The sequence below is a fragment of the Pogoniulus pusillus genome, chromosome 4 (assembly GCF_015220805.1).
Source record: "Pogoniulus pusillus isolate bPogPus1 chromosome 4, bPogPus1.pri, whole genome shotgun sequence".
NCBI lineage: Eukaryota > Metazoa > Chordata > Aves > Piciformes > Lybiidae > Pogoniulus > Pogoniulus pusillus.
The window spans coordinates 12277013-13430445 of record NC_087267.1 but is presented as its reverse complement, the minus strand read 5'-3'; the positions used below and the strand labels follow the sequence as shown (position 1 = coordinate 13430445).

The 1153433-nt window shown below is 41.7% G+C and overlaps 11 protein-coding genes and 3 long non-coding RNA genes across 28 annotated transcripts; 9 read left to right on the top strand and 5 right to left on the bottom strand.

Annotated features, from left to right (window-relative positions):
• Positions 1-81374: 81374 nt before the first annotated feature.
• On the bottom strand, positions 81375-162965 carry ANO6 (anoctamin 6). Of its 3 annotated transcripts, none has more exons than XM_064142222.1 (20): positions 162808-162965; positions 131140-131216; positions 116460-116588; positions 111605-111670; positions 109840-110118; positions 109052-109165; positions 106315-106430; positions 105755-105889; positions 104098-104203; positions 102989-103049; positions 99599-99744; positions 98101-98178; positions 96515-96740; positions 94357-94526; positions 93745-93842; positions 91292-91422; positions 90328-90533; positions 84633-84832; positions 84040-84145; positions 81375-82588 (listed from the first exon to the last, which is right to left on the bottom strand). In XM_064142222.1, exons 1-20 carry the CDS (start codon positions 162893-162895, stop codon positions 82382-82384), a joined length of 2739 nt encoding a protein of 912 aa, XP_063998292.1. In that variant the 5' UTR covers positions 162896-162965; the 3' UTR covers positions 81375-82381. The 3 variants fall into 3 exon arrangements, with proteins under 3 accessions (XP_063998292.1, XP_063998293.1, XP_063998295.1); XM_064142223.1 differs by lacking the exon at positions 162808-162965 and adding an exon at positions 132238-132318; XM_064142225.1 differs by lacking the exons at positions 81375-82588; positions 84040-84145 and adding an exon at positions 86368-86426 and having other exon boundaries at positions 84765-84832.
• Positions 162829-165110, top strand: LOC135174721 (uncharacterized). 2 transcript variants are annotated; one of them, XR_010302063.1, is made up of 3 exons: positions 162829-163307; positions 163501-163598; positions 164721-165110. It is a non-coding gene; the product is annotated as an uncharacterized LOC135174721 (long non-coding RNA). The 2 variants fall into 2 exon arrangements; XR_010302062.1 differs by having other exon boundaries at positions 163498-163598.
• Positions 165111-214057: 48947 nt separating this feature from the next.
• Positions 214058-234599, top strand: DBX2 (developing brain homeobox 2). The gene is made up of 4 exons (XM_064142221.1): positions 214058-214646; positions 227455-227550; positions 232459-232646; positions 233808-234599. Exons 1-4 carry the CDS (start codon positions 214310-214312, stop codon positions 234126-234128), a joined length of 942 nt encoding a protein of 313 aa, XP_063998291.1. The 5' UTR covers positions 214058-214309; the 3' UTR covers positions 234129-234599.
• A 9215-nt stretch (positions 234600-243814) lies between these two features.
• On the bottom strand, positions 243815-248649 carry LOC135175092 (prolactin-like). The gene is made up of 4 exons (XM_064142901.1): positions 248305-248649; positions 248081-248188; positions 246520-246699; positions 243815-244656 (listed from the first exon to the last, which is right to left on the bottom strand). The coding sequence occupies exons 1-4, from the start codon at positions 248581-248583 to the stop codon at positions 244462-244464; spliced, it is 762 nt and encodes a 253-aa protein (XP_063998971.1). The 5' UTR covers positions 248584-248649; the 3' UTR covers positions 243815-244461.
• Positions 248650-304396: 55747 nt separating this feature from the next.
• NELL2 (neural EGFL like 2) lies at positions 304397-493634 on the top strand. The gene is made up of 20 exons (XM_064142220.1): positions 304397-304490; positions 304664-304792; positions 331543-331693; positions 347348-347521; positions 347634-347730; positions 351712-351784; positions 353734-353816; positions 354997-355125; positions 356366-356468; positions 383476-383567; positions 386638-386740; positions 391517-391645; positions 407874-407999; positions 438902-439024; positions 442050-442145; positions 468817-468957; positions 486174-486367; positions 487811-487987; positions 490189-490413; positions 492815-493634. Exons 1-20 carry the CDS (start codon positions 304436-304438, stop codon positions 492863-492865), a joined length of 2451 nt encoding a protein of 816 aa, XP_063998290.1. The 5' UTR covers positions 304397-304435; the 3' UTR covers positions 492866-493634.
• TMEM117 (transmembrane protein 117) lies at positions 455371-791955 on the bottom strand. Of its 5 annotated transcripts, XR_010302061.1 has the most exons (9): positions 791678-791761; positions 789364-789668; positions 753171-753303; positions 677881-677980; positions 631595-631692; positions 583549-583708; positions 546083-546212; positions 457801-457989; positions 455371-456010 (listed from the first exon to the last, which is right to left on the bottom strand). XR_010302061.1 is itself a non-coding variant. In XM_064142218.1 (8 exons), exons 2-8 carry the CDS (start codon positions 789638-789640, stop codon positions 457967-457969), a joined length of 921 nt encoding a protein of 306 aa, XP_063998288.1. In that variant the 5' UTR covers positions 789641-789668; positions 791678-791761; the 3' UTR covers positions 455371-457966. The 5 variants fall into 5 exon arrangements, 4 of the variants coding, with proteins under 4 accessions (XP_063998288.1, XP_063998286.1, XP_063998287.1 ...); XM_064142218.1 differs by having other exon boundaries at positions 455371-457989; XM_064142216.1 differs by lacking the exons at positions 455371-456010; positions 457801-457989 and adding an exon at positions 533977-535872 and having other exon boundaries at positions 791678-791955.
• Positions 517814-522060, top strand: ARRDC5 (arrestin domain containing 5). The gene is made up of 3 exons (XM_064142861.1): positions 517814-518066; positions 520572-520780; positions 521533-522060. The coding sequence occupies exons 1-3, from the start codon at positions 517814-517816 to the stop codon at positions 522058-522060; spliced, it is 990 nt and encodes a 329-aa protein (XP_063998931.1).
• Positions 726768-727923, bottom strand: LOC135175091 (uncharacterized). The gene is made up of 2 exons (XR_010302229.1): positions 727888-727923; positions 726768-727712 (listed from the first exon to the last, which is right to left on the bottom strand). It is a non-coding gene; the product is annotated as an uncharacterized LOC135175091 (long non-coding RNA).
• Positions 756776-763272, top strand: LOC135175090 (P2Y purinoceptor 1-like). Its single transcript, XM_064142899.1, has 2 exons — positions 756776-756845; positions 762248-763272. The coding sequence occupies exons 1-2, from the start codon at positions 756776-756778 to the stop codon at positions 763270-763272; spliced, it is 1095 nt and encodes a 364-aa protein (XP_063998969.1).
• A 27575-nt stretch (positions 791956-819530) lies between the features above and the next one.
• TWF1 (twinfilin actin binding protein 1) lies at positions 819531-838657 on the top strand. The gene is made up of 9 exons (XM_064142214.1): positions 819531-819633; positions 824380-824457; positions 826725-826903; positions 828160-828255; positions 829379-829483; positions 832908-833033; positions 833376-833526; positions 833938-834059; positions 837077-838657. The coding sequence occupies exons 1-9, from the start codon at positions 819609-819611 to the stop codon at positions 837245-837247; spliced, it is 1053 nt and encodes a 350-aa protein (XP_063998284.1). The 5' UTR covers positions 819531-819608; the 3' UTR covers positions 837248-838657.
• Positions 838658-840308: 1651 nt separating this feature from the next.
• IRAK4 (interleukin 1 receptor associated kinase 4) lies at positions 840309-857927 on the bottom strand. The gene is made up of 12 exons (XM_064142213.1): positions 857768-857927; positions 857362-857531; positions 855669-855814; positions 855188-855382; positions 853801-853961; positions 853428-853492; positions 853010-853124; positions 850635-850744; positions 848002-848185; positions 846522-846584; positions 844257-844415; positions 840309-844168 (listed from the first exon to the last, which is right to left on the bottom strand). Exons 2-12 carry the CDS (start codon positions 857520-857522, stop codon positions 844136-844138), a joined length of 1392 nt encoding a protein of 463 aa, XP_063998283.1. The 5' UTR covers positions 857523-857531; positions 857768-857927; the 3' UTR covers positions 840309-844135.
• Positions 857875-869712, top strand: PUS7L (pseudouridine synthase 7 like). Its single transcript, XM_064142212.1, has 9 exons — positions 857875-858052; positions 858325-859259; positions 859920-860079; positions 861454-861649; positions 864054-864152; positions 865522-865603; positions 867137-867411; positions 868625-868678; positions 869281-869712. The coding sequence occupies exons 1-9, from the start codon at positions 857997-857999 to the stop codon at positions 869602-869604; spliced, it is 2181 nt and encodes a 726-aa protein (XP_063998282.1). The 5' UTR covers positions 857875-857996; the 3' UTR covers positions 869605-869712.
• Positions 869713-933085: 63373 nt separating this feature from the next.
• ADAMTS20 (ADAM metallopeptidase with thrombospondin type 1 motif 20) lies at positions 933086-1028243 on the top strand. Of its 8 annotated transcripts, none has more exons than XM_064142204.1 (39): positions 933086-933515; positions 933849-934195; positions 947777-947936; positions 951741-951997; positions 965756-965839; positions 966531-966655; positions 967528-967568; positions 967885-967990; positions 969028-969174; positions 970548-970689; positions 971942-972046; positions 974960-975105; positions 976902-977083; positions 977182-977318; positions 978440-978533; positions 983123-983218; positions 984479-984645; positions 984747-984876; positions 985909-986035; positions 986706-986916; positions 987447-987611; positions 988265-988429; positions 991718-991840; positions 994081-994188; positions 994570-994734; positions 994958-995224; positions 995540-995701; positions 997133-997309; positions 1013057-1013224; positions 1014708-1014881; positions 1015540-1015710; positions 1017814-1018014; positions 1019123-1019252; positions 1019407-1019501; positions 1019601-1019695; positions 1020112-1020245; positions 1021233-1021324; positions 1024912-1025016; positions 1026562-1028243. In XM_064142204.1, exons 1-39 carry the CDS (start codon positions 933425-933427, stop codon positions 1026649-1026651), a joined length of 5682 nt encoding a protein of 1893 aa, XP_063998274.1. In that variant the 5' UTR covers positions 933086-933424; the 3' UTR covers positions 1026652-1028243. The 8 variants fall into 8 exon arrangements, with proteins under 8 accessions (XP_063998274.1, XP_063998273.1, XP_063998278.1 ...); XM_064142203.1 differs by having other exon boundaries at positions 978440-978557; XM_064142210.1 differs by lacking the exon at positions 933086-933515 and adding an exon at positions 938197-938291 and having other exon boundaries at positions 934124-934195; positions 978440-978557.
• Positions 1028244-1145814: 117571 nt separating this feature from the next.
• LOC135175089 (uncharacterized) lies at positions 1145815-1150589 on the top strand. Its single transcript, XR_010302228.1, has 3 exons — positions 1145815-1146404; positions 1149175-1149267; positions 1149765-1150589. It is a non-coding gene; the product is annotated as an uncharacterized LOC135175089 (long non-coding RNA).
• Positions 1150590-1153433: the final 2844 nt, after the last annotated feature.

Here is a 1153433-nt window from a genome sequence, read left to right as displayed (position 1 = left end):
GTAGTGGTGGAATCAAGCAGCATGTGGACCTGGCACTTAGGGACATGATTTAGTGTTGACTCCTCAGTACTGGGTTGAGGGTTGGGCTGGATGAATTTTGAGGTGTCAGATATATTCTGTGATTCTCTGATTCTGCGTATAAAAGAAAAAGCTGACTTACATCAGTATCTTTCTGTTAGAAAGTATACACATTCTAAGCATAGTGCTTGGGAAAAAAAGGTCATCACTCTCCTTATGACTGTGATCAAATTCTATACATTTTATAAAAAACCAATATGAACCTACTTTATGTTTCACTGAAAATTTAATAGACATGATACATATTTTAATGGAATATATGACTTTTCCTTCTAGTGTAATAACTCACAATTGTGCAAAATTAATAGGGATCTCTGATTTGACAGCAGCTTCCATGGGGTAGGTAACAGGACACATAGAAGAGAGTAGATAATCACAGCTCTGCCTATTTTTAACCTTTGATAAATAGAAAGCATTACTTGTATCTTGTCTAAAGTCTAACATGTCATCAGTGGTTTGATAATGCCTCTTTGTGTGTGACAAAATAGTTAGAATATAAACCCTCTTCTTCTTTTCTGCCTGATGTTTTAACAAATCCACACACTGGCTTATATTTTAGTAGAAATACAGAGACGGGGAGAAGATGAGATTTGCCAAATGGTGAAAGGAAACAAATATTTATCAACTTTGAACACTTGGATTCAATTATATCACACTCTGTAAGAAAAATTAAGTGGCTATTCAGTTTTTGGTTTAGTAGAGCTTCTGTGATCCAAACCCCATAACAGATTCAGTGCATGCAGTAAGTTGCACTCACATGCTGGTCACAAGAATGTGCTTCTACAAATGAAGTTATAACTAATGAGTCTCTTTCCCCTTAGTTAAGAAAATAATTTCTATTTAAATAGCTTTGAAATTTCAAGATTGCATCTTTTTACAAGTGATAGCTTAAAACCTGTAATATAATTGGGAAACTGTCAACATACAACCTTCTCCATGTGCCAGGAGTTTGACTACAGAAAAACATTTTATTGGTTCTTTATGAATATTCATTAATTGTATATATTTGGCATGTATATGCAGAATAGAAAGCATAACTGTAAAACAAATAGCTCTATATTTAAGGAAGATTTTAAAACTCAAAACCATTCCTTTCTAAACACCACACCCCACTGCCCTTTTTTTTTTCATTGATGTTATCTCAGTATAATTTCTGCTATAGTGATGTCTCTGTAGGATCATCGATGGTTCCTCTACAATGAGAACTAGAAGACAGTCTATATTAGCTACTGGTTTACTTGATCATGTCCTGGAATATCCCTAGCCTTCAGTCAAAATCATTGAATTTTTCTCCTGTTTTAGAGTGGGTAGAGGCAGCTGATAGGCCTGGAGTCATGGTCAATGGAGATCTAGTCAAAAGAATCAATGTTGTCCAGAAAGCAAGTCAACTTATTTTCAAATGGACATCTACTTTTAGTCAGATGAATTGCTCTCTAGGCTAGTATGTCAGTGTGAGTGAGAGAGAGCCCACCTTTACATTCCCATGTTTCAAACCACTAACTTTAAAACAGATTGAAGCACTTCAGAAAGAAGTTTGTAGTGCAGTTTGCATTGCAGTTGTAGTTGTGACTACTACTGTCTCTGCCTTACTGTGTTAAAGTTACCAGCTTAGCATTGCCAGCTGCATATGTGGACTGTGTGAACTCTCCATGGTCCATACATGAGTTCTCTGATACATTCAGTGTTCAAGTGCTAGAGGTTCTTTGGTATTCTTACTAAACCCTTCCTTTAATAAGAGCCATATTTACACTTTAGAAAGCTTGCTTTTTAAGTAGCTCTGTAACTTCAAAATTAAGTTGGATGGCAGATTCTGAAAAATCTTCCAAGTGTTGTAAGAACTGTACCAAACTTTGACTGAAAGTCATTATATAATTGTCTAATACATGCTAAATTCTGCCTGTAAATTTGTTTACATGCACAGAATGGAGAAACAGCCTCATCTTGGTGTTCTCAACCCCCAACTACTATGCCTTGACTTCTATTGGGAATAGTGTGACCAGCAGGACTAGGGATGTAATTCTGCCCCTGTACTCAGCACTGGTGAGGCCTCATCTTGAGCACTGTGTGCAGTTCTGGGCCACTCACTTCAAGAAAGATATTGAGGTGCTGGTGCAGGTCCAGAGGAGAGTGATGACACTGATGAGGGGGTTGGAGGGAAAGTCTTATTGGTAGAGGCTGAGGGAGCTGGAGGTGTTCAGCCTGGAGAAGAGGAGACTTAGAGGGGACCTTCACAACGACCTAAAAGGAAGTTATAGTCAGGTGGGGATTGGACTTCTCTCCCAGGCAACTAGTGATAGGACAGCAGGGCATGGTCCGAAGCTGTGCCAGGGGAGGTTTAGGTTGGATATTAGGAAGCACTTCCTCATTGAAAGGGTAGTTAAGCAGTGGAGTGGACTGCTCAGGAAGATGGTGGAGTTACCATTCATGGAGGTGTTTAAGAAAAGACTGGATGTGGTACTTGGGGACATGGTCTGGTCAGTGTGGTGGTGTTTGGTCACCAGCTGGACTTGATGATCTCAGAGATCTATTCCAGCATCAATAATTCTGTGATTTTGTGATCCTCTTTCTCAGGAAGAGAGAGAAGCATGGAAAGATTGAGTCGGAGCTGCAAATATGCTTTAGATAAAAAAAGAGGGAAGGGAAAGATAAGTTTGGTGGATCAACATGCACAGGAAAGGAGGAAATGACCCTGAACTTCTAAGCCCTTTGGCTTATTCTGTGTTGTTTTCTTCAAACACTGTTCCCTTTTTTTATCCTTGTCCCCCATCTTGACTGGGTTGTTTGTATAATGCACAATTACAAGTCTTCCTTAGCAGGTTGCTGACAGCTGGGGGGGGGGGGGATATGAAAGCATAGATAGCCCATAGTGATGGATGGCAGTTTGCCCATCTTTGTAGCAACCACCAGCACCATCTTTCATCACAGATGAGGTAGCCTGTAAAGGCTTTGCCTTGCAGATTGGAAATGTGCCATGAGCATGCAGAGGTGGTAGGTACAGATGTCCTCTGCTGACTCTTGTTTGCTTTGCATGAATGAAGAACAGAGGAAGAAATTAGCAGCAGCATGACATTTATGGAATTGTTTTTGTTGCGAATTATCTCTGAAGAAGTATGACATCTGGATGGGAACTACTCTCTCTCTCTGAGGTGTGTCAAAGGCAGGTCATGATAGTGATGCTTCCACCCTCACTTACTCCAAGGCTGAAATCCTTGAAACGGCTTATTTGTTTCTCTGTTCTTCATTGCTCTGAGTAATTCTGGATGCCCTTTGCCTGGAGGAAATCACAGCCCAGCTCAAGGTGCAGAGGCTTCCTTAGTAGCGTGGGAGGAGAAGTGGGAGTGGATTTCACGGAAACCTCTGATCAGGAAGCTGCCTGAGCAGGCTGATGGGGAATGGCTGCATTCCAGAGGAGTTTACTACTTGCTGTGCCACTGGAGCATGCTGGGGAGCATATCTGTAAGAGTGCCAAACAGTCGTGTCTTCAGCTGCCTTTGCCCAAGTGCTTGACCGAGGGGTTGTGCTTGAAGTTTATTTCCTGATTCAGTCCTGAAGATGAGTGGGGAGAGAGCTTCCTGTTGTGGGAATTTCATTCAGTATTAAAGGGTGAAGCTAGCAAATTTCAAGCTTTGTCAAAAAAAATAATAAGGCTAGGATTCCTTGCCTTATGGAAAAAACAGGTTTGTAGAGATCTAAGTATTCCAGTACCAAGAGTTGCCTTACTGGAGACAGAGATGCTCTGTAGTGCCTTTGAACCTTCCAAGAACTGGTGACAAATAACAAAAATGCCTATTATTTTAGAGTTGTGGCCAAAATAACAGGCTGAAGGAGGTTTTACACTTGCAGGGATGTTTATTCACTGTGTGAATTCAGTAATCTGATTTTCCACCTGTAAGAAACTGATGTGCTACTTACTTCTTCCCTGGCCTTTAACTAATTGCAATTTGAAAAATATTGGTGTACAATGTCTTTAATATAGGAGTTGTAGTAAGTAAACATTACATCTGTATACACAGAGACATCCAGTAAAATACAACTATGGATGACTTATCCCACTTTTTTTTTAGTTCTATTATATGCACTCAGTGTATTTAAAGATTATTTAATCAAAGCAATTTGTTTACATGATTTAAACAAAACTTCATGGGTTCTTTGTTCACCATCTTGTCTGCTTTAGAAATGTGTCCCATACTCAGAAATGGATTTAAAAGCTAGAAAGAATGGCAGGTAATATGAGTTTACATCTTCTTTTCTGACCATTCATCTGTATATTTGTGGAATTAATTTTATTAAGACAGCAGCTTGCTTACAAAAAGTAAATAATTTTATGGGTAGAACTATTGTATACATACGAAAAAAGGCATGCTAAGTGCCAGTGTTTGAAAAGTAAAGTCAAATTTGGCTAGGAGAGGTGTCATAAATTTTAAGTACTGTAACTACCAATATTATGTCCATCTTCAAATCAAGATGTCAGTGTATCGAATTATCTTCTTAGTATCATAGTATCATAGTATCATCAGGGTTGGAAGAGACCTCACAGATCATCAAGTCCAACCCTTTACCACAGAGCTCAAGGCTAGACCATGGCACCAAGTGCCACGTCCAACCTTGCCTTGAAGTGCCCCAGGGAGGTATTACTGAAAGGGAGTCTGTGGTGTTTCTTACATGTGAGACCAAAGCAGATAACCTAGTAGCTTCTTTCTCTAGGAGCTTTGACTACATGTCTAACCAACACCTATAAAAGGAGAAAATGCTAAGCAAACAAGCTCCGCCTTGGTGTGCTGTATGTGGGGATACTGCACTTTGTGCTAGCTGGACCTGATGGAGTAGCTGATAAGCTGTGCGTTTATCAGCTGGTAAGCTGATCAGCAGACTACTGTTCTCAGATGGCCAGCTTCAGCTTTTGTAGAATCATAGGACCTTTGTTTAGTAAACCTTGCCCTAGGAGCTCAAGGCTCCAGTCTTCTTGTCAATCTCTTCAAGTTTCTCTGGTAACATCCCTTATCTCTGGTCTTGCCTAGGCAAACCAAGATCGTTTTCTCTTTGCTCCCTATCCTATCTCTTACTGCCTACTGCATCCTCCAGCTTGTCATATCAGGCTTCTCTGATCTTGCCTCAACTTATTTGTCAGGTCAATCACTGCCTACTCTGTAGAAAATCTCTTCATGAGATGCCTCTGCCATTTTTTCTCCTTCCCCCTACCTTTCACTGATCACATTATATGATGTACTCTGTCCAACTCTGCTAAAGAAAGAAAGTGAAGCTGTACTAAGTGCCTGGTGTTAGATAGTTGCCGATAGGAATAGCCTCCAAATTTCCTCTATAAATACTAGGGTGGGAGGGAAAGTAGATTCCTTTGAAGAAGTGGTTTATAATAACAAACCAGCTGTTTGAAGTAGACTGTGTGAATACCCCTTAGAATCAAAGTTATCAGAGTTACTGTAAGCAAATATGACACTTCCTCAATAGTTTAAGTCTTAAGGATTTTATACTGTTGATGTTTTACAGCATTGTTCCTGAAATCTCCAGTATCCAACTTAATCTGAAATAACAAACAGTGACTGTGGTGATAAAATGTTGTCTACTAGAGAAGTTATTCAAAGTAATGCAAATGTAAATAACTTTGCCCTCTTACTTATCTATGGCCAAAATCCTACAGACACAATCATAACTCTTGTGGTAGAATCGGTATCATCACTGGTGACATAAGTAGTAGTCCTCCAGGAATGAATAAATAGACTGACCTTGTGTCTCACATAATGAATAACCTACATAATCGTTGAGTGACTTCACCTAAATACAGTGGAATTTAGTTCTAGTATCGCTGCAAGAGCCAGAAATTACAACATGTTGAATGTTGGGATCCTGCTCCCAAAAGCACAGATCTTTTTCCCTTGGGAAAAGAATACTGCAGTTAAATGAGGGAGGCCAGAAAGAGAGGAAGTAGGCATATTCTCACCTGCACATCTCATTTAAAACTTCGATATGTTTTAATTAAGCATGAAAGCTAAAATCAATATAACATTGTAAAAGCATTGTTTATATAGCTCACAACAGCAGTAAGGAAGCTATTTGGCCTGACCTCTTAAAGAAGGAAGATTTATGGAATCAAGCTGTTCACCTGTCTACCCCAACACACCCCCTGAAAATATCATTTGGCCAGTTTCAACTATGCACCACAGGTCTTGCATCTGCTAAGACTGGAGGTTGTTCGAATGCCTGTCGAGGCGAGCTTCTGGCAAGGGCTGTTTTTGTTAGCGTGAACAGAACTAGCTGTAAAATTGCAGTGTAATCCTCAATTGCAAACTGCACCAGCTGCCCTTGGCCTAGACACTGTCTCTTCTGCCTTCTTCTTACTCTGTCTACTCCAGCTGTCATTCTGAGGCTCATACCTGGGTAGCTTCCCTGCCCTTGCTCTCATGAGTTTGGAAATACGCTCTTACAGGTAGATAAACACCACTGAGGGAAAGGCTTCATATGAGTTTCTCTCTTACTGTGTACCAAGAAATTCATGTAAGTAGCATGATGCAATAAAACTTAAATGAGAGTTTGGGCATTCTTAGATGTTCAGTCAATCAAGCTTAAGTCACAAATCCAGAAGCAAACAAGTTTCTTCAGATTGATTTTCACTGAACTGTGTTTCAAGTAATCCAACTTTCAACTTTGGTTGCCAGCAGGAGAATTACTGTGCACTAACATGACAGTTTTGGTGTTCCTCTGCTGGGAGATTATCAGTTTCATTATTTAAATAATCAGATGAAATCTGGGACTAGGGAACCTTCATTTCATACTGAATTACAATACCATGTCCAGTTTTAGGCATCAGACTTGAAGAAAGAAGAGAATCAGCTGAAGACAGTCCAGAGAAGAGTGACAAGAAGTGTAGAAATTGTAACCTAAAAGAAAATACTGAATATATTGTGTTAGTTTAGTCTGACATAGAAAAGACAGTACAAAGATATTATAATACAAGAGGTTGCTCCAGGGAGGAAGAGGACAATCTGTTTCCCTTGCCCATGTTTGATAGAACAAGAAGCAATAGGCTTAAATTACAACAAAGAAGATTTATTTTTGAAATGACAGAAAACCTTAATGGTGAGGATTGGGCATAGATTGCTTAGCAAACTTTGTGAGTTTCTGTCTGCATGAGAGATCTGTAAGATCAGAGTATAACTGCTTTTTGCAGGCAGGAGGATGGATTAGGCGTCTTCTAGAGATCTCTTCTAAGTCTACTGTATATTTTACTCTAGTAGTAAAGCCACAGCTTAAAAGACAGGCTTCAAGTACTCTTCTTAATACTATCTCATCCTTGTCTTTAAGCAGCGATAGAATTCATCTATAGAGAAGAGAGTATACAGTGCTATTATTCTGGTGATCTGGTAATGAAAAGTGAAAATACATCTTGAAATGAAGTACTTTTTGATATACCTTCCTCTAGATAATTGTGAAGAAGTACTTGGAAAGATGCTGTAAAGGGGGAAAACATATAATGTGATAAAATTAATTTGTTTAAAATTACTTTTTCAACACCTGTCACCATTGTACTGAATGATATCACTGAGGATCAATCATGTGGGAAATTCAGAAATCGATTGAATAAAATTTGCCCTAATTGCATTCACAATGCTAAACATAGTTTTAGGTTTTTACATTGTCATCCCCTCTATTTTAAAGATTTTGTTTAACTGGAAATATTAGAAGTGGCACTTTAGTTCTCAAAAATCTTAAGCATAATGAGAAATTCATTTTAAAAAAAGGATAAAGCTCAGACATTTCAGAGACAAATTAAAAAACCTATTGCTGTCCTTGTGGTTGAATCCTCTAGAATAAAACAGTTGGGTTGAGGAAGCTGGCTGGCAGCTCACGATTCTCAAATACATGCTCCTGATACAGTGCTCTGATCTATTTATTTGTTTAACTCTGGAAAACTCTCCACTGTTTGTGTCACAGCTTGAATGCAGTTTGTTTGCATTGCCTGTGATGTGACCAGGACATAGCACTTCTGCTGTAGAATGTCAAAAAAATTGACTGTTCTATTTCCTGAATATTTGATTTATAAGTAGTTTAGCCTGATTGGTTTTTTAGGGTGGTCTCTTTTGGGCAAAATCAGAAGCAGAGAAAGTGGTTTAAATTAAGGGCAACAGTGCCCACCACGAGGCACCTTCTCATCTCCTTGGAGGGATCTGGGGATGCTGATTGATACCCACCTGAACATGAGCCAGCAGTGTGCCTAGGTGGCCAAGAGAGCCAGTGGCATCCTGGCCTGCATCAGGAATGGTGTGGTCAGCAGGAGCAGGGAGGTCATTCTGCCCCTGTACTCTGCACTGGTTAGACCTCACCTTGAGTACTGTGTTCAGTTCTGGGCCCCCCAGTTTAGGAGGGACATTGAGATGCTTGAGCGTGTCCAGAGAAGGGCGACGAGGCTGGTGAGAGGCCTTGAGCACAGCCCTATGAGGAGAGGCTGAGGGAGCTGGGATTGTTTAGCCTGGAGAAGAGGAGGCTCAGGGGTGACCTTATTGCTGTCTACAACTACCTGAGGGGTGGCTGTGGCCAGGAGGAGGTTGCTCTCTTCTCTCAGGTGGCCAGCACCAGAACAAGAGGACACAGCCTCAGGCTGTGCCAGGGGAGATTTAGACTTGAGGTGAGGAGAAAGTTCTTCACTGAGAGAGTCATTGGACACTGGAATGGGCTGCCCGGGGAGGTGGTGGAGTCGCCGTCCCTGGGGCTGTTCAAGGCAAGGTTGGATGTGGCACTTGGTGCCATGGTCTAGCCTTGAGCTCTGTGGTAAAGGGTTGGACTTGATGATCTGTGAGGTCTCTTCCAACCCTGATAATACTGTGATACTGTGATACTGTGATCCTCTTTCACTTCTACTTGCTTAGACTCTGGGGGAGCTAGGTCCTGAAGAAGGGCATCATCAGCCATCAGAGCCGAGCACCAAGCTGCCCCTGGTGCCACTGTGCTGTGCTGAGCTGGGCCTCAGGTCCTGGCTCATGGGAAGCACACTCTGTTCTTCCTCAGATTTCTCAGAGGTAGACCTTGGGAGACCACTTTAAGTTCCAGGTATATGGCACATGAATGTAACGTGGCTGCCGGGACACTTCAGCTTACCCCAGGTTTGCTTCAAGCATCCTTCCTCCCTTTCACTTTCTTATTAGAGACAGAGGTACATATATATGCAATGAGGTCAGATATGCACTCTGGATACATGTATATGGTGTGCAATCCTGTTCTACTGCTGAAATAGCCATGCCTTGGCCCAGTGATCAGGATTTAGGTGACTTTGTAAGCTGCACCAATAGAAACGAATGCACTGAAAGGATGTAGCCAGTTAGTCAATGAACAGCAAACAGCCAAAAATTTGGAGGCTTTACTGGGATGTAAATGCCAGACTTGGATACTTATGCTCCTGCAGACGTATATGCCCTGTAGATTTCAGGAGAGGGTAAAGTTATCTGACGTTAACTTTAAATAAAATTGGTCAGCAACTGCAAGCAGTTTGTCCTCGCTAGTAGGCAGTGCTGTCCATGGGATTTATTGGCAAGGTGCTCTACCTTCTCAAAACCATGTAGCTTCTACTGTTTGAAGTCAATTGCTTAAAGCAAGCTCAATAGGACTTTGCCACTAGTATTTTTCAGACCATAACCCACAAAAAAAATTCTGGCATGTGTTAAAACACTGAGTGTTAACAAGACAGAAGTTGATGGTTGTCCATAAGGAAAAGGGATTAACAGTGTCCCAGCCCACTGGCAATATCTGCACCATTCAGCAACTCGTTGACATGCTTAAGTTCCCCAAGACTCTAAGAGTTACTCTCAACTCTTTCATATGAGAAGTACATTACAATGAAACCAAGTTGAATAAAGAGCTTTTTTTTTCCTCTTTAACTGAGAAACTCAAAAGGAATTAGATAGTTGCAAGAAGCAAGAATCTACACAGATTTTTTTTTTGGTTGTATTTTTCAAACCAGCACTTCTGTTCTGCACATTCATGTTCTCTAATGGAGATCAGACACGTGTTCAAAGTGATTTTACAGGTACATTTCCTTACATTCAATAGACACAATGGATTTTAAACAGTTTCATAGCAACGGATGGTTCATGATGGCCATTAACCTAGATAAGTACGTATCAGTTTGGTGCATCCTTAATGGTCCATAATGGTCTGTGGGTAAAAAATTATTTCTGTTCATCTGTTCCTAATAGGTGTTTTGTTGGTTTTTTTTTCTCCTGGACTTTGTTTTACAAAGCAGATTATGTGAATTTTTGCATTCAGGGGAAAAAAAAAAAAGTCATACCCCAAGAGCTTTATGGTTAAAACATTTACCACAAAAAAGATTTAAGTTTCTCTGAAATGTCTTAGCCATAGTGTAACCTAGCAGGCAAGCAGTGTTTTAAAAAGCTGAATATATACCTTGACAACAGCTAAACAGACATTCCTAAACAGCAGATACAGCAGACTGTTGCTGTATCTGTTGGAATTCAGAAAGGGAGTCTCATGTTCTATTTTTAATTTCAAATGCCTTTATGCTGCTGGGACATGTCATATCTCTTTGGCCAGACTAAGTACTGCTAATGCCATGTGCCATGGAAATCACTGCGATACCTGATGTATGGAGCTGGCACAAAGCCCTAGGAAGAGCAGAAACCTGGTGCTCTAGGGAGCACAGAGCTGGAGTGCAAGAATTAGAACTGGGGTGCTGTGTCCTCCAGAGCTACAAGTGTCGTGGCAGAGTCCTGTTGGAGGCACAATGCTTGGTGTGGGAGGATATGGTAGATTTTAGAGAAATTACACCACCACTCTGAGTGTCATAAGTTTGTCTTAAGTACCTTGTGCCCCTCACTCACATAGACAGTTGTGTCAGCATGGTATAGAATCATAGAATCATAGAATCAACCAGGTTGGAAGAGACCTCCAAGATCATCCAGTCCAACCTGGCACCCAGCCCTATCCAATCAACTAGACCATGGCACTAAGTGCCTCATCCAGTCTTTTCTTGAAGACCCCCAGGGACGGTGCCTCCACCACCTCCCTGGACAGCCCATTCCAATGCCAATCACTCTCTCTGTGAAGAACTTCTTCCTAATATCCAGCCTATACCTACCCTGGCACAACTTGAGACTGTGTCCCCTTGTTCTATTGCTGGTTGCCTGGGAGAAGAGGCCACCCCCCACCTGGCTACAATGCCCCTTCAGGTAGTTGTAGACAGTAATAAGATCACCCCTGAGCCTCCTCTTCTCCAGGCTAAACAGGCCCAGCTCCCTCAACCTCTCCTCATAGGATTTGTGTTCCAGGCCCCTCACCAGCTTTGTTGCCCTTCTCTGGACATGTTCCAGCACCTCAACATCCTTCTTGAATTGAGGGGCCCAGAACTGGACACAGCACTCAAGGTGTGGCCTGACCAGTGCTGAGTACAGGGGAAGAATAACCTCCCTTGTCCTACTGGCCACACTGTTCCTGATGCAGGCCAGGATGCCATTGGCTCTCTTGGCCACCTGGCCACACTGCTGGCTCATCTTCAGCTTACTATCTATCAGTACCCCCAGGTCCCTTTCCTCCTGGCTGCTCTCCAGCCACTCAGTCCCCAGCCTGTAGCGCTGCTTGGGGTTGTTGTGGCCAAAGTGCAGAACCCTGCACTTGGCCTTGTTCAATCTCATCCCATTGGCCTCTGCCCACCCATCCAGCCTGTCCAGGTCCCTCTGCAGGGCTCTCCTACCTTCCAACAGATCAATACCTGCTCCTAGCTTGGTGTCATCTGCAAACTTACTGATGCTGGACTCAATGCCCTCGTCCAGATCATCAATAAAGATATTGAACAGGACTGGGCCCAGCACTGATCCTTGGGGAACACCACTAGTGACAGCTGCCAACTGGATGTGGCACCATTCACCACCACTCTCTGAGCTCTGCCATCCAGCCAGTTCTTGATCCAGCACAGAGTGAATCTGTCCAAACCATGAGCTGCCAGCTTGGCTAGGAGCTTCTTGTGGCAGACAGTGTCAAAGGCTTTGCTGAAGTCCAAGTAGACTACATCTACAGCCTTCCCCACATTCACCAGGTGGGTAACCTGATCATAAAAGGAGATCAGGTTGGTGAGGCAGGACCTGCCCTTCCTAAACCCATGCTGGCTGGGCCTGATCCCTATGTGCGGTGGAGCTTGTGATTGTAGAACTGTACAATCGACCAGGCTGGAAGAGACCTCGAAGATGATCCAGTCCAACCATCCTACCCTGCACATGTGCCTTCAGTGATGCAGCTATGTAGGAAAACACCAGCAGCACGTCCATGTGTTTAATTCTGCCCCTGAGAGTCTAGTAGGGTTTATTACACAGTAGCATAAACCTCTTTTTAAAATACTGCTTTAATATACTGTGGTGTGCTACATGATATCTTGGACTGATTATATGTGATGCATATTTGCATGAACCTTAATGAGGCCTTAAAAAGTAAGAGGCAAATTTTAGAGAAAATTGGATTAAATGGCTTAATTCTCCATAGTTAAAGATTTTAAATTTTAATCAAATCTTGAGTCTGAGACTAATAACTCTTAGACTGAATGTTTTAAATGACTGAACTTTAAAATCAAATATGTGTAATCTAATGTGCATTATCACCAATATATTTGTGTAACAGTAATTCCTAGAGGTATAAACATTAAAATGGCAGATTTCAAAAGCTAGCATAGGCTTTTGCCCAACTTCCAGGTGGAATTTTGCTGTGGTTTTGCCCAACTGTACTGAAGACTGCACTGCTGCAAGCACAATTACCCTGATGTGAACTTCTGACTCTATTTTAGTTCACAGTAAGATACCCTTGGTGAACTGCATTGGTGTGGTTCTTCTTCCTGATGATGAAGCAATGCAGTCCCAATACTGATCTTGATTAATCTATGAGACAGGGAGAAGGATGCTTAGTTCTTTACTTTCTACCTTTTTTTTTTTTTTTGTCTTTACAGAAAAAAAAACCCCAAAAAGTTGGTTTTAAACTCTGTTCTGTTACTCTTCATGCCTGTGCTCACAATGCCTTCCCACCTTAGGAGCATTCAGGGCTTCATAAATATTACAGATTTTGTGAATTTCAAAGTTTCTTTCTGCTTAAGGTTTCTTTTCTACCTGTGCCCCACGCTTCTGCATGACTTTGTATTAGACTAAACATATTATTTATGGGCAGTGGAAGTGTGAAGTCACAGACACTCTCAGGTAGTTCCCACTTCACATTTAAGCTCCTTCTCACACAGGGTTCATAGCAGATACTTCATATTGAGCATCTTCTCACACATAGGTTTATCTGCTTGCCTAGGAGTAAATGTGTGTTGTGGCTGTGTGTGTCTGGGGTGAATTATTTTTTTGTCTCTTCTACTTACTAGTAACCATCTATCCCCATTCAGGTTGTGATAGCAGCTATTATGTACATGAAAATGAGCCGAGCTTTTAAGAAGCCTGTTTGTACTAGACATTTTGCTGGGTTTTGTGGAATGACAGGAGATTGCCTTGGCCTAGCAAAAGGTGTTTGTATAGCATTCATTAATTGCAAAGAAGGCAATAAAACCTTACAAAAGCAAGAATTTATGTATCAACAGAGAATCATGAGGATGCTTTGATGATAGACAGTAAGGCTTTTGGTAAGAGATTTTTGAAGTTAGGCAGTTTTGACTACAATTATAGTGACCTTAGTGAAGCCATAATACTTCTAAAATAATTTAATAAGTTTATTGTGACCTTAAGACACTAAAAATATAGAATTATGTAAAAATAAATTAGTTTACATTTGACTAAGTAAATAAAATATTCTGGAAGCGCTGTGGAATATACAAGTATGTAAGTGAAACAGTTTGAGCTTTGGTGTGGAATCATAGAATTACTGGGTTGGAAGTGACCCTCAAAGGTCATCTTGTCCAAACCCCTGCAGGCAGCAGGGACATCCTCCATGAAATCAGGTTGCTCAGGGCCCCATCAAGTTTGACCTTGAATGTGTCTAGGCATGGGGCCTCAACCACTTCCCTGGGCAACCTGTTCCAGTGTCTCAACACCCTCGTAAAAAACCTCCTCCTGACGCCCAAACTAAATCTCCTCTGTTTCAGTTGCAAACCAATGCCCCTTCTCTGGTATTCCAAGCCTTGCTAACCAGCTCCTACCCAGCCTTCCTGTAAGGTCGCCTTCAAGTACTGGAAGGCTACTCTAAGGTGTTTCTGGAGCCTTCTCTTCTCCAGGCTGAAGAACTCCAACTCTTAGCCTCAGCATCACTCCTGTGATGCCAGAGGGTTCTTTTCACATAACTTCATGCACACGGTGTAACCCTGAGACACTGCATCCAAATCATATTCCTGGGCAGAGGAAGCTTCAGGTGCCAATAAACTGGAAACGATCCATGAGGAGTGCTTGGTATGCCATGCAGGGTGATCACAGTGAAATTTAAGGTGGAAGGATCCTTTTGGTGCATATTTTGATGCTGTAGCTCATTTCCTGATCATTATAGAAGATCATTTCGGCCACTCAAGCAATTTTTCAGACCTTTACCCAAGACGGCACCTCTGCTTTCTGTGGATCAGCTTGTCAGGATAAAGATGCTGTGTCTATAGTGGGGATAAGAAAACTCTAGCAATGCCTTACTTTCAGCCTACTTTTGGAGTTAGTTTTAATATGACTAGGCAGATGTGAGTCTAGGAAAGCTAGTTAGTGTCTGTTAAACTTCATCCCATCTCAGCTGAATCTAGTGGTCAAAAGTCTTTAGTATCTGTAGACTTCCACTGTTTCTGCTAGATTTGGTTGAAGTTATCAAAGATATTGAAAAATTACCAGGGAAAGCAGGGTAATAGTTGAGGGAAAGGATAATGAGGCTGGACAAACCTTATTTCCATGGGATATTATACCAAAAAAAGTGAACAATCTGCTGGACTGAGGCATCTTCCATATTTAGCAGTTTTGTTTCAGTTGTGAATTTTACTGCCAGTTTGTGGAAAACAAAATCTGTTTGTTCGAAAGGAAAAATATTTATCAGTCCTCATTGTGCTTGGCTTTTTCTTTGGAAAACCTGTAAGAGTTAAGCTGAATATATTCGACTTCGAGTTAGCCATAGTTTGCATTTCTGATCAGAACATCCAGTTCTTTCTTCTCCCTTTCCTTTTAAAATTATGTTTTTATTTCAACCACTTTCTACCAGCAGGCAAAGCTGCTGTTACATTCTACCCAGCTGTGAAATCAATATGATTTTCATTACAAAGATAACAGAAACTCTCTTAGAAAGACTGTGAATTGCCAAAGGTCAAATAACAGTTAGTGGCAGAGCTTAGAATTTAGATGTCCTAATTAAAAAAAAAAATCTTGTGTTATAAATACATTAATGAAATGCACCCTGAGAAATGTCTGCATTGAACTGGCAACAATTTGAAACCATTACATTGCTTCTTTAATTACTGTAGTTCATGTAAGTCACATGAAAAGATGACAGCTATTTTCTCTGGTTTGTGATTGTGTCCCACAAAATAGGTATTAGCTCGTGATGCTTTTTTAACATCCACCATTATTTGAGTCTGATTAGATTAGAAAGTGTAACAGTCACAGAAGGGAGAGCATATCTAGTAAGATTTCTGTCATATTGGACTCTAAAAACTGCACATAAAGTGGATGAATGGGTGCATCAGTTATCTCGGTGATGTATGACTTCATTAAGAAGAGGAAGTGCACAGTCAAACTGAAAGTGGCACTTGAGCCTTTCAGCCTCAGCAGCCACTTCTATTTAAATGAAAACCAGCATTTACAAAGAAATATTATTATTCTTCCTAAGGACTTTTTTGTTCTCTTCTTATCAAACCTTAATTTTTCCAGCAGAACGAGTTACATTTGCCTTATCGTGGGTGAAAGTAACAAAGTATCAATTATTTTGTTTCTCGTGTTTCATACTTTTCTCTCCCATCTGCCTATTTTTGTTTAAATCCTCTGTATGCTGAAAGAGTGAACTCAGATGCTGTGGGTTGTGGTACAGAAAGTTCGTCCCTGACAGCGGAAGGGTTTTACGTTGTTGTGCTCCCTCTGCTGGATAGTGCCTACTCCTGTTTTGTTCCCTGAGCTGTGCTAATGCCCGTTTTGTATAAACAACAATCCCACTGCCTTCCCGAGAGAGCTACAAAAAGTGGGAAGGTCTCATTTTGGTCTCAGATGACATGGAAGGTGACACTGTTAGGCTAGGAAAAATCCTGTTGTCTGGCAGCTCAGAGCAATCATAGAATCATAGAATCAACCAGGTTGCAAGAGACCTCCAGGATCATCCAGTCCAACCTGTTGCCCAGCCCTATCCAGTCAACTAGACCATGGCACTTCTCCAGTCTTTTCCTGAAGAAATCGAAATCCTTTGGTGGACATTTGAGGAGCGACTACTTGCTGTCTCTTGAACAAAACCAGATGGGCACTAAATAACCTTCTTTCATTTGTATAACTTAGAGAGGACGATGTTGGATTTTGTGTTCTAGTAAGTACAAGAGTATCCTCAGATGTCCCAGTCATGTTATTAGTGTCTCAGTCTTAGTTCTTCCTCAATCTTGCTTCCTCCTTTGTTGAATGGTACAGAGTGGCTGCTGGGCCAGTGTTTGCTGGGTGGAGAAAGCAAACATGCTCTCACGCTCAGTGCCACGGCAAGATGGCAGTGGTTCAGCCCTTTCCCATTTCCACTGCAGCACAGTGGAAAGATGGGATAGCAGCACTCCAGTTTTGTTTCTGCAAGTGGTTTTGGTGTTTATGGCCTTTGACTTTGCTGGGTGTTTTGGGCTCGCTCTGCTGCTCACCTTTCTCCCACTGCTGTCACAAAATGAACCTGGCTTCGCCATGCTTTCCCTCCTTCCTTTCCCTGGGGATGTGGCTGGGGTGGGCATCCCAAACGTGGGTGACCCTGTCCCACAACTCTTTCTGGTGGTCCTGAAGCCTCCTGACCCAGTGAGGCCACCTAGACCTTCCCCACTGGGTGTTGCCTGACAAGCCAGCCCCTGGAATCCCCAACCTCCCAGCTCTTCGCTCTGTGCTGGCTGACCCGATCAGTCCTATGCAATGGAATGGAAACTCAGCATCCACTTCAATTGCAGCTGATTTGCATGTCTGAGCTGCTTCTTCACGGATCTTGTGCCATGATTTTACCAGGGAAGCTGGATATCTTAGCAGTTGCCTTCAAATTTAATGTGATGTTATAAATGCTGTAGCAGTGAAGTGGGAATTAGTTTTCAGCTTGGCTTGGCTGCACTTACAGAGTAACTCTCACATATTTCAGTATAGATCAGATTGGTAGTATATTCCTGCAGAGAAATACAGATTTACCAATTGTTGGAGGCAATAACTTGTTTTATGAAAGTGATGATTATTTGACTTCTGGTTTAAGTAGGAGACTCATTTTGGGAAAAGGTGTTGTGGATAAATTCTAGTTAAGAGTTTTTTTTCCTGAAGTCAGTTGTAAATTTTAATTTCTGGATAGATAAAATATATTCAAAGCCCTTGATTCTCCTGGACAGTCCTACAGTGGACTATTCCAGTGTAAACAAAAAACTTCTTCCATGAGAGAACTCACTTGAAAGAAAAGTATTTCTAAAAGAACAAACTGGTTAGAAGAATACATTTCCAGCTCCTAAAGCTTTCACTTCTCCCTGTTCAGATGAAAAAACAGATGTTCAATACATTTGAAATCACTTCTGCTGAAAGTAGTAAAAGCTTGTGTAGGTGAACAAATATTATTCCTTAATTTAGTGAGGCCTAAACAAAATCAGTGTTGCTGTTTTAACGACAGTTTGTCCTAGTGTGAATCCCTTCTGTTGAGCAAAGGCAGGATTATGAGAGTGAGGCTGATTATGAGGCTGGGAGAGGCCAGGAAGAACTTCTGCAGAAGACACTCTGTGGAGCAGCTTCCAGAATGGGTCTGAAAATAATTTGCCTCAGATGCCTGTTGAGTTGTAGCAACTAAAATGCTGGACAGTTTTTTTTCAGCAAGAGCACACACCATATGCTTTGGGAACATTCCCATGCAGAATATTATTCTCCTAGCACCTAGGTGAGCTCATTAATAATTCCCTTATCCCACTCAGTGGGACTAATGCAGCAGACGGTGAAGTTGGTGAAAGTTGGTGAGGTGATTCAAGTTGTCTTTAAGATGCTTTGAATACAACCTTAGGTGAAACTTACATTATTTGTCACACTAGTGGAATTGTTTTCTGAAGTTGTAAATGCAAAATTGTTTGTCAGTCTCCTTATTACAAGCTACCTGTTTTCCTCCATCTTATCAAGAGCAGTGATGTGAAGGGGAAAAGAGAATACATTTTTATAGTATCACTGCTGTTTTCCCAAAGCTTTCCAGAGAAGAGCTGGAATAAGCTTGCATTGGTGTTCCTTACAATACTACTTCAAATGCAAATGTATTTGTTGATCAGGTCTTTTCTCCAAACACATGATCAGTTCGTGGGAGGAGCTGTGAAAATTTTAAGACTGATGTGGATAAAGTGCCAGTTTAAGCCATTGTAGTTTTCAGTCAGTTCCAGACATTCTCTATTGCTTTCTGGCCAGACAACAAAACTAATAGAAAAATGCTGTTTTGAAAATAACTTATTTTATACAAGAGAAGAAGAATTAGGCTTTGCCAAAAAGAAATCCCTCTTAGATACTAATATTTTCCCAGATTGTTATTTCTTTACATGCTGGAAATTTTTCTTTACACTCCCATTCATTTTAACAGCAGATTTTAATTTTCCCTTTAAAAAAAAAAGGAAAAAATAAGATATGTGGGGAGTGAGGATGAATAAAGCTAAAAACTAAACAGACAAAAGATACTATTTCAAATAAATATATTTACAGTAGTGGGAGGGAAACTTGGCTCAAACAAGAAGAAAAGACTGGAGAGGATCTACTCCGAGTTCCACTGATGTGGTAACAGCTGTTATTACAGAATCTCATTTAAAAAAAATTAAATATTGACAGAAATAAATGGATAAAAGACTGAGTAAAGTGAAATGCATGTTCTCCCTTCCTAAAGCTTTTTTTTTTCCCCCAGCATGTGGAGTACCAGAATCAACACCCTTTTATACAATTAATAGTATTTAATAACAGCATCAGCTGACAGGAAATAAGAAAGTTCCTATGGCAACTCAAAATAAGCACAGGAGGAAAAACACATCAAATGCTGTCAGCAGACAGCATAAAAGGTAGCTGTGTGTAGATAATAGATCAAGAGCACACAGAAAAACCTTACTTGTAAATGCATGCATTTTGATGGCTTTTACTGGTGGATTTGGAGTGGAGGGGTGGCTTGCGAGGGCTTTTTCCTCCCAAAACAAGAATGCTAGAGCATCTACTTATCAATATCATGTTCTCTGATTCTGTGTAATATCTTAATTTGTTTAGCTAAGATAGGCTCCTGGTTTATGGCCTCTGAAACACAGCCTTGCATCTTCCGAAGAGCAAGTGCGTTCCCTGGAATTCACACGGTTGAGAAAGCCTTTGGGTGCTTCAAATCTTGTGCATGTCTGTTGCTTTCTTAAGGTTACTCTTTGATCCCTGCATAGAAAACGTTTGAGGAAAGGTTTTGATAGAAGCAGAAGTGCAAAGTATCTGGTAGAAATGTGACTTGTGGAAGAACTCATATAATGAAGGCGCTAATTAACATGTGCAGCTCTGTTCATTTAAAGTTATACTAAGCTTGAGAAGGTGTAGATGATAAAGTCTCTGGTGGAGGGGAAACCTAAGTGTGTAGCTACACTGCTGAGGCTGCAGCTGGGTCATGTGTGAGCTGCTCTTTTCCTCTCAGTGGGAGAACTAGTTTAGGAGGCAATTTAACTCTTGAAATTCCTGGGTTATCTGCTTTTTGTACCTATCTAATCCTCCTACCTTCAGCTCTCATAAAGAAGTAAAACAAACTCACGCTTCCTCCACCGCCAGACCTGTGCAGGACAGAGAGAGCTGCAAGGTTTCCCCTTTACTCTCCCGACTCTGAAGTTGTTGCCCTTTCAGAGCCATTCAGGCTGCCCCTTCTGATATACAGATGTTGTTTTAATTGTAAAATTCTTCTGCTGAGCACTGCTGCATCTCTCACACGGGACCCTACCAGAGTGGCTCAACAGTTCTTAGTGGGAAGAAATATCCACTGTCAGTTTCTTGTCCAGCTCAGGAAACTTGGTTTTTGGGCAGAGAATTCGCCTCTGCAGATGGCAATGGGATTGTATTTCTCCTCTGTTAATTCTATCCTGCTAAGTTATAAAACTGAGTTTATTAATGTCAAGTCTGACATTATGAGGTGGTGTGGGTGAATGCCAAAGCAGGACCAAGAGCAGCAGCTGTGGGATTGCCCTGATGCCAGCAGAGCCTTTTTGTCTTTGCTCAGGACTTCTGTAATTTCTGAATTGCTTTTTCAATGTGTCTGTGCTGATTGCTGACCCAAATTTTGAATTTACCACTTCAATTGTAAAAGGCAACTCCATTGTTCCGAGCACAACTTTATTTTCAGTCTTAATTGCACAACTGAAAGGACCTCCTGGGGCAAGAAGCCCGTTCCTCAGCTGTAGCAAGCAACTGCATCATACAGTTGCATCTGTAAAACGAATTTGGATGTGTTCTTACATATGTATTTATGTATCCTTCCTGCTCCTCTTGTGCCATGCTTATATGATAGTGTATCTCAGATGTAACCCCTCATTATGTGACTCAGGCTGCAAGTCAACACATGTAACCACAGGCATGTGGAGCATGAATAGATACCAGCCACTGATACTGTTACAGCTTACTCTGCAGCTTGGGTATGTACAGGCTGTTGTGAACGATGCTCTGCCCCTCCGTGGACTATACTTGCACTGCCTGCAAGTAGCCACATGCACAGCTGTAGAGAAATATTAGGAACTGATTATTAAGGTAGTCCACAGCAAAACATCAGAAAGAGAAACACTTTTCCAAACTGGCTGTCAAGAACAAGCACAAACATGTTGTGTTTTGCTATGACATAATTAGCACAGCAAAAAAAAACAAAACAAAACCAAACTGTCTTCTGATTGAGTAAAGGTTATACTACACATAAGTACTACAGCAAACAAAATGCTTCAGAAATTATCTGAACCAGGATGTCACTGTAAAGAGAAATTGCACATTATATTGTAACAGAAATGCAGAGGATGGCAGCTGAGTGCTACAGTGCAATTACCTCTGGATCCATAACAAACTCATTCTCATTCTTGTCTTGGCTACTGGAACAGAGCAGCCTGCCTCCATGGGCACTGTGGGCCTTATATTAGAGAACATTTGGTCTCTGAGCTGCAAGTTCCTCAAGTTCCTGGTAGTGCTGTTGGACAGGTACAGCCTGGAGCAGGAGGCGAGGCAGATGGCACAACTTATTCAGTCCTTCCCTCCTTGTCTGTGCTCTTTAACAGCTCAAAGAACTTATTGACCACTTCTTTGGTGCTGGTACAGAGCTGGATAATTACAGTGATTACAAGTATGATATTACAATGCATTTTTTTCTACCCTGCTTGTAAAATCCTGCAGTTCATCCCACCTTCTATTCGGGGCAGATGGTAGATTTGTAGACTGTATGAATGGGTGTTGCAGGAGTAATCCTATTTTTTTTCCAGCCTTCCACAGCTAGGATATATTCTTCACCTTGTGTGAACCAGCAGAGCAGTAAAATAGACAGCATATCTACTTTGAGTGAGTCAGATTTGACATTTAATTTAACTCTCTCTGGTATTCAATAACTAACTCTGATAACCGAGTTGAATGTAAGAGCAACCAATGATGAACAAACAGAACATCAGTGACCTGTTCCACGGGTGAACAGATATTCCTGATTTGCTGAAGAATCTCATGACAAATACAAAGAAAGAAATAGAAGAAGTTAAATAGTCTGAGTGTTTGCACTAAACAAGACACTGGGACTAAAAGGTTAGGTTTTTATTGCAGCTGTTGTTGTTGTTATTGAGCAGTTTTGCCTTTGCAATTATGTTTTTAAAGTAGAAATGTCTGTGTATCTCTTAAAAATTAGTTTAGTGGTAACGCAGAATGAACTAATGAAGGCATTGTATCTAACACCTATAAGACTTGTACTAAAGCCTACTTTTCCTGGCTCAGGACATGACTGTTGAAATGCTGACTCTTCAAAATACCAAAATGTATGGAGGTTTAAATCTTTAAATATTTGCAAAGCACAAAAGCCAATTCTTATTTGAAAAAAAAAATGCTTCAAGCAATGCAAATGCTCAAAGAATTCCAGAAGTCTTGTTTGTGGAAAGGGTAAATGAAAGGTCATTCTCCTGTGACATTTGTTATCTCCTACTCTAGTGAAATCCAGCTCCAGTGAACTTTTTGACTAAAGTGTTTGGCTTACCTACATTGATGCAAAAATTTCTCATCTAGAATAACTTCTTCAGCAAACATGGCTCAGGCAGATTAGTTGATCCAACACTGACCACTGGCTAGAATCATAGAATCATAGAATCAACCAGGTTGGAAGAGACCTCCAAGATCATCCAGTCCAACCTGTCACCCTGCCCTATCCAATCAACTAGACCATGGCACTAAATGCCTCATCCAGTCTTTTCTTGAAGACCCCAGGGACGGTAGCTGAGAGAGAGCTCATATTGGTCACCACTATTTCAACAAAGTTGGTTGTTGAAACTGTCTGATGCAGAGTAGAGGAGGCAGAGGCACTTAAACAGGGTCTGAAGCTTAGGCAACTCCTGCTGATTAAGTGAGCAAACTTCTAAAAGAAAAACACACTTTTCAGATGGAGTGAAGAGGTGAAAATGGGAAAAATAGGAATACATTTGCAGTTTTAATGTGTAGTGTAATGACACTAAATTTGCCTTTATAGTGACCACTGTTCTACTAGACTTCTTTGATAACAGATCTCTTGTTTAGTGGATCACTTGCAGATTATCACCATCAATTATCTTTGCGTCACTGCTCAATATTTCAGTGAATGTGTTTGCAGTAAAGTTACATTGATTGTTTGTGGATAGTATACTACTAATAAAGTGCACTACAATGAGTTTGTAAGTACTTAGAACAAAAACGTCAGGAACAAAATTGGACATTGTGCATATGTTATGGAACGGAGTTTAGGGGAATTTATGGGGAATAACATGCGAGGCCGACTTATAAAAGTTAAAAGGTTTATTACTAAAACACTAGAAATCCACTTCCCCAAACTTGTTTATAGCTATCCCACGTAAGTTCGTGGTTCGTGGATGCAGATTAAAATAGGGAATGGCAAAAATGAAGAGAGTCTGTGATTTTAAGAGAGTTCTTTGAGTCTTGAGAGATTATTTAGTCTCTAAATAAAGAGTATGTCAGTTACTCACTGTCCAAATGCAGTTCAGAAGAGTTTCAAGGTATTATGAATTTCAGGTGCGTTGTCCGAGCCTCCTGCAGGTCCAGGCCAAGCTGTGCCCTGGCCTCTGAGGCTGACAATTGTTGGGCGCTGCCGAGTTCGTGCCGAGCTGGCCGTAATTCTTAATGCTGCCGAGCGATGCGTGTGCAGGCAGGCTGTCACTCAGAAGGAGAGCAGGGTTGAGAGCGAGAGGTCGAAGGGGCTCTCGATTAAGGCAAATGCAGCATTTTTATAGTGTTCAAGAGAGGTGTGTTTAGCCAGTTCAGGCAATTTTACCTTAATTTTACAGATTGGTACAAAGTTATAATCAATTCAGACAATTGGACAATTCTTACCATAAACAACCTGTAGGACCACCCAGGGGTCAGCCCCCAACAGGTGTCCACCGAGTGATGGGAACCAAGGTCTTTGTCTCAAAACATAGCCAATATTTACCTTTTACCCCTCTGGAGGAGAAATCTTCTCAGAGACTCTGTAGCCGCTGGGACAGCAGATAGAAATATTGTTTTGATTTTGCGATGGCTTGGCCTTCATGTGAGCCACGACTTTGTGCACAAATGGGGTCTGCTAAAGGGCTCTGCTACCTTCCATGACAGCATACAAGTCAGAGTATCTCTGTATGGAACATCTCAGAAATTGAAGGCAATTCTAATGTCAGTAGGTTGAAAGTTCTCTTGGTATGGTTGTCCTGTTCTGTTGGGAATAACTTTTCTCATTAATAACAAATGTAAAACTCGCATAAAGCTGTTTCATAGCTAACTTATAGCAGGCTTTTTCATGTGCTAATTCCTAAGGGATGTAAAAACATTTTTGGCTACTATCAAAAGGTGAAATTGTTTAATACCTTGCGGGACTGGGCAACCAGTCACCAAGGCCTATTGCACATTCTTTGGATCTCAGACTCTCTACTCAGTGATCTGCTGCACTTAATAATTGTATCTGTCTTGTTGGAAACTTACTGTGTATGTTTAACCTGAAAATATTCAGAAATATTTTGTCATATTAGTAAATAAAAAATATTAATTAATTTCACCTTCAGAATTGAGAGCTTGCTTTTCTTTTTCAGTACATTTCTGTTTCTTCAGCAAGTGCAATTTGGAAGAGGAAGATAAATGTAGGACTGATACATTAAAATCAATCATGAAAGCAAATTGAATATAGAATCATAGAATCATAGAATCAGTCAGGGTTGGAAGGGACCACAAGGGTCATCTAGTTCCAACCCCCCTGCCATGGGCAGGAACACCCTACCCTAGATCAGGCTGGCCAGAGCCACATCCAGCCTGGCCTTAAACACGTCCAAGAACGGGGCCTCAACCCCCTCCCTGGGCAACCCATTCCAGGGTCTTACCACTCTCATGCTCAACAACTTCCTCATGTCCAGCCTGAACCTACCCATCTCCAACTTTGCTCCATTCTCCCTAGTCCTGTCATGCTCTGATATCCTGAAAAGTCCTTCCCCAGCTTTCTTGTAGGCCCCCTTCAGATAGTGAAAGGCCACAATAAGGTCACCACGGAGCCTCCTCTTCTCCAGCCCCAACTCTTTCAGTCTGAGTTCTTTGGATATTCTGGGGAAAAAAGAATCTAAGTGATGACAAAATACAGTTACAATATGGTTAGTACTTGTTTGCTGCACTGAGGACAGCAATACACTGTAGCTTAATTTTCCTGACGATTATAAATGGCTCTTAACTTTATTGCCACGTCCAAACTATACTATGGCTTTTGAGATAACCAGGTTATCTCACACATGCAGCTTAAAATGCACGTGGCAGAAGGGTGTATGACATGCATAAGTCACTGTCCAGAGCCCAGTGCAGTGAATAAATAACTTTCACATACCACAGAACATATTTGTAATTTTATGCTGATGTATGATAAGGAAAATGTTCAAAACAAGTCTAGCAGGAGGGTTTGGAATCTTACTGTAAGTCAAAGGATTAATTTTCCAAGTATGGGCTCCAAACCCCTGTTCCATGTTCAGGCCCTTCAAGGCTAGGCTCACAGGGACTCCTAGGGCCCAGGAATCTCCTGATCACAAAGGAAACATGGCAAAGGAGGGGAAGCTGCTAGAAACGTCCCTTCTGTTGAAGGCTGTGGCAATAAGAAGGATTAAAACCGTCAGGGCTGGCAGCCATAATCAGTTGCTGATGGTCCAAGCTGAGAAACAGGAGCTCCAAGGGTGCCGATTTGCTGAGTAAGAGACATGACTTGGAGCAGAGGAGCTCAGAAGCCCTCTGCAGAGCATTCTGTTCTCTTAAGACAGATTGTTTGGACTACCCATGCACAGCTAAATGAAGGGAGACCTGAGAATGAACCTTGTCCCTTTGGCTTCCACATCTGCCCTGCATAGCCCTTAGCTCTGCATCTCTGGGCAGCCTGATCTAGTTGAGGATGCCACTGCTTGTTGCAGAGAGGGTTGAGGTAAATGACCTTTGGAGTTCCCTTCCAGCCCAGACCATTCTGTGATTCTCTGATTCTATGATATCTTGCTGATGTCCTGTGGCATCCTCGTAGCCCTAGCTGAGAGCTGTTTTCGATTTGCTTTTGTGATGTGGAAGCATCTGAAGTGATGCCATTGTAATGGTGTGAAGCTGAAGGTCCACCTTGGGTTCTGTGGGCCAGAGCAGACAGGAATGCCCAGGGGTGCACAGTTTGCTGGGACAGCAGTGGTGGTGCTATTGGGTGGAAGCAAGTCTGGGGGACATTGGAAAAATTAATTATTATAAATGATCTTCAGCCTAGTACCTTGTCCCTCTTATTTACCAGGCAAGAGAATGTAAACCAAAGTGACTGTCTGAAGTAAAGGTTTAGTTTGACCTTTTTTCAGCTGTCACCCTGTATTCATGGAAAGCTTGCTGTTAAAGAGGACTGCTTTGTGAAATTTCATCAAAGAATGATTTTTTACTGTATGTCACTGGATTGTATTTTGGTACTAAATCACATCAGCCCCAGAAAGTTGTCATAAAAAAAAATTGGGAAACATGTTGCTGCTGTCAGGATGAGTTTTGTTTACATTTCTTTACATGAAAGCTCTGGTTTCTGTAGAATTTTTGAGATTGATCTTGTTCTCTAAGGTTTCAGGAATATATTGTTAGGTACTAAACCAGGTCTTGGTTTTACTTGTGTTATGTTTACATGTTGTAAAAGCATATGGTCTAAAGCATAGTCCTAAGAAAGCATATCACCACTTAAAGCAGTAAGATCATTATTTTCAGTATAGCTACCCTGCATTTGGTTGTTATCTGTATGTACTAACATTTTATATTAAACCAAATGTTAAAAGGACACAAAGCTTGGAGAGTCAAGCAATGAAACATAATTCTGTTGGTTTGTTGGGGGCTTTTTTTCTGAGTTTATTCTGCACAATTTTAACTACCTTCCTTCGGGCTCGAGCATTGGGTTCAGTCTTCAATTAAGAGAACACATACTTATTTTTTGTCCTTACTGATGGACCCCTTCGAGAGTCAGACACCTGGCATGGAAACATGCTTCATTTTGATGGCCAGTTAATAAACCCAGTCTTTTATTTCATCTTTGTGTTCAGTGAGCACCCAGTACCTTATCCATTTCACATTGTGCAAACCTGCTGTAATGCAGAATTGTTTGTTTCCTTATGACCATTTTTTTCATGCTCATCATTAGTGTACCCAGCTGTTTCACAAGCAGTAATGAACTTAGTACCATACTCCTTTGCTGCACAACAGACTATTATTAGTCCCCCCTTTTTCAGGTAATAAGCTGAAATGGAGGAATATAAATAGTAACTTTCACTATAAATTTTAGGCATTGCGTAAGAAAACAATTGGCAACTATTCCTCAGACTCAGTTAGGGCTCAGTACAGCCCTCTTTGATGTCAGTTGTGGGTGTGAGAGCTCCACAGTCCTGCAGGACAAATGAGCACAGCCTCTCTCTTGAGCTGAGCACTCAGCTAAGGACTGTCAGTAGCTACAGAGGATGGCTTTGGTGGGTCAGGTTTTGTGAGGTTAGCTCGGTAAAAGGGCTTGAAATGAGACGGATGGCTCTCCCTTCCTGACCACAGGGAGTGGTCTGATTGACGCAGCTACCTTGTGCAACCTCCACTTTCATTTTGCATCTGCATCCAAGGCCAGAGTATCTGTGCAGAGCAATTGTAGGAAAGGTGTTGTCTCTGCTTCCTTTATCCTCAGTTTGAATAGAGAGTAGGCTTAGTATGGACAGAATCCTTGGAAATGGTATTTATCAACTTCTACTTAGCATATGCAATCAGATATAGTCTCAATTATTTATAACTTGGCTACATTGGAGCATCATATCCCTCCTCACACATAGATGCACAACAAAAGGCTTATCCATCACACAGACCATTCAATGCCAAATTTCTCTTCCTTGCCTCAAGTCATACTGTTGTAGTAATGACTGCTAAATAGTATGATTGGCAAATAATATATTTTTCTACTGACTTTATTACTGGAAACAACTGGACAATTTATGCTGACACTCTTTTGGAAAACAGACATGGAAAATTTCATCCCCAACACTTAGAATCTGGAATAGTTTTGAATTACTAAAATGAAGGGTTTCTAATAGAAAGAGTTTGGCAGCCTAGCTACAAAGAGCCTTAGCCATCTAGTCTGCAATTGGTTTTCTCAAATTGTGAGTTGCAAATAGCCTCTACCCCTAATTCTCCTCAAAATCACAATCCCTGGTGAGATATCCAGGAATTTTTTGACTTTTTGTGTGGGACATGGCAGCAGAGAGGTTGAGTAGCTCTAGTCTATAGTGTTAGCATGAGGATGGGACTGCTAAAATCATATATGGAAGTATACACATATAAAATAAAAAGTAGAAATGGATTCCATAGAAAATGTACACAATGCATGTAATTAATTTTCTCAGTTTATTAATCTCTCTAGAATCAATAGGAATGCTTCCAGTTGTCAATTCAGTGTAGGGTATTTACAGTAGCAATTTTGGCTTGGTTTGGTTTTAATTGTGAGGATCTGTTGTGAGAAAGATTCTGACTGTAATATCATGTTAACATGAGGCCTGCCCACAAGTGAAAATATCAGTATGTACATGTTAGGGCAGCTAAGTTGTTGACAGAGTACAGGGGGAGTATTATATGGGTATGGTATAAATGCTGTTTCTTTGCCTTTGCTCAAAGGAATCCCAAGTGCAGCAATGCCCTGACTTACTTTATAAGCTTATAATGCTGGCAGCATTTAAAACAAAACAAAACAAAACAAAAGACAGACCCCAAACACCCCCAACCCCTCCAAACTAAAGGGCCTTGTCTTTGAAGTGTTTCTTCAACTTCAGGTAAAGATGATACTTTGTCAGATCCATAGAGGAACTCTTTTAACAGCATGGGGTTAAAATGCTCTTATTTTTATGTCTTTGGGAATTGTCAGTCATTTTCTACCTGTTTATTTCACTGTCAGATTCCAATTACAACCTGCTGCTAGGAAACGTGGTCATAAAATTTGGAAGATACAGAATGGAGTGCTTTATTATATACTGAGGTAACATCAGAATAGTTGGTGTGTGTATGTGGGAGGGGATGAGGGAGACCGGCAGCAATCAGGGTTTTTTCATTTTACTTACTGGGCATGACCCAGTGAACTTCTTGTGACTGCCAGCACATTGCAGAAAACAAGTCTTCACTATGAGCACATTCATCCCCTGGCTGAATGTGTCAGTGGAAAATACACCCCCCCCCCCCCCCCCCCCCCCCCAGATTGTTTTGATTGATAATACAGAATTCACTGGACATGACAAAACTGTAAGACTGAGCACCCTAAGGCATGTTTAACCATGTGGTGGTAGAGTTATTAATATTTAAGGCTTGAGAGCTCTGGCTAAGAAATTTATCCTAACTGAAAGAACAATCTTTTTGACTGGAACTAGCAGACTATATTTGTTTCCCCCTCCCCACTGCTGACTGAAGGCAATATGAGATGTGCTTCATAATACATGCTCCACGAAGAGCCATTCCTACATCTCTTCACCTTATGTACTGTGTGAGTCCTGCTTAGAGCTGCAGTAGCTAGCACGCTACTGGTTTTCCTCACCTCTTTTTTTGCCTGACACATTCTATAGGCGGTGTTTCTGCAGTCACTTGGCAGAGCATAGCGTAGCAGCAGGGGCAGTGCTGTCCAAATGTTCTCTCACTGTGGTCATGGTTAATAAAGCTCCTGTCTGACCTGTCTTAAATTTTAGCTGTGTTATTACACACTTGGATTCCCCAGATCTCCAACACCACCCTGCAACTCCCAAATCAGAGAGCAACAAAGTTCTTATGATAGGATAACAAGAAAGTCACCTGCCTATTAAAAGAAAACAAACCAATACCTTTTAACCCTTATTTTCTCCAATTTTAAGACTTTTAGAGGTGTATTTCAGTAATCTTAATCTTCAAGAATTCAAGAGGTTTTTTTAGTCCAAAGGAACAACTCTTTAAGATACCTATTTTTCTTAGCAAGACCATGTCCACTCTGAAGAGAAACATATTACCTGGAATTGCAATATTCTTTCTCTGAGCCGTCATAATGAATTCACATTAGTTTATTATCACTTACATTCAGCCCCAGCACATTACCTAAATGATGCTGGGTAGCTTGCATATCTGAACACTGAAGTCTTACAAATGGTAGCTGCTACTCTGATTCAGAATTTGGATCTTGGATGGCCAAAATGGTCTTTATATTGAATATTTGCTTATTAGAAGTGATAAAATCTTGGACAAGGCATCAAAGCAATATTGGAACAATAGAAACATAAACTGAAATTTTATAAGAAACAAATATATTTCACTTTGTGTTGGAGCACTCATGGCTGTACGGAATGACATCTCCCTGGATGTGAATTTCCTTGCTAATGCTGCATCCACGCTGGCAAGAGTAGACCCAAGTGCCTCAGGAGCTGCTTCTGAAGGCCTGACAAATGCTCAATATTTTTTTTGTCCCACCATCTTTCCAAAACTCAAGCACCTGGAGAAGACACAGCTACACTGTCTGCAGGTTCTGTCTGAGGTGCCAGATAGTCACTGGCTGGTTGTGACTTTTTTTGGGCTGACCTCAACAGGAGACATGCATTCCCTCAAAATTACTCATTTTAGTCACCAAGAGGTTGTCTTTTTATAGCTGCCCAAACACTCTACTTCTGTTGTCGTGCCCTGTGTTGTTTAATGTAATAATTGCTACTGCTGGATTAGTGTTGTTGTCACTGTATGTGTATAACTACATAACATCATCTACTCAGACAACGTGGAATTTGGTATATTTCATATTTGTAGAGATGGTCATTTGCAGTGATGCTGGATGCTTATTTGACCTGCAGACAGTGTAAAAGACAGTCCCCTCAGCCAGAGAGTTCTTAAGGGAGCAACATAGTATGTGGCACACAAGCGACCCAGGGTGTGATCTTCGAGGAGGCAGTGAGGCCAAGAGCAGCATCATTGGAAAACCTCATCAGGACAAAGCTGAGACCTGGAAGTTAATCTCATAGCATGAGTCACCATGGTGGGGCAATTACTGCAGCAGGACTGATGATGCTAGCTGTAAAATGCCTTGTCTGTAGCTGTGCTGTCTCAACCCCATTTCTGCCCCTTGTGAATGTTATGTATCACTATTGGAGAGAAAGCTTCCTTCAAGAGAAACAGAAGAGACGTGCAAATACTTACAGGGATGGAAAGCAGCATCAGCCTGCTGGTGGTTAATGCAAGGTGATCACCCAGCGTATCTCTGTCTCTTCGTCACCTCCTCTCTCCTGCCAGTGTCCTGGTGCTGCTCCCAGTGTATTCCCAATGCTTCTTGATGCTAGCTGGAATCACTGGAAATGCTCCTGTCAACATTGAGAGTCTTTTCATTTTCCAAGTATGTTTTGAAGTGATGTAGCCTCTGAGCATCCATTTTCATCTGTTATCTTGCACCTTTCTGATAGTGATGGGCTGGAAGAGACCCAGTATCCTGCCTGAAAACCCAAAGGGCTGTGAAGAGTTACTTTCTTCACCAGGTCGTACCTTGATTTCACTCAATCTTAAATTCAGCCTTTTTCACACTTCTTCTCCATCAGCTCTGCTACATTTTGGGAAAAAAGAAAGGATGATTTGCTCCCCTGACATAACAGAGGCTGTTAATCCCCAGTATGTTTAAGACAAAGGTGTTTCCATTCATGTAACATGATTTATGCACACACAGGCTGTATAATACACACACATGTTGAATGTGAGGCCAATTTTCACTTTGTAGCTCCAAAAGGGATTTTCTTGTGAGTAAATCACATAGGATTTTTTTTCCCATTGCTTTATTCTTAGTGACATTTGAGGGGCTGCAGAAAGGTGAAAATCAAGAGGCATTTACTATTTATACTATTTATACAAATACTTCATGCTTATTGCTCACAAGGAGCAATTTAAAATGACAAATTGCTATTCTATAAACCAGATACAGACAGACAATTTACTGGACTCCTTCCAAGATACACTGAGACATGCACCAAAATATCAGAGTGTAATTACTCTCATTATGTATTCCAATTAATATGAAAACAACTGGGGCTGTAAAGATCGCATCCTGCTATTTTTTTACTGACATAAACCCCAATATTATTTATAGAATTGGTTGTCCTCTGCTTACTTGATTAAAACATGGACTAATCAGGCACTGCTTTTCTAGAAATAGTTCTTGAGCATGGTAATTTGCCATCTTCTGAAATTTTCTTTATTTAGCCAAAACACAAGTGCATATTTTAATTCATGGCAGTATTTTAAACCAGTGACTTAACAAAAAAAAAAAAATCCTGAAATAAATAGCCACGTAAAAAAATGTGCCTGAAAGGTACAGTATTTTGTGTGAAGCCTTGCTCCGCTTCTGATACGCCCGAGATGATTCGTTGTCTGACCGCAGCCCTTTTCCAATGAGCATAAGCAATTATTTTGAGTTGAAAAATATTATGATAATGAACTCAACTTCACCTTTGACATTGCTTCAGTGTGGGAAAGGATATAGAGAGCTGTGGGCGTCTAACCATTTTTTCACTTTGTATTGTCAACTGCTTTAGACATTCTTTTTTGTCTGCAAATGCAGCGATTTATCTGTCTTTGTTACTTGTTTCCATGCCTGATTCCTTCTTCCTTTAACAAGGAGCTTCATTTCTGCATTTCTGGAGTTTTTCAGAGAAGGAAAAAAAAAATCTTAAAATATTGTAACATGATTCAAAATATTAGCTAATGAGGACCTACTGTATAGCACACTTTAATAAATAAACCTTTATCTCTCATAAAGAATTGGGACATTAAAGGGAAAAGCTCAGTCACAGGGTGGCCCATGTTGTGAATGGATTGTGGAAAAAGCTGTTGTAAAACCCAAGGCCTGAGATTTGAAGCACCCAGAGTGTCTTCCTAGCTATCAGTGTAACCTTGCCCAACTTCAGGAGGACCTAGAGCCAGGAGGCAGCCTTTTGCTACTTCCCTTTTGTTGTGGAGGCAGGGAATTAATGTGACCGAGTCAAGGATTTGTATAAAAATAGAGTTATTTTATTTTCCCAAAAACCCGCCCCCAAAACTACTACTACAACAACCCCAAGCAGCGCTATAGGCTGGGGACTGAGTGGCTGGAGAGCAGTCAGGAGGAAAGGGACCTGGGGGTACTGATAGACAGTAAGCTGAAGATGAGCCAGCAGTGTGCCCAGGTGGCCAAGAGAGCCAATGGCATCCTGGCCTGCATCAGGAACAGTGTGGCCAGTAGGACAAGGGAGGTTATTCTTCCCCTGTACTCAGCACTGGTCAGGCCACACCTTGAGTACTGTATCCAGTTCTGGGCCCCTCAATTCAAGAAGGATGTTGAGGTGCTGGAACATGTCCAGAGAAGGGCAACGAAGATGGTGAGGGGCCTGGAACACAAATCCTATGAGGAGAGGTTGAGGGAGCTGGGCCTGTTTAGCCTGGAGAAGAGGAGGCTCAGGGGTGATCTTATTACTGTCTACAACTACCTGAAGGGGCATTGTAGCCAGGTGGGGGGTGGCCTCTTCTCCCAGATAATCAGCAATAGAACAAGGGGACACAGTCTCAAGTTGTGCCAGGGTAGGTATAGGCTGGATATTAGGAAGAAGTTCTTCACAGAGAGAGTGATTGGCATTGGAATGGGCTGCCCAGGGAGGTGGTGGAGGCACCGTCCTGGGGGTCTTCAAGAAAAGCCTGGATGAGGCACTCAGTGCCATGGTCTAGTTGATTGGATAGGGCTGGGTGCTAGGTTGGACTGGATGATCTTGGAGGTCTCTTCCAACCTGGTTGATTTTATGTAAATCTATGTAAATCTATGTAATTAGCAGATTCATCTCATTTGAGAAAATCTACAAGGATGTCATAGATAATTTGGCTATTTTGGAACTCAGAAGTTGGGAAAGGCTTTAGCTATTAAATTATAGCGTTTTTACTTAATAATAAAGCTGAGCCAAAATAACTCACAGTCAGGCTGGCTGAAAAGGGTGGTCCAGCTGCTTGTCCTCTAGGGTTCTCTTTCAGGAGCCGTAGGAGAGTCATTATGGCCTGTTGAGTCTGCTTAAAGGGTGCTAATGATGAGAAGCCATCCTTCCCAGCAGAACGCCGGGGGGGGGGGGGGGGGGGGTGTGTGCTCCTTCTGCAGAGTCTATCCAGGCTGGGGGGCAGGACTCTCAGGCGGGGGTGAACTCCAAGGCAGGAACCCCAAGGTGGGAAGTGCCCCAATATTTATACCCTCCCTAGACAAAGAGCAGAGTTACCACTTCCTAGGTGCAAAGACCACAGTCAATTACAGCTTGATTCCAGCGCAGGCACTGCATGGAGCACCCCTCATGCTGGAAGGGCCCCTTGCTCATCCCCTTCACGCCTGCAGGGTGGGGAAGGAAGCAGGTCTTTTTGCGCCTTTTCCTCTCCCATTCAAGCCACTGAGGGAGAGGAATTTAGGGGTATACAGGACTCCAGGACACCTTTTTCCAACCTTGGGCAGTAAGATGCATCCACAGATTGATTAGAGAGAGATCAAGTTGTTCATGCAGTGGATGACTATACCATGAGTCCATAGTCCAAGACTTCCTCCCAACACTTGTTGCTTTACTGGTCTGATAGTTCCCCATCCTGCACTGCGAGGGTATCCCTGCTTTGCCCTCAGGTTTCTGTCTCTGCTGTCTGGGCCAGCCAGGTCACCTCTTCCTTTTCATGAGGTGCTCCTCTGGCAGGCCATCATCCCATCCCTCTCCCACTGTTACCATAAGCATACCAGTCTGTGTACACCAGCCAAAGTTTCAAAGTAGCCCAGATAAAATCTTCTTGCGCATCTCTGCTTTACAGATCAGTGAGCAGGAATTACATTTTCCACATGGTGATATTTCAGATGATTCTTTGGTTGCTTTTATTGTTGGGGTGCAATAGGGTTTTTTGTTTGTTTGTGGGGGGTTTGTGTTTATTTTTTCTAGTAATCACAGTGGAGGCAGCAAGTTAAACAATGGCATTCCTGTTCTGATATCTCCTGGGCTGAATGTGCTACTCAATTCAGATCAGACTGAGAACCCTTCTCCACCTTTGGGGAAGCTCAGTGGGTGCAGATTTGCAAGAAAATTCAATGCACTGTGTGTGCTTTGATGACCTCCCTCTGGGACATTGGTTCTTCCTGAACCAGTACTACCTGCACACAGAAGACCACTGAAGACAAGGACAACTTGCCTCGGTGGGATGCGTGCAGCAGGCCCAGATCTCTTCTACAGAGCGAAGAATATTGCTTTTTGCCTACTCCTAATCCCACAGCTTCCGAAACACTGAATTAATTACATTTGTAATCCTCTCCTCCTCTTTCAAATTAAGGCTTCTCTTCTGACCTTGTTCCTCCCTCTTGGCCTCTTCTTCATTGGCACCATGGTCCATTCAGGGCTTAATTACTCCCCTCCACTTTGTGTTCCCTAGTTTGAAGCCACTACTTTTTGTTTTGTTGTATTCTGGTGAAGTGAATAATCCCCTTGCTTTGAAGGTATTTATATTCTATGATCTTGCCTCCCCTGAGCCTTCTCTTTGGCAGACTGCAAGAAGTGAGTTTCTTCTGTCTAACCTAATTCACTAGATACCTTTTAATGTTGTTTTCTGCCTGTGTTTTCTGCAGTTTCACAGCACTTCCAAGCTGTGGGGAGCAGAGTGGACCCAGAATGAGGTCCCAGTGTGCCTACTCTTATAAAGTTTTCTGTTCTACACTAGTTTGTAGTATATTACAAAATAACAGTGTAGAGTTACTCCTCCCTTCTGTACTTTCTCTCCAGCTCTTCCTATGAAAGAAAGTATCAAGGAAAATGGATAGTCACTAACTTATCAACAATTTGTAGATTTAAAATCTATGCCTAGTCTAAAAGATGTAAAACTCATCATGCAAGGCAGTACCAAGATTGGATTATAGTTAAGAGGCCCTTTTGGCTGAACCTTATCTAAACTGCACTGCCTGAATACATTGATTCTAATGAAGTTATTTGTGGCTTTGACTGATTAAAAGCTTTTGTCTTTCATGCATATATCTATTCTTCAATGGGTAAGGTAGATGGAAAGTCTTGTGATTAGCTGCTGTGAGGATACATTAGAGAAGATAACCAGAAGTGCTGAGGCTCCCTTATGTCCTGGATCCATCTCAGCAAGGGACTGTAATAGTTTAGTGAATTACTTAATTGAGGAAGTTATGGAAGCAAGCAGAAAATTTACAATGGTTTCTGATGTACAGAGGTACTGTCAGCAAGCACTAACATCTCAGCTGGTTTTCCTGCATCATCATGTCTATGCTATTTATTTTTAGACCCTGATAGTTTAATCAGTGCCGTGCAGGCTAAAAGCTCACATACCTGGAGCTCATGAAGGGCTACAAATGCAGGTTGCAACAGCCTTATGGCAATGACTGCCAGTAGAATCCAGTTTTACCAGAAGTTATTAGTTAAAGGCAGATATTTAGAATCATCCAACCTTTCAAATCCCTCTTGGTCTGAGACATCTCACATCTGCTAGTCATGCCTCCAAAAACAAAAAAACCAAAACCTGTGCAGAAAAATACCTCACGTTGCTCAGTGAGTATCACTGGAAAAACAACCATAAACTTAGAGCAATGCATTTTTCTAGAGTCCTTGTTTATCTCAAGGTACCTTTAGGGCAACATCTCCTTTTTCTTTTTGCTTTAATACAGTAAGTGCTAATTGCACCCCTTGGGTATCTCTTGTCTGATGTCTAAAACACAATTAAAGATATTTTCATATTACCATGAAAAAGCGAAATGAGAGGCTACGTGTTCTCTGATGCAAGCCATTGATAAGCCTCCTCTATCATTTAAGGAAGGTAAACAGTGCTAAGATTTGTCAACTACTAAATATAATTACATCAGCATGCAAAATACCATAGCTCCATTCTGCTGCATGGAAAACAAAGGAGACAATATCAAGCCAGTGAGTTTTCTGCATTGAGAAATCTCATAAAGCCCAGGTGATATCTCTGGTCTTGACTTGGCTGTGCACCGCAAGTCTACCCTGTGCCACAGAATCTCCCAAAAACTCACAGGTATTAATAATTGTGCTAGTTTGAAGCTAGCTAGAATGTTTTGGTGATAAGAACAAGATTACAGGTTGTGAAAGGGAAACAGTGATGATGTCTACTTCACTCTTAGGCTTGCTGAAAGGTATAAGAACAAGAGTCCAAATATAGATAAGGCACTTGTTCTCAGGGCATTGCCTGAGCTGCATTTCTCTCTCTAGCCTCTCAGCTGTCTCTCTAATTAATCCACTTTGCTTCCTAACCCCCTGGCCGAACCTCCATTCTTCCTTGGGATTGAAGTAAGGTTGAGAGGGGTAGGGAGAAGGTGAAGGGGTGGTTGAGAGCCCCTCCTGGGGACTGAGGTTTCTGGGAGGGGAGTTGTGTTTTCGTATTACCTTTTACCTTATATATTTCTGTCTATAACTGTATACACTGTAAATATCTGCTTGTATACTGTGCTAGCTGTAAATATAAGCTTCATTCAAATTTCCAGAGCCAGCTGAGTCTACTGTGGGTGATTTCCAAAGTGTGGGGGGGCAGGGAACACCCAAACCACTGCAATAATGCTGAATGACTTCAGTGGGACTAAGAAGGTTACTTTCTGTTGCCATTTATAGCAAAGGAGGGCTAAACCAAACAACGTGATTAAAATTATGTGGTGCTTTCTAGTGTGAATTATGCCTTATTTTGCGGGTTTCTCTATAAGAGATAAGCAGTGTGGATCTGGCCTGGTAATTGCAGTAGAGTCCGCCTGGAAATCCCACAAGGTGCAGTGGGCATTGTGTGTGAAGTCATGGCAAATCATCTGATGAGCAGGAAGCTGAAACAGACAAATAAACTTGAAATTACCGCTTGACTGTAACACAGGTCCTCAGGGAACAGGTGTGGTGAATAGTCCTAAAGGGCATAAAATGGGCTTAAGCGTGTCCTGTCTTATTTACCCACCTGTTTGCACTGCAGCCAGAGGCGGGAAAACAGGACAAAGAAAACCAGGCAGCCTAGTCTGGTTGAATCCGGTTGCCTGAGGGGGGTTTCATAAGGCCCACGCCACTGTCACATGCAAGGCGTATGTATGCGCCCCCATTTTTGGAGGAGAACAGCCTGTGGGTTCTTCCTTTTTTGGGTCTATGTGGGTGATTGCCAGAGGTGATTGGGTGATTGTGTGGCCAAGGAGACCATTAGCCTCGGCCATTGTCCTATAAAAGGGGGTGAACAGGTGAATAAGCTGCTTGCGTGCTCGTTCCTTCCTCCCTCACCTGCCGCCCCTCCCCTGCCCGCCACCTCAGCCACCTCAGCCACCTCAGCCACCTCAGCCACCTCAGCTGCCTCAGTCACCTCAGCCACCTCAGCCACCTCAGCCACCTCAGTCGCCTCAGCCACCTCAGCCACCTCAGCTGCCTCAGTCACCTCAGCCACCTCAGCCACCTCAGCCACCTCAGCCGCCTCAGCCACCTCAGCCACCTCAGTCACCTCAGCCACCTCAGTCACCTCAGCCACCTCAGCCACCTCAGCCACCTCAGCTGCCTCAGTCACCTCAGCCACCTCAACCACCTCAGCTGCCTCAGTCACCTCAGCCACCTCAGCCACCTCAGCCACCTCAGCCGCCTCAGCCACCTCAGCCACCTCAGTCACCTCAGCCACCTCAGCCACCTCAGCCGCCTCAGCCACCTCAGCCACCTCAGCCACCTCAGTAACCTCAGCCGCCTCAGTCACCTCAGCCACCTCAGTAACCTCAGTCACCTCAGCCACCTCAGCCACCTCAGCCACCTCAGTCACCTCAGCCACCTCAGCAACCTCAGCCGCCTCAGTCACCTCAGCCACCTCAGTAACCTCAGCCGCCTCAGTCACCTCAGCCACCTCAGCCACCTCAGCCACCTCAGCCGCCTCAGTCACCTCAGCCACCTCAGCCGCCTCAGCCACCTCAGCCGCCTCAGTCACTTCAGTCACCTCAGCCGCCTCAGCCACCTCAGTCACCTCAGCCGCCTCAGTCACCTCAGCCACCTCAGTCACCTCAGCCACCTCAGTCGCCTCAGCTGCCTCAGTCACCTCAGCCACCTCAGCTGCCTCAGTCACCTCAGTCACCTCAGCCACCTCAGCTGCCTCAGTCACCTCAGCCACCTCAGCCGCCTCAGCCACCTCAGCCGCCTCAGCCTCCTCAGCCGCCTCAAGCCATCTCAGCCAGCAGCCAATTCCACTTTGCAGCCCACGTGGAATTCGCCACAGGATTTCTGTTGAATATTTTCCTGCCTGTGTTTTGGGCCACAGACATTAGGACTAGTGAGTATTCTCCATTCTTTGTTCAAGTTGCTAAAGGATCTTAATCAACCTCACAAGCGGTGAATGAAGCCGCCAGACTCTCTATCAAAGGCATTTTCTGAAACCTTTGAAGATTCCATTGTATAGAGACATTCTGTAAAATAGTTCTGCTAAACTCATCCAAGAACTTGTGTGGAGAGTTGTAAATATGTTTGGGGGAATTATTTTGTGTATATTAATAAAATATTTAATAACTTTTAAATTGGCCTCATTACTTTTACCCCAAACTCAGATTTCAACTAGTCCCCTTCATAACAACAGGTAGGGAAAAGATGAAGGGAGTGCAGCAGGTAAATTCATGTTTGCTAAACAATCCACTTACAGGCCTGTATCTTATGTCATAAAGCGATTCAGGCTGCCCATGAGTGTCCCATAGGCTTTGCACAGGCTTCTATGCAGGGATGTGCTCAGTGTGAACAAGGTACTCTGAAAGAGATAACAATAATAGTTCTCAGTGACTCTCTTCTAAAATTACAGACATTTCTAACTGAGCAGAGCTGAAATGGTCTTTGTATGTTAGTCTAAATAAATTAAGATTTACTATGGATAATGTGCAGTAGCTTTTCCTTATGTACAAGGCTCCCATGGATTCCAAGGCAGTGGGATTAAATTTGACAGCAATGATCTTCTAATTAAAAAACTATATTAATTTATAAGAACATCTTGCAATAATCTTCCTTCCCATCCTCCTTCTGGTCCAAAAAGAATCCCATGAAACCAAAGTTCTCAGTTGCATGCACTTGTTGACATGACATTTGTTAATGTTTTTTCCACCATCCTTCATTTTAGATAGATTTTTCTTAATATTTCTGTACTGCCTACTCAATTCCTAACCCAGCACGAGAGACACATTGGACAAAAGCAGATATTTCTGTCAAACACTACCTGGCACACTGGAGGGTGGCAGAAACATGGAGCTGCAGGTCTGGGATGAAGGGGGGCGTGGGGTTGCAGCTCTGCACATCTCTGGGATATCCAATGTCGAAATGTATCTTTGTGCTCTTCATAAAAGAATGGATTTTTCTGAGCTTCTGCCTTGTCTAGGTGAGAGGTTCATGCAGAAGGTGGCTGGGGAGAGTTACTACCTGGAACCTGTGAGCTGTTGGCTGCATTTCCCCATAATGCTGAGTCTGGGGCTCACATACTGGCAGGAATTTGCACTCTGGCTTGACATCACCCCATGGTCCCACTTCAGGGTGTTCAAAGGACAAAAAACATCCCAGCTTTTTACAACTAGTTTGTAACCTGTCCTTCTTTTACCTTCTGTTTGCTACTTTTCTGCATTGGAGCTTTGCCATGAATAAAGCCATTTCCTGCTATACCCACCTGTTGTCCTGAATGTCAAGGCGAGCTCTCCTTAAAAGTTTGACAGCTCTTCTGAATATCTTTCAGAGCTGCCCCCTGGGAACAAATCTACTAATTCACTGGACAACCAGCAGGCATCTCACCTGGAGTCAAGGGCCTGTGCTGTGCTGTGCTCCATTTTCACTCCTCAAGAGATATTGTACCCCGCTGTCAAGTGGTCACTACAACCATGGATACCACTGGCTGTCATGTCCCCAGATAACCTTTCCTTATCAGTGAATAACAGACGCTGGGGAGCATCACTTTGTTTGGTCCACCCAGTACCTTTGTGAAGAAACTCTCCCTTGTTCCAAAGCAAAACATTAAAAATAGGGATTGAAACAATAAAAAATATGAAGAAGCTTTTGAAATTAGCATTCAATAAACCAGCATCTGTATTTCAAGCCATCTCTGAATTTGATCACAAGTCTATTTTATGTATTAGGGGAATAAATTCAAAAATCCCAATTTTTGTGTTAAAGGAACAGAGTGGAAGGAATAGAGTAGAAGAATTGACCATTTTAAACAGTGCCTTACTGCCAGAGTTACTGGAAGTCTTGCTGCATAACACTTTCAGCTACAGAAAGGTACATGAGTTGTCTTCTGGAATGTGAGAGCAACCTATAAGGTCAAATGACATCACTGTCACATAATGGTGAATCTAATAGTGATCGACAATGGATGCCTATGGTTTGAGTAGTAGAATACAAATGAAGGATGCTGTTGTGTAGAACACACTTTGGTACCCCAGGACATATTCAGAAGTTGTTTTGTTTGGGCCACAAATGGCACCTAAACCATGCTGAACAGTCCTGGTAATCCCATCCTTTACAAACTCGTCTAATTTCCTTTAAAGCTCATTTATAACTTTGGTGACAATAGCAGGAAATGAGGGGAAACAATCAACTATTCCCTGTTCACCTTCTTCCCATTGTATACAGTTCTCATAGATCCCCATCAAAGAAGCTCTTGAGCATTTTCTTTCCTGATGAAATTCCCCTTGGATACATTTCATATGTCCATCTGTCTCTTATCCCCTTCCTGCATGTCTCTCCCACAAACAACAGTTTGAGAACTGTTTATAAAACAGTCCACGAATCTCCCGGCAGACTCCTAAGCAAAGGTCTGTGCTTTGGAAACTGTGTTTCTTGAAGAAGTATAGTTTTGCTTTTATTTGGTTATCTCCATTTGCTCAATGTGGTTAGCTTGCACTTTACAACAGCTATATTTCATCATCTGGAAAGAAAGGAGGGATTCTGATGCTACATTTGGAAATGGGAATGGGAGAAAGATGTCAGGAATGGCCTTGACCAAGGTCTTTTACATCATATGTATGTAGAAGGCACCCCACATCCTATGTCAAGGCATCATGGAGGTCATCCCTGCCACTCTGAAATTCAGGTGGGAGGCTTTGAAGGAGGAATTGGAGATTGTTAGGTAGAAACAGGGCAGGGCTCTGGGTTTAGTCCCAGTGTGCAGCATGTTGTCCCCTGGGCTGCGGACATCCTACTAGAGCAGAGCCATTCTCGCTGCCCTGGTTACTTTATGCTCTCAGGAGCTGGATTTGTGCTTCCCATGTGACTGCCCTTTACCTCAGCATGCAACATAGGGCAGGAAGAAGCTCCTTTGCATGTCAGCATCAGAGCTTACTTTGGGAGTAACTCTTCTGGTCACTTGGTTCAGAGCTGCAAGTGTTATCCTTATAAAACAAACTCCTTCCCCTGCCTCTCATCATCTCTCCCATAAACACAAAACTCACCAAACAAAGACATTACTCTAAATATAGCTGGAGCAGGGCAGCATCTTGTCTTTTCATTACAGTGGCAAATAATGGTGACTGAGTTTAAAAGAGAAAAGAGAAACTAGACAATGCTATTGATTCTTTCCTTGGTGACATTTGGTTTTAGTCTAGGCTTTGGAAAAACCTTTCCTCAAGTCTATTGTACTTTGTGTCTATCTAACTTATGTCTCAGCTTTGATTCTGAACAGAAGTCTTGGCTGTCAGAGACATGTTTGCAGTTTGTGGCTATAGAGAACTGGTGGGATGCTTCTTAAGATACAGCCTCTGAATTTCCAGTTTAAAGAGTCATACACTGTTTAATCCATTTCTTTTTTCCCCCCTATGTAGTGCTGTAAAATAAATCAACACTTACTTTTTGTTTTCCACAAATAAAGCCTTTTGTTTCCTGGCAGCTTGATTACTTTAGCACACCGCCTAGCTGGATAGTTCTTTTTCTAGCTGTTCTCACATCACAGTAAAAGGAGTGACCTGAAGGTAATTAACAAAGTTGATGTGCATTTCCTTTGGTTTCACCTTTCCTTTGGTTTAGCCATTTAGTGCATTGTTTCAGTTTTCTTTAGTTCTTTAGACTTTTCTCTCCTTTCTACCCAGATTTCTCTGCTAGTAGCTGCAAGCCTTAACTGTGTAAAATTAAAAAGAGAAAAGCATAAAGCATTGGCTTTGTGAAGTGCAGGTATTTACCTATGGCTTTCTCCTTCACAATCTCTTCCAGAGTATGCTGAAAATGTGCAGGCAAGCAACCTGCGTAAGATTTCTGTAAGTGCTCTGCATAGTATTTCTCACTAGATCCTCAGCTGATTTAAGCTGGCATCAGTGTGTAGACTACACTTTAAAATGGTTTCAGTTATGTGCACCAAACTCATTTTTATCTAAGGTTTAGACAAAGTGTAAAGATGGTTGAAGATCATGAGCTTTTCTAACCAAGGTTGTTTCTGCATGAGTGATAGACAATTTAAAGCTGGTTGAAATTGCTATGTGGTCAGATGCTTTTCCCTGGGGAAACTAAAAGTCCTGTTCAGAAAGGCTTCCAGCATATATTGACGCTGGTGCTCTGTAGGAAGAATTAATATCATACAGAAAAGTTAGAAGATTGCAGGGAAAAAAAAAACGCAAATCTATATTTAATTTGGAAAAGTCACATGGGAAAAAAAAAAGTCTAGAATTAGATTTAAAATAAATGTTCATGTGGACTCTTTAAGTTACAAAACTCACCAGTGAAAGAAACTGACAAATATTTGTGCTAGTTTGAGATATTTTGGGATGTTTTTGTGAGATGAATTAGATTATAGGCTGTCAAAAGGGAAAAATGGTGCTGTCTACTTCACTCATAGGCTTGCTGAGATGTATAAAAACAAGAACACAAACATAGATAACACAGTTGCTCTTTGGCTGCTTCCCTTCTCTCTCTCTAACCTGCCATTTGTGTGACTAATCTGTCTGCTTCCTAAAGTGCCTGGCCGATTCTCCAAACTCACCTTGAACATAAGGCAAAGACTGAGATAAGGTAAAGGGGTGGAAAGGAGGTGGAAGGGTGGTTGGGAGCCCCTCCTGGGGACTCAGGTTTCTGTGAGGAGTGTTGTGTTTCTGTATTACATTTTAACTTGTATATGTCTGCATATAGCTGTATATATTGTAAATATCTGCTTGTTATTGTGCTAAGCTGTAAACATAAAGCTTCATTCCTTAATTTCCAGCCAGCCGAGTCTAGTCTGGGTGATTTTCTTAAGTGTAGGGGGGCAGGTAACACCCAAACCATCACAATATTTAAAATGTTCTTTCTGGAGGCAGTATTTGAGGTGATGATACTTTATTTCAGAGTTTATCAGCTCAGAATTACAATTCCTATGTATAATCAACAAAGTGTATTGTTGCTCTTTAATATGATTCTGGTTTAACTACATTATGATCAATAATAATAGGAATACCATGGTGTGCTAGTGCTCTCTAGAGATGTCTCTCTATATATCTGTATCTCATATTTGTCTTACAATGCCAAATCGAATAGAGTTCAATTCTGTTTCAGAACTCTTATTTTAATTTCGGAACTCTTTGTTTTCATTTCATTTTCAGATACACTTATTATCATTTGCGATTTTAAAATATTGATGACTTCTGTTTTCATTTTTGTTTTAAGCAATAAATCAAATTTGCATTCACTTAGTTCATGGTACATCTTCATCTCTAATATTAAGTTGGTAAATTGTTAACTAGAATAATAACGTTAACTAGAATAATAATGTTAATTAGAATAAATAAGGTATTCATTTCTGTTATATATTATCTGACTGCATTTACTTTATGCTATCCAAATTACACATGCTACACTTTTTCCTCTTCAAGATATACACACCACTTAGTTTCCACTTTGTTTTGTTTTAGGTAGTAACTATTCCAGATTTTATTCTTTCACTCCTTTGTTTTTTGGTGAGTACATTTTTCTCTCCAAAACACATTTTTTTTCTCATGTGTAGCTGGACTTCTACCACTGGAGAAGTCAGAAAAATTGTGGTGTTCTCTTTCATCAGTGACCTTGGTGGTCATACTTTATTTTTATAGGACTTTTAGGAAATATGGATATAATTTAACAGGAAACATTCAGTTTAGGATTCAAACTTTCAGTTAGACCTTGAAAAGAGTTTCAAGAAACTACAGTACTTCATCAAAGTGCTGGAAGATCCTATTTTCTGAGGCATAATGGGGGGTGGGGGAGAATCAATACATTATTAAATCAGCAGTTAACCACAAAATTTTAGATCATCCAGCACGAGTTTTTGAACAATGAAGGGGCCAGAATATAGAAGATGAGGAGAGGCTGAGGGAGCTGGAGTTGTTTAGCTGAGGAGGTTCAGGGGCGACCTTGTTGCTATCTAAAGCTACATGAAGGGAGGCTGTAGCCAGGTGGGGGTTGATCTCTTCTCCCAGGCAACCAGCAATAGAACAAGGGGGGGACAGTCTCAAGTTGTGCTGGGGGAAGTATAGGCTGGATGTTAGGAGGAAGTTCTTGCCAGAGAGAGTGATTTGCCATTGGAATGGGCTGCCCAGGGAGGTGGTGGAGTCACCATCCCTGGAGGTGTTCAAGAAAAGACTGGATGAGGCACTTAGCGCCATGGTCTAGTTGACTGGCTGGGGCTGGGTGCTAGGTTGGACTGGATGATCTTGGAGGTCTCTTCCAACCTGGTTGATTCTATGATTCTATGATTCTATGATTCTAAGATGGAGAAACTTGGTGCTCTACCTCATCATGGAGGGGCTGAGCAAATTCCTACCTATGTGCTGAGTGTTTTGATGTCAGCAGCAGCATGCTGGTATCCAGGTGGAGCCACCAAAGGCAGTGCCATCACCACTGCTGTCCCATCTCTGCTGTTTCCCTTCCCAGCCTCTGCTGTGGCTTCTGCTTTGGGGACAAGTACTAGAGGGTCCATAAAGAACACTAAGCTTGTGTCTCTTTCCATGAAGAAGGATTACCTCTGCATTTCTCTGCAAAGGATTGTGGTTTAAACATTCTGCTTAACCTCACATTAATGTGGGGCTTTTGAATGTTGAGTCAGCTCTTTCATTTTTTCCCAGGCAGGACAAAATATCAACAGATGCATTTCTAAGTGGTTGGAACACATCTGCTTGCTTTCTTGTGTAGGGCTGTTGTGTACCTATTGTGAAGGACACAGAAGAAGATTTATGCTTCTTTTTAATTTTCCTTCTACCATTTTTCATAGTGTTCTCTGTGTTTTGAGGGTCTCTCACACAGAAAATGCTTATTCACAATCTCTTTATTACAAGTTACTGGATTTCCAGGCTTGGTATTTATTAAGAATCAATCTTTAATCAGCAGTTTAGACATTTTCCAAAATCTTATATCCAGATTGTGGAAAATACTATATATTTATCTAATATGTGCAGTTTATCCAATATGTCCAGTGTTGCAGGGTTTTTTCTGAGGTTACTAGTTATGGAAGGATCTGACCAATCTGTTGGATCACAGGATGTAAGGAGTTGGAAGGGACATTTGGAGATCATCTAGCCCAACCCCCCTGCCAGAGCAGGACCATAATCTAGTGCAGGTCACACAGGAATGCACCCAGACAGGTCTTGATAGTTTCCGGAGAAGGAAACTCCACAACCTCTTTGAGAAGCCTGTTCCAGTGCTCTGTCACCCTTACAGTAAAGAAGTTCTGCCTCATGTTGAGGGGGAACTTCCTGTGCTCTAGTTTATATCCACTGCTCCTTGTTCTATGACAGGGTGCAACTGAGAAGAGCCTGTCCTCTCCTTCTTGACACCCAGTCCTCATATATTTATAAACATTGATTAGATTCCCTCTAAGTCTTCTCTTCACCAGATCAAAAAGCCCCAGGTCCCTCAACCTCTCCTCATAGGGCAGTGCTCCAGCCCCTTAATCATCTTTGCACCCCTTTGTTGGACTCTTTCAAGTAGATCCCTGTCCCTCCTGAACTGGGGAGCCCAAGATGGAATACAGTCGGATTGACAGGTGTTTCAATGTTTCCTACTCTGTCTCAAGCTTCTGTTTAACAGTGCTTTATTACAACTCTTTTAGACTTTGCTAAATGATGCCCCAGGCAATTACTCACTGGTCTTGTGCTAAAGGCAGCTCTGGATAATCTACCTATGGCAAGGGAACATGCTTCCTTGGGATTCACTGTCAACAGCCCAGCAAGGGTGCTGTCTTTCTACTTAGACACTGTGCTGTCAGAGGATTAAGAAAGGTTTAAGAAACCACATGATTATTGGACTTATATTCTGTTATACACAGGGTTTCTCCAAGTTTCTTTGCTTCTCTCAGCTCTCTAACTCCTTCATTCTGCACAGTCTCTCTCAGCAGTATCCTGCTTCTCCAGCTGCATGTTGCATGGTGTGTGATGACCTTTCTTTTAACTTTTTGTTTGTTCTGTCATCTACAGTTTCCCCCAAAGATTGCCCTTGAACTTCTTCCTTCTGCTATTTCCACCCACACACCACCTCCCGAGAGCTGGCTGCAGTACAGTACAGTCTTTCTGGCTCTCACTACGTTAGGTTCATACTGACACTGTTCCCAACGTACCTGTGATAATAAGAAAGTCCTGAGGCTTAAATTTTCTTGTTTCCATTTATGTTGGTAGAATTAAAATAATGAATGAATAACTAAGCATCTTCTCCACACTGCTTCTGATTTTATGTATCTTAAATGTCTCTTTTTCCACATCACAGAATCATAGAATCAACCAGGTTGGAAGAGACCTCCAAGATCATCCAGTCCAACCTAGCCCTAGCCAGTCAACTAGACCATGGCACAAAGTGCCCCATCCAGGCTTTTCTTGAAGACCTCCAGGGATGGTGACTCCACCACCTCCCTGGGCAGCCCATTCCAATGGCAAATCACTCTCTCTGGCAAGAACTTCCTCCTAACATCCAGCCTACACTTCCCCCAGCACAACTTGAGACTGTCCCCCCCTTGTTCTATTGCTGGTTGTCTGGGAGAAGAGACCAACCTGGACCTGGCTACAACCTCCCTTCAGGTAGTTGTAGACAGCAACAAGGTCGCCCCTGAGCCTCCTCTTCTCCAGGCTAAACACCCCCAGCTCCCTCAGCCTCTCTTCATAGGGTTTGTGTTCCAGGCCTTTCACCAGCTTCGTTGCCCTTCTCTGGACACGTCTGTTGCTTGAACTTTTCACCATTCAGAAGGTATTTCAACCTTTGTGCCATCCCCTTTGCCCTAAACTTGTACCATTTTTGCAATGATTTTTCAAATGATGGGGCCTGCACTGCTGCCAGTAAGACAAGGTAAATTCACACCATCAGTAGAAGCCATAATGGAACTTCTGGTTTGGTTTTTATTCCTTTGCTATATACTGACACCGTACGTATGCTGGGTCTCTGCAGTCCCTTGGCAGAGCGCAGAGGAGCAGGAAGGGCTCTCACTGTGATCATGGTTAACAAAACACTCGTCCGACCTGTTCTATATTGTCCTTGTGGTATTATGCACTAGGAGTCCCCAGATGTCTTGCACTTAACAAAGCTGTGTGTCTTACTGACTACTATTAACCATGAACTGAGAGCTTCCTACAGGCCTACCAGCAGTGACTTCTAATTCTCTTTTTCTGAAACAAGAATAGCTGATTGAGAACCCATCAAGTTATATATGTCTATAGTCCATATTCATTGTTTTACATTTATTGACATTGAATTTTGTCTAGTTTACTGCTTGCATACTCAGAGTATGTTTGTCAGACTAAACGTAGATGAATGTCATCTGAGCCAGTTGCCATGTGTTCCCGTTACAGGCAGCAGCAAGAAAGAGGCATCTCTAGGATTGTGATGCCTCCGATTCTAGTACATATGTATTCCAAACAGTCCTGAGGAATTGAGTCTTAAAAATGTCTGTTTCTCTCCACTGAGTAGGAAAGCAGCCTCAGGTGACTCTTGGTTTCTCTAACAGCTATGTTGTAGATGTCTGTGGTTAGGTTAGATGAATCCCAAGTTGTTGTACTGTGAGCTGTCTCTGTCAGGTAGCAGTCAGCTTTGGTTTATATTGCCCTGAACTGTTTTGTGTCATCAACAAACTCTGCCAAGCTGCAGATGATTTATGGGTAAACAGGGCACACAGCTTCATACAGGATGGTGTGACTCCTCTGGAAATCTCCCTGCTTTTTTTTTTAAACAACAACAACAAAATCTTTTGTCCCTACCCTGACTTTATTATTACAAGACCTTTATTTATGTAAAAAACCTTTTGGAAGGGACCTTGTTAAAAGCTTTTGGAAACAGAAGTATGCTGCATAAACAGCACCACCACAGCATGTGCTCTCATTGCCTTTCTAAGCAGCTCAGTGGATTACAAAGTGAGATTTTCTCCTTGCAGAAATCAGAGTGTTTTTTTTTTTCCCAGTTGTATTGCACTTGTCCAGTTGGTCTCTTAGTTCTACACTATCCTAATTTTCCTAGGTCAGTGTTCCCAAACTAGAATTGCAGGTCTGTGGACCTCCAAACATCAAAACTGTGACCACATCTGCTTTTTTTATTCCCTTAACACTTCATATGTGGAGGGCTGTACACTGCAGCGAGCAATTCTTTTACAGTCCCAAGGAAATGTGATATGCTCCTGCTGATTTGCTGATCTGTCCTAAATATTCTCCTACTGCACTGGAGCTGCTCCTATTTGTTCTCACCAGGAAAGCCCATGCAATGGGAATCTCCTTAACATTCTTTTTCGTGGTTATGGAGGCCACTTATCTTTTGTCTTTCTGGAAGCCCTGTGGACCTTATTGATTCCCTGCCAGGCTGCCAGCTTACAGCATGTTTGAAAAAGGTTTAGCTACTTTTGACTCCTTTAGCCCAGCATCTCTCAAAACATCTGTTTTTCTGACCCACCTCCTTAAGATTTTACCTTTTATTTACCAGAACATATTCTTGACCAGTCTGCTAGGGATTTCTCCTCTGTATTGATCAAATAATTTTCTTTCTTTTTGCATTGTAAAAGAAGAACAATACTCTCTTCTTAGCAGATTGGCCTGAGTGAGGCAATGACCTACAGTGGGCACATATTTTCTGATTGCTATGAAAGGCATATAGTTTGTCTATTTTTGCTCACAATCTATATGCTAGGTAATGAGATAGAGAATAATTTCTGTTAGTCTGAGGTGGCTGTATGTAAACAGCAAAGGTATTTGTGCTCTAGTACCCTTCCTTTCCACGCTGGTTTTAGAATGCTCTCTGCTCTATCAAAATGAGAAGAAACACTTTCCTTTTTTAAATTGGTTGGGTTAATAGTGTTCACACAAGAGAGGAACTTCCTGAGAGGAAGTTTAATAACATGATTATGAAAAAAAAATCAGAAAAGGTGTGCTGAAAAACCGGCTTGTTGGCCAGATGCTTCCCTCAGTACAGCTGTTAGACTATGGGTGAGGTGGGTATATCCCTGATACCAAAATCCAAAATCCACCCTTGGAGAGCACAGCAATGCAAGGTGAAAGGCAGGGCCTGTCCTTTGTCTAGGCTTCTGAGAAAACCAGAACCTGGCAAAAAAACGTTCACAGGGCTGAATAGCTGACACTCGAAACTCAACACATACCATGATTCAATTTTATAGTCACTTAATCTTTTGCAACTTTGCATCACAAGTGTGCATGAACCCCATAATTTATGGGTTTTGTGCTAGAAGTTAGTTTTTCATCACATATTCATTTATAATATTCTATATTTTCAATTTTTCCTCTGATGTTTTTGTTTAATGCAGATGTGAGACTGACTGAAGCCTGAAACAACATCTGTCCTACTAATCCAGTCTTTATTCTCAAGATGTTGATCTTAATCAGCCCTCTAATCTCTGGGAGGTTTCTGTAGAGGGAAACACATCTACTTTGGAATAGTGACTGAATCTGAGACGTTGGACCTTTCTTTGTGACAGTTCATAAAGAGAAAAATCAAGTTATTCAGTAATGAATTGTTGTCCTTGCTCTCTTAATTATCATAGGAACAGAAGAATTGCCATATTTTACCAGACAACTGGGCTGACGAGTCCATTACCATTTCTTGCACAGAGGGCAATACCATATGTTTCAAAGAAAGGTTCAACAACTATTATTGAAGAAATTGTGTTGTAATCCACCTACCTGAATTGCTCTTAACATCTGGCAGCTAGTGCTTGATTTATGACCCCAAGTGCAGCAACAAGAATCCCAAAAGGTTTCTCACATCTTTCCCAGAACGATGCCTTTGAGTACCTGAGAGACCACAGCCCAACACCTGACTTCCACCTGCACATTGTGGGTTTTGCTTTTATTTTTTAAAGTACAGTTAATGGTGTTTCAGGTATTTACTTGGTAGCTTCAGAAAAAGGACACTTGTATTTATCTCTGTAACAGGTACTAGAAAAGGGAACTCTTCTATGAGGATAATTTAACCACAGCAGTAAGAGAGGGAACAAAGTTTCTTACCTCTTCATTTTGGCTTCTCAAACTCCAGCCCTTGTTCCAAAAGAGCACATGAGATTTTAATAATGCAGCTACTTTCTCATTGCTTCTAACTGCATTAAGGCCTACAACTGATTTTATAAAGAGGAATGTAATTTTCCAGTTGCTAAGCACTTCTATCTTTTAGTCACAACTACACGGAAGCATTTTAATCAACATCTTAAAATATCTGGAGATTATTTTGTTGCTTGTGACCCTCTTTCCTCATATGACTCAATTCTCACCCGGGTATATAATACCATTGAGACTGTAAACTCTATAACAATTTGGCCATACAGAGTGCATCTTTAGGTATATGGATACTCTAAACATTATTTTCTTGATGTTAATTGGCTGACACATGATTCAAGATTTTATTCAGTGGCCTGCAATTGTTTCTATAAATACAAGTTCAAGCACGAATTGATTGGCAACACTGCTTTGGCATGGATGACCAATGGACCATTACAAGTCATTGACTGTGGAGAAGGTTAATCAGACAAACCTTCTTGTTGACCTGAAAGTCATTCTCCTCTTCATTATGGAAAGCCATGTAATTTTCATTTTCACTGTGAAGTTAAGGAATGACTAACCTTATTATAAAATAGGCTTATATGCATTTTAAGTGTGTGTGTAGTTTCTATGTCAGCTTAATAAAATAAGGAGTATATTGCACAAAAGTGTTTTGTAGTGTTCTGCAATCAGAAAAAAAAACCAAACAAACCCAAAACAATGTTAGTAGATCTAAATGAAAAGAAGATTGTTCTTTTCCAGGTCACAAATACATGAAGATTGTTCTTTTCCAGGTCACAAACACGTGAAAATGCTTTGCTTTTGTCAGCTGATGACCTTGATGGCTCTTATTCTTTCTACATTTTTTCTGTGTTCTTAGGTTTGGGGTGTGTGTGTTTATCCATCCCATTTTCCCCCCTATTGTTTTATGCTGATATTTCATTTTCCTTTAGCTGCTCCCTTGCTTAAAGTATATGATTTCCCATTCTTCACCAGTGGCGGTCCCCATATTATTTTGTCTAGCCTCTTCCCAGTGCTACACACAAGCTTAGTTAGTAACCTCATAGGTGGCACGATCTTGTCTCCTAGTAGTGTATTTTTGTTTTAAGAACAGCTCTTCCCATTGTGAGCTTTGTTCTTCTAGGCCACAAGATAAAGCCCTGTTTACTTATCCTATTTGGCAAACACATTATGCCAATATTCCACAGAGAGTGGAATGTAGACAGCAGGACAGTTCATTTCTTGTGTTATTAAAAAAGTGCCATTGCTATTTGTATAATTTCCTCTATCTCTCGTTCAGAGGCAGTGGATGTCTCCACATACTTTAACAGGGAGCCTAGGTATGTTATGCAGGACTGAATACCTCTGTGAGGACCAAGATCTCTTCATCCCACATAACAGCCAGCCTAAATTGTTGCCTGGTGTTCTGCATTGACTTCAGAGGAGCTCAGCAAGACTTTTTTTTTTCCTTGCTAAAGTTACCAAAGTTAATGGGTTGAAGCTGGCCAAAAGCACCAAAAGTTCAGAATTGCAACACTTGATATTGCAACATCTAAAGCCTTTTGTGGACTGATCTGCTGGGGAAATTCTGGTTAGGTAAATGCATTTGTGTTTTACAATTGACTTTAATGGCCCTGGAAGTCATTTAAAGAATTCTGTACAAAAGCTAATGCTGCTACTCTAGAAGTAGGTATTAACTGCCTTTGCTCCAATAATATTGAGAGATCAAAGCCATTGCTCTTAGGTCTTGCTATAATGAAAGATGGGCTTTAACTGTTCTTTAAAAGCAGTGAATCTTTTCAATTCTTTTTCTCCTAAAAGCTCTATCAGGTGTATTTTGATAGAGTTAGAATCATGTCCCTGTTTTCTAACTAAATGTTCCTATTTATATGTTAAAAAACGTGGCAGGTTTGCAAGTATTGAAAAAAAAATCTCAAGGGGACAGCATTTTTTAAATGGAATGGGATTTAAAGTGAGATTTCATGAATATCTCTTTGTCTGGGTTTGACTGCAAGTCTTAGAGAGATCTGTGACACACATTCAGCTGAATCCAGCTGGGAACCAGCAGGTTGTGTCTATGCAGCTCTTTGCCTTGGTAAAGAAGGAGGTCAGCTCTTGAGCTTTGCTCAGCCCAGTCCCAAGGTGGTGAAGGATGTGGGTGCTCTGATGCAGGTAGGAGGAGAGACTGATGCTTGCATGGTGGCTGTGAGGTGTTCTGCAGGGGTTAATAAAACCTATTGTGAAACTGGGCTACTGTCAGCCTTTTGGTTTAGTTCTTGATGAAGGCTTTCAAGATTGTGGAGATCTCTCTGAGCTTGACACTAACATACACATCAGCAGACATGTGCTTTGGTATTTGCTGGTTGTTTCTCTATTAATACTGACTCTTCAGTTGTCTTCAGAATACAAATCACCATACTGCGCTGTGCAACCTTAATACAGAAAGCAATTATAGTCACTGCCAAGTTGAAAACTTTTGCCTGAGGGAAAATCTTGCAGGCCTAGGGCATGAAGGTATTACTGTGAGATAGACCAGTGATGAGTTCTTCCAGCACTGGCCTGTTATGTGGCTCATCTCAGTTAATTCCATCTGATTATGCCTCCTTCTTACTTTTCTTTTCCTATAGTGGCCTTGAACAGAGGGAGGAAAAGCACCCCAGGAGCTGAGGAGGGTTCGAAGAACCTGAAAGGATGTTGTAGAGAGGTGGGTGTCCTACCTAGTAAGAAGTGATAGGATGAGTAGAAATGGCCTCAAGTTCCATCAAGGGAGGTTTAGATTACATATTAAAAGAAGCTTCTTTGCTGAAAGGGTTATCAAACGCTGGAATATGCTCTCCAGGGAGGTGGTAGTGTTACCATCCCTAGAAGTGTTTAGAAGAGGCATAGATGTCATAGTAGGAAACATGATTTAGCACCAGCCTTGGTGGGACACAATGATCTGAAAGGTTTTTTCCCAACCAAAACAATCTGTCAAGTAATGTGGGATTAGATCAATCATTGCAAGGGCTATAGGTTTGTAGGATGGATGTCACCACTCAAGTTGCTGGTCCAAATTTGCATGCAGCCACTGAAGCCAACGAACATATGCAGAGGAAACTCATTATAGTCACCGCGAGGTTGGTTTTATTGCATCACCTTTCCTTTATGTTACAGAGTATTTGGACAAAGTAGAATCTTGCCACACTGACAGGCATCATGTAAAAGCCTGGAAATACTTCTGTATAGATAGAGATGGAGAGACCACAGCTGCTTGATTCAGAAATCAGATTTAAAAAAAAAAAGGTATGAATAGAGTCAATACAGAGTGGAAGATGCACAAAATAATAAATGCTATAGAAAATCAAGGTCTCCTATTTATTCTTGAGCATGATGTCAAAACAAGGCAATTTGAAATGGAAGTGGATGGCAGCATACTCTGAGGAGTGCATTATTAATTTATGGTATTGATTGATTCAGCTAAATGAAGGATTTAGTAAAAACAAGAACAAAGAAAGATCACTGTAGGGAGAATAACCCTAGATGACACAAGCCATGGAAACAAAAGACAAATGCCTAATGAATTGGTAGTGGGGTTTTTTGTCCCTTTTGGCAGTGATGTCAGAAGAAGTCTGAGGTGACCAGATATTTTCACTGGTCAGATGTAGCAACTCTGTAGACAAGTTTCAGCACAGTCTTATTAAAATGCTTTATCCAGCCCATGTGTATCCACATTTCCAGGTTAAAACATGATTGATGTGATTTCAGTTGCATGCACTGCAGACAGCTTGTTGTCAGCAACAGTTGCTTTTCACAGCCTACACACTAAGGACCCTGAGTTTGGCAAGAAACTGAAGAGGAGTGTGCTCATTCCTGAGGTAACTGCACTGACCTTGCCAGAGCTCCTCCAGAGTTCAGTCTAGCCTTGACCTGTTCCTCTGCAGTTCACCAGTCATGTGGGTAGAGAACTGCTTCTGCTGTTCCTTCCCTCTTTGTTCAAAGTAATAACAAGACAATTAAAAAGAGTTCAGGGAAGGATGACAAACAGGATTGGAGTAGAGGAAAACTCTCCTATCAAGGGAGATTGATAATGTTGGTGTCGTTTCCCTTAGAGGTGAGACAAATAAAAAGGAGGCATAAAAATTGAGACAAAATAATAAATAGTCTAGAAGGAGTCATTCACATACCCTTGTGATCTTCTAAAGGACCTTTAGTGGTCCATGAGAGCAAAGTCAAGTTAAGCTGCTTCTACCTGCCTCTCCTCACCTTCTGGCTGCACAGTTGGGCTCTATCCTGTGCTTCTTTTTCCTTTTGGGGTATAGCAGCTGAAAACCATTACTATAGGAGTAGCTCTTGTCCCTGTTCTTACTCATGAAATAAGAGCTAGACACAGAAAGTCAGGGAATATTCCAAAGCAGAGGAAATGGAGATACTTTTACACATAATACACAGACATCCAGGGAGACAAAAAACAATGTTTGGAGAGATCATGCTTTGCAGCTAGACTTTCCCTAGGTTTGAGATCTGCTGGTGAAGCTGTGTGCAGCTATATATGCTGGGAGAGGCTGCATGCTGGTTCCTGAATCCTGTGAACCTGGCAGGGTAGGGGTAAGTAGAGGGCTGTTGCCCTCCCAGCCCCTTGCTGTAAATCTGGCCCAGGTTACTGCTAACAGGTGTGCTAGCGTGTTTTCGACAGCTTACATCAACTGGAGCTTAGGAGGAACCCTAAAGTAGCACATTCATTATGCTATCTCTGCTTAATGCATGGGATCTTGTAATGTCTAGTGCTGACCTTCTGCCTGCTGTCAGGGTGGGAGGGACAGGGTGAGATGAGCCATGGCTGTCACTTTTGTAGTTTCCAGGTCTGCATTTGCCAGCACCAGTACACTGAATCTATAATGATAATTTTCTCCCCCGACAGGGAAATAACTCCTTCTTCGACTTTAAAACCAGCTCTGTGTTGTCCAGAAGAGAAGTTTTAGTAAATAATTTCATTTTAGGGCATTTCTTTTAAAAGAGATCCTCCTGTGGCATTTCAAATTCCACCCTTTCTTAGTTACATCTCATTCCTATGGTTGAGAAGGCTACCTAGTGCCTTTCCAGACCAGTTAGAGACTAACGTAGCATCAAGGGCATTAAAGTTTGAAAAGCAAAAATGGAAATAGGCTAAAATTCCATGTCACATCTTGAACTTTTCTAGCAGCTTGTTGCTGCTGAAGGAGTACTCTGAACCCTGCCATTTCTACCTCTGCCTCCTGCCTAGTGCTGGTGTTTGCCTTAGGCTGTGTTGAGATGAGTTACCACGCAGGCAAAGCCATAACAGGACAAAAAGACAGAAGTCATCTGCTGGGATGGCAGAGGGACCTCACTATAGCTCAAGTGAGTAATGAATAAGTGCTGCTTTTAGTAGCAAGACATTTGGTTTATGGTTTAGAGTTGAGATACTTCCTGCCTGAAAATACATCTACAACTACTCTGATAAGCAGATAGGCGATGAGCATTGTGAGATGCAGCCTTCCTGTCTGCAACTAGTCTAATCTCTCTGAACTATACATCAGTCACAAGAGACCCCAGAGCAGGGTGCCTGCTTGTTGGAGTGCTCAGCAGGGCTGGCAGAGGTACTGCTCCTGTGCCAGTGCTTCTGTATTATACATTAAGTGGCTTTCCTTTGGATTAGCAATTTGACAGCTTATGGACTGGTTAGGAATATTTTGCTCTGTTGGCTCTTGCTTGCTTTCCAAGAATGAAATATGGACTTGCTCACTCTTTTACAGCAGGAGTACCCTGTTTCATGGTACAGGGTTACAACATGTAGCTGAGAAACAGGAGACCTGACCTCAACTGCTTTTGCTGAGGAAAGGTATGTTCATCAGTCTCCTCTCGTTTACTGAGAGCCTGTGCCAGCACATGGGAAGACTCCTTGCTGCTCCTATGGGATGAAGAGAGTGTGCTTCCCAGGGAAAGGCAAGGCTGAGATGTCTGAGGCTTCAGCCACACTGGGGAGTTGGCTGTCTGAGTCAAGCCATTATCCTGCACTGAGAAGAGCAGTATCTCTCAGAGGGTTGGAAGTGGGTCTGTGCAAACACGTTTTCTCGTGCATTTGCAGTAATCTGGCAGCAGAAACAGGATCACCACACTTCAGTTGGTGCTTGGTAGCTCTAGATGTGGTGGTGAGATATCACAAGACTAAGTCCTGAAAACATGCTACCTAGTGCCTTTGTACTTTGTAGGAGACAATCATTGTAACAGCCTGTGAGGACTCACTCCAACAGGTTCCCTAAGCAGTCAGTGATAGTGCTGGCCTTTCTCACTAAATTCAGCTTTGTGTCACTGTGCTTCATTCTATGAATTCTATATTTTTTGCTGCATGCTGCACAGCTTCAGCAACAGCAAGGGTAGAGTGCACCACGTCTTTGCCTTTTGCTTCTGGTTCACTTGTGGCACACCTGAGTTTCTAATATGGCGAATCCCAGACATGGTAAAAATGCAACTCTTGTGCCTGGGATGGGTACTGTGTACCCTGGCTGGTCCCTTACTGCCTGGCACACACCCACAGGAGTGGCTGCAGAGAGAAAACTGGTTAACTATGGGAGAGTAATGTGCCTTTGTGGCCAAGAAGGCCATTGGGTTCCTGGGGTGTATTAAGAAGAGTGTGTCCAGCAGATCAAAGGAGGTTCTCCTCCCTCTCTACACTGCCCTGATGAGTCCTCATCTTGAATACTGCATTCAGTTTTGGGCTGCCCAGTCGAAGAGGGACAGGGATCTGCTGGAGAGGATCCAGTAGAGAGCTACAAAGATGATTAGGGGACAGGAGGTCATGGCTTATGAGGAGAGGCTGAGGGACCTGGGGCTTTTTAGTCTGGAGAAGAGAAGACTTAGAGAAGATTTGATAAATGTTTCTAAGTATCTGAAGGCTGCCCAGGAAGGAGGGGACAGGCCCTGCTCACTTGCTCCCTGGGATAGGACAAGGAGCAATGGGTGTAGGTTGCAGCAAAAGAGGTTCCACCTCAACACAAGGGGGAACTTCTTTACTGTAAGGGTCACAGAGCACTGGCACAGGCTCCCCAGGAAGGTCATGGAGTCTCCTTCTCTGGAGACTCTCAAGGCCTGTCTGGACGTGTTCCTCTGTGATCTGTGTTAGATAATATTGTCCTGCTCTGGCAGGGGGGTTGGACTCGATGATCTCCTTGGGTCCCTTCCAACCCCTGATATCCTGTGAGCCTGTGATTTGGGAAATGAGAATGATCAAGGAAGTTGCCCAGGCATCAGAACACTTGCAGGGACTGAGCTCTGGAGATGGCAGTGGATGCCTGCTCTCAGCCTCCCTGCTGGGAGATCTGAGCCTCTGGGGCTTTCCTTTGTAGCTTCTCTTTATTCCTGAGAGAGTGTTTGAATTCCAGGGGTTTATTCTTGTCTTGGTAGGAAGGGATGTACACTGATCATTCTTGTTAACAGCTGCTAATGGGAATTTTATTCCTAAATCTCCTGTATTTTAAACTACCATGTAGTTTTCAAAGCAAGCTCAAATTTGCAGGCATTCATGGGAACAAAAACCCCTACCAGACTAGCCTCTGCACTGCCTACCTGATGTTACACAGCCTTCTTTGATTATTATGTTTCTTAATAGTTTTAGCTTACATATGTAGCGTAGAGCCCTTGACACAGCTTCACTATTGCTTATCACTTCAAACGTGGCATTAACAACTCCCCCCCCCCCCAAAAAAAAATAATAGATTGTAGGTGTGTAAGGGACTCCCTTTTTTTCCTCCTGCAAAGAGTCTTTGATATCAAAAGGCTTGGCTGCAGCAATTCCCCCAGTTGCTTCTGCCGGGCTCCAGTGATGGCTGAGGCTGTGGGTGAGCTCCTTGCAAAAACTGGGGCACCCTTCAAGTTCAAAGCTGGATGCAACGCACTCTGCAGGCACAGCTCCTTTCATTAGTTTTAAAATCCCCTTTACTACATGATTTTTTTCCCTATATTTCTGTTCTGTTTTTTTATTCTCATTTTTCTGACCTAATTACTGTCATTTCACTTGAAATGGTTTGTATATTCATTAAAAGTGATCTGGGGAAGAGATAGCAGCTGTAAATCAGATGCTGGGATGCTTTATCTGACAGCCTTCTTTGGCTGTCCCTTTTTGTGTTCTCAAGGCCTTTGCACATGCTATAGTGTAGGGACTGATCCCTGGGGGACACCCCCTGTGTCTAGGGGTGTCCCCCAGGGATCAGTGCTGGGGCCAGTCCTGTTCAACATCTTCATCAATGATATTGATGAGGGCACAGAGTGTCTGCTCAGCAAGTTTGCTGTCGACACCAAGCTGGGAGGCTTGGCTGACACAGCTGAAGGCTGTGCAGCCATCCAGAGAGACCTGGACAGACTGAGAGCTGGGTAGAGAGGAACCAGATGAAATTCAACAAGGACAAGTGCAGAGTCCTGCATCTGGGGAGGAATAACAGACTGCACCAGTACAGGCTGGAAGGTGATCTGCTGGAGAGCAGTCCTGTGGAGAGGGATCTGGGTGTCCTGGTGGATAACAAGTTAACTGTGGCACAGCAATGTGCCCTTGTGGCCAAGAAGGCCAATGGGATCCTGGGGTGAATCAGGTGGAGTGTGTCCAGCAGATCAAGAGAGGTTCTCCTCCCCCTCTACTCTGCCCTGATGAGATCTCATCTTGAATACTGCATTCAGTTTTGGGCTGCCCAGTTGAAGAGGTTCAGGGATCTGCTGGAGAGGATCCAGCGGAGGGCTACAAGGATGATTAGGGGTCAGGAGGTCATGGCTTATGAGAAGAGGCTGAGGGACCTGGGGCTTTTTAGTCTGGAGAAGAGAAAACTTAGAGGGGATTTGATAAATGTTTCTAAGTATCTGAGGGCTGCCCAGGAGGGAGGGGACAAGCTCTGCTCACTTGCTCCCTGTGATAGGACAAGGAGCAATGGGTGTAAATTGCAGCAAAAGAGGTTCCACCTCAACACAAGGGGGAACTTCTTTACTGTAAGGGTCACAGAGCACTGGCACAGGCTCCCCAGGAAGGTCATGGAGTCTCCTTCTCTGGAGACTCTCAAGGCCTGTCTGGATGTGTTCCTCTGTGATCTGTGTTAGATAGTATTGTCCTGCTCTGGCAGGGGGGTTGGACTCGATGATCTCCTTGGGTTCCTTCCAACCCCTAACATCCTGTGATCCTGTGACTTGGGTGAGTTCATCTAAGGAATTTAGGCAGTCATGACTGGCTGAATTTGGGATGCTTTTGTGACAACTGAGTATATATGTGGACAAAAATAATAGCGGAGCAGAAGACTATGCAAAGGAATTGCATTCCTAATACCCAGAAAGGAAAAGAGAACAAAACAGCAGGTTTGTGTAACCTAAAGCACATAGGATGAGCTTGCTGGTAACTGACTGTGAGAACACTTAACAAGGCCCCCAGTATGAGGCTACCAGGTTTTAATGTATGTGGGGAAGTGAAAGATCATTTGAAAAGTCAAATGCAAAAGTCATGATGTCACATAACAATCATAGTATTTTTTCAGGTGAACTTCTGAAATTTAGTGTTTATGTATCTTATTTTTTGTTAAAAGCTTATTTTCTAGAGTAAAACTCACTTGCTTCCATCTTTTCTTAAGAGGCTTTCAGCAGGAAAAGGATAGAATCCATGGTATAATTGTCTTCACATCCTGTGAGATTGCTCCCACCATCAAAGATTCCAAAGCCGTTCTTCAGAAGATGGATGTAAAGGTTAATTTGTAAAGCTATCTGCCAAATTATTTTTACAATGGCATTGGAAAGCTGCCCTGCATTGCTGCAAGTGAGAAGGATGGCCACTGGCTGCTCCTGCCATACCAGCCAACCTCTAGAAATGTGTCTGGCCAAAAAAAACAGGTGAAAAAGAAGGAAATCAAGTGCAACTATTTGTATTTGTATGTTATTAACATTCAAAGTGAGTTGTCTTTTCGTGTTAATAGGCTTTTAATGATTTTCCACGGGAGAGTGTCCTGTTTAAAGAAAGAAGGAACAGCTGATAACTTCAAATATAGGAACAATCATTTAACCTAACTCACGTAGCATGGCAGCATATTGAAAGTTATAATGTCGCTCGCGCTGCCTCAGTTGCCAAACGTCCTCATCATTATTCCACTCTGTACAGTTTAGTAGTCAGCTGAAAGACTGCTTAATACCTTCACTAGCAGCATTGTTTTGCTGCCCATTTTCAACACAGGCTGCAGCTTAGAAATAGACCTGCTATTAGATCACATCAGAACAGCCTCTGTCCCAGAGGGCAGAAATCAGCTGCTTACATAACTTCATTATTGCCTTTTGTGGGTGCTTAAATGGGCAACTTTGAGACTTGTCACTTGTTGGACAAGGGGGCTGGATTGCTGAAATGTAGGCAGGCAGATGTGTCTGCTTGCTATTAACCAGTGCAGTTGGGTCTCCAGCAGCAGGGATTCCTTGAGTACCCCTGGGGAACAGCTGCCAGCAGGACTTGCCCTGCTGTCACTAGAGCTCTGTAACACACTGACAGCTAACAGCAGATTTGCCTCTGATGTGTAGGCAGTTCTGAACTTTATTAAAGCTGCTTTTCACCTGAGCTAAAAGGAGGAAGGACTGGGAGCTGAGAGAGGGAAAATTCACTAAAAATGAAGGACCTAGAATCAGAGTTATGGTAGATAAATGAGTACAGAAAAATGATTCAGTTGCTGCCTTGCTCGTGTTCACCCTGTCTTTTGAAAGCACAGTGAAACTTCAATACCACACAATATCACAGTATCACACTATCATCAAGGTTGGGAGAGACCTCATAGATCATCCAGTCCAACCCTTTACCAAGAGCTCAAGGCTAGACCATGGCACCAAGGCTATGGAAACAGCTCAAGGGTGTTGCAGATACCGTGGGCAAACTGTAGGGAGAGAAGCCTAAGGGTGGGATGTCAGAGGTGGTGCCAGACAGGGCTCCCACCACCTACCAGGGAAAACAGGGAGGTCATGGCAGTTTCTTTCTCAGGGAAGCAAGACAGAGAAGTTACTGAAGAAAGCCTTCCAGTGCTGAGACTTGTAGCTCTCTGAACTCACATATGAAACCATGACAGCCATAAGCTGGCAATGATGAGTTTGGAAGCATGTTTTCAGATGGCAATATCTGATAGAGAAGAAAATCCACTCCCCATCTGCTTTTCTATAATGTACAATGCAAGTAGCTACTGTTATGGCTGGCTGAAGCACTGGTCTCAAGTGTTATCCTCAGCATGCCTTTGTGAAGAGTAGGAGATGGCAACCCTCTCCCTCTGCAAGCACCCTGAGATAAACCATCACTAACAAATGTAAACTATGTAACATAAAATATTGCATACTTTTCTGACTGATGTAAATACATATTTCTTAATGGTAAGATTCTTTGTGCATTGTGCTTCCCCCACTCTGCCTTGTTTACAATCCTGAAAATTAATTCAGTCACATTTGGTACACACCAGATCCAAAAGCATTCAGATGTCTTAACTGATGTCAAGGGTTAGAGCTGAGCCAGCCACTAGACATATGACAGATGCTGTTAATCCATCTCCCTTCCCAATGGGGAAGAGAAAGGGAATAAGGGAAAGAGACTTATGGTTTGGAAAAAAAAAAAAAACAACAAAAAAACCCAACAAAATAAAAAACAAAGTCTTTAAAGGAATAGCAATAAAATTAAATGTATGCAAATACAAATAAAAATAATATTGAACCTGATCCCCTGATGGCAATCACGTCACCGTCCCTGCTGATACTGGACAAGTTCTACATTTGATGTAGCACTGCATGGGAATCAGATTCAGCAGCTGGATTTTGGAAGAGGATTTAGGAACGCATGGACTGGAATTGGAGGCAGGACAAAGTCCTCTCCAAATGCTGGGCACAGAGAAGAGGGATTGACCCTTGTGATCCCTCAGCTTTATGCTGAACGTGATGTATGTGGAGTGGAATACCTTGTTGGTCAGTTTAGGGTCATCTCTTCTGTCTGCTCGTCCTCATAGGTGTGACATCCTGCTTTGTTTCACACAAGACTTAGCAGTGACCTTGGTCTCCACAGGAGCAAGAATAAACAAGAGCCTTTCTGTATCCTAGTCCTTAGTAGCAACTCTAAACATCAAGTGTTCTCATGTCTGGAAGCAGGCGCTTCCTGCAGAAAGATCCTGATAACTGTAGGAAGTGCAGTTACTTAGAAGAGATGTAGCTGAAAAGTAAAATCACTGAACAGATTTGATTTTGTTCTAACTTAAAATGGGACAACTAAAAATTAATCTAGCACTTCGATTTACAAATATGACTACAAACCCCTGTTTAGCATTTCTGTGGCTTTTTTTTACTGATTGATGATATAGAAGTGATTGATGGAACCTTGTCCACGCTTCTGCAAATTATAGTATGCATATCAAGCACTGATTACGTTTGCATCAAGCCTCCTAGCAAAGATAAAAACCCAAACACACTTCTTAGCAGCTACACAGCACTGAAAATCAGACAATGAGTGAAAGGAAAACGATCTTAAAATAGTTTCTGACAAGTAACATTTTGAGATCTAGCTGGTATCAGTATCTGTTCAATGAGTAGTCTCAAAGCTTGTAGAAATGTTACTATTGGGAAAAGGTCATACAAAAGATGGGGTTTTTAAACTTTACAGAATCACAGAAACATTCAGCTTGGGAAAGACCCTCAGGATCACCAAGTTCAATCAATAACCCTACTCTATAAGGTTCAGCCTAAACCATATCCCCTCGCACCACATCCAAACAACTGTTAAACGCATCCAGGGTTGGTGACTCCACCACCTCCCTGGGCAGCCCATTCCAATGCCTGACCACTCTTTCCCTGAAAAAAAATTTCCTGATATCTAGTCTAAACCTACCCAGTCAAATTACACAACAAAGGTAGGAAAAGTTAGGCCTCTGGTGTTTGTTAGGCTCTTTGTTATGGACTCAGATATATTTTAGAAGCAATACTCTGGTCTTAGGACTATGTAGAATTGTGTTACTTGCCCCATTGTGAGATCTGTAGATCAATATGAACTCTATTTGTTGCTTATTCACATATCTTTTATGTGGCAGGACTCTTTTGTGCTATTTTTAATTTTTGCCTTTTTTTTTTTTTTTCATCATAGAATCAACCAGGTTGGAAGAGACCTCCAAGATCATCCAGTCCAACCTAGCACCCAGCCCTTTCGAGTCATCCAGACCATGGCACCAAGTGCCTCATCCAGTCTTTTCTTGAACACCTCCAGGGACGGTGCCTTCACCACCTCCCTGGGCAGCCCATTCCAATGGCAAATCGCTCTCTGTGCCAAGAACTCCCTCCTAAGCTCCTCCTCATTAAGCTAACACACACACACATAAATCCTTTCAGAAAGTTTCTTGGCTAGAGTACATTGTTTCTGAGCTGGGAGGAAAAAGGAGAAGGAGTAAGAAAGGAGCAAGGATGCACATTTCTTTTCCTTCTCCTGCTGCGGGTAAATGTACAGAGCCTATCCTGGGGTGCTGAAGGCTTTGATTCAAATCTGACTTCCCTGTCTTCAAATTTGGTAGGAATGCACCCAGATACTGGATGGTAACTGACACAAGAGTTAGTTGGGAAGGACTGTCCGGGTTTCCTCTAATTAAATGATTTTATACTGTCATTTCAGATCATTACATGTTGGCATAGGAAAGACAGTTTGCTGTCCCAAAATCCCAGGTGAAAATGCCATGTTTCAGCTTTTAGAAGGCTTTTTAATCTATCTGTGGAAATCTTCCCAAGGTCCTTGGTTTGCCTTGAATTGTGGAATGTAAAGCAGTTTGGGCTCTTAGAAACTGTCTAGCAAGAGAAAATATTTCTCATTCAGCTCTGGTAAAAAAAACCCACAACACCCACAGTTTTGTTCCTTTTTTAGTTAATTTTAAAAGTAGCTGAGATAATTCATTCCTTAAATGTACCATTTCCTGGAGTAATTGATGTACAAATGTTAGCAGATTGCACAAGCTGGTCTTGCTGAATGGGAACCTGATTCAGACAACGAACCTGTAAATAGACTGAAAAGAAAAAAAAAAAGAAGCTGGAAAATGCTTGCTGTGAAATTAATTAGATGTTTCAATAGGAGGAGTTGATTTCTGTAACACCAAGAGTGCTTTTAAATCTTCCAGAGTGGCTCAGAGATTCAGTCCTCAAGTAGAAGAGGTCCTATAGGGCAGCTCTAATGCGTTGGTAGGCAAAGGATACAGACCAGTGAATAAGAAGGTAATACCTGGTTTTGTAAATACACAGAGATGGTTTCTTTTCTGCAGTGTACTCACCATCACAGCATCACAGTATCACCAAGGTTGGAAGAGACCTCATAGATCATCAAGTCCAACCCTTTACCACAGAGCTCAAGGCTAGACCATGGCACCAAGTGCCACGTCCAACCCTGCCTTGAACAGCCCCAGGGACAGCGACTCCACCACCTCCCCGGGCAGCCCATTCCAGTGTCCAATGACTCTCTCAGTGAAGAACTTTCTCCTCACCTCAAGCCTAAATTTCCCCTGGCGTAGCTTGAGGCTGTGTCCTCTTGTTCTGGTGCTGGCCACCTGAGAGAAGAGAGCAACCTCCTCCTGGCTACAGCCTCCCCTCAGGTAGTTGTAGACAGCAATGAGGTCACCCCTGAGCCTCCTCTTCTCCAGGCTAACCAATCCCAGCTCCCTCAGCCTCTCCTCGTAGGGCTTGTGCTCAAGGCCTCTCACCAGCCTCGTTGCCCTTCTCTGGACACGCTCAAGCATCTCAATGTCCCTCCTAAACTGGGGGGCCCAGAACTGAACCCAGTACTCAAGGTGTGGTCTAACCAGTGCAGAGTACAGGGGAAGAATGACCTCCCTGCTCCTGCTGACCACACCATTCCTGATGCAGGCCAGGATGCCACTGGCTCTCTTGGCCACCTGGGCACACTGCTGGCTCATGTTCAGTCAGGTATCAATCAGCACCCCCAGATCCCTTTCTGTTTGGCTGCTTTCCAGCAGTGAAAGCACTTTGGTCCCATGTCTCAAGGAATGTGCAAGTTTTACTGTTATTGCAGTGCACTGCATGTTCTGCCTCATGTTGCTGCACATTCGACACATCTAATGGGCTTCTCATTGGGATATATTGGGGGGTATTTCTTTACACTTAAATTATCATGGGCCATATTCTCAAGGAGTGTCAATATATCCAGCTGTAATGGAATCAGTGGGATCAAACTCCTTCATACCAGCTAAGAATCTGGTTCTATGTGCTTTTAAAAAGCCTAACATGAAAAGAACCCATCTGTTTAGAGACAGGTTTTGTGACTGACTTCTGCAGCTCTTCTCCTCATTCAGGAGAATTGTACAAGGCATCTGGGATGAAAGATTACCTTGTGTTTTGTTCTAGTTGCTTAAGTTGAGCAGTGCATGTATTGGACAGGATCACACAGGTGATTATGGCACATCAGAGAACTTGTGCTCACCATGTGCATAGTCAAAATCAAAATGTTCACATTTTCAAATTGCTTAATTATACATCTGTGGAAACACTGTTAGCCACAGGCTGCAAGGGCTTTGTGCTTTGGTCTGCTTTGGGGACCTAGAGCTGGTACAAAGAGGTGTATGAGAATGTGATCATATTTAATCACACGTTTAGACATTTTGGTGGATCCTATGAAGTGTCTACTGCAGAATTAGGTCCTGCTTGACCCAGACCTAATCCAATCATCTAGACCATGGCACTAAGTGCCTCATCCAGGCTTTGCTTGAAACCTCCAGGGACGGTGCCTCCAGCACCTCCCTGGGCAGCCCATTCCAATGCCAATCACTCTCTCTGTGAAGAACTTCCTAACATCCAGCCTATACTTCCCCCAGCACAACTTGAGACTGTGTCCCCTTGTTCTATTGCTGGTTGCCTGGGAGAAGAGATCAACCCCCTCTTGGAGGTCTCTTCCAACCTGGTTGATTCTATGATTCTGTGATTGTCTGATGGTGGATGTGGTCCAGCTGTTTGCTCTATGGGAAGGTACTGCACTTTGTGCTGTGCCTTTCTGTGTTCTCTGTGATGTTTGTGCTCGTCTGAAATTGTGTTAAAAAAAAGAAAAGCAAAGAAGAAAACTGAGAGCTGGAGTTTCAGTAAATTAAGCTGTGCTTGTATGATAGAGAACAGGAAGGTAAATACAACCGTACCTGGTCACTTGCAGATAATGGAACCAATTCCCATTTACTTCTGGATGATTCACCACATCCCAGTGTCAATCAAAATGGATCAGAAGCATCACACCTGAAAAGTGACAGTTTTCCTCTGTTAATTATAAAGGGATCCCAGGGTGGCTTAGTCAGGTATAGATGTCTATACTCCAGAGCCCTAAAACTTGGGAGGGTGAGACTTAGCCTTTAAATCCCTATTTTCCCCACCATCTATGACATTCCGTTGAAGTGACACTACATAGGTAAGGTTTTATATGCCACTCTTTAGCACAGGAGAGTGAAAGGCCACAGACTTCACCCTGTTACCAAACAATATTCAGTGTTAAAATGCTGTAGTTAGAAAGTACATGATGTGATATAAAAAAACCTTGTCTTTCACGATGAGGTGCAAATAGAAGGTGGAAAAGCTGGTTGGATTCTTCGGGATAAACCCTGAAGTACCTAGGTCTGAAATTGAAGCCTCCTCCTCTTCAGAGGAGAAAATGGGGCCTCAGGAAAGAGTTTGGTGCCTTTGTGCCTGTTTCTGAGTGAAACAAATCTTTCAGGGTGAACAATGCTAATAGAGTCATCTCTTTGGCACATGACCCCTGCTGGAAAGAAAGTCTGTTAATCCCCTCTATAGTCTCTCTATTTATACCCTTAGGCTGCACATAAACTGGCCAAGTGCAAGAACAAAAGCTGACTAGAAGTCTCTCCTGTGACTGTTGTTCTCATGAGCTATTATCCCCTTTATTAAGAACCAGGCTAAGAACAACCTCTGTTAAGGACAATGTTCTGCAAAGAAATGTGATTGTCATGCTGATTTAGGTGAAACTCGGTCCTGTGGCTTGCCTTTCCCTCTGCCCTCACTGCTCATTTTGCTGATTGTGCTATTAAGTGGTGGTGCCATCAGCCAGGCTGGAGGAATGCCGTGACCCCAGCAATGTGGGGCACCTGGGCTTATGCATGTACCAAGATAAGTATCAGCCTGGAAGTACAGTTTCTCTTCTTAACCATTCCATTAAGACATTTGATAATATGACTTTTATAATAAAAAGGAGAAGTCTTGGACCGTGTATTTGTGTGTCACCTTATTTATGCAGCCTTCTAGAGAAAGGCAAGACATGGGACTGTTCACCAGATATTGGTGCCCTTTATTGGATTTACTTTGTTTTAGAAATTAATGTGGTTTATATTTATATCTTTTCCTTCAATAAATCTGAAGCTCACCAATAGTTGTGGTTTATCTTCTCTGCAGTTTTTAGTTGATGAAAATAAAAATCCATGCCAACACCTGGATTAGCCATGACCAAATGGATGTTCTCCTTATTGACTTGGAAGGCAGTACATTCCTTGCCCCTTTCGGTCTGTCATATCCAAAAAGGAAAATAAACCAAAGATAACTTTTCTGATCTTTCTGCAAAGTGCATTTCCAGAGACTTTCTGAGAACTTTGTGCTTGATGGAAAAGTACTATGGATAGGGAAGAGGCTTTGGAAATATAGACTCCAAACAACTCCAGTGGTTTTGATGGAGAAAAAGGAGATGTGGAAAGGGAAGGATCCATCATACTTGGCTGTACTGAACATGAGAGTTCTTCTTTGGAAAGCTGTCTGCATTGAGAGTAGCATTGAAGTACCTTAAGTTCTTGCAGTTAGAACTGTAAAATAGATTTGATTAGACTTCTGCAATCAGATGTAAGGTTTCATTTGCACATTAGAACTGAGGATGAATCATTAGACTTGAGGAGTCTATGCACTGAATGATGAAGTAAAGCAGTAAATTAGTTTTGCAGGCTATGTGGTTACAATTGTCTAACTCTTCCAGTGCTGAACAATCAAAAAAATGATCAACAGGATCTTTCAAGTCATAATCCCATTTAAGACCTGACAACAGGAATAAATGAGATCAGTGCAAAGAGTGACACATTAATTTGTGGGATTTTTATACCTGTTAATCTAAGATATTTATTTGTGAAATGAAAGTAAGCTGCTCTAATAACAGCTTAATTATAGGTAGGCCAGATGAGGCTTTTGGTGTTTAAAGACTGAAGATGTTTATGTTTTAAGAGACGAAATTCTTGTCACAGTAGAAAGATAAAGCAAAAGAGGATGATGAGGTAACGAATGGTAGGTGTTCAGGCTTATGCCTGAGGATGACAGTGGGGCCAGATATTGGACTTAGATGTGCTGGTGCAGGGTTCTTAGGAGCAATCTGCTGATCTGGAATGTCAGCCTGAGAGTGCCCAACTGTGTGAGCAGAGGTGAAGAACTGGCCAGATGCCATTTGAATCAGAAACAGTCCTATTTTTTCTTTTTTTTTGCAAGACCAAGTAAAAGCCAGAAGCAACAGCAAAAAGCAAAGAGTTGGGAATTTTTACCCACATCTGACTCATCCTGGGATATGGAAGTGAGTGAACTGGTATCTGGGTTTCATAATAGCAAGGCAAATCAAAATGTGTTTCTTAGATGTGCCCAAACCAGGCAGTCCTGAATCCGGGTGAGACAAAACCAGTCCACCTCAGAGTCAAGGTTGAGACACACTTATATCTTATTTCTGATTGAGGAAGGGGGGGAATTAGAGAACCTGTCATACATCACACTGAAGACTGTCTCTTTGGACTTGACTGAATCTACAGCTTTTCTCCTACTTATTCAGAGTTGATCTCCGAGGCAGGCGTTGTGCTGAGCCATTAACACTCATGTAGCAATTATGAGAGGAAAACTACTAGGAGTGTTGTGACTGGTTAGTGTAAGAACCCCTTTCTCTGTTCAAAAGGTCTATTTAAATATTTCATAAGATGTTTCTTTTTCTAAGAATTTAGTTTTAACTGAAGAGGGATATCTGGAGAATGGAAGTGGTCTCCCTAAGGCAGCTGTTTGCCAGTGTTGTTAGCATCAATTTGTGGAGTGACTTCTGAAAGCAAACCTTCCCAGGTCCTCCAGCATCCTTTTGGCCAAGCCTTGGTGGTCATTCAGCTTCCTCAAGATGTTTGAATTCAACTCCCTTTCATTTCCTTTCTGGTCTCAGCTCTGCCTTTTGAAGATGTCTACTCACAAGTTAAGACACCACTTGTAGCTCATTCCTGTGCTAGCACAGACATGGTTTAATATTAATCCTTGTTTGCTTAACAATAACAATTGTATCTAGTCTAAGGTCTTTTAATTCAATAACTGATAAATCAAGTGCTTTATTAATCTATGTTCACAATCTCTCACAGTCTATTATATATGTGCTGTACAAATATGATGCATTGGCTTGATAAACATGCAAATAAAGACAAGGAGGAAAAAAAGCATTTACAAGCCAAGTTACTTTCCTGTGATGTAATGGAGTCGTGAGAACTGCAGGTCATCCAGTGCTGAGGTCATCAACTGAGGGTGGCTTGGTTGATGTAATACATTCTTGCCTTGAAAGAGCAAGTGTGATCTCTCAGCTTCTGGCTGTGTGCTCCCTTGCTGCTTGCATGGATTCTGCCTGGATCTGTAGCGAGCCAGTTTGGCTTGCTGATTCAGGATGCAACTGAATAGTTAAAATGGTGCTAACTTTCTATTGAAAATGCTGCTAACTTTCTACTGGGCTGGTCAGTTGAGTCACCTCCACAGAGGGCCTGCGAATGCTGTGTGGAAGTACATAATGAAGGATTGTGGACAGGGGGAGTTGGGAATATTTTAGTACTAGAGATTTGTTACACCCACTAAACTACCTTTTCTACCTCCCCCTTTTCACTTTCCCAGCCAAGACATGGGTCCACGAGAGGTTAAAGCAATCCCAGTGGATCCTGCTGTCCTAGTCTGCCATGCCAACACACAATCAGAGAATCAGAGAACGTTAGAGGTTCAAAAGGACCTCCAGAGATCAAGTCCAAACCCCTTGCCAAAACAGGATCACCTAGGGAAATGCCTCGTTCTTTCTATGCATTAGCAATTGTGTCCATCTGATCCTGCAACAAGCTGGCTGAGAGTGCTAAACTGACAGAAAAACATTCACCACTTGTATCATTTTAGCTGGATCTCTCCTAGTTATGCCTCTTGAACTGTTTCTCCAGGATGGTGAATGAACACAAGTGATAGCAGAGAATGTGCAGGAAAGGTTGCTTGGGTACACAGGAGATGGTTGAACTATGAGAGAATCCCTTAGATTAGTTGAAACTGTGGGCTGCACTTCTACACCATATCAGTTTTCTGCATTTCTGTTTCCCCTTTGCCTGGATGAATTTGAGTGGTGGAGTTACTTTTTCTGTCTGACTATTTTTTCATCTGTATAGAGCTATATGCATACCATGGACCTGGCTCTGAGACCTTCTTACCAACAGGATGCTGAGAGGAGCCTAAAAGGAGAAACTATCTAAAGAACAAAGGTACATTAATAATTTTAATGAGATCATATGCAGACATGAAAAAAAACAAAACCCAAATCACCAACTCACACCTGCTGGTCAAAAATGTCTGCAGCTGGCCCAGTTAGTATGATGGGGTATTGAAATTAGCAAATAACTCAGTTTAGACTCTGAGAAGGGTAAGCTGGGTTGTAAGAAATGCATAAAACTCTATTTCCAAGCCCATCAATGTGGAAGAAGTTCCATCATTGTTCCCTCAGGTAGCATAGCTGCTTTAACTGCTTGATACTTAGGGCATCCTTCCCGTAGTGAGATCTCTGCACTTGATTGAGTTTATAGTGTGGATGAATCACAGAATCATAGAATCAACCAGGTTGGAAGAGACCTCCAAGATCATCCAGTCCAACCTAGCACCCAGCCCTAGCCAGTCAACTAGACCATGGCACTAAGTGCCTCATCCAGTCTTTGCTTGAACACCTCCAAGGACAGTGACTCCACCACCTCCCTGGGCAGCCCATTCCAATGCCAATCACTCTCTCTGGCAAGAACTTTCTCCTAGCATTCAGTCTATACTTCCCCCAGCACAACTTGAGACTGTCCCCCCTTGTTCTATTGCTGGTTGCCTCACTAAGTTATGCACAGCTTCCCTGTGCCTGTGCCTACTAAAGGCCACTGGAGAACTAGAGCAGCCATTGTCTCTGATTTTGTAGCAAAACCTGTTTTCATTACTTGGTCTCAAGTCCTGAGGACAGCCCAAATCCTCCAGCAGTGGAGCTTTCAATAAGACGTTGTTTGCTCTGCTGCACTGTCAATAAGATGTCATTATTTCAGCTGCGTGATAGAAAGGATTTGGTAATGGCCCTTCTTGGGGGAGTGGGGGGGGGGGATGGTGTCGGTTTTTTTTCCCCTTATAGATCACCAGGTAAAAAAATATGGGAGCAGGCTGACAAGTGAAGAAAATCAGTTCAGCTTAATATTTATGCCTCCCACTGCAAGCATTAAGTTATGGAGGGCACAAAGGCAGCCTTTTTCTTTTCTTCTTAGCCATGTGTGAAAACAGCGACCTAATATGCAAAGTGCTTATCATACATACCTATTCTAAGTGAAAAAAGACAAAAGAAAGGGGGAAAAAAAGGAACAAAGAGAAAAAAACCCTAAACTTTAGCATCTTTATAAAAGAGAACTGCTGTGAGCTCTAACAGGTCCATAACCTATTGTTAACCTGGAAGTCCAGTAGCACACCAGAGGCAGAGCAGATTTTGCCTTTCCCAGATCTAAGCCAGTTACTAATTAACAGCAGATACGGCAAGAATTTTTCATCTCTTGCTTTGGCATAGCTGTCAGTGCTGTAGCCTGAGGGCTGCCCTGCTGGGCATGAGGCTGCTGTCACCCTTGTCCCCGTGACCTCTGTCTCTGATGGAAACCTCCTGCAAATACCCCTGTCTGGTGTCACCTCTGTCCCCAGTTTCACGGCAGGCTTCTTCAGGCTGCTATCACAACACTTCCTGGTCGTCCTGGGATTTCCAGAGACCTGGTGAGATTTTGGCCGTTTCAGAAACAACAATGCTGTGTTCTTTCCCAAACTGTATTTAAGACAACGATTAAGCGACTGTGTCAGTTTCTAGCTGTCTGTAGAATCTTCTGTGTATTTAAAGTTAGGAGAGCCCAGAGGGCATGTCTGAACCCGAACAATTCAGTTGGCTCCAGGTGGAGCCTGAGCTCAAGGTACAATAGCTACTTATGAATAGGAGATTCAGAGTAGCCAGACCAGGTGCCAAGAGCAGCCCTGCCTGTTTCAATTGTGCAGGTGACTCTTAAAGGCACAGCTCTGAATGCTCAGCTTCATAACCAGCTCAGGCAGACAAATCCATTTTTTAGCTCATTAAAATAAACATGGCACAAGGGGAACATTGGTTGTATTTCTGTGGATTTTTTGGGCCAGAGGCTGCGTCTCTGATGAGTTGCTTCTTCCACTGCCTTGACCCATGCTGCATGACTGTCTGCTGGCCTGTCTACCACCACAGCCACCTGTGCCAGTATGATTGCCTGTGCCAGCACAGTCACCCATGTGTCCACGACCACTCATGCCTGCACAGCTGCCCATGCCAGCACAGCCATGCATGCTGCCATGCGCTTCTGCTCAGCACGCAGCTGCACAGACGGGTCAGCCAGAGGCAGCTGAGAGTGGCTGAAGGGAGGCAGAGTCCCTGCCCGGTTTTGTTGGCATGGCCACCAAAATGTTTTCATGGGACAAATACCCTTGACTTCTGGCTCAGCTCTTAGTAGCCAGGCTGCTACCAAACATGTAAAACCCAAGAATGTGATAAACACCAAGCAGTGTCACCTCACGGAGGAGGAGACGGATATTGAAGGCTCAGTGCCAGGCTGTGGGTGTTGGTCACTGTTTTCAGTGTCTTGCCAAGCTCTGGAAAGCAAAGGCCCTTCAGCGCCCTTGCCATAGAGGCATACATGTAACTCTGCTCTGCACAGCCAGACCAGTTTAGAAAATGGCTGTATGAATGAGGACAATACGGCTATACCAGGAGACCAAAAGATCCCAGGGAGAAAGTAAGGTGATATAGCTGCAGGGGGTTGTGGCTCCGAGCACAATTTAGCTACTCATTGTAGATGTCCTCCCAGAAGCAGAGAAATGAGGAGGGGCTCACATGGATATGACATGGATGTGTTAAAAAGGAATCTCTGATATTATGTTAATGTTGTCAGAGTTGGCTGTAATTTCCCTCCTTTTGCACACTTTAAGCATCCGAGTTTTGGGTTCTCCCCACCTCTATAAACTCTCTCTTCGTATGCTAGAGGTGGCTTTTTTGTTGTCCTAGATTGTGTTCACTGCACCATGGGAACACAGTGGGATTTTATCCTTGCTCTGCTTTTTCTTCCTTCTTTTTTTCTCCCTTCATCATTTAGGAAATGACTATAACCTACATGTGCATAGAGAATAATATATCTTGACACAATTGGATGAAAGACTTGTTTTATTTATTCAAAAGGAGTATTTTACAGTGTGAGACAGGCCAGGAGTTGCATTCTTTATAGTCAGCAGAACACCCATCAGCATGTGAATGTGCATCTGAGCTTGAAAATAGACAGCAGATATATGTTCACATGTGCACTTTCACACTCTGTGCTAGGACTTCCTGGAATACCCAGAGAACTGATGAACCCATTCTGAAAGCAAGAGAAGTGATCTAATTTCTTTGCATTATTGCTGACTGATAAACTGTAACTTTAATCCCAGTGATTTCCTCTGTTTATTTTAAGGATGGCTCTATCAGAGAATGCAGAAAAAATTATGGAAAGCAACTCAAAAAGGCTCTTCTTTTGATGCACTTGCCAGTCATAAATAAAACCAACTTTCTTCAATATTCCTGGAAAGAATTTGTTACTATGATCAGGCTAAGTCACGGATGGGGTATTCTGTGACCCATGCTGGGTTTGGCGGAGGGGAGAAATTAATTAATGCAAGAGGATATTTATAAAAATATAGATATTTATTAACTTCAGTATTTTCAACTCTCTCCACCCCCAACCACTGAACTTTAATATTAAATTGTTCTTTACACGGTTATGAAGACATTATGGGAATATATATCTATGGAAACTTATTACTAACTAGCAAACATTGAATCTATTAACAGAGAGAGAGTTTTCTCTGCAGCTTAACGCTGCTTGGGGTCTTATACAATAATCTGCTTTCTGCTTTATGGCAGAGGCAATAGAAATTACAGAGGCATTTAAGTATTTACTCATAATTTGGATTAATAAGAAATCACCCTCTGGAGCTATGTCACAGCCTATTGCAAGTGTCCAATTCTTCAGGGTCTCTGCCTGTGGACTTTGAGGCTGGAATCCTCTGGTTTCAGGGAAAATAAGAGTCTGACCTTGCTGCTGATTTCTGCTGGCTGCTCTCTCCAGGGGTACCCAGGCAGGCTCTCCAGGTGCAGAGGCAGGACTCCGTGCAGTCTGAGCACAGGTCTAATGCTGGCTCCTCAGGCCGATCGAATGCAGACAAGTGGCTCTGCTCCTGGCAACTTGTGGCAATGGCACACACCAGGCAATCATACAAAGGCAGGCATAAAGCTGCAAGGCAGTATGCAGGCAGGCAACAAGCAATGTGGCAGAGCCACAAGCAATGTGGGGAAGGCTGCACATGAGCCTGTGCACCCCTATTTATTGAATGTGGGCACAGAATTAATGGTCTCATTGGCCACTGGAATGAGCAATCAGGTTGGCAGTCAGCCAAACCTTACCATGCTAGGCAAAACCCACAGGCCTGGACTCCAGGTATGGGAATCACATGGGCCCAGCACCAGGCAGGCACAAGCTGGGCGTGTGGGGGCTTACACAATCAGGTGTCCTGGGCAACTGACTTTATGGCCCCGGTCTGTTGTGCCCCTTTGTGCTCATTACCCCTGGTGCAGGCAGAGACATGTCCAGGCAGAGCAGGCATAAATAAGCCTGCCTTCAGACCTACAGGCCCTCCACAACAGGCTGTTAAGATAGGTTATTTTCTTATGAGGAAAGGATTGCCCTGCACTCTGTGGAATATTTTTTATGACTAACTAAATCCATATCTTTTCAGTCTTTTGTGTACCTGTTACTGTTCTATGGCTGAGGCCCATGTAAATGCAAATAAAAATGAAGCTTGCCACCACTGGTGCTGCTCCCTTGTGTGGGAAATACAGACTTAGTAAGCTGGAGAAGAGACGTAGTCACACCAGATAAGAATCTAGACTTGTGTGAATTGCTGATACTTTTGCTGATATCTCTGGTGATGTGCAAGTGGAGCAAAGTGATGAGGTGGAGCAGAGCACAGCTTGCTTTTCGTCTGGCACATATTTGCTATCCAAAATAAGTGCAATTCATCCACTCTGTGACAGAAAGAACTAAAACTTAGCAGGCACCACCAGGAGTAACGTGCTAATTTGGATATTTATGTAATAAGAAGAGAAATACTGAATCATAGAACTGGCAGAACTGGAAGGGACCTCAAGGATCATCCAGTTCAATCCTGTTGCTGTAGGCAAGGACATTTCACACTAGATCAGGTTGCTCAAAGCCACAGCCAGCCTGGCCTTAAAGCCTCCAGGTTTGGGGCTTCCAGCATCTCCTGAGCAACCTGTTCCAGTGACTCACCACCCTCATGGTGAAGAACTTCTTCCTAACATCCAATCTGTACCTACCCACTTCTAGTTTTGCTCCATATGTACAGATATGGCTGATACATATGAATGTATCAGTCATTTTAAAAACACATTGTCCTCATATAGATTTGGCCTTTAAGATACTATATCATATTGCTTGCAGGACAATTGCTTGTCCCTTCCAACGCCTAACATTTTGTGAATAACCTTTACTATGCTTCATCACAGAGTTTGTGCTGTTCTCACTGCCAAATTGATGCAAGAGCAGTAGAACAGCTTGGGCATTGGCATCTGTATGACACGCATCAGCAGAAAACAGGTTGGAAGTGGGGGTGAATTGCTTCCACAACTATCATAAGGTTACTGAAAACAGATCTTAGGAAATAAAACCGACATGCCTCAATTAAAAGGATGTCTCTAAAATTGCTCTCTAATCTTCCTTAGTCTTAGAAAAGAATTTCCTCAGTGTAGAAGAGTCAGAGCAGAAGCAGAAGAGAACTGATGGCTAGCTGGGTGAGTGTATGGTAGGGAGAGAGAGAGAGTGGACTGCCTGGAGGTGGGAGCATCGCAGATAAAATCCACATGAGGAAATAAATGATGAGTCTGAAACATAACACAGGGTTTATAATGACAGAAGCAAAAGGGTATAAAAACCTAAAGTGTTTATTTGTATGAGAACATAATGGCCCTTGTCATTGACTTGGTGTTGAAAGCAATGACTTCCATCCAGGGGATGCAGACAAATACAGGAGATAAATTTCTGTACTAGTAACAGTTTAATGGGAAAAGATTGAAAAAGAGGAGGAATATGAAAGTTAGACAGGGATGACATTGTAAGAATTTAAATGTGGCATTTGGCAGCAGTGGTGTTCTTGATGGAAAACCAAAGAATGCTAACCAACATTAGACACATTGATTTTTAAAACAGAATTTATTTAATGGCAATAAATACAGAGAATTCTTAATATTCAGAAACTAATAGCAAACATTCTTAGGAAAAAAAATTACATTCTGAATCTTATCAATACACACAGACTAAAACAGTGGTGATGGTCTGTAATTTATGGTTCTTGTTAAGGCAGTTCAACAGTCATTGGCTCAAATTCGCCCTGACTTCAACAGATCTGTACAAAGGAAGAGTCTGGCCTACAGATCAAGTGTAAAAAACATGGTCAAATGGATTAATATTTTAACCCTAATGTTATTTTTCACTTTGAGCAGATGTTTAAATATGATTAAAGTGACCTAGCCTAAAAAAGTAGAAAGGTACAAATACTGGTATATTTGCAACTGCCCCCACAGCACATTGTTCTGATGCCTCCACAGAGCTCCCTGTGTACAAGCAGAGCACATTTCACAAGCTGGAGGTAGAGGCTACAGAAATTACACAGCTTGAATCAAACTCCTAAAATGTAATTATTAGGCACTCTGTTGTTTTCTTCTCGTCTTTCATGCAGAACTGTGCTGTGAATAATACTATGCATATGGCAAACTGAACTGAATTCCTCATATAATGTCTTCTGAAATGAAATGTTGCAGCTACATTAGCAAGGAGTGTGGCACTTCAGAAACAAATCACTTGAGCAAAAAGTGATTTTGAGTAGGTGATGCTCACACAGCACTCGCTGCTCACTTCAGTCTGGCTCTGGTTTTGGTTCTCTGTATTAAGTGCCTGCCAGAGACCATTAAGCGCATATCTAAACTCTGCCTTCTGGTTCAGTTTAAACCAAGAGAAATCCAGTCCATTTGTCCAGAGCCTTATCTATGGTGGGAAACACTATCCAGAAAGTGGGGATAAGAGGGTGACTAGTTTCAAAAGCTTAATCTTCATCTGAACAAAGAGGGTAAGGTAGAAAGATACTGAAAGCTGACTGTTGCGGGTACACAGAATCACAGAATGTTAGGGGCTGGAAGGGACCTCAAAAGATCATCCAGTACAACTACCCTGCTCGAGCAGGATCACCTATAGCAGATCACACAGGAACACATCCAGCTGGGTCTTGAATATTTCCAGAGAGGGAGACTCCACAACACCCCTGGGCAGCCTGTTCCAGTGGTCAGGCACCCTCACAGTGAAAATAGTTTTCCTCATGCTTCCATGGAACTTCCTGTGTCTCTGCTTCCACCCATTGCTCCTTGTGGGCATTGCCAAGCAGAGTCGGACTCCATCCTCTTGGCACTCATCCTTTACATATTTATAAACATTGAAGAGGTTACCCTTCAGTCTCCTCCTCTCCAAACTGAAGAACCCCAGCTCCCTCAGTCTCTCATCATAAGGAAGATGTTCCACTCCCTTCATTATTGTTGTGGCACTGTGCTGCACTCTTTCAAGCAGTTGCCTGTCCTTCCTGAAATGAGGAGCCCAGAACTGGACACCATATTCACGCTCTGCTGATGTGGCATGGATTTTAAACTATTTTAAAGACAGGAATACAAATTCAATAATTCTGCTTTAGGAAATGCTACCAACTGATGTATACAGGTGCAACACAGAGGCCACAGGAACCAAACAAGGAGCAGAAGAACAGGCACTTCTGAAAATCAGCCTTAAGCTCCACCACTACTCACAGTGTGACCTTAGCCAAGGCGTTCAACTCCTTTGTTTCCTAGTCCTTTTACCTCTCAAGAAGAGCAACAAAAGCTTCCATAAGACCAAATAATTACATAAACTGGTCAATTTAATGAATTTAATTTTCTACCTTTCCCCCCACCCCCGGAGGATACCTCCTTGCTGCCCCAGCCCTTCAACACCACACCTGAAAAGGTATCTAAGGCACACTGGGCTGTGATCACTTATGGGGGTATGAAACTGGTATCTCTCAGCTGAACACAGCTTCAGATGGGGGAAGGACTAGTTCAAAGCTAAAATCCAAAGCTCCAAATTTGAAAGGAGTTGACTGACTTTTCTAAACAAAAATATTTTGCACGGGGAAGTCCTGAATACTTCACTAAAACTGTTCCACAAAACATTTCTTTTGGACAAAAGTGTGGCTAAACACACGTTTGGCAGGACCAGAGGCAAAGCCCACAAACTGAAATGCAGGAACATCAAGGGACAATTTTTCTCCACGAGGATGACTGAGCACTGGCACAGGTTGCCCAGGGAGGTTGTGAAGTCTCCGTTCTTGCAGATATTACAAAGCTATCTGGACATGGCTCTGGGTAGACTTCTGTAAGTGGACCAGATGACTTAAAGTAATCCTTTCCAACCCTAACTGCCCTGAGATCTGGGGAAAAGGTCAAACCAGTATCTCAGGGATATATCTTGATAGGAAATTCTGTCTTGTTTAGAAACTTCTAAGTGTTTGTTTTTCTGCCTAATTTATATTTGCCTCCTGGTAAATTAAAGAGGTACAATTTTGGGTCTTCAAGAAAAGACTGGATGAGGCACTTAGTGCCATGGTCTAGTTGATTGGATAGGGCAGGGTGATAGGTTGGACTGGATGATCTTGGAGGTCTCTTCCAACCTGGTTGATTCTATGATATGATTCTATGATATGGTTCTATGATATGAAGAAATGAAAAACAAAAGGGAAAGGGTAGAATTCCCTGTGCAAAGAAGCACTGCTTCCATCACTACTCTAGTTGACTGTCATTTATCATTACACTCTATCTGTTTTTCTGTCCTGCATCTTTTGTCTTCAGGTGGTGTTTCTCTGGGTGTTATAGTAAGTAAAATTCAGTCCTTCAGTATCAGAAATGGAAGTGGTTCTCTGAAGCCTCTGAGTTTGTTCCTTTCATCTTTCCTGAACTTTTTAACCAAGATTTTCTCTGGCATTCTTCCATGCACTCCTGCAAAGCCTTGTTGAGGGAAAGCTTATGTATTGTGGGTGCCAAAAGGCCTTCTCTCATGTGCGTCCCCTTCTGGTTTAAATATGGCTGTTTCAAAGATTAGGCTTGAGGTACACAGTAGTCAGGATTTGGAAGTTTTGCTACAAAAATTCAGACATTTGATTATTTCTGATTATTAATGGGATAAAAAACATCTTATAAATGCTACTTAGTTTCAGTACAAAGCTATATGAACAAGCTGCCTAAAAATTCAGCTTATCTGTTACAGTTAAGAATAGTATAAAATTACAATGCAACAGTCATCACCTGGTTTGCAGAGTACAGGCACACTTTTGCTTTTTAACACAGTTTTGGTTTTCAGAATTTGTAGAAATCAGTTCTCTAAAACTGTTAAAAAGAGAAAGCAAGATAATCTGGAGTAGCACTGCTGCAGACATAAAGCAGAGCTCTACATAGGTGCTTCATCTGTAATTCTCTAACTCCCAGTCTGCAACTGCAGCCAAAATAGCCAAGCATATCTGCAGCCTAACTTGAATATGACTGATGGCTCTAGCACATGCATCCATACCTTTAGCAACTTTCCAGTTATTTAAAGCTTCATACCGTGGTTAAGGCATGTTAAGTGGTTTACTCCAATATCCAGTTTTGACAGATTCATGATCTTGTCAGCATTCCCTTTATCAGGCAATATTGTGTTACATCCAGTCCAGCACATTCTTCTTCCATGGAAATCTCTTAGGGAAGAGCACAGTGTCTCTGGTGAGGGAGAAATGCAAAAGACATCCCTCCACAAATATTGCTTTAGTGCGTGAGAAGACTTTTATCACTCGTTACTGTTACAGGTAGAAGACCTTCAAGGCTGTGGTCATTCAGAGCAGAATGGGCAAGTGAACTAATGAAACTGCATTGGCTAGGGAAAGATAAAATGCCCATATTTTCTACTCACTCAGAGTGCTGTGAAGTCAGTTTGTATGCATTGATTTCAAAAGCAATGCTCCTGTTTACACAGATGAATGGGATGGGCTCACAGTGCTGCTGCTTCTTGTGATCCAAGTCCATGATTAATTGAAATACCTTGTTATCCATTTAAGTCTCAGTATGCATAGTTAATTCACTGTAGCACACAACAGCACTTGCTATGTCATTTCCAATGGCTTAACAACACGATTTTGAGTTGTATTTTCCTTCTCTTTCCTTCATGGTTCATTTTTTCCCTCTTCATTTTATAGTTTGCATTAGCACCTTCTTCAGAAGCCATGATGGTATTCTTACAACAAATAATTCTTGTTCTAAGGTTTTATTCAAGTCAAACAAGAGATCTAATGGCTGATGCCTGAAGTGGAAAGCACTCTGTGTTTGAGAATTCATCTGCATTGTCTTAAGAAGATAAATACTTTTTATCTTCACGTTTAAAAACAAAAAGAAGTCCTGCTAAAGCTGTTTAAAAATTGATAACACTTATCTGAGTCACAGTGGTTTCATTTGTCCAAGGGAAACAGGTAAATGAGCAGGTAACCATTGCAAGAAACAATGTTTGGTAAAGGGAATTAATCAGCTATTGGCAATATCTGGACAGGTATTAGTTGTCTAGACATTATTATTCTGTATATAAAAAAGTATTTATTCAGCTTTATGTTGGAAAGTGCTGTCTATTCCTTTGATAATGTTCTCAGCTATTTTCCCCATAGTTTTCTTCACGACTTTGAGATCATTCTCATGCAAGAGTTTCTGCGTTAGGTACTTCTCTCGTTTGACCTTGCTCTTGGTCTTTTGCGATACATCCGGAATTAGGTATGAAATAATAAACTTCACCGAGTATATGATATGCTGGGTAAGGTGAAAATGAAAAAATGTCAGTCAAGAGGAACATTATTATTATAAATGAAATGCCACATTATCTCTTAAGACTCTGAGCTGGTTCTGTACCAGTATCTATCACAGCAGAATGGTATTTTAAAGAGCAGACATGACTAATGATAGAATAATTGTCTGATAAACAAGAAATTCTGATTTTCTAATCCTGCTTGTAGCAATGACTTTTCTGCCCGCTCTGGGAGAACCCTGGTACCCAGTGATTCCCTGCTCTATGGAAATATTGGTTACAGTTTAAGATAGTTACAGAGTTGTCCAAATTACTTTGAGGCCATGGACTTGGCTGCAAGCACTCTGATCTGATGGGTTTCATGTTTCTGGTTATTTCAATAGTCTCCAGACCAGGCCTGAAGTACATTTAATAGTTACATAATACCAAATATTCCTGTCCTTTGTCTTGGACCAACTCTCATCTTTCATAAGCCCAGAATGTAGCTGCAGAGGAAGGAAACCACGCTTTTTGCTGCTCATCTAGACACTCACCTCCTGCAGTGACAATCTGTGCTAGTTTGAGGCTAACTGGAATATTTTAGTGAGAAAAATTACATTATAGGCTGTGAAAAAGAAACAATGGTGATGTCTACTTCACTCACAGGCTTGCTGAGATGTATAAGAACACAAACACAAACATTGATAAGACAGAGTGTGTGTCTCTGTCTGTTGGAGTGTGTGTTTCTGCTTGGATCTGTGTAACTAATCCTTCTGCTTCTAACTCCCTTGGCCGATCCTCCAAACTAACCTTGCATGTAAGGCATACTCTGGGATAAGGTAGAGGGGTGGAAAGAAGGTGGAAGGGTGGTTGGGAGCCCCTCCTGGGGACTTTGATTTCTAGGAGGGGTATTGTGTTTCTGCATTACCTTTAACTTGTATATTTGTGGAAATAGTTGTATATATATTGTAAATATCTGCTTGTATATTGTGCTAAGCTGTAAATACAAAGCTTCATTCCTTAATTTCCAGCCGGTTGAGTCTAGTCTGGGTGATTTAATCAGAATGGGGGGGGGGAGGGGCAGGTAGCTCCCAAATCATCACACCATCTCATCTTCAGAGACTTGACTCTGCTAGTGTACAGGTATTATTTATATATATTAGGCTGCATGTAAGCTTCATCTAAGTATATGTGCAAATAGTTTTAGTATAACTATCTCCTCTATTTCTGATAGTAAAAATTATTTTACAGTTCTTCAGAAAAGAAACTGTAAACATAGGGCAATCCTCAGCTGATGGCATGACTTCAGAGACTTCTTTCTCTAATGGTGCTTCATTTAATATACACCTCCCAGGCTCTTGCCCATGCTTGCACATATCACCAGTTCTAATAGCTGTGTCTGGGCAGAATGTCTGCAAAGGATTTTCTACATGAAGAGAAGTTTAAATAAGTAATGCTTGAAACACGATACACTTACCTCCATGACGATTATGAAAGCCAGCTTGGCTGCAGTGACATGCCAGTAGTATATGTTATGCTCATACTGGTGCGGGTGACCAGGGGGATAGCGGAAATCTCGGTATCTGAAAGCAGTGCATGAAGTCAGGCCCTAGGCTTAAGCATCTGCAGTACTGCACTGTGGCCAGAGGGTGGAGCAAGACATGTCCCTGCTCTGTCTGTCCAGAACAGTTAGCTGCGTGTAAGGACAGCAGTGGGCAAAATCCTATCCGCAAAATAAGCTATACTTGGCTGAATAATAATAATAATAATAATAATAATAATAATAATAATAATAATAATAATAATAATAATAATAATAATAATAAAAAAAAATTTATTATCATTATTGTTCTATCAATTCTGTCCTCATTAGCAGACTAAAGTAAAAACCTTCTGAGCAATATAAACTTAAGGGTGAATACTTCCACTCTGTTCTGCCATTCAAAATATGCTGGATTTTACTGCATTTTAACATTTCCTACACGATATTCTTAAACCAAATGAGGTGATTCAGATATTAAAAAGGTATTTTAATTTTTAGCTGGGAAAGGATGGTTATTTGATGCTCACCTGCATGTCGTTTGGTTCCCAAATGAAGAGGACAATGGCTTGCTTGCATTCCTGAAGTCTGAGATGTTGAAGACAGAAAGTGTACTGTTTATATACCCTTTCATAGTGTGACTGCTGTGACTCCCATAAGGAGGGACTGAAAAGGACCAGTAGTAAACCAGACGAGGAATCATGTCAGATGTAAAAGCTATGATCATAGCCTGTATTTCAGAAAAAGAAGACAAAAAGAGCAGAGTACTTAAGAAATAAGCCTTAATATGCATGATTTTGCCATATATAGTATCTCAAAAGTTACAGTATGAGCTAAAAATAGAAAATATGTGCTTTCTCAGCCAGTGATTCTCTCTGTAAATGAGCATGTAGTCACTCATGGGCATAAACCAACGTCCTTCTGGAATGTGCACTCTGTAAGGTTTTTAAATTATGTTCTCTCTGCTGGATGCCTTTAAAAAGTTAGACTATAGCACACTTTTTGCCTCATAGGCGTGCAGTGGAGGTCAGTAGCCAAACTCACTTTAAGGTAAATGTCAACAAACATGCTTGCTGTCAGATGTCCTTATGAGATGCTGCCTGAGGAAACTCATGGAAACAATAGAAGAGTCCTTCAGTAATAGAAAACTAAATGTTACTAGACACCCAGAAGTGTAAGCAAAGAAATTAAATTATATATTTACCTCTGGTCCTAGAAACCTCCTACTCTTTCTGAGGTGCTAGACAGCCCAAATTCAACTTGGCAGTTGTTGCTTCCTAGGTTCTAATGTCAGTACATTTGGAAATTGCCCTTGATGCCAAGATAATTTTTTTAGTAACAGCTACATAATGCTGTTTTACATATGACGTGACCATTTGTTTTTATCTCACTCCCAAGAGAGTCCCTGTCCTACTCAGTCACAAACTGGGTAGGAAATTGGATCCGTGGGTTTGTTGTGGGAAGTCTTTTCTAAATTCATGACCTTCCCAAAACATCCTATTCTGGAGAACAGGTTAACTATGTTTAATCCAATCTCCTCCTCTGCTACTGCAAAGTCAAAAGGTTTCCCTATGAGGAAGACTTTCCACTGGCAAGATCTGTAGTTTAGTGCCTAGCAAAAACCTGCCTGGACAAAGCATTATGACAGGTGCCTATAGTACCCAGCACACAGGAGTCACAAGTTGCACTTCAAGGCTGAAGTAGAAGTCTTTTGTCCCAGGGTAGGAAAAAAAACAACAAATGACATCATGGATGGAAAGAACCAAGTCAGAGACATGAAGGAGAAACATGAAGCAGAGATATACTGGGTTCTGGGGCAGGAAGCTTAGGCAGGGGCAAAGGGGCAGAGAAAAGGTGTGGGACAGAGGAAGGAGAAAGTTAAGCAGTAATGGGCAATAGAAGAACATAAGAGCTGGTAAATATCTGTATTGAATTCCTCTTCACACCTATATGTGATTTGTGCAGCCTGTATTTCCTTATTTTCATATGAGGCAAAAAACGTCCATCTTTATTCAGCATTTCTAGGAAGACAACCCAGCCTGAGGAGGTATTTGTAACAGTTTTAGGAAAAAAAGAGAGAAAGCAGAAAAGGTGGAAAGAAATGCAGACACCTTTTCTACAGTTCCCCAGACAGTGCTGTGGTGGCAGTGTCGGAGCCTAGAACAGCCACTGTGTCTCCTGCTTCTGTCCCTAGCAGTTCAGTCATGCCCTGTGATGCCTCAGGCACTCCTGCAGCTGTGCAACACATTGGATCATGGCACTGACCTGGCTGGGAATCTCTGCTGGATCCATTCCCTGATCTGGTTCATCGTGCGTTTCCCAAACTGCTGGTGCCAGCACAACACAATCAACAGCAACAAGGAGAAAAGTCAGAAAAAGGAAAGGGGAAGGAGATTGAAAAGGGTACAAGACACATCCCACCTCAAGCAGCACCATCACCAAATGATGAACACCCTCCTAATGTTTTACCTCCTGAGTCAGCTTACTTTGAAATACCTGAGAAGCTAAGCTCTAGTCAAGACAAGAGTCTCAGAAACAATGCATTTGAGGTTGTGGTCCCTGATCTGCATTTAAATATCGTTAAAATTGAGTTCAGGTGAGATAAGTTAATTGGCCTGATGAGAAAGAAAAGGGAGGCATCTAAGACGAACTTAAACATTTCAAGGATAAGATTCTCTTTTTTTGGTACTGTACTCTGGTTTCAATCAAATGTAGCTGGCATGCACTTTCAAATACTGTTTTTAAGCATCATATGGTAGTGTGAAATGAAGTGAAAATTATGTGCTGTTTATATTTACGTGCAGAGTAGGTGGTTTTGGCTGACAGGAAATATATATTACCACGTCTTGCAGTTGCATGGAGATAACCTCACACCTAAATTACTTTGTTTTTAACTACAAGCACAAAAAGTTTTAGTTGAAACTTATTTCTGTTCATTACCTCATCCAGTCAGGCCATAAATTAACTAATAGCAACAGACCACTGAAGTAAAAACATCCCTTCTCCCTGTGGACTAAATGATTTTAACACTGCTTCTTTGTATCATTTAGAAAGATGCTGGAATATGGTATTTATTCAACTTAGTATTTACCCTAACTAATCTCTTTAGCAAGGCTCCAGGTTTCTCATCATCCTAAATCTGAACCCTGTCTCTTTCTTCTCCCTCTCTCAAAATGATATCCAGATGTGGTCCAGAGAGTTGCAAGAACAGAAATATGGAAGCTAATCCTGCAGCATCTTCTCAAAGGGAAAATATTGTTTCATCCTGGATTATGGGCTGCATTTCAGAGTATTGCACTGGAGAACTGCAAACAAATAGCACACTCTCTGCTTCCCAAGCTTTAAGGCACACTGTTCTCCATTTATACCATAACTAATTGAAATGAGTCTTCAAATCAGCAAGGGACAATTTGGTATCATGCAGTAGCAAATCCAGTGCCTGAATGGTAAGTCTCAAAATTGATAGCTCTCTGCAAAAGTATCTTGGAAGTTACTAGCAAGTGTTAAAAAAGTAATGCATGGAGGAGAGGATAAGACACTACCGAAGTCTGATCAGCTGAAACATGTCACATAGAAAAGAAGTAACAGCTTTGGTGTGCTAAGGAAAATTCAAGGCAGGAACAGAAAAGCAAAGATTGATGATCTATGCTAGATCCTGGATGTCGAACAAGAGAAAAAAAACACTCTTAAAGAAGAAAACTGCTTCTAGCATTTGCTTCATGGTCCACACTTCATTAGCAAGAAATATGGATCTCTCTGAGATCCTTACAACACCCACAGCTGGGCTTTCTGAACGTGACAATCTGTGGTGCAGTGCCTCTTGCACGCTAATAGCCCCACTGGTGTCAACAGCAAAGGCACTGCATTCACATTGACATTGTGTCTAACCCGTGAGATCTCCAAAAGGGGTGACTCTAAAAGAAACATGCCTGCAGCTAGGAGTCATATCAACATTTGGATTGCATGCCTGTCAAGGAAAGAGAGTAAAATCCAAGCTGTAACTATACTTTTGCACATCAAGGACTCCATGGTTTTAGTGATGCCTTGAAGGGTGTAGCATGTATGGAGAATTAGCTTCAGGTAGGCTGTGACCAAGTAGTCACAGACATCCATTGCAGGGTCATTTTTCTTCAGAAAGCAGGGCATCAGTACATTGCTAACAGAAGCATCAACATCTGAGTCATTGTTAGGTCACCAAAGTCATTTTAATTCCTGACTTAAATATCATAGTGACTATGACTAAGGTACCTGTAACAGTATTTTAAAGTAATTGGAAGATGTATACCCAACTTTTTACTTCATAGTGGTACTATAAGATCCAGCTGGATAGACTAGAAAAGATGGTTAGCTTATCCAATAACATAACACATTTGGGTTTTTTCCAGGGCACCAGAAACTTTTTGGACTTTTATAAGATTTTTAGCAGCATAGCTCTAAAGAGGATATGTCACCTCTACTTCTAGACAGGCTAGTTGAAGCTATGGTTTGTCTGTGAATCTGCATTCTCTGCTGGGATTTGCATCATTTTTTAGGAGAGTTATCAGTTACAACTTTTCAATCAAGCACTAAACCAAAATATCTCTGGTGCCACCTGACATTTCTAACAATCTCATCATGTGTTTCCAAAGTTGAATTCTTGTGTTGTTTTAATTTTAACACCAGATTTACTAGTAGGACTTGGATGTTCACATGTCTATGCAACAGCTGGATTTATGCTTGTCTTGCCTTTAGCACAGCAGTGCAAAACAGACAGAGCATATGCTTGAGCTTGATGTCTGCCTCACAGACTCTCTTATGAACTTTTCCATCCTCAGGTTCCCTTTTGCCACCAACATTTCTCCATGCTTATCTCTTTGTCTTTATATCCTCCTGATCCTCCTCAATACATCCCAGCTATGTTTATCAGAAAATCGCAGAACCACAGAATTATTGAGGCTGGAATAGACCTCTGAAATAATCAAGTCCAGCTATGACCTAACACCACCACATCGACTAGACCATGTCATTAATTGCCACATCCAGTCTTTCCTTAAACACCTCCAGGGACAGCAACTCTGCCACCTTCCTGGGCAGTCCATTCCAGTGTCTAATTTCACCTTTCATGAGGAAGTATTTCCTAACATCCAACCTAAACCTCCCCTGGCACAGATTCAGGCCATGCCCTCTCACCTTGTCACAAGTTGCCTGGGAGTTACTGTTGAATTGTTTTATCGTGAAACCGAGTTCCAAACAAGAATGGTAACAGCCATTTAGAATACCTAAAAACCTATCTGGTAGCGGAGGTTGACATAGAGAACTTTTCTAATCACTGAAATCCACCCTGAACTCCTGTTTCTATGTGTTATCATCCCTGGACCCAAAAGAACAACACCAAGCTACTGAAAAAATGATAAACCAGTAGGAAGTTTGGTGATGGAAACTTGTCTATTAATTCTTCAGGAACTGCCTCATCTTCCAGGGGCAAAAAAAGAACTTAAAGTGGAGGGAAAAAAAGAGAGAGGAATATGCAGGGACACATATACCTGAGATACAGGAATATAGGTTCACCTGCTTATACAGACCATGACTGAGACACAGAAATAAAAGTTCCTGTCCTTATTTAAATCTGAATTGTTCTTTAAATTGAAATAAGTTCCCTAACTATGAAATTAATATCTGTAGTAGAGAGCTGTCTCTCTCCTTTAAGCCAAAGCTCACCATTCTTTACACAGGCAGAGCCTTCTGTGAGAGCTTGGGCTAAGATGAACTCTTGTCTTCAGACCCAACTGCTTTCTCCAGCAAATACCACTGAGCACAATAAGGTGCTATTATTGAAAGGATGACATCCTGGAGAAGACTGAGAGGGGATCTGATTAGTGCCTATAAATATCTGTGGGGTGGGTGTCAAGTGGAAGGTCCAATCTCTTTTCAGTGGTGTGCAGTAATAAGACAAGGAACAACGGACACAAAATGGAACATAGAAGGTTTCACCTCAACATGAGGAGAAACTTCTTTACAGTGAGGGTGACAGAGCACTGAACAGGCTGCCCAAGGGAACTGTGGAATCTCTGGAAACTTTCAAAATCTGCCAGGAAATATTCCCATGCAGACTACCCTAAGTGATCCTGCTTTTGGCAGGGGAGTTGGTCCCTTCCTGGCTCTGTGTGATTCTGTGATTCCCACATTTGCATATAACACCAGCAGTGAAGGCATTTTGCATCTTTCAGTTGTTGGCACCATACTTACATTGGTGACCACTGCCAGAATGGCTATGCCTTGCATAATGGGCTGCCAGGCACCGATGTCTTGTGCCTTCTGCGGAACCATGCGCCTGAACTGGGTCGTCAGCTTCCATGCATCCAGACGGATTTCCAGCATGTTGTTAATGAGAGCCAGGAGAGGGCCCAGGGGGAAAGACGCCACAAACAGAGTGACAAAGCCAAACTGTATAACTGTCAAAGGGAGAGGTTACATACATTGATGCGGCTTTCACTTATATGTGCGTGTCACAGCATGTATATATAATGCTCTGGCTATGGAAGAGAGAGACAAGAAAGAGTAGCTGAGTTCCTACTGAATCTTCTGTATTAAAAGGTAGAAACACAACTACTGAAAAAAAAATTGTAGGCAAAGGGGACAGGAAAATGTTACAAGCCACAACACATCAAGAGGAACTATGATGTATATTTAAACATCCATTTCTTTCTTATGTCTTCATCGTGACAATCTGGAAATCTAATGACTGACTGAGTGCTGCGCTGGAGAGCCTGAACTAATAATCATCTTAGCCATGCTATCACAGACTGGATGGTGGCAACAAACTGGTGATTTGCCAGCTCCCAGGAAACCACCAATTAGTCCCATGATGGCAGAATCCCAGTAGAGTAGTCTGACACAGGGCTCTGCTGAACAAAATGAGAACATGGCCATGATCTGCCTTCTGGATGTGTTTCTCAGACGACAAGACAGGAAGCAGAAGTACTCCTCCTTGTGCAATCACATGCTGTTTCATAGTTGTAAATTGGATTAAGGCTTAGCTGCTTAATAAAAGCTTGTAAAACTATCTGTAATGGCTCATTAAAGCTTGTCTTGGAAAGCATTAATGTCTCCTCTGTCTATACACTTATTAAGCATTGCTTGTATGAAGATTTTCATTAGACCATGCTTCTATCCAGCAGTGGTAGTGAATCTGAACTAAACTACTACTTACCCATTTCAAGGTACTCATAAAACAGTCCAAGTTTTCCAATGGACTGCAGGTGGTAGTCGTGTTCCCAGCGTGGAACAACTTTTTCTGATCCAGCAGCTTTACAGTGCCTTCCGATTAGATTCTTCATGCAGCTGTCAGCCAAGGAGAAGAACAACAGTGACATTGGTAAAATAACCTAAAAAAGTCAGTAAATTGAAAAAAAAACCCACAACTTTGCTGTTTGTGCTTTTATCACTTTGAACAGTTATCATAGTAGGCCGAATAGGCCAAAACAGTCTTGCCCAGGCATGTTTTTCTGCTCTCCCTCCTTTGGCTATGGGGAGAAGCAACCATGGGAAAGAGGACAAAGAACCTGAAGCCACTGAGTCTAAGGACTCTGGCTTGCCCAGACACGTTCCCCTGCTCCTTTTGTGCTGGAGGAAGCAACCACGGGAAATGAAAACAAAAGCCCTGGTTTCACCTAATATGGTCAAGCTTGGTAAAATGCCATTCTGATTGGCTATCTAGGTCCAAAACCCCATTAGTCTTGGGCTTTACCGACAAAAAGAGATGAGCAGCTAACACAGCACACTCGGCTGTTGTGTTCACGCTTGCTTGCTGCTTGCTACTGCCTGCTGCCATTGCTCACTGCCTCAGTGCATCCTGAAAACTCCACTGCCTTGAGTTTACAGGCTCTAAATGCCTCCATGCAGCCAGCCTACATAGGTAGCATGATTTTGTGCTGTGACTGAACATCACATGACATCCTGCCTACATCTGTCAAGACAAGGAGTCCTGGAGACACACAGGTTGTCCAGAGAAGGCAGGATAAGGCCAGAGATCATCTGTCTCCTTTCCCCAGCATGTTATGAAGCCTGGGAAGAATCAGAAGCCTCAGCAGCTGACAAGACTGAAAGCATTTTGGGTATCGTCTGAAGCCCCATGAGTCGGGAAATAATACTTTGTGAGTAAATACTTAAAGCCTCTTGTAATTCATGACTTGCCTTCTGCCATAAGCAGAAAGGAGCTTCCTGAGGCCATCTAGTGGATAAGCAGTGTAATTAACTGCAAGCAGTGTACTGACCACAAGAACCTTCTCTTCCAATGTGTTTGCATTTGCCAGTTACTTCTTCAAGTGTTCCAGTTTTGCCTGTTCTCTATGTGTATAAATATCCAAACTGTGTGTTTCTAACCTTGTAAAAAAGTTTTCTGGTGAGATTTAATGTTAATAAACAGTTTTCATAGTTATTAACAATCTTAGCTTGGATATAAAAAATAATATAGATTATTGATTTTCCATAATTCATAACAACAGTGGATTAAATTATTCTTGAATTACTGAAAACTTACTTCAAATACGAGTGTAAGCTCCTGTTTGCTTATCCTGAAAGCAGTTATTGACCACCATAAAAGTATCAAAGGGCAATATATCAGAATCATAATAATTCATACTTCTATGCTACTTTATGTGAATGACAACATAAAATTGAAGAGAACAAAGAATTGAGTTAAATGTAGGCCTGTGGTTAGGCAGCTTAAATCCTGATGCCAAAATTCACACTGTCACAGGATGGTTGAGGTTAGAAGGAACCTCTGGAGGTCATATATCTAACATTTCTTTGCACTGGTATGGCCAGTGACTGAAGGTGACATCTGGAGCCACGGCTGGTCTAGAGACCCTTTCTCAGACAAAAGAAGGTGATAGGAAGGGTGGATCTGCAGTCTACCCTGCAACCAGCAGTCTACACAGAGATTTGAGGTCTGGAAGAACCAGTATTTATGACATGCTTTGATGTAGGGTCACTGTGCAGCAAAGAAGCACAATCCACATGTTGTAAGAGCAACAGCCAGAGAGAATACAATACAGAGACTGGTGATAATGGCATTCAGGAGAGTGTGTGCAAATTGGGAGTTCCCTTTTTCAAGTAACATAATAGCCACTGATTAGTGCTCAACAAAGAACAAGTTGTGAGATAAGAAACAGAGTTCTGGGTAGTTTCTTGATCTAAATTATATGGAAGGCACTCATAGTTAGCACTTTGCTTTGAAACATGTCCTTCCAGGGATCTGCCCCACTGAAAGGGCATTATAATGTAGGCATTATAAATGCAAAATATGACTAAAACTAAATGAGTTAAATCAGTAACTTATGTGTGACTTCTGGAAGTCCAATGTATAGTAACAACTCATTCCACTCAATATTAAGCAATAGTCCTTACTTTAATGTTTTTAGAGCTTCTGTTACGTCAGGTTTAAAAATCCAAAGTGAAACACATCAAATCTAATTTGCAGAGGAAGGAAGCATTTCTGATTAGAACTAAATATCTGTCTAAAAAGGCTTCAAAAGACTGGTCTTATTCTTTCAGAACACAATGTGCAGCAATGAAATTTAGTGACTAAAAGCCTGCACACATCCAGCAAAAGCACTACCTTTCAAATATGAATGAGCAGATTACTGAACAGCTTAAACTTACGGAAGAAGCACTTCTTGAATGTTGTTCCAGAGTGCTTTCCCTCCTACTATGATGGCAAGCTGAGTCGTGAGTTCAAGGAGACATCCACCTGGATCACACTGAAGGGTGGGAGAGACATGAAAAAAAATGAATTTGGGTAACTTTTCAGGCACCGAGAAAGCATTTAAAAATAATGCATTCCTGGTTGATATGATATAGTTTCTTAAAGCAATGGCATGCAAAAGCCAGTCCCAGGCCATATATAGTTACATATGATAGCTTGACATGACACTAGTGAAAGAGTAAAATAACAGGCAAAATCATGAAGCTCTGCACTGTGCTGTCACCAGGCCAGGGTTGCTCAGCAGAACAGGAATACTTCTGCTGGTGTTCCTCCCTTCCCATGTGCCAGTTCACAGACTGCTGGACCATAGGAAAATAAACTTCTGAGGGTATGTGCAACACATTTCTAAGCCAAGCCGGTCTCATGGCTGGGGTTACTAAGGAGACGATTGCCTTGAGGGGCAGCCACCTTTTGAACTTTCATATTAAATATGTAGTTATGTCATACACTCCTAATTGCAGCAGAATACCTCTTGTTGTCTAAAAACAAATGCTGTCACACATTCTTACCTCTTCGTTGCGATACTTTCCTAGCCAATAAACTGGATTTCCAGGATGACCTACAAATCTACCCTTAAAGAAGGCTATATAGAAGCATGAAGAATAGTAGTTGACAAACTGGAACAAGAACATCTTCGTGGTCAGACTGTTTTCATATTCTGTTTGTGTCCTTGGAAGCTCTGCAATTAAAACAAAACAAAACAAATTGATTAAAAAATTAAGAAGCCAGCTTACAAGTAACCTGTAAGTTGCTTTAGAGCCTCAGCTAGAAAAGTGTGTGTATGCCTCATATCCTTAATGTGACTGAAAATATTGTATATTACATTGTACATAATCCCCATGCATACTGTAACCGTTAACTGGTCAGGCCACACCTTGAGTACTGTGTCCGGTTCTGGGCTCCTCAATTCAAGAGTTGTTGAGGTGCTGAAATGTGTCCAGAGAAGGGCAACAAAGCTGGTGAGGGGCCTGGAACACAAATCCTATGAGGACAGGCTGAGGGAGCTGGGGTTGTTTAGCCTGGAGAAGAGGGGGCTCAGGGGGGACCTCATTGCTGTCTAAAGCTACCTGAAGGGAATTGTAGCCAGGTGGGGGTTGGTCTCTTCTCCCAGGCAACCAGCAACAGAACAAGGGGATACAGTCTCAAGTTGTGCCGGGGTAGGTATAGGCTGGATGTTAGAAGGAGGTTCTTCCCAAAGAGAGTGATTGGCATAGGAATGGGCTGCCCAGGGAGGTGGTGGAGTCACCATCCCTGGAGGTGTTCAAGAAAAGCCTGGATGAGGCACTTAGTGCCATGGTCTAGTTGACTGGCTAGGGCTGGGTGCTAGGTTGGACTGGATGATCTTGGAGGTCTCTTCCAACCTGGTTGATTTTATGATTCTATGATTATGCTGATTCTAGAACTACAGAGGTTGGAAAAAGGAAAGAACTTGTTCCCTGACAACAAAGAAAAAGAGCAAGCAGAAATTCTCATAACTCAGGGTTAAAGAAAACAAACAAACAAAAACAAAACAAGAAAAACATACCCAAATCCAGCACAGTCGGGAAAGATGCAAATGTAACAGTGAATTGATGAAACAGTATTAAATGAAACTATATCAACAGACTGCACTGCTTCACACATCTGAAATAAAATAGCTACTTTAATGTCGATGGCCTGGATATAAAGAATAATAATATTTGTGACTGTTTATCTAGTTAATAACATGGGAATGGCATCTAGCTTTGGAACAGTGACCTTATTTCATTCATTTACAAGAAAATAGCTATTTCCCCCATAAACAAAAGCTAATGTAATTGAATGTGTTATGCATTACTGATCTGTTTTAATAAAGCTTGGTTATTACAGCAATTTTCTTTGCTTTGTCTGTTTCACAAGCACAAAACTGTAAACAATTGAACTTTCACGCTGGCAACATAAGGTGTTTTTTAACAGAGGGATGAATGTTATATTCCTTTGATATGGAGAAAATCTGTGTTTGAAAATTTCCAGGTGGCATTGCATGGTTTGGTGGGGAAATACTGAAATGTGTGGTACAAGTTTTCACTTATTTGACTTCTTATTGTGCATATGTATACTACTTTTTTCTTACTATTTGTGCTAGTTTGAAGCAGGCTAGAATGTTTTGGTGAGAAGAACTAGATTACAGGCTGTGGAAAGAAAACAATGGTGATGTCTACTTCACTCATAGGCTTCTGAGATGTATAAAAACATAAGTCAAAACACAGATAACACACTCAGCACCACTCTAGCTTGGGCTGTTGGGCTGGGCTGCATCTTACTCTCTAACTTCACCCTCTATTTTTGGGACTAATCCACTTTGCTTCCTAACCTCCTGGCCAAACCTCTATTCTTCCTTGGGACTGGGGTAAGGTTGAGAGGGGTAGGGGGAAGGTGAAGGGGCAGTTGGGAGCCCCTCCTGGGGACTCAGGTTTCTGGGAGGGGAGTTCTGTATTACCTTTTACCTTGTATATTTCTGTCTATAACTGCATATACTGTAAATATCTGCCTGTATATTGTGCTAGATGCAAATATAAGCTTAATTCATATTTCCAGAGCTGTCTGAGTCTAGTCTGGATGATTTCTAAAGTGTGGGGGAGCAGAGAACACCCAAACCATCACACTATTTTAACCCAAATTTCTGTCTGAGGGACAGCAGCAGCGTACCAAAGTCAGTAATGAGGATTGCCACTTTCTCATAGACGATGTTGAGAACCATAATGACTATAAAGCTGATGAGCGAGGCGGTGACTGAAGTGGCCGTCTGCGGGGTCAGGTACTTTCGGATCACCTCCGTTTCACTAACGTGCCGCGACAGCGTTGCAGAAAACACCAGGAAAACTGAGAGCCTGTAGACAATGACTCCAATAACTGAAGCAATAATCAAAAGAATCTGCCAAGAGAATGCAAGAAAGGTGTTAATGCTGAATCACTGACCTCAGGAAAAAGTGAGTTTGAAACAATTTTTACAATAGGCAAAAGGAATCCAATTGTGTGCCTGTCATTCCATCACAGGATGATGATCAAATAAGATAGAAGGCAATGAATATAGATTCAAAAAAATTAGCTTTTGTTTTGTTTGGGTTTTTTTTTTGGTTTCATGCAACATAATAAATCTGCAGGAAAGAAAAGCGATGGCCTGTTTTATGACTAGTAACATGGTTTGTACAGATGCAAGCAAAGATAATGAGATGTGTAATCAAATCTTATGCCTCCAGGCACATGATGGAAGAAATCTCCCTCTTTTGACCCTGGGCAATGTAATACCAAGCCTGCATTGGTTATGAAGGGGGCTGTACTTGCTTTCGCATAGTGATATTACAGATTACAGACCCCTCAAAGGAAGACAGAAATTTTAAGCCAAGTCATACAATCTGCAGGAGTTGTAATAATGATTCTTGTGTCTCATCTTTCTTGCCATCTTTTTTTCTTCACTATCTCTGCTAACTGCCATGAATCTATCTACCTCCCCCTACCCTGCACATAATAGAAATGCAGTAGCACAAATGAGAAACCCTGATCAAACCTCTTCCTTTCAACACAAAGTCTAACAGCAAGTCAGTATTCTTTCCTTTGTGTCACAGATGTGTTAATACTGAGGCTCTTCAGGGCTAACAGTCACAACTATCTCCTATCTGTCCCCTATCAGCAAGAATGAGAAATCTACTAGCTACTGATTATGTGATTCTGTGATACCATTTGTGGTACAGGTACAGAGGACATGCAGCTTGCTGAAACACTGAGCCTGTCAAGGTGACCTCTCTGGGTGTGCTCACCGTGTTATATATTGTTTCATGGGTGACTGGACTGCTCTCAAGTTTTAGTTGTCATTAAAGCAGCAGCTCTGGAAGATTAGAGAGCACCCAGCTTTGCTCCATGAAGTGAAACAAAAAACCTGCAAGACACCCAGGACTGTGAGACACAATACTGAAGCAAACATCTGGAACAAGCAGGATAGAAACCTGGATGCAATAATGAAGGAGAATAAATCAATGGATCACGTTCTCAAGCATAACTCACAAACTAGGATGTTTTGATACATATTTTCTATTGAATGTCTGCTATTGAAGATCCAGTCCTATAGTTACCATCTTCACGTGGATCCATAATTTGTGGGTTTGGTTTATGCATCAGATGGACATCCAACTTAACCTGTTCCATTGTTACCTTTTGTTCAGTTTGGGAAGATCTTTTTTTACACACATACTAGAGAAATGAATTAATGAGGCAAAAGAATAAGAGAAGAACTTTACCCAGAAGAAGACTGCACTGGAACAAAAAGCCACCCGTATGCACTTTCCACAGGCAGTGTATGGCACATGTTCTTCTTGCTGTAAAAGGTTTAGAAACAGATCAAGGCTGCATCCAATCTTTTGGTGTGTAAATTAAGCTCTTTATGATATTGAGGGCAGAAAAAAAAGGGGGGAAAGTCCCTGGTTTCATTTCCTTCCCTGCTTTGTTGTCCTGGAGACTCATGTTTATTCAATTTCCAAAGTCTTGTCTGATTACAGGTGTCCTTTGCTTTGATGTCCATTCTAAGATAAAAATAACTTCAACAAAAGCTGAATGTCCTCAGATCTTACTGACTTCTGCTATGACAAGGTGCATAGCCCTGTTGAACAGAGCCATCCTTCTTGGATGATTGTGCCATCCAAGGTCATTATCTTTCAAACCTCATTGGCTAAAATTAACAGGCACTAAAATTTTGATCCCTGACCTCTGTATTTCTCAAATTGTTCTATAGGGCAAACAGGATGATTTTCCCAAGGAAAATGCCTACCTTGATATGGTGGTGTGAAAATTCATTGAGTCTTTATAGAACCTCTGAGGACCAAAATCATTATGCTTTAGCATAATAATCACTTTGAACTGTATGAAAGGAAATGTCTAAATTTCTGGCTATGACTTTGTATGTTAAAGGTGGCATAGGCTTATAAACTTTTCAGGACAACTTTTTTTTGGGGGGTGTGTATAAGATGTATATGGCACATAACTCTGAAACTTTTCCAGTGCCCTCCAATAAGCATTAGTGCAAAGTGAATGGAATGTGAAAGCAATGCAGATCATCTGACAAACGTCAGAGTAATAAATTGACAGTGAATAATAAACAGTGAAGCTGAGCTGGAGTGAGCTACAGAAGCTAAAGCTACTCAAAATGTATAATAAATCAAGATCTAAACTAAGATCTTAATAAATATGAATCCTTTTTCATTGAAATGAGGATTATCCTTGTCCCTGTGAGTTTGTTGTTATTAAACATAATTGCATCCATATGCACTTAGCAACAATACCTATATATACACTGCAAACAGAAACATCTCTGGTTAAAAACACAGTCTTGGCATGATACATCATGTAACATCTTTCCCTTTATTTAACTCTTTTTCTGGACACACTCTTAGGCAAAGACATCAAATGTTCTGTGCTCTTGGCCTCTGGCAACAACACTGAATCACTTCTTGGGGGATTTAATAAAATAGATTTAGTCTCCTAAGCTGGGGATAATGTCTGCTTCTGTTCATTTATGACACAGGAATCTCAGCAGTTCAAGCTCCTTGAATAGGCAACTACTTTAAGGTGTCTACAGCTAGGTATAAATTCTCTCCCTCACATCTGTTCTTGATAAGCTCACTATATCCAGGCCAGCTTACCAACTCTCCTTGAAGCATTGCTGATTTGTACAGCTCTAGTCAGACTCAGTGTTTTCATAGTGCCACAGTAGCCACCATTAGCTACCAAAATGTTCCTTACCTGTGTGATTTCATTCACTACTACGTGAGTGCACCGAGCCTCGTACTCTGGGCGAACTTGTTCTTCTTGCTCTAAGTACTCAACTGTGTCCCATTCGTACTCCAGTTCAGCCTGCCGCCGCTTCCAAAACTCCAAAAACAAAGTAACTATGAGGAAGATAGACAAAATGAGCAATGCTATGTCAGTGTGGAACACTGGGCTACAACGTGTAGCTCAGTTTTCCATCGAGCTTTTCACACAGCTTCCCACAGACTTAAACACTTACTGGTTAATGCAGTGATGAAAATAACATAACTGCCATTATTGCTTTGGATATACAGGTGCTTTAATGAAAGAAACCTGAGATAAGTGGCAGTACAAGCACATACTAAAGAATGCATACGTATCTATCTACTCTCTGCCTAAAACTAGAATATGAGCACTTTGGATTTCATATGATAGACTGCCTTCAAATTTATCATGGGATGATGGCATAAAAAAGCAAACTGGTTAGACAGATGAGGACAAAATGCTGGACAAAGTGCAGGACTTCTAGAAAACAAAAACTCTGTATGCCAAAAATTGCCACAAGGAGAAGTTTGTGTTCACTCAGTCTGCAGTGTTCAGGTGGTCAAATTTCCAGTTTGCAGACTACAAGAACCAACAATGATTCAGGTAAAGCTACTTAAACACAGTGTCTTCCCTTTTCTACTAGCACACATCTGAAGAGGTTGAAGGTATTTTTGCATAGCATGGAGCTTAGAATGTCTCAGGGCTAGGTCAGCAGTTTCCCTGGACTGTGTTTCTACAACTGGAAGCACGGGGGGATCAGCTACACGGTTGCCTAAGTGGTACTGGCCAGGCATGAATCCAGCCCAACTCATTATCTTGTTCCAGGACATTATGCAGGTAGATTTGGTAGCAGAAGCAAGCACAGGCCCAGTTGAGATGGTTGGGAGGAGCTCAGTATGACGGGTGTCATTACCATGATCCCAAATACACCCAGATCCTTTATGACTGCACTTTACGACTTTATGTGCAGCACTGCTTCCAGGAGGAGTTAGTATCTCTTCACTGCACTCCACATTACTTCCATAGTCTGGGAATAATTAACCCTAACAATGAGGCTTTTTATTAGTCTGGCCCCTTGTCTTGAATGATGAAACATCAATGGCATGCAGCTACAAGTCCGAACGTTATAGGTTATTTCCAAAATCAGGTGTGGTCAATAAATTCCAAGCCAAAGCACTTAGAAAACAGAGAACTCCATGGGCTGGACTGTGAGATGACCTTGGCATTTGCACACATGCAAAAACCCAGGAAAACCCTCTCTGTGATAAATCAGGCTCCTCCTTCACAAGTACTTCTCTGCTTCGTGCTTAAAAACACAAAGGCCGTTCCAAGCAGTGCAGCAGAGGATCACATGTGCCTTCTCCAGCAGAGCAAGGAGATTAGCTTACCATAAACCTCTAACTGCTGTCCAGCCCAAGCCACAGGCTATACTGATTTGCTCCAGCTGCAAATCCAGCTGCTGCTGGTGAATCCAGAAGTGATAGCCTCCTTCTGTGATAGCCTCTGTGTTAGCAGTGAAAGGACACATAACAATGGGGACTATTCTCAGTCCCAGAGAAAGAAAAACTTCTAGCAGCTCAATAAACCAGCAGTCCAGTTTTGTCTTTCCTAACAGGGAAGGAGCTGCTGCTGGATTTGACATTTTCCCTTTATTTTGAACCATCATATTTTTAACAGTGGAAGCAAAAGATGTTTCAGAATCAGGAGATCTCAGTGTCAATTCCATTTCACAATGGTAAATTTTGCTGTCCTCTTTGCTGTTTCCCTCACCACTATCATTCAGTATGGCCCAGGCACTCTGCCTCTGAACCTGTGTCACCAAGGACTGATAAGAAATGCCTCTATTAAAGAACATTTTTTGTTTTGTTTCACTGATCTTACTCAGGGAGGAGCAGCAAGTGAAGTGGAATCTCCATAACTTTTACCAGTCCTGTCACACTGTCATGGGAGAAGTGGCAGAAGTGTTGCTCTAGAGCCCTAATGTATAGAGGTCTAATTCCTGAGGCCAAATTCCTTGGTGCTTATAAAGCTTTAAGATCTTTGAAGGGAACACAATAAAAACAACCCCAACCAATTATTAAAAGCTTATTGAGGTTGCAACATTAGATCTGAAAAAAGATAATATTATTTCAATTGCTTTGCACCAGGAGGTCTGCAAAAATATTTGAGCAAGAGGAAAATTACAGCTGGAATTCTAATAGGACCATGGGTCATGTGGATACAGTACGATTTTGACTGGATAAAATTCACCTCTTTATACTGGGGACTTATGACAAGAATGCTAATAGACCTTGCAGCCACCATTGTAATTATGCAGATTAACTTTGTAATTATTACTCTTGGAGCCATTTTTCAAAAGAGGAAGCACAGTTTTACTTAAAAAGCAAATGTTAAATAAAGTAACTATTCAGATGACAGGAGATTACATTAGTTTTTTTCTTTTTCATTTATAGAACTTATTTCTAATACTCTGATTTTTAAATAAATCTGTCTGAAACGATGTGTTTCGGTTTACATTTATTTAAAGCAGTAGCTTTTTTAGGTCATGATAGGAAAAGAAAAATACAATGTGTTTTACAATGAAAGCAAATTGTGTGTTCTTGTCAGCCTCCATATTAATTGAAAGTGTTACATGAGCTATTTTCTCTACAGTATCCTGTATACAGCCCTAACATTGAAATTCTTCTGGTGACATCTGGATAAGGCAGTGCTCTGAAAGCTGGGTAACAAATGCTAACATGAACAAATGAAACCATTTCTGGGAAAACAAACCTTGCCTAATCTCTGAACACAGCACCAAGTGGTTTCACCCATGGGAAACATCATCCTGGTTTCAGATTTTTCTCTGTTAAAAGATAAATGAAGTTCTTGTACCTACTGCACTTTTACAATCAGTTTCTTAAATAAAGGCAGGAGTAAACTCTTTCTGGGAAGCATAATACATTACACTTTTCAAATTTCCTTTTGCAGTCACACAGCTGTTAATAGGCACAGGCAGCTCCAAAACACTTTGGAAAAACCCCCTAGCTCCTCTGCCAGATATGCTTAAGCATGTGGCTGGCTCCTGCTGGATGAACACGAGGCAGCTTTAATGATTTCTTTTGGACGTTTTTCCAGTCAAACAAAACAAAACAGACACTGAAGATCAAGTCTGAGTTATACAACTTTTTTGCTTTCTTGTAATGCTCAAAAAGAGTTCTTCTTCTACAGAACCACCCACTAATGAATTCCTGAGTGCTAGAAAATGAAGCCGTTGCAAATTTATCCATGTTTTCTTGGATAATGCCAGAGGCTTGGCCAAAATTAGATGGGAAACCACAGTTGCTGAAATCAACTTACCCCATATTCCCATAAATACTGCAAACACCAGTGTCCCAAAGCTATCAAATATACAGAGTTTCTGGAAAATGGAAGAGAAAAAAGGTTTGAAATATAACTGTCTCTATTTTTTTTTCTTCTACACTGATCCAAAACAGAAGCTGCTTCCTGAGCATGTTGATTTTTGGCTTTCACGTAGTTTAATCAACAATCTTTATTGATAACCTTTGCTCAGTTTCTGTCACTGTATACTCTTCTGCAGTAAAGAAATTAAGTGTGAAGCCAGGATTGAAAATATAAGCCAAATATGCAGCAAGAGTACCACAAAATGTACTATCAAACTTCCTTCCATCTGTTGCATAGGAAGAAACAAACAGTGTTTCTGGTCTGGGAACTCAGTGTAGAATTATCTATTATTAATACATCCACAAAAAAAAACAATGGACACATCTGGTTCTCATGAGCAGCATGAGACAACATTCTGATGAGATACCTCTGTGGTCACAATTTGCCTTTACTCCCATCATAGCCTTTCTCCTGTATTCTTGCTTCTTTTACCATTTAAGTGCCTTGGAGCAACACATTAAAGCTGAGCAAAATGTTTTTGATTGATAGCTGGAAAATTGCAGTTTAGGGGATGACTGAATGTATGGGAAAGAGTGGCAAAAGGCTATAATTAGCCTAGTGAGACAAGCTAATGGAGAAAGTGGGGTTCCTCTAGATAGGAACTTATGACCGTCATGGTTAACAGGCCATGACTGTGTCACAGCTTCTGCATGGCCAACATCAGCTGCTCCATGTTCCCATCTACTCCTTGACAACACAGGTCACATTCAAAGCATGGATCCAGATAACTGCTTTGAAAATGGAAGGCACATAATTTAGGAATGCTTTAAACATTTCACTAGGAAAATTGATTAAGAACTACTAAAGCCAGATCAGATTGGAGCAATAATGGTTTTTTTTTTCCTTCTCCAAAGTTCAGTCCCTGTATTGAAAGGAACAGCTATTTGCACAGTTCTAGCAATTCTGCAGGATGTTAGTGAAGGAACAGCACTGCTTTGTATATAATACTAGAAAAAGTGCAACTTAAGCTCAATAATGTGCCTATGAGCTGTAAAAGTAGTTACCTTGGATGATTCACAAGTTATGGTGAGGTTCCAGTAGGTACATGCCTTATCACACTGAGGGCACATTATGATGTTGCCTCCTATGTCAGGATCACATACTTCTTGGCTAAAAGGAAAACTAGTCAGTCACTCACCAACATTAACTTCTTTATTCATTTTTTGTTTGGGTTTTGCACAAGAAGACAGTGCAATCATCTCAGGGAAGTGAGAAGTAATTTACCAGTGACTTGCTCTCAGAATTTCACCCCATGGCCTGGAAACACATTGCTATTTTTGTTCTTAGGTCTCATCCCAAAAATAGATGACATAGGAGGAAAATTATTTTTGCTCCTTGTACAGGGTGCTAATTCACAAACCTACTCACATGAAAAATAAATACCTCTTTAAAGACCTCACACAATAATTCAAGGAATGGCAGATTTGTGTCTTAAGAGATGGCAGAAGAGTTTGGCTTATCTGACTTAGCACAGTGGAGGCTGAAAGGTGATAGAATTGATTTCTATAAATACATCAGTGGAGTAAACAGCATATTAACTATTTAACTAAATGATAATACTGACATGAAGTTAATTTGGTATACATTTGCCACTGGATTGGAGCTCTGGGACAGGCCTTCACTACGTTTTGCAAAGATAAACATCTTTCCAGATGGGGGTGTACAGTGTGATGGCCTGCAGATGATTTGGTACAGCAACCCAGCTGATTCCTCCTGGGTTGTTGAGCCACAGTTGAATTTTGTCATGTTATGCCTCTTCTCCTCAACAGCTGAAGCTTTCTGTGCTGTTGGTTCTCTCAAAATAGAGGGAAAAAAACGGGGAGTTTATCAAGTCTTTGGATATCTCTTAAAGGATTACAACAGTGGAAATTATGTGTTATGTAATTTGTATTGACTCTTAGATGTCTACCACTGTAACGGTCCATGGATATCCACTACTTTTCTTATCTCATACTTCAGGCCTTTACCTTCAAATTCACAACTATTGTGCTCAAACCCTTTAATTTTACGTATCAAAGCTGATCAAAACTGGATATGATGTTAAAATAGCCTGGTACCTAGTAAGAGAAGAGATGGTATGTGTTTGACCAGAAGTTACAACAGGCGAATAATCATTAGGTTACTAAAGATATGATCCAGGGGAGTGGAGCTTGCAAGTATGCACATGAGCAGTAGGGAGAGATGGTATGGAACAGCTTCCAAAATAAAGGAGGAGCTCTCTTCTCCTTCATTTGGCCTTCTGGGACATCCTGGCTATATGTCACAGAACTCTGAACCTGTAGATACCGAGACCCCAGGGAGCTGGGTTGGAGCGGCAGCAGTCTTACCACCATGATGGTGTGGTTCCTGATGGGGATGCCTATCTTAAGAAGATAAGTGCCTGCCAGCCCTGCGATCTATGCATCTCAGGAGCTGTGCTGGTCAGTTGGATAGGGTGAGAATAACCTGCTCTTTGATCAGTCGAGTTACTCTGCATTCCTTGTCACATACCTTTCTCTCTATGATTTTAGTATTTGAGCTATAAGCATTGTAGTTTCCAGTATACCTTTGTCTTTATAGTTTTAGTATTTGAGCTATAGTAAAGTGTTGAAACTGTACCCAGAGCGGGGTACCATTGTGTGAGAGCATTCCCTGGTCCCCACAGAACTCACTGGAACATACCTCCATGTGCACATGTTCCTTGTCAGGAATCCGTACAGAAAACAGCCAACTCCTACAACCGCGGCCACAATCAGCATGTTAGTGTAAAAGCCCAACCAAGCAAAGTAGATTCCAATTTTTTCTCCATAGTATTTCCTGTGGAGAGGAAAGGGTTTTTTTTTTTTCCTAGAGCACAAGTAAATTCACCTTTCTGTTTCAAATGGCTTCTTATTTCAGACATTTTGTGCCAACTAGTACGCTCATATTCCCCCAGTTTGAATGTATCAAGATGGCAGAAGCATTGCTGCTAGGTATTTCTATCACATCTTTATACTTTTATAAGAGGATAAGGAGGAGTCAAAAAGAAAGGAAAAAGAATGAAAGATCATACTTTGCAAAGGTATAACTCTCCAAGAATTAGGTCATCATGAACTGTTCTGAAAGTATTTTCTGCATGAGCTGATATGGCTGTAGGTACCTGCCCTCATTACTGAGCTGTGCCTCTTGGACATCCTCAAAATCAGACCTCCTATCTGAATTTCTAGTTTCTTCTGCATTAGTCCAGTCCTAGTCACACTAACCTGATGAAATCCAGAGGTTGCAGTTTGAAAACGTTTTTGGGATGAGCCCATTCCTTGTAGAGAAGATGTCGTTCACTTGGGCACTTGGGATCAGCTGATGGGTGCTTAAAACTAGACTGCAAACCAGAAAGAGCATGAGAAGAAGATAGGATTAATTCAAGCAGCACTGATCTGATCTCTGCAGATCCCATGCCATAAAGCCAAACCTGGAGGAGCCTTTTAGCCTGGGGAGGCAGCTCTGGGAGTACACTAGGATTCGAGAGAGATGGTTGTCAGAAAGACACTGAATGATAAAGCAAGCACTTTACATATGTGAGCTGAAAATAATAGAGACTCACAATGAACTTAAATTGAAGCACGTAACAGCATCTTGGCACTTAGGCACAGAAAATAGAAAAAGATCCATTTTAATTAGAGCACAGGACTAAATTAAAATTGATTTTAAGTAGCTCTTACAAGCTAACATGCTTTGCTTCAAAATACTATTGTACTGGAACGAAGACTGGAAAGTCTGAGGGATAAATCCAGGGCTCTTAGTCTGTTTTAAATTTAAAAGAGAGCTCACATGGAGATAGCCCTTGTGTTTGTCACTAGGTCATTTGAAAACTTATTTCAATAAAGCCTATTTTTGGAATTTTCCATTCGGTGTCTGTGATACAACAAGGCACATGACTTTTCTAGAGATCTATAGGCTACTGGGGGCAGATGTGACTGGGTTGGAGGGCAGAAGGGCTCTGCAGCGGGACCTTGACCGCCTGGACAGATGGGCAGAGTCCAATGGGATGGCATTCAATAGCTCCAAGTGCAGGGTGCTGCACTTTGGCCACAACAACCCCATGCAGAGATACAGGCTGGGGTCGGAGTGGCTGGAGAGCAGCCAGACAGAGAGGGATCTGGGGGTGCTGATTGATACCCACCTGAACATGAGCCAGCAGTGTGCCCAGGTGGCCAAGAGAGCCAGTGGCATCCTGGCTTGCATCAGGAATGGTGTGGTGAGCAGGGAGGTCATTCTGCCCCTGTACTCTGCACTGGTTAGACTACACCTTGAGTACTGTGTTCAGTTCTGGGCCCCCCAGTTTAGGAGGGACATTGAGATGCTTGAGTGTGTCCAGAGAAGAGCGACGAGGCTGGGGAGAGGCCTTGAGCACAGCCCTATGAGGAGAGGCTGAGGGAGCTGGGATTGTTTAGCCTGGAGAAGAGGAGGCTCAGGGGTGACCTTATTGCTGTCTACAACTACCTGAGGGGAGGTTGTGGCCAAGAGGAGGTTGCTCTCTTCTCTCGGGTGGCCAGCACCAGAACAAGAGGACCAGCACCAGCCTCAAGCTACGCCAGGGGAGATTTAGGCTGGAGGTGAGGAGAAAGTTCTTCACTGAGAGAGTCATTGGACACTGGAATGGGCTGCCCGGGGAGGTGGTGGAGTCGCCGTCCCTGGAGCTGTTCAAGGCAGGATTGGACGTGGCACTTGGTGCCATGGTCTAGCCTTGAGCTCTGTGGTAAAGGGTTGGACTTGATGATCTGTGAGGTCTCTTCCAATCCTGATAATATTGTGATACTGTGATACTTTTGATTTTTGGAGAAGCTGTGATACATAGTTTTAATTGTATAAAAAGACAGTCATTAATTACTAGGCATACAGAGTCCAAATTCCCCATGCTGTGATAGAAATAGCCTGCAGGGCGAGTTTTAAATATTTAAAAGGAAATCTTAAAAATTAGTAGTCAGGATAATATTAATTCCATTCTGTAAAGCTTTGGGTTACTTACACGAAACATTATTTGTCTTGATTCTGCCTTAAAGATTTCCTTGAAGTCCTTGGAGGCTTCATGAATATTTTAAGCCAAGTCAAAACAATTGAAGCAACTAGCATTCCTAACTCAGATGCACTATGGTGGATCTGATGGGGAAATGGTGCAAGGATGCAGGTATATAATAGACATAATGTTGGTTTTGCTTGCTGTATTACATTTTCGACCTTGCATGAAGTTTCCCCTTAGTCAAATACTCTGAAATTTGTTTTTCTCCTTCACTTTTCTCTGCTCTTGCTAGCCATTGTATGCAAACCAATTTTCAGCATAGCTTTCTCCTTTAAATTGAATAATTCAAAAAGCTTCAGAACTGTACCTGCAAAAGCTGAATTTCTTGTTATTGTAAGGTGAAATTCCAGCCAGTTAAGCTTCTGTCTGCATAACTCTGACATCACCTGTGAGGTGTAGGATTGGATGGACAGAGCCTTACTGCAGAAACTCAGGTTTCCCTGCATGTTAATCACAATGTCTGGGAACTGTGAGAATGTTTCTCACTGTGTGAGATTGTCACACATCCTATGATGAGATTTTTAGTCTATATCTTTAACAACAATTTTGACATTTGATACTAATTTTAATATTGAAAAAATCAAATAGCAAAAAAAAAAAAGGGGGGGGGGGGGAGGCAATTAAAAATTTGATTTAGAAACTTGTTGTGGGAACTGTCACTCAGATCAGGCACTTTTCTAAATTACATCTACCAGAGAATATGACACTTCCCAAATGAAACATACTCATTTTCAGTTATGGAGCTACATTGTCACCCAACAGTGTTTAGGAAGAAAATATCTTTAGCCAAATGATACTCTACTCTATCCTGTGGATCTAATACCCAGTCAAGGACTAAGGCTTGTTTCTTTTGGTATAATCCACACAGATATAGTTTAAAACTCTATTTCAACATATATTTTATTTACAAGCACTGGACTTACATCATGAAGGGGAAATGCAGCTTTGTAGATTCCAGTGTCTAGTAATTTATTAATGCCAAACTTCTTCACATTGTTTTTTGTTGCATATTCCACACGGGACAGGATAAAATGAACCTGAAATTTAGAAAATATTTTAATGTATTTTTATGCAATCTGAAAGTAATCATACACAGCTATGTCTGTCTCAGCACGTAATCAAGTTAGGAAAGGGTAAACAGTGCAGACAAAATTAGTTACACAGGGTATACAAACCATTCAAATCCCTCCTTTAAATTCAGATGGAACAGAAATGGGAAAAATGCAAAGAATATTTTCCAGGCTTTTTAGTAAATGACACAGGACACAGAATCACAGAGTCATCAGGGTTGGAAGTGACCTCAAGGATCATCCAGTTCCAACTCCCCTGCCATGGGCAGGGATACCTCACACTAGATCAGGTTGCTCAGAGCCCCATGCAGCCTGGCCTTGAAAAACTCCAGAGATGGGGCTTCCACCACTTCCCTGGGCAACCTGTTACAGTATCTCACCACCCTCACGGTGAAGAACTTTTTCCTAATATAGAATTTGAATCTGCACCCTCCTAGTTTTGTTCCACTGCCCTTAGACCTATCACTACAAGACATCCCAAAAAGTTCCTCACCAGCTTTCTCATAGGCTCCCTTCAGACACAGGAAAGACTATCACATTCTAAATATTTCTATTTTTTGGGATGCTTGCATGAAGTAATTGCACTGATTTGGTTAAAGGGGTCTTTAAGATGAGATCCTAGAAATATTCCATGGACTTACAATTCGACTTCTAGTTGCAGGATTGAAAAACGTGTCTTTGTCTTGAACATAAAAGTTGGACAAATGTTCCTTTTGAAAAGGGGCAGTGAAAAACTCTTGCTCAGGTTTGATGATACTTTCATCCACTCTGAAGAGTCTGCTAAACCAGCTGAAAGCTGAGTCTCGGGTTTTCAGGTCATCGGGCTGCAGAGGCAATTTGATGTGCATGATCTCAGCGTATGTGCATAGCACTTCCCAAGGTGCATGCACTTTCACAAAAATAAGTTTTTCATCTGAAACCTGAAATGAAAGAGTATTAAAATATGTGTGTGTAAGAAAATGAAAGCAAAGGACTCTTCATTGCACATTTTAAATGCCACAGAGCATAGATTAGCTACTCAAAGTCACATTTGTCCCCCATCCTAGTAAATATATCACAAGCTTCTGTAAAAGCACTGATGTGAGGTGTAAACACTTGGCCATATAAAGGTATATAAAAAAGGACAGCTAAATGTTCCATTAATGCTTAATGTTCACACCTCTGCAAAGTATTTTACAAAAGAATTTAAAATTAACAATGTTTTCCCCATAATAAGTCCATTATGAGTGCTTGTACTGGTAGTTTGGTAGGACAATTGTGGCTTTGAAGCTATCAGTGACTCCCCAGCAGCTCAAGCTCATGGTAATGCGACTTGAAGGAAGCAGTCTAGACACCCATGGCAAAAAAAAAAATAATCTCAGTTTAATGGGGAAGATGGGGGCAGGGAAAGGGAAAGCAGATGAGACTGCTGAGAAAGACAGCACAAAGTGTATTTGTCCCCAGTTGCACACTCAAACCTGCACCAGTATGCAGTGGGATATCTATACACCCATGCTTGTCTGCTGTTTACACATCACCTGCAGACACTCTATTGAGGTCCTGGATAAGTGAGCCTCATCCACACAAAATTGCTGTAGGTAGCTCATTGGCTCAGCAGTATTGGTCGTATGTCTGACCTAGTCTGGGGAAGCTTCTTGTAAATTCTGCTAGCTGTAAATAAATTGCTTCATCTATATTCCCAGAGGCCGTCTGAGTTAGCTGGGGCAAATTCAAAAGTGTGGGGGGGCGAGTAAGAGCCCAAACCATCACAAAAAGTTTTTCAGTCATGATCCTAGCAGAACCATTGAAAACTGCAGCCTGCTAAGTGTAGCAAGAGGACCACATTGGACTTCCAGCAAGTGGTTTACTTTCTTGCAGACTTGAAAAGCCACACTGCATCTGGCATGTGCAGCACAAGCCCTCATTGCAGAACTCAACTAAATATCACAATATCCATGGATTCTGAGTCCCACCTGGGAGGAAGGGACAAAGTGATATTTTCTGGATCTCACTACAGACCAACAAACAACAACAAATTTGCACTGGAAGTGATTATCCTGGACGGGAAGATTTGTACAAGTGTTGCAATCCTGCAGGACAGGAAAAAAGGAGCTCTGAGGGCCTCTAACCCTCCTTTCTGTTTCAGATACCCAACAACTTCTCACATGTCCTGCACAGCCAGGGTAGGAGTACAATTTCTGAGTATAGCTAGTGATTTTTATCTTCCCAGAGCTGACCAAACATCACCTATGTAATCTCCCAGCTTCTCATCTTCAGACACAAAGCTGAAAAGATTTTACACCAGATCACAGAGACACTACCAATGAGTCTTTTACTTCTGAGAGGAGAGAAACATTACAGTAAATTCAGATATTCAGTTTCCTTATTCCCAGAGGAGCAGCTATTCACACAGAGAAGAACACTCACCGATCTTGTTGCTTCAAGCTGCAAGCCGTTGTTTATCAGGTTTGATTCATATACTTGTCTCTTCCTCTGTTAAAAGGTATTGAACACTGTAAAACATCTGTTCCAAAGGTACACACAGAAGAATGGAATTGCCTCCCAAAATGAAGAGTGGTTGGGTTATCACCATAGCCTACTTGACAGCTACTCTGATAGGAACAGTCTTGCCTTGACCAATTTTTTTTTGTGGTCCAGTGTTCAAATGCTCTCAAATGCAATTATGGAGAATTTGCCCCCCACTGAGTTGTGTCAAAGCTATTAATAAAAGATCTTCAGTAGCTCAAGCAGTGGAGTTGCCACTGGAACAGGCTGCCCAGGGAGGTGGTGGAGTCACAATCCCTGGAGGTGTTCAAGAAAAGCCTGGCTGAGGCAGTTAGTGCCATGGTCTAGTTGACTGGCTAGGGCTGGGGGATAGATTGGACTGGATGATCTTGGAGGTCTCTTCCAACCTGGTTGATTCTATGATTCTATGATTTCCTTTGGATATTTTTTTATAACTCAATCTTGTTACCAGATCATTAAATATGTAGTACACAGCACAGGAGTGGTTTGTTATTCCACTCTTCTGCCATTTCATTTGACGTCTTTACTTCTTCCATATTCATATAGTTCTTTGTTAGGTGAATGCTGTGGTTTGGGAGTGTGTCATTTCCCCCCACTAGATTAACCTGACTAACTTAGCTGTCTGGAAGTTAAGGAATGAAGCTATATTTGCAGCATGCACAAATATACTGGCACATATATGCAGATATTTACAATTATATACACCTTAAAAGTAATATAGAAATTCAAAATCCCTCCCAAAGAGCAGACTGCCCATAAGGGTGACTGGTCAACTCCCCTCTTTTCCTCCCTCACTCCTTATCTCAGAAATAACCAGATAAATGTCTGTATAGCTCACGTGATAAATCTGTAGGGATCTGAGGTGAGATGTCAAAAGCCAATAAGGAGGTTACAGGGAAAAAAAATATTAGATTGGGTTATATAGTTTTCATATAAAGGAGTTAAGGCAAGATGCATCCAGACACACAGCCCAAAGGAGAAGTGAGAAATGAGTGCCTTATCTTACATTTTGAATATTTATGTCCCTAGGCAGAACAAATGGCCAAAGGAGTTAAGGCTAGATGCATCCAGGCACACAGACCAAAGGAGAAGTGAGAAGTGAGTGCCTTATCTTATATTTTGAATATTTATGTCCCTAGGCAGGACAAATGAGTGATATAGACATCACCAATATTTTCTTCTCACAGCTGATGATCTAATTTCTCTGGTTAAAATATTCCATTTGGCCTCAATCATGAAAGTATTTCAATCAGATTTCTGCTTTGTTTCAGCAAATAAAGAAGGCAGAGGGCTAAACACCTGTTTCATTGCTTCCTAAATAACACAAAGGCAGACGTAAGGCAATTCTCATTTGCAGAAGTCTAATTTTTGTTGCTGTCATTGTTGTTTTAATCTTACCATTCGGATTGCCTTAATAATTTATTATGGCAAGGAGTTCCCCAAATTAATTTTGCCCTCAAAATCTTAGAGGAATGCTGACAATATTAAGGTTTCTAATGATGTGTTAATGCAAGTAGAGAGAAATAAAGCCCCTGGGAGGCTTTGCTAATTAGGGGCTTTGCTGTTTTATATAAATGATTGAATTATGCATATGATGATCTGCGGAGAAGCTAAACCTTTACCCAGAGGAGTCTACAGTAGTTTTGCATTGGCTGGGGAATACAGCTTAAAGATATGATGGCTTATTAAGCTGGAAGGTAGAAATTGTCCAAAGTTTATTTTAGTCTCTGGCATTTTGCTCAGCTATCTGCAAAGCCAATTTGTAACAATAATTTAATCATGGCAATGCTGCTGATCTAAACCTGACATTGATTTTGGTGACCGAATGGCTAGCCAATAGACTGAGACACTATGGGATGCATAATTATATACAATCTTAAGGATGTGAAAGCATAGTTTCAGTAAATGCCAAGTACTACAGGCATGTATAAGGGTTAGAGCTGCTTTTTCATCACAATGCTTTCAGTGTCTGGTGATTATCTTGCCAGGCTGAGGAGACTAACAAGATTGTGGGTCTGTAAATTGGTAGCAGACCACAAGCAGTTTTTCTCTGTGTTTTGTAAATGGCAGGGAGCACTTGCTTTGATTACAGAGACAGAAGAAGGCCACCTCATATCTTTGTTTAATTTCTCTTGTGCAAAGAGAAACTTAAAGTCCTTCATAATATGCATGTGGCTTCAGAGGAAAATCCTAACAAGGTAAGAGTTGTTGAATAGTCACCTCTGCTTTACCTGACAGGCAGCAGATAAATCACAGTCAAGAAGAGCATGGGGCCCAAATCCTCCCCCATGGAAATCAGCTAAAGGGAGTGGAGAGTGTCATTGTGTCAATATTAGCAGCCAACTCTCACAGTTTCTTTGACAGTATTTGGAAGCTTTTCTGAAAGTCTCTGCTGTAAACATCAGGGAAGCAACTGATCGAGAAGCTCTGCTTCTGTAAGCTTCTTTCCCTTATGTTTGAAGACAGTCATAAAAATGAGAAGCAGAACATGCCATAAAGGATGACACAAAAAAAGCAAACAGAAAGAACTCCAAACACATGTTTTCTGAGATACACTCTCATTTAAGCTAGCCTTGTGACTTTCCAAAACCTGATGCATGACCGCACAGAACTAGCAGTGCTGTGGTCTAGCTCTGCTCTCAACAATGTCTTCTGGTTACCCTATTTGGGAAGACCTACTACTGGTCTTATGAATGTATGTACTAAAACGTCAGAGTAACTCCCTCCTTCCATTTGTCTTTCTATCCTTCCTTCATTCCACTAGGCAAAGGAGTAAAATTTGGGTTTGGGATTGCCTCAGGAACAGAGATTTTATTTCAGCAAGTTCCACCTTCGACACTAACCCGTCTGACAGAGACTAAGGTAGGTGTGGTTGCCCTCCTCCCACTGTCAAAGGTCCCTTTCATGCTTGTTATCAGACTTCCCGGGTTAGTTACCTGAGCCTATGATGGCAATTAGAGCCTGATATCCTCTCCTGCCTCAAATCATTGCATAAAATGTTGGCTTACGAAGACAAACTACACCAGCCCTGGTGAAGTTCTGTGTAAGACAGTACTTGAAGGAAAAAACAAGAAGTGTGCAACATTCTCTGTGGGTTATAGCTCTCAATTAGTTTAGGGAGAAAAAAGTGCCTATTTCTGTGAAGCTCTGATTACTTCATGGCTGGAAATGAAAATTTTGCTTACATTCCTTCTTAAATTACTGACAGTCTTTCTGTTCATTTCTGTTGGAGGAAAGGAGATAAACTACTAGAACGACATTCCGCATTGATTTGTTTTGAATTCAACTTTCTGCCATTGACCCTTGCAACAATGAGCTCCTTGAAGGCCCCATCAGATAAAAATGGCATTTTGGAACAATCTTGGGAAGACTGGTGGCATTTAATTTCTATTCCGGTCATAACATGTCCTGACAAACAAGAGACATAAACTGTAGAGTTTGAAAACATGCTTTGAACATGAATTTCAACTGCTTGCAAGGTACAGTTTCTGGAATCTGCTTCTGACAGTTTGATTTTTACTGGTGCTTACAAAATCAAAGCTAGAAGTGGGTAGACTCAGATTGGATGTTCAGAAAAAGTTCTTCACCATGAGAGTGGTGAGACGCTGGAACAGGTTGCCCAGGGAGGTGGTGGAAACCCCATCCCTGAAGATTTTTTAAGGCCAGGCTGGATGGGGCTCTGATCTAGTGTGAGGCATCCCTGCTCATGGCATGGGGGCTGGAGCTAGATGATCCTTGAGGTGCCTTGCAGCCCTGACAATTCTGTGATTCTGTATGTAACAATTTCTCACCTGGCAGTAACACAGCTGACTCAAAACAATGGCTCGTTTCAACATCAATGATGAAGCAGAAGAGATCAATGTTTGATGATAGCTTTACTAAAAATTTTAACCCCATCAGCCTTTTCTGAGGGACAGCCACAAAAAACATCAACCCATTTGATCATTCTGTGATTCTAAATTAACTATGTACCAACTTAAAAAGGTTTGGAGTTCAGAGGGAGTTGCATATATAGGATCACAGAATGGTTCTAGTTGGAAGAGACCTTTGAGATGAAGTACAACTTAGCCTAGCACTAACAGGCCACCACTACATCATGTCTTTAAGCACCATATCTACATGTCTTTTAAATACCTGCAGGGATGGTGACTTCACCACTTCCCTGGGCAGCCTTTTCCAATGTTTTACAAACCTTTCTGTGAAGAATTTTTCCCTAAAATGCAAGCTAAACCTCTCCTGGTACTTTTGTACTCTAGGAACCTAACACTAGTTTTTTGTGCTCACATGTCCTGAAGGGTTCTCCCCCAGAAGGATGCTCTGAGGCCACCTAGCACACACTAATAGCAATATTTTGCCCATTTACACATTAGTCTACTAGCCTGAGTGCATTCCTACTCAGTTTGATGGGCTTCAGTGTCCCAGTTTTCAAGGATACTCCTAGGATAGAGTAAGACTGGATGAGGCACTTAGTGCCATGGTCTAGTTGATTAGACAGGGCCGGGTGATAGGTTGGACTGGATGATCTTGGAGGTCTCTTCCAACCTGGTTGATTCTGTGATACTAGCAGAGAGGGAACAGTTTATGGGATCAGAGGCAGGAGATGACTGCAAAGGAAGGTGTCAAGACAATGAGTGAGTGAAGCGGACACAAATATCACTGCTAATGCAATTGCTGCTCAGGGTGAGGTCACTGTCCTTCATGCCCACTGCTCTTAACACCCAAAAAATGATTCTGATTTATACTGAAAACAAATTACCTTTTGCTTTTTACGATCACTCCTCTTATGAGTAATTTTTTTGTTTTCATCTTCATACACCAAAACAAAGTCAATCCTTCGTTGCCCATCGCTGAAGAACAAGGAATCAGGTTTACCATCAAAATCAGCCTGGAAGGCAGGTAGGATAGGTTACTATGAAGAATTTGCTGGTTCCTTACTTGCCTCCTGTTACACAGTATTTAGGTGAAAAGAGAAATTCAATATGTCAAACTCATCTAACACAAAGACCAAACTGACAACAAAAGTATCATGGAGCAGAATAGAGAAAAAAAGTTTGAGAGGTCTTTGCATGACAAGAACACCTGACCTAGTTTTGTTATTTAAAAATAACCTTAGCTTTTAGCAATGGGAGAAGCATTGGGATGCAGCACCATTCCCAAATAACACATTTGTCAAGTAATTTGCCTGCCATCATGGATAAAATATTAGATGATCTGTCTACAAGATACGTTGTTGCTTGGTGGGAGTATCAGAATTAGTGCATTCCCATCCGTCCTCTTTCCTCTGCAATAAGAAAGAGCCCAAAACCCCAACAAAAGCCCCACTTGTTTCATACACTAATATCCAAATCCAAGGTTGGATAAAGAACATAACCATGATGCAGACAAACCCTCAAAACGGACACATCCTAGGTGGATTTATTACTCTTTTTCTTCATAACAATTCAGTAAGCAGAGAATATTGTTGTAAGCCACAGATCCATCATGTCATAACACATGCCAAAATCAAAAAGAGTAATATATCCATAAGCCATTATCTAGTCCTTGGAGGAAAGTAGGATAGATTGGCATATCTGCTAATAACATCTTAATGTGTTATTTCATGCGTGGAACTATACATCGATAATAGAGGAACTAGGATCCTTGAGGAATGATTCTGTAATTTCTTTGAGCACTCTGGGGGCACTGTCACATTCAACAATCCCTCCTATTGGTTATATATATATATATATATAGTTGTAATGTTGTCAGAATAGTCATATAACAAACAACAAACTCGGGTACTTGGCCAAATCCATCCACGGGGCTAATGAGGGCAATGCCACTGAAGTTGGTAAGTATCAAGTGTCTTAAATGTGATTTAGTATTGCATTAGAGATGGTAAAAGTTCCAAAGCTGGAAAGACTCTCATAAACAACTACAAGGATTTTTGGCTTCCAGATGGCTGGGCATTGCAGCATGGCCCAGGGCAGGATTAACGCAGGCAAAATGATCCAGAATAATGGTTTGTTCATACTGAGTCTTTAGGGACACAGGGAAGATTCTCATATGTCCTATCTCTGAAACTTCCCTGTCAGTGCAGACCAGACTTCATGAGGGATGCCAGATCCAGGTTTGGGAGATATGGGATGTCTGGTCCACAGAAAGGCACATGGAAATATGATTATGGTGTCAGAGACCTCTTAAGTACAGACTGAAATGTTTGTTTTTCAGCTATGATAAAACTGAGAAGAATGCCAGTCTTCAGTCAGGAGCACCCCAGGTCCAGGGGTCACAGAGTTTTTTAAGAACCACAAGGGTCATTGTTTCCAAAAGAAAATTTCCTTGGAACTTTATTCTAACTCCCTCCCTGCAAACTATTTTCTTAGTGTTTATTGGCTGAGTCAGAATAGTTGATCAAGATGTGCCTCCCTGTAATTCTGACTTAGAAGGGACATTGAGATGCTTGAGCGTGTCCAGAGAAGGGCGATGAGGCTGGGGAGAGGCCTTGAGCACAGCCCTATGAGGAGAGGCTGAGGGAGCTGGGATTGGTTAGCCTGGAGAAGAGGAGGCTCAGGGGTGACCTTATTGCTGTCTACAGCTACCTGAGGGGTGGTTGTGGCCAGGAGGAGGTTGCTCTCTTCTCTCAGGTGGCCAGCACCAGAACAAGAGGACACAGCCTCAGGCTGTGCCAGGGGAAATTTAGGCTGGAGGTGAGGAGAAAGTTCTTCACTGAGAGAGTCATTGGACACTGGAATGGGCTGCCCGGGGAGGTGGTGGAGTCGCCGTCCCTGGAGCACTTCAAGGCAGGGTTGGACGTGGCACTTGGTGCCATGGTGTAGCCTTGAGCTCTGTGGTAAAGGGTTGGACTTGATGATCTGTGAGGTCTCTTCCAACCTTGGCGATACTGTGAAAACTGAAGGCAAAGTTTGTGCGTTAGGGTAGAGCGGAGCCTCCCTGCACACCCAGGCCTGTACATTGCTTGATTCCTGCAACTCTATTAAAGCCTTATTTTACATGAGCATAAGTTTATGACTGTTATTTATGACACATATTTGCATATAAATATACACAGGTATGTGTAACACAGGCACACACACACACATACATACACACTGACACCTGCCAAATATACACATGTATTTTAAACTAGTTCCATAACCTTGCCTAGGACTACCTGAGCAGTCACCAAATCAACATATAACTGCATACAGTGAATAAAGCTTTGGGAAGAAGAATGTTTTAAACTTCATACCAGATGAAGCTAGACAATGATCCCGAGTTATCTTTATCACCCAAGGCGAGACAAAAAAAAGTGCATTTCTAAACGTTTGAGAGATGGAGTTGGCATAGTCCATTCAAGCCATCAGACTTGCCCCTGTGTAGTGGAGGGCCACATAGGTCCAAATAGGCTTACATACGCCTATGCTTGCCTGGATATGTTCTCACAGTATTATCAGGGTTGGAAGAGACCTCACAGATCATCAATTCCAACCCTTTAACACAGAGCTCAAGGCTAGACCATGGCACCAAGTGCCACGTACAATCCTGTCTTGAACAGCTCCAGGGACGGCGACTCCACCACCTCCCCGGGCAGCCCATTCCAGTGTCCAATGACTCTCTCAGTGAAGAACTTTCTCCTCACCTCAAGCCTAAATCTCCCCTGGCGCAGCTTGAGGCTGTCCTCTCATTCTGGTGCTGGCCACCTGAGAGAAGAGAGCAACCTCCTCCTGGCCACAACCACCCCTCAGGTAGTTGTAGACAGCAATAAGGTCACCCCTGAGCCTCCTCTTCTCCAGGCTAAACAATCCCAGCTCCCTCAGCCTCTCCTCGTAGGGCTGTGCTCAAGGCCTCTCACCAGCCTTGTCGCCCTTCTCTGGACACGCTCAAGCATCTCAATGTCCCTCCTAAACTGGGGGGTCCAGAACTGAACACAGTACTCAAGGTGTGATCTAACCAGTGCAGAGTACAGGGGCAGAATGACCTCCCTGCTCCTGCTGACCACACCATTTCTGATGCAGGCCAGGATGCCATTGGCTCTCCTGGCCACCTGGGCACACTGCTGCTTCTCCCAGCCAAACGTGTCTTTCTGCCCAAACTAGAGGTAAAGACATTAAACGGACCAAAGGGGCACAATAGGCCTGGTGCCACAAAGTCTGGCCTGCCCAAGTTATGTAAGGTGGATGTAAACAGGTTGCATAAGCTCACGCGCTTAGCGTGTGGCCCACCTATGCTCTCCCCATATATGGGGGTACCAGACTTGTGGACCCTTCCTTATTTGGTGTGTTTCGGCCTGCTGCCAGATGCTGATTGGACAACATTGTGGCCAAAGGACCATCAATCTCGGCCCACCTCTGATAAATAGGGCGATTCAGGTAAACAAGGTGCTCTTGCCACCTCCTCTGCTCACCCCTCCCTGCCTGCTACCTGGGACCACTACCTCTATCCGCTGTACATGACCCTCTGTTCCACGGCACTTTGCACCGATCCAGTGGGTGATTGAACGAGGCGTTCCCAGCTGGCCGCCGCTCCAGCTCACCCCATCAGCCCGATCGTGCCCGTGGAATCTTCTCAGGCAGCATGCCCCAATTCAAATTGAACTATCAGCTCCACGGGAATCAACTGTGTGGCTTTCACTGTATATATTTTGGGACCACAGAAACTGAGACTTCCAATTAGTGAGTATTTGAGCTCTCTTGATTCAAGTTGCTAAGGAATTCCATTGACTTTACCACTGGCACTTTATGCCACAAGACTCTCTGACCAGAGCATTTCCGAAACCTCTACCAAATTGCTTACTTCTGCTGTAAATAGACATTCTGCAAAACAGTTTCACCAACTGCATACAAAGAATTTGTGTGGGTTAGCTGTACATAAGTTTGGGAAAATCCTCTTTGTATATAGTAATAAATTATTTTCAAAACTTTCAAATCAGCCTCATATCTCATCCCAAACGCAGACTCAAACCCCTCTAAAACACCCTGGTAGATTCGTCTCCTGCTAAGGACTGGCCATGGGTGTAAAATGTAGCCCTGCTGCAACCATTTTCAATCTCATTTAAATCATAATCATGACTATTTCATTATCATGAGGAAGCCATCAAAAATAGCCAGCAGCCTCTGTTGGAAGACACCTTAAGGATGCTGAGGCAGCAGTAGAAGAGACAGCAAAGGGAGCTGATTCCAGCCAGGCAAAGCCCAACCCTGCAGCCTTTGCTCTCCCCAGGGACCCCAGCAGGCTCTGGCTGTGGTTAAAATTGCTGCGTGTTGCAGTGCTGGAGACACAGAGCCCAAACCCTGTGATGATGAATAAGGAGAGGAAGTGTTACCACTGCAAAAGCTAGGGCTTTTAATTGGGCTTCTTCATATTTTGAATCCTACAAACAACATTGTAACAACTTACGTTTAAAGTGACAGTTTGGTTGTGAAATTCAAGCACATGAAAAGCACAAAAGTAGTAATAGCTTTGATTTTTTTTTTTCACTTGCAGCTTTTGAGTCTTTTTCCTATATGACTATCCACAGGACAGAGAAGAAGGAAATGGCATATGGCAAACAGCAGATCAAATGTTGATCATCATTTGTGATTGCCTAACTTCCATCACTTAAATCATTTTAATTTAAACATATTCTCCTTTAAGCTTATGAAACTAGTGTGTAAAATCAGTAACTGGGTTAACTGGATTATTGATAACCAGACACAAAGACTGCCTCTTAGTATTCTGAGTCATTAGTTTAATCAGCCACATGATTTTGTTCACATGAGTGTACACATTACCACATAGAAACATAGAATCAGTCAGGGTTGTAAGGGACCACAAGGATCATCTAGCTCCAATCCCACTGCCATGGGCAGGGACACCCTACCCTAGATCGGGGTACACTCTACCCTAGGATCAGAGTGCACTCATATATATATATGTATATATATACATATATATATATAAACCCTAGGCATATATATAATGCAATATAGCTGAAATATTATGAAATACTGGGCTGCATGAATCCATATAAACAGAACTTTATATTTACGAGGCTAACTTCTTAAATGTGATGTCTTTGCTTTTAATCACAAAGGCTTTGCTCATTTTGCCCATCCATAGACACTTTGTATATCAATAAAATAATAATTGACTCATTAAGCTTGAAAAGATATCAAGATTGAGACCCACACAAATAAATTGTAATGTAACACTAGACGTTGCTCAATTAAAAGTAAGAAATAAAATGCAAATGGAAATGCAATAGTTAAGGTTTCGACATCCACATTAACTGAGATGTGTGCTGTATCTTGCAATCCCTACTGGACAGTTTGCAATGAAAAAAACCATACATTATTCAACATAATTACCATGGGAAAAACAGGACTGAAAACCAAAAAGATGTGTGTACTCCAAAGTTAATAATTCCTTTGAGACAAGGTTTGTTTTTCTAATATGTAATGTTATTTGACAGTATTACAAATACCTATTATCATACAAATGCACACAACCTCATGTGCATAGACATGTAACTTAATGGGGCTGAAATTCCAATACATAATTTTTCTTCAGTATCAGTAGCAAATTATAACCCAAAAATAATGAACAGGCCCACAGATGCCACTTTGTTTTGGAAGAAACAAACACAGGGTCTGTTTACTGAGCTCTCTAATTTTCTTAGTCTCAGCATAATCACATTTTAAGTACTGATGGAGGCAGTTGGTTGTGCACTCTAATGTCGTAATAATACCCTAGTGGACAGCAGGTTAATATTGATTAACATCATTAATAAATAATAAAACCCATAACACATTTAGCTGTAAAATACTAATTATATTTAGTACGTACTCTACAGTGCTTCTGAACTCTCCAAGTGCTGTACAGTCAACTCCTTGTGTACCACTGAGAGATGGGTAACTATTAACTGCTTTATTAACAGAAGGAATCTGAAGGAGAAGAGGACCTGGTCATGAACAAAGCTTTTTTTTTTGGAACACTTAGGTTGCACCTACATGGGCTAGCCTAGAGGCAGCATGGCCACATTTATGTGAGTGTATTTCTGTGTTTCAATTCAGAGTAGAGACAGGGAGAGGTGAGCATCAGTGACTCTTTGCAATTCTATTCCATATGGATGAGAGTGGGGGCAGCCTGCAGAAACAAAAAACCCAACATGTGTATCATGCACACACCACCTCCTCAGCACCTCATGCCTTTTCTGCACACTCTGTCCTGGGTTAGCACAGCCTGCTCTCACAAGCCCTTTTCCCCTGACGTGGAAGTGAGGGAAAGTAACATAAAAAAATCAAATTCTGCATTGAGACAAAAAGCTTTACTGGAAATGAGGTCAGACAATGCACAATTACCTTAGCCTATTTGCAGAAAAGTGCAGCAAAATGCAGAAGCAGCAGCAGAAGCCAGCAACTTATCCCCACCACTCCTCATCCCACAGCTGGCCTGGTGAAAAAGACCAACATCCCAAACCCAGAAACTGAAAACAGCAACCACAGCAGCAAGCCACTCATATTACCATCTGAACTTCAAGCCCCACAATACGTTGCTCCCACGAGCATTACCATGTTGAAGATGGCATGACAGCAGCATGGTATTGAATATTAGCAGCAGATTCAACCCATGACAGGTCCTCACTACAGACATCTGGTGGGATCCTGCTGGAGCTGGGAATCACTGCACTGATGCAGTCACGCTGAAGGTCTCCAGCCAGCCCTGAGCAGCCTTTGCAATGCACATCTGCTGTGACCACCTCAGCAAAGGATTTAAGGATCTTCCTGTACCCTTTGGCAGTCCAGCACAAGAAATCAAGGACGGACAGCATCTGCTCTCCCAGCTCCTGGGACTGAGTGGCACTTGAAGAAAGGATAAGTGAAACATGAAGACAAGCCTAACCTTCCAGATAGGGCTGTAAAGGCTGTGGTGACTGACCTGGCTTCAGGGGACCATATCATGGAACCAACCCTCAGCCTCTTCACTCAGCTCTTCAGAAGGGAGACTGTGATGTGCTCCTCCAAACATACAGCCAAGATTTCTGATATCTAAGGGGAGTTGCCATATCTTACTCTTGAGATGCTTCCTGTAGTCATGGCTACATGTGATGCCTGTAGCAGAAGATGAAAGGAGACCACACTAGTGAAAGCTCCCTTCAGCAACAGCTATGCTCTGTGCCAGAGGAGGAAAAACAATGACATTACAAAGAAACCTGTCTTCATTTTTCCAGGCTTCTCTGGGGATATTGTTAAACATTCACTTGGGATAATGGTGGGAAGGGCAGCACAGAGGCAAGCACAAAGAAAAATATGTTCACAGGAATTGCAGTTATTTATTGTTTACTGCACCCTGAACAAGCACAGCATTGTAAGACGGTTTGGTTTTTTTTTTAATGACAAGAGAGTCTGCAGGAGTGACTTATCTAACTGGAAGGATAAAAGCCTTTGGTGTGACTGTCAATAGCACCAAGTGTAATCATTACTGGAGGGATAAAATACTTGTCTGTGACCTCGCATAATTTTCAGATGTGCTCCAAAATGCTTTCCTGCAGCAAGCTAGGGAACAAATCAGTACTGGGAAACAAGAGAGCAGAGCTGAGCCTCTGTGTCATTGCCTCTGCTGACAGGCACCTGCAAAACACTCTTCCAGAGAATTGCAACAGTCCTGTGGGGGACCACAGGTACACATAAGTTGTGGGTTTTACATACTCGAAAATTTCAAAGTGCTTACTTAGGGGCATGGTTATTTCTATCTAAGGCCCTGAGGAAACTTCAAGCCAAGTAAATAAAAAGGCTATTAATTATAATTAGCAGGGTATCACGCAACATAATTGTTTGCAAAGTGCTTTGAGGTCATCTGAAGAAAATGTTATAGAAATACAAAGTTCTTCTTACTATCACAGATATAAGGCAAGACCCTTATTACCTTATGTTCTGAGTGGCCAATAAGTGACAGCTTTCTGATGTTAAGACCAACACAAGCATTTGCTTGCAGAAGAATAAGATATGGGCTTTACAAAAAAAAACACTTCTGGAAGATATAAATTTATTTGCATCTCACGTTCTAATGTTTGTTTGTCTGCCTCCACAGGGTCACAAAACTGTTGTACCTTTAACACGTTTCCTTGTGGCTCATATTTGCTAATAACAACAGGGGACCGTTTTAGCTCTGGTTTTGGCAACAGTGAGATTATTAGCAAGCACTTCATCAGAAGAAGATTGGAGTTGATTTTTTCATTGCCCCCATGCACAAAGAAATTCCTGCTGTACAGCAAACCGGAGCAAGCTGAGACTAAAACTAGACAAATAGGAGGCGTCAGTATAGTCATACATTTTTGTCAGCAGAAAGCGGCTGGTAACCGGCCAGACATTGGGATGCCTTGTCCCCTGAGCTAAGTTTGGACCAGACACCCACTTGACTTCCTGTCTCAGCATCAGGTCGCTTTTGGCTGCAGAAGGAATTCCAGTCAGTCCTGATTAGAGAGAGGGACCAAACGGTCCTGCTTTTAAAGAAAGGTGAAGACAGCAGTTTGCTGAAAACCAGGCTCTGCTGAAAACACAGCACCTCCCATCCTGATCGGGATGCAGGAGCTGAGAAATTCACTCTTCCAAACTTCCCTGAAGCCTTCTCACTGAACAAATTGTATTTGAGAAGCAGCAGTAGTAGCAGAGAACTTGAAGAAGTTACCTTTCCCTCTGCAGGTATTAACTCTCAAAAAACTCCTTAGTGTTACATCCAAATTCAAACCATCTACCTATAAGGCAGATAAAACTGCAAAATGAAACCTCTGAAGGCTGGATGAGGCTTGAATTAATGTCATCTATGCAGTTCTGTCTTCCTTGTACATACTATTTACAATACATGACTTAACTGCAAAAGCACAGAGCATACTTCTACCCTTAGAATCATAGAATCAACCAGGTTGGAAGAGACCTCCAAGCTCATCCAGTCCAACCTAGCACCCAGCCCTATCCAATCAACCAGACCATGGCACTAAGTGCCTCATCCAGGCTTTTCTTGAAGACCCCCAGGGACGGTGCCTCCACCACCTCCCTGGGCAGCCCATTCCAATGGGAAATCACTCTGGGAAGAACTTCCCCCTAACATCTAGCCTGTACCTCCCCTGGCACAACTTGAGACTGTGTCCCCTTGTTCTATTGCTGGTTACCTGGGAGAAGAGGCCACCCCCCACCTGGCTACAATGCCCCTTCAGGTAGTTGTAGACAGTAATAAGATCACCCCTGAGCCTCCTCTTCTCCAGGCTAAACAGGCCCAGCTCCCTCAACCCTTCTTGTATTTGTTATGGAACACTCATTATTTTTATTCAATGCCTTAGCTAAATAGCATAAATGCATAAAATAGGGATTTCCTTCTGACTGTGCCTGTGACTGTTCTGTGAATGTTGAGGAAATCATTTTACAAGATTCCCCAGGAGTGGAATTAACAGTATAACCCTCATTTTAACAGTGTCTAGAGATCAACATCAAAACCTGTTGACTGTCTCTTAAATTTGAAGTTCCAGATCGAGACGCCAGAACAATGACTTCTTTTCACAGAGTTCAGCAATCTTCTCTCTCTTCAAAGAGCAATACACTCACTTTTAGGCCTGTATGTGACTACTTTGAACTTATGCAAACAGAGGACAGATGTTCCCCTTGGACACTCAGGAAATAAACAAAAGCTGGATGTGACTTTAGAAGTCTTGCCCAAAAACCACGTAGCAGGACAGGGACAAAATCCAATTATCGAGGATCTAACTCAGTTTCTCTAGTCATAAGAGAGTTTCACTTCTTCTCTCTAATTTCCTGCCACATTTACACTTTGCTGAAGTACTGCAAACAATATCCTCACAGAATGAGGGCTTTTAGAAGATTAATTTCCTACTCATGTGCCAAATGAGTCAGGGATCTTGCAGTAAACTTAGCATGTGGTCCTCTAATTAGAGGCGGCACAATGAGAAGAACAAGACGGCATTTACTAGAATCATAGAATGATTTAGGATGGAAGAGACCTTAAAGACCATCTAGTTCTAACCCCCCTGCCATGGACAGGGACTCAAGGCCTCATCCAACATGGCCTTGAACACCTCCGGGGAGGGGGCATCCATGACCTCCCAGGGCAACCTGCTCCAGTGTCTCACTACTCTTACTGTAAAGAATTCCTTTCTAATATCTAGTCTAAATCTGCCCTCCTCAAGCTTCAACCCGTATCCTCTCATCCTATCACTACAAGCCCTTGTAAAAAGTCCCTTTCTGGCTTTCTTGTAGGCCCCCTTCAGGTACTGGAAGGCTGATAAAAGGTCTCCCCAGAGCCACCTTTTCTCCAGGCTGAACAGCCCCAACTGTCCCAGCCTGTCCCCACACAAAGGAGATGCTCCAACACTCCAATCACCCTCAAGGCCCATCTCTGAACCTGCTCAATCAGTTCAATGTCCTTCTTATGCTGGAGGCACTGGAACTAGACACAATACTCCAGCTAAAGTCTCACAAGAGCAGAGCAGAGGGGAAGAATCACCTCCCCCACCCTGCTGGTCGCACTTCTTTTGATGCAGCCCAGGAAACAATTGTCTTTCTGGGCTGCAAGTGCACATTGCAGCTCATGTTGAGTATTAGGCAATAACTTAGTTTTGGCTACTCCAGGATGACTTGCAAAATCAAGTAAAATTTCCAGAACAGTTCCATCTGCAAGGCTTGACCTAAGTTTAGACAACAGGCAAAAGACTTGAGTTCTATTCAATCTACAGTTGTAGTTCCAGCTAAAATTAGCATTCATCCATTCCACAGGCAGGCTTAGTAGATCTAGACTTTACTTTTCTGGCCCCTCCAACCCACTGAAAGTGCCCAGTGGCTGACAAGGAGGACTTGACAGAGAAGGAACAGCGCAGAAAAGATGCTACTAAAACTGAGCAGAAATGGCAACTGCTGATGAAAATCAGTAACAAGGAAAAAAAATTGACAGTGGATTTTCAGTAGAAATAAAAATAAATTCTACCAAGATTGCTCAGAGGAGCAGCCTCAGAGGAGACTCTTCTAACCACAAGTTATATGATACTGCAGCTGTTCAAGTGCTATTTCACTTCATATAAATACTTTAAAAAATAATTTGAGTCACAAGAAGAGTCTAAGAAAGATTCTTATGACATCCTAGTCTGGGCACTGAGATGGGAAATTGAAAGTTTTGGGTCCACCTCATGCTCCAAAATATGTTTTTCCGGAGACCAAAGTTTCTTCAAATGAAGAACACCTTGCCACAAAATGCCAGGGCAGGGGAGGCAAAGGTATCCAGCTCCCAAAAGGAAACCAATTTCCTGGTAGTTTGGGTCTGTATTTCCTCTATCAGAGGCACGAACAAACCCTCCCTGTCCCAGAACTGTGACAAATACTTTGCCACGTATGCTGCTAGAGCAGCTCCCCAAGGCTCTAATGCACCTTGGTTTAATGAAGACTGAATCTAATTTTCATTTACACTCTTTTTAAAATGCACTACCACTGTGGGAAACCTTCATCTCTTTCATTTATGATTCTGATTCCCATTTCAGCTTGACATGAATCAAAATAGTCTCAGTGGCTGTGTCAAGATATAAATTAGCTAAATACCTTCAGTCACAATATATACATATATATAAAAGGGAAGGCTTAATTCAGTCTCCTGAATTTGAGTACTTGATTTGGATAGTTTAACTTTTTGGCTCATTTTTTTAATTTCATAGTATGTTCCTCTGGTTATATAAAGAAAACAACCATATTTCCTTACTGGCAGAGAAATCAGCAGAACCTGGACCTCCACAGTCAGAACAGAACTCCTTGTGATGGTTTGGGTGTCCCCCACCCCCCCTACACTTTAGAAATCACCCAGACTAGTCTCAGCCGGCTCTGGGAATATAAATGAAGCTATTTATTTACAGCTAGCACAATATACAAGCAGATATTTACAGTATATACAGTTACAGACAGAAATACACAAGGTAAAAGGAAATACAGAAACACAACTCCTCTCCTAGAAACCTGAGTCCCCAAGAGGGGCTCTCAACCACCCCTGCACCTTCCTCCTGCCCCTCTCAACCTTACCCCAGTCCTAAAGAAGAATAGAGGTTCAGCCAAAAGGTTATGAAGCAAAGTGGGTTAGGCCAAATGGAAGGAGAGGTTAGGGAGTAAGATGTTGCTCAGTCAGCAGCCCAAGCGAGAGTGAGAGAAAATGGTGAGAGTGTTATCTAATGCTTTTGTTTCTTCTTCAGCAAGACTCTGAGGGAAGCAGACATCACCACTGTTTTCCTTTCACAGCCTATGATCTAGTTCTTAACAAAACATTCTAGCTAGCTTCAAACTAGCACACTCCTCCGTAGAAGCTAAAGGGATAACTGGAAGCCGTAGTAGGAGGTTGTTGTTTCTGGAGTAGAAATGCAAAAGGGGGATCTGTTCAGTGGATAAGAAATTTGCTGGATGGTCACATCCAGAGGGTGGTGCTCAGTGGCTCGAAGTCCAGATGGAGAGCAGTGATGAGTGATGTGCCTCAGTGGTCCATACTGGTACCTGTGCTGTTTAATATTTTTGTCAACTGTATAGACAATGAGGTCGAGTGCATCAGCAAGTGTGCAGATGACATCAAGCTGAATGGTGGTGTCAACACACCAGAGGGATGGGATGTCACCCAGAGAGACCTGGACAAGCTGGAAAGGTGGGCCCAGGTGGATCTCATGAGGTACAACAAGAGCAAGTGTAGGATTCTGCACCTGAGGTGGAATAATTCTCACTGGAGGATGAGGTGGTAGAAAGCAGCCCTGCAGAAAAGGACTTGGGGGTGCTGATGGATGAGAAGCTGGGCATGAACAGACAGTGTGAGTTTTCAGCCCAGAAGGTAAATCACATCCTGGGCTGCATCAAAAGACACGTTGCCAACAGATCCAGAGAGGTGGTTCTGCCACTTTGCTCTGGTAAGACCTCACCTGGAGTACTGCATCCAGCTCTGGAGTCCTCAATATAGGAAGGAAATGGACCTGATGGAGTGGGTCCAGAGGAGGGTCACAAAAATAATCAGAGGGTTGGAGCACCTCTGCTACGAGGACAGGCTGAGGGAGTTGGGGTTGTTCAGCCTGGAGAAGAGGAGGCTCCAGAGAGACCTAATAGCAGCTTTCTAATACCTGAAGGGGGCCTAAAGGAAGGATGGAGAAAGACTCTCTACAAAGGCCTGCAGTGACAGAAGGAGAGGCAATGGCTTCAAACTAGAGAAGAGCAGACTTAGATTGGATGTTAGGAACGGATTCTTTGCTATGAGGGTGGTGGAACACTGGAACAGATTGCCCAGGGAGGTAGGTGAGGCTCTGGGCAACCTGATTTAGTTGAGGATGTCCCTGCTGACTACAGGGAGGGTTGGACTATGTGACCTTTGGCAGTCCCTTGCAGCCTGGATCATTCTATAATCTTATGATTCTATGAAATGTCAGCGCCTCAGACAAGGCTGACTCATTACTTGATGGCATCATTGAAATAATTCCTTGAAGGATTTCTCTATGTGAAAACCTTCCTGAAGCTCTTAGTTGCTCAAAATCAATTGGTCCAACAAGCAATGCTGAAACTGTTCAATCTGTTTCTTTATGCCTTATTCTGTAACACCTATCCACTTGCAGAGGTATTTTGATTAGAAAAGACAACCTATCCACACTCCAAGTCTGTGTCACAGAAGAGGCTTAGGGGTTTTTTTGTTTGGTTTTTTGTATGGAGGTTAAGGTAAGTATAGGACTGTACAGCTTTCTTAAAATCCAGGTTCATGGCTATCTCCTCGTGCAACTGCAGACCAGCTGGACATCAGGTTGGCAAAGCACACAGCACAGAAGAGCTCATTGCAGTAAACTGGCCAGACCTTAGACATAAATGTGATCTGAGGGAGGGGATCTTGAGCTAGCACTGGAAGTCTCTTAGCTGCAGAGAACAGTAGGCAAGCAGGGGAACTTGAACTTTGACCCAAGAGAATGAATACCTACAGGTTGCTTTTCTTCTTGTCATTTCAGCCTCTGATAGGAGTAAGGAATTTCTTGGTATCTCCAAGCTTTCTATAGGAATAAGCCCTCAACTCACGTCTCACCAGCTGATAGCTGGGTGTGTATGAATTCAAGAGATGTACCTTTGCATGCAGGGTGCGTTCATAACTATTCACCCTTGTGTACACACTGAGCAATTCTACACATGCCTGTAAAACATTACATATAGAGAGGAAGGGTGTGTGTGTGTATCAGTTTATAGTCAATAAATATTGGTTACTTTTAATGGAATCCAGTGCCTATGTCAACTTGCACTTTCATATCTGAGTCAATGACTGCAGGTACATTCAGGGAAACAGAGACAGAGCAACTCAGATTCAGTCACACAGACGAACATCACCTGCTGCAAGTGCAAAGCAATGCTCATCTTCTGCAATGGCTACTGACTGGTGCATATCTATATGAGGAAATACTTACAGGTAATCATACTTAAAGTACTCACCCATTCAGGAGTATGAAGGTTTTGCTGATCTGACATGGTTCCATAAGTGGGAATAACCACCTGGCTCAGTTCCAAGACTAAAAACAAACATTAAAAAAAGGGCAACATTTTAGCATTCCATGTGGTAGGTGGGTTTCTTTTAAAAATGGTATTAATGGTTTGTGAGCAAATTACTTTATTGCTCTTACTTAGTGTTTCAGGAACAAAATGTTTATGTCTCACATTTCAGTTATAATCAGCAGGTGGCAAGAGAGCAAAACCTAAATTTCACCAGGATGACAAGTTAATGCTAGGACAGCATCCTGGCCAAGCTACAGTGATATAAAACATCCCTTTGCTAGTGCACCTTATTTAGTGTTTCAGAAACTCTATCCACACTCTAGCAGTAGTTATGTTCATCTTTCAATGAATTATGAGTACCACATGAGCAATAATTCATGCTGACTTTACCTGTCAGGCAGTAACGAAAAACAGTACCAGGGAATTCTGAAATGGCTGTGATACAGGTAATGGTTCTGCAACATTAAATCTATAATGAGAATGGTTTCACACAACCTAATAACACATCTACAAGTTTAATGATGTCTCAGCTATTCCACAGTACTTGTTAAAACCAACAACCTGCAATCTGGATTGGTTTCCTGAAATATAGCATAAAAAACCCAAAACAAACAAAAGATTTTGTGAAGTATCCTGCTGTATGATACCATTATCAATCATAGAATCAACCAGGTTGGAAGAGACCTCCAAAATCATCCAGTCCAACCTAGCACTCAGCCCTAGCCAATCAACTAGACCATGGCACTAAGTGCCTCATCCAGGCTTTTCTTGAACACCTCCAGGGATGGTGACTCCACCACCTCCCTGGGCAGCCCATTCCAATGGCAAATCACTCTCTCTGTGAAGAACTTCCTCCTAATATCCAGCCTGTACTTCCCCTGGCACAACTTGAGACTGTGTCCCCTTGTTCTGCTGCTGGTTGTCTGGGAGAAGAGGCCACCCCCACCTGGCTACAACCATACTGGGGAAAATGGTCACCAGATCACGCACTGGCTAACACACAAAATCATCCTAATAAAGCAGATGAAAATAACTTACAGGAGTTCTACCATCTATGCAAGATGCTGGATTCAGTTTCTTCATACAAATGTTTTAGTCTTAAGAAGAAGTCAGATAACATCCTGAGGCTGAAGACAATATCAAGCAGCTGAAGGGAGATGGCTGCTTTCTGCCTATTCATGGCAAGCAGGTGGGCCCTATTTGCTATTTGTAGATCTTTAAAACAGAGAAGTGACTTAGCCAAGTCTGTCCTGAACTGAGAGAATCACAGATATCAATGGAACCTAAATGCCAGTGTTATCTGGATAGACTCAACTTATCAGAAATAGTATAATATTAAAAGAAAGTCCCCAAACTATAAAATAGTACTTAAAGATAGATAAACACTCATTTGCTACAATGTCAGTACAAATACAACTCACATGCCTGCTTTGAGGTTTCTTTTCTTTTTTTTTTTGCTTAAAAACTTCACTGATAGGTGGCTAAATTCTCAAGAATTATTAATAAGCTTTTCTTTTTTTCCACTGATGAGGCTCATTTCTGCCAACTGAAGCCACATCAAAACACTTTGAGCACAACTAGACTGCTCCTTACAAAGCAACAGAATTCTCTCATGGCCTATAAGTATATGAATTCTCAGGTTTAGAAAGTCTTTCTCAGAGTTTGGTATGTACTTTTTTCCAGATGTTGAGCTGTGAGTTTCCAGATCCCTACTGTGGTGATAGTGTATCCTCTAGGAAGCAGATGAAAGGAAGCCCCTGGATTTTTCTACTGATGTCACACCAGAAACATTTGAGTTGTAACCCAAAGTTGGGCTGAGCTGAATATTCAAAGTTCATTGGCTCTCCAAAATGTTATCATCTTTAGAAATGTTTCCCAGCACTTAAAAAAAGAGCAAGAAAATGTGGACTAGTGCAGTAGACAAACATCACATAATATGAGGACTCAGAAAACAGGAGCATATCTCAGCAGCTACTGCAGGATTGCTGCATATGCACATTATTATACTTCAATAGGTTCATCTCAGGCTAGTGTGAGAAGGGCAAAAGCATTTACTTGATGCCAGTGTAATGGGAATCACCTTATGTTCCTTAAGGCATTCTTCATTCTCTATCTGGATGCAAAGATATGCAGATACAAACTGTTTCTGAAAACCCACAGAAGCAATGCTCCTGTTCACATAATGAGCAGACTGAAGGAGAAATATAAACATCTTCCTTTCAGATGTAAACATCAGCTTTGCAATTCTACGTGCCATTACACGAAACAAGTAGATGTGGACACAGACATGAAGACTGCTGTCAGCCACTGAACTGCAGTAACAAGAATCATAAGTTAAAAAGGCCTTTTTGCTAAGTCCTCCCGAGGTGCAGCTACAACACCCCCTCACCAGTGCTGTCTAGAAATCCTTTCAGCTGAAACTGAAGAGAAGGGTGGAAAGTGGCATTCACAGCAGGAGGGATAAATCCAGTTGTTCTACCAACTCCTGATAGATCTTGGGCCGACCAGGAGTATCCTCTGAAGGAATTTATGTATAATTTGCTTCAGCCTCAGTATCTGATATTCTCCCCATGATACAGAGACTGTCATGCACACTTTATAATTTTATCAATATTTAGGATTTCAACACTACTTAGTGTACTGCTTAGTGCAGTCCCTGGGCCACCGCTCCAGTGAAGGGACTCATGCACAAAGGGATCTGCCACTCTTCTTATGGGATTGGCTCTGCAAGGAAGGGCATTGTCAAACATGCCTCAAGTTACCTGTGCTGGTTTGATGCAGGCTAGAATGTTTTGGTGAGAAGAACTAGATTACAGGCTGTGGAAATAAAACAGTGATGATGTCTGCTTCACTCACAGGCTTGTTGAGATGTATAGGAACAAGAAATAAAAACATTAGATAATCACTCTCACTTGGGCTGCTGGCTGAGCTGCATCTCTCTAACCTCACCCTCTGTTTCTCTGACTGATCCACTTTGCTTCCTAACCCCGTGGCTGAACCTCCATTCTTCCTTGGGACTGGGGTAAGGTTAAGAGGAGCAGGGGGAAGGTGCAGGGGTGGTTGAGAGCCCCCCCTGGGGACTCAGGTTTCTGGGAGGGCTGTTGTGTCTCTGTATTACTTTTACCTTGTATATTTCTGTATATAACTGTATATAATGTAAATATCTGCTTGTATATTGTGCTAGCTGTAAATATAAGCTTCATTCAAATTTCCAGAGCTGGCTGAGTCTAGACTGGGTGATTCCTGAAGTGTGGGGGGTGGGGAACACCCAAACCATCACATTACCAAACTATCTGTGTCAGAAAAAATTCCTGGCTATCATTGTTTTCCTCTAATGGAAATAAAAAAGAAAGAGAAAAAAAAAAAGAAGGTGTCAGCAGCAGTGGCCTTTAACTTTTAAATCATCTACATAAGCCATATCATTACACACAAAATTATTCTGAGAAGTCAAAAAAATGTTTTACAACACCAGACTCATAGTACCTGGTACTTCCCTTAGCAAACCTGAGAGGCTTTGCAAAGGACAAGACCTCAGTCCTGCCACTCAACATGGTATTTTGTGACCAATCGTGAATGTAAAGCCAGGAGGCAATGTCTGGAATCCCCAGGCATTGCTGCTTTGGTATAAGTATCATATCACTTCTCACTTCATTCAGAGTGTTTTGTAGGTGTACTGACTGTCACAAAAGTTCTGTCAAGTGTAGGTGTCAAAACTTGTGGGAGCATTGTGCTCTCCTGAGTACAGAATGGTTGTGCTCAAGAATATCTGCTCAGCCTCTTGGTAGGATTTGCCTGATGGATAGAGTGCCTCCTCCAGAAGCAGGGAAGTTTACAGCATGGGTACAGAAACCAAGTTGTTGCAAAGCTAGACCACAGTGCTGGGGCACATTACTGTCTACAACTACCTGAAAGGGCATTGTAGCCAGGTGGGGGGTGGCCTCTTCTCCCAGGCAACCAGCTATAGAACAAGGGGACACAGTCTCAAGTTGTGCCAGGGTAGGTCTAGGCTGGATATCAGGAAGAAGTTCTTCCCAGAGAGAGTGATTTGCCATTGGAATGGGCTGCCCAGGGAGGTGGTGGAGGCACCGTCCCTGGGGGTCTTCAAGAAAAGCCTGGATGAGGCACTTAGTGCCATGGTCTAGTTGATTGATTAGGGCTGGGTGCTAGGTTGGACTGGATGATCTTGGAGGTCTCTTCCAACCTGGTTGATTCTGTGATTCTATCACAGTATCACAGTATCTATGATTCTATCTGCATTACCTGGCTCTGTGCTGTGGCTGGTTCGCAAAATTACCCCCCCAGATAAAATTTACCAGAGCAGCTCAGATGGCTTGGAAGTAAAATAAAGCTATGTTTTGCAGCAACCTAAATGTACAAGTATATATACAAAATAAATGTATATGTATTTACTATGATATACAACTTAGAAATAATACAGCAATCCAAATCTCCCCCCACCCCGGACAAAGGAGGCCCAGAAGGGGCCAATGCCACCTTCTTCTCTTCCACCAGATGGAAGACCAGCAAGACCTCACAGGTTATCTGGTCAGTCAAGGTTAGTATTCAGCCATGCACGGGGGAGCAGTGTAGGAGGTGGACTGCAGAAGGCAAAGGGAACAAAGAGTGAGAAATTGTTTATACATTGCTCTTTCATCCCTCTTAGTAAATCAACAAATGATATAGACTTGACCATCTTTTTCTTTTCACAATCAATGCCCTGCTCATTCACTCTGTATTCAAAAGAATATCCAGAAAGTTCTTCTCTCTTGTTTATAATTTAGAACCAAACTGCTATACATGGACAGTGCTGTCCCACAGCAAATGAAGGTGGAAAGCATGGGAGGAAAGGGTAGCATTTACCAAAGCACAGTGAATAGAAGCCATGCTTCAAAGCCATGCTGTAGCTCAGCTCACAGCCCTGCCCTCATGTAGCTGTGCCTTAGACAACAAGCATTCAATGTATATAGAAATGTAGAACACACAAGTACATGAATAGACACACTTAGGTCTTTGAAACCTCAAAAAGATAGTGAAGAAAATTAATAACAAAAAAAAAACCCTCTCACTGACTGAAAAAATACCAGGAAATATTTATACACAATTCTTATCTGAATTGACACATTCCCTGAAACGTCTGTTTGACAGCTCTGCTGCTCCATTAGAACAGAAAAAATAGTTGTTAGCAAATTCTATCTGTTCTAATGAAAACTCAAATGAAAAGATTATATCAGGTTTGCCACTGTGAGACAAATCATCAGAGGACTGGATGGAGTCAGACTGTTCCCATCTGCAGGGATAAGCAGATACTGCTTTCAAAGTAGAGCTGATCCTTTGTCATGCACCTCCTCGGAAAACACACCAACATTGTGGCAGTAGCTCTCCATCTTGGCAGGCTGTCTGCAGCCATGCTAACAGATTGGTTTTGTGATACCATCACACACAGCACCCAAGAGACAACCAAGCAAAAAGCCCATCTCACAGGTACCTACATAGAAGCCACAAGGAGGCATGTGATAAAATACTAGGTATGAATTGAGTCCTAGAGTGAATGAAAACTATTCTGAAGCCCATCATCTAATCAAGACAAATTATTTTCACCTTATTTAATATAAAAGAACAAAATTACTGCTGTCTGGATTAAATCTGATGTTTCAGTGAGATTCATATCCTCAAAAAAGATGAATCATAGAATCATAGAATCAAGCAGGTTGGAAGAGACCTCCAAGATCATCCAGTCCAGCCTAGCACCCAGCCCTAGCCAGTCAACCAGATTACGGCACTAAATGCCTTATCCAGGCTTTGCTTGAACACCTCCAGGGACGGTGCCTCCACCACCTCCCTGGGCAGCCCATTCCAATGCCAATCACTCTCTCTGGCAAGAACTTCCTCCTAACATCCAGCCTATACTTCCCCCGGCACAACTTGAGATTGTGTCCCCTTGTTCTGTATGTATTGACATATTCAGAACCAGGCTGCCATGTCAAAAAAATGGCAATCACTGTATCAAAACTGGAAATAGTTGAGAGGGGAGAGCATCATTAGCACATGAATCAGTCTAAGGATCCAGTCACACCTGAATACCAGCTGGGGACTGCAGCATAGCTACTGTACTCAAATGACTTTGAGTAGATGCCAGCTTGCTTAAAAATATTCAGGCCTCTGTTAAAAATTATGGTACTGAAGTATATGATCCTATCCTGGCTTTTGGGAAGAGAAGGGGTCAATTTATGCCTTTGCTACTGAGCAAAGATTTTGCTTTTCCAGATCTTAATGCTTGCCCATAAAGTGAAGATACTCTTATGAACATATTATGACTACAAGCTCCAGGACTTTGAACAAAGAAAACTCTGAGTACATGCTATTTAGACTAGACAAAACCTTACTTTTCTTCCTGTTAATTTATGTAAGCTTTTATATATGGATATATTAATTATAAATATCAAACATGCATATATTTATACATAAGATTAAAAGATAATCTAATAATTATTAATTTTAAGAGCCTGTCAGAGAGATCACAAACATTTTTGCAGTTAAACGTAAACTATTCATTGCTTGCTGAAATCTGAAGTGAAACCATGGCAGAAATCAAAATGCTCAGGCAGCAGACACTGTTGGACTGGTTTTTGGTAGCAAAGGGCTCTTTTGCTGGTGCAGGATGTTCAGTTCACTGTATAGGGGTACTCTCAGAGGAATGAAAAAGTGAAAATATGTATTTTTATTTTAAAACATATGAATCAAAGGAAGAAGGAGACAACAAAGTCCATAGTTCCAAAACAATAATAGTAACTAAAAAAATAATCAAGGCCATGAAGATCTTTGAGCTAACTTCTTTGTTAAAAAGTCAGTTCTAAATGTAAGAGATCCTTAATGGTCTTGAGTATATCAACCTTGGCCTTGGGTATATCAACCCACATATAACATAAAACTTTCTTTTAGTCATCTAAACAGTTTAACATTAAACACCCCCATCAAATCCTCCTTAGCTAGGATGAGATGTTAACCTAATTTATTTCACTTCACAGAGTGAACGAATAAATACAAAGACAGAAGAGAATGTCTTAGCTTATCCTTCCAAAATGTAGGTCTGATTGCTCCTTGCTGGGTGAGTTTGTTGCTGGGACCTTTTTGTTGGGTAAAGGCCTGGCTGGGTTGAAGTATCTTTTCCAGACTGGCTATTCTCTGGGACTGAGAGGGGATCTGATCGGTGCTTATAAATATCTAAAGGGCAGATGTCAAGAGGGTGGGGACAGTCCCTGCTTAGTAGTGCCCAGTGACTGGACAAAGGGCAGCAAGCACAAGCTAGAACACAGAAAGTTTCACCTAAATGTGAGGAAGTGAAACTGAATTATTTTTACACCAAGCTATATTTTATATCCTATTATTTATAGTTAATATGAGATTTATACAGCTGCCTTCTGTGTGAAAGTTTTGTTCCCTTCTTATATTTGCCTGCAGTCTTACAGCATGTGAGAAAACTGATGCCAAAATAGCTTTCCAAGCTGTCAATAAATTATGTTCTTTGAAATTTAGGCTCGAGGTGAGGAGAAAGTTCTTCACTGAGAGAGTCATTGGACACTGGAATGGGCTGCCTGGGGAGGTGGTGGAGTCACCGTCCCTGGGGCTGTTCAAGGCAAGGTTGGACGTGGCACTTGGTGCCATGGTCTAGCCTTGAGCTCTGTGGTAAAGGGTTGGACTTGATGATCTGTGAGGTCTCTTCCAACCCTGTTGATACTGTGATACTTTCACTCAGAGCAGATCCACAGGTGTCATCAACCCAAAGCTTAATCTATGCCACATAAAAAGAAAAGCATTGATCTTAATTTCAGACACTCTAGCATATAAAATATGGGGCTATAAATGCTTTTGGATCACAGAGGAATTGAAAAGGTTGTCTTGGAAGATGACTCTATCTTGTTTTAAAGATTATCCTTTCCAGTAAGTTACCTACTCTTACTGCTGTGCAAACAAAGGATTGGGAACATGTATCACAGTATCACAGCTCCCTCAGCCTCTCCTCATAGGGCTGTGCTCAAGGCCTCTCACCAGCCTCATCGCCCTTCTCTGGACACACTCAAGCATCTAAATGTCCCTCCTAAACTGGGGGGCCCAGAACTGAACACAGTACTCAAGGTGTGGTCTAACCAGTGCAGAGTACAGGGGCAGAATGACCTCCCTGCTCCTGCTGACCACACCATTCCTGATGCAGGCCAGGATGCCACTGGCTCTCTTGGCCACCTGGGCACACTGCTGGCTCATGTTCAGGTGGGTATCAATCAGCACCCCCAGATCCCTCTCTGTCTGGCTGCTCTCCAGCCACTCCGACCCCAGCCTGTATCTCTGCATGGGGTTGTTGTGGCCAAAGTGCAGCACCCTGCACTTGGAGCTATTGAACCCCATCCCATGTGGTGTGACTTTGACAAACAAATACTCTTCCCTGACTAACCCTAAACAGGAAAACATGCAGTTGGAAATCTCATACAGAGTATTGCTAGCCTAACTCCCCTTGTCCTGAGACAGCCAGCTCAGTGTCAGGGTACTTCACTGAAAACAATGAAGCAATTAGCAAAGAACAAGAAATTAGACTTTCTGGAAATTATTCTGCTGATAGCAGTGCCTAAATATTAAGAGGCACTGAGCTGGAAGGTTTAAGGGAATCAGTAACCAAATCATCAAACAGCTTTTATGTGTTCAGAGACCAAAGTCGGACACTTGCCCAAAACCTGTGGCAAAAATCCTAGATGATTTCAGTGAGGCCTGGACTAGCCCCAGCTTCAGTTTTGCAAACAAACACTGGGTGAATGACGTTTTAGTTACAATTCTGTGAATCCAGAGTAACCTGCTGAAATGCACATGCTGGCTCCTGGTTTCCACTGCTGCAATGCATGCCAAAATCAACCTGTCTGCATCCAGTCTGCACAGCACACACCAGTTGTCTGTAAATCACTGCAGAAATTAGCTGCTAATTAGACTTTTTTTCTGAAGATGAAGAATTTACACAACTTCAGCTGAAATGGCTGTCATAAAGAATGACTTTGGCCCATATCTGTCACTATATATATAAATAAAACATCATAGAATCACAGAATCAACCAGGATGGGAGAGACCTCCAAGATCATCCAGTCCAACCTAGCACCCAGCCCTATCCAATCAACTAGAACATGGCACTAAGTGCCTCATCCAGGCTTTTCTTGAACACCTCCAGGGACGGCGACTCCACCACCTCCCTGGGCAGCCCATTCCAATGCCAATCACTCTCTCTGGCAAGAATATACAGATATAGAAACAATTTTTGGTTTTAGAATCTATTGACACATGTATCTGCTATATTGTTGAACAATGGGCTGCCTGGGGAGGTGGTGGAGTCGCCGTCCCTGGGGCTGTTCAAGGCAAGGTTGGACATGGCACTTGGTGCCATGGTCTAGCCTTGAGCTCTGTGGTAAAGGGTTGGACTTGATGATCTGTGAGGTCTCTTCCAACCCTGATGATACTGTGATACTGTGATAATATTTGATATGTTTTTTGTTTGTACACTGAATGCATACACGTCAAAGAGATTTGCTTTATCAGGGTATAAAATAGGGGAATAAACTATTTAAGTCAGAAGACTTCAGACTATCTTTTCAAGCACTAATCTCAGGTTGGAATATGGGCTTGAATCATTTTCTGTTCCTCACATGCACCTTGTTATAACCTATTAAATAATTTCATTATGTTCAACTCATGCAACAAATTAGCCTTCTTAAAATTTTGAATAAAGGGTGCTTTGTTTTCACTGTATCTGGAATCAGGTGGAAAGCTGCTGTAATATTGACTGCCAAGAAAGCCTGATTGATGACTAAGTCAGTGTATGTCACGTTGTTATAGTCTGAGGTACACATATGCTCTGTTTCTTTGGTTTTGAACACCAGAGTAAATGTTGTCACTCCTGCTGTCAAAAACACAAGTCCTTCATTTCTATGGTTAAGGAACTGGCTCAGCTGCATTAAGAACATAAGGCACAAAGAATAAGCCAGGACACTGAATTCAGCATCATTTTAGAGACAACTTTCACTTTCAGTTTTGTTATTAGGTTCTGAGAAAAACTGTTCTTTACTTGAAGTAATTGGTTTGTCTGAAAAAGGAATAAAGAGCATCCTGTTCTGTCTTGCAATAAATATCACAGTATCATCAGGGTTGGAAGAGACCTCACAGATCATCAAGTCCAACCCTTTACCACAGAGCTCAAGGCTACACCATGGCACCAAGTGCCACATCCAACCTTGCCTTGAAGTGCCCCAGGGACGGCGACTCCACCACATCCCTGGGCAGCCCATTCCAGTGTCCAATGACCCTCTCAGTGAAGACAGTGACAGAGGATGAGATCCACTAATTTAAAAAACCCCAAAGGGCATTAGGACAGAAGTTAGGAATATAAGAGATAAGAAAGAAGAAGTATTACAAAAACAAGTTGAACATCAGGCTAAGTGTGCATTGAGCTATATACTTGCTGAAATAAATGTGTGTCTATGGAATTGAATAAGGGTTGCAGGCACCTACTGCAGTATTTGGCAGTAATAAATGCATTCAGACCCAGAAGCACAAATCAAAATGCTAGCTATACTGTCACTGGCTAACAGTGAGCCTCTGCCTCACTAACATACACTGTGGGCATTTCTCCTGGGTATCACCAGGGTCAGGCTGAGCGTAGTCCCTTTGGTGTCCTCAGCAATGTGATGATTCAGTAGAACATAAAGGGTTTTCAGTCTTAGGTGCTCTACCAATCAACAAGAAAATCCTCTTTCTCTTAGAAAGCCTTTAAAATAAAACCTCAAACATGATTGAAAGCTCTATACAAGTTACTACTTACTACAACCTGCAAATTAAATCCCTAACTTTGCACAAAAGTGCTATTTTCTCGTGGCCTTGCAACAGACCACACAAGGTAGGATGCAGGTTGCTGTTCAGTAGCCTATTGTTGGAGTTTAAACCGGTGGAGCGCTATGGGAAAATGACTCTTTGTTTACCAATATGGTTAGATGGTCAAATCCACTTTATTTCCATGATACAGTGACTTAGATGCACTCTAGCAAGAGGCGTGCTCAGCTTAAGATTGGTTACAGTCAGAGAGTCCAGGGTTACTTGTAAGGCACCAATAGGTCAGCATGCCATAACAATCTGAGGGTCAGCTTCTGGGGCTGGCTAAACTCTGCCCACCTGCAGCTGCACTCCACCCCCTGCAGCTGCGTGTGGGGGGAAGCCATCCTGTGCCTGCTATCTAAGCTCCCAGGTTGAGGGAGCTGGGCCTGTATAGCCTGGAGAAGAGGAGGCTCAGGGGTGATCTTATTACTGTCTACAACTACCTGAAGGGGCATTGTAGCCAGGTGGGGGGTGGCCTCTTCTCCCAGGCAACCAGCAATAGAACAAGGGGACACAGTCTCAAGTTGTGCCAGGGTAGGGATAGGCTGGATATTAGGAAGAAGTTCTTCCCAGAGAGAGTGATTTGCCATTGGAATGGGCTGCCCAGGGAGGTGGTGGAGGCACCATCCCTGGGGGTCTTCAAGAAAAGACTGGATGAGGCACTTAGTGCCATGGTCTAGTTGATTGGTTAGGGCTGGGTGCTAGGTTGGAGTGGATGATCTTGGAGGTCTCTTCCAACCTGGTTGATTCTATGATTCTATGATGGATTCGAGGTCTTCCCAGCATGGGTTGCTCATGTTTATAATTTCTGTGTCCTCAGCTAACAATAATTTCACCAACAGCTTGTCTTCGCACAACCTATTCAGAGGTGTTTTACATTCCCCACAACCTATTCAGAGGTGTTTTACATTCCCCACATCTTACTTAATCAATAGCCCGCATTCCTAATCCTGGAACTCCATCTATCCCTTAAAAGGGATTTAGGCAACCTGACACTCGCATCCCTATTGGATATAGTGCTCGGACGTGGTAAAAGCACCATAGAAACACAGAGAAAGAATAACCATGCATGCTGTGCAAGGTTTGGATAATTTGAGGTAAACAAGGATTGGAGCTCTGCTCTTAATGAGGAAGATAAAAAGAAATCTGCAATTGCTACCAGTTCACTGAATGAGGTAGTGGACTTAAGAGGGAAAAAAGAACAGTGATTGTGCAATTAAAATCTGTAACATGCACGCAAACAAAGGGCAGGAAAACTGAAGTTGCCTGGGCAACATTAACACTGACATTGCCCAACTTCTAAGTGTTTGACTTTGCAATCTTAATGTTTTTCAGGCATAACATGTAATTAGTTGCAGTCATTCAGGGATGTTATGGCTCCTGTTGGTAACTGGTAATATTTACATTTAAATATGGAGAAATATTACTGCTGGCTGTACTGTATTATTTAATTATACAGTTGGTTTAGAAATGAAATGGTATCTGATGCATCTGAGAGATTCCCAGGAGCAGAAGTGATGGAACAATTATTACTACGACTCAGTGTGAGGACACTTTGCTGAAAGTGTAGAATTTCACCTAATCAGACAATTTGATTAGTGGTCCATGTGTAGGAGAACTCTGTGCTGCCACTGAGTAATTTCAAAATGAAGTGTAAGAAAAGGAATCGTAATGACTGTAGACTTTTCTCTTTAGCAACTTGCATATCAGTTAATTAAGTTTTTAAAGTCAGTTCAGAGTAAAGTAATTAGTGTACATTCAGTACCATGGTGGTAAAAATGCCACAGTGTGTTTTAGCTTATTACAATCACTATGAATAAAAAGTTCTGGCTTCTACTGACAATTCAATTCATGATACCCAGCAACTGATGCTGGTCAAGGTCTGACATTTTTATGACAAACAGCTGTGGCTTTGAAGACACAGAGATTTCTAAATTACTTGCTGAGAAAAGAGACATGGACAAGAGGGATGCATGTGTGCACATAGCTTTCTAGTAATGGCAATGTGGGCAGGGTGATGGAAAATCTGCCTGGCATTGAAAAGTCTTCTTTACAACTAAAGGGGGAAAAATAGATGCATGTGAAAATACCAGTTCAAGAAACTTGTACACCAACACATTTGGAAAATATGAAGGCAATGGAAACAATCCTTCTCCTTCTCTGGAGACTTTCAAGGCCTGTCTGGATGTGTTCCTCTGTGATCTGTGTTAGATAGTATTGTCCTGCTCTGGCAGGGGGGTTGGATTCAATGATCTCCTTGGGTCCCTTCCAACCCCAAACATCCTGTGATCCTGTAATCACCTTGCAGCTTTTTAATTCATACAATTATCTCCACAGCTTTTGAATCTGTAACTGCTTCTTACACTTCTTGGCACTAGGAAAAGTGAGGAGCAGTATGTTTTTATTAACCTCCACTCCATGAAGCAACATAGAATCATAGAATCAACCAGGTTGGAAGAGACCTCCAAGATCATCCAGTCCAACCTAGCACCCAGCCCTATCCAATCAACTAGACCATGGCACTAAGTGCCTCATCCAGGCTTTTCTTGAAGACCCCCAGGGACAGTGCCTCCACCACCTCCCTGGGCAGCCCATTCCAATGGCAAATCACTCTCTCTGTGAAGAACTTCTTCCTAATATCCAGCCTATCCCTACCCTGGCACAACTTGAGACTGTGTCCCCTTGTTCTATTGCTGGTTGCCTGAGAGAAGAGGCCACCCCCCACCTGGCTACAATGCCCCTTCAGGTAGTTGTAGACAGTAACATAACAGAATCTTCTCAGAAAAACTGCATATTACTACACACTCTGAAACAGATGTCACAGTTACATGAGCAAAAGTATCATCAGTTCTGCCTAGAGGATAGCCAGAGCACTTTTTGAGTGCTTGGTGTGTAACAACATTAATAAGGAATTGAGTATCTAGATGTTATATCACCTTAAGATTTGTACTTATAGCAGACACATATAGAAAGAGCATTCCTTGGGTAATGTCACACTTCAAATTTCAGTATGGTCATCCACCACAGTTGTGAACAGGTCTTTCAGAGCAGGAATAGTTGAAACAGCTTTAGAGTCACCCAAGTAAGTATGTGCCACAAAGTGCCATTTCTAAATCAACAATTGTTGCACCTTCCTAGAAGATTAGCTACTGCATAATAAGTTCAGTTTAAGAACTTACCAGGAAGGAATGCAGGTGAATTTTAAAATGTAAGTCTCACTTTGATTGTCAGCTAGCACAAAATGTGGAAAACAGGTATTTAGATAGCTTATATCAGGACAAAGTCAAAGGAAGTCAGGACTATGCACTAGTGAGAAGTTTCTGGCTTTGAGTCTTAGATACTGTTTGGCTATAGAAAAATCAAGCAGCAAGAATAATGAGGAAAAAGTCAAAGAGATTTTTCCTTGTTTCCTCCTATCTCACCTGCATCACAGTCTAATTCCATGAAATTGTGGGGAAACTGTCCCCAAAAGAGGAGAATACAAGCTTTGCTCTGGAAAGCATGGAAAGACATTTTACTTTAGTGTCTGTAAAGAGCCCTGCTAAACTGTTTTATGGTGTTATGAACATACCAGATGGCAGTAACACAGGAACAATCACAAGGCTTGCTCATTTCATAGAGCAGCACAGATCTTCATGAGAGTACAACCAGTACCAATGTGCCCAGCCACACTCCTCTTCTCAAACTAATTTCCACTGAGATTCTAATCTGTTTCTTCAAAACCGTGGAAGTGAGAGGATGTAAAAAAAAAAAAGGCATTTTCTGATTAAAAAGACCAATCAGCATCTACAAAGTTGTTTGGTTTTTTTTTTTGGTTTTTTTTTTTTCATTTAATTGTAGGCAAGATTGTTTATACATCTCATTGTAAGAGCAGGGAAAAAGCAAGTGTGATGGGCTGTTAGGAGGCTACTTGTAATCTGTTGACATTGGTGATGCTGAATTTTGGTGTATTTGTTAAGAGGAGACCACAGTGGCATTGCTATAGATTCTATTTCTTGTGTTGAGGTGCAGTATGTGAATGCAGTTTGTAGACTGTAAGGCAATAAGGTACTAATAAGATCATCCAATCTGATCCCTGTAATACAAACCAGAGGATTTCACCTCTTGTTTCTTGTGTCAGCTCGAACTGCTGGCTCAAAGTGAATAAATTTCTGAGTTCCAAAGATTTCAGTGACTTGCAGACTGACAGAACAATATTGAGAAGAGATCTCTTAAAATGGACAACAGAATAGGATCCAGAATACATACCAATAAATTTTCTTCTTTGCAGTTAATCCCAAATATGGACTTCCCAAATCAAGAGCTCAACACATGGACATGCTCACCTATAGCTTACTGAGAAATGACACACACTGTGAAACAAATGCTGTGAGCAAACACATAGAGACAGAAGAATCCAAAGACAAACTGTCCCAGGGTCAGATCAATCTTCTGGTGAGTATTCCACACCATGCTGACATAGTGCCAGTTTTAAAAGGGATGTCTGGAGCAAAACGTTGTGGGGCTCATAGTTCAGCTTGCAAAATTAGGGGCTTCCTCTTTCCATTTGCTGCTTCCAGTTTCCAGTTTTGGGGTGTTGATCTCTTCCATTAGACTGGGTGGAGGGGGTGGGCTGTCTGGTTTATTTTTGCCTGGCTTCTGCTGTGCTTTTCTGTGAAATAGGCTAAGGTAACTGTACATCCCATAAACTCTTTATCTCAACACAGGGCTTTTTGTCTTAATTTCCCTACTGATTTTTTTGTGGGTGCGCTTGTTTGTGAAACCAGGCTGTCTTAAACCAGGACATAAACCAATATACTCTTTATCAATGCTGCTTCTTTTCAGATCTAACTGCATTTATAAAGTAAATTTCACAGTGACATTATATTTAGAACTCTAAGTTGAAATGCAGACTCCATTTTGGAGGGATTTAGCACTCAGTCCTTTTAACTGGCTATTAGGGTTTTTTTTCAGTCCTTAGAGTAACAGGTTGATGGAGATGTTACAGTAGATTAATCTATCCCAGTATTTTCTGCTAGAAGAGCAAAAACATTACATGCTGCTTACACTTCACATGATCAAGCTGCAACAGAGAAGAGGACTTCAAGAGTAGCAAACACCAAAAAGTGATGGCAAGGAGGTAACAGTGTTAGTTCTGCCAGCCACTCTGTAATGCACACTGAGAATAGGACCGAAAGGGACACTCCCAGATAGAGCACCTCTGGTGGCCTTATTTCTGAGCTGTTTGCAAGAGGCATGACCTCATATTTAATGAAAAACAAAAATGTCACACACTTGGGGAATATTTGAGGTGGGACAACTAAACTCCAAGCCAGGTTTTCATGCCTAGGATGAGCAGTACAAACCATTATTGATTTAAATACCAATGCACAATCTAAAAAGCAGGGATATACACTTGATATTGAAACTTCTAGCTAAGATTTCCTTGTGTGACTTCTAACTGTCCCATATCAAGGATACATAGCAGACAAGGGTCCACAGATAAGGAAAATTCCACATGTAGAAAAGTACTGTCACTTTCATTTCCCTTGTGTTATGAAGCTAAGCTAAAACAGTCAGTTTAAATAAAAAAGAAAAACAAGTGGTATATTCTATGGATACACTTTCAGAGACAAAAAGGGCAGTGCTGATCCAGAGAAGCACAGAAAATTCAACATTTCCACCTCCCTGAAAGTTTTGCCTTAGACTGCAAAGGTTTCTTTTAGTATCAAATATGTATTTTCTCATTTCTGTAGACTTCCCTACATTAGCATAGCTAGAAAGATGCCTGATCATGGAAAGAAAGGCACTGCCACTGGAATGGGTTGCCCAGGGAGGTGGTGAAGGCACCGTCCCTGGAGGTGTTCAAGAAAAGCCTGGATGAGACATTTAGTTGACTGGCTAGGGCTGGGTGCTAGGTTGGACTGGATGATCTTGGAGATCTCTTCCAACCTGGTTGATTCTATGATTCAATCTTACTTATTTGAGTCTCCCTCTCTGGAGATATTCAAGACCCACCTGAATATGTTCCTGTGTGATCTAGTATAGGTGATCCAGCTCTAGTAGAGGGGGTTGGATGATCTTTTGAGGTCCCTTCCAGCCCCTAACATTCTGTGATTCTATGACCTGAATTCTACAAAACCAAAATTGTAAAGGTTTTAAATACTCGCTGTGTTAGTCCCCTGATGGGATATGTTCAGCTAGGATTGCAATGGTCACCTTTCCTGTAGCCAGACTTTAGCTTAGTATCTGCAAAGTCAAACAAAATCATAACATGTAATCACTGAATGACTCCTTCTTTGCTGAAGGTGCAGCCTGGACTCTACAAGCACTTTATGTCACTTCTGAGGGACATTTCTCTTCCATGTGAATCAGATCTACTCATATAGAGTCAAACTTGGCATTCTGAAAGCCAAGAGAATCACTGACACTCAATGTTACACAATTAAAAGGTGAAAAAAATAGTGAAGGATATGAAAAAATCAGAAAGACCTATCCTGAAAGCAAATACAGTTTCTCTGGAGTTTATTTTTGCTTGGAAGGTTTTCCTAAGGAGCATCTGTTGAGAAGAATAGTCAGTGGGTTTTCCAGTGAACAGCATACAGCGAGAGATGCAGGAAGCCCTGACAGATGTGTTTGGTCTTATCTTAAAGTGCAGGATAAACACCTCTCCCTACAACAGTTAATTAAATGCTCTTCCATTAGGAGGAAAGAAACAGAAAGACAAGGATACCCCCACTCCGAACAGCAATATACAGTCTCTGGGGGCTGACACTGCAACATTTACACACTTCAATAACTTTATGGATGCTGATGATTCCAATTAACTCAAAAAGATTGTTCTCATGCTTGTGTCATGTTTGGCATGTAACAGATTCCTACACAGACTGGTGTGCAGAGATGAGCAGCAGCCTGCTACTTCATAATTTTATATCATTGTATGTGGACTTAACGGAACAAGTTGCAGGCAATCCTGTGAAAATCAAGATTCCTGCTATGAGAGAAGTGCATGAAACTGTAGCAGCATAACAGCTATCAGAAGCACTACACTACTTGCATCCAAACATCATAAAATATCATGGGTTTTGTGTGGTTTCTTTCTTTGAGAAATTTAATAGCTGTTGTTGGTGAGGTCTGACTTACACCAGCAGTTAAGCCACAATAATCCTGATATTTTAAGAGGTGCAAGGACTAAAAGCAAAAAGTAGTGCAAGCTGTTTATCCTTTTTGTGTAAACAAACCTTTCCTGCCTAGATCACATCCACGTCTGGAACCAGACCTAATAAACATGAATATCTCTAAAGGCTGATTTGCTGCAGGACTGTGGCCTAACACTTCTATGGGAACTGTGGAATTAACTCTCAGGTCAAGAGTGTAATAAACTGTTCTTTCACCTGCTCCAGCACTGAAGCATGTCATTGCACAAACTGCACACTCCTGGCTGTTTCTGAGTGCTCTGAATCTGAAGGAGATTTTTTTTCATTGCTTAAAATAATGTGAGGGCTTCAGCTTCTTTCTTATGCTGGAGCAACTAAAATCAACTGTCCTTAGGCAGGAAACAAAGAAGACAAGCCACTTTCACCACGAGACAGACTTGCCAAGATCGACCCCCAAAATTACTGCCCAGTTACACAGAGAATGAATGAACTCTGCCTTCAGTGTGTTTTACAGGAGGGCAGCACACACACAGCAGCTGCCCCAAGTTATAAACACAGCTCTTTTAGCAGTCAAGCTGATCCCAGAGTGTTGTTCCTCACCAACGCCAAGCCTCTAGGCAGGTGTGGAGCCTTTTCATTTGGAACCGAAGTGATTAACTGAATTGTAATTGCAGATCACTATTTGGTTAGAGTTCAATGCCTATGGATCAATGAGATATCTAATTAGATATCTGGAGTTTGAAATATGTTTATAAAGTTATACCCATTGCTATTACATTTACATGTCTCAAAGGAGGCATATTTGAATTTCTGTAATGAGTTTCTCAGCATGTTTGGTTTAAAGTATTTCCTAAGTTCAGCTGTTACACATTCTGCTTACAGGAGGGTCCCGTAAAGATACTTTTAATTGCTTTGACTGTGAAAATATTAAGTTTAAAGTCAAAACCTGCAGGCATTTTGGAGCTACTTTGTGTAGGCATAAAGAATTATGTCTGTAAGCATTCCTGGTGCTGGGAGCAGAGTTTAGGAAAAAACCTCTATACTTTCCTTTCCTAATCAGGAAATACTCTGTAGTTTTACTAAATGAAGGACTCTTGTGCTAGTTGGAAGCAGGCTAGAATGTTTTGGTGAGAAGAACTAGATCATAGGCTGTGAAAGGAAAAAAAACAATGGTGATGTCTCCATCCCTCAGAGTCTTGCTGAACAACAAGAAATGTAAACATTAGATAACACTCTGGCCATTTTTGCTGCACTCTCGGGCTGGGCTTTGACTGAGCTGCATCTCCCTAACCTCACCTGCCACTCACCTCTGCTTCTTAACCTCTTGGCTGAGCCTCTGTTCTTCCTTAGGACTGGGGTAAGGTTGAGAGGGGCAGGGGGAAGGTGCAGGGGTGGTTGAGAGCCCCTCCTGGGGACTCAGGTTTCTGGGAGGGGAGTTGTGTTTCTGTATTACTTTGACCTTGTATATTTCTGTCTATAACTGTATATGCTGTAAACATCTGCTTGTATATTGTGCTAGCTGTAAATAAATAGCTTCAATCATATTCCCAGAGCTGGCTGAGACTAGTTGGGTACTTCTAAAGTGTGGGGGGGCGGGGAACACCCAAACCATCTCAACTCTTCACTTTTTCTTCTAACAGTTGTGGCTTAATAACCAATGTCTGCCTAAACCCACCTTCTGAGCACAGGAGGTCTAAAATAGACCTTTGCTCTTCCTGCAAACACCAATAAACTCACAAAAGTACCTAGAGCTCTGTTTGACCAGACTGACCAGACTGCATTGCCCTTGAAGATTTTCTAATCATCTCTTTTACCAGTAAGGAACAAGTTAAAAAAACCACAATTGTACAGCAGTGACTCATTTATTCTTGAGGTAATTTTTTTTTATGGTAACAATACATTGCACGTTTAAGCCTTACCAAATAGTGTAAGGGTTTTTTTTTGCTGGGCTGTTTGTCTTAAGCACAACTGTCATTTCACAGATTAAACTCTGCTTTTATGCAAATTCCTCCTTGGATTTTATAGGGAGCAGAATAATTAAATGAATTTAATTATTTTTTTTCCTAGAATAAATCAGCATATACAGAGATGATGAAAGATCTAATAAAAATATTTCCTCCATTAGGGACTAGTTCTGCATTCTCTACACTTGCTAAAATAATGCTATTCCCACTCTAGTCAATGGGACTGCTCACAAGGGTAAAGAGTGCATTGTTTGACCTCATCCTTGTTCATTAATGTCTATAAAAACTCCATTAGACCACTTAAGGAAAAAAAAAAACCACACAGAGAAAGAGAACACTAATAATTTTACTAATGTTGCACAGAAACTAATAAAACCCTCTGGCAATGCTAGAGCCCTCTGGATCATAATCTTGGTCGTGTTTTGTTAAATGTTATTATCTCTAACTGCAGTGCCAAACCCAGAGCAGTGGAAATAAATTTTTTTGTGAGTAATTAATGGTATAAAGATAGTATTTTTCTCCTGCTGGACAAATTACCTATGAACATGCTATGGTTTTTTCTACATAGTAAAAATAGGGAGGAAAATACCACAGATTAATTATTTCAATTCACCACGCCCACAGTTGTATTACTTAGTCCCTTGCTGTAGTTTATTTTTCTGATAAATCAACTCAGAAGAATCTTTATGCCACTGTTTATGAGCTCCTGACCAGATAAATAGGTGAAAAGCTACACTACTGGCTTTACCCTTATGAATACTGTCAAGAATTCTTCCTCTTCTCTTTTTATTAATTTTATTTCTTAGCCTGTACCCTGGTCTCAAGGGATGTTCTGTCTTTACTTTCACCTCCTTACTCTTTCCATCTCTTTGATACTCCCTATTTTACCAGACTGTTCAGTCAATGTTACAGGATTAAGAGCCATAGAGTTGAAAAATCCTAGTCTGCACTACAGGACTCTCTCCACTTATCTAAGTTCTCATTTTTGGTGCTTCTATCAAGAAAGCTCCATTGACAGCACAGATTCTCAGCTTCTTCACAGGCAGGACACGGCTCTTAGAATCATAGAATCAGCCAGGGTTGGAAGGGACCACAAGGGTCATCGAGTTCCAACCCCCCTGCCATGGGCAGAGACACTCTACTCTAGATCAGGCTGACCACAGCCTTATTCAGACTGGCCCTAAACACCTCCAGGGATGGGGCCTCAACCACCTCCCTGGGCAACCCATTCCAGGCTCTCACCACTCTCATGCTGAACAACTTCCTCCTCAGGTCCGGTCTTAATCTACCCACCTCCAGCTTTGCTCCGTTCCCTCTGGTCCTGCCACTACCTGATATCCTAAAAAGTCTTTCCCCAGCTTTTTTGTAAGCCCCCTTCAGATACTGGAAGGCCATAATAAGGTGACCTCAGAGCATCCTCTTGCCCAGACTGAACAGCCCCAACTCTTTCAGTCTGTCCTCATAGGAGAGGTGCTCCAGCCCTCTGATCATCCCAGTGGCCCTTCTCTGGACATGCTCCAGCATCTCCACAACCCTCTTGTAATAGAGGCTCCAGAACTGGATGCTGTACTCCAGGTGGGATCTCACCAGAGAGGAGGAGAGGAACAGCAGAGGGGGAGAATCACCTCCCTCGACCTGCTGGCCACACTTGTCCTGATGCAGCCCAGGATCTGGTTGGCTTTCTGGGCTGCAAGTGCACACTCCTGGCTCATGTTGAGCTTCTCATCAGCCAGCAGACTCAAGTTGCTCTCCTCAGGGTTGCTCTCCAGCTGGTCACTGCCCAGCCTGTATTTGTGCTTGAGATTGCCTCTTCGACTTCTCCATGATGCCAGACCATAGCAGTATGATCTTGGACAATTCCCAGCATCTTTAGCAGAGTTGCTATACCAACAATATTTTACATTTGGCTCTCACAATTTCTGCCCCCACCTGAAATCCAGATGACAATTTCTAGTTAAATATTCCTGACACAAAGAATGGAAAGACCACAATCTTTCACCCACTATAAAGTCACTGATCCTATTCTCTTGTAAGGCATGTAGTGATAGGGCCAGGGGTAATGCCTTCAAACTGGTAGAAGCTGGATTTAGATTACACACTAAGAAGAAATTATTCACCATGAGGGTGGTGAGGCACTGGAACGGGTTGCCCAGAGAAGTTTTGGAGGCTCCATCCTTTCAAGTGTTCAAAGCTAGACTAAATGGGGTCTTGAGCAACCTGGTCTAGTAGGAGGCATCTCTGCCCATGGCAGAAGAACTGGAAATAGATGATCTTTAAGATCCCTTACAACCCAAACCATTCTGTATTTCTATGTTTCTCCTAACCAAAGTCCATTAGCACCACTACAGGATAAGAGACTCAGTGCATCTCAAGACAAGTGCTTCTTGCTCACACACATGTGATGGGTTTGGGTGTAACCCACCCACACACACTTTAGAAGGTACCCAGACTAGACTCAGCTGGCTCTGAGAATATAAATGAAGCTGTTTATTTACAGCTAGCACAATATACAAGCAGATATTTACAGTATATACAGTTCTAGACAGAAATAGACAAGGTCAAAGGTAATACAGAAACACAACTCCCCTCCCAGAAACCTGAGTCCCCAGGAGGGGCTCTCAACCACCCCTGCACCTTCCCCCTGCCCCTCTCAACCTTACCCCAGTCCTAAAGAAGAACAGAGGTTCAGCCAAGAGGTTAAGAAGCAAAGGTGAGTGGAAGGTGAGGTTAGGCGAGGGTGTTATCTAATGTTTACATTCTTCTTCAGCAAGACTCTGAGGGGAGCAGACATCACCATTGTTTTCCTTTCACAGCCTATTATCTAGTTTTTCTCACCAAAACATTCTACCCTCCTTCAAACTAGCACAAGACATCATTCCAAATTTTCCTCTGTGCATCTGATTGTAATCTCCCAAAGCAGTAGTGGTTGCAGGGCAGGTCACGAATTTAGGTTTCAGCAATGGAGCAAGAATCCAGATCTTCTTGTAGACACAGTGAAAGCCAGATACCTTAGCAAAGGAACCACCCAAGCTAGAAGCCCACTGCACAGAAACACACTATGGACACTCAAGTTACCAGACATCAAGCCTGCTGCAGCAGCTGCTCTCAAACAGCTCTTGAATGAAGCAGGGGTAGTGGCTGTTTCATACTGAAGCACACTGGTGTGGCAGCTCATTCTGATGACTGTACTTGTAAGCAGCCTCCTGTACAAATATTTAATGTTGCATGATAAATCACATCTAAAAAATGCTGGCGAACCTGACTAACCAGATTAATGGGGCCAGGGAAATCCACCAACAAACAAAAAAGTGAAAGGAAGAGAAACTATAAAAGTAAAGGAAAATCTGCTGTTGGTGGCAGTTCCTACAAAATCCTGACTTTCAGTTATGTATAAAGGATATTGATGATTAGTGGCTTATGTGGAAATTATTTAATGCAAACACTAAATTGAAAGGTTCAACATTGCCCATCCTTTAGAAAATGTCTTGAGAGTAAGCTGCATTTTCTACCACATGAGGCATCAAATCAACTAAAGAATGTTCATGCTCCAGCAGACTTGTAATTACTTTGCCTAAAGTTCAGTCACCTTGTGTTTTAATATATTTTTGTTAACTTTCCAATCAGAATCTGGTATTTATTGAAGATGTCTAAATGTGATCTCTTTCCAAAACCACTTCATTTTCCTTCTCTGCTAATAGGGTCTGTGCTGGTTTGACTCTTATCCTGTTATGAATATAACACACACATTTTATTAATAATGGCTTTTTCTCTTAGCAAAATTATCTAGACTCTGCCTGTTTTGCACTCAGTAATATTATGTCCTTCAACAGGCCAGCTGCTGCATAGCAGATGGACCCTCTCCAGCGATAAGGTTTGGAACCCAAAGACTTGTGAAGCAGAAGTTGTTCTAACAGGGATGCAGGATAGAAATGGGGAGAAGTCATTATAGTCCCATTTGATGGTATGTGCTGGGATGCCTGATATTAACTGAATGGTAAGTCTTCTCCTTTCCCTACCCTTTGCCACTCAGCAGTCCATCCCTGATAAACTAACAACTGCATTAGGTGAGTTTGCTTCTCACAGGCAGATCATAAAATGATGCCTATACAAACATGGGGCCTGAGCATACCTTGGGGAGCACACCACTTGTCTTTCTTCCCCATGCATGTAATGACGATGGGGAATGATACAAATCCTACAGAGGAGTGGGGACTACTTGAAGATTAAACCAGGCTATTTGGAGGTTGAGGATTTTTTTTTCCTAGCAATGCTTTGCAGGGAATTCTGCCTACATGGCTAGTGTTGTTATCAAATGCTTGAGTTTGGGATAGCTGAGAACAGTTAGAGATTATTCCATTGAATCAAGCAAAGAAGTATTTTGTCTGTGCAGTCCACATAATTCCACAGGAGGTTATCAAGACATTTCTGTCACAAAGTCTTCAGAGAGATGTAGTATGCCTGAATAAAGTATGAGGGGTGAAGAAGACAAAGGATTCTGTGGTTAGATGTTTCTATTCTTTAAATAATGATAAATCAGAATCTATGGTTTGATAACAGTTTGCATAACTTCAAATTGTCATTTTCCTCAGACACTGGCAGTGAGAAAAGGTACAGCACCCTTTACAGCTTTGCATTCCCACCACACTGCCATGGACAAACCCCAATGGAAAACAAGGCCACAATGCCATGAACACATAAGCCGCAGCTCTAAGGTAGTCATGAGGGAAAGATTCCTGTTGGTAGCCAGGCCAATTGGTTCCTGCTTGGCATTTGTGTCATTACAGCCTGCAGCTTCGAAGTCATCTTCCAGATGCATCAGGCTTGAACTCTAACACAAAAAGCTAACAACGTCCCAGCGTGCTCTCATCATGGCCAGTGCGGCAGATGAAGAAATGCTCTTCAGAGAAAACTGTTCCACCTACGTTGGCACTGAGCCAGGGTTTGAATTAATAAAAAACAATCAAAAAAAGAAGTTCTTGCCAGAGAGAGTGATTTCCCATTGGAATGGGCTGCCCAGGGAGGTGGTGGAGGCACCATCCCTGGAGGTGTTCAAGAAAAGACTGGATAAGGCACTCGGTGCCATGGTCTGGTTGACTGGCTAGGGCTGGGTGCTAGGTTGGACTGGATGATCTTGGAGATCTCTTCCAACCTGGCTGATTCTATGATTCTATGAGAAGTTATATTAGGCCTTGGTGGATCTTTTACACTTTAAATTTTAAAAATACCAATTAAAAACCAGTCTTATAACACACATATATATTCTGTACAGAAACACTTGCAACTCTTAGAAGGGGCGAGCCAGAGCGGCATTGTAGCACTGGTGACAGCCCAGCAAAAGCAAGCTGATGTTTTTTATTCATTAGAATACACAGTGCAGAGCTTGCATAATAGTTCTACCTTTGTTTCCTGCATATAAGAACAACACACAATTCAACCCTTGGCACCATTCTTCAGTGCCCTACTCCTCTTGACGTTCACAAATGCTGGAAGGGACCTCAGAGATCATTCAGCTCCAACCCCTCTGCCATAGGCAGGGATAGCTCACACTAGATCAGGTTGCCCAGGACCACTTTCATCCTGGCCTTAAGAAGTGCCAGGGATGGGGCTTCCACCATCTCCCTGGGCAACCTGTTCCAGTGTCTCACCACCCTCATGGTGAAGAACTTCGTCCTAGCATCCATTCTGAATCTATGCTCTTCTAGTTTTGCTCCACTCCCTCTAGTCCTATCACTACCTGACTTCTTGTTAAACTCACAGCTGTGGCAGCTCTGTATACTCAAGGCTTTTTTAAAAGATCTTTTCATGTCAAGCAAAAGATATTTAGTTTTATTTTCTGTGCATTATGTATAAAGCAGAAAAATTAGTAACTCTTTTCCCTGACCTACACCAGTTAATCCCAGACTTAAGCTAACTCTTCTTTGGGTTTTTTAGATGAATATAAAAATGTACTATCACAAACTAATTTTAAAAACTATTAATTAAAAATCCATCACTCTTTATAATGGATATCCTGGAAGGCATTACAAAGACTATTTAATTTATGACAGGCAGTTGCTCTCATAGCAAGGCACCCTTGTGTATGTGAGTTTGTTGGGAGGGGTTTTTTTTGGGGGTGTGTGTGTTTTGGTTTGGTTTGCCTTTCTTAGCACATCCATTTTGTTATCACGTTTTGTTATCACTTCCCCCTTGGGGTTTGCCATGTGTCTAGTGACAAACTAGACCTTAGTTCCACAGCATGCAACCCATCATTCCCGTGGAAATGGCAGATACCTGGAGTTCTGCACCCCTGAGACAAAACCTTGGTTGTTTCTTACATACCAATTTTTCCTTGTTTTACAAGTAATAATGCTTGAAAAGTAACTAAATAAAACCTCAAATGTGAAGCATAAATGTGTGGTGGTTATTTTTCCTTTTAAAAGAACCTGTGGGTTGTGTAAATAGAGGAAGAACTTTAAAGAATCACTGTCATAGATACCTGATATAAAGCTAATGATGTCATAACAGGGAAAGAAATGAAACTGTTACTTCAGGGTTATGCAAAGGTACAAGTTGGTTCAGTGACAGATGAGTCTTCCTATAGTTGTTGCCTTATACATAAATGGCACTTATACATGTGCAGCCAAATCCAAACTGCAGGAGCAAAGAATACTTTCAAAGTATAAGTGAAACTTCTATTATACTAGAAAAAAAAAAAAAATAGGAAAATCTCATAAATTTGTGAAGTGTTTTTTTTTCCATTACCTAAATTGCTGCCTGCTTCTTGCAGCACTCTGATCTCCTCCAGAGTTTGTGAATTACAAATAGCTGCAAACTAGTAATTACATTGCAGTGAAACTCTTTGTTTTTCAGTAGCCTTGTAGAGAAGTCATTAAATCAGAATTAAAAATTAAGTCATACCATCAATGTACTGTTCAAATGCAGCCATGCGACAAAGTTTTCACTCCTGCATGGTTTTGACTTGGTTGTGGATGGATTTCTTGCTAACAGAGGACATGAATTGATAAACATGAGCAACCCATGCTGCAGAGTGTTCTTGAGTCCATCCTGGAGGCAGGAACTAAGACAGTGAAGCATACTTCAGCATGCAGCTGCAGGAGGCAGGGTCTGCTGGCCACAGGAGGCTGACCCTACAAGTTGTTTACATAAGTTTAACCTATCTGTACCTTCCACATGTACCAATCTTAACTAAGCTAGCTGTGCATGCCTCTTCCAAGTTAGCATATAAGTCACTGTATCACTGCAATAAAGGTCAGACAATAATGATCTAACCATATTGGTGTAACGACTTGTTACTCTGGGATGCACCTGGTGAAAGTGAAGTGGGCATAAAATCAGAAAATACAGTTACTGAAGTATGAAGAGAGGATGAAATGTAGATATACCATCAAGGCAGCAGAGACAAGAGGAAAGCCTTGACGGCATGAAGGGTAGTTTAAATTTTGACCAGCATTACAGGCTAGTGTTTTCTGGAACTGCCCCTTTTCATCATGAAGAGTCTCTCACTGCCTCAAGATCAAATCAGAATAAATGAGACATATATCCCCATCCCTGCTTACTCCTTTCTCTTCCTTGTCGCATAGATGCAGATGCACAAGAACAGTGTTGCAAACTAGGCACAGAATCAGGGAGCAGAAATTCTTGGTTCTCAGCTCATCAGATCTATCCATCTTCTTCAGGACAGTGAGTGACCAAAATGTGTCCAAAAATGCTTTGGGTTGATTACAATACAGGTAAGAAGATAGGAAGAAAATCAAGCGTCATAAGGAGTGGACTGGGGCAGTCTTACTCATTAGTGTAGATAGACTGAAAAGCAAGATAGTGTCCTGTCAGAAGCAAAATTAGATCTTTTAAAGATCTGCCAAGTAGACTGGTTTTAAATTCCCTACCATACCAGGACTACAGTTAATAATTTGCAGGGCAGAGCCACATTTTCCAGAGAAACAACTTAACCGTTAACACTTCCCGTTGCCTTTAGAAGACTTCCGTAGAGAATTTACCATTTCACAACATCATGAAGGCAAGCACTGGAGTAACTGTTAATGAAGTTACTTGGAGTAACAAGTTAACATAACTATTGAATAGGAAAAAACAAAAGCTCTATGCAGGCAATATGATAAAATTCAGTATATACCATAAGGAGACAAGCAAAGAACAAAACAGTGAGTAAAAGTAAAGAGGTGGAGAATAGCTATGTCTGGTCTTCACCATTTGGATGACAACATTGCTCCTTATGATAGCATTCCTGTTGTACGGTGTCCTGCACAAAACTGGTTATTTTAGGTTGCAGCTCCACAAATAACATTGCTTGAATGAGCCACTAAGTAGAGTTGTACAGTTTTATTGTAGCTGACAAAAATGCATGCTGAACAGCAGCATGAAATCCTTTTCAGAGAGAAGAAATAGAATCCCTATCAGCACAGTATCTACACTGTGTGACAAGAAAAATGTTAATCTATGAGCATCCAGTTCTTGGTTATCTATAAAGCATGGCTTGATGATTACTGCAGCTGTGTCAAGAGATGAGAAGATCTTGTACACTCCAGGCTCAAAGAACAACTAGGAGAAATATTTGAGTAAAACCAAGATGATAAAGAGTGAGCAAGATGCTAATGTATCCTGGTGAAGAGAAAACAAGGATTATCAGGGGACTTCAGCATCTTTCCTGCAAAGAAAGACTGAGAAACCTGGGGCTATTTAGTCTGGAGAAGAGAAGACTGAGAGATCTTATCAATATGTACAAATATCAGAGGAGTGGATGGGGCCAATCTCTTTTCAGTGGTCTGCATCAATAAGACTGAAACACAGAAGGTTTCACCTCAAGCTCTAGAGGTCCCTCCCAGACTCTACAGTTCTGTGCCTCTACAGATTTGTGATTTTATGTTTAATGTGGAATGTTTAGCCAGAGAGGATGTCTCTGGATATTGTCTGCAGCAGTTAATTGTTCTGGAAAGCACACTTGTTACTCTGGGATGCACCTGGTGAAAGTGAAGTGGGCATAAAATCAGAAAATACAGTTACTGAAGTATGAAGAGAGGATGAAATGTAGATATACCATCAAGGCAGCAGAGACAAGTTTAGATATGGTATGAGGTTTGGCACCAGGGAAAGAAAATCTTTACAATTTATGGAAGTGTCTGGCAGTTTCTAGGCAGAAAATAATGGGTTTAGAGAATCTTAAATGCTGTGGCAACTGTAGCTCAGGGTCCTAATCACCATTTCCACCAGGTAACGAGATAGCCCAGAAGCAAATCGGTGCCACTAATGTAACAATACTCTTGAAAAGAGTCCAGTTACAACAGAAAAAGTTGCTCATCTTGTTTAAGCCCTGGAACTCAAAGGGTTCAACTTGCCAAAAAAGGCTAACCTTAGGACAAGACTTTTTTCCTTAAGCACAGGTCTGACCGAAATAATCCGTTTCAAAGCTGTCTATGACCAAAGCAAGGTTGCAGTTCCTTCCTGTGGATTAGGACTCACAAATCCAGCTCTTTCTTTGGATTCCTGCCTAAGTCTGCTTCTGATGTGAGTGGTTGGCTAGACACCAGCATGGAAAACCAAAACCAACTGCATGCCAAGATGAGCCAGAGCACTCCTTTTGCACGCCATGACTACAAACTTTGATATATCACAATAGAGCTTTCTTGATGAACTATAAACACTTGGGATTGATTTAAACAGAACTGGAAAGAAATCTTGTTACTTGCTAAAGCAGGGATGGTTTTCTTGGGAAAAATGTAGGTTATGAGGGCACAATAAAACTGGAGTTAAATGGATAATTTACAAGTTTCTCAGAATGGTAAAATAGCCCTCCTGTAATGATATCTAGTATCAAACTCCAAGACTGTTACACATGAATTTTGCAAGGCAGAGCAGCAAATATGAGAGAGCTAAACACTGTGTAACAGGCTTTGCATAACAGCTCACAAAATCACCACTGCTCAATTTCTAGTCAATTTTGCCACATAGCATGTGTTTTTCTCCCCAAAGTGCTGTATTCTGCAAGCAGAACACACAGCCCATGATTTGCTGCCTTTGGAAGCTGAACTCCCCTCCAACTTGATACAGCCACAAGTAGGAAACTATTTAGTTGTTCTCTGGGGTGAAGAATGGAAAGAAAAGGCATGTGTTGCAGTACTGATCCACCCTTTCATTCGGGGAGTGGAGTCAAACAATTCCTCTGCCTCACTTCATATGGAAAACTAGATTTGTCTTTGGACTACTATTGTAAAGCAAGGGATACTCCCACAGCATCTGAAACAAAGGCCAGCAATGTTGGAGGAAAGACATTCCCTGATTTCCACAGACACTGGGTGAGGCTCAAACTTTATACACTTTTGGAGTGAGCTAACTGAATAAATGCAGTAAATCGTATTAGCCATTACTAAGGACTGGTATTTAGAGGCAAGACGACTATCAGAGATTTTTAATGCCCCTACAACTCGGTAGTAACGTAGAAATTCTATCCCAAGATTAAAAGTTATCAGAACTGTGCTTCTCAGTGAAGACATTCAAAACCTTTTGAACAGTAATGAACAGGGAAGCCCTTTTATTTGTTAGAAAATGTATATAGAAAGCTACGTTCTACTTGCTTGCCTAATTGGCATACAACTGCATTCCTTGTTTGCTAGATGCATTTTAACAAGTGGAAATAAAAGACTTCAGAGTATCTGGGCTATTGGGGCTGAGATCAGCTTCTTAACTGAAGTAAATATGTGTCACTTCAGCGAAATGAATAGACCCTGTTAGCCTGTGCCAGCTGAGAACCAGTCCTTCTCGGGCTGTTTTCTGGAAATATTTTAATACAAGAGTCATTGTCCTGGGATGCCGCTGTTGGGACAGGACTGGCATACGCTGCCTTTGAATTTAAAACTCTTCGATCATTTTACTCTCTGCATTTCTGGCAGACGCAATCTGCATTTTCTCCCCAGCAAAAACACTATGCTCCTATGCTTTGCCAACTTCCTCTCTTACAGTTTTTTGGGGCTTGTGTCGTTTCCCCCTCCTTTCCTTGGCTGTCAGATTAAGGCACGCAAGGCCGGCAGCAGGAGGAGGTCTTAGCTGCCGTCGGTGGAAGCCGATGCTGGCTCCACGGGCCAGCCCGTGGGATGCCGCATGCCCGGCGGCGGGCAGAGGCGGTGGCATTCCTCGCGTTTTCCGAGGCACCCTGGCTGGGACTGTGTCCATACCGGGAGATCCTTGCAACACCAAAGGTGTCCAGCATCGCACTCGCTCCCAAGCGCTGAGCTCTGTGCCACCCACGCAGCTCCCGCCCGTGAGAGGGTAAGGAACAGGTGAAGTTTTTAAAAGGTGCTTCGCTGAAAACCAGCCTGTGCCGATGCTGTGAAGGAAGGCAGGAGCACAGCCACATCGCTACACGAGGAAGCCCCACCTGGCTTCCGCACACCTTCAGCACAAAGAGTTCACGCATTTTTCCACGGTAAAACCATCCGAAGTTGTGGCAGAAGGAGGTGAGCTGTGCTGTGAGCTCCTTGCGTGACAGCCGGGCGCCGCCAGCAGCTGTCCTCCCGCGATACCGGATCCGCGGGGAACGTCCGAGGTTGCACCCCCCGCAGTCCCGAAGGGAGCCTACCCATGCCAGCCCCCTACTCACCTGTCTCTCCATCATCATCTTCTTCCTCCTCCTCTCCCTCCTCCTCCCCCTCCAGATCCAGCAAGACATCTTCGTTCTCCATATTCATCCTCCCGAAGCTGCAGTCCCCTGCGCCCGTTCTCCCGCCGCCGGCGGGGAGGCGAGCCTGCCCCGAGCTCTCCCTGCCCTGGAGGCGGAGCGGCAGCGGGCGGCGGGGAGGAGGCGGCGGGGTGCGGGCGGGGCGGCAGCAGCCAGCACCTTCCCGGCAGCTGGGCCGCCCGTGCCCCGGCACCTTGCCTGCTCGGCTGTAGCCCACCACCGTCCTGCTGTTCTCAGCCTCAAACAGCTCCCGCCTGAGATCTCAGAAAGGTGAGCCCTAGGTGGGATTCAAGACAGGCAGCAATGCATCTCCACAGTCCTTACAGCGCTATTACCTCTAACGTGCAGCTGGCTCCAGCCGTCGGACGAGGAAGAAGGTACTGATCTCTGGGCACAGAGAGGCAGTGGTGGTCAGCAAGCAGGTACATTTACATACTTCATAAATAGCATCCTGAATGCTTGAAATGAGGAAGTTGGAAAAACATTACATTGATCACTGTGCATTTTGTTCCCCTGTTTTGCAGTTGTCCATATCACGGCATTCATGTAAGTCATCATATAATAAGAAGATCAAATGCTATCATAAAACTAATAAGGAACAATTTTTCTTAGCAGGATCCAAAGTGGAGCATTTACAAAGATTTCTCTGGTTTCATCCACATGTTCATCTTTTGAAAACTGGGTCAGGAGTGAAAGCCTTGGATCTTTCTAAAGTAAGTTAAATTATGCACCGAAGCATTGAAGAACTCACCACTGCTAAATACTTCTGAAAATGTGAAGCCTACATCTGCAAAAAAACCCCAACTCATTAAGTCTTGGCAGAGTTCTTTGGAGAAGGTAGCAGACACCAAGCTAGGAGCAGGTGTTGATCTGTTGGAAGGTAGGAGAGCCCTGCAGAGGGACCTGGACAGGCTGGATGGGTGGGCAGAGGCCAATGGGATGAGATTTAACAAGGCCAAGTGCAGGGTTCTGCACTTCGGCCACAATAACCCCAAGCAGCGCTATAGGCTGGGGACTGAGTGGCTGGAGAGCAGCCAGGAGGAAAGGGACCTGGGGGTACTGATAGATAGTAAGCTGAAGATGAGCCAGCAGTGTGCCCAGGTGGCCAAGAGAGCCAATGGCATCCTGGCCTGCATCAGGAACAGTGTGGCCAGTAGGACAAGGGAGGTTATTCTGCCCCTGTACTCAGCACTGGTCAGGCCACACCTTGAGTACTGTGTCCAGTTCTGGGCCCCTCAATTCAAGAAAGATGTTGAGGTACTGGAACATGTCCAGAGAAGGGCAACGAAGCTGGTGAGGGGCCTAGAACACAAATCCTATGAGGAGAGGTTGAGGGAGCTGGGCCTGTTTAGCCTGGAGAAGAGGAGGCTCAGGGGTGATCTTATTACTGTCTACAACTACCTGAAGGGACATTGTAGCCAGGTGGGGGGTGGCCTCTTCTCCCAGGCAACCAGCAATAGAACAAGAGGACACAGTCTCAAGTTGTGTCAGGGTAGGTCTAGGCTGGATATTAGGAAGAAGTTCTTCCCAGAGAGAGTGATTTCCCCTTGGAATGGGCTGCCCAGGGAGGTGGTGGAGGCACCGTCCCTGGGGGTCTTCAAGAAAAGCCTGGATGAGGCACTTAGTGCCATGGTCTAGTTGATTGGTTAGGGCTGGGTGCTCGGTTGCACTGGATGATCTTGGAGGTCTCTTCCAACCTGGTTGATTCTATGATTCTATGATTCTATGATTCTATGATTCTATGAGAAGCTGGACGGGAAAGGCTCAAGGACTGAATTAAACAGCCCATCTCTAGATCACTAGTAATGTATTTAACTCATTTGACTCTTTCACAGGTAAGAGCTTGTCCTCATCAGCTTCTTCATCTTCAGATACAAACTAGGAGAATTCTACAACAGGGGCAATAAAGAATTGTGACCGTGCAGAAATGCTGAAGGTACAGAAGTACTCATAAAAAGAGATTTGAGCACTCATCGTGTACTGTTTCTGGCGGAAAGCAGAGGCTTCCTAAAACTGAAAGGAAGAGTGGTTAGAGAGGAGCTGGACTGAGCTTGAATAATGGGGAAAAAATGTAAATAAGACTGGAAATAATGAATCTTAAAAATGGAGCAGCTGTGCTTAGAGAAAGGAGAAGATAGGGAGGGGAGAAGATAAGAGTAAGAGAACCTTTAAAATTATTATTATTATTATTATTATTATTGTTATTATTATTCACAAAGCAATAAATAAACGATAAACAATGTGTTTTCAATCTCTAGTCTATTGCTGGTACCCAAATGGCCCACAGGACTCAGAATGTCTAAAGCATACAAACAAGAATTTGAACCAAAAGCCATTTGTCAGATAAGATTATCACTTGCTAATACGGCTATCTGCTGTCAAGCAGCTGTGTGTTAGGCTCACAGCAGGGCCCATCAGCACAGTGAGTCTTCACTGCAAGTCTTCTCTGAAAAAAATGAATTGAGAAGTTTCTTTGAAAAGCTTTAGAACAACTCTGCTTAGCAGAGACCTCTCTCGCACTGAATGTTCAAAAAGAGAAGTGGTCTGTAAGAACATGAGTGTTAATCAGAGCAGGAAATACCTCTTTCAACCATAGTGATGCCAGCAGCAGTATTAGCACACGAGCATTACCTGCACCACCTACCATGGGGCATTTTTCTTACTCTGTTAGATAAAGGAGGGCTCACACAGCTGAGCCGGTACAACTGGGGGATACCAAATAAAGGGTAGTGATGCATAGTAAGAGATGTGCGGTTTTGTGTCCCAATTTTGGAATCTAGTGTGCTGCTCTGTGAAACAGTCTGCCTCTGACCATCTCAGTGTGCCTTACTGTCACAACCACTTGTCTGGTTTCACACTTGGTGAGCTTACAGGGAGAGAATTAATTACCCAGCTCCTTGCCAGCAGTGTTTACCCCAAGCTGACTCAGCCATAGACAATGCATGGTTTCAATGTGTCCAGCAAATAGCTGCAGTGACATTTTAACATATCTATACTGTGTAATATCCAGCTGCCCTCATGCCTTGTGAGCCCTCCCCAAAATGTGGTCGCATTGGTGAGAACTCACTTTGTAAGTGATGGGAGGAGAGCAGTGATTGTCAGAGACAAGGTAGAGCTTGGCTCAGGACTGTGGCGTGAGATTCATACAGTCTTGGACACATACCAGAGACATCACTGTTACCTTGGTTACATACTTCCCACTTCCACATTTCATGAATGAAAATGTAATCAAAAAGCTGCAAACTGAAGAGAAACGTGTACAAAAGAGGAGCAGGCTACACACAAAATGTGAAGGTTTTAACTTGATCCTACTGAAAATACAGGTAGAGGGTCTACCTCTTCAGTCCTGCTTTCACTGCAAGATTTCTCCCAGTGATCACAGAACATGAAGATTTTGTTGGCTTCTTTCAGCCTTCGATACCCAAATGTTCAATTTCACAGATTACTTCAGAGCTATGAAAAGGCAGTGGGAATAGTGTGTCTAAATTTCCCATTAAAATAATTGAAAATCACAGCTATTTGTTTTCTAATTTTATACTTGATGCAAATATCTCTATGCATACTTTTGGTAAAGCAGCAAAACTTCAGAAGCTCTTTTTGTTGCTGTTGTTTTTTGTTTGGTGGTTTGTTTTTTTTTTTTTTTTGGTTAATCTTGAAAATCAGAGATAAAAAAAAAATCAAATGAAGAGAAAAATGCAACAGCACCACCGTGCTGCCATCTCTTTGTCAGACAGAATAAAAGATCCACTCAAAAACTGCAGTTGTGTAACCTGCAGCTGGCAAATAGAGGTTTTCAGCTGAAATGAAAAAGTTAGGCTAAACCAAACTTTTTTTTTTCTGTCCCCAAGTTTAAACGTGTCTGTTTTCAATTTTATTGAAGAAGTAAAAATGTTTTAACATTCCTGGTAGGGAGAAACAAGAGCAGAAGTCCACGGAGGCAGTGGAAAAATTACTTCCATGAGTAATGGTTTCATAGCAACCACAACAACATAGTTCAAGAAGAGACTGAAAGAGATTGTTTAGTCCAGTAGAGTCAAAATTTGGCACAGGCACCAAGTCTCTATCAGGCATGGATCTGGGCTGGCATCAGGATTTCTAAGCCACAGGGCTTTTGGCAGGAAATCCGGTGCTTAGTATCGGAAAGATGCCATTGACAGCTCTCCAATCCAGCCCCTAGTAGTAAGACAGTTTGAATGTATCCAGACATCGGTGACAAGTATTTGCCAGACATGTGCTTCACAGTCTCCAGCTGAGTCTATGAGGTCCCCAGGTAAGCTCTCAACAGAGCTTCACTTCTGTCTATGCACAGCAAAAATAATTTTGCAGCAATTGAAGATGTTTTCTTCTTGTCTTTCTGCTGGCATCTATGACTACAGCTGGTGGTTGTCCTCTTAATAATAACATATTACACACAGAAAACTGTCACCTCTGAAACTTTGCTCATCCAGACTGCACAAATCCAGGTGTTTCAGCCTCCCAGCACATATCACTGTCTGTGGCTTCCTGTCTGCTGAGACATTCGTGTACAAAACTTAGTGTGAGACTCTGTGGAAGAAAGTGATGTTAATGTGGTCAATGAAAAGCCGGGCATGAGCCAACAACTTCCACCTGCCGCCCAGAAGGCCAGCTATATTCTTGGCTGCATCAGAAGAAATGAAGCCCACAGGTCAAGGAAGGTGCTCCTGTCCCTCTACTCAGTTCTGATGAGGCCTCACCTGGAGTATTGTGTCCAGCTCTGGAGTCATTAGCACAGAAAAGGCATGGACCTCCTGAAGCAAGTACAGAAGAGGGCCACAAAACTGTTCAGAGCTGGAACACCTATCCTGCCAGGACAGGCTGAGAGAGTTGATGGTTTTCACCCCGGGGAAGAGAACGGAGACCTCAATCTCATTCATTACACTTACACATACACATAGTTACAAGAACCAAGTGGTTGGGCAAGGGTCATTGGCATACAACACAGAGGACAAAGAAGCTGTGGAGTCATCATTCTGGAAGATATTCAAAAGCTGCTTGGACACAGTCTTGGGCAGATCCAGGTGGCTTTGATTGAGCAGAGGGTTTGGACTAGATGACCTCCAAAGCTGCCTTCTAAGCTCAATCATTCTGCGATTCTCTGAAGGGACACCAGGTATCAGGTCCTCATCACATTTGCTTAGCAATGATAAAATATTTTTTGACAGGTCTTTTATGCTCAAGAGCCAAAAATCACTCTGGCATGATTCTTCTGCACCTGAATTTTGCTTACTTCCACCTCCATAAATTTTAGGCAAGTCTGTGCCAAGTTCCCTAGGGCTACAGTCTGTATTCATACTGGGCTGAAAGGAAAAGGAATAGCCTACATGACATGCTGTTACCTTCTTCCCATCCTCCTCTTGTTAGAGGGTAGGCCTTCTGCTGACAGGTAGACCATGGTTGGATTACAGAAGGTGTCCTGGCCTTGACACAGGCAACACTCTTTGATTTTACTGCTGTGGTCTATGCCCTTTTTTATGAATATGATATTTTTTTACATAGTTCTGTTTCTTCTCTTGTTTATGTCCGCTCTCATTTGGGCATAAATGGGGGCTACAAAAAAGCTGTGGAGGGACTTTCTAGAATATCAGGTAGTGGCAGGACTAAAGGGAATGGAGCAAAGCTGGAGGTGGGGAGATTCAGCCTGGACCTGAGGAGGAAGTTGTTCAGCATGAGAGTGGTGAGAGCCTGGAATGGGTTGCCCAGGGAGGTGGTTGAGATCCTGTCCCTGGAGGTATCACACAGTATCATCAGGGTTGGAAGAGACCTCACAGATCATCAAGTCCAACCCTTTACCACAGCCAGGCTGGATAAGGCTCTGGCCAGCCTGATCTAGAGTAGAGTGTCCCTGTCCATGGCAGGGGGGTTGGAACTAGCTGATCCTTGTGGTCCCTTCCAACCCTGACTGATTCTATGACTCTATTTCATTTCCACCATCTGGACAGTGCCATAACAACCCAGTAGGTCTGTACACCTTCTTTCATTGCCTAAGCCTTTATTTTAGTTACAGCACCCAATAATAAGTACTCTATTCCAGGTAACAACTTGTCTACAATTAATACAATTGTTGTAGCAGTTTGAATGTGATGCTACTTCTAGCATATCCCAGAGTAACAACTCATTTCTTTTGCAGCAGTATCATGTTGTCAACTCACACTTCTGTTGCACTCTGCAATAAGTCTTAAATTCATTTCTGCAGTTCAGGTCATTGTCAGGCTATTCTCCTTTTCTGGTTTTGTAGCTGATTTGTTGCTTCTAAGTGACATTTTTTCCTCTTAAAAAAAAAAATCTATTTCCTCTTTTGATCAACTCTTTCTCATTTGCAAATATAATGTTTAATTCGAATGTCTTTCACAGTGCTTGAAAACTGCTAGGAGACGTGCTAATTTGAAGCAGGGTAGAATGCTTTGGTGAGAAGAACTAGATCATAGGCTGTGAAAGGAAAACAATGGTGATGTCTGCTCCCCTCACAGTCTTGCTGAAGAAGAAAGGAAAACATTAGATAACACTCTCCGCATTTTGTCTCACTCTGCCTTGGGCTGCTGACTGAGCTACATCTCTCTAACACACCTTCCACTCCCCTTTGCTTCTTAACATCTTGGCTGAACCTCTATTCTTCCCTGGGACTGGGGTAAGGTTGAGAGGGGTAGGGGGAAGGTGCAGGGGTGGTTGAGAGCCCCTCCTGGGGACTCAGGTTTCTGGGAGGGGAGTTGTGTTTCTGTATTACCTTTTGCCTTGTATATTTCTGTCTATAACTGTATATACTGTAAATATCTGCTTGTATATTGTGCTAGCTGTAAATAAATAACTTCATTCATATTCTCAGAGCTGGCTGAGACTAGTCTGGGTGATTTCTAAAGTGTGGGGGGGCGGGGAACACCCAAACCATCACAAGACAAAATGTATACTGTGCTTCAACCGTAGCCATTTCAGAATAAACATCATGAGTTTCAAGGAAGCAGTCAGCAAATGTGGTCAAGTGTACTGAAAGAAAAAACAGCTTGGAGGGAAAGAGTTTTGTGGGAAAGCTACCAACTATTGAAAGATACTGTGTTAAGGCTACTACAGAAAATTATGTCAGTGAAGACAAAATCTGGGAAGAATAGCAAGACTTAAGTATCACTGTCTGAGGAATTTTTTAAGGATATGGAGGTGAAAGTGGTCCATCACTGGGACTCATGGCAGAGCTGAGGACACCGCTGTCTTTCTGTTCTGCATTCTCAGACGGAATGAAGCTATTACCCCAGAGACCAAAAAAAAAGTCTGTAATTTCACATTTCTTAAAACATTAAACTTTTAAATAACTGCTGGGATATTGTACCTTTGTGTCTGGAAGGAGATGAAATTTAAAGCATTACAGAAAGTAGGCGAAACTCAGTAACAGAAAAGAGACCATGTGAAATGCTCTACTAGACAGCCTGCAAAGCCTCTGTTCTGGGGGAGAAATAAAATCAGAGTGGAAGTAAAACCAAGTAAAATGGTCTTTCCTCACAAGAAATTTCCTTAAGTGCACTGAATTATTCAGAAATCTGCTGCATTAAAAGTCAGCAAGAGGAAACATAGGAGAATGCACTTCTCACTCACCCAACCATATATTTTCCTTGGTACTGTTAAATTAGTGCTTACAATCTGTTCCAGACTAAAACAAAATGACTGTGGACAGTTTGGAGCTCATTTTGTTTTACCAAGCTCTTGTGTTTATTTCGGTATGATTCACAGACAAGGAAGGCAGTGAAGCATTAATGGAAACTAAAACTACCCAAACCCTGTACAGCTCTAGTATTTTTCTTTTACCTTGGTCATGTTTTCAATTGTATATAAACCTCCTAGATTTCTTAATTCTCACTCTTGCATGCAACCTCTAGTCTGGGATGACAACTTCAGTCTCTTGCCCTCTATTGAAGTGAATTGGTAATAATTGTCAATAAAATGTGAGCTACAATACACAAAAGAGGACATAAATAATTGCTCTCAGGCCAGTGACGTGTGTAATTGCTTTATGTAGTGGTCTTGTAAGTGCTGCCAAGTCTTCTTCTGGCTCCTGCCTATCTGTTCATTTCACCTTCCTTTACTAGCTCTCCTTTGTATGGAATGTAGGCATGGCCATTATATGGCAAGCTTCTTCTCTGATAACCTGTTTAATACAAAGCTTCTAATTCTTAGGAAAGGTCTATACATGGACAAAGGATATCTTAGAATAATAGGCTCAGAGTTCAAATAGTTTTATTTTTCTACCATGTCTCACCTCATATAGTTCAACATATTTAAATTTCAAGGAGTTAATGGGGTTATTTCACCAGGTGAATTACAAAAAAAAAACAACCAACAAAACCACAGACAATCATTTGATTTGCAGTGTGCAATACTGGTTTTACAATATTTTAGTTCTATTTACCAAAAACAATTTAGTCTCATATCTGCCTGGACATCCCTAAGTCACAGGAAATGAGAGTAGGAAATCTTACTCATTCTTCATGAGGGGGAATATTCTCAGTCATCCTGCCTTGCTCCACAAGCACTTAGAATGATAGAATCATAGAATGGCCCAAGCTGGAAGGGACCCACAAAAGTCATCTAGTACAACCCCCCCCTGCAGTCAGCAGGGACATCCTCAACTAGACCAGGATGCCCTCACCTTGAATGGGCTGCCCAGGGAGGTGGTGGAGGCACCGTCCCTGGGAGTCTTCAAGAAAAGACTGGATGAGGCACTTAGTGCCATGGTCTGGTTGATTGGATAGGGCTGGGTGCTAGGTTGGACTGGATGATCTTGGAGGTCTCTTCCAACCTGGTTGATTCTATGATTCTATGATCTCCAGGGAAGGGGCCTCAACCACCTCCCTTGGCAACTTGTTCCAGTGTTCTATCACCATCATAGTAAAGAACTGTTTCCTAATATCCAATCTAAATCTGCTCTTCTCTAGTTTGAAGTCATTGCCCCTCATTCTGTTACCACATGTCATTGGAAACAGTCTCTGCTTACTTGGTAAATTGCAAGCATGCATTTATGTAAGTGGTATGGAAGGCAAAATAACTTGCATGGGCTACTTAGTTCAGGTATGGTACATTGCTAACATGAACAGTCTTTTCAAAATCCGCATCATGTTGCCCATTGTATGGGGATATACCATGCTGCTCCAAATTAGCTGCAGTACCTGAGCATCATTGAACTGCTGGAGAAGGTATGTCCCACACTTGTGAGACTGCAAACAGATTTTTGTCTTTTTCTTCTCTGAGAAGATTCAAAGAGAATCGTAGAATCGTAGAATCAGCAAAGTTGGAAGAGACCTCCAAGATCATCCAGTCCAACCTAGCACCCAGCCCTAGAGAATCATCTAGATCATGGCACTAAGTGCCCCAGCCAGGCTTTACTTGAACACCTGCAGGGATGGCGACTCCACCACCTCCCCGGGCAGCCCATTCCAACGGCAAATCACTCTCTCTGAGAAAAGCTTCCTCCTAACATCCAGCCTATACCTCTCCCTGCACATTTAGCAGGAGTAAAAAAAAAAAAGATAACTTGGCTTGTGATAAACATAGGAGAGTTTATTGGTGACAAAGTGCTGTCTGGCAGTTAAACTAACTCATGAGGGTTACATCCCCTCCCTTCATTGTCACCATCACCCCTTCCTGTGGTGGTCACTGCATCTCATGTTCAGCTACTGTTCATTCCTACTGCACTTACAGTGGGATAAGCAAGTGCCCCCTCTGCATGCTTTCAGAAAAGCTCTGTGTTTGTGGTAAGCAAAGTGATTTTAGTGATAACTGTTGTACATCTCCCCTACCACAGATTTTTCCATTAAAATCTGAAAAAAAGAGGAATTCTGAAATCAACCTCACAGTTAGATAAGTGAAGACTTAATGCCAAAATACCTAACAGCACTTTTAAGGATCATTTGGTTCCATCCCAAGACTATGAAACAATCTTAAAATAGCTTGTCAACTGTATCCTGGAGGGATAGAATAGAACCTTCTGGCCTTAATGAAAAATGTGACAATCAAGCTTCATGAGGCTTTGCTTATAGCTGAAAATAGGAATATAAACACACCAGAAAACACTTAGCAACACTTTGGCTCACATTTGCAGTTTTGATGCTCAGCACTTCCTCCTGACAGGTAGAGGGAAGCCTCGAACTCCTTTGGCCCCTTCTCTTCCAGGAGAAAGGAAATAGTTTTCCACTATTTCCAGATCAGATTTCTTATATTAGGATGGGTAGCTCTCCTGCTGAGACTGGCCTTGATCTTAAGTAACATCAGTGTTTCTGGGTTGTTTCACTGTTAGGTGCTATGTCTGTACTTGCTTGTCATGTAACTGTACATCAGCAGACTCCGTAACTCTTGATGCAAGAGTGGTCTGTGACAGGCTTTAAAGCTTTCACAGAAGTTGGAGGAGCACACACTTGTCTGTATGTGTGTGTCAATTCCCCTTCCTCTCTGCCTCAAAAGCAAACAGTCTGGTCCCCAGTCCTTCCTCCTTCTCCACTCTATTATGCCATGTTGCTGTATTTCAGCTTTAGTCCAGGAAGGAATTAGGCTGATAGGCAGATAGGGAGAGTCCTGATCCTTCTGAGAGATGTAAAACAAGGGTTTATGCTGTATGCTGGTTTGGAGCACCAGTAGGAATACCAATGTGCCTTGCAAAGTCTCCTCATTGTACTTAAAAGAGATATTGATCCTTTTCTATGTATGTTTCATGCCTTGCAAGATGTAAGACAGAAAAGCACACTCATTTATAACTAGGAAGCATTAAAAAACCAATAAATCTACTTTGTGAAATTTTCCTAACCTCAAGGTATGAATTGGGTTTAAGCAGCATCTCTTTCTATGATTTTCTATTATTTTTTCCTCTACTATTTTCTATGTAAAGTGAATTTATATGATCCCTGATATAGTTGAATAAGGTCAGTATCAGTCACCAGATAGACACAGGAAAGGCAACAGACAGATGCATGAGGAAGCTGCGATCACAGACTGAGTAACCTGTCCTTTGCCCTGTGTTTGACACCTGAACTGATTTTAAAGTGGAGAGTTTGTTCTGCTCATCTCCTCAGCCTCCTCAGCTCAGGCTGCCACATTGCCAGGAATGTGGATGCTTTCTGCTGCTCGGGATCCTGTTTTGTTTCCACTTCCTCCTTCAGCCACTTGCCAGGAAATCACCTTGGAAACCCAGGCACCAGTTTCCATGGTCACTTGAACGAATATGTGCTTCCTTCCATTGCCTTAGGTATTAGCAGGAAACCCACCATCTCTTTTATTTTTTGCCAAAGTTAGATGGGTGGTGTTGAACTCCAAGGGTTGCAGCCCAACTTTATATCCTCCATCAAAACCTCAGCAAAACCACTGAAGCTGCAGAGTGTAAGCAAGGGCAGAATGTGGCTTTATTGGAACATGCTCACAACTCAGTTGTTGAAATGATGTCTTACAAACTACTTACCTCTGACCAACCTGGAGAAACACAAGAGTGAAATAACAGGAATAAAATGGATGTTTTTTCTCCTTCAGAGCATATAAAATCCCATGAGCAAGGAATAAAAGCCTTTCAAAGCACTTACCTGATGGTTGGGGTGAAAACCAGCAGTAGTTAGTTAACGTGTCTGATGAGGAGAGGCTGAGGGACCTGGGTCTTTTTAGTCTGAAGAAAAGAAGACTGAGAAGGGATTTAATAAATGTTTATAAATATCTGAGAGATGGGTGTCAGGAGAGGGGGACAGGATCTGGAACAGGCTCCCCAGAGAGGTTGTGGAGTTCTCCTTCTCTCGAGACTTTCAAGGCCTGTCTGGATGTGTTCCTCTGTGACCTAAACTAGATTATGGTCCTGCTCTGCCAGGGGGCTTGGACTTGATGATCACTTTGGGTTCCTTCCAACCCTTGACATCCTGTGATCCCGTGAACCTAAAGGTTTGGCCGTGCCAGTATCCTGTGCTCAGAAATGGCCTGGAGCTGGTCATGGAAAAGAACTGCAAGTAAAAAAAGCATTTTTCCTGACTCTGAGGTTCCTGAAATCAAGTAGTTGCGTTCAAGAACAGTAAGATCAAAGCCTGACCATGCTGATGAGAACTTGTTGGCTTCCTCTAAAGAAAACAGAAACATTCCTCATGCTGGTGTATGAAGACCTTGTATTGGAAATTAATACTTAGTATGAATTATGGATATTAATTTCTGTATGAATAGTAATTTTTATTATTCATATTCAAAATTCGGGAAAATTGCCTGAGATCCTTTGGATTTTCAGTCAAGAGGATTTAATTGCACAGAATTAAACAGTTTAAACAATCAGAACTTGGAAAACAGGAACTCAAAACCAGGAAAAATTCTAACTGCTTATGGAGTCTTAACATTCACTCCAGCATATGTACTCACGATGCTTTCGGTCCCTGAGTAAGTCTCCTGCATCACAGACACTTTCAAAGTCATGATAATAGTCCCAGGGTAAAATACTGTGATGGCTTGGGTGTTACCCCCCCTCACCCCCCTCACTTTAGAAATCACCCAGACTAGACTAAGACAGCTCTGGAAATTGAATGAAGCTATTTATTTACAGCTAGCACAATATACAAGCAGATATTTACAGTGTATACAGTTATAGACAGAAATAGACAAGGTAAAAAGGTAATACAGAAACACAACTCCCCTCCCAGAAACCTGAGTCCCCAGGAGGGGCTCTCAACCACCCCTGCACCTTCCCCCTGCCCCTCTTAACCTTACCCCAGTCCCAAGGAAGAAAGGAGGTTCGGCCAGGGGGTTAGGAAGCAAAGTGGATTAATTAATGAAAGGGAGGGTGAGGTTAGAAGAGAGATGCATCTCCAAGCTCACCAGCAGCAGAAGTGTTTATCTATGTTTTTATTTCTTGTTCCTATACATCTCAGCAAGCCTAAGAGGGAAGCAGACATCACCATCATTTTCCTTCCACAGCCTGTAATCTAGTTCTTCTCACCAAAACATTCTAGCCTGCTTCAAACTAGCACAAAGACAAAATATTCCAGGCAGAGGGAAGGAAAGCTGAGTTGCTGCTAAACTGGTGGGTGTGACCTGCATACATGTGGCTGTCTTTAACCAGCCGCAAACGAAGAGAGGTGGGAAGGTTCCATGCAGAAGGGCTGAATGCAGAGGAAGGCTGAATGCAGAACGGCAGGATGCAGAACAGCACCGATTTCTAAATCATCCCCCTTTAAATACATCAGTTTGAAACTCAAACTGGCCAATAGACACTGACACCACTGTGCTGGCCAATGAATTCAGAGTTTCTTGCCTCGTTTGACCATGCAGGCACGCTGTGGGCAGCACAAGACACCTGATACGTGATGCTAAGTCCTCTAGCCCTCGAGGCTTTGCTGGGGCCAAACCCTTATTGTTTGCTCATCTGACTCCACTCCCTGATCCCACAAAACATGAGGAGGAGAGCAAAGGTTAAATCGGCCTAGCTGCAGCACACACTTCCTCACATTGGCTATCCTCACATAGGCTTAGCTGCATTAGCAAAGATGCTCTCCAGAGGTCCCTTCCAGCCCCTACCATTCTGTGATTCTATGATTGTATCCAGTATAGGGGAAATATAGAAAATACATCATGCCCTTCTGTGACTTGAACTTTTCCAGGGGAAGCTTTGTCACTATTTCCCTACCACCTCGAAGCTATCTTCTTTCTGAAAAATGCTATTCCCATCTAGTTCCTTGCTGAAATAAGGTCTCTATGAATCTTGGATGGTCCACAGGCTAAATTGTGACATCACAAAGTGATAAAGGCCATACTGAAAACCCACAGAGTACCAGAAGATCTATTTAACACTTGACAGCAGTTTTCCAGACATGCAACTTGAAGGCATAGTGGTGACTTTGTGAACAGCAATTCCGCTTATTGCAACTGCAGATTAGTGTTTCAAAGCAAGAAATGTTCCTCTGTTTACAGAAGTGATCATTCTCAAACATGGGTCTGAGACACCAAGTTATAGAATCATAAAATTATAGAATCAACCAGGTTGTAAGAGACCTCCAAGATCATCCACTCTAACCTAGCACCCAGCCCTATCCAGTCAACTAGACCATGGCACTAAGTGCCTCATCCAGGCTTTTCTTGAACACCTCCAGGAATGGTGACTCCACCACCTCCCTGGGCAGCCCATTCCAATGTCAAATCACTCTCTGGGAAGAACTTCCTCCTAACATCCAGCCTATACCTCCCCTGGCACAACTTGAGACTGTGTCCCCTTGTTCTATTGCTGGTTGCCTGGGAGAAGAGACCAACTCCCACCTGGCTACAGCCTCCCTTCAGGGAGTTGTAGACAGCAATGAGGTCCCCCCTGAGCCTCCTCTTCTCCAGGCTGAACAACCCCAGCTCCCTCAGTCTCTCCTCATAGAGTTTGTGTTCCAGGCCCCTCACCAGCTTTGTTGCCCTTCTCTGGACACGTTCCAGTATCTCAACATCTCTCTTCAATTGATGGGCCCAGAACTGGACACAGTACTCAAGGTGTGGCCTGACTAATGCTGAGTACAGGGGCAGAATAACCTCCCTTGTCCTACTGGCCACACTGTTCCTGATCCAGGCCAGGATGCCATTGGCTCTCCTGACCACCTGGGCACACTGCTGGCTCATCTTCAGCCTACCATCTACCAGTACCCTGCTCCTGCTTCTTCATTCTTACCTTTTATTACTTTCCATTCTGAAGGAAAATTATTAGGAAAATAGTAGATCTAAAGTGAAATACTACAAGAATATTTTCTGTTAAATTCTATTTTTCAATATGGGGATTTGAGCGAAGACCTATTGCTGCCAATGCACAGAAGGGTGTGAACAGATTTGAGCTTATTTTGCCTGAGTTAGGAGCTGACTAGATGCCAGCCAGTCAGCCCAGAAGCTACATAAGCATGGTAGCCCTAATATTATTTTCCACATTATACTGAAGTATGCAGAAACTAAATTATATGATTGCTGTGGCTCTTTCAAAACTAGTTTAAAGAGAACCAGTTGAGAAAATTCAGGTCGTTTGGGGCACATTTTGTCCACACTGGATAGCCAATTAAATCACTCCAACTCTCACAGCAGCACATTTGTGGAAGCTACTGCTGAATGATGGGTTGTTTCCCCATTGTGTAATCAATGGGAGGGTTTTGCTGCATTTGTATTGCCATTGGCAACTTTGATTTCTCTGAAAGCAGCTGATGGCTTTCAGTAACCACAGCTCAAATGAAGAGTTCACCTCTGCACTGGTCAATTTTGTGTGTATGTGCTAATTTGAAGCAGGCTAAAATGTTTTGGTGAGAAGAACTAGATTACAGGCTGTGAAAAGAAAACAATGGTGATGTCTACTTCACTCATAGGCTTGCTGAGATGCATAAGAACAAGGCAAACATGGATAACAGAGTTGCTCTCTGTCTCTCTGGAGCTGAACCTCTCCCTCAACCTAACCTGCTGTCTGTGTGACTAATCCATCTGCTTCCTAACCCCCACGGCCGACACTCCAAGCTACCTTGAGCATAAGGCAAAGTCTTGGGTAAGGTAGAGGGGTGGGAGGAAGGTGGAAGAGTGGCTGGGAGCTCCTCCTGGGGACTCAGGTTTCTGGGAGGGCTGTTGTGTTTCTGTATTACCTTTTACCTTGTATATTTCTGTCTATAACTGTATATACTGCAAATATCTGCTTGCATATTGTGCTAAGCTGTAAATATAAGCTTCATTCAATTTCCAGAGTTGCTGAGTCTAGTCTGGGTAATTTTCAAAAGTGTGGGGGGTGAGTAACACCCAAAACATCACAGTGCACCTGCAAAGTCAGGTATATAAGTGCAGCCTTTTACTGATAACAAGAGAGAAGAAAATCAACTCTGCTTATATTAACTTGCAAGCTCACTTAATAAACATCTATTTGCATGTTCACTACCTACCCATTTGGAATTTCACCACCATATTTTTTCTATTGTATCAAATTGAGTTCAGTTTCTAAATAGATACAGAAAATTATGTAGAAATACTGCAGCACACAGCTGGAATACTGTGGCCAGTTTTGAGCTCTCCAGTTCAGGAAAGACAAGAATCCACTGGAAAGAGTCCAATGGAGACCTATGAAGGTGATCTTGGGACTTAAATATATGTCCTATGAAGACAGGCTGGGGGTTATTTAGTCTTGAGAAGAGAAGGTTAAGAAGGGATGTTATCAGCATCTATAAATATCTGAGGGGTGGGTGTCAAGACGAAGGTGCCAGTCTCCTTTTGTTGCTCAGTGATAGGACAAGGAACAACAGGTACAAGCAAGAACAAAGGAGGTTCCACCCCAACACCAGGAGGTAATAAGGGAGCTGGAGTATTGGAACAGGCTGCCCAGAGAAGTTGTGGAATCTCCTCGTCTGAAGACTTTCAAAACCCACATGGATGCATTCCTGTGCAGCCTGCCCTACGTGATCCTGCTTTGGCAGAGCATTTGGACTCAACAATCTCTGGAGGTCACTTTTAGCACCTAGCATTCTGTGATTCATCATGGATAGGGTGTAATGAGAACTGGACCCTTCCTTACACCTCTAGACCCCTCAAGAGCTGTGTGTTCAATTTAAGTTACTTATTTTGTTGGCCATACACTTCTATTGCCCTGTACATCATCTATTCCAGCAAAGTCTAATATTAGATATGCTCACTGACTTTTATTTACCTCTTTGCTAGGAGATCACCTTCTTTCTAATTATTCATGCCTGAACTGCAAGCATCAGTTTCTCTTCCCCTCCCTCCCTTAACTGGACAAAACTAATATTAATTCTGTAAAAATTAATTTCTACTAAAATAGTTTTTAATAATTCATTCTTTTCTGGTGCAGTTAATTAAGCAGGATCATCTTGGGCTTGCTGTACAAGTGTGGCCTGTCAAACTATTATTTGTCATTCTTTCTAAAATGACATTAAAAATAATTAAAGAACGTGAAATGGCTGTGATAATAACAGAGAAGAATTTAGCAAATGGCAAAATGCTGGCTGGCTGCACATCCTTACTATGTACAGAGTCACTGAATCACAGAATCACAGAATGGCAGGGGGTGGAAGGGACCTCCAGAGATCCTTGAGTCCAACCATCCTGCCAAGGCATTATCACCTAGAAAATGTCTCACAGCAACACATCCATGTGGGTTTGAACCTCCAGAGATGGAGACTCCACACCTCTCTGGGCATCCTGCTCTAGGGCTCCATCATCCTTCAATCACAAAAGCTCCTCCTCGTGTTCAGATGGCACTTCTGATGGTGCAATTTGTGCCCACTGCCCGTTGGCCTGGCACTGGGCACCACTGAACAGAGCCTGGTTCCATCCTCCTGCCACCCACCCTAAGAAGCCCCACATCTCTCAGCCTTTTAGAATCATAGAATGGTCTAGGTTGGAAGGGACCTCAAGGATCATCCAGCTCCAACCCCCCACCATAGGCAGGGACACCTCCCACTCAAGGCCCCATCTAACCTGCCCTTAAACACCTCCAGGGAGGAAGCAGCCACAGCCTCCCTGGGCAACCTGTGCCAGTGTCTCACCACCCTCACTGTAAAGAACTTCCTCCTAACATTTAGTCTAAATCTCCCCTCTTCCAGTTTAAACCCATTAGCCCTTGTCCTGTCATTACAAGACCTTGTCAATAGTCCCTCCTCAGCCTTCCTGTAGGCCCCTTTCAGATACTGGAAGGCCACTATAAGGTCTCCTTGAATCCTTCTCTTCTCCAGACTGAACAGCCCCAACTCTCATAGCCTGTTCTCATAGCAGAGCTGCTCCAGTCCTCTGATCATCTTTGTGGCCCTGCTCTGGACTCACTCCAACAGTTCCATGTCCTTCTTGTGTTGGGGGCTCCAGAACTGTACACAGTACTCCAGGTGGGGTCTGCTGAGAGCAGAGTAAAAGGGGAGAATATATCAGCACTGGTCTTTAAAATTACAGCCAAACATGGTTGTGAGTTGAGACTGGTGTGCAGATGATTTGGTTGATGGTGGAAGGAGCTCAGTGTAAGACAAGAGTCTCCTGTGGTCATGAAGGGAACAAACTGAGGTGCTGAGGTACCTCCAGCTATATACTTGGAATTCCCAGGCCATTTGCAATATCTGCCTTGCATGCTGGTCTGGTTTTATATTTTTCATTGAAGAAGAGCATTTCTGACTCCACAGTCCGAACTTTCAAGTTTGATACACCCAACCACTGCAAGGAGTTTTCTCTAGGAGCCTTAGATCTTTGTAAAGGTCAAATCTTAAAGTCAGAATTTCATTCTGAAGGATGGCTTCAGCAGGGGGTTAGTGTGCATTAGGCTAGGGCTTGGACAAAATCTCCTCATAGCTGTTGGTTGTAACAGCTGGTTTTTGTTCAGAATAAAATGTAAGAAACAGTAAAGCTCCTTTGTGGAATTTGATAGCTGAAGCAAAAAGATCTACTGACAAGAATATAGCAACATACCTCATTGGATCCCAGATAAAAGAGAAGATTTCCCTTGGGCTGAATACAAATGCAGAGGTGTGGGCACTGTTTGGCAGGCAGCAAACCTGTCACAGGCTGACACAGAAATATCAGAAAAGCAAGGAAAGAACCACAGCAAGCACTGGGCATGTGGCCTTCTAAAAAGTCTATAGCTACAGATGTCTTTCCAGGAGAGCTCCGCTGAGAGGACTCTGACATTAAAAATAAAGTGCTTGCCCCTTTTTCATAACTTTGGGTTTAGCCTTTGCATGCAAAAAAACCAGAAAAAGGTCTGATTTTAACATTTAACTTTTTTTTTCTTTCCAAGAAGGAAAAGCATCTCATCCCAGAATCTTGCCACCATGCTGGCTGGCTGGGAGGCTGGCTGGGGCTGCCGTGGTCCTGCCAGGAAGGGAGAACTAAAGTAAAAACATTTTTAAAATGTAAAAGCTGTAACATAAATTAGAAAAATAAATAAATGAAAACCAAGCCCACAAAACTCTCCTTCAGTATACCATCTCATGAATAATTAACAGCACAGTTACAAGAATAACAGATAAAGTCTACGCTTGTTTTGAATCTCGCCTAGAATGACTCTATCTCTCCTCCCCTACTTTCACACCAAGTTAGGAGAGACCAAATGGTCTGCCTGGAGGAACTTCCCTCTGCCCCTTACTGGGAAAAGAAATGCTGTTTCAGACTAATTTGAAGAAGTTCTTCACAGAGAGAGTGATTTCCCATTGGAATGGGCTGCCCAGGGAGGTGGTGGAGGCACCGTCCCTGGGGGTCTTCAAGAAAAGACTGGATGAGGCACTTAGTGCCATGGTCTGGTTGACTGGCTAGGGCTGGGTGCTAGGTTGGACTGGATGATCTTGGAGGTCTCTTCCAACCTGGTTGATTCTATGATTCTATGATTCCAGTAGTACTTGGAGCCTGGAATGTCAGGAATAGTTTCTTTCTGGTCCTACAAGGAGCAACAGTGGGTTATGGTATGCCAATCACTGAGTTTTAGCATTATATTCTCCTTCTTTAGTGGGTTCCTTGCCTGTAAAGTAGCTTGGATTTCCTTGAGGAAATCTGCAAAGCTTCCTCATAGCATCCTCAGATGAGAAAAATCTTCCTTTCCTGTGAAGTCAAAGGCCTGGCACCTGCGCAGCATCTTTTTGATTCAACTGGCCAAAGTTTAAAGGGACTCCATGTACCACAATGCATAAAAAAGGAAAGGGTGGTTGTAGCAAAAGGCCTTCTGGGCTTTGTGCAAACAAAATGAGTCACCAAGGGAAACTGTATTAAAGTGAAGTAGGTAGGAAGCTCAAGCCTGGAAGCACAGACTAGCAGCAACTCCTGTGAAGTTTGTGCATTCGTTAGCATGAGCCTTGTGGGTCTAGTTAGTTCTTCAGTGAATTTTCAATTCCTGGAGCTCTTTGAAACTTTCTGTAGTTGCACTCATCCCTGAAAATCCAGGCTAGGATTAGTATTTAAAATCTGTTTATCATTTCTGAAGTGCAGAACATGGGAAGAGGGCGATGATACCAACAGGGTACAGACAGAAAACATAATTATGACTTTCTAAACACATGCTTTCATTAAGAATGAATCACCAGATGGTTATGGCTGCTTTAGTTACAGCCAGTGGTACAATGCACTCAAATTCAAAGGAGAGCTTCTATCTCTTGTGAATAGAAGAGCTTAGCAGAGGAAATAGCCTCAGAATAAATACCATTCATTAGCTTCTAATAAAACCAGAAAAATATGTGATTATTTTAAAGAAAATAATGACCCTTGAAATGTGGCTTCTCCTATCTACATTTTGAAAGAGCTGTGGCCAAGTACTATGGCCTCTGAATACCTACCTGGCCACTGAGTAGTTGCCTTTTCATAATTCAGGAAAGGCGCCCATCAAGTAAGCCAAACTGCTGGGATCAGTCTGGCTTTTGGGGAGGGTGTGGGAAAGTAGAACTATGGGAACAGGCAAACCATGTCTTCTGGTTGCTCCTGGGAACTTGGAACCCTTTCATTATGTCTGCCAGCACACAGGAACATCGTAACAGCAGTCCCCACGTCCCACTGCCACATCTTCCGATGGTCTCAGTGGCCAGTGAAGGATCCAACTCTCTACTTGGTGTTACGGATATTTGGGAGTTCTAAGGGGTCTAGATGAATCACAAACAGAAATATAACCAGTTACTTCCCTCAGTCATACCTGGGATGACTTTTCATGGAAACATAGGTAATTTATTAACTAGTATTTATTAGGATGTATAGGATGGTGTGCATAACAAAGGTACTGAGATGGTGTGTGTGAAAATGGCATTTGTAAGTTGCTTGATGCCTATAATTTCACTCACCACCACCAGAAGCAAGCTGTTACTAGAAAGCCTCAGCAGATGTTATTGCACTCTCTGAGGGAAGGGATGCCATTAGGCATTTTGGCTGGAGGGAAAGCCAAAACTTCTTTACAATCCCACAGAGGTTAATAATTCCCAATGATTATTTAGCTGATCTTGATCAAAAGATCATAAGACATAGCAATGCTAAGAAACTATCACAAGATCACAGGACAAATCACTGACAAACCAAGGAATGACAACAGACACAATCCAGACTCACAGATCCATGAAGATGGGTATACTTTATTTACAGAATAAGCAGTGTCTGCTTATAAAAACAGATCTTTATGGAAAAGGTTAGCTGAATAGCTCAGGACTGAGAAAGAAAGAAAGAAAGAAAGAAAGAAAGAAAGAAAGAAAGAAAGAAAGAAAGAAAGAAAGAAAAGAAAAAGAAAGAAAGAAAGAGAGAGAGAGAGAAAGGGAGAGAGAAAGGGAGAAAGGGAGAAAGGGAGAAAGGGAGAAAGGGAGAAAGGGAGAAAGGGAGAAAGAAAGAAAGAAAGAAAGAAGAAAGAAAGAAAGAAAGAAAGAAAGAAAGAAAGAAAGAAAGAAAGAGAAAGAGAGAGAGAGAAAGAGAGAAAGAAAGAGAAAGAAAGAAAGAAAGAAAGAAAGAAAGAAAGAAAGAAAGAAAGAAAGAAAGAAAGAAAGAAAGAAAGAAAGAAAGAAAGAAAGAAAGAAAGAAAGAAAGAAAGAAAACTCCTCATCAGCTTTGGACTGGATGATCTTGGAGGTCTCTTCCAACCTGGTTGATTCTATGATTCTATGATTTTCTTTCATGTATAAATTTTTCCACTGTATTACAGTGTTAACCACCTGGTTCCCTCCAACACAGAAGTGAGGGAAAGTAACATAAAAAAACCCCAAAGCTCTGAGTTGAGATAAATATTATAAAGAGCTGTAATGAGAAAAATGAGATCAAAATGCACAATCACCTTAGCCTATTTGCAGCAAAAAGTGCAGCAGAACGCAGAAAGCAGCAGCAATCAGAAGCCAGTAAGCTAACTCCCCTCCCCTCCCATCCTGTGCCAATCCCAGCAGAAGAAACCAACATCCCAAACCCAGAACCCAAAAGCAGCAACCAGAACAGCAAGCCTCTCATGTTACAATCTGAACTTCAATCCCCATAATACTTCGGTGCAGGCAGTACTTTCATCTTGAAGCTGGAATGACTGCAGCATGGTATGAACAGCAGAAACTCATGACATCCATGAATAACACTAAATTGTTAGAGACTGTCAGGGTGGCAGGTAAATGCAGTGGCAGCATTTTTTAACAGAGAAATTCTTATGGAAAGCTCTTCAGCTGTGTGCTAGTTTGAAGCAGGGTAGAATGTTTTGGTGAGAAGAACTAGATCATAGGCTGTGAAAGGAAAACAATGGTGATGTCTACTTCCCTCAGAGTCTTGCTGAACAAGAAGAAAGTAAACATTAGATAACACTCTCGCCATTTTAGCTCACTCTCTGGCTGGGCTTTGACTGAGCTGCATCTCCCTAACCTCACCTGCCACTCACCTTTGCTTCTTAACCTCTTGGCTGAACCTCTATTCTTCATTAGGACTGGGGTAAGGTTGAGAGGGGCAGGGGGAAGGTGCAGGGGTGGTTGAGAGCCCCTCCTGGGGACTCAGGTTTCTGGGAGGGGAGTTGTGTTTCTGTATCACCTTTTACCTTGTCTATTTCTGTCTATAACTGTATCTACTGTAAATATCTGCTTGCATATTGTGCTAGCTGTAAATAAATAGCTTCATTTATATTCCCAGAGCCGGCTGAGTCTAGTTGGGTATTTCTAAAGTGTGGGGGGACGGGGTAAACCCAAAGTTAATTAACAGTCACTCAAAAGAATTTGCCCCATGTTGGGGAAAGTCAAATGAATTTCACAGTATCACAGTATCATCAGGGTTGGAAGAGACCTCACAGATCATCAAGTCCAACCCTTTACCACAGAGCTCAAGGCTAGACCATGGCACCAAGTGCCACATCCAACCTTGCCTTGAACAGCTCCAGGGACGGCGACTCCACCACCTCCCCGGGCAGCCCATTCCAGTGTCCAATGACTCTCTCAGTGAAGAACTTTCTCCTCACCTCGAGCCTAAATTTCCCCTGGCCACAACCACCCTTCAGGTAGTTGTAGACAGCAAAGAGGTCACCCTTGAGCCTCCTCTTCTCCAGGCTAACCAATCCCAGCTCCCTCAGCCTCTCCTCGTAAAATTTGCCATATATATATATATATATATATATATATATATATATATAAAAAAAACTGAAGTAGCTCCAGTGACTCCACTTGCATTAGGAGACTCACACCTGCCCCAGCATGTATGCTTATGTCTGCAGTCTAGAAATATATCTAAATTCCTACCAAAAGCAAGTGGAAAAGAATCTTAATACAGTGTTATGCTGGTAAGTTTCATAATATGCAATTGTCATGACCTTAGATGTCAGAACATGCAGTTATTTAACTCGGGCACATCTAGTGTCTTGATTCCGTTTGAAAGAGTCACCACTGGCATGGGGTGATTTGCACTGCTGCATTCAGCAGTACGTTACAGCCGTGTCAGTGCCATTAAACACACATTCGTTCATTCACTCATGCATGCCCAGTGCAGGCACTAATAGTCACTTAACTAAAGCCGCTTTTAGCCATAATATATATGCAGCCCTACGGTAGCTCATTAGCTCTTTCTCATTGCTATTTATATACCCAGAGGTCTTATCAAAGAGCTGCGGATTGTTTAGAGCTACCTTTGAAGAGGAAGGCAAACCCCGAGCAAGGCAGGCAGCCTCCGGGTGGCAGCAGGCTCTCGTCTACCCGCCTCAGCCCACTGCTCTGAGAGGTCACTCGCTCTCACTGCGACTAGCAGAGAAGGGGCAGAGCTTTTCGAGAGAGGGGGATAAAAAACCCAAACCCAGGAAAGCAGAAAAAGTGGAAAAAACAAAAAAAAAGAGTGAGAGAAATGGGGGGAGAGAAACAGAAGAAAACAAAAATGGAAAGAAAAAAAGAGAGAAAATAGGAAAATAAAAAGGGGAGGGCGGGGAAGTCTTGCCGGGAGGCTTATGATACAGAGTCACAGAATGGTCTGGGTTGGAAAGTTTAAAGTACTTGCTGCATCAGTCTTGTGATGGAATGCGTTACTGTTGAACTTGCATAGCTAAGATTGCTCTGGTTACCTTTCCTATAGCCAGACTTCAGTATATGCAAAATCAAGCAAAATCATAACACGTCATCACCAAATGACTCCTTCGTACCTCTTTGCTGAATTGTAGCATCATAGAATGGTCTGGGTTGGAAGGCACCTCCAAAGGTCATCTAGTCCAACCCCCCTGCTGCAGTCAGCAGGGGCATCCTCAACTAGATAAGGTTGCCCAAAGCCCTGTGGAGTACCACCTTGAGTATCTCCAGGGATGGGGTCCACTTCCCCAGTCAACCTGTTCCAGTGTTCCACTACTCCCACAGCAAAGAACTTGTTCCTAACATCCAATCTAAAACTGCTCTTCTCTAGTGTGAATCCATTGCCCCTCATCCTATCACTACAGGCCTTTGTAAACAGTCATACTTTCATACTAACAGGTTGGGGTTTGGAACAAAGCAGGTTAGGTGACATTTCCCTAGAAAAATAAAAATGCATTTAATTATTTTAAAACACTCAAAGCCTTTAAACAGTTAAAGTAATATTAGACAATTGTTGGAATTTTGATGTAAAAAAAGAGGAAAACATTTTGTATCATTCATGCACTTTGTATCCAAGTAGATAAATTTATTTACCCTGAATGTAAGTTCATTTAGTAAAAAAGACTTACTTGTAACTGACACTGAGTAAGCATGCCTTGGTATGTTTTGCCAAGCAAAGAATTAATACACAAGAAAATGCACAAGTGCTGGCCAGATTTTGCCTCTCTGTTACTTCAGTGCCTAGCAGATGAATTTTCAAAGGTAAGCCCCTTGCACAAATGAACTTGCAGTACTGAGGTTTGTTAACTCAGCAGACAGGGTGCAACATAGAACAGCAGCCCTGTTCACTGCACAAGATTCTGAGAAACAGTCTTCTGAAAAAAAATTATCCCCCAAACAGGCAGTGCTGGTCCTAGGGGGACCTAGTGTTACGGGAAGCAAATTTACAACAAGGAGAATCATAGAATCAACCAGGATGGAAGAGACCTCCAAGATCATCCAGTCCAACCTATCTGTGGTGGAATGTACTCATGGAGTTTCTGTCCATTTTTCCTGCCAGTCATCATACCAAGAATTAAAAACAGGCAAAATTTGACAGTGAGAGAGAATAAAAAGTGAAATTCTGAACATTCAGTTAACTGAGCCCCCTTTCTATAGATATACCTTCTTCCCTTTCCAAACCTTAGCCCACCAAATCCAGCCCACCAAAGAGCAAGAGACATTACTCTATAAGCTTTTTCCAATTATGTTCTTTGTTTTTTTTGAGCTGGAGCACTCCTAAGTGCCATTCAGTACAGCAGAGCAGCAGGATGGTGATGGAGAAGCTGCGAAGGAGCTTATAGTAATTTCTTAAGTTTCATTCACTTAAAGCTGTTAGAAACTTGCATTTAGAGACAGGCATTGCCTGTCTTGCCCTGTTAAATAGAGGTCTGTCTCGGCCTCCCAACGGTGCAAAAATAAAGTTCAGTTTGTTATCTCCAAGTACTCTCAAGTCCCCAAACATGTCTATTTCCCCGTTTTCAGCAAGGAAACTCCATGTGTAGACAGAAAAGCAGCAGCTTCACCTGTTGGACCTCAACATATGTCAATTTTACAGAGAGGGAAGGAACCTCCAGCACGAAGTTGAAGTAATGGCAGCTGAACCCTGATAGGAACTTTCCTTTAGCATCAGATAAGAGAGTAAGACCACACAACAGTACTACAGGCTTTCAAATGCAAAAAAAAAAAGAGTTCTAAGGATGAGGCCCATGTGCTAGATAACATACTTTTCTTTTGAGAGTAGCCCTTAGACACTGTGTGCTCACTACATGTTTTCAGTTTAACATATTTCCCTCTGTGTCTGTCTACAAGGGGCACTACTGTTTTTTCCCCCAGAAAATAATAATCCAGAACAGAGGCTATCCTTATCCAGCATTTCCATCTTTGCCAAACACTTAAATAGAAGCAGTTGCCTTAACAGAAGAAATGAGGTCCCTAATACGACTCTGTGCTAGTTTGAAGCTAGCTAGAAGGTTTTGGTGAGAGGAACTAGATTGTAGGCTGTGAAAGAGAAACAAATGGTGATGTCTGCTTCACTCATAGGCTTGCTGATAGGTATAAGAGCAAGAATCCAAACATAGATAAGGGACTTGCTCTTTGTCCAGGCTCTGGGCATTTTCTCTCTACCCTCACCTTCCATCTCTCTGATTAATCCACTTGCTTCCTAACCCCCCTGGCTGACCCTCCATTCATCCTTGGAGCACAAGGCAACGTCTGGGGTGGTAAGGCAGGGGAGTGGGAGAAGGTGGAAGGGCAGCTGGGAGCCCCTCCTGAGGACTCAGGTTTCTGGGAGGGCTGTTGTGCTTCTGTATTAGCTTTTACCTTGTATATTTCTGTATATAACTGTATCTACTGTACATATCTGCTTGTATATTGTGCTAAGCTGTAAATATAAGCCTCATTCAAATCTCCAGAGCCAGCTGAGTCTAGTCTGGGTGATTTCCAAAGTGTGGGTGGGGTGGGTAACACCCAAACCATCACAGACTCTAAGGGGTTGGTCCACTATAGGGCCCCATTTTGTTGTGAAAGTAATATTCTCAAGTTCTGTGTACTGAAGTCACTGGATTCAAAGTGCTTCTATATTTTACAGTCTTCTCCCTCTACTCCCTGCCACATGAAGAAGTATGTTGCCTGTTTGCACTGTGACAGACTGGTACTTAATGTGACTCACTGCACTGCAAATCCATCTGTAAATGAAAAGAAATTCAGACAGGATGCAACCCTTGTTTAGGAGCTATTCACATGTTTGATTTTGCCTACAAGGGAAGTGATGTCTCATGGGCTATAAAAATAGAGGAAAGCTACTGATGCTCACATGTCTTATACTGTGCCTCACAGTCCTTGCAAATCATCCCTCTGGCACAATACAAAACAGAGCTGACAAGATTCTGCTGTGACTGTGGCACTAAGAGACCCTTCTGTATTTGATGGGGAAATATTTTTTGTTGCCTATTTTGCACCTTCACACTCGAAAGAGAAGCTCCATTATTCTGATCATTTGAGTGCAAAGTTTTGAAGATTTGCCTAAGTTTCAGAAGGATGTTTTCATTTTTCACCTCATCACTGGTTTTGTTTCAATTCTGTCTAAGCTAATAATTACTGTCTATTTATATTTATTGCAATCAAAACCCAGGACACAGACTGTTGAACAGGCAGGCTCTCTCCCCAGGTTAACTGTAGTCTCAGAAACGTTTGCAGGCAGAACTCTTTGCTACCATTGTCATACTGAAAAGATTTTTTTTTCATGATAAAAAATACAGATTTCTAGGAAAGAATGGCATTCCTGATACCATTGTTTACACTACAGCTTTCAGCAGGTGGAAGTCACAAGGACTTATGACTGCTATGAATTTGAAGTAAGTTGAGTCAGCCTTACTATACCCATTCTTTTCCACCTGACAAATGCAGTCCAGGATTTCAGTGGCAGCTGGATGAGAAATCCAGCCACAGTCCTGAAGGGTTGCTTGCCAGCTGACTTCTTGTTGGTGTCAGTGCACAGCCTTGTGCAAAGGCTCTTACTGGAAATGCATTTACTAAGCTCTGTTGCAAAGATATGTAACAGGTTAGCAGGTTATGGCTGTACTTACCTTCTGCCATCTTTGTCAGGGAGAGACTAGACTATGTTTGCTGTCAGACTACTGCAAAATGGCACACGTTATTAATTTAAATATATTAATGCAGTGTTGTACATTACACACTGCATGATTCCTGAGAAAGGCTTCCTGCAGAGCTAGAATTCTGTGCCAGTGGCTTTTGCATCCCACTTCTGCTCTCTCCATCACCAGAAGTGAGATATACCATCTCTGATAAGATCTGTTCTGGACTCTGTGAGTACTTATGTAAGTGTATGAGCACTTACAGTACATTTTTGACTGCTGAGAGTGAGAAAGAAAAATCCATTAAAAGCTAAGTGATTCATGAAATAATACATCATTGGAATGGATACTTACAATCTAAACCCAAGATGCTTCAAGATCCAGGATATGCAGCACAGCATTTTATTAAATTTGGTCCAGTTCCTCAGTTTGCTAGATCTCTCTCATTGGTTTGAATAGTTACTGCAAACCCAACTAAACATTAGCTTTTTTGGATTTACAATAAAGCAAGATGAAGCAACACCTGCCTAAGCATCTATTTTAATAATGGTAGTATAAATGGTAAATGTAATTTAGAAGTTATACAGCTCTTGAAAGATAAAAAAAATCATTATATAAGCACATTCCTTGCTTACAAATAGGACATTCTGCTTCCATCCTTCAAGAGACCCTGACTGTGTTTATAGTCCTGGTCTTCAGAGCCCTGCATAATGTAACAGAAATGCCCAGTTTCTTTTCAAATTTTGCATAGACACATAGGTCAAGCCCTTGGATCTAGACAGAGAGATTAAAAACTGCAATAAAACTTGCTATGTAGAAGCTTCAGATTCCTGTGTTTTGCAAGGTTCATTTTTTTCCCAAGTATGTTGTAATTTTTTTTAGATACACATACATATATACACTCATTGTTCTTATTCCTTAGGAGAGATTTTTATTCCTCATAGAGAAGCTGTGAGACAGACAAGACAATTTCTGGAATCACTTCTTTTGAAGTTTGTGATTTTTATATTTTGAATGCAAGTCTGCTGTATGCTAGATTGATGCCCAGTCAAGTATGAGCCTCTGAATATGGATTGTACTTTCTTAGAGTCAGAAAACACATGGTCTTTTCTGGAAAATACCAGTGTCTTCAGGCCAAATGAGAATAGCAAGAAACCACATAGCATGGTAGCCTGAAGGGTCTCATGATTAATATAAACTGCATGGCAAGAAATATCCAACAGAAATTAAATTGGCTAGCTACAGCTCTAACTTCTATGTTCCAAAGATGGTGCAATCTGATGTTATCTTTTCCCTTACCTATGCATCATGTACACCAGACTTTGTAAGACACACGGTCTGAGCCAGATCATCAAATATCAGAGCACAGGTCCCCATTTGTTCAGTGTATCTCAAACCCACACCTGAAATCACACCTCAAATGTGATTTGGATGACCTGAATGATGAGCAGGAAAGCTGTCTAAGCTCAACCAGCACAGAAGACAAGACAAAAAACCCTAACCCCTCTACATGCCTCTTTAGCTAAGGCATTGTCTTGAAATCACCTAGCTGGCTGTGGGATAGGAAGCCAAGTTGATTTACCATCTTTCAAGACCAAAGTCATTCCCAATCAGCAGGTGGCCTGGCAAAGAGCTGAACAAGGGGGGTCTTATGCAGACTCCCTGTTTTGGCTAAAACTGATGAAGCAGGACTCAAATAACATAAACATCCAACTTCAAAGCAGCTTTTGAGGACCAGGATGTCTAAAGAAAGACCTTTTCCTAATTAACTATAATTTTAATATTAAAGTTGACATCCCTCAATATGATAATGAGGGAATTCAACTACATGCTAAACATATATGACTATGGTACTCAATGTTCTTCCCAAATCATGCCAAATGTCACCTAGAAGGCAGAGACAACCTGGGCTGGGTTATAAAACCCATGAGAGTGACATCTTGGAGCATGTGTACCACTGACTCTGGTACCAGGGTCAGTGATATGGTGTGTGTGGACCAGCACAAGCACCACCACCAATTGCAGCAGCTGAGACTGGGGGAGAAGACAGAGATGAGGAAGGCTGACAGGCTGTACTCCTTTTCCATCACCAAAGACAGGGATGTCTTTCATGGTGAGAATTGCATCTTCAATATACAGCTGACCTTTCACTGCACTACTGTTAGAACTATTGCAAAGGTTTGCATCTCTGACTGTGTTGGACATTACCCAGGATTTATCAACCCTGAGACCATCTTTGCTAAACATTTCTATTGCGTTTTGTTGTATCTGTTACTTTGAACAAGTAAACCATTTGGTCGTTTTAATTTTCTGAGCTGTGTCAGAGCAAGTCCTAATGAGGCACTGAAAAGTTCAGGCAAATGTTAGTTTTGTCAAATATTTTCATAAAGAGTTTTGGGCTTGGAGACAGGCAAACATTGGAGTCTTTTAACATGACAGGCATATTTCATATACCCATATATACTCATATTTCAATACTTCACATAACACATGTTCAAGAACTGTGAGAGCAGGTTCCAAGTCTTCCTCTGAGTTTAGTTACATAAATTAATAATTTAATGCACAAGATATTTCCTTAACGGTTTCACCCACTGCTCAAAATAACTTGTGACTTCATAACATTTGATTTATACATTAAGTCTCACTAAGCTTGATTTATAACTAGATTGCTGTAGGTTACTTTCCTGAAGTTGGAACAGTCTGGTTTGGATTTCAACTAACTGAATTGCTGGTTCTGAAATTTTTCAACCAAAGGCTTAAAAACCTGCAAAGTTGCTGTTTTCCTTGAAAGCTGCAACATATGTTCACCAACCATGGATGAGATGAAGAAATCTCAGGTGACAAACTTACAAGTTGCTTTGTTCTCATGCTGGTCACCGTTCACATTGCAGTGGGGAAAAAGGCACCTACTGTCCCGCATCTCTGAGTATGTCCTCACCGACAGATGGAGGAAGTCAGCTTTTCAAAGGTCCTTGTGAAAATGGAACAGAGCTCTAAAGCAGGAAGAATGTTTAGAAGACATTGTTTCAATTTCACTTACACCTGATAAAATTTAAGCTTAGAATTCATGCAGACACGCATACTCCTGTGCTAGTGCTGCATTTCTATCTAACAGAGGCTCATCTTCTTCACTATGATTCTGGTAGTCTTGTTCTTGAGGTAACTTGTCAGCAGTGCTGCTGCTGGAAAGTGCCAGGTTCAGCCAGGTGGGCTTCTCCATGTGAAGCTTAGAGCTAAATCAGTCAGGGACAGTACATACTCCTCAGAGAGCAGCTGATGATTGAAGTATATTGCTGAACAGTATTTTGCTTTCAGCCAAGCATGAAAAGAGAAAGTAAACTCCACTTGTTTTTTTTTTTTAATGCTCTTTTGCCACTTTCAAAAAGCTCACTAAATCATTATTTGTATTTAAATTCTTCTAACAATACAAAGAGGAGACAGTAATAAAGGCTCCTTATCTAGGAAAAAAAAAAGTTTATTATAGGGCTGTTTTAAATATTGTGCTAAGCAATCTTGAGCTTAGAAACATTTTCCTGTGAAATTAAATAATTTCTACATAAGCTGTTGAACTGTTGATCCCTACTGTTCCCAAATAATTGTATTTACTCCTTTGCTCTGATTAGGGCTTTCATTAGCACAATGCTTTATTGTTTCATATTAAAATGAATGTTAGAGTCAAGAAGGCTCAGGCACCACATCAGTTCATTATTTTGCATAAGTTATAAATTAACTTCATTAATCAGATGAAACATTTTTTTTTGTTCAGATAAGCATTTCAGGGCTAAACTAAAAGTGAGAACTCTCATTCACTTTCCAATAAAACAACTGATCTGCCAGTACTGGAATCTCAGCTGCTGGAGGAATAAACTGCTTCTCATATGCAAATACTCTCTTTCTGTGATCTGATTAATTTTCTTGCACATAAAGCTTTTTAAACTCCATGATTAATGAGAATTTCTGATTAATATTATTGGGTAGATATGACATTCAACAAACATTAATGTAATTAATCACTTCAGGCATGTAGGTAAATTGTAGTGTTTGTAACACAAGGATGCATTGCAAAGTTATTTCATATGTGGGGGGATTTTCAAAGTCCCACACGATGACATTGATATAGTGCTACTACTCTGTTATAATCTTTGTATATTATTTAAGTGTAACAAATACTTCATTCATTGCCTGCCCTAAACTTTGCATTTGGTGACATTCTTGCTGCTGTGTTAATATCAGGTCTATTAAGCTGGACCTCATGGTCCATTACCCTTTCTTTAGGCCTGACCCCATGAAGTTTAAGGGTCTTGAGCACAGTGTGAAAAAGCAAAGGGTTTCACTCTCACCCAAGGAGCTCATTAGGACTTTATAGAAACACAAAAAATACTCACACAGTACCAACATTGGCACTGAGGGATACTCACCAGACAAACAGCCTGGTGTCAGGAGGTGTTCATTGTTCTCTTTTTCCAGGCCTGCACACCAATTTAGCAGGCTAACTAAAGGAATCACTCATTTGTAATCCCCCATTTCAGCCTTTGTAGCAGACATTCATTCGCCAGCATCTTTTAACTTACTTCCTTGAAATTCCTGTTTCACTTAGGACAGTGTATTTGAAATGAACTGAAATCGGCTGGCTAGGATTACACTTGCCAATTGCTGTAGCGGTATCTGGAAACTGTCTTTGTTCACTGCCTCAGGGCAAGTAAACAGTCGTTCTTTTAAAAGACCTTTCTGCAAATCACTTATTGAGCTAGGGCCAGGTTCTGCTCTGTTTACCTGCCTTGAATAATGCTCCTTTACTCCTGGATTTCGGTTGAGTTACTGAAGAAGCAAGGCACTACAAAAGCTTGCAGAAGGTTGTCAGAGTCTGACCTTAACCAAGATAAGAATAAAGAACTGCTCTTATGCCATTAACAAAACAAGCTTGCTCTTCTCAGCCCGTAGTCCATCTGTCTACCTGTGTCTACAAAGTGTCAGCATCTTTGGCAAATACCCTGTGTGCCTGTAGTGGACAATAGCACAGTTCACTCTGGCATTGGGTTCCGTATGAAACATCTCCCTATATAAAGAGACTGGATCATTAGGGAATTTAGCCTCTGAGCACAACAATGCAGGTAGTGTCATGGCCATATTTTAAACTGGGACTTTTATTTATTTATTTATAATCATTTAATACTGTCACAAAGCCCCAAAATGATGATTTTGAAATAGTTTTGATTTCTTTGAAAGCTGGTGCTCCTTGCCTTGGGCAGCGGCAGGCAGCTCACTGTGCATCAGCCTTCAGTATAATTTTCAGGATTTCCACATGTTCTGTAAATACAGTAATAACAGATTCACAGACTAAAGGGACCTCCTCTACATCAAGCCCTAAAGGCTTTTTATGTTTTTCAAGGAAATGGAAAAATTGTGTAAATGATCTTGCCTGGCAAAGATTCCTTTCAGTACTTCACAATAAGGTATCTTTCCATCAGGACAATCTATTTAGTTTCATGGCCATTTCCCACATTCACTGTGCAAGGTACTGCTCTAAGAAAAGGCAAATGACTTTAAAATAGGCAGAGCTTTGGGTTAAGCCAGGTGTGGAAAGCTGAAGCAAAAAAAATGTTGTCTGCACATAAATGGCTTCTAGGTGAAGTATTCCTCTTATTCCCTCTTGCCGATACATATTATGCTCTGAAATTGGCAGAGAAACATATGGCAAGTATTTGTTATTCTGTTTTAATGTAACAGCAATACAAAAATAGCACCGCCTGACATCTGTGTATCTTCACTGTGGGCAGAACTAGTTTTGTTTGTCAACATTTAAAGAAAGAGGCGCCCGTGTAAGTCAGTTTGGTGCTGTCAGTGAATACAATGTAAAATAAACACAAACAAAATAGTCTGCTAAGGAAACGTCATATCTCTTCAGAGTCACCAGAATGGATTTGGGTCACTGGCACAGTGCAGGAATGCTGTGCATTTACTGACAAATAAGTTCATAGTCAATTCTTGGTCAGTGAACCCTGCCTGACAAGTCAGGTGTGATTTATTCACGATCACTGCCTAATATAGAAAAGTCTGTTCTCTGCTTGTCTGAGAGCCATTACAAAGCAAATTCCTGGAATTTCCAAAGCCACAGCATGGCTATTTTTCCATTACTATGGCACCTCTGCATAACTGCCTTGACTCTTAAGATTGTACCACCAGGAGTTCCTTAGCTCCAGCCCCAACTTTTTTAATCTCATCTTATATTTGACTAAGCCAAAACAGGCAATATAGTTTTGAAAGGAATTACAGGGAGAGGAATTCTGTGCCTCAATCTAAGGAAAGAGTGAGGGGAAATGATGAGAAGGGTGCAATTAGGTGAGGTGACAGAAAAGGGGAGGAACCACTGGTTTTCTGGAGCACATGCCCCAGAGGGAAATTTTGGGGACAGCAGTCATCTGCAGCTTCATAGTACCTTCAACAAGGGGGAGAGGGCTAAAGGACAAAACATGAAACCAACTAACACCAAGTTCAGCATAGTCTCAAAGAGCAGTGTACCCAAAACGGATCATGTGAAGACTCATAGTGTCCTCATTGCAAAGTCACTGAGTTTATCCTACAAAGCTTTTCACAGCCAAATAAATGAAATCAATATTGCTGATATTTGGATTCAGGAAGATGCAGAGCCACTTACACTATCTATTTTGGCATCTCTGCTTTAGGGGTGCAGAGAAAAGGGGCATACTGGGCAGCACTGTCATTTCCACAGTGAATGCTTGACTGTGGCCTAGGATTTCAGCCTTTGCCTTCCAAATACATATAATCTGAGATATGATCAAGACACTGTAAACAGGAAGGCATCTCAAGTTATCACATCAATGATCTGGGATTTTCACTTAGTTCTCTCAGGAGGAGCACAAACAAACAAATGCAGAAACTGTTCTCCCAGCTGCTACTGTTTTTAATTACAATGCAGACAGAGGAAAAGTTAAGTCATCAGTTAATTGAACTGACTCCACTAAAAGTCACTGCTCTTTAACAGCAAAATTACATGGCTTGAAGGCCTGTTAGACAAATTGGAACATAAAAATCACGAGTAGGTCACTGATGATTTTGATGTTTCCTGTATGGATTAATTGTCTTTCTTAAGCAGGCAGAGTCTGTGTGTAAAATTATTGTTTCAGAATTTTTCAGGATAACAATTTTACATTAGATTAAATCATTACTTGGCACACCTTCATCTTTACTCTGGGTTCTGTAGTGTTCACCAGAATGTCACTCCCCTAGGTGCTCAGGGAAAAGCCCTTGGTGAGAGAGGAGAGGCTAAGAAGGAGTCTCTGCTGACAGCACCACAGATGCATGAAACAAAACCAAGTTTTTTAAAAAAACTAACATGGGACCCTACTGATGTGTTTCAAGGGTCCATACTCTATTTGATTGCACTACTTAACCTCAGTTTCTTCAGACTTACTTGTAACAGAAATCGAGGTTTCTAAGTGCTACCACTGACCCACAGCTCTTTGCACAAATGACCACGAATAGCTCATATCGACTTTCCAATTAAATTACCTGTAATAATGTAAAAATAATGTAATATAGTAAATATAACACAGTAACAGTAGTTAGGACAGCTGATAGGACAACTGTAATAGGTGTAAAATGAACTGACTTCTATGAAAACCAAGCCAGATGTACAACACCTATAAAGGATCAGACATGAAACTGAACATACTTCTGCACTCCTGCACAATGCTATGATGCTGTATGTGCTAGTTTGAGCCTAGCTAGAATGTTTTGGTGAGAAGAATTGGATTATAGGTTGTGAAAAGGAAACAATGGTGATGTCTACTTCGCTCATAGGCTTACTGAGATGTGTAAGAACAAGAATACAAACGTAGATAAGGGAGTCAGTGTCTGGACTTTGGGCTGAACTAACCTCTCTAACCTATCTTGCTGTCTGTGTGAGCTGCCGTCTGCTTCCTAATCCCCCTGGTCAACCCTTCATACTACCTTAAACATAAGGCAAGATCTTGGGTAAGGTTGAGGGGTGGGAAGAAGGTGGAAGGGTGGTTGGGAGCCCCTCCTGGAGTTTCAGGTTTCTGGGAGGGGAGTTGTGTTTCTGTATTAACTTTTACCTTGTTTATTTCTGGATATAACTGTATATACTGTAAATAGCTGCTTGTATATTGTGCTAAGCTGTAAATATAAGCTTCATTCAATTTCCAGAGGCTCTGAGTCTAGTATGGGTGATTTTAAAAAGCAGGGGGGGGGAGGGTAACACCCAAACCATCACACTGTACAATGACATAAGAGTAATAGGCCTTCTGAAATGGTATCAAATGGCAAAAAAATTATAAAGGTGGGTTTAACTAAGACCTTAGAAAAGGGTGATGGCATGAGATCTGAAAAGAAAGAGAGATTTATTGTATGAGGTGCAAGGGGTTGGGTAGCGGTCTAATAAGGGCAGATGATGTGAGGATGTTCTAAATGCTTCAAGATGAGTTATGAAAGCATTCTAAAGTTTTGATATCTAGGGGAAAAAAAAACCAAGAAGTGGTTGGACCTTGAATTAAATGGAGCAACATTTTTCTAAGTTAGACATGATAGTAACAACCCCCCACACACATAGTCAGCAGCTGATGAAGTAGTAATTGTCAAAGAGAAGATCTTGCAGTGGTAACTGGCAATATTCTATTGCAAATAGCTTGAGAGAACATAAAATGTCCCTCCTGTTGAGGCTGGCATAGGGAGAGTCAGCAAACCACATAGCTATATGTGGTTCTATTTCATGATCACTTTTCAGCTTTTGAAATTGCATCCCCAACTGGAATAATAACTTGGGACATTACAATTTCCTACAAAGAGAAATTTCAGGTAAGTGTTGCCCTTGAAACATGCAGATGATTTTTACTGTTTCATATTGATATGTGTTCTTGTTTTGAGCCACAAGCTGCCCAGGTCAAAAGGACAGAAAGGTATTTTACCCCCAAGGGAGTAAAATAAATACACTTACACAGAATTGGAGGTTAAGTATTTACAAACTGCTATTTACAAATACAAATACAGACTTTCTAGTCTCTCTGGAGAACTTGTCTCTACAGTTACAGTAATTAATTCTTAATTTTCCTTAACCTAGAACAAAGTGAGTAACAAGTTGGCATTTTAGCATCAAAACTGAGTGCTGGCAGTAATAAAAAGTAGTTTTTCAGTTCTGTTATTATGGTATTTTCAAATGAGTGTGTTCCAACCAAAGATATGTTGTCGGCAGGCCTCTGACTAGCTATAATGACTTCAATAATGAAAAGTCAATAGTTTTAACATAGAATCATAGAACTTAACATGATACCACTGAGATGTTTTCATCCTTCTGCAGAGTAAAAAAAGCCAAAACAAAACATTTAAGTTAGCTGAGTGTGTGGGCAAGAGAAGTAATTGTATAGATGGGAGAAGGTGCTAGACAAACACTTTTCTAGATTGCTGAGTAACTGAGTACATCCCTCTGACTTCTGTCTCAGTGACCTGAGAAGAGGGGTTAAACAGAGGTTACTAGGTACAGTAATGTGCTTGCAGGTAGCTGTGTGTCCTGGACTGGGCACACCAGAAGGGGACAGAGGAGTCCAGGTGCAGCTGCCAAAGGTCCAAATCAGAGACAGGGGCAGTGTTTTTACTGTTTTTAATTGGTTTGTTAGGGTTTTCTATGTTTGTGGTTGCCTAATCTTGAAAAGAACTAGCAAAACAGCTAAAGGGGGTCAGTGTTGAGGGCCAGCAGGTCTTCTGGAAACATCTGTCATCTTCTGCTTCTCCAAAGGAATGTCTGCGTCTGATGTCTCTTCTTGATCTATTCCTGCTCCTCGTGCATTGCTGTGGAGCGCCTGCATTCATCTCCAACCTGCTGTTGAGAAGCCTTCTTGTCCTCAGGCTGAAGAACCTCTACCTCGAGGCTCTGGGGACCTTGGTGGCCCTCTTACGGACTTCTCTTGGTGTAGCATCCTGACAGAAGATGTTTCTATCCATTTTCTCCAGGCAGGTTGCAAAGAAAATGGCACCCCTTCAGAAGGGATCAGGGTAGAGGATGGGAAGGACAACACAAGAATTGTTGATGCCAGGAAGGTCGAATAGGGGAGCATGTGGGCCAGGCACAGAGGGCCTAGCCGAGGTCAGCTGCAGCAACTGTACCAATGGTGGGACAGCGATGAGGTATTACTATGGCATTGCTTCGATGATGTTCTGAAAGGGAGCCCTGGCACAATGCGGTGGTGTCAGAGGAACAATCCTGCAGGTGGATCTACATTTATTGCTTCCATCTTATCTCCAGGTGGATCCACTTGTATGGGCTCCTCCTCTGGAGGTAAATCTACCTGCATAGGCTCCCCACCATCAGCTACATGAACAGGGATGGTCATTGTTAGCATGGAGCTGATGGTGCCTCTCTGCAGAAGCTGATTCTTCCTCCACAACTCCTGCACTCTCTTTGATTGCTCACACAGGGGTGGGCAACTGCTTACTTCGCTGCTTCGGGTCCTCTTCCTGCCAGCCATCATAGCATGTGAGTGCCCAGACACTGAGTGCTGACCAGAACACAACAAGGTAGCTTGTGACATCAGGAGGCCACTGCGATGTCGATGCAAATGACCATATATGGCTATTGTGGAGGCTGGGAAGCCTGTGGCCTTGAAGATGCCCTACTTAAGGAGTAAGAGAAGGGTTGGGAGGAGCTGAAAGCCCCTTTCCTGGGGACCACTCCCTGTGTCCATTCCTCATGGAGCGACATTTCAGGGACTGAGTCTGAAACATGGGCAAAGTTTCCTGAGGAGGACCAGAACTGGTTGGACTCTCCCTAGCCATCCTTTAGGGCATTTTAATAGCCATGATATTGTTTAAAATCTCCTTTAGCCAGATAGAGGCTTTCCACTAATTTCAGTGACATTTGCATCCAATTTTGGACCCAGTGTGAGTGGGGCCTTTGAGAATGTGGGGAAAACAGGGAGAAACTGTGCAAGGCATACATACATAGGACAGGCTAACAAACAGTGATAGGTTAAACACCACATGGTAAACATGGCAGAGGGTCATTCCTTAGCAATTACATCTCTTCATAACAGTAAACATCTTCTAATTAATTTCTCCCTATTGTCACAGTATCTCAGTTTATTAATTGATCTCTCAAATATCTGCTGCCTAAGTATGGTTTGTTATATTAAAAAACTCACAACAAACCATAAAAATTGTTTGGAAGGATAACTGAGAAACATGTGAACAGATATGTGCTAGGCAGTATGGATACATAAAAGGATAAATATGTTTAACTAACGTGATTAACTTCCTCATGGGAGAGACAATGAAAACTGACAGGTGTGAAGTAGGAGACATTGACATTGACTACAAAGAGGCTTTTTGATTTAGCATCACATAAAAGATTGATATGTACCATCATTAAATGTGGTATTGATGGTGACATTTTACACTGGGGAAAAATGGTTCCTTAAATGAAATAAGAGAGCTGTACTAATGGATGTAATTTTGGGGACATCACAAGAATTGTAATTAGGTATAGCATTTTTTTCAGTAATATATAAACAAACTATAACAGAAGCACTTTTGTGCAAGCAGAAAAAGTTTGCAAGATTGAGTTTTAGTGAAGAGAAAGAAAATGAATGGTTGAAAGTATTGTAGAAGAGATGTTTTCACAAGCCCTAGATAACATTTATCATCAAAATTTATTCTTGCATTTCTGAAAATAAACAGAAAAAGGTCCTATGCATACAATACATTGCACCTGTGATACTCTGAATTCCATCACTTTTAAAACATGTGACATACAATATTAAGTGAAAGCCATCAGCATACCAAGCAATGAACTCTATTCCAATTTGAAAAGATGTATTCTTAAAATAGATGATATTTTTACTAATTTTGACTTACAAATTTTCTTAGTCAAATGCTCAAATTGGGTAAGACTCAGAAAAAGTGAGGCAGAACTCACATTTTTATATTTGACTTTGTAAAAGTTGTGTAACTGTATGGTTAGGGCAAAAAATGCCAATGCTGGTTCATACTGCTTGTAAAACAGTTAATTTACAAAGATGTGAGTACCCTCCTACTGATTATAATCATTCCAATTACAAGTAGTTCCAACAGTAACCCTTGGAAAATTTAACCATATGGTTTCAGATTTTTATCAGACATTTCTTTCAAAGTATGATTACAGGCCCTGTGTCTATAGCATTTGTGCTTCTCATGAGCTTTTGACATCTATAAAACCCGTATTTTCAACTGTTAAATGCCCGATGGCTCAGATCTTTACCCAGAAAACGCCTAAATAAAGAACAACTTGAGGTTTTGTGGATCTCAGTCCTATCTCAGGGTAAGACCCCTAAGGAAGGACCACAAAGATTCTCAAGAAAGATCTAAACTCTTTCTTTATCACCTTTTCTCAGCTCAGGCAGCTCTTTGTCAAGGTCAAACATTTATTTTGACTACTACATGGAAAACTCCCAATTACAACATTACTAAAAAATTGGTTTGAAGTTACAGATATGCCACCAGAAACTTCATTCCTGAATACTAGAATAGGTTCACAGGATAATTCAGGTTGCAAACAACCTCAAGAAGTCTCTAGTTCAACCTCCTGCAGGGTCACTTCTGAGCTTAGACTAGCTTCCTCATGGCTTTATCCAGTTGAGGATTGAAAACCTCAAGGGATGGAGACTGTAATTTTAAGTCCCTGACTGTCCTCACAGGAAACAAGTTTTTTCTTATACCAGTGCTGAACCACTCTTGTTTCAGTTTATACCTGTTGCCTCTTGTTCTCTCTCCATGCACCACTGTGAACAGCTTGACTCCATCTTCCTGTTAATAGGAACTGGGCACATAGGCACTGGGGGCTTGTTGGCTTCCACTGAAGCTGTGTCTGTTTCAGGCTGAACAAGCCCAGTTACTTCAGTCTCTCCTCACTGGGCAAGTGCTCCAGTTCCCATTTAGCTTAGATGCTCCTGCTGAACTAGCTCCAGTTTGTAAATCTCTTCCTTGCATTGGTGGGCTCAAAATTTCCTGCAGTATTTAGGTACGGTCTAACAAATTCATAAAAATGGGAAATGCTCTCTTCTCCCAGTCCAAAGGCTGCATCGCTGTTTCTGTACAGCAGGGGAGGCTGTACAATGCTTATCTGCCCACTGGACCCTCAGGGCTGTTCTTTAACAACCCAGGCTACTTCAGGGGTGCTTCCCTCCTGAGGACAGCACTTGTCCTTGTTAAATCTCACAAAGTCCTCTCATTTCTTGTTTCCCATCTTATCCTGTTTTGGGATGGGTGAACATTTGCCTTTCTCCACTTTTTAGGACCTCTAAGTCTCTCAGACCTTTCAAAGATGACAAATAAGAGTAAACCACTTTTTATCATTCCTATTTGTTACAGGAACAAGTGTTTTGGCAACGTTAGGGAGATGTAATTTTGTTCAGACACCTCAAAATGCACTGGGTGAAATCCTGGCTCACTGGAAGCCTCTGGCAAAGCTCCCATTGTGTCCAGATGGAAAAGTAATGGCATTAATATTAAGTTCAGTTAGGACTTGGGTTTCTTTGCTGTATTTGACAAAGTAATAAAACCCAATTTTTTTTAATATACTTGTGCTTAAATCTAAGGATGACTCAACGCCCTCTAACAAAGGAAAGACTCTTTTTTTTTTACTGTGCATTAGACCAGATACTTAATATGAACATTTCTGTAATTAATTAACCTTGTTAATCAAGGGAAAAGTAAAAAATCCACAGGGAGCTTCTAGCTGCCCTACAAAGTTAGGAGGGTTAGTATTGCTTTACTCTGTTATTTTGCATTGTTTTAAATTGCAAGAACAGAAGAAACTTTCAGAAGTGATTAAACTGATGCAATGGGTCATTTTTTCTAATTAATCTTAGGAAACCATGCAGATTTTATTTCTGTGAGAGCACTTGGGCTAAGAGTCTTCATTTCACTTGTCTAAATCTAAAAGTTACTTTATCTGAAATTGTCTTTCTGCCTGACAATCAAAGAAATTGTGGGTTCCTGTAGGGATTAAGTCAGGAAGCAGTTTTTAACAACAACAAATTGAAACATTTACACAAGGAAGTGTTGCTTTTATAAGTGATGGGAAACTTCAAATTTGATTACAAGCAACCTTTGGCTTCCTATCTGTTCAACAATAGGCCATGTTGTTAAGGGCAATTTCCATGCACAGCATGTGGGTCCCATTTTTTCATCCTTAGACATGGTTGTTTACTGTTCAGAACTGTTTATGCATTTTAATCAGGCTCATTCAGCAGCCCTTAATAAATCACCACTAAGTGAATGTACCAAAACAAGAACTATTATACAAGATTTGTTCCCCTTATGCAGCATTTGCTGCCCTCAGGTTCCAGTGGATATAAAAATAAAGAGTAAATGGGTAATTGAGTCAAAAGAATAATTATGAGACATATGATTTTAATGTCTTTTGCTGAGCTGTTGCCTCCAGCAACTTCCATTAGCTAAAGGAGCCTGCCTTTAAATTCAGCCCGGGCCAGAATGACTTAAAAATTGGAACCTGCCTTCATCTCATGGCACTGGAAGGCTCTTTGATGGGATGAAGCTGACAGCCTAGTTCCTGCCTGGCAGACATTCACATGAGACAAGGCTGAAGTCACATAGATAAGCATTTAAACATTTAGGTATCTTGGGCTCTGGAAACAACAGAGGAGAGTACTGTTGTTAAGAAATTGAAACACAGAAGTAAACATATATTTTTAGTTATTCAAATCAGGAGCAATCACCAAAACACTTTTTATTTTTTTTGGTAGACTGGTGAATAAAATCTTTTCTAGAGGAATTTTAGTAGAAATTAATGGTTTTCTGTGATGGCTTTAGCTCATAAGTATAAAGAATTTACAGAAATTACGCTACTCAATTTTCACTAAAAGGATATTTAATCTTGAAAGAGCTTCTCCACTCTATGATTTTACTGAATTGCTATCTTGAAGCACAGAGGAATTTTACAGACCTAGACCATACGCAGGAAAGATGTGACACACATAGTATGATGTCCTCCACATATCAAAGAGTTATGTCTGGGAAAAACAAAATAAAACACAACAAAAAAAGCTTATCTCATATAGGGCAGTTTCCCAAAAACTATTACTAGAATGCAAAATACCATTTTGGAGCTAATTTAGCAGGATACTTGCCTCAGTCTGTCAGTTTGCCCCACTGAAGCCACTAGGAGAAATTTGATTGGGTAGGTTTGAGCTGTATTCTCTTGGCTTGCAAAAATTCCGTGTTCCTTGGGGTCAGCATGATCAGCCAGGCTGCCCAGTCCCTATGTTGCTTGGGGCAATATTTGTCTGTCAGTCAGTAGCTATGCAAGATTCACCATCACTCTCCTGCTGGACCATAATCACTACTGCAGATTCACAGACCTTTTCTTGTCTCAAACACTCCCCTCGCCCCGGCCCCCCCCCCCCCCCCCCCCCCCCAATTGTTTATGAAACACTAATGCTTGTTTCCTAAGAAGCAGGTATGTTGGAGGTGGGTGGGTTTGCTTCAGTCTGTTATTGTTTACCATAAAAATGAAAGGGTCCTTTCTCAGTAGAAAAATTGACAAAGCATGGTAAACCTGATAGCTAAATAGCAAGGTTTCCTCTGGGAAATGATAAGGCTTCATTCTCCAAAAGATGAACTAATATGAATGGTCATCTTGACTTTAGTGGTGCTCAGCTAACATAATCAGCACAGCATGTAACCTTTCAGCCAGCTGGATCAGGTAGGCTCAAACCTTTCATGAATACAACACTGAAATACTACTGAAATTTTCTTCAGTGACACTTTGTCTGGATCTACACAAAAGATGGTTCCTGAATTGTGCAGGCAAAATGTTCAGTTACTACTACAGAATTGGCAATTGCACCTTTCTTTCTTTGAAAATACATTACAGTGACTCCACCTACAGAAAGAAAAAAGACATTGTCATTGAATAAATGAATGACTATATTCAACAACTATGCTGTTTTATTTAATTGTTAAGCAAAAGATGGCCAGACCTGTTTCTTGTGTAGCATTTGCAAAGCATGTCCAGCTCAGACCATGATGTCCTCTTTGCTCTGAATTTAGATCTCTTTTTTGTTATTCTAGGAATAACTTTGCTTTTATCAGTGGAAAAACAAAACCAAAACCCTCCAGGATGTTACAATGATGTGCAATGAAGAGAAAACTGCCACAAGAAACCAGTCCCATACTTTGTATGCAGTGTTATCTAAGTGGGACTTCTGCTCGGTTAATGGAATACATAATTGTATTAGAGATGTTGGATTTAGACCTAGCTGTCAAGATTTTACTTCTTTCACAACTGCAGAAGCTATTTGTGTTTTTCTTTGCCTTGAAATTTCATTATAGTACCTAATACTTAGTATCTAATGCAAAGTGCCAGAGTCGTCCAAGTCAGCCATTGGGGACCTAAGCAAATTATGAACCTTTACCTCTTAAGACCAAAATGCTTCTGAATGTACATGCCCCCCATGTTATGCAACAGTTTAAGGAAGTCAACAAATGGGAAAATATATTTTTTCATAAAGGTGCCTTCACTTTGGTTCTCTGCTAAGATTTTAGGAAAAAAAAATCTAATATTCAAGAAATAATCTTAAAAAAAAAAATCTTAATTTGTTCTTTTCAAGGGAAGCCTAACGAGGGTGACTGATTTCTCTTTTATATAACATCAACTGCAAGTGTCTCATTCTAGGGCCCTTCTAGGTACAGTAAAGAAACTAGTACAGTAATTGAAACATATGTAGGGAAAAGAAAATGACAATCCATCTGTCCCAGTTATTTTAAGATACTCACTTATGCTGGAGCAGTACAGCAGCTCTCTGACCTAAGATGTTAAAGTTTTTGAAACTGTGGCAGCAACTGTAAAATAAGAAATAGGGGAAAGATGGATCCTGGTAGAGAATGAACAGAGGAAGCCTACTGGAAAGGTTGGGGAAATAAAGAAAACTGCAAGCCTTTAATCTTCTTTAAACTACTTAAATCTATACATTGTTAGAAGGACATCTAATAATGCAGTCTTTTGCTAAAAATACAGTCTGAAACTATGATCTGTAAGAGGATCACAGTGCTTTGGCTGTAGAAGTAGCTGGTACTTTTGAGCACTACATGGATTTCAGCTGGTTAATCCAATATTGAAAACCATTCTTTAAAACAATTACACAGCACATTAACTTTGTCCAAGAGGACAAAGGTACACAATAGAAGTTATGTGAAATACCCAAGATATTCAGAAAACACCTTGCTTTGCTTTTTATATAATCAGATGCCTAAAGGATTAACACTGCCGTAAATCATACCAAGATGCAGAAAACGATGCTGGGCAGACTACTGGATAAGATGTGTAGTTCATTTCAGCACAGTTGTAAATATGATTTACTCTTAGGGATCTTAGTCATCTTCTGAGAATCACTGTATGTTTTATATACTGCCTCCTGAATCCTTTGTATCAGAGTGGGAGCAGTAGATCTTGCTACTGTCTAGTTCAATGTGAATTACAAGTTCCATTATATAAGCTCTCTTCCACACACAACACTTTATTCCAAATATGTCACAGAGGTTAAAAAAAATCCAGATGATGAAAATTAAATTTCCAAGTAAAATCCTGTAGGACTGAAGTTTTCCATGTGTGGTTTCTGCAGGGGAGAAGGATAGTTTTAAACATTTGAGTCACATCCATATAGCTAGCTTTCGACATGGGTTAAAACGATGCATAAAAGTCAGGTGCATGCAGCAGTAAGATTTTGTGCACATCTGCAACATAACTTGACAGGGAATCAATTTCTTTTCACACTTCAGCATTTCAATTCTGTGTATTTTTTTTTGCAACTTGCTGAGATCTAGTGCCAAGACAGATTTGACAGAAATTACTTCAGTCAGTTGAAACTGAGCTCTTGAAGCTTTTTATGGAACCGGATTGAAAGAGTGCTAATTCCATCTGCGTTTGTTTGGAAAAATGGTGATTCCTAAGCACAGCAGTTTTCCTGGTGAATGGTTACGTTCAGACAGGAGTGCTGTAAAAAGCTTTACCTAAATCTAGACTTCCTAAAAGCCTGACTAGCCTGGCAAAGTTTACATTGCTTTCAGGATGTCAGGACTGTACAAAAACCTACACCAGCAGGAGGTAGGAAGAGAAGTTAAGTGTCAAGGTGAGCTGCCACCTCAGAAATTAAAATGGCAGCAACAGGGTGTCTTCTAACGTTGTGGGCCAGATGCCAGCTTTGCCCCTCCCTTGTAAGGCAGCTGTAGCATGCAAGGTTTAGGAGGTTTGTGAGTGGATTGTGTGGGCAGCTACAGCAGAAGTCCATATCCAACACAAGCCCACCCAGGCTCTCATTGAGGCTGCCCCTTGCTGCTTCCACAGGGAGAACGATACAGTAGTGTAGTTTCCTACTCTGTTTTCTGAACACTGCCTATGTCTACCAATGCATGGAAAATATTTCCAAGCTAAATGGAGAAAATATTGAGTTGTGCCAGAACCCCAGCCTGGCTGGAGTGCACAAATCTGATTTTCCTCTCCTTCCACAGCCTGCCCTTTCCTGGAAAGATACCAACGACTTCCTCAGGATGCCTATCATTTAGACCCAGGTTAATGTAACCTGACAGCGAGGTCTCAAGCAAGGACATGCAGCTTCCCCAGACATGATCATCACCAAAATGCCAAGGGAGCAATATTTCAGTGGAGAGAGAAAATTCAGAGCAAAATATGCCCAAGTCTACAGCAGCTTGTGATGACATGGCTATTTTGAAGAATGTACTTGTGTGGACTGCTGTTTACTACGTTCAGGTTAGATGAAACTGTGCAGGACATATGTAGAAAGACTGTAGAAAATGCATCTAACGTGGAATAAGACAGATAAATACAGTTTGAGATGTGCATTTTGATGCTGAGCTACATGGCACTTTTTGCCAGAGAACGTAAGGATCAACTTCAAGAAGTGCATGTACAGTCTGGTAGGATGTGTGTATTATTCTTTTGGCTAGGATAAGTCACTCCAAAGCTTACAAGCAGAAAAGCAGAGACAGTATGGAATTATTTTCTGCTGAAAAAGCAAAGGTGAATATAATTAGTGTGTTCAAATAGATGTCTCAAAGTGTCACACACATAATCTTGTAAAATTATGACCATGTAGAGGTGCCTTTAACATGCCTGAGCAAAAGAAAAGACCTGTATTCAATTACCTCATCTCTGTCTTCTGCAAGCATGGATCCTTATTCTTGGCTATATGGAATAAAACGGCTCTGTAGTACAGTTGGAGCATCTCAGGCTGCCAAAGAGGAACACTGAAAGCATGGAGGCAGGTGGGACACGCCATGTGAGGTCTTCCTCACAGGGCATGTGTACTGAAGTTTTTGCATATCTGATTTTAATAGAATGTAAAGAGCATTTAAATGACTGACTTTTCTTTCTAAATCAATTTTAGGCATTTTATCTGTCTTCACTGGAGATACCTTTGGGAAAATTCATATTCAGGAACCACACAGTGTGAATTTACCCTGGGATAGTTAAGACTTTCCCCTTATTTACATATTTCTTTGGAAATACACAGCTTTTCAGATACTGCTGTCACATGGTCCTGAAAAAAACATCTGAGACACTCATGCTACCAGTTTCCAACACTGTCTGTGAAGTAAAAGAGTCCTCCCATTGTCCTTTGGATATTTTGAGTAATCCATTGGAGTGCAGACCAGTGCTTAAACCTTAAATAGCTGTCTTAGCCAGGGAGGTTCTTCTTGTCTAAAAGGGCCCACAGAAAAGCAACACGTATGAAAATATGGCAAATAATGTAGATACACATTGCATCTGGTAGTGTAAAATGAGGAAATTAATAAAGACTTCTTTCTGTAATTTGGATTTTGTGGGTGGCTGCTGCAGCTTATGACTAGCCATAGATCTGGCAGCTTTAGAAGAAAATAAGTAGAACATCAATAAGTTAGTAAAAAGTTACTGGGAAGACAATTAAAAGGAACACCTGACAGCCAATACACATGCTTCCTGCTAAGCAATTGCAAGGTTCATAAGAAACGTTAGAACCAATGGCAGGATTCAGCTCAGTGCAAATTGCTACAGGGAAGGAGCAACAAGGGAGGGATCCACCAACTGAAGGCTGGAAATGCCAAGTGAGAAAGGGCAGAGCTGGTGTAAAAGTGGAATCAGTTTGATTTAGTTCCACAGATTTTGTACCTAGTATGCTAAATAAATTGTCTGCCTTGACAGTAAGACCATATTCAAGGCTCCCAGTGGGAAGGCGTAACAGAAAGTAGTATGTTTCAAGTACTCAATTTTTAAAAGCTCTGCAACCTAGTAAGTGAATCTTCATGTTTTCCAATTACTCAGTGCAAACCAAGATACTTAAAGTAAACTTTCTTCTCCTTTAGTCTGGTGAAGATAAATTAATCAATTGACAAAATCCAAATACAGAGTAAGTATCTTCAAGGCCTGCAGAAACAAATAAAATTAAACATATTCACCACACGAATACCATTTCTACTTATTGTATGTATTCAGCTAACACAGAAACATGTTAAATATGTATTTCTGCATCCTTACTATAATGATGATGCATACTGCCAGAATCTAAGTTGGATTCTGTCCTTTTCCACAGCAAGAGGCAACTCCAATCTGAGACACTGTTGACAGGTAAAATACTTGCATTAACAGCTTGAGTTTACAAAGATAGAGGCCTTCAGATTTGTAAATACAAGCGCTTAAGCTGTGCAAATTCTTCAAGATGAGAACGGTTAGAGTATTGGATTATATCAGAGCAAAACTGTCAGATATGCTCATATTGGTCTTATCTGTGCTCATACTTCGAGCCATTCTGAAAAACAGGTCAGACTACATGGGCCCCTGGTGTAAAGCATCCTTATCAACTCAGACTCCCACTCTCTACAGGTAACAACATCTTGGTGCCAACGGAGTAAGCACCCAAACTCTGGCAGGGCCAATCTACTAAAGGAAAGCTTCAGACATCTATACGCTTAATTCACATCTCCCAAGGTATCACTTAGCACCACAGCAGTTAAACAATCCTTCCTGTTTGCTGTCTGAGGATATATATGATTCCACTTCTCCAGCTGGTTTTAACTATGAACCCTTACATCCAAGGGTTTATGCCATACTGCTATACGAAAATAAAGCACACAGCTGCTCCAGAGGATTTTGTAGGGAGAGATTAGATGTGTGAACAGCTGCTTTGAATGACAGAATCACAGAACTGTTTTGGTTGGCAAAGACCTTTAAGACCATCAACTCCAACCATTACCTAGCTCTATCAAATCTGGTGCTAAAACCTTATCACCACATCTATGTGTCTTCTAAACACCCCCAGGGATGGTGTCTCCAGGGAGTCTATTCCAGTGTTTGATAATACTTTAAGTGAAGAAGTTTCTTCTAATATCCAATATAAACCTCCCCTGGCACAATTTGAGGCCATTTCCTCTTGTCCTATCACTTGCTACTTGGAAGAACAGACCAACACCCACCTCACTACAACCTTCATTCAGGTAGTTGTAGAGAATGGTGAGGTCTCCTTTCAGTCCCCTTTTCTCTAGAATATATGACCCCAGTTCTCTTAGCTGCTCCTTGTAAGACCTGCTCTCCAGACCCTTCACCAACTTTGTTGCTCTTCTCTGGATCTGCACCAGGTCCAAAATGTCTTTCCTGTAGTGAGGGCCCCAAAACTGAACACAGTACTCAAGACTTCACCAGTGCTGAGAAAAGGGAGACAACCACTTCCCCAGTCATGCTTGTCACCTTCTTGGCCTCCAGAGCACACTGCTGGCTCATATTCATCCATCTGTCAATCAACACCCCCAAGTCTTTCTCTACTGGGCAGCTTTCCAGACACTCTTCCCCAAGCCTGGAACACTGCACAGGGTTGTTGTGACCCAAGTGCAGGACCCAGCACTTGGCATTGTTGAATCTCATGCAGTTGGCCTCAGGCCATCAATCCATCCTGTCCAGAGCTTTCCTACTCTCCCAGCTTAAGTGTCATCTACAGACTTATTGAGGATGTACTCAGTCCCCTTGTCCAGATCACTTACAGAACTGGCCCAAATACTAAGCCCCGAGGAACATTACTTGTGACTGGCTGCCAACCGGATTTAACTCCATTCACCACTGCTCTTTGGGCCTGGCTATCTAGTAATTTTTGTATCCATTAAAGCAGCCACCTATCCAAGCCATGAACAGTCAGTTTCTCCAGAATGATGTGGGAAATAAAAGGATTTATCTAAAAAACAGTGAGATGCTTTGAAGCCCTTGAGAATAGCATCCAATTTTAACTTTCTGTATGTTTGAACTGGAAAATCAGACATCTTTACCACACTGCATCATTTGTGAGAAAATAAATAACAACACATGCAAGGAAGCAGGAAAGACCCTGGGGGTCTGGGTTGATGAAAAGCTCAACATGAGCTGGCAGTGTGCACATGCAGCCCAGACAGCCAGATGTGTCCTGGGCTGCATCAAAAGCAGCGTGGCCAGCAGGGCAAAGGAGGGGATTCTCCCCCTTTACTCTGCTCTCATCAGACCCCACCTGGAGCACTGTGTGCAGTTCTGGAGTCCCCAACAAAAGAAGGGCATGGAGCGAGTCCAGAGGAGAGCCACGAAGATGATCAGAGGGCTGAAGCACCTCTGCTGTGAGGACAGGCTACAAGAGCTGGGGCTCCTCAGCCTGGAGAAGGCTTTGAGGTGACCTTATGGCAGCCTTCCAGTATCTAAAAGGGGCCAACAGGAAGGCTGGGGAGGGACTATTTACAAGGTCTTGTAATAACAGGACAAGAGGTAATGAGTATAAACTGGAAGAGACAAGATTCAAACTGGGTATTAGGAACGATTCTTCACACTGAGGGTGGTGGGACACTGGCTGCCCAGTGAAGTTGTGGATGCTCCCTCCCTGGAGGGTTCAAAGCCAGGCTGGATAAGACCTTGAGCGATCCGTTCTAGTGAGACGTGTCCCTGCCTACGGTGGGGGGTTGAAACTGGATGGTCTTTGAGGTCCCTTCCAACCTAAACTATTCTGTGATTCTATGACTCAGCCACCTCTGCCAAAGGATGTTTATGCTCACAGAAGGCAGACCCGTATCTTGAGGAAAACATGATTAACAGTGCCATATTGATCTGAACTGGATTTATTAAGACAAATGCTGAAACTTCAGCGTGCTCGTGGAAGGGCATAACCAAAAGGAAAGGAAAAAAAAAGAAGTCCTCAGGGAGTGAGCTAATGACTATCCTACCATTACCTCATGGGATCATTAGGCCGGCATGATCTTGCTGCGGCCAGCACCGGTGCCACCCCCCTGTCGGGCCGGAGGCCGGAGACCTTTCCCTTCCCTCCACACAGGTGCTGCTCCGCAGCGGGAGGTGCGGGCTCGCCGCCACCTCGGGAAACCGAGGGTGTCCCCCTAAGGGGGCCACTCTGGCCTCTTCACATGGCGGCGGGCCCGGTGGGGCGGGCGCGTAAGGCGGGACAGCCACCCCCGCGCCAGGACGCAGCCGGGGCCATTCAACTCCCCGCCCTACCCCCTTTCCTTTAGGGAGGCTGCCGCGCAAGGCGGCATTGTTGGCCGTGTCCATCATTCCTCGTCCCCGGCTGACATAATGAATACGCTTGGACACACCTTCCAGCCCGGCGAAGGGCAGCGCCGCATCTCCACGCAGAGTCCCGCCGAGTTCTCCGCTCCGTCCCCCTCAGCCCTAAGAGAGGCGCCCCGTAAGCCCGCCCGGCCCCATAGCCCGGCTCCCCGTCCCAGCCCAGTGAGGGGCCGCGGCGGCCGGGCTGGGCTGGGCAGGGCAGGGCGAGCAGGGTAGAAGTCCTCGGTATGCTGCCCAGCGCCCTGTACTGGGACCTGGTGGGCTCCTCGGCTCTCCTGAACCTGCCGACAGCGCCAGGCTTCGGTAATCTGGGCAAAAGTTTCCTCATCGAGAACTTGCTGCGAGCAGGGGCGCCGCCGAGCCCTGCCCAGCTCCGTCCCCTCCCCGCCAGTCCCGTCCCCCTCAAGCTGTGCCCCACGGCGGAACAAATCAGCCCCTCAGGGGGTCTCTACCCGACAAGATGGGCTTTTCAAGTGCTTAACCCCACCGCGGCGGACAGCGGCCGCCTGCAAGCACGGGCTCCGGCAGCGGAGAGAGGCAGCGTCTTCCCGCCGGCAGCCACAGGTGAGCGTCGGGCCCTTCGCACGTCCTGCCGACGGGGAGAGGGGGCAGAAGGGTTCGGACCCGCTCTTTAGCACGGCGATAAGGGTGGCAGGGAGAGACGCGGCCGCTGCCTTTCTCCAAGCCGCTCCGACGATCCCGGAGGCGGTGGCACGCCGTGCCCCACTGGGTGCCGTACCACCGGGGCCAAAATCTTGCCCTGCCGCTGGCCACGGGACTTGGAGAAGCGGCCTCTGGACCGGTTAGGAGGGGGCAGCCGGACGGTGGGTTTAAACTGCGCTGGCCGGCGCACCTATACTGTAGTGAGTGTGGCAAAGCCTTGTGCTGGTCATGACAAGTGCTTTTAACTGTCTTTGGTCGCAGTTCTTACAGAGCTACTAAGTCTTAAAAGCCCGACGGGATGCTAAAACGTTGGTGATAACCAACAGGCGCTCCGGGAAGGCCTGAAATGGTTAGTTTTGGGAGAATGGTGAGCTGTCACGTTCCTCTTGATAGCGATAGCTCGACAGGCAGGAGGCAGCAGCCCCCTCCCGACGTGCCCCGTCCCAGAGGGACAGCAAGGGGTGGAGGACTGGGCTCTTGCAATCAAAAGGAAAATGAAGCAAATCATAGAATCATAGAATCAACCAGGTTGGAAGAGACCTCCAAGATCATCCAGTCATTTTCAGAAGTTTTGGCAGGACCAAAAAAACCCCAGAAAAAGAAAGGGAGGGAAGCTTTAAAGCGGTGTAAAAAGTCTGTGATTAACAATTCGCTGTACGGGGTGGTGAGCGATGTGTCACTTGTCCTGGTTTGACCAGTTTGCCTAGCGACCTGTCCGGCCCGCGGTGTTCCTGCCGATGGGGGTGGTGGTGTCTGGCAGCGGCTTTGCGTCGAACAGGCCGGCAGTAAGCCGCCTCACTGAACTGCAAACAAGTAGTTCTGCAGAACCCTTTTTGTTGAGTGAATGTGCCAGTTTTCATACAAGTATGTTTTGTCTGGCATGATCAACGTTTTAACGCGTTGTTAGGAATGTGAACTTATGTCAGTCGTGGAACTGACTGTAGTTGAATTAAAGGAGATTCATAAGATTCGCTATTAGACTTGCAATCTAGGCTGTGTTTTTCCTTTCCATTATATCAGTTCGTTTCAGTCTTATGTGGTATTTTATGATTTTTTTTTTCCATTTATGATCATGTAGTTTTAAATGTGTTGAAAATTTGACAAACTGAATCGTATTTTTTGAAGTAAAGCTTTAAGCTGTGAAACCAAATGCCTTGTTTCAGAAACAGAATTAATAACAATTGTTTTTCAGGAATAATTTTACTACAGTTAAATCCTACAGATTATTCTGCAAAACTGAAAAGAGGTTCTGGCACTTTAAAGGTAGGCAGGAGGGCGGCAGAAAAGTGTACATTAACACTCAGGGCAGCTGAGATCTGGAATATTCAGAAATGTTGTCTTAAGCATATCACTTATGAAAATATGTTTATTTTAACCAATCGTAGACCAGACCAGGAAATAGGAAAAGTATTTTCTTTCTGGAATTAGATGCGTATTTCCTCCCCCCCCCCCCAAAAAAAAACCAACCCAAAAGCTTTAGAGAAAATGCTACATTTTGCTAATTTAGTGTATTTTGACATAGAGCATTTGTAAAAGGGGAGATAACAAATGCTGCAGAATTCATTACTATAGGTAAACTTTTACAGAAATTCCTAAATGCTGAGTTTTTTCAAATGTGTGCTGCTAGGATTAGTTCTTTGATTGGCCTGAGGTGGTACTGATGAATTTAGTGAAGTTTAGCAGGTTTGCCTAGTCATTTTGAGTCCAATACTAAGATTTTTCTGATCCTGCAGCTCCCGGGGATTTCAGAGGGAGCTTTGGACAAACCCATCAAGCTCTACATTAGGGCAGTGAGAAATAGTAAGTTCACTCATGCATTATGCACTCAAAAAAAAACTCTGGAAAAGGTATGTGTACAATAAAGATTCATGTATTCTAACAAGGACCTATTGACTCTGACCTGACTTGCTTGTGCTAAAGTGATGAGGAGCTCTTAGGTGTATGAACTTTAATAAATGTAAATTAGATTGGAAATGCCCTGCTGAGCCTAGTTTTGTGTGTTCTAAGGAAGCTGTTCTCTCTAGTGTAGGTATATGCAGGAAGAGCCATTTAGACTGGGCAGTTGCATTTGTGAGTAAGGCTTTGGGTGGTCAGACTGTGTAATATGTTTATTGTTTATGCAGTGATAGAATTTAGTCAGAATAAGAATTTTAGCCTACTTCAGGAAAATACCTAGTGAAGGTGTTTTAACTAACTAATTTGTAGCAAGTAGTTTTTTTTTTTTTTTTTAATTCACTGAATTTTATGAGTTTTTTGAGGAATAAACTTTCCTATTTTGGGACCCCAAATCACATGACATGCTGGAAAATCTTAGTCTACATTTTTAAAACACTACTGAACATGCTAAAGCAAAATGGGTTTATTAATCTTTCTGAACAGGCAAGTGCTTTATAGATAATGTAGGGCCTAAAAGTGCTCAAACAGACTACCTTGGCATAATTGAGGGGTTTTTAAATTTAAACAAACAAACAAAGCTATTAGAAAATACCAGAATTTTTAGAATCAGTAATCTATATTGGTCATGTAGTTGCAGATTCTGGTGAGGTCACCAAAAGTTCTCAGAAAGGAAGGAATATAAAATCACACCAGGGACTGAACTGAATAAGCTGAACCTTTTTACAGTTCCAAAAGCAACATGTAACAACCACAGCATCTACCAAGGAAAGGCATGAAGAAAGCACTCCATTTTAGGGTACCTTTTAACACTCCATAAAAGTGCTAAAATTGAAAATCCTGTATTCTTTCTGTAGACTGGAAAACTGTAATCCATAGCAGCAAAGGAGACCGAGTGAGATGACACTCTTGATCTAGTACATCTGGTCATGGGAGCCCTTCCCTTTGTTAACTACTCTGCAGCACACTTCTAGTAGCGAGTTTCCGTTCCCATAATTTACAGGTTTCAAATGATTTATTTTGACTATTTCAAGTGATTTTCCAGACACATATTTTGATTTCTCCAACATTAGCCTAAATGAGAAACTGAACAAGTACTCAGAAAGTGTCACATGCTACATGCATCATCTACTAGGTGGGCTTGAAAAAATATGTTGTCTGTGAAATATTATAATCTCATTATTTTATAAAAATAGAATTGCGATCAAATCATAGGTTCTTGAAATTATTTTGACTTAAGACTACAGCTACATGAATGAGCAGCATGTTACTTCAAAAGGAAAAGCAGGAGCATTTTTGCTGTATGATAAACTCACTTGCATTCTGCAATGGTATGCCAATTTATACCAGCCTGAGAGTCCTGCAGGCTTTCTCGCATTTTGCTCTTGAAGCCGTGGTGCTGCTGCTGAAACACTGAACTGAGTCCATCATCCTTCAGCAGGTGTGAGAAATGCTGTTTTTCTCTCTATCTGAACTGAATTTCTCCTAACCTGTGTGCTGTGGGCCTGATTCTTCTCTTTTAAGACCTTTCACCGTGATAAAATAAATGCATAATGCTGCTTTCTGCCTTGTGATAACTTAAAATAGTCAGGGCTATGAAGACACACTAGGTAAAGCAGTGCAGAAAGTCTGGCTTAGCTTTTAAACACTGGGTGCCCAGACTCTCTTCTTCCTGACTAAAAAGTTTATAAAAAATGTAAAGCGGCATTTTCCAGTGAAACATCTTGCAGCTATGCAGCTTATACTTACACTACCTCTTAAAGAATGAGGGAAGCTCCACATACCAGCAAACTAAGGAACATTTGAGCACAGCAAAAGTCCTCAGTTTCTGCTTGCTGATCTTAGATTTGGTCTCTCTCCTTGTACTCCAGTTCTGTCATTGTCTTCTGGATAAATTAAAAGACTTGACTGTTCTCGGTATTTTCTGATAGAGGAAAATAACACTGAGGATGCTGAGACACAGTCTGTTGTAGCACAGGTGCTTTAAATAAGTTCATATTGTATCTTTCCTCATGACTTGGTTTACAGAAGTATTGGCTAACAGCAGACCAGAGTGACCTCCTTGAGAAATGCCAAGTTACTCTGCTACCTGAAATTATCCTCTGAACACCTCGGATCTTCTCAAGTAATTTTGCAGCCTGAATATGATCATTAGTGCTATTAAAATGAATATGGGCATATATGGCAAGAATCTTGCTTTCTACTTTAATTGTGGCATTTTGATAAATGAACAGAGTCGGGAAACTGAAAAGCATAATGAAACAAATATAACAGCAAGATACTTTCATTGTAAAATTTGCTGGAATACTGATCTTGTGGGATTTTTTGCCTAAAGCATCAGAGAACAATGGAGCAGGACAAAGTACATTGCATATAACACAGATGAAAGCAATTAGAACAAGTATATCATAAACATAAATTGGAATTGCAATAGTAAACATCCATTTTGTGATAGGGTTGTAGCTTTTTGTTCTGTAACATTTGAGTACTTTACATTTTAATCCATTTATCATCACAGTATGCCAGTAGGAGATCTCTACTGATTTCTACTGTCTAGACAAGAAGCTAGAGCAAAAAATAAATGAGGTGATTTGCCTAAGGTAATAGAGAAAAACAGTAGCGTTGCAGGGAAATAATCCCAAATCTTCCTCTGCAGGCTAGCTCTTTGGACTAGTACCATTTTTTTTCCCTTTAGATGATGACAGAAATTATTTCTGCAACACTTCTATTTTAATCTTTATATCATATTACCCATTTCTTGTAAAATCTCTTGTGCTTCTTTATGACAAGCAGGAGATACTTGAATTACTGAAATAAATTACTTCCCCCCCCCAATTCATATTCCCTCTTAGTGAATAAATGTTTATTAATTATTGATTTCAAACCATCTGGCAGCCAGTGTGTCCTCAAGTGACATGTAGCACTAACTTTCAGTAACATAAAAGGCAAAAAAGAGTTGAGTGTTTTCTCTCAGCTCTCTAGGCTTTCACTAGCTTCTGGAAAGTGCTGTCCTCACTCAGGGCAAGAAGTTGACTAACAAATCTCAAGTTTTTTCCAGTTTTATTGATGTTTTCTGGGCATAGAAAGTTTCTTTATGGTGGGGAGATAGATTTTACATCTTTTCTCATGCCCTGATGGCCAGGAGCACTGAGACACCTTCATTGTTTTATGAGTATGTCTTTGGAGGCAGAGAAGTTTCTTAATAATCACGGATTCTGTGAAACTCTTTCACTGTTTCCAGTTTGTGAGCTATTTAATAGAATTGCTCTGGAGTGCCCAGCATACTTGAAGAGTGGCTGTAAAATGACTTCTAAAGGACAAATGGTAAGGTTTCCAGAGCTAGATTAGTGCCAACTACTCTCCAACCCAGCCACCAGTCTGGCAGCCTGGGCTCAGCAGGGAATAAGAATACTGACTGAGCAGTGCCTTTGCCTTTGGTGACTCTTACTGTGCTGTCTCTGTGAAAGAAAGAGGATCCTGAGTTTGGTCATACTAAGATTTAAGCAGTGCCAGAAGATCACAGAGCTGCACTGGGAAGACAAGTAGTGGGGTTTGTAGGAAACCAGTTCACTGAGGGGAAACCACGGATGTGACTGTGCCTACATTTACCTTCTCTGAAATGTTATTTTGTAATGCAGAACGAGTTGGTCTTCTGAAATCACGTAGTGTATTCTTCAGAGCATTAGAAAATACATGAAAGCGATAAAGATCAAGCTCATCAATCAAGTTCTCATCTTGAATGCAGATTTCAGTCAATAGAGATGCCTGCAGAGCATGACACAACACACCGTCTTAGACATCTGTGTTAAGCAACTTTACAGAATGATTCATCACTTCATATGTTCTCATTGGCTGTACAGGAGGCTCAGACAAGGATCTTAGAGAATACACTTAGAGAAGTGAGAGTAATGCCCCTTTCAACAAAAACTGGTAAGCAGAAAGTGCTGGGGCATACTAGTGCATGGGCATCTTGAAGAAGGTCAAAGCTGAAGAGAAAGCTGTTAAATCCACAGCTTTGCTCCAGATTTGTGTCTTTGTTTTCAGTAGCAAGACTGACAAGATGGAGTCTGGCAAACGGTATGGGGTTTGGGTGCTGCTTTGAGTTGTCACACAGATGAAATCTGACCATGCATTGTCACCAGCCAGAGGCACCTGTCTTTCCTCAGGCACAGAAAAATATGTATAGCAAGTGATGCTCTAATAATAAGGCATGTGAATGATGCCTCTGAAAAGTGAGAGTGATTTATATGATCTCAGCTCATATGCAGTGTCACTCTATCAGCTGCTGCATTGCTACAGATGTGACAAAATTATTACTGATCTGTTAGCACATTTCAAGCCCTTTTTGGTGTGACCATTTTTGAAAGCCTCACCAAGATGCAACATAAGAATAAAAGCCCACTTCTCACATCTGCCTTTTGTGTAGGATTTATATTTAGAACTTCAAAGTGCTTTTAGTGAACATTTGCTAGTATTTTAAACCTGCTCTGTGTATGCCACCCTTTTGGCTTCACTTTCTTCATTTTTTACAAGAATGAATGGAGAGTGAATAGACAGTGACTTTGGCAGTGTAAGGATCTAAGGGATGCTGTAAACAGGCTCTTGGAGTAAATTTTGCCAGGTTCATGTGGTGGTGCCTGCCTGTGGTGGGATTTAGCAGTGGCTGTGCTTCCTTCTGTTAGCCAGAGGCTCCTTTCAGCTGGCTGAAACATTTTGGGATGCACAACTGCTGCTGGAACATTGCACTCTAAACACAGTAGCTGCTGAGGTCAGAGCCGTGGTTCATTGTGAGGCCCAGGGTTTGTGGTTTGGGACAGTCTGCTGTCTGAAAGCAGAAATGGTGACATGTGGCTAAGCTGGACCACTGAGATAGCAGAGCCTCTGCTGGAGTATTTGCTGGAGTATTCCTGCAGCTTGGCAAAAGCCTCCTGTAATGACTGCCAAGAATGGATATAGGTAGGAAATTGTGGTTTCCTTGTGCCCTCTTTTGGGATACCAACCATCTAAGGTTCTCAGATGAAATGGGAATGTTCTACTGATAATGTTTTTAATTTGCCTGGCAGAGCTAAAGCCTGAGCATCACTGTAGAATGCAGTTCATTGGCTCTTAGTTCTGAAATATTCTTTGGAGGCATTTCATCTCTCTTTGCAGGTTTATACCACATTTTTATCACTTAGCTTAAAAACCACAAACAATCTAGTAGCACGTGCAGTGAAGGAGGCCAGTATTGGTAATACCACAATTGCCATCAGCTCACTTTTCCTCCATAGCCAGTTTTCCTTCTCTCCTTCCCTCTTTCCTCATGGCTAATGGCCTACGTTATTTCCTGGATCATTTCACAGCACTAGGATTAGGAGAAGCAGATAGTGACTTTAACAGTAAGCCATTTTAAAATGACATAATCATCTTAGCTGAATTCTACTCAGGATCCTTACATTCAAAAATGGTAGATAGGAAAACTGGTTTCACTGTCAGCATGACTTTTTAGTATGGGAGGGCTTTTGAATGATGTATCTTCAGAGCTGGCATTATATTTTTAAATATCAGTACCTGGACTAATCTTGGAGTTTTAGCACTAGATGAGCTTGAGGTCCATTTGAATGTTCAGTATAGTTTTATTTAAAGTGATTTATGTTTGCAAAGCTGAAAAATGAACATTATTTCTAAAATTTTGCATGTAGCAACAGTGTCAGAAGAATTTATCTTCTGTGAAAAAAAAAACCCAACAAATTATTTATTTGGTTTTAGATATTTCATCTTTTTGTAAGTATGACCTGATTTTTTTTAAAAGCATGTAGTACAATTTTTGGAGTGCCAAAAGGCACTTGCACTGGACTGGTATTTCATGTTCATGCATCTGTGAAGTTAAGTCTGTAAAGTCCTCTGAAATTTCTTAGTTCCCCATAATTTCCTTTTTTAGTAAAATGAAAATGCAAAGCAGAGAAAGAATTGAGTATCTTGAATATGAATTACTAGGATTTGATCCACATAGCTGGAAGCAACAGCTGTCTTTTGGTTATTGTGTATTTCATTCTGACCAATAAATACAGAGGTAATATCCTGATGTTTCAGCAATTGTCAGCCTTATGTGAACAGCGAACAGTCTTTGCTTCAGATCTCTTGACCAACAGATTACTGGTGAGGAGTGGCTGTGTTACCTGTGAACTGAAAATGAAAGCATAGGCAATATTTTCTGTAGGTTATCCTCAGCACTGTTAGTTACTGTGTCATTCCCACAGGTATAATCATAAGTCTGAAATACGTAAATATATACTTTTTCTTTGAGCAGTTTTCATTTTGTTAATGCTGTTTCAGACAGACAATGGAGGACATTTAATGCAATGAATATTCTTCATTGTTTCAATAATAAAATAATACAGTCACTTGTGTTAGGTTGAGGCATTAATATTTTTCTCTATGCAGAGCTCCCAAGGTGGAGCTGAGTGTCCCTGTATTATGGTAGATTTTGGTACTGATTGTTGTGGAGGCAGGGAATTAACATGGCTGAGTCAGGAATATATATAAAAATAGAATTATTTTATTTTCCTGAAACTTGCCCCCAAAACTATATACAGAAATTAATTTAGTTTTAATTAGCAGGTTCAGGGGAAGCATAGGCTGGATGTTAGGAGGAAGTTCTTGCCAGAGAGAGTGATTTGCTATTGGAATGGGCTGCCCAGGGAGGTGGTGAAGTCACCGTCCCTGGAGGTGTTCAAGGAAAGAGTGGATGAGGCACTTAGTGCCATGGTCTAGTTGACTGGATAGGGCTGGGTGCTAGGTTGGACTGGCTGATCTTGGAGGTCTCTTCCAACCTGGTTGATTCTATGATTCTATAATTGAGAAGATCTTACAAGGACGCCATAGATAAATTTGACTATTTTAGAAGTCAGGAGATGGAAAATGCTAAGCTACTAAACACAGAATTCCCCACTATTAATCAGGCTGAGCCAAAAGTTTACTCACAGGTGAGTTAGGCTGAGAGAAAGGGCAGTCCAGATGCTTGTCAGCTCACTGTCTTTTAAAAGACATCTGAGGCTCATTAGGCCTGTCAAGCCTCTATAAAGGGGGTGCTTATGGTGGGAAGCCATCCAAAGCAGGGACGGTCCCGTCCCTCAGGAGCTTGTCCTTCAGAGGGCCAGGGGACTCTTTCTGCAGGAACTATCCAGGTGGGGGAGAACTCTAAGGTGGGAACTCCAAGGTGGGAAGTACCCCAATATTTATACCCCCCCTAGACAAAGAGCAGAGTTACCCCTGCCTAGGTGTGAAGACCACAGCCAATCCCAGCCCGATTGCGGCACGGGCACTGCACGGGCACCCCTCGTGCCAGAAGGGCCCTTTGCTCCCCCTCTCCACGCCTGCAGGGCAGGGGAGGAAACAGTTTTTTCATGCCTTTCCTCTCCCATTCAAGGAGAGGAATTTTGGGGTATACAGGACTCCAGGACACCGATGTAAATATATGTGACTGCTGCACATTGATTGAGTGAAACGACTTGGATAGGGGTGAACTGGGGATGCAGTTTAACATACTTCATGTAGAATTCACTTGTGGATCAGTGTAGCTGAAGCACATTAAAGAAGCTGATCATGTAGATGTATTTGTTTGCTATAGGCTTAGAGAGACACAACGCTCTTGTTTATTCCACAGGATCTAGAATAAATCAGTCTTAAGAAATAGTCTCAGGACTTATTAGAGTTGTATGAGAATAACATCTGCAACTTAAGCAGATGTTCTGCCTTAAAAGAATATGTGCCATGCAGTTAGAAAAGACAGCAGCTGGTTGAATGAATTAAGTAAAATGCCCAAGAAAGCCAGAAGTGTGATTTCCATCAACTTGAGCAGAATTACTAAATCATAGAATGTGTCTGGTTGTAAGAGACCTCCAAGATCATTGACACAGCACTCAGAGGTCAATACTAAATGCCTCTAGTGGGTCCACATGCCGCTTGAACACCCCCAGGGACGGTGACTCCACCACTGTCCTGGGCAGACCATTTTGATGTTTGATAACCCTTTCAGTGAAGAAATATTTTCCATCATACAGCTCTCCTGGTGTGGCTTGTAACCATTTCCTCTAGTCCTGTCCCTTGTCATCAAGGAGAAGATGCTGCCTCCTGCCCACTCTGACCTCCCTCCAGGTAGCTGTAGAGAGTGATGAGGTCTCCCCACAGCTTCCTCTTCTCTAGACTTAATAACCCCAGCTCTCTCAGATACTCCTTATAGGCCATGTGCTCTAGGGCCTTCATGAGCCTTGTTGTCCTTCTCTGGACATGATCCAGCATCTATCCTTCCTATAGCAAGGGGTCAAGATCTCTACTCTTTGCAACATGGTGCTGTGTTAGTGCATTAAATCATTGCCAGCAACATCCATGGAAATAAGTGGCTTATTTGGAGTTACCTTAGGCAAAAAGTCTCAAGTTTTGATGCTGATCCATCTCCTGACCTTTTATGCTTGCAGCTTCCTTGTTGAGGTGTTTAGTGAATGGAGAAAACCTATCCTTTCCTATTACTCTTATCTTTGAGGTCTCTTCCAACCTTGGTGATACTGTGATACTGTGATACTGTGATCTTTATTTGCAGGAGCATGCTATCTATCCAAAACAATAGCTTACTTAATTTTGGTTTATCCAGACATCTCCTGGCTGTGTCATATCATTACGAGCCTCACATTATCAAAAAAAGAGCAAGATACTAGAGAGAGTTAAGAAACTTTAATGGGATATCAGAGACAGACAATGTGTCTGACAAAAATTGTAGGGCATGAATAAGGTGCTGGAGCAATGATTAAAGGGAATAGGGCATTATGGTAGCCAAGGAATGTTTGAGATATGTGAAAAAGCAGCAAAAGAATTGAGTGGGACACCTTCTGTGTACTAAATTGTATTTATAGCAGCAGAAGGTTTTACCTGGCTGTGAGGGAAATTTGATAGTGGCATGAGGAATGTAGTTCTCAGGAAAGGAAGGGAAAGCTCTCCACCTGGGAGTTTGGGAAATGCAGCAGATAAAACACTAGCAATATATAAAAGATACTGTCAAGAACAAGTCTTCATGTTCAGGAGGATGGCTGAGATTATTTGGCATTTACATTCCCCATCTCTTGTTCTTCGTCAGTTAGCAAAATTCATCCCAGTTTACACACACCACCAGTTAGGTTCAAGTCCTATGGATGTATGAAATGGTAATATTTGGCTGCATATTCTCAACTGTTTCAAGTTCCTTAGGACACAGTTTTTCCATGTCTGGTGGCCTCCTATGGAAGAGAAGCTTTAGAACACTAATGCATGATGTAAATAATTCCTTTCTGTAAATGTTTTATAAATATAAACCTCAAATAAAGGCAGTTAGTTCCTCTTGGAGCATGTTTGCATTTCATTAGAAACAGTAAAGTGTCACTGAAAAGCTGTAGCAGTAAAATGCTTATCAACTTGTTACTAAAGTTGAAGAAATCTTCACCTAATGATCAATGAATTCAGATAAAAAAATAGAGGTAAATATTATTTAATATTAATTAAGTTAAGCTTCTACAGAAATACTTTATTGCTTTGGAAGATGAGCAGATTTAATGGTCAGAAAACTTATTATGATGCCCTAATAGGTACTCAGGAATCTAATCTTGAGTGATCCTTGTTTTTTATTCCAGATGAAAAACCTTTAAAAATTAACAATACATTTATCTATTTGTCTGTCTTTCTTGACTATTGATTTCTTATTTTGTTGATTTAAAAAAAATGTTATTTTTAGAGATTTGGACCCACAGGCTCTGTGCTGTTTGTTTTCTCCCTAATCCAAAAGAGGAAAATGATACATTTTTTTTTTAACACTGATTGCATTTTAGAAGTGTAAATACTAGCAGCATGATGAATCTGTTTTCAAAAGTGAAAAATATTCCAGATTTTCATAGCTGATTAGGATGGGCAGAAATTAACAGTACTTAAGATTAATCTAAATGCCCATGAGCTTTGTAGACAAAAGTTAAGGGATTACTAGGTAATGAATTTCTCTCCATGTTTTGAAAGCACCATTTAGGCATACACAGACTTCTGATTAATTGGTTGAAAAAATTCTGTAGACATTTTACCAAATATTGCCTAATTCTCTGGGTTGATTTTGCAGGTTTTGTTTGTTTGTTTGTTTTTTGTTACTTTGTTTGTTTGTTTTAAATTGTATTAAGCAGAGCCTTTTTCAGCAAATGGTTTATTTAAATTCAGAGCACTTTCTCAGCAAGGATGACTTTAATGGCAGGCTAGCAGAATCAGGCCTTGTAGTTTGTGTTTGTAGAGCTCAGCTAGATCATCTCATTGCATTTTACAGGATTTATGCACAAAGGTTTCTTGTTTATTGATTTGAGTACTAACAACAGTATTGGAGTACAAGCAGAAGAGATAGAATTCCCTCATAGATTTTACTTTCCTAAGATATCATGCCTGCTAGAGTTATTTAAAGTAACTTTTTCAAATGCATTACACTCATTGTTTCAACAATATTATATTGAAATAAAGCATTCAGTCTCAATATTTAAGAAAAACCTCCCATTGTTACAGCAATTACAGAAGCAAATTTCCAATCTGCAGACTTTTACCATAAGTACATCGAGAGTTTTGCATCTCACAGTTAAGCTACACATGTAAAATAACCTTGCTAAATTAAAGAGTGGTTGCTTGGTTTATCATTGTTTGCCTTAAAAATATCACCATTTTGGAAAATAGGGAAAAAGAACTTGTGGGGCAGGACTTTACACACTGACTCCTTGGAGGACTGTTGTTATGAATATCACCTAAGCTCAATGGATAATCAATTAGATCTTTGCTTTCTTTGCAGCTCTTTCCAAACATTTTTTTCTCCGAGCCCCAGCATTCTACTCGGCGTACTGCGGTGGGTCCTGTCAGCACCCTGCATCCCCCACTGCTTTTCCAAGTAAGTTTTTATGCTTCATCAGTAATGCTTGAGTTATTCTGTAAACCAAAGCAGCAGGATTTAATGTGTTCTGGAAAACTAATTGGTGATGCAATGGCAGCAGCTAATTCCTTAGTAAAATCACAGCAATCCTATTCAAAGGGTTTCCAAAGATTTATCAAACTTAAGTACACTGAGCAATTGTGAGAGGTTTCTAATGGCATTGAGACACCCAGACAGGGCTAACCTAGAAAGTTTGTTGTTTTCAGTTTGATAGAAAAGATTCTTTAAAGCCAGTAATTATTTTAAAAATCTGTGTCTGTAAACATTTGCAACTGAAAAAAAAAAGAGAGCTGAATGGCCTTAAAATGGATGCTGCGTTTTAATGTCTGTTAAGGATAAATTACCATTCAGGAAGCCCTGGCATTATTTAAATGCAACATTCATTCTTTTTGTAGCAATCGAATGCCTGCACATGTTTAATTTGGTTTTCTTTTAAAATTAAACTGGAAAACTTGAAGAAGTAAGTTGAAGGGAATTTTGGTTAATATACACTCTGTGTTCAGGATTAAGACCAGAGACATGTTTCTGTTTCATCCAAATCTAAATTTAACCTTGATTTGGAAGCTTGTGTGCCGTAGTGTAAGAGTGGATATTCATGATTTTTCATGGCTGTGGCTCAAGAATGCAAACAGATGCAGTATTCCCTCATCCTTAGAAACAAAGGAAAAGCACAAATCACATTATTAAATCCAAATGAAAATTGGAGCTTCTTCATACTCTAGCATATACTGTTTAATCACAGTTACATTCAAACCTTTCCTGACTATGTGCTTGTGTTTTATGAACGTTTCAGAAGGGCAGTTGCTAAGTTGGATGATTCTTGACAAGTGAGGCAGCAAATGCTGGCAGTTTAATGAGCTGCAAGTTTCTGAGCACCTCTTTAGGGGGCTGACACTTTCCCACAGAGCGTTTTACATGGCCCCGGTGCTTCCACAATGGCTGACAGCACCATGACCAATCACCACTTTCACTTTACTCATCCACACGCGACCTCACCACAATTTTTCACTGTGCAGATGAACTTTAGGAACGATTTCACATTGAAAAGGCCTGAGCAAGGGTCAGTTGCCCTTTTGTATGGCCATAAAGCAATACTCTATGTGCCAGTCTTTTCTCCTGTCTCACATTCCAAGAGATTTTCTGGACACCATTTAAAGCACTTGACTGAAAAATAAAGCAGTGAATGAAACTGACTTTTATAGACTCATTCTAGCTCATCTTCCCATATAACCCTGTCTACCTGAAAAGGGATTTAGTGGATGAGCTGAGTGTATACAGGGACTTCCTGAATACATAGGCCCATTATCAACTGTGGGGATTGTTTATTAACTAGGACTGATACACTACTATTTTGGAAGTGACCTATTAATTGTCCATTTAACTAGAATGTATTGAATTCAAATGAAAAAAATGGAAACCATGACTAAAGCTTTTACTTGCTCCTTCAAGGTGGTCTCTGCCATGAAGGCAAATGAAGATTGTTCCACAGATTAAGAGGACATTTATCACTATATATTAGGATACAAAGGAAAACCTTTTAAAAAATGAAGGAAAACAAAAATCAAACCAGCAACATGGGAGAAAATAGTTGGTAACAGATTCAGATTCATGTCAGCAGAACACTAAACATTTTGATGCACGTTTGGAGTGACAGGCTGCAAACTGACTGACTTCATATTGATGGAGTTGTTGAAATGCATGAATGGCTGCCTGTCCTGCTGCATTGAAAAGTCATTTAATCCACAAACTGAAATGTAGTTTTCACATGCATTTTGGAATATGGAGTATTCTTTTAAAAACAAAAAAGCTATAGGCTGCTTAGCTGGGAGTGCGTATTCATTATCCCAAACACGAGTTTAAAAACTTTTGACCCAGTGGCTGTTAACTAATGCTTCTGAGCATTCTGACTCATCATTCAATTTTGTTTAGTAAATCTTGTAAAATAAGTCATGTACCATGCCTTAAAGAGTGTATTCTTCACTACTTAGTCTAATACAGGTGTTAAGCTGTACCCTACATGCTGCCTGTATGGGAATTAATTTGTGCCCTGGGGCTCCAGCAGGAGGTTGTTTCTTCACTGATTGACTGTTAACAACCAGCCAGGCAAGACAAATTTTAAAAGGTCACATAATTTGGCATCCTCTGTCCTTGGCTGACAACTCCATTGTGGAATGGAGGCTAGGAGGCAAGGACCAGTTCTGTTATGCCTCTTCTCTTGCTGGTGTCTCTGTTCCACGGTGGGGATGGGAGAAAGTACCAGCTCTTTTGTTGTCAGACTGTACTTTCCAGTGAGCATGAGAATGATTCATCAGAGATGACTTGGAGGCTACTTGGAAAAAGGTACATAAATGCACCAAATTCAAGCAAGGATAGAAAACATACTTCAAAATGAAGAGTCAGTGTTTTCCCACTGTGTTGTGGGCAGGATGAGAGCTTGGGGTTGAGGTTGTGGAAGGGCCTTGCACTGCTCGGAGAAATATGAACCTGGCTTGCTCTTTGCAGAAACCTCCATTGCAGCGTTTTTTGGCTTTTGTTCTGCAGACAGTTAGTTTATTTTGGTTTGGACAAAGTCTGACTTTGTCTTACTGCATAATAAATATCAAGACAGTAACCAGTAGGTTGTGATTTTTCTAGCTGGTCTCAGAACAATCTGGTCTGAGATAAAGTTTTGAAAATTTAAATCATAGAATGGTTTAGGTTGGAAGGGACCTCAAAGATCATCCCGTTCCAACTCCCCGCCATAGGCAGAGACACCTCCCACTAGAATGGATCACTCAAGGCCTCATCCAACCTGGCCTTGAACACCTCCAGGGAGGAGTATCCTGCCATGGAGGTCCCTGAAGAGGTTGAAGACTGCTCTTCTGAAGTCCAGAGTAGTGAGTTTGTTATGCACCCTCCATGATGCCTTGAGGATCTTAAACTCTACCACTTCATGATCACTGCAGCCAAGGCTACCCTTCATCTTCTGTGTAAATTCAGACTTATTTATACTGTAACATTTTAAATAACAACAACAACTTTTTTTTGCCACAGGCTGTTGTGAGGTACAAAGATAAAGACAGGGCCTGAAAATGTAGAAAAATGAAAGAATGGAACATACAGCAGAATGCATTGCTCCCTAAAGCAGTAGTTTCAGAGTGGCAATATAGCTTAGGAAAGGATCATTGCACAGTTGCTCAGCTTATGATATTCCCCTACTGGTCACATCAGGAGGCAAGGTAACCAAGGTAATGCACATAATACCAAACCAGTCACACATGCACCAGAAAAGTATTTAGTCAACTTTGCAAGACATACATATCTACATGCTTTAGTTTCTCATCATTATACATACACGCTTCTGCAATACCCTTAGATTATGCTTGTTTGTTTCCCTGTTAAGTGTTTAAAAAGATAGAAATACCCAGGTGTATGCAAGTATAATATGCAGAAGTTGAAATGTGGTGTAGCCCCAAGGAACAGTTTGTGGAAGCTGCATCTGGATTTAATTAGTATTTTCAAGAGCAGTGTACATGTTGAACAACTGTATTTAACCCTCCCCCGAGTTGCAGCTGACTAGAACAAATCAACTCTTTCACAATAAATCTGCAATCTTTTAGAGAATCTGCTTTATGTGAGGAATTTGCCATTGGCTTTGATATAAAAATACTCAAATTCTTGACAGAAATTCAACAGCAGCACATCTTTGCAGCTGCTGTAACTATAAGGTGGCAGAGGAGTCTTGTACGTGGGAAGGTGAACAACAGGAGAACAAGCTGCATCTTTAGAATCTGCATTGCATGCAATACAATCTAAAGACACCTTCATGGTTGCTTTCCTGCAGAAAGATCATAGATGGCAGCAGCTATATAGCAATGGCACAGGTTTCTGCATCAAAATGAATCTCTTTCCTGGTCTGCTAGCAACTCCCTCGTGCAATTATCACATCTAATGCTTGGTAACAGACCCTGTTCAACTGGCTTCTGGTACTATTCCCTGGGCAAGCATTCGGGGAAGCTAGGAATGCTAAAGGCTAGGGACTGCTCCTTGTATGCTATCCCTCCAGGGGGAAAGCACTATGGCTTTAGGCGTTACTGGGTGTGAGGAAGGTGAGAAATTTATCTGGATTTGTTATTTTGTGCTCTGCTTGAGGCCAGTGAAGGGACAATGCCAATACCTCTGCTTCTCCAATACAGCTCTGTCCTCCAACTTTAAGGCTATTTTGCAGGCTAGGATTCCATCTAGGCATGGATCAAGAGGATGTGATTGAATTTGCCCTCCCAAGACTTGCTGTGAGATGCCAAAGAATTAGACACCAGGCTGACAGGACTAAGTCCAAGTATTTTCTGAATCCTCTAATAAAAAAATAATTTGGTGTTGTTTCCAGAGTAAGTGAATGGCCAGGGGTTTCCTGAAAATTAGTTCACTCTTTAAGGTTAATAAACAAAAACAAAGAAAGCCTATTTAGTTTATCTGAATTCATATTACAGACTACTTTTACATGGTTCTATGTTTCACACGAGGAGCAAATAAACTCCTAGGAAAGCATAGTGCGGTTTACTCCATGATGATGACAGCCAAAGGAAAGTGAAGAAGTTTTTCCCTGACCTTATTTGAATTTTGCAATAGCATGGGCTTGATCTTACTGTTCCTCTATGAAATCATCTGATTTACTTTGTACTGTGTCAAGGGAGGACTCTTGACCACTGACAACACCTCTAGAGGTGAGGATTTAGTCCTTAATGAACATGACTGAAGCATTACAACACTCATAACACCAACAAATCAAGTGTGGCACAGTAGTCTGCTGGTGTTACAATGAACAGCACTTAATATTTTTCCAGTATGTGTTAGCTATTACGCAAAACTCTTCTCCATTTCCACTAGGAGAGGAAAGTGTGCTGCCTCTTCTGACCCAGGAGTCTAACTCCAAAGCCCGGAGAGGCATATTAAGAAGAGCTGTATTTTCTGAAGACCAGAGGAAAGCTTTGGAGAAAATGTTTCAGAAGCAGAAGTATATTAGTAAAACAGACAGGAAGAAACTGGCTGTTAACCTGGGTCTAAAGGAGTCTCAGGTAAGGAATGCGAGAGCATCTCTGACTTTATTTCTGAGGAAAAAAATCTTTGAAGCAAGAAAATGGAACAGCACAGGAGCAACCCTCAGCTCTTACACTGAGTAGAGATCTCAATAAATAGACAGCAGCGTTAATGAAGGAACATTCGAACAGCTTCATAGTTTATTTCCTGAAGGTTTATATTCTTAAGCTGATTACTCCATTTTCACACCAAGTGGAAGAAATATAAACCTTTGCATTACATTTTCAACTCACATTTTGATGACAGAGCCCTCTCAAAACTGTTAGGGTTGTCCTTCTGCCTGATAGGCAGTGATCCAGGCATGTAATAGCAGAGCACGTCCTCCTGCGCTTCTCTGAGCACCCTTTGCACTTGCAGATGAGCAGCTAATTTAGAGCAAACAGCGTTTGCTCTAAAATAATTTGGCCCCAACAGACAGGCAACTATCCCTACAGGAAAAAAACCTTATCTGCACAGAGAAAGAGAGAATCACAGAATCTTAGAGATTGGAAGAGACCTCCAGAGATTATTGAATCCAGCACCCCTGCCAAAAGCAAGATCTCCTAGGGTAGTCTGCACAGGAACACACCCAGGCAGGTTTTAAAAGTGTCCAGAGAAGGAGACTCCACAACCCTCATGGGCAGCCTTTTTCAGTGCTCCATCACCCTTACTGTAAAGAAGTTTCTCCCCATGTTGAGGTGAAATCTATGTTCAAGTTTGTACCTGTTCCTGCTTGTCTTATTGCTGTGGACCACTGAAAAGAGATTAGTCCCATCCATGTGACACCTAGCCCTCAGATCTTTATAGACATTGGTCAGATGTCCTCTGTCTTCTCTTCTCTAGGCTAAACAGCCCCAGGGCTCTCAGTCTCTCTTCATAGGGGAGATGCTACCAGAGATTGTTCTATCCCTAGCCACTGGGATGTCCTTTCTCCAGTTTCTGCCAATATTTGAGGTTGTGAAAGTCAAGGAGAGTATTTAGTCTAGCTGTTGTAAATAGCGATGGGAAAATCCTCAGATGTCAGTCAGCTTCACTGTATTCACAATAACAATGAATAAGGAAGGAATGTGAAAACCAAGGGGATGGAAAGAAACAAACCTTGTTAGAGGAAAGTTACCTAAAGTAAAAATTACAGTAAACTGTCATTGATTCGCAAACAGGTGAAGATTTGGTTTCAGAATCGAAGAATGAAATGGCGAAACTCCAAAGAAAAAGAAGTGCTTTCAAACAGGTGCCTCCAAGAAGAAGGTCTTCAGGAGAACTACCTCTCACAGTCCACCATGAATTTTGCATCCCCATGCCCATCTGTGTGGGAAGTGTCTCAGAAGCAGGCAAGTCCGAGGTGGAGGGATAATTCTCCAGGAAATTCTGAAAGACTGACTACTGCACAACCACCTCCAAGAGCAAATTCATCGCAGAGCCCACTGTATTTGTATCCTAACCAAGACACTGCAAATAAAGCAGTTACATCATCAACCTGAGGAAATAGGGGCAGATTGTAAATTGAATGGAGAGCTCAGGCTTCAAGCGAGCAGTCTTCTAAGACTAACAATATTTGGAAATTGTAAAGCTACCTAGTTTATTCCTCGTATATTTGCTAAAGTCTAACACCATTAAAATGACAAACAGCTAATGATTTAAGAAGTATTCTTCAGTATTCAGTCTTTTCTTGTGTCTTTTCCAATCTTATACTGACTTTAAAAGTAGGGGTTGATGGTAAGTAAAATGGTGAGCTAAGAGCTTGAACCTGAACTTTTGCTGTGATTTATACATCTGTGCTGTATACAATATTCATTAAAAACACAGTGGTAATAATTTTTATCTCTCATTGCAGTTAGATAAATTAATTTCTTCTGTGCACAAGATAAGAATAACTTTTGTTTCCCATAAGATAGCAAGAGGTTTGGGTTCTTCTTGAAATTGATTAAACACACAATGTAAGACAAACGTAAGCATCTTTAGTGTGTTTTCTCCATCTGTCCTCGCCTGTTTCAGTATTCAATTTTAAATAGCATGGTCACAGGTCAGCTGATAATCCTGCTAATACTAAAAGATGACCAACCAGCCCTATAAGATATTCCACATTTAAATCACTTTAATGTGAATGCATACTGAGAAGTGCAGTTCACTAGATCCTGTCTTTTCTCCGGTGGATGAACTGTACAATATTCTTAACTCTGAATTTCCATGGCTTTTGTCATGCTGTTAGTGCAGCTTTTTGTAATCTCATCTTTATTTCAGAACTCAAATGGCAGTAGGCAGAACTGCAGTCCAGCTGTGCCAAGCAACAAAACTGGAAATTGGAAAAAATGCCACTATGGCCATCTTGGGGAAGTAGTTCAGGAGATGGCATATCTTAGTAGCCTCACTCCTGTTTAAACTAGTGCCAATAAATACACATCAGCAAACTCGACAAACTTGAACATAGAAAGTTTCACCTCAACATCAGAAGAAACTTGTTTACAGTGAGGGTGACAAAGCACTGAACAGGCTGCCCAGAGAGACTCTGAAGTCTCCTTCTGTGGAGACTTTCAAAAGCTGCCTGGGTGCATTCCTCTGTGAACTACCTTAGGTGATCCTGCTTTTGGTAGGAGGGTTGGACTCAGTGATCTCTGGGGGTCCTTTCCAACCTCTAACGTTCTGTGATTGTGTGATATTTATATATAACAGCCTGGACAGTATTCTCTGTAATACAAGTAGCCTTATGTCCTTTTACTAGAATTGTGTTACTTAAAATTACTTGCTTACTTCACTTCAAGGAAAATACCCTATGAATTTTGACTATGCTTTTTTGTTTATTTGCAAGACTTTATAGCTCAAAACAGAAGCTGAACTTTTCTTTATCATACATTTATGAATGCATTTGTTGAGAAGAAAGACTAAGAGTTACAGGTGAAACCTTTTGGAAAACATGAGTTTAAAAAGGCTATTTAATTTCTGGCAGATTAATGTATTTTATAGTCAAAAGAGGTGATTGTGATAATCTAGTCTGTCTTTCCTCATGGTACATGCCATAAATGTTTCTAATTATTCTTTCTTTTAGTTCCAAAGGTTTTTGAACTGTATTTTACATTTTTCAAAAGTCATACAATTGTTATTTAACATTTTACCTTTGAGTGGGTGATACACTACTCTCTTTGTTATGTTGTATTGCCTAGGAGGCGAAGTTTAGATATATTTACAGCCAAAAAACCCATGAGATTGCAGTGATGAAGCATGTATCATAAACTTCATGCATGATCAGGAGAGTTTTGTGTATGTCCTGCCTTTGGAGTGGTCGACCGCACATCTCTAGTCTTGCACTATACATTATTGTTTGCATGTGATCTCCTATGCTTCTTTGAAAGAAAGAAGAAATTACATACAAATTACCAAGTCATCTCTTCCTGTGGCTACAAACCATCGTTAGTGTAAGCTGCTTCAAAACCTACTCTCAAGGCACTCAAACAGATTTAGTATGCCATGTGTTACATGCTCTTCAGTAACATGTTTGTTCCTACCTTGCAGTGAAGTTCCAGAGCTAACTCATATTCTGCCTAAAACCTTTAGGGATGGGTGAGCAGATTGCGTACACAAAGGGATGAATTTACTGTTCAGTTGTGCTGTTGAGGTCATAGTCCTGCCCTGTTTGAGCTCCTACTTGAAGGACCAGTAAGTGTTGGTGGCCCAGATTCCTGTGAAATAGGATTTACTAGTTGTTGCCTGCAATGTAAGGCATGCAGGTATTTCCAAATTACCATCAAATGATCAAGTGGAGGCGTATTTGTGTGGATATTCATCAGTGCTTCCTATTTTTTGGAGGAAATTAGCATATTATGGGTGTGACTGAGGTTTTGCTATTTCAGCTTTCAGGGGAAAGAAAGTCTTCACAGCTGCTCATATTCTTTTACTGCAAGTCAGTTGAACGTCAGTGTCAGGAACACTTCTGGAGAGAGGAGATGGAACTCAGAATGCTCCCTGAGAAATTTTTCAGTTGATAGTGTTGCAAGCACCAACTGTCACATTTGGTGACACAGACAGCACAGTCTGAGCTGATGTGTTAAACAGAATACATCTGAAGGTGTCATACTGAGGCAAAGATCAAGCAAGGATCCTGCAGAATTAGTTTCACAGTTACAATGTTACATGTGTTTCAAATTGAGCAAGTTCTGGTTCAGTGTAGCCTATTAAAATTTATACCATCTCATGGACCTCCAAATCTATTAACACCTCCTCATGAGTGTTTTTCTTCTGTAGGTAGAATAATGCTTCAGTATGCCAGATAAAACACTACTTACTTGAAAATGCTGATCAAGCTTTCCTAAAAACCTAAAAGTATACATGTGAATTTTAGATTATACCAAAAATAGTCTGATTCAGGTAGTCAGAATGAATTTAGGTTGTGACACATACAACCTATGGACTAACAGAACTGACATCTGCTGGGAAAGTAGCACAGCAAGCTGCAGGCAATTGAGGAGACTCCTGCAGTGCCTCAATTATAACTTCCTGAGCTAGGATAGCTCTACCTGAGGGAATGCAATACTGGACCTGATGGTCACAAATGCAAGCAAAGTCATCTGTGATGACAAGACTGGGGGCAGCCTGAGCTGTACTGATCATACAAAGGTGGATTTTGCAATCCTAAGGGATTTGCATGTCCATGGGACATGCAAAGATTATAGTTGGGAGTCCAAATTTTAGAAAAGCAGAATTCCATCTCACTAAGGAGTTAGTCAGTAGGTCCTCAGGGGAAAGAATTGTCAAGGACATAGGAGGAGAGCTAAGCAGGCAGATCTTTAAAGACATCATCCTTACAGTGCAAGAACTCTTGATTCCCATGTGTAGGCAAAGCTGAAGAAAGACCTGGTGGTCAAAATAAAGACCAAGAGGGAACTGTACATAAAGTTGAAGCAGAGACAGGTGACCTGGGAAGATTACAGGAACATTGACTGGTCATGTGGAGATAAGGTCAGGAAGACCAAGGCATGGCTAGAGCTGAACCTGGCAAGGGATGCAAAGAATAACAATAAGGGCTTCTAGAGGCACATCAATCAGCAAAGAAAGGTTAAAGGGAGCACTCTTCCTCTGAGGAGTGAGAATGGAGAGCTGGTGTCAACAGACGAGAAGACTGAGATACTCAGTAACTTTTTTGTGTGTCTCCACTGGCAGTCTTGCTCCATCCTCCTCCTGAGTTGATGGACACTAGGTGCAAACCGACGGGGTAAAGTCCCTCTCACTGTAAGGGAAGATCACATTCAGGACTGCCTGATGAACCTGGACAAACTTAAGTCTGTAGGACCTGATGACATGCATCCCAGAGTTCTGAAGGAATATGCTGATGTAGTTGCACAGCCACTCTCCATAATATCGGAAAATTCATGGCAGTCAGGTGAAGTCCTCAGAGACTGGAAGAAGGGAAACCTTACACCCACTTTTAAAAAGGATAAAGGAGGGGACCTGGGACATAATCAATCTGTCAGTCTCATCTCTGTGCCTGGGAAGACCATGGAACAGATCATCCTAGAAGCTATACTAAAGCATGTGGAGGACAGGGAGTTATGTGAGACAGACAGCATGTCTTCAGCAGGGGCAAGTCCTGCCTGACCAACCCAGTGGCTTTCTATGATGGTGCAACTACATCAGTGGAGAAGGGGAGACAAACAGATGTCATCTGTCTGGACTTTTGTAAAGCCTTTGACACAACTCCCTCACAACATTCCTCTCTCTAAACTGGATGAGGATTTGGTTGGATGTTTCCATCAACTGTTGGTCAGTGACTCAATGTCTAGATGGAGATGGGCAACAAGTGGTGTCCCTTAAGGGTCTGTATTGGGACCAGTGCTGCTCAGTATATTCATCAGTCATACAGACAGCAAGACTGAGGGCACCCTCAGGAAGTTTGCAGATGATACCAGGCTGAGTGGTATGATTGATAAGACTGAAGGACAGGATGCCATCCAGAGGGACTTGAACAGGTTGGAGAGGTGGGCTGAGGAGGCTCTCATGAGGTTCCATAACGTGAAGTGCAAGATTGTGCAGCTAGGTCAAGGCAATCCTCAGTATCTGTACAGGCTGGGGGATGATAAAAATTGAGAGCAGCCCTGCAGAAAGTGACTTGGAGGTACTGGTGGATGAAAAGACAAACATGAACCAGCACTGCACACTTGCAGCCCAGAAGGCAAATCACATCCTGGGCTACATCAAAAGAAGTGTGGCCAGTGGATCAAGAGAGGTGATTCTGCCACTCTGCTCTGGTGAGACCTCACTTGGGCTACTATGTCCAGCTGTGGGACCCCAACACAAGAGGGACATAGACCTGCTGGAATGGGTCCAGAGGATGGCTGCAAGATGACCTCTTCTACAATGATATGCTGATAGAATTGGGGCTGTTCAGCCTGGAGAAGAGAAAGCTCTAAGGAGACCTGACAGCTATATTTCAGTATCTGAAAGAGACCTACAGGAAGGCTGGGGAAGGATTGTTTAGAAGGGCTTGTAGCAGTATAACAAGTGGCAGTGGTTTTAAGCTGGAGCAGGTAGATTTAGGCTAGGCATAAGAACAAAGTTCTTTACAATGGGAGTGGTGAAATACTGGAACAGGCTGCCCAGGGATGTGGTTAGCCTTGTTCCTGGAGACAATGTCTGGAGCAAAACATCATGGGGCTTGTAGTTCAGATTGTAACATGAGAGGCTTCTTTCTGGTTGCCGCTTCTGGTTTCTGGTTTTGGGGTATGGGTCTTTTTGTTCTGGGCTGGCTGTGGGCTTGAGGGGCAGGTGAGTCTTTATATTTCTGGCTTCTGCAGCTGATTCTGCTTTCACTCTGCTTTTCTGTGAAATCTCCTGAGGTAGTTGTACATTGTATCACTCCATTAAACCCTCCTTACCTCAGTCTAGGCCTTTCTGTGTTACTTCCCTCCTGATCTGTGCAGGGCAGAAGCCTGCTTCTGAGAGTGGACTGTCTTAAACCAGGACAGAGACAGTTCGCCTTTTCTAGATCTGGGTCTTGGTCATCTGAAGTGTATCACAAATGACCCAGATGATGCCAGTCTACAGCAGACACAGCCACTGTCACATTTTTGCAGGTAAGGCAACTGTGAACGTGACAGGCTGGCTAGCTTTGCATGAGCCTCACAACGCTGCTAATAGCTGAATTTGCTGACCAAACCTGTGTCAGCATTTACACTTTGCTTGTACAGATTTTTAGTATGAAATAATTTTCTAAATGTTCTTTTGGTTTTATTGATTCTTTGCCAAACAGGAATTGTTGCAATCTGCTGAGAACAGGACTACGTTACTGACTTCAGTGTCAGAACGTTGTACAGCAGTCGAATGTCATTCCTGAGCTGCAGTAATACCTCAGGTTTGGTTTATCTGGTGTGACTTACCAGTACTGCATTTAAAATGCAGTTGCTAGCACTGCAGTTACACAGCTCCTCTGACAAATGTGTTTCAAAGTCAGAAGATGGACATTAAGTACATTCTCATGCTTCAGTATGCTCTACCAGTAACACTGTTACTGCTTTTCACAAACCAGAAGGAAATTCAAACCAATTTTAAGCATTTTACCTGTAAATTCAGTGCCTTAAGAAAGGACTAGAGAGGAGTTAGGGTCCAGTTAACTTGGGACTTAGTTTTGTAACATGGGCAGACCAGAACAGCCCCAGTAGAGAAAGGTTTGCAGTGGATTCATTGCTATTGACTGTAGAAATACAAATGACTGTGTTTCCAAGTTACGTCTCTGACAATTGTTGATATCATCAGACAAACCAAAGCATATAAACCTGAGTCTGAGGAGCTCCCCACTGAGGCTGGTACCTAAATTGATGGCCAGAAAATTGCAACTCCCACTCCTTGGCTTCCTGTAGACTCTCATGGTAATTCTAAGCAATGAAACAGGGCATGGTGGATGGGGATGTCACAAGGCAACATCTCAGTAGTGATCCTTCAGTACTTGCCTAAACATGCAAAAATCTTGCCTTTCATAAACATCCAGTCCTTGAGGTATTCTTAACTTTTTCCAAATCATTTTACTTCACATGTCAGCATTTGAATGTCATATGAGATAGCTGAATGTTAATGTAGATCAGTCAAATATAAGTGTTTCCATTTGTTTCTGTTTTGTTACTTTACAGGTTTAGATAGTTAAGGCACAAGTGATATCTGTAACTTAATCCATCACACCACTGTCAGCACATACCAGATTTACTCTAAATTCAAGATACACTATCAAAGCCATTTAGCACATTATGAGAAGTACAAAATGAACTGTCAGTCATTGACAGTCTGTCTGTCATATCCATCACTGTGAAAAAATGAAAAGGTTACAAGGAAATATCTAACTTACAAAAGCAGCTTTTAATACCTGAAAAAAGTGAATTAGACTACACAAAAATGTCAGTATTGTGGGGTTATCCTTCAGTGTTTTGTGGACTAAGGTCTGAAGAACAATGGAGATACATATTAATTCTTAAATGTGTTTGACAAGGAAAGTTAATGGAACTGAGTTGTTCCAGACTTGGAAATTACGCCATGCATTACCTATAATATACACTGTTATAGGTGGCTGCATAAGCCCAGCATTTAACTCCAAGTCAATATCGGTTTTCTGATTGCTCTTTCATTTGCAGAGTTGTTTTTCCTAAGTTAATGTTCCCAGATGCAAATGATAGGCTCTCGAACTCCAAAGCATTTGACTGTAGCACAGAATTTTACATTTTCAGGTATTGCAACTAGTTTCACTGCTGTCTTGAAGAGAACTCGTAGAGGAGATGAAGTAAGCATCCTTCCCCTGTGTAGGAAGCAGCCTTCACTGGTATTTGATTGAGGCATCGGTGGCCTTGGAGAAAAACGTGTCCTTTTGAGCCCAGCGCTCAGGGCTTTTCTCAATTAAAAGAGGTAGCAAGTGGATGCCAGCAGTACAGGAAGGCTTTTGTTTTACCAACACACGTGGCTTCGGACAAAGGCAAGCCTTAAAATACAAGACTAATGAATGTAAATTACCATGGATAGTATTTAGGCGCATTGTTGTTCTTCCTGTGGCACTCGCTTCCTCCTTTTCTCCGTTTTCGCATCTCTAGAGAGTGCGAACATTTTCGGTAACACACCTGCTTCCTCATTTGCTCTGTTTACGCATTTCTCTACAGCAAACCGCATCCTGGGGTTTGCTCTTCGAAGGAGAATTATTCTTATTGATCAGCTTCATTTGCAATGTGTTTTCCACCTGACCCCTGGGATGTCTTCCCATCTGCGGAAGTTCCTCGTAGCCATTACGGCTGATCTCCGAATCATCCTGCAACTCGCTCTGACAGCCACCAAGGGGGTCCGCGGAGTTACGGCCGCCTTCCACCCACGGGGGCACGGCCGCCTTCACCTCCCGCCAGCAGCCCCCCCCAGCGCGGCCCTGGGCGGCGTAGGGTGCAGCGCTTCAACCCGGCCACGGGTCCGCGGGCAGCCAGTCGAGGTTTGGGGTGGGGACAGCGCTGGTGCCGGAGGGAGCCTCGTTTGGCGCGGTAACGCCTCCCGTGTCTGTCACCTTTCGCTTCGGAAGCCGGGCCGCGGTTGCGGATCCCGCCGGGACGGGGCGGGGTTACACCCTAGCTCCGTTTTACTCCTTAGTGAACATTTGCTCAGCTTCGACATGCCACAATAACCCCATGTTAGCAATGAGACACACGGCGCCAGCATGCTGCTGTGTTCTGGGGCTGCGGCTACGCTAGGCGGCGGGATAAATGCTCTAAGGATGAACTGCTACCGCATCTTCTGTGAGCGCGGACAAATGCAGGCAGTGTGGGCATCCTCTGCTTCTGTCTGTTCGACCAAGGGAGTCTTCCTCCACTGTCCTTGAAGCTGTGTCGTTTCCAGACTTGCCTCAGAATTTGCACATAAATGCTGCTATTTTGGTATGTGTTTGTAGTGTCTCATTGCTTAAGGAACTGCAGCTAGCAACTTCTTCAGAGATATCCCCTTGCATTTCTGCCATACCTGACACAACAGGGACCATATTTGAGTTGTGAACACTCTCAGCGTCTGGCTGAGAAAGTACAACACATCTACTGTAATTGCTGATATATGGGCCCCCCAGTTTAGAAGGGATGTTGAGATGCTTGAGCGTGTCCAGAGAAGGGCGACGAGGCTGGTGAGAGGCCTTGAGCACAGCCCTATGAGGAGAGGCTGAGGGAGCTGGGATTGTTTAGCCTGGAGATGAGGAGGCTCAGGGGTGACCTTATTGCTGTCTACAACTACCTCAGGGGTGGTTGTGGCCAGGAGGAGGTTGCTCTCTTCTCTCAGGTGGCCAGTGCCAGAACAAGAGGACACAGCCTCAGGCTGCGCCAGGGGAGATTTAGGCTTGAGGTGAGGAGAAAGTTCTTCACTGAGAGAGTCATTGGACACTGGAATGGGCTGCCCGGGGAGGTGGTGGAGTCGCCGTTCCTGGGGCTGTTCAAGGTTGGACGTGGCACTTGGTGCCATGGTCTAGCCTTGAGCTCTGTGGTAAAGGGTTGGACTTGATGATCTGTGAGGTCTCTTCCAACCCTGATGATACTGTGTGATACTGTGAATATCAGCAGTTACGGAGTTGTAACTGAAAAAGGTTATTCCTTTGTTCTGCATAAACATTTCTTTGAAACATTCTCCCGATGAGTTTCTCAAGCCCAAATCCAGTATTCTTATTAAATAATCATCAGTATTTTACTTTCCATTCTTGGGAGGCTGAGCTCCAGCTACCATCAAGATCAGGAGAAGCCAGAAAAGAGCATTCAGAGATTAAATAGTTGAGAATATTTTCCTAGTTTCAGTTAGGATAATACAAATTCTGATCCATGATTTTATTTTTTAGCTGTCTTTTCTCAGTAACTGCACTTTCTGAAATCAACAGTGTCTACTTCTAGTAGTGATAACTCTTAATACTTCTAGTTGTACAAACAGAACAATGTCACTTCTAAATCTTATTACTGCTTTGGGGTGTGGAGTAAAAGGCTGCACCTGCAGCGAGGAGCATACAGGACAGATAACCCTAAACTGACCAATGAGCTATTCTGTTCTGTGTATGTCATATTCAGAATGAAGCAGAGGGATCACAAGGGTCAAGTTGTTTTTTTTCAGTAGCTGGCATCCAAGTAGGATTCTGTCCATTCTGCCTTTGATCCCAGTCCATAAGTTGCTGAATCCAGTTCCAGAATCCAGCTCCTGAATCAGGTTCCTGCCTATTGGTCCAGTCTGAGATTTCTGCCACAGCATCAGTGGTGATGGTGACTAACTGCCATCAGGGGTGTTGGGATCACTATTAGGTTTGTACATATTTATTGTTATTATTTCCATTAAAGTAGTTTTAGTTTTCTTTTCCAATTAATCTCTTTCCCTTATTTCCCTTATTTTTTTCTCTTTGGGAAGGGAGAGAGTGATTCATAGAGAGAATCTGTCACTCGTTTAGTGGCCAGCCCAGCCCACTGGGGAAAATGATGGGAAACTTTTTTTTTTTAATATAAAAATGTACTTTATTGGTAATATGTAGATGTATCTGTACCAAAGTTTAACAATCTGAATTTCACTTTCAACTATGGATATATCTAAATTGTGTAAATTACCCATAATACTGTCTATCACAGTGTCACATGGAAGGATATTTATTCGTCTACTGTTGGGATATCTGGTGAGTTAACCCACACACACAATGCTTTAACATTTCATCTGCACAGGTCAACTGTTGTCACATAGCTGCCAAATCATTTCAAAACCACTTTCCTATTACAAGTACTGCAAATGTGATAATTTATAAATTCTGTTCTTTCATTTTTTTATATACAGTATGCTTAAGACTACTTGTCAAGAGATTACAACTCAACAACTATTTTCTGGCATAATCCTACACTTAAGAATTTTTAAGTAGCTTTGTACTTTATTGGAGTCTCTCCTGAAACAGTGAATAAAGTCTGAGTCACTCATCATGTTTGCCTCATTACTCATTGATAGTTCAGCAACTTCAGCTGATGTAATTCCATTTAATGAATTGCTGATGATCCCCATTGACTGCATCTGTATTGAAAACAGAAAAAGAAGTCACAACTATGTACACTCTTTAAAATACCAGTGCAGCAGTCAGCTAAGGCATCACTATGTTAGACTGTTCAACTTCAGACCTTTCTGATACATACTGAAGATGTACACAAAGCTGCTTATACAGGATAACATTGTCTTTTTATTTTGACACTATCTATACAACCTTTAGACTAGTAATGCTAGAAGAACTCATTTGGTAATTGCTCTTTCTTCTTGAAGTAATATAGCAAATGAGTCTTGAGATTTTATAGACATTTGTTTTAGTGAGTTTTGTGAAGGGAAGCTTCTAACATGAGCATTTAACAGTTTAACCTGGCAAACTCTGCAGGTCTATCACTTCTCAGAGCAGAAGTGTCACAGGTGAACCACACTTCAAAACAGTGTCTTACTGAAAAATACAGCTGCAAAATGTTCAAAAGCATTTGCATCATTCGCTTCATTTTCTAAATGAAGTTTCTACTTTGTGATAGGTCCATAGTATGGAGAGGTAAAATCTTTAAATCTGGGTTTTTCACTGATTTAATCAAAAGTGTTTTGGAAAAAATGAACTCATGTAAATGTACCAGAAGTGTGCAGCTAGTTTGGAATTTGACAGCTTGCATCAGTTACAGAATGAAGGGTCAAGTTGTTTTCTTCAGTGGCTGGCATCCAAGGATAATTCTGTCTTTGATCCCAGTCCATAAGTTGCTGAAGTCAATTCCAGCATCCAGCTCCTGAATCACTTTCCTGCCTGCCTATTAGTCCAGTCTGAGACTTCTGCCACAGCATCAGTGGTGATGGTGACTAACTGCCATCAGGGGTGTTTGGTTCAATACTGGGTTTGTATATATTTATTGACATTATTTCCACCGGCTTGCTTCAGTTACAGAACAAAGCAAAAGTCAACATTTGAAGTTGAATACCACTGAATTTCAAGGCCATTTTAACCCAGAATGGTGGCTGCCCTTGGAAGATGGACTTTCCATTTGTAACTTGGAGTGTCCCTAATCAGGGCTGCATTTTAGAGCAGGGTAAAGATCCCTCCTATTCTACTGATAAGCAGCTTATAATTTTAAAAGTTTACCTGCATTCATAAAGTTGATCTAGTACTGTAAGATACTAGTTTGTGACTTTTTAGTGTAACAGACACCTTGGCAATGTAGCCATTTCAGATAATGGCGACATGGGCTTCATTTGTTTAGACAACTGCCCAAGAAGTACAAAGATAAGGAATTCTGGCTAGTAATGGAAATAACAAAAAAGCTAGAAATTTAAATAACAAAAATTTACATCCAGTAATTTATGTATGATCTGCCAGAATTTGGAATGGAGTTTTGAGACTGTTCTGTGACTGGCTTCTGACTTAAGCTATGCCCTTATCGTCTTGAAGAACTTATTGTAGCAGAAAATTGTTGCCTTAGGAAGGAGCTCTCTGCAGCAGACAGCACTGATACTTGAATTATTTAGAATGCAAATCCAAATAAAACTGAAAACAATCATTAAGTATTTGTCATGGTGTATCCACATCTCTGCTGCCCTAGAAAAGTCATTACTGACTTGTATATGAAGCTGTAAATGGTTAGTCTTTGTATTTTTGTCTTTCATATGTTTGATGTAAATAAAATATTGCTTACACCTATGGACATACACAATCTACATATCTGCCAATCTATAAATGAAGTCTTTTCTTTTGATTGAAAAAAATCCTGTCTCTCTAAAGAAGTTCACCATTGCTGGACCAGACTCTGCTAGCATTAAGGCTACAGCCCAAATGACAGCAGACACTACCTGCAACCCCGTGCTTTTAAGTCATTTATAGTGCATGACTGGTATAAGTAAAAACTACATGAAAAATCTTGCCTTTTCTGTTACTTTCTCAACTCCAGTCTTCAGCTCATGTACCATATTGCTGATTTGCTTAGCTTTGCTAAGGCTGTCATCGGGTAGCTCTTGATGGTGCTCAATGTGCTGGTTAAAGTGGGAAAGTGGTTCTTTCCAGGCTTGCAAAAGCTTCAGTATCAAATGAGTTAGCTCTTCTCTCTTATAAATTAAAATAGTAAAGATTTTCTGTTAGCCTGCAGCAGGTCAATGAACACTGTAAGACCGTCTCACTGTGAAAACTCAGCAGGATTAAAATCGACATTTGCAATTTAGTAGTTTTCAAATATCAAAACTTAAGGGCCACTCTGGTTATTTTGAGCAACATTCAGACACGTTTTTTGTCTTGTTTTCAGCTTTCTTAGAATCCTAAGATTTGGAATAATTAAAATTGATTACAGTATTAGCAAAAAGGTGGCATTCCTGTCAAACTTAGTACTGAAAAAAAAAATTCAGGAACTCCTAGATGGCTCAGGAGCCCAAGAAACCTCATCTAGATACCTCTGCTGGTGTAGAAGTTCACACGTTTCCTCACACCTGCTGTGGTTATGGCTGTATCAGTAAGAAGCTGTCTATGGACACACCTCCCAGAAAGTGGATAGTGGTCAGAATGGTTGCTTCTCCACCAGAAACTCATTGGCCTAAAGACCTCTCCTGCAATATAATGTCAAAAGTAAGACTGACTGGTTAAAGCTTTCTAAAGCAGGCAGGGCTTCATTTCCCACTGCCCTTGCAGAAGAGTTTCTGCACCTCTTGGGGGAAGCTCCTCACTCCACCATAAAGAACAAAATGTTAATATTTGTCTTCATCTGTCTCCTCCAGAAGTTTCTTCCACTGCTGTATACTTGATTTTACAGTCTGCTTTCTCTGTTTATAGAAACTCCTCTATACTAGTGATGATTTTTTCCTCTTTGCCATTACATCTGCCTAAAACAATTTTCTATTCATTTCCCCTTTCCCCCTTACCCAACTACTGATTCAGAGATAATGACAGTTATTTCTTTCTCTTGATTGCTTTTTGTACTTTCCAGTGATGTTGATTAATTTACCTTATCTGTCACAAGCAGAGTTTTCTGAATTTCTGTTCCTCAGAGACTGCCACACCAGAATCAAAGGAATGTCTGTCTGCCAGTCATTTGGATGATTCTATGATAAAATTACTGCAATACCTCTGTTATAGCTAATAAATATGCCTTAGACATATAGAACCATATATATTTTTGTTAACACAACAAACTTACAATTCGTATGCAATACCTCTGCGATATGCACCTGTTTGGGGATCAAAACTTACCAGCTTCTTCAAACTGACGATGAAGCAATGCAGACATAAAACCTCTCTGCCCATCTCCACCCTGACTGGGATGGGGAACCACCACAGTGTGATGGGTGAGACATTCTGGAGGCTCTGACAGGACTAGGGGTAGTTTTCCTGTTCCTCAGTAGGGAAAGGGGAGGCAGTGGTACCTGAGAAGCTTCCTCCCAGTCCCCCAAACCCGCGGAGTTCGTTCTGTCTCCCCGCGCTGCGCCGACCTGCCCTTACCGGGATTTTCTGGGCATATTCTTTGCCATTGGGGGTCAGCATCCCCGACGTGTGGCACTTCCGAGTGGGTTTTCCCAGCTCGTTGTCACGGGCAGGGAAGTGTTTTTCCTACGAAGGAAGAAGAACTAAAGACAAACCGAGAGCTGCCCCCCCAGTCCCGCTGGCAGCCGTTCCCAGGGCGGTGGCACCCAGGTCCGTGGCGGCGAGGCCGGCCCGGTACTCACCAGCTCGGCATAGAGCGCCGTGGAGAGGCTGTGGATCCTGCCCGAGTGCTGGATCACCCGGTCGAAGAGATCGGCCACCGTGAGCAGGCGGCAGCCAGCGTGCCCCGGTGCGCAGAGCAGCAGCCACAGCAGCGCCAGCGCCGCAGCGGCACCTGCGGGGCGCCCGTGAGGCTCGTGGGGCGCGGGGCGTCGAGCGGGGTCCCCTCCGCTCCACCTCACTCCGCTCCCCCGCCGCCCGCCGCCCTCACCGGCTCGCCCTGCCGCTTGAGCGAAGGTCATGGTGCCGCAGAGTCCGCTGTGCGGTGCGGGGCGGCTGGAGTCGGCCGGCGCCGGGGTTGCCCTCGCGTCCTCTATATAAGGCGTGTTGTGTTGTGCATGGGGTGGGGTGGCTTGCCCGTCATGATGGAGCCTTCCCTGGCGTGCGCGCCCTGCGGCCACCGGCAGCAAGCCCATCGCAGGGCGCTGAGCGGGAGAGCCCCTTGCTCCGACGGCACCAGGGGCAGCCTCGGCACGCAGGGCCAGACACAAATGGGTCTCCCTGGCTGTGTGGACGACACTGAGCTCTGCCGCACCCGGCAGGTGCGGGGCCATGGCTGCCCCGGGGTCGGTGTCGCCCGTGGGCACAGCGTGCTGGGGCCTCTGTGTGGTGCAGCCGGGCCCACACCAGCACGTCCAGTGAGAGGTGTAAACAAGGATAGCAATGGACACCATGAGAAACTTTGATGGCACTTATTCATCTCTTTTACCACCTCTTTAACCATCTCTTTTAATCACATGGTTAAGATGGAATCTGCTTTCTCTGCTCACTTGCAGGCAGTCAGAGGTAAAGCCACTGAAAATGTAGCAGCACCCATGGTGGTGCAAGCATGGCTCAAGATGTTTGGGGCTGTCCTTGCATGGAAAATAGGTCAAGGAAGTAACACAGCAAAGCAGTCAAATCAGGATCCTCAAAGAACTGAAGGCTTGACTGATCCTGATCAACTCTACAAGACATGAAAGTTAAGATGTTTATTATGAGGATCATGACCACCGATAGGTCAGAATAGGAGCTGCTTCAAACTGAGCAGTGATGAAATCTGAGCACATGGTCTTACTACTATGTTTTCTGGGGTTTCAAACTCCAATGGGAGCAGATAAGCATCAGGTAGAGCTGGAAGTAGACACCTTCTCTGCCAGTGGTTATTCGGGTGGAGGTTGGCTAGGGAAACTGGTGACTCTTGTGACATGGAATGAGTCAGCTGTGCCCTTCTTGTTGATTTTTTTTCATTTCTAAGGCAGCAGTCTGCTTAGAAATGAGGATGCATCTGATTTGAAATTGTCATCTTTTCTCTATGACCACCCCACACACTATGATAGAGTCATGTATCTGTTTTCTAGCCTGTGAATCCAAATTTCCTGAACATTTGCTAAAAATAGAAGGCACAGACTTCACCAGAATGATGAACATCCCTCTTCACCACCCTTCAAGGACCGATGGTTAACTGGTACCCTTTCTGGAGGTGGAGTCTAACTAGCTGGAGGTGGAGTTTGACTAGCTCTTAGATGAGGAAATTACCTTGGCTGTGTATGCTCTGTGTGGATGTTAAGGAGGGGTTTGAATCTGTGTTAGAAGTGAATCTCTCTGAGGAGACCTAATAGTGGCCTTCCAGTATCTGAAGGGGACATACTAGAAGGTTGGAAACGGACTGTTTACAAATATCTGTTGTAACACGACAAGGGACAATGTTGTTACATTAGGTTGAATGCTAGGAGGAAGTTCTTTACCATGAGGATGGTGGAACAGTTGCCCAAGGAGGTAGCTGAGGCCCCATCCTTGGAGACATTCAAGATCACATTCCATGGGGCTATGGGCAGCCTGATCTGATGGAGCATGTCCCTGCTCACTGCAGGGGTGTTGGACTAGATGACCTTTGGAGGTCCTTTCCAACCCAAACCATTCTATGATTGTAGGAAATAACAACTAAACCTGAACCTGTAGTGTCTTACTGTTGCTTTGTGTTGTTTATTTATTAATTTGGTTTGTGGTTTGAGATATGTCCTTTGAAACAGTGTCTGTAAGACATGCAAAACAGTTCTATGGCATACCTTGCATTTGTAAAGCCTCTCCTAGAATACTGTGTTCAGTGTTGGACGTCTTATTACAAGAGGGATCTGAGTCAGATGGAAGGTACCCAGGGGAGAAAAGCAAGAATTATCACAGGTTAAAAAACCCCATGGCCTACAAGGGAAGACTGAAGCAAGTGAGTTTGCTTACTCTCCAGATGGGAAAGATGAGGCAAGGATGCAGTTATCAGATGTGTGGAAGGTAGCAGTGAAGAAGAGGAGAATCAATTATTCAACACATTCTTTATGGATATGAGATGTAACAGGATTAAACTGCAACAGGCAAGATTTAAATTAGACTTTAGAAAGAATTTATTAATGATTAGGAGAGTTAAGGACTGGAATAGATTGCTCAGGGACACCATGAAATCTCCATCATTATCTAACCTTTCTTTCGAACTGTTTTCAGACAGTCAGCAGTGATGTTCATCCTGCTGTGTGCATGAGAGTAAGTGGGTAACTTCAGACCTCCTCTTTTTCCAGCCTGCTAAAATCCTATTGTGCAAGACTGATTTGAGTTCATTATGTATTCAAAATCATTCCTAAATTTACTTCACAAAGGAGTAAAAGTTGAAAGAAAAAGGCTCATTTCAACCAAATACTAATACTTTTGACTACTGATTTGCCCTTTTCCTATGATGTATCAACAGGCACATTTTACAAGAAATGTGCCTCCAGAAGGGGCAAGTCACACACTTTTGGTCTGAAAGTTGGTAGTATGAGCTCTAGAATAAAACAGTATGGAAGTTATGTAATCCAGATCTTAAAAGTGAAATTAAAAAAAGAGCTAATTTCCCACTTAAAGGAGTCTGCTATTTTCTGAAGCCTGGATCAGATCCATGCTTTCCCTTATTTTTGTAAACAAAAAAAGCATACTTGATGCTGTCTTTTCTTACTTCTGACTTATCTGCTCTTCTCGTTCTCCTCTCATGAAAAGAACTCTGTCCAGTCTAGTGTCTCCCACCCCTCGTTCATATAACAATCGCTAAAATGACTGATTTTGTCTTCAGTTGCTCTTGGTTGTTAGTCTTGAAAATCCAAAGATAGAGACAATGCAAGGTAAGTAAGAAAACATAGTGATTTTCAAAGGAAAGAAGCTTTTGGGCAAGCATTTTTTTTTTCTTTTTCACAGTAAACCTGAAACATTGCCTTTTTGCCCAACTATTAATTAAAAAAAAAAAAAAAGAATTGGTAGCAAACCTCATCTTGCTCTTGTTTATATATTTCTTCCCTTTATATCTTTCTTCTTCCCCCTCCTCACACTCCTCATAGTACAGACATTCTTTCATCCCCTCATCTTAAAACAACAGTCCATGACTTAATTTCTCTCTATAGGCAAAATCCTTTTCTACCTTCCATCGCTTTTAATAATATCTTCACTCACTGAAAAGCTATTTATATTAATCAGATATATTTCTCTTCCTTTTGGACTCTTTTCAGTCACATTTCTCTCTTTTGAACTTCACCAAATCTGCTTTTATAATCAAAGATCTCCATTGTCCTCTCCTATAAAGCCTCCTGTTTTCCTTGCCCTCTCTTGGGTTCCACACCTGTACTCTATATTGTTTCTCCTGGTTCTTCTCTAATTTCTTACACAGGACTAATCCCATCTCTTCTTCTGCTGGTTTGAAGCTAATTGGAATATTTTAGTGAGAGGTTGTAAAAAGAAAATAATGATGAAGTCTGTATCATTCATTGGTTTGCTGAGAGGGATAAAAAGCCAAAGTGTAAACAATTTGTCTGAAATGCTGGATCTATTTGCTTCCTCCTCACTCCACTCTAGTATTTTTTCTACTGATCTTGGCTAACAGAGAACAATATAAGCTTTGCTGGTTATTTTGTGTGGTAGGCCTGATAGGCCAGAAATAGGCTTATACATGACCTGGTACAAATTGAATAAAGGAATAAAGTCCATTAAAAAAAAAAATCTGATCCACTTTTAAGCCCTCTGGAAAAAAAATAAATAGGGTTTTTTCCTTGAGGAGGACCAGGTCTTCATAAAATGCTAAAGAGAACTAGGTGTTCAGAGCATGCAGTGCTGTTATATTCCTGTCACTCAAGATGGGATTTCTTTCCAATTCTTAGGCATTTAAAGTTTAGAAATAAGTGAATAGGTCCCTGTCATTAATCTCTGGTGGTTTTGCCTGTTGATTGTCAGGGGAAATTAGGGTGATTAATATAGAGTAAGGACAGAGGAATCTCATTTTCCGTTTGCAGATGTAGTCCACAAGCTGGTCAAGCACATGCTTGATATCAGTGGACCAAGAGTGCTCATTTAGACAGTGAAAACTTGGGGAGAAAATAAGCTCTGCACTCGGGGATGTACAATTCTATCAAAGAATGTGCTTACCTATACATATAAAATATTTCTAAAGTACAGAAATATAAGACTATAACAGTGAAATAAAGAATAGGCATAACTGAGTCCTACAGTTTGAATGTTTAGAAATGATTGTATTGCCTAGAAAAGATAGAGAGGAATGAGGTGTCATATTTTGCCAGCTACAGATTCTGTGAAATGTTTCAACACAACTTCATTTCCCTCTGAGCTGCTATAAGAGAATCTGGTCTTCTCAAAAGAAATTGCACCCTAACTATAAAGGTGCATCATGTTCTTTGCTACTCCTTACAGTGTCCATATAGGGTAGTCTGTATAGCGCCTCTGATGTGCTATAACAATGCTACAGATTTCCAGGTTAGATGTAATTCTCCTGATATGAAAAGTGTCACTGCTGCGTCAGCAGGATCAGTAGTAGCATAATAAAGAGATGTCTTAAGTTTTAAAGGATATGGGCTTGTACTTGAGGCAGCTTTTTTAGAACATGAAGGCTAGCTTATGCACTCAATGTTTGTATGCTCATCAAGCAAAAATGTATTCCTTAGTTCATGATCAGAAATAATTTGAAGATAGATTTCAGGCAAAGTCATTACTCCAGTTCTAAGAATTTTAAGGAAATAAGAGTGTCTCCATCACGCACTGGAGACAATCTGAAGGCAATGCCCTAGTGCCCACTTGAATCTCTCATCAGCTTCAGCTGACTTCAGTAACCATTGTGCTAGACCGTCATGCTGGTATAACTCCACGAACTTCAATGAATTTGCTTTTGGTTCCCACTGGTGTCACAGAAACAAGGTTCAAATACTGAGTCTGTATTATTGCTAAGTATGTACAGTTGAAAATGATCCATTAGTTCTGCAATATCTACCTGGAAAAATACATGGTATGTCCTCTGTTTAGGAAATGGAATGGTTTAGAGCATGTAGTGAAATGAGGAAGAAGATACTAGCATGAGCTTGTGCACATTTTGTTTTTTTCCCAGGACTGTCCACAGCTTTGAAGTGATGCTTCACTTAAATTGTGACTTCCCATCTGCCACCATATTGAAATCATCATTGTAGAAGAGAAAGATGTCAGAGGTACCAAAGGTCCAAGGTTTTTACGAGTGTAGTATGGACACAAGTTAACTGCAGTTCATTTAACATCTGGCTAGTGACAGGTGTTTCCAAGCTGTGTTTTCCCCGTTGGCATAATAATATTTTACAGCATAGAGCAGTTGGCAAGATCTCAAGCTTTGCTTTCTCATAGCAGGACTCATGGGCAAAATGACATAAATATATGAGTCTTCCATTCTGACAAATACTTTGCAAATTCTGCTACATTCTTTTCATATTCTCAAGTAATATGAAGAAATCCTTATTAGAGTTGCAAATTGTAAGTATACTATGGAATTTTCCTTTGCACTCCTCATGCATACATGAGTGTTATAGCCTTTAATGACAAAAAAAATGGCATTTTTTTACATGGTTCCTGCTTGATTTAGTGTCCTGCATTCAGCTGAATAAGCAGCTCTTGAGTTTTGTTTTCTCTTGTTGCTGACTGTATGCTCCCACACCTTATTTATTACGCACTGTTCAAATCCATTCTGAATACATAATAATTTCCTACCTGGACTCTCTCTATTGCTCCTGAATATTTGTCTGTTCACAAGCATTAATTAATTTATTGTGCCAGCATATTCCTGAGGTGAGGGGATGCTATCATACCCATTTTACAGACAAGTGAAGAGGCACAGTGAATTTAAATACTCATTTGGATAGTCAATTTGCAGTGCAAAGGAATATCACTTCAATAGCCTCACAACAGATTATGAGACCTTCCTATAGAAATACTCTTTACTGAATTCAAATATAAAAAATCTTTTGTTTAGATTCCAGCTCTGATGTTCCCAAGATACGTTCCCCTCACATCCAAACAACATCCAGGGTTGGTGACTTGATCACCTCCCTGGGCAGCCCACTCCAATGCCTGACCACTCTTTCCATGGAGTTTTTTTTTCCCCTGATGTCCAGTCTAAGCCTACCCAACTTGTAGCTTGAGGCCATTCCCTCTTGTTCTGTCACTAATTACTTGTGAAAAGGTACCAGCATCAGCCTTTTCACAATAGCTGTAGACAACAGAGAGGTCTCCCTTCAGCCTCTTCTTTTTCAGACTAAACAGCCCCAGTTCCCTGAGTTGCTCTTAGTCAGATTTATTCTCCAGGCCCTTTACCAGCTTTGTTGCCCTCCTCTGCGCTCACAGATGCAGGCCTGGCACACATGTTTTTGACGTTTATGTTTTGTGATGTGTAGGAAGTTCCAAATTATACTCTTGTGGCTTTTTAATAAATATTATATAAAGTGACAAATTATTCAGATTCAGAAAAGAAAAAAATACTCCCTTTCATTCTCTCAATGTTGTTTTCTTTGACTTTATATTTTTATTGTGTTTCTATTTCACTGACTTGGACTCCCATTAATATTCACAGGCTTGTGGGCTTTATTCTTCTGTAATTCCCTGACTGCAGCCATGTGAGAGCACAACGATAGTGAGGAAGCCTGCAGGTTTTCTTACCAAACTGCTGCAAACCATTTAGTAGATTGGAATAAGTGGCTAACCTTCCACTTTCTTATGTAAGATGATGAACATAGATTATTTATAGAGATTGCTGTCTCTAAATTTGTTTACTGTCACATGGAATGTGTGTCTGTCTTTCACGTGTCTCTGTCAAAACTCCTTGGAAAAAAAATCAACTTGTCACCGAGTGTTAAGAATGCACTGGTTCTGTGGTGTGTTGTGTTTGACAAGAATGAAAAATGACATAATCGAACAAATTGGAATGAGTAATTGTGTATGCATACATAATTATTGTGCTCATATGTTTACTTCTAACTAATGCCAAAGGAGATAATTTAATACCAATTTACTGTAAAGTAACTTAAGGCTTAATTTCAAATCTTTTGCATTCCCAGGACAGAGGTTATTTAAAATGAATGGGCAGAGTATCCTTCCAAAAGGCAGAAGCGGTCATGCAAGCTAAAATTTGCTTTCCCCTGTGTCTATGCTATAACCTACCTTTGTGTGAGAGAACTAAAACCACCTATTCTGAACCAAGCACAGCCATTCTACTCCTGAACCAAGCATAGCCATTCTACTCTCCTCAGCTTCTTGTACTACTGTGAAAACTATCACGTTTTCACTACACTTCAATACTGGAACAATAGGACCTGTGCAACTGCAGGATTCTTATGGACTACATTGCAGGGCAAGTGTGTCACTTGCCAAGATCTCCTTCTTGCTTCAGTCATATCCAGTGTACAATGGGAACAAGAGACGAAGTACTGCTTTTTCTCAGGCACTGGTCCTCATCTAGTACTGTTCATGCTTTATTGGCACTACAGACTGATCAATACCAATGTGTCTGGGACTGTCAGGAGCCAGTGCTAGTTGAATGCTAGAGTTCAAATCACAAGTAATGGCAAGACTTATTACTCAGAAAATGTTTCTGAAAATGCATGCTGATGTCCCTAATTTATATACCAGAAACCATTATTGTCTCTCAGTTCTTATCTGCTGCCAAGGATTAGTTGTTCCAGCTGAAAGTAGACAGGGTAGAGACTGTCAGAAGGTCAGAAGGAAAGGGAATTGGAACATAGCTGGGTGTAACACTTGCATGGAGAAGACTTGTCTTTCTGACTACTCTCCCTGACCTTAAGATGGAATAGAAAGAATGGCATGGACAGAGACAAAGTGACCAAGGAAAGCCCAACTATGGGCCATAACAATTTCTGTTTCCAGTTAACTCCATCATAAGACTCCAAGCCTAACTGGTCTTGAGATGCTGTGTGGCATGTTGTCTGACTGCCTTGTTCAGCTGTAACCCTTTCTAAGGGGTTATATCCCTAAGGTGTAAGTGACTGGCTGTTCAGTAGTCTTCAGGCATCCAACTCCTTTTTCATTGGCTGTCTAACATAGTAAGGTATATGGTGTTGAAAGAAGGCAAAAAGTGGGAAAAAATGATATGGAAAAAAAAAAGTTGACTTGCACGAAGAGAAGATTTGAGAAGGAAAAAGTAAACCAGTGTTACAAAAAATGTAAGCTCACCTGAAAGGAACTAATGGACCTTACTACAAAAGTGGCTCTAATTGCTTCTCTCTGTGATGACAATGAAAAATATGAAGCCTGGAAAGAAAGGGAGAAATCAGAAAGGAAGCAGTTCTGAGGCCTATCTACCCTGGTGAAAGGCAGAGGATCCCAGGGCAGGGGAAGAATATTCGTCATTTCAAGTTCGCTGTGCAGACTGGTCTGTCACTCAGCACATGAGAATACTGAGCCAAGTTTCCCACAGCTCTGAGACAGGACAAAGAAAGGTTCATGTTCTCATCCTTTCAGATTTATGCTTGCTATAGTAGTAGACTGTTAGTAGTGTTGATTTCCCCCTTCTCCTCCAGCCGCCTCCCTCCCCCCAATGTCAGGTGGAAATAATTCTCTAGGAAGATTAAAAAGAAAAAAAGGAGGAAAACCCAAGGCTGCTTCTGCTTTTCTCAGCATTATGTCATGGATGTGTTTTTGGAGTTTTCAGTTGTTCTTAGGTATGCAGGTATTATGGTTGATGCTAGTACAAAAATTAGTGGTCCATCACATAATCACGTGGAAAACTGTATGTGGCATTAAGGATTAAGTTACAATTGTTTGTGTCTCTGCCTACCAGTGGTCCTTAAGAGCTGACAAGTTCTTGTCCTAGGCTTTGCAATGGAACATGTGAACCCTGAAGGAAACTTTACAGGCAGACTTATTAGCAAATGCTCATTTCTTTAACCTACAGACACATTATGTTAACAGTGAAACTTAACTGCAATGAATGTATTACTGAGCCAAATACTGGAAGACTTTGAAGGGGAAGTACCTTGCCACACTATGTTCTTATTTAAATGGGGCCATTAATCATCATACTACAAATCCAAAGCTTAGCAAGAACAGCTCTGTTTTTAAAGAAAATGTGTATAGATACTGAAGTATAGTGGTTTAATTTTTCTTCTCTAACGTAGCAGTAATACCTTCCTCTATATCCCACTGTTAGATCTATCATTAAGTGCATGTAGAGGTACAAGGCACTAAATGTGAGATTAAGCAGCCATACTTAGTTACAGTAATCATTTGCTTGAGCAACAGTATAGATAAGCCTGAAATAACATAATAAAAATGGTGTGGCTGTCTGTTCCTTTTTATCAGTGGCAGAGTGTGCCTTTATAAGGGAAAAAGTGTCTAAGTAAATGTTCATAAAGACATAAGTTCTGCAGAACACGAAAACCTACATGTGACTATGGGTGTAAGTCTTGCAGCTGTAGGAATACTCAAAGTCACACTTGAATACCATTTTTGAAACGAAGCCTGAAATCGGAAGGGGTAGATTCGGATAAGACCTCTGCAGCTGTGGAGAATCCAGGCCCAATATACTGGAGTGAAGGATTGACAGCACTAAGAAAGCTCTGCAGAACCACTGTAGTTGAGGAAATGGCAGCTGAAATTAAATATTCACAGCTGCAATTTTCCTTTCATTTTGGATTTTCATTCACATCCAGAGCTAATATAAAGCTAACTGCAGGTGGGATTTTAAAGCAGTTCTTGATTTGAAGTAATAACTATTTATAATACCAGAGATGTGACAAATAATACTAACTAGCTTGAGTATTATTAAAGTCTACAGTGCCAGTTAATAGGTTGATTTGCTCTTTTCTCTGCAGTTTGCAGATCTCTCTCTCTAACAGGAGAGATCTGTGTTTTGGAGTCACGTTGCTGCCTAAGCACTCTGACATTTTTTGAGTGAATTTTCAAAGGAGCAGAAAAACAGAACAGCAAAGAGATGAGAAAGTCAGTGGGAGCTGGAGTTGGGATCTTTGAAAATGTTCTCTTTGATTGTTTTTTCAGGTAATGTGTAACTAATGTCCGAGAAGATGTGTAAATAATGTCTGAGAAGTTCAGTCTGTTGTTTGACAAGTTAATAATTTGTCTTTACCCATTAGCAAACATTTGACTAATATAAGTCAAGTCATTAAAAGTGTGCTTCAAGCATGAACACGTGTGGAGCTAATTTTTGACTGGTGTCCTTATGTGGTAGATTGTCAACTATTAGGAGACATTGAATGAGTCACTTAATAATGCAAGGCTAAATAAGGATAACCTTTAGTAGGGTTTATTCTGTCTTGAGGGGAAGGTCATGAGTTTTTTTTCCACTGCTCTGTAAATTCACCTTAACTTTGACCTGTGGCAGTAGCCTCTAGTTAGACATGAGGGAAATTTAGTTTTACCCTTAATTAATTTTTACTCATCCTTTGACATTGGATGCTGGCCTTACTGTTTCTGTTATGATTTGTGGTATTTGTCAGTTTTGTGACAAAGTGAAGTCGAAACCAAAGGCCACCAAACTCAAGTCAATTAGAAGTAATAAATCCAAAGATACTACAGTATTAGTGGTTTATTTTGCTGTAAATAGATGTTTTAATCCAAAAGCAAACATGCTTCCTAGCTATTGCACATGCTAGGTGTTACCTTTACTGTTCGCTCATAGAATCAACCAGGTTGGAAGAGACCTCCAAGATCATCCACTCCAACCTATCACCCTGCCCTATCCAATCAACTAGACCATGGCACTAAGTGCCTCATCCAGTCTTTTCTTGAAGACCCCCAGGGACGGTGCCTCCACCACCTCCCTGGGCAGCCCATTCCAATGGGAAATCACTCTCTGTGAAGAACTTCTTCCTAATATCCAGCCTATACCTACCCTGGCACAACTTGAGACTGTGTCCCCTTGTTCTATTGCTGGTTGCCTGGGAGAAGAGGCCACCCCCCACCTGGCTACAATGCCCCTTCAGGTAGTTGTAGACATTTTTTTATCATAGTAATTTGACATAGCATCGTTGACTTCTGTAGGCCTGTGATTGCTTCTTGCAGCAGATCTTTCAACTCTAATGATAAAGTGTGATACTTTTGCCGTGTGAGTTAGTTTCTGTCTAGCAAAAAGTGACCTGGGGGGTTCTAATTGGCAAGCAGCACTGAACATGAGCAAGCAGTGTGCCCACGTGGCCAAAAAAGCCAATGACATCCTGGCTTGTGTTAGAAATGTTGTGTCCAGCAGGAGTAGGGAAGTGATTGTCCCCATGTGTTCTGCTCTGGTGAGGCCACACCTTGAGTATTGTGTTCAGTTTTGTGCACCTCAATACAAGAGAGATACTGAGGTGCTGGAACGAGTGCAGAGGAGGGCAACAAAGCTGGTGAAGGGCCTGGAGAATAATTCTGATGAAGAGCGACTGAGTGAGCTGGGGCTGTTTAGTTTGAAAAAGAGGAGGCTGAGGGGAGACCTCATTGTTGTTTATAGCTACCTGAAAGGACATTGTGGAAAGGCTGGTGCTGGTCTCTTCTCAAAAGTAATTAGTGATAGAACAAGAGAGAATGGCCTCAAGCTGCCACTGGGTAGGTTTGGACTGGACATCAGGAAAAAAACTTCATGGAAAGAGTTGTCAGGCATTGGATTGGGCTGCCTAGGGAGATGGTTGAGTCACCAACTGTGGATGTATTTAAAGGTTGTTTGCATGTGGTGCTTAAGGATATGGTTTAGGGTGAACCTTGTAGAATAGGGTTATTGGTTGGACTTTGTGACCCTGAGGGTCATTTTTAACTTGAATGTTTCTGTGATTCTGTGATTCTTTCCTTCATCTGTGAATAAGTACTCCACAACACTTCTGAAATGAGAAAATCAAAGAGCAAATCAGTGAACTGAGCAGAGGTGGGTATTAAACAGCAGAAGCAGTACTTCCAGAGCTGTATCTAGGTAGCAGCTAAATACCAGCCTCATATTATCCACACTCCAGTCAATGCTTGCCTCTAGGGGAAAAAAGTGGTGATGGAGCATTTTACACTCAATTTGAAGAGCTAAAGGAGAATCAAGGAAGAGGATGACAAGGCTGAAGGTGATGACAAAGTGTCTCTTATGAACCTGGCATTAATACTGAGCAACTTAATGGATACAGTGACACTGAAGCTGAAGAAAGGCCCCATCAGAAAGAACAATAAGAAAAAGATGCAAAAACCTGTGGTGGAAAGGGGAAAGAAAGATGACAGTATAACGAGTTCTGAGGAAGAGTGTGACTGTCTGCCCTGTGGCACTGTTTGGCAATCAGGATGCCCTGGTAGAGAGCAGAAGTACAGGCAGATCTCCTTAGCATGGTCTCCGTAGGGAACATAACTGAGTGGAAACCTAAGGCATAAAGATGAGGCTGTTCAGTAAATTTGCGAGGATATTTGTGGAATAGTTTCTGTTTAGCAGAATGTGACCTTGTGGAGAGAAGAGCACTGTTGACAGAGAGCAAGTGGAGAAGGAGCAGCTGATTATGAGCCAGCAGTGTGCCCAGGTGGCCAAGAAAGCCAATGGCATCCTGGCTTATACTAGAAATACTGTATCCAGCAGGAGTAGGGAAGTGATTGTCGCCCTGTCTTAAGCACTGGTGAGGCTGCACCTCGAGTTTTGGGCACCTGAGTGCAAGAGAGATGTTGAGGTGGTGGAGTGAGTGCAGAGGAGGGCAACGAAGCTGGTGAAGGGCCTGGAGAGTAAATCTTGTGAAGAGCAATTGAAGGAACTAGGGCTGGTTAATTTGAAGGAGGCTAAGGGGAGATCTCATCACTCTCTACAACTACAATGATTCTATGATTCTACCTGAAAGGACATTATACTCTTCTCACAGATAATTAGTGATAGAAGAGGAAATGGTTTCAAACTGACTGCAACAGGGTCAGTTTAGACTGAAAATAAGGGAAAAAATTGTTCACAGAAAGAGTGGTCAGGCATTGGAACAGATTGCCCAGAGAGGTGCTTGAGTCACCGTTCCTGGACGTGTATAAAGGTTGTTAAGATGTGGTGCCTGGAGGTACGGTTTAGGGATGAACTTTGCAGAGTAGAGTCAGTTGTTTGGACTTGATGATCCCAACCTGAATGATTGTATGATTTTATGAAAAGTGCAGGGCTGGCTCACTTATGAGCAGAGTGGGTCACTGAGGGTGGCAGGATTACAAGAGATGGACAGATAATGTTTGTTTTGATTTGCTGAGGTCAGTAGGCCATCGATTTTGATGAGAGTTGCATGGCATTTTAATGCAAGGGTAAAGCTGAAATTCTGTGGAATCCAACAGCTGAAACCATAATGATTTTTCATTTCTTCTGGGAAGAATAAATCAAACCCAAATAAATGTGCCAGTTTCCTGATGGAGAGGAGAAGACTGAGAGGAGATCTAGTAAGTGCATACAACTGTATAAGGACTGGGTGACAAGAAGGAAGGGACAGCCTCTGCTCACTTGTGCCCTGTGATAGGACAGGGGCAATGGATGTAAACTACAGCACAGAAAGTTCCATCTCAACATGAGGAAGAACTTCTTTACTGTAAAGGTCACAGAGCACTGCAACAGGCTCTCTGGAAAGGTTGTGAGTCTTCTTCTCTGCAGGCTTTCAGGCCCCATCTGGATGCATTCCTGTGCAACCTGCACTAAATTCTGTGGTCCTGCTCTAGCAGGGGGCTTGGACTCGATGATCTTCAGAGGTCCCTTTCAACCCCTAACATCCTGAGATGCTGTGATGCTGTGAACAGGCCAGTATGATTTCTGAATATCCAAAGATGTGTGTGGTCAGAGTGAAAAGGCATTCAAACAATGGGCCCTCAATTGAGTATAAACTTGCCATGATGTTTGGAGAAATGTTTTAGTTTAATGTGCAAATAGATATCTGTGTTCTCTTTTTTCCCATAAAAATGTAAAAGGTATGTAGGTGAAGAATTACTTCAAAATGAACACTTTTACTGCTAAAAGAGGTTAGCATTTGTTCAGTTAGGAAAAATGTTTTAAATGCTATTTACAGTCATAAGGCAGTTACTTGAGAAAATATTTTGCTGCTTCCTAGAAACTTCACAAAACTCACAGTATCACAGTATCATCAGGGTTGGAAGAGACCTCACAGATCATCAAGTCCAACCCTTTACCACAGTGCCCAAGGCTAGACCATGGCACCAAGTGCCACGTCCAACCTTGCCTCGAACAGCTCCAGGGACGGCGACTCCACCACCTCCCCGGGCAGCCCATTCCAGTGTCCAATGACTCTCTCAGTGAAGAACTTTCTCCTCACCTCCAGCCTAAATCTCCCCTGGCACAGCCTGAGGCTGTGTCCTCTCGTTCTGGCGCTGGCCACCTGAGAGAAGAGAGCAACCTCCCCCTGGCCACAACCACCCTTCAGGTAGTTGTAGACAGCAATGAGGTCACCCCTGAGCCTCCACACTTTCTTCCCTAATCAATTCTGTAATCTGTAATTTACTGGAAAATGTCAGGTTTTGGAGACAGCTTTTCTAGTATCATGACTAATAGGGAAAATAACCTGATATATGTTAAAATGTGTAGACATTGTCATTACAAGCTGGAAATTGTATGAAGTGTTTCTAGCAGAAAATAATTCTGAAACCATTCAATGTTCTCATTTCTTTTCAGCTGAATGGTGAAAGAAAAAGCATTTTGGTATCTAACTCTGCATTGTGATCACAGGGATACTTATGTTTGCAATCAAGGAGCTAAATGTCAGTAGTCTGCTTTTTATTCAGCTATGAATGCAGAGGTCCTGGTGAGGGCCCTTTGGAGATGTGACCTACATGTCTAGCATGATACTGATAATACATTTTTAAAGACAGAAAGGCAAAGGAGGAATTGATATTCAAAGCTACCTGTAGCAGTTAAAGGAAAATGGCTTCTCGGAAAAGGGTCATGGCTTTAGGAGTTGCTTCACTGCAAATTTTGCCTCCCGCAAAAAGACACACATAGACAGTTAATGGAGGATTGGAAAAGGTATAATATATCCCATAGAAAAGAAGAACTCCAACCTCCTCCTGAACTAGCAAATCCTTTTCTTTTTTTTTTTCATCTTGAGACTTTCTTTGCCGAGGTGGACACTGAAGAGTATTGCATTTCATTTCTTTTTTGTTTCCTTCTTCCTACTTGAAAAGGAAAAGGGGGGGGGGAGAAAAAAAAAGAGTCTGTTTTTTAATTTGGAAAAAAAAACCAAGAAAATTCAGAGCAGAACTTTTTTCCCTGCAAAATCTCTATTTCCATGAAGACATTTAGTTTTATTTCCTTTGACATTTGTATCCTTGAGTTATGCAAAGTGTTTGGGATATACATAAATATTAGAAAGACTGGAATTTTACTCATTGTCTTTAATTTTTGTTGGACCAACTGAAAGAGTCTAACTAGGCATAGGAGTCTTCAGACTGCTGTTGATCATAAGGAAATTTACTGTGTGCTAGTTTGAAGCAAGCTGGAATGTTTTGGTAAAAGAACTAGATAACAGGCAGTGAAATGAAAACAACTGATGTCAACTTCTCTCACAGTCACGCTGAGAACTCTGGGAAGAAGAAGAAAACATTCTCCATTTTGTTTCTCACTCTTGCTTTTGCCTTAGACCTGGTCACATCTCATTAACCCTGCTCCTACTAACCTTGCTCCCTAACCTCTTGGCTGCACCTCTCTTCTTCCTGAGAACTGGGGTAAGGTTGAGAGGGCCGGGGGGAGGTGTTGGGGTGGTTTGAGAGCCCCTCCTGGGGACTCAGGTTTCTGGGAGGGGAGTTGTGCTTTCACATCGTTTATCCTTTGTATATTTCTGTATATAATTGTATATAACTGTATATATTGTAAATAGCTGCTTGTAAATTCTGCTAGCTGTAAATAAATTGCTTCATCTATATTCCCAGAGGCCGTCTGAGTTAGCTGGGGCAAATACAAAGTGTGGGAGGGGCGGGGTAACCCCCAAACCATCACATTTTTAATTGGCTTTCCCAACGTGGGGCTAGATATTTCAGTGACTGGAAATTAGCTCTGGGAATTAAGATGAAGCTAATCAAGCAGCTATTGTATTTGGTTGGTGCATTGCTCTGGTCTGGTTTTGTTTTCTTGACATTTAATTGGATAAAAGCTCAAATTGTTGCTTATTTTATTGATCTGGCTTATAATAAGGCTAAAGCTAAGGTTTCAGATATGTTCTGGAGCTGGGGTGATTTTATTCTTGGTTATGCTGGTTTTAGTGTCACTGAGAATATTACTAGTGATATTACAAGAGTTTTTGTCAATAATGTGACGATCAGTCAAAATGCTGCTTTATCTACTGCTCTCATGAGGGTCATCCAGCCCCAAACTGAAATGCCAAGTCCATGCAAGGATTTTTACAGAAAAGAGATTGTGACGGGTTTGGTCTGCAGTAATCTGGCTCTTATGATTTTAATATTCATATTAATTTTGGCATTATTGGTGAAAAATTCAAAACCAGCTTCTGTAAGAGCTAGGAAAACTTCTGTGTCTCAGAAGCAGTCTCTTTCACAGCAAAACAAGGGAACACAGTTATCGGCTTCCCCCTTGCCAGCCTCTGCCCCTCCTTCTCCAAGTGCTGGGAACACAGCCAATGTTCCCGCCACTAACGTAAACAATGATAAGGATAACCAAAACAAGCCGCAGAGTTTAGCAGGAGCCTCAGGAGCACAGGCAGGTACCCCAAATCAGAATGTTCCTAGCAACAATCAAAACACGTCAGGGTTGGCAGGCATCCCAGGAGGACAGGCAAATAATAATACTACTAGTGCTGGTAATGCTAGCCCAGTCAGTCCAAATCCTAATGACACCAGCTCAGCCAATTTGAACCCCCAGCCAGCAGACCAGAACCAAAATCCTCCTGTTAAAAGCAAGGCAGATTTGAACTCACAAGCTCCAGGTCAGACCCCTAAGGATACAAATGCTCCAAGTCAGACCTCCAATAATTCAAATGCTCCAGGTCAGACCCCTAAGGATTCAAACCCTTCAGGTCTGACTCCTAAAGATTCAAATCCTCCAGCAGACACATCCAAGTCTGTTGCTGCTCAGGCCCTTCTGGCACCTGCTAAGGCAAAAGCTAAGACAAAGAGTGGTTCACAGGAGGATGTAAGACAGGGGACCTCTGGTGATCAGCAGCAAGAGGAGGAAGAGGAGGCAGTTAGTCTGCGAGACCTTGTAGATGTGCTGAGACAACAATACTCAAGTGAGAGGAGCGCTGTGAGGTTAGCTGCCAGGAGAGAGGATGGTTCCAATGAGTTTAGGAATGCTATGAGGAAGATTGTGTTAGGCCCGGCACCACCAGAACAACAGGAAGAGGAGGAGGAAGATGACATCCAGGGTTCCAAGGATCCACTCAGAGAGGTCAGGGAAGTTAGGAAGGAATACACAAGGGAATCAGGTGAGCCAATCCTAAGCTGGCTAGTGAGATGCCGTGGCATTGGTGCTAATGCTCTGCAGGTAGGAGACAAGTCTGCCAAGCAGCTGGGACCACTCACTAAGGAGAGTGGAGTGGACAAACACCTAGCAAGTCCTCTTGGTAGGGTTAGCTTGTGGACACGCCTTCTGTTGGCTGTGGCTATGAGATATCCTTCCCGAGATGATTTGCCATGGGCTGCCAAGAAGTGGAACACCGTTGAGCAGGGAATTAAGCTTCTGAAGGAGTTTGCTGTGAAGGAAGTGCTTTATGGAGATCATGGCACTCATGAGCCTGACGATATTCCTTTGGGAACAGGTCTCATGAAGAAGCTTATTAAGCTTGCTCCTTCATCCTATGCTAACATCTTGGCCAGTAAGTTTCTAGCAAGGAGTGATAATGGAAGATCTTTCACTGTTGGTGAATTCACTGACCAGCTCAGGCAGATAGAGGATAGCTTGTCACATTCTGGTATAATCTGTGCCATAAAGACTATGACTACAGAGCTTAAAGATGGTATTAGAGATGGCATTAAGGAGAGCATGAAAGAACTGAAGGAGGATCTTACAACCTCAATTTCCAATCTGGTAAAAGATACCATTCCTGCATCATCTGAATGGGTGCATGTTTCTGCAGTCAGGAACAGACGCCCACCTCCTGCAAGGCAATTCCAGCCCAGGAGGAGACAAATTCCACCCAGACAGCAGCAATCACGTGCGTCACTGTGGATACTTCTGCGTGACACATATGGTGAGAACATGAACAAATGGGATGGTAAACCTACTTCAGCTCTTTCAAAGAGGGTCAGGGATCTGCAGAGTGGCAGAAACAGAGGCAATAATGCCAGGAAAGTAGCTGTCACTTCTTCAGCTCCCGAGAGCAACTGCAATTGTTCCAACAGTTGCAGTTCCTCTCGCAACAACACCAATCACTGTGTACACCCCACATGCCATGTTCAGCATTAGGGGTGCCCTGCCTCCAGCCAGGAGGAGGAAAGGGATAGTGGAGAGAACCGAATCTATTGGAATGTATTCATTAGGTGGCCTGGCAGTTCAAGAGTTCGGAAATACAGGGCTTTAGTTGACACAGGTGCTCAGTGTACTTTATTGCCATCTAATTGTAAGGGGACAGAGTCCATTTCTATCTTTGGAATCACTGGTGGATCTCAAGAGTTAACTAAGATACAGGCTGAGATAAGTTTAACTGGTAAAGAGTGGAAGACACATACTATTGTAACTGGTCCTGATGCGCCTTGCATTTTGGGAATTGACTTTTTGAGACAAGGTTGTTTCAAAGATCCTAAGGGTCACAAATGGGCTTTTGGAATAGCATCTGTAGAGATTGAGGATGATAAATTGAAATTGTCCATTAGACCTGAACTTTCTGATGAATCTGCAGTTGTGGGACATCATGACATAGAGGACCTGGAAGTGCCAATTGCAACTCAAACTGTTCATCATAGGCAGTACAGAACTAACCGTGACTCTTTGTTGCCCATTCATCAGCTGATTCGTCAATTGGAGAGTCAGGCTGTCATCGAGAAAGCTCATTCACCTTTCAACAGTCCCATCTGGCCTGTGCGCAAACCTACGGGCGACTGGAGACTGACAATTGACTTTCGTGCCCTCAACGAGGTGACGCCACCCATGAGTGCAGCTGTGCCGGACATGCTGGAACTCCAGTATGAGCTGGAATCGAAGGAGGCTAAATGGTATGCAACCATAGACATTGCTAATGCTTTCTTCTCTATTCCCATAGCAAAGGAGTGCAGGCCTCAGTTTGCATTCACCTGGAGAGGAATCCAGTATCAGTTTAATCGTTTGCCTCAGGGGTGGAAACACAGCTCAACCATCTGTCACTCAGTCATCCACAATGCACTGGAGAAAGGTAAAGCTCCAGAGCACATCCAGTACATCGACGACATCATTGTGTGGGGCCAAACTGCTGAGGAAGTCTTCGAGAAAGGTAACAAAATCATTGACATTCTGTTGCAAGCAGGTTTTGCCATTAAGAGAGACAAGGTCAAAGGACCTGCCAAAGAAATTCAGTTTCTGGGAGTGCGGTGGCAGGATGGTCGCCGTTACATTCCTCAGGATGTGATCAACAAAGTCTCTACCATGGCAGTTCCCACCAGTAAGAAGGACACACTTTCTTTTCTTGGTGTGGTGGGATTTTGGAGACTACACATTCCTGGTTTCAGTCAGATTGTCAAACCTCTGCATGATGTGACTCGTAAGAGAAACAATTTCGAGTGGGGACCTGAACAACAAGCAGCCTTTGATCAAATTAAGCGAGAAATAGTCCATGCAGTGGGCTTGGGTCCTGTGCGATCTGGTCCGGACATTAAAAACATTCTGTACACGGCTGCCAGTGACAATGGTCCAACTTGGAGTCTTTGGCAGAGAGCTCCAAATGAGACACGTGGTCGTCCTCTTGGTTTCTGGGGACGTTGTTACAGAGGTTCAGAGACAAATTACACTGCAACTGAGAAAGAGATTCTAGCAGCCTATGAGGGAGTGAAAGCAGCTTCTGAAGTGATTGGAACTGAGTCACAATTGCTTTTAGCTCCTAGACTGCCAGTTCTTAACTGGATGTTCAAGGGCAAAGGTTCATCACCACATCATGCCACAGATGCAACCTGGTCTAAATGGATGGCTTTGATAACCCAACGAGCACGAATGGGTAATCTTGACCGACCTGGTCTGGTGGAGGTGATCACCAACTGGCCGGAAGGCACAGACTGTTCCAAACCTCCAGAGGAGAAAATAACTCGTGCTGAGGAAGCTCCTCCCTATGGTGATCTCTCTGATCAGGAAAAGAACTATGCTTTGTTCACAGATGGTTCCTGTCGTCTTGTTGGGAACAAGCGAATATGGAAGTCAGCAGTTTGGAGTCCAACCAGGAGAGTTACCGAAACGAAAGATGGCGAAGGAGAATCCAGTCAGTTCGCTGAGGTAAAAGCTGTTCAACTTGCTCTTGATGTGGCTGAACGTGAGAATTGGCCTATCCTTTACCTCTACACCGACTCGTGGATGGTAGCCAATGCTCTATGGGGTTGGCTAAAGGACTGGAAGAAGAATGGTTGGCAGAGGAAAGGAAAGCCTATTTGGTGTGCTGATCTATGGCAGGACATTGATGCACGGCTGGAGAAAACTCCAGTGAAGGTGCGGCACGTAGATGCACACATGCCTAAGAGCAGAGCCACTGAGGAACATCAACATAACCAGAAGGCAGATCAAGCTGCTAAGATTGCTCAAGTTGATACCAACTCTGATCTTGACATTGACCTTGACTGGAAACACCGAGGTGAGCTGTTCTTAGCTCGGTGGGCCCATGATTCATCTGGACATCAAGGCAGAGATGGAACATACCGATGGGCTCGTGATAGGTCAATTGACTTGTCCATGGACGCTATCACCCAAGTCATCTATGACTGTGACATTTGTGCTGCTATTAAGCAGGCTAAGCGAATCAAACCCTTATGGTATGGTGATAGATGGTCAAAGTACAAGTATGGAGAAGCCTGGCAGATTGACTACATCACTTTACCTCGATCTCGTTCTGGCAAGCAGTATGTGCTGACGATGGTAGAAGCCAGCACCGGATGGTTGGAAACCTATCCAGTTCCACATGCTACTGCACGTAACACCATTGTTGGTTTGGAGAGACAAATCTTGTGGAGACATGGAACTCCAGAAAGAATCGAGTCAGACAATGGTACTCATTTCAAGAACAATCTTGTGAAAAACTGGGCCAAAGAGCATGGTATTGAATGGATCTATCATATACCCTACTATGCACCAGCTTCAGGGAAGATTGAACGCTACAACGGTTTGCTGAAAACCACCCTCAAGGCCATGGGGGGTGGAACTCTAAAAAACTGGGACAAACATTTAGCACAAGCTACTTGGTTGGTAAATAGTAGAGGTTCAGTAAACAGAGCAGGACCTGCACAATCAGATTTGGTCCAAACAGTAGACGGTGATAAAGTTCCTGTTGTACGTGAGAAGAATCTGTTAGGGAAAACTGTTTGGGTATTTTCTCCTTCGGGCGAAGGGAAACTTGTCCGAGGGGTGGTTTCTGCTGAAGGTCCTGGTCATACATACTGGGTAATGCAGGAGAATGGTGAAATCCAGTGTATTCCACAGAGAAATTTAACCCTAGCTGAGAGAGTTTAAATTCAGAGTGTCTAATATAAGCTGTTAGGAGTTTTCTGTTCTAGGTAACATCGGCGCCCAACACTGAGAGAATCTACGATAGAATCTACAGTACGTGAGCACGAACCCAACATCACCTGGGAGTCCCTGTTCTGAGCTTTTGAATCACCTACATCTGATTGAAGTGTGAACTGAACTTGTATATATTGTTTTAGTGTAAATATTGGTTTAGATTAGATTGGATAATTCTCAGCGATACTCTGAGCGAAGTAGACAGGGGTGGATTGTGCTAGTTTGAAGCAAGCTGGAATGTTTTGGTAAAAGAACTAGATAACAGGCAGTGAAATGAAAACAATTGATGTCAACTTCTCTCACAGTCACGCTGAGAACTCTGGGAAGAAGAAGAAAACATTCTCCATTTTGTTTCTCACTCTTGCTTTTGCCTTAGACCTGGTCACATCTCATTAACCCTGCTCCTACTAACCTTGCTCCCTAACCTCTTGGCTGCACCTCTCTTCTTCCTGAGAACTGGGGTAAGGTTGAGAGGGCCGGGGGGAGGTGTTGGGGTGGTTTGAGAGCCCCTCCTGGGGACTCAGGTTTCTGGGAGGGGAGTTGTGCTTTCACATCGTTTATCCTTTGTATATTTCTGTATATAATTGTATATAACTGTATATATTGTAAATAGCTGCTTGTAAATTCTGCTAGCTGTAAATAAATTGCTTCATCTATATTCCCAGAGGCCGTCTGAGTTAGCTGGGGCAAATACAAAGTGTGGGAGGGGCGGGGTAACCCCCAAACCATCACATACTGAAACAAAGTTTTAATTTTCTTATTACCTTGATAGAATCATAGAAACAACCATGTGGGAAGAGACCTCTGAGATCATCCAGTCCAACCTATCACCCAGCCCTACTCAGTCAACTAAGACCATGGCACTAAGTGCCTCATCCAGTCTTCTCTTGAACAGTTTCAGGGATGGTGGCTACGCCACCTCCCTGGGCAGCCCCTTCCAATGGCAACTCCACTGCTTGAGCTATCGAAGATCTTTTATTAATAGCTTTGACATCACAACTCAGTGGAAGTTCTTTCCAAGCAGACACCACTTCTAGGCACTTGGGAAACCTGCAGGGGAAATATGATGAAGAGTGGAGAGAATGACTACCTTTTATCCTTTCTTAAAGCCTGTCAAGCACAGGATAGTTATTCCTTAGGTCAGCTTCTCTGTTGAATCTTAAATGGCTTCTTCTGCCACACGATGGCACTGCAATCCTTTAGATAAAGCCAGGGGCGGTGGCAAAGGTTATTGTCACGTTCTAGGCACAAACTTTAACGACATTCCCACAAACCCCAACACTTTCAAGAGACTGTTTCCAATAGCTTTTAGAGTTTAAGAAAAAAGAACATGATAGTTGTTTTAGCTGTGATTGTTCACAATTACAGCCGAAACAATTCACCCTATGCCTGAACATGCACAACTGCCTTTTAATTACTAGGGATATATGCCTACCAGATTGATGTGGCCACCCAGCTTGTCATCTGCAGACTTACTGAGAGTGTGCCAATCCCCTAATTCAGATCATTAATAAAGATATTAAAGAGGACAGGCCTCTCTGCTGAGCTCTGGGGGACACCATTAGTGACTGGGTCCCAGCCGAATTGAACTCCATTCACCATCATTCTTTGGTCCCAGCCAGCCAGTTTTTAATCCAGTGCAGAGTGGACTTGTCCAAGCCTTGTGCCATGAGTTTCTGAAGGAGAATGCTGCAGGAGACAGTATCAAAGGCTTTACTGAGGTCCAGAAATGGCCCTTCCCTCATCCACTAGGCAGGTCACCTTATTGTAGAAGATCAGATTAGTCAGACGGGACCTGCCTTTCCTAAAGCTATGTTGACCTCATGGCCTGGTTGTCTTGTGAGTGCTGTGTGATGGAACCCAGGATGACCTGCTCCATGACCTTTCCTGTCAAACTGACAGGCCTGTAGTTCCCTGGATCATCCTTCTGGCCCTTCTTGTAGCTAGATGTCACATTTGCTAGCCTCCAGTCAACTGAGACCTCCCCAGTTAGCCAGGACTGTTGACAAACAATGATGAGTGGCTTAGTGAGCACCTCAGCCAGCGCCATCTGGGTTGGTCCTTGCACCTGGGGGGATGGAAGAGAACACTACCTGTGCTCCCACTCCTTTGGCCAATTGGCCCAAGGCCCTGAAGTCCCTCTTGGCAGCCCTCAGATTTCCTTTTTTTCTGGTTCATCATTGCCTCACTGGAAGGTCTATAGTGGATAATAATCTGTGGGCCACACCAGGGTGGGGAAATTTCTTGCCACATCCTTAACCTGGGCCCTGGGAAGGCAGCACACTTCCCTTAGAAGTGCCTTCAGTTCTCTTCAGAATGGAATTGCCTACGATGCCTCCTCTTTTATTTTTTCCTTTGTAGAAGCCTGGTTGATACTATGCTTAAGCTTCTTTAATCTTGGGAATGCTTCCTTAATCTTGGGAATACTTCTAAGCCAGTTAATTCACCGTTCCTATTGACTGGCTGCACTTGTAGTGCTTCATACCTGTTTTGCAAGGGCACCTGGGGGAACACACCTGCCATGCTGGCCAAGAGCTTGTAGCCATTGTCCCCTGTCATGGGATGAGGGGAGGTGGGCAAAGGAGTTCATTCACTGTCTTAACCATAAAATTGCCTCCACTCACTCTTTTCATCCAGGCTTCTGCCTTTAGCCTCATAAGATGGGATGCAGAGGCCACCTGGTCCTGAATCTCAGAGTGTGCTCAAGTGTTTTGTGGAAACAAGATCCCAGACTACTTTCTAGCATGACATCTGGTACTTTCTTACCTTCTCCAACATCCCTGCTGCAGTGTAAAATTAACTGAAGAACACTGGCATTCCCCCTCCCCCCTTATTTGTTTTGTCAATGGCCCAGAAGTTTCCATGTAGGTACCAACGGGGATAAATTGCATGAAGGAATGAAGAATGCTAGCTCAGAGAATGAACCAAAGGTGGAAAGGCAAGAAAACAAGAAGAGTAGAAGAGTTAAGGACCACAACTAACTCCTCCAAATGCTTATTCAGCTGTGGTAAGCTGTATGAGTTATAAAGTTTCTTGAATGAGCTTCTAATTACTTTTACATACAGCCAAAGATAGTTTAAAAAGGTTGACTTAAAAACCTGCTTTGTTTTTATGGATTTAAAACACAAAGTCTGCCATCAGTATGTAATCAGCATATAGACAAGGCAATTAAGGAGACACAAATTTGTCTAATTAAATATAATAAGATATGCCAGGATGTCTCACTTTTGTTGCAATGACTTGCAAAAGCTGCTTTAGATAGGGCATGGTTAAAGTCTGGGCTTGGCACTCAAAAGCAGCTGGGAGCAATTCTGCTGGCTGCCATGTTTGTGCATGACCTTGGAGTCAAGGAGATGTAGGGAAGAACAGGGAGAGTAGTTTATCTCTCAGTGTCTCAGTCCTCATGTCTGAAAGCAGAATTACAATTCATCCCTACTTTCTCATCTGAATATGCCACCTATTTTGAACATAAGAGCTTTAAATGCTTCTCTGTCTGTACCTTTGCAAAATTTACTTGAGTAAATGGTATCTTTCAGCTACTATTGCATTACTGCTAATACTGTAATTAAATGCACTATCATTGCAGGAATTAACCTTGGATATGACTTGGCAATTTTGTGTAAGATAAGACATTTCCTCATGGACTTAATTCAGTGTTAAACACTATCCTTATGTGCTTGCTAATATGGGATGGTTTTGTTGTTTGTTTTTTTTTCCCTCTTAGAATCATATAATCATAGAATGGTTTGGAGTGGAAGGGATCCTGAAGATCATCTAGTTGCAGCCCCACTGCCATGTGTAGGGACACTTTCCACTAGATCAGGTTGCTCAAGGCCCTGTCCAATCTGGCCTTGAACACTTCCACAGAGGGAGTGTCCACAACTTCCCTAGGTAGCCTCTTCCAGTGTCTCACCCCCTCACAGTAAAGAATATTTTCCAGTCTAAATCTACTTTTTTTTTTTTTTTTCTAGCTTAAGGCCATTCCTTCTATCACCACATTGCTGTCACTGCAAAGGAGAAGAAATGTGGGTACTGGACATGCTGTGTTGGTTGGTTGATTGCAGCTGACCACCTCCACTCTAAGGAAATTGCCGAACTGGGAATAGCTTGTAAATAGAAACAAAAAATTCAGAGGCTTACGAGTAGTAATTGATGGCCCCTTTTTGTTAACAGTCAGCTTGCCCCCCTGTTTTGCACTGTATGAGGAAGAGTACAAATGCTTGGGACCTAGCTGGAAGGAGCTGAGTTGGTGTCAAGAACATCTACACTTGTTAATGAAGCATGAAATAAAACTGTGCAATGTAGCAAAGGAAAATTATATTAGCCATGAAAGTTTCTGTTTTATAAATTGGAATAAGTGTATCCAATGCAGTATATCACTTTTAATAGATTACTCAGTGGTCTAAAGAACTGACTATTCAGTTTATCTGGGGCCTGAAGCACCACTAAATCTGCCTGATTACAAAATACCATTTCAAGCAAATTTTATGATCAATCTAAAGTCTGTTTTGTTTTAAATTCTCCATGCTGAGACTATAGTGTTTGCAAAATTATTTAAGCAGTTTCAGCTAAAGCAGCCCTGCCCTTCACAGAGGAAGAGATTGCCCAGCAGCCTAGCAGAGAGGAAACAGGGACATGGTAAAAAGTTTGGGTGACTATAAAGTGAAGACTGAGACTGGGTATTACTTGGCAGGAGAAGACAGACTGGAGAGAAATTGAAGAGAGGAAAGGACTCCTCTGCATGGAGAATTTTCACTGAGATAAGAAACTTGACATGTGGAAATACAGATTTTCTGTAAAAGAAAACACGATTGGAGAGGAAAGAGACTGATAAAGAATATTGAGAGCAAATTAGAAAGAGCTACAGAAATAGCAAAAGCATTTGCACTTGTTAGTGAAGAGCTGGCGAAGAAATAGTCTGAGGATAAGGATTGGAAAGCAACCACTGAGAAGCAAGTTTGGAGAACATAATCAGTGAAGATTTCATATCCCTTTGTGCTGGAAAGGAAGCCCTGTGAGTAATGACAAGCATCTTTGGACTATGTCTACATACCACCTAATTAGCAATTTTGTAATGTACAGGCACTTCTTGCATATTATTAATTTCCTTATTTTTTAATACGAGAACATAAATACCATACTTAAAAGAAGAGGGTTCTCAGATTAGAGAAGGAATTATTAATCAGGCAGGGAGAAACACATACATGCAGATGAGTTTTCATGGCCTGATTTCCTGAACATTCTGAACCTTTATTGGAAAAAAATATTAATTTCCATCTTGGTTTTTATTATCACATGAGAATGTGCCACATATGGAGAGGAATCTTCACAAAAGTCTCCTGAAATATCTGTATGTGGGGGGTAATAAGAATCCTTGTTGTGATAGTTTGGGTGTTACCCTCCCCCCCACTCTTATGAAATCATCCAGACTAGACTCAGCCAAGCGGGAAATAAGAATGAAGCTTTATATTTACACCTTAGCACAATGTACAAGCAGGTATTTACAATACATACAACTATATACAGAAATACACAAGTTAAAAAAGTAATACAGAAACACAACACTCCTCCCAGAAACCAGAGTCCCCAGGAGGGGCTCCCAAACCACCTTTCCACCTCCCTTCCACCCCTCTAACTTATCCCAGACTTTGCCTGATGTTCAAGGTGAGTTTGGAGAATTGGCCATGGGGGTAGGAAGCAAACAGATTAGTTACACAGACAGCAGGTTAGGGAGAGAAGGGAGGCAGCTAGAGCCAGAGAGAGCAACTGTGTTATCTGTATTTATGTTCTTGTTTTTATATATCTCAGCAGGCCTATGAGTGAAGTAGACATCACCTTTGTTTCCTTTTCACAGCCTATAATCTAATTCTTCTCCCCAAAACATTCTAGCTATCTTCAAACTAGCACACTCATATGAAGCTTTTAAATCTGAAAGCTTAAAGACAAAAGTACTCACTAGTTCTGAGAAGTTTAGGAGCTGGTTTTCAGAGCACAAGGTCTTTTCATAGCACTTCATACATCAGTTTCTACTCCAGAATCATCTTCTTATTTTGGCTTGTTCATGAAAGGATTCCTCAACGACTCCATTTTTATTCATCTCACTTCACAATATGCACAGTACTGCCCATTCCAGAATTAGAACACCTACTCTTTGGTAAGTGCACACATGATCATGCCTGACAGGAAAGAAAAGGCCTTGCTCCGAGCTTCAGAAGTCTGCCCCAAATGCATGAGGTTGTTCATGTTGTTTTGTTGGGAGTTTATGTCTTCTCGCAAGTAACAAGCAATAGCACAAGAGGAAATGGTTTGAAGTTGTGCTAGAGAAGGTTTAGATCAGATATTAGGAAACATTTCTTCACTGAAAGGGTTGTTAAACATTGCAGCAGGGCTACTTGAGGAAGTGGTTGAGCCACCATCTCTGGAGGTATTTAAAAGACATGTAGATGTAGTGCTTGGTGACATGGTTTAGAGGTGGACTGGACAGAGCTAGGTTAACAGTTGGACTTAGATCGTTCACAACCTAAATGATTCTATGAATTTATGATCCCTTCGTCTTCATATCTCTATCTGCATTTTCCTTGCTTTCTGCACATACTCTGACTTTTCTGTTCCTGAAGTATGAGTTGCTACAATCACTGCAAGCCAGTGTTACCTGTGGTTCCTAACACTTGTTATCCCTTTTTGATGTTCCCTTCTGCAGGATTTGTTGGCTCTACGGAGCAGTGCACACTGCGTATGAACTGCCTATGGATGCTTGGCAGCACCTCAGACCTCCTCAACTAGCCCACAGTGCCTTGTCAGGCATTTGAATGAAGATCCAGGCATCTCAGACACACCTCCCCTCAGCCTGCTCCACGCTTTCCTCAAAAAGCCGCTGTGTGTACACATTATGTGCAGAGGAAAGAGGCTAAGCAGGTGTAAAGAGCTGCCATATTCAGAAACTTACTGAGCTTTGAAAAGATCTGTTTACTGTCTGTGGAAACACCCACACAGAAGAGCACTGGATTTAAATAATGTGCATTTCTGCACCAATGACTTTTCCACCCTTGTGCTTCTCCTTGGTACCAAGCAATAAAGGTAAGTTCACCAGGGCCGAGATCACCTCCATGCGTGTGATATGATGATCCTTAATAGTTAGTGGGTGTTTGCCAGCTCCTGCCTTACTGGCCAGTCCAGACAGTAAGCTAGGATGCCAGCCATCAAATGGTGCCTCTTTTCAACAAGGCTCTGTGCTGCTCAAGCCACACAGATTGAGATGTGCCTGAAAGCTTGTTTCATTTTGTTTCTTGTCAGTTTCTTCCTAAAAACAACATAGTTCCCATAGCCCTGCATTAAACAAGGTTATAATGACTGGAGGCTGAAAATTCACACTCAGTGACATCAGTTAGCTCATTATTCCTTTGTTCAATTCTGAATACCTTCTGTGCCACCAGAGAACTTTTTACTAGGAGCTTGTGATATTAGCATATAAACATGCAGAGACAATGAGTTAATGTTTCTAAAATTATAAGGGTGTTTTGTTCTATGTCCAGTCTTAGCACAGCTCTAGTAATTAGTGTGTGTGCTTGCTCTGTTTGGGCAGATTTTGCAGGAAATTGATAATTCTTGCTTTAATTTTTCTTTGCATTGTTTCTGATTAGGTCCTGGAAGGTCATTAATTCAGCTTTGCCAATTAAAATCTGGGGAATTGCATCTTTCCTCCTTAAACCAGAGTAATTATACTGCTGCAGCACCGGCTGTGGTCAGCCTTGCTAATAGAAGCAATACAATACATAGATCCAGCAATTTATACATACAACTTTTTTTTTTTTTAATAAGAGGGAGCTGTAAAGGAAAGCATTCACCAGCATCTTGGAGAAACACATACTGACTTCTGCTTCACTTTCACTGAAGTTAGTCTGAAAAAAGAGCAACCCCCAAATCTACAAGCCCTCCCCTTGCATTAGGGCAGCAGAATAGAACTAGGCTCATGGTTAAGCATCAGAATGATTTAAGATGAAAGTCAAAAGCTGGAGAAAACGCATCTGACCACTTCACTTTACCTTTTCTGCCTCGTTTCACTGTTTCTTTTCTCCAGCTACACTCTTTCTTCATCTCCATTTGGGGTATATTGGCAAAAACATAAACCCCAAAATGACTGAAATGAGAACAAGTACAGAAAGAAAAGGCAGCTGCAACAAGACAAATCAGTCAAAGTAAATACACCAGAAGGAAAAGAATTCAAAGAGCATATTAGAAATGATGACATAAATTCAGCTGACATGATTTATCATTTGGGACATTTCACCATTGCAGCTGAGAGTCCTTCACTGAATGAATGCTAAGTGTTTGGGTACACTATCTGTTACCATTTCTATGGGAAAGGAGATCTGAAAATGAGCCTAGTTAGCTCACAGCTGATATTTTCAGAGGAATAAAAATAGCTGGTGTGGGGGAAGGGGTGGTGAAGAGTAGCAAAAAGCAGGTACTCGTGGGTGTAAGCCTGAAGGCCTGATGGAGAAGCTGCTCTCTCTGCTGCAGCAACCCCTTTCCTAGGTGAACATATGCTATGCAGCCCTTAAAAAGCTAACGGATTGTGGGAAGTGGCTTTTAAGTCAGATTAAAATAAGCTGTAGCAGACCTTCCCCATTGGCAATGTGGTGCATAACCTCCCTGTCAGCCTGTGGCCCAAAAGGCTCAATGCGTCACCATCCATGGCTAAGAGGAGCAGCAGACTCTGGCTGCTTGGATTAGAGGAAAGTGAGGTCTGCATATGACCACTCTTTAAAGTACAGCATGAATGTGCTTGAGTTTAGTCAGGATACGACTTTCACACCTTCTTTGCTGATCCTTGGTGCTCTGTGTAGCCAGATTAGCGTTGCCTTTGGGTCAAGTGAATGTCCTGCCATTTCATCTCTGACACATGATGGATGTACCCTTTGCCAGCTGTGATTGCTCATTTGTTTCTAAGAGGACATCCTTGTGAAAATTTAGCTTTTGGAGATTCATCGATGAGGTGATTTTGGTGATTTAACTCTAAGAGAAATCTAGTTTATTTTATCCTCTCTAGGGCTTCAGTTTACCTGGAAAATTTTGGTGATTTCCTGGTAGAAAAGCAAGAATGGTTTCACACAGGTAACTGAACTGCAGAAATGAGTGTCCAGATTAAGGGGGCAAAACTGAACAGAATAAGCTCTCGGGACCTTTTGAACTATCACTTGCTAGCCAAACACCAAAGAGAGGGAAAAGAAGTTGATACTTGGAAACTTAGTGCTCTGTTGCTTATTGACTGTACTTTAGGGAAATACTGTTTGTTCAGACAATGCAGTGTGCTTGATAAAAGCGCCACTTAAACCCTTTAAAATGAATAAGTCTCTCAGAACAGAGCTGTACATCTCTGGCAAGTACAGATGTCTCATTGCATAAAGCAAACTTGGTGGTAGAACTTTGACAAATTTTTTTAACTTTCTTTAGACTTGCTGTGTCTGATGATGAATCAATGCACATCTAGGTTTGAACTGGTCACCTAGACTTCCTTTATAGAAAGAAATGGGGTCTTACATGCTATTATTGCCTCACCCTGAAGCCAACATCTAAAATGGGTCATATGAATCAACACCTAGAAGTAACTCCTTTAGATGAAGAGGATTTAGTGTGATAAGCTGAGAAGAGAGTACACATACTACAGATGTCTCAAGTGAGGTAAAATGAATCTGTCTATCCACCTTTTTCTCCTGAGCTGTCCTGTAGAAAATAGAGATGCACTCTCAGGAAGAAATCAATCCCTACCTTACTTCCAATTTATTTAGGCTATGTTTCCTGGACTTTCTGAGATCATTGGTTGTCAAAGCAATGAGATCTTAATTCTTTAGAGTGGTCAAATCTCAGATTTCTTTAATTATTTTCTGCAAGAGAATTTTGGACAATACTTTGTTGAATTCTTAATGAAGGTCTGTATAAAGAAAAAAATATTCACTTTGCCAGCTCTTTTGGGACAAGAGAAGTAGTGAAGAAAAACTGGATTCTCCCTGCCATTGGAAGATAAAGCCATGATCCAATCAAGTGCAGGCAGAATGGTTGTGCTGTGCTACAAAACCCCATGTCCTCGGATGAGTGGCTTGTCTGCTGTAGCAGGTTGAGCTGATGTAGGATGGTTACAGCCCCTCCAAATTTTCCCTTCCCTCCATTCAATAAATCTATGCCTGCTTTACTTTCATCAATTGGAAGTTAATCTGACTAACAGCTGATCTCAAAATACTGGGTGCTATTCATTAGTTGCCATGAGGGAAATAATCCGTCTTTTGGGGAAGGAATAACATCTGTCACTCACTTGTCTTTATACATAACCTATTCACCCCATACTCACACAAATGAAGTGCCAGTCTGCTTATTTCAGCTTCCAAGATGTGTCACACTGGCACTCTGGTACCTATCACCCCACTGCATGTGGTGATTACAACCTGATATGAAACATTGTAATTGTCTACAAAAATGCTTACACTCCCTCCAGGTATTTAATCAGTTCTGCATCATTTTCCAAGACACACACTTACTCTTGTTTCTCACAAGCATCATCTATATGACACAGAAGTCTAAGCAGGTAGAAAGCTGGCACAAACGAGGGATAATTGTAAAGACACTTGGCTGTCAGACAGAAGATGTAAGATGTAAAACTGGACAATCAGTTGATACCGTTTTGTAGTTTTCTTAGTATTTTTAGAAGCAAGGCTACAGTGTGTAGAACATGTCCTGGGAGATGAAACAAAGCTCTGCCTTCCTGAAGAAAATAGAAGTCATGTGAAATGTTAACTAAACCAGTTCTTTTTTCCCCTCTTCTGCTAAGGAAGAAAGAGCTGTTTTCCCTACTCTCCTAAAAATAAAAGATTGATGAAAATGGTGCATGACATGCACATCAGGAAAATGCACCCTGACATTTTTGCACAGAATATGCATTGCATGTTGACAGATTTTTGCTATAAAACTGACAGTTTTGGTGCAAGCTGTTCCTGCCGTGACTGTAGGGAATAGATAGCAAAAGAGAAAAGTATAGTTTACACTATGCACACTTGAAATGAACCTGACAGGCTACAAGGTGGCTCAGTTGTTCCATGTAAAGGTACCATAAGGTATTTAAAATGGGTTCCCATGCTCGTTATAGAACTGCAGTCCTAAATATTAAGCTTGTGATGTGGTGAACTGATTACAGGGAAATCACAGGTCTCTTCACAGATTTTCACATGCATTATAAAGTATTGGTGTGGACCAGTCTTTGCAAGATTCCATCTCTCTCCCCCCCAAGCATTCCTAGTACAAGACCAAATTTCCTTTAAAAATTTACATGAAATGAGGCTGTTTATTTATGGAGAGATTAACAACCATGACCTGTCTGCATAGTTCTAAAGACTGTATACAAAAAAATCAAAATGGTAGGTGGTATATGTAGCAAATTAGAATGTATATCCATTTTACAGTATCACAGTATCGACAACGTTGGAAAAGACCTCACAGATCATCAAGTCCAACCCTTTACCACAATTCTCAAGGCTAGACCATGGCACCAAGTGCCACGTCCAATCTTGCCTTGAACAGCCCCAGGGACGGCGACTCCACCACCTCCCCAGGCAGCCCATTCCAGTGTCCAATGACTCTCTCAGTGAAGAACTTTCTCCTCACCTCCAGCCTAAATCTCCCCTGACGTAGCTTGAGGCTGTGTCCTCTCGTTCTGGTGCTGACCACCTGAGAGAAGAGAGCAACCTCCCCCTGGCCACAACCACCCCTCAGGTAGTTGTAGACAGCAATAAGGTCACCCCTGAGCCTCCTCTTCTCCAGGCTAAACAATCCCAGCTCCCTCAGCCTCTCCTCGTAGGGCTGTGCTCAAGGCCTCTCACCAGCCTCGTCGCCCTTCTCTGGACACACTCAAGCATCTCAATGTCCCTCCTAAACTGGGGGGCCCAGAAGTGAAGACAGTACTCAAGGTGAGGTCTAACCAGTGCAGAGTACAGGGGCAGAATGACCTCCCTGCTCCTGCTGACCACACCATTCCTGATGCAGGCCAGGATGCCACTGGCTCTCTTGGCCACCTGGGCACACTGCTGGCTCATGTTCAGGTGGGTATCAATCAGCACCCCCAGATCCCTCTCTGTCTGGCTGCTCTCCAGCCACTCCGACCCCAGCCTGTATCTCTGCATGGGGTTGTTGTGGCCAAAGTGCAGCACCCTGCACTTGGAGCTATTGAACCCCATCCCATTGGCCTCTGCCCATCTGTCCAGGCGGTCAAGGTCCTGCTGCAGAGCCCTTCTGCCATGAGAGTGCATTTAAAAAAAATCTTTCTTGCTCTATAAAGGTTACAATCAAAGCTATAACATATTCAAATTCAATACAAAATGTCATTGTACTAATAAATTCCTTATGCTTTCAAATTTCAAAGTAGTAGGAAGATCTTTAAAAAGCAGTAATTAAATATGCAAACGCAACAGAAATCTATCTGCAGAGAAATCTTACTTTTTTCCCCTCATCTTATTTTTTGTCTCCACCTCTTCTATTTTTAATGATGGATTGCTGTACAGTAGGCTGAACACCACATAGATTCAGTCTTCCCTATTTAGATTAATCTAGGAAGAACATTAGATTTCTAATCTTGGGCAGTCTCACTTCCATTCTCTCATTGCTGGAGGGCTTACCTGCTGTCACCCCAAGCTAAATCCTTCTCATTTATTCTCATGAACCATCAGTTTCCATGAGACTCCCAAAATAAGTAAGACCAGCAAGATATGGCCTTATATATACCTCAGTAACAGCTTTCTTCAGTGTAACTGTTGTGCAGAATCACAGTAAGGCTCTGCTCTTCACACTCACTAGTTTCTAGGATATCAACTTGATTTTTGTTTTCTTACAGTGTGAGCTATTTAATGAAGTTGTAAAAAGTGGGTGAGTTAGGCACATCCTCCAAACCCAATTCAGTTTTCAGGAACCTTTGTTTTTCTTGGCATTATAGTCCACTGCTCTTCTGCCCAGTACCTCTTGAGGCTCTCCCTTTTAGGCTTTCATATGCTTGGTCTAGGTATGGCTACTTTGAGGCCCTCCTTTTTAGACTTTTGTATGCTTGGTCTAGGTATGGCTCCTTTCTAGAGCTCTGTCAAAGGGCACTACTGGGAAAGACACATGATAGCTAGAGCTAGTCTGGTGAAGTACTGGGGAATCAAGGCTGAAATTTCAAAGGTCACTCAGAAGAAGAATGATTATGATCTTTCGTAAGAAGAAGGTGAAGAAGTGAAAAGAAAAAGAAAAGGAGAATAATAAAAAGAAAAAAGAAATAAGAAATAAAAATAAGAATAGAAATCACAAAGAATTTGAAAGAAAGAAAAAAAGAAAAAAAAAAAGAAAAAGAAAAAAAAAAGGAAAAAGAAAAAGAGAAAAAAAAAAAAACCCCAATAGCTGGAGCTCAGATGCACTCTTTGGGAAACAAGCCTGGGTTTACACAGAAGAGAGCTTGTGTTAGAGCCATAAAACAATTTAGATGCCCCTGTAACATTGTGGGATCCTCAAGACCTCACTTTTTGAGGTCTTCTTATTGGAAATTAACACTTCTCTGGACCTAGAAGGCCCTAGCAGGCTGTTGTGGTCAAGACACACAATTGCAACTAGCAATTTTGACTCCTGACATCCCATCCAGTTGTTTTGTTTAATTCTAGAGCAGAGCAGTGGTTCTCTGGTTTCTTTAAACAGCGTATATGGGGTCTGTCACCTTCTCTGTGCTAGAAGGGACATGGGGAGTCACCAGTCTCCCCACGCTCACTCTCCCTCCCTTTACGCTTTACTGAAGCTTCTGTGCTAAGTCTCCCAGTATTGATGCTGTCTTTCTGTACCTCCTTTGAAATCAGGAGCAGAGCAACTGGACCCAGGCAGCAAGGCAATGACACAGCAGAGGAGGGAGGAGGTAGGGGAGACAGTGTAGCTGGGCCAGAATGTGCATAGACAGTCTTACACTGAGCACAATGCATTCCTGATTTCTGCCTTTTCCTTAGGTGTCTGGTCAATACACAGTGCTGCATCTTGTTAAAAAGATAGAAGAAGGATTATCAAAGCTGCTGCTGCCTATCTCCATTTCTACACTCAGTGTCAGGGTGCCTCACTGCTAGGGGAGACCCTCTGCCAAGGAAGCTGTTGCTGGCTTCGAACAAGCAACAGCAGTGGGAATGCTAATTCTCTCATAGTCTATCCCTCTCCCACAGGAGATGATACAATTTGGGGGCAGATGAAACTTTAGATCTGCCATCTGGTTCCACAGAACTGTAAGAAAGAGACTACTGCTGGTCAAAACCACAGATGACAGATCAGTACAAGAGAGAAATGTGCTGAGCAATCCAAAAGGAGACAAGTTTCTCTCTTAAAACCAGAATGTAACAAGGATTTTGGAGAAAGCAAGGTGATGTAGCAAGCTGTTACAAAAAATATATTCTGAATTATATTGAACTATGGGACAGTTATAAGTTGGAGAGCTAACAGATCATTCTTCACTATTTTCAGCTTAATCATTAGTTTCATCTTAGCTACATTTTCCAAGAGAACTAGAGATCCTCCACGATCTCCTACCACCCCCACAACATGTCATCCAGAGAACAGAATTAATATGTCTCTTAGGCTAGTATCTGAAACCATCTTTAATGTGTTAGTGATTTGTTGCAGAGCAATCTATGATGAATGCAAGTCAGGAGGAGGCAGGAAGCTGTAGAAATGAAAGGGAAGAGAGAGGAGTACTCCTTATTGTCATGGAAACATTTCTCCACTGTATTGTTGGCCAGCACTTACAGGTGTGGCTTACCAAACAGTGGGGCAGACCTACCTAATCCATCAGCATCTGTGCATGTGACCTGGTGTGTGTTGAACAGGGTATTTTTAGTTTTGCTACCACTGTATAGCTATAAACTACTTGAGCCCAGTACTTCAAGACACTTGCAGCAACCTGGATTTTCTGCTACTGATGAAGACAAATGTAGGATATTTGCTGACAGCAAGATCTGCTTTGGGGCTGTTCTGCATTCTAATGGTTGATTCTCAGTAATGTATATTCTGACCTTGAGCTCTGCATTTATTTTTGAAGAAGCTTGAGAATTGCTTTCAAATTATTGGAGGGATAGTTGTAATCTCCATTTTCTTTCAAGTGCATTGCTTTCAATTCCTGTCTGTCTTTTCAGACACCTCTTCTGTTAAATGGTCACAGAAGATGAATAACAGTGGTGTGAATTCTTTGAAATCACATTACGTGTTGTCCTGCTCTTTATTAATGTTCTGTGTTGTTTTATTTACGATAGCCTTGTGAACACTAGGATGAGATGGCATCCACATGGTCATTACAGCCAGCTGAAAAATGACACAAGTGTATTATTGCTATCTGAGGATGGTAAAAAACAATAAAATGCAGGGAAAAATAAAAGCAGAGAAAGTACATTTTCAAATTCAGGTCAGAAATTAAACTACTGAGTGTTTGGATGAGTTCTTTCTTAGTTGCCAAGGTTTTAAAGATCTATTTGTGTAAATAATTTCATTGTCAGAAGTTTGCATGCTTCTCTTTTAACATTCACTCTATGCCATTGTGGTGGTTTCTGATGGGTTTTATTCAGACTCACTTAATACACACAATAATGACCACTGCAAATTTTGTATTGCCTTTACTGTCTCCAAGTACAGTGTACCACACAAAGCTTTAAGACCAAGGGAAGATAGGTCTTGCTTTTACAATATATTTACTTCATAGATTGTACTGTTCTAATATTTTATTATCCTGTTTTCAGTATTAGGATGACATGGTCCATGTTGCTTATTAAAAGTATCCTAACAGTATGGTAAACATTCCCTAGATAAGGAGCATATAGTAGTTGATTAAACCATTTTCTAGGTAATTTCTTCTGTAATAAGATATTTTTAAGTCTGTTATAGGTGAAACTATGTTCTGTACCACTTTCCTGGCTGCTTGAGAAGACTATCAGGTTATGAAATCTTCTTCACCTCACAGCTCAGTGGCAGTGATAAAAGGACATTTGCAATTTTAATACAAGAACTGTGATTCTGCAAGTGCATTCTGTGCACAGGCTCATCTTTCCTTTTCCATAGGCATCACACTGGCCCCATCTGTCTCTCCCATCATTTAGCATAGTATTGCCACCAAGCTCAATGCCCAGAGCCGTGGCTCAAATTCCAAAACTCTTGACAAGGGATCAAGGGGGAAAAAAAAAAATCCAGATATCTCCTCATTTCCTTCTTTGCTTCAGAGAAATTTAGGACAGATGTTGAGATGCTTGAATGTGTCCAGAGAAGGGCAACAAGGCTGGCGAGGAGACTGGAACACAAGTCACATGAGCAGAGGCTTAGGGAACTGGGGTTGTTTAGCCTGAAGAAGAGGAGGCTCAGGGTGCCTGGAAGAAGGTTTTAGCCAGGTGGGGGTTGCTCTTTTCTCCCAGGCAACTGGTGACAGAATGAAGGGACACAGTCTCAAGCTGTGCCAGGGAAGGTTTAGGCTGGGTGTTAGGAGGAAGTTCTTCACAGAGAGAGTGATCTGCCATTGGAGTGGCCTGCCCAGGGAGGTGGTGGAGTCACTGTCCATGGAAGTGTTTAAAAAGGGGCTGGATGTGATGCTTGGTGCCATGGTTCAGTTGACGGTGTTGGATGATAGGTTAGATTTGATGATCTCAAATGTCTTTTCCAACTTGATTAATTCTGTCGTTCTGTGTTTAGGTGCATTTAAGTAATTGCCAATCTTTTAATCTACAAATATCAGTGATGAATTTATATTTTTTACTTCTTAAAAAAAAAAAAAAAAGGAAAACTGACAGTTCCATGCAATTGCTACTAGCTGTGGACTTCGAAGAAAGCACAAACATCCCAAATGCCCAAGTGAACGATGAGTTCTGCTGAGATAGTCATCAAAACTTACCTTCTTTTTAGACTCCTTAAGAGGAAACCACATAATCATGAAGGGCAAGAAAAGGTGTTACTAAGTCATGCAGGGCTTTATGGTGGGAGTAAGAGGTACAGGAACAGAAGCTTTCTGATGAACAGAAGGCACAGAGTAGAAAATATGTTTCTGTCAAAGCCATCTGTTGTGGATCTTCCCAGGCTCAGCTGTGGATATGGGTGGAGATCTCTGTAAGATGACTGAAGAATTATCTGTTGGAAGGAGTTCATAACTTGTATATTTATAGACTGGAAAATTATGCTACCAGCAATTGCAAAGTCCTGGTGTTCCTGCTTGAGAAAACCTACATGTTCTGCTATACAATCACTGTATCAACCAGAGATGGTCTTGCTTTAAACTCAGACCTTTAAAGAGTTCCAAAGGAACTGGTTGTCAAAAATCATCTTTGGTCAGGTGATTATTAATGAGTTAAAGCAGGTCTGTAACTAATGTTTTGGATTTAGAATGACAAACTTTTGTGTGTGTGTGAAATAAGGCTCAGTGGAGTAAGAAGCTCAAGAATTTTAATGTGAAGGAGGCATGCAGTTACTTTAACTCAGAAGTGTGCATTATTTAAGAGTTTTCTTCTGTGCTGCAAGCACAAGGGGAAAATGGTAGGAAAGGAAAGTTGACTTGTCTGGCAAAAAGAACAGAAAGGAACTGACAGGAGAGCTGGGTCTCAAAGGTCAGAAAATGCAGAGATAAACTGAAAACATTGAAAAGCCTTGCTGAGCTGCACCTCATGAAGAAAATTAAAATAAATAACAGGAGATGTTATATGCTCTGAAATAAAAAGAGAATGAGAAGGCAAGAAGTGCAGGAACTGCTGACTGACAGAAATGAAAGGTTAATCCAGGTATGACCAAGCAGTGAATGAATCCCATTCTCAGGGACTGGGATGGCAGTACTGCTGGAATGTGAATGAGCAAGGCAGGGTGATGGAAGTCATCCTTTTCCAAGGCAAAAGCAAAGCAGAGGGCATATTTGCACAGCATGTTGCAGTCAGGTGCAAAGCAGCTCTGCTGCTGCTGTAGCCTGGCCAGGTGGGAGCCAGCTTTGCAGCAGGCAGTGCCAAGTTGCATCAGCGCAGTGCTGGCAGCCAGCTAACACGCTCTGCTGCCAAGGCGTACGGTGGTGGAAAAGCAAATGTAGCAGGCACACAGCCCTGCCACCCAGCACAGATTGGCAGTTCAAAGCCTTCCTTCAGTTTTGAGCTGTCTTTAATAATAACCTGAAGTAAGGCTGGCTTCATTGCCCACTTGGAAACATACAAAATTCAATTCCAGTCTGAGCAGACAGTGAATGACACTTCTCCACTCCCAAACTGCAAGTTAGGCAGATGGCCTTAGGCAAACAGAAGTTTTATTGTAGGATTTAAACATATTGAGAGGGGAAACCTGAGCAATCTGCCATGATCACGGCAAACACTCCAAATAATTTACTAGGAGTAATCCTGACCAAATCTTCTTCTCCTGTTGGGGGCGATGACAATTGATCGCTGGGTGTCAGGCTGATCCATAAAATGGGGTAGGAGCCTGCTCTATAGATACTAAGGCAGCTGCATAGATACTAAAACCTCTGCAATTACTCATCTGTCAACACTCTGTATGTGTTTCTGAACAGCAATCCAGTCAACTTCCTCGTCCAGCTGAGAAGCTGATGGATGTGGGAGTTGGTCCCTTTGAGCTGCTCCTGCTCATGTTTTGGTAGATGAACATATCTGCTGCCATTGCTCAGCAGTCCTCTCCGATTTTTAAGTCTATCCTCAGGTTGCAGTTTTAGCCTGCTTCTGGCACAGACTGGCCTTCAGCCCTGCCTTTCCCAAGAATCCTCCCCTCTGTGCCCCAGAATTCATTGTTTTGGAAAAGCTGCAAGGAAAGCCAGGATCTGTATGGAGTTCTTGCCAATAAAGAGAGATTTTTCTGAATCTTCTTTCCATTCATTAAGAGTCTTCCAGGATTCTGGAAAGAAAGGTTCCCAATACTTTTGAACCTGGCATGTTTGTTAAACCTATTAAAGATTCAAAAACCTAAAACAAACAAAAAGAAAGTATGACTGGGTTATATCCCAAAAATTTCCCCTCTCTATCTTGATACTTCATCTGCTCTCCAGGAGATGCTGGCAGTGGTTGTCTTCTGCTGGCTGGCACCTCTCCTCTTGACAGCTCCAGGGAGAAACATGCTACTTCACAGCATGAGATAAATTAAAAAGGAGAGGGAAAAAAGAGATATTGATAAACATTGATAGTAACATCTCAGTTGGATTGTGTCCTGTGTGAACCTCAGAAAAAAAATTAGGGAATAGATAGGGATGGAAAAGCAAATAAAACCTGGATTGAATCTGTTTAGAGTTAAGGGAAGTGTTGAGACAGGATGTTCCTCACAGGAACTACTATTTGGTTAAGAGATTAATTCTGATATTGTAGAACAGAAGAGGCTGCTGGATTACAGAAGTAGAGAGTAGTAGCTACATTCCTTGTGGGGGCAGTCTTGGCCCCGTCTTGTTTGATGTTTTCCTTTGTGACCTTGACGGGAGAACTAGATGTGTGCTTACAAAGTGTGCAGATTACACAAAGCTGGTACGTACAGCTAATACAGACCAGAGGAAGACCTTATTATTATGCAGGGAAAATTAGATGACCTTGTGGAACAGCAGAATAGAAACAGCATGAAATTTAATAATCCAAAGTGCAAAATCATGCCCTTGAAGACTAATCACCAGAACTTTTACTGTGGAAAAGAAGTTCATGAACCAAACAAAGGAGAGATGAACAAACTGATTGACCATAGGATGGCCATGAGCCCCTCTGTGCTATATGAGTGTGAAAACAGCTAATGATGCTCCAAAGTGTACCTGGTGAGAGTTTGCAGCAGAATTGGAACGGAATTAGTAGCAGGGTGAAAGGAGTATGACTCAGAAAAATGTGTTTCTGCTCATCTGTGTTCAAAGATACTGGAAATTGTAACAAATGCCGAGAAAGGCAAGTATGTATAGATAGGAAAGGTCAGATGGGATAGCAATGATTGCCATTTCTGTGCTTTGTGCCCTTTATTCGCTTCACTCCCCCCAGGCTTTCATATAAGAGTTGCTGCTTTGTGTTTGTGTTGTCCTTATTGAGCTATTCCCATCCCCTAAGGGATACTTAAGTCACCTAAACAGGTGAAAAAGTGAATTCCCCTTACTGCTAATGCATAGCTTTGTAAGAGGAAGGGGAAGCACTGCTTTTATCCATCAGAAGTGGGCTAGAGTAGGATATTAAAGCAAGTATGTAGAGTCTTGTAGTCCTGGGAAATCAGCCTGTGCTTGTCAGCTACCTCCTTTTCACCTGCTCAGGGCTGAACTGACTCACAGGGCTGAGCAGGAGTGATGGAGGTGCCAGCAGTGTCCACACTGTGGGGCTGGGTACATGCAGTGACAGCTTGGTACCCAAGCACTGGTCCATTCACAAGCTGCTCTCTCTCACAGCCTTGCTGTTGAGGTGTCCCTTTGTTGGACTTTGCTAGGCTGGCTCACCTTTATATCGGTGCAAACTGAAAAAGAAACTTGAGAGCAGCATAATGTTTGCAGTGTTCCCCTGGTATTATCCCCATCTTCCTTCTGCATTTCAGTAGAAGGGAAAATTCCTCACTGCATTGGCCAACAGCATCTTTCAGCAGAACTCCTCCCATCAGCACTGTAATCTGTGAACATATCTTGCAATAAGGACAGGCTGTTCATTTTTCTCTGAGCACAGTTTGGCTTGTCCTGTGTAAGCTGAGGCTATCTTTAGCATGTCATCAGTCTTTTTTATGAAGAGATATAAAAGCTCCCACAGCAGGAGTCCTCTGGCTTTGAGACTGGGTGAAGGAATGAGGCTATGACAGACTGCTTAGCTGGCCCCACCATTCAGAACCATCTGCTTGCCAAGATTTCTCATCTATGAAGAGAGAGGCAGACACTGCCCTTCTCAGCAGCGGTATGTCACTGTGTGTATTGAGCACTACTGAGAGATTAGGGAGAGTTCAGATAAAATGAAACCCAAACAATTTAAATAGGTGAACAAAGGATACTTTGTACTATCTGCTATTTAAAAATAATTACTCTAGCTGTAAATAAGCAGCAAAATGTAGTACTTCTCCTCTCCCAAATGCAAATCAGCAAAACTCTCACATAATTCGTTCAGACACCATTAATGAGTATAAGCAGTTTAAGCAGTTTGGTTTATGGCCATATCTCTGCAGTTGCTTACACTGAACATCATTTCCTTTCCTGTTGCTAGCTTTGCAACAAGTCCCAAGAGTTATTTACAAGCACCTTAGTTTTATCTAATTTAACAGCTTTGTGTTGTCAGCAGTTTTGCCATCTCATTGTATTCCCTTTCTTCCTGGTCATTAATAGATGGAACCAGAGGAGGAGTGGAATTAATTCTAGCAGTGATCCTCTGGTACAGTTCCTGTAGCATGACACTCTTAACACCTTTTAATCCCAGACATCTGTCATTCATTCCCATCCTTTCTCTCCCTTTAACCTGTAATAAAGACCTTATCTCCTTATCTCCTTAAGTTTCCTTAAAAGCCTCATGTGAGTGAATGTGATGGTTTGGGAGTTACCTGCCCCCTCATTCTTATGAAATCAACCAGATTAGACTCAGCCAGCTGGAAGTTAAGGATTGAAGCTTTATATTCACAGTTTAGCACAATGTACAAGCAGCTATATACAGAAATATACAAGTTAAAAGTAATACAGAAACACAACACCCCTCCCAGAAGTGAGATTCCGCAGGAGGGGCTCCCACCCACCCTTCCACCTTCTTTCCACCCTTTACCCCAGAATATACCTTACTGTCAAGGTGAGCTGCAAGGATTGGCAAGGGGAGTTAGAAACAGAAATAGTTGGGTTACACATCAAAGGCCCAGGGAGAAAGCACAGGCACTGACAGAGACACATACACACTCTGTCTTATCTATATTTGTGTTCTTGTTTTCATACATCTCAGCAAGCCTATGAGTGAAGTAGACATCACTACTGTTTCCTTTTCACAGCCTATAATCTAATTTTGCTCATTAAAATATTCCAGTTTGCCTCACACTAGCACAATATCCACCCCTGTCTATTTCACTCGTAGTTTTGCTGAGAACTATTTGTCTAATCTAAAGCAATACTTACAATAATGAATAGTGCAAGTTCAGTTTACACTTCGTTCCAGCTACCTCAGATGTAGGTGATTCAAAAGCTCAGAAAAAAAGGAAATAGTTTGTCTCCTCACAAATGAGATGAGAACAGGGACTCCCAAGTGATGTTGGGTTCATGCTCATGTACTGTAGATTCTTTTGTAGATTCTGTCTTATTTGATGCCAGGTAATAGAACAGAACACTCCTAACAGCTTGTATTATACACTCTGAATTTAGACTCTCTCAGCTAAGGTTAAATTTCTCTGTGGAATACACTGGATTTCACCATTCTCCTGCATTACCCAGTATGTATGACCAGGACCTTCAGCAGAAACCACCCCTCGGACAGGTTTCCCTTCGCCCAAAGGAGAAAATACCCAAACAGTTTTCCCTAACAGATTCTTCTCACGTACAACAGGAACTTTATCACCGTCTACTGTTTGTACCAAATGTGATTGTTCAGGTCCTGCTCTGTTTACTGAACCCCTACTATTTACCAACCAGGTAGCTTGTGCTAAATGTTTGTCCCAGTTTTTCAGAGTTCCACCCCCCATGGCTTTTAGGGTGGTTTTCAGCAAACCATTGTAGTGCTCACTCTTCCCTGAAGCTGGTGCATAGTAGGGTATGTGATAGATCCATTCAATACCATGCTCTTTGGCCCAGTTTTTCACAAGATTGTTCTTGAAATGAGTACCATTGTCTGACTCAATTCTCTCTGGAGTTCCATGTCTCCACAAGATCTGTCTCTCCAAACCAACAATGGTGTTACGTGCAGTAGCATGTGGAACTGGATAGGTTTCCAACCATCCAGTGCTGGCTTCTACCATCGTTAGCACATACTGCTTGCCAGAATGAGATCGAGGTAAAGTGATGTAGTCAATCTGCCAGGCTTCACCATACTTGTACTTTGACCATCTCTCACCATACCATAAGGGCTTGATTTGCTTAGCCTGCTTAATAGCAGCACAGATGTCACAGTCATGGATGACTTGGGTGATAGCATCCATGGACAAGTCAATTGACCTATCGCGAGCCCATCGGTATGTTCCATCTCTGCCTTGGTGTCCAGATGAATCATGGGCCCACCGAGCTAAGAACAGCTCACCTTGGTGTTTCCAAGCAAGGTCAAGATCACAGTTTGTAACAACTTGATCAATCTTAGCAGCTTGGTCTGCCTTCTGGTTATGTTGGTGTTCCTCAGTGGCTCTGCTCTTAGGCATGTGTGTCTCTATGTGCCACACCTTCACTGGAGTTCTCTATAGTTGTGAATTGATGTCCTGCCATAGATCAGCACATCAAATAGGCTTTCCTTTCCTCTGCCAACCATGCTTCTTCCAGTCCTTTAGCCAACCCCCTAGAGCATTGGCTACCATCCATGAGTTGGTGTAGAGGTAAAGAATAGGCCAATTTCACATTCAGCCACATCAAGAGCAAGCTGGAAAGCTTTTACTTCAGCGAACTGACTGGATTCTCCTTCTCCATCTCTCGCTTCAGTAACTGTCCTGGTAGGACTCCAAACTGCTGACTTCCATATTCGCTTGTTCCCAACAAGACGACAGGAACCATCTGTGAACAAAGCATAGTTCTTTTCCTGATCAGAGAGATCACCATAGGGAGGAGCTTCCTCAGGACGAGTTATTTTCTCCTCTGGAGGTTTGGTACAGTCTGTGCCTTCCGGCCAGTTGGTGATCACCTCCACCAGAGCAGGCCAATCGAGACTACCCATTTGTGCTCACTGGGTTATCAAAGCCGTCCACTTAGACCAAGTTGCATCTGTGGCATGATGCCCCACAACTACAGATTCATCTGAAAGTTCAGGTCTAATGGACAATTTCAATTTACCATCCTCAATCTCTACAGATGCTGTTCCAAAAGCCCATTTGTCACCTTTAGGATCTTTGAAACAACCTTGTCTCAAAAAGTCAATTCCCAGAATGCAAGGCGCATCAGGACCAGTTACAATAGTATGTTCCACTCTTTACCAGTTAAACTGATCTCAGCCTGCAACTTGGTTAACTCTTGAGATCCACCAATGATTCCAGAAATAGGTATAGACTCTGTCCCTTTGCTATTGGATGGCAACAAAGTACACTGAGCACCTGTGTCAACTAAAGCCCTCTACTGCCCAACTTTTGAGCTGCCAGGCCACCTAATGAATACATTCCAATAGATTCGATTTTCTCCACTGTCCCTTTCCTTCTCCTGGCTGGAGGCAGGGCACCCCTGATGCTGAACATGGCTTGTGGGGTGTGCACAATGACTGGTGGTGTTAGGGTGAGAGAAATTGCTCTGAGGAGCTGAAGAATTGACAGCTACTTTTATGGCATTGTTGCCTCTGTTTCTGCCACTCTACAGTTCCCAGACTCTTTTCAAAAGAAATTATGTAGGTTGATCATCCCACTTGTTCATGTGCTCACCAAATTAGTCACACAGGATTATCCAAGGTGACCCATGTGATTGCTGATGTCTAGGTGGAATTTGTCTCCTAGGCTGGAATTGCCTTGCAGGAGGTGGGCATCAGTTCCTGATGGCAGAAACATGCATTCATGCAGAAGATGAAGGGATGGTGTCCTTTGCCAGATTGGATATGGAGGTTTTAGTTTCTTCCTTCAGTTCTTTCATGCTGTCTTTAATGCCATCCTTTATCTCTGTAGTCATAGTTTTTATGGCAAAGACTAGAGCAGAACGCGACAAGCTGTCCTGTATCTGCCTCAGTTGGTCAGTGAATTCAACAACAGTGAGAGGTCTTCCATTATCACTCCTTGACAGTAACCTGCTAGCTAAGATGTTAGCATAGGATGAAGGAGCAAGTTTAATAAGCTTCTTTGTGAGACCTGTTCAAAGAGGAATGTCATCAGGCTCACTTGTGCCATGATCTCCATAAAGCACTTCCTTCACAGCAAACTCCTTCAGAAGCTTAATTCCCTGCTCAGTTGTGTTCCACTTCTTAACTGCCCATGGCAAATCATCTCGGGAAGGATATCTCATAGCCACAGCCAACAGGAGGCATGTCCACAAGGTAACCTTACCAAGAGGGCTTGCCAAGTATTTGTCTATTTCACTTTCCTTTATGAGTGGCCCTAGCTGCTTTGCAGACTTGTCTCCTACCTGTAGGACATTTGCATCAATAGTACAGCATCTCACCAGCCAGCTTAGGATTGGCTCTCCTGATTCCCTTGCATATTCCTTTCTAACTTCCCTGATCTCTTTGAGGGGGTCATTGGAATCCTGGATATCATCCTTCTCTTCTTCTGGTTGTCCTGGTTGTCCTTGTCCTAGAAACAGAACTTTCCCGAGAGCACTCTTAAACTCCCCAGAGCCATCCTCCTTCTTGGCAGCAAATCTCACATAGCTCCTTTCATCACTGTATTGCAATCTGAATATATTGGCTAAGTCTCTAAGGCTGTATTTCTCCTCTTCCTCTTGTGTACCAGAGGTCCACTCTCCTAAATCCTCTCTTGAATCACTCTCTGTCAAATGTTTCATCTTAGCTTTAGCTTTTGTGGGAGCAAGAAAGGCAGTAGAAGTTCTGTTAGTAGAGTTAGTAACAGTTTCAGTAATACTAAAGCCTACCCAGCTGAAAAGATACTCTGAAATCCAGACACATTCCTTTAATCTTTCTCCACGGTAAATCAAACAGGAGGGCACCAGTTTTGGCTGACAGCCAATGATAAAAAAGACAGAGAAATAAAGGTCAAATAATAGAGAAAATAAGGCAAAACAACTTCACCTTAACTTCTGGACTTAATTAGCAATCAATCAAGTTGAATTCGCCCCATGTCAGACAGCAGCTTATTGGATATTGAGCTAGTTTGAGGCAAAGTTGAATATTTTAATGAGAGATTAATTATCAAAATACCTCTCTCAATGCATATCCTGTGATTCTCTTTTTGTCAATATTTTGCTAACTCTTTATAACATATGAACAGGTTAGGAAAGTACAATTTATCCTCACTGGTAAGTATATCAGTTAATCTCTGCTGAGCTATGCTGACTTGCAATTTATTCATCCTGATCTTTTCTTTCTCTCCCACATATCACCTGTAGATGTTTCCTGTGTATTTAAAATTATTTTCCCAACTGTCTTCCTTGTTAGGGAATTAAGATTCTCTGGATTTACATATTGGGGGGTCAGTTTTAAGAGCTATTTTAAAGATTGCTACAGTGTTGGCAATTTTCCACTTTTCCAGTAGATTTGCTATTTTAATGATGAATTACAAATCTTTAATGATAAATTGTGGTAGGCTGAAATTGTTCTTCAGTCTTAGGATTTCCTCAGAATCTCCAATGAATTCCATGTGGTACCATGAATTATTGAAGCATCTATTTCTGGAGTTGTTACACCACTGATGTTTCTAGTATCTTTTATCCAACAAGGCTTTCATTTCATTACACGTAACTTCAGAGCAGCAATTTACCCCCAGCCCTTCTTTTCTGGCACTCTTCATTTTTACCTTCACTGCATGCTTTTTTTTCACCCTGTGCTTTCTTCCTTTGCACTTAGCATCCCAGTAAGTCAATGGATAATAGTCTGCTTTTCATATATGGTTTACTTCCATCCTTTATTTTTCACCATGAAGTTGCTGTGTGAGTTGTATCTCATCTGCCAAACCTTCTATTTATTTGCAGACTTTAACTGGATTTACATTTCTGAAAGATGCTTTGGAGATCAAAATAAATCCTTCAGTTTGACCATTTGACGATTCCCTTGTTTGTTTCTTTGTGTGGTTTGTTTGTTTGTTTGTTTTGGGGATTGTGTGTGTGTTCTGAACTGTGAGATCTGCTGAAGTGCAGGTTTTCTACAGCATTCACTCAAAAGTTCTGGATCATATTTAAAGGAAATCATTATTTCTCTGGAAGAAAAACTCCTCTTTTAAATACTGATATTTTATTTCTAGAATACTGATATTTTGCTCAAATGATTTAGTCTGACTATGATCCCATTCACCTGTACTTTTAATTCTATCACCTTCGAAGGAAATTCTCATGTAAATAGGATTATTATAATTATTCTCATAATAGTTAATGCATTTGAGACCATATTTTCTGAAACAAACCCTGTGGTTATTAAGATAATGAACTCCATTACACATACTATCTATTCATGCTTAATCATTTTGATCCATGGGTATGTGGTGTGTTTACAGCACTGGATTTCTTTTTCTAGGATCTAGAATTTGTATGCTAACAGCCAGTTTCTCCTGCAAACTCTGAGTTCCCTTCAGCGGTTTAGGTGGCATACTTAAGTCCTGTCTTTGTCTTCCTCTGAAAAAAAATGGTCATCATCAAATATCTTTTGCTATTCCCTTCTAATAAAAGTTACTTACAATTTCTTCTCAACTTGCTACTAGTTCCTGAACCATCTGTAACTTCCCCTCTTGTATCTCTGTACCTTTCTGTTACTTACAAACCTTTGATTCTGACTCCTGAAATCAAAGAAGAAATCACTGGTGCTATTTTAGATGTTTAAATTATTTCTGTTGTTACAATTCAAAACCAAGAATGCAAGGAACTTCCTGCTTCTGAAATGATTTTACTATCAGTAGTTAGGTACTGAAGTTATTGACTCCCATCTGCCCTCATTAACGGTCTAACTGCCGTAGCCAAGCAGCAGTGTCAAAATACAAGGTTTTTAATTTCATATCACTTGGACAAGTAATGAGTAAAGCTGCAAGTGATGCTTATGACAAGTGTTTAGTGCTTCTGGTGAAATAATTTTCTGCCATGCTGGGGTTTGAGCAGAACTTAATAGTCTGAGAAGTGAAAAGAACAGGCAGGATAAGACTAGGGTCACTCTGATAAGAGCCACAGCTTCAGGGAAGCAGCCTTGGGTAGAAGCTGAGAAAGTAGCTGCGATCTATAAGCTGAGCTGTGCGAGGGGTCCTTGAAGTGGGACAGGCTGGTCAGCCCTGGGAACAAGCAAAATTGTTGTGGCTAGCAAAGCCTATCAGAATTACATACTTATGTACTCAATCTACTACATAAGTATCATGCTTAGTTTCAATAAATGTATTGACCTTCTATGTATCATATTGATATAAGCTTGTGTCTTTCCGGTCTCCTGCATGGCCTTTGAGCAACCAGAAATAACCCAAGTGCTGAGTGCTCACTAGCAATAGAGATAAACTAGGATGAAGCACATGTTGTAATCAGATGAAGCAAGTGCTTGATTCTGCTCCTCCTAGTCCTACATTGACTTTGTTATTAAGGAGGACAAGGGATCTAAAATTTGTCTTAGAATTTGTCTATAGAAGCTAATTTTAAGAAAATATTTCTCTTCCTTTGTTCAAAAAAGAGAATAATGGAATTTATTTAATGTCATGCTTGTCCTGTAATAATTTTGCTATATTAGCAGGTAGTTCTGAGTGGTTTGTTTTTTTTTTTTTAGTTTTATTTTTTTAAACTTAAAAAGTAATACTCAAGTCATATAAATAAAAATAAAATTGTGGTGTAAATTTACACTCTGGAAATGCTGATTAAATTTATTATGAGACTGTTGATTGTTGTTGTTCCAACTTTGTAGTTCTAAAGGTAACTCTTTGGAATTGTGTTATGTTTTTTGGGTTTTGGGTTTTTGTTTAATAATAGCATCTGTAGGGCTAACACAGTGATGTATCACCGAGGTGTAGTAAGCATTTCTTCTACCTGACGATGTAAGTCAGTTCTCCTTTCAGCCCTAGCCAGGAAGCTTGATGTGGACACCCTTGCCACTGTTCAAACATGTGTGTGTGGGGGGAAGAGAGCACAGCCTGCACTCCCTGCCTTTAGTTCTTGAACCAAACAGGAATCTTTGGGAAAACTTCTGGATAATACCTTCATCTCTACTTCTCATTAGTGCAATTGCCTCCATTTCGTTCTGCACTCACAAGAATGTGACAGTAACAAATCTGTAATTTCCACCACTCGTGGTGCTGCTTCTCCATTGCTCACTGCACCAGTGCTCTGGCCAAAGGTGCAACTTCAGGCTCTAGATGTGAAGTATCCTCAAGTGAAGATGCTGTAAAAAACCAGGAAGACATGAAATCTTCAGAGATGTAAAGTGTGTTCTTTAAATAGCTGTAGCCTTTGTTTCACAGCTCTGTTTTCTGGCGGTAAGTAATTTTTGCAATTACAAGTGGGGCAATATCAAATCTGTATGAAAGATTCATAACTGTAGCTAAAATGAGTGATGTCTCCTCAGCTGATGTGTGCTTAGAGGAACGCCTTTGATGCCAAGGCTTTTTAACAGGGCCGGTACTGTCATGGTTGGGTGTGTAGTTTAGTCAGTTTGACAGTCTCTGCTGGATCTTTGCCAAGTGCTGCATTAAATCCCAGGTTCTTTGAGGCTTTCCTGGGCAGAAAGACAGAGTGCATTTCTGAGATGGGAAACCTGCAGTGTGCAGGATGATAATACAGATATCAGCTCTCACCTAGGAGAGACTGCAAGACTGATAAATTGCAAAGAGAAGATGAGCAAAGGAGTGGGTGTGCATGCATGTCTCTCTGTGTGAAAGGGGGAATGAGAGAGATCACCTGTGGCAGAGAAAGCTGCTAAAGGGCAGAAAGCATTTGGGGAATCATGAAGAGAAGACTATAAAAGGGGGAGCTGTGAGGAGGATAGAGAAGCAGCAAAAGTAAATTGCCTGCTTCACAGAAATAAATAGAGAGGGGGGTGTGTTGGAGAGAGAGGGTGACACAGGAGAAGTTCCCAGAACTGGTTAGGAAGGTGGCAAGAAAAAAATATATAATAAAAGACTGAGGTTTACTTAAGAACAGCATCTGAGCTTTACTCCTTGATGTTGAAGCCATCATTGAGAAAACAAGTGAAAATTAAGTTTGGTGGTCTCACCTTAGTCCCACATGGCATTTTACACATTACACAACAACTCTGTGGTTTTTACAAATGACTGTTTACATAGAATGGAAATCTGGATCACTACGATGCAGTGGTGCAGACAGAAGTCCACACTGAAGGGTATTAACAGAAACCATGGCAGCATAATTTGCCTGAATTTTCCCTGACTGTAACTAATAAAAACCCTCGTCCCTAGCAGTATCAAATTTACTCAAATTAAAAGCTGCTTCTCTATGACAACAGACTATTCTCCTTGTTCTGCTTCAAAAAGTATTAATTATGGAAACATCATGTTTTACAAATATTTCTCTGTATAAATGATGCATTAAAAGACTATAATGTTGAGTAAACAGCTATGTGTGTTTTGCAGTATAAGGAAGACTGTTTTCTATACACTCAGAATAAAAAAGTCACATCAGTTGTTTTATAAGTAGGTCAGAGACAATTCCTTACGTATTTCTTAAATTCACATGGACTCTCCAGGTTCTGGCATAGGAATTCATGGGTAAAACTACTGTGGATAAAATATTAATGTTTTCCTTTAAAAATAAATAGACCCAGATATGCTGCAGTACGAGAGGTAATGCTTTGCCAGTGCAGGATTGACATCTGCATGCTATAAGAGTTGTACTCAATTCAGTGTATTAGCATATAATTAATATGAGTGTAAATGATTTGATATTCCCTTTGCAATAAAATCATTCCTGAATTCAAGGCTTGTAGCATATCCTTTAACTCTTTGTTTGGCATGACGTTTGTTGTGAATTTTAGTCATTATTCAGAAGACCTACTTGTGTTTTGGAATGTAGTAGAGGGTTTGGTGGGGGGGGGGATGTCAGTATCATGACATCTGTTTAATCTCATTGAAATGCTGATGGCCAGAAGGCTGTTTGTAAGTCAGTTGTATTACAGAATGTCAAAGTTGTGTTACGTGGTGTGCTCCTGCTAGTGTGACTAAAGCATTGCAGGCTCACATGCCTACCACACAGGGACATCGTTGCCAGGGCTGTTTCCCCTTTCAGGAGATTTGATGGACGAGTCCAAAGTCAGCTCCTCAGAAAGCCTTTTCACTTATATTTGGACAGACTTTTTGTGTGGCATTGTTGACATGTCCATTGCTGTTGAATTACAGGATATTAATTTCATCCTAGAGGTTTTGTAAAGAGAAAATTGTTCCACTGTATTAATACCTGTGACCAGGTGATATACGAAAGGAAGTCCTATATCCAGTGCAAAAGATTAGCCTGTCTTCTACAGATTGTAGAGTAATTCCTTGAGTAATTCCATCTCTAGTGTTCGCTGGGATCTGAACTATCTTAGCTCACACACATACACACACACATGATTTCTGAGACATCTTGACTCTGGAGAACCTTGAAAATTGCTGATACACCTACAGGTTAACATCTGAAAGGGACTTATTTAGACAGAGATCTTGCTTGAAGTAGAAAGGACTGGAATATTGTGCTTTCACCAATGTCATTAGAGGTAAGCTTACACTGTCCCATTTTCTTAGGTCTGTCACCCTTTGCCTGCCATGTCTGGAGTTCATTATGATGGGCCTTAATATGAAGTGTGTGTAGACGTCTTGGCTAAAAGACATTATTTCTGTCAAAAGGAAGAACATTTCTCTCAGACAAAGGCATAAAAACTATTTCCTTTAAGCTATTTTCATAATGTCCTGATTTAAGAAAGGACATAGTGAGAAAGATTGTACATGTGTATGTTTCTAGAGTGATCAGAAAGTGATTTAATAGGTAGAAATACATATTAGGTTTGGCCAAGTATTTGGAAGATCTACTCATATTCCTTGCAATCTCATTTTACTGTTTGCTTCTTTGTTAGCAGAATCGTGTCGCTATTGATCTTTCATATAGCAGAAATACAGCTCTGTGTAATGTGTATAATGTCTGCCCTGAGCTCCACATATATAAGAGGGAAGAGATAATGCAGGTCAGATGGCATTTTGAGTGATTTTTCATGTATGTGACATGAAGATGAGTGGCCATTCCCTGAAGATCTATTGAGAGAGAAATGGATTATCGAAGGGGTGAACTCCAGCTGATTTGCATGGTTGCTCCACTCTGGCAGCCCCAGCTAATGGAAAATATCAGTGATTGTTGGCAGGTGCAAAGAATTCAAGGCAGATGTTTGGCTGTTTTGTGCCTGATTCCACTGGCCATGGGTTCATTATGCATTATTATTATTATTATTATTATTATTATTATTATTGGCTTTGAACCTATTTAATTGTTTCTGGTTCAGTTATCTAAACCAATGTGCCTGATATAGCATGAAAACAATCACTGATATGTAGTTGTTGTCCATTATCTCTCCCAAGAAAACATGTAATTTATTAGACTGCTCTGGCAGCTAGTGGATTTCATGAGTTTGGAAGCACAGCTCCACACCATTGACAGCCCAGAGACAGGTGCAGGAGTTGCTATGTTGACTACAATGGGAGTCGGATGTCACTGTCTCCTCTGCCCATGCAAGATACGATGTCAAGGACTCTGTGTGACCAGTTACACTGCCAGTACCAGTAGCAGGATTTCTTTTTTGATTTTCAGACTAGTTGCAATGAGTAGTGGCTATAGAAGCACCTCTGTAGCGGCTCTAGTGGCTCCAGCATCTAGGGAAGCATGTAGCTCTTCCAAGGATGACATAAGTGGTGGAGCACACTGAAACTACATTCCGAAGCCCACACTGTGGATTTGGATTGAGGGATGGAGCATGTTTCCCTGCTTTCATCTCTAGACACGCTTTTTTCCCCCTTCTTCTTCTAGGAAAGAAAGTGTTTGCTTTGTAGATTGCTTAGCATCTCAGTTGGTTAATCTAGTCTGGAAAACAGATTTACCACTGACTCACTCATATGGTTGTCTTTGAGGGAAAAACAATCCACTGTTTTGGAATTATTAGTGGGAAAGATCTGTAAAGGTTGCTTGTGGAGACTTTATTAGTTGTACAGATCATAGAGGACAAATTGTGGGGAGGTCAATAAACAATACTGGACTCAGCAGCTGACATCACAGTCTTGCTAACGTCAGAGTCTTGCTGACACACATATGAAAGTACAAAAAGAAAGTTTTAAACCCCAATGCTTTATTCCACAGAATTTGACAAACTGGCAACAAGACATTTCTGCCTTGCACACTGGGAGCCTATGAAAGGGCTATTCTTAGCCCCTTCAAAGGCACACAAAGTAAGCCACAGAAATGTCACTTGCCGAGGGGGAGGGGAGTTTGTTAAGGAACCGAGTACAAGACCTCTATGTAAAACAGTCCTTCGCGACAGGGCAAACGGAAGCCCGCGGCTGACAGCCAGCCCTGCGCTGGCTCCGCACACTCCCATCTTATGCAACTACTGGAAATGTCTCGGTTTCTTCCCACCTCCCCCGAATTATTTTTATTCGTGCGCAAAGATTAATCTGAGATTTCGGCAGAACCTGGACGGCATTACCTTGGGAGGCAAATACAAACGGTGACTGCAACCCGGGCGGACCGCCTCAAAGCGTAGAGACCACACCACAGGATGCCACGGTGCGCCCCGAGGACCGGGTGAAGGAGCCGCCCGGCAGTTGCCTCCCCGCCGCCAGTGACCCCAGAGAAGGTTCCCGGCGGCTCCTCTTTAACTTCCCAGCAGCGCCCCTGGCTGTGCGGGCCAGGACCGTCTGGAGCCCGCCGATGAACGGTTCCTCTGCCCCCCGCGCCCGGCGATTTCCCGGTGGACGGGGCGGCGCGGCGGTACATCCCTCTGGCACGGCCCTGCCCTGCCCGGCGGAGGCGGTGGGCGGCTCCTGCATCCTCGTATAAACTCGGGCCCCTCCTGCCAGCTCCGCTGTCTTCGCCGGACAGCGGAGAGGAGATCGTCGCTCCCGCAGGGAGAGGCTGTGGCGACGGTGGTTCTCCAGCCGAGGGGCAGCGCCTGGTGGTGGCAGGGTGGGGAGCTGCGGGGCACGGGTGCGCCGCCTCCGCCTCCTGGTTGCCGCGGCCTCGTTCGCACAGCGACAGCAGCAGCAGGCTCCGGCGGGCTCCCCCCATTGTCTGCCCGCGGGTGGAGGGCTAGGCTGCCCGCCCGTCCCCCGCCCTCGCCTTTGTGTGTGCTCCGGCCGGTGGCGGGGCGGTGCAGCACCCGGCGTGATGTGCGCTGCGGGGCGGCGGGTCCGCTCCTCCCGGTGAGAGGCGGGGAGGGATCCAGGCTCTGCCCCAGAGGTTTTTCGCCCGCAGCAGACGGAGGAGGGGGACTATGGACTAAGCGCATCGTTGTACCATGGAGTCCGGCATCCGCTTGAGCACGCTCTGCCTTCTCCTCTGCCTGGGGCCAGGTAGGTGGATGCCGGACCCGCCGGGAGGGCATCCGAGAACGGAGCTGGAGAAGATTCGCGGCGGCGATGCCCTGGCCCCCGGGCGGCCGCAGGTGCGGGGAGCGGCGGGAGAGGAGGAAGCGTCCGGGAAGTTGCAGTGTCGGCAGCTAGGGTGACGGCACTTTCTGGGTCAGTTGCAGGGTTTGGCGTGGACCCTTCGTTGCAGATCGACGTGCTGTCCGAGCTACGGCTGGAAGGCTCCGCGGAGGGCGTGCGCCAGGTGCCAGGGCTGCACAATGGGAGCAAAGCCTTCCTGTTCCCAGGTACGGCCACGCCAGCCTGCCCGGCTCAACTTCGCCCGTCGCGGCCGGGTCGCCCCCATAGTTAGGAGTTCGCCCACTCCTTAAGCACCCGAGGTCCTTTCCCTTCCCTCCCTGCCTGCTTCACTCGACTTTTCTGTTTTACCCCAGACCTGTTTGTTTGTTTGTTTGTTTGTTTTCTCTTCCACCTTTTAATTTATTGTCATTTAAAAAAAAAAATCTTTTAGACTGGTAGGCGCTTAGTTAAACTACATCAGGAACGGGGATGGCATATGGCTTATTCTGTGAGTCGTGGAGTGCAGTGATGAATAATGGTACCACCCACTCTTATGTTTTACTTGGGAAACGCTGAACGTATCCATCCCAGTTCCAGCTGAGGAGATGCTCACCGAAAGTTTCATGTGAATCGAGCAAAACGCTGGTATTAATGAGGTGCGCCAAAGGAGTGAGGCTGATGGCTGAAAATAAGAATACTTTCTATTTATTTATTCTTTTTAATCAAAGGGAAAGTTGTCCTTGTGAGCTTCTGCTTTATACCCTTTGTGAGAAACAAAGTGCTGGTGATTATGTTGTGTGGTTTCTTTTTTTTTTTCTATATAGGGAAAAGAAATAGTAGTTTTGCTCTCTCTTTCAAAAATATAAGTTTTATTAAAAAATATTCTTAACTATATGGTAATTCCTAAGAGACTGTAAAATAACTTTTCCAGGGGTAGCTGAATTTACTGGCATAGGTTACATTGCCCATGCTTGCTCATTGTCACTGTATTTTAAATTTACACTTTGATAAAGTACTGGTATGCTCAATGAACCTGGAGTTAGGAAAACTCTTCTATCTTAGTTTAAAATGGTCTAAAAATACCCTTGAGAAGCAAGTCTCTTTGCTGGAAGATGACGAGATGCTTCATAGAAACACAACTAAATGATAGCAAAGAATATAGCTCAAAACATGGTAAGGCATGAGCAAACCTCCACATCAGCCTGTAGTTTTAAAATAGGGGGACTTGTTTGATGAATTCTAGTGTCACTCCGGGAGTTTGAGCTTGCATCTGTAATCATTTCTACTGCAATGGGCAAGAGACTGTGTTTCCTATACAGGGAGTTATAATTCAAAGGTGATAAGATCTAGGAAGGGAATTTCTTTTTCATGTTTGCATTAATGAGATAATTTATCAGAAGCTAATAGTTGCCAAAGGCTTGCTGCCTTTTTTTTTCCCCTTTGAGGTGATCTCTCTAGCACTGCTCTTCCCTGGTGCAGCCAGCGTGTGTCACTATGGACATTATTACTGTGCAGACGCATGAGCATACGCGTTTGGAAACACCGACACGTGTCGGATTTAAACATGTGTGTGTGATGGGCTTGTGGATGCGGAGTCCCCTAAGGAGGCAGCAACTGCTTAGAATGGGAATGAGTTCATGTGGCTGTAGGGTTTGCGTTTTGAAGTAGCTGTAAGTTTTAGGCTATGGTTTTGCACTGAGACCTCGTGCTATAATGGGATGGGAGAAGTCAAAAGTTCCTTTGTTCAGTGGTACCGGGATTAGATGTTTGTAAGCGTAAGACTTTTTGTTGTATATCTTCCAAACGTTGAGCCAAAAAAAAAAAAAAGTTCTGGGTAAAATATCCCCCCCCACACACCTTTCTTTGTTATTATGAGTTTATGTAGTTCCTAAATGGTTAACTGTTTTAGTTTTAATGAAAGAAGAGAGTTTAAAATTTTCACACCAACCTTTTTATTTTGTTGAGTGGAACCAGGGAAATAGCAAGGACAAAAATGCTTGGGTTTAAATAGTGGCTGAAGTCACTCAGCATCCCTTGGGAAGTCTTCAGTACCCTACAAGACTGGAGATCCTTTTCCTCCAGCATAAAAAGATTTTCTTATAAAAGGGGGTCATTACTGAGCAATCAGATTTTAGTTTCCTAACTTGCATTTAGAAACAGAGAAATTCCCTTTCTTGATCAGACCAGTAGGTCCATTTAGTCATTTTTGTTCTGCTTTTAGAGCTCATACTGTGGGAACATTGCTGCAATGTGTGCCTCTGCATGTATCTATAGTGTGGGAATTTCAAGTATGTACTGAATTGAAATTTGGGGGTTTTGTTATCTCTTTTTTTCCTTATCCCAGCTAAAGCCCTAGTCAAGAATTCAAATAATTTTGTGTATAGGACATAAATGGCTTTAAATGAATCTCTGAACTTGCTCAGGAAGCTTTAACTTGTGACCATTTGCTTTTTGATCATTTTTTCCCCAAATATCGGATCTTTACAGATTTATGACATTTTAGTACACTGCCTTCTGCATTCTCAATGGGTGTAAAATGTTACTTTACATGTGCTTAACATATATAGAAAGTACAGATGCCCTTTTTTAATTTTAGAAATAAATTATGGAAGTGGAAGGTTGAACTGCCAACAAATATCGGACAATTAATGATCTGTGATGAGAAAATTGTACGTGCAGCTACAGCAGGATAGTATCTTTCCTTCTGTTTCTAGGTGAAAAGTCAGTTTTGACTGCTTAATTAAATGTAGGATAAATTTTCAATATAAGAGCTTTAGCATCTAATTGGCTGTTCTGACAGATTCTTCTTTGCGTAACTGATTTTCAAAGGTACTTGTATTTCAAGGCTATATAACACAGTAAGCAGTTATGTTCTGAAAGTAGTTTCGGTCTGTTACAGTCTGTTCAAAAACATTTAGGCTGATCTTTATACAGTTCATGATTTAGAGATAAAGCCATTTGAATTTTGCAGTCACTTGCTTTTTGTTTTTGTGTACCATTCTGCTCTGCCACTGCACAAACACTGCAGAAAGTATAACATTTGGGAGAAAAATATCTTTCCACTAACTTCAGTATTAGAATCATAGAATCAACCAGGTTGGAAGAGACCTCCAAGATCATCCAGTCCAACCTATCCCCCAGCCCTAGCCAGTCAACTAGACCATGGCACTAAGTGCCTCATCCAGTCTTTTATTGAACACCTCCAGGGACGCTGCCTCCACCACCTCCCCGGGCAGCCCATTCCCATTAGGTGTGGTGGTCTTGAATTCTAAAGCTTTTAGCTGCCTGATGATCATTGGTTGTAGTGATGGTAGCACCTGAACGCCACTGGAATCTAGTTCTAGTTAGCTGCAGGGACTTCTCTTTCTGAAAGCGTGATCTGCAAAGTAATTGTAAACTGTTCAGTGTAGCTTGTGGGAAAATAAAATTATGAATAGGAAACAGGAGGAAGTCTTCCAAAATGTTAGTGTTGCTGTATTTGAACATCTGCCAGCACTTCCTAGCCAACAGCAGATATTATTATCAAAATAAATTAAGTGGAAAATTATTCCTCTTCTTGTCAGAACAACAGAATGGAAGTCAGGATGTGTACTTCACAAACTTCTGTTGGCAACTGTTTACATAAGTCAGTGAAATGTTACAGCATTGTAGTTTTCCCCCTTTGCTAATCAGGGATTACACTAAAGGCAAACCAGACAGGTGGATTAAAGGGTTATTAGAAGAAGGGTTTTGGAGAAATAGCAATTCTTTCCATGTAAATGCACTGCATTAATACAATCACTGGAGATATGAGTTCACGTAGCCATTTTTCTAATGCAAGTATGAAAACCATATTGCTGCATGAGCACTTGTTGCATGTGTAAGTAACTGCAGAGAAACTTGAAAAGGCAGACAAACACTGCAACATAAACTGCAGGGTGGTGTAGGTTCTGAATGGGTCAGACCCACCTGACTGCAGTCCATGCTCGGGAGACTTTATGTGCAAGGTCCCAGTGAAGCCAGGTATTTCAACTGGCAGTAGGAAATGGTTTTCTGAGACATGAGACCCTAAATAAGGGCTGCAGAAATAACTTGGGTCCTCTGGTGCTTCTCTAGGCAGCACTTTCTTCTTTCCTTTAGACTCAGTGTTATATGTATTTTATAGATATAATACTTTGTTAGTCTTTCTGTATCTTATCTTTGCTGTTAAGAGCAAATGCTGTGCATCAGACTATCTCTGTCCAAAGAGTGTGAGTGTACTACTGCAGATACCTTCCAACTACCTCCAGCAGTAGTGGAGAGTAAAGAGGAAGTACACTGTAAAGCAAATGATGAGCAACACCAAGTATGTGTAAGGAAAGTATGTGCTCATCAAGAGGTGTATATACTCTTCAAAGAGTCTGAAGGGTGGACAAGAGTGCAGTCAGATGGTTGCAAGCATACAAACATGCTTAAGGAAAAGAGAAAAAAGATATGGCAAAATGTGCCGTCTTGTGTATCTGAATGCAGGACTTGAAACTCATCCAGAGGATAAGATTTTTCTCTGCCAGTTAGGATATGTAATTCTTAATATGGTTACAAATAATACTGATATTTCTGATGAGGAGGGACAGCTCTGGAGGCAAGATATGGTGTATTGAGATCACAGAATCACAGAATTAACCAGGTTGGAAAGACCTTCAAGATCATCAAGTCCAACCTAACACCTAGTTAACTAAACCATGGCACTAAGTGCCACATCCAGTCTCCTTTTAAACACCTCCAGGGATGGGGACTCATCCACCTCCTGGGGCAGTCCATTCCAATGGCCAATCACTCTTTATGCAAAGGACTTCCAGCCTAAACTTGCCCTGGTGGAGCGAGACTGTGTCACTTGGTGCCTGGGAGAAGAGACCAACCCCCACCTGGCTACAACCCAGGTAGTTGTAGAGAGCAGTAAGGTCTCCCCTGAGCCTCCTCTTCTCTGGGCTGAACAACCCCAGCTCCCTCAACCTCTCCTCACAGGACTGTGCTCTGGACCCCTCACCAGCCTTGTTACCCTTGTTACTCTTCTCTGGACATGTTCAAGCACCTCAACATCTTTCTTAAACTGAGAGGCCCAGAACTGGACACAGTACTCAAGGTGTGGCCTAACCAGTGCAGGGGCAGAATGACTTCCCTGGTCCTGCTGGCCACACTATTCCTGATACAGACCAGGATGCCATTGGCCTTCTTGGCTACCTGGGCACATTGCTGGCTCATGTTCAGTTGCCTGTCAACCAGTACCCCCAGGTCTCTCTGGCTGGCTGCTCTCCATCCACTCTGTCCCCAGCCTGTAGCGCTGCTTGGGGTTGTTGTGGCCAAAGTTCAGCACCTGGCACTTGAACATGTTAAAACCATGGCATTGGACTGTGCCCATCTATCCAGCCTGTCCAGGTCCCTCTACAGAGCCCTCCTGCCCTCTAATATGCTCCCAACTTGGTGTCGTCTGCAAATCTACTGATGGTGCACTCGATCCCTTCATTCAGATAATCAGTAAAGATACTAAACAGGATTGGGCCAAACACTTATCCCTGGGGGACACAGCACTAGTGACTGGCTGCCAACTGGATGTGGCACCATTCACCACCACTTTCTGGGCCTGTCCATCTAGCGAGATTTGGGGAACAAGATGTAATATGAAACACCAGAGAAATTATTTAATCTCTTACTAAAATGCATGGAAGAACTTGGCAATACTGTTCTTTGAATTGCAGGTTCCTGGCACAAAACTCCCTTAAATAGGACTTTTGATTTAACTGATTTGTTGTGTATTGCTGCATGACTGGATCACTAGTCTGTTATTTCAAAATATTAGCAAAACAGTATTATCCTCTCTGTGTGTATATATATTATATCCCTTTATTATATCTCTGGATGATAAAAATAAAGCTTTAAAACCTAGGTGCAAGTAAAGTAAACTTTCTCCCATAGAAATATGGTTTACGTTGCCTATGTACTTCACACTTTTTCCTTGCCACCTGTCGCTGAAACTCTGGACAGATGCTTTCTTCAAGTTCCAGCTGAGCCTGCTGAAAATATAGCTGTTCCCAGCTGTTTGTCACCACCCAGGAGCTAGAGGTTACTGTCCTCACAACTTTTCTAAAGCAAGAGATTATGTGAGTGTCGTTATGTCTGCTAATGGCAAAGTTGGCCAGCTTTGGGAGCAAACCTGGCTGACTGCAGTGACATGGATTAGAGAGCCCCATAAAATTCCCTTTCTCCAGCTGTACTCATCTCTGAGGAGCAGTAACAGACAGCTAAGGGAGAAGATGCTACCATTGCCAACTGGCATAGTTGACTGTAGAGTGAATACCTATCTGCAGCTTTTTTTATCTTGGAAGCAAGCAGGTTTCTCTCAGAATTGCAGAATCCCCAAAATGTGAGACCTCCAGTGCAGAGATCATTTGCAGGCAATAAAAAAATGCAGAGCCAAAGAAAATCTCCTCACCTCTTAATTAGCTTTTCTGAAAGCTGAGCTTAATTTCAGAAAGTATGGAATTATTTTTCAGTATTAGAAATGCCTAGTGACAATGCAATAGAGAGTGATCCAGATTTTGGGGTGTCTGGAAGGATAGCCTGAACTTTCTCCCCATTGCCCTCATGCCTTTTCACTTCTATCATGTTCCAAAGTCACCTCTGTGCCTGTGCAAACAGCAACCATAGCGGTACAGCATTGCTAGGGTTGTGATTGATGCTACTGGGCAGCCTGGCTGGATATTGAAGGAGAGCCATGAAGAGCAGAGACTGCTGCCATGAGGCATCCCCTTGCTCTTGAGCAGCTGAATATTCAGCATCTTCCTCCTCTTGTTAGTAGTAGCAGAGGAGTTGTGTGAGAAGCATCTGCTGCTTGAAGAGCCTGCACAAAAAAAGGAGGAGATAGTATGTGGGAATTGTCTATCCAGTTCCCATCCCAAGCTATGCTGAGCTACTATGCATGGAGAGCTACCCATTTGGCCACTGAACAGCAATATCCCGATGAATAATCATGACCATAGTTAGTACCAGAAACTCTGTTGCTCTCTAATCCCTTCCATGCTGGTTTAACTATAAAACAGAAGGGGAAAAAGGTTTGTAAAGGGAAAACAATCCTTAACTGCAGCACAGAAGAGGCTAGGACTGAGAAATGGAAAACGAACAGGAACCTAACATAAGACAGATACTGAAGAAACTCAGCTTTCCAGAGAGGAAGATCTTGTAATCCATGTATGTACTCATTAGTGCAGAGTTGGTACAAAAGAACATTAAGAAGTGACAGAAAACCAGGCCTGCAGCATTTGGGAACTGCAACTTTCTTACTGCTGACAGTTCCAAAGAAATGGCTGGGTGTTAGGCATATGAAACATCACAAATGCCTGAGCTCAGACTAATGGAGTATGTCATTGTTCCTCTGCAGCCTTTGGTGTGGTGGCATTTATTTATTTATTTATTTATTTATTTATTTATTTATTTATTTATCTATCTACTTTTTTATTAAAAAAAAAATTGTACTTTGATCTTGTGGTATGAGCTTGTGTCACCTTTCACTCTTAATTCTTAAGAGCGTGGATTGTGAAAGCAACTACACTCTGGGGAGAAAAATGGTACTTGCTTGCTGGTGTAGGCACTGTACCTTACCTGACCAAATCCCCTTGGGGTGATGCTAAGCAGCATGACCTCTGCGTCTTTGCCTGGGCTTGGTGTGATAGCTGACATCTCCAGCCCCTGCTCCTTCACTGTGTGACTGCATTTAGAGGAATGTCATATTTTTTTGGTGTTCTTGGCGACCTGGTGCTTTTCACAGCCATGTTGCTTCTAATAAATAAACTGAAGTCTCTGGGAGTCTGCCTTCTACTGGGACAAAGCTGATTCTCTAAAACGGTCTCTTAATGAGTGTTTGGTTGCTCAGGTTAATTCAGATAACCATGTCCTGTTTGCATATTTAGTATTGTCCCAAACAATTCATACTGGTTAGTAACAGAATTGTGTTTGCTTGCTCATACCTTTTACAATGACACCTCTCTCAAAACACTGCAAGTTCCAAACTGTCATAGAGGCTGGTGTTTTCTCAGGGCTTGGCTTATTTGTTGGAAAGACTTGTATGATATGCAGCTGTGGGGCGGATGGTGTCAATGTAGTGATGTAAGGCAGAGCCCTGATTGAGTGTCATGAGAAGAGACAGGATGTTTGGATGAGTGGAGGCCAAGAAGGTCTACCTCCATGTTGATATCCCCATCAGAAACAGCCCAAGTGCAGATGGCGGCTCACTAGGTTGCTTTTCCTGGTAGCATAGCAGGGGGCAGTGGTTTCAGCTGAAGTTGAAGATGTGCTGTTGGCAGCAGGACAGCAGGGTGCCAGAGAGAGCCCAGCACCTGCAGCACATGTGCCCTGAGAGAGGGGACAGTGTCTTCTGTGGGTAGCTGTCAAGCATGTGCTTCCATATTGCTGGAGGATTGCATTAGCAAGGGGTAGTGACATGGGGAAATAAGGTCTTGCTACTGTTTTGTAGCTGCTCTTGCTGTGACATAGTTTTGCAGTCATGAAGCATGGCTGAGACTAGCCAGGTTAGTAGGTTTTTTTTAGTGGTTTCTTCCTCCACCCTAGCGTGGCTCATTTTCCAATGAGGTTTCACAGAGGACAGCAGCATTTCCTATACAACCCTCCATCTACATCAGTCACAATGTCTGGTTTTCCCACATAAGATGTGGGAAATAGATTTCCTGCTCCCCCCCCAACTTGCTTATGTTCTTCTAGTCTCTATCCTCCAATGCTTCTAGGTGCTGGCTTGGAAAAATGAGTACAAGAATGGTTAGTTTCACTGCATCCAGTGAGTCTTAAGCGAAGTACAGAACTGAGCTCTTAAGTTATTTAAAACCAGTAGATGAGAGCTGGAGATTATATATAGCTGTCATGAGAAACTGTACTTCCTTGTAGCTGCTCTTCAGATCTCTATGTTTTGTCCTGTTTGGTTGTGTGCCAAAGTGCAGATCTAGAGAGCAGCTGTATTCTCCTTTCTGCACTGCTAAGGTACAGCTAAATAAGGGGTGAAATAGGATATTTCATTTTTTTCCCCCCTCCTGTCCATCTGTTTTGGCTAAATTCCTCTGCACTGTCTCAATGTTTAAGAAATGCTGGGTTTGCTCTCTTGGTGTCATCCAGAATATTTCTTCTCATGAAAAATCTGAAAATAAATCTCATATGAAAGGGTACTTTATTTCCCCCCTCCCTGGCCACATTTTATGTGATAAACACCTATTATGAATCAGGCACTTTAGATAGCTTTGCTGAACTCAAAAATAGTCAAACAAACTTCTAGTAAATAAGTTAAGTTATGGTCTGTGATGGTTTGGATGTTCTCTGCCTCCCCCCCACTTTTGGAAATCACCCAGACTAGACTCAGCTGGCTCTGGAAATTTGAATGAGGCTTATATTTACAGGTTAACACAATATAGAAGCAGATATTTACAGCATATACAGTTATAGACAGAAATATACAAGGGAAAAGGTAATACAGAAACACAACTCCCCTCCCAGAAACCTGAGTCCCCAGGAGGGGCTCCCAACCGCCCTTCCACCTTCTCCCACACCTCAACCTTGCCCCAGATGTTGCCTTGTGCCCCAAGGAAGAATGGGGGGTTGGCCAGGGGAGTTAGGAAGCAAGTGGATTAATCAGAGAGATGGAAGGTGAGGTTAGAGAGAAATGCAGCTCAAAGCCCAGGCAGTGCCCAAATGCTGAATGCCTCATCTGTGTTTGGATTCTTGTTCTTATACATCTTAGCAAGCCTATGAGTGAAGTAGACATCACCCTTGTTTCCCTTTCACAGCCTGTAACCTGGTTCTTCTCACCAAAATATTCTATCTAGCTTCAAACTAACACAACATCCAATAAACAATTATTTACTTTTTTTTTTTTTTTAATTCAATGTCTCTGGAAGGCTCCTATTCCTTAGTCACACCTAGACAATAAAAACTAAGCTAAGCCTTAAACCCCAACACTTCAAAGAGAAATACAAGCTCAGAAAACTGACTTTAGTGTTGAGCCATCCTGGGAGATGTTACTCACCGTCTTGGGAGATGCTACTTGCAACTCTGCTGTTGCAAAGTACTGAAACAATGGGCATGCCTAAAAGGATAAGTAGACTTAACCAGACCTCTGAAGACAGTGTTCAAGAGGCTTTTAGCAGATTAACATATTCACAACAGCAACAACATTGCTGCCATAGACTGTAATGTTTCCAAAGGAGCCATTACAATCAATATTGCTAGCGATCCATAACTGAGAATGCTTTTAGTGGGATTTGAGTGGAGTGGCAGTTTCCCTCTCTGAAAACATAGAGGGATGATAATAAGAACAAGACCTCCAGTTGCAGAGTTACTCTCTGTTCTAGAGAGGGCAATGTTTATACAACTTTTTCCAGCATAAATGCTTAAGTATAATTAGTGGTAACATCCATACTGCTTATCCTGTTAAGAGAAGATGACATGCGCCAGCCTCCGTGTCTGGAGGTCTACCAGTCTCTAAATGCAGATGTGTAATGATCCAGAAGGGTTCCAAAGGAACTTTTGTGGTTTTGAAGTCAATAACCTGTTTTAATAACTCCCCAAGCATGCATATTGGGCTGCTGCTGCTTCAAATGCACTCCTAAGATTTACTGTACATTCGCTGATATCCCTTGAACTTGAAACAGTCTTCAGATTTGCTCAACACTCATTCAAGGAGTGGGGGTAGATTTGAGGAAAACCTCATGTACCCTGTTCAGGGATGCTCTTTTTAAGAATCCCTGCATACACTGTTAGAATTTGAAGCATAAGGAACACATACTGTAGGAAGAGATCATAGGTGAATCATAGGTGAATCATAGAATCAACCAGGTTGGAAGAGACCTCCAAGATCATTCAGTCCAACCTATCACCCTGCCCTATCCAATCAACTAGACCATGGCACTAAGTGCCTCATCCAGTCTTTTCTTGAAGACCCCCAGGGACTGTGCCTCCACCATCTGGCAACCTGAATTTTTGTGTTTTGTTTTTTTTTAAATCTGAGATTATATCTTGGTTATCACATTCACTCTGGTTTATTGAGTTCATGAAAATTACAAATGAATTGCAGGGAGTGAACAGAACAACAGCAAACTTGGTTATACAGTACAAAGGACTGGCTTAGTAAGAGAGCTTTTGAAGAACTTGAGTATATCCAGCTTGTCCAAGCAGTGATGAAAGGGTTGTGTGGTAAGTGTCTAGCATTAGAAGACAATTTGAGGATTTATTTAGTATTCAAAGAGCTAAAGGTAAGAGTAATGCAATGATACTGTAAATGGAGAGGATTTAGGATAGAAGGAAACTTTCATAGTGAACAAGCTGAGATTGTGACATTGAATCATAGAATCAACCAGGTTGGAAGAGACCTCCAAGATCATCCAGTCCAACCTAGCACCCAGCCCTGTCCAGTCAACTAGATCATGGCACTAAGTGCCTCATCCAGTCTTTTCTTGAACACCTCCAGGGATCGTGACTCCACCACCTCCCTGGGCAGCCCATTCCAATGCCAATCACTCTCTCTGGCAACAACTTCCTCCTAACATCCAGCCTATACTTCCCCTGGCACAACTTGAGACTGTGTCCCCTTGTTCTATTGCTGGTTGTCTGGGTGAAGAGAGCAACACCCACCTGGCTACAACCTCCCTTCAGGTAGTGGTAGACAGCAATGAGGTCACCCCTGAGCCTCCTCTTCTCCAGACTAAACAAATCTCCAGACTCTTGATATAATAGAAGATACCATGGAATAAAAAAACCCAAAAGAGGAAATATTAGCTGTGTTGTAGTAATCATGTGGCATTCAGTTAGTATACTGAGGATGGGGTGGATGGCCCTGCAATTCTTCTCTGTACTTGAGAAATGTGGGGTGTTGGTGGAATTGTTCTAGTTTAAGGAGAGATTTTCAAAGACACAAAGGAATATCAAACACTTAATACTCATTAAAATCAAACTGATGGCTTTGAATTCTCCCTAAAAAAACAATGTTCTTTGATTCACTTAAATATATTTTGATGGTACTTAGTTAAAAGAAGCCTACAAGTGTAAGGAAATCAGAGTTTGGAAGCATTTCTAATTTTTATCCAAGCTTATAAATTGCACATGTGTGTGAAAACTGTAGCTGATTCACTGGGGCTAGCAGGCACATGCACTGGATCATGGACACCATTGATACATGACTGTAAGGACATCTTTTTTGCAAGATAGTCTGAGCTGTGGTCCTTCTCAGATTCCTTGGGAACTCTGGCAGTGTTAGCCTGTGACCCCCTGCACTGTGGCTACCTGGCCTACTCATAGCTGAGCTGTGAGTGTGCTATTTCTTGGTAGCCCTTCTCTTTGATGTTCCTGATTCAAAAGCCTAATCATCTTTTCTCTTCAGGTGTCAAAACAGATACCAAGTGAGTAGAGATTTCTCTGACAATACCAGTAAGACTGGTGGCTTAGATGTTCCTCATCTCCCTTCAGGTGTGTTCCCTCTGCCACTTCCCCCTCATTTCTGCTGGCACCTGAATTCTCCTTATGGTTCCATCTCCTGCATTCTCCCATCTGTTGCTGTTTGCTCAGCCTGCTACCAGAGATGTGCAGCTAGCAACGGAGTTGGTGGATGTGTCCTGCATGCTTCAGATGGTGGCCCCTTTTGGTTTTTTCTCTTTCTCTTGCCTTTCTGAGCTCTTTTTTTTGCTGGTGGGATGAAGGTTTGGATTTTCTGGAGTTTTCTGAGCTGGTGACTGTTGACCCTTCTCTCATGTCAGAATTTAATCTCTCGTGCAGGCCACAATTACCTGAACATCTGGGAATTTACAATGCACCTCATATCAATGCTTTTCTAAAAGATTGGCTTTGGGTTGTATGAAAATGTGGGAGCCTAAATTGTCTGGCCCTTGTTCATCAACACAGATAAAGATTGCCTTTGTTACCCTCCTGGGCTCAGCCGAGGTGCTTGGTTGAAGGCTCAGGTGTTGGAGAATTTCTTGCTAGCAGAGGACACAAAATGATAAACATGAGCAACCCGTGCTGGGAGCGTCCTTGAGTCCATCTTGGGAGTTAGATACCAGGCGCTGGGTAGCAACCCCCACATGCCGCTGCAGGGGGTGGAGTGCAGCTGCAGGTGGGCAGAGTTTAGCCAGCCCCAGAGGCTGACCCTCAGATTGTGATGGTATATAGACCTATCCATGCCTTACATGTCACCCTGTACCCTCTATATGTAACCAATCTTGTGGAGCACGCCTCTTGCAAGAGTGCATATAAGTCACTGTATCACGGAAACAAAGCAGACTGTGACCATCTAACCACATTGGTGAACAAAGAGTCACTGTACCCAGGTGCCTTGAGCTCTGTGGTAAAGGGTTGGACTTGATGATCTGTGAGGTCTCTTCCAACCCTGATGGTACTGTGATACTGTGATACTGTGATACCCAGGGATGCAAATCAACAGGGATACAAGGCCTTTGTGGACTTCCCGGACCTCAGCCTGGGTTGAAGGCCCAGGATGTGCATGTCTTACACCAGAATCATAGAATCAACCAGGTTGGAAGAGACCTCCAAGATCATCCAGTCCAACCTATCACCCAGCCCTAGCCAGTCAACTAGACCGTGGCACTAAGTGCCTCATCCAGGCTTTTCTTGAAGACCCCCAGGGACGGTGCCTCCACCACCTCCCTGGGCAGCCCATTCCAATGGCAAATCACTCTCTTTGTGAAGAACTTCTTCCTAACATCCAGCCTATACCTACCCTGGCACAACTTGAGACTGTGTCCCCTTGTTCTATTGCTACCCCAAGGAGGAAAAGGCTGATGTGTATCTGGGGTATGGGTAGGTAAGCAGTGCAGGGAGGGGGCGGAGGCCCTCTCCGGTGCTGCTGGCCGCTGGCCCCCTGCAAATGCATGAATGCACAGGATGATTTCCTGGGAAGCTTCACCTGAATCCTGATCTAAAAACTGTACAAAATGACAGGAGCAATGCCTGCCAACCTCCAGAAGACCACCTCTACCAGAATTCAAGGAGCAACTCTTGCAGAACAACTCCAGAAGAAGAACTCCTGACAAACTCCACAGAAGAACATCCCTGGACCATGCACATGTCTCTCTCTCCCCCCCTCCCCCCATCTTCGGCTGATGGTAATATAATCCCTGCTCTTTTCCTTCCCTGCTTCTTCTGCTTTTCTCCATTGTCGTCCCCCCCCCCCCCCCCCCCCTTCTCTCTCTTCTGTTTTGTCCAGCTTCATCCTTTAATAAATAGTTTTCTGGTGATATATGGTCTTGTGTGTACCTTAATTTCACAACACGGAAATCTGTAAGAACAGATCTTGCTCCTCTGGACAGAGATATTGTTAATCTCTGTTCTCTGGACCTTGACAGAAAATAAATGAGCCTTAACACTTAGAAGTTGTGTGAGCCAAAGGCAATGAACCCTAATGGAGGTGAAAAGCAACTAGACCCCAGGAAGCCAAAGGTAAAGCAAAAACTAGGATGAGAGATCCAAATCATTGCAAAGAGAGGAAACTTAATGGAGAAAAAAGCCAAACCCTCTAGGGCATCCACAAATGATTGGTATTGAGCTAGATGATTTCAAGAGGTCACTTCCAGCCTAAATGATTCTGTAAAACACAGGTTGCAGGTAGTCAGGAGCAGCATACTGGTTACAGGGCAAAAAGGTGCCTAGGAAAAATGACCAAGCAGAGGATATGAATCAGTCTTACTGGTACTTGCACAGTGAGAACCAAGTGAGGGAGAGATGCAGTTTGTTGCTCAGAGAGTATAGGAGTATCTACACCAAACCTGACCCTAACCCAGAGGTACTCTTTTTCTTTCTATATATCATGGAACATACATATCATTATCTACAGCCTTGCAGTAGAATCACAGGATCACAGAATCAACCAGGTTGGAAGAGACCTCCAAGAGCATCCAGTCCAACCTATCCCCCAGCCCTATCCAGTCAACTAGACCATGGCACTGAGTGCCTCAGCCAGGCTTTTCTTGAACACCTCCAGGGATCGTGACTCCACCACCTCCCTGGGCAGCCCATTCCAATGCCAATCACTCTCTCTGGCAAGAACTGCCTCCTAACATCCAGCCTGTACTTCCCCTGGCACAACTTGAGACTGTGTCCCCTTGTTCTATTGCTGGTTGTCTGGGAGAAGAGACCAACCTCCACCTGGCTACAGCCTCCCTTCAGGTAGTTGTAGCCAGCAATGAGGTCAGCCCTGAGCCTCCTCTTCTCCAGTATGTGACCCAGTTCACCAATGCAGTATGATATATTTGAGAAGTTGGATTGTGCCCGTCCCTCTGGGAGAAGGGTAGCTCATGTAATCTGCTTTTGATCTACATTTATGATAATCTGCTTGCCTGGTTTATTCCTGCTGTTAAGTTGTACTTTATTGCTTTTAATTGATTAGGCTTTGTTTACCTTTGATAGCCTGCTTTTTCATTTGGAAAAGGCTGACAACAGTGATTCCTCTTATTGTCCTCTGCCTCGGTGTGGCTTGCCTAATTTTTAAAACTCTTGTCTGTGCTCTGCAACTAGGGACTGGAAATAGAATCAGTCTTTAAGCAGTCCTCATTTGTCTCATGCCCTTGTTGCAGTACCAGGAGGGCTGGAAGCCAGTGCATTATTTTTCTTGCACTCTTCAGCCTGTGTCCCAGCCTTAACAGCATTTCTTGGTGTGACTTTTTTGTTTGTTGTTAGGTCAGTTTGACACAAAGTGCTCATATGACGGTACGCAGCCAAGCATAGCTAGGTGCATATGCCACAGATGGCAGCAGCAAGGAAAACAAGATGGGCCAGGAACAGTGTGGCCAGTAGGACAAGGGAGGTTATTCTTCCCCTGTACTCAGCACTGGTCAGGCCACACCTTGAGTACTGAGTCCAGTTCTAGGCCCCTCAATTCAAGAGAGATGTTAAGGTGCTGGAACATGTCCAGAGAAGGGCAACAAAGCTGGTGAAGGGCCTGGAACACAAATCCTATGAGGAGAGGCTGAGGGAGCTGGGGGTGTTTAGCCTGGAGGAGGCTCAGGGGTTACCTCATTGCTAACTACTTGAAGGGAGGTTGTAGCCAGGTGGGGGTTGGTCTCTTCTGCCAGGCAACCAGCAATAGAACAAGGTGACACAGTCTCAAGTTGTGCTGGGGGAAGTATAGGCTGGATGTTAGGAGGAAGTTGTTGTCAGAGAGAGTGATTGGCATTGGAATGGGCTGCCCAGGGAGGTGGTGGAGTCACCATCCCTGGAGGTGTTCAAGAAAAGCCTGGATGAGGCACTTAGTGCCATGGTCTAGTTGACTGGATAAGGCTGGGGGATAGGTTGGGCTGGATGATCTTTGAAGTCTCTTCCAACCTGGTTGATTCTATGATTGATTGAATCTATGATTCTATGATTCTTCACAGGTTTCAAGGTGCTCTCAAAGCAGATCCTAGAAAACAGCTTTGTGCCTAAAGGAGCTTAAGTCTGTGCATATATATATATACACACATGTATATTTATAAAACTACAGTAGCTTCAACCTTTTAAATGTAGCTGTAACCTGCTTTGAAATGAAGAATCAGTCAGAAATCCCACTCTGCACCAATTCTGTGTCCTTGTTCAAATGTAATAGGTGAAAAAACCTAAACAACAGCATCTTAAGTAGCAGTACTTGAGGGAGCACTTACAAAGAGTCTTCAGAATTTAAAGACAAATTGAGAATGGTGTTGGAACATAAACTAGGGAAAACTGGTAATCCAAAAAGCTATTGCATTTTATAATTGATAACCCAGAACCTATAAATCACCAGGAAGCATTACAATAATAAATACCTGGGGCAAAGCATACCATACAGCACAGATTTTAATTGCTTGGGAGTGAAATTTCTGTAACTAGAACAGAAGTAATCTTTTATCTTCATCACTTCGTTATCTTGTAATAGATCCCCACTGAGTAGCAGCCTCTCTCCTGGTGACAGCATCTAGATGATGACATAGTTGCAGGGAAAGAGATAGTATTTCTTGTGGGCAAGAAATTCACATTTTCTTCAGCAATTTCATGGGAGTTGTTTCAGTAACAGTCTTAACGTGGTAGGAGATCTGTGTTGCTTGTTAAGCAAATCAGACTTCTGCACTGAGAATACAGACCTGATCTGGAGCCCCACGTGGTTAAAGTTCAGGTTTTCCTATAGTTGGGTTTCTTACCCTTTCATGTGAAAAATTGTCAGAAACATACCATTGTAGATACAGTCACCAGAGCCTTTACTGTAATTTATGCAGCTCTTATTTGCTTTTTGTCTACTGAGTCCAAAAGTCATTAAACCCTTGGTCATGGACAGTACATATTTTTGGCAGAGCACACCTGACTTCTCGTGGTGCAGCTGAGCTGCTTTACCTTACAATAACAGGTTCACACTTGTAATCCTGGTGCAAATTCCTTCATTGTTGATGGTATCACAGCCAAAGGGAGGATGAGATGTGTGTGTTTTAGCATTGTGCTCTGACACATTAAGTCTGAGGTTGAGAGAGCTGTGGTAGTATTGACGCTCAAATGGGTGTTCATAGTGGTGTAAATCTGCTGCTTGTTCCCTCTGCATAGAAGCATGGAATGGTTTGGGTTGTAAGGCATCCCCAGAGATCATCTAGTCCAACCTTCCTGCAGTGAGCAAGGTTGCCCAGAGTCCAACCTGATGCATTTTTGCCTTTGTTGTCCATATCTACTAACCAAGCAAAGGTGCTTTCTATGGCTGTTTGTGTTTTGCTGCTGACACACCGAGACACACCATCACCAGAAGGCTGTTTTCCTGATCTGTAATCCTGGTGAGGAATCATTCAGAAAAGCTGCACCCATTCATTTGACAGCTTCAGTTGGATTCTGCTTGTGTAGTATGTGGCTAGGAAATCAGAATCATTTTCATTAGCAAGAGACCTTTAAGATCATCAAATCCAGTTGTTAACCTAAGAAGGAAATATCCATGTTTTCTTTTCCACATAATGTGGTCTGATTCAGTATGTGTGGACTTCAGAGAGTGATTTCATAGCCAAAATATCAGGATCATTTCAGAGGTTTGGACATCTTTTGAAAGAATTTGATTGCAATTTAGTGGCTAGCACCCAACCAGTTGCTTCGTAGGTTATTACCAGTTGTATATCCCAGGGACAAGATCAATCAATCATTGAATCAACCAGGTTGGAAGAGACCTCCAAGATCATCCAGTCCAACCTAGCACCCAGTCCTAGCCAGTCAACTAGACCATGACACTAAGTGCCTCACCCAGGCTTTTCTTGAACACCTCCAGGGACGGTGCCTCCACCACCTCCCTGGGCAGCCCATTCCAGTGGCAATCACTCACTCTGGGAAGAACTTCCTCCTAACATCCAGCCTATACCTACCCTGGCACAACTTGAGACTGTGTCACCTTGTTCTGTTGCTGGTTGCTTGGGAGAAGAGGCCACCACCCACCTGGCTACAACCTCCCTTCAGGTAGTTGTAGACAGCAATGAGATCACCCCTGAGCCTCCTCTTCTCCAGGCTAAACAATCCCAGCTCCCTCAGCCTCTCCTCAGAGGGTTTGTGTTCCAGGCCCCTCACCAGCTTCACAGAGATGTGAAGGAGTCTGTTTCAGCAGTGGAAGTCAATAATGTGGCTGTGGAAAGTAAGCTTAGCATTACAAAAAGATTCAGCTTGATGTAACTTTTCCTTAGTTTCTAGGAGCAGTCAGTGCATGTGCTTAGAGGCTTAACCCAGCCACTAGTATAATCACCCTCAAAGTAGCATTGTATCATCTCTTTTGCAGAATGCTTCTAGACAGATTTTGGTGGTATTACTGTCAATTTACAGTGAATGCATAATATATTACAGTCATAGTTTGCCTCCTTCAAGTCAGTGCTAGGATCTGGCAGAAATGCTTTGCTACTGACCAGTCACCTAATTCTATCATATCATGTAGAAGATTTTCCTCCTAATGAATAAAATATTAATGTTTAAATTTGTTTGCATAGTTGGCAGTTTTTTAGCATTCCTTCATCTTAAAAAAAGACTCTGAAGTTAAACCAGCAAACCAAACCAGGCAAAAATTCCCTGGGCACTTTGTCCATGGAGAAGAAAACAAAGCATTTTGAACAAAATTATGATTACTCATGCAAATGCACAAACTGCTTCCAATTATGCAAGCCAGTTAGGTCCTTAGTAATGATTTGGTTATTTCAGATCACAAACATTGTAGCTGTATTCAAGCATATGTGTCCAGACTCTCAGTAACTTTGCCTCCTCTTGTCCCATAGTGGATCTCTTGTCCCATAGCTGTGCCAAAAGGGCTTTAAACACACAGGTATATAGCTTGTAGTTGAGCCAGAGTTTTGGCCAGAAGTGATATAGTTACTATTTTTGAGGATATAACCATGAACAGTCAATATAACTTGGGGGAAAAAAGCTTTTGTGCATGTGTGTGTGTGTGTGTTCAGACACAGATCCCTCTAGTCTCCTGTGTCCAGCTTTTGTGTATGTGGGACTTTGTATATCATTTGAGCTGGTGGAAAGCCCTTGCTGGATGACACACCAAAGCTGCAGTTGACATTCAGAATAGAGAAAGCTGCAATGTGAAGGCAATTGGATCCTCCCCAGCTGCAGCAAGAACAAACTGTGACATTTCCCCCCTAGTTTTCACTTGATTTAATGATTTGGCTTCAAGTCAGTTTTTGTTTCGATTGTTTAGTCTTAACTGAAGTGCATTTTGCCCTCCTTTTCTCCTTCCCGTCCATTGCAGTTCTTTCTGCTTACATCCTTACTGAGGCGTTTATTTAGTGGAAATAGGAAAGGAGGTACACAGAATTGGCTGTTACAGTAGTGGTGTCTAAACTACAAGGACAGCTTTTAGCATTTCCCAATGTTCTGACTGTTCAGCTTTAGAGATTTACTAGAGTCCTTGGTCCTGGCACTTCTGAGTTTTTGTTCTGGTGGAACCAGGTTATACTTAGTTTATAATGAACACTTGAGAGCATAAAGGTCTAGATGTACCTGTTTGGATTTGATAGACAAGTTGATCATAGTTCCAGTGTTCTCAGAATCACAGAAAACATCCAGTTGGAAGAGACTTCAAGGATCGTCTAGTCCAATCTTTGGCCCAGTTTAAGGTCAGTCCTAAGCTATGTCCCTAAATGCCAGGTCCATATGCTGCCTAAACACCTCCAGGGATGGTAACTCCACCACTCCTGTGGGCAGACCATTCCAATATTTGATAACTCTCTCTGAAAAGAAATATCTCCTAACATCCAGCCTGAACCTCCCCTGGTGCAGCTTGAAGCCATTTCCTCTGGTCCCATTGCTTGACACTAAGGAGAAGAGGCTGGTCCTCTCCTTGCTCTGACCTCCCTTCATGGAATTGTAGGGAGCAAGGAGGTCTCCCTTCAGCCTCCTCTTCTCTAGACTGAACAGTCCCAGCTCCCTTGGATGCTCCTTGTAGTCCATGTGCTCCAGGCCATTCACCAGCCTCGTTGCCCTTCTCTGGACACAGTCCAGAACCTCAGTGTTCTTCTTCTAGTGAGGGGCCCAGAACTGAACACAATCCTCCAGATGTGGCCTCACCAGTGCTGAGTACGGAGAGTTGATCACCTCCCTGTCCCTGCTGGCCACCATACAAGGCAGGATGTCATTGGCTTTCTTGGCCACCTGGGCACACTGCTGACTCATATTTAATTGACTGGTAGCCAATACTCTCTCTGAGTTGCAGCTTTCCAACCACACATCCCCACATCTGTAGCTTGCCATGGGGTTGTTGTGACCCAGATGAAAGACCTGGCACTTGGCCTGTTAAACTTGATATGGTTAGCCTTGGCCCATCAGCCTAACCTGTCCAGGTCCTGCTGCAAAGCCTCCCTGCCCTCTAGCAGACCGACAGAGCCACCCAGCTTGGTGTCACCTATGAGTCTGCTGAGGGTGCATTCAATCTCCTCATCCAGATCATTAATAAAGGTATTAAAGAGGACAGGCTCCACTTCTGAACCCTGGGGGACACTGCTAGTAGCTGGGCGCCAGCTGGACTTAACTCCATTCACCACTACTCTTTGGACCCGGACGTGCAGCCAGTTTTTAATCCCATGCAGAGTGCACTCATCCAACTGGGAAGTGCTCCTGGGCCCTGCAGGTCATGCACACCCTTTGGGAATGGCCCCAGTGGAAGTCTTCCAGGGTCAGTTGTTACTAATATCTCAATCTTTCAAACTCAAGGTGGAACCGCAAGACCTTTCCGCAGACTTCCACCATCCTAATGCCTTGGGCAAACTGGTTCAGGTTCATGTGGGTTTACAAAACTGCAGCTGCCCCTGTTTTGGTATTTTCTCTGGAACAGTTGGGAATCTGTGAGAAGAGAATGCACAAATGTATGAGAAAACCAGCAGAAAATGTTTTATCTACCACTATCTCAGGTATCTGTGCAAACAGAGTCAAGTGTATCTAAAAGAAAAGGCAAAGCAGTCAACCTTCCCATTGAAGCATCTGAAGTATAACACACCTACCAGAGTTCTGGAGTAATAAGATTAACATCTTTCTAGGTTAGTTTTCACTACAGGAATGCAGCTCCTAAGATTATGCTTTTGGAGTGGCTTTTCTTGCTGCCCTCTTTGCTGGGAGCAGCTTAGCCGGTGTTGGTTATTTGAAAGGACAATATAAAAGAAACAGTCACAGATATTGTTGCCCTGTGTAGGCTGTGTGAAATCCCTGTTGAAGAGAAAGATTAGCCAAAAATATTAACACAGGGAAGTGACATAATGTGAATATATGCTTGTGACACTGATCCCAGCTGGTAGAGGAAAATGGAACAAAACTGAGTTAGCCTTATTATATTTCTCAGACTCTTTTTAGCCTGCAGACCTTTTTCTCCCAAACCACTAGAATTCAATTTGGGTAGTTCAGTAAACTTTCAGTCAGATGCTGAGTTGATTTATAGATATTTATTAAAAGCTGATTATGTGCACAAGAAACAAATTGTGGAGCTCAATTAATTAGAATGCTTCCTTCAAGACTCTTATGCAGGAGTTCATTTTATAATTCAGTTCCTACTGTATGTTGAGTTTTTGATGCACTTCAAGAGTACACCCTTCCCTAAGACAAGCTGTCCATTAAATTGGGTAACTCTTTGTTTTTATCATAGACTGGAAAACATCCATAGTGAATGGCTTGTCCTAAACCATATTTGCATGTAGTCTTTCCACTTTGTGATTTTGTACTCTCTGGTGCTATGCATGAAAATCTTCCTGCTTCTTGCCTCCAATAATTTATTCATGGCTGCTCCCAGTTCCTTTTTTTTTAGGAGGCTGGGGCTGAGCTGGGATAGTTAAAGCTTGATCAGTTGCCTCACACAATTCTTCATTATCTTTGTATGAATGCAGTTGTCACCATAGGGATATGGAGAAGGAATTAAAGGCTGGTGGCAAAGGTTAGAGCCACCTCATTCTTGCAGCACCGGTTTAGACAGGTGCTTTTGGAGTTGTAGAGTGAGTCCTGTCAAAAATTAGGCTTACTGTCTTGGTTGTAGTGCAATAATAGCAACTTCATGAACATGACTGAAAGGACAGTATCTGCACTTGACACCCCCAGGAAAAACTGTATTGCCTTAATGCTTGCTGCAGATTGTCCTAGTCATGCAAGGTAGAGACAGCCACTAAATTTGTCATCTGAATGGCTGAGTTCCTGCAGGTTCTCATGCACGCTGGTTTTCTTCACTGGCTTTTCAGATTGCTTTATAATGTTAGATCTTAGAAGGCCTGGTTTTCTGCACCTGTGACCACCTGACCACCTCGTAACTAGAAGTTGGAGCTGAACGTTGACCACTATCTCCTGTTTGTGTCCTTCTAAATTGTTTTTACTGCCAACTGTGGTACAGACTAATTCTCCCTTTCTTCAGCCTCCTTCCCCTAAATCTGCTGTGTTGTTCTCAGCACTTCTGAGTGTTGCAGAGTAGCTGTATGTGTTGTTATTCCTTCTAAAGGAATTTTCTATAACCTTTGACTTAAAACACGTTCCATTCCGGTTGAGTTTGGATTTTTGTTTCTTTCATTGTCTCTCCGAACATCATTCTTTTATGAATTAGAATGCTGACACTATGGATTTGAGCTCTCATGGTGTGATCAAACCAAACACATGCAATATTGTAGGAAAGTAAACCTAGTATAGAAGTATCATGACTAGAGGCAAATTTCTCATTCAAACTAATAATTCCCTCCTTATTTTTGCACTCTAATATCCAAAGATTTTTGCCTTTGGTTTTGTGTGTTAGAAATGTTCACTGTATGAGATTTTTTGTAACTGTTGAGAAACCACAAATTACCTGAGATATGCTGCTTTGATTTTTTCCCAAGCTATTATGGAAGAAGTCCAGTTTCAGTAAAGTATTTTCCTGGGGTCTTAAAATGATTACCAGAAGCCAAATGTCAAGAACAAGCCTGAAACAGTATTTATTGAGCACAGCTGGTGATCCATCAAGCACCTACCTCCAGTATTCAAAGGCAGTTGAAATGAGGGATTTACACTGTTGTGTTAGTGTAAAGAATGGGTCTAATGGATCAGGGACCTTCCAGTGGTCTTTAAGAAATCCACCTGAAGCCTGCCCTCAGCAAAGGGTGCTGTGCTGTATCAGCATAGTAATGATTCAAAAGGCTCTGTAGCTCTTTGGTGTACCAAGTATGAACTGACCTGTTTGCAATATTGAAACCAAGTGGCCATGTGTTTTGGTAATTTAATTCTCTAGCAGCTAATGTGACAACCACAGAATCACAGAATACCACAGGCTGGAAGGGACCCTCAAAGGTCATCTTGCCCAGCCTCCCAGCAGTGAGCAAGGACATCTGCAACTAGACCGGGTTGCTCAGGGCCCCTTCAAGTTTGACCTGAAATGTCTCCAGTCATGGGGCCTTAACCACATCCCTGGGCAGCCTATTCCAGTATTTCACTGCTCTCAGTGTAAATAACTTCCTTCTTATATCTAACCTAAATCTACCCTGCTCTGGTTTAAAAATATTGCCCCTGTCCTATCACTACAAGCCCTTCTAAACAGTTCTTTCCCAGCCTTCCTGTAGGTCCATTTCAAATACAGAAATTCAGCTATAAGATCTCCTTTGAGCCTTCTCTTCTCCAGGCTGAACACCCTCAATTCTGTCAGCCTGTCTTCACAGGAGAGGTGCTCCAGCCCTCTGAGCATCATCTTTACATATAGGCTTCCAGCATGGTCTAATTAGGTCTCGGTACTTTCATCTGTATCCAAGAAGATAGTCTAAGGTCATGATGAATGTTTATAACATCTATAGATAAAAGGATGGAAAACTCTTGTCCAACCCAGTAATAATGTAATGATTCACACAGGTGACACAAGTACCTCTCAAAAAGATTTTCTGTTTGGTGCCTGTAGAGGCAGTACTTTATTTCTCCCAGCTGCCAGCACAGCTGTGAGGACTGGGAGGGCTTAGGAGAGCTCCATGTGGCAGTGAGGTTTTGTTTCCTTGCTAAAGCACTGGCCATCTGTAGCATGGTTTTGCATCCCAATAGCTCCAGTTAGAATAAAAATACATGCAGGAGGGGGAGATAATTATATGTGATTTGAATGGATTTCTATATGGATCTGTCTTTGTATGATGGTAGAGGTCTTTTGCATATGCTTTCTTCTGTCACTTACTGATGAGAATATCATAGGAACTAGGTAGAAATAAGTATTTTTTAGTAGTTGAAAAGTTGTGGATTTTAAGTAAGTGTAATCTCTTGTGGGTTGTTTTCCACTTCCAGCATAGAGCGTTTATGAGGTAGGGTTTGATGGCAGTTAAAACTAGGAATGATGTAAACTGGAGGGCAACAGGAACAGAGAAGCACTGTAGCATCTTCCAGGGTTCAGAGTTGCACAAAAAAATTACAGACTCATGGAAAAATGCAGTTATCCTACGTTTCTCATCTTCCTTCTCACTACCACTTTGCTGTCTTGAGAAAAACCTGAAGAAAATCCCTTTGAGACAATGGGAACAGGACAAGATCAGCCAGGGAATTTTCTGCAGTTATTCTATTTCCCACAATTCTGACATAAGTTTCTCTTTTATGTCTTGCTTGACCTTTTTTACCTCCTCCAGATCTCTTTCTATCTTCCCATCAAATTCACATTTGTTGTGTATACCACCTGTCTTTTTCCCGATGACATATTGAGCCATAAATATTGTGTGTCCATCTCCAATGTGCATCCATGGAAATTGAAAGCATTTCTTCATTAACTTAATGCCTTTATGTGCTTTGTGTCTTGGAATTTGATCCTACTGAGTTTTATCTGTCTTCTGTATCTGCATCTATCATCTATATCTATATATCTATTTTCTTGCTGTTCTGTATCTTAGTAGGAAAGCTGCTGCTGATCACTGCAGTGCCTGAGGATCCTGTGGTCACGATTAGAGAATATGTTCCTTGTGTGCCCTTCCTCTGCTCTGCCTCTTGGGAGTAGATTGTTTATATTGTTAGAAATTGTTAATGCAGTTAAACTATCTTCCAGCATGTGAACCTATGTCATTCCACTCTGTTAGTGTCCCTTGGCTGAAAATGAACACTTGATGTAAATGTATTTGAGTTGCCTTATGATTTATTAACAATACCATTAAAATACCATGGATGTCTGCTTCAGTGAGGGAGTTACACAAGCCACAGCAGAAAAGATGGGAGTTTTCACCTAAAAAGAAAAAAGCTTTAAATATTTTTTTCTTTCCCTTTCCTCCTGTTTTTGTTTTGTTTTGGGGTTGTTTTTATTGTCCTCTGGATTTGGCTTTGTAAAAAATGAACCAACTCGGTATGACGCTATTCAGGAGCTTCAGGATTGCACAGACTGTTGCCTTTCTTAAGCACATAAAAAAATATCCCTCATCTATAAACCATGACAAAATATTTGCTCTTAATGCAGAGTAGCATCTTCATAGCTACAGCTTGAAGAATAAACCTGTTTTAAAAGCAGTGGTGTAAGCTTGAGAGCTCAGCTTCAGTGCTGCCAAGAGAAAATAATTCTGCGCTTAGCTCTCTGCTGTTGTTGCCAGCCCTGAATTAGTGTCCTCGAGTTAGAGCAGGATGGTCAAATTGCAATGACAAGAAGCTTTTGAATTGATTTAGTTCTTACACAGTTGATTACACATGCTAATGAATTGATTTTGTGCATTAAAAATGTATATTAATTTTTTTTCTACTATAATATATTATGGGAGACCTTGGCAATTGTTTTTCTAGCTTTTGACATCTTTGTAAATTGTCTCTCTAGAGAGTTTAAGGTTGGGCCTTTTAAATTTCTGTGCGTGTTCCATGCAAATTCAGCAGAAATGTTGCTTCAGCCCTGGTTGTGTAGGGTGGTTTTAAAAACCTGAGTCTTTATTGTGTCTGTGCAATTACTCTAACAAACGTTCATGACATCTTGTGCAAGAAGCAGCAGCAGCAGCAAGGTACTGCACAATTGGTGTGTGGTGATCAATTAGCAACAATCATGAAAGACTGTGGCCATTTTTTTTTAAGTTACAAATTAACTGTTACTTAAAGCTGAGGAAATTGTCCCTAAAGGAAGACTGTTGCTATGTTTTGTTATTAATTGTTCATAGCTGTTAAGCATAATGCTTTTTGTAGAAGCCATTTAAAACAGTTGCTCAGGTTGTGCTTCACAGCGTGGGCTCATATCCAGTATTGTCACTCTGTGGTTCACTGCTAGCGAGTCTATATTTTAGATGTGATATTAAAGGTACCATTTGGTCATCCACAGAGAAAGGAAGAGTTATGACCCTGTTTTAAAAACAGCTCCCCCTCCTATCCAAAATAGAATAGGTGTCCTAGTAAATGTGTCCTCTCTCATTGAAATAACTGCCATTGAATGTAAAAGCTGGTGTTTAAAATACTTTGTTCTGTTCAGTTGTGCTGCTCAGAAGCAGCTTGATATCTTTTGAGTTGCAGATGTAAAGTAAACCAGGATTTTATACTAAGTGTTCTTTTTTTTTCCCCTGTTGCTTTTGTTCTTTAGATACTTCAAGAAGTGTCAAGGCATCTCCAGAAACAGCTGAAATATTTTTTCAGAAGTTAAGAAATAAATATGAATTCACAATCCTGGCGACCTTAAAGCAAGCCCATTTAAATTCAGGGGTTATTCTCTCTATTCATCATTTAGAACACAGGTAAGTACTGCTACCTGTATGCTAGTTAATGAAAGTGGCTGTATTTATGCAGCCAAATATTAAACGTAAGTAGGGCAAAATTGTTGTGTAGAGGGCATTTGCAAATATTTATGGCGTTTGGGTAGGCATATTGTACAGAGTCATAAAAATTCACAAGCCAGAATCAGCCACGGGAAAGTGGAACAGCTGTGACTCTTTATATCTAGTCTCTTGCCACCAGGGGTATGAAAAGCCACTTCTCTGTTGTCATTCATAACTGTGAGGACTAGATGCTCAGCTGCTGTAAAACTGTCACATTAGTGTAGCTAGTGATTCACAAAGCCTGGTCCTGCATGCTCACCTCTTCACCAGTTGGTTTTCAAAGCTGCAAGCAGTTTAAAAAACAAAAGGGCAAAAAAAATCCTCCAGCTATGGGTTTACACCTCCCATGAAGAGCAGAGTGCTTTACTCAAAATGTTGTCAGCCTTGGAAATCTTCAGTGAAAGATACAGAACATTCAGGGATTGTCCATTAGATAGGAAGGTGACTGCTAGAGGAGTAACATATTCTTTAGCAGTATCTGAATATCTGCTGTTAAAGCTAGCTGCTCTATCATTCTGTGACACAACAGAAAGGAGTTTTAAAACATGCACTTCCTTAGCAGTCATTAGCACGAGCAGATAATCTCTGCTTTAGGTTCAAAGTCCTTTTTCTTTTCCTGTGTATAATCCCTCAATTCTTTCTTGGTCTTGCTAAAAACAAACAAATAAATAAATAGACAAAGTAAAACCAGATGTGCAAGCAAAGTGAAATATCCTTTTCTTTCACATGAGTGTACAAGTTTTCCTTAGCAGACATGGTGACAATACTTTTGTGCTGGAAGGTGCTCCAATTCTACTTTCATTTCCCAGAGGTCTCATCTTCTGCAATTCACCTATTTAAAACAAACCAAACCAAACCAAGCAAACAAACCACCAAACAAATTAGAGGAAGAAAAAAAGTGAAAATACTCCCAAGGTTCATTATGTCAAGTTTATAAAAGCATCTTTACATGTTGCAAGGGGGTGGTTGAGTGCCTCTTGGATGATGTTTACAGGTGCTATATCATAGAAGAGCTAAGGGGCTTCTCTGTTAACTAATGTATACTATTCATCAGCAGAAGTGAGCAATTGCAAAGGACAGAACTGGGAAGCTGTAGTTGAGTTTTGAACTCAAAACTATACCACCAGAAGTGGAAATCATCCCAAATGGAAAAGTTTCTTCTGTCTGAAATAAGAGAGTAGGTTTGCAGAGCCAGAGTGTTTCTGTGTTTGTAGGAAGAACATGGATTTGTTAGGCTACTGCTAGGGCTAACACAACTGTATTTAAATTTTCATAAATAGAGTTGAAACCTTCATGTACCAAAATACCTGCTGAGGCAGGCAAAGAGATCACCAATGTGAAACTCAGATTCTGGAGCACAAGCTCTTTGAGGAGTGGCTGGGGAGCTGGGTTTGTATAGCCTGGAGAAGAGGAGGCTCAGGGGAGACCTTATTGCTGTCTACAACTGCCTGAAAGGAGGTTGTAGCCAGGTGGGGGTTGGTCTCTTCTCCCAAGCACGCAGTGACAGAATGAGGGGACAGAGTCTCAAACTGCACCAGGAGAAGTTCAGGCTGGATGCTAGGAAAAAAGTTCTCTGCAGGAAGAGCAACTGGCCATTGGAATGGGCTGCCCAGGGAGCTGGTGGAGTCATCATCCCTGAAGGTGTTTAAAAGGAGACTAGATGTGGCACTTAACGCTATGATTTATTTGATTAGATGGTGTTGGGTGATCGGTTGGACTTGATGATCTTGAAGGTCTTTTCCAACCCAGCTAATTCCATGATTCTCTGAAGAGAATAACCACAGTGTTTCTGCAAACAGGCAATGTTTGTTGGAAAGTACTTCCTGTCTTCAGGAATCGCATGAAGAAAGTGATATGCCATAGAAGATCAAAAAAATATGCGTGGTGCATAATTGGGCCAAACTTTGCAAATGTTAACTGCAAGTGGCTGAATGCCTTAAATTGATTCTATCCAGCCACAGTAAGGAAAAGGGAAGGCTAGAGTGGTGCCTGCTGTCCAGGATGTTTGGCTGTATGAATGTAGTACTGCTTGTCCCATTTGGATCTGATTCATCCATGTCATCTGCCTGTGCCCATTAAATATGGTTGTACAAGAGCAACAAAAAGGCCTCTGAAAAGCTGACTATTTTATTATAGTATATTTTAAGGAGGAGTGATTGGATTTTTAACAATATATTGATAGCAATTAATACTTTGAAGGTGTGAGAGAAATTTCTTGCAAGTATTTGCAGGTTTTGTAACTACATATTCATTCACCATCTTCTGTTTATCTGCATGTCAGAATCTGAACAATGGAAAGCATTTGGTCAAGGTTCCTAGCTGAAACCAGGTATTCTGCATTGTCTGTGTTGGCATTTCAACTGTGGATGTGCAACTTGATGGCACTGCTGAGCATTTTTGAGGCCCTTTTTCTCTTAACTGACTGAGCTTTTAATATTCTTATTCTAATGTTTTAATATCAAAGGTATGAAAGTAATGTCCAGTTCATGCCTTACTGAAAAAAAACCTCCTGCCACCATTTTAAGCTGGCATGACCTCTTTAACTTACTGTGTTCTCTTGATGTCTATTGTACAATGAGATTGTAAGATTTGTGTTTGGGTCTCCTTGTAAGCCTTTGGATAAGCAAAGAGGAAGAAAATATCCTTCTGGCTTATTTAGGCAAATAGAATCAAGGATAATCTAATTGTGAATATTACATTGCTTGCTTTGGAAAAATATTATGTAATTTGTTTAAAGAAACTTGAAGATTTTGTTTTAAAGATGTTAGGACAATCCATTTACAGTCAGGGAAAAACCTTTGTCTTCATTCAGTGTAAAGTCATTCTCAACAAAAGTAGGACCAGAAAGAACTTGAGGCTATTAAATTAGGTGTACTCTTATATTTTCCTTCCCCCCTACTCTGCCCTGGTGAGACCTCATTTTGAGTACTGTGTTCAGCTTTGGGCTCCCCAGTTTAAGAGGGACAGGGATCTGCTGGAGAGGGTCCAGTGGAGGGCTACAAGGATGACGAGGGGACAGGAGAGCATGGCTCATGAGGAGAGGCTGAGGGACCTGGGGCTGTTTAGTCTGGAGAAGAGAAGACTTAGAGGGGATTTGATAATTGTTTATAAATATCTGAGGGCTGCCCAGGATCGGGGGGACAGGTTCTGCTCACTTGCTCCCTGTGATAGGACAAGGAGCAATGGGGGTAAATTGCAGCAAAAGAGGTTCTGCCTCAACACAAGGGGGAACTTCTTTACTGTAAGGGTCACAGAGCACTGGAACAGGCTCCCCAGGGAGGTTGTGGAGACTTTCAAGACTTGTCTGGATGTGTTCCTCTGTGATCTGTGTTAGATAGTATTGTCCTGCTCTGGCAGGGGGGTGGACTCGATGACCTCCTTGGGTTCCTTTCAACCCCTAACAACCTGTGATCCTGTGATGCTGTGAACACATTCTGGTCTCTTTTGTGCTAAGATGTACAGAAAAATGCCTGTGTGTCATAGCAGTGAGAGCTGGCTTAGGTGTGGGTAATACTGGTATTAGGCTAGGGTGTCTAAAGTCTCCTGTGGTTTTCATCTTAATTTATGAGGAATGACAATAAAGACAAGAGAATGCAAAAGTTAAAAGGAAGCATTTGTGTGGGTTACATTAAACAAATACTTCTTGAATTTTGGATTTCCACCTCTCTGGCCTTTCCTGTTTCTAATAGTCCTTTAGTTCTTAACTTGTGAGCTCTGTCACAAAAATCATTGTATAGTAGGAGAAGTAGCAATGCCAGACCTGACTCCATTCCTTTGCATCAGCTTTAGCCTTCTGTAGTTCCTCTCATGGCAAAAAAGTTCTTAACTTGTGAGCTCTGTCACAAAAATCATTGTATAGTAGGAGAAGTAGCAATGCCAGACCTGACTCCATTCCTTTGCATCAGCTTTAGCCTTCTGTAGTTCCTCTCATGGCAAAAAAGTTGTGCTGCTGCTTTGTGGAATGCAATCACACTTGGCTGTGTTCTTAATTTACAGAAGTTGGTACTAGCTCTTTTCTGCAGTGAGGAGTAGAAAGGTGTTGTGAGGAATGCTGGAGGTGCCAGCAACTGAAGGATATAACCAGGTACCACACAAGTAGCTTCTCATATGTTTTATTTTGCAAAGGTTTCATAACTAATGGTTCTAGGGTTCATAACTAATGATTTTTTTCCTACTCTATTAAATGCTTTTATTTTTCTTTCCTGGTTGAATATCAGAACTATCTTCCATTTTTTATGCTTTCATTTAGTGTTTAAAATACTAACATTTTAAAAACCTGATACTGAAATAAAAGAATCTAGAATAATACCTTGTGCTAGTTTGAAGCTAGCTAGAATGTTTTGGTAAGAAGGATTAGATCACAGGCTGTCAAAGAGAAACAATGGTGATGTCTACTTCACTCATAGGCTTGCTGAATGTGTATAAGAACAAGAGTGAAAACATAGATAAGAGAGTTCGAGCACTGGCTGAGCTCTGGGCATTTTCTCTCTAACCTCACCCTCTCTCTCTCTGATGAATCCACCTGCTTCCTAATCTCCCTGGCCAGCCCTCCATTGTTCCTTGGGCACAAGACAATGGCTGGGGTAAGGCAGAGGGGTGGGAGGAAGGTGGAAGGGCAGTTGGGAGCCCCTCCTGGGGACTCAGGTTTCTGGGAGGGCTGCTGTGTTTCTGTATTACCTTTTACCTTGTGTATTTCTGTATTACATTTTACCTTGTATATTACAGTCTATAACTGTACCTACTGTAAATATCTGCCAGTATATTGTGCTAAGCTGTAAATAATAAGCTTCATTCAATTTCCAGAGCCGAGGCTAGTCTGGGTGATTTCCGAAAGTGGGGGTGGCAGGTAACACCCAAACCACCACATACCTGTAACTATCCCTTTATAATTTGTTCATTCTGCCACTGATTTTTTTGACACCTCCCCTCCCCCCCCGATTAGGAGTTCAGGCAGTGATAGTTTTGGATAGCACAGAGGTAATACTTTCAAGAAAACAGCTACGGTGCCAGAGGATCCAAATTGCACATCAATAATCACTCAGATGAGTTTCAAGCTGCTGAATGCATCTTTCTGGGAAGACTTACATATAGTATATGTCTTAAAGATGCAAGTAACAAACATTTTCTTGAGAACATCACTTTGACCACATAGTACCCTGCCTAAAATACATTGTACTGTACAATAACAAGGTAAATATTGTGAATTATACTAGTGAACTGATGCCTTGAGTTCCAGGTAGAAGCACTGTTAAACAGGGAGTGCTGTGTGCTTGCTCTCAGCCTTCGGTTTAAGCTTATATTATCCTCCTCATTTCACTTCTGAATTTGTCTCACCTTCTTAATGGAGAAATCAGCAGAGAGATGATTTTAATATGCAACAGGGTTGTAATATATGTCAGATCTCACTACTCCATCATATATTTCTGTTTAATTTGCAACAGTGGGGAGATGTAATAAAGCTTTTTTCCTCCCTTCATGGTTAGATGGCTTTATGCAACTAATGTTATATTCATATCTCTTGAGAAACACATATTAGGGCCCTTAAAGGATGAACTCACTGGATTGTAGTTTAACCATTCTTTCCTTCAGTTAATGCCTTTTATACCTGGAAACAGAGCACCGAAAAAAATCAATAAAAAATTATGGATGAGTATTCCCTACACTTAATTGCATGTCTCTGCAAATTTATTCAGTTTCTGCCTTAGTTGGCATTTGTTTTCGTAGACATGGGTGTCTTGTGGCTGCTGTCAGATGGGCTCTACTGTGCAGCAGTTTCAGACCTCCAGGAGGAAATAATCTGTGACTATTTCTCTTACCGATTTAGGCATGCAAGGAGATAAGTCGCCAGAGGTGAACTCCTGATTCATGAGCTCTGTTCTTTGATTTGGCCATCGAATTAAAATAGAAATGGAACATTATGTTCACTGCTTTTGAGGCATGAGCTTCTGTATTTCTGGACTGCAGTGTGAAGTCTTCTCTCTGACACCGCAAAAAACCTGCTCCAAACACGTCACATTGAGAAAAACTTTCACTGCTTGCCTCTTAAGCCAGTATTTTACAGAGTTCCATTGGTTTTGTTTGAGAGGTGCCCTCCTCCTCCCCACCAATAACTTGCAGAGAATATGTTGGACAAAAATAGTCAGAATTCATTCTCAAATGTTAAAGTTGTACGTGGCTGTTCCTTGTGGCAAAAGAATGTCGGGGTCCGGAGGCTGGCGAGAGGTGAGATCGGGGCACTGACGACTCGACTCAGCAGCTTCCATGCATCAGTACAGCTTTATTAGGGTCGTGAAGCCTCTTATATAGCGCTCAGAGGAGGTGTATCCAGTCAGCCTGGGGCTGGCACAAGTGGACAGTACAGATTGGCCCAGAGCCATGTGCAAGGTGCAGATAGGTTGCCCTGTGCCAAAAACAACCTGTGGTTCCCACCCCAGGGGGCTGGCAGGCTCAGCCCTCTGCAGCTGTGTCCGCTCCAGGGGCTGGCAGGTCCAGCTCCCTGCAGGTGTGCGTGGGTTGCTCACTTGTCCCCAGCCTAGCTCAAGGACATTCTCCCATCACAAGTTCTCATGTTTACAGCTCATGTCCTGCTGCGGGAGAATTCTCCCACGAAAGAAGTAGCTTGTTTCTGTTTTTTAAACCACTCTGTGCTGTTCTTTCCTGGAAGAGTGGAAGGTTGTAGTGTTCTGTGTTTTGGGCCTTTTTTGATAGTAAATCTTAGTTGTTCTTTTTTTGCTGGCCTGACAGTTATGAATAATCAATTGCTCTTGAATTGAGTTCTTGTAGCTATTTAAGACTCCTCTGCTGCCAGTCTTATTTTGATGCATTTTTCATGTTTCATAAAAGGTGTAACAAACCCACCAAAACAAAGCCCAAACAAAAAATAACAAAAAACCTTCAACAGATACCCAAACCCAACCCAACCAATAAAAAAAAATCCCCAAGCAAACAAACAAACATATTTTCTTTTATTCATTCATTGCTTCTCTAATGTGTGAGAAGATTTTGTGGGACAAAGGATTCTCTCTGTGGACATGGACAGCTTGGCTGGGTTCTTTCCTCTATCTTGTTTCTGTTGGTTTGGGAAGTTAACCTCTATCCCTGAGTGTGTGGTTGGATGGGAGTATTTGTAAAGCAGTGGTTTTGTGTTATACTCTGTTTAATGTTTTCATAACGTTGGGAGTGACCTGTTTTTTGAAGTTTAGGTTATAGAAGATGTTATTAAATTGGATGCCTTGTCACTATTGCTTGGGCTTTAGTTTATACTTTGCAACCAAAAAGAAAGAAAGAAAATGTACCACTAGGATGCAAGTTCTTGTAATGCACACACCTTAAAACCACTTTCCTGTAACTTTTATTAAATCACAGCATCACAGTATCACCAAGGTTGGAAGAGACCTCATAGATCATCAAGTCCAACCCTTTACCACAGAGCTCAAGGCTAGACCATGGCACCAAGTGCCACGTCCAATCTTGCCTTGAACAGCTCCAGGGACGGCGACTCCACCACCTCCCCGGGCAGCCCATTCCAGTGTCCAATGACTCTCTCAGTGAAGAACTTTCTCCTCACCTCAAGCCTAAATTTCCCCTGGCGTAGCCTGAGGCTGTGTCCTCTCGTTCTGGATGCTGAAGTAAACCGTTCCAGTGCTAGCTAATGCAGGGTGAATCGGTCAAGAAATATGTTACAAAGTGCTCAAATGGGCCTGGATCCTGTAGTTTGTATTGAGACTAGTAACAGACTGACTTGAATAAGAGACAAACAATTCATCCCTGCCTATGACACAGAAAACCACTACAGAATATAATTAGAAAGTGAGTTTTGACAAATACTGTTGTTTTTCTGGTGTTTGAAAGGGTTTCCATTTAGCAAATAACAAAGAAATCAGTATCCTGTCATAGTAGGAAGCAGGAGTAGTTTGGTTGGAACTGGTTTTCTCATATATATGTATGAAAGCTGATTATTGTATTTACAGTCATATTGCTCTCTGTGGAGAAATTTTGTCAAGAAAGGAAGCGAGAGGGATGGTTTATGCCAGTTCTTCCCTCCAAAGCCAACAGTCTTCCAGTTCACAGCACCCCCACTAAAGCTAGATGAGGGGCTGCAAGTTGCTGATAGAAGCAAGATCTTACTGGCATATTTTTTCCCACATGCTTTATTAGTTTTAGTTAGGCACAGACATGAAGTCTCTCTGCCTTTCCAGTCATCTGTCACCTGGCTGGTCTCTCCCATGAACATCCCAATGTAGAGTGTTCCTTGCTGTATGTTGCAGCATGGGACTCTGTCTCCTGTACACATCAGCAGAGCAGCTTCCTCCTCTACAGCTGCCCTCCATAACTATCTAGTGCAATGAGCAGTCATTGTGCTAGAACAAAGCTGAAATGGTTGACCTTTTTTGTAGTAGAGGAAAATAAACACCAGAAGAGTTGTAAAAGACAGAATGATGAGTAGCTTGCTGGTTGGGGTAATTCAGAGGCGTTTTCCTCCCACCATTAGTCTTTGTTGTGTCTGATTTGGAGCAGGAACTTGAACTTTGTTCTTTTCCATTTGAGACAAGTGTTCTGAGGAGGGTTTTTTTTTGTTTGTTTGGTCGGTTGTTTTTTTCCCCCTCCCCTCCCTTATTTTATGCAGTAAAATGCTGTATGGATAGTGGCTGGCTGAGAGTATTCTAGTAAATTGAACAGCACCCAGCCTAGAGCACTGGCCCACTATTGTCCATTCCACATGTCTGTTAGCATCTTCTTTGGTGTGCTTCTGTCTCCTGCCATTAGTATCCTTGCAGATGATGTAAGGGCATAATTTGTGGGGTAACATTAGCCTGGGACTGTTCCTGACAGGTGGTGTGGAATACCATAGCCACTTGTGGTGGTTTGGGTGTTCCCTGCCCTCCCACACTTTGGAAATCACCCAGACTAGACTCAGCGAGCTCTGGAAATTGAATGAAGCTTATATTTACAGCTTAGCACAATATACAAGCAGATATTTACAGCATACACAGTTATAGACAGAATTATACAAGTTAAAAAGGTAATACAGAAACACAACAGCCCTCCCAGAAACCTGAGTCCCCAGGAGGAGCTCCCAGCCACCCTTCCACCTTCCTCCCACCCCTCTACCTTACCCAAGACTTTGCCTTATGCTCAAGGTAGCTTGGAGTGTCAGCCATGGGAGTTAGGAAGCAGATGGATTAGTCACACAGACAGCAGGTTAGGTTGGAGGGAGAGGTTCAGCTCCAGAGAGACAGAGAGCAACTCTGTTATCCATGTTTGCCTTGTTCTTATGCATCTCAGTAAGCCTATGAGTGAAGTAGACATCACCATTGTTTTCATTAATCCAGATGGGTTTTGAAAGTCTTCAGAGAAGGAGACTCCGCAGCCTCCCTGGGCAGGCTGTTCCAGTGCTCTGTCACGGTCACTGTACAGGTGGTCTCCTCATTTTGAGGTGGAACCTCCTGTGTAGCAGCTTGTATCTGTTCTTCCTTGACCTATCACTGCACACCACTGAAAAAAGACTATCACCTTCATTCTGACATGCACAACTCAGAAATTTATAGACATTAATAAGACGCTCCTTTAAGTTTAATAACTCCACTTCTTTCAGTCTTTCCTTGTAGGAGAGATGTTTGAGTCTCACAGTCATTCTTGTAGCTCTTTGTTTGACTCTCTCCAGCAGATTCCTGTCTCTCTTGAACTGGGGAGCCCAAAACTGGACACAGTATTTCAGGTGTGGTCTCACCAGGGCATACAGAGCAGAGCAAGAGGAGAACCTCCCTAGATCTGCTGAACACGGCGCTCTTGAACCCCAGGATGTGTCCATTTTGGCCACAAAGGCTATTGTCCCAAGGATAACTTGCTGTCCACTAGGACTCCAAGATCATACTCCATGGGGCTGCTTTCCAGCAGGACAACCTCTAACCTGGTGTTACTCCTCCCCAGAGGAAGGAGTCAGCAGTTGTCCTTACTGTATTTCACAAGATCTCTGATTTAAAAAATGTAATTGGCTGCAGCATTAAAGGTTATTTGAGAAAGTCTTTTAGAGAGTCTTTGATTTGCTCACATTTTCACTTCAATGAGTATTTCATCCTGGGCCACACAAGCCTTGGTGTGAGAATGTTTCTGTCAAAAGTTTTGGTTTTAATGACTGGTTCAGCATTCTTCAGCAAAAAAATATCCTATGTCAGAACATTCTTGTCTGGCAGTTAAGCTGCATTTGTCTAGAAACCGAGCTGGTTGCTTTCCTGTCCACTGTGCACTTGCACTAACTTATCTAGAGAAATGAAGACTAGTTCTTTATTTAACACTCCTAAACTGCCAGTCATCTAGGCAGAGCTCTAGGCAGTCAGAGCAAAGCCAATAAGGCCAAACAGTTCTGTGAGTGATGGGAACTAGGTTTTTACAGCTATAAAGCAGATGTTGCTTGGCATTTAGAATCCATCTGGGGGAGAATTTTAATGTTCTAGGGGATGCACCAAGCAGTAAAAACTCTTAGTTAATGTTTCAGAACACTTTTAAGTGTTACTTTCAAATAGAAAAATAAGGTTCATGCTTCCATCCCCCCAGTTATCATACCATGGAAAATGGCAAATAAGACATTGCTGGATGTGGTGGCTGTCTGGCAAGAATTGCTTTTACATCTTCATACCCTACACTTAGCAGAACTGCTTACTGCCATTGTAGCTCTAGTTTGCGATGGATAGGATCTACTGAGTAGGATCTCTCTAGTTCTAATGTTTTATGTAATTATATCTAGTAAAAAAAAGCCACATTTCTTCTATCAAAAATCTCCAGATGAAGATATTTATAAGTAATGGAGATGAGGAATCTTTTTTTTTAGAAGTACCTATTTTGCTTTAACATTATGGGTTTTCCTTCCCTTCTTGGTCTAGATCAATCAAAAATCTCCAGACGAAGATATTTATAAGTAATGGAGATGAGGAATAATTTTTTTAGGACATATTCTGCTTTAACATTATGAGTTTTCCTTCCCTTCTTAGTCTAGATCAAAGAGCCATGAAGGGAATATTTTAACACTCTATCTATAAATGTGAATAGCAAAAGCTAAAATGCTCCATGATATCTTGCCTTTAGCTTCTAAAATATTTGTCTACATGCTGTAGATTGAAGTAGAAATTATTAGTTGCCTGGAGTAAGAGTGGGCAGCTGCCATGTGCCTTTGCTGCATGAAGAGGGATGCTGAATGAGTGAGCAAGTCATCAAAGGCTTGTTAGCAGCTCTGCCTGTTAGCAGGAAGGGCCATACCACCATTTTCTCAACGACTGCTACTGTGTACACCAGGACCACCTCTGACATTGTACCTTTTTGCTGCACGTCCTGACTTGTACTTTCACAGTCTCCCCTGGAGCTGCTCTGTTGCAACCGTAGGAGTAGGTCGTGTACAGGCTGAAGCAGACCACCTGCCCTTTGCCAGGATGGTCAGGAGCAGCTCTGAAGCTGAGCAGATCTGCTGATTCAACTCTCACCCAGCTGTTTCAGTAGATCAGAGCTAAGCAGCAGAGAAAATATCATTGTTTCCTTTAGGGTATTAGAGACAAATTTCCACTAGTGAAGATAGGCTCAGCCTTTGTACGTAAGGGACATTGTCTGGCTCAATTCCAAGCAGAACGACTGACCTTAGCAGTGGCCTTGGCTGTTGCCTTTGCAATGATTGTGCCTGCACAGAGTGATCTGTGGAAATGTAACAACCTTTTTATTCAGGCTGGCATTTCTTTATGTATAAATGTAAGCAAATTTAAGCATGTATCATCTCCCTGTGAAGTCAAATCTGTTTGACCTGAAGCATGTGTGGGTTTTGTGGGTTAAAATCAGGTTGATTAAACAACCACAGAGATCGTGTGTGTTAGGAAAGAGGGAAGCAGATTCTGCTCTTGTACTGTTTCTAATTGTGGTTTGTTTTTCACTTCAAGAGCTCCTTGCCTTTTGTAGCATAGAAGAGGGCCTTGGAGCTGCTGAGAGGAGAAGCAGCAGTGATGTTAGCAGTGGGACTTACTTGACTGTTGCTCTGCGTGCTGTAGGTGGGCTGGGCTGGAGTAGATAAGAAAGCAGTGATTCAGCTGATGAGATTCCTCTCAAACTTTCTAGTAATGACATTCTTGTTCAGAGAACTGCAGTATGATTCAGTTACTGTTTCTTTTGGGAGTAAGTCCTTTAGGAACCAAGATCACCTTCTTTTCTCTCTCAAAAGATTAGTAATCCTGAGTGCACAGAGAAGTGTAGAGTATTTTATTGGTCACTCTAAATGAGCTTTTAAAGCGCAACTGTACTTGTTAATGTTTAGTTGAGTTTCTCAAAGACTCTTCCAAATGGTGGAGAACATGTACTCAAGTATTACAGCACCGTAGTGCAAGAAGCCTTACTGGGGTCAGACTTTGCATTTCCACCTGTATCTGTTTGTGAGTGCTGGGGCTTGCCCTGTCTTCTGAAATTCGCAAGACTGAGTCAGAGTCCTTTAAGTCCCAGCAGTTAAACAAACGTAGAGAAGTGGGATAGAAAGCACAATGTTTCGGCAAAATCAAGGGCAAATGATTCACATTCACTTCCCAGTGTCATCACAGTATCACAGTATCATCAGGGTTGGAAGAGACCTCACAGATCATCAAGTCCAACCCTTTACCACAGAGCTCAAGGCTAGACCATGGCACCAAGTGCCACGTCCAATCTTGCCTTGAACAGCTCCAGGGACAGCGACTCCACCACCTCCCCGGGCAGCCCATTCCAGTGTCCAATGACTCTCTCAGTGAAGAACTTTCTCCTCACCTCAAGCCTAAATCTCCCCTGGTGCAGCCTGAGGCTGTGTCCTCTTGTTCTGGTGCTGGCCACCTGAGAGAAGAGAGCAACCTCCTCCTGGCCACAACCACCCTTCAGGTAGTTGCAGACAGCAATAAGGTCACCCCTGAGCCTCCTCTTCTCCAGGCTAACCAATCCCAGCTCCCTCAGCCTCTCCTCGTAGGGCTGTGCTCAAGGCCTCTCACCAGCCTCGTCGCCCTTCTCTGGACACGCTCAAGCATCTCAATGTCCCTTCTAAACTGAGGGGCCCAGAACTGAACACAGTACTGAAGGTGTGGTCTAACCAGTGCAGAGTACAGGGGCAGAATGACCTCCCTGCTCCTGCTGGCCACACCATTCCTGATGCAGGCCAGGATGCCACTGGCTCTCTTGGCCACCTGGGCACACTGCTGGCTCATGTTCAGGTGGGTATCAATCAGCACCCCCAGATCCCTCTCTGTTTGGCTGCTCTCCAGCCACTCCGACCCCAGCCTGTATCTCTGCATGGGGTTGTTGTAGCCAAAGTGCAGCACCCTGCACTTGGAGCTATTGAACCCCATCCCATTGGACTCTGCCCATCTGTCCAGGCGGTCAAGGTCCCGCTGCAGAGCCCAAGCTGTTAGCTCAAGCTGAAGGCATATTCTTCTGGCTGTCATTCCTCTTGCCTTTCTAATTGTGTTTTCCTGCTGCCTCTAGAGATTATTAGCAAACCACAATTATGCTCCTTATGGCTATTATTTTCTTTTTCATTGTGATGCATATTTTCTCTGAAAATCGTGAAGCCCTCACAAGGTAGATGTTTCTGTTATTTTACCAAGTGGAAGAACAGAAAATGTTGCTTGTGGTTCTCAAAACAGTGTATTAATCACTTTTAAACCCTCAAGTATCCATATTTTTTGCATAGCTTTGAGTAAAAAGAGTTCCTTGCTTACTTGAGCATTATCGAATGTTAGCATCTTCTTTCAGCACTTCTTAACTCTTGGAATTTTTACAGCCACTACTTATTTATTGAGAAATCCACATTTTAGTATCAGAGAATTCACTATCTCCCTTGCATAAGCATTCATTTTATATTTTCTGTGCTGATTGTATGTCTAGTGGTGTAGCTTGTTCCCCTTCCTGCTGGCATCTGTGTGCTGATCTCAGTTCTTGCCACTAACCTTGAAGAGAGGAGAGGTTAGCTGTTGCTTCTACCAGGAGATAATATTTCAATTTATTCTTGCCTTTTTTTTTTTTTCCCCCCCACATTATATCTGCACCTGGGTGGAGACACTTAAAAATTGCTGGAAGAGTCCAGTTCCATAATGTTCCCCTTCTCTTGTGAGTTTCAGAGTGACATTTTTCTTCTTGATCTTGAGTTACAAAGGAGATTAAGTCGACTGATGTCTTGCTGCTATTGCCTGATGTTTTTCCAGCCAGACCTTCAATTAGTTTACACTTCTTGCCAATACAAAAATTATTTTTGAGCCATGAGAAAGTAAATAATCTCAGATTAAAGGAACTGTTGATGAGTATTGTTAAGGGAGAAGAAATTGCCTTTTTCCAGTTTTGTAAGAGGACAACTGTTTTTGTGCTGTTGCTAGGTGCTAGAAAGGAGAGTTGTGCAGTGAGCCCAACCTTCTCTGAGGGATAATGGCTGTAAATGTAGTTTTGATTTGCTCCTCACCTCGCTTTTGAAAACTGCAGCCATCACTTTGTCTGTTCTTTAATACAGATAACCTGTTAAATTGAACATCACCCTAAAATACGTGTGCACTCAGATTACAAACTACTGTCACAGCTGCTTGCAGATGTGGCAGCAAAAAGAGACAAAAAAATTAATTGTGAGTTGCCATGCATCTCATCATATACTTTATTTTCCTTGCTTTTTAGTGGTAGGTTGCATATGATTGCTAGTGAATCTCAGTTTCTGTTTCTCTTTTGTGCTTTAAAAGCACTTTGAGAGAGGATTTTAAAATGAGAAACTTGAAAGACAAATGCTTTGTCAGCTTGTTCCCAGACGAGGTCTGGTATGCAATAAGTGGGCCTAAGTAGCAAGTTTGGTTATGAGGTGCTTTTCAAATTGATCTACTGGGGTTTCACAAGTAAAGCTTGTTTCTACTATCTGCAAATCTGGAATATAGTGCTCTGATACAGCTGAAATACTCTCTCCCTTTTACTATATATGTGTGTGCATGCATATACATAGACATACATGTATACATATACACCCCCCCCCCCCCAAAATACACATACTTATTTAACAGAACAAGTATTTATATGTAACTCTGAGGAGTTAGCAATTTGTGCATTTCTTTGGAGAAATTTCGTTACAAAAAATTAAAGGAGATGTTAACACTACATCTGAAAGCAAACAAAGCAGTTATTCAGTCTTGGTTCTTGCTTACTTCCCTGGTTGATTGGTAGTGGTTAATGATGTCCCTATTGCAAAGCCTGGAGTCCTTTGTGCAGTTGTGCCTTCAGAGTACCCTTACTATGCTTTCCAGATATGAGGCTATTATTCATAATATAGTAATTATATTTACAATCAGATCATGTTACAGAAATAGTGTTGCTGGAGGGGAAAAAATACTTGGTTTGGGATCTTGTGTACTTATACTAAAGTTAGAATTATGTGTTCCTAGGAAGAGTGATACGGTGGAAATTTGAAAAGTGTCTATTTTTGTCTTTCTATCTCCTTGATTGTCTTTTCCTCTCTTTTAAGTAGTTTATGCATGACAATAATGGTAATACTATGTAAAATGTTGCTGTGCTGATAAGAATGGTTGATGACATGGTGATGCATTTATGGTACAGGTACCTGGAGCTGGAAAGCAGCGGTCATCGAAATGAAATCAGGTTGCATTATCGTTCAGGCAGTCATCGCTCCCACACGGAAGTATTCCCATACATTTTGGCAGATGATAAATGGCACAGGCTTTCCTTAGCAATCAGTGCTTCTCACTTGATTTTACATGTGGACTGCAATAAGTAAGTAAAGAGTATTGTTTTATTAAAAGTTGTCCCTTGTGAAACGTTACAGCTCTGAGTAAATGCAAAGATAACGACTTGAGACTTCCTTGCTTTTTTGCTTTGTTTTCAGGATTTATGAAAGAGTTGTGGAGAAGCCCTTCATGGACTTACCTTTGGGTACAACCTTTTGGCTGGGACAGAGGAATAATGCACATGGCTATTTTAAGGTATGCTTTCCCTCAAAGGAAAAGAGTGAGCTTACATAAAAAATGATTCGAGAATAGGAGCATCTTTCATATGAGACAGCAGCCCAGAGAAGAGAAGGGTCAGGAAGGGATCTTATCAACAGGTGTAATACCTGAATTGTGTAGGGGGAATGAAAATTAGGGGTCCAGACTTTTCTTAGTAGTGCCTACTGACAGGCCAAGAAGTAATGGGCAGAAGCTGAAACACTTCAAAGTCCATCTGGACCTTACTAAAATGTTCCTACTACAAGGTTCATCAGACTAAGATTGCTAGGGGGACATTCAAATCTGTGGCTGATCCTGCTTGAGCAGGGGGGTTGGAACAGATGATTTCAGGAGGTGCTTCCCAGTCTCAACTATCCTCCACTTCTGTAATCGTAGCACAGTTCTTAGGGCTGTGGGGTGTTGTATTTCAGCACATGTGATGCAGTGAACTGTTTTTCTATCAAAGTGGACTTTACTAAATAAAGTTGCAGTCAGTTGCATAGGGCTTGCTGGCACCAAAAACCACAGCCAACAGCAGCTTAAGACAGGGAAAGGTAAATGGTTGAATTCCAAGTATGCCAAAAAAAAAGTGCTCAGATTGTCTGTTTCATACCTAGATGTGTTTTCTATGTGTCACAGAACACTACAGTCTAAGGAACTCTAGTTTCATTGTCTCTGTAGGATTTAAATTTCAGCACAGTATCAGCGTGGCTCAGAAATGAGAGATGACTTAGCATCAGTGAAGAGAATGTTTTCTTTTCTCTCCAGAGGAAGAAAGATTGTATGTGCTTTTAGCTTACTCTTACATTAATGTGTGTATGCAGAAAGCACCTGGTGTGTAGCAAGATTGAAGAAATGAATGCTATGTTGAAGTGGAGTGTAAATCTTGATTTCTCTGAGTCCATCAGGTAGCACTCATTGGTTGCAGCTACTATCTGTGGTTTAACCTCAGTCTTCGCTGGAGCTGCTTTAACAAAAACAGACATCCCTGTGGATGTCTTCCACACTGCAGGCCCATTTGCTTCCCAGTAGGTATCATTTAACTTGAGCTGGAAAACAGAATTGATTATGTGGACCACAGACCCAGTCACTTTAAAAAATATGGCCTTGACATGTTGTGGGTTTTTTTCACTGTAGACCACTTGGACTATGGTTTTCATGGCCAGTTCTGTTCTTTTGTGCTAGAACAACTGTTTAGGTGTTGAAATATTTTTTGTTATAAGTAAATGCTAATTTATATCCTTGTTGCACAAGAAGTGGTTCACACAGGTTTGGAAAAAATGACTTTTTGTAACTTTTCAATTCAACATCTCTTTCAGTTTCTTCCAAAAGACTAAAATGAAGTTTGCTAAAAAAACCCCAAAACAACCCTGCAAAATTATTTTGACTGAAATAGTTGAGTCAAAGAATAAAAACAGAACATAGGAATGTATTGCTTAAACTGATCTCTTAAAATAGCTTAATTTATTCTATGTGCTTATAATGAACAATTTCTAAATATCCCCCCCCCCCCTTTTTTTTGTTCTGTTTGTTTTTTAATGTGCCTTCTCAGCTTTTTAATTGGTTGTATTCTTAATTGGTTGTCTTATTCCAACTCATACTCAGTTGCTAATAAGAAGAAGCTTATTATGTGTAGAAAAATAAATACACTGGTAGAGGACCATATCTTTTTATTTCTTGCTATTCAATAAAGATAAACAACATACACAGAATCACAGAACATTACAGGTTGGAAGGGACATCCAGAGATAATCAAGTCCAACTCTCCTGCCAAAGCAGGATCACCTAGGGTAGTCCACACAGGATTGCATCAAGGCAGGTTTTGAAAGTCTTCAGAGAAGGAGATTCCACAACCTCTCTGGGCAGCCTGTTCCAGTGCTCTGTCACTCTCACTGTAAAGAAGTTTCTCCTCATGTTGAGGTGAAACCTACTGTGTTCCAGTTTGTACCCATTGCTCCTTGTCTTATTGACATACATAGGGAATTCTGCCTCAATTAACAACTATAAAGCAGCTTAACTGAAATACAGAAATGGACAGCTGTTAAAAGAACATAAATACAGCCAAAGTATGGGATGCTAACCGATTTCTCCAGCATAGTGTAGGACCAGTGTTCAGACTGACTCTGAGAATGTGACACTGTTGAACAAGACTTTCATCAGTTTAGGTGATGAGGATTTTCAACATTTCTTAGTGCTTTGGAAAGTGTAATTTTTTAGATACTCACTGTGAGAAATTTCTACTGATCTGATTTTTAGAGGTATCTTGTTTCTAAAAATGAGGCTGCTTTGAGTGGATTAAATGGCTTGTCCAGAGGGGTCAAGGTACTCAAAATCATGAGTCACTCTGAAAATAATGGTGTATCTGGTTGTATTTGATTTTTGGATCTAATGTTGCCAGTACAGGATATATTAGTACCTGTTTCACTTTCACAGATTCACAGATTACATCAGGTTAGAAGGCACTCTCAAAGGCCATTTTGTCCAAACCTCCTGCAGTGAGCAGGGACACCTTCAACTAGATCAGGCTGCCCAGGTCCGTATCAAGTCTGATCTTGGATATCTTCAGGGATGGGGCCTGAACCACATCTCTGGACAACCTGTTCCAGTATTTTACCACTCTCATTGTGAAAAACTTCCTCCTATGTCCAACATAAATCTATCCCGCTCCAGTTTAAAACCATTGTGCCTTGTCCTATCGCAACAAGCCCTTCAGAACAGTCCTTTCTTAGCCTTCCTGCAGGTCCCTTCAGATAGAGAAATGCAGCTATAAGTTCTTAGAAGCCTTCTCTTCTCCAGGCTGAAGTTCAAGGCAGGATTGGATGTGGCACTTGGTGCCATGGTCTAGCCTTGAGCTCTGTGGTAAAGGGTTGGACTTGATGATCTGTGAGGTCTCTTCCAACCCTGATGATACTGTGATACTGTGATACTGAACAGCCCCTATTCTGTCAGCCTGTCTTCACAGGGGAGGTGCTTCAGCCCTCTGATCATCTTTGTGGTCTTCCTCTGGATTTGTTACAGCAGATCCATGTCTCTTCTATGTTGGGGGTTCCAGAGCTGGATACACTTAATTTCCACTGCATTCTTAGTGTCATGAAGCATTTTAAACACACTGATACATGATATAATATAATTTTGCCTTTTCTCCTTATAAGGAGTTTTGGAGGTGCAGAGGGAATGAAAGGGGCATTTAGAGTGAATATGACAGGATGGCACTTTTGAGATGCTATTTGGCCTTTACTTTTAGAGAGCAGCAAAGTGTCTATGAATTATACCTTAATGACTAAGGATGCATGTAAATTCTGCCTGCAAACATAGTATCCATTCTTATGGATGAAACTGGCCTTTTCCACATTGTATGGTTGAATTTCATGCTAAACTTCCCATAAATTCTTGCCAACATGGGACTCTGCAGCTATGTAACAGGTGCGTAGTTTCCTGGCATTCTGGATGCTATATGGAAAGATCTTCACTGAAATCATAAAGGGTCTGCATGAATGCATTTTTCCTGACTCAAATTTCTTTCATCTTCACTTCAAAATGACAGTTACAGCTGAGTAAACAATTAGAACTTATTTAAGAGCACTTTTCAAAGTAACTGAAACTGAAGCTGTTTTTCAGGCTACTTTTAAAGGTCAGTGTCAAGATTTTCTGCAGTGACAAGCTGAAAATAACAATGAATTCAAAACAATAACACTCTTACTACTTAATTACATCTTGACATTTCATTTTATGTCTTTAAAAATTATTCAATCTGTTTGTATTTGTGTATCTGTCTATTTTACTTTCTGTTTCTTGTCGCTCACTCCAAGAAGTGGGTCCAGGCAAGAAGCTGTGTTTTCACAAGTATTGGTTTTATCCAACAGTTTTTCTGTGTGGGCTTTAATGATTGACATTGTGAATGGAAAACATAATTTTGACAGATAAAAGTGATGTATCTTTTGGTTTTGTTTTTTTTTTTTCCTACTAATTTACATCTAGGGCATAATGCAAGATGTGCAATTACTTGTCATGCCTCAAGGATTTATTTCTCAATGCCCGGATCTTAATCGCAGTAAGTCTGTTAATTTTTATACCATAATAAAATGAAAGGTGTGCTTTGTACCTGGTTTATGTCCTGTGTTTTCTGTCCTAACAAGGCTTGTTAAAGCTTTGAGTTTCAGCATACTGTTGTAAGCTTTGACAGGATTGGTCCTGTTATGAGTACGCTTCGCAGACTCATAGAATTGTTTCAATTGGAAAAGACCTCTAAGTCCATCAAGTCCAGTCATCACTCAAAGACCATCATGGACTTTAAACCATGTCCTGAAGTGCCATGTCCACATATTTCTTGAACATCTCCAGGCATGGCAACTTCTCCACCTCCCTGGGCAGCCCAATCCAATGCCTGGCCACTTTTTCTCTAACAAAATTTTACCTGATATCCAATCTAAACCTTCCCTGCAACAGTTTCAGCCCATTTACTGTCATCCAACCACCTGACACAAAGGAGAAGAGGCTGACCTCCACCTCACTCCAACCTCCTTTCAGGTAGCTGTAGAGAACAATGAGGTCTCCTCTCAGTCTCCTCCAGACTAAACAATTCCAGTTCCTTCAGCTGCTCCTCCTAAGACTTGTTATCTAGACCTGTCAGCCTCTTCCTTGCCCTTCTCTGGATGCACTCCAGCGACTCAATGTCTTTCTTGTAGTGGGATGCTTGAAACTGAACCTGGTATTCGCGACATGGCTTCAGCAGTGCTGAGTACAGGGGCACAATCTCTCCCATACTCCTCCTGGCTGCTCTATTCCTGGTACAGGCCAGGAAGTCATTTTCCTTCTTGGCCACCTTAGCACACTGCTGACTCATATTCAACTGGCTGTCAACTGGCACCCCAGGTCCTTTTCTGCCAGACAACTTTCTAGCCACTCTGCCCCAAGCCTGTAGGGCTGTGTGGTGTTGTTGTCACCCAAGCCCAGGCTTTGTTAAACCTCATACAGTTGCTCTTGGCCCTTAAATCCAGCCAGTTCAGTTCCTTTTGCAGAGCTTTCCTACCCTCAAGCAGATCACTCTCACCTGGTTTGGTGTCATCTGAAAATCTACTGAGGATGCACCATATGGTTCTGTACCTTTCAGGAGAAGATCTATTTCCAGAAAGCTGAGTGGCTATGCCCTACATCAATGATGTTCACACTAGTTTAAGTGCATTGCTTCATATATACTAGGCTAAATCCATGGCAAATACTTTCTGAGTGTAGCAAACCTTTGCTGTTTGTTTACATTAGAAAGGCCTGGTTGTGGGTACCCAAAGTACCAAACCAACAGCCTGGAGATTCTACAGAACCACTGAAATATTGTGAAGCTTCACATTAGGCAGTTATGTAGGAGTAGGAATTACAAGCTGGTTCTGTTAATTTCCCCCAAACTCTCTTTTCTCCACAAATGGACTTAATAGAATTCTAACTGTGTTAAAGCCAGCTGAGCACTCTCCCTGTTTTCAGTGTGATTAGGATTTCATTCCCATTCATAGTATTTCTGCAGAGCTTTCCTATCCTCAAGCAGATCACTCTCACCTGGTTTGGTGTCATCTGAAAATTTACTAAGGATGCACTCAATTCCCTCATCCAGATCATTGATAAAGATATTAAAGAGAGCTGTCCCCAGTACAGTACTGAACCCTGGGAAACACCACTTGTGGCTGACCACCAACCAGGTTTAACTCCATTCACCACCATCCTGGCCATCCATCCAGTTCTCAACCCACCGAAGCATCCACCCATCCAAGCCATAAGTAGGTACTTTCTCCAGGAGGATGCTGTTGTCCAGATACACAACATGCACAGCCTTTCCCTCACTCCCTAAGTGGGCTGCTTTTGTCAAGCATGATCTGCCCTTCATGAACCCGTGCTGGCTGGGGTTTTCTTAATTGCTATAAGTGTTGAACTTAGTATATCTATCATATACATATAGATAGTGTATGTATATGCATTATATACATATATATAATATGTATTTTGTTATTCTAGCATGCCCAACTTGTAATGACTTCCACGGACTGGTGCAGAAAATTATGGAACTGCAAGACATCTTAGCCAAAACATCAGCTAAGGTAATGTTTACTAGGAGCCATGGCACAGGAGAAATGAGGCCTCTTAAGGCCCTCTTAAACTGCTGTCTTTTTAGATTATTCATGTGTATGTGGGGATGTGCATATGGCTGTGTATAGAACATCCCTGCATGGTTATGTTTATATACTTTTATTTGTGTGTCTCTAGTGTCTATACATACAGATTCCTACTTCAGAGAGCTTTCTTGTGCTTTAATATTTCGTATAGAATAATATCTTTTAATACTAAAGAGAAACCACATCCCTGCTAACAAGTTGAAGTAGAATGAAGTAAGTTACTGTGCTGGTAGCACATAGTGTGGCAAGGTTAATTAATCTAGACCTGAGCTGCCAAATGCATGTTCAGATCAAATATATGCAAGACTTGGAATTAAAACTCAAAAAATCCAAAGCAGCATGCCTTCCCCTCTACAATATTACAAAAAAAGCATTTTTGATGTGTGCTGGTGAACAGTCTTCTGATTCTGTCAGCTCTTCAGACATCTGTAGGAATGCTGTTACTTGGCTGATTTGATGCACAGATGCTAGAATCATAGAATGGTTTGGGCTCTAAAGGACCTCCAAAGGCCATCTGATCCAACCCTCTCTGAGGGGACATCCTCAACTAGTACAGGTTGCCTAGAGCCTTGTCAAGCCTTGCCTTGAATATCTCCAGGGATAGAGCCTCAGCCACCTCCCTCAGCAACCTGTTCCAGTGTTCCACTGCTTTCATGGTGAAGAACTTGTTGCTATGTTAAAAATCCCTTGATTGATGTTGAGAAACACTTGCTAACATGTTCCTTTTGAGCATTACTTCCAAATTTGCCTCCACTTAGATTTAGGTGGATAATCTAATGCAAAATAGGTTGTGTAGAGCAAGATTTTCGGTCAGTTCACACACACTTGAGAAATCAAAGGCCATGCCCATCATGACTTACTCATTTTCATGGCATCCTTGATGTTAGAGGAAGAAGAAGTGCATTTTATCCTTCTTAATTTCCATCTTCAAATGACTGGTGGTTTAATATTATATTTGACAATAATTGTTTTAATATCTTTGCATTTTCCTGTATGTATTCTCTCATCTGGATGCTTGGTGATAGGAGCTTAGTTTAAATCATATTCATACTACTGTGGAAACCACTTTAAAATTATTTTTTTTTTTGGTGAATTGTAAATACAGTTGTCCCAAGCTGAGCAGAGGATGAACAAGTTGGATCAGTGCTACTGTGAAAGGACCTGCACAACGAAAGGCATGACTTACAGAGAGTTTGAATCCTGGACAGATGGCTGTAAGAACTGCACTTGCATGGTATGGTTTGAGTGGAGACTCAGAAACTCTGGTGTTTCCTCTAATTACCAGTTTGGTTGAAGCAAATAATGAGAAAAATTCCAGGTCTGTGCTAGGTAGCAATGGAAGTGCTGGGAAACTTGTTCTAAGTCTAAGGGATAGTATTACTAAATAAGTTTTCCTGTTGTTTCAGCAGTGCCAGTGTGTGTAGCTATCCTGTGTTTCACATCATCATGTGCAGTTGGTATGCAATATACTTATCATCTTATCCACATGCACTGAGCTGCAGCTTTGCTGGATAATTAATGTCCTGCTTTTTGTCAGTATAAACACAGGCTTCTTCTTCACAAATGATCTAACAGATTCCTTGTGTCTTATTCCCTTGGGTTGTCTTTGATTAAATGAGTAGAATGTCATGGTCATATGCATGCTCTGTTATATTGCAAATGAAAAAGATTAGTTAGGTGAATGGAAGATTCCCAAAGGTATTGCAACTCCAGAAGTGATCACAAGTATCCTTTCAGGTACCAAACCATGGCAACTTTGTTATTGTCCATTCACGTACAACTCATTAATTCCATTTGAACTATTTAAATGCCTAATCCAAAGGCCATTAGAAACTGGTCAAAAGGCTGCTGTTGTTTGTCACCTTAGACTGATTTTTTGGCATCTAGAATCTGCTAAATGATTCTCTTTAAGCTTTGTGTGATTTTGATCTTTCTAGGGGGATATTCAGTTTGCTTTTAGTGTTGTAGTGTTTTAGACAGCTTAGCTCATGGTATCAAATCCAGCCAGTAGCCATTTAAAATTTATTGAATTTAATGTTAAATGCATTACATATTTTTATCAGATTTTTGTTGCAGCTATGATATTATTACCTTTTAGAAATGCATTGCCTTTTATGCAAAAAAAAACCAACCCCAAAAGCAGAGTATTATTCTGTGAAGTTATTTCACACTAATGTGTCAACTTGCTGCTGATTGGCAGAATATTTTGCCTCCAAATAAATTTCCCTCTTAAAAAGAATAAATTGATCATTACCATCTCAAAGAACATGTCATACATGTCTAAAAGATTGTACACATGGCATTCCAAAGGTACAGTTTCTGTTCTGTTGTTAAAGCAACCATGCTAAAAGGCCTTTTTGGGTGTTGTTAGATTGCTCATTGCATTTTAAACCAGAATTTTAAGTTTCTGTGTTTGAGATCATCTCTGCTCTTGCTAAATATAACTACCAGTTAAAAACCTGTTGTTCTTCTAGAATGGCACTGTGCAGTGTGAGGCTTTGATTTGCCCCCTCTCTGGCTGCCCACTTAACTCTGCTCTGGCGTATGTGGATGGCAAGTGCTGCAAAGAATGCCAATGTAAGTTTTGCTGTTGTGCTTCTTCTAATGAACACCCTGAAGTCTGTAAAGAAAATTAACCTTTCTGTAAACGTGTCAGTGAAAGAATTGGTCAGGGAATGAAATATTTGGGTTGAGGAGTTCTGTGACTATTTCATTGTAGTTATGTGCCTTTTATATATATATACATACACAGAGAAAGAGATAGATAGATAGATAGATAGATAGATAGAGATAGATATTTCTTATCAATGTGTAAAACTTTTTACAGACTTCCATAATCTATCTTTTAAATCAAACTGCTAGAAATTCAAGAGTGATTGTCTGGTGTTTGGTTTGACTGGCTTTTCTAACACCACTGTTGCAAGGAGGATGCACTTTTGGTCTCATGTTTTAGTGCTAGAAACAGAGGTTCAGATTTATGATTATTCTTCTGTAATTAGGGAAAGAGAAAACTCATACTAGACCCAAGAGACCAGCAAAAACCAGACACTAAGAAATGTTCTTCCACAAAGGTCAGAACTATATAGGAAACCGGATAGAAGTAATTTAATGTTGCCATTTAAGATAGGTGATTACCTTTTGGTTTTATAGCATGTTGGCTTTGCAAATAGGGCCAGAGGAGGAGAATTTTATGTTTATCATTACCTAGATGGACTATATAAAGTATTTCAGATGTATTGCATATGTGGTGGTTATGTAGGCTATGGTGGAATCCATGCTTGCTGGAACATGTCCAGAGAAGGGCCATGAGGATGATCAAAGGACTGAAGCACCTCTCCTACAGAGACAGGCTGAGAGTGCTGGGGTTGTTCAGTTTCAAGAAGAGAAGACTCCAAGGAGACCTTATTGTGGCCTTCCTATATCTGAAGGGGGCCTACAAGAAAGCTGGCGAGAGACTTCTTAGGGTGTCAGCTGGTGATAGGACTAGGGGTAATGGATCCAAGCTAGAGGAGAGTAGATTTAGATTAGACATTAGGAAGAAGTTCTTCACCATAAGGGTAGTGAGACTCTGAAACAGGCTGCCCAGGGAGGTGGTGGAAGCCCCATCTCTGGATGTTTTTAAGGCTGGGCTGGATGTGGCTCTAGGAAACCTAATCTGGTGGAGGGTGTCCCTGCCTGTGGCAGGGAGGTTGGAGCTGAATGATCCTTGAAGTCCCTTCCAACCCTGACAGTTCTGTGATTCTGTGAAATTGAGCATGAAATGTGCATACTTCAGATTTTTCTGTGGGGTTTCATCACTCTTCTACTGCTGAATAAAACTTCTTGCAGAGTATAGAGAAATGTATATCTGGTTAAAATGACATGTTGTAAGATAAAATGCAGGAAGACATTTTGTACTCCATTGATCTTGGTCCATGGGAGTTTATTAATACTTAATTGTGTTGGAAGTTACACAAACCATCCCATTTTATAAAACCTTATTAACTTACTCAAATAGATTAATCCTAATTGAGAGGAAATGAGAATTAATTTTTTTTAAACAGCTATGACTTTCCATACATATTGTATAGCTCAGGGAATTAGTAGTTCAGAGATGTGAGATCTCTGGAGTTCAAGTCTCTGTTTGAATCTTTGGCTGTGTTGGCAGAGTTTGAAAACCTGATTGTCCAAAGTATGTTCTTGTAAGGTAGCAGCAGTGAACTGAGTTGAGAGTTCTCTATGTAGATGTTAGTGGGGAAACACATCATATGACTTCTCACAAAGTGGGAATCTTGACAAAGGTCATTTAAACAAGCATGAGGATGCTGATCTTGTCATGCAGCATTGCTACTTCTCCAACCCCAAGCAGCGCTATAGGCTGGGGACTGAGTGGCTGGAGAGCAGCCAGGAGGAAAGGGACCTGGGGGTACTGATAGATAGTAGGCTGAAGATGAGCCAGCAGTGTGCTCAGGTGGCCAAGAGAGCCAATGGCATCCTGGCCTGCATCAGGAACAGTGTGGCCAGTAGGACAAGGGAGGTTATTCTTCCCCTGTACTCAGCACTGGTCAGGCCACACCTTGAGTGCTGTGTCCAGTTCTGGGCCCCTCAATTCAAGAGAGATGTTGAGGTGCTGGAATGTGTCCAGAGAAGGGCAACAAAGCTGGTGAGGGGCCTGGAACACAAACCCTATGAGGAGAGGCTGAGGGAGCTGGGGTTGTTTAGCCTGGAGAAGAGGAGGCTCAGGGGTGATCTTATTACTGTCTACAACTACCTGAAGGGGCATTGTAGCCAGGTGGGGGTTGGCCTCTTCTCCCAGGCAACCAGCAACAGAACAAGGGGACACAGTCTCAAGTTGTGCCAGGGTAGGTCTAGGCTGGATGTTAGGAAGAAGTTCTTCCCAGAGAGAGTGATTTGCCATTGGAATGGGCTGCCCAGGGAGGTGGTGGAGGCACCGTCCCTGGGGGTCTTCAAGAAAAGACTGGATGAGGCACTTAGTGCCATGGTCTAGTTGACTGGCTAGGGCTGGGTGCTAGGTTGGACTGGATGATCTTGGAGGTCTCTTCCAACCTGGTTGATTCTATGATTCTATGATACAGTTCTGGTACAGCACACACAGTGAAGTCTACTCTGTTACTGTCTTTTTGGCGATATCACCAGAAGCCTTTCAGCCAGTGTTGTTAATTTGATGCAACTATGTAATTCAGTTTATAACTAACATGCACACATATAACTCTCTTGACAAATTACCACAAAAAATATATTAGATAAAAAAATATAGAAATTGCTTTTGGAAAATTACTCCTAACTTGTTTAAAGTGTCTTCTGGGGAAAAAAAAATCAAACAACTTTTTAAATGATCACATCTTTAGAACCAAAGGACAGAGTGCAAGCTGGAGTACCACTGACAAATTAGTTAAATTTCTGTGGAGGAGTGGAAATTAGAAGCTATGGAGACTGCAGGACCCTCACTTACTCTGCAGTCCAGTTTGGTGGAAATACTGAGTTGTCATTGGGTTCATCTGTGTGACAGCTGTATTCTGTCATCTTGATGTCTTCAGCTAAAGGTCTGAGCTGCTTGAGGTCAGTGTACTCAGTGGCTACAGTTCTTGAGAAGTCAAAACTGAGTTCCTCCTTTTAGATACATTATAAGAATTTTGGTATGTGTTCCCCCCCCCCCAGTTCTTAGAACAGTATCAGGGGACTAGATTATGTGGAGAGAACACAGATGCCTTATAATTGGGGAAACAGCTAATTAGAGTGTGTTGCTCAAGGAGCTACTACCCTTAGATTTGGACAATCAATCATATATGTTGAGAAAGAGTGATCACAGCATGTTAGGGGTTGGAAGGGACCCAAGGAGATCATCAAGTCCAACCCCCCTGATAGAGCAGGACAATACTATCTAACACAGATCACAGAGGAACACATCCAGGCAGGCCTTGAAAGTCTCCAGAGGAGATGCCTAATACACTGTGGTTTAGCTGGATTTGGAATATCTGTGGAATCTGTTTTCTTCCTGGTGTTTGGTTTACTTTGTGCCAGATGATTGGTTGTTTTCTGCCTAGGCAGTGGTAGCTATGGCAGCCTTATTGCTGTGTTTCATGTAGATCTGAATTGTTTCCCTTCAGACTTCTTTGTTTCTTCTACTGGTGTTTGCACAGAGCTGCCAAAAATACAAAGAGCAGTGTCTGATATAGTGACAGCTGGCATAGAAGAGTAAAAGTATACAACACTTAAGGCATTTACAGTGATCAGTAAGCAGGTTTCCCATGGTTTTGGCTTTACTCTGTTCTTATGTGCTTCCCCCACCTTCCTGCCCCATTGCCTCGAGGCAGCTTTAATTCTGCATGGTTTCAAGTATATGGAATCTGGGAACATAAACTGAAGTAGCTTCACTTATACTAATAAATAGAATAGGGCAGGCACAGTCCTGTTACTCTAGGGCTAGGTGACACTTGTGGCTTGCATCTATATGGCTACACTCTCTTCCCCTTCCCCCTCTCGATAGGTTATCTTTACCCAGATGGCTGACTTGGAATGGCCTCTGATCAGTGCCACAACTGGTGCTGCTGCAGAGTGTGCTGACTGGTGCCATGATGTGTGCTAGTGCTCAGGCTGCATGGAAGATTACAAACTGTACAGGCTTTTTCAAAGCTGTTGTCATTTACTGTTACATTTACTTGTGCTTAACTTGCTAGTTACGGACATCACCAGTTGGACATCACTTTATAGCCAGTGAAAGAGACTGGCACCTCCAGAAGGCACTTGGTGCTGAGGGGAGGCTGGAAGTGATGGGATGAATTGCCTTCTGGAGGAGAACATCTCTCTTTCTGTGATCAGTGTAGGGAGCCCAGGAGATTAGATGGGATACTGAACTTCTAGCCAGCTAAAGTTGTGACGTTAGTCTTTCCATCAGTTACTGTAACGACTATCAGATGTGTCAGATAGGAATGGAAAGTGCTGGATTTTTAAGCTTGATTTTGACATTAAGTGCTTATGCTAAGAGACCTGTGGGAGCCTACCACACTGCCAAGACCTAGGAATTGAATTTCATCCCAGTCTAGCATTTACACATTGGAACAGTGCAGCCTTGTTGTATGTCATTTGATGACACTTTGGACACTTTAGAAACTTCAGCACAACTGATTCTTTATGGTTTTCTGTAATGTTCTGTTCAGGGGAAGAACGTTTAGTAAGGAAAAATTGTAGGCTTTTCTCTGTTTGTTTGTGTGGGGGTTTTGCCCCCTTTCCCCCCCTTTTTTTTTTAAATTGTTTTGTTTCATTGTGTGGACTCTTCATTTGTTTGGTTTTTAACCAATATTGCTTTGGCTTTGGCGGTTCTTATGAGCCAAAAGGAAAAAAAATATACCCCAAATATATACCCAAAACCAGAACAAAACCCCAAGCAACTCAAATTCTGACCATCCCCCCCTAACTCTGCCTTTGAGGACATTCAGACGACTTGTTCTGTTTTGTCTTGTGTGAAGGTTGATGCTGGTAGTGTGACGACTGGCAATGTATGCGAGTTATTGCTGTGTGTTCTATTAGCCACAATGGGCTAAAAGAAGCAATGATCTTCCAAGACACATGAATTGGCCATTGTCTTGGATGTATGTTTCAGCTGCAGATGAACTATTCAACACAAAATTCAGTGCAGCAACCAGAGCATATATCTTAGATCAATGGGAGCTTCCTGTGGAGAGTTGTTTGGAGATGGAAAGCAGAGACTACTTTCTTTCCTATTCCCAGTGCACTTTTAAAACTGTCTGAGAAGGTATGTGCAAAAGGTCACTAAATTCTTTTCTCCTCTGCAGAGACAAATGTGTTGTGTGGTGGCAGGCACTGATCTGAATTGGGGAAAGATTAAGGTCCCCTGCTGACCCTATAAAGTATTGCTTTAGACCACAGACTTGGCTTAAGAAATGCATGTTCATTTATTTTAAGTGAGTTGTGGAAGGACTGCCAATGTCTTAGCAGCTGAGACAATTGGTGCTTGGTCAGCAAATCTTTTTATGGTAGTGTTTGTATTACTTGGTGTATTTATCAGCTGGTGTTAACACTAAGACAGCATTTCCAGTAGCTGTCTGATATATGTATATTGTTAACAAATGAAGGCAGTGTATTTTTAACAAACAGATTTCAGCAGAGGTTAAAGTCTGAGCCACGATGTTCAAATCTGCAGGCTGTGATTTTTTCCATGATCTTGGGGTTTTTTTTTGGTCTGGAATAGTTTGGTCATTTTCTGCTGCGTTGTAGCCACTTTGCACTCTAACAAGTGTTTTAAAAAGGCTGTGAGAAGCATAAGGCTGTGTTGGATCAACTCATATGTCTGTTGCTAGCAGGCAGGGAGAGTTATAGAACCCAGGAAGGGTTTTTTGACAAAATAATTAAAGCACAAATATGGGTATGGTAGGTCTTATACAGGGGGTTCTGTTGCAGTAGTCTGTCTTGCTAGATATTTTTATATGCAAAACTAGGGAATTTCCCCTCTTACTCTCCAAGGTGGATTTTTTCCCCCTTTCATTTTTTTTTTTTTCCTGAAGCTACACACTCTTCTGCAAGAGTTGTGAAAACCCATTTGCTTCTGTGGTGGTTTGGGTGTTCCCCGCTTTAGAAGTCACCCTGACTAGACTCAGTTGGCTCTGGGAATATAAATGAAGCTATTTATTTACAGCTAGCACAATATACAAGCAGATATTTACAGTATATGCAGTTATAGACAGAAATATACAAGGCAAAAGTAATACAGAAACACAACTCCCCTCCCAGAAACCTGAGTCCCCAGAAGGGGCTCTCAACCACCCCTGCACCTTCCCCCTGCCCCTCTCAGCCTTACCCCAGTCCTAAGGAAGAATAGAGGTTCAGCCAAGAGGTTAAGAAGCAAAGGTGAGTGGCAGGTGAGGTTAGGGAGATGCAGCTCAGTCAAAGCCCAGCCTGAGAGTGCAGACGAAGTGGCCAGAGTGTTATCTAATGTTTACTTTCTTCTCGTTCAGCAAGACTCTGAGGGAAGCAGACATCACCACTGTTTTCCTTTCACAGCCTATGATCTACTTTTTCTCACCAAAACATTCTAGCCTCCTTCAAACTAGCACAGCTTCTCATATGCATAACAATTGACTGTCAGCAAGAGTGCAGATTTTTTTATCTACAAACTTAGGGAATATCAGTTCAGCTTTCCCTGAAATTAATCATTTATCCAGATAGGTTGAAGCATTATAAACATAAGCCTGTGCTGCTTACTAAATGTTCACCTTTTCACAAAATTGCCACCTGTTTTGAAGGCTGAAGGAGTGGCACCATCTTACTTTAGGTGATATCTCATCAGTGGCAAGGTGACACACCAGCTCTCTCCTCCTTTGTCTAGGTGCTGGAGGAACTTCTCCTGCATCCAGTGGGGCACAGAGAAGAGGCTGCAGCTCAGGGAATTGATTGAATGTCAGGGTTAGTGAGTGCTGACTCATCAAGCTATCTTACCCTTGCAACAAATCAGAAGGGGCAGTGTGGAAACTGAAAAACAATGCTAGCAGGCTGGTGGGCACATGACATGGATCTGAGGCCTGTGGGGCAGCCAACAGGTTCAGGGTGACAGAACATGTATTGGTACAAAGGAAAAAGAAAGCATTTTTAGCAGTGAAAAAATGATTAGTCATTTATCATAGCTTTGTTTTGGTTTTGTTCAGTTTATTTTTGTTTCATTTTCAAAGCATGCTTCAAAATACAAAGGAGAAGCAACCTTTTGCCTCACACAAAACTTAGTTGCTTTTGAATGACAAATATATGTGCGTTCAAGTTACAAGTTCAAACAAAGCATAAATTCTGTTATTTTGAGTTGGTTTGTTGTTTGGTGTTTATTTATATTTTTTTTCCCTATGAAAAAATCAAATAAATTATCCTACTTCAAGACAGTACCAAAAGGTGTCTGGAATATAGCCTGTACTGGATTATTTCCTAGATCTTTACTGTTTATTATAGCCTCCTGTAGTTGGCATGTGGAACTTCTGAATGTTATTTAGCAGGTTAATGTGAGTTCAGCTTCTGCTTTCTGGATTTTTCTATATATGAAATGATTCATGAACCCCCTATTTCTCAGTTTTTTGAATCACATACAATGATACTATCATGTTAGAACAGATAAAAAACATTATCACAGTATCCCAGTATCACCAAGGTTGGAAGAGACCTCACAGATCATCAAGTCCAACCCTTTACCACAGAGCTCAAGGCTACACCATGGCACCAAGTGCCATGTCCAACCTTGCCTTGAACTGCCCCAGGGACGGCGACTCCACCACCTCCCCGGGCAGCCCATTCCAGTGTCCAATGACTCTCTCAGTGAAGAACTTTCTCCTCACCTCAAGCCTAAATTTCCCCCAGTGTAGCCTGAGGCTGTGTCCTCTCATTCTGGTGCTGGCCACCTGAGAGAAGAGAGCAACCTCCTCCTGGCCACAACCTCCCCTCAGGTAGTTGTAGACAGCAATAGTCTCCCCTGAGCCTCTTCTTCTCCAGGCTTAACAATTATATACACACTTGTACTACCGAGATGACTTTCATTGTATTTTACTGCCTGTTTATACTATTCCATTACTTCAGCAATTCTGCATCTCCAAAAGAAAGGCAGTATTTATATTAATTTAGAAGTGGGACACAGTTTTTCTAAAGGAAAGGGGGAAATGTATATTTTGACCTCATGTAGGTCAGTAAAATCAGTGGAGATACTTTAGATTTACAAAGCAATAGAGGGAAAGCACAACTGGTGCGTGGGTCACTTGTGAATCCAGCATAGTTTACAATCTGAATTTCACAGGTGTTGTGGAAGGTTAATAGGTCTAAAACATGTCCTGCCTTGCCCCACCCTTCTGCTGATGGAAGGAAGCAAGGGAAGGAGGAAAACAAAGGCTTGGGCCGTTTTGTCCTCTCCCAAAGTAATAAACAGGTACCTACAGGTGTCTAGGCACTTGTTAGTGTCTTGTCCAAATAAGGGTGAGCAAGCCCTGGTTTCACCTAATCCGGTCAGTTTTGCAAATGCCATTCTGATTGGTGAAGCTCTGTGGCCAAAGGAGCCATCACACTGGGCAAATAATATACATTGAGCTAAGCTGCAAGCAGTTGTGCTGCCTTTTCCTCAGGGAGCTGCCTCTGAAGCAACTGCTCTGCCTCAGTGTGTGCTGCTCTGCTCTATGTTCTGATCTGCATCATTGTCAAGGTCCGGAGGAGCAGAGATGAACAGTATCTCTGTCCAGGGGAGCAAGACCAATTCTTATGGATTCCGTGTTGTGAAATTAAGGTGCAAACGAGACCACATATCACCATGAAACTGTTTATTAAAGGATAAGGTTGGGCAAAACGAAGGGAGAGAGGGGAGAAGGGAGAGAGAGAAAGATAAAGAGACCGATGGAGAAGAGAAGAAGGAGCAGGGAAGGGGAAAAGGCTGTGAGCATATTACCCTCAGTCGCAGATGAAGGAGTGAGAGAGAGAGAGACGGGTGTGTGGCCCAGGGTTGATCTTCTGCGGAGTTTGTCAGAGGTTCTTCAGGCGGTGTGCAGCTCTGGTGGTCTGGTGATGGTCTGCCCTCGGTGGTCCGGTGGGAATGATGGTCCGCTGGGAATGCCACACGGGTGGTGTGGTGGGAATACCACTGCTGGGAATACCACACTTTGGCAGGCCTTTCTCCTGCCTTTTTATACAGTTTTCTGCTCAGTGTCCAGCTGCAGCCCCCCCAGGGCATCTTCCTGTGCATTCTCACACATTCGCAGGGGTCTGGCGTCGCCGGGGGGAGGGCCTCCGCCCTCTCTCAGCTACACCTGTCCACACCCTGCATACACCTCCCTTGGGGGCAGCTGAGATAAGATGGAGGCTTCCTGGGCAGTCCAGCCAGGGTGAGGTCTAGGAGTTTCAAAGGTATTGTCTGTTGATTTGCATCTCTGAGCTTTTGGGCCAAGCACCGAGTCTGAGTCCCAGAAGTAACAAGATTAAGGAGAGATGATGCAATCTTTGTTGATTAAGGAGGGACGATGCAATCTTTATCTTTGTTGATTAACAAGAGAGAGGATCAGACTCTCACAATCATGCATCAGACCAGCTTAGTCCTGATGTTTTTGGCTTGAACTTAAGTGCCTCAAGTTTACCAGAAGGCATTAAGTGCCTTATGACGTGGTGAGAAGTGCCACTGACACTGTGCTCTCTGCACATGTGTTTGCAAAACCTCTGTGCCAAGAGGAGCCAGGATCAGATTGTCTTCCTCTTTCCCAGCACCTGCTAGAGCCTGGGAAGATCTAGAAGCCTCTCAATGGCTATCAAGACACTGAGCAGTTCCAACACTGCCACAAAGGAGACAGGAACTATCTTGAAATTCCTATTCCACTTCCATGACTAGCACAGATGTTCCCTAGGACTCTGGGCTGCCTTTTCTTTGTAAGTGGGGCAAAGCTGTTTGTGGCATACCTTTTCCAGTGTTCTGATTTTCCTAAGTTACTAAATTGCCTGCAAGCATCCTTGTGAAGATTTTCACGACCAAATTAGAACCCCAATGTAACTAACTTGTATGTAGTTGTGGGTGTGGCTTTCTGGAAATAAAAATAACTACACATTTTAGAATTCTTGCCTCACTAATTGCCACAAATAAATCAACAGGTTGAATTTGGAAGGAAGCTCTGGAGGGCCACCTAGACCAGGTTGCCCAGTACTGTGCCCAGATTGTGTTTCAATCTCTGCACAGATGGAGACTCCACAACCTTTCTGGGGATCTGTACCAGTGCTCAGTCACCCTCACAGTAAAAAGCTGCTTTCTTGAGTCCAGATAGATTTTCTTGTGGATTAGCTCACACCCATTATCTCTTGTCCCATCACTGGTCACCACTGCCAACAGTCTGACTCCTTCTTTCTCTTCCATCAAGAGTTTCACACATTCAGAGGATCTCTTCAGAGCTGTCTCTTCTTCTGGAAGTGGAACATCTTTGGAAGTTGAGCATAGAAATACTCTAAGAATGTTTTGGGGCCTTTTCCCGTGCTGAACTCAAAGCCAGCAGAAGACAGTGGAAAGATTCCTCTTGCCTTTGATAGCCAGGGCCAGTCTCAATTTTGACCCCAGTTGCTAAGCCTTCATTTTGTTTTTTTATGATAAAGCCACAGAAAAATTCATACTATCAACCTTTTTGATGTATATGTTTTATATATATACTGGCAGAACTGTTAGGGGCTTTTCAATGCAGAGTTTCTAGTTTCCAGTGACCACTGTTCATTGCAAGCTGGGCAGCATACATCTGTTAGAAAGGAAACACCAACTTTTCTGACTCAGCTCCCTTCTGGGCAGGAAATGCACCCTTCATGTGTCTGTTGTTATGTGTAAATGAAGATAAAGCTTACTGAAAATGGAAATGCAGCTTAGAGTAACTGGACACAGTCTCAAGTGCCAGGGGAGGTATAGGCTGGATATTGGGAGGAAGTTCTTCCCAGAGAGAGTGATTTGCCATTGGAATGGGCTGCCTAGGGAAGTGGTAGAGTTGCTGTCCCTGGAGATGTTCAAGACTGGATGAGGCACTTAGTGCCATGGTCTAATTGATTGGCTAGGGCTGGGTGACAGATTGGGCTGGCTGATCTTGGAGGTCTCTTCTAACCTGGTTGATTGTATGATATGATTCTATTACTTCCTTGAGTATTTTGGTGCTATGTTTCTTTATTCCCTGCATGCTGTGAATTGCATTGTTCTATTAGGAGGTCTGGGTCAGTCAGTGCACTCTGCCTCAGTCAGACTTCCCATGCATCAAAGTGCAGCTTCCTCCTAGGCAAGTGGCTTTTTAGCTATTCTGGACCCCATGTATTATGGAACTTCACTGGAAGACTCTAAATCTGGAGGCAGTGCATCAGTATATTAGAATTCAAGTTAATGGTAAAATCATCTAGTTTTACTCTTGCTAGGTGCCTGAGGAATGAATTATAAAATAAAGTATGCTTAAGAAAATCCTTATTCATTAAAATACATTACACTGAATGTACAGCACTCTGTACTGAAGGAGAAATTGGAAACATAATATTGGTAGTTTTATTGGGAGAGAATTAAAAATACTTTGTTACATGGGAAGTTTTGCTGTAGGCCATGCTTTGTTCTCCCCTGCTCTCCCTATAACCTATTTTATCAAGGCTGTCTGGGAAAAGAACCTGTTTTTCTCCTTTGCTTTTTTATTGTATTCTTGCCAGGGAGTTCACAAAACATAAAATACCTGCAGAGTATGATTATTTTAGTTTATTTCCAGTACAAAGAAAACATTAACATACGTAAGATCGGAATATTTTGGCTTTCTGACAGGTGGGAATGGACAGACTGGCAGTGTTTCAGGCTCTGAGAAGTTAGAATCCTTTACTAATGCTGATTTCACCATCGTTTGCTTAGTCACATGGCTATGAAACAGTAACAGTAATCAATAATCAGTTCTACTTATAATTACAACAATCACCTCAGATATGTGGGTGTTCACATGGCTATGCATTGATTCCAAGATGTTTATTCTCACCAGTGATGTCCTAATGTCAGCATCTGCATCATTGGAGTAGGGTGGGAGTTTTGGGTTGGTTTTAGTTTGTTGGGGTTTTTTGGTTGGTTTTGGTTGTTTTTTATTTTTAGAATCATAGAATGGTTTAGGTTGGAAGGGACCTCAAAGACCATCTAGTTCCAACCCCCTGCCATAGGCAGGGACACCTCCCACTAGAGCAGGTTGCTCAAGGCCTCATCCAACCTGGCCTTGAACACCTCCAGGGAGGGAGCAGCCACAGCCTCCCTGGACAACCTGTGCCAGTGTCTCACCACCCTCAATGGAAAGAACTTTATCTTAACATCTAGTTTAAATCTCCCTGCTCCCAGTTTAAACCCATTACCTCTTGTCCTGTCATTACAAGACCTTGTCAATAGTCCCTCCCCAGCCTTCCTGTAGGACCCCCTCAGATACTGGAAGGCCACTGTAAGGTCTCCTCAAAGCCTTCTCTTCTCCAGGCTGAAGTACCCCAACTCTTGTATCCTGTCCTCATAGCAGAGGTGCACCAGCCCTCTGATCATCTTTGTGTCCCTCCTCTGGACTTGCTCTGACAGTTTGATGTCCTTGTGCTGGGAGCTCCAGAACTGCACATAGTTCTCCAGGTGGGGTCTGATGAGAGCAGAGCACAGGGGGAGAATCCCCTCCCTTGCCCTGCTGGCCACACTGCTCTTGATGCAGCCCAGGACACAGTTGCTGTCTGGGCTGCAGGTGCACACTGTTGCTCATGTTGAGCTTTTCATCACCCCAGTCCCCCAGGTCCTTTTCCTCAGGGCTGCTCTCCAGCCATTTGCCACAGACCTGTATCTGTGCTTGGGATTGCACCAACACAGGTGCAGAACCTTACACTTGGCCTTGTTGAATGCCATGAGGTTGGCCTGGGCCCACCTCTCCAGCCTGTCCAGATCTCTCTGGATGGCATCCCTGCCCTCTAGCACGTCGACTGTGCCACACAGCTTGGTGTCATCTGCAAATGTGCTGAGGGTTCACTCGATTCCTCTGTCCATATCAGTGACAAAGATGTGAAACAGTACTGGTCCCAGTACTAACCCCCGAGGGATGCCACTTGTCACTCCAGGTGAACATTGTGCCGTGGACCACCACTCTCTGTATGTGACCATCTGGCCAATTCCTTATCCAGCAAGTGGTCCACCCATCAAGTCCATGTTTTTGGTTCTATATAGGAGGACATTGCCTAGTCAACAGCTTCTAGATGATGTTTTAGTGACCAAGAGGAGAAACAGGTAGGAGCCATGAGAGTTTAAAAGAAGGTGCATGTGCAGTTTTCTGACAGTGCCTCTGTCATGTGAAAGGAAAAAGTGAGTAGGCTACGAGAGCTGAAACTCAAATGATAAAGTACTGAAACAACCCCACCACAAACCAATCAATAGTGTGTTCTTGTTTCCCTGGCAGTCAAAGGAAAGGATCGCACAATGTGAGTGAAGTTGATTCAGTGAGATAAATACAAAATGGTTTATATGCAGTTGTCCATTACTGGGCTTTTTATAAAGGTGTAGTGATGTAAACCAGCAGCTTTTAGTCTTTTGGACTACAGAAGTTTTACATTCATCTGTAGTGAATTAAACCTTTTACAGCTTGCTTTACTTAGCCATCATCTGCTGACGTCTGAAGTGTAAGGTGTAGACCTTCAGGCTGTTATTGATCACTGTTTCTACATCTGTCAGCTCATAAGATATATTTGGCTTCAAATAAGGGCTACTTTGTACCATGTCAGACAACTTTAAAATGGAAATCTCAACAGATATGGTGTAATGGTCCTTTCTTCCACTTTCCTTATCTGTTCCTTTCAAAATGATTGTCACAAGCCTCTACAGTTGAAGTTTTTGCTTCTTCACTGTGCTAGGTGCAGAACTGTATCTACAATGGTTGCAGTGGTTTTGTATCACTCTTCTGTCTCTGCCAATACAAAAAATGCTTTTACTAATATTTTGCCTTAAAAAAAAAATTGGTGGCAGTTTCCACTAAGAATAGAACTGTTCATTTGTTTGGGAAGGTAGTTGACCATCCTCAGCCTTTCTGTACAAAGCAGCTGATGGGTGTCTTTCTTGTTTAAGTTGTCTCTATGACTTCCTGCTTGTCAATGCAAGTTCTGGTACTCCCCTGAATGCTCTTGGAAAAAGTTAATGTAACATTTTTTCAAGTGTAATTTTGACTGGTACCTCAGATTGCACATGATTTGGTGACCTTTGATTAAAATCCATTAAAAAAAAAACAACTTGGCATCTAGTTTAAAGGTGTTAGATTGTTCTGGTTTACATTGTCATAAACTACTACAATGAGAAATTGTTTTTTTAATCTTTCTCACTTCTCATATCCAATTTAAACTTCAGTAAAGTAGTGTTGGAATGATATCAGTGACATTGGTGTTGGCTGTAATAAATGGGCACAGAAAACACCTGGCTACAACTATCAGATCTTTAAAGCAAAGCAAGAAAATATGCTTAACTCATGTGGAAAACAGGCCCATACCTTAGAATCATAGAAACAACCAGGTTGGGAGAGACCTCCAAGATCATCCAGTCCAACCTAGCACCCAGCCCTAGCCAGTCAACTAGACCTTGGCACTAAGTGCCTCATCCAGGCTTTTCTTGAACACCTCCAGGGATGGTGCCTCCACCACCTCTCTGGGCAGCCCATTCCAATGCCAATCACTCTCTCTGGGAAGAACTTCCTCCTAACATCCAGCCTATACTTCCCTCAGCACAATTTGAGACTGTGTCCCCTTGTTCTCTTGCTGGTTGTCTGGGAGAAGAGACCAACCCCCACCTGGCTACAGCCTCCCTTCAGATAGTTGTAGACAACAATGAGGTCAACTCTGAGCCTCCTCTTCTCCAGGCTAAACAACCCCAGCTCCCTCAGCCTCTCCTCATAGGGTTTGTGTTCCAGGCCCCTCACCAGCCTTGCTGCCCTTCTCTGGACACGTTCCAGCACCTCAACATCTCTCTTGAATTGAGGAGCCCAGAACTGGACACAGTACCTTCTTTATTTTTCCTAGTGATTTAGTTAATCAAGTGCTTCAAAGGCAGGGAAGATGGACAGTTATGACTCTCTCTATGTTGGTACTACTTCATCAAAGAAATGTAAACTCAGGTATTGCAGCATCCTCTCTAGGCAAATTTTACAGGCTTGTAAAAAGGGAATTGATTTTGTAGATATTTTCATCATGCTATGTTCAGAAACTTAGAAGGTCCTCAAGGAGCCTAAAGGAGAAGTCAGTTCTGAGTATAGCATAGAGCAGATAACAATCTTCCATACAATTGGTATGTTCTCAGACAGACATCTGAGTAGTGGTAGCCTACAACTTAAGAATACTTAAATCTTGTCCATGGTCTTCTGTGGCTTTGTATGTATGAAGTTGGTAGAAGCATCTAACTACATTTTTTGTTTCATTTTCCTAGTTTTGCAGTGTTTTTTTTTAATAGAATTGCTATGAAGAAACGATGGAATAAATGAATACTTTTTTTTTAACAGAGAATTAAAAAAGAGCTATGAATAAAAGAACAACATTCTCATTTTAATGTATCAGTTCAACCATCTAGATTCACACATTTGTGACTTTGCTCCTGTTTACAGCAGGACATCTTGAGTACCATGAAAGTAACAGTTTGGTTCTCATGGTGTGACCAAACAGAGTAAAAATCACAGAATCACAGAATATTAGAGATTGGAAGGAACCTCCAGACATCATTGAGTCTAACTCCCCTGCCAGAGCAGGATCACCGAGGGTAGTCTGCACAGGAATGCATCCAGGTGGGTTTTCTCCAGGGAAGGAGACTCCACAGCCTCTCTGGGCAGCCTGTTCCAGTGTTCACTGTGAAGAAGTTCCTCCTCATGTTGAGATAAAACCTTCTGTGTTCTGGTTTGTAGCCATTGCTCCTTGTCTTATTGCTGCAGACAACTGAAAAGAGGTTTGCTCCATCCGCTTGACACCCACCTCTCAGACATTTACAGACACTGATCAGGTCCCCTCTTGCTCTTCTCCAGAATAAAGAGCTCCAGGGCTCTCCGTCTCTCTCCGTAGGGGAGATTCTCAAGTCCCCCAGTCATCCTCATGGCTCTCCACTGGACTCTCTCCAGCAGGTCCATAACTCTCTTGAGCTGTGAAGCCCAAAATCTGACACAGTATTGCAGGTGTGGTCTTACTAGGTCAGAGTAATCCTTCAGCCTGGTTTTTGCTGTACTCTGAAAACTGTTCTGTGCAACAGTCTTTCATCTTCTGGGAAGCTATTTACCAGTACTGTTTAAAGCAAGTCTCAGTCTTTCTTGCTGACAATTGATAATGGACAGCAAGAGTTCTGTCCTTCGTTCTTTCAAAAAAAACCCTCCATGTCTAACCTCTTCTAAACATAAATGAACAGACATCAAGGTCTGTTAAAGAAGGGGGTTGTTGAAATAAAATGTTTTGTGGAACAAAAAACCCCACCTTTTCCCTTGGAGAATAAATAGTTCTTGCATTTATTTCTCCTGAAATCATGAAGGTCACAGTGCAAAACAGTCTGGATGTTGTGCAGCTCTTTGCAGACCATAGCTGGCTTGCAAGTAGGGATATGCAGTGTGCAAGTTTATTTAAGGAGCTGTACTTGTTACTGCTATTAATTGCTTGTATTAAGGTAGCTTTAAAACCATACTCTTAACGAATACTTTTCAGTGTAGTTACAGAAAAAAGACAGTCCTCTGTTCTTGAAGATAATTGTTCTTTAACAATTCAGGGCCTAAGGAAAGAGATAAGACACTGTATGTAGAGCTGAAGATGCAGGGAGAGTAAGGGAAAACTGAAATAAGTCATTGTCCTGGCAGGCTTCTCTCTCAGGTGTGACCATGCACTTTTAACTAGACGTTTGTGAGCTCTGTCTCTGAATGTTGGCACCATGGGCTATGCCTTGTTTTCATGTTCAGGATTGTATCCTGCAGGAAATAGAGAAACTAAGTTACTGATATTTGAGGGATACTTTAGTCTCATCATTTTAGCTCACAGAACAATAGAATTTAAAGAGAGGGAGAAGGAGAAGCTAATTTGACTTTCTGATATAATTTAGTATTGTAATAAGGTTATCATATCTTCAGAGCACTTTGCTTGCATTATGGTTATTTGCTTCTCATTTCTTATGGGAATACTGAAATATTCCCTATGTATTGAGGTGACATGAGCACGGGCTATGGGAGGTGGATTCATCTGCTCAGTCTCCAAACTCCCTCTACCAAAATTAGATTATTCCACAGGAAAGATGGTGCTTGTTCTCTTAGGGCTACACCCCACATTTCTTATCTGTCAAGTTTGATCATCATAAGTGCACCGCTCCTTTATAATTCTACACAATACCCATATTATATCTCTGCAGATAATGAAACCAAGATCTTTGCTAATAGTATATTGATAACAAATTGAAGAATTTATGAATGTAAACTGCTATATTTCTTCTAATTTCCAAGATTAAAAATAAACACCACAGCAAAACACAGAGAGTGGGTGTCATAAAATTCATTAAGTATTCTCTGCTGATGCTATTTAACCCATGCCAGTCATCTCTGAGATTCTTGGTAATGAAATTAATTACATTTCAAGATATATCTTTTGTTTCCTGTGCCACTGAAATTGTGGAATTGTACCTTGCCTTATGCAAGTTTGACAGTAATAGTGATAATTAAAAGAAATCTTCTTTAAAACTGTATTCCTGAGTCTTGGTTTCTATTTAAAGTTAGTGGTAGGCAAAGGGGAGAAGTGAGTCAACTGACTTAGCAGTTAGATCAAAATAATACAGCTCTTTGAGAGACTGACAATTCATTACATATACAAGCACACCTGGTTGCACGAGCATGTAAAGTCTGAGTTTGGAAAGGTTCCTTTGAAGATAGCAGGAGTGTGAACATAGACATGACTTTTCATTTAGTTCCTAAAGAAAAAGCCTAAACAAGCGAACAAAATCCCCTCAAAAACCCCAACAAACAAACAAACAAACAAAGAAGGAAAATCATGTTAACAAATGCTATGAAGTTCAGCTTCCTGTTTTACTGAGACTGGATTGAAGCATCAATGGATATACTCTAGCAATTAGCCATGACAAAGCAGAATCTGCTGCAGCTACTCTTAACATGTTAGATTATTTCCAGTCCTGAAATGACATTAGACGTGAAGTATTGTATTGTTTGGGAGTGCACAAAGGATAACTGTAACTTCTGGCAGTCTTGAAAAACAAGGATGTGATGTTAGGTGTGCATAGGTTTCTATTTAGAGTTGTCTTTTGAAAATGTCTTCAATTGATAGCACCTTTTTTTGTTTTTAAGATTAGTTGTTGATGAAATGTTATTTGAGAATGAATGTTGAGAGTGAGTGTATATCAAATTTGGAAAGACAATTTGTATTACTGACTTTAATCAAGATTTCAAATAATGTGTTTACTTTGGTGTGTTGAAAACCTTTTGCTGGACTAACGTGAAGCTTCTTAGCTTAAAAAGGTTAAGTAGAGTTCTCCAGAGTGTTTGTGATTATGTCAACTAATCCTGTCATTCCAACTGAAGGGAGGGAGGAAAGCGATGGGTCTCAGAAGAGGGACAGAAGGATGAGCAGAATCCTTGTGCAGGAACACAAATGGGTTGGAAGAATTTAGAATGCAAAACCCTCTTTAGTTCCTACATGGAGTTAGATGCAGGAGCGTTGAATGAGCTGAGGTCTAATAACAACATAAGTGGTGCTCTGTCTGTTCACTAATCCGCTCCTGGGAATGTCTAAATGCAGTTGACTGGCCTATGCCATAATGCATATGAGCCACACTGTCATTTCCTAGTTAACAAGGGGCTGCTATTTGTAGGGAAGTAAAAGCATTTGACTTTGGGAGGAAAGTAAATTTAGTAAAATGAAGCTATGTGATGCCAGGTCATAAGAAGTTTTGCCTTCACTATAGAGGTTTGTGCAGCAGAGTTGTGGTGCAGAATTGCTCTGGGCTAAGGAGAGCCTGATGGAGAATAGCAGCATCAGCAGGATCCCTGATAGTCACTCAGGTATGGATGTAGTCTGTAGGTGGTGAAATAATGTAGCAAGTTGCTGGAGCAGAAGCTATTTAGATCCTCTGTGGCTTGGGTGAATGGAAATACTGCTTCCAGTTGATTTTCAGTGAAATGCCATCTTCATTATTTTGCAGTGAGCTGGACAGTTTTGCCGTTTGCATAGAAAGTTTTTTTAATGAAACACTGTCAGAATCTCTCAAGGTGCTGCTGTTCAGAGGTATTTGTCTTTTACTGAACGTGCTGACTAAATCTGTGTCCAGAAGACTGCAGAAAGGAACCACTTTACTAGTCACATGCAAGAATGTGTCTTTGAAAGTTAAGTGTAATTGACAAATGCTGTTTTTTTCATGGCAAATCTGGGCAAGAATGTGGGTAATATCCCCAAATGCTTTATTTCTCACCAGCCTTGTTCAAAGGCTCTGTGGGGTAGAGTAACAGTTCTCTTGTGTAAGGGGTTTTGCACAAGTAGGTGGCCCCCCTTGGCATACCCATGGAGGGTCTTACAACAGCCTGCTTTTTATGTAATGATTAATGCTGACGAGTGATAACTGTTTATCTCTTATAGATTTAAAATAGTGACTCTCAAGCTTGCAGGTCTTCAGAAGTTCTTAATTACTTTCAGAAATTCCCAACAGTCAGTCCTAATCAATTAATCAACTTTCATGTTGCATAGAAATCACCATAACTTGACACTTTCTCTGCCAGGTGTGTGTGCAAGCTGAAGCCTATCATGAAGTGTAAGGTGCTTTAGGGAGCAGGTGTCTATCTACTTTTCTACACTGCACCATTTTCTTGCAAAGCTTTTGGAAAAGCACCTTTTTAACAATCAGCTCAGCAGTCCAGCTGAGAGAAGGTGGATCTGAAGCCAAAATTTCCCTGCCATAGCTGTCAGCATTTGATGAAATGTCTATTTGCACTTTTACTAAGATACAATTATGGCAGTACTGTTGCAAATACCTTACATAAGATGTCCATCAGATAATATCTAATCCCAGTTTTATGAGGATTAAGTGGTCAGGTAATGTTTACATTGGAGTTCTTTTGGTCTTGCAGACTGTTGTACTATTTATAGACTTCTACCATAATTGTAATGCAGTGGTGATGTAATTAATATTATCATAGAATGGTCTGGGCTGGACGAGACCTCCAAAGGTCATCCAGTCCAATCCCCCCTGCAGTCAGCAGGGACATCCTCAACTAGATCAGGTTTCCCAGAGCCAGGTCAAGCCTCACCTGGAATATCTCCAGGGAAGGGGCCTCAATGACCTCCTTGGGCAACCTGTTCCAGTGTTCCACCACACTCATAATAAAGAACTTGTTCCTAACATCCAATCTATTAACCTTAATTGCTTTTCTTCTCTTGACAGCCTCTAAAGCTTTTGCCTTGGTATTTGATTTTATTGTTAGACATTGTACTGTAGGAGTTGTTTGTGCATCAGTTGGTCAACATAGTTGATTAGGCATAAAATGGAGGGGCATTTTGATTGCATTACATTACTCAAGCAATGCAAGGTTTTCAAAATCTCATGTACAGAGTCAAAGATATTCCAGTTTTATTTGACAAGCAGAATATGGGCTGTTACCTTAAAGTCGAAGTTGTGCACAGTTGTCAGTAGAAAAACTTTGGCTGCCATGTTTAACCAAGCTCAAGTTGCAGTGTAGGTAGAAGTAAGCCAATTTTAAGAGAAGCTGACATCAAACATTGTCTGGGTCAGATCTTTGCTTAACTGGAGACACTTCCCTTTGTGCCATGCATCTTTTGTCCACTGATTGCTTGCAAATTCTTTCCCAGACTTCCTGTCCAGCCACCTACTGTGTCTGTCAAGTCTACTTGCCTCAGCTGAACTGCTATCAGCAGTTTTTAGTCATGTTTTGACGTGCTTTTCCAGTGTTCAGATTGCCTTCTTTGGTTTTGAAGGATGCCCAAATGAGTTCTTATTCTAGGGCTCAGATGAATTCTACAGAAGACTTTCCATCAAGAACACAAGGGATAGATGAATTATGTCATTTCCCATAGTAGTTGGTGAAATTATAGGAGATTTTGTGAGGTGGGTGAAAGATTTTTTTATAACTTTAGATTGACTCCTTGCCAATGTGACTAAACTAACTTACTAGTATTGCTGGAGGTGGCTCAGACTGCAGATGTTCTTAAATGATCATAAAAGTGCTGTACAGCAACAACTTCACATTTTCAATCTAATAGCCATGTTTTGCATTTCTGGGTAACAAGAGATTGAGATGCAGATAGTAATTGATTCATTATCATTAAGACATTTCAAGTCAGATTTTGTTTTACAGATGAGGAAGCATAAGCACAAATATATATATGTGTGTAGTTTTATATATATACATATATAGAGAGAGCTTTTCAGTGGTCATTGACTGACAAAATTAGCAATATACTTTCCATCTTGAAATCTAGAATAGTTTTGAATTGCTGAAAGGGATAATGTGAAATGATGCAAGTCTCTAGTTTCACTGGCTGCAGAAACAGAGGAACTTGTGCTTTCCAGACAATTATCAAAGAAGAAATAACACCCAAATCCCTGCAAAAATAAGTGAAAAAGGGGTGAGAGTAACACCTAGTGATGGCTTGGCAGCTGGGAGAGAGAAATTCATGAAAGGTGACCATTATCTCTGTGTGTACTTTTAAAGATAAAGCCACATGGAGGATTTGCACTATGTAAGCCTGCAAAGTAGGATTAACGGTACTTACACAATACCTAAGCCTTGATTTCTGAACAGTGGAAAATGTAATCAAGGAGATTCCAAGGAGGAAGTTGAAAAATTGAATGAGTCAGACAGTAGTTTGTTGGTTTGTTTGTTTTTTTCCTTTTGTATCTATGTGACTTTTTGGTGTTTTCCTTCCCATCCCAAACCAGCATATGTGGACAAAGACTGTAGAGACACAGACTTTATTGCTGGTTTTAAATTGTATATCCATAGTTGCTGACATATTTCACAAAACTTCAAGTCACATCTGCCACTCAGGGCAATTATGAATAATTAGAAAAAACACAAAACATATTAAAAAAGTGCTTTGAGTACACCAGTGTCAGAAACTTTTTGCTTTCCCTTGATGATAAGTCCGAAACAAAATCATCTTAGATAGTATAGAGAAGTGTACATGCATGTCTCAGAGGAGGGCATGCGTAATATATATAGCAAAGATGATAAATAGAGGCTAAATGGCATCCTGTGAACTCTATGAATAGAAGCAGAAGTTGGGTGGGTGATGGATCTTGCATAGGCATTTTAAGAAATGCAGAAGGAAAGTGGAGTCTGGTAGGAGGAAGAAAGGGTTGTGAGAAAGAAGAGATAATTTGACAAACTGTTGATAATTGCCTGTGGGAACACAATATCTGGTGTGCTCCTGAGAGATTCCTGTTGCTGGGTGAGTATGGAGAAGAGCAATGAGACTGCTGAGTGATTTGAAGGACATATGAGGAATGGCTAAGGGAGAGGGGGTTGTTTAGTCTGAAGAGAAGTCTGAAGGGAGGTCCTAATAATCTCTACAGCTCCCTGAAAGGATCTGTAGTGAGGCTGGTGTTGGTCTCCTCTGCCAAGTTACTAGCAATAGAATGAGAAGAAATGGGTTTAAGTTGTGCCAGGGAAGATTTAGATTGGATATTAGGAAATCTTCTCTACTGAGAGAGTGGTGAGGTGTTGGAAGGCTGCCTGGGGAGGTGGTGGAGTTGCCACCCCTGGAGCCGTTCAAGAAGCATGTGCGTATGGTGCTTCAAGTTTGGTGGTCATGGCAGATGGATTACTGTTGGACTCAATGATCTTAAAGGTCCTTTCCAGCCTTAATGTTTATATGATTCTATGATAAGAAGCCACATTATCACAATGTGTTAACTACAGGGAATAGTTTTATTATCACTACACTTATGCAAATTAGTCATGAGGATATAAGCAGAACTTGCTAATAAGCTTTTAGACGCTGTAATACCATTGTAATATTTGATCAGCTTCTGTGTACAAATATATCAAGAGTAATCAGACTTCCTAGTAGATTTTGTAGACTTCCTATTTAATCCCCTTAGAAAAGCATGCTTTGAATGATACACACTGAAAAAGGTACAGGGAGGGGTGTCTGATGGCAAGAGGAAATGGCTAGTGCAATTAAGCTGTAGATGAAATGCTACATAGGCAATAACTATCAAGTTCTGGAACAACTACTCATTGGGTAATTTCTTGACTGTGACTCAGTCTGTCAAACAAGAGGAATTAGGATGATGAAAGCTGGTATGTGTCCCTAGAGAGTTACCAATCACAAACTAATCACAGTATCCTGGGAAGCATCTAGACAAGCAGAAATTAAATCTTTGCTGGACTTGCCAGTGACACAGTTCTAGTCCAGATGTTCATATTGTTGAAATGTCTTTGTTCGGGGTGGGGGGGAATAAAGACATGAAACACCACCATCATGGGGTATCTACTGGCTGTGACAGTTGCTGTCAGGAGCCAGGAGAAACATTCTGTTCCATGCTGTCCAGGATGTGGGTCTTGCTGTCTTGGCAGAAGGGCAGAAGAAAGTTAGCAGCTTTATTTTTCTAGAGATATTTTCAGGTGTGCTGAATGCTCACCTAAGCAGACAACCTTAAATTTTTTATAAGCCTTCAGATAGCTTGATGAAAATCTACCCTTTGCTTTCTGTCAGGATTTCTCCCCCATGAGCAGTCTAAGAAGTGTGGGCTGACAAGAGAACAGGAAAAAAAGACAGAGGCACTTATGCAAGTGCTGGAAAAGAAGAGACAGTGTGTACTGGCAAACTTAGACCACCACTGAACTTACTGATGTCTGCTCCATTAAATAAATGTGAAGCCAGTGGCACTGAAGTCCGTATGGGTGTTTTGTATGCTCATTTGGTTACATTAGAATAGGTGAGAAAAGAAAACCCAAGTGCTAGTGCTCTGAATTAAAGGTCCAGACCGAACTGGAAGAAATTGCCCAAATATGGTGGAATCCTTTGTGGTTTAGAGAATGCTAGTAGGAAATAAATAATCCAAGTAGTGTAGATTTTGATGATGTCAAAAAGAAGTATCCCTTTTGAACCTAGTCAGTGAGAGGCCATAAAAAGACGTTCTTGGGCTTGTGTTCATATTACTCAGATTAAAAAGGTTTTCAGTTTAGTTTCAATTTAGTTTTTCAATTGGGTGTTTATTGTTTGGGTTTTCTCTTTCGAACATAGTTTGGTCATTCTTGTATAAACAGGTCCCTGATACTTGGTGGCTTTGTAACCTTTCTGAAAAAGCCACGGCAAAATCTAGCAATTGAAAATGATTATTTAAGGGAATTAATTGAATGAAATGTAATTTTCTTAGCTGCAGGATGGTCAAGTATGGTTGTGGAGGTGAGGATGTGAGCATTGCTTGAAATGTCTGGGACCCACACAAACCAGTACCTTGAAATGTGAGCTCTGCTGCCGATGTCTAGCCTTTGAGTGACAATTTTTGAGTGCATGAAAGCACTCAGGAAAGGTGCAAGGGCTCTCTGGGCTAAGACGTGTCTCACAACCCCAGTATTTGTGTGTTTGGTTTTTTTTTTTCAATGCTTTTCAAGGCTTTTTGGAGAAGAGTTTATTACCTTCTGAAAACATGCTTGCATCGCTGCATTATGATCATTTCATCTGCCAAGACTTGCGAATGCTGTTGGTGGAATCGAGAAGTAACTTCACGATTTCACACTAGACTGGGTGTGTTCTTTTGTTGGTGCTTTGTTTTGTTTTTTCTTTTCCCCTACGTGCATTATTTTCTAAGTTTCTCTTAAGAATCAGAAAGGTTTTATCTCCATTGACAAGCAAACTGGATTATTCTTTCAGGAAGGACAGATACATTTCTAGTTTTACTTTTATCCAGGATGCCCAAGTGGTCATATTCACAGATTAAGACTACTTTGGCTTCAGGAGAGTGCTTTCTTCCAGACAAAATGACAGCATTTTGATGGATTTTGCCTTTCTTGCGTGGTTTGCTTGCTGGAAACATGAAGATTTGTTGTCAGCTCATTGCCATTATGTGGTCCTTGGGCATTGCTTTACTGTTTTTTTTTCCTGACACATATAGTTGTTCTTAGAAAGCTAAAAGGTAGGGGGCAAGGGAAAAGGCTTAGTATATGAGTGCTTCACTTTAGTGTCGTGGTCTGTCATACATAGGGAGTGACTGGATGTATGACTGGATGATTGCCTTGTCCTGACTGGATTCAAGATCTGCCAGTCACCAGTAGAGATTTATAGAGAGTTTGGGGTTTTGGATTTTTTTGTTTGTTTGCTTGTTTTGGGTGGCTTTTTTTTTTAAAATATTTTTTACCCACATCCTTCCTTCTAGAAGATCTTGTTTTCTAGGAGAGGAAAGAGGCACTGTATTGAGCTTTTCTGACTCTCTGTGACCTTTGTGGATATTGTACAAACTTTATCCATCTCTTAGCCCTAGGTCTCTCCCCCGGTGCTCTCTTGTGCCTCTTTTCTGTACTTTCTTTATCAAATCTGACTGTAAACTCTGCCATCCATGAGCTGTACAGCATTGCAATGTGCTGTGATATTACTTCTTGAAAGTGCTGTACAGGCTTATATCACACAAGGTACTTTCTATTTTAAGAGACATTCTAACTCACATTTTGAAATTTGATCTTTATTTGTTGTTGTTGTTCTTATGCTCATTGTATCTTTTTCAACATCCATTCCAAGAGTTGACTTTTTACATGCTGACAAAGTAATAAGTAATTTGTAAAATTAAGGAGCTACAAATGAAAAAGTAAAGGAGAATAGAAAATATCAGTATTGGTAATTAATACAGGTCATGCAACAAAAACTTTTGCACTTTTAGATATTTTTATATTGTCTACTAATTGTAGTCTGTTTAAACAGATAGATAAAACTCTGTGAGTGAATTGTAGTATTATCAATTTACATCTCCAAATAAGTAATTAGTAAGTCCTCTATTAGGTGATCTAGAATGTCAGAGTTGTGACCCACTCCTGTTAATTCATAGTATCATAGTATCATCAGGGTTGGAATCAACCAGGTTGGAAGAGACCTCCAAGATCATCCAGTCCAACCTAGCACCCAGTCAACTTACTTAATCATCTTTGATTGTGTCCCAAGCAGCAGAGACAGACATCCAATTTTCTGTACCTAGCAGTTATGTTACTTAGCCTTTATACTTGGCATAATGTAATTGTGGTAATAGACCCATTTAAAACCCAAAAGTCTGACAGTTTGCTGTGAAGGTATTTTATGTAACATTTAAAGACTGAATAGGAACTTTAGTTAGCATTCCAGTTTGAGCTGTGCCAGCACACTGATGTAAAACCCAATACTGCCAGGGAGCAGGAGTGGCACTAGGCCAGGTTGTGATATAATGAGTGGCATTCCTAGGAGGGTCATTCTGTCATTTGATTGTTGGAGACTTGATTCTACTTTGGGGGAGGTGGGAGAAGAGGAGAAGACAGCCGCTGAAGATCAGTTCTTGTACAATAAAATTCAGGTACTTCAGCAGTAATGGTAAATAACTGGGATAATCATGGTACAAAGATGCAGCGTATGAATAACTATGTGGGGTGATGAAACGCCAAAGGGCTGCGATGACGAATACATGTATAGCTTCAGTGATCACCCTTCATCATGCAGTGTTCCCCTTCAAGAAACTGATCACCTATTAATGCTACTCACACTATGCTCTCAGCTTAGTTTTCCTCTTTGCAGTGAGCTGTGTGGCAGGCAGTCGTAGCCTCCATGGCATGACCCGAGACACCTTTTCTATGTCCTCTCAGTAGCTATCTGTACTCCATGTTGCTTCAGTGTCCTTTGGCTTCTACTTCTCTGTGCTTTTCTGGTTCTTTTGTGTTTTGTTGTTTTTTTCTTTTCCTCTGATGTATTTACTTTTTCTTTGGTGTGTGTGGTATCTGAGAGTCCTACAGCTGGGTTTAGAATATTCTTGCAGCTGATTCAGTCTTTTAATTTTGAAATGCAGTTGTCTTTAAGAAAATGTATGTAGCTCTTTAAGCAGAGTACTAACTTTTTTTAACAAAATCATTGTTCCTTTCTTTTTTATTTCCTGAAGCTGTGTGTGTATTTGAAGGCAGAATCTACTTTGAAGGACAAAGAGAAACTGTATATTCAAGCTCAGGGGATTGTGTTCTGTTTGAGTGCAAGGTAAGAGTACTGTTGATGGATAAAAAAATGTCTTGCATGTCAGGAATATCAAAGTCTCACTGAAAGAAGATGTTGAAATACAGACAGGTTTACCTTAGGAAGTGGCACCAGAAAAGTCATCTAATGAGTTCTGTGTTTATTTTGTCACTCCAAATTTCACTTCAAGTTTTGGAAGTAAATTTAGAACCATAGATTTATCAGGGCTGGAAGGGACATCGAGGATCATCTAGTTCCAGCCCCCTGCCATGGGCAGGGACATCTTACACTGGATCAGGTTGCTCAGAGCCCCATCCAGCCTGGCCTTAAAAATTTCCAGGGATGGGGCTTCCACCACCTCCCTGGGCAATTTGTTCCACTGTCTCACCACCTTCATGGTGAAGAACTTCTTCCTAACATCCAATCTGAATCTACCCACTTCTAGTTTTGTTCTGTTTCCCCTAGCCCTCTCACTGCCTGACATGCTAAAAAGTCCCTCACCAGCTTTCCTGTAGCCCCCCTTCAGATACTGGAAGGCCACAATAAGATCTCCTCTGAGCCTTCTCTTCTAAAATCTGAACAGCCCAACTCCCTCAGTCTGCACAGGTGCTCTAGCCTTCTGATCATCCTCATGGCCATTCTCTGGACGTGTTCCGGCTTGTTATTTTGCATAGGTTTGCAAGGTTAGATTACAAAGGTTGACAATCAAGCTACATTCTTTCTTTCTTAGATATTGGCTCCCTCATCAGTAATAAAGCCAGGAAAATGCCTTATGTTTCCAATTACGTGTGTGATATTATTGTTCAAAATTATGTGCTTAGACAGGTGAGATGTGGATGCAATGAGGGTGTAATTTTAAATTCAGTACAATTGTTAGTGGAAAAGCTAGATGAAGAAGGAAAAAAATGGTATACCAGGTGTCTGGTGGTAGTTCTAATGATAGGAATTGGTGGAGGAGGTGGTTTTGTTTTTAAACAAAATGTGCCTAATGCTGAGTCTGCACAACAGGGCACAAATGCACTTTAAGGGCAAAATAGACCCCAGAGACAGCTGCAGGTTAAGAACTGCACAAACTGCTGCAGCGAGTTCTGTGTTGTCTCCCTGGGGGAGGGATGGGGAGGAATTCCCTCCATTATGAGAGATGCGTGCTGCAAAGTGGAGTTGAAAACCCTAGCATGCATTTCTAGTGCAGGGAAAGAGAGAGGAGCAACTCTTCTGGTCACACTGCTGGAAAGTTCCATTTTCTGGAACTCTCAAAACATTTTTATATAGTTAAGAGAAAAAGAGGTTTACAAAGTAGGACTGGAGATCATTGCATTCCTGCTGTTAATGTTAATCTTTGTGAGCTTAATTCCTGCTTTGAAACCCTTTTAAGAAAGGCAAAGAGAAGAGTAGAAATAATTTTGGATTCAGTATTACGCTTTTCAGGACCATGAGCTCATATTTTCAACATCACACCTGTGACATGAATTCTGTGATTAGCCAATAGATATAATCAACAATCATCAAAAGTTGTGTGATGTTGCTTCATGTTTCTTGCAGCTGGCCAGTGTGATACTGTGTGAACAAAATGCCTATGCTAGCTGTGCTGGTCTTTGTTTTGCTGCTTGGACTTCTTTGTTGAGGGGCTGCCTGACTATCCTGGTAGAAATATTACAGAATCACAGAATTGTCAGGGTTGGAAGGGACCCCAAGGATCACCTAGTTCCAACCCTTCTGCTGTGGGCAGGCACAACCTCTACTGGATCAGATAGCTCAGAGTCACATCCAGCCTGGCCTTTAAAACCTCCAGGGATGGGGCTTCCACGACCTCCTTGGGCAGCCTGTTTCATCACCCTCATGGTGAAGAACTTTCCTGATGTCTAATCTAAATTCACCTTTCTCTAGCCTCCTCTAGCTTGGATCCATAGTTAAGCAGCAACTTTGGCTGATTCAAGTGCTGCTTTTTCAAGGACCAAAGTGCATAGAGTTTCTGCTGAACAGCCTTGTGAATGACAACTCCAAGCAGGAAATTCACATACTATGAACTGTGTTGGTCAGTCAGGAAGTCTACATTATTACTAGCAGAGTTCTTATAAAAGAATATAATTAATGACTCCAGCTGAAGACAGATTTAATAGGAATGGCACAAGTACCGATTTCATGCTTCAAGGCTTCTGATCACATTATCAAGGCAATGTAGGGAATTTCTTCTTTGGCTGCATGTAATTCTAAACATATTTTTTTTTGTTTGGTTTGTCTGTTGCAGTTGTGCCTGCTCTAGACACACACTTTTCTGTTTGGATGTTATAAAACAAGTGAATGAAAAATACCCATCCAGATCAGAATTTGTAAAGAATTAACTGCTCTAATTGATATTCCTTCTACCAGTGTGTGGTGGTTTGGGTGTTCCTCACCCCCCACACTTTGGAAATCACCCAGACTAGACTCAGACAGCTCTGGAAATTCGAATGAAGCTTATTTTTACAGCTAGCACAATATACAAGCAGATATCTACAGTATATACAGTTATAGACAGAAATATACAAGGTAAAAGGTAATGCAGAAACACAACTCCCCTCCCAGAAACCTGAGTCCCCAGGAGGGGCTCCCAACTGCCCTTCCACCTTCTCCCACCCCTTTAAACCTTACCTCAGTCCCAAGGAAGAATGGAGGTTCAGCCGGGGGGTTAGGAAGCAAAGTGGATTAATCAGAGAGACGGCAGAGAGGATAGAGAGAGAAGTGCAGCTCAGAGCTCCCAAGCAGAAGTGCCTTGTCTATGTTTGGATTGTTGTTCTTATACCTCTCAGCAAGCCTATGAGTGAAGTAGACATCACCACTGTTTTTCTCTTTCACAGCCTGTGATCTAATCCTTCTCACCAAAACATTCTAGTTAGACTCAAACTAGCACACCGTGGGTTTTTTTCCTTTCATCTTGTGCAATTGCTGGGTTTTGCTTGTCCTGCCTCCTCGTTGTTTCAAATGGTTTGCGAAGGTACCTGGAGTTTGGCGCAGGCAGTAATGCTAAAACTCCACTGATGTTAACATTTATCTTTTCTTTTCTTTTTCTTTTCCCTCCCTCTCACAATATTGATAAATTACCTGAACTTAACAGGACCACAAAATGCAGCGTATCCCAAAAGACAGTTGTACAGCTTTGAATTGCCCGGAATCACAGCAGATCCCCTTATCTCACAGCTGCTGCAAAGTCTGTAAAGGTAAGGTAATAAGTGGATATATACAACTTTGGTGGCGTTTTCCATTCTTACAGATTATATAGACTTTTTGAAGAGGACATTCCTGTGCATAATGATCTTGGCATCTTGTGCATAATCTTGGGAGGCTGAGGTGCTCTGTGTCTTGAGTCCACTCTTTTAATCTGGACTACTACTGGTATCTTCAAAGCTCTGTGCAGTTGTCTTCAAGTGACCATGTCTGCTTCTTCTGTAGATAAATAATGGTAAATTGATAACTGGTATGAAAGATGTTACACTTTAGGTCAGATTTTAGATATACTTTGGTGAAAAGAATCATAGAATCGTCATAGAATCATAGATTTTTTTTGGCTGGAAAAGACCTTTAAGATCATCAAGTCAAGCCATTGCCTAACTCTACCAAGTTTGATGCTAAACCCTATCCCCTTAGCACCACATCTGTGTGTCTTATAAACACTTCCAAGGATGCTGATTCAACCACCTCCCTGGGGAGCCTGTTCCAGTGTTTGACAATGCCTTCAGTGAAGAAATTTCTTCTGATGTCCAATCTAAACCTGCCCTGGTACAACTTGAGGCCCTTTCCTCTCATCTTATCACTTTTTCACATGGGAGAAGAGACTGACTCCCACTTCTCTACAACCTCCTTTCATGTGGTTGTAGAAAGTTTTAAGGTTTTCCCTGAGCCTACTTTTCTGCAGGCTAAAGAGCACCATTTCCCTCAGCTGCTCTAGACCTTTTTTCTCTAGACCCTTCACCAGTTACATTGCCCTTCTTTAGACCTACTCTAGAACCTCAATATTTTTTTTGTAGTGAGAGCCCCAAAACTGATTACAGGATTCAAGATGTGGCCTCACCAGTGCTGAACACAGGAGGAGGATCACTTCTCTGGTCTTGCTGCAGAGCTACACTTGTTTCTGTGCTACTCAGCTTAAGCACAAATGATATGATTAATGATATCAATCAGAGAGACAAAGAAAGTAGATCTTGAGGTTTATCTCAGTCAAAAAGTATTTTTTAATGATAATTTTCAATAAAATCTTCAGTGGCCTAGGGGAAAGAATTCTGTATTTCTTATGCCTGATAGAGCTTGAGAATTTTAGTACATGTTGGATGAGTGTTTTCTTGATATTTTCAGTCTTCCCTTAAGTATGCCAGCTTGGCTTCTCATGAGCTATGAAAATTGTTCATTAAACAAGAAGCTGTTGTATGCTTTATTCACCATGTCTGTTTATTAAAACAGCAGAGAAAGAAGCATTGAGAATCTTAAGAATAACAAAAAAAAGTAAAAAAAAAAAAAAAAAAAAAAAAAAAAAAAAAAAGCCCTCAGTCTTTTTGGATGACCTGTACATCTTCAGTTATTTCATAGGATCACAGGATGTTAGGGGTTGAAATGGACCCAAAGAGATCATCGAGTCCAACACCCCTGCTGGAGCAGGACAATATTATCTAACACAGATCACAGAGGAACACATCCAGACAGGCCTTGAAAGTCTCCAGAGAAGAAAGCTCCATGACCTCCCTGGGGAGCCTGTGCCAGTGCTCTGTGACCCTTACAGTAAAGAAGTTCCCCCTTGTGTTGAGACAGAACCTCTTTTGATGCAATTTACACCTATTGCTCCTTGTCCTATCCCAGGGAGCAAGTGAGCAGAGCCTGTCCCCCCGATCCTGGGCAGCCTTCAGATACTTATAAACATTTATCAAATCCCCTCTAAGTCTTCTCTTCTCCAGACTAAACAGCCCCAGGTCCCTCAGCCTCTCCTCATAAGCCATGCTCTCCTGTCCCCTCGTCATCCTTGTAGCCCTCCGCTGGACCCTCTCCAGCAGATCCCTGTCCCTCTTCAACTGGGCAGCCCAAAACTGAACACAATATTCAAGATGAGGTCTCACCAGGGCAGAATAGAGGGGGAGGAGAACCTCCCTTGATCTGCTGGACACACTCCTCTTAATACACCCCAGGATCCCATTGGCCTTCTTGGCCACAAGGACACATTGCTGTGCCATAGTAAACTTGTTATCCACCAGGACCCCCAGGTCCCTCTCCACAGGACTGCTTTCCAGCAGATCACCTTCCAGCCTGTACTGGTGCATTTATTTAATGACAAAAACCTGATACAAATCAGTCTGGGCCAGGAGATAAAAAACACAAGGTTATTGCTTTGTCTTTAACTTGTTCTTCAGCGAGGAAGACAGCAAAAAGGCAGAGTAAATGTTACTGTGACCAGAGGCTGCTTGACACACATTTTTGCTGACATAGATGAGTATTGAAGACACTCTAACCCCAGTAGTTATGTAGAGAATTTTGCTTCTTAATGTCTTAAGTCAGATAGCAGCACTGTGGTAGATTATAATATTTAAGTAACATTACCTAAGCATATCTCTAGGTCACAGGGAGACAATCTAAAATGGGAAAGAGAAAAACATTAGCCTCTCATATCACAGTAATTCTGTGATGTTTGTCTCATGATCGTGTCACTGGGTCTCAGTACTAAAACATTCTGCCTTTATGGGATCTTCTGTTTTTCTTGATTCCCTTTGCTTTGCACTGGTCATTAGCTGCCAAAACGCAAAATACCTCTCTGACCTGCAAGTGGACCCTGGCCATTGTCCTGCTTGAAGTATTTAGTTAACTTTCCATGCAGAAGCTAGAGATAGGCACTCTTCCCTAGCAGTGTGAAGCAGAAGCTAGGTAGAGTGGCAATAATCATAGAATCACAGAATCAACTAGGTTGGAAGAGACCTCCAAGATCATCCAGTCCAACCTAGCACCCAGCCCTAGCCAGTCAACTAGACCATGGCACTAAGTGCCTCAGCCAGGCTTTTCTTGAACACTTCCAGGGACGGTGACTCCACCACCACCCTGGGCAGCACATTCCAATGCCAATCACTCTCTCTAGGAAAACTTCCTCCTAACATCCAGCCTATACTTCCCCTGGCATAACTTGAGACTGTGTCCCCTTGTTCTGTTGCTGGTTGTCTGGGAGAAGAGACCAACCCCCACCTGGCTACAATGTCCCTTCAGGGAGTTGTAGACAGCAATGAGGTCAGCCCTGAGCCTCCTCTTCTCCAGGCTAAACAGGCCCAGCTCCCTCAGCCTCTCCTCATAGGGTTTGTGTTCCAGGCCCCTCACCAGCCTTGCTGCCCTTCTCTGGACATGTTCCAGCACCTCAACATCTCTCTTGAATTGAGGAGCTCAGAACTGGACACAGTACTCAAGGTGTGGCCTGATCAGTGCTGAGTACAGGAGCAGAATAACCTCCCTCATCCTACTGGCCACACTGTTCCTGATACAGGCCAGGATGCCACTGGCTCTCCTGGCCACCTGGGCACACTGCTGGCTTATCTTCAGCCCACTATGTACCAGTACCCCCGGGTCCCTTTCTTCCTGGCTGCTCTCCAGCCACTCAGTCCCCAGCCTGTAGCACTGCTTGGGGTTGTTGTGGCCAAAGTACAGAACCCTTCACTTGTCCTTGTTCAATCTCATCCCATTGGCTTCTGCCCACCCATTCAGCCTGTCCAGGTCCCTCTGCAGGGCTCTCCTACATTGCCACAGATCAACACCTGCTCCTAGCTTGGTGTCATAGTAATAATAATCTTTATTGCCAACAAATACTTGTATGTTGCTTTGTAAAAGTCTATGTTACAGCCTGATTCCAGCTTGCGTTCTGGAGTTATCGCTGTTACACCAGTCCTGGTCCTCTGAGTGTGTCCTCAGTTTTCCTGCAAGAGTAGTTAATGGAGAACAACAGTGGAGTACTGCTGCTTGATTAATTCTAATGCTTCAGTTAAAGAAGAAAAAATATTAAAAAATCAATCTATTGAGAATTCAAGGGAGCAAGTGCCACACCTCAATTAGATGTGCAAACTGTGGAAGCTTCAAGTCTTTTACTACAATCAGCTTGAATTCAGCCTAACGAGGGAGGATTTAATGGGGCTCATTAACACTGTTGCATTAGATTTCATGAAAGCAAACAATACAGGTGGAAAAAAAAACTTTCTGAGTTGAAGAGTTTGGTCAGAATTTTTCAGCCTGGAAAATTTCAAAATCTTAGAAATCTGTAATGAAGTTGGAATGGAAAATGGCCACACAGAGGGGAAAAAAATAAAATAGGAGAGAGAGATGGCCAAAAAGTGAGGTTTTTAAAAACAGATTTATCTGAAACAGAAAAGATGATGCAATCAGGGAAGTGTATTCAGTCGGCAGAGTTTGAGAGGAAGAGATAAGGGGAAGAGAAGAGCAAAACAAGCCAATGTTAATCAAAGATTTTCAGAAAGATGTGGAAAGATTTTTTTAAATATATCTGGGAAGAAAAAATGCTGGGGAATAAAATAATGCAATTAGTAAATGGACTACTGAATGTTTAAGCTACTGAGCTCTTTTGTAGGTGTCCAAACAAACACAAAGTCAACAAAAATTGCAAAAATCCAACCCCCCCAAAAAAACCCCAAAAAAGTAAGAAAAATATATAATTAAGAAGTGCCCTGTAAAAGAACTTAACGATGACAAGGAGACAGGGGATTTAAGCAAGCTTTCCATCCATCTGCCTTAGATCAATTCCATAACCTGAAATTGAATCGAGGACCTTGAGACAGTCTGTTCTTGTGGCCTTTACTACTCCTTTCATCTATTTCATGCTTGGTACAATTTATTTTTCTATATCTCACAGACAATAGAAAGGTATTCTTTGACCTAACTGAGAAAAAAGTAAGACTGTCTTTGACAGGGATGTTTTATAATCCGCGGATTCTTTTTAACCCTCAATAGTATTTGTTTTTCAACAGGCCATGACTTTTGCTCTGAAGGACATAACTGTATGGAGCATTCTGTCTGCCGAAATCTAGATGACAGAGCTGTCTGTAGCTGCCGAGATGGGTTTCGAGCTCTTCGAGAGGATAATGCCTACTGTGAAGGTAAATGCCTTGTATAGATGCTTAGCTGTGCTGCAGAAATTACTCTGCATTGATTCGTAAGTGGTCAAAGGGGTAGGCCTAATAAAAGCAATGAATTAGATATGCAGTATGTCAATCAACTAAAATAATTAACTCTCCAATAAAGTTCTTTAAAGAAAAAAAAAAGTCATCAGTGTTGAAGCAGCAAGTTAGTATGGCTGAGTTCTTGAATTAGAAACATGATTCCATGATGTGATGGTTTGGGTGTTCCCCACCCCCCCACACATTATAAATCACCCTGACTAGGCTCAGCCGGCTCTGGAAATACGAATGAAGCTTATATTTACAGCTAGCACAATATACAAGCAGATATTTACAGTATATACAGTTAGATACAGAAATATACAAGGTAAAAGTAATACAGAAACACAACTCCCCTCCCAGAAACCTGAGTCCCCAGGAGGGGCTCTCAACCACCCCTGCACCTTCCCCCTGCCCCTCTCAACCTTAGGGTTTTTGCGTTGGGGTTTTTTTGGCTGGTGAATTTTTTGTTTGGTTGGTTTGTTTTTTTGGGGGGAGGTTTAGGTTTTTTTAGTTGGTTTGTTGGTGGGTTCCGTTTTTTTCATGTTAACTTAAAGTTAACCATTTGAACAACATATTGCTATAACCTTAATTTCTCTTTTCACTGCTGCCTATTCCCATTCACTTTCCCCAAGAAGTGAATACTGTAGACTAGATACTATTATTGTTAATCATAATGAGCAGACATTTATACTTTCAGCTGCTAATTTGGTACCAGGGAGCAACAAACAAACTGAACAAAATGTATAAATAAAAGATAATCAGAAGAGAAGCCCCTATAACTTTTGTCTTTTCAATCTATCAGCAAGAGCCAAACTCCTCTGCACACTCTTAGCTGTTGTACTGACTTTCGATCTTCCCCATGAAAACCCCAGTTCTGCCAGCACATACTACTAGTGTACAGCAGCCCATTCTTACAGTAACAGTTGTGGGATGGCAGCAGGGTGGCCTTTGACTCATAAGCAGTTTGGTCCAGATTTAGTCTCCTAAATCAAAAGTGAAGCATCCATGAGTAGAGTCTGAGGTCCTTTGCAGTCCAGGCTAATATCTGGATTGTTCTCTGGTGATGCGCAATTAAATGGAATGAATGAAGGGCTTTTAAGAGACTGTTCCTTTGGCTGAACTCTCCAGAAGTCAATGCCTGCAGCTTACTTGAGTTAATAGCGACATTAACAACAGTAAGAATGCTCATCTGTAGATTTAGAGAATTTGTGGCTGGTTTCAGCAAAGGAGCATATAATTAGTACAGCTTTGAATACCTCTCTACTTAGTGTTTATGGTAAGCCTTCTGTTGAAAGCCTGCTTTCAGAAATAGAACTAAAAAACATGCAGAAAGAAATCCCTTCTCCCTTATGCCCCTGTAGGCATCTTGATATCAGGACCTGCTGCATAGGTTGTTCTGTGTTACAGCATCAGCCACTTTTTGCTTCACAGTCCCTGAAGACTGCTGAGGCTTAGGCTGTGGATCTGTGTTTCTAGGGACTCATCAGAGTTCCTCTTTGAGGAGTTTATCAGGGCCAGTGGAATTATGGTGAAATCAAGTGCTTTAAGAAGTTTTTTTTTATGCAAGTCTGCTGTTACTTTGCTGAATGAAATCAGGAAAATGTGTTGTGCTCTCTTAGTGAGAGTCTTGGTACATGTGGAATTTGCCTGGTACATCATAAGCAAAAAACCCTCCAAAACACAAAAGGAGCTTTTTCATCAGCATTAGTGGTGAAATGCTTAGACAAGGACACAGTAAATGATTGTGTGTGAGACCAATGCATTTATATTTTAAGTGGTTTTACCAGTTTGTGCAGTACCTGTATTCAATATGATTTTTTTTTCCCCCTTTGAGAAGATTTCTTAACCTGATTGCTTCTATGTGGGCAAATGACCTTGTTTCTGGGTGATAATCAGCAATCTGCTTAAGTGTTTTCAAAAAACTTGCATAAGTGAATAAAAGGCTGGGACACATTATTGACATAAAAATAATAACTTTGTGTATTACTATGTTTAGATGCATTTAATTCTCTCTTTAAAATGTGCATGATTTAAGGCTTGATCCAGGAACCGCTGCTGACATTGAAGACAGCAGGAGTAAGTCCCATTAGGAAGATGTGCCTGCGTGAGCAAAGCTCATGAGATTGAGTTCCTGCCAGATGAGGTTCATCCAGCCAAGAGCAGAGCTAACTTGGCAGGCAAAACAGCCTGACTTTGCTGCTAGTTATGTACTGTAGATGCAGTGTAGGCACTGCACTTGTGTGCCACGGCACTATGTGCACTTGGTACTTGGCCTTGGCTGGTCATCCATGGCTGACCATGCAGGTCATGTGATGGAAAGAGGGGAAGTAAGGTAACATATTTAAACTTTGTGGAAGAGGATGAGTAGAGAACTGAAATTTCCATGTTTCTTCAGATAGGTGGTTTTAGTGCTATATCCCTCTTCCAACCCAAATGTCTCTTTGAATGATGTTTTTAAATATATTTATTTTATCTCTTACCTTCATCTTATTAAACAGTGTAATAGCAAAGGGGACAATAGCAGTAGTGCAGCACCAAGTCTTTTGCAGATTCCTCCCCCTCATCTTAAAAGGTTGAAGTGATCCCAGCCTTTCTTTCTGAGCACATACACTTTCTTCACAATGCCATTATTGTGCCTTTAACTGCAAGCAAAGCCAAGTGTAGAAATGTTAACACCAGGTCTTTCAGAGAAGGATTTTTATAGTGGCTGGAGCCCACGGGTGTGATAGCTGCTTCTGTGTTTGCACTTCACAAGCTTCCAACAAAGTGCAACATTGGATGTCATTGATTCTGTGATAGAGCCAAAGTTCACTAAGTAACAATCCTGATTTGTGCCTCAACACTGACTAAATTCAAAGAATGAACAGAAGTAATGAAGTTCTCATTGTCAGAACTTCTCCTTAAGGCAGAAGAACAAAAAACAAAAATACTCAAAGGTTGTTTCACTGTAGATCTGTAAAAGCTACACTGATTTCACCTGAATGATGGAAGAGTTTGGCTGCTGCCTTGGAAAGAACAGCTACTTTTCCAAAGCTGTGTGATGCCTCTAGATACTGTTTTAGTGAATACCATTCTGTTTAAAAATAATAATATCTAATAATTATGTCACATTTACCTTTCCTGTGGAGGACTGTTTAAAGCAATACTTAAAGAGTTCAGATTTCTGCTATTATATGTTGTAAGCCTCATTTCAGGTACTCTGAAATCCATTTTCTGCCTCAGGTTGCTGTTATGTAGTTTGAGATACCTTGTGGATGGGCTAGATAGGGATTACATGGATGTACCATCCTTGGTGTGTAGCTTACTTAACATCAGTGTTTTAGAAAAACAGAAGTTCTAACGAAGTGTAATTAGGTTTTTTTCCCAGAGCAACACCTGCAGTGCTCTTAAATGGATGATCACCCTCTGGGATATATTTCAAATACTGGTCAATGCCTGCTCTATTTGTGATGGTGGAGTGGCATTGTGAAAGTCTTTAGGATAAATTTCCTTAAGCCCTGGCTGCCAAGATGTTCTGGTGCACCTAGGTGAATGAAATATACCAATATTGCAAATAAGATGGCTTTGCAAATCTTCTACTGGTGGCAGTTTTATGTATTCTTCCCAGATCTTTGAGTCTAAACTATTTTCATGCACTGTGTCATGTGCTTTTTGGTGGTCCTCAAAGGATGTGCTTGGGGAGCAGGTGCTATTTGTACCCTTTGGAGACTGCACTTAGAAGGATTACTTGAAGTCTGATTTTCTGATTTAATAACAGCATTCAACTATCTCTGTGCAAAATCTGATTTCACTTCAAAAGTGTTGCCAGGGATTACTGATTAAACGCAGAGGAGAGCAGGGTCAAGAAAGAAAACAGCAGAATGCAGTAATCTTTTGTAAGCACCAGTACTGAACATGATCCGAGAAAAACAGATTATTTGCTTCTTTATCAAGAGGATTTTGCCTGATGCAGAGGATGCTTTACATCATGGATGGATTTTGGCTGGGATGAAGTTCATCTTCATGGCAGCCTGTACAGCACAGTGCTTTAGATTTCTGCTCAGAACACTGTTGATAACACAGGGATATTTAAGTTACTGCTGAACAGTGATTGTGCAGTGCTAAGGCTGTCTGTTTCTCATTTCCCCTGCAGTGAGCAGGCTGAGAGTAGGTGAGAGGTTGGGAAGGGACACTGTTGGAACAACTGAGCCCAGCTGACCAAAGGGATATCCCACACCATAAAACATTGTGCTCAGCAGTAAAAACAGGGCTCCCCTTTCTAAGATGACTGTTGCTCAAAGACTGGGTAGGCTTCAGTCTGCCGGTGGGAACTGCAGAGTGATTACCTTTGAACCACCTTTCTCTACCCGTCCCCCTTTCCTCCTCAATTTATGAAATGGTTTTTATCTCAATCCATGCATTTTTCTCACTTTTGCTTTTTTAATTCTCCCTGCATATCACTGTAGGAGGGGAGTGAGTGAGCAGCTGATAAATGCTGAATTGTCAACCAAAGTCAACTCTCCACCTGTTATAAATTTACCTTATGGGTGTACAGACCATAATACTTGTATTGGAACTGTACTAGTTGCACAGCACAGGACAAATTTGGATCATCAGAACATTTCCCATTTTTATTCTAATTAATCTTTTTCTCCTCACTATCTCTTCTAGTTTCTCTGCTGTTGACATGTTTGTCCTAGTTTCAAGTGTAGCAGCTGACATGAGACTAAAGATTGAGTGACTCTTTCTGCTTTTGAGAATTGCATCAGCTTCACTGATGATTATCCCTCGAGGGGAGAAGGTCTTTAATTTAGAAATCTGCCTTTGAATAAGCTGGCTTGGTTTGAGTCATTGAAGGAAAGTAAGCAGTCATAGAGGATGAATTGTCTTTTTCCACAGCAGATATCTGAAGCAGGTCAGAAGCACTACTTGCTTGGACTTCATGACATTTCTTTAGCTTAGAATTGTATGTTCTCATTTTGCTTGAAAAGATCTGTGTCTATCTCTGTGTTTGGATAAAAATGCTAATACTTTATTCCATCTTCTTCCCAACAACAAACAGTACACATCTTCACTTACTTTGAAAGTTAATTTTACTGTTCATCTTGTTTTTAACTACTGGGTTACAAAAATAGTGTTTTCAGAATGAGCCTGATCTCTACAGATTGCAGTGAGGACAACAACACTTAGAAAGGTGAAGTAGTAAATTACAGTAGGGTGTGTGTTGCATCATATTGGCCAGGTATTGTAGCCCACAAGACACTTTTAAATCAAGCAAGCGTAATATTGGGAAGAGCTTAAGTAAGGTAGAGCCCTCTGTAATGGACATAAACCCCAGAGTATTGAATCCTGCTTAGGAGGTCTGCAGTACTGTCAGTTTTGTGCAGCTGGGAAGATTACCCAAACTTCTCTCTTCATATACAAATGCTTTCTTTTGTAAGTGAGATGTGGTAAAGGTATCACATAGAGCTAAGAAATAAAGCTTTCTATCTCCATCAGCTGGCAGCATTTGAATAATTACTTTGTTGTGTTGGAAAACTAATCATGCAGAAAGAAAACCTTTGGCTCCAGGAGGGCAAAATGCTATTTCCAAATCTCCATAAAAATAACTAAACATTATTAATAAGAAATGTAAAATATAATATTATTCATTACATATAAAAATGTATTTTTTTTCCTCAGCAAAGGCAATGTCATCTTGTTTCCATCATTACGTTATTGAGAAATTTAAATGTGGAGAATTATCAGGCCAGTTCTAATGTGCCAGTGTGTCACAGGGGTCTAGATCCATTTTGTCTGTCATCTGGCAGAAAGATAACAAAGCATATCCCTGACAGCAGTTCACAAAATGTGGTGCATACTGAGGTGCAGAGAGTCCTACCACCTGTAGCAGTGGGATAGTTTGTACATGTACAAGTTGCAGGTTGTGATTTAAGCTTATTTGATTTTAATTATTTCTACAGGAAGTCTGTTCAGACTGATTTGATCATTAACTCATAGTCAGGACTGACAGTGATGTTACTATGATTAAAATAATAATGGTAAAAAAGTAAAATAGTGATATAAAGGCAACCTTTAGAAGCTCTTTTAAGCTTCTCTGTGTTGCCAGTACCTGGTAAGGAGACTCTTGATTGTACCAAGAGCATCCTTTTCCCAGCAGTAGTAAAAACATATGTTACATTTTGTATTGAAGAGAGAAATTAAGGTGAAAGCTTTCATATAAATTGATTAAATCTGCAGCCTTGAAGCAAAAGAGAAAAGAAGTTAAAGCCTTCATGTTGTTCTTTACTTGCCTTTGTCTACAGTTTTCATTAGTAGCGGGAAGGTGACTACTGAAATAATCAGATGCTGCTGCTTGTGCTGAGAAGTACCCACAGGCAGCTGATTGATTTTCTTTCCCCATAATTTTTACAACATCAAGCTAAAAGTGAAACACATCTTAGGATTTGTAGAGGGTGAGTGTCCAAGAGCTCTAACAAAGACACTGAACTCAGGAACGCAGAACAACTGAAACATGGGAAGTTGCACCTCAACTTGCAGAGAAACTTCTTTACTGTGAGGGTCATGGAGCACTGAACAGGCTGCCCATAGAGGTTGTGGGAAGTCTCCTCCTCTGGAGGCTTTCAAAACCCATCTGGATGTGTTCCTGTGTGACCTACCCTAAGTGATCCTGATTTGGCAGGGCCGTTGGACTGGGTGATATCTTGAGGTTCCTTCCAACCCCTAACATTCTGTGATCCTATGATAAATGTCTGGCATTAAACCAAACTTCATAAAGAGTGCAGAGCAATGGTGGCCACAGTGATTAGATCTGTTGTAGTGCTGTAACTAGTGTGGCATTGTTTGAACAACAGCTGATATTGTCACTTATTTATGCAGAATAGGCAGTGGTCTACTGGACAGCTTCTGAGAATGTGCTACGTGTTTAGACCCTGACCAAATCTCAGATACAGTCGAGGCTTTCCCTCAGCTTAGAATCACAGAATCACAAAAACATTCCTATTGGAAAAGGCCCTTGTGATCATCAAGTCCAACTGATAACCCTACTCTGCAAAGTTCAGCCCTAAACCACATCCCCAAGCACCACATCCAAACAACCTTTTAAACACGTCCAGGGTTGGTGACTGAATGACTTCCTCGGGCAGCCCATTCCAATGCCTGACCACTCTTGTGAAAAAATTCTTCCTAATGTGCATTCTGTACCTACCCTGTTGCAGCCTGAGGCTGTTCTCTCCTCTGTTGCTAGTTATCTGTGAGAAGAGACCAGCATCAGCCTCTCCACAATGTCCTTTCAGGTAGCGGGCGATGAAATCTCCCCTAAAGTTACTACTGTCCTGTTATTTGCGCATCTGTCTTCTGACAAGAAGCTTACCTGTGCGCAGTCTGTGATGTCTCTTCCTCAGAATAAGCTGATATATATTTACAGGTTTTGTAAAAAAATATTTGGATTCCATACTTCCCATGTTGTGGTAAGCCTGATAGGCCCAAAATAGGCTGGTCCATGTCCTGCCTTGCCTAGGCATGTTTGTCTGCTCCACCAGAGAGGCAAGCGCAGGAAACGGACACAAAACCTGGAGCCACTGAGCCTGGCCTGCCCAGGGTCCTGTGGTGTAAGGCACACACACTTAGCTTGTGCCTGCCTAGTGCAAGGCCTCTGCTTTTCCCAAATTAGGGAAAAGTGAGCCTGTGGCTTTGCCTGACTTGGTAAGGTTTGGCTAACTGCCATCCTGATTGGCTATTCTGTGTCCAAAGGGCAATTAATCTCAGCCCACATTGATAAAAGGAGATGCGCAGGTGAACAACCTGCTTTTGCTTCCCTGCTTTGCTTCCCTGCTCTTTGCCCTGCTCTCTCTGCTGTGCCCAGCCCTGCTGCTATTGCACACTGCCTTATTGCTTGCCTGCTAAACTCCACTGCTGCCAGTTACCAGGAGCAGACCCGGGATGTCTGCACACGATTGGCCTGTGTGGCCAGCCTGACATTGTGCTGAGACTGCACGACATCTGCCTGCTGCACCTGAAGGTCCTGCCTAGAATTCCTGGACATATATACAGATCCTCCAGAAGGAGTCAGGAGAACAAGGTCAGAGATTGTCTGCATCCTTTCCCCAGAAGCTGGGAGGATTCAAGCCTCAATGTCCAACAAGACAGAGTCCCCTGAAAGCATTTGGGCACTGTCTGGACTGTGGCTGGCCCCTGCGAGTGGGTAATAATAATCTGTGAGTAAATGCTTAAATGCCTCTTTGTAATTCTCTACTGCCTTCTGCCACAGAGCAGAAAAGAGCTCGAGCCCACCTACTGGGCAAGTGGCATATTGACCGCAAGTAGCATTTGACCACAAAACCTTCTCTTCCAGTTCAATTGATGTTTATATATTTTGCTGGTTATTACTAGATCTAGATATTATCCATAGAATGCTTCCATGACTGTGTAAGAACTGAAATACTATTAAAACTAATGGTCAGGGGTAGCCAGAGTTCTGAGTATCAAAATTAATAAACAATATTAATTTTGGAAAATATCATCTCACATCAATTAATTTCCCCTCTGCAACATCCCTTCTAAAATATGGGGGAAAAAAACCCAAACATCACAATGTAGTACCATGGGCAAGTATTTCTAAATTCAAATTTCACAAATCAAGATGATTGGAAACCATTGTATTTAAAAACAAAACAAAAGAAAAGAAAGACCAACCAATCAAAACCAAAATACCCCCGCGCACGCACTCACACACATAAAATCCAATCAACCAACCAGACAAACAAATGAAGAAAAAAAAAAATCCCCCAAGCCCAACACTCCCAAATCCAACACCCCTTCCCCCAAACAAACGAAACAAACAGGAACATGCTGTTTTGCAATTCAGAGTTAAAGACCTACATCTAGGTGAGTACAGTGCCGAAGGGCAATAGATCATGACCTGGAATCTCAGTAAGTTTTTCTGGGTTTTGGAATTATCTCAAAATCCTTTATATTCTTATTATGCAGCTACATCACATAAGTATCTTGGTGCCTAAGGAAAAGCCCCCTAGGATGCCTTCCTGTCTGACAGATTGCTATATGTAATCACTTGTTTCATCATGTGTACACTGCTGTCTGAACGAATTGTAAGATGCAGTTTGCCAGGTAAAGCATGACATAGCAACAGGCTGTATTTGTTTCCAGAAATTTCCAATGTGATGTATATTTGCTTTTTAAAAAGCTATATAATGTATGTGGAGTCCAGTGATATTTTCACATGACTAAGGTGAAGACTTATTTTTCTTCCAAGAGTCTCATTGCACAGGTAGCTTTTAAACAACATTTCCTACAACATGTCTAACGAGGACAGTTTTATCTCAACAGACTGTCTTCCTTTCCAAAAAACTGGGGCAAGTTGAAACAAAAACAACTCTTTGTACTGTTAAAAATTATGTTTCTGAAGTGCTGTGGTGTTGCATTGTGTTCTTTCAAAGCTATCTAGTGCTTCTGTCAACTTCTCAAGCAGAACTCGAGTGACTGCTTTTATTTTAAATGTATTTTCTGCCCTAATAGCCCCTTCCCAGGCTGCAGAAAATGGACAGAGAAATCAGGAACTTAAGATGAGAGATTTAAAATAATGTGAAGGGAAAGGCACCAAGATGTGTACAATGTGTGTGTGTACAATGTGCAGGTTAGTTGTGGTCAAGGAAAGAACACACCTTGTGTGAAGATCCAGTAATTGGATTTTCTTTTTCACCTATTGATGCTTTAGCAGTCTAGTCAAGGTATAATAATCTCCTACTAGTTCAGTTACAACAGTTCTGACACTTATAATCCAACTCACCCAGTTTCTCGTAAGGTCTACTGATAATTCAATAAAAATCAACAGGCACCAGTAGCTGCCCATTCCCTATGCATTGCTGCAGCGAGTTGTCAGTCTCCCAGGTTCTTTGCTGGGAGCAGCATGGTGTGGGCAGTGAAGGTTAATTTTTGGTTTAGGTCCCCTCATTGGCCTTTGTGCATTCTTGAGATGATTTTGACTGTTTTAACGCAGTGTGTGAGCGTGTCCTTGTCATTTGCTCGACTAGGGAAGAGGCCAAAGACTCCCAAGAATGGTAGGTAAATGATGCCCTTGCTCTTAGCAGCTGAGACCTCAGGGCAGAATCATAGAATCGTAGAATCAACCAGGTTGGAAGAGACCTCCAAGATCATCCAGCCCTATCCAATCAACTAGACCATGGCACTAAGTGCCTCAGCCAGGCTTTTCTTGAACACCTCCAGGGATGATGACTCCACCACCTCCCTGGGCAGCCCATTCCAATGCCAATCACTCTCTCTGCCAACAACTTCCTCCTAACATCCAGCCTATACTTCCCCCAGCACAATTTGAGACTGTGTCCCCTTGTTCTGTTGCTGGTTGTCTGGGAGAAGAGACCAACCCCCACCTGGCTACAACCTCCCTCCAGATAGTTGTAGGCAACAATGAGGTCAGCTCTGAGCCTTCTCTTCTCCAGGCTAAACAACCGCAGCTCCCTCAGCCTCTCCTCATAGGCTTTGTGTTCCAGGCCCCTCACCAGCTTTGTTGCCCTTCTCTGGACACGTTCCAGCACCTCAACATCTCTCTTGAATTGAGGGGCCCAGAACTGGACAGTTTACTAGTGAAGTTGTAAAAGCAAATGTGAGGCATCACATTTCTGGGCTCTGAAGACACAACCTTGCGTTAACACAAAAAAAGAACATAGGGTTTTGGTTTTAAAATCGTAGGTCTAATCTGCCCTGCCCCTGTGTTCAGGGTAATTTTACATGTACCTACGAGAGACATTTTTTATAAATACATTTTTTTTAACTCCTGTTTGCTTTCTTCTGGAATGATTTTTTTTTTTTTTTGTGCAAAAATTCTGCCTCCCCTGGCCTCTGTAAATGTGACCAGGGAGGTCACTGATTTTTAGATAGCATTGAGTTTTAAAGGAAATGGCTGGAGGCAGGACCACTGTCCATAAAGGATCCTCACTTCTGCAAATAGCCCCCTGTCTTCACAGCCTAGATTTACTGACTTAGTACCAAACTAGTTTATCATGGCAAGCTTTTGTGGTGGATAAAGGCAGCGATAGATAGCGAGGCCTATGGAGAGGCTTTGTTTGTTACTGTGAGGGTTTGGCCAACAATGATTTATAGATTGTAGGTGACGTTCTTTTCCTATTAATAGGATTGTAAAACATCACTGGGAATTTCAGTCTGGGGAAGCAAACTCATTAGGGTGCAGGAGAAAGGGATGCAGGGAAACTTGGGCTATGCGGCTTGCATAAAATTTGAGTGCTTGGGGGGGGATAAAGAAAGGCAGATTTCTGCTTAAAGTTTTCATGGCTTTGCAAGTATAAATAAATCATTGAAGTGCAGATTCCAAACAGTTTTGCACTAACCAATTTTCCCAGACATGCCTCCTTTATCTATTCCACTGGGAACGGAGTAGGTTGATGATCTCCATGACTACACTGTTGTTGGTATATCACAGCTGGTGCCTCAGTATCCCATCAGCAGACTCCAGGCAGACAAGTCTTCTTTGTTGAATGCATGGAACCATTGGAGTGGTGCATTCATCCTATTGAACTGACTTCAGCATCTTACTGGCTAAACAGTCAGATGTTAATGTGCATTAATATGCTAACTAGCCGTTTTGGCAGGGGAAAATGAAGATAAATGTCCTATGCTCTCTGAGATACTGAAATGCATCAGGTTTTCTGTTGTGCTTAGTGTATCTAGAGGTGAATAAAAGGCTACACCAGTGTTTCAAGAATAAGCAGGGTAAAAAGGCTTTTATTTTGGTAGCTTTGAAAAAGAACAGATGTTGGGCTTTTTCCCTGCTGCAGTTCAGTCCTTCTTGATGTCTAGTACCTTAACCTGATGTGTACAAACCATGCACATGCAGTGCTGAAGGGGAAATGGAACAGCATGGTTTTAGTGTGATGGGTCTGTGTCACTATTTGTCATTTGACTGCTGCTTTAGTCTTTTCATATTAATTATTTTTTGTGCCCTGTGGTGACACAATTTAGTGCTAAAGCTGCAAACTGTATGTGAAAGGAGCTTCTTATCAGCTGTGTGCCCATGGTGTAGAACAATGGAGTTTTGACTCCCGATTAGGATCTTGAAGTGCCAATTTAATATAATGGCTTGATAGTAGCAATTATGTTAACTTCATTTCCTTTGCCTTCTGTATAGGTTTTCCAAAGAGCTGGATGGGAAAGAGGTTTGTTTCTCAGTGGCCATTCCAAAAACAAACAAAAAAAAATCCAACAACAAAAAAACCCCAACAAAACCAAACCAAACCAAACCAAACCAAACCCCCCTGGGTAGTATCTTTGCAAATTAGCTTACAAAAAAAGCCCTAAACCAATCCAGACTTGTTGAAAGGAAACACTTCAAAGTTAACTTGATCAGTTTTAATTTTTGTTTCATTTTTTGTTTGTTTGTGGGGTTTTGTTTGTTTTGTTTTGTGTTGTTGTTTTTTTTTTACCATGTTGAAAAATCAAGGTTTTGAAATAAATGGAATTATAAATAAAACATTGTGCAAAACATCAATATGTGATATGCTGGCAAAATGAAAGCTTTTATTTAGAACACTTCTAAATTAGGAGGTTTGAATCAGAATAGCTCTGTCTTTTTCACTATAAAATGAAAACCATTAGTGTGTTGGAGTCTCCTGTGGCTACATACGTGCCAAAGCAATCATTAATATAGCTTTCAGAAAGTTCTATTTAATGCTTTTGAGGCTTTGGATCTTTATGTAGAATTTTCTGAGGGTGCCAAAGCCAGCTCCTAGGCAGTCTGTTGATGCCAAGAACATAAGGACTCTAATTACTCGAAGACTGATGCTGTTGCTTAAATACAAATCAACAACATTAATTTAATATGGAGCTGTGAACTGAAATTATGAAAGATACAAGTGACATCGTTTGTGGTAGTAGCCGAGGCATATGTTGTGACTGCTGGCTCTTTTTGTCAACTGCACAGTTACGTTTCAGCAGAACATCTGTGTGTCAGGAGATCCATGCCATTTTCCAAGTAAGGATGATTGCAGGACTTCAATAGCTGCCCTGTGAAGAAAGGCTGGGGCTGCTTAGTCTTGAGGAGGCTGAGATGGGATCTTATCAGAATCTATAAATATCTGAGGAGTGGGTGTCAAGATGAAGGTGCCAGTCTCTTTTCACTGGTGCCCAGTGATAGGACAAGGAACAACAGATACAAGCTAGAGCACAGGAAGTTCCACCTCAACACAAGAACACAGTTCTTTATGATAAGGGTGATAGAGCATTGGAACAGGCTGCCCAGAGAGGTTGTGATGTCTCCTCTGGAGACCTTCAAAACCACCCTGGATGCGTTCCCGTGCTGTCTGCCATAGGTGACAGGGAGGTTGGACTCAGTGATCTCCAGTGGTCCCTTCCAAGTCCTAACATTCTGTGATTCTGTGTAAAGCCAGATGCCTATGGGGTAGTCTTGTGATAACTTCACTTTTTTGTTTTGTTTTGCTCTCTTAGATGACTTTGACAAAATGTGTTTTGAGCTCTGGTATATTTTAAGTACACATTTAATTTTTTTAAAACTTTTTTTTTGGGGGTGAGGTAGTGTGCATGTATGTACATGAAAATCACAAAATTACCTTTTCCAAACCAGCACCCTAGCAGCACTATGATTATTCCATACCTGCAGAGCTTACAGGGAAGGAAGGGAAGGACACCAGCTGAAGTATATTGGCCATGAAATACTTAGGAAGCGAATGTGTGCAAAGTAGGCTGGGTTCACCACCCTGAGCATTCACAGTGAACACCTTCATGATTTGCAGGCAGCTTCTCCAGCAGAATCCAGCAGAATAGCTGCACTGGGCAGAGAAAACAGAAGGTTGTTTTTTTTTTTTTTTAAACTGTATGAAATTAGGAGATGACTACAGAATTGCTAATATTTGGTGTATTGCACTGTTCCATACTGCAAGGAAAATTTTCTTCTGGAAATGTAAAGGAGGGGGAGGGGGGAAGCAAGCAAGCAGTACAGTTAGGTAGCCATTGGTTTATAGGCACTGGAAGAGAGGAGGAATTGCAGATAAGCACACGACCTAAGCAGGGCTAAAGTACAGGAGTTAACACCTTTGACATTTAGCATCACGTCATTGAGATGTCAACCTTTATTTGAGCTTATATAGCCAGTCTGCTGTTCTGAGCTGTCATCAGTGTCAGGAACACAACACTGCTTTTCATTCAAAGATTTTATTTTCTACTCTGAAAGCTGTAAGCATACAGAAAATGGAGGAAATAAAAACTGATGAGCAGAAACCCCCCCAAGCCTACAGTCCACCCTTTTGATTTTTAACATACTTATGTGGGAAGGTTCAGTGGCAGGTTGTACATAACAAAATAACCAGCTGTGCAGAGCATCTCAGGAACGCTGTCCTTGGTATTACAGGAACAATATGCTACTAAGCACCTTCAAATTAAGAAAACTTTTCTTCTTTGTGGCATATTAAGAAGTTTTTTTTGGGTGGGTTTGTTTGTTTGCTTTTAATTTGTGGTGCTTTCTCTGTCTTAAACATTGTTGCACATGGTACAACAAATGCTTCTAATTTTGCAGCCCAAGGCAAACCAGTTAGGTTTTGAAGTCCATGTCTACCATGATTTATGTCTGCAGTTTGCTCTAGGACTTTATATCGCAGCAGATATTCCACTGCAACAAGTATTTTCTCAGGTTGCAATTCCTTTGGTCAGATTGTTACATAAATCTGATTCTTTCAGATTCCTGTTGGATATGGTGTGTGTATAGATATCCAGTCTACATAGGTACATGGATATACCAGGTATAGATAGAACCCTTCTGCCTTAGTTTTAAAAGTATTGGTACATTTTGGAGGGTTGTTTTGGAGTTGAGAGCCAGATCAGGATGAAGGTTTAGACTGGACATTAGGAACAAGTTATTTACCACTGGAACAGGTTGTCCGGGGAGGTAGAGGCCCCATCCCTGGAGCACAGCTGGCTTAGGAGGCTATAGGCTCCTTATATATATATTATGTGCAGGCTTAAATGAGCTCTGAATCTAAAGTATGCAGGCAGGTAAGCTGCGATTGAATCAAAGCATGAGGGTCTGAGCCTCTGAGCATTGGAGCTATGCAATGGCATCCGAGCGTGGGGTCTGAGCGGCTGAGCGCTGCAAGTGAGGGTCAGAGCTGTGTCTGAGCCATGCAAGTGAGTCAGAGCAGCAGGATGCTGCAGTGTGGTCTGAGCTGAGCTGTGGGCAGGGTCAGAGCACGTTGTTTACCTGTGCACCCCTATTTATTGACTGTGGGCTGAGATGAATGGGCCCTTTGGCCACTAGAATGACCAACTGGGTTGGCAGTTAGCCAAACCTTACCATAATAGGCAGAAGCTCTTGCCTGGACTTACCCAAATATGGGGATTGCATGGATTTGCCTCAGGGAGACACCAGCTGGGTGTGTGTGGCTTACACAACCTGTTTACAACCAGAGGTCCTGGCAGAAAGACATGTCCAGGCAAGGCAAGGTATAAACAAGCCTCTTTTTGGGCCTACAGGCCCTCTGGGATACTAGTGCAGGATGTCCCTGCTGGTGGCAGGGGGGTTTGGACTAATGACCTTTGGAGTACCCTTCTAATCCAAACCATTCTTTGATTCTGTATGCGCTTACATATCTAAATATTATAAGTTAGCTAGTTTATATTTCTAAGGGAAACTTATTATAAGTTTTAGTGTCTTTTCAAATATTACAGTTTCTTCCCAAGCATCAATGCATGTTAGAAAAAATTCCTATAGCAGTGTGTTTTGTGTACTGCTGCAGTGACTGTACAGGTACAGTGATGGATGACATTTCAGTGCTGAGGCAGTTGGTCTGCTGTGTAAGAACCCAGGGTTGTTTTTGTTGTTGTTGTTGCTTTGTTCTTATTTACATCATAGGAATCAGATCATAAGCATTTCAAAAGGAAAAATGTGAGCCAGTGTAATCTTCTTTGTAACTCTGCCAACAACTGCTCACAGAAAGCTCATGCTGCTTCTCTTGTTTGAACACTCCAAGCAGTTATTTTAAAGGAGAAAGCAAAGAAGTTTCCAGAATGCATTGCTGTTTGACCTTTTAGTCTAACCCACTACCGATGAAAGTGAATAGCAGCGTATGGAGGGATTGCAAAGAGCACCACTGAATTTAACTCGTGTTCCTCTTTGCCTTATTCACAGATATTGATGAGTGTGCTGAGGGAAGACACTACTGTCGTGAGAACACCATATGTGTGAATACGCCAGGATCCTTCATGTGTATCTGCAAAACAGGATATATACGCATTGATGATTATTCCTGCACAGGTAAGAGCTCCATAATTGTGAAAGGAAGCAACGGGATGATGGCTTTTAGGAGCACTGATATGATTCTTCTACAGTTCATCTTTGTTAGAGTCATGGAACAAGTATGTGGAATGTTAAACAGCATAAACAGAATAATTGCATGGATAGAGTGAAGAAAAGCCAATGCTCTTTACAAATATGTGTATGTTGTATCATTTGCCTAAGGCATTCTGGATTGTTTCATAGGTCTGCGTGGTTTTGGGTACTAATTAAAAAGTAGAAAGGAGTGAAAGAAAAAAAATAAGAGAGGAAAAACAGTGCTATGAGTTATTTGATTTCACATGGTGTATCAATACAATTTCTCTTGGAATGTACTGACTCTTCTCAGAATTTCTGATGGATTCATTAGATATTTGAAGTGACTGTTTACTCATTTTTAATTCTTCTGTGTCAGGGATGTTCCCCATCTTGAATTCAGAAGGCAGGAGCTCTGTCTTCCCTGAGTCACTGAACAACATGGTTGGTCTTATCTGTGTAGCTTCTGCTGGCTGTCAATGATGTAGAAAAGGTGTTGGGTTCATACTGACTTTCTGTCTTCTCGTCTTTTTTGCTGCAAAGTATGTATGTGGAACGAACACTGAACATGTAAAACATGTTTCCATATCAGAGCCAGATTGACTGTAAGTGTTCCTGAGGATAATTTTTTTTTTTCCCCCTAGACAGATAAAGCAAATATGATTCAAAGATGTGCCACATTCAGTCAGTGAAAATAAAACAACTGTGCAGACAAAACAGTGCTAAGTACTATTTGGTGTGCACGGGAGAGCACATTAGCATTAGCTCTTTCTGGAAAAGGATGTGTTTCTTCTAAAACTTTCTTGCAGCTCTTGTTATCTAACAGTAAAGCTGTCTATAAATGGATGAGAGCATGACAAGACAGCACTGTGAAGTTAATTTCTAAATTTACTTTTCACTATTTTGTTGTGGCATTTTTGAGCATCAATATCTTGGTACAGAAAGAGTTTCTTCATAAACTGCCATAATTTGTTTGCCCAAACATGCGCAACAGTCAGGGACATGGATTTGAAAGCACTTTGGTGTGAGTTTTGTGCATACTGTCTTAGCTGTACTTGATATTCCTCTCATGGGCACTGACAAGGACTGTTTTTCTGCAATAAGCCCACTTCTTGAAGGACCAAGTTATAGGCATATCCTTTTCAGAGCAATCTGTGTGTTTTGACTCCATATTTGTAAATAGGAGTTTCCTACCAAATCAGGCTGATGAGTGACAAAACAAATTGTTCCTTTTTTGCCTTTCTCTTTGTCAAACAGGGAAAATAGAATGCAAATGGAAGCATGGGGGAATGCATGGAGAATGCAAAAGTAGATGAAAGAGATTCATAAGATTACAAATCTTAAGACTTCCTAGGCTAGGTGACCTGTGAGTCACGCAGTGACTTTCTCTGCGACTGAGCAATGCTGCTCACTATCATTTGAGACCTGGAGTTCTACTGGGGTTAAATCATAGTGAATTTTGGAAACTAAGAGGCAACCACTGGGATGCCATGCATGTTGGCTGATAGAATTTCCACAAAGGGCAAAATCACAAAATAACTGCATTTTTGTTTTTCTGGCTCACAAGGACTGTGAGCTCCTTGTGGTGGAGGCACTGTTCAGCTACTGAAGTATGTAGACTTACGACACTCTGGCGTGACTTTTCCACCAAACAACTAGTCAGTGAAAGGGTAATTAAGATGGTGTCTATGGAAGTTTGAAATTACTACATTGCTTAGTATTATCTCTCCTGAAGAAACTTGCTCAGTTCTGAGAACCACCTAAAACTTGGTGTAGTAGACATACTGACTCTGCTTAGAGGACATGGCTGAAAGATGTGTGTTGATAAATCAGTGCAAAATAGCAGTGTAAAGGAGTTTGTGTTGTGCTTGGATATAGCTGGCTTTTCATCAGCATGACTTTCTCTTACAGCATACTGTGGTATTTTAAGGCAAGTAATTTGCAGGAAAGTCATTATACTTCTCACATCATGGAAAAGGTTGGAAAAGACCTTCAAGATCGAGTCCAACCCATCACGTTCTAATTAACTAAACCATGGCACTAAGTGCCTCATCCAGCCTCTTTATTGTCCTTATTCTCTTTATTGTCTTTCACTGGTTTAAGTGGAGCCTGATGACATTCAGCTAAACAAATGATATCTGGGACTTGAAAGGGAAAAGTATTTTCCAAATACATTTTGTTTTAGAGAGTCAAGGCAGCAAATTGTGTCAGGGATCTCAGCCTGTCTCAGACAACCTTGCACTTGCTCTATTTAAATCCATCAGTTTAGCCTGCCTTTTATGCTTGTAGAAATGTTTGCGCTTTGAGAATTGTGATACCAACTTGTCTGTGCCCAGCGCACTTCACTGTGCATCATCAGCTCGTGGCCCGTTCACTGTAGCTGGGAGTTATTTTGGTGGAGCTCAATTTTCTTGTCATGACAGTGCTAGTTCTTGAAGTTAAGGGCATGCAGCAGGCCTTTTGATTTGGCAGGAAAGCGAGCCAGTAAGGAGGAAAGCAATCATGATAGACCAAAGAGACAGAGCTCTGTGAATTAAGCAGCTATTTTTTAAAGGTTTCGTGATGTGTACCCTGTTTAATTTGGCATGTCTGTGAAATAAGACTGTGCACTGTCCTTAACAGAATTTTCTGGGGTTTCCATATTCATTTTTTGTTCTAATAACCAGATTTATTGCAAATGCTGCATAGAATAGTCGATGTGTTCCATGTTTTTCTCATTGTCTTGGGTTCAAATGCAGGTTCCCAGAGACTCTTATAAATTTGGTAGACCCAATGACAATTTATAGAATTTATAGAGTGCCCTCCCCTCTTCCCCCTCCTTTCCCCAAAAGACAGGGAGAGAGATAAAGGTAGGGACACCCAAATAAATCAATCTCACTCGATTTGGAAGTTAAAAGGAAAAGTTTAACAATAACTTAGAAAAAAGGGATTGGAGGTAGGGGAGTTTACAAAGGATAAGGAAGGGAAAACAGCAAAATACAAACAGGGATGGATACAACCCGAGTAGTGTGATGGTGTCTCTGCCTCGTGGCTGCCACGTGTTGTGCTGGTATGCAGTATCAGTGTGTGGTCATGAGTGAACACAGGTAAAGGAGAAAAAGGGAAGAGACAGGAAACTCCTGTCTCTTTTATACCACAGGAAGTGGGGGGAGTGGGCTAACCATCACCTGGAGTGTGGCCCACCCCTGAGGAGGGGCCAAGACCCCTAGGGTCAGGTTCAGGGTCACTCCCCCAGGAGTGTTAACCCTATACACTCATGATAGCTGGAAGCATCAACTTTGATAGCATCAATTCTCAGCTACTGGGTAAGTGCATTATAAAGATGCCTCTTGCTGACTATTTATGAGAGCCATACTGGAGAAGCCTCACACAGAAATTTCTTATGTGCAAAGGCAATTGCATGTATTTTAGGGGCATCTTGGTATTGCAAGTGTACTACAAAAACTACCAAAGGCACCAGGATTTGTGCTGGTGTGGTTGTGTAGCGTGCAATTCTGTTCTAATTTCTTGGTGCTCATGTACAGAGAGTCAGATGTAGTTTCTATTATGGGTGGATCTCTCCCCCAGTAACTTATTTTAGATCTGCCCCAGAGAGTAAATTCACCACAATTCAGTATTTGGAAAGTTAGAAAATGAAATAGTATTTTTACAGTTAGACTAAATATAACAAATAAACTGCTACAGAATAAGTGACCTTAGAGGGAGTAGAGATGAAGTGAGCAGCACAGCAAAAGCCAAGCAGCAGCCAAAGCAGCAGAGGCAGAAGAGATAGAAAAGAGAGACAAGCTGTGCTTCCAGATATAAAGTTTTTCATTGCTCCAATGAAATTATATTATCTATTGTTGCCATTTTATGCCCTATCCCTGTCATGCTATCCTTTTCACTCAGAGTGCTTCTGTTTCTATTTTTTTTTATGTCCGAGCTAGAAATGTAGCTCAGATGGCCACAACTTTGTTTTTTTGCCAGTGTTTGCAACTAATTTTAGTCGTTCCACCATTTTTTGCCTTCCATAGAATTCAGAATTCTTTCCAAGTCTCTGTTTGCTTCATTGACAATTCCGGGTTTGATTTGATAGCTGAAATATCAGTAAAACTGAAGAGGGGACAGATTTTAGTCTCACCCAGGAATAACAAGAATATGTCAAGTAAGCAACAACTCACCCTGTGTGTTGCTAAATGTTATATTTCTAAAATATATTTCAGGTCTCCCTGCTCCTTGTAGTGCTGTGTAACCAAATCCAGTTATGAAACCGTAGCTGTGGATAAAATAACTACTTACTGTAAGCTGAACCAGAAGCTCTGGTAGCACGTCCTTGGGATTGTTGCTAAGCAGGAAGAAAATGTTCTGTAGCTTGGCATTAGAATGTTATTGTTTGTACGGGAAGGAGATGCTGAAAAATTATACCTGAGCCTTGATTAGGCCAGTTATGATGTGAACAGTGTCCACTCAACTTGCTGGCAGACTAACACAAAATGCCTTATTGCTCCATTCTGTAGACACAGCTATAATTTAGCTGTCATTGATCAAAATAGAAGAGAGACGTAAAACCAGCGGCATCAAAGGGGTTTTCTCCTGTAGGAGACATTTGAAAAGAAATCTGTGCTATCTGTCTCTGTCAGAGTCCTGGACACAAAAGACTGATTTAGATAGCATATAGCTGCATCCAGCCTCTCTCTTCCTAGCATGTTTATTGCAAATTTTACAATAGATCTGAATTCCATTTTTGATTTTCACAACAAAGAATATAATGAAGACATCAATTTTGGCTTTTGTTATTTGTTTTCATCTCAAAAGCAAGATTGAGTTAGTCACAACCATATTTACACAGAAATCTGTTGTTTGTGACTGGTTTTATGTTCAGAAATCAATCATAGCTATGAGCAGGGAAGATGAGTCCTAAGCTGCACCCATATGCCAAATGGGTGCACAAACTGCAAATTAAACACATAAAAAAACATGCCCTGGGCTACCAGTGCTTTCCCTGCATTGGCATTGTCTCAGTCCCCTTCCACTTTTCTTCACAGAACCTGAAATGTAATGGTGTTGTGGTGGGGAAAGGAAGGCAGAAAATGATATTAGTCTCTGCTTGGGGTAGTTTTATGTTTGTAGTAGTATGCTGCACCATCATTGTTAGAAATGATTCAATTTGGAAGCCTTGGGGTATTTGGTTTGTTTGTTTTTTAACAGTAACATGTGCGTCCTTACTCTGCCTGGGATTAGAAAGATGCAAAGGCTGTTTTCTTCTACGGGAGAAAAAGAGAGTTTTCCTTCTAGAAACAATGATGCAGCCAGAGTCACCTGCAGTCTTTCAGGCTTCTGTGTCATTATCAGTACTCTGGGCAGTGCAATACATATTTTTCCCAGGCAACCAGCAATAGAACAAGGGGACACAGTCTCAAATTGTGCTGGGGTAGGTATAGGCTGGATGTTAGGAGGAAGTTCTTCCCAGAGAGAGTGATTTGCCATTGGAATGGGCTGCCCAAGGAGGTGGTGGAGGCACCGTCCCTGGAGGTGTTCAAGAAAAGCCTTAATGAGGCACTTAGTGCCATGGTCTAGTTGAGTGGCTAGGACTGGGTGCTAGGTTGGACTGGATGATCTTGGAGGACTCTTCCAACCTGGTTGATTCTATGATTCACTTCACTTTTTTCTTGTTTGTTTGATTGAATGAAAAAGGGAGAAGTTAGGAAATGGGAGATGAGATGAGTGCTCTTTCTTTTTCACACTTGGCTGTAACAGTGAGGAGTTGTGACTAGCCACAGTGGATGCTTAATCATGTTTAGTCTGAACAGATGTCTTTAGTTTCCTGCCTTGGGACCACTCACCTACGTAAATAATGCATCAAAAATGGAACAGAAGAAACAAGACCCTGTGAGATTTAGTACATCCTCTCTAAATTGTATTAAGGCAGAGGAAGATGCATGCTGTGGTCTGCAGAAGCCATGGATTTTCTAAGCCCCAGATGTTTTTTAAGGCTCTGTTTTGTGCAGTCTCTTGGGCCACCTTTTTTTTCCCCCTTCTTTCTTCTTTCCAGACAGCATGAAAATGGAAAGTGCCTCTAATGGTAGTGCTGGTGGTGTGCTCAGCCATTCCTGAGGGTGGGAATCCCTGAGGTGGTGTGAGGAAGATAACAGGTGATGTTACCCTCCCAGGGAATTCCTTCCCAGTATTTGTTTCATATTTCTCACTTAGTGGCACTGGAGAAGGTGGCATTGAGGCTCTCCAAGGGTGCCCTAGGGCAGTACTTTCATTTGACTCTTCCTCCACAAATGCTGTGGGTAAGATGATAAATGACCAAATGTAAGATGGATTTATGAAGTATAGAAAGTGTTAGTACATAAACCAGCCTTTTGAATTACTGCCTTAAGTGCTGTTATCTATGTGGTTTAACAAATATTTACCCTGACACAGCGAGGTTTTACAATTGTGCTGTACTTTGATAGGAAAGACATGTGAATTCAGAGCTGATTAACTATTAAAAGCGTACTAGGCATGTTGCAAATGGTGTCCTACTTCTTCCACACATGGCCTGGCCACATGAGCAGCCATGTCTGTCTCTACTGCAGTGCTGAGCTGACTGTATCTAGGTGCTCTTGTAACTATTTTAAAGGTGTGCAGACCTTGTAACTTCTTTTCACAATCATGGAACTGGAGAATCAGAAAATGGTAGGAGTTGGAAATGACTTCCAAAGATCATCAAGTCCAACTCCTCTATCAAAGCAAGATCACCAGGGCAGGTTACCCAGGAACTCATCCAGATGGGTTTTGAAAGTCTCCAGAGAAGGATATTCCACAGCCTCTCCAGGCAGCCTGTTCCAGTGCCATTACCCTCATGTGGAGATGGAACCTCCTGTGTCTTTTGCCCCTTGTCTTATCACAGGGTGAAATTGAAAAGAGACTGATCCCTTCTTGACATCTACACTTCAGATGTTTGTACTTATTAATAGAAGATCCTCTCTGTACAGACTAAGCAGACCCGAATCTTTCAGCCTTTCCTCATAAGACAGGTGTTCCAGCCTCTTAATCGTCTTTGTAGCCATCTGTTGGAGTCTCTTTACTGTATCTCTGTCCCTTTTGAACTGGGGAGCCCAGAACTTGACACAGTACTCCAGATATAGTCTCACTAGGGCAGAGTGGAGGAGGAGGAGAACTGACCTTGACCTGCTGGGCACACTCTTCTTAATATGCTCTAGGGTACCATTTGGCTTCTTTGCCACAAGAACACCTTGCTGTGCCACGGATATCTTTTTGTTCACTAGGATTCCAAGATGCTTCCCCATGGAGATGCTTTCCAGCAGGTCAACCCCTAATCTATACTGGTGCATGGTGATGGTCCTCCCCAGGTGCAGACTCTACATTTACACTTGAACCTTTAGGTGCCCCTTTTCCCAGCCGTCCATTCTGTCCAAGTCTCACTGAATGGCTGCACATTCCAGTGTTGCAGCCAATCCTCTCAGTTTGGTACCATCAGCAAACATGCTGAGGGTACTCTGTCCTCTTATCCAGGCCATCAGTGAAGAATTTTAATGAGACTGGCCTTGGTGCTGACCCCGAGGGAACACCACTAGTGGCAGGCTTCCAACTGGACTCTTCACTGTTGATCAGGGTGCTCTGAGCTCTATTGTTTAGCCAATTCTCAGTTCATCTCACCATCCACTCTTCTAACTCATGCTTCCTGAGCTTGCCTACAAGGATGCTATGGGAGACAGCATCAAAAGCCTTGCTAAAGTCAAGGTAGCCAACATCTACTCTTCTCCCTATATTTACTCACTCAGTCACACCATCATAGAAGGCTCTCACATCAGTCAAACACGATTTCCCCTTGGTAAATCCATGTTGGCTGCTCCTGATAAATGCTCTTCTATGTGTTTAGAGAGAACCTCCAGAATTAGCTGCTCCATCACCTGAGAGTGACTGGTGTTTAGTTTTCTGGATCTTGCCTTTTTTGAAGACTGGAGTGACTTTGGCTTTTCTCCAGTCCTCAGGCATTTCTCCAATTTTCCATGATCATTCAAAAAACAACCATTTTGCTAAATCCATTCCAGACAATTTTGCCTTTCCTTTTTATTTTAACTTAAGCCAGGACATGCTGATTTTTTTTACTACTGCTTGCTTTTAGAAAGAAATAGCTCAGAAGCCAGAAGGGACAGAGACTCTAAGCCTGTGAGACCAGTATTGTCTGTTACAGCCAAGTACCATCACATTTGTGCTTCAGGATTTGTTTTCTGACTTCTAAAGAGAATTATGAAGGATTTTTCTGTAACATATCATGACTTTGGTGGAAATGTTTGTGAGGCTTGTTCTTCAGAGTCAAAACTGGAGTAAAAGTGAAAGTACTTTAGAAATAAAAAGACTGAATGGAATAGATTAATATGCTGGGCTTTTTGACTTGGCTGAGTGGAAGACCTGCTCAGAGCAGTGAAAGGTGTGTTGAACTCACAGAATCACAGACTGTTAGAGGCTGGAAGGGACCTGAAACTATCATTCAGTTCAACCTCCTCTGCTAGAGCAGCATCACCTAGACCAGATCATACAGGTACACATCCAGGCAGGTCTTGAATATCTCCAGAGAAGAAGACTCCACAACCTTCCTGGGTAGCCTGTTCCAGTTTTCTGTCACACTCACAGTTTCCTCATGTTTCCACGGAACTTCCTATGCCTCAACTTCCACCCATTGCCCCTTGTCCTGTTACTAGGCATCGCTGAGCAGAGGCTGGCTCCATCCTTTTGGCACTCACCCTTTACATATTTACAAACATGAATGAGGTCACCCCTCAGCCTCCTCCTTTCCAAACTAAAGAGCCTCAACTCCCTCAGTCCCTCCTCATAGGAAGGTGTTCCTTAATTATTTTCATGGCTCTGTGCTGGATTCTTTCAAGCACTTCCTTGAGATTCTTCTTGAACTGATGAGCCAATATACCAGATATGGCTTCACCAGGGCACAGTAGAGAGGGAGGAGAACCTCTCTCGACTTACTGAGCACAACCTTTCTAATCCACCCCAGAATAGCATTGGACTTCTTGGCCACAAGAGCACGTTGCCAGCTCATGGTCAACCTTCCACCCACTGGGACACCCAGGTCCTTTTCTCCTTCACTGCTCTCCAGTGGGCTTTAAATAGTTGTATACAACTGGACCTTGCCAGGCCTCCATTCTCCTTGTCCCCAGCATCTCTAAGTCTTTGAGTCTCAAATATTTTTCTAACAACATTTTTTTTTTCTGAAAAATTGAGTCAGTGCACCCAGCAGCATTTTTTTTCCCTCCAATTGCCTCTCCCGGTAAACCAATGTCTAATAACTGTTTCCACATAAATTACCAAGAATTATGGCAGTAGCAAGTTGAGTGACACCTGAAATTTGAATTCTTTGGAGTACTGGCAGCTCTGCAAGCTTTTCAAATCAAATTAAGTGACAAATCTGTTGCAAATTGGAGGAAATTCCAAGCCCCACATTAAAATAATGATCAGTATGAGGATATTGGCTTGACATATAGGAAAGATTTAAGGTGAAAACATCACATTAAGCTGCATAATGATGATGAATGTGCAAAAAAAAGAGAGAGGAATAATTATAGGGATAATACTAATTAATAATTGCTTAAGAATTTTAAATAGTGAAAAGAAAATGTAGGGCAAAGAGCCACACCACTGCATATTGGTGACCTGCCCTTTGATGATACTGGGGGATGACTGAAACAAATTCACCTTGACACAATGTATAGAAAACAGAATGTCAACTTTAGCCTGTACAGTGCTCATGCATCCGATGCACTCTCGCCTTTTTTTTTCCCTATGCAGCCATTAGTGTTTTCTCACTTCACTTTTCCAACAGGCTATCTCATTATGGGTTATTTTATATTTGTTTTGCCCACAGCAATCAAGCTTGTGTCCTTACTCTGTGCTTCTGTTCCGTTCATGTAGGTAACTGTGTCTTATAAACAACCCACATAGAATCATAGAATCATAGAATCACAGAATCATAGAATCAACCAGGTTGGAAGAGACCTCCAAGATCATCCAGTCCAACCTATCACCCAGCCCTAGCCAGTCAACTAGACCATGGCACTGAGTGCCTCATCCAGTCTTTTCTTGAAGACCCCCAGGGACGGTGCCTCCACCACCTCCCTGGGCAGCCCATTCCAATGGGAAATCACTCTCTCTGTGAAGAACTTCTTCCTAACATCCAGCCTATACCTACCCTGGCACAACTTGAGACTGTGTCCCCTTGTTTTATTGCTGGTTACCTGGGAGAAGAGGCCAACCCCCACCTGGCTACAATGCCCCTTCAGGTAGTTGTAGACAGTAATAAGATCACCCCTGAGCCTCCTCTTCTCCAGGCTAAACAGGCCCAGTTCCCTCAACCTCTCCTCATAGGATTTGTGTTCCAGGCCCCTCACCAGCTTCGTTGCCCTTCTCTGGACATGCTCCAGCACCTCAACATCTTTCTTGAATTGAGGGGCCCAGAACTGGACACACACTTACTTGGCTCTGAGCTAATGCCACTGCTGATGTCCCCACTTAAGATACTTGTTGGTTAGGTAGTTTGCTAAGCACTGCTACACAGTGGAATGTTTGTGCATGGATATGAAGGATTTTAGAGAAATGTCTCTGCAATACTTAGATCTCCATGCTGGTGCTGTATCAGGACATGACAGCCTAATGATGTTCTCCAGAGAATGGGAAACTTAATTTTCAGAACAGCCTAACCTCCTCCACTGCTTCTGAACAAGAACTGTGAAAAGTGTAGTTATCATCCTCACTAGAAATTGAAGTTATATTTACAGACTTCTTTATTTCCTCTCCCCATCTTTGGAAGCCTCAGTATTAGTTGAGTACATCTGATTAAAAAATCAGTTTTATATGTTCCCTGTACTGAGTTTTCACTATCCTATGAGTCAGGAAACAAACTTGGGAAACTTTTGGTTGGTTGGTTGGTTTTTTATATAGTATATAGCCAAAGCTTGGTCTTGCTTGTTTTTCCTTCATTAATGCTTTGTTTACAATATCAGTCTTCTGAGGACGCATGTGAGGAAACAGGCAGCGGCTTTGCAATGCTAATGCAGCCCATCCTTATCACCCGAGCACAGATGCCCCTGCTATGGGAACCACCAGTCCGATATCTGGACAGACTTGAAATACCAGTAACAGAAACTTGGGAATTTGTTGAAATAATGCAACCCATATCCTGTTTATGATTCAGATCCCCAGATTATCAGGGGGGTTGCTGGTTGCCCAAATGCTTTTTACAAGATAGAGCTATTTTTGATGAAGGAATGCGCTGCCTGTCACATGTCTTTTTTATTAACATATTACTCTGAAGCACTTTGGATGAATGATTTGTTTTGGCACCTAGAATACTCAACTGCATAAAAGTGCATCTGCCTGTGTGCTTCTGTGCAGGTTTCACTGGCTTGTTTTTGACTTGTAAATCCATCAAAATGTGTGGGATATCAGTCTGAGAAATCTTCTCATTCTCCTGTATCACGCAGTAGAAGTGTTTAATGACAGCAATACTTGACATAGTTTTGCTGAATTGCTAGCAAGAATGCTGAAGGTAAAATCCATCTTTAATCCTTAGGACACAGGCCAGGTAAAATTCCAGACTTATAATGCATCAGCTAGTCATGGAAGGTTTGTTGATGGATTGTGATGTAAGCCAGGATTATGGGCTTGCATCTGCATACCTTGGTAGGATTCCAGCTACCTGCAAGGCTGGTGAGGGGCCTGGAACACAAACCCTATGAGGAGAGGATGAGGGAGCTGGGCCTGTTTAGCCTGGAGAAGAGGAGGCTCAGGGGTGAACTCATTGCTGTCTACAACTATCTGAAGGGAGGTTGTAGGCAGGTGGGGGTTGGTCTCTTCTCCCAGACAACCAGCAACAGAAGGGGACACAGTCTCAAGTTGTGCTTGGGGAAGTCTAGGCTGGATTTTAGGAGGAAGCTCTTGCCAGAGAGAGTGATTGGCATTGGAATGTGCTGCCCAGGGAGGTGGTGGAGGCACCGTCCCTGGAGGTGTTCAAGAAAAGCCTGGATGAGGCACTTAGTGCCATGATCTAGTTGAGTGGCTAGGGCTGGGTGCTAGGTTGGACTGGATGATCTTGGAGGTCTCTTCCAACCTGGTTTAATCTATGATTCTGACTTACATGTGAGTAATGTTAGCTGTGTTTAACAATTACACTGGCCTCTTCTAAGAGTGGTATAGTTGCCTGGGTTTCCATGGAGGAAAGCTACTGTAAGACTGATGTAATCCAGGCTTGAATGAAGCCATCCAGCTTTTGTGTTTAATGTTGTATACTTGTCCTGAGTTAATTAACAGTCTAAAATTAACCTGCTTTTTTAGACACACAGGAGCAGCCACACGTCATCCTGAAGATAATAACAGCTGATAGTACTTAGTGCATTGGTAAACAAAGCTACATTTTAATAAGAAAGTGAATATGGCCACCTGATGCAATTTTCTTCAGCCCTGTTGTAAACTCTTTATGTTTCACTGCTGCAAAGAAGTTGAAAAACAGATCTGTGACCTCAGATATGCTTAAAGTATACCAGCTTTGGTACTTGAAAAATATAGTAGTATGAGGGTTGGACTTGATCTCTGGAGGTCCCTTCCAACCCTTAGCATTCTGTGATTTTATGCTGACAGCAAAAAAAGTTAATTTCTTCCTGTTTATTTCCCTCGATTTATTTTGATGAATTCAGCAACATTTCAAGTTTTTCTCAAGTTCTGCAGCTTGTACAGCAGCTGAGCTCCTTGTCTGCACTTAAAGGCAGAATAATTGCACAGTGTGGTGCAAGGGACAGAGCAATAAACAAGCATACTGACAGGGGCTTGTAACATCCCTGGAGTGACATACTATGGCTTGAGCAGCGAAATGTTTTAGTCAGCAAACCACCAGAGAAAACATGCAGTTCTGGATTTATAATGATGTGGGCAGGATGAACCATCTGTCCTTTTCATCTCTGATCTTGGTGATGCTCTTCCCCCAATTATATTAGAAATAATGTGCATGCACATGCATTATCACATGGTGTAATCCCAGTTCTACTGAGAGGTTGGTGTCCAGCTAGGCTGTCAGGGTTGCTGTTAGTAATAATGGTCTACAAGTCAGCTTGTATGCTCAGAGCATTTTTAACTCAAAGGCTCTTTGGTTCTGATTCCACATACTTGGCCCAATTTCCATTCTGCTTTTTAGTGTGTCAGCCTACATGAAGCTCTTAATCCTCTTTCAGGATAAATTCACTCCCATATCCACTTTCTAGCTGTAATGTAATTCACAAAGCTAATAAAGGAATGATATTCACACTGAGCTTGTTGCTCTGCAACTGCATTACTACAGTAACAACACAAGCAACTTGTGTGTATGTCCCAGTTTAAGACAGCCCACTCTCACAAGAAAACCTTCACTCCCCACACCCCTCCACCCTCCTCCTTCTTCAAAATTGGGAGGTAAAAAAAAGCCCTGTGGTTGAGATAAGGACTCTGATGGAAATGGTACATGGTACAACTACCTTAGCCTCTTTTGCAGAAAAGCAGAGCAAAAGCTGAAGCACCAGCAGAATCCAGCTATGAAATTACCTCCCTTGTCCCCCCAAGCCTGCAGCTAGCCCAGAAGAAAAGGCCAACACTCCAAAATGGAAACCAGAAGCCGTAACCAGAAACAGGAAACCTGTCATGTTACAGTCAGACCCACGATATCTTGCTCTAGGCAGCATTTTGGTTTTAAAACTGGCATGATGTCAGCCCTGGTCCAGAGAGGTTATTCTCCCACTCTACTCTGCCCTAGTGTGATCACGCCCGTTCAGGAGAGACAGGGACCTGCTGCAAAGAGTCCAGTAGAGAGCCAAGAGGATGACTGGAGGACTTGAGCATCTCCCCTATGAAGAGAAGCTGAGAGACATGGGGCTGTTTAGTCTTGAGAAGAGAAGACTGAGAGGAGATCGTGTCCATGTGTACAAATATCTGAGGTGTGGGTGTCAAGAGCCACTCTCTTTTCAGTGGTGGGTAGCAATAATATAGGGAACAATGGCTACAAATTGGAACAAAGAAAGGTTCACCTCAACATGAGGAGAAACTTCTTTACAATGAGAGTGACAGAGCACTGGAACAGGCTGCCCAGAGAGGTGGTGGAGTCTCCTACTCTGGAGACTTTCAAAATCCACCTAGATGCATTTCTGTGCAAAGTACCCTAGGTGATCCTGCCTCAGCAGCAAGGTTGCACTTGATGATCTCTACAGGTCCCTTCCAACCTCTGAAGTTCTGTGATTCTGTATCAAATACTCACCAGCAGATTGAGCTGGCTAAACCCATGGCATAGGTGCTATGTTGGATACAACAGAACTTGTCTATGCTTTAGCAGGATTCAATCAGGTTCTTGTCAACTTAGTTTGGAGGCTGTTTCTACTTGGAATGAGATCTTTTTTCTTTTCTTCCTAGGGGATATTTTCTAGGCCCCATCTCCTCCTTGGTTACTGATAGGCCTCACGCTACAGGTTTTGTTGATAGTTTGCCTATGCATGAGATGTCAGGCTGGATGTGATTTATTAGCCTGGCATGTGTTAGTGCAGCAAATCTTGTGTCTACACACATGTAGACATCTGCATTTAGATATCTCAATCTAGAGCTGAGTCATACCAGCAGTGTGCCAGCAGTGTGCCCAGGTGGCCAAGAGAGCCAGTGGCATCCTGGCCTGCATCAGGAATGGTGTGGTCAGCAGGAGCAGGGAGGTCATTCTGCCCCTGTACTCTACACTGGTTAGACCACACCTTCAGTACTGTGTTCAGTTCTGGGCCCCCCAGTTTAGGAAGGACATTGAGATGCTTGAGTGTGTCCAGAGAAGGGCGATGAGGCTGGGGAGAGGCCTCGAGCACAGCCCTATGAGGAGAGGCTGAGGGAGCTGGGATTGTTCAGCCTGGAGAAGAGGAGGCTCAGGGGTGACCTTATTGCTGTCTACAACTACCTGAGGGGTGGTTGTGGCCAGGAGGAGGTTGCTCTCTTCTCTCAGGTGGCCAGCACCAGAACAAGAGGACACAGCCTCAGGCTACGCCAGGGGAGATTTAGGCTGGAGGTGAGGAGAAAGTTCTTCACTGAGAGAGTCATTGGACACTGGAATGGGCTGCCCGGGGAGGTGGTGGAGTCGCCGTCCCTGGAGCTGTTCAAGGCAAGGTTGGACGTGGCACTTGGTGCCATGGTCTAGCCTTGAGCTCCATGGTAAAGGGTTGGACTTGATGATCTGTGAGGTCTCTTCCAACCCTGATGATACTGTGATACTGTGATACCCAGAATTATCAGCAACCAAAGAGCTGCAGTTGTTCTTTAAGAGAGTTTTAGGTACAAGAGTCTGAAAAGGACATGGAATATTGGCTAGTCCAAACGTCTCCATTTCTTCCCAATACTGGATAGCAGTTGTGGATTGTGGGAATTCGAATGATGGTAGAGAGAGGATGGCTTCTATTAATTAACTACAACATGACATCCTGTACCTCCCTCTTCTGTGACTGATCACAGACTGGAGGATAGACAGCAAAGACCAGGAAACACAGTAGGTAGCCTTGAGGACTGTTTCTTTGAAGTTGTAGGGATCTTTCTGGCTCAGAGGATAGGAACCTGCTGTTGTCTCATTGAGTGAGCCAAAAGTGAAGGAAGTTGGATAGCTCACATCTATCATGTCTGAGCCAGCTGGTGATTGCCTTATGCCAGGAGAGTGCACCCTCTTCTCTGAGGGCCTCCAGCCGAGGTCAGTGAGGGACTGGAGCTTTATTTAAGGTCGTGTGGTCATACCATTTTGAAGTCAGCAGTTTTCTTCACGTTCACAGTTTCAAATGAAGGTGAATGTAGCCATGACATAAATTACCCAGGTATTAAGGGTTGTGGATACAGCTGGCAGTAAAATTAATATAACATCTGTCAGTCTGAATGTCTGTACTGTTGAAAAACATTTTCAATCTGAAGATAACACAGTTCTAAGAAAAGGCAAAGGGTAAGGAAAATAACTCTGTCAAGATTCATAAGAGAAGATGAAACACTTCTGTAACATTTGTGTCCAGAACTTCAGATGCCTTTTCACAGTATCACAGTATCATCAGGGTTGGAAGAGACCTCACAGATCATCAAGTCCAACCCTTTACCACAGAGCTCAAGGCTAGACCATGGCACCAAGTGCCACGTCCAATCCTGCCTTGAACAGCCCCAGGGACGGCGACTCCACCACCTCCCCGGGCAGCCCATTCCAGTGTCCAATGACTCTCTCAGAACTGCAGGCTTTTTTCTTTGGATGAATATGGCAGTTTTCTATATGGACAGATTGGAATCCCTAAATTATTTCCTTTCATACAGTCTGCATGTATGGAAACTTCTGATTCTTTCTAATCTGATTTCCACAGCAGGCCATATGGCATGTCCAGTAGTCACTGACTCATGAAACAACTTAAAAGTGTCTTTTGTTTCTTCTGGAGTGTTTAGAAGATATTCACCTGCTTTATGCTAAATGGTAGACTATTTCCTTAACTCAAGTTTCATAATATCAGTCATAATTTAGTATTTGTCATCATCTTTGACAAATCTTTCCTAGGTTTCCTAGGATGTATTAGAAGGGATGTGGTTTTCCTCCCCCTCTACTCTGCCATGGTGAAGCCACATCTCAAATATTGCATCCAGTTCTGGGCCACTCAGTTCAAGAAAGACCTCAGGGAACTGCTTTAAAGATTTCAGCACAAAGCCATGAAAATGATTAAGGGAGTGGAACATCTTCCTTATGAGGAGAGACTGAGGGAGCTGGGGCTCTTTAGTTTGGAGAGGAGCAGACTGAGGGGTGACCTCATTTAAGTTTATAAATATGTAAAGGGTGAGTGCCCAGAAGATGGACTCAGACTCTGCTCAGTGATGCCCAGTGACAGGACAAGGGGCAATGGGTGGAAGCTGAGGTATAGGAAGTTTCATGTAAACATGAGGCAGAATTTTTTCGCTGTGAGGGTGACAGAACACTGGAGTAGGCTTCCCAGGGAGGTTGTGGAGTCTCCCTCTCTGGAGATATTCAAGACTCGCCTGGATGTGTTCCCATGTGTGATCCTGCTCTGGCAGAGTTGTTGGACTGAATGATCTTTCAAAGTCCTTTCCAACCCCGAACATTCTGTGATGCTGAGATAAATCCTTATCAACATTACTGCTTTTTGTCAGCCTTTAGGGATGATGATTAGCTTTCAAAGCCAAATGTACTTCACTATGTCAAACTGCTTTTTCAAAGTAGAAATTGATTTCTACAGGCAGAATAATTCAGAAGTAGCCTTTTGGGTTACAGTCCTCTCTTCTAGCCATATACTTGAGTAGCAGACTTGTGGTACAGAGCCTTAAACCACATCAGGAATTGCATCCTCTCTTCTCGTCTGGTTGGTTCTATGATCCTATGATCCCTGCCGATCCTTCTGTATACAGAGAGTTATGCTGAAATCTACTCTGAAATGCATAGATCCACAAAGCAAACATATTTGGCTTATCCGCTTCACTGACTCATCTGAAGTCAGTGTTCCTATGTGTAATCCCAAAGAAAGCTTGTATTTTTAGTTCTGCATGTAGCTTCTGATTCACACTGAAAAGTACTGATGAATCTGGAGCTGGGCTGTGGCTGGTCCTGCATGAATGCACACCATGGAAGATAAACTCCCATTTTTATTGCCTTTCTGATTTCCTCTGTCAGTGTTCAACAATTTCTCTAAAGGAATAAAGAAGGCAGAGTGATTGACAGGACTTCTCTGCAGCAGTGGAAGAGTGGGCAAACATGAAGGAACAAATATCACCTACTTAGAAAACACATTCAGACCCATACTTAGGGTTTTGTTCTGTTGACGCCTCAAGACAGAATCAACATCGTTAATTTGAGAAGTCATGTTGATAGATAGAGAAGCATCACTGTCTACACTGTGCTCCTGCACAACAGATTCCTAAGGTTCTTGGGTGAAATTTCACTTTTGTTAGTGAAGCTACGTATTGTGAGGCAGTGTTTCTGAAAGTACTGTGTCTATAAAAGGCGCTTGGTACATTTCCTGAGGACATTCTCAGTTTACAGAACTGTTCTGTCTTTTAAGAGCACACTAGTGGGTTTGTGGCATCTTCAAGGATGAGCTAGAAAACTGAGAACAGAAATTATTTCAGAAAGGGAAAACAATTTGCTTCCTTGAAATGGGTCCCTTTTATGACTTATGTAGTCAGATGTGCACAAATTGAGATCCTCCCCATAAAATAACAGAGAGCTGAAAATCTTGATGTTTCTCTTGATGCAAGAGCTCTGGCAACAAGCTTAGCAATAAAATAGGAGTCTCTTCTAACTAAATGGTTTGTAGGAGGTTTTGTAGGAGTATTTTTTGCTTTCTGAAAAGCTTCCAAATCATCTTAAGGCTATCTCTTTCCTACCGTTATATGCTGCAACATTTTCATCTAATCTTAAGTATGTTCTCAGGAGAAATGGTGCAAGGAATGGTATCTGTTTTTTAGTTTGAAAGTAAATGGGATTCCAGGGAAATTCATGCAGTCAGCTAGCTTGATTAGCCTGTATTAATTACTGCTGTAACTCACAGAAAGTCACTGTTGTCTTCTGTAGGTGTTAAAATTTGTCACCTGGAGGCAGTGAGAATTATCATAATCTTTTATTACTTAAATTTTACCTCATGTATTGATTTTTGCATTTAGTGAAATGAACATTTTGTGAAACTGTTAATGTACTTATTTGTTCACAGTTTTTTTCCTTCACTTTATTTGCCCGTTTCATTGTCTTCCCCTTGCAATGCATTAAAGAAATGCACACTTGATTTAAGTGGGGAACAGAACTTCATTGTGAATACTTATTTTCTAATGTAAAATAATATTAGAGTGGAAGACTGTTTAGTAATAGAAGGTGAGTTTATACTATCACAAATATCTGTTTTGGCAGATATTGGAACTAACCTGTAAATACTTCCTGAGTTAATGTCCAAGTCACACTGAAATGGAGATTTAGACTGGACTGACAAAGATAAGCATCTCTGAGCCACATGGCCCAGTCACCAGGGAAAATATATTGTCAGCAACAGTAATTACAGCAGGTAATTGTGTCATTTACCCTGTTACAGACCAGTAAATGTGATGAGCTTGGAACATGCCATCTGTCCCACAGTGTTAACTTTGATGTTCAGGGTTTGGAAAATCAGGGTTTAGTAAAATCTTTTAATGGTGGTGCATTAAAAAAAGAAGAAGAAGAAGAAGAAAAAGCTTTCACACTGTTCAAAGCAGGCATAAATGGCCAGTTCTTTTCAAGATAGGAGGATTGGTTTCTGGAAAGGTGAGTATCTATGAGAAGTAATCTGTTTAAATTTTTTTTCCTATGAGGTTTATATATAAATATATATATGTATATATATATACATACATATATATTTGAGTTTAGAGTGCACATATTTGGTAAAATGAGTTTTTCCTATCTCTTCAGAAGGTCAAAATGAATGCAGAATTCAGCTTCTGTGACCACGTAATTTTAATGTTTGAGAAGTAAATAGCAGTTGTGGTTGGTGGCAGACTGGATGCTACTCCAGTGTGCTTGAATACCCAGTGTTTATTCACTTAGTAGATTTTCCATAGAGCAGGTTTCATCTTAATCTGAAGTCCTCCAAAGTCCCTCACAGCATCTTGTCTTAAATCATAGCTTTTTCCAATAGGAGTTATTTAAAGGAAGTAGAATTATAAAGGTGAAGTCATCCTAGGATGACAGTAGTGTTAGAAAAATGGAATATCTGGGTAAGATTTCCTGCTTTCATGACTCTGTGGTTTGATTTTAAATCCATATTTTGAATATTTGAGACCTGAATCATTCTGAAGACTCGTGGTTCTGCTTATTAGAACAGTTAGTTCATGGTGTTCTTAAATAGGACATCAAATTTGATGGCAAGATTTTTCAGGAAGGTAAAGTATGCTAAGATGTGCTTACATAAATATGTATTTATCAATATAATATGCATGCAAGTATCCATATGTACAAGTACAGAAATAATAATTCATGTGCTCGATTGGCACTAGCAGCTGAACTATGAAGCATGGTGTGGGCTAGAAAATCTAACCATGAAGAAAGTAAGCCGGTGTTAAGTTGTGTCATTGCAGGTAGGGAGAGAAAAATGACAGCTAGTTTTGTCACATCCCCATTACTATGCTGTATGGGTTTTTGTTAGAAGCACTACAAACGACTCTGCAGGTTACCTTCTGGCATCAAGGGCTATGTCTGAACTGCAGAAACCAAGAGCGCTTCCTGGCTTTCGAAGTTGGATGGGTGTGTTAGCTCTTCCTGACACTGCTATAGTGAGAACTGACTGTATCCTTCTCCTCAAGTGCGTTTGTTCCTAGAGAAGGCAGCTGAGGTGCAGTGTTTGTGAAGGATACCTTTTGTGAGTGTTTTGGTGCCTGTCTTGTAAACTGTTGGGGAGGATACGAGCTAGGGAGAATTTAGAGCATCGCTACAGACAGTATCAAGGGTGACCTAAAGGCAAAGCATCAATATTGTTCTGCTTTACCATCGCTGAAGCATGTCTTTGTCCCTATTTTCAAGAAGAGAATCCTCTTTGAAATCAGGTGAGACACACTGAAGGAAGGTTTCCTCTCCCCACAAAGCTCAAGCACTATAGCTGTCTCTACCAAAAATAGTACTGTTCTACTTGATATCCAGTGAGTCGTCTGAGTGCCTGTGTGACAGTACTGCCGGGGAAATAAGGGGAACCATCTCATGCATTAAGAAATCTCTCTGATACATAAGAGAATAGGAAAAAAAAAAAGTTTATTTCCTAACATCTGTGGTTAGAGAAGTTGCTCCATGATTCCTGCAGATGAGCGAAATCAAAGCAACAGCAGTAGTTCATCCATCACTGTGGTGCCTCTCATTTTATTCGTTGCCCAAGTACTATCACTGATAACAATGGTGTGCATTGTAACTATGATTTTCCCAGGAATTGCTGGAACAAGTTGGTAAAGCCTCCTCATGATGCTATTCTGAAGAGAATAAAGAAGGAGCATTGCCTGTCTCTAGAGAGCTTTGAGTACATCTATATTTTACTAAACTAGCTTTGACCATCATTTGATTGCTGAAACATCTTTCTCCTGTCCTGCTGTATATCTATTCTGACCTTAGCTGTGCTAAAAGTGTTGTCCAGAGGTGTTTCTGTGGAGCCCTATGTTTATGTAGATAGGCTGTAAATTGCTACTAGTAAAATATGAGAGCAAGCAGCAAGTTATGAGCCTCAGTAGTCAGAGAGCCACTTTCCTGCTTTCTTTGTGTAACAGAAATATATGTGGGTTGGAGGCCAAATATCCAACATCTGTTTGTTGCTGGCAGTGAACTTCTATAACATAGAACCTTTTAGTAAGGAAACAGTAAATTAAAAGGGTTTGTGTTAGGGGGAGAAGTGAAATAAATATTTTTCAACTGGCTGAGGAAATTGGAGTAGCATATTTACAACTCTAGTCTGGCTATTCTACCAGCAATAAAGTAGGGAACATTACGATAGGTCTAGAATTTGCTATCATTGTCACTTTTGACAACCTAATAGAAGATTTTGAAGGCATCAGTTTGTCTCGAGTGCCTGGGAGGTTTCATGTGCACTACAAGTTGGAATTTAAAAAGATTTACCTGGGAGCAAATAATGTATATGGCTAGATTAAAGAAAAAAAAAAAGAGAACAATAAAATGAATTTGTGGAGCAAGTCTACATGGTGAAATACCTTTTTAAATAGGAAAATCTTATTTTAAAATGTCAGTGGTAAAAGAGACAAGATATTAAGAGATCAGTTTGAATTAAGGCAAGAAAGAAATGGGTGGCAAGGTCACAGACCTTGTGTCTAGACAGAAATCTCTTAAGGTGGAATTTTCAGAATAATTTACCTTTGGTATTGCAGTCTTGCTATTGAAAGCAGTGGGAGCTTCAGGTTTTCCTTTAGGGGAAACAGACCTGCACTAAGCGCTTTAGAAACTCCTTCTTTTAAACTCCTCTGTTCAAGAAGAAATATAGAAAATGGCAGACATGAAGGCAAGGGGAGATAAATTAAAGATTCTTTTAACTTCAGCTGTCATATTAAATATTCTTCAATTTATATCCCCTGCCTAACTGGTTGAAATGTGTAAAGATTCACAGGACATTACATGAAGTAGCACTGAGGGAGCTGGGGTTGTTTAGCCTGGAGGAGGCTCAGAGGTGACCTCATTGCTGTCTACAACTACCTGAAGGGACATTGTGGCCAGGTGGGGGTTGGCCTCTTCTCCCAGGCAACCAGCAACGGAAGAAGGGGACACAGTCTCAAGTTGTGCCGGGGTAGGTATAGGCTGGATGTTAGGAGGAAGCTCTTGACAGAGAGAGTGATTTCCCATTGGAATGGGCTGCCCAGGGAGGTGGTGGAGGCACCGTCCCTGGAGGTGTTCAAGAAAAGACTGGACAAGGCACTTAGTGCCGTGGTCTAGTTGAGTGGCTAGGGCTGGGTGCTAGGTTGGACTGGATGATCTTGAAGGTCTCTTCCAACCTGGTTTAATCTATGATTCTATGATTAATATTACAGTAGAAGCCTCCATGAGAGGAGTGTATTTTGCAAAAATATATCTTGTTCCACTCAATGGGAAATCACAATTACAGCACACAGTTTGAAAGTGATAAACATGGGTGGATTTGAGAAAGTTTAAATTATTTGCTGAAGAACTGTGGAGGAAGGTAGGAAAGAGTAATGCCATGAAATATTTATTTTGCATAACAACTTCTCTGTTGTGGCTGAGACAGAATGTATTTTTCCCTGAGTTGCAGGAGATCTTGACGTGGACTTCTTCATGTACAGATACCACAGGAAGGGCAGACTGGTCAACATTCAAGCCATGTATTAGGCTTTTCAAGTCGAGTCAGAGAATATGCCCTGCTCAAAGCCGTAAAATCCATTGTTAGAGCTATAGAGTGTAGAATTACTGGTGAACAATTCAAAGGGTCTTACAGCTATAAGTTATGTATTCCTTCAGTCTAGAAACAGAAACCAAACCAGGAATAACCAAAACTAAAGAAAAAGAGATATTGTGCAATGGAAACAGTCTATAAGTCAAGGGGTAGGGAAAAAAAAAGGCCATGTGCCTTCTGTGAGCTTTGGTTTGTGAAACAGTTTTCTTTAGATGGAAGTCTGATGTGAAATTAAGCATAAAACTGAAAATCTTTTTAGGATAAGTTTTTGAACTTGGATTGCCCTATTTTTTTAGAAGTCATGTGTGCCTATAAATATGTAGTATTTATCTAGGGATTTTTGGTCCCAGGATCTTTCTCATGCTCTCCCCGTTGGTAAAGAGCAGCACATGTATTAAAATCTTTGATTCTTCTAGAGAAAAAGAACTTCATGATCTGGGAATGGGAGACATTGTAGGGATGAATTTCATCATCACATTCAGTGTTACAATTACAGCATCACAGAACATTAAAGGTTGAAAGGGACCTCCAGAAATCATCAAGTCCAACTACCCTGCAAAAGCAGGATCCCCTATGGTAGTCTGAACAGGACAGCATCCAGGTGGGTTTTGAAAGTCTCCAGAGAAGGACACTCCACAACCACCCTGGACAGCCTGTTCCAGTGCTCTGTCACCCTCACCATAAAGAAGTTTCTTCTCATGTTGAGGTGGAATCTTCTTTATTCAAGTTTGTATCCATTGTTCCTTGTCTTACTGCTGCAGACCACCAAAAAGAGATTGACCTCATCCACTTTACACCCACTCCCCAGATATTTATAGGCATTGATCAGATCCTCTCTCAGTTTTCTCTTCTCCAGAATAAACTGCCTCAGATCTCTCAGTCTCTTAATAGGGGAAATGCTCAAGTCCATCAATCATCCTTGAGGCTTTAATTTGTCTTTTTGGTTACCAGATTATACCAGTTCCAAAAGTCCAGTGCAATCCATGCTTGTCTTGAATCTCATCAGAGCTACAGCTGCTTCTTCCTCCAAAGCCTTCCTAGCCTCACAGGCAGAGGCAAGACGAGTGCACACTTGTTCTTTCTCTTGACCAAGTGCTTTTCCAGCTGCTTTTAATCCCTCATCACAAACTGCCAGTAATATAGACTCCATGTTGTATCTTCCCAGCAGTATAACTTGGATGCAATCCTGAATATGTAAAAGAACTCTGCATTTTGGCCGTGTTCCCAAGTAGATTTTCTTCCTAAGGTTTCATTATATTTTTTTCTTGGTTTTATTTACCATATTGACACCAAGTATAGAATAAGTAAATAAGATAATAGACAAAAGGGAGAAGTAGACATCTGGATGAGCTGTTCTGCCTGAAGAACAGCAATGCACTAAATAACTGCAGGCAGAAGCAGCATTTCTGAAAGTAGGGTGTTCCTTAACAGACCTTGAAAATAGAACACACACATACCAGACCTATTTTTATTATCAACTTCAGAGAAAAAAAAAATGTAGGAAGATTCTGAACATAGATCTAGTATTGTATATAGCTGCAGTGCAGAATTAGAAAATGAGGCTCAAAAGCAGCATGAATATATGGGAGTGGGTGAAGATCCAGTAACAGGATTAGCAGTGAACAAACTATTGCAGAGATACCTGGCTTTTCATGCCTCCAGCTTTGAACTGAGGACAGCTCCTGGTGGTCATTCATTAATGTTTAATGACTTCAGCTTTAAAGGTAAAGTGTGTTATGGTAACTCTACAATTGATGACAGCATGGGTTCCATTCTGCATTTGAATTAAGAAGTTTCTATGGAGAAATGAATTGGAGAATACTTGAACTGGGGAGTATTTCTGGTTTGGATTTATATGTGGAAAACATAATCACATAGTCATAGAAGTGTTTAGGTTGGAAAAAATCTTCAAGACCATCAAGCTAACACCACCAATCTCATGCCTCAAACATGTCTGGAAGTGCTATATCTATACATGTTTCAAACACCTCATCATCATTCATTTTTGCTGTTGGACTGGATTCAGTTTGCTTGTTGCTTGCTTTGGTTTGGGGTTTGTTGGGGTTTGTTTGGTTGGGGTTTTTTCTTACACACTTGCAGAATTTGGACAGAGAAAGCATATTTTGGGAAAACTTGCAGTATGCAAGTAGGAAATGATGTATCTACTTTTATTTATTTTTAATCATGAAATGCACAGTAGGAAGGAAAAGAACTGAATTTGCAGGGAGCTAGAATAGTGAGGGGGAGGCAAATGACACTCCTTGATGACTACATGCCAAATTTTCCTAAGTTCTCCAAGCACAACTTCACAGATAATAAACTTGGTATGACAGATCCCTAGATGTCATTGCATCACAGAACGTAGTAGATCCTGGTCAGTTTATGCCAGCAGTGTCTCTCACAAGGATTCAGAAACTCATCCTAGATATCCTTCTGAAATGACAACATTTATATCAAGCCATATGTGATATTCTGCAGTAGTGTTTCAATATGAACCAAAGTAAAATGAAATACATTGCCCTTGCTCTATGTGCATACATATGACACCAAGCTGTGTGGCAGTCAACTTGCTATAGGGCAGGGATGCCATCCAGAGGGACCTGGACAGGCTGGAGAGGTGGGCCCAGGCCAACCTCATGAAATTCAACAAGGCCAAGTGTAAGGTTCTGCACCTGAGTCAGTGCAATCCCAAGCACAGATACAGTCTGGATGGTGAAGGGCTGGAGAGCAGCCCTGAGGAAAAGCACCTGGGGGTCTGGGGTGATGAAAAGCTCAACATGAGCTGGCAGTGTGCACCTGCAGCCCAGACAGCAACCATGTCCTGGGCTGCATCAAGAGCAGTGTGGCCAGCAGGGCAAGGGAGGGGATTCTCCTCCTTTGCTCTTGTTAGACCCCACCTGGAGTACTGTGTGCAGTTCTGGAGTCCTCAACACAAGAAGGACATCAAACTATTAGAGAGGAGGGCCACAAAGATGCTCAGAGGGTTGCCCAGGAAGGTGGTTGAGTCACCAACCCAGGATGTGTTTGGATGTGATGCTTGAGGATTTGGTTTAAGGGTGAACTTTGCAGGGTAGGGATAAAAGTTGGACTTGATGATCCTGGGGGTCTTTTCCAACCAGGATGTTTCTGTGATTCTGTGATCTTTATTAAAGCTGCACAGCCTGCCTTATTGATTCTAGAAGCAGCTGTTTCAGATGATCCCTGTAAATTGGTGTGGATACTGTGCTGCATGATGGAAGACTGAATGTAATAAGATGCTCTATATAGAGGATTTTTTTGGGGGGTATAGTTTAGCCATTTGCAATCAGTCCACAAAAGAACCATTCCTGAAGTGCTGGGAGAGCATTGTTAGATGCCAACGCAAGAAAGAATGTGAAGAAGTGCTATCTTTAAATGGGTTTGAGTGTGTTACTTTAGCTGAGTTGATAAAGAGCAACAGATTTATATGGATTGTAAAGCATACAGATTCATTTTTTTTTGCTGACTTTGTCCATCTGTATTGTTTTAAAATGTCTGCTCCTCTAATCAAATTATAAAGTTACCTCTCACTCTGAGACATTTTTCTCCTAAAGAAAAAAAATTCAGTGTGAACTTTAATCCAAGAATCATTCATCACACCTATGAATATTTCATGAGTTGCTAATAGCTGATTTAAACAAAAATAAACCTGAAGTTTGAGCCGGTAGCAACAGAGGTAGAGTGGTTGGTTGTGATACAGTTTCAGTTGTGCGTTGATCCCTCTTCCTGAAATGTGACCAAGCATTGCTATATGAGGATAACAAACACTGAAGTTTCTTACAGAGTAGGGAACAAGGCACATTATCTTTGAATGCAGGCCCCATAACTTAGGTGATAGAACCTTAATTTTATTGATGCTGTGTGCTTTAAGAAAAAATTCATATTACACTCTCAGTAGGGTTTTTTTGGCCCAGAGAGTAAGTGTCAGGAGCACACACTCAAGTAGACAGTTGTAGGATCACAAGTTGTTAATGAAGAGCTGCAGCACAAACCCTGGGACAGACTGTCTGCGTTGGAGTGACCTGACCATTGTGCAAGAGAAAAGAATGAGGATTTGCGTAGTAGAAGAAGCAAGGAAACAGGATCTTGTTATCTGATGAATATGCTAAGACTGTTGCTCCCCGGGAACCAGATATGGCAGACAGAATTTAGATTGGAAGAAAAGACGATTTTGCATGTGATGAAATGACTAATCAATGGGTAAAAGCCTTAAGCCTTCTGATAGCATATATATCCCTGTATGTTGCCTAATAAAATAGGAACTTAGCTTGCATCAAGCTGTCTCCCTGTCCCTTCGTCGCAGCAGACGACCAGGTGACTTTATGTTCTCTTCTTTTTATATGAAGGACATACATCTGTGCAGATGGTCTTCAAGGTTCTGGTAGTGCAAGATACTATAAATATGGTTAATATCTTGTTGTACTGGAATATCAATAGCAAGTTTACTTGGCATAGAGGCCAGAGGACTTGTGCTGCCTGCGGGTGCCTTGACTGCGGGCTTTCAGAACTGCTCCAGCCATGCATGTAGAACAGGGGAACAGGGAATAGTTTGGGTTGGAGGGGACCTTTAAAGGTCATCTAGTCCAACTGCTCTGCAGTCAGCAGGGGCATCTACAGCTCAGAGCCCCCAAACAACCTGACTTGCAATGGATCCACTTCTCTGGGCCAGGGTCTCACCACTCTCAGTGTAAAAAAAGTCTTCCTTCTTTCTAGTCTAAATCTCCCTCTTTCAGTTTAAACCCATCACCTGTTGTCTGTCACAACAGGCCCTGCTCAAAAGGCTGTTCACATCTTTCTTATCAGACCTTTTAAGTACTGAAAGGCTACGAGAAGATCCAGGCTAAAAAACCCCAACTCTCTCAGCCTGTCCTCACAGCAGCGGGGTGCCAGACCTCGTGTCATGTTGTGGTCTGATAAAATGTGTGTCCCCATCTTAGGAGGGAAAAGTACCCCTCTTTAAGTATTGAAAACCAGCATAAGGTCACCCTAGAGCCTTCTCTTGGTGTTTCATAACAGGAACAGTTTCCTTCCTTTCCCTCCTTTCCTTCCCTTCATTCCTCTCTCCCTTTACAGAGCTTTCCCAAGCAGCTTGCATGAGTTCACTGAAGGGTAGAAACTGGAAAACCAAAAGTAGAGCTGTTCCTCTTACGGTGATCACCTGCTTGCCTCTAATATACTCTTTTTCCTAGTTAAAAGCCACTGTATGTGCAGGGGATCTTTTTTCATTCCTAAGTCGTGAGGTGGATAGCTACACTTTCTCCTTGAGGATAATACCTAAGTTGCCAAAGTAGTGACTTGAACTGAGTTTACTAGTATGATGTAATGTTGTGTAAACCCTACTCTGTGAGATACCAAGACAATGTCTTTGCAAGGTGTTTTGAGCTGTTTAGTACATAATGCTCTATACATTTTCCTGTTGTGGTTAAATGGAACCTTTACATATGAGAAAACATATTTTAATACTTAAACAGTATCATAATATCAACATAAACCAAGAAAGCCAGGATATTATTGCACTACAGATAACATTTTTGATCTAATTTGCACAGTCATTGTTTCTGTAGGACTGATTTAGCATGAGTACTTTCAGCCAGCACAAGAGATTTCACTATGTTGGGAGGTTGGAGTCAGACATTGTAACTGGATTGTAGAGGGAGTGTATCATTGGTGCATTGGTGAACAATAACACTTTTAGTTATTTATACTGAGAATGAAGTAATGAAATCTCAAGCTTTAGAGCAGAGGCCTGCAGCCCATGTTCTGCCTCATCTAACAAGAGAATCTGTTCAGTAGGTGTTGGTGCCTCAGTGATGAGTAGGTAAAGTATTGTACAAGAGGCATGAAGTTCTTGTTTGGAAGAGGAATGTTAGGTTGATGTTATTAGAATCCAAACATATAAGCACTCAACAACAATAAACCCCTTAAAAAAGAAATCTAAACCTGTGTAGTGTATAAAGTTGCTGAGTTACATTGTGATTTCCCCCCCTCTTCATTTAAACAACAGGTACTTGCCATTATGAGGTAAGAATTTACATCTACTGATGGATTTGAGATGTGCCAGTCTGCCAGTTTTATATTCCTGTGGTTTATGGCCAGTATTGAAATAGCAAGTTGAACATTTCCATAGTGATTTGCAAATGTTAAGAAATTAATTTTCCTGACAACTCTGTGGGGTATGTGCAGACTGCAGCTCTTTATTTATAAAGGGGAAGATTCAGAGCAGTATGACATGCCTAAAAATGAGGAGTAAAGAGCATCTGATTCTAGATTTAAGACTCATGTCAGATAGCCAGAACTGTCATAAACTGCACTAATAAAAAATCACTAAAACCTGAGCAGAATGATGGCTATGAAAAACCTCACATGCAGGTTCATCCATCTGTGCTAATTGAAACCAGGTGACTTTATGTTCTCCAAACAGTCTGTGTTCCTGAAATTAAAATTTCAAGGGTTGGAGATTATTTATGGATAGACAAATAGCGTGGATTTAAAGAAAATGCAAGGAATATTTCCAGAAGATGGAAATGTTTCATTTTGATGCCTACAGACTAATAGATTACATTTTGAAAATGGCAGAGTATTTTGTGTCACATTTTGAAATGTCACTTTAGAACATCTTCTCTTGAAATAGCATTTTCCATTTCTTAAAAATCATGAACTAAACCATTAACCTCTTAACACTTATATAATTTTTTGGGTTGTTATTGTTTCAGATTAAACAGTGCATCACAAGGGAACATGAAATCATACTGCCCAAATTCTTGATTTATTCCCCAAAGGATTATTTCCCAGTATGTTTAGTCACCTAAATGAGGGATCTCATCCATCACACTTTGATGCTAGGACACACCATACCAAATGTGCCTTGAACAGCAGGCAGACCATTGTTTTCAGGTTATTTCATCTCAAGTGTTCTGTATGCACTGAAGGGAGGGAAAACAGAGTAAGTTTTGAAGTCCTGCCTTCTGCTAACAACATCTTTTGCAGTTTGCAGCATGTGCCTCACACCATTAGTCAGCTTTCTGAAGGAAACCCTGTGAGTCCTGTGTGAGATAAACCTGCAAGAATAAATTAAACAGTAGAACTAGCATATGGGCTTTCAGTGTGTGAACCTGGCTCTTTGGCAAATGTTTACAAGAACACTGTTGCCCTTCATAGAGAGTGTAATGATGGTCGTTCCCTGTTAATGAAAGTGGAATTATGCTGCAGCAGAGTTACCACATAGTATTTGCTAAAAATATATGCCGTGATTACATGCTCACATAGCTCTATTTCAGTAACTGTTCCTGTGTTCACCTCTGTGCTAGTTTGAAGCAGGGTAGAATGTTTTGGCAAGAAGAACTAGATCATAGGCTGTGAAAGGAAAACAGTGGTGATGTCTACTCCCCTCAGAGTCTTGCTGAAGAAGAGGTGAAAACATTAGATAACATTCTCGCCATTTTTGTGGCACTCTGCTTTAGGCTTTTGACTGAGCTGCAGCTCCCTAACCTCACCTTCCACTCACCTTTGCTTCTTAACCTCTTGGCTGAACCTCTGTTCTTCCTTGGGACTGGGGGTAAGGTTGAGAGGGGCAGGGGGAAGGTGCAGGGGTGGTTGAGAGCCCCTCCTGGGGACTCAGGTTTCTGAGAGGGGAGTTGTGTTTCTGTATTACCTTTTACCTTGTATATTTCTGTCTATAACTGTATATACTGTAAATATCTGCTTGTATATTGTGCTAGCTGTAAATAAATAGCTTCATTTATATCCCCAGAGCTGGCTGATACTAGTCTGGGTGATTTCTAAAGTGGGAGGGGGTGGGGAACACTCAAACCATCACAACCTCTTCTTAACATGGAAATCTACGCAAAGCTTTTGTTTTGTTTTAAAACTTCAAGGCCTTGCCATTCTTGCTCCCTTTTTTAGAGCATGATGAATGTATAACAAACCAGCACAACTGTGATGAAAATGCCCTCTGTTTCAACACCGTGGGTGGGCACAACTGCGTCTGCAAGCCAGGTTACACGGGAAATGGTACCATTTGTAAAGGTGAGCCACTGAAAACCCCACAGCCTTTGGGCTGGGTGAGCTGCTTTGTCATAGGTGATGGGGATCTGGCCATGTGAAGAAGACAGACATAATGCTAGGCCAGACGTTTAGGACCTGCACCTTTAAGATCACCTTCATGGGTAGATACACCCTGAGTTTGCATACGGCAGAGCTGGCCATAAGTTGAGGATGGTGTACACACAGACATTGTGCTCCGAGATTTGAAATAACAATCTTTCATTGCTGTGTCAAGTTACCAGGTTTTATACATGCTACGCTGTTCAGGGAGGCTCGCAGTTACCAGCAAGGTCACAGCTGTGAAAAATAGGCAATGCAGTGTGGACAGTCACAGAATGTTAGAGGTTGGAAGGGACCTTCACAGATAAGTCCAACACCCCTGGCAAAGCAGGATCCCCTATGGTAGTCCACACGGGAATGCATCCAGGCAGGTTTTGAAAGTCTCCAGAAAAGGAGACTCCACAACCCACCCTGAGCAGGCTGTTCCAGTGTTCTGTCACCCTCACTGTAAAGAAGTTTCTCCTCACCCTGAGTTGAAACCGTCTTTATTCAAGTTTGTATCCATTGTTCCTTATCTTGTTACTGTGCACTACTGAAAAGAGATTGACGCCATCCACTTGACACCCACCCCTCGAATATTTATAGATGTTGATCAGATCCTCTCCAAGTCTTCTCCAGACTAAACAGCCCCAGGGCTCTCAGTCTACCTTCACAGGGGAGATGCTCTCAAGTCCCCTAATCATTCTTGTGGCTCTTCTTTGGACTCTCTCTCTAGCAGTTCCCTGTCTGTCTTTAACTGGGGAGCCCAAAATTTGACACAATATTCCAGATGTGGTCTCAGCAGGGCAGAGTAGAGAGGAAGAAGAGCCCCTCCAGATCTGCTGGTCACACTTTTCTTGATGCTCCCCAGGATACTACTGGCCCTCTTGCCCGCAAGGGCACCTTGCTGTCCCATGGAGAACTTGCTGTCCACCAGGAATCACTATTAAAAAACATGGCAGCCTAACCTACTTCCAGTCAAACACAAGCAGAGGTGCAGATGTCAGTACCTATGCCCTTTTATGCTGGGCACCCTCCTCTGGGCAATGTGAAAAAACTCATAGCCTGATGGGGTTCAAAGCCAGAGCCACTCCTCTCAGAAGAGAACTCTGCACAGCTTAGTCCTGTGCTGTTCTTGGTTGTATTTACCAATCTTTCTGCAGGAGATGGTTCAAATTACAGAAAGGTAGTTGAGACTTCTTTGCGTCCAAGAGATGTATAACTCTAGAACACCACGTTTGGCTCATCCATTCCCTGGATAAGATCTCCTACTGTGGGTCTGACATTTCAGAGAGCACCTGGCCCCACTGCAGAAGAAAAAGTGCATCCTCTCTCCCTTTTCGATACTGAAAAGACAGTGTGCATGAGAAGGCTCTGAGCCTGTGTATCCCATCCTGAGAAAGGTGGTACTTTGGAGCCCTGCCTTGGATGTCCCCATGGCCTTTTGTCTGCATGCCTTTGGCAGCTTTTCATGCACTGTGCTGCCAGCTGTGCTCCCTGCACCAGGGTGCCTAGATGTCTCAGTGACAGGGGTCTCCCACTGCATGGCTGGTGTCTGAAAACTGACATCTGTAAAGCTCAACTAAATAACACTCTGCCCTTTCTCAGGTGAGCTTTAGGACCTCACCAGTGGTGCTGTTACACAGACCAGGTGCAAAACAAAGCCCAGCATCTGCAGTGCTTGGTTAAATGTGTAGGGATAGACCAGCACCCCAGAGCAACTTTTCGTGTTGGTGATAACCTCTCTCTGCCTGGTTTCACCAGACCATTTCTGATTCTGTATTGTGGGTGCAATCAGAGCAACTAACAGCTGCTGTGTTTTCTATTGGAACTGAATGCATTTCTGTGTCCTCATCCTCTGCCCTGGTGAGGCCTCACCTGGGCTCCTCAGTTCAAGTAACGTCAGGAGAAAGTTCAGTGAAGAGCCACTAAGGTGATTAGGAGACTGGAACATCGACCACGTGAGGAAAGGCTGAGAGAGCTAGATCTGTTTAGCCTGGAGAAGAGGAGGCTGAGGGGGGGATCTCATTAATGCTAATCAATATCTAAAGATATTAATGTAAGGAGGATGAGGCCAGACTCTTCTCAGTGGTGTCCAGTGACAGCACAAGGAGCAATGGACACAAACTGGAACACAAAAGGCTCCATGTTAAAAAACAAAACAACACATTCCCCCCCCCCCAAATAATTCTTGACTTTGAGGCTGTCAGAGCACTGGAACAGGCTGTCCAGAGAGCTTGTGGAGTTTCCACCTCTGTAGGCATTCAAATCCCACCTGGACATTCTCCTGTGTGATCCTGCTGTAGCAGGAAAGTTGGACTAGATGATCTTCAGAGATCCCTCACAACCCATACCGTTCTGTGATTCTGTAACTGTAAAGCATATGCATAACCACAACTCTTTCTGGAGAGTGCTGCACCCAAATACCAAAGCATGGCACCTCCGATTGCAGCACGACAAGGAACAGATCTAAAGATCCACTGCAAACTGTAAATGGTAAAAGTTTGTATGTTCTTCACAGTCCCTTAAGACAAAATGACTGTTTTTACTGTTTCAGTCTAATTGCTTAATTAGGGAATGAGGTAGCCAGGCAATTTAGTGTTCAGCTGTGCCTGTTATGTCCAGGCCTTTATTTGGCCAATGGAGAAGACTGGCATTGCCCTAGGAAGAGAGTCTGTTCCTAGGGAAGATGTCGCTTTTTGCTGCTTCCCAGTGCATGAGAAGGAGCACATATGTGAACTGCTGTCTTCAGATGATTTACTTTAATCTCCTTCCTTAGCTTGTCAGCCCATCTGGCTAGTGAGACAGGGGGGCCATAAACCATCTCTCTGTGACCTCTACGCTTAGGTGAAGGCAGCCTTTGCATTCAGTGCCGCGGGGTCTGCATTTTTGTGTCAGCTGGTCAGCAAGCTGCGTGGTTGCTGAGTGTAATTCTGTTACTCACACGCTGTGATTTTGCATTTTGCAGCTTTCTGCAAAGATGGGTGTAGGAACGGAGGAGCCTGTATTGCTTCCAACGTGTGTGCCTGCCCCCAGGGCTTCACTGGGCCCAGCTGCGAAACTGGTAAGATACAACTGAATGTATCATGAAGGTAATCCAAAGAGGATGTATGAGGTAATCTAAGAAGAAAAAATTATTTAAGCATGTGCCCTGAAAGAGGAAGCTACTACTAAAAAGTTACTCACTTTTCTTCTATGTCTCCTTAGAGAATATATTACACCAGTTCTAATTAGAACCACACTGACTGCAAAAATGGGAACATGAATTAAGATATCTTGGGTTTTGATGTCTTATAATTAATAGGATTATTACAGACTTGCTTTTCATCTCAAATGGTCTTTTCTATCTCTTATAAATTGCAAAAAATTTGACATCTAGAAACAAATTCATGTAATTGATTAATTCTGTGCTGTAAATGTGTGACTAGTTCAGTAGCCCACCTTCCTGTGCAACTTTATCTGAAGACTTCTGATTAACTCAGCTTTCTTTCATCAGTGTTAAGACAAGTTTCAGCGTTCCTACTGCTATTGCCTCCTTTTGCACCCCATTCTTTTATCCTCCTATTGCCCCTGAGGATGGCACTATGACAAAGCCTTGATTTAGAACTTTAGTTTTAAGGTCTTGAATCTAGTCAAATTACATTGCCCAGCAGAATACGTAGAATGTTAATATTTAGCACCTCAAGTGCCTGTAAATAATGTCTCAAAGTTCAAATGAATAGCTGTAGCACCTTTATTTATTGCTGCAGAGTTTTAGGATGCATTCTAACCATACATGCCTCCAGGAGGTAAATGGAGAAAGCTCGCTTAGATTAATTTGCTTCAGTGTGGCTAATAAAAGGGCAGTCTGCCACCTGTTATTGACTATCATTGCTCTGCTATATTGTCTTCAATAAATCTTCCAAACAGAGGAAAGGAGGTCATTTGAGCAAGTATTGCTTTCATATGACTTGTAAACGTGTCCAGTTTAATGACAAACACAGACTGGTCTGAGTTCTGCATTATCTGGTCCATTTGAGAAGCACAAAATATGATTGTTTTCATTTTTCTGCATTTGAGTATTACCACAGTGCACAAGAGGGATGGTGTGTGGAAGGCAGTATCCTGATTGCTCATCTGTATCTAGAAAAATGTCAAAAGAGCAGGTTTTCAAGTACTTCTCACTATTTCTCAGACTGCAAATAATGTGGTACAGGATAACAAGCTCTCTTGAATGTAACACTGTTGTGGTTTTGCTTCCAAGTTTGGTGCCAGGATAATGCTCAAATATTAAAAGCTACTTTGTTTTATTAACATTTGTCTTACTCCTTTTGCTTCTACCAACTAAATATAACATATTTCCAGGCCCATGTCAAACTTTCCTAATTTTTTGCTAGAGACATGTTTGTTTTAGTCTCCTTTGCATTGTCAATATTAGTAGCCACTATCAAATAGAGATCTTACTGGCCTTTCTGCATTGCCCTCGAAAGTCCTGTCTCTGCTCTCTTCTTTGGAGGAAAACCCAGGGACACTCCATTCCCAATTCAGAAAGTTCAGACACTTTAAGCTAACTTAGCTTAAGTGCAGACTGCCCATCCATCCCGTCCTTCAGAAGGAGGGCAGACGTAGACTGGGGCCAAATCTAATTCCTTGCTGAATATCAAATCTCAATATTTAGCACAAGTTCAGTATGGTAATGACCTTATACCTTGGAGCTAGTGATACTGATGTGACTTGGAGCTAGTTTGCCAGCCACCAACCAGTTTTGTAGGTCAGCTTTGGAAGGAAGAGCCTCTCTGTCCTAGTAGATCTCAACTGGTCATCACATTTTTAATTCCTCTTGAAATAAGTAATGCTAGAGATCAGTCATAGGGCTACAAGCCTGGTCATTCCATTCATAGAATCATAGAATCAACCAGGTTGGAAGAGACCTCCAAGATCATCCAGTCCAACCTATCCCCCAGCCCTAGCCAGTCAACTAGACCATGGCACTAAGTGCCTCATCCAGGCTTTTCTTGAACACCTCCAGGGACAGTGCCTCCACCACCTCCCCGAGCAGCCCATTCCATTGGATATTAATGTGCAAGAATACTTGCATGTGGCTTTGAAACATGCCATCTGATATACCATCAGAGTGGCAAATAGCAGAGCTATCCTGTCAGTAAAGAGTAAGGAAGCTGGTTCCTTCTGAGACTGCACTGTTGGAAAAATGGTGCTGCATGCAGCCATAAAAGAAAAAAGACCCTGAGTTTCAGATGGTACATATTTATGCCAAGTGAATGCAATAGAATTTCTTGAAGGTGCTTCTCATTAGGCTTAAAATTATTCAGGACATTTATACTACAAATAATATAATTTTCACAGCACCGTGCTGGATTTGCTTCTTGTATCGCTGTACCAGAGAGCCCAGCACTGGACCCCACACCCCAGATGTGATCTCAACAGCATGAAATAAAGGGAAAGGATCATCTCCCTTGACCTGCTGACAGTGCTCTTCCTAATGCAGCCAAGGAGGCTGTTGACCTCTTTTACTACAAGAGCACATTGCTGACTCATGTTCAACTTGATGTCCACTAGGATGTCCAAATCCTTTTCTGCAAAGATGCTTCCCTACTGCTGGTCCACAACCTGCACTGGTGCTTGGAATTGTTTCTTAATAGCTGTAGGAGTTCAGTTGGCATTTCCCCCTGTGCTTGATGCCATTCCTGTTGGCTCATTTCTTTGGCCTGTTGAGGTCCCTCTGAATGACAGTGCAACTCCCCAGTGTACCAGCTCCTCCTCCAAAGATGCTGAGGGTACACTGCCTTATTTTGCAGAATGGTAAACAGTACTGGACCAATACCAGATGTACACTGTTGGCCTCCCAACTGGATCTTTTACAGATCATAGCACTCTGAGCCCAGCTGTTCAGCAAGTTTTTAGTCCACTTCACTGTCCATTTATTTAACCTGCACATTTTAGCTTGTCTAAGGACCTTCTGAAAGAATCAAAAGCCTTAAAGTCAAGATAAACAACACCCACAGCTCTCTCCTCATGCATCAACCTAGTCTCTTATTTTAGAAGGCTATCAGGCAGGGCAAGTTTGATTTTATCCTCATGAATCAATGCTGACTATTCCAAATCACTTTCCAGTCCTTAATATGTTTGGAAATTGTATCCAGGAAGATACCAACAACTTCCTAGCGATGGAGGTGAGGCCCACTGATCTTTGCTCTTCTCAGAGACAGAAAGGACATTTGCTTTGTTTCAGTTCTCAGGAGCTCTTCCATCACCATGACCTTTCAAAGATAATTGGGGTTGGCCTCACAGTAACATTGGCCAGCTCCTTCAGCACTCCTGAGTGTATCCCATCAGGTTTGAGCAACCTGTGTTTTTTTCCAGTTCATTTAGGTATCGATCCTCTGCCATCAAGGGTAAATTTTTCTTGCTGCAGAAGTTCCCACTGGTTTTGGTGATCTGAGACTCTTGAAGGCAAATCTCACTAGTAAACACTAAGGTGAAAAAGGTATCACTGTTTTCCATGTCCTTTCCAAACTCCATCTCTTCACACTCAATCAGTGTTTCTGAGAGGAACAGCATTGTCCATGCTTAGGTCCTGCCTATGAAGCCAGACTCATGTTGTAGAACAGGCTAACTACAAAGAACATGAACAAGCCATACCTTGCTGGGCTTTGTTGGTGTTTGATGAAGCTGACTACTGTCTGATTTTCTTGATGCCCATGTTGGCTGGGGAGATACACAGTTCCATGTGATGGGACTAACAGCTCCTCTAAGGTTTTCACTGGAGCAAATAAGAGAGGAGGCAGTAACTGCCAGGGCGCTGCTGAGTAGGAAGCAGCCAGCCTGCTTCTGCTAGGAGAGGTCAGATGTCTTCTGACAAATTTATTCTGAAAAAAGAAATGTTGTTTCAGGGCAAACCCATTCACCTAGAACTCAAAGCAGCTTTCCCAGTTATAGTGGGTTAGCACCAGAATTGTGCTAGTGTTTCTGGGTACAGCTGTAACTCTTTTAATCTGTCAGCTGCCAGGGAAGGGCTGTGTCAGATTCCTAAGCTCAATGCAGCTTTTACAAAGGGAAGTAAAGCCCTGTGTACTTATGTCTGGTGATGAATGTAATCATATTTTTCTTCTGAACAGGTGCTTTTTGGGTGTCAGTTGAGCCACATCCCTCTCAGAAACATAAAAAGGAAAATCAATTGCTGCTGCTAGTCAGGTGTTTCTGTGAGGAGAGGCATTCACTGTGGAGGGTCTTCCAGTTAAGGGAGCTATTGCAACACCTCAGAATGATCTGTTGGAGGCATTTTAGATTAATGATGGCTGATGCCCTGTGGAAATGGATCAGTGGAACAAGGAGCAGATGTAACAATCACATGCGGATTCAGAAACCCCCAGCACCGTGTTTTTCAATTGGCAATAGGACATGAAAACGAGACACTGGAGAATTCCTATTTCTCTTCCCAAAGGATGGGGGTTGAGACATTGTTAATGTTGAGGATGCATTTATTGAGCTAGGGAAGTGGGGTTGATATATTAAAAGATTTCAAAGTTTTACAAGGCAGAGTAGTACTTAACCCAATAACCCACTGCCTTCTAGTGTAGACAGCTGAGACTACCAAGGGAATCTAAAAATATTTGTGCCTCTGAAATGTTTTCCAGAATACCTGACTTAATACTATCTTGTTTGACTGCAAAATCATACATTCTTCAATGAGTGTTTTTAAACGTTGTCTTAAATTGTATGTGAAAAGTGTTTGATTCGAAAATGCAGCACAGGATGACTGTTAGATCTGCTTGGTGTTACTGTAAGTCCCCCTCAATTCGATGGCAGAGTTGATTTGTTCCTCCATTCTACATACATGACTGCTAGTGCAGGTATGTAAGATTAGTGCATTTTTGCAGCTTGTCAGCTTTTTTTTCCTTTGAGTTCCACACTCATTTTTTTTGCTTTGAGTATTCCCCTGGACCACTTTTAATTATGCATGAGATCAAACAGCAGAGTTTTGCTACTAGCAGTGTTTTAATGTAGTTTTTGTTAATAGATTGGCTGGAAGTGTGTGGCTTTTTTTTTTTTTTTTTTTAATGGATAATTGGCTGTAAATTATATTTCCTAAAAAGGAATCATACATACCTGCTATGAAAATAAGCTATAACATTTAAAAGGAACTAGTGACAAAAAGTTCGGTTTATAGTTTCTACATTCATTCCCCCCTACATTGCTACTAAAAATTGGTTTAACTAAGTATGTAACTGAATTTATGAAAGAAAAATAAGAGCATCAGGATGTGAGATCACCCTCTCTCATCTGGTCTCTTATCACAAATAGCCAAATCCCAGGAATTATTTGTCTCTTCCGTGCATTTTTTTTCTCCTCCACTTTCCCCCCACACCCTTATGGAAAGCTCAAAGAAAAATAGCCTAAGTCTTGCAAATACTTCATAGTGAAGGAAAAAAAAGTCATATCACTGAAACAAAGTTTTTGCAACTTTGTGCTTCATGATAGCGAAGTGCTACTCAGAGCAGTCATTTGGATAAATAATTTTGTACAGGCCAGATCTGCTTAGAGTTTTGTGTCACTTTCCATAGAAGCTAAACAGTTAACATGCATGACTGCTGCTTTTTTTCAGCAAATCCAAATTAATTTGTTCGTGTGCACTGACCATAATAATAGCAGGCTTCAGATTACTGAAGACTGTTATTAATCCTGTTCCAAAGGAAGCTGGTGAAGTTTTTAGAATTCTGATACTTTAGTTATTAGGAAAAAAAAAATTTACTGATATTCAAATAGAAGGCTTTTCCCAAGTAATCAGAAAGCTTTCTAGTTTTGCTAATTTTTCAAAAGTTATGTATTTTAGCACTTGTAGCATCACAAGAGAGCTGCTTCCACTTCAGCCCTTGACCCCCTGTGCTCAGCTAAAGTAACCACAATCAACATGCAGCCAGGTAGGCTCTGAAGCTAAAGCTGTGACACAAATGATGTTTGAAGCTCAGAGAGCATTGAGGCAATTCTTTAAGAACCAGAATTGCTTCTGGCAGAATTCAGTTTAGTGAAAACTCTCTAAGTTGTGAAAGTATTCCAGCCAAAACTTTCCCAGCAACTCGAGGATCTGTTATTTGCTCAGTTTTATAATGAACATTTAGATCATCAATAGTCAGGCTGGGATTTATAGCAATACTAAATGGCTCCAGTTTGTGGGACAATTATGCGAGGTCTAGCATAAGCCCAGAGCAAGAGATGTGCCCTTCAACATCTCACAGTCTAACCAGCAGAAGCCAGTTGCATGCTGAGATAAGTGAATTTAACATACAAACTCTGTAAGCAGAAAGAATATTAGGGTTAATAATTTTAGTCTCTGAAATCCTTAATGAATTGCTGGGCTTTTTAATGAAGGAGGAAACAAAAGAAGGTAGCAAGAGGAAAGTGGAGTGAATATGAAGGAGCACAGGCAGACTCTCCAGAGCGATAGCTGTAAGAAGGGATGAATCCTACAGTTTGCTGATTTTTATAGCCCAACTGGCTTGCTTGGATTCTGATATCCTAGCAATAGAGGCTCCCATTTTGAGAGAGACTTGTAAGACTGAATTTTAGAAGTTAGAAGATCCTACTGGCAAGGAATGTTTTAATTACTGCTTATCTCTGTCAGCATTGGGCTTTTTTTTTTAAGTTAGTGTGGTTCTCTGATGTACCTGTTCAGGGCACAGTATGTTGTATCTACTTCTGGCTGGTGATTAATAGGGAGAAATAACCTCAGTAATAGAATGTAACTGTTTCAGGCACGCAGACCTGATTCACATTGTCATGAAATTCCTAGAAAGTCTCAGAAAAGTTTTGCTTGGCTACTCTAGAGCGAAGTGTGCAGTGACTTGCTGTATTTTTGTCCCTGCCTTCTTGTCGATATGCTTGCTATAAAATCATGAGATTTGGGGCCATCCTCATAATTTTTGATCCAATCAAGAGCTTTGTCCATATGATACATATGGTAAGACATAAGAAGAAGTGTGAGAAAGCAAATTTTGGCCTTTGTATTTTCAGCTCCACAAGACTGAGTGGGGCAAAGGGAGGATTTGTGTACCTAGCAGCTTGAAGCTGTGTGTGTATTATAGGAAAGCTGCTGACGAAGGTCCTGTACAGTTCTGTTGATGAGGTGGCTTCTTTTCCTCAGTTATGATCTCCTGTAGTCAGCCAAAAGCAAGTCATTGAAAGCACAGGGTATTATCCTTTTTACCATCTTCCATTAATTAAAAAATCAGTGATTATTTTGTCTCTGTATTTTGCCATGCTCCTCATCTCTTCTGGTTTCTAGGGAGACATGATGAAAGTAACTGTTTTCCTAACTGATCTCATGCTTTGACCAAAACTGGGCCTTACATACTGATAGAAATTGAAACAGTTCATATGACATGCACATCTCTGTGCTTTTAGTGGGCTGCCTTTGCATGTGAACCAGTTTCTTTAATTTATCTCTTTGAAGGAACAACAATATCAATTTGTAATGAGTAATTCTAAAATGTCCACTTGTGTTGATGCAAAAATGATTCCTTAGTAGTCAAGACTATTTTGGTATCTCTGATTAGCCCTAAGGAAAACAAAGCCCATGAAGCATGCTGTTGTACTGTTCCCACTTTACTGCATTTCTGAAGTCAGGCTTCAGGTGAGCAGGAATCCTATTAAGTCAGAGTCTAGCTGAAGGAACTGTAACATGTAATGTGTTCATAGTTTTATTCATAGATCATCTGTCTTTCCCACAACTAATTACTATGCTAGGTGTATAGCTGGCCAGTCCACCATGAATAAAAATAAAACAAGTTGCTACCAATGCTTTAGAAGTAATAGGTCTACCATGGTTTGAAAAAAGTCAAGATAAGGCTGATATCAAAAGAAGTTTCAACCTCCAGAAGGGTCTCAAGTGTGATGCATATTTCTAAGCTATTTAAATGAGTTCATCAAAAAGATATTGACTTTGCCTAAGTCTAAAGTCACTGCAAAGCATTTGATATATTACAGCTTAAGGAACACTGAGCACTAAAGAGGCAAATACTGCAATCTCCACTTTTTTAATTGGCCTTCAGTGACTGCTATGAACACAGGCAGGCAGACAAAAGCAAATGCTGGCAGAGCTAAGAGGCAGCTAAGGTCTTAACTCTCTCTTGACTGTACCTCTCTCTTAACTGGCATTGCCTTAAATGGTGAAAGTCCTGCAGATGCAGGAACATTACATGGAACACGTGATGCAGTAGTAACCTTGCTCCCAGGGTTTGTAGGTGGCAAAGGGCATGTCCCTCTACTCTAATACAAATACACTTGAATAAATAAGTGAAGGGTGAAGAGAGGGATGATTCATCCATATGCAAGACAAAAGTTCTTGAATGATCACACTCTGTCGGTGGAACAGCCTGGATTTGATGAGGTTCTTAGTTGGGAAAGTGGTAAACTACAAACCTTTTGTAGAGTCAAAGCAACAATCCTGTAGGAACTAGGTCACAAATGCAGGCTGCCCATCCTGTCATCACATCTGTGGTGGGTTGACCTTGGCTGGATGCCTAATGCCCAAAGATACTCTATCACTCCTCTTCCTCAGCTGGACAGGGGAGAGAAAATACAATGAGAAGCTCATGGGTTGCAGTAAGGAGTGGAAGATCACTCAGCAATTACCGTCACTGGGAAAACAGACTCACCTTGGGAAAACTAATTTATTACCAATCAAATCAGAGCAGGATAGTGAGAAATAACCCCAAATCTCAAAACACCTTCCCTCTGCACCTCCCTTCTCAGGCTCATCTTTACTCCTGGTTTTCCCTATCTTCTTCTCCTCTCAGCAGCGCAGGATGACAAGCAATGACAGTTGCAGTCACTTCATTGGATGTTATTTCTTCCATTCCTTCCTCCGGAGGGGAAGCACTCCTCACACTCTTCCCCTGCCTCTCTCCTCTCCCTGTCACAGGAGACAATTCTCCACAAATTTCTCCAATGTGACTCCTTCCTGTGGGCTGCAGTTCTTCATGAACTGCTCCATCATGGATCCTTTCCATGGGACACACTGCTCCAGTGTGGCTCCCATGTGGATCCCCCATGGGGTCACAAGTCTTGCCAGCAAACCTGTTTCAGTGTGGGCTCCTCTTTTCACAAGTTCTGCCAGGAGCATTCTCCAGCTCAGGCTTCACATGGGTCACAGGCTGCTTTAGGCATCCATCTGCTCTGATAGACCTCCATGGGCTGCTGGTGAACATCTGCTGCACTGTTAACCTTCATAGGCTGCAGAGGAAGCCAGCCTCACTGTGGTTTTGATCACTGGTTGCAGGGGAATCTCTGGACCAGCACATGGAGCACCTGCTCCCCCTCCTTAACTGACCTTGGTGTCTGCAGAGTTGTTTCTGTCACATACTCTCACTCCTTTGGTTGGCTGCAGTTATGTAGTTTTCTTTTCCCCTTTAATTATGCTACCACAGAAGTGATGTCACTGTCACTGATGGGCTTGACCTTGGCTAGTGGCAGACCTATCTTGGAGCCATCTGCCATTCCCTTCAGAGATAGAGGAATCTTCTAGCAGCTTTTCTCACAGAAGCCGCCTCTATAGCCCAATACAACATCTCTGTCTGAGATTTTCCCCTTCACTTGTATAAAGCATGTCAAGCATCTAACGTTTATTTGCCCAAAATAATTTGTAAGATCCTTTTCAGAGAGAACAAGAAACTCAACCACAGTTTTGCTGCTAACACTCTTCTCCAAGATCCTCTGCAAGTGTTTTGTTTGTTTGGGAAAAAGAATAATAGATTTGAGGGATTTTAGTTATAAATAAGTTTAGCAAACCTAAGCATGCAACGTTTACAGTCCAAGAGTAATTTTAGATTCAGAGAGGACTGTTGCCGAGAAGAGAGCACCACTGCATATCCACAATACCAATAAAAATCTAGCAAAGAATTAATGATTGCCATTTGAATTGTTATTATAATGAATAATTGCAGCAAATTTCAGATATGTGCCAGTAATAGCCAAGTCTTCATACTTAAAAATTACAGGGGAGTTCAAAACAGAAAAAGATCATGATTGGCAGTCTCAGAAACTGCAGTAGAGAGGTGTTCAGCTAAGCCTGAGAGAGAGCACTCCCTGCAGGAAAGGCTCATTATTTTAACAATGCACCAAGTGCCAATTCAGGCTGCAGAAAAATAGACATATGCAGCCAGCAGATGGGTTGCAAACCTGGCAGATATGGTATGGATAAGCTGTTTGGGAGTGAGCTTCTGAAATTAGTGTGCCGGTGTACAAGACAGCTTCCTGCTCCTCCCTTTCTTCAAATATTCTTCCTGAACATGAATAGTACAAAGTTAATTACATCTGATGGTGCAATACCTGACCAACCTTTTAAATACCCATAAAAATTAAAGACCTTTTGAGTGCAGCACAGCTGTATAGGAGACATACTGTTATAACAGGTGACATGATTTACACTGTGAGATGTTTGAAACAAAAACCGCAAGACAACGCTCAGTGAGCATCCTTGTGACCTCTGTGACCTGTCTATACTAAGAAATAATGCAGGCAGAGGAGAAATGTGTGCAGCATTCACCTCTACAGCTCTTCCTCCCACCACACTCCAAAATATGTGAGCAGCTTCTGTAGTTCCTGTTTCTCAGTGTGTTACTGTGCCCCAAACCACACCTTGGCATTGTTTTGTGGTATTTACCAAATCAGCACTGTCAACTTTTTTCACTCAGAGTTGTTTATGTACACAAAAAGATAGCTGGTAGAAGCACTTTCTCCCTATTTTACAGATGTGGAAATTAAGACACATGGGGAACGTTGAGCAAGTGACAAGAAGACAGTCATAAAAGTTCAGCTAAGACATAGGTCTAAGACATAGGTCACAGTCTCAAGTTGGGTCACAGTCTCAAGTTGTGCTAGGGGAAGTGTGAAAAACACAGTCTCAAGTTGTGCTAGGGGAAGTGTGGGCTGGATGTTAGGAGGAAGTTGTTGGCAGAGAGACTGATTGACATTGGAGTGGGCTGCCCAGGGAGGTGGTGGAATCACCGCCCTGGAGGTGTTCAGGAGGGGACTGGCTAAGGCACTTAGTGCCATGGTCTGGATGACTGGATAGGGCTGGGGGATGGGTTGGACTGGATGATCTTGGAGGTCTCTTCCAACCTGGTTGATTCTGTGATAGGTCATCTCATTTGTGCCACCCTTGCTTCTCAGTTCAAATACTGTAATAGCTGAGAGAAGACATAGCAGAGTTTGTGTCATTTTTTTTTTAAGTGGGGAATGTAGCCAATTTCTGAAAATCTAATAAAATACTTTGACATTTGAAATAGACATATTCTAAAATGGGTATCTCATTAAATTGCAGAAAAGGATTTAGAAATTGCCTGTAAGTGTAAACAAATGAGGTCTGCAGCAGTCCAGGAGAAAAGCCTATGTTCTATGGACAAGATACTTTCTGCTTGGCTGCAGTGTCTGCATGGGAGGTCACCCTAACCCCCATTAACACATGATTTTTTCCTCAAATATGAAAAATAAGCTTTAAAAAGAGTGGTTAAAGAAAGGCTGGTGACTTTAGAAGCTTGGTATTAAGTTTTATTTTGCTTTATGCTTTCACTAATATTTATCCACGGTGTAAATCATTGACAGAAATGAAGGAAGAAAAGCCCATGTTGAGTCAGGTGAGCACCCTGGATTTAGGCATAAATCCTGCTTACCTCATTCTTTGGCATTTGGGCAGGGAGAAATTTAGTGAAGCTCAACAAGGGCAAGTGTAGAGTCTTGCATCTGGGAAAGAACAAACCCAGGTATCGGTATAGATTGGTGACTGACCTGCTGGACAGCAGTGAAAAGGAGAGAGACCTGGGACCATTCCTAGTGGATGGAAGGTTGGCCACGAGCTAGCAATGTGCTCTGGTGGCCAAGAAGGCCAATGCCATTCTGGAGTGCATTAGAAAGGCTGTGCTTCATAAGTTCAGAGAGGTTCTCCTACCCCTCTTCTCTGTCCTAGTGAAGCAACATCTGGAGCTTTGTGTCCAGTTCTGGGCCTCTCAGTTGAAGAAAGACCTCAGGGGACTGCTTGAAAGAGTCCATCACAGAGCCATGAAGATGATTAAGGGAGTGGAGCATCTTCCTTACGATGAGAGACTGAGGGAGCTGGGGCTCTTTAGCTCAGAGAGGAGGAGCCTGAGGGGTGACCTCATTCACATTTATCAATATGTAAAGAGTGAATGCCAGGAGGATGGAGTCAGGCTTTGTTTGGTGATGCCAAATGACAGAACTAGGGGCAATGGGTGGAAGATGAGGCATAGGAAGTTTCATGCAAAGATGAGGAAGAATTTTTACACTGTGAGGGTGACAGAACAATGGAATAGGCTGCCCAGAGGGGTTGTGGAGTCTTCCTCTCTGGAGACATTCAAGATCAGCCTGGATGTGTTCCTATGTGATCTGGTATAGGCGATCCTGCTCTGTTAGGGGGGTTAGACTTGATCTTTTAAGATCCTTTCCAGGTCCTAACCTTCTGTGATCCTTTATATTTTGCAGCTTAACATGCTCTGCTGTTTGATCCTTGTGTGTCTCTCTTTCCCTTCATTGTCCTTGTCTGACAGTTTCTTGGGTGCATATTATTTTTTTCTCCCTCAGTTCTTGTCAGTGTTAAATAGCAAACACCCCCCATCCCCCCCTTCTGAAGAGCCATCTAGTAATACTCCTATTTTTCTCTTTATATTTTCTTTAGTTTGTTGCAACACTGCAATCCTGTATGTAAGAGCTTAAAATAGAGAAAGCAGGAACTGGAGAATGCTACAAAAGAGCTTTGAAGAGAGGGGATTTTTTTTTGGTTGTTGTTAAGAACATCAAAATTCACCCACTACTTAGCTATTATTTGCTATGGTAAAGAACTTCTTTACTAAACATGAAAACTAAAATTTCAATTATGTTCTTAAAATACAGTTGACTATAAATAGGATGTGAATAGTACAGCTGGGCAGAACTGCCTTCTGTTACATAAGGGAGATAGGGATGACCTTCATCACTCATAGTAAGCACTCTCTTTTATGAATTATGAGCTATTCAACTATTAGTGGAATTAAAATCTGTAACACTGCCAGTCATTGTCCCGTATCCCTGTGGAACCCTTCCCTTGCTGTCAACATGAGGGAGTCTGCAGTCCCTGCAACCCTTCCCAACCCTCTTGCTGTCAACATGGAGTCTGCAGTCTCTGCAGATACATGCCCATGGTAGTCACAGTAACAAGGAGCTGGTATGAAATGTAGATGAGAGTTTCAAACTAAAGCACGTGTATGTGTTGTGGAGGGGAAAATAATTGCTGCAAGATGATATTTTTCAAACATTAATATTGTTTATTAATTTTGACATTCAGAATTGTCACCACCAACAACCACTAATTTTAGTACTACCTCTGTTCTTACACAGTTATGCAAACATTCTATGGATAATATCTATATCCAGTAATAACCACCAAAATATATCAACATTAATTGAACTGGAAGAGAAGATTCCCACAGTCAAAATGCTGCTTGCCCAGTAGATGGGCTCAAGGAGCCCTTTCTGCTCTATGGCAGAAGGCAATGGAGAATTACAAAGAGGCATTTAATCCTTTACCCACAAATCATTATTAACCAACTCATGGGGTCTAGCCACAGTCCAGACAGTGCCCAAATGCTTTCAAAGGACTCTGTCTTGTCAGATGTTGAGACTGGATTCTTCCCGGTTTCTGGGGAAAGAGGCAGACAATCTCTGATCTTCTTCTTCTGGCTCTTCTGGACGATCTACGTGTGTGTCCAGGACTTGCAAGCAGGACTTTCAGGTGTAGAGGCAGGATGTCATGCAGTCTCACGTGATGTCATGCTGACCATGCAGGCTGATCGCGTGCAGGCATCCAGGGTCTGCTCCCGGTAAGCTTGCGGCAGTGCAGTTTAGCAGGCAAACAATAAGGCAGCAGGCAACAGCAGAGCATGGCTGAGCACAGCAAGGAGCAGGGAAGCAAAAGCATGTTGTTTACCTGCATATCTCCTTTTATCAAGGTGGGACAAGATTAAATGCCCATTGGACACAGCCAATCAGGATGGCAGTTAGCCAAACCTTACCATGCTAGGCAAAGCCATAGGCTTGCTTTCCCCAAATTTGGGAAAAGCACAGGCCTTGTATTAGACAGGCACACGCTTATTGTGTGCACACCTTTCTACCACAGGACCCTGGGCAGGCTGGACTCAGTGGCCACAGGTTCTTTTGGGTCCTTTTCCCATGCTTGCCTCTCTCACAGAGCTGAAAACCATGCCTAGGCAAGGCAGAACGTGCACAAGCCTATTTGGGGCCTATCAGACATACCACAACAGTATAATATGAGCAATACCCTGACCACAGGAGAAGACCAAGTTCAAATTAGGGTGTCAAGCCAGTTCCTAGCCAAAACTTCATTTGAGTTGCTTTCTGTTTTTTTCTGGATGTTTTTCATTAATGGTCTCTGAACTACTTACTTGGAAATTTACTGTAATACAGAAGGCAGCTGATATGAACCCAAACTAAGCTGAGAATGTGCTCATTCCATTGTTGGCTCTCCTATGACTCATAATTCATGGCTATGACTAACTTAACTCCTCACTTGGGGACATGTGGTCAGTACACCGTGTAAGTAAAGCCTTCCTTCCACCCATCATTAAAGAGAAAACAGTTTACCAAACTAGCTCCTCTCCCTTCAGACAGATTAGTTCTCTTGTCTAGGACTTGGTCATTCTTACCTAGCAACTGACAGCTTTAATGAGTAGCAGTAATGTGTTAGTCCTCTTTCTAATACACAAATGGAGCTAAGGAACTTTCAAACAGCTAAAAGTATCTAAAATGGGTTTGTTGTTCTATTTCAACTATAAGAGATATTTTGCCACGTGGAAGAAAATAATTTTTATTTTCTTCTTAAAGGTAGGACTAATGAGGCAACAAAGACATGGATTACAGTTGAGGTTCTGCACTAAGTGACAGACAAAGTAAAAGCAAAAGCACAGTTTTGTGAATGGCTAGAGAGACCACATACCTAAGTAGTCTTTTATAATGAGGATTGACACAATTCCTTTCATAATCATAGAATCAACCAGGTTGGAAGAGACAAGAAATTTACACTATTAATGGATGCACCTAGTTCATCATGGCTAACTAGGTGTTGAGAGTTACCATCTTCAATTGTTACACCTTTGATGGTATTGTGTGTTTAGTGAGCAACTGTCATATTTTCACTTATTGGTGGGAACTGCAATCAATTCTTCTTAACAGAGTTGTTACCAGGGCTGCATGGTGAAGCAGTCAGTGGATAATTCCCTTTCATAACACTTCTGTCTAATTTTGGAGTGCCACCACTACCACACATGAAATAACACCATTGAATTTCTTTTTGCTGGCATTTAGCAGGACCTATAGGGGTGTGCAGAAATCAATGGGAGATCAGGAGTCTGGAAAATTACATACTTGAAGAATTAATGAACTATAATTCCATATTACATCCTCAATCACATTCTGCTTCCTTTTCATTAATGGAAATAAATTAGTTTTCCAGGGACAGGGTACTTTTAAAAATGCAGTCATGCTAAGAATTTTTCTTTTAAAAGACCTGTTTCAACAATAGTTATTCTTTACATGCAGCATGACAGCTGGAAATTTTTAGTGAAGAATATAAATGCTTCACTGACTCAACCTGTTGAAGCAATTTTTAACATGGTATTTGTTACCATGTTTAACATGTTACAGCTCTAGTTTCCTACCCTTTCAGCCAGACTGTGGTTTTAAAGGTGAGCGAGCCAGAATTCCTGCTAGATCTAAGAGGTGTAAAGAGAGAAGCAGCAACTACAAAGATGTTCAGATTTCATCCTTTCCAACACCAGCCTAATACATTATCCAGGAGGGCAGGAAGAGGAAAGAATGTGGTCTTCACTCTTCTTTGAGGGCTGCATCTGAAATCAAGGCATTAGAAGTATCAGTTAAGAGAGAGTACTTTTACTCACAGAACCCTATTAGACTAGGATAAAATTGTGAGTGACTTCTCTTTGCTGTGTCTCACAGGCCAACTGTAATCTGACTTGTCATGATTTGAAATTGTAGCCGAATGAAATGTGGGGATGTACCTGTAGTTAAAAAACAAGAATATTCTATGGTTTAATTGGGACTTCTATGTGAAAATCTGTACAGCCAAAAGCACATCCTAGTGCTTAAGATGTGACTTATCTTTCAAGAGTTGCTGGAAGTTAAAGAAATCAGAGTGAGATTTTACTCATAGATAATTCATAGAATCAACCAGGTTGGAAGAGACCTCCAAGATCATCCAATCCAACCTAGCACCCAGCCCTAGCCAGTCAACTAGACCATGGCACTAAGTGTCTCATCCAGGCTTTTCTTGAAGACCTCCAGGGACGGTGCCTCCACCACCTCCCTGGGCAGCCCATTCCAATGCCAATCACTCTCTGTGAAGAACTTCCTCCTAACATCCAGCCTATACTTCCCCCAGCACAACTTGAGACTGTGTCCCCTTGTTCTGTTGCTGGTTGCCTGGCAGAAGAGGCCACCCCCCACCTGGCTACAGTCTCCCTTCAAGTAGTTGTAGACTCAGTCACCCCTAAGCCTCCTCTTCTCCAGGCTAAACAACCTCAGCTCCCTCAGCCTCTCCTGACAATCAGGAAGGAAGAATCAAGGATGTTCCTTTGAGATTCAGCCACAGTATGGGAAAAAAAGCAGCTGATCAGACTTCACAAAACAAATTTAAAAGGCATTCCAGACAGCTTTGGTTTTCTGACATAAATGATAACTTCCTGGATTATTTCAAAAATCTCATCTTTAGTATTCTTTGATGTTTGGGGTTCTCTTTTTTAAATTCCTCTGTATGATATTTGTATACCTGTGGTATATGGGAATGTAGTTGGATGGAAGTCCCCAAACCCAACATTTTGTTTTAACAAGATAGTTCCAGTATACTAAACTAGTTTCAGGCTCTTACACTACTCCACAGGGGCAGGGCTTTTGCATAAGATCTTGAATCAAAGCTCCAATTGAACAGCAGGATCTTCTCAAGTATCATCATACTCAAAACTTGCTGTCACATGAAAACCAACACAAACACTTTTCTTAAATGTGAGAAATGGGACCTCAGAAATTGCAGTAGAAGTAATGAACCCTTTTCAAAACTACTCCAGAAAAATGAGTTTTAACAACACATAGCTTATGCACTACAGTGAACTTGGATTCAGTCCTGCTAAATAAGGCTTTTACCCCCTTGCATACTTATTTACCAAAATCAGATAACCAAGATATCATCTTAATCATAGTGAGCATTCTGTTACCTGAGCAGAAGTCTGAAGAGTTCTAAAGAGCCAGATAAAACATCCTAGAAAATGCATTGACATATGTGAAGGAGTAACAACACTGACAAACTAACATTTAGTGTTGGCACTGTTGTTACTCCTTTGGAATTTTATGGGATGCATAAGAGTGCTGAGAAACAGACTTAGACTTTGGGGTACAACCTGTGCAGTAGCTTTATACCTTCATTCACCTGGGAACAAATAAATATATTTTCCAAGCAACCCACGGAGCATCTGAAGAATTGCAGCTTGCAGTCATAATGGTATGAAAGGAGATTGCTTAGCCCACGTGAAAATGTTTGAAGTAGAAACACAAATAGTTTGAGGTAACAATTTGTAAGAACCTCTCTCTGTCAAGGCAGCTAAATCAAGTAAAATCCAAAACCCCATCATGGTCATCTAGTGCCCTGACTGGTCTTAACAGTCAGGATTTCACTTAGTTACAAGACAGATGTTTAGTCACTTTGACATAAAAGAGTGTCAAAGAGATTTGAGGTTGATTCCATTTTCCTTGTTAGGGATTCTGAGACATTTCCTCCATGCTAATTCAATGCTTCTCAGAACATTTTACAGGTTTATTTCTGTCATTTTTTGCAGTTTTATAAGTAAGCAGAGAGAAGCAGCTCAACAGAGAGAAGTTCAACCAAGAGCCGCAGGCGATGTTAGAGCAATCATGGAACCTAACCCTACCTAGCCGGGGGGCCAAGCAGGCCCCCCGGCCTTTAGAAATCCCTTCACCATTCACCCAGTGCAGCACCATGGGTACTCACCAGTGAGGAGATGAGGAGGATCCCTCTGCCCAAATGGGCAAGCTTAGGGCTTCTGCCTTTCCTGGGGCCGATTAAATAGGGCAGTGGGCAGGGAGGGCAAAGTGGTCCCACCTGGGGTGGGAGGAGACTGCAACAGAACCCAAGTGGTCACACCTGGGATGGGAGGAGACTGCATCAGAACCCAAGTGGTCACTCCTGGGATGGGAGGAGACTGCATCAGAACCCAAGTGGTCACACCTGGGGTGGGAGGAGACTGCAACAGAACCCAGGTGCTCTGGAATTTGGGGGAAAAGAGAGGAAAATGTGGGGTGGGGTGTGAAAGGGGCAGATATGGTAGAAAAGCAGAAGTGGTGCTGAAGGAAAGGAGATGGAGAGGAAAAGAGGAAGATGGGAGGAAACAGGAGATGGAGAGGAAAGGGGGGGGAAAAGGGAGATTAAAAAAAACAAAAGCAAACAAACAAACAAACAAAAAAAACCCCAAACCCTGGACTGTAAACCATCATTTTCATGACCAACCCTTTGCCATTCCTGCTTGGAGTACTAACCAGGCACCTTCGCTGTCTCACTGTGTTGGCTGAAGAAGAGCAAGTTACACCTGTCTAAGAGGTTAAAAAAAGTGAAATAAAGAGGAGAAATAAGAAGTTTTTAAAAAACCAAAACCAAACAAACGATAAATAAATATATATATACAAAGTGTGAGGTCTTTCAGCAAGTTCTCCATAGGACAGCAATGTGCCCTTGTGAGCAAGAGGGCTAATGGCATCCTGTGGTGCAGCAAGAAAATTGTGGCCAGCAGGTCAGGGAGATTCTTCTCCCCCTCTACCCTGCTGAGACCACACCTGCAATACTGTGTCCAGTTTTGGGCTCCCCAGGTCAAGAGAGACAGGGATCTGCTGGGGAGAGTCCAATGGAGAGCCACAAAGATGATTAGGGGACTTGAGCATCTCCCATTTAGAGAAAGACTGAGAGACCTGGGGCTGTTTAGTCTGGAGAAGAGAAGGCTGAAATGGGATCTGATCAATGTCTATAAATATCTGAGGAGTGTCAAGTGTATGGGGGCAATCTCTTTTCAGTGGTGCACAGTAATAAGACAAGGAACAATGGACACAAACTGGAACACAGAAGGTTTCACTTCAACATTAGGAGAAACTTCTTCACAGTGAGGGTGACAGAGCACTGGAACAGGTTGCCCAGAGAGGTTGTGGAGTCTCCTTCTCTGGAGCATTTCAAAACCCACTTGGATACGCTCCTGTGCAGACCATTCTAGGTGATGTGTTGGAAATTAATAATAGGCTATGAATTATTAATATAAATGTATGTATAAATATTCATTTTATTGCTAATATGTTTAAAATTGGGAAGATTCCCTGAGATTCTTTGGAATAGTTGCACAGAATTAAACAGTTTAAACAATCAGAACTTGGAATATAGGAACGCAAAACCAGGGAAATTCTAACTGTGCTTATGGAGTCGTAGCATTGACTCCAACATATGTAGTCATGATGCTTCAGTCCCTGAGTAAGTCTCCTGTACAAAGACACTTTCAAAACCCATGATAATGATCCTGAGGTGAAATACAAAATATTCCAGGCAAAGAGAATAAGAGAAGAGATGCTGCTGCTGAGCTGCTAGGGCAAGCTGCATATACGTGGCCGCTTTGATTCCCAGTTAACAAGCCATGAATGAGAAGGGCAGGAAGCCCCCCCCATTAAATACATCAGTTTGAAAATGAAACTGGCCAGTAGGCACTAGCACCATTGTTCTGGCCAATGGATTCAGAGCTTCGTGCCTCCTTTGACCATGCAGGCACATTGAGGGGCAGCACAAGACACCTGACATGTGGTGCTAAGCCCCTAGCCCTCAAGGCTTTGCTGGGAACAAACCCTTATTGTTTGCTCATCTGATTCGACTTCCTGGACCTGCAACAGGAGGAGGAGAGCAAGGGTTAAACCGGCCTGGCAGGATTTATGCCTTACTGGGATAGGTGATCCTGCTTAGGCAGGGGGGTTGGACTCCATGATCTCTGGAGATCCTTTCCAACCTCTAACACTCTCTGATTCTGTGATTCTGTGTCAGAGCCTGACCATTTCGGATATACCCATGGAAAAAAAACCATTGAAGATGGCTTCATAGCCTGCTAAGGTACTTCTTCAGTGATCTGCTTCTGAAAATATTTTTCTTTCAGTGTTTGCATTTTATTTATATCTTATATGGGGCTAGGATGTGGGTGGTTCTGGAAGTTAGCATTAGGCTGGAAAGGCTGCTGCCTTTTAAATGAGATCTTGAATTTTGGCTAAGTAGTGACTGAACTTTGTGGAAGTTGCTGGCCACTCATTAATCTTTATAATTGTATCCAGTGATAACAACTCAATTAGCAGTGGGACAGATTTTTGCAACAGGGAGTATCTATCAATTTGCAGTCTTAGCTGAGTGCCATGTCCTAGAAAAGCTTCAAGGATGGACATAACAAAATTCTAAGTGTTCACAGCTGCCAGTCTGTGGCATTGCCTTCTTGACAGGAGAGGGCTACTGGGGCTTTGTTTTGTGTTGATCTGGATAAAGAAGTCTATGAAAGAAAAGCTTTTCAAACTAAGCTATGCTCTGTGTTTCTGTAACTGTGGCATGCAGGCTATTCTGAGAGGAGGATTTGATGATTAATATTTCAATCTTGAAGTGAGTAATGTAAAATGGTAGAATTCTCCCCTGCTCTCTTCCCCCACACCATGGTTCTTTGTTGAGTGCAGCTTTGCCATATTAGAGACCTTGGTCCTATTCCTGGATGAAAGAGCACTGTTATCTTTCAAATTGGCAATTTTATACCACTTTCAGTCTTCAAAAGCTCTTATTATAGAGAAATTCTCTAATAATATTCATCAGACAGCTAGCTTTCCAATTTTTCTTACTGTACCAGCGAATAATTTGCTAATGATCTTACTTTACTCTTCAGGGAGCTGAGGTTTCTCAGTCTCCCCAATAGCAAAGGAGATAATACCTAAAACTGTTGCCCCAGTTCAGGGAACGAGTGATTCTGAGACATAAAAAAGGTGATTTGGAAGAGAAGTGTTTTTCATGCCAAAGGGCAGCGGGTTGTATACAATACTTACTTTCAACATTGCTTTTTTTTAACAGTTAAAAACCAGGTAACAAAATATGGAAATAATCAGACTGATTTCAGGTTAAAAAAATGTACAGAAGGAAACCTGAATATGTAAAAACTGAATCGTGTGCAACCTAATTGTGTAATAATCAGATGCCATGTTTTGTGGCAGTAATGTGTGTGCAGTGTTGCCATGATTGTGTCCATGGGTAGTGAGAGTCTTTGCATTCTGGTGCTTTGCAGGCCCACCAGTCTCACAGGCATGTCTGTGTGTTCTCCAGCCATGGTGTTTTGAGAGCCAAAATCACAAATCATTTGCCATGTAGATGCTGTAGGGTTGAAGTACAGCCAGAGCTGGTGATGCTGAAGTGCTGCTGTACAGCTGTGTAGCTGCTCTGCAGCCTGAGTTGAAGGTTACTTCCAGTGACTGTCACAAGTATTGCTTTCTGTTCCAAAGGTACTTGTACCGGGGAGGTGGCAGATGTGCACAACGGTGCAGTTGTGCTCTTGATTTGAAAAGGAATTGCAACCTCTGTGGAAGACAGTGGGAGTTCTGCCCTAAACTGGAGCAGGGCCAGGTTGAGACAGATCATTTGCTCTGGGCTATGACACATTTGAGACTGTTTTACTTTCTGGATGTTCTCCTGCTCCCACATTGTCACAATTTCTTACAGAAAGTTAAAGTCCAGAACATGCATACTCAGAACAAGATGTCATAGAGTCATAGAATCAACCAGGTTGGAAGAGATCCAAGACCATCCAGTCCAACCTGTCACCTAGCCCTATCCAATGATCTAGACCATGGCATTTAGTACCCCATCTAGTCTTTCCTTGAACACCTCCAGGGACAGCAACTCCACCATCTCCCTGGGCAGCACATTCCAAATCACTCTCTCTGTGAAGAACTTCCTCCTGATAGCCAGCCTGTGTTTGTTTTGTCTATTTACTCTAAATTATCATCACCTGCTACATAGATCCCTCCTTTCCTTATCATAGAGTCATAGAATCAACCAGGTTGGAAGAGACCTCCAAGATCATCGAGTCCAACCTATCCCCCAGCCCTAGCCAGTCAACTAGACCATGGCACTAAGTGCCTCATCCAGGCTTTGCTTGAACACCTCCAGGGACGGTGCCTCCACCACTTCCCTGGGCAGCCCATTCCAATGGCAATCACTCTCTCTGTGAAGAACTTCCTCCTTGTATTTTAACATTTTGCTTTTTTTAATAAGTGAAAATGCAGAGCCTTTCAGTAACTTCCTTCCTTAGAGTAGTACCTAATTTTTCATGCCTTTTTAGTATAGCATCAAACAGAACTTCATTAACGCTGTTAATTTTCCATATAGCCCACTGATATACCATAGCCATTGGCCAAGCAAAACTTCAATCAGTGTTTCTTCTCTTGTCAGCTCACACCTCTGACTGAGTGACTGCAAGATGATTCATCAGAGAATGCTTCACCACAGGACAGAGAAAAATTGTTTCTGGCTGCTTTTCTTACACTAATAAGATAATTTCAGTTGTAGATACTTTTTCAGCACTTCCTGAGCCATGCTATGCCCATATAAAAATAGAAATCCTTTATTCCAAATGTCAAGGAAATTTTCCAGAAAATCATTGCTTTGGCTGTGCAAAACATATTTCTGCTTTCTTAATAGAGTTGTGACAGTTATATTTTGCCCTGTTAGAGAACAAGTCTCACTGGAATTAATGATCAGCAGTAGCTGGGAGATTAAGAACAAAATTCTGCACATAAGGAGCATCTATATTCTGAAACCCACTGCCACCTGCCAAAAAAAAAATTAATTGTGAGGAGAATTATTTTGGGTTCCTTTTGTTTGCTGCAAAATCCAGTAAGGAGTAATGAGTTAGCACTGATGCAGCAATGGTTCTGATGCAATGGTTTCAGGTAAACAATCTGTCAAGACAGGTACATTTCTGGGAGACCAGCAGTATGCTTCCATCCACGGTTGTTGTGGTAGGCTTTCTTACCTAACTCCACTCAACTTTGCATACAGCCATAACAAAATCAGAAGTATGTATTTTTTTTTTATTGGCACCTGTAAAAGCATTTCACCACATGTAATATTTCTTGTGATATAGGTTTGACAGCTAATTTGGATATAAATACAGAAAAACTGCTTTTGTTGTCAGTTTACCAATACTGATGTGACACTCCAGGCTTGTTTTTCCTGAATAATCAGTGAGTTTATCAGTATGCATTCAGACTGTGCCTGCAATACTATGCTTATAAGGCTTACAGATCCACAAATAAATTGTTCTGAAGAGAGAAACACAGACTTTTTATAATTCCTTTATTACTTTGACCTAAATAACACTCTTTTCTCTACCTTATCACCAGTAAATATATTCCACTTTCCCAAAGAAGAAATGTATGCCATCCAGTGGTCTTAATGCACATTATTAAGTAGCTGGTATGAAGATTCATACTGAGCATGAACAACAGCTCCTCTCTTTCAGCCTCTGGGTTTACATGCTTCATTGATTCTCTGGGGCTTATAGCTTTGCCCACCCCTGACAAGTTATCTTGTAGTGACCAGGTGATCCCAAGCATTCAGCACAATCAAGTAGATTCTGTTCTGTAAGGTAAGCTGTTTCCTGGGTAGCATATTCCTCAGTCATAAGACAACTACAGGATTGTAGGACTTTCATTTCCTTTTTCTTTGGTAGTCTGTGGATATGAGAGTGAACAGCAGTAGCTAAGGCACAGACTGCACACCAACCTTTTCTCACTATAGTAACATCATTTTCATCGATCTTCCTCTGATCTCTCAAACACCTCTGAGGTCCCACTGGCTCCTGACTGCTCACAAGAAAAAATGCCAGAGTTTATACTGATTTAAAGAGGGACATACTGAACAGCACGAGGTTGTCTGTGTTTGTCATTTTTCAATCCTGCAGCAGGACTACTTCACTGCTGGTCCTGAAATTCATAGTGGAGTTGAAAATTTTGTGTTTTAAACCAACAGAGACTTAGGACTTTCTGTGTGATGCACTAAGTAGCAAAATACACGATTGGAGCAATACTGTGCCAGCAGTACTGGTAATTTTCACTGTCATGACTGCTGGTAGTGCACACCAGGCATGCCTGGCTAGAGAGGCTGTTGACAGAAAATCAGATTGAGACATAATAATGAAAATTTCTGATTAAATTTTCTGAAGTATCTGCAAAGCCTTTAAAAATCAACATGCTCATGATATGGTTGCATAGTTTATCCAGAGAGATTCCAAAGAGATGTTATGTGACACCTAAATAAAATCCTCAGAGCACAGCCCTGGCACGCGTGAGAAAAATGCATCTTAAACAAATGTGGGTGACTGAATGATACCTTGTAGTTTAAGCAGGTGTCCACCACCATTTTTGAGCCAGCAGTGTGCCCAGGTGGCCAAGAGAGCCAGTGGCATCCTGGCCTGCATCAGGAATGATGTGGTCAGCAGGAGCAGGGAGGTCATTCTGCCCCTGGACTCTGCACTGGTTAGACCTCACCTTGAGTACTGTGTTCAGTTCTGGGCCCCCCAGTTTAGGAGGGACATTGAGATGCTTGACTGTGTCCAGAGAAGGGCAACGAGGCTGGTGAGAGGCCTTGAGCACAGCCCTACGAGGAGAGGCTGAGGGAGCTGGGATTGTTTAGCCTGGAGAAGAGGAGGCTCAGGGGTGACCTCATTGCTTTCTACAACTACCTGAAGGGTGGTTGTGGCCAGGAGGAGGTTGCTCTCTTCTCTCAGGTGGCCAGCACCAGAACAAGAGGACACAGCCTCAGGCTGCGCCAGGGGAGATTTAGGCTCGAGGTGAGGAGAAAGTTCTTCACTGAGAGAGTCATTGGACACTGGAATGGGCTGCCCGGGGAGGTGGTGGAGTCGCCGTCCCTGGGGCTGTTCAAGGCAGGATTGGACGTGGCACTTAGTGCCATGGTCTAGCCTTGAGCTCTGTGGTAAAGGGTTGGACTTGGCGATCTGTGAGGTCTCTTCCAACCTTGTTGATACTGTGATACTGTGATTTCCTTACCTTCTGATGTGGAACAAAGTGCTTTTGATGGATCAGGAAGCCTTAGGTGTTTTCGAAGTTTGCGTTTGAACAGATTTCATAAGAGACTGGAGCAAGGATATCTGTGCACACATTAGTGTTCTCAGAAAAGAGATCTGCTGCCTTATTGCAACCCACAGTTGGTTTCCTTAGCCCGTTTACACTTTCTCCTGTGAAAATAACAGATGACAGAAATGGGAGCTAACAGGGACTGTAGGCAGAAATTTGACATATTTCACATATACCTCAGTGGTCACATCACACCTCTCCTGTATATCCACAGCCTGGAGGGTACTGGATCAACTGCTGAGGTACTTCAAATCATGTGAGACTTAATTTGCTATTTTATTTCTTAGCTGTCAAAATTCACCCTTTTAGAAAAAAGGTTGAATTCCTTCTTTGACTAGAATTGGAGGGGGATGGGGGTGTGTGTGGTATTGGAGTGCTTTTTGGTTTCTGAAGGCAGTTTGCAGGTGTTGTGTCTCCTGCTGTGCCAGTTCCATAGGTGCCAGTTCCATAGGTAACTCTCAGCTTGCTGCTCAAGTAGGTATGCTGCCTTGGGTATAAAACACACTCATAATGTGATAAATGTGTTAAGGACAGACATGTTTTTGTCCCTCTATGACTCCATGCTCCTAGTACTTCCTAACTGTTAACAACACTGGGACCTACTGACAACCCTAGGACCTATGCATTAAAGTGGCTTCCTGGCTAACTGAAGGTACTGGAAATGAGCATGCTACAAAGTTCTCCGAATCTCTGTTAAGCCCATGAATTCAGAAATCTGCAGGATGTGCTTTGATGGATTTTTGGATCTAATGAGTACCTCCAGAAATCCATTCCATGATGCGTTTTTGCTGTAAAGTTTAGTCAGTGAAGGTTGATCTGTTAAGAAACGGACATCCAATAGAACTAATCAAGAGGAGGAGACTCTTTTGTATCTCATCTTCAGGGTCTACGCATTCGTTTGGAAAGGTAAGGGAGGAGACTACAATCAGTTATGTTGAGAATCAGAGGTGCTGGTGTAAGCTGGTAGGAACTCCACAAAATAGAGAAGCCCCACTAACCTAAAACCGGTGTTACCAGAAGAGCATAAGCAAGGACAGAATGAGTATTAAATGTTTTGATATGCCCTTAGAAATGATCTTTGTTTATCAGGAAGTTTGCACTACTCAGAGGGTTGACATTATTTGAACTGAGATCCAATTTCTTTCTTCATACTGTGGGCAACTTAGTTCTCAGACTACTTACCATGCATCGTGACAAAAAAAGTTGCTAATATGTAAAACAGTAAACTGGGATTAGCAGAACCTCCTCTGGCAGAGCCAGCACTATTAGCCAAGGCCTTTAGTGGCAGTGGTTCAAAACCTTACCAAAAATAGTTCTGGAAATTCAAGTGTCTGTAACAAAAATCCTTCTGTGAAACTCAGAAACACCAGAGACATTGTTCTTCCATCAGATGAATACAACAGTTTCCTCCATGTGAATTTTCCTCTTTTTGGTTTCTTACTAAACAGACATTGATGAGTGCTCAGATGGCTTTGTTCAGTGCGACAGTCGTGCTAACTGCATCAACCTGCCTGGTTGGTATCACTGTGAATGCAGAGATGGCTACCATGACAATGGGATGTTTTCACCAAGTGGAGAATCTTGTGAAGGTCAGTATCTAAAAAAGGTGGGATTGTGTTTTGACTTGTATTACAGTAATGTCTGATATGACTGTACTTGTCAAATATTGTCTGGGACACTGTATCAGTTACAGGTAAACCTTGAGTCAAAGCCATCACAGTCTAAATAAACCTGATAAACAAAAGGGAAAATAATATCAAGTGCAAATATTCCTAACATACAGTTGGAGCATTAGTGGCCATTTCTGTGATTTGCTAAGACAATATGTGAAGTCAGGCACGTTGCTTAAACAGTTTCTCTTGGCCCTGCATCTGATTTTGTGCATGGTCCTTGCTTAAGTGATTTCCTGTGGACTTACAGTATGCACTGTCATCTGTCACTTGATGGTAGTCTGTTTATATGTCACATTCTTTCAGTGATGAAAATATTTCCCATGGCAAAGAATGATTATGCAGCCCTGACACCCTTATTCACACCTAGGTTAGTACTGTGGTGCTTCTCTTGTGCATAGGCTAACTGCTTGTAGGAAGTCATAAGAAGAAACAACCTTTTGAACTGGGAAGCTCATTGGACTTCTGGCTGGGGCAAGGTGCAGAGGTTAAGAGAGTGACACAGGGACAAGGAGATGGGAAGTTTTTTGTTTAGGAATGATGTTAGAGAAGACAGGAGTTATTTCCAGATTCAGATCTTTTAGTATGGAATGCTATTTGTCTCTTAAAATACTGCATGCTGCTGCTCTTAAATAAGAAACCAAATTGTTTTGCTTTCTTGTGGATTTGAGATAAAATTAGGAGTCTCTGTCCTTTCTGTATCTGAGTGCTGAAATATTCAATGCCCACACAAGGTAGGCTTTCTTACCTCACTGTTTAAACTCACAGTGGTGGGCTGCATTGGTCCCAGAGGGAACCAATTGAATTAATTTCACTAAGGCAGACACACAGACAGTACTCCAGGAGCAAGAATGACCTTTTCAGGATCCTCATCATCAATACTTTATTTCAACACATTTTTGCCACAGCTGAAAACCTGTACTCCCAGGAGGTAGCAGCAATTTGAGTCAGCCACTGCTTTCACAAGTGGAGCTTTCTTTGTCAAGAGCTAACTAAATGTCAGTGTTAGCTGCCCGAGTGTTAGGACAAGAAGGTGCAAAGAAGAAATTGTGATGTCTCTGATTAAAATGTTTCTCTTCTGTCACCTGCTGCACAGGTAATACTGTAGCCAGGCATTTATGGAAATGCTCTCAGTACCCCAAGTATTATCTTTGATATCATTGTATCATTTGTCTCATAGGATGAAGATGGTTTGACACGTGCCATCTCAAGAGAGATATGTGGTACAAAATGACTCTGTTGAGATGTGTGCAAACAAGCAACAGTTAAGCACCAATTCCTGAAAGAATGAAAATTCAAAGTAAAACAAATAAAAGGATTTCTGCTACATGTATGCAGGAGTTTCAATTAGTAGAATAGTTTGGCCTTTTCTATTAAACGTATGCAGAGGGTAACAAGCAATTAGAATTAAATCACAGATGCCAGAAATCGATCTTCATTGCCAGTAACCCTAGTCACTAACAGTAGAACAGTTCAGTTTGATTCATTCCAGGTCCAAGTTTTGAAATGGGGAGAAAAGCTATATATTTTATTAATTTTACTGCATCAATTTTTTATTGGGCTGAAGCTTTTGGCATTGTGTCGCAGACAGAAAATAAAACCTGAATAGGTGTGATGAGACAACCTAAAATGCATTCCAGTATGGAAAGTTAAGCTTCCACTAGAAGAGGAAAGTAAAGCACATGCAGTTGACCTCTCTGCTGTCAGATCTTTCCACTGTGAGACTTTTCCATGTTGGTTTTAAAGAGATAAGCAAATGGATTTTTTGTCACTTCTTCAGTATCCCCTGGTTAGATGTAATTAGATTGAGCTGTTGACAGATGGTATCTTAGATACTCCCTGTAATTGAGGAGCAGCATCCAGGCTACAGCAATCCCAGATTTCAAATCTCAGTTCTCCACTTCCCACCTTCAGCTATATGAGCTTCTTGCTGTATCTAGGACCAGTGTGCTCTGAAGCTTTGTGGCTTGCATAACCATTGCATCTTGCAGAGCCACAGAAGGAGCAGTGCAGTGTTACACAGAAGATAACTGGTCTTGCCACAATTTCATGGTGGGACAAAGAATTTAAACCTCCTGAGGGTTAGGATATGTTCTTTGAGGGCTTGTCCACTTTGTTTTCTAAGAGGATTAATTCAAAGTAAGGCTTTTTATAGAGTGCATAATAGGCCTGTTTTTGGCTTATCCTTTGTAAGTTTTAGTTGATCTAAAGAAAATGCCCTCTTTCATTGCAGAAAACCTTTTAAATCCAAGCAAGTATTGGTTCAAATCTTTTATTTTTTGATTGTTCTATATGGTCTTCCTCAAATCTCAATCTGCTTGTATCCTCTAGGCATGTACGGATAGTATTAAACAGAGCACTTCTGTGGTCAGAGATAGTCATCTTCTTGTTTCCTTCAGCAAAGACTCCAATTTTAAAAACTCAGAGGGAAACACCTCTCTCAAGATCACAGAGGCACAGCAGCAGTTGCTTGAAAACCCTTATTTTAACAGAATACCACAACTACACCTACCTTTTTTTCAGGAAATGGTCGCATTAGGACATTGTACTAAATGTTCTTATCTAGAGTTGGTCTCCTTGGTAGCATTAGACTTTGTCAGTGCTTGATAATGAAGTAATAGTTGCTGAATTGCCTGTTTTACACATATATTGACCTTGGCTTCTGCTGCTTCTGTGGCATGAATGAGAATATCGAGTATTTTGGCTAATGTACTTGAACACAGAAATTCATAATCCCACTTTATTGTACCTATGGGCATGGAAGACCTAGAGATAGATTTGCTACTGGTTTTGCTTCATATTATACTCCTAGATAGGCCTGTGGTTCCTATAATAACAATTACTGAGGGAAATTATTGGAAATGCAGCTGGAGGAATGAAATATCTCACCACTACTTGCTGCTTTTCCTTTGGAAGTAGAATTGTATTGTGCATCATTGTATTTCCCAAAAAATAGTGAAAGATCAGATGCTTAGTCTTTGAGAACTGGGTTTGGGAAGAGTACATATTTATATATATACAAAGTGTTCAGTATGGTATCTTTCTCTTTTCACCTCTACAACTTTTCTTTATAGTTTCTTTACACAATCTTGTTGGTACTCTGAAGGTTGTCTCACAAGTGTCATTTCATAAAAGAGAGCTAGGCTAAGATAGATATTGCAGCCTCAAGCTTCATTGCATTAAGAACACTGAAACCACTGAGGACAAAATCCTAAAATAAAAATGTTCAGGCCCAGTTGGTATTATTTGCTCTGCAGTTCTCTGCAAGATCCTGATTCCTTTGAATTTGTCCTCTGTCAGAAAGCTCCCAAAATCAGTTGAAGAAGGAAGCTGTATTGGTTTCTACCAGAATAGCACAGGTTATACCTCATTAGTTGTTGGACATTTTCTCCAACAAATTTCCATGTACAAAGAATAGCTCACCTAATTAATGCAGCCTCTTGGGACTTAGCAAGAGTGTTTGGCAGGCACCAACCCGTTGGTACAAAATGAGATCAATGTGCCTTTACACTCAGCAAGGACCACATTCTTTAAAGGATAGGTGCAAATTGGGAAACATCAATCCAGAATGCCACATTCAAAAAGAATGTTGGTTTTGTTTTGTGGTTTATGCCTATGTGAACTCACAGATTAGGCTTTCTGCTCTGAAATGTCTTGTTATGTTCTTCTGCATGGTAACACAGAGAGATGGGTGTTTTTCATAATCCAGGGTAATGGGAGATAGAAGCATATTATAAGCCTCAGGATACTCCCCAGCCTTAATGAATGAACAAGGTCCAAAATGGTCACTTGAGCATCTATGTCTCTGAATTTGGAAGGCAGAGGAATTACTGACTGTCAGGATGTCTGAACTTATATCTCAGTACATCCAGTATTTTAACTAGTACATGGGATTTCTTGTAGTTGAAAAGCTGCTGTCAGTTCAGAGTCGCACACTTAGATCTTTCTGCAGTGCTGAAAATGTTTAACAAAACCTTTGGTATTGATAGCACTTAAGGAGACAGGAAATAAAGAATCACTGTTCTTCAGCAGGAAATCTTACTAGCATTCACAAAGCTCCATCAAAAATTTTTACCTTTATTCATGATCACGAAATATCAGCAAAAAACCCCAGCTTCTTTTTTCATCTATCCCAAACATGCACTGAAGCTTCACTACTGAGTTTGGGAAACCAACTTAGGCATCACCAAGCAAGCAGATATGGAGACAGATTAGTATTCAGATTTTCTGAAGTGTGGGCAGGGTACAAAATTGGCAAAGTTAATACATTTTTGTGAAAAGGACTAATAAAATGGAAACTTGACCACTGCATTTTATGACAGTAATTTGAACACATTTACTGTGTCAGGAGACAACATTGCTGTGAAGATGGTGTTGCTGGCGTCTGAAGTCTCAGCTCTTCATCTTCTACATCTGCTAAGCACTCTGACAGCTGGCTTGCATGGTCATGAATAAATTATTCACAATTCACTTGCTCTTTGAAGAATTATTACATCAGTCAATAGATTTACTTCAGACAGAGAGCAGAAATCGAAGTTTCTGCTAGCACAAGTTTGAGTTCCCTACTAACACTTTCCTTTCTTGCCTTAAAGCAAAAAAAATTACTCTGATATCTTCATGTTCTCACCTCACTGAGGCAATGCTACTCCTCAGAGCAAAGGTAACAGAGAAACTTCAATTGCTTCAGAGAAAATAAGTCATCCACTCTCCCCACCCATCTTTTCCAGCAGCATATTTCTCAGTGACCCAATGTGACTCTTTTTGTTACGTAGATGACACTCTGATACTTAAAAGATTTTGGTAGGAAATTATATCTAAGGGAGACCTGTTGTGGACATCCTGCATGTAAGTCTGGATAGCACCCATCAGAGGAGGGAAAGTTCCAAGCTCTTTGTCATTTTCTAGCAAGGTGTAGGCAAGTTTTTCTTCTAATTGTGCCTCGTTCACGTTCCATGTGTGTTTACTGCAAGTTTTCTCATCACTATTGTGGGCAATTTGTCCAAAATATTAATTGAGCTGGTGATCATGGGGTTTTTCTCCCCTATCCATAAATAGATCTAAGACTAATTTGATTTTTGAATGGGTATTTCCTCTTGCACCTTACAGTTCAATCTCATCTGGCAGATTATTGCTTCATCAGTCAATACCATGAAATATTTCTATGTTTCACTGTCATTTTTTTTTTGGTCTAATGCTTTCTTATCAACAGTCTTTTTCATCTCACTGTTCATCCATTCTCCCACATAACTAAGTATATTGAAGAGCACATATTCTGGGACATGTTCTTGGGGAATCACCTGAGACATCTCTCTATTGTGATAATATGATCATTATTTTCTATTTACTACTTACTGATTAACCCACAATCAACCTATGAGAAGCAACTTCTTTTTTTCCGTGCCATATAGCTGATTTAAGCTTATTTATTATGCAAGGAAACTCATGATGTTTTCATATAAAGTATTACTGTATATGAAATATATCCTCTCCCTCTGTAAAGTTTTTTCTATTAGTGTAGTGGATGTTTACTCTGAATTGATGATACAGTGTCTTTAAACACTCTTCTTTCTATCTTGACTTTGATTAGCCAGTATGACAAATTAATTATGTTATCAGGATAACTTCCTGCTATAGACAGCCTCAAGCTACGTCAGGGGAAATTTAGGCTTGAGGTGAGGAGAAAGTTCTTCACTGAGAGAGTCATTGGACACTGGAATGGGCTGCCCGGGGAGGTGGTGGAGTCGCCGTCCCTGGGGCAGTTCAAGGCAGGATTGGACGTGGCACTTGGTGCCATGGTCTAGCCTTGAGCTCCGTGGTAAAGGGTTGGACTTGATGATCTATGAGGTCTCTTCCAACCTTGGTGATACTGTGATACTGTGATGCTGTGATACTGTGTTACTGTGAAAACGTGTTACCCTTTTGCTCATGAGTTTTAATTCATCTTTAAAACCAACTTTTTAACATATTACCCTCTTTGAATTTAAGCACTACCACAGCCTTGTAAATTTCTTTAAGGATATTGAACTTGCATACACTGTGGTCACCACTAGAGTCATTTGAATCAGAGCCTGCACGCTGCTTAGGGCCAAGTCAAATGGTGTATTGTGCCTTTGGGATTCTTTGACTATCTGTTCCAAGACACAGTCAGTAAATCTGTTAAATACAGCCTTGGGTCACAACCTGGTGGAGCAATTGAAATTCCCATTTTTATGGAGTTTTCTGCCTTTGCAGTCTCTCAGATATTACAAATGGAGTTTAATCATTCCAGGTACTGTCACCATTTTGTATGGCCTTAGTCCAGTATTTTTGCTATATGAAATTGTGATGCAATAACTCCTAGTTTTCAATATCATGTATCACTGCTTCTTCATCCATGATACTCCTTTGCCACTGCAACTCTTCAGTTGTACCCAAGGATCATGGTAAGAAAAGCAAAACCCTTAAAAGCATGCCAGGTCAAAGCTGCTGCAATAAACTGCTGTTACAAAATTTTAGTGGTCCTCAATTCAGCACTAGATAAATAGCTACATTTTGTCCTGTTTCTTTTTTTTCTTCTGAGGCCCCCCCCCCCCCAAATGTTTTGAGACTTAATGTTCTAATGCCATAATATTCAAGCTGCTTGATTCCTAAGCAGTGTTTTGTAAATAGCCTGAAGTACATTGTTTGTTGTTTGTTTCGTTGTCTTGGGGGGATGAGCTGTTGGCTTTGGTTTTATTTGTGTGTTTGTGAGGGTTTTGCTTGGTTTTGTTTCCATTTTTGTGTGGTTTGCTTGGTGAGTTCATTGTTTGGTTGGTTTTGTTGCCATTTTTTCTTTTTTTTTTTTTTAATAAAAAACCAAACAAACCAAGCAATAAAACAATAAACTCATATGAGAGCACTAATAACCTGCCTCTGTGGCTGGATATACTGAAAATCTGCAGCCTGTAATCCTTCCCTCTCCCTTTTTCAGACACAAAAGTTGGAAGAGCCCTTTCCATATGGTTATGGAAACTGGAGATCTGGTTATGGCTGTAAACAAAATGTCAGTAACATAATTCAATACAAAGTAAAAAAGCTGAACAAAGTTTTGCTTTGTATGTGGACAGTTTGTGTGCAAGTTCTTTGCAGATAATGCCTCAAGTTTGATGTGGATGAATAATGCAGATGAGAATTTGATGCATGCAAAGTTTGTTTCTCTTGCATTATAAATACACTTCTGTTTCTGATTAGGTTAGGTTCAAAGTGCAAATAGCTCCTGCTTTGACCAAGGATATTTAATTTGCCATATCTAGAACACTTATTTTCATGAGTCAGACAACTGAAAAAAAGCAAAGTTGAGATTTTTCATAAGTTCTCAATGTTGAGTAAGCTTAAACCAGTGATGAAACCTCAATTCTTTTCAGTAATAACACACTGACTGTTACCATGTTGAAACTCAGAACCCATAAGACTTCTCATGGGAAAATTGTGAAATACACTTGTACATAAGTGCCAAATGCAGGCTTAGTGTTTATGAAGTCACTGTTGTTTAAAGGAAACTGGTCTTATTTACATGACAGCTGAACTTTATCTCATTATATATGGCTGCTTTCAGTTAAATGGCCTGGTGATTGAGAAGTGGTACTCATTTATGACACAGGCTGTGTGGATGCTTTGAACAGGACTGGTGTAAAGATATGAACGCAAGTGTCAGACAGTAATTTATTCAAAATCAGTGATGAAGAGAGTCCTGATACTAATCTGAATCAGTATCTTCAAATAGGATATTTATTTGTTCTCTTTATTATCATAGAATCAACCAGGTTGGAAGAGACCTCCAAGATCATCCAGTCCAATCTAGCACCCAGCCCTAGCCAGTCAACTAGACCATGGCACTGAGTGCCTCATCCAGGCTTTTCTTGAACACCTCCAGGGACGGTGCCTCCACCACCTCCCTGGGCAGCCCATTCCAGTGTCCAATGACTCTCTCAGGGAAGAACTTTCTCCTCACCTCGAGCCTAAATCTTCCCTGGCACAGCCTGAGGCTGTGTCCTCTTGTTCTGGCGCTGGCCACCTGAGAGAAGAGAGCAACCTCCTCCTGGCTACAACCTCCCCTCAGGTAGTTGTAGACAGCAATAAGGTCACCCCTGAGCCTCCTCTTCTCCAGGCTAAACAATCCCAGCTCCCTCAGCCTCTCCTCGTAGGGCTGTGCTCAAGGCCTCTCACCAGCCTCGTTGCCCTTCTCTGGACACGCTCAAGCATCTCAATGTCCCTCCTAAACTGGGGGGCCCAGAACTGAACACAGTACTCAAGGTGTAGTCTAACCAGTGCAGAGTCCAGGGGCAGAATGACCTCCCTGCTCCTGCTGACCACACCATTCCTGATGCAGGCCAGGATGCCATTGGCTCTCTTGGCCACCTGGGCACACTGCTGGCTCATATTCAGGCGGGTATCAATCAGCACCCCCAGATTCCTCTCTGTTTGGCTACTCAAACAAGTAGCCCTTCTTACTGATTGTATAGGGTTAACACTCCTGGGGGAGTGACCCTGAACCTGACCCTAGGGGTCTTGGCCCCTCCTCAGGGGTGGGCCACACTCCAGGTGATGGTTAGCCCACTCCCCCCCACTTCCTGTGGTATAAAAGACAGGAGTTCTCCTGTCTCTTCCTCTTTTCGCCCTCTTGCTCCCTACCTGCGTTCATGACCGCACACACACACTGATACTGCATACCAGCCACGAGGCAGAGACACCATCACACTACTCGGGTTGTATCCATCCCTGTTTTGTATTTTGCTGTTTTCCCTTCCTTATCCTTTGTAAACTCCCCTACCTCCAATCCCTTTTTTCTAAGTTATTGTTAAACTTTTCCTTTTTTACTTCCAAATCGAGTCGAGATTGATTTATTGGGGGTGTCCCTACCTCTTATCTCTCTCCCTGTCTTTTGGGGAAAGGAGGGGGAGGAGGGGAGGGCACTCTATAAACTCTATAAATCCTATAAATTGTCATTGGGTCTACCAAATTTATAAGAGTCTCTGGGAACCTGCATTTGAACCCAAGACAATTTATTTGGCGTCTCAACGTGGGGCTAGGTAGAAAGAATTCTTTCAGAGAAGATTTGGAAGTTAAAAAATGGATATTCTGAAAGTCTTAATCATTAATGCATTTGCATGGCTGTTGTGGGGCTGGCTGTTAAAGTTTATAAGTTACCATGTCTTCTGGATTGTCATTGATATGCTCTGGGAATATTCTAAGCATTTGCCTGCCCGAGTCTATGCCTATTTCCTGAATTCTGTTAGTAATATCACTGTGTTTAGAAATGTTTCTGGAACATGGAATCAATCTGAGTATATGCATTGGAGCACAGAAGCTCCAGATATTTTGGGGGAAAAATGGTACTGGATAGCTGTTATTTCACTGTGTGTAAATTTGGGTTTGGGAATTAATAAGATAGCGGTGAACTGGGACACGTGGAAATATCGAGTGGGCGCCGCCATTAGGGTGCTTAGGGGGAGGGGTGGTCCTCACTGCCCGAGCTGCAGCTGCGGGGGTTGGGCGACAGGTCAGGCCGTTCCGGCCGCCCCCAGCGCAGGCACCGCCCCTAGCGCGGCTCCGCCCCGAACTCCGCCTCCGGTCCCGCCCAGGGCAGCCCCCCGGACCCTGCCCCCTCAGCCCAGCCCCCTTCACCTAGCGCCAATTACCACGCGGCCAGCAAGATCAAATCAAAACCCTCCCGCAGATACCGATCCAGGGCAAGGGACCTCTTCGGGAACCAGCACCCCCCAGCAACAGCAACCAGCTGGAAATGGACCTGATAATGGAGTGATCCTTATCAGCTCCACGCCCAGAAAGGAAATCAGGCACATAAGGCAGGAGTATGCAAGGGCAAACGGACAGTCCCTTTTAGCCTGGCTTTTGAAATGCTGGGATGCAGGAGCAGAAACAGTGGACCTAGATCACAGGGAGGCGAAGCAGCTGGGATCCTTGTCGAGGGATGGAGGTGTGGATAAGGAGCTGGGAAGGCTCGATGGTACCCACTCACTTTGGGCCAGGCTTCTGATAGCTGTGAGGTACAGGTACCCGACTAAGGATGACATGATTTTCCATCCCCTTAGATGGACAGATATGGAACAGGGTATCTCATACCTGAGGCAAATGGCGGTTCAAGAGATAATTTATGGAGCCGACCAGAGGCCCTCGGACCCTGATGATGTCCGCATGAAGCCAGCCCTCTTAAAGAAACTGACCCAGTGTGCTCCTTCCACATATGCCCCCACATTGGGAGCACTGCTGCTGGGCAGAGACCCCAACAACCTTCCCACAATCAGGGAGTTTGTGAATGACCTAAGACAGTTTGAAGACAGTTTGTCAAGGAAAACCTTAATTGCCACTGTAGAGACCCTCACCCAAGAAATGAACGAGCTAAAAGCCTCTTTCTCTGAAATGCAGAAGGCAGAGGATGACTGCTCTTCACCTTCAGAATGGGTGCAAGTCTCAGCTATAAGGAACACACGCCGCCGTGCTCCTCCTCCTCCCCGCAGGAGACCAGCCCAGAGCAGACAGGGTACACACAGGGGGTCACTCTGGAGAACACTCTGTGACCATGGGGAAAACATGGATAGATGGCATGGCCAGCCCACCTCAGCTCTATGGGCCAGGGTAAGGGAACTGCAGGGGACAAACACAGGGAATAACTCCTCCAGAAGAGGGGTTGCCCCAGTGTCCCGCAGGCAGCGCTCTCGCTCAAGGGGTGGTGAAGCCAGTAACTCAGGTCCATGTGCCTCATGCAGTCACACTGCTCAGAATTAGAGGTGCCCTGTCTCCAGCCAGGCGGAGGCCAGGGATAACAGAGTATATTGGGACGTGTTTGTGAAATGGCCTGGCACTTCTGAAGCCGAGAAGTACAGAGCGTTGGTAGACACCGGTGCCCAATGCACTCTGATCCCCTCCAGCCACAGGGGGACAGATACTGTTACAATTGCAGGAGTCACAGGGGGGTCTCGGGAGTTGACTGTGCTGCAGGCTGAGATAAGCCTCACCGGGAATGTGTGGGAGAAGCACTCCATAGTAACTGGCCCTGATGCACCTTGCATCCTGGGGATCGACTTTCTCCGGGAAGGGTACTTTAAAGATCCAAAGGGGAACAAGTGGGCTTTTGGCATAGCAGCTGTAGAGACTGCAGACAAAGAGCAGCTGTCTATCATGCCTGGCTTGTCAGATGACCCTTCCGTGGTTGGTACCCACAAGGTGGAAGATGTCAAGTTACCTATTGCTTCTCGTGTAGTTCATCGCAGGCAATACCGCACCAACAGAGACTCCCTGCTACCCATACAGCAGCTGATTCGCCGCCTGGAGCAGCAGCTTGTCATCAGCAAGAGCCACTCGCCCTTCAACAGCCCGATATGGCCAGTGCGAAAGGAGACGGGGGAGTGGAGACTCACGGTGGATTTCCGAGGCCTGAACGAAGTGACTCCTCCAATCAGCGCAGCCGTGCCTGATATGTTGGAGCTGCAGTATGAACTGGAAACGAAGGAGGCCAAATGGTATGCCACAATTGACATTGCTAATGCTTTCTTCTCCATCCCCATTGCAGAAGAATGTAGGCCGCAGTTTGCCTTCACCTGGAGAGGAGTCCAGTACCACTGGAACAGACTGCCTCAAGGGTGGAAGCACAGCCCTACAATCTGCCACAGCATCATCCAGACTGCACTGGAGAAGGGTGGAGCTCCGGAACATCTGCAGTACATCGATGACATCATTGTATGGGGTGAGACAGCAGAGGAGGTCTTCCAGAAGGGTGAGAAGATCATTAATATCCTGTTGGATGCAGGTTTTGCCATTAAGAGAAGCAAAGTGAAAGGGCCTGCCAGAGAGATCCAGTTCCTGGGAGTTCGATGGCAGGATGGCCGACGCCACATCCCTATGGATGTGGTGAATAAAGTGGCCACTATGGTGGAACCCACTAACCGGAAGGAGACACAATCCTTCCTGGGGTTTGTGGGCTTTTGGAAGATGCACATTCCCGGGTACAGTCAAATTGTGAAACCCCTCTTTGACGTTACAAGAAAGAGAAATAACTTTGAGTGGGGACCTGAGCAGCAGGTGGCATTTGACCAGATCAAACGAGAGGTGGTCCATGCCATGGCCTTGGGACCAGTTCGAACCGGCCCAGAGATTAAGAACATTCTCTACACAGCAGCCGGTGAGAATGGTCCTAGCTGGAGCCTATGGCAGAAAGCTCCTGATGAGACAAGAGGCCGCCCACTCGGGTTCTGGAGCAAGGCATACAAAGGCTCAGAGACCAAGTATACCCCCACAGAGAAAGAAATCCTAGCTGCCTATGAGGGAGTCAGAGCTGCCTCTGAGGTGATTGGGACGGAGTCACCACTCCTTTTAGCTCCAAGGCTTCCGGTCCTGACTTGGATGTTTAAAGGGAAGGGTTCGACTCCGCACCATGCCACAGATGCCACTTGGAGTAAGTGGATGGCTCTGATAACTCAGAGGGCTAGGATGGGGACTCTCGAGCGTCCAGGCATTGTGGAGGTCATCACCAACTGGCCAGAGGGCACTGACTTTGGAAAGCCAGCAGAAGAGAAGGCAGTGACCCGTGCCGAGGAAGCCCCCCCATACAGTGACCTTCCTGAGGAGGAAAAGGCATATGCTCTCTTCACAGATGGATCCTGCCGCCTGGTAGGCAGCAAGCGGAGATGGAAGGCTGCCGTCTGGAACCCCACACGCAGGGTTGCAGAGGCAAGAGATGGAGAAGGCGAATCCAGCCAGTATGCTGAGGTGAAAGCCATCCAGCTGGCCCTGGACATTGCAGAACGAGAGCAGTGGCCAATGCTATACATCTACACCGACTCATGGATGGTAGCAAATGCCTTATGGGGGTGGCTGAAGGAGTGGAAGAGAAATGATTGGCAGAGAAAAGGGAAACCTATTTGGGCTGCTGATCTCTGGCAAGACATTTCTGCACGCCTGGACAAACTGCCAGTTAAAATCCGACACATCAGTGCTCACATCCCAAAGAGCAGAGCCACTGAAGAGCAGCAGCATAACCACCAAGCTGACCAGGCTGCCCACATCTGCCAGATTGACCTGGACTGGAAGCACAAAGGTGAACTGTTCTTAGCTCGGTGGGCACATGACTCTTCTGGTCACCAAGGAAGAGATGCCACATACCAATGGGCCCGAGACAGATCCGTGGACATATCCATGGAGGCCATAACTCAGGTTATCCATGAATGTGACATCTGTGCCACCATAAAGCAAGCCAAGCGCATGAAGCCTTTGTGGTACGGGGGAAGGTGGTCAAAGTACAGGTATGGGGAGGCCTGGCAGATTGATTACATCACTCTGCCTCGGTCTCGTAGTGGCAAGCAGTATGTGTTAACCATGGTGGAGGGAAGCACGGGGTGGCTGGAAACCTACCCAGTACCTCATGCTACTGCCCGTAACACCATTCTGGGCCTGCAGAGCCACATCCTGTGGAGACACGGTACCCCAGAGAGAATTGAGTCAGACAATGGGACCCATTTCAAGAACCACCTTGTAAGCAACTGGGCAAAAGAGCATGGGATAGAATGGGTTTACCACATCCCATACTACCCACAGGCTGCAGGAAAGATTGAGCGACACAATGGCCTGCTGAAAACCACCCTGAAGGCTATGGGAGGTGGAACTCTCAGAAACTGGGAGAAGCACCTTGCAGAAGCCACTTGGCTGGTGAACAGCAGGGGATCAGTTAACAGAGCTGGTCCTGCTCAGTCTGCCCTACTGCCCATAGTTGAGGGAGATGGAGTTCCTGTAGTCTGTGAAAGGAATCTACTGGGAAAGACTGTGTGGGTTGCTCCTGCCTCTGGTGGGGGAAAACCTATCAAAGGGGTGGTATCTGCAGAGGGTCCTGGTCACACATACTGGGTGATGATGGAAACTGGTGTTATCGAGTGTGTCCCTCAGAGAAACCTCTCTTTAGCTGAAAAGGTTTTGAAATCTCAGAGTTGATTCCACGTGTTCCAGATACTTTCAGGTTATCTTGTATTATAGTTGTATAATAGTTGTATCATAGTTGTGCAATACTTGTATCATAGTTCATAAGGGGTTACAAGTTGTTTTTGTAGTTATACCCTCACCACTACACGGCGTCCAACAGAACCTACATGACAGCAGCAGCTATCCAGAGTCCTACAGCATCGCACCACACCACGGCGTCCAACCAGAACCCTGCATCTGATTCGTCACTGATGCCCTGCAGTGAGAGACTGTTCCTGATTTCCCTCCAGAGGATGTCTACAGCCATCTCATCTACACCTGTTCCCCTGATGCCAGACATGAAGAGACTGTTCCTGATGTTTTCTTCGCAGAGGGAAAAGACTCTTTTCCTGAGTACCAACAAGAACTGTTCCTGATTCACTGACTTTTCTTCCGTTCCTGCCCTGCTCACATCTCAGCAACCTGCACCGGACCAGAGGAGCACATCGCCTTGGGATACAGCCGGGGACCAAGAAGGACTTTAAGAACTCTTAACCCATGGACAACTTTTTCCCATCTTTGGAGAAGAAGACTGTTCTTAGGAAGGTGGAAGTGGTCTAACCAAGGGGTGGAATGTATAGGGTTAACACTCCTGGGGGAGTGACCCTGAACCTGACCCTAGGGGTCTTGGCCCCTCCTCAGGGGTGGGCCACACTCCAGGTGATGGTTAGCCCACTCCCCCCCACTTCCTGTGGTATAAAAGACAGGAGTTCTCCTGTCTCTTCCTCTTTTCGCCCTCTTGCTCCCTACCTGCGTTCATGACCGCACACACACACTGATACTGCATACCAGCCACGAGGCAGAGACACCATCACACTACTCGGGTTGTATCCATCCCTGTTTTGTATTTTGCTGTTTTCCCTTCCTTATCCTTTGTAAACTCCCCTACCTCCAATCCCTTTTTTCTAAGTTATTGTTAAACTTTTCCTTTTTTACTTCCAAATCGAGTCGAGATTGATTTATTGGGGGTGTCCCTACCTCTTATCTCTCTCCCTGTCTTTTGGGGAAAGGAGGGGGAGGAGGGGAGGGCACTCTATAAACTCTATAAATCCTATAAATTGTCATTGGGTCTACCAAATTTATAAGAGTCTCTGGGAACCTGCATTTGAACCCAAGACACTGATGCTCTTTTTAGAGGTGAACAATCTGTTTATTTTCAGTTGTTCTCAAATGGTATTTTTTTTATTCTTCCCATAAACCCTAGTAACACTGTGATACTTTGACATAGTGCTACTGTTACTGCACACAGAATTTGAAGTAAACCAACAATGCTGCTTATTTATACAATAGAATTCTGATAGTTTCCCTACTGTTCTTCATCCCAATTCATATTCATGTTAGCAACTTGTTCGCTTTTATTTGTGACTGCAGCTACACTTGGAATTGAAATGATAACTGAGTTATTTTGCTTTAAACAGGTTATGCTTGAAGTGAATTGGAGGTTTTATTTCTATTACTGAACTCAAAGCTGAGCATTTATTAAGTTTTTATGCTGATGGTGAGAGATGCCTGTATGCCCATATTGGTTATTTTGTCTTGTACTGATCTGTTGGACAGTATGCCCCTATTGCTTATTTTGTCTTGAACTGGTCTGTTGGGCAGTTAAATATCACAGTGCTACTTTTTAGGGAACCCTGAGAGCTTGGGCCAGACTGTTATGAAATTGTATTTAAAGTTGAATTCAGTGTATGGATATTTACAATTCCCATAGATCTAGTCTTTACTCTTCTGGTGTTTTCCATGTTTTATCACATGTAGCTTTAAACAGGATATGCTTGAGATGAATTGGAGGTTTCATTTCTATTAATGAACTCAAAGCTGAGCATTTATTAAGCTTTTATGCTGATGGTGAGAGATGCCTGTATGCCCCTATTGGTTATTTTGTCTTTTACTGGTCTGTTGGGCAGTTAAATATCACAGTGCTACTTTTTAGGGAACCTTGAGAACTTGGGCCAGACTGTTATGAAATTGTATTTAAAGTTGGATTCAGTGTATGGATATTTACAATTCCCATAGATCTAGTCTTTACTCTTCTGGTGTTTTCCATGTTTTATCACATGTAGCTGTTTACTTCATGCCCTTGCAGAGCTATTTTCCTGTACAAACAGCTAAAAAGCTAAATAACGATTGTTGAAGTAGAAGGCAGTGTTTGCTGCTAGTTCACCCTTGCACAATAATTGTGTGTACTTTGGTGAGCAGACCTTTATGCATTCTTTGAGATATGTGTTAAAGTAATTTCCCTTTATTTAGGGAAGATTTTTTCTTTATTTCCTCTGCTAGAAATAAAGACTATGGAAGTCACTTAAATTTGAATAAATAAAATATTGTAGTTTACAGACTCTGATAAATGATGCAATGTAACATGTGGTGTACTTGCTTAGATGAATTTACAGATCACCTTTCACATAACTTCTCAGCAAATGAACTCAAATGTGCTAGATAGACCCAGGAAAAAGGGTTTGAAACCAAGATTCTGCAGCTCTTGTTTGATGTCATGAATCATTGCCACGAAGTAATTGCAGAATCACAGAATGTCATGGGCTGGAAGGGACCTTAAAAAATCATCCAGACCAATCCCCCTGGCAGAGCAGGATCACCAATACCAGACCAGACTGGAACAAATCCAGGCAGATTTTTAGTATCTCCAGAGAGGAAGATTCCACAACCCGCCAGGCAGCCTGTTCCAGTGTTCTTTCACCCTCACAGTGAAATTTTTTTTCCTCCCATTTCCATGGAACTTCCCATGCCTCAACTTCCACTCATTGCCCCTTGCCCTGTCATTGGGCATCACCAAGAAGGGCCTGGCTCCATGCTCTTGGCACTCACCCTTTACATATTTATTAACATTAATGGTCTTTGGGAAGCTGTGATTAATTAATTAATTTTTAAAATGTCTTCATTCTGACTCCCTTACTCAGTATCATCCACTTAGAAAGATGCATAGGAAAATTCAAAATACCATCTTTTAAAAGTTGATGTGACTTGAAAAATATTCTTTGTGGACCTTTATTTCTTCCCATTCAGATGAAGCACAAATTAATTTCCAGCCAAAGGCTTTTAATGGCCAAGAATAATTTATATTGACTGCTGCAAGAACATTTTTGTTAATTGAATGTGGTCTGAAAGCATTATGTGGCATGTTTTTGCAGACATTGACGAATGTGGAACTGGAAGGCATAGCTGTGCCAATGACACCATTTGCTTTAACTTGGATGGTGGGTATGACTGTCGATGTCCCCATGGCAAGAACTGCACAGGAGACTGTATCCATGAAGACAAAATCAAGCACAACGGTCAGATTTGGGTGCTGGAGAATGACAGATGCTCTGTCTGCTCATGCCAGGTCAGTAGAAATAGAAGTAGCTGCTTCTGCAAGGTGGTGGTAGGAATCACAGAATTAACTAGATTGGAAAAGACCTTCAATAGAGAGCAATAAGGTCTCATGGACCTCTTCTTCTCCAAGCTATCCCACCCCAGCTCCCTTAGATGCTTCTCATAGGACTGTGCTCTAGATCCCTCACCAGCCTTGCTGCCCTTCTCTGCATACATTCAAGCATCTCAACAGCTTTCTTAAATTGAGGGGCCCAGAACTGGACACAGTACTCAAGGTGTGGCCTAAACCAGTGCTGAGTACAGGAGCAGAATGACTTCCCTGGCCCTGCTGGCCACACTATTCCTGGTACAAGCCAGGATGCCACTGGCCTTCTTGGCCACCTGGGCACACTGCTGGTCATGTTGAGCTGGGTGTCAACCAGTATCCCCAGGTCCCTCTTTGTCTGGCTGCTCTCCAGCCACTGTGTCTCCAGCCTATAGCTCTGCATGGGGTTGTGGTGACCACAGTGCAGAACAAGGCACTTGGGCTTGTTAAAACTCATGGTGTTGGACTGTGGCTCTGGATGAACGGAAGAGTGCTGTGAATGAGGTGAAAATTCCTGTTTTAGCTCCTTTGTCAGGTGCATGTGTAGTGCTACTGAAAAATAGAGGGGTTTGGGAAGAACTCTCTCCAGCCTGTGTGAGTCAGACTTCCATGAGAGGTTTATTATATGACATGGTGAGAAGCATGATGGCACTATTTTGTTAGCAGAGATGCCACCTGTGTTTTCTGGGTAGGAGTAACAGCATTTTCATGCAAAGAAACTGGCAGTCTAGACACATATTGGTGTTGGTGACTGACACCAGTATTTCTAGCAGATGGCTATAAATAGAAGGAGGTTCTGTATCTGTGGACTAATTCAGCTCAACTTTCCCAAATGTTTGCTGTGGAGAGCTTTATCCTAAGCTAAATGTTGATGGGGAATGAAGGCCGAATACACTGCTGACAAAGTCCTTAGTATTTCATCAGCTCAGATTTCATGGGGATGAATTTAATATTAGATGATCTATAATTTTCTTTATGTGAATAATTACAGGAGAGAGAAAAGGAATGAGCTGGAAGTTTAAAGCAAGACTCAACTAGCATCTCTGTGAGAATAACATAAACTTACTGCAATCTACTCTAACTTGACCCTTGGGAAAGACACCCCTGGGTTTCTTCAATGTGAGAGCCATCTGAAGGCTAATCATATGAAGGATGTCTATAAGACAGCAAGGAAACATTTTGGTAGTTAAGAAGGTGTATTGTGGTTTCTGCCTCTGTTTGAACTGTATATTGACAAAGATATCATGTAGTAGAAAAACTCATGAGCTCTAGTAGCTTAGAATATGCCAAAAAGTCAAGTTTCAGTACAAGTAGTGAAAGAGTTGGTCTCACCTCTGACATCGCTCTCTGCCTGTCTTCCAATTACAGAGTGGATACGTGATGTGTCGGCGAATGGTCTGTGACTGTGAAAACCCCACCGTTGACCTGTTTTGCTGTCCCGAGTGTGACCCGAGGCTCAGCAGCCAGTGCTTGCATCAGAACGGGGAGGTTTCCTACAACAGCGGTGACTCCTGGATACAGAACTGTCAGCAGTGTCGCTGTTTGGTAAGGCTCCTGCTTACAGCAGTGGAGACAGGAGGGGGAAAGGATATGAGATATTCTGATCTGTAAAGAATTCATTTTCATGTATGGACATCCATTTAATCTTCTCTGGAGTATGCATACAATCAAAAGCTGAGGGGTTTTTGAGATTTGTCAGGATTGCCATGTCCCAGGCAAATGTGCATTTTGGTGCAACAGGCATAATAGAAATTATTTCATTATGAAGACTATTTTTGCAAAGACTGAAGTCCGTTTGGATGTGGCACCTACACAGCAATACTCACGTGTTCACTCCTCCAAAAACTGCTTAACACCGTCCCTGGAAGTCTTCAAGAAAAGCCTGGATGAGGCACTTAGTGCCATGGTCTAGGTGACTGGATAGGGCTGGGTGATAGGTTGGACTGGATGATCTTGGAGGTCTCTTTCAACCTGGTTGATTCTATGAGTCTATGATCACCATGGTTGATAATTTCAAATAGGACAATAGATTAAAATGTGTTGATCCATTCTGGGTAACAGAAAAAATAAGATGATGCTTTTTTTTTTTTAAATCGTGAAGTGAGGTTCTTTAAAAAAAAAGAATCTGTTACAGCTTGTCATGTTTTTTTCTAGGCATGGGTTTCAGTCTGAGAGAAAACTATGCTGCATAATGCCACACCAAAGTTTCCATGGCAGTAAAAACCCCAGGATAAAAACAGCTATCCTTTATCACAGACTATCTCCAAATGTAAAGCCTAGTCCATCTAGCAGCTTTCCCTTGTCAGAGTATCACAAATAACAGCCAGAAAGCAATTTCCACAGGCACTGTGCATTCATTGTCACCACTGCTAAACTTCAGTAAAATATGAGCTTCTCTAAATGTCTCAAAACAAAACAACCTGCAGTCTGAGATATCAATAGATGTCTCTATTTTTTTCAAGACACTACTTTTGTAACTAAAGTCTACTCTCAGTTGTCAGGTACTATTTTTTGGGTGAAGGCATACTGTCAATTCCTTGTGTTGTCTGACACTACAGAAAACTAAATTGAAATAGCAAGATCAGTGACTGGCTTTAAGATTGCTTTCATTCTTACCATCATGTGGGTCCAAATGACAAAAATTGATCCAGATGAGAATTTTTAAAGCAGTAACTTCACAATACTTTCTGTAACAAAAGGAGTGTATTTTCCAAGCTATGGCGAGTCCCTGGGAGCTTTTTCAAGTTTTTGCTCTGAAGGCATTGAACTCATAGTTTTTGACCTGACCTCCATCCCCTTAGATAGAGTTTCTGTAAATAAACTTCTTTTCTAATGCCAAATGCTATTCTCTTTGCCCCCCTTAAATACAGACTACTCAGTTTGTGCTCAAATGAGCTGAATAAATCAGAGATCAGAAATGTACCTGCTTCAAGAGAAATATGTAGTAATGACTTCTGTGAAGTCTGTGACCAACAGATCTGAAACTTTGACTCTTGTCCAGAGTTGAAGGGAAGCTGACCTTAGTGTCTAGTAACTGACATGAATAAGTTGACGTCTTTACGTTTGCGTGCAAGCATCTACTTGCCCTAAGAATATTCTGGCCCAATGCAAGTCTATCTTTTGACCATTTCATTTCCTGACTGTATTGAAGCCATTATACAGAATTTGTGATTAAGTTTGGAAATTCGGGTGTTCTGATCATAGCATCCTACATGAATGCTAATTGGGCAGAGGTCCTTTCACTGAAAATACCCCAGGGTGCCCTGCTGCTAACTTAACACCCTCAGTCCAGCCAATGTGTTTGTAACCATGAAAAAGATAAACTGTAGCTGAGACAGAGCTGAATTTGAAGACTTTTCTGTGGTGCACCAATTGTCTGAACAAAAGTGAGAACTAAATTAAATTAGTTTTGCAATACAGGCCTGTTCTGGCTTCTGTCACTGGTGGAAGTAGGACTTCACAAGGCCCATATCCTGTATTGCATGACGTTTATGGGGAAATTCCAGCTGCAGCTTGATGCAGAGTGTGTTGAAATAAGTTGAGTCCACTATGCTTCTTGAGCACAGATGACAATAAAACACCCAACTTACTGTGTCAAGCACAGGCAGTGAATATTGCTGTTCTCTGCACTGACTTCTGAGTAACACCAGACAGATAAAACTACCAGCTAAAATAAAGCTGAGTCAGAGGAATGGGTAATGAAAGAGCTAATAATTTTCTTTTGTTCTCATCCTATTTGTGAACAGCAAGGCGAAGTTGACTGCTGGCCCTTGCCATGCCCAGAGATAGATTGTGAATTCAGTGTCCTTCCTGAAAATGAGTGCTGCCCACGCTGTGTCACTGACCCCTGCCAAGCAGATACCATTCGCAACGACATCACTAAAACTTGTCTGGATGAAACCAATGTAGTTCGCTTCACCGGATCTTCTTGGATTAAGCATGGCACAGAGTGCACGCTCTGCCAGTGCAAGGTAAGAAGCACTAAAATTAGGCTGAGATTCTTCTTTCCCAGCTTGCTAGCATAGAAATATTAAAGCACTGATTCCTTTCTGTGGATACTTGGTGTTTAGAGACAACAGTAAAAGTGTTTGTCTCAGCTAACATTACTCTTGGATGCTCTTAAAGGATGGTTTAATATTCTGGCAGCTTGGAACCAGGGCAGCAACCTATTCTGTGGACACAGCAATGGGCTTTGCTTTTTTCACTAGTATAGCTCAATACAGGATTCGTCACAGTTCTTTCTTTATAGCTCTATGCTGCCTTGGAAACACACACAGGAGTGAATAGACACGTAAGATTAGACTTCACATAAGAAGTTTGTTCTATGTGATACTGTAGTGTTATCAGAACTGATTGAATTTCTTGTTGAGAATAATAATTGTTTTGAAAATTAAAGGTCCAGGTGCACTGTTAAATAGCTTGCTTTCTTTAAAACTAGTAAGAGAATCAACATGCTTAGAACATTTAATAGTCTTTGTAGTCAAAGGCACTCATTGTCTGAGAAGGAAAATTAATGGCTGTGGTCTTATGTGAATTCTGGCAACTCTTTTTAAAGATGCAAATGAAGAAGACATTAAATAATTTTTTTCCCCATTCAAAATAAGTTTATATGATGAATTGTATTTTCCAGTGTCTACTACTGAGGAATAACAGAGAGTTTCTGCTGTAGTCAAGGATGGAGAGACAGCAGGATACATCCAGAGATCTTAAATTATTACTGAATTCACAGTTGAATTTGATCTTTATCCTGTTTCCTCAGGGAAGTTACTTCTCAAACTTTAGAATATGGCAGGATTAACCATTTTGAAAAGGTGGTTACAGAGAATAATCTAACTTAGTACCTTCTTGTAGAAGAGAGGGGGGAGTGACAAAGCACTTAGCAGAGGCTGTCGAGCACCACATTCTTCATCTACTTTCCCTTACACAATACTATGTGCAACAGCAGTTGCTGCTGTCTAAGCATAGCCCTTTTACAAGGGAAATGGTGTATGCCAAGTAAGCTTGGGCATTTGTCTTGATGTCAGAATGGGTTGATGCTTAGGAGAAAATCATGACCTAACAGAGTGGCTAAGGGTTAAAAAGCCAGCTGCTACCCAAAGAGTGTTGAAACACACTTGCATGCAGCAATCCAGACTCCTGGAAATTATAGCTGGTGCCATACACCAGTTCCAATGCTAGAAGTTACTTTTTCCTGGGACAAGTTGCTGAGATTTATATGCCTTGATTTCCCCATCTGCAAACAAATTAATTTACATGTGATTTTTCTCTAATACACATCTGAGATTCAGTGATGGAAAATATGTTCCCGTTGTACTGCTAATTAGTGGCAAGGCAGAAGCCAAATCTTACTCAATTCTCTTTGGAGAGTATTCTTTCTGAAGTGCACTACCTACTTGTTATGGCAGTATTGTGATCTTGTAGTTCTGCGTGCAAGCAGCCAACTCTCTCCTTACCAGGTTAACGCTGTGCCCAGTTTGTACAGTTCTCCACATCAATTGTCCTGTCTCACCCTACTCTTTTCTTGTGGAGCATCACATGGAAGGTCAAAGCTCCAGTATAAGCCTCTCTAGGCAAGCTATAGCAAAATAGCTTTACACAAATCCTTTAAGAATTAAGAAACCTGGATGTTATATGAAGCTGACTTTAGCCACAAAGCCCATTTCAAATCATAAAGAAGGTGGGCAGTAGGATCATCAAACCTCCTGTAACAGGAGGAGTGAAAGAAAATGTTTGAATGATCCAGACCTTGGTCTTTAATCAGTCTTGGCAGCAATTTAAAAATAATACACACTTTTTGTTTGCATTGCAAGAATCAGAGTTCAGAAAATAAGTAGTAGATAGAGATATGTAGAAAACAAATTCTCTAGTGTTTTAATGATGTCCATAGGCAATTAATTCCCTTAATTGCTAATATTCTCAGAGGATCAGCTGGACTATCAGGAAAAAAACTTTAAGGATTAGTGTTTGCTGGTGTTACAGCCAGGATATATTAACTGCAAGCATTCAGGACTAAATTAAAAACCAGCATCCCCCCCTGCTTGATCTAAATACAACTCTCAAGTCTTGTTCAGCAGCTTTGTGTACATGAGCAGATGCCTGATACCTTTGTCAGAGCATTTTTCCATGGATTCCAGCTTGACTATTGTAGCTCTGAGATACAGAAGACAGCAAACCATAGTCCATCCCTTGGGCAAGGGAGGGACATGACAGCAACATCATGAATCTAATGAAAACGTGTACATGTCTTGTATTTTACAAATCAGTATGCTCAGCCCTGATGGATGTTTGCAAAAGGCTGAGCTTGGTAAATTGATCTGGTTAGTACAAACGGTTAATAGTTTCAACTCCCCTTTGTGTTTTTCCTTTCTTTAGAACGGCCACGTCTGTTGCTCAGTGGACCCACAGTGCCTTCAGGAACTGTGACACCAACAACCATCTCCCACAAGCAGTTTCTGGTTAAAGAATTTTCCTTCACAGAAAAGACCAAAAATTGTACAAAATTAAAACTAAAATTAGATTGGTTTTGTTCATCTAAAGTGCAGATATGTGATGAACTCAGTTAATCAGAGTGAAAGTTATGGGACTCAAGACAAACTCAGATGTATAAACCTTTGTCTCAAGTTAGGCCCAGATCTGGCTGTTTATCTGTCTGGCATCATTATGCAGAATCTTTAGGTTAGTGTGAAGTGACACGTTGTAATGCTGTACATAACGATGTCAAGATCCAAAATCAACTTAAGAGCTCTCACAGGGTCGTTTGAAGCTTTGAGAGTCCAACACTTAACCAAATTGAGAGATTTCTTTTTTTTTTTTTAAACTAATCATATTTGGAACTGCAAAAAAAAAAAAAAAGTGTTTGATTGCTCACTGAGGAATTTAGCAGACATTTGAATAAAAGGATGAAGCCTTCAGAAATGAAGAACCTAAGCAGCTAAGGTGTGATATGTACAGTATGTGTGCTGAAAAAATAAATAAAGTGGAAAAAAAAAATTAGACATTATTGTAAAAAACAAAACAAACAAACAAAAAAACCAAAAAAGAAAACCCGTGATGCACAGGCATGGCTTCTTAATGTTGGGAAAAATCATCAATATTTCCTTGTTTTACTGCACTTACTATTATTTCTTGATTGAATTTGTTCAGTATGAGCTTGTTATTGTGCAAATTTAAATAAATATTTCTCTTACCTTAAGTTTTCCTTTGTGCTGTCTTTCCAGGGTGCATTTTTTGTGTGTGTTATTAGTGGTCTTTGGCAGCATGCCTAGGTAGCTGGGCCATACAGGTGGTGTATTGCTTGTCTAGCTCCCCTACCTGTAAGGGCATCTGCCCAGCACAACCTTATGGCTATCATGCCTCATCTTTGTTACTCTTCTGGGAACACAAATAACCTCATACATCTGAGTCATTGTGGAAAATTCTTGTGCCTAAAGATCAACTCCTACGTGGCAGCAGAACGCTGTCGCTTGGAGTGGGTGCAGACCATTTGTGTGTGACTTGCCTCTGTTCACATTTACAGAGGATCTTCACCAGGTTCCTCCTCTCTGCAGCTGCCAAGAGTCGGTTTGCCTCCATAAGCTCCACAGCTGTTTTAGTTGTTTGTGTAAAGCATCTCAGTGCATGGAGATCACCTCAATACGCAAACCCTATTTTCACTACTGTACTGTTGGGACAATAAGTCAAAGAGGCTATGTTGTGTTATTCTTGAAGAGAAATAAAGAATAAAGCAGTGCTTACAAATTACAGGCTGAAAAGGCTGACTCTGTAATTAACACATCACAAGCAACAGAGGTAAAACGAGAGAGGAGGAAACTACCCAAGATGACAGCATCCTTTAAATGCTGCTTTAGAATTCCTGTTCTTTTTGAAGTGCCTTGCTGCATTTCAGCATCTCTCTTACCAGTTCAGTAGATTGTCATGCAGCTTGGACAGATAAAACTTCCATTAATATTATCCTTGTGTATTATTAAGGATGTCCATGTATGTTTTTTACAAAACAGAATTTTTTCCCTCTAACAGAGTGTTTCATGTACAGCAGGAGATGAAAGGAAGGCCATGCAACTGCATGCACGTGGTAGTTATTCCTTTGGCCCCAGGTGTCTGCTGAGTACTGGATGTTTTTGGAGCAGGGAATACAAGAGTTGCTAGGCCACTGAGCACAAGTAATATAATCCAACTCAAGAAAATAAAACCCTGAAAAAATGGCAACCCTCCTGAAATCAATAGGCTGCACTGAATCACTAAAGTTACAGGAAGTTTCAGAGGAAATAAGACCTTTTTTTCTTAAGTAGTCCAAAATCAACAGGTACTCAAGAGTCTTGCTTCATTGTCCAGTTCCTGGCAAGTTACGATCAGAGTTTTAATATGAATGTTAGCTCCTTGAAAAAGAAACTGCTTTCCATACAATGTTTTCTTGCCTCCTAGTAACTGTCAGCTCTTATTTTCCCCTCAGTCACAGAGGCACATCTCTAGTAGATTTCAGTGGCAACTCCATGCCTGTTTCTGAGAGAAGGTTTAGCAGAAGTTATTACCTTTTAAGAATTGCACTTTGGTTTTGCTCAAGGATAACTATAAGATAGATATAGGAAATGCATGAAGAGCAGACTTTGTCTGACAAGAGCTAATATTTTTCAAAGACATTGGTCAAGATGTAGAAAGCTATGAAGGAAAGCAGTGGAGATGGCAGAGTGAAGGGCACATGATACCCATGGAGGAGTTGTAACCATCCCTGCTTTGAATCCATGGATAGAAAAGTTAGGGGTGACACAAGTGTCTGTGCCCTTAATCTGGTTCAACACATCCACTAACATCACATTTAGACATCTGGGCATTTGGGCAAAGGGAAATGGATACAAACTAGAATGCAGGAAATCTCACCTCAGAATAAGGAAGAACTTATTTACTGTAAGGGTCACAGAGCACCGGAAAAGGCTGCTCAGAGAGGTTGTAGGTTGTGGATTCTCTTTCTCTAGAGACTTTCAAGACTCATCTGAATGTGTTCCTGGGTGACTTGCCCTAGGTGAGCCTTTTTTTGGCAGGGGGCTTGGACTCGATGATCAGAGGTTCCTTCCAACCTCTACCATTCTATGATAGATCAGATATGAAAACTGAAAGGAACATTATATCCTTTTTTCCCCCCCTCGATCCTTTCTCAAAGGCAGAGTAATAATGGTATTTAACCCCAGCTTGTAATCAAAACTAAGTTGATGTATAGATGGAAAAGAGGCATCTCTCCTTTTGTCATCTGAGTGTTGCAGGAGCTTTCTGCTGTTGTAGGTTTGTGAAGCACAGTGCAATACACTACGAACAGGCTAACAAAACGGGTTGTGGAGTCTCCTTCTCTGGAGAAGATATTCAAAACCTGCCTGGACACATTCTTGTGTGACCTATGCTAGGTGATCTTCCTCTGGCAGGAGGGTTGGACTGGATGATACTTCAAGGTCCCTTCCAACCCTTAACATTCTGTGGTTCTGTATAATAGAGATATAACAGAATAGCTAAACCTTGAACCTTATCCCTGGAAGAGAGAGTCAGTGTTCCATGTATGTAAAGAGCAGACATTATACTGCTGAACAAAGCTGGAATCTTGTGCTAAATAAAAAATGAGAATGGCTTGAGTGAATATTACCTAATTTATCAATGTTCAACATTACTAATCAGTTGGGAGTTCTTCTAAAGGTCAACAAACTCCAATGAGACATCTTGGTGACTTACTTTCATTCCCTTTCACTCACTCTACCCCCTCAACCTTCTGTTCAGTCAAGCCAGTAATTAGTAGCTCATGTTTTTAATTTTCCTTGAAAAGTAAATTTAAATATTATTAAAAATTGATGTCTAATTTCCAGGCTTAAGTAGTCTGTCAGATGATACAGCCCATAAAAAAAAATAATTGTATTTCTGAATGATGCAGGTATATTGTGCTCTCTTACTGGCCTTTCATTATTGATGCACTGTTTGCAGTGTTTGCAGTAGCAGAATTCAATAACTTCCATAAAGGATTTGTCACCTCTTTGCAAAGTAATTGCCCTAAGTTAATAGACCTACAGATACAAAGGCAGTGATGTCTTTGGTATCAATGGTGACTTACATGCTGTGGTGAAACAAGTTGACAAAAGGCATCTGTGTTGTAAAACGCTGAAAAGAGGACAAACTTTGCAGCTGCAAATATCTAGTACTCACAAATTTGCCATGAGCAAGAACAGGAGCCTGCTGCCTCAGTCCTCTTTGTGGCTGAAGACGTCTTTGCCTTCTGTGAGAGCTCCACCTTTAACAGTGTGACTGAAATATGGTCATGAAATTATAGCAGAAATACTAACCATTACTTATTTTTCTAGGTTGCCTAAAAGCATATACTTATACAGAGAGTGCTGCAAAATTGCCTTCCTTCAGTGCCAGCATGGAGTTTTGCCATTAATTGCACTGGGCTACTGCAAAACCTCAGAGAGGCACAGCCCTGTGAACCATGGAGCCCAGATCTCAGATCATGCTGCAATACAGCAGTAAGAGTTGCTGACTTCAAAAGGAGCATGTATATGGGGTGGCATCTCTTCTTCTGTGGATATGGAGAGCCTCCTCTTCGATGGATCAGCTGTGTCACTGCTGTGGGGAAATGCTAAGCTGTGGAGTAGGTTGCTCTGGCCAGAGAACACTTCAGGGTCTCCTTCAAAGTGGAAACTCCCACTGCAGCACAGTGACAATGACTCACATGGCCACTCAACAAGCAGAGGTTCCCTTGGTTCCTCAGATAAAAATAGCAGTAGCTTTAAAGTAGGGCTCAGCTAGTTATTTTTTAATGGTGAAACTTACTTACAGGCAAATGCAGTTTAACTTGTCTCCAGACCAGTAAATAATTTAAGTTTAAAATCACCAGATAGCTTTTGCTATCTCCATAAAGAAAAGTTTCAGTGTAATACATGTGAGAAGACTAAGATAGCTCCACCATCTCCTGAGTAGGTGACCCCATGGAGAGGCATCTCTTGTCCAGTGCACCAGTACAGCTCAAGGCAGTCCCATCTGCTGCCTGAGTCACAAGCCTGGCCATCTCTCTTGTTGCTATTGCAATTACAGACTAAAATATTACAACTTCTTGTTGCTTCAGCATGGTGATCAAATCTCTGTCATAGGAAAGAAGGGAGGAAATTTGAATAAACAGAAGCATGTTAGAAAGGGTCTGAAAATAAAAAGGTGGTGTTAAAAAGCCTGCTTCTCAGATCTCTCTCTGTTCATCAGCTGTGTGAATGGCCACTAGCGTTGTCAGTGCATTTCACTTCTTTTCTGTTGTGGTTTCTTTCAGTATGGTGCTAATGCAAAACAATAAAAATGCAAAAGCAATTGTTAAAATCAGTTATTCATCTAGGTCTGCACTAATCAGTATTCTCTTATTGCCAGAGCTTACACAGTCTCTAAAATGCCAAATAGGAATTGTTTATTATAGCAGGAGATCTGCAACCCTATATTCTACTAATCTGTTCATGGATTATTTCTATAACGTGAAACTTTAACTACTGCAAACCATAATAATCAATTGATCACAGAATATTTCATCCATAAGAGAGCCAAATTAAATTATTCTTCTTCATCTTAAAATCTGGTTTTATCAGTAGTCTCATTTTACCATTGTAGGCTTCAAATGTAACTCCCAGGATGTCATTTATGTATCAGCAGTATTGCTTGGAACCGTAACATAAAGTTGTTTAAGGGCTTATTTTAGAAGTGAGTCATATTTGAAAGCCAAAATAAACAGAAGTGGATCACCACAGCTAAAGCATCCATCTAAGCAGAACAGCAGAAACAGAGCACTGAAGAAGTGGATCACCACAGCTAAAGCATCCATCTAAATAGAACAGCAGAAACAGAGTACTGACTCACATGCGATTTCATGGCAGCCAGGGAGGGCAGAGCAGAATAACATCCAGAAATGCTACCAACACCAACTCCATTCTGTCCCTCTTTTAATGACTGCTGATCTGAGCAAGAAGGGGGATGCAGCTTTTTGCATGGCTACTTTAGTTCTTACAAGAAGCTCCTCAGCTGATGCTGCTTTTGAATATTTCATCTAACTGAGCCAGCCACAGCCCTTTGCTGTTTATTTTCTTAGTACCTTTGGTAAAGATGTCAAAAGTGCTTAGGACCATCACAGTGCAAGCAGCTTTTCCCAAGGTTGGGACTGACCCACTTTGAACCCCACTACAGTTGGAGCATCCCACCCACAGACAAGATGCAGGCACCAGTCCACTGGGGAGGGGGTGCAGCACTCTAGCCAAAGGTGTCTTTCTGCAGCTCTCCTCTCTTCTTATCTTTGTGTAGTTGGCTCCTCCCCAGATTGTCAGCGGAATGACCCAGCTCAAACTGGTCGTTCTTGCAATCTCACAAGGCAAACCTTTCCCTTTTGGCACTGTACATGGATTTTTCAAGTCAATGCAATGGGATATAGGGGTACAGCTGAGATCGTCCCAGGAGGTTCCATGTCACCCCAACACGTGTGGTCCACAGCCCAGGAAAGAAGGTCTGCCCTCTAATCAGGAACAAAAAGTTTTCCACAGGGAGGTCTGCTGCCTCCCTGGGGCCCGGGTCAGAGATGTTACCAGAAGGCTGCCTACTGTAGTGCAGCCCTCTGATGACTATCCCTTATTAGTTATACAGGCAGAGAATGATGAGGTTGATACCAGAAGACTAAAAGCTATCAAAAGGGACTTCAAGGCACTGGGAAAAGCAGTTGAGGGAGCAGGGGCACAGGTAGTCTTTTCATCTATACACTTAGTCACAGGTTGGAACACAGAGAAGAATAGGAAAGCATATTTGATTAACAAGTGGCTCAGAGGCTGGTGCCTCCAACAAAACTTTGGATTATTTGATCTTGGGGAACTTTATATTGCCACAGGTCTGCAAGCAACAGATGGGGTACGACTGACACAGAGAGGGAGAAGGACCTGGCACATGAGCTGGCTGGGCTTGTTGAGAGGGCTTTAAACTAGAGTGGAAGGGGGAGGAGGGTAAACATGATAGCACCAGAGATACACTGTGTGAAAAATATTTTCTCTGGGAAGAGGCAAGAAGCTTGGCCTGTTCTTTCTAAGGCAAAGTCCATATCCATAATGGTCCTGGACTAAAGGGAGTGCTCACAAACGCTCCTCCAAGTGCAGTCTTTGATGTTTCGCAGTCATACTGCAGAAGTTACCCTGGTTATCGGAGGGAGACCTCCCTCTCACAACCAGGTTTCTTTCCACAGGACATTCCTGGAAAGCTACCTATGGATGCTGCTTTGCAGCTGGTACCTCATCACCAACTCAGATGGTCTAGGCTAGGTATAGGCTGGATATTAGGAAGAAGTTCTTCACAGAGAGAGTGATCTCCCATTGGAATGGGCTGCCCAGGGAGGTGGTGGAGTCACCATCCCTGGGAGTCTTCAAGAAAAGCCTGGATGAGGCACTTAGTGCCATGGTCTAGTTGATTGGTTAGGGCTGGGTGCTAGGTTGGACTGGATGATCTTGGAGGTCTCTTCCAACCTGGTTGATTCTATGATTCTAATGTAGATGGTGCAGCCTTGTAGACGTTGCCAGTGGCAAGGTGAGGTGATAATACTAACACTGCCTAAATGCTCTGGGGTTTTAATTAATCACTTTTTACATTTGATGGGCCCTGATGCTCCTGTGAAGAACACAACAGTAGTGAAGGACATAATTCTTTCCTCACTTGGCAAACTTAAGAAGCTGCTCAGCTGCTGCTGTCTTTAAAGTAGAAGAGATGCAACCCACAGAGCCTGTGATCCCACCAAAACCAGCACAACGCAGCAGAAACACACTGTTGCACCTACACACATCCCTGCCTGCTCTGGGAAGCTGTGCCCTCCAGCCTCAGCAGCCAGAACACTTACTTCACCATCCCCATCACAACAAATTCACGCCTTCAATGCAAAGCTGTTGGGTTAGCTTCCTCTGTCTGGAAATAGATTGGAGAAAGGGCAACATACTGGGTTTTGCAGCTGGAATAACCTCTGTTCCCTCCTCCTGCTGCTCTACACACAGCAGTAACAGCACCTGGCAGATGAGTTTCTGTGCTGGCCTATCTCAGTATGGCACTGATAAGCATTTTATTCTGCCATGTCTTCAAAACTTCTTACATGGAACTTATCACTCCTCGGGCTAGAGATCATCTGTGTTTCTTTAGAGGCTTCAGAAAATGTTGAATGTCCTTTACAAGGACTAAAATAAAAGTATTCCTGGTGTGCATTTTATTTGTTCCTCAGAGGCTGTACAATTAAACATCATTGACTGTGAATGAATCTAGAATCAAATTCTTTAGCCCAAATTGTCACAGTTCAGACTCATCTGTATTTCCTATTGCTTTGGGACTTGAACCATGCTGGGAAAGTGGTTTCTGAAATCCTAATTACCTGTTCCTTTCTTCTGAAGGAGCATTAAAGCAAACCAAGGATCCATTTTTGGGTTTGCTTCATTTTTAAAAGAAGCTGCTTCCAAAATCTGCATGCAGAGGGCTGCTCCCATACTCACAGGTCTAAATTCTTGAATCACCTTACAATAGAATTGAAAATGCTTCAAAGCTACAGGCATTCAGGCTTGCAACCATCTTTTTATTTCTTATAGAGCAAACTTTTGTCATTTGTGTGGCTTTTAAATTATTTTTGCATGCTTCTTGTATTTGAATTGCTTCTTGTGGGTAATATCTATTTGCACATAAAGCTCTCGGCTGTTGCATTTGACTTTCTTGAGCCATATAATGTATACCCTTGTAGACACCTGGTCAGCAGAAGCAAATTCTGCAGAGACCTGAATTTGGCTCAGTACACATAGGCAAGTTTGCCTGGTATAGTATTTTGAATGGTTTCTGTGTTTTATTATGTCCTTCATCTGTGTTCCATCAGTTTTGCATTTATGTGTATAAATCTGGATTCCTGAGCAATCAGCCAATACAAGGTCAGCTGCAGCCACTGCCTGCATGGTGTGAATCAAAACTTAGGACATCTGTAACAATATAAAGCAGAGATTGCACTGTAACCAAAATGCTTTCCTTGCACACACACACAAAACAAAAACAACAACAACAACAAAAGAGAAAAACAACCCACCAGAATGGCTTCAAGTGAATTAGGTAATACATTTTTCTACAGGTTAAGTGAGTGTAAGATCAGAGTAAAGCTTAGACATGAACTTACAGTGTATTTACTGAGTGCTGTACTGCTCTACAGCAGAAAATCCCAAGATGACACTGACTGAATAGTGGAGATATTGGTCAGCTGTTAAAAAATTCCTCAGGATGAAACAGCACTATCCTGGACTGAAAAACCTCTGTTGCTGAGGTTTAGACACACTGCATGACTGATTAAAGGCACCTGGCCATACGGTCAGATGATGATAGATGCACAGTTTAGGGATGGTGCTGTCATCTCCTCTCTGCTATGGGTACACTTGACTCCTCTGTAGCATTACTTACAGTGGGTTAGGCAAATGGCAGCTACTGCACTGGGGCTGAAAGTTTCTTGAGGTGGTCATTTCGTATTACTGTCACTGCTTGTGGCTGTATATCCATACCCTCAGTACTGGTTCAGGCTAAATGCATACAGTTTAGAAAGAAAGTATCTCTCACAGAGACCTCACAGCAGTAGGAGAGCTGGCAGAAAGGCTGCCAACTGTTAGTTTACTATCTTGAAGGAAGATGACTTCTAGCCAAGAAGAGGTGCTGGAACATGTCCAGAGAAGGGCAACAAAGCTGGTGAGGGGCCTGGAGCACAAATCCTATGAGGAGAGGTTGAGGGAGCTGGGCCTGTTTAGCCTGGAGAAGAGGAGGCTCAGGGGTGATCTTATTACTGTCTATAACTACCTGAAAGGGCATTGTAGCCAGGTGGGGGGTGGCCTCTTCTCCCAGGTAACCACCAATAGAACAAGGGGACACAGTCTCAAGTTGTGCCAGGGTAGGTATAGGCTGGATGTTAGGAGGAAGTTCTTCCCAGAGAGAGTGATTGGCATTGGAATGGGCTGCCCAGGGAGGTGGTGGAGGCACCGTCCCTGGGGGTCTTCAAGAAAAGCCTGGCTGAGGCACTTAGTGCCATGGTCTAGTTGATTGGATAGGGCTGGGTGCTAGGTTGGACTGGATGATCTTGGAGGTCTCTTCCAACCTGGTTGATTCTATGATTCTATGACACAAAACAGACATCAGGGAGTAGATGTGAGGGCCAAGGAACTTAGCAGAGATTTCCCCTCATCTTAGAACCCTGGCTCTGAAATATTTATGCACACACAACAGTGTCACAAACCCATGGTTTTTGGTCATGTTGGAGCACTCATGCATCATACCTGGCGTGGTGCAGACATAGTCTTCCATCACTTACTTTCTCTGCAGGGATGAAGTTCAGAAAGGCTATAAATATGTATAAACTTGAAAATTGTGTCAAGTAGTAATAAAATTAGTCCATTTTGTTTAAGCAAAGCAAAAAAGAAAGAGTCAAATCTCTTTTAAAGCTACTCTGGTTGCTGAATGAGAGTTTGGGTTGGTAATGTCAGGAAGGCCCTGGCTATGCCCACTGAAGTGTCACAAAAGAATGAATCCACTGGACACAGGGCAGCTTTTCAAAGGGTGCACAATGTAGGGCAGTGATGCAAAAAATTACTGACATCAAGAACAAGAAAGACTTACAGACACATGACTGAAACACCATAGCCATGAAAAGAAGGGTCCAGTCTGTCCAACTGTGTGTCTTGGTCCCTCAATTACAGACGCAAACTGTAGCATATCTTCAGTGGCTTAGCAAGATTATTTTGGCAGTGGTTCTCTGATTAGTGTCTGCTTGCTCCTTAACCCAGCTGACACTCCCTGACTCTGCTCAGATTTGCAGCCTAAGCTCATCCACATCCTATTTAGTTCACAGGTGAAAGTTCAAATGGAACAAATCTGGGATCCTATTCGTGCCACTGCATATAATTTTTCTCCCTCCTTTATGGTCAGATTAATAGCTTCAAAAGACACAAAGAAAACCAAGCCACTAAACCAATCAACCAACCAACCAACAATCCTAAAACAAAAAACCCAAACAAAACCAAACAAAAAACCAACCACACAAAACCCTCCCCCAAAACCTAGAGCAGAATAAAGCTTATTTATTGTGAAAAAAACTGCTTTTTAACTCCAAGTACAATTTCCTCTTCTTGATCACTTTCACCTTTAGCTCTGCATAGTAGAAACATAACTGATCTGTATTTCTTTCATACTTGGCCTATGATATAGTTTTCCATAGATAAACCATTAAAACAACAAGTATTTTTTCAATATACTTAATGAAAACAGATTTGTAAGTTCTCCAGACAATGTGTGTTGTGAGAGCTGGCAAGTTTTTTGTTATTTGGGACAAGGAGATAATACATTCTACCAAAGCCTCTCATTAAAGAATGTCATTTATGGCTGGCTACATTTGTAAGGTATGTGTCATCAGAGAATCACAAAATTGCTTTTGTTGAAAGAGACCTTTCAGATCATCAAGTCCAATAGTTAACCTAGCATTACCTAGTCACCACTAAACCATGCTGCTCAGCATCACCACATTTCTAGGTCCTTTAAATACCTCCAGGAATGGTGGCTCCACCGCTTCCCTGGGCAGCATGTTCCAATGTTTTACAGCCTTTTCAGTGAAGAAATTTTTCCTAATGTCCAACCTAAACATCCCCTGGCACAACTCGAGGCCACTTGCTCCACTGTCCTTTCATTTGTTAGTTGTAAGGGGAGATCAACATTCTCTTTGCTACAACTTCCTTTCAGATGGTTGTAGAGAGTGATAAGGTCTCTCCTCAGCCTTCTTTTCTCTAAACAACCCCAATTCCCTCAGCCACTCTATATAAGATTTGTGCTCTAGACCCCGCCACCAACTTTGTTGCCCTTCCTTGGACATGCTCCAGCATCTCAGAATCTTTCTTGTAGTGAGAGGCCCAAAACTGTACAAAGGTACATCCTCACTCCTACTGAGTACAGGGGAATGATCAATTTCCTAGTCCCGCTTGCCACACTATTTCCAATACAAGCCAGGATGCTACTGACCTTCTTGGACATCTAGTCACTTTGCTGGCTCATATTCGTCCAGCTGTCAACAAACAGCCCCAGATCTTTCTCAACTGGGCAACTTTCCAGTCACTCTTTCCCAAGCCTATAGTATTGCACAGGGTTGTTGTGACCCAAGTGCAGACTTGGCACTTGGCTTTGTCATACCTCATACAGTTGACCTTGGCTCATCAATCCAGCCTGGTCAGATTCTTCTGTGAGTTTTCCCTACCCCTAAGCAGTTCAACACCTCCACCTAACTTGGTGTTATCTGCAAACTTACTGAAGGTGGATTCAATTCCCTCATCCAGATTGTTGATAAAGATAATATAGAGAACAAGCCCCAGTACCAGTCCCCAGGAAACACCACTTGTAATTGACTCGATTTAACTCCATTCTCCACAGCTCTTTGGGCTTGGCCATTCAGCCAGTTTTCAATCCAATAACGTGCACTCATCCAAGACAGACAATGTTTACCATGAAGAAATGAGTAGAACCTGAGAAATTCTTTGCTGAAATGTTTGCCTCAACACTAAACTTTCAGAGAGCAGTAATGAATCAGTGCATTTTTAATTTCAAGGGCTCCTTGGGCAAGCTAGAATTGCTTAAAAAAAAAGCTGTATTCAGCTGAGCTGAATTGCAGCAGCATGTCTCAGTGCTCTTCTGGGATGGAGAAGCCTGGAATGTAAGATCTTTCTTTGCCTCCTTCCTCACTTGCCCCAGAAACAAATGCCCAGCCATTACCCTCTGCACACTTCTAAGTCCTGTTCCTGTCCTTTCCTTGTGATATCAGTCCTGTTCAATACTTGTCTTGTTGGTGACAGGGACAGTGGCATTGAGTGCACCCTCAGCAAGTTAGCCAACAACACCAAGCTGTGCGGTATGGCTGACATGCTGGAGGGAAAGGGATGCAGCCATAGGGACCTTGACAGGCTGGAGAGGTGGGCCCAAACCAACCTCAGGAGGCTAAACAAGACCAAGTGCAAGGTCTTGAGGCAATCCCAGGCACCAATGTAGGCTGGGTAGTGACAGGCTTGAGAGCAGCCCTGAAGAAAAGGACTTGGGGGTGCTGGTGGATGAGAAGCTCAGTATGAGCTGCCAGTGTGCACATGCAGTCCAGAGAGCAAACCAAATCCTCAGTTACAGCCTAAATGAGGGAAGTAAGAGAATTCTGCACCACGTTTAAACCCAGGAAACTTATTCCCTTCACCTCTGTGTGAAGGACTTCTCACCTTTCTTTGGTGGCTAGTAGTAGGACAGGAAAACAAACCAAAGATTCAACTTTGGAATTTTTCCTGTTCCATTTTCCATTCCTTTTCCTTGCATTTATGTATTTCTGGAGTTTATCTCCTGAAGTCCTGGCATTGTGCAAAATTATCTAATTCACTACGCTTGCATTGCTTTCATATTCTCTGACCACTAAAGCCAAACCTAACTGAACAGGACACTGAGGAATACCCAGCATGTCTGGGAAAAGCTAAGTGGGCTGCTAGAAGATGAATGAATGAAAGGCAATTTAGAAAAACCACTTCATGTCTTCATGACAAAACCAAAACCAAAACCATGACTGAACCAAAAGTGACTCATTTTCCATGTAGTGGCATGTTTTTGAGTCTCTTTCTTGCCTCCCAGTTAGATGTTTGTCAAAGAGCCAGAAGGTCACAACCACTTTACTTTCCCCACTATATAAATCAGCCAACTAAAACCACCACTCCTTAGTGCATTTCACTTATTTATGAGCCCAAACCCAGCAGAAGAGAATTCATGTCTATGCTGAAGGCTGAAAGAAAAAAATAAGGCATCACAAATCAACAGAAGTGGACAACACCAGAGGGGAGAATACAGGCTCCCAAAAATAGTGAGAAGTCTTCCAGACACGAATGGAAGACTAGAGCTAGACCACAACTTGTGGTCAGTGTAAGGCTTTTGGCTTTTTTTATCTTGTTTGAAGTGTTCATTTGAAACTGTGCTATCCTGGTATACTTCTTCATATGCTGTGTGCATGTAGAGCTGAGAGACCCACAAACACCTGCACTGCTTCCAGAAAAACAGACTTGGTTTTTACCAATGTGCCAGACAGCTCAGCACCCAGTTCCATCTGAAGCCTCAGTGGGAGTTGAAACAAACACCTCATCATCTACGTGCTCGGAAAATGTCTTTGCCCAGCTCTCAAAAGCATGGTTTGGAGACTGCCATCCCTGTTAAGAGAGTGCTGTAATCCAGCATCCCTAGAATAGAGACCCTGCCACAGCTCCCTTCCCCCTGGACCGTGCATCCAGGTGTCCTACTCCCAGAGACATCTTTCTCTGGCCGCCAGGCCATATGTCCCACTTGGCAGCAGGTCTAGCTTGGTGCTTGTCAGGGCCACATACTGACAGCACACATTCATTGTACTCTGGGCTTAGAAATACAGGCACACAGGACTCCTCTCCTGGTCCATCCCTGACATTCAGCCTCTCCCTATGTGCATGCACAAAACCCAGAGAGCCCTGCACCTGGGAAAATCACTAGACATTGAGTTTAGTCATGAGGAATCATAGAATCGTAGAATCAGCCAGGTTGGAAGAGACCTCCAAGATCATCCAGTCCAACCTAGCACCCAGTCCTAGCCACTCAACTAGACCATGGCACTAAGTGCCTCAGCCAGGCTTTGCTTCAACACCTCCAAAGACAGTGACTCCACCACCTCCCTGGGCAGCCCATTCCAATGCCAATCACTCTCTCTGGGAAGAACTTCCTCCTAACATCCAGCCTATACTTCCCCTGGCACAACTTGAGACTGTGTCCCCTTGTTCTATTGCTGGTTGCTTGGGAGAAGAGACCAAACCCCACCTGGCTACATCCTCCCTTCAGGTAGTTGTAGGCAGCAATGAGGTCAGCCCTGAGCCTCCTCTTCTCCAGGCTAAACAGCCCCAGCTCCCTCAGCCTCTCCTCATAGGGTTTGTGTTCCAGGCCCCTCACCAGCTTTGTTGCCCTTCTCTGGACATGTTCCAGCACCTCAACATCTCTCTTGAATTGAGGAGCCCAGAACTGGACACAGCACTCAAGGTATGGCCTGACCAGTGCTGAGTACAGGGGAAGAATAACCTCCCTTGTCCTACTGGCCACACTGTTCCTGATGCAGGCCAGGATGCCATTGGCTCTCTTGGCCACCTGGGCACACTGCTGGCTCATCTTCAGCCTACTAGCTACCAGTACCCCCAGGTCCCTTTCCTCCTGGCTGCTCTCCAGCCACTCAGTCCCCAGCCTGTAGCACTGCTTCGGGTTGTTGTGGCCCTCTCAGTGTTCTCACACTTATTCCTCCTCAAACCACTGCAATTACTCCCTTCTTTCCCTTCCCTTCTCTAGCCATTCCACAATAATTCCTGTGCATTTCCAAAACACTCTAACCTGCACATGACAGCATATCCTCTTTTCCTGGGCAGTGCCTCTAGCCTGTGGGGTAAAGCAGAGAGTCTCCCCGCTGACTCCTCGTGCTGCATGTTCACCAGCTTGCGGAGCTGGGGTTCCTTGGAACAGCACTGCAGGTAGAAACTCCTGCCTATGAATGGGGCATTGGGATCTCCTCTGTCATCCTTCCTTTGAGGATGTAGGAATCAGCCTTTCATGGCCTGGTGGCACTGTGACATCCCAGGAGAAGCTGGGCGGGGGGCTCCTGGGGTTCCCTCAGCTATGAGGTTCTCGGAGAGTGTATGTGTGGCTTTTGTCATACAACCCAACACTCCCTGCTCTCCCCTACCCAAGAGCATGGTAAGTGTCTGTTGGCTCAGAGGCACTTCTATTTGGATTCCAACTCCATTGTTGTGCCTGTGTCTTTGACGATTCTGGAAGAAAGCTCTCATTGGAAGTCAGTTGTAATGAACTCTGTGTAGACAAGGAACAGCACTTTTGGTAGAGAAGTTATTCTTATGTACCTTCTGTTGGTGCAATAAAGTGGAATGGAAGAGAGTGTCAGGTCCTAAGAAGCTTTCCAGGAGAGAACAAACTGTAGCTAAATGGTTACATTCTCCTGAACAGCAAACCAGAGGAGAAGAGCAATCGGTCACTGCAGCAATGCTTTGGACACAGTAAATCATAGAATCAACCAGGTTGGAAGAGACCTTCAAGATCATCCAGTCCAACCTAGCACCCAGCCCTAACCAATCAACTAGACCATGGCACTAAGTGCCTCAGACAGGCTTTTCTTGAACACCCCCAGGGACGGTGCCTCCACCACCTCCCTGGGCAGCCCATTCCAATGCCAATCACTCTCTCTGGGAAGAACTTCTTCCTAATATCCAGCCTATACCTACCCTGGCACAACTTGAGACTGTGTCCCCTTGTTCTATTGCTGGTTGCCTGGGAGAAGAGGCCACCCCCCACCTGGCTACAATGCCCCTTCAGGTAGTTGTAGACAGTAATAAGATCACCCTGAGCCTCCTCTTCTCCAGGCTAAACAACCCCAGCTTCCTCAACCTCTCCTCATAGGATTTGTGCTCCAGGCCCCTCACCAGCTTTGTTGCCCTTCTCTGGACATGTATGTCCAGTGAAAAATTGAGCAGCCCTATCTCCCATTTTCTGGGAAAGCCCATCCTGCTCTATGGCTTTGGCAGGAGAATCTACCTCAAAAAAAAACAAACAACCAAACAACACTCTGTGCAATCCAGCTAAGAAGAGGTACCTCAGCCCACACACCTGCAGGCAAATTGCTACTGAGTGGATATTCCTTGGGTGGTATAGGCTTTGAAAGTCCCCTCCTTGCCTTCACAAGGCACAGACCAGAGAGGAGCAGGATTTGAAGGGATGGTGGTCTTTCTGAAGACATCACAAGGGAGGGAAGCTCTTTGCATGGTGTGCCCAAGAGGTATGCACAGACAATGGTTAGGCAGCATAGACCCTGACTGAAAACCTTTGGGCAGAGAGAAGGGGGCTGCACACATTCCACATGCTCAGATGAGTGCTGGTCAAGCTTGCACTCTGTGGTTTATATTTCGTGCACATTAGATACCTGTACAGATGATCAGGCTTGCTTCTCATGTTTTCACTATGAAGATTATGGCAATTGTTGAGCTTGGGTTTTGCTTGTTTTATCTCCTGTCATTGTGACTGCAGAAAGAAGTTTGCTTTGTGTTTCTATTGGATTTTTGAGGGGAACCTTGAGGAACATTCCCATTTCTGAACTGGCTTGCTTTGAAACAAAACCCAGAAAGCTGTTCATCATGAGCAGCACCACGTTCTGGGCAATTTCAGACTTACAGTGTAAGGAACAAAAGGATTATTTCTTTTTAGTGAATAGGTCTGTGATGTGGACAGCTTCAGCACTTAAATCAGTTTCTACCTAAATCTGTTCTCAGCAGCAGCCAATCCAGCAGCTTTTGCTCTGTCTTTCTCTAGTTAATAATGTGGATGAAGCTGCATTTGGTAAATAGAATGTCTGTTGGAAACGTTTTCCAACCTCTCACAGTGTAATAAACTGTGTGTTGCTTTCTTGCTTGGTGACTCCTCTTAAGTTTTGGATTGTGTGGTATAAGAAAAATCAATATCTCATTTCTCACATCACCCAGATGGTTAGGGCAGGCAAAGGCTTCAGCCAAGGCTTTGTGCCTTTCTGACAGGGGAAAAAAAGCATGTTTTCCCTAGTTCAAGCTTTACTGTTTACAAGCACCTATTGACAGCTTTGCAGTACTTTCTCCAGGTAGGATCTATCATGACAGAGCTTTAAAGTCTTGCTGGCTCTGCAGTATTTCTTACCCTCCCTCCCTTGCTAAGTACAGCTATAAATTCTTAAAGTGGTTCTTACTTTTGCATGTGCTGGCTAAATGTTGAGATTAGCCAAGGAATAAAGGAGATGTGCTGAATTTATGATCAGCCTGACTTATGCTGATTCGCATGAAAAATGGTGTCATGAGATTTTGGCTTATGAAAACCTGGCAGCTACACTTCCATGCCCTCTGATGAAATTAGTTTCCTTGATGGCTCTATGGTACAGCTTTTCATTTCTGTTGCAGAACAAGGTGGTGGAGAACCAACTGGCAATGTACTTTTCTGCTCTCTAGACATCGTGGAACATATTAAAAAAACCCAACAAAATGACAAAACACAACAGGTGATTATTTTAACACTAGGACTAGAGAAGGTACTACTATTTGCATTTTAGAAAAAGGTGTTCTAAGGTAGAAGAGAAGTGAAAAAAGTTATATTGTGCAATGCACTTACTAATGAAATGAAAACTATTAGTGAAAGCACTGGATTTCTACTGCTGTGCACAATACATCATAGTCACATTAAAATAAAGGAGTATTAAAAGATAGTTGGACCTTGTGATTGCCAAGTGAATCACTCATTACATAGGAATTCCAAAGAAGAATGACTCATTTAAGTACTGTGTCCAGTTCTGGGCTTCTCAATTCAAGAGAGATGTTGAGGTGCTGGAACATGTCCAGAGAAGGGCAACAAAGCTGGTGAGGGGCCTGGAACACAAACCCTATGAGGAGAGGATGAGGGAGCTGGGGTTGGTGAGCCTGGAGAAGAGGAGGCTCAGGGGGCATCTCATTGCTGTCTACAACTACCTGAAGGGAGGATGTAGCCAGCTGGGGGTTGGTCTCTTCCCCAGGCAACCAGCAATAGAACAAGTGGACACAGTCTCAAGTTGTGCTGGGGGAAGTACAGGCTGGATGTTAGGAGGAAGTTCTTCCCAGAGAGAGTGATTGGCATTGGAATGGGCTGCCCAGGGAGGTGGTGGAGTCACTGTCTTTGGAGGTGTTGAAGCAAAGCCTGGCTGAGGCACTTAGTGCCATGGTCTAGTTGAGTGGCTAGGGCTGGGTGCTAGGTTGGACTGGCTGATCTTGGAGGTCTCTTCCAACCCGGCTGATTCTATGATTTGGCCGTGGTTGACCATCCCACTCACAGTGTTTATTACACACTTCTCTCTTTTTTATTTTTTTTTTCCCATAGGGAGATACTGCTTAACAAAAAATAAAATGCATTCATATTCCTAATTCATGGTCTCTTGTAAAGCTTCTTTAGAAACAGGGGCTAAGTGTATAAAGAATCTTCCATGACAGTTTCTTCACAGCTATGTCACTGTCTAGGTTGTGAAGCTGGCTTCAAGAAAGAGAGTTTGAGGATTTAGAGCATTCAGAGCATTCAAAGCAGTATCAGTATGGCCTAATTTCCCTGTTACAGCAGACATTTAAAATTCAGATGCAGGTATCCCATTTTCCACATGTCACCATCAGAGGAGCTAAAGGAGGCAACTCAACTCACAAAGGGAATTTGTGTGCAAATTCAGGCCCTTCATTTGCTGGTGGAAAGCAACAGAATATAAATGAGATCTGTACAACTCTTTTATATTAAATTCTCTTAAAGTGAAAGTCAGTCCAAGTTCTGCAATCACCCCAAAAGATCAGCCTGGGTCTTCCCTCTGCTTTGTCCAGTGCAGTTCCTTCAACAGGTGAGGTTTCTGGGGAATCCAGCTCTTGTGCAGACTCAGATTGACAACAGACCGCCTGGCTGAGTTGGGTTACTCAACAACACAACCCCACATCAGTGTGTTTTGTCACAGTGCAACTCTCTAAGTTTGTCTCTTCATTTCCCCTTAAGTATCCAGGTCTAAAATTGTAAACTGAAACCAGGAGACGGAATCCTAAGACAGCTTTCACAGGAGTCTCAGACAATGAAATCACAAGCAGATAATCACAGAAAACAGCTGCTTAGAAGAGGCCTCAAAGCACATCCTCTTCAACCTCTGACCCAGCTTAGGAGTCAATCCTAAACCATGTCCCTAAGTGCCAGGGCCATGCACCACTTAAACCCCTCTAGGGAGGGCGACTCCATCACTGCCCTGGGCAGACCATACCAAGGTTTGATAATCCTCTCCATAAAGAAATTGTTGTAGTTTTAGTGCCCCCTGCCCCCAGGCACCTTTTACACCTCCTGCCTCCTCTCTCCCCTCTTACCAAGAGATAAGACAGAGAGGGAAAAAAAAAAAAGGCAGGGAGTGTTTACTAGATGGCTTTCCCAGAATATTTTATTCCTCCACTACAAAAGTATCAGATCACATTCAGTATATACAGGAAACAGAAAGAAATGGAAAATACTGCCCAGAAATCTCCCAAACAAGTGAAAACATTGACACACTCAGGACCCAGAAATCAAGAGAGCAACTCATAGTCCAGGATGGTAGCACTCTGCAGTCATAAAATGTCATAAATGCATGATTTCTGGTAGTGAGGAATAGCAGTTTCTTTTTCTCAGACCACTACAGAAATGTTTCCTGGCGTCTAGCCCTGAACCTCCCCTGGTGCAGCTTCAAGCCACTTCTTCTGGTCCTGTTGCTTGATACCAAGGAGAAGAGGCTGCTCATCACTTGGTCTGACCTCCCTTCAGCTAACTGTAGAGAACAATGAGGTGTCCCCTCAGCCTCCTCTCTAGACTGAACACCCCAGCTCCCTTAGATGTTCATCACAGGCCATGTGCTCCAGGCTCTTCACCAGCCTTGTTGCCCTTCTCTGGTGTGATGGTTTGGGGGTTACCCCACCCCCCCACACTTTTGTATTTGCCCCAGCTAACTCAGACGGACCCTGGGAATATAGATGAAGCAATTTATTTACAGCTAGCAGAATTTACAAGCAGCTATTTACAATATATACAGTTATATACAATTATATACAGAAATATACAAAGGATAAACAATACAAAAGCACAACTCCCCTCCCAGAAACCTGAGTCCCCAGGAGGGGCTTTCAAACCACCCCAACACCTCCCCCTGCCCTCTCAACCTTACCCCAGTTCTCAGGAAGAAGAGAGGTGCGGCCAAGAGGTTAGGGAGCAGGGTTAGTGGGAGCAAGGTTAATGAGATGTGACCAGGTCTGAAGGCAAAGGCAGAAGAAAAAGACGAAATGGAGAAAGTTTACCTCTTCTTCCCAGAGCTCTCAGCGTGACTGTGAGAGAAGGAGACACAATTGTTTTTCATTCCACTGCCTGTTATCAAGTTCCTTTACCAAAACATTCCATCTTGCTTCTAACTAGCACATCTGGACATAGTCCAGGGCCTCAGTGTCCTTCTTGTAGTGAGGGGCCCAGAACTGAACACAGTCCTAAGGGGGGACCTCACCAGTGCCCCCAGTACAGGGGGATGGTCACCTCCCTCTTTCTGCTGGCCACCATGTTTATAATACAAGCCAGATGTCATCGGCTTTCTTGGCCACCTAGAAACACTGCTTACTCCTATTTAACCAACTGCCAACCAATACCCCCAGCTCTCTCTCTTGGAGATGGTCTTCCCTGATGCCTGTACAAAACTATGAAACATATTAGAACTGTATAAAGCTTCTGGTATTGCTTAGAACAAGACATAGATGGCAGGATTTGGTTTGTAAAATTAAACATAGTCATGGATTCAGTTTTCTTCCATTTGTAACTTCTGAAGTGTAGCTGATTCAGAAAAAAAGGGTGAGCTTTCAATAGATATTGACTAAAACAAAGTCAATGACACCACAAATCAGCATAGGCAAAGACAGAACATAACATTCCCTACTTTGCTCTTGCAAGGTTGCTTTTGTTAGAAGTATACTGTTCTTCTGGAAATGGAATTTAAAGATCATTTTGCCAGAGACCTCACAAAGTGCAAAGAAATAACATTTGCACAACACATTTTCTGCTGGTCTAACTTCAAGACAGAAATTTGAGTTAAGGAAGGAGCACAAACCATGACATAAAAGCAATGCTTTCTTCTTTTCTGGACAACTGCAGGCTCGAAATGCACTTAAAATTCTCAAGAGATGTGCAGATTGAGATGGAGCACTGGTTTGGTGTAATGGCATCATGGAGATCATAGCTGTAAGCTATTTTTGTAGAGCATAAATCAGTGCCTGAGCACCAAACCATGGAAATCTAGCTCTCAATTCATATACTATCACTAACAGTTTCTCACTTGATGATACACCATCACTCACACACGTAGCTATAAGCTATTTTTCCCACCCATAGCCACACAACTTACATGCCAGGTGATGACTGCTGAAATCTGCCAAGCACGAAGAGAGAAAAAGGATATTTTTGTTATTGGCAATTCTGCACCAAGTTGAGAAACTGTTCCTTCTCACTACAGCCCAAGGCACTAAGCTCCCAAGAAGTTTGTTTCTTAACAAGGTGAGGCAAGCAGGGGCTCAGAGAGCAAGATGCAGCTGCCAAGAATGGAGACTGACAGTTTATAGTCAGCAGAGTCAGCAGGTTAATTCAATGCTTGCCTTTCCTACCCCCCCCCCCCCACCCCCCCCCCTTAGAAAGAAAGACCTGAAAACACTGTAAGCAAGGATGGGGTACTGTGATGGTTTGGGTGTTCCCTCCCCTCCACTTTGGAAATCACCCAGACTAGACTCAGCTGGCTCTGGAAATTTGAATGATGCTTATATTTACAGCTTAGCAGATATTTACACTATATACAGTTATATACAGAAATATACAAGGGAAAAGGTAATACAGAAACACAACTCCCCTCCCAGAAACCTGAGTCCCCAGGAGGGGTTCCCAACCACCCTTCAACCTTCTCCCACCCCTCTGCCTTATGCCAGACGTTGCCTTGTGCCCCAAGGAAGAATGGAGGGCCAGACAGGGGGGGTTACAAAGCAAGTGGATTAATCAGAGAGACAGAAGGTGAGGTTAGAGAGAAAATGCCCAGAGCTCAGGCAGAGAGTGACTCCCTTACCTATATTTGGATTCTTGCTCTTGTACCTCTCAGCAAGCCTATGAGTGAAGTAGACATCACCACTGTTTCTCTTTCACAGCCTGTGATCTTCTTGCCAAAACATTCTAGCTAGCTTCAAACTAGCACAAGATTGAATCTTGGCAGCCTTGGAACAAGTGACTAATTAGTATGGAGGAGGAAAGGTTTGAAGTTCCACGTGCTGCTGTGACTTGTTTCTTAAACTGCTGGCCCTGTTGATCAGCTAATTTTCAGCATTTCTCAGCATGTGGCTTCTTTCTCAGCCTGCAGCTGTGATCATTGCCTCTGGAAGTGTGTTCTGCAGAGCAAGTGCCAGTGCATTTACTCGGGGCTCCCAGTTCATCAGTGGCTCACAGATGTCTGCTGGCATCAGCTGCAGATGTGATCCTCATTTCAGCTCTCACTGTAGCTGTCCTCATCCCTGCTCCCCTGGTTGCAGATGTCTTTCTGATATCTCATGCTGCTTCCTTTTTCTTCACATCAGCGTGGGTCATAGCGTGGCACACCCACTCAATCCATGCATCCAACAGCATGTGAGGTCCAGCTCAGATCACCTTTGCAGCGTTATGGGTTTGTTGGGGATTTTTTTTAAGGGCTGTCTTTCCCCTTAGTGCTATGATCGAGTTGCAGCAGCTTCAGATAGCTGGAATTGTCCAAATATGACAAAGAACAACTCAGAAAACAAAATGGGCTGAGCTTCATCTCGTTCCCTTCCTTTAGCCACGTTTACCAAAGCCTCCTACATGGCAATAAAAGCTTACTAATCACCCTGCACTGCTAAGACCCTGTTGGCTTCAAACAGACCTGCAGAACCTCGCTGCCCAGGGGAGTGGTGTGATGGACATTTGTCCTTTTGTTCTCAGACATTACTGATCTTTACTGTAGTGTTGGCAGTATGAGTCCCATCCACTATCCACTGCTAATAATTTGCTTTGGGGCAGATTGCACAGCTCCCTCTTAGTAGCATACCCAGCTAACAATGGCTGAAGCAGTAGTGAGGTGAGTGTGCACAGCAGCTGTGAACACAACGCACCAAACTGAGCATTCTGGAGAGGAAGTTACCCAAGCCTGGTAATACCATGAGGAAAGCTGGAATGGTAGAGTTTACTTGAGACAACCAACAGTAGACAGGGCTTTACCAAGAGATTATAAGGGTGGAAAGACTAACCCTAGAAAGAAATCTTAAGGAAGCATGGGAAGTTATGACCAGGGACAAGACCTGGGAGTGAGATGATGAAAACAGCAGCCACCAAAGCCTGGGCTGGCAGTTCCGGGAGCCCACTGCTAGTGGATGGTGTGAGCAGCCTGCATGCAGCCAGCACACTGATGCTGATGGGGTGCAATACTGCAGGGGGTGTGGGAGCTTGCTAGGTGGGTGGATTAGTAGAAATGGTGCACATAGAGAGCCTACATCTCCCCAAGGAGCGATACATGAGTGTGCTAGTTAGAAGCAAGCTGGAATGTTTTGGTAAAAGAACTTGATAACAGGCAGTGAAATGAAAAACAATTGATGTCAACTTCTCTCACAGTTACACTGAGAGCTCTGGGAAGAAGAAAGACTTTTTCTCCATTTTGTCTTTCTCTTCTGCCTTTGCCTTCAGACCTGGTCACATCTCATTAACCTTGCTCCTACTAACCCTGCTCCCTAACCTCTTGGCTGCACCTCTCTTCTTCCTGAGAACTGGGGTAAGGTTGAGAGGGACCGGGGGAGGTGTGGGGGTGGTTTGAAAGCCCCTCCTGGGGACTCAGGTTTCTGGGAGGGGAGTTGTGCTTTTGTATTGTTTATCCTTTGTATATTTCTGTATATAATTGTATAGAACTGTATATATTGTAAATAGCTGATTGTAAATTCTGCTAGCTGTAAATAAATTGCTTCATCTATATTCCCAGGGTCCGTCTGAGTTAGCTGGGGCAAATACAAAGTGTGGGGGGGCGGGTAAGAGCCCAAACCATCACAATGAGTTGTGGAAACAGCAAGCCAGAGGATGGATGTACACCTAAATATGAATGTGTATGTATGTGTGTGAGCATGCTTAGAAGTTTGGGGTAGATTTAGAGAAGGTATAAGGATGAAATGTTTCCTGGTGAGAGTGGTGAAACACTGAAACAGATTACTCAAAGAAGTGGTAGATACCCCATCCTCAGAAACATTCAAGGTCACGATGTATGGGACTCTGAGCATCAACCTGATCTAGTTAAAGATAGTGCTGCTCACTACAGAGATGTTGGACTAGATGACTGTTAAAAGTTCCTTCCAACCCAAAATGGTCTATGATTTTATGATTCTATGGTTGTAAATTTTGGGGATTAGTTACAGAAGGGCACTTAGAAATTTCCTGATGTTTATCAGCATTTTCTCTGTGTCTTGAAAGTGAGGTCTTGAATCTAATTGTGTTGCCAATGGCAATCATAGATGTGTATTTGCATGCTTGCCAGTTAGCACTGCTAATAATCAGATAAATGTCTCCTATAATCTCTGACAGATCTTGGAAAGTAGACCTCACTCCCCCTGCCCATCCCCCTTACCATGACATCACAAACTGAGGAGTCATGAGGTGGGGTTCAAGAAGACTACCTTGCAGTCCAGCATTTGGACCCTAGCAGCACCTAACTCCTACTCTTCTCTCATGTCAACAGTTAAAGCAATTAACCTGGTGCTGCCTGAAATTGAGGTGTATGTGGCTGGCTGCAGCATAGATGGCAAACTGGTTCTGAATCTCAGGAATACCCTGGTGGATCCTCTTGTAAAGGTGGAACTTGTGGGAAGAGGCTTCCTGAGGTGGCTCGAGGAGGATAACCCTGACCTGGACTACTACAAGAGTACAGCTTGCACCAATGATGCAGTCTATGTCTTCAAAACTAAGAATTTCCACATAGAGGGTAAACCACTTCAATGAGGCACTGGTTAAATGAACATATTAATACTGGGCTAAGGAAGGTAGGGTCAGACATTTTCCAGTGGAGAGGAAGTCTTCCTTTTGCCAGTGTCCATGTTGTCAGTTTCTACCTCATGACATGCTCATTTTCACTGTATCATACAGCAGCTGGGGCTTTGTGATGGCCAATAACATTGCTTGCAAACCAGTACTTGGGAGTGTGTGCACAAGGTGGTGGCTGTATCTAAGAAGGGAGCATTTGTTGTATAGAAATGTATTATAACCTGTCTAGCAGCCAGTAAGAAAGTTTTAGACACAAACACATCATTGAAGCATTTTTCAGGCATGTGAAGTACTTGCCTTCAGTGCTCTTGTTGACTTACATGTCAGCGAGCATCCACTGGGCATACAGGCAAATCTGTTATGTTTGCATCTACAGCAAAGGCACTGTTAGAGCTACTGCTGTGTCTCTACTGAAAGACAAGAGAAATGAGAGAGAAAAATAGAAAACATTTGTGAAATGGTGACTATTTCACTGAATCACAGATTGGTTGAGGTTGGAAGGGCACTCTGGAGGAAATCTGGTCCAGCCCCCATGCTTGTGTAAGGCCACAAAGAGTCAGTTTCCCAGAACCATTTCCAGATGGCTTTTCAGTTTATTGATTGAAGGAGACTCCACAACTTTCCTAGGTAACCTGTTTAACAGAGAAAAAGGTGTTTCCTGTTATTCAGAAGGAACCTCCAGTGTCTCAGGCCATCTCTGTTGCCTCTTACCATTGAAAAGCCTGTCTCTAACTTTTTCTGACATCTTCCCTTCAGATACTATACAACCCAACACACACCTACACAAAAGCAGAGCTAACTGTTAAAATGCACAGATTAACTAAAAAGAATAAAGCCAGTGTGATGTAATGACCATCTAAACCAGCAAATTACTCTACAGGATGCTTAAAGCAAATGCAAGTCTCCTGGGAGGTGCATTGCCCTTGCTCAGCTCCTCTTTCTTAAGCCTCTTGGGAACCCTGAAAGTTTTAGTCTACAGAGAATAGGTGGTTTGCTGTCCTAGATTAGTGTAGTACTGAAGTTAGGCTGTGCCAATGTGTGGAAAGTGTGCTTTTGAATCATAGAATGTCAGAGGCTGGAAGGGACTTCCAAAGATCATCCAGTCCAACTTGCCAGCCAGAGAAGGATCACCTATACCAGATCACACAGGAATATGTCCAGGAGGGTTTTGAGTATCTCTAGAGAAGGAGACTCCACAACCTCCCATGGCAGATAGAGTCTGCATAAGGCTTCTTTTCCAATGTTTTCAGACTCATCTCCATCCAAAGGATATTTTCCTCTAAAGGATGCATTAGAGAGTTTTAGCCTTGATGTACCACAGCATGCTGACACTTCCTGTAGTTTCCCAGATGTTACAGTCCTGACAGAAAAGAGAGAGAATGGACTGAATGTTGGGAGGAAAAAATTATTTTTTAATAAGTACCTATAAAGCACCTCAGTTCTGGACCTTTATGGCTAAAGTTCAAACTAATGCTGCTGAAAGACACACTTGAACCACATTCTGCCATCTACACACACACTCCTGTTTTCAAAAGAGCCATCAAAAACTTACCAAGGCACTAGAGTTTAACAATAAATTTTTACCACTGTAACTAAGTCTTTTTCCTCCTTTTCCTGCATTGATTACATCTCTGTAGAAGTGCTCTAACAAGTCCAAGGAAACCATTTTAAAATATGAAAGAAGATACTGACCTGGCCTGACTCTGTGTCCCCCACTGCTCTTGGCACACAAGGCATGTGTGTTTGAACAGACTGCTGCCTGTGTCAGCTTTTGACACTCAGCTGCTAATGTGCTCTTGATAGCGTGTTACTGTCTAGTATTTGATCTTACCACATGCCCTGCTTGGGTCACATCTGATGTCTCTGTAAGAACTGTATCTATGAGGATCCAGGTGCCTGCTGACATTTCTTTTTAACTCTGGTAAGCCCTGCCACTGCACAAAAAACTCACTATTGTCTCTCCGTGAGAGAAAAACTACTCGAAGAAATTACTCTTGGCAGTCATTGAATATAGCTGGTAGCAGCTCTAGGATAATTAGGTCCAGAAAAGACAAAGATGACTCTCAGTGCTGCCAGGCATAACCATCCTCATGACCAGAACCTCGCCAGTCAAAGCAAATCAGAGGCAGGAGCTCAAAATACTACAGGCACTTTGAAACTCCTCAAGCACTGCTGTACACTGTCAGCCACCACACAGGGAATCCCTTGTGTCCTTCATAGTATGGTCACCCCTCCAGTCACTCCTACCAGCAGCCATCCTGCACTTTCCCCATAGCTGCAGCCATTTTCTCCCTTGTTGATAAATACGAGATGGAACACCTTCTGAATTAGGTAGCACAAGAAATTGTCTCAGTTTTCCTGGTGTGACTGAAGTTCCCAGGGAGAAACACCAAGGCTTTCCTATGTTTAAAAGGCTCCTGATAGCAGTGTGTTGTTTGGCTTTCAGGTGGCTGCCTGGATTCTGGGGTTCACATCTTTGACTTCCACTTCAACTTTCCTCCAAGTATTCCCTCTACATTCACCAGCAAAATTGGCTGCATCTCCTACTTTGTTCAAGGGATTTGCTGCAGCTGCCAAGATGTCTTAGCTAAAGAGGAGAGATGTTTACTGTTGCAAGGAAGTACTGGTAACCACAGCAGATACGTGGAAGACGAGGTAGGGAGAACAAGCTATTTGAGTTGGAGACTCATAGACCTATCTTGTTTTGACCCAGAGCTGTAACTGCTTACTACTGAGCATTCAAACTTCCATCTCTCAGCTTCCTCATTTAAGCACTCAAATGACACTTCAATATCTTCTGCTGTGTTTGCCCTGGGGCAAACACAGTCGACTGGCTAGGGCTGGGTGATAGGTTGGACTGGATGATCTTGGAGGTCTCTTCCAACCTGGTTGATTCTACGATTCTATGATTCTGGGGCTTGCACCACCAGGTTTCTTTTCTTGCATACAAGGTGCATTTTAAGACTTCCAAGAGTGGCAGGCAGGGAGCACTTTCAGATCCAGGATGACTCTTATGCTTTGAAGTCTAAACCTTGAGCTAGCATCATTACAGGAGATGCCTTTTTTACCATACCCCACCTAAACTGGGGCAGTCAGTCAAAAGTCATTAAGACAGACAGAACATGATGATTCTGATAATTTTGTGGCCTCCTTCTAAGTTTGGATATGTATAGCTAAAGATGACAATGTTTATATGTGCACACATTAATTGTTTGCACAGCTGCTCAGGAGGACTGTGATAATTCAGCTGTATCACATTCAGTGCAGTGAAGACTCTTTAGGTGGCGAGGGTTGAGCAGCCTCAGCTGTTGCATTAGTATCTTGCACATGTGGTGCTTGGGAATCAGCCCACATCCAGCAATAAGAGCTCATCACACTTTGTCTTTCTACTTGACTTCTCCATGCAGGCCCCAGTGGTGGTGGAAGCTAGGAAGGATGTGATTTATTTCTGCTGCTTCAGTTATGGCTCTGTGATCCTTCGGATCTTCCTTGAGAAGAGGATATTTTGCCCTGGAGAAACCATTGTCTTCAAGACAGATATTTGCAACAGGACAAACATGTATGTCAGAAAGGTCTGTTTTGCTGTACTCTGCATTGTCCTGTATAGTGGCTTCAGCAGCAGGGGAGAATTGCGTTCCTTGGAAACCCAAAGTGAAGTAACGAGGTTGGAGCTCCAGACCAACACAGCACCCTTTGGGACCATGAGAGTTACCAGCTCACTGGTTCTGCCAAAACCCATGCCTGTCACCAGCACCCTCAAGCAAAATAAAATCATGGCATTTAAGTACGAGCTGGTAGGCACCTCTGACCTTTCTTGTGCCACATCCACCATCATAGCCAGGGCGCCCATAATCATAGCAGCCACACTGGATCATTTCTCTGGGGAGAAGAACACCGTGCCTCTTCATGAAAATAAAGGAGTCATCATAAAGTAAGAGTGCCTTCACAGAGGCATTTCTGAGACTGATCCAGGAGCAACTGCCAGCAGATCTACAGAATAAAAGGTTTTTCTGCAAAATCCACACACACAAGTTGCATGGTTTCACATCATCTAGTTTTAATCTCCCTGCCATGGGCAGGGACACCTTCCACTAGTTCAGGACAAGTTCTTTTCAGTGGTGTGAAGTAGTAAGTAAAGGAACAATGGATGCAAACTGGAACATAGAAGGTTTCACCTCAACATGAGAATAAACTTCTTTACAGTGAGGGTGACGGAGCACTGAACAGGCTACCCAGAGAGATTGTGGAGTCTTCTTCTCTGGAGACTTTTAAAGCCCACCTAGATGCACTCCTGTGCAGACTACCCTAGGGGATCCTGCTTTGGCAAGGGGAGTGGACTTGGTGATCTTCTAACCTCTAATGTTCTATGATTCTAAGTTAAATATTTTCACTGTGTAATCTCTTTTACAGTATGACTATCTAAACCTTAATCATAGGATGGTTTGGGTTGGAAGGGATCATCAGGGGTCATCCATCCAAAGTCCCTAGCAGTGAATAGGTTGCTCAAGGTTCCATCCAACCTGGCCTTGAACAGTTCCACAGAGGGAGCATCTACCACTTTGCTGGACAATGAATACCAGTGCCTCACAACAATCACAGTGAAGGATACATTCTTTACAACTTCAGGCCACAGAGGAACACATCCAGACAGACTTTGAAACTCTCCAGAGAGGAAAACTCCACAGCTTCTCTGGGGAGCCTGTTCCAGTGCTCTGTGACTCTTACAGTAAATAAATTCCTCTTGTGTTGAGGCGGACTCTTTTGCTGCAACTTACACCCATTGCTCCTTGTCCTATCACAGGGAGCAAGTGAGAAGAGCTTGTCCCACTCTCCTGACATGCAGGCCTCAGATATTTATAGATACTTATTAAATCTCCTCTCAGTCTTCTCTTTTCCAGACTAAAAAACCCCAGGTCCTTCAACCTGTCCTCACAAGGCAGTGCTCCAGTCCCCTAATCATCCTCATAGCTCTCTGCTGGACCTGCTCCAGCAGATCTCTGTTCTTCTTAAACTGAGGAACCCAAAACTGAATGCAATATTCAAGATGAGGTCTCACCAGGCAGAGTAGAAGGGAAGGAGAACCTCCCTTGATCTGCTGGACACACTCTTCTTAACACACTCCAGGATCCCATTGGCCTTCTTGGCCACAAGGACACATTGCTGTGCCATGGATAACTTGTTATCCAGCAGCACTCCCAGGCTCCTCTCCACAGGGCTGCTCTCCAGCAGATCTCCTCCCAGCCTGTACTAATGCAGTTTATTATTCCTCCCCAGGTGCAGGACTCTGCACTTGTCCTTACTGAACCTCATTTGGTTTCTCTGTGCCCAGCTCTCCAATCTGTTCAAGTCTTGCTGGATGGCTGCAAAGCCTTCAGCTGTATCAGCCAAGCCTCTCAGTTTCGTGTCATCAGCAAACTTGCTGAGCAGGCACTCTACTCTGTGCTCTCATCAATGTCATTGATGAAGATGTCGAACAGCACTGGACCCAGCACTGATCCCGAGGGAATTCCACTAGTTACAGCTCTCTAGCTGGACCTGGCACCATTGATCACCTTTCTTTGTACTCTGACTTGTAACCAGTTCCCAATCCAACTCACTGTCTGCTCTTCCATTCCACACTTCCTGAGCTTGCTCACTAGGATGTGATGGGAGGCAGTGTCAAAAGCCTTGCTAAGGTCAAGACAGACTACATCCACTGGTCTCCCTGAATTTACCCATTCAGTTATGCTCCACCATCAGACTAGTGCAGAGGCATGGGATGATGCCACCTCTCCAGGTGCCAAGTGCTTACTTCTATCAGATACATTTTGCTGCTCTGCAGCCAGGCTCCCCTGGTCACAGAGAGCCACAGCTCTCTCCTCTCACCCATGGACACTGCCTAGAAATGAGATTGCACTGACCAGCTTTAATTTACAGCAGCAGGTGGTCTCTTAGCAGCAATTTCCTGTATGCTTTCAGCAGCAAATTACCAGCCAGCCCCAGCCCAGGGTTTTGCATGTCCATAGCTGCCCAGATGTGTGGCCAGTGGCATGCAGCATGGCATACTGAAAGCACAGAACTTCTCCCACCACCTGCCTCTCACCACTCCCTGTGTGTGCACAGATAGACCACGACTGGCAAAACACTTCTCCATGGCTATGCACAGGCTGAGGCACAGCACAGCCCTTGTCATGTTCAGCTGCTCACATGCACTCTCACCGGGCTAATGTTTCCCCTCATCTTGTCCCTAAAAATAGCATTTATCACACTGACACTGGCAGGGCTCTCTCCCATCTCAGCCAGCGCTGTATATCAGGATGCTTCATGCAGAATCCCATTACAAATGAGTTGTTGTTTTACAGGTCTCCCTGTCTCGTAGCCCAAGCATAAATTAATACACTCACATCGTACGTGACAGAAACATGTTAGGAGAATATTTTTCACTATTTGTCTTTTGAACTGCCATCATTGCCTCTCAGTGACACTTGACACAGCTGAAGGAAAAACAACCTAGTACAAATCCTAAAGTTGCCATCATGTGGCAGTCCTTGCACTTAGTTTGAAATGGAATGAAACCACTTCACTTTTTAAATTCACAGAGAAACAACATTTGGGGCAGGGGGAAGGGGGAATAAAAGGATATCTTTGTAACTTTTTCTTTGTTACCTTTTTTGTTGTGATTTGAAGCACTGTTAAAATCTCTTTTCTAGACTCACAATGTCTGAACCCAGATTGAGATCAGGAAACTCTGGAAGGCAGATGAGGAAGAAGCGAAGTACTTCTACTTTTCATTATGGTCACCCTCCAGGCATTTTCATGGCAGGAGACAATGGGTGTCTGATGCTATCAAAACTGCCATCTGATGGCAAAAACTTCATTTCTCCAGATGGAATATGTGCCAGAGCAAGATATGCCTAATCCTCTTCCTGGGGTGTTTTGTGCCATGTGTCTCTGTGTGTGAATTTCATGAAGCAAATAAAACATTTGATAGCAGAAAACCCAAAAGGCTGAAATCCTAACAAAATAGAATGGTCTGGCTTGGAAGAGACCTCTGAAGGTCATCCTGTCCAACACCCCTGCAGTCAGCAGGGGTATTTTCAACTAGACCCGGTTGCAGAACCCTGCCAAGACTCGCCCTGAATATCTCCAAGGATGGGGCACCGACCACCTCCTTGGGCAACCTGTTCCAGTGTTCCACCATCCTCATAGTAAAGTCAGGATACCTGATCTTTGGGGAACTGGGCAAGATTTAATATATTTGCATTTTAATTTTCTTTTCTACCTTTGCATGTCTTTTATATTACAAATTCTTCAAGCAGTTTCAACCTTTATAGTCTTGTTTGTCTAGGGCACTTACAAGCTACTGTGGTATAAATAGTAACAGCAGCAATACAAGGAGTGACTTATTTGAGTAAAGCAGATCACAGGAGATGGAGTAGAGAGGTTTTGTCAGCTGCCTGGTTCACTCTTCAAAGAGTTGGTAGACATTTCTATGATGTAATGTTCAAACCATCAAAACACCAGGAGGGCCATTTGAGCTACCTGTGTTTATTCCTTTGTGTGCCTTTTGCAAGGCACTAAAATACACCCAGAAACTAGATGCTATTGAAATCTAGTCAGACAAGTATTACAGTGTGTCTAGCTGCTCAAGTGTTTTGAGCTAAAATAGACATATAGCTCGTATGGACCTGAGCTTGTACCTTTGGATGGTCCTGCATGAATTTCAAGAACCTGTCAGCAGAGATTGGTTGCCTACCAAAGATCTGTCACTATGCTCTCTTACATGATATAGGCATCTCCTGGGCTTGAAAACTGATATCCCATTCCCTCCCCACCCTCCCCACCCCTCCCCTCCTTTGGGTACAACAGCACACATTTCTATGGAGGCTTCAGCAAATCCTATGCAGTAAACCTTCCAGCAGTTGGTAGGTGTCACAAAAGTTATATTGGCCCTCTTAAGAAGATTTGTGAAAACAGAGCATGAGATTACTGTCGACTTCTGCCACATCTGCTCTAGCTGCTTTTATAGAAATAACAAACTTTTTAGACCTTGGAATCAGTATTTATTTTTCTTTTTGAATGAATGATGCCTGAATTCTCTCCAGGACCCCATAGGCAAGAGTTTGATCTCTGCCTCCTTTGGGATTATTTCTGAGGGTAACTTTACTGTGGAGTGGAGTGGCATGTGTACAAGTCAGAAGTGATGGAAAGAGTGGAAAGAGAGAAAAACCATGGCATACATAAAGGGAAAGTGGTTCTATTGTCTGCTCACAAATTATTTTAACCTTGGACATAGAACATTTGGAAAATGTTCTATTTTTGTACAGTTTCCTGAAGCAAAAATAGAAAATTTTCACTTCTGGTAACTATGGAAACATAGAAACAGTGACTACTGGAAATTATGCATGCTCATGAGATCAGGCTTGTGTTTATGACTGGATGACACAGAAGCTATGCCACACATGCATTTTTGGCAGTGCTATCCGGCAAGGCTGCCACAGCTGACAGAGAATGAGCCTCACAAGGGTCCTTAAACATCTGGAGCAGCTGGAGCTGCTGCAGTTCTGGACTATATTAACTCTAGCTGCTGTTGGCTCAAACTATACCTGCTTTCAGCAAATTATTTTATGAGCAATTAAATACTGAAACTGTGACCACGTCCCAGTATGTGTTTTGTAATCCAAAAGCCTTGGTAGCCACCAGCACATTTACTCCTTTTACATCCCTTAAACAGAATCACAGAATCACAAAATCATTGAGGCTGGAACCTCTCAAGGAGAGATCAGCAAGGCATGCAGCATCTCAGAAGCAGTCACCATCAACACTTATCTCTCATTAAAGGAAGACTCCTTCAACACTCTGTAAAAATCCTCTATTTTTAATAAAATATTCTCTCATTACCTATTTCCTTTGCTATCATCTTACTGTCTTTTAAAATCACAGACTCCAGACAAGCTACTGATTTAAAACACAAATGTAGATTTAACAGCATTGATTTTTTTGATCTTTGTACATCCATCCTCTCCTTTACTGCTGAACTCTTTTGCTTTTTTACAAAGTTGTCAGTGTCCAGTTCTGGGCTCCTCAATTCAAAAGAGATGGAAGGTGTCCAGAGAAGGGAGATGAAGCTGGTGAGAGGCCTGAAACACAAACCCTATGAGGAGAGGCTGAGGGAGCTGGGGTTGTTTAGCCTGGAGAAGAGGAGGCTCAGGGGGGACCTCATTGCTGTCTATAACTACCTGAAGGGAGACTGTAGCCAGGTGGGGTTGGTTTCTTCTCCCAGGCAACCAGCAAAAGAACAAATGGACACATTCTCAAGTTGTGCCAGGGGAGGTATAGGCTGGATGTTAGGAGGAAGTTCTTCACAGAGGGTGATTGGCATTGGAATGGGCTGCTCAGGAAGGTGGTGGAGTTGCTGTCCCTGGAATTGTTCAAGAAAAGACTGAATGAGGCACTTAGTGCCTTGGTCTAGTTGATTGGCTAGGACTGGGTGATATATTGGACTGGATGATCCTGGAGGTCTCTTCCAACCTGGTTGATTCTATGATTCTTTGATTTTAAAAGTCATCTGACAGCTTCCAGGACAAGCACTTCAATGGAGCTAGCCTTCTTCTCATTGCACCTGCTAGACTTGTTGGTAAAGTCCCTTGTGTGCACCAGGTAAACATTAAGCAAAGCAAAACGTTAAGCAAAACAAAACCCTGAGCAGTCTAGCCAACCCACATTACATGCAATCATTGGTTTCTAATTTGTTTTTCCTTTTGGAGGGCCAGCTCTAACAGCCCTGTGTGTGCAGACATACATGAGGGCAGTAATGGAAAGTCAATATGAATGCAGGTCTGAGAAGAAGTCTTTCTTCAGTTAATCTAAATGATTACTCATTTAATAAAGATCACAGTATGGTTGCATAGGTTAATGACTCAGGCAGTTGCATAAGTTCAGCTATTCAATTTGTTTCCTACTGACCACTCCAAATAGGTTTTCCAAAAGTGCAATAATCCATTCAATTTATGGCTGCTACTGGCTCTTCTAGATGAAATATTATAAAGTATGACCATTTCATGAGTAATTTTAAGCATTCACTCAAGGTAATTGATTACATGAGTCAAGGATTGCAAATTGAAGAGATAATTGACTTCTTCAATATGCAAAAAGAGTACCAGGCAATAAACAGATACCAGTTATATCAGTATGAAATATAATTACAATTAACTTTCATCCTCACAATGAAACTGTCTTGATTTTCTTCCGTGCTTGCACATCACTTTCTGCCTTCGTTTCTGTCTGTGTAGCATCTACTGAAAGCTGGTGTGGATTCAATCCCATAGGGCGGAGTGTACCTGAACAGAATCTTGCTCACATCTTGATAGCTTTTGGCTTCACACTGAGTCACTTGCCATGGTTTGCACACTGTTTGATCATTCTCACTTATTACTACAGGGAACTCTCTTTTAGAGATTTCTTCCAGTGGTAACATTTATACAGCAACACTGAGAAGAATTTGGAACAAGTCGCTCAGGGAGACTGAAGTCTCCATCCTTAGATATTTTCAAGACCTGCAAAGAAAAACCCCTGACCTGCCTGGTTTAAGCTCTAAGCTGACTGGAATTTGTGCAAGAGCATGGCTAGAAATCCCTTCCAATCTGAATTATCTTATGAACCTATGAAAGTAAAGGGGAGATAAGCAGAAAAGAAAGGGGGAGCCTGAATGGAACCTGCAGAATTATTTTTGAGGATGTTGATAATCAAGAGATTTAAATAGTGGGAAATGGGAGGAGGAGATTCCATGGAAAATGAAGAAATAAAATGATAGCTGAAGAAATGTCCTCATCCAACTACCTCTCTGAATGATGAGAAAGAGAGCAAATAAGCAGGCAAAATCAACTTCTCAGAAACAAAAGTTGCTTCTCAGTTTTGACTACTGTAACTCCATCTGTACTTCTTATTTTCCTGACACTAGGTAGGATTTACATCATGACCAACCACACCAACAATACTTGTCTGTCTGAAGAGAAGAAAGGAGCCTTCTCTTTCTTAACATTTCCAGTTTTGACGCTATGCCAGACAGAGCACACCGGGCTAACATTCTCCCAGGAACTGAAGAGCCAGAATGAAGACAGACAGGGCACACTGGGCTAACAGTCCCGTTCTCCCAGGAACTGAAGAGCCAGAATGAAGACAGGCAGGGCACACTGGGCTAACAGTCCCGTTCTCCCAGGAACTGAAGAGCCAGAATGAAGACAGGCAGGGCACACTGGGCTAACAGTCCCATTCTCCCAGGAACTGAAGAGCCAGAATGAAGACAGGCAGGGCACACTGGGCTAACAGTCCCATTCTCCCAGGAACTGAAGAGCCAGAATGAAGACAGGCAGGGCACACTGGGCTAACAGTCCCATTCTCCCAGGAACTGAAGAGCCAGAATGAAGGCAGACAGGGCACACTGGGCTAACAGTCCCATTCTCCCAGGAACTGAAGAGCTAGAATGAAGACAGACCTAAGGAAAACAGCTATTATTATGTTCATGTGGCTCAGGTTTCCTCTGAATGTGGCTGAAAGCAAGGCAGGTTACTTGCAACAGAAGAGCTAGGGCAGTGGTTGTTTTAAGGTTGCATCTTCTTAAATGAATACCAGTCAAAAAATAACTCTGTAAATGTTCCTTTGAAACGTTACATGGAATGATCTGGTTAGAAGGAACCCCAAAACCTTTCTGTATGTATCATACCCTATGGGAATGAGTGATGTTTGCACTAGATCTATCCCTAGATTGTGACAGAGCCTTAGGAAAGCTACCTGTTGCTGCTTTGGCAGAATCTCCTTGGCTGAGCAGTGCTTGTGTACAGATGGTACTGCATAAGTAACTGCAATTATGGGCCTTTGGTGGCTGATTTGGGGTTTAGGTCACTAACACTAAAAATGTATTGGAAATTAAACCAGAACAATGACACAGACTTTAGAGAGGGAGGAAAAAAAAAGAGAGAGAGAGAGAGAGAGAGAGAGAGAGAGAGAAAGAAAGAAGGAAAGAAGGAAGGAAAGAAGGAAAGAAGGAAAGAAGGAAAGAAGGAAAGAAGGAAAGAAAGAAAGAAAGAAAGAAAGAAAGAAAGAAAGAAAGAAAGAAAGAAAGAAAGAAAGAGAGAGAGAGAGGAAGAGAGCAAGAGAGGAAGAGAGGAAGAGAGAAAGAGAGAAAGAAAGAAAGGAAGGAAGAAAGAAAGAAAGAAAGGAAGGAAGAAAGAAAGAAAGCAAGCAAGCAGCTCAATATGCAGTGCTCCAGATGTTACAAAGCAGCATGAGACTCAGGTCTATAATCTGCCTGCAGGAATCGGGTAAGCTGCTCTTCCACAGACCCCAGTTGCTACACATCAAAGGAAAAGCATGAGTTTACAAGCACCTCTGTGGCCATGCTGCTGCTCTGATGTATATTTCTGAACGAATTTGATCCTATTTCACTCACTCACTCACTGCAAAGCAGTTGATTTCATGCTTTTCCTCTCTCCAGTAAGGAGTTTGCTGTGGAGACTACTAGCCTCATGGGGCTTCCTCTTTCTAAGTTTCTTCCCTCCTTCCCATTCCCTTTCCCCCAGACAGAGAAAAGCCACTGGCATACCTCATCTAGAAAAAGTGTTAGGAGGAAGTGAAGACGGTGTTAAAACTTAGTCACCCAGAAAAGCTACTCACCCAGAAGTTATCTGGAAACTGTTTGTGAGCGTCCGGGAGCAGGGACTTGCTGCTTCTGTTTCAATATCTGAGGAGAATTGAAAGGATTTCTAGTGATTTGCTGTCTCTCCATTTGTCTCCTTGTGTTCCTATGAAACAGGACTTCCATTTGTATTGATCTGTCTCTGTAACAGTCACATAAATGCCATTCTCCTCCCTCAAGGCTGCGGGACTCACAGACCACACTTTGTCCTTTTGCCTGTCCTTGGTTGTCTTAGAGTTAGTACATTAGGCATTGACATCCCACATCTTACTCAGGGAATCCAGACTCCCCATAGGACAGTTTTGAGTGCAGAGGAAAATGGAAAACAAAACAAAACAAAAACCTTGCCTTTTGTGATTTAGAATGGATGGGGAGGAGAGAGACTGCATGGTAGAAGAACTGTTCTGTGTCTGCAGTGACATCTCAGCCAAGACAGGCACTGCAACTGTTCGTTAAAAAATGCAGTTTGAATCTCTGCATATCACTGCTCATAATCCCAAGCACAAGGTGACTCTAGCATCTGATAAATGTGTATTTTGCCTATATCCTTCACCAGGCAGTTACAAGTGAATCAACACTGTTCTTATTCACAGTTTGAGCTGCCTAATTTTTATGGCTCCTGTAATCTGCTCAAAGTTTAAGCTGGTTATTTTAAAATGCAACCTAGAAACCCTGAAACATTCTGCTTGCAAGGCTGCAACTACTTCGACTTTATGGCCCGAGATAAAAAGCCTTCTCCCACTGAGGCACTCCTTGGAAGTTGTTAAAATTAAGGACAGTGTATTAAAAATCTGTTAAATCTTTTACCAGTGAGTCATAACCTGTTCACTTGTGGGAATATGAGCTTGCTAGGCTAGTGAATACCTTTCCAGCCTTTGAGAGGTGTCTGCTCTGTGTTTCCAGGTGGTAGTCACGATGGAAGGTATTCACTGCAGGAAAAGCAACGATTTAACACATACACTACAGCAGCTCAGAGTATGATGGACTGGAGAAGCTAGAGAGGACAAGAATCTTTCAAAATGGAACAAATTTACTTTCTGCATAAATTAGAACAAAGGTAATTTGGGGAAGAAGATAGTGGAATTATGTCTTCTCTTTTTTGATTTTATATCTTCTAGGCAATAAAAGTGAAGGCAGAAGATACGAAGCAACCTTGCAGTAAGTACGGAGTGATGCAGAATAAAGAAGGCAGTAGTCAATTGTCTGCTTGACAGATTCAGCAGTTTGCCCCAACAGAATCAGCTATTCCCTAAGCCCCTAACATACATACATGTCTTACACAATTGGCTTTTAGACATACATCTACACTTTCTTAAGCATGAATATTGTATTTGAGGTACTCTCTACAAACATTTTCACCTTCTATCTGCTCCATGTCGCTTCCATCTCAGCAAAGGTAATTGTTGAGGATGCTAAGGCAATTTATAGCCACCTGTGGGCTCATAAATCTTATGTGCTTATCCTAGAGATATCTCTTCTGTGTACGCTATTTTAGGCAGCAACTATCATCCATCACTGTGTATCTCTGGCAAAAAAGAACTACTGTACCAAATCTGATCTCTGACAAAGCAGATACAGGCCAACCCTGTAGTGATGGCAGCTGTTAGATGGTTTATTACAGAGGGCAGAATGGAAGCTTCTCTGGATTAACTTCCTCAGGAGAGGAAAAAAAGTGCTAAAAAAAAAAAAAGTGTAATTGTTAGCCTTTCAGAAAAAGAGCTCAGCTCAGGAATGGAGTTTAGGTTTTGCCTCCTTACACTCCCCTGATTCAAAATGTCTTTGCACCTGAATGAGGTTTTCCCAAAAGGTAATCCAGCCACTATTGTGCACCCAGTTTATAAGGACCGGACAAGGGCTAAACCCTGAAATGCATAAACTGCGAGCACCGAGTCCTCAGCTGCAGCTATTTCACTCTACAAACCCATTCCTGCTGAGCTGTGCTAGGTACTAATGCAGAGATAAATGACCAAGTTAGCTACTGAAGCACCTTTGGGGTATTCAGGTCCCAAATCTCCACCTGCTTCAGAAGGAGCTTACTGTAAGCCTAGCCAGCTAACTCAGGCTTCTCAAACTTAACACTGGGAACGGAGTGGAAATACTCCTTTCTTCTCCTATCTGTGCCTGTGTTTACAAATGAGCCTCCCACACGACTCAGGAGTCCTTCCTCCTGTAATTAAATTGATGACTTGACCACAGTGAGTGCCTACACTGAATCTTTTAACTTCTTATAAATTCATGATATAAGCAGTCTCTCAGCTTGACCATTAATTTAAATACTCATGCAAAATCCAGGATTAGTTGATGCTTTTCTCCCTTTCATGCAGGTTTATAATGACCTTAAAGGCATTAACTTAATGTGAGGTCACAGAATTATTTTAGCTGTGGATCAGTTGCTTAATAGCAGTTTTCTAGGAGCCATGTAATCATGCAGAGTGTAAGGCTCAAGTAATTCTTTCATTTTCTGCCTACATATTAATGGATTTAACCACTCCTATGCACAAAAAGGAGAAATGAGTTAATGAGAGATTTGCAGTACTTGGGTTTACAGTATCCAACACATACAGAGAAGCATGTATCTGCAAAATTAATCTGCTATTTCTCTAACTACTTAAGAAATCAAATGCTGCTTGAAAGTCAGACATCAATATAATCACTTATGTAGCACAAGCATGATCTCACAGTGTTTTACCACCAGTAATCAATGGCTTCACTTCAACTCTATCTTATAGTCAGTTAAATAAGCTTATAGGCTGCATCATGCAAAAGCAAATAGATTTATTTTTAGTCATAATTTTTAATGGCTAAAAATTTAGCCCAATTATAAAGTGAATCTTCTCCTGATGAACTGCTAAATGTTTCAGAAACACAATATTTGATTTTGACATTGCTGTGAAACTGCCTTTCTCAGTGACAGAAATTTTTGATCTAAAATAGGACAATGCACATGTGAAACATGTGAAAACTAACAGAAGATGTCCCTGCCTCATAATAAACAATTGCTGAATGATGTTTATTAAAACTGGCTCTCAAGTGACAGCTAATAAATGCATAGCTCTATTATGCATGCTAAATTCAGCATTCCAAAAACTTAAAAGCAGATAGATCAAAACGACTGAGATAAAAAAAAACCAACCACGAAACCAAAATACAGCAACACCAGTAAATGACAAGGAAACAATTCAGACTTAAAAATGACTTCTTATTTAGTAACTTGTAACAACAATTTATAGAACTAAATTAGAGGCAAATCAGAGTCTTTCTGATGTTTTAGATATGGTGTTTCTCTAGTGCATATAGTTTGATCATACAGCAGAGAAATTCACATTACAAAGTCCCCTTCAAAAGAAGCAAACCCTAGTTTCTCTGTGTTTCTGCTTCCAGGTTGCCCTTGTTCATGGATAATTAATGAAGTGAGGGAAAAAAAGAGTATGATAAAATTAAACTCTTAAACTATTTTTATTAAAGTCCCTAAGCATTTCTTCAGTATTTGGAGTAGTTGAGCTGTCTATATTTAGCTGTTTCATGTATGCCCAGACCATATCTGCACCGAGCTGCACAAATCCTGGGCTTAATGAGTATTGTGTCCTTCAACGAATCACTCCATTGGCTCTCTGAAGTTACATGGGTTTGATGTATGATGATGCAAAGAGGTACTTCAACCATGTACTTTCACCTCTGTTTCTAAAAGGTGAAGAGCAGAACTTTTCATCAAGGAGCAGTTTATCTTTAATTATGAAAAATATAATTAGGCATTATCGCCTAATTGCTATTACTGATGGAGAAAGTAATATTTTCACAAGTAGTGACCCATGCTGTATTATCATTCTGCTGTTGACCGTATAATGAATCTATTTGTGTTTGGCAGCTAGCCAGCAAAAATTAAAAGGTAATCAACATGCTCCTCTGCAGTCTGGTCATCAAAGTCACTGGCTTCACAGATAAGTAAGTAACAAAGTCAAGTTGTGGCGTCCTAACAGAAACACTTCTTTAGGAATAACTGTATTGAGCTCCTCTGTCAAGACACCAAACGATACTCGAAATAACCATATACAAAAAAGCTTTGCAAAATAGAAGAACTGTGCTATACATCTGGTGTTGAGTTAAAAAACAGTTTAATGTCTCAAGGCACCACCACGGTAGAATTTTATACCTGCAGGTAATCATCTAATATACTATTATACAGTTAAGGTAACGTATTAATAAATAGCTTGTGCAATTTTGGGAAGCAATCTATAAAGGAATGTTAGATATACAGTAGGCACGTACTATAATACAAATAAAACCCAAAAATTCCTAGAAAAAGCATGCTGAGCACCTTTTGGTATAGGTTGAGTTTCTTACTCTAAACACTATGTAAATCTTAACTTACAAAAGATAAAACTGAAATCTTACAGCAACTGCTTATTTAAACTGAGTTTCCTGGATATTTGCCTCTATGTCACAGGGTTACTCTTAGGGACTGAGGACTCTGGTACGGGCTGTAAAGGACTTTCCTGTTCGTTCAGTTGTGCATTCAAGTTTTCAGAAGTTAGGAGAGAAGAATTAAAAACTATTTCACTTAAGTCTGATTTTATAGATACGAGGTGTGGTTCTTGAAAACTTAGTGGTTCTTCTACTAACACCTGGGTGTTTTCTCGTGTCATTCCCATGTCAGACGGTGACTTCCGTTTCATCCTGGTGTACGATTTGTCTAAATTCTCCATGCCTTGGTCTGTCTTCTGAAATCGCCCGAAGAACCAGATGAAGAAACCAAACAAAGCAAAAGCCAGCAAGCTTGGGATAAAAGCCAGACACTTGACATCAAGGCTAGAGCCTGTGAATCTGCTGTGCAAGAACATGTCTCCTTCGGCATAGCTCCGGTTGGTCAGTGGGTTAGTGTTATTGGATCTCCACTCCCAGGATAACTTAGTTCTATTAAGATCTTTCAAGCTTTCCGAGTCCTTCACTGTGTAGATCTTCTGTCCGGGACCAATATATTGACCGTATTCATGTGGCTTGTAAAATATTTGGTTCTTCCACATATTCAGATCCAAGATTAAAACCAGGAAGATAATTCCGTAGTTAAACCATTTGCCTGTTTAGAAAAGGAAAATTCTGTCATCTGACATATCCATTTGAGAAGCAGTGTAAATGTAGTCATATATATATATATATATACTACATATATACATATATATATATACTACATATATATATACACTACATATATATATATATATATATACACACTACATATATATATATATATATATATATAAATGCAGTCATATAGAAAAGCTACTCAGAGGAGAAAAAAAAATTATTAATTCATCTATAAAACAAAGTTGCAATAAAATTTCCACCACAGTCAGATTCATATGGAAAATCCCCTACTAATTTACAATTAGGTTAGGGCACATAACAAAGTAATTTTGCAGTGGAAGTACAGCAGTATATCAACTGAATTCACATTGTAGTTTCTAGGTGACCACTAAGTGATGCAGTGCAGATCAATAAACCTAAAAAAAAAGGCATTAATTCCAGAGCTTAGAAAATATTCATGTACATTTTCCATGAAAAGCCATGTTTGAAAGAACTGTTTATAAACCAGGAATGATGAAGTGGCTGAAGTTTTTGGGATTGGTATTTATGTGAATTTAAAGAGTATATGCACTTATTGTTTGATATATCAGCCACGGTGTGCAGACATATTCAGGTGGAGGTAATTGGATAAACTGTGATTTAGAGCTATTATATCCTGGGGAAAGAGCAAGAGCTGATTAGCGCCTTGGGAGGCTACTCAGCTTAGTTTTTCCTACAGTCTCTGTAGTAAGAAACTCCTCCAAGGAGTGACTCATAGTCTAACATTAAGCTCCTGCAATACTGGAAGAGGCAATCTTTCTCCTTTTATTATTTGAAATTGCTCTTTTGCATGATACTCCTTCAGGCATCTAAAAGACATTAAAGATAACTTTATGCAATTGCAAAGTTGGGCCTGCTTTAAGTAGGTGCTGGCACAGATGAACTCCAGCTGTACCTGATTAAATGAACACACATAAAGAAATTAGATTCTTTTTATACATTGTAGCTGGACATATGTTAAGAATATTACCTCTGCAGGGATGACTGACACCACCTGGGCTAGTTTGAAGCTAGCTAGAATGTTTTGGTGAGAAGGATTAGATCACAGGCTGTGAAAGAGAAACAAATGGTGATGTCTACTTCACTCATAGGCTTGCTGAGAAGTATAAGAACAAGAATCAAAACATAGATCAGGCACTTCTTCTGCTTGGGAGCTCTGAGCTGCATTTCTCTCTCTATCCTCTCTGATTAATCCACTTTGCTTCTTAGCCGCCTGGCTGAACCTCCATTCTTCTTTGGGACCGGGGTAAGTTTGAGAGGGGTGGGAGAAGGTGGAAGGGTGGTTGAGAACCCCTCCTGGGGACTCAGGTTTCTGGGAGGGGAGTTGTGTTGCTGTATTACCTTTTACCTTGTATATTTCTGTCTATAACTGTATATACTGTAAATATCTGCTTGTATATTGTGCTAGCTGTAAATATAAGCTTCATTCAAATTTCCAGAGATGGCTGAGTCTAGTCTGGGTGATTTCCAAAGTGGGACTGGGGAGGGGCAGGGAACACCCAAACCATCACATCTTTTAGTTTGGTGCCAAACATGCCCAAGGACCCAGTAAATCTATGTGTCAGGATTATGTGAAAATACTTTCATAAAGTAATATTCCTGCTGGAGAATTGGTCTATGCTGGCATCATACTTAACTATGGTTCAAGTGCAAAATAAAATGAACGTACTGGAGTAGATAGATTCCAGTTCCTAAGCATCTGTGTGCTCAAACTGTACAGGGAAGCAGGGCAACTCCTTGTATTTCAGCAGTTGTGTTTAATGGTCCTCTTCAGACTAGATTATACTTAACTTGAAAATGAATAAGAATGTTCATTCTCTTGTTGTTTTGTTACTATACAGAAATCAAAGTGCACCGTAAAGACCTTCCAGCCAATCCCATTCACATCATTCCTGAAGAAGTTCTCTACAATTTTTCTGCATTTTCATCAATATTTTAATTGACCTGTTAAGGAAAATTACGATTTTAGAAGATTACCACCACGTTTTATAGTACTTAAGTTTCTCAAATCAACACCAGGACACTGAAAATAATGCTAACAAACAATACAATATAAGCTGATGCTGTTTCCTGTGGAGTTTTGCCCTATTATTTCCTGTGTTTCTCACTGTCAGAATAACCCAGGCTTCCTCATCAGGCACGACCTTTCAACAGAGACAGAAAATACCTTACAGAATATATTTCACAGAGTATATAGTAGTGGAATGAGGGGCTGACTGGGACACACATATTCACTGATCAATTGGCTGCTGTCAAGCAGACTACAATGACTGATTTCCCTCTTCTTTTTCCCCAGCTGGACACTAACTTAGATGATTCTCCTTTACCTAACCACTGTGACAGAACACAGTGATAATGTCTTTATTTCTCAGATTCTCACTCTCTGAAAAAACGTTTTTGAAACTGATCACAGGCTCAAAAGCTACTTCACAACAAGGGCTGGACAGAGTGAGAGTGAAACCAACCCACACAGAGGACATGATCACATAATTTTCATTTCCTTAGCAAAAAAGACTAAACACAAATTACAATGAAAACAAACTTCAGAACCATTATGTGTTTATCTATGGCCAGCTGAAAGACAACACGATTATTGCATTGTAAAGGTTCTTTCTTCATTTTGGTCGTTCACTTGGACACGAGTTGAGACAATACTTTGTCATCAAATAATACCCTTTCTCTCTTTTTTTTCAATCAGGCTGTTTCAACCAGAAAGCAATCCCTTGCTGCACTGTCCCAAAGTTAATTCCTTAAGCTATATTCTTTTCCCACAGCAATGCAGCATAAGCCCATACAAAAAACCCAAAGCCCAACTGTTTCCAGTTCTTTGTTACACATTATGTGTGGTACTTCGTGCTTCTGCAAAGCTAAGACAGGTGACTTTCCAGAATCATCCACTAGACTCCGGGGATGATAGAAAGGGGAAAACCTCATATAGGACCACTACTGCTCTTTCCCGTCAGCTAGACATGGCTAGAGCAAAGATATGTAGGGGAAAGCATAACAAAATGGGGACATTACAGAGGTCAAAATACATCATTGCGACTTTCTCACTTTTATGTTTCAGGTACGACAGACAAAGGATACTAAGATCTGAGACAGAAATACATTTCAATTATACCCATTTCACTAAAACCTTGAATTGAAACTCTCCCAGCTCCTAGACAAGAGTTAGGTGTGCAGCAGAGCAGCCTTAAGCTCTGCTGTTGGGATCACTGAGTCATCCTGAACTACAAAGGATGCTTAGACAAGCATCTTAGATGAAGAAACTCCAGTTGAATTGCAACTTGCATGTCTAAGCGGCAGCTAGTTGCCTGAGACCTGCCTCTGTTGTGTACTTCATCTCTCAAAACTCCTTAAATTTATTATTTCTAGACAATTCTTCAATCCCCTGCATCACTGTCATGCTCAATGAGCTCTATGATTTATTCTTGTCTTTTGAAAACTGTTGTCACCAGAACCAAACACTCTCTATGACTATGAGCCTCACTATAGCCATGCATGAACATAATGACACCTTTCCACTCCTGCTCAGCATTCCCTGTAGCCAAGGGCTGCATTATTCTATGGCTGGAAGTCAGTGCTCTCTTGGTTAACTTATAGAAAGTATTTTCCTTTTCCTAGAAGACAGTGTCCTCTGCAGCCGAGCCCTCTTTCAAGACATGTCATTCACTGCTATACTAATAGGCATGACAGCCAAGTAAGTTCAGTTTACCAAGCAATTTTTCTAGATCAGTGACAAATATGTTGAAGTAGACTGAACCAAAAGGCCTCCACTCACAAGAATCTATTTGAAGATAACTCCCATGACAAGTAATTGAAAATCACAGAAGCATAGAATCACCCAGGTTGGAAGAGACCTCCAAGATCATCCAGTCCAATCTAGCACACAGCCCCACTCCACCAACTAGACCATGGCACTAAGTGCCTCATCCAGGCTTTGCTTGAACACCTCCCGGGACGGCACCTCCACCACCTCCCTGGGCAGCCCATTCCAATGGCAAATCACTCTCTCTGGGAAGAACTTCCTCCTAACATCCAGCCTAGACTTGCCCCAGCACAACTTGAGACTGTGTCCTCTTCTTCCGTTGCTGGTTGCCTGGCAGAAGAGGCCACCCCCACCTGGCTACAATGTCCCTTCAGGTAGTTGTAGACAGCAATGAGGTCAGCCCTGAGCCTCCTCTTCTCCAGGCTAAACAACCCCAGCTCCCTCAGCCTCTCCTCATAGGATTTGTGCTCCAGGCCCCTCACCAGCTTTGTTGCCCTTCTCCGGACACATTCCAGCACCTCAACATCTCTCTTGAATTGAGTGGCCCAGAACTGGACACAGCACTCAAGGTGTGGCCTGACCAGTGCTGAGTACAGGGGAAGAATAACCTCCCTCATCCTACTGGCCACACTGTTCCTGATGCAGGCCAGGATGCCATTGGCTCTCTTGGCCACCTGGGCACACTGCTGGTTCATCTTCAGCCTACTACCTATCAGTACTCCCAGGTCCCTTTCTTTCTGGCTGTTCTCCAGCCACTCTATCCCCAGCCTATAGCGCTGCTTGGGGTTGTTGTGGCCAAAGTGCAGAACCCTGCATTGCCTTCTGCCCACCCATCCAGCCTGTCCAAGTCCCTCTGCAGGGCTCTGCTATCCTCCAACAGATCAACACTTGCTCCTAGCTTGGTGGCATCTGCAAACTTACTGATGATGGATTCAATCCCCTCATCCAGATCATCAATAAAGATGTTGAACAGGACTGGGCCCAGCACTGATCCTTTGGAGGACACCACTAGTGACAGCTGCCAACTGAATGTGGCACCATTCTCCACCACTCTCTGGGCTCTGCCATCCAGCCAGTTCTTGACCCAGCACAGAGTGAATCTGTCCAAGCCACGAGCTGCCAGCTTGGCCAGGAGCTTGTTGTTCTGTAGGATCAGTACCAGTATTGCTCCAAGGATGGCTCTACTCCAGTGAGGGCTGTGTAGCCAAGAATATGGGCATTATTCAATCTTTCTTGAAGCAGGTGGATATTACATAGACACAATCTGAAATGGAAGATCATCTCTGAAGACTGTAAGGTTAGTCAGTCATTTCAGGAAACTGCAGCAATCCAGACTCTTCAGTGATGAAAATCAGGTGGTAACATAGGCTATGTTACTCAGCCACACACTACCTGAAAAAAGACCTGGTTAATAAGTGGCTTTCACAGTGTTTATGCTTTCACATGCTACACATGGCCCTTAGCCAGTCAGGAATTTGGCTTGGTGTATTTGGAAACATAGTTTAACGTTAAAATTTGATACAATAAAGATTCCCTGAAAGAAAAACTGAGAGTATATAGCTAGATAAGAGCAGGCACTGAGTGTCTGGATATGATGCAAACTGTGAAACCTTCTTCCAGACCTTGTAGTCCATGATCACTACCTGGGGATGGAAACTCCACCCCTCTTTTCTGAGAAAGAATGGCTGTTGCCATGGCTAGGATATTCATCAGCAGGGAAACTCTGACCCTTGAATAATCTCCACTTACAAACTGTATTATAGTATCATGCTCTGAACACCAGCCTGCTGAAGTTGAACAACTGCACACCACATGTAAATGCCAGGGGCCTCCTCATGGTAAAAGAGGAATTGATTTTTCTTTTCCTTTCTTCCAGAAATCCATATATTTTCACCAGCTGAACGAGACATTTGTCAGTGGTCATTTTTTAAGGAGGCTGATAAGGTCTACGAGAGGTTCAGCAACCAGTTCACAATCCCATGTGCAGCTGATTCACTAGGCAAGTGAGGAAGACCCTTGAGGTAGATCCTGCAGATCTAAATATTTCAAGTCAGCTGCTGATTCTGACATACTTCTATTTTTGTATGTCTACTCTGTAACAGAAGAGTCGTGTCCTAAAAAAGGAAAGAGATCTCGTGTAGAAGTCAGTCCTTAGCATCCCTCCTGAGGTCAAGAGGAAATGTGAAAATTCCACTTGTTAAGGCTGGACACAAGTGGCCTCATGCTGTGCAAAGGCATACATAAGCTAGTGTTGGAAACTTTTGCTTTAGACTCTTACCTCAGTTGCAATTTGTGTCTAAAAGCATTCAGACACCTCTGCAAAACATTCAGGTACCTCTGCAAAACATTCAGGTATCTTCACAACGTGTTTCATATCTTATGTCACGTTAATGTTATTAGCTAGATACATGCACACAGACCACTCACAGCTGAACTAAACCACAAACCCTCTGAGGACTGGTCAAATCTTTGTGCATGGACAGCTTTGTTTTCACCTCTAACCTTTCTATTTTTGCCCACAGGCTCCCTCAGGCTTCCCTGTGAAGGAAATGCTTGGCCTGAATCTCAGCGCTCTTTTGGTTGAACGCCACAAAGCACCCATGCCAGACACTCACCAGCCATGAAGGTGATGATTTCTCCTTTGAGTGGAAGGGTACTCTGGCTAGCTTGGCACTCAGAAGCACGTTTATAAACAGCTAGAAAAAGCACCCATCTGTTTTGATACACAAACCTTAACATTTCCTGTAAACTTACCCGCATATCCTAGCAACAGATGCTCTGCTGTGCTGCTGTTACAGGGCACCAGTCAGGCCCCTGAGTGTCTTTTAACCATGAAAGTATCTGAAGTAACAAAATGTACTTTTTACAAACTTCCCTGGGTATTATAGAGCCTAGGACAGACTATGTATTTTCATAAACACCAGCCTAAGAAGGAAACCACAGACTGTCAAGGGAAATTCAGATGAGTTAAGCAGATGAAGGAATACAAGTTATTTTTTGATGTTCAGAGATAAAAGCAGCCGTCAAAATGGGATAAAAATATTTTATACTGAGTAGATGCTTGCTAGGAGTTCCTAGATGCAAGGAGATTTCGTGAAAAGGAGGTATTCAGTGAACCAGTGAAAATAAGAGATGCTTTTGATAATGAATTTAAAATTACAACGAAGCATACCAGCTGCAGGCTGCAGATCTTAATCCAACATTACTGCCAATTTACAGCATTCAGAAATCACAAGTTAGGCCCAAGACAGCATGTGCTTAGTTTACAGTAGCAAGATGGGTTAAAATAGTACATTCAGCACTGCTCTCTTTATCTGCATTTTTAGACATGGAGTTAGGCAGAAGCAACATTTCATTTTTTCCCCCTCTGCAGTCACGACCCTTATTTTGTGAAAGTTGGGATTCTCAAGGAGTTGCTGAACTTAGGAGCTAAGAATTTAAGACAGAAAAGAAAAAAAAAGTCTTAGGACTTGTGACAAAATCAGGAGAGCTGGTGACACAGAAGATGCAACTGTGAAATCCTTCATCTGTACAGAACTTACACGAAGCCATCAAGCACATACCAACAGTAAGATGGTTAAAAGCCATTATGCCATTATTCCTCATGCTGTTGCTTCACTTAAAGCTGCTTCTCTGTGGGACTGTTGCTCGTTAGAGCTGTCAGAGCTGCTCAGAGAAGTCCTAGGACTACTCTTATTTATATCAATACACAATAACCAAAACACAGTGTAAAAGAAATTATAAATAATAAAAATTGCCAGGAAAATGAGGCAAATGTTACTATTTCAGCCATGCTTTCCTTCTTGCTATTCAGGAGAAAAGGGTTGCCAGTGTCTACACAACAGGGCACAGGTCATAGATCTACAGCCTGAATTTATCCCTATAGAAAGTACTAAAATAAATGAGATTCGGGCTTCAGTCTTCTTTTTCTGCTTGTTACTAAACAGAAATCCTATGGATAAATTTAGCATGTTGAATCTTGTGTACTAAACCACTTCAATATAGCAAGATTCCTGCCATGATCAGTGTCCTGTTCCCATGTCATCTGTTGCAGTTCCATTCATGTGAATCACTCTCTACCCTCATTTTAGATTGCATCCATCTTGTTACATATATATTGAACCATTTCCTTCTTTCATTTTATTATCTGCTTGATTTGAGTATAAGATTACAAGTATCTACACATCCACACAGTAACTAGAGCTTGAAAATGATCCAAGATGATACCCTAACCTAAGACAAGAACTTATGGCAAGAACAGATGGTTCAAGCACAGCTTACCCAAAGGGAGGTTCCTGTGCCATGTGTTATGGCTGTTTATTAGATCTCCTAACGGGTGGTGTAGCACTGAGATAAAACAGGCACTCAGTAGACAGAGTACGTGATGTGCAGTCAAATGGATTGATTTGTCTAGTGAATCTATAAATGCTAATGCTGAGCAGGGAGAAGAATTCCTCAGCTACTATTCATTAGCTCATCCTCATTAAAGGAACACCTTCTTGCCAGAAAATCAGAAGGGCCTTCAGTCCTTTCTGCAAAGGACTCTCCACTGATTAAATGTGGTTTCTCTCAGTCTGTTTCCAAACAGCAGCACTGCTAGCAGTTGTACTTCTGATCTCTAATTTATGGTCTTTGCTGTTGCCTGTTCTTTGCTCTTTCCTCATTATCATCAACATTTGAGTCTCTTCTACAATGCAAAACTGTTCTTTGTTCTTCAGTCCCTCTTCTACTATCTATATACTGATTCTATCCTAAGTTTCTGTATCCGATGGCATAGCACACTCTACCACATCTGTCACTGTTCAAGCTCCTTTGTGCACCCAGTCCACTATATCTACTTATACAACAGAATAACTGCAGGGTATTGGGCAGCCTTGAGGGACTAAGCCCTCCTAAATTCATGCTCTAGTCTTAAGAAGTGGAAAAAAATCTTTTCCACTATCCCTGCTTACAGTTCACATTAAATATTTGATGCTTCTACTCTTTTTGTTGCTGTTCTTTTTGTTGGTGTTTTTTTTTTCTCCTGTCTCCTTTCTATTTTATTCTGATTTAGGACAGATCACCTTCTCTTACTCTACACCTTCTAGTCACAGATCATGTCATCATTTACTTAACCCTGCTTCATAAACCAACAGTGGCTCAAATAGTCTCACTTAAGTGTGCTCCACCTTAGTGAGACCATTTCCTTCTTCCTGCTCTCTGTTCTGTCTCAGCAGAACACCTACATCCATCCTCTGGAAAAAAGCTCCATCTCTCTGTCTGTAATTCTTACTAACCCATTTGCTTTCCATCATTCAACAGCCAATACTAACTTCTGTACTTATTTTCTCCTCTTTTCTGGATTTTAATGGGATCACTCAGATTTCTGCCTCTTCTGCTGAAAATGCCTTTTCTGAGGCTTCATTCAGCCAATCTTGACTGAGTCCTGGGTTCATTGTTCTTTCTTCCTTGGCACATTTTCTTCCCTTGGCTTTTGACGCCTGGTGAGCTTCTGACTCACCTGGTAGCTCTTGGCCTTATCTTTGTATCGGCTCTGAATGCTCCTTTTGTCACCGCTCTGCAGGAGTTTCATATGGCTGTGTCACTGGCTGCCCTCGTCTCTTACTCCTTACTGTATCATGTGCTGTGATTGTTTATATTAGCAGATAAAGGCCCCTGTCCATTGACACCTGCATTCTTTTGCTATGTATTATTGTCCAATACTTCCCAATGTAGAGAGAGGAGTTATGCTACTTCTGCATAGCTTGAAGGTAAAAGCAGAATATTATCCCTATTTAACCTTCTTCTCTTCTTCTTTTCATACTGTTATTAAAGTACTACCTCACAGTATACAAGGGTCAGGTACTTTTTATCTGCATATATAATCCATTTGAATAGCTGCATTTCTGTTTTATTTAAGGTTATTTAGCTGTCTGCTTCTGGTGAGATGACTGATGGAAGTATGGTTATGAGTGTCTTTTGCCAGATGAGAATGACCAAAGTTATAGTTATGAAAAGGTATTAGCATAAATCATAGCAAAGGTATCTGAAAGCATAAGAGATCCAAAGATGAAATAAGTCACTAATTCCCCTGGAGAATAATTTTAGATAAAAGATCTCTGAAGCTACATTAGGTATTACTTTGTGTCATAAGAAGTTGCTGGAATCCATGAAAAACATCAAGTCTCTCTGATTCATAAGGTACATGTTCCTTATTCCCCTGAGATGTTTGTATGCAGATTTTACGGACAGTGACAGATGAACAGATACAAGGATTGCAATCTCAGACACACACACTCGGAGTAGGTGCTTAGAGAACACGTTAGGGTACATTCATTGCACAGAGGCAGCTCAGTTTGTGACTGTGTCACAGTCTGCAAGGTTACATCCCTGTTATATGTACGTGGTTACATACCTGTTATATGTATGTGGTATTCCTCTTTGAAGATCTTTTGGAAATAAGGTACTTTGAACTGCATGTGTGCAGACGGCAAGCCTGGAAGGTTCACTTCAACATCACCCATAAAATGTGGAAACTCCCAGTCCTGTTATAAAAACAAAAAGCAAGAGCCTAAATACAAGCTCTCATGGGATTTCTCTGCCCTTTAAATGGCTTAAACTAATAAAACACAAAGGCTCTATTTTTAAGCCTCCCATTATTGGCTTTTCTTACTTTAAGTTTGAATCACTTGAAATAGAATTCCTACTTCAGACTAGATATTACAGCATGATTTTTACTTTAGCTCCACGTAACTACATGCTTAAAAGTTCACTTCAGAATGACAATATTGAACCCACTCCACCAGCTGATAGTACAAAATAGCCAAAGCATATCAAGCATATGAAGCACATATAGAAATCCAAAAATACTAGTTATAACTTCTGCTACTAATTTGTGCAACACTTGACAGGTAAGAAATTGGCAAAGAAGGCCTGACCCTTTGAAATATTTTAGACTTACAGATGGTTACTGGTATTTGGCCTTAATACATCTAAATAAATGCACCCTGTGAGGGCAGACCCTTCAGCATCATCTTCCTAAATCAATCCAAGCATCGTTTTCTCCACTGCTGTATTTCATGTGACAAGGTAAAGCTGGGAATGTGGAAGCTCTCACCTATCATTATGCATATCTGGGTAGCATGTGGTAACCCAGCTGAGAAGGAGCTATATTTAAAAGATTTTTTTGCTTGGTTATCTGCACCAACCATCAGTCACTTGAAAATGGATTTAATAGCACGGCTCATTAGAGCCTAGCAACAGTGCCAGAATCACTACGATTCCTGCCAGAGAGGTTATTCTCTCTGCTGCAGACTGTTGGTGATCTGCTGCTAAAAAGCTACCAGTTCTGTTCCCAGACACATCCCTGGATTTGTACCCCACAAGTTAGTGCAACATGCACATTAATTACTAAGAGTAAGATACAGGAAACAGAAATGTGAGGAGCAATGTGAGGAGTAGCTTGTGCTTCCTTTACATGAAAACCAGTCCAGTACAGCCATCTCACCGGGACAACTCAATTCAACTTTAGTTTTCAGTTTCTATAAGGCTATCAAGTTTCTTGCTGTGGTAGTGAAAAGAATTTACTCAAAACTAAGAAAAATCTCTCAAAAATCAATCACTACATATAACTTAACTTCCAAGAATTGCTAATTCCTCCAATATGTCTTACAGTGGAAAGGAAAAAGAAGCATTTTACCAGCAGGTAATAGTCTGGCCCTAATAAGAGCAGCTGATTTCTGCTAACTCTTTGTCATACTGAGCTAAATGTGTTGACAAGAGTACAAGTGAGGAGAAAGTCTGACCCTCTGTACCTGATGCTCAGTGTTCATAGAAATACAGAAAGGGCCAATTTACAGATGCAGAAGATAAGAGAAATAAGGATACTCTTTTGCCTTATCACTAATGCAACACATAAACTCCCAGTCCCAAAGTATGGTAATAACTGCCCAGCTGCACAACCACACTGCATCTGCCACTGTTCCCATGCAGGCAGCAGACATTTGAAAAGTGCCTAGAGATAAAAACTTTATGGGTGTATGGTCTCAGTTTACAGTATCTAATATACATCTCAGGACTGGTGTCTCATGTTCAGTCATATATGCTCTTGGCCAGGAATAAATAGGAAGAAATACATCACATATTCCTGAAGATAAACAAATGGAAATTTCTGTATTAGAAAGAAGTAAAAGCAGGACTAGAAATCCAGCTTCCTGCTGCTGCCTTGCCCCAGTGCTCCTACTGTGTCTTTTGCTGATTTACAGATAAAATTCCACTGTACAGAATATTTTATTAGACTGTGTCTTTGCATCTGAGTTTTATAAAAGAGTTTATTCTCATCTGTGTGAATATTCCATCATAATGAGCCACTAGAATGCCATCTCAGTCAGGTATCTAATTTACTGTATTATGCGTCTCAGAAAACAGCTACCAAGACTAGAAAATGCTTCATAAAACAAAAGCCAAACAGAGACATCCAACTCCAACAGCATGCTATTGTTCACATTATAACAGACAGGTGAGTGAAGACCCCACTAGAAAAAGACATTGGACAGTCCGAACTATGGCTACTTTTCATGTGCACATTATTTCACATTTTCTACATACATACTCTACACTGTATGAAGCATGCCTGAAGCCAGGTGGGGGTCAGTCTGTTCTGCCAGGCAACCAGCAACAGAACAAGGGGACACAGTCTCAAGTTGTGCTGAGTGATAGGTCTAGGCTGGATGTTAGGAAGAAGTTCTTCCCAGAGAGAGTGATTTGGCATTGGAATGGGCTGCCCAGGGAGGTGGTGGAGGCACCGTCCCTGGAGGTGTTCAAGAAAAGACTGAATGAGGCACTTAATGTGATGGTCTAGTTGACTGGTTAGGGCTGGGTGCTAGGTTGGACTGGATGATCTTGGAGGTCTCTTCCAATCTGGTTGATTCTATGATTCTGTCACCCAGCAGTCCTGCAACATGGTATTGCCATTGCTAGAGAGATGGTTAGAGCTTGGTATCAGAGACCTCACATCTACAAACAACTCACCACCACTCAGGTAAAGAGATACGGATCTGGGGTTGGACAAAACTATTTTAAGGGGTAACAAGGAGAGCAAAGAAGTATCTAACACTGTGTATAGTAAATCTGGCTGAATAGTTGTCGTAGGTTTTTAAAAGAGAGACGACAGAGATTAAACTCTCAAATCAAATTGGAGAGAAAATACAGAATTATATTTAGAGAGAGAGAATACAGCAATAGACATTACAAAGCAATTATCATGGCAAATCCCCTTGAAGTTTCCCCCATTCCCAAAAAACTAGATCTACATTCCCCAGTGCTCCAATCCTCCCCTAATGCCTCTGCCATCTAAGAGGCCTACTGCTTACATGTTCCAGATAAATTGGCTCCCACCACACACTCAGGGCAGGAGGAGTAGGAAAGGAGGAGCGAACTGACCTTGTTGTCAGTCTATAAAGAGATAGCAGAATTATGGGATTGAATAACAATCTTCTAGTCCCAGAAAAAAAAAAAAATTAACCCTATAGCCTCAACCTGGGACAATGGTGGAGCTCTAGATTAGCAGAAACAGCAAGGTCTAAAAGTGTATTAGCAAACATTAAAACATCTCCTACTCGATCATTGCAATGAACATCATAACCCTCCCCTTAAAGCACCCCCAAATGCTAACAACATGCTATTATGCATCCACCAACCTCCACTAGACCACAGCTGCCCACTTCAGGACCTGTAGAATCAGAAGGAGTGTGGATGAAATGCCAGGGAAAGCAACAGAATCTAAGAAGCTTGACATTATTATTACTGATGCCCTTTTTTTCTGTACAGAAATATCCTCTTCTTGACTAATAACGATATTTATATCACACTTTTAAAATTTAAATGATACTAATAATACATCCTGACTTTATCTACAAGATGCCTTTTCTTCACCCACAAGGTTTTGAATGTAACACCTTTATCAGTGTGGTTATAAAATTTGTTATTTAAGAACAATCTCACTGGAAGCACAGAAATACAACAATGAAATAAAACCAATCGCAATAAAATGCATTTGGAAGCAATATTCAAAAAAGGAAACCAAAATAATGAGTTAAACCTGCTGAATTCCATGAAACCCACTACATGCAACAGCACTTAGGAAAACAATGCTTCAATTTAGGAATTTTGGAGCTTCATTTGGCCCACAGCTTTGGTAAGTGTGAGTACGTGTCCCTTTAGTGTCTTTGCCACCTGTGGACGCACAGTTGTAGTATTAACATTGTGTAAGAGAAGGGCAGATGATTATTAACTTTTGGGGCTAATGCCAGTATCAGTTTGCCAGATTTAAAGCCAACAATGTGACCATTTTGCTATCTAGATCCTGAGTGTTGTCCAAAGTCCTTTGCCCCTGTTATGCTTTATTTCCATACTGACAAGTAAAAGGCAACTTAGTTTCACCAACATCCAGAAAATCACTTTTCCAAGAAAGCCAAGGTGCCTGGCAGGAATAATCTACCTCATTTGTGTACAGGTACACCGACAGCACAAATGTACACACTCGTGAATGTAATCACCTCCTTCTGTGGAATACAGCTCAGGTCTCCATCGGGTTTTCAAACATGATATTTTCTCTCCACGGTCTCTGATATCACCCTGTGCTCACCTCTAGCTCATGAGTGACATACACTACAACTTTTCTGCTCAAAACTACATAAAGTTCACTTAATCAGCTTTAGTCCTTACTGCTGATGTGCCTGTACTCTGCCATATCTGGGTTCTCATTAGGAACTGGGCACAAAACACCATATTTAAAACGTATCTCTACTTGCAGAGTTTGAGAAATAAAGCCACACAACCATACTGTTGTTTCACTTTTCTCTCTCTCGTACTGCCAAAAGAGATTGTTTCCTTTTTAAATCCATCAGCAGCAAATTTCTCATGCTCGTCTACTTCTGAGTCTGCAGCATACTCTACGTAGTTTATGAAGAAGAAATAAACCCAGAACAAGCAGGCTTAAATCAGCTGCACAGAGGTCTCTAACCTTACTGGCAAGTTTTGCAGGATGTGCTAATCACATGAGGTTATTGCCTCATTTCACTCTTCATGAGGAAAGGACAGCTAAAAGATGAATTTAAGATCACTGAAGGGTTTGTCCTAGTGTGGCAATGGGCAAAGGGGAGGACCTCTGATTTCCATCAGCTGTCTCATTAAACACAGACAAAACTGGGTACTGCAAAAGAAGAGATCATGGCTATTTTATATTTCTTTCCTTTTCTTCTAGTTCCCCTTGCCAAACAAATGGACACACTCTCTGCTGCAATTCCAGGTACTTGTATAAGATCTCATGGTGGAGCTGGTAGTACTGATTTGCTATCTCCTCAAGTAGAGGTATTTTCAGTAACAGTAATTGAACATCAAAGCTGTACTCATATGATCTGGTCCTTCCCTGACATCAGGTGAGAAAAAGGAAAGGTCTTACCTGGAGAAGCCCTGTCTTGACCCCAAGCCAGGATACGCAGTCCAGAGGACAACGACAACATCTAGTGTCCTGGCTGGCTGCAGGATTGCTCCTTGCTGCTTGGTGTTTTTTACTGCAGGCTTTGGGCTGTGTCTCCCAATCCCAGAGGAACAGGACCAGCAGGATTCAGCAAGGATCATATGTAGACTGTGAGGGTAATACTAGCCCTCAGTAGACTGCATCCCATGTTTCACGAATGAGGCCCCATGACCCTCAGCCACCAGCCCCCTTCCATGCAGGGAAAACTGCCACAGAGAATGTGGCACCGGGATTAAAACTCAGCAGCGAGCAAACAAATATGCCAAGCTTTCACCTCTCCTCTTGTCTAAATGTAGCTCATAGGGTGTTTGGTACACAGTAAACATGAAACAGCACTAAAAATTGTACAAACAACTTTCAGATACAATCAAGAAAAACTCACAGTGAATATTCCTGCTTTAAGTAGCGATGATATATGCCTTATTGAATGCTAGGAGCACATTCATGCTTTAAACTCCGTGGAATAATAAATAAACAAAAACAGAGGAAAGGAACTGAAAAAATGCATATATCAATATGCATGTGTGTGCTTGTTCCAGAAACTGCCTATAGCAATTTTTATTTAATTCATTCAATTCCTTTTAACTTCTGAGGTAGAGGGTGGTGTGTTTTCAGGCATATCTTAGATAGCTTTGTTTCAGCTCTCAGAACATGGCAGATAGGCAGACAGCTACAGGAGATTTAGTAAGAAGCAATAGCTATATATTTTTGCAGCTGTTTGAAGTAAGAAATGAACAGTTGGAACTCAAAGACAAAGGCCTGACTCATTTGACTTCATTGTAGTGCTGCAACTTGCAGCGATTGCTGCAGCTGTGAGCTGCTAAAGTACAGACAGAGTTTAAATATTTCATTCAAGGGAACTCAGCAGCCATGATTAGGACTCACTTTCATGCCTGTGAGATCAAATCTTCTGCTCAGTTTCTGGCCTTCTGTTCTTTGCCAATACCTTATTTAAATGGGAAGAAAGTCTGATAGATGCTGCTGTTTTTAGCTCTCACTAAAGTAAAAATATGCATCTACTCTTAACAGCACCATCTGTATAGCTCTATGGTTTCAGTGGGGCTATGTAGCTCCTGCAGTCAAAGATGACACATTACTCTTCAAAAGACCTCCTGCTTCGTGTTGATACTAGCAGTGCTAATCTATTCACATCTCAAGTCCAAAAAGTTTTATTTGATCTGCTCATCTGTTTTGGCTTCACCTGCTTGTTATTGGCAATAACGATCACAAAACCCCATCAGGCACCGTGCGCGCAGTCCCTAATTGCAGACACAGCTACATCTTTTATTTCCAAGACTTGATTTAAAGAATTCAAAATGTGCAAATTCCACCAGAACAGTGGAGTAGCTGCTTCAGTTGCGTGCCAAGCTGCTGAAGTTGAAGACTGAAGACAACTACCAGGACCAGACACAAGTACAGAAAGCCATCCCTGCACTATATGGAAATGTATGGTATGGACATACTCATGACCTTGCTGTTCTCTGTCATCACTGTGCTCTTCAACTCTTCCTCCTCCTCCTCAGTCTTTGCCTAGCTTCTTCAAGCTCCTGGCCTTTCTCTAGCACCACTCCTCCAGCTTTTGCTTTTTTTATCCCTTATTTGAGAAAATGCTAACAAGACAGCAATAACTCCCTCCTTAAGAGTTAAAGCAACAATGAACTCTTTTTATCTGTGTGCTTGGCCTTGAATGAGCCCTTCCATTAAAACATCATTACAAAACCCTCTAGTCCACTATCCATTTCCGTTTATTTAAAGGCAACAATTCTCAGGTCACTCAGGTCCCTAACAAACCCTGGGTCCTTGCACTTTGAATTCACATTATTGTATTTGGAGCCTAGACAAAGCCATAGATATTAAGTATGATCCCTTTGGTATTAAGTATGATCTGAAGCAGTTGTTTAGGACCAGTAATCTCAGTTTGCAATTTTCAATCAGCTTGTTTCAATTTAGCTGTAACTGGAAATGTACACATTTCAGCTTGCTGTGATTAAGGTAGTGAAATAGTAATATGAACTTTTGTAGTAAAAAACCCAAACAGGATCGTATGCTGCATTTGACTGATACTGAGAAAATTAATGGAGTTCAAGAAATTGACAGAAAGTTAAAACACTGGATGTATACAGAACACAGAGAGAAATGAGTCTCAAATGTAAGTGTGAGGTTGGCAACAAGTCAGTGTAAGTTTACTTTCCTTAAAAAAATTAATAACTGGTTTTCTGAATTCTTTTCCTTCTCTTAACTTCACAAAATGTGGCTCTTGACTTCACAAAATGTGGCTATCTGCACTTAAGGTTTTGTTTCAGGGTTAACAGTAATAAGGAATATATTTGTCATTCCTCACACTCTCTCTTGTTATCTAGTTGAAGTTAAAATAGTTTGATGTGTCCTGATTTTTACCTTGCTAATGGGATTAACAGCAGCATCATACTTTAACTGGGAAAGAGATGCCTTCATTTCCTGAAGACAACACATCCTATTCCTGAAGACCTCCACTATTGCTGCCCTCCTCTACACCTAGTTTTACCATCGACAGCTGTGGTGTGGCCATTAAGCACATCTGTTCCAGAAGTAAAGGCAGTTTGTTTGGCATCAGTTGGGTGGCAGCAGGAAATACATACATTATGTTTGCATAGCCATTATGAAAACACATCTGGATAGCAAAAGAGGATATAAGGAAACACATAAAACTTAGGAGGCGTGCACATAAAAACAAGATCAGCTTCACTTGCATATCAGTGTCTCTGGAACATGTTTTCAAACCACTAACAATCCAGAATGCAAGTGGAAATGGAAGTATCTTAGATAGGTGTTAATTTTGTCCATTCTTATTTGTATTTCATGTCCTGCCACATCAGTCTCTAATATTTCTTGTGTGGATTAGATTATAATTCACCAAGATGGGAACTAGCATACAATTAGCCCCCAGGTAGCTATCCGCATTTAGGGGTCTTCAGCTTCAAGCTAAATCACACTTAGAGTGTTTCAGCTGAGTGCCACTCCAGAAGTCTGGTGAGCCACTTGCAGCTTGTCTATGCATGCTACAAAACAGATGTCCTTCCTCACACTGAAGTTCTTCAGAATACATAAGCCCTGACTGGCAATGAGGACTAGTCTAACAACCTCTGAATACCTTTTCTGTATTATCATCTACTGGTTTTTTTTGTGAATCATAGCAAGTTTCATAACCATACCACACAGTTTCTCTGGACTCCCTCACAAGGTCAGGAAATTAAACTGCAGGATGATCCCCAAGCTGTTCTGGTGAGCTGCATCCTCATCAAATGGAAGAAATCTCCCTTTACAACCTGCAGTTAAAATTCAGTACCAACCATTACCCATTTCAGAGTCTGAATGGAATGGCCCACTCTTCTGACAGACATGGGTGGGAAAGCTCCTGAAAATGTGAAAATCCATGAAAACAAACAAACAAACAAAAAAGCCTTAACTGTGCCAGTGTGAAATAGAGACTCAGGCCAGTGCATGAGATATAGACTGCAAAATACAGTAACAACGGACCCAGGAGACTATGTTTGACTACAGAACTAAAACTGTCAACTCAGAGTCCTCAGCAGTTTGTCAAACCCAGAAGGTTTTCTACTTCATGCACTGAGATATTGAACAGCAACTGTGTCTTCAGACATCTAGATAAGGAAAAGGAGATGTGAACACAGAGGTGCTACCTCCCATCAAGTTTAGCACAAGAGAATGTGAAAGATAAAAGCAGAGATTCTCACATTGGTAGCCATCTCAATTCAAGACAACTTCTGGTGAGTACAGTACTCAGCAGCAGATCAAGGCCTCAAAATTATGTGCAGCTTGTTTTTATAAGTCTATTATGTTCTAACCATCTCATTCTACTCTATTAAGTGGTTTTCCATCTTTTAAAAGACATGATTTAATTAAAAAAAAAAAAAAAAGGAGTAATTCCTGAATTGGACACCAAACATACTCATCTTCATCCACACCAGAATCAAAATTGAGGGAAAATCTGTTTGCTAAGAACCATCTTTGGCATAGGATACCCTTATGTCATTGCATTGTATGTCGTCTGAGTAAAGATACTCTGAGGAAAGTAAGAAAAGCAATAGTCTGCCTGTGTAAGATGGGCAGAGTCCAATGGGATGGGGTTCAATAGCTCCAAGTGCAGGGTGCTGCACTTTGGCCACAACAACCCCATGCAGAGATACAGGCTGGGGTCGGAGTCGCTGGAGAGCAGCCAAACAGAGAGGGATCTGGGGGTGCTGATTGATACCCACATGAACATGAGCCAGCAGTGTGCCCAGGTGGCCAAAAGAGCCAGTGGCATCCTGGCCTGCATCAGGAATGGTGTGGTCAGCAGGAGCAGGAAAGTCATTCTGCCCCTGTACGCTGCACTGGTTAGACCACACCTTGAGTACTGTGTTCAGTTCTGGGCCCCCCAGTTTAGGAGGGACATTGAGATGCTTGAGTGTGTCCAGAGAAGGGCGACGAGGCTGGTGAGAGGCCTTGAGCACAGCCTTACGAGGAGAGGCTGAGGGAGCTGGGATTGGTTAGCCTGGAGAAGAGGAGGCTCAGGGGTGATCTTATTGCTGTCTACAACTACCTGAGGGGTGGTTGTGGCCAGGAGGAGGTTGCTCTCTTCTCTCAGGTGGCCAGCACCAGAACGAGAGGACACAGCCTCAGGCTACACCAGGGGAGATTTAGGCTTGAGGTGAGGAGAAAGTTTTTCACTGAGAGAGTCATTGGACACTGGAATGGGCTGCCCGGGGAGGTGGTGGAGTCGCCGTTCCTGGGGCTGTTCAAGGCAAGGTTGGATGTGGCACTTGGTGCCATGGTGTAGCCTTGAGCTCTGTGGTAAAGGGTTGGACTTGATGATCTGTGAGGTCTCTTCCAACCTTGGTGATACTGTGATACTGTGTGAAGTATCCTCTTATTACAGAGTGTTGCAGAAATTATTAAGTTCTCCCATCTCCACCTGCAACCCCCCCTCCTCAAAAAAAAAAATATCCATTCATTTCTTATCCCCCAGGGAAATGCTGCCAGCACTCTCTGTTATGTAATGCATACATAAACGACACACCTCAAAGAATGTACAAAATCATAAACCCAAGCATATAGCCTACAATGTGAATAAAAATTAGGGAAGATAACTCTTCCACAACTTCATCTCTGACCCTAATGCAAAACTCACTTCATGAGTGTGAGAGAGGAAAAACACAATTTCAGCTTTTTATACCAGAGCCTTTGCCAAGTGCATGCAGGAAATATGAACTTATCCTAAAAGGTTTTCAGTGTTTAGAAATCTCCTGGGAGAACTTGTCAAAAACACAGTGAAGCAAATTCTAATTGCACAAACTCACCCCGGTCTTGACAAACACAACAGCTGAGTTTGAATTTCTAAACTGTTGCCATCAAAATCCTTGGGAGCAGAGAGAATGTTGTTAAGAGTTTATTTTTTGTGAACCTCAAAGACAAAATCAGAGGCTGGCAGTTTGCAACGAATTAAAGTGTTCTCCTAGTAAGATTTGAATCTAAATACAGCAATTACACTGATCACAAGGAAAGGCCAAATTTAAAAGGCAGATAAGACAGGTGGACAACCTCAAAAGGTCTGGAAATCCAGTGTAGATAAGAAACCATATATATAGCACTTGGCAGAAGTTTATCCAAACTAACAAACCCTTCTGAAGGATGCCCTCCTGCAACCACTTCTGATCTGCAAGAAATCCCTTTTCCTCTCACTGCCAATGCTACTTTTGGAAGACAACTAGATAATTTATTTCCCCAGAGACTTATATTTGGGTCACTTGTAAATGACCTGTGAAGCCTTCTTTGTGTAAGGGAAGACAGAATCATAGAATCAGTCAGGGTTGGGAGGGACCACAAGGATCATCTATTTGCAAGCCCCCTGCCATGGCTAGGGACACCTCACACTAGATCAGGCTGTCTGGAGCCTCATCCAGCCCAGCCTTAAACATCTCCAGGGATGAGGCTACAACCACCTCCCTGGGCAACCCATTCCAGGGTCTCACCACTCTCATGATGAAGAACTTCTTCCTAACATCCAGTCTGAATCTACCCATTTCTAGCTTTGTTCTGGCCCCCCCTAGTCCTATCACTACCCAACATCCTAAAAAGTCCCACCCCCAGCTTTCTTGTAGGCACCCCTAAGATACTGAAATGTCACAATAAGGTCACTTGGAGCCTCCTTATCCTCTCCACACCGAACAGCCCAAACTTCCTCAGTCTCTCTTCACAGGAGAGGTGCTCCAGCCCTCCAATCATCCTCATGGCTCTTCTCTGGACACATTCCAGCACATTCATATCGCTCTTGTAATAGGGGCTCCAGAACTGGATGCAGTATTTCAGGTGGGGGTCTCACCAGTGCTGAGTAGAGGGGGAGGATCACTTCCCTTGACCTGCTGGCACTTCCCTTTCTCTTGAAGCAGCCCAGGATCTGGTAGGCTTTCTGGGCTGCAGGAGCACACTGACGGCTCATATGGAGTCTCCTATCCACCAGCATCCCCAAATTCCCCTCCTCAGATGGTTTCTTCCATTATCTGTTGCTTCAGAAATTTGTCTTTCACCTACCCACATAGCCTTACATGTCTGGAATCTTTGCCCCTAACAACAGTGCTTAAGTGTTTTTCCCCTTACTGTATCTTCTTCCTTACCACCTACAAGTGGTAGATTTAATTCAGTAGTTCATATTTTTAATTCCAAGACAGAAGTTTTGGGAATGACATGCTGCCTGCTCTCAGAGATGCTATGAGTGCAGTAAGCAGATGCAGCTTACAGCCTGCAGATAAATGTGTGGCTTCCAAACTTCCAAAACTTTTAATTACTGGCATCAATGAATCAGGAGAGCTACATTACAGCAGCTGAGTGATTACTCTCTCAGTGTAATTAATTGACCAGGCTGGATTTCAATGCAAGATGCTGCACATGTATATACATGTAGAGGAGAGGTAAACGTGCACGGTTTTAGGGGAGTTCCAGTTCAACTTGTCAAAACTGTACCATGCAGACAGCTATTGAAACTTCTGGTCAGGAGAATACAGCATCCAAGCATTATTTTCAATAGCTTAAAAAAATGCTAAATCAATTTTCTCATCAGAGGAGCTGCTTTAGAGCAATTCACCAAGTCAAGATAATGAATGAGCTGTTCTTTCTCAGCACTCCTCAAGGAGGAATTATCCCAAATGATATGGTTGCTTAATACGAACATTTATAAAGGGACAGTCATTATGTGAATTATGTATTTTACATAATTTATTTCAACTTCTAGTTTATAGCAGCACTTTTATCATCTTCTTCTTTTTTTTTTCATTCAGTGATAAAAAAAAAAAAGGCATAAATTATAATTCTCTTAGCATGTCTGCAGAACAAATGCCTGCTAGTGAAGTCCCCGTGCTCATTCAAACATATAATTATACATTGGAGGGTTCTGGGCAATCTACATTTACCAAAATAATGAATAGATAAAACCCACACACTTAAATGCAGGAGCTTAGGTATATGAAAAATGCCCTATGAGATATACTTTGAGATGTGCTGGTCTGCAGCAGCACTACCTATTACACGATGACTGCTGAGTACAGTAATATTAAATGTAGTGATTCTACAGAAATGTTGGAATGGTACAGCTATTGGAATTTGAAATGCTGGAACATAAGCCAGCTAGAGTGCATGAGCTCAGTAAGTGCTGAATTGAGATAGAGTGGAAGGTTGGAATGACCTTAGAGAATGGTGTAACAAATATAAACAAAGGTAAGCCTGGAGTCTGTGGTTTTCGCCTATCTCTGCTGACTTAGAATGCTTAGACAATGTATGTGTTGCTGGGAGAATATGATGAATGTCTATGTTAATTAGTATGTAATTTCTTACACAAGTATATGTAACCAATTGCAGTTTGCAGGTATAAAAATACATGTTTGAAATGCAATAAATGGAATGGATTGGATTGGCTTGTATCAGGCCTTCTCCCCATCTCTTCTAATGCCCATTGTGAGAAATATATATTTGATCCAATCAATTCATGGCAAGAGGTCACAGACAGGGAGGAAGGGGGGTTTTGAATAGAGCTGCATTCCTCCTTGCACCACCATCGATAAGGTATACAATAGGCTTAAGATAACTGTAATAAGTAATTAGAAACTAGAAAGAGATTGGTGGAGGAGGGAGGCATGTGGAAGAGACAGCCTTTGTGCATGAGCAAACAGAGGAATACAAAGGACACTACTAGTTTGGAGTTCATGGAAGGACACTTGAGGAAGACCCCTTACTTCATCACTGAAGACCCCTTACTTCATCACTGAAGACCACCAGAGGGACCACCGGATAAAAAGAGACATGCGTGAAATAGACACCTCCCATTCCTAAAACTGATAAGGAAAACCCAACCTTTTCTTAGAATTATCACAGTATCACAGTATCACCAAGGTTGGAAGAGACTTCATAGATCATCAAGTCCAACCTGTTACCACAGAGCTCAAGGCTAGACCATGGCACCAAGTGCCACGTCCAACCTTGCCTTGAACAGCTCCAGGGACGGCGACTCCACCACCTCCCCGGGCAGCCCATTCCAGTGTCCAATGACTCTCTCAGTGAAGAACTTTCTCCTCACCTCAAGCCTAAATTTCCCCTGGCATAGCCTGAGGCTGTGTCCTCTCGTTCTGGTGCTGGCCACCTGAGAGAAGAGAGCAACCTCCTCCTGGCCACAACCACCCCTCAGGTAGTTGTAGACAGCAATAAGGTCACCCCTGAGCCTCCTCTTCTCCAGTAATTAGTAATGAATATATAATAGATAGGGTATAAAAAGAGAAAACTGAAGGCAAGGTTTGTGCATTAGGGTAGAGCAGAGCCTCCCTGTGCACCCAGGCCTGTACATTGCTTGATTCCTGCAACTCTATTAAAGCCCTATTTTGCATGAATGTAAGTTTAAGCCTGTTATTTATGACACCATGGCATTGAAGCCCGTGGCTGGGAACTTCTGTTGTTAAATACGTAAATCCACTTAGAGCCCAGAAAGCGGTATGCTTGCTGCTGTGTTTCTAAAAGAAAACAAAAACTATTGCTTTCATGTTTCTTCAGATTCAGTCATTTTTTTTTCCTAAGGTTTATCCAGTTTGCATGCAGAAAGTATGGCTGCAAAGCATGCAGACATAAAATAAATATGAGAAAACCAAATTATAACAAGTGTTACTGCAATTTCTAAGACTCTGTAATGAGAGGTTGATTTCCTTGGGGCACTTAACGAGGCAGGAATTATAAACTACATAGTTAATTCTATTTTCAGAAAGCCTCACCCACAAATATATACAAATTGGTTACATTTGGGTTCTAATTCAGTCAGGAAAATCTTCACAAGGATGATTATGGGCAACTCATTCATTTAGGAGAATCAGAAGAACTGGAAAAGGTTTGGTTACAAAATGGCTTTGCCGCACTTACAAATAGGTAGCCTGGAGCCCTAGGGAACATATGTTCTACTCACTGTGGTGGAGTCGAAATTTCAAGGTAGTCCCTGGCTCCTTTGTGGCAGTGTTGGAACTGCTCTGCCATTGAGAGGCTTCTAGATCTTCCCAGGGTGCTGTGAAGGAGGCAGACAAGCTCTGACCTGATCCTGATTCCTCTTGGCACAGAGGTTTGCAGAGGTGCAGGCAGGATCTCTTGCAGATGTGCAGAGAGCACAGTGTCAGTGGCACTTCTTGCCACGTTGTGAGGCACTTAAATGCCTTCTCCTGGGAAACTTGAGGCATTTGACTTTCCAGTTACAGTATCACAGTATCATCAGGGTTGGAAGAGACTTCACAGATCATCAAGTCCAACCCTTTACCACAGAGCTCAAGGCCAGACCATGGCACCAAGTGCCACGTCCAATCCTGCCTTGAACAGCTCCAGGGACGGCGACTCCACCACCTCCCCGGGCAGCCCATTCCAGTGTCCAATGACTCTCTCAGTGAATCATATCATAGAATCATATCATAGAATCAACCAGGTTGGAAGAGACCTCCAAGATCATCCAGTCCAACCTAGCACCCAGCCCTAGCCAGTCAACTAGACCATGGCACTAAGTGCCTCATCCAGGCTTTTCTTGAAGACCCCCAGGGACGGTGCCTCCACCACCTCCCTGGGCAGCCCATTCCAATGGCAAATCACTCTCTCTGTGAAGAACTTCTTCCTAACATCCAGCCTATACCTACCCTGGCACAACTTGAGACTGTGTCCCCTTGTTCTATTGCTGGTTGTCTGGGAGAAGAGGCCACCTCCCACCTGGCTACAATGTCCCTTCAGGTAGTTGTAGACAGTAATAAGATCACCCCTGAGCCTCCTCTTCTCCAGGCTAAACAACCCCAGCTCCCTCAACCTCTCCTCATAGGATTTGTGCTCCAGGCCCCTCACCAGCTTTGTTGCCCTTCTCTGGACACGTTCCAGCACCTCAACATCTCTCTTGAATTGAGGGGCCCAGAACTGGACACAGTACTCAAGGTGTGGCCTGACCACTGCTGAGTACAGGGGAAGAATAACCTCCCTTGTCCTACTGGCCACACTGTTCCTGATGCAGGCCAGGATGCCATTGGCTCTCTTGGCCACCTGGGCACACTGCTGGCTCATCTTCAGCTTACTATCTATCAGTACCCCCAGGTCACTTTCTTCCTGGCTGCTCTCCAGCCACTCAGTCCCCAGCCTATAGCACTGCTTGGGATTATTGTGGCCAAAGTGCAGAACCCTGCACTTGGCCTTGTTAAATCTCATCCCATTGGCCTCTGCCCACCCATCCAGCCTGTCCAGGTCCCTCTGCAGGGCTCTCCTACCTTCCAACAGATCAACACCTGCTCCTAGCTTGGTGTCATCTGCAAACTTACTGATGCTGGACTCAATGCCCTTGTCCAGATCATCAATAAAGATATTGAACAGGACTGGGCCCAGCACTGATCCTTGGGGAACACCACTAGTGACTGGCTGCCAACTGGATGTGGCACCAGTTGAAGCCCAAAACATCAGGACTAAGCTGGTCTGAAACATGAGGCAGAGCAGAACACATTGTCCAAGAGCAGCGAGGCAGAAGCAGCTCCCTGAGGCAGAGGCAGCTCTGTGAGGCAGAAGCAGCACACCTGCTTGCAACTTAGCTCAATGTATATTATTTGCCCAAGTGTGATGGCTCCTTTGGCCAGAGATTCACCAATCAAAATGGCATTTGCAAAACTGACCCTATTAGGTGAAACCAGGGCTTGCTCAATCTTATTTGGGCAAGACACCAACAAGTACCTAAACCCCTGTGGGTACCTGTTTATCACTTTGGGAGGGGACATAATGACCCAAGCCTTTGTTTCCCTCCAGCCCTTGCTTCCCTCATCAGCAGAAGGGTGGGGCAAGCCAGGACATTTAATAGGCCTATTAGCCTTCCAGGACAGAGGTGAAAAGAGATCGTTCAGACAAGCAATGTAGAGCCTCAGCACAGACTATTATGGCAAGGTACTATTTAGGAATTAAAGACTCCTGAGCTATTGATCTGCCTTAACATGCCTGACTGCAGAGTTTGCCCAAATGTCCTGCTCTGGCCAAAAAATAATTTAATTGACTTCTACAAGCAAAAATTCAAAAGCAGAGCTATTAATAAAATCAGATTTGATAATGAACTTTGGTAAAGACCCTGATAGACCTTGCAGATGCTGAAAGGATCTTATAGCTTCATCTCATGTCTTTCAACTACAAATCACAGATATTCACAGAACACAGACTCTTCTGTTCTGGGCCACAAAATCCACTGACCAGAACACATTGTGGAAGATTAGAAGCTCCTATAGTAACACAGGATGGGGGATCCACATGCTTGAGGACACAGACATAACATTTTCCTATCTTCTGACAATCTTGATCAATATAAAGTTTGATTACTCCGTAACAACTACTTAAAATGATGAAAGCTTTAAAAATAAATATCAAAATAAGTTCAGGAAATAGGCAGGCATTCACTTATTTCTCAAATGTACATGACTTTCAATCTTTTCATTTTATCCGGATTTCCCAACTTCTCAATTTTCTTGCAGTCAGCTGCAAAACTTCCTGCTTCAAATGCTGAATCAAAACAAAGGATAATATTGCAGAATCACAGGATTGCCAGGGCTGGAAGAGACCTCATGCATCATCTAGTTCCAACTCCCCTGCCATGAGCAGGGATACCTCACACTAGATCAGGTTGCCAAGAGTGACATCCAGCCTGGACATAAAGACCTCCAGGGATGGGGCTTCCACCACCTCTTTGGGCAACATTTTCAGTGACTCACCATCCTCATGGTAAAGAACTTCTTCCTACTGTCTAATCTAAATCTATCTTCATCCAGCTTGAATCCATTCCCCCTAGTCCTAATGCTATCCAACACCCTGAAAAGTCTCACCAGCTTTCTTGGATGGACACAATAAGGTCTCTTCAGAGCCTTCTCTTCTCCAAACTTAACAACACCAACTCTCAGCCTGCCCTCAGAGGAGAGGAGATCCAGCCATCTGATCATCCTTGAGGCCTTCCTCTGAACACTCATTCTTGTGTATTTTGCAGCAATCATTTAAGAAGCAAGCAGTACTATCCTCATGTTGAGAAACATACAGGTCCAGTATATACTGTCTCACATCTAATTCTAGTGACTTGTTTTCTATGAATCCTTACTAGATACGTGGAATTTCTTATGTTAATTAAAACAAAATAAAACAAAATACAACCTAACTGTGAAGGTTTGGGTTGTATTTTGCCCCCCACTCTTATGAAATCACCCAGACTAGACTCAGATGAGCTGGAGGTTTAGGAATGAAGCTTTAAATTCACAGCTTAGCACAATATACAAACAGATATTTACAATATATATATATGGCATATACAAAAATATAAAGATAATACAGAAACACAACAGCTCTCCCAGAAATCAGTCCCCAGGAAGGGTTCCCAATCACCCTTCCACATTGTTTCCACCCCTCTACCTTATCCCAGCATTTGCCTTACATGCAAGGTGAGCTTGGAGGGTTAGAAAACAGAATTAAACAGAAAACAGCCCAGGGAGAAAGCACAGGCTTTGACAGACACACACACACACACAGTCTTATTTATGTTTTTGTTCGCATTTTTACACATCTCAGCAAGCCTGTAAGTGAAGTAGACATCACCATTGTTTCCTTTTTCATAGCCTATAATCTATTTTTTCTCATTAAAATATTCCAGTTAGCCTCAAAGTAGCACACAACAAACAAACCCCCCAAAAGCCACAACAACAACAACAACAACAACAAAAAACCCTCACAAAAAAAAAAACCAACCAACTAAAATCCACCAGCAACATACAAAACCAAACCAAAAACCCACAAAGGTCCACAAAAGAGATTTTTGGCAGAAAACAGTTATGCAAGGCTCAGTAATTTTTTAACACAAATGACAACATTCCACTTGCCTGAAAACAGCACCCAAAGCGTTCACTGACTTTTTTGACCTAAAGCAAACCACCAGTCACATATCTGATCTCTGAATTTCTCTTCTCACCAGGATGATTTGGCACAAGAATTTCTAAGTGCTGCCTTCCAGAACTAAATCACTAAAGAAAATTGAGTTCATGTTCTTACTCTGACTTCAATAATTACACAAATCTTTAATTCCCCCATAAAATATAGTAATAATTTTATTTCACTGTCTTATGCAACCTATCTTGTATGCCAGTATAGTTCTGCATGGTTATGCAGGCATGGTTGGTTACACATCCTCAAGGGAATCCACTGGTTAATTCTTATCTTTTAAGACTTTCGCTACTGCTCTGCCTTTCTGCCGTGGAGGGGCATTCCCAGTGCCTACGCCTGTGTGGCGGAGGGGGAAAAATCAATTAATGTGAGAGGATATTTATAAAAATATATATATTTATTAAACTCCAATATTTTCAACTCTTGCCACCCCCAACCACTGAACTTTAATATTAAATTGTTCTTTACACGATTATGAAGACATGATGGGAATATGTATCTACAGAAACTTACTACTAACCAGCAAACTTTTCAAACTATTAACAGAGAGAGAGTTTTCCCCACGGCTTAATGCCGCCTGGGGTCTTATACTATTTGCCCAGCAAAGCTGAGGTGAAAGCTGCTCTCTGCTTTGTGGCAGAGGTAATAGAAATTGCAGAGGCATCTACTCACAATTCCTACCAATCCCCCTCCGAGGCGGCATCAGCCTGTGCCTAGTGTCCAATTCTTCAGAGCCTCTGCCTGTGGACTTTGAGGCTGGAATCCTCCAACATCAGGGGAAATGGCAGACTCTGACCTTGTGCTGCTGGATCCTGCTGGCTTCTCTCTCCAGGGGTACATAGGCAGGATCTCAGGTGCAGAGGCAGGACTCCGTGCAGTCTGAGCAGAGGTCTAACGCTGGCTCCTCAGGCCGATCGAATGCAGACAAGTGGCTCTGCTCCTGGCAACTTGTAGCAATGGCACACACCAGGCACTCATACAAAGGCAGACATAAAGCTGCAAGGCAGTATGCAGGCAGGCAGGCAAGCAATGTGGCAGAGCCGCAAGCAATGTGGGGAAGGCTGCACGTGAGCCTCTGCACCCCTATTTATTGAATGTGGGCCCAGAGTTAATGGTCTCATTGGCCACTGGAAGGAGCAATCAGGTTGGCAGTCAGCCAAACCTTACCATGCTAGGCAAAACCCACAGGCCTGGACTCCAGGTATGGGAATCACATGGGCCCAGCACCAGGCAGGCACAAGCTGGGCGTGTGGGGACTTACACAATCAGGTGTCCTGGGCAACTGACTTCATGGCCCCGGTCTGTTGTGCCCCTTTGTGCTCATTACCCCTGGTGCAGGCAGAGACATGTCCAGGCAGAGCAGGCATAAACAAGCCTGCCTTCGGGCCTCCAGGCCCTCCACAACACTTTCCAATAGCAATCTGTGTCTTATAAGTTAAGACTACTGGTAACTGGCAGAGTAAGCAACTGCATGTGAGGAATAGCATTGTTGTGACAAGCAATGCCTTCAGCAATCCTCACTGAGGCATTCTCTCCAGAAGCATCGTAACTCTATATATTTGCATTGGGACACATTGTGGAAATTTATTGACTAGCTCTGTATGGGAATGACAACTCCTCAGCATTCAGAGCTACTTATATTTACAAGTGCTATATAAAAGAAAAGGTGGAGTATTATTGTTATAAAAAATCATATGGAAACGGGGTTGAGAAACAATTACCTGGAAACAGCTAACAACCCTGATGAGGCTCTAAAGCATCTCCAAGATGAACTAGGCATTTTGCTAGCAAATGAATCAGTTGTGTCAAGTTGGAGCTACTGAATGAAGGCTAAAAAATGCAGCCAGGATGCAAGAGCACTGTCCTGTGGAGCTGGGAAGAGCCACACCTCTGTCAATCTGAAATTCACCAGGAGAACAGGGCAGAGACTGTTATTCCTTTTGGATCCATCCCAACCACAGAACATAAGAGTGGGAAAACTGTGTGGAAAAAAATCACTTCTCTGTGCTGAGTTTTGCCTTTCTGTCTTCTCAGGCATAGTTTTATAAGTGCAAAAGAAAGAGATGCACCAAACTGTTCGCGCTATGAGAACAGAGTCTTTCTGCATCTATTTAGCTATGGAAATGGCATTGGATGAATTCATGCAACCTAATACCACAAGAGCATCCAGTTACCACTGTGGCAAGTGTCACATAGAACAGACAGAAACCACAGCACTGCTCTTTGCTGTTCAAGTGTGCCCGTGTACGACACTGACTTTATTTGCTTACTTTTCCAAATTTAACTGCTTGAGTTGAACATAGCCCATGCCAGGTGTCTGCCTCAGGCTGTTGGTAGGGGTTTTTTTCCCCCCTGTTTGTTTCTATTACTGTTTTAGGAGTTTGACATTTTCAACCAGCACCATTCAAAATTTTTCAGAGGAAGACCAGAGAGAAAATAAGATGCCTTGCAGAAATGCCTCATGCTTTGAAGTTGAGAGGCACACTTTAACAAGGGAGTAACTCTGTCAGAGATGTGCCTTCTGCCCTGAATTGGCAGAGTTTAAGGTGTCTCTGAAAAGTCAATGCTTTCCATACTTGCAAGAATTTAGCTGAAGGTTCAGAAACAAGTATTTCCACAAACTGTGCAACACTCAGCATGCCAAAATGTGTCTCAACTCTGAGAGCTCATTAGAGTATGAAACTGCCACGCTTGGAAGAGGGACAGAGCATCCTCCGTTCTGCTTTGGACTCCCACCCCCATTGCTGCTGGTGGTAGGACTTTGAGCTGATCTCAGAAACTGAGAGGGCCCCACATAGCAGCAGAGGGATGGAGAAAGGACTTCACTCTAACTACTCTGTGTGTAGATGGTGCCAGGCACCTAGAGCTGAGGAAAGACCAGGGAAGGAGGACTTCCAGCTTTGAGTTTGAGCCTAGCACAGACACGGTGGCCCAAATCTTGTCCTCCCTTCCTGCCACCCCTCTCTAAAAGGCTGAACAGAAGGTTTGGCACATCTATGCACAGTCACACAGAAAGCTGTGTCCACTTGGGCCATGCTGTGAGGCGGAATGAAGGCAGAGAGAGAAAGGTTTGATGGGAAAATTGGAAAAGGCTACACAAAGGGAGTGGGAGGAGAGGAAAGATATGAAGCAGAACAAGAGGATGGAGTTAGGAGGGACAGTGGGGATGGGAGCAGGAGGTTGGGACTGGCTGGCTAAGAAAAAGGGACTGACTGGGGCAGAAAACAAAGGAAGAAATGGAGAGATTGTGATTTGGACAGCAGGCTCAGGAAGGATGATTAAGATTCACTGGATATAGAGACAGAAGTCAGATTTAAAGGCTGAAAACTGAAATTGAATAAAAGTAAGAAGACAAGTCAGAAAACCAGGGATGAAGGAGACACAGGATAGAGGCAGAAAGATAGACAGGAAAAGGCAGTTTGCAAGTGACAGAAAGGAAAAAGGCAGGCTTGAGGAAATGGTCAGAAAGTGTCACTGCCTCTTTTGGTCTGGTGTTTGGATTAGTCACCAAGCCTCTGATTATCATCATCCTCTGTGGTTAACAAGCAGATGTGAAGTCTAGAGACTTTGAGGTTGCTGTCTTTTTGTATAAATTTAAGAACATACACACAGAGAAAGTTCTGCAGTAAAGGAACTGCCCAGAGGCTTCAATGGTGAAGACTCATGAATTAGATGTCAGGCTAAGATTATCTATTACACAATCACACAGTGTTTGCTGCAGAGGATGGAATCCCTTTTCATTAAACAGGATCTAGCTTGTGATTGTGAAGTGGGCATATATAGTGATAGAGACCCCTGTAATTCTCCTGCACTCTGCACCTGCTGGACAAGCTGGAAGGTGTGTGGGAAAAGTGAAATATGCGCAAGAAACAATAGTAGACATGGAAATATTTACCTCTTGTTACAGGGTCACTGCTGCCAAGAAGAACTGAATACACAACATGTCAGTGAGATGCTAAATGACTTTCTAAACCCAAACAGTCATACATTGCCTGTCTTTTCTTTCTTTCTTTCTTTCTTTCTTTCTTTCTTTCTTTCTTTCTTTCTTTCTTTCTTTCTTTCTTTCTTTCTTTCTTTCTTTCTTTCTTTCTTTCTTTCTTTCTTTCTTTCTTTCTTTCTTTCTTTCTTTCTTTCTTTCTTTCTTTCTTTCTTTCTTCCTTCCTTCCTTCCTTCCTTCCTTTCTTCCTTTCTTCCTTTCTTCCTTTCTTCCTTTCTTCCTTTCTTCCTTTCTTCCTTCCTTTCTTCCTTTCTTTTCTTTCTTTCTTTCTTTCTTTCTTTCTTTCTTTCTTTCTTTCTTTCTTTCTTTCTTTCTTTCTTTCTTTCTTTCTTTCTTTCTTTCTTTCTTTCTTTCCTTCCTTCCTTCCTTCCTTCCTTCCTTCCTTCCTTCCTTCCTTCCTTCCTTCCTTCCTTCCTTCCTTCCTTTCTTTCTTTCTTTCTTTCTTTCTGATTGTCTCCACATCTCACCTAAGTTTAGATTTATTCAACAGACAAGTGCCCACATCTGGTATTGAAATCAGTATAAGACAGAACCTAATGGCCAGTGGGGAGAAGAGGAAAGGCTGACAAAATATCCATAGAGATAGCATGGAATTACAGAAGCATAGAATCAAACAGGTTGGAAGAGACCTCCAAGATCATCCAGTCCAACCTATCCCCCAGCCCTAGCCAGTCAACTAGACCATGGCACTAAGTGCCTCATTCAGGCTTTTTTTGAACACCTTCAGGGATAGTGACTCCACCACCTCCCTGGGCAGCCCATTCCAATGCCAATCACTCCCTCTGGGAAGAACTTCCTCCTAACATCCAGCCTATACCTCCCCTGGAACAACTCGAGACTGTGTCCCCTTGTTCTATAGCTGTTTGCCTGGGAGAAGAGACCAACCCCTGGCCACACTGTTCCTAATCCAGGCCAGGACGTCATTGGCATAGCACTACCTAAGTAGGACTGCCCTGTACTCCTTTAGGTGCAGTGTGAAAAAGTAACCAGTCTGTTTTTATGGCACTGAACACATGACACAGTTATAGTCATCACTCAAAGCAAGCAAAAAACTTGCTTTAACCACTATTTGAATTCTGCGAGGGAAATAGGGCTGTGGGTACAAAAATATAACAGATTACATCAAGTAAACACCTGTGTCTGTCTGCTGTCAATGAACTAACATGCTAGGCTCTCCTCTCCCTATTAGGTAGCCACTCAGCTAAAAGATGGGTGACATAAATTTGCATAGCAACGTCCGCAGACATCTCCAACTAGGTACAGTTTGATTTTAGTTTCCTTGTGCCTCAGCATAAAATGGAGACAATAACGAACAATAGAGTTAATTAACAATCACTCCAAATGAATTTGCCCCATGTTGGGCTCCAAATGAAAATATGTGATGGTTTGGGTGTTCCCTGCCCCCCCCCCCACTTTAGAAATTACCCAGACTAGGCTCAGCCAGCTCTGGGAATATAAATGAAGCTATTTATTTACAGCTAGCACAATATACAAGCAGATATTTACAGTTTATACAGTTATAGACAGAAATATACAAGGTAAAAAGTAATACAGAAACACAACTCCCCTCCCAGAAACCTGAGTCCCCAGGAGGGGCCCTCAGCCACCCCTACACCTTCCCCCTGCCCCTCTCAACCTTACCCCAGTCCTAAGGAAGAATGGAGGTTCGGCCAAGAGGTTAAGAAGCAAAGGTGAGTGGAAGGTGAGGTTAGGGAGATGCAGCTCAGTCAGACGCCCAAGGCAGAGTGAGACAAAAATGGCGAAAATGTTATCTAATGTTTTCATTTCTTCTCCCCAAACTCCTTTGCGAGACTCTGAGGGGAGTAGACATCACCATTGTTTTCCTTTCACAGCCTATAATCTACCTTTTCTCACCAAAACATTCTAGCTAGCTTCAAACTAGCACAATACTTCTATTGTGAAGGCTATTGTGAGGATAAGTATATTAATGCTTGAAAAGCCCTTAGGAAGTACAGCCATGAGTGCCACTAAAAGGCCCGTGAGGAAACGAATGATTTCATCTTCATAGCGAGGCTTCAGTGGTGTGCAGTAAGTAAGCAAGGCCTGAGGCCACCTGCTCCACAAAAATAGTAAACCAAAATATTGAATAGCTTCTCATTAAGTGAACACCATTCATCTAGAGCAGCAAGTGAGACAGAGGTCCTGGAGAAAAAAGGGATGTGACTAGATAATTAAAGCTTGTATCTGTGCTAGTTTGAAGCAGGATGGTGAAAAGAACTAGATTGCAGGCTGTAAAAGGAAAACAATGGTGATGTCTACTTCACTCATAGGCTTACTGAGATGTATAAAAACATAAGTCAAAACATAGATAACACACTGGGCATTACCCTCACTGGCGCTGCTGGCTGAGCTGCATCTCTCTAACCTCACCCTCCATTTTGGGCTAACACACTTTGCTTCCTAACCTCTTGGCTGAACCTCTATTCTTCCTTGGGACTGGATTAAGGTTGAGAGGGGCAGGGGAAAGGTGAAGGGGTGGTTGAGAGCCCCTCCTGGGGACTCAGGTTTCTGGGAGGGGAGCTGTGTTGCTGTATTACCTTTTACCTTGTATATTTCTGTCTATAACTGTATATACTGTAAATATCTGCTTGTATATTGTGCTAGCTGCAAATATAAGCTTCATTCATATTCCCAGAGCTGACTGAGTCTAGTCTGGGTGATTTCTAAAGTCTTATAATGCATACACACAATATGGGTAAACATTTATACCTGTGGTTTTAATTCTGACATCTTCCAACTTCTGAATGCATGACTCTGCAGCTTCAGTAACGTTATCTCATTTTCAACACCATTTTTTGTGTGTAATTGTATTTCTGTTGCTTAAACCATTATCTGCTTGCTTCTGACGTCTCGTTTGTTTGTGTGATGCTATTTTTCCTTCTTATCTCCTGTATTTGGAACATTTTGTCCAGATATGCAAATCTTTGCAGCCTGACCTTGAGGAATAGTAGGAATTTGTATAATTTAGACTAGTGCAGTAATTGTTTGGCCCAGATGCTAGAAACATCCCCAAGGGTACTTAGCATTCATTCAGAAGATGTAGCTGCTGCTTCACAACTTAAGGTCAGGACAAAAGTACCAACTTGCAGCCAAGATAATATGCTGCAGCTCTCACCTGGGAGGCATCAATCCCAGGTGGCTGATACAGCACCAAGCAGGCTGCCTTCAGGGTCACAGTCTGGACAGACTAAGCAGCCTGCCACACAGTCTGCAGAAGCTGAATCAAATCAGGGCCATCAAAAGTATACTTGCAGACTCAAGATGGGACAACAGTCTCTTTGGCTTCCTGTAACTGTGGCTGCTTGACAAAACAGATCACTTAGTCACTGCTTCTCTGCCACCTACTCCAAAAGAGATCATGTGCTGAACGTGGGATCACTGATGTTGTTGAGGATTGTTTCCTTCTCCACTATGGGGACACAGCTCTGAAGTGGAATGAAATTTCATTACAAACCTAATGCGTGCTACACACTGTATGTTGTCAAGCCCAAAGACCACCTGAGACAAATTAAAAGCAAAGAGCCATCCAAGAAGGTTTATAGGATTAAAATCTCAAATCCACAGTGCGATGCATCCAAAAGAGATGTACACTGTTTTCTCATTTTCATCTTCAGATGATAAAACAGATTATCTAGCTACAAATTTCCATCATTTAATTCTTTCTGTGGGATCTGATGTAGGAAAAAAAAAATCATAGCATAGCTCACTGAGAACTGATGGAAAGTGAAATCAAAGCTGGTTTTGTACAAAAAGAAGAGCTACAATCTCTCTCTCTTCTATGAAACAGTATCACAGTCCAAAATGACCAGTGCAAACCAAACAGGCTGCAGTGCAGCCTTCCGAATTGCTGTATTAAGCAATTAATGCATGGAGCCATATAGCCATGGCTGTGAGGTCTAGGCCCCTTTCTCTGTTACAGCCAGCCTTCATCAGTGGTTCAAACTGTCCCCAGAAACCTGCTGCTTTGAGACATGAACTGCCTTGCTTAAAACCAGTCCTGAAAGTTTTTCTTTAATTTCTTTATCTCCATTCAGGGAGAAATGGATTTGATGTCTTGTATAACCAAGTTCAGAAATCCTGATAGCTCCACCTTGCATTAGTCGACAATGGATAGTCCCCTCTGTGCCTATGACTGCCCTCCCTGCTAATGAAGTGAAAGATGAAGGCATATGGAGACAGTTGTACTTATCATATACTACCTGAGGCTGAGTCATTCTGACATCAGAGGTATCAAGACAAGTTTAGCATTACCAGCTACTGTGCCAGTTGAACACGTGTTGGGAGAGAGAGGCAAAAAAAGGAGCTCTTTCCCATCTCGACATATTTTTTTGTCTCTGTTGCTACTATTTCAACAATAGAGACAATGTGTTAATACTCCTACAGCACCTGCTGGCTCATGCAGGGCTCTAAGGAATCTTAATAAAAACCAATATTGTCATACCATATGAATACTAAGAAGAGATAGAGAAGAGGTTAGTTATTTGGGGATCAGCTGAGACATAGGATAGTCCAAAGTCAGCTGCAGCTCACTACAGTGAAACTATTTGAGAGACTCTATAGGCGTGTTGATTTAGTTGCTTTGTTGCTCCAGTGGGAAACACAGATTTACCCTGTATCTTGCAATGCTAGTGCCCAGTCTACCTGTCAGATCTGGTAAGTACTATGCTGGGGAATTTCCTCTCCCTAATGAGCATGACATGACATGCAGGAAAATATGGTCAGATTCCAGCTTCTGACCTGTAGAAGACTAGAAGCCTGGCTGACTTAAGGGCAACACTTACATAACACCTGTGATCCCCAGGGACAAGACGCCAAGCACAATACAGTTGAGTTATTCAATGTTAGTTCAAAACCAGAAACCATGGTGACGTAATTTCAAATCACTGAAAGGCCTGAGGAGTACTTCCTCTCTCTTATACATATGAGATTGAATTACTTACTGATGGATTCAATAGTCTGATTCTGACAGATGCAAAAATATCTCATGTACTCAGTACCTGAAGACCCTTGGTGACTAACTACGTATGTCTCTTCTGTAACACAAAGAAAAGAAGTAACTACATAGCATGTTAGAATAATGCAGCTGGTCACCAGTGGTGTCCCTCAGGGATCAGTGCTGGGCCCCATCCTCTTTAACATCTTCATAGATGATCTGGATGAGGGCATGGAATCAGTCATCAGCAAGTTTGCAGATGACACTAAGCTGGGGGCAGATGTGACTGGGTTGGAAGGCAGAAGGGCTCTGCAGCAGGACCTTGACCGCCTGTGTAAGATGGGCAGAGTCCAATGGGATGGGGTTCAATAGCTCCAAGTGCAGGGTGCTGCACTTTGGCCACAACAACCCCATGCAGAGATACAGGCTGGGGTCGGAGTGGCTGGAGAGCAGCCAGACAGAGAGGGATCTGGGGGTGCTGATTGATACCCACCTGAACATGAGCCAGCAGTGTGCCCAGGTGGCCAAGAGAGCCAGTGGCATCCTGGCCTGCATCAGGAATGGTGTGGTCAGCAGGAGCAGGGAGGTCATTCTGCCCCTGTACTCTGCACTGGTTAGACCACACCTTGAGTACTGTGTTCACTTCTGGGCTCCCCAGTTTAAGGAGGGACATTGAGATGCTTGAGTGTGTCCAGAGAAGGGCGACGAGGCTGGTGAGAGGCCTTGAGCACAGCCCTACGAAGAGAGGCTGAGGGAGCTGGGATTGTTTAGCCTGGAGAAGAGGAGGCTCAGGGGTGACCTTATTGCTGTCTACAACTACCTGAGGGGTGGTTGTGGCCAGGAGGAGGTTGCTCTCTTCTCTCAGGTGGCCAGCACCAGAACAAGAGGACACAGCCTCAGGCTGCACCAGGGGAGATTTAGGCTGGAGGTGAGGAGAAAGTTCTTCACTGAGAGAGTCATTGGACACTGGAATGGGCTGCCTGGGGAGGTGGTGGAGTCGCCGTCCCTGGAGCTGTTCAAGGCAAGATTGGACGTGGCACTTGGTGCCATGGTCTAGCCTTGAGAATTGTGGTAAGGGGTTGGACTTGATGATCTGTGAGGTCTCTTCCAGCCTTGTTGATACTGTGATACTGTGATAACTTCAAGGCAATAAAAGTATACAAGTCTTTTTGCTAATGTTTCTTATCACAGACTTCAACCTTTCCAAGGAACTAGAAACAGCTTCAATTCCATCAACTTTGCAGAAATAATGCAGCCAGACCAATAATATCAGGCACATTGTGTTTCCCTCCCAGGTTTGACTAACAGCAACCAAGCCAGTTTCACTCCTTCTCCTTACTTGAACTCAGTATCGTTGCTAGATGGATCTGTATGTCCAGGTACAACCTGTCAGTAAGTCCTGTAAATTCAGTATGCCACATAGCAAAATGTAAGGTATGGGTAGATGTGAAACCTGCCTTATGGCAGCACTATGTAGTGATGATGAGCTGAGGTTTACCTTTCTTTTTTTTGATTCCCATAGCTGCATTTACAAATTGCATACAATCCTATCACTTAGAAAACAGCTGAAACAGATCAATCTCATCTCAGGTTTTTCATTTTTAGATAAAAACCCGTTTAACAATGCTTATTACAAAGCTGATATCTACAATCAAATGACATACTCTAGAGCACTGCTACAGAGAGTTGATGTTACATTAACATATATCATTGTAATGTAATCTCAATGCAAGACTCATCACACACACTTGCAGCCCACAACAACAAAGCACACTGCTTGTAGCAGTCTGTGAAAAGACTCCCCTACCACCTAAAGATGAAAATAGTCCTGTGACAGACTTGTAAACAATTTCCATCTTTTCTTGCTCCTGAAATTCCACGGGTTTTGTGCATTTGGGCTGGATATGGTGGTTTCAGAGGGAAGTGTGGGAGATGCTAGGTCTGCTTTTAGAGAACTACTTCATTACGTTAGGCAATACCTGCACTGCAAAATAAGGACCTCAGTGTCACATGTATGGCACATACCCATTATCAAGGTAAAAGGGAATGACTGTGACAAACGACAAGCTTTTTCAGCTAATTTGTTTTGTGTGTAGTCATTTCAGATCCAAGAGGCCCCAGCTGGGACTGGTGCCTGATTGCGATAGAAGCTGTACCAACTCAGAAAGCATCCTTCTCTGAGCACCTTAGGGGCTAAGCAGACAATCAGACAACTAGCAAAAGAAAAGAACTACAGCTGTCACTTTTCAGCAAATGAAGAACTGAGTCACTGAGCTAAAGAAAAAAAACAAGGGCCTAGTCCTCAGCCATTATAAATTGGTACAATAGGATTCAGGTCAGCACAAATATACCAAGTTACAGCAGTTGAAGCAAACCTTGGAGTTGAATCTGTAATGCCTGAGACAAATATAATACACCCAAGTAAGATTTAACCATCTGCATACAGTGTAAAGGACTTAAAAATACTGCTCTTCGTATGTCTTGTTTGACAGAATCCACAGCATAAAACGGTGGTGCTGCTTATCAAACTAGACAAGCACAGTATGAAAACACTGCAATATAAACCAGCTAGCTCATTAAAAAGGTAGGATAAATAATGTGCAACAAGGGACAAGATACACCCACCCTTTCTCAAGGGAAAATGCTTTTGTTATTTTCTGAGCTCCATAACAATTGCAAGAGTTGAATAAATAAATTGTACTTTATTGTGGGTCCTGGTAAGGCAGCAAAGGAATGTTTCAAGGATTTTCAAAAGAATCCAGCTGGATCTTGAAAACATTCCAACAGAAACTTCTGGGTTTCCATTGCACAAAACAAGGCTGTACTCCCTCCCCACCCCCCACTACCCTTTTACACAAGTGCTACAAACACTTCCATTAAAATCACAAAGTGTTTTCCTGAAAAATAAAAGCAGTGAATTTCAAGTGCATTATTTTATTCTCTGATCTGTAAGTACAAAAATATTCCATTTTATTTGTCTTGCCCACAGAAAACAACAATGTGAAGGAGGTGTGGAGAGTTCACACATCAGTTTCTCAGAGCCATACTTTCTTGTCAGGAGTGGGATAGGGACATTTCACGTTTCACTCTGTGGGATGCTGACTCTATTTCTAGCTGCTTATTCCTGAGCTGTCAAATGGGCCATTTCTGGAACCATATTAACTTGTCCCTCTCAGTACACAACAGCCAAGAAACAATCCACTCCCTTCATAGCAGTCATAGACAGAAGATACAGAAAAGCTAATGTAAAATAGATACCTGTCTAATGGGACAAACAGAAGAGCTCAGGAAAGCTACTGTTCTCTGTTCAAAATAGAAAGCAGACTTGACTCCTGGGGAAATAAAGCACTTTGGGACTGAAAAATCCAATGCAGATATAAATCTATGAGCAGCAGCTGTGGAGGTACATTCAGGAAAAGGAACTATTCTAGGACAGACAAGAAAGTCCTGTATCCAGTATTTCTAGACCACTAGAAAGAAATGCCTCTTTTTTGGTTAAACAGTGTTTAGGAATGTAATCAGGTCTGTTACTTGAACCCATAGTAAATACAAATAAAGAAAGTAAAGCTGTAAATCAAGTGTTGGTCCCTTCTAGTCCTTCTGATTCACAGTTATTTTTCTGAATTATTTTTGCATGTTTAACATCTGTGCTACTGAGTAACATTTCCACAATACAGAGAGGGATGAGGACATAGAAAGGACAAAGGAGGAGCGGAATGTGTTTCCTTCACCAGAGACTTTGCAGCAAGGAAAACCTATTACTTGCTACAGAAAGATTTCTCCCAAAGTTACCTCACTTGAACTTGTCCCTTTCTCCTTCAGAGATCCACAGGCTCTGGAGGGTACAGTACCACAGAGCAAACTCTCACAGTAGGGTTCTTTGGCAAACAGTGCACAGTACAAGCCTGTGTTCAAAATGCTTACCCATTCCTGTAATGCTGTTTGACAGGCATGTCTAAAAGCTGCTAGTGAAGAATGGAACGATACACTCCACAGAACATCTGAAAAGAAGTAGTCCAGGGCATATGGTTGCTCCCTGCAAAACCTTGCCATATGGTAATAGCTGGGGACACCAGTAATGGAGCTGAATCTGCTGTTACTTTTATTAAAGGTGAATTCCAACCTACCCTGACTCCTTTGACAAACCCATCACTGGTCACCAGCCCATATTGCTATGTTCCCACCTTGAATGGGCATGCACTACATGGATAAAAATCCCCACAGTGACCACTTACATGCAGAAATCCAGAATGTCAGAGATGATGCAAAAGTTGTCTGCTAACTTTACTAACACAGATGCTTCTCACAGGGTTTGACTTGCATTTTATTACTGTGTTTTTAAATGTTATGAAACCCAGCAATGGTATGATGGGAAGTATCTTGACATTCAAGTGCTTTCTGCTTCAGAAGCTGTGCTGAACAGCAGATTTATAGAAAACTCTCAGTCAAAGTTTGGAAACTTCCTCAGCAACAAACTATACTGTGATGGTTTGGGTGTTACCTGCCCCTCCACACTTTAGAAATCACCCAGACTAGACTCAGCTGGCTCTGGAAATGTGAATGAAGCTTATATTTACAGCATAGCACAATATGCAAGCAGCTATTTACAGTATATACAGTTATAGACAGAAATATACAAGGTAAAAGGTAATACAGAAACACAACTCCCCTCCCAGAAACCTGAGCCCCCAGGAGGGGGTCCCAAGTGCCATTCCACCTTTCTCCACCCCTCTCTACCTTACCCCAGATGCTGCCTTACGCCCAAGGAAGATTGGAGGGTCAGCCAGGGGGGTTAGGAAGCAGGTAGATTAATCAGAGAGATGGCAGGTTAGGTTAGACAGAGAAATGCAGCCCACAGCCCAGACAGAGAGCAACTCCCTTATCTATGTTTTGATTCTTGTTCTTATACATCTCAGCAAGCCTATGAGTGAAGTAGACATCACCCTTGTTTCCCTTTCACAGCCTGTAATCTAGTTCTCCCCACCAAAACACTCTAGCCTGCTTCAAACTAGCTGTTGCTTGCCAGGAAATAAAAAAAAATTCCATCCCACTTTTGAATGAAGTGTGCTGCTGAAGGGATCTACTCTGACAGAAATGGCAAATTATTTTTTACGTTCTACTTTGTCTTTGAACAATCATTTCTTGCTTAACTTTTCAAAAGCAATCTACTCACAGTGCAAATCAGCATTCTCCTCATTTGTATACGTGTAAATTATTTTTGCCAAATTTCTGAGTGTGAATCCAGTTTAAAACCACAAATTGCATTTGCAAAGTTAAAGAGATTTCCTAACTAACCCTCAAACCTCTAAAACTGCAGTATTTACCCACTTTGTGTGAAAACGATCCTATTTCTACCCTATCATTTACTTCAACTATTCAAGTAAATTATATCCTCTTGATATATCTTCTGAGTGGTGTTTTTTAATGTGCTCACACATCAAACTAGATACTAATCAAAATGTCTTCTCCATCAGTGTAAAACTGAAAATAAAGGGAACTGTTCTCACTCCATGTATTTGTTAACAAGGCCAGAGTCTGTTTCCTGTTGCTGTTTAACATTTCTGTGTTGCTGTTTAACAAAGACATATACAAAACACAATTAACGTTACAAAGGAGTTAAATGAACAAATTAACTGTCAGGGTTTTTTTGTTGTTGTTGCTTTTGTTTGTTTCAGGGAAAAAAAAAACTAGAAGAAAAAACACAGGAGAGTCTAAATACAGATTTTCTGCAATCCAAAGTCTCCTATTAAAATGCTACCAAATTCAGAAGACCAGACATTCTGCAGCAAAAAAAACCAACCCAACCCACCAACCAAATCCAAAATGACAGTCCACCCATTAAATATGTTGATTTTCAACTGCAGTATCAAGGAGAGATCTACAGTTACACACTAAAGCAATTTACATACAAAGAATATTATGGAAAGCAGATTTGAAAAGTGGTTATGATTTAAAAAAGAAAATCAAATCTGCCTACTGATATCCTACTACCTACATAAACAGAGATCCAGTATTAGTCATAGGGAATATTGTTAACTTTCTAACTTGCTTAAACCTTCATTTGTTTTAAGGACAAAATTGTCCTTATTTGCAAGAGCATTTCCATTAGATATTAATGAGATTATTTTGCTGGTTTGGTTAAAGATTCACACATAAGAGCTTTCTCAAGGAATATTAGAGATAAATGGTGCCTGGCTTCTGTTTATTCCACTCAGCCATTATAGAATTTCTTCAGTTTACTGAAGAATAAATTCTCCTTTTGGAATCAAATACTACTTTCAGGTAGCTTTTAAATCACTCAGATATTGTATCTGATTGTACTGTCAGATAAAAAGTTGCAGTAAGTCTTAAGAGTTGCAAGAATTTATACCATGGGACTTCCAAAGTGCTCAGAAAGGCAGCTACATGTAGTCACAGTGATGCTGAAACAGTCCACAGCCTTTAAGAAGTCTAGAAACATGTAGACTCTCACAAAAGACACTAAGGAGATGAAACAATTCATCTCCCTGGACATAGGAGGTTTTATAATCCACCCACCACAGGCTCCTTACCCATTACCAAAGTCACTAAGAACATGACACAGAGAAAAAAAAAGGCTAATGCACGAGGAGGCTCTGCACACTAGAAGAATGAGACTGGAAGGTAATCAGAGTTTGTTGCAGGATGAAAACTAAAGGTAAAAAAGTGCACATACCCTTAAGTATCTCTCATGTTCACCTGTTTGAGTTCTCCCTTTGACATGTCTACCTGGGTTACATATTATTGAAACGAGGTAGTTCTTCAAGAGACCTTCCTTCCTTCCTTCCTTCCTTCCTTCCTTCCTTCCTTCCTTCCTTCCTTCCTTCCTTCCTTCCTTCCTTCCTTCCTTCCTTCCTTCCTTCCTTCCTTCCTTCCTTCCTTCCTTTCTTTCTTTCTTTCTTTCTTTCTTTCTTTCTTTCTTTCTTTCTTTCTTTCTTTCTTTCTTTCTTTCTTTCTGTCTTTCTTTCTTCCTTTCTTCCTTTCTTCCTTTCTTCCTTTCTTCCTTTCTTTCTTTCTTTCTTTCTTTCTTTCTTTCTTTCTTTCTTTCTTTCTTTCTTTCTTTCTTTCTTTCTTTCTTTCTTTCTTTCTTTTTCTTTCTTTCTGTCTCCCTGTCTCTCTCATTATCTCTTTATTTTTCTCTCTCTTGTTCTCATTCTCTTTCCCTCTTTCTTTCTTTTCTCTCTTTCTTTCCCTCTCTTTCTCTCTCTCTCATTCTCTATTTCTCTCTCATATTCTCTCATTCTCTTTCTCTTTCCCTCTTTCTTTCCCTCTTTCTTTCCCTCTTTCTTTCTTTCTTTCTTTCTTTCTTTCTTTCTTTCTTTCTTTCTTTCTTTCTTTCTTTCTTTCTTTCTTTCTTTCTTTCTGTCTCTCTCATTATCTCTTTATTTTTCTCTCTCTTGTTCTCATTCTCTTTCCCTCTTTCTTTCTTTTCTCTCTTTCTTTCCCTCTCTTTCCCTCTTTCTTTCTTTTCTCTCTTTCTTTCCCTCTCTTTCTCTCTCTCTCTCATTCTCTATTTCTCTCTCATATTCTCTCATTCTCTTTATCTTTCCCTCTTTCTTTCTTTCTTTCTTTCTTTCTTTCTTTCTTTCTTTCTTTCTTTCTTTCTTTCTTTCTTTCTTTCTTCCTTTCTTCCTTTCTTCCTTTCTTCCTTTCTTCCTTTCTTCCTTTCTTCCTTTCTTCCTTTCTTCCTTTCTTCCTTTCTTCCTTTCTTTCTTTCTCCCTCTCATTCTCTCTTTATTTCTCTCTCTCTTGTTCTCTCATTCTCTTTCTTTCTTTCTTTCTTTCTTTCTTTCTTTCTTTCTTTCTTTCTTTCTTTCTTTCTTTCTTTCTTTCTTTCTTTCTCCCTCTCATTCTCTCTTTATTTCTCTCTCTTGTTCTCTCATTCTCTTTCTTTCTTTCTCTCCATCTTTACTCTTTCTTTCTCTCTTTCTGTCTCTTTTTCTCTCTCTCATTCTCTTTCTTTCTTTCTTTCTTTCTTTCTTTCTTTCTTTCTTTCTTTCTTTCTTTCTTTCTTTCTTTCTTTCTTTCATCTGTGCTCTTTTTTAACACCAGTCTCAAATAGAAATTGCTTAATACTAAGTGGTTTGTTGTTTGGTTGTTTTTTTTTTTTTTTTAGTGTTTTTTGGTTGGTTGGTTTTCTAATTTTACAAGTTTGTTGCCAAAGCTTGTTAAGTTTAAAAAACAAACCCCAAGAAACTTAAAAGCTTTGAAGCAGGCAATACGCTTAGAAACACTTTCTAGAGACACGTAATTCTAAAGCATAGTTCAGACAAAGGATCACGAGTCTGATGGCTTTCACTAGTGATTTAAGACTCTGCTGACTCAACTTTATTGCTGTAGTAATGCAATGACACTAAAACTACAGTGTAAATAAAACATGCCAACTTAGTTGCACAGTCCAAATAAATAACTTTAAATAATTCCATCACACAAACATCAGTCAAAAATGCAATTAAAAAGAGCCTCTTGCTTTGTGTTGTGAAAGTATGAAATATTTTTTGCAGGCTGCTTCACACAAATTCTTCTGTCTATTCAACAACACCAAGGTCAAAGTAGTGGAACTTCATTTTTCAAAGTCAAAAGGCTGATTTAAGAATTGTTCGGTATGAAGACAACCGTTTCTCTACCCTGCATGCAATATCAAATTCAGTATTGCTTCCTATGTTGTGTATTTTCATTCACACTTTCATTACAGCCCTGTGAAGCATAATCATTTATTATACATTCTCCTGAATCATTTTGAAACAGCAACTGAAATGTAAAATGCAGAGGGAGCAAAAGGAAAGACCCAGAAATGTTACCAGACAAGTGGTATTGCCTTCCTTGTCCTCCTTGCTCTAACCATGAGCAGCAGCGAGTAGTGAAGGGTGGTGGGCACTGGAAATTAAACCTGAACTAAAAGACTTTATGCAGCTTTAATGCCCTAGTACAGCAGTGATAAATTTTGAGTGCCACCACTGTGTCACCTCTATGATAATTACTCAAGCAATAGATAACTCATTAAAAAGAAGTAAGTGTCTCAGAAGCAGTCTTTGCTAGCAAAATTAGTAATGCATTGGGGAAAAAAGGCTGACCCATCAGTTCTTAAATTCTCTGCTAAACTTCAGTTCAACAGTGTGTAGGATTAACAGCAAAATTCACTTCGGCCTTCAATGCTCTTTTTCCTTGCCTCAGCCCAAATGACCTAATTTTTCACAGAACACAGGGTGAGCTATTCACAGAGGCTCAAACCACAGACAAATGCAAAGGGTAGAGTGCAGCACCACATGGAGGCTTTTGGCCACATACTTGCAACCCAGTTTCCTTTCTTAACAGCTAGATTCAAAGAAGCAGATGCCAGGCAGGCTACAAGGAATGATCTCCCTAGTTAACCTTGCTGGCAGAAGACATTACAGTACAAGGACCTGTCGTCAAAGCAAAGAAATCTTAACGTGAAAGTGCAAAGTGCAAAAATAGAAAGCAGTAATTTTCATCTATAAAAACACTGAAATATGTGCATATCTAACACTGTAGGTGTTTGAAACGTGGAAGCATTTCTTTTGTTTGGCCAAATTTCTCTTTTAATCATAACAGAAGCTTTGAATTTACAAAACAATCAGATTCTGTTTCTGGTTCTGATGGGGTTTAGTTGGTTGGTTGGTTTTTTTTTTTTCTTCCCTTCTAATTTGGAAACTCATGCAGTTCTTGCCTGGCAATCTAAGAAGAGAAACTAGCAATGTTTTCAAAACAAAAGGCCAGTGAGCTCTTTTGCAATGTGACTGAGAGTGGTGTTATAAAATGCCAGCTAAAGATTTATTAACATTTATGCAGTGTTTGCTAAACACCATTTGCTCTAGAGGAAATAGAGTGACTAGGCAGCTTCAGCAGTTTGAATGAAACATTAGAGGAGTGTACCTGCATGACAATAAGAAGGTCAAACACCAAGATGAAAGAAGCCAAGAACGCTCTTGAGACCTCGTCACTTGGCAGAAATCCACGATTCAGCTTGTCCCAGCTGATCCAATCAGTAGTAATGACAAGTACAACTACAGAGGTCAGGGTAAACAGAACTGTCCTGCAAGGGGAAAAAAAATATATATAGTTCAGAGAGAATACAATTGTAATGAAGATGTATCATTCTATTGAGCTGTCTTCCAATGGTCAGCTAGTGCCTTACCAGTATTTTTCTGCTGATGGAAAGAGATTGAAGAAAACTAAGTACACCAAGATATAATTTAATTCAAAATAGGAAAGCAGTCAGCTGTATCCTTAGTAAAATCATTTTAGTTGCTAGTACTAAGCATGTTGCAAAATTAGGCTGGAGTGTATCGTGCTTGTTCCTATTTTTGATTGAAGATGAAAGCTAATTAAGTTTAAAAAAAGAAGAAGAAAACTCAAATCAAAGAATTGTTTTGGTTGTAAAAGATTTTTAAGATCATCAAGTCCAGCCATTATCTAACTCTACCAAGTCTGGTGTTAAATCATGCACCTTAGCATTACAAGAAAGGGACCTGGGGGTACTGATAGATAGTAGGCTGAAGATGAGCCAGAAGTGTGCAGAGGTGGCCAAGAGAGCCAATGGCATCCTGGCCTGCATCAGGAACAGTGTGGCCAGTAGGACAAGGGAGGTTATTCTTCCCCTGTACTCAACACTGGTCAGGCCACACCTTGAGTCCTGTGTCCAGTTCTGGGCTACTCAATTCAAGAGAGATGTTGAAGTGCTGGAACATGTCCAGAGAAGGGCGACAAAGCTGGTGAAAGGCCTGGAACACAAACCCTCTGAGGAGAGGCTGAGGGAGCTGGGCCTGTTTAGCCTGGAGAAGAGGAGGCTCAGGGGTGACCTCATTGCTGTCTACAACTACCTGAAGGGAGGCTGTAACCAGGTGGGGCTTGGTCTGTTCTCCCAGGCAACCAGCAACAGAACCAGGGGACACAGTCTCAAGTTGTGCTGGGGGAAGTATAGGCTGGATGTTAGGAGGAAGTTGTTGGCAGAGAGAGTGATTGCCATTGGAATGGGCTGCCCAGGGAGGTGGTGGAGTCATCATCCCTGGAGGTGTTCAAGAAAAGCCTCGATGAGGGACTTGGTGCCATGGTCTATATGACTGGATAGGACTGGGGAATAGGTTGGAGTGAATGATCTTGAAGGTCTCTTCCAACCTGATTGATTCTATGATTCTATGATCTACGCCTCTTTTAAACACTTCCAGGAATGGTGATTAAACCACTTTTCTGGGGAGCCTATTTCAGAGATTGATAATCCTTTCAGTGAAGAAGTTGTTTCTAAAATCCAACCTAAACCTCCCTTAGTACAACCTAAGGACATTTCCTCTTATCCTATCACTTGTTACTAGGGAGAAAAGACCAACAGCCACCTTGCCACAATCTACTCTCTACTTAATTGTACAGAGCCATGAGTTTCCTCCTCACCCTCCTTTTCTCCAGATTAAACAACCCCAGTCCCCTCAGACATACTGAATACAGTATTCAAGGTGTGACCTCATCAGTGCTGAGCACAGGCAGACAATCACTTCCCTGGCCCTGCTTGTCATACTACTCCTAATACAGGCCATGATGCTTGCTGTTGGTCTTCTTCGACAAGCACTCCCAGGTCTTTGTCTACTTGGCAGCACTTAGACTTGATATGGTAATGTACTGTATGACCAAGGTGAAATTGAAGTGAACAATTTTGAGAGAACATTTTTAAGGCATTAAAGGAATAAGCATCTTTGAAAAATCTCTTCTCTGCTATGTGAGATATAGGACATTAAGTGTGAAGTTCAATTTTTATACAGTAAGATGTATGCATGAAAGAAATTTGCATTGCACTGAATTAATCTTTAGTAAATTCTGGGGGTTGGGGCTTTGTGCCTCCTAGGTTGTCCTTAATACAAGTTTTTATCACAGCTTATGGCATTTCTGAGGACTCATTGAAGAGTGAATTACAAAAGGACTAATGCCTCTATATGCATGCTATGATAATTCCAGAAAACACATTTGGCTAATTCATACAGTTTTACCACATGGTATCTAAGAAAACATCTTTGTAAGCCAAAATAGCTCTACATCATTTCCACCAGCATTTTGGTGATACCCTTCAGAGTTGGCAGTGCTGACTGACAGAATTTCATAGAAGCAGGCAAATTTAGTTGGCAACTTGAGAGGCAGCAAGGCTTCTCCCAGTAGCCACAGCTGGGAGTAAATATGTGCTATAACAGAGGCACACCAACATCTGAGTGGTAATTCAGCTAAGCAGTTGTGGCAAGGTGTAGCTTTTTTTCCACAGCAAAAAGGTCTCCTTTTCTTTGGCTACCAAGGGCTGTAAAACAGTGTGAAGAATATTTCCCATGGCACTTCCAAATAGGACAAATACTCAGCAGAGCAAAAGAAGAATTTGCACACCAGTGGTCACAGGCTACTGGTCTGTAGGCATTTCCATCTACACATCAGCCTTGATTGCATCTGTGTAGAAAGGGAAAACAAATAGACACGGAAGCAGCAATGCACACATTTGGACTCCTAACCATCATTCTTCTGTGGCAGAATGGGCTGTGCTTCTTCACAATATAATGAGACACAAAATGACTCGGTTGCTAATCCCTTTACCTTTGAACATTTATCTTTATTTTTAATAAATAAATAAATTCAGTTATTGTCAACACTGTATTTGGCACCGTAACAGTATCTCAAATGGATAACTAGCAAGTGGGAAAGAAATGAATGAGGCATATTAGACTTAATTAATTAGACCTAAGCAATTTTGAAGCCCTTTTATCACCAAGACATTTTCTTAGCTACCATTCCACCTGCCTATATCTGAACCTGACAGACTTTTCTACAGTCTCCACTTTAGCACATACCCAGGGGAGCTTAACTGGGAAAGGTGATTCCTTTTGAAGCTTCTCTCATGAATATAGTCTCTTGAGACCATACAGTTGTTTGTTCCGACCTATTTTGCCTTCATATCTGAAATTCACACGGAGGTAAATGTTCTCACTTTTGCTGGGAAGTTCTCCAAAACCAACACAGTCATTGCTGCTTGTCTGTCAGCCCATACAGACTGCCCTGGCTGTTGGGCATACTGATTTTTTTCATCCTCATGCTGAGGAACTAACATATCCTGATGCAGAGATATTTTAGAAACGTCATTCAAGTATGTGTAGTTTGCCATGGGAGCCATGTACCCAGAAATTATGCTCAACACTGTTCTGCTTCAGTCCTCTTGAATTATGCATCTGCATTTTGGAGCAAGAGTTCAATGCATGGAAGGTCAGAATTTGGCATGTGTGCAAGCAAAGGCAGACATATTTTTATGCATGCTTCATCATCATGCAAGCATGCTCAAGCTCTGATTTCCTTGAGGAGAGGCATATGCACTTAAAGCACTGCTTCATTATTCATTCTGAAATGTCAAATAGGGAGGGAAGGGAGCAGAAAATGGGCTGCTAAAAGAATAAGAAAATGTGAAACCATTAAAAAGGTTGGAAATAGACTTTTGAAACAGTTACATTAAGCAGCACAATTAGCACTCAGTTGTAATTTTGACCTGCAATACTGGAACACAGTAAGATATGCAATACATGCTTCTGCAGTTGCTATAAACTGGGTTTCTCTGGGTTAGAGTTCAGTTCATTTCTGGTGAAAGTACAGCATTGCTTTGGTGTCCTGGGGATTTAAGAGAAGCAGCTGAGTATTTCATTTGACATAACTTGCATCAGAGGAACCAGTGTGAGCTAACCTGCAATATTTAGGCTAGTCTAGTTTGTCCTTTATTCTGCAATGCACATTACTGAGAAAGAGCTACCCCATCAAATTATTCACAGCATTGCTGGTAGGATTACTCTGTCTTCTGCTTTGAGGAGGGCTGTGAGGGGAAAGGCAAGAGCAGATTGCCTTTTCTCTGTATAGACATTAAGAAACACAAATTCTTTCTTTGATTCACAGAAGGAATACATTTATGTTTTAATTCCAGCTTGCTGTATTGAATGATTATGTGCCCTAGGCACCTATTCAGCTACAAAGACACATTTTATAACCTAGCCCTTACTCTTCAGGACACAAGGTTATGAAAAATTAAAAAAAAAACACCTGCCCCAAATTACTGCATAGATCAACTGCATACTGAGAGGCTAGAATTATTAGGGAACTCCAGAAAAGTCAGTACTGTGTCATCACTATCATCATTGACTGTGATGATCTAAAATCTCTTCTTCTGTGCCAAATTGAGGGAAAGGTTGAAGAGAGGAACTTTTTACTGCCAGGAATCTCTCAAGAAGCAGGTAATTTTTAAAACTGTGTCTGTGTAATCTTTGATATCCAGGACTGACTTTCATCTACAATTTGTCAAACCAAGTCGTTCATGCCAAACTGGATCCACACTGCTGCCCTTTGTTTGCCAAGATGCGCTAGTTTGAAGCAGGCTAGAACGTTTTGGTGAGAGAAAGCAGATAATTGGCTATGAAAGGAAAACATGGTTGTGTCTCTTCTCTCACAGTCCCACTGAGAAGTCTGGGAACAAGAAGTAAACATTAGATAACATTCTCCATTTTCTCACTTTGCTTTTGCCTTCAGAGCGAGCCACATCTCCTTAACCTCACTGCCACTAACCTTCCTTCTTAACCTCTTGGCTGCACCTCTATTCTTTCTCAGGATTTGGGGTAAGGTTGAGAGGAGTAGGGGGAGGTGTTGGGGTGGTTTGAGAACCCCTCCTGGGGACTCAGGTTTCTGGCAGGGGAGTTGTGCTTCTGTATTACTTTTCCTTTGTATATTTCTGTCTATAACTGTATATACTGTAAATATCTGCTTGTATATTGTGCTGCTGTAAATAAATAGCTTCATTTATATTCCCGGAGCCCGTCTGAGTTAGCTGGGGCAAATTCAAAAGTGTGGTGGGGCAGGTTACAGCCTAAACCACCACACAAGAGAACAATAATTTTCTTTTCATACACTTTTCAAGGGTCAAACTAGATGTCTGTAGTTTCTGCAACTTCCCCTGACAGCATTTTCATTGACCACAACCTTTGTCCAAGCTGATCAACCACTTACCATCTATCACCTAGCATATTACACACACTACAAGAGCTTATATACAACATGGGCCAGAAGCTTGAGCAGGTTTTTGTCATTGGTGGTGACTGCAGACAATCCCTCATGGCAGACAGGATCATAACCTCAGCCTTGCAATCTCTATCAAGCAAAAACAATATTTCTGGAAGAGAAAGGTGGTGACAGTTCATTTTTCTCTACAGTACTACAATCAGTAGCAAGTAGAGATCATCCATGTGAAATAGGTCATCTTCAACAAACTATGACAAGTACTTGATATCAGCTTACCAATCAATGTCTCTTGATTGCTATCCTAGCAATCAAGAACTAAGCCTCCATACTCTGGAGTATGAACAATCCACTCCTAGACAACTTGTCTGGAATGCACTTGGAGGGTGGGCAAATTCAGAGCTGTCGTGTTATGTCACCAGCCACATGTTCCCACCACATTCTTTCCCCCATTACTACACTCTGGGCTACTTGATGGGTGACATCTTTCAACAGTGGCGAAAGTAAAGATGACTTTTCCCAGTGGCTCCAGGTAAGTCTGTCTTGTTTGCATTTCCCTTACAGTGCTGTTTTCCCAGTACTCTCATTTTACTGCACACATTGTCCTTGTCCTGGCTGACTGGTTCAGATTTCTTACCCCTTTGTCTTGCAACTGTACAGTGCTGAACTAATGAACTTCAAGTTCTTTATGAATAGGATGAGCCCAAATTTGTTTGTGGAGGGAAAGAAAAAAAAAAAAGAAAAAAAAAGAAAAGGGCAGGCCACTTATTCCTGGGATTTACAATGCAGTTATTCTCTGAATGTGCAACTGCATTTAGATACATCAATAATATTATAGATCCTTCAGTACCAAGAAATAAAGGACTTCTCCCATCAGAACCCAGCAATTTGGAAACTCCTTCTCTAAGAGCATAGTAAGGAAATTCTCAGCTGAGCCTGTGCAGCTGAGTGTACATATTGCCTACCGTACTTGGGCTTGCAGTCTGTCTGCCCAAAGGGAAATCCCACCACTGCCATCTGAAACATCACTAGTGCCATCCCATGCCCATACAGTTCCTGCCGTGAGAGAGCACTGTGTGCCAGAGCAGCAAATGGGACTTCTCAGAAACACAAAGTTGGGCTCTGGAGGAGGATCTGTGACCTCATTGCTGTCTACAACTACCTGAAGGGACATTGTAGCCAGGTGGGGGGTGGCCTCTTCTCCCAGGCAACCAACAATAAAACAACAGGACACAGTTTCAAGTTGTGCCAGGCAAAGTATAGGCTGGATATTAGCAGAAAGTTCTTCCCAGAGAGAGTGATTTCCCATTGGAATGGGCTGCCCAGGGAGGTGGTGGAGTCACCGTCCCTGGAGGTGTTCAAGAAAAGCCTGGATGAGGCACTTAGTGCCATGGTCTAGTTGACTGGCTAGGGCTGGGCGCTAGGTTGGACTGGCTGATCTTGGAGGTCTCTTCCAACCTGGTTGATTCAATGATTCTATGGCTGAGCCAGAAAGGGAGAGGGAGGGCAATACTCGTGCACTGCAGTCTGCTACAACTAATATGCTTACGCACACCTAAGACTTTCTGACTATTTCTGGAGGAGAGAGGGCTACACCTTTTAGTTTTGTGTTAAGTCCAAAATAAAAGCACTACTGCTGGCCCTCTGGGTAAAAAGGTTTCCTACCTGTATCTGTAAACTCCCTATTCAAGTGCACTTATTCTGATCACTTAGTAACATTTTGGGCCATGACAAAGGCAGTGAAAACCGAAAGGCTGGCTTGCCTGTGCCCTTTCATTAAACCAGTATGCTGGTCATGAGCTTACTGATGTTCTCAGAACTTATGGCTGAGAGAAGAAACAACGTACTGCAGTGATTTTAGGCCCTGGCCTCTTGGAGACACCCTCTTTGTCTGTTTTGCATGTCCCACCTCCCACATCAGGAACTCCCTATTCAGAGTCCACGAGGCTCTGACTCATCCTCTTGCAGCCTCAATGCAGGGCCACAAAATCTCAGTCCATGCTGCCTATACTGAGTTGAAAACTGAACACTAAGTCAAGCTAAGAAATGTATATGTGGGCACAAATTATTTCACGTTGGAAACAAGAAGCATTTCCAACCTGAGTCTCCTGATTGTTCATGTCTAAATCAGGAACAGAAAGTATACTGTAAACAAATTCTGGTCTGTGATGGGACCTCATTTCTCAAAATATTCCATAGTGAAGGTAGAGGTTTTTACTGCTCAGCTATCCAATACATTATTTTGCACAACCATCCATAAGGGAAAGACAGTACTGTCTTCAATTTACCAGCTACTTTGAGCTGCTCATTGTTAGAGCTATTTAGAGTCTTCTTGCCATGCATGACCCTCTGCCAAATCTTTTCCAAAGCTACAGCTTTGATGATCAGATAGCAAGACTTCTGCTAAGATCTGAAGAGATGAAAGACAAACTGGCTATTTTTCTCATCTCCATTCTGTCTTTTCCAAGAGGTGAGAAGCAGAATCTTGCTGTTTGACCACACATTTTCCAGAAAAAAACTACCTGTGCTTAATCAAAAGTAACTCTTGGATTTGCTTGGCACAACATTTTGAGTGCATTTCATCAGGCTTTCACACATAAATACCATTAAGTTATTTCAAAACTGTGCTGAGTTTGTGCCAGGTTGTGGGGTAGGAGGGCTTGATGATGGGGGAGTAGCCTACTGGCACAGCTCCTGTAAGGAGGCTTGAAGAAGCACCCCACATCCAAAACCCATCTGTGACCAAAGATGAGCCAATCATTGCCTCTGTGACAATATATTTTAAGAGACAACCTGTTGTTTTCCTTTATTTTCCCTTTGTTTTGGAGAGGAGTGGGACTTGATACAGACAATCATATGGACACCAGAGTCAGTGAGGAAAGATGGAGGAGGCATGCTGCAGCAGCTGTGCCCTAGGTGGATGACAAGAGGGCATGCTGTGCCCTTGCAGCCCTCAGAGATAAGCAGTGGGGCAGAATCCCATCTAAAGCCTGTGGAGAATGCTACATTGGACTGATCCTGAAGAGATCTGTGCTGGAGAAGTTTGTTGCTTCAGGACTGCACCTTGCAAAAGTGTGTATGTCTCCAGAGATACACGTTATGGGCCTTGGCCAGGTGCACGTCTGACTTGCAGACAAAGAAGCTTCTTGAAACTTCTTACAGAAGCCATGACAGCATCCCTCAGACATAAACCTTTGCAGCCTCCACTGGGCCCTCTCCAGTTGTTTTTTGTCTCATTTGAACTGGAGAACCCAGAACCGGACACAATACTCCAGATGCGGCCCCACTAGGGCAAAGTAGAGGGGAAAGATAACCTCTCTCAAACCGATGGCTACACCTTTCTTAATGTACTTAAGATATCATTGCCCTTCTTGTCCACAAGAACACATTGCTGGCTCGTGGTTAACTTTTTATCAACCAAGACTCCCAGGCCCTTTTCTGCAAGGCTGCTGTCCAGCAGGTCAACCCCTAACCTGTACTGGTGCATGAGGTTACTTCTCTCTAGGTGGGAGGATCCTGCACTTGCCCCTTGGGTCCTTTCCTCTTCAGTATGAAGAGTGGTGAAGCAGTTCTGCAAGGGCACCTCAGGCTTCTCATCCTTCTTCAGGTCCTCAACATTGCAAACATCCATTCTTTTGCCTTATTGGCATGCCTCACTTCTGTGAGGCTCCTAGCAGGTCTCTGCACTCCCCTGGGATTTTCCTAGCTCAGAAACTCTCCCCTGTTTGCTGTGATTCCCTGCCCCACTGCAGAACATGTCTGCACCACAGTTGATTGCCTCAACAAGTTGCTGTTGATGCTAGAATAGTTAAAAACACCTTGTGAAGACAGATACAGAAAGGGAGGCACAAATTTTACTGTTTATAATATTTAAATATGCTTTCCATTCACCAGGAAAGAAAGATCATCCATCAAGCTAAACACTATCCATGATTTTTTAACTCCAGGATCATCACTGACCAAATACACTATCCCACAGTGTACAATAACTATAAAGAACAACGTTACTGCAGATGTTCATATGTAAATGCCAACACTTTCTATTTCATTTGTTTTAATTAAGAAGGGTTCTGTTACTAAATCTGTCAAACCCAGCAACTCTGCAACCATTGAAATAAAATATTTAGTCTGCCTGTTGCTTGGTGTTTATGTCACTTTTGCAATTAAGTAAGAGTAAGGGACAGATGTTCTGCTGGTGAAATTGCAGTTCTCTGGAGCAGCATGGATTCAAACCTCCAGCTGGCCACTGCTCTTCTGCTCCATTAGGACAGTGATCTGCGAAGAGGAAAAGCAGAGCTCTGTCTCCATCAGCAGGTCCTGCAGTGCAATGGGGTAGCATGGCACCACAGAGTGACACAGCTGCTGCGGAGGACCCCATAGTCATAGTGTTTGTGCTTTGTGGGCTGAAGTGAGAACCCATCCCCTACTGCAGCTTGCTAGGTGAGATGCCAGAAAGCAACTTCCACTTCACTTGCACTCAGAAGAAATCTCGCTTGTGCACCCCAAGATCTATCCATGCTACGAAGCAAAGGGCAGGAAGAGATATGAGCGGGAGATCCACTTCAGAAGGGTGCTCCTGAAGCAAGCTGCTAATACAAGCATGCTCTAGAAGTTACACACAACAAATATCTTGGAGTATTTGGAAAATTAATGACACTGTATCTATTTTATTAAAGTAGGTCCCTTTCCCCCTGATAAGGACAAATGTGTGACAGAGATATGGAATAATGCTACTGCCAGACTTCAGTGCTACACTTGCCATGGCACGCTTCACAGGCATAAATAAGTGGGAGAAAGAGTATTAATGTAGATTACCATCAAAAAGACTTAATTATCTGAAATTAAATACCAATTAGAAGAAAATTATTTTTAATTCAAACTTCATATTGCATTATCTGTAAAAAATAACCCTTTTCATCACAAGTGTTTTTCTGACTTCTGTCTTTTGGTAATAAAAAATGGGTAATTCAATCAGTATACAAATGCCTGGAGTGATAAGATGAGGGGCAAAGGTTTTGAATTAGAGAAGATTCAGATTGAATGTTAGGAACAAGTTCTTTACCACGAAGGTGGTGGAATGATGGAGCAGGTTGTGCAGGGAGGTGGTTGAGGCCCTATCTCTGGAGATATGCAGTCAGACTCAACAAGCCTCTGAGCAACCTGAGCTAGCGGAGGATGTCTGTGTTCATTGCAGCGACATTGGACTAGATGACCTTTGGAGGTCCCTTCCCACCCAAACTAGTCTATGATACTGTTACTTGCCAGAAGCTGTCAGTTCTGAAATGTCTTTTCTGAAATGGAAAGTACTAAAATATTCTCTGTTTCAAACAGGGAACAGCAAAGGGAACTCTGTGTTGGAAGTGGCTATGTTGGGACCCAGTGTTGGACTTTACGTTGAGACTTATCAAGAGCTGATACTGCATGTTTTGAAAACCTTGCATTCCCAGTAAAGTCTTCTAGTCTATGCTTGTCCTTCTGCCTGGTGAGCTGAAGAAATCAGACACTGCAGAATATAAAAGATGCTCTAAGTCTGGCAAAACTAGAATTGTTTCTTCTGCATTTTTGTACATTCATTTTACTCAGAAAAATGGAAAGCATTTTTGTGAATGTAACCAGCTCTAGCTTATTTTTTCCAGCTATACCCATTTGTCAAAGGAAGGGTATTACCTTTCTCACAAACCTTGCTTTACTTCCATGCTTTGATTGTGACAGCAGCAATTTTTATTAGAGTGTATCGATATCATTCCAGAGCTGTTTGGGATTTTTGCACAAAGATTTGTATAAACTCTGAAATTACATTTATGTTAATGCACAGGGAAAACATTTTACTATGTTTCATGTAATAAAATGAGTAAGATCAGGTAATGCAATCACATGGTGAAGTATTAGAATTCTAGAGAGCATCATTTTTTTATTATAGGTGGAAGCATCTTTGAGTTTCCTTTTGCCACACCATTAATTTACTAAAATGAAAGTGTTATCTGTTTCAAACAGCAGCTCATTTAAATTAAACTCATCAGCCATAAGCTTTAAGTTTCAAATGCCATTTCCTATCTGTAACACAGAAACAGAAAAACAGTTTAAGAAGGTTTGTGGTCTTGCTTGTAAATAACATTTTCAATCAACACCTATCATAGATGAGGTAGTACAGGACTCACACGAGTTACATCCAAGCAACTCTGCTACTCCATGTTCAGCTTACAAAGTTAGAAGCTAATTGCTAACTCCAGCAGAAAGCACTTTGAAGAAAATACACAGTTCTATATAAGGCAATGGGAAGTCATTTTTCTGGTTTACTTCCAAATGGATACATGGAGGGTAGAAGACAAGGGTTCAAAAATAACAGAAACAAGATTTTCAGAAATGTTTTCAGAGCAGCAAATGCACCTTAGGATAGAACAGACTGGCAATATGTCAGTGAAAACAGTTTGTATTCAGACAGGGCCAGTTCAATGATACACAGAATTTACCTGTCAAAAGGCTGTTTTCTGTTATGTGAAGGAAGCTGTGTCAGAATTGTGCATGATTTCTGCACCTCACCATGGTCAATGAGCCAATTGTTTAGAACAGCATCTCAGCTGCACAAGACAAGGCAAACAGACAAGGGGCCAATACATGTTCCATGTGACTCAGTCCAGATATTTGAATATCAGTCTTAAAAAGATCAGCTGAGTACTGTAATAACTAGGGGGTTTGGGTGCTGCACAGTCCACTTCCTACAGGCTCTTCAGATGGTGCTGCTCTGCTTTGTATGAACAAGTCATTGGAATGGGCTGCCCAGGGAGGTGGTGGAGTCATCATCCCTGGAGGTGTTCAAGAAAAGCCTGGATGAGGCACTTAGTGCCATGGTCTGGATGACTGGATAGGGCTGGGGGATAGGTTGGACTGGATGATCTTGGAGGTCTCTTCCAACCTGGTTGATTCTATGACTCTATGATTCTAAGTCAACATTAGTAAAACTCACTGAATACAGATTAGTGGCCAGTTATCAAGTGTTTACTTTATTCTCAGTACCTAGCAAGAATGAGGTAAAGACTTGATGTACACCATTGCAGGAGGATGAGGGATCATCCATCAAAACAAATAACAGGAATTTTGGCTTCCATGTTTCAAGCACCCTCAGTAACTGTCAAAAAACAATGGTTATGAGAAGAAAGTACTCTTGGCCTCTTTTTCTGTTATCTGGAAGTACTCAATAGTCTAAAATTCATTGTACTATAGAATGGGAAAAAACTTTAGAAATGGAAAAAAAAACATATATCTTTACATTTAGAAGGCAGCTCTCATTTCAAATGCACTTAGACAGTAATTGAAATGCTACTCTGAGAGCCTAAAATGAGGCTTTTTTGAGATCTATAGCAGGAGCTTGAGGTATCTCCCAACACCTCCTTGATTTTCCTGAGTTGAAACATGGTATTAAATCTAGTTTTAGAAACAAGCAAGAGTATAAGCACTGATTTAATGTCCCATTTTCAATCCCATCTATGATCTGTGTTATTTGAACTTCTAGATGGTTAATACAAGACAAAATGATCGATTTTCAGAAGACCCAATTAATGACACCTAAGTCAGAAAATTGGTAAACCAAATTACTTCCTTCATTAATAGTTTTGTTCATTATTTCCCAATTATTGTGTTTAGTAGCATTGTTTGCATTCACAGTTCATTTCAAAATTAAACTTTAAACCTGATCAAACTTTTACTACATAGTCAATGCCAGATAGACAAGAAAATAATGAAAAGCCTGTTTGCACTGGAAAAGAAACTGCATTTTAATTAGAAACCATCAAAACTCAAAATAATGAGGAAGTTCTGCTTGCAAACTGTAAAGTGAGAAATGCTATGGAAAAGCTTGGGTTTATTTGCCTTTTAAAATACATTTTAGAAAGTTGAAACAACTTCACAAAGCATTTAATTCTTGCACTTCCTCGCAAGAACAAACCCCATGAAATTTCCCACTATCATTCTGGTGATGAGTTCCAAAGCGGTAAGGGTGAAAAATGAGCCTGATTTTTATCTCTGTAGAACATATGAATCATAGAATCAGTCAGGGTTGGAAGGGACCACAAGAATCAGCTAGTTCCAGCCCCCAAGCCATAGGCAGGGACACCCTACCCTAGATCAGGCTGGCCAGAACCTCACCCAGCCTGGCCTTAAACACCTCCAGGGATATGGCCTCAACCACCTCCTTGGGCAACCCATTCCAGGGTCCCACCACTCTCAGGGTAAGAATGTTCTCCTCACATCCAGCCTGAACCTACCCACCTCCAGGTATATGGAACACGGTGTCCTTGCCCATATGTTATCATGTTGCTGTTCTTAAATAAAGTTTTTGATAAGAGTAGGTGGAAGAACTTTATAGCATATACTTGCATTCTGACAGCTTTTTAGATAATATATTGTATCTACAACCAACATTAAAATAAAGCCCACAACACAGTTCAAATTTAGAATATGCTAATCATAATGCCTGAACAGCTTTCTCTGCTTTGGACTAGATCAGATGTGTATTTTGGCTATGTAGCAGTTTGCTAGAAGAAGCAATTTCTCATTATTCTAAGTTTCATACACTATGGTATCTATGGGATATTCATCAAGATGTTGTGCCTTCTACAATTACATTTGTGCAAAACCTATCAAAGGAAAATATAATTACAATTGTTTTGAACGTCTCTTTAATGTTTGGGGTGTTTTAATCCAAAGGATTTTGAATAAATTCAAGCTCTTTCATCTAACAAGTTGATTATATTTTGATTAAATGTATTTTCAAAACAACTAAAAAGAAAAAAAAAATCCCCAAAGCTTTAATCTTGCTTCCTGAGCAATGCATGTTTACATCAAAAATCTTCTAAAGAATATTCATCTTAGCTTAGGAAGAAAAGGGTATTAGCAGACAGCAAGCCAAGCATGAGCTGGGTATTTGTGCTGGTAGAAAGAGGTCCCCCCAGAGGACCTGTACTAACAGGAATGTCCATTAGATTAAGGGAAATTATTATTCTCCTCTACTGTATACTTGTTAATCCATATCTAGGCTATCCCATTCAGTTTTTGGCCCCCAGTATGTAAAAAAAGCATCCATAATCTAAAGTGGAGGTCCACAGGCTGGCTGGGGGCAGAAACACTTGTCTGGTGAGGAAAGGGTAAGTGACATAAGCAAGTTTAGGGTGTGAAGAAAAGGTGGCTTTGGGAGTACCTAACAGATGCCCCTCTCTGCCTCTGGGGAGGTTAGCAAGAAGATGGACCCAAGCACAATGCATGTGCTGGAATATTCAGACTGGCTACAAGAACAAACTATTTCAGATGAGTCCCATCAGGTGGTGTGAGAAGCTGCCTACAGACACTGTGCGATCTCCATCCCTGCAGGTTTTTGAGGTGCAACTGTATACAGCTCTGACATTCTAGTCTCAGCTCAGAGCTCATCCTGGTTTGAGTAGGAGACTAGAGACCTCCTGAGATCCTGAATTCCTGATTGAATTATCATGTCATCCTGTGTTTTTATGTTTCCCTCTGGTAAAAGAATCTTAGTAGCCAAGCATGCCAATTACACATAGTTAACATTTATGAAGGAAACATGATCTTATCATCCAACAAGCAATCCTTTTTGCCTATAGAATAAACATGAACAGCAATGGAATGAGCCTGAAACCAAAAAAAAATACCCAGTTCCCCCAGGAAAAAAAATAAATCTATGGAATCAAAACAGAAGTTTGGTTTTTTTTTATTTTGTGCAAAGGGCTGATTTTCAGCTGCCACTGTTGCTCCAGCTCTACAAATGCAAGCACCCAAAGCTCCACTTGACATTTACAGTAATTGCAACATAGAATAATTTTTTCCCCCAGATAATTCATGAAGAATTGATACAATCTCCAAAGTTGCTTAGGAAATAAAAATTAATATGCATGTTTTTCCACAAGCTGAGCCAGTTCCACTATAAGGCTTACAAGTCTTAGAAAGCAAAGAAAAAATACACCTGAATTACTGTGGTTTTGGTGTCCTGGAAGTTAGCCTTTCTAAGAATTTAAGTGTTAGAAAGAAGAATAAGCAACTACAGAGACTCATCAGAAAACATACTGCATGGCAATGCTATGATGTTAGGAGAAAGTTCTTCCCAGAGAGAGTGATTTGCCATTGGAATGGGCTGCCCAGGGAGGTGGTGGAGGCACCGTCCCTGGAGGTGTTCAAGCAAAGCCTGGCTGAGGCACTTAGTGCCATGGTCTAGTTGATTGTCTAGGGCTGGGTGCTAGGTTGGACTGGATGATCTTGGAGGTCTCTTCCAACCTGGTTGATTCTATGATTCTAAGACTTAGGGTTCTATAGTGTCTTTTCTTCTTTATCATACTGTCCTTTACTGTTTTTAGTGTAGAACTGTATTTGCTTCTTGATGACTTTTATGCAGCAGATCTTGATATATCCTGGTTTCATGTGTATGGAGTGCCATATATACCCAAGTAACTGTGCAGCAATCCTACATCCTGACATGATGTAGTCTTTAGAATCAGTGTGAATGAGTGGGCGTCAGATTCTATGATGAAATACAGTTCTGTGACAATAGGAACAGTCACTTTACCAGTGATAGATGAACATGAGGAACTTCTGAGAAACAAGGGGCACAAGAGAAATGGAGAATTGTTACGGCTGAATTCACTAAGATGCACAGACACATATTTGGCTAAACCTTGAGCTTGTCAGGAAACACTTAACCCCTGCAAAGAGAAACTTTTTAGTATTTCAGAAAATGCTCTAAGGCTAATCTGCATGTCTTTTCACTTTGTTATAGTAATCAGAAATCAGAAAACAGATAAATCTTAGGAAAAGATAAATCTTAGGAACAGATAAATCTTTAGGAAAAAGAGCAATACTTAGGGAACTTAGCAAACATGCTGTAAACTCAGACTGAGGCTTCTCCTCCCACCTCCTCCATGCTGAGAAGTGCAGGGATTCAGAAAGTTTATTCTGAAAGAGTTTCAGTTTTCTTTTAAAAAAAGAAAAAAAGTGTTTTTTTAGCCTTTACTTCCAAATTTGGCTTCTTTAGCCAAACAAGTTTCCTAACAAGTAAGACTCAGATGTGAAGATGCTCAGAATTTGCTAGCTCTGTCCCATTGCAACAAAAAGCAGTTCTCCTAACCATTTTTGCTTTTAGCTGCTGTTCTTACTTGGCAATTAGTATTCTTTTGGTTTGCTGTCATTTGTTCTTGTGTATAAGCAGAGGTACTTGTTGCTTCTTCTTTAACTTACCTTGTATATCTCCTTCAGGGTTATAACCACTTTGCAGAAAGTATTAAAAAAGTAGATGACCAACATCCCACCTCTTACACCTATCCTAAAAGGCTGCTCTTTTACTAGAAGCAGACTGGAAGTTGGGCACAGCAATTTTCTCTTGCCCCATTAACATGTGAGCTGTCAGAACAAGAGGCCACATTCAGGACAGCCTGGGTATCCACCCAGTTTGCCCTCCAGATACCCACTACCTCAACTTCTGCTTTGACTCCATGGTTATACCAAGGTCAAAATACCTTATAGTATTTTCTGTGGTAAATGTTCTGTTAAACACTTTACCCAACACTGGCCAAGTTCCCTCCAGTTTTGCAGCTCTATGATCCTTTTCTTTCCATAAAATACTTCAGCATATATGTTTGACAAGCATGAAAAGCCTACAGCCTGTCTCCTCATCACATGTCTCCAATCAGTCTCAATCAGTCTTCAGCGAGAACCTGCAGAGAGCAGCTAGAGGAATACTTTTGGAAGGGCTGTATTTTGCAGTGCCTTACTTTCTCTCAAAACAGGGAACCTTTGTGTTGTTGATGAGACTTTGAAACAAGTCAGCATTTGGAACAGATGGATACATTTGGCTTTTTTGATCACCAACCACTGGACAGACTAGACCCAGCCAAATTTTTAGATCTCTGTACAGTGAATTGCTACATCCATTTTACAAAGGCTGTAAAATGGAAGACAGCTTTTGGGACTGGATATAGTATCTCAGAAAGCTTTGTTTAGTTGTTTTGATTAACTTTGCTAGTATGGTCTTCAGTTTTCTCCTAGGTCATTTAGTCATAGCACAGAGATGATATGAAATGAATTTGGACAGTTCTTCAACAAGATTTTTGTCTTTATGTTCTTCCTGGGAGCCTTGAAAATAATTGTCATCTCTAGCTAGGAGGCCATGAAAAATGAATGACTCACATTCATTCCTAGGCTTTTTCAACCATTACTGGCAATCTACCACAGAGACTTCTGGATTGAAAACTCCATCAGTGTGTACTAAAAAATGGAAATCTATTTCATTTGAGGCAGTGGCTACCTTCACTGAGTTAAAGTAGGTCTTCACTTTGTGGTGGAGGTACTTTGATGCTCTATTTAGGGAGGAACAGACTTTGCACTTAAAACTCTCCAAAAACTTTGAAATACTATACAAACCCTATAACCAATGATTGCTTATACATGCACATCATTCAGTGTCTAAAGGGAGCTTCAGACATTAGGTATACAGGACTGGAGTAACCAGTGGTTGATCAGAACAGAACCAGCAATAGAACAAGGGGACACTGTCTCAAGTTGTGCCATGAGAGGTATAGGCTGGAGGTTGAGAGGAAGATCTTGCCAGAGAGAGTGATTGCCATTGGAATGGGCTGCCCAGGGAGGTGGTGGAGTCGCTGTCTCTAGAGGTGTTCAAGAAAAGCCTGGCTGAGGCACTTGGTGCCGTGGTCTAGTTAATTGGACAGCGCTGGGTGCTGGGTTGGACTGGATGATCTTGGAGGTCTCTTCCAATCTGGTTGATTCTATAATTGTATGATCAGCTGTGCTATGAACAATAATTGCAGACTGACACAACATCTCTGCAGACAGCTGTCCATAGCAAGATGTCCATAGCTGCATTCAGTCAGTGTGGGATCTTCTATAGCCCACAAATTCTTGAGAAAATGCTACATCATAGAATAAATTTAAATGATGCTTCCACTGACTAACACTTCTACCAATTTCTCTGTCAATCAAGTGATACTTCTTCTGAATTTGCATAAATCTAAATGTTGGGACCAAACATGTTTTATTCTATTTAGATTTTTGGAATTATATTTGCATTAAATTGGTGTAGAAGACAGGATGCTTGGCATTATAAAGTATGACACTAGCAAAGGCTCTGTTTCTTCATTCAAATGAGAAGAACTGAGCATATGAAGGTTTTTGGTTATAACATGAGCCAGCAGTGTGCCCAGGTGGCCAAAAGAGCCAATGGCATCCTGGCCTGCATCAGGAATGGTGTGGTCAGCAGGAGCAGGGAGGTCATTCTGCTCCTGTACTCTGCACTGGTTAGACAACACCTTGAGTACTGTGTTCAGTTCTGGGCCCCCCAGTTTAGGAAGAACATTGAGATGCTTGAGCGTGTCCAGAGAAGGGCAACGAGGCTGGTGAGAGGCCTTGAGCACAGCCCTACGAGGAGAGGCTGAGGGAGCTGGGATTGGTTAGCCTGGAGAAGAGGAGGCTCAGGGGTGACCTTATTGCTGTCTACAACTACCTGAAGGGTGGTTGTGGCCAGGGGGAGGTTGCTCTCTTCTCTCAGGTGGCCAGCACCAGAACGAGAGGACACAGCCTCAGGCTGCACCAGGGGAGATTTAGGCTGGAGGTGAGGAGAAAGTTCTTCACTGAGAGAGTCATTGGACACTGGAATGGGCTGCCCGGGGAGGTGGTGGAGTCGCCGTCCCTGGGGCTGTTCAAGGCAAGATTGGACGTGGCACTTGGTGCCATGGTCTAGCCTTGAGCTCTGTGGTAAAGAGTTGGACTTGATTATCTGTGAGGTCTCTTCCAACTTTGATGATACTGTGATACTGTGATACTGTGATTTCTTAAAGTGAAAAAAAAAAAAAAAAAAAAGGTTTTTATCATTCAGTTTAAAACATCAAGACTATCTTCCAGCTGACCATGCCATGTGGATAACTGTTCTCAAATCTCTTAGAAAGAGTATGGAACAGCTCACGATGTCAAGAAGTTTGGACCTTATGACAGGTGAAAAATGCTTAAAATCTCAGTTCCTGCTTAACTTACGATGCTGGCAATATGTGCCTGCTGTGCTGACAGCTTGTCCCACCTTGGACCTTGCCATCAATTTCATTCAAAATAGCTCTGCCCAAGGAGCTCTTGAAAAATGGAATATTTAAAAACATCTCCAAGAGCTCCCTGCTTATGTTCTCACACCTGGTATTTCAAAGCAATGTTCTATTAAGTCTGTTCTTTTTGTAACCAAAGGCCTGATAATGATTTTTCTAGGTTTAGCACATTTATTACCCCAAAAATACTAATAAAATGTTGCAAACTAAAGTGCTTCTTTAATTTTTGGGTTGTTTTATAATATAGTCATACTTGCAGCAAAGCAAAGTCTTATTAATGCCCATCCACTTTGCTCATGTTGTGAAAAAGAACGACAAAAATAAGCCCTAATAGGCAGTGGATGTCCTAATGAGCAGAGCTGTGCCAAAAAGCTAAAAGGTTCCTCAAACAACCCACAGCCCAGACCTTCGATGGCATCATCTATACACACCTCTACCACATCCATACAATTAGACTTTGCAAATGGGATAACATCTACTTTCCTTTTCTGCTTGTTGAGAGAGAGATACACTCATGTTGAATCCTGCCTCTCTGAGTTCAAGGAGCTCTGGTTTTGTCATTTTGCTGAGAACAAATTTTGCTGGAGAAGAAGAGACTAAGGGGTGACCTCATTAATGTTTACAAATACATAAAGAGCAAGTGCCAAGAGGATGGAGCCAGGCTCTGCTCGGTGATGCCAAACAACAGGATAAGGGGCAATGGGTGGAAGCTGAGGCATAGGAAGGTCTGTGGAAACATGAGAATGAGTTTTTTTCACTGAGAGTGACAGAATATTGTAACAGGCTGTCTAGGAGAGTTGTGGAGTCTCCCTCTCTGGAGATATTGAAGACCCACCTGGATGTATTCCTGTGTGATCTGGTATAGGCGATCCAGCTCTGGCAGAGGGGTTGGTCTAGATGATCTCACAGTATCACAGTATCACAGTATTATTAGGATTGGAAGAGACCTCACAGAGCACTAAGTCCAACCCTTTACCACAGAGCTCAAGGCTAGACCATGGCACCAAGTGCCACGTCCAACCCTGCCTTGAACACCTCCAGGGATGGCGACTCCACCACCTCTCCGGGCAGCCCATTCCAGTGTCCAATGACTCTCTCAGTGAAGAACTTTCTCCTCACTTCAAGCCTAAATCTCCCCTGGCCTAGCTTGAGGCTGTGTCCTCTTGTTCTGGTGCTGGCCACCTGAGAGAAGAGAGCAACCTCCTCCTGGCCACAACCACCCTTCAGGTAGTTGTAGACAGCAATAAGGTCACCCCTGAGCCTCCTCTTCTCCAGGCTAACCAATCCCAGCTCCCTCAGCCTCTCCTCGTAGGGCTGTGCTCAAGGCCTCTCCCCAGCCTCGTCGCCCTTCTCTGGAAACACTCAAGCATCTCAGTGTCCCTCCTAAACTGGGGGGCCCAGAACTGAACCTACCTTCTGTGATTCTGTAATTACCTCAATCACAGAAAATCACCTTACTGCAGATATACAAATAGCAGTAATGATTGTAAAAACCTAAAATGGTATGACTGAGGAGGTAAATTGAAAAATGATGTGACAAAGTATGTTGGAATGACAACAGAGCAGAACACAAGCAATCTAAAAGGTTCCTGGAATGCACTAATGATAACTTCCTCCTCCAAGTGGTAGAGGAACCCACAAGAAAAGATGCTATGCTGGACCTAGTCCTCACCCACAAGCAGGGGCTGGTGAGTGAAGTGAAGCTGAAGGGTAGCCTTGACTGCAGTGACCATGAAATGGTAGAGTTTAAGACCCTCAAGGGATCAAGGAGGGTGCATAGCAAACTCACTGCTCTGGACTTTAGAAGAGCAGACTTCAACCTCTTCAGGGACCTCTTTGGCAGGGTGCTGTGGGAAAAAAAAACTCTGGAAGGAAGGGGGACCCAGGAAAGCTGCTCAATGCTCAGGGATCACCTTCTCCAGGCCCAGGAGCAATGCATCCCAAAAAAACAGGAAGGCAGGTAAGAATGCCAGGAGGCCTGCATGGATGAACAGAGAGCTCCTGGAAACATTTAGATGCAAGAAGAAAGCCTACAGAGAGTGGAAGCAAGGACAGGGAGCCTGGGATGAATACAAAGAAATTGTTCATGCAACCAGAGCTCAGGTTAGGAAAGCTAAAGCACAGCTGGAATTGAATCTGGCCAGGGACATTATGGGGAACAAGAAGAACTTCATCAAGTATATTACTGAGAAAAGGAGGACTAGGGAGAATGTGGGAAATGGAGAGCTGGTGACAAAGGATATGGATAAGGATGAGGTGCTCAATGACTTCTTTGCCTCAGTCTTCAACAGCAAGGGCTCCAACCACAATGTCCAAGTCCCAGAGGGAAAAAGTAAGGACTGGGAGAAGGAAGATCTGCCCACTATAATTGAAGATCATGTTCATGAGCACCTAAGGAATCTGAACATGCACAAGTCCACAGGGCCTGACAAGATCCACTCATGGGTCCTGAAGGAACTGGTGGATGGAGTTGCTAAACCACTGCCCATCATATTGGGAAGGCAACGGCAGAGTGGTGAAGTTCCTGCTGACTGGAAGAGGGCAAACATAACACCCATCTTCAAGAAGGGCAAAAAGGATGACCCCGGGAACTACAGACCAGTAAGTCTCACCTCTGTGCCTGGCAAGATCATGGAGCAGATCCTTCTAAAGGCTTTGCTAAGGCAAATGGAAAACAAAATAGAGGTGGTTGGTGGTAACCAGCAATGGCTTCACCAAGGGCAAGTCATGCCTGACAAATTTAGTGACTTTTTATGATGAAGTCACAGCAACAGTGGGCAAGGGAAGCACAACTGACATCACTTACCTGGACCTGAGTAAGGCATTTAACTTGGTCCCACATAACGTTCTGGTCACCAAACTGGAAAAACACAGACTTGATGGGTGAAGCACTGCTGGATAAGGAATTGGGTGGATGGTTGCATGCAGAGAGTGGTGACCAGTGGCACAATGTCCACCTGGAGACCATTGGCCCAGGCCAACCTCATCAAATTCAACAAGGCCAAGTGTAAGGGTCTAGCACCTGGGTCAGCACAATCCCAAGCACAAATACAATCTGGGTGGTGAATGGCTGGAGACCAGCCCTGAGGAAAAGGACCTGGGGGTCTGGGGTGATGAAAAGCTCAACATGAGCTGGCAGTGTGCACCTGCAGCCCAGACAGCAACTGTGTCCTGGGCTGCATCAAGAGCAGTGTGGCCAGCAGGGCAAGGGAGGGGATTCTCCCCCTGTACTCTGCTCTTGTTAGACCTCACCTGGAGTACTGTGTGCAGTTCTGGAGCTCCCAACACAAGAAGGACATCAAACTGTTAGAGCAAGTCCAGAGGAGGGACACGAAGATGATCAGAGGGCTGGCTATGAGGACAGGCTACAGGAGTTGGGGCTCTTCAGCCTGGAGAAGAGAAGGCTTCAAGGAGACCTCATAGTGGCCTTCCAGTATCTGAAGGGAGCCTGCAGAAGGCTGGGGAGGGACTATTGACAAGGTCTTGTAATGACAGGACAAGGAGTAATGGGTTTAAACTGGAAGAGGGGAGATTCAAACTAGACGTTAGGAAAGGGTTCTTTACAGTGAGGGTGATGAGACACTGCACAGGTTGCCCAGGGAGGCTGTGGCTGCTCCCTTCCTGGAGGTGTTCAAGGCCAGGTTGGATGAGGCCTTGAGCAACCTGCTCTAGTGGGAGGTGGGAAGTGTCCCTGTGGGGCGGGGGGTTGGAACTGGATGATCTTTGAGGACCCTTCCAATCTAAACCATTCTATGATTCTATGAAGGTAATGGTTCACATCTCCTAAAATTGTTTCTATTTCCGAAGTAAACACAAGAATCAGCATACTGTGAGGGCTTGACAAGGTGGACAGGCAGTTAAAACATGCACAACTTTCATGTGATCCAGGAAAAGACATTACAATGCAACTTTATCTTGTGTCTTAAACTGGGATTCAAAATTCATACCCAGGATGCTATACTTAATGATCAGATTTGTGATTTTCTGGAGTACCACAAGCCCCACAAATTTGATCTAAGTCAAATTCAAGGATAACTTTTATATATTTAGATGCTTAAAACAATAATGTAGGACAGTAAATTCAGGTGGATAAGGTATTAATATTTTGTCTATGACTCATTTTTCTGGGAAGGTAAAGCAGTTTTCCTTTTCATCACTTTCTGAGTACACACACTTAGATCTTAGTGTCAGCTTCCTTTATGTGTGAGGCATAACTTGCTGCCACAAGGCACATTAGTTTAGAACTACACAAGGCAAAAATGCAACTTCTGACACTCATAAAGCCAGATTTAGCCACAAATCATAAGGAAGGGCGCAATCAGGTTTCTGTTAGGTGTATCATAAGGATATACATCTTAATAATATTACTGTTACTCAAAATCAGAACATAAACCTTTAAGAAAAACAGCAAGCCAGTAATAAATCCCTACAAATCAGTGGGAAAAGAAGGCTGATGAAGTGAAAGCACAAAAGCTCAGAGAGAAACATACACCAAGCACCAGAATTTTGCTTGCTGAATAATGAGAAGATATGATCCAATATTCTGAAGAAAGAAACACTGAAGTTGCAAGAGGGAAATACCATCAAAGCTGAGGAAAGAAAGCATTTGAGACTAAAATAATCAGCATACCTGTCATTGCATGCTTCAGAGATATATTGGTATGGATGGCATGGAGCTTATTAATTAGTGCAGGGAAAAATGTTTTCTACAACTAACCAGAAAAAAAGGCTGGCAAAATTGAAGAGAATATCAAAGTTTCATTGAAGACTACAGAGCTTTTAACATTGATTTCAAAAGGATGAAGGTCAGGTGCTTATTTCAAGATACTTTTGCAGATGTTCTTTTTCACTAAGGGGAGCAAATCACCTTGATGAATATCAAAACTATCCACAAGCACAGAGATTTCCCTAATCTGGCAACATACCAAAATTGCTTACCCTGTGTCTGAATTCAAGGTCCTAAATGATTTCTGCTTCTCTAGAAAATGATATGAGTTGGGGGTCACTTCCATGACATATCACTGGCATCAATTGTAATAGGGATCACATTAACATCACTTCCATTTCCATAAACATTTGTGATAGAGGTGCACTGGAGCTCTGGAGACAGACTGAAAAGGTTGGAGCTGTTCAGTCTGGAAAAAAGGAGGCTCCAAGGTAACCTTATTGTGACCTTCCAGTATCTGAAGGGGGCCTATAAAAAAGCTAGGGAGGGACTTTTTAGTATATCAGGTAGTGACAGGACTAGGGGGAATGGAGCAAAGCTGGAGATGAGGAGATTCGGACTGGAGATGAAGAGGAAGTTGTTCAGCATGAGAGTGATGAAAGCCTAGAATGGGTTGCCCAGGAAGGTGGTTGAGGCCCCATCTCTGGAGGTGTTTAAGTCCAAGCTGGATGAGGCTCTGGTCAGCCTGATCTAAGGTAAGGTGTCCCTGCCTGTGCTAGTTTGAAGCAAGCTGGAGTGTTTTGGTAACAGAACTAGATAACGGGCAGTGAAATGAAAAACAATTGTGTCTACTTCTCTCACAGTCACGCTGAGAACTCTGGGAAGAAGAAAGACTTTTTCTCCATTTTGTTTCTCACTCTTGCTTTTGCCTTAGACCTGGTCACATCTCATTAACCCTGCTCCTACTAACCCTGCTCCCTAACCTCTTGGCTGCACCTCTATTCTTCCTGAGAACTGGGGTAAGGTTGAGAGGGGCCGGGGGAGGTGTTGGGGTGGTTTGAGAGCCCCTCCTGGGGACTCAGGTTTCTGGGAGGGGAGTTGTGCTTTTGTATTGTTTATCCTTTGTATATTTCTGTATATAACTGTATATAACTGTATATATTGTAAATAGCTGCTTGTAAATTTTGCTAGCTGTAAATAAATTGCTTCATCTATATTCCCAGGGTCCGTCTGAGTTAGCTGGGGCAAATACAAAGTGTGGGGGGGCGGGGTAACCCCTAAACCATCACATTTTTAATTGGCTTTCCCAACGTGGGGCTAGATATTTCAGTGAGTGGAAATTAGCTCTGGGAATTAAGATGAAGCTAATCAAGCAGCTATTGTACTTGGTGGGGATTGCTGTGTGGCCTGTTTTCTGGTTTTTTGTGTACAACTGGATCAAAGATCAAATTGGTTATTTCTTGCTTCATGTAGTTTTTAAGAAGGCTAAAGTTAAGCTTTCAAACATGTTCTGGAGCTGGGGTGATTTCATTCTTGGTTATGCTGGTTTTAGTGTCACTGAGAATATTACTAGTGATATTACAAGAGTTTTTGTCAATAATGTGACGATCAGTCAAAATGCTGCTTTATCTACTGCTCTCATGAGGGTCATCCAGCCCCAAACTGAAATACCAAATCCATGCAAGGATTTCTACTCGAAACAGAGCATGGCAGGGATGCTGGGCATTATACTGGCTCTTGTAGTTTTAAATTTCATATTAATTTTGGCATTATGTGTGAAAAATTCAAAACCAGCTTCTGTAAGAGCTAGGAAAATTTCTGTGTCTCAGAAGCAGTCTCTTTCACAGCAAAACAAGGGAACACAGTTATCGGCTTCCCCCTTGCCAGCCTCTGCCCCTCCTTCTCCAAGTGCTGGGAACACAGCCAATGTTCCCACCACTAACGTAAACAATGATAAGGATAACCAAAACAAGCCGCAGAGTTCAGCAGGAGCCTCAGGAGGACAGGCAAGTACCCAAAATCAGAATGTTCCTAGCAAAAATGAAAACAAGTCAGGGTTGGCAGGCATCCCAGGAGGACAGGCAAATAATCCCACTAATGCTAATACTAATGCTGGTAACGCTAGCCCAGTCAGTCCAAATCCTAATGACACCAGCTCAGCCAATTCGAACCCCCAGCCAGCAGACCAGAACCAAAATCCTCCTGTTAAAAGCAAGGCAGATTTGAACTCACAAGCTCCAGGTCAGACCCCTAAGGATTCAAACCCTCCAAGTCAGACTCCTAAAGATTCAAATCCTCCAGCAGACACATCCAAGTCTGTTGCTGCTCAGGCCCTTCTGGCACCTGCTAAGGCAAAAGCTAAAACAAAGAGTGGTTCGCAGGAGGATGTAAGACAGGGGACATCTGGTGATCAGCAGCAAGAAGAGGAGGAGGAGACAGTTAGTCTGCGAGACCTTGTAGATGTGCTGAGACAACAATACTCAAGTGAGAGGAGTGCTGTGAGGTTAGCTGCCAGGAGAGAGGATGGTTCCAATGAGTTTAGGAATGCTATGAGGAAGATTGTGTTAGGCCCAGCACCACCAGAACAACAGGAAGAGGAGGAGGAAGATGACATCCAAGGCTCCAAGGATCCACTCAGAGAGGTCAGGGAAATTAGGAAGGAATATACAAGGGAATCAGGTGAGCCAATCCTAAGCTGGCTAGTGAGATGCCGTGGCATTGGTGCTAATGCCCTGCAGGTAGGAGACAAGTCTGCCAAGCAGCTGGGACCACTCACCAAGGAGAGTGGAGTGGACAAACACCTAGCAAGTCCTCTTGGTAGGGTTAGCTTGTGGACACGCCTTCTGTTGGCTGTGGCTATGAGATATCCTTCCCGAGATGATTTGCCATGGGCTGCCAAGAAGTGGAACACCGTTGAGCAGGGAATTAAACTTCTGAAGGAGTTTGCTGTGAAGGAAGTGCTTTATGGAGATCATGGCACTCATGAGCCTGACGATATTCCTTTGGGAACAGGTCTCATGAAGAAGCTGATTAAGCTTGCTCCTTCATCCTATGCTAACATCTTGGCCAGTAAGTTTCTAGCAAGGAGTGATAATGGAAGATCTTTCACTGTTGGTGAATTCACTGACCAGCTCAGGCAGATTGAGGACAGCTTGTCACATTCTGGTATAATCTCTGCCATACAAACTATGACCACAGAGATGAAAAATACTATGAAAGAACTGAAGAAGGACCTTACAACCTCAATTTCCAATCTGGTAAAGGATACCGTTCCTGCATCATCTGAATGGGTGCATGTTTCTGCAGTCAGGAACAGACGCCCACCTCCTGCAAGGCAATTCCAGCCTAGGAGGAGACAAATTCCACCCAGACAGCAGCAGTCACGTGCGTCACTGTGGATACTTCTGCGTGACACATATGGGGAGAACATGAACAAATGGGATGGTAAACCTACTTCAGCTCTTTCAAAGAGAGTCAGGGATCTGCAGAGTGGCAGAAACAGAGGCAGCAATGCCAGAAAAGTAGCTGTCACTTCTTCAGCTCCTGAGAGCAACTGCAATTGTTCCAACAGTTGCAGTTCCTCTCACAACACCACCAATCACTGTGTACACCCTACCTGCCATGTTCAGCATTAGGGGTGCCCTGCCTCCAGCCAGGAGGAGGAAAGGGATAGTGGAGAGAACCGAATCTATTGGAATGTATTCATTAGGTGGCCTGGCAGTTCAAGAGTTCGGAAATACAGGGCTTTAGTTGACACAGGTGCTCAGTGTACTTTATTGCCATCAAATTGCAAAGGGACAGAGTCCATTTCTATCTTTGGAATCACTGGTGGATCTCAAGAGTTAACTAAGGTACAGGCTGAGATCAGTTTAACTGGTAAAGAGTGGAAGACACATACTATTGTAACTGGTCCTGATGCGCCTTGCATTCTGGGAATTGACTTTTTGAGACAAGGTTGTTTCAAAGATCCTAAGGGTCATAAATGGGCTTTTGGAATAGCATCTGTAGAGATTGAGGATGATAAATTGAAATTGTCCATTAGACCTGAACTTTCTGATGAATCTGCAGTTGTGGGACATCATGACATAGAGGACCTGGAAGTGCCAATTGCAACTCAAACTGTTCATCATAGGCAGTACAGAACTAACCGTGACTCTTTGTTGCCCATTCATCAGCTGATTCGTCAGTTGGAGAGTCAGGCTGTCATCGAGAAAGCTCATTCACCTTTCAACAGTCCCATCTGGCCTGTGCGTAAACCTACAGGCGACTGGAGACTGACAGTTGACTTTCGTGCCCTCAACGAGGTGACGCCACCCATGAGTGCAGCTGTGCCGGACATGCTGGAACTCCAGTACGAGCTGGAGTCGAAGGAGGCTAAATGGTATGCAACCATAGACATTGCTAATGCTTTCTTCTCTATTCCCATAGCAAAGGAGTGCAGGCCTCAGTTTGCATTCACCTGGAGAGGAATCCAGTACCAGTTCAATCGTTTGCCTCAGGGGTGGAAACACAGCTCAACCATCTGTCATTCAGTCATCCACAATGCACTGGAGAAAGGTAAAGCTCCAGAGCACATCCAGTACATCGACGACATCATTGTGTGGGGCCAAACTGCTGAGGAAGTCTTCGAGAAAGGTAACAAAATCATTGACATTCTGCTGCAAGCAGGTTTTGCCATTAAGAGAGACAAGGTCAAAGGACCTGCCAGAGAAATTCAGTTTCTGGGAGTGCGGTGGCAGGATGGTCGCCGTTACATTCCTCAGGATGTGATTAACAAAGTCTCTACCATGGCTGTTCCCACCAGTAAGAAGGACACACTTTCTTTTCTTGGTGTGGTGGGATTTTGGAGACTACACATTCCTGGTTTCAGTCAGATTGTCAAACCTCTGCATGATGTGACTCGTAAGAGAAACAATTTCGAGTGGGGACCTGAACAACAAGCAGCCTTTGATCAAATTAAACGAGAAGTAGTCCATGCAGTGGGCTTGGGTCCTGTGAGATCTGGTCCAGACATTAAAAACATTCTGTACACGGCTGCCAGTGACAATGGTCCAACTTGGAGTCTCTGGCAGAGAGCTCCAAATGAGACACGTGGTTGTCCTCTTGGTTTCTGGGGACGTTGTTACAGAGGTTCAGAGACAAATTACACTGCAACTGAGAAAGAGATTCTAGCAGCCTATGAGGGAGTGAAAGCAGCTTCTGAAGTGATTGGAACTGAGTCACAATTGCTTTTAGCTCCTAGACTGCCAGTTCTAAACTGGATGTTCAAGGGCAAAGGTTCATCACCACATCATGCCACGGATGCAACCTGGTCTAAATGGATGGCTTTGATAACCCAACGAGCACGAATGGGGAATCTTGATCGACCTGGTCTGGTGGAGGTGATCACCAACTGGCCGGAAGGCACAGACTGTTCCAAACCTCCAGAGGAGAAAATAACTCGTGCTGAGGAAGCTCCTCCCTATGGTGATCTCTCTGATCAGGAGAAGAACTATGCTTTGTTCACAGATGGTTCCTGTCGTCTTGTTGGGAACAAGCGAATATGGAAGTCAGCAGTTTGGAGTCCAACCAGGAGAGTTACCGAAACGAAAGATGGAGAAGGAGAATCCAGTCAGTTCGCTGAGGTAAAAGCTGTTCAACTTGCTCTTGATGTGGCTGAACGTGAAAATTGGCCTATCCTTTACCTCTACACCGACTCGTGGATGGTAGCCAATGCTCTATGGGGTTGGCTGAAGGACTGGAAGAAGAATGGTTGGCAGAGGAAAGGAAAGCCTATTTGGTGTGCTGATCTATGGCAGGACATTGATGCACGGCTGGAGAGAACTCCAGTGAAGGTGCGGCACGTAGACGCACACATGCCTAAGAGCAGAGCTACTGAGGAACATCAACACAACCAGAAGGCAGACCAAGCTGCTAAGATTGCTCAAGTTGATACCAACTCTGATCTTGACATTGACCTTGATTGGAAACACCGAGGTGAGCTGTTCTTAGCTCGGTGGGCCCATGACTCATCTGGACATCAAGGCAGAGATGGAACATACCGATGGGCTCGTGATAGGTCAATTGACTTGTCCATGGACGCTATCACCCAAGTCATCTATGACTGTGACATTTGTGCTGCTATTAAGCAGGCTAAGCGAATCAAGCCCTTATGGTATGGTGATAGATGGTCAAAGTACAAGTATGGTGAAGCCTGGCAGATTGACTACATCACTTTACCTCGATCTCGTTCTGGCAAGCAGTATGTGCTGACGATGGTAGAAGCCAGCAATGGATGGTTGGAAACCTATCCAGTTCCACATGCAACTGCACGTAACACCATTGTTGGTTTGGAGAGACAAATCTTGTGGAGACATGGAACTCCAGAGAGAATCGAATCAGACAATGGTACTCATTTCAAGAACAATCTTGTGAAAAACTGGGCCAAAGAGCATGGTATTGAATGGATCTATCATATACCCTACTATGCACCAGCTTCAGGGAAGATTGAACGCTACAACGGTTTGCTGAAAACCACCCTAAAAGCCATGGGGGGTGGAACTCTGAAAAACTGGGACAAACATTTAGCACAAGCTACCTGGTTGGTAAATAGTAGAGGTTCAGTAAACAGAGCAGGACCTGCACAATCAGATTTGGTCCAAACAGTAGACGGTGATAAAGTTCCTGTTGTACGTGAGAAGAATCTGTTAGGGAAAACTGTTTGGGTATTTTCTCCTTCGGGTGAAGGGAAACCTGTCCGAGGGGTGGTTTCTGCTGAAGGTCCTGGTCATACATACTGGGTAATGCAGGAGAATGGTGAAATCCAGTGTATTCCACAGAGAAATCTAACCTTAGCTGAGAGAGTTTAAATTCAAGCTGTTAGGAGTTTTCTGTTCTATGTAACATCGGCGCCCAACACTGAGAGAATCTACGATAGAATCTACAGTACGTGAGCACGAACCCAATATCATCTGGGAGTCCCTGTTCTGAGCTTTTGAATCACCTACATCTGATTGAAGTGTGAACTGAACTTGTATATATAGTTTTAGTGTAAATATTGGTTTAGATTAGATTGGATAATTCTCAGCGATACTCTGAGCGAAGTAGACAGGGGTGGATTGTGCTAGTTTGAAGCAAGCTGGAGTGTTTTGGTAACAGAACTAGATAACGGGCAGTGAAATGAAAAACAATTGTGTCTACTTCTCTCACAGTCACACTGAGAACTCTGGGAAGAAGAAAGACTTTTTCTCCATTTTGTTTCTCACTCTTGCTTTTGCCTTAGACCTGGTCACATCTCATTAACCCTGCTCCTACTAACCCTGCTCCCTAACCTCTTGGCTGCACCTCTATTCTTCCTGAGAACTGGGGTAAGGTTGAGAGGGGCCGGGGGAGGTGTTGGGGTGGTTTGAGAGCCCCTCCTGGGGACTCAGGTTTCTGGGAGGGGAGTTGTGCTTTTGTATTGTTTATCCTTTGTATATTTCTGTATATAACTGTATATAACTGTATATATTGTAAATAGCTGCTTGTAAATTTTGCTAGCTGTAAATAAATTGCTTCATCTATATTCCCAGGGTCCGTCTGAGTTAGCTGGGGCAAATACAAAGTGTGGGGGGGCGGGGTAACCCCTAAACCATCACACTGCCCATGGCTTGGGGGTTGGAACTAGCTGATCTTTGTGGTCCCTTCCAACCCTGACTGATTCTATGATATCATTAGCAGTTACAGATTTAATTATGGATATAAACAGAGATTTTTCTCCAGATCAGAAGAAAATCCATTGGGAGCTTTGATGCCTCACATCTTCATTGCTTTAAATAAAATAATTACAGGTTACTAGAAAGTAAGTTTAGTTCAATAACAGCCTTTAAAGTAGTCAAAGAAAGAAAAGCATGTTTCTGGCTTTAGCTCAGTGTTTACTTTACACAAATGTCTTTGATTCACTGTGCCATTATCCTGCAGTAGTAGATGCCATCATTGGAATTCATGCTCTCAATTCACTAATGTTACTGCTTAAAAACATATTAAGGTGCTAGTATTTTCATATAGGAGAAATTCATACATCTTCTACAAGTAATTACATTATCAGTAATCTTCTTTAAAAGGCTGTCTTTGTCATATAACCAAGCTCAAAGCTATTGGCAAAGCAACTGAGCAATCCCACTTACAGTGTATGAATTGATAACTAGCTAATATGCTAGTGCTCTCTGATCACTGACAAACTGCAGAAGTGAGACTCATCAAAAGAAAACAAACTCTCTTTGCAAAGCCACAGTGTGGTTCTATTTATTACTGAAAACAGCAGAGAGAGCAAAGAACTACTGACCCTGAAAATAGCATATATTCTTTAGTGCACTTTGCAGGGAGCATAACCACTAACATTCTAGAGCTCTAGCATTCATGAAGCTATGAAGAAACCCAGCTATAGTACAAGAATCTCTCTAATGAAAGACTAAAAAAGAAGTTATTTTGAGATGGAACGCAGGCCATAGGATGCCATACTCTGATCTGAAGACCTAATAATGTCATCATATTTAGTCTAAGAATTTTTCCTAAATGCTCAAAGAGTCTTTGAACTAATACTGAAGACTACTTCCCACACAGTGAATGATGTAAAATCTATTAATGGATAAAAATTGTTAACCACAATACTAAAACTGCACTTTTCTGTGACAGAGTCCACTCCTTGCTCCTGAGATGGTATTGAAAATAGCAACTGTCACTGTATCTGTTAGTCAGTGGATACAGAGATGATGCAAGAGGCAGAATGCAAAAGTAGTTTTGGGCCACACTGTGGTTTAACCCTAGCCAGCAAACAATCACCAACCAGATGCTTACTGACTCCTTCCCCCTGGTGAGATGGAGAAGAGAACTGGAAAAAAAACCAATTGTGGGTTGAGATAAGAACAGCTTAATAGTTGAAATAAATTAAAATATTAAAGTACTAATAGTAACAGTAATGAAAAGGAAGACAGAAAAAAAGGAGAGAAATAAAACCCATGAAAGTGACGCACAATGCAGTTTTCACCACCTGCTGACTGATGCCCAGCCAGTCCCTAGGTAGTGACTGGGGGCTCCCAGGCAACTCCTATCAGCTTGTGTATAAAGCATGATGTCCTATGGTACACAATTTCCCTTTGAGTGGTCCAAGTCAGTTGTCATGTTCCCTCTCAGCTTCTTGTGAACTTCCTCACTGGCAGAGCATGAGAAGCAGAAAAACATTTGACTTAGGATATGCACTACTTAGCAACGACTGAAGCATCAGTGTGTTAGCACTATTATTCTCATACTAAATCCAAAACACAGCACCATAACAGCTAGTAGGAAGAAAATTAACTCTACCTCAGCCAAAACCAGGACAGCCATCAAGTGTCACACAGAAAGGCTGCAAATAAATTATACCAAAAATATAAGCCTCAGGCTGATGTTTGAACTTCACTGCAAATATTCTTCATACATATTTAATTGCTCCATTGAGACTGTGACTGTTCTGGAGATGTTCCAGGCATTATTTCCATTCCATTAGTACTCTTGCAGTATATGTACTCCTTAACCCAAAATGATTGTTTCTATAAATGTCTTCCCACTTGCTGACCTGAACACTAATTGAGGTTGTGTATAGATTAAAAGAGAGTGTATGCTTCTTGGAACCAGCCAAAACACAGTGTAGTCACTGAAATATCCTGTGGCACATGAAGAAAGTGGTACTTACAACTGAAGACAGCAAAATGTTGCTTCAGAGAAATGTAGGAAGAGCTGGAAATCATATAATGGGTTGAAAATCTCTGCTAGGCAATAGTTTAAATAGAAGCTTAATTCTAAGTCCAAAGCCCTACTTTTCTGAAATGTAGCACAAACTTTCTTTGAAATATTATCATCGCATATGAGATGCTTCTGTTTGTGCTTGCATCCTGTAAATTAATTTGCTTTGGGAGATAGGATAAATTTGTAACATTCCATACAAATATAACTAAATAAATTCAGATAATTTTATCAATTCAGCTGCACACGAGGGGAAAAGCTAAATATTTCTGTGGTCTTATACAAACCAAGATGATGCTGTCAAGCATAAATTATTCTTCTATGAACCAAAACTTTTCCTGTTCAAGTTATTAAATGATAAATATGATTATATTGCAGCAGCTCAAATCTTTAGTAAGGCAACACGAGGAAATAATCCTGAAGATGTTCATAATCACTGCCTAGCTTCTGGGTTAACCTGTAAATTATGGACAGTCTTGAATCCTTAGTACTTAAAACATTCAAACTAAAACGAGTTGTATGGCAGTTGAAGGAGAAAATGGCTTCACTCACTTCCTTAAAACAGAGGTATGTTCATGCAGCTTGGTCAAGCTTATATTAGATGTTGGAAGCATTCCTGGGAAACAAATTTAAGTTCATATTACACTTTATTTATAAAGTAAATACTTCCCCTGGTGAAACACTTCCCCTGAAATTGTTCAAAGCCAGGTTGGATAGGGCTTTGACCGACACAGTCTAGCAGAAAGTGCCCCTGCCCATGGTAGGGTAGTTGTTACTGGATGAACTTTAAGGTCTTCTCCAACACAAATAATGCTATGATTATATGATTCTAATTTTTAGAAGCATGAGTATCTTAGAACTTATGTAACAGAATACTGCAGAGAATCTTAGACAAGAAATTTGGACCTGCCTTTGAGACAAATTTCATCCTGAGAACTAATGCACTAAAAATGCTATCACCATTGTATATACTGTCTTCCCCCAGATTCTGCAGTTTAAATTTATGCAAATGAAATATGGTTGTTTCCCACCTAAATTCCAACTCTTTCAATTCATTATAACATTTAAATGCCAGGCAAGATAATTCCTCTTTTTTTACTATCATTGCAACATGCCTTGCTCTATATCCTGGCCCAAGAACTACACTTTCTATGCTATGTCAGTAGCCCTTAAATAGTGAATAAATGAGGTCAGGTTAAGGCATGCTGGGCATGTATCAAGGGCCCTGTGTTGCTGACACACTACTTTTGTGAACACATACATAGGAGAAAGATTTTTAGCACATCTCTGTGCCATGTTTCTTTTTAATGTAGGAATTCCAGACAGCAACCTCCCTGGGGCAGAGATTGCATTTATGCTTGGGCTAAACAACACCAACACAATGGAAACCACAAATGAGTTCAGTTTAAATAGCGATCTGTTTTGAAACAATCATCACTGGTGATTGTGCAAAGTGAGTTAAATTACTAAAAGCTTTCAAATTATTATCTGTCTCAGTTTATAGTAGAGACACCTTAGGGCACTTCATTATCCAAATTTCCATCATCAATTGCTTATAAATGTACATAAAAATTAAAACAAATTCATCTAAATCAAACATAACCATTCAGTCAGAATAAGAAAGAAGAAAGAAAAACATTTCACACGTTATGCAGTTCCTCAGTGTGTGGAGAAAGACCCAAGAACTTCCACTGGAGCTAGCACAATGGTACAAGCTCAAAGAGGATGTTTGCTCAGCACTGCAAGAAAGCCATATGTAGGATTGATAAAGTAAGAAATGCCTTCTTTCTATTTTCAGCATTTCTTAGAGTAAGTCTTTGTCCTCTACCTTCCCCACTTTAAGACATTCTTTACTTAATGAAATGAAAATTACTCAATGGCAGAGCTAGTGGACTATGGTAGGATCTGTCAAACAGAAATTAGGAAACACCAAACTAAAGTATGAGGAATAAAGCTCCCCAAAATATTTGCCTTTCTCAAAGCTGAATAGATTTCCTTCCAACTGCTGTCACTGGCTTTGCCTTACCCCTTCAGTCATCACAGTCAAGAAGGGTCCACGCCCTCCCCATTGAAATCAAGAGAGATTTACTCTTTGTTTGCATAAAGAGGAGCACTTTGCTCACCAAAGTACCAACACAATCAGTAATACAAAGCGAAGGTTAGTAAACTGCTGTCAAAGTGTTTTTTCCTTCAAGAAGAATATGTTCATTTTAGTAGTTTAAGAATCTGAAAAGGTGGAAAACATTCAGTATTGTATTAATAGTATCTTCATTTACACAATTTACAGAAGGTCTTGACTTTGATTAGCCAGTATGACAAATTAATTATGTTATCAGGATAACTTCCTGCTATAGACAGCCTCAAGCTACGTCAGGGGAAATTTAATCTTGAGGTGAGGAGAAAGTTCTTCACCGAGAGAGTCACTGGACACTGGAATGGGCTGCCCGGGGAGGTGGTGGAGTCGCCGTCCCTGGGGCTGTTCAAGGCAAGATTGGACGTGGCACTTGGTGCCATGGTCTAGCCTTGAGAATTGTGGTAAAGGGTTGGACTTGATGATCTGTGAGGTCTTTTCCAACCTTGTTGATACTGTGATACTGTGATGTCAAATATGCACTGTTTGAAATTTAACTGATTATTGAAAGGACTTAGCTGATAACATTATTTTTTTGGTGTTGTTTAAAAAAAAAAAACAACCAGAAAATACACCAAAGTACAAAAAACCCCAACATTATAATATATTTTATAGTCAACCTTGCATTTGATTTTATTGTCAACTTAATCTACCCTTTGTTTTAGGAGTTGCTTTTTCTACCGTCGCAATTACAGACAGAGAAACATGCAATTATTTGAAATAAAAATACAGCCACAATATTCTCATTGTGCTATCCAGAGTAAAAAATTAAAACTGAACAACTTGATAAATATAGCTGTCAGTAAATTATTTTACAGTCCTACTGTTGTTTTTTTTCTAAGTTGAAAACAAGGTAAGAAACAAAACACGTGCTCCTTATATCTAAATGGAGTTATTATACAAGGGCTAATTAATCATATGCACATTGACGTTTATAGGTGCATTAAGCACATCCTGAAACATTAGTTTTAATTAAGATTTCATGTGCATTGAAATGACTCTATTCTCATAGTGGCCACGAGGTGTAAGAATATGAAGGGGGCAGAATGGGAGGGAAATGAAGTCTGGCAGCATTTAAATAATAATTGCCTACTTCACCTTTAAGTCCAGTCCTTGCAAAAGACAGTCACATCATTTTTCCTGTTCACACTAAATAACAAAATTTGGATATTACAAGCAATTTTTTCTCCTTTTTTTTTTTTTAAGCATCATAAGTCAGAAAGTAACTCAGCATCAATACAGCCACGTTCTAGAGCAGGGGTCCTCAAACTTTTTAAACAGGGAGCCCGTTCACTGTCCCTGAGACTGTCGGGGGGCAGACTATAGTTTGTTGGGGGGCAGACTATAGTTTGGTTCCAGTCCAGTAGTGTTGGAGGACGGATTATAGTTTGGTTCCAGCCCAGCAGTGTCAGAGGCCGGACTATATTTTGGTTCCAGCCCAGTCCTGGCAGGTGCTTGGGGGCTGCAGAGGTTGGTGAGCAGATTAAGTGTCAGAGAGCGGCTGCTTGGTTTGCCCCCCAGCCCCTAGCAGCAGGGGTTCTGTAAATACTGGCAGGTTGGATTGAGGACCCTGGGGGGCCGTATCCAGCCTGCAGGCCATAGTTTGAGGACCCCTGTTCTAGACACTTGAAGTACTTTGGATCTTAAGCTGAGATTTCACTGGAACCATCATGACTCTCTTGCTGTTTGATTATCTACCTGCACCAGTAAAGCAGGTGGAAAGTTTTGCTAAATTCTATTCTCAAACTTGTGTTGATGCCCAAGACACAGGTGAAGCCATGTCATCAAAGACTATTAGGAAGTCAAGAGGAGTAGTACTGTTTTAATCAGATGCTAAAGGGGCATACTCAACTCTTGTATCCTCCTGAAAGCAGTGGAAAACTAATCACCTTATCTAAAGTATCCCCAAGGAAAGCATTCTCAGTCTCCGCTGTTAAACAGTCCCATTAATGTCAGTGGAACAGTTTCACTGTCTTAGTGTTTCCAGTTGCACCTGAAATTCACAGGCACTAAAACCTCATAGTTCCCAAACTGATTTTCACTGGGCACAAATCACTTTCAGAATGGCTTTATCACATGGAGCTGAAAGTCAAAGGACGCTTACACGGTCAACATTTCTTATAGTCTTTGGCATGATGAAGAGTTTGGAGGTTTGTGTATTCCTAGGGGTTTTCTAGCTCAGAACGTGTAAATACTAAATATTGATGGGAAATACAGGAATACAAGAAAGATGATGAGTCAGGAGTTCAGCTAAACACAGCAGTAAATTGTAAGGCACAAATTTAAACATGCCATTATGGAGAAATACAATTAAAAAAAGTACTTCAGCATTCCTGGCAGGGAAATAATTTAATTGTTTTAATCACCACATTTATTTTACAAAACTGCATTGATTTTTGGAATCCAGCCATGGCAAAGTCTATGAATCCTGGCTTTGAGCACATGCAGCTGAAGCACTCTTTTTCTGATCTCCAGTGAATTCTGTGGGCTTTCAGAGCGTGTATCTTGCATAAAACCACTGTCTGAGGCTGCATCTCCACACAGCACAGCTTTGTGTGAGTGATTCTTTAAAGCTTCCCCAAAGAGACTTGAGCTCAAGATGAAGTGACCATGTTTTGGGCTATGATTTTGCCAGGCCTCTGCACACTGAAGCCAAGATTCAAGACGATGAATATCTACCTTAATAATCTGAAATGTGTCTTTGTGATCTATGAATCTGTGTGTGCATGTTGACCTAATTACAATACTGGCAACTTCTGTCTCAGGTGGCTGTCACAATTATTTGTTTATCACAGAATCACAGGATGCTAAAGGTTGGAAGTGACCTCCAGAGATCATTGAGTCCAACACTCCGCAAAACCACTTCAGGCAGGTAACACAGGAACATGTCCAAGTGGGTTTTGAAGAACTCTTGTGCTAGTTTGAAGGAGGCTGGAATGTTTTGGTGAGAAGAACTAGATTACAGGCTGTGGAAAGAAAACAATGCTGATGTCTACTTCACTCACAGGTTTGCTGAGAAGTATAGGAACAAGAAATAAAAACATTAGATAACACTCTCGGCATCACTCTCACTTGGGCTGCTGGCTGAGCTGCATCTCTCTAACCTCACCCTCCATTTTGGGCTAACCCACTTTGCTTCCTAACCTCTTGACTGAACCTCCATTCTTCCTTGGGACTGGAGTAAGGTTGAGAGGGGTAGGGGGAAGGTGAAGGAGTGGTTGAGAGCCCGTCCTGGGGACTCAGGTTTCTGGGAGGGGAGTTGTGTTTCTCTATTACCTTTTACCTTGTATATTTCTGTATATAACTGTATATACTGTAAATATCTGCTTGTATACTGTGCTAGCTGTAAATATAAGCTTCATTCATATTCCCAGAGCTGACTGAGTCTAGTCTGGGTGATTTCTAAAGTGTGGGGGGGCGGGGAACACCCAAACCATCACATCTCTAGAGAAGATACCACCTGAAAAGAGTCTGGCTTCATCCTCCTGATAGCCACACTTCAGGTATTTGCAGACATTGATAAGGTCCCCTTCTCAGCCTTCTCTTCTCCAGGCTAAACAGTCCCAGGTCTCTCAGTCTTTCCTTTTAAGAGATGTGTCCCAGTTCCTTAACCATCCTCACAGCTATCTACCAAACTCTCTCAAGCAGCTCCAGGGAGCCCAAAACTGTGTACAATATTCCAGATGTGGTCTAAATAGGGCTGAGCAGAGGGGGAAATGAACCTCCCTCAACCTGCTCCCTCTTCTTAATGCACCCAAGTATACTACTGGCCTTCTTGGCCACCAGGGCACACGGCTGTCCCATGGATAACTTATTATCAACCAGGATTATACATTGCTTTAACTCAACTTTCAACATTTTTTCTGCCCATAAGATCATATCACACATATTATCTGACAGTTCCACTCATGCCACTTTTAGAGTGGTTACAAAATGAGGTATAGGCTACCTGTAAATGCTAAACATAAAGATTTTTAGGATATTAACAAATGCATTTGCACTGTAGAAAAAGAAAGAAGTGAAAGCACTTATGTGGAAAGAGTACACTGACAGAAGAAGCAACATCAGGGCAACAAGGCTGCTGAAGGGTCTGGAGCACAAGCCCTATGAGGAGCAGCTGAGGGAGCTGGAATTGTTTAGCCTGGAGAAGAGGAGGCTCAGGGGAGACCTTAGTGTTCCCTACAACTACCTGAAAGGAGGTTGTAACCACGTGGGGGTTGGTCTTTTCTCCCAGGCAACCAGTGACAGGACAAGGGGACAGTCTCAAGCTGTACCAGGGGAGGTTTAGTCTGGGTGTTTGGAAAAAAATCTTCACAGGAGTGATTGGCATTGGAATGGGCTGCCCAGGGAGGTGGTGGAGTCACTGCCCTTGGAAGTGTTTAAAAAAATACTATCTGTGACACTTGGTGCCATGGTTTAGTTGATTAGGTGGTGTTGGGTAACAGGTTGGACGTGATAATCTCAAAGTTTTTTTTCCAATCTGGTTAACTCTGTGATTCTGCTCTTCTCATGAAAAAACTTCACAGAGGCCTGAGTGGAGGCAGAGGTGTCTCCTGCTCAGCAGAAATTCTGTAGAAAGCAGAGAGAAGGTGCTAAACCACTGTCTCTGTTTCAAAGAAAACCACTTTTGAAACCTGGTAAGGAAAATTTTTGTATAAGAATTAGAGCTTTCCAGGTTTGGGCATAGAATGCATCTGTGTATTTTCATTTGGAAGCTGTTCTTACTGAAACATCGCAGAGACTGCACTTTAAGAAGTTTTATTAAAACTACACTTCAGATAAAATATTTTTAGTCATTGTTCATAATACACCTCTGGCTCACTAACAGGGATAGAATGAAACATACTTTTTAAAAGAGGTGAAGATGGGTTGCCATATCCATCCAATTACTGGGGCTATACTTAGAGATCTAGCAATTATGTAGGAATAAAACCAGCCTATTTTTCCAGCAGGCTATCAGCTATTGAATTGCAAGTAGATACCAAATATAACTCAGCTTAAACAAGCTGAGGAACTGAAAAGATATGCCATAAAATACATATGTAATACAGCTGTTCAAAGAATTTTAAGACAAATCAAAGGTGAAATTAGGCTATGGGCCCAATTCGAATCATAGAATCATAGAATAAGTCAGGGTTGGAAGGGACCACAAGGATTATAAAGTTCCAACCCCCCTGCCATGAGCAGGGACACCCTACCCTAGATCAGGCTGGTCAGAGTCTCATCCAGCCTGGCCTTAAACACCTCCAGGGATGGGGCCTCAACCACCTCCCTGGGCAACCCACTCCAGGATCTCACCACTCTCATGATGTCCAGTTCTGGGCCACTCAATTCAAGAGAGATGTTGAGGTGCTGGAACATGTCCAGAGAAGGGCAACAAAGCTGGTGAGGGGCCTGGAGCACAAATCCTGTGAGGAGAGGCTGAGGGAGCTGGGGTTGTTTAGCCTGGAGAAGAGGAGGCTCAGGGGTGATCTTATTACTGTCTACAACTATCTGAAGGGGCATTGTAGCCAGGTGGGGGTGGTCTCTTCTCCCAGGTAACCAGCAATAGAACAAGAGGACACAGTCTCAAGTTGTGCCGAGGGAGGTATAGGCTGGATGTTAGGAAGAAGTTCTTCACAGAGAGAGTGATTTGCCATTGGAATGGGCTGCCCAGGGAGGTGGTGGAGGCGCCGTCCCTGGGGGTCTTCAAGAAAAGCCTGGATGAGGCACTTAGTGCCATGGTCTAGTTGACTGGCTAGGGCTGGGTGATAGATTGGACTGCATGATCTTGGAGGTCTCTTCCAACCTGGTTGATCCTATGATCCTATGATGAAGAACTTCCTCCTCAAATCCAGTCTGCAACTAGCCCACTGTAACTAGCAGATGAACCTTTCCTCTCTATGTCAGTACAAACCATATTTCAGACAGATTGCCCTTTGAATCTTTCTTTACATCCCAGTACATGAAATATTTCCTACACTACAGCTTACCAGAGAAATAGTGCTTGTGCAGAAGTGTTTAGGAGCTTCCTTCCTCCCTTCTATTGCTATCTCTAGTGTGTGGTTGCAGGTGCTCTCTATAACTATCTGAAAGAAGGTTGTAGTGAGGTGGGGAGTCAGTCCTGTTCAGTATCTTTATTGATGATCTGGATGAGGGGATTGAATCCGTCATCATTAAGTTTGCAGATGCCACCAAGCTAGGAGAAGGTGTGGATCTGTTGGAAGGTAGGAGAGCCCTGCAGAGGGACCTGGACAGGCTGGATGGGTGGGCAGAGGCCAATGGGATGAGATTGAACAAGGCTAAGTGCAGGGTTCTGCACTTTGGCCACAACAACCCCAAGCAGCGCTACAGGCTGGGGACTGAGTGGCTGGAGAGCAGCCAGGAAGAAAGGGACCTGGGGGTACTGGTAGATAGTAGGCTGAAGATGAGCCAGCATTGTGCCCAGGTGGCTAAGAGAGCCAATGGCATCCTGGCCTGCATCAGGAACAATGTGGCCAGTAGGACAAGGGAGGTTATTCTGCCCCTGTACTCAGCACTGGTCAGGTCACACCTTGAGTCCTGTGTCCAGTTCTTGGCCCCTCAATTCAAGAGAGATGTTGAGATACTGGAAAGTGTCCAGAGAAGGACATCAAAGCTGGTGAGGGGCCTGGAACACAAGGCCTGTGAGGACAGGCTGAGGGAGCTGGAGAAGAGGAGGCTCAGGGGTGACCTCATTGCTGTCTACAACTACCAAAAGGGAGGTTGTAGCCAGGTGGGGGTCAGTCTGTTCAGCCAGGCAACCAGCAATAGAACAAGGTGATACAGTCTCAACTTGTTCCAGGAGAGGTAATAGGATGGATGCTAAGAGGAAGTTCTTCCCGGAGGGAGTGATTTGCCATTGGAATGGGCTGCCCAGGGAGGTGGTGGAGGCACCTTCCCTGGAAGTGTTCAGGAAAAGCCTGGATGAGGCACTTAGTGCCATGGTCTAGTTGACTGGCTAGGGCTGGGTGCTAGGTTGGACTGGATGATCTTGGAGGTCTCTTCCAAACTGGTTGACTCTATGATTCTGTGATTCCAGATTGCTGTTTGGTAGTGAATATCTTATCAGAAGATAAATTGATTAAATATGGAAGAATGAACAAACGAACTCAGACCCGTACAAAGCAGGGAAGTACTAATGTATTTGCATGTATGTGTATACGTGTATATAACACATATAATTATTTTACTGCTCCCTGAAGCTGTATTTACGGGACTACATCACAAAAAACTTTACTCAAAGTTAATGAAAGGTTTGCTTTCTCTGGCTTAGTATATAATTTAGGTCGACAAAAGAACAGACGTTTTAAGAAGCTGTCTTTTGAAACAAATAAATGAACTGCATTCATGTGTGTGAGAAGAATATCATTGTCCAGTCTGCATTTATCTCCTGAACTATAAAAGCATAAAAAATGTAAATACAACTTAACAACACAAGCACTCAAAGAGGTGCACACAAAATATTGTCCAGTTAAGAATCCTACATAAACCCATGCTTACACAATCATCCTTAAACATATGTACATGAATTAGTACTCTGTGGCAATTCTGAACGGCTAATCTGAACAAAAGCTTTTCCTGTAGCAATTCTGAACAATTAATCTGAACAAAAGCTTTTAAACCTACAGTACTAAGATGCTGAATCAAAGCACTGTGATTACTAACATATATTTCTGAGCATGTACAGTTTCATTTTTTATTAAAGAAAGCACACTATCACAGTATCATCAGGGTTGGAAGAGACCTCACAGATCATCAAGTCCAACCCTTTACCACAGAGCTCAAGGCTAGACCATGGCACCAAGTGCCACGTCCAACCTTGCCTTGAACAGCTCCAGGGACGGCGACTCCACCACCTCCCCGGGCAGCCCATTCCAGTGTCCAATGACTCTCTCAGTGAAGAACTTTCTCCTCACCTCCAGCCTAAATCTCCCCTGGCATAGCCTGAGGCTGTGTCCTCTCGTTCTGGCGCTGGCCACCTGAGAGAAGAGAGCAACCTCCTCCTGGCCACAACCACCCCTCAGGTAGTTGTAGACAGCAATAAGGTCACCCCTGAGCCTCCTCTTCTCCAGGCTAACCAATCCCAGCTCCCTCAGCCTCTCCTCGTAGGGCCTGTGCTCAAGGCCTCTCACCAGCCTTGTCACCCTTCTCTGGACACGCTCAAGCATCTCAATGTCCCTCCTAAACTGGGGGGCCCAGAACTGAACACAGTCCTCAAGGTGTGGTCTAACCAGTGCAGAGTACAGGGGCAGAATGACCTCCCTGCTCCTGCTGACCACACCATTTCAGGTGGATATCAATCAGCACCCCCAGATCCCTCTCTGTCTGGCTGCTCTCCAGCCACTCCGACCCCAGCCTGTATCTCTGCATGGGGTTGTTGTGGCCAAAGTGCAGCACCCTGCACTTGGAGCTATTGAACCCCATCCCATTGGACTCTGCCCATCTGTACAGGCGGTCAAGGTCCCGCTGCAGAGCCCTTCTGCCCTCCAACCCAGCCACATCTGCCCCCAGCTTAGTGTCATCTGCAAACTTGCTGATGACTGACTCCATGCCCTCATCCAGATCATCTATGAAGATGTTAAAGAGGATGGGGCCCAGCACAGATCCCTGAGGGACACCACTAGTGACTGGCCGACAGCTGGATGTGGCACCATTCACCACCACTCTCTGGGTCCGGCCCTCCAGCCAGTTCCTAACCCAGCACAGAGTGTTGCCATCCAAGCCGCGGGCTGATAGCTTAGCCAGCAGTTTGCTGTGGGGGACAGTGTCAAAGGCCTTGCTGAAGTCCAGATAGACCACATCCACAGGCCTCCCCACATCCACCAAGCAGGTCACCTGGTCATAGAAGGAGATCAGATTAGAAAGGCAGGATCTGCCCTTCCTAAACCCATGCTGGCTGGACCTGAGAGCTTACAGAAACGCATACTAAAAGATTGTTTCCAAAGCTAAACACAACAAACATAAGAAATGACACATTTGCAGTTCTCCCTACTACTTTATTTCTTCTCCATGTTAGTATGTGCTTTGCATTATTTCAGACAAGAGACCTATGTCAAAGACATACTGCACGAAAGAAGACCGATCATTGTGTACATACATAACGAATGTCTAGCCAGGGACACCATGGAAATGGATTCCAGTCTGCTACTTGCATATTCAAACATTCAGCTTGTACACATTGTTCTGTCACCTTGCCTGCAATCAATATTCAGCTGCACAAGCCACTGTTATCTCTATACTTTCCCATTTTGGTAATCTACTTTTGAATATCAATTATCTCTTCAATGGTAAGAGCGACCTCAGCAGCTCTTTTTCTCTCTTCCAGCACACTAAATTATTTTTGTTGGTGTTCTGTTTTTCCCCTAGAGCTAAAAGTTCCCAAGAACTCTTTGTGTCTTGCTCATATAGGAAAGTTTTGAGGAGCAAAAAAGTCCAGAGAAGGGCAACAAAGCTGGTGAGGGGCCTGGAACACAAACCCTATGAGGAGAGGCTGAGGGAGCTGGGGGTGTTTAGCCTGGAGAAGAGAAGGCTCAGGGGTGACCTCATTGCTGTCTACAACTACCTGAAGAGACACTGTAGCCAGGTGGGGGTTGATGTCTTCCCCAGGCAACCAGCAATAGAACAAGTGGACACAGTCTCAAGTTGCGCTGGGGGAAGTACAGGCTGGATGTTAGGAGGAAGTTCTTGCCAGAGAGAGTGATTGGCATTGGAATGGGCTGCCCAGGGAGGTGGTGGAGGCACCATCCCTGGAGGTGTTCAAGCAAAGCCTGGATGAGGCACTTAGTGCCATGGTCTAGTTGACTGGGTAGGGCTGGGTGCTAGGTTGGCCTGGATGATCTTGGAGGTCTCTTCCAACCTGGTTGATTCTATGATTCTGAGAAAAGCTAAATCAAAACCTTAGCTAAGTAGTTGCTCCAGGGATCTGAAAACCTTTCTAAATGAGAAATGCAGAGCAGTGATGTGATCAACTACCACAAGCAAGCAGATAATGCCTTCAGCCCCAAGACAATCCATTTCTGTTTGGTACTTTTATAGACATTTTCTGAGTTTACAAATTAAACCTGAATATAAAAGTGACTATAACAGAAAACACATCTCCTTGCTTTTAGCCCCTTTCCCCCCATTCTTTCAGTCTTTTTATGTAATTAAGTTTTTTTCTTGACTCTTAACTGATCTCTTTGCAGTCTTTCAGACAAGGGCAAAAAAAATCAATGACATTCTAGACTGAGCTTTGTGCTGACTTAACCAAATGACACTGTGACTATTCCTAGCCCACTTCATACCTAAGCATTTCTTTATTCATCTGCTTTATATTTTCCCAGTCTACCACACTGAGACAGTATCCTCCTCTCTATGTTCCACAATGATGACAAGGAGCTACTCAAGCCCACCGCTACCAGCTCAAACTTTTCCATCATTATATTTTAACTTAGTTTCCTAACTTAGCTTCCTTCTTTCACGTTAACATTTATCAAATTATTCACTTCATCTTTAAATTTTGCCATGTCACTAATACATATGAGGTACACAAATAACAAATACTACTTGTAACATCAAATAACATGACTCCCTTTTCTCATGAGGATAGCAGAAAACATCCTTCCCTGCTTCTTCTTTCTGAGATGACCCCTAAATGTTCAGCACACTCCATGGAGCTTACTAGTTTTCTTAATTGTCTTCAGTAAGGAACCTTGTCAAAAGCCTTTTTAAAGTCCAAATAAATTAGATCAATCGTTTTTTTCTGATCTATTATTTTGATGACAAGTTCAAAGAGTTCTAGCAGATCAAAGAAAGTGTATCTTTCACTAAAGCTATCCTGACTTCCTTTAGCAAAAATGAATCTAGAGTTTTGCTCATAATTCCATTATTGATGATGTATTCAATCCATTCTATCTTCCTCACAAGGAGAGACAGGGAGCTGAGACTATTTATTTTGGAAAGGAGGAGACTGAGGGGTGACCACATCAATGTTTATAAATATGTAAAGAGTGAGTGCCAAGAGGATGGAGCCAGCCTCTGCTCAGTGACGTCCAATGATAGGACAAGGGGTACTGGGGGGAAATTGAGGCACTGGAAGTTCCATGGAAACATGAGGAAAAAGATTTTCACTATGAGGGTAACAGGAGACTGGAATAGGCTGCTCAGGTATTCAAGACCTGCCTGGATCTGTTCCACTGTGATCTGGTCTAAGTGATCCTACTCTGGCAAGGAGGATTGAACTGGATGATCTTTCGAGGTTCCTTCCAGGCCCCGACATTCTCTGATTCTATGATTTAGCTAATACTGAACTTAGACTTACAGATCAGTAGGACTATTCTAGTTTCTTGAAAAATAAAACCCACAACAAACCCAAGACAAGAGCCAAACTAAGATTTTCAACACACGATTAACTGCTAGTGAAATTTGCACCAGCTCACCTCTTTCAGTTCCTTATAAATCTTGTTTGTAGCCAACCAACCCTCTGATTCTGCTTTTTTTTTTTTTGGCCTTTAAATTTCTCTCACTATTGCCTGTAATTGCTTTAATTTAATATAACATCTAAGTGTTGCTACTTTACAAGCAGAGCTATTTCATTCCATTTCTGCAGCAGAACCCATGTAAATAAACCTTTCAACTTCTCTGTAACGATGCCTTTTAAATCTATGCTTTCAAAATCAGCAGGGCTGCTGATACTCTTATGAGGTTTTCTACTTCTGATACAGTTGAAAAAAATCTTTGTAGTTTCTTTCATGTCCAGTTTTAAGATCTTCAGACCATACAGACCACACATTTTCCATTTTTTCTGCTACAATTTGTTTTCTGTTTCAATAGTTACAGTTTGCCTGGAAGAGGGTACATTTGAGGTTGACTCACCATTTGAAATGCCATTGCTGTAGTCATCCAAAGATTTGCTAAAATTAATTTCAGGGCCAAAAAAGGACACATATCTATTTTCCTTATTTACAAGGACTGACAGTGGAACCCTTAAATATTATCATGTACAGCAAAAAAAAAATTGCAAACCAAGTTTTAAACGTTTTCAAAAGTACAATGAAAAGAAAAAAGACCAAAATAAACAGTGTAAATTATTTTAAAATTATATTTTAACAGAAACCATTTTGGTGAACTATTTGTTCACACATATACAGATTTTGCACTGTTTATCTGTTAGATCAAGTCTCATTTATTTCCAACCATGTATTCTGTTTCTCACTACCACAGAAAATCAGAAGCTGTATTTTGATGTTCTATAAAAGGTTCATTGACAGTAATTTGGGTTTACTATTTTCCTACCAGAATAAAGTGATCCTAACGTTTCCTTTCTTCCAGAAAGCTCTGGCAGACTTTCCCCAGTCTGGGTAGGGTTTGTCCTGAAGCATCATATCAGTGACCTATAGGGAAAGAAGAAATAATACACATTTAAAGTAGCGTCACAAAATAAGGTAATAATACTTTAAAAACATTTTGTGTATGACACACTTGAAACCTGGTGTTACATGCAATCAAATTAAAGTATATTGGTCTACATATGTTCTCTCTAGAAGTGCACATAACTTCTTGAGAAACAAGGACACCTGTGGAGATCCAAAGATACACAGAGAAAATGAACTAGTCTGAAAAAAACCCTACAGTACACGAACTATATTGCCCTATGGCTAGAAAGCTCTTCTGTCAAGCCAGGGAGAGAGGACCCACTTGCTCTCGGAGCTGCATCAGCATAATTTCCACTCTTGAAATCAGAATGGCAGTGAGGCAGTGCAAGTCTGTGAATTAAGCACTATACACCATTTATATCTCCCCTCAGTTCTGGATATCGGTAAGAAAAGTACACACGGGACTAGAGACACGAAAATCCCTTAAAACTTGCAGGAAACTTTAAAAGTATGAAACATTTTCATAATTCCTTTCTAAAGAGGCCATCTGTTTCTCTGCCCAGAGACTCATATGTGTGCACTACTCCTGTGTGGAATACAAAAGTATTAAAAATTACTGTCAGCCCAATGCGGGAGGTGAATGCCCTTCAGGCACTTGCACCTCTGGGTAGCTGTATTTTACTATCCATTTGCTTCATATTAACTGCACTAAAAAGCACCAAAATTTACATTAGTGTAAATTAATCAATTCTATTCTGCAAAAAAAAAAATCCAGAGAAGTATATAAAGGCTAAGAAATAATTGAACAGATAAAGAAAATAGGGGTGAGCTTCAAAATATAGATAAGTAAATTCTTACAGCGTATCATTAGTATCAGTGCACAGTGGATAATTACTGTTTTCTTTAGCCTGAAAATAACTCTTAATAATATTTGAGAAGGAAAACACTTCAATTTGAAGTCAAGATTTCTTGGTTATCCCTCGAGGTGTTCAAGAAAAGCCTGGATGAGGCACTTAGTGCCATGGTCCAGTTGACTGGATAGGGCTGGGTGGTAGGTTGGACTGGCTGATCTTGGAGGTCCCTTCCAACCTGGTTGATTCTATTTTGATATACAGAGATTTAAAAATTCAGCTTGCCATCCAGAATGTGAGCTTTCAATCAACAACTTCAAAAGTACTTAGCAAAAAGAACACATAGTCCATGACTACATTAAGACTACGTATAAACTATAGTCAATTTCTAAATTTCGGTTCCAAGCCACAGGATCACAGCATCACAGGATATTAAGAGTTGGAAGGGACCCAAGGAGATCTTCAAGTCCAACCCCCCTGCCAGAACAGAACCACACAATCTAGCACAGATCACAGAGGAACGCATCCAGACAGGCCTTGAAAGTCCCCAGAGAGGGAGACTCCACGACCTCTCTGGGGAGCCTGTTCCAGTGCTCTGTGACCCTTACAGTAAAAGAAGTCCCCTCTTGTGTTGAGGCAGAACCTCTTTTGCTGCAACTTATACCCATTGTTCCTTGTCCTATCACAGGGAGCAAGTGAGCAGAGCCTGTCCCCCCTCTCCTGGGCAGCCTTCAGATACTTATAAACATTTATCAAATCCCCTCTAAGTCTTCTCTTCTCCAGACTAAAAAGCCCCAGGTCCCTCAGCCTCTCCTCATCAGCCATGCCCTCCTGTCACCTAAATATCCTTGTAGCCCTCCGCTGGACCCCCTCCAGCAGATCCCTGTCTCTCTTAAACTGGAGAGCCCAAAACTGAACACAGTATTCAAGATGAGGTCTCACCAGGGCAGAGTAGAGTGCCTTTAAAAGAGCTTGGCATACTGGGCTGAAGGGTGAGGTCCAAAAGGTAATGAATACCTTAAATAAATAGAAAAAGCACATCCTAGGGTTTTACGATTCCATTCAACCTAACCCAAAGAGATATGTATCTCGAAATACCATCTTTAATAATTGTTTTCTGTAGGTAAAGCTTTTCTCAGCATGCTATGACACTTTTTAATATGATCCCTATTACCTAAATAAATATTTTGATAAATATTTAATGCTGAACAAGATATCTGTAAAGATTCAATCCACTACTTCAGCAACACCTTTTTGAACAAGGAAGTCTACCTAGTAACGAACACTCCCAAAGAAGAACAGGTATTTTGGGAGGTTTTATTCAATATTCAAACTATTTTCTCCAGGCACTTTCTCAGAAATGCTGATTATATTTGATAGAAGGATGCAATGTGCTGCTCTCTGACCAATTACTAGAGCTGCACGTTTCAGAAGAGTGACATTCAAGAAGCCGACATTTTCCAAGGAAAATGGCAAGACAAGGCGGGAAATGTTCTTTCTGATATCAGACAGTTGGTCTTTCATCTCCTAACTTTGGCATTTATTTAAAGTCATATCACCAGATCAATGTCAGGTCGGTTGAAGCTAAATTGGCTGAAGCAGAGACAGTCATTAAAGGGATGCATTCCATGAAGAGAAATCCAATTACCTTTTGCATTAGAGAAATCAAATTAATTTTCTGGTTTGGTCAAGGACAGTCACTGTGGAAAATGCCTCACTGGAGAAGAGCACTCAACGCTGTCATAGTACAAATAAGTTTTAGATAGGAACATCAAAACCTTGTTGCTGCAGTTAGAATGATGTTTTTAGAGCAAGAAAAATACATACATTTTAATTTAATTTGCACTACTCAGTATAGAGAGGGATGTGAGTGTGTATTTTTTTTCTTCTGGCTTTGTGTTCCACAATGTAATTGCTGGCAGACACTTCTCTTCTTTTTTTTTTTAATGGACTATATTTGAAAGCACTGCAGATAGTCAGGAACAAAAAATAATTCATCACTTCAGTAATTCTATGTATGCATGCACCCTCCATAATCAAGATAAAACTGGGAAAGCCACTTACAAAGTAATTAAGTAATGTGCTTTTTTCTTGAACTAAGAGATGTGATATACTTTAATCAATTAATTAGGCTGCTTCAGTTCAGAAAGGAACGGCCCCTACATATAATGACTGCACACTCTCACTTTATGTAGTCTCATGAGAGAAATGGTTACACTTTATTAAAGTGCACAAACAAAACTGCATAATACACACATGCCATAATGAAATATTGGCACAAAAATTAGTATACCTTGTATATATTACAGAATCTTAAATTTCACTTTGCTAATTAAAAATAGGACTTTAATGACTGTTCATATTATTAACCATGAGGATAACTTACAATCCTTTTTAAAAGGAGTATTGCTATCATAAATTCAGTAATAAAATCAGGCCAGGATCAGGTCTGAGACCATCTAAAGAATCTGAGGGTGCACAAGTTTGTGGAACCTGACAAGCAAGCCAGGAAAGGGCTTTTTACAAGGACTTGTAATGATGGGACAAGATGGGGAATGAATTGAAGCTTGAGGAGGGTAGATTTAGGCTAGAGGGTAGTGAGACACTGGAACTGGTTGCTCAGGGACATCTGGATGCCTCCTCCTGGAAGATGTTCAAGATTAGGTTGAATGAAGCCTTAAGCAACCTGGTGTAGTGAAAATTTTCCCTGTTCATGGCAGGGAAACGATATGATCTTTAAGGTCCCTTCTAACCCAAACCATGCTATGAATGAATCTATATAATCCACAATTTTTGTCATAGAAAATTTTATTGTTCCTCTTGACCTGCTTTACTGATGATAATTTGAAATATTCTATCCCACAGCAGAAAGAGCTTAGGATTTCAAGTCATTCTCAGTGCAAGTAAAATAACTAAAAGGGCAGAAGACAAAATTATATAACCTCAAAAATCTCAACAGAATTATAAGATACCCAAGACACCTGAGATATGCTACATGGAACAGTGAGACACTTTACGGATCATTTGCTCCTGAAATGTAGTTGCGCTTTGAGCATATTGCTGAAGATGCTCAGCACTTACTTTAGGTCTCTTCTCCCTAGACAGTCATGTCAAACTATGCTATGTTGTGAATCACAGGGTTTGCCCCAGAAGAGGCAATGCATGCAGTGGGAGTTTCAGGTAAGGCAAAGTGTCTTTTCTATTTATAAGCTAACTGAAACAAAAAAAGACAAAAAAAGAAATTGACCTAATACTCTGTCATGCTTTCAAAGTATCTTCCAAATCCTTCACTAATAGAAGTACACTGTCATTTTCAGAGCACTAACTGATCATTCCTGGAAAACTAATGTGGCATGGGCTGCTGGCCAAGCTGTTTTCATCTGCCAAATTGCATTTTAGAAACCTAAAAGTATGAGAGTACATCAAATAGTTTCATAGTAGCAGTTCTCTACATCAGGACCCACAGAAACTGCATCTTGAAAGAGAAATGGACTCTGGTGCCACAAGCCAAATATCATGGGTATAGGAAGAGATGGGGCTATGCTTAACATAAGCAAGTTCCAATCCATTTTATTGCACGTGGGTTTATATACTTTCTATCAGAAGGCTACATAACAGGGTTACAAATCATGTTAGACTCTGATTGGTTAGATATATTTGTGTTAGGATTACACACTAATTAGCGTAGACATTCTTCACATGCTCTCAACAACACATACATTGTGTCTAAGCAGAGACAGGAGAAAACCACAGACTCCAGCCTTACATTTGTTTGTATTTGTTACACCATTCTCTAAGGTCATTCCAACCTTCTATCAGTACTTCTGAGCTCCTGCTCTCTCGCCTGTCCATGGCTTGTGTTCTACTATTTCAATTTCCAATAGCTGTACCACAGTCAGACAATTCTGTAAAATCACAGTATCACCAAGGTTGGAAGAGACCTCACAGATCATCAAGTCCAACCCTTTACCACAGAGCTCAAGGCTAGACCATGGCACCAAGTGCCACGTCCAATCTTGCCTTGAACAGCTCCAGGGACGGCGACTCCACCACCTCCCCGGGCAGCCCATTCCAGTGCCCAATGACTCTCTCAGTGAAGAACTTTCTCCTCACCTCCAGCCTAAATCTCCCCTGGCGCAGCCTGAGGCTGTGTCCTCTTGTTCTGGTGCTGGCCACCTGAGAGAAGAGAGCAACCTCCTCCTGGCCACAGCCACCCCTCAGGTAGTTGTAGACAGCAATAAGGTCACCCCTGAGCCTCCTCTTCTCCAGGCTAAACAACCCCAGCTCCCTCAGCCTCTCCTCGTAGGACTGTGCTCAAGACCTCTCACCAGCCTCATTGCCCTTCTCTGGACACGCTCAAGCATCTCAATGTCCCTCCTAAACTGGGGGGCCCAGAACTGAACACAGTACTCAAGGTGTGGTCTAACCAGTGCAGAGTACAGGGGCAGAATGACCTCCCTGCTCCTGCTGACCACACCATTCCTGATGCAGGCCAGGATGCCACTGGCTCTCTTGGCCACCTGGGCACACTGCTGCACTTAATATTACCATACCCAACACTCTGGATAAGCTTTCTGGGACGTGATGTATTCCATGCCATGACACTACGTAGGGAACAACCCTCGGTGAAGAATTTTGATTGCTTTATTCACACTTTGATAAATCATCAAAACAAGGTAAGAGCAGCCCTCCAGAATTTAGCAGAACATAGAAGCAGCCAAGATCCACAGGAAAAGCCTGGAAATACAAACCAAACTATAAACTCTTCAATCTGCTTAATTATTTTGGTACACTAATGAGCACACAAAGGCCTAATGAACAGTAAGACTCCAATATCTTATATCAGTAAAAAAGCTTTTGCATACAATTAGTCAAGAGGACAACACATCACGGTACCATTGCTGAAAAATGGAGTAGCTTCAATAACTGCCTTTGGCAAAACAGATATACCTATTTGAAGTCAAGTAGATGGCTCAGGCATTATAATGTTGGGGTTTTTTTCCCCTATTCTTATTATTTTATAATTTCAAAATGTCTTATTTTTAACCATAAGATAAGCCTCTTCACAAGCAGCACAAAATTAATTTGAAGCTCAGCCTTTAAATAGTTAATTTGTGGCACTTCTGTGTACTTGCTCCACCAAGTTATTCTTGTACTGGGAGGCCCAGAGTTGGACACAGTACTCCAGGCTGAATTTCACCAGAGCAAACAAGAAGGGGAAAATCACCTCCCTAACTGTACTAGCTATGTTGTTTTGGGGTTGGGTTTTTTTGAATGCAGCCTACAATGCAATTTACTTTCTAACCTGCAAGTGCATAATGCTGCCTTATGTCCAGTTTTTCATCCACTAGTACACCCAAGCACTTCTTACATGGATACCTTATTGCAGCCTTTTAACACATAAAGAGGACTCATAAGATCCCTGAAACAGGCTGTCCAGGGAAATTGTGGGTGTGCCACTTCATAGGAAGAGTTGAAGGTCAAGTTGGATGGGTTTTGAGCAGCCGGATATAGGGCACACTGTGCCCATCCATGGCTGGAAGGGTTTGAACTAGATGATCTTTAAGGGTTCCTTCCAACCCAATTCATTCTAGGATTCTGTTTATTTCTGTAAGTGGCACTTTTCCACTCTCCCAAAACTCTCTACACAAGAGTGCTATTTTCTAGTCCTGCAATTGAGAAATTGCTTAGCATGAGTATCATAAAGTCTACAACTTTTCAGCAGCAAGGCAAGTCTAAGTACACTTTCCCAGAGCAAGTGCATGCACATTGCTTGGTTTTGTGCAGCACAGTGTTCCTCACCAAAAGAACTCACTGATGGCTTTTGCAAAGACTCAGCACCACTTATGTGTTTATGAACAGTATGCATTTTTTTCTAGAGTGAGACTAAGGTACTCCCCACGTACTCAGTCCTGGTGAGGCCACACCTAGAGTACTGTGTTCAGTTTCATGCACCTCAGCACAAGAGAGATGTTGAGGTACTGGAGTGAGTGCAGAGGAGGACAACAAAGCTGATGAAGAGCCTAGAGAATAAAGCTGATGAAGAGCGACTGAAGGAGCTGAGACTGTGTATTTGAGGGCAGACCTCATTGCTGTTTATAGCTACCTGAAAGGACATTGTGGAGAGGCTGTTGCTCATCTCTTCTCACAGGTGATTAGTGACAGAACAAGACGTAACAACCTCAAGCTGCTACTGTGTAGTTTAGACTGGACATTAGGAAGATTTTTTTCAGGGACAGAGTAGTCAGGCATTGGAATGAGCTGTCTGGGGATGTGGTTGAGTCACCAACCCTGGATGTGTTTAAAAGTCCTTTGGACGTGGTGCTTTGGGATATGGCTTAGGCTGAACCTTGTACAGTAGGGGTAACGGTTGGACTTGGTAATCCTGAGGGTCTTTTCCAAGTGGAATGTTTCTGTGATTCTGTAATTAAATTGGGTTTCAGTAATTGTGCTTCCTAAAGTCAGAGTGTGCAGTCAACAAGACCTAATGTGTATCACTGAATGCACACACTCTTTGCTTTGCAGTTATATGCTTTTAGAGAAAAGCTATATATAGGTGTTCCACTAACTACACATCCATTCTTTATCACATCTCCATTTTCAAGTCCTACACTAATCATGTGCCATACCAGGGTAACACTTAGAATTCGGTCATTAAAAGCTCCTGTCAATCATATCTGCCTTAATTTTCTTGAGGTACTAAAAAAATGCAGAGCTGGTCACTTGACATACAAAAGTAATCTATATGGAAACTGTTTTTATGCTTCTTTCATTTGGACATCAAGGAGAAATCTGTCTCCATTGGCTTAAACAATAATAATATTAAATGTCTATTTATGAAATCCAATTATGAAATTTGGCAGCTCAGCAGAAGTGCTGAAAACTTCGTTACACATCCTTCAGAACCAACTGTTAAGTTATTTTATTCCACTCTGCTGCTCTTTGAAATATACAAAATGGGCAAATGATTGAAAACAAATGTAACAAATATTTATTTGTATTTAAGCTTACTGATCTATAAGGAGGAGGATATTTTTTTCAAGCTAAATTAGCTGTAAATACACTGCTAGATTTTAAAGTACTTTTCCCAACAGGTTAATTCTGAAACAGAAGAGTAATTTACTGTCAAAATCTAGTAATCAGCATGGCTGACAAAACAATATTATGGTTCGCTTTTGTTGCTTCTGCAGCAGCCCCTGGAACTGTTATGTGCATTTGCACATTTCTTACCAATGAAATATTTCCAGAGTGTTGCTCTTGTCAGCTATTAGCCTCTCAATCCACAGCACTTGTACACATGAACAGTCTTACAGCTGATTTTCCAGCAAAACCACGTAAACAACGTTATTTTGTACAAATATTGAGAGTTCTTCTATTAACTATTGACATCTTTACTGATCCATGTGAATTTATTTCTTCACCCACTCAGGAAGCAGAAAGCATTATTTTACTTTTTTTTAAGCTAGAAAATCTTGAGATAGTTTTTGGATATTACCATAGCAATTTCTGCCATAAATCACAATCCATGCAGGGATAACAACTCAACAACAACACAATTAAAAGCACATACACTTCAGGCTCAACTTCAGAAAAGTCATCCCTGTCAGCACTTCCTTTCAATTTCCAAATGAACTTAGGACAGAAAGTTCCACAAAGCCAGTGTCTAGCCCACAATCAGTATGTGGTGAAAAGTTTCTTTACATATTAAAAGGTGAGCTAGAGTGAAATCACCTCTGCAATTAGAATCATCATAGAATCATCACAGAATAAACCAGGTTGGAAGAGACCTCCAAGATCATCCAGTCCAACCTAGCACCCAGTCCTACCCAGTCAACCAGACCATGGCACTATGTGCCTCAGCCAGGCTTTTCTTGAACACCTCCAGGGATGGTGACTCCACCACCTCCTCGGGCAGCCCATTCCAATGCCAATCACTCTCTCCAGCAAGAACTTCCTCCTAACATCCAGCCTATACTTTCCCCGGCACAACTTGAGACTGTGTCCCCTTGTTCTGTTGCTGATTGCCTGGGAGAAGAGGCCAACTCCCACCTGGCTACAATGTCCCTTCAGGGAGTTGTAGACAGCAATGAGGTCACCCCTGAGCCTCTTCTTCTCCAGGCTAAACAACCCCAGATCCCTCAGCCTCTCCTCATAGGGTTTGTGTTCCAGGTCCCTCACCAGCTTTGTTGCCCTTCTCTGGACATGCTCCAGCACCTCAACATCTCTCTTGAATTGAGGAACCCAGAACTGGACACAGGACTCAAGGTGTGGCCTGACCAGTGCTGAGTACAGGGGCAGAATAACCTCCCTCGTCCTACTGGCCACACTGTTCCTGATGCAGGCCAGGATGCCATTGACTCTCTTGGCCACATGGGCACACTGCTGGCACGTCTGTTTTAGGTCTATATCAATTATTTTAGGTCTATTAAAGTAATTCCAGAAATTTGTATTTCAATAGCAGCAGAAATAATTCCTGAATAAGCTTTGGGGTTCTTGGTTGTTTGATTGATTGTTTTTCAATTTGGTTTGGGTTAGGTTTTTAAAGAATCTCTAAAACAAACACAGTTTTGCTGGGGGAAGTATAGGCTGGATGTTAGGAGGAAGTTCTTCAGAGAGAGAGTGATTTCCCATTGGAATGGGCTGCCCAGGGAGGTGGTGGAGTCACCATCCCTGGAGATGTTGAAGAAAAGACTGTCTGAGGTGCTTAGTGTCATGGTCTAGTTGACTGGGTAGGGCTGGGTGCTAGGTTGGACTGGATGATCTTGGAGGTCTTTTCCAATCTGGTTCATTCTATGATTCTATGAAAAGAGTAGGTTAACTGGGTATTTCTTCACAGTGTTTAGGAACACCTGTACCACTGAAGTAAGGCTTCTACATTGCCATCTCATTTCCTACCATGCTTGAAGTCCCTAAAGGGCGCACAAATTACTGTATATGTAGAATAAAATATATTGTCTGCTATGTGGTAAGCACTTGCTGTTCATATAACCCTTGCTACTACATTCCATAAGACTTTTTCTTGCATTACTACTTCCTCATTAGCATTATAAATGCCAAAGCATCTGAGTAGTATCATCTCTTACAGACAAAGTATGAGACATAGCCACATCGTGATTCTTATTTAAGGCATTTGACTCCATTCCAGGAGCTTACTTTACTTAACTTGGGAGCATGGTGGTTTTGGTTGTGATGGTTTGGGAGTTACCTGCCCCCCTACTCTTATGAAATCACCCAGATTAGACTCAGACAGCTGGAACTTAAGGAATGAAGCTTTATATTCACAGCTTAGCACAATATACAAGCAAATATTTGCAAAATATATAGCTATATACAGAAATATACAAGTTAAAGGTAATACAGAAACACAATACACCTCCCAGAAATTGGAGTCCCCAGGAAGAGCTCCCAACCACCCTTCCACCTTCTTTCCACCCCTCTACCTTATCCCTGAGTCTGTCTGATGTGCAAGGTGAGTTTGGAGGATCGGCAAGGCGGGGTTAGAAGCAGAATTAGTTGGGTTACACAGCAAATGCCCAGGGAGAAAAGCACAGGCACCGATTCCAACAGAGACACACACTCTGTCTTATCTATGGTCATATGTCTCAGCAAACCTATGAGTGAAGTAGACATCACCACTGTTTCCTTTTCATAGCCCTTAATCTAATTCCTCTCATTAAAATATTCCAATCTGCCTCAAACTGGCACATTGGTAAAAAGCCAGAGACAGGAATCATGCCATGCTTGGTGTACACATGCCTTATGCATCTAGACCAGCGCGGATTCTAGAGTTAGTGAAAAGAAAAAGGCATCTCAAGGGTACAATTAATGTTAAAATAGGTTCTGTTGTAAAGATGTAACTATTTCTTTTCCCTCTGAAACAAGACCTGTCACACTGTTGACACCGGAATTTCGATAACATTAATTCCAACCTAGTTTCCTACAATTCTTAGTGTTTCTCATCTAAGTGTCATTAACTCAGCTAATGAAATGCATGATGGCTTATAAAGAATGGGGGTTTCTCATAGGCAAAGGGCCACATTCAAATACCCCATCCCTAAAAAGTAGACTCACTGTACTTGCTCAGACAAACTCAGAGAATCCAAGTTGCTTGAGCAGGAAAGTAATTTTTGTAATCAAAGGGGTGATCCAATCCAGTGAACAGTCAGTCAATGAAAATATCAGATATAGCAGAGGTACTTCTCTAGGTGCAGGACCCAGGTGAGCCTTCTCCTACTTATCTCCAAGCAATATACAGGTTCTATGCTCCCATCTGTATAGACACTTCACATAAACATAGGAGTTTTCATTTTAGCATATTGAAACTATATTCTAAATGGAGACATACAGTAATTACAGTATTATTCTTTCTCTGAGACTGTCTTAACCTAACCAAAATGTCAATGAATGTGACTGTAGGTCACAGATAAGTTCAATTAACTGATCTCTTAAAGGACATAAACTCAGGAAGATCACTATGAACAACAAAAAAAAAATGGGAAAAATTACTGTTTCATATGGCTCAAAGCAACACAACTGCAGAGCAGTTCTGGCTAGACTGCCAAGAGTTACAGAGTACTTATAGATCTAAAGACAGCTGTCCTGGACTTCTCAAATAGTAAGATTACCAGGCTGCCTGCTGTGGAGCATGCTACCATCTTAACATATGTATTCAAAGAAAGTAAAATGTCAGTTCTCGAGACACAAAGGAGTCTCATGCAAGATATGTTCAAAGACAAAGGTTTCTACCGAGAGAGTTTAATTTCAGGCCTGTCTTCTGTCAGCATCTCCATCTAAGAGTTTTCTTGGTAAGACTTGCAGGTATTCATGGCTGGAATGGATGTGGACAGCTTTCTGCATGGGTCATTAAATATTACTCTTGGGAAGCGGCATCATTTCGGTTTGTATCATGGTGCCCCCAGAGACTTACAGTTAGACTTGTAAACTGTCAAAACAACTTGTTCTGTGTAGCCTGCATTTTTATGTGCCAGAAGGTCATCATTTGTTGTTCTGACAGTTGTAGGTTTGAAGTGGTTGCTCTTCAGAAAAAAACCCTTTGTTTCCATAAATGACAATACATATGTCACTTGGTGCCTTTTCGTCTGCCCTTCCCTTTCCCACGTTCATTTTATGAGCTAGCAGATGACAGAAGCCCAGCAAACGTAAAAGCAACACTTGCAGTGAGGATGTAGTGTGGAAGTCATTCTATGGCAGGTGAGAGAGTGAAAGAAGAACCATTTATGACAATAATTTGTGACAATGGTATATTACTAATAATAATATGAGAGGTTGTTGGGTTTTTTTCTCTATTTAATTTCCTCTTAGTGACTATTAAGGAAATATCTCCTTGTGGAGAAGGCTGAGTGAATGCCTTCGTGTGCAGACTACCCTAGGTGATCCCACTTTGGGAAGGAGGTTGGACTCAATGATCTCTGGAGGTCTCTTCCAACCTCTAATGTTCTGTCATTATGTGATTCTGTGATTTTGCCACTTGATTGTTGGGAATTGTTTTCAGTTCAAACAAAGTGTTCTAGTTCTAGAGCAAATGCTAACTGGAGTAAATATAATTAGTCTAAGTACATGATTAAAAAACCTCTGCTGGTGCCTACATTGTGCAGAAACTGGTAAAAGTTAATCTGTTCAAATAAAAATTAAGGATATGATTTCAAGCTCTAACCTTGACCTGGATGAGGGGATTGAGTCTAGCATCAGTAAGTTTGCAGATGACACCAAGCTGGGAGCAGGTGTTGATCTGTTGGAAGGTAGGACAGCCCTGCAGAGGGACCTGGACAGGCTGGATGGGTGGGCAGAGGCCAATGGGATGAGATTTAACAAGGCCAAGGGCAGGGTTCTGCACTTTGGCAACGACAACCCCAAGCAGCGCTATAGGCTGGGGACTGAGTGGCTGGAGAGCAGCCAGGAGGAAAGGGACCTGGGGGTACTGATAGACAGTAAGCTGAAGATGAGCCAGCAGTGTGCCCAGGTGGCCAAGAGAGCCAATGGCATCCTGGCCTGCATCAGGAACAGTGTGGCCAGTAGGACAAGGGAGGTTATTCTTCCCCTGTACTCAGCACTGGTCAGGCCACACCTTGAGTCCTGTGTCCAGTTCTGGGCCACTCAATTCAAGAGAGATGTTGAGGTGATGGAGCATGTCCAGAGAAGGGCAACAAAGCTGATGAGGGGCCTTGAACACAAACCCTATGAGGAGAGGCTGAGGGATCTGGGGTTGTTTAGCCAGGAGAAGAGGAGGCTCAGGGGTGACCTCATTGCTGTCTACAACTCCCTGAAGGGACATTGTAGCCAGGTGGGGGTTGGCCTCTTCTCCCAGACAACCAGCAACAGAACAAGGGGACACAGTCTCAAGTTGTGCCAGGGTAGGTATAGGCTGGATGTTAGGAGGAAGTTCTTCAGAGAGAGAGAGTGATTGGCATTGGAATGGGCTGCCCGAGGAGGTGGTGGAGTCACCATCCCTGGAGGTGTTCAAGAAAAGCCTGGATGAGGCACTTAGTGCCATGGTCTAGTTGACTGGCTAGGGCTGGGTGCTAGGTTGGACTGGATGATCTTGGAGGTCTCTTCCAACCTGGTTGATTCTATGATTCTATGATCTATTTTCTACCATTATCTCACATCAAGGCACATAAACCATAGATGAACATAGCCTCATAGCTGAACAGCAATCCATGGCACACGCAGGCCACTGCTAAAACACCCATCTGCTTCCTCTTACCAGAGCAAAAGGCATAATTAAATGAAAACCCATCCCCATGCTGCTGACACTGTGCTTTTCCAGATGATTCTGAGCTGTGATGTACTGACAGCTCAGAGTGCACTCAAAGCATTTTACTTCTTTACAAAGACTGGCACAAAGAAGCTGCAGCTTCAAAATAGATAAATGGGAACTTGAACCTTCCTTTACATGACATCTGTACTACACTCATAGCAAACACAGCTAGTATAGGACTACATTTTCACTCTAGAGAATGAGGACAATTCTGTATGAAAGTTTCTCATAGTTTCTAAAAATACAAACTTTAAATTCAATTCCCGAGGCACTCTGAGAACCCCTCCCACAGCTCTTCACAGTATTTTCTTTATTACATTGCAGGACACTAGACATTTAACAGAACCTTCCGCTCAGCCCCTGGTCCTTTGCCAGATTTACAGGCAACATCCTTAATTGTTTTTAATTAGTCTTTTATACTGAAGCTAAAACCACACAGAGAACACAATTCACCACATGCCCACAATCTAAAGCCACATTTCCTGGGCAGTTCTGCACTTGACATCACAGGTGTTTTTCCAATGTCCTTTGAAAAAAAAATTCCTTTGGTCCTGCTTCCAGAATAAAGAGTGTACATGGAAGATACTTAGTGGAAGGTGGTTAGTACTAGTCCCATTCCAACACAGTAAAATCTCCAGACACTGTTGCAAAGTCACTTGCTATTGTGAATAACAAACATTTCACTTCGAGAAAGTCAACCAACCATTTTTTTTGTGTGTCAGGTTGTTTTCTTTCAGAACATTCAGGCAATCAATTTTTAACACCTCGAATTATAATTAAAATTTTAAAATGCTCATAAAAAAGGCACAAGAGGAATGTGGTCTCTTTCCAGAAAGCAAAGAAACTATGATTACTCTTAAACTGTATTGGGGTTGCTCAAGATATTCTCAGTGCTTAAAGAAGACCACAAAATTAAGTGTATCCCTATTCCCTGAATAGGGAACTTTGGGGATTAATTATTCAGAAAATTGAGATCATCACTTAGGCTATCTCTATTAAAAAATCATAATATTGGAGGCCTTTAGGGTTTAAAGCATAGCAGTATTACTATTCCCTTAAAAATGATGCGATTGGCTCAGCTCAGATACACAAAACTAAGAGAGGTAGCATCATCGTTTTCTTTTATTTGTATTCAAGTTTTAAGGTTTATCCTTTCAAATATTTATCATCAAATGTGTTGCTTTGAAATGAAGGGGAGGAAAGAATCATAGAATCAACCAGGTTGGAAGAGACCTCCAAGATCATCCAGTCCAACCTAGCACCCAGCCCTAGCCAGTCAACTAGACCATGGCACTAAGTGCCTCATCCAGGCTTTTCTTGAACACCTCCAGGGATGGTGACTCCACCACCTCCCTGGGCAGCCCATTCCAATGCCAATCACTCTCTCTGGGAAGAACTTCCTCCTAACATCCAGGCTATACTTCCCCAAGCACAACTTGAGACTGTGTCCCCTTGTTCTGTTGCTGGTTACCTGGGAGTGTATTACTGATTTAAGCAAAAAAAATGCAATTGGCATTATTTCTGTTTCAGTTGATGATGCCCATTCCACACAGCTGCAAAGACAATACCCTAATTGCTGAGGCAGTAACAACATACTGTGATCACCTTTTCCTGACCAGGCACCAGCAAAGACCACAGTAGCCCCAGCAAGGATCACAGTAAGACATTCTCGCAGTCACACAAAGCTCCAAATTTTGGCTTTCGGATCAAATTCCTGCTACTGCAGAGTCAAGACAAAATACCACAGCTTTTAGCAACTGAGAATATTGGTATCATCTGGGGTTTTTTTTGTAAATCAAACACCAAAGGGGCGAGCTGGTTATTAAACATTAATGGATACAAATGACTCATACAAGGATCAGTTTCATGCTGATCCTCGTTTGGGAAGACGATGAAGATACACAGGGGATAATGGCTGGCGAATTTTTAAGTACTAGCTGGGTTGCTAGAGGGTAATTCAGAAAAGGAGATACAGCAAGATCAGAGCCAGGAGTAACTGTTGTAACTCTAGGGACAGCGTTTTATACTTTCTTCTGCACTTGTGCTGACAGCCTGTTTGGTGGTGAGTACACACAAGTTCGAAGGCTGGAAAGTCAAGAATGCCTAGCAATGATTAGCGGTAACACTGCTTTCTTACATCCCCATGGCTATAAATACAGCATTCTTTAACCAAAATGCTTAGTTACCTGAGCATAGAGAGAACTTTGTATTTTTGTTGTTTCAGTTCAATAAGGAGTGAAAGAATGCCATGATCTCTGGACAAGTAGAACACTCAATCTCTACGAATATGTGATGGTTTGGGTGTTACCCTCGCCCCGCTCCTATGAAACCACCCGGACTAGACTCAGCCAAGCTAAGAAATGAAGCTATATTTACAGCTTAGCACAATATACAAGAGATATTTACAATATATCACAAATATATACAGCTATATACAGAAACATGCAAGTTAAAAGTGATACAGAAACAGAACACCTGTCCCAGAAACCAGACTCTGCAGGAGGGGTTTCCAACCACCCTTTCACCCTATTTCCACCTCTCTACCTTACCCCAGAGTATAACCTACGCACAAGGTGAGTTTGGAGGATCAGCAAGGGGCGCTAGAAAGCAGATGGATTAGTTACACAGAAAGCAGCCTAGGCTCTGACAAACACCCACACCGACCATCTTACCTATGTTTTGTGTTCTTGTTTTTATACATCTCAGCAAGCCTATGAGTGAAGCAGACATCACCACTGTTTCCTTTTCACAGCCTGTAATCTAATTTCTCTCATTAAAATATTCCAATGTGTCTCAAACTAGCACAGAATATCTGAAGAGTGTCAAGTGGATGGGGCCAATCCCTTTTCAGTGATGTGCAGTAATAAGACAAAGAACACTGGGCACAAACTTGAACACAGTAGGTTTCACCTCAACATGAGGAGAAACTTCTTTATAGTGAGAGTGACAGAGCACTGGAACAGGCTGCCTGGAGAGGTTGTGGAGTCTCCTCTGGAGACTTTCAGAACCCACTGGGATGCATTCCTGTGCAGACTACTGTAACTGATCCTGCTTTGGCAGGGGGGCTGGAGTCAATGATCTCCGGAGGTCCCTTCCAACCTCTAATGTTCTGTTATTCTGTGATTCAAAGAGAATGGAAGGAAACATATTCTGCTTCTAAGCACACTTGAGAACACCATCAGCAAGCTATAGCACAAAGACTGTGCTTATGCTCTACTTTTTACTTGAAACTGAGTTTCCCTTACAGAAACAAAGAACCAAGATCTTTTTTCAAGGTTTTCTTTCCTGGCTTCATCTGCATCACTATCCCTCTGCAAACATTCATCCCATAGGGAAGCAGGATTTATATCATTTGAAAGAAAGCAAATAACATTAGATCATGGTTACACAGCTTTTGCCATTTGTTTGACATATTTATTCTTTATCTAATGTCTACACACAAAGCCATATGAAGTCAGCTAATGGTCACTCATTAAAACATACTTTTACCTTATACATATTCATAAGACACACTGTAAAGAAAGCTAATATATTCTTTAATAAAGAACAAAGGAGGAAAATCTCAAGGAGACTAACTTCACATGAAAGGGAAAGTTGCTTTTCTTAAAAGTTAAGATGATATAAAATTAAAAAATGCAGCTTTATCAACATGGTGTAAAGCAGGTTTGTTTTTGGTTTTTTTTTTATCAGATTCTCTTTTGAACAACAGTTTTTGGTGAATTATTACTTCTCCTGTGGACATTTCTCAAGGCTTGAGCCATACTGTGTGCACAGCTGATATGGTACAATCTTCACTCTACAGCTGGTCTTGTTTGTCATCTTGGCTTACTTGATTAAGCATTTTAATCAGTGTTTTGCATAAGACTGTGCACCTTCTGTTGAAAATTGTCTGGCTGGTGTTTAGTTGAAAACCAGTTGACTTCTCAACATCTTTCTTAGGCTTTGGACATTACTCATTCCATAACTTTTGAACATAATCAGTATCTTAAATTCTCTCATTACAAAGCAGTGATGCATGCTCTCCAGTAACTGCAGAATGTAGTCCTAATAATGTTGGTAAGCAGCTTGCACTGAAGCTGGTAAACTGTTACGCTTAGTATAATGCCATGGGGAATATATAACAAGACTGCCTTACTTTGCCCTAAGTTGTAATCTTTTGTCTCTATAACTCTATTTGTATTGCTTTTATCTCTTCTCTTCTGATTGTTCCATTACTTCTTGTTCTTTTCTTTTCCACTCAGATGAGATGTTTGGGGGGGGGGGGAGGGGGGGGAGGGTTGTGGACAAAGAAATTCTGTTTCCCCCCCCCAATTTTGAGGAAACTGAATGTAAATTACATATACATGCTTGAATTAGCTATAATGTACAACTGGAAATCACCTTCGTTTCATTCATTCTCTCTGTGTTTGTATATGTTTCCTTTATGATATGAAAATAACTGTAATCCAAAAGGTTTGGGCTTTTTGGAGTAGACCATTTGGCTGTGCTCCAGCTCTTTTCCTTTCTCTCCTAGCACACGGAGGGAAACATTGTATTTTAGGAAAATGCAAGTGCCCCCTCCAGAGCCCAGATCACATTATTTCAATATCTTCTACAACTTTTTTATTAGTAATTGAGAAACAAAAAGCTCTCCTATGATTAAGCATAAACAGAAGGACATAAAATAAAATAAAAAATATATACCTTTGCCTTAAAACTGTAAAGGGAAGGCAAAAAATCAGTCAGATTATTAGTGTCCCTACACAATAACTGCATGTTCTCAAGTGCTACCAGACAACAAAATTCACTTTATCTGGGAAAGGATGAAGATACTGTGTTTACTGAATATTCACTATGGCAATAGCTAAAGAAAATCCATTTTAACAACATATTTACTTTGTGTTTAACTTATATCCCCTTTATATAAAATGTAGACTTTCTGCTTTTCTCCAGACCCTCCCTCTCTATCTTGGCTATGATTGGTCATCTTTGAACCCATCCCGTTTGAAATATCCCATTGAAAGAACCACTTTCAATGCTTCTGAATTCTCATTGTTAATTACAAGTCATCGGTCAGAAAAATCTGAGTGGTTTCTGGTTACACTCCTTTCTCTTTAATTGTACTGTAAATTAGAAACCCACCAATAAATGTCATGAATAGATGAAGTTGTCAACTGGAACATGAATAACACCCGGGAGTTAAAAACCTGTATTTAGCTTCTCTGAATTGGCTTTTGCCAACATTTTAAGCCCACTAACTGTACTGACATGCATGGAGAGGGTTCATGCAAGTCACTGTGCTGACTTAACGTGTGTGGTTGTGATAACCAACTGAAGGATGGTAAAAAAAACACTGAAGAGGCCACTTAAGAAAGTTCTGCAAGGCTATGGCTATCTTCATTCCCACAATTTTCTTTGACACCAGCATGTGCCAGGAGAAGTATAGGCTGGATGTTAGGAGGAAGTTCCTGCCAGAAAAAGTGATTTCCCATTGGAATGGGCTGCCCAGGGAGGTGGTGGAGTCACTGTCCCTGGAGGTGTTCATGAAAAGCCTGGCTGAGGCACTTAGTGCCATGGTCTAGTTGACTGGATAGGGCTGGGTGATAGGTTGGACTGGATGATCTTGGAAGTCTCTTCCAACCTTGTTGATTCTATGACATCATGCAGTAATAATATGCTGCTTTGTAGCTATTGTAGGACACATAACAACACAAGTAGTATCAACCATATAGCCATGTTAAAGAAGGGAAATTAATAAAACCTATTTAACTTTAGCTATTTGAGTTCAAATGAACTCCTCTGGCAGCTGTTTGTTTGTTATATTGGAAATTCCAGCTTTTTTTTCTTTACAATAAATATCAAGTTACAGGCACATTTAGGAGATACTTTTTTTCCCCTGGACTTCTCTTTACAGAAACATGACATTTGTCTTCCATGTAAAAATCAGTTTGAGGTGACTTCCATTTTAAGTAACTTTCTAAAATAACAGTACTTCTTGGCCCAGATCACAGAAGGTTAGGGGCTGCCAGGGACCTCAAAAGATCATCTAGTCCAACCTCCCTGATAGAGCATGATCATCTATACCAGATCACACAGAAATGCATCTAGGTGGGTCTTGAATACCTCCAGAGAGAGAGACCCCTAGTCTGATATTTGGGCATGAAAGGACAGTGAAAGCTCCAAAACACATGTGTACTTTTCTCGCCCTAAAGCTCTTCAGGTTCTGACTCAGCTCCTAGAGTTTAGATTGTTAAACGTCAAAGTTGTTTGCCCCTCTCCTCAAGGCACCATCATACCAATTTCTCATTGATCAGAGAGACAAGGGGTGCAATCCGTTACAGCCGTAGCTCCAGCTGTAAACACCCAGATTCACTGTACATACCTCACCCCTCTAGAAGCAGTGAGGTTCACACATCTGGATTGATGAGTTGTAGCTATGGCTTTGCAGGGACTTTTTCTTGGGATGTTAATAACTTGATGGGGCTCTGAGCAACCTGATCTAGTTGCAAATGTCCCTGCTTACTGCAGTGAGGTTGGACTAGATGATGTCTACAGGTCTCTTCAAATCCAGAACTTTCTATGTACTGGATTTACCGATTCTAAGATGTACATCTGATCCCTTACATCCAGTACATAATGGAAGTATTGAGTGGGATCATTCAGTTATCTAGTAGAGTGTGAGCTCATATGAGACACTTCCCACAAAAATCTGAGGCTGCCCATGCATGAAAAGAACCAAACACGTCCAAGGCACTGCCCTTTGCAAAGATAACCATGTAATGTTTGACATGGAAGGAAAACATCAGCTGTTCAACACAACAGAAATGGCAATAGAAATGGGTTTGCCAAACCAAAACAAAGATGGAGGAGTTTATGATTCACAAAGTATTCAAAATACCTTCTGCTCATTTTTAAAAGTTAACAGCACTTCTGACTCAAGATCTCCATCTTGCTAAAATCAGTAGAAAGTTACTATGAAAAAGAGTGAAAGAGCTAAATTCTGCTCTCCATTACACTGCTGTAAACTTTAGGAATATGCAACAGGAAGACTGATTATTCCCTACTAATCTAAAAGAGAATGGAATTTTACCCTCAAGAGTCTTTTCTGCTCATCTTGCATTCTTGTGGTTCACAAGGCAGTCAGACTTTCCTGTCACTCTCACCAAAACTGACATAAATTACTTTTCTGATGCTCTTGGGGACTGTTACTTGCTCCTCATGGACAATGTGTAATGCATACAGCATAAGTAGCATCAGTGTTGGTGACATGGTCAGGCCACACCTTGAGTACTGTGTCCAGTTCTGGGCTACTCAATTCAAGAGAGATGCTGAGATACTGGAACATGTCCAGAGAAGGGCAACAAAGCTGGTGAGGGGTCTGGAACACAAACCCTATGAGGAGAGGCTGAGGGAGCTGGGCTTGTTTAGCCTGGAGAAGAGGAGGCTCAGGAGGGACCTCATTGCTGTCTACAACTCCCTGAAGGGACATTGTAGCCAAGTGGGAGTTAGCCTCTTCTCCCAGGCAACCACCAACAGAACAAGGTGACAGAGTTTCAAGTTGTGCCAGGGTAGATATAGGCTGGATGTTAGGAGGAAGTTCTTCCCAGAAAGAGTGAATGGCATTGGAATGGGCTGCCCAGGGAGGTGGTGGAGTCATTGCCCCTGGAGGTATCAAAGAAGAGCCTGGATGAGGCACATAGTGCCATGAGCTAGATGACTGGATAGGGCTGGGTGATAGGTTGGGCTGGATGCTCTTCCAACCTGATTGATTCTATTATCCTAGGTATGCTATCAAGTTGCTGCAATGTATGAAATACAGAGCTTAAAATGACAAAAAATCTGCATTCACCCAACAAAATAAAGAAAACTCTTAAATTATGACCGTGGGACACATTATGAGAAATTAAACATTGCAGAAATTATACCAACTGAAAAATATCTTCTAAAAATTAATTAAGGGTTCTATTTAGAAATATTTAGCACATGATTCCCTCATCATCTCTCTCTGTTAAACTCAAGAAGTAGTAGAACTTAACAACATCTGGTTAAATTTATTTGAAGGAACTAATGCTACGCTGCCTGAATATAAATTCAATAGAAGTATTCACCTGCAAAAATACACTTTTATAGCTGTAAAGAATACAAACATATTCTTTGTGTAGACTTGTCATGTGTCTACAAGAACTGTCAAAGTATATTTTTAGCCTTGGAGCTTACTTAATCCCACAAGACTTTATCTTGCCTTTATGTTGACAAATGAACAAGACTGAAATATATGGGATCTGTGCTTCTGTCAAGATACACTCTGTTTTAAAAGTCATTCTTGCACATCTGTTTCCTTTAAGTTATTGACTTAAACACAGTTTTATTACACTTCTGGGCTCATTACTGAACTTCTCAGTACTTCCAAGTAAATTGTTTCTAAACTTTCCTTTTCTAGAAAAGCCAAGTGAACGCAGCAGAAATATAATGTGATACCAAGATGCAAGAAGGTGACTTTGACAACTCCTATTCAACGCACACAGCTGCGTTCTGGATAGGTTTTTCTACTTCCATGTTCCTGTTTTCCAAATATACTTGTGACATAGTACCAGGTTAAAAGAAAAAATGCTACCTGCATTACTTGTGTGATGGTTTGGGCTCTTACCCGCCCCCCCACACTTTTGGAAATGCCCCAGCTAACTCAGACGGCCTCTGGGAATATAAATGAAGCTATTTATTTACAAGCAGCAAATATACAAGCAGCTATTTACAATATATACAGAAATATACAAAAGATAAACAATACAAAAGCACAACTCCCCTTCCAGAAACCTAGGTCCCCAGGAAGGGCTCTCAAACCACCCCAACACCTCCCCTTGCCCTCTTAACCCTACCCCAGTTCTCAGGAAGAAGAGAGGTGCAGCCAAGAGGTTAGGGAGCAAGGTTAGTGGGAGCAAGGTTAATGAGATGTGATTAGGTCTGAAGGCAAAGGCAGAATGAAAAGACAAAATGGAGAATGTTTACTTCTTCTTCCCAGAGCTCTCAGCGAGACTGTGAGAGAAGTTGACATCAATTGTTTTCATTTCACTGCCTGTTATCTAGTTCTTTTACCAAAACATTCCAGCTTGCTTCAAACTAGCACAACTTGTAACATCAAAACTTCTTCAGTAAAGAACAAAAGATGGGTTACTGTCATATATGACTCACTTCTGAAAGGAACAGAAGTTACAATATGCAGACTCAATCCATTTCTTAGGGAAGTGTGCTGCCTCCCTGGGACCTGGGTTAATGATGCAAGGATCCTTCACTAGTATGGCCTTCAAACTACTATCCACTACTGATCTTTCAGGTAGGCAGTGGTGAATCATAGAATCAAACAGGTTGGAAGAGACCTCCAAGATCAGCCAGTCCAACCTAGCACCCAGCCCTAGCCAGTCAACTAGGCCATGACACTTAAGTACCTCATCCAGTCTTTTCTTGATCACTTGCAGGGATGGTGTCTCCACCACCTCCCTGGGCAGCCCATTCCAATGGCAAATCACTCTCTCTGTCAAGAACTTCCTCCTAACATCCAGCAACAAGAAGTCTAAGGGCAATGAAAAGAAACTTCAGGGCCTCGAGACAAGTGGTAAGAGATTGGCAACACAAGCAGTGTTCTTGTATATTCTCCCAGCTGTGGAGAGTGACAAAGCAATAAACAAGAAGAGCCAGCAGAGCAATGCCTGTCTCCAAGCTTGGTGTCTTCAGGAGGTCTTTGGGTTTTTCCATCATGGGTTGATTTACAGGACTCCAGGTGTGCTGTCAACAAATAGGATACACCTGTCTCAAAGGGGGAAAGGATCCAAGGACAGGAGTTTGCAGGGCTCACTAAAAGAGATTAAAACTAGATTTGAAGGGTTAGGGTACAAAACCTTTGCTTGCACACAAAATGGTGTGCTTGCAAAGGCTGCTGATCTGCCACATCAGGGAATGGAGACTCACGTGGCAGCAAAGACACAATGGTTATTGATGAATCAGCAGCCACAGGAGCACCTGAAAACAGACTAGCAGGTATTGGGAGTTCTCCCTGCAAAAATGCAGCAACAGATAGAGATGTCCTAATAAGCTGCAACATCTGCAGAGCACAAAGGGGATTTAACCTCTCAAATAATTTAATAACAACCAGTATAAGCACAAGGAATAGATGACGTGAAAAAAAGCAACGTTTCTCTTCAGTACACACATTTAAATTACTCAGCTTCTGACAGACTAATCTCAGAAGCCAAGCAGAATGCAATGACTGAGAGTAACATCAGAACAAAAGAAGAAAGTACAAACCACCTCTCTCTTTTTGTAGGTTTGGCCCTGCCCTGTAGTACCCAGCATTTCTGGCAGACAATGTAAGGGTATGTGCATGTTAATTCTCCTCATGGGCATGCTCAACATCCTCTTCCTTTAGAAAGAACATTATAGATTTCAGGATGTCTTGAATGTTTTTTTTTTTTCCACTCACTGATGATACACACAAGAGTCTTGGTATCTCTCACATAACTTTAGAAGTTTTATTACCATTTGACAATTATAACCAAGACAAAAAAAGTAGACACCTTCAAAGGACATTCAGCTCTTGGAAAGACTGAAGTGCCCTCTAAAGAGATATTGGTAGTAGTCCCTCTCCATTAGCTAGACAGAGACACAAAGGTGGTGCTGCTTTGCGTATAGGTACTTCAGGTAAGTGCTTAAGTCAGTGAGATGGCTCACAGCAGGAGGCAGAGTCTGATTCCAGTTCCCAAGCCCTTTCTGACCATTCTTCACCAAATGCTCTCTCCTGGTTTTTAAAATGTATGATGAATTGTTAGGCTGCTTATAAAAGCCATAAAGGTGCAGAAATACTTAAAAGAAGTGATTTGCTTATTGCCACCAACATAAGCCTGTGCAGGAGCATCCACAACATACTACAGAAATGTTGGCAGTGATAGCAGGGGGTTTTCTTCCTTTTTTTTTCAGTGCCTGGGTGTGACACTACATGCTCAACAAAAACACAATTTGGTGCAACCATTCAAGGTCTTGTTAGCAGCTCTATGTAAAATTATTTCAAGAGAATGATGTGAAAACTGTTTCTACAAAGCAGTTAGTCTAGCTGTCAGACATGCTTGCAAACACCAAGTCTTCTCTTATAATATTTAGGAAAGGGATATGCACCTTTTTTTCCTTAAAGCACCAATTAGTTCAATGGAAATACTTTTTGATGTTATTTTCGAGCAAATTAAAAGCTACACCAAACACTGGAGAAGCAAGGAGAGCAATCAGGCTATTGATGAGAGGCTGTTCCTTAGTTACACAGGCCTAAATAAAAAGCTAAATGTGAACTGTAGCTCTTAACAGAACATTCTTAATCATTCAGTCAGTAACTGCCACCTTATGAGCAAGCTGAGGAACACATAATGTGTATGCATGGGGACGGGGTACCCTGAGGATGTATGGGATGCATAGGGTGCAAGAACTACTCCTATGTCCTGTCAAAACATCAACTCTTCACTCACAATGAATGCAACAAAGAAATAAAGAAAATTTGCCATGTTATTAAATGCCAACATTTTGTGGGTGAAGTATGGAAAAGCATAATTCTGCCCAGCTTCTATCAGACACAGACTTGGCAGCAAGGATCCACACATGTATGACCTCTAGGCTTAATTACTGCATATCATTATCACCAAGAATGATAAATATCTATAATGAAGAAACTCTTGCTGCTACACAAAACAGCTGCCAGTCTGCCTAGCAATACAAGCCACTATGAACACATCATTCTGGCATGCTGGCCTCCATGCAAACTCCCCCATGATTTCAGAGTCCAGGTGAAGGTCATTGCCACAGTTCTCCAAGCTCTCTATGGAACTGCCCTTAGGTACATGAGAGACTGCTATCCCCTCTGCAGCAATGACCTTCTCTGACAGCTATCTTCCCTTGGAACAATGAAACTGTCAGCCAAGGGAAGAAGCTCAGCAATGCAGATGACCTAACTTTACAGGAGCTAAATCTCAATGAGAGCACTACCACTCAGAAGAGAGGGAAATGACTAAATGGCATCAGCTGCAATTCTCAGACCTTCCCCAGGAAGTTTCCTGCCCACTCAATCAAACCCTACAAAATGGATGGATTAGATACCACTCATTAGCATATCACCACTGCCAGATATATACACAAACCAGACATAAATAATAAGATGAGTACTCTGCTTTTATAATTGCTCTTATTGTGCTGATTCTGGACTCGAAAAAAAAGTCTAGAAGAATGCAAATTTACTCTGTCACAAACGTATTTGACGTAGAGATCAAAGAAAATCACTGAAAACAGGTTTTCATTATTTCAAATATCTTCATTAGAATTAGTGATAATTAAAATCTAAGTTCTTTCCCTAGAAAGAAAATGGTCCTTACCACCAGCACAGATCCTTTTCTCTCTTCCCATAAATTGCTTTCTCTTTTTTTCACTGGGGAGCTACTTAACAGCAACGGGAAATGCAAAGTAGTCTGCTAAAAAATGTCGTGTTTAAAATAGTATAGAGCATGAGATGGACAGAAAAATCTCAGCTTGAGTGTTTTTGAAAACAGATGGGAAGATTTAGTCTCAGAAAAATCATAACTTCTTTTAGAAGAGTTCATAGGTTGGAAGGCACCACAGGGATCATCTAGTTCCAACTCCCCTGCCACGTGCAGGGGTAGAATCAAAGTTGTTAGCACCTGAAAGAAAAAGGGTGCAGGCTGTCATCAAGATTTACTAAGATCAGATAAAATGGGCTTGAACTTTTATCAGCCTTCTCTTACTATTATGGTGTCACTGTTGGGGCCTGGGACTTTATCTTTACCTGAGATATGGGTGCTACTCAAGAAAAATACTGACTGGGCTTCAAAAACCTGTCAGCTGGGAGAAGCAAGTGGACTGATTATAAACCTTAAGGTAATAAGATGACCTGGCATGAATACAAACATGCATAATTCACTCCAGGGATTACACATCTGACATCACAAACTACACGAATATTGCCTGAATGCTTTATGGTCAGCAGCAGAGCCCCCAGAGCAAAATCAACATTGCTTTTTGAAGTTATTCAGTATTTTATATAGAATGGACTGAGCTCTTCAACATTTGAAGTTCAAAAACTTTTAAAAACACAATGAATAATTCAATTTTTCTCCCAAGTGACCTCAGTGAAATGATGCTGGGGGTTGAATTCAACATTTATTAAGTGAACTGAAATGGGAGCAGCAGCTAGTAGTGTTGCAGCCTAGGAGTGGGAGTTCTCTCCAAACTTTTAAAGGGGCTCCTCCTCATTCCTTGTTGTGTTGGCTAGATCTACACACTGTTTTTTATACCAGCAGATCTGTACCAGTTAGAAGATGTTAACTCTTCTGTAGTCAAACCAATTTTGATAAGGGTGCAGTTGTATTCATATAAATATACGTGTCGATTCAGCCTTCTCTTTTAAAAATATCTTGGCACCAATTTCATCAATACTTATAAACTCTGGCTGCAATCAAAGTTTTTTTCTGACTTTATCAGTACTGTTGCTGTTAGTACACTTTGCACAGACTTACACAGGCTGTGGCCACATAGATGGCACACTGAACTCTTCTGGAAGGGACTCATGCTGTTTCACCGCTTGGTAATGTCATTTGTGAATTGTACACAAGCAAATATGGTGAAGTGAGGACATTTGTCCTATGCTACTACTGTGTTTAAGAACTTGTCTTATAAAATACAAATTATTCAACCTGCTCCTCTTCTAAAATGAAACTGATCATTTGCAGCAATTGTGCACTTAGTTCTGAAGTGCATTATATTTTTAGCAATTAATTTTATTTCATGTCATGACATTTAAGAGGCAATTCGAGCTTCCTCTGAAAAGCCCTCTGAGAACTGAGTTACAGTCAATGTATTTCACTGTGCGCCATTACCAAGAGCAGGCATAAAGATGTAGTTTAATTGCAAAGGAAGGGCCACATTCACTTTGTGCAATTCTGCAAAAGCCAGAAATTACAGCTAGGGTTAGTGCAGTCCGTTGTTTCTTCTGCACTTCTCTTTAATGGTGTCATGAAGTTATAGCCATTAGACCTGGCAAGTTCATTTCTGTAGTCATATCCCTGCTGTATTTCTGCCAATCTCCCAATTTCAGCTACTTTTATGCAGTCTTGTGGGCTGCTTTGACTAAAACCTCAATAAAAGGTATTCAAACATTTAGATTTTATTGACACATTTGACAGAGAGGTTTCTCCTGGACTGAAGAGGAGTGCAGAGATACGAGAGAATGTTGTGATAGTTTGGGTGTTCCCTGCCCCCCCACACTTTTGGAAATCACCCAGACTAGACTCAGCCAGGTCTGGAAATATGAATGAAGCTTATATTTACAGCTAGCACAATATACAAGCAGATATTTACAGTATATACAGTTATAGACAGAAATATACAAGGTAAAAGGTAATACAGAAACACAACTCCCCTCCCAGAAACCTGAGTCCCCAGGAGGGGCTCTCAACCACCCCTGCACCTTCCCCTGCCCCTCTCAACCTTACCCCAGCCCCAAGGAAGAATAGAAGTTTGGCCAGGGGGGTTAGGAAGCAAAGTGGATTAGTCCAAAGTGGAGGATGAGGTTAGAGAGTAAGATGCAGCTCCCTATAAAATCTGGCTGCAAAGACATTATTCCTCCTTCTGCTCCCCACCTCCCTCCCTGGCAGCACAGGCTCCCTTATCTCGGGTATTGGCATGGGGGAGGCCTGCAGCCTGTCTGGGCCCTGGCAGAGCTAATTTTTTACTGCATCATTTGGGCCTGGGGTGAGGGGGTGGGGGGCATTGAGGTCTATGGGACTGAGGCATGGCTGGAGGAAGGTTTTGGAAGGTTCTAGCCTAACACAAGGCTGGTGAGAGGCCTTGAGCACAGGCCCTACGAGGAGAGGCTGAGGGAGCTGAGATTGGTTAGCCTGGAGAAGAGGAGGCTCAGGGGTGACCTTATTGCTGTCTACAACTACCTGAAGGGTGGTTGTGGCCAGGAGGAGGTTGCTCTCTTCTCTCAGGTGGCCAGCACCAGAACAAGAGGACACAGCCTCAGGCTGTGCCAGGGGAGATTTAGGCTCGAGGTGAGGAGAAAGTTCTTCACTGAGAGAGTCATTGGACACTGGAATGGGCTGCCCGGGGAGGTGGTGGAGTCGCCGTCCCTGGGGCTGTTCAAGGCAGGATTGGACGTGGCACTTGGTGCCATGGTCTGGCCTTGAGCTCTGTGGTAAAGGGTTGGACTTGATGATCTGTGAGGTCTCTTCCAACCCTGATGATACTGTGATACTGTGATATAAGCCCAGGACTGGGCCAAGGCTGAATATGAATTTGTGTGTTTTATGTTTTGCTATGCTCACCACTAAGTAGAACTGTAACATTATAGCTTGTAAATTGCTTCTTCATTTAGACTTTTCAATTCTCCATCCCTGTGTGTGAGCAGGTTTCTTTTGTCCCTTGCAGAAACAAGTGAATGAGCAATCTGCCCTACTTAAAACCACAACAGCCATACACATACAAAGCCCATTCCTCATCTGCTGTGGATTTTCTGGAGGTCTATGAGAGATAAAATGGGGGAGAGAGGGGGGTAAACTATGTCTGCAGTTTGAAAAGCACAAGCCTGCCTTATACAACATTTCACCACTGTAACTAGAGCTATCCCTTACACTAGTGCTGGACTTTTGGCAGTGGTACACAAATATAATAATCTACAGGATTTATCCACATTGTGATAATCCTCCTGACCATGTTTTGTCTATTATGAAGTAGATGATGTTGTCTAATAACTGTGCTTGGACTAATTCTTTACTATAAAATGGGAGTGTTAAGTGGCAAAAATAATTTTTGTGGAATCATATGATGTGACCAGAAATTAAGCAAAGATCTACCTAAGTTCAAGTTAAGAGACCTCAATACATGATCTGATTCTCCACCATAGAATCAACCAGGTTGGAAGAGACCTCCAAGATCATCCAGGCCAACCTAGCACCCAGCCCTAGCCAGTCAACTAGACCGTGGCACTAAGTGCCTCAGCCAGGCTTTTCATGAACACCTCCAGGGACGGTGCCTCCACCACCTCCCTGGGCAGCCCATTCCAATGCCAATCACTCTCTCTACGAAGAACTTCTTCCTAACATCCAGCCTATACTTTCCCCGGCACAACTTGAGACTGTGTCCCCTTGCTCTATTGCTGGTTGCCTGGCAGAAGAGGCCACCCCCCACCTGTCTACAATGTCCCTTCAGGTAGTTGTAGACAGCAACGAGGTCAGCCCTGAGCCTCCTCTTCTCCAGGCTAAACAACCCCAGCTCCCTCAGCCTCTCCTCATAGGGTTTGTGTTCCATCAGGCATCTGTGTAGGCTCCCTCACTTTGGTAGAGTTGCACAAACATAAAAGGAATGTAAAGCAGAAGAGAAAATGGGCCAGAGCTCTTCAGAAGTGGGCACAGAACAAACCTTCATGGAAACGTCTGTGTATTCCATGGTTCATACACAGCTGAAGCCAGGAGAAAGGGAAGCACAGTCTCAATCATGCAGCACTTCAAAGCACCCCTTCATACACTTTAATCACAAGATAAAATAAAAAAACAGACCAAGTCCTTACTTTAATGTATCCTCAGAGCAAACAGCCCATTTCAATTTTTCACAAAAGAAATTGTTCAGTATCTCTGCAGAAACAGGTACCTTTAGGATACACTGAAACAGTGCCATCAGTGGAGACAGAGAAAACAGTTTCTCTTAAAGATTCCATGATATGAATACACAGCTGAGCACAGGCTCTTGTCTCAGCTCCATCACCAGTTACCCACATGACCTAGACAAGCACCAAGACATTTTCAGCTGCAAGGTATAAGGACTGAGACTCTGCTGCACAAAATAAATCGTTTTGTCATCAGTTTCACTAACGTAAAGGTCAGTGTAACTTTATTGGAAGCTGTGGGTAACACCTGATTAATTTGGCCTCAAAAGGCTTAATCTCTTCCCTTTTCCTTTGCTTTAGTTCTCTATTGTAAAGCAGGGGCATATTAGCATACCTGTCTCCATGAGTTGCTATAAAGATCAATCCCTAATGTCTGCAAAACGCAAACCCTTTTTTATTACTGCCAGTGTAGGAGGCAGTGATTTCTTTTGTGATTTGGAGAAGCGTAGTACCCTAAGAAATTATAAAAATAGCTTTTTAATGGAGGTTTTAAATGTACTTTAAAAAGTTTAAGTGAAACTCAACAATCTTTCTCTCCATTTGAAAAAGTACTTCAAGTTCCCATTTCCAGTAATGTGAAATAACAAAAGAGAATGAGACTAGACTCACGTTACCGAGAGCCTTTTATTAAATCATGTTTTACCATGAGTTTGAATTCAAATTTATTGAAACATTGTGTTTTATTATTTCAGCTTTTTAGGAAGCAACTGTGGTTTTTAAGTCTGCTGCAGTCAGCAGAATTGAACCAAAGTTAGACTTGGGTTTTGACAATCAAGAGTTTTTGGAAACTGCCCTCTCTCTGTTGTGGTGTTGGTGGTGGTTTTGTTTGTTTTTCCCCTGTAGAAACTGTGTTTGAACATTTTGGATTTTCATTGTTTCTTGAGCTCAATCACAAGTATGGATATAAAAAAAAATGGCCTTCTGGCTACAGTATCATAAGTCTAACTGCTCTTAAGATTTCTCCATTCTAAGCTCAGCTTTACTATCATCTTCCACATATACAGGTTGGAGCTAGTTATTTCACTTCCAAGTCAGGAATCTTCACTCAATCTGATGCAGGGTGGATTAAAAGAAATTTTCTCACATCATATTACAACAAAATCATACATTATCCACTGTATTTACACAAGCACTTGCTTAATGGCTCTTCTGATATATTCTGATCTTCAGCATATGTCGATTGAGTTCATCTATGGCTAGACAGGATACCATCATTAGGGTACCATGGATACTGCAAGAATAACTCTCTGATTTTCAGGCATTATTCAACACAAATGAATCACAGAATCACACAACATTCGGGGTTGGAAGGGACCTCCAGACCAACTCATTAGGGCAGGAATGTATCCAGGTGGGTTTTGAAAGGCTCCCAAGAAGGAGACTCCACAACTTCTCTGGGCAGAAAAGTGCTCCATCACCCTGACTATAAAGAATCATCTCCTTGTGCTGAGGTGGAACCTCCTGTGCCCTAGTTTATGCGCATTGTTCCTTGTCCTATCACTGGGCACCACAGAAAAGAAGCTGGCACCTTTACCTTGATACCCATCCCTCAGACATCTATAGATGATTATATCATATAGAATATAATTTTAAATATAAAAATACATACACATGCTACAACTCTGTATAATACTATTATATTGTATAGAATATAATATAGCTGATGATATTACATGGAATGATATTCTGTTAACTTGGACATATAAACCAGTTCTTTCTGGCCATTGTCTGCATATATTTTCTCTACAGAACAGAATCAGAGATTAAATCCAGACAACAGGAATTCATCATCTATTTAATTTATGATGATTACACTCTAGGGAATGTGAAATGAGAAACGTAAAAAGAGACAAGAAGTCAATATAGAAGGAAAATAGACACTAGATGCATCTGCAGCTTCCAACCTCACAATAAAGTTTCTCAGATGAACATACACGCCTCAAAATAATGCAGTTTAAGAGTAGCAATGGTTTATTCTTTCTTAATTTCCCAGTTTCAACCATGCTCTTCTTTGTGGAAAAGTACAGATTTTATACATAGTTCTGTTAGACAAGAGTGTCATAATATGCTTTTTCATTAAAAAAAAACAACCTTCCTTCCTCTTTTCCTTTACAGGCTTCCTAATAGTTCATCCTACAGACCCTGAAGGAATTGAGATTTAAATAAATGCTTTGCTGTGTGCCACTGCCATCTGCTGCTAATCTCTCCCTGTAGATAGAGGTCTTATTTCACCATATATTTAATCCACTAAAGATCTTCAGCTGAATTTGCATGGTCACTTCAATACTCCTTTTCCAATACTTATCAAACAAACTCTTCCTGTTCTGCTATCGAGCTTCTCATTACACACCTTGGCAGATTTATTGAAATAATGGCTTCAGTTTCAGTTCCAGCAAGAAAATTCTTTTTTTCTGTCAGTCATCGAAAAAGATTTGTGCTTGCAATTTCATACAGAACCAGACTTGCTCCAGAGAGAAAATGTCCATCTTAGAGTCCAAGAGTTTACACATTTGCCATCTGTACTCAAAGATCTTTAGTTGGAAAATGCTATTTCTAGAGTCCCACTTCTGCAGCACTTCTGACGCCCACTCATTCACACTGATTCTAAGGACTACATCATGTCAGGATGTAGGATTGCTGCACAGTTACTTGGGTATATATGGCACTCCATACACATGAAACCAGGATATATCAAGATCTGCTGCATAAAACTCATCAAGAAGCAAATACAGTTCTACACTAAAAACAGTAAAGGACAGTATGATAAAGAAGAAAAGACACTATAGAACCCTAAGTCTTAGAATCATAGAATCAACCAGGTTGGAAGAGACCTCCAAGATCATCCAGTCCAACCTAGCACCCAGCCCTACCCAGTCAACTAGACCATGGCACTAAGTGCCTCATCCAGGCTTTGCTTCAACACCTCCAGGGACGGTGCCTTCACCACCTCCCTGTGCAGCCCATTCCAATGCCAATCACTCTCTCTGGCAAGAACTTCCTCCTAACATCCAGCCTATACTTCCCCCAGCACAACTTGAGACTGTGTCCTCTTGTTCTATCGGTGGTTGCCTGGGAGAAGAGGCCACCCCTCACCTGGCTACAACCTCCCTTCAGGTAGTTGTAGACAGCAATGAGGTCACCCCTGAGCCTCCTCTTCTCCAGGCTAAACAACCCCAGCTCCCTCAGCCTCTCCTCAGAGGGTTTGTGTTCCAGGCCACTCACCAGCCTTGTTGCCCTTCTCTGGACATGCTCCATCACCTCAACATCTCTCTTGAATTGAGGGGCCCAGAACTGGACACAGGACTCAAGGTGTGGCCTGACCAGTGCTGAGTACAGGGGAAGAATAACTGGTCACACTGTTCCTGATATAGGCCAGGATGCCATTGGCTCTCTTGGCCACCTTAATAACTGTGTGGCTAATTTGAGCTACCAATTGGATATGAATTTCAGATGCAGAAATACACATCTTCCTCCTCACACCTTGTCTTTTGAAAAGGATGGAGTCATATGTTTTATCTACAAGATTTGGGGAACAGAATAGCTCCCATTAATATTTGACATGATCCTTCATGCATTTTTAGATCATCTCAGAACACTGGAGGCTTCAGAACAGATATCACTGTTCTGGAATTAAAATAACTTTATTATCAGAATAATATGCATTGGGAAGTCCCAAGGTGCCATGCATTTTCTGGCCACATTTGCAGAATTCTCTCTGCCTGGTGAATCTATTTTTTTGCCTTACTTAGTTTTTAAGAGAGTTTGGAAGGTGTAAGGGAGTACTATAATTAAGCAAGAAAATGGCTGTGTTTTAATAGTAAAACCATCTACAGTGCACTGACTCAGAGAATCTTACCATGCCCTAAATTACCCCAGAAGTCCTCACAAAAGGTAGAACTAGTTTCAATTTTAGAATACAAAAAAAAAAAATCACATGATAAATGCCAACAAAAAAGAGAAGAGCTTTTACTTCAACTTCTCCAATCAGACTCAGTTCAGAAAGAATATATTGTCAGGGCATTCAACACAAAATTTGTAGCATCTAACTAGTAAACAGCTTTCACTTTCCTGAGCCTCCTCTATTCTGCCTGTGCTCCACTTCATGCCAGTTTAGAACAGATATGCCTTGTTCCTACCCAATTTACTTTCTGCCTCGGTCCCTTTCCAGGAGGAAACTTTTTCCTTGCTTTGATCATGAAAAGCTCCACTAAGCAGCCAGACCAAACAAGCTCTGCAGTGGCAATCATTGTCAGCAGCTGGGACTCTAGTTGTTAGGAGGCTTCATGAGAAATGTACCTCTCCATCTTCTTTCACTTCCTGTCTTTTTTCAGTCTTCCAGAGAGCCTACGAGGGCACTGCATTAGCAGTGAGCATCACACACCGACCAATGCAGGATGCAGGACAGTAAATAGGGTGAATGAGTGATACTCTCCAGTACTGAATTTCCAAATTCATGTGAATGGTTTATACCTAGCTGGATTTCTTCCACGACTACACAGCAGAACAGTGTGCATAAGATAATATGTATATGTTGTCTTTAACTTAGATTAATTAAAATGTTAATGTACCTTTTCCTTTTTTCCAGCAACCTGGAAGCTAATGGAAATTTAACTTCATTTCCTGAGGATAACTAAATTGGTCTTACTAACATTTCTGGCCTGCTATTAAAGCCTTTTTAGAACAAGTAAATACTGTTGGACTAAGTGTTGGTTTTCTAGAAACAACTGCAGCTTTTAAAGAATAAAACCAGGTTAATAACCAGTCACATCACTATTCAAAACATAATTTTTTGTATGTGAACTTCTATTATTGGTACGTGAGAATGGCAGTGCAAAGGAGCAGATACTTCTGAAAGGGCACACTGCTCTTCAGGATGGCTTCATCTATTCTCTCCCTGCAGAACTGTAAAAACAGTTATTGTTTCAGTAACATACATCACCTGCAAACACAAGGTGAAACAGTCTTAGCCAAGGTAAGAACAGAAAATGAATGAACACAAGGTCCATGCATCTTAAACATCTCCACTTACCAGAAAATCTATATTTACCTTCAGCTGTTTGTTTACTTGCACTGTGATTGAGGTTGGGCCATAAAGTAGCACATACAAAACCAGCAAGACTACCCAATTAACTACCACAACAATTATGGGTATCTGAATATGGAATGGAGCCTCATGAAAAACTGGCAATAGCTCTTCACAGCCATTTGGCCAATGCTAGGAGCAGAGACAACTGCCAGCTGGAATGTAGCTTGAGCTGTAATTGAAATGTGGTCCAATGATAGAGAGAAGCTACTCAGCAGCCTTGTAAAAGGCAGCTTTCTGTCACCATGGCTAGTTGCCACATCCAGTTTCAGCAAGCAGGGTCTAACTTTTTGGATTTATCAGCTCTTCAAATATATGTGTGGATTTGTACATTGTCAAATGAAAAAAGGGTCATCCATCCTGATGGCTCAACCCAAAGATATGAGATGAACAGGGGAGTAAGAAGTATGTTCATTTCTTTGGCTGTGGTAAAAGTTTGAAATTGAAAGTGCAAAGGATTCAACGTTGTTTTGTAGAGGCATCATATCCAGGGAGAATTCCACTGGAGAAGAGAAACATCCATATGTGTCATACTTTGCTGAAGAGGTATCCAACACACACACCTTGCAGCAGTGAAGAAGTAACAAGTCCATGAAAGTTCAGTGCCCAGTTCAAGTCACCCTGAGGAGTTGAAACTTCCAATGAAGAGCATTTTAATCAGTTCCACCAGAACACATGAGTACCATAGGGTAGAATAAAGTCATTGCCCACCCACTAAAGATTCTTGGGTCAAGATTGGTACCAGCTGAACCTCAACTGACTGCACAGAGATGGCTCCAGTAGAAACACCCCCCCACCACCACCACCGTTAGGAATGAAATCTGAAAATGGAGTGAAGAACCTGACCAAGAAGAGCAGAGAACCTGGGCTGCTTTTCTGATACAGAACACGAAACAACATGAAACAGCTCTGTTCTTGTGGTAAGACCATTTATCATCAACCACACTGCCTGGTCTAGAAGCAAAAGTCTTAACATTGCTTTCTGCGATTGGGAAACAGTACATAAACATGTGTCCAAGGTCACAAAAGTGTGTGTATGAGATCACAACCCCTACCAAAGAGAAAAAAAAATTGCTGGGGGAAATATCCCCCCTGTTTGCAAGAACTCCTAGAACTACTTTTCCTTGTCATAGAAAGCTGTCAGTGGCTGCTTTGGAGAAACTCTAGTACAAACTGTGAGGCACAGCTTTGGAGCTTCCAATTCACAGGATCACAACATCACAGGGTCACAGGAGACCCAAGGAGATCTTCAAGTCCAACCTCCCTGCCAGAACAGGACCACACAATCTAGCACAGATCACAGAGGAACGCATCCAGACAGGCCTTGAAAGTCTCCAGAGAAGGAGACTCCACAAGCTCTCTGGGGAGCCAGTTCCAGTGCTCTGTGACCCTTACAGTAAAAGAAGTCCCCCCCTTGTGTTGAGGTGGAACCTCTTGTGCTGCAACATACACCCATTGTTCCTTGTCCTATCACAGGAAGCAAGTGAGAAGAGCCTGACATCCTGTCCCCCTGCTCCTGACCAACTCTCAAATGTTTATAAACATTTATTAAGTCCCCTCTTAATATTCTCTTCTCCAGACTAAAAAGTCCCAGGTTCCTCAGCCTCTCCTTAAGCTCTTAAGCTCTGAGCTAGAGCTGGTTGTGGCATTCTTCAGAAGACAATCCTGAAGCTTTTACTGCTAGATATACCAAGCACATGTTTTAAAAACCAGAAGATAGCTATCAACAAAGAGACCTGCTGTGACAATGAGTTGAAGAAATTCACCAGCTGGGAAACAGACAGGGATGAAGTAACACCTCTGGCAATGCCTGGTCAGAATTCAAATGACAAGGTAACAGGGGAATACAAAAAAAGATCAAGCTTGAAAAGGCAGATAATTATAATCTATAGAGCATAAGAACAGATGGCTACATAGTCAATCAATGAATAAATAATAGTGCAATCTGACTGGATGGGATGATTGGATGAACTCAAATGACACCAGGCATACTCCACCTTATATAACCAAGCCCCAGTCAAGAAGTGGAGCAGCATGTGAGTACATTCCTGCCTTACCAAATGGAAAACATGGAATTAGCAGGTCTCATATGATTGGATGTATGAATAGCCACAGGATTTACATATGGGTTATCACTTGGTGGTTTTCACTTAGAGACAGAACCACTAGCTTCAGAATGGCTCTGCAACTGGATTGGCCCTTACCAAGGGGAAAGAAAAGCAGAACAAGAATCAGATAACAAAAAGTGCAAAAGGCATTGTGCTGCTTCTCTGAATGGAAAGAAACATGTTGCTGCCAATGATGTTATTAGTCACATTTCTGCGCAGTCCTGGCAAGTGAGTTTAGTAACATGTCATCCATTTTACTCCTTCCACTTCATGCTTCATAGTTTAATTTCATTTCCAGTACTGAAGTACAGTGTCGTTGTTAGCTATACAGTATTTCAGATGCCACCACAAATTCAATTACAGCTTTATTTTGTCATTTGATATGTCAGTGGAATAGAAACAATCAAGAAGATTGACTTTGATCATAATCTGAATTGTCATCCCCAGTCCTTGACAGAGGCAGCAGTTAGAAAAGGTGTCAGTCATTCAAGACTCCTGACTCCCCAAAATGCTTTGAAATGTGCATCAAAATGGTGGGTTCCTTGTTGATTGCAAATAAAACAGTACACTGTGCTTGCTGAATAGAATGTCCAGAAGAATTACTTTTTAAGATTCACATAAATTTAAGAGTGAACAACTGTGGCTATTATTTAGATAAAAAGTTACACACCAAATCACAGAGACTTCTTTATTCTTAATGACGATGCTCTGTTTTCTTTCAGCCTATTTTTAATGCTGATGTTCTTCCCTGTGCTAATTTTTTTTTTGTCACTTTAGTATTTTATTTTCTGTCTATTTGCACTGCAATAGTTTAGTGTGCCTGCTGCTTTCAGCAACATAGAATCATAGAATCAACCAGGTTGGAAGAGACCTCCAAGATCATCCAGTCCAACCTAGCACCCAGCCCTACCCAGTCAACTAGACCATAGCACCAAGTGCCTCATCCAGGCTTTTCTTGAACACCTCCAGGGACGGTGACTCCACCACCTCCCTGGGCAGCCCATTCCAATGCCAATCACTCTCTCTGGCAAGAACTTCCTCCTAATATCCAGCCTATACTTCCCCCAGCACAACTTGAGACTGTGTCCCCTTGTTCTGTTGCTGGTTACCTGGGAGAAGAGACCAACCCCCACCTGGCTACAGCCTCCCTTTAGGTAGTTGTAGAGAGCAATGAGGTCACCCCTGAGCCTCCTCTTCTCCAGGCTAAACAACCCCAGCTCCCTCAGCCTCTCCTCATAGGGTTTGTGTTCCAGGCCCCTCACCAGCTTTGTTGCTAGCATTTGCATCCTCAAGGTTGCTCAATTTTCCTGAACGTGCTACAACAACACATATGCATTATGAGATTAAATAAAGAGGTAAATCAACTTAGCTTCTGCACAGAGGCAATGAACTCTTCACTCCTCTAGGGCATCAACATAGATGGTTATGTCTCAGAGCAAATGAGGACAAGAATAATCTTTCTTAATAGAAACAAGGGAAGCACTTCAAAATCACTCAAAAGCTCCTTTTCTAAGAATAAATGTTATTTTTCAGAATCACAATGGCAAGAACCAGAAGTATTTCCAATACTGCTAAAACTCTTGCCAAGAGCTTGTAAAGCCATAAAAAGTGTTTTAATAACAAAGTAATAATCTAATCTTATTATAAACATTAATAAAGAGAGCAGGTAGAGCATAATTTACAGGTACCAGGTATCTACCAGAAGATAACACCAAGTAATGGGCTTATTGATGTGTAATGCATGTGCTACATTACTTCACACTACAGTGTACAGTATTAATATGCTGAGCAGTATTAATATGCTGACCATTATGATTCAAATTTATAAAGACCACACCAGCATTGAAAAGATCAAAATGAAGAGCTAATCAAGTACAAGTTTGAGGCAGTTGAACACTTCTATTCCAAACTACAGAAATTAGATTGTCTGCATTGCCTGTACAGCAGGAAATGGGGGGAAAAAAGAAAAGGTGTTTCTCTGCCATGAGGGTCAAGAAGGATTCAGATTCCAAGAATGACTTTAGCAGAAACAAGTTCCTGTGTCCAGAATTATAATTTTAAAAAATTCCACCAACTATGAAAATAACAAAAATTCATTAAAACTATCAGAACTATTAAAAGCAACCAGGTTGGAAGAGACCTCCAACATCATCCAGTCCAACCTAGCACCCAGCCCTAGCCACTCAACTAGACCATGGCACTAAGTGCCTCAGCCAGGCTTTTCCTGAACACCTCCAGGGACGGTGCCTCCACCACCTCCCTGGGCAGCCCATTCCAATGCCAATCACTCTCTCTGGCAAGAACTTCCTCCTAACATCCAGCCTAGACCTCTCCTGGCACAGCTTCAGACTGTGTCCCCTTGTTCTGTTGCTGGTTGCCTGGCAGAAGACACTAACCCCCACCTGGCTACAACCTCCCTTCAGGTAGTTGTAGACAGCAATGAGGTCACCCCTGAGCCGCCTCTTCTCCAGGCTAAGCTATCTTTGCTCAGCCTAAGAGAACCATAGACTGCATCAATTTTCAGGAAAGAGACATCATACATTTATGATTTACATTCTCTGAAACATGTAATTATGTGCACATTCAGAATGTAGGTCCTACCACAACCAGAGATATTTCTGTCTTCAGGGTAATATTAACAGTCGTGTTCAGGCTCTGCTGACCCTTCTGCTACGTTCAAGAACATATGAACCTCATGTTTTGTTTGGATGCAAAATGGTGCCCAGGTCATAAATCAAAGGGTGGAGGGGGAAAAGGACAGAGGAAAAAAAGGAAAATGTGGTAAAATTAACATACAAAGTTTAATTGCTAGGAAATAAGCTCACTGTCTTTCATGGATAATCCACATACAGATGGCTCCATACTATTCCACACATTCAAAGGCTGCAAGCTGGGAATTTTTGTCTTTCTTATAAAGAGCAATTTTAGGGCCACCCTACATTGTCTGAATATTTCTGTAATGACAGAAGGAAACACCGAGGCTGTGAAAGGAGTGTTAAGTGGCTGGCTCTGTAAACATCAGGAATGGGGATATTTCAGAACAGAATTATTGATTTGGGTCAACAAAACACAAGGATAAAGGAGATGTGTTTGAAATAGTCTAACCTGAATTTTGTAAAAGGCTTTAGAAAAATCTCTCATCAAAAGCATCTATGGAAACCCAACAGTCAGAGCTTCAGGGAAAGTCTTTATGTTGATAAATAACTGGTTAAAAGACAGGGAACAGAAGGTAAGTAGGTTAGCCAGGCAGCTCTTGCAATGGAGGAAGGTCATTAGCAGAGTTCCACAGGGATTTGCACAGGGAATGCAGTCATTCATTATATCCCTAAGCAACCTGGTAAAATAGGTGAGCAGTGAGGTGAGGCTTTATAATGATATAAAGTTATGCACAGTAATAAGGATGATGGCTTGCTGACTGTGAAGAATTGAGAAAGGTGCTTACAGAAGTAAGTTTCTAGGCAGTAAAATGGCAGATTAAATTCTTTGTAGATGGATGTAAAGTGATGTACAGGGGCCAAAACAATTCCAGGATCATGAATTGTTATGAAATGATTTACCCTCAGCTGACTGTTATAGATTAGGAGTAAGATCTTGAGGTTATGATAATACAGTACCATGAAAACATGCTCTTACTGCCCTACACTGTCAATGCCTCCCCACAAAGACTGTTAAGAACAATTAGGAAAGGAACTGAAAATGAGGGAACGTCATTATATCGCTGTAAAACCCCTCATTCATTCACAACTTGAACACCATGGGCAGGTGTGATCCCCCTATGCGGAAGGACGTAGCAAAACTGGAGAAACTGCAAAGAATGACAACAGAGATAATCAAATACATGGAACAGCTTGTGTTGGAGGAACAACTTAACAGGCTAGAGATCACCAGCCTAAAGAAGAGATAGAGTAACTATGACATATACATCTACAAAACTAAAAGCATTAGGGAGGAAGCGGTATACAGGGATGAAGTGTTTGTCTCCTCATTAAAGAGCTAAAGGCATCAAATGAAATCAGTAGGAAAGAAGCTAAAACAAACATTCCAGTAGACTCTGAGACTTGCTGCCAACAAATTCTGTAGATTCTAAGAAATGGAATTGGCCTAAAGGTGAGATTGGGCAGGAATAGGAAGAGATATCCATTGAGAATTATAATACACACAAAATTGCAGTTGGAGAGAGCATTAGAGGACATTCCCATATATGACTGGCTCGTTTGTAACAGTCCTGGTAGGCTTCTGCTCCTAGTCACATTTTGAGGCAGAATGCTAAGTTGGCTGGAATTTTGGTGCTAAGTTCTGGTACATGTAGCCTGAGTTGTAACACGATGCACATAACTGAATGAAGTTCTGGTTTAGGAGTCTGAAGATTTGCTACATGCTCGCATGGCAGTAGCCATTCACTTAAACCTATCTACTATTGTTAATAACATCAAGCACCACACAGGCAGGCTTCAGAGTGACAGTGTCCTTTATAAACCAGCCATAGGCCCCCTACTAGCTACCCAATAACCACATAAGATGTGCTTGCTTCATAAAATGGGAAAACAGAGAGCCTCCTTCACTGGAGGAGGAAAATAGAGAAAACAAACTAATAGAGGAATGTGATCAAGAAAAGAACAAAAAGTATTTCTTTTACAACTAGCAAAGGCAGAACAGATAATGATGTGAGTCTTCTGGAATTGTAAGACTGAAAACCTAGTCCACTTGGCTAGGTAAGTACATATCCTGGGGCTCTTTCAGCTAGCACTGAGAATCTCAAAGAAGAGATAATCCTGCTTATGGAAGAAAAGATAAGTTTTATTAAGGGGAGCAGCATTCCACTACAAGTTATATGTTGTGATGTGTAGGCATGATCACCTAATGATGTGACTCTTTCGCCTGAGAAAGTTCACAGAATCCCAGGCAACTTGTGTATATGAGGGTCATTATCCAGCTCCACTGATGAGGAAAGCTAGGTGTGGATTCATCACTCACTAATAACCTTTTGAAATCCCAATATTATGTTTTGGCAAGAAGTCTTATCTAGAAGGTCTCTACCTCCAAATCCATCCATCCAAGTGGATAAGATGAATCTATGTCAGTCCTGGACTGGTCAGTGGAACAAATGATGACCTACGATGACCTACTACCCCTCAATCCAGACTATTCTGGAAACACAATTTTCTAACTTCCTTTTAATTTCTCTATTAGGAAAATAGAAGATAAAAATGGTCCTTGCATTCTCCATGGTCACAAGTGAGGGAAGAGTCAAACTGAAATAAAAGGTGTCACAAAGAACAGCCAGGAAGTCTTGGATTCTCCTTGTTAAAAAGAACATTTCAGCACAGTTGTGGTGCACACCAGTTTGAAGAATAATAAACCAAACCACTCCTTGATTTTAGAATTGTTTCTAATGACGTGTGCTCAGTGATCTCTCAATTAATGAGGCAAATGATAGTATCAATTAAATTACCTTTCAGAAGGAAGGCAAATGGGAATAGGATCCCTTGTCAAGTGAATCAGCCCCCAGAACACTCATGGAGATTTGTGCCAGTCTCTGGCTGCTGTTGACTGCTTTGGCTTTTGGTAATACTAGCAAGTAAGACCTAAGGAAGATGCAACAAACTTCCACTGCTTAGACTCACACATATGTTTGGCTTGTAGGCAGAGACATGTCTTTAATGCAAGCAGCAACGGCAGCTAGTAAGCAAATCTCTCAACGTGGTGCAAGTATCACTCACAGTGCAGGGCCAGTTTGTAATCTTTAGAGAGCACAAAACCCCATCGCCCAATGTAGAGAACAAGAGGGTACTTTACAGTGAAAAGGTCAACAGTGCCTGGAAAGGAGAAGGAAACCAGGCTGCTTCACTTCACCAGGAGACTGCAAAGAACAGAGGAGGCCCTAGTTGTATTCCATTCACTCAGGTACACTCGAGCATGCCTGGGACTGTCCTCCTTACAAAAACACAGTTGCAGTAGATTGCTCAATTTTACAGAGAGGTAGGAGGGCACCTGACATGAATCATCAGAGATTCTGCCTTGGAATCCTCCTTTCTCAGCATGCTCATGCTCTCCCAGAAGGTGGCCATAATTGCTAGTTTATAGGCTTCTCTGGGTGGACTCCAAGGTCTCTTTTCAAAGGCATCCTACTGTGTCGAATTCTGTGGTGTCTGCCTCAGCAGCACTCTTCAGGAGAGCATAATGTACATTTTTTGTGAGAGCAAGAGAGCATGTCAAAGCAGGTGCAGAACACAGTTCTGTGACTTCAAAGAAGAAAAAGTGCAGTGAGATGGTTGGTGCATTGAAGCCATTCCCTTCTTCGGAGACTTATTTAGAGCATCTCATACTTGCTACAGATTTCAGCAAAGATGATTTCAGCAGAAGTTCCTGTGCAGAGGAACACCTGGTGGTGTTCAGGCCCACCCCTGGGGAGTGGTCAAGACCACCTAGGGTCAGGTTCAGGGTTACTCCCCCTGGAGGGTTAACCCTATACATACACACAGAATTTTCGCTCCATATTTGCTTTTCATGGCCACCTTTTCACAGAACATAACTTATCTCAGACAAACTGGTGACACATACTTAACAATACACTGAAGAACTCTCCATGCTTTTTTTCCTTCTCTCTGTCATATAGTATGTCCCAAATAAGTGGAGGACAGCAAATAAACTGACAGAAATTCATATGACCCTTGTAAGACTCTACAGTTTTATAGACTCTTAATCCCACAGAGAGGGATCTGGGGGTGCTGATTGATACCCGCCTGAACATGAGCCAGCAGTGTGCCCAGGTGGCCAAGAGAGCCAGTGGCATCCTGGCCTGCATCAGGAATGGTGTGGTCAGCAGGAGCAGGGAGGTCATTCTGCCCCTGTACTCTGCACTGGTCAGGCCACACCTTGAGTACTGTGTTCAGTTCTGGGCCCCCCAGTTTAGAAGGGACATTGAGATGCTTGAGCGTGTCCAGAGAAGGGCGACGAGGCTGGTGAGAGGTCTTGAGCACAGCCCTACGAGGAGAGGCTGAGGGAGCTGGGATTGGTTAGCCTGGAGAAGAGTAGGCTCAGGGGAGACCTTATTGCTGTCCGCAACTATCTGAGGGGTGGTTGTGGCCAGGAGGAGGTTGCACTCTTCTCTCAGGTGGCCAGCACCAGAACAAGAGGACACAGCCTCAAGCTACGCCAGGGGAAATTTAGGCTGGAGGTGAGGAGAAAGTTCTTCACTGAGAGAGTCATTGGACACTGGAATGGGCTGCCCGGGGAGGTGGTGGAGTCGCCGTCCCTGGGGCTGTTCAAGGCAAGGTGGGACGTGGCACTTGGTGCCATGGTCTAGCCTTGAGCTCTGTGAGGTCTCTTCCAACCCTGATGATACTGTGATACTGTGATACTGTAATTTTAGCATCTTACAGTCACTCCTGCTTGAAACTACCTCTGTAGTATTTTCTCATAACACATACCACAGTCCTAAAATGTATCCATCTTTGCTTCTTTCTCTGCTTACATCAGAAATTACTGCAGTCACTAGCTACATACAGTGCTGAGATCTTTTTGTGATATGTGATAAAAATTCACTGTCAGGCAACGTTCCACATGTTAATGAATTCCTCTGAAGTGATGCTGATCTTTCTGAGTAAACAGAGGTATCAATGAATCATTAGGGGAAAAAAATAGATTAATTTAAACCAATTCTGCAAGCTGAAAAATCATGGACTTCTTTCCCCAATTTAAATGAATGTCACAGTCATAACTGTTAAAATTCTTGCTTACACTAATCATTAAAAAGTAATCTTACTTTAAAAAAAGAACAAACAAACACCTTTTCATCACTTTGTTTAAGAAATGCTTTTCCTGAATAATAAAACCACCTGCATATGCTATGTTTTGGTTCAGTTCTAGCTAGCTGTTAGTTTCTAGTTCTCTTTCACTAAGCTGATCTTTGTGTTGCCCATATTTCAGGAGGGAATCTTTATAGCAATTATAATTCAAGTGAAAACTTTATTCTTCTAAATCCTAAATTAGAGACAAACTCGATCTGGTAAGTTTCACATAGAATCATAGAATCATAGAATCAACCAGGTTGGAAGAGACCTCCAAGAGCATCCACTCCAACCTAGCACCCAGCCCTAACCAATCAACTAGGCCATGGCACTAAGTGCCTCATCCAGGCTTTGCTTGAACACCTCCAGGGACGGTGCCTCCACCACCTCCCTGGGCAGCCCATTCCAATGGCAAATCACTCTCTCTGCGAAGAACTTCTTCCTAATATCCAGCCTATACCTACCCTGGCACAACTGGCACATCAAAGAGACTGCTTACAAATTCTGGGGTGTGACTGCTTTCTCACTTTCAGTTGATTTGTCTCCTCTTTACAAAATCCTTTAAATTAGGCTTATCTCTAGCCATTACTCTTTCACCAAATAGCAAGTCATGAGGTTACTTCATAGCAAAGAAAGGCCACTGTGCTGTCCTCACAAAAGTCAATGGCAAAATTCCCACTCACAGGATGAAGAAAATAAACACCACTCTAATATATTCCAACTGAAACTCTTCTGGACTCCCAGCTAATTAAATACCCTGTCATAATGCTGCTTTGCCTTTGCTAACTTTCTGCTTGTCTGGGTTGAAACACTTGAATACTTCAAGAAATTGTGTTTTCTTTCTTCTGCTCTCTTCCTTCCCTTGAAACCAGCAAAAATATTCCTTTTAAAATGTAGGATTATGTTTCTTACCATCCATGCTGTGACAAAATCTCCCATCCAAGTCCCAACTGCAGCTACCTTCATAAAATTTTCATTCCTGATGCCCATGAAGTCTGTTATAATATATGCACTGTGGAAACAAGAATGCAGACTGTAAGCTATACATGTTTGCTTAATGCAGTTATAAAGAACTTGCTTTAGTAACAATATTTATGATTAGCTGTGCAAGCTTTCCCATTCCTTTCAGAACCCTTTTTCTGCTAGAGTTGAGTCTTGAAAGAGAACCAAACCAAGATGGGCCAATACCAATCAGAAATGCAAATGCAAATTTGATTTTACAGCCCATGTCTCTGCTGAAGGTGCTGAAATAATGAAAGACCTTAGGATTATGCAAAGCTTCTGGAAATATAAATTGTTATACACATTTCATGCCTTCCTTTGTACAAATGGAACTGCAATATGGAAAGCTGCCTGGTAGAAAAGGATCTGGAGGTGCTGGTTGACAGCTGGCTGAACATGAGCCAGCAGTGTGCTCAGGCAGCCAAGGCCAACAATATCCTCACCTGTATCAAGAATAGTGCAGCTAGTAGGAGTAGAGAAATTACTGTACATGGCACTGGTGAGGCCAGACCCTGAGTTCTGTGTTAAATTTTTGGACCTCTCATTAGAGAAGGAACATGAAGGTGCAGGAGAATAAGTCTTCCAAGGAGTGGCTGAGAGAAAGGGATCAATCAGTCTGGAGAGAAGGAAGGTGAGGATAGGCCTTATTGCTCTCCACAACTAGAGGTTGTAGTGAGGTGGATGTTGATCTCTTCTCCCTAGTAACAAATGCTGGCCTCAAACTGGGCCAAAAGCAGCTTAGATTGGGTATTAGGAAAATACTTTTACCGAAAAAGTGGTCAGGGATTCTAACAGGCTGCCCAGGGAGGTGGTGGAGTCACCAGTTCAAAACCTGTGCCTAAGTGACCTACTCACATTTAACAACTGCTTGGAACATCGTATTATCCACTATTCAAATATTTCCATTATTATGAATGTTGTAAGGTCTAGGGCTCAGAGATCACAGCTCTGCAACTGGATTCATGCAAGTTCATCCCCATGTTCTAGAGCAATCCTATTAAAATCTAAACATGATAGATCTTGCTACCATAAATCCATGCATAGCACTGTATCACTTCTTAGATACAAGTTAATATGTTCTAGAGTGGAAATATTAATGCTGGTGAATACTTTCATGACATGTGTAAAATGGAATACCACAATAGCTCTTATCATCATATGCCTCCTGATTTTTCAGCTGATATGTCACTAAGAAAAATGCAATCCTTTTTTTCTAAAGTCTCCCTGTTCCACTGCCCTGCCTCCATCAGAGGACAACAGTAAATACCTAGGGAAGACAGTGATAACAGGCAAGCACACCCCTCCCAGATGTATTCTGCCAGACTCTTTATAATTGGGAAACGTGGAAATTTTTTCTTTCCTTCCTTTTGGGTATGCCATTCTAAGAGTATCTGTGAATGAAATTATCCATCCTGTACTCCTTAAGAATGTGTCTCATTAACAAAGAAGGTACAACAATAAATGTCAGTTGTAAGGACTGGCTCCCAAAAGCAAACTCTTCTTCATCAGTGTGAAACAGACACAAAAACCCCACAGTTCTGACTTTATTTTATTCTCATTTCCCATATGCATTATACATGATTACAGCTATACAGAAACTAAATGAACACACGTTCAATGCACAACACTCAAAAATAGGCCCTGTGGGTACCTTTTATTGCCTCATCACATATAGGAGGCCTGCCACAGCCATCCATGGCAGGATGATAATCACAAGACAGCATCGAAAAACGTTGAGAGGTCATTGGTCACTGAATGTAGTTATTAACAAGAAGACCAGACAAAAGCTATTTTTAAAGTGGAAATTGAAAATCTCCATGAAGTCACTTGTTTTTACAAGTATTTAAAGTACCTTTAGGCTCATAGTAAGATCATATAAGCTGGATACAATGCTTAAACAGATAGAAAGCCCTTGAAAGCACCAGATCATCCTAATTGTTATTGTTTTTACTTTTGTAATTTGAAAATGAACATATAAAACATGGAAGCATCCAAGAAGCCCAGTATCAATTGTGCAGCATAGTCTATAAGTCATTAATGCCTAAATTACGCATGTGAATTGACAGACCTTCATCTAGAATTGAAATAGCATAGACATTCTTAGGAGCATAATCTGTTCTGATTTTAAGTGAATTTACTGATTAAAATAGAGCTACAACATCTCATGGAACAGGGAAAATATTTTTAGTATCTTGTTAGAAATAGCAAAAAAATGCATAGCTATTTTAGTAACTATTTTATTGACCATTAGCATTGCCTCCTTTGTATTTTATGCTCTTTGCAGCATTTTTTTCATTTCTAAACATAGATTATTTTTTTTTTTAAATACAGACACAAATCCTATGAGGAGAGGCTGAGGGAGCTGGGGTTGTTCAGCCTGGAGAAGACGAGGTTCAGGGGTGACCTCATTGATGTCTACAACTACCTGAAGGGAGGTTGTAGCCAGGTGGGAGGTGGCCTCTTCTCCCAGGCAACCAGCAATAGAACAAGGGTACACAGTCTCAAGTTGTGCCGGGGGAAGTATAGGCTGGATGTTAGGAGGAAGTTCTTGCCAGAGAGAGTGATTGGCATTGGAATGGGCTGCCCAGGGAGGTGGTAGTGTCGCCGTCCCTGAAAGTGTTCAAGCAAAGCCTGGATGAGGCACTTAGTGCCATGGTCTGGTTGACTGGCTAGGGCTGGGTGCTAGGTTGGCCTGGCTGATCTTGGAGGTCTCTTCCAACCTGGTTGATTCTATGATTCTATGATTCTTTCAGTTGCTAAAAAAAAAAAAAAAAAAATTTAAAAAAAAAATCTTCACGTTTAATTTCCAAGTTTTAGTTTAAATACAATTGAGAGTAGCTCACACTTTCCAAAAAAAGTCATGCTAGCCTGATGATATATTACCAGGGCATATATTTCAACAGTATCAAAAGTAAAATTAATTCTATTGTGGAGAAATTGCCACTTTCTTTCTAGCTTTAGCTGGTAGTTTCCATTAATCAGTGACTGTTTCCTGGCTAGCACCCATGTCTGTGCCTAGCAGAAAGGCTAATAGCTATTGGGTTCCAGTTAACTGTCATGGTCAGTCCAGATTCTCTCTAGCTTGTCACAAGGCTCCTATTCACTTTGCCATACCTGTACTCTGTAGTAAGGCACATTCAGGTTGCATGAACAACCTAAGAAAACAGTGAGTGGAAAAAAACATAGCAGTTGAAACTTGTAATAGAGTAAAAAGCTCTTCAGAAGTGGGCAGCACAAGTGTATATAATTAAAGGCTGAGGAGCCAATACTTATGAATGCTGTAGATAAAGGACAAGTTTGCAACTGGGATTTCAGACAAACCCACTATTAACCTTTCACAGTAAAACTGAAAGCTGCAAAGACAGGGAAAGTGCTCTTTGGAGGACTGTCATGGTAGGCCTGATGGGCCAGAAATAGCCTTATACACATACTGGCTTGTGCAGGAGTGTTTTTCTCCTGTGGTAAACAAGGTACACACACTTGCCTTGTGCCTGCCTTGTGCAAGGCCTATGCTTTTCCCAAATTTGGGTAAAGCAAGCCTATGGTTTCCCCTAATATGGTCAAGCTTGGCTAACTGCCATTCTGATTGGCTATTCTGTGTCCAAAGGCTCATTGGTCTTGGCTACATTGATAAAAAGAGTTGAGCAGGTAACGCAGTGTCCTCTGCCATGCTCTGCCATTCTATTCATGCCTGCTGTTGCCTGCTGCCACTGCTTACTGCCTTATTGTTGTCCTGGAAAGTCCACTGTTGCGAGTTTACCAGGGACAGGCTCTAAATGCCTCTACGCAATTGGCCTGCATAGCCAGAGTGAAATTGTGCTGAGACTGCACATTTCAAGACATTCTGCCTACACCTGAATGTCTCCTGCCAAAACAGGAAGTCCCAGATACACAGATCATCCAGGGGACTGGGTCAGAGATTGTCTGCCTCCTTTCCCAGCACTCTGAAGCCTGGGAAGAATAAGAAGTCTCAGCAGCTGACAAGTAAAAATTCCCTGAAAGCATCTGGGTACTGTTTGCAACTGTAGCTGGCCTCACAAGTCAGGTAATAATAGTATTGTGTGAGTAAATGACTCTTTGTAATTCATTGTTGCCTTCTGCCACATGCAGAAAGGGGCTCCCTGAGTCTATCTAGTGGGCATGCGTTATATAAAAGAAGAAAAGAATCAAAAGAGATTTGAGAAATGTAGGTCCAAAACAGAGTCAAAACCTCCTCTTATAAGGTGCTGTCTGCATCCATGTAGTTGTAAAAGGTAATTAAAAGATGTACAAATTCTATGTACTTCTCTGGTTTTAGCAGCAGAGAGTGGGCAGAACAGCAAAAAAGGAAACAACAGCAGTAGCCCAGAGAAATCTCTCCAGAGGAAGACAACAGAACATTTTAAGAAGGATGATACTTAAGCAGATGTCAAAATGACAAACAGTTTGAAAGTAAATGGAATGTCTTGAATTCCAAGTTGGCTAACAATGTACAAGGCACTGTGGTGCTATCAGCATTGTTCTAGGCACTAAAACAGAAGTTGTGGCTGAAATCAGTGCTGAAACAGTGCTTACTTGACCATCACATGAATCTAAAAACAGGATATGCCTTGAATTCAGACACTTAAATCTAAATGTAAGACAGGATTCTAAACTCTCAATGGAACTCAGTCCAAATCAGTAAATGTAGATTTGTCTTTAAGCTACTGTAGACACACTGGGTGAAGGATTTGTTTGCATTATGCTGCTGTAGGATGGCTAGTGCACCAAAACAGTATGCTCACATAACAAAAGATATTGCTGAACTTATGTGACTAAATAATTCCAGATGCTGTGTGCTCTCTGGATGATAATCCAAAGATATCTGGATCTCTTTAAGGCCTATGACACATCTGACAACTCAGACCATCTGGACTGAATACTAGATCTCCAGCAACTGCAACGAGAGCGTAAACAACCCAGAGAGGCTTCAGTTACCTTCTAATGCCATTTTAGCACTCTTGATACACCCTAGCTGCACTTCAACTGGCTCTTATACACCCCAGAGTATCTAAGGCACTGGACTGGCACACACCACACATGATGTTCTGTACGAAGCACAAGAACAGCACCACAGATGGTGGTTCTGCCGCATCCACAGAACTGGATGATCTTCAAAAAGGATGGGAGGCCTGGATGTCATTTCTATTGAGTGATAGAGTGATTACAAGTCTGTACAAGTTCTGCAGTCTGTTAAATGATTTTGTGAGATGGTTTTATTATCTGTCATTCCCTCTAGGTAGCCAACCATCTGTGTGGAACTCAGCTTCCCTGGTGCATCTGACTAAGTGAAATGCTTTGACAATGGCCAACAAGTGACAGTACAGGAGTTCACACAGGCTGCAAAGGTGTGTTTAGACAATGTGCCACAAGATTCCATTATTCAGAAGCAAAGAGCACCAGAATAACTGAAAACATATATAAAAGACTGAAGATATAGTTCCTGGTCCATATTTCACTCTAAAATGACAGAATGTCAGAAGAGATGCTTGGTAGAAGTTTGGTCATCTGAAAAGCTATCCCTGTTAGCAACTTCAGTCTGAGCCATAGAGAAATGGAAGATGGACAGAAACAAGACCTACTGTCCTATAAGTTGCATAATGTACAGATACATACAAACAGTACAGAGAACACAACAGCTGCTCATACACTCCCTAACCATCCCCAGTGCACTTTTTTGAGGTACAGATTAAACTTTTTATATGACACTAGAACAGAGAGAATTAAGAGGCACTGAACTAGAGATTTGCTTGAGAAGACATCAAGAGGAAACAGTCACAAGAGGCTCAGCAGGCACACTGCTGTTTGGTAACTTATTTACATGTTTTTCTGAAATCAGGCAACTGAACTGTGATATTGCAAAGACTCTGCTCTTCTGTCTACAGGCTTGAGGTCTGCCTACCTTGAGGGACTTGGCTGTTAAAGCTCCCAAGCCATTTAAAGTTCTGCTGCCAGGCACATACAGGAGCTGCACATTCTACACGGGAATAAGCCATTTGGCTTCTTTACCACATTCTAAGTTGACTTGCATTCAGAAAGTGTTTATTCCTCCACTTGATTTGCCTGCGGTGCTGCATTTCTGAAGTGCTTTGCAAAGACAAGGCCCACTGAAAAATGGGATGGCATTTCTGTCTCTTAACAGAAGAAGTGCATGTGTGCTTACAAAGGCCTGTGGTAATAGGACAAGGGGCAATGGCTTCAAACTAGAGAAGCACAGATTTAGATTGGATGCTAGGAACAGGTTCTTTACTATGAGGGTGGTGGAACACTGGAACAGGTTGCCTAGGGAGGTGGTTGAGGCCCCATCGCTGGAGATACTCAAGGGCAGGCTCATCCTGACATGCTTTATGCAGGTAGGGACAGAACTTAAAACAGTCCTGTCCTTAATACAGATTCTTTATTGCAAATTGTATGGTTTTCTTGTTTCTTGTGTGCATTTTTGTGAGTCATATTTCAACAACACTCAAGCACTTGACATCCAAGAGTTTGGACTCCTCTTTAGGGACCAGGTGGCATTCATACAGATTCATTTTGGCTAATGGTGATAGACATTCTAAGCTGCCTCTATAACCAACACATTTGACAGCATCTCAAAGCAGACATTAATTTAGATGATTTTCATGTATGACATCATTAAGGGACAATACAAATAAGAATTGCAAAAGGGAACTCATAATGACAGGGCTATTGTCAGCAAGTGTGAGAGACTATGTCTCTACTAGAAACATCTTAGAGATCTCCAAATTCAAAAATGTTAAGGACCTCAACAAGGGAGGGATGCAGCCTCCCCAGGTTAAAGGCAAAATTCGGTGAGTGCTGGCACAATCTCTTAGGGTGATTCAATGACAGAATTTCTTACACACACATTTTGTGGCAAACCTTAAAAGCCATAAATAAAGTCAGAGACAAGCTGTGGATGACATGAGAGCTGGAACTTGATTTCTCTCCTTTCAGATCAACAATTTTCTCCATCACTACAAGTACAAAGTGAACAAAAAGAAAGGACAGTATAAACTGTGAAAAAATGTAAGAGGTGCCTGAGCAAGAATTCAGCACATTGATTTTCCAAATTTATTATGTCCATGAGATATCTCTTCCAAATTTTACAGAGTTTCCAGTCAATGGCACAATGTCCACCTGGAGACCAGTGACAAGTGGTGTCCCTCAAGGGTCAGTGCTGGGACCAGTGCTGTTTAACATCTTTGCCACTGATATGGACAGAGGAATCGAGTGTAGCTTCAGCAAGTCGGCACATGACACCAAGCTGTGTGGCACAGTTGACTTTCCGCAGGGCAGGGATGCCATCCAGAGGGGCCCAGTGTAAGGTCCTGCACCTGGGTCAGCACAATCCCAAGCACAGATACAGGCTGGGAGGCGAATGGCTGGAGAGCAGCCCTGAGGAAAAGGATCTGGGGGTCTGGGTTGATGAAAAGCTCCACAATAGCCAGCAGTGTGCACCTGCAGCCCAGACAGCAAACGTGTCCTGGGCTGCATCAAGAGAAGTGAGAGAAGTGTGTCCAGCAGGGCAAAGGAGGTGTTTCTCCCCCCTTTACTCTGCTCTCTTCAGACCCACCCTGGAGTACTGTGTGCAGATTTGGAGCCCCCAACACAAGAAGGACATCAAACTGTTGGAGAGAGTCCAGAGGAGGACCACAAAGATGATCAGAGGGCTGGAGCACCTCTGCTATGAGGACAGGCTACAAGAGCTGGGGCTCTTCAGCCTGGAAAAGAGAAGGCTTTGAGATCTTAGAGTAGCCTTTCAGTATCTGAAGGGGGCCTACAGAACATCTGGGGAAGAACTATTCACAAGGTCATGTAATGACAGGATGAGAGGTAATGGGTTTAAACTGGGAGATTTAAACTAGATGTTAGGAAAGGCTTCTTTACAGTGAGGGTGGTGAGACACTGGCACAGGTTGCCCAGGGAGGCTGTGGCTGCTCCCTCCCTGGAGGTGTTCAAGGCCAGGTTGGATGAGGTCTCGTGCTACCTGCTCTAGTGGGAGGTGGGAAGTGTCCCTGTGGGGCAGGGGGTTGGAAGTGGATGATCTTTGAGGTCCCTTCCAACCTAAACCATTCTATGATTCTCTGACTCTTACGCAGTGTGTATCAGCACATGAGTCATAGAATCACAGAAGAGACCTCCCGTGATCATTGAGTCCAATACCCATGCAAAGAGGACCTCTTAGTTCAGGCCACGCAGGAACATTTCAAGGAACATTCTGCTTAGTCAGACAAGACAAAGCCAAAAGCCGCAGAGTCCATTTAGCACCTGTCTGCAGCACATAAAGGTTATGCTAGTCAGCCAAGGCCAGGATGAAACACCTCTGCTGTTACTGTGCTAATAGATAAATTCACTCAAACATCCATAGCACAATCTTACCTGCTCCCATCACACACTCACACAGGCACAAGCAGTGGAGCAGGTTATGCTTTCACTATAACCACTAAGGTGTTTTTACTGAAGCAATCAAATAAAGGGTTGTCTCTTACATGATGAGTTGATATTACAGTAGAGAATGAAGTTATTTATTTACAGTTAAATGTATTGCTTATTGAAAACTGTTTTAGTGAACAATCAAATTAAGAGAACTGTATCATTTTTAGCATCACTTTTAATAGGCTAATAAAATTTCCCAACTAGTCCAAAAAGCTGTAGTATGAGCTGGCACATTACATGCTTCATTTGATTCACTTCATTTGCCTATATACTATGTAATCAAAACAATTTTACAGTAAAAAGGTCCAAAATGCTAGCACAAATGTTCTAAGACACAAATAGGACAAGTGGCCTTGTGCATACCCATTTTGAGGGTTTAAAGAGGATCCTGATTCATCATACTCAAACACATTCTGCAGACACAGAATTTTGCAGTCTCAGCCTTTGCCATATGCATCATGAGAAGGATAATGAGTGCTGATTTTTAACAAGTTGCTAAAAGCCAAGATAAATTATTGTGGTGGGTTTACACCACTTAGAATTTGGGATTTGCCCTCCCAAAGGTAAGTTATCACATTACTCAGAAGTTGGAAGTAAAATGAAATTATTCTTTACAAAAGTAGTCCAAATATAAAAGGTTATCAAGGTATACAGATACATATATATACATATACAACCAGACAATAGCCCAGCTACCCCCCTGGACACTGCAGCCTGCAAGGCCACATTGCCTTACCTCCTACTGCAACATAACCCAACCAATAGTCATCTCACAGAAGCAAGCAAGGCCAGAGAGAGAGGCAGGGGGAAAAAGAACAAGGACACTCTTCACAGAGAGAGTGATTTGCCATTGGAATGGGCTGCCCAAAGAGGTGGTGGAGGCACCATCCCTGGAGGTGTTCAAGAAAAGCCTGGATGAGGCACTTAGTGCCATGGTCTAGTAGACCGGCTAGGGCTGGGTGCTAGGTTGGCCTGGATGATCTTGGAGGTCTCTTCCAACCTGGTTGATTCTATGATTCTATGATTCCAAACTCCAAATGATATAGAATTTTCTCAGTGCAATGGAATGGGATAAACATATCCCTTATACTTTGTTTAGCCCCTTTGAGAGCAGAGTCCATCCACCTGAACTCTCTGCATTCTCTAGAAAACTATTTACATTTAGGACCCTAGTCCTAAACTGTAGCAATTATGCACATGCACATTGAAGAAAAATGTATGCTCAGGGTTTCTAAAACCTCTAAAAATACTGTAAATGGTTGCCCTTTGTTTTGCTTTTGTTGTTGCCTGTTTGCATTTCTTTTTTGCTTGTTTGTTTGTTTGTTAATGTAAGAGAGTACTAAATGTAGATTTGCTTATCTTACAATGCTTATTGTTTGGCACGTGATATTTAAAAATCAGCTACTAAAATTTGAAAATAACATTAACATTCTGTTAAATGCAGATTTGCATATCTTAAATTGCAGCTAACTTGTTTGGTATGTGACATTTAAAAGGTCACTACTAAAACCTGAAAACGACATTAACAGAAACTAAGGAACATAGAATCATAGAATCATAGAATCATAGAATCATAGAATCATAGAATCAAGCAAGGTGGAAGAGACCTCCAAGATCATCCAGTCCAACCTAGCACCCAGCCCTAGACAATCAACCAGACCATGGCACTAAGTGCCTCAGCCAGGCTTTGCTTCAACACCTCCAGGGACGGCAACTCCACCACCTCCCTGGGCAACCCATTCCAATGCCAATCACTCTCTCTGGGAAGAACTTCCTAACAACATCCAGCCTATACTTTCCCCACCACAACTTGAGACTGTGTCCCCTTGTTCTCTTGCTGCTTGCCTGACAGAAGAGCCCAACCCCACCTGGCTACAACCTCCCTTCAGGTAGCTGCAGACAGCAATGAGGTCTGCCCTGAGCCTCCTCTTCTGCAGGTTCCACACCCCCAGCTCCCTCAGCCTCTCCTCATAGGGTTTGTGTTCCAGGCCCCTCACCAGTTTTGCTGCCCTTCTCTGTACATCTGTCAAGGTTAAGGTATGTTAGAAACTTATCAAGAGGAAGGCACAGTAAAACCTTTTCTTTAAAATATGTACTTGCTTGATTTTTAAACCTGGTAAGATACTAGCAAGAGTGGCTTTGAATGATGTTGCACTGGTTGAACGCTGCTGAATGGGTCCATTAAAAGTGTTGACATTTCAGCACAGTTAAGATGGGTTAAGGACAGACATGCAGTAATATTCTCAGAAGAAAATTAATAATTCATTAGCAAAAAAAGGAAGAGAACTGCTCATGTCATTGCCAGAATGTAAACAAAATGAAATTACATAAATAATTTGTAATTATATAAACAAAATTATATTATATATTAGATATAATTATATATAATGTATATATTTTGTATATTATAGAAACAAAATTTAATTTGACCTAATGTTTTGATAACATGTAAAACTTCTGTGAATTCCAGCAATACTTGGTAATTTCTATTTGTTTTGGGTTTAGGGATGGCAGAGAAGTTTCAATGCATGATTATAACACTAAATAAACCAGTAATTGTGGTATTATTGCAAAGGGGAAATTACAGCAATCTGCAATTAGTATAAATCACTAAATGGACTCTGTAAGCAGCAGTCTGCACTGGTGTAATGCAAGGGTTAACCTGCCTGCTCCCCCAACACAGAAGAGAGGGAAAAGAGAGGGTGGAGATAGCGAGATAAGAGTTTACTGAACAAAGGAGGTAACACAAATGCAATGAACTGAAATGCAACTGAACAAACAAGATAACACAAACTGCCTTAGCTAATAATCTAATAATATAATGAGTGATTAACTCAGCCTATTTGCAGACAAAGCACAGCAAAATACACAAGAACACCCCCAGCATAAAAGCAAAGCAGCAGCTACCCCCACTCCTACTCCTCATGATCCCTGTGAAAAAGCCAACACCCAAAACCCTGAAACCCAGAAGCAGCAACCAGAAGAGGAAGCCTCCCTGTTGTGGAGGCAGGGAATTAATGTGGCTGAGTCAGGAACTTATATAAAAATAGAATTATTTTATTTCCCAAAAACCCGCCCCCAAATTTACATACAGAAATTAATTTCGTTTTAGTTACCAGATTCAGTTCGTTTGAGAAGATCTACACAGCTGCCCCATCCTCTTTAACATCTTCATAGATGATCTGGATGAGGGCATCGAGTCAGTCATCAGCAAGTTTGCAGATGACACCAAGCTGGGGGCAGATGTGACTGAGTTGGAGGGCAGAAGGGCTCTGCAGTGGGACCTTGACCGCCTGCACAGATGGGCAGAGTCCAATGGGATGGGGTTCAATAGCTCCAAGTGCAGGGTGCTGCACTTTGGCCACAACAACCCCATGCAGAGATACAGGCTGGGGTCGGAGTGGATGGAGAGCAGCCAGACAGAGAGGGATCTGGGGCTGGTGATTGATACCCGCCTGAACATGAGCCAGCAGTGTGCCCAGGTGGCCAAGAGAGCCAGTGGCATCCTGGCCTGGATCAGGAACAATGTGGCCAGTAGGACAAGGGAGGTTGTTCTTCTTGTCTGCCTGCCTGTGTATATACGTGCAGAGCTCACTTATGCCTGCTTTTCTATGATTGCCCCGTGTGCGTCATTGCCTCAAGTTGCCAGGAGCAGAGCCACTTGTCTGCATACGATCAGCCTGAGTAGCCAGCATTAGACCTGTGCTCAGACTGCACGGAGTCCTGCCTCTGCACCTGAGATCCTGCCTACGTATCCCTGGAGAGAACATCCAGAAGGATCCAGCAGCATAAGGTCAGAGACTGTCATTTCCCCTGAAGCCAGAGAATTCCAGCCTCAAAGTCCACAGGCAGAGACCCTGAAGAATTGGACACTAGGCATAGGCTGTGATGTAGCCCCGGAGGGTGATTATTGATTAATCAGAATTGTAAGTAAATAATTTAATGCCTCTGTAATTTCTATTACTTCTGCCATAGAGCACCCTTGCTGGGCAAGCAGTATGTGACCCCAAGCAGCATTAAAGCCGCAGGGAAAACTCTCTCTGTTAATAGTTTGAATGTATGCTAGTTGTTATAATAGTTAATGTTTGGTATATATATTCCCATAATGTCTTCACAACCATGTAGAACAAATATTAATACGAAAGTTCAGTGGTTGGGGGCGGTGAGAGTTGAAAATATTGAAGTTAATAAATATATACATTTTTATAAAATATCCTCTTGCATCAATTAATTTCTCCCCTCCACCACAACCTGCGTAGGTGGCAGAATACCCCTCCGTGACACTTTATAAGAAGTCTTTAATATTATTTGAATTTCAAGGGTCTGCTGTAGCGACTGGGAGGAGCAAAACCCATGTGTCTTCCTTCAACACTGTTTTCAGGAACCATTAATGCCCTGCAGCTGAATGGCAAGGGGTTAAAGAACTATTCTCTCGGCACCAACCAGGAGCCTTCTAGTGTTTTACTGAACTGCAGAAGGCATGGCAAGAACCTATATCTTTGTAACTGGAAAAGATTAAATGCTTCACTACAGCAAATGCTGGACCAGTATTTGAACCTCCTCCTGGGTGGAATTAAAACTTGAGAAGTACTTGAGAACACAAGTGAATGCAACCTGCATATGGATGCCCATTTTTAATGCAGTGGAGACTGGCACATGACTCATCTTACAATTTGTATTGAAGTACATAAAGAGAATCACACAGAATCACAGAATAGATCTGGTTCAAAGAAATCTCAAAGATCATCCAGTCCAATCCTTGACCCAGCACTGAAGGGTCAACACAAACCATGTTCGTAAGCACCAAGTCCACACACACTGCTTAAACACCTACAGGGATAGTGACACCACAAATGCCCTGGGCAGACCATTCCAATGTTTGACAACCCTTACACTGAAGAAATATTTCCCAACATCTGCTGGAAGAGTGCAAATTCTACTAAATGGCAAAAACCATTTTGTTGTTGTTGTAGGGTTTTATTTTGGTCAGTTTTGGTTTTGTTTTTATCATATCAGTATGGCATGATAAGTTTTAATTTTGACATTTTTGCCTCCACAGTTTTACTGCAGAGATATATCCAAGTACACAAAGCAGAGAAGGCATCCTCAACTGGCTAGAAGATTATTTCCTTGACACACAGGCTTTTAATTACTATTTCAAATCTATTCACATTACTTTTTACATGAGACATGAAGATGGGATGAAATTTAACAAGGCCAAGTGCAGGGTTCTGCACTTTGGCCACAATGACCCCAGGCAGCACAACAGGCTCGGGACAGAGTGGCTGGAGAGCAGCCAGGAAAAAAAGGGACCTGGGAGTACTGATAGATACTAGGCTGAAGATGAGCCAGCAGTGTGCCCAGGTGGCCAAGAGAGCCAATGGCATCCTGGCCTGCATCAGGAACAGTGTGGCCAGTAGGACAAGGGAGGTTATTCTGCCCCTGTACTCAACACTGGTCAGGCCACACCTTGAGTACTGTGTCCAGTTCTGGGCCCCTCAATTCAAGAGAGATGTTGAGGTGCTGGAACATGTCCAGAGAAGGGCAACAAAGCTGGTGAGGGGCCTGGAACACAAATCCTATGAGGAGAGGCTGAGGGAGCTGGGGTTATTTAGTCTGGAGAAGAGGAGGCTCAGGGGTGACCTCATTGCTGTCTACAACTACCTGAAGGGAGGTTGTAGCCAGGTGGGGGTTGGCCTCTTCTCCCAGGCAACCAGCAACAGAACAAGGGTACACAGTCTCAGGTTGTGCCAGGGGAAGTATAGGCTGGATGTTAGGAGGAAGTTCTTGACAGAGAGAGTGATTTCCCATTGGAATGGGCTGCCCAGGGAGGTGATGGAGTCGCCATCCCTGGAGGTGTTCAAGCAAAGCCTGGATGAGGCACTTAGTGCCATGGCCTAGTTGATTGGATAGGGCTGGGGGACAGGTTGGACTGGGTGGTCTTGGAGGTCTCTTCCAACCTGGTTGATTCTAGGATTCTAGGATTCTATGATAAGATATTTGATTTAGCTTGTGTGCTTGTGCTACCAGTGCTGATGGTACCTCTGTCTTTCTTCAAAGTTATCAGGAGTAGAAAATGATCAGTTTGCTATTACTATTGTTACAAAACAGTGGGTTGTGGTAGTTTAGAGCTAACACTCTAGTCATTCTATATTATAATTATAGAATAGGAAAATTCCAGAAATGTTGAATAGAAAAAAAACAAAAAAGGCAAAAAGTAAATAAAATAGAGGGTTGGTTGTAAAAGAAAAATAATAGATGCCTACGTCATTTCATTCATTTTTTGGACTAGTATAAAGTCTGCTCCACAAACTATACTGTCTCCTGCCTCCTCCTCTTCTTTTCCCCTGTGAGCACAAATCCTATGAGGAGAGGTTGAAGGAGCTGGGCCTGTTTAGCCTGGAGAAGAGGAGGCTCAGGGGTGATCTTATTACTGTCTACAACTACCTGAAAGGGCATTGTAGCCAGGTGGGGGGTGGCCTCTTCTCCCAGGTAACCAGCAACAGAACAAGGGGACATAGTCTCAAGTTGTGCCAGGGTAGGTATAGGCTGGATATTAGGAGGAAGTTCTTCACAGAGAGAGTGATTTCCCATTGGAATGGGCTGCCCAGGGAGGTGGTGGAGGCACCGTCCCTGGGGGTCTTCAAGAAAAGACTGGATGAGGCACTTAGTGCCATGGTCTAGTTGACTGGCTAGGGCTGGGTGCTAGGTTGGCCTGGATGATCTTGGACGTCTCTTCCAACCTGGTTGATTCTATGATTCTATGATCTTGCATGGCTACATTAACCTTGGCTGGGTAGATAACAGAGGGGCCTGGTTTTCTCTCTGGGTGGGGGGAGAAGAAGGTGGCTGTTGGCCACTTCTGGGTTTGTCCAGGGGGACATCTTTGTGTTATTTCTAAACTGTAAATAATTATAAATCTATGTAAATATATTTTTTACATAAGCATTGTATTATATGCTTTTAGATTTCTTTTTTTTTTTTTGCTGTAAATATATAGCTTTATCTTACTTCCAAATCTTCTGAACTAGTCTGGTGATTTTATTTCGGGGGGTAATTTTAACCCTACCACATGGGTCATGCAAAATGTGCAGTCACTTGAAGGAACACTTGGCTGTAAATAGACTAGGGAGGAGAGGGGGAAAGTCTGAAAAATGACAATGTTTGCAAAATGCCAAAGAACTTTGTCAGTTCAAATTGTAAATAATCTTGAGGGTTTATTTAGAAATTGTGTTATTTATACTTAGAAGTATTTATCTTGATTTTATTTTTAACCTGCTTCTGGGATCATTCCAGTTTTCTTTCCAAATTTGCATATCATAAGCATTTTCATTATTTTCATTTCTTTTGCTGCTTTAGGACAGGAAATCCTTCTAATCTGCAAAAAAATTCTTGGGAGACTGAAAAATGTTTGATGTCCAAACCACTTTGGATTAGCATTTATTGTGCAAGATTTTCTTTCAGTAAAATGTATTTCTACCCCAAGCTACAACAAGGAATAAGGCCAGATATTCCTTTAGAGGATTCAAAGTTTAACTACAGATATGAAAACATTTCCTTTCAATAGTAAGGTAATTTAAGGCTAATTACTATCAAAACTGATTTACCAGTTTTCCATTTTCTATTTAAATATTTTTTTCCACAGGAAATTCCTCATGTTTTCTCATGAATCAAGTCCACAGCATGTAGAATAGAAAAGAATCAACCAGATTGGAAGAGACCGCCAAGATCATCCAGTCCAACCTAGCACCCAGCTCTAGCTAGCCATCTAGACCATGGCACTAAGTGCCTCAGCCAGGCTTTGCTTGAACACCTCCAGGGACAGTGACTCCACCACCTCCCTGGGCAGCCCATTCCAATGGCAAATCACTCTCTCTGGGAAGAACTTCCTCCTAACATCCAGCCTATACTTCCCCAGGCACAACCTGAGACTGTGTCCCCTTGTTCTGTTGCTGGTTGCCTGGGAGAAGAGGCCAACCCCCACCTGGCTACAATGTCCCTTCAGGTAGTTGTAGACAGCTCAGGTCACCCCTGAACCTCGTCTTCTCCAGGCTAAACAACCCCAGCTCCCTCATCCTCTCCTCAGAGGGTTTGAGTTCCATGCCCCTCACCAGCTTTGTTGTCCTTCTCTGGACATGTTCCAGCACCTCAACATCTCTCTTGAATTGAGGAACCCAGAACTGGACACAGGACTCAAGGTGTGGCCTGACCAGTGTTGAGTACAGGGGCAGAATAACCTCCTTCATCCTACTGGCCACACTGCTCCTGATGCAGGCCAGGATGCCAAGTTGTGAAAAAATGACTGTGTAGGTCCTGTAATGACTATTTTAAATGATCAAAACCAGCCTAAGATTCTATATCAATATTAGTCAAAAGGCAAAAAAAATACTGTGTAAGTGTCAAGGTTGTAGAACAGGTGATTCAACTAAACTATTTTTTTAAATGATGTGTAGTCCTTGACTTATTCTCTGAAGACAACCAATATTTGAAAGGAATGAATGAAAATATATGAGTCTGAATGGATAGATAGCGAGGCAGAGTCCTTCTGCTTTGCACTGCAGAAGTACACATTTATTTAAAAGGGAATGGTGGTTAAATAGTACCTTCCTTGGAGCTTGTGTTATTTTTCTAGAATGAGTAAAAAGGAGATTGGTCTTCAAGAAAGTCTGAGAATAAGGTGAAGATTTCTTAATTGCTAGATTATTGACAGATCCATCAAACGAGCAATTAGTAATAAATAAAGCAGATAATGTAAAAAAAAAGTTACAGTATCACAGTATCAACAAGGTTGGAAGAGACCTCACAGATCAAGACCAACCCTTTACCACAGAGCTCAAGGCTAGACCATGGCACCAAGTGCCACGTCCAATCTTGCCTTGAACAGCTCCAGGGACGGCGACTCCACCACCTCCCTGGGCAGCCCATTCCAGTGTCCAATGACTCTCTCAGTGAAGAACTTTCTCCTCACCTCAAGCCTAAATCTCCCCTGGTGTATCTTGAGGCTGTGTCCTCTTGTTCTGGTGCTGGCCACCTGAGAGAAGAGAGCAACCTCCCCCTGGCCACAACCACCCCTCAGGTAGTTGTAGACAGCAATAAGGTCACCCCTGAGCCTCCTCTTCTCCAGGCTAAACAATCCCAGCCCCCTCAGCCTCTCCTCATAGGGCTGTGCTCAAGGCCTCTCACCAGCCTCGTCACCCTTCTCTGGACACGCTCGAGCATCTCAATGTCCTTCCTAAACTGGGGGGCCCAGAACTGAACACAGTACTCAAGGTGAGGTCTAACCAGTGCAGAGTACAGGGGCAGAATGACCTCCCTGCTCCTGCTGACCACACCATTCCTGATGCAGGCCAGGATGCCACTGGCTCTCTTGGCCACCTGGGCACACTGCTGGCTCATGTTCAGGCGGTTATCAATCAGCACCCCCAAGGCAATTCAAGAGAAGGATTGATTCAATCTTTCCTATTAAACAGGGCTAACCGGCATTAAGTTACATTTATTTACACTTATTTATTTAAACCTAAATCCCTTACTAAAAGCTAAGTTAACAGTACTTAAATCTCTGAAAAAAAAACTGAAAAGTGCACTAGAGAATGAGTTTACACGTGATTACTCCAGATTTCTGGTCCAAAGTGGTTTCCTTCAGTTGTGCCAAGATCTCATTCATTTAACACAGTGTTAACACAGCCAAGGATTTGGCACACAACACTTCTATGCAAACATAGATTTTCCTCTTCCTATACTGTCATTGGAGCTCAGTAAAATAAAGCATATGCTGATATGTATCTTTCTGAAGAGAAGGAAGAGAGCACTTAATTTTAACTCCACATCAAGGACAAGGGGCAATGGATACAATCTACAGCAGAGGAAGTTCCACTTCAACATGAGGAGGAACTTCTTTACTGAAGGGTCAGAGCACTGGAACAGGCTCCCAGAGAGGTTGTGGAGTGGAGACTTCCAGGACCCATCTGGATGCATTCCTGTGTGACCTGCATTAAATTGTGGTTCTGCTCTGGCAGTTTAATTGGACTTGAGGATCTACGGAGGTCCCTTCCAACCCTTAACATCCTGTGATCATGTCATCATTGCTTCATTTAGCATCTGTTAAATATCCTCCACAAAATAAGACAAATGTAAGTATTTTATTGTAACATGAATAATTAACAGTTAACCATACACACAGGTATATACTACTTATGTAGAATATAGGTTAACTTTTTGACATTGAAAGATAGAACAAGTCAAAATATGAAGAATAAAGTTAAATCAAAATATAAACACTGCTTCCCATAGAATCTTTGTATTGCATATAGGCAAAGCCTAAAAGAACTGGAGCAAAGGCCCTCGGAGAGACTCTGCTCAGTTGCTTCTTCATAAACACTGTACTCTACCAGTGGACACTGGGATTCCTCTGTATCCCAATGCTGAGTTTGACAAAGGCCACAGGGTGATCATCAATCAGCCCAAACCAGAGAATGTCATATGCAAAGGAGAAGCAGAATATTTAAAGAATATATATTTAAAAGAAGGAAGAGGGGCAAGAGAGATGGAAAACTAGACTGACAAAGTTGATGGAAAGCAAATTAAGAGATGAATATACACAGGAGTACATTTCAGTATAAAATATCAGAAAAGGAAAAAAAGGTCATAGCCCAGAATGGAATGGCTGTGGTCACAATCTTCAAATGTTTTTTTTTTTTGGAAAATTAGTCAGATTCAGCTGTATTTTGCTACTCTTTATATAAAGATTCATGTGTCTAAAACCTTGGTGCTGTAGAGTAAGTCTTACTGCAAGAGGAAGAAATATTTTCTTTCTTGAGAGAGAAATGTTTTCTTTCTTGAAAAGCACTCAGATAAAAATCTTAATTTCAAAGGAAGAGGTCCAAGCTTTCTATAATGTTATTTTAGTGCTTACAGCTGCTTCCAGAAGCTTTGCTGTACTAAGGTAGGCAAAAGGAGACTGAAATAGAAGTTCGTTTGAGGAATTGAGAGCATATGCCAGCCTGGAACATCAAGTCTGCCACAGCACAGGTAACTTCACATGGGTTTTATGAAGACCAAGAATGGTATTTGCATGTCAGCCCTACTGGGCTTTTCAAGGGGCTGTGTTGACAGAAACAAGATGAAAAAGCCAAGATCTCATCAGTTCCAATGGAAAATGGATATTCCAATTTGATGGAGACAGAAATGAGCCCTAAGAAAGAATCTTCTGAAGCTCTTTCTCTACAGATGGTTTGTTCTAAAACATTATCCAAGTTCTACAATCTGCTACACATAGCCAATACTCTGTTGATAAATCAAAACAAATTAGGAAACTCTCAGAAAAAGTTATTCTTTAAAGCTGCTACAGGAGCCAAAGAACAGAAAATATCTTTCTGTTCTGTATGTTTGGTCTTGTATATGTTGAAGATGGCTGATGTACATCAGTCTTGCTGTAGTCTGTAAAAGCAGACACAGAAACTGTTGGAGTTGTTATGAAACAGTGATCTACCATGCTCACAGGTACCTTTGAGAGGAAATTGAAGGAAAATGTGGCATGACAACTCAGGAGCAGGTCTAAGGATTTCGTTGGCTTCATTCATAATGTAATAACAGCAGCAGATTGCAGAGCAGATGGAGAAGCAATAGACTTCAAGCAATGTAAAACTAACAAATTGAGGCGATTGCTTCTTTACTATATTACTTGAAAACAGTATATAAAGAACTGAGTCTAGGGCCAGTCATCTGACAAGTGTTGGCATACAATCATGGCAGAGAATTTCACATGGAAATGCAAGGAAGGCAACAGGCTGTTCTTCCATACTTTTTTTTACAAAGCAAAGACCTTTATCATTTCCCAGGGAGGTGGTGGAGGCACCATCCCTGGAGGTGTTCAAGAAAAGACTGGATGGGGCACTTAGTGCCATGGCCTAAGTTGACTGAATAGAGCTGGGGGATAGGTTGGACTGGATGATCTTGAAGGTCTCTTCCAACCTGGTTGATTCTATTCTATTCTATTCTATTCTATTCTATTCTATTCTATTCTATTCTATTCTATTCTATTCTACTATTTGACCATCCTATAGCTGATAGGATCTGAAAGAGTCCATCACTGGATCTGCTAAAAATTTTGCTCTTTATTGTACTGCCTGCTATATTTTCTGGTCCCCAGCACCACTCAGCAGTTTAAATAACACTATCATTGAAATAAAGGGGAATAATTGTCAGAAGTTGAAGACTTTATCCTCAAATCAACACAACTCTATTGCAGACTGTCCATTTTACAATAGTCTTCCTCTCAAAAATATGTTATCAGAAGACAGATACATCAGGATCACAGGCTGCAAGTAATTTCTCAGGCACTTTCACTCGTGGAAATTTTAAGACACAGAAATGCATGAAAGACAGAAACTGTGTTTTGAACTTCATCCTCAAAGATGAAGTGTCATTGGACCAGCACATTGTCAAAAAATGGAGAAAGAGATGTATGTACATGCATTTTTGACACCCAGAAAATAAACTCTGATGGGGTTTGCTACATTTTTAAGCTCAGTTAATTACAAATCCTAGATATAATCTCAACAAAGGACATTAAAAAAAAGGGGTCTCAATTATAGATAGTAATTCTAGGATCCTCTAGAAGAGTCTATTTCTCTCCACAGTCACTAGAGAAAAATAAGCACTTTAAAGATGCAATTCATGTGATTTATCTCAGACATCTGCGCTGGGACTGGCTGAGATGGAGATGATTTTCTTTATAGCAGTTTTTCTGCTGCTGTGTTTTAGATTTTTGACCAAAGAATTTTGGGTAATACACTAATGCTGCCTACTGAGGTTAACCTGCAAGAACATCTTATACAGGTGAATCATCTTTTGAAGATTTCACTTAAGTAGTCGGTTAAACTTTAAGCTCATTTTTGCTGCATTCTTAAACTATGGATTTTTATGGTTTAGGACTGTCATGCATGTTTTAGATTATTAGACTGAAGGTCTAACATACCTAAAATGTTCTTGCAATTCTATACACATCTTAAGTGGCAAATAAAAGCAGTGAGACATTAAAGAAAAAGCATGCACTCTGGAAAAATGCCATTCCAACTGGAAAAAAATAAACCACCTTTTATTTAGGCATAAAGTTCAAAAAGACATTTCCAAATAGTGTAAAAGATAACATGATAAAACATTGTCAGTTGGAAGACTTTACAAGAATGAGTAAACTGCAAGTAAGATTTTATTAAAATAGTAAGCTAGATGTAAAGTTGAACAGATGGTTAGCAGCACAGATATAACCAGAATTAAATCAACTATGGAGTAAATATTTTATCTTTGTCTTATGCTCATTGTGGAAAACATTTCAAAGTGCTACTGTTCAATGATAAACTGATCCAGAAATAGTTTTATACTGCCTGAAAGTTATCATCCACATGTTACTATCTGAAGCAGATACTGTCATTAATAAGGAACACAAACCCTGTGAGGAGAGGCTGAGGGAGCTGGGGTTGTTTAGCCTGGAGAAGGCTCAGGGGTGACCTCATTGCTGTCTACAACTACCTGAAGGGGCATTGTAGCCAGGTGGGGGTTGGCCTCTTCTCCCAGGCAACCAGCAACAGAACAAGAGGACACAGTCTCAGGTTGTGCTGGGGGAAGTATAGGCTGGATGTTAGGAGGAAGTTCTTCACAGAGAGAGTGATTTGCCATTGGAATGGGCTGCCCAGGGAGGTGGTGGAGGCACCGTCCCTGGAGGTGTTCAAGCAAAGCCTGGCTGAGGCACTTAGTGCCATGGTCTAGATGACTGGATAGAGCTGGGTGCTAGGTTGGACTGGATGATCTTGGAGGTCTCTTCCAACCTGGTTGGTTCTATTCTATTCTATTCTACATGCTGTGGACTTGATTCATAAGAAAACATGAGGAATTTCCTGTGGAAAAAAATATTTAAATAGAAAAGGGGACACAGTCTCAAGTTGTGCCAGGGGAGGAATAGGCTGGATGTTAGGAGGAAGTTCTTGCCCAAGTGATTTGCCATTGGAATGGGCTGCCCAGGGAGGTGGTGGAGATGCTGTCCCTGGAGGTGCTCAAGAAAAGACTGGATGAGGCACTTAGTGCCATGGTCTAGATGATTGGATAGGGCTGGGTGATAGGTTGGACTGGATGCTCTTGGAGGTCTCTTCCAACCTGGTTGATTCTATGATTCTATGACACCTTGAGATCTTTACAGTGGATGTACACAAAGTGGGAGGTTTTCTACTTAAAATTATATTCTACATTTATGAATGGAAGAAGCAGAAGGTTGCTGGAATGCTCTGCAGAACAATTATGAACACTTTTTTCTGCTCAGAAACAACCACTGCAAAAACTGTCCCTGCATTCTAAAACCAACTGGGCACATAAGAATAGTTAGAAGTGTCTGCACTGAAGCAGACAAGACAAAATGAAACACTTCAGTTAAAAAAAAATCTTGTACAACAATATTTTTCTTTTAAAGAAGATAGAATACACAATGCACTTTCCAGCAGTAATGGACACAGTACTATGAAAGTAGAAGGCAGTAAAGTACTGTGAGACCTAATCAGTAGAAACTACAGGCAAGACGTAGAGTATGATTAAATGATCATGTTTCAAGACTTATAAAGCCTGTTTTAAATTTAAATACATCTTTCTTTACATTTTAATCATTTTTCAACATAGGTATTTCATTAGCTCTATGTCAGATACGATGCCCACTTTGTGCTTTTTCAGGTGTATTCTCCAAATGCTCACATGAACAGAATGGATGCTTGTACCTCAGGACAGGTCACAACATTAAATCTGATATAATACTGCACATCTCCTTTTGAGGTATGTATTGAGTCTGACTGGGATGGACTTAATAGTCTTCATAGCAGCCCATATAGTGCTATGCTTTGCATTGTATACCAGTGTTTTGCCTGTTGCTGAGCAGTGCTCATACAGCATGAGGGCTGCCTCTCCTGTTCACCACTCAAAAGGCCAATAAGTTGGAGATGGACAAAGAAGCTGGGAGAAAACACAGTATGGACAACTAATCTGAACAGTCCAAGGAATATTCCATACCAAATGGCATCATACTCAGTAGGAAGACTGGGGGTAAAGCAGAAGGGAGGGGCATTCATAGTTATGCTGTTTGTCTTCTGAAGCAACTGCTATGCATACTAAGGCCCTGCTTCCCATGAATTTGCTGGACATCTGCCTGCCAGTGGGATGTAGTGAATAAACTTCCTCTTTTCCACTTCCCTTTCATGGGTGGCTTTTACATTTCTTTTTAAATTGCCTTTTTCAATGACCTCAACACACAAGCTTGTCCACCTTATTTTCTTCCCCTGTTCCTCTGAGGAGGGGAAGTGAGAGAATTGAATGAGTGAGGCTCTGGCAGGCAGCAGAGGTCATCCCTCCACAATGTATTACATTCATGATGACTTTCTAGTAGCCAAAAGGGTTCACAGCTGATAAAGCAGTACTCATGACTTCACTGTAGTATTTCTTTAAATACTACTACAGCAGCATCTCAAATATGAATCCTAAATTACTTTTTTCTGAGATTTTCAGATATCTCCCCGCACTTACATTAATCATATTTAGCTCTCAGTAAGACACTGTTAAAACAAATATGATTAGAGATTTTAATGGAGAAGGTGATTCTTATTTGCTAACATTATTTATTTACAAAACCAGTACCAACAGGTCTGTAAAATTCTAGCTTTATGTTTTGCTCAGCTCACATTAGATAGAAGTACTGCATTCCTATTTATAGGTCAGCTTCATATCATCCACTTTTGCCCTACTGCCTGGGATGTTTACAAGTTCTAGGTCTTCAGATCAAAATTTATGAAGCAGAAACCTTCACATTATCATGCATTTATGATAATTAGAATCATAGAATCAACCAGGTTGGAAGAGACCTCCAAGATCATCCAGTCCAACCTAGCACCCAGCCCTATCCAGTTATCTAGATCATGGCACTAAGTGCCTCATCCAGGCTCTTCTTTGATACCTCCAGGGACAATGACTCCACCACCTCCCTGGGCAGCCCATTCCAATGGCAAATCACTCCCTCTGGGAAGAACTTCCTCCTAACATCCAGCCTATACCTACCCTGCCACAACTTGAGACTGTGTCCCCTTATTCTATTGCTGGTTACCTGGGAGAAGAGGCCACCCCCCACCTGCCTACAATGTCCCAGCAATGAGGTCACCCCTGAACCTCATCTTCTCCAGGCTAAACAACCCCAGCTCCCTCAGCCTCTCCTCAGAGGGTTTATGTTCCAGGCCCCTCACCAGCTTTGTTGTCCTTCTCTGGACACATTCCAGCACCTCAACATCTCTCTTGTATTGAGCGGCCCAGAACTGGACACAGCACTCAAGGTGTGGCCTGACCAGTGCTGAGTATAGAGACAGAATAATCTCCCTTGTCCTACTGGCCACACTGTTCCTGATCCAGGCCAGGATGCCATTGACTCTCTTGGCCACCTGGGCACACTCCTGGCTCATCTTCAGCTACTATCTATCAGTACCCCCAGGTCCCTTTCCTCCTGGCTGCTTTCCAGCCACTCAGTCCCCAGCCTGTAGCACTGCTTGGGGTTGTTGTGGCCAAAGTGCAGAACCCTGCCCTTGGCCTTGTTAAATCTCATCCCATTGGCCTCTGCCCACCCATCCAGCCTGTCCAGGTCCCTCTGCAGGGCTCTCCTGTATCAACTTATTGAGAAACCTCAACATTAAGAGGACAATAGAGACAATCTATAAACAATCCAAAAGAGGAGCATCCCTGTATTTGTGAGTTTATCTCCTGTAATGTTGAAAGAACTTTTTCTTGTCTTTCTTTGAAAGCTGTTCTGTCAGTAGTCTGTCACGTTTGTGAAATGAAATTCCATTCTGTACTGCAGATGAAAAGAAAATCCTCTGCTATATAAAAGAAAACAAGAATGGACTGTGACCCTGTGTCTTTTGATTTACTGGTTGCAGAGGCACACTGTGCATTACACTGAGTCATCTCCTCCATTTCCCCAAAAGCTGTATCACAGAGCTGGAAGATCTGCCCCTTGCAGGAATCCAGTTCCACTTTTTCACATCTGCATTTCACATTTGCTGTTATACTGAAGTGAGGTCATTTGCCAGCAGTTAAAGCTGAGGGCTTTTCACTTTTTTTTTCTCTCTACTGACCACAATTTGACTGTAGTAGAAGTCACTTCTTATTTAAAATAAAACCCAGGCAAGTAACTATGCAAAGTAATGGACTTTACATATCTTCATATTTTTAGCATTTTGAGGAAAACATAGAATATCTTAAGCTGGAAGGAACCTCTGGAGATCACGTAATCCAAACTCATGCTCAAGGCAGGGCTGATTGCAACCTGATCAGATCTTCATCCAACAGTTTCAGACCTCCACAACTGCTGCAGACTCAGAGGTGAGAGTCAGCCCAAAGGCTAAGTCCCACTACTCCAAAGATGCAGCCTAGGAAACTGCTTAGGGTTTTAGTAAGACAAGAGTAGAAATACCCTGCCTTCTTTTGCAGATTGGACAACCCACTTCAGGAGGACTGACAGTAGCAAGCACTCCAAAAGGAAAGTTTGCTCTGAGATTTGCTGATTTAATTACCTTAAATAGATTTTAACTAATAGCTCTGGAAAGATGAAAACAAGCACTCTGCTCATCTAATTTGAAGTGCAAGGTATTTCATTTCTTTTCCAGAAATGTACCATTTTGCTTATATTTAAAGGTTTATTTCTGTGAAGCATCCTGAACTGATGCAAAAATTGAATTCAACTTTTGAACATTTCAGATGAATCACATTCTTCTTGGCAGTAATCACACTTAGATAAAGACAAACAGTGCAAAGTAAAACCAAATGTGTTAACTGGCTTTGGACTGAAAGCCCTACAAAGATTTCTTGTTAAACAAGGATTTAGTATAGAATTGTATAGAAATGACTCTATCCTTGAATACTTAGGAAGGCATTGTCACTAGGCTGCCTTTGGTCTTTAACTTGGCTGCTGAAAGAGATGGTAATTAGCAATTTTAAAAGAAACATTTCTTTTTTTCAGTTTCATTACAGGAAAGCAATATTTAGGCATCAATCACATCATTGGACAGCATTTCTAAGCTACAAGCAGACCTTCAGAACTGAAAGAAAAAGCACCACAGATGAGGAACATACGAGTCTCTTCCACAGGACAGTTGGGCTCTGAATGTTCTGTGGATATGATAATTCCCAATACTCTTTGATCACAGTTTCACCCTGTGTTCTCCCTAATCTGTTGCAGGCTTGACAATGTCTGGCACAGGCTCACGTCCATACTGTGACTAGTATGACTGGCTCTAACAACAAGCACACTACTGCCTTGTAACGTAAGTGCACCTATGGGAAGACAGTACCAGCCATATGGCTTTTTCCAAAGAGAGGAGTAAGTTAGGGTGTGGAAAATAAGTACATGAGCTCTGCTGGCATTATGCTTTAAGTTTTGAAGAGAAACAACTTTATCAACAGACATTTTCTGAGGGTTTTAGATCCCTTTTCTTATCACCCTTTGTTTACTGCAGTCTTAACAGTCAGAATATCATTAACATACATCTCCCAGTTAAGATTTAGTTATCAGCATTTCCTTTTCATAGAAAATGTTATATGAGTACCATGAAACAAAACTGGAAGTCACATCATGTTCATTAAACTTCAGCAATGTAACAGTCTATTCCATTTTCTCTACCACTTTCTAATTGCTGACACTTTGAGTGTATAGAATCTATTTTAAAAGCCATTTCATATGCTTATCATAAGGATCAAAACTTTATTCCATTGATTCAATAATTACTGTTTACAAGGATGACACTAAGCTAGGTAAATGACTACCAAGATTTTGTCCAGTCATAACAGCTGTGCTTTGGATCCACTCTTTTACCAGGCACTTCTTTCCCTTAAAAAGATCATATTTCCTTTAACAAAAGTTAAGCAGTAGAGACAGCAAATATTTCTTTTTGAATGGGACTAGCAAGTCAATCCTATTTCTCTAGAAGCTGAATGGACTGTAAACTCAGCCAGTGTTTTAGCTCCTTCAAGACAGAAAGTAATCAAGACAACAAAATCTTCTTAAAGCCTCCAGTAGTGCAAGCTTGGAACAAATATTAACTTTCAGTATTCTCAGATGATCTCCAAGGCAGAGAGAGACTAGAAAGTGGAATGGTTTTATATTACTGGGAGCATTTGTTCCCACAGATAGCCACAGAATCACAGATTGTAAGGGGCTAGAAGGGACCTCAGAAGATCATCCAGTCCAACCGCCCTGCCAGAGCAGGATCACCTATACCAGATGACACAGGAATGCATCCAGGTGGGTTTGGAATACCTCCAGGAGACTCTACAACCCACCTGGACAGTCTGTTCCAGGGTTCTGTCACCCTCACAGTAAAAAAAATCCTCCACATGCTTAAATGAAACTTCCTATGCCTCAGCATCCACCCATTGCCCCTTGTCCTGTCATCAGCCTGGCTCCATCCACCTGGCACTCAGCCTTTATATATTTGTAAATGTTGATGAGGTCACCTCTCAGTCTCCTCTTCTCCAAGTTAAAGAGCCCCAGCTCCCTCAGTCTCTCCATGTAAGAGAGATGTTCCTTTCCCTTAATCTTCTTTGTGGCTCTGTGCTGGACTCTCTCAAGCAGTTCTATGTCCCTCTTAAACTGCGCTGCCCAGAACTGGACACAGTACTCCACATGTGGCCTCACCAAGGCAGAGTAGAGGGGCAGGAGAACCTCTCTCAACCTACTAGCCACAGCCCTTCTAATACACCCCAGAATGGCATTGGCCCTCCTGGCCACCAGAGCACATTGCTGGCTCATGGTCAACCTCTCATCGACTAGGGCCTGCAGATCCTTCCCCCTTCACTGCCTTCCAACAGATCAGTCCCCAGTCTATACTGATATTTGGGGTTGTTCTTTCCCAGGTGCAAGACTCTACACTTGCCTTTGTTGAATTTCATTACATTTCTTCCTGCCCAGCCCTCCCCCAAGTCTGGCTGAATGGCAGCACAGCCTTCTGGTGTGGCAGCCACTCCACCCCATTTGGGGTCATCAGCAGACTTGCTGACAGTGCACTCTGTGCCCTCATCCAGGTCATTGATGAATATATTGAACAGAACTGGTCCCAGTACTGACTCCTGTGGGACCCTACCAGTTGCAGGCTTTCAACTAGACTCCGTCTCATTGACCACAACTCTCTGGCTTCTTTCCTTCAACAAGTTCCCAATCCACCTCACTACCTGATCATCCAGATCACACTGCCTCAGTTTATCAAGAAGACTGCTTTGGGAGACAGTGTCAAATGCTTTACTGAAATCAAGATAAACTACACTCACTGCCCTACCATCATCAATCCTCCTGGTTATGTCCTCATAAAAGGCTACCAGGTTGATCAAACATGTCTTCCCCTTGGTAAAACCGTGTTGACTGCTCCTAATGACCCCACTGTGCTTGATATGCCAAGCACAGTGCCAAGGATAAGTTGCCCCATTACCTTTCCAGAGATGGAGGTGAGGCCAACTGGTCCACAGTTACCTGGGTCCTCCTTCTTACCCTTTTTGAAGATTGGAGTGATGTTTGCTCTCCTTCAGTCCCAATGCACCTCTCCTGTCCACCATGTCTTACTAAAGATGGTAGAGAGTGGTCTGGCAATGACCTGTGCCAGCTCCCAAAGCACCCATGGGTGCATGCCATCAGGACCCATGGACTTATGGATGTCCAGATTACTGTTCCTTAACCCAGTCTTCATCAATCAGGAAAGACTTCTAGTCTGGGGACAAAATCCCCAAAAGGTGAGAAAGAGAAGCAATGTATAATGACACGTTTGGCAGGCCAGCTTTGGAATGCTGATGCTTTGCATTCTCACTGTTGTAATACAAACCCCCATTCATTTCTCAAGAATTGTTGAATACTTCCTCTGAGAAGCACTACAGTCAGCTTGTATAAAATATATGAGAAGTATACAGTAAAAGGAGGATCCATATTCAACATACTTCATCCTTAAGTTCTTCAGGGCAAGGCTGCAATATAGAAAAAGAATCCAACCTGATACAGAGGACATCAGCAATAAGGAAAAAAGGTAACAAAACCAAGGATCATCCCTCTTCTCTCAGGCAGTTGCCACAACAGTGAGGTCTTCATTAATAGGTCATTCTTTCAAGAGCTGATGCCCATGGCTACAGAAAAATTTGTGCTTAAGGCCAGCTGTGAGTGACTAAATGACTACTGTCTATGGGAATGAGAGCCATGAAATATTTGCATGGCAAGTACCAAGAAGTGAAGTGATTCTGAAATAAAGGAATTCCTGTATAGCTCTAAAGCCAGACTTTGTCTTGCATCAAGTCCCACTACTCATTCTTCTCTTGATGGAGTGAGACTACTCACAGTTGACATATTTGTAACTGGAGAAAAAGAAATGGCCATTCATGTTGAGCTCTGAAGTATGACTTTCAGGTTCTGACAGCTAACTCATTGAAGATAGAATCATAGAATCAACCAGGTTGGAAGAGACCTCCAAAATCATCCAGTCCAACCTAGCACCCAGCCCTAGCCAGTCAACTAGACCATGGCACTAAGTGCCTCATCCAGGCTTTTCTTGAACACCTCCAGGGACGGTGCCTCCACCACCTCCCTGGGCAGCCCATTCCAATGCCAATCACTCTCTCTGGCAAGAACTTCCTCCTAACATCCAGCCTATACTTCCCCCAGCACAACTTGAGACTGTGTCCCCTTGTTCTATTGGTGGTTGCCTGGGAGAAGAGGCCACCCCCCCTGGTTATGTAGTTTTGCCCTATCTGTATGCTGTACATTTGCCATGAATTTCTTTCATATTTCAACTTCTAATTTACTTGTTTGCAATGTTTTGAGTAGAATATTTTATTTCAATTTAAAAATAAGGCACGTGATGGTTAACAGTGAAGTTACTTGTGAATTCACAGAATTAACAGCTATAAAGTGTAAACCACAATAATCCACTCTGATCTGCACAACCCAGGTCATTAAATTCTATAGAGTAGTTCTTAGCAGAAATGGAAACTTTCTAGATGAGGTAGAGTTCATCAGCATGCCTTGATTTCAGTACTCTAAGCAGACAAAAAGAGAAACATCATCTATTTTCTCCAATAATCTCCCTGTGAAATATCACAGTAACACAGTATTATCAGGGCTGGAAGAGACCTCACAGATCATCAAGTCCAACCCTTTACCACAGAGCTCAAGGCTAGACCATGGCACCAAGTGATATCTGCACTTTATTTCTGCTACGAGTTTGTCCAGACTTTTGGCTACTGCATCTTATTCACCTTTACTAAAGTAAAACTCTACCATCAGAAATCTTTTCTTCCATTTCAGTAATTAAAGCCTGCATTCAAGTTACTAATTGCCTACTCATGTATAAACCAAATGGTCTTAAGCCACAAAGCATACTTGTGCACCAATTTATTCTTCAGGTTTTTTGCTTGGTGCTGCTTTTTGATGATTTTTTTTTTTTGTTTAGTTGGTTTGGTTTGCTTTGTTTTGGGGGTGGTGGTGGTGGTTTTTGTCTTGGTTTGTTTGTTTGTTGTTTTTCTTTTTTTCAATTCTTGTGAATTTTCACCTGGAATCTGTATGATGTATTCTCATCTCTTTATTTCAGGGAAGAAATTCCTTTCTGTATATCCAACACTAATTCATCTGGTCGATCTTTTAAAAAAATCATGTGAAATTCATTATAGTGTCTGCTATAATATTACAGTTGCCATGCACAAAATAAAAGCTGGCATGGCTCTATTAGGAGCACTGCAGGGACAAAGGAGCATTTTGCTGATCTGTGCTAGCTTGAAGCAAGCTAGAATGTTTTGGTGAGAAGAACTAGATCATAGGCTGTGAAAGGAAAACAATGGTGATGTCTGCTCCCCTCAGAGTCTTGCTGAAGAAGAAGCGAAAACATTAGATCGCACTCTTGCCATTTTTGTCTCACTCTCTGCCTCGGGCTTCTGACTGAGCTATATCTCTCCAACACATCCTCCACTCACCTTTGCTTCTTAACCTCTTGGCAGAACCTCTATTCTTCCTTGGGACTGGGGTAAGGTTGAGAGGGGCAGGGGGAAGGTGCAGGGGTGGTTGAGAGCCCCTCCTGGGGACTCAGGTTTCTGGGAGGGGAGTTGTGTTTCTGTATTACCTTTTACCTTGTCTACTTCTGTCTATAACTGTATATACTGTAAATATCTGCTTGTATATTGTGCTAGCTGTAAATAAATAGCTTCGTTTATACTCCCAGAGCTGGCTGAGTCTAATCTGGGTAATTTCTAAGCGTGGGCGGGCGGGGAACACCCAAACCATCACAAGTACTCATTTATGAACCCACTGATTCTGTTGAAGCCATCCACAGTGTGATGGTTTGGGTCTTCAAACTAGCACACACAGTGTTATTCAGGTACTGTGTACACACTTGTGCCAGAATTTGCACCTTAGCAACACAGATTAGAACTGAACATAAATAGAGTCCTGAATGTGGATGGATCTCTGAGATACAAGGATTTACTGTTCTTCTTAATGCACAATATTGAAGATCCCCATAAATTTTTGCTTTTGGATAACTTTCATCACATGTAGGAGGAAGGGGGCTTTATGTGGGTTTTGTTACTAAGATTGGCTCCTCCTTTCTTGTAGCATGAAGGGAAAAAACCCTATTACTTCTCCCTCTTCTAAAACTGTGAAGAAAAATGAAGCACTTTCCTCAAAGTCAACCAAGAAAAATAGATTGTTAAGGCTGACCCTGACCCCACCAAAATTGTCTCTGAGGTGTAAAAAGCTTCATGGTAATTGCTGCAATTTGGATGGAATCATTAAGAAGCCACCTGACTTCCCTGAAACAGTTCTACAGTCCTTGTAAATTCAGTCCCTGAACAAAATCAAATCTTACAAAGGAAACAAGTAACAAGGACAGGTCAAAGTTGCAGAATGATCTGGGATGCATCTGTTCCTAACACATTCACAGGTTCAATACACACATCTGTCTTATAAATATTATCAAATAATCCCCTTTTGCAGGGATTTTTTAGAGGCATTTTTAAGACAGACACAGTGTGGGTATTTCTAACCTTTCAGCAACCTGAAAACTCAACCTAATTCTAATTTATGCTTTAAAAAATCACAATTACAGTCACGAACCCATTGAAGACAAAGAGAGGGATAAAACTTGAAAATTTGAAGTTTGGGGGAACAAAGCAAAAGAAATTCTTAAAGGTCAGATAGCAAACCAAAACTAAACTAGATTGCTAATTTCAAAGATCGAACTGCCATTCCAGTCAAGGAAATGAATATAGGCAGGTGGGGGCAATTCCACCACACGGAAACACCAATCTGTTACACTTCTAGCCTCCATCGCAGGAGTTTTGAAACATAAGATCCTGAGGGTAAAAACATGAAGTAGCAAGGTGAAGCTGTCTCTGAGAATGTAGGTGGTGGTGTAAGCCAATGTGCTTGGAACAAATGCTAAATACTAAAGCAGCTGAAGATTCAAGTTTTGCTTGGAGAAGAGCTTTCTAAAACAAAGCTCTTCTGACTTGAGGAGAAACTCACAGTGGTAACAAAACCAAAAGGAAAATAGTATATAAAGCAGCCTAAACTAGATGAACTTTCATCTAAGCAATTGTATGCTAAACAATCCGTTCCTGGACCATCACAAAAAGTAAAATCAAAAAATTGCTAAGTTCAGAGAATGTTACAGTCTTAAGATTACTGTCTTAATTGCAAAATGTAATGAAAAGTTTCCAGAGAATTCAAGAGAGAATTCAGGAGAATGGATTTTCAAAGGGGCTCAAAAGAGATAAGAGATATCTTTATCCCATCCTATTGGCCTAAAAAAACTCTCTATATTTTACAGTTACAGCATGTTCTCTCTTGCTCTCCTGTTTTCCTTCTTTACTCCTCTCAACTTTGCTTTTTTTTCCCTCTCCTTGCCTTTGGGTTATTGGTAAGAACACTGACTAGGAGCGGGGAGTGATAATGCTGTGTTAGTTGGCAACAGCCCCTGGGCTTTGCCCAGGGGAGTCTGAGTTATTGTCTCTAGAAGGGTAGCTGGGCTATTGTCTAGTAATATATGTGTGTATATATATTTGTATGTGTTTGTTACCTTTTATATTTAGCCTACTTTTGTAAATAATAATTTCATTTTACTTCCAAAATCTGAGTAAGCATGGTAATTTAATCTCACAGTATCACAGTATCAACAAGGTTGGAAGAGACCTCATAGATCATCAAGGCCAACCCTTTACCACAGAGCTCAAGGCTAGACCATAGTACCAAGTGCCACCTCCAATCCTTCCTTGAACAGCTCCAGAGACGGTGACTCCACCACCTCCCCGGGCAGCCCATTCCAGCAGCCAATGACTCTCTCAGTGAAGAACTTTCTCCTCACCTCACTGAGAGGGGGAGAAGGAATTCTAAAGAAGGAATTTGGGGGGGGGGAAGGAATTCTAAACTCTATGTCATGCAAAACCACCACAGTATTAGCACAGGCTTATCACAATTTTTGAGCAATTACTTTCAAAATGAATTCACAAAGCAGTAAATAAAAGCAGGAGATCAGTATGAAACAAATCTACTCAATTCAGCTCCTAAAAATGAAACAAATAGTTATGTATAGCTGTAGTTCTATTTGGAATTCCCACTTTTAATGTAAAACATTACCCATTGATGTACAAATGTATTTTACGCTTATTAATTAAACTACAGCTGCATGTCAGCTTTCTGAGTCAAATTTAAGAGCAAAAAGAAAATCAAGTTTTTAACTGTCTGTCTGAAACTGCACGAGGTTATGGAATGCTGAAAATAGGTTTGAGCTCATAGGTACCAGTTGGACTACACTGATCATTTGATCCTACCTTGCACATCTATCTCATTTCATTAAGCTACATTAATGATAGTGATTATCCAGGAAGGAAATAAAGCAAGAACCTCAAGATGAGATAGATGATGATCATTAACAGTGCATATTACCTTGTTGTTAAATTGCATATGGATTGATTCCACCAAATACAACCATTAACATATAATAGAAGGATCAAATAATAATCTTTAAGAAAACTGCTGTAAAAATGAAGAATGGAATATATACAGTTTTGTGTCTATCACATACTTGAATTGACTCTGCTGAAACAGCATCCTGAGCAAAGTACTTAAAGGTACATTTGACTTCAGGTAATTCCTCACAATTCAGAATTCACATCTACTTCTGAGCTTTTTTGACTTAGACCTAAAATCAATGGGTACATTACTGCAGGTTTTATTTCCTCTCTGCTATGGCATTTTACAGTAACTGACACTGTGTATGAATTTTCATCAGGTATTAACACATAGGTGTGGAGGGAATTATCTGATTCCCTTAATCACATTCCTCTTCCTGAATCTTTAAAAACACTTTATTTACTTGCTTAGTTATGTCAACTCCTTTTTCTGATTTTCTATTATTTCCCTGTATCAGGTTTGGCTGAGCTGGAGTTAATTTTCCTCCGAGTGTCTTTCTAGTTCTGTGTTGTGCAGTGCTGTAACTGGGTACTGATAACACACTGTTGTTTCGGCTGCTGCTAAGCCAAGCACTCAGACTATGCTTTTCCAACATCCCCCCACTCCAAGAATACATTGAAGAGTAGGCAAGATCTTGGGAGGGGACACATCCAGGCCAGCTGACCCAAACTGACCAAAGGGGTATAACATGCCATACAAAATCAGCTCAGCTATAAAAGCTAAGTGAAAGAAGGAAGTGTGGGGATGTTTGTTGATGGCATCTGTCCTCTGGAGCAACTGCTACAGATATAGAAGCCCTGCTTCCCAGGAGTGACTGAACATCATCTGCTGATGGAAAGCAGAGAATAACATCTTTGTTTGCTCCTGCTTCTGCATTCATCCTTTGCTTTGGTTTTGCATTTTATTAAATTGCTTCTATCTTGACTCCTCTGCTTTTGTTTTATTCTCCCTCTCCCCTGTCCACCTAAGAACAGGAATGACAGAGCGGCTTTGGTGGGCACCCACCCCCAGCCAGGGCCAAACCACCACAGTCCCCTTATGCTAACATTTGTCTTGTCTGCTTAGATTGCGGATTACAATACTGGAGCATGAAGTAGGAGATGCTGACACTGCAAATATGCCTGGCTGAGGAGGAAATAATTGTGTTAAGAATGAATATCACAGATACAGGCCAGGGAAAACACCTGGAACTGATAAAATATAAATAAGATTATGCTGCTAGATTCACCTGCCTTGCTTGAGAGAATGCCAAAATCAGAGGGGTTGACATTCCTACTAACATTTCAAGGTTACAAACATAAATAGAAATAATTTACTTGAAGTCTTAGTAAATAGACCTTCATTCTCACAAAAGCGCAGGATGCAGCAGTGGAGCAATTTAACAGATGGCATTTCAAATGAATCCTAAGGCTACAGAAAAACAGAAGTTAGGTCTGTACAGATTAACTCAAAGGTACAGTTCTAATCAAACTCTGCATCAGTGTGAGATCTAGAATTCCATGTGCTTATCTCAGCACAGTTCAGGTTGTTGCTTACATATCTATCAATTTCAGCTCTGATGACAGATAAGACTTTATGTATCCTTGGGATAATACATTTTTTAACTTCCAATAAATGACTGCCCTGGGTTTTTCCTTCCAAAGAAATGCCCAGTCAGGTGTAACTGAGCATTTTGGAACAGTCCAGAGAAACTCAGAGACACAGAATGGTTTGGATTAGAAGACACTTTAAAGATCATCTAGCCCAAACCCCCTGCCATGGTCAGTGACATCATTCACTACATCTGTTTGCACAAACCTCCATCCAATCTGACTGTGAATGTTTCCAGGGATGTTTAGGCTGGACGTTAGGAAAAATATCCTTTTATTTTAATGAAGAATAAGTAGATGGCAAAAAAAATCTGAATTGAAAAGATTAAGCTGAAAAAAAAAAACCGCAAACCATCAATTTTGAGCTAAATTAATTCTTTTGATACCCATTTGTCTCTGAAACTGAGGCAAAAGTTGATACAGGAGAGCTTCCCGAGGGAAGATGAATCCTGGAGACTTTTCATTCCTAAGTGTAGCTTTGTAGACACATCTCCTACACTGTGCTATGGACTATCCCTCTATCAGAGAAGATACAGTACAGCAAAAGAGTTAAAGGTAGAGTCTGGCTGTTGAGCACTGTCAGCAGGGAAGTATGAGGACAGGAAACCACACTTCCTATAATCCCATAAACCACTACAGTGATTTAGATTAATGGAATGAGTATTGGGAAACTCTTCTACAGGCCAACATTTTACATTATCTTTCCTCAAAAGCAAAACAAAAAGTAACACTGTCCAGTTAAAAATGTTAATTTATTAGAAAACACATTTTCTGTAGAAACCTCTGAATTAAAAGTTTTATCCAGCTGTAATAAAAATTTATGAGGGTTGGCTGATTTTCCCCCTAGCTGTCTGTAGTGACAGTCTTTGGTCAAGCAGCACACTTGAAGAACCAGAGCATTTTTCACCTAAGTGTAGATACAGTTATCTTGACAGCAGATGTCAAGAAAAATCTGGTACAGGGAAATCAGAAACATATGCAGTAGAAATTTGGGGAAAGGTTTCAGGAATGGCAATGTGGAAATATTTGTAATGACATACTACAGGAGTGCTGAAAACCAGTGATTCAAGAGTTTCAACCCACTGATGAAACCAGTAACTGTTGTAAATACAGACGTGCCAATTAAGTTCTCTGACACATTTTCTGCAGTAGATTTAGTGTCTGGTAGAAGATATAACTGCATAATGAATGCAAATCTCCTCACAGATTAAAGAAATTACCTAAGTGCTAAAGAGCATCACTGTTATTACAACAAAGACAGTTTCTTTATTAAGGAGTCAGAATTACATTAAGAAACTCTAAGGTCTCATAATTAAGGTACTGGTAAGAAACTGTAAGCAGACCTAATCTCATTCTTTTCCTGCTGCTTCTATCCAGGAGGGCATGTGAGAAAGTTCTATGGGGGTTTTCCCCATTTGGAAATATGTATAGCATCAACAGATGATGCCAAAAATTTGTGTACATAAAACACAGACAAGAATCTCAACAATGTCCACAAGTAGAAATAAATATGTCTTCCCTTCTCATAAATCTACAAACCTACAGAAAGACAATGACTTCTCTCTCAGCTTCACTGTGTTGCCTCTTAGTGACGCACAGGTAGGAAGACACCCTTGGAATGGCAGCATTTTCTCATAAACTGTCCCATTCAAAACCTTCCTCACTGAGCAGCAGATAGAATAAAGCTCTTGCAAGTAGCATTGAAAGACTTCTGGAGAGATGACATGCCATGAAAAATTAACCCTTTGTTATGAAACTCAGTCTTCTGATGTGTTTGCTCACAGCAACCACTACTATCATTGCCAACCTATTAAAAGCCAAGAGTGTATTTTTACTCCATCACACTCTGAGCTCAAGTTTATTTCAATTTCAAAATGGTAACAGCAGCACAGCATTACCCCTGAATTCTGATGCCCTGTGCTGTAGTTCGAGTAATTTCTTCACCAAGGTTTCTTGTTGCCTTATCTGGTTTCACCTGCAGACAGGAAGATCAAATTCTTTGAAGTGGATGCTCTGTAATGCCGTAAGCAGGTGAGGAAGATTTTTCAGTGCAGATATCTCCACTATGCAGACCGTAAGAAATAGGTTAAAATCTGCTTCCACAGCCCTAATAACATCCTTTCTATTGACAAACAGGTGCACAAAATGATTTTCAAATAAAGAGAAGCAATATGTCCATCACCTTTGCACATTAGGAGGTAGAAATCCTATGAGGAGAGGCTGAGGGAGCTGGGGTTGTTTAGCCTGGAGAAGAGGAGGCTCAGGGGTGACCTCATTGCTGTCTACAACTTCCTGAAGGGACATTGTAGCCAGGTGAGGGTTGGCCTCTTCTCGCAGGCAACCAGCAATAGAACAAGGGGACACAGTCTCAAGTTGTGCCGGGGGAGGTCTAGGCTGGATGTTAGGAGGAAGTTCTTCCCAGAGAGAGTGATTGGCATTGGAATGGGCTGCCCAGGGAGGTGGTGGAGTCACCGTCCCTGGAGGTCTTCAAGAGAAGACAGGATGAGGCACTTAGTGCCATGGTCTAGTTGAGTGGCTAGGGCTGGGTGCTAGGTTGGCCTGGATGATCTTGGAGGTCTCTTCCAACCTGGTTGATTCTATGATTCTATGATCGTTTTCTGAAACACCAGTAAAATAGTTGAAAATAGACAAAATATTCACTGAAGCACTGTTTTTAGTAGGAGCACTCCTTCCTGAGCTAAACCAGCAGACAGAATGATGCCGTTTCAGCTATGATGAAACAAGGGCAGAATACTGGAGATATGATGAAAAATAGCTCTCTTTGCTCCACTTCACTACTCTTTGAGTGTAATAACAATCATTTTCAGTCGCTATAAGCAGAAAGTTAGGGGGTTTATATATAGATATGTTGCTGCACTAATACATAAGGAGCAATTCCAAGGAGAAATTCTAAGGCATACAGACATAACAAAGGGAAGAAAAATGCAGACCATGACAATTCAGATAACTCATCTACTTGAAGTCTATGAATTCCCCCTTACATTTCAGAAAGTAAATACCATATTATCTCCATTTTTCCATGTGATTCTTCCTTCACTGTAAACTGAAATTTCACCAGGTGATGACCCCGCATGAACAATAATGTCATTACTTCAAGATAGCTAGATGGCCTTTGTCCTCCCCCTGCCTTGTTTTGTCCAGTTGTTGGGTTTTTTTAAACAAATCAGTCCCCTCTTCTGTTTGCTGACTACCACCAATGCCAATTTTTGAAAGTTAAGTTGGGCATTTCAGAGAAAAATAAAGAGTAACACAAGAAATACACAGTGCATGGTTATAGAAGAAGAAACAACATGAACAAAGAATATTGTTCATTCTGTCCTGTAACACAAAAAAAAGTGAAGTAGTCAATTATACAATCTGGATCTTTAAAAACCCATGTATTTTCCACACAGTGCACTATGTAAGCCTAGAGTTCTTCTTGCTGGGAACAGCAGTAGCAAAAATGTAGGTAATTTGGAAAAGTTATAGTATAAAATCATCTAAGAAAGCCCATTAGAGGTTATTACTATACAGATACACCATGTAGGTCAGAAAATTTCTAAGCACTGTGCTGGTGGAGAATAAGAGGGTTCACTGGAAGAAGCACCACTATATCCTCCTCCTGTGCTCCTTTTGTTGATGTCTGACCACTCATTCCTTTCAGAAACATTTCACAAAGTCAGACAAATGGTCTGACAGCCTTTCTTACATGGTTATGAAATGATAGTTATTTGTATGTTACAAAACTAAACCCAAGTAACTTCTATAACGTGTGCAAAGCACTATAAGAAATACGTCGGCATGTTACTACCAGCAGGTCTTCTAAATAGGTTTAAACTGGAGCTTAAAAAACAGTAAATTAAAAAGGAAGGTTTTGGTTGATACTGGGTCCCAGTGAAAACAGACATACTACAACAGCATTTTATTTATGTGTATGCTGGCAAGACTAACAGATAGTTTATTCATGACTTAATGTTCCTCCTGGGTCAATGAAATTTCATCCATGGATAGTTCGGAAAACTTCGTAGAGCAACTAATTGCTATTTGGAACCAATTGCAGCTTTGGAACTTCTGCTAACACTCTGCATATTTTAACCATAGCAAATTTCAACAACTCTTCTCTCTACAGAACATTTTCTTCTCAAAAGAGCAGCAGCACAAGACAATCCCTCTGAAGTTGTAATGGCCTTTGGTATACAATACCAATAAGCAAACATAACTTGGAGCATCTATTGAGGAAAAGATACACTGACAAAAAAATGCACTCTGTAGAACTACAGTTAGCTCAGTTTGCATTTCTTTACAATATTACTTCCAGAGAAGCACTGGTTTCTGGACTCCTTACTTTAATGATGATCAGAAGCTCAGAGAAACCACTCAAAAGGAAATTACTCCTACCAGCCTGGAAGCAATGTACTTCTCTATTTATCCTGAGACAGAGAAAAGCTGGAGCACTCATTGCACCTGCTCAGATGCTGTTTCACATCTCTATGCAAAGCATCTGTTTATCCACAACACAAACCATTTTCAATTCTGCTTTGCAGAGTAGTGACAGTTTTCATCCTGGATATAAACTGCCTCCCAGTGGTGAGGAATACAGACAGCAAAGTGAAAAATTAGGAAACTGAAAGGGAAGGCTGAATATTACTGAGGTCCTGGCTTCTCACTCAGCTCTCAAGTCTCCCTGTGCCAAGGGAGTTACAGGCTTGATAGTAGGAGGAAGTTCTTCACAGAGAGAGTGAGTTGGAATGGGCTGCCCAAGGACGTGGTGGAGTTGCTGTGCCTGGAGGTGTTCAAGAAAAGCCTGGATGAGGCACTTAGTGCCATGGTCTAGTTGATTGGCTAGGGCTGGGTGATAGGCTGGACTGGATGATCTTGGAGGTGTCTTCCAACCTGGTTGATTCTATGATTCTATTCTATGATTCCTGTCTTCTGTGCTCCTGCAGCAGCACCACTGTTGACAATAGGACCAGACCAGAGCTAAGCTGAAGTAATTCACACACCTCAAACTGCATATAGTTAGGATGCTTGGCCCTCAGCACCACCTTTTATTTTTTATTTTCTTTTACTTTATACATCCACTTCTGTTTTGTCATACAACTTGCTAACACAGATACAGGCTACACAAGATTCTCCCTGTCTAGGTGGAAGCAAGATGAATTAGTCCAAGCTTAGTACAGGAGCATTTTCTTGTCACTTAAGACTATATCTAGCCATGAGAAAGATTATAGACCATGCCTTCAACCTGGTAACATAAACTGGGAAAATCTGTATGGGAATAGATGTAGGCTCTCAACAGAAAAAGGTTTCTTATCCAAGCTCATAAAACATATGCCATATCAGAAAGTAAGTTTTTATAGTGGGTGTCACAATAAGTGTCAGCTCTTCAGGAGCAGTGAGGGTCACCCATCTATGCTGAGCCCATGTTGTATAAGCATAATAGGAGAGGGAAGCCCAAGAGCTGGTCTTCTAGGACATGCAAATGTATTTAGGGAAGCAGAAAGAGATATTCTGTCAAATAACTAGCAGTATGGAATGAGACTAATCACAGTACTTCTTAATGGTATCAATTAATGCTGTCCCTTGAACATAACACAGGCCACAGCACACCAATTCATTAGGTTGTCCATATGTAAGACAGCAACAGATTTGAGTTTCATTTTTGCTGCGACACTGACAAGAAGAGACTGGTGGCCCAGAGGTGATTCCAGAAGAAAAGTCAGATCACAGGAAAAGAGTCCATCTTTTCTATATTTAAGAAATTAGCATCTTAAGTCCTTTACTACATAAGTACAGAAGAAACATCTTAAATCTCTTCCTCTCTCGAGATGGTGAGCAAATTGATTTGCCTGAAGGATTTGTGCCTTGTCCAGTCCTAAGACATGCAAGTTTCCTGCCTGTTACAAGTTGGTGGCAGAAGGCTCTGCTTGTCAGACTCTCTTCCTTCCCCTCTTAAATCTATTTTTTCCCATTTTCCAGGCTGGGAAGCTCACCTCTAGCCAAGAAAGAAAAAAACAATTCATGAATTAACCAAGATAAGTAATATTTAGCAGCTAGGCGGTTGCTGCTCCTTGCCTGAATCTTTCCTCAAACACTTGCCTGCCTGAAAGGCAGGGCAATGTCCAAATGAAACCAAAAACTCATCAGTCTGAAGGAGATTTCCAAAGTCAAAATGGAAACACACACAAATTAAGCCAGACTCCAAGGAGGAGTCTGCAGAGCAAAACCAGATTTAACAAACAGGTTAAATGTATGTCCTTCTGTGGCAACTACTTCTAAAGAGAAGATGTGACCTGGAGACTTGAATTATGCTTGCTGGCCTGCAACAGATGTTTTCACTGTCCTGCTGTCTGTGCTCATTGTTTCTGCAGTACTTTCATTTCTACCTAATGAATTAATTGCTTCCAATTAATTGACAGCAGCTTCATATCGTATTACCAAAGGATTACAAATTAAATTTTAAGTAAAGTTCATCATGCAGGAGAAATGAAGTATAAATATAATCTCACTCCATTATAAAGTACACTAGACATTTCTCTAGAACAGATGCACACTGTCCAAGTTATAGCCAATTCTGATACATTGTAAACAAGCTAAGAGGCATTTATTAAACTGAAAGCATCACACCTCCCACACATAAATGTATGACACAAATGTTTAAAGCTTCAAAATTTCACAGATGGTAGCAAGAAGAAAACACTCTTAAGACAAGTATTTCATGATTGCAGTGTTCAACAGCCACTGAATGAAAATAAAATTCTCAGTATAGTTTTTCCTGTACCACGAGAGCAGTAAAATCACTTGTCACTGTGACTTAGGTCTGACATCACACAGAACCCCTAATAATGAGTTGCCAGGTATCTAACTGCACATGGTTAAAATACAGGTCTGACAACAAGTTTAATGGTTGTTCAGGGCAGAAAACAATCTCTGCAATGAGGTCATCTCAGTCTGGGGAAAAAAAAAAAAACAAACCAAAACAAACAAACCAACCAGATGAAAGAGATTGAGCATATTGCTCAGACAAAGAGTATCTTCATCAGTGCAGCACCTAGGGGATGTTTTCTTCGCAATGTTCTGTAAAACTTCACCTGCTTTGGGAGAGTGACTGGAGTACTTCTGGAGGTAGTTGGAGGATGAAGGATAAAGCAGAGACAGATCTCCAGAGTAATAATTTACTTCTTCTTTTTTTTTTCCCCAAAAGTTTTACTTCAAAGAGGTGAGTGTTTGAAGAGCCATGAGAGAGCACCTTCCATAACCAACCTGCAAGGATACTGCCTACAGGATTTTATTCTCTTTTAAACTACTTTATACATAAACAGCTGGGTAAAATTTTAAACAAAACAAACAGGATCCACATTTTGAAATGCTTGACAAAAGCTTTTCACTCATCATTATTTTCCCTCCACTGACTATCACTAACAACCTGAAAAGTGTCATTTCACCATATGACAGACTTCACATAGGTGAGTATTATCAAAATGCTCATGTAGGTGAGTCATCTTAAAAAATCTGACTTGAAACTCTTACCAACTACTGGCCATGTATCAGCAACAGAACACAAAAACAAACCAGTTTTTCAAAACTGAGATCTAAAAGAATAGGCAGTGAATGCCTCTGTGTTGGAAGATGCAGTAATGTATCTGTCCTGGGGTCCTGCATGATCACTTGTCACTGATCTGAAAACAGTACAGGTTTACTGGTAATAAAACTGCAGATGACAGATAGTCACACTACAAATCACAGGCACAGTAATGTCATCTGGACATTAATTTGAATAACATTTTAATATTCAATAAAGTAGTGCTGATTTGTAAAGTAAGAGGGATAGCATCAGAGAAAGCATGCTATGAGCACCACTACAGCTAACAAAACACAAAGTCTCAATGCAGTACTACAGCTAATGGACATCCCTGGGAGTAAAAAGCACAAGAATGCTTATTGAGACAGCAATGATGTTATTACTCCTAAGCATGAAGGTATTTTTGCACAGTCTGAGCGTTTTCATAGTGTTGTTTTGGGTTGTGATGCTTTGAAGGAGAACACCATTAAAAATGACAAGTACTTATACAGGATCCACTGGATAATCAGAGGACTGCAAATCATGCCTTACAATGACAGACTTAAGAATCTGTGTATCTGATCAAAGTGAAGATTAAGAGGGGACTTGATTACACTATACAAGCACCTACATGGGAAGATTATTGACAGCAGATTGCTCCTTAATTCAGCCAGAATGCAAGCAACAACATTAAATGGTGGAAAGATTGAGTTAAACACAATAAGTTAAAAAAAAAGAAAAGACAGAAATCTTTAACTGTTAAAATAGTTAACCTTGGAAACACCCAGGTGTAAAAAGTCTATCAATTACACACAACATAAGCCAGTTGAATTTGTGGCATTAAAGAGAGATGCCTTCTATACCATACACCTCAATTCTAAAACCTGTGTTTTTAAAGAAAAAATACCACGCAAAAAGCTTCCTGATTTTATGGTACAAGTGAACAAAGCTCAACACATTCATTTCATCTGCATTCCTGCAGTATTTTACTAATCCTCTGCATTTATATTATATGTTTAGCTAAAATTCAATCAATTGCCCTGCATCCTGTTCCTGCACATGAAACCCCTGAGACTCAGCAACGTGTTTCTGAATACACAGATACACATTACCAGCAATACTGAAACACTGCCTTTCAAGACCATCAAGTTTTCCACATGTTCTACTGAAGAAGCAGAACTATTGATATTCTCTCTGGGAACTAAGCCTTTAGTTAAGTAGAAGGTTGGACCACTAACTGGAGTTCATAATACTGTTACTGATCCTCATGGAAGATTTACACTGATATGCACACAGGCACATCAAAAAGAAATATATGCATGCACACATCACAATTAAATGATCATTGGCATTTTTTCAGGCTATTCTGCTGCAACTTTAAATGTATTCATTGTAAGTTCTCACATGGGACCCGCAGTCTATTACAAGATGTTGCTTTACGCACACTGCAAGACATTTCACTGTCATTTAGCAGTCTGCTGACAAAAAACCCAACAAAATTATGCTAGCGACATGCAATAAAAATGTGCTATCTACATGATTTGTAAAAAAGAAACCATAATATGTGTACACTTGTAGTGATAAACAGTATGAAAATTGCAAATACGAGTACTGAACTCATTTAAGGGTTTGAATGTTTCATATGTTGCATGGCACATGTGCATGCGTATGTGTGGGTGGCAGAGAGACTGAGAGGATCTAATTTATCCTGTCAAGCTTTCAAATGCTCCTTTCTTTGGATATTTATAACACGATGTCACTCCTTAGGGTCAGGTTACTGATGAGTTATTTAGCTAATATTTTAGGACCGGAGGAAAAACATTCGATAGAATGTATTCAGTCCAGTGTCTGAAGTGCATGAATGGACTGGAGACTGAATGAATGAAATAGGCAGTTTCATTCTTGTATAGGTTATTGGTAACAGAAGGGTTTGGACAGAGCTTGAACACACAGTGTACATCAAGGAATGTGCAATGTTATCTCTGCTGTACAACAGGCTTTCAAAATACCTCTCCATTATCCTTTTCTCATGTCCCTGTTTTCCACGTTTCTTTCATACACAGTCTCTTTTAAAGGAAAAAACAAGATTTTACTGGAGAAAACAAAATAGGCAAGTAAAATGAAAGAAACAACCTCATATGCTTGCTGTGTTTAGAAATGAAGTGTGTTTATGTAGCAGTCACAAATCTTCCCACTGTTTCTCACAAAACACTTTCGACATCATCTCACTCTTTTGCAAGATTTCAGATTTTGCAGTGTGATCCTTCCTATGTGTTCAGCAGCACCGCGAGAACGAGAAAATACTCATGATGGGTATTTAGTTAGGTTTGATACAAAGGCCTTGTACTTACTGTAACTTAATACATCTCAAATTATATGTATATGTTATATATATATTATATGTATATATTATATATATATTAAATCTCTGCGGGCAGAGGCCAATGGGATGAGATTTAACAAGGCCAAGGGCAGGGTTCTGCACTTTGGCCACAACAACCCCAAGCAGCGCTATAGGCTGGGGACTGAGTGGCTGGAGAGCAGCCAGGAGGAAAGGGACCTGGGGGTACTGGTAGATAGTAAGCTGAAGATGAGCCAGCAGTGTGCCCAGGTGGACAAGAAAGCCAATGGCATCCTGGCCTGCATCAGGAACAGTGTGGCCAGTAGGACAAGGGAGGTTATTCTTCCCCTGTACTCAGCACTGGTCAGGCCACACCTTGAGTACTGTGTCCAGTTCTGGGCTCCTCAATTCAAGAAAGATGTTGAGGTGCTGGAATGTGTCCAGAGAAGGGCAACAAAGCTGGTGAGGGGCCTGGAGCACAAACCCTCTGAGGAGAGGCTGAGGGAGCTGGGGTTGTTTAGCCTGGAGAAGAGAAGGCTCAGGGGTGATCTTATTACTGTCTACAACTACCTGAAGGGGCATTGTAGCCAGGTGGGGGGTGGCTTCTTCTCCCAGGCAACCAGCAATAGAACAAGGGGACACAGTCTCAAGTGGTGCCAGGGTAGGTATAGGCTGGATATTAGGAAGAAGTTCTTCACAGAGAGAGTGATTGGCATTGGAATGGGCTGCCCAGGGAGGTGGTGGAGGCACCGTCCCTGGGGGTCTTCAAGAAAAGCCTGGATGAGGCACTTAGTGCCATGGTCTAGTTGATTGATTAGGGCTGGGTGATAGGTTGGAGTGGATGATCCTGGAGGTCTCTTCCAACCTGTTTGATTCTATTCTATGTAAATAATACAATCAAGTTATATTATTACTATTAGAACAGTACACTAAGAGAATTCCAAATAGAAACAGGTTTGAGAACACAATCTCATATAGGTAAACAAACATAGGTGAGCACTTTCAATCAATCTTCCCATTTTTAAGGCTACAGGTATGATTCATCAAAAAGGAAACCACTCTTTTACACTTTCTGTTTTGCCTTTTTCTCTTCTTTTTTGCCATTTTCACTTTCACCATCCCCCATTTCCTTGCTAAGTTTCCTTTCCACTCAAAAGAATTCCCAGATTTCCAATGTCATCATTCAGGACCTTATCAGTGGTTCATGTATCTGGAAGGTAATTTCTATTTCATGAGACATACTTAGAGGAAGCCTCAAAACCCATGAATTATCTGTTCAGAGAATAGTAGAATGGGCATGTCAGGGATGTGATCTGTAATGCTTTCCAGCGTGCATTTCATATGGTTTAACACCAACATGACACTTTCTGAAATAGTTTTTATTATGATCTAACATTTGTAAAAGACACAATCAGAACAACAGGAATAGAATAATAGCTGTACTTTGCCGGATCAAACGAGTATTTCCCCTGTGATAGATGACCAAGGAAAGTATTAGAATAGGGAAACATAAGTTATACATAAAGCCAGGCTGGATATGGCTCTGGGCAACTTGATCTAATGGAAAGTGTCCCTGCCCATGGCAGGGGGATTGGACATAGATGATCCTTGACATCTCTTCCAACACTGACAATTCTTTGACTCCTCCAGCTGTCAACAACCTGAAGGGCTTCTTAGCTAAAGGTAGTATATCATTGTACGCAAAAATCCAACATACTCTTGTTCTATAAGTTTATTAATCACTTTTGCTTCTGAAGAGTCATCTGCAATATCCTGTTTCATGTGTGTTGTGTAAAAAAGTAAATCCTTTATTCTGATCCTACTGCTTGATGCTGCTTGCATATTTTTTATAGCATTGGAAACAGGGGGAAATACCTATTCCATTTTCACAGTATGACAGTATCACCAAGGTTGGAAGAGACCTCATAGATCATCAAGGCCAACCCTTTACCACAGAGCTCAAGGCTAGACTATGGCACCAAGTGCTACATCCAGTCCTGCCTTGAACAGCCCCAGGGACGGCGACTCCACCACCTCCCCGGGCAGCCCATTCCAGTGTCCAATGACTCTCTCAGTGAAGAACTTTCTCCTCACCTCAAGCCTAAATTTCCCCCAGCCTAGCCTGAGGCTGTGTCCTCTCGTTCTGGTGCTGGCCACCTGAGAGAAGAGAGCAACCTCCTCCTGGCCACAACCACCCCTCAGGTAGTTGTAGACAGCAATAAGGTCACCCCTGAGCCTCCACTTCTCCAGAGAAGCCACCTATGGCTTTATAGACCTTTTCATTGACTCTAACTCACTTGACAGATTCTTGTATGGAAGGTGTTCCATTGATCATCCTTGTTGCCCTTCTTTACGTATTCTTGAGTTCCTTGCATTATTTTCTGAAGGAGCAATGATTTAATGTATCTTATTCAAGCTGCAGGAATGTTACAGGTATTACACAACAACATTTGTTCCTTTTTCTAAACTCAGTTTGGGTTTATCTGTTTTGTTTGGTTTATTTTATTTTTTTCCCAACAATTCCAAACATTCTCTCCTTTGCCCTCTGCTCACGTTTTTATACAGCTCTGTATGTTAAGTCCAAGCTCCCTCCCTTCAGAGGTGAGAGTTTGCCATCTGCCACATTGTCATCTATTAACTTACTCTTGTGAAATCTTTCTGTAGCTCTTTGCAGGGAGTTTTCTGAGCCTCTGAGCATTGGAGCTATGCAATGGCATCTGAGCATGCGAGTATGAGTGGCTGAGTGCTTCAGGTGAAGGTCAGAGCTGTGTCTGATCCTTGCAGGTGGGTTAGAGAGCCGAGCTGCGCTGCAGGCAGGGTCAGAGAGTTGAGCACGTGGTTCACCTGTGCATCCCTCTTTACTGACTGTGGGCCGAGATTAATGGTCCCTTTGGCCACTAGAGTGACCAATCAGGTTGGCAGTCAGCCAAACCTTACCAAAATAGGCAGGAGGCATTTGCCTGGACTTTCCCAAATGTGGGGATCACGTGGATTAGCCTCAGGGAGACACGAGCTGGGTGTGTGTGGCTTACACAACCTGGTTACAACCATGGGTCCTGGCAGAAAAACATGTCCAGGCATGTAGGGGCACAAAGAAGCCTCTTTTCAGGCCTACAGGCCCTCCATGACAATGTGGAGTTCAAAAATTGATGGCAGTGCCTCTCTTCCTGCCAGGCCCCTTGCAGGGGCCCAAGATTGTCTCAGTGTCTTAGCCACTTCTTTTCCTCATTGCTGCCTCAGCCAAGAGGGGAAATAGCCCTGGTTTGCTCCCTCCAAAGGCCTCTTTTTTTTTGAAGGATGTGATTTGCAGTTTGTCCTGAACGGTTTCTCCACGTGGCTGCTAAGTCCATCCTATAACCCCAGACATCACCAGAGCCCTTCAGTTCCTGCACAGAAAGTGTGGCTTTGCTGTCCTCACAGGCTGCAGGGTTTTGCTCTGTGGGAGACTCTGCCTGCAAAGGTGGGCACTGCCACTTCACTTGGTACCTGAGGTCATCTAGAGTGCTGTTTGTTCTACCTACATTTTAGAGCTGGTTATTTACTTACACAGAAGGAGAAATGAGTGCCAGGAGGATGCAGCCAGGCTCTTCTTGGCAATGCGTGATGACAGGACAAGGGCAATGGCTGGAAGCTGAGGCATAGGAAGTTTCAAGTAAACACAAAGGAGAATTTTTTGACTGTGAGGGTGACAGAACACTGGAAGAGGCTTGGAGACATTCAAGACTTGCTTGGATATGTTCCTCCATGATCTGGTACAGGTTCAGCCAAGTACTCCAGGTCATCCTCAGTGAGCTGAAAGAAGCAACTCAACACAGATAAACTCAGTCTGAGGAAGCCTACCCAGCACCTGTGAGCAATGTCAGAGCAATCATGAGGCCTAGCCCTACCTAGCCGGGGGGCCCACCAGGCCCCCCGGCCTTTGAATCCCCTCCACCATTCACCCAGTGATGCACCACAGAGCACTCACCAGTGATGATCCGAGGAGGATCCTTCTGCCCACAATGGGCAAGCTTGGGGCTTGCCTTTCCTGGAGCCACTTATAAAGGGGAGTGGGTGGGGGGAGGGGGGGGCTAAGTGGTGACACCTGGGGTGGGAGGAGACTCCAATAGAATCCAGATTGAAAAAGGGAGTGGGCAGGGAGGGCAAAGTGGTGACACCTGGGGTGGGTGGAGACTCCAACAGAACCCAGGTGTTATGAGTTTGGGGGGAAAAAGGGGGAAAATGCATTGTGCAGGAGAGAAGGAGGTGGATATGGTGGAGAAGGGAGGGAAATGGAGAGGAAAAGGATGGAGATGAGAACAGGAAGATGGAATGGTCTATTTGCAGTCATCTTGAATGTTAAATTGCACAGCAAGCAATCTGTGAATCTGGGCAGTCCTGTTTTCCTTGTATTTCTTTTCCTTTGCCTGTCTCACATTTGTCAGCTTAGCTTATTTTTTTTACAGAGTGGATAAAGAGAAATATTTTTGCTTGGTGTTTTTGGAGATCAAGTTGAAGTATGTAACAAAATTATACACAAATCATCACTGAATAGAAGTCAGCAGTAAGATTTTGTAACATTTCATCATGAACAACAGTTTGCAAGTTATGCAGAGATGTCTACCAAGAAGCCAGAAACATGCTCAGATTTCAGCTTGGAGAAGAGAAGACTCCACAGAGACCTAATAGTAACCTCCCAGTAACTAAAGGCAGCCAACAAGAAGGCTGAAGAGGGACTGTTTACAAAGGCCTGAAGTAGCAGGATGAAGGGCAGTGGTTTTAAACTAGAGAAGAGATTTAGGTTGGATGTTAGCAGAAAGATCTTTACCGTGGAGGTAGTGGAGCACTGGAACAGATTGCCCAAGGAGATAGTTGAGGCCCCATCGTTGGAGATAGTCAAGGTCAGGCTCATCAGGGCTCTGGGCACACTGAATCAGTGCAGGATGTCCTTGCTGACTGCAGGGGAGTTGGACTAGATTATACTGTGATACCTTTGGAGGTCCCTTCCAACTCAAATTGTTCTATGATTCTATGTTTCTATGATTTTTGCTACACTGAATAATTCAGTGCTATCAAAAACTTTGCCATTCCACTTCTTACCCTCCTTTTCAGTATAGTTCTGCAAATACCAAGCAGTGCTGACCACCAGCACAAACCTCTAACACATTACTAATAATTTCTCTTTATTGTTAAAACTGACCATTTATTTCTACCCTTTGCTTCCTGACTTTTAGCAAGCTATTCACCTCTGAACACATCCTTACTCTAATCATGACAAAGGTTCTAGAAATTCTTACATGAGACACATGTTGGCATTCTTGGAAGTTGAAGTTGTACCAGCTGGATTTACCAATCTGCATATGCACTGATGCCTTAAGGACTCCAACAGATTTTTGTAATGCATAACTCCCCCCTGCAGAAGGATTCTTTAGGAATCATCTTTAATACAGCACATCAATCCTTCCAGCTTGTCCAGTAGGGATATCAGACTTTTGCACCCATGGTTTCCCAGCTTCCACAAGCACATTATAAGGGAGTAACTGCGATAGTGCAGAAAAGCTTGGATTGACATTTTAAGTTAGTTTGACTTTCATCACAACCCTTTTTTCAACTACAGGAATGGACTCCCTCTCCAAAGCATGCTTGGTAAAATGGACAAAAATCTGAGAATTATACAGCTAACTCTTCAGAACCCTTTCAGAAAGTGCTAGTTTGCATTTTAGTATTTAGTATTTACTGCTCTTTCAAAGCACACTCCATCTGTTAATCTGCCAGCCACAGATCTTTTGAAGATACTTGGAGGAATGGCAGTACACACTGCATGTTAAAACCTATCCATTAGGACAACCAGGCACCTGCCAGAATGCTGCATTTTCAATTAATTTAGTAATAGCCACTTTTATTTATTAATACAGCAAGTAGGAAAAAAATGCTGCCCATTAAAAACCAAGGAAAAAAAAAACAAGCAGCTGCTCCTGAACAACAAACTCTCTCAGCAGGGAACTAGGTAATTTCCCATAACTGTAAATGGCTTCTACGGGGCCTCAGGTAAACATTGTGATGGTAAGAAAGTCAAGGGATGAAGGAAGCACAATCATATGGGAAACAAAGCATCACAACGGGAAAACATTTAATCCAAAGGTGACTACCACCTCTGCAGTTCCTTACTAGCAATTACAGTGTCAGTATATGATTCAAACATCCTTCTTGAGCTTTGTGTTACTGGCTGCAGTTAGACACAGCCCATCCTACACAAATCTTAGTGATGTCTCCTGTCAGTGCCACACAGTGTTCCTTCAAGACAGCCAGCTGCTGGGCACTGAGGGCACTTGACTTGCAATGCTCTAATTTCAGTATTTATCGCACACTAAAGTGAGTCACAAGAAGTCAGCTACTATGCTCAGTCTTGATGACATTCGTCTATGCAGGTTCATTATTCTCCCTATGTCTTTATATCTCCCACCTCTTTCCTGAAGCTCCAGCCATAAATCATGGCACATCATGTACTCTAAGAGTACACAAGTGACACTCATTCTCCTTCAAAACACATGCACCTCTGTTGCAGGGGCCAGAAGAGTTTTAAATTAGAAGTGCAACCAGAAAGAATAAAGTTGCACAGCGTGAAGTGTATCCTGGCATTCACCGATACAGACTCAAATGCATTCACCGATGCAGACTCAAATGCTCGATGAGCACCAGTGGAATTCACACAGTGTCACAGTATCACCAAGGGTGGAAGAAACCTCACAGATCATCAAGTCCAACCCTTTACCACAGAGCTCAAGGCTAGACCATGGCACCAAGTGCCACGTCCAACCTTGCCTTGAACAGCTCCAGGGACGGTGACTCCACCACCTCCCCGGGCAGCCCATTCCAGTGTCCAGTGACTCTCTCAGTGAAGAACTTTCTCCTCACCTCGAGCCTAAATTTCCCCTGGCATAGCTCGAGGCTGTGTCCTCTTGTTCTGGTGCTGGCCACCTGAGAGAGAGAATTAATCAAAACACTAAGGGTTCCAAGTGCCCCAAACTCTCTAATGGCTAGAACACTTCTATGCGCCTAGGGGTAATACAAAGTGCCAGATTTTGAACCTGTCTCCTCATATATGTGGTGGCAAGGTATCTCCTTGTTTCACTTAGGCTGTCAGCAGGCTGCAGGAAGTTATTCTGGAGCAATGTAGATGGTTATCAATGTGGCAATTGCCTTAGACACTGTCAACATAACCATCAGTGTGAGCTGTAAGAGGCAGGTTGTGCATACCCAAGTGCACCATTGTACCAAAAAAAGCCATCTCAAGTAATCAAAAATAGGCTCTAGACACCGTAAGTTCCATTGCCACTATAGGAAGAGTGGTTCAGAAAAGAAACAGTGAAACATGACCATTAGTAGCAACTGATTTTTTTATTTTAAAAAAAGAGTGTAAACCCAGGGATTTTTCTAGTGTTTTTCCAAATATCCACAGGTAGTGAGAGAAAAATCAAAACATGTATGAGAATGGCCTAATATACTGCTTACTCTGGGAGCGATGTAAATTAATCAAGAGGTGGATGTGAATGACAGAACTTCAATAGAGCAGGGATGCATGCCAAAAGATGCATCATTGTGCAGCTACTTTGTATCAATAGCAGAAGCACTACACAGACCAGAAATATTTTACCTTTATACACAATGTTGGTAAGATGCTACCAAAAGGATTCACACACTCTTCAGACCATAACTTTCAAGCATGTTGAAAAACTGGATCAAAAAAAGAAAGACTGGAGAAAAGAGGTACAGTGAATTCTAAAACTTACCTGTTTAACTGATTTAAAATAGGACTGAGAGGAGACCTGGTCACACACTACAGATATCTTCAGGGGGGAAAAAAAAGGCAAGCACTGAGATAGAAAGACTCTAATCCATTATGGAAAGGTATAAAACCATCATGAGTCAGAGCTAGAAACTTTTGCACCAGAAAAGCAGCATGTTTCTCAGAATAGCTTTTCAAAGGAAGCAGCAGATTCACTGTCCATTTAAATTTTTAGTTCTTTAAGAAGATTTTAGACCTGCAGATTCTCCCACATGAGATGCAGAATGTGTATATCCTTTAGTGTGTGCTATTAACAGAGGGTAGGAATCTCTGGGGTAGCACATCTGAGCATTGTCAAACTCATTAATGTTCAAAACTAGGTACCATTTCATGAACCCCAAGATACAGGCAGTCATACTGCATAAAACAAAGCCTGGAGGAGTGGGAAGCAAGCTTGTCTCTAAGAGAAGGTTATGGGAGGGATTTTACCTCAATCACAGGATGCCTTTCAGTAAGCCGTGTGACTAGGCACTTGTATCCACATAAATGTCAGGTACTCAGGAGGCAGGGAGCTGAATATACACCATTTAATTAGTAAAAATACAGCCTGACCATTAATTCTTGTCTCCATTTGTCTGGGAAAGTCTTTTAGCAGTATCACAGAAGCACAGAATGTCAGGGGTTGGAATTGACCTCAAAACATGACGAAGTCACAGAATCACAGAACTTTAGAGGTTGGATGGGACGTCCAGAGATCATCAAGTCCAACTTCCTTGCCAAGGCAGAATTACCCACCCTGCTCAAGGAGGACCATGTAGAGCAGGTCACACAGGAACTCATCCAGACACATTTTCAATGCATCCAGAGAAGGAGATTCCACAGCCTCTTTGGGCAGCCTGTTCCAGTTTCTGTCACTCTCACGGTGAGAAAGTTTTTCCTTATGTTCAAATGGAACCTCCTATGCTCCAGCTTGCATCCACTGTCCCTTGTCCTATCATTGGACATCACTGAGAAGAGCCTGGCTCTGGCCACCTGACACTCACCCTTCTCATTTTTATAAACATTAATGAGGCCACCTCTCAGTCTCCTTCAAGCTAAAGAGATTCAGCTCCCTCAGCCTTTCCCTAAAAGTTCCACTCTCTTAATCACCTTCATAGCTTTGCACTGGACTCTTTCAAGCAATTCCCTGTCCTTCTTGAATGGAGAGGCCCAAAACTAGACACAGTATTCCAGATGTGGCCTAACCAGGGCAGAGCCTAAGGGGAGGAGAACTTCTCAAACCTACTAATCACACCCCAGGATGCAATTGGCCTTCTTGGTCACAAGGGCACATTGCTGACTCAAGGTCATCCTGTTGCCCACCAGGACTCCTAGATCTTTTTCCCCAGAGCTGCTCTTCAACAGATCAGCCTCCAGTCTGGACTGGTCCATGGGGCTGTTCTTTCCCAGGTGCAAGACTCTGCACTAATCTTTGTATTTCGTTCAATTTCTCCTGGCTCAGCTCTCCAGCCTGTACAAATAGGACTTGGATCCATCTTGTCTTTCTAACTACCTATCTGACTATGATGCACAAACAAGGAGAGAACAGGTGCAAGAGAAATAATTTATCTGTCTTTGGTCTTATAATACTTAGATATAGCACACTGTCAACAATGATTATTATGGGGACCAAAACTGCCCACTGGGCTTAAAAGATTATCAAATGATGAGAACAAAAGAAGTTTTCAGGTTTCATTACATGCACATGAAATCACAGTACAAAGAGTCACAAAACATTGGTGCAGAGGAATACTTCTCCTGGTTTAGGTTAATTTACCTAAATAATATAGGAAAAACATTTTTCTGTGGAATTCTGGGATCATACAAAACTACACTTATAACATAGATGGCCTGAAGAATGAACTGCTAGGAGGACTTCTATTTAAAACATGCATTCTACTGAATCCCTGAGTTATCCTAGTTTCAATCTCTGTACTATGTACCAGAAGGGACTCACACAAGTCTCCTGATGGACAGAAGAGAGGCCAAAAAAAGAGAACAACAATTGCCTCAAACAAAACTGACAAAGCATTCATGTAGAGAGTTTATTTTTACACTGAGGCTGAGCCTTAATGAGAGGAATCAGCTATCCTGGAAAGTTTCTCTGTAATCTAAGGATTAGAGCAGATCAAATTGGTTCTTTTCATATCTACTCCAACAAAATTCCATTTCCTTTTGGTGGTTTACTATAGCAGTTTTCTCCTTGAAAGCAAAGAACAACCAAACCAAAGTCAATTGCTTTTTGTTAAAAGTACTGAAAGTTAAACTGGTTAACAGATCTTAGAAATCATTAATTTAATACATTTAGTGCAACTGTTTAAGTCAGTAGAGTAGGTTCCAATTAACATTTTTAGAAGCATATTTTGTGCAATATTCTCAGAAACAGAATAGCTATTCCTATGGTGACAAAAATTCAATATTTGTATTTACTGCCTGTGAGCCTCTGCAAATTCAGATGTTCTATGGGACATACTTAGTGCTGCTGTGAATGTGCAGACACATATTTTTCAATGACCCTCGAAAATAACAAGGCAAAAAATCAGGCAATAGGCTCAATCATAAGAAGCCTGAAAAGAAAAAATCTCATTCCCTAAGGACAGAAATAATTTTATCTTTGCCTTGAGCATGCACTTAATCCACCAATAAACTCAAGACTGGTAACTGGCTCAGCTGTTACCTATATTGTCACCTTCCTGAACAAAACAGAGACAAAAGAGAGGAGATGAGTCATGATGCAGCTGCAACACACAGCATGAAACTAATCCCAGATGAACGGCATAATTGTGAACAGTTACTAGCACACACCAAATTAGGTAGGATTAATAAATGGTTCCATCAAATAGATGGTATAATTAAGTAAAAGAAGTTAATCAGCCTGTGATTTATGTACATAAAAGCATTTAGACATGTCAGATGTAAACACTGCATTAAAGAACCATGTACACAGCCATATTACATCCTGATGAAACATTAAGCCAAAAGAACTCTGGAACTGTGAAAAACAATGTAATGCTTCATTTGGTTATCAGTGTTTTTATACAGGAGACAAAAGTTAGCACTCTGAAGCATTTATTTTAAATTGCACCATGTCCCTAAACATCTCAATATACTTTCTGTATCTATTTAGAGGCAGATTTTGTAAAGACTATTTATTTTCTCCATTAGCTGTGCTTGCATCACATATCCAGCAATGACAACCTTGTGATTTACAGTGAATTACCTGGCACCTGACTTACTACTTCCTAGCAGTTTACTTTTGGACAGATTGGTGTACTTCATTTGTATGAGCACCGAGTCACAATAGGTTGTTCTACTGGTTTAAATGAGGTCACACTAAGGGTAAGGCACTCCTTAAGGAAATCTATATAACATAATCTGACTTTATATCCAACCTTGTGTGTTCAGAAGCTGACACTCTCTGTAAGTCAAAGTCTGGAATCTTTCTTCTGTAAAATTTCCATGAGATAAATTTTACAGATGAAACATTGCTTGTTATGAGGTTACAGAAAATCATTCTTGTTTTACTCAAGTCTCCCAAACCGAGTAAAGACCTAACAAACTCACATTGTTTTATGCATTGCATCAAATCCTTCAACCGTGAAGCAACTTTTGACATACATAAGAATATCAGGCTGGGGTCTGAGTGGCTGGAAAGCAGACAAGAGGAAAGGGACCTGGGGGTACTGATAGATAGTAGGCTGAAGATGAGCCAGCAGTGTGCCCAGGTGGGCAGGAGAGCCAATGGCATCCTGGCCTGCATCAGGAACAGTGTGGCCAGTAGGACAAGGGAGGTTATTCTGCCCCTGTACTCAGCACTGGTCAGGCCACACCTTGAGTCCTATGTCCAGTTTTGGGCCCCTCAATTCAAGAGAGATGTCGAGGTGCTGGAACGTGTCCAGAGAAGGGCAACAAAGTTGGTGAGTGGCCTGGAACACAAAGCCTATGAGGAGAGACTGAGGGAGCTGGGGTTGTTTAGCCTGGAGAAGAGGAGGCTCAGGGGGGACCTCATTGCTGTCTACAACTACCTGAAGGGACATTGTAGCCAGGTGGGGGTTGGCCTCTCCTCCCAGGCAAGCAGCAACAGAATAAGGGGACACAATCTCAAGTTGTACTTGGGAAAGTATAGGCTGGATGTTAGGAGGAAGTTCTTCACAGAGAGAGTGATTGGCATTGGAATGGGCTGCCCAGGGAGGTGGGGGAGGCACCGTCCCTGGAGGTGTTCAAGAAAAGCCTGGATGAGGCACATAGTGCCATGGTCTAGTTGACTGGCTAGGGCTGGGTGCTAGGTTGGACTGGATGGTCTTAGAGGTCTCTTCCAACCTGGTTGATTCTATGATTCTATGATCTCCTCTGTCACTTACCTACATACATAAAGGCCCTAGTACAACATATGGATTACAACTTCCCTTAACAATTATGTATTAATTAGACAAATGTGGGTAATGGATAGAATATTTCAACATCTGAAAACGTGCAGATGGCACTGTAAATATGTATATGGTTTACAGTCAGTACATTCTTTAGTGAGAATTCAGTAATACTCTGCTCTGCATATTTTTGGCTCTCCATTCAAAAGCTCATGACAGGCAGAAAGAGCATATCTTTCAAACTCTTTTTTTTTTAATAGTAATTTTCATGCATTCTAGAAATGAGAAACGAGATGAGAGGTAACTTTAAAGCTATTGTTAATCCTGAATATCTTAATTATAACGTATGTCTGGCAAGTAAATCAGGGCTGGTGAAATGCAGATCACAAATGTTTAGCCACAGTGCCCTCTAGCTGCCTTAATTCTAATAGTGTAACTTCAACATAGCTTTCCATACAGAGAGCGAAAACTCCCTCGATTAATACCACTAATACAAAAGACCTCATCACTGCTAGAGAAACTACAGGCTACACTACCTGTGAGCCATCTACTTGGTTTCCCTTATCATGATCATCCACCCACCCTGCCCCTAAACCAGGATTTTTTCTATCTTCCAATGAACAAAATCTGTTTTCTCATTGAATTTCCTACCCTGAAAAATACAAATCAGGAAATCAGACTGAAGAAAGTAAAAACAGATTCTGCATTTTTTTATTACAACAACCCAAACAACATCAACAGAAAGAATGAGGTTTGACCTTACACCACTTTTTGCTTCTGTGTGCAATCTACACTGTCTGTTTTGAATCAGAAAGAACCAGTAAATATCAGCAGATCCGGGCTGACCTACAAAGGTAGGCTGTTACATAAATGTGAAGACCAGGGTCACTTTTCAGATGACACCAGTCAGTTGCAAACAGATACAAGCAGTTTATCACATATTTGTCTAATCCAACTGCCTTAGGGATGTGTAAGGTCACTTTTCAAAGCCTGCATCTCCCAAACACTGTCTGACGCATACTTGTTTTCCTCTTACTTCTCCTGTCTCCTGAGATAAACATTTCGCAGGCTTAAGACCTCTTAAACCATAGCCTCTGAAAACCTACTAAAACTTCATGTGCTTGGTGTGTTACATAAACACTCCTTCACGACTGTGTTCTCTCAAACAAGATGCACCTAGTTTCTCTGTTAACCATTAATGGACAAGATGATTTACATACATGGAAATTTTTTTAACCATGGTCATTTTTATTTCTAATAAACCTCAGGCAAAACAGGATCTTTAGAAAACAAAGATTCATTTAAACTATGCTGTAATGAACTCCCTTAAGTCTGAAGTCTGATTGATGCTTTGGACAACACAAAGATCCTCCCTGCCTTTCTTTTCCCAGTTGTGACAGTTTGGGTATTACCCCCTCTCCCCCCACACACACACACTTATTAAATCACCCAGACTAGACTCAGCCGAGTGGGAAGTTGAAGAATTAAGCTTTATATTTGCATCTTAGCACAATATACAAGCAGATATTTACAATATATACAGCTATATACAGAAATATACAAGTAATACAGAAACACAACAGCCCTCCCAGAAACCAGAGTCCCCAGGAGGGGCTCCTAACCACCCTTCCACCCCTCTACCTTATCCCAGAGTTTGCCTTATGTGCAAGGTGAGTTTGGAGGATTGGCCAGGGGGATTAAAAAGCAGAAGGATTAGTTACACTGAAAGCAGGCCAGGGAGAAAACTACAGGCACCCAAAGACACACAGTGACTGTATTATTCTTGTTGTTATACATCTCAGCAAGCCTATGAGCAAGGTAGACATCACCATTGTTTCCTTTTCACAGCCTATAATCTAATTTCTCTCATTAAAATATGCCAGATAGCCTCAACATAGCACACCAGTGCAACTTCCTCTCACACATGGTAGTGCATAGCCTCTCTTCACAGCATGCACTGTGGCTCTTCACCCCCAAAATAAATAAATTACAAAACTCCAATCTTTGTCTCCAAATAGAGTTCTGTTTAAAATCCTCTATCTGCTGCCATAAGTCAATATGCAACAGTTATTCACGGCTGATAACTACATTGCTCTTCACCTGCTCCACAAACATTTCTGTTCAACTAAATGTCAAGTTTCCACTAACAAAAGAGATGGTCCCTTTATGATACAAAGAGTAATGAATGTAAAGGTTAAAATTAGGAACTGAACTGAGAAAAAAATGTTGACAAGGTATAATTTGTGCAAAATACATTAGTATTAAATATGAATTATATAATAAATACTATAAATTAGATTATAATCTGTGCAAATACAATAGTATTAAATATAAATTCTATAACAAATACTATAAATTAAATTAATGTGGAACTATGCTGATGTTAATTCAGCAAAGGAGGGTGACAGGTAGTAACCTTTGGTCTAGACAGGAAATCTGTTACAATGAAAGATAATAGCAAAACCCTAAGCAATCCTGACAACTCCACTGTTTCATCATTAAGCATCTCAAGGCAAAGCATAGTGAACATTGGCCAACTGCCCAAAATCTGAGCACAACTCTCATCAATTTTTTTGTCTCAATAGACTTTCTTTGGAAAGTGGCATACATGTGGTATATGCATCCTGTTGACCATTCTAAATCATGTTGTATTACTTATTTCCTCAAACACCTTTTTATAGCAAGCGGTGGGATTTCCTGCTTATTCTGGAGAACAAGGAGCTCTTCTGACACACCATTTGCTTTTTTCTGGTCCTGTGGCATTCTGAGACTGTTTGCAGCTCCTGCATGGAACCAGAGTCCTGACAAGAGTATCTAAGTTCTTAATAATTGATAAACACTTCTTTCAGATTTATTCTTTTATTCTAGAATTTGCATATTTTTGAATTTTACTTCCAAGACTTTACCTTTCCTTTGATTGTTAGGCTCATTTTAAAAGACAAGTCTTGATTTTGTGCCTGCAGTAGAAACACTTCCAATTTACTATGGAATTTCAGTCTGTAACCTCTACAATAGATTCCAGCTAGAAGGCAGTACCATAAGATAGGTTGATTTAAGTGCCACGGAGTCTGCTCTAAAATGAACACACACTGGTGATCTCAAGCCTCCCTTTGGGAGTCTGGGATCTCCAACCAGATCCTTAGATATTCCCAGGGAACTTGCAAGAGATACAATGCCTCTCCGTTTCCCAGCCACTGTGTTTTCCCTTAAAACAGTAACAATTTATTGAGAGGAAACTCTAGATTAAGAATTGTAGAGGTCCTAGCAGCATTTAAAAGTTTCTAGCCCAGCCTACTGTAATTTTTAATCACAAAATCACAGACGGTTTGGGTAAATCCTGAGCAGAAGCCTGCAGTAAACAGTAACAAATTACTTACTTTCACTCTGTTCTCATTTTAAAATGAAAAGCAGCTGGAATCAGTAAAACCAGATGGAAACATACAATGATATGCAATGTTCATCCCTACAGAATTCAAGCAATGTCTCTGACACCGTGTACTCTGATCATTTACTGTGAATCACGTCATTTACGCAGCTGTAATAGAAGTCGAAGCAGAAGAGGAAGAACTCAGATCTTAACATCCACTGTGTGGAAATATCCTAGAGTATGGCTTTTCTCCTGAACACTGGATGCATTCAGCAACAGGTTAAAAGCAAAGTTCTCCCCCTCAACGATGCCAAAGGAGGACACTGAGGGGCAAACTCATTAATGTTTATAAATACGTAAAGGGTGAGTGCCAAGAAGATAGAGTCAGACTCTGCTTGGTGATGCCCAATGGCAGGACAAGAGGCAATGGGTGGAAGCTGGGGCATAGGAAGTTCCATGGAAATATGAGCAAAAGTTTTTTTCACTGTGAGGGGACAGAACACTGGAACAGGCTGCCCAGTGGGGTTCTGGAGTCTCTCTCTCTGGAAATATCCAAACCCCACCTGGATGTGTTCCTGTGTGATCTGGTCTAAGTGATCCTGCTCTGGTAAGGTATCTGGTATCTTTCAAGGTCCCTTCCAGCCCCTAACATTCTGTGGTTCTGTGAAATGAGAAATGAGCATTTGCTCTCCATTTCTTTGAGAAGATAGACAATTCTTACAAAACAAAACAAACACAAAACCAAACAAAACCAAGCCAACCAACTAACCAAACAAACCCCCCACCAACACCCTGAAATATCTGGAAAAAAAAAAAGTGGATGTTATTGAGTCATAAGAAATGATCACAGCTAGATTTATTATGAAGTGTTATGCTTTAGATTCAATAAGCAGAACACTCCTGACAGTAAGTTGAAACTTTAAAGTAAGTTTTCAACTTAGTGACAGGATTTTTTTGTTACAATTTTTTCCATCCTAACTTAATTTGACACTTTTCTATGCATAAATGAAAAAAAACAACATTTCAACATAGAATGTTTCTAGTGGGCAAATTTTGTGAGGAAGTGATTTTTAATCATCAATAATATAACTCTGAAAAAAGGCTAAAAGATGCCTTTGCAACCTCAAGTGCTATGTCTTGCTACATGAGACCAGAGACTAAGTGGAATATTTGCAGCCCTGGAAACATCCAGGCTTTCAACCTTTTAAGGTCCTGTTCAAACCAAAACATTCTATGATTCCATGTTTTGAAGTCTATAATGTAAGGTGTCCTGAGGCAGTCTTGCAAACCTCAGTACTAAGCCCAAGGAACATAGTACCTGAAGGTCACTAATAGCTGGTGTCACAGAACCAAAACTGCAGGTTTCTACCACTGCTTTCCTAAGCAGAGTGGACCTGCTGTATGGGGAGGTGTCAGAAAGTTCTCACCTTCACTCCTCTAAGACAAGATAAAAGGGCCTTTACATATTCCCCCACTCTGCTTAGGAGCAGAGTGTTATCCTCCTTTACTTCAGACGGGTAAGTGCTATAGGAATATTAGCCTTTTTAGCCTCACATGCATTTTAAGGCTAGAAGAAGGTTCTTTCATTCTGTTATCATTCATTCACCACTGGAGAACTAATTGCAGGTGTCAAATGCTGCTGTTACCTGGTATCAATTTATGTTCTCAGTTAGAATTGTCAGATAGACTGGAGGTATTACAATGGGTCACCTGAAAGAAGCAGAACCCATTGTGTACCTTTACATTGCAGAGCATGTGTCCCTGAAAGCTATTTTATCACAGGGTTTTTTAAAAGGGTTGCTTCCATTTAGATAGATTTTAGCCATGTCATTTTCAATCTTTCATTATAACTTTTACAACCAGCTGCGCTTTCCATCACAGTCATGCTGATTCTTTTCCAGTAGAAATGCCTCTAAAAATAAATTCCCACTTTGCTAGGTGAGCATTGGTAAGTAGCAAAATATTTCTAGCCTAGATGCACGGTACTGAAGAACTTTCTGTAAGAAATCTCTGCATGGAAAATTTTCATCTTGGAAAATGTGACTATTTTATGTTAATATTTTTGCATGCATACGTGAATACTAATTCAGCATGCAATCTTGGAAACTTAGAGTCATAGAATCAGATTTCTCAGGGGTGGAAAGGACCTCACAGATCATCTAGGTTCAAACCCCTTGCCATGGGCAGGAACACCTCACACTAGATCAGGTTGCTCAGAGCCACATCCAGCCTGGCCTTAAAGACCTCCAGCGATGGGGCTTCCACCACCTCTCTGGGTAACCTGTTCCAGTGCCTTACCACTCACATGGTGAAGAACTTCTTCCTAAGATCCAATTTGAATCTACCCAATTCTAACTTTGCTCCATTCCCTCTAGTCCTATCACTACCTGACATCCTAAGAAGTCCCTCACCAGTTTTCCTGTAGGCCTCCTTCAGATATTGGAAGGCCACAATTAGGTCTCCTTGGAGCCTTCTCTTCTCCAGAATGAACAACCCCAACTCTTTCAGTCTGTCTCCACAGGAGAGGTACTCCAACCCTCTGATCATCCTCATGGCCCTTCTCTGGACATGCTTCAGCATGTCTATATTTTTCTTGTAATAAGGTCTCCAGAACTGGACACAGTACTCAAGGTAGGGTCTCACCAGAGTGAAGCAGAGGGGGAGAATCACCTCCTTACAAGCTCATTCACTCCTAAATTGCTGAATTCAGTGTTGCTTATACCTAAGTTTTACTTAATTGAAAAAATAAAAGGAAAAGCTTCAAATAATAGACTCACAGTAATGTCTTTAGGGAAAAGTATAATCTTCAGAATATAAAAGAGACTTTTTCTTTTTTTTCCAGAAAGAGACATATATCATTAGAATTCATCTATAGGAATATATATATATATCTCTGTAGGTATAGGAATATATATATCACACAGTATCACAGTATCACCAAGGTTGGAAGAGACCTCATAGATCATCAAGTCCAACCCTTATATATATATACAGAGAGAGGAATATATATATATATAGGAATATATATTTATACCTGTATAAATATATAAATTTGGAGGCCTGTGGATGTGGTCTATCTGGACTTCAGCAAGGCCTTTGACACTGTCCCCCACAGCAAACTGCTGGCTAAGCTGTCAGCCCATGGCTTGGATGGCAACACTCTATGCTGGGTTAGGAACTGGCTGGAGGGCCAGACCCAGAGAGTGGTGGTGAATGGTGCCACATCCAGCTGTCGGCCAGTCACGAGTGGTGTCCCTCAGGGATCAGTGCTGGGCCCCATCCTCTTTAACATCTTCATTGATGATCTGGATGAGGGCATGGAGTCAGTCATCAGCAAGTTTGCAGATGACACCAAGCTGGGGGCAGATGTGACTGGGTTGGAGGGCAGAAGGGCTCTGCAGCGGGACCTTGACCGCCTGTACAGATGGGTAGAGTCCAATGGGATGGCATTCAATAGCTCCAAGTGCAGGGTGCTGCACTTTGGCCACAACAACCCCATGCAGAGATACAGGCTGGGGTCGGAGTGGCTGGAGAGTAGCCAGACAGAGAGGGATCTGGGGGTGCTGATTGATACCCGCCTGAAATTGAGCCAGCAGTGTGCCCAGGTGGCCAAGAGAGCCAGTGGCATCCTGGCCTGCATCAGGAATGGTGTGGTCAGCAGGAGCAGGGAGGTCATTCTGCCCCTGTACTCTGCACTGGTTAGACCTCACCTCGAGTACTGTGTTCAGTTCTGGGCCCCCCAGTTTAGGAAGGACACTGAGATGCTTGAGCATGTCCAGAGAAGGGCGACGAGGCTGGGGAGAGGCCTTGAGCACAGCCCTACGAGGAGAGGCTGAGGGAGCTGGGATTGTTTAGCCTGGAGAAGAGGAGGCTCAGGGGTGACCTTATTGCTGTCTACAACTACCTGAAGGGTGGTTGTGGCCAGGAGGAGGTTGCTCTCTTCTCTCAGGTGGCCAGCGCCAGAACGAGAGGACACAGCCTCAGGCTGTGCCAGGGAAAATTTAGGCTCGAGGTGAGGAGAAAGTTCTTCACTGAGAGAGTCATTGGACACTGGAATGGGCTGCCTGGGGAGGTGGTGGAGTTGCCATCCCTGGAGGTGTTCAAGGCAGGGTTGGACGTGGCACTTGGTGCCATGGTCTAGCCTTGAGCTCTGTGGTAAAGGGTTGGACTTGATGATCTATGAGGTCTCTTCCAACCTTGGTGATACTGTGATACTGTGGTATTGATTTACAAACACAACCAAGAGCATTCTAAAATATACTGTTTCTCCTTCCACAGACTATCCCTACAGAATGGACAAGGTGAATACCTTAGTGGATGTAACTCCATTTTACCTTGATAATCCTGAAAAGTCCATATTAATTATAATGCTTTAGCACTAGATTTAGCTGAACAATGGCAATATGGAGATAGATGTGGGTATATTCATTATTACAAAAAATATTGTCATTAATTTAACAGTTTTATTTCTGCTGTATGGTTCAGCTATAAGTAGTTACTTGTACATTGTTCAAAATGATATCTGAATTCTTGAGGAGTTTTGGACTGACTGTTAACTTTCCCAAGCAACCGCTGAATGATTTATTCAAAACAATAACTGCATCAATTTGCTGTAACTGGTGTTTTGGCTTCTTATTCAAGCATGAAGTTCCTTTGGGTGCTGAAACTACATAATAAACAGTTTTGGCACAAACACAAAAAAATATGTAAAAAGGGTAATGAATCCTGTCTCAAAACTCTGCATACTGTTGCTGCATAGCAAATAAAAACACCCACTTCAAAATCTATAGGTGAATGTAGTGGGAAAAGAGGTTTAAAATGTGTTTCTATTAAGAAGGATGAAAACGTTTGGAGACACTCTTTGTTATTTACCAGTAAAAGAAAGCAGTGTCTTGCAGCTATTACCAGGCAAAAATCCTGGATCATACAGAAATTGAAGAACTCAAAACCTGGCATGAAAACTCACAGAGACAGGAAACCACAAATGTATATTAGTATCCATCAAACAAACAGATAAATAAAGCAAGCATGAAAAACATTAATCTCCTCAGTATTTTTTTTCTACACTAAATTTCCTTTATGAAATCCTAAAAAACTACTCCTTCCCTCTGAAATTTACTAGAGATTAAGGTTTTTCCTGTACCTCCCCTGGCACAACTTGAGACTGTGTCCCCTTGTTCTGTTGCTGGTTGTCTGGGAGAAGAGACCAACCCCCACCTGGCTACAGCCTCCCTGCAGGTAGTTGTAGACAGCAATGAGGTCACCCCTGAGCCTCCTCTTCTCCAGACTAAACAACCCCAGTTCCCTCAGCCTCTTCTCATAGGGTTTGAATTGAGAAGCCCAGAACTGGACACAGTACTCAAGGTGTGGCCTGACCAGCATGTCCATCCTGGAAACCAGAACCAGCAACCAGAAACAGGAAGCCTCTCCTGTTACAATCCAAACTACAAGCCCCGTGATACCTTGCTCCAGCCAGCACGTTGGTTTTAAAGCCAGCATGGTATCAGCATGGTAACTGAACACTCAGAAGCAGATTCAATTGCCTAATCCCATGACACCACTTCAAGACTGCAGCCATTTAAATTCTGGGAGCAATATATTAAACTTTCACAGTATCACAGTATCACAGTATTATCAGGGTTGGAAGAGACCTCACAGATCATCAAGTCCAACCCTTTACCACAGAGCTCAAGGCTAGACCATGGCACCAAGTGCCACGTCCAATCCTGCCTTGAACAGCTCCAGGGACGGCGACTCCACCACCTCCCCGGGCAGCCCATTCCAGTGTCCAATGACTCTCTCAGTGAAGAACTTTCTCCTCACCTCAAGCCTAAATCTCCCCTGGCGCAGCCTGAGGCTGTGTCCTCTTGTTCTGGCGCTGGCCACCTGAGAGAAGAGAGCAACCTCCTCCTGGCCACAACCACCCCTCAAGTAGTTGTAGACAGCAATAAGGTCACCCCTGAGCCTCCTCTTCTCCAGGCTAAACAATCCCAGCTCCCTCAGCCTCTCCTCATAGGGCTGTGCTCAAGGTCTCTCACCAGCCTCGTCGCCCTTCTCTGGACACGCTCAAGCATCTCAATGTCCCTCCTAAATAGGGGAAACCTGCCACAGTCTGTGCTGTTCAGAGTCTACATGTACTCTAAGGGCATCCCTGCTTTTTACATGTTGTTTGGGAAAGTCTCAGGATGACCCTGAAGGATTAATCTCTGAGAATGGCACAGAGTACTTCTGAATTTGAGATAATTTCTTTCAGTAGTTCACAAAAGTTTGAAGTTTCTGAATCTCACAATATAAGAGAATTGTATTTGCCAACCCAGTAGAGACAAATATTAAGCCCTTTGAAACAAAACAAAACAAAACAAGCAAACCAAACCAAACAAACAAACAAAAAAAACCCTCACCAAACAAGACAAACAGCAATATAGGGTTTGCCTTATGGCATGACTACAGTATAGATAAATAACTAAAAGAAATATATACAAAGGATACACAAACATAAAGGTCGTGAAATGTATGGATGGGTAGACGGAAGGTAGTCTGAACGTTTAATATAGATGAACTGTGGACCCTGAAGTTTTGTGGAACAGTAACAGAAGTTAGGGAAACACATTCCTATTTGTTCCTAAAAGCTCTCTAGAAATTATGTTAATGATGAGTCATCCTTGACTCTTCAAAAAGCAGTCAAACACATGAAAACAGAATCCTGAATAGGATCTGGTACCATGCCTACAGTAAGTACACACTTCCAGGGACACAACAATCTGTATGTAGCTGCAACTGGGAAAAAGGGAAAAGGAATAGCAACTAATTTGATAAAGGTAAAGTATCTAATAGAAAGCTATATACATAATATAGCTTTAATAGAAAGCTGTTTTATGTGTATAGACATTTCCTTGTTTCAGCTTCTTAAATGAAATGCAAACCCTATTTAGTATCACAGTATCATAGTATCATCAGGGTTGGAAGAGACCTCACAGATCATCAAGTCCAACCCTTTACCACAGAGCTCAAGGCTAGACCATGGCACCAAGTGCCACGTCCAATCTTGCCTTGAACAGCTCCAGGGACGGCGACTCCACCACCTCCCCGGGCAGCCCATTCCAGTGTCCAATGACTCTCTCAGTGAAGAACTTTCTCCTCACCTCAAGCCTAAATCTCCCCTAGCACAGCCTGAGGCTGTGTCCTCTCGTTCTGGCGCTGGCCACCTGAGAGAAGAGAGCAACCTCCTCCTGGCCACAACCACCCTTCAGGTAGTTGTAGACAGCAATAAGGTCACCCCTGAGCCTCCTCTTCTCCAGGCTAAACAATCCCAGCTCCCTCAGCCTCTCCTCGTAGGGCTGTGCTCAAGGCCTCTCACCAGCCTCGTCGCCCTTCTCTGGACACGCTCAAGCATCTCAACGTCCCTTCTAAACTGGGGGGCCCAGAACTGAACACAGGACTCAAGGTGTGGTCTAACCAGTGCAGAGTACAGGGGCAGAATGACCTCCCTGCTCCTGCTGACCACACCATTCCTGATGCAGGCCAGGATGCCACTGGCTCTCTTGGCCACCTGGGCACACTGCTGGCTCATGTTCAGGCGGGTATCAATCAGCACCCCCAGATCCCTCTCTGTTTGGCTGCTCTCCAGCCACTCCGACCCCAGCCTGTATCTCTGCATGGGGTTGTTGTGGCCAAAGTGCAGCACCCTGTACATTTCTCAATTGCAGGTTCTAATTGGCCCCATATTCACTAAATCACATAAAGTCGTCTTCAAAACAAATCTTAATTAAAAGTAATGAAATGAGTATTTTTTTATTCCAATGAAATTTCTGCTACTAATGTAAACTGTGCTGCAATTTCACACTTCTGGGAAAGAAATTATCAATAAGGGAAGGTAAAAATACTCCAAAAAGATGTACTCTCTCCTCCTGCTTTACAAGAGCAACTGAAATCCTTTGACAGCACAGGTAATACATTCACACCAAACTCTTTCCCGACACATTCAGCACTCAAAAGAAGACAATCTTGACAACTTGCATTATTGCTATAGTAATGTGACAATTAGCATCAAAAGAAGAAATGGTTTGTGTCTACCATTTTAATGACACTTTACAATGTTGAATAATGATGTATCCTTTGGTCAATTGAAAATTGCTTAATCTACAACAAGCCTGATGAAATTTGCAAGACAAGCAGCCCAAACTGATGTTTGAGTGTCATATGGGAAGTACATCACTGTGTTGCAATTTTAAATATCAAAGCATTAATTGCTGACAAGGGTTCCCCAAGGAGAGAATGGATTTCCTTTAGGCAATATATTATCCACTTAGAACAACCAGAAAAACTTCAGCATGCACAGGTACTGATTTAAGATTATCTTAGTGTATCAGGAATATAAAGTCACACATAACCAGGGGGAGGAGGGAGAAAGAAAAAACATGGGATAGTCTCTGGACAGCTCAAGTCCCAGAATTTCTTTGCAGAAAATCACAATAAATTAAGGGCTGTGAATTTGCTTGTGGCACACAAAAATCCAGAGAAAAACTGTCCTAGAAAGGATCCCTGTTAAAATGTGCCCTTTGCTGCCACCACGTGGGCCTTGAAATAAACACCAGGAATATTTCCCCCACCCCTCTGTAATCTTCTTTCTCATCTGATTAAAACATAAAGTTTCTTCTTATCATTTATGTTGCAAACACAGTGTTAATCAATTAAGTTCTGTTTCTTATCTGTTAGGTGCTACTCAACTCGAAATCGCTGCTAAATTCAAGAATCTAAATGACTTCAGCTAACAAATAAACACGAAAGTAAGTGGTACTTTGCTAACAGATGTACAAGACCTGCACTTAACCTTACCTGTTCAGATACCACAAAGTTAATTGTTGTTGCAAGAGTTCGCTGGATCGGGAACCACACAGAACTCCAAGCATTACCCAGAGTTAATGAATAGCTGTCAGGACAGCACCTGTATTAGAGTACATAAGGCCTGAACGGCATGCACAGAATGGTTATGATTAAAATAGATGCTGTTCTAGTACAAAAGGGCTCCATGCTGATGGGCAGCTGAGACAGGCATTATATATTAAATACATACTGAAAAGCATCACAACTCTGAGCAGCAGACAGAGTAGGATTCTGATGAGGTTTGTTTGGGGTTTGGTTTGGCTTTTTGGTGTGGTTTTTTTTTTACCATGCAATACCATAAAACATTGCCATAAAATTCCATGCTATTCTCACATCATCCTTGTGACTCTTCATTGCAAGAAATCCTGTTATTCTAAAGGGTTTTAAGAAATTCTTCAAGCTAGATGATGGCTCTAGCTTCCTAGAAATCCCCTCTGCAAAACAAGCTGCATGTTAAATCTTCTGAGGGCTTTACTTTGACACACTTGGTTCTGAGCTACTTTCACAGACATCAGGTTGCAGTCTGCTGCAAATGTTCAACAGCACTCCTGCTTATAAAATTCTGCTGCTTCTAACAGAAGCCTTGGCCAGTGTTACTGGTCTTCTCCAATAACCAACTGTATTATTAAAAATGTCCAGCATAAGATAGTATAAGCATTTAAAGGACCAAATTCACTTTGCCAAGGACCATTAACAATCTCATGCTCAGGACTGCAAGAACATGGCCATACTGATCAAGACTGGGTTGTGGGACCCCAGACATGGCCAGTAGCGCACAATATTCACAGGTAGGTTGCACAGTGACCTCCCTAAATGAACACGCAGACTGATGGCCACACAACTACCTTGCAATGCATTCATAGCCCCGGTGTGACTGGGTGACACCCAAAAATGGTGCAACCACTGTTCTTTGTCATTGATGATCGTGGTGTGCTGATGGTGTTCATGCTGCTCAGTCTCACCCAGTGACCACAGACAGCACTCTGATTGAGCTTCCAGGCAATCTGTTTTCCCCTCTTCAGAACACTGGTCAAAGAAAATGTTGCAACGAAATTACAAGAGTTGAGAAAACACTTCTGCAGAAGGGAAAACAGCAAAGCAGAACTTGAGTACCACAAGAGAGTAGTCACTATCTTCTCATTGTCTGTAATCATGGAAGAAACTTCTATTCACTTTACACTGGACAGTGTTGATGGAAATAGCACTGAGTATGAAATAAGATCTCCAAACAGTCTCCCACAGCTGTTTCAAGATGGATGAAGGAAGGACTTCTTTTCAGCCACATCAGGACAAAAAACAGTGTATCGCAAGGAAAGTGACAGTGACAGATTTGACACAGATAGCCACTTTACATGGCAACTAGACTCTTCCCAAGACTACCTGGGCTTGCTGTGCAGAGGGCCATTGTGTACACGTGTGATGGACCACAACATGAAAGACATTGTGCTTCAGCTCATGTGCACAAAATCACCACAAGACTTGTAGCATGAAGAGCAGATCCCAGGGCAAATGTACATCACATCATGTTGTATCCCAGTCCCTCTTGCAATGTATCGTATCACTGAATAACACAAACACACAGCCAGAGAGAAAATACAACTGGCAGATGTTATTGGCAGTGCCCTTCTTGCACTGAAAATTCCGAATCATTGAGATAGTTTAGTGGCCTCACTCCCACTGTGCAGATCAGCCACACACAGCTCATCACACAAGATAACATTTTTTCTAATCCTTTACAATTGGTTTTACTGCTCTCCAAGTACTTAAACTATTCCAAAACAAATCTCTCCTTATTTGAGTGTAAAGCAATACTTAAAGTTACTCTGACTTTTGCAGGAACAGCTTTTTCTGCATTATTCTCACAGCAGCCTTGACCAGCCCTGCTCTCTAATGCCTGCAGCTCCACTCTAAATTGTCTTCACATCTATAAACCTGAATAACAGCTGAAATTTTCCTAACTCTGGAACATTTTCACATTTATCTCTCTCTCTCTATTCCATATCTTTCTTGAGAAGAACCAGGCATAACAATCACCTTGCTCCTGAAACCTGTGACTCGACCATACTTGGCCTTCCATCAGTCACTCTGACTAGGCATGGGCCCTGTGCCCATCTTGGCTTCTGCTTAACTGTTTTCAGGGATGAGAAGCAGTAAGAAATAATATCTGCAGACCATTTTCTTGACAGCTTTTCAGAAATGTTTCCTCACCAGACATTCAACTGTGAGTACCAGAGTAATGTCATAATGTGCAACAGGCTAGTGCCATAATCTGCAAAGTCCTTAAAACATGACTGAAAAGAGAAGAGGGACTTTAAAAGGTACATTCCAATCCATCACAACATTTTCAGTTCAAATAGTCACGCTTCCACACCTCTGTAATATACCTTCAAATTTAAAGTAACTTGTTCAGCTTTTGCTCTTCCCAGCAAACAGCCCCTACCACTTTAAAGCACTCCTGGCACAGCTTTCTTGAGCCCTGAACAAAATAGTGCTTCTGCTGTGATCATTCACGCTGGCATGCACATGCAAGACACGTGATTCTCCTAACTCATGAGCCACAACAGGATTTTCATTGATGACATCAAATATCCAAAATAAAGACTCTTCTGCCAGCTCACAGGGCAAAATGAAATCAGACACATGGCAGGGAGCAAACACATGAGGAAAAAAAACCCAGTATTTTTCATTTAGTCTTGTAGACAGTAATTGTAAGGCTCTTACAGCCCTTGTATTAGAAAGATGCATACTCTGGATGCTTGTGTTTCATAGCAGTTAGCAAGAACGAAGGTCAGGTTGTTTCTACAAAGACTGTAACCTCCATATAGCCAGACTCTGACCTTTATCATAGAAGTCTGTCTCTCTGCTGTCAGTCATTTCAGTAAGGCACAGAGGTGCTTGTTTACACCAAACCATAAATCACAAAGCAAACAGCTTTCATGAGGATTACATTTATATTACATTACTCATGAAAATACAATTCACTCTTTGAAATACCTTATCATAGCAACATGTTGTAGTAGCAATCTTCTTTTCAAAAGTACTACACTTTGTTCCACCTCAACTTTGGGAAGACTGAATCAAGGGCTCTGTTTGCCTGTGCAGTTTGAGACTGGAACTGTTTGTTTTCTATCTGCTTGCTTCCTTGTTGCTGGAATGGAGGCTCAAAACGGTTGCAACAAGCCTTCAGTCCAATTCAAGAAAGGCAGCATATTTCAGCACAGCATGGTCAGCTTCCCAAAATATTCACAGCAAATTTAGGGCTGGAGCACAAGCTCCAGGAAAGGAGACGCTTCACCCCACAGAAAGTAAGAGGGCAGACTGGCTGACACCAGCTATTTCAGTACTAGGCTGTGACTATTTGCATGAACGTGGATGCTGATTGCCACACAATCTCCTCAGTACAGCTAATGGAAACTTGTAACAGATACTGGGAGCAAGAATGTTGACTAGGAGAAATGAAGTCTGATCTTCAGACATGAGTCAAGCTTTCAAAACTGTAAATGCTTAGTCTAACAGCTAGTTATAGTTTATTTGAGCATTAGAAATGTCAAATATAAATCCTAACATATTAACAACAGCATGACTATGCAAATAAGGAAGCCAGAAACCTGCAATGCTCCCACTCTCCTCATTTCAGGGATGATTGTTCTGCCTCTTATTAGGCACCTATTCATACTTAGCACAGCATTACAGTGATCATTTCCTAAACGATTCTGCTACTGTACCTGCCTTGCCCGAATCAACACAACCAGCCTTTGTGACACAATCTTGTATTAGCCCAGCTGGTCTATGTTTTGATTCATTCAGTGACATCCAGTCTGCCTCCTACTCACCTTTTGGTTTATGTCACCATGGTAACGGGACTTTATACAATGTGTATTTTTGTTGACACACTGAAAATACACAACACACCACACCCCAGCCCACTAAATAACTCTTTTGGTATGGCTCTGATATGCTGCCAAAAACAAGCAATTCAATTATTTGCACTGTTCTTCAACTCATATATATACATATATATATATATATACTGGGTTTCAGATGCTGTCTTGCCTTTCATAACACAACTGTGTATTTTTGTCCAATGAATTCGTTCTGTGTGTATGTAATAACATAGCTTTTGATTGGCAAATCAGTACATGAAAGTGTTAATTTTGAGATAACAGAAGAAAGCAATTCTTATTAAGTCACAAATATCACTATAAAAAGCTCCCTTTAAAATAAATCCAGAGATAATAAAAAGATAGCTGTTCATCCCTCAGCCAATCATAACTCTGCCCTGAAACAGCACTTTATGGGGAAAAAAAAATACTGTTTTTTAAAGAATATTTATAACAAATTGGACCGCCAAATACTATTGGACATAACCAAAACATACTACACATTCAGTATTTGTTGTTTGGGCATGAGCTTTCTCAGCTTTGGATGGTTCAACTGCTGTTATGTTAATTCTGAATTTCCAGAGTGTAAACAATAGTAACACTTTTAAACTATTCAGTCCTAACTCCTAATCAAATTTGTTGAGCTGTAATTTTAAATTAACAACAACAACAACTTAAAAAAAACCAATCAGATACCATGTTCATTAGTACCCTAACATAATAGTTACTATCATCAGTCTAGGACTCCACTTTTTATTACTGATACTTTAATCTTCTTGGCTAATTAACCAGTTAAATTACTACTCTACCTAAATTCAGAAAGCTCAGCAATAACAGCGAATATTAACATGTTTACATTTTGGTAAGCTCTCATTCACCATAAAGCACTATGTTTCCAGTTGAATATGTTCTAAAGCAAATGAGATAAAAAGAATCTCTGTAACCTACCTCATATTCCCTGCCATGATGAGGAACAGATTATAAATGTGAGAAAATATGAAGAGGAAGAGGATGGTACTGAAGAACATTGTCATCCAAGACCCATGGTCCTCTCGAAACATTTTCAGACGGAGCAACTGACCTGTGGTACACATATTATGAGAAAGCATATTTTTGTCAGTAAATACATGTTTCAATGATAACAAAAATAAAGTTGAGTCTTAAATTGTATTTCTTCTTTTACCAAATTATTCCACTGTGTGTGGGAGAGGAGATCTAGCATTACACAGCTGAACTACTTGTCTGCAGTTAATCAAGAACAGATATTGCTCCTACAAAATAATGAGGTTTCTTCCCACAAGCTTATTGAAAACTTGTTTGGACCTTTACAAAGAGTGTCACTGAGGTGGAAATCTGAAGGAGTCTGCATCACACCTGTGGTACCTGATTGAAATGTGGCTATGGTTTTGCATACGCTATATGTGATTCTACGTGTTGATTCAGCAGCTTTCAGTCATTCTGTTTCAGCCACTAACATCTCTAATCTGCTCTCATGCTGGCACAGGAAGTTGAGCAGCCATGCAAAAGTGGAGAGTGACTCACCCAGAGAAAAAGTACATTTACCTTTTTATTTGTTTTTTTTTCTTTCACTGGAATTAGTTCTATCACTCTGCTGACCTAGAACAGTTGAGTTACGTATCTGCGTAAACTTGTGAAGGAGTGATGGACTGGAGGGGCAACTGCCTGAATCATCACTGTTACATTCTAACACTCCAAAGCAAATGCCACAGTGGGGAAGATCGAGATCTCGGGCCAAGTCCCACTTTTAGTGGCATTTCAGCAGTGTCTTGAGAAGCAAGTCTATTTATAAATGTGGAGGTATCATAAGGAACTCAGTCTGTGTGAGGTCCATTACTTCTGGCATTTCTTCATCAGTGACAAAACCAGTCATTAAATCTTGATGTTTGCCTGTCTCTTTCCACTGATGATAGACTGTGCTAGTTTGAAGCAGGGTAGAATGTTTTGGTGAGAAAAAACTAGATGATAGGCTGTGAAAGGAAAACAATGGTGATGTCTACTCCCCTCACAGTCTCGCTGAGATGCACGGGAACAAGAAAGAAAAACACTACATAACACTCTGGCCATTTTGTGGCACCTTCTGGCTGGGCTCTGGCTGAGCTGCATCTCCCTAACCTCACCTTCCTTTGCTTCTTAACCTCTTGGATGAACCTCTATTCTTCCTTGAGACTAGGGTAAGGTTGAGAGGGGCAGGGGGAAGGTGCAGGTGTGGTTGAGAGCCCCTCCTGGGGACTCAGGTTTCTGGGAGGGGAGTTGTGTTTCTGTATTACTTTTACCTTGTCTATTTCTGTCTATAACTGTATATATTGTAAAATATCTGCTTGTATATTGTGCTAGCTGTAAATAAATAGCTTCATTTATATTCCCAGACCCGGCTGACACTAGTCTGGGCAGCTTCTAAAGTGTGGGGGGGTGGGTAACACCCAAACCATCACATAGACAAATACATTGCAATATGACAATAGTGATCTCATCATATAGGTTTATCTAGTTTGTGAAAAACACAAACATGGATTAGAATTAGGGACTGAGGACATTTTGGCTCATGAGAAATAGAGATTATTTGCTTTTCTGAGAAGGTGACTGCAGGAGTAAGTGATGATGAAAAAATTACTAAGGCTAGAGGGAAACTCCATATAACAAAGCCCAAAAGTACACAAAAATACATTATGAGGAATAAGTAAATAATCACCCCTCCTCTCAGTAAAACTGAGATAACAATGCTGTATAGTCGAATTATTCCTCTATTTCATGAGGTGGTACAAGGCAGAGATGTGTTCCTATCTGCTAGTCACTTAATATCAACACAGGAGATTCTGATAAAGTCTTATACTTCAATACTGCTGAACTTCTCATCTGGGATGACCTCTCCCAACAGCCTGATATGCACTGGGCAAATATCACAAGCCTTAGAATCAATTTCAAATTCTATCGGAGACCTCCAGTGACATTATGGGCAAACCACTTACACTCCACACTCAACTACTTGATCCACGAAAGTGTAGAATTATGTTATTCTCTTTCTTATGACATAGAGTTTTGCTGCATTATATCACAAAGAGACCACAAACTGTTCTTACAATTATTGTTCATTTCCTAGTCAAATATGTACACAGAATGTCACCATGCTACAGAGAGCTAAACATTTCCTAGAGTATTTGAGTTATGACTGTTTCTCAGGGTAATGCTTAATAAACTAAAATACACCAAATAGTGAGGGTTTTTTGCTAAAACAATGTGCATTTTTTAATATGTTCTTTGAATGCTTAGAATATTGAAAAGCCCCTCAGCAAGGCAGAGTGCCACCACAGAAGGCAAGCAGAGTAAGGAGAACAACCAATAATTCAAGCACCAAGGAGAAGGACAGTATCTAATGAGGAGACAGTGCAGTAGCCAGGTGGGGGGGTGACCTCTTCTCCCAGGCAACCACCAATAGAACAAGGGAACACAGTCTCAAGTTGTGCCAGGGAAAGTATAGGCTGGATGTTAGGAGGAAGTTCTTCCCAGAGACAGTGATTTGCCATTGGAATGGGCTGCCCAGGGAGGTGGTGGAGGCACCGTCCCTGGAGGTGTTCAAGAAAAGCCTGGATGAGACACTTATTGCCATGGTCCAGTTGATTGGCTAGGGCTGGGTGCTAGGTTTGACTGGATGATCTTGGAGGTCTCTTCCAACCTGGTTGATTCTATGATTCTATGAAAATAGAGAAATCAGAAGGAAGACGAGGAGCAGGACAGAAAGTATCATGAGCAAAGAGGCTGAAAGGTCTGGGATGGAGGCAATCTTTGGAAGCTGTTGTTGAACTGCGAAGTTCAGTTTCGGCATGGCTTAGGGCTGGACAGGTGGGGGAAGTTATTAAGTGGGGGAAATTAGTTTAAAAACAAAATGACATGTTCATTCACAAAATGAAACAGGAAGATCCCAGGACTGGTGTGTGCAGCTGAAGACCGGAGATGCAGGTTTGGCACAGAAGGACTGGAGGACCTGACAGAGATCAGACAATGGACTGAATTGGTAGGTAGGATCTGAGTGCTGGAGTAAGCAGAGTTGGGTGTTCTCTGACAGGACCCAGATTTTGGAACAAGGTGGGAACTGTGAGGCAGAAGCAGTGATAGGTAGGAAAGTGGGGTGAACCACGCTCTGCAATGGGGCAAAAGCAACATAGGAGCACAAACCATTCCAGTAGCAGGGCTGCAAACCCTGCAAGTAGGGTTCTGGCAGTGAAGTCCAAACACACACATACATGCCTCAAGCCCCTGTACTCCTCTTTCAATGCTGGAAACTGCAACAGCTCCATGTCTAGCTAGAAGGGGACTGTACAATAAGTCTGTTTTTCTCTAAAAATCAAGTAGAAGATGCTATGGCAAGAGCAATTTACCCTGACTGAGAGGAGTGGCTTAGTGATAAAAGGTACCTCCCTTGCAGTTTGATACCTGCTCTCTGAAGAGCTACCATTGTATATGTGGAGTATCACCAGCGCCTTGGATTAAGAACAGTACACGTAAAGTAGAGTTGTGATTTTAGAAGATCCAGAATAATGGAGAGGAAAATTATAGATGGACATCCAGACTTCTGTAAAATAGATTTTTTCAACCTTTCTAAATCAGGTAAGAGAAAGATATATTAAGCATTAATTGCACCTATATTCTCCAAAGCAATGTCTTTTTTTCTTGTTTAGCTGTGACATGGTGACTAACATACACACAGATGTATACATTTGACAAATATTGTCTTTAGCAGGCAAATTCTTACAGCTTAACTATCCTTCTAGCTTGTGTTTGCTATCTAGGATTTCATTAAGTCTCAAGTAAGTACATGAATATAATTTTTAACAAAAAAAAATAGCATCTTAATCACAATACTGATTGAATCATTAAAGAGAAAGGGATTGGGTATTAGCACAATCCACTTACCTACCTGCATACAAATACTGCTGTATATTACTTACTCTTCCCACCATATTAGTATGTAAATTATGGTAAATGCAGTTGAACTAAAATATGTGAAATTCTCCACTTAATACATTGCATTAAGTATCCTTTCGTATCAATTCACTTGAACATGAAAAAGGAATGCATGTGATGATTACCCAACAAGTAAGATGCTAAAGGATATATTACAAATAACACTTCACATTTGTATTACAAAATTTAGGACTACCTGTATAATGTTTTGTGAATTTGCTGAAAGGAGCTAAAAGGGTTACACTTTGGGAGAAGATGTAACAGAAATATATATATTGGGGTGTGAATAGTCAGAAATATGGAAAAACTATCTGGCAACTGGAATGGATTCATACCAGACTGAAATATACTTGCAAACATGCAAATGAAAATTTCTCAGAGTAATCCCAACAAATAAAACAGTTAATGCAAAATTAAGGCTTCTACTACAAAGAACAGGAAGCAGAAAGAAGCAAAGGGCAAACAGAGTAGAGAAGGATTAAATTAACACACAAAAAAAAATCAGTTATTTCAACTTCTTTTTTCTTTCCTTTTTTTTTCCTTGAGACCAAATTAATCTCTGATCATTATGACCATGATAAAAATATCCAAAAACCCCATAGGTATGACAGGGAAGGATGTGCTTCTTAGAACATATCTGCACATACAAAATCAGAGATTTTTCCTTTTTTTTTAATAAACAAATGCACTAAAGCTGAAAGTTATATGCCATATGAATTACTATTATTGATAACCTGTCAACTACGAGTAGCTGCATAAGCAAAGCAAGAGTCTTCTGATTTGCACAATGTTTAGTTCACAAAGTTTCCTCAAAAAAATTTGTTTTTTAACTGAAACAAGGTCTTGAATCTACTCAAGGGTTTTGGAGGCCACATCACAGGCACAGGAAGAATATAGGCTACTACAGGCTTCAGGATTTAAGGCTTTGTAACAAATCAGGCAATAAATCAATTCATCAGCTGAAACTCACTTGTCTTTCTATAATAGTGTGCAAACACTGCTAGGGATAATGACTGGGGAGCTTATAGGTATTGCCAGAGATCCAAGCCATATTTCTTTCAGATCCAAAAGAAGAGGCAACACAACAGGCAAAGACAATACCTGATTAAATCAAGCAGGCTACTTTTTTTAAAGGTAGAACTTTTCCTGCATCTTTAGATCCACAGCCCGTAAGATGGTTGGATCTATCAGACTGCTTCTCAAAAGAGAGATGTAGAAGACTTAGCCATTCATTTCACAGGCTTTCTTCTGTTAATTATGAGTGATTGAGACAATAAACATCAATGCTTTCTTGGGAATATGTGTAACACTCTAATGTCCAGCCCATCATCAAACCAGAGTAATCCTTTAATTCTGGATGCCACATTATGGTTGTTCTTTCTGTCCATTTAATGTTCACGACCATCTCCATCAATGGCTGAAACTGTCCAGCTGAAAAATTAATCTTGATAAATCCAAAGTACTTTTCATCCTTCAGAATTCAGTCCTACGTTCACCAAAGTCTGGCAAGTCTGTTCTGTGCACTAACAACACATGTAAAGCCTCATTTGTCACAGTACAGGTGCTGCTGCTCATTCTGCTACTGCTAAAATGGGTGTATACGTGTTGGCTGGCTTTGTTTAAGAATCCATGGATTTAATAGTGAATAGCAATGCTCAGGGAGTTTTCTTCAACTACAGATGCAGAATTTTGAACATGAACTGTGAAGATGATCAAGTCACATCTTATAGCCTGAGTTACTCTGCTGGTTTGAGTACAGCTGACAGAAAACTTGCTATTATCTGATGAAAAACCAACATGCAAAGCCTCATTTGTCACAGTGTATTGGCATGGTGCTGCTGCTCATTCTGCTACTGCTAAAACGGGTGTATACATGTTGGCTGGCTTTGTTTAAGACTCTATGGATTTAATAGTGAATAGCAATGCTCAGGGAGTTTTCTTCAACTACAGATGCAGAATTTTGAACGTGAACTGTGAAGATGATCAAGTCACATCTTATAGCTTGAGTTACTCTGCTGGTTTGAGTACAGCTGACAGAAAACTTGCTATTATCTGATGAAAAACCAACCAGTGTCACTTCTGAAAACCATTACAGCATGCTCGCAGATCTAACGGATGTTAGGGTAGCTCAGATGGCCTCAGGATATAGCACAGCATGCCAACTGTCTTCCCACATGCAAGGACACTGGGTCCTGATTGTGCAAGGCTTCAAATTGTTTTGATGGAAGGAGTTCCTGTTATGGCACCAAGCTGGGAGTTAAAACACTTGTGATTTTTTCCTCTTGCTTATTTTTTTACCTCAGGAAAAGTTCTCTTTATCTTTCCACCTGTTCCCCTGTGGCCACCTTGCAAACCATTCAGATCAACTGCAAGACACACTGTTTAAAGAACATAGTCTTGGATAGGGACTCTAAGATTTATTATAATACAAATAATTAATAGGAGACAACGTTTTAGAACACACATTGCTACTTTATCCTGCCAGATTACAGCAAAGTGGGCCACAGCTGTCTGCCTCCCTCCTCTTAGACCCACCAATAGTCCTGTTCCAGGAGCTTGATGAGACCAGGAACATGGCATTACAATTCTCTCATGCAGCACAGCCACACTGTCTGTAGCCACTTCAGGGCTTATTTGTACTGCCAACACAACCTAGAATAAAGTGCTTAGGGCCTTCATTAATAATTATTGAAAAGGAAGACAGAGAAGTAGAAAATACAGCGTAGTTAAAAGCAAGCATGACCTGTCCCAAGAGGATTTTAAGAGAAGATAACTTCTCTGTCCATACTCAAATCCCTTTCAATTGAACACATTGTATGAAAATGTTACATAACTGCATTGTACCAATTAGAGCAGCTACATCTCACAGAATTTACAGGGATACCTTAAAAAGCTAATCTGAAATTACACAACATTTGTGTAATTTTTTCTATTCACTAGGGGTATGGAGAAGAGTAGGGAAAAAGAAAGAGTAACCTTAGGTTAAAGTACAGTGCTTCAATACTTATCAACATACATTTAGTGAGCAAACATTCCCCACCTGTGAAATACACAGTGAGTAAACCAGATGGTTTTCTATCTACATTCACCTTCTGGAAAGTCATTTGACTGCTTTTGTTGCTGAGCTTCTAGACAAACAACTTTCTTTCCTAATTTCATTGACTACAGCCTGAACTAGCTTTCTGTCAATTCACTGCCTGGGTGAACCGTAAATCTGCAAAGCACTATAATGAAATCTTTATTTAGCAGCTTTACACTGTAACTCATGTTTGTTATGCTTTGACCTGTGTGAATGCACCTCTTGAAAACACACACTGTATCAAGGTTGACATGAAATAAAACATTGCATTAAAAAAAAATAACTCATCGTAGAATCAACCAGGTTGGAAGAGACCTCCAAGATCATCCAGTCCAACCTAGCACCCAGCCCTAGCCAGTCAACTACACCATGGCACTAAGTGCCTCAGCCAGGCTTTGCTTGAACACCTCCAGGGACAGTAACTCCACCACCTCCCTGGGCAGCCCATTCCAATGCCAATCACCCTCACTGTGAAGAACTTCCTCCTAACATCCAGCCTATACCTCCCCTGGCACAACTTGAGACTGTGTCCCCTTGTTCTATTGCTGGTTGCCTGGGAGAAGAGGCCACCCCCCACCTGGCTACAACCTCCCTTCAGGTAGTTGTAGACAGCAATGAAGTCACCCCTGAGCCTCCTCTTCTCCAGGCTAAACAACCGCAGCTCCCTCAGCCTCTCCTCATAGGGTTTGTGTTCCAGGCCCCTCATCAGATTTGTTGTCCTTCTCTGGACACATTCCAGCACCTCAACATCTCTCTTGAATTGAGGGGTCCAGAACTGGACACAGGACTCAAGGTGTGACCTGACCAGTTCCAAGTACAGGGGCAGAATAACCTCCCTCATCCTACTGGCCACACTGTTCCTGAGCGAGGCCAGGATGCCATTGGCTCTCTTGGCCACCTGGGCACACTGCTGCCTCATCTTCAGCTACTATCTACCAGTACCCCCAGGTCCCTTTCTTCCTGGCTGCCCTCCAGCCACTCAGTCCCCAGCCTGTAGCACTGCTTGGGGTTGTTGTGGTCAAAGTGCAGAACCCTGCACTTGGCCTTGTTAAATTTCATCCCACTGGCCTCTGCCCACCCATCCAGCCTGTCCAGGTCCCTCTGCAGGGCTCTCCTACCTTCCAACAGATCAACACCTGCTCCCAGCTTGGTGTCATACTATCAGTGTAATGGTTAAAGCTGTTCAGAAAATTCAAGGAATCAATAACATTTTCAGAAAGTCCTTTCTCCCTTTCGAAGTAAAATTTACACTGAGTAAAATGTTATTGTGCCATTCTATCAAGCACTGTAGTGGATTCTGTTCCATAAATGACCATCTGGATGACACTCATACAAAGCTCCTATTTGAGTAGACCCTTACATATTGGCATCTGCTGTGTCATTTGGAGAGAGGTTTTAGAAACATAACAAACTGTAACTGGTGACAGCTCATTTTGGCAGACTATTCCAGCCCTTATTTTGTATTTATTATAAATATAAACTTGTTAGGATTAAACATAAGACTTTACAAGTATAAAAACCTTGCTTTAAAAATACAGATCTACATTCCAGAGATTTCATAGCAGACGTTGATGCAAACTGGGCCACAAAAAGATACAACAGTGGACAATTACTGTCCTATATTCTCTCCTGCTTCTTCCAAATATAAACACAGATGCACTAGTGGGTAAGGGGATACTGCTGTTACTGAGGGTGTTTCTCTCATCTAGCGTACACTACAGCAAATATTAGAGAGGAGAGAATGTAAAGATTTGGCTGTGTTAATGTTGTAGGGTAAGATTTAAGTCTTATCTACTTGGAATTTACATTTTTCTCAGATAGAGAAGAGCTTCTGCATCATCCCATATTCTGAATTCTTCTTCCAATTGAAACATACTGAATTTAATTTACAAGTTCTGAGATTCAAGTCCAATACATCTATTGAATACTTTTTTTTTTCAGCTGTTGTTCTCTCTTTTCCCTCCAGGCATACATCATGGAAAGATGATGAATGCTACATGCAGCACTATTTTCATCTGCAACAGAAACTCTGAGCTGGACTGGTACTGCTATTTGCTGATTGGGGTTTGCACATTCATGCTACTGGCAGGATTTCTAGGCAATATACTTGCACTACGACACTATGTGTACTGCATGAAAACATGGACTACCAATACCATATTTCTCTTTAACTTGGCACTGTGTGACTTCACTTGGACTCTGATGGCACCTTTTTCAGTATATTATAGTCTCCAGAAGTCAGCTGTGGATTCCAGCCAAGCATTTTATCAGATCAGAAAACTATTTTTTAGTGTTAATGTCTATGGAAGTGTCTATTTCCTGACACTCATCAGTTTTGACAGGTACCTAGGTGCTGTCCATCCCATCACTTCATTAACATGGTGGAACAAAGGAAAGGCTGTGTTTTGTACCATCGCGGTATGGATCTTCATAGTGATTGCATCAATGCCTGAGATCTACTACACAGCTGCAGTTAAAAGGCACCATCACATCATGGATTTCCTGGATGGCACTGAAGAACCTTTACAATTTGCAGTGCCATTCACCCTCTGCAAGATTGTACTGAGATTCCTAATTCCAGGCACAATCCTCTTTACATGCTATATGTTAACTCTCAAAGCATTACTACAACTCAGTAAACGACAGCAAAGAAGGCACAGACTTGTTAGGCCTCTGTTACTGATTTCAGCTGCTATGATTGTATTTGCTATTTCTTTCATACCTTACCATGTTATGATGATGGTGATACTAACTTACAGAATTAACTGTCAACCACCCTGTGAGAACATAGGTACACTAAGTGGCATTTATAAAGTCACAGAGATCATCTGCAGTATCAACAGTTGCCTTGACCCAATCATTTTTACAGTATCAAATAAGACATTCTATCAAACACTTAAAAGCATAAAATGTCACCCCAAATGCCAGTGCTGCTGCCATCTGGCAGATAGGGTAAGTGATATCACTCTGTCCCTAAGAACATTGACTTAAACATCGGTCTATAAAGACACATCTCCCACTGTCCATTTAAAATGTAGCCTCCTGTACTGTACAACAACCTCCTGAAAAAGCAAGAATGTACCACGATGTGAAGTAAACTTTAAGGAATCATATCATCAACCAGGTTGGAAGAGACCTCCAAGATCATCCAGTCCAACCTAGCACCCAGCCCTAGCCAGTCAACTACACCATGGCACTAAGTGCCTCAGCCAGGCATTGCTTGAACACCTCCAGGGATGGTGACTCCCCCACCTCCCTGGGCAGCCCATTCCAATGCCAATCACTCTCTCTGTGAAGAACTTCCTCCTAACATCCAGCCTATACTTTCCCCGGGCTACCTTGAGACTGTGTCCTCTTGTTCTGTTGGTGGTTGTCTGGGAGAAGAGACCACCCCCCACCTGGCTACAGCCTCCCTTCAGGTAGTTGTAGACAGCAATGAGGTCCCCCCTGAGCCTCCTCTTCTCCAGGCTAAACAACTCCAGCTCCCTCAGCCTCTCCTCACAGGGTTTGTGTTCCAGGTCCCTCACCAGCTTTGTTGCCCTTCTCTGGGCACATTCCAGTATCTCAGCATCTCTCTTGAATTGAGGGGCCCAGAACTGGACACAGTACTCAAGGTGTGGCCTGACCAGTGTTGAGTACAGGGGAAGAATAACCTCCCTTGTCCTACTGGTGATAAGATGACCTATTCCATGACCTTGCCTGGCACTGAGGTCAGGCTGACAGGTCTGTAATTTCCCAGTTCCTCCTTCCAGCCCTTCTTGTAGATGGGTATCACATTGGCCAGCTTCCAGTCTTTGGGGACCTCTCCAGTGAGCCAGGACTGTTGGTAAATGATGGAAAGTGGCTTGGCCAGCTCAACTGCCAGCTCACTCAGCACCCCAGGATGTGAAAAGAAACACTAACAACTCCTTATCTTACAGAACTGGCATTTCAAACATTCTTGTCATAAATCCACCTCAGCTTCTTGTGAAAGAGCACTTCTTACCTGTATGCACATGCAAGATGGAATGAATGATAAAGAAAGGTCATAAGTAGCTAATTCTTGGCCAGAAAAATACAGTAAGATTAAGAGCAGGTAGTGATGAGGAGCCTTCTTACAGTTGCTGTTAATTATTCTTTCATCTATTTCTAAGTGCTCTTGTGATTGTACTATGCAATTAGTAACAATCATGATGCTTACACATGAACTTCCAAGCATTTGCAGAGATGCTTTCTACATGTACTTCATTTTACTGCTGCTTGAACTGGAGCTCCACTGACACTGCCAGTGGAACCTCATTAACCCAGGTAAGTGCAAGCACATTTCCAAAAACAGACAAACAAACAGAATATTGTGCTGGTTTGAGGCTAATTGGAATATTTTACTGAGATAAATTAAATCTTTGCTGTGAGAAGAAACAAAACAACAGTAACCTATATCGCTCATTCTTCTGCTGAGAAACACAACTAGTCAAAATATATAACACACTACTCACACACTTCCCAGCTTTGATTCTGCTCCTTCTCTTTGGCAGTCTCTGTGTGATTGCCTCTGCCTTAACTCTAACCTGACCTAACCCTTTACTTCTTCTCACTTTCTTGTCGTCTATTTGACATCTCACCTCAGATCTCACCTCACTCTCCAGATTTATCATGTGAGATATACAGGGATTGATCCAGTTATTTCTGAAGGGAGGGAAAGAGGAGGTTTGGGTCAGGGGCCTCCTGGCAATCTATTTTGAGAGGAATTTTGTGTTTCTGTATTAATTTTAATTTGGATATAACTGTAAATATGTAAATATTTGTATATATCATGTATATATATGCTTGTAAATTGTGCTAAGATGTAAATATAGCTTTATTCCTTAACTTCCAGCTGGCTGCACCTAGTGTGGATGATTTCATAAGTGTGGGGGAGGTGGGTAACTCCCTAACCATCACAGAGAGTGATATATAAGGATAGTCAGAGCCACAGTAAATCTACTCTTGAAGCAAACAAGCACAGACTGAGGAGCTTTGTTAAGTCTTCCCCCAGGGCAGCAAGGTTTCCAAAACAATAGAATGTGGTGTTCCCCAAACCCTGGGCAATTTCAGCTTTCTCATAAGTGTTTTGCTTTGTGTGACTGTGTGGATCTGCCACAAAATCTGAGCTCATCAGCATGAGGGGGCATGCACAGGAAAAGTTCTGAAATACAGAGATGGATGAACTGCAAGAAAAGTAAGAGATGCTGCCCAGACCCAGATACAGGACCTTGCACTGCCTTGTCAAACTTCACAAGTTTGGCATGGGCCCGTATCTACAGCCTATCAAGGTCTCTCTTGATGGTATCTCTTCCCTCCAGTGTGTTGACCACACCAGACAGCTTGGTATCATCAGTAAACTTGCTGAGAGTGCACTGAATCCAACTATCCATGTCACCAACAAAGATGTTAAACAGCACCAATCCCTCCACTCATAACAGGCTCCATTTGGACACAGATCCATTGACAGCAACTCTTTTAAGAGCGGCCATCTAGCCAGTATACAATAACTACAACTATGGGGGTTTAAAATCTTTGGAACTGTGGCACAGAACGACAAAATGGGTCCTAATAACCAATGACAAACCAGCTCCTGACAACTTGAAACACTTTACCTGTGTTTGGATGTACCAGCAAACACGGCATCTCGTAGCACAACTGCATGTTTACATTCCATGCAGAAGAGTTGTGCACTTACCTCATTTTAGTGTCCCTTTGCTCCTTTGATAATTTCTTAACCTTTCCATTTCCCTTATTTAAAATAAAAATATTCACTTTTTTCTCTTCTTTCCTATTTTTTTTTAATGCATGAGTTTTCTTTTTAAAACAAGAGAGGGCTACTAACAGTGCATTGGCTCGCTTAAGGCAGAGAGCTTTTTAATCCACAATAGTACACCCATTGGCGATTACCTACTACAATGTACACGTATATCTCAGACTGATACAGAAACAATGTCAATGCCATTTAATGACAAAGGTGCTCTCAGCATGAAGAAGGACAGAACAGGAGAGATCGGTGTGTAGCTCTGTGCTAAGTGAGTTTATTACTCCCCCTAGGTTGCACCCAAGCTTGCAAACAGCAAGCTATTTCAAAAAGCAAACACCTGTCATTTTTATCTTTCAATGTATCTTTAAAGGCACAGATGCACTTTTTCTTTCTCCACCTCTTGGGAAGAGATTCTCAGGTTCTACCTTCCAGGACTTCTAGTAAGCGAGCTTTTTCAGGAGAGACAACAACAGCTTAGACCAACAACTTCTCTAAATTCTCCAGAGATTTTTAATAGCAACACAGTTGGTTTTCTGTTTGGACAGATCATTTTATTCTCACTGCATAATATCTACACTACACAGATGTTAATGTTACTATTACACATTAATCAACTACCACTAGAAAGAACTTTGGTTGTTAATGAAAAAAAAAAGCATTCAATTCACATGAAATTCTGAAAAAGATTATCAAAATCACTGATTTTGGGAAAAAAATATTTCTTCCTCTTGAACTGATGCCTTTATAACACCTATGAATACAGCTTGTGCTCGCAACTTGCTATTAATAATAATAATAACTTGCAATCTTATGATAAAAATAAACACTTCAATCAAAGATTAGATTGAAAGCCTCCAGTGAGCTCAAGACAAATAAAGTGAGAACTCAACTGGCAAACTGCATCTGGAGCTCTCAATATAGAAAGGACATGGACCTGATGGAGTAGGTCCAGAGGAGGGCCATGAAAATGATTAGGAGATTGAAGCACCTCTTCTACAAAGACAGACTGAGGGAGCTGGGGTTGTTCAGTATGGAGAAGATGAGGCTCTGGGGAGACCTAATAGCAGCCTTCCAGTACCTGAAGAGGGCCTACAAGAAGGATGGAGAGAGACTGTTTACAAAGGCCTGTAATGATAGGACAAAGGGCAATAGCTTCAAGCTAGAGAAGATCAGATTTAGATGGGATATTAGGAAGAGGTTCTTTACTATGAGGGTGGTGGAACACTGGAACAGGTTGCCCAGAGAGGTGGTTGGGGCCCTATCCCTGGAGATATTCAAGAGGACGCTAGCCAGGGCTCTGAGCAACCTGATCTAGCTGAGGATGTTCCTACTTACTGCAGAGAAGGTTGGACTAGATGACCTTCAGAGGTCCCTTCCAACCTAGACCATTCTATGATTCTATGAAAGTACTTAAAAAGCTTGACAGATGACCCTTCCACAACTCAGCTGTGGTGCCTTTTGCAAGAAGCAGATTGCAGAGATTCTCAAAGTCTAGGGCTTCTCTGTTTCACTGTGTAAAAAGAAAAACTAAGGCAACAATAAGGAAATGCATTAAAGTCAAGGAGGGAGTCTGACTCAAACAGAAAAAAAGCTAAGGAGAAACTTTATTCTGGTCAGGTAATGAGAACATAAAATGCATTTAAGTGAACAGGAATGAGCTTTATATTCACAATATGACTGACCTATGCAGCATACTTGCATAGAAAAATGCAAAAATTAGATGTTTCTTACTTACTGTCAGCATCACCTTACCAAAGGGCTGCATGGTGCAGGGCAGACAAGATAGAGCAGTGCCAGCAGCTGCTATCACGAGCCTGGGAGAGTATCAAGGAGCACTTACTACACTGTGCCAATGACCAGGGAATCCCCAGGAAAGCAGAGGCAGGGAGATGCTCTTGCAGGTCTGAATCCAATCTGCTGCCAACTCCAAAGGTAAAAATTGCCATGAAATCGTATGTATCAATGCAACACTGATTTATGCTGCATATCCTTTGATCCTCCCTGACCCCAAAAATATGAACAAGAGGAGCAGAAAGCATGGGTGACAGCCTTGCTCTAAACACTTTTCTAGGGTCAAGCAGGAGCAAGATGAAGTTCAAGCTATGAAATATTGAGTAAGGTAGAAGTCCTAACTCTTCATCCAGTGTTCTGCACTCACTCTGAAACTCTACTAGAATCTGGTTTTCTGCATTGTTCCTTGGTTTTGTTCCACTGAAAGGAAAATACGGAATAATTGTGTTACAAATGTAAACCTTTGCCTACACATCTGTTTCTGTAGCCAACTGCAATCTCACACAGTCCACACAATCTTGTAAAGCTCATTAATTTTCTATCAATAAAGCCATTTATAAAAGTGGTCCCAAAGCACTTGCACACATAAAAAGAAAAAGGAGAAGGAAAAGAGAAAAAAAATGCCTCCTGCTTCCAAAAAAGATTATTCCTAACCAATCCTGAATAATGAAGAACAGAAAAGGAAGAAGACAACAGGAGAGTTCCTGTAAAACATGTCTTGGCCACAGTGCCTCTATCTGTTCTCCCAGACTAGGATCTCACAGAACATGCTTTACGCTGGTCTGAGTCTAAAGGTAAGTGTAATCTTTTAAAATCATCTTCAGGACACAAAAGTCATGAAAAATCCTTCCTTCTCTTGCCTTTAGCTTATTCATATTCCTCACAATACTCAGCGTGAATACACCCCAGTAGCCGACAAGGATTCTAGATGTTTGTTTGCCTGCTCATAAGTGATTCCATAATCAATTAAGCACATTTTTTGCAAAGTGTTTTTGTTCAACTAGGCTGAACTAATGCTAATGTTGTCCTGACTGAAATAATAATAAAAAAATTCTATAAAATAAGAGTTAAAAGGCACCAGACATCTGGTCCTATTTACTTGGTCGTATTTTTATTTGGCAGTACCTGCTCCTCAAATGTTTTATGATAATATTTCCCAGATAGAATGACATAAAAAAGAGTAAAATTAATAAGTTTCTTCCATTTTGCAACAATAAGCTAGCAATAAACTAAATAGCCAAGAGCCAAAGTCAACATCTTCTACTGTAACAAGTACGTTGCAATTCTGGTTTCTCACAGATCTGTTTGGATTGAACCTGAGGACATGGCAACCAGTTCAACACTCAGCTATTATAATGACTTTGAACACATCACTGAATAGTATAATAATGTATTAGCCTACCAAAATTGGTAGCTTTCATATCTAGATTCTGAGGTATTAGAGTGAGTGACATCTTTGTAGTATACTAGATGAATTCAAAATGAGCCACAACCTGGAAGATCTGTTTATGTATGTGCTCAGCTGTGGTCAGAAAAACAACTGTCTCATTTGCTACTGTAAATTCAGCACTGTTTTATAAGTAAAAATTGTTAAAATAAAAGCCTCCAAGTTGAACAGGTAAATTTTGCCACAAATAGGCAAAAGCTGCTTTCTAAGAAAAAACACCTTTATGCGTGGGCTGTTCTTCATTTGTCTTTCTAATACCTTTGTCTCACAGACAAACCTAGAATCGTAGAATCATAAAATCAGTCATGATTGGAAGGGATCACAAGGATCATCTAGCTCAAACCCACCTGCCATGGGCAGGGACACCTCCCACTAGGTCAGACTGTCTAGAGCCTCATCCAGCCCAGCCTTAAACACCTCCAGGGATGGGGCTTCAATCACCTCCCTGGGAAACCTGTTCCAAGGTCTCACCACCATCATAGTGAAGAACTCCTTCCTAACATCCAGTCTGAATCTACCCTTTTCTAGCTTTGCTCTATTCCCCCTAGTTCCACCACTGACATCCTGACATCCTGAAAAGTCCCTCCTCAGCTTGCTTGTAAGCCCCCTTAAGATACTGGAAGGCCTCCTGAAATTTTCACATTTATTAAGAGATGAGTATACCTTTTAAATATAAAAATGTTCAAATGCTCCTGAAAGTTCTCTTTCTCCTCAATATACAAAAAAAAATGAATGTAGTCTGCCATCAACATTTTTTTCTTTTCCATGCTTCTCTTGGCAAAGAGCTATGACAAACAGCATCACAAGGCAGTTAAATACTTCAACTTTGTACACTTCTTTTATTAGCAAAGCTCTTTAGATAGAAGAAAAAATATGCTAGACTGAATCTACACCTGGAGGAACTATGGCAGAGGCACATAATATCACTAAGTCCACCATCCACTTTGCAGGGAAATGTAGCCCCTCTGCTCCTGCCTTACAGAAACACAAGTCTCAACACAAGTAAATACAAGTCTCAGGGCTGTCAAGTCTCTCTGTGCTGTGCCTACAACCCACAGTCACAGGTGATGGGATGTGCTGGCCCTTGCGCAGGGACCTACCACCTCTACAGCCCCTCTCAAACTCTCTTTTCAGACCTTCTCCCAACGTAACACTTACTAGCTCAGTTTCTTCCTCTTCACATGACTCGGCATGGATGGGGCTGTCTCCAGCTGGGAAAGGTGAACCTTAATCAGGCAGCACTGCAGTTCTCAGCTTTTGCAGTCTAAGGTAAAACGTAGCTTAATGTCACCAAATGTAATAGCCAAGGTCTCAGCTACTGACCTAGCTAGAAAAGTAATGTCATTGCAAAGTACATCGTGTACTAGGGCAATGAGAAGCTAAGACCTCTAATTTCCCACTAGTCCAGACAAAACCAGTTAGAAGAACATTAGTAGCCAGAGTTCTTTCCATCAGGCTTCTTGTATGGCCTATCTCACCTGATTTTGATGGTCTCAATGGCCTGGTCTGAACTAGAAACTGCAGTTGAGTGTATGCAGGTGAAACATGTAGCACTCTAAAATGACATGTGGCTTTTAAAGATTCCTTGCTATTTCTCAAAGAAAAAGAACAGAAGTCCAAATGTTCCTAAGAATGCACATTCATCTTTTAATATAAAAACAAGTACAAGATGGACTTCTGCTGTTGCAAGGAAAGGGCTGACATTTTCTCTTATTGGATTACCCAAAGGCAATCAAGAGAAGGGTGGTAGTGGTCTGTACTATATCACGGGATCATGGGATATTAGGGGTTGGAAGGGATCTCTGGAGATCTTTGGGTCCAAGCACCCTGCCAGAGGAGGACTACAGAATATAGTGCAGGTTACACAGGAATGTGTCCAGACAGGTCTTGAAAGCCTCCAGAGAAGAAGACTTTGCAACCTCTTGGGGGAGCCTGTTCCAGTGCCCTGGTGACCCTTACAGTAATAAAGTTCTTCCTCATGTTAAGGTGGAAATTCCTGTGCTGTAGTTTTCATTCATTGCCCCTTGCCCTATCACAGGGCACAAGTGATGTCCCTTCCTTCTTAACACCCAGTCCTAATCTATGTATATACATTTATTAGATCCCATCTCAGTCTTCTCTCCTGACTAAACAGCCTCAGGTCTCTCAGCCTCTCCTCATCAGGCAGTGCGCGTTTCTTAAACATACTTGTAGCCCTCCCTTGGACTCTCTCAAGTAGATCTCTGTCCATTTTGAACTGGGGACCCCGGAACTGGATACAATATTCAAGGTGGGCCAGAGAAGAGTGAGTGGAGAACCTTCCTCAACCTGCTGGACACACTCTTCTTAAAGCACCCCAGGATACCATTTGCCTTCTTTGTCACGAGGCCACATTGCTGTCTCAAGGATAACTTCTTGTCCTGGGTGTTCATAAAGGCACCACACCTCTGTCTTTACTTCACATGAATGTCATTACCATTACTAGATGCAATACCTCAAGCTGTTGTTGTGAAAAAGCTGTAAAATGCAGATAACTTGGGAAGACTTAAAAGCTATGCCAGAGAGGCTTGATTCCAAATTTTTCCGCATCTGACAACTTCCATTATACAGACTTAAGATGTAATTTTAATTATAGACATCACTCTTACTGATCTTATTACTTCAGGGTTAGACAATTGTGCTGATGTGGTTAAACAGAAACCTGTAAAAATAGATATTGATTTCCTGTAATGTTTTAGAACATTTTTTTAGTAGGGAAGCAACTGAAACCCCTGCACTAAGCAATAGAAAATGCCAACGCATTTGTTCTTGAGCTGTAGATGTTTTAATTTTATGTGGCTGCATCCCAGGTTACACAATGGATGTGGAAAAAAAATGATCTCTTTAGATGTTCTCAATACTTAACAAAAGTCAGTTAGAGGGCTTATAAATATTAATTATATTTCTGCACTTTTAATCTTTTTTGCATTTTTAAGAAACTTGTTTTTATTTAACTGCCAGACCTAGAAAAATAATTTCATGATCCTCTTCCTTTCTTTATTTTTAATTCAATTTTTGAGCTGCTAAGTTTCTTTGTCTTATATGTAGTGCCTACACCAACTCCATTTGCCCTCTTGCCACGTTTCACATTAGGTAAAAGAAAAATAGCAGTATTTATATCTCATATAATGCTGATGCTGAACTTCGAAGGGCAGTGCTGTAATCTCTGCTTTTCAATATCAGTTTAGCAACACTCTGCAACAACTCATCAAAATATTTTTTTTAATACTGTTCATTCCTTTTTTCCTGAAACTGCACTCAAACTGATTCACAAGCTTATTTTTAACACTGAATAGAGTTGCTTACAATCTACCTATCACATAGTCTTTTAAAATAAACATTTACAAAGCATTCTTGAGTCATTAATAATTAAAAAAAAAAAGCATCATCTATCTAGGAGCATCTACAGGTTTACAAGTGGTCATTCCAGTAAGTGGTCTAAACTGTAGTATTGTGGCAGAATAAATCATAGAATCATAGAATCAACCAGGTTGGAAGAGACCTCCAAGATCATCCAGGCCAACCTAGCACCCAGCCCTAGCCAGTCAACTAGACCATGACACTGAGTGCCTCATCCAGGCTTTTCTTGAACACCTCCAGGGACGGTGCCTCCACCACCTCCCTGGGCAGCCCATTCCAATGCCAATCACTCTCTCTGTGAAGAACTTCCTCCTAACATCCAGCCTATACTTTCCCCGGCACAATTTGAGACTGTGCCCCCTTGTTCTATTGGTGGTTGCCTGGGAGAAGAGGCCACCCCCCACCTGGCTACAATGTCCCTTCAGGTAGTTGTAGACAGCTGGCCTCGTTGTAATATAAACATATAAAAATATAAATGTACTTGACTACATCTGTAAATAAATAGCTTAATAGCATCATTTACCTTTAGCCTAATTTGAATGAACAGTGCTGCTATCAAACACATGAAGCAGTGGTTGACAAAAAACAGCCACCCACAACTAAAAGATGTTTAGATTTGACCACAAGCTTTGCTAGAGTTTTTTCTACAGGACTAAGGTAAGCAGTGCTGGGACTAAATGCAGGGAATGTAGCATTAGTACTACGCATGTATGCTGAGCCATCACTGGATTAGGCACTGAGTGCCATGGTCTAGTTGACTGGATAGGGCTGGGTGAAAGGTTGGACTGGATGATCTCAGAGGTCTCTTCCAACCTGGTTGATTCTATGAGTCTATGATTCTATCATACTGGCAAGGAGGAGGAGAGAATAGAAATTTATGTTTCCTTGAGCCAAAAAAAAAAAAAAAAAAAAAAAAAAAAAAAATCACTTGGTCAGTCAAATATAGGACTGAAAACAAATGATATAACAAAACTAATTTGTTTCTCAAAGGAAGGACTGTCTCCTGATCAAGCAGAGAGTACACTGTTTTTCATCAAGATCTCAGCAGATGAGCACTCCCACACAGGAAGTCCTTTCTAGTTTTAATCAGAGATATAAAGTAGGCATCAAAAAAGAAAGCCTGAACAGAGACAGCTTTCTAGTTTTATCTCAGTATGTACAGATTAGGCAAGGGTTTTGTTTTATTTCTTATCTCCAATAAATATCTGAAACTACGCTGGCTCTTTTGGGCACTGTGACTAAACCTCACAGTGCACAAAAAAGTATCCCAGGGCTTAGAGAGCGTGTTTGCATTTCCAGTGCATCAGAGAAGTGGAGAATTGATGCTGTCAGATCAACAGGAAGTACATTCCAATGACAAGCAAGACAGGTCTCTAGCATACAACAAAATACAGGAGTACGTGATTGGACCTGAGTATTTCCAGACTTGGTGAAAACGATTGCTCCATAAACTATATCCTTCTCATCTAGTATCTGTATATGCATCTGGACAGACACTTGTCTGAGCACCAAAAAAGTATGCAACCAGTTAATCAAGTCCTTTATCAGTACCTGTATGTGCTGCAAACTGCATAGATCTTACACAGAAAAGATGTTTATCATTCTAGCAGACTCAAAACAGCCTTAGGCTTAGAGAGTCATACTTCTAACAAGGGACTCTGTGACACTTGTGGTATTTGAAAGAGTATTGTGTCCACTGCTGCAGAAGGAGTTGACAAAATCCTGACTCTATGTGCTAGTTTGAAGCAGGGTAGAATGCTTTGGTGAGAAAAAGTAGATCATAGGCTGTGAAAGGAAAACAATGGTGATGTCTACTTCACTCACAGTCTCGCTGAGATGTATGGGAACAAGAAGGGAAAACATTAGATAACACTCTGGCCATTTTGTGGCATCTTCTGGCTGGGCTCTGGCTGAGCTGCATCTCCCTAACCTCACCTGCCACTCACCTTTGCTTCTTAACCTCTTGGATGAACCTCTATTCTTCCTTGAGACTGGGGTAAGGTTGAGAGGGGCAGGGGGAAGGTGAGGGGTCGTTGAGAGCCCCTCCTGGGGACTCAGGTTTCTGGGAGGGGAGTTGTGTTTCTATATTACTTTTACCTTGTATATTTCTGTCTATAACTGTATATACTGTAAATATCTGCTTGTATATTGTGCTAGCTGTAAATAAATAGCTTCATTTATATTCCCAGAACCGGCTGAGTCTAGTTGGGTATTTCTGAAAGTGTGGGGGGTCAGGGAACACCCAAACCATCACACTCTATCAACTTTTCCCCATGTTATCTTACCAACATGGGATGGAGGATGTAAAAATACTAGTCATTTCAACAAATCCAGTTAATGATGGTGGCATGGAATGAGCTTTCATTGGTTAAAATGTTTGCAAGGCCTGTTTCAGCTTTGGGCTGAATTTCCAGATGCTGAAAAATTTCTTCAGAAAAAAAAGCCAAGCTCCCTACTCTGATAACATAGGATTATGCTTACAGGATTAAACAGTGGAATTATAGTTATGTCTTTTTTAATCACTTGCAAATCAGATTTCTTGTACTTGACATCTCACACAGTTGCAAATTTCAGAGGAACCCCCTGAAAACCTGAATATGAATATCTGTTTCATACAGACAACTGCCTCTGATGTGCAAATTGCCTGCAATGACATAGAATTAAGCATTGCACATTAATCCTAATTTGTCTTTCCAAAAACATTGTCATTCATTTGCATCATGTACACTATGTAATATCATCCAAAAAAGATTATTTCCTGCATACAAATTGAACAGCAGAAATCCTCAATGCCAACTAAAACACTGTATCCACTGTATCTAGTAGTAATCTTGGAAAAAACTTGGATTCTCTATCAGTTATGTTATTTGCAAAAGTCACCATGGCAAATACTATATTGAGGAATATATCTGTACTAGAAATATACTAGATGGAGAAAATATGTTAATAACCAGTAAAACTTGGGACAAAATAACTGTTCCATAGCAAATTTCCTCTGGGACTAAATCAGATATATAACAAACCCCAATTTTCATTGCTAAAAAAAACTCAAAGGGTTAGTTGATTCCACAGCAGAACACATAGATATACTATTTCATGGTAAGTGCATAAAAACCGAGTAGGTTGTTGGGAGCTGGGGGAGTGGGGAGTACTATAATTGAAAAATGCTTTCATATTTCCAGATATGCTTTCTCTACTCAATTTTTGGGAGTTTGGTTTTTTGTTTGTTTGTTTGATGGTTTATTTGGGTTTTTAATGAATTGGCAATTTAATCATAAAAAATAGTGTGCAGAAATATTATTTACTATTCTTCATCTAGTATATTTACATCCCATTTAAGGAAAATGTTTGACTGGTTGCATATTCATTCAACACCACTAGAAGGTGCTCCTCTGTTGAAAAATAATGATTTCTGTCTGAACGGCTTCTCAAAGCAGGATCTCACATGCCATAACCATTACCACAGCACGAAAATAACAGATCTGTTCCCACTCCTTTTCTTGACAAATCTGAATCCCAGATGCACAGGGCTCCAGTTAGTCTTGTTGGAAGGGGAGGTGTGGAAACCGTGGTGAAGCTAATGCATTGTAAAGAGCCATGATTCCTATAAGGCTAGGAATCATAGAATCATTTAGGTGTGAAAAAGACCTTTAAGAGGTAGGAAAAAAGACCTTTAAGATTATTGAGTCCAGTTGTGTCTCGGTTCTAATTTAATTTCCAGAGACTGAAATAAATCTGATGGAACCAATAACATTTTTGTATAGAGTGCCCTTCCCTCTTCCCCCTTCTTTCCCAAAAGAAAAGGATTAGATGGAGAGAGAGAGAAGTAAGCACATCCAAAGAAATCAATCTCACTCAATTTGGAAGTTAAAAAGAAAAGTTTAACAATAACTTTAAAAAGGTATCTGAGGTAGGGAAGTTCCAAAAGGTATAGAGAAGGGAAAGCAAATACAAAAGGTATAAATACAACCCGATTGTGATGGTGATGGCTTTGTCTGCCTCCTGGGTGACGGCCACCTGGTGAAACAAAGAGAAACCAGGAACAGGATGGCAATGGTGGTAAGCACGGAGGCAGGGAGCGCAGAGAGAGAGAGTGAAACAGGAAGTCCCCCTGCTTTTATGGATCTTCAGATAGGAAGGGGGAGTGGGCTAACCATCACCTGGTAGTGTTCAGACCCACCCCTGGGGAGAGGTCAAGACCACCTAGGGTCAGGTTCAAGGTTACTCCCCCCGGAGTGTTAATCCTATACAAGTTGTAAACCTAACGCTGCCCAGTCCACCTGATGCACTCTTGGAGTAACTTAGGGCAGAATGCATTTCTAGAGAGACATCTGCATGCTTCTCTGAAGTTTGCAGGCATAAGAAGAGTTGAAAATAAAAAAATGCTGCACAACTCTACAAACATAAGTTTATGATCAATACCATTCCACACCAACATTATCAGGATAAAAAAACTTCACCTGGACATCCAAGGATGAATAATTGATACTTCCTAAACAACATTACGAGAGACTCAACAAAGATAGTATTTTATTTGATACCCAGAAAGGCATAAAAAAAGGTCAACCTTCATAATGTCTGAAGAGTTTTAAAGTGTGTGTCATCTGGGATTCGGTAAGAGTTTGTTGAGAACTGGGAAAGATAAGGGGAAATAAGGATGGACTGACCAGGTAAGGTGAGATTCTGACTATTTTAGCTGTAAATTTTGGAGAAAAGTCCAAAAGAGATCACTAAGGAATGCAATGGCTGGGAATACTTTGAGAACCTTCATTTCATCAGCCCTTTTAGCTCACACAACTGGCATTATAAAGTACATCTTCACTGAGAGATGGTAAAGAAAGTAAAGTATCATGCAGATAATAGTTCAAACCATACAAGCTGAAGGCCAGATCCCCAGGAAGAAGCTTACTGCTGTTAAGGGGGTACGCAAATGTTCAAGAAAAGACTGGATGGAGCACTTAGTACCATAGTCTAGTTGATTGGGTAGGGCTGGGTGATAGATTGGACTGGATGATCTTGGAGGTCTCTTCCAGCCTGGTTGGTCTAAAAATAAGATTTTATGATTCTGTGATTCAAATCTCAGTATGACAAGGAAAGCAAGCACACTATAATCCTCCACTGGAGCATTGCAGATGCTGCTGCAAAAGGCAAGCCAACTATGCTTGGAAGCTACTCAAATAGAGCTTGATTCACAAGACAAATCTGAATGATCAAAATTGAAATAATCAAAGGATAAAGGTGTTGGAGACCTCTACAGAAAGCCTTTTCTACCCACTTCTATAGATTTACACAGCAAAAGACTGTTCTCTGGGAAATGTGATGCTACTACAGAAAAGCATTTCACCTCTAAAGGTGCATCTGTCCAACTTTTATATGGATAATTTAGATAGATCAGGATCTAAGAGAAAAAGAAATAATGAAGACATGTGAATGATGCAGATTTCAGGTCCAGAATGCTTCATGTGCTGCATGACAATGCACAGCACCTTAATCTTCAAATAGCCAAAAAAGGAGACAGTAGCACCTTAAGAAGGAACAGACACAGCAAACAGTACATGGGACTTGTTTCCTTAAGGTTATGGAGCACTTTTAGCGGTTTTAATGCTGAAAATTTCCTGTTCTTTCAGAGGAGAGTCCTTTCCCTCTCCAAGTAAGGAATTCAAATCTCTTCAATAGCCAAAAATGTCATCACTCATTTTGAAGCTGCTTTTAAGAAAATCTCCTTAGACTACATCCAGCATATTTTATATGCACCGAAAAATCACAGATTTTGTCTTCAGGCAATCACAATGGTCACAAAATATCTACTAAGACTGTTGGAGAGGCATAATTATAAAAGAGTTCAATTTCAAACTGTATGAATTACTCAGCCACAAAATGACACTGACATATTTAGAAATACATATGCTCTTTCTTTTGTGAGAAAGCAGACTTCAAAGGACTTTGCCTTTCCATAACACATCACACGAAGGAAAGAGCCATGGTTATGCCTTTATGGCACATCTCTTGAAGGGTAAGATTGTAACTATAGCAAAATAAAAGGGGAGATTGGGTACACCTCAATATAAGCAATATACAAATTCCTACTGTCAGTTTTGTCTTCTAATGCCATTGTATTAGGTGTCAATCTGATCTCCAAGGCACTAGCCACAGGAGAAGGAGAGTGAAGAACCTGTGATCAGCAGCAAAAGGAGTAACTGTCCAGAGAAAAAGTCTTGTCTGGAGTAGCTGGAAAGAACTTGCACATTATCAGGAATTTAGGAGGAATTACCACAAGAAGACACAACAGTCAAAGTTTTTCGACAGATGTATGACAATACCATAATATTAGAGACAAAAGAGAATTTTCCTGGGTGTTGGTAGAATGATGAGGGTTAGACATTTTCAGGTATATTGTGGAACAAGTCAGAATCAGAATCAGAATTAATCAGGTTAGAAAAGACCTCCAAGATCATCAAGTCCAACTCATCACCTAACACCTTTTAATTAACTGAACTATGCTCGGACTGCTACAGACTCCACACGATTCAACGTGAATCCAACTGGAGACGTTTATTGCTGGCTTTGCCTCTGTTTATATTGTCTTGAGCATAGAGCACACACTTACACAATAACATAACCTAGGCAAGTACAACCCAGTCTTTTACATACATCACATCTTTTTTTTTCCCCTGGGCCAGATGTCCCACTATCTTTCTTTCCCCGTGGGAGGCACCCTGAAGCTGTGGGAATGAAAGTCAAGTGCTTATACACTGCTTATTACTATTTTCTCTTACATTGCATTCCTATGCTAAACCATGGCACTAAGTGCCTCATGCAGCCTCCTTTTAAACACCTTCAGGTCTACATTTCTTGTAGATAGGTGTCACATTTGTTACCCTTCAGTCCGTTAGGACCTCCCCAGATAACCAGGACTTCAGGTAAATAATGGGGAGTGGCTTGGTGAGCACATCTGTCAGGAGGAGATACTCAGCAGGAGAGTTAGGCTGTTTGTGGGGTTTTGTAAAAGGTAGAATCTCTCAGTTTTTCATCCTTGTTCCCTTTATCTCAAGGAATTAGAATTATATACTGTTCCTCCTGTGACTCTTCAGGACCATTTTCTTCAATCTTGCCTCATAATTTTTAGTCTCCCTGTCATAATTCTCACTTTCATTATTTGTTCAGCATCTCTGATTTTAGCTGAAACTTCTACAGATTTAGTTCATTGTTTGCTTTAGTATTAAAGTGTGCTTCTTAGTAGACACACATTGTATCAGTGCCCCATCAATGCCCCAGAGATAGAGAACAATATTTAGCATGTGCTTAAGTGAGCCTACAAAGCCTTCAGCAGCTGTCCACTTGGAAAGATCATACTCCAGTGTTGCAGACAATAAATGAATTCAATGCGTGTTAAAAGCCAGGAGGGCCTCTCCAGAAGAACTTGTTTGGTTTTAAACATTTTATTTTATCTGGACTTCAAGCAAACAGCCAAACCCAATGAATTTCCCAGTATCTTAACAGAAGTAGGAGGATGCAGAAGTCAGTAAATCTGGGGGCTTATGAGTACATGTGAAAATTTGAGAAGTATTTGCTTCTTAGTTACAGGTAGGCAGGAACAAAGACTAATGCTAACTACTACCTTTATTATTTGTCTTCAGAATGACTGTCAAAGGCATCTAAAAATAGACATATTTTTGTTTTAACTCTGAGCAAATTGTTGGAGACTGGGAAACTATTCTGGGAGTTATCAGTACAGTTGTTCCTGCTCTTTTATCTCAGCATCCACAGTGGGCTACTGTCACATAGTGAGACAGAAGCACCACCGCTTTAACCCATAAAGTTGATATCTTATAAATCACACTAATGAACAGTTGATAACCACATCTAAATCAGAAACTTTGCTATAACTTTCTCAATGGTCAATTCGAGCATGCCAAAGATAGTATTTTTCTTGTCATTCTAAGTGATTAATTGATAGATGCACCTATCAGTGCAGAAAAGGAAATGTGCAAAGCACAAAAACATGGTTGGAATTTTTAACTCATGTCTTAAAAGATCTTTTTTCCACCTCTTTATTTAGATATATAATCTACAAATCTTAGATCCTTGCTTTGCCAAACTTAAGGGAGGGCACATTTTTAAACATGTTACATGTTTTTGGGCACTTACACTGAAGAGGAAAACACTCAGTATTTTTCTTATTAACACTGTCATCACTAAAATGCCATCATAACCATCACTAAACTACTATCAGCATTTTCACTTCAAAATGTCAAAAGTCCTGCTCCCCAACACCTATACAGTCATCTGCTCCTAGGCTGTGCTGCAGAGACTGGGCTGCTGAAAGTCAGTTCTAATGAGGCCTTGATAATGACACCAAAGAACCTTGCCATGCTGATGTCTGGGCAATAACAAGTCAGGACTACTTGTGGATTAAATGTTAAAGTAATGCTAAAAAGCAGGTGTGTGATACACTGTAGAATTGACTCTGCTTATAGCTAAAATGCAGCTGCCTCTGGAGTGAAACATGGTTGAGGCATGAACATCTCACATTACTTAGAAACCAAAGGACTTGAACAGCTCCAGGGACGGCGACTCCACCACCGCCCCGGGCAGCCCATTCCAGTGTCCAATGACTCTCTCAGTGAAGAACTTTCTCCTCACCTCCAGCCTAAATCTCCCCTGGCGTAGCTTGAGGCTGTGTCCTCTCCTTCTGGTGCTGGCCACCTGAGAGAAGAGTGCAACCTCCTCCTGGCCACAACCACCCCTCAGGTAGTTGTAGACAGCAATAAGGTCACCCCTGAGCCTCCTCTTCTCCAGGCTAACCAATCCCAGCTCCCTCAGCCTCTCCTCATAGGGCTGTGCTCAAGGCCTCTCACCAGCCTCATTGCCCTTCTCTGGACACGCTCAAGCATCTCAATGTCCCTCCTAAACTGGGGGGCCCAGAACTGAACACAGTACTCAAGGTGTGGTCTAACCAGTGCGGAGTACAGGGGCAGAATGACCTCCCTGCTCCTGCTGACCACACCATTCCTGATGCAGGCCAGGATGCCACTGGCTCTCTTGGCCGTCCCTGGAGCTGTTCAAGGCAAGATTGGATGTGGCACTTGGTGCCAGGGTCTAGCCTTGAGCTCTGTGGTAAAGGGTTGGACTTGATGATCTGTGAGGTCTCTTCCAACCCTGATGATACTGTGATACTGTGACTTTATCTGAACCAATTGGATGAAAATGCTTTTTGCATTTTGGATTTTTTATTTTTCTTTGAAAATAAGTCTAACTTTATAAAGCAGATACACAGGCTGGGTTGAAGTCCCAGCAGAATCACGCAAACAGAAATGTTGTGTGGTACATGAAGGACCTTCACACTACTGACAGCTTATTAAAGTGACCTCTGAAAGGACATAGTTTAACCAAGAAGACCACATTCTCCTCAAGAATTTTCATCAGGCACATGGCAAGGAGATGTTCCACACTAACATCCTCTCCATCTCTGTGATGTATGGAATAAGCATAGAAGGCATTTGCCCCTGCACTAGGCTGCACCTGCACTATGCCCATCAGGCTGCTTCTGCCAGGAAAAGGCTAAGTTCTATTTCTGGAAATCATGGAACAGAGACACATTATTCCTGTAAGTGACAGGCATCATTCCAAACTCATTCCCAGTCTCATATGGAAACAAAAAATCTGAAAGACACATCAAAAAGATCAAAACACGAAGTTGACAGATCAGGATGAAGTAGCAATGAGCTTATTTTTAGTTTTCAGTTACTGGTTGCTAAATATTCCCCAGAGCCCTCCCATTACAGATAATCTGACACATGTAGCCTTCTCACAGTCTCGTGCTGCTGCTTGGGGAAGGGGATACATGCCTCCGGTAGAACCAGAGCTCTCACTGAAGACAGAATCATCTTTTCATAGCTACTGTCTGTACCTCTCCAATTAAACTCTACAATTTACTACCCAAAGTAATACAGCATGAGACTGTTTCCACAACTAATGCTAAGCACAGATGACAGTAATCTTCTCACTGAGCCTGAAGAGAGGAAGAAGAAAGATGTTACAGATCTTCTAGAAATACAAGAGTAAAAGAAGAAATTAGCAGGTCACTTGCATGTTTTTTTCATTTATATTTGAAAGGTCACTTGTGGTCTCCCTCATGACTGACAAAGTTTTTTTTTACTAACATCTTATTTACTGGCAACATGCTAGAGCTGGAATCTGATGAGCCTGCATTTATTCAGTGGCTGGCTGTGAGCTCCCTTTTTATGTTTTTTTGTTGAGGATTCTGGCTCTCAGAAATGCTTGCTCACAGCCATTTGTGTGTTATTATTAGCAAACTGTTAGATTGGCCTCTTGGCACACATTCTGTAGGTCCAAAATAATCTTATTGTATTGCTTCAACATATTACTGGAAACAAAAGAGGTGAATTGATTGTCAAGTAATCACAGTAGACCTTGGATGCCTTCAACAGAATTAACTTGATCACCATTACTGAAATTCACACAGAACAGGCTCTTGAAAGCAGGTGTTTTTTTTTTTTTACCAGGTATCACATCAGTTGCTTTCTACTAGGCTGAAGTCATAGATGGAATACAGAAAGGATGAACAAAGTTGTTGGGTATTATGTGACAGATCTTACCTTAGCATAAGTTACAGAGCTGACAAGAGAAAAGAATATGCTCTATCAAACAGGTTAGAATTTTATGCAAGTACTGACATACAACCATCATTGCTCCTACAGATAGTGGCACAAGTGTTGATATGACTGGTATTAAACAAGAAACAGGAAAGGCAAATAATCTAGCTGAAAAACAACCAACCAACCATGCACAAATCTTATCAGTATTTTTTTAACAGATCATATTTGATTCATTACCTACTGTACACACACAATACTATGTCTATAAATATCTGAGGGGGGGAGTCAAGTGGAAGGGGCCAATCTCTTTTCAGTGGTGCACAGCAATAAGACAAGGAAAAATGGATACAAACTGGAACATAGAAGATTTCACCTGAGCATGAGGAGAAACTTCTTTACCGTGAGAGTGACAGAGCGCTGGAAAAGGTTGTCCAGAGAGGTTGTGGAGTCTTCTCCTCTGGAGACATTCAAAATCTACCTGGATGCATTCCTGTGTGGACTACCCTAGGTGGCCATGCTTTGACAAGGGTATTGGACTCAACCTCTGAAGGTCTCTTCCAATCTCTAATATTCTGTGATTCTGTGATACTATTTAAGTGGTATGCCACACCAATCTTAGCAGCTCACAGCCCAGATTCTACACTAGCATGACTCCTAATATATCAGGATACTAATTAATCATATATGTACTACTGTACAAATTTATCCTATCTTTACTAGTCACCTAAAAGATTCACATTTCTTATGCAGTGAAAAGCCTGGATGAGGCACTCGATGCCATGGTCTAGTTGACTGGATAGGGCTGGGGGATAGGTTGGACTGGATGATCTTGGAGGTCTCTTCCAACCTGGTTGATTCTATGATTCTATGATCATCCAGACTAAATTCTATTCTGCCGAATTTCCTCTTGCAATCTGCAGACATCCATTGCTTCAGTTGATACACACTTCAACTTTCAGCACAAAAGACACTGAAGAGTCTCTTTATAATAGGTTTGAAGTATCTTTTAGAGCCTTCTAGATAAGCTGTTGGACAAAAAAAAGGTTATGCTTTCAGACAACGGGTCCACAGTGGGTGTTTTGGTTCAAACTGTCTGTCGTGAAATTGCTCCCAGCATGGCACTACCCTCCATTAAAGAATTTGCAACATTAGTGTGTGCCCACAACTCTGTGCAGTTCCTATAAAGACTGCTTTATTTATTCACCCCAGTGTCTATGAAGCTCAGATTATCATTTAATTCTATACAAACTGTGTACTGTGAACATTTGTGGGAGTAATCCATTAAATTCAACATTTATTCAAGAGCTCTAATTTTCTTGCAGCATGATGATGATTTCCCTGTTTTAAGAAATCTGGCTTTAGCTCTGTACATCTTGTTTCCATCATTTCTTATAATGCAATGAGTTTCCATGCACATCATTTAGCAAAAAAAACCCTACAAAGACAAACCTGGACACACTCATTGGCAATTGAACACAATCCAGGCTCTGTAATCACAGGCTTTTAATCAGATATTAATAAGTATCACAGTATCACCAAGGTTGGAAGAGACCTAATAGATCATCAAGTCCAACCCTTTACCACAGAGCTCAAGGCTAGACCATGGCACCAAGTGCCACTTCCAATCCTGCCTTGAACAGCTCCAGGGACGGCGACTCCACCACCTCCCCAGGCAGCCCATTCCAGTGTCCAATGACTCTCTCAGTGAAGAACTTTCTCCTCACCTCAAGCCTAAATTTCCCCTGGCATCTTCATGATCACTTGGAAGCAAAAAAATGGACAGGTAGATACATGTATGTTTTTCAATAAGAATGTTTTTAAAAAGCAGTGTATTAATACACAGCATAAGCTAAGGATTATTACACATAGGAAATGGTCAAAGATGCTGGACTGAAAAAAATAATATATCATTTTTCCAAGTTCACTGCAAATTTATCCACGCTGCTGAAAGTCTATTCAAATGAATGATGATGCTGAATTTACATGATGGATCGTATTTATACACATTGAGGCACAATGCACAGCCTGAACTTCGGGCTAAAAAACCTCTCCTTGAACTCAGAATTTGGGCCTGAGGTTGGAGTGAAGAACTGCATCTGAGCATATGCCAAGAAGCTGCCTATTAAAACATATACTTTCTACACATCAAAAACTGTTATTTTTCCAGAGAGTGTCCCTGAGCAATATGAAAAGCATGTGAGTGCTTATTCAGGAACTCTTTTAAGCCAGGATTTAAGATCTGCATGCATCTTCTGAATGTATTGTGTCATCACACGGGGTCTGTTTGCAAGCTCTTTGTGCTTTTAATAAAGCCAAAAACAAACCAAGAACTCTCCAAGCAAGTGTAAGGAAGTCACTACTTTTCCCAGCTTCAAGTAACTCTCTCATGCAGAACAAAAAAACAACTGAAGTATTATATCTTTAATTTTTATTTCCCCAAACTTCCAGTACTCATCTATGACCTTATGTTTTCCACTGCAATATAAAAAGCGTAGTAGAACACCATATCAAACCAAACAGAAGCTATGCTTACTGATGAATCAAAGGAATAGAGTGGATAACAACCAGAAATCAGCTTTAAAATTCTGTTTGTTCTGACCATATATCATAAAGATATAAAGCATACACTGGATAGAGGCTGTTTTCCCTGGAAACATTTATCACAAGAGATGCTTATCAGATGAAGTTACTTCTTGACTGAAGAGCAAGAAATTTAATTGTTTTCTAATCTTGGTTTAAGTCACAATAGGTGTCCTGAAGAAGACCCTGAAGAGGTTACTTGTCAAAGGCGGCAATGAGTATTATCAACAGAAATCATCCCACCAAGATCTCTACTTCTCAACAGTGCAGTTTACCTTCCTCTTATCTCTCTACAGTCTCAGAGAGATAAAGCATAAGTAAGGTTTCCAGCATCCTTGTCCTTCCACTTTCAGAAACATAACATGCTTGAACTTACTTCTGTTATTTTTATAGTTCATGACAGTTGTGGCTATCAGACAGTGGCTGTCACAGATGGTTAACTGTATCATCACGTAGTTCTAGCTACACTATTTTTCTAGTTCATATGCAAACTCAGCAGCAAGAAATACAGAAGACAAGGGACAAAAGAGCAGGAAGGGCATAGAGAAAGAAAATCCTTTCTACCACTCTGCATCTAAAGTGAGATGTGCAGATTAATCCTTCTCAATTTCTATTTGCAGCCTACACAGTGAGCCAAAATCTGACATGGGAAGATTGACTGGTGCTATTTGGTTTCCTGACTGCAAGAAGTTATACAGAGACCATAGTAAACAACCAGTCAGAAAATCCTCTACAAATGTAATTTATCAGAGAGGAAAAAAAAAATAAACAAGTATTTAAAAAATAGAATTGTTCCAATCAATTACACACAAAATAAAAGAATAAATAGGAAAAAAAAAGTTACAGAAGTAGCAGCTACTTAAAAAGATAGACTAGGGAAATTAAAAGCAATGAAGCGATGAATTTGTAAAGTGTTTAATGCCAGCAGATCCAGAGGGCATACTCAGTGAAGATTTCAACAAAAGGAAAAGCATAAAAATAGCAGCAGACAACTGACAGGAAAGATTTCAGCGTGGTCTATACAAGTCTTCTTGAGACTCAGATACACTCAATCTGTAAACCCACATCATCAGCACATCAATGCAATCATTTTATCCATACTAGCTGGTTTACATCTAGCATGGCTACATAAATCAGCAGTACAGTCAGCTCTTCAGCCACACAGACTACCATCTGCTCAGAGTGTATCACAAACAACAGCATGTTTCCACTCACACACTATGTGGGTGCAGTCTCACAGCACTCAAGCAAGCACAAGGTAGGGCTGCCATGGCCCCCAGCTATTTTGGCTGCACAGTCCTTGGCCACTGCATCAGGATTGGCACTCAATTGATTGTATCAGTTCAAGGAACTAGTGTAGATGACAACAGAAGCAACTGGTTTTCTGTGGGATCAGCTGCCCGATCTGGCTCATTGCTCCATCATATTAACAGCAGCATTGTCTTGAGGAGGCACAGAAGAGATGTGGCTGGGGTTAGGAGGCTGTGACTGTGGCAGCTCCCCATTAGTTCAAATTGCTACAAAACTCAAATGTGCAGCAAATAATCTCAAATCAGACTGTACCCTAGACTTGTAATGGTCACCCAGATCATAACCACAAACATCCATGAGTTAGCAATTGCCATTGGGGTAGAAATTTCTTGCCTGTTATTCCTCCCAATGCTGATCCCATCTTTGTGCTGCCACAAACATCAGTACGATCAGATATAGGATCCTCACAGAATTAAGATGGGTGCTGCTAATGTGGGTTAAGTTCCCTCTCCTGTTTCACTGAGCAACTGCACAAAAGCACAATGCGGCAGACACTGAAGGATGGGCAGACTTCTCCATATGGCAGTAATGCTGATTAGAGTCACTTTAAAATCTGTGTTAGGCTATGTCCCATCTATGATACACAGTTACCAATCCAGAAGCAGCTATCATAACAGCCTACCTAGATGGAAGACAGAGAATTACTCTTTAGTCAAACTAGAACATATTCCCAAAAAGAAAAACTTAATGAAAACCATATCCTATAACAACTTGTTCCACTCAGTGTCTAGCCTTTCAGTTCAGGGAAAAAAAAAAGTGCTGGCTATTTGCCACTTCCAAGCATTGGACTTTGCAATACATTTGCTGGACTGAAGGTTTTGTCCTTCAAGTCAGATTTCAGCAAGTCACCCTCTAATCTTCCCTTTATCCTCTCATTATAGGGCTTGTTTTCCAATTTTATCATCAGTTTCATTACTTTCCCCTCATCTTCTCCAATTTAACAAAGTCACTGCTCAGTTGTGGAGGCAGAGTTGAAAATATTATTATTCCAGAGCTCAGGAATTAAGTTAAAATGTCCTCTTGTGGGGACATTTTACAATTACCATCATATTATGGCAAAATGTCCACCAAATGACCATAAAGATGTTCAACTATCTTCCACAATAACAGCTTCAAGAGATGTCTGTAGTAAGAGAAGTCTCCTAATGTGGCTTTTCTTGTTCATTCCTTGACTTAACAGCTTTACACTGATTTATTGAAACAGTAGCAGCTCTTTCTTTATCTTAATAGAATGAGACAGTCTAAGGAAATGGCCTAGCACTCATGTGCTTCGAGGTGTTCAGTAAACATCCATTCTACAGTCCTACCACCAGAAGAATATAAAACTGGTCTGTCTAGATCAGCAATGACACACCTAGAACCAGATATTTCAAAGAACAGTGCAGATGCTGAGAGCAAAGTAATCTTTTCCATAACTTCTACTTGCATCCAAAACTTAGAGACAACCTTAAGCCCTCAGATGCAACCTTTTCTATATTTACTACATGACTTAGTTAAGGCAATTATAGATATTTTTGTATCCCTACATACATACATCCAAGTTCTCAGTCTCAGAATTTAAACCAGGGTTATTCCATTCCTTTCAGTCAGTTCATGTGCAGTGAGTTCCCCAGTTTAGTTACATCCTATGCATGAAAGCATTTACTTCCACGTTTTTTTCCATTTCCTACCTTCCTATCTCACTCTTTCACTCTTGTACTAAGAGACACACAGCTCCTGCTTCTCTAGAATTCACGTTTTCACATAGGAGCTCTACAGCAGAGATCTGCTAACACTGACAATAACCTCTGCTTCTACTTGGGACTTTTGACAAGACATGAAGTGTCACCTCGAGGAACAATGCCTTTTCTGAAAATTCCTGAGAAAATTATATAGTAAGATTTAAAAACCAATCTGAAGATGCAGAGGAGTGTTTTTATTATAGTGGAAATCACTGACCTCTCAAGTACTTAAAATAAGTAATTTTTCACTATTTTTAGCCTTTTTTGACTGAAATTATTGTGAATTATGCTCACAGGAGTTGCATTAATTTCCACAATGATGTAAGCTTTGATGTACATAGTTCTATACAGCACTAAACACCTGAAGCAATTAGTAGCAAAGTTTACAAAATGGCAATGAGTAGAAAGCTATAAGAAGAAGTTAGAAGGTCACTATCAGGAAGTCAGTAAGTGCATTGTGGAACTTACCAAACAAGCGTTGATGGAAGAGAAATTTTCCAGCTATAAGTCCGGTGAGAATGGCAAGCAGCCACAGAAACACCTTCAAAAATCTCCAGCCTCCTCCCTCGGGGTATTTATTTGTTACAAAGGAGAAACAATTACCAACAACAATAACATTGGCTTCTGTCTGACTGTGAGACACTGGGTCCTCAGCAAATATTAAGAAGTTAAAGAAGATCACTAAGTAAGCCACAATTAAGCGAGACCACGGATGCTGGAAGTAGTAGCGGAAGTCTTTATCCATCCTCAGACACTGTAGAACTGTTCTTCGCCTATATGTAAAGACAAAAACACACAATGTTAGATATATACACCCAGAACTCTTGGCACTTTAGAGACATCTGCACATTACAAAAATCAAATCCCTGTAACTATGGCATTAGTCACCTTTAACTTCTCAGACCCGACCAGCAGTGAAAGTTTCAATCAAAAGATACTGTTAGATCCAGGTTGAGAAAACCTGAAATGTCTGATAACTCCAATGTAAAAACAACAGACAGACATAGATACATTACAACACAGGCTTTTTAGTCTCAAACATTTTTATGTTATGTCTTGCTCCAGAATGGGGCATGATAATCCAGCATGTAACAACATGACCAGCTATACGAAACTCGGCAGAGTGCCTTCCCAGCCACATTCCAAAAACCACAGCAGCTTTCACAAACGTTCACGCTAAACCTAAATCAAATATTTCTACTTATAGGAGAAGGATGGAAAAAGACCGTAAAGCCAGTGATGTCTTCTACTGCCTCAACTCCTAGAATATATCAACACTCATACATCAACATATATATAGCAACATTAGAACCTTGAGTTCGTATGAGGAGCAACATGATGGAAAATTTGAGAGAACTAATCCTTGCAGGGCAGGCAAGTTTGTGGAAATCTTTTCAGTGACTTCAGGGAGTACAGCTATAATTAAATTAAGCATATTTTTCAAAACTGGAAGATAAAGAGTGCCCTGAGCACAGACTGTTTTGCACAAATACAAAAACTGTATTTTGAAACTTGCCTGGTTATGAAGTACAGTTAAAGAAAAATGCAAGTGAGCACAGGTAATGTTTCAGGGGTTTGCCATTTGATTTCTTTTTCTATTATTCACAACAAATTAGTTGTTTGATTCTGTTGAACTGCTTTGTATACAGAAAGATAGAAGGCCTTTGTGTTCTGGAACACCACAATTATTCAAGGGACACAGAGTGTGGGAAGCATAGAAGAAGAAGGGGAAAAAAAAAGTATCTAATAATACTGCTTGTTTATTACAGCACAACCCTTGAAGGGTACAGTGTACCCTTAACTGAACAGCACAGATTTCTGTAAATGCCATATGCCTGCAGGAAAAAAAAAAATTCCAGTCCCAAAAGACCTAAAAAAACCCCAGTGAATTACTCATCTCTTCTTGGACTTCTGACTAAGTACCAGTTTGCAAACTTAGAAATGTCTTGAATCACAATGTCTCCCTGTAGGTAGTCCCTTCAAAATTATTTAACTCTGCAATTCGAGTAAAATTACAGAGAATCCTGTACTCCTTAAATCAAAAGGATAAAAGAATCTCAGAGCTGATTTAGACAATTCATTCACTAAACAATAAACAATAATAATGTCCCCTTACGCATAAATTACATTTTCTTAAAACATCACCTCTGAGAGTTAAAAAGTTTGGCTCAAGAAGATGTCAGCCATTCGAAAACTTTATTAAAGAAGTGATTTAAAGCAAGAGCCATTGGCTCAGCAGTCTAAGAAAATACCACTTGGGGGACATTAAATTGCCTTTAGAGCCATAAGGATGGTCAAAGCTTTTTATGTCCTTTGTTTGGTTTGTTTGGGTTTTTTTTTCTCTTCCTGTTAATGGGAAGAAAAGTTTTGCTATTTCCTTGTGTACGAACCATCTTAATGCCCGAATGGGGCTGGAGATAAACAACTATATGTGTCCGAGCATTTTTGGCAGCTGTCGGATACTCGAGAGTTATTAGACACTCCAGACGCAGCTTCCTGGGAAGCGTTCTAAAGCATGAGGAGCCGGTATTTGCAGTAGCAGCAGTGTTAATCGCTCACAACGAGCTTGCTCTTGACTACCTCAACGCCAAAAATGCGGGTGCCGAGAAAGCCACGACCCGCACGCCCATCGCAACCTGTTAAATTGGCCCTTTTCCCTTCTGTCCGCGGCGCACACCTGGAGACCCGCAGCCGCCACCCCGCAGGAGCACAGGGCCACGGGCCCCCGCAGCGCCACCGCGCCGGGGCTGCCCGCCCGCTGTCCCCTGCCCGCCTCACTCACCGCGATAGGGGATCCGGCACCGCGGGCGCGGTGCTGCAGCGGCGCAGCTCGGCGCCTGCTGCGGTGCGGCTTTCAGCAGCGGGCGGTCCCGCTCCGCGCCGCTGAGCGCCAGCACCCCCTGGCAGCTGCCCGCGGCCGGCAGGGCCCCTCCAGCCCCTCGGGCGCTGACAGCAGCGCTGGCGCGGCCGCGGCGTACCGCCCCCTGGCCGCCTCGGGGAGGGAGCGGCTGCGGCGGCGGCAGCGGCCGTGCCCCTCCTCTCCGCTCCGCTCCGCTCCCGTGCGCGGGAGAGCGCCGGGGGAGGGAGCGCGGCCGCGATGGTCCCGGCAGTGCCGCAGCCGCGGCGAAAGCGGGCGGCGCCGCTGCGGCAGGGTCCCGGCGACTCCGGCGCCCGTGCCTGCCCCCGCCCGTCCCTCCTCCGGATCCCGCTAGCAAGGACCCGCGCCTTGTCCCCGCGGGTGTCTTTATTCACCCTGGAAAATGGTGGCCTGGGAGTAACGGGGGTTTATCTAGCCAGGGCAGGTGAACGAAATCGTCACGATGCTCAGTTCCTACCAGTCAGGCTTCAGGTTTAAGCAAATTAGCTGTAGAAAATGATGAATATGGGGAATACGAGGTCAGATCGGGAGATATGTGTCCCTAAAGCGCAGGGTTGGCAATAATAGCCAGAGCACTAAAGAAGACTTAGGGAAACCCTAACGTTTGGGAGGGGAGCCTTTACCCGTTTTGTGTACGCGGGAGAGGACTATCGTGAGGCTGGTTCAGAGCACACACACAGCCGGTACCGTCGCTGTATCGGGCAGAATGCCTCCATGCAGCCTGACAGAGCTGTTGACATTGCACTTCAGCCGAACTGTCAGCCAAAGCCTTTTTATGTGGGATGTGGTCCCTGGTGCCAGTGTACTGGTATTGCTGACATCCCAGGAAAACCTTTACAGGATGCTCTTAGCATTGCATTATGATTGGGTCGTCTTAATGCAATGTAACAGTTCCGTCACTGCTGAACAGTGGTAAAATCAGCTTGAAGCTGCTAGGCACAGCCTCAGTGCATTGTTGTGAGAAGTCAGGTAACTGCACTGGAGCAGGTGTCTGAAATATGCCATCACACTTAAAACATAGCTATACATTTGTCTGCTTCAGTAGACAGAGGAATGTGGCTGAGGTCCACAAAGCAGCGTCGAAGGGCCTTTACGTGAGTCATGTTGGGAAAGACCAGCACTGCCAGAACAAGCACCAGATAAAGACTTGTGAATCTCAGTATAGTTTTATGTATTTTTGTAAATAACCCTAACTGTAGAGAAGGAATCTGAACTAATCACCACTTTTTTTTTGTCCACAGTATGTGGACAAAGGCACTGGCCCACTTGGGAGAATACAGAAGCTTTGCCAGCAATTCTACAAGGACATCTAAGGCCCTGCTAGGATTAAATCTGGCAAAGGATGTAAAAAATTACAAGAAGGGTTTCTTCAAGTGCATTAGCAGGAAAAGGAACACTAAGCAAAATGTGGGCCCACTGCTGAATGAGATGGGTGAGCAGGTGACAGAGGATACAGAGAAGATGGCACTACTAAATGCCTTCTTCAGTCTTTACTGCTTGATTCCATGATAAGTTGTCGTGGAAGGCCAAAAGATGTCAAATTAGGCCTAAACATGTTCTGTTTTGTTCAGACATGTTCTCTGATCCCCCTCCTCTGCTGTTGGGGGATGCAACCATGGGAAAGGAAGACAAAAGGCCTGACACCTCCATGTCAGGGTAAACAGAGTACTGAAACGTGTTTATACGCTTGTTTGTGTTCTGCCCTAAAAAGGGAAAAGTAAGCCCTGACTTTATCTAATATGGTTAAGTTGGATGCTCCTGGTAAATTTAAGGCAGTGGCGTATCCAGGAAGTTCAGGATGCACTGAGGCAGTACAATGGCAGCAGACAGTAGCAAGCACAAATACAATGGCAGAGCACATTGTGTTACCTGCTCAACTATTTTTATCAATACAGTCCAAGACTAATGGGCCTTTGGACACAGAGTAGCCAAACAGAATGGCAGTTATCCAAGCTTGACCATATTAGGTGAAAGCATGGGCTTGCTTTACCCAAATCTGGGAAAAGCACAGACCTTGCCCAAGGCAGGCACAACCTAACCGTATGTACCTTGTTTACCACAGGATGTAAACAATCCTGGGCAACCCAAAGTCCTTAGACTCAGTGGCTCCACGTTCTTTGCCCTCTTTTCCGTGGTTGCTTCTCCCCAAAACAGAAGGAAGGAGAGCAGAAAAACATGTCTGGGCAAGCCAGTACGTGTAAAAGCCTATTTTGGCCTGCTTAGGCCTACCACAACAGAAATGTGGGCAGAAGATGAATGGACAGTGGGGTGGATTGAAAATGGGCTGAAAGATAGAGCTCAAAGGGTTGTGATCAGTGGCACAGAACTTCAGCTGGAGGTCCATAATAAGTGGCATTCCCTGGGGGTCCTGTTCAACATATTTAACAACAATGCAGGTGAAGGGATAGAGTATACCCTCAGCAATTTCACTAATGACACAGAACTGGGAGGGGTGGCTGGCACAGAAGGCGGCTATGCTGCCATCCAGCATGACCTGGAGAGTTGTGCAGAGAGTAACCTTATGAAATTCGGCAATGGCAAGCGTAGGGTACCAAACCTAGGGAGGAATAACCCTATGTATGAGTACAAGTTGAGGGCTGGCCCAACCTGGGAGTCTTGGTGGACAACAGGATGACAATGAACCAGCCATGTGCCCTTGTGGCCAAGAAGGCCAACGGCATCCTGGGGTGTGTCAAGAAGAGTGTGGCAATTAGGCTAGGTCGAGGTAGATCCTCCTTCCCCTCTACACTGCCCTGGTGAGGCCTCATCTGGAGTACTGTGTCCAGTTTTGGGCTCCCCAGTTCAAGAAGGACAGGGGACTGCTTGAAAAGATACAGCAGAAGGCTACAAAAATGATTAGGATATCTTTCTTATGAAGAAGGGTTGAGTAACGCACTGCTTTATAGCCCAGAGAAGACTGGAGGGGGAAATCTTATCAATGCTTATAAATACTTCAAGGGTGGGTGTCAGGAGGATGTGACCAGACTTTCTTCAGGGCAAGAGGCAACAGGCACAAACTTGAACACAAGGAGGAACTTCTTTACTCTGAAGGTGGTAGAGCACTGGAACAGGCTGCCTAGGGAGGTGTTGGAGTCTTCTTTTCTAGAGTCACTCAAAATCTGCCTGGACACCATCCTGTGCAACCTGCCCCAGGTGAACCTGCTCTGGGAGGGGTGTTGGACTCAAAGATCTCCAAAGGTTCCTTCCAGCCTCTGCCATTCTGTGATTCTATGGTTGTCTGTGTCAGTAGAATAACTTTCAAGATTCTCAATTTTAGGTAGAAAGATGCAATATTCAATATTTAACACTACCTCCCAAGCTATCTTACAGTAAATGGAAAACTAAAATATTCAGAGACAAAAAAGTCATCATTTGCAGTGAGAAAGTACAGAAATACAGCATACAGCACCGCCTGTTCATGCAACAGTTCTGTGTGTCCTGTCACACTTGTAGAACTGTCTACTTCTGATCAACAAATGAGAATCCACAGAAAATGAGGCAGCACCCACCACAAAAGGGATCACACTCTTCATGCACCTACACAGTAGAATAATTCTCTCCAGGTCACATGGAAACTCATAACTACAAAGCATTTGCAAACATTTTTTCATATAGTAAATCAATGAGCAAGTTTTTGAAGCCACTGAGTCAGTCAGAGGAAAATACTTTTTTCCATTAAAGTAACCAAAATCATAAGTACACCATATACCTCTCCCAAATTTCCTTTTGCTTTCTTAGAAGCTCATATTTTTTTCACTCATGTGTATAAAAAGATGGACCACTCCTATTCCTTGTTTTTAATCAAGCAATCAAGATGTAGCTGATGAGATACATAACTGAATAGCAACAATCAACAAATAATCTAAGTAGACAAGACTGATCTCACCCACTCACTAAAGACCTGGAAATACCTGCAACAGAAGAATGTAAACAAATTGTTACCTATGAAATTGTCAGTAAGTGAAAAGGTCAGCAAAAGGCAGGCTGAAGCAGCGCACTAAGTCCTCTTGAAACACTGAGTTGGATACATGTGAATTGAACTGTTTTAGCAGTGGTCCTACTATGAACCAGCAAGTGTGTGAAGGCTATTGTTGTACACTGAGTTTCCAGCTGAGAGCTATGAGTATTAAATTGCTGTGTATATATATATATAACTGCAGTATCAATTTCTGTTGAGTCACTTTATAGTCAGATATAAGGATTCAGCCTTCTGCACATTAGTCTGTAAGTGGAAAGTTCCCTTACAAGACTGCTGCCACAGACAACTTTGTCCGGTGCAGGAACATATGCCAGACTACAGTATGTTCCAAAATAATGATGCTACATTAAGATAGGTTTCTATGCTTTTCTATGCCAAACCAAAAATGCTATTTTTGCCAGTGAAAATGCTACAGATCCAAACTAAAAAAAATCTTGTGTAATCACCCTATCTAATAACTAAATAAATAATAAATTAATTACAAAATACTGTGTAGGTAGGATTGGAAGATAGTCCTGAAGCCTGCAAAACTATGCTACAGCTTCAACTGAGAAAGCCCTATAATACACCATGTTACCTTATACTGTGCTCTTGGCTGCTTGATCCACAAAACTGCAAGCCACTAATACCTATGAAATTTCACAGAATCACAACAGGCTGGAAAAGACTTCTGGAGATCCTTAGGTCCAGCTTTCTGTTCAAAGCAGGGCTGTGTCCAGCCACGTTTTAAGTGTATCTAAGGTTGGAGACCTCACAACTCCTCTGGGCAACATGATACAATGTTTAACCAGTAGAATGGTGTTTTGTTTTCATAAGTTAAATGAACTGCCACTGTTTCAGTTTGTGCCCATTGCCTCTCACCATTTAACTGGACAAAAGAAAAGAGTCTGGCTTCATCTTTACTCCTTTCTATCAGGCTTACTTCAGTAAGACCCTCTCCCTTGTGTCTTCTCAAGGTTAAACAGCCCAAGCTCTCTCAACCTCTCCTCCCACTCCTTTCATTTGTGGTTGCACAAATGCCTCTTCCCTGGCTTGCTGCTTGGAGAAAGGACTTAATTCCCTCAAAACCTCATTACTCAGAGACTGTACTCCTAATTTGTTTTTCTTCCATCCTGCTGTTGTGGGTTGACCTCAGCCAGCAGGTAAGTACCCAAACAGCTGCCAGCTCAGTCCCCCCATCTCCTCCTGCAGTGAAACAGGGGATAGAATAGGATAAAAAGAGAAAAAACTCGTGGGCCAAGAAAAAGATTAATTAATAAGGTGGGGGGGGGTAAGGGGAGGGGGGGGGGGGGGGGGAGGGAAGGTGAGAATTAACAAAATGCAATGTGAGGATAAACAAAGAAAATGACACTAAGGCGATCACTCACCAAGGCTCACAAGCAGACCGATGCCTGGTCAGTCTCTGATAGCTTTGAAGCCAACTCCCATCCCACTCTTTTATCCTCTATCCAGTTTTATTACTGGGCATGACATCATATAGCATGGAGTTTCCCTTTGGTCAGCTGGGGTCAGCTGTCCTGGCTCTGTCTCCTCCCAATTTCTTGCCTATCCCCAGCCTACTTGCTGAGGCGGGAGTGCAGGCAGAGTGGAAAAGAGAGACAGCCTTGATCCTGTGCAAGCACTGCTCCACAACGGCCAAAACACCAGCAAGCTTTCAACACTGTTTCAGCCACAAACCCAAATCACAGCACAGTATCACTGTCATGAAGAAAGTTAACTGAATCCCTAATAAAAAAGCCACAAAAAAATCCCACCACATTGGAACAAAAGACTTTGAAATGTCCCAGTCATGGTTACAGCAACCTGTCTCAGTTAGACCACTTAAGATCTATCCATTCTTTGTATCTCCAACTCATTTTTTGCTGTCTAGAGGAAGTAGCACTTTAAAGCATGGAACAATTGGAGAATAAAACAACAGTTAATATACAAGTAAAGAGTTAAATAATTTAACAACTTAAAAGAAAGAAAAGGCAAACCTCTATATATGCCACGGAAAGTAAGAATGTTAAGTTAATGAGCAATAATGACATTGCAAATAGCAGTACTGCTTTATTACTAGATGTGAAAAATAGAGTTGTCTGAAAGAAAATGGAATGGCAAGAATGTTTCTGTTGCATATTTGGAAAACATAAACTGTGCTTTCATGTTACATAACATTGAAATACTTTCCATTAAATCAGTAATTGGAAAGGATAATAAGCAGCAGCAACTTACATTAAACATTTATTTTTAAATTACAGCTATTAGAAAATAAATGAGAGGCATGATAGACAGGAATGTTAACCATTGCATTTGCTTCCTAACAACTTCTGAAATGCTGAGGAAATTTCACAGGCTGAGGAGAATGTTAATGTTGTAGCAATATTTAAAGGGTAACTAGGATGACCTACTTAATTACAGGCTTCCCAGGCTGACAGTGAGCATGAGCAAAAATATGGGAAAGGAAGGTTCAACTACTGAAAGAAGTGAAAGGGAGAAGTACAAGAATAATCAAATGGAAGGCAGTGGTGCAGGCTGTGCAGCCATGCCATCCCTCTCCTCCACACACACATTGTAGGTCTGAGTAATCACCACATTTAGTGGTGAACTTGGCCTAACTAGTGCCTCTGTTTCTGCAAGAACAACCAGCAATAACATGAGCTGACACTCTGGAAAACTGTTCTGATGTCATTTCAGGATATAATGCATTTGTTTGGTTAGGTCAGTACCTTTCTCTCTCTCTATGTATATATATATACGCACCTGAATGCCTCAAGGTATTTATGTGATCAGATACCTATTGACATTTCAGTGGAAGAATGACACAAAATCAACAGGGAGGTGGTGTAGTCACCATCCCTGGATGTGTTTAAGAAAAGATTGGACGTGGCAGTTAGTGACACGGTCTAGTCAATGTGGTTGTGTTAGGTCATGGGCTGGACTGGATGATCTCAGGGGTTTATTCCAGCCTCAATAATTCTATACTAAGGTAAAAGCAAAAGCTGTAATGGAAGATTTGAATGAAACACTTCTGTTTACTCCAACTAAGCATGATCCTATTTCAAATAATATATGGTGATTTCAAACTGGCAGTACACAGCTACCCTGGGTAAACTCACTAAAGAAGAACTGTCTACTAAAGTGAATTTACACCACTAATTAAATACCTTTTAAGTGCATCTGCTGGCCATATGGATGCTTTCAACTAATAGAACAGCTACAGTGACATCTCTACTAGGATGAGAAAGGAATAATCAGCTTGTAGCTACTTTGATAGTTGCATATGCAGAATTAGAGAAAACAAATTAAGAAAAGGTGTAATCTGAGCTCAGCCTTCTGTGGATACTGCTTAGCCACTCTGTCCAATTTTATTGCAGTGGAAAAAGATAACTTCAAGAAACTAGAATTAAAGATTGAAGACAAAAGATCAGAAAATATTAAGAGATAACAGAAAGTCTTTAGGGAAAAAATACACTTTCAGGTTGTGGAACTCTAGTGACAAAGGTGCCACATTTTGTTTAGTGTGAGCTTTATATTCTTTTTTCATAAGCAGACCTGAGGCTATTATCTGACAGAAAAATAATGTAACTTTTTTTTCTTTTGTTATTCGATGTTTAAGGAAAAAATTATTAAAAATAATGAGGGGTAAATTCTTAAACTTATAAAAAATCATAGGATGAAAAAATGTTGCTGTTTTCACAACTACTATATCTCAAGATGTTCTTCCAAAGTACAATGAGCAACTGTATTTTGTGTAATTCCAGTATAAGAACACATTGCTTCTGTTTAAAAAAAGTCTGAAGGCTCTGCTGTGTTGTCGAATAAATTCTGCGTTTTGACCTTATTTCTATGAGAAGAAAAATATGCATAGCATGATATAAATGTTTTGCAGCTTGAGAAAACTGCTGCTTTAAACTCAAGTGCTCAAACAGTTAAATCACTTCATTTTCTAATCTCTGCATACCCAAAGTTGGAACACATTATCAAACACAATACAAGTTGGAGAGCTGATCATGCACTGCCACGTGGGTCCAGAGGAGGGCCACAAAAATGGTCAGGGGGTTGAAGCACCTCTGCTACAAGGACAGGTAGTTCAGTCTGGAGAACAGGAGGCTTTAGAGAGACTGTTGTGGAAGGTTAATAGGCCTAAAACATGTCCTGGCTTGACCCACCCATCTGATGATGAGGGAAGCAAGGGCCAGAGGGAAAAAGAGGCTTGGGCCATTATGTCCCCTCCCAAAGTGATAAACAGGCACCCACAGGTGTTTAGGTACTTGTTAGTGTCTTTCCCAATAGGAGTGAGCAAGCCCTGGATTCACCTAATCCGGTCAGTTTTGCAAATGCCATTCTGATTGGTGAATCTCTGTGGCCACAGGAGCCATCACACTTGGGCAAATAATATACATTGAGCTGAGTTGCAAGCAGTTGTGCTGCCTTTTCCTCATGGAGCTGCCTCTATCTCACTGCTCTGCCTCAACCTGTGCTGCTCTGCTCTACATTCTGCTCTGCTCAGAAAACATGCTTCTGCCTCACTGCTGTCAGCTGGGATGTGTTCTGTTCTGCATGCTTCAGACCAGCTTAGCCCTTATGTTTTGGGCTTGAACTACCTGGAAACTTAAGTGCTTCAAGTTTACCAGGAGAAGGTATTAAGTGCCTCATGATGTGGTAAGTGCCACCAACATTGTGCTCTCTGCACATCTGCAAGAGATCCTGCTTGCACCTCTGCAAACCTCCATGCCAAGAGAAACCAGGATCAAGTCAGAAATTGTCTGCCTCTTTCCTAGCACCCTGCTAGAGCCTGGGAAGATCTAGAAGCCATTGAAAGGCTACTGAGACATTGAACAGTTCCAACACTGCCACAGAAGAGCCAGAAACTATCTTTAAATTCCTACTCCAGCACCACAACTAGCACAGATGTTCCTAGGCATCGGGGCTGCCTTTATTTGTAAGTGGGGCAAAGCCATTTTGTTGTTAAACTTTTCCAATTTTCTGATTCTCCTAAATGAATGACTTGCCCATAAGCATCCTTGTGAAGATTTTCCTGACTGAATTAGAACCCAAATTTTACTAGTTTGCATACAGTTTGTGGGCAGGGCTTTTTGGAAATAAAATGGCTACATATTTTCTAATTCTTGCCTCATTAATTGCCCTAAATAAATCAGAGAACTAATAGCAGCCTTTCCGTACCTGAAGAGGGCCTACAAAAAGGACAGAGAGAGACTGTTTACAAAGGCCTATAGTGATAGGACAAGGGGCAATGACTTCAAGCTAGAGAAGAGCAGATTTAGACTGGATGTTAGGAAGAGGTTCTTTACTATGAGGGTGGAACACTGGAACAGGTTGCCCAGGGAGGTGTTTGAGCCCCTATCCCCGGAGATATTCAAGGTGAGGCTCGACAGGGCTCTAGGCAATGTGGTCTAGTTGAAGATGCCCCTGCTGACTGTAGGGGTGTTGGACTAGATGGCCTTCGAAGGAGGAGCAAATCTGTCCCTGCCAAAGCAGACACACAGATGGCGTGTGTAAAGCATGGCTTGTCCAAACAGCAGCTGCAACCCCAGGAATACAAATGAGCCTGTGAACTAACAACTTCAGTATGACTATCAGTATGACAGGATCACAGGATGTTAGGGGTTAGCAGGGACCTCCAGAGATCACTGAGTCCAACTTCCCCCACCAGAGCAGGACCATAATCTAGTGAAGGTCACACAGGAACGCATCCAAAGGGGTCTTGAAAGTCTCCAGAGAAGGGGATCATAACACTTAGTGAATCAGAACTATAATCTTACTGAGAATAATCAAATATCTCAATATTAAATAGGAGAGAGCTAATCATAGTCTGAAGATAATTAATAAGGGAATCATATATACACTACTACACCTAGACAGCAGGTGTTTTGCTGTCAGGTTTTCAGCTCTGGACCAAGTTTTGCAACCTTTCTTTAAAGCTTCCTCTCATTATATGCAGGGATATGCAGCATCCATTATGCAAATACACATTTTTTTAAATGGCCATAGAGTAGCCTATGACAAATGCATTTTATTTTTAGCTCACACTAATGCACTGTGAAAAAGCACAGTTACGGAAAAAAAAACCAAAACAACAAGCCCACAGAAAAGCAAACCAATGATAAATGTAATAATTTATTTAGCAGCTGGAAATCTATGGAAAATGGACAGGCACTTTAAATAAGAGCCCAAGCAAATTAAAAAGAAAGTACAGTGCAGTCAGAATGTCCTCTTATTTTTTGCTTTATCGAATTTCCCCTCATTTATAAGAGCAATGAGTGTACTTTTTTGGAATTAAAATGAAGCACTGGGGACCTTGAGCTTATGCTGAGATATAGCATGCATCCGGGTTTGTGTGTGCCTGTGAAGACTTTATTCTGCTGGAAACTAAGGGCAAGGAGCTGAGCACTAGCAGAGCAGTCTTAAATGCTAGATGGGAACAATGCAACTCTATCAGGCTTTGCTGCAAGTCTTTCTCCTATCCTTCTTCCACATTTTTTTTCTATTAAACAGTAAACACTAGTGGGTAAGCAAGAGTTTTGTTCTGTCACATCTTAGAATGCTTTCTGCAAACAATTAGCAGTAAAATCCCCAACTGGCCTCGTGGAGCTCTCTAGGGAAAACTTCCACTGTTTCCTTGCTACTACTTTTGAGTAATAATTTATGGGTAGAAACTCGGTATCAGTTGTGACAGGAGAAAAGTCTCAATTCTTCTCCTGCAAGTCGGACCTCATGAGTAGGAAAAATCCTGTCCTAGTTCCTCTCATTCTTTCATCCCAGCTGTGACATCTCTCTGAATGTCTTAGCCATCCTCACATTGATTACATCAAAAGGTTGAAGTAGATAAAAACATTTCCAACAATTTCTTCATTTCTTTGTGAGTTTGCATAAGACTGTTGTGCTAGTTTGAAGCAAGCTGGAGTGTTTTGGTAACAGAACTAGATAACAGGCAGTGAAATGAAAAACAATTGATGTCAACTTCTCTCACAGTCTCGCTGAGAGCTCTGGGAAGAAGAAAAAAAACATTCTCCATTTTGTCTCTCACTTTTGCTTTTGCCTTAGACCTGGTCACATCTCATTAACCCTGCTCCTACTAACCTTGCTCCCTAACCTCTTGGCTGCACCTCTTTTCTTCCTGAGAACTGGGGTAAGGTTGAGAGGGCCGGGGGGAGGTGTTGGGGTGGTTTGAGAGCCCCTCCTGGGGACTCAGGTTTCTGGGAGGGGAGTTGTGCTTTTGTATTGTTTATCCTTTGTATATTTCTGTATATAATTGTATATAACTGTATATATTGTAAATAGCTGCTTGTAAATTCTGCTAGCTGTAAATAAATTGCTTCATCTATATTCCCAGGGTCCGTCTGAGTTAGCTGGGGCAAATACAAAGTGTGGGAGGGGCGGGGTAACCCCCAAACCATCACATTTTTTAATTGGCGCCCAACGTGGGGCTAGATATTTTGGAGTGAGTGGAAATTAGCTCTGGGAATTAAGATGAAGCTAATCAAGCAGCTATTGTATTTGGTTGGTGCATTGCTCTGGTCTGGTTTTGTTTTCTTGGTATTTAGTTGGTTAAAAGGTCAAATTGTTGCTTATTTCATTGATCTGGCTTATAATAAGGCTAAAGCTAAGGTTTCAGATATGTTCTGGAGCTGGGGTGATTTTATTCTTGGTTATGCTGGTTTTAATATCTCTGAGAATATTACCAAGGATATTACAGGAGCTCTGGTCAATAATGTGACAATCAATGGAAATTCTGCTTTAAATATGGCTCTAATGAGAGTTATTCAGCCTAAGACAGGAATTCCAACTGTTTGTATAGGCACATGCTCGTGTAAAACTGTTTTTCTTCTCACAATTTTTAATATTTGCCTCATGATTTTAATATTCATATTAATTTTGACATTATTGGTGAAAAATTCAAAACCAGTTTCTGTAAGAGCTAGGAAAAATTCTGTGTCTCAGAAGCAGTCTCTTTCACAGCAAAACAAGGGAACACAGTCGTCGGCTTCCCCCTTGCCAGCCTCTCCACCCTCCTCTATAGGTTCTGGGAACACAGCCAGTGTTCCCACCACTAACATAAACACTGATAACAAAAACAACAACAATCCACAGAGTTCGGTAGGAGCCTCAGGAGCACAGGCAAATACCCAAAATCAGAATGTTCCTAGCAACAATCAAAACACCTCAGGGTTGGCAGGCATCCCAGGAGGACAGGCAAATAATCCCACTAATGCTAATGCTAATGCTGGTAACGCTAGCCCAGTCAGTCCAAATCCTAATGACACCAGCTCAGCCAATTCGAACCCCCAGCCAGCAGACCAGAACCAAAATCCTCCTGTTAAAAGCAAGGCAGATTTGAACTCACAAGCTCCAGGTCAGACCCCTAAGGATACAAATGCTCCAAGTCAGACCTCCAGTAATTCAAATGCTCCAGGTCAGACTCCTAAAGATTCAAATCCTCCAGCAGACACATCCAAGTCTGTTGCTGCTCAGGCTTTTCTGGCACCTGCTAAGGCAAAAGCTAAGACCAAGAGTGGTTCGCAGGAGGATGTAAGACAGGGGACCTCTGGTGATCAGCAGCAAGAGGAGGAAGAGGAGGCAGTTAGTCTGCGAGACCTTGTAGATGTGCTGAGACAACAATACTCAAGTGAGAGGAGTGCTGTGAGGTTAGCTGCCAGGAGAGAGGATGGTTCCAATGAGTTTAGGAATGCTATGAGGAAGATTGTGTTAGGCCCGGCACCACCAGAACAACAGGAGGAAGAGGAGGAAGATGACATCCAAGGCTCCAAGGATCCACTCAGAGAGGTCAGGGAAGTTAGGAAGGAATACACAAGGGAATCAGGTGAGCCAATCCTAAGCTGGCTAGTGAGATGCCGTGGCATTGGTGCTAATGCTCTGCAGGTAGGAGACAAGTCTGCCAAGCAGCTGGGACCACTCACTAAGGAGAGTGGAGTGGACAAACACCTAGCAAGTCCTCTTGGTAGGGTTAGCTTGTGGACACGCCTTTTGTTGGCTGTGGCTATGAGATATCCTTCCCGGGATGATTTGCCATGGGCTGCCAAGAAGTGGAACACCGTTGAGCAGGGAATTAAGCTTCTGAAGGAGTTTGCTGTGAAGGAAGTGCTTTATGGAGATCATGGCACTCATGAGCCTGACGATATTCCTTTGGGAACAGGTCTCATGAAGAAGCTTATTAAGCTTGCTCCTTCATCCTATGCTAACATCTTGGCCAGTAAGTTCCTAGCAAGGAGTGATAATGGAAGATCTTTCACTGTTGGTGAATTCACTGACCAGCTCAGGCAGATAGAGGATAGCTTGTCACATTCTGGTATAATCTGTGCCATAAAGACTATGACTACAGAGCTTAAAGATGGTTTTCAGGAGAGCATGAAAGAACTGAAGGAGGACCTTAAAACCTCAATTTCCAATCTGGTAAAGGATACCATTCCTGCATCATCTGAATGGGTGCATGTTTCTGCCATCAGGAACAGACGCCCACCTCCTGCAAGGCAATTCCAGCCCAGGAGGAGACAAATTCCACCCAGACAGCAGCAATCACGTGCGTCACTGTGGATACTTCTGCGTGACACATACAGGGAGAACATGAACAAATGGGATGGTAAACCTACTTCAGCTCTTTCAAAGAGAGTCAGGGAACTGCAGAGTGGCAGAAACAGAGGCAGCAATGCCAGGAAAGTAGCTGTCACTTCTTCAGCTCCTGAGAGCAACTGCAATTGTTCCAACAGTTGCAGTTCCTCTCACAATAACACCAATCACTGTGTACACCCCACATGCCATGTTCAGCATTAGGGGTGCCCTGCCTCCAGCCAGGAGGAGGAAAGGGATAGTGGAGAGAACCGAATCTATTGGAATGTATTCATTAGGTGGCCTGGCAGTTCAAGAGTTCGGAAATACAGGGCTTTAGTTGACACAGGTGCTCAGTGTACTTTATTGCCATCAAATTGCAAAGGGACAGAGTCCATTTCTATCTTTGGAATCACAGGTGGATCTCAAGAGTTAACTAAGGTAAAGGCTGAGATCAGTTTAACTGGTAAAGAGTGGAAGACACATACTATTGTAACTGGTCCTGATGCGCCTTGCATTTTGGGAATTGACTTTTTGAGACAAGGTTGTTTCAAAGATCCTAAGGGTCACAAATGGGCTTTTGGAATAGCATCTGTAGAGATTGAGGATGATAAATTGAAATTGTCCATTAGACCTGAACTTTCTGATGAATCTGCAGTTGTGGGACATCATGACATAGAGGACCTGGAAGTGCCAATTGCAACTCAAACTGTTCATCATAGGCAGTACAGAACTAACCGTGACTCTTTGTTGCCCATTCATCAGCTGATTCGTCAACTGGAGAGTCAGGCTGTCATCGAGAAAGCTCATTCACCTTTCAACAGTCCCATCTGGCCTGTGCGCAAACCTACAGGCGACTGGAGACTCACAGTTGACTTTCGTGCCCTCAACGAGGTGACGCCACCCATGAGTGCAGCTGTGCCGGACATGCTGGAACTCCAGTACGAGCTGGAATCGAAGGAGGCTAAATGGTATGCAACCATAGACATTGCTAATGCTTTCTTCTCTATTCCCATAGCAAAGGAGTGCAGGCCTCAGTTTGCATTCACCTGGAGAGGAATCCAGTATCAGTTCAATCGTTTGCCTCAGGGGTGGAAACACAGCTCAACCATCTGTCACTCAGTCATCCACAATGCACTGGAGAAAGGTAAAGCTCCAGAGCACATCCAGTACATCGACGACATCATTGTGTGGGGCCAAACTGCTGAGGAAGTCTTCGAGAAAGGTAACAAAATCATTGACATTCTGTTGCAAGCAGGTTTTGCCATTAAGAGAGACAAGGTCAAAGGACCTGCCAGAGAAATTCAGTTTCTGGGAGTGCGGTGGCAGGATGGTCGCCGTTACATTCCTCAGGATGTGATCAACAAAGTCTCTACCATGGCAGTTCCCACCAGTAAGAAGGACACACTTTCTTTCCTTGGTGTGGTGGGATTTTGGAGACTACACATTCCTGGTTTCAGTCAGATTGTCAAACCTCTGCATGATGTGACTCGTAAGAGAAACAATTTTGAGTGGGGACCTGAACAACAAGCAGCCTTTGATCAAATCAAACGAGAAGTAGTCCATGCAGTGGGCTTAGGACCTGTGAGATCTGGTCCGGACATTAAAAACATTCTGTACACAGCTGCCAGTGACAATGGTCCAACTTGGAGTCTTTGGCAGAGAGCTCCAAATGAGACACGTGGTCGTCCTCTTGGTTTCTGGGGACGTTGTTACAGAGGTTCAGAGACAAATTACACTGCAACTGAGAAAGAGATTCTAGCAGCCTATGAGGGAGTGAAAGCAGCTTCTGAAGTGATTGGAACTGAGTCACAATTGCTTTTAGCTCCTAGACTGCCAGTTCTTAACTGGATGTTCAAAGGCAAAGGTTCATCACCACATCATGCCACAGATGCAACCTGGTCTAAATGGATGGCTTTGATAACCCAACGAGCACGAATGGGTAATCTTGACCGACCTGGTCTAGTGGAGGTGATCACCAACTGGCCGGAAGGCACAGACTGTACCAAACCTCCAGAGGAGAAAATAACTCGTGCTGAGGAAGCTCCTCCCTATGATGATCTCTCTGATGAGGAAAAGAACTATGCTTTGTTCACAGATGGTTCCTGTCGTCTTGTTGGGAACAAGCGAATATGGAAGTCAGCAGTTTGGAGTCCAACCAGGAGAGTTACCGAAACGAAAGATGGAGAAGGAGAATCCAGTCAGTTCGCTGAGGTAAAAGCTGTTCAACTTGCTCTTGATGTGGCTGAACGTGAAAATTGGCCTATCCTTTACCTCTACACCGACTCGTGGATGGTAGCCAATGCTCTATGGGGTTGGCTGAAGGACTGGAAGAAGAATGGTTGGCAGAGGAAAGGAAAGCCTATTTGGTGTGCTGATCTATGGCAGGACATTGATGCACGGCTGGAGAAAATTCCAGTGAAGGTGCGGCACGTAGATGCACACATGCCTAAGAGCAGAGCCACTGAGGAACATCAACACAACCAGAAGGCAGATCAAGCTGCTAAGATTGCTCAAGTTGATACTAACTCTGAACTTGACATTGACCTTAATTGGAAACACCAAGGTGAGCTGTTCTTAGCTCGGTGGGCCCATGACTCATCTGGACATCAAGGCAGAGATGGAACATACCGATGGGCTCGCGATAGGTCAATTGACTTGTCCATGGACGCTATCACCCAAGTCATCTATGACTGTGACATTTGTGCTGCTATTAAGCAGGCTAAGCGAATCAAGCCCTTATGGTATGGTGAGAGATGGTCAAAGTACAAGTATGGAGAAGCCTGGCAGATTGACTACATCACTTTACCTTGATCTCGTTCTGGCAAGCAGTATGTGTTGACGATGGTAGAAGCCAGCACTGGATGGCTGGAAACCTATCCAGTTCCACATGCTACTGCACGTAACACTATTGTTGGTTTGGAGAGACAAATCTTGTGGAGACATGGAACTCCAGAGAGAATTGAGTCAGACAATGGTACTCATTTCAAGAATAATCTTGTGAAAAACTGGGCCAAAGAGCATGGTATTGAATGGATCTATCACATACCCTACTATGCACCAGCTTCAGGGAAGATTGAGCGCTACAATGGTTTGCTGAAAACCACCCTAAAAGCCATGGGGGGTGGAACTCTGAAAAACTGGGACAAACATTTAGCACAAGCTACCTGGTTGGTAAATAGTAGAGGTTCAGTAAACAGAGCAGGACCTGCACAATCAGATTTGGTCCAAACAGTAGACGGTGATAAAGTTCCTGTTGTACGTGAGAAGAATCTGTTAGGGAAAACTGTTTGGGTATTTTCTCCTTCGGGCGAAGGGAAACCTGTCCGAGGGGTGGTTTCTGCTGAAGGTCCTGGTCATACCTACTGGGTAATGCAGGAGAATGGTGAAATCCAGTGTATTCCACAGAGAAATCTAACCTTAGCTGAGAGAGTTTAAATTCAAACTGTTAGGAGTTTTCTGTTCTAGGTAACATCGGCGCCCAACACTGAGAGAATCTACGATAGAATCTACAGTACGTGAGCACGAACCCAATGTCACCTGGGAGTCCCTGTTCTGAGCTTTTGAATCACCTACATCTGATTGAAGTGTGAACTGAACTTGTATATATAGTTTTAGTGTAAATATTGGTTTAGATTAGATTGGATAATTCTCAGCGATACTCTGAGCGAAGTAGACAGGGGTGGATTGTGCTAGTTTGAAGCAAGCTGGAGTGTTTTGGTAACAGAACTAGATAACAGGCAGTGAAATGAAAAACAATTGATGTCAACTTCTCTCACAGTCTCGCTGAGAGCTCTGGGAAGAAGAAAAAAAACATTCTCCATTTTGTCTCTCACTTTTGCTTTTGCCTTAGACCTGGTCACATCTCATTAACCCTGCTCCTACTAACCTTGCTCCCTAACCTCTTGGCTGCACCTCTTTTCTTCCTGAGAACTGGGGTAAGGTTGAGAGGGCCGGGGGGAGGTGTTGGGGTGGTTTGAGAGCCCCTCCTGGGGACTCAGGTTTCTGGGAGGGGAGTTGTGCTTTTGTATTGTTTATCCTTTGTATATTTCTGTATATAATTGTATATAACTGTATATATTGTAAATAGCTGCTTGTAAATTCTGCTAGCTGTAAATAAATTGCTTCATCTATATTCCCAGGGTCCGTCTGAGTTAGCTGGGGCAAATACAAAGTGTGGGAGGGGCGGGGTAACCCCCAAACCATCACAACTGTAAAACAGCAATGAGATGCATACAAGGAGCCTGATATTTGGTGGGTAAGGAATTATTTTGATGGTCACATCAGAGGGCAGTGCTCAATGGCATGATGTCCAGAGGGAGACTGGTGACAAATGGTGTCCCTCGGGGGTCCATACTGGAACCAGTGTTGCTTGGTATGTTCATCAGTGACTTATCAGGATCATGTGCACCTTCAGCAAGTTTCCAGATGTCACCAAGCTGAGTGGTGCAGCTGACACACCTGAAGAATGAGATGCTATCCAGAGGGACCTGGACAAGCTCAAGAAATGGGCCTGTAGGAACTTCACGAGATTCAACAAGGCCAGGTGACAAATCTCAGTATCAATACAGGCAGAGCGATAAAGGATTGAGAAAAGCCCTGCAGAGAAAAGACTTGGGGTTAATGGTGAATGAAAAGCTGGACATGAGATGGCAAGAAGTTACCAGCCCAGAAAGCCAGCTGTATCCTGGGCTTCCTCAAAAGCAGGGCCAAACAGCCTCTCTGGTCCACTCTAGTGAGATCTCACTTGGAGTACTGCATCCAGATCTGGAATCCTCAGTACATGGATCAATGTGAATCTGTTGAAGCAGGCCACGAAAATGATCAGAGGGATTGAAGAATATGTCTCCTATGAGGACAAGGTGGGAGAGTTGGAGTTGTGCAGATTGGAGATTACAGCCTTTCAAATATTTAGAGGGAGATTCTAAGAGGTATGGGAACAGACATTTTAGTAGGTCCTGTAGTGATAGGACAAGGGGTAATGGTTTTAAACTAGACTAGGTTTTAAACAGAATAGGTGTAATGAAGAAATTTTGTACAATTGACAGTTGTGAAGCACTGGAACAGGTTGCCCAGAGGGGTGCTAGATGGTCCATCCCTGGAAATATTTCAGGTCAGGTTGGATAGGGCTCTGAGCAACATGATCTAGTTGAATATGTCCCCACTTACTGTAGGGGGTCTGGACTAGATCCATTTAAAGGTCCCTTCAAACTCAAATTATTGTATGATTCTATCACATCTAATATGTTTATTGTCATATGTACAATGCAGAAACAGGCAGGAACCTGGGATCTCAAGAAGGACAGGAAAAATGTTAAAGAAAAAATAAGACAAAAGACTGAGTTTTTGAAATGTTGATACTCCTAGGCTACAAAGTAAACAGCCTTAGTAAGGCCCAGAAGCTCTGCAACACTAGGTAAGGGAGGAAGTGCCTCAGGACTTTGTGTCTTCAACACTGAGTTCAAACAATGCCTTGGCCAGAATTCTTGTTTGCTTCATCTAGCATTAATCTGTGCTAACTGTGCCTTATCAAAAGCCACCCCTGTAGTAAGGGAAAACAAGATAAGTGATTACACACAATCAGTATAGTGCTGTGTCATGTTTTAACCCAAGCTAGCAATTGAACATCACACAGCTGCTTGCTCACTCCCCACCCCACAGTGGGATGTGGGGAAAAACGGGGGAAAAAAAAACCTCAAGATAGTTTAGTAGGTTAGAAAAGGATGGGAAAATAGCAACACAATAACAACAACAATAGAATATACAAAACATATGATGCACCACACAACTGCTTCCCACTCACTGGCTGATCCCCAGCCAAATCTCCAAGTCACAGAAGGCACCTCCCAACTACCCCCTTTCAGTTTATATATGGATCATTCCTTTGGCTAGTTTGGGTCAGCTGTCCTGCCCTTGCTCCCTCCTAGCTTCCTGTGCACCTGCTCACTAGCAGGGCATAGGAAACTGAAAAATCACAGAATCACAGGATGTCAAGGATTGGAAGGGACCTTGAAAGATCATCCAGTCCAAACCTGCTGTCAGAGCAGGATCACCTATACTAGATCACACTGGAATGCATCCAAGAAGGTTTTGAATATCTCCAGAGAGGGAGACTCCACAATCCCCCTGGGCAGCCTATTCCAGTGTTTCCCTCACCCTCACAGTGAATTTTTTTTCCTTCATGTTTCCATGGAATTTCCCATGCCTCAACTTTCAGCCATTGCCCCTTGTCCTGTCATTGGGCACCACCGAGAAGAGCCTGGCTCCATCTGCTTGGCACTCACCCTTTACATATTTATGAACATGAATGAGGTTGTCCCTCAGTCTCTTCTTCTCCCAACTAAAGAGCCCCAGTTCACTCAGTCCCTCCTCATAAGGAAGATGTTCCTCTCTTTATCATTCTTGTGACAGTTCTGAACTCTTTCAAGCAGTTCTCTGTCCTTGAACTGAGGTGCCCAAAACTGGACACAGCATTCCAGATATGACCTCACCAGGGCAGAGTAGAGGGGGAGGAGAACCTCTCTTGACCTTAAGGTGGGATAAACACTACTTCACAGCTACTGTAACATCAGTGTGTTATCAAAACTCTTCTCATACTAAACACAAAACACAGCTATGTATCAGAAAACTAACTCTGTCCCAGCCAAAATCAGGACATGCTGGAGTTTTGGCTGAGACTATTTCACACTGACTCAATGCACTCATCTAATGTAAGTATTAAAAGAAAGTGGAAATAGGTATGCAAGGAGCGTTGCCCAGCATCTTTCTATTGAGTTCCTAGGAAAAGTACTGGATCCATGCTAGTGCTGCATTAGTTTTTCATTCTAGATATCTGCATTTCACAACTCCCTACCAGTACAGTCCCGTCTGTATCAACTTCAGTGAGAGAATTCTTAGTGGTTTTATTATGATATCTTCCATATAACGCTATGAAACTGTAGTATGCATTTTCACATAATCATTGTGTTTGCCTTGTTACTACATTTAAATGTTTGCAGTAGCAGGAATATTTAATTGAGGAAGTCTTTGAGAAGGTTACTACTTTCCAGGATACTCAAAACTACCTACCAGCTCACTGGATCATGTAAAGTCAGACACTGCTCTATGCTCAGACGTGACTACTGGACAGACATGCCACCCACCTGCAGGAGGTAATTACCAGTCTTGGCAGGAAAGGTCTAACTCTAAATCTAGACAGTATTGTGTTTGGTGGCTCTCTGCCAGGACTCACTAGTCCTTCTGCAGCCACCGTGTGCTGGGCTGTCAGTATGATAATCTAAATGAAACTGAAACAGTCCCAAGCACATTTTCTTTCTCATCATGAAATAGCTAACAAATGCAATGGAGTGGAAGGCAGAGTAGCCCTAATTGACATAAAAACATGAAAGGAGAGGCTACTGAAAGGCATTGAATGTACCCAGTGTCTTCAAAAATAAATGACTACTGGAACAATTTTTAGAGACTGAGATCCAGAGGAGAGTTTTACATGAACACAAACAGGAGTTGTTGTTTGCCTTGGAGTTGTTGTTTTTTTCCAGTACAAAATGTTTATTTTTAATATAAGTGTTATTTAAGTGGAACTTCTTCTTGGTGGCAATAAGACTTTGTTCTTACTGAATGAAGATAATAATATGGTTTCAGTTGCTTTGCTATAGGCTAAAGCAATGTAATACACCCTGCTATAAATAATTAGTATGTCTTTTTAGCCACTCAGCCTGCTGGAGCAGATCATGTCCTGCCACTGTTTTCTGTGCAGTCTTCCCCTAGAACCCTGCCAAATTTAAAATCTTGGTATTTATGGTCAGTCATATGATGGGCCGGTAAGAAGGCACACCTGCATTAGCTTAGTCCTAATAGATTAAAATGGAAATGGTGACTTAGAAATCTATTCCAAAGACCTAAATGAACTGGTCCAGACCTAAATGAACTGTCCAGGTCTTTACAAAGTCTCACAAAGACTGTATTGCTTTTTTTGACTCAAGAATTACTTTGAATACTATATAAGATGATTCCTAAAAGGCTCTTGTGCACTCTACACAAAAAGAAACTCCTTGGGACTTGTCATCAATAACTGACAAAGCAAACATAGGTTTTAAATAATTAAAATATTTTTTCCCACTGGAGATAAAAAAAAACCAACATTGAGAACAGTTGTACTGTTTAATGCACTTCAGAAATGCATTCAACTAACACACTGCGGAGCCAGAACAGGAAATCTGAAAACGGTGACTGAAAGGGTGAATGGATCACAAGTCACTTTGCACAACGATTTTGCAGTAATATTTACAAGTTAGTTAATCACTATTGTTAGGTTAAATATGTGAAAGAACAACAGCATTTGAGAAATCTCATAATTTAAAAATAACTGAGAACATGAAATGACTTGACATCATATTGCCTGCCACGCTGTGCATACAGAATGTAAATTATCTGCAGATTTACAACATCAGAATAACAACTAGAAATGGACAAAGATGCCCAACAAACCATATTCAGAATCAACTCCTTAATAATGTCTGACAGCACTTAACAGAACAGAAGGATGCAAGAAATATGGATATTACCACCACTTGCACTTTGTTCAGCTTATTTCACAGGATAATTGCTTCCTATTATCAGAGCATACCAAAATAGCACAAGACTCTGCTGCTTACAACTTTTAGGATAGCAAAACCTATCTGTTTTTGTCTACTGCAGTGGCTAGGAAAACTCCAGTACCACAAACCTGGCTATCTACTATATTGTAATTCAGTTCAAAATAGTCTGTCCAGCACTTTCCTCCCCGCCAAGACACAAATGACTACTGATTGTCAGCTATGTAGGCAATCAGAAGGAAAAGTCCCCCCTGTTATGCATGTTAAGAGACAGGACTTAGATGGTTTATTTGCTCACTTAAGAAAAATGAACATAAATACCTCAAAGCATAAGGAAATTAAGAGATATACTGCTATAAAGATGTACTGATGAATGTAAAGTGAAAGCTCTCCATACTATAATAATAATAATAATAAAAAAAATCTATAATGGCAAGAGAGCAATGAGTTCTTACTGCAATACTTCTTAATAGCAGACTATCCATGAGCTGTAGCCATCACAAAGAAACATCTTTTTGTTTGACTTGAACACAGTATGTTGGTCAATTTGAGCCTCGTATACTGAGATTTAGAAACAGGTAATACTGCCACACTCTGAAATCAGTCCATTTTTCTAGGAACAATTTTCACACATATCCTCAAAGCAATAAGCAAATCTGACCCTAGGAGTGGAGTGATTTCTAATTTCTTTGTTCAACTACCCTATAGGTGCATGGGAATGGACAATACTGGAAGCAAGAGCAGCTGAATAAAAATAAGATTTCACATATTTCTGAAGGAAGTAATTGATATTCATTCTTACTCTATATTGAAGAAAGTTCATCTTGCTGATGGATTATACTCTAGTGTACTGCAATTATCTTATAAAAATATGTTTATTCATGAAAAGTATGCTGACGGGGGAAAAGTGTAATCTAAGATGAAGCTTTGAAAAGCATCAGTATGGACATGTACAGGGAATGGAGCTCCACAGTAACAAAATAAAGTTGTATTATTATTCGGTAAAAAGGCTTTCAGTCTTCAGCTGTGGAAAATGTGGTTAGTGTTTGAAATGTCACCTCCAGACAGATACAGATTGCAGTAATAAAATCTGTATGTAAAAAAATGTGTGCATTCCCATTGTCAGGTGGACAACTGTATCTGGAACAGGCCTTCCTGGCAACATCACAACAGGACCAAAACCTTGCACACCATTACGGAAGATTCCACAGAGATCATAACCACTGTATTTAATAAGAAAGAGCATTGTCAAATCAATAAAGAAGTAAATGTAAGAAGAAATTATGAGGAAATGAAGACACTGAAAATGAAAACAAGACACAGAAGTCACATAGGAAATACTGTACCAGAGTCTATTAAAAAAATACTTCCTTTAAATGTCTTTAAATATTCAGTTAAAAGAATGTTATAAAGATTTGGAAAACTGCAATACGCTGCCTCTACCAAAACAATCACTGTCTTTTCTAGGTACAAAACAATGTATGCTGCGAAAATTAATTCAATTATAGAGAAGAAAATGTAACTGTGCTGGTTTGAAGCTAGCTAAAATGTTTTGGTGAGAATCATAGAATCATAGAATCAACCAGGTTGGAAGAGACCTCCAAGATCATCCAGTCCAACCTATCACCCAGCCCTATCCAATCAACTAGACCATGGCACTAAGTGTCCCATCCAGTCTTTTCTTGAAGACCTCCAGGGATGGTGCCTCCACCACCTCCCTGGGCAGCCCATTCCAATGAGAAATCACTCTCTCTGTGAAGAACTTCCTCCTAATATCCAGCCTATACCTACCCTGGCACAACTTGAGACTGTGTCCCCTTGTTCTATTGCTGGTTACCTGGGAGAAGAGGCCACGAACTAGATTACAGGCTGTGAAAGGAAAACAATGGTGATATCTACTTCACTCATAGGCTTGCTGAGATGTTTAAAAACAAAAAGCAAAACATAGATAACCACTCTCGCTTCTGCTGGGGAACCGGCTGATCTGCATCTCTCTAACCTCACCCTCTGTTTCTTTTCTAACCCACATTGCTTCCTAATCCCCTGGCCGAACGTCCATTCTTCCTTGGCCCTGGGGTAAGGTTGAGAGGGGCAGGGAGAAGGTGAAGGGGCAGTTGAGACCCCCTCCTGGGGACTCAGGTTTCTGGGAGGGGAGCTGTGTTTCTGTATTACCTTTTTACCTTGTATATTTCTCTATATAACTGTAAACATCTGCTTGTATATTGTGCTAGCTGTAAATATAAGCTTCATTCATATTTCCAGAGCTGGCTGAGTCTAGTCTGGGTGATTTCTGAAGTGTGGGGGAGCGAGGAACACCCAAACCATTACAGTAACTAATAAAATACAAAATTGCTGGATGCATATGCTAACAAATAAACCTCCTCATTCTTTTACTGGTACTCTTATGGTTTGCATAGGCATTTACTAATCAAAACTGTTTTAGCAGGACTCTGAAGCCCACTAAAATTCAGAAATTTACATATCTTCAATGGACATAAATTCCTTACTTGCTTGTGTTTGTTTCTGTGCAATATCTCTTTGTCAAACACCAGGCACTGCAAAGTAAGAAACTATTTGGGAGATGGAGATTTTTAAAAATGCTATTTTGACTTCCATCTTGTGTTTTTGCCAAAAAGCAGTGTTACACAATGCCAGTGTGTATCAGTCTTGTTTCATATAAAGCAGATGATAAGATCCCACTTCTGTACTTAGAGCCCTCTGACAGACTAGAGGGAATGATGTGATGTGACCTCAGGTAGACAGGGTGACTGCACTATGGTGATAAATGTTGTATTCTCATAGTGCTCTGATCTTTCCAGTCTAACCATGGGTTTTCAATGAAAGCACATATCCACAGTCTTAGCTGTGTACATCCTCGTTACTGTATTGTGCCAATAGCAGTGCTCCCAGGGACACATTAACTGAATCAAGGAACTGATCTGTCTTTCCAGGACATCTACCTATCAAGGAAAACTTCATTTTTCCCTCATACATTTTCAGGCAAATTCATCCTTTACAAACATTAACACCAACACTAAGGAGGAATCAAGAACATGGGGCCCATGGTGGGCTTTAGGTTCAAATGACTGAAAGTAATTGTGATATTACCACATCTTAGGTTGCCATTCTGGATGGATTTCTACTACTCCTTTCCCCCTGGAAAAGCTCTTCTCCAAGACTTGCTCCATTTTTATAACCTCTGTTCTCCCAAAGGCTTATAATAGAGGAATTAGAGTTCCCCTCTAGGCACCTGGGAGGCAACTCCTGTCTCACATTTCTGGTTTCACATGAAGTCTTTTCCCTGTCTCTTTCAACTTCCTTGCTACAGGAAAGACAAACTGCAGCTTCTTTGCTTCTCAAGCTTCTGCAAACTTCACAACTAGACCTAGCTCACTAGCTGGTGATATGTCTCCATAGTGACTTCTTTGCTAGAGTAGCTGTATACAACATGGCTCACATACTACAGTTACAGTGGTAGTTCACATTTCCCAAATAGGACACTAAATCCCTGACTTTTTTAAACTAGGAGTGTGACAAAGTGCAGGCACCTGAATCTATCAACACAGCTGACTTCAGAAATTCCTGAGCTGCAGTGCTCTGGAGGCTGGGAAGATGAACTAAGGAAGAATTATCATGTACTTGCCTTTCTCTTCTATTCTTGCCTGGGTCACTATTTGGTATGCCCTGTTAAAGCATTTCTGATGTTCTCAGTTGAACAGGGCCTCGGGAAACTGGTTCCGCCTCAACACAAGGGGGAACTTCTTTACTGTAAGGGTCACAGAGCACTGGAACAGGCTCCCCAGAGAGGTTGTGGAGTCTCCTTCTCTGGAGACTTTCAAGGCCTATCTGTATGCATTCCTCTGTGATCTGTGTTAGATAGTATTGTCCTGCTCTGGCAGGGGGGTTAGACTCGATGATCTCCTTAGGTCCCTTCCAACCCCTAATATCCTGTGATCCTGTGATCCTGTGATGTGCCTATGAAAGACAGCTAGCAAAAGTAAATCTACCTTCAGAACAGGCTTAAAGTCATGATGCAGGTCTCTCTTCCACTGGGAAATTTAGAGGTTTAGGGAAACTTTTATCAGCACAGGTTGAAAAGATGTGAAAGCCTTTGGCTGTGTGGATAAGCCATTACCTGAGAAGCAGGTACACTTCTTCACTGCCTGGATCCTTGCCTTGCTAAAGCACAAGGATTTCAACCTCTAGATCCATGCAGAAAGATGAAATCTTGACTATTTCTGTTGATGCAGTGGCACCGAGTAGCAAATAATGCAAAATTAAGAGAGCAAGCCTGCCTTGTCATGGACAAGGGCTTAAGCTGAAGGAGCTGTGAGTCTGCTCCCTGGTATCTGGGCTCTTTAATGAAATTCAACAAGGGCAAGTGTAGAGTGGCATGTGGGAAAGAACAACCACAGGTATCATTATAGGTTGGGGACTGATCTGTTGGAGGGCAGCAAAGGGGAAGAGGATCTGGGGGCCCTAACTGATGGGAGGTTGACCATGAGCCAGAAATGTGCTCTTGTCGCCAGGAGGGCCAGTGCCATTCTGGAGTGTATTAAAAGGGCTGTGGCTCGTAGGTTGAGAGAGGTTCTCCTGCCCCTTTACACTGCCCTGTTGAGGCTGCGTCTGGACTACTGTGTCCAGTTCTGGGCCACTCAATTCTAGAGGGAGATAGAACTGCTTGAGAGAGTCCAGCACAAAGCCACAAAGATGATTAAGGGAATTGAACATTTCTCTTAGGAGGAGAGACTGAGGGAGCTGAGGCTCTAGCTTGGAAGAGACTGGGGGGTGACCTTATGAATGTTTATAGATATGTAAAGGGTGAGCGCCAGGAAGATGCAGCCAGGCTCTTCTCGGTGATGCCTGATGACAGGACAAGGGCCAATGGGTGGACGCTGAGGCATAGGAAGTTTCATGTAAACACGAGGAGGAATTTCTTCACTGTGAGGGTGAGGGAACACTGGAACAGGCTGCCCAGGGTGGGGATTGTGGAGTGTCTCTCTGGAGATATTAAGTACCTGCCTTCCTGTGTGACCTGGTATAGGTGATCCGGCTCTGGCAGTGGGGTTGCACTAGAAGATCTTTTGCGGTCCCTTCCAGCTCCTGACATTCTGTGATTCTTTATCAGGTAAGTATTCAATGCCAAACCACACACAAATATCCCGCGTCGGACCTTGTGGCTCCTTCCCAAAGGTCAACTAAATTCACCTCAACAATTTTTTAGACTTTCGCCCAACAGACAACCCTGCGGTGGAGAGCACTTGCCCCTTTCTGCCGGGGAGGAATACGGCAGGTGCAGGGCCGTCCATCAGCCGCCGCAGGTCCCGCCACACACCTTGGGATGGCAGATGAACGAAGCGACAAACAAGACAGAATACAGTGCTGCACCTCGTCCTCGTTTGAAAGGACCCAGAGGAGCCGACCGGGGTCGCCGAAGATGGAGAGCGGATTTAACGGAGGCGCGGTGCCGGGCGGGCCCGAGAGGTGCGGCGTCGCTCAGCGGGGGCTTTGCTATAGGGGGCAGCAAAGCGGCGACAGCGGCCGGGGCCATGGCGCTGGCCCGGGCTGGCGGGGCCCGGAAGGCGCCGCGCTCCCTCCCGGCCGCTGAGTGGCGGCGGCGCGTCACGTGTGTGCGGCCGGGCTGGGGCGGGTTGGGAGGCGGCAGACGGCACTGTCCCGGGCGCGGCGCGGCGACATGTCCCACCAGACCGGTATCCAAGGTACCTGCGCGGCTCTCTCCCGCGGGCGCTGACAGCCACGTCCTCGTCGCGATGTCCACCTGTCACTCTCATGACAGCTGGACCCTTTCCCTCCTCTGCCACTGCCAGCTGGGCGGAAGGCGATCAGGCGGAGCGCCTTTCCCCGCGGGTTGGGTCGGTGTGCGGTACGGGGGGAGGTGGCCGTTGTGGCCGTTTAACGGGCTGTTCTCGGTGCAGTTTTCCCCGCTGCCGCGCTCTTTGTTCGCTGCTGAAGGAGCGTCCTTTCCGCCACGGGATAGAGGGGGAGGCGATCTGAGTGGGGGAAACTGCTTCTGGCTTCATCCTTGGGCAGCTGCCGCTTTACATCGAACCCAGAGCTTCGGTCCCCATCAGACGAAGACTTACCATGGTTTATCTGCACTCCTAATTGCGCCTGTCCACCTTAGAGCGGTAGAGAGTCCGCCTGAAATGAACTGTTCATTGCAGAAGCCCATGAATGGCAAGGCGGGCCGCCCCTAGGCTCGGGGAACTTCCCTGAGCGCAGGTTGCCCTGGTGTGTCGGGTTGAGTGGTGAGAAGAGAGCCGGCGCCTGGGGCTGTGGGGCTTTCCGGGCACCTCTCGCCCCTCCCGGCTTTTGGCGAAGCTGTCGCCTGCTCGGGGTCACCGCAGTAGGTTTGAGATGGGTTGGGCAGCTCGGAGAACGCTGAAGGCCGCTGCCACATCTGAGATAGCAGGAGCTCTGAGGAGAATCAGGACCCCAGGAGCAGGAAAGCCCACTAAAAAGCTCATCACCAGAGGCCACAAAGGGGAAAAGTATTGGAGAGCCTTATTTTTCCCTGTGTTTCCAGGCCTTGGAGGGTGCGAGGAGTAATTGGAAGAAGATAGCATATTGTTTCCCGGTACTGCTGTGTCTCCCCGAACAACAGTATTGCTAAGTAGGGATTATACTGCAGGATTAGGGGCAGGGGGTGGTGGTGGTCGGGTTTTACTGTCTCGGGTTCAGCAATCTGCTTGTTTGGTGACTAATACTGTGCACTTTGCCTGCTCTCCCATGTTTATTACTGAAGGTGACTTTTGTCCCAGCCACAGCAGCTCCTACGTGATCTTCTATTCCCATTTTTGTCTATTGGTTGTATTTGGTGTGCACCGTTTTGCCTCTCTTGTCTTCCTTTCCCTGCATCCCAGTCTTTATTGCTTTTTGCTACTTCTTACATTCTTCAACCTTACTCAGCATAGAGGTGCTCTGTATCACAGTATCACAGTATCATCAGGGTTGGAAGAGACTTCACAGATCATCAAGTCCAACCTTTTACCACAGAGCTCAAGGCTAGACCATGGCACCAAGTGCCACGTCCAACCTTGCCTTGGAGTGCCCCAGGGACGGTGACTCCACCACCTCCCCGGGCAGCCCATTCCTGTGTCCAATGACTCTCTCTCAGTGAAGAATTTTCTCCTCACCTCAAGCCTAAATCTCCCCTGGTGCAGCCTGAGGCTGTGTCCTCTTGTTCTGGCGCTGACCACCTGAGAGAAGAGAGCAACCTCCTCCTGGCCACAACCACCCCTCAGGTAGTTGTAGACAACTGTGACAGCTTTTTATTCCGGGCTGGAGGAAGCTGTTAGAGTGGCTCTTCATTCCCTTCTTCTCTTTCCTAGCAGTGGTGGAGGGAGAAGCGAAAGAATTGTTGTGTTGTTTACCACAGGCAGGAAGAATGGCTAAATGGCCGTTCCTACCACAGGCAAGAAGAATGGCTAAATGCTGCTCTCCTTCATGTCTTTGAGAATCTCTTTTTCTTCTGAGAAGAGCTGTAGAGAACTTGGCAGCTTTCCTGCACAGATCCTGCCTTGGCAGGCAGTAATCAAGGGTCCTGGGTTGCAGCAAAGGATCCGCTTCTGCAGTTTGGAAGAGGAATAGTGCTTGTTGTGCCATTGCTGGCTGTAGCTACAAGCAGGCTACTGTCACTCATAAACAATTGCAAGATTTGGCAGCATGGGCTGCTCTTTGCTGGAAACAGAAACAAAGTCATGGGGACAGCGATATGTACCAGGCAGTTGCTGTGAGAACTCGACTTTCAAACAGACCAGTGCAGATAAATTGTGTAGGAAGTTGCAGCATGCACTGAGCTGTGGGGGAATACACTATTAGATCTGTACGACCTCCTAAGTAATTTTAAAATAATATTACCTGTAAAATATTGGTGAAATGAAATAAATGAATTCAAATGTCATAGAATTGTCATGGCCAGAAGGGACCTCAAGGATCATCCAGTTCCAACCTGCCCTGCCATGAACGGGGACAGATCACAGTAGACCAGATTGTTCAGAGCCTCATCCATGCTGGCCTTAAAAACTTCCAGAGATAGGGCTTCGACCACCTCCCTGGGCAACTTGTTCCAGGTTTATTTAAGTTCTGTAGCTTTATGCTATGCAGAAAGTTTAAGCAGAAAATAGCATCATTCTCTTGTGAATTTTAAAACTTTATGAGGAAAAAGAAGCATGGGTTATTGGATAGTGAGATATTTCTCAAACATCTTGTATCAAAGGGTTGCTTCAGGAGCTGTCGCAAGTATGGTATTGGTGTAAGGGTTTCTGTATTTTAGTCTTGTTTTTATGCATAGGGTTGAAATAAGACTAAGGATCAAAAAGATAATAGAGAAGAATAGGACAATGAGAAGTCCTGGGAGAATTGACAGGTCTTAGAAGTGACACAATGTTTGCATGCTGAACAGAATAATGAAGCTCTTCACTAATTAGTGGGAAGATGCTAACTAGGATGAAGCTGGGAGTTGGACCAATAACTCAGTACAGTTCAGTTTGTTCAGCACCCCTCCCATGCCATTTTAGAATCTCAGAATGGGTCTGGGCATAACTTTTATGGGCACAAATTTAAAATGTTCTGAGTATGGGCAGTAATGTAGCTGGATACCATCTGTTCAGCTGGCATCAACCTGACTATAAAAAAATCAATTTTGCATCCTAGTTTGACGTTTGTTTTGCTATGCTGTATTCTGGGGATTACTTAAAGGACCATCTTCAAACAACTGTTCTTTAATAAATGTACAACCCCCTGTCTATGGTATAATTAAACTTACTTGGACTCAGAATGATCTTCACGTGATGCACACGCATTTATTCAGTGTGCTTGGGGAAGTAAGTCTAACATCAATGTGAATTACAGACATCTTAAAGTATTTTAAATTACTTCTTTGTGAATTCATTATGAAACTCTCCTGTTGTAGGCTGGGATTTGAACAATGTCATCAAGATCCATACAAGGAGATAAGTCTCAGTACATACAAACAATGTTCTATGGCCAGATTGAGAGTGGTGGCAAGTGGTGTCCCTCAGGTGTCTGTACTGGGAGCAATGCTGTTTAGTGTTTTCATCAATGACGTAGCAAGATCGAGTACACCCTCAGCAAGTTTGCAGATGACACCAAGCTGAGTGGTGCAACTGACACACCTGAGGAATGAGTTGCTACCCAGAGAGACCTGGACAAGCCTGAGAAGTGGGTCTTTGTGAACCTCATGAGATTCAACAAGGCCACGTGAAAGGTCCTGTACCTGAGTTGAGGCAAATCTCAGTAGAGATACAGACAGAGTGATGAAAGGATTGAGAAGAGCCCTGTAGAGAAGGACCTGGGGTTAATGGGGCTTGGAAAGCTGGACATGAGCTAGCAAGAGGGTGGCTCAGGAGGCCATCTGTATCCTGGGCTGCCTCTAAAGAAGCATGGCCAGCAGGATAGGGAGGTGATTCTGCCTCCCTATACTCTACTCTTGTAATACTCTACCTATAGTGTTGCATCAAGTTCTGGAATATTCAGTACAAGAAGGACATGAACCTGTTGGAGCAGATCCAGATGACAGACACACAAATGATCAAGAGGAATGAAAAAGCACCTCTCCCATGAGAGCAGGCTGAGAGAGTTGGGGTTGGTCAGCATGGAGAAGACTTAAGGAAGAACTTTTCATACATAAAAATGGCCTACAAAAGAGAGGGGAACAAACCTATCAGTAGGTCCTGTAGTGATAGGACTAGGGGTCATGGTTTTAAACTAAAGGAATGATGTGTTTAGGCTAGATAACAAGGCAGACATTTTTCGCTGTTCATGTTGCCCAGAGAGCTGGTAGATGCCCCATCCCTGGAAACAATTCAAGGTTGGGTTAAACCTAGCTGCAAATGCCCCTGCTTGGTGGAGAGGGTTTTGACTAGATGGTCTTTAAAGGTCACTTCCAACTCAAATTACTCTGTGCTTCATCTTTTGTATCACCTTATAGAATCAAATGTGTGGCAGCCTTCACTGCTAGTGTTCAGAGAGTTGTCCCCAGGAAGTACTGGCACTTCTGCCAGACAAGGTCTAGCATGTTCCTGGCAGGTGTAAAGTTTCTCTCTGGAAGTTGTCATTAAACCTGCAAACTTCATAAAGCTATTGTAATTTGAGGTGCATCATATTTTTATTGTGCTGCTGTGCAAACTGAAACCTGAGAGTAATGATATGATGTCACCTTTAAGTTTCACAATGCTGAAAATCAGACAGTGTGCTAGAAAGCAGAGCTATTATATAATGTTGCTTGTCATCTTGTCGTGGTATGCCAGTGGCTGCAACAGTGTGCATCTTGGTGGGAATATCACTCCCATGTTCCTTTCTCAGTCCACCTTTGTAGTGAAGAGACAGTTGTACATTTTCCTGATGTTCTTACCTTCGTAAATATTCTTTATCCTGTGGAAATGAAATGTTTTAATTTGGTTACTTTATTTTCTCTTTTTCAGCTAGTGGGAGTGTTAAAGATACCTTTGTTGGAGCCAGAAATGGACAGTACAGGCTTCTAAAAATAGTCATTGACAATGGTTAGTCGAATTTTAACCTTTTTCTCTGATTCTTTTAGGTATTTTCTAGTTGTTTTAGTGATCTACTCTTACACTTGTTTTAAAAAAATGAAAACTCCTTAAACCTTGATGTTACTAAGGTACTTAATGTACAGAAAGGAAGATAGATGTTTTGGCAATGCTAAGCTTTTCAACTACAATGCTACTGTATTTTTGCATTTGAATTCTTCTGGCAGACGTCACTTTATATGGTACCAAGAACTGCTGCTTCTTTCATATAGAGAGTACAAATGGACTTACTAAAGAAAGAATAGAGGAAAAAAAATCCATGCCCATGTAGTGTTTTGGCACATTGGTTGCTTTCAGTAGACAGATTCTTATACCACAGCTAGCCCCTTTATATTAAGTCTTAATGTTATTTGCTTTTTATGGTAGATTTAGCTGCATATAGAACATCCTATTAAAGCAGACATTTAAGTAGTAATCTGGCTATATAGAAGATACCTTTAAAAAATTGTAACTTTATATAAATTTGCCATTTTAAAACTGTTTCTTGTATCTCATGTATATGTATAAATATAAAATTACACAATTGCAGAACTTGAGCTTGATCTTTCAATTTGGCAAGTGGTCAAGGCTGCAAACATTGCAATGAAAGAATGCTTAATTATTTTTTTATTAGCAATGCAAATTCACTGTTTAAGACACCTTGTTTAGTCCATTGTTCTTCCTAGAGTTCATTAATTTACAGTACACTGAAATACCTTCTAGCTGGAGATAGGTACATGTATGTACATGTACATACACGTACATTAATTGTTAGGTAGCTAAACTACTGTTACCTTCTTTGTGTTTCCATTTCTTAGGAAATCTGACATTATAATACTGCTTTCCTTACAGCAGTGGAAATAGTAATAGTAATGGGCAGGTGACTGTGGCTAAGGTCTTCCTACCACAAGTTAGCAAATGCCAGCATACTGTTGAATTTTTGGGTTATATTCCCATTAGGCAAGTTAAAACAATATGTTACTTTTAAATATGAAAAGAAGCCTAGAAATGAGATACAAATGAAGCCAAATCCAGTCTTTGGTATCATTTTCTACAGTTTGAAAGGAAACCTCTGAAACTTCTAGAATACTGCATAAGCTTTCAGCAGCTTCCCCTAGTCAGCAGGAGAGTCAAACTGAGTTTGGCTAATCTGAGATAGTAAGAGATTTGTTACTGGGCAATAGAAGTTCCTCCAACTGTATTTGCCAATTTTGAATTCAAGTGAGTACAAAGCCACTTCGAGTTCAGAACTGGCAACTGCTTTCCTGATCCTCTATCCTGAGTGTACAGCTTCAGATGCTTTCCATCTGAACACCTTTCCCTGAGCTGTTCATGTTCTATGACTTGCTCTGAAGGTTTTCCTGTAGAGGCATTTGTTTACTGCTGTGATTTTTCCTGGACTTGTAGATGTTAAATCCTAGAATATCAAAACATGTTTTGTAGACTAGCTACTACCATGGTCCTCAAACTGTCGTAGGATCTCATATAAACAAGGTATTTTTGTTTTCATTGCAAAGCTAGCACTTACTGGAAAGCTAGTAAATGTTTTGAAAGACACTATGTATGCTTTGGAAGCTGAGTTATGATTTACAAATAAGAGAAAAATCTTGTTGCTGCAGCTATTCACATAATCTCATCTAAAGAATTTTATACAGGCTTAAGCCAATTATACATAATAAACAACTTCAGTCATTTGAAGAGACCATAGTCATGAAGCTGTATTAGAAACAGCTTTATCTACTTACATAGTCAAGTTAAAGTGATTAGTGCAAACGTATGCATTCCAAACTCTTTTCACTGTTTAACTGAGTTATTGACTCCTTACAATGAGTACAAACACTAATATGTTGTAGCAAGAAGATCAATAATTTAAAAGCTTGTTGTCATCTTGCTTCTCTTTAAGTATTCTAAATTAAAAGTAAACTAACTGGGAGAAGACAGTTTTTATTTTCCTTCTGTGCACATTTTGCTAAAATCACTAATGCCAGTCTTATTCCTTCAGATCAAAAAGCTTGATGACAATCAGGACATTACTAGATTAAAATAAGTTAGGGCTTGAACACACACAGCTTTTTTTAGGAGTTTACCCACTTTCATACTTAGTGTTCTGGACCTCCACTCTTTTGGACATAATTATGAAAAACAAAGTGTCTGATTAACTGTTCATTTTAATTAGTGATGCTGAAAAACATTATTAACTTTATTGTTGCTAATTTGTAGCTTTGGTTATTGGTTTATAGAGCAGCTTGTTCTGGGATCCACTAGGCGGCCAGTTGGATCATGGGAAAAGGATTATGATTCTTTTGTCCTTCCCCTTCTTGAAGACAAGCAACCATGCTATATATTATACAGATTAGATTCTCAGAATGCTCAAGGGTATGAATGGATCTTCATTGCATGGTCACCTGATCACTCTCCTGTAAGTAACAGTCATTAGAAACTTCATGTTGGTAATGATTTTTTGACAGTGCTGTTTGGTCTGAATCCTAGATATGAAGGAAAAAGGTTTGAGAAGTGAGGCATTCTCCAGCCTTCCCTTGCTTTCCCACAGGAAAACATTTTTCCTGAAGCTGGTGTCAGTGGGTCTAGATGGAGTGCAGCTGATCCAATTTATTTGTAATCTGACCAGAGAACACAAGACAATGTTTTTGCCCTGTTTGTCTATCACTGTCTCACTGACTGTCAGTGTCTCAGGAAATCTCATGGAAGGATATAGGACAGAAATATCTGTGAGTGTCATCATAGAAGGATTATAGTGTGAGCTCAAGCTGTTACTCTGTTTGGATTGCTGGCTGCCCAGCTGACACTTGTGATTCTGTGATCTGCCTTTGTTTTTCGGTCAGTAGTTAAACAAGTTGTGAGGGAACTGAGATTCGAGTTAAGGATTTATTAGAAAAACTAGGATACTGTGTACAGTGTTTTGAGAACATGAGATAAGGGAAGACAGAGGGTAAAACTTTGCCAGTATTCCTACTCTTTCACTACCAGTTAGGAAATAGTAAGACATCAAGAGCTGCAATGCGCAGAAGAGATTAGGTGGAAAAGGTGAGGAATTGTGGTGAGGATGGCTTGATAGTGAAATAAAGTATGAAGGTGGGGCTGTTGAGAGAGTAAAAAGTGACTGTTACATACAAGTTGATAGAGAGCAAACATCATTAGATCTTCTACCCCCAGAAAATTTCACTTTTCAGCTCTATAATTGAACCAAAACTACCTGCTGTCACTATGAAATAAAAAACAGGGATTTTTTTTTTGCAGTCTACTCATTTGTTGTATCCATTAATATACAGAGCAATGGCAAAAGATGTTAGCAGTTGTGTTTTTTCCCCATTTAGCATTAGTGAAGATTATGTTGATTTGATTTTTCTTTCCCATTAAAAAACAGGCTCATACTCTTAATAAAGTTGCAATTTAATTTTGGAATGACTTTGATAATAATACATAGAAGAGTGCCTTGAGAATTAAATAGTGTGTATTAGTATCATAATCATTCTGTGGAGTTTACTCTTTATTAAGAATCACATCAGAATTCCGTTTCAGCACTTAAAATATTGGTTCCAGAAAGATGTTTGTTAATGAATACGGTACACTAGCATGCTCTGTGTGCACAAAAGCACCCAAAAAAACCCAACCAAGAAGCCCAAACCAAAACAATGCTGTTTTATTATACACTAGGTTCGTCAAAAAATGTTGTATGCAGCAACCCGAGCAACACTTAAAAAAGAATTTGGAGGTGGTCATATTAAGAATGAAGTATTTGGAACCGTGCAGGTACGTTTTTCTGTTCCAGAGGCAGCACTTTGAATATAGTAGCTGATGTTACTGGTATGGATTTGTGGTGTTTCCTCACTTTTTTGATTAAGGAGAAAAAGAGTTTGTTGCAGCCTGGCTTCCTGAGCCAATCCCAGGCAGTGGTGAGGGTCATGCTAAGATTCAGAAATTCCCTCAGGGTGGATTGAGGTGAACTGACACCAAATGGCTGGTAAGTTAGGTTTATTTGATCTAGTGAAAGCTCTTGGTCACTTGTGCCTTAAGGATGCTTTGGTGGACAAGAGGAGAAGGGAAAACGGGATAAAAAAGGAGGGGAAAATATAGAGAAAGAGTAAGAGACAAAGGTGTCACCACCCTTGGTCCCAGCAATGTCTCAGAGGCATAGTCCAAGTTCTTGTTGGGGGGGTGTACATCTAGGAACACTTTCTTCCCAGAACTTGAGAACATAAGAATCACATTCATATGATAAAGTCCTGCCCTTTGCTGAATGACCACCTTAAGACAAAAAAACACAATAGTATTTGCCTCTGCATCAGACTCTTTTGAGAGGGCCTCAACTGACACTGAGTATTAACAAATTCCCCAAAGTGGTTATCAGAATTTGTCACTTCTGTGATGTTGCATCCTAAAATAATTGCAGTATCACATGCTTAATCCCTATCCTTAGGTAGCATTGCTGTTTCACATTTTTCAGATAGAAAACTACCAGTAAGCTACCAGGCTGAGCATGCCTTTTTTTTTGTTTGGCTGGTTTTGTTTTTAAGAAAATATAATTTTTATTATTTATAAGAGTTGCAGCAGTTCTCTGAGGATTTGTCTAAGAAGACTGAATAACTTCATGCACACCATCTTCATTAATGCTAAGTTTTTAAATTAGCAAGGTAATTTGAGACATTGTGGAAATGCTTCCCATGGTAGATTTGGGTGCAAGAGCAGCCTGGTGAAGCCTGCTGTACTGGGAAATGAGCTGAATTTGCAAATGCACTTAACGCTTGTTCACCTACACCATTCAAATAAAACAACCATAACTGTACAGAAGGTAACTGTTTTTTTTATGCTTCAGAGAACATTGCTGAAGAAAGCTTATTGCCAAAAATGATCAATACTGATATTGTGCTTTCAGGATGATGTTTCATTGAATGGATATAAAAAATATTTGATATCACAGTCTTCCCCTGCACCCCTGACTGCAGCAGAAGAGGAACTTCGACAAATTAAGATTAATGAGGTACCAATGATGTCTTCTAACATGAGTGGGAAACTGGGTTTGCAGTTCCAAACTTATTGCAGGAGAAAGCCCTTCTAGGGGATGTGATAGTCTTTATAGGGTGAAAAAAAAGGCAGAACAGAAAATGGATTTTGTTTAAAAGTTTGAGTGAATGAGAATATAAATTTATTTCTCAATGAATTGAGACTGCAGGGTGCTGATGAGTGGGATGAAATGACATGGTCTTGCTGAGTTTGCAAGGCCTCCTGTCTGTGTCAAAAGTCTCTTAACTGCAGAACTTACTTGTTGGAACTTTGGCCCTTAACATCCTTTTAGTACCTCTGGATGTGCTACATTGTGAAAGGGGACTGAGCACTGGCACAGGTTGCCCAGAGAGGCTGTGGAGGCTCCATCATGGAGATACTCAAAGGCCACTTGAACAGAGACCTGGAAAACTGTCTTTTGGTGTCTCTGACAGAGCAGGAAGGTTGCACAAGATAACCTCTGGAGGTGCTTTCCAACCTTCACCACCCTCTTGATTGCTCAGATAACATTTCCTATGGTAGCTGAAATTGTAGAGAAAACACAAAATAGCGACTGTTGCAGTGATTGGCAGGACTATTTCAGCAGCTTGTTCTTAAAGGAAATGTATTTAGCTACCAGCACCAGTGCACTTCTCTTTAAGACAGACTAAGCAGATGGAATCAAAATAAAAATGAAATAGAAATCCAAACTAAGCAAATCAATCTTTAAAAAGGACTAGCTGCTTATGCTACAATCACCTTGTAGAAAAACCTCTAAAAATTTACTTTAACCAAATAATTCAATGATTGCCAGCTGACTAGTCACTGAAAGGTTTTAGAGGATTATTTTCTCATGTTTTTCCTTCACTTGATCATTGTGTTCAGAGACATATTAAAATAGATAACATGCTGATCATTAGGCTTGTATTTTATGGCTGTGGTATGTGTGTTTGTTTGAAATGGGGTTTATTTCTGCAGCTGAATGCCAGCAAACCATGTGTTAAATGCAGCTCTGTATCTTATGTTTTCACCCCACTTTGCTCTTGCTGCAACTTTGTTATTTACTTTTTATTTATTAATCAATTGGCATCTTTTATTATTTTGTATGTCTAACAACTTTGATTAATCCAGTGTTGAAATGCATTCATCATCATCAAACCGCATTTTATTTGAACTACATTTAAACACCCCACTAATGAATGTAAAACTTCTGTGGTATTGATCACTTCTGGTATTAGTATTATCTCCTGTGTCAGTATGAACCTTGTGCTTTACAGCTGATTCAAGCAGGCTTACGTGGTATGTACTGTTATGAAACCTCAGCAGCGATAGCTGTGCTTTCCAGAGATACTGCTATCTACTAGTTTATTCTGATATCCCTATAGATTGTGTGGGAAAAGCAGAGGAAAGTAGTTAAGACATTTCTCACTTTCTCTCTTTGATAAAGCCAATCATATCCCAGAAAGCCAATTGCATCCTTGGCTCTATCTAAAGAACCATGGCCAGCAGGTCAAGGGAGGTAATTCTCTTCTACTCACTCTACTCAATTGTGGTGTGGCCCTACCTGGAGTACTGCATCCAGCTCTGGAATCCTCCATGCAGTAAAGATGTGAACCTTTTGGGGCAGGTCCAGAGGACAGGCTGAATGCTGGGGCTGTGCAGCCTTTCAATACTTAAAGGGGATGGAGATGGAATTTTTGTTAAGGCCTGTTCCAACAGGACCATGGTTTTAAACTGGCAGAGGGTAGATCCAGATTATAAATAAGGAAGACATTTTGTACAATTGAGAATGGTGAAATACTGGAACAGGTTGCCCATAGAGGTGATAGATGCCCCACCACACCTGGAAACATTGCAGGTAGGGTTGGATAGGGCTCTGAGCAACATGATGTAGTTGAAGATGTCCCTAATCATTATAGAATGGTTGGACTAGATGATCTTTAAAGGTATTCTCCAGCCCAAACTATTCTATATCCACGGACCTCTGTTGTATTCCTTATCAGTTATCTCTTTCACGATGAAGAGTCCTAATGTAGGTAGTATTTCCTCCATACTTACCCTTTTGCTTTTCTCTGTTCAGAACTGCATGTGGTATTCAAGACACAGGCTTGTTGCTGGTACCTACAGTGCATTAATATAGGGTCTGTTCTCTTCTAATAATTTGTAATATTTCATTTGTGGGTGGAGGGTGTTGAGGTTGGGTGGTTTGGTTTTTTTCACCAAGAGTAGCTGCTGGGCTTTTATTTTCAGAGATACTCAGTGTAACCTGGAAGCCAGATCTTGGTCCTCAATGGTAGTGACTGAACTCCATCACCATATAGGTAGAAGAGAGGTGAACTTCTTCTAGTTGATAGATCACACTTTGCATTTGTACATCTTTGCAGCTTCATCACCAATGTTAACTGTATTTGTGAAAAAATGAAAGGAAGTCAATATATTCAGAGGCTAATACTTAGACAGTAAGTTCAAACTTGGGAAAAGTGGAGGTCAGGGCTCATTTTGAGAGAAACTGCCTGAGTGTTAAGATAAACAAAAATTCTTGAAAGGTGTTTTTAAAATAGCTGTTGTCTCAATTTGTGACTAACATAACTGGATTACAAAGAATTGTCAAGTTTGCAGTTATCCTGGACTTCTACTTTATGTTAGACCTTCTAGAAGTCAAAACATATTCTTTGGTTTGTTTGCTTGCTTTTTGGTGTAGGACTTTGTGGGGATGGCCTTGTAGCAGGAGGGAGGGAAGTTGCATTACTCGTATAGAAGAACAGTTTGTCATGTAAGATAAAACTTCTCTCTCGCTCCAAAATTTTTGACTTTCTAGAAATGACATTTATGTCTTGATCTAAACTTTTTTGAAGGTTCAACACAGTTTATAAGAAATATTGCCAGTTCAAAAGTATGACATGGCATATGAAAATCAAGCACTTTCCCCCTGGTTTATTGTAACTTTGTACCAGAATTTGACTTAGATCATCCTCACTGACTCTTGGGCCACTTTTAGAATAGAACAGAACAGAACAGAACAGAATAGGAATCAGATCAGCCAGGTTGGAAGAGACCTCCAAGATCGTCCAGTCCAACCTATCCCCCAGCCTTATCCAGTCAACTAGACCATGGCACTAAGTGCCTCAGCCAGTGTTTTCTTGAACACCTCCAGGGATGGTGACTCCACCACCTCCCTCTGAGAATCCTGTTGACTCTGCAAAGACAGCTGTTTGAGAGATATGAAACTGTTTTCAGGTTAGCAAGCAAATTGTAAAATGGAAATCTGTTGCCTTTGGGGGTACTGTTTTAGGGTAGTTTACTGTCAGAACAGCTGCTGCTTGCTTGGTGTAATCCTGTGCCATGCATTGTCAGTTATGCAACAAAACAAAACAAATGCTTGCAAAGGTTTCTCTTCACATCTCAACTGACTTGTGTTTCAGGTACAGACGGACATTGGTGTAGACACTAAGCATCAAACGTTACAAGGAGTAGCATTCCCCATTGCTAAAGAAGCTCTTCAGGCTTTGGAGAATTTGAAAAATAAGAAACTCAATTATGTCCAACTGGCAAGTATAAAATACTTTATCTGTTTCTTGATAATGAGCATAAAATAGATTGCCTGCACATTAACATTTTGTGTTGATGGTATACACTGATAAATTACTGTTCTGTATTATCATAGAATCAATCATAGAATGGTTTGGGTTGGAAGGGACTTTAAAGATCATCTAGTTCCTACCCCTTTGCTGTAGGCAGAGACACTTCCACCAGATGAGTTTGCTCAACCCTGATAAATTATTGAATTCTTAGACTGCTGAATTATTAGCTTAGTTAATTCTCACCCCATCTCGTCATGTTCTCTGGTTTGCTTTCTGTGTATCAACTATCCACCTTTGCTCTGTTAACAGCAAATTGATATGAAAAATGAAATTATTGTTTTGGCCAACACACTTCATACTGAACTTAAGGACTTGCCAAAAAGGATTCCAAAGGATGCTGCACGTTACCACTTTTTCCTGTATAAGCATGCACATGAAGGAGACTATTTGGAATCCATAGGTAAGGCAAAAGTTTTCCCAATATGAAATTTAATTGGCTTGTTTCAAGTGCTTCAGTGTTTATTGAGGCAGAAAGATGTGTCATAAAAGTAAGGTCTAGCAGCATGAGCACTTCAGAGTCGTTTGTTTGTGAAACTGACTACTGAAGAGTCCTTACATTTAGAAATCAGTGAGCAATCCCTTCTGATTGTGAATATCCCTAGATAACTTGTCATGTGAAAACATGGCAGCTTCTGGCTATTCTCTCATCCTCCATTTGAAATGAAACACTTGATGAAGCAAAAACGATCCAGATTGGTGTTAAATGTTTTGTTTTCAGAGTGCATAGTTGATCTGCAATGATTTCCTGATACAGGCTTTGATGGAGTGTAGTTATGGTCTGATTTATGGTTTGGGTTTTTTTTCCCTGCAGTTTTCATCTACTCCATGCCAGGATATACCTGTAGTATACGAGAACGAATGCTCTACTCCAGTTGCAAAAGCCCACTGTTAGAAATTGTAGAAGGACAGTTGTGGATGCAGATAATTAGAAAGGTAAGTACACTGGATATAATGGCATTTTCTCCATCTCTCTGCTCCCTTCTTAATACCTAACTATAACTGTCTCTGCTACCACTTTCTCTAAACAGCAAGTATTGTGTAACTGTTAAAGTTTGTCACAAAGAAGAAATACATGGTGATAAAGCTTCAGATCATGGAAGCTTTTCACTGGTTTATGATTTTGACACTTTGATAGCTTTAATGAACATAGAATCACAGAATGCTAAGAGTTGGAAGGGATCTATAGAGATTATAAGTGTCTAGCTCCTCTACCAAAGCAGGATCAAATAGGGCAAACTGCACAGGAATGCATCCAGGCAACATGTCCTTGTGCATCAAGGGAATGAATGTTTGAGAGCACTTTGAAGGACTACACAATTTCATACTACACCTGTTGTATTTCAGACAACACATTGCTGTTACTGAACACTAAATTCCTTTAAAGCGAGGAATTTCCAAAATTACATTAAGCTGCAGTTCTGGAACTTAAAACTGCTGTCTTACAAATCCTTGATGGGGCAAACAGGGATTTACAAGTAAGCTGAGCTTTTCACATTGTATAAAAAATTAGAGAGGCAAAAGCCCGTTTAGAACTTAGACTGGCCACTGCTGTAAAGGAGAATGGAAAATGTTTCTGTAAATATATTAATGGCAAAAGAAGGGGCAACCTCCACTCTTTATTGCATGCAGAGGGCAATATAGTAACAAAAGATGAGGAAAAGGCAGAGGTTCCTAACACCTTCTTTGCCTCAATCTTCAATAGTGGGAAAGGTGGTCTCCAGAACAACTGGCCTCCTGAACTGGCAGACAGAGCCAGGGACCAGTATAGTCCCCGTGTAATCCAGGAGAAAGTAGTAAGGGATCTGCTGTGCCACTTGGATCCTCACAAGTCCATGGGACCAGATGGGATCCATGCTAGGGTGCTGAGAGAGCTGGCAGATGAGCTGGCCAAGCCACTCTCCATAATTTATCAACAGTCCTGGCTCACTGGAGAGGTTCCTAGAGACTGGAAGCTGCCAATGTGATGCCCATCCACAAGAAGGGCTGCAGGGAGGAACTGAGAAATTACAGACCTGTCAGCCTGACTTCAGTGCCAGGCAAGGGAATGGTACAGGTCGCCTTGAGTGCCATCACAAAGCACCTACAGGATGTCCAAGGGATCAGGCCCAGCCAGCATGGGTTTAGGAAGGGCAGGTCCTGCCTGACCAACCTCATCTCCTTTTATAATCAGGTTACCTGTCTGATGAATGCACAGGTCAGGCCACACCTTGAGTACTGTGTCCAGTTCTGGGCCCCTCAATTCAAGAGAGATGTTGAGGTACTGGAATGTGTCCAAAGAAGGGCGATGAAGCTGGTGAGAGGCCTGGAAAACAAGCCCTACGAGGAGAGGCTGAGGGAGCTGAGCTTGTTTAGCCTGGAAAAGAAGAGACTCAGGGTTAACCTCACTGCTGTCTACAACTATCTGAAAGGAGGTTGTAGCCAGGTGGAGATTGGTCTCTTCTACCAGGCAACCAGCAACAGAATGAGAGGACAGAGTTTGAAGTTGTGTCAGGGGAGGTCTAGGCTGGATGTTAGGAGGAAGTTCTTCACAGAGAGAGTGATTGGCATTGGAATGGGCTACCCAGGGAGGTGGTGGAGTCGCCGTCCCTGGAGGTCTTCAAGAAAAGCCTGGATGAGGCACTTGGTGCCATGGTATAGTTGACTGGCTAGGGCTGGGTGCTAGGTTGGACTGGATGATCTTGGAGGTCTCTTCCAACGTGGCTGATTCTTTGATTCTATAGATTTGGCTACCATGCAGTAAATCACTGCTTATCTCCAGAGCAGAAACCATAGTCCATTTGTTGAATATGTGACCTATGGTTACATTCTCAACACTTGTGCTGTGAGTTTAGAAAAACTTTTAAGGCTTGGTTTCTGTAGGAGTTGCATCAAAAAATAGCAGAGATAATGCTAATAATTTTTTGCTGAGGTGGCATGAATTAAGTAGATTATTACTGTGTGGTTTTGTATGTAATTATTTCTCAGAATTTTCCTTTTTACTACGAAGTAATTGCACTGTGTAGCTCCTGACATTCCCATAGACATATTTCTGAAGCATGTACTTATCACAGCAATGCCATGGCTGGCAAGTCCATGAAGCACTATGGTTGGCAGCCTTGAAGCTCTGAATGCTCAGCACAGCAGAGCGAAACCATTTCTATGAATTCTGAATTCCTGCAATTTAAAACATTGGTGTTTGCCTTGAGGACAGTTATTTTCTTTCCATTCAGGTTTATATGCTTGAAAAATTATAAAACCCCAGACTATCTCTTCTTTTTGGTTCATTAAACTTACCTTTGCTTTTCCCTGGTCTTTTGAATACTTGCTAGGTTGCAGTAGCCAGCTAATCAGGTGCATTTTTTGTACTCCTTCCTTTCTATCTCAAGAGACAACAGTATGTATGCAGGTTGCTTTCACAACTAGTATTTAAAGTGTGTTTCAGTGAAGAACAAAAGATGTTAAAATTTGGAGGTGATGTTGGGACAGCTGAAAGTTTTTTGCTTTAGAAGAAAAGAATCAAGTAAAGGAATGGTAGTTGTGAAAGATTCACATCCTGCGTTCTGGCATTAAAGAAGCTACTTTACATATATGTAAATAAGCACTTACTCCCACACAGAACGTGGCCTCCTAGTTAGTAATAATGTGTACAGTGTGCTAACCCTTGTGACAGAGGAAGTTTCTTGGCACAGGAATTTTGTAGTCAAGATTATATTCCAGGAAAAATAATTTAAATCAAATCACACTTAATACTGGCAAGAGCATGGTAGATCCTCGGAAGAAAACTATCCAGGATTTCTTGGGGCATTAGGCAGGAGTTGGAGAACATTTCATGCTAAACTCTGAACAGTATTGTACATCTGGTTTTAGTATTTAGATGTGGGTTTAATACAGGATTCAGAGCTTTAGCAGAACCTTGAACTGTTTTTAATGTGAATATGATAAATATTACGCTTGGGTTTTTTCTTTCCCAGATTGAAATAGATAATGGTGATGAGTTAACTGCTGACTTTCTTTATGAAGAGGTTCACCCAAAACAACATGCTCACAAACAAAGTTTTGCTAAGCCAAAAGGTCCCGCAGGGAAAAGGGGAATACGAAGACTGATCAGAGGTCCAGCAGAGACTGAAACACCTAGTGATTAGAAACTGTTCTTTGCATTTATTTTAAGGTATCACATTAAGAAATGAAATTCTGGCTTTTTGATAAATGAACTGAAATCATTCCATTCATAGATGCTGGGGGGGGGGGGGGGGAAAGGGCTCTTTTTACTCTTCTCTTCTGACCTCAATACTTTTTATATTGTTACATGATTATATTTGTTGACCATGTTTTATGACATGTGGATGAACTAATTATAGTAAAGCTAGAAGGTGAAAACTAAGCTAGTAGCCCTTTATTTGAAATTAGAACTCATTATTTAACAGCTGTACATGTGATCAAAAACTTTGCAGATGTAAGACTATGAAGCTCATGTATTCTGTGGGTGAATTGCAGCTGCATGCTTAGGTAACAGCCCTGCATTCTCATGGGTAGCCTTTTGAAACTCATAAGACTTTCCATGTGAGAAGAGTTGAAGGACTGCATAGTGTTGTCCCAGAGCAGGTTTCCTTCTGGTTTTGACATGATGCATTGTTGGGTTTTGTTGTTTTGTTTGGTTTGATGCAAGTTGGTTTTTTTTTTAATAGAAAAGATAAACTGAGTGAAAAGTGTTCAGGAATAGCTGCATATTTTCCCATACAAAAACTCGGTCATTTCAAACGTATAACCAACTTAATGGAATTGTCTTTTAAAGCAATCTGACATAAAGCCTCTACAGCTTTTCCGGATTTTAATACCACTAAGCCTTGCACATTAAGTACTGAATGACCAAGTTAAATGTGATTAAAAGTGCACGAGTTAATATGTTCAATAGGTTATGGAGCTGCTTTCAAAGCAATATGCTTAATGTTTCTAATAAATTGATCATCTGTGCACTTGCATCTAAAACTGTAAGCTTAGTGAAAGATGAAACAGACTTCATCAGGGTGAGTTATTCTTGAGATCCTGGTGTGTTTGCAGTATCAGTTAACTTCAAGCTATTCTGAAAATTATTTTTCCTAAATTATTGGACTTTAATAGTCAATTAAATCTCTAACAAAATCCAGCTAGGGGCTAGGTCTTGAATGTCTGCTGGCAGCACCTGGTTAGGATTTTTACTTTTTTCTCCTTTTTTTTTGCTTCCTTTCCCCCTTTCTTCTCCCTTTTTTTCCCCCCAGAAATACTACAGGCAGCCCAAGTAGTCTAACGTTGATTAAACCATAAGCAATGTGTTTAATTGGAAAAATAGGTTTTTTCAATAAGTGAATTTAAAAAATACTTAGATGTGCAAATCGAGTATTGAACCAACCTTAAGTATTTATAATTCCCCAGTGTGGACTTTCTGGTTAGTGTCATCTATGTGAGCTTTGTGGGGTTGGAATCAGTTTTTTTTCTTTTTTTAAAGCCACATGGGAGCTGCAAATTCACTGCATATTGTAGGTGCTGGGTGTACACACTACGTAGATGAATCATATGTTTAACCTAGTTTTGTAGGGAAATAATGCCTTGATGCCACTACTTCCTGACAGAATTTATCTTATATATTGTTTGGAGTTGCTAGCTTGTTATTGACACCTGAGATTGCACTACATAATGTGAAGATTGCAATAGTTGATGGTTTTACTGTGGTTTCTTCATATGCAGCAGAAATTTGACACCTGATCATTTTTCATTTAATCTTGTACACTACATAAAGCCAATTCAATAGTTCTTAATCCTCAGATAATCTGCTTGCCTTTAGCTGCTGGGTCCTCTTTTTGCCTCTTGCCTTTTCCCTCTAGGGCAAGGAGTTGGTCTTTGAATGTTTCTTCTGTGTACCGCCCTTCAGGCCTGTGTCATTGTATGTGTGCAGCTCACTGTATACTGTAATTAAATGTCACTTTTGGATTTTTGGGTTTGGCTTGTTGTTTTAAAGAAAAGCTTTGAGTATCACAGTTACAAATTAGTGCTATAGTTTTTTTGTTTGAATTTAGTATTCTGGCCCATGCGCCACCCATAGTAAGAGGGTTTATGTATTTTTACATTTAAATTTAAGCCAGCAAAATGTTCTTCACCTTTTTACTACCAAAGGCTTTAAATAATGAACAGTTTGACCTGATATGGTTATGTACATGTGGTGGTTTCTTGTTTTTTTTTTTACCTAATCCTGCCCAAGGCAGATGAGGATAGGAAATAGAAAGCTTAATCTGGAACATAGGAGAGCTGGCTAAGTGATGATATGAGAGTGTTTGGAATGAGGTACATTTGAGTTCAGCCCAAACCAGTTCTCTTACTTGAAAATGTGCTATGTGGGTGTACAAACCCTTGACCAGCTGGCATAAAGTCATGTCCTGAACATATTTGCCCTCATCACCTTTCCTCTGAAAGAGATTTTGTGAAGTCCTGCACTGCCTCTCCAGGCCTCTTGCAGCTGTTCTAACAAAGCAATAAAAAGCATCTGATCTTTCAGTGAGATCTGTCACATTTACATCTACATGGTTGCCTCACAGAATACTACTACTGTTAGTGAATGCTCAGAACCAGCATAGAATGAGAGCATTATGGAAAATTATAGCTTGCCTCTGGTCACTTCCTAGTGGAAAGTGTCCAGTCAATTTGTTGTTGGCCTTCACAAAGCTCAAGAGCAATGCAGCTGCTTGCGATAATGCATAAGTTATGAAATAGCTAATGAACAGGTAATGATTTTTTAAATGTTTAAAATGTTGATGATGCAAGGTAGGGAGATTTTGATCTTTTAAAACACTCCTATTGGGTTGGTAAAACTAATCAAGGTAATAATTGCTCTGGATAAACACACTGATAAAGGAAACTTTTGATTTATGGTGTCAGTATTTAATGAAAACCACCTTCAACTGCTAAATGTAGCTGTTTACCATATCTATTTTGTAATTTACTTTATAAATAAAGATTGATGCTTTAGTTTGGTGGTGTCTGAAGCAGAGTCTTTTTGACAAAGATCTAACATCATGATACATAACATGTAGTTCCTATGGGACTAGAAAGCACTACATCAAAGGTGATGGCAGGGTGTGAAACAGGAGCTGGGCAGAAACAGAATGCCTGGCTTTTGCTATTCAAGCAGCTAGTTCCCTGTTGCCTTATGAAGCAGAGGCCTCCACAGCAGGATCCAGGTGTCTCTTCAGATTTTTATGCTTTTAATAAGCTACTTCAAAAACTTCTCCAGAATGTTGAAATCACAGAATCATAGAATGCACCATATTGGAAGGGACCTTTGAAGGTCCTTCAGTCCAATCCCTCTGCTTATTAAGCAGGAACATCCCCAACTAAATCAGGTTGCTTAAGAGCCCCATCAAGCCGACTGTGGATCTCCAAGAATGGGGCCTTCACCATCTCACTGGGCAACCTGTTCCAGTGTTCCACCACCCTCATAGTAAAGAACTTCTAATGTCCAATCTAAATCTACCCTTTAGTTTAAAACCACTGCCATGATCCTTTTGCTAAATGCCTTTGCAAATAGTCCTTACCCAGCTTTTTTGTAGGCCCCCTTCAGGTATTAGAAGGGCACTAAAAAAGGTCTTCCAAGAGCCTTCTCTTCTCCAGGCTGAACAACCTGAACTCAGCCTTTCCTGGAAGCAAAGGTGCTCCAGACCTCTGATCATTTTTGTGGCCCTCATCTGGACCTGCTCCATCAGGTCCATGTCCTTCAGGGCCCCAGAGCTGGACACAATACTCCCAAAGGAGGTCTCACCAGAGCAGAGCAGAGCAGCAGAATCACCTCTTGATCTAGACACTCCTCTTTTGATGCAGCCCAGGAAGCAATTTGCCTTCTGGGCTGCAAGTGCACATTGTTGGCTCATGTCCAGCTTTTCATCCACCAGTACCCCCAGGTCCTTTTCCACAGGGCTGCTCTTAACTTCATCATCCCCCAGCCTGTATTGATAATGAGGGTTGTCCTGACTTTGGTGAACCTCACGAGGTCAACTGGTAATTTACTAGTTCTGTGGTTACTTGTTCGCGTGAGGAAGTATAATTAAACTATTCAAATGATGCTGTTCCATTAAAGTATTTGCCTAAACTGAAGGTGTCTTGTTTTATTTATTTCTATTTCCCACAAAATTCAAGCTGAAAAGTATGTTTAGTGCCTTAGCTTTTGACCGTCCTGCCAATATATCCTCATGGCAAAATCAGTGATACCACAGTTTTGCAGGCGAAAGAAGGAAAGCTGAAGATGGATTGAACTAGAATTTGAGAGAAGAATGTAATATCCTCACATGTGTTCTGTTCTTGCCTTCTTTCCTCAGCAGCCACTAAAGACTCACGTCCAGGCCCTGGTGCTGTGGAGGGAGTTCTGGTCTGACTCACAAAGGCATTTCATTTCTTCTTGCTTACTACCTCCTTTAAAGAAGTATGGACCGTAGGTGATTTTAGTGTTTTTGCAGAGAAGTTATCTCCTCTTACACCCTGTTAGTGTCTATAGGTCCTGACTTCAGTGTATGAAGGCCTCATAAAGCCCCAACAAAAATCCCCAAACAAAACACTAAGAGGTGTAAGGGGAAAGCTCCTTCTTGCCCCTGTGTGTGTTTGTATTTTAACAGTAATTGCCATGGAAGTTGACCAGCTTTACCCAATTCCTTAATATCTCACATTTTCTTTCCTAACTAGGATAACACTAAATGAGTTCAAATTTTTTTTCTTCCTGTATGAAATGGTTGCTAACATGCTTCATTTTCAGTGAGCAAGGGAAAGCTACTGTCAAAACAGGTTCTAACAACACTGCAAGTAGCCTTGGTCCAGTACACCAGAAGAGCAGGAACTCACCTGCTTGTAGCCAGGACTCTCCTAATGCTTAGAACATCATATCCTGTACATAAACAAAATTGTTCTGCCAACCAGAGGTGAACAATGCTGACACCATGTGTTAAGTTGCTACAACAAATAACATTTCAGGACAACACTATGGATGTATTCTAGCTCCAGGGATAGGAAAAAGCAGATGTGACCTAATAAGAAACTTTCATGTAACAGCTGGAAATGTTTAAAACTGAAGAATGGTTGCAGCAGATTTTTTTTCTGATTTAGCTTTATAGCAGCTTTTTTCTCCACAAGCCCAGGATCAGAGCTCTGCAGCTTTATTCCACGCAGTGAGGTTTGCATAATGTCATTATCAGAAATGAAAGCAATGCAAAATGACTGCTGTATCCAAGCCTCAAAGTTTGAATAGCAGGAATAACCACCTGCAATGACTTATTTATATGAACAGCTTGTTACAATTCATGCTCAATAGATGCAGAAGCTGGTTAGGTAGACACCTTTCTCTAAATTGAACTGTTTGAAAAAGGCAGTACAGAATGAGTTAACATCCAGAGGTTAAATGACATAAAACCAAGTGTTAGAAATCACATGTTTGCACAAAGATGTAATATACATATTCCTGTTAGATCATTTCTCAGTGTTTTTCACTGATAATCCTGGAATTTCAAATTCAGCTGTAAGCCAGACCATTTTCCTACCCCTAAGCTGTCATGAAAAAGTTCATGACGTGCAATAAAGATTTATATGAGAATATCCTCTTTCGTTTACAACAGCGTTTGCATACCAACTAAGTCCCAAGTATCTGGAATCTCACTAGCTACTTTTATTCCATTTTTAGACTGCTTTGATCTGTCAATGTTTCTATTTTATAAAGCTATCCATGTTGCTTTTTTCTAAAGCATATTTTAACATTTAGTTATTAATATACCACCTTTTTTTTTGTCAAAAAAGGCTTAATGATCTAAGGAAAACACAGACTTGGTCTTAACAGAATTATTATTCTGGCCCTTTTCATGAAATAACCATATGCTTTTATAATCCATCCAGAATCTGCCCCTGAAGTGTGAAACACTCAGAGAAGCTTAGAGTGTGCTTATGAACAAAAATGACAATGTTTGTTATCACACAGAGTTCACTGGAAGAAAGCCCCATGGTTTGTTTTTGTTTTTTTTTTTGCATTTGCACTGCAAGACAATTACTTTGTTTGGGTATCCTTGAAATCAAAGTCAGCCTACAGCATATGTTGAGAAACAGTCACATGCATGAACACTTGGCTGTCCACTCACACTAACAGGAACTCTCAAATCAAAATGTTGAATAAAGTTTGTTTTAAATGGGTACTATTATTTTTTTTCCCTGAAAAGAAAATGTCATTTCTATGCAATAAATGTTTTTATCTTCAATACGAAGAGGTCTGCTACAATGATCAAAAGGCAATTAGCAGAAAATTATCTTTACTCTAATCACATGCCTTTGCAGCATGTGATACTTGCAAATTGAAAGTATCAGATTCTGACAGTGTGCCCAGGTGGCCAAGAGAGCCAGTGGCATCCTGGCCTGCATCAGGAATGGTGTGGTCAGCAGGAGCAGGGAGGTCATTCTGCCCCTGTACTCTGCACTGGTTAGACCTCACCTTGAGTACTGTATTCAGTTCTGGGCCCCCTAGTTTAGGAGGGACATCAAAATGCTTGAGCGTGTCCAGAGAAGGGTGACGAGGCTGGTGAGAGGCCATGAGCACAGCCCTACGAGGAGAGGCTGAGGGAGCTGGGATTGTTTAGCCTGAAGAAGAGGAGGCTCAGGGGTGACCTCATTGCTGTCTACAACTACCTGAAGGGTGGTTGTGGCCAGGAGGAGGTTGCTCTCTTCTCTCAGGTGGCCAGCGCCAGAACGAGAGGACACAGCCTCAGGCTGCGCCAGGGGAAATACAAAAGAATGTACCAGTACTGCAACTTACAAATACAAAAGAAGTTTTCTCATGCTGAAGGCCCAGTGTTCAAGGACATTTGAAAAGGCTGCTTAACAAGAGCACAGTGCTGACAGGCCAACAACACACCTTACATGCAGAACAGAAAGTTCTGGAAAGCAGAAAAGCTGATGATAGTGCACTAAATACTAATAAAACATTTTCTGCTGGGTTCCACTCCGTTACAAAAGCATTTGTGTATTAGAATAAACATGTATCAAGTTTTTATCACTTCTAGTTGCTGTTGGACCTGCAAGAGAACAGACAGAAACAGAAATAACTGATACTGTAGCCACACAGATGCATACTCTGAAAATAAGCCTTTAAGGACTACATACCATCTTAATATCTGGCCTTCTGTTTTTTTTCTCATTCAGACACTGTCCAGCAACTGAATACATTTTATGAACTGAAGGTGCATCCCAGTCACTCATTTTTTCATCAACATAATCGTCAATAGTTGCTTCCTCATCCTCAATTTCATCTTTGATACTTAACTACAAAAGAGTGTGAGCCAGTGAGCAGATAACATTGTAAGAATCAGTAGATTTTGTTTTCCACATTGACACAATGAAAACCTGTTACTTAGTGTTCGTGTCTTCTCAACCACTCTTCCAGACAACTGATGACAATGGTTCAGCAGCACAATTAATTACCAATATCTGCAGGAACAGACTATAAATGACTGATGTGTTTTTATTACACATTATTTCTAACTGAGTTAAAACAATCATAAAACCATTTGCATTAAGATGGTTCATACAGCGTTAACTTTCTCCTAGTTCAGGGCTGAGTTTCGTAGTATTGCCACTTGAAGAGCATCTTACTGTGCTTTTTAAGAGACCTTATTGTGGCCTTCCACTACCTGAAGGGGGCCTAAAAGAAAGCTGGTGAAGGACTTCTTAGGGCATTAGGTAGTGATAGGACTAGGGGGAATGGATTCAAGCTAGAACAGAGAAGATTTAGATTAGATGTTAGGAAGAAGTGAGACACTGGAACAGTTTGCCCAGGGAGGTAGTGGAAGCCCCATCCTTGGATATTTCTAAGGCCAGGCTAGATATGGCTCTGGGCAACCTGATCTAGAGTGTGAAGTGTCCCTGCCCATAGCATAGAGGTTGGAACTAGATGATCCTTAAAGTCCCTTTCAACCCTGACAATTCTGTGATCAGCATGAGGTATTTATGTTTACTCAATCCACAAATACACAAGCTTAAGTGTGAATAATTTCTTCTTCTGCTAACTTTATAAAGCTTCTTTCTGTAACCTAATGGCTTCTGACACCAGTCTCAGTGGCTGCCATATCTATTCTAAAGGGAACTTCTAGTCTGAAAAAAAAAAGTGAAATCTGTCTGGCTTAATTCAAAGCTCTCCAGCTACAACACACTTCAAATGTGTTATCTGTAATCACAAACACTCTTTGAGGAACACCTCAGGTAAATGAAGTGAGAAATAAAAGTCAGGGTACAGAGAGAGGTGCATGGGTCAGTCTGAAATTGGTGACTAACTACCCCAACATTTTGAAATCTAAGGATGTCACATTATCTTACACTGACCACTCTATGCTCTCAAAAAGTACATTACAAAGATAAATTGCACCAGTAAAATAAGTCTTTATATTATTTTTCAGATCCTACATCTGAAAAAGCTTGCTGCAAAAAATAAACAAACCAAAAAATTTGAGATTAATATGACAGGGACTGAGTCCTCCAAGGTCTTTATAGAGCTCAACAAGATGAGTATTACACCACTCTAGAATATACAACTTAGAGGAAAAACATTTCTGGTAACGGTACACAAGTATTCCTAGAGCTGTGAAGAAAGTCATCTGCTAGTAAAACAGTATGGAACAAAGCCAATCCTAATCTCAATGCTGTTTCATACTTAGTAAACAAGTATGAAAAATGTATGCTAAAAATATTCTAGGAAAACCTTGGATTAAGTAATTGAGAATTTAAGCTAATCATAATGTAATTTTTAGGCTAAATTAAAATCAGCCCTGCAAGACTTTAATTCAACACAGTAAGAGATTTGTTTCCTAACTAGTAGACTTAAATACTGAATAGTAAAAATGCAAATAAAATGTAACCCACCCTTCATCCTGTAAAAAAGGTCCTTACATTTCAAACTTTCTTGATGCTAAAGACATAAGGCATTTGAAAATTATTAGTAAAGTGAAGAAGGTGAAAATTGCTTCAGGAACGATAAGAAGTATAAAGAACCTTGAAGAAACATTTTCATACTTCTTGTAATGCCAACACACTTTATAAGCATTCTCCCATTATACCCAGATACTCTGATACTTATTCATGGTATCTAATGGGAGGATGCTTATAAAGTGTAATGGCATTACAAGAAGTATGAAAATGGAGAGAATTAGTGTCAGAATGGAAGGAGGTGATCTTGAAGATTGAACAATCAGCCAAAAAATAAAAGTTTCGCCCTCACCTCCAAGACAAACATTAACACAAGGACTGTTTTCATAACTACATATTTGGATGACTAATTTGATTGTCCCAGAACCTGTTAACTGATTGGTTTAATATAAAGTGATCCTGGATCAGATGGAGCAGGGGAAAGGGAGAGGAAAGCGTTAAGGAACATACCAGTAACTGCGGATCCCGTTTTTCATCTACTGGAGGAAGGCCTGTTATTATTTCCAGTAAAACCTAGGAGAAAAAGAAAAGGCAGGAAAAAAAGCACAGAGCAGCTCTCAGCACATATACCATTTACAAAAAAATGAGTGTGGCCTCAGTCTTAAAAAAAAAATTAAATATGTTTTTAAAAAAATGATTACAGAATCTGTATTTGTTCAAAGACATCTCTGTTGTTTCTACCTTTATTTTCATTAACTGTTACTAGCAGTGTGGCTTATCACAGAATGGTAGAGGTTGGAAGGGACCTCGGAAGATCATCCACTCCAATCCCCATGCCAGAGCAGAATCACCTATACCAGATCACACTGGAATGCATCCAAGCAGATTTTGAATATCTCCACAGAGGGAGACTCCATAGCCCCCCTGGGCAGCCTGTTCCAGTGTTCCCTCACTCTCACAATGAAAAATCTTTTCCTGATGTTTCCATAGAACTCCCCATGCCTCAGCTTCCGCTCATTGTCCCTCATCCTGTCACTGGGCATCACCGAGCAGAGCCTGGCTCCATGCTTTTGGCACGCCCCTTTTACCTATTTCTAAACATGAATGAGCTTACCCCTCAGTCTCCTTCTCTCCAAACTGAAGAGCCCCAGCTCACTCAGTTTCTCCTTGTAAGGAAGATGTTCCACTCCTCTATCATTTTTGTAGCTCTGTGCTTATGAATCTCCACCATACATTATGTTACTTCAAAACAAGATGGAAGAATTCCCAAAGTATTCAGAAACTGTGTCTGGCCTACCTCCTTAAGAAACTGAATGCCATGAAGGATGTGGTCAATTACAATTAGGACCTTGGATCTATACAGAAAGGATTCATTATCCTCCCAAGTATGTCTTTTCTGTACTCGGCTTTAATGTTAGTCCCACATGCACAGCATACTTTTACTGCCTAGCAATAGTAAAATGCTCTTTAATTTGGAACATTTTCTTTAAAATAAAACATTTTTCCCAGCCAGAGTTACATTTTTGTGCAATACTATGCAAGAAGAAATAATGTTCTGTATTACTGCAAACTACATTTAGCTGGAACTTGGACTCTTATTTCACTCTGGTCTTTCACATGCCAGTTTACATTTAAACACCATTATTGTAACCATTAGCCAGTCCATTGTTTTCATCAAGTGTTCAAATGATTTTAAATTTATCAAAGTTTAGAAAAGCTATCTTAGAAGCCTATCTGTTGGAGACAATGAGAAATTATAAGACAAAGTGGATTACTTAATTTCAGACAGTTTTAGTTTTTTATCTCCTTCTCTAGAGACACTCAAAGCCTGCCTTGATACGTTCCTGTGTTATCTACTCTAGGTGATCCTGCTCTGGCAGGGCAGTTGGTCTAGATGATCTTTGGACCCCCAACATTGAGTGATCCAACCTCTAACATTCTGTGATAGACAAAAAAAAAAGTCATATGCTGCTTTCCACATCCTACTTACTACTCCAAAACTGAAGATATCAGCTTTAGATGTTATCTCTCCTCGCAGAGCTTCAGGTGCCATATAGGCTGCTGTTCCAACAATCCTTTCAGTCATGACTGTTTGTGTGAATAATACAGATGCTCTTGCAAGTCCGAGGTCAGAAATTTTGGGCGTATATGTATCAGTTAATAAGATATTTGCACTGGAGGAAAGGGAAGAGGGGAGAAGAAAAAATAATTGCAAATCAATGCAGTCACAGTGTAGGTTCCATAACAGGATAACAACTCTTTAATAACAAAAAGCAAACTGCTATTTTGACTGTTTCTTGAAATCTAAGATAGTTATTTGCTATTCTTTCACCAAAAAAAAAAAAAGAGTTAATTTTGTTAAAAATTGCTCAATTTCAAAACTAGTTGCTCTAAATGAACTGGCTGCCTGGATCCTTGCATGTGTTTTCTTGTGCATGCATTAAATAAACAAACACACACATCACCCCACAACACCAAGGGGAAAGCCAAACACTCTCTCTGCCCCCAACTCCTACCAATACTAAAATTTCTTAGACTAACAGTGTTACACTCGTGTTTGGCGTCTGCACACTCCCTCTTTCAGAGGGACAATAAATAATATTTAGCTTTAATCAACTGTTGTAATTCTTGGCTGCCTAAATCTCTACTCATAACTAACAAAAGCAGTTTTTTATACCTATTGCCTAAGACTATGTCAACCATTACAAATTCACATGTCAAATAAATTCTATTCCTATTCTTCCCTTGGAAAAGAAACAGAAACCTTATTAATGCTTGAATAATATGTGCTGTATTTCCACTTGATCTCCAGCTTAAATAAACCTCTTAAGAACAAAGTTCACCTAAAATACCTTAACACTTTCATAAAATACTGAGAGGGCTGAATTACAGCATAAATCTTTTACTCTTTTTTAAACTTGTAGCACTTGGAACCATTTTAATATTATTTGATTTAACATTTCTGTAATCCTCCTCATTTTCTGACCCCCTTAACAGAACCATAAGAAAACCTTGCAGACAGATGCAACATGTAACACTAGAAACTTTAACTTCTGCTGCTTCTTCACCAAACCTTCTCAACAAAATTAATACAGGTGTAAATTACAACAGATCACCTGGTGTTAGAACTGCTATAAATAGTGTTAAATATATAACCACTGTAAAAGGCTGAACACTAGGCAAGATGTCATCCACTAACTGGTTGCATATCTAAACCTCAGCTTCTAAAAGAAGGATGAACAAGATCACAACTTCGTAAATCCGAACATCTTACCAACTTTAATCAAGGCCAAAGAGTGGTCACTTTTTTGATAGGCCACAAAAAGCACAGAAGCAAGTTCTACTACAACTGTCAAGCTTCAAGAGACAAACTACTTCCTGGGTGCAACCAAGCCAAAAAACTATGGACTTCTCTGAGAATACCCATTGAGTCATACCCCCTGTAGCCTACAGAGCCTACATAACCTGTGTGATTTTGAGTTGTCTCTCCACATCATAGAAAAATGAAGACTGAAATAAACAATCTTAGATGTTTCTTCAGCCAAGTTTTACTTGAGAGTGGCAGCACTATTTAATGACACCAACAAGTTGTACTGAACTATTCACACTGCAAGAGCAAGAGGTTGGAAAACGGAATCCAAACAAAAGGAAAAACAAATCCCAATCCTGTAATATCATCAACTCACAGCAGTTAGAAGGGTAGAGTAGCAAAAGGTAAAAAATACATCCCTTCCAGTCATGCTTGTCCAGAGGCTTAAGCAAGGAAGAAAAAAAAGAAGAAACATACATTGTGAAAGCAGCAAGCACATTCTATTAAGCAGTTGAAGGTCACAAAACTGAAGTGGCCTGTATTTAGCAGAGTTGCCAGAAGCAAAAAATCTTATTGGACCACTCATCCATGACACCCAATCAGGCAGTTAATCCACAGAGTAAGGCATCTGAGGCTTTTCTTCAAAGATTTACACTACTTTGGTGTAATAAAAAACCACAATACCACACACCAAAGTGTATTAAGAAATGGGTAAAACACTCACCAAAACAAACCAAAAAAAAAGGCCACAATCTCCCCCACACCTTTTCTAAGTTCTGATATCCTTAGAAAAAGTTTTCTTATGACAAACAAGAGAACATACATTATCCTTGAAGAACTCTAAACTTCATAAACCTGACTGAAGTAATTTTAGAGTCTTCATAATAAACAGTAAATCAAAGGAGACACTCTGAAGAAATGTTCTAGGGAAAAGAAAAAAAAAAGGGTGGGTTTTCATCTGAAAATTTCCCCATTTAAAAAGTTATTATGTTCTCTTACAGCAGCTTTTCCATCAGCAGCAGTTGTGAGAGAACAGAACTTATGGGTATCCTCACAGCACTCAAATAACTGTTTGATAGTAACAGATTACAGTGGCCTCATAATTATCTATAGAAGACTGTGCTGGTCATGTCCTTGTGGCACAGACAAGATTATAGTGATGGAAGCCACTTGTAGAAAAGATCATGTCCTTGACTGAAGCAATGTTTCTTGCAGTTCATTCTCTCTAAAATTACTTTAACAGAGGGAAAAAAGGAAAAAAAGTGAAAAGGACAAAGGGGGAAATGCAGCCAGCGGTAGTGAGCATCTTTTACCTTTTAATATCTCTGTGAATATGGTTATTTTCATGCAAGAAGTTGATGCCATTTGCAGTACCTTGAGCAATTTTACATCTTGTATTCCAAGGAATTGGTGGAGTGTCATCCTTGAATAAAAAGAAGGAAAATTAAAAATGTGAAAACTGTATATATACACACACACACACATATACACACTCACATTCACAGAAAACATACAAAGCCCCCACATCTCTAAACTGACTTCTTGCTATGCTTTGTGGGTTTCAAGTAACTCAATAAGACTAATAGCACACATTTCTTCATTTACTTGGGAGGAAATGCATAATGTTTCCTCTCCCCTGCATTTTGCCTTAGATTAACCTACCCACTACAAAAAGTTTTCCTGATAGTACTTGATTCTTGACTCTACAAGGACAAGTGCACTGCAAAGAACAGCCTTTATCTATTGCATCTTCCACTTTGCACCAGCACTGACATCAGAGCCTTTAAATCAAAGCAAGTAATTCAAAGCAACAGCAGTTTTTACCAACAATAAGAAGTCAATCTTCCAGAGGTTTTGGATTTAAGACTTCAAGAGTTCAGCTTGATTCATGTTATTAACTAGACCTTAGAAGTGAGGACACCTACATTTCAAAAACACTTTTTAATTTTGTCAGTAGCCAAGGGAAGATTACAGAATCTCATCATTTTACAAACTCTCTCACCTGCTCCTCAAAGACCAGACAAGAAGATAACAAACAAGAGTGTGTGACTCAAACATCCAGAAATCACAAAACAAAGTTACCAGCTAGAATACACTTTCGGTATGCACATTCTTCACCCATCCATCTTTATTAAATGAAGAATCTTTATGATTTACAGATTCTGATTTAAATTCATTATGATTTCTACAATGTTTGTCTCTTCTCTGTGAAGGCCTCTGCCATTTGTATTTATACTTTCAACTGCCACCAAATTTTTAAGATCACTTGATTACAAAGGTCAAAGTTCTGTGGATTAACATTTTCCTATACAGCCTAGCCAAGCACTGCTGATTCTTACAGTGAAACTTGCACTGCCTTAAGGAAAACTCTGCCTAACTTCTACACTGATTCAGTTTAAACAAACTGCAAATGCAAGTAAATCAACAAAATTAACCTGAGACAGCCCTGCTGTCAAACATATTCAGTGCCTCCCCCAGTCACTGCTACTCATTTTCATCCTAACACCACTTCTTTCCTGTTGGCATAAATGTTTTTGTGTATCCCTGGAAATGTTCAGGTGTAAATGATCTTTTTAACAGAGTATTTTCTTCTGCCTGAGCAGTTCCCTAATCCAGCTCTTTCTCCAAATATTAAGTACTTTTAATGCCAGTAAAACAGGAAAGGTCTCTGCTGAAAAAAAGCAAAAATACATTTTTTTTTTAGGTCTGGGGGCTTGCAGTAGCACTAGTTTAAAAAGTTCACCAGATTACAACTTCAGCATGTATACTAAGCATTTCCTTAGTACACAGAAAAGCAGATTTTTTAACTCTTTCAACAAAGTAATGAGGACACTGAGGTCTGGCTTACTGTTGGTATCTCTCTAACAAGCAAACACTGTGTTTGTCCTTCAGACTCCAAGTTGCCTCAACAAAAATCAGAGCAACTTATTACTTCTTAGAGGCCAAGGCTAGAAGACACGTAATTTCACAGTATCACAGTATCACCAAGGTTGGAAGAGACCTCATAGATCATAGAGTCCAACCCTTTACCACAGAGCTCAAGGCTAGACCATGGCACCAAGTGCCACGTCCAACCTTGCCTTGAACAGCTCCAGGGACGGCGACTCCACCACCTCCCCGGGCAGCCCATTCCAGTGTCCAATGACTCTCTCAGTGAAGAACTTTCTCCTCACCTCAAGCCTAAATTTCCCCTGGCGCAGCTTGAGGCTGTGTCCTCTTGTTCTGGTGCTGGCATTTTCCACTTATTTAGGCACTTCAGAAAAACATAATGCTTTCATACACTGTGTTATAACTACTATCACAAGGGCAATGAACAAAGGGTAACTTCACAATGTGGAATCCCAAGAACTAGCAGACAACAGGTCAATCCTAGAACAAGGAACAATACTGCAGCACACTCTGCTTCACTCCCCTCAAACTTAGAAGGCCAAATCCTGTGACATTTCAGGTACTGAGACATGACATCATATTGTCAGTCTGCTCTGTCTTAAACAGCGTGCTGTGTCTAAAACATTTGTATCTAATGTTATTGGAAGAATCCTTGTTATCATATGTCTTCTAGAACATGGAATTAAGCAGTAAAACATTCATTGGCCATTACAGTTCAGTACTGTTTCAAAGATATTTCACAGCTACCTATACTTCATCAGAGTAAAGCAACTGGAAGCTAAGAAAAGATTTTACTTACCAGACAAGCAAGTCTGTCAAGCAATGAACCGTTGGGCATATACTCATACACCAGACATGGCTGAGCACCATCACTTGAGAAGCCAAGTAATTCTACTAGATTCTCATGGTGACACCTATGGCAAAAGATTTCTGTTCATATGTGCTCTGAAAGGCTCCCAACATTTGAGAAAAATACATGGCAGAGGTAACTTGATCCTTTTTTTTCAACCCTATCACATGTAGGCATACTTCTGCAGTGGTGCTTGAAAAAGAACAACATAGTCACATGAAGCATTCCCCTTAACAACATGAACATTATTAAGTTATGCTAAAGACAAAGCTACGGGACCAAAAATAACAGTTCATTCTAGCTAATGTTATCTGCAACTTAGATTCTCATTGAAGCCTATGATGACATCATGAAACAGTGTACTCACTTTGCCATAATTTTTATTTCTTGATCAAATTGCTCTTTTAAGTCTTGAGCACTAACATCAACCATCTACAAAAGGAAGTATTTGATGTTAGTATCACTGGACATGCTAAAATGCAGTTTATAATGAAGAAAAAAAGAAATCATAACTGTAAGCCTTTCTTATTAGTTATATTAACATCTACTTGACTATTTACAATACCTTTTTTACTCAACTCAGAAAGAAAGTATCAGAACATGGGTTTTAATTCCTTGGAATGCAATAGTATTGGACAAATGTTCCAGCACAGTGTATCATTCAACACTTTGCACAGATAAACAAGTCTACACTGTAACATGCACAGTCATTAACAAGAAAAATGCCCAGCACAACTCACAGGAACAAGCTTCTTAACAGCCACATTTCTGCCATTGATGTAGCCTTTGAACACAACTCCAAAGCCACCTTCTCCCAGTTTATTGCCTCCTGCTGATTCTGGTCGCATATCAAAATTATTTGTAATACTTTCCAAGTCTTGAAACCCAAAGTTATGGAAATCTGAAAAACATATTTGCCATTCAGCATAGAACTACATTTTCACTTAAGGAGCAAGTGTAATGAATAAATTTTTCTGCTTCAGTTCTACTAAACCAAAAATTTGCTACCATACATATCCTGACAGAGCAGAGCCCTGCTTCCAGCTTTGTGATGAAGGCAGCAAGTGAAAAAATATGAAATGCAGATAAATATATATAATTAGCTATACATCATTTTCTTCACAGCTAGAACTGCAGTGGCCTTCTGATTGTATTTTTTGTTAATACTCATAATGCAGGTTATAGAAATTAAACATGCAGATCAGAGAGAGAGAGCCACACTGCATAAGGTATAAAAATATATCCAGACCAAATCACGTTTCTGGCAGCAACCCAAAAGTGAACCTTTAGAAAAAAGTAGACCAACCACACACTTTCCTAGAATGCTTTCTTTAATCACCTTTTTTTTTCAACATCCTTGGTCATTTAAAGCTGGATTTTACATGTTAAAAATCACAGCATTATGAACAGTCTACAAAATCATACAGTTTCACCACTGGAAATTAATTCTAATTAGCACTGAAGATTCCCCATCAAGCTGCAAATTTTATTTTCATGATGCAAAATCTAATGTATTAATAAGAGTACTACTGTTGAGGCAAATATACAAAAGGAATTGTTGATGTTTTTCATGCTGTATTATCATCTTTATTTTAGGGTGAAAAAAATGGCAACAATTTGTGACATAGTAAAAAAAAAAAGGCAGAAAATATTTCTTTACTTCTTATACTTTTTTTTCACCCCACTCTATACCTTCCCTGGAGGTGTTCAAGAAAAGACTGGATGAGGCACTTAGTGTCATGGTCTAGTTGACTGGATAGGGCTGGGGGATAGTTTGGACTGGATGATCTTGGAGGTCTCTTCCAACCTGGTTGATTCTATGATTCTATGATCAGTACTGAAAAAAAGTCACCAGGACTATGTGTAGCACAAAATAAACTGCAATTTAATTAACGTTCACATTTTCATCACAGTAGCTACCTTACTGCCATATTCATGTATCTTATTATCTGAGCTAAATACACAGCCACACAGGACAAGAGCAAACGCAAGAGCTGGTTTCCCATAGATACAGACGATGACAGAAACAGCCATTACTTTGATGTATTGGTATGATTTATTTCACATAGGGTAAAAATACCAGATCAGAAAAAAAATGCATTTAATTCTACCAAAATAAGTGCCTACCTGTGCTATTAAACTCAGAGCCTTTACTTTCTTGACTTAAGCAGGCAGGAGATGAACGTGGCTCCTCAGTACTCTGAGCTAAAACAGGTTTTACTGATGCCACTTCTGCCTGTATAGGCATCTGTTTCTCACCTATAGGCAAAGTTTCCTGTGAAGAAAGAGGCAACCTAACTTCTTCTGCTGTCCTTACAGCTTCTGAAAACAGAATTTAGAAAAAGTGTTAACTACATTAGGAACAAGAAAAACACTGACAACAGCATTTACAAGATGGAGACACATAAGCATCATGAAAAGGTTATATTCTGTTACCATGTTTAAGTTGTAAGACTCTTACTTACACTTGAAACTCCTATTTAGGCTTTTCATAAAACAGAAAATGTGTCTACTTTTGGTTATTTTGACCTAATCAAGGTAACGTGAAGCTCTTCAGCATCTAAGAAAATTAAGGACACAGTACAAAACATAGAAGAGTAACAGTTACCTGGAAGCAAAAGGTTTGCTGGTGCTAAGAATTGATTCCTAATCAGTAGATCCACAAGATCACCAACTGTACAGTTTGTTGTTCCCCAGTCATAAAGTAATTCACATGTGGGGCTTTTCCCCATTTGTACAAATGCCTCAAATCTCCTTAAAAGAAAAATGAAGACCAACATTAATTAAAGATAAAAAGTGACCTCAAGAACTGTGAAGAAGGGAAAGAACTGAACTGTACTGCACAATTACTTTCAAATTTTCTGAAAACTGCAGCCAAAAGATAAATTCACATTAATGAGAAAAAAACTGCAAATTACAAGAAAAGCTAAGGTAAAACTATGCATCTATGGCTTTGACATTTTGTCCTGGACCAATAATATATTGGAATATGGAACTAAGAGAGAGGAGAATGTCAGCAAAACAGAGAGGGCAAATCAGAGCAAATGGGGGGAAATGTGGGGGTTTTTTTGTCCATTTGGCACCCACATTTCATTTTGCATATTTTGAGATGAGCATTAAGCAGAAACTGAGATCTACTATTCTGACTATTAGTACAGAAAGGCAAATGAAGATTTAACCCTAGCATCAGTAGAAAGACTGGAAATCTGACATGTATTTTAAAATCTCATAACCTTTGGAATAGCCTAAGGATTCAACAAATGTTTCAGGCACTGAGGTGTTCATCACATACTGCTAACACTACAGCTAAACTAAACTTGTTAGTTTTAAGCCTCAGGCTCCCCACATTTAATGAGTTAATTTTGAGGACAGTAAACCAGGAGTTACGGTCCAGTTGTCTCTTGTGCTGTGCCTGTATGAAGATGTACGACTCAGTGTTTACTCGCTTCTAGTGTATAAAAAGTTACACTAAAAAAAGCATCACTACAAATACTTATGTCTATGTCTCTAATGAATTCTAATTTCCTTAGCCGTTTTTCTTTTGCTATAGCTTGTCTGGGAAATTAACTACAGAACAATTAAAAGTAATTACTTTTGAGTTCCCCAAGGAAATGGTAATGTAAAATGAGTTCTTGTCGAGTACCTGTTAGCATACAATCTTAAGTACCTTGTTGGCAACAAGTTACAGCAACACGATAGACAAGAACGTGTAATACTGTGCTAGTTTGAAGCAAGCTAGAATGTTTTGGTAACAGAACTAGATAACGGGCAGTGAAATGAAAAACAATTGATGTCAACTTCTCTCACAGTCTCGCTGAGAGCTCTGGGAAGAAGAAGTAAACATTCTCCATTTTGTTTGTTTTTTTTTCTTCTGCCTTTGCCTTCAGACCTGGTCACATCTCATTAACCTTGCTCCCACTAACCTTGCTCCCTAACCTCTTGGCTGCACCTCTCTTCTTCCTGAGAACTGGGGTAAGGTTGAGAGGGCCGGGGGGAGGTGTTGGGGTGGTTTGAGAGCCCCTCCTGGGGACTCAGGTTTCTGGGAGGGGAGTTGTGCTTTTGTATTGTTTATCCTTTGTATATTTCTGTATATAATTGTATATAACTGTATATATTGTAAATAGCTGCTTGTAAATTCTGCTAGCTGTAAATAAATTGCTTCATCTATATTCCCAGGGTCCGTCTGAGTTAGCTGGGGCAAATACGAAGTGTGGGGGGGCGGGGTAACCCCCAAACCATCACAAATACTGAAGTTAAACAGTAAATAAACAAGTTTATACTATGTGACTTCTGTATAGGACCTTATATGCATTTGGTTGTATCTGCTTTCACCAGAGGGATCAGTTATATCTACAGCTAATTTCTTCCACCCTTCCTGAGGGTCGATGAAATCTGCCAGCCGCCTCATGAGCCCGTAGCTGATGCAGCGGACGTAGGTTGAAGTCGTTACGGGCTTGCTCATGTTCGGCTCCTAAGGAACACAAACGGCGACGTTACCGATGAGGCTTGCCACGGCTGCATGACAACCACGCTCAGCGCCCTACGCGACCGCATACGACCCCGTGCCCCTCCTCACGGCTCCGACATGGGCTCCCGTTCGCGCAGTGAAGCCCGCCCCTCTCGGGGCCGCCCTCCACGGCGCAGCGCCCGCCCACTGTGCCTGGTAGGCAGGCGATCCCTTCTGCCCCGCGGCGGGACCTGTTTCACCTTATCCTGCTTCCCAGCCCAAGGCCTCACGTCGCTGCCGACCCCCGTTGCTTCCTGGCGGCGGCGCCTCCGCTCGGCAAGCCTTGCATCACGCCAGGCGTTGCCGCAGTATCACTTCCCCTTTAAGAGGGAGGGACCCAGCCCTGACGGCGCGGGCGTCACCGGAACAGAGGCGGTGGCTCGGTGAGGATGAGGAGGAAGCGCGGCGTCCCTATAGGCTGCTGGGCAGATGTCCCGCCCCCTCTGGAGCGCCCCATGTCTGGCGAGACTTGGGGGGACTACGGGGTGAGATCCGTCGCTTTCTTTCCGCACATGCCCGGAAAAGTTGGTACGGGCCGTGGGCCCCTCTTCCCGTGGGGAACGGGTGGGTCATGGCGCCCCCTGGCGTCAGCCGGCAAGGGCGAGGGATGCGCGCCGTTGAATCAGCCCGTAGTGACCGCTGGAGGCGGCTGTGGTGCTGGCGGCCCTCGCTCCGCTCCCGCCCGGCCTTCAGCAGCCTGTCCTGTAGTCGGTGTTTTTTTATCTCTGCTTCCCTTTCTTCTTTTCTCCTCTTTCAGGTGTGCTGGCTTCTGTCTGGCAGCGGGGGAAGGCAGAAGAGCCATGCTTCCTTCCTTCAGCTATGTGACTGAACACGTGGGCTTCTGCGGTACTGTCAAAAAGTCACCGAGTGACTTCGTAGTGACAGAAATCGAGGTGCCCCAACACTTACCTAAGGATACCCGGGCTAACTCACTTCACAGAAGCAGCGAAGCAGTGCTAGAACAAAGCAGCCTGTGTCTGCAGCAACCGAAAAAACCGAGAACACAGCCTCCCGGCCGTCCTGCCGACGGCTGTAGTGGTGCTGGTGTCCCCAGTCCGGAGCGCTACCCGAGCCGGGCGGGAAGTAAGTGTGCCGCGTCCCCCAGCGAAACATACCGAGCGGGAGATGCTGAGCTGCAATCTGGCCTCGAGGAAGCCAGTGTTTTTGATTCCTTGCTGGGCAAACCCAAGAGTGAACTGCTTCATAAATTTGCTTGCGAGCTGAAGGATATGTGGGACTCGGGAAGCACCGATCCTAGCACTGGGGAGTTCTCCCTGGGACCTGTATTAGACAAGAAAAACAGAGCTGATTTACACAGCGCCGTTAGGCAGAAATTCCCCTTTCTAGTCACTGTTACAAAGGACAATGAGATGATTGTAAAAGGAAATGCTGATTACAGAGAACTTTGCCAGTTAGTGACTGAAAAGGAAGCAAGCGATTTCTTTAAGTTTTTAGATGCAAAGGTAGAAAATTCTATGTTTTCTTTTGAGCCTGATGGAAACAAAGAGCACAGAAAAGTAGTTCACCACTTTATCAATAGAAGATTTGGGAGACTTTTAGAAACAAAGTCTTTTACTGTGACAGATGTCAACGATCAGCCAAGTGTGTCAATAACAGTACGATTTCGAGAAAGAAGTTGGCCCAGAAAGAGGTCTGATGGTGGTTTCCAGAAAAACCAAGATCTTTATACAGGTAAATACTACATCTTTAGTGGAAGTGTCAAGTATTGTGGTGCTCTTTAGTAGGACTGAAACTTGGGATCGTTATTATATGATCAGTAAGCTTGATTGACCCATTGTTTATGCTGAAATAAGTAATCATTGCTGCAAAGTAATTACTTAAGTATGAGATGAACAAAGTTACTGCAATAATTTTACATAAACTTTTTAGTGGTAATGGTCACAGTTCTTTTGCTTGTAGCACCAACTGCTACTCCCCGTGCACTACCTTCCCCTTCATCCTAATTGGAGCATTTTATAAGATGCATCTAGAGATATTGGAGGAGTTAATAAGGCTAAATTTGATTCATGATCTCATTGCTTAAAGTTGGTTTCTGATACAAAGAATGTTTCTAGCAGTGATTCAATAACAGTTGACTGAATTGTGTTACATTTTGTCTGGCACTACTTTTAAAACCAGCAGGGGTTTTTGTGTTTTCCCAGAGTTGTGTGTCCTGTGTGTTTTTCAGTACTGCAAAAGTTCAAGTCCCTTTACTTTTGTGTTGGAGGGCTGTTTCTTCGCACTTTCCATGCTACTACAGTTTGATGGGAAGAGCCTGCCTATGTGTTGTGACAGAATACCCATATGATTTAGAAGTGAAAATTCCTAATCATTCTGAGATTATTGTTTCAGCTTTCACCCTTCAGAAAGAAAATCTAGAAACACTAGAAGCAATTGGCTTCTTGGCTACAGAACTTGGTGTCCTTCCTTCAGACTTCAGTTATACTGGCATCAAAGATAAGAAGGCCATTACTTACCAACCTATGGTGGTGAAGAAGGTGGCTCCTGAGAGGTATTTACAGTCTGAGGGCATCCCATTTAGCACGTGGTTTTGTCTGTTTATAAGTTTTAATGTGATTTTGTCTTCTGAAACGGTTTTTATTGATGTGTCTTCCCTTCTCTTGTATTAGAGCACAGTGGAAATGGCTTTAATGTTTTGTGGTTTAGGAAATATACATACAGCTTAGCACTGTATACACAGTATACAGCTAGACCTGTATATTGGCTTGAGGTCTACAAACAAAAGCCATATATAGCTACATAAATAAATCAAATCATTACAAATGTACTTTGGACAGATGCTGGTTTTGATTGTTAAGTTCTACTGTATTTTTTAGTTCAGAAACATAAGACTTAGGTGAAGAAGGTATCACCGACCTGAGAGTGGAAAATACATTTGTAATAATGTGTCGGTAATACAAGATTTGCATTTCCATTCCTAGCTTTTGTTACTGTCTGTAGCTGATAGAGTGAGTTAGACCCCCCCCACCCACCCCCCCACCCCCCCACATATATATAGAGAGAATCATGGAATCATAGAATCAACCAGGTTGGAAGAGACCTCCAAGATCATCCAGTCCAGCCTATCCCCCAGCCCTATCCGATCAACTTAGACCATGGCACTAAGTGCCTCATCCAGGCTTTTCTTGAACACCTCCAGGGATGGTGACTCCACCACCTCCCTGGGCAGCCCATTCCAATGGCAAATCACTTTCTCTGTGAAGAACTTCCTCCTAACATCCAGCCTGTACTTCCCCCTGGCACAACATACAAGTGTAGAGTCTTGCATCTGGGAAAAACAACCACATAGACCAGTATAGATTGGGGACTGACCTGTTGAGAGCAGCCTAGGTGTGTATATGTATATATATGTGTATATATATATATAAAGTTCTGCATAAAAACATTTAAAAATTGCTGGAGACAAAGCCATAGCTTATTTCTTCTGCAGCTCTGCTTTTAAGCTCTGATTTTATGGTGTGTTTTGGTCTCAGCAACAAAGTACACTTGACAAATAGAGGAAACCAGATTAATGTTTTGAGGAATTAGAACAAATTACTAACATAAATATAAACCAATAGTAAAATAGCAGTGCAAAATTCAGTGTGGTTGCCTTGAGAACATTCAGTGAATTGTTTCACTCCAATATTGAGCTACAGAATATAAGTACAACTGAGGCAGATATTTAAAAAGTATTTCTGGACTATAACTAAATTTTAAGAATTCTATCTCTGCATTTTATTTGGTTTTCTGGAAATATTTTAAACTCTATTTTCATTTTTTTAAAGTGTTTTTAATTCTAGTACAAAGGTAAAAAAGACGTTTATTAGAACCTGGACAGTCTTAGTAGAAGATGTTTCATAATTCCTTCCAATTATTTACGCAGGTTGAAAGAAATTGGAAGCAAAATGGAGAAAAAGGGCATGAGAATACACAACATACATTCAGCATTCCAACACCTTAGACTTGGTCAGTTGAAAGGCAATCACTTTGATATAGTTGTGAGAGATCTCAAACATCACTGCCATGACTCTTCTGCAGATCTGAAAGAGAGAATATCTGAAGCAATGGAAAATGTAGAGGTAAAAAAAAAGCCTTGTGGTTGCCAATAGTGAACAGAGTTTTAATTCTTTGTAAATCACAAACCAAAACTTTTAAGGAAAATGTTTGTTCTAGTACAATAATGGCACTATTTCCTGGTTTTGATCTTTCTTTGGTATTTTATGTATTTCCTGCATTACTTAAGGAATCACAGGAATCAAGCTTCCTTCCAAGAAGACTCCGTAGGTGAATTCATTCTGTGTTGGAGACTGCAGACCCCAGAGTAGTACAGCCAGACAGATGGAAAATGTGGTCAGGAATGAGAATGGATGTATGAGATATTGCTCCACAGATCTAAGGCTAACCAAAATGATGTATTTCATTGTAGCTGTAGTTGACAGAGTGAAAAAATATAGTTACATGGTTGCCTTTTTTTGGTTATGTAAGGAACATGCATGGCTGGATTGGGAGAAACACTTTCACAACATAAAGATATGAAATTTCTGTAGATGAGAAAGAATATCCCCTGAAATTCAGTGGATTTTGATTGCTGATATCCTAATGTCTGAAGAATAAAACCATCATAAGACATTCTTAAATCATCATGAAAAGTAAAAGCAAATAATGGAAAGGACAACATATAGGTGTTTCGTACAGTATTGATTTTCTTCCCCTTTCTAAGTAATAAGCATAATACAAATTACTTTAGGAAGATTAATCCAGGAATAAAGATGTTACAAATTAAGCAAAAATAATAATCAATATTAGTTTTTATGTCCAAGTGAAGATTGAATGAAAAGTGTTTATTAACATTAAATCTCATCAGAAAACTTATTTACTGTGTTTGAAATGCAGGGTTTGGATATTTATGCACACAGGGAACAGGCAAAAGTAGAACACTTTAAGGAATAACTAGCAGATACTAACATTAAAACTGGAAAGAGGTTATTCATTAAAACTGGAAAGAGGTTATTAGCTCTTGCCCACCAGGGGACTTGGGAGGCTCTTTTCTGTCACTAAGGCAGAAAAGCACAATATAATCTAGTTCCAGAATTTCTTACAGAGAGGCTTTGAATATTTACTCACAGAATAGTATCAGACAGTACCCAAAACTTGAAGGGAATTCTTTCAGTATCTTGAGAGTCATTGCAGGCAAAGGAGAACATATCATGGCAGGGCTGAGCAGACAAAGAAAAAAAACCAAAAGCCATGTGGCAAAAGCCTATTTATTGCCCAAAATATGATGGCCACCTGGACCACAGAGATTTGCTAATCAGAATGGCACTTTGCCAAACCTGACCAAATTAGGTGAAGTCAGGAACTTGCTTTCCCTTATTTGGGAAGTGGAAGTCTGGGCAAGTCTTGTCTTCTCCCTGCACTCTGCTTTCTCCCCAACCCAGTTCAGGGAAGGGGACAATGGGATCATGCCTGGGCAAGCCAGGACATTTATCTTCCACAACAAAAGACTCTATTGAACACTGTGCAGAAGAAAAAAAACATGTTACATGTATGATGGAAGTTAGTCTTGCTATTGAAAAAAGCAATAGTAAAAGCTATAGTACCTCAGTGTGCTTCTCTTCCCCTCTCCCTGCTCCACCTGACTTTTTGCTTTGCTGTTCAGCAAATTAACAAAAACTCCTATGATTGTGTCTCTTGCTTAATAAGATTTAGCTTACTGGTCAGTGTGTGTGTGTCAATCCAAAATACATTTATTTTTGTCTTCCCTGAGAACAAAATTGTGTATGGCACCTACAGACGTCCAAACCAAGGTTTATAGTTTGAACTGTATAACCATTTCCAGAACAAATACCATATGGTTTTTGCTTGTTCACTCCATGCATACTTATAATTTTCTAGACAAATATGTTCTCATTGGATCACATTGCTGTGATTATTGCTCATCTGTGACTGTGACTCATCAGATTTAAAAGCCGAGTTAGCAAAGTACCCACTCTTAGTCTTAACTATTTTAATAGTAACATAAATGAGCTTATGTGAAAAAAAAACTAGTGTTCTTAAGAAAAAATATCCAGCAGCAGTTACTGTTCATTACCTGTGCTATGACACCTTTGCTTGAGTAGAGATTTCATAATTTGGCACTTAGAAAAAGCTCAGTTACTTTAACTTCACCTGTAGTTGTGTTTACATAACTAATAATAACTCATGCATAGAAAGAATTTTGTTTCTTTTACCTACTTTTTATCAAAGTGAAGACAGTGATAGAACTTGGTTATCTTTATAGATATTTCTAGATTAGATGCTAAAATATTGTAATGAATCATCAATTACAATTTTGCTCCATATTAATTCTAATTAAAAAAAAACAGCCTGTGTGCATTTTGGATGTAAATGGAGATGTATGTATGTTGTATGCTTGGTCTTACTAACTGTACCTACCTAAAAGCACTTGCTCACTTTTACCATATTTATTGTTTATTGTTGCAGACAAAAGGTTTTGTAAATTACTACGGACCTCAGCGATTTGGACAAGGACAAAATGTTCAAACGGATCAAATAGGAATGGCTTTACTGAATGAAAAAATGGTACTTGCCTTTTGTAATATAGGTAGCTACTGTCAAGTTAATGACACATTACTGGTTGATCTAACCAATGAACAGTTTTGGTTTTTTTTAATAACTACATGTATGTGCTGCAAGTAATTGCAAGATCAGTTTTGACAATAGCATAAGCATCAAGATCTTAATATGAAACAAAAAATCTTTTAAACAGCAGATGCAGCTTAGTTCACTAAAATGAAACAGTCCTTATACAATTGTTGTCCATGGTCCAGATTGCCTCCTAACTTGTAACCCCTTTATTCTGCTGGAGGTCTATATACTTTAAAATGTCACAAAATGTTACATGGGGTCATATGAAAGGAATTATTTTTTGGGTACCACATTATTTTGTGTGCCATATAGAAGAGATTGCTGCTTTCCATTATTCCTTGGCTACTTTCCCAAAGCAAGTTCGGAGCAGTTGCTCCCATGTAAGCTAGGAAGAAATTATTTCTTAAGTAATAATACATAAGAGTTATATGCTTTTCAGTGTGTATGGTATAGTACTTGGCACATGTCTAAAACAGAATCAAACACTGCTACTTGAATATCCTTTTCTTCTAATTGTGCTTTGATTCTGAGAAAAGTCAGGAAATTGTATCCTTCAGGTATAAGAAGAATCAGGCAGGCCAAAAAAGTTAACTTTTGATGGATCTGGCATTTTGAGTTCTGATAGGCTAGCATGGCCAGTCTCTGAAGAGTAGTGGTTAAATCTCTAGTCTTAACTCAGTTACTTTTGAATTTAAAACATGTAGGAACTACTATTTGTATTATAGAATGTGTTAGTGTGTGGTTGCACAGTCCAGTACAGAGGAGGACAGGAATGAGAGGCCATGGGTTAAAGTGCTAGCAAATTGTGTGACTTCACTGGTGCTGCAAATAATAAAGTTTATTACAGTGTTTTCCCTGTCACAATATCATCTAACCTAATACAGTTCAGTATATAAAAAAGAAAGATTGTTGCCCCTCTGTGTAAGGCTGTGGAAAATTTACAGGCTGAATTTTGCATGATACATGCAAGAAGGAGAGGAGGAGCCTCCCTATTCAGGATAGGATGATGGCATTACAAAGTTCTAACTGGATGTTCACGAAGAATGACTGATTTCTCATAGAAGTCTGAAAGCTGCCTTGTGTCTTATGTGCACCTAACATCTGTCTCTAGTTTGAAAAGAAACACAACCATGCTGGTTGCTGTTCATGGCATTGTCTGTGAAATGGAGTATTTGACTTTGACCTTAAAGAACTCAGATAATTTTGAGAGCATACAGAATGTTAATATACAACTGAATGCATGTTTGTCTGTTTAGTTGAGAAATAATTATATTTAAGTAAAAAAAACCCCTGTTCTTTAAAGGTGAAAGCTGTGAAGTTATTCTTCACACCTGAAGATGCTGACGACCCTGTAAACAATGCAAAAAGATACTTTCTTCAAACTGGTATGTCCAGTTAAATTGTCTGTATATTTAGATGAGGTCAGTACTGTACAGAAATAAGTTGTTGCTGCACAGATGCTTTTTGCCACTAACAGCTTATGCTATGAAATTCAGTAGAACTGCATACTTAAAAATTAGATGAGGTCCTAAATGTGCAAAATAGTGGAAAAATTATGTACTTCAGGTGCAAAACAGTATAGAAATAAATACTATATAGCATAATAATGCTGGAAAAGGCTAAGGTAGTTTTATCAAAGCAGTTTTGGCCTCCTTCCATCTATCTGCTTTTGGAATATAAACTTCTCCCTAATAAAGGAAGTATGCAGAAATGAGGCACCCAACTGCTACTCAGCACTTAACATGTGTGAGCATCTAATTTTCCGTGGTTTCTGTAAGAACCTTAGCTCTCTTCTTTTTTTGCATTGTTGGGCTTTGCTTTTACATCTTTTTTATCATACTGTGCTATGCATTGCTGTGTGATGTATAGAAAAACATTGATGTGGACTCTGAAAACAGCTGCTTGCCTTTTCATGAAAGCAAGAGGTAAATACCTATGCAGAAGTCTTTGTCAGATAATCACTTGTGATGACACAGATGTGTGAACCATAAAATTTTGAGCAAAGTCAGCTAACTGTACTAGATAACTATATTACAGTTTAGTTTTCACTGCATGAAGTAGAATAGAATTAACAAGACTATGTTGATAGGCACATAAGATGAAATTTGTCTTACATGACACATTGAAGGAAAGACAGTCACAGTATCGCAGTATCATCAGGGTTGGAAGAGACCTCACAGATCATCAAGTCCAACCCTTTACCACAGAGCTCAAGGCTAGACCATGGCACCAAGTGCCACATCCAATCCTGCCTTGAACAGCCCCAGGGACGGCGACTCCACCACCTCCCCGGGCAGCCCATTCCAGTGTCCAATGACTCTCTCAGTGAAGAACTTTCTCCTCACCTCAAGCCTAAATCTCCCCTGGCGCAGCCTGAGGCTGTGTCCTCTCGTTCTGGTGCTGGCCACCTGAGAGAAGAGAGCAACCTCTTCCTGGCCACAACCACCCCTCAGGTCGTTGTAGACAGCAATAAGGTCACCCCTGAGCCTCCTCTTCTCCAAGCTAAACAATCCCAGCTCCCTCAGCCTCTCCTCATAGGGCTTGTGCTCAAGGCCTCTCACCAGCCTCGTCGCCCTTCTCTGGACACGCTCAAGCATCTCAACGTCCCTTTTAAACTGGGGGGCCCAAAATTGAACACAATACTCAAGGTGAGGTCTAACCAGTGCAGAGTACAGGGGCAGAATGACCTCCCTGCTCCTGCTGACCACACCATTCCTGATGCAGGCCAGGATGCCACTGGCTTTCTTGGCCACCTGGGCACACTGCTGGCTTACAATAGTAACCTGAAAGTCAGCAGTTAGACTGCCACTAGTTCTCCCTACCTGATTATTTCAACTTCTTAAGAATATTTTTTTTCTGACAGGTAGTACTTGAAAAGTTAAAGATTACTTATATGGTTGTTTTCTCATTTGTATCAGAGGATGCAAAAGGTGCACTCATGATGCTGCCAGAATTTAAAGTGAGAGAGAAGATGTTGCTACGAGCTTTAAATCGCTATGGTGTGAATCACGAAGGTTGCACCAAAGGATGGCTCAGCATTCCTCATTCCATGCGCATATTTTACGTCCATGCTTATTGCAGTAAGATTTGGAATGAAGCAGCATCATATAGACTGAAGGTTTACGGTTCAAAAGTTGTTGAGGGTGACCTTGTCTTGGAAGAAAGTGCTGAAGACATTTCCCTGACTGACAAAGTAAGTCTTCACAAAATAGTTCTTGTTTAAAAATAATACTTGAGTACATACTCAGACCATATTCTAGTGCTTTTATTTTGGTTCATTCATTACAATATTTGCTATTAGTGACAAAGGTAAAAAAAGTGATGTAACCTTTTTTGGTTTACCACAAATAGGCGTATAGCTAGATTAGAATTTATCAGTCATCGTTGTTCATTTTATTTGAGTGACAAGAAGGTACAGAATGTCAGAATTGTAAGAATTTAGCCTGCATGCTAAATAATGCTCTTCTTAGGATTTGACTGGAGAAGACCTTTGGAGTGGACTCTGAGTGTCCCTATGTTATCAGGTGGTACAATTCTGAGTCTTGGTCTCCAGCGTACACCATTTTTGTAGAGCAGGTCCAGAGGAGGGCCATGAAAATTATCAGGAGATTGGAGCACCTCTGCTATGAGGACAGGGTGAGAAAGATGTGGTTGGTCAGCCTGGAGGAAAGAAGGCTCCTGGGAGACCTTCCAGTATATAGCAACCTTCCAGTATATAGCAGCCTTCCAGTGTCTGAAGGGGGCCTACAAGAAGGATGGAGAGAAACTGTTTACAAGGCTCACAGTGACAGGACAAGAGGTAATGACTTCAAACTAGAGAAGAGCAGATTTAGATTGGATGTTAGGAACAGGTTCTTTACTATAAAGGCGGTGGAACACTGGAACAAGTTGCCCAGGGAGGTGGTTGTGGCCCCATCCCTGGAGATATTCAAGGTGAGGCTCAACCAGGCTCTGGGCAACCTGGTCCAGTTCAGGATGTCCCTGCTGACTGCGGGGGCAGTTGGACTAGATGACTTTTGGAGCTCCCTTCCAGCCTGGACCATTCTATGATTATCTGTAGTAACGAATGTAAGACCATGGTGAAAGGTGGTGTTACACTGACCAGGTAATCTCATTGCAGCTACACAGGCAAAGCGTGTTTAGCACAAAATCACTTAAATAATTAAAACAGAATTATGGTAGGTCTAAACTGTCAGCAGGTGATGAAAAAAATGGAGCAGTCTTCTTGGGAAAATAGTAAAGGCAAGTGAGTGCTTGCCCACAGCATAGTCTGGGTGCTCTGCCTTGAGCCATGGGTGAGCCAAGGAGCAGAAATTTCTGTGATTATTTTGTTTTTTAAAAAAGTTTTGGTGGGTTTTTTGTTGTTTTGGTTTTTTTTTAATTTACCTTCTAAAATGTCTTGTCAGGTTCATGTTGTCACTGCTTCAGAAGAGTCAGATAATAAATACTCTATAAACCAAGTAAGTCTGCATGCAAAATTCTGAGTTGTTGATCTCTTTATCTGATTAAAATATTTTGGTTTTTAAATAGTGTGTTTAAGTTAACTAGTGTAGTCTTCTTCCTTGCCAGAAGGCACATTAAACCCATGTGAACTAACCTCCACTCTCACAACAAACAGGAGGAAAGAGTATTTACTTTGTAATGGAAGTAAATAGAGTGTCATTTGCAGCATAGCAATATTTGTCTTGAATCTGAATGTAAATACTTTGGATTTTTTTCCAGTCTGCTGACACTCTAACTTTTGAAGGTTCAGAAGTCATAGTTGTGAAGTCTTAGATAGGGGACTTAATTTCTTTATTGCTGTATCATTTCCAGCAAGCTAGGAAGTTCATATGAGTACATTTCTAGTTTGTTTTAGGAATCTCAATATTGTTTATTTTTTCTGCTTTAATTACATCCAAAATACCTGCCTTGCACAGTTTCATTTCACAAGAGAAGCTGCTGTTTAACTGTTTCAAGCCCCAAGACTCAAGATTTTGACACCTTTAAAATTGTAGTCAGATTTAAAGGGGAATTAGTGTGCTTTGTTTCAGATATGTTTATTTTCTTTTTCTCTTTGAAGGTGGTTCTTCCAATGGTGGGACATAGTATCAAGTATCCAAGTAATAAAGTTGGGCAGTGGTACCACGAAAGACTTTCTAAGGATGAGCTGCAGATGTGCAAATTCAGAGTGTCTTCACTACAGCTGAATATACCTGGATGCTACAGACCCATTTTGAAAAATGTTCAGAATCTGTCATATTTTTTGGAAGGCAGTGACAAAGAAATTGAAACTGAAGACAACTGTCTGAATGAATCAAAAATCTCTCTTCATGTATCATTTGACCTTGATCCTTCATGCTATGCAACAGTCTGTCTGAGAGAAATAATGAAATGTGACTTTTAAGATTTCAGTTAATGAACAACTACAGAAATGTTGTACAATGGTGGTATTTTATCTATAATGTCAATAAAATAAGGGAGAATAACATATTTAAGCCAGGAATAAGAAAAATTTGTAGATTGAGATTCGTGTTGGTAACAAGAAAGATGTGATGGTTTGGGTGTTACCCACCCCCACACACTTTGGAAATCACCCAGACTAGACTCAGCCTGCTCTGGAAGTTGAATGAAGCTTATATTTACAGCTTAGCATATATACAAGCAGATATTTACAGTATATACAGTTACAGACAGAAATATACAAGGTAAAAGGTAATACAGAAACACAACTCCCCTCCCAGAAACCTGAGTCCCCAGATGAGGCTCCCAACCACCCCTTCACCTTCCCCTTACCCCTCTCAACCTTACCCCAGTTCCAAGGAAGAATGGAGATTTGGTCAGGGTGTCAGGAAGCAGAGTGGATTAATCAGAAAAAAAATGGCAGAGAGAGGCTGGAGAGAAATGCAGCCTGAACCTTATCTATGGTTTGATTCTTCTTCTTGTGTCTCTCGGTAAGCCTATGAGTGAAGTAGACATCAGCCTTGTTTTCCTTTCACAGCCTGTAATCTAGTCCTTCTCACCAAAACATTCTAGCTAGCTTCAAACTAGCACAAAACCCCACCAAAATCCTTTGGAATGTTTCCAAAAACATTCCAAGCCTTAAATGCAAACCCTGGGATTCGTTAGAGTAAAACTATGTGTTACTGTCCTGGGTTTGAGCCACAAGCTGCCCAAGGCCAAAGGACAGGAAGGTATTTTACCCCAAAAGGTAGATAAACACTTGCACAGAATTGGAGGTCAGATATGAATGCTCTTTACAAATCTATACAGAAATACAAAAGGTGTTTGAGGAAAACAAATACATACACAAATCAATCTGCCTCGGCCCAGTTCTCCACCTGGCCTACTGTCGTGAAGGGGTTTTGTTTGAGTTTAGGGGGTAAAATATGAGGCCAAATTTTTTGAAAGGTTTTAAAATAATATTATATACAAAGAGAATCTCCCCCCAAACTTATATACAGTTAACCCACACAAGTTCTTTGTATGCGGTTGTGAAATTACTTTACAGAATGTCTGTTTACAGCAGGGTTCAGGTGAGGTCTTACCAGAGCAAAGTGGCAGAATCACCTCTCTGAGTCTGCTGGAAATGCATCTTTTGATGCAGCCCAGGATGTGATTGGCCTTCTGGGCTGCAAGTGCACACTGTCTGCTCATGCCCAGCTTCTCATCCATCAGCACCCCAAAGTCGTCTTCTGCAGGGCTGCTTTCTATCACCTCATTCCTCAGCCTGTATTGATAGTGAGGATTGTTCCAGCCCAGTTGCAGAACCTTGCAGATGCTCTTGTTGAACCTCATGAGGTCCACCTGGGCCCACCTTCCTGTCTTGCTCGGGTCCCTCTGGGTGACATCCCGTCCCTCTGGTGCGTCGACAATACCACTCAGCTTGGTGTCATCTGCTGATTGTGCACTTTATCCCACTACAACTCTGAGAAACCTGGTCTGAGCTCAGAGGCAACGCTGTTCAGTGAAGGCAGTTGGGCCAGTGATCAGAGACTTACTTTAATCTGGATTACCCCAGTTATCCTAAACAGACTAGAGCAAACGTGTATTCAGTCTGTAGATGGCACTGTCACTTAAACATAAATGGGAAAGTCTACTCCTTTTCGTGGAGCAAGAATTATTAACAGAAAACTGAATTCTGTGCATAGCATCAGTTTGTCAGTTGTTGCTAATAGCTGAGCAAGATAAATCTCTCTACCCTGATACACAGACCTGTAATTACAGGAATAAGAACACCAGAAATAATGAAATGTAATTCACAGTATTTCAATGCTTGTCTAAAACTGTGTAACAATGAAGAGTCCAGATAATTCACTGGATTAAATAAGAGGATTACTCTGTAAATCTGTTTAAATAATTAAAAATTTGACATTTGGCTTTTATATGGGAAAATAAACCATCGTGCAAACAATAGCTACAGAGCCACTGGAGCTTCTAAGCACTTCTATTGCAGTGCTTTCTCTTGCCCTTCAATTTATGGTATGCAGCCAAACTGGTTGAAAAATCCATTTCCCTGCCACAACCCATCCTAGACAGCTTTGTTCCTGTCTTTGCTTTTCAGTATCACCTCTTCGTCTTCCACCTGCCCTTAAAAAGCCCCCTCTTCTGGGAAATTATTTTTAACTCAAGTCATTTTGGTACAGCACTGCTCAAAAAGAGCTGTCCTGTCACCACTGACATGGTAAAGTGCTCCGGTGCAGACAGGAAGCTTCATATAGTAACAATGACCAGAAGAAATAAATTAGCACTGAAGTTCTATTTAAAGAGACTATTGTGACTGTCTTCGATCCGGCTCAAGAAAGCCTTGAAAACCATTTCATCACATACAAGATTTGAATACAGAAAGTATTAAAAGTTGAGCCTTGACTTGGGAAAACACAAAAGGTCAGATTAAAAGGTTTCTGACTGAGAGGCATGGCATTTCAAAATAAAAGATCAGAAGACGGTGTTAAAAGAGTTCCCCTATAATCATTTTAGGCTCATTTGTCAGTACTTCTATTGAACAATGAAAGGACTAATCTTCTTAACCAAATCGTTCTTTCAGCAACTTTAAGGTGAAAGAGCTAATTATGTGTGTCCATGGGTTAAATTCCTATAGCAGAAATGTTCTGATAGGGCAAAGTCGAGTTAGCTATTAGAACGTTTATATGGTAAACATCCTTCCTATTTCAGTGGGCATTTATCTGTAATTCATTCCCTTAAGCCTAGCAGGATTGTGTGCATGAACAGTTGAATCCAGAGAGTTTTGTATGAGTGCAATACTCAGCTCCCGACTATAATCTATATATGGAAGACATCTGTGGCCCTGCATTTAGAATAACAGATTACCATTGTGCACTAATCTTAGGTTAAGCAGGAGGCTGATGTGCAGTTCATCTCTTATCTTGCTAAGCAATTCTCTTGCTACCATCCTTTTCTGATAAGACTTAGAGCACTTTGTTAATACTAATGAAGACAGATCTCTGATTCTGTTTCTAACAAAAGGGATTGTAAATTCAATGGCCAGTGGAGTTTTTCAGCACAGATGATAGATAATTGGGCATTTGAATGGGAAAAATGCAAATGTTTGTGATCTGTGAAATCCTGTTACTTTTAATTCATTACATATTTGACAACTAGTACTATCCTCAATGAGAATGTACAAGTGTTCACATCTTTCCAAACGAGATGGCTTGAAATTACATTCCTATCACAAAGGCAGTTCAGAAGCCAAGTAGATGTGTGATTCTTGGCCCAGCTCACTCATTAAAACTCCAATAACTCCTCTCAGTCGTCTCAGTGGCAGTGCTGTCAGCTACTGATTTGACCTCTTACATTTAGCTGATGAGTACGAACCTCCTTTCCTTTCTCTTGCAGAACTTCTGCCATAATAAAAGATCAAGGAAAGAAGGTGAGAAACTTAACACTTTCCTTTCTTTCAGTCCCCAGCCATGCCTTGCAGGTCTCTGGTTCAGATCTAGATTCTTTTTAAAAGAAAATGAAACCAGAAAGTGAACTCCAGCCAAGCACACTGCATCCAACTAGAGGAGGAAGAGGAATTCAAACAAGAGATTGGTCACTACAAACCCTACCATGAGTGCATTTTGTTCAGGAGTATAGACAACATTTAACCCAAACTAAACCCACTGAACTGCATGTCGTGTAAGGACAAGGGCCCCAGTGCTCCAGTCTGTGCATGTTTCTGTCACACTCACACCAAAAAGCTTGCTCTTGTAGACATTGTCTGAGAATGTTGCATTTGCAAGGACCACAGATTCAGTGAAGTCAGATGTTTGCACCATATGAAGTCACTTCATTTTGCTTAGCAGAGGCTAGAATCTTATAGCCTTTTAAATGCCTCTACCTGCTTAGACCAGTAAGGTTTTTTCAATAGCTTTAGAAATTACTGGTTTTTAAAAACTATTCTGTCTTTCAGAATGTTTGTGCACTTAAAAGCCCAGGACACTCTCCCAACCCCAGCAAAAGGCACTTTGTCTTTTTACACATCTGTTCTCATCTCTGTTGAAGTCTTTAATACCTTGAGCTCATAGGCCAAATTGCAGAGCTCTGCATAGAAAGGACCATAACAATAGTTGAGCACACTATTCACTTGTGAAGCTGTAATGAGAATCATTTTGTGTGTTTGTATTGATACTATATAGAAACAAACACATAGAATTTAGCACTCTACAACTGCAATGGTGTGATCAGTGCTCAGTCTTGTACCTTATCCTGTCTGCAGCAATCCCTATAAGTAGATGTATAAGAAAGAGTGAAGCATATATGATATTTATCCTCCAACTATTTCCAGTTCAGGTGATTTCCTGACCCTCAGTGTATTTTTTCTTTAATAACTTTCAATTATTTTCTTTCCCATTTATATCTCATCTTCCCTTGATTATGTCCAATCTCTTCCCATAGCTCCATGTTTTCTACCTGTTGCATGAAGATCCACCTTTTGAGTTTTGGGGGTTTTTTGTGGTTTTGTTTTTTTTTAAAGCTACCTCCTTCTGAATTTATTTTATGATTATTTGTCCTTATGTTTCAATACAAGGAATAATAAAGACTTCATTCCTACCCATCCTCCTCATTCTCAGCCATCTGTATGCTTTGTCTAAGTATCCCCTAAATCAGCTGCTTACCACAACCGAGCAGCTATGCAGTCTCTGCTCCTATGGAAGCTATTCCACACTTAGCATTTTTGTTGTCCTTCTATGAGATTTCACTGGGTTTTAATATACCCTTTTGGAGATGAATAAGCTACAGCTGCACACAGTTCCATACTTATACAATGGATTTCTCCATTGACATAGTGACGTTTGTTTTGTCCTGTACTTCTAATATATGACTTCCTTTTTGACACATCCTGGTTCCCCAAACACTGAAGCAATTTTGTTCTTGGAACTCAGTATCATAATCCCAAAATTCTGTCCCAGAGTGGTGATTTCACACTGGAGTTAAGTGAAAGCTCATTATTTTATATGTGAGATTGGGGGTTATTTTGTCTGTGGCTCACTTCGCATATGTTTACACTCCAAATTTCGTCTGCCATTGTATTCTTAAGGATTTTCTGCAGTTCTTCACAGCCTACCCTTATCTTTGTTACCCTGAGTAATTTAGTATTGTCATCAATCTCAGTCACCTCTGTGCTCCACCCCTTACATGAACGCATTGAACTGCATTCCAGGGCTCTCCAGCTTATGTAGCAACTGCTTAAAGGTGCTTGGTGACAGATTCCCAGGTGTCTTCTGTGAGTTCAAGTGGACTATCTCCACTGCATTTCCATGCAGCTCTTAACCTCTCCACAGAACTCCAAGGAAGCTGTAAGACCATGGTTTACAGAAGCCATGTCAGCTTTTCCCCAGCAGATCATAATTCTTTAAGTGTCTTCTACTTCTATCCTTGATATAAGTTCTCTGGCTTAGAGGCTTGTACCTCCTCTCATTGTTTATTTAATCTCCTTTATACAGTACAGAATTCAAAGTCATATAATTAAATTGCTTCATACCTACTATATCATAGAATAACTGCAGAAAATACACACTGTTGTTACCAGTAATCTGAAATTGAGTTGAAGGTATGGGAAATACACTAAAGGAGGCATGCCTGTTTATAGTATATTCTAGCTTTGGTAAAATGGATTTTGAAAGATCTTGGTTTGGATCTGTGCTCTTCTCAGTTCAAAGCAGAAATTTGAATATTTCATCAGTGTCTGTTAACCATGGTTACAGCCTGTAAAAGTAACTGTTAATGAAGGCAGTGTTGAAGTTTGGTGTTTTTAACTAAGAGAAAGATTTCCCTGAAATTTGAATATGAGAGGCAAAAGGTCAAGTTCTAATTTAGGTGGAAAAGACTTTAAATTTGTGTAGTGTAGTCAGCAGATTATTCTGCAACAAGGTTTGCTCAGCTGCATGTCCATGCTCAGTGTTTCATGGCCTAGTGGTGAGAAATGGGAGAGATTGTCCCTAAGTTTATATCTGAAGATCTGATACACCATAGCATCACAGGATGGGTTGGAAGGGACTTTTAAAGGTCATCTAATCATAGAATCACAGAATCAACCAGTTGGAAGAGACCTCCAAGATCATCCAGTCCAACCTAGCACCCAGCCCTAGCCAGTCAACTAGACCATGGCACCGAGTGCCTCATCCAGGCTTTTCTTGAACACCTCCAGGGACGGTGCCTCCACCACCTCCCTGGGCAGCCCATTCCAATGCCAATCACTCTCTCTGCCAACAAATTCCTCCTAACATCCAGCCTACACCTACCCCGGCACAACTTGAGACTGTGTCCCCTTGTTCTGTTGCTGGTTGCCTGGGAGAAGAGGCCAACCCCCACCTGGCTACATCCTCCCTTCAGGTAGTTGTAGACAGCAATGAGGTCACTCCTGAGCCTCCTCTTCTCCAGGCTAAGCAACCCCAGCTCCCTCAACCTCTCCTCATAGGGTTTGTGCTCCAGGCCCCTCACCAGCTTTGTTGCCCTTCTCTGGACACGTTCCAGCACCTCAACATCTCTCTTGAATTGAGGAGCCCAGAACTGGACACAGTACTCAAGGTGTGGCCTGACCAGTGCTGAGTACAGGGGAAGAATAACCTCCCTTGTCCTACTGGCCACACTGTTCCTGATGCAGGCCAGGATGCCATTGGCTCTCTTGGCCACCTGGGCACAATGCTGGCTCATCTTCAGCCTACTATCTATCAGTACCCCCAGGTCCCTTTCCTCCTGGCTGCTCTCCAGTCACTCTGTCCCCAGCCTGTAGCACTGCTTGGGGTTGTTGTGGCCAAAGTGCAGAACCCAACTGCTCTGCAGGGAGCATGGACATCTGAAACTGTATCAGGTTGCTCAGAGCCCTGTCCAACCTGACCTTGAATATTTCTGGGAATGGGACATCTACCACATTTCTAGGCAACACGTTTGGTGTTTCACATGCCAAAACGCATGGGATTTCCCCCTAGAGCAATGCTCCTTCACTAGCACAGGTCAAAACGACTGGAGAGGGTAATACTTCAACCCTAACTTGCATAAGCTGCTGCATAAAGCCAGGCATTTCTGGTCAAGTTATCTAGCTTCTTCTAGGATACATAGCCCAGCTGACAGGCATTCTACAAAGGCAGATAAAAAGATACCATTTTTGTCCTATGGGAAGGGAGATTTAGGAAGGAGGCATGAGGCCCTTCTGCCAGGACTCAGAACATGCTTTAGATTCAGGAGCTGAATCTCTATGGGCCCTCAGGGTGGGCACAGCCCAAAAAGGCCCTGACTCTCCTTGTGCTAGGACTGTGCCCTGCCTTTTGCCATCCCCATATGTGATGTTTTGGGTGTTCCCCACCCCCCCACACTTTAGAAATCACCTAGACTAGTCTCCATCAGCTCTGGGAATATAAACGAAGCTATTTATTTACAGCTAGCACAATATACAAGCAGATATTTACAGTATATACAGTTCTAGACAGAAATATACAAGGTAAAAGGTGATACAGAAGCACAACTCCCCTCCCAGAAACCTGAGTCCCCAGGAGGGGCTCTCAACCACCCCTGCACCTTCCCCCTGCCCCTCTCAACCTTATCCCAGTCCTAAGGAAGAACAGAGGTTCAGCCAAGAGGTTAAGAAGCAAAGGTGAGTGGAAGGTGAGGTTAGGGAGCTGCAGCTCAGTCAGAAGCCCAAAGCAGAGAGAGTGAAAATGGCGAGAGTGTTATCTAATGTTTTTGTTTCTTCTTCAGCAAGACTCTGAGGGGAGCAGACATCACCACTGTTTTCCTTTCACAGCCTATGATCTAGTTCTTCTCACCAAAACATTCTACCCTGCTTCAAACTAGCACACCAAAGAAGAGCTTGGTGCCTCGGGCTGCTGCAGTGCTTCTTGCTGCAGCAGTGGATTGTGCTCTGACCATGGCATGGCCACTGACAGAGCCTCTCACTCAAAAAATATCCTCCCTCATAAAACTCTGGTTAGAGCATGCATCATTAATTTGATACACATTGTACCCAGATCATATTAAGCAATCCAAACGCTCCATTTTAAAACCACTTTCTTTTGTACCTTTCAAATAATGTTTGCTAGCTAGATGGTTAACCAATTATTAAACTGTGTAACTTTGTTTATTGAAAGAGTGGTCAGGCACTGGAATAGGCTGTCCAGGCAGGTGGTGGAGTCACCATCCCTGCAGGTGTTCAAAAAACCCTTTAGACATGATGCCTCAGCACACAGTTTAATGGTGGTGCTAGGTCAACAGTTGGACTGGATCTTAGAGGTCTTTTTCAAATGAAACAATTCTATGATTCTGTGATTCAAAATATGCTGGAAAACTACAGGTCAGAGTGCACAATGTCATGCTGCCTGTCTGTAAGCCCTAACTCTTGGCCAGACACCTGGTACAGATAGTGCTTATCTCCTAGCAGCATGTAGTTTTCTGTTTCACAACGTTTTCCACACAAACACACACTCAGGCATCTTAGCAATGCCTCAAGCAGCCCATCAGTTGCTTGTTCTCCCAGAATAGCATATGATATGTGATATATGTTATAATGTTACAGTAAATGAACTCTCTTCTATTTGTTTTTCCCAAGGGAAAAAAAACCCAAAATTCCATCTCTCTTAAGAGACTGAGAGTTCTCCACCTCTCTTTCACTGAGTTCACTGAGACTACAGCCAAACTGGGCAAGTACATCTCAAGATGTGTAAAACAGCATAAGACCTTTTTCTAGATGTTTTCAACAACTGGTTTAAAGAAGGTGTGAAGATGAGATGATTTTGGAGGCTGGAATGATTGCTAAATCAAGAGAGGTTACTGGTTGATTGATGTTCTATGGAGCAGCATCCGAAAGGCATGATTGGAGAGAGAGATGGCCTGAGAAGGAAGCTATGCTTGTAAAAGAATAGAGATTTGGGAAAAGAATAATGTGTGACTTTAACAAAGTCAGTAAGAATATAATAGATAAACACTTAGATTTGCTTGTGCAAATTGACATAGCCCCATTTAACTCAGTAGTTCTCAGTGTACATACATCAGCTCAGAGTGTGATTTGTACCAGCTCACTGTTGCCTTTGCTCAAAAGAAGGAAACCAGTTTCTGAAATATTAGTTCTGCTGAAAGTTGGGATGCAGTGGAGTAATGAAATCAACAGTACTTAGAAAAAGACTCTTAATAGGCTTGGTCAGATTCTGCCTTGCAGTGTATAGAAGCATTCATGCCTTTTCCAAACCAGATGAGATCAGAGATCATTTTGCAACTGTGGCACAGAAGCATGAGTGACTATGTAAGTTTGGAAGTATGCTCTTATGGGCACAGAAGCAACTGGATGCAATCAGGACTTGGGGTCAGATCCTTGTCAGCTTAACTGACAGGAGCCAGTTGAGATATAGCAGGGAATATATAGTATAGTGGGGTGTGGGCTGTCAGAGAATGTGCTGCTTAAAGGGCAGTTTAAAATAAAAGACAATCTGATAGAAAAAAGCATGATTTTGGTCTGTCTCACTGCAAACGCAGCCCCAGTGTGATTATAGTATTCTCAGCTTCAAATGGACTCTTAAGATTTTGTGGTTTGTTACTTGTTTATTGAAAAGAAGCCAATGGTTGTGCCCTGCAGTTAATTTATAGTTGCTTTTTAGCACTTTGTAATCAGAAAATTGGGAGAAAAGCATTATATCCCAACCTTCCCCCTTCTGTCCTCCCCACTTCATGCATTTTGGTGGCATTTCTTCATTTCAACTTCCATTTGAAGCCTTTCCTCTCTCTTTCCTGGTGAAAAGCATCTCTCCACCATAGCAGCAGCAAATAACTTGTGCCCTACTAAGCTAAAAAGGTGACCATTTAATGTTAACCATTCCAGTCAGAGAATCTGCCACACTCCTTCAATGTCCATCCCTGCCTAGCCCTGCCTTAGGGACTGCCATTCATCTTGGCAGAGCAGTGCTGGTTTGTCTTTCCTATTCCACTGGTACGGAAGGAGCTGTGTAAAGTAAAACTGTGGAACAGAGATTCAGTTTCACAGTAGGGGCACAGGTTCAGGAAGTCACTGTTTCATTTTCTTACTGAGCTCAGCCCTTCAACCCTTGAGAGCTCTCCGGTACAGGCTTGCGGGTGTCAGAGAAAGAGACCCAGCAATGCCCAGAGCTTGTCCTATTTGAATTTGCATGACAAAGACCTTAACAGACGTAAGAAAAATAAGCTTGCAGAAGGCTGGTATATTTGCTTTGTCAAAGCAGCTGGCCCACAGCTGATAGTGTTTCTCTGAAGACCTTTTTGATGCTGATTCTGCTCAGGAACTGTGAAGTGATTTGTCATCTTCAAAGGACAGGTTTGTCTTTAGTGCTTTTAAGGCTTAGTTGAGCAAACAGATGAAGTGCTAGGCCTAAAACTCAGTAAAAAGTGGCACTCTGTTCAGAATATAAAATATGCTAATGAATTGAAAAATGAGAATCAGGTGAACGTGAAAACTTTTCATCCCTGAAAACTTTCCTCTTCTGCCCCATCTATTAAAGCAATGCAGATGTGGAAGGTAAATCCCTTACCGTGTGGAACAACTATGTTTTATGCTGTGGCCTCTTAAGCTAACATCAGGAAATGATTGCAAAAATCTTATATCAAAGATGTTTCTTTTGTCACATGCAATCTTTACCTTTTAACATAATTTCCTCCCAATGTTATAATGCTGAGAAAGGCTACATGAAAAGAACCGATTAGCCATTCTACTGTCAGAACTTCAGCTGTCTTCTGAAACACTGGTATTTACTAGCCCCTTTTATGTTCTCCATTGTAATATATGAGCAATTTGCTGTGTCTTCTAACGTTCCTCTTTTCAAGCAGACAACTGTGCAGGTGAAACAACTCATAATACCATTTATTATCAACATGATTAGTCCATATGAGGTAAAAGCATCACAAGAAATTTGATTCTAGGATTTAACCTACTTTTTAGGCATTAAACAGGAGGTACCCAGTCAGTCGTGTTTTTAATGAGTGAAGAATAAACCAGCATATTCATTCTGCCCCTGTACTCTGCACTGGTTAGACCACACCTTGAGTACTGTGTTCAGTTCTGGGCCCCCCAGTTTAGGAGGGACATTGAGATGCTTGAACGTGTCCAGAGAAGGGCGACGAGGCTGGTGAGAGGCCTTGAGCACAGCCCTATGAGGGGAGGCTGAGGGAGCTGGGATTGTTTAGCCTGGAGAAGAGGAGGCTCAGGGGTGACCTTATTGCTGTCTACAACTACCTGAGGGGTGGTTGTGGCCAGGAGGAGGTTGCTCTCTTCTCTCAGGTGGCCAGCACCAGAACAAGAGGACACAGCCTCAGGCTGCGCCAGGGGAGATTTAGGCTTGAGGTGAGGAGAAAGTTCTTCACTGGGAGAGTCATTGGACACTGGAATGGGCTGCCCGGGGAGGTGGTGGAGTCGCCGTCCCTGGGGCTGTTCAAGGCAAGGTTGGATGTGGCACTTGGTGCCATGGTCTAGCCTTGAGCTCTGTGGTAAAGGGTTGGACTTGATGATCTGTGAGGTCTCTTCCAACCTTGGTGATACTGTGATACTGTGATATTGTGCTGAGGTTCTTGATGAAAGACCATCATGTGGTTGTGTGGGAATACTGAGGTAAAATCAGATCCAGACAGACAAATTCACCAAAAGTATGCATGTGGGAAGGACTTTTGACTTTACATGCCACAGAGCCTAGCCACAAAGGTTACAAGAGAGACCCAAGTGCACTGAAACAAGGTGTTCAGTCAAGAGAATTGCTGTTTGCCAGAGACATGCAAACAGGAGGAGAAACTGTGAAAATAGTGAAGTGTCACATTCTTTGTGCTCTGTGTTTTAAAAAGCACATTGACACATGCTTGCTATAAAAGAATTTGATATGGATTCCTTATTTCAAGTACATCAGTTTGATATAACTCATATGAATCAGATTCCAATAGAGACTGCACATACAGACACACATGCACGCTTCAGAGACTCTCTCTGCCACATTTCTCGTTCCCCAGAACATCTGAGGCAGAAGGACTTTTCCAGGGCTCTGTTGGCTCTTCGTGTGGAGACCTCTGCATTGCATCCCCACATTCATGTGGAGATGCTTATCTCAACTACATACAGATTATTCTTCTGCTGATGTACAACAATTTGCACGACAATACTTAATAGGAGTCAGAACGTGGGCACAATTTGCTGCAGGTTTTCCCGGTTTATGGTTTAATTACCTATTTAGAGAACAGAGTTCTAAGAAGTTAAAAAACAAAAACAAACCAACAAACCCCCCCAAACCCAAAACAGACTCAAAAACATACAAACAAAAACCCGCACTCAAACATGAAATGAATTTGCTGCTTTGTGGGTTTCACAATCAGCACATCATGTAACTTCATTCTGTAGGTGCTTCTTTTGTATCAATTAACATGAAAAAGAGATTCCATAGAGTTTACTAGAATTTATTAGATTATTGTAGTACATTTTAGTACTGAGAGTGGCAAAACAATGTGCAAAAGACATTACATTAAAAAAAAAAAAAAAGATGCAGGCCCTTAGATATTAAATCATTTCAAGGAAAAAGGGTAAGTTCCCAGGGCAAACACAAACCCTATGAGGAGAGGCTGAGGGAGCTGGGGTTGTTTAGCCTGGAGAAGAGGAGGCTCAGGGCTGACCTCATTGCTCTCTACAACTACCTGAAGGGACATTGTAGTCAGATGGGGGTTGGTCTCTTCTCCCAAGCAACCAGCAATAGAACAAGGGGACACAGTCTCAAGTTGTGCCAGGGGAAGTATAGGCTGGATGTTAGGAGGAAGTTCTTGCCAGAGAGAGTGATTGGCATTGGAATCGGCTGCCCAGGGAGGTGGTGGAGTCACTGTCCCTGGAGGTGTTCAAGAAAAGCCTGGCAGAGGCACTTAGTGCCATGGTCTAGTTGACTGGGTAGGGCTGGGTGCTAGGTTGGACTGGATGATCTTGGAGGTCTCTTCCAACCTGGTTGATTCTATGATTCTATGAAAAAAACTGCGAGGAATAGAGACCAATTCAGGACAAAATATTGAATACTTTCCTTTAAAAGCTGGGATGTTCCTGATGTTTCTGATCTATCTCTGTAAATCAGGCCAGCCTACAAGTCTTACATGAAACTGGCTGCAGAGATCTCCCAAAGGGGAAGGCTTGGATATTTCACATGGTTTAAAGTGGAGCCAAGCTCTCTTTTACCCAGTTCATCTGGGTCAGGAATATTCTGAGCCAAGCTCACTTACAGCCCCATCCACTAGCAGATAGCCTGAGGCTGCCTTTTTCTATGTGGTTTTAATGTTTTCAGCCAAGCTGCCAGAGAGTCCAAACCAATAATGTGGGCAGACCAGGCGTGGCTTTCCCACCCTGGAGTCTGTTCTTAACCTTGCTGTGTATGTAGTGAGGTTGTGTGTAGACATAATTTGCAGTTCCACATTAAAGAATTTTTGGGGTCTGTGCTTATGATTTTCTTATGAACCTAGGAAATTACTGACTAGAAAGTGCATTAAGAGAGTGTTATGGTAGTGAGAAGAAAAATATTGAAACTGAGGTTCACTATGCAACCTCAATCCAATTTTCTTCTGTCTCTGTTATTATACAGCCCTAGATTAATTATTTTTCCCACAAGAAGATGTGAAGGACGGATAAAGTTCTGAGGAAAACTAAGAATTGTGTAGTGAAAGAAGCTCTGTCTTATGATCTGATGGGGGAGTCTATAGAGAAAAGAAAAATGGTCTTTTGTTTCAGGCAGTTGAATACAGAATTGTAAATTGTGGCATTGCAGCATCTGAGTTTTGTGGGAGTAGATCCCATCCTTGCCTCCAGCACAGAATTCCTGTGTAATATTTGTCAAGTCAGTTACCCACAGACTTTTTACGACGTGTCCTCACTTTTAAAGAGAGCCATTCTGAGAGCCTAAGAGCTGATCTGCAAAGTGCTGAGCCATGAAATGTAACTGAAAGTAATGACACCTTGGATTTCCTGTTTCTGACAGTTCAACTGTGAGAGTCAGACTCAGCACCGAAATTCAATGGAGAATGTTTCCTTTGATGTTTAATTTCCTCTCCTTCATCTGGAGATAAAGGATTCTTTTATTTTCTGTAGTTTGTGAGACAAAAACTGCTGATTGTTATTGAGGCATGGGTAGTGCTGTAATAGATCAAAATGCCCATGAGGAATGCCAATCAGGACATCTCTTCAGAGCAGGGTTTGAACTTTTCCATGGAGCCTAGAGCTGTGCACTGAATGCCAAGTGTCAAAGGACACTCGTGCTTATGACTATTCTCTCCCCTGGGTGAGGCTGCAGACCTACAGAAACACAGTGTCTAACAATATTGTGCAGCTTATTTCTTAACACGTTGTCACACAGGCATTTAGTGGCATTTTCTAACTGCATACTTGACCTTAACAATTCTGATGCAGCTTCATCTGTACGAGATTATTATATGCTGGCATTGATAGTCATGCAGCTATAGCAAACAGATAATGAAGCAAATCCGGAGGCAACTGCGTATTACAACATTTTCCCATGTATGATCTTCCTTCAGTGGTAATCCCAAAGGAATAATTTATTTTTATGAACAAGCATTTGTTATTTAGAAATAGTCAGAGAAGCTGATCTAATTGTCACTGACATCAGAACAAGTATCACATCTGTTCACAAAAGGTGATGGAGCTGACTGCTATGATGTGGCCCCCAATTCACAGTTTAATCTGTCTGAGTGTGTGTAGTCATTATCTTGAACAAAGAAGCATGCTGTCATAAGATGGAGACTTTATTTTGCTGCCAATTTGGGCATAAATTCAAAAGGATAGTTTGAAATTTCCACATTTTTCCATGAGTTGGTAATTTTGTAGCCACCTGCAGGGTCTGAGTAGACGAGCTTTTAATTATGAAAGATAAGTTAATGAAAGTGACTGACAGGAGCAATTTGAGCTAAATGCGGAATTCTGAAGGCAAAAATACTCTGCCCTTGCTCTTCTGATCCAAACTGTGGATTTGTCAAGCAGAAGATGATTCAAGAAAATCACGACACCTGATTCAACTGAATTATGAGATAAAATGAAACAACAGGTGAGGACCACCCATCATTATGAAAACAATGTCATGCCTTGTATGTACACTACAGCTGTCTAAATCTCCAAAGGAAGGTATTAAACTGAGGTCAAAAATATTCATACGAATGGAAGGGGAAGGCCAAAACTCAAAGCAATAAACTAAATACATTCTGACATCACAATACATTCTGACAGCACAATGATTTTCATTGAAATCAGCAGTAGCACTGTTTGGTATCTTATTTCTGGTGCCTAAAGCACCATTTGCTCAAAAGGATTTTCAGAAATATCCAGAAAGGGATCATTTCAAGTTGTTCAACCACTGGAAGGATGTCAGCAGGTTATAACCCAGCCTGCAGCAGGGTGTCAGGTTGCCTTCTTTGAAACCTATCCTGTTCTGTGAGAAACAGAAAGGAAACTTCAGTGAAAGTTTTGCACTGGAACTTAGCAGATGTAGGTTTTCAAGCATTACTGCTGCGACCTTTGGAAGCTCTCCTAAATATCTCTCAGTGCCCAACATTTAATCTTTTAGTGCCCGTGTTTCCTTTTCATATTTTGGATGTAGTAGAAAGCCTGTCCTCTTCACACTGAGAAAAAGATGGCATATGGAATCAACACGAAGCCTCGATTCATTTAGCATTAAGAAGCTATCAAATCACAGACTCTGATTTGCATAAGGTGGTCATTTTGAAGAGGAAAGACAGAATAAAAGTAGTGGCTAGTGAAGAGAAAGAAAAGGGAGTGGAAAGACTGGCAAGATACTGAACACCAGCCTGGTAGTTAATTTAGTTTAGTCAGTTCCTGATTTGTATGCAGTTACATGTGCAGACAGCATTCTGCAACTTGCTGAAGGAGAAGGAAGTGGTGGCTGACTGTGAAATTCCCTGATTCAAAAGTGGCTGATACAGTAAGCTAAAGATCTTAACACACGTGGCTCAGAATACTAGGTAGAGACTTGACTGGTCTTTGACAAGCTAGTTTGTTAATGCAAAGTCTTTGTGATGGATAGTGTTGCATTAATTTGGAAATAAATTAACACTGTTTTCCACTTTGTAGTCTTTTAAAAGTGATAAAAGAGTGAGCAGTGCTGAATTGCACAACATGAATATTCTATTTGAATGTGTTTTAGTAATAATAAAAAAAAAAATCTATGTGATTAAACCAAAGCAAATGTAAAATGAGGCTTTTGAAAAGTAGAAGCTAAGGGTATCTCAAAGATTCACATCCTTGGTACTTTGATATCAGATTTTAGGCTGTAAATTAACACATACTGGGCTGAAATTTACTGCCTGTGCTCTATGTAATTTCTGCCATCAGGTGAAAATTCACCATTCTGTTTTAAAAGAATTGCAGAAGACAAACCAATGGCCTGGCATATTTGTCCTTCTTAACTCAAGAGCATTCAATCCCAGATCCTCCATCTCTCAGTTGTCTTGGGGTGGATTTATCCTCTCTATCACTTTGTGAAGTAGGGGCGCTCTGATAATAAAGGATTAGTTATTCATTGTAGTAATAGATGGCAGCAAGAGTGAGCACAATCCTGCAGTCTGATGACAGAATGTTACTCTTGAACAATCATAGAATCAACCAGGTTGGAAGAGACCTCCAAGATCATCCAGTCCAACCTAGCACCCAGCCCTATGCAGTCAACTAAACCATGGCACTAAGTGCCTCATCCAGGCTTTTCTTGAACACCTCCAGGGACAGTGCCTCCACCACTTCCCTGGGCAGCCCATTCCAATGGGAAAGAGAGAATACTTGCTGAAAAGCTGGCTCATGGATTTCACCCAGGGATTATTTAGCTACAAAATTTGTGAGAAAATGTGTGGGGAAAAAAAACAATGGGATGAGAACTATCAGAATAAGGACAGGTCACTGATTTGCTGACTTGATTAGCTGCAATGATGGGAACAGACTATTTTATCATCAGAAAGAATTAAAAAGAAACAAAGTAATGCAAAAGAAAACTTGGGAAGTAAATTTAGGAATAAAAATCAACATCTGGTCAGAAGTCAGTTTTCTTTGGCATTTACTTAATGTGAACCCATTATTATGTGGAGGGAGTAGGCGTAGGTTAAAGGCTAGTAAGACGTATTCCCATGTGAATTGAAAATGGGATATTAAGAATGGTAAATTAAGATCTTTTTACTAACAGTGGGTTTCCAGTGTCTGGCAGTCAGCTAATACCAGGCCACCAGAGTACCCTGCCACTGCATCAGCACACTGAGCCTGGCTAAGCCCAAATGAATGGCAAGAGCAGAAGCTCTTCTGACACTGCCTTCCTGCTGGAGTTGCGGTAGGCAGATGATAAAAGGTCTTGCTTTGTAGCTAAAGTCAGCCTTTGTTTTTTGTTTCAGCCTACCACATCCATGATTAGGGGAATACATACATGAAACCAGTCTGAAAGGCTGTGTTTTCACCTGAGCTTGTGCAATTTGCTGTACCACTGCTTCTGGAGAAGATATTGAAACCAGAAATTGTAGGGAAACATATTGTAGGAGTATACAAGGGCGACAAAGGTGGTGAAAGGCCTGGAACACAAACCCTATGAGGAGAGGCTGAGGGAGCTGGGGTTGTTTAGCCTGGAGAAGAGGAGGCTCAGGGCTGACCTCATTGCTGTCTACAACTACCTGAAGGGACATTGTAGCCAGGTAGAGGTTGGTCTCTTATCCCAGGCAACCAGCAATAGAACAAGGGGACACAGTCTCAAGTTGTGCCGGAGAAAGTATAGGCTGGATGTTAGGAGGAAGTTCTTGCCAGAGAGAGTGATTGGCATTGGAATGGGCTGCCCAGGGAGGTGGTGGAGTCACCATCCCTGGAGGTGTTCAAGAAAAGCCTGGATGAGGCACTTAGTGCCATGGTCTAGTTGACTGGCTAGGGCTGGGTGCTAGGTTGGAGTGGATGATCTTGGAGGTCTCTTCCAACCTGGTTGATTCTATGATTCTATGATTCTATACAGCAGAGGACTGATACTCCTGAAACTATAGAGGCATATAGGGTTAATGCACTGATGCTGAGGACATGGAATGAAATTTCTAGATTCCATGATAAAGCAACTATGTACTTCAAACAGCCACTCACAGCACTATGATGTATGTAAGGAAAGTGACCTGTTTGTGGGGCAATTTCTTGTAACAGTTTTGGATTTAATTATGGACGCAAAAAAAAAACCACAGCCTTGAAAAACTGATGAAAGATGTGCATGCACGAATCCTGCAGAAGCAGAGTGGGAAATAGAATAAAAATGGAATCCTTTGAGAGATAGCTGTGAAAATCCCAGAAAGATGAGAATTATCAGATGGCAGAGATGATGAGCAAATATTGCAGGCAGCTGTGAGGAAAAGGGATTTCTAAATCAGAAACTAACACAATGCATTTAAGTTCTACAGAGGGCTGGAGAGAGATTCAACAAGTTTCCATTCATGATGTCAAAGATTAATATGTTTTCAGTATCTTTAAGACCTCAAGAAAACTACCCATTTTGGTAGCTCAAGTACAGCACAGACTTCACCATGACAAGTCCATCTCCTTTGGTCCTTGTCATTTATTCCGGGTTCATCCTCTTGCACTACCTTTACTGTATTGTGCTGCTGGAGCAGAACAATGCCTTGCTCCCTTTCACGTACTGTATCACATTGGTTTCAATGGAGGGAGACTTGATCTGCAAGGAGAGAATCAGTTGGCATTCTGTTTTTCTAGGTCCCTGTATCTTGGTTTTGAATGATTCACAGACTGCACTGGGGCAGAATATTTTGCTTGCCCTATATATATAGCTGAGAGAATTGTTCTTATCTTAGGCCTTGATTTTGTTCTCACATCAGTAATTTTGAAGCTATTGTGAACTTGAAACTATTTTGTACTCACCAGAATCATTTGAATGCATTTCCTTTGTCACAAACTTCAGAAAGTTATTAAAATATAATGCTTCTTCTTCTGTATCTGTTTACTTACACTAACCCCGCACTATTTTTGTCCCATTCTTGTTTCTTTTTTATTGCCCTCAGATCCTTGGTCTATAAATGTCAAGGGATTAAAGAATACTGGAAGAAGACACTTCTATGTCTTCAGAATGTAGCTTCTTATCTATTGCTAAAGCATACAATTGCCATCTTCACCACAATGTATTAAAGAAGATAATGATTTTTCAGAAAGAATATAATGATCTTTCAGAGTGGTTTTTGTATTCTCATAGCATAGGTCCTTCAGATTTTATATGTAATATCTTTTGAAAGGCTCTGAGATTGTCCCTAATCAGCATCTCTAATTTGCAAAATCTTTTTTTGTGTAACTCAGAGAATGAAGGCAAACGCCCAGTCATGATCAGCTCCGGATGCTCAAGTGTGCCCTGAACTGCTCCTGCAGGTATCTGCCTGCCTCTTATCTATGACTGCTTTTCTCTTCCACGTCTCCTACTTGGGAATGGGCAGTGGTTAGCAGGTCGAGAGAGGGGAGTTGTGGAGTCTCCCTCTCTGGAGATATTCAAAACTTGTCTGCATGCATTCCAGTGTGATCTGGTATGATCTTTTGAGGTCCCTTCCAGCCCCTTACATTCTGTGATTCTCCCCATTTTCCAAGGTACATCAGGAATGTTTCATGAGACGTGCTGCCACCTAGTTTAGTCGAGAAATACCTAGCTGGCAGCAAAGGCATCAGAGGCTGAAAATTCGTGACAGTTCCTCTTTAAGTGGTAAAACAAAAGTGTCTTTTTTGTTTGTTTGTGGGTTTTTATCCTCCTCAGGCAGAGTGACTGTGAGTGAGTTCACTGGAACTAATTCTCTTTTATATTTAACAGTCTCTCAATAAAAGATATCCTTTCCCTGCATCTCTCCCTAAAATTTCAAGCACTTTAATGTTCTTTAAAACTCTTCACTGGATGCTTAATTTTCCTAAAGCAGTATTGAAAGGAAATTATATCAAAAGAGAAAGTTCCAGAAACTGGTCATACACATTGATAAAAAATATTTCATAATTATACCAGAAGTATCTTGAAAAAAAATTCTTGTGTGACCAGTATTAATTCATTAATTCCTTAAATGACCATGATAGTCAAGATGCCAAAATCAGTGGAAGAATGTTCTCAGTTGTTCTGATGAAAGACAAAACTAATATGCCAGTGTTTTCCCTAGTATGACTGATTATGTTAGTGCACGAAAGAACAGTTAATATTCATTATTAAATCACATCCAATAATCCTCTGGGAACTATGTTTTCAACCCACTTTTTTATTGTGCTGTGACTTTGGAATATTAACCCTTAAAAATCTATTGTTCTATTGAAACAGATGATGCAGCTTTAATTCAGTGGGAGGTTCTTTCCAGTTTAGGACTGATGTTGTCTATAGAAGTTGCATTTATCTTAAACTTAATTCAGCAGGACACTTAACAGGCCTGACATGGACAAGATATTTTTAAACATCTGCCTTCTTTTCATTATGTGGAATTAAATTATTAAAGATAGCCACTCATTTATGATTTTTGCTTACTCAAGTTTGCAGGGCCATAATTTAGTATGCATTTGAGACTAGGAGGAGTGACCAAGGCTCTATACTTAGCATCTAAGACATTTGTAGGGCAGCAATGGTGACCTGCATTTTGCTCTTACTGCCAAGAACAACTTAGGGCTTTCACCCACAAAACCACAGGAACCATGACAAGTCAGAGCAGAGGCTCATCTAGCCTAACAGCCTACCTCCAACAGTAGCTGGGGCCCAAGGAGATTGGAAACAAGCTAAGGATGCAATAATTCCCCAGAATATCTTTCTGACCCATAACAATTTGTGCCTTAGGGACAACTCTTGCCAAAGAAATGTTTTTTCTTAATTTGTCTCAATTGAGACATGTTTCATTTGCTCACTTTCCCTGGAACACTTGGGAGACTTCCACCAGCAATGACAACTTGTGACACCAAGTCCTACAGCCTCACACGGCTGTAAGTGGTGTGAAGAATGACCTCCTTGTTTGATGTGAGCCTCCTTCCCTCATTTGAGGCCCCATAATGCTGTACTCAAAAAAGCAGTAAACAATAATTCACTATTCACCTTATTCGGGCCACTTAGGGTTTTGTAGTCCACTTCCACTTGGTCATGTCCAGTCTGAATGTTTTTGTCTGCTTAGTTGTTTCCCATAGGAAAGTTGTTCAACATCTTTGAAGATCCTTGTTATTCTTCTCTGACCTTTTTTCATTTCAGTTTAGTCTGAGCAGAGCTAATTGTCTTTGATTGCTGACTTTCATCAAGAAAATGAAACTTAGCTGTTATTATTTGCTGCACATCTAAATATCTAAGACAAAAGTAGTCTGCTCCTTTTCCCTGCCTTTCTACAAAGGCATTCAGATGCCATTGTCACTATAAAAAATAATTAGTTGCTTTCTAGCCAGTATAAAGAAGTTTCCAGTTGGTATTTACAACTTCTTCTCAGTCATCTGTTCCAGAGGAAGTGAACTGTTGCCAGTGATAAAACATAATTTATTTTTACTGTGTTTTAAATTATATATTTTACATTATTGCAATTAAATTTTGTAATCAATGTTAAAATAAAAAAAAACCCAACACAGTAAACCAATACACAGCAAAAAATATTAAATCTCTAATATTTTCTTCTGTAGTTCAGCAGAAATTACATTACATTTCCCAATGCTCTTCTTATAAGACTGTGACTCATAAGCTTAAAGGTTCTGCATCAGGATTCCATAAAAAAAGAAGGTCATAAACATCTGCCTTTCTTTCAAAGAAGGCTGACTTCCCTCTCCTACCTTAGGAATGTAGAGAACATCTGCATCAGAAGCACCAGGGTGCTGGCTATGAACTATCCATCGTGCAATTAATACTAAGGACCAGGGACCAGGTAGTGGTGGGACTGGGGGCACCGTGTTGAGCGGTTTTGCTCCTTCCTCTGCGCTGCCTCTGAGAGGGCCATGGGTACAAGTCATCAGCCTGGATTCCACTCTGGGGACCAGATGCTGAAAGCTAGTGATGGTGAAGTTAGCAACTGAGAAGTTTTAACATATTTCAGTGCCCAAGTTCCTTTTTGGATCTAGCTCTCTCTTAGCATGTACAGCACAGGGTAACAGTTACCACATTCATCAATGGAAGCTTTGATGTATCTCATGCAGCCTGCTTAGCAAAGGATTGGGAGGGGGATGTTGGCTGGCCTTGAAGCCTTTTGAACTATTTCCATGCTTAAGTCTGTTTTGTAAATGTTCCAGATATGAAGCATCACCAAAAAAAAAAAAATACAAAGAACTGCATTATCACAAGAGAAAAAAAAATAGCAATTTATTATTTCATCAAATGATAGATGTTGGAAATCAAAGAACAGGCTTGGTTTTGAACAATGCTAATGTGCTCCTCTCCCTCTGCTATTGCCTTTAAATGTTGATATATCACATCTCTGAGGAGAAGGTGGTGTTAAAGCCGCTGGTAGTGATTATCAGATAAAGGTTGCAATTGTGTGCTTACTTCCCGCTCCCTCCATGAAAAGGGTCTGATTGTTAAAACATTCTCTGAAGTAGCAGTTTCAAGATTTTCTGCTATGCTAGACTTCATCCTTGGTGATTAGCAGCCCCTTTGCTTTGAAGATTTAGTGCAAGCAAACCATACTTCTGTGACCTTTCATTTATGTTCTGAACTCTCTGAAAATTCTTGACTGGCACAAAAGAAGCAGCGCACATGCCAGCCTGACAAAAGGAAAGCAGCTTTCTCAAATCAAAAGACATAAATCAGGAAGTCATTTCCCATTCTTCTCTATATAGATAATAACTTTTTCTTTCTCTAGCCCAGAGAAAATTATTTATTTTTATAAATTGCCAGTCAGAAGTTGCCCTCACAGTTGAGACTTTTGGCTTGGCATACTTAGTGTCTAGCCTATCTAGTGACCAGGGACAAGAGCTATTGGCCCTAGCAGGCATCAAAAATCTGGGTGACTCACTGACAGACTGCTAATCTGAGCTGGGCTCTCTTTATAGGTACAGATTTGTTTTCTCCTAACATAGACATTTAGAATAAGGCACATGAATTGTCTTGTAATGGTCCTTATTTATCTCCATTGGCCATGGAGGGACTCTGAGGTGACATGGTCCTACTTAGGATTGGACTTCTGAAAACAAGAGTTTTGGTGAAAAGACTTATACTTAAAATCTCTCTATTTTCCATCTGTAAAAGTTAATTATGATAATTCCTTTCTAGTCTTTTCTTGCCTCTTCTTTTGGAACAGGAGATTTCTGAAGAAAAATCAATACTTTCTCATGAGATTTTGTGGTGCCTACCATGGAAAGTAGCATGGAGAGGAGTCAAGGGTTCAGCCACAGCTCTTGCTTCTCAAAAACTACAAATGGCCACAGACTTTAATGGAAATAACATTCTGAAATGTGATGAATCTCAAAGATACTTTCAGGATTGTTAAAGGGCCCCAGAAAATACTGCAATGCTCCAGAAAACCATCCCTGGTGGCTGAGAAGATATTTATGTGCTTTATTTTTGGAAGCATTAGAAGTTCATTAGTAAAATCTTCATCCCTTTGATTTACTTAGGTCCAAAAATTGACCTAACACACGTTTTAGCAGTTGCTGAAACTAGATTCTTAATTTCCAGTATGCAGTTTCTGAGTAGGTAGGGATGAATTACCTGGCTGGGACAAGCTTATCTCTTGCCACACATACAGCATGTCTAGCCTTCTGAAAAATGCACTACTGCCTCTGATCAGTAAGTGAATTTGTTCTACAACTACCTTTCTTTTGGCAAAGCTATGTTCATGGCAAAATAATTACAAATAACTACTTTGCATTTCTAAGGCCTAGCTCATATGCCATAAGAGGACATACAAACCCAATTCCTTTCTGGTCGTTTTGTACAGTTGTTAGTTAATGATTCTTCCCATTAAACTGCATAAATCTCGTTTCCAATCCCCAGTATTGGGATAAATCTAACTTTTCACAAGTTCTTTTTGAAACAGCTTTATTTGCTTTCCTCTCTGGTGTTTTTTATATACTTCACAACTGCTGGGTGATATACTTTTTGTCATCTGGATTTTCCTTTCCAGGGAATCAGCATGATGTTACATTTACTAAGTTTCTTTGACATTATTTGCAAACAGAAAAATCAAATCACAGACTCATAGAATGTTAGGGGTTGGAAGGGATCTCCAGAGATCACTGAGTCTCACCCCTCTGAAAAAGCAGGATCACCTAGGGCAGGCCACACAGGAATGCATCCAGACAAGTCTTGAACATCTCCAGAGAAGGAGACCGCAACCTCTACAGGCAGCCTGTTCCAGTGCTCTATTAAGCCTTACAGTAAATAAGTATCTCCTTGTGTTGAAATGGAATGCCCTGTGTTCTAGCTTGTGTCCATTTTCCCTTATCCTATCAAAGGACACCACTGAAAAGAGTTTGATACCTTTTTCTTGACACCCACCCTTCAGATATTTATATACATTAAGAAGATCTCCTTCCAGTCTCCTCTGTTCTAAACTAAACAGCCCAGGTCTCTCAGCCTTTCCTCATCAGACAGATGTTCCGGTCCCTTTAGCATCCTCTTAGCCCTCCATTAGACACTCTCTAGTATATCTCTGTCCCTCTTGAACTGGGGATCCCATAACTGGACGCAGCCCTCCAGTTATGGTCTCACTAGGGCCAAGTAGAGGGTGAGGAGAACTTCCCTTGACCTGCTCAAAACACTCTTTTTAATGCACCTTGGGGAACCATTTGGCTTCTTGGCCACAAGAGCACATTGCTGCCCCATGGATATCTTATCGATCACCAAGACTCAAAAAGTCCTTCTCCATGAAGCTGCTTCCCAACAGGTCAAGCCCTAATCAGTACTGGTGCATGGTGCTGTTCCTCCCCAGGTGCAGGCTCTACATGTCTTGAACCTCATTAGGTTCCCCTATGCTTCCTGAAGCTGATTATGTTCCACCTCACCCATCTGCCCATTCTGTCCAAGTCTCACTGAACAGCTGCACATTTCAGTGTTTCAGGCAATCATCCATCAGTTTGGTATCATCAGCAAACTTTGCTAAGGGTATACTCTGTCCATTCTGTCCAAGTCTCACTGAACAGCTGCACATTTCAGTGTTTCAAGCAGTCATCCATCAGTTTGGTATCATCAGCAAACTTTGCTAAGGGTATACTCTGTCCATTCTGTCCAAGTCTCACTGAACAGCTGCACATTTCAGTGTTTCAAGCAGTCATCCATCAGTTTGGTATCATCAGCAAACTTTGCTAAGGGTGTACTCTGTCCATTCTGTCCAAGTCTCACTGAACAGCTGCACATTTCAGTGTTTCAGGCAATCATCCATCAGTTTGGTATCATCAGCAAACTTTGCTAAGGGTGTACTCTTATCCAGGTCATGGGTGAAGATGTTGAATAAGACTGGACCCAGTACTGATCCTTGGGGAACACCACTAGTTACAGGTCTCCAGCTGTACTCCAGATCACGACACTCTGAGCTTTGTTGTTTAGCCAGGTCACAATCCATCCCCCTGCTCACTCTTCTAACACACGCTTCCTCTAAGGATGTTAGGGAGATGGTGTCAAAAGCTGTGGAAAAATCAAGGTAGACAACATCTGTTGCTCTTCCAACACAGTTAATGAGTTTCTTTGACATTATTCATAAACAGATAAATGAAATAAATCAGTTCCATCTGACTTCCATCTAACTGCAATAACTTATGTCATAAACTAACTGAAAATATTTCTAAACAATATAGAGGGTGAAACTACTAAAGATCACATGTCTGCTGTTTACCTCCATTTTAGAATGAGTTTAACTGGTCTGGATTAATCCTGGTACAACTAATGCATGAGACCATTTTGCATGGGTGTTTGGTGTGGTTTGATAGATATTAGGCCCTCTTCTCAAGTAGCAGATGTCTTTTCTCCCCTCAGACTTCACTCCTGAACAATAAAATGCTGTGGCATGAAAATTCTAGAAGGAAAAGTCTAGAAGGAAACACTGGCTCCTGGTGTTGCAAGTGATACAGAAACTTGTTTTGACAGAAGAGCTCTGAGCAAAAGCACTTCACCTGGTAAGGTGAAAAAAGAGTTTCTGAAAGACAAGCCCAAGAGATTGAAGTAGGAGAAAGAGAAGGTGGGGGGAAATGACAGGAATGGAGTGACATAGAAAGCAAATTAAGAGAGAGAAGGATGGGAATATTACTGTGAAATATCTGTAAGATGTCTCAGAGGGAAAACACGGAAAATGAAAATACATATGAATGAAGATTAAGCCACATGTCCTGAGTTTCCTGGAGCATGATGAAAGCTTTTATTTGTGACACACTCTGCCACCACTTAAATAAAGTCTGAGCTGATTCCACTGCCATCATTAGTCTTCCATGTGACCATTTTCAAATTAACCTCAAAAAAGTCAGGTGACTTCTCTGGAATTCATAGGACATGCAGCCATGTAAACTGAGAGCAGACTTCAGTGAAGTAAGTTGAGTCAGTGCCACTAGTAATAATTTATTTTGGGGGTTAGCCTTGCAAAGACACAAGGTATGTTCAGCCTAAGTGTGAAACCCCTTTCTTTGTGGTGTTACTGTCTCATTTTAAGAGGTATATTTTCATTAATAAAAAGCATTAAAATATATTTTATATTTTTGAAAAGCCCAAGTCTGGTATTTTTTTTTTATAGAATCATAGAATCAACCAGGTTGGAAGAGACCTCCAAGATCATCCAGTCCAACCTATCACCCAGCCCTAACCAATCAACCAGACCATAGCACTAAGTGCCTCAGCCAGGCTTTTCTTGAACACCTCCAGGGATGGCAACTCCACCACCTCCCTGGGCAGCCCATTCCAATGGGAAATCTCTCTCTGTGAAGAACTTCCTCCTAACATCCAGCCTATACCTACCCCGGCACAGCTTGAGACTGCGTCCCCTTGTTCTGTTGCTGGTTGCCTGGGAGAAGAGGCCACCCCCACCTGGCTACAATGCCCCTTCAGGTCATTGTAGGCAGTAATGAGATCACCCCTGAGCCTCCTCTTCTCCAGGCTAAACAACCCCAGCTCCCTCAGCCTCGCCTCACAGGATTTGTGCTCCAGGCCCTTCACCAGCCTTGTCAGCCCTTCTCTGGACATGCTCCAGCACCTTCAACATCTCTCTTGAATTGAGAAGCCCAGAACTGGACACAGGACTCAAGGTGTGGCCTGACCAGTGATGAGTACAGGGGAAGAATAACCTCCTTTGTCCTACTGGCCACACTTATGTTAGTAAGGCAACATAATATGTACTTAATAAATACGTATTTATAAATCAATTATCAGTCAGCTAGCTATATGCACTTGTATCTTGAGAATATGCTCATATTTTAAGATAGAAGCTACTTTTCCCTTCAACATTTAGAAAAAATAATACTCCTGAAAGTTTTTTCTTGTGTATTTTCCCCATGTTTTTGTTTCAGGATCAATAGTGCCCTGCTCAATTTGTCTTTCTTGCTGAAGGTTATTGCAGGTCCTAGAGACAGTCTCTCTGAAGTGGGAACAAAGGCGATACCTGAGCATGTCCTTTCTAATTGAAACAAAACGGTGGGAAAGAAAATTCCAGACTCTGGGACTAGGGTGAGAGGTTGGAGTGTAGGAAGAGTGTAAACTTCTCTTTATACTATTTAATGCATAGAGCAGAGGTAAATAAAGAGTAGTTATCATCCAACAGATGTACTGTGAGCTAAGTCCTTATCAATCCAATCATCATTGCATTAATGAAGTGGGATAAAGAGTTTGCCCTGTAAAAAGTGGCAAAGGTCCTACCCTTTTCCCAGTCCCATAAAAATTTCATTTCTCGAATTTCTTTTATTGCACCCTGCCTGTTATTAGATGCCAAAAGTTCAGAGGATTTGGCAGACTGCTGCTCTCATGTGGCAACCCCCTTCAGTGCGCAGTGGATTTGTGGGTTTACATTGTGTACCTTCTTGAAGTGGAGGACTCTTTTTATCCTGTACAATGCTGAAACACTGCCACAAACTGCAGCTGGACCTGTAAAGAACACTGTGGGCTTGAAAGACAGGCCTCAGAATCACTTTATTGGACAGCAAGGCAAAAGTTTAAAAAGAAAGGAAGGAAGAAAAAAAAAGACAACAACCACAGCAGGCTGCTTTCATCCTTCTGTCAGAAGTGGAGTTTCCAAGTGGCACTGCAGATTTCACTTACTGGCTGGTTGGAATAGTTTGCCAACTGCAAGCTCCTTTAATACATCCAATGTGACTATTAAAAGTTTTATTCAGAGTGTGTCAGATTCTATTATTGTAAGAGAAGATTAAATTGAGTTGTTCTCCAGACCCTGCATGGAAGGATGATTCAACAGTTGCAGCAAAGTAACAAATAGCATCCATTCAATCTGAAATCTTCAAGTAAGGGATCATCCATCTAACATTGTGTCTATTTAAGAAAAAAAAAAAAAGTAATAAAAGAAAGCATTAGAAAAATCACAAAGACAATTATACTTAATAATAGTAATTAAAAAGTTCAGGGCAGGAAGTGTTTAAATCTTTTTCTGAAAGACAAGGAATGTGTTGTACTTTAAATGAGGCTGATAGACAATTCTAGCTGTGGACACAGATTCTTATGTATTTTATTTTCATCTGGAGAACAGGATATTTTGTGTCAGAAGTAGTCTCATCTATGACTGGAACCTTCTATTTTCCTCTCAATAGTTTTTAGGAATTTATTTTTTCTGGAGATTCAAAATAAATCTGTTTGCAGCTTTCTTATACCAGAAGAGATCTGGTGTGCTAGAGGGAGAGGAGTTGTGCTTCTGTATTACCTTTTACCTTGTCTATTTCTGTCTATAACTGTATACACTGTAAATATCTGCTTGTATATTGTGCTAGCTGTAAATAAATAGCTTCATTCATATTTCCAGAGCTGGCTGAGTCTAGTCTGGGTGATTTCTAAAGTGTGGGGGGCTGGGAACACCCAAACCACCACATTTGGAAAAGTGTTTTTAACTGAGTGGAAGAGTTGTGAGTCTTTACTGTGCCCTCTTCACTTGCATTTTTGTTGCACCTAAGTAAACTCAGCTTCCTGTAGGGGTAATCTATTGGTGAGTAGGTTGTAACCCAGTCTGGCAGTTACATTCAGCCTTTCTCCTCAATTTCACTCCTTCTGAGGGAACTCTTTCTGGAACAGGCTGCCCAGGGCGAGTGTGGAGTTTCCCTTTCTGGAGATATTCAAGACCCACCTGGATGCACTCCAGTGTGATCTGCTTTAGGTGATCCTGTTCTGGTGGGGGGTTGGACTATGTGATTTTTCACGGTTCCTTCAGCCCCTAACCTCCTGTAATTCTGTGAAAGCAATTACTTAATGAGAGGTTACTAACTTGAATACAGGCTGAAGGTGCAGAAGATTTTAAGAAAAGCCCACTTTAAAATATAATGCTATTGTTAAAAGTTATAACACACTGTTGAAAATTGCTCCTGAGGTCTCCAAATGATTGAATCAGCTTGACTCAGCAAAATCTTAAGTGTCATGTGCATTTGAGTTGAGTAAATATTCCTGCAATGGAAATTAGCATGTCAGCTCTATTTTTGAGATGTTCATGTGGTGTAATACAATTCTATCATTACAGATGTTCATTAAGAAAAGATCTGGGTATGTAAATACCAAACAGGCATATTTGTTCCTGATTTTTTTCTCAATCCTGCTTGTACTGAGAGCACACACAAGTGCCTGGTGTAGAAAATAATCACTTCTACCATCTGTCACTGCAGAAAATGCTTCTCTCTTTTTTGCATTAGTAGAAATTTGTTTGAGAATCCATTCCTGCAATGCACTTGTAACCTTCAACACTGAAGTTGAGGGAAGTCTCACTTTGGAAGGTTTCAGTAACAAAACACCTGAACATGGGCTCTGTAAGGATAGCCTGAGAAGATGATGGAGCAGACTTTAATCTTCATTAAATAAGTATTGTGCTTTATAACATTATGAATGAGATCAGAAGCTGGGCTGCAGACTAACGAAAACATAGCCTATTACGTTAGGAGCTGCTAGCCCAAGGTGAAGGTAACACCTTCAAGAATTCAAGAGAAAATATAGCTGCTGGGATTAAAAAAGATTTGAGGGCTAGAATCATCACAGAATCATAGAATCAACCAGGTTGGAAGAATCTGTGGGGTAGAGAGATGTCACAGTAAAGCTAAAATGCGTCCCACTGTGTGCCAGCCATTGCCAGAGGCAGGTTTACTTCTAGAAAGACAGAGATATAATAGTATTGATGGCCTTCTAAAAATGCCATAAATTAGTCTTTACCAAAAAGTAAGAATTCTTTAAAATCTTTTTAAAGTTGACTCTGCAGCCACTTACTGCTCATTGGGTGAAAGGATCAAGCAAAGCACAAAGCTAGGGAGATAAACATCACTATTCCTTATAGGAAACAGTTGTGGGATCAAATCTTGCACTGATGCTGTTAGACACTGAAGACACTCCTCAGTATCTTCACTGAAGAGTAGAATCAGATGTTGCTATACATGCTAAATTTTGGGGTGATCCTTCAGAACAACCATAGTACAATGACATGGGTTAAAGATGTAGATTCAACCCTTGATCTGATAAGTGCTACAAGGGCTATTTGCTTCCTGCTAGGAAAATACTAAACACTGAGGCTTTAGCCTAACAACAGGAGTTTGCATTCTTTTAGATTACATTAGAGGGAGTTAAGAATATTTTCTGGGGCAAGATAAAATTTCTTTCTAAATCAGCAACCCCCAAATATTGTTATTCAAGCATCTGGATTCTTTGCTTGTCACAAGTTGCGTCTTGAGCAAGTTTTGCGCTGCAGTGTGTCTGTATAAGCAGCCTTGTCCTTGGAAAGGAGGCCAGAGTCTGCTAAAGAAATGAGTCATTTTACAGGATTTGTTATGGTCTTTTAGAGTAAAAAGAGCTAAGCTTTAATATTGTGGCTTTAAAATAACTGTTAAGAAACATAGCACAGATCATTGCAAACCTACTAATGAAAAGATTTGGGATTTCTTTGGTATTTAAATTCACTGGCAGGTGTGGAGGAATTTCTCACCAGTAGAGGACATAAATTGATAAACATGAAGAACAACTCGTGCTGAGAATGTCCTTGGGACCCTGCTAGCTCAGGAAATCAATCTGTAAACAACTGAGCACCCCACACACAGCTGCAGTGGGCAGAGCTAGATAGTCAAGGGGGCTGGAGTAGGTGGTCTGGAGGGCTGACCCTTAGAATATTGTGATATATTAACCTTGCAATCATCACCTGTAACCAATCTTAAGCTGAGCATGCCTCTTGCTAGAGTGCATATAAGTCACTGTATCACGGAAATAAAGTGGATTTGACCACCTAACCATATTGGTGAACCAAAAGTCATTTACCCATAGCACTCCACAGGTTTACTCCGACAGGCAGGATGACACACTGAGGGAAAAAACACTTAGCTGTCAGAAGAAAAATTGTTCTATCCATGCACAACAGCAAAGACATCCAGGAAGAGAAGATTTCTATGTATCACAGTAAACCCACTGAGATGTCAATAAATGAGTTAGCTACTGGAGCTGAAAGACTCAAGCAAAGCTTATGTTGTAAAATTCTTCTATAAAAGTGAGGACTTTATCTTTGAAAAATTGTAGTTTGCCTTCTGTCATAGTTTGAGGGGTCCCAGGTTTCCCCTAAGAAACTATAGGCACCAAAATGCATCCCAGGGGATGGATCTGGGCGTCCCAGGATATTGTAACGCTATTATTCTATTCAGTTTTCTGGTATCAAAGGCTTCAAAGCCAGTGCTTGGTTGCTACCACTTTCTTTGCCTTCTCCTCTCCCTCCCTGCACATCTGTGTCTCCTGGTGTGCTAGTTTGAAGCAGGGTAGAATGTTTTGGTGAGAATAACTAGATCATAGGCTGTGAAAGAAAAACAATGGTGATGTCTGCTCCCCTCAGAGTCTCGCAAAGGAGTTTGAGAAGAAGAAATGAAAACATTAGATAACACTCTCACCATTTTTGTCTCTCTCTGCCTTGGGCTTCTGACTGAGCTACATCTCTCTAACACACCTTCCACTCACCTTTGCTTCTTAACCTCTTGGCTGAACCTCTGTTCTTCCTTAGGACTGGGGTAAGGTTGAGAGGGGCAGGGGGAAGGTGCAGGGGTGGTTGAGAGCCCCTCCTGGGGACTCAGGTTTCTGGGAGGGGAGTTGTGTTTCTGTGTTACCTTTTACCTTGTATACTTCTGTCTATAACTGTATATACTGTAAATATCTGCTTGTATACTGTGCTAGCTGTAAATAAATAGCTTCATTCATATTTCCAGAGCTGGCTGAGCCTAGTCTGGGTGATTTCTAAAGTGTGGGGGGGCAGGGAACACCCAAACCATCACACCTGGTTTGTGGGAGAGATGGCCTCTAGCTGGCAGGGAATCTTGGGCTGCCTAGAGCGGCCCTGTAGGGCTCAGATGGAGAGAGAGGGGAGCAGTCCTGGCCTGCTCTCAGGCCTGCCAAGGGGGAATGGGTGGCAGATTCTGGATGATTGTAGTTCGATAGACCTGGCCTGGCTTGTGGATGTATTCAATGTAGCCAGTTGCCTTTTGCACATACCCACTGGTAACTTGGAACCTCTCTCCAAACCTCCCGTCGGAGCGCAGTGTTTTCATTCTCACTCTCCAAAAGGGGTCAGAACCACCTGTGTTGGCCACACCTGGGTTGCTCGTGGCCTCCAATGACGACACCTTGATGAAAAGTTCAAGACGGAAAACTGCCTTCTGAAGGCCAGGCAACAGACAAGAAAACAGGAGAATGGGTTGCTCTGTGAAGTGTGCTGTAACAGACAAATAAGCAATGTCAGCACCTCTCTGAGTATCTATCAAAGCCCTTCCAAGACCCCAGAATAAAGAGCCAGCCTAAACAATGTCCGGAAGCCGAAATTCCCTTGTATAATGATCTGCCTTGCCATCAGGCTCTACAGAAGCCTGGCCAAACCCAAAGTAGCATCTGATGTTTATATTCTGTGGGATCTCTTTGACTTCACTATGAATTAGTTCTTGTTTTCTAATTTCAGAGCAAGCTCAGCTATGCTCAGGCAGTAATGTGAAACACACTGCACGAATTTAACAAGCATAGGAGCTATCTAGGCAGCTTGGAGCACTGAATTAAGATAAAGTTTGGGATATCAGATGTTATTTCCTTGATTTATTTGGACTCTGTTATTTTTATTGTTAGCATTGCTCATTTGAAAGGTTAACTGCTTGCTTGGTACTGCAGAAAATGTAAATTGAACATCAGTAAGAGATGTGACATTAATAATGCACTTGATTATTTCCCTATGTGACATTGTTTTGGTATCTGAAGTATTCACTGTTTAGGTCTTTGAAAGGGGCATGCCTCAGCAATACTACAGATATTGAACTAACATTGAACATGAACAAACATTTTGCTGGCAGTAACCACCAAATTTTCCAAGGGTGCTCTCTGGTAATTGCAACCTTATTTATTCTGGCATCTCATTCACCAAGCTGCTATTTTTAAAATGCTATCTGATTAATTACAGAAATGTGGAGGCAAAAGAAACACTAAAAGGTAATTAACTGTAAGCATGGATTTTCTTAATATTAATGGTAGAAGCCTAAAGTCTCATGTGCTGGAGTACAGGAGTTTGGGAGCAACCTACATAGGACAGAAACAGCAGCTAAGGAAGAAATGAAAGAGATGAAGGAGAGACATAAGGACTGGAGAAGGAATTTCTCAAGACAAAGCAAAAAGAAAGAAGCTCAGGATAGTAGGGAGTGACTGTGACACTCAGCATTGGTTTTAGAGAGCCCTTCTACAACGAGATGATCTCAATAAAGCTGCTCCTGAAGGTCACCAAGAGGTAAACCCAGGAGATTTCCAGCCAGATCAAACCTCCTTCAAACTGTTGATCTAGAAGGTAGCTGTAGGTCACAGATGTGTTCCACAGTGGTGCTCTTAGCACAGATCCTTCTGCTTAATTTTCTGTCAAAACCCAGTCTGGTCCTTTTGAAATGACTAGGACATTTCACCTTTGGGTTTGGAGACATGGAGTGAGAATAGCAACCTTTTCATGTTTGTTTCCTTTCCTCAGAAACTGCTGGACACAGAGGCATGCAAAAAGATATCTTTATGCTTAGTGATCTTGTCAGAACTACTTACTGACTGTCTCACCTTTCTCCTCACAGTTAGCCCTGATTGCCCTGCTGTGAGACAAGACCAAATGCACATAGAAGACAAGGTATGCAAAGCCACATCATTCCTCAGTGCAAGCTCCTTGATGAAACAGAATCATCTGTGCACAGCAGACATTTTGGATTGAATCTTGGCCTTTTCAAAATGACAAAATCTCTGGTGAATTCAGGGAGCCCAAGTATTCATCCTTGTGTTCTCTGCTGGAAGGATCGCATAAAGAGAATTATTTTACTGACACATAGATCAGGGGAGGTCTTTGTGTCATAAAATATAAAATTAATAAATAAAAGGGAGAGGAAATACATTTTTTTCCTACTTATGATTTTTAACTGGTCTGGCGATTTAATAACCCAGCTCATTTAGGTTTAAAAAAAGTAATCTATACTAAATAACAGCACATCTGGAACACAAACCCTATGAGGAGAGGCTGAGGGAGCTGGGGTTGTTTAGCCTGGAGAAGAGGAGGCTCAGGGGTGATCTTATTACTGTCTACAACTACCTGAAGGGACATTGTAGCCAGGTGGGGGGTGGCCTCTTCTCCCACGCAACCAGCAATAGAACAAGGGGACACAGTCTCAAGCTGTGCTGGGGTAGGTATAGGCTGGATGTTAGGAGGAAGTTCTTCCCAGAGAGAGTGATTGGCACTGGAATGGGCTGCCCAGGGAGGTGGTGGAGGCACCGTCCCTGGAGGTGCTCAAGAAAACCCTGGATGAGGCACTTAGTGCCATGGTCTAGTTGACTGGATAGGGCTGGGTGCTAGGTTGGACTGGATGATCTTGGAGGTCTCTTCCAACCTGGTTGATTCTATGACTCTATGATTCTATGATCTCATTTTTCAATAATAAATTGGGCAATTTTCTGTCAGAAGATACTAAAAATACATGTCAGATACAATGAACCAAACTTCTAGAAGCCTGGAAACTGTTGTTAGCATACAAAGTTGTGTTTATTAAAGTATTTTTTCATACTGGCCTGGAGTATATATAACAGTCATTCATTGAACAATAAAGAGTTAACAACCTTTGTTAAATTGAAACAATGTGGGTATAAATTTTTTTGCTCACTCAGGCAAAGAAACACAACCAACCACTTCCAGAAAGTGGCATTTCAGTCATATGTGGAGTTTCAAGCTAGCATCTTTATCAGCAGTGCTACTCTTTGCTAATAGCTTGACTCATTTATTTGAGCAGATCTGCCCAGGCAGGAAGGACTGATTTGCACTGATTTTCATTACCTGTGGTATACTTACAAGGAAGTACTGAGTGTAAATATCTTCAGCAGAACCAGATCAGTATCTGAAGACTATGGTGAAAAGTCTGGAAACTTTTGCTGCTGCCTAGAGCATATTTTGTCATTTCATAGTAATCAGCTCAATATATATATTTTTTCCTACACTTTTCCTTGAAAAATTGGGAAAGTACAGGCTGGATGTTAGGAGGAAGTTCTTCACAGAGAGAGTGATTGGCATTGGAATGGGCTGCCCAGGGAGGTGGTGGAGGCACCGTCCCTGGAGGTGTTCAAGGAAAGCCTGGCTGAGGCACTTAGTGCCATGGTCTAGTTGACTGGCTAGGGCTGGGTGCTAGGTTGGCCTGGATGATCTTGGAGGTCTCTTCCAACCTGGTTGATTCTATGATTCTAAAGAATATAGAAAAAATAATTTCTTATTTATCTCCCATTAAAATAACAAGCCCTTGAAAAAGAGTATTTAAAAGAAACCTGAGTGTAAAAAAGTTAAAAAGGAAGTTTTGTTAGGGGAGATCAAACATTGTTGCATCCTGCTTCATGGGAAGGTCTGCAACCTGTTCAGTGAGATCTGCTGTCTTTCAGGTTTCTACCTTCTGTTACCTTATCCCTTCTTCTACAAAACTTAAAAGGTAACACCAACAGCTAAAAATAAGAAACAGAAATTCTAGTGATATCTTCTCTACTTGCCTATTATGTGTCTTTTGAAGACAATAAACTTGCATATGAAGGCCAAACAGTGTTTATGGACCTTCTCTGAATGTGTTGTTAGAGCTCAATAACTTAAGCCAAGAACAGAAGAGAATTTTAATGCCACAGTGAAGAAAGATTGAGTGGTCAAAAGTGAATGGCAGAGAAGTTTTGAAGTTCATCAATCTCCATAAAAATAAAATGCTCTCAGGAAGTACTAAGTGCTGTTTCCAGAACTAGTTACTGTTGGATCACACCAGCAAAACAGCAATCTAAGTTTCTTTAGGTCTGCTTTAAACAGAGACCAGACTCTACAATAAAGCAAAATAATACTAGCAGAACAGAAACTGATTTCAACAGAAGCAGAGCTGCATACATTTCTTTGAAACTGCAGAGATCTGTGAGGCCAGGGGTTAAGAAAGGCTTTCTTGAAACTGACAACAATAAAGAGAGCTACAGTCAAGAAGAGGGTAAATTTTGTAACTTAGCAGAAATGGGACTCTGTTCTGTCCACTGGTTTTCTTTGCAAACTGCATTACAGTGTAATGGATCAAAGTCTCTGCTGCATTGTAGCTTCACTCACCCAGAAATATGAGGGTCACTTCTATGCCAGCTCAAGTCTCAACTACTGCAGAGCCAAAGAGCTGTTCTAATGCCTGACAACTTCCAAAGGCTTCTCAGGAGCAAGGCTGACTGCAGCAAAATGCCTCCTCCTCTGTAGAACAATGTGGGTCCAGTATTGTGATTGAGATCAGTTTGAATTTCAGTAACATAAATACAATTCAGAAAGGGCATCAGTCTTTCTGAGCATCCAGATTGCTCAGAAAGATGCATCTCTACTACAGTATATCATTGCATCCATGAAAGAGTGATCCCAGAGGGAAAAGTACAGGAGACAGTGTTGCCTTCTGCACACACATGCCTCTCATAAAAATCCCCACACTTCTACAGAGCTTAAGTTTCTGCATGTCTTTCACTACACTGTCAAATATTTATTACATTTTAAGAACTTCTGTCTCAAGAGTTAAAAAAAGCATTTTCACTCTTCTTCTGTAACTTCATTAGTACATACAAATGTTGCCTTGACAACCCTGAAGATCAAAGTCTGCTCATCCTCAGAACAGGTACCACTAAGTCAGAAATGCTGCATTTTTTTTCCACATTGCCAGAGCAATAAATCTGAGATGTTGCTCAGAGCACCTCTAGGAGTGAAAAGACAGTTTAATCTCCACGTCCATTCAGCTTTTGGTCTCTGTAAAGAGACTGCCAAAAGAAGTTGCCAATTAGTGCTAATTGTAACGAAGGTTTTTGTGATGTGCACCCTTGTCCACTGAAAATTGGATTACAACCATCAAACTCATTTCCTATGCTGCTGATATATTTTATTCAGGTCATCAGCACTTCTGCAGTTAGCCTTTTTAAAAATAGTATCTGATCACACACAAAGAGAACAGAGGCTGGAGAATCATTGTGTTTCATTCCCTTTTCTCTCAGTTTGCTTGATACATTGTGTGAGGGTTTCCTTAGTTAAGTTTTCTCAACCACAATACACAAAAACAAAATAAGACTTCAAGACTCTCTTGGTTCTCATGTGGTTATGTAATAATGCATTAATATAAAGGATTTCCATTTTTAGACATCAAACCCCTGGCAGATGTTTTTGGATCTAGTTGCATTCAGTTAGTCTCCATTATTATGGTGCACTTTGATCTGGAGAATTCCTTGTCTGTGATCAAATGTAAAATGAATTCAGATTCATTTCCTTTCATCTCATGCAAGCAAGACGTGTGAACCATTTACTTAGCCCTGTGACTCTGTGTGATGAGCATTGTCTTTCCCACTGGTTCCTGGTGGGATTTTTTTCTTTTGCTGGTAGATGAACCGGGTCCTTTATATGATCTTACAAAAGATACCGGCAGAATGTCACTTCACATTTGTCAAGAGCAAGCCCTGCAATCTCTTTAACAAGTGATGTTTTACAATGTCTTGCAAGAGATTTTTGCAAACTGATTTTAATTAGCTCAGAAAAAAAAAAAAAGAATATAGCAATTAAGGCATCAAAACTATCTTTGGACAATCTGAAAGGTTTTATTCAGCCCCAAAGACTTAGATATTATGAAGGCTAACACTACAAAAGACTCCTTAACTCATCTCCCTACAGCTAAGCATTGTGCTAATCAGTCAAGAAAGATTATCCCTGTTTAGGAGTATTTTCTGCAACTATTAAGGCTCAGCAGAGTGCTCTGCAAGAGATTTTCATTAATGTTAGTTTCTTTGTTTTCACAACTTTATACCATATCATGACTGTAGCTATATATCTTTCTATATCCATATTTTGTTGTGACAAGGAATATAGAAAAGGCAAATAGGTGAACAAAAAAATACTCTTCCCCTCACACTTTAACCATCACTAACTTACAATACAGTGTAACTGTATGCATTGAACATCATATGTCAACCATTTAGGTTCTGAACTCTCAAATTGCATGTAATCTTTCCTTTAACCTATGAGAACAACTCATGTTCATACAAAGTGTGAAGAACAAGTTCTTAAACACTTCTTTTTTTGCACATAGTTTTCTTTAACCATTTATTTGCAAACTATTTTATAACTGACTCATACACCTTATGCCAACTTACTTAAAAGCTGAATGCTATCATGGACTGCAATCCCACACGCATTTAAGTGTGCATTTAACTTCAGCAATTTAAATAGACCTTTACACAACTAGAAGGATGTCTGCACAGCACTTGTAGGAGAGGCATCTTTATACATAACAGCACAGTTCTAAATTTGTGGCTCTAGGTCCTGAATTCCTAGTTCTGGACTGCTTCTAGCTGTTCAGCATCAGCCAGGATTTATCTCAATAGCCAAAACTGAGCCTGGCATTGTACAACACCTCTATCATTCTGGACATCTCTGAGGGTTTCAATTGCATCCTGCCTGGATCTGGTTTGGTTTCAAGGTTTTCAGCCTTCTCTGACCAAAAAGTTCCCAGTTCTTCAGTGCTATCTTGAAACAGGTGTGCTCTGCCAAACCTGTGGAGCATCGAGAATGTCTCCATGCCTGACTGTCTCCAGGCACTTTCATGCCCCTGGTTCATGCTCAGTGGGTGGAGGATGACTCCTTTGAGCTGGAACTCTTAAACTGAAGTTTAGATGACTCTGTGCTATTGCATTTGTATTTTGCACTTCTAGGATTGGAGATATGACAATATGGCAAATACCAGTGCCAAAATAGAGACAGATTTCAACTTTAAGATACCTTTTTTTCCCCCTGCCCAGATTGTTAACCCATAACTAAGAAGTGTGAAATAAAAATGATGACCTTGTTAAAAGTAGTTATTTAGTTGCAATGTTTTGGTTGTAATTTAACTCCCAAACCATGGTTATGATAATGTTGGTTGCTTTCATTGTCAGTTTAGCATGTTTGAACCACTGCTAATTTAATGTCATATTAGATTGTAGGCTAGGAAGGAGAAGCAAAGTTTATTAATTTCTGTCCTTTTGGTTGCTTGAAAAGATGCTCACTTGGAAAGCATGAACAAACCACACTTGCAGTGTAAGTGAAAAAGGACAAGAAGTATGCAGGATTAGGCCAAGTTTTGAAAATCTCCTGGTTTTCAAAACAGAGTTTTAAAAATACAATCTGAAAGAGGTAGTAAAATCACCTTTTATATCTGCTGTGGCCCTAGAAAGCACTCACGGTGCCTCTTTGTTGCTCAGCTAATGTGGAAGTTTACCAAGTCATGGTAGCAAGGTCCCTGGCAAATATATGGGCTTCCAGCACACGTCCAAGGCAAAACTGTATTTTCATTTCCTTAGTGCTTTATAAATCTTTTTCCTGATTTGGCAAGAACCCAATTCAGTGGATTTTTCTCATAGCAATAAGCTTTTGGAGGAGACAGTGAAGAACACACATTCTACTGTAGGGTAGTATGAAAATATTAATGGTGGCAATATTTAAAGCTAAAGAAATTAAATGATCAATGGAGTGGGACCTGAGGCTCTTCTTGGCACATGATTTAGATACCTTTCATAATTTCTCTTTTTCTTTCTTCAGTCATGTGAGCTGGTATAAATCTCAAAAATCCTATAATCACACAAACTTTAATCTTATTTCAAACTTACAGCTACCTTCTTAAGCATTTTTTGCTGGAATGCAAATTCTTCATGTGCAATACACTTCACACTTTCTAATTGGCTGGAAGTCCTTGGTAAAATTTTATTCTTCAACCTTTTTCTGTCTCTAGGGTGGTGTTTACATTAAATTGATTAATAGTGGTTTTGTACTGCCTCTGGATGGCAGTAAAGAGGCTGATTTTCAGGAGGATTTTTTTCACAGGGGATATTTGCACACCACTTGTGTTGTATGCTACATCAGGCACTTTGAATGTTATAGTTCACAGTATCACAGTATCACAGTATCATCAGGGTTGGAAGAGACCTCACAGATCATCAAGTCCAACCCTTTACCACAGAGCTCAAGGCTAGACCATGGCACCAAGTGCCACGTCCAACCTTGCCTTGAACTGCTCCAGGGACGGCGACTCCACCACCTCCCCGGGCAGCCCATTCCAGTGTCCAATGACTCTCTCAGTGAAGAACTTTCTCCTCACCTCGAGCCTAAATCTCCCCTGGCACAGCCTGAGGCTGTGTCCTCTTGTTCTGGTGCTGGCCACCTGAGAGAAGAGAGCAACTTCCCTCCAGCCACAACCACCCCTCAGGTAGCTGTAGACAGCAATAAGGTCTCCCCTGAGCCTCCTCTTCTCCAGGCTAACCAACCCCAGCTCCCTCAGCCTCTCCTCGTAGGGCTGTGCTCGAGGCCTCTCCCCAGCCTTGTCGCCCTTCTCTGGACACGCTCAAGCATCTCAATGTCCCTCCTAAACTGGGGGGCCCAGAACTGAACACAGGACTCAAGGTGTGGTCTAACCAGTGCAGAGTACAGGGGCAGAATGACCTCCCTGCTCCTGCTGACCACACCATTCCTGATGCAGGCCAGGATGCCATTGGCTCTCTTGGCCACCTGGGCACACTGCTGGCTCATGTTCAGGCGGGTATCAATCAGCACCCCCAGATCCCTCTCTGTTTGGCTGCTCTCCAGCCACTCCGACCCTAGCCTGTATCTCTCCATGGGGTTGTTGTAGCCATAGTTCTGGGATAACAGGAAGAAAGTGAACCTCAGTCTCAAATTAAAGCATTCCAGTGCTCAAGAAATATTTGTGACCTCAATTTTCTCACAATGAATTGCAACCTTTCTTGCTGGCACACAAATCTGCAGGTTATGGCCAAATAATTTAATGCCATCTGAAATAATTCAAATGTCATGGATGCTTTCTACAGCAAAACACATGCAGAACAAATAGAAAGAATCTGAAAATTAACCCCTGCAAAGGCGCATGTCCCTCCTACATCTTGCTGCTTAGATAACAAATGAGCTATTTCAACACTCAAATTAGTGGTTCTGCATTTTGAGCAGCATTACATCTGGAGAAATGAATACACAAAGACTGCTTTGCAGCTGTGGAAAAGATTGCAAATAGTTTTGTCCTGCCAACAACTACCAGCCAGAAAGGGCATGCAACACTACGGTTTGCCACTCTGTATGGCCACAGTTACGTTTTCTGTACATAACAGTAAAGTGTTATGCCCTTGTAGACAAATTTCATTCAGAATAGCAGGGCCCACAGAGGGCTTATAGTTTCATTGCATAAAGAATGATTAAAAAGAACTGCAGATCAGGCAGACAAGAGGCCTTTTGGTGTTCAAGAGTGTATTGGAATTTCTTTCACTTGCAGGATGTTAGGATTTCCCCTTTCCCACATTTAGGGAGATGAAAGAAGTTCAGTAATTGTCAAAAGTTACCAGAGCAACCAAGGGAACCCAGTGAGACTGGCATGGCTGTTATGCTGAGCCTATAAACACTCATGTGTGCAGCTTCTTCAGAGATGCCCTCAAGCGACAGTGCGAAAAGGTGTTGCCAAGGGGCACCTTGGGGATCTTCCTACACCTGTGGCATGCTTGAAGAGATCACTACAACAGACAAGCATCTTCTGTTGCTATGTTGTAAATGTCTAACAGCAAAGCTCTGTAATGGTGTCATCACAGTGCAGACATCCCAAAGGCAGTTTGGTATCTTGCTTAGTGTTGATGTTGGACTTCTTTTTAACTAGGGCCATTCATCACCTTCCTGGAGAGTTAGAGTTCATCCAAAGAAAACATCTGAGAGAAATCTTACTTCTGATACAAACAGTATCCAGAATTAGACCTGTCTTCAGATTGGAATTACTGGCAGGTGAACCCTCATTTCTTCAGTCTGTTGACTTCATGAGAACTTGCCTTTGGGAAGAAACACAATCTGCAGTGACTGGAGCAGGGAGAAAAGCCTGTAAACTAAAGAAACACTGTTTTGCAACTCTTTACATTACTATGTAATCCCAATCAGCCATTCATTGGAATCATGGTAAGGAAGACCTATGGAAGCAGGATGTTTTCTCCATCTTCTTTAGGTCTAGGCTGGTTTAACCTAAAATATTTTACTGCTTGGACGACAGCACTTTTATAATTTATTATTAGTGTGCCATGGCCATCAGCAAATTTTGAGCCCTTCATTTTCAGTTTCGCTTGAATGAAATATTAAGCTTTTTGACTCAGGTACTCATACATAAAGCTGTCTTTCCAAATGGGATATATTTAATTTTAATTTTTAATTTAATTTGCAGGTTCTCTATAGTCAGCTGTGAAGGTTTGTTGGTTATTTGTCGGTGTCTGCATGTAAGAAAAATTTAGGAAATAGTTTTGTCTGTCTGGTCAATGAAGTCCTTATCTATAAATAGCAGCCTCTGACAACTTCCAGAATAGCTATTTTTACATGAAAGTTGAATGAATCAAACACATGCTAATGTTATCAGTTACTCAAGTTTCTAAGTTCATTTGCTGATACTGGTTCCTGCTGCAAATCCCTGAAGAAGATGTCCTTTAAGTGCAGTTGGAGTGGGATCATTAACTTACACTCAATATAATATACTTCATGTATTCTATTTTACTTTTCTGCTGCCACAATATGTGCAGATGCCTTTTATACTGATGTCTTTTATATTGATGCCCTACATTAATAAGAGGAAAAATTAACATACACTAGTGTCTTCTTGTTATTCACTTAAAATAGGAAAAGTATGAGAATAGATCTTGCATTTATATGGCAAATTTGGTTTTACCATTACTGGTATAAAATGGTGGAAGTTCTACCAAAGTTCCACATATTTTTCTATTTTCCCAGCGTTTTAAGACTCTTGCATATCAGTCCTCAGCATTTCAGAGTCTCTTAAAGTTTTTTCCTTCCAGAAGGAAGGAGTTACTCCCATAACAAAATTGAGACAATGAGCTTCCAGGACTGAAAACTCAAATTTGTTTTGAAAGTCAACAACATCTCAGGATTGGATAACTCAAGAATACTTCTTTTGCATATGCCTATTTCTAGGCAAGCAGAAATGTGCTGTTATTCAGGAAAGGAAATAGGCAGTACACTATGATCCCTCGGTCTCTAGCAAGCATGGCAATTAGACTAGTCTTGGGTATTTTTCAACAGAAATGCCTTAGGATTAAAGGAACTGTCTTGCTACAGTTTTTATCTTCTACATTTGGATGGGAATGAGAAGACATAACTAACTTCGTATCCATCATACCAGAGTATAGAATTGCAACCATTAAAATCACAGTTCTGGATCTCACTGAGGCACATTCTTAGCATGAATAGCACATGCCTTAAATAACCTCTGGCGCATGCAAGGAGGGGTGTGAAAATGGTCTTGCTCAGGTTGGAAGCATGAACTAATATAGCTCTCCAAAGAATTTAAAGCCACATACTTCACTGTCTCTTCACTTTAACACCATTTTGTGGTAAGTGGTATAATAACAACGTGTCAATGATTTAGCTAAAGACATTTGTGGCAAAGGGATGTTCACTAACGTTCAGGCAAAGTCTCCAACTAGGTTGTCAGTCTTTTCTTGTGGCCACATAGCATACAAATGGTAAGACTATAAGAATTTAAACTCAGTCTCAAGTTCTGGACAAAGATCAAGTACAAAAGCATATTGCATGTAAAGTGTAAGACTTTAGACTGACAGTTTAAAACGTGAAGCCTTTGTATCTGGATGTGTTTCATGTCTTTGCTACACATTTCTAGAGTGAAGTTAAGCGAGTCATTTAAATTGTGACTTGTTACAGTGTTTTGCTCTCTGAAACGAGGACAGTGACAGCTATTCACCAGGAAAGTTGTGATGATTAATATGTCATTGAAGCATTTTGAAATCTCAGGGTGGGACTTGTAATAAAAATGTGTAGTCTTATTACCGTGGAAACTGGCCAATTTATTTCCTTTCAGGGGATGCAATGCTTATAGCTTAGATTCTACTTCATATCTTAATTTTTTGTTTGCATTGGCTTTTCTTTGTCTCTTGGGGCACAATACTAGGTACCTACCTTAACCTAGAAGTTGGAAGGGAAGCCACCCAGCTGCTATCAGAATATTTTAAAAAACTATTTCTTTCAGCTGTTAGAGAAATTGAGCAGGGGTATTTGGCACTTGGCTTCTCATATGTGTGTTCAGTAACCACCACCGTGAACTGCTGCTTCATTACAAATAGTTTAAGATCCAAATCCAGTTTTCTATTTCATAAAGAAGAAATATATTCTCCTTACCTAGGGCTAAGGAGACACACACATCTATATACATTTAGGTTACTAAAAGTACATGGGCACCCCTTAAAAGGGTAACAGTAAAATAAATAAAGTACAAATACTTCATGCTATAGCTTTTATACAGTGGATTCCAAAGTACAGCTGTTGTGAGAGCCAGCAGTCCTAAATCTTGATTCTCTGACTGCTTTGCTTTAGCTTATCCACAGGATGTGCTTCCCTTAGGATTTTCCTTACAGCATAAGTAGCTCCTAGTCTGTGGAAATCTTTGCATTATACTATTTTTGCTCCATCTTTCTAGAAGTGGAAAGTAAGCCTGGTTAGAGCAGGGCCGCAGTTTGGTCTTCCTAAATGGCACCTTTTCAGGCACCAACAACTTTGCCCAGCGCACAATAGATTAAAGCATCGAAGATATCCAGGCTAAGTTTTGTGTAAGTGGAGTCAGAGTGTGATCATTTATTGATTGGATAGGGCTGGGTGCTAGGTTGGACTGGATGATCTTAGAAGTCTCTTCCAACCAGGTCGATTCTATGATTCTATGATTCTATGATTCTAGAATATAACTGCTGTGTTTAAAAGTTCCTGTAGATAAATTCAGCACATTTGCTGCCCAAGAATTGCTGAATGAGACTGCTGTAAACCAGATGAGATTTACATAGTGACAGGTGAAATTTGGGGCCCAGATATCTTCTTTTTTTTTCCTTTTAATTCCATCCAGCAAGTTGATTCCACAAGCTATAACAATGTAAATTTGCTCACTAGCATGATCTTTCATTCATACATCATACATCTGCTCTTGCTTTGGTAAAGCCTTAGCAGAGAAAGGTCAATCTCAGCAGTCAGACTGCACGCTGACACAGATGCATGCAGCTTTTCCATGTCGTGATCTTGACAGTTCATATCAGTCTCTCAGTTTGTGGAGATAAGAAATAGACAGACCTGGCTTTTATGTCCTCTTATAAGAAGTGGGAAAGAACCAGCTAACACACATTTAGTAACAGAGATATCCATGTTTTTTACCTTTTTTCCCCCAAGCATCTCTTACTACAAAGTTTCAAAGTATCAAATACTTCTCTACTTGCTTTCCAGTAACGTAAATAGTTATGGTAGGTAGGGTTTTTACAATTGCTTACAACTGAGATGGTATGAGGCAACCTTTGCAGGATCCTCTTACCCTAGTTCAAGACTTTAGTAGATTCTGGGTTGACTGTAGCTGAAAATTTTCAGATAGAATGTTGTAGACATCTCAGATAATTAGACTACAGAAATAGTAAATTGATTTGTGCTTGTTGAAAAAAAACGTTGCTCACCTAAACAAAAGTTTCATGGAGCAAAGGCATGGTATATATGATAGTGGGTTTGCCTTTGCATTCTCCCAGATTTTGGCAAATTATGACCCTCTGAAAATTGAGGCTGCACTAGAAGCTTCCACAATTTATGAGCTAGGTCCTCTGCAGGTTTTCTCTAAATGGAATTTGCTTCATTGCCTTGCAGCTTCTGTGCAGATTGCATATACGCCATCCTCTCTTCCCCTAAAAGGATATTAGATGACTCCTTCTGGCACTTGATTTATCACATTGCAAAATAGTAAATAAGTTAGAAAATGTTGTTGTGGTTGGTGGTTTTTTTTTGTTTGTTTGTGTGGTTTTGTTTTGTTGTTGTTTTTAACAGAAAAAAAAAAGCCAAATTCTGTTAGGAGTTATCTAGTTAAATTGGAAAGTGTGTAAGGAACTCTCTCCTCACTGCAGAGTGATTTTTATCTGGTTTCTACTCCACTTGGCTGTGCAAACCCAGACAGCCCGGAGTGGGGTGTCACTGTTTGGATCTGCTCCTTGCAGCAAGCAGCACTGGCTTAGTTTTTACCCAGTAAACTGCATTCAGTCAAAGTAAATCATTATATCCTCTATCACATGCATTTCTGTAGCAATACACCATTCACATGAGTGCAGAGATAGGGAAATTTGGTTCTTCCATGTTTCCACCATCTCTGCTATGATTCAAAGGCCTTACAAGTCAACCATGTTTTTTTATAGCCATTCATAAACCTCTGCATCCAGTGCAGCAGATCTAATACAGGCTCAGTGGAAGATACTGCCAAAGGTACCTAAGGCCTTAAACTGCAAGGGATGGCAGAGGAATAGGTTGCCCAGGGATGTGGTATAGTCACCGTTCCTGGAGGTGTACAAGAAATGTGTGGTCACAGTATTTCAGGAAGTAGTTTAATGGCCATAGTGGTGTTAGGTTGATGGCTGACCTTGATGATCTTAGAGGTATTTTTCCAACCAAAATAATTCCATGATTCTATGGTTCTGTGAAAAAAAGCAACCATACACACCCTGTCTATGTTTGGGAGCCTGAAATCAGGCACTGGAGCAGAGGAGATGGCATCTCTGAAGCAGCAAGGAGAAGTCTCCAATGGCAGTGCCATTCTCTGTTTGCCAGCAGCACCTGATTCAGGAATTCTGGCTCTCTGGACTCCTTCTTCTGGCTCTCCTCTAAAATGATTCCTTCCCTATCCTCCTTTGTCCTTTCCTGAAACAGAAGTGAACTTTCTCCTGACTTTTCAGGCAGCAAAATTCATTTTAGCTTCACAGTTCTAAGAAGCTTTGAGCTGTCTTTGACTTCATTCCAGAAGAACCAGGACAATGAATCAACACATAAGATCAGAATGAAGCACATTCCACTAATTAAGTACTTAGTCACACTTCAAGAGGCAGAATATTTGTAATAAATGCTGTTGTGCATTTATGTTAATAAATTTTAACACTACTAGGTGTTTATCAAAACTAGCTTTATTATATTTATTTGCTGGTAATAACTAAGGTGCTGCAAATAATTTTGTGCATTACATAAACTTTTTTTTGTCAATTACAATGACAACAAACAGTTCTTTTAAAATAAAGGATGCACTTTAATAATCAACTTTTAGCAGCTGTGAAAGAACATCTTTAAGCAAGTGTAAAGTTATATTCTGACATTTCCTTAGGACATTTTATTTGTTCTGTTTCACAGAAGTGTAAAAGAAGTGAGAGGTTATTGTGTATGTAATCATGGCTAATTTTTAACTTCAGAACTCCTCTGTGATCTTAAAAGCTTTTAATTTGTTCATAGGCACAGGTTTGTACAAGCCCTGGGAAACACCTGTACTCTGCACTGTCACAAATAGTGATAGTAGTAGCTCTCCTTCCCCCAAAATAGTGTAATTAGATTTGAAAAGTGGCTTAAGCTCTTCTCTGACTGATACATATGAGCACCATCTCAAATGCTCACATTTTGAACTTGACATTGCAAAGTGCTATTCATGCAAAAATGTTGCCTCCTGATCTGTTTCAAGGTGAGCAGCATTTCAGAAGACATGGTAGTGGTTTGTTTTTTTTTAACTGGGAACGTTGATCAACTTGGAATTCTGTGGAAAATCTCTCATGCAATTTGGTGCACTATAAATCCTGAGTCACAGTGCTCAAATACTTAGCTGATAGTTCAAGAAAGCAGCAGCACATAATTCTGTAGGGCATTGTTCCCAAAATTTATGTTCACTGTTACCCTGAATTCACTATACCACAGATACTCCTCTTTAGGAGGTATTTTTCAGGGACCAGTGCAAGTTGGAGCCTGCCTTCCTGGAAAGCAGCTCCATGGAGAAAGATCCTGGAGTCCTGGTGGAGACAGTAAGTTCTCCGTGGGACAGCAATGTGCCCTTGAGGCCAAGAGAGCAAATGGCATCTGGGGTTGCATCAAGCAAAGTGTGGCCAGCAGGTCTAGGGAAGTTCTTCTCCCTCTTTACTCTGCCCTGGTGAGACCATATCTGGAATACTGTGTCAAATTTTGGTCTCCCCAGTTCAAGAGAGACAGAAAACCGGTGGAGAGAGTCCAGCAAAGAGCCACAAGGATGACTGGGACTAAGAGACCTGAGACTATTTAGTCTGGAGAAGAGAAGACTGAGAAGAGATATCATCAACATGTATAAATACCTGAGGAGTGGGTGTCAAGTGGAAGGGCAAATCGCTTTTCAGTTATGTGCAGTAGTAAGACAAGAAACAATGGATACTAACTGGAACACAGGTTTCATCTCAACATGAGGAGAAACTTCTTAACAGAGAGGGTGACAGAGCACTGGAACAGGCTGCCCAGGGAAGCTGTGGAGTCTCCTCTGGAGACTTTCAAAACCTACCTGGATGCATTCTTGTGTGGACTACTCTGGGTGATGTTGTTTTGGTAGGCGGGTTGGGTTTGATGAGCTTTGGAGGACCCTTCCAATCTCTAATGCTCTGTGATTTTGTGATTCATTAAAGACACCAAAATTCTGTTACTGAGAACATAATACACATCATCACAGTTGAAGTACATTGCAATGTTTATGTCCTCTCATGTGTACCATGCAATTTATATGTTATTCAACACAGATAACTGAAAAAGTCTAAAATTAATCATACTAATCAGTAATATTTTTAACTTTGTTGTCAGTTTAATGGCATTAGAAGCTGTTAAAATACTTTTAAATTTTGTTTAAATACTTTTAAAGCCTATTAAATACATATTTTGGAAGAACATTGGATCTCTGTCTCTGTATCCAATATTTAACCTAGTAGAATGTCTTTAAAGATGTCTTTATATATTATTTTATGAAGTATGGTTACTTCCTAATAACCAATTTGCCACCTTTGTAAGAGCCTGAAACAATCCTGTTTTTAAAAATTTAAAGTAGAAGTAAATTTAGGTCAGGTAACAAGAACAGAGTTACTTCTTAAACAATGACCAATATTTACTATTTACTGCTTTGGTGCAACTCTACCTACTTATCTTGGCTGGTAAATTTGATTCTACTTGTGCTTGAGCAAAAATACATTATTCTTCCAGAAGACATGACTGCTTTTAGGACTCATTTCATACTTAATTCAATCCTGTCATTCTTGACATTGGTTGCAGAACTGATGCACATGTTGCTGGGAGCAACACTAGCTCATAAAGTTTCTTCTTGTGTGGCAGGATCTGTCCCACTACCCAAATTCCAGAGCTTACAGTAACATCTATTTATAGTTCCTTCTTGCTCTAAAAAGCACAAGCAGAGAGTGAAATGGGATATAGCTGTCCAGTTAGGGTTAGGTGATCAGGAACCCTCAGAGGAGACAAAAAGCAAGCACAACCATGTCTGTCAAGAAAGGGGTGTAACATGGTCTGGCTCTCTAGTGGGCCATGCAAAAAAGAGCTGGGGGTCTCCTTTCAGTCCTCCTGCACTGCCCACTCCAATAAGAATCACTTGCAGTTTCACTTTCCAGCAGCTTTTACTAAAAAAGATTAATTCCTACCATTCATTGGTCATATCCTCTTACTAAAGTGCTTTATGGCATGTCCTAACAGGAGCAGACTTGACCTGCAAGTCAGATTTTGATGAAGCCAAGCCACTACCAAAGCTATAGCAACCAAGATAATCTCCCTCCCCGCACTAAAAAAAAAGGACAAGATAAAAGCAGATGGTAATAAGCCATATATTTCATGTCCACATTCAGAAACAATGGACTGTTTCCTCTGCATTTCATTTGAATAAGATGAAGCTCTCTTTAAGGGATTGAAAGTTTACAATTTGCCAAAAAATGAGCAGTGATATATGACAATGTATCTATTCACATTATGTGTGCTAAATGTTCCTCCTCTAGGATGCTGAGAAGAATCTGTTGCTATTGCTGTATGAATCCTCCAGAATATCTGAGGGAAATGTAAGATGTGTTCTTTAATCGTGCTGCGAGTCATGACCTTATGCACCACCTAAAGCAGACTCAATTAAACAACATATTCCCTTCTGGCTGGACTTCAAAACTGGTGCTTACTGTCACTGCTTTTAGTTGGACTTACAGCTTGATGTACATACTGCCTTTCCATGCTCTGAGAGGAATATGGCATACTGCATTTGTTCTGGTTGTTCTAATGTTCCTCTTTTACTTATAAATCTCTGCTAAACAGACATAATTTTCTAATGCTCTGACTTTAGGACATTTCCATTTCATTTAAATTGGAACATTTCTGCTGCTACCTCTATTTTTATGGCATCTACTTGTACGGCAAGTATATAAACTGAAGTCCAGAGTATTTAACACAACACTACCTAGCAGATACCCTAGATTGAAGAAAAAAAAAAATTCATAGAATTATTCTGATGTAATTTACATTGTGATGCACTACATGAATCTAAAACCACTATGATAGGGAAATGGATGTGCTGCCTATGGCGATTGTAACTTGGAGGTGTATAGAATCATAGAATCAACCAGGTTGGAAGAGACCTCCAAGATCATCCAGGCCAACCTAGCACCCAGCCCTAGCCAATCAACCAGACCATAGCACTAAGTGCCTCATCCAGGCTTTTCTTGAACACCTCCAGGGACGGCGACTCCACCACCTCCCTGGGCAGCCCATTCCAGTGGCAAATCACTCTCTCTGTGAAGAACTTCCTCTTAACATCCAGCCTAGACCTCCCCTGGCACATCTTGAGACTGTGTCCCATTGTTCTATTGCTGGTTGTCTGGGAGAAGAGACCAACCCGGACCTGGCTACAGCCTCCCTTCAGGTAGTTGTAGACAGCAATGAGGTCCCCCCTGAGCCTCATCTTCTCCAGGCTAAACAACCCCAGCTCCCTCAGCCTCTCCTCATAGGCCTTGTGTTCCAGGCCTTTCCCAATACTGGAAGATTTTTTAAGAAAAAACATGGAAAACTAGAGGGAATTAGTTGAGTAAAGCTGAAGCAAGATGATATATAACACTACCTTGACAGGATTGCCTTTTATACATGTGTGAATGGTTCTTATTGTTGATTACTAGACTACAATAGTCTTCCTAATATGTTCAGATTTAATACATCAAGGAAAAATGTGTTGCTTGCCCTGCAGGCTTTCTCCTGTGGTCATAGAGTTCAATTTCTATCTATTTTATCACATATTCAAAGGAATAATCTGAGAAAGGTAGACTTCTGGTCTAACAAGCTGTCAGTCTTTGTAGCTAATGGTTTTCATCTCTAAGACACTGTAGTAAAGGTACAGATAATTACATTTATGTGTCCTGCAAGCTATTATGTGTCTGCCTGTAAATGACAGTGAAGAGATATCAGGCAAAACTGGCTAAGTTCACTACTCATGGGTGGTGCAGTTCATAGAAAAGTTTGGTCCTGGGTGTTCTCTAAATGTAGAAGGAGATAATTGTTTTTCAGAGAAATGGCATACAGCAATAATAGTAGTATTATGCAAGCAAAATGAGTTAATTTCTCCTGCCAACTAGATAATGTGCTTGCCATATTTCTGAGTCAGTCTTTTACTATGTCTGAAGTATTCTGTAATGCATTGCCGAATGCAGACAAGAGCATATTGTTAAAGCATTCACTAATGCGAGCTATGAATGTCCAAGCAGACTGTTCAAATCTGTAGGAAAAGTTTCCATCTGTTAGCAAAAATTGTCTTTTAGCAACTAGAGAACATTATCCTCTCTAGCCTGTTTCTGAGAAAATGGGGCAACATGTTTGAAAAGCAGAAAGACTGTATCTAATGGCATAGTACATGAGGAAAAAAAAACCCATAACCAAAAATCATCTGATACCACACAGCCTGGAGTTAGCTATGAGAACAACCAGCCACATTTATTGCAAAATCCTTTAAAAACAGACGTTTAAAGGAACCTCCTTATTGAAAACAAAGTTCTATTTTATTTTCTTTTTTTAGAAAATGGATTGTACATAGACACCTCTTACAGGTGTACCTACTGTGTTTAAAAATCTCACTTTGTAGGAATATGTACTGCACCTGAACTGCAAGAAAGGAGAAGTGTCACAAACTCTATAAACGGAAACATTGGTTTGAAAAGGGCAATTACAGAGGAGATGACATTACTTCATAAAAACAAACAAACAAGATACATGTTTTAAAGCAGTGTTTTCTTCCTACAATGCATGGAGAACAGTGTATATAGGAAGAAGAGAGGAGTGCTATGGTTTCAAGTTGTGCCGGGGGAAGTACAGGCTGGATGTTAGGAGAAAGTTCTTCCCAGAGAGAGTGATTGGCATTGGAATGGGCAGCCCAGGGAGGTGGTGGAGTCACCGTGCCTGGAGGTGTTCAAGAAAAGCCTGGATGAGGCACTTAGTGCCATGGTCTAGTTGACTGGCTAGGGCTGGGTGCTAGGTTGGACTGGATGATCTTGGAGGTCTCTTCCAACCTGGCTGACTCCATGAGTCTATGATTCTATGCCAGTCCAAGGGAAGAGAAATTTGCAGGTACTTACAGTGTGTACCACTAAGTCTGATGACAGAAGGATCATGGGATGATGACTATTTGACAGCATCTCTACACCATTTCTAAAGAGCAAATTACAGACTTTTAAAAATCCCTAGGGAAGTAAGCAAAACGCAGTGATATGTATAGTGACTTAAATTCAGACATTTTTGAATCACCATAACAAGTTAAATTATTTGTGACAGAACTCACTAAGCTGCACGTGAAAGAGGAATGGTGTTTTTCTCTATTTAGTGTTGATTTTTCTCATGAGGTTGATTTGCTGTTTATGAAAAGCCTGATTGATGCCACCACCTGCTAACTTGGGATCATTGTATCAGATGATTTCCTTCTGCCACCTGCTGTAGGGAATAGAGCTGGAATTTAGCTGATGTTTTTCCATACTGGTGACAAAAGTGTAGCTGTTTCTGTAAGCTGTATTTTAATCTAGGGGTTACCCTGGGAATATTCTGCTAATTTTAGGTAGTTCAAAATGCTGCAATTGTGAATTTAAAAAGTCAAAATCTGATGACTCAGATATTATGAATCTTACTTTCCTTACCCATAATTTAGTTTGGCTCCCTACCAAATTCTAATGCTGAGTTGACTATATATATATATATATATATATATATATATATATATGTACTTTTTTGTTTGGTTTGAACTTGTTTCGTATAGGGAATTGGCAGTAAAATGCCAAGCCATGGAAGATGGCATAATATCTGTAATAATTAATCTCACGAGGTCTAAATTAGGATGAAGATTGTCCATGTCTTTTAGAAAAAGAAACAATCCAAAATCACCCTAACCCCTTTTTGCTGGACTGTTTCACAGGCATGCAAACATGATGAAGCCATGTGCAATTTCTCCTTGTGAGCACTGCTTTGATGGGGCCAGTCTTATTGAATGGGTAATTTCTAAGTAACTCACAGTACAGACTTAACTGTAATTCCATGCTTTGTAGCAGAACTTTTCAGGAAGAAGTGTGCTTATGAGCAAAGTACATTTCTCTGTCAGAGGACTGTATGCCACTGAAGTCCCTCTAAGGCTTCTAGATAACTCTGTGAGTAGGGAACAGTCTTGTATTAAGCATTGAATAAAAGTGCTCATTATTGTCTCAGAGCGCAATGAAAGAGCTTATCATTATGCATGTGTGGGAGACTAATGTTAAAATTACAGCGGAACTAAGAGTTTCTCATTCCTTTGTAACAGATGCATAGCTGAGTAGAGAAGCTTAATATTTCTCTGCTTTTAGAAATGAAAATGTTTAGAAGACTACTTAGTTCTAGGAAGGAACGAAGCTGTCTTGTTGGCTCAAATTTCACGTTAATTTTATTCAAAGCTTGCAGACCTCACCAAGAATAATGTGGGATCCTTGAGTCTATTTTCTGTTGCTGTCTTAATGAGATATGGACATATGCAACAGAAAGCTGATCTAACTGCTATACTGTATTTCTGCTAGGGAAATGGAACATATGCAATATATATAACGGAATATCATCAGGAAAATTAGTTACAAGCATGCCCAGCCTGCTCTACAGAATGCCAGCGGATACAAAAGATTTAATATCCTTTGGAAGAAACAGGATTAATCGTGGGTTTTCCCCTGAATGAATTCTGTAACTACAGGCTGAGGTAAAACAATTCTCATCTTTTGACAGTTTTGTAAATCTAAAGCTAAATTCAACCATCTGAACTGAACTTGGATTCAGTCAACTGACTGAACTTGGATTTGTTTATCAAAAGAACAATTTATCGTAGAAGATGTAATTGATTCATCCAATTAAGGCATCACTGCTGTCTGCAAGGTCCACATACATAATCCTGCTATCAGGAGTTAACCTTTCAAATTCAGTAAAGATGGAGAATTAACATTCCCAAGGCTTACAAAACAATGAATGTTAAAACAGGATGAAAATGGAAGTGAAATTAACTAAATTTTCTAAGTTACATAGAATTATAGATTCTGACTTTTCAAGTGATCAAAATGATATATGATAGATCAAAGGGAAAAGCACTAAAAAAAAAGTAAAAAAGAAGCTCAGAGGCCCTCCATGCATAATTTTCAAAGTTTAGTTTACACAGGCCTGGTATAGTAAACAGTTCTTTACATACACCTTTGTATTGCTTTGCCATGGAAGTCTTGATCCATCCTTTTTCTTGGTGCTTGGTTGGGCATTTTTCTTGTATGTCTCCCAGCTGGGAAAAGTAATGTATGAAGGAAGATTAAAAAACCCTGTATTTGAAAAACCAGAATGATGATGGTAGCTCCTGGTGTGCTGATTCACTGAGTATCAGATAGCAGAGAGCTGACAGCTCTTTTCCTAGGAATTTCTTGCAAGTCATGAAGCATGTGCTCAGTCCAGGAATACCCTGTTAACGCTATACATGGTTTCACTCTCTTTTGTCTTCTAAAATTGCATACTCAGAGTTATGAATTCAAATATATGAATGGTACTGTAACAGGGAATGAGAATATCTTGCCCATTGAGATACTAGAAAGATCCGTGAATTTGTGATGTTCCTGTGTTTGCATGATTATGACTATAATGTCAGACCAGTGAAATTAGTGCAGAGCAAGCTGATATCTCCTGTGAAACACAGTACTGTGATACGAGGGTGTCTCATGATGCTAGGTAGCATTGCGCTCCAAGTATGGTTTTGATCATGCTATCACCTAGCACAGACTCAAGCTACACCAGGGGAGATTTAAGCTGGATATTAGGAAAAAAATATTCACAGTAAGAGTGATTTGCTGTTGGAATGGGCTGCTCGGAGAGGTGGTGGAATCACTGTCCCTGGAAGTGTTTAAAAAAAGACTGGATGTGGCACTTAGTGCAATGGCTTAGTTGATTAGATGTTGTTGGGTAATCGGTTGGACTTGATGATCTCAAAGGTCTTTTCCAATCTGATTAATTCTGTGATTCTGTGAATAAAGTTTAGATGTCTTGGGGGCCTTACAGTCTTTGTGCAGCTCACTTGTATAGACATCTATTTTAACATAGTTTTTTTTGTTTCAAGGAGTTTAATTCCTGCTAAAGCTAGCATTTCTAAATGCCACAGGATACAACTGGGTAAGCACAGATTTGAGTTAGCACAATTAAGGAACCATTTCACTTGCTATTAACAATTCGATGCTCACATTTTATGACTCTGTTTGTGTCTTGGAATGTTAAATTTATATTCTCTTGTGAACTAATTTTAGGGTACTATCCAGAGCAGGACTCAGGAAAAGGCTGGTAGCTAGGAGAGTACTATGTGAACTAAACTATCCCTGGCATAAATAACAGGGTTGATACAAGAGATGAATTGGACCCTATGTCTCTTGTTGAGAATATTTTCTCTTGAGCCAAAGTAACAGCTGCAGTGTGCTTGTGACTTAGAAAAAAGGCAGCTTGCTTTTTGGCAGAATAAAGTTCACATACCTTTGTCTTTACAGCACAGCAGCCCTTATGTTTCTGAATGGTTTTTATGGGGTACATCTCAGGTTAGAGGGTTTTTTCCTCATGCACTCTTCTCTAAGAGTATGCAGTGACCTACACTTGCCGTGCCTTGAAAGCTGAAATTCTCCGGCTGATACAACAGGTGCACTGTGCTTATGGAGCACAAAGACAGGGTGACGCTCAGAGCAGGATTTCTGCCCCAGGATTAGTAGAAAGCACAGAGCAGCCTGCCAGTTTCTGTCCTGGGACACCGAGCCCTGGTGACTGCACGAAGCTGGGTGTAACATCTGGTAGCTGGTACCTGGTAGCTGGCATATGCCTCTTCAACTTCCTTCCCAGGGGATTTGTAATGATATTAAAGCGTCTGTATTCAGTTATAACACACAGAAATTATTTTAATCAATCATATGCTTCTGAAATTGGTAGCTATGACTGCCTGGTATATATTTAATTGTTTCCAGATAGTTCTTTTTGCCAGTAAATTGGTATTTCATAGGCAATACTGCAATGCATTCATACAAAAAATAATGAAGGGTCTCAATAAAAACTAAAGGGAAGTAAGTTCCAGTTACATGGTAAGTTTGCAATACCTGTTGGTTCTATCTAAGCCTACATTTCACAGGATAAAACTCAAATAGCGTAAAAGTAATGCACTTTCAGTTACCTTTGATTAAGTGAAGTGCAGGCATTAACCTTAGAGTAAGTCATCATTGTTCAAGAATGCAGTGTGAAAGCAGAGTAGCATAAATGCAAACACACTATAAGGAAAAAAAAAACCAACCTTTTTTTTTCAGAAGAGATTTTGGATCAGCCTATGAATGAAACAGGTTACTATATGGTTTAAAATGCCTACAGATTTCCATAACATTTCATTAATTTCACTGTCTTTAAATTCTGTGAGTTTATGGATTCATTCTGAATTGCTACCTGTGCCTTGGTCTCCTCAGTGTCCATACACACATACAGATATACTCCTGGGCTTCCTCTGGAGTGACCACACTGGTGGAAGGTATAGTCCACTCCATCTCCACCCAGTGAGGATGGATGACACTATGCCATGGTTGACATCCTGGCTCACCCAAGAGCATTTCCAGCAGCATCCCTGCTATCCTTACACGTTCACTCTTCTTCATACACTACTGTAATGCTTACAGACCTTCCCATTCTGCTCTCAGTACTAGAGAAGCCTATAAACTGTGTTATCCAGTGTAATTGTTTGGGGTTTTCACTTCACACTTGATCAGGGATAATTTTATTTGAAATGCCCTTTATTTGGACCCTAACCTTTACTTGTGTCAATGACAATACCTTTATGTTTCATTGCAACATATATACTGTCCTTGTGTAGTGTGAAGGTTTCATGACTAGATCTTCCCCTCCTTGACCAGCTTCTGGAGCTGCAGCTGGGCCCACAAGTGGACAGGCACTCTGAGAGGGAAGCAGAGGACTGGGCAGGATGGTGTGGGTAAGGTGGAGGAGAGAGTAGGGTGGAGCAAACAGCATTAAACCTATATCAGCTTTAATTTATTTGGATTATGCTCAGAGACCTTGCTAAAAGACAGTCTCTAATAGCATTTTGATGGATGCTGCTGCTGACTTTGACTTTCATGAGAAAAGCCAAAGCTGACTGAAGTATCTGTCAGTTGCAGGGCATGCAGGAACAGTCTAGGTGCCACTACACAGAGTGTTCTTTCACCTGTATGCAGTGATGCAGCCAGCCATCTCCCTCCAACAGTCCAGGCTTTATCAGCTGACTGCAGATGGAGTTGTGCAAGAGGCATGGTGGGGCACAGACAGGAAGGGACATGACATAGGCATTAAGCCAGGTTCACTGCAAAGCTCAGCACCCAGGCAAAGCCAGCCTGCTCTAGACAGTAGCCTTGATCAATGGGAACTCAAACCTCTCTTGAACTGGTGCCAGGGTAAGGTAGCTCCATGGTGTGTAGATATATTATATATATATCTACAGAGAGAGAGATTGAGAGAGTGCACTTGAAGGATTCACTTAAGTTACTTTCCACAAGCCAGGAAAATGCTAAGATATAAGAAGGAAGTAAAGCACACTTCTTATAGTCTCCTTTTCCAAATAAAATTTGTTCATAGGTCTTACTGTTTGTAATAATTTCATTTACTTAAATATTGCCTTTTCCTTTTCTGAACAACTGACTTTTATTCTTCTACTATTTTCCACTTTGTCCTTCTCAGTCAAAACCACCTACAAAAGCGCACTTTAAAGAGATGGAGGCAAAAAGAGGTTAAAGGATATAATAGCTAATCTGTGGTAGGTTGTACTGGACCTAAGGAAGAAATTCATTAACTACTCAATGTACATTTTTATAAATCCTGCTCTTTTATCTGGTAAGCCTTATCTACTGCAGCATGTTAAGTGTACAACACAAATATTTGAGTAATCATGACATAATTGCAATTCAGTTTGTCCATGCAACCCTAGTGAAACCCTGAGGAGGGCAAGTGGTTTCAGTGAGCACAGAATACCCTTGTGTTTCATTCACTTGCAAAGTAATTGGCACAACTTACTTCATTCCAAACGTATCTGCTGAAAGAGATAAAGGAAAAAAACATTGTAAATAGATGGATTATTTCACAAATGTAGGAGGCATTAAAGTCAAGTGTTCAATAGCAAGCTTCAATGTGAATGCAAATGTAATTAAGTCAGAATGCATTACATTGCTGACGATAGCATCTGCAGATGTAAAGCAGCACAGTTCCACTGGCTTACATGGACCTTTACCAGTCTATAACTTCTAGCCTTGAAAAATCTTCTCAAATCTTCCCAACTGCTTCTCCTTTCTTTCTCTTTCTTTGTAGCCTAAGACTATTTTGTCCTGATTTCCATCACCCCCCTGCCTAGATATCTGTTATCTGTTTAGCAGATCTAATGATTCTTATTTTTCTCCGCTTTGATCTCTTCAGATTTCTCTAGCAATCCTTTTTACTTTGTTTCATAGCCTGGAAGGAACCTCCATGGGTCATCCAGACCATCTCCTGCTCAGAGCAGGTCTAATTTCAAAGTTAGCTCAAGTTGCTCGGGGTTTCCTTGTACAGATGGGTTTTGAGTGTATACAAGGACGGAGACTGCACAACCTCTCTGTGCCCTGGTTCCAGTAGTTAACCTCTCATGTGAATTTTTAACATTTCATTAGATGTTTTTGCAGTTCTGCTCCTTTACAGAGCTTCCATTGCTCTTCAAATTTATTTCACCCTTGTGCCTAACTCCATTTTCCTGCTTCTTAAAGTTGAAGCAAACATACCATTTTCATGCTCTCAATGTTCTGATGTGCCTATATTTCTTCATCATAGAAATATACCCCTTCCTTTTATAGCCAGTGTTATATTTACTCCTCACAACACTCAAACTGCCATACGGGTGGAGGTCAGGCTGAATGGCTGCAGATTATTGCCCAAATCCATTAAGGTAACATGAATACAACAAGAACTGTCAACCATAGCCCCTTCTTATTCTTCTGTGCTCCTGCACATCGTGCATTTGGATATCAGACTAGAACCTGTAGAGCATCAGTGCTTTCTGAAAGAGTAGTGGCTGCTAAGTATTTGCTTTGAAGTATGAACACTGAACTTTGAATTCCCTGAAGTTTAATGCCTCTGCTCATTTTTAGAAAAAATAATCTTGTGAATCATAAACAAGCAAAACATCACATTTTAATCAGAGAGTATTTTCTTACTCTTGATGAAATAGTGCCCATTTACTTCATCACTGACAACCATTTCAGCAGTGTAATGAAGGAGGTAACTTGCTGCACTTTGATTACTGTCTTAATGAGTGAGATGTAGAAACGAGAGAAATTCTCACTTGCTAGAAACGCCTCTGGCATGTGCAACAATTGCTTCTTGCAGATTAATTTCTTCCCATTGTTCACGCATTCTATATCAGTCAATAAAATTGAACCATTCATCCTTAAACTTTACTATACTGCTGTGTGAGCATCCCACATGCTAGTTTTCTGCAACAGGACATCGAGGGGTATTGAAACTAGCTTTATATTTTCATGCTTCTCTGACTCTGAGGATGGAGCTCTCTCCAACTACCTCTTCTTCTTTCCTACCATCCAGTGCTCAGAACTGGAGTTTTGTTTGTGTGTCATGATCGGTCTTCACCAGTCAATGCAATTTAAAAGAAGTCGTTTGGAATTCTTGCTTCTTGGTGGATTATTTTTATACTCATGGTGTTTGAAGACAGATAGCCTTTTTGTATGTTATCATCTCAGATTTCAAATACTTGTTTCTTGTCATATGACAGTGCTTTTCAGCGACCAGTGTAAAGAAGAAAGTTTACTATGCATCTGGGAGATGCTATCTTCAGAGTATTCAAGATTATGCTGGATACCAACATACTTTGGAACAATCCAGACATCTCTTTTACAATGCTGACATCTCAACAATCCAGACAACTCTTCTACAATGCTGAACATGAGCCATCAGTGTGCCCAGGTGGCCAAGAGAGCCAGTGGCATCCTGGCCTGCATCAGGAATGGTGTGGTCAGCAGGAGCAGGGAGGTCATTCTGCCTCTGTACTCTGCACTGCTTAGACCACACCTTGAGTACTGTGTTCAGTTCTGGGCACCCCAGTTTAAAAGGGACATTGAGATGCTTGAGCGTGTTCAGAGAAGGGCAACGAGGCTGGGGAGAGGCCTCGAGCACAGGCCCTACGAGGAGAGGCTGAAGGAGCTGGGATTAGTTAGCCTGGAGAAGAGGAGGCTCAGGGGTGACCTTATTGCTGTCTACAACTACCTGAGGGGTGGTTGTGGCCAGGAGGAGGTTGCTCTCTTCTCTCAGGTGGCCAGCACCAGAACGAGAGGACACAGCCTCAGGCTGTGCCAGGGGAAATTTAGGCTCGAGGTGAGGAGAAAGTTCTTCACTGAGAGAGTCATTGGATACTGGAATGGGCTGCCTGGGGAGGTGGTGGAGTCGCCGTCCCTGGGGCAGTTCAAGGCAGGATTGGACGTGGCACTTGGTGCCATGGTCTAGCCTTGAGCTCTGTGGTAAAGGGTTGGACTTGATGATTTATGAGGTCTCTTCCAACCTTGTTGATACTGTGATACTGTGACAGGGGATATCTGGCTTTAGTCTAGCAGTGCAGGTTCTTCCAGTACTGCTCACCTTCACTGAAAGTCTGATCAGCTCATTTCCTCATGTCAGGAGAAGTAAATATGTCCTTCAACTATGTTTCTACCTCACAAGATTCCTAAAATATTGTTACCTGATTTAACAATAAAACTGTGAGTCAAATCACAAAACCAGTCTTTAATACTTCAAGCTTGAAGGTCATCCTTCAGGCCGTTATGCCTTTGGCAGCGCAGCCACTGACTCCACTTGTACCTCAGCAAAAAACAGAGGAAAAGGCTGGATGAGCTCAGCTCCCCGTGTATTCTGTTCCCTCTAACTATACAACAAGCACCTTCTGAACACTTCTGAAGTTGTTCATGCTACCTTAGTGCGCTAGTTTGAAGCAGGCTAGAATGTTTTGGTGAGAGAAAGTAGATAATTGGCTATGAAAGGAAAACATGGTTGTGTCTCTTCTCTCACAGTCCCACTGAGAAGTATGGGAACAAGAAGTAAACATTAGATAACATTCTCCATTTTGTCTCACTCTGCTTTTGGCTTTAGACTGAGCAACATCTCATTAACCTCGCTGCCACTAACCTTGCTCCTTAACCTCTTGGCTGCACCTCTATTCTTTCTCAGGACTGGGGTAAGGTTGAGAGGGGCAGGGGGAGGTGCTGGGGTGGTTGAGAGCCCCTCCTGGGGACTCAGGTTTCTGGGAGGGGAGTTGTGTTTCTGTATTACTTTTTACTTTGTATATTTCTGTCTATAACTGTATATACTGTAAATAGCTGCTTGTATATTGTGCTGCTGTAAATAAATAGCTTCATTTATATTCCCGGAGCCCATCTGAGTTAGCTGGGCCAAATTCAAAAGTGTAGGGGGGTGGATAACATCCAAACCACCACACTTGGCCACTAGTGTAGCCATCGACAAATGCACTGAACACAGTACTCATGGAGATTATAAACAGCTCCGTTCAAATTCCCTGTTTGACAGGTGTTGTTGAAGCAGACAAGAAAAGATCGGGACAGAGTACTTAATAAAGAGGAGACAAAAGGAATACCTGGGGGGGGGAGAACCACCTACTTTTTCTGAAGAGGAACCATTGTAGTCACATAGTGATCGCCAGAGTACAACCTCCTGACAACTCGTTTTGGGTAAGATTGGTAATTTACACGCTCCACGCAAGGAGCGCAGGGTTCCCTGAGTGCTGCTTCATTTAATGAAGACTTTGCCCGGACAGAGCAATCTAAGCAGGGAACCCAGTGTTAAAACAAGTCCAGTCTGTCCACGACATCGTGTCAGACTTTACTTGAAGATCTCCTTCTTTCGAGGCTGTGTGTGGAAACGTCTTCCCTTTGGAGCTGACTTGCAGGGGAAAGCAGCTGGCAGGGTGCACATGGCTGCCACTGCGCTCGAAGGGTCACCTAGAATATTCTCAGCCATTGAGCTCGAAGGGACACCTGTAATATTCGCAGCCTTTGCCCTCGGCAGGGTGCATTCGGTGTTGCCAGGCTTCTCAAAAGTTTTTTGTTGTTGGTTTTGTTTTTTGTTGTTTTTTTTTTTTTGTTTAGTTTTTTAAGTGGTACTCCTCTTGGGCTTTAATGCCAGCTGAGACGTGGGCATAGAACCTGACAGACAGCGGGAGGGGGCGCCAAGGTCCCCCGCAGCGCCCGTGCCCACCCCGCGGATGCTGACGGCCTGCCCCGGGCAGGCGGTGCGAGGGGAGGAGGTAGGCGCGGACTACCCTCCACCATTGGGCAGCGCCTGCCCGGGGGCGGGCCGGGGCCCGGGGCCCGCTTTGATGTGCGGGTCCGGGGATGGCTACCCCCTGAAGGCAGACTGGCATCCTCTTGCTTCCCTGCCGGCGGCGGGGGCAGGGACAAGGGAGGCGGAGGAAAGGCCGAGAAGGGCCGCCTTCGCCCACCCCAGCGGCGGAGGGAGAGCTGGGGCAGCGGAGGCGAGGGGCTGGGAGGAGAGGGAGCGACACGGCTTGCCGCGGGACCGGGCGTGTGAGGGGAGCGCGGAGAAAGCAGCGGGACAGCGGAGAGGGGCGCGGGGAGCATGGTAGAGCCGCGCCGTGTGGGGGTGGCCCGGACGGCCGGCGGCTGCTGAAGCAGCGGCCCGGGCGCGCAGCGGGCACGCCCGCCGCTGTGCGAGCCATGCGGGTGGCGAGGTGGCTGGCGGGTCTGCTCTACCCACTCTCCCTGCTCGTCACCGAGTCGTGGGGAGTCCGCTTCCACCCGATACAAGGTAAACAAGAGACAACAAAGGCGGCGGCTGCCCGGGGATGGCAGCCCTGCGGCAAGCGCCGTGCCCTGCGGAGCGGTCACTGCTCTCCCGGGCGGAGAGGAGGGAGCATTCCCTCGCGGTGCGGGGGCAGCGGCGTGACAGTATCGGGGTTCTGCGTGATGGGTGCTGAACAGCAGCAGCGGAGTCTATCCGGGAGTGCCGGAGCCCCCCGTCCTTCGCCCGTCACTGCACCCCAGCTGGCACAGAGTGTGCTACGCCGGGAGCTGTCTGAGTGCGAGTGAGGATTGCTTCTGTGCTGTTGCATTAGACGGAGTCTCTTGTTTTCCGTTGCAGAGACCCTAGTCAAGCAGCTCTCCTCCTACGAAATCGTCACACCTGTCCGAGTGAACGAGTTTGGAGAAGTTTTCCCTCACACGCATCACTTCAGCAGGAGGAAAAGGAGTTTGGAGGCGCCACTGGAGCCCGCTGCTTTCCGGACGCATTACCAGCTCAGTGCATACGGGCAGGTCTTCCAGCTCAATTTGAGTGCTGATGCAGGCTTCGTTGCGGCTCAGTACACTGTGGTCCACGTAGGCGCCTCGCAGAAGCAGTCCTCCCCTGATTTGCGACACTGTTTCTACCGTGGGCATGTCAATGCACAGGAGACGCACATGGCTGTCTTCAGCGTCTGCGGAGGCTTGGTAAGCATGTTGGTTACTGCTGACTCCTGCCTCCATTCATATTCTTCTGTAGAGGGATGCCGTTGCTTGCAGATCTGAGCTGGAAATTCTTGGGCATCGATCCAAGTAGTTGGTCATGAAATGCCTTGGCATCGGCAGTTTGCAATCATGATGATACTTTTTTGGTGGGACACACAAATGCTGCTTTCAAAGGATCCGTTGCTTGCCTGTGATAGAATTGGTTGATATAACTCCTGATACCAAGAGCATTGCAGTGGAGGAAAACCATGCCACAGAAATACAGTAAGCTATTGTTTTGGTAAAATGATGCTGTTAGTTGGCCTCAGTTATGTTCATAGTGTTATAGATACTGTGTGTTTGAGGTACTCCAGATGATGATAGAACCAGTATTTCTTTTCCTCTGCTTTTACAATACTGAAGAAGTGTGTCATGCTAGTTGATGTGCTGCAGTGCTCTCCAATCATATTCCCACTAACTCGAGTGGGAGTAACTTTTTAAGAACTCAGTTGAGCAACAGATCAAAACTCCATTGATAGACATTCTTTATTTATCCCTTGATAGCATCCCTTATGTCATCCAAAATGATAATGAAGAAGTAGCATCGTGCAGATGTTATCAGCAGAATTGTACTGCGTTGCTATGTTTTATGGCTTTGTGTCTAAAAGCAAGACAGATACCTAGTGCTTAACCACATCACTTTTTTAATTCTGTGAAATGTTGAGAACAAGTATGTGTGATATGCAGACTAAAAATATGAAATAGCAAATGATTATGGTGGCTTTAAGATGAAGTTGTTCTGTGTTTTTTGCAGTTAGGAAAGTAAAGGTGCAAGACTTATTTTAGGGAACTGGTCCAGCTTCGTATTCTAATCTCTTTCTAACAGCCTTTAGAAAACTAGAATGGTACTGGCTGGATGCATGCAGGAGGGTGCAATGCATATTAAAAGAAAATGATATATGTAGTGGAAAAGAAGATCAGAAAGAATTGGTCCTTGAGGGAGACACCTCTGTCTTGTGCTTATTCTTGGATATTTGGTTATATGTCACCTTTCTTTGGGTTGAGATTTTTAGGCTTGGGCTACAAATAATTTGAAAACAGTAATTCTACATTCATCTAAGTTTTGCCAGTATATCTTGCTTTACAAACAGCTGGCAGTGGTTCTTGTCTGCATTATATAAAACCCAATACTAACTTCTACCAAAAGACAGTATCACAGTATCACAGTATCACCAAGGTTGGAAGAGACCTCACAGATCATCAAGTCCAACCCTTTACCACAGAGCTCAAGGCTAGACCATGGCACCAAGTGCCACATCCAACCCTGCCTTGAACAGCCCCAGGGACGGCGACTCCACCACCTCCCCGGGCAGCCCATTCCAGTGTCCAATGACTGGGGCATGTGCTCGAGACCTCTCACCAGCCTCGTCGCCCTTCTCTGGACACGCTCAAGCATCTCAGTGTCCTTCCTAAACTGGGTGGCCCAGAACTGAACACAGTACTCAAGGTGTGGTCTAAGCAGTGCAGAGTAGAGGGGCAGAATGACCTCCCTGCTCCTGCTGACCACACCATTCCTGATGCAAAATGCTGCACTGACTTGGAGCAGGGAAGAGGAGGAATCACAAGTATATGTGTTTTTTTTTCATGTTTATTAGATGCTTATATACCATGGCTTTGAGAGTAGTGTCACAGAATGGTAGGGGATGAAAGTGACCACTGGAGATCACCTAGTCCACTCTTCCCTGCTAACACAGATTCACCTAGATCAGGCTGCACATGAATGCATCTAGGTGGGTTTTGAAAATGTCTAGAAGAGATTCCTTAACCTCTCCAGATAGCCTGTTTCAGTGCTTCATCATCCTCAAAGTAAAGAAGTTTCAAGTGAAACCTGTGTTGTACTGCTTGTCCTATCACTGGACACCACTGAAAAGAGCCCAGCTCCATCCTCATGACCTCCGCTCTTTAGGTATTTATATGCATTTATAAAATCCCCTCTCATCAGACTTTTTTCCAGTCTAAAGAGTCCCTGGTCTCTCAGCCTGCCCTTGTGAGAGATATGCTCCAGTCTCATAATCATCTTTGTGGCTCTGGTGTCCTACTTTACAGAGTAACTACGAGACATTTTAAAACTATTGTCTCTTTTTGCAGTTTTTTATGTGTTTTAATTTTAGAGTCCCTGTGAACCATAATTTTCTGTTACTGAGGGGGACCACACGCACTGAAAATAATTTTAATGAAAAATATTCACCTACTACATTTGAAAATTGTTTTAACTACCTATTATTGATCAGTTCTCAAACTTCAGCATGAGACCCTTTTCTTCATAGTAATCTGAACGTCTTGCTTCTCTTGCCTGTCTATCCGTTGGTCTGCGTCACTTGTGCTTCTACTCAGAAGCCCTCGATCGCCTTTAAACTGAGACTTTTCTAGCTGAACCTTGTAGAACTTTTACTGTAGCTTCCAACTGGACTTCATGTGCTCAGTCACTGCTCAGCTGACAAGAGTGCCTAATCTGAGGCCTTGCTGTTCTAGATCTCTTGGGACCTTCTTTGCTCAGTTTACTTTCTGCCCCGGCAGATACAGCTTGTGGAGGATATGTAGTGTATCCAGTGTTAATGGTTGCTTTCCCCCTTCTAATGAAGCTGGTGAGGTTTTCAGGAAAGGAAGAAGAGCCTTTCATGGATGCTGGTGCACTTTGTATGGGAGAGGCCCAGGGAGTGGTTGTGTGGGGATGAAGAAGCAGTCATACCTAGCTGGTTGCTCTATCTGCACAGAGTATACTCAGCCTGACTCAGAGCCTTAAGACTAAAGTTCCTTTTCATCCTTGTGGATTCAGAGTAAAAGTTCAATTTTTCATGTGACTGCCAGGGTTCACTTTTTTGGAGTCAAGAGAAGAATGCCTGTGAAAGGAGGGAGCTACAGGCCAGGTGGGCTTTTTCTGTGAGCTCTTGTCCTCACTAAATGCATTTGGCACTCCCAGGAGAGACTAGACTCAAAAGTTAGAAAAAAAGATGTTTTCTCAAGGTTTTTAAAATTTCATAGCTTTGTGCATTTGACAAATGTACCTGCAAAAATAAGCCAGGTGGTTGCTGCTCTTTTATTGAGCAGTATTATCAACACATGCCATGGTTTAAGTGGGACAGCTGCCAAAGTAAGATACTATTTGTTGTGAGTGAGACAGTAGAAACTAGAATAGTGACTTGAGCCCTGTATTATGTTTAAGTAAAAGCCCATTTTTGTTTGGATCCATTTTCCTCAATACTGAGCTTGAGCTTGCTGTATGGAAATGGAAATGAAAGTGATTGCATTGAACCAGTAAGTATAATTTTATCTTAAAGTTTTGTGTTGAAGGCAGTTGCTGTAGACCAATGCTGTGAAAGCCAGGGAGGAGAAAAACACTTGGACGTAGATGAAAAGGTACACAAAACTTAACAGTGGAATTTTAAAAATTGCTCTGAAGATGTGCCTGAGTGGTCTGAAGTTAAACCAGGTACTTGGATCTGTCCCCAAGCTCTGCACCACCTTCATTCACAGCTTCAATCCTACTTATGTTTTTTAATTTCTTGCATTCCCTAGTTGAAAGTGTTCTCCCCCTCAAGCTCTGCTTTCCCTTTTCACCCTCATTTAAGGGTGAAAGTCTGAGTGTGTCAAGAGCATGTATGGCCTAGAGTACCCATGGAGCATTACTTAATGGCTCCTGACACCCTGTGTGCAGCTTTGTTGTGTTATGTTTAAGAGCATGCCCTGAGTTCAGGGATGCAAATGGCAAAGTGAGGTTAGAAGGTCAGCAGGGAGTCTGTAGTAATTGCAAGGAAGGAGTGTGTAATTAGGGAAGTTTGGGATGCCGTCAAAGGCAGAAGGTCATTTGGAGTGATGGCCTGGATTGCTAGTTGAACATCTGATCACATACAGGCATATTGCTTTCATCTTCAGAGTAATTTTTAAAATTTCATGCTTTATTTCACTTTGTTTTCCTAAGTTCTGTATCTTTTTTACTGCATTAGTCACTTGCATGGGAAACAAGATCTGCTGAGGATGTTCCTGGATGCATGTAGACTAAAGGGACCTCTCAAATATTATCGAAACTGCAAAATCAAAGGTAAAAATACAATAAGAAAAAAAACTTTGAAGAACATAAGGCTTACAAGTTGTTTTGTTTTGTGTTTTTCTGGCATTTGCTTGTATTTGTCAAAAAAGTATCTTAAAATGTGGGAGCTATTACCATTTATAACTAGAGTGGTCTTTAAATTCCTAGCAGGCTCTTGTCTGAAAAAAAAGGAGCTTTATTTTTATTAATCCTGAATGAATGCTGTAAAAACACTTTGTTTTGTCCATTGAGAAGTTTGGTAATCTTTCTTGGAGGTCAGGAATGTGTTGACTGACACTGAGGATAGTTACAATCAGTTTTTGTGAGCTGGAAGAATGCCTCAGTGCCAAAGGTGTTTTATGTGGCTCTTGAGAGAGGAAAAGGTAAGAAAGAAGGAAGCACATCTTTTTTTGGATGTATGGCCCGATGTATAGAGCAACTTCACATGCTCTATACATACTGACGGGCAAAAGCTAGGAACAGCAAAGTACATGTGAATTTCTTCTTACATGGATTTGCTAGCTGTCAGATTTCTGCAATCAGAAGGGCAGGACTGCTTTGTTCTAATGTAGCTTCTGGAGTGTGACGAGGTCTGCGTGACAAATCCCTTCCTCAAGAGCTCCAGGAAGCCACTTGGTCACACTCCTTTACTGCACATTAAGTTTACTTTTGTCTGGAGAGTGACAGGAATATGAACCTAAGTGTGAATCTTCAGAAGTTCCTCCATACAAGGGGTTATGTTTCTGTTTTTTTTATTACTGTGGTTCAGCAGATCACCTTTCCAAGAGATTTTTGAGAACAATTCTGCGCTACTATGGATGAGTGTAGTGATTGCTCTTGAGGAAAAGTAGGAAGTCTTGGAATGTATCTGAATGAAATGTAACTTTTAACTGTTTGCTGTAAAACAAAAAATGCCAACAAACCTGCTGGAAGCTAGTGCTGGCATTGTCAGCATCTAGTTTCTTCTGGAGATCCAGTGCAAGTAACAAACTATGGATACTTGCTCACCAGTTTTGTATTGCTTCCTTAATAACACTAATAACTTCAATGAGGTAAAGTACACTGGTTTTCCAGGGAAAGGTTCAAAACTTGTAACTGGAAGCTATGCTTACTTTGACATAATTTAATGCTTTAACTTGTGGGCTGTCACTTCAGAAAAGTTGCCTTCTAAATTTCAAAGGAAGATTAGTTCTCAGCATTCAGGTCACATTTAATAATCCTGTGGATGTATACTAATTTTTATTTTAATATAGAGATTCCATTATAAGCTAGTAACAAATTGTACTGAAATGTCAGCTAAAGAAACTATCAATTCTTGTTGGGTCTTACGAGAGTCTTATTGCTTCTGTGACTGCCTGACACAATGACTTTCATTTAATAGATTTGGTTTCACTTGTCACACAGGTATAGAAAGTGAGACTTCAGTCCTGAATCTCTGCAATGCAACAGTAAAAAAATTCAGTGTTTCCATTACCAATCTGTGCGCTTGTTCTATCTAATTGCCAGCACAAGTACAAGGATTTACTGCATATAATAGATAAAAATTTCTTTCTTTTTGGCTGTTTTCATGGCTGAAGAGAATAAGCAAAGGTCTGGAAGCAGACTGAACTCTGCCTTCCCTACATTGAAAGGGTCTAGATAAAGGGTTTTGTACTTGATGGCTGTGTTCAAATTTTTCCTTTGATTTTTCTTACTGTTTCATTCTTCTGATTTTTTTTCTTTTAATTCCCTCCCCCCCTTTTCTTAATTAATTTCAGTCACAATTTCTACCTCATTTGCTTTTGTTTGTTTTCTTAGTGGTTTTTCCTTAATATTTAGTCTCATAGTCAGGACCAGTTTTTAAAGAATCCTACTTCTGTGACACTTGATCTAGCATTTTTCAGCAGGAGTCTGGTTTAATGACTATTGTTATCTGAAGTCTTTCCGATCTTGCTCTGCTAGTCACAGAGCAAAGGCACGTGTATTTTGCTACTGCTCTCTTCTCATTTTAGCTTTGGTTTCCTACATATAAATTCTGGATGTCTTTTTTATATACACCTGAGAGTGGACTGTAACACTTGAATTTAATTGAATGTGGTCCTGTATTCCAGAGTCAGTTTCTGCCTGCCTTGGCAAACTCACTGTTCACCGAATTTTTGTTTTAAAATGGTAAGACATCTTAGGTCTTGGCCACATCCTGTCTGGTAGCCTTCTTCCCTGGCATCTGCTCCAGCACATTCTTCTTGCCAGAGAATTTGTTCTGATGGCTGCAGCGTGTTCGTAACTGCTGCGTTTATAGGATAGCCACAGTCTTTCTCATCACTTTGGGTTTGTGACACAGGTGAGTTTGCTGGAAAGCCACAAGAGGTTGGATTTATTTTTAGGGTACCTTATAAATATCTATATAAAATTTTAAAAAATGGGAGAACTTTATAAAAGCATAGCCTGTGTACATCCTTTAAGTTTAACAAAGGTACTGTGCGTGAACACGAATGCTAAGAGTGTCAGGAGAGAGGATACAACATTTTAGCCTTTGCTGTCATTAGGTAAGCTAAATTACTGCAGTTGTGTTGAACACAGCTTTCTTTTTATGTCTTAAATGCTGTCATCCCCAGGTGACAGCCAACAGCCATCCTGGATCTCAGGAAACTTTGTGTTCTTGGGGAATAGTTAGGCTTCCCACATGAGGTGTAGTATCTACAGTAGTATCAGTTGTCATTCTGTTTCAGGTGTACTCTTGTTTAGAAGATGACATTGTTATGGTAGCTGTCAGACACTGAGAGCAGGTCATACCTTCTGGGTATACACACATTGATGAAAGTACTCAAGGTAACTTACTGTGTGGTTAACTAAAACAGGTGAAAATGTATACATACCTTGCGTGTAATTGAGTGATAGCTGGCTGATGGTGCATTTGAGCTTAAAAGGATTGTATGGAGCTGTTCATCTCCCAGTGTGAAAGATAGTTCTGCATGGCCTTAAAACATCAAAGCTGAGAAGCTATCTTTAAATATTAAAGAGATAAATTGCAAATATAAATTTGCTTGACATTTACTGAGACAGACAATGTTGTATGGTAGAGTTTCCTCTAAGATTAAGCTATGAATCACCTGAGTCTGTGTTTATGGAAGTATTTAGCTCGAGGATAGTTTATTTATGTGTTAAAAATAACCCACCAAAGAAATAACATCACCTCCTCAAGCAAACAGAAAACCCACCTTTATATATAAAGCACATTTTGTTTCAACACTTCCAACAGGTATTGAGGAAGAGCTGCTTTTCCATTATGAAATCTGCATGTGCATATGTATGAAAAAAAGCTGTTATTTATAATTTTTGACTTGTCTAGCTTGCTTACTGCAAATTGTATATAAAGGTACACTGTATTCTGTCTACTCTAATGAATCTTGTTAATTGCACGAACCCTGTTCTTTCCAGACGACCTTGAGAGTGTGATTTTAGCATTCCTTCAAGGTCTCTGCTATTTAGCCAGTTATTACAAATTATATCTAGAAATCCTGGAATCCATTATTACCAGATTTTAGCCAGAATTTCTTGGTACCATAGCCTTAGAAAGTGATGGTCAGGCTACCTGGTGCTAGGTTTTATGCTTCCTTCAATATTTTTTCCCCTGTACATTGTGCAAAAGAAAAGTAAATACCTTTTCTTTTTTTCTTGTGTGCATGAGTAAAAGTGACTTGTCAGTAAGGACACTAGATACACTGTCAGGGTTGTCAGTTGTGATCTAAGCATACGAATAGGTAGGATGCTTTCAGGAGTTTACATGGAATTGAATTCCCATCTGGAATTATGTAGTTTTGTCTAAGCAGTGATTAAGTGCCTTTCCACACCAGGAAACTTCAGAGCGTAGGTGAATGCCTCATCAGTTCTGCTCAAGATATGGTGAAGTGTGCCAGTGGTGTGATTACTACCTGCTCATGAAATCTTGACATCACAATTTGTAAGGACATGCAGTTAGATAATAACTAAACTTATAACGAAAGACTTCTTTCTTACCAACTCTTAGCATTTTATTCTGTTTCTCTCCAAGAACTTCAAATATAATGTTGCTTTCAATCACTTCTAAAAAGATGTTCTACCAGAAAGTGGTTATGGATGCATAAGCATTCATAAATGCTAGGCACTTATTCCCTGCTACTTAGCTGGTGTATTATTTATTTATTGGCATTTTATTATTTCTATTAGCTCTAGTTTAAATTAGCACATTAATTTGCAGCAGCTACCTCTTGTTTCTTGATGAATTATCTTCTAGTAGAATGTTTTTTTTCAGATGTTGGCAGTGTACTATGATAACCTTTAGTTCTCTCTTCAGTGAACTCTGAAGTCTTTCATTAGAAAACACTGAAACAGGGAGCAGGAAGGAAATGGTGAAGAACTTCTCTCATGATTCAGAAGAGCTTTGAATTAATACAGGAGGGTAGGAGCAGAGGAGGGAACAAAATAATGTAAAAGGAGCGCATTGTATAATTTAATTTGACCACAAAACTGCTCTTTCTCTAAACTACTTGCCAGTTTTTGAGTTTAAGAAGTCATACCATAACAACATGAAAAATACTTGAGCACAGAAGTGGAGTTTACCTGTGAGAGAGTCAGCCAGTTTAGTCATGTTTTCCAGAGCTTCAGTTCTTTAGCATTTTTATGAAACCTTTTCCAGTTTTGCTGTTGGACATATTAACTCCGTATTTCTGAAACCTGCTCTGTATCCTTTATATTTTCCATGTGTTCTACAGAGTTGCCACTATTACACAAGGATCCAGTTTGTATATGGGCATGGTACATTCTTTAACCATAACTTGTCCAGTATTTATTTCTGCTGCTTGTGGAATAGAGCAAATACACTGATTAAGACTATTCAGTTTTAAGCCACTAAGACATACTATATATAGTGAGTAGCTGTGCTGGTTCACTGAACCTCGATTTAATATAAAGTGTTTAACTCATCCAGAGTATTCTAAATCCAAGAAATAAATTTTCCTTCTCATGTGGGTTTTCTCATAAATTTCCTCAATTCTGTGCATATGCATAGTCTTGGGTAGCACTTCCTCTTTGGACTACTTATTTATGATGTGCAAGAGACTGTTTTCAATTTTATACTCCATTTATGCTGAAGAGATATTTTAAAATGTACTTTTACCTCTCTATCTGAGAACAGAAATGGAATGTTTCAGGCAGATTTCTTGCTGTAGACATCTGTAGATGGTAAATAAATCCAGTTAATTTCTAATTTAATTTCCTGCAAATGCTTGAGCTCCTGCTCCAGCAACCTGCCTCTGTACATCTAAATGAATTTGCTTTATTTGGTTCTACCAAAAGTATTTTTCATTTGGAACTTGCAGCCTTTTTCGTTGTGTGCTTAACTCACAGTAATAGCTTCATTTGTATCAGCAAGGCCTATCACCAGATTAAGTATCACTTGAGTGAGTGAAGGACTGTAAAACTGTAGCTGGTGTTTAAGTTTTTCTATGTCTGTATGTTAAGAGAATGAGGAGATAAGATGGATTTTGACTAGCTACACATGGTTACATTTTCATAGAGAACTTAGAGGATTGGAATTGCTGGCTTCATGCTCAATGTCTGGGTTTTTAATGATGATTATCCTATATCTTGAGCACTGTATGCATCTCATATTTCATTCTTTCTCACATACAATATGAGTTCTTGGCTTGGATAGGGGATGTGTTAAATTACCATGGACTACTAGTGAGAGGTTTTCCTAATTATTCAATAGTAGTAATTATTTGTCTATCTACAAATTGGTGAAGAGGAGAGAGAATTAATTGATTAAAATGAAAATCGGTTGCTTTATAGATTTTTTTGATCAGCAATTTTTTTACACCTAGTTGGACACTTGATAGAGTGCATGAATCAGTGTGCCAGAGAGTGAGCATTTAAGAGGAAGCTTGGCTCCATTCATCTAATATAGTTAGCCCAATATATGGAAAGGTGAAATCTGAAATCTTAAGGACATTATTGTGCTTTCTTCTATTAATAATTTGATTTTAAAAAAATAGTTAAGAATAATTCTGAGATCAGCTGGCTGAATATGAGCCAGCAGTATGCCCAGACTGCCAAGAGGGCCAACAGCATCCTGGCCAGCAGAATTAGGGAAGAGATCATACCCCTGTGCATGGCACTGCTGAGGCCACATCTCAAATACTGTGTTCAATTTTGGGTCCCTCACTACATAAAAGACATTGGTCTCTACAACTACCTGAAAGTAGCTTGTAGTGAGGTGGAAGTTGGTCTCTTTTCCCCACTGTGAATTGACAGGACAGTAGGAAATGGCCTAAAGTTGCACCAGGTTTGGTTTAGACATCAGGAAAAAAATTCTCTAGTGAAAGGGTTGTCTAATACTGGAACAGGCTGCCCAGTGAAGTGGTTGAATCCCTATCGCTGGAGGTGTAAATGTAGTCTTAATAACATGCTTTAATGGTGGACTTGGCAGTGTTAGGTTGATGGTTTGGCTCAATGATCTCAAAGATCTTATCCAAACTAAATGATTCTGTGATTCTGTAATAATACAGGATTCTTTCATCTCTCAGCCCTACCTTTTTAGGCTGTAACCTTATGGTGTGTTCTGTATTTTCTTGGGTATAATGAAGGAGATTTCCTTCTCTTTATAGGCAATTTCTTTTAATAATTTTCTGTGAAGATGAGCACAGCTACTGCTACTTTTGAATATCTTTTAGAAGATGAAGAATTGCCTGGTCATTATTTCCTTTCCTAGATGATTTCAGTGTGTCTTTTTAGCACAGGATTGTAGGTTTCAGTGAAGATAAATGCATGAGTTCTGATAAAGATACTTAGACTATAGGGTAACAAAAGTCGAGCTACGGATGTTGCCAGGCATTTTATATTGTGTATTCATTCTTAGGCTCAGCTTAAATGTGCAGGCTTTAGAGCACCATTTTGAGTTGCTTAGTGCAACAGTTTTACAGTAAGCTCTTGTTGATATGAAGTTTTTTTTTGCCAGGAAAAGTGGCTTACTGTTCCAGGTGACCCTTACTGTTTCAGTTGAAAATATAGCTTTCATTGCTAGGAGGCTTAGACTTTTAACTCCACAGAGGAGTTGGTACACAATGTGTGTGATTTCCAAAGCTAGTGCTTAAAACATGAGTGCATACCTTGAGGAGGGGCAGGGATGGTTAGAAGTGCCTCTTTTGGAATATGAGCAATCCCAGATTGATTTAGTGATAGTTTATGTTGACTCTTCCCAATCCACTGGGTAAAGAGAATGCATGCATAAATATGGTTTCGAATTCCTAGACAGGATTTTTCCTCTGGTAGCACTTGGTTGTCTGATTATGGTCTAAGTAGAACTTTTTAAGTGAACATTCTCACTCAAAAACATGTTTTAATGATTTAAAAAAACCCAACCCCCAAACAATTACTATAAAATGGTGGAAAAATATCTCCTTATTCTTTCAGCACATAATCTCCAGTGGAACTCTGTTATTCTGGAAGATTAATTTAATTTAAAATATAGAACAAACTCTTTCCTTATTAGTTCTGTGCTATTATTCTCATAAATTGGTATGTTTATTGTAGCTGAAATGATTTCTTTATAAAATCTGAAAGCCTGCTAATCGAAATGCCATTGGAGAAACAAATCCAGAATACCTGCTCTAGCTGGAAGGAGTAGAAGGGGGAAGTAAAGTGTACGTGTGGAATAAGGCAGTAACAATACAAATTTTGCTTAAATCTAAACTTTTTTAAACATCTCCTCTTCCAGTAGTGTTTATAGTATGTCAGGAGAACAGAGTTAATTAGCATGTTAGTATTCAGAAATAGCACGGGGTGAAACGTAATTGGGACTTCAGCAATTTATGTTATAAATTCAACGTGAATCTTAGGGACAAAGCGTCAGAAACTGATGGTGAATGACAGGCTCTTCTTGTCTGTCCCTGCCACTTTGCCCAGAAGGTTGTACCTACTCAGGACTGACAAGTTGTGGCCTACTTGTTTTCGTGAGGCCCTTTCCAGGGAGGCACATAGCTTTCTCAGTCAGATCAATCTGCTGTCCTCCACAGATCACATGCCTTAAAAACACTGTCGGTGAGGATGGATGCTGCTCTGAACATACATAGGGTCCAGCAGGAAGACTGCCTGCAAAGCATTTAATTGAAACTAAGGAGGAAAAAGTGTTTCTGTGAGTTAAACAGTTATGAAAGGAAAATACTGCTTAACTGGGTCTTTTTTTCATCCTGCAAAAAAAGGTGATGCAGAGGATTCAACTGTAGTGGGTTTATAATACATAGGCTGTGTATCGGGCAAGGTGAGATAGTTGCTGTATGCCTGAAGACTCATAGACTTTTTTAAACGTAGAAAAATGGTAGTTATTAGAAGGATCCCAAATTCAAGAGAGTATAATTCCAGTATAATATCCTGGACACTAAGTTAGTCTGCAGTAGGTTTTGAAAGCCTGTTTGTCGGTTGCTTGGAGAAAAGCTGTTCTCACGTATCTGGTCCTGCCACTCTGTCTATAACTCTGATTGTTAGGGTTGTTACGAACATTTAACCCACATTATGTAGGTTATCACTGTTCTCTTCTTGGTCGACATACCTCATTAGTATAGCAAAACTACTAGCAGGATGCAGGGCAGCTGTTCACCCCAAGTGTTTAAGTGGCTGAAGTGAGGAAGTTGCCAAAAATTCTGACAGTAATTTGATAAAATGCTGACATTTTTTTCCCCCCTCCTTGTAGTCTCTTGAAACAATGTACTAATGGCATATGAAATGATGGGTTTGGTGCAGTGAGAGAAGAGATTCTGTTTAGGATTTCACAATTGAATGAGTTATGGGATGGAGTGGGTATGGGAAAGGAGCTTAATTTTTCTTTTACTTTTCATATATGCCAGTGCTTTTCATAATAATCAAATTCATTTGGTTCCCATTATGCAGTTACCCACGAGTGTCTGCTGTAGATAGGGACAGTTGGGGAAACAGAGAATAAAGTGCATTAACAAAACTGTCAACTTTGAATTTCTGTAACTTGTGGCAGGTCTTAAAAAAGTATCAGGTTAACACTGTTTCTGATCTATGGGAAAAATGCAATTTTAGAAGAAAAATATATGAATGATATGAAGGACAGAAGGCAGCAAATCTGTCTAGAATTTGGACAGCGCTCGTATCTTGAATTTCTTGCCGGCCTCTGCTTCCCTTTGCACCATTCTGAGCTGGTCTTGCTTGGTTATACCTACATAAATATATCTAGTCCTTACTTTTGTGGTCTCCTCTGTTTCATTAATTTTGTACAGTAATTACCTGTTATATTGTTAATATGCAAGGAAGTCTGTTATGAGTTACTATGATGGGACAAGGTTCTGAAAACAAATTTTCTTTGCCTTACCTTCAAGCTTCCACTGAAATTTTCCTGTCTCACATGCAAATTTGCTTCCATTCATTTTAAAATATCATAATAAACTGTGTATTATTTCAGTGAAAACTGTGTCAGTATTTTTAGTGGAAAATAAACCAGTTGCTTCTCTTACTTTCAGATGGGCACCTTTAAAGCACATGATGGTGAATATTTTTTAGAACCTCTGATGAAAGCGGATGGAAGTGAACATGAAGATCAGCATAACAAACCACATCTTATATACAGGCATGAAGAACTTAAAAAGTATCAGAAATCCCATAAACATTGTGAAGTTTCAGGTATAGTCATAATTTAAACTTCAATGTGACTTTTTTAACACTTGACATTTGAAAAAGGCAAGATTTAGTTTTTGTAAACAATGTAGGTCTGGCAGACGTTTCTTTTTCTGCCTGTGGTTAATTCAAAGTTAGGACAAAAAGTGCACACATTAAAACCAAAAGACCCCACAACTAATCAAAACCAACAACAACAAAACACCCACCAAAACTCACTCCCAAAAAGCCACAATACAAACAAAAAAAAAAATCAAACATGATATTGCAAGATTTCTGTGGATTTTGTGGCTTTTCTGTCACACTTGTATTTTTTCCGTATCTAAACATTTAAAAGAGTAAATCCACAGGAATTCATAATATTTAGCTTTACTTTTTGTTTCTTTTCTGTAATACACAAGCATACTATTAGCATATGTGACAAGTGAATGGTTACACTTCCATAACTTCACCTATAGAAACTGATCACTAAGAAATCACTGTATAAATTGATCACTAAGAAAAGTAACTTAAGAGGGAATGTACATGATGAAAGTGACTGTGAAAGACAAAAAGGCTTTAATGATGCAGCGAGTAGAAAGCACTGTCTTTAAAACTAATGTTTTTTAATGGGACAGAAAACTTTCATAGTCATGCATACATCTTCATAGTTGAAAGTTAAGGTGCAAGAAAGGCACCTGCAGCTGCCATCAATGTACAGAAAATAGACAAGAGTGAGATTAGAAGAGATTGGTTTGAAATTGCAGGTGTCCACAGACTCATTCTAAATGCAGAGATGCCATCTGCTCTGGGATATAATAATAGAGAAGCCTTTGAAGAACCTGAGCAATGCACTTCTTAACCTTCACTACTACACCAGTGCCATTTAAAAATCATTTTTATTGTGTTGGAAGCATTTATATATTAAGTCTAGTGATGTAAATACTTCCCTCTTGCTTTTTGTAGAAATATGACCATCATTTATTTGCTTCCAAACTAACCACAAATGGATAGAGATGCACAATAGGAGAAAGTAGCTTATTTGATTCAGTCTGGCATTTAGAAACTTCTCATCTAATTCAAATTCTATGCCTTTCGTAAAACTGAAATCTGCATTTATGCATTTTAAATGTACTTACACTGCAGGAATGTTTAAACAAGGATGAGTTCATAAATATGACTGGTGTAGCTTGGATGTCTAGCGTTCTTAGTTTTGGAAAGTTCTTAGAGCATATTTTATGCTCAGAAACAGTATGTTGAGAAATTTGCTTTTCTGCAAATACTAAGACCAGAAAGATGCCAATACGATCATTTTGCATTCAGCAAATTCTAGTGAAAGGTATTTCTTTTCTTTAGCTCTCTTTTAAGAAGCTTACACTATCTATTAATTGATTATATTGCAGAGCAAGGACTTAGTACTTTGAAAATCAAGCAAGTGTTACTGTTCTTGATTCTCTTTTTTAATGATGAAATATGTACTAAACCAAAGTTAACAGTCTTTCAGTTTGTGTGGTTAGTTCTATCTCTGTGTTGTGTGTGAGGATTCTATTAATAAAAGCAACCTAGTGTGAGAAAATGGCTCCAGGCATTGAGAATATGGGATTACTGTAATTTTGGGGGGAGGGAAGTTGCAGAAATGTTAATGGAGAAAAGCCTTGTGTTTCTGTCCTTCTAAAGAAGAAGTTTGTCTCCTTTAATGCTAGTCTTGTCTGGTTATTTGCATCTTCCTGAAAAGGAACAGAATATATCCAGCAATACTTGTGAGAGATTATTTTTGAGTAAGTGAACCTTCACAGAGAAAATGGAGAGGAATAGCATTCAGCACACCTTTTTCTTTTGAAACTGGACCATGATAATGACTTCTAAAATTGTCTTAATCTCGTCCCTACTTTGTACTAGTTTCTTCTAAACTCGTGAAAAATAAATTAGAAACCCTGGTGCAAACTGTACTCAAGTCAGACCAAGACATGTGCTGCCTTTCCTCTTTCCATAAGTCCTGTTTCTCTAATACAGGGAAGCTCATCTGAGTTTATCAGTATATTTTTGATAAATAAGATACCTATTACTCACCCTCCTGTTGATTTCTGGTGTTTCTAAGCAAAATTTATTTGATTTGTTCTGATTCATCCTGGCTGGTCCATAAATTGAGGCTCTCTGTAAGCTCCCACTATAAATAGAGATGCTGCTTTCCTTTTTGTCAGTACTTTGAAATCTCAGACATGTCTGATGGTCTGGTAGAGGTAATGTACATATGAGGCTGCTTCAGCCAGTTCTCTTCAGTGTATTAGACTTGTGCAGTCTGAACACGTTCAATATATGTAGGTACACACAAACAAGTCCCTTTTCAAAGACAGTCCTCAAATTCTCCCCTTATTTTTGTTAGTGCAAATTGTTTCATTATTACAGCTATGTGCTGTGACTCTGCAAACTTTAAGTTGCTTGCTGCTGTCCTGTTACTGTTGTTTTCTGGCTGTATTGTGCCAGGACAGAATATTGCCCTGGTGAAAGTAGCTTACAGTTTACAGATGAGTGTTCTTCCCTTGAAACCCAGAATATGTAGATTTAAATCCTCTCGAGAGTGGTAGAGTAGGGATCTCTGAATTTTTGAGTCAGTGCTGTAGTAGCTAAGTCATTACAATAAAAGGATTAGGAGGCATATCCTTTGGCAGCTACTTTTTATGGGGAAATGCAGCTTCCAGAGAGACAGTAGAGGTTTGTTCTGAGGGAGCTAAAGGCTCTAGTTAGGTGCTTAAGTTATCAGAGTCACAAGAATTCAAATATGTATTTTTGTGAGGGGTAAGGTGGCTTCCAGCTCAGTGGATGGATATTATGTATGAAGCATGAGAAGCCTCTGATAGCTGAACTGTACAACATAATTGAAAATATTACAGTAGTTAGTTTGGAGGTATCTGAGCAGGTTCTATGTTTCCATTATAACGTGATTCTACACAGTGAATACTAAAGCAGTCAAGGAAGTCACTGAAGGTTTTTGGTGCATTCTTGCTTATGGGTAAAACTCCTTATTTATATAAATAAAATGTTATATAAATTAAAAAGTCAATAGGGACTTGAATTCAGGACTTGGGCCTAGTCTTTGTTGTGGTTTATTTCATTTGGGTCTGTTGGTGTCAAAGGTTTGTGCATAAACATGTGTTTTGTTCAATTGACTTGATGCATTTGTTGCACTGCTTAGGCTGTAGTGTTTACCTCGTTCCAGCCTGCCTGTGTGGGTTATACTGCATTCTGGGAACTGTATAACACTGCTGTCTTTTAAATAATTACAAATAAATAACACATATATGATAGAGATACACGATAATATCACAGTATCACAGTATCACCAAGGTTGGAAGAGACCTCATAGATCATCGAGTCCAACCCTTTACCACAGAGCTCAAGGCTAGACCATGGCACCAAGTGCCACGTCCAATCCTGCCTTGAACAGCCCCAGGGACGGCGACTCCACCACCTCCCCGGGCAGCCCATTCCAGTGTCCAATGAGTCTCTCAGTGAAGAACTTTCTCCTCACCTCAAGCCTAAATTTCCCCTGTGTCCTCTCATTCTGGTGCTGGCCACCTGAGAGAAGAGAGCAACCTCCTCCTGGCTACAACCTCACCTCAAATAGTTGTACCTGATATACAAGATACCTCATTTGATCTTCCTATGGCAACCTTCCATGTTTAATTGTTTTTTTATTTCTTTCACTGGGTCTCTTAAAAGTAATATCATAAATATAAAGGCAAATAAGATCATAAATATAAGGGCAGCCTTTTGCCCCTTTCTCTTTTATTTAGAAACTGCATTCATCAGTGTATCTCTTCTACTTTACAGAAAAGGAGTTGAGGAGCACTTCACTGCATACAACCCTCAGCAGTTTAAATCAAGAAACCAACATTTTACAGAAGTCTCTCAGCTTACAGTATGCTTTGAATAACCTCTCCCTAGAGGATGGTAGCTATCCACGTTCCAGGAAAAGACGTTTTCTTTCTTATCCAAGATATGTAGAAGTGATGGTTACAGCTGACACCAAAATGGTTCGGCACCATGGACAGAATTTACAGCACTACATACTAACACTGATGTCAATAGTAAGTAAGCTTAAACATTATATTGATTTCAGTTCAGCTCTGTTTTCTGTTACGCAGCTTCCCTGTCTTCTGGTTTAGCTGAGTTCCGTATTACCAGAAAGAGATTCCATAAACATAAACCAAAAAGTAAGGCCAAAATTTCAGATTGTGGATCTTTTCAGCTAATGCAGTAAGGTACACAAGTGAAATGCTGTGACCTATTTCCTGATTTGCTATTGCATTCTTAAGAATTCCTAAGCTTCAGTGAGTTAAATGTATGGATGAATTTGTTAAAAGGCATTGTAAAAAATGCTTGCTTAAAGTAATCCTGGATTTTTCAAGTAATTTCAAATTAATGGGGGTCAGGCTTTGAGTTGGCATCATTTAGTTGAGCTTTTTCTGTGACGAATTCTTTATTGAACTAGAAGAATTTATTGAACTAGAAGAATTCTTTATTGAAGTAGCTTCATAAAATCTAAAGGTTTACCATGACAATTTTTAGGAAAAAACAGGGTAAAATACTCTGTATAGTAATTCTAGATGGATTTCTGTCCTTTCATCTATTCAAAAAGCTTAATTTATATGAAACTGCATCTAACTTTGGGCTTGCACATGAGCACACCTACATATAGGTGGAGTTACCTGCCTTAAATAATAGCTGTTCACTTGAACATTTATAAACATCTATTTTTGGAGTAATGGAATAGCTCTCTAGTTTCCACTAGGATTGATTAATTTGCCTCATAAAAATGTCCAGTAACATTTAGGATGCCATAGGACGTTTGACTTGGCCTCATCTGCTGCTTCACAAAAGTGTTTTCAGTTGGTAGATCACAGAATCATAGAATCAACCAGGTTGTGTCATCTCTGAAGGTGTCTAAAGATCTATAGGTATGCATATGTGCAATGGATAACCTTTAGCATCTGAAGTGACACCAGATAACATGCAGCTTGACAGCTGAACCAAGTTCTGCTCACCCTATGTTTCAAGCATATAGCTGCAGACACACTGTGACCTATTTCATGGATGCAAGCACTTAAATTTAGTAGATAGAATCATAGAATCATAGAATCAACCAAGTTGGAAGAGACCTCCAAGATCACCCAGTCCAACCTATCCCCCAGCCCTATCCAGTCAACTGGACCATGGCACTAAGTGCCTCATCCAGTCTTTTCCTGAAGACCTCCAGGGACGGTGCCTCCACCACCTCCCTGGGCAGCCCATTCCAATGCCAATCACTCTCTCTGGGAAGAACTTCCTCCTAACATCCAGCCTATACTTCCCCCGGTACAACTTGGTAGCACAGAGAAATATAAATTTAGTAGATGTTGCTGACTTTGAAGTAACAGCATACAATAAACTACTACATCTTTAATATGAATTTCTCAGAATGCCACAGTAGATAATAAAATGTCTATCTGCAGCTCTTCTGACAGCTCTTACTCCACACATACTACTTATGAAGATGTTTTGAACTTCTGTTTCAAGATTATTTCTAGAAAAGTTTAGATTTCACAGATGCAGATTTATTTGTTTTTAATATAAAAGCAGATTTTAGTCCTGAAAGATTTTCTACAGTCCAGTTAATTTTCCAACCCCTCCCCCTGCCAAGAGTACATATCTCGACTCATGTATTCTCCTTGGAGCATTTATGTCATAGAATACAGAATATAAAGTTGGGATGTGGTATTCTGGGGTGCATCAAGAAGAGTGTGTCCAGCAGGTTGAGGAAGGTTCTTCTGTCACTCTGCTCTGCCTTGATGAAGGCCCACCTGGAATATTGCATCCAGTTCTAGGCTCAAGATGGACAGGGATCTACTCAAGCGAATCCAATGGAGGGCTACAAGGATAATTAAGGGACTGGAGCACTGCCTTGTGAGGAAAGGCTGAGAGACTTGGGGATGTTTAGTCTGGAGAGGAGGAGACTGAGAGGGGATCTAATAAATGTATAGAGATAGGTGAGGGCTGGGTGTCAAGGAGGAAAGGACAGGCTCTGCTCATTTGTGCCCTGTGACAATGCCCCTGACAAGGGGCAATGGGTGTAAACTACAGCACAAGAAGTTCCACCTCAATGTGAGGAAGAACTTCTTCACTGTGAGATCGCAGAGCACTGGAACAGGCTTCCCAGAGAGATTGTGGAGTCTCCTTCTCTGGAGACTTTCAAGACCTGTCTGGACTCGTTTCTGTGCAACCTGTACTAGATCCTATGGTCCTGCTCTGACAGGGGGGTTTGACTTGAAGACCTCAAGATATCCCTTCCAACCCCTAACATCCTCTGATCCTTTGGAAGTCATCTGGTCCAACCTACTACTTGCATACATGTATTTACTTTGTCAAATCAAATAATGCATATGAAGGTACAGGCTTCAGTCTTTTCTCTTCCTTCTTCCTCACAATAGCTCTTTTTCTGTAATAAGTGTGAAGAATAGGAAAATAAATTACTATGGCTCTTTGATGTTTACTCTGTCTTAGAATTCATCAATGTGCAGGCAGGTAATTTCTTGAGTCACAGTGTGTGTTTGAAATAGAACCATTATTAGTCTTTTTCTATTACCCATAAAGGGAGGAAGTTAAACTATTACATTTTGTCTTTTCTGCCATTATACAGATAGCTTTTTTTAGTTGAATTTAACTGGTACTTGTGTCTGGTCAGGCAACTTCTCCTGTTAGGGGAAATTGTCAGGTTACTGACATTTTAAATGAATCAAGTATTATACTCTACTCTTATAATCAGTCTGAAACCTTCAGGGGTATTCAGTTTTGGCTTAGATTTTAAAGAAACCAAAAAAAGGGTAAGCATATAAATCCCATTAAATTTTAATGAAACTTAGACATCTAGCTCCTCAAAGAACCTTTGAAATCCTGGCCCATTTTTCTTTTTTCTTTTTGTTCTCTCTCTCCTTTTTTTTTTTTTTTTTACATCAACGAAGCCACCAAAGCAAACTTGCTGCTATAGGGTACTGTTTTATGAGTGGAAAATAAGAACTGAAATATACTGCGAAGTACTGTTAGGATTTTAAGTGTCTTGTCATTCATCCAATTCATCCTGAAAAGGCTTAACTCCCAGCATGCAAGTAATCCCATTGAACTAGAACTGGAATGCATTTTCTCATCTCTTCAAAACTACATAAATCTTGGCAAGATGAGTATTCACAGTGTTTACTCATTGCCTTGGAAATCCTTAACTGGTTCTGGTTGAAATATGTATTTAAATGTACCAGGAATATCTTTGCTATAGAACTTTATCGAAACTTCTGTATTGAAATACAACAGAAAGTGATGTTATTTAATGTTAAATGGTAAATAAAATAATGTAGATTGCTTAATGGTTTTTATTGTTTCTCCAAACAGGCAGTAGGCACTGCCTTGATAGGTTTAATATCTGGAGGACTCCATCTTAAGCGCATTATATTGTGACAGTTCAAAGTTCCTAACACAAAGGCTGGATCTTAGCAACTAGAATAATTCATTAAGACACTGGAGTTTACTGTAAATGCACCAAAACCTGATCAAATCTGGTTCCATGATACATTTTTGGGCACTCTCCTCATTTTCTCAATCAGATACCTGATTACTGCCATATTTTTAAGAAGTGGAATATAGTTTGGCAGTAAACTCCTTGGTCTGTTCTTAGTCTGCTTACAGGAACTGTACAGTCTTGCCTTTCTGAACATCACAGAAACATTCAGGTTGGAAAAAATCCTCAGGATCACTAAGTCCAACCAGTATCCCCACTCTACAAGGTTCATCCTTAAACCACATACAAAGCACCGCATATAAATGACTTTTAAACACATCCAGGGTTGGTGACTCAACCACCTCCCTGGGCAGCCCATTCCAACGCCTCACCGCTCTTGCTGTGAATTTTGTTTTTCCTGATATCCAGTCTAAATCTACCCAGTCGCAACTTCAAGCCATTCTCTTTTGTTGTATCACCAATTACCTCTGAGAAGAGAACATCAGCAGCCTCTCCACAATATTCTTTCAGGTAGTTGTAGACAGTAATGAGTTGTCCCCTCAGCCTCCTCTTTTTCAGTCTAACTAATCCCAGCTCCCTCAGTTGCTCTTCTTAAAATTTATTCTCCACATATGACAAGTAAACCTACCTGTGATAGGGCTCTCTTGGCCAGCTTGGATCATGAACTTGGCTGACTGCCTTGTGTGAGTGCTAGATCATAGAATCTTAGAATCATAGAATCAACCAGGTTGGAAGAGACCTCCAAGATCATCCAGTCCAATCTAGCACCCAGCCCTAGCCAGTCAACTAGACCATGGCACTAAATGCCTCATCCAGTCTTTTCTTGAACACCTCCAGGGACGGTGCCTCCACCACCTCCCTGGGCAGCCCATTCCAATGCCAATCACTCTCTCTGTGAAGAACTTCCTCCTAACATCTAGCCTATACTTTCCCCGGCACAACTTGAAGCTGTGTCCTCTTGTTCTGTTGCTGGTTGCCTGGGAGAAGAGACCAACCCCCACCTGGCTACAGCCTCCCTTCAGGTAGTTGTAGAGAGCAATGAGGTCACCCCTGAGCCTCCTCTTCTCCAGGCTAAACAACCCCAGCTCCCTCAGCCTCTCCTCATAGGGTTTGTGTTCCAGGCCCCTCAACAGCTTTGTTGCCCTTCTCTGGACACGTTCCAGCACCTCATGGGTGGAGGGTAGCCTTGCATTCACAGGGAGGATTGAGACAGCACCAATTTATATCACTGAACATGTCTGTGAAACTGTGGAACCATAAACTTGCATTATATAATGGTAAAATGGTATAATTACAACATTATCATTAAAGGCTGCTATTTATTAAATTTTTATCAAGACATGTCCCTAACTTGGACTGCACATAAATGGCTTTGACTCGCCATTGTTTTGTTCTTTGTGTCATCTTTTCAGATCTGTGAAAATCATGCTGCCAACATAATACTTTGAAATAGTTACTGTTCCAGTAATGTTTTGTGGATACTGTAATTTGCCAAGATGTACAATATAAGGCTGTGAGTAAAAGATCTTAACAGCCTAACAGATTTCTAGTTCCAATCTTGTTTATACCTTTTTTTTCCGCTATTCTGACAGCTAATCATCATCACTGACTGTGAAATATTTTCAATGTCGAAAGATCAAATGGAATGAGATTTAACAAGGCCAAGTGCAGGGTTCTGCACAACAACCCCAAGCAGTGCTACAGGCTGGGGACAGAGTGGCTGGAGAGCAGCCAGGAAGAAAGGGACCTGGGGGTATTGGTAGATAGTAGCTGAAGATGAGCTAGCAGTGTGCCCAGGTGGCCAAGAGAGCCAATGACATCCTGGTCTGGATCAGGAGCAGTGTGGCCAGTAGGATGAGCGAGGTTCTTCTTCCCTGTACTCAACACTGGTCAGGCCACACCTTGAGTACTGTGTCCAGTTCTGGGCTCCTCAATTCAAGAGAGATGTTGAGGTGCTGGAATGTGCACCAAAGCTGGTGAAAGGCCTGGAACACAAACCCTATGAGGAGAGGCTGAGGGAGCTGGGGTTGTTTAGCCTGGAGAAGAGGAGTCTCAGGGGTGACCTCATTGCTGTCTACAACTACTTGAAGGGAGGTTGTAGCCAGGTGGGGGTTGGTCTCTTCTCCCAGGCAACCAGCAACAGAACAAGGGGACACAGCCTCAAGTTGTGCCAGGAGAAGTATAGGCTGGATGTTAGGAGGAAGTTCTTCCCAGAGAGAGTGATGGGCATTGGAATGGGCTCCCCAGGGAGGTGGTGGAGTTACTGTCCCTGGAGGTGTTCAAGAAAAGCCTGGATGAGGCACTTAGTGCCATGGTCTAGTTGACTGGCTAGGGCTGGGTGCTAGGTTGGACTGGATGATCTTGGAGGTCTCTTCCAACCTGGTTGATTCTATGATTCTGTGGTCCCGTGCACCAGTGTGCTGTCCCATCATTTGAAAAACAGCCAAATGATTTTGTCCTAATACATATGGAATGAATTTAAAGAATGTTGTTACCCTTTCTTTGCAGTTAGTACCATACAGATGTTAACATTTCCTCTTTTCATAATGCAGTATTTGACATACATATTCTGCCACACACAGTCATTTTTGGAATAGGTGGTAGGCTTGTGAGTTTGTGCATTAATCATTTCATTTGTATGACTAGCATCTGAAAAACAATGTGTTTTCAATGTCAAAGCAATGCTGTTTATATTGCTCCTTGCAGCTACCACTTAGACTACTGAGCTTGTATTTTACCCTTTTTTTCACACCCAGTAGTCTGTTACTGCTAATGCTACAGGAATATTCAGTGCTTTTTATCTCTCATTCAGTGGAAGCTGGAGAGCTAGCACAGACATTTATTTCTTGCTTAAGCTCTTTACCTTACCAAATTTGTTCCTCTGTATATATAAAACCACACAATTATGTGCACTTGGTTAAAATGAAAGTGCACATGGGTGGAAGTGAGTTTTAAAGTGGCATTCCTGCAAAATGCTCTGAAATAAACTTGTTGCTTATCTTGACACCTGGAGACATATAAATATATGGGTACAATTGTTTTGGGTTTTTTTAATTGACTGTCCTTGTATTCCAACTCCACAATACCTTATATTTAATGTCATAATACCTCATATCTCACATATCATCCTGTCAGCTCATGCAGAGGTATTAGAGCCAACAGAATGCACAGCTGATGAGTGCCAATGGCTTGTATTAGAAACAGTGTGACCAGGAGGACTAGGGAAGTGATCATCACCTTGTACTTGACAATGGTGATGCCACAGCTCAAATACTGTGTCTGGTACAGATGCTACTGTAAAGAAGGTAATAAGGTGCTGGAGTGTGTCCACAGATGGGCAACAAAGCTGGCAAAGGGTCTAGAGAAAAAGTCCTTTGAGGAGTGGCTGAGGGGATCTGGGGATTTTTAGGTTGGAGAAAAGGCTGAAAGGAGACCTTACTCCTCCGTAATCCCTGAAAAGAGGTTGTAGTGAGGTGAGTGTTGGTCTTGTCTTCAAATAACAAGTTATAGGTTGCACCAGGAGAGATTTAGATTGTCTACTGGGAAAAACTTCTTCACCAGAAGTTGTTGTCAAGCATGCCTAGGGAAGTGGCAGAAGCACCATCTCTATGTTATTTAAAAGATGTATACACATGGTGTTTAGTGGCATGGCTTAGTAGTGCACTTGGCAGTGCCAGGGTGGTGGTTTGACTTGATGATCTTAGAGATCTTTTCCAGCCTTAATTCTATGAAATTTTGCAGTATGCAGACAGGCATAGACTCATAGAATAGAACCATAGAATGGTTTCAGTTGGAAGGAACCTCAAAGATATCTAGTTCCAACCCCATGCCATAGGCAGGGACACCTCTTACTAGAGCAGGTCACTCAAGGCCTCATCTACCCTAGCCTTGAACAACTCCAGGGAGAGAGCATCCACAATCTCCCTGGGTAACATGTTCCAGTGTTTCACCATCCTCACTGTAGAGAACTTCTTCCTAACATCCAGTCTAAATCTCCCAATTTAAACCCGTTGCTTCTCATCCTGTCATTACAAGACCTTGTAAATAGTTCCTCCCCAGCCCTCCTGTAGGCCCCTTTCAGATACTGGAAGGCTTTATTTACCCATCTTTACATCTCACTGCTCTTACTTTTATTTACTATTGTGTAAGTGATGGTGGTTGATAATTAGGTATTTAATGATTAGACTAGTACTTATCTGTATGACTTTTTCCTTACTAGTACATGTTCAAGGTCTGTTCCTACTGTATGGTCTCTCCACTGTTTAATTACAACAAAGGCCTTTCTTTAAGCTACTTGTGGCTCATGTATAATAAGTTGGAGATGCTTTGCCAAGCTACACTTGTATCTCTTTAAGTAGATTCTGATGGTTAGAGAAGCCTGGGTATAGTTGTGCCTTGTGAAATGATCTTCTCAAGTAATCTCTTTCAGATATTGAGAGGAGGGGTGCTTTGACATCTGATGCATACATGGTGGCATCTGATTATAGATTTCGTGTCTTTGTTATCAAAAGACTGTAAAGATGGCGACTAAGTCACAATTTACTGAGTTATTGCAATATTAAAGGCATCTTTTTACAACCATTTCAAGGTAGAGATAAAACAGAGCCTAGGCATTCTTGGCAGGGTGGCTTAGCCTGTAAAAGAGATGTATTGTTTTATTTCCCCCCCGCCCTCCACTAGAGGAGTCATCTGGAGCCTCTATTTGGTAACCTTAGGGGATGGTGGATTGAAGAGGATTTGAATGAGGGGATAGGAGATGACTTAAAATTCATAGGAGAAAACCCTAAATGGTTCCTTTGACTTGTGTAGGTACACTTGTGCAAGTTTGCGTGAGAACTCTCTGCTGGCATTTACCACTTTCCACTGGTGAAGTACAGGTTTGTACAGAAATATGGATGGTAAATAAGGAATAGGAGTAACAGCAGCAGAAATCGCACAGCTCTTTCTCATTCTCTCATGGAAGCAATACAGGCTGTGATGACTTCTTTATCTCATGACTTCAAACAATCCTGGGGCCCTACAAAGTACTTGACAGAATTGGGATGACAGTGTAAGAGGTGAAGGAGAAATCTCTCAGATCCTGGGTGTCTTACATACTTTCATCTCTACAGTGATAAATAAGAGATTGTTAGAACCTGCAAAAGACATGTGAGCTAAGAAGTGATACAGTTAATCTATTTCAAGATAACATGAATGTTTATATTTTCCTGATACCATAGGTATGTGTCACAAACAAAAGGAAGGAAAGAAGAGATCTTAGGAGATAACATTTAGGGAAAAAAGCTCTGAGAATGTCCAATTCAATTTGGATATCATTTACTTATGTTTCAGCCTCTAGATACACTTGCATGTTTACTAACCCCTTTTCTAAGTAGGCCCTTTTGCCACAATCCATAGCCTCAGTTTAATGGACAGTTACAACAGAGATGTCAAGGGAATCTGAGCTTTGTTGTGACCAAGTTGCTTCCAGTCACCTGGCAGTCACCACTTTGGTGATGACAAGATCTGGCTTGATCTTTGAGAATGCCATAAAAATGAAAGCTCTGATCCTTCCACTGAAGTGTAACTCACTCCACTTGTGTGTGTGTCTATATGTACATTTTTCCTTTCTTTGTGGCTGCGCAGTCTGTTATGTGGTGTGGATGCTGGCTTTAAGAGTCTGAAAAGTCTCCTGAAACTGATTTCCCTTTGTCTTGGCTGTTAACTCTTACATCTGCGAAGCCTGGATTTTCGATTGCTGTAAAGCAAGTATATCTGGAAATTGTAAAGAAATGGTGTGTTCTGTGAAATTCCTGTGCCATTTCATCATCCCTTTTCACGAGTGCTTTCCATAAGAGCACTGAAAGAGATATGCTTTGAACACTGGAGCAGGGAGTACTTACTTCTTTGGGATTTTTGCTAAAAATAAGAATGTCATATTCCAGATCTTTGATACTTCCCTGCACTGATCTATCATTTCAGGTCTCTGTTGATGATTTTAGTCTGTGTGATTACCTAAGTAAACCTTCAAGTTTGGTTTATGGTTTTCAGCTCTCGGGATTTTTCTCTCCACATGTGTTCAGGCAGCATGCAGAATATACCTTCCTCTCTGGTAAGGGCTCTTGTTATTAGCACCAAGTTTTGCTCTTTGATCTTTCTAAAGCAGTGGTAATAACTAAGTGTTCAGATGTGATGAAAGTGCCCATGAGACAAAGGATCCATACTTAACTCAAGTGCAGGATTACTGAGAGCAGTGTTAATTTTCCTTTTAGCAGTATGAGAGGAAGAATGCTTCAGGTTCTGGCAAGAGCTGCTGGCCTGTGCACTGAAGTGATATTATTTCAGGCCTCAGCTGTTCTCCACACATAAGTAGGTTGGACACCTTGACTAGATCATACTAATTGCCCAGGATGAGAAATGAGTCTTTCTCTCACTTACTACAGTACAGGAGGTCTTTTAAGAATGAGGGGTAGTGCTGCATTGAAGGTTGATAGTCACATTTTAGCCATTTGTGGTGGTGGTTGGTATTAACTGAGCCTACTTGAACCTCCTCATTCAGTTCTCAGTCTCTTTAGTTATTCTGGCTGATACATACCTTTGTAGAACTGGACACATTCTATAATGACTTCTGTCCATGATGTCAAGTGTCACTACCTCAGATGACCTGCAGGCTCTACTTGACAGCCAGTGAAGTGCAGCTGTTTGAATTTCAGAGCTTTCTGTTCCAAAGCAAGACATTGACTAGGCTGATTTACATATTAGTAGAAAGATGTTTCTGACCTAGTAGCCCTCTATGATGGAGTGATTGCATCAGTGGACAAGAGCTATGGATGCCATCTACCTGGATTTCTGTAAGGCCTTTTATGTGGTTGCCCACAGCATTCTGGATTCTAGATTGGAAAGATAAAGCTGTATAGATTTGATGGGTAGACTGTAAAATGGTTAAGGAATTGGCTGGATGGCAGTACCCAAAATGTTACAGTCAATGACTCAATGCCCAAGTGGAAATGAGTAACAAGTGGTTTTTGTTGAGGATCTGTACCGGGACCAATGCTATTTAACATCTTAATCAGTGACACAGGCAATGGGATTGAATGCACCCTCTGCAAGTTTGCAGATGACACCAAGCTGGGTGATTCAGTTGATACACTTGAAGGAAAGAATGCTGCTCAGAGCAATCTTGACATACTTGAAGCAGGTCTGGGTGAACCTCAAAAAGTTCAAGAGAGCCAAGTGAAAGGCCTTGCTGCTAGGCCATGACAGTTCCCGGTATTGATAGAGACTGGGAGATAGATAGAGAGCAGCCCTGCAGAGAAGGTTTTGGAGCTACTGTGCAAAGCTGGATGTGAACTGACAATGTGTGCTTGCATCCCAGACCAGTTTTATACCGGAAGTAGATTTAGGTAGGATATAAGGAAAATAACAAGGTTATGAGGGTGTTGGTACACCAGAACAAGTTGTCCAGAGAAGCTGTAGATGTGCTTCATCTGTTCAAGAGTTGAATCATAGAATCATAGAATCAACCAGATTGGAAGATCAGGTTGACTGAGGCTTTGAGCAACCTGATTTAGTTCCTGTGTCTGGAGGGAGGGGGATGTGTGGACTAGATGATTTTTAAGGCACCCTTGAAACCCAGCTCATCCTAGGATTCTGTTTACTGTATTTCTATAGCAGTACTTGTTTCAGCATTATCACTTATATGTGAAACAGTCTAGCTTTGTCACCTGTTCCATAAAAGTTCTTTCTGTTAATGCTACATGTGTGTAATCGTCTTGTATAGCTTTAGGCTCTAAGAAATTCTGTTTTAAGTGGCTCTTCTATCAGCTGAAGTGATAGAGAGTCAATATTTGAGATAAATATCTCACATTATGAGCCAAAGATAATTGCAGAGCTAATTTCCAATTGCTCTCTGAAATTACTTTGGAATGCCATACAAACCATCTTCTGTCTCTTGTTCACCAAAAAGAAATAGAACTTTAAGTAGTTGAGTTGGAATTAATCTCCTTTAGCCTCATGCATTTGAGAATTAGACATCTTGTCTCCCTCCATAGTAAAGGGATGAAGAAATGAAATAACATATCTTACTGTCTTGTATAAAAATGCTTATACCTGCATATATCTTCATATTGACTCCATGGTCTATCCTGTCTGCTTCTCCATTGACTGTTGAAAAAATTTAGATGGCCTGCTTACTGTTAGTTATAATAGTGTTCTAAGACAACAATCCATTCAGGAACATATATTTCATGGGGAGGGTATGTATTCAGAAATATCCTTTCTAGGTTTATCAACATGGATCTCAAGCTATAAGAACATATTATGAGCTTTATAGCTTGTGTTACTAGTTCGGATAGTAGCAAAATGGCAGCTTAATCCATTCAAATTCAGATAACCTCTTCTGCCTAAATACTGCTTGAACCTTTACAAGTACCTTCACTTTGACAAAGGTTTTCAGAATCCATCTATGCCTAGTTAAACTCTTCAGTGAGTGCTCTAGAGATGCTCCTTATTCTCACCTCAGAATGACTGACACTTGCTGGTTAGTAACCAAGAATGGATGCCACATGGAAGGAAGCAGAAGATAGCTGTGCTGCTCTGAAATGTGTTCTCCACATGGACTGCAAAACTCAGGCTCCAGCCCTGCCTTTATCGAATCCTGTTTTCTGGCTTGTATACCACAGAATGCAGAAACATTCCAATTGGAAAAGACCCTCAGAATCACCAAGTTCAACCACTAACCCTACTCTACAAGGTTCACCCTAAACTGTATCCCCAAGCACCACATCCAAATGATTTTTGAACACATCCAGATTGGTGACTGTACCACCTCCCTGGGCAGCCCATTCCAATGCCTGATCACTCTTGCTGTGAATGTTGTTTTCCTAATATCCAGTCTAAACCTACCCAGTCGCAACTTGAGGCCATCCCCTCTTGTTCTATCACTAATTACCTGTGAGAAGAGGCCAGCACCAGCCTCTCCATAATGTCCTTTCAGGTAGTTGTAGACAGCAATGAGATGTCCTCTCAGCCTTCTCTTTTTCAAACTAAACAGCCCCAGCTCCTTCAGTCACTCTTCATCAGATATATTTTCCAGGCCCTTAAACAGCTTCTTTACTTTCTTTTGCACTTACTCTAGCACCTCCACATCTCTCTTGTATTGAGGTGCCCAAAACTGAACCAAATACTCAAGGTGGAATGAAGAACAGTGCAGCACATTGGGCTTTCCCTAGTGGAGTGAAAGGGGTCCAGGATCTAGTGCTCTGTCAGCTCTAATTTTTAGCAGAATTACTTAAGCTCAGCTACATAGGATTCCTAATGCAGGAAGGCTGTGGGTTCACAAGCAACATGAGCAAGTTCAAGTGTAGATTACTTTTGAAAGAAGTCTGTTCTTCTACATCGTTCTCTCTGTCAGCACCTGTGTCAAAAGGGCTGCACCAGGAATGAGACTGTGTCAGTCAATATAACATGATGGGAAAAAAAACTTAAGAAAGAATAAATTGTTTTACAGCTAGGCCAGTTCCTTGATCCTGTCACTTACATAGTCTTGCTGTCTTAGCATAAGCCTTAAGGGCAGAAAGACAGTGCTCCTGTGTTTGGTGGCAGCTCTTGATTAGGTAAGACTGTCACTCAACAACTGCTTCAAGCAAAATTGTAGAATCCATATGGATGGGATGTCTGAAGCTGTTACTGAGAATAAATAAACTTTTCTATTAGGAATAACTTTCAGGGTGGCTTACTTTATGTAATTGACTCATGTTTTTTATTGTCTGGCTGCAAGATTATATAGTCTTATAAAAATGCCTGCTGGGTATGTAAATAAGAGTTTTATGAATGAGGAAAGAAATGTTTGTATGTGTTGTGTATATGCACCTTTCAGTGCAGGTTTACAACTCAGTCCAGCTTCTATTAGAAGTGAGGGCAAAATTTTGCTTTCTAAAACTATTTTAATACTTTAAATAATGATTCTACATATCATCTGCATAACCCAGACACAGTAACACTGCTTTTGTTCTTGCTTTGATATTTTATCAATAGGCTACAGCTTTTACAGTGCATAATATGTATACTTTTTTACTTGATGGCTTTTCAATATGGTGTCTAAGTATTTGAAAAGTAATATAAAATTATAGCTAAAAAATGGATACTAAAAAATGGACAACTCTGTTGGGTTTGTCACCTTGTGCTTGGAGAGAGAGATACAGGTGGATGTGTGACATGTCTTTTGCATATCAACTCAGCTTTCACTTCTGTTTGCAAGCCAAAAAGATGCAGCTTATTAGGTGAGTTGATGTTCTAATCGTCTGATTTTTTTTCTCTTTAGGTTGCAGCAATCTATAAAGATTCAAGTATTGGAAATCTTATAAATATAGTTATTGTAAAATTAATTATAATTCACAATGAACAGGTAGGAAAAAAAGTATTTAAAAGCTTTCCTTCTAGTAGAACAAACAAAACACACCAATTTGCATGGTAATTACAAAGTTTAATCTTTTTTAGTTTTAAATGCAAAGTATTTTAGACTATAAAGTTTTGTTTTAAAATAGCAGACTAAATATCAAATGGGAGGTTAATTGCAGAGCCTTGATTTATTATCTATATTACTCTATCTCTCTGCTGTCATCTCTCTTGACCTAAGTAGGCATATATCAGATACTATATGAAAGCTTGTGGCATAGCTGCTGAAAATGGGGTTATATGCATGGAAATCACAACAGAGAGGTAACAGTTTTTATAGAAGATTTTGATCCCTAACAGATCTAGTATTTTAAGATTGTTAGGAGTATATGCTTTCCAAAAGCATGGTTTTGTGTTTATTCATCATGTCTTGTCACCAATTTGTGTAGAAATATTTAAGACATGCTTATGTACATTGTTTAAAATAATGGGTTCTCATGACTTTTAGCTAAATTGAGACCTGATCCTACAAACACATATGTGTGTGTGAACACCAGTGTAGAGTCCTGATGAGTTTCTTTCCATGCACAGTCATCATTTTGTAGATTAATGGCACAAATGACAAAGTAATAAATGCATGTGCATGAATATTAAACCCCTTATTTATTCAGTATTTTTGGGTTTGGCCATTTCTTGCTTAGGAAGGACCAACTATCACGTTTAATGCAGCTACCACTCTTCGTAATTTTTGCTTATGGCAGCAAACGCAAAACACTTTGGATGATGCTCACCCTTCTCATCATGATACTGCGGTTCTTATCACTAGGTACAGTATCTGAAATAGCTATAATTGCTCAGCTAGGTGAGACAATTGCTTCAGTTTCTTATATACAACATCAGTTTTCAGTCATTCCACTGATACTTCATCGACAACTGAAGTGAATAAAGTCTACCTTGCACTTAACCAGTCCCATCATGGGGAATGAGCAATTACTCTGATGGTGCTATGTTGTAGCTAACCATCTGATTAAACCTTTGTTATAGATGACAGAAATTGCTTAGACCTGAAATTGCTACAAGGAAATTAAATCCTTGGCTTTTGTACGTATATGTGATAGGGATGGAATGCTGTACATAATGGAATCACCTGAAGGATGCTGTGATGACACAGGCACAATTAGCACTACCAAAACCTTACAAATAGAAAACATTTAAATATTAGTATATATTCTTTCTGTGCACTGATAGCCTCAGTGAAGATTCTGATGTTCATTCACTCAAATATTTTCTCTCTTTTGCTGTTCTTTTTCATTACTGCCCCCTCCCCCCCATAGTGTTCCAACACTCAAACTGTTTGATATTTGCACTGAATTTTACATTGTTATTTTGTTCCACTACACACAAGGTAGTTTCAAGTACACTGCAATCTGCACATTTTACAGCATCATTTCATGCTTCATTTGCCTCTATATTGTGGAGAAATATCATAGTATTTGAATTTTTATCCTTTGAAATCTAGATAGAAAGCAATAATCTGGTAATTTAGAATACTTCTTTCACTTGAATGCAAAGTCTTTGAATGGACTAAAAAATGAGAGTTAAAATTGCAGTAGTTGTAATTAATATATCGACAGTGAAATTCTTAAAAAATACTATTTTATTTGCTGTAATAATTTTAAATAAATCTTTTCCTTCAAGGGAAGATATCTGCAGAGCTAGAGAGAAGTGTGATACTCTTGGTGAGTTATTCTTTTTTAGTCAGTATGATTTTATAATTGAAAATTCATGAGAATTTTGTGAAAGGGAGAAAAATCAAGTAGGAATAAAGCAGAAAACAGATTCAAAATTTAACTTACAGGCAAAAGAAGTCTACTTCTTAATGCTTTGCTGCCCTGGCACATACTTTGGTGTTAGGTAGTTTGTTCATTTTGTGTAAATTTGCTATGTAGTCGAGAAGTAATTTTCTACTTGAGTGCCATAACATTTATTCATATTGATTCCTTCTACATGAAAATTAATTCTGTTAAGCTCTTATATAAGGATTTCATTTTGCAGGTTTAGCAGAACTAGGTACAATGTGTGACCCTCTGCGCAGCTGTTCTATAAGTGAAGAAAATGGACTGAGTGCTGCTTTTACTATAGCACACGAGCTTGGACATGTGTAAGTACCAATTTCTCAGCAGGTTTATTTTCTTTTGAATATGACCAGTTTCCAGTGATGGGCTCTAGGGTTCTAAGAAGGCACATTCTGCTTTTTTACCCAGTGATTTTTTTTTTCATCCAGTGCAGAATGCACTTATCTAAGCTTTGTGCATTGAGTTTCTGAAGGAGAATGCTGCGGGAGACAGTGTCAAAGGCTTTACTAAAGTCCAGTTAGACAATGTCCATGACCCTTGCCTCATCCACTAACTCTCAAGTGTATTTTAGCCCTGATAGAAATTTACCTTTAAGAAAAGACAATTGTTACTGTAATGCAGAAATATAGTTTCTTGTGTTTGATCCTTTCAGCATACAGTAGAGTAACACAGAGAGAAATTCATTACCAAGAGAAGTATGCATTACAGCATTTTATTTTATGAAGCATACCTCATCAATGACGGCAGAAAGATGCTATACTTTAGCTCCATGAGGCATGCCACAGTGTAGGTAACAAAGTCAGTAGCTAGTTTGTTGATTTTCATGTGCCTGGGAGTTCACCTAAAACCTGCCTGGGAGTTCATCTAAAACATGCCATTTGAGACATGAAGTAAGGCGATGTGTTAGTTGCATAAATATGATATTGATGTGCTCTGTAGTCTATTTTTTGTTACTGAATAGTGAGAGTTACAATGTGAATATTGGAGTACAATGTTACAAACAGTGCAATGATGGCCTTTAAATTCAGTTGAGGAGATGGGTTCTTCATTTCAAGTGCCATACTCCCAAAACCCCCATTTTTTTTTCCTGATGAGCTAAAGAAATATGTGGTTGCAAAATGCTTCCTGTGCCCAGCATGATATAATTAGTAGTGTTGAATAGATGAGTGAATGTTGTGTTTTTAAGATCCCTACTGCCATAACATCAGCCCTATTAAGTGACCCACTTTAAACTTTAAGGCATTTTCAAATTCAAAACTCAAGCATTTGCTTCTACAACAACAACAAAAAATGCCAATTGATTACTGAATTTGTTTTGGAGTTTGTCTGTTTTGCTTTTTAGATTCAATGTGCCTCATGATGACAGCTTTAAATGTAAAGAATCTGGAATTAAGCATCAGTACCATGTGATGGCACCAACTTTAAATTACCATACAAGTCCGTGGACCTGGTCAAAATGCAGTCAGAAATACATCACTGAATTTCTTGAGTAAGTATTGATATAATGTTATTTGTTCCAAATTTCATGTCTTTCTGAGAATTATTTTAAAGGTTTCTTAAATACCATTTTTGTGTTGTTTTGGGGGTTTAACCTTGCTTCCAGGGCCTTATCCTCCAAAATAATACCATGTATTTAACTTCTTGGGATATTCATGACTCCTTTGAAGTTACACTCAATGTGTAAAGCTAAGAAGATCTGTTTGTTGTTGTTTTTTTTTAATATAGAATCACAGAATTGTTATGGTTGGAAAGACCCTTAAAGTAATTGAGTTCAGCTGTTAACTCCACCAAGTCTGATGTTAAACTGTGTCACTTAGCACCACATCTCTGCATCTTTTAAATATCTCCAGGGATAGGGTTTCAGTCACCTCTCTGGGCAGCCTATTCCAGTATTTGATAACCCTTTCATTGGAAAAGTTTCTTCTAATAGCCAAATTAAACCTCTCCTGGTGCATCTAGAGGCCGTTTCTTCTTGTCCTGTCACTTGCTGCTAGGGAGGAGAGACCAACACCCAAATCACTACAACCTCTATTCAGGTAGTTGCAGAGAGTGATAAGGTCTCCCTTCAGCCTTCTTTTCCCTAGACTTAAATAATCACAGTTCCCTCAGAGACTCCTCATTAATATCTGTTCTCCAGATTCTTCACCAGCTGTGTCCTTCTCTGGACCTACTTCACCACTTCAGTGTCTTCCTTTGAGTGAGGGGCCAAAAAACTGAACACAGGATTTGAGATGTGGCCTCAACAGTGCTAAGCACAGGGGGCAATCAGCTTCCTTGTTTCTGCTAGTCACGCTGTTCCTGATACAGACCCAGGATGTTGCTGACCTTCTTGACTGCCTTGGCACACTGCTAGATCATGTTCACCTGGCTGTTGATCAACACCCCCAGGTCTTTCTCTGCTGGACAGCTTTCAAGCAGCTCTTCCCCATACATGTAAAGTTGCACGGGGTTGTGATTCTGCCATATGTAATGGCATCGGCTGTTGAAAAATATCTTTAGTATGGTTTTAATACGTCCAAATAGACACATTCTATTTTTGAAAGTTTTTATTTAAAAGATAAGTGGTTGGCATCATTTAGCAATGCCATCTTTTTATCTTGTAAGAGTTTGAAAATGAGAAACGACAGCCAGAAACCAAAAATCTTAAGCTTTGTTTGGTGGATATAATTGAAAATACAATAAAGGCAAACCAAATGACCTGTGGTTGTTTGGGTTTTTTTGTATTTTAATTAAAGTCATTATATAGACAGCTAGGCAGGCAAACCCACAGTTACACTGAGATATGCATGTGTAAGGGTTGTGTGAGTAGGCTTCCAATGAGCTAAGAACAATGTGTTCATGTTTTTCCTGTTTTTTCAACAGTACTGGTTACGGTGAATGCCTCCTAGACAAACCTAATGGGAGAATATATGATCTCTCCTCTCAGCTGCCTGGGTCAATATATGATGTCAACAAACAGTGTGAACTTATGTTTGGTCTTGGGTCACAAGTATGTCCATATCTGGTGAGTGAACAACACACAAGTCATGCTCAATTTGCAGCAAAAACATACTAACCGATAAGTTTAGAAATGAAATCTCAAGACTTAATGATTTTGGAAGAATTTTATCCTGAAATACATCAAAGTTCAGGTTCTCAAAGTGAGAAAAGTTCAGTGGAGAGCACTGCTGTGATTTGGAAAGTAGGATGCATTCAGTTGATTTGCACATCTGTAAATGTGATTATAATTCCTTTAAAAGATCTGGAGCTGTATAAACTAAGGCTTTCTGCAGCTACTGAAAGGAAATTATTTCAACTACTTTCTATGAATAGTTTCATATTACAGCTCCTATCTTACCTTGGTGGGATTTTATCTGCTGCTTTTAGTGTTTTTTTTTAAATTATAATTAAATATATTAATTCAGATATTTATTTTAAACACTTAATCAAAAATATAGATTCTCTTTACATGGACAAAGAGTCAAAAAATGTTTTCATGCCTGTTAAGAGTGTGGATTTTGGATACTTAATGAAAATTATGTGGGATCTGCAAAGAAAACTTCAATTAATAGTGAAGCTTAAGTTGTATTTTGAAATTCATGGCCAGAACAATGTAAAATAAAGATACAATATACCTTAGTTTATTACTGTCAAGATATTATGTAGGGTTAGATTTTGGACCAAATCATCAACTACATCTACTAGTTATTTCATGGCTTAGTGGAGCTGTTTAAGATTGGGTTTGGACTGAAAGTGGAGTTTTTGGTAAGGTAAAATGTGGTTTAGGAGAAGTCAGGCTTTATGAGAATATTATAGAAAAGTAAAGGGAGATCACAGACTTGAGAATACTGCTTTGAAAATTTTGTGATCCCTAAAGGATATTTGTCCATTAAGAGACTTTTAACAATTTGAAAATGAGATTTTCTTCTTAATTTACTAGCCAGTGTATTTTTAAGACAAATTCCACTTAATGTCTTTTTTTTCCCCACAAGCTGCACAGGGCCAACTGCAATGTTCCAAACTGTTCTTAATTATATTTTCTTCTGATTTAGAAAATGAAGTTATCTATCACTTCTAATGAGATCAGTTTCAAATCCAGCACATTCCTGCCTGGTCTTAAGGAAAATTTAGTTTGGTTTTGTGGTGTTTTATCTGCAAAATGGCAGTACTAATAGCAAACACTAAGGCCACATAGTATGAGAAAACAATACAAGTGTCCCAACTACCATCTAAAATGATTCTACAGGTACAATAAAAGTTATCTGGTTTCTTTTCAGAAACAATGCAAACGCTTATGGTGCACAAGTACAGAGGGTGTTCACAAAGGTTGTCGTACTCAGCACATGCCTTTGGCTGATGGAACTGTTTGTGGTGTGGGAATGGTAAGCCTTCCTTTGTCTCTCAGTACTTAACATGTGGCAGAATTGTTGATGCAGATAAGAAAACTCAGTGCTCACTGTGCATGTAGCACACCGATTGTGTGAACAGTATCTACCTTGCATTACCTGCAGTTTCTCTTAGTCCTGTAATGTTGTGCCACAAATACTATAGGTTGTCTGTTCAGAGTAATTGTACAAATTTACAGATGCCAGTCAAAATTAGATGGAAGACCTCAGGGGAAAGTTTTGCATGTCTGTATAATTTATTGTAAGTTGGGATTTTTTTTTCCTCATCAATAGTACTCCAGAGCTGAAATTTCCTGGAAACAAAACAACCCAAAGGTGTTTCCTCCAGTTTTCATTAAGGCTGCCCCAGAACTGGTTAAGTATGAGTGACTTAGATATAAAAGTACACTTTTTTTTGGGAAGAAGGAGTTTTGGATTAGAATCTTGGTTTCAGCGGATAGTTGTGCATTGTTTCAGAGAAAACATGAAAGCTTTTTATCACTGCCTCTTCATGTACTCTAGTGAGTGCCTTGCCCACAAATACCCTGCATTCATACATTGTCTTGCCTATTGTAACGTCATTAATTTTCCTGATGAAATCCAGGAGCTCTCTCCTCGCTTATCCACTAACGTAAAAGATTGCCTACCTGTATGAGGGATGGATTGATGTGTAAAAGAAAACAACCTGGGAACTGGATTTTCTGTACCCTGCTCATTGGTTTATTTGCTGAAGAGTGTTGAAATGATGAGAATGATCTGGCAGGTTGCTTTTGAATACAGTTCTTCATCTGTATCCTCAAATAATATACAAAATTCCTTGGCTGTCCATAAGGGTCATGAATATCTAATTAGTAGATATAGTCAGGGCATTTGCAGAACTTTGACATAAACAGAAATAGTGGTGAAAGGTAATTTAATCCAGAGTTATCAACTTGAGGGGTTTAGTTTTGAGCTTGTATTTAATTGGGAAAGTGAATAGAAACTAGGTGCTTGGGTTCTTGGCTTTTCTGTGTTTTATTTCACCACCAGCAAACAAAAGTATTTTCTTACTGTAAGGAGATTGTGAGAGGATTTTTTTTCACATGCTCATACAACGACAATCTTAATTCTAACTCCTTTATTACGTTTATCTGATTTTCAACAGTACTGTGATTTGGCAGCTTCAAGAGCTGTAGAAGCAATGGTAACGTTTTTATGATAGTTCTATGCATTCAAAGATGAGTTCTATGTGTAGCAAGGTTGCTACACTTGACTCAATTATTACTAAATTTCTTCCAATAACTTCCAATCTTTACAGTTGTTTTTTTACTTCATGAGACAACAGTAGTGAGGAATTTGAAAATGCTATCTTAATGGATGACAGTTTAGGGAGTAAACTGTCTCAAAAGGTTTCCTTCTAGTTTACAAGATTAGGGAAAGTTAAATGAAGATTGTACTGAAGGCTTTGCCTGGTGAAATGCTGTGTGCAATTGATGTTGCAATGTTTAACCCATTTTTCAGTCATTGATCAGAGAGGAACTTCATCTTTTATGTGAACTTCAAGTGTAAACTTCAGTGCAGTAGACTTTAATTTGCCAACATTAGAGAACTTCTTTTATATAAGAGTACAAAAATCTATTTTATACAATTACTGCAGTGAAGCCAATTTTCTCTAGGAAGTGAAGAGCTAATTACAGTCATTACCTTTGAAAGATGTAAGAAAGAACAGCAATTAATCTGACAAATTGTCATCTGTTCTTGTCTAAAGGACAGCTCCTTTCAAGTTCAGTCAGCAAGTTTCTATTGATGTTAATGGGAATAAGACATGGCAACTTGTAACTGTAATTAATATTTGCTGGCAAGCAAATTAAATTTGCATTTGGCATTTGCAGCATTATTGCTGTAATGGATACATAAAGGAGGCATCGAAGGCATTTCTAATTTTAGTAACTTTTTTAAGCTCAGATTTAACACACTTAATATACATTTTTCTCATTAGTCTTTAGTTTTCCTTCAGGCCATGTGCCTAATTAGTGGATCTTGCTCTATGGACTGCTTAACAGTCCTTGTATCTTTCCTTCCCTCAAAATATAAGAAGATATAAATCTAATACCAGAGACTCTCAAGTGAATGAGCAGACAGCTTTCCCCAGGTGTCTACACTTCTTGATGGAATAGCCTCATATCATATGCAATCTATTAGCCTGCACATACTTTGAAAGAGAATTGTTTTGCATGTGTCATGGTGCATACACATAGAGAGCATCTTAATTTATAGTGTGATATTCCAATTTAATTATAATTAATTAGAGCATCTTAATTTACAGTGTGATAGTCCAAATTCAACAGATGAGAATTCAGTCCACTACAACCTTTTCATGCTGTGCTATGCCCTGGCTTGTGGTCGTAAATCTGTGGTATTATCTTGCTTTAGCATAAACAAGGTCTTAACTACTTGTCTGCTTTTCTGAAATGATACCATTAGGTGTTTGGCTTTGAGGGTCTTCGAAACAGCCTGAAATTCTTGGCTATTCATTGTCATACCCTTTTAAGTTTTCCTACTAGCATGAATTTCCAAATTTAGAACCTCATACATCAGGGATGTCTATCAATCTAGTTTTGAAGTTTGTGCATTAAAACATACCAGGAATTCAAGATCAGGATTTTGAGATTCTTATATAGGCACCTAAATAAACTTACAAGACCTGAAGTTATGTTTGGCATCCAGTAGCTTTCATAGAGATCAAAGTACTCTAGACATCATTTCTGAAAATATGACTACTGGGTAAGATATTTTAAAGGATTTTTAACATTTTAGAAAATGTCCAGACTCAGATTAAAAGCAGTGAGCTCTTAGGTTTTGTTCTGTCTGTGCCTGAAATACAGAGTAACCTTTTGCTTGGCTTGCACGTTTCATTTGTCAACTGTGCAGCACTGCCGCCATGGAATTTGTGTCAGCAGAGAAATGGAGATCCGTCCTGTAGAAGGAGAATGGGGACCATGGGGACCTTATAGCTCATGTTCCAGAACTTGTGGAGGTGGAATCAAGAGTACCACCAGGCTGTGCAATAGACCAGAGTATGTTTTCTATTGTGTTTTACATTTGTGCTTAATGAAAATACTGTATTGGTTCAAAGCAAATATGAAAATGCTGTGAGCTGTGCAAATTAGTTTGAAGCACCTATTAAAAAAATGCTTGCTTCAGCCATGTTTGAAAAGAGAGGTAAGTCAAGTATATAGACTCTAATATGCAAAGAACATTTAGATTACTCCCTTCTCTCACAACTATGGAATTCATATCCATAAGTATTTCTAGAGACTTACTTTGGCAAGCTCTTGTTTCTTAGCTTTATTGTCATTGGTGATGATTTGCTTATATATTGAAATGCCTTCTTTGGAACTAAAAGTGCAGAAAGAAATAGGTGCATTGTCTGGTAATCTTTTCAGTGAAACGATTCTGCTTTGATTTTAGGCATTTTCATAATGTAACATTTCATAAGCTGCAGGAATGTCCACAAGGAACACTGTTACAGCGCAGTCATTTATAGTTCACCTTTAATGAGAAACTTCCATTGGCTGAATTGTTCAGTAATAAAAATCCATGAAAACTCTACCCTAACTGCTTCAGAAGCAGAGCCATAGCTGCAGCCTTGGTAGTTTCAGGGTTTTCTAGAAAGTAATTTTATCTTGACATCAGTGGAATAAATCAAACAACCCCAAGTTATTTTATTTTCTCTGACAAGAGGCTGTAGACTAGATTTCCCTTAGATATTTCTCTTTCCATCTGTAGTGACTGATAGTATCAACATGCTGGTGATTTATTATCTTTTTTTTCCTGCCCAAGAACTAAGTAATCCTGAGTTATTGTATACCAGGCTTTATAACACTTAGGGATTGTATTTTGGACCTTACAGTAAATGGAGTGTTTTCCACAATTTTCACTTTTTTAGTTCTTTTGATATCTAAACTGAAACTGATACTGGATTACAGGGAGAAGTGCCAGCTCCTAAGTCTGTCTTTTTAATTTGCCACTCTATGAAACAGTAATTTCAGATTACTGAAGGAAGTGATGCTTCTGTGAAAAACAGGATAAGCTGGTAAAAGCATTAAATTTAGTACTGCTTTTCCCCCCCACAAAATAATTATGACTGTAAGAGAAATGAAAATGTAATAGACATTGCTAAAGATCAGTAGCTTAATCACTACGTACCTCATCATCAGCATTTTACATGGACTTTTTCTTCACTTCACTTGGGTATAAATACATGCACAATACAGTAGAAGATGAGAGTGTGCATGGAAGTAACAGGTGGCAGAATGCTGTTTAAGATTTTTCTCCTTCAAGTCAGTGAGCGTGTCCAGAGAAGGGCGACGAGGCTGGTGAGAGGCCTTGAGCACAGCCCTACGAGGAGAGGCTGAGGGAGCTGGGATTGTTTAGCCTGGAGACGAGGAGGCTCAGGGGTGACCTTATTGCTGTCTACAACTACCTGAGGGGTGGTTGTGGCCAGGACGAGGTTGCTCTCTTCTCTCAGGTGGCCAGCACCAGAACAAGAGGACACAGCCTCAGGCTGCGCCAGGGGAAATTTAGGCTTGAGGTGAGGAGAAAGTTCTTCACTGAGAGAGTCATTGGACACTGGAATGGGCTGCCTGGGGAGGTGGTGGAGTCGCTGTCCCTGGGGCTGTTCAAGGCAGGGTTGGACGTGGCACTTGGTGCCATGGTCTAGCCTTGAGCTCTGTGGTAAAGGGTTGGACTTGATGATCTGTGAGGTCTCTTCCAGCCCTCATGATGCTGTGATACTGTGACTCAAGCAACTTTTCATGGAAAACAGAGATTTTAGAAACTGAGTGTATTTTACATTTGTCTCTTTTTTTAGACCAAGAAATGGAGGGAAGTACTGCGTTGGCCGCAGGATGAAATTTCGATCGTGCAACACTGATTCATGTCCAAATGGCAAAAAAGACTTCCGGGAGCAGCAGTGCTCTGAGTTTGATGGCAAGCACTTTAATATCAATGGCCTTACCTCTGGTGTTCGCTGGCTTCCGAAATACAGTGGTAGTAAGTAATTAGAAATTGTTTTGCAATTCATGAAATAAAAATGTTGCTTTAATTAAAGTTTTTAAATAGACAAGAAACCTGTTGGATTTTCTTTCCAGTTTCTATGAAAGATCGCTGTAAACTTTTTTGCCGAGTTTCTGGAACAACTTCCTACTATCAGCTGAAGGACAGAGTTGCTGATGGTACTCCCTGTGGACCAGAAACCTATGACCTTTGTGTTCAAGGCTTGTGCAGGGTATTTAAACCTAAACTTATTAATTACTAAAATCAATTTAATCAGATGGTAAACATTAAATATTAATCCAAGTAACCATTACTGAAAATCTGTAAAGCAAGATGTTTTGAATTTACTTACATTAATTGTAATCCCTACTAAATTAAAGATCTGGAAATGGAGGCAATTAATTGAAGAACATACAGTTGAATGAGACTCAGTGTTTGCTTTTTAAGCCTTATATGTGAGAGAGTTAATATTGTCCAAGTGAGAAGAAATAAACTGATCTGTAATGGACATAAAGAGAGGAGAGAAGCATAGATGATTCTATGATTCTATGAAAGAAGCTTGCTGTATGTTTATTGCCATCATATTTTCGCTATAAGTAATGCATTTATTTCCAGACTAGGTGGAACTAATGCCTGAGAAGGATCAGTTCAGCATTCTTTGTTAATAACAATTACAGAAGTGCCACAAAATTTTGCTAGGAGAAGCAAAGTGCTCAAGACATTTTTTGTCAAGCCCAGATTGTTTTACTGGTTGCAGGAAAAGCAGGATGAGGAGAAAGTGTAGCCTTTTTTATAGTGTTGAGTAAATGCTATAAAAGGAAGGAGGAAATGCCAGAGAATTGTCCTGTTTATCATGATTCTTTTTAAAAAGAGAGTTTAAGTAAAAGAAATGTGCTTATGCTAGTTTCACCAGCATAGTCTGTGTATATTCCTTTGCTTCTTTTTCTTTTTAAAAGGATTGATGACTATGCACACATACATACTGCTTTTAGGATTCCAAGATATTTTAGTGCAAATAACTTAAAATTTATACACCAGGCTGATTTTTAAGTGCAGAACCTTCACATACCATCCTGTATTCTTATGCAGTTCTTGACATATTAAGTGTATTTAGATTGTACATTCTTAGTACAGCAGTACTGTTACGTGTTGCCCTTATATCACAGTATCCAAAATGATAAAAGGCTTTTCATGAATTGCCAAGGAGTTCCATATATATATATATATATATATATATATATATATATATATACTGTGAATAAGAATATTTTGGGGGAGAGGGAAGATGACATTGTTTGTTCTTATAGTTTCCTGTGGAGCTGAGTGGCACATTGATGTTGTATGTTTCTGTAGCAAGCAGGCTGTGATCACATTTTGAATTCCAAGGCAAGGAGAGACAAATGTGGAATCTGTGGTGGTGATAACTCTTCATGTAAGACTCTTGCAGGTACTTTCAACAGTGCTCATTATGGTATGTTTGTTTGGGTTTGGTTTCTTTTTTTTTTTTTTTTGAAGTCTTAATGCACATGTCATTATGGCTTAGAAATTGTTTTATATGTGTGGGAGTAGGATTTTAGTGTGTGTTCTTCAGGGCCTTTGTCAAGAAAAAACATCAGTAATTTTTGGTTGTGTGCCCTATCAAGGATGCAGACGCAAACACTGTGACAGACTAACCCATTCAATGGGAAGAAAAAATTAGTCTGCTCTTAAGGTCAAAACAAAAGACAGAAGTAAAAGATATGATGAGGGTACAAGTACTTTAAAAGGAAGAATGCTTCCTGCTTTGTGCTTTTCTAGTTTAGCTATCTGAACCTATGCAGCTTGAAGGACTTAATGTTCCTTTTTGGTCATGTATAGATAGCAAAAAGTTTGTGGTGTGAGCAGCTAACGAGATTCCTTTTTTCTTACAGTGAAAAAGCCTGTGAAATGTGAGCCTGCCCTTTCCTGAAGAGGAAAGAACATAAATGTTGAGCAATGCTTATGTTCTTTCCTCTTCATTGATATGTAGTGCATGGGAAACTTCAGAATGAGAAACAGAGTGTAGTATTGAAGTATTTAAATGGCAAGTAGATGTGGTGCTTAATGGCATGATTTAGTGGTGCACTTGGATGTGCTAGGTTAATGGCTGGACTCCTGATCCTAAAGGCCTTTTCCAGCCTAAAATTCTGTGAATAACCCTGGTAATTCCTGTTTCTTTGATTTAGTTTCTCATATTAAGCTACTGATAATTCTTCTCTATATAGTCCTTTCTGGGAAGTATAGAGAGACTACAGTGTAAGTGTGGCAGAGCAGTTAAGTAGTTAAAGCATAAATCCTTAATGCCTCTTCCCTGACTGAAACACTGCATGAAGTGAAAATGATACCTGGAGAGATGCCAAATAGAATCTTCATGGAGCAAAGTAATTGGTGCTTAAAGAGGAATGATGGATTTTGTTTTGTTGTGGTTTAAGCTGGTGGAGGACTTGCACCAAGCAAAAAGTAGCACAATTTTTAAGGTGGGGTACAGCTACTTCTCCCACTCCTTTTGTGTCTGTCCTGAGAACTTGGAAGAAGACACGATTGGCTACTGGAGACTGGATTTCCAAGCACGTGATTGACAGAGCAAAGGAAAAGAATGTGTTATTTTGATAATTCTTAAATTCTGAACATTCTGAATGAAGGGCTGTCAATGCTCTTGTTATAGGCTGGATGTTAGGAGGAAGTTCTTCCCAGAGAGAGTGATTTGCCATTGGAATGGGCTGCCCAGGGAGGTGGTGGAGTCACTGTCCCTGGAGGTGTTCAAGAAAAGCCTGGATGAGGCACTTAGTGCCATGGTCTAGTTGATGGGATAGGGCTGGGTGATAGGTCAGACTGGATGATCTTGGAGGTCACTTCCGACCTGGCTGATTCTATGATTTTTTTTGCTTATAGGCAGCACATATTCTGATCACAAATACACTTGATACAAGACACCATTACAGGAAACTGCTGTTTATACAAATATACCTGAAACTGTCATTCTCTACTGTATTTCAGCTTTGCATTGTCACAGACTTACTTGCTGCTTCTGTAAGTCATAGAGTAAGTTGGAGAGGGGAAAAACAAAACCCACCATGATTTGGGAGGAGGATTATGTTTATTACTTTGTTTTTCTACTAAACTGAATGTTGGAAAGTAAATTTGAGTTCTTGGAGCTATAGCACATGAGAGATGACAGTTACACTACTGGATATCATGCTAAGCATTTGGGATTATGAGCTCCAGTAGGAATGCAGCAATGCAAACAGGAGGTTGTAGTTAGCTGACCACTAAAACTTCGGTGTCTGTGTGAGACCTATGACTAATGACTGGAAACTGTTTGAGGAAATGTTCTCTTTCAAAAATGTTCTGATAAAGGATCACAAAATAAGTATGGCAGTGTCTGTACACTTAATCTTTTTCTTTTATCTTCACCTGGTCACCTTGCATACCGACACGAGTCACTTCACCAAAGCAGAATTGGGAATTAGACAATAATAGATACTTGTGGCACATTTGTATTCATACACTTAAAATATTGCCATTAGGCATTTAAACAGTAGTGAAATAATCATTAGAAATTCATTACAATGAAATACTAATTTGCTTCGCTCCAAATCTTGGAAGGGATATTATAATTATGTACACACAATTATTATGTTGCCTGTTAAATGATTGCATCTGAGGAAAACCTGGGAAAAGGCTGGTCTCAATGCTCTCTTCTCCTGTGTATCTCTGACAACATGCTGTGCAGTTCTGTGTATAGTTTCCTCACGTATTTTTTATAATGTCCTTCTCTTGCCATAAGGTTTTCAGTGTGTGAGAGTGTGCTAGTTTGAGCCTAGCTAGAATGTTTTGGCGAGAAGAACTAGATTACAGGCTGTGAAAGAAAAACAAGGCTGATGTCTATCTTGCTCATAGGCTTGCTGAGATGTGTAAGAACAAGAATCAAAACATAGATAGGGCACTACTGCTGATGGGCAGCTCGAAGCTGCATTTTTTTTTAACTCTCTCTAGCCTCTCTGCTGTGTTTCTGACTAATCCACTTTGCTTCCATTCTTCCTTGGGACTGGGGTAAGGTTGAGAGGGGTAGGGGGAAGGTAGAAGGGGGTTTGAGAGCCCTTCCTGGGGACTTAGGTTTCTGGGAGGAGTGTCGTGTTTCTGTATTACCTTTTACCTTGTCTATTTCTGTCTGTAACTGTATCTACTGTAAATATCTGCTTGTATATTGCGCTAGCTGTAAATAATAAGCTTCATTCAATTTCCAGAGCTGGCTGAGTCTAGTCTGGATGATTTCCAAAGTGCAGGGGGGGCGGGGAACACCCAGACCATCACAGAGAGGAGGGTTCTCGTTGTGTTTCAGTTTTCTTCCCACTGCGTTGGAAGATTGACCAAACGTTGTGCATTTACCCGCAGCGTTCAGCGGGCAGTTTGCAGTCGCAGTGCTGCCCCCAGCTGGTAAATGTGCTGAGCGTGTGGTTAGGTTAAACCTTCATTTAAATGCGTGCCATAGTTTTTAACAGACTAAAAGCACTGGGAAGCTAATGGATTGTGAAATTGAAAAAGCTATTGCCATTTAAAGTTTTACACACAGAGGCAAGTCAACTAAATCGCAGCAAAATCTCTTAAACCCAGCAAAACAAGTGGAAAGCCTAGCAAAGATTATATAATGCTTCAGATTGCATGCTTGTGTTTGTTATTTGTTTCTGATGTTTGCTGTAGTCAGATTATCTTAGACAAGAGTATCCTTTTTGAATTTGTGATTTAGCAGCTGAGAAACAGTTGTGTTGTGCTTTGTTTTGTTTTGGTTTTTTTTTAATCTATTCTTACAAAGTGGAAGAGAACTTGAACAATTCATAATCAAGCAAAGTACTTGAAGGCAAAAAATGAGAGAAGAAAGACAATAAAAACTCTGTAAAAGCACCTGCCACGTGTCTGCAACTACCTGAAGGGAGGTTGTAGCCAGGTGGGGTTGGTCTCTTCTCCCAGACAACCAGCAACGGAGCAAGGGGACACAGTCTCAAGTTGCACCGGGGGAGGTCTAGGCTGGATGTTAGGAGGAAGTTCTTCAGAGAGAGAGTGATTGGCATTGGAATGGGCTGCCCAGGGAGGTGGTGGAGTCACCATCCCTGGGGGTGTTCAAGAAAAGCCTGGATGAGGCACTTGGTGCCATGGTCTAGTTGACTGGATGGGGCTGGGTGCTAGATTGGACTGGATGATCTTGGAGGTCTCTTCCAACCTGGTTCATTCTATGATTCTATAATTATGTGCAGAATGACAGTTCTAAAAAATAGGCCTTGGTGCACCTGATTTTGTTACTTTGTGACAAATCTACCATGGTAGTAATTTGAGATATTGATGCAAACAATCACTTATATGTGAAGCATTTGTATTTTGAAGGGAGCATTATAAACAGCATTGTGAATATCAGGCTAACATTATAAATAGAACCTGGATCAAGTATGGCTAGTTTCTGATGTATCTGCCAATGTGTATGGCCTGCTACACTGCAATATTTGAGGACTTATTCTTTGGAGCATTGTCATGCAAAACTATTGTGAGTTAGTGAAAAGTTAACCCACTTCTATAAACAGAGAGTGAAGAGTGTTTCACATTAAGTGACTTCTGCAGACTTGTGTAATTTTTTTGTGGTTAAATGCTGAGAGCCACAATGTTTTCTGAGTCCCACTTGATATGCTTGGCTGCTTTCTAGAGTAGTGCTGCTGTCTAGAGATTTTTCTGAGTAGGTTGAACTCATGTTACTGGTAAAGAAACGAATTCACATTTTTGAACACAGAAATAATTCAGTGAGCTATGAAAGTAAAAGTCCAGCATAACTGCTTAAAAAGGCAAAAATCAACAAGGAAATTGTATATGCATGAAGATATCCACATTTTCCTTCTAAAACATGAGGGCATTTAGCAGTGGGTGTCACTGGTGCACTGTAGGGTTTTGTGAAAAAAGCCATGTCTGTATGCTCATATTACTAATGTCTGACTGGTTTTGTGTATCATTAACTTATGAATAATTGCATTGCAGGTTACAATGTTGTAATAAATATTCCCAAAGGAGCAACAAATATTGATATTCAGCAGCACAGCTACTCAGGGAAACCAGAAGATGACAACTACCTTGGTAAAAGCCTCCTGCATGTAACACTGGTGGATTGCATTTGTGCTCTGCCAGAGGTCCACTTTAGATGTGTGTTATCAGAAGTCTGATAAAGTCTTCAGAGTAAATATGTAACTACAGTGTGTCATCATTTGTCTGAATCTCTCTGTAGACATAGTAGCATTCAGAAAAATGAGTCCTATGTTTGGTTTCTAGTTCTTAGACATGTGTGTTCATTTGTCAGAGAACAGGAATCACAGCATATTGCATCATTTTCTCAAGGTTTTACTTTGTTATGGAAATCCTAATTAAAACTCAGCTAGTGAATTCAAAAATAAGGGAGGTATTTGTGATTTTGAGCATACACTTTGTTTAAAAATGGAGCAATCTGACCTTCAGCAAGCTTAGCAGTTGTCTCCCATTTCTCTTTCAGTCTTAACTGAATATAAAGGTTGCACATTGCAAGTGTGTGAGAGGAAAGAAGAATTCACAAGCACATTGTACCAAAAATCTTTGTCGTTCTATTTCACAGTACTTACATTATGTCTGAAGTTTCTGAGAGAATACTGGTCCATATTTTCCTTTTGTTTCTTCTTCCATTAGCTTCCTACTCAACATAACTTCAGAGTTTTCATTTTCCATGCCACTTCTTGCTTTGTTCACATGCATCCTGCAGGACACAGAAGCAGCCCTGCCCTCAGCTATCACTAGCTACCATTTCAAATGTAGTGCCTGAATAGCATGCCTTTACTAAAAATGTATTTTAAAATCGATCTTTTAACTCATTCTTCTTCTTTATTATTCTAAACTGATCTTTATATTAAATTGCTATTATAAATGCTTAATAATTTCCTTTATTTTTTCATTAAAATTTACTTTTAAAAGCCACTCCAATAAAAGCAGTTTTAGCAAGTACCAGGATATGGGCTGAGAATAGACCAGAAATACCAGTAATTCTTAGTAGGTTCTGCTTCTACTGCATCTAGAGTAACAGAATCCATCCAAATGTAAGAGCCATGACTGCAGTCAACCTCCAGAAAAACGAATACCACTGAAGTTATGTTGTTAATGCACTGAAAATGCATGACAGCTGCTCAGGTGAAAGTCACTGATGGTTAGAATTGAATTCATGAATTAGAAACTATTTAATACAACTTTAAAGAATTACACATGGACTGAAATAAAGCTAAGTGTTGATGAGCAGATACATTATTACGAGTTTTTATTGATAGAGCCTTTTAATCAAATAGATGCTTCATTTCCAATATTTTATTTTACTTATAGCTTTATCTGATATTCATGGAAATTTTATCTTGAATGGAAATTTTGTTGTAAGCATGTCAAAAAGAGAAATCAATGTGCAAGGAGCCATTTTTGAGTACAGTGGTTCAAACAGTACGATAGAACGAATTAACAGCACTGATAGAATCGAAGAAGAGCTAACCTTACAGGTGCATGTTTACTTTTTTCATAAGTTTGCTACATGATCATTATGTTAATAATTTGATGCTCAGATTCACTGAAAACCAGCTATCATTTTATTTCAATCAAGGTTTTATGTGTAGGGAATTTATACAACCCTGATGTGCGTTATTCATTCAGTATCCCAATAGAAGATGAAAGGGATCTGTTTACGTGGGATCCTTATGGACCATGGCAGGACTGCAGCAGGATGTGCCAAGGTAGTGTGTGAGTTATTTTGTCACCAGAACCAGTGATCTGATGACATCTAAGAAAGGACTAGTCTTAAGTACTCAGATTTTCCACCTCTACTTCTAAGGAAGAAACTCTCAGTAACCTTTAGGCCTTTAAGGGTGGAATGACTTCTGATTTTATTTCCAGTATTTATGAAATGCAATTTTATATTAAGAACTACATTTGTTTTCCTTCCTTTTGTAGTTGCAGAGTGGTTTATAAAAACTAAGCTTGATCAAGTCTAATCCATCCTTAGAAAGTAGTAATGTGTGTCTACTAATATCTGTTAGGGTTTTATGATGGTCATAGTTCTGGATGGTCATAGATTTGTCTAATATCTTTCATATCTTTACTTTTTTGCTTATCTACTGCATGGAGTGAAGCTGTTTAAAGATACATTTTACAATTTTTAACTGTTTATAGACCATTGCAGTGCAAAACTAAAATATATATGGAATTAAAGTTAAAGTGTACACACACAGCTCTGTGATAGATACTCCTATTAGCAGGTGCTAGAAATGCCTGCAGATACATGATGGTGAATTTCTCCTGGTTCTGATTCAGACTGTAGACATGCCACATGCTAGAGAAGAGTTATCTCTCTTAACTGTGATACTTCTCCCATCACTTCAGATCTTTTAGGTACCCTGTAATCAAATTTTCTCCTTTAAAGAAAAGCTTCCCAATCTCTAAGTTAACATGGTAGTTTGAAAATCTGGTTATTAGTAAGGGACAAAAGGGATGCATTTAGATTATTTAGGCTGATGAGTAAATGGACTTGCACTTCTGCAGTTTCCTGGATGTTTATATCCTTGTGAGATCACTGTAGCACAGCTGGGAGATAGTATGGGTGACTGGGACAAGTCTATTTCTTGTAATGTAGTCAGCTGCACATAGCAGCATGTTTGTGCAGCTTTAGACAATGATTTGTGTTAATGGGGAATCTAAGTTAAATTTCTAAATGATTAATGGAATCAATTTTTTAGCCTTTTGTTTGCCCTTTTTGGTTTCTTTTCAAGGTATTCGAAGAAGAAGAATGATGTGCATACGGAAAAGTAATCACGTGGTAGTGTCTGATCAAAGGTGTGAGCTTATACCCACTGTACCAGATGTCTTTGAGGAGTGTAATACAGAATGTGAATTAAGGTAAAAATAGCTTTTTAACTGATGGAGTCATTTGTGGTCTTACATATTGTTTGTTGGTAGAGGTTGAAACAGAGTACTTCAGATTGCTTTATCCTCTGTCCCTCCACTCCTCTCTACCTCTCACATCCCTCCCATCTCCCCTTTCATCAGATCCGTTGGTATGAGCTCATATGTTTACACTTGCAAACCTAAGTGCTCTCATCTAACATCTCTTGGTAAAGCAAAAAGTCCTTTGTTAGGGTTCTGAATCTGTTCTATATATCCTGATGCTAAAACTTTAATTTCTGAGCAATAATTTTTTTACAAGAATTGTGCTAACAACTGGAACTAATTTGAAGCAGACTTGTATTTTTAGACTCCAAGGAAGCCCACACTGAAATGTTCAAGAGGATGAACAGTTGGAACTGGAGTTTACATTTTTTCAAAGTCACTTAGGAGATTAATAAAAAATGATCATTTAAAATTAAAAATAAGTTTTGTGAGCCTATGTGTCAAATTCTTTTATAAATCATTGACAATTCCAGTCATGAGGTAGACTGTACTGCTTGTTTGGTTCCCTAAACATTTACATGACAATTCCTGATGGGTGCATTCTGAGTACTTTGAGTGCTTTATTCACCATGGTCATTTTAAAACACAGTTAGCTTTCTATAACACTTTATCATTGTAGGTGGCAGCATGTGGGCAAAAGTGACTGCACATCAAGGTGTGGCCTAGGGTATCGGTCCATAGAGATCCTCTGCATGAAGTATTCTGTTTCAAAAGGAATAAGTGCTCCAGTGGATGACAAGTACTGTGCTGATCAGCAGAAACCACCTACCAGAGAGCCCTGTCATGGTGACTGCATGTTAACAAGTTGGCACTACACAGAATGGTCAGAGGTATAAATTCAAAACCTTTTAACTGAGCCGTTATAGTTTTGGTTAGTGTTCATATAATTTTAATTTCATGTACCTTTTTTTTAGTATAGCTAAAAGAAAATAGTATTTGACAAATACAGAGTTTTAAGAGGAGATAATCCTTGTATCTCAGCAACTGGGGCATTATTTCTGTAAGGAACTCCAGCTAAATTGTTTGCAGCTTGGTTTTGGAAGTCGGCAGAGAAGATCTGGTGGTTACCAAATCTTCTCTGCTGACTTACAATCTCAAGCTGCAAAAGAAGTCTATATTGTATTTATGATCTTAAAAAATTAAATCTGAGAATATATTGGATAAAGCAAGTAAGTGCAATTCCAGTTTTCATCTTCATTTAAGAGTTTTATCAACTACTAGACAAAGTGCCAAATTTATGTCATGTGAACATTAGCAGCCTGTCTAAGAATCATTGCCTTTCACGTTTAAGACCAATAGAGTATTTCAGCTTCATTTTGTCATGATGTTTCCTATTTCATATTTTTTTTATACATCTCAGTGTTCCAGGAGCTGTGGAAGAGGCATCAGAACCAGAGAGGCTTTTTGTATGAACAATTTCGGTCGTCACCTTCCTGATAGAGAATGCCAGGAACTTCCAAGACTTGTAACACAGACTTGCAATGAATTGTTGTGTCCAAGCTGGACTGCTAGTCAGTGGAGTGAGGTAATGAACTGTGTAAAACTTGGGGTGCCTTTGGTGCTGGTCACTGATACAAAACAAGTGTGTGGATCTTTTTGTTCTGGCTATTTGGGGGCATTATAATAAAAATTACAATATCCTAGGGTTTGGATGATACGCATTTCAAATATACAAATGACATTAGAACTTCTGAGACATACACTTGGAATTTATTTTAGTTTGTTACATTGAAATAAGGTAGTAAAGCTACTCAAAGTAAATATATCTATTTTTTAGTAAAACAATGAGCTGCCATCTAGCTGAACAATAGAGTTATATCCATTTTGTTTTAAGGATTTTATGAGTATGAAAAAATAATGGATAATAAAGACTTCCTGTGAAATGTGTGACATGTGCAGTCCTATTTTTAACAGATATTCTTTGTTGTACTGAATATAAATTATACTGTTCTCATATTTTTGTAGCTTTAGGAATAGTTATTCCTTTACATTAGCATTTAGTTTGATGTTTGCAGCAAATGAAGAGTTCATAAAAGAACTGGTTTTGTTGGACTGCTTACAATCATGGAGTATTTTTGTTACTTATGATTTTTGCAGTCCAACAGATTACTAAAAGTGGCTAAAGTGAAGCCACTGGGGCAGATTCATGTCTTTACAAAATGGTAACTGATTTTACAGTGTCCTGTGACATGTGGTAAAGGAATGAAGCATCGTCAAGTATGGTGCCAACTTAATGAGGAGCAGCTGAGAGATAATTTCTGTAATCCAAATGACAGACCGGAATCAATAACCTTATGTGAGCTCCATGAATGTGCTTCTTGGGAAGTAGGACCCTGGGGATCTGTGAGTATGGAAGGATTCTTGTTTTCTAGTTCAGACTATGAGTGGTCACCAACCATTACCTTTTAAAGTTTTTATTGTGTCTTAAGTCATTAGCTTAGTTGAATTGATTCATGTATTTGTTTGCTGCTACTGGCAGTCTAAACTGTAATCTAGGAACACTTGTGCATAGGTTAAATGTCTAAAGTAGTCATTGACTCTGAGCCTTAATGTCATAGGTGTTTTTACATATGAATGTAGTACATCTCCAGAATAATGAAAATGTAGGTGGCAGACTACTCAGATGATTGAGACAGGTGGAAGACCAAATGTTTCTATGTGTGTTGGCATATATAAGGGGTAGCTTTAAATAAAATCATAGAAGTAATTTCCTGGTGAAGTGGGGAGATCTCAGCTGACTGGAGATTGCCAAATGTGACACCTATCTACAGGAGTCAGAAAGGGCATCAAGGGAACTAGAAACCTGCCAGTCTGACCTCACTGCCAGGGAGTGCATCCTCACTGCATCCAGATCTGGAGCCCCCATTACAAGAAGGATGCGGACATGCTGGAGTGTGTCCAGAGGAGGGCCATAGGGATGATCAGAGGGCTGGAGCACCTTTGCTGTGAGGAGAGACTGAAAGAGTTGGGGCTGTTCAGCCTGCAGAAGAGGAGGCTCCAAGATTACCTTCTTGTGGTCTTTCAGTATCTGAAAGGGGCCTACAAAAAATCTGGGGAGGAACTTTTTAGGCTATCAGGGAGTGACAGGACTAGGGGCAATGGAGCAAAGCTGAAGGTGGGGAGATTCAGATTGGATGTGAGGAGGAAGTTCTTCACCATGAGAGTAGTGAGACCCTGGAATGGGTTGCCCAGGGAGATGAGTGGGGCCCTGTCCCTGTAGGTGGATGAGGCTCTGGCCAGCCTGATCTGGGGTAGGGTGTCCCTGTCCACGGCAGGGGGCTTGGAACCAGATGATCCTTGTGATCCCTTCCAACTCTGACTGATTCTGTGATTCTATGAATATCATGGAGGAGATCATCTTGAGTGGTATTATGCAGCATGTGCAGAGCAATCTGGTAATCAGGCCCCGTCAGCATGGCTTCATGAAGGATTGGTCCTGCTTGGCAAACTTGATCTCCTATGACAATTTAACCCAGATAGTGAGCAAGGGAGAAGCTGTTGGTCTCTTCTCCCGAGAGTGAAACATCAAGTGATTGGACAAGAGAAAATGGTGTCAAGTTGTGCCAGGGGAGATTTAGAGTGGATATTTGGAAAAATTTATTTACTGAAAGTGTGGTCAGGTATTAGAACAGGTTCTAATGGTGGAGTCTCCATTCCTTGAGGATCTTAAAAATTTGCACACATGGTATCTTGGAACATGGTTTAATGGCCATGGTATTGTTAGGTTGATGGTTTGACTGGATGATCTTAAGGGTCTTTTCCAACCGAAGCAGTTCTGTGATTCTGTGAACTGTGAATATGTTAATAACAGTAAGAAAAAGACTTAGTATTTTGCTTTGTTTTGTGATAAAAGATCTGCTGTCTCTTTATGTGGAAGTGCTATTGAAAAATATATTCCTCTGTGTAATGTTGCTCATCTAATGCATACCAGAGTCGCTCCAAAATACCAGAGGAAAGTGAGTTAATGTATGAAAGAAGCTTTTGTCAGCAAGTAGATGATAATTAATTAAAATAATAATTAAAATAATAAGGTCCTCATTTTCATGGACCTTTTGTAAAGTGAGGTTACTCAAGCCAACTGAAGTGTTTGATTATTTAGTGTTTCTTGGATGTTAGTGAGAATTCAGAAGTGAATGGCAGCTGATATTTATTTCTTCACATGTAATCTGTTAGTAAAATACAGACTAAAAATACCTGGAAATTAAGTATATTTTTCCATATACTGTGGCAATTAAGTATATTTTTCACTTCTGCATTGCTTTTGTATAGAACTTTTCTCATCTAATGTTTTTTAATGTTAGATAACCATATTGTTGTCTAACATAATGCTGAATTTTGAGCCATCTTTGGATTGCAGAGTTCTGGATTCCCAAATAATTAACTTGATACCGTGACATAATTAATTTGAACAAAAAAATCACTGTGTCTAGCCTTGCTGGAATAGTTTGTACATGCAGTTTGCCAGTCCTTGTCACTGGAGCAGATCTTTCCATTGCAGTTTTTCCACTGCACCATCTGGTAAAAGCTATTAATGACCTGGGTTCTTACCAGTGTTTGTGCTCGAATCACAACATTTATAGAATGGGATTTATGTGATAATATTTTCATCCATCTAAAATTTTAGGTCCCTTCTTTGAGTGGGCTTCTGTCAAACTCTGTTGTAAAGGTGGAGACATTTACCAGCTGCAGCCAGTGATTCATTTAGAAGCCACCCCTTACTCCCTCCCACCCCCGCTTCCTCTACACTAGTTTTTATTGCTGAGCATGACATACAGCATGGCTTGTCACTTTGATGAGTTCAGTTCAGCTGTCCTGGCTGTGTTCCCTTCCAGTCCCCTGCCCATCTCTAGCTACTCATTGCAGTGGGTGGAAGAGGGAAAAAAAGAAAACTTTGATCCTGCACAAGCACTGTTCAGGAATAGCCAGAGTGTGTTATTAGTGTGTTATGAACACTGTTTAAGAACCATACAATCTGTTGTGAACAAAGTTAACACCATCCCAGTAGTCATAGAATCATAGAACTGATTACATTAGAAAATACCTTTAAGGTCATTGACTACAACTGTAAACTAGCACTGCCGAGTCCACCACAAAACCTTGTGCCTCAGCACTATATCTATGTCTTTGAAATGCCTCCAGGGATAGTGACTCAACCACTTCCCTGGACAGCCTATTCCAAAGTTTGACAACCCTTTTGGTGAAGAAATTTTTCCTAATAATCAATCTAAACCTGCCCTGCTGCTAGTCTGTTCATTCTAGAATCATAGAATCATAGAATCAACCAGGTTGGAAGAGACCTCCAAGATCATCCAGTCCAACCTAGCACCCAGCCCTAGCCAGTCAACTAGACCATGGCACTAAGTGCCTCATCCAGGCTTTTCTTGAAGACCTCAATGGATGGTGCCTCCACCACCTCCCTGGGCAGCCCATTCCAATGGCAAATCACTCTCTCTGTGAAGAACTTCCTCCTAACATCCAGCCTATACCTACCCCGGCACAAATGAGACTGTGTCCCCTTGTTCTATTGCTGGTTGCCTGGGAGAAGAGTTTTAAAATAGAAAATGTAATTAAACATTAAATCTGCTCATAAACAGTGCTATTTCAAGTGTGTGAAATTATTGGCTTCAACAGTGTTCCGTAACATGTGGACGTGGATACCAGATTCGTGCAGTCAAATGTGTTACTGGGACTTACAGAGTTATTTTGGATGATGACAGGGAATGTAATGCTGCTACTCGCCCTCGAGATAGCCAAGTAAGTAAAACCAGTTCCTTTCAGTTGGTGGTACTTTGAAGTGAAAAGTCTCTAAATGTTGTCTGCTGACTCCTTGTGAGAACTTACAGAAAACAAGTTAGCCTTTGTGTCCAGGAGGGCAAATGGAACCCTGGGGTGCTTCAAGAAAAGTATGTCAAGGAGATCTAGGAAGGTTCTGCTCAACTTCACCCTGCTGAGACCATACCTGGAGTATTGTGTCTAGTTTTGGGCTCCCCAATTCAAGAGAGACAGGGATCTGCTGGAGAGAGTCCAGTGGAGACCCACAAGGATGATTAGGGGACTTGAGCATCTCCCCTGTGAAGAGAGACTGAGAAACCTGGGACTGGTTAGTCTGGAGAAGAGAAGACAAAGGGGATCTGATCAATGTCTGTGCATATCTGAGGGGTGGGTGTCAAGTGGAGGGGGGCAATCCCTTTTAAGCGGTGCACAGTAATAAGGCAAGGAACAATGGATGCAAACATGAATGTAGAAGTGTTTACCTCAACATAAGGAGACATTTCTTTACAGTGAGGGTGACAGAGCACTGGAAAAGGTTGCCCAGAGAGGTTGTGGAGTCTCCTTCTCAGGAGACTTTCAAAACCTACCTGGATACATTCCTCTGCAGACTACTCTAGGTGATCATGTGTGGAAGAATTTCTCACCAGTCGAGGACATAAAGTCATAAACATGGGTAACTGGCGCTGAGAACGTCCTTGGTTCCCAGCGAGGCTAGGAAATCGAGATGTAAACAACTGAGCACCCCACACACAGCTGCAGTGGGCAGAGACTAGATAACCAAGGGGGCTGGAGTGGGTGGTCTGGGAGGCTGACCCTTAGAATGTTGTGATAAGTTAACCTATGCACACCTTACATGTAACTCTGGACCCTCTGACTGTAACCAATCTTAAGCTGAGCACGCCTCTTGCTAGAATGCATATAAGTCACTGTATCACGGAAATAAAGTGGATTTGACCATCTAACCATATTGGTGAACAAAGAGTCATCTTCCCATAGCGCTCCACCGAACGTGATTCCCAACAATCATGCTTTTGACAGGGGTTGGACTGGATCATCTCTGAAGGTCCCTTCCAACCTGTAACATTCTGTGATTCTGTGAAGTGAATAAAAAACCACTAAATCTGCTTTTGTTTCCCCTGAACTTCAGATTAGGACCAGGGAATTAAGTGAAAGAGTACTAGAGTTTGGACATTTGAAAATTTAGTCTGTGATTGAAGCAGCCTTTGATTATTCGGGGAGGAGAGGGAGGGAGAAAGCTCCAAAGTGTAGATTACCGAAAGGAGACTACTTGTCATGATCCTTAACAAGATGCACCTAACTGGCTTGGTATTCTCTAAAATTCTGCTTACTTGTAGGTCTTAAAAGAATGACTTAGTCCCTTCAAGAAAAGTTTAGTTGTTAGAATTATGCTAATTCAAAACTGTATAGACATGAATTATAATTTGATATGATACTAATACAGTTCTTTGCCTTTTCTTCTTGTCTCAATCTACTTGCTTCATCACTTGTCTTAATTTAAACCTGTAGTATTTCAGAAGAAGTGTTTTTAATGCAGTCAGCAAACTTATCTAAAAGCATTTGGTGTCTGAGGTGCTGTGAATTAAAAGTATTGCTCTGAGCACCATATTGATACATCTCATTTATATCCAGCTGGGCTTGTAACCACATAACTGCTTCAGGGTGTACTCCTTGTCTCAAGAAGAGGAGGGGAAAAAGGGAATTCTATGGTCTGGAATAAACCCAGTCACAAGTTACAAACCCTCTGCTGGCTGATATTGAAAGAGATTTCAGCATAAAAAGCCAAGTAATTGCCAGTACATTTATTTCCACTTTGATGTGAAAATACTGGATTGGAGTATGTTTTGTATTTTGAATTGTGTTACCTATTTGGCTCTTGAATGAAACTAGGTAATTTCATGTTTTCTGTAGCTAAAGGTATAAAGCCACTGCCTTCACTCAGTTCTTCTGCACCGCTTGTGGCAATGAAATAGGGCACTGTGATGCTATTGCCTCTTGTCTCCAGCACGTTGCCTCTTGGTTTGAAACAAAAAAATCGATGAAAAGCCTTTGAATAAGGCCAGGAAAAAGTTAGCATATAGTATTTACTTGTTAATTATTGCTAGCCTAGTGTAATGGTAGCATCTTTCCTTGTGGGAGCCAACTGCATTATGTTTGGCTCTTCCAAAATGCATATTTAAAAAGCTTTTTTCCCATCCCCACAGGAATGTGAATTGCCTTCTTGCCCAGACGTGACAAAATTATGGACTACATCTCTCCCTCTAGTACATGTGGGGAAGGCGACCCAATGGAGATACGGCTCATGGACCCCAGTATGTAATGTAATAGTAGCTGCATCTTGCAGAGTAGTCCTCCATTCCTTCAAGCATTTTTCCATGAGCCCTCAGTAGTATTTTTTTCAGTCTGAAATGTGCATGGGATGAATTTTGAAGGAAATTCTGTGTACTTCAAATATAGACTTGGAAAATAAGAAGGGTGAAGGCCAGAATTCTAGGGGCTAGGATTCTGAACGAAATGGCTTTCATATGATAGAGAGTGTGCAAAGAACTTTTGTTTTGTTTTGCAAACATTGCTCAGTTTCTGCTTATGAAGAACACCTAAAGACAAGCTTATACTAAGCTGCTTTAGTATTTGAGATGTTTGCATGATCTTAGTCTCCTGAAGTGTGATGAGCTTGGATTGTTCTCTGGCAGTGTTCTGCATCCTGTGGGAAGGGTGATCGAGCTCGTTATGTGAGTTGTAGAGATGCTTATGGAGGAATAGCAGATGAATCTTTCTGCGCTCATTTACCACGACCAGCTGAAGTTTCAAGCTGCTTTAGCCCGTGTGGAGAGTGGCAAGTTGGAAATTGGTCCCCTGTAAGTATTAATCATAATTATAATTTTTTTAGTGTGTCTGTTTAGATCGTTGGCTGAAGTGTCTGGTTAGAATTTGGGAATTCATATTCTGTGTGAGTGTGCTTGAAGTTGCATCTCTTGAAAAAGCAGAGTACACATTTCTTATTGTCAAAAGTAAATATGAATGTCTTTGGTTATTAATAATCAATGTTCTGTCATAAATGTTGGGTTAATTTTTGGTCAGTGCACAGTTACCTGTGATAGTGGAATAATAACAAGGCAAGTTGTCTGTGTCAACTATCATCAACAAATCAACGAGAATTACTGTGATCCTGAAGGCCAACCTTCCAGTGAACAGCAATGTAACATGCCTCCATGTCCAGTAGTTTATCACCGTGTCCCAAAACCAGATGACCATCCAAGCCATTTTCCAGACATTGGTTACTTTCCAATACACCATCCCCAAGACAACATGGGAGGATATCAGTGGAGAACTGGACCCTGGGGAGCAGTAAGAAATCTTTTTGTAAATACATTAATTTGCTCTCTCACATGTGCATTAACATTTCTGGCAATGTTCTTACAGTACAGATTTGGTTAAAAGAGAAGCACATTTGTTTTAAAACACACTGTTACAAAGAAGAGATTTGAAATGTCAGTTTTCTGTCTTTTTAAGCTTTAAATTATTCTGTGCAGTAGTAATTTTTATTTGCAAAATTCAAGTTTGGAAATTGACAGTAAAATACAGTAACTTGATGTTGTTTTAACTGACATATCTTTTTTCTGAGTATGCAATGGTGACAGATGTGTTTCCTTGTTTCGGTAGTGCTCTAGTACTTGTGCAGGTGGATTTCAACGTCGTGTTGTAGTGTGTCAAGATGAGGAAGGAAGAAGTGCTAGCTATTGCAATGAGGCAACAAAACCTCCAGAGTCAAGACACTGTGATTCTGGACCCTGTCCAAGATGGAACTATGGGAACTGGGGAGAAGTAAGATAATTTAACTTTCAAAGTGTATTATTTACCATGTAAGCTTAGAAATAGCAGCATAACTATTTGATTGTGCATGGAACTGAATGCCATTTTTTAAACTTACTTAAAAGAGATGAATTTCAACCAGTTTACCTAAACTTTCTTCTTTGATCACATCCTGAACTGTAGTGTAAATATGGGTATTATAAATATACATCCAAAAGAAGTTAAGTGTTGTGTGAACTGTGGATATACAAATACAAGTGTTGCAGTAGCATCTTGACTCGAGACATACAAAATTACTTTCTGTAACAGAAAGATGAATTATATTCAGGAAAGCCTCTGTGTAATTGTGAGTCTAAGAGTAAAAGTGAACACAAGAAGCTGTAAGGAAACTGCATCAAATTTCATGGGTACTGACTAGAATAACTCCAAGTAGCAGCATTTACTGGGTTGTAGTTAGGAATTAAAAGTATAGAGAAAGAATCATGCATCTAAATTGTGTGCCTGAGTTTGAATGTTTTGATGAAACTTTATGTATTATTGAACATTTAGAAAGAATCATTTCTCTGTACATATCCAGACCATGCATCCTTGCTTAAACACTACAGAAAGAGTTAATGCTGGTTAGTTGACATATATTCTAATCTAGCCTCTTGTAATTTCTTATTCTTGATACACTCATGCTTAGAGTTGGGAAAAGAGAAGAAATTGTTAGAATGCCTTTTTTTCTTTTTCTTTTCCCTCATTTTGGCTGGATCTAGCCATTTAGCTCTCAAGGCCAGTCTGAGTGTCATAGATTTTTTTCTGTCTGTAGCTACAGACTTAGGATCCAGTTAATGCATGTGCTGCACCTTTAGTCTAACTTAGAATACTCTGAAATAGAGTGAAAAGCTATAAACTATTTGAAAATGCTCCATGTTGATCAGCTAGCTCGTTAGGAAACAGCATTAGGTGTTTTTTTTTTTCAAGTATTGCAGAATTACAGGAAACCTGAAACCCAGAAAATACATTCTACATGTATTCAACACTTTGAATAAGTTGAACTGTGAGAAAATGTGCCCAGTGCTTGAGTTTTCTCTTTTATGGCAGGGAAGACTAATTTCAGCATGAATAATCATCGTCTCCTATCAAAGAGAGAGATATACAGAGATACACTTACTCTCACAAATGGTTGCTTCTTAAAAGTATAATTACTAATAGTATATAACAGTGAGATTCTCTGAGACTCTGTAGAAAATCATTTCACAAAAATGTAGTTTGGTAAATGTGAGAGATTTGTATTTTTTCGTTATATGAAATTAGACTGAAAGTCTTTATTCTTGAACTGACTGTCCAGGGAACATGAAAACAGGCATAGTAAAGAAATGCCATGTACTGATCATTGCTGTGCCTTTTGTATGTGATGGCTTCTAACAGGAATATTGCATATTAAATTCTCTATTCCAGTGTACTCAGACTTGTGGAGATGGAATAAAGACAAGACTGGTGATTTGTCAGCTTCCTAGTGGCCAAATGCTGGGTGATCAAAACTGTGAAATTCTAGACAAGCCACCTCACATGGCACAGTGTAATATGCATTCTTGCCCTGGTGATGTTTCATGGCATCGGGGACCATGGAAATCGGTACGATAGCATTTACTAATACTCTTCTCTTTCTTGTTCTTTCTGTCACTCTATTTCCCCTTGGCTTATAAAAACTACATTTTCATTTGAGAACAGAAGAATAATAATACATGTGTAATATAGTCTGTAGTTTTATTAAGCAGTTGCTTCTGCAGCCACTGAATTAAATGTGAAACAGCCATTTACTTCACTGGGGACAGTGTCGTGCTCTGTGAAACATCAGAGGGAGTATTTTGGAAATCACCAGGAATCATCATAGCCAATAGCAATACCTGATAGGTTGTCCTATTTTGAGAGGTTATGGTTTGATCTGTGTTTCAATTTAAAAGTATGTGCTGTAATTTATACTGTAGTATTATCTACATGATTATATTTGTAAAGAAAAAGCTTTTCAGTGCATAACATTTTTCTAATAGTATATCTAAATATAACTCTCACGTGTATATTACACTCTGTCATCAAACATTTTAATCCATGTTACATGTACATTTGTGTATAAAAGTTTGTATTTGTGGTTTTAAAGCAGTGACTAATTAAAGCTATCTATGTATAATTATGTATGTAACTGTAACATGTTATTGTCTACATGTCACTGTCTTATTAATCTGTAAAAATGCCTGCAATAATCACCATTAATCTTTAAAATTGCCATTAGCAGATTATTAACGTACTGAAGTAATCATAACTAATTCAACAATAGAGAGTACATTATATTTCCCAAGCTGTGAATTTGACAACAATATTTATTACTGTGCTCAACTCTAAGGAGAATAAATAGCAAAGGAGGTTGGATCCAGTTCTGGTTCCACTGAAAGCAATTAAAAACCTTCATTAACATTGCTGGGACAACAGTTCTATTTTTTTGTTATATATATAAAAAAATTGCTTTTCTTCAATTAACATGGAAACATTGTAAGAAATATTGTCTCATTTAAGTTTTTAGTATTTATTAGCGTTTATGTAATCTATTCCAATTTACTGCAAAGGGCCTTTACACAGAAAGTTTGAATTAGTAAATTACCACAGTTTTCTCTTTCTTCCACTGTGCAAAAGAGAGTTTTGGGTTTGTGTTTAACAGGCACCAGAGTATCCTATTTAGCCAGTAGCCAAATAACTAGTGGTGGCTTGCTAATGCTCAAATAATGTCAGGTGGTGAGAAGACAAGCAAGGCATTCAGTTTGAACTGAAATGTTTCTTTTCCTTTTAGATAGGAAATTATTCACAGAGTCTTCATTCCCTGAGTGATGCAGTTTGTCATGCATCAATAGGTTATCTGTAAATTATTGGACTGTGTTGTAAAAGTTACATGTGGCTTAGTTTTGCAAAGCTACTCATGTTGGTTTATATCTCAATTAACAGAAAAAGCCATTTTAATCCTTCAAAACCTAAGCTTAGAATGCAACTGTTACCAGGCTTTGTAGCCTCTTTTATATGTGGTTGAAAGCTCTAAGGGTATTCTGTATTACATGGTGCTGTGCAGGTACAGATGTAGGAGATTCAGGAAATAAAAGCAGGCTGACAAATTAAATATGCTATCATATTTTAGTCATTTAGCTAGTTTGAATGCTACCAAGACACAAACCTCAGTTAATTAAAAAACATTCATTATGAACAACTGTTATAAAAGATCAGTAAAAGCTTTAGTCATAGGAATGTTGTAGCCTAGGACAAGTGGCTTTGTGATTGTTTGGCAGCAGGTCACGGCTCTGCCCATCTGACCCCTTTCTGTTGTACAGTATAATATAGAGGACTGTTAGAGACTGGATGCTGTCTGGAGGCTGGAGTCATTAAGCATGTTACATATACCTTTATTTGATAGAATTATTTAAACTGGAAAGTACATAAAAGATCAACAAGTCCGAACATTAACTCTACCAGTTCCACTGCTAGGATATATTCCCAGCACCACAGCTACATAGCTTTTAAATGTGTTCAGGGATGGTGACTCAGCCACCTCCCTGGGCAGCCTGTTCCACTCCCTCTCAACCCTTTTAGGTTACATTATTATCCTAATGTCCAGCCTAAATCAGCTCTGGTGCAGCTTGAAGCCATTCCCTCTTGTTCTGTCACTAGCTAACTGGGAAATAAGACAAATGACCTCTGAACCCTCTTCAGCAGGTTGATGTCTTTCTTGTATTGCAGTTCCCAAAACTGAACACAATGCTCAAGGTATGGCCTTGCCAACACAGTGTGTAAAGGGACAATCACCTCCCAGGTCCTGCTTGCCATACTATTTCTAATACAAATCAGGATGCCACTACACAGTTGTTCTTGGCCAGCTAGGCACACTGCTGGCTCATATTGAAGCTGCTTGTTGATCAGTACCTCCAGGTCCCTTTCTGCAGGGCATCTTTCCAGCCACTCTTTCCCAAGCCTGTAGTGTTGCATGGGATTGTTGTGTTCAGGGCCTGGCACTCAGCCTTTTTGAAGCTCATCTGATTGACCTTGGTCTGTCAGTCCATTCTGTCCTCTGCAGAGCCTCCCTGCTCTTGAGCAGATCAACACTCCCACCAGTCTTGCTGTTGTCTACATACTTACTGAGGGTGCACTCTGTCTCCTCATCAAGATAATTTCCTTCTCTATAAAAACAGCAAGAACCAGATAAATCACCATTTATATTTTTGATGAATGTATTTGGTAACGTTTGTGTATCTGGACAGGAGCGCCTTAGATTTTTATAGCTGCTAGTCAGATTCCGGTATCAAAACTTAAGCAGAAACTTAAATGTGAGACTTTTCACATGCAGTCTAGCTTGCCATAACAAATTCTGCTATCTTTTACTCCTAAAGTGCATGGCACAAGTGTGATATCTGGAAAGGGTGAGTAAAAGGAAGGGGATTTCTGATCAGTTGCTTTACCTGGACAAGCTCTTTGGCCTTCATGAATACTTGCCTTATCCCTAGCCCAGTCAGTTCAGAAGTAGGTATCAGAAGTGCTTAAAACACTTTTCCCTCATCCTTTCTTTGCACTAGTGGAAGAAATCTATTTAATTTTTTTTCAAGAACTGAGATCCCAGTCCCCTTCCAGTATTGTTACTGTCAGGCATCCCACTGACTTCTGCAGGAGCAGAAGCAGCCCAAACTTGCATAAGTGAAATATTTATTTGTTTTCATTTTAATGCAGAAAATTTGCTGTGTATAAGTGCCTTCATTCTCCTTTTCTAGTATGTAAAAAGTATTTATATCTTTTTATAATCTTTTATATTAAAAGGGAATTCAGAATCAGTGAATTTGGTTTTCAAAACCAGCTTCAGGGATTTTACCTCTACTTCTGCTGCTGCCTGATGTAAGAATACCTCATTATCAATACAGCATGTGTGTTTAATATCTCACTGGCTGAAATCTTAATGTTAGCATGTGCTAGTCTTCTTCTTTTTCGACTTTGGAGGTGAGGGCTGCCTCCTCAGAGGTAACTAATAGCCTGTGTCACTACCCAAATAATGTCATAAAGCACACTTGGGATAGTGGCTTTTATAGAAATGAGATCAACAAAAGCCAAACAACACATGAACTTATTTCCAAAAGTCAAAACCAAATACTTGTGTACTGTTCTTTAGAGGAAATGTCTTCATTTTGGTGCTACATTGCCTGTATAGCTTGAAATAATAAATGAGTTATGATGTATGTGTGCATCTTTAATGACTGGTACTCGTGTCTGTGAAATACACTTTGCATCTTAACCTTTCTTTTTTATGCATGTTGTGTGGCTTTGTGTTTCTGATTAATGTGTCAATTATTAATGAATGTGGATGTTTAAAGTCCTTAATTTTTCAGTTAAGTTTTTTAAAAAGGTGGGAGGAACTATCCACTCTTCTGAAAAAAAAAGGAGTTTTTACCATTGAGTAATTTTTGTGTTGCAGTGAACTCCATATGACATTTTTGTGGCAATTGTTTTCATGAGGGGCAAGCTCTTGAACAGAAAAAAACAATAATAGAATATACTTACAGATAAAAACAGCAACTGATGCCATTGGATGTCTGGAACAGGCAGTTGTCACACAGTCTTTGGTGATAAGGCTCAAAGGTGCTTGCTTTTGAACCTTTTGCTGAAGCTGTAATTTTATGGCTCAGGGCTGTTTCATTTCATCAGTGACAAACGACTGAGCACTATGTTATGATCCTCAGTTTCCTGAGTCCTTTGTCTCTTAATGTCAGAGATACAACACAGGTTTTTTTGTACTCCTAGAACACTGTTTCGTGAGAAGATTAGCAGAACATCCAGGCCCCCCATTTAGAGAGAGGACAGGTAAATGGCAACAAAACCAAACCCAAAGAATCAAAACCAAACACCACCTTCCCTCTCCCCTGCCCCCAACCCAATAATCAACAGCAACACAACCCCTCAGTCCACAACAACAAACAAACAAAAAACACACATGAGAATATCATAGAATCATAGAATCATAGAATCAACCAGGTTGGAAGAGACCTCCAAGATCATCCAGTCCAACCTAGCACCCAGCCCTATCCAGTCAACTAGACCATGGCACTGAGTGCCTCATCCAGGCTTTTCTTGAAGACCCCCAGGGACGGTGCCTCCACCACCTCCCTGGGCAGCCCATTCCAATGGCAAATCACTCTCTCTGTGAAGAACTTCTTCCTAATATCCAGCCTATACCTACCCCGGCACAACTTGAGACTGTGTCCCCTTGTTCTGTTGCTACTTGTCTGGGAGAAGAGGCCACCCTCCATCTGGCTACAATGTCCCTTCAGGTAGTTGTAGACAGTAATAAGATCACCCCTGAGCCTCCTCTTCTCCAGGCTAAACAGGCCCAGCTCCCTCAACCTCTCCTCATAGGGTTTGTGCTCCAGGCCCCTCACCAGCTTTGTTGCCCTTCTCTGGACATATTCCAGCACCTCAACATCCTTCTTTAATTGAGGGGCCCAGAACTGGACACAGTACTCAAGGTGTGGTCATGGAAGGGGAAAAGGGGAAATACAGCTAGTGATCCTTAACACCATTCCTAAACACATATAGCCATTTAATGAGAATTAAAGGAATGTGAAGCCACTGGCGTGTCTGTTTATTTTTTTTTTTTTTTTTTTTTTCACTTAAAACTTTTAGAAAAGCTGCAAAGTTCTTGGTGGTCAGATCCACGTGAACATCATTTTGAGCTGCCTGTGTGTGTATATATGTATATATATGTGGCAGTTTTTGAAAGCCCAGTCACAACTCGTAAATATTGGTTCAGAGTGGTTTTGAGATCCAAATTCAAGTTACTGAACATATGTTGACATATTAACATAATATGAAGATTAGTAGACAAATATTTTGGTTAGCATGGCTAGATGCTTGAGCGTGTCCAGAGAAGGGCAACGAGGCTGGTGAGAGGCCTTGAGCACAGCCCTACGAGGAGAGGCTGAGGGAGCTGGGATTGGTTAGCCTGGAGAAGAGGAGGCTCAGGGGTGACCTTATTGCTGTCTACAGCTACCTGAAGGGTGGTTGTGGCCAGGAGGAGGTTGCTCTCTTCTCTCAGGTGGCCAGCGCCAGAACGAGAGGACACAGCCTCAGGCTGCGCCAGGGGAGATTTAGGCTTGAGGTGAGGAGAAAGTTCTTCACTGAGAGAGTCATTGGACACTGGAATGGGCTGCCCGGGGAGGTGGTGGAGTCGCCGTCCCTGGGGCTGTTCAAGGCAAGATTGGACGTGGCACTTGGTGCCATGGTCTAGCCTTGAGCTCTGTGGTAAAGAGTTGGACTCTATGATCTGTGAGGTCTCTTCCAACCCTGATGATACTGTGATACTGTGAGTTAGGAAATGAATAAGATGTTCTGTAGTTCTCCACTAAAAGAGTTCCTGCTTCTTTCTTTGAATACTGGCAGTGGTGGGAGACTGATGGGTCCCCTGAAGTAGACTGCTAGGTTGATCAGTGTGTGTTCTAGCATGCACCTGTCCACAGCCCTTTCACTTCAGTGAGAGCAGGACTGGGCACAGATTTCCTGAAGGATTAGTCCTCTAGAAGCCTGTATGCATGCTCACATTTATGCACTTGACTGTAATGTTGAGAAGACTGATCTGTCAGCAAATTGAAAATACCCAGAAGAGTGCTTTAAGTTGAAAATAAACTAGAATTCAACATGTGAAGGCAGGTAAAATGTTGTGTTGCTCATTATCTACAATATGCCCGAACATATTTGCATGCCAAATTAATATTTAAAATAATTATATTCTGTTTCTTCATTTATTAGCTGATAGCTAAGTGCCACAGGAGTTCAGTGTGGTTTTGTATGCTTCTAGAAAGCTTGCAGCATTTCTCATAATACTATATTGTTCCAGTGTATACTCAATACAAAGTCTTACATTTGTTTTAATCCAATGAAAAAGTGGAGCAGTGCTTTTTTTTTTTCTTTTGTAGAGGAGGTAGATGCAGAGAGCTCCTGTCTTTGTTATTCCTTTAATTTCCAAGCTACTGTTTTGTTACATTTAATTAAAAATGATAAATCAGAAGTGGTAATTGCTGGAATCCAGCATTTCCTCTTCTTGTGTTCAGGTTTTTGCTAGCTTGACTAGAACTGACTGGTCTACTCTTGTTAAACTGTATTATCTCTAGTTGCTTTTGTAACTAGAAAGGACCCAATCTCTTTAAAGTAGAATCCATAAAATCAATTTTTTAATAGTGAAAAGAATATAAAACCTCCTTTTTCCTGTGCAACTCCTTTGACTGTGCAAGTGTAACTTCCACACAAGACTTCCTCCATGGTGTTAAAATATATGGGCCAACTTTTACTGTGAAGATCTGTGAATGTCACACTCATGGCTGAACATAACTTTTCAATCAGAATGCAGATAATGTTGTTCTATGCGTTTGTTCATTTTTCTTCCTCAGGCTTTCACAAGAGACAGGAGGCTATCCTCCCTGTGGTGCAGTCTGTTAAGCTGTGTCTGGGTGCTGGAAGCAACAGTAGATTCACTTTGGGTTACTGTTTGGGTTTTGTAGGGGTTTGTAAACAAAACACAGATACACTTCTCTGGAAAACATGTCCACTATTGTGTCACTACACTGGAAACAGAGAATCATAGAATCACAGAATCAACCAGGTTGGAAGAGACCTCCAAGATCATCCAGTCCAACCTAGCACCCAGCCCTAGCCAGTCAACTAGATCATGGCACTAAGTGCCTCATCCAGGCTTTTCTTGAAGACCCCCAGGGACGGTGCCTCCACCACCTCCCTGGGCAGCCCATTCCAATGGGAAATCACTCTCTCTGTGAAGAACTTCTTCCTAATATCCAGCCTATCCCTACCCTGGCACAACTTGAGACTGTGTCCCCTTGTTCTATTGCTGGTTACCTGGGAGAAGAGGCCACCCCCCACCTGGCTACAATGTCCCTTCAGGTAGTTGTAGACAGTAATAAGATCACCCCTGAGCCTCCTCTTCTCCAGGCTAAACAGGCCCAGCTCCCTCAACCTCTCCTCATAGGATTTGTGCTCCAGGCCCCTCACCAGCTTTGTTGCCCTTCTCTGGACATGTTCCAGCACCTCAACCTCTTTCTTGAATTGAGGGGCCCAGAACTGGAATAAAACCTTTGCGCTTCTTTTGCTGTGCCAGATTGCCTTGAGATCTCCTGTCTGTTTCTGCTGCTCTTTTCCTGATGCTTGTGCTTTACTCACCGTTTGTCTCCAGTGCTGCTGCCTTTCTGTAATTGCTTGAAGGTGTTATTGTTATATGACCATGGAATAAAGAAAGATTAAATTTGCTAAATTCTGGCCAAGTCAGCAATTTGACACCTGCAGTGATGTAATGGGTAAAGTGCCACCGCACCAAGTACTTTGTAGGAGGTTGTCACAGGCAGGATTGCTCTTCAGTCTTGTCAACCCGACACAAATTTGTACTTGAAAACTAAGATTTTCAGAAAGACTCAGTGAGGTTCTAGCTCTGTTCCTGTTTGCTCCTGATTTCAGAGGGAAAGGTAAGGCAAATTTGTCTGTTGAATTTTGGGTTTGTTTTGGTTTGGTTGGTTGGTTTGTAGCTGTATTTGTCTGCTGTGTGAATCATCCAACTGATCAATGATAAAAGTTTGGTACCCATACAAGATATGTTGTTGCAGGAATGCTGGCTGAGCAATGTGTTTTCTGTTCCCTCCCAGCTATTAATAAACTGATCATAGAAGTATCATTGTTTGACTGTATACTGTCTTTAATTACAGTGGTAATGTTTCTTGAATGAAGGCTGCCATCAGTTCTTAAAAGAGGTATATGCAGACCCTTCATTGACACTTAACACTTGCACACGAGGTAGCAGAGCCTGTCAAATGCCTGCTGAAATACTTATTGTTTCTCTGATTCTCAGGTGGTAACCAGATGCAATAGATTGAAATGAAGAGCAAGTAAGGCAGGAAGAATAACTTAATTTTTACTGTAATTGAGAGGTGAAATGGCATCTATAAAAGGAATTGTGTTAAATGAGATACCAACTGTAATATGCTGCCACTTTTCAAGGAGAACTTACTAATCAACTCATCCAGTTGTAATTACTATTTTTAAATGTTCAAATATTTCAGCAGAAATTAACAGAAACAAATAATCTTCAATTAGCACAAGGCTTGGTTTTGCATCTCACTGTTGTTGTCATGTGGCTGTGCTAGGGTGCCTGCCACTGATAGATGGTTTTCAGTTAAGGTTCCTGTTGTGTCTACTAGTGAGCTTATCTCAGGAAGCTGAAACCTGAAAGTAGCAAGTGACATCTGAGTTTGATTTTAGACTTTGACTTAACTATTCCTGTTCAAGTCTAGTAAAGAATGATCCTATTTCTCTGTGAAGAATTTACCTCTTTTTTTAGCCTTTTTATGTTTTTGCCTCTGTTCTATTCATCTTCCTTTTATTCGCCTCCTTATCCACTGTGCCACACACAATCTTCCATCAACATTCAAACAAATATCTCCACAATCTACGTGAAATACAGCACTGGATAACAATGTTAATTGTGGCCTGATGCCTGGTATTATACTCTTACAGAACATGAGTAGTTGGTAGTCCCACTCTGTATGCTGTATTGACTTGCGTGAAGTTTGAATCAAATTTGGATCCTTGTTAGGAAAATGAGACTTGAATATTACTTGGGCCCAAATTTTCCTTTTGAAATTATGTGATTAGCAGTTTTTTAGACTTTACAGTGAAATTGTATGAAGGGTCTTTTTTCTTGTTATATCAATTTTTGGCTATCACTAGAGCTTGAGGTATTTACCTGGCATCAGGATTTTTCACTCTTTATAGCAGCACAGTATTGGAGTCACCTCCAAACAAGTTGGATAACACTTGTCTTCTGAAAGAAAATGGGTAGAACTTTGTCTAGAAGCAAAATCTTATCCCATGTAGGTTGTAAATAAATTAATTTCTTAACTGAGAGTGATAAGACTTTAGAGGTAAAAAGGAAAATGCAGGATGATTATATGCAAGTTATGATCAGTCATTTACAGAAAACAAATGTTACTGAAAGTTTCTTTAATGAGGACACCTGAAGTAAGCCTCTGGAATGCAGTTCTTTGGGCACTGGATTGTTATCTCGAAAAGAACTACAGTATAAATAAATATACATCAGAATCTAGAGATACAGGCTGTATAAAAGCCAAATCTTATGACTACTAAAATAATGTTGCAGCTGTTTTGGCAGTTCTGGTGTTCTTATTGTAGTAGCTGAAAGCCTGTTGGAAGATCTGATTGTGCTATGGAGGTAAAACAAAGAGAAGGTTGCTGACTGGGAAGACTTACAGTTTCATTATGAGATATGTGTAGACAGGTTGAGAAACGTGGCGTGGTGAAGTCTGGCTGAGTGCTGCAGTAGATGGTGGCAGCCTAGTTTTCAAATACTCTGTAGATGGTCTCAAAAAGGATGCCAAGGTGACAGACTTTACCATTGTGCTAGTTTGAAGCAAGCTAAAACATTCTAGCTTGCTTCAAACTGGCACAACCATGCTCCCCATCACTGCCTAGTGCTCATCATGAAGGGGAAAGGCATGATGGCTTTCAAAGAAGGACCTGACCAGCTGTTTTATTTGTGCTGAGCTTGGGCAGTGCTTTCATGTGCTAGGCCAAATTAAAAGACTTCATTACAGATCTAACTAGAATGCATAAATGAAAATTTGTGGATGCTTATTATGTGGTATTCAAGAGTTCTAGTTTTGATTTTTCTAGCAGCTACAAGCAGTTAGAGTGTGGTAGCTCATCTGTCATCTGGGCAGACTGCTGGTTTGCAGTGGTCCCCCTCATTAAGGCTACTACCAGCTGCACTGGACAAAAAAACTCACATCGTGTGATGGCAACTTTAAATGTTGTCTAAAATTCTTCTGTACCATCAAAGGAATTCTCTATAGAGCTTAGCTTCTATAGGCATGAAATCAAGTTACCTTCCTGGTTCTGACTTCAATATAATGGAAGGATTTGTTAGGGTTGTGTTTTAATCAGAATGTTTTTGTCTTTAAAAAGAGTACATGAACACTTTCCTAGCTGAAGACATATATGTCTTTGTAACAGTTTTAGCTTCCTATTATCTGCATTGGTCCTAAAATCAGTCTTTAATCCTCTTTATTCCTTCTTCATGCCTACTTTCTCTATGCAAGTAGGTATGTGTATGTAGTTTCTCATCTATGTCCACCTATTGAATAGGTAAGCTTTAGCTTACTTGGGAAATAATTGCTCAGAAGTTTCCTGTTATCCTTCAGATAACAGTTGAAAGAAGATCATTATCTTAAAAAGAACCTGGCAAAGCCTGCCTTTTTATGGAGTATAGAGTACTTAGTCCCGTCAAAAAGTCATGGCTATGAGTAGTGGACAGGTTAGATGAACTCAAAGAATTGATTCTCTCTGTGGCTGTTCTCAGCTGCCATGTGCAGACTATGAGGTCATGCCACACTGCACTCGAATCTCCTATGCTCGTACTGGGAGTGGTTTGGAGGGCACTTGTGTTCACATCCACAGAATGTAGCTGGAAGCCCTGAAAGCCAATGTATGGTTGGTGGAAACTTACTGTGTGTCTGCTCCTCACTGTTATGCAGCCATAATACATAGCCAGAACAAACCAAGCCAAAACAAACACTAAAAACCAAAACAAAACCAAAAGCCCACCAAAACAACCAAACCAAACAACCCAACGTAGAACTATGCTTTTTGAGCTAAATTAGATGAAATTATTTATGCTTCCTTTAGTTGTTGTAAGGCTTTAGTGAGGCCACACCTCAAGTGCTGTGTTTAGTTTTGTGCACCACAATACAAGAGAGATGTGGAGGTGCTGGGGAGGGTCCAGAGGAGGCCAACAAATCTGGTGAAGGGCCTGGAGGCTAAATCTTATGAGGAGCGACTGGGGGGAGCTGGGGCTGTTTAGTTTGAAAAAGGAGACTGGAGGGAGACCTTACTGCTGTCTACAGCTACCTGAAGGGACATTGTGGAGGGGCTGCTGCTGGGCTCTTCACATGCAGCTTGAGGGAATGGCCTCAAGCTGAGACTGGGTAGGTTTAGATTGGATATTAGGAAAAAGTTTTCCACAGAAGAGTGGTCAGGCACTGGAATGAGCTGCCCAGGGAGGTGGTTGAGTCACCACCCCTGGATGTGTTTAAGGATCGTTTGGATGTGGTGCTTAGGGATATGGTTTAAGGTGAATCTTGTAGAGTAGGGTTATAGGTGAGACTTAGTGATCCTAAGTGTCTTTTACAACCTGGATGTTTCTGTGATTCTTTGAAAAAGAAGGAGTGGGGGGAAGTAAAAGTAGAGGAAGAAAATACCTGTAAATCTTTGTAATATGTTTTATCTTTTGTCAGTGCTACTGTTCTGGTCTGTCCCTGTAGGCTTACTCACTGACTCCCACCTGGTGGGATGGTGGAGAGAACTGAAAGGGTAAAAGTGTAGAAAAATCATGGGTTAATATAAAGTCATTTCAATAGGTAAAGGAAAAGCTGCACCAACATGTAAAGCAAAATAAGAAACTCATTCATTACCTTTCATCAGCAGAAGGTGTTTGTCAATGCCCAGAGCCCTGTCATCTGTTATGGTTACTTGGAAAGACAAAACCCCTCACTCAGCCTCCTCTTCTTCTTCTTCCCCACAGCTTTTATTGCTGAGCACAATGTTGTATGGTCTGGGATACCTCTTTGGTCCCTTGAGGTCAGCTGTCCTAGCTGTCTTCCCTCCAAACCTGTTGTGTACTCTCTGCCCACTCACTGGTGGGGTGAGAAGTAGAAAGGGCTATGGCTCTGTAAGCACTGCTCAGTGATGGCTACATCATCACTGTGTTGTCAACACTGTTAGTCAGTGTCTCAGTTACAAAACACAGTACTGCTTTCAGTCACAATCATTTGCAGTGTAAGTCCTTTACTAAAAATACAAAGAGAAGCTGTTACATCCTTTCCATTTACTGGTCTGAATTTCAGTATCTAGAAGCCCACTGAGCTACCAGCAAAGCTACACAAAATGTTCCCTTCAAAGAAAAGGCTGAGAAAATTTAGAACAAAATCTGTCCAAATAGTCCAAGATCTTCAGCATTTCAATGTAATAATAACAAGAGCAAGAGACTAAAAAGGCTTTTAGTGAAATTCTGCATGTCAGCTGCAGAATGAGCCTTAATTTGGTAGAAACTGATGGTATGCCTGTGCAAAGGTCTGCCACAGAAAGCACCAGGAGTTTTGTCAGGCTGATCCTCACAGAACTTTATTGCTATGGAAAAAAATGCCAAACAGATGAACCCTAGTTAGCAGTGTTATGGAATGACTTTGAACAATAATAATCAAGTTCAACTTCTTACTGTAGTTCTATATTTTTAGAACAACCTGACATGTGGGAACTATTACTTTAGCCCATGTTGAGACAAGTGCTAGAATTTCTGTATAAAATGCTTACAAGATGGTTTTCTTCCAACTTGCCTTCTTTTTTGTAAAGACATGTTCACATTTCATTTGAGTTCTTACAGAAATTTGTATTCTGCACAAGCAGTCGGCAGAAAATACATGGAAAATGTGCTCTCCATAAGCCTTCAATTGCATGGATTGCCATGTAAGTCAAGGCACTTTGTGCCTGAAGGACCGTGTTCTTAACCATGTTCAGTTTTGAATGTAAGGAGGTCAGGCAGCAGGAGAGTTAAGTGCAGTTGTACCTTGCCCAGTCAGGAAGGTTAAGCCTCAGGAAGATCACTACCAGAGCATCTCACAGAGCAGGGTGAGCGCACCAGATATTGAGAGGACCTTATGAGTCAACACGTAGTAGGGCATTAGGAGCTCCAAGAAGGAGCTCAGGCTTATGGGGGCAGAAATGTGCTATAGGCTAGATGCACTATAAAAGAACGAGTGACTTCCAGAGCACAGACTGGGACCAACTGCAGTTCAATACAGTTTGTAGCCTTCTGATGAAAAGTGTAAAACCACATGGTTGGAATGCAATAAACGGATTTGGATTTGGATTGGAACTTGCTTCTGTTAAGCCTTCTCCTCATCTCTTCTTATAGCCATGGTATTGAGGCCTGCAGCATTGTTTCTGTGCAGGTGGGAATTTGATGCTTCTCACTGATGATACAGAGCTGAAAGAAAGCTAGTCGGGCAGGTGACTTAGGATGGTGTGTGTAATATGCACTTCTCTTGAGGAAAACACTTGATGGTAGGGATAAAAGTCATTAAAATTTAGATACCTGGGAGGTCCACTCAGGAATCTTCTATGGAACCTTTATTTTGCATTCAAGGAACTGAGCAGGAGTTATGCTCTAACCTTAACAGAAAAGTTAAGTGACTTCCCCCACTTTATATTAATTAAAGCTTTTTGTTCAGCATTTGGCACACTTGGTTTCCTTTCCTGGTTGTTCATTTTCTGTGCTGAAGGGCAGGCAATTCTTAGTCAGGGGTCTCCAGTGCAAGGCTGCATTGGGCAGGAGTAGTTTTCATTTCTCTTGCTGAAGGTGGGTCATTACCCAGTGAAGAACACAGCTGAACTTGCCTGTGTCTGATGCCAAGGCATTCTGGGGGGAAACAGTCCCTTTAAGAACTATTTTTATCTAAGGAATGAAGACAGAATTTGCCTAGTTTGGGTAGAATACTATACCTACAGAATAATACACCTTCTTGAACTTTCCATTGAGGACCCTGGGCCATCTACATCCAGAGTGAACGCATTAGGTTTTTCATGTATTAAAGAGGGGAAAAGCATTTCTCTTTCATTGCACTAAATGTCATCTGCCATTGCATTTTGTAATGTGCCTCATTGACCTGCTGTATGCTCAGTGTGCTCTTAGAGCTATTGCTTTTGGGTTTGTTTTTTGTTGGTTTTTTTTTTCTTTTCTTTTTTAATTTTGTAACTGGGACTAGAGGAAAATCTGTTTTGATGATGCTGATTGTCCATGTAAAACCCTGACCTGATCAGTGTGTTGAAAGGATTGTGCATGCCTGCAGAATTTGTCCATTCAGCACCAAAGGAACTTTTAAAGGTCTTTGACTGTGGCTTAGCAGCCAGAGTGCTTCTGTAACTGATAAATACAAAAGGCTTTAAGAATAATAATCCCAAATTTTATCAAGATCCCACTAAAATTATAAATGGTCTAATCCTTAGAGACACTTAGGTTTCTCTTCCCCACCGTGATGCTGATAGAAGTGCACTGCAGCAGATGGAAGACACTGTGGCACCATGCTGACGCAGGCAGCTGCTGCTTTGTACACTTCCAGGAGATGAAGTACCCCAAACAAACCTCTTCGGAGGTGCTTCTTGAATTGGCAGTTTACTTGTTTACAAGCTTGGGCAATTGGAATTAAGCAAAGGTTTACAGCTGCTTACTATCTGGGGTGGTTTTATTAGCTTTTAAAAGTATAGGGGTCTTTTCCTTCAGTACACACCAAAACCTATTGAATGAAATTTCAGTGTTCTTTCATGACTTAAGGATGAACACCCAACCCAACAACTTTAAAAGCTTGTAGGTTGAAACCCTTTTTAGGATACTACTGAATTACCTCTTGCACAGTCAAGTTTCTTTCTTCAGTGTACGATCCATTCAACAGGAGATCTGAGTACACAAAAATACAGGACCAGACCTGTAACTCAATTAATGTGTGAAAGAACAAGATAATACGTTTATATACAGAGATTCTGTCTCTGTGGTTTTGGAAAGCTTGCACTTTGTAAGGATTTAATGCCTTATGATTTTCAACATAACAGGTTCAACAGGTTGGGATTAAGTTGTCAAGGAGTTGGGTTTACATTGGAGAGAGGGAGGTCCTGGAGCCAGTAGTGTATATCATAGCAGCTTTTGGAGAACGTGGAATATGGAGGTGGCAGGGCATAGCCGAACATCCAGGGTCTGCACCATAACCTGCACTGCCTCTGTCGCATCAGACATCCCGTGCTCATGGAAGGGATGTGCCAGAACAGACATGACTTTGCAGCCTAACAGCTGGAAACACGCATTTCTGCTTTCTTTAATGCTTATGATAAGCACAATGCTTACATGAAAATAGCAATATACATACTGGAAATAACCCTCTAGAGCACGTGTTCTTCTGAAATCGTAATACCAAGCTGTCTCCTACGTGGATGCAGATGGCTGAGCTCAGATATTTGTCAATGATGACACAAATGAACGAGCAAAACATGAGATGTTTGACATCTGATGAGGTAAGGCACAGTATGAGGGAGGTTACACAGAAATTCCAGATATGTGCTATAGAATCTACTCTAAGACAGAAACTATTCCTACAAGCATAAAATCCATTTTGGGGCGAGGCCACAGCTTCTTTTCATTTTCTTATTTGGGACTTTCTGTAAAGTAATGAAGTACACTTCTCTTTGCAGTGTTCTGTTTCCTGTGGAAGAGGTTTGAAGTTTCGTGATGTGCACTGTATCAACAGCTTCCAAGCCAAAACGGAGGAAGGAAACTGCAGGCATTTAAAAAAACCACGGACACACAAAATATGTAGAACTGGAAGATGTCCTGCTTGGAAGGCCAGCAGATGGAAAGACGTATGTAAAATCTGCTCTATTTATGTTCTCTATGAGACTACAAGATCATAGAATCAGCTAGGCTGGAAGAGACCTCCACGATCATCAAGTCCAACCTATCACCCAGCCCTATCATATCCAAGACACTCTGCTTCAGTGGAAGCAATTGTCAGGAAGCTTTGCTTTGTATACACATCACCATTAAATTCAGACATTAATAAGTAGTTAATTATATTTTTTTTTGTCTTTTAAAAGAAAAGTATCTGTGAAAATGAAAGTGTTTGGTAAATGGAACATTGGTACATGCAACATTGGACAGATAGGTGTTTAGGGCTTTCCTGAGCTTGTCAATTCAAAATTTACAAGCAGTAATTTTTTACAGTTTACTCCCCACTGTGGGTGCTGATTTCTATAGCATCACTATAGTCACTGTCATAGTCTGAATGTTGAAGTGAAACCAGGTTTATGGAGAAAAATATAAGAAAAAGGGCTTGTGGGCACAAAGATTGCCTTTTTTTCCTGGCTTGGTCATGTAAAAAATGTCTCACCTTGTTGTGAAACTATGTGTAACTGAGTGCATGATGGTACTTATGTTGTGCTCACTCTTTCACAGTAGAACTCCCCACACTGATAAAGAGTTGTTACTACTCTCCACAATTTGGCTTGATAGATTAGAGTTAGGCTTGAATGTTTAGATTTGCTTTGGGACCTAATTTCTGATTGGGTTAAAAGTGTGTTGTCTGTCAAAGCAAGTCTTGCTATTGCATTGAAATGGCTTTGTGACAGGAAGAATTTGAATGTTTTGGAATCCCTAGTACTCCTTTCAAAAAAAAAAAAAAGAGAAGTACTGCACCATTTGCAAGACTTTTCTAACCTGAAATACTAAGATTTTTTTAATTTAAATGTAGTACTTGCATTTTAAAACAACAGACAAGACTGCTGGTCTATAACAAAGGAATCACAGAATCATAGAATCAACCAGGTTGGAAGAGACCTCCAAGATCATCCAGTCCAACCTAGCACCCAGCACTAGCCACTCAACTAGACCATGGCACAAGTGCCTCATGCAGGGTTTTCTTGAACACCTCCAGGAATGGTGCCTCCACCACCTCCCTGGGCAGCCCATTCCAATGCCAATCACTCTCTCTGTGAAGAACTTCCTCCTAACATCCAGCCTATACTTTCCCATATTTGATCTTGAAAAATGTTAACTTTAGCTTTTTTTTGTGTGTGCCTATGGTGATCGTTCCTACCGTGAATTGAGTTAGGCAGGAAGATCAAGCTTAGATTCATTGATTTTCTCTGCCTGCTACCAATGGTGATTTAAACTGTAGTTTTACATTTTGAACAGAAATTTCTTCAGAACCAATGACATCACTAGTATGGTAGCAGTTGTGAAGTATTATTTAAATGCAATCCAAAGAACTTGTCACAGTGGCAAATGTGCCACCACCTGGGGACTGTTTAATTTCACACTAACGTAACTGATGTTGGTCAATTTTAGTGTTCTGTATCCTGTGGAATGGGGATTCAGCAGAGGGACATCTACTGTCAGGTGAAGGGCCTGGGTCAAATGAATGAAGCAATGTGCAATCCTAATACTCGTCCCGTTAGCAAGAGGCACTGCTGGCTGCCTGCCTGCATGCAGTACCAGTGGTTGGCAGATGACTGGGAAGATGTAAGTAAGGCTTTCAACTTGCATGAAGTAGTAAAGTGATGCCTAAATGTTTTCTTTCATTTCCTTTCTTTCATTTTTTCCCACACTTGAATACATTTCTATGTAGGTGTATCCTCCTGCCATGGGAGGAGGTATGAAGACACTGCGGCCAAAGGCACAGGCTCAACAGATGGCTGCTGCCCAAAGCTGCCACTGGCTTCACTAATAGGCAGTTTTGTTTTCTTGTATCAGTGTAATATCAGATACATGTTTCCAGGGAGCCTTTTTGGTTTGTTTTGGTTTTAAGGCCAATTTAATCCTTTCGTATTTCACTTAAATCCTTGGCATAATCTTTTCATACAGAAGAGCTGATGTTTTCACTCAACCTGTCATCTTTATCTCATACTCATAAACTCAAACTCAAGGTTTCTCCTTGATCTCACCCAAGAGTTCAGATGTTGTGTAGTCATATCCTATTGGGTTTTTTAGCTGAGTGAAATGACCTGAACTTTGAAAACAAAGTAAAGGATTTTGATTCAGTGAGTACTTCAATCCAGTTCTGATAAGAGGTGTAAAAATTGTAACTCTCTGGCATTTACTGGTGTGTGTCAGCCGGCAAGTAACTGTTCTGTAAATGGCTATCTTCATCCCAGTATTTGTGACTGTTTTTCTCACTCAGTGTTCGACATCATATAGAAGAAAGGAAGTATACCAGAAGGTTAAGTGTGTGGATGAAAACCGGCTTCAAGTGGATGACAGCTTCTGTGATCCTGCCACAAAGCCCTTGTCAACCAAAAACTGCAGGGCAGCTCCCTCTAAATACGTGGTGCTTACAGGAGAACTGTCACAGGTAAACTAATCATAGTGTTCACACATCTTTTATACAACTTTACATTTAAGAATGCTATGTTGCTGTAAAGCATACATCAAATGTGCAGAGTAGAGAAGAACAACAAAGTGTGTTTTCATCTAGACATGGAGGCCTAAACATTTTGCACATTGAACGTTCCAATCTGCTATGATTTACTGCAGTGACTGTTGTCAGTGTTCTGGTAGCCCCTCTGGGATCTATGAACACCAGTTAGAGGACACCTCCTACTACTACAGGATTTCTTTGCTGGTTCCCAAAAAACTTAGCAGCTCATCTCACTGAAGTAAACAAAGATTTCCCTTCACTTCAGTGGAGCGACAAATCAGTGCCTTGTTTCCCTCACACATCTGCACTGCCCATGTGAGCGTGTCTCTGTGTGTGCTGCTGCTGAGAGGGAACTGCTCTGGAATGTCTGTGATCTGTGAGAAAAGCCTACCGTGGAACTAACCATCTCCTTGACTGCATGTCTACTGCAGAGACAGTATCACAGTATCAACAAGGTTGGAAGAGACCTCACAGATCATCAAGTCCAACCCTTTACCACAGAGCTCAAGGCTAGACCATGGCACCAAGTGCCACGTACAACCTTGCCTTGAACAGCTCCAGGGATGGCGACTCCACCACCTCCCCGGGCAGCCCATTCCAGTGTCCAATGACTCTCTCAGTGAAGAACTTTCTCCTCACCTCCAGCCTAAATTTCCCCTGGCGTAGCTTGAGGCTGTGTCCTCTCGTTCTGGAGCTGGCCACCTCAGAGAAGAGACCAACCCCCACCTGGCTACAGCCTTCCTTCAGGTAGTTGTAGACAGCAATAAGGTCACCCCTGAGCCTCCTCTTCTCCAGGCTAAACAATCCCAGCTCCCTCAGCCTCTCCTCATAGGGCTGTGCTCAAGGCCTCTCACCAGCCTCATCACCCTTCTCTGGACACGCTCAAGCATCTCAACATCCCTCCTAAACTGGGGGGCCCAGAACTGAACACAGGACTCAAGGTGTGGTCTAACCAGTGCAGAGTACAGGGGCAGAATGACCTCCCTGCTCCTGCTGACCACACCATTCCTGATGCAGGCCAGGATGCCACTGGCTCTCTTGGCCACCTGGGCACACTGCTGGCTCATGTTCAGGCGGGTATCAATCAGCACCCCCAGATCCCTCTCTGTTTGGCTGCTCTCCAGCCACTCCGACCCCAGCCTGTATCTCTGCATGGGGTTGTTGTGGCACCCTGCACTTGGACCTTCCCTTCTGCACATTGATGCAGCAGCCCCAAGGTGGCATATGTTGAATTACAGGCTTTTGCCAAAGGGAGGATCAGAAATTACTTACTGTAGTAGTGTAAGGCTTATTGGAAAATGCCAGAAAGAGAAATCAGGCCTTTCCTGAAAGTTCAGTGCAGAATGTCAATAAATAAGAGCATTGGATGTAAAAGAATAGAATCATAGAATCAACCAGGTCGAAAGACACCTCTGAGATCATCCAGTCCAACCTATCCCTCAGCCCTATCCAGTCAACTAGACCATGGCACTAAGTGCCTCATCCAGTCTCTTCTTGAAGACCTCCAGGGACAGTGCCTCCACCACCTCCATAATGACGATAAAGTCTATATCATTCATTGGCTTACTAAGAGGGATAAAACAGCAGTGTATAATCAATTTTGCTCTCTTAGTGCTTGGGCTCTGGCTTGGTCGCGGTTCCTTCACCTCTCTGACTCCTCCACACTCTGTGCTAACCCTTTCCTGGTAACATATGAGGCCTTGCTGGGTTTCTGGCTGGAGTGAGAGAAGAAGGTGGCCTTGGCCATTCTGGGCTGTCTTTGTCCAGGGGGAAGGACTGGATTTCTGTATTATTTCTAAATTGTAAATAATTGCATGTAATTGTAAATACATGTAAATGTATTTTCTATACATGCCTGTAAATTTGGCTTGCTGTAAAATAGAGCTTTATCTTACTTCCAAACTTTCCGAGCTAGTCTGGTGACTTCCATTTTATCTGGGGGGTAATTTCTCAACCCACCACACTTACCTGTAGTTGCAGTGCCGCAGAAAGGTTGTTTCATGGAAATAACGCTTGTGCATGTGGATTTTCTCTTAGTGCTCGGCCAGCTGTGGGTTTGGTTACCAGCAGAGGATCACACAATGTGTTGGAATCCATTCTGTTCAAACTCTGCATGCCCATGGCCTTCGAACAGTAACGTACCGAGAATGCCCAGTGGAGCCATCCCCCTACACCTATAAATGCAATATCAAAGCGTGTTCGCAGGCAGCTACCTGGAGAGTGGGGAAGTGGACCAAAGTGAGTACAGATGTATCACAGTATCACAGTATCAACAAGGTTGGAAGAGACTTCACAGATCAAGTCCAACCCTTTACCACAGAGCTCAAGGCTAGACCATGGCACCAAGTGCCACGTCCAATCCTGCCTTGAACTGCCCCAGGGACGGCGACTCCACCACCTCCCCGGGCAGCCCATTCCAGTGTCCAATGACTCTCTCAGTGAAGAACTTTCTCCTCACCTCAAGCCTAAATTTCCCCTGGAGCAGCCTGAGGCTGTGTCCTCTTGTTCTGGTGCTGGCCACCTGAGAGAAGAGAGCAACCTCCTCCTGGCCACAACCACCCCTCAGGTAGTTGTAGACAGCAATAAGGTCCCCCCTGAGCCTCCTCTTCTCCAGGCTAAACAATCCCAGCTCCCTCAGCCTCTCCTCGTAGGGCTGTGCTCAAGGCCTCTCACCAGCCTCGTCGCCCTTCTCTGGACACGCTCAAGCATCTCAGTGTCCTTCCTAAACTGCGGGGCCCAGAACTGAACACAGTCCTCAAGGTGTGGTCTAACCAGTGCAGAGTACAGGGGCAGAATGACCTCCCTGCTCCTGCTGACCACACCATTCCTGATGCAGGCCAGGATGCCACTGGCTCTCTTGGCCACCTGGGCACACTGCTGGCTCATGTTCAGGCAGGTATCAATCAGCACCCCCAGATCCTTCTCTGTCTGGCTGCTCTCCAGCCACTCCGACCCCAGCCTGTATCTCTGCATGGGGTTGTTGTAGCCAAAGTGCAGCACCCTGCACTTGGAGCTATTGAACATCATCCTATTGGACTCTGCCTATCTGTCCAGGCAGTCAAGGTCCCGCTGCAGAGCCCTTCTGCCCTCCAACCCAGCCACATCTGCCCCCAGCTTAGTGTCATCTGCAAACTTGCTGATGACTGACTCGATGCCCTCATCCAGATCATCTATGAAGATGTTAAAGAGGATGGGGCCCAGCACTGATCCCTGAGGGACACCGCTAGCAATCTCCTATTTGATAGCTGCCACAATTGTAAATTAATGCCAAGACTTATTTGCTGACATAATTCTGTTAATTATTTACTACCTTCTAAACTAATTCTTGATGGCTGTACACATCTAGTGCTCAATGTCTTGTGGAGTGGGAGTAAAGGAGAGAACTGTAGAATGTATGACTGAAAATGGCTTATCAAGTGACTTGTGCCTGCCACAATTAAAACCAGATGCCAGAAAGATCTGCCATGAGGAAGAATGTAAGTGACAGCTGTAATGTTTGCCTGAAGTTCATATTTTCCCAGGTTGTTATATAAAAGCTGTAAATATATTTGAGCACTATTATGCAAAATAAGTCCTAAAACTAATCTCTATTCATGAATCATTAATATGATTTAATAACTCATTTTGAAGGTGACATTCTTACCACCTGCAAAGATATTCAGATCAAGAAAGGAATTAGAAAAGATGGTGAATACCTACTTAATGTTAAAGGAAGAATGATAAAGGTACTCTTAATATTTATGAGTTTTTCTGAGCACATTTTTTTCATAAACTATTACTTTTCTAATAAAGATTTTGCTAAAGGACTGTATTTTCTGTTCCAGATTTATTGCTCAGGCATGCACTTAGAGAATCCCAAAGAATATTTGACATTGGTAAAAGGTGAAGCAGACAACTTTTCTGAAGTATATGGATTCAGGTACAAAAATAGTTTTGCAACTTCATGAAGTACTTTTATTGCTTCCAGAATAAAAGAATAAAAATAATACTTAGCTTTTGTGAGGACAAAACAGTAGATATTTTTTCCTTGATTTTCTATTTTGACTGTGCAGGCATATGAACATGCATGCAGAACTGCAGATACTTCCAAGCTGAAGTTGCACTGATTGCATTAAGTGGTTATCAAAATTTGCTGTCTTGACTTCAGTAGAAATGGCTTCAATCCACTCCAGTGTTTCAGTTGAGCCAAGATGAGTGCTAAGCTTAGCTTCTTCTTCAGCAAATGTTGTTTAGGGTTTTATTTTAGGCAGCATAGTGCAATGTGATTATTTGTCACTGTGATGTTGTGTTATAGAAAAATGCCAAGAGGAAAATGAAATCTTTGCTGTTCTGCAGGCTGCAGAATCCGTATGATTGCCCTTTCAATGGGAGCAGAAGGCAGGACTGCGCCTGTCGAAATGATTACCTCGCAGCTGGCTTCACGGTTTTCAGCAAAATAAGATTTGATGTAGCTTCCATGCAAATTAAAAGTAAGCATTTTGGCAGTTTTAACTAAATTAACATTTATGACCAATTAAAAGGTTGAGTTGTGCCATTTTTGGGGTAAAGTCCTTATTTCCTTAGGATTTCAACAGGGATTTCTAAGGAAAAAAAAATACTGAGAAATCTCCAGCATTTTGCTTTTTAGTTTGTCCCAAGTGGTCAAGGGATGTGAATCTTGCAGATCTGTATTTTTGTGTGTGTGAACTAACTTCAGCTTCTAATGTTTTTTTCACTTTATTCAGTTTCCTTTTAACCTATGGTATATTTTTGTGGGAAAGTCTTCCTGTGCCGCAGTTAATTCCTGCTCTCACCTTGGCAGACACACTCAAATGCACAGGGAATCATGCAGTGCTTTCAAGCCCCTGCCTGAAGGCCTCAAGATGCCCAATGACCAGCTCACTTGGAGCTGTGTCCAAGTGCAGACCCTTTCTCCTCCCAGCTCTCTCCTGACTCAGAAAGAAAACATGGCTTGTACGTTGGACTGATCATAGAATCATAGAATCAACCAGGTTGGAAGAGACCTCCAAGATCACCCAGTCCAACCTAGCACCCAGCCCTAGCCAGTCAACTAGACCATGGCACTAAGTGCCTCATCCAGGCTTTTCTTGAACACCTCCAGGGATGGTGCCTCCACCACCTCCCTGGGCAGCCCATTCCAATGCCAATCACTCTCTCTGGCAAGAACTTCCTCCTAACATCCAGCCTATACTTCCCCTGGCACAACTTGAGACTGTGTCCCCTTGTTCTGTTGCTGGTTGTCTGGGAGAAGAGACTATGTTATGTTAACCAAAATGGACTATTCAAAACTTAGCTTTTAGTTTCTAAAAACCAGCCCAAACATACAACAAAAAACCCCTTATCCAAACCAAACACCCCCCCCCCCCCCCCCCACCATGCCAATGCCTTTTCACACTGAGTTTTGCCTGAATGTCTAATGCAGCAGTTTCAGTGTTGAGTAATTTTCTGTTTTCTAGCCACAGATTTTCTTTTTGCTCAGACTATTTTTGGGAGACCAGTTCCATTTGCTACAGCTGGAGATTGCTACAGTGCTGCAAGGTGTCCACAGGTATTTATAATTTCTCATCCCCTTGAGAATGAGAGTGGGAAGAAAAATCTGTGACTGGCTTAGAGCCACAAGGTTCCAAATCAGTCTTCTGTTCCATTCAATCTGCATATTACATTAATAAATAGGGTTTTTTTTTTATTAATAAATAGCTTTTTCTTTCTCTTTTCTCTCCTGTTCCAGCATCTATTCCCTCTGTCCTCATTTCTCTCATACTGTTTACTGCACACTTTTCCTCTAGACTCCTTGTGTGCTCATTTCTTTCCGGACTGCTCCATGATGTGAACAAAAAAAAAAAGTAAACTGGGGCAACACAAACATTAACTTAAAAATCAATCCAAATGAAATACTAAGGTACACACACTAATGAATGTAAGAATCTTAAATTATACTGCTGAACAGGATTGGTTTCCTCTGGTAGTCTTCAGAGATATGAAGCATTAGGAGAGAACCATTAAAAAGATTAAGAAAAATGCTGCAGGATTACAGAAACGAAAGGCACTGGAGGAGAACAAAGACTGAAAAGGGACTAGGGGGAAACAAAGGATAAATCATGTCCAGAGAGAGGGAGGGCAATACATTAAATACATAATACATAAATACACACATGGAGTCTAGAGGAAAAGTGTGCAGTAAACAGTACGAGAGAAAAGAGGACAGAGGGAATAGATGCTGGAATAGGAGAGTTGAAACAATCAAACAGTAACCTCCTGAAGAAGGATCTTTAGGCACTCCAACTGCTAATGAGGATCCAGCCTATGGACTCATTGAGAATTAAAGTGAAGCCCTGATCTGTGTACTGCATGTAGACACTGGGCTCTCTGACCCAATGTATTTACTGCACAAATATGTTCATACTGTGGTATCCTTCTTGCTAATGCAAGGCCCTGTCTGAACTAGGCAACCTAGGCTGCCTTTGGAATCCATTGGCAGAAATGGAATTCCATTTCAGTTAATCTTACCCTGTTAAACATCTTAAGATGTGCATACCTGTTTTCACTGATTATAAAGGGAATTAAGATCAACTAGCTCAGGCTTGCATGGAGTCAAATCCCTGTTGTCCATCTGCCCTAGGTGCTTAAACTTAAGATAGGCCATGTAAGCAGATGCATTCAAGGGCAGCTAAAGACAATTTAGGTACAATCTGGGGACAAATGAGGTGCCTAAATTCATCAGACTTAGCCCCTGACAAGAAAGCAGATGGAGGTGGTTGCAGTATTATATACCTTCAACCTCAAAACTCTTTGGGCTTAGTACAGTACAAATCTCTGCTCTGTAACTTCTGTTGGGAAGTTAGTTCTGCTTACAGGGTCTTTCACTGATGCATTTCAGTCTACAAGATCTGTGCTGAAACTAGCACTTACACAATAAAATACTTACAGCAGTAAGAAGGCTTCCATTCTTGCACGCTCAGCCCTTGAAATCTGTTCCTGGCCTTAAGCATGCTGCATGACATATCAGACAGCTGTTAAGCTGTCATTAGAATTGTACATAGCACTTCTCATTCATTTTTGCAGAGTGGTATCACTGTGGATAAACTTAACTTTGGGTCTGTTAGTTGAGGAAGCCATTCCACACTGTATGGATTTCCTCCAGATGCTTTCTTCATTATATGAAATCTTCCACTTTGTTGGACACTTGAAGAACAACTTACTCTATCCCTATGAGTTTATCACAGTATCACAGTATCATCAGGGTTGGAAGAGACCTCACAGATCATCAAGTCCAACCCTTTACCACAGAGCTCAAGGCTAGACCATGGCACCAAGTGCCATGTCCAACCTTGCCTTGAACTGCCCCAGGGACGGCGACTCCACCACCTCCCCGGGCAGCCCATTTATGTTAGCTCACTGTAAAAATGAGTGCTATAAGTACAGCAGCTTTTCATAGGAGTGCTCTCAAAACAAACCTGCCACGCTGAGCAACATGAGACTGATTTTTTTAGTGAAGGAGATTGAGTGAATCAAGAGAATAAAGGCTGACTGCTGTATTTTCACACATGCACACATACATATACCCACACAAATATTTATACATAAAAAACCCCTGACTGTCATGATAGTAAGAAAAGAAACCCAGAAACTACCCTATGTTATAGAAATGTTATCTTTGATAAAGCAAAGATTATGGATTTAGGCAATTTTAATTAAACCTGATTATAGAAATTCAGTGAGTTGTATGGAGATGCGAAGGAGTTTTCTGATTGTGGAGTGTGCTAGTTTGAAGCAAGCTAGAATGTTTTGACGAGAAGAACTAGATTACAGGCTGTGAAAAGGAGAACAGAATGATATCTACTTCACTCATAGGCTTACTGAGAGATACAAGAAGAAGAATCAAAACATCAATAAGGCACTTCTCTTGCTGGGGAGCTCCGAGCTGCATCTCTCTCTCTAACCTCACCCTCCATTTCTCTGACTAACCCACTTTGCTTCCTAACCCCCTGGCTGAACCTCCATTCTTCCTTGGGACTGGGGTGAGGTTGAGAGGGGTAGGGGGAAGGTGAAGGGGAGGTTGGGAGCCCCTCCTGGGGACTCAGGTTTCTGGGAGGGGAGTTGTGTTTCTGTATTACCTTTTACCTTGTATATTTCTGTCTATAACTGTATATACTGTAAATATCTGCTTGTATATTGTGCTAAGCTGTAAATATAAGCTTCATTCAATTTCCAGTGCTGGCTGAGTCTAGTCTGGGTGATTTTCGAAAGTGTGGGGGGGTGGGGAACACCCAAACCATCACATGGAGCTGTCTAAACTGCTTGTTAGGCTTTTTGTGGAGATTGTACTTCTTTCCAATATAAAGCACTTCTGTCTGAATAGAGTGTAATAATTTTCTGTACCTCAGCTTGTTTACCAAGCCAGTGCAGTTTGTTGCTTTTAACATATTTCTTGTGCTTGCATAAACGGACCTTGTTTTGAAGCTAGATTTAGGGGTGGAGGGGAAGGTTTTGCATAGGCATATATTTTAAACTCAATTTTTGAATGGCTTGTGTTGAGAAACATTGCATTTACAATAAATTTCTTCATTTAACTTCTGCTTACTATGTTCAGTTATGCTATTTGTTATTTTCCATCTCTTTTTCAGTATAAGGTGATGGTGCTAAGACAGTGTACATGGAAATAAGAGTTTTAGATGGCTGAGAAGTGATTTGACTGTAATTTCCAGATAGCAGTAGGTCCTGACTGGTTTGTTTCCAAAAGGTTCAGGCCCTTTAAAACAAAACTCCCAGTCTTTCAAGAAAGACAATCTCCTTCTTCCATGTTGCAAGCCTGCACTTTTTGTAAATTAAATTGTAATGTGTAGGAGGGAGGCTAAAATAGTCTGAACTGTCTGACGTTAGTTCTGCATTCAGGGTGCAGGCAAACATTACAGCTCAGCTGAGGCACAGGTACTGCCTCTCCAAAAAAACAAATGTTACATACCTTTGAGTACTTAATGACTAGATATACCCTAAGTGATATGTGCAGATATGCCAGTGTAAAAATGGCAAGTGTTTTAGTGCTTTGAGCTCTATTTCTCAGCTCTGTATTTTACCTTTTTCTTTTTTTTTCTTTCCTTCTTTTTGTTTTGCTTTGATTTGTTTTGCCTTTTTAAGGGACAGTTCAGCATTAACCTGGCTGGTACAGGTCTGAGATTATCCCATACAGTTAGGTGGATTGCTCAGGGGAACTATGCAACTGCTGACGTGCACAAATCACAAGTAAGTCAACGTTGTTTTCATTTACCTGCTCTTATGGCTTGCAGGGTCACTCTCCCAGAGGTGATGACTCCCTAGTGATAGCTAGTTGTGAATCAAATACAGTACTCAAGCTCTCTGGCCCATCTAAGTCTTCTTCCAGATACAGTGTTTAATCATGCTGCCCAGAATCTAATTGAGATCAACACTCTCTACCTGTGGTCTGCGGGAAGCTGGTGGAGGCGAGATCAGGGTGCCAATGAGTCGACTCAGCTGCTAGCAGTGCAGTATGTTTTATTAAGGCAGCACACTCAGGAGAGGTGTGCACAATTAGTTTAGGGCTGGCACAAGTGGATGGTACAGACTGGCTCAGAGTTATGTGTAAGGTACAGACAGGTTGCCCTGTATCAAAACAACCTGCTGTGTCCCCCCCCAGCTGTGTGCGGGGTGCTCATTGTTTACAGCTTGGTTTCCTGAGCCAAAGGCAAGCCCAAGGACACTTCCCAGCACGGGTTCTCATGTTTACCAGCTCACATCCTGCTAGTGGGAGAATTCTTCCACATCTGCTTATGCTTCTCTTACTGTTTTGAGAGTTAATTAGGTTTATTAAAGGTTTTAAAGATGCCTAGTGATACTTCTAAAAACAAAAAGCACAATGCCCCCCCAACACCCCTCACATTTTGTTAAAGGTACTACTGAGGATACCTACAAATAACTTACCTGCAACTCAATTCATGTGGGAAACCAATAGAAGAGTGGGGCAAGAACAGTGAGCATGCATGGTTTAAGAGAGCATCAGTTGGTAAGCCAGGAAAGGCAGCATAAAGTGAGACTGATAAAGGATCTCTCTGCTCGTTTTGTTAATCCAATGCTGTCTTTTGATTTAGTATTTGTAGCTAAGGATTGCCAAAAGATCTATTGTTGGCAAACCTCAAACAACTTTTTGTACAACTGTGAGTAGGTCAAGGGAGGTTATTCTTCCCCTGTACTCAACACTGGTCAGACCACACCTCGAGTACTGTGTCCAGTTCTGGGCCCCTCAATTCAAGAAGGATGTTGAGGTGCTGGAACATGTCCAGAGAAGGGCAACAAAGCTGGTGAGGGGCCTGGAACACAAACCCTATGAGGAGAGGCTGAGGGAGCTGGGGGTGTTTAGCCTGGAGAAGAGGAGGCTCAGGGGTGATCTTATTACTGTCTACAACTACCTGAAGGGACATTGTAGCCAGGTGGGGGGTGGCCTCTTCTCCCAGGTAACCAGCAATAGAACAAGGGGACACAGTCTCAAGTTGTGCCAGGGTAGGTATAGGCTGGCTATTAGGAAGAAGTTCTTCACAGAGAGAGTGATTGGCATTGGAATGGGCTGCCCAGGGAGGTGGTGGAGACGCCGTCCCTGGGGGTCTTCAAGAAAAGCCTGGCTGAGGCACTTAGTGCCATGGTCTAGTTGACTGGCTAGGGCTGGGGGATAGGTTGGACTGGATGATCTTGGAGGTCTCTTCCAACCTGGTTGATTCTATGATTCTATGATTCTATTCTTTCCCTGTTTGACTGCTCTCTCTGTCTGATTCTCAGGATGGTACTAAAATATACGGAAGATGTGGAGGATTCTGCGGAAAATGTATTCCTAACACAATTATTGGTCTCCAACTTCAAATACAATGAGAACTCTGATGTGGTAAGAAGATCAAAGCAGGGACATCAGTCAGTTAGGTGCAAATTGTAGGTGCTGTGTATGTGTATATTTTAATTCTTCCATCTCTGTAATGTTCATTACTCTGATGCTCACTATGAAGAATCCCTGTTTTCTTCAGTGTTCATTCAGGGATGTATCATCTGTTTGTGGGCTAGCGAGTGCATAAATCACAATCATAAGCTCTCAGGTTTTAATGGAGAAGCATTCATTCAATGTACAGTACATACTTTTGCACTGAGGTCACTACCATTGGTAGCACTCTAAATTGTACCATAATTGTCATAGTTTACCTGCAGCTAATCAGTGAAAGTCTTTATGCAATATTTGATGAAATTGATACCCTCCTGGTTTGCTTGATCAACTCTACTAAAATTAAGGAAGAGTCATTGCTATGTAGAGGAGACAGGTAGTAAATTCATGAAAACTGTTTGGGAATTATCTGTCAACAGATTAAAGCAGAAAAGTATGTAACTAACATACATTTGAGAGATTCTATAGATCTGTGTCTTTCTCTGTCAGTAAAAGCTTCTTTTCCCTGCCTTCTCTTTCGCTATATCATTTGTGATGCTTAAATACTGGCAGTAATCCTGAGAAGTGTGGTTACCCTCTGTGTAGGACGTGTAAAACATCCAGGCTTAGTTTTGCTATGGTTACAGGGAAAGAAGATAAGCAAACAAACTGCTTAGAAACCTGATCTTAAATCCCTGCCTCTCATACAAGTATTCTGTGAAAAGCAATGTATGCTGTCTACCCCAGGATCTTGTATGTGCTTGTATGAATACGTATTTACTTAAACACTTGCCATAGACACTCCCTTAAACTGGCTATAGCGTGTGTCCTTCTTGCATTGCAATTCAACATAATTTCCAGTAACTTTAGTCAAACCTCTTGGCAGAGGCAGCATCAAGCTCCATGCTTGGTGCTTTTGGTGTCCATCTTTCACCCGGTTTAATGTTTCAGTGTTTGGAAATAGAGTTCTGACGCCTGATAGTTAAGGTTATTTCTTCCAGGAAAAGTAGATGTATGAGAGTTGCAAGGTAAAAAGAAAAAATCATCTAGCTCTTTGGTTTCTTGTTTTGTGTTACTGTACAGCCCAGAACTGCAGAAATATATACATATATGTTTTAGGGCCAGCTCTCAGGTATTCAAACTGAAATTTTCTATGTTCTCAATAACACAGAGTATGAAGCAGACAACCAAATGTGCTTTTCCTGGCAATGTACACCCTGTAAGACAAATACTCATTTTGCATGCCAGTGCAATTGGTAGATCAAATGGCAGCTATATCATATTTTTACCCACAAAGAGTTAGGCATGAATTAACAATATGTACTAATTAAAACCAATACTGTACCACAGAACTGTTAAGCAGCTAACTTCTTAGATAACACATGTAGGCAATTATTTTGTGATCTCTGCATCAGAAAAGTGTTTTTGCACTATGTGCCTTATGTTAGTTGTAAACATTAATAAGAATATAAAACATTATTTTCCTAGAAATGTTTCCATTTATAATTTATAAAATATTTATGTAATAAATATCCTTGTGTGAATGACAACAGATTACTTTTGCCTTTTTTTTTTGCTTTGTAGTATCAAACACTCAGTACACAATGTTGCAAAAGCATTTAAACTTGGTTGTGAACAGAATGACTACCCTCCCAACACCTCTTCACAGTAATATGCATTAACTCATACTAGAATTACTGCCATGCAAGCAGTTTATAGTCAGGAATGTTTTCCATGGAAGCAAATCCTGCTTCAGAGGAACAAACTCCATGTCTTTGTGCTCTTTCTATTCATTCTCCCCTATCCACCTGTACCTTTCCTGGCAGTTTGCCCTGTACATAGTTCATTGAAGTAACGCAGAAGACTGAAACAACCTTCTTCATCCTGGTGCTAAACTCAGATTGATTCCTTTATGTGGTCCCTTAAAAAGTGTTTTAGTAGAAGGGGAAGTTTTGTCCACCTCCATCCCCAGGATGACCACTGAAATCCCTGGCTTAGGAAGTGCTCAGCTCTGCTGCCACAGAATCACTCTGAGAATCCAGGCCTGAACAAGGTGACTTTTGATCAAATATTCAACACAGTATTTTTTTTATTGGGCAATAGTAATGATTTTTGAGCAAAGCAGTATTTTCTGTAACTGGAGCAAACTCTTTTGACACAATGCCAACTTCGAATCATAGAATCATAGAATTAACCAGGTTGGAAGAGACCTCCCAGATCATCCAGTCCAACTTCTGCATAAAAGAGCACGTCATTGTTTTGTACTTTTTACATCCTTTTCCCCCCCTTCTTCATCCTTTGGAGTTTCAGCCATAGTGTAGAGAGAAAAAGAACTTGGGTGTTATGGATATTTTGTGAGTTCCTTGTGTTAGGATTTTGATTTTGTGGAGAAATTTGGCTTAATCAATCACCCCATTTCAACTTACTAATTTTAATCCTGAAGGCAACTTAAGGAAAACATGAGCCTTATGATCAGCTCCGAAGAATTTGAAGATTTGATGATGCTGACATCTTAGAAGGTTTGTGCAATGAAATGAGAACCAGAGGTTGCACTTGCAATATGATATTTCCATCTCCTTTAATTGACGTTGATGGAGATTTCCTTTGCTCTGGGCAGCTGAGATGCCAGCCAGTCCTAGAATGCTCCCTGCGAGCTCCACCTGGTGGGTCTGCATATGCCAAGCTGTCCCTGACTGGTCACAGTCACGCAGCTCTCCAATTTTAGGTGATGTTTAGGAGATGAAACATTGAATTAGCTTGTCACTATTACATACAGGAAAAAAAATCAGATATGGTAATAATTTAATACGTATAGATTACTGTAGCAACACTTCTTCTAGGGCATTTGCAATGCCATCATTGACAGCATCAAATGCTAGGTGACACAACTGCACTTGCTTATGTGAATGCATACACACTTATCTGAGTATTGAATGCTGACTAAATGTTACTCATGTTTACTAATAAAACGTTACTTGGTGTGCTGTGAAATGGTTTATTGGCACCTGGCAATATCCCTGGCATCTCTTGATGAAGACATCTAGATGTAGTCCACTTGTATTCCCCAAAGATTACATCTGGGAGGTAGAAGAGGAACAGAAAACCATGGCTCTGGATCCACTAACAGGTCTCCATCCTGGCTGAATTCATCCTGGTGCGGTCTGTTGTGCCACTCTCTCTGTGGAGAGGAACAGAACATACACAGACATTTGATCAGGGACACACAGAAGTGTTGTCCACCTTCACAGGATGAGTGGTGACAGTGTGATTTCAGCCTTTATATCTGTCTCTGCAGGTTGCTGGCAAATGGTAGTGTACTTATTTCTTCTATCTGAAAGGCTACAATATTCAAGACATACTTGAAAAGATGAAGGGAAGCTTTGAGGTTTTTCTTCCATTGCTATAACCTGGCATATATTTAGTCTGTAGTTATTTAACGTAACTTCTCAGGTTTGTTGTCTATTTGAAATGAAAATTCATCCTTGTTACCTGTGTAACCTTTTAGCTTTGCAGATTTATAGTGATTACACATGAGATCCCTGAGAAATTCAGAATCTGAATGAAATGTTGCTGTCTGGAAAGGGCTTTCTGTATCCTGCAGGGCTGTAAGTAAGATTAGGGAGGAGTATGAGGAGCTGATTTTTAATGTTTCCATAAAGAAACAAGTAGATTTCTGGAAAAAAAAAATGTGCTGTGATTATCAAAATTGAACTTGAATTCAAAGTGGAGCAGAAATATGCCATAATATTTTAATCTTAATGATAGACAACAGGAAAATGGGTGTGATGGTTCCTTTTTCCAGCCACCTGGGATTTCACCTGACTGCTGTGACTTTTCAAATATGGGGAGTGACTTGGCAACTGCATCAGCCAATTCCCTCAAGACTCTGGGATTCATCTCATCAGATGCCACGGACTTGTGTATGTTCAAGTTCTTTAGGGGGGTCATAAACCTAATCTTCACTTGCAGTGGGAGGGACTTTGTCCTCCTGGCCCCTTATCTGGTGGTCCTTCAACGTGGAAGGTGTGAGGAGAGAGCTCGCCACTGAGGATCAAGGCAAAAGCACTGCTGAGCATCTCAGCCTTCTCCTCATCTGGTATTACTAGCTCACCATTCTTGCTCCTCAGGGGTTACATTCTCTCTAACTTCCCTTTTATGACATATTACATATAGACATTGCTGTTGTGATTTCATAGTAACCCATGTTGGTTTTAAATTAAAATAATTTCCAACTGCAGTCCAAAGAAGCCCTCCAGAACCTTTTCCAAAGATTAACTGTCATGATACAATACACTTCCATACTTCTAGTTTTGTAGGTCTGGTACTCGAGCCATGAAATGCCAAAGGCTGCACTTAAATACCTTTGTACTTACTCATGTATTGAACACTTACATCGTATCTCATTCAATCAACACAAGTAGGAGTAGGACTGGAGATCAGTGTGGCAGAACCAGGATGAGATAACGTCCTCCAGGCTAGCGTGGCAAGCCTGGGAAAGCATTTCTAGCCTCTGAAACTGCTCATAAACTCTTCTGTAAGGACTGCTTTGCTCATCTGTAGCACTTGGCCAGCTTTTCCTACATGTCTATGATTTTTCAAGATAGTCTCCTTGTATCTATGCATTAAAAGAAACTTTGAGCCTCATCAGCCTCTCTCTCTTGCGCTTTGAAAATAGGCTGAATAAATAATGGAAAAGTAACATGAGGAGAAACTTCTCTACAGTGAGGGTGACAGAGCACTGGAACAGGCTGCCCAGAGAGGCTGTGGAGTCGTCTCCTCTGGAGACTTTCAAAGCCCACCTGGATGCATTCCTGTGCAGTCTACCCTAGCTTTGGCAGGGGGGTTGGACTCGGTGATATCTGGAGGTCCCTTCCAACCTCTAATGCTCTGTGATTCTGTGTTGGTAAAGTACATTCCTACTTCACACTGCTTGCTTGTGCCAGAACTCTGATAACAACAGGAGAAAATTCCCTGTGTTTTATTTGAACAGAAGAACAAGTCACCTGACTTGCACTTGAATCTGACATTTTATCTTCTCATCCACAGAGGGTGGCTTTCTTTTGCACAGTTAAGTTTTTGGCTCGAGAGGATTTCTGGCCTTTGTTTATCCTTTCTTTAGAGAAGCAATCTGTGCTCTGTTTCTGATATATTTCTCCTTGTGTTCAGCTATGGCAGCTATTCCTTTGAATTGACTGTATAAAAATACTGTAGCAGCAGAGCAGAGCAAAGATTTAACTGTATTTATGTCTATATTCTGCCTTTAAGCATGAACAGCTGTGCATACACTCATCTGTCTCGTGTCTGACTCAGCGCTGCCATCCAGAACCTTTTCCTTTCTAATAAACAAATGTTTCCCTCTTTAATCTATGTGTGTGTGTGTGTGTGTTTTATCTCTGTTCCTGCAGCAACATTTTCTTGTCCACATATGTTTTTCAAACCTTATTTGTACAATTAAGCAAAGCAACAGGGAGAATTTGCACTGTAAATGGCAGAGAACTGCTCTCTCTGTGAGAGAGCTGAAGTAAAACAAGCTCTTTCTGCCTTGCACACCCATTACCGTTTCATTGTGGAAAGCAAAACCCTATATTTATGTATACTGAAGGACTCTTTGGAGTCACTACATGGGCTTATTTTACAGTCTGATTTACAGAAGCAAGGGATATTCAAGGAGAGCTCATAACTTTTCTATATGCAAAAGGCTAGAGTGATTCATAGGAGCAGCATATATTTACACCTGGTGGGATGAAATCCCTTTTTGCACTTTGGTTGTCTCTGTCTTATCATTGATCATGGCAGTAACATTCACAGCCAGCTGCTCATTCTCCATGTGTTTTTTGATGTTTCTCTGGGAGCTGGGATAATTAAAAATCTAGTTGTACAGACCAGAAATTGAAATTGGATGACAGAAAGGGCCTTTTTGATGTTTTGTGTTTAGCATATCTCGTAGAAGAGGCTCATTGTAAAAACATTTATTTTACACCTCAGCTCTGCTAGAATTTGCTTTCTGGGAAGGTCTGCAACTCAGAGCTAAGGAAACTGCCAGCAATAACTCCTTTCACGAGAGTTTACAAGATATTTAGCTAAGAATTATCTTGCCCCTCAATTTTTGCTTTCTGTCTTAGGTTTATTACTACTTTTGCCAGGAAAAATAACGGTTCTGGTTCTTCAACTAAATTCTTGTTTGCACCTTCTGAGAGAGGAGGGGATAAGAGGAGTAAATTCATAGTTGTAACCCCAAAGGGAAAACTCACAAGCTGTGTGTTAATGTAAAACCTGCAGTAGAAAGCGCACAGTAAGAAATTATTTTGCTTCCAAAGTCCTCTCTTCCATGCCCGGATTAGAGATTCACTGCTGTCCTTTCTTACGTGGCCAGGTATAATTTTTATGCTATCCTGGCAAATATTTGCACAGAGGGATTATTTTGAGACGTCTCTCTGGAGAATGCAGGTTGGCAGGCATAAAAGAGGGGGATTTTTGCGCTGGGAGCATACCTTCCTGCAATGTGTTTGCTTGGCCAGCTGTCGACAGTGTTGCTTCATGTGAAATTCGACACTCGGAATGTTTGCAAGGCAGGGAAGGAAGCGAATTCTGCAGCGCTGCTGCCAGAAGTAACTTATGCCCTTATTTAAGCAGAAAGCCAGGAGAGGCTTCATCTCCGAAATGGAAACAAGCCTCTAGCTACCGAAAAAGCTTACCCAGCTCATCATCAAATGAAAACTACCCCACCATGGTTACCAGCATTGTGCTGATGCTGCCACAATAAATAATATATAAGTGTAGGAATCATACAATTTTAATAATAATAAAAGAAGAAACAAATATATATCTGAAGGCAATTCCATGCTGTGCAGTGTCTTTTTTCTCTCTGTGTGCTTTGTTCCAGGCACCACAAACACTGTTTCATAGCATTTGGATGAGCCTGACTTTTTGTCATGGAGAGTGACACTTTTCTAGCAAGAAACAACTTTCTTGCTGGAGGAATTTGTTCTTCAAATTCATTTCTTTCTGCTTCGCTCACTGAAGAAAAGGAGGTGGCAGATTTTAATGGTTTTGATCTGGAAACACTCAATAAAGCAACTTTGTTATTCAATATTTCTACCCACCCCCAACATACAAACTTCTCATCAAGCCTGTGCCATCTTCCACGTCAGAAGTTGGCACAAGTATGAGAAGCAACTTGGCAAATATTTTTTTTGAGTTGTTTGTTGTTGTTTTTTTTTTTTCTAATGTGGTGTATTAGGAAAAAAAATTTATGTGAATTGATGTGACCACTGCTCAGTAGAATAAAAGACTTCTGGCTCTGATCCCAGAAGTTGCCACACCAGGGTGTATTTCGAGCCCTTTGCTGAATCCCAGTAACACTTGTGTAATTCTGCACTGGTGCACAGACCTAATGGGGGATCCAGTTCCCCGTGTCTGAGACCTCAGGCTGTGAGCATTTTTGACATTTGTTTTTGGCCATGTGTCTTCCTGTAGTGGTTTGTCCAGGACAAAGCATACAGTTATGTTTCAGAGTGTGTTGTTGCTGATAGGGAAACAGGAGAAATAGTGTAACAGAGTAACTGGTGGGGTTTTAATCCAGAGATGCTATTTAGAATGTCCATCTAAGCAGAAATGTCACCAGTTAATTTCCCTACTGCTGCACGACAATTGCTCACTCTGAAAGCAGAAATTGCATGCACATCTGAGAGGATATTTTGCCTTAAAGGTCTGTCTAATTGCATACTGTGCTGCTAATTCACACAGCCTCTGCCATATGAACCAAACTAGAATGATGTGATCAATGCCACCACAGGTGTGAGCTAAAAGTATCAGTATGGGCTGCCCGGGGAGGTGGTGGAGTCGCCATCCCTGGGGCTGTTCAAGGCAGGATTGGACATGGCACTTGGTGCCATGGTCTAGCCTTGAGCTCTGTGGTAAAGGGTTGGACTTGATGATCTGTGAGGTCTCTTCCAACCCTGATGATACTGTGATACTGTGATACTGTATATTAGATATAAGGATATTAGAATGATTTCTTGGTGTGCTGGAGACAGACAGCCATTGCTACGAAGCTACACTAGCAGATGAGAGACTCAAACCTAGATTTAGTTACTAAAAAAAGCTTACTCCTAATTGCTGTATGTATTGAGTTTGGCTGAGCTGGAGTTAATTCTCCCCAGAGCATCTTCCTGGTGCGGTGCTGTGTTGTGTAGTGCTGTAGCTGGGTGTTGTTAACACACCAACGTTTTGGCTACTGCTGAGCCAAGCACCAAGGCTGTGCTTTTCCAGCATTTTCCCCCCAGTGGTAGGCTGAGGCATGGGCAAGATTTTGGGAGGGCACACAGGTGGGCCAGCTGACCCACACTGACCAAAGCAGTAGTCCATGCCATGTGATGTCAGTTCAGTTATAAAAGCCTCTGGAGCAACTACTACACCTATCAAAGCCTTGCTTTCCAGGAGTCACCAATCATCATCTGCTGATGGGAAGCAGAGAATAACATCTGTGTTTTGCTTCCACGCAGCCTTTGCTTTGGCTTTGCATCTTACTAAATTGCTTCTATCTTCATGGTGCTCCCCTGGACTCTCTCCATCCATGTACTTCTTATGCTGGGTGCCCCAGAGCTGAACATCAGATGCAGTCTCACAAGGGTAGAGAGGCAGAATCATCTTTCTCTCCACCTGCGGAGAGAGGCCCAGCATACAGTTGGTCTTCTGGGCTGCAAGTGCACATTGCTGTTTCATGTTAAGCTACTCATTACCCAACAGCCCAACATCTTTCTCCATTGGGCTGCTCTCAATCCATTTATTACCTAGCCTATATTTGTCCTTAGGACTGGTTGAGCCAAGTGCAGGACTGTGCACTTGGCTGTAACAGGTCAAAGCTCTGTGAATGGCTTAACCTACCTGTTTCCCCACAACACAGAAGTGGGGGAAAAGTATACAATGAGAGTTTAATATACATGAGCTAACATAATGCACAATTACCTTAGCCTATTTGCAGACAAAGCACAGCAGAAAGCAGCAGCAAGCAAAAGCCAGCAAGCTAAACCCCGATTTCTCTCCCCCTCAGGCTGCTGTCCCAGCGGGCAAAAGAGCCAACACCCAAAATCCTAGAACCCAAAGGCAGCAACTGGAACAGGAGGTCTCTCATGTTGCAGTCTGAGGTTGAAGCCACATAACACTTTGCTCCAGCCAGGACTTTCACGCTGAGGGTGGCATGATGGCACCATGGATTGAACATCAGATTCACACAATCACAGAATGTTAGAGGTTGGAAGGGACCTCCAGAGATCATCAAGTCCAACCCCCTCCCCGCCCAAAGCAGGATCACTTGGTCTGCACAGGAATGCATCCAGGTGGGTTTTGAAAGTCTCCAGAGAAGGAGACTCCACAACCTCTCTGGGCAGCCTGTTCCAACTTAACCCATGACCTTGGCCTTGTTGAACATCATGAGGCTTGCTCAGGCTTCATGAGGTTTGCACAGAACATGAAAGATCTTAAATTTTCTGATTGTCTGGTTTAGAATTCTCCATTAGTCTTAGCTTTTGTTACCTGTAACATATTTCACAAGAGGCTGCTTGTAACAAGAATAAGGAAGAGAATCCAGCTGACATCAGTGGTCTGTTTTATAATATCCCATACAACCAGAGGCCTCAGGGCAGGAGGACTGTAACATGCTGAGCAATGAAGGGTGAAAGGTGACATAGATGCTGTTAAAAAATGTGAACTAATTGGATTGCTTCCTAGCCATCTCCTTGCATACCTGTATTAGAGTCTAAGACATTTCTTAGTAAGAAAATTTGACCACCAATCCAGACAAGGTCTTGCCAATGATTAAATAAAACCTTGCCTTCATGGCTACTTCTACCCCTACTAAGTAGTGGCACAACACAGTTCACCTGCATACATTTATAGGTACGAATCATCACTCTGAGGCAGGGTTCACTGGTTCTTGCTCTGTGCTTCTCTGACACACACTGAAGAATGGTGCAGGCCAAAACATGGTGACAATTTAAAGTCACAGCCAGCAAGGCACAGATCATCCCATGCCCCAGCCCTCTTTCATTTTCCTGGCCTTAGAGCAGCCCTGAGGCTGAGCGAAGAGACTCTCCTCCTTTCTCTTGCTCATAGCTTATACTTGCCCGCAGAGCACCATTCATATCAACCTTTGCTGCAAAAAGCCTTTACCAACCCCAGGTTGGGGAGGTGCAGGGATGAAGTATTGCTACATATTCTCATGCATGGGGCTGTTGTTCTGGTTCACTGTCACCCTTTCCTCTTTTCATTAACAGCAGCGCTAAACCGGATCGCTAATTTTCCCTTGATGCTTTTTGAAGGAGGGAGATGCTCACTGGAGGAAGGCATCTTGATTATTTAATAAGTTGCAAAAGAGTCTGTAACTCTGGCAGCTTGTGAGGGAGCGGAAATTTGTGGGTTTGGATGACATAAAGTGGCGCCAGCTCCTCTACTTTTATTCCAAGAGAAATTTTATTGAAGGTTGGGAAATACAATTTGACTCCGGATTTGTCTATCGCAGACCTCGCAGATACAATGTTCTTGGCTAATGCAGCAGCAGGAGGATGGCTTGCGAGGCATCTGTGGGCAGACCTGACACAGAGTGGTTTGCAGTACCCAGCCCATGCAGGCTTGACACCTCTCTTAGAAACCCCTAGTGAGGCACAGCTGTTGGCTACATACCACTCTTTCTGTGCTGGATGCTGAGCAGCAGCCCTGGAAACAGCGTGCTGTGTGTTTTGGGGGGAGCGCTCTGACAGCTCCACGAAAGGAAGTCTGGAGCAGCGCACTTACCCAGGCAGCCCTGTGCTGCTGTGCTGCAGAGCGCTGGCTCAGGGTAGAAGCCCAGGACAGAAGTTCAGAAGGCAGGACTAGGGAACATCTGGTTCACATTTACCCAGAAAAGTTTGCATCAGACACCAACAGCTTGGACTGATGGAGAGAAGGAGTATATTTCTCAAGCATCTTCAGACTAGTCAGTTTCTGGACTTGCAAGTAATAAATTAGGGCTTAAGGAAACCATTTGAAATCAGATGGCTGAAACAAATACATTCTCTGAGAAGACATAACTGTTTATATTAGCAATCTTCTTTCTCTTCCCCACTTTGTTGTGCCAACTTTAATACGAATCTGCATACAGCCTTTGGGAAAAATATTTGGCCCACGAGTGGGAAAGTTTGCTCAGCAGCACAGTAAAACTGCAGCTGCTCTAAAATGCTCCTTTTACAGTATCATGTGCACTGACACCAGTGTAATATTTAGAGCAGTCACTTCCTTACCATTTTCTTCAGCACATATTGGAGACACAAGTGGGAATCAGGAGCAGCCCAGATGTTGCACTAATGTCCCACAAGATGGTGAGAAAATAATTCTAATTACACGAGACTTTGATTTGGGGCACATACAGACTCGGCGACTCCAAATATTTTCTTAGCATCAGCTGTGTTAAACTTTGCTTATGTAACATACTTGGAGCATATTTTAATGGCTTATTCATCTGGCAGAGCTTCACTCTTTCGAGAGTATTGTTGATAACATCTTAAATTAACTTCAGGACTACATAGTGAGTTTCAGTCCTCCCACACTAGGAGTCACAAGTTCCCTAGATGATGGAGAAGAAAAAGCACTTTTATTGCTTCTGGTCAATCTCTCTGCCAGACTGCTTCCCCTCCCTCTCCCCTCCCCGGTTTCTTTTCAGTGAGGTCTTCTGGTCCACAAATTCTTTCCTCTCTCTATTAAGCATGAAAAAAGTCGTTTGGTAAATTAGGCAGAAGAAAGGTGGTCACTGTAGAGCAGGTATGTGAATTCTAGAGGCAAGGCCAGGAACAACCACGATGGGGAAGAACTGAGGGTTGAGAACCACAGAATGGCTGGAAATCAGCTCCCCCACCCTTAGCCCCTAGATAGTTTACTTCACTGGGAACGCTTTGGGCTTCTTTGGTAATCAGCCTGAGAAACTTGGAAGAGGTCTGAACTGCAGAACTCACCTCTTTAGAATCATGCCTTCGAGCTGGGCACTGGGGATGGAGTAGGCATCCCACTATACAAACTGCTTGTGATTTGGGGGTGGGGGGGTGTTGTATTATCTGGTGTGAGAAACAATTGCTTCCCTGGGTCCTATTGTTTTAGAAACAATAAAGGAAGCAGTCTTTATTTAGCTTGTCAGGAGACAACAGAAATACTCTGCAAGCGCTTGATGATCACTTCAGTGAAGGCAGGGGCTGATTTCTGTAGATTGAACGACTCCAGTCATCCAGGTGCCTGAAACAGACAGTGAAGGAAATACCTTCTCAGCTGTAGCTGTGGATTTCTATCAATAGATGGCAAGATCAGACTAGTCCTTTGGCTAAGACTTCCTGATGCATTTCAGCGACTTGAAAGCCACAGGATTAGATTTTCAAAGGTGTTTAGACATCTGATTCTTCACGATTTAAATATGAATTTGTTGTCTAAGTGTGTCCCATTTCTGGCCAGAAATAGCTCTTAAAAACTATTTATGCATTCAGGAAGCAATGTTAAAATCTTGTGTGGTAAAGCAGGGCTGTGCAGAGACACCCAGCTTGTTCTGAACAAGCTTGTTCGGCTATCAGACATGGTGCAACCACAGGAGCACCAAAGCCCGCCCAGGAAAACCAGCCCTGCTGAGACATGTGCTCAGATCATCTTCAAAATCTCACCTCCCACTCTCAGCACTGCAGAGACATTTGCTGTGAATTTCATTCCTGTGGATTTTGGCCAGGACCAATACAGGCTGATTGCGATGCACTTGGATTTTCTAATACATGTGGACGTGGCACTTCAGGAGGTGGTTTAATGGTTGTAGTGGTGTTAGGTCAATGACTGAATTCAATGATCTCAGAGGTCTTTTCCAACCAAAACAACTCTGTGATTCTATGATATTTAGTGCCTACACTGGGAGACAGGGTGTAGCCAGTTGGAAAAACATACTTAAGTGCCACTGAAGTGAGATTGAACTCAGGGAGAGCCCTGTCCTCAGTAGCAGTAACTTAGTAGGGCTCGACACGACTTACAGTTTTCCCACTTTAATTCTCATTTTAAGGTTTGCTCTCCCTCCAGCCCTCCTTTCCTCCCTCTCTCTGTCTCTTTCTTCAAATGCCATCCCAGGCCCAGTCAGAGGCAAATTCCCATGCAGGTGAATCTTTATGTTGTCGCACATTGCTCCACACCACTGCTGTTGTCTGATGCTGTGTTTGACACCTGGCAGTGAAGTAAATCCTGCCCTCCCCTGCCAGCACAGCCATGCTGAGTGAGTTCTTGCTGGATACACCCACTATGAGCAAGTTTTTGCCTATAAGCAAAGCAAATGATCACAAGCACAACCATGCTTGTCTGGAAGTGGGCTATTCACACTCATATCATTTTCAAATAAGAAGCTAGATGCCTAAACCCATGTTCAGCATTGGAATAAACACAACCTAATTTTAAGCATCTGCCATTCCCATGGCCTTTGCAGACGTGATTTAAATGTGCAGTCTTTGGCACCCAGCTAGGAAAGTTTTGGTTTATGTTTCCAGAGGACCGTAATGAGGCTTATTTGTGTACCATTATTTTAAAGGCATAAATGCAGTGGTCTGAAAGCAGACTTCTGGGCTTATCATCAATCCTGCATGAAGCATCAGAGCTACTGATAAAGAGTTATCTTTGCTATCAGCAAGACTAGTTCATAAGGTTTTATGGAAACAGCTCTAGTCAAAATCAGCTGGTATTATTCTTCAAACTATTTTAACATGGGCATTTTAATGAAATAAGGTTGATTGATAGAGATTTTAAGATTAATAAAAAATATTTAGACTTCTACAGGGCATTCAACACAATCACTTGGGTGTTTTGCTTTTTTTTTTCATGAAAAGCAACAAAAAATGTAACTCTAGAAGAGAAAACATTCTCACATAACTTTTTTTTTTCTAGTTGGGTCCCACATGAACTGAGTCATGTAAAGCACTGATAGGAGGAAATCATTTAACTATGAACCAAAAACTGCATATCCCCACTCCTCTATTCTTAGTTGGCTTTTCAACTAGATGAGCTAGGTCGGGTTGCTCAGGATCTCCTCATATACTTGAGGCTTGAATATATTCAACAATGTACTCAACCGCTGTACTCAGCACTGGTCAGGGCACACCTTGAGTACCGTGTCCAATTCTGGGCTCCTCAATTCAAGAGAGATGTTGAGGTGCTGGAACTTGTCCAGAGAAGGGCAACAAAGCTGGTGAGAGGCCTGGAACACAAACCCTATGAGGAGAGGCTGAGGGAGCTGGGGGTGTTTAGCCTGGAGAAGAGGAGGCTCAGGGGTGACCTCATTGCTCTCTACAACTACCTGAAGGGAGGCTGTAGCCAGGTGGGGGTCGGTCTCTTCTCCCAGTCAACCAGCAACAGAACAAGGGGACACAGTCTCAAGTTGTGCTGGGGTAGGTATAGGCTGGATGTTAGGAGGAAGTTGTTGTCAGAGAGAGTGATTGGCATTGGAATGGGCTGCCCAGGGAGGTGGTGGAGGCACCGTCCCTGGAGTTGTTCAAGGAAAGCCTGGATGAGGCACTTAGTGCCATGGTCTAGTTGACTGGCTAGGGCTGGGTGCTAGGTTGGAGTGGATGCTCTTGGAGGTCTCTTCCAACCTGGTTGATTCTATGATTCTATGATTCTAATGGAAGTTGCAGTCTCTGGGCACCCTCTTCCAGGGTTTGACTACTTTTCAAGTGAGTAGAGATGGTTGAAGCTGCTCACTGCAATATTCCAGTATGTACAGGGCAGCTACAAAGAGGATGAAGACTCTCTATTCAAAAGGAGCCACATAAAGACAAGGCATGACGGGTACAAGTTAGACCAGGAGAGATTTTTATCTTGATATAAGGAAGAATTCCTTTTTCAGTGGGAACAATCATTCACTGGAGTAACCTTCCAAAGACCCCCCCCAATGACGGAGTTTTTCAGGATGTGGTAGGACAGGGTGCTGGATGAGCTTATCTAGGCTCCCTTTCTCAGAAAAAAAATTGGACTGTGATTCCATGGTGATCCACAGGAGTGTGTGATTTGCAATTATTAAATTTGTTACTTTTAAAAATAACTGTCGAGTGAAATTGGAGCAGGATCAGGAAAAGACACGAATGTCCTGAGTTCCACATCACTTTGATCATTATTCCTTTCCCTACTGTGGGCAGCAAAGTGCATAGTCTGTTCAATTCCAGCAGATGTTACGTCTGATACAGATCTGCTTGAGCTGGAAACTGATAAGCAGGACAGAAGCAGAGGGCAAGTCTGGGGCAACGTATGAGACGATTTTAGAAGCCAGCCCCTGGGAAATGCTGATGGCAGAAGCAAGCGCAGGTTGAGGAATGGCACATCTCTCCAAACCCCATGGCCTCTCAGGGAGATGCAGCAGTAAGGAAAGCGGTTTGCATCTTTCTGCAGCCCAGTAATGAGACAAGTTTCCTGCTCACTGGCTGGCAGGCTGAGAGAGAAGTGCAGCCCCTTCCTCTCAGTAGCACCCTGCACTGGGGAGGGGCCCTCTGACAGAGGAAGGGAAGATCAGGCACAGAATAAGGAAAAGCTGTGACCTCTGTAACAGCCTCAGCAGGATCTGGCAGAGCTCTGCTGTTGGAGCCGTTCAGCACATCACAGGGCTTGGTTGGGTGGAGCTGTGGCATTCTCTCCGTGTCTTCAAAGCTGAGCTCTGTCATCACTTCTGCTGCCTCCCTCACCTCTCTTCTGAAGGGGAAAAAAAAAAAAAAAAAAAAGACTGCTTTCTGAAATTTCCGGAGCAAGATGTTCTGTGAGTGCTGCCTCTTGCTGATCCCACCCTGAAAAGGCAGAATGTTGCAGCATTTGGGAGCACGCGTGAAGAAGAAAATCTCAGCGCTGGATTAATGCGGCTTTTGGCAAAAGATGAAAGCCAATCTCCCTGCACACAGGCAAGCACGAAGAAGTGCTCCCAGGGCCACAATCAGTTACAGTTCATCTATCTTCTGGCCTGTCAGAGATAGTCACTGCCATGAGCCCTGCTGGATTGCAAACCCAAAAGGGATTTATAAGAACAAATCCTCAGCTGAGGTGTACCTTGTATACCAGCATAGCTGTGGTGGTTTGGATGTTCCCTGCCCCCCCCCACTTTTAGAAATAACCAACTAGACTCAGCCAGTTCTGGGAATATGAATGAAGCTATTTATTTACAGCTAGCACAATATACAAGCAGATATTTACATTATATACAGTTATAGACAGAAATATACAAGGTAAAAGTAATACAGAAACACAACTCCCCTCTCAGAAACCTGAGTCCCCAGGAGGGGCTTTCAACCACCCCTGCACCTTCCCCCTGCCCCTCTCAACCTTACCCCAGTCCTAAGGAAGAATGGAAGTTTGGCCAAGAGGTTAAGAAGCAAGGTCAGTGGCAGGTGAGGTTAGGGAGATGCAGCTCAGTCCAAAGCCAGAAGCAGAGTGAAGAGAAAAATGGCCAGAGTGTTATCTACTGTTTTCCCTTCTTGTTCCGATACCTCTCAGCGAGACTCTGAGGGGAGCAGACATCACCATTGTTTTCCTTTCACAGCCTATGATCTAGTTCTGCTCACCAAAACATTCTACTCTGCTTCAAACTAGCACAATAGCCCACAGCAATTTGTAGAAAAGGAGAGGAAGAAGACTAATATATGATGATATGCAAGCACAATGAATATTTTTCTCATAATTGAATTTCCCCTGGTCTTCTGTAGCAGACTAACTGAAACAAAGCCTCTGCTGTTTCATGCTGTTCAGGAAAAGTTCAAGATTACTGGAAATTTGACTCGGTCCCAACCAGGACAGACATAATCTTTATACATGGTTACATAAAGACAATTTGGAAATTCTGAAAATATTGAACTTGGAAAACAGAACCTCTATGCAGACCTCCTGATGTGTATGGCCTTGCCCATTCTGTTGCTGTTGGAAATGGCTGTAGAACTAGCTAGAGTGGGGATGGCAAGTTCACAGGATCACAGGACGTTAGGAGTTGGAAGGGACCCAAGGAGATCATCGAGTCCAACCCCCCTGCCAGAGCAGGACAATACTATCTAACACAGATCACAGAGGAACACATCCAGACAGGCCTTGAAAGTCTCCAGAGAAGGAGATCCCCACAACCTCTCTGGGAAGCCCATTCCAGTGCTCTGTGACCCTTACAGTAAAGGAGTTCCCCCTTGTGTTGAGGTGGAACCTCTTTTGCTGCAACTTACACCCATTGCTCCTTGTCCTATCCCAGGGAGCAAGTGAGCAGAGCCTGTCCCCCCTCTCCTGGGCAGCCTTCAGATACTTACAAACATTAATCAAATCCCTTCTAAGTCTTCTCTTTTCCAGACTAAAAGGTCCCAAGTCTCTCAGCCTCTCCTCATAAATTCAGAGAGAATTCCCACTGGAGGATAACCTGAAAAAGTCACCAGACCTTCCTTGCTAGAAATGACTGCATGCATTTAATCAGTTACAATTGGGAAATGCATCTCCACTGCAAATATTTGCAACCAACCCAGAATTAAACATTTGTTCTGTTATCAGGAGGCAGGTCATTGTGACAGCCATGTAAATCCAGACTCACGTGGTTGTTGTGAAGGATGGGGAGCTGTGCTGCCTCCATGTAGGAAAACATCATGTTGGTTTGATTTGATTATACAAAGCACTGGGGCAAGAAGTGTGACTTTTGCTGTAGAAATATGTGAGTTTAATGTTGGAGAAGGATTGAAAACAAGTTGGGCTGAAAAGCAATGACCTTACAGCTGTCCTTATCCAGCACATGCTTTGAATTTGTTAGGAGCTGTAAAAATCCCACCCCTCAGGCTGCCACCAACAACCCCAGCCTCCTCTGGCAACAATTAATCAAAAGGACTATGAATTCTTAACAGATGCCCCAGGTCCATGGGACAGGCTGAGAAATGCCATGGGCCGTTATTAGGGGTATGCAGGTCTCAGCATTCCCTTTGTGCTGCCCCATTGGGAGACAGCAGCATGTGTTCCTGGCTGGCATCACCTCTTTGTGGTGTGCCAGGGGTCCTGGGTTAGGGATGTGGCCTGGACAGAGGGTTGCTTAGAGCAGACCTGCCACTAGCAGGTGCATTTAAGCAGCTGCAGCCACTAGCGCACCACAGGCGTATGGTAATTATGTCTTCAGCCCATGGTTCTGAAATTGTTTACTTCTGCATTATGGCTTACTCTGCTAACAAGAGCTTTGAGTGAGCAAAATCCACACTCTGCTCACAAATGTGTCAAAGGTGAGATTAGGAGTAGCAAGTAATTATCAATCATGAATTAACTGCGTGGGGACACAGCCCAGGGCTTGTAAGGTATAGAGGAACATGAAAGCAGCATGAAAAACAGCTGAAATCCTCTGCATAAATGTTAACCATTAATTACTGCACTTCAGCTTTTGGGCCAAAGACTGGAGGCAGACACAGTATTTCAGTCACTTCTCTGAATGCTTGCAGCAGGGAAGTCACAAAGACTATGTAAGTTATACAAACTTATCCATCCAACTGCCTGTGAAGATGGTTATAAAGGATGTTACTCGTCTGCCTTTGGGGCCCCTGTGGCTGCAGAGAGGGTACAATCTGCTGATATGCAACTCAGCTGGGGCTGAGTGGGTGTAGAGAGGGCTGCTGTGCCACTAACGGACCCAGCTCCCAAAAGGATGCCTGGGAAGATGCTCTGTGGCTTAGAAAGCCAGGAGATAGAATGGCAGTAATAAGTAAATAAATGATAGTTTGAAGCTGCAGCAAAGACAAATTATCAATGTAGATCTGAAGCCTAAGTCCTACTCAACAACTTTAAAGATCTGGAGCACTGATTTGAGACACATGTCTGATTAAAGTAATGGCATCTTTTAACCCTGTAACTAAGGCTAATCTTCACTGTACTCAATACCTCAGTGCCTACAAAGAGCAATCTCTGCATTGCAAGCCTGAGCAGCCAATGTGGTCAGAGGTGCCTCAAGGCGGTGTTGGTCCAGGGAATCAGAGCAGGATCAGACCTTCTGGTTTGGAGCAGAGACCAAAGCCTTCTGCATTTATAGGGGAAGAAAGAGCTGCTTAGAGCAATTAGCAGCCGGGTCTCTGGTGAGCAAACTTTTTTTAAGGGCCAGGAAGATGTGCCTGAGGAGTTATTTTGAAAGCAGCTTGAGCTGTGCAATGTTTGATGGGTCTTGTCACCTGTGTCACCCCTGCTGTGCAGGGCAGGACCGATTTACCCAGTCCAAAATGCAATGCTGGTTCTCTGTCAGTGGCTTTGGATATGCTTCCATCCCAAGGAAGAGCTTGTAAAATTGCAGTCATTCAAATTTCCATTGATTATTACTGATGGTTAGTATATATATGCTTCAAACTCTGCTTGACATGGCCCTTTCGAGCACTTCTTTTCACTTTTATTCCCAGAGATCATGGCTGGAGTTGTTGAATTCAGATAGGTTACTAAAACCAAAATAGTAAACATTAAAATTTTGGGGGGGGCTCAGTTGTTTTGGGGTTTTTTTTAACTGTTTTTTTTCCTCCTAAACACCGTGGGGCATGTTATGCACAAAGTTCAGCCATCTGTCTAACGGATATTGGTAAAGTGGGGACTGCATTGAAAATAAAATGCCAGGTTGTTGTCTGCAGAAAGTTAATAAAAAGAAGGAAGTGAAAGACTGCTCATTATTTTTAATGACTTTGCTTTCCAGCAGAGTGCCTGTATCTCCCTGCCTTTACATTCTGCCTTATTTCAGTTCATTATGGCACATTCAACTGCTCTGGAGAATGATGGCTTTGTTCTAAGGCACTGAAGTTACCAAGAGGCCCTGGCCCCAGCCTGGCCAGGCTGTTAATCATGGTCCCTGCTGCCAAGAGGAGGATGCCGAGAAGAGCCTGATGCATAGCGAGTCTAGCCCAAACTGCTGGAAGCCCTTTGGTGGGAAGAGTCATGCTGGGCACTAGCACTATCGAGTGCCACATGCAAAGCCAGCATCAGAGTCAATTAAGTAGTGCTTGGTGACTACCTGAATATTTTCTGCAAGTGTATCTCTGCATTTGTCTCCTTATCAGCTCCACCTGACATGAACCTCTCATCCCCTGTCAATGGATATTTACTGTATTAAATTTAAAATATAACCTCCAGTCTGGAGTTCAGAAGATGAGGATTCATGAGTGTGTAGTTCAGAGCAGGGCACCAAGAACATTCAGCTAAATCTGTAAGCTCCTTTCAAGGAGCAGACACCAGGTATGAAAGTTAAAAGCAGAAGCTGTATTCCCAGATCTGGTATTTCTCAGCAGTCTTGCTTGCAAAAATCCATGCTGTGATTCTCTTAATCTAAAATTCTTCTGCTATGCTCTTTGCATAATTTAGGCCCACATTACAGCCACATTTTTATAGCACTATGGTTACAGTGATTTGCATGAAAAGAAAATGAGCTTTTTCTAGGGTTCAGAAGAGTCAACAAGAAGGAGTCCACAGCCAGGCCCCAGGGTTCTTCCAGAGATGTATTTTTTCCTTATAAATCCTCATAAACTCCTTTGGTAACAAATTTTGTTGTCATGCTCTGCCTCTTCTTCTTGATTATTGATGGTTACAGCCCTGCATCAAAACCTGCATCATTCATCTCATATGCAATGTGAGTGCAGAAGTCCAAAGCACTACTGTGCTTTGGTGCAGCAGCAGGAGATGCAGAGAGACCTGACACAGCTGTGTTTGCACCTGGAGTGCCTCCCTGGCTCTTTCCTGTAGTTGCTGCTCCCCATCTCTGCTGCTAGTCCAGGAGGTATAAAGATTTGTGGGAAACTGTATTTAGGCAATTCATAACCCAAACGACCTTCCAGTACAAATGATGCCTTATCAGGACAATGTTGTCAAGACCAGTCTGGCCAACAGGAGGAGCATTGGGTTTTCCTGCGAGCAGGGGGTGTCAAGGAGCTGGTACTGATCCATTACATTTTAGGCACAGGAGTCTGGCTAATATTTTGAATTTCCTTTCCTTTTAACACAGAAGAAAGCCAAAACTCATTTATATTGGCAATCCACATCTTTTGCCTGTCTTAATCCAGGAAATGAAGCTGTGACCAGAAGTGTAGTCCTCTTGCCTGAACACTGGCATGTTGGTGTTTGGAAATACAGACTTGCCATTGCCTAAGCAGTGAAAGGAGAGCTTTGGCCAGGGAGGAAAATGAGCCTGTTCCTGTGTGGAAACTCAGTAAGGATTCAGGCAGAGGTTTTTTTGAGGGTAGTGGGAGCTGTTTGGGTTTGTTTTTTTCCCAGCCCTACCAGACACCAAACTTGGCTGTACCCCGACAAGATCCTACAAAGCACTCTTCTGGCAACAAGTTAACAAGAGAACCATTTGATTGATGCCTGCTGGAGAGGTAATTAGAAGAGGAGGGATTCACTGGATGGCAGGAAAAACAAAGGAAGGAAATAAAAATGTTTAGGCAGATCATTTAAGGTCCTCACCCTGGAAGAGGAAGAGTAACTGGTTTAATTTCCCAGAGGCTAATCCTGCTATAATTGACTTGTTATTGGAGTCTGAAGGAAAACAGTCCATGTGGCCATGGGGAAGGCTGTGTTTGTGGCTGCTGGAGGCTGGGGGAGAACACAAAGAGACAATAGGTTGCAGTGTGTGAAATGACACAGAGTAACTTGGGTCACATGCGGATCTCAGCGTCACAAAAGCCATAACCAGGCGCAGTGGTTAGCACTGTCCTGTGGATGAGGAGCGCTGAGAAGGGGCTCCTGATTCAGTTTGACGCAGTGGTTTCACAGTCTTCTGTGAGGAAAAGCTCAACCTCATTCTAAACACAGAGCAGATGACCAGGGATCACATGTTACAGCATTGTAGCTGTTAGCCTGTTCATGAACTACAGTAATCAAACTCGGGGCAAGCAGAACCTGTTTTTGCGAGGGGCGATGCTATGCATGTAGCATGACAGCTTTAAGGACAAAGATGCACCAAAATAGACTGGGAGCTGAGCAAAAACTGGGGAGATTTGCATTTTTCAGCATTGGGAAAATCTGTTGTGCTTTCCATTAATACCAGAAAATTGTTCCAAGTCCCCAGTTTGCATAATTAAAATACATGTCTAGAAAGGAATTCAAATTTGGGCTAAATTACACTGAGGAAACTACATTCAGTTTTGATCATTTTGCTTGACAAGGACTTTTTGGTATTAGAAATGCACTGAAGATATACTATGACTAAAATAAGAACTGTCGTGGAATGCCTAAGGGATATAATTAATTATCTAGATAAACTTTCAAATAAGTAGACACAAATGCATGCTAAATTACAATAAAATTCCCTTGGAATGACATATTTCTTCTGTAACTGGCTAGGTGATCTCATCTCATGAATATTATTGCTGTGACTGCCACAGTTCTCCAGGGACGTTCAGAAGGCACAGTGGACTTCAAGTAAGGCTAGGGAGTATTACAATAAATTATAGAATCCAGACTCAGAAGAAGAAAATACAAAAAAACAGAACAACTGTGCAGAAAAATATCATAGACTCACAGAATTGCTTGAATCACAGAATCATAGAATCAACCAGGTTGGAAGAGACCTCCAAGATCATCCAGTCCAACCTATCCCAGCCCTAGCCAGTCAACTAGACCATGGCACTAAGTGCCTCAGCCAGGCTTTTCTTGAGCACCTCCAGGGACAGTGACTCCACCACCTCCCTGGGCAGCCCATTCCAATGCCAATCACTCTCTCTGACAACAACTTCCTCCTAACATCCAGCCTATACTTCCCCTGGTACAACTTGAGACTGTGTCCCCTTGTTCTGTTGCTGGCTGCCTGGGAGAAGAGACCAACCCCACCTGGCTACAATGTCCCTTCAGGTAGTTGTAGACAGCAATGAGGTCACTCCTGAGTAGAAAAGGATCTTACAGATCATCTAGTTCCAGGGACAAGACATCCACAATTTCTCTGGGCAACTTGTTCCAGTGTCTCACCACCCTCACAGTAAAGAGCTTCTATCTGATGTCTAATCTAAATCTACCATGCTGTAGTTTAAAACTGTTGCCCATTGTCCTATCACCACAGGCCCTTATAAACAGTGATGAACTTTAGGTGCATTTTCCTGCCCAAAACTAGTGGAACTGACTTTTTTTTTTCCCCCCAGAAGGATTCAAAGTGAATGAGCAAGTGTTGAAACAGGTAACTGTATCAAGACCACATCGGATGTGCTCTAATAGATGTAGCTTGGAAAGGAAGGTGTAGGAATCTAGTATCTTCTGCTGGACCAGGCTTTCTGAAAGTTTGTGCCAGGTTTTCCAAGAAGGGTTTTAGTTTGAGTGTTTCCAAGGGGAAAGCGGGGAACAAAAAGAATAGCTTGAAGCTAGTAGACCAGAAGTACTGTACATTGCTGAGTATGTGTAGGTGCAAGTGATAGGCATTGCTAAGTAAGGCAAAAGATCATTGGAATGCAAGGAGTCAAAGCACCTCAGCCAAGTCTGCAGATGTGGAGGAGGTGAAAAGTTAGAGAAGCTGCTCTGAATACAGCACATTGCAGGTGCAAAATGATGCATACCATCCAGCTGAGGGCAGGGACTCATTTCACTCCACTGGTTCAAGGTGAGAACACTTCTGCCAACAGCTGGGACTTCATGATCAGATGAAATGTTTGATCTGTAGTTTGTCAGGTAGGGACTGCAATTCTAGCAGCTGCTCCAGAACCATGCTTCTTGTCCTACAAAGGAAAGCACCTGCATATTTTTCTAGAGTGTTCTGGACTTAGAAATATTTCAGAAGTTCTAAAACTCCTTTAAAACTTTGGTCTTACTGCAAAGCTTTTCATGTGGAAGAACCAGCTGTTGCACCTCATAGTATAGTATAAGACAAGACAAAACCAAACCAAACCAACTAACCAAACAAAACAAAGCCATCACAAACAAATAAAAATGCAAACTAAACCAACAACAATAACAACAACAACACCTCACCCAACCCAGAGGTGGAAGAGGTAAGGAAGAAAGCTCTCAGAGAAATCAGTGCATTTCTCACTTGTTAAGACATTTCCTTCATTTTAACTGTAATTTATTCTGTTTCAGCCACGTGTTTTCTGCACGTTTCCTTTGAAACATTTGTAATGCTTTCTGGCAGAGATCTGAGGCAATACAGAGTAATTTCATCTGGGAACACAATTCTAGGAAAGCAAAAATATCCTGAAGCTGTAAAGAAAGCAAACTAATGGATAAGCATTGAAGGGCTTGAATGAAAAGTGGGACTAGACCAGATATAAATGAATTCCCCACCCAGCGACTTGGACAACACAGAGGGGGAGGCAGTTTATGTCAGCCCACCCTGTGCTCTGGCAGCTGTGGGAGAGATGCCCATTCTCCAGCCTCTGGGACTTACCAAGCCCCATTTCTGATGGAGTCATGTTTCAAGGCTGCCTAACTTTTTAACTCAATTGTAATAGGAGCAAGGCATGAACTCTCTCCTCAGTCGAATCCAACCAGGAGAGAGAAACTGTAACCAAGAAGTCAATTATTTGGAGATTAAAAAGGCAAAGCCCTGAAACATACTTTCCACAGAGCAGGGCCCACCAACTGCCACAGGATCATTCATGTCCCCAGGAGAGGACTCCAGCATGAACAAAGCACACAGGCTCCTCAACACTGGCCAACTCTGGCAGTTCAGCAAGGGCTGAACGTGAGCAAACATCACAAGTAGACCCATTGTGTCCTGTGCAGCATGGAGTAGCATTTCAACCCCCAGCAAGCTGGCAAGTCCACGTGGCCTGCAGATGCGCTTGTTGAGGTCCCAAAGCAGCGTGGACACATCAGCATAACATCCTGCCTGGACTAATTAAAGAAATTGAGCTAATTAGGCCAGATATAGTGCCCTATTGATTAAATGGTCGAGACACAGCCATGACATCTGGATGTGCTAGTGGGATAACATAGCGCTTGGCTTTCATGTTAACCAGATAAATCAGAGCCTTTATTCTCTGTGACTGCCAGTGTGGCGTTGCTTGCAAGCACTCCTTTCACATGGACTTCAACACTGCATTGTGTTTTGGTTTTCCATAATATTATCCAGTCATCTCCCTGTCTTGTAGGCACAGCTCCTGAAATAAAATTAACTTTGTTTCCATAGATCCCTTTCCAGACAGAAAACCAAAAGCTGTGCAGGAGAACAAAAACAAGAGAGAAAGAAAATAACAGGCTATGGACCTTCAATTTAAGATATTAAAACCTTTTTGGGCTCTTTATGGGGAAATAGCTAAACTCACATATTAGGATTTTCACGTTCAATTCCTCCATATTCATCTAGCTGTGAAAAATCAATGATTTCCTGGGCAGGGGCTGTCCCTAAACATGCATATCATTGCATGGATCTACTTCCCAATGGATCTTACCCTGCAGCCTTCTCTGTCCAGACCTACCCCACAATGCAGCAGCCTGCCAGCAATCTTGATAGCTTTGAAGATATACAGATGATAGCACAGCTACAGTAGCATCAGGTAGATTTGTTCTCCTGGTAGTTCTTTTGTGTGGCATTCATTTGCCACCTTCATTCTTATCACTTAGGATGTTCCAAAATGACAGACATATTTTCTTTCCCAAATTAAACTAGAGGGACTGTGAGAATGTTAATCATTATGGGTCTATCTGGGAAATCAGACTTTTTAATTTCATGTTGTAACCATTTTGAAGATCCTGTTTCAAGGAAAATTGAATCCCAAGGTTCAAGCAAGACCAAGAAAAAAGAGAATATTTTATTATCTGTGAATTCTCATATCAAAGCAATATCAAAAGCATTTCTCTGTCTGCAGAGAAAACAATGGTGAATGTGAAATAGGAATAAATCCTAATGCTCATTCAATAATACACATACCTGTACCTCTGACCCCTCTTCCCACAGGAAAAAAAACCCAGCACAGCCTTTTAGTCTGCAAGCATGTTCACATATCTACATTTATTAGGCTGTGAATGTCTCTATTTTATTCCATTTCAGTCTATAAAGAAAGGCAAATGGATTGTTAAGCAAAATTATGTTATCTTACTCTGTCCATGGAAAAGGTGATGGAGATGCTTTACTTGAGAGCAGACAAGAGGGGGCACTCATGTATTTCCTAATGAGGGGTTTTGATTTACACTATGTTGATGGGAAATATCTCTGAGAGAGTCCTCGTTGAAAAAGGTTGCAGAAAAAAATCCCAATGGATTAACATAGGACCATAAAGAAGCAGAAGATATGCCAGAAAGGAAAAGAACCAAAATGGAAGTGCATAGGTGGCAGCAGAAGACATCTCAGTGCCTTGTGCTGAGAGGCCTGACTCTGCAAATCTGCTTAAGCAGGAAGATGAGATGTTGCAGAAACAGAGGTGGAAGCAAAGAACTTATAGGGGCGATTGAAAGTCTGACTTTAAAGTGTAGTCCACAGCAGTGAGGTAAAGCTGGCCTAAGGCCCCTTGCAAGCATTTAAATTTTCAAAGTAATGGAAAACGGCAGGATAGAGGCTGAGAATAACTAAAAAGACACAGCTTTAAGGGCAGTCCTCATTTTATTAATAAAGCAGTTTGGGCCAGCTACTAAGGTTGCTCAGGAAAGTTAAATAAATCAATCGCCTAAAGGTGTGAAGTCAATTTATATAAGTTATAGCATATTAAAAACCCTGTCTGAATAGTTTCATTCAGGGCAAACAGCCTAAGATTACTACAGCTTAATTTTCTAGATTAGCAGAAACAAAATATGTTTTGATAGCAAAGTAAAACAAGATGGAGGGAGAATAAACATCCAGTTAGTAAATTAGTTCTGCATCTATAGTCTGTCTTTGTCTTAGAAAAATAAAGTTTATCATACCTTTAAAATATCATCTAACAACCTTAGCTGCAGAAGATTGTAAGGAGCAGAAACTGTGTTATGACAACAAAGTACAAACCCCACAGTGTTTGGTGTGCCCCTGCAAGACTCTTTGGCTGTGCACATTTTACTGAGGGCACCGCGACTGGAACTGAGTGATTTGCCATTGGAATGGGCTGCCCAGGGAGGTGGTGGAGTCACCGTCCCTGGAGGTGTCCAAGAAAAGCCTGGATGAGGCACTTAGTGCCATGGTGTATTTGACTGGCTAGGGCTGGGTGCTAGGTCGGACTGGATGATCTTGGAGGTCTCTTCCAACCTGGTTGATTCTATGATTCTATGAGCTGTATTCCTCCTGCAAACAGCATTGTAAATTAGCCATAAATTACCTTTTACCTAAAACAATTTAACTAAATTACTGAATAGTGATATTATCAGAAATATAATTGTTTTGCTACAAACTACATTCAACTGCTCAATTAAGTGAAACATCAATCAATCAAAAACGCTGACTTGCTCAGCAAGCTTCCCTTCTCTTTTCTTAGCTCACCAGCTTTTTCTTTAGTACCAGTAAAATGAGTCATGTTTGTGTTTGTTATTTTTATCTTCAGTAGGCTTCCCCCATTGGTGTCATCAACATATCAGGCTCTCTGCTATCTGAATGAAGAACTTCTGATGTTACAGCTAAATAAGTAAAATGAAACTCAGGTAATTGGATGAGGTCAGTATGTGCTTGTGGACACTAGTTTGCAAAATATATATGCTTCACAAGGAAACTTGAATTGTAAGCAACTTCTGAAAACCATTAGTTCCCCTCTACAACTGTGCAAGTTGTTCATTAAAACTAAGAGTGAGGGTTTTTTTTTAAGCAAACAAGTTTCATTAGTCAGACACCTCGCACAAAATCACTACCTGAGGATGAAATTAGATCAGACAACAAAATACTGTGCAGCATAAATGTTACAGCATTATAGGTCATAATTTAATGTATAGGGTGCATTAACAGCTATACATAATCAGGCTTTTTTCCCATTAAGCTACTCCATTATTGAAAACAAAGGCTTTTCTCTGGAATATCCTAGCCTAGACATTAACACAAATGTGTTAACGTCCTCGAAGATGACATTTTCTTTTTGAAGAGGGGAAACTTTCAGGCTTGCTTTAGGAATTTTCTGACCTATTTTAATAAGATAGGTTTGGAAATATAACTCTAAACTGAGTGTTACTCAGTTTCCATGACTCATTGTGGAAACTTCACAGGAATGTGAAAGTGGGAGGAGCAATCCAATGTGAAAATGAAAGTACTGCAATAACATGAAGATGTTTAGGGCATTAGCTTTAAAAAAGAGGTAAACTGCTTGAGGAGACAAAGCAGGCTGGAATGACTGAAAGTTACAAATGTAAATGTGGCCAAAAAAGTTGCAGAACCTCAGATTCCATGACCTGTTTTAGAGGCAAACTCTGTTTTCTGTGTTATAACTAAGATATCAGTGTAACTACATGGACTTCTTTTATGCTGAATCCCTGAGAAATCACGGGTAACCAGTTAAGGAAGAATCATAGAAATCCTGCAAGGTACTGTAAGTGAACTGCTTTCAAGCAGAACTGAACATGACTCAGCCCCTTCCAGTATCAGGCAATGTAACAGTCTCCTCAGAGCTTAAATTCACCACCACACATCTTTGTGCTCCAGTAGAAATTACACACGTTGAAATTAACACATGGAGGAGGAGAAGAAGAAAAACACAAGATCCTGAGACTAAGACAAGACAAATACCTCCAACAGAGAGACATTTATGCCTGTATTTGCCTATAAACAACAGAAAGAAATTCATAATGCTTTATAGGTGTATAATGCTTTAAAAGCTATTGGGAAAGCAGACCAAGAAGGGCGAGGGCAAAATGTCCAGTCTCCTTAAGCAGCAGCTGAAAAAGGCTTTAAATTAATCAGGATTCTTAGAAGCTCTAATAAGAAGGGACTGATGAAAAACAGCTGTACCAAATCCCTATAAAAACCTTCAAAAAGAAGGGAATTAAGTGATAATGTTGGTGGCAGGGCATATCATCACAGGATGGTCTCCTGCTGCTACAAAATGCCAGAGCAAAACCAAGCACTTTTCCAAAGGGAGATAATTATGATGAGTCTCAGCCCTGTTTTCGTATCCCAGACTTGATTTCCACTCTATGGTGTGGCAGTGCAGCACAGGGCAGACTTTAAAGCGTGCTCAACTGAGAGTAAGAGCATTCAGATTTATTAGAAGTGATATTCAAAACATCTCTTTGCTGCCACCATAGAGATTTGTACAAGAAGAAGGATGTGTATCCAAAGTATAGTTTTGTAAAGGAGTTCAATACAAAGAGAGAGAAAAATATATGCTCACCATTAAGAGTTGAAGATCTCCAGTACTGTAGACTTAATAAAGTTAACTTGCAGCTCTGTACTGGTGAAGGAGAAAGTATCCCACAGAGAGGCAGGATATAAGTCAATGTCTCTCAGGAAACCGGTTGTCTGCACAAAGAATCATTTGTAGACTAGTGAGAGATTATACTAACAGATTTGAGCAGTATTTCAGAGGAAAAAAGAATTTGGCAAGAATAATGGTGCAACAAAGTGATGTTGTACAGAACTGATAGTTTATGGAAACAAGGAAAAAATGCTTTTTGGGTGATTCTCTCCAAAATGTACATTCTTCTTTTTCTTTTCTTTTCTTTTCTTTTCTTTTCTTTTCTTTTCTTTTCTTTTCTTTTCTTTTCTTTTCTTTTCTTTTCTTTTCTTTTCTTTTCTTTTCTTTTCTTTTCTTTTCTTTTCTTTTCTTTTCTTTTCTTTTCTTTTCTTTTCTTTTCTTTTCTTTTCTTTTCTCTTCTTTTCTTTTCTCTTCTTTTCTTTTCTTTTCTCTTCTTTTCTCTTCTTTTCTTTTCTCTTCTTTTCTTCTCTTTTCCTTTTGTTCTCTTTTCTTCTCCCTTCCCTTTCCTTTCCTTTCCTTTCCTTTCCTTTCCTTTCCTTTCCTTTCCTTTCCTTTCCTTTCCTTTCCTTTCCTTTCCTTTCCTTTCCTTTCCTTTCCTTTCCTTTCCTTTCCTTTCCTTCAGAAAAGCAGCTGGCCCTCAGTAACTCCTCTTGCTCTTCGTGATGCTGCTAAGTGTCCCCCCAGGAGAGAGAGACGGGCAGCCTGCAATGGAGCTGCAGCCTCTACATACATGGTTCCTGGCCTCCACGAGTTTTCAGCAGCTTTTCCCCGAGGACATAGGATTTAAAACTGACATCCTGCAACTGCAAAATCCACCTTTCAAAAAGGCACTTTTAACACCAACTCTACAGATAAAAGAACTGAGTTGCCAAGGTTCATATTTTGCCTACAAAAGGACTTCTGGTAACAGTGTGAAAAGGTTTGCATGAGAGACTTTCATTCTCATTTTTTACCCCTGAAATAAATTGCTTCATTTTTGTTGTCCTCAGGTTCTGTGGTTTTAGGATTAATGCTCATAGTTAAGCTGGAGACTGAAAATGAAGGTTGCAGGACTCCCATGTGGAAACATACTTTCATCAGAGTTGTTGCTTGTCTTCTAACCCACAGCATCATGATAGGAAATGACTCCTTGGTAGGAGACATTACATATAAATTATAACTATAGACACTCATCTAACAGTCATCAGCAAGTTTGCAGATGACACTAAGCTGGGAGCAGATGTGGCTGGGTTGGAGGGCAGAAGGGCTCTGCAGCGGAACCTTGACTGCCTGGACAGATGGGTAGAGTCCAATGGGATGGGGTTCAATAGCTCCAAGTGCAGGGTGCTGCACTTTGGCCACAACAACCCCATGCAGAGATACAGGCTGGGGTCGGAGTGGCTGGAGAGCAGCCAGACAGAGAGGGATCTGGGGGTGCTGATTGATACCCGCCTGAACATGAGCCAGCAGTGTGCCCAGGTGGCCAAGAGAGCCAGTGGCATCCTGGCCTGCATCAGGAATGGTGTGGTCAGCAGGAGCAGGGAGGTCATTCTGCCCCTGTACTCTGCACTGGTTAGACCTCACCTTGAGTACTGTGTTCAGTTCTGGGCCCCCCAGTTTAGGAAGGACATTGAGATGCTTGAGCGTGTCCAGAGAAGGGCGACGAGGCTGGTGAGAGGCCTTGAGCACAGCCCTACGAGGAGAGGCTTAGGGAGCTGGGATTGTTTAGCCTGGAGAAGAAGAGGCTCAGGGGTGACCTTATTGCTGTCTGCAACTACCTGAGGGGTGGTTGTGGCCAGGAGGAGGTTGCTCTCTTCTCTCAGGTGGCCAGCACCAGAACGAGAGGACACAGCCTCAGGCTGCGCCAGAGGAGATTTAGGCTGGAGGTGAGGAGAAAGTTCTTCACTGAGAGAGTCATTGGACACTGGAATGGGCTGCCCGGGGAGGTGGTGGAGTCGCCGTCCCTGGGGCTGTTCAAGGCAAGATTGGACGTGGCACTTGATGCCATGGTCTAGCCTTGAGCTCTGTGGTAAAGGGTTGGACTTGATGATCTGTGAGGTCTCTTCCAACCCTGATGATACTGTGATACTGTGAACATTTCCTACAGAAGCTCAGTTACTAGTACCTGAGCTAATTTTATAACAAAGGTGGATCACACAATCAGTAAGATTTTTGCTTGCATGGGTATTATGGTAAGGCAAACAGTGGTACAAGCACTACAGAGGCACCACAAAGTAGGTATTCACCCCCATGGGGGAAGCTGCCATCACTGCCTCAGCATAAGGACTTGGCTTCCTCCACCTCTTGCCCCATACAATCCCCAAGTCCATCATTTTCCAGCATCACTAAACATCAAAACCTGAAACATTTATTTCATCATGCAAATGTATTTATTAATGGTGAGCCCTTTTGAGGGTTCTGTAAGAGTCATAAACATGTTTGTTTTAAATGAGGTAGGATAGGGTTTGTAGTGTGATAGAGTGATGAAAACAGCCCTAATTAAGAGCACCTCTCATCTCCTGCTCTGACAGCCCCTTTCTCATAGCAGCAATATTACCCACTTATGAAAAGGACTTATGCCAACATTTAAAGCACTTCTTCTTTCAGCACACCAGATGGTACTAAAAATTCAAAGTATTTTCTCCAACAGCTGTATCTCTGACAACAAAATTAATACAAGCTGAAATACCACTGGTGTGTGCAGACCATAATGACCAGACTCCTCAGTTTTATGTCTAATGTTACAAGGTATTTTAGAGTTAAAAAATAGATCCGATCAACCTCAGCATTTCATCAGTCATGTGACTCTGTCTGGATTTTCAAAACCAGATGCAAAATTTTGTGCCTTTATAGTTTAACAGCTGGTCTGATAAGAATGTAAAATACACCTTTCCCTAGAGCTATAATAAATGTGTTAACACTTTCTTACAACCAACCCTTTCCTACAACTCATCATTTTCTTGCCCCAAGCTCCATTTTTATGTATTTGATGACATAAATCTTTTAAGCAGGTTTTGACCAGAAGCTAACTTCCCTTACTTGCTGATATCTGGACAATAATGTGTTTGTGGGATTGGGGTTTTTTTTTTTCCCTCCTTTGGTGTTTAAAGTGGAGTGGGGAGAAGGGGGAATATTTTCAATTCAGACAAAACAAAACAAAAAGTCCCAAATGATCGTGCTTGCAATTTTCATCTCCTCTAATGCAAATACAAACAGTACTCTTTTTTAATGACTTCTTTGTTAGATCATTAGCTAGAAGATTAGATACAAGGCATTTAGTGCTAGAAGTCTTTAGTACTTTAAACAGTGTGGTGGTTTCGGAGAACCATGAGCAGTGAGCAGTAAGGGCAAGAAACACACAAAAAAAAAACCCTCAAGCCAAATAATTTGCCCATCAAAAGGGTGTAATATTCAAGCAATGCAATGAACAAAATTCTGTTATCTGTATATGTTTCTGCATGCTCATTGCTGTCTACAACTACCTGAAGGGAGGTTGTAGCCAGGTGGGGGTTGGCCTCTTCTCCCAGGCAACCAGCAACAGAACAAGGGGACACAGTCTCAAGTTGTGCTGGGGGAAGTACAGGCTGGATGTTAGGAGGAAGTTCTTCCCAGAGAGAGTGATTGGCATTGGAATGGGCTGCCCAGGGAGGTGGTGGAGGCACCATCCCTGGAGGTGCTCAACAAAGTGTTCAACAAAAGCCTGGACTGGGCACTTAGTGACATGATCTAGTTGATTGCATAGGGCTGGGTGCTAGGTTGGCCTGGATGATCTTGGAGGTCTCTTCCAACCTGGTTGATCCTATGATTTTATGTGTGTGAACATTCTTGATGCTAGCATGTGAACATCTGCCAAAAAAAAAATCAATTAGTTCATAGTGTTGCCTGTAATGGAGAATTAATTAATTGATTGTGAGATGGGAATTTTTTTCCAGATTAATATTGTTTATTAATTTCAGTATTTAGGAGTCTTACCCTCCCAAACACTGTTTTTAAAATAAGCAGGTTCTTTTGAAATGGTCATGGAAACATTATACAGATGATAACATAGGGTCTAGAATGTTTAAGAAATAACTAGCAATAACACAGTATTAATTGAATTTAAACCATTAGAAGTGGAAGTGAATTATACTGCTTGTCCACAAGACGGACTGAGAGGGGATTTAATAAATGTCTATCAATGTCTGAGGGTTGGGTGTCAGGAGGTGGGGGACAGGCTCTGCTCACTTGCTGCCTGTGACAGGACAAGGAGCAATAGGTGTAAGTTGCAACACAGGGGGGAACTTCTTTACTGTAAGGGTCACAGACCACTGGAACAGGCTCCCCAGAGAGGCTGTGGAGTCTCCTTCTCTGGTGACTTTTCAAGGCCCATCTGAATGCATTCCTCTGTGACCTGAAGTAGATTGTGTGGTCCTGCTCTGGCAGGGGGGTCGGACTTGATGATGTCTTTGGGTCCTTTCCAATCCCTTACATCCTGTGACTCAAGGAGCACCTTTCTGCTTATGGTAGAAGGCTAGGATTCAATAAGATTCAATTACAGAGTTCTGTTAAAGGTTTTGCTAGAGAGGCTTTGATTATTTACTCACAAAATTAGTCCAGATTCCCCGGGACTAACTACAGTTTCAGACAGTACCCAAACACTTATATAGGGTTCTGTTGGTGTCATGTCAGCCACTGAGGCTTCTGATTCTTCCCAGACTTCACGGGGTGCTGGGGAAAGAGGCAGACCATCTCTGACCTGGTCCTGATTTCTCTGGATGATCTATGTGTCCCTTCCAGAGCTCCTTGTCTTGGCAGGTGTAGGCAGGATGTCTTGCAGTGTGCAGTCTTGGCATGGATGTCACACTGGCTATGCAGGCCTATCACATGGAGGCATTTAAAGCCTATTCCTGGTAAACACGAAGCAGGCAGTTTCCAGGTATACTAGCCCAAAACACAGGGCTTGTCACTATGTATCATGGCTATCTTGTAGCTTAGCATAGCATAATGCTGTAAAGCATGGCAGGATGTAAAAAGACACTGCCAGAAGCAGAGAGCAAGATAAGCCAGAAACAATGATGGAGCAACAAGCAGGCAAGCAAGAAAGCAAGCATGAGTACAACAGCAGAGCACGTTGTGTTACTTGCTCATCTCTTTTATCAATATGGCCTGAGACTAATGGGCCTCTGGACACAGAATAGCCAATCAGCATGGCAAGCAGGAGATGACTGTTAGCTCTTGCACAGAAGGAAGATGATCTGGTGGTTGTTGATGCTGGACTCAGCCTAGAGAGGGGCAATTTCAGGTCCTGCCACTGTCATAGACTTGTTAGACACTGAGCCACCTGACAGAGAAATTCACATTCCAAAGTTGTGCAAGGCCTGAGGCACATAAGTGACCTATCGTGAGAACAGACACTAAACCCCCAGCCTCTCAGCTCCAGCCATCTTTTTCCCTGTCAAACTTTGTTGCAGGTGACCACCACCTTCCCCATTTCTTTGCTCTCTACCAAGCAGCAATCTCTGCTTTCCCACTGGTACCTTTGCTGCACAAATCACTCCTCTCCTTCTCCCACTGTCCAACTCCCACCCTTATCCACAGGATTCTCTTCCTTCTGGGACTCTAGTCCTAATTCAACCCAAGTATGTGCTCACACAAGACATCTGGTGTTGAGCTGCTCTTGCTCTAATAGACCTGCTGCTGTCATGTTGGACGTGGAGGTGATGAGCAAATGGTTGTTATTTGTGGATGTAGCAGTAGAGCTATTTTTAGCCATCATCCTTTTGACAGCTGCAATGTTGTCATATTAGTTCAGTATACTGGAAAATAAACAGTCATAAGGCAAAGAATGAAAGCTTTTAGATTCTTAGAGTGCTGTAAATATATTGATATTTAAAAAAAATAAAAAATACAATTATTATTTTGGAATGGAATTAATTGAAAAGTTTAGAGTCCCTGCTCTCTGCTGAATTAAAGATACAGCACAGGCTGAAAGTGGGACAAAGGACTATAAATTAGACAGAGGTTGAGAATCAAGACAGCTCACATCACTCAGGGCTCCCTGCAAGTACTTTGCAAAGTCTATATACTGCCCTGTGATCTTCCAGCTACAAAACCACAACAGGAAGGTGAGCAATGACTGAGCTCCATGACTTGGGAAGACATTTCATTGAAACTACTTGAAGGTAGAACTGATGATAGTTTAAACTTTGCTTCACTCAATACAAGTGCTCCCATTTAAAATTTTAAAGTAATTAGTTCCTACATTAAGTGTGACTAGTTCTTAATAAAATTGCTAGTGCTCCCCTTCAAAAGGAATATACTTCCAAACTGATGATCAGAGAGATGTGAGACAAAGGTGTGCGACCTTATCAGATATGGACGAATGATTTTACTTTAGATGAGTTTAAATTTTTTATCTAGACATCTAAATTTATCTAGAAGACTTTACATGCAACTAGGGTAACAGCTTTCTGTCTCTCAAACCCACAACCAGCTCAATTTCAAGATGAAAATTATAGGATATAGGTGACTTCTATGCCCTGGTAATCATCTGAGAGTAAGCCTCTCTATTGTGCCTCCATGCTCTTTATTATTCTCCTCTTCACATTTTCTTTCAAAGCCTTGCTTTAGAATCATAGAATCACATTGAGTGCTGTGTCCAGTTCTGGGCCACTCAATTCAAGAGAGATGTTGAGGTGCTGGAGCGTGTCCAGAGAAGGGTGGCAAAGCTGGTGAGGGGCCTGGAACACAAACCCTATGAGGAGAGGCTGAGGGAGCTGGGGTTGTTTAGCCTGGAGAAAAGGAGGCTCAGGGGTGATCTTATTACTGTCTACAACTACCTGAAGGGACATTGTAGCCAGGTGGGTGTTGGCCTCTTCTCCCTGGCAACCAGCAATAGAACAAGGGGACACAGTCTCAAGTTGTGCCAGGGGAAGTATAGGCTGGATGTTAGGAGGAAGTTCTTCCCAGAGATAGTGATTGGCATTGGAATGGGCTGCCCAGGGAGGTGATGGAGGCACTGTCCCTGGAGGTGTTGAAGCAAAGCCTGGATGAGGCACTTAGTGCCATGGTGTAGTTGACTGGACAGGGCTGGGTGCTAGGTTGGACTGGATGCTCTTGGAGGTCTCTTCCAACCTGGTTGATTCTATGATTCTATGATTCTACGATTCTATGATTAAGGTTGGAAAAGACCTCTAACATCATGAAGTCTAACCATCAACCCAACATCTACCATGACCACTAAACCATGTCCTGAAGTGCCATGTCTACAGATTTTTTTAGCACCTCCAGGGATGGTGACTCCACCACTTACCTGAGCAGCTTGTTCCAATGTCTGACACTATTTCAGCAAAGAAATTTTCCTCTAATATCCAATCTAAACTTCCTCTGGCACAAGATGTTCTATTGTTCCATCACTAGTTACTTGAGAGAAGACTGAGCTGATCTTGGAGGCTAACAGTCATCTTTGTTTTTCTTTCTTACTCCTTCAAGAGCCTGTTGACTGACAGCCAAGCAAAAGGCAGGGACCCCTTTTAATTCAGGTACAGAAATTTTAAAGCTAAATTTGGGGAACAAATTCTCCAAAGGACCCATTGTATGTCCTTTATTTTTTGCGGGGAGGAGATAACCTCTAAGCAGCATTTTCAGAGCACTGTTGTGTTATTTTGCATTTGGCCAAGATTTACATACAGTTGCTTATTTCCATTTCCTTTTGTGAGAGCCTAGCTTATTCTCACACAAATCCCTATTAATAACATGTATCCATAGTTCACTAGAAGCTAAAGGGATGGTTGCATTCATCGTTAAGACCTGGGTTAGGTGCTGATTTGGAGCCAAATTAAACTCCTCAATCTCTGAACTCTATTGCCCATTTTGATGGTGCTTGATAAGCAAGCAAGAGCTGAGCATTGACAGAGAACCAGCCTGTCCAGAAGAGCTTCCTGTGTGCAGTGTGGGCAGCAAGCTGTTCTACACTTGAGCCAGTGATAGCTATGGGGCAGGAATGTCTTTTTTCAGTTTTATCTATTTCATTCCATTGTAAAGCCAAAGAGTTAAAACAGAAAGTTCCACTGCTTTAGGCTAATCCATTTTTTTTTGCACAACGATGAAGGATAGATGAAAGAGGTTAAATGAAACATTTGCAAGTTTTTGTTGTTTGGTTGGTTTTTTTTCCCCCATTCTTCTTGATAGGACTCCATTCTCAGCTGTGTAATCACTTGGATAAAACCAGAGTAAATCAGGTGATGCACAGGGTCAAGTCCCTGGACTCATTATTTTGTCACATTATTGAAAGCCAAAGCCTTCATTAAAATTATCCCTTTCTTTAGCACCAGCTCTGCTAGCTGAAACAGAACACTGCATTTGAGTGATTCCTAGAAGACCATCTGCACTTCCCAAAGCCTGTCCCTGTAAGTCCTTTTCCCAGCCACAGCACACACATAATCACTATGGCTAACTGATTACTCTGAGAGCGTGTGTTATTCTCAGCCCATCAGATTTTTGTGGTTTCAGACGGTGACACACAGCTCCAAGCAGAACACTTTCAGCTGTAGCATAAAGCACATAAAGGAAAACAGGGCAAGTTTAGAACACCTGTTCTCCATCCATCCACCGAGAACACAGGCTCAAGACAAATTCACCATAGACTCCCAGAGGTAAAAGGCAATGAATGAAGTCACTCCATAGTTTTTTTTTTATTTGCTGCAAGGGTGAAGGAAAGCTGACACCAGGAAAGGTTACACAGGCATCCCAGAAAAGAGCTCAGGAAGCAGTGAACACTACCCATACACTTCTGGTGCATTATTAGCTAAAGTCCACACACTTAATAGCTTGCCCTTCATCAAAAAGATTTATGATGCTTGATAAAAGAATGGTGTTGCAAAGAGCCTGTGCCGCTGGAATGCTCTCCTTGGTGTGTCATGCAGTGACACTGCTGAATAAATGATCTTGCTCCCTTACTTCAGTGAGTGGTTGTAACCTTTACTGAAAGAGAACTCATCTGAAAATCAGCGCAAGCTGTGTCTTATGAGCAGTATGGAGGCTCCAAGCCCCATCACTGTTCTGTGAGGTGATGACTGAGCTTCACCCACTTATTTACTTTTACAGTTTGTTCTGAGGGGCTCATGGTCACATCACTCTGCTGCCCTTGGTCTCTTAAGGTCTGACATTACCCTGAAACTTTTTTTCTTTCACACTCCTCTTCCCCAGTGTAAAATTCATCCTGTTAAAACGCTTTGTGCTTTAGATATACTCACACAACCACACAGCACACGGAGTTGTCTCAGTGGCAGACAGCACCGTGTCCGTCTGTACCCTTATGGTTTGCTACTGGCTGCTGATAGTTTTTGTCTTAGTCCTAAATGTGTTCTCACTTCTATTGTTCACTTTGTCATACCTTGTGCCATTTACCTGGCACTCACTGTCTCCAAAGCTAGGACTGATTGTCAGTAGTGGCAGAGCATGAAATCCTAGAATCATGGAATCATAGAATCACTAACATCAGAAAAGACCTTTAAGACCATCAAGTCCAACTGTAATCCAATTACCATGACTACTTCAGGACTATATCCTGAAGTGCTACATCTACACACTTCTTGAATATAGCCAGTGAATACACCGCCTCCCTGGGCAGCCTGTTCCAACACCTTGCCACTCTTTCAGTGAATATTTTCTTTCTAATACCAATCTAAACCTCCCCTGCTCAACTTGGACCTATTTCATCTCCTCATACTTGGGAGAAGAGACTAACACCAGCCTCACGGTGGCCTACTTTCAGGTAGTTGTAGAGAGCAATGAGATCTCCCCTTGACCTTCTCTTCTCCAGACTAAACAATCTCAGCTTCCTTAGCCTCTCATCATATGCCATGCTCTCCAAACCCCTCAGCAGCCTCATTGCTCTTCTCTGGACATGCTCCAGACCCTCGTTGTCTTTCTTATACTCTGACATCCAGAACTGAACCCAGTACTCAAGTACTCACTCCAGGGCCAAGTACAGGGGCATAATCACTTCTGTGCTCCTGCTGGACACAATGGTTTTGATACTGGCCATGGTGCCATTGCCTTTCTTGGCCACCCAAGCACTCTGCTGGCTCATGTTCAGCCAGCCACCCCTAGCTCTTTTTCCACATGGCTGCTTTCTGGAGCTGTATTTGAAAAGCTCTGTTTGTAGAAAACAACATACAAGCTGGCATGCATATGCAGGGTGTGCATGGGCAGTTAAGAGATATTCAAAGGTGACACGTTGTTTCAAAAGCACTGAAATGAGGTCTTTGCAATACTGTGGTCGTTTGTACAGAGTGAAAGACAAGACTATTTCCCTGGCAAATGGCTGAAATAAATGTAGCAGCATCACTGGCCACATAACAGTGTCCTCCTCAGATGTGGAACCTGCCTAGGAAAAGTGCTTTTGAGACACAGCACATCTAAGTCAGAGTCTTGGATGCCTCTTTGCTTTCCCCTGTAGCAGGTTAAGTTGCTGTGACAGAGCCATGCTCTCTAGCACATTTATTCCACTTCCTGTTTGCTTCTTGTGCTGATGCACTGCAGTCCATTCTTGGGTTTTTTACTGGTTTCTAATGTTTAGCTGGGGTCTCCTTTTTCATGGCAATCCCCCCAGAAATCCCTCAGAAGTCACAATATTATCTTTGAAGTCACCTATAGTTCCCCACAGTGACCTTGAGGTGTCCTTAGCCTTGTGATTACACAAGTGATGGATGTTGTAGGTCAGTCTCTGTGAGGATTTGGGAATCAAAGTCTATTCTTATCTCTGCCACTTTGCTTAGTAGGTCACCTTGGGGGACTCTGTTCTGCTCTATTCTGTCCTTTACTTCAGTTTCCTCGCATGTAGGAAAATACATTTAATATTTCTTGATAAAAAGCAATTAGCTAACGTGTAATACAATTTTCCTTTCCTAGTTATCTGCCAGACTGCTGTCTGCTGAGAGAATGCTCAATCTATTTACTCTGATGGTTGCAGATACAATGATGCAATTTTTTACTTACTTTTTTTTTTTGTTTAATAATATTCTCCCTTATATTTTTTTGATACAATATTTGTATCTCTTACTCCTCATAAAAATTAGTCCATCCTAAGTCTCATCACAGCACCTTTGATAGACAAATATACTCATTGGGAAAAAAAAAACTAAAAGCACATTGCATCTTTGTTTGGGTTTTTTTTGTTTGATTGGTTTCATATATAGTTTATCTTCCAACATTTGATTGATTTTTGGAGGTAATTTGAAGTCAGGGGACACAGTCTCAAGTTGTGCCAGGGTAGGTATAGGCTGGATATTAGGAAGAAGTTCTTCACAGAGAGAGTGATTTGCCATTGGAATGAGCTGCCCAGGGAGGTGGTGGAGGCACCGTCCCTGGAGGTGTTCAAGAAAAGCCTGGATGAGGCACTTAGTGCCATGGTCTAGTTGATTGGTTAGGGCTGGGTGCTAGGTTGGACTGGATGATCTTGGAGGTCTCTTCCAACCTGTTTGATTCTATGATTCTATGATTCTAAGTGATGGTATCCAGGTTCTGCAAAGGACTCTGTCACAATTCTACTTGACTGTAGACTGCAAGCAGGAAAAACAGATCTCAGAAGAGCCACATCTGGGATTCTGCACCTTTCTGGAGCAGAATTTCTGGAGGAGATTCAAACCTTTGGAAAAGCCTCCAAATTGTTGCCAGGGCAACACACATGATGCCTCTACACTCTAGAGCAAGACCTGTGTTAGTGGTGAACACGTCTGGAGTAATCATACAGGGCTTATTTAAGAAGTCTGGTGTGTCTTGAATACTCCAACATCATGTTTTACACGCTGCAAGTCAGTTTGCCATGTGTGATGGCCATGTGTTTGCAACTTCTGGAAATCCAACAACTGCATTAGCATTATTTTTCTTTCTCCCTGAGTTTTGATTTTTTTCATGGCCAGATACATTTAAAACTCTTTGGATGGAGAAGGAAAGTGGGCATGCTTGGGAAAATCATGGGGTGTTTTGGTTGAAAACCAGTAGTATGTCCAGTAACCCTCATCTCCCTTTACCTACCCCCTCAACCCTGGCTTTTGTATTATTTTTTTCCCTCAAGAGACGTAGACTGTCTCCAGCTGCTCTATCCCTGGAGTCTCCCCCCCCCCTCAGATAGTTGTCTGTTGGTTTGGCTAAGGATGCAGAGGAGAAAAGGCTTTTCTGTGAAGGCATGCGCTTTTGTTTTCCCTTTTTGTGCAAAGCCTCCTCTCTCTTCAAACCACTGCTCTGTCACCTCTGCCCCTTTGTTCTCCTGCTTAGGGATTTTCCACTCCTCGCCTTCCTGCTGATAAAGTTAATCAAACTAATTTTCTCACTCAGTGACCTCCCTTATCACAGTTGCTGTTTGGCCAGAATCCGATGGATATGGTTTATGAGCTCTGCTATTTGTTCTGCAGCCTTTTCTGGCCAGGGTGAGTGATGTGTCTCAGGCTCTGTGTCAGCTCCTGGCTGATTCACAATAACTTGAGACAAATAACAAACACAGTTCAAACCATTTGGTCAAATAACTGGAATTCATAAATGACAATGGTTTCATCATTAGGAAAAGATCCATGATCCTTTTTGTTTTGCTTTGAAATTTTCTTTGTCCAATGCTTTGCTGTCCATGTCCAAGTGATGATCATAGCTTGGTTCAGCTTCTGTGTCAATGACTTTAAAAGGAAGAAAAAATAATTTGTTCTGGTTTATTCTTGCTTCTGTTGCAGTGCATGTGTTTTGAATGTAAAGAATGGAAATATATCTAAGAATCACCTGGAATTAGTCTCTGGCATCTCTGGCAGATATCTAGACTGACCTACACTCAAATGACCACTTGCCAGTTAGTGTCTGAGCCCACGGTTCTGCAACCTTCTGTGGTCGGGGGCAGCTGAGGCAATTGGTGTGGACCAGGTGCTTAATCCCAGCTGCACTCAAATCAGGGCTAACAAGTCCTACCCTGTGAGGCAGAAGGATTTCAGAAAGATTTGAGGTCACCCACCCTATTGCTGCTACTGTTGTGATACCACTTGTAACACCAAGGACAATGTGTAAGAAGGTCAGCAGTAGCATTTGTCAGCTAATTAGAAAGTGCCACAAGTGGATCTTGATATTCAGGGCTGCTATTCATCCCTGCCCGTTGTTTTCAAGCCGCTAAGTTTGACCTTCCCTGTGAGGTTCTACTCTCCACAAATAGGCTGTCCATATCAGAGACCTCTGAGGACATCCTTACAGTTCACTGATAGGAAAACCCTCAAGTACCCAAGGCTGAATGAAGCACAATGCTCTCACAAAAGGATTCCTCTTTGCATATCACCCCTGCTGAAGGGTGACACCACAGAGTCACAAAGATTGTCCTGCTGGGACAAAAAAGTAAAATAAGTTTAGATCTGCTGCACTGGAAAAAAAAAATAAAGCCTGCTAAATCTGGAAAAGAGGTGCAAAGAATCAAAAATCAGATCCTGCTTTGGCCTCATAGACTCTGTCCCCATGTCTGCCACTGGCAACTTATCGGTGCTTCCCTTGCACAAGTTATGGACCTTAGTGAAACCTTTAGTGAGATGATTTAAGTCACTCAAAGAACAGGAAGCTAATCCCAGAAGAGGGAAAGGGAGGCAAACAGCTGCCTGACGTTTCAGCGAGGTCATCTATCTCAGAAGGATGTCTGGTGGGAGCTGTGGTTGAGAAAGACATTGGGAAGGAGCGTGGTGGTGGGCACAGGATAGAGGGCAGGGAAACTTACCTTTCTCCCATGCAGCGAGCTGTGTGCCAGCCCAGAGGCACAGCAGCCACACTCTGAAACAACTTAATCCCTCTAAGGTCAAGCTCCTATATTTAGGACAAAGCCCTGTGAACCCATCCTCTCTCCCTGGGAATCTGACCCAGTGTAAATGCCGCGCTGGGGATTTCCTGTAGCTCAGACTTGATAATTACTTTAATTAGGCTATCAATTTATGATCTTGCTAGTGAAAAGCTGCTTGATACAATGTTAGCTTTTGATATGCAAAAATGCTTTTGAAACTCTACCTCACCCTGGGTGGCCCAGAAAGTGTTATCATTTCACTGTCAATAGATAATTCATTCATAATATGTACGTGCATCCCTGCCTGACAAATGCTGGTGGAAAAAGTTGAATAATCTCTGAGGCTATGGATTCAGATGAACTTTTTTTTTAATCTTGGAGACAGGGCTAGACTGATGTTTTTCAGACTCATTCTAACCCAAGACCATCAGATCACACCGTTGTTCTCCTTGTAGACCCACAAATATTCAGCCTCATGATGGTGCATGAGGAACGAGACGGAGGCACGGGCTAGGATGGGGACAGGAAAGGAATATTCTCTTCACACTAGTATTGGGGAAAAGATATCATGAAACAAAAGCCTTGTGATGGTTTGGGTGTTCCCCAACTCCCCACACTTTGGAAATCACCCAGACTAGACTCAGCCAGCTCTGGAAATATGAATGAAGCTTATATTTACAGCTAGCACAATATACAAGCAGATATTTACAGTATATGCAGTTATAGACAGAAATATACAAGGGAAAAAGGTAATACAGAAGCACAACTCCCCTCCCAGAAACCTGAGTCCCCAGGAGGGGCTCTCAACCACCCCTTTGCCTTCCTCCTGCCCCTCTCAACCTTACCCCAGTCCCAGGGAAGAATGGAGATTCATCCAGGGGGTTAGGAAGCAAAGTGGATTAGTCCAAAATGGAGGGTGAGGTTAGAGAGATGCAGCTCAGCCAGCAGCCCAAGTGAGAGTAGTTATCCATGTTTCAATTTCTTGTTCCTGTACATCTCAGTAAGCCTATGAGCAAAGTAGGAATCACCCTTGTTTTCCTTTCACAGCCTGTAATCTAGTTCTTCTCACCAAAACATTCTAGCCTGCTTCAAACTCCATACACGAGTCTGGAGACTAAACTCTCTATCACATATAACCACAGGACTCCAAACAGACAGGAGTTCCAATGGCAGAAAAACACAGCTTACCTGCACGTTTGCATTGCTGCTAAATACAATCACTAGCAAGACAAAACAGAAGATTCCCAACTCTGACTTATGGAAGATGACAGCACAGCAGAAGAGAGAAGGCTGCCTACACCAAGGCACAATGTGGCTTTGTTAGCAACCTTCCATATTTGAAAGGCCCTAGTATTTCCAGAAACAGAATTTTACTAGTGTGGTAATGAGGATGACAGTTTTTCAAAGGGATTTCCACTGGTCTCATATAATTTTAAGTAATAAACTCTCCCTTCACCATTTATTTCAGAGTTTTCAACTATTTTGCTTTAATATAACCTGATTTTCTGCAAAGCCAAGGAAAAATTCCCACTCACTTCCTTTGGACTGATTTGCTCACGAAGCACATTTGTTTCTGTTTCAACTATGACCCTGTTAAAATGCAAACATTTTCTAGCTTTTACTTTGGACAGCACAGCATTCTTAAATTAACTTTAGCCAGCTATATATTTTTCATGTTATTACACCAACAATCTAGGCTGCTGAGCCTGATTTCACCTCCCTTAAATTACTTGGGGAAAGTGCTATTAGCAATTCCCCAGATCACTGTTTTGCCAGACAGTCAGTTCACCTCCTCGTTCAAAGAGCTGTTATACCCTTGTCTTTGACAAATAGGATTCTATTTCAAACTGGTTTGCTGGGCTTCTTGTAAAGTGACAGATGTCAGCAGTTAACTTTCTTCTTCTGGATAGGAATCAGAGGAGACTTGTCACTTGCAACAGTGTGCAGTTGTGGGTGCAGAATCCAAACTCCCTTAGTTGGTCAGTGCCACACACTGATGCCCACATTAAGAAAAGGGAGGCATGGCTCAGGATTGCTGCTCTACAGGGTTAGAGGAGATGGAAAGGGGAACATCTGCCCACTATTCCACCAGAGCATGCATGACACACCAGAGCATACATGACATATGTCACATAAGACATATATGATATACAGAGTGTATATGACATATGAGCATCTGATGGAGTTGGTGTTGTTCGATCTTGAGATGAGGAGGCTGAAGGGTGACCTCATCGCTCTCTACAGCTGCCTGAAGGAGGTTGGAGAAAGGAGGGAGCCAGCCTCTTCTTTTTGCTGTCAAGTGACAGGACTAGAGGAAATGGCTTCAGGCACACTTGGGGAGGTTTAGGCTGGGTACTAGGAAGTACCTCTTCACATAGAAGGTTATCAAATATTGGAATGGTCTGCTCAGGGTGGTGTTGGAGTTGCCATCCCTGGAGTTGTTTAAGCAGAGTGTGGACCTAGAACTTAGGGACATAGTTTGGTGCTGGATGGAGAGTTGGACTGGATGATCTTAGAGGTCTCTTCCAACTGGATGATTTCTGTGATTCTGTGGTTCTGTTATCTGTGCTGTCTTTATCTTCCCTTGCTTTAGATATATGAACCAGGCAGGAAACATAGCCATGAAAAATTGCCTTCAAATACGTCCTTACAAATATTCTGCCTGTACTCCACACTTCAAATATTGTATTCAGTTTTGGATGCTGTGCTATAGAAATGACACTGAGGGGCTGGCGTGTGTCCAAAGAAGGACAACAAAACTGCTGAAGTGTCTAAAGAATGAGCCCTATGAGGAGCAGTTGAGGGAACTGGAGTTTAGTCTGGAGAAAAAGGAGGCCAAAGGGAGACCTCATTGATCTCTACAACTACCTGAAGGAGGCTGTAGCCAAAGTGAGGTGGAGGTTGGTCTTTTCTCCTGAGTAACAAGCAATAGGACAAGAGGAAACTGCCTCAAGTTGTACCACAAGAGGTTTAGACCTGATACTAGGAAAAAATTCTTCAGTGAGAGGGTTGTCAAGTGCTGGAACATGCTTCCCAGGAAAGTGGTGGATTCACCAGCTTTGGAGGTGTTTAAAAGTGTAGATGTGGCACTTAGTGACATGGTTTAATGGTGAACTTGGTGGTGCCAGAATGAGAGTTCAAATCAGTGTTCTTGAAAGTCTTTTTCAACACAAATAATTCTATGATTCTATAATTCTATTACATGATTCTGTCACCAGGAACATAAAAAATGCCCTGTTGCCTCTGGCCCCAAGGTAGCAGAGGTGTCAAGTGCTTCTGACCCCAGATCAGCTCCAGTGGTAGCCAGGAGCAGTGTCTGGTCATGGAAGGAAGCAGCAGTTCATACAAGTCATTGCAACTCTGGGAGATGCTAGTAGATAGAGACTTCTAAGTTGCACACTGGGACATGTCACCTGGAGAGATAAGGTGATTTCCAAGTTATGGAAACCACTGGGACCGAAATGCTGAAATAAGAGTTGGTGGGATGTGCAAATTAGCATGATACAAATGTTGTGGGCCACTGCTACAGCATGAAGTGAGGTGTTGACAGGGCACTTTTAAGGGGTATGGAAACTTCTCTCAGATCAGTGGTGGACCTCTTGTGTTTCTACTAAGCCCTGCTTAGTGAGTACCTCCTGAACTCATCCTTATCTCAGCTCTATCTGACCTAAAAGTCTCCTGCACCTCAAATCTTTGCTCAGGCCAGGATGAAGGTGTAGGATCTGATATTTTTCTGGCAGTGGATATGTCTCATTACCGAAGTAAAGTGTTGCTTCCAAACTGTCCATCACAGCTAGCAGCTTCATGAACTCCCCCAGAATTAAGGGCTTTCCAGGTGACAGGTGGGGACTCACAGCATACAAGGAAGGAGAGGAGAAGGCCAGATATCTAAACTAGTGGAAGAAAGGAAGGAAAAAAGGTTTATTATGTACTCATGCAAAACAGACACTTTAGATGGCTGGACACATTTCTGCATCTCTGTCTGGATGGTGGCCAGTTTGGACACAAAGCTGATGCCAGCAGACAGATGAGTGAATTGCAGTATTTCTTTTATTCTGCCCTGGATGGCTACTTCTGGGGACAGGCAGGCAGACCTTCCTTTTGTCATGTGAAACTGGTCTAAATCAAAAGTCTCTCTTTCTACTCACTAATCTTCAGCTCTGAACCTTCAATGTGAAAGGTTCAATAAAGCAGAACCCAGAGAAGACCTAAGAAAAGGAAAAGTAGCACTTCAAAAGCAATCCAGAGAGGGAGTCACTTCAAAAGGGAACCCTGAAGTAGGAAGCACTTCAAAGGGGAAGTTTCCCTAGGGAGCTTGCTGCAAATTATCTTAAATTAGGTCTTACCATCAGACAGATGTAATTAGTTTTATTCCTATTGCTGCTGTCATGAAACCCTGTTCACTCAAATGCACCCTGAACATTTTGTATGGTGGAAGAGTGTTTGCTGAAGCCTCCACAGAACTTCAGTGTTGTTTTCTTCCTACAGCTGTATACAACAGGCTGCAAGAAGTACCTGCTCACCAGGCCTTGCCAAAGCTCAGAAAAGTCTCTCAGACCAGGTCTGCCCAGTAGTATACAAATTGGGTTCATTTGCTCCCTGTCTTTTCACAGCTGACTTGCACACTGTAAATCAATTTTGTTCCTGCAGTAAAAGCTGGTATAATTTTCCTCCCTTTCATGTATTTTAAGGCACTTTACATAGTCTCATTTGAGCCTCTGAAACTCCATGTACTTTTTTCCTTTGGCTGCTTTGGTCTCTAGGGATAGACCAATCTAATCTCCACAAGCTTCATGTACTGCCAATTAATTTTACTATTGTCATAGTGTAATTAAAATTATGATGATGTGGTCTGATCTGCCTGTTTTCCATCTTTATATCTTTCTCATAATTTCATTTCTTCTCATCATCATTTTCCTCTCTTCATCTTCCATATATAACTTTCCATGTGCTTGTTCTCACAATAAGGGAACGGACTCTCCCTAGCTGTGGCTGCACCCTTCCTTGGCTGCCGTCCATGCTAGCTGCCTGGCCCTGCATCAACAGAAACATCAGTTTTTAAATACCTGTTCTCTTTTAGAAGTTCGAACTCTATACTTTCTGAAGCAACTAACAGAGCAAAGAGGTTTATGCTCACAATGTGTTTCAAGCATGAACGACAACCCACAAGAAGAACTGAGGTACATCAGGATTGTTGCTTTCAAAGTGTCTATGGACTGACTTCAGGAAACCTCCCTCAATTCTCAGCACTCTGCTTCCTCAATCTCCTCCCAAACTCTTAGAGATGAGTTAATGTCTCATTCTCTTGAGAACCAATTAGCACCTTCGGATTAATTAAAAGGACTGTATTTTGAAACTGTGCCCATGTCTATTCAATAGCTACTAAGGTTGTACTTAAAAGGATACATGAAAGAAAAGGAGTGAATGCATATTATAAAGGTGTTAGATAAAGTGCACATCACTTGGAGGCTCTGTCACAGACACCTAGAGAACTGACTCACCATTCTTTTTCTCTTTCCTGTCAGATCATGTCTCTTACTCATTGTGCATATTTTCCAATAACTCAGCTTTAAAAAGCTTGTTTGAATCTCCCTCAGTAGAATCTACATCATTGCCCTCACTCAGGCAAAGGTAGTTCCTTGCTCCCTAACTTGCGTTTCTTGCTATTCAAGGTCAGGCAAGGTTGTTTCAGTGTTAGAAAAGGAAGAAGGGAATAGCATGCCAGAGTATCATGTTTAGATTCTTTATCAAAAAACAGTATTTACTGCCTCCAGTTTAAAGTTTTGGTGTAATTTTTGTCCATCCAACAAGTATCCACTTATAGTATATTTTCAGTGTCTAATCCACATACTTCATGTTAAACAACCTTATTTCAGCAAATCATTCAATAGATTGGTAACAAAATAAGTCTTGTATTTGCAAACGATGACAAGCCCTACGAGGAGAGGCTGAGAGAGCTGGGATTGGTTAGCCTGGAGAAGAGGAGGCTCAGGGGTGACCTTATTGCTGTCTACAACTACCTGAAGGGTGGTTGTGGACAGGAGGAGGTTGCTCTCTTCTCTCAGGTGGCCAGCACCAGAACAACAGGACACAGCCTCAAGCTGTGCCAGGGGAAATTTAGGCTCGAGGTGAGGAGAAAGTTCTTCACTGAGAGAGTCATTGGACACTGGAATGGGCTGCCTGGGGAGGTGGTGGAGTCGCCGTCCCTGGGGCTGTTCAAGGCAGGATTGGACGTGGCACTTGGTGCCATGGTCTAGCCTTGAGCTCTGTGGTAAAGGGTTGGACTTGATGATCTGTGAGGTCTCTTCCAACCCTGATGATACTGTGATGCTGTGATACTGTGATTTTTATGTGTAAAAGGATGCCTCTTTCCCTAGACCTCTCACGTGCAGCAGTGTTCTGGATTTCATCAGCCTGCACTGCTAGCCATACAGAGAACCTCCACTGCGAATACAGGGATCCCTCAAGTGTGTGTGACAGAATTATAGGATGGTTTGAGCTGAGAGGGCCCTTGCAGATCACCTGGTTTCAACTCTTCTGCAGTGAGTGGGGACACCTTCCACTAGACCAGGTAGCTCGAAACCCCATCTAGCCTGGCCTTGAACACTTCCAGGAAGGCAGCATTCAGAACTATTCTATGAAGCCAGTTCCAGTGGATCACTGCTTTACTTTCACAGTAAAAACACTCTTCCTGACACCTATTCTAAATCTTTTTTTCAATCTAAAGACATCACTTCTTGTCTTGTGACTCCATGCCCTGGTAGAGTCCCTCTTCAGCTTTCCTGTAAGCCTCCTTTAGACACTGGAAGGCTCCTGTAAGAAGGCTGCTCTTAGATCTCCTCAAAATCTTCTCTTCTGGTTAAACAGTCCCAATTCACTCCGTCTTCATAGGAGAGGTGCTTCAGCCCTCTGATCATCTTCACAATGCTCTTCTGGGCTCACTTCAACAGGTTCATGTCCTTACTCTGAGGGCCACAGAGCTTCCCTTGATTTGCTTCTCTTGATTTGCTAGCCAAGCTTTTTTTGTGCAGACAACATTCACTTAGCTTTCTGGACCACAAGCACGCATTGCTGTGTCATATTGAGTTTCTTATCATCCAGCACCCCCAAGTCCTTCTCCGTAGTGCTCTTCCCAATGCACTCATCACCCAGCCTGTATTTGAGTTTGTGACTGCCCCAACCCAGGCATAGGACCTTGCACTTGGTCTCATTGAACTTCACAAGGGTTGCACAGGCCAACCTGTTGTTATGGAGCGTCAGATCTACTGTCCTCTGACCTGACAGTGCCGGCAAGTTACCTTCCCTCAAACAGAAAAGAAGTTACTTGACTTTATCAGAGGGTGTCAGAGTGTGTTCTGCACACTCTGAACATCTTTACTTAAGATGTTTAATGTCAACATTGTGCCTGAGACTTGTTTTGGAACTTGTCTCTTAGCAACATCAGAGCTATTTACGGTAAACTACATCTGAATTGAGATGAAAGAACTTCACCTGACTTCAGAAAGTAAAATATACACAACTTGTGTTTACAAGACAAACCATTACAGATGAATGTAGAAGTTGATGATAGCAGCTTAGGGAACATCCATATGTGCTATTTTCATTTGTAAGGTGACAAAGCAGAATGCAGTTTTGACATCTGAGCTGCTTTTACTGTGGTGCTAATATAAAACCCAAACAAATGAACAAACAAACAATCCCCTAAATGCCTCCAAACCAATCAACCAAAACCCAAAACAACAAGCCACCAAAAAAAAGCCAGCCAACAAAACAAACAAATAAAATACCACCAACCCCCCCCCCAACAAAACAAAACAACCCCCCAAAACACCAATAAAACTAAACTTGGAATTTATAACAGTTGATTTGGGGGAGGAGGGATAAAAAGGAGTCAAATCATACTCTTTATTACAAGCCATACTCTTCATTAAAATGGCCCAGCCAGCATGGGTTTAGGGAGGGAAGGTGCTGCCTGACCAACCTCATCTCCTTTTATGATCAGGTTACCTGCCTGGTGAATGTGGGGCAGGCTGTGGATGTAGTCTACCTGGACTTCAGCAAGGCCTTTAACACCCTCTGCCACAACAAGCTCCTGGAAAGCTGGCAGCTCATGGCTTGGACAGATTCACTCTGTGCTGAGTCAAGAACTGGCTGGAAGGCCAAGCCCAGAGAGTGGTGGTGAATGGTGCCACATCCAGTTGGCAGCTGTCACAAGTGGTGTGCCCCAATGATCAGTGCTGGGCACAGTCCTGGTCATCATCTTTATTGATGATCTAAACCAGGAGATTGAGTCCAGAATCAGTAAGTTTGCAGATGACACCAAACTACGAGCAGGTGTTGATCTGTTGGAAGGTAGCAGAGCCCTGTAGAGGGACCTGGACAGGCTGGATGGGTGGGCAGAGGCCAGTGGGATGAGATTTAACAAGGCTAAGTGCAGGGTTCTGCACTTTGGCCACAACAACTCCAAGCAGTGCTACAGGCTGGGCACAGAGTGGCTGGAGAGCAGCCAGGCAGAAAGGGACCTGGGGGTACTGGTAGGTAGTAGCTGAAGATGAGCCAGCAGTGTGCCCAGGTGGGCAGGAGAGCCAATGGCATCCTGGCCTGGATCAGGAACAGTGTGGCCAGCAGGACAAGGGAGGTTATTCTGCCCCTGTACTCAGCATTAGCCAGGCCATACCTTGAGTACTGTGTCCAGTTCTGGGCCCCTCAGTTGAAGAGAGATGTTGAGATACTGGAATGTATACCCCTAAATTGCTCTCCCTCTGTGGTTTGAATTGGAGAGGAGAAGGCTCAAAATTACCTGTTCCGATGCCCTGCCCTGCAGGTGTGAAGGGGGGGAGCAAGGGGTCCTTCTGGCACGAGGGGTGCCCCATGCAGTGCCCACGCCGGAATCGGGCTGGGATTGGCTGTGGTCTTTGCGCCTAGGAAGTGGTAACTCTGCTCTTTGTCTAGGGAGGGTATAAATATTGGGGAACTCCCCTCTCTCGGGGTTCCCACTTTAGAGTTTGCCCCCTGAGCATTCCTGCCTGCCTGAGAGTTCTCCCCCCCAGCCTGGATAGACTCTACAGAAGAAGCCCCCAGGCTCTGCTCCGAAGGATGGCTTCTCACCATTAGCACCCTTTAAGCAGACTCAACAGGCCATAATGACTCTCCTGCGGCTCCTGAAAGAGAACCCGAGAGGACAAGCAGCTGGACCACCCTTTTCAGCCAGCCTGACTGTGAGTTATTTTGGCTCAGCTTTATTATTAAGTGAAAACGCTATAATTTAATAGCTAAAGCCTTTCCCAACTTCTGAGTTCCAAAACAGCCAAATTATCTATGGCATCCTTGTAGATTTTCTCAAACGAGCTGAATCTGCTAATTAAAACTAAATTAATTTCTGTATATAGTTTTGGGGGTGGGTTTTTGGGAAAATAAAATACCTGTTTTTATATAAAGTGCTGACTCGGCCACACGAATTCCCTGCCTCCAGAACATGCAGCCCATCTTCTAGAGTGCAGAGATAATATCACTCTCCAAGAAATAACAGCCTTCCTTTCTAAAATGTTTGAGAATGCTTTCTAACCTTCAGGAATGAAAGCAACAAATGTTTCCCATTCCCCACATAAGTCAAAGACTGCCATCTTTATTTTTGTGCCTTTCCTCAGCATTCAGCTGTCATTGTTGTTAATTATCTTGTCAGAGGCATCTGCAAGTTGAGGACTGTTGCTTAAATATTTTCATCTGTTTGCAACCCATGGCAGCACATTTTGCTGAGTGATGGATCAGCAGAAAGACACAAAGATGGTCAGGTTTGGCAATGAACTCAAATAAGGAGCAGCAGAAGGACACAAAGATGGTCAAGTTTGGCAATGAACTTAAATAAGGTGTGGTGGTTTGTCCCTGGCTGGGGCCCAGATGCCCACCAAAGCTACTCTATCACTCCCCTTCATAGATGGACAAGGGAGGGGGGAAAAAAACAAAAAATGCAAGAGGCAAGATAGAAACAATTTAATAAAATGCAAAGCAAAAGTAAAAGCCACATGTGGAAGCAAGAGCAACAAAGATGTTGTTCTCTATTTCCCATCAGCAGATGCTGTTCAGTCACTCCCCAGGAAGCAAGGCTTCAGTACATGTAGCAGTTGCTCTGGAAAGCAGACCACAGCAATGAATGTCCTCACACTTCCTTCTTTCACTTAGCTTCTATATCTGAGCCGACATCATATGGTATAGAATACCACTTTGGTCAGTTTGGATCAGCTGGCCTGCCTGTGTCCCCTTCCAAGATCTTGTCCATCCCTCAGCCTACTGTGGGTGAGGAAATGTTGGAAATATACAGACTGTGTGCTTGGCTCAGCAGTGGCCAAAATACTGGTGTGTAATCAATACCCAGCTACAGCACTGCACAGCACTGGGAAGATGCTCTGGGGAGAATTAACTCCAGCTCAGTCAAACCCAGTACATAAGGCTGTGAAGAAACAAGGTTAATTCCAACAAATCAGACTATGATGACTACAAAAGCAGAAGAAAGGATGTACACTTTAGAAATAACTGAGAACAACTTTGCTTATCTTTAATGTACTCCACTTTCCAGAATCTTAATACAATTCTCAAGTTTGCTCTTTAGAGCAAGTTTGTTGCACTTGCATAATCATGTAGTGTTGCTTTGGCATAGCTATTGAACATAAACCATGCTGTCTGAGGGGTTTGGTCACTCCCAGTTTTCCTACAGGTGCTTAGGATGAAACACAAAAGGTGTGCTGTTGCTGCTGCTGCTGGTGGTGCCAAGGCACAGGGACATGCTTCCTCCAGCTGCTAGGTCCTCTTCTTATAATGGGGCCACCTGAAAAGGGCATTGGCCTTAGGACAGAGAGGGTTGAAGGAACACTGCCCTAGTGAGACCAGCACATGCTGTATGTTTTCCAGGACTGTCAGGGAAGACCTAGCAGTTGCAGCATTTCCATCATTTAGAGATGTTTTAGGGTTAAGAGGACTCCTAGATACACAATGCCTTCTGGGCCTCCCACCTGGGTGAGAGTGTATCTGTTATGCTGAAGCAGGCACATAAAATACAGGCTGACAAATAGATTAATGGTGATTACCAAGTCTGGACTCCAATGTGTCTTCAAATATACAGCTTTCGTGTAGTATGTCATTGTCTTAAACATCTGCCAGAGGGGAACACAGTAAATTTCTCACACGCAGAAGGGAGTGAGTGTTAGATTATGTTCAACAAATAAACAAACCAAAGAAAACTTGTTCCACCTCAGTCAGAGAGCAAAGATTGTCTGGATTATCTCTGTCAGTACTTGAGAGAATTTATTGCTACTTATCAACAGCTAGTTAAAAAAAAAAAAACTGGCAAGACAGAAAGAAAACAGGGAGGAAAATTCTCCAGATCACAGTTTGCTGTTGATGCCCACCAGCCAACCTGTTGTGCTTGGAAAACGTGCTATTACTGTCAATAAAGATGAGCTGTGCTACTTCATGCAGCTGTAACTGTGTCAGGTGTGAAGGTCAGCTCCGTGCAAAACATTTCAAAAGAGGTTTTGGGGGCATCTGGAAATATGTAGCTATTTATGTATCACGACTGAGAAGTCTTAAATAAATCAATTAGCCAGAAAGATTACCAAAAAATATTCCATTCTGATCTGTGACATACAAAGAAAGTCCAGTGTCTGTCTGAGATAAGCAAATGTTTTGATGAAAACAACATTATTATATTGCTGCCTGGAATGGTGGCTGAACCACCAAAGGGAGATGTCAGTGGTAAGAGCTAACATCTAATGCTTATCAATCCTTGGATTTGGTTCATCTCATTTTGTTTTCATGTACTGAATTGAGCTCAGATAGAATCACAGAATCATAGAATCAGCCAGGTTGGAAGAGACCTCCAAGATCACCCAGTCCAACCTAGCACCCAGCCTGCCCTAGCCAGTCAACTAGACCATGGCACTAAATGCCTCATCCAGTCTTGGTGACTCCACCAGCTCCCTGGGCAGCCCATTTCAGTGGCAACTTAGAATGCCTGCTTAGAGTTTGGGTATTAGGAACTGTGAAGGTCACATTTAGAGTCATCAGTTATTAAGAATGTGAATTTGTTATATATCTGTCAGGATGATTTTGTCTGGGATAGAGTTAATTTTCTTCCTATCTGTATATCAGATTTGCATAGTGCTCTTGCACTTCAGTTATAGGATTATCTATCAAAGACAGACAAATTAAGGCATTTGATTTTGATACAGAATTGCTACAATTTCATTCATTTATAAGAGAAACATCAATCCAAAACCAAAAGTGAACTTGTAGAAACAACATACTTGCATATTGTGTAGTTTCTTCCCTGGTCATATGGGCAAAATGAATAAAATTGCTTGCTTTTCCACTTTGTGAAGTTTAGCATACCAAATATGTAAGCAATTGTATCTTTATAAACACAAATTCTAACTTCCATGACACAGATGAAGATGAAATTAAATGTGGATGTGCTTTTGAAACCAAATGAAGGAAATGTTATCCCTACAGAGAATGAAAGGCTTAACTATGTTATCTCCCAGTTTAATGGAGTCTTTAGTATTTTCTTCCAATTCCCACTTACATCAGATCATATGTGTAAAGTACACAAATAAGTTAGATCTCAACGTTAGAGTGACAATGCACAGATGGTTCAAAATTCTATGCTAAATTCACAGTCTTTTTTTTTTTTTTGTCTTTTTTGGGGGGGTAAATGTTATTTATTGCAAAAGGTCCCTAGATTTACACTGAGGTGTAATGTTCTGCCAGTAATTGCTTTAACAGCTCTCCAACAAAAAACCCAGGGACTCACTTTATCTCCGGTTTGTATTTTATTAACTCTGTAAAGCTATGTCACTCCTGTCCATCACTTATGTTTAAGACCAATTTCACAGCCTGCAGCAATTACTTCATACATAATGAGTACTTTTTGTCTGAAAAATAAAAGGAAAACTCCAACAACCCAGAAACTGGGTTTTTCTTTGCACCTGATTGTTCTCCCCATAGAATTGTAAAGAAGTGTTTTTGCAAAAGCTGTATTGTTTGTAATGTGTTCAATTTTTTTTTATGAGCCAATGGAATCCTAACACAAATCATTGAAGTGAAGTCTTTTCTGCTTTCACAGATCCCACTGGTTCACATAGCAAAGCACCTAAAAAACAATCTAGGCTATGATAACTGCTTTTTTCCCCACAGGTCTTTTGTCAGCTTGCAGGGAGATGACAAGAAGGAATTAACTGGTGAGTAATCCTTATATCAGAATTAGAAAGCTCATTTGAAGCTGCCTTCTGTGGCTGCTGGTCCTGAAGTACACAAAGTTTCTCTGGGGAGGGAACAGCAGCAAGCACGTTCATCTGGGAGGTACCCCAAGTCTGTTTTATGACAAGTGTGCTAACGTCCTGGCTGTCCTTCTTCACATGAAGCTGCTGCCCAGCTGCTCCAGTAATTATCTTGTTACTCACCTGACCAAGACAGAGTTACACTGTAAGGAGGCAGTAGGGAAGGCCCCTGGCAGGAACATTGGCTTAATGATTTGGAGACCTATGCACGTCTTGGCTAAGAAAGTCTCAGTTGAAAACAGCATATTTATTGCATTGGAAGAGTTTCTTCATTACTTGAAAATACCTCACAAGCTGGAGGCTTGTTGCCTGACATTAGAAGCAACATTTCCACATAACACATTTTTAAGAAACTCACAGTCAGTTCCACTAATTAGCTATTTTGTAATTGCTTTGGATAAAGTAATTTTACCCTCTTGAAATGTGTGAGCATCTTTAGCAAATTGTCTCAAAGTGCCATGTAATTACGCTGTTTGTGATGGAGTCAAAAAAAATACTGCTTGTTGCTTTGCTCCCAAATCAAGAGGCAACTTTTTTTGTCACTGTTAGAAGCATAAAAAGCTGCACAAAGGCCACCAGGTTTTGGAGCATGGCTTCTGGAAACGTGAAATGTAACAAGATCCAAAAATAGCCCAAGTGGAACCCCAGCCTTATCTGATGAAGTGTTGAGCAGACAGGGACTGTAAGACAGGTCTTGCTTGGGAGAACATAAATCTAAATAGTCAGAGAGTGGGAGAAAGCAAACATTAATCCTATCTTGCAGACAGGGAGAAAAGGAGCAGGGCAATTAAGGTCCTGATTCAGGAAAATACTTAAGAACATATATGAATCCCACTGAAGTAATTCAGTTCATCTCATGGGGAAAGACCTTAATGAAATGAGACCTGTCTGTAGGCACTCATAAGCTTATGAGTGGTGGGATCTGGTTTCCAAAGTCCAGCTTTGGTAACTTTGACATTGTCCTTGCACCATCCTACTGGGGACTTCCCCCACTGGCTATGTTTCTAACCAGAGAGCACAAACAGAGGAGCTGGACACATGAATGCAGAGCATTGTTAAAAATGGTGGTCAGGGATCTTCATGGCTTATCAGACAACATCAACTTGGTTTTGCTTGCTCTGACTTACTTATTTTGCTGTTTTCCTTCCTCTCTTCTTTGTCATCCTTTTTAGCATTGCAATTGTAGCTGTTGAGGCAGAAGTAAAGACAGTGGTGATCAGTGAAGCTTATTTTCCAATGACATTCCTGCCCAGCAGTCCTGACACAGGGTAGATGTTGTAGCCCTGGCATGTTAAGGTGGCTATTTGCTGTGCCTCATTGCTGCTGTCTCACTGTGACCTACTGCTTTGTCTGGTCCTGGAAAAGAAAGTAGAGGCTGATCCCAGCTTATCCTGCTCCTGTCTTTGCTCACAGACCCCCTGCATGGGGCCACCCAGCTCAGGCACCAGCCCCAGGTGGTACTGTACGTAGCAGTCACTCCAGCAAGTGTTACCTCTTAAATCACTTCTTTGATGCAGTCAAAATACAAAGAAACAAATCACGAAGCTAGACCTGGGATGCTATTACAGCATGTGCTGAGCCACTATGTTGGAGACTGAGAGGAAACTGTTTTTCTTGATGCAACTGTTTTCTACCATCTGTAGTTATTTGAACTTGGGGTATCCCATAACAGAACTTCTCCCTGAAAGAAAGAGTCCTGGATATTTTCCCGTGCTTCATTTTTGATAGCTGAAGAGGAGGTACTTTTCTTGAAGGCTGACTGTAACACAAGCATGCGAAGTGTCTCCATTACTTAGGTTTTTGTCTCTCATCACCAGTGTTGCTTCTCCTGTTTGGTTTACGATCTGTTGCTAGGGTGTATTTACTTGGCTGGGAGCTGGCCACATTTTGCTGATATTTGACATGTGCTGCTCTACTTTCTATTCATGTAATTGTTAGAGGAGGAAATGCCTATTAGCCTGTTATCATCTTATGTTGAACAGAGTCCTGGTGAGCAGATACCAGGGAGCTGCAGTACAGTTGTTTCTGCTCACACACATCATTCTCCAAGCTGAGCACAAAACACGTGTGTTTTCTTGTTTCACAGAGCACAAGTATAATAAGTGGTTTCTCTTCCTTTAATTATGCCTGCAGGAAACTCACCTCCTCCTGCTAGTGAGATCCACCTGTGCATCCTTCTTGAGTTGTGTTACTAGACCTTGCTGTAAGTAACCCTAGATTCCTAGCATGAGTGTGATGTATTAATTTGTCTTTGTTTGAAGGAGCTCCCGTGAGTAAATGAGCAGTGGTGCAGCCACTGCTGTGACTTCCACCCTGTTCTGCTGCGACTTCCACCCTGTTCTGCTGCCAGTAAAAGACCTGGGCTGTAGTTTCCAAAGCCACCAACAATCTCAAGTGCACTAACAACTTGTTACTAGCCAGGAGCTGTGTTTTCCCAGGATGAGGCAGCTGCAAACTCTGGAAGCACAGCCTCAATTTAGGAAAGCCATGTTCTTGATTGAGATCTTATAGCTCTGTAACAAACACCTCCTTAGGATATTTCTTAAGGTCTGATCATACTCAGAGGCAGGTCTCTGACACTTAGTTTGGGTTTTGCCTTCTTTTTTCCCTAAGTTTCATCCTAGTAGGGTGTAGTACATCTGAAATATGTTTCTACAAAGTACAAATGAAGCACCTAAACCAGGGAATTGATTAAGGGCTGCAGTCTTAACTGCAAGTTATTTTTTAGCTGGCTTTCTTTGAAAGGTGGTGGCCTGCAGGAGGTGTAGCCAGAGCTGATGTCTGGGAGTATCTATCCTCCTAAATACATCTGGGCTGTGCATATGTACCTATGATCACTGCCACTAGGAAAATGGAGCAAGTGAAATGTGGAGGTCTGCTGAAACACAGCTCCCCATGAACTGGGATGTCATGGAAAGGATTTGGAGCAGAGACTGAAACCTCAACAGGTCCATACTTTCTACTTGGACTTGGAATTTCTGCAATTCAGCCCTTTTCTTTACATGTGATTTGGATTTTAAAAGGCCTCTCCTGAATGAAGACTTTTTAAAAGACTCCTGCAGACTGTTTTAAGACTCCTACAGATCTCTCCTGTGGGCACTGCACTCAACCCAGGAATGTGATGAGTGCACGTTTGGACAGACTCTGAGAGGAGATTGAGGAGCCTTCAAGAAAGGTGTTATGTGGGAGAGGTCTGCAGCCAGGTATGCAACTTTCAGCCCCCTTCCTGCCTGTGTCTCAGGAGCCCTTGAGGAAGCTGGCAGGCAGAGTGAGCCTCTTGAATATCGTTTTTGGAGAAACCAGCTTGTTCCTGGCCACTTTCCCAGATGCTCCTCAGTGAAGCAGGAAATGGGAGCGTGAGCTGGACAGTGCATAGCAGCAAGTCTGATCATCTTGAGAACACTCGAAAGTCCTGGCTGCAGTAAGATGTAATATTATCATGGTTGCCAACTTGTGTGTATCTGCATCAGAAATCATCTAGGGCACTTTAGGTTATATCTCAAGTCCTGTTTACAGGCAGCTGTGAAACTAGTCATAATCTCAGTACAGACTGTGATTTAGCTATCCTCCACCTATGTGATAGCTTAAGGACAACTCACCAATTGCCTGCAGGAGATTTCTCTTGCTCCATGCCTCAGCCCCAGAAGCCTTGAGCAATTAATACCGCAAAGCCTCTGGTGCTGATTGCTTTCCAGGATTACCTGCAGTGAGCCTGGCAGGACTCTGCAAGAAGGTGGACAAGCTGGCAACTGACTTGGTGCAACTCAAATATTTGCAACCAAAAAGCTGTGAATGATCAAAGCATTTGATGAGGAAAACCAGAGATAACAGGGGGAGGCTGGCTGTCACCTATAGGGGTTTGCTAATCTGCATAATGGCATTTCAACAGGTTCATTTAAGAGGGAACAAATAACAGGACAGCAGCCCATTTTGTTCATGTGTTTTATTTTGACAGACAATAGAGTGGGATTAAACACTTGATATGATATACAAACTGTGGCAGTTTGAGCTGATTTTCTAGCTCAGATATAGGGGAGAGGTGAACATTCCAGGGATAGGCCATATAATGGCAACAATGGATAAGTTAATATCATTTCATTGGAGCATCAAGAGCTTTATGTCTAGAAGCACAGCTTGTTCTTTCCCCTGGCTGGCTTCTGCTGCTTGAGCTGCATCTGTCTGGTATCTTCCCCCGCTGCTGTTTTGGCTGCTGCTGCTTTTGCTTGACCCCTTCCCCATCTTCCTTAAGGTTATGATATTTTTTTCTCTAGTTGTTTATTTCTCTTTATACTGTTAAACTACAAAAAGTACAAGTTCCTCTCTCCCTGACTTTCACAAAAAATCTGTGTTGTGGTGAGTTTATTCTACTGAGGGAGGGATCCACCCTAGCCCAGGACAAAACTCTGATAATGATAGCAAACTTTATGTTTTATACTTTATATTTTACTTTACTTTATATTTTACTTTTACTTTATATTTTAAGCAAAGCATTTGGCTTTGCTTAAAATATAATCAGCCTTCCAATGGAAGGTGTCCAAACTGTTTTCATGCAAGAACTGTAGTCCAGTCTTTTCTAAGCAGGAAGAGCAAATCTGAAACATACATTTTAACTGGAAAGTAAGATGGCAGATCTTAGTAACCAATGTTACATTAATGATCTCTTAAATAATTCTACAGCTAGCTGTGTATTCCAGAATTTCTCTTTTGGTATTTGCCTGTCAATAAAGTAAGGTGAACTTCTGAAGCTTTAGGAGAGTGCAGTTTTATTGTTACAAGACACTTTTTAAGTGGTAAGGAGATGCCCTTCAGAAGGAACATATTTTGAACTGTTCCAGGAAGCCAGCCAGTGTACACAAGCATTTGCTGGAAGTATGTGAGAAATTTGTTTTTATAAAATTTCCTGCAATGTCTCAAAAGCAGGCCTCTAAGAAATGCAACATATTTAAGCGAGCATCTTATTGAGATGTGGACAAACCACAATCAGCTGCATGCTTGCGCTCCGCTCAGATCATAGAATCGTAGAATACTGAGATCATAGAATCAGTCAGGGTTGGAAGGGACCACAAAGATCATCTAGTTCCACCCCCCTGCCATGGGCAGGGACACCCTAGCCCAGATCAGGCTGGCCAGAGCCACATCCAGCCTGGCCTTAAACACCTCCAGGGACGGGGCCCCAGCCACCTCCCTGGGCAACCCATTCTAGGCTCTCACCACTCTCATGCTCAACAACTTCCTCCTCATGTCCAGCCAGAACCTACCCATCTCCAGCTTCACTCCATTCCCCCTAGTCCTGTCACTCCCTGATATCCTGAAAAGTCCTTCCCCAGCTTTTTTGTAGCCCCCCTTCAGATACTGAAAGGCCACAAAGATGCTCACCTAACATGGTAGTAAAAGAACTGTAAACGTTGCTGGGTAGCCACATTCATCAGAAATAATGCAACAGATGCAACTGACAAAGCAGTTGTTCAGAATTCACTGTGCTAAGATATTTTGAAGAAGCCCAGGTGTAAACTGCTTCAATGTGAGCACACCAAGGTTTTGCAAGCAAAGCTAATTTGCAAGCTAGGGTTTCTGTGGACAGATATGTCTCAATTTATGGGGAGCTCAACATTTTCAGACACATTGTTCAAGTTAAAAAGCACTTTTTAAAGCAGTCCAACCCCATGTTGCATGTCTCAATGCTTCATCTGGGACAGAGAAAAGCAGCATTGCCTGGTCAGGTAATAAGAATGGATTAAATAATAATAATAATAATAATAATAATAATAATAATAAAAGTAAATTTGGAGTTTTGGAAAGTACTACTTGATAGGATACATCATTAAGTTATTTAAGTATGGACAAATGTTGACAGTTTGACATCTCTGTTTCTGAACAAAGTATTGCACTGTGGAGTTGAGTGACTACTGTCTCCTGCTCACTTGTTTATTAAAATCCTAATTTCAGAAATGCTTCCACATAACTGTGCAGTTCTAGTGACTTTGCATGGAGTTTTGCAGATGTGTCAGATTTTTCAGGTGGAAAGAAATACCTAAACTGTAGTGTTGTGCATCTCATGACTTACCAAAGCTGTGAAGCAGATGTTGAGAAGTTAATGACCATAATACCTATTCAAGACAATGAGCTATGAGCAGCTGAATGATCCTCTGTAGAAAAAAAAAAAAAAGCTGGAGTTGTACAGATTTTGGTGAAGGGTAAATATCTATTCCTATATCTATTAATCTTTGACTTGTTACTAATGGTCTGGAAATATTTCATCTACCTGAAACAAGGAAATTCTCTTTGCAGCTTCATTGATTCATGTGGTTATGGCTTTCCTTGAGACATCACAGTATCACAGTATCATCAGGGTTGGAAGAGACCTCACAGATCATCAAGTCCAACCCTTTACCACAGAGCTCAAGGCTAGACCATGGCACCAAGTGCCACGTCCAGTCCTGCCTTGAACAGCTCCAGGGACGGCGACTCCACCACCTCCCCGGGCAGCCCATTCCAGTGTCCAATGACTCTCTCAGTGAAGAACTTTCTCCTCACCTCCAGCCTAAATCTCCCCTGGCACAGCCTGAGGCTGTGTCCTGTTGTTCTGGTGCTGGCCACCTGAGAGAAGAGAGCAACCTCCTCCTGGCTACAACCACCCCTCAGGTAGTTGTAGACAGCAATAAGGTCACCCCTGAGCCTCCTCTTCTCCAGGCTAACCAATCCCAGCTCCCTCAGCCTCTCCTCGTAGGGCTTGTGCTCGAGGCCTCTCACATTGCAGACATCATTAATGTTATGGCTCAAAAAGAAAGGAATTTTAGAGAACTTAAGAAAAAAATACACGACAAGGAGAATCTTATTGCTTTTCAGAGTACACTATAGGGCAAAACAGAAGCAGCGATTCAAAGTGGACTCTGGGTGGTCTGTGCACAATTTGCACTGATTAGTTGCTTCAGCTCAGTAAATTATTTGACACCCTTCATTTAAAGCTGGCCTAATCACCACATAACACTTAATGAAAACAAAAATTACACAGTATGGTTAGAGTGAACAAAAGCATTGCAAAATCTTATGTCTTGCTTTCTAAAAAGTTTCACATTAGAATTGTAGAATCAACCAGGTTGGAAGAGACCTCCAAGATCATCCAGTCCAACCTAGCACCCAGCCCTCGCCAATCAACCAGACCATGGCACTAAGTGCCTCATCCAGGCTTTTCTTGGACACCTCCAGGGACAGTGACTCCACCACCTCCCTGGGCAGCCCATTCCAATGGCAAATCACTCTCTCTGGCAACAATTTCCTCCTAACATCCAGCCTAGATCTCCCCCCACACAACTTGAGACTGTGTCTCCTCATTCAGTTGCTGGTTGTCTGGTAGAAGAGACTGACCCCCACCTGGCTACAACCTGCTATGAATGTTCTAGAAAAGAGTTTAAAATCAATGACAAATACTTGACTTTTTAGCAAAATACAATAACTTACCTATTATTGTTATATATAATACTAATACTTCTTCTTCTTCTTCTTCTTCTTATTATTATTATTATTATTATTATTATTATTGTTATTATTATTATTATTATTATTATTATAAAAGTTAGCTGATGCCTTGTGGATATTTTTTTCACAGATAAAGATAGGTCTACATATCTATATATCCATGTCTATATATGCTAAGCTTTTTACTTTTTACTTTTCTATTCTTTTTCCACCTCAGAATAACTCAGGAGTAATTTAAAAACTAAAATGTAGGTCATTTTTCTTGCAATTTATCACAGAATTTATTGCATAAGGGAAATATTTTTTGTCTGTAGTCAAACACAGCAGTGGTACTCTGCACAGCTGGTGTTCAGCTGTTCTGGTGGCCACTCAGGATATGTAACCAGGAACTGGTGGTGTTGCCCAAGCCATCCCACAGTCAGGCTAACATCACCAGGCTACTAAACGATTCCTGTATACAACATAATATGTTTTGAATTTACATTTTTGGCAAATGATGTGTATTTATAAATCCTTTTCTAAGTCTGTACATATTGTGAACAGTCTGCCTAAGCTTAACTCTGATATTCTTTAACTGAATATGGATATGCTGGATAACTGGGATATGCTTTCTAATAGAACTGCAATTTAGAGATGGAGCTTAGCAGATTTTTTTATTCCAATGAGGATTTTATTCTGCCTACAAAAATTCTCCCTTTTGCTCTGTAAGCTGAAGCATTTCCATTCCCCCACAAGTATAACAGTGCTATCTTTCTTAACAATTATCTTGTTCTGCTTTCTCCTTTGTTTTCCCAAAGGTTTTTTTCCCCCTTCAGCAAAGTCTAATTTGGCCAGATCCACCTACATATGCTCAGCTTTCAAATGATTCATTTCAGATGTTCCCTCTGCTTACTTTTCAGCAACATTTGTTTCCACTGTTCTCCATATGTCAACAGGTTATTTCGAAGCGGACTCCTTCCCATTTTGTCAGTAGGGTTAGCTGTGTTTTCTGCGTGTGGACAGAAATGAGCATGCAGGCTTTAATAGAAAATAAAAAATTGCTGAGGTTTTCATTTGTCATTAGTTATAATTCTTCCAAAACGAGGTAAAAATCTTCCCTGTTTTTCCTGATGCCCAACTGGACATTCATTTGCACATTTTTTCTCATTAGGCAACAAAATTGCCTTTGATTTCTCATGCTGATTTTGAGTTCAATGTTGCCTCAAATGCCATCTCCAAGTAAACCATATGCTAATTATGTGAAGTTTCATTTCAAATCTGTACAAAATTGTACAGATTTTTCCTGCAGATACTTTCCCCCTTCAGCATTATGTACTCCCTTTGCAGTAATTCCTTCCCTGCAGTAAATCCTTCTCCATTTTAGGGGGCTACTGTTCAACTTTTATGACAACTGAAGAAAAGCATGCAGCTCCTATTTTCCTTAGAGGCATTCCAAATATTTTTCTCTTACACACATATATATATCATCATGAATTGAAAGGATCTATTCTTTCCAACATACTACTCCCTCTCACTCAGCCTTTTCATGTTGTCCAACAAACACTGAGCGAGATGGGATAACAAAAGGTCTGTGCTGTAGCCTTCAGTGCACTGATCTGCTACGTTTTTCATCTTAGACCATTGCAGCTCTTCTGCATTAGGTGGTTTAGAGGATTTCAGGAGAGCAGAAGTTGCATGCATAATTTCTCTTGCATATAATGTGTGAGTTCATTTCCAGAATGAAAACCATTTGGTGCTTTCAAACATACAGAATATTTGTTTTAATTGGCAACTACTGCAGTCTGAAAAGGGCTGCAATTTGCATTGTTACAAGCGTTTCATGCAAAAGCAGTGTTGTTTCCAGTTTAGTCACAGTTCTTATTCAAATTTCAAGGCATGCTTTAAAAAGATTCTGCTTTGCAGATAGTCCAGTCAGTAAGGAACAGGCTTTGAATCACGCCTAGCACAAACTTTGTGCAGACAGTCAGACAATAGAAGGCCCATGTCCAACTTGACAAATGCTAGAATCAGATTCCATTGTCTAGCTTGTAGTTTAGGTTGCATTGGGGAATTTCTGCTGTGACTTGACTTGGTGCAACTGTTGGCTAAAGGTCACACCCCAAATCCAATATTATTAATAACACATCTAACAGATGGCAGATTATTTCCTAAAATCTATCTGGATGGGTGATGCAGTAAATGTGGGGTTTACAAAATGGATGTTAAAATCACATTATTTGGCTCTAAATCCAGTTTAATGAAATGTAATTTAAACTGCAGTATAATATAAAGGGAAATAATGCTTTGTCTCAAAATGTATCTGCATCTGAATCCCTGAACCTTACCAGAAATATCAATATTTTATGCATTTAACAAGTTTATTGGAATATGAAAAATTGCATTATGCAGGAATAAAACCCTATTTAACTAGAATGGCACAGATATTTACATTGAACAAGTGGAAAATAGAACAAGAGTTTTTGAGTGGGTTTTATGAATTAAGCTAGTTGGGATTGGTAAAGCTGGGATCTATATATACTGCCAACAGTTCCTCTCCCTGGAAACAGTCCTAAATAGCTTTTAGAGCTCTTTGTAGCAGCCTGCAAGGATGACAGGGTGGAGCTGGACTTCTCTGATCTTTTAAGTTTAAAGCAGCCCCCAGAAAAAATAACAAGGAGCATTGCAGTAGTAGTCATCAAGGGAGGGATAGGTTTCTGAGCACCACACCTCCTTTATCTGTGAATCTAGAGGAAGATGTACTGTTACTTGTCTGTAGCAGCAAGCAGTTCCCTCCGACACACCAGCTCTGCTGTTGTTTGTATTTTCCTGGTGATATATCAGCAGGTTTCTACCAATTCTTGCACCTGATGACCCAATACCACTTAGCAGCCTAGGCAAGTGACTAGTCCAGCATCCATCCACAGAACAGTCTGCCTATGAATAACCTGCAGAGACACTTAGATTACATTTTTCATTTCTTTATACCTTAGGGGAAGGAGGAAGTACCAGTCAGCTGTCAGAAGCAGAGCCCCGTGGGGTCCAATGGAATTGCTCCTTTACAACATAAATGCAGAATGAAGTTCCTTCCTGGCGCTGCCAGGGCAGTATCAAAGGAAACTCACATGTGATGGAAACTGCGAGCTGCCTCCACCTTTGGGTGATATTGCAGCCCTGTAATGCTAATGAAAGGCCACCTATACTGTCAAAACATAATTAAAATGTAAACTAATCTCAGTACAGAAAGGAAAGTACAGCATCCGCCTTTATCAGCCCCAGTCATGACTCACTGCTCTGTGGTGAAATATGCAGTTGGAGCTCAACCCACACAACTTTGCTCTAAATTAACAGCAACAACGGCAGAAGAGATAGATCTTGCAGGAGAAACATGGAAGTTTTGCTGTCAGATACTTGACAAAGCTATTTTTTCTTAAGGATATTTCAATTAATTTCTTGCTAAAATAGTAGCAGTGAATATGCATAGCTAAAGAGTTGTACATTTGTAAGCATTTACCACAAAGCCCCACAGAAAGTCTGATGTATGGTTAGCATATGCTACACTGAATGGGAATATAGCTAAACTACATTAAAGCTGGCCTCATATTTCTTGTGTTAAGCAAATTAAGCATGTAACATTATCTTGAAGGAGATTCAGACTGTAATGGTTTTGTGTTTTATACTGGGTCCATGAAATAAATGACACTACTTCTATTTTCCCAGAAGAGACCATCTGAAGGAGAGAGTCAAGATAGCTTAAATGACACACAACAGGCAAACTGTGTGAGATTATTGTCCAGAGAAAATTTAGATCAAAATACTATGTTTTTTCCCCCACAGCATTGTTCAAGTGCTGTTCAAGCATTACAGAGCGTTCTGGCAACACTGTCTACCTCTGTTTTTATCCCTAGTTTACAAAGCCTCACCAGCCGCAGACAGGCAGCTGAAGGAATTCAGGAGACTGTGTGCTACATGCCGAGCTGCCCTTTGTAGTTAACCTGAGTCTGTCTGCAGCACTACCTAAATGAGTTATGTGTTGCTTTCATCTCAGCTGCTTACAACATGAAAATTGCTTCCCACAAAGGGGACAGCATTGGTCTTCACATGCGTTGCCATGCTGCTGGGTTTAAAAATCTGTTCAGGATGCATTTATCCTTATAGAGCATGGTAAATGGCTAAAGAAATTAAATCACTGGCATTTCAGCAACAAATGTAGATCTTGATTCAAGGTACTCCTCTATGCTGTTAGTCCATAAAGCCGATGATCGGAAATAGTTGTACATCACCACTAATTAGTCTCTTTACTAGGCTCCAGTTCAGCAAGGGTTTTAATATCTTGTGTCAGTGGGCACAGGTGAGAATATCATGGCAGTGCTCCACACAGGAATAATAAAACCAGCAATTCCTCAAAGTTGTTGTGGGTTTATACTGAGAGGCAATACACAGAAGCATTTACTACTGTCAAAAAACAGTAGTCAGTCATTAAGAGTGCAAGGTTGTTCCCAAAATGGACTCCTGAAAATCTGTTAACTAGATTCTTTCAGAATGGTTTATTGAATAGCAAAATAAAGTTGAATAGTCCAGAGTGTCTGAAGGAAACAATTCCCTTCCTGAACTTATACTTATTTATGCAGTGAATTCCTCTAAACATGTATGAGATTCAGGATTAAATTCATACTGAGTCTGGGAAGACTCAGAGAAGTTTCTTTTTGATAGAATAACCTCAGATACAGGAAATTCTTTAAGCCTCTGAGATGAGACCCTGTAATTTTAACATAACCACAAACAAAAAATAATAAGGCTATCTTCCTTCTGCCAAGGAGGATTCTCACACAAGAATGTAAAGAACAGTATTTGAAATAAACAGACTTTGCAAAACCCAGCAGGCAATGGCAAGAAGCAGGGAGACACAATACCTGCCTTTGTAACAACACAGTGCTATCCTTTGACAGAGGCAAACAGGCAGTGACTGAGAAACTTGCTGCTGTGACATGACAAAAACAGCCTGGAAAGAAGCTCGGCATCATCGTCTGTCTGATCAGGCAGTGCTCCTGATTAGTACAGCCTGGGTGTATAAACCAAAGAGAGTGGATGGTGCCATATACTGTAGGGCCAGTTTACATTTCCTAGATGCTTGTCTGCTTTCCTTAAATTAGGGTGTAATGAGGCGTGCTTATTTTATTGGCATCCCTCCTTATTCTTCAGAGGCCTGTTGCAGAGCTAGGTACAAGCATCATAGAGCACAAGTTTGGAAAAAAAACCCTCCTAGCTCCTGCACAAACCCAGGATATTTCTTGCTGTGATACATGCAGAGAGTTGCTAATGGATTCTGTTTCTTTCAATGGAGTAGTTACTACCTTATCATGGAATCACAGACTTTGAGTTGGATCTCTAAAGATCATCTAGTCTAATTCTTCTGCAGTAAGCAGGGATGTCTTTAAGTAGATGGGGTTACTCAGAACCTGGTTCAGCCTGACCTTGAATATTTCCAGGAATGAAGCTTCTACCACCACTATGGGCAACCTGTTCCTGTGTTTCCCTACTCTCACTGTAATATATTTCTTCCTTTTATCTAAGCTGAATCTACCCTCTTTTTGTTTGAAAGCATTACCCATTGTACTGTCACAATAAACCCTGCTAGAAAGTTTGTCCTTATCTTCCTTTAGAGGCTCCTCTTTAAGTATTGAAAGGCCACAATAATAATGTCTCAAACTATGTTATCATAGATAATGGAAATGCATTCGCTGCAGGCTGCACGAGTGTATGCCTAAAATCTGACTTTCAAAAAGATTAAATGTTTCAGGAAATCTAATCCTGGATTTTTTCTAGGGCAGTGAGCTGCCAAACCAAGCAAGACTGTCCAAAATGTTGTTCCATTGCTCATATGCCAGATTTTCAATCTCACATCATTCAGGTGGCAATTTCTGACCATGGAAATTCAGAAAGCGTGAATAACTACAGAAACTAAAACCCAAAGCAATCCTATGGTGATGGTAGCTTATGATAAAAATATTCTACTAAATCTATGGTACTTCAGTGCTGATTTGCAAATGTCTTTTAAAACTGAGAGTGATTTAGACTATATGTTAGAAAGAAGTTGTTTACAGTGAGGGTGGTGAAACACTGGAACAGGTTGCTCGGGGAAGTTGTGGATGCTCCCTCTCTGGAGGTGTTCAAGGCTAGGTTGGACAAGGCCCTGAGCAGCCTGTTCTAGTTGGAGGTGTCTCTGCCTGTAACAGGGGGTTGGAGCTAGATGAACTTTGTGGTCCCTTCCAACCTAAACCATTCTATGATTCTATATTTTGTAAGCTTTGATTCTTTGAAACAGGCTCTCCTTCAAATATGGTGAAGGTTTACAGGATACCATCAAAATTCTAGGTAGCTGGGAATTATTCATCAGATAATGAATAAAGGCTATTCCAAAGCACCAGGTGATGTCAGCTGTATAATGAAGCAATGAAACCATGAGCTGCTGCTTAACAAGACAGGAATTTTACTTTCAAATCTCATATTATTCACTCCTGACAAGTATTTATTCTGATTTTCTTCCCTCTATTGCTAAAACATCTATCACGGTGCTGCGTGAAATTCAGTGAATTGAATTCTTCATTATTCATGTTTTTAAAATAGAAAATAATCTCACTTGTGTAATGTTTGATACAGTAACATTAAATGCAGTGATTTTATAGAATTGCCTGGCTGTGGTATAGCTACTGGAAATTGAAATAGTGGAACATAAGCCATGGAAAAGCGAAAGTGCATGAGTTCAGAAGTACTGATGGAGGCTTGGAATGAACTTATCGCAGTATTATTAGGATTGGAAGAGAGCTCACAGATCATCAAGTCCAAACCGTTACCACAGAGCTCAAGGCTAGACCATGGCACCAAGTGCCACGTCCAATCCTGCCTTGAACAGCCCCAGGGATGGTGACTCCACCACCTCCCCGGGCAGCCCATTCCAGTGTCCAATGACTCTCTCAGTGAAGAACTTTCTCCTCACCTCGAGCCTAAATTTCCCCTGGCATAGCTTGAGGCTGTGTCCTCTTGTTCTGGTGCTGACCACCTGAGAGAAGAAAGAAACCTCCTCCTGGCCACAACCACCCCTCAGGTAGTTGTAGACAGCAATAAGGTCTCCCCTGAGCCTCCTCTTCTCCAGGCTAAACAATCCCAGCTCCCTCAGCCTCTCCTCGTAGGGCTGTGCTCAAGGCCTCTCACCAGCCTCGTCGCCCTTCTCTGGACATGCTCAAGCATCTCAATGTCCCTCCTAAACTGAGGGGCCCAGAACTGAACACAGTACTCAAGGTGTGGTCTAACCAGTGCAGAGTACAGGGGCAGAATGACCTCCCTGCTCCTGCTGACCACACCATTCCTGATGCAGGCCAGGATGCCACTGGCTCTCTTGGCCACCTGGGCACACTGCTGGCTCATGTTCAGGCAGGTATCAATCAGTACCCCCAGATCCCTCTCTGTTTGGCTGCTCTCCAGCCACTCCGACCCCAGCCTGTATCTCTGCATGGGGTTGTTGTGGCCAAAGTGCAGCACCCTGCACTTGGAGCTATTGAACATCATCCCATTGGCCTCTGCCCATCTGTCCAGGCGGTCAAGGTCCCGCTGCAGAGCCCTTGTGGTGGAGGGCCACATAGGCCCAAATAGGGTTATTCACAGGCCTATGCTTGCCTGGACATGTATTCCCGACAAAACGTGTTTTTCTGTCTAACCCAGGGGAGAACAAATTAAGCGCCCAAAGGAGCACAACAAGCCTGGCACCTTAGACTCTGGCCTGCCCTGGTTATATAAGGTTGATGTGAACAGGTTGCATGTGGCCCACCTGTGCTCTTCCCATATTTGGGGGTACCAGATCTATGGACTCTACCTTATTTGGCATATTTTGGCCTGCTGCCAGATGCTTACTGGACAGTATTGTGGCCAAAGGACCATCAATCTCTGCCCACATCTGATAAATAGGGCAATTCAGTGTTCCTGCCACCATCCTCCGCTCACCTCTCCTAGCTTCTTCGTTGTCTGGGGCCACTACTCCTGTATATGACTCCATCCCATGGTACTTTGCACCTATCCAGTGGGCGATCAACCAAGGCGCTCCCAGCCTTTGCCGCTCCAGCTCACTGTTCCCAGCCCGATCGTGCCCATGGAGCCTTCTCAGACAGCGCGCCCCAATATCCCAACTGAACTATTCAGATCCGCGAGGATCAGCAGCGTGGCTTCCGCTACGCTTATTTGGGACCACAGAGACTGTGACTCCAACTAGTGAGTACTTGGACATCCTCGATTTGAGCAGTTAAGAAATCTCACTGACTTTACCAGTGGCACTTTATGCCACAAGACTCCCTATCCAGAACCTTTCCAAACCTCCACCAAAGTCCTTAATCCTGCTGTAAATAGACATCCTGTAAAATAATTTCACTAACCACATACAAAGAATTTGTGTAGGTTAACTGTGTATAAGTTTGGGGGAAGTTCTCTTTGTATATATTATTAAATTAATCAAAAACCTTCAAATTCGGCCTCATATCTTACCCTAAACTCAGACAAAACCCCCTCACAACACCTTAGAGAATGGTGTAACAAATATAAACAAATGTAAGGCTGGAGCCTGTGGGTTTTGCCTATCTCTGCTGACAGACTGCTTAGACACAATATACGTGTTGCAGAGAGAATACAAAGAATGTCTGTGCTAATTAGTGTGTAATCCTAACGTAGTCCTAACACAAATATATGTAAGTAATTAGAGACTAACATGATTTGTAACCCTGTTATGTAGCCTTCTGATAGAAAGTATCTATCAGATACTATGCTTGGGGTGGTGGTGGAGTCGCCGTCCCTGGGGCAGTTCAAGGCAAGGTTGGATGTGGCACTTGGTGCCATGGTCTAGCCTTGAGCTCTGTGGTAAAGGGTTGGACTTGATGATCTGTGAGGTCTCTTCCAACCCTGATGATACTGTGATACTGTGATACTGTGAAATTGGATAGGAACTTGCTTATGTTAAGTCTTCTCCCCGTCTCTTCTGATACTCATGGTATTTAATTTGAAAACTCTGTGATTTCATGGTAACCATCAATAGAACAAGGGGACACAGTCTCAAGTTGTGCCAGGGGAAGTATAGGCTGGATGTTAGGAGGAGTTGCTGTCAGAGAGAGTGATTTGCCACTGGAATGGGCTGCCCAGGGAGGTGGTGGAGTCACTGTCCCTGGAGGTGTTCAAGAAAAGCCTGGATGAGGCACTTAGTGCCATGGTCTAGTTGACTGGCTAGGGCTTGGTGCTAGGTTGGACTGGATGCTCTTGGAGGTCTCTTCCAACCTGGTTGACTCTATGATTCTATGACTCTATGATTCTATTGAGGCCTGCTAGCGAATGGTGATTCAAACACGCAGCCTTCTGAAAGGGGGACTGCAGTGTAAGGGGCTGATATTATTCCATTTCCATCCAACCTCCCCCTAAACCCTTGAAGTTTGTAAAAGTTAGGCTCTCTATCACAAAACTAGTAACAGAACATTAAAAAAAAAAAAAAAGGGGGGGAAATCAGATATTTTAAACAAGCATTGCTGAAGTTCACCTAATACTAAGGGTCTGGTTTGGATCTCCTGAAGTATACTCAGCTTGGAAATATTATTGCTGCTTACATGAATTTGGGAATTGAATAGCAATGGTTTCCTTCTATGACTTGTATGCTGGGTTCTTTGCTCTATGAGAAATATCAAGAATTGGAGATGGATTAGGATTTGTTGGGGGTTGTTTTTTCTCAGCATATTTTGTGGATTGATTTTTGTGTGAATCTGTAAATTACCCTTTTTTGATACAAGCTGATGAAACATGGAGTATTTGGAATTTTTACTCCCTGTTTTTGGCTAGCTGGTGCACAAACCATAATTTCCTGGAAGAATTTACTATGCTTTTCACATGAGACTAGTGTCTCTCCTTTTTGTTTTGTTTTGTTTTCACAAGGAGACACACACACACATATACAAGTGCATTCTGACCTACAAGTGAGTTTCTGCTCTCATTACCTGAGAACTGGATTTTAGCTCTGTATGAAAACAAATGGGAGTTTCAACTCTTAACATCTTCAGATTGCTGGTGTTTATCTCAGAAGTGTCCAAAACTCAAGGATAGTTTTATGTAATACTGGGCAAGAAAGCTGAAGGAGAGTTTGCAGAGTCAGGGGATTCATTGTAAAGAACTGTTAGATCAGAAGTATAAACTGCTAAGGATGAAACAGTGGACTGTAGTGTAAAGTGAAAGTAAGTCTCCAATAACTGCTAATTCGTGTTGGGCACCAAAAGTTATTCCTATTAAAATCAAACACGGATGTGCTCTGCCCAAGGCACCTTTTAAATTACTCTTGCTTTGTCCTGGAATGTTCCGTCTCATTAAGTGGCTGATCCCGATCACAGAGCATTGCATGCTACAGGATCAAAACCCACAAGAATCAACTTCCCTGACTTTCCTCTCTTACCAAAGCCATTTTAATGCAAGCTTATAAACGTGCTCCTATCTATAATCTAAAGTAAATTAAAGCCCCTTATTTCCCCATCCAGCAATTGTTGCTTAGCTAGCTTTCCTGATCCTGACAAATTTGAGGCTTCTAATTTAGATAATTTAAGATCTTATAAGACATAGCTTAAAAAATGCAGGCAAGTTCCAAATTTCCACTTGGCTCAAGGTAATGCAACCTGACTTCATACAAAAGTGAGCTTTTAATTTTTATTAGTAGTGCAAAAGATATGCAGAAGGCATGTTATGAATTATAAGAAGATTAACTATGATTGCTCCTTCAGTCTTGAAAGGACTTTTTGAAAGAGAATGTTTTTCCAACAGACAGTAAAATGCCTTCAAGAATAAGCAATGGACTGAAAGCCAGTTCCTAGTCTTTTTAATTCAATTGCATGGATAATCTAGTCCTCTGAAAAGATTATTTTATTATGAAAATAGAAAATGTAACAACTGAAACCAAGGGGAAGATCTAAAACTGAGGGAAACTGAGCCTTGCTTATTGCTGAATTCAACTCATGAGGTCCATAACACATTCATAGAATTGTAAAATCATACAATGCACTGAATTGGAAGGGGGATCTAGAGGTCAGGTAGTCCAACCCCTCATCCCCCTCAGTAAGCAGGGGCATCCCCAACTAGATCAGTTCCATCAAGCCTGGCCCTGGATGTCTCCAGGGATGGAGCTTCCACCACCTCTCTGGTCAACCCATTGCAGTGTTCTACCACTCTCATAGTACTGAACTTCTTCCTAATGTCCAGTCTAAATCTACTCTTCTTTAGTTTAAAACCATTGCCCCCTGTCCTGTTTCTGTGTGCCTTTGTCCTTCAGCTGTGTGCTGCATAGTCCTTCAGCTTTTTTGTAGGCCCTTGTCAGGTACTGGAAGGCCACTATGAGGTGTCCCCAGAGCCTTCTCTTCTCCAGGATGAACAATCCCAGCTGCCTTCTTAACAGAAGTGCTCCAATCACCTGATCATTTTTGTGGTCCTCCTCTGGACACACTCCATCCGGTCCATGTCCTTCCTGTATTGAGGGCTCCAGAGATGGACAGTGTACTCCAGGAGAGGTCTCATCTGAGCAGAGCAGAGCGACAGAATCACCTCTTTCAATCTGCTGGGCACACCTCTTTTGATGCGGCCCAGGATGAGATTTACCTCCTGGGCTGCAAGTGCACATTGTTGGCTCATGCCTAGCTTTTCATCTACCAGTACTCCCAGGCTCTTTTCTGTGGGGCTGCTCTCAATCACAGCCTTCCCTAATCTGTACTGATAATGGAGTCTGTTCTGACCCAGGTGGAGGGTCTTGCACTTGGCCTAATTGAACCTCAGGAGGTTCACACAGCCCCACTCTCCAGCTGTATGCTCCCTGTATGCTATCCTGTCCCTCTGGCATACAGACTGCACCGCTCAGTCTTGCTCTCTGCATCATTGATGAAGATATTAAACAACACTGGTCCCAGTTCAGTTACTGCTTTTAAGTAACACCAAGAAACTCCCCACACAGAAGAGTAATTTCAAACAGACAATCCAGATCATGAAAGAGAATGATGGGTAGAAGGGAGGAGGCCCTCCCATGAAGGCACAAACAGGCAGCACAACCTACTGCTGCAGAGCATCAGTCAGCGCCACGCTCCTGCTTGCATCACTTCTGCCTTTGGAGCACAGAGACCCCTGAGAGTTGTGCACCCTCATAGGCAAAGATGTAGAAATGACAAATATGGTAAATATCAAGAAAACAGCTAAAGGCAGCTAGGTAGGATATCCCAGCAGGGAACAAACCCATGACAGGAGACCATCCATGCTTCTAAAAGGCTAAAATCCTCAGGGGTATAGTCAAGTCTTCCAGCATTTAACAAGCTCTTCATGCTGGAAGTCACGTTCAGCCAAGGTGCAAAGCAGAAAACACTTGCTTAGAAACCCTCTCAGCACAGGTGCATCTTATCAGGGTAAATTGTTTATGTCTGTGCTACATCCATCAGTCTCACAAACAAACCAAGCTTCCTTGCCGCTCTTTGATGTATATTTACCTGTGTGATACTGTCTGCCTTTAGGGTTTTCCTATCTTAGATAAGCAATACTCTCCTATTTACCAAACACAACCCTCCAGGCCCTTCTTGATAAGCACTGCCATGCCTGCAAAAGCTCCTTCTGGTGTCATGCATCATTATCTCATTTTTATCTCCATGTAGACATTAGATACACCTCTGTGCGATGTACATCTGCAGCCACAGAATGTTGAAAGAATGGTAGTGGCTAGAGTAGCACCCACATCTAGTGGCTGGAGTGGCATCCACATCTAGTGGTACGAATTTGGTCAGTGAATCACTGCTAGAAGACCTCTTTGGACTTGTGTCCCCAGTGAACCCTTGGACCAATCCCACTTGTAGTGCCTCGAGAAATTCCTGTCGACAGTGGCTAGCTGAGCATCACAGTGTGCAAAAGGTGCATTAAGTATCACAGGCTGCACTGGGCTGAAGGTATCTGAAAATCAACCATCCTATTTCTTTCTGCACAATTTGACTGAAGCTGAATAACAATTTACAGTGCACAGGACAGTCGAGCCTCTGTTGTTTATAAATTTTCCATGAGTAAAATTAAAGTTCTCCTGACTTAAACTTCTTCAGCTTTGTTTAAAAGTGACATTAGAGAATTTCTGCTCTGTCTCCCAGTTTCCTGTCCTGAATACCCAGGCAGATTTGATGTTTTCAGCTGCTGACCACGATTTTGAGCAAAAAAGGGAAAAGACAGCTTTTTTTCTCAATGGCACCAGACCGCTCATAAGAGAAGGATCTCTTCTCTTATGAGCGGTCTGGTGCTTTTCTTACTGTCTTGTCTCTTCCTAGGAACAGGACTTCTTCTAATCTTTTGGTATATTTTCTTTTTTTTTTCTACTGCCAAGTACCTTCTTTTAATTTGCCACTTTCTATCTATTAGCTGTTCCTCTTTTCACACCAATGTCCTTTTAGTGGGTGATTTTTGACCCAGTCTGCAGGATGCTTTGAAATTTCTGGCAACTAAGATTCCAATTAACCATTCCAAGTTGAAGTCTCAAGGCTCCTGAAAATGTTCAAAGCCACACACCAATAATAGAGGCTTTCATGAAGTTTGCTTGCATTTGTTCACTCAGAACCCACAGAGTTCAGGTGAGTCCAAGCCAAAACCATATCCCTCCACATAGCATCAGACATGGTATGAATAATTTTTTCCTCTACCTGCAGATGTGGGAGTGCAGAGTACTGATTTACTGTAGGCCTGAGGAGTTTTTTCAGCTACCTCCCACTAGTACAAGCCACATGGTGTACATGCAAATGTCCATGCAGCAATCCTTCCTAAAGCAGTATAGCATTCATCAATGGACTACCTTAGTTTAGAGGGCTAACATATTTGATCTTGTTTTTAACATGTCTCAACAAGGCTCTCCAAGTCTAAGGAATTGTTGGGACCTTTGCTTTCCAGTTCAGCAATCTCAGCTAAATACTTCTGTTGTGTTTCCTGGGGGGAAAACAAACAAACCAAACAGCACAAAAAATCCCACCAAACAAAAAAACCCAACCACATACTTTTTTGTAATGCTTTGGCAAATGTTCAGTTAAGACCTCCCTGGAGTGAGCTCTGTGACCTTAGTCATGCTTCTTGAACCTCATGAAGTTCAACAGGGACAAGTATAGATTCCTGCACCTGGGGAGGAATAACTCCATTCAGTAGTACAAGCAGGGGTTGACCTGCTAAAAAGCCCTGTGGAGAAGAAACTGAGAGTCAAGAAGTTCACTATAAGCCAGCAGAGTGCTCTTGTGGCCAAGAAGACCAGTGATATTCTGGGGTGTGTTAAGAAAAGTGTGTGGCTGCCATGGAGAGACCATACTTGGAGTATTGTGTCCAGTTCTGTGTTCCACAGTTCAAGAGAGACAGAAAACTATGGGACAAAGTCCAACAGAAGGCCACAAAAATGATAAGGGACTAGAGCATCTGTCTTAAGAGGATAGGCTGAGAGACCTGGGAATCTTCAGCCTGGAAAAGAGAAGACTGAGAGAGACTCTTATTAATGCTTATGGATAACTAAATGGTAGAGGTTAAGATGGTGGGGCTGGACTCTTTTCAGTGATAGCCAGTGATACAAAAAGGGGAAAGAGGTACAAACTAGAACACAGAAAGTTTCCCTTGAACAAGAGGTACAAACTAGAACACAGAAAGTTTCCCTTGAACAAGAGGTACAAACTAGAACACAGAAAGTTTCCCTTGAACAAGAGGTACAAACTAGAACACAGAAGGTTTCCCTTGAACAAGAGGTACAAACTAGAACACAGAAGGTTTCCCTTGAACATAAGGCAACTTCTTTATTTTGACTTCGGTGAAGCATTGGAGCAGGCTGCCCAGAGGTGTCATGGGGTCTTCTTTGTACACTATGAGAGATCATCACAAAGACACTTTCATGGAGGTCGGAGAACAGCACATTATGATCATGACCTCTGAACTCTCTAAAGTTTGACTTCAGGAGTCAAAGAGCTGCAGTTGACAGGCATGCTGACTCAAACACACACAATGCTATTGGAGGGGCTGGGTAAGCTTATTGGCAGATTACATGCAGTATGCAAACCTGCAAACCCTGGGTCATTGTGCTAGTTTGAAGCAGGCTAGAACGTTTTGGTGAGAAAAAGTAGATAATTGGCTGTGAAAAGGAAAACAATTGTGATGTCTCCTTCCCTCACAGTCTCACTGAGAGGTATGGGAACAAGAAGGGTAAACACTAGATAACACTCTCGCCATTTTCTCTTCACTTTCTGGCTGGGCTTTGACTGAGCTGCATCTCCTTAACCTCACCTGCCACTAACCTTGCTCCTTAACCTCTTGGCTGAACCTCTCTTCTTCTTTAGGACTGGGGTAAGGTTGAGAGGGGCAGGGGTAAGGTGCAGGGGTGGTTGAGAGCCCCTCCTGGGGACTCAGGTTTCTGGGAGGGGAGTTGTGTTTCTGTATTACTTTTACCTTGTATATTTCTGTCTATAACTGTCTATACTGTAAATATCTGCTTGTATATTGTGCTAGCTGTAAATAAATAGCTTCATTTATATTCCCAGAACCGGCTGAGTCTAGTTCGGGTACTTCTAAAGTGGGGGAGGCGGGGGGGGGGGGGGGGGGGGGGGGGGGGGGCAGGGAACAGCCAAACCACCACAGTCATACAATCCAGAGACATCTTGGCAGACTTTTCATCATCTGCACAGCCAGGAGCTTGTAACCGCCTTGAAGTCCACCATGAGTTGCTGAGAATGACCACTGAAGTGCAGGCTGAAATTCTACAGCTTCCACATTCCAGCAGTGTAGAAACTGCAGAATTTGGCCTTTGGTTGTGGAAGGTATTTTAGAAGAGATGAATACATTGCAAGGCCATTAATTGTACTGAATTTTGCTGTCTCCTAGGCTGCTTCTTTTACTATTAGGGAAGAATAGGTCAAGAGCAATTCAAAGTTGCTAGATTAGACTTCCACACTGTAGGAGCTAACTCCTCACTGTATTTGGCTTAAGAAAATAAGGAGCCTATCTTATTTAAGTCAGGGGGTCTGCAAATGCCCTCTGACAAATATACAACCAAATGTCACAAGATAGCTGTCAACCAGATGCTTTCAAACTGAGTTGGAATTCAGCTTGAGAAAGGCTTCAAGACATTGTCTTCAATCATCTGAGGCAGCTGATACTATTTAAACCAGGTAATTCCTCCATATATTGGAAACAAGAGTGATTATTTTAATGTTAGAATATATATACTTATATATAAAAAGTGTATTTATATATAAAAATGTATGTATATATTCTATATATTAAAAAAAATAATAATAAGGAAAATGTCTCTTACACATCATGCATTCTCTTCTCATCTAATTATGTAGTTATGCATTTAATTTCAGAATTGGTTTTCTCTTGCATCTTCATTTTAGACCTGGAAGCACTTTTACAACTTCCTATTGATTTGCTGGGAGTTTTTTGTTTTGATTTCTTTTAAATCAGAGTCAAAGTATCAACTGAATAAGCTTTGTATTTCCTTAATTAATAATAATTTAAAAAAAAACAATAACAAAGCAAAACCAACTCCCCCCAGAAAGTTCCAAATAACCTCACAAACAAACCAATAGTATCATGGAATTGTAAATTACCTTAGATGATCTGCTACACTTCATAGGTTTCTACAAAGGCAGTCAGATCTGTGTATAAATGGCATTATTGATCTGGAGTAAAGAATTTTGTTGTGTTAGAAGCTGTTGCCATGTAAATTATTTGGTGGGCACTGCTGGCAGTCTGTCTAACTGGATTGTAAGTTGCTTATTAATGCAGTGGTGGAAAATCATGTGAAACTATCATTCTTCTCAGATCAAGTCAATATTTATCTACATTCAGAAAATGCAGCTACCACGGTGATGGAAGGGCCATGCAGAGGCCAGGAATGCCTAATTCCCAGGTCCTCACTGCAGGTTTAGTGTGCTCATATCTCTCTGGCAGGTATTTCCCCATATATGCCTTGTTTTTTCCCTACGTGGTATCTTGACAGAAAACATCCCCAAGCCATCACAGCTCCCAGTGTGTATGGTACCCTAAGTGTACCCTTTGGCTCCTAAACTGGCTGGAAAGATTTAATGCGGGGCGAGGAGAATGGTAGTACTGCCCCTAAATCACCCACTGTAGCCAAAATAAACTAAGTCTTTCTAGCCATCTTGCCCCTTTTGTTTTTTTTTTTTTAACATTAATATCACATGAAGACTTGACTTTGGCATCTTTTTCAGGGCTCTCTCTTTCCCTCTCAGCTGAATTGCCAACCCTGCATGTGTTTAAAGGTCATTTCAATATGGTGCTTTGAGATATGGTTCAGGGCGAACATTGTAGAGCAGGGTTATCAGTTGGACTTGGTGATCCTGAGGGTCTTTTCCAACCTGAATGTTTCTGTGATTCTGTGACTTTAAAAGCAGAGAAATTTAAAACAGATAAATAAATCAGCATATAAATAAATAGCTTTTCCTTTTATGTCTTGCATGGCATTGCAAGCTGTCTGGCCAGTGTCAAATACCACTACACCAGACATCAACATAAGCACCAGTCTCTTTAGGTATTCCCTCTACACTGCCCTTTTTCAATTGCTAGTCAGACAATGGAGAATAATAGGGTAAAAGTGGAAAGAAAGAGAGGGGAAAAGAATCAAGATAGCTGTGCACAAAGAGGGCAGGAGTCACACTGAAGGAAGACCACCACTATCATTGTGCAAACAACAGAGTCACTGTGAAACAGCTCCCTGCCATGACTGAGGGTCAGCTTGCAATCTATGTCATCCTGTTGAGCAAATAAACCATGTCCCAAAGACCTGAGTCTGCTAGTCTCTGGGATTTGGGCTTAAAACAAGGATAAAATTCATCAGTTGCTGGTAGTGCCAAGTGTGTGTGTAATGGGATATAGAAATCTGCCTCAGTAATCTGCCTCTTCTCAGTGGCAGGACATGATGTCTACCCCAAAGTCAAGGCAAAGCTATGTGTGCAGCCTTCATGGGGCTGGCTGAGCTTGTTGGGGAATGAGTCCCTGCTTCATTATATTCTGAGTTTTCAATCTGGCATCCCTGTCCTGGGAACAACTCCATGGTGTTTATATAGCTGCTGGAGGCAGGAGATGGGGAACATATGGGACATTGAAACATGACGTCAAAGTAGCCCTCGTGGCAGCCTGCTAAACCACAGCAGCAAATGTCAAAGATATATGTGAATCCTCCTCTGCTGCTGTCACCCAGAGACATTGTTACTGGAAGAGCTGGACAGTGATGTAAGGAGCTAAGGTGAAGTTCACACTGGGGGAAGGAAGCGGAGGAGGAGTTGCTCTGAATCCTGTGGCCCATCAGGTCTGGAATAGCTGCCTGAACACAGAATTTTATGGCACAGAAAATGTTGGCAATCAAGGTCCTTCTCAGACTGACCCAAAGCTGAGTCACGCTGTAGGTTAAGGGTGAGCAGAGACTGATGAGAGCAACCCAACAGCAGAAACTCTCCTCTGGCAGATGCTGGGGGTCCCTGTGACCACAAATCTCAGTTTGGTCTCTGACTTCAGAGCAAACACTGCCTTGTGCTGATCAGCTGCATAAATCCTTTGCATGGGGCACTCACTTGGTTTACAATTATAGCCCCACCCATCATAACAAATTAGCAGTTAAAATTCAATGCTTTGCTTTCAATACTTTAATTTGAGCTGGAATATATCCTTTGAAGACCAAATCCAAATGATTTCCATTCCCCCCTTAAGGAATGTTGCTAGTTTTAAGTGACAAAGGGATCAAAGAAAAAAAATCTGATAAATGTCACACTGACCATGGAGTTTTAAGCTATCCACCTGTTAAAATATCCCCAACTTGATATATATATACCCAAAACAGAGGGAAGGAGAAAGAAGGAGAGAAAACAAAGATGAGCAAATAAAGGAAAACCTCAAGGTATGAAACCAGATAAATATCACAGACAGGACTGAGACACCTATCCACTGAATAAAGATTTGTATCATGAGCAACACTGTACATATTAGTAGGCTCAATGGTGGAAAAAAAATTTGTTACTGTGTGAGTAAGAACATTGCAATTTGGCTGATGCTCAAATGAGAATTAAAAGTTCTTATCAGCAAAAGAGATTAAAGATTTATTTCTTTTCAGAGGCACTCTTAGAGTACTTTTAACATTTATTTGTATCCAAAACAAAGCCATCTTGATCTTTCATTCTCCCAATGTTTTTACTGTTAAGGAAGAAAGCCTTACAGCTTTCTAAATCCTGATGCATAAAAACACCTTGTCAGGTAAGATTTTCTTATAATACATCACCTGGAAGAAGACAATAGTCTGTATACAAAATAACCTCCACATTATTATTTTCTTGATCAGAAAAAGGAAAAGGTAATTTTAGACATCTCTATATTTGGCAGCTTTACAGGATTTAAAGTAGACCTTGTTTAAACAGATCCATATCAGATATGTATTCATACTTCCCAAGGACAAACCCACCCGAATCAAAGCAGGGATAATCAAAAGTCATGCAACAAGTTGTGCTGGGGGAGGCATAAGCTGGATGTTAGGAGGAAGTTCTTCACAGAGAGAGTGATTTGCCATTGGAATGAGCTGCCCAGGGAGGTGGTGGAGTCACCATCCCTGGAGGTGTTAAAAAAAAAAGCCTGGATGAGGCACTTAGTGCCATGGTCTAGTTGACTGACTAGGGCTGGGTGCTAGGTTGGACTGGATGATCTTGGAGGTCTCTTCCAACCTGGTTGATTCTATGAACAGCTGAAATTAAACATACAGCAGTACCAAGAGCATTTAAATAAAGGAGGATGTCAAACAGCCTATCTCGGCAGTTTCTTTCAGTTAGCTGCATGATTTAAGATACATCCTTTGCAAGTCCACACTCCAGGTACCTTCTACATTCAAGCTAAGGAAAGATACAATAAAGTATGTTATAATCAAATGTAGATAGTGTTGGCAGATTAAAATTACAGCAGTATTATCACCTTAGAAAAAAACCAAAATTAAATCCTCCACTTTTAACTGGGAAATAATGACATGAAAAAAAAAACAAACAAACCCAAAAGCTATTCAAATTGAAATACTGCACTGAGATGTAAGACACAACTCTTTTAATCCTCTATGCATTTGAACTGCAAACCTCTAACCTGCAATTAATCATCATATAATCCAAACCTTTACTTTTTAAGCCTCAAGTTAATGGAGAAAAACTCTGGATCGGTATAGCTGTAGCAGCCTGGCAGATGCTGGAGACACACACACTAAGCTGACGTGGCTGATCTACAGTAATTGCAACACTTAATCTATCCATGTCATTTTCTCAGGAAGAACATAAGTCCACGTAAATCTTACATTCACTCCCACTCTAATGACTCCATCCTGTGAACACTCACAGATTTTGGTTTTCTTTCTCATGTGATCAGTGGCAATGAGTAACAGGTTTTGGCCAGCCAAGTAGAAGTGTTTACAGAGTAAAGCAGAGGGTGGAATCTGCTCTACCTCACCGATACTTTAGGCATGTTATATCAGGGTTATTGGAGGCAAGGAAAGGGCTGATTCATTGCATCTAAATTTGCTTTATGCAAAGAGAGCACTTCAGAAAACATTATGTTCATCTTTTCCCACTTTGCCTGTATTCAGAGGAGCTCATGAATTCTTTAAAGGAGATCCAATCCTTACAATCTTCACCTGAGGAAGCAGTGGTAGTTTCCAGGTGTCTCTATCTTCCAAAAGCCAGACTTCAAGACCTCTTTAAAGGACCTTAATGTGTGTGCCATAGTGAGATACCACAGCATGATTGCTGCTGCAGGCCAGGGACTGGAGCCAGGCAATTGTCCCTGGGCTCTGCTTGGGTAGGAGAAAAGCACATGCCCATTCTCCTGGCAAGTGCTCCCACTGCCAGAGTATAGAGTGCCCCAGGGTATCACCTAGCTCTCATGCTGGCCACAGGTAGGCATGGTGCCGGGGCAAAAGCCCATGGGAGCTCCCCCACTGCTGGAAGGATGGCAGTTTTGAAGCATGCCTCTCCATCACACACAAACTAGCCAGCAGTAGATGAACTATGAGGATCTGAGGAACATGATGGATAAACCCTGACTGTGACTGTCTCCATGGTAAGATTTTCCAGCTCCCAGTTGGAAAGGGTCTAAGCATGGAGACACAAGTTGGTAGACACTCCCTCAGAAGTTGTGGAGAGCGGCAAAAGCAGACCTATGTCAAAGCTGACTTTGTTGTAGGTTGTGCATTGACAGTCTCACACAAACCAGAAAGTCATCCCAGAGCTGTGTTTGGAGCCCTAAACACCCTGACACCTGTTTTGACTTCTGTATTTAAAATGCAGTGCCACTCTTGCCCCCATATCCTGCTCCTTCACCACAGGAGGTAGTTTCTGGTGACCCCAGGGGAGCGCTGCGCAGCAAGAGAGAGCAAAGGCTCCAGTTCGCAGCTGTGCTGAGCATCTGAGCAGAGAATTTTCCCTTGGCAATGGTGTCACTCTAGAGCTTTCACAACATTAATAATTCCTCTTTGTAGAAGGCCTCTTTAAAGTCTGTATTCAGAAAGAGAAGCTTCGTTATGATTTTCTCCTAAACTGTTTATCTTTCCAGAAATATTAAAATCACTGAAGAGACATTCTGACCTCACTTGAAATGCAGCTATCAGGAATCAGTGATACTACTTATTAGTTCCACCCTAAAGAACATAGAATTTCAGTGGTTTCCAGTTAGATCATTTTCTCATCTCTCTCTTCTACTACAGAAACTTTGTTTTGAATATTGCTAAGTATTTCAGTTCAGCCACTTTATAAATTAGTCTCAACTGCATAAATCTTATGCCTTCTTAAATATATGGCTTACACTGCATTTGGATTTGTATCACAGCTATTGGTTATGCCAGCTTAAATATTTCATTGCTTTTCATTTAGATCTCATGTTTTCAGTTGCTACAGAAAGAATTTTATGGCTGAATCAGCAAACGTTTTTAGGACAATGTCAATCATTTTAGGAACGGTCTGTGGGGAAAACAACTGGAGGCACACTGCCTGCTTTCTGTCTTATTCAAAATTATTCCTTCCATAGAGGTAAGTATGCTGCAATGGTGGTGGTTCCCAGAAGGGCAGGAGACCTTAAGAGCTGAGGATGATATGCAAAGTGAGGAAACAGCAGTGATATTAGCTGTTTTTCTTGTAGCTTCAATCTCCTGGGGCATGTGTTCATGAGACTTGCAAGCCTTACTTCTACAGTAAAACTACAGGCTTTCTTGGTAAGGGACAGAAGCAAGAAACAAGACCCAGGTGTACTGTAACAGCTAAAGAGCTCACAGGGAAATAAAACACACATGATTACTTCCATGAATGTCCCAATTCCTGTGTCAGCTGCAGGAATTTGCAACCAAACTGCTGATTTTTAGCTCATGGCTTACAATGCTCCTTTTAAGGAGCAATTACTAGTCAACCACATTGGAAAAAAAATCTTACTTTTATGCTGTTTTTCTTTCAGCTCTGACACTGATCTTGAAAAGCTGTTGCAGAGATTAACAAGTTTGTGCCTGTAAACACCTACAAAATAGAAAGCGTTTACAAAGTACCAATTATAGTGGTCACCATTATGGGATGTAACATTTTGCCTTCTGCCTCATTAAAGCTACCAAGATATTATCTATGTTAAGGTACCATGGCGGCTTAAATACCTGCAAATGCAACTGAACAAGGGGACACAGTCTCAAGTTGTGCTGGGGGAAGTATAGACTGGATGTCATGAGGAAGTTGTTGTCACAGAGAATGACTGGCATTGGAATGGGCTGCCCAGGGAGGTGGAGGAGGCACCGTCCCTGGAGGTGTTCAAGAAAAGCCTGGATGAGGCACTTAGTGCCATGGTCTAGTTGACTGGCTAGGGCTGGATGCTAGGTTGGCCTGGATGCTCTTGGAGGTCTCTTCCAACCTGGTTGATTCTATAATTCTATACACACATTGCCACCACTGCATTATTAACTGAATCGCTGAGGTTTTTAAGAACAGGAGCAACTTCAACAAGTTGAAAAACAGTGTGTAAGAAATGAAGCCAGAAAAAAGCACAAATCAGTAAGAGTGAAAGCGCTAAGAACCCTCTAAAACCTTGCATTCTATTAGGTTCTGTATACTATGCATACAAGCTTCTGAAACAGATTCCGTATACTATGCATACAAGCTTCTGAAACAGGGACTAACAAACCCATCAATGCTTTTCACTAAACCATCAGAGACTAGATCTCCCCTCTTACATGCCCAGAAACATGTCCTGTGTCTTCAGTTAACACTTAAAAGATATACATCTCAAGAATGGGGCTAGAGAGGAAGGCCAGGGCTTTTTGAAGAATGTTCAAGATGAATGGCAATGGAAGTTGTTCAGAAATACTATTCGTGTTGGAGAAGTGCCAGCTGAACTCATTCTTAATATTTTCAACATTGATTGCACTTGCTAAAAGACCCTTTCAAGATAGATGATTCAATTTCTTTGTAGATTGCAAGATCAAAATACATATTATCAGCCACTTTGTTTTGAAACATTACAAACTCTGTCCAAGACCAAATTCATGAGGCAATCTCACAAGCTGATATTTAAGATCAGGTTTTATGTCTTTATTTATTTTAATAAGAACAGACTGTTTCTCCATCACTAATATTTAAGAAGAAAAAGAACAAAAACAATATTAAGAAGATGGCCTGTGTCTTTTTTCAAAGGACCAGCTTTCCTAGAAAGAGACCAGGCCTCCAGCAAATATTAGGAATTCCATAGACCCTTTAACTTCTCATTGACTTTACATCAGAACCTGCATGGCTGGAACATTGTAATGCACTGCTGCCGCAGGTCTTATTGAAGGGAAGTAAGACCACTGATCAGTGCTGAAAGGGAGAAGCTAAGAAGCTGACATAGGTAAGACCTGAAGTAGGTAATAAGAGTGATTGCACCTGCCCCCAGGTAGGATGTGCTGTAGTAGCAGTCAAAACAAAGCGATGAAGAACTGGGTGATCTAGTTTGTGCTACTGATCCTGTTCTGTGTTGCTAAGCTTAGCATTCATATTCAATTTATTTTCTGTGTCTCTGACAAATGTTCTTAGAAAAGCTTTGTAGACTTTCATAAAGCATGATTAAAATTTACCACACCCATGGAGTTAAATGATTCCTGTTCCACTTTTTAAAGATAAAGCACAATGTATAATATATGACTGGGAATCGATGGCCATATCTTCTGTACATATAGAGCTGGACATCAGCCAGATATTCCAGACACAAGTCTGGTTCTCAAGGAGTATTTGCATTAAGGAGTGGTATATGAAGAAGTTTTATAGCCACACAGTATCTTTGTTACCTTTCTTCTCAGTGTTTCTGTTCTGAGTTGTCTCTTCTCACTTTTCAGATCAATTTTTTTCCAGCTATTTCCTGGCATTCACTTTGGGTACTTGATTTTTTTTATTTCCATTCTTCGAATGCTGAGATAAATGGTTTAATGATCATTAAAAAATGCTGCAGCCAGTGTGATGCTAAAGATAGTTTGATACATGCTGCTCTGGAAACTGCCTCCCACAAAATGCACTGTGAGCACAGATGATGTGAGTGTAAGAGTGCAGGTATGCAGAAAAGCCAATTAGTTTTGTCTCAGCTAATGTAGAATACAAATAGAGGACTCTTTGATTCAGGTTAAGTAGCTCCTATGTTTTATGATATACCCACTGACCTGAAATCTAAATATCTTTAACCACAGGCGATACAAGATTTGTGTGAGACAGCAAAGAGGTAAAGACATCAACTACAGAACAGGTCTAGAAAATTTAAATTCATGTAAAAACAATTATGGAAAAAAAAAACCAAACATGCTTCAAGGTTGTGCTTCTCAGTGTAGAAAGCAGTTGTTGCCCTGCAGAAAGCAGGTAAGACAAGACCAAGATGGTACCACAGTAGTCCTGTAATCTCCATGAAGACTGAAATTAGGTAGGACCAGGCTTAATTTTAGTAATATATCCAGCAAAATCTGATGAATGGTAAGTTTTTTAGCTCAGCAGTAAAGAAAGCTACAGTTAAATCCAATACCTATAAGATGAATGTGGCCAAATTTCAGTCTAGAAATGACGTTGAACTTCAGCTGCCAGAATGATTAACTACTACAATAATGCGTTCAGGGATGAGCAAATCCCTCAGACAAAGACCATCCATTTTCCTAAATGACAGCTTCAAAGAAGAGTTCTGAACATAGTGTAGAAATTAGTGAATGCATTTTTCTGGTGTGCCATGTGTCATGGAAAAGATCATATTACCCCACCAACACCACAACTTCAGGTTTTCAGATCCCCTTCATTTGGCACATAATAGAGTGTACTCCAGAGGTCTACATGGCTGCTGCAAGGCCACAGGCAACACTTAGTGCTGCTGTTGTTCTTTGGGAGATGATCTCACTACAAACTTAAAACTCAGGTCAGAGGAACAGAAAATGCTGTGGTTTTGAACCAGCCTGGGGTTACTTTCAAAATAACCAGAGCTGCTCAGCTAGATTTTTTTAATTCTGCAGGTTCATCTTCTTTGACACTAAACTTTCTAGTCAAGGTTCCTATATTTCTTTTTGGCACTGAAATAGCCAAGCAGTTGACATTAAACTAGTAGGACGTAGTTTATGACAGAAATGTCCAGTACTGCTGAGCTATGAACCACAGAGATTTTCTCCCTTCTAATATACTCAGTTTCTGCTTTCTCTGGAAGACAATGCATCTCAGGCATGTATCCAAGCATAGTAGAAGACTCGATCTAATAAATGTTTAGGTCACATTTTACAGATGTTTCTGAACTGGGGACAACAAAAGGGAAAGCTCGTGGCCACTGTTCTCCCCCTCATCTTTTATCTTCCAAGATGGGTTAAGTTGTCCCCTCTCGTGACAGAAATTTCAGAAAACATCAGGAGTTAGTTTTGTTTTGAGACCACACAGCAAAGTCCTTATCTTTTCACAGTACATCTTACAAAGATGCAGCTATAGAATCATATAATCGACCAGGTTGGAAGAGACCTCCAAGATCATCCAGTCCAGCCTAGCACCCAGCCCTAGCCAGTCATCTAGACCATGGCACTAAGTGCCTCATCCAGGCTTTTCTTGAACATCCCCAGGGATGGTGACTCCACCACCTCCCTGGGCAGCCCATTCCAATGCCAATCACTCTCTCTGTGAACAACTTCCTCCTAACATCCAGCCTATACTTCCCCCAGCACAACTTGAGACTGTGTCCCCTTCTTCTGTTGGTAGTTGCCTGGGAGAAGAGGCCACCCCCCAGCTGGCTACAAGGTCCGTTCCGGTAGTTGTAGTCAGCAATGAGGTCCCCCCTGAGCCTCCTCTTCTCCAGGCTAAACAACCCCTAGATTAAGCATTTTCACTGAGTCCCTCTTTACTCCAGACCTCACCAAGGTGTTTTCCTTTGCCCACAATATCCCCAGTGACTCAGTGCCTTTTGCATTGTGTCTTTCTGACACTACAGCCTATTTGAGTATGCACCAGATTTCACTTTGTGCACATGGATTTAGTAAGGTCTAAGATTCAAAATGAAAAGCAGGGATCAGAAATTTGGGATGTACAACAACAACAACAAAAATGAGGCTTACAATGAAAGAATAGAAAAAGAGCCAACAGTTCTACACAAATATACATTATTTAGTGCAAAACTCCATCTTTACCCAGATTCTTGTTTTTCCAGCCTGAGCATAACACCACTTTCATCATACTTAATGAGCACAGCTCCCTGAGACCTCAAAGCCTGTTTAGAAAGTTTTTAAATTATTATTGTTTGTATGTAATCCATTTTTCTACAACAGCTTTGAGGTAGATTCCTGCAGTCTGTGTTAGGAATTTTAACCTCACCAAAAGGCTTGTATAGGCCAGAGTCAAACAAAAGATGACACCGCTCTGTAATTGTGAAGTGATAACGCTCAAGAGATTCTATTATGTGTCTGTCTCTCCCAGCAAGCTGAAGCATCAGTTCTTGCTTATATGGATTAAATTTCAGTCAGCAAAGATAGACTGTTGGTGTTGTTACTTTTGCTAAATCCTCGTGCACTAGAGATTGTTCTTTTCTTTTTCTGTGTCTAGACAGTACACGTGCAGAAGGGGAAGAATGCTGATGTAGGTGAAAAAGTACAGCGCTTACCTTTTCCTAGTTACAAAATCTCCTACAGCTGTATCAGAGATCACAGTGAGGATACTGTGCCAAGCACTGCTCATCCATTGCTGATGGAAGCCTCTCATCTTTAGAGCTTTGGAGCTTTTAAACTGCTTTGCCTTTGGAGAAAGCACAGCAGTTTAAGGAATGTGGTATCTGAGATTTCTAAACTAAGGCAGCAATGCCTACTCCAGGATGCAGAAATCCACTAGCTGCAGAACTTAAGGATGGGCATCCATGTCCCCACACACCTGGTGGTAGGTCAGGGAGAAGGTGGTATGGGGATGGGCAGTGTCAGATCTCACGTCCCCTAAGGAGACAGTAATGAGTCTGAAGCCCTGCAGTAGAATTCAACAATTATAGCAGAACCATCCTATGCCATCTTTCCAAAAACTCTCCAAGAACACTAGTAAGATGCAGGAGGCTAACAGGGAAAAAAAAACCCAAACATTTCCCTGTATTTTCCAGTGAAAAGTCTACATCCACAGGGTATTAAACAACACTAAAGGACCAGGTGAAGCTATGTGTTAAATTCAAATTGAACAAAAGGCAACAATCTTCATTCACTTACGACCACAGGCCATCACAGATGATAGCAGCTTACACAAGTCCACAATGAAATTGGGTGAATTCATGGGTGAAAAATCCATCTTGCAATTTTAAACAGCAAGAAACCACTGCTGGCTCGGGAAGCAGCAGCACCAAAAATCACTGAAGCTGCAAGACTGGGCCAGGGTAAATTCACTACATGCTTGTTCTGGTTTTATGCTTTTTAAAAAGCATCTTCTATTTAGCAGTCTTGGATACAGGCCCCTGGCCTTTTGATCCAATCTAGTTTATGGTTATTCTTGTAATACCATAATCCTCAGAAAATCTTGGCCAAAGCTGTGATGTTTGAGTACAATTTATAATTTGTATAAGTGAGTGTGATCTACTGCAATAAATACACTATTGAAGGCAGTTAAAAGAAACTGAAATCATCCTATACAAGCTGCTGCCCATTTTTCACTTGGCTACACTTAATTTCTTTACTAACTTACCCCTATGCTTAGCTTTCTTATTGCCTCACTGTAGTATGAAACAGTTCTGCAAAATAACTGGTAGAACACTGCCAGGCTGTGGGAGGTTTGGGTCCAGAGTTTGCAGTTTTATTCCTCTCCATTTCAGCAGAAAAAAAGGACAAATCCTAATCTGAGTTTTAATGCCTTCATTGGATTGCTTGGTTTGGGTGAAATTGTTTGCAGTTTATGTGTAAGTTTTCCTAAACCCCCAGTCTGTCAAACAAAATATGAAATAATAAAGCTCTGTGCTTTATAGCAAGAGTAGTGCCTAGGGCTCCTGAGATCTGGAGCCAAGTACACAGCTCTGCCACTGGTCCAGTAAATGATCTTGCCATGCTCCTCCTCTTCCTCTCTCACACCTAGATTTCAGTATCAGATGGTTGGATTTCTCACTGTGTTTATATTACATCTCCATGCAAAACACATCTCATTACTAAACTGAACAGACTCAAGGTATAGGCAGTGATTCACAGAAGGGGTCTTGGCTGGTTTTGGCCCAAGCAGTGCCAGGAACATGAGTAACACTGGCTGCTTTCAGGCAGCCTGTAAGTCTAGATGCAATTATTGTTTGCAAGACAGAAGATGGCCTGAGAATCCACCGAGGGCAAGAGGAATCTTTTTTCATGCTGCTGGGCTTTGGACAAGGTGTGCTTTGCCCAGTCCAGTTAGTGTCTGAAGCTACAGAAATCCTAAAGGAACACAAAACCGATCAGTTCTGTGAGGAGCAAAGGCACTTACCTGCAGCATATAGGAACAACTAGGTGTTTAAACAAATGAGTTGTGGGGTTATGTCTAAAAGGTATCAAAAAGCAACAAAATTTAAATGAACTCAGTTTTAGGATGGAAAAAAAAGGGAGTTTCAAGTGGTTTCTCATTTCTGGATCTGCTTTTCTTATCAGGGGAATGTTGCACTGGAGTTGATAATGCAGCAGATTACAACACTGGAAGACACTAACTGCATTATTTGCTGTTCCCTAATGCTCACAAAAAACAGTCCTGTGAGCTGCATCTGAACACTAATGGCTTTCACACACCAAAACCATACAAAAGTCTTGCAGTTTATAGGTCGGACTCCATGGTCTCAAAGGTCTTTTCTAACCTGGTTAATTCTGTGATTCTGTGGTTTGTCTGCCATACCACACTACAACAGCACTGCTGAACCAGTATTCTGGCGCAATATTCATGTGATGCAGATGTATTAATCTGTTGCTTCCCTTGTTCTACTGAATTATATTCACAAAAGAGACATGTGGGTTCAGCTGTATTCAGGTCTCCAAAGAACGCTTGGATGATCAAAACATGTTCAGCTCCCAGAAACGTTCAGCTCCCAGAAACTTTCAGCTTGTAAGCTATTGACCAGAAATGTTTAGCCAATCCAGAATATTTTTTTGACAGATGAACTGAAAAGTGTCTAAAATCCCTTTTGAAATATGTTTATATTTTATATAGACAGGTAAAGTGTCATCTAACAGGTAACACATTCTTGAGCTGTGAAGACCTAAAGAGTAAGTTGCAAATAGCATCGTGCCAGGTATCAGAAGTTCATGGGCTTCAAAAATGGTCTCCAGGCAAAGTGAAAGGATATGAAAATATTTTGTAGTGCTCTTTCATCTCTTCTTTTTTCAATGTATTTGCTTCTCAGTATTTAAAATAGGTCTGATGATATTGGGACAGAGTGTATTATCAGTTCAAGTGAGGAGAGGAGGCTTTCTTTTCAGTATAACTGTGGCTAAGTACTACCTACTTCAGAGGGTACTGTGGGGCTTAATTAATGTTTACAGTGCCTCAAGAGTCTTACCCACATTAGAAGTATAAGAACTATTCCTAATTAACTTCCTTCTAAAAAGCAAAGTTTCATGAAGTTTTGAAACAAGACAGTGGGTAAATTTGTAAACTCCATTTATTTCAATCCCTGGAGTAGGAAAAGTTAGTGGGGAAAGTGGTGGAAAATCTTCAATTAATTTTCCTCAACCTGTGGGATTTAATTAAGATGTTAGCAAAAACCTGCAGGTTTCCTGTGGGTAATTCTAATTTAATTTTCAATTTCACAAAGACTGGTCTTGCAGCTTAGAACAGATTTTGGAAGCCACAAAGAGATTAATGCGGAAGTAGATGTTTATTAAAACTGAGCTGAGTATGTATCAAATGGTCCAGACCCAATTCAACAACTATAATGCAGCACTTTATACCATTTACAGTCTGCAGCTTCCTTCCTTTGAATTTCTTTTGAAAGAGATGTTTAGGATCTCAGACTATGCCTCACTGGCATAATTCAGCACCAACTCAAATGTTGGGATCTGCAGACCTGTTAGCTTGGAATTGTATCTGAGTTAATTAGTCCTGGGGAGAAGAGGAATACATTAGCTTCAGTGGAGTGCAATGTAATATAGCAATATCTGAGCTACCTTCTTTAGATGTACCCTCAAGGAATATACTTCCAGTTGGAAAGTAGGAAAGCACTGAAAGAACCCACAGCACTGTGTGCACTGGGCTGCATCAGAGAGGAGCACTTGCCTGTGCCTTCAGGGTGCATCCACTCTCACAGGTAGGAGAAGACCCACTTCCAGGTGCCTGTGACAAGGCACAATCTTAACCAATTCTGCCTTTATCTCATCCTGTCAGACAAACCACTGCTGAGAAATATGAGAACTGAAAAGTCCCATTTCCTTGAGTACTGGGCACCATGTGGCTTGTGAAACAAAAGATTGTCATTTAGGTGTCATAGTCGGCGGTCTCCTTCCACGTGAGGAAACAGCAATGAAACAAGGGATGATTGAAGACAGAAAAGAGGAATTAGGAGGAAAGAAATTACAGCACTGCCTTGGAGAGCATGACTGAGCTTTAGGAGATAAAGTACTTGTCTCAAAACTGTATCAGAATAAAGAAGGGGTTATTGGTATCTCTGAGAGTGAGTCCTGGCTCTGGGCAGCTCTTGTTCACTCTCTTCACTTGCTACCTGGCTTTCTAGCTTCTCTGCTTCTTTCACAGTACTCACTGCATCAGGTTCTGCCACCACACTGAGCTTGAAGAGATCTTTTGCCTTCATGGAAAAAAATTAGCAGTGTCCAGCACTGCCAGCATTTCCCTCAGTGAAAGAAGCCTGGAAAATGGGAGCTGAAGCTACATGGTGATAAGCCCTGAAGCTCCCTGCCAGCAACCTGCTTAACTTAGACATGTGAATACACCTATGGCAGTATATGCTTAAGGTTAAGACTTTCAAAAGAAGTTTGAGAGAATTAAAAAGACAGCTTCTATAGACTTTCTCAGTCTAAGTGCTTTTCTGGACTGAGGCCAGAGGACTAGTCAACTTTCAGTCTTCAGCTGGTAACAAGTAATGTAGGTCCCAACTGCTTCAGTATGCTGCTTGCCTTCTCACTTGACTTTGGCCAAGAGTGTGCAATAGCATCTCAAGTCGTGGAATATTAAGGCTTCACAAGTGTTATTTTGCATCTTTTTAGACAGGTTTTTTTGTCCAATGTGCAGCACAGCCTGCAAAAATATATCCTCTAACATAAGAGAATTACAGAAAGTGTGGTAACATCTGTCTAATTTGACATCTGTCTAGCATTAAAACTGAAGAATTTGGACTGTTTATCTGATGAGCCCTGCAACAAAAATGAAAATTCATTCCTAGAATATGGATGTGGAACTTTCTTTTTTAATTAAATGTGAGACACTTCAGCCCAGAATTATGTCTATCACCACAGCTAAACATACAGGTGTCACAGAGGGGGATTTCTGTGCCTACGCCTCTTTGGCAGAGGTGAGAAATTAATTTGAGGTGATATAAATTTTATATAAAATTATAATGTATTAAAATTAATATTTATGAACTCTCACCACCCCCAACCACTGCGTATCAATATTTAGTCCTGTGCAAAGTTATGAAAACAATTTAGGATAGAATATATACAGGGATTTGGTTAATAACTAGCAAAACATTCAAACTATAAACAGAGAGAGGAATTTCCCCTTTGGCTTAGTACCTCTTGGGAGCTTATGCTTTTTGCCCAGCAGAGGGGCTGAAACTCTTTCTGCTCTAAGGCAGAGATAACTTATATTACAGAGTGTGCTAATTTGAAGCAAGCTAGAATATCTTTCTGCTCTAAGGCAGAGATAACTTATATTACAGAGTGTGCTAATTTGAAGCAAGCTAGAATATTTTGGTAAAAGAACTAGATAATGGACAGTGAAATGAAAACAATTGTGTCTCCTTCTCTCACAGTCATGCTGAGAACTCTGGGAAGAAGAAGTAAACATTTGATAGCATTCTCCATTTTGTCTCTCACTTTGCTTCTGGGCTTTGATGAAGCTGCATCTCATTAACCTTGCTGCCACTAACCTTGCTCCCTAACCTCTTGGCTGCACCTCTCTTCTCTTTGAGAACTGGGGTAAGGTTGAGAGGGCAAGGGGAGGTGTTGGGGTGGTTTGAGAACCCCTCCTGGGGACTCAGGTTTCTGGGGGGGAGTTGTGCTTTTGTGTTGTGTATCCTTTGTATATTTCTGTATACAACTGTATATATCGTAAATAGCTGCTTGTATATTGTGCTGCTTGTAAATAAATAGCTTCATTTATATTCCTGGAGGCCCGTCTGAGTTAGCTGGGTACTTACAAAGTGTGTGGGGGGGGGGGGTTAATGCCCAAACCATCACACAGAGGAATTAAATCTTTACTTATAAGTGTTGCTATTAATTATTCATCACCCTCCTGGGGCTGTGTCACAGCCTGTGCCCAATGTCTGGACTTCAGAGGATCTTTGCCCATGGACTCTTGGACGCTGGAATCTTCCCAGCTTGAGGGGAAATGATAAATCTTCCCAGTCTCTGGGGTAAACAGGTTTCTCTAACCTTTGTTCTCCTTGTGAGGGATGATCTCTGCCCAGATGCTGCTGTCTTCTTCTGGATACTGCGTCCAGGGATTCTCAGCTTGGCAGGATTACAGGAACAGGAGAAGAATGTCCATGCAGTCACTGGCATGGTTCTTACACGGGTTCAGGCCGTGTGTGTGGGTGCAGACAATCCAGAGGTCTGCTTCCTGGTTCTGTCCAGGCAATAAGCTGGGAGTCTGAGCTCCACAGATAAAGCAATGTAGCTTGTAGATGTGCACAGCTGATGCTGGTTTAGGAGGCTATTGGCTCCTTACATATATATTATGTGCAGGCTTAAATGAGCTCTGCATCTAAAGTACGCAGACAGGTTAGCTGCAAATGAGATCAATGCTCAAGGTCTGAGCCTCTGAGCGTCGGAGCTATGCAGTGGCTTCCGAGCATGTGAGTATGAGCGGCTGAGCGCTTCAGGTGAAGGTCAGAACTGTGCCTGATCCTTGCAGGTGGGTCAGAGAGCTGAGCTGAGCTGAACTGAACACGTGGTTCTCCTGTGCACCCCTCTTTATTGACTGTAGGCCAAGGTGAATGTGCCCCTTGGCCACCAGAGTGACCAACCAGGTTGGCAGTGAGCCAAACCTTACCATAATAGGCAGAAGCTGTTTGCCTGGACTCTCCCAAATATGGGGATCACATGGGCTTGCCCCAGGGAGACACGAGTTGGGTGGGTGTGTGTTACACAACTTGTTTACAGTCAGGGGTCCTGGCAGAAAAACCATGTCCAGGCATGTATAGGCATAAATAAGCCCTCCACGACAATGGGCAACTGAGAAAATGCTTATAAAAATAAAGCACACTCATTAGAAGATTCTGGGGGTAAAATGCAAATAGCCCAAGATTTATATGCTGTTTAGCAATATATAGGTGCTTCTGGTGAAAAGAAACAACAAAACTTGAGGGTGTTTGTGCAGACTACATGCTTAATGCCACACAATAGGTTGTTTGTCCTCATGTTTTGTTCAGAAATAATTTGAGACTACAAATAATGTCAGAGTTTGGTACAGAAATCACTAGGAAAGTGCAAAGCAGCCTCTCAGAGGTGCTAGGCATGGATTTCCAGAGGGCCTCCTCTGTAGATGACCAAGTAACCAATGAATATGTTCAAGCATCTTCTGTGCCAATGCAGCAAAGCTTGTGTCTGTAAGATCATACCAACTTGGATGGGATTCCATGAAGTAGATGATGTGGGCATAAAATTACTGAGAAAAAGAAGCATAACAAACATAGCAGGTGCCAGGACTGCAGCCTGTTGTCAGACTTGACTGGGTTTTTCAGAAGCCAGGGCAAGCCGGCTGCGGGTAACAATACATCTGAGGGAGATGGAGCAGCTCATAACACATCTAGGCTACTGAGAGATAGCAACGTGACAGGTGGGAACAGATGAAATGTACCCACAAAAATGGCAGCATTGACACTGTGCTAGTTTGAAGCAGGCTAAAATGTTTTGGTGAGAAGAACTAGCTTACAGACTGTGGAAAGAAAACAATGGTGATGTCTACTTCACTCACAGGCTTGCTGAGATGCATGGGAACAAGAAATAAAAACATTTGATAACCACTTTCTCTCGACATCACTCTTGCTGGGGCTGCTGGCTGAACTGCATCTCTCTAACACCCCCTCCATTTTGGGCTAACCCACTTTGCTTCTTAACCTCTTGGCTGAACCTCTATTTTTCCTTGGGTCTGGGGTAAGGTTGAGAGGGACAGGGGGAAGGTGTAGGGGTGGTTGAGATCCCCTCCTGAGGACTCAGGTTTCTGGGAGGGGAGTTGTGTTTCTGTATTACCTTTTACCTTGTATATTTCTGTCTATAACTGTATACACTGTAAATATCTGCTTGTATATTGTGCTAAGCTGTAAATAATAAGCTTCATTCATATTTCCAGAGCTGGCTGAGTCTAGTGTGGGTGATTTCTGAAGTGTAGGGGGGCGGAGAGCATCCAAACCATCACAGCAGGTGAAAGTATTGGTATTTCTTCTTTTAGAACACACTTAAACCCTGCCCCCACTATTTGGTTATTTATCATTAGCCAAAAGGAAATTAATGATGCTGTTTTGTCACAATCATTGCATTATACTGGTCACAAGATGCTCTTTGGCTCAATGTAAAATTTCAAAATCAAGATTCACTGTGATTTTTCTGGTTTCCTAATAGTGTCCAACACGGTGAGGTCTTTCTCATTTCTCTCAGCTGGCTCAAAATGTGATTATGTGTTCAGCTAGCCAGCTGTCATATATCAGTACTTTCTGTTAGGAACTCTGCTTATCTGTTGTTAGTTCTTTTGTTTATTCTATTCACAAAATAAATATAATTTGAACAGCAAAAAATAATTTTATTATTATATTTATAATTATTTTAGTTATATTTTATTATATTTATTATATTAGTAGTCAGGGGGGAGGGGGTGGAAATCTGTATTTTAGACATGAATGGACCCAGAGCTATTTGTTTCTCAATTGTCTAGGATCTGTTTAAATGCTTTGCTTATGTCTTCCATTATAACTGGAATCATAGAATCATAGAATCAACCAGGTTGGAAGAGACCTCCAAGATCATCCAGGCCAACCTAGCACCCAACCCTAGCCAGTCATCTAGACCATGGCACTAAGTGCCTCATCCAGGCTTTTCTTCAACACCTCCAGGGATGGTGCCTCCACCACTTCCCTGGGCAGCCCATTCCAGTGGCAAATCACTCTCTCTGGCAACAACTTCCTCCTAACATCCAGCCTGTATTTCCCCCAGCACAACTTGAGACTGTGTCCCCTTGTTCTGTTGCTGGTTGCCTGGGAGAAGAGGCCACCCCCCAGCTGGCTACAACCTCCCTTCAGGTAGTTGTAGACAGCAATGAGGTCACCCCTGAGCCTCTTCTTCTCCAGGATAAAATCATAGAATCAACCAGGTTGGAAGAGACCTCCAAACCAAATAATGTTCATTTATGACTCACCTCTAAGCTCTAAGTTTTTTTTTGCTCTCATTGTTCTCATTTTATTTATTACAATGAAAATACAAAGGAAAATGACTATCCATGCCTTTCGGCACATTACCAGTTATTTAAAATACAAGTCCAACAGAACAGAGCAAAACAAAATTAAATTAGCTTAGCTAGCTAGGAGTTCAAAGCAGTAAAATATATCCTGTCCCCTTCATTCCCTCAATTCTTCCCAAAAAGCCTTAGGAAATAGACAGCCTTTGTAGTATGCTTTAAAGGTCAAAAGACTGCATTTGAAACTTTTCCTCTCTTTTAAGCTGAGGGGACTTATGCTTGCATCCCTCTGGTGACACCAGGATTGGTTGTGTCAGCAAAATCTGAAAGAAACAATTAGGCAGAACTTAACAATACCTTAACATCTAGCCAAAAACCCAAGCAGCAGCAGCCAAAATCTCGGGACACAGGTTTTTCTTACAAAAAAAGACTGTTACACAATCTCAGCCAGCTGACTGTTAGCTCAGGGCCAGCAGGCAAAAAGATAATGGAGCACTTGTAAGGGTCATTTAGTAGAAATAAATTCATACAGTGATCAGAGGGATATATGGGTTGGTTTTTTTCCAGTTTGTCCACTGAAGTAAATAAAATTAAATGCAGACACCACCACTCCCTGTAATTTTATTTTTTTGCAATGTGAACCCTATCCACCAGAACTTAAAAAGCATAAGGCATCATTTCAGCATACAGCTGTTTCACAGCAATTTAAAAGTGCTGCAGCTTCATCTCTGTGAAAAGAACAGACACAGGACTGAAGAAGACTACAGAGCCATGATGAAGGAGAAGAGACAGTAGCCTCCTTCTGCCTCACTGTCCAGCTCACTGCACCCGCCCCATATGTAAGGGACAGGACTCACCCAATTCTCAAACCAGAGGGGGATGCTGATGTTGTTCCCCATGTAAAAATTCCAATTTGCATGAAAGAACTTTACAAATCAGCAGCACCATCACAGAAGTTTGCAGATGACACTAAGCTGGGGGCAGATGTGGCTGGGTTGGAGGGCAGAAGGGCTCTGCAGCGGGACCTTGACTGCCTGCACAGATGGGCAGAGTCCAATGGGATGGGGTTCAATAGCTCCAAGTGCAGGGTGCTGCACTTTGGCCACAACAACCCCATGCAGAGATACAGGCTGGGGTCGGAGTGGCTGGAGAGCAGCCAAACAGAGAGGGATCTGGGGGTGCTGATTGATACCTGCCTGAACATGAGCCAGCAGTGTGCCCAGGTGGCCAAGAGAGCCAGTGGCATCCTGGCCTGCATCAGGAATGGTGTGGCCAGCAGGAGCAGGGAGGTCATTCTGCCCCTGTACTCTGCACTGGTTAGACCACACCTTGAGTACTGTGTTCAGTTCTGGGCCCCCCAGTTTAGGAGGGACATTGAGATGCTTGAGCGTGTCCAGAGAAGGGTGACGAGGCTGGTGAGAGGCCTTGAGCACAGCCCTACGAGGAGAGGCTGAGGGAGCTGGGATTGGTTAGCCTGGAGAAGAGGAGGCTCAGGGGTGACCTTATTGCTGTCTACAACTACCTGAAGGGTGGTTGTGGCCAGGAGGAGGTTGCTCTCTTCTCTCAGGTGGCCAGCACTAGAACGAGAGGACACAGCCTCAGGCTGCGCCAGGGGAGATTTAGGCTGGAGGTGAGGAGAAAGTTCTTCACTGAGAGAGTCATTGGACACTGGAATGGGCTGCCCGGGGAGGTGGTGGAGTCGCCGTCCCTGGAGCTGTTCAAGGCAAGGTTGGATGTGGCACTTGGTGCCATGGTCTAGCCTTGAGCTCTGTGGTAAAGGGTTGGACTTGATGATCTGTGAGGTCTCCTCCAACCTTGGTGATACTGTGATACTGTGTGAACCATCCGGACTGGAAAAGACCTCCGAGATCACTGTTCCTTCACAAGTTTCTTCAGCTACCCATCTAAACCTCCCCTGGTGCAACTTGAGGCCAACTCTTGTCCTGTCACTTGTTACTGGGAAAAGAGACCAATACCCACCTTGCTACAACCTCTGCAGCATCCCTTCTTGACTAGTACTTGTGAAAGATGCTTGTAGTAGATTTAATGCGAGCCCTTTCTTTACTGCTTCCAGAAATTTTGTTTGCATACATACCCTGGAAACCCTTTCTTAAGGGATGTGTTGCCACTTGGAAGCAACCTATGTGCTATGGGTAGTATGTGTGTAGAAATCCGTGCCCTAGAGCGTGGTAGTGAAGTCAGTTACTGGGTCGATGGTACTGATGCATTCAAATCTCCCCAGGAAGAAGACAGAGCTGAAGCTGAACTTTGCACAGACTCTGTGAAGATCCAAATTGCTGGGAAACTGGGAAGGCTGTTTCCATTGACAGACTCCTACCTAGCCCAGAGGAGATATATTTATATGCTTCTAACTCTGAGGACCAAAAATTCTAAACAGTTTAAATAGCTCTGCAGATGTGGGTTGAATTCAAGGGTATCTTCAGGCCAACAAAAATCCTATTTTTCAGTGAATAGTCTATTTGTTGGAAATAAATGGCCTAACTTTAATGGAAAGCCAGCTCTTTTTTGCTGCTGGCATAAACAATTCCCCCTTTTCCCTGGGGCAGTGCTCTAACCCATGTGCTTCCAAGCTTCCTTCCTGAATTACCTCCTCGGACAGCATCCATCTCAGATGAGAGCAGCCACACCTGAGTGCGGTATCTGTGAATACTCCAAGGAACACCCACACCACATTCCACAGAGTGCCTCTTGTTGCACTCTGATCCCTAATAAATGACCTGTGGTGGTCTGCTCCAGCCTCAATTTACAACCCTTGCTGCCCATAATGCTTTTGGACCAAATTCATGGGGCTCAAAACCTCATGATTTCCTGGAAGAATCTTGCAGAAGAATCACGAGATAGCTATCATGACCACTTCTGTCTGTTTATCTTTTAAGACTAGGGAAAGCAAGTTGAGAGACTCAGTCACGTTCAGCTTGTGGGTTTCCTTACTAAGTGTCCTTTTTCTTCAGCTTCTTGCCTCACAAAATGTGCAGGTACTCCATTGCAAAAGAGAAATTCAGAGAGTTAACAAATGTGCACAACCTTTCCTAAGCCCAAAAGATGTTCCAGGAACAGTGTTTAATATGTAATAGAGTGATCTTCAGGGAAAGCAGGTACAAATTGCAGAACCAGCGTGTTCCTGTGGACCCAGAGAATCTCCTTTTTCATGCTAGTGAGATGTGGTGTTTTCAAAATGTATGCTCTCTGGCAATAGCTGAGAAGCAATGGAGAAACCAGGAACCAGATTCTTCTCTTGGGGCCCCGGGTCTAAATGACAGCCAAGTTCAGCAGAGGTGTACCCATCATGTCAGACTCTCATTCTCTCATTGCAACTCAGTGTCAATATGTTATCCAAAACAGGTATAAGGGGCTTCTGCTACACATCATTCAGCATAGGGCTTTTCAGTGAGGGAAGGAAGAGTTTAGCTCTTCTCTGAAGTCAGTTAACATTCATTGCTCCCTTAATTAAAGCAGGGTGTTATTTTCCCAGACCGAAGTGGATTAGAAATACAATGGCTTTAGTGAAAGCTGAGAATAACTTCTCTGTGATACATTAGCAGAATGACAGAAGAATGAAAGGTTTAGTAGGCCTGCTTCTCAGAACATGTTTACACATCCAAGAATAAGACGTTAAAACAGATTTAAAAGTCTATTGCCTGATAGAAAATTATGTTCCCAAAAGCATTTCTACTGCAATGACAGTTAACCAAGTATTGTATGACTTCCTACCCTTAGATGCAGGAAAGAACTCAAAATTCTGTAAATTCTCAGTGAATTCTCAATATGGATATTTACTGTAAGGGATTATTGTTCTTTTTTCTGTTATTATTTTTATTGCAGCAGAAAGAATAGCATTGAAATGGAACTCTTTTCCCATATAGACTACAGTTGCCTGGATTTCATATTTGGTTTAATGGTATCTGTAGCAGTACCTCTTGCAATGTATGGCCAAAGTTGAGATAATTTAGTGTAAAGGAAAAGTCAATTAAATGTTTCATTTGGCACTTGTACCTAAATTAAATGCCATGGCTATACTTCAGTGGAATTATACAGGAATTGGCTCAGAACAGCTTCTGTTAAACAGCCACCTTTGCCAGGTTTAGTGACTCAATATTACTTACTTCCTGACTAAGATTAACTTCTGGGTTTATGGATATTTTTCCCTTTCTCTGCTGTAATCAGCACTGATAAACAATTTCAAGGATACAGTCCTTGAGACCCTCCTAAGGCAAAATGACCACTTTGGAAAGCAGACCTTTCGCTGCAATGAGCACCAGGTCCACGCTGACATAGGTCTGGCACAAAGAACAGAAGTTAAAATATGTGTAGCTGTATTTGGGGAAATAGCTGGCAATTAAAGCCATCCAACCATTTAATGTTTTATTTCCCTGCTTCAACTCCATGAAATACTCCCCAACACTCAGTAAAGGATATAGGAAACACTAGTGAGCTGCAAAAAGATTAATACTAATCAATCCCCTCTTGTGCAAACTTAGATATATTTCCATGTCAGTGTTGTCTGATGGCCAGGAAACAGATTCTGCAGGACAGCTTCCTTCTGCTGTCCAACAGGAAATAATAGAATATTTTTATTGCTGCTGTGTTCAAACTCGACTGAAAGTCTCTAAGAAGGCAGCCAGATACAAGTGATCTTCTTTTCCCTTTTTTCCCAGTGTCTTTACTGCTAACTTTGCTGTGATACGACTAAAAACTGATTTTCATAACTTGTGAAAAAGATCACTTCACTAGGGCTACAATTAAAGGCAGTTTCATGATGAATACAGCTTTAATTATTTATTTATTTTACAATAAAAATTAGATCAGCTGCCTGGAGAAATTTTCCACTGTATTACTTGTAAGAGCTTTGAGTTCTGCCCGTTAGTGCCTTCACTTGTAAGGAGACCTATTATCCCAGGTCTGGAATGTGCACAGAACGAAAAGCTTTTATTACAAGAAGGTATCTGGTTGGTTCTCATTTTAAAGAAATGAGCAGTGAGTACTTTAAAAGTCTCAGTCTCTCAGGTTCACAGCAGACTTCAAACTGCTGTTTCTACACTGAGGTGCTATTAAATCGCACTTACTCCATGACCAACAGTATGAAGTAGCCACATCAGTCTTTTTTTTTCCCAGTGACATGATTACATGCATTAAAGCACATGACAGGGAGAAAACTGAGTAGATGTCCATTCATTATCATTTGAGAGCAGATTTTAATTTGCTTATAGTTATTTTTGTCTGGTTTAAGTTTATTTTCAACATAAGGCCTGAGCTTTTTGACTTACACATGTTCTTCTCTCCTCGTGTGCAGATCACATTTTCATTCCACCTGCAATAGTTACATGAACTCATTCATCCTTTCCAACAAAAAGAAAAAGCCTTCTTTCACATATCCACAGCTCTTCTCCCTCTCTAAACTAGGTAGACCTTTGCTCACACAGCCCTAGGCTTTTCCTTAGTTGTGCTAAGGAAGGGATGGGATGCTACCATACTCTCTTAATCCTCACACAGAAAGACTCATATTGTCAGGTTGCCTTGTACAGCTCAAGCCTTTTCTTCTCCTGCTTGCTGTGCACATTCAAACATTAATCCCTTAATCCTCAAGCTCTTGACAGACCATGATCCAGACAAATGCTCACCTCTTCTGATCTCCTGTGGGTCTTTCCCACAGCCCTCTCCCAGACAGCTTCCTCAGCTCTACTTGGGAAGAAGTCACGTCATGTCTTCTCCAAGACCTGCAATGACTCCATCTGAGAAAGAAGCTTTGCTTAGAAAACACTCATTGTATTTCCCAGCAGGACTTGCACTCCCTGAGATGCTTCTCAGGAATAATCAGCTGCTGGCTCCTTATTGGATGGCATTGCTACCATTGCCCCCTGTCAGGACAGTCCAGCCACAGAGTGCTCTCGCAACCATGAAAACCACACCAACAGAAATAGAAAAGTACTGTATTTAAAAGTGGTGGTTTTTTTCCTAGTGTACATTTTAATTCAGTCCAATACACATTACACTTTTAGAGAAACTTGCAGTGAGATTCAGATCTTCTAGCTGAGGGCTTTGGAAGTTAGATGAATGGTTTGGATCAAGTCCCTATACTGCCTTGCTAGTAATTGACAGAATGGTGAAGAGAGGAGTCTAAAACCAGTCTCATAAATTCCCATCTCTCCATACGTGGCTGGCAGAATAGTTTGGAAATATGCTTAGTTTGTTGAGAGGAATCCTTTGTGGTTTTCCCACATCACCACCGAAAACAGACATGGGAGTGACCACTGTGTCAGATTGAGGGTAAATGTAAGTGCAGCTGAACCAGGGTGGACTTGCACACTAGATATTTCTGGAAGTGAGCCTTGCAATAGTGCCAGGCAGCAGGGTGGCATCCTTGGTGACTGTGGCTGGCCAAGGAAGCCTGAGCAGTGAGCCAAGATTGACCCTCTGCAAAGCTCAGCTCTGCACAGACACGTGGAGAGATAAACTGTGGGCCTCTCCTTTAGAGTTAATTTCTACATCTGTGTGGGAAACAGACATTTAAATGCAAAAATTTCTACTAGTTGAAGCTTTAGCCAGAAATTTCTTTCTAGGCACGAATGTCATGAGAAGCAGCACCACCACTGGTATCCCATGTTTCTGACTGCAGCGTTCACTAGCCTACCCCATGTATCCATCAGCAATAAATCTATCCACATCATACTTTTTCCACAGGCCTTAGCAAGAGGGAGTACTGATAGTTGTCCCTACACTGAGAAGAAAACAGTCTCTAGAGAGACAGAGAGAAGGTAGTAGACCAAGATTACACTGAACATTTACACAGGCTCTGCCCACTCTCAGAATTTGTCAAAATGAGGAAAAGTGTAAGGAATATTCACATATACATCCATAATATCCACATACAAAACTCAAACATTCTGTAACAGTCTGACTTCCACATTTTCCTATTCCTGCCTCATAAAAGTCTGCACTATAAAAAAAAAAAAGGTGGTGTTTTCTTAGCAGTAGACATAGTTTCAGTCTTTGGATCTGTATTAATCCTCCAAGTTTCTCTCTCACGGTTTATTATGTCATCCAGATTTCACTCTGAACCATCTACTCTTTTCCATATGTTCTTAGCAGGAAATGTGCATGAATTTAGAAACACAGCAAGACATATGATATTCAATAATAAGAACATTTTGAAGAGACACAAAAGAAAAAATTCAAATGAAAGTTGTAGCTGGCTCCCAGCCTCAGTCAAACAAGATATCCAATGTTCCTTAATTTGAAACTTTTACTTACGGTAAAGGCTGTTTTGTTTTTCACTCATTTAGCTATATCTGAGCTTTGGCTGTAGATACAGACTTAGAAGGTGTTGCTTTTAGTTTACTCACATCTAAGTTTTGTATTAATTCCTAGGATCATGTAGGGATTTTCTTAAGCTTTATGCAGATGAAAGTAAATAAGGCTTTAAAAACAAGTCTTTGTATTTTGCAATTCAATAAGTAAAGAGGTATGTGAGATACCACAGCTTGTTTCATGAATCGCATTGCAGATGTTCTGTATGCTATCAGACAACATGATGTTAAGTGTCTAAAAACCATAACTGTTATACACTTGTCATATCAACAAGAAAGCTGCAAATGATGGCCACGTTGTTGTCTAAACCTAGAAAAATGATTCCCAGATATCTTCCCCATTAAGTGTGAAGTAAATAAACTGCCCCAGACCTGGAGCGTTTCCCCCTGTGTGACCTTGCATGTAGGAAGATGATGGAAGAATAAGTAAATAAGAGCTTGCTACTGAAAAAAAAAAGGAAAGGAGCCCCAAACTCCAGAGTCTTGCATCTCCATGAAGCTGGGGGGGGGGGTGGGAAACGCAGAAAGAACAGATCATAGGACTTATGTAAGCCAGAACTGCATCCTAAGACAATCACAGGTGCTCTGTAAGTCTGTTTAGACCCGTAAAGAGACAGTTTATTTTATATCTGTTTGACAGCCATGAGAAAAAATGGCAATCTTTCAAACAGAAGCAATTTTTTAACAGTAAAAAAAGATTGGGTTTTCTATTAGTTTATTTGCTTGCTTGTTTTTTCACTTGTTTGAACATGGTATTTCCTTTTATAATCACCTTCTTCAGAATGACTAGTGTGTAGTATTGATTGCCTCCAAAAACATCCTTTTGGGGAGATGGTGTTAGCAGTTACTTTCTCCAAGCAGACAATGCACTGAATGGGGCAATTTTCCCCACAGTCTCCTTGGTATCCACAGTCTGGAGGGAGCAGGGAAACTGGGTCAGGAGGCAGGCTTGGATCTTCTGCATTATTCTTTAGTACACCAAAGAAATGACATGGAATTGGTTTCTGTTGCATCATACAAAGATTCATGGTGAGTATTAATGGTGCTACAATCCTCCAGATAGTAGGACCTAATGTCAGACTGGATGTTGTCAGTAGTGTCAGGCTGCATGCCCCACGCTCACTCTCCAGTCTTGGCTGTGTCCCAGCTCTGCCCTCCGCTTCATACGTTATCAGCTGCATAAGATCCACAGGTCTGCCTCCCACCCCAGGATGGACAATAGCCAGGGCTAAACATTTTTAGAGCCTGCTGGGACCACTGGAGGCAAAACTTAACTCCTTCAGCTGGAAGTTGTTAGATTTCAAATTATTTATAGAAAAATATTAACATAATTAAAACTGTGAGGTGCTGGAACATGTCCAGAGAAGAGCAACAAAGCTGGTGAAGGGCCTGGAATACAAACCCTATGAGGAGAGGCTGAGGGAGCTGGGGTTGTTTAGCCTGGAGAAGAGGAGGCTCAGGGGGGGACCTCACTGCTGTCCACAACTACCTGAAGGGAGGTTGTAGCCAGGTGGGGGTTGGTCTCCTCCCAGACAATCAGCAATAGAACAAGGGGACACAGTCTCAAGTTGTGCCAGGGGAAGTATAGGCTGGATGTCATGAGGAAGTTCTTCCCAGAGAGAGTGATTGGCATTGGAATGGGCTGCCCAGGGAGGTGGTGGAGGCACCATCCCTGGAGGTGTTGAAGCAAAGCCTGGATGAGGCACTTAGTGCCATGGTCTAGTTGACTGGCTAGGGCTGGGTGCTAGGTTGGCCTGGCTGATCTTGGAGGTCTCTTCCAACCTGGTTGATTCTATGATTCTATGGTAGCTTTTCATTCAAGATCCTAGCAGACAACATGTCTGAGATTAGCAGCTTACAAACTGTCTCCTGTAAATGGTGCTTTGTGGAGCATGAGTCAGCGGTAGGAAACTGATGCACAATACCCTGTCACCATCACACTGCTAGGTGCTCTGTCAGAGATTTTAGAAAGGCTTTCCAATGCCCTTTTTTTTCTTGACTTGAAATTGGTTTGAGCCTCAGAAGGATGAGTCTATGCTAGCAGCAAATCAGATCCACTATTCTAGTCAGCAAAATAGGGTTTTATTTCCTTATTAAATAAGCCTCATATTCAAGAGAAGATGGCTCTCCAGTACATGCCTGAACAAAAACACAATATGACCTCAAGCTGAAAACTCCTGCACTGTGTAGTTTTTTTGGACTGTGGTATGTAGAAAATTCTTTTTCTTTTCTTTTCTTTTCTTTTTTTTTTTTTTTAATTTTCTCTGATGCTATTTTTTGGTATTGTAATTGTGTAGTCTACGAGTACTGGGTCTGTAATTTTAAGCTACCCATAGGCAAATGTGGCAAGTCTGTACATGTATAAATCAATGGCTGTGACAGGTGTGTGCCACTGTGACAAATCTTCTATATTTTAAATTAGTCATAAATACATGCCTTGCACTAAGCAGTCTCTCAATCTCATAAAAAAATAAGGTCACCATAGAAATCAGTTGCAGTTTAATTTGGTATCTTAAAATGTATGACACAAGTGGGCCCAGCTTCCATTAGAGAATCCACCAAACAACTCATAGTTTTTTGACCGTTGTTTAAAGAAAGGAAAAGTTTTGCACCTCATGGCTGCAGCCTCTGTTGTAAAACTTTCTAGTTTGTTTGGATTTTCCTCTTTCCCTTTTCAGATGGAGGATTTAAAGTTCAGACATTGCTCTGCATATGTCCTGGCAAGGCTGTTGAATAGCAAACACCCCCAGGTTCAGCCAGTGCTCCATTCCTCCGTTCCTCAGAGAGTTCCTGTTTCATGTGTTTTTCATTTTAAGTTCTGCCTCCTTGAATGCTATTTCCTCTCTTTTGGTTTTCACCAGGGTCAAAGAAATCGTTAGCAAATAAAAAATGTGAACATCCAGTCATCTACTGGAAATGTGCCCATCCAGTGTCTAAATAATAAGCTAATAGGTTCACAGAGCAGTCCTGCATGCGCTAAGCGGAGCACAGCAGGAACCTTCATCTGAGCGCTTCATCACAGCTAAATAGAGACTGCTTGTCAAAGGAGGGCTCTTCTGTCTTAATTATGAACCTAAGAGAAATCAGTTCAGCAGAAATCAAAATTCTAGCAACGAAGATTCTCTTAAGCCCCTAAGGTAGGTAACAGTGCACAGACTTTCCCAGCTGGCCTTAGCTCATCCATGGATTTGCGATGCAGAGGCCCTTGTGCAGAATAAAAATGGTGCTAAGCAGTTGGAAAGCCCAGTACTGAAAATGTGTCCAATATTTTCATAACACTACCTGAAAATCATAGGGATTAAGATTCCTATCCAGCACGGTTTGGGAGATATCTGGTAAAAATAACCTATAAAAAGAAAATATGTGATTCAATAATAGTATTTACACACTGCAGCCAGGTGTACTGTGGAAGTTGCTTGAAAAATCAGGAGTCACTAGCAGGATTTGTTACAGGTGATGATAGAGGATACATTATTAATGGCAGTCATTTGTCTCTGCAAAGACAAATATGCATATGGAGACTGAACAAGTGACTGACAGCTACTGATATTTCTTGCTTACATTGTTGTCAAAAGTAGAATGTAAGCTCAAATTTGCCTTTTGGTAATTCTACCAAGCTGACTGTCTGAGCTCTAATGGAAGTCAGATATAGAAGACCTGTCCTGGACTGCTGCCTCCAGTCTCCCCCAGCTGCCTTGCTGTACCAGCTTCCACAAAATGATAAGTTTCTGTCTTAACAGCATATTTGGATGGATTGGTGGCTGTTCTTCTGCTTAGGAATCTCAGCATTTGCTTTGCAGTAAGCAATGTCATAAAATGGCACTGGTCTTTATCTTTGCTGGCAGTTCCCTACTTGATACATTTGAGGATGATATCTATATTCTCCACAAGAACATCTTCCAGTGATCAAATAACTATTTTCTCAAAGCTTCCTGCTTGGAGAAAAATTATGAGTCCTAAAGTGCCTGACCTCACCTTTTGGGTTATTCAAATTCATCTCATTTCTATTATTCCAGTCCTGAAGCTTATCCAATTCTTCCTGTATATTGTCCTCCTCCACATTCACACTACATATTGCATTATCAGAAAATTTCATGAGCACAGCACTACTTTTTCTGCCAAAGTTGTTAAAAATGTTAAATAGGATCAGTCCCTAGACACATCTTGGAAGAACTCCACCAGTAACTTCCTTCCAGTTTGGTATTTCTTCTTTCAAAGTGATATTTCAATTTTTTTTTTCACCTCATGATTCTTCTGCTAATCCAAACCTTCTTCAGTTTAACAAACAATTTCTTATGCAGCAAGCTTTCTTGGTGAGTGAGTTGCATCTCATTCTCTTACTAATAAAAATAGTTTGCCACATTATTCAGACATGACCTACTCTTGCTAGGTGAGTGACATTTCATTTAATATCAACTTCCTTATCTTCTTTTTTATTTCCTGCAGTGTGTATTTTGAGGTTTTACATACTCTTGGAGATAAACCTGTGGTTGCCCAGACTTTTTCTCTTCTTTACTTGTTAGATCCTTGCTTGTTCTTTCAAGGAAGAACTATAATCTTTGATAAACACATTCAAAATCTTTGTTAGCAGACTTGCACTTTTTTAAACCAGTTATTTTGCAGTTCTTCTAGGATGTGCTTCCAACTGCAAGCTGACTCAGTCACATTAATCTCTTTAGAGTCTGGCGTCCACTTTAGATGTGGTTAATTCCATTTCCATTCTCATAGTCCCATTAGCAGCGCAGCCTTGTTTTAACATCATCATCCCTGTTGAAAACTGAGCCAAAATATTCATCTTGAAGCCATATCTGTATTATTTTAAATTCACCATCTTTGCTGCACAGTGGCTATAAATCATCTTTTTGTTTGTGTGGCTAAAATAATCTCTATTTGATTTAGCTGCTTTTGAAAAATCGAACTCCGTTGCTTTTTTGGCAATTCTCATTTTATCCATACACTTCCTGAACTCTAAGACTTAGTCACGTTGAGCTGGGTAACCACCTAGTTAGATCTAGATCCCTTCCCTTGATTTCCATAGAGATGTCCAGCAGAAATACTGTACATTCATCGTTCAGAACTTCCAGCTCTTTCACACTCAATTCCATGAGCTTCCCAGTTCACCGAACTGAAGTTTTGGAACTGAAAATGGCAATTCTACTTTCAACTACAGCTGCCCAGTTTTATCTTTAAGTTTAGTTTAAAATGAATCAAGTCAAGATCCCTTGGTCTGGAACCAGTTCTTCTCCAGTGTCTGAACTGGAGAAGGTTTAGTTTAAAATGAATCAAGTCAAGATCCCTTGGTCTGGAACCAGTTCTTCTCCCGTGTCTGAACTGCAGCTGATTGAATGATCTGTATCTGGTTTCTTGTTTATTTGGTGGAAAAAAGACTGTGAGTTATCTGATATATTAAAAGATTCTGACAGCAGCATAGTTTTGGGTGATATTTCTAAGTCTAATGGAAATTGAGAGATTTCTATCCTGAATCTGACTCTGTGCTGTTGTACTAAAACTCGCTGAGCCACATAAATTTAAGCAGCCCTTTGTCGTGACAGACCAGATCAGACACAAGACAAGCACAGCACACTTTGGTTTAACCTACACAGCTTGCTGAACTGCCTCATTCTCTGCAAGCTTTCACACCCCAGAAAGACTTTTTATGGCACCATTTATAAGTCTTATCCCCTAGAGCATCAAATGAGGACACTCCTATCACTCCTGCTGCCATTGAAAAAGCATCTCATGTAATTTATTGTCTTTCATTTGCTTGCAAAAAAAGCAAGGAAGTTTCATTAAGTAGGTGGGAGAAGTTGAAGGTCCTTTTCACACTCACATGTTTTCCCTTTGTTGCTGTTTGTACAGGTGCAGTGAAAAACACTCAGAGGGCGTATTCATAAAGACAGGCCTTGAGAAATGCCACTTCAACTTCTTTGAAATCAAAGGTTTTGGTAGCTCATAAACAGGGAGCAATTTCTTCCTTAGGACTTCAGTTCTAAATGTCAGGAGCCACCCTTGTGTACAAATCCATTCTAACTACCCATTAATGTAGTCTGCCCTTGTGAGAACAGTCTCTTTTAATTTATGTTCACTGAGAATTTTAATATCAAAAAGGGGGGAAAAAATCCCACAAACAACCAGCATATTCATAGGTTGAAATAGAAGTATCCAACGAGGATGTCAGAAAGCCTTTATTCTATCCAAACTAACCAATTTAATGCTTGCCATAAGTTTACTTCCAGACTAGCATCTGGAAATCTGCAGTGAGCATAGACACCCTTACAATCTGGGAAGTAATTAAAGCTGGAATAAGAAAGTGTTTGTGGACCAAATCATCAGCTGGTATAAATCAGCACAGCCCTAGCCACTCCAAAAAAGCAGTGCCAGTTTATGCTAAAGTGCTAGCTGGCTCCTGTAGCTTTCCTTTGTGATTAATTTCAGTGCAATCATTTGCTGGAACATGCTTTTGGACCAAGCTTCCTGAAGCACTGCTTTTACAAATCTCTTGTGTCCTCTTGGACTGCTGCCTGTAGCACACCCTTCTGTATTAGGTCTGCTTTCCGCCAACAGAACACTCAAGGTTTGGGATGGTTTTTGAAATGTCACATTAGAATAGGAAAACAAAAATCCCCTGAGCTGTTTTTATCACTCTCGACTCTCTTCTCTGAATTGATGGCATCCAAACTTTTCATTCTTTGCCATTCTTTGCTTTGACTATCTTTAGGAAGGTTAATGTCAGTATTTCCCAATCCTCAAGTGTACCTCAAGCTCACACTGAATTTTTAAGAGTGGAAATCCAACCTCATGGTGCTGCAGAAGCAGACACAGCTGCCATGAGGTACCTCGACTGCTGAGGGTGTGACATCTGCCAGTGCAGTTCTGCCCTGACTGGCACCCACTCACATAAGGTCTTGGAAACACCCAGACATCTGAGAAGCCACCATAGCGCAGCCTGGCACAACCAGTGCACAAACACTCTCCTTTTGCAAACCACCCTAGGGGTGTTTGCAAAGTTTATTGAAGTCTTTTACCAGAGGAGGCTACACCTGTCGACTTTCCACCAGTGTCTCTGACCTACCATATTTTCTTCCCTGAATGCAGTGATCCTAATGAGCTCCCTCTCAGTGGAACCTCAGGCACCACATCTATCCTCCTGTCTGAATAGGCAAACCCAGCAACATCAAACCTGGGACGTTTCAGATGGAGAGAGAAGCCACAACACTGTCCAGTGGCTGGAGAAATGCTTCCTTGAGAAGCTGTGTGCTCAGTGTCCCCTGGCTAGAGCATATGCCTCTGTCTTACAGCCATATACCAAAGCACTCAGCTACAGGATGCAGTCAGGTTATCTCTCAGACAAAAGCTCCAAGAGTGTCATACAGACCTCCAGGAACAACATGTATCAATAGCTGGCACATTTTCTTTTCCTTGTATTGAAAAAGGGTCAATTACCTAAAATACTGCCTGTTTGTTCATACACTACAATTAAGCATGCTTTGAAAACACACAGGCATAGGCAAATCAGTTTATCAGTCCATGCTGCACTTCCCCATCTTTCCTAGCTTGCTCTTCTCTTCCTCCCCGGTGCCAATCAGAACCCTCAAACACATAAAGAAATGTGGGGCAATGGTACAAGGTTATTTCAAGGGCATATTAGGTTGTAAAATGTTCCCCAGCAGTGTCCACCATGTGTGGATGGCATTGCTGCTGCAGGAATGAGAGCTCACAGAAAAATCCAGCACCTCAGCCTGCTGTTACATGGGCAGCAGCTCAGCTGTCCTTGGTCGCCTTCAGACAGCTTGTATTTTCTATTACAGTGGATAAGTACAAGGCTGCACAGCCTGTAAGCATTCAAAGAAACTAGAGACTTGCTAAGAGCTTGGCAGAAACTCATTTTCTTCAGGACACTGGACTAAATGTAGATATGTGCTGGCTCCTGCTTATGAGAAACTGAGTTATGGCAATGTTGTGGGGGTGTGCATAAAGAAATTAACCCAAAGGGGACTTCTCTATACATCACCTACCAGCAGCCCAAGACCACCATGATTTGTAGCACTCAAAAAGGTACAGAAGGTTGTCTTTTCAGTGTCATGCATGCTCCTTCTGTGCCAGCAACTTGCTTTGGGTTTGGATCTCCAAGTCCTGATTTGCAGAAATATTAAGTACTTACACCATTTTGAAGTCTCCAGGCTTGGAAAGACTCCAGGATTTGACTAGATATGACCCTGAAAAACCTGATCTGATTTCAAAGTGGATACAACTTCAAAATCAGCCCTGCTTTGAACAAGAGGGTGGATCAGATGGTGCTTTCTAACCAGAATTATTCTCAGACTGCAGCTGCCACTGCAGTCACTAGGAGCTCTGCCTTGAACAGACATGTGCTCCAAAAAATCAGAGATTTTCTGCTCCAGAAATGATTTGGAACTTTAAAAATTATAAATACTGCATCTATAAAATTGAGCAAATAGTGCCAACACCATTTACAGGTAGGAGTTAAAGTTTGCTTTTGAATCACTTAGATATTATTTTACAAGCATTAGAAAATACTGAGGACATCAGCAACTTACAACTCAGATCAGTAGTTTGTGTTGGATAATGCAAATGGACAGATCTTTTCATGGAACTGCAATGCTTAAAGGCAAGACTGAAAGCTCGTTCGTCAAACAACTGTGCCATGTTGCTCCTTTGAAGCATAGCTTCTGAGCAGAAGGTTGTAGGTCTCCAGGTAGTTAAAAGCTGTGGCAAGCTTTGGTCTTTTATTTTGCACTTGTTTCTCTTTTGGAAACTAGGATTAGGCAGGCCATTCCAATCAACTAGATATAATTTTACATCAATACTGAAACAGCCTTTGGTTTGTTGTTTTTTTTTTTCAGTAGGTCCATAGAATGGTTTGGGTTGGAAGGGAACTTAAAGATCATCTAGTTCCAACCCCCCCTGGCATTGGCAGGGATGTCTTCCATTAGGCCAGGTTACTCATGACTTCATCCAACCTGGCCTTGAACACTTCCAGGGAGGGGACATCCACAATCTCCTTGGGTAGCCTGTTCCAGTGTCTCATTGCCCTTACTGTAAAGAATTTCTTTCTGATATTTAGCCTAAATCTGCCCTCTTCAAACTTAAATCCATTCCCTCTTGTCCTATCACTACAAACCCTTGTGAAAAATTCCTTCCTGGCTTTCCTGTAGGTCTGCCTTCAGGTACTGGAAGGCTGATATAAGGTCTCCTGGGAGCCTTCTTTTCTCTAGTCTGAACAGCCCCAATTCTCTCAGCCTATCCTTACATAGGAGGTGCTCCAGGCCTCTGATGATCTTTGTCATCCCCCTCTAGAACTGCCCCAGCAGCTAGATTTCCTTCTTACGCTGGTGGCACCAGAACTGGACACAGTACTCCAGGTAGAGGCACATGAGAGCAGAGTAGAGCAGTACAATCACTTTGCTTGCCTTCCTGGTCACACTTCTTTTGGTGTAGCCCAGGATACAGTTGGCCTCCTGGGCTGCAAGTGCACATTACCAACTCATGTTGAGCTTTTCATCACCTGACATCCCCCAATCCTTCTCCTTAGGACACTCCCAAGCCACTCCTCATCCAGCCTATGTCTGTGCTTGGGATTGCCCCAACCCAGGTGTAGGAGCTTGCAGTTGGCCCTGTTGAATTTCATGAGGTTGGTGTGGGTCCACCTCTCAAACCTGCCCAAGTCCCTCTGGATGGCATGCCTTCCCTCCAGCATGTCAAAATGGACGACACAGCTTGGTGTCATCTGCTGAGGGTGCCTCAGTCCCACTGTCCATATCACTGACGAAGCTGTTAAACAGCACTGGTCCCAGTACTGACCCCTGAGGGACCACTTGTCACTGGTCTCCATTTAGACTTTGAGCTGTTGACTGCAAGTCTCTGAGTTCAGGCATCCAGCCAATTCTTTATCCAGTCACTGGTCTCCCCCTCAGCTCCATGCTTTTCCAATTTGGTGTCCATGGTGTCATGTGGGATTATGTCAGACACTTTATACAAATCCAGATAGATGACATCAATTGCTCTTGTCCACTGGTGCTGTAACTCCACCATAGAAAGCCACCAAGATCATCAGGCATGATTTGTCCTTGGTGAAGCTATGTTGGTTATCATCAATCACCTCTTCCTCATTTTCCATATGCCTTAGGAAGGCCTTCAGGAGGATTTGCTCCATGATCTTTCCAGGCACAGAGGTTAGACTGACTGGCCTATAGTTTCTGGGGTCTTCCCAGAAAAGGGTCATTTCCCCTTTTGCAATCACCAGAGGCTTAACCAGATTGCCATCACTTTTCAAATATGACAGACAGTGGTTTGGCAACTTCATCTGCCAGACCCTTCTGGCACTCTTACTTCCCTTCTTTGTTCTTGTGATGCACTGCTTCTGGGCTCAGAGGAGATGGTCCTTGAATATTGACCAGCATTCTTTGGTCCATCTTCCCTTCAGGGCATTATCTCATGACACTCCACCAAGCAGAACCCTGAAGAGGATTAAGTCTACTCTCTTGAAATCCAGAGTAGTGAGCATGCTTTGCACTCTCTTTGATGCTTTGAGCATCTTAAACTCTGTAATTTCGTGGTCACTGTGGCCAAGGCTGCCCTCAAATTTGATGTTGCTCACCAGCCCCTCCTTGTTGGTGAGGACAAGGTCCAGCATAGCACCTTTTCTTGTGGGTTCTTTTACCACTAGGAAGAGGAAATTATCATCAATGCACCCCAGGAATCTCTTAGATTGCTGGTGTCCTGCTGTGATGTTCACAGATTTCAGGGTGGTTAAAATTTCCCATAAGGGGCAGTGTTTGTGAATGCAAAGGTGCTCCTGTCTGTTTATAGAAGGGATCATCCACTTGGTCTTCTTGGTCAGGTGGCCTGTAGCAGACCCCCATTATGATGTCACTTTCCCTTACCTTCACCTCTTCATCTACCTCCAGGTGGAGCTCCATGGACTCCAGTTGGCCTTTGATGTAGAGAGCAACATCTCCTCCTCTTCTCCTCTGCCTGTCTTTCCTAAAGAGCTTATACCCATCTAATCCTACACTCCAGTCAAGAGAGCCATCTCACCATGTCTCAGTGATGTCAATGACATTATAGATGTGCAGGCATGCACCTGTATGCAGTTCCTCTTGCTCATCCCCCATGCTCCATGTGTTATGCAGAGGCATTTAAGTTGCCACTCCATTGAAGCTGACTTACTAACCGGGGTTCCCTTTATCCGGCACTTCAGGTGCTGTCTTGCCAGCCTGTGGTCCAACTCCAGGACCAGGGTGCCTATTACTGTGGATTGAAGATCCTTTTCCAGAGCAAAGTTAGTTTCAAAGACCTCCTTACTAGACTGGAAAGCTTGTGGCCAAAGGTGTTCTTCTCATTCTCTGACAGATGCACCCTGTCAGCCCCCAGAAAGATGGATTCTAAGCCATGTTTGATGGCTTAGATAGCCAAAGCCCTCTCCATGACACCACTCCCCCAAACATTTATTAGCTCAGTTTTGCATTGTCCTTTTTGGTCAAAGTTAATCTTTAACATTATGAAAATAGAAGCCTGTAAGCTTGCAATCACATCAGGTACCTGGAGTTTGAGTCAGTCAGTGACTAGTATTGACGAGATGCTACAAAAGCAAAAGAAAACACTATGGAATATATATACACACACACATTTATCTGGGTGACATCTACTTCACTCAGCAATTAATCAGATTAAGGAGTCTATTGAAGTAACCAAGATTTCATTTAACACATTTCTCATGGGGAAGTACTAACTCTGATAGCAGAAACAAGCCTCCAAGACTAAAAATAAAAAGGATTCCTATTTCAAGCTTTGCTCGAAGCTCAAAACCGAAAAGGCTGTGAGAACAAGGGAATAGGAGCTCACCACAAACATCTCTCTTTTCCTCTCTCTTTCTGCAGTGCCATACTGAGAAGCAGCACTTACTTTCTCCGACACAGAGAAATCTTTGTGCCTGACAGATAGAACAGGAGATAAAAAGGTTACAAAGCATCTGGCTTTCCAATTCATACGTGGGGTGATGATTTAAATTACAAAGTTTGAAGAATTTGGCACTTAGCAAACTTGAACCTTACCCAAGTGCTGGTTTTTTTTTTTTTTTCCCTCAATAATATTACAAAACATGAAAAAAGAGCTATTTTCCCTTAACACAGCACATAAACAACATCTGCACTTTTGAATGAGTTCAAAACACCTTCGGAATGAAAACTTTTCCCCTTTGAACAGGGAAGAAACCCTTCCAGCATGCTGCAGCAGAGGGAAATTCTAACAGAGATTGAGTCGTCTGGTTCCATTGTAAGATTGCTGGCAGAGACCCTGCGGCAGGATTGACGCTGCATTAATTACCAGGCCCATGGGCCCTCCGACCTTGCTCCACCGTGAGACATACTGGCAAAGGATCTGAGGAATGCTGGCACTATCTCAATGGTGAGGACCTGAAGGCAAGTTGTCACCTGAACAGCAGGTAAGTGAAATATTTCACTGTGCTAACAAAATACATATTTCTTTGGCATTCAGACTGTCTGGGACATAACTATTTACTGCGTTACAAACTCCATCGCTAGTATTTCACTGGCAGACATGGTTACAGAGAAGAGAACTTTTTGATCTCTTTTGGTTTGATAATATTCAAAATGCTGGTTACAGTTTGGGTTGTTTAGCCTAGAGAAGAGGAGGCTCAGGGGTGACCTCATTGCTGACTACAACTACCTGAAGGGAGGTTGTAGCCAGCTGGGGGTTGGCCTCTTCTCCCAGGCAACCAGCAACAGAACAAGGGGACACAGTCTCAAGTTGTGCTGGGAGAAGTATAGGCTGGATGTTAGGAGGAAGTTCTTCCCAGAGAGAGTGATTGGCATTGGAATGGGCTGCCCAGGGAGGTGGTGGAGTCACCGTGCCTGGAGGTGTTCAAGAAAAGCCTGGATGAGGCACTTAGTGCCATGGTCTAGTTGACTGGATAGGGCTGGGTGCTAGGTTGGCCTGGATGATCTTGGAGGTCTCTTCCAACCTGGTTGATTCTATGATTCTATGATTCTATGATTTTAATAATGGACCTATATTATCAGGTATGGATTTTGTTCCTTATTAGTGAAGAATGATCCTCATTCTTATTTACCACAGAATCATAGAATGTTAGGGGCTGGAAGGGAGCTCAAAAGATCATCCAGACCAACCCTTCTGCCGGAGCAGGATCACCTATACCAGATCGCACAGGAACACATCCAGCTGGGTCTTCAATATCTCCAGAGAGGGAGACTCCACAACTGCCCTGGGCAGTCTCTTCAGTAGGAGAAAGAAGCATCAGCCTAAGAGTATTACAGCCTGCAGTCCAAAACAGTGCTGGGCCCACAGAGAGTTCTGCCCCACATTATTTTTTCCTGGCTTCCAGGGTAAAGAGAGAACAGTGCAACACAGTCACATCAGCCTGCATTTTTTAGCAACTAGTCCTTTCAGATGCCTTATTTCAGCTGGCTTAATTTGAATTGCACTGCATCAGCTTGTAGCAATTTGGGGGACTGATGGGATCACTTCTGAGCAAATTCTTTAAGTCTGTCTAGGTTTGTGCACTAAAAAGTTAAAGCATTTCACTGTGAACACTAATTGATTCATTCCTACCTTGCTTGATTGCATTGCCATTTTAGCTCAAAATCAAACATAATAAGTAAGAAGATGGGAGCCATGAGCATCAGTTCCTCTGGTTATCAACTTTGACTGAAAAGCCATAGGACTGTATACTGATCCTCTCCACGAACGGGAAGAGCTGCTGAATTTGTCATCCTCTCACCATAAACCCCAGATTAAGAGACCTGATTCCTGAAGCCCAAAGTTAATATCATTTGAAAACAATAGGCAATAGCAAAAGGAGTAAGTTTAGCTCAGTCTATATACAGCAATTTTAATCCAGGTGGCATTTAAAGAAATATTTGGCCTTCACAATTATTCCCACAGAGTGATTGTGCAGGCATTAGGGATTTTAACAGTGTTTACATAAACAATGTGAAATGCAAGATAAAGAATTTGGTAAATATCAGTTTTAAAGGTACAAGTGAATTGTTTAAGCCTTTCAAATCAAAGTCATAATGGATTGCAGCTTTACATGCAGTCAAAATAAAGCTTTGTGGAACATGGGGTGTGTTTTTTCTGGCTTGTAGATCTATTTTAAAATATTTTTTTTTTTTAATAAAGCATGCTGTGATTAGCCTTTTCAGTTACTGCATCACATCATCTTTTTTACAGACTCTAATTATGTCTTACATTAAAATTCAAAACACCTGCTCTTGTGGATCACACTAATTTCAGCCTTGAGTATTTTGATACAAAGAGCTATAATCAGCGAGAACCAAATGATTTCCTATTCTCTGCACCACACCTTGTCAGCTGAGGACAACTAGAGATCTCCATTTCCTTCTTACCCTGTGTGTGCATGTGCATTATGATTATCATGTCTTTTATTTAACAATTACTTTTTAATGCTGAATGAGGGGTCACTCTTACTTAAATCGGGTGGAATGTTTAAAGCAGATATTAGCTTTTAAAATAACAGTCATTTGGATTTTAAATAGCAGTTGAATAATGTACCTTTCTTCTGTAAGTTTGCCTTTCCATTTCAGGGTAGCTAATAGAAATACTTCTTTTTTTCCTGGCTTTTAAGAAAACTGCTTTTTAAAAACCCTGTAATTTGAGTTAAGGGATTTAAATGGGAACACAGATACTCATTTGAAAGATAATTTTTGGTGTGCTTCGTTCTCTATTATTGTTCATGTGCTTCTCTATGCTTTAGGGGTGTGATCCATGGAACCAATGGAAAGACACACAAATTTCTCTGGACTTTGGATCAGGCTCTAAATATTACATGAAGAAAGAGTGAATAGTTGAATTGTCTGTGTAAATTTTAGCATGGTAAAATGAAAGTGTCTTTTAAAGCGTTTATTTTTTGATGAGCATAAGATGGGATATGGCTCTTTGCACAGCTATGGTGATTTTAAGCCACTAGGACAACACTATAGGACACAAGAAGACAACAAAGGGCCATGGAAGTGCACTGAATCGGGCTCATCAGGGTCCTTGGAGACGCTCCAGAGCAATTCTGTTACTCTGAATTTTGTGCAATGATGTACTTTCAAACAACATTGCCCACACACGATGTGGGGGTGGCCTGGCAGTACTGTGCCAGAGCTGCTAATTCTGTCTCTCCTCCATGCTAAGCTGTCTGAATCTGGCTTTATACCTTCTTGCAGTACCTATGGACTGCTGTAAAACAGAGCCCAGCAGCTGCCAGCACTGAGAATGCTTCATATCCACCAGGAGGAAAGAAACCAACAGCAACGCCAGTAAGAACAGAACAAGTGATGCAAGTTTTGTGCGTAGAAAGGGCCTTGGTTCACAAAGTTTTGTTTCACTGCATGGTAGGCACCTGAAAATCAGTCTGCCTAAAGGAGCTAAAGGGCTGAGTCAACTTTGCTGACACTTAAGCTGGTTGTTCCAGAGTGTACCATATGTGTTGCTTACACCACCAAACTACCTCTTCACTTTTATGTAGATGCTGCTACTGCTATCAAAATAAACCACGTGTTGCAAATGTATTTATTATGTGTTTGTGGTGGGTTCACCCTTGCTGGACACCAAATCCCCACTGAGCCACTCTATTGCTCTCTCTCCTCAGCTGACAGAGGAGAGAAAATACAATGAAATGCTGTTGGTTCCAGGCACCACACAGCAATTACTGTTACAGGCAAAACAGACTAGACTTGGGGAAATTAGTTTAACTTCTTATTAATCAAATCAGTTTGTGAACTTCTTCAACATGAGTCCTTCTCATATGTTACAGATCTTTATGAACTGATCCACAAGGTGTAGTCTCCTTCAGAAACAAACTACTCCAGCACTGGTTAGAAGTCCTGCCAGAAAACCTGCTCCAGTATGGGTTCTTCTCTCCATGGGTTCACAGGTCCCACCAGAAGCCTGCTCCAACATGGAATTTCCAGTCTATTCCACCATTAGTCACCCTGGGATGAAGGGGCACAACTTTCCTTAGCATAGTCTTCACGACAGGTTACAGAAGAATATCTGGGACACCTCCTCGCCTTCCTTATTCACTGACCTTGATGTCTGCAGAGTTACTTCTCTCATATTCTCAATCCTTTCTCCATCTGGAATTGCTTTTGTGCCATATTTTTTTCCTCTTCTCAAACACATTATCACAGAGGTGCTACCACTGTCACTGATGGGCTTAGACATGTTGGCTCTGTCAGACATAGGGGAAGCTTCTAGCAGCTTCTCACAGAAGCCACCCCTGTAGCTCTGCTGCTACCAAAACCTTGACATGCAAACCCAATGCAGGGTTTGAAAACCCCATACAGAATGTGAAAATATCTTTTAAAGCAATGAAATAATTTGTGGTAGTCAAATGGCTTCAATTTTTTAGCTGCACACCAAGTGCATTATCCACTTTTGCTTTAAAAAAATCTGAGTTTCAGGGTTGTTGGGTTTTCTTTCTGTAGTGGAAACTAAAATGCAGCTGGTGTTTTTAATCTGAAATTTATTGCCACTATGAAATTCTGCCTACCACCTACTAGGTGGAGAAGTTAGCAAATTTAAAAGATAATGACATAGATGTTATTATAAGGAATAAATAAATCAAAGCTGTGCACAACAGTTAAGTGTCTTCTGTCTGACTGGAGTCTTCAGAGAGCAATACTATGGCATTTTCCAGAATTAAATTGCATTATTATAAGAGCTTTAAATTAAGCTCCTAACCATGACCTTTAAACACAGTGATTGCCACTGTGCCTGCTGAGGAGGCTGTGGAGGGTTTGGAAGCCCTATCCAAGATTGATGGATTTTAATACATAATCAAGTATAGGTTCATTTAGCACAGCTGTTGAACAGAGGGCCTAACACTGGGTTATCACAGGGAGCACCCTCTCTTTTCTTCCAGACAAATCAGTGCTAGCAGTGGGAGGCAGGGCTTGTTATTGCTAAGGAAAACAACACAGTGTCTTCCTGATGGGGCTGGAAGAGAATGTGGAGATTAGCAGTCATGCATCCCCTGTAGAGAGTGACCAGGAATAAAATGTCCCCCCCGTTGCTCCTGCAGAACCACACATTGATAAAAGAGAGCATCTAATGTATGTTTTTTGTCTGAAAGTATTTCTCTAAGTACCACCCAAAAGAAAAACTGTCTCAAAGAGAGTTAAAGATACTAATCAAAAAGTGCAGGGTTTACTACCTGAAGGGACATTGTAGCCAGCTGGGGGGTGGCCTCTTCTCCCAGGCAACCAGCAATAGAACAAGGGGACACAGTCTCAAGTTGTGCCAAGGTAGGTATAGGCTGGATGTTAGGAGGAAGTTCTTCCCAGAGAGAGTGATTGGCATTGGAATGGGCTGCCCAGAGAGGTGGTGGAGGCACCATCCCTGGAGGTGTTCAAGCAAAGACTGGATGAGGCACTTAGTGCCATGGTCTAGTTGACTGGCTAGGGCTGGGTGATAGGTTGGACTGGATAATCTTGGAGGTCTCTTCCAACCTGGTTGATTCTATGATTCCATGATTCTACTTAGATCAGGTAAAATCTCATACAGTGTATACTTGAGACAAAAGTGGATGCTTTAACAAACAAACAAACAAAACCCCAAAAACCCCTACCAAAATCAGCAAATAAACACGATCAGAGGTAAAAAATAACAGTTTGTCTCTTTTTCTCACTTGCTGTGGCATTCTGTTAAAACACTGTGAACAAATTCTGTTCTCAAATGTACCTACTGACATACATCTACCTCATTCATATCTTATAAGTTGTCATATGCCTATCCTATGTTGCCATATCGTTATCTTCAAGCATGAAAAACAGAAACACTTTAGAGAAACAGAAGAAGGCCCTGACATACTGCATGATTATGAAGTGCCAGCTGTGCAAATGTACTAATACAGTCTATCCTGAAGACTGAAATCTCACCACTGAAATCAAGGCTTTGGGTCAGTGTGCGAAGCAGAGACCTGAAAGGAGCTGACTTGTCTCATGAATGTCCCACCTCTGCATTCTAACTTAACTGACTCTCCAAAGCAAGGTTAGAGAAGTTGAAGTCCAAATAATATAATTTGGACTACACACACTGAAAACAACCATCTTGGACTCTAGGACCTTCACCTGGCATGCAGAGAGTCAACATTTCTCTGGAGCATCCAGCTTTCCAGGGATGGTGCTGCTCATTCTCCTCCACAGGAATCACAGCTGCAGGCTCAGCTCTGGTGGCTCATACCTGGAAACATTTTATCACCTCACTCTGTTCATATCTCTAACTAGTCTCAGGCCTGGAAAGACTCAATCCCTGCTGTCAAGTCCATTCCACCTTCTCCTGAAGGAAGTTTGCACAGATTCTTCCCTTTCCATTTCCTCAACACCAAAATTTTGTCACAGTATTTTTCTTCAAGCTTCTTCTTTTCTTAATTTCCCCTTTTAAATATTATTTCACCAGTGGTGCAAACTGAGATGTTAAACCCTGAAGTTTGCTCAGCTGCATCTCTAAGGCAAGCATGAAGAAGAGCACTACAACCTTGTTCCTTATTTATCCATTTCATAACAGCTTGCTTTGTGTACAAGGTGTTCTAGGTGAAGGTGGAATATATGTCACTTCAATCGCTAGATCCTGTTCTTAATTACCTCAGTGAACCAAAGTTATTCTAGCAACAGGTTTAACACTAACACAGAAGTGATTTTGTTCTTTGCATGGGATGCAAGCCTTCTGCTATCACATCCACTATGCCATTTGCTTTCTTGATCTGATGAGGTTTATCTTTCTTTGAACTGGGAGGAATGAAAATGTGCCTAAAAGCCTATCACTTTTCCAAGCTCCGAAATCTGTATCCTTGTCCATCCCTAGGTGATAGGGAAAGAACCATTTGGTGGTTTCAGCCATCTTTCCAGAGCAATCAAGCATGCACTAGTATAGCAGAAGTAGTGCTTGATATGCATTGCTATTAGCCACGGTTCAATGCAGCTTTGCAGATGCTCGTATCGAAGTCTGCTATCCCAGATTTTTTTCTTGTAGACACCAGATTAACCAAAAGACTTATGGTTTTCTGCTCTGTAAATCTACACCATGTTTTCATTATCTGGTTTCCTCACAAGCTCTTGCTGGTGCCTCTTTCTGTAGTTACCATCACAATAAAGTGCCTACAAGAAGATGGCGTGCAGGCTTCCCGTAGAATCTTGTCCATCCTTATTTGATTATTGATTATCTAATATCAAGTAATGAACAGGAAGCTATATGAGCAGAAAGTGTATCCTTGAGATTAGACTGTCAGCTGGAAGTCATAAGGTTGATAGATCTTACATGTCGATAAAATTTCCAGTGGCAAATCACTCTCTGGGAAGAACTTCCTCCTAACATCCAGCCTAGACCTCCCCTGGCACCACTTGAGATTGTGTCCCCTTGTTCTCTTGCTGGTTGCCTGGCAGAAGAGATCAACTCCCATCTAGCTACAAACCTCCCTGCAGGT

What these genes read in the sequence shown, in the direction of transcription:
- ANO6 (XM_064142222.1), bottom strand. Translation starts at nt 162,895, where the DNA reads ATGAATATGGAGAACGAAGATGTCTTGCTGGATCTGGAGGGGGAGGAG. An exon ending in GTGATCGTAAAAAGCAAAAG is followed by an intron (nt 111,671 to 116,459) that starts GTAATTTGTTTT and finishes ACCTTTTAACAG; the next exon opens with AGGAAGAGACAAGTATATGA. An exon ending in GAAAGTATCGCAACGAAGAG is followed by an intron (nt 93,843 to 94,356) that starts GTAAGAATGTGT and finishes CCCACCCTTCAG; the next exon opens with TGTGATCCAGGTGGATGTCT.
- DBX2 (XM_064142221.1), top strand. Translation starts at nt 214,310, where the DNA reads ATGCTGCCCAGCGCCCTGTACTGGGACCTGGTGGGCTCCTCGGCTCTC. An exon ending in ATCCCCCACTGCTTTTCCAA is followed by an intron (nt 227,551 to 232,458) that starts GTAAGTTTTTAT and finishes CATTTCCACTAG; the next exon opens with GAGAGGAAAGTGTGCTGCCT. An exon ending in TGGGTCTAAAGGAGTCTCAG is followed by an intron (nt 232,647 to 233,807) that starts GTAAGGAATGCG and finishes ATTCGCAAACAG; the next exon opens with GTGAAGATTTGGTTTCAGAA.
- LOC135175092 (XM_064142901.1), bottom strand. Translation starts at nt 248,583, where the DNA reads ATGACCTTCGCTCAAGCGGCAGGGCGAGCCGGTGAGGGCGGCGGGCGG. An exon ending in CGGCGCTCTATGCCGAGCTG is followed by an intron (nt 248,189 to 248,304) that starts GTGAGTACCGGG and finishes CTTCCTTCGTAG; the next exon opens with GAAAAACACTTCCCTGCCCG. An exon ending in TTGAGAAAGTAACAGAAAAG is followed by an intron (nt 244,657 to 246,519) that starts GCAAGATTTTTC and finishes TTTTCAATACAG; the next exon opens with ATGCAGTCAATGGGGATCAT.
- NELL2 (XM_064142220.1), top strand. Translation starts at nt 304,436, where the DNA reads ATGGAGTCCGGCATCCGCTTGAGCACGCTCTGCCTTCTCCTCTGCCTG. An exon ending in ATTCATCATTTAGAACACAG is followed by an intron (nt 331,694 to 347,347) that starts GTAAGTACTGCT and finishes TTTATGGTACAG; the next exon opens with GTACCTGGAGCTGGAAAGCA. An exon ending in GGATAATGCCTACTGTGAAG is followed by an intron (nt 391,646 to 407,873) that starts GTAAATGCCTTG and finishes CCTTATTCACAG; the next exon opens with ATATTGATGAGTGTGCTGAG.
- ARRDC5 (XM_064142861.1), top strand. Translation starts at nt 517,814, where the DNA reads ATGTCAACAGTTAAAGCAATTAACCTGGTGCTGCCTGAAATTGAGGTG. An exon ending in TAAGAATTTCCACATAGAGG is followed by an intron (nt 518,067 to 520,571) that starts GTAAACCACTTC and finishes TTTGGCTTTCAG; the next exon opens with GTGGCTGCCTGGATTCTGGG. An exon ending in GCAGATACGTGGAAGACGAG is followed by an intron (nt 520,781 to 521,532) that starts GTAGGGAGAACA and finishes TTCTCCATGCAG; the next exon opens with GCCCCAGTGGTGGTGGAAGC.
- LOC135175090 (XM_064142899.1), top strand. Translation starts at nt 756,776, where the DNA reads ATGGAGAGGAAAATTATAGATGGACATCCAGACTTCTGTAAAATAGAT. An exon ending in TTTCAACCTTTCTAAATCAG is followed by an intron (nt 756,846 to 762,247) that starts GTAAGAGAAAGA and finishes TTTTCCCTCCAG; the next exon opens with GCATACATCATGGAAAGATG.
- TMEM117 (XM_064142216.1), bottom strand. Translation starts at nt 789,640, where the DNA reads ATGGATAAAGACTTCCGCTACTACTTCCAGCATCCGTGGTCTCGCTTA. An exon ending in ATCATGGCAGGGAATATGAG is followed by an intron (nt 677,981 to 753,170) that starts GTAGGTTACAGA and finishes TTGTTTCCACAG; the next exon opens with TGCATATATTATAACAGACT. An exon ending in GTTAGGATCACTTTATTCTG is followed by an intron (nt 583,709 to 631,594) that starts GTAGGAAAATAG and finishes TTCCCCTTGCAG; the next exon opens with GACAGTTCTGTTTACCCTGA.
- TWF1 (XM_064142214.1), top strand. Translation starts at nt 819,609, where the DNA reads ATGTCCCACCAGACCGGTATCCAAG. An exon ending in GACAAATTAAGATTAATGAG is followed by an intron (nt 829,484 to 832,907) that starts GTACCAATGATG and finishes CTTGTGTTTCAG; the next exon opens with GTACAGACGGACATTGGTGT. An exon ending in GGATGCAGATAATTAGAAAG is followed by an intron (nt 834,060 to 837,076) that starts GTAAGTACACTG and finishes TTTCTTTCCCAG; the next exon opens with ATTGAAATAGATAATGGTGA.
- IRAK4 (XM_064142213.1), bottom strand. Translation starts at nt 857,522, where the DNA reads ATGAGCAAGCCCGTAACGACTTCAACCTACGTCCGCTGCATCAGCTAC. An exon ending in AGCAAACCTTTTGCTTCCAG is followed by an intron (nt 855,383 to 855,668) that starts GTAACTGTTACT and finishes TTCTGTTTTCAG; the next exon opens with AAGCTGTAAGGACAGCAGAA. An exon ending in ATATCTTCAGTTTTGGAGTA is followed by an intron (nt 846,585 to 848,001) that starts GTAAGTAGGATG and finishes TTTTTCTCCTAG; the next exon opens with GTTTTACTGGAAATAATAAC.
- PUS7L (XM_064142212.1), top strand. Translation starts at nt 857,997, where the DNA reads ATGTCCCGCCCCCTCTGGAGCGCCCCATGTCTGGCGAGACTTGGGGGG. An exon ending in AAGAAGGTGGCTCCTGAGAG is followed by an intron (nt 860,080 to 861,453) that starts GTATTTACAGTC and finishes TTATTTACGCAG; the next exon opens with GTTGAAAGAAATTGGAAGCA. An exon ending in ACATTTCCCTGACTGACAAA is followed by an intron (nt 867,412 to 868,624) that starts GTAAGTCTTCAC and finishes ATGTCTTGTCAG; the next exon opens with GTTCATGTTGTCACTGCTTC.
- ADAMTS20 (XM_064142203.1), top strand. Translation starts at nt 933,425, where the DNA reads ATGCGGGTGGCGAGGTGGCTGGCGGGTCTGCTCTACCCACTCTCCCTG. An exon ending in AATACAGAATGTGAATTAAG is followed by an intron (nt 986,036 to 986,705) that starts GTAAAAATAGCT and finishes TTATCATTGTAG; the next exon opens with GTGGCAGCATGTGGGCAAAA. An exon ending in AGGCCAGCAGATGGAAAGAC is followed by an intron (nt 1,013,225 to 1,014,707) that starts GTATGTAAAATC and finishes GGTCAATTTTAG; the next exon opens with TGTTCTGTATCCTGTGGAAT.